At 42.8% G+C, this 1,078,300-nt stretch overlaps 17 protein-coding genes, 10 long non-coding RNA genes and 2 pseudogenes across 108 annotated transcripts; 21 read left to right on the forward strand and 8 right to left on the reverse strand.

Annotated features, from left to right (window-relative positions):
- Nucleotides 1-577: 577 nt before the first annotated feature.
- ATG4C (autophagy related 4C cysteine peptidase) lies at nt 578-24,162 on the reverse strand. Of its 3 annotated transcripts, XM_065842006.2 has the most exons (12): nt 23,996-24,158; nt 21,932-22,128; nt 20,421-20,551; nt 19,684-19,767; nt 18,978-19,211; nt 15,522-15,852; nt 13,609-13,679; nt 12,077-12,213; nt 8,906-8,984; nt 8,163-8,239; nt 3,900-4,019; nt 578-1,846 (listed from the first exon to the last, which is right to left on the reverse strand). In XM_065842006.2, the coding sequence occupies exons 3-12, from the start codon at nt 20,494-20,496 to the stop codon at nt 1,676-1,678; spliced, it is 1,380 nt and encodes a 459-aa protein (XP_065698078.2). In that variant the 5' UTR covers nt 20,497-20,551; nt 21,932-22,128; nt 23,996-24,158; the 3' UTR covers nt 578-1,675. The 3 variants fall into 3 exon arrangements, with proteins under 3 accessions (XP_065698078.2, XP_065698077.2, XP_071666186.1); XM_065842005.2 differs by lacking the exon at nt 21,932-22,128 and having other exon boundaries at nt 23,996-24,157; XM_071810085.1 differs by lacking the exons at nt 578-1,846; nt 21,932-22,128 and adding an exon at nt 4,452-4,632 and having other exon boundaries at nt 3,959-4,019; nt 23,996-24,162.
- Nucleotides 24,163-24,317: 155 nt separating this feature from the next.
- Nucleotides 24,318-28,344, forward strand: LOC136103680 (uncharacterized). Of its 3 annotated transcripts, none has more exons than XR_011739703.1 (3): nt 24,318-24,418; nt 26,324-26,448; nt 27,916-28,344. It is a non-coding gene; the product is annotated as an uncharacterized lncRNA (long non-coding RNA). The 3 variants fall into 3 exon arrangements; XR_010651657.2 differs by having other exon boundaries at nt 24,318-24,404; XR_010651656.2 differs by having other exon boundaries at nt 24,318-24,404; nt 27,919-28,344.
- A 4,946-nt stretch (nt 28,345-33,290) lies between these two features.
- DOCK7 (dedicator of cytokinesis 7) lies at nt 33,291-134,433 on the forward strand. Of its 15 annotated transcripts, XM_065841695.2 has the most exons (51): nt 33,296-33,460; nt 42,787-42,892; nt 56,658-56,833; nt 57,029-57,097; nt 59,703-59,832; nt 59,939-60,151; nt 60,547-60,632; nt 62,739-62,805; nt 64,052-64,201; nt 66,079-66,159; nt 68,340-68,505; nt 69,151-69,293; nt 71,407-71,500; nt 73,049-73,211; nt 90,835-90,952; nt 91,546-91,616; nt 92,326-92,464; nt 92,655-92,756; nt 92,999-93,085; nt 93,843-94,074; nt 95,330-95,494; nt 96,400-96,569; nt 100,510-100,602; nt 101,833-101,922; nt 102,853-102,948; nt 103,052-103,192; nt 103,337-103,450; nt 104,469-104,639; nt 105,413-105,552; nt 109,348-109,517; nt 110,300-110,454; nt 111,313-111,495; nt 111,980-112,115; nt 113,241-113,337; nt 113,771-113,788; nt 115,668-115,764; nt 117,033-117,167; nt 117,873-118,025; nt 118,699-118,857; nt 119,120-119,220; nt 120,447-120,639; nt 120,823-120,966; nt 121,719-121,850; nt 122,578-122,592; nt 126,965-127,090; nt 128,457-128,546; nt 129,414-129,650; nt 130,297-130,440; nt 131,454-131,560; nt 132,587-132,754; nt 133,920-134,433. In XM_065841695.2, the coding sequence occupies exons 1-51, from the start codon at nt 33,423-33,425 to the stop codon at nt 133,960-133,962; spliced, it is 6,414 nt and encodes a 2,137-aa protein (XP_065697767.1). In that variant the 5' UTR covers nt 33,296-33,422; the 3' UTR covers nt 133,963-134,433. The 15 variants fall into 15 exon arrangements, with proteins under 15 accessions (XP_071666192.1, XP_071666193.1, XP_065697767.1 ...); XM_071810086.1 differs by lacking the exon at nt 122,578-122,592 and having other exon boundaries at nt 126,956-127,090; XM_071810087.1 differs by lacking the exon at nt 122,578-122,592.
- On the reverse strand, nt 73,946-83,826 carry ANGPTL3 (angiopoietin like 3). 2 transcript variants are annotated; one of them, XM_065842375.2, is made up of 7 exons: nt 83,260-83,826; nt 82,332-82,442; nt 81,382-81,499; nt 80,517-80,630; nt 78,927-79,022; nt 76,831-77,103; nt 73,946-75,496 (listed from the first exon to the last, which is right to left on the reverse strand). In XM_065842375.2, exons 1-7 carry the CDS (start codon nt 83,755-83,757, stop codon nt 75,291-75,293), a joined length of 1,416 nt encoding a protein of 471 aa, XP_065698447.2. In that variant the 5' UTR covers nt 83,758-83,826; the 3' UTR covers nt 73,946-75,290. The 2 variants fall into 2 exon arrangements, with proteins under 2 accessions (XP_065698447.2, XP_071666198.1); XM_071810097.1 differs by lacking the exon at nt 80,517-80,630.
- A 2,139-nt stretch (nt 134,434-136,572) lies between the features above and the next one.
- USP1 (ubiquitin specific peptidase 1) lies at nt 136,573-149,355 on the reverse strand. Its single transcript, XM_065842277.2, has 9 exons — nt 149,202-149,355; nt 148,756-148,982; nt 147,678-147,801; nt 147,221-147,328; nt 146,536-146,696; nt 145,630-146,348; nt 144,151-144,321; nt 142,924-143,125; nt 136,573-138,122 (listed from the first exon to the last, which is right to left on the reverse strand). Exons 2-9 carry the CDS (start codon nt 148,923-148,925, stop codon nt 137,390-137,392), a joined length of 2,388 nt encoding a protein of 795 aa, XP_065698349.1. The 5' UTR covers nt 148,926-148,982; nt 149,202-149,355; the 3' UTR covers nt 136,573-137,389.
- A 5,581-nt stretch (nt 149,356-154,936) lies between these two features.
- LOC139828272 (uncharacterized) lies at nt 154,937-158,073 on the reverse strand. Of its 3 annotated transcripts, none has more exons than XR_011739704.1 (2): nt 158,011-158,073; nt 154,937-155,558 (listed from the first exon to the last, which is right to left on the reverse strand). It is a non-coding gene; the product is annotated as an uncharacterized lncRNA (long non-coding RNA). The 3 variants fall into 3 exon arrangements; XR_011739706.1 differs by lacking the exon at nt 158,011-158,073 and adding an exon at nt 157,770-157,873; XR_011739705.1 differs by lacking the exon at nt 158,011-158,073 and adding an exon at nt 155,648-156,664.
- KANK4 (KN motif and ankyrin repeat domains 4) lies at nt 157,940-181,557 on the forward strand. Of its 5 annotated transcripts, none has more exons than XM_071810099.1 (11): nt 157,955-158,046; nt 158,983-159,228; nt 168,924-169,272; nt 170,367-172,316; nt 173,140-173,251; nt 174,632-174,856; nt 175,400-175,487; nt 175,863-176,082; nt 177,264-177,406; nt 178,340-178,540; nt 179,883-181,557. In XM_071810099.1, the coding sequence occupies exons 3-11, from the start codon at nt 169,257-169,259 to the stop codon at nt 179,982-179,984; spliced, it is 3,057 nt and encodes a 1,018-aa protein (XP_071666200.1). In that variant the 5' UTR covers nt 157,955-158,046; nt 158,983-159,228; nt 168,924-169,256; the 3' UTR covers nt 179,985-181,557. The 5 variants fall into 5 exon arrangements, with proteins under 5 accessions (XP_071666199.1, XP_071666200.1, XP_071666202.1 ...); XM_071810101.1 differs by lacking the exon at nt 158,983-159,228 and adding an exon at nt 159,470-159,591; XM_071810098.1 differs by lacking the exon at nt 158,983-159,228 and having other exon boundaries at nt 157,940-158,046.
- Nucleotides 181,558-187,271: 5,714 nt separating this feature from the next.
- PATJ (PATJ crumbs cell polarity complex component) lies at nt 187,272-332,917 on the reverse strand. Of its 7 annotated transcripts, none has more exons than XM_071810103.1 (46): nt 332,823-332,913; nt 328,065-328,195; nt 327,001-327,057; nt 326,752-326,918; nt 324,954-325,145; nt 323,502-323,641; nt 321,539-321,737; nt 319,746-319,874; nt 317,783-317,995; nt 313,991-314,093; nt 312,542-312,630; nt 311,149-311,284; nt 310,738-310,866; nt 304,704-304,780; nt 302,497-302,553; nt 301,361-301,495; nt 297,862-298,026; nt 296,038-296,163; nt 282,441-282,650; nt 281,425-281,538; nt 278,417-278,788; nt 277,255-277,375; nt 276,780-276,936; nt 275,915-275,986; nt 274,870-275,047; nt 273,856-273,966; nt 272,233-272,310; nt 269,014-269,131; nt 244,885-245,081; nt 237,468-237,559; nt 226,817-226,889; nt 224,739-224,831; nt 221,489-221,560; nt 220,830-220,947; nt 220,083-220,216; nt 206,733-206,816; nt 204,527-204,720; nt 202,806-202,953; nt 201,586-201,672; nt 199,393-199,510; nt 198,316-198,353; nt 197,912-198,034; nt 196,715-196,819; nt 193,546-193,649; nt 191,774-191,897; nt 187,272-190,047 (listed from the first exon to the last, which is right to left on the reverse strand). In XM_071810103.1, the coding sequence occupies exons 3-46, from the start codon at nt 327,020-327,022 to the stop codon at nt 189,901-189,903; spliced, it is 5,661 nt and encodes a 1,886-aa protein (XP_071666204.1). In that variant the 5' UTR covers nt 327,023-327,057; nt 328,065-328,195; nt 332,823-332,913; the 3' UTR covers nt 187,272-189,900. The 7 variants fall into 7 exon arrangements, with proteins under 7 accessions (XP_071666204.1, XP_065698765.2, XP_071666205.1 ...); XM_065842693.2 differs by having other exon boundaries at nt 332,763-332,826; XM_071810104.1 differs by lacking the exon at nt 332,823-332,913 and adding an exon at nt 332,458-332,612.
- A 2,618-nt stretch (nt 332,918-335,535) lies between these two features.
- On the forward strand, nt 335,536-354,869 carry TM2D1 (TM2 domain containing 1). Of its 4 annotated transcripts, none has more exons than XR_011739709.1 (8): nt 335,538-335,885; nt 337,414-337,487; nt 339,694-339,802; nt 344,056-344,147; nt 347,216-347,289; nt 348,114-348,174; nt 348,530-348,648; nt 353,629-354,869. XR_011739709.1 is itself a non-coding variant. In XM_065842700.2 (7 exons), the coding sequence occupies exons 1-6, from the start codon at nt 335,728-335,730 to the stop codon at nt 348,638-348,640; spliced, it is 618 nt and encodes a 205-aa protein (XP_065698772.2). In that variant the 5' UTR covers nt 335,544-335,727; the 3' UTR covers nt 348,641-348,648; nt 353,629-354,869. The 4 variants fall into 4 exon arrangements, 1 of the variants encoding a protein (XP_065698772.2); XR_011739708.1 differs by lacking the exon at nt 348,114-348,174 and adding an exon at nt 352,266-353,195 and having other exon boundaries at nt 335,541-335,885; XR_010651703.2 differs by lacking the exon at nt 353,629-354,869 and having other exon boundaries at nt 335,536-335,885; nt 347,652-348,174; nt 348,530-348,602.
- A 13,519-nt stretch (nt 354,870-368,388) lies between these two features.
- On the forward strand, nt 368,389-370,833 carry LOC139828276 (uncharacterized). The gene is made up of 2 exons (XR_011739713.1): nt 368,389-368,431; nt 369,582-370,833. It is a non-coding gene; the product is annotated as an uncharacterized lncRNA (long non-coding RNA).
- NFIA (nuclear factor I A) lies at nt 370,024-719,381 on the reverse strand. 19 transcript variants are annotated; one of them, XM_071810107.1, is made up of 14 exons: nt 719,231-719,378; nt 613,407-613,938; nt 589,096-589,161; nt 485,420-485,485; nt 460,084-460,158; nt 450,709-450,826; nt 448,114-448,241; nt 432,397-432,483; nt 431,282-431,320; nt 422,540-422,668; nt 409,495-409,658; nt 406,762-406,927; nt 399,595-399,686; nt 370,024-377,144 (listed from the first exon to the last, which is right to left on the reverse strand). In XM_071810107.1, exons 1-14 carry the CDS (start codon nt 719,324-719,326, stop codon nt 377,127-377,129), a joined length of 1,776 nt encoding a protein of 591 aa, XP_071666208.1. In that variant the 5' UTR covers nt 719,327-719,378; the 3' UTR covers nt 370,024-377,126. The 19 variants fall into 19 exon arrangements, with proteins under 19 accessions (XP_071666208.1, XP_071666207.1, XP_071666209.1 ...); XM_071810106.1 differs by having other exon boundaries at nt 409,480-409,658; nt 719,231-719,377; XM_071810108.1 differs by lacking the exon at nt 399,595-399,686 and having other exon boundaries at nt 409,480-409,658; nt 719,231-719,381.
- LOC139828274 (uncharacterized) lies at nt 548,997-549,749 on the forward strand. The gene is made up of 2 exons (XR_011739711.1): nt 548,997-549,350; nt 549,441-549,749. It is a non-coding gene; the product is annotated as an uncharacterized lncRNA (long non-coding RNA).
- LOC139828275 (uncharacterized) lies at nt 627,740-628,378 on the reverse strand. The gene is made up of 2 exons (XR_011739712.1): nt 628,174-628,378; nt 627,740-628,009 (listed from the first exon to the last, which is right to left on the reverse strand). It is a non-coding gene; the product is annotated as an uncharacterized lncRNA (long non-coding RNA).
- On the forward strand, nt 716,536-725,209 carry LOC139828273 (uncharacterized). Its single transcript, XR_011739710.1, has 3 exons — nt 716,536-716,913; nt 721,182-721,277; nt 722,252-725,209. It is a non-coding gene; the product is annotated as an uncharacterized lncRNA (long non-coding RNA).
- A 74,486-nt stretch (nt 725,210-799,695) lies between these two features.
- LOC139828209 (uncharacterized) lies at nt 799,696-831,773 on the forward strand. Its single transcript, XR_011739578.1, has 4 exons — nt 799,696-799,807; nt 801,000-801,247; nt 831,091-831,164; nt 831,664-831,773. It is a non-coding gene; the product is annotated as an uncharacterized lncRNA (long non-coding RNA).
- A 42,903-nt stretch (nt 831,774-874,676) lies between these two features.
- On the forward strand, nt 874,677-875,989 carry LOC139828210 (uncharacterized). 2 transcript variants are annotated; one of them, XR_011739580.1, is made up of 3 exons: nt 874,677-874,832; nt 875,165-875,400; nt 875,822-875,989. It is a non-coding gene; the product is annotated as an uncharacterized lncRNA (long non-coding RNA). The 2 variants fall into 2 exon arrangements; XR_011739579.1 differs by having other exon boundaries at nt 875,165-875,395.
- Nucleotides 875,990-876,362: 373 nt separating this feature from the next.
- LOC139828211 (uncharacterized) lies at nt 876,363-930,678 on the forward strand. Of its 4 annotated transcripts, XR_011739582.1 has the most exons (17): nt 876,363-877,063; nt 878,507-878,651; nt 879,145-879,236; nt 881,725-881,841; nt 882,915-883,134; nt 891,167-891,431; nt 896,423-896,804; nt 896,922-897,085; nt 898,980-899,126; nt 899,861-900,098; nt 900,781-900,902; nt 901,511-901,627; nt 901,812-902,071; nt 902,585-902,676; nt 904,146-904,257; nt 926,379-926,461; nt 930,582-930,678. It is a non-coding gene; the product is annotated as an uncharacterized lncRNA (long non-coding RNA). The 4 variants fall into 4 exon arrangements; XR_011739581.1 differs by lacking the exon at nt 879,145-879,236; XR_011739583.1 differs by lacking the exons at nt 879,145-879,236; nt 900,781-900,902.
- Nucleotides 930,679-951,907: 21,229 nt separating this feature from the next.
- Nucleotides 951,908-977,018, forward strand: LOC136103662 (cytochrome P450 2J2-like). 10 transcript variants are annotated; one of them, XM_071810122.1, is made up of 13 exons: nt 951,908-958,274; nt 958,880-963,992; nt 964,667-964,784; nt 965,419-965,703; nt 967,099-967,261; nt 967,903-968,043; nt 969,676-969,836; nt 970,594-970,770; nt 971,319-971,460; nt 971,622-971,809; nt 972,414-972,552; nt 973,015-973,198; nt 976,890-976,972. In XM_071810122.1, exons 4-12 carry the CDS (start codon nt 965,497-965,499, stop codon nt 973,191-973,193), a joined length of 1,497 nt encoding a protein of 498 aa, XP_071666223.1. In that variant the 5' UTR covers nt 951,908-958,274; nt 958,880-963,992; nt 964,667-964,784; nt 965,419-965,496; the 3' UTR covers nt 973,194-973,198; nt 976,890-976,972. The 10 variants fall into 10 exon arrangements, with proteins under 10 accessions (XP_071666223.1, XP_071666226.1, XP_071666222.1 ...); XM_071810125.1 differs by having other exon boundaries at nt 958,880-960,644; nt 963,230-963,992; nt 973,015-976,890; XM_071810121.1 differs by having other exon boundaries at nt 958,880-958,995; nt 959,117-963,992; nt 973,015-976,890.
- Nucleotides 977,007-981,761, forward strand: LOC136103661 (cytochrome P450 2J2-like; annotated as a pseudogene).
- Nucleotides 981,762-981,988: 227 nt separating this feature from the next.
- Nucleotides 981,989-984,076, reverse strand: LOC139828279 (uncharacterized). The gene is made up of 3 exons (XR_011739714.1): nt 983,976-984,076; nt 983,110-983,275; nt 981,989-982,069 (listed from the first exon to the last, which is right to left on the reverse strand). It is a non-coding gene; the product is annotated as an uncharacterized lncRNA (long non-coding RNA).
- Nucleotides 984,077-988,379: 4,303 nt separating this feature from the next.
- Nucleotides 988,380-994,240, forward strand: LOC136103545 (cytochrome P450 2J2-like). 5 transcript variants are annotated; one of them, XM_071810141.1, is made up of 11 exons: nt 988,476-988,626; nt 988,842-988,942; nt 989,071-989,291; nt 989,879-990,041; nt 990,195-990,344; nt 990,925-991,085; nt 991,499-991,675; nt 991,937-992,072; nt 992,322-992,509; nt 992,780-992,918; nt 993,590-994,240. In XM_071810141.1, exons 3-11 carry the CDS (start codon nt 989,103-989,105, stop codon nt 993,763-993,765), a joined length of 1,479 nt encoding a protein of 492 aa, XP_071666242.1. In that variant the 5' UTR covers nt 988,476-988,626; nt 988,842-988,942; nt 989,071-989,102; the 3' UTR covers nt 993,766-994,240. The 5 variants fall into 5 exon arrangements, with proteins under 5 accessions (XP_071666240.1, XP_071666242.1, XP_065697753.2 ...); XM_071810139.1 differs by lacking the exons at nt 988,476-988,626; nt 988,842-988,942 and adding an exon at nt 988,380-988,469 and having other exon boundaries at nt 988,987-989,291; XM_065841681.2 differs by lacking the exon at nt 988,842-988,942 and having other exon boundaries at nt 988,987-989,291.
- Nucleotides 994,241-998,124: 3,884 nt separating this feature from the next.
- On the forward strand, nt 998,125-1,004,001 carry LOC136103544 (cytochrome P450 2J2-like). 4 transcript variants are annotated; one of them, XM_065841677.2, is made up of 11 exons: nt 998,125-998,344; nt 998,560-998,660; nt 998,788-999,008; nt 999,593-999,755; nt 999,910-1,000,059; nt 1,000,645-1,000,805; nt 1,001,222-1,001,398; nt 1,001,660-1,001,795; nt 1,002,036-1,002,223; nt 1,002,660-1,002,798; nt 1,003,435-1,004,001. In XM_065841677.2, the coding sequence occupies exons 3-11, from the start codon at nt 998,820-998,822 to the stop codon at nt 1,003,608-1,003,610; spliced, it is 1,479 nt and encodes a 492-aa protein (XP_065697749.2). In that variant the 5' UTR covers nt 998,125-998,344; nt 998,560-998,660; nt 998,788-998,819; the 3' UTR covers nt 1,003,611-1,004,001. The 4 variants fall into 4 exon arrangements, with proteins under 4 accessions (XP_065697749.2, XP_065697752.2, XP_065697751.2 ...); XM_065841680.2 differs by lacking the exon at nt 998,560-998,660 and having other exon boundaries at nt 998,705-999,008; nt 1,001,684-1,001,795; XM_065841679.2 differs by lacking the exon at nt 998,560-998,660.
- A 1,551-nt stretch (nt 1,004,002-1,005,552) lies between these two features.
- Nucleotides 1,005,553-1,015,289, forward strand: LOC139825437 (cytochrome P450 2J2-like). 2 transcript variants are annotated; one of them, XM_071810136.1, is made up of 10 exons: nt 1,005,553-1,005,683; nt 1,010,141-1,010,444; nt 1,011,030-1,011,192; nt 1,011,345-1,011,494; nt 1,011,848-1,012,008; nt 1,012,418-1,012,594; nt 1,012,843-1,012,978; nt 1,013,195-1,013,382; nt 1,013,875-1,014,013; nt 1,014,738-1,015,289. In XM_071810136.1, exons 2-10 carry the CDS (start codon nt 1,010,256-1,010,258, stop codon nt 1,014,911-1,014,913), a joined length of 1,479 nt encoding a protein of 492 aa, XP_071666237.1. In that variant the 5' UTR covers nt 1,005,553-1,005,683; nt 1,010,141-1,010,255; the 3' UTR covers nt 1,014,914-1,015,289. The 2 variants fall into 2 exon arrangements, with proteins under 2 accessions (XP_071666237.1, XP_071666236.1); XM_071810135.1 differs by lacking the exon at nt 1,005,553-1,005,683 and adding an exon at nt 1,009,586-1,009,803.
- A 5,415-nt stretch (nt 1,015,290-1,020,704) lies between these two features.
- LOC139825451 (cytochrome P450 2J2-like) lies at nt 1,020,705-1,026,412 on the forward strand. 5 transcript variants are annotated; one of them, XM_071810132.1, is made up of 11 exons: nt 1,020,762-1,020,972; nt 1,021,188-1,021,288; nt 1,021,416-1,021,636; nt 1,022,224-1,022,386; nt 1,022,541-1,022,690; nt 1,023,276-1,023,436; nt 1,023,853-1,024,029; nt 1,024,291-1,024,426; nt 1,024,667-1,024,854; nt 1,025,291-1,025,429; nt 1,026,066-1,026,412. In XM_071810132.1, the coding sequence occupies exons 3-11, from the start codon at nt 1,021,448-1,021,450 to the stop codon at nt 1,026,239-1,026,241; spliced, it is 1,479 nt and encodes a 492-aa protein (XP_071666233.1). In that variant the 5' UTR covers nt 1,020,762-1,020,972; nt 1,021,188-1,021,288; nt 1,021,416-1,021,447; the 3' UTR covers nt 1,026,242-1,026,412. The 5 variants fall into 5 exon arrangements, with proteins under 5 accessions (XP_071666232.1, XP_071666235.1, XP_071666233.1 ...); XM_071810131.1 differs by lacking the exon at nt 1,021,188-1,021,288 and having other exon boundaries at nt 1,020,705-1,020,815; nt 1,021,333-1,021,636; XM_071810134.1 differs by lacking the exon at nt 1,021,188-1,021,288 and having other exon boundaries at nt 1,020,760-1,020,972; nt 1,021,333-1,021,636; nt 1,024,315-1,024,426.
- Nucleotides 1,026,413-1,028,183: 1,771 nt separating this feature from the next.
- Nucleotides 1,028,184-1,037,922, forward strand: LOC139828277 (cytochrome P450 2J2-like). 2 transcript variants are annotated; one of them, XM_071810138.1, is made up of 10 exons: nt 1,028,184-1,028,314; nt 1,032,774-1,033,077; nt 1,033,663-1,033,825; nt 1,033,978-1,034,127; nt 1,034,481-1,034,641; nt 1,035,051-1,035,227; nt 1,035,476-1,035,611; nt 1,035,828-1,036,015; nt 1,036,508-1,036,646; nt 1,037,371-1,037,922. In XM_071810138.1, exons 2-10 carry the CDS (start codon nt 1,032,889-1,032,891, stop codon nt 1,037,544-1,037,546), a joined length of 1,479 nt encoding a protein of 492 aa, XP_071666239.1. In that variant the 5' UTR covers nt 1,028,184-1,028,314; nt 1,032,774-1,032,888; the 3' UTR covers nt 1,037,547-1,037,922. The 2 variants fall into 2 exon arrangements, with proteins under 2 accessions (XP_071666239.1, XP_071666238.1); XM_071810137.1 differs by lacking the exon at nt 1,028,184-1,028,314 and adding an exon at nt 1,032,217-1,032,436.
- Nucleotides 1,037,923-1,041,368: 3,446 nt separating this feature from the next.
- Nucleotides 1,041,369-1,049,217, forward strand: LOC139828278 (cytochrome P450 2J2-like). The gene is made up of 10 exons (XM_071810144.1): nt 1,041,369-1,043,603; nt 1,043,964-1,044,268; nt 1,044,856-1,045,018; nt 1,045,172-1,045,321; nt 1,045,902-1,046,062; nt 1,046,476-1,046,652; nt 1,046,914-1,047,049; nt 1,047,299-1,047,486; nt 1,047,757-1,047,895; nt 1,048,567-1,049,217. Exons 2-10 carry the CDS (start codon nt 1,044,080-1,044,082, stop codon nt 1,048,740-1,048,742), a joined length of 1,479 nt encoding a protein of 492 aa, XP_071666245.1. The 5' UTR covers nt 1,041,369-1,043,603; nt 1,043,964-1,044,079; the 3' UTR covers nt 1,048,743-1,049,217.
- Nucleotides 1,049,218-1,050,192: 975 nt separating this feature from the next.
- On the forward strand, nt 1,050,193-1,054,317 carry LOC139828280 (cytochrome P450 2J2-like). Of its 2 annotated transcripts, none has more exons than XM_071810145.1 (8): nt 1,050,193-1,050,406; nt 1,050,561-1,050,710; nt 1,051,296-1,051,456; nt 1,051,873-1,052,049; nt 1,052,311-1,052,446; nt 1,052,687-1,052,874; nt 1,053,311-1,053,449; nt 1,054,086-1,054,317. In XM_071810145.1, exons 1-8 carry the CDS (start codon nt 1,050,208-1,050,210, stop codon nt 1,054,259-1,054,261), a joined length of 1,326 nt encoding a protein of 441 aa, XP_071666246.1. In that variant the 5' UTR covers nt 1,050,193-1,050,207; the 3' UTR covers nt 1,054,262-1,054,317. The 2 variants fall into 2 exon arrangements, with proteins under 2 accessions (XP_071666246.1, XP_071666247.1); XM_071810146.1 differs by having other exon boundaries at nt 1,052,335-1,052,446.
- A 1,882-nt stretch (nt 1,054,318-1,056,199) lies between these two features.
- On the forward strand, nt 1,056,200-1,065,934 carry LOC136103947 (cytochrome P450 2J2-like). Of its 3 annotated transcripts, none has more exons than XM_065842470.2 (10): nt 1,056,200-1,056,330; nt 1,060,786-1,061,089; nt 1,061,675-1,061,837; nt 1,061,990-1,062,139; nt 1,062,493-1,062,653; nt 1,063,063-1,063,239; nt 1,063,488-1,063,623; nt 1,063,840-1,064,027; nt 1,064,520-1,064,658; nt 1,065,383-1,065,934. In XM_065842470.2, the coding sequence occupies exons 2-10, from the start codon at nt 1,060,901-1,060,903 to the stop codon at nt 1,065,556-1,065,558; spliced, it is 1,479 nt and encodes a 492-aa protein (XP_065698542.1). In that variant the 5' UTR covers nt 1,056,200-1,056,330; nt 1,060,786-1,060,900; the 3' UTR covers nt 1,065,559-1,065,934. The 3 variants fall into 3 exon arrangements, with proteins under 3 accessions (XP_065698542.1, XP_065698541.1, XP_071666248.1); XM_065842469.2 differs by lacking the exon at nt 1,056,200-1,056,330 and adding an exon at nt 1,060,293-1,060,448; XM_071810147.1 differs by lacking the exon at nt 1,056,200-1,056,330 and adding an exon at nt 1,060,293-1,060,445.
- A 3,454-nt stretch (nt 1,065,935-1,069,388) lies between these two features.
- LOC136103716 (cytochrome P450 2J2-like) lies at nt 1,069,389-1,075,501 on the forward strand (annotated as a pseudogene).
- Nucleotides 1,075,502-1,078,300: the final 2,799 nt, after the last annotated feature.

Raw genomic sequence — 1,078,300 nt, forward strand, 5'->3', positions numbered from 1 at the left:
TTTTGACATCTAAATTCTATAAACATGTTGTTTACTCCCTCTTCTGGGCTATTAATGAAAAATATTAAGATCAAGCCAAACATCCTTGCATACATGCAGCATCTAAAAGTAATATTATGGCAGTTATTAGTAGGATTCGGCAGTGCAGAAGTTACTAATTTAGACAAATGATGTGGGGTTTTGTTTCTTTTTTTCCCTCAAAACAAGGGAACACAATCTCATTTTGGCTTTTTGGAATATTAACTCAATTAATACATGCAAATGCACACTCCAGCCCTGACACATTTACGTACCTGATCTAGTTCTGCCTGAAACCAATCTATTAGTCACTTCTTTCTCATAAAAGGGAAAAAGGTGCTTTAATGAATACACGTGGTGCTTATTATTTGGATCGACAACATTTGTGCCTTCTGTGCCTGAACAGCACTTAGAATAGGTTAACATTTGGTTTATAACACAACAATAAAATTTGCCTTTATTGCAAATAAACAGAGTATTCACACCTTACAATATTGTTTTAGATGCAGGATTATATTCACTCTTAGAGGATCTAATATTAATATAAAAGGCACATGCATTTAATGTTTTCACACCTTTTTTATTTTCCAAGCAGTGTTAATACTTACTTTAAATATAGCATTTACTTTGTTAAAACATGAATTTATGTACATTAGCTTGCAATCTGAGAACACACACCATCAAGTAATCATTTGTACAGTAATAACATGTATCAAAAAAGAAAATAAAAATAAATCACAGCCCAAAATTTTTAACATCCACCCCCCATTTACTTTGATTTAAAAGCTGCACTAACAGGAGAGAAGCCTCAAGATTATAGTAGTTGAATCAGGAAACAAACACTGTTCTCCTCTAATAATTGTCTTTAGCTGCTTTGATTGGTTGCAGTTAATATTAATAGTATAACCTTTAAAAACTGTGGGAAAAGGTAATACTTTATCTTCACCTTTCATATTAGGGCTCCAAAGCAAGCTTAATGAGAAACCATTATAAAATCATACCACTAAATAGTATCTTAACTCACAATCCAGCCTATATAATTATATCAGTATTGCAAGTGACAATTATTCCTGACAGATCAAACTTACCTTTCTGCGCTGCTCGGGCTCTGTGTCACCATTACAGTGCTAACCATTATTTGGGCTTACGTAGAAAGACAGGTTAGAGCTCTACCCTTCCCACATGACTCCAGAACTCCAATTTTGCTTCTAAACAGAAACAACATGGTCTCAAAGCCTCATGGAGATGTGTCCATGATATAAAACCCATGTGTTTCTTGCAGCCACTGCTCAGGATTTGTCCTGGACTGATGGGACATCAGGGTCACAATCAGGCTTCAGGGACTAGCTGGGCATTTGAAGAGGGCAAGGCCAGGATGCAGGGACATTTAGCACACCTGGCTCTAAACTATCTTATCTTCGCTACCACAATGTGACATTAAACTCATCCAACTAGGAATGAACAAAAATAATTAGTAAGGATGTTATAAATGACATTTTAAAGACTATTAACATATAAAACATTATCATCTTTATGAAAATAGACCAATTTCAGCCCAAGCTTGCCTTTTTGGGGGAAGAGGACACATACATGTATTATTATTTTTTTAAAAGGCAAGTGTTCTGGACAGCTGCCAATAATCTGGTGGAAAATGTCCTTAAAGCAAGACAAACTCCTCTGTACTGAATCTTTTTAATCTTTTTTTTTCATCCTCAGAGAAAAGGTCATTTTCTTCATGGAGTGGACTGGAAGCAAAGTCATAGTCTCTAGAATGACCCTTCACAAAAGTAAACAAGGGATATTTCTCCTTAGATGAAGATTTCAGCATCTACAATGTAAAACACAGACAAATGTTAATTGGAAATGAAAAAATACAGTAAGTAGTGGTATGTATCTGATGATGACTGCAAAGTAAAAAAATACAGGTTTTATTTTTAGTATCATTGCATTGAAACAAAAGCATTGCACAATCTAAACATCCCGTTAAACATCTATTTCCATTTCTTTTTCAGGTAGCTGCTAATTTTATGCCTAACTCTGCATCTTCTTCCATCCTGATCAGCTCCATGTGCTGTTGGTTTCAGTGCAGCTGGAGCTCTTGGAGAAATATAAAACAACTCTACAAAATAATGAATGACCAAAGCACTCTCCTCTAGCGCAGGTATGAATTCTGTAGCAACTAAGCATCTCAGGGCAATATTGTTATTGTAGGATCAGCATGGACAATAATCAATGTTTTTATGAAAAGTTTAAACACATACACCTATGTAAATAAGCCAATCAGCTATTTAATTCCAGGTATTATCAAACTACTAATAGCTGCGTAACTAGCGAGTACAGAAACAAAGATTAATGTGAATGTGATTTGGATGGAGTTTCACCAGTTGCTCCATTTGGGCCCTTGATTTCAGTTCCCTAATTTCTCTGTCACTGAATATATGGCTCATCAGGTGTATCCTCAAGTAGTAAAACCTGAATCTTTTCTCCCACTTCTTATTGCCCATAAAAGCAGCGAGAACCTGAATTTTTTAGTCTACACAGGGCACACTGAGAGTCTACTGTGCTTTAAAAAGTGATTGCACTCAAATTGCAAATAAAGGGAAAAATAATGGAAAAGCAGGGAAAAACAAAGGTGAAGGACTGAAAGATCTTAGAATGTTTCTCAATTGTAGTTGTATATAAACTTTCCTCTATTTTCAAACGTACTGTGCCTGAAATATATTTATATAAAATAATATCACTAATATTAAAGAACTCCTATCTAAAATGCCAGGATAATAGCTTGGATCAGCCTTGCGTATTTTTACAACTTATGTTCAAAAAAAGAAATGTACTTAATCCCAAACTTGAAAAGAATGAAGAAAAAGAGAGAACTTTTAATGCAGTTGATTTTGTAATTAGATAATTTTTACCATGTTATTACCTTCTTTCTTATACCTGATAGGATAGGAAAACAAAAAAGAATAGAAACTTCGCTATTTAAACTTTTGATATATCGGTTGCTTAAGAACTTCTACTTCTTTAAATCTATTTTCTACCTCTCTGTGTAAGAATCAAAGAAAAAACTTCAGCATAAATGAATATCTACTAAAGTTTCTATTGTATGAAGTGTAAACATGTCTTTTTGGCTATAATACTAATACCACTTAACAGGGCATTCAAAATGCTCTACAAACATTCATTCTTTGCACTGTTGTAGTAACTGCTGTGGTTAGAACATTAATACTGTGACCTGCTGCTGCTGCTGCATCCTTTCATGGACTATTTTTTTAAAATGACAAAACACAGTTATTTGCTAATACAAACATAGTAATAACACTGTATTTCATACACTCACATGCTGTAATAACCAAGGGAAAAAAATCAATTACATTTGGACCTAAATGACCCTATGCCAGGGTTTTTGAAGTGGAAGGATTTGCTGGGCAATGCTTTGTTCCCCCCTTGTAAACACAGTGCTTTATATTTAAACGCCATCAGAAAGAGCACTTACACTAACAAGAAATAGACAATTTTGGCTTGATCAAATATGTCCATTTAGAAAAGGAAAGCCATCCCTGCGTCGGGCTGTGCGTTCTGCGCCCGGCAGGGCTGTCCCAGCGCAGGCACATTCCCATTTCACGAGTGCCACCTCGCGGGGCTGCCAGCGCCAGCCCGGCCCTCCATCCCACCCTCCTCATCGCCTCGCCAGCGCAACCCGCGCTCTCCCGCGATCCACCTACTGCTGAAACGGGATGGGATGAACGGTTATCAGAGCAGCAATGAATACCGAGAAGAGAACGATGTCTGCGTAGAAGGGCAGAGCTGATTCTCTGCCTTTATCCGCCCGCAGCACACACGCTGTTCGGCTGAGGAATCCATTTGGTAACTTCCACACCTACCTTGGTTATTTCTTCAGAAGCCTTCTCAAAGTCCTGCACAGTTCTACAATAAAATCCTATTGTGCAGCTCGGATCCATTTTTTTGAATGACATCTTTTTGGGAGAAGGACAGTGGAATGACTGCAAGTTTCAAGATTAAAAAACATTAAATACATGGTTAAGTTTGAGAATGGTACAGACCAATGCACTTCCCCCACCCCGGCTTTAACATACAATTGTATCCCTTGAATTAAAACTCTTTTGAAGTTCTATCTTCCAGCCTCCCCCAGCATTCAAGCAATCCCATTCTGTTCCACATGTATAAAACCTCCTGCTGTTTATTCGGTATTCCCACAACTTGCACGCAGCACCACGTTAGTTCGAAATCTGTCAAAGGTTTGCTGCTGAGCGCTACTTTATGAATATTCCCAAGGCAGAGGAGGTGAATGCTCTCCTGCAAATTGAATTTGTAACAGCTTTTGCACTATCTTACAATTACTGCTTTACTACCACCGCCCACTGCCCCTTCTCCTCCCCCAGCCTCTATAAAAAGACACAACAGAATAAACCAACCTCATGCATTTTCCTTCAGGTTAAAAACCCACAACAAACACAACAGCAAAACCACATTACAATAATCCACAAGTAGGAAAAACCTCACAAACAACATGCTCTGCTTTATAAATGCTCTTTTCCTAATGTGAAATGTCTTCTCATGACAGATGATGCTGACAGTGCTGTGAACTATCAGGAGCTGTGGTAAAAGAACAAACAAACAAATACAAAAACCTTTCCTCACACTTGTGATTCACATTTTGAGAGAAAAGAAGTGTATGCTATCTACCGTGGTAATGCAGGAACTATAGTTTGGGTGAAGCTCAGTGTCTCATAACTGGAATTATTTCATCACCGCAGGCAGTCTCTGAAAGGTGATCCTTTTTATTCTGCTCCTAACACGCAGGACCACCTCTATTAAATCATTCACAATCCCACTATAACCGCTTGGTAACCAATGCTAACACTGCATCTGCACCGCACCGCAACTGAGACCTCGCTGCACTGAAACACGGATTTGTTTTTCATGAACTTCCCCCAGCGATCGACATTCCCCAGGGAACGTTCTGCGCCGTTTCCTTTCCCATGTACGCGGAGGCCGCACACAGCTCAGCACCAGGACAGCTACTCACACAACAGCTACACCAGGATGGAGCAACACAGGCGAGTTGTTACCAACACCAGTGAGTTCCCTCCTGCAATCTAGTTTGACTGTAGCAACAGCAATCCCGACAGGTGACATCAAGCAGGCTGGATATTAGAAACCTGTTTTATCTTTTTTTTTTTTGCCAATCAGAAGTCAGCGTACAGCAGACGACAGCACTACCTACCTAATCTGAGAGTATCCGTCTGTGTAATAGTTTTACATACTGAAGTATATTATTCTTTACTTGTGATTACAAACCTGAGAAGTATTTCTCTTACACCTCTGCTAAAAAATATAAGCAAAGATGAGAAGTAATATTTGTACAAGATTGATTTTAGTCACTGTTTTTTTCTCCTAATTCTGTTCAAATTTTATATGCAGAAATTGTATTTTGAATATTCATTCTTGAGTCATCAAACACATAACCTGGATCCTGCCTTTCATACCACATCTCAGCAGCCCCATTGCGCTGCTCAGGGCAGTCGTCTTTACCGCTACACAAATCGCTGTACAACAAAGAGCAGCTTTTTCTTTTTTTCTGCTCCTGCAAACAAATGGATTCTGGAAGCCAATACAAAGTGGATTGATTTCCAACTTATTCTGGACAATTTGTCAATTTTGAAAATACTCCCTACAGATAAATCTAACAAGCAACTATCCACACTAAGAAAGCAATTTCTGTTTACTTTTGACATTTCTGGACAAAGATATAATACTATTAAATGCACTAAGCATTAAACTGCAATACATTTTCCGTCTGTAGAAAAGCATTAGGATGTGATCAAGCCAAGCTGGCAGCTAGCGTACTTTCAAAATACATTTTTAAACCTTATTATTATTTGGAAATTCATATTAATACCAGCCTGCAGCACAATCTGGAGGATTAGTCATGGGAACAGAAACCAAAAAATGTGTATTTTTTTAGCCTGGCTACTGAGCTACAGTGTGACCTTAAGGGAGTCACTTCAGCTCTGCATCTCTGTGCCCTTCCCACCTTTCATCTGCCTTACCCAATTAAACTGTAAAATCTTCAGAAAAGGCACAGTGTTTTACTACAGTTATTAGCATAAAAGCAGCAAGGATCCCAGGTATAATCTTTGGCTGCTGCCACAACACGAATCGATAGAGCTGGGACTCACCAGCGTTTCTTCCAAATATCTTACCAGGGTAAAGCTAAAGGCATCTCTAAAAAGAACTGAAGTTTCTTAGGATATTTTCTGATATATTTTGCTATGTTCCTTTTTAAAATTCAGAACCCTCTCATTTTCCAGAGAATCTTCTATATTACGTCATGCTAATTAAAGCATATTGTTAAACATAAATACTGAAAAATATGGAGTGTTTGCTTTAAGTCAGCCCTAAGATTTAACATTAGCCCTGTACAACTCCTTTCATATATATATATATATATATATACACACACGCATATATGTATGTACGTATAAGCACTTTTCCTAAATACTATTTGATGGTATTTTGATTAAGATATTGTGATGCACCTCAGGGTATGTTAATGGATCTTTCTTTTCCTAAGGACAGGCCCATTGCAGTTCTCTCCAGTGCTCTCAGTGTAAGTTAACTCTTGGTTGCTACACAAACCAGAAGCCATGAGGATTCATTCCACACCACTGAATCACATTCCAAGTGTCAACAGTCAATTAAAATCACCTACTTGGTTCTGCAGGCGTGACTTCCACTGTTTACAGGACTTACTTAAAGAATTCCACATTAAATAACTAGTATTTCAGAGGTGGCAGAGATAAATACATATTCCTCTTCCTTTTTTACAGGTGATATGTTTTCTCTGAAGCTGTGTTTCCATCTTTAGGAGCATTTGACTGCTCAGAACACAGTGGCACGAGGAACCACTACCACTAACCCCTGTCCTGGAGCAGTTGATGGTGTCCTAAGCCAGGGATACAGCCAGAGAATTTCCACAGAGTGTAGAGTTGCTCCAGGGAGGCTGGAAGTTCATGTGGAAGTTGGACACAAGATCGGGAAGGAGAATTTGTCTGGATGGCACAGAGAACTTCTCCTGTGAGTACTGTGGCTATTGAATACACACTTCTGCAGCTGAGAATGTTTTCCCATGGTACTTGTAAATTGAGTTCTTTAATAGCCTCCTCTAGCTCTGTCTATTTTCAGTGCAAGTTATTTGGCAAGAGGTTAAAGAAAAGGGAAAACACTATTGTAAAAAAACAAAACAAAACAACAACAACAAAACCCACAAAAAACCCCCACGCATGATATTTAAGACCTAGATGTAGCCTGAAAAGATTAACACGCTGCATCCAGATGCTCCCAGAAAGGAATAGGGGGGAATAAAGAACAAATGCAGCATGGACATTTCAGACCTGTCGGTTTCTTGGAAACCGCTATTCCATAAAGATAGCTTCATTAAAAATAATAATAAAAAAAATTAAAATAAACAGTTCTGAAGACCTGAATAAAATTCATCTGATCAACCACAAACCTCACCGATAAGCCTCAAAAATTTCCACTTGTATGAAGCTAAAAAAGTGACCCGCAAAGTTGTTAGGAGCAGAAGTTACATTTAAAATGATACCCACCTACTTCAATATAGAAATATTACAAATTCCTGAATAAAAACATCAGCAGATAAACCTACAGGAACTCTGGTTCCAAACTGACAACTGACTCCTGCTATTGAATACTACAGCAATACTCTCCATGATGTTGATTGCAACTTGAATTTAAAATAAAATACAAAATGACCAAAAGGACAAACTAACAAAAATCAGATTTATTTGGATTTGGTTAAGACCTCCAAACGTTGTCTGTTTTATTTGATGGAAGACTACTGAAGTGATCATATCTTTTTGAGGTTTTCTTATCATTATAAAGAAACACACAAAGATTAATGAAGTAAAAATTAAAATCTCACATTGATTTTTTAAACTCTGGCCATTTTTGTTGATTATAGGCCTATAAAGAAGGGCAGAACTCTGATAAATAACATGTAACTGTAAAACCATAAAGATGCAGTTAGCTAGAACATCTCTAAATAATTAGTGTTTGATTCATATGGGAAGCAAACAGTGCCAGGTCTATATCCACACTACCTCAAGAGGGAAATCCTTTATGCTGACATCTACAAAAGATTGGCAGTAATGAGGATCCATGTAAATCAAACTGTCATCTACAAGGACAAAACAGAAGACAAGTAATTCAAAAAACACCTTATTATTACACTGCTTACAATCCAATTTCTATGCAGAACAGCTGAAAAAAAAAAAAGCCAGCAAGTAAGTGCTTGCCAGGCTGATCTTCATTGACTGAAGCACAGGTTTTTGCAGGACAGATTAACTTTTGCATAATCAAATATGCTTGTATAAGCAGAATTTTTATAAAGTGATGAGACTGTCATTTAATTTTTGGTGATAAAATTACTTTTACAAACACACAATTATATTCTGGAGTTTGCATATGAAAAATGTATCATGCTACTTTATCCTGACAGGGAGAATATATTGCTTGTCATTTCAGCATCGACTAACACCACTTAAACCAGTAAAAAGTAAATACGTAAATAAGAACTGCCAGATAGTAACAGCAAAGGCTCCTGAAGTTTGGCGAAACAGATAAATTATGCCTTGTTTATGCAACAATGGAAATTAAGTGTACATTTTACAGAATCCAATTACTATACGGGGTAAATGACAAATGACTGGACTTGAGTAGATATGATGAATTAATAAGGTACTCATTTTGCTATTTTAATCATGCGATTTCCCACTGGTTCAATATTAACTTCCTAACTCTTAAAGAAAAATATTGAAGAGACATAACATATTAAAACACTAACCTTGAAATCCAGCAAAGTAATATGACTGCTTGGGTTTGCCACCAATAATACCAACACAATACTCAAGGCTTAAAATTCCCTATAAAGCAGAACATTAAATAATTAGGAGAGTATTAAACTGAATTAAAATATTTGCTTTTTCTTTACTATTTAGGCAAATGTATATATTTATATTTTTTTGAGACTAACTTAGTGATTTTCTGGGGCTTGACTCAATTTTCAGAAGCTTACAACTGACCAAAGGGATAACATACCACCAGATATTTCAGACAAAGTCCTCCCTTGTTATGTGATGCTCATACACTGAGACAACCAGCAGTAGTGTTTTCAGGGAGGAGACAAAACGTAGTGTCATACAAGTTGAGTACAGGTTGCTTATTCAAAAGCTAGAGAAGTATTCAGATTTACAGAGTTCACATACATTTATAATACATTCTGTGGCCTGGGGGGCTCTCTTCTCTTTGCATTCAAATGTAAAAGTCTGTCTAGAGTAAGAACTTTTACATCACGGGCAGAAATGCCAGTTGAAGCAAGAGTAATTACAGCTCTAAAAACAGCAGCTCAAAATATGGGAGAAGAAAGTGACACACAATGGACAACCCCATAAATCTTACTGGATTTTGACTGGGAGGATAGAAGGATCGGAGCCATCAGCGCGTGGCAACTTGGAGAAAGAGATGTTGCAAATCCACCCAGCGAGAGTTAAGAGGGACATGGTGTGAAATACAGGAATCTTTTCAGCCTGGATGTGTGAAGGACAAAATCCACTGCTCCAGCCCCTGCAAAGCTGGGGCCACCAAGGACAGGGAGAGTTGGGACATGGGCCACAGTCCCACCAGTGCTGCCAGTGTATTCCTGGTCATTCCAATTGTAAGAGTTGGGTTCTGTAATCCCCATGTCCATGTTAGCACACAAACCTAGTGGGTCTATCATTGCATATTAAAATGTTGATTTTATGGATATATCTTCTAGGGCTGGAGACAAGGATTTACCTGTTCACAGGGAATTTTGCCAAGGTGAGAACATTTCAGTAGTAGGATGGACTGAAATTCCTGTGTCCCTTACAGGGTCAGGATGCATCCCAGACAAGGACACCACAAAAAAAAAAAATCAACCTTGTTCATGCCTCTGTTGGAAGAATTACTTAGCAAGGGGATGAAGAATGCAAGGAGGACGTTCCTCCTTCTCCCCCTTCAACCTATTTCTACTGTTCTTGCTTTCATGAGGTCCTGTTTCTTAACAGAAGATTTTGGTGAGTATTCAGCCTTCCCTTAACACAGTTCTCCATTAGTTACCCCACCAGCTCCAGCGGGAGCTGAATTTTGCCAGCACTGAGCACTTTGGAAAGCTGAGCCCACCTGTTGTAATGCAGTTGGAGCCAAAGACTATTAAATACTCTGAAAACTGAACAGCCTTGACATGTCTATAAATCACAATAGTTTTCTTGTGGCACTAGACGAGTGTTGGGTCCCAAAATGTGGATGCTGGCCCAAACTGGGACACCAATCCAGAAGACTGGTTTCTGCAGGTTAAGAGAAAATGCTGCTTATTTAAAATACGAATGAGAAGGCCTTTTTAGAAAGTGCTTCTCCATGGTTGAGCATTCCAGAACATTGAGGCACATCAGAGGCAAAGGCTGAAACAGCAAAGGAGGACTTGTCCTCTGCCAGTGAAACCGAAAGGGAGCAAAGCTACTTAGAGTAATGAATAACTGGTTAATCTCTGGGAATTTTCTTGTAAAAGTGAATTATAAAAAATTTATCCATTTTCATCCATAAATATAAAATACTTTGTAGAAATTACCTCTTGTACTACATTCTAAAATCTGCATTTTTAACTTAAATCCAGACCCCAAGAAATTTAGTCACTTCTTGTGAACACTCAAGATAGAGCCTGGAGTGACTAATATCTGCAATTGAAATCCTTCTTATCACAGTTTCCCTTAGAACAGGCTGCAAAAGGCAGCACCAGGCGTCATAAATGAGCGGCAGAAATCACCCCGGCACTGTGTGTTTTCCTGGACATGACCAATTCAAAGGCTTTTTTTTTCAGCTAATATTGAAAATAAAATAAGGTTGCTGTAGATCAGGTCTGCAACTACAGGCTTATCTTAGTTATGTTGTCAGAATTAATCAGAAAATAACAAAACCTTTCCAAAACTAACTCTCTGAAAATACAAGGAAAAAAATCAGGAGAGAAAAACAATTTATTAGTTCATTACTAAAATAAAAGGCTTCATTACTCTGTCTTTCCGTGCCATTAAAAAGCAAACATATTTCCTAAAATTTTACAGAGAAGACACAGTCACAAAAAACCAAAGCAACAGACTCTCAAATTTTGTACATGCTACTCAGTTGTGGTATTTTAAAAATTAAACCAAGAATTTAAAGACAGAAAACCAGCAGCATGGAAAACAATAAAGCAGCAGGGCTGAGAACAATCTCTTCCCTAACAAAAGTTTTCTTGTGCTCCAGGCCAGGGTTTCCGTAGATCCTCAGGCATGAGCACCCTGAGCAGAAGCTCAGCTGAAAAAAGAAGACAGCACAGACCTTCCTCCCCTCTGCTTTCTTCTTGAGTTTTACTTTTTTCCCAGTTTGTTTTTATTTGTGTTCAGTGCTTCCAACTCCTCCATCGCCATCCTTAGAAATATTCATCCTAATGTCCCCATAGTGAAAAAACACTTCAAGCAGCGACTAAAGATATCAAAAAATTCTAAGCCTTCTCTTAAGGGGAAGAAAAAGGCAAAAGAAGATGGGAAGAACATACAAGCAACAACCTTAAACCATCTGACATTTAAGAAAATAAGAAACAGAATAAGAAATTTGGTATATTTATATTTTAAAATGCTGACTGATACTTAATACAGGACAACTCTAATAGCATATGTAAGTGAATTACCATTTGTAATTTGAGCCACTGCATTAATGTCTTTTCAGGCAGCTACTTTAGGAGCAGGACAGTTATCGCTGCTTTACCACGGGACATCATGTGCTCTGCAATTATGTCTGATCTTGTAATAGGGAAATTTAAAATCTGTAAAGTCAAACTTTACAACCTTCAACTGTAAAATCACTACCACACATTTAATAGGTAGAAAATTACCATCATGAAGTCGCTTTTCATATCACCTAGTGCTACAATTTGAAAAATGATTGAACTCTTATTTCATACCTTTACAAACTCTAAGTAGTCCATGTTTGTTCTCTCACCACCAAGTCTCACGGGAACTAATATAATTACAGCTTTTGTGTCTGTTTCTCCAGAATCCATAAAAGAGCACTGTCTGTCAATAACATCTGAACTATAGACTGAAAGGAGACACACGAAAATATTAATATTTAAAATATAACCGCTGGCTTTTGCAAAGACACACCTGCAACATGTGATCACTTGGTTTGACAAACTAAAACTACAGTCCTTCCAAATATTACTGTCCTCCTGAAATGTAACTCTTGAGTGACTCATGAAAACAGTGGTATTCCTCCTTATTTTCAGCAATATTTTGTCATGTGCTGCTGCTGAGATAAGCTACATTGTCAGGAAAATGCAGAAGGGTAGGTTAGTAGAAAACCAAGAAATATTTATTCACTTGATAAAAACTTCTAAAAGGAGTAATTTAAAACTTGAAAGCCTGTAACTAACAGAAACATCTATATGTTAAAGGAAAAAAAAAAGACAAATTATTTAATAAATACTCAAGTTTGTTGTCTAAAGTTCATACAACACAGTCACTGAAAACGAGTTAAAAGACTTAATGTGGTATTACTGCTTAGGCCTTCCAAACCAAGAGAGATGTGAAAAATCATCACCAGAACAAAAAACAAAAAAATTAATAGCATTTTTAAAGTTTCCACTGTCATTTTAAGTCAGGTGAAACTGGTTTGTAGCGTAGGATTAAATAATATCTCTTTAAAACCAGTTTGATCAAATACCAGGGATGTCGGTCTCATCTTTCCTATCCAGAGATGGGTTACAACATAACCAAAATTTCCAGCATCTGAACACAGCTACCAAATTAATACATTGTGCTTAGATTTGAAAGACTATAGACCTTAGTGTAAAGTTACAGCACACATTTTGTTTACATTGTCATCGTTTTCTGCTCTTGAACATGCAGAGCTCTAAGCTCCTCTGCCTGTTATTGATTATTTAAAATACCACGTTGGAGCAGAAGAAAGGTCACGCTGACTCTGGTTCACTGTCCTGCTCATAGCTCTGAACTCGAAATAAAAATGACTTCTTACTATTCTGAGAGACTGGGGCAGTGGTTTTATTTCCTCTAGAAAAATGCGTAAAAGAGAATCCTGTGATGCAAAAGACACATAAAAATGTAACTAACAAATCTACTCTAACTGAACTGAATTTATTTTCATTGTTTGTTTGTTTTTTTAATAAGATAGGGAAGTTCTTAAATACAAAATAGAAAGTTACAACAGGCAGATAAGAAAAAGTTATCCTGCTGGATGTGGAATTCAACTGTAAGATACCAAACAAGTGATGTATGAAGTTTCAAATTGTGATGCCTGATTCTCCAACAGAACAAACATCTGCATACATCAAGAATCCCTTTGTCTACATGATGTCAATTATGCGGAGCCATTTCTGAGTTATTTTTATCCATTAGAGCTCTATTGGTAAGTGCTTACTGAAAGGTGTAAGAAGCATCTAAAATATTTGCAAAAGAAAGACAGAATCACATTTACCTGTACAATCCTGAGCAACATAGACAGTTACTCCTTGTAGCTCAGGGTCTCTTGCTTCTTCAACAGCTTTTCTAAGTACAAACACAAAACTATTAAACTCCTCTCTGATTTTAAAGAAATTAACAGTAAGGAAACATAAATAATTTGATTTTTAGAAAGAGGTTCATTTTAATGGTTTGTTGTTATTTTTTGCGGGGGGCAGGGAGGGGTTGCGGTTTTGGTTGTGTTTTTTGTGTTGTTTCATTTCATTCAAGACACCTTTAATTCCTGATAAATACAGATGTGGGGGGGTTGGTTTGTTATTTTAAACACTGGCTACCAAGATTCATCATACATGGCAACATTTTTCTGAAGCAAAGATGACAATGATTGGCTACTTACAAGAAATAATGAAAACCACAAAAAAAAAGCCCAAAGAAACACATCAGCTTACAATGAAATTCATATTCACTACCTAATTTCTTTCTGTTTATAACTCTTTTGGGGTAATAAAAACTAAATTTGCTGATAAAAATATTATTTTCAACTTGATAGATCTCTTTAGTTGACCTCAGTTGATGTAACTAGGCACAGATTAGCACCTCATGTCTATGGAAATAAAGGCTAGCACATAAAAAGCTGTAAGGCTTCACCAAAACTTTGAAAAAGATAATGTCAGTATTAGGCTATCCTCAAAAGAGTAAGACTAATGGACCTAAAGACTAAAAAGAAAATGCATGTCGATAGACTGAAGCATGATCATCAGTCAAGGACAACATTTGTGAAGAAATAAAACTGTTCAAAATAGAAGATTAGCCTTTGACTTCACCACACACTTGCATTAAATGGTCACTATCCCTTTATTTCACAATATATTTTGAGGAATAGTTTAATACAGTCATTCTCAAGTTATGAGAGCTATACATTGTTAGTGCTGCTGTAGGAGAGAAAGGACATCTTGGAAAGGAAACCTTTGCAGTGCTGGAAATCACCAGCAGGTTTGTGTTGAATGGAATTCTGGACCAAATCCCACCCCACTCCCCTTAGCTAAAGGGGCTACTGCAATTTAAAGCAAGCAAAAAGAATTCTGAAAATTCCTATCATCAGAAAAAAATAGAAAACAACACATAAATAACCTCTCACGTCACTCTGTGCATTTGCACATGTGCACACATGCACAGCTGGTTACTTCAGTACAGATTCACTTTAGATTAATAAACTTCTATACCAAGTATCAAATTCTTCTATTGATGTGTATGTAGATAAATGTATGAACTTTGGCTTCTGCTCCTTAAATGACTTATTAGTCATTCAGTTTATCGGTAAACTGGAATTTACTAAGAACATAAGCATAAAAAAATCCAAACCAACCCAAAACTTGCTAATATTCAAAGAAATCTCATATAAAGGCACATAATATGGAGAAATTTGACTTTCGACTCTTTTTTTTAACCGCACTGAATGTCACAGACCCTTTACTTTTACTGTGATATAATTATAATATTAATAGTCCCATACATTTACAGTTTCACAAGAATTTGATATGTGCAAAGAAATGCTGAAAACATCAATTTTAGCTCTGACATTTCATTACACTATCAGTACATTACAGCCCCCAGGTTACAGTGAAAAAAAAAAAAAATCTATAATGTTATGCATGTTCCAAGGTTGAAAGAGTGGTTAGTTTTTAGAACATTTCATTAAATGCAGTTCTACTTAAAACCCCAGGTTTGGGAGAGATACTTGGGAGTCCTACTGCCCAAAGTACAGGAAATCAGGAAAAATCTCTAGAATTGCTACTAACACGGACATTTTACAAAGCCAATAATGAACAGTTAGATGCTCAATTAAGCTGAAGTAACCTCATGATGCTTTGAAATGCTTCTCCTGTAATGTCTGAGGCACGGTAACAACAAAGAAAATGGTATTTTTACCTTAAAATGTGTGCAACGACTGCGGGCCCATACCAATCTCCAGCAATTTTTCCAGACTTCTTTCCATATTCTATTAGTTGATGTAACCCAAAAGCTGTCAGTGGAGAGTCGCCAAACCAAGAAATTATTTTTCTGTGATAAACTTCATTTCTCCTCTCACCCTCATCCCAGTTTCTCTTCAGTGTTCCCCGATGATGATTTGACAGGATCTTGGGTTCTCTTTCTGCTGTAAGCGACGCCTCGAATGATGCCGTCAGCTTTTTCACGGTATGGGCTGTCCACGATTCAGAATCTGAACTGTCGATGTCCAACGCATCTGGCCAGACCCAGGCTGCAGCAAGAAATTTTAAGAGGCATATTAGCCTTAATTGTAACTTCTTGGTATATTTTGCAAAGCACATCCCTTTCTCCCTGATGTTCCTCAAACCAGTAGTAGGTACTTTACATGCTGAGATGCAGATGTCAGTGTTAAAATGTAAACAAAGAATTCAAGTAGAGTGTGACCTGCTTTTATTTTCTGCTGAATGACAGGTGAAACAAAATACTACCAACAGTACATTTGTTAGCGATTTAGGCTGAGATAGTAGGTCAGACTCCACAATTGCAATCAATTGAGATATACAAGATAGACCTGATTACAAAGCACAGGTTAGAACTATTTTATATATTAAAAAATACAAAAGTTCCGTAGTAAGTACCATCTAAAAAGTTTTACCCATGTCAAACAACAAGTTTCAGAAGCTTTTTAATTCTTGTGTTTGTTTTTTTTTTTCTGTTTTTGTTTTGTTTTTCTTTGTTTGTTTGTTGTGTTGTTTTGTTTTTGTTTTGTTTGGTTTTTGTTCTTAATAGGCAAACCTGAGGAATTTTATTCATGTAAAAACAAACTGTTCTTCCTGGCAAAATGTCAAAGCAGATCAGCAGGAAAATAGAAAAGTGAATTTGTGAAATTTGTGAATTATTTACCCAGACTACAAGACAAATTTGTTTAAATATTATTCAGCACAGTATCTACAGTCTGCATTTCTAAAGGTTTCTCTGACAATGCATCCTACACGCAGCGTTCGTGTTACAGCGTGATGGTTCTGCACATCTAGAAAGCAGCAATGCTCCCTTGTCAGATGACTCAAAGTCTCTCCCACGAGTTCAAATAACTACTTGCAACACAGAGCATTCAAGAAAACCTCTGGATCACAGCAAACAACACACCCTGAATGTCTGCACCCAACAGCTTGGAGGGCAAGGGAAAGGCTGCTGCATGCAAGGAAGGAACACACCCCACAAACCCCACGCATGCTTTTGCTCTGTTAGCCAGATTTGGGGAAGCTCCGGGAGGTTCCAAACGCTCCCGTGACAGCAGCAAGAGGGACCTGTTCAAATTAATACTGACAGAGAGCAAGAACTGCAGCCCTCTTCATAATTTGTACTGAAGTAGCCATGTAAGAGTCCTTGAGAAACAAAGAGGAAGCACAGAGGCAAGTGTATTTTAATTCTAACTAATTTAGGGCTCCAGTAATGTCACAGGTATTGCTGGTAATGGCCATAATCCATGTCAGCCGCTCTTGTGTGACAACCACTCCGCATCAATGCCTCTTGCCACCTCTTTGTGAAACCTCGTGTTAATTTTTCACTGCAGACCCAGGCATAGGCTCAGCCTAACACCACAGGCCTTGCTAAATTTAAGTCAGTGTCTTTAACACAGGCATTTCAAAGTAGAACTTACCAGTACCTTAATATTTAAAATAAAAACTCATTTAAAACATCATTCAGCAATACCTGGAACATTCCACGTAGCCGTGGAAGCATTAAGTATTCCAGCTAGTAACTGCAGTCGAGTTTTGCTTTGTAACAGAAACAATGCCATTAAACTATAATGAAAACATCTTTGGGAAAAGAGTAAACAGCGATGGAAAACTTCATGTAAACACTTAAATATGTTTCAAAAGCTACCCAGACCTCATAAAAAGCTTTTCAAAAGATAATTCACCAGCTGTCAGATGACTAGGTGATGAGAAAAGCAGTCCAGAAAGACCATACACATTCCATTTTTCTGCGCATTTGGATTGCCACAGAAACGCTAGCACTCTGAAATCACCAAATCACTTTCCAAATTAGGATGCATGGGGGACAGTGCAAGGAATGCTTTGTAACTATGAATGTTGAAGATATAAACCCTTCTCGTTTGGGGTTACTTCAGAATGAGCCATTACACATTCCTCTTCACGGGTAGTCTCTTCTGATCAGATTTTTTAAAAAAATTATTTAAATGTATGTATAACAAAAGTTATGTTTAAGGGATTTGTGTTCTCAGCAGAAGTATTTTCATACATTTTGATGACTGCAGTCAGTTGAAAGGGATAATGTACATTTTATGACTTAAACATCTCCAGCAAAATGAGCATTCAATAAGCCAGTCATGACACTGCCAAGAAAGACAACTTTGTGGTGCAGCTTGTTTGGGACTATGTTCACAGCTGACATCATATCTGCACAGCAAGTACCAAGTATTATCAGAACGGGCTTTCACAACTATCTTCTACGAAAGTATTCCTGGGATCCAACAAATGGCTGAGTAAACAATACACTGTATTCTCTCCAACTAACATGCCTTGGTGGCTTCAGGCCCATATCTTGGATTATTCTGACGACAAGCATTGGTGACAGAGGACAGGACTGATTGACAGGAGCAATGTCGTGGGTTATGAAAGGGATTGAGAAGAGACAGAAAAGGTGGTTAACTACAAGAACCAAAAATACCTCTATGCAGGACATGGCTCAGCTTGGAAGAATGGGGAGGACATGCATGCTTGGCCTCGGAAAGCAGAAAGTGTTCCAAGTCTCCTAAAGCTACTTCTTTGAAACAGCTGTGACACAGAGAGCATTTTGAGACAGACAATGAGTTAAAAAAAGGAAAGTTCCTCTGTAAGTACATGAGGGGGAAGAGAGGAAATGAAAGAGTGCAAATTTCAACACAAAGAATGATGTATTGAAGTTAGATTAGAATCCTTCTATTAACGCAATATATTAATACTAGAAGAATTGAATAATGTACAACTTTAAAACTGATAAAAGAATATCACTTTTGCCATAGCTCACAGCTATGCGCTGTGGAACTCATTCCTACACCTTGAGTTCAAGAAATGTGCAAAATTCAATAGAATTGGACAGTTGCATAGATAATAACAATACCCAGGTATGGGATCATGAATTTTTGTGGTATTTTACTTCACAGTTAGTTTCTGTGGAGTTTCCAGTATCTTCCTTTGACACACTTTGGTATTCCCTTTTTCAGAAACGGAAGAGTGGACAGTTAGATCCCTGCGTGGATGCAAAGTAACAATTACAGTATTAACGCGCAGTCCAGAACCACAACCAGCTCGCACTTCAGATTTGGGCTGCACAAAGACCGTCACACTCTCTACAGAACACCGAATACAGAGATCTTTGCTTGTAACCTACCTCTACCAAGAAAATGAAGCATAAGACCTTGAGCCAGCAGCATCTGACCAGTTCTCAGCGTGCAACCCCAACCACAGTCGGTTGTTAATGCAGACCCCTTGATCTGAGGAAATTCCTCTCTGTAAGTCAGCCATATTCTAGAAATAAAATCTTTACGAAACTCCTCAACGTTTCCTGAAATCTCCGTGTTGATTTTATCAAAATTGGACCCATCTGTAGAGAGTTCACCAGATTCTGTAAGGCAAAGCATAAATTTAAGCTAAGTTGGTATGGCACTTCCGTTACTAGAAGTTAAAAAAACCTGCTTAATTCACCTAAACGTAAATGGTCAAATAGAGATTCTTAAAAAACCTGCATACTGGACAACGATAACAAAGATGTTGGTGTAGTGACTCTTTGTACAGGTATTGTTGTTATTTCATTTGGGAGTTTTTAGAAAGAAAATCTCAAATTGATAGGTCAATGAAGTAAAGCGCAAATTACAGCACTAATATTTACAGAAAGAACAAGACTTCAGTGTAAAATGTGAATATAGCAGGTTAGGATGGGTCGCATGGGTGTTGGTATGGGACATTTAAACTAGTATTTTCTAAGCTTTTTTATTTACTTTTTTAATTGGTAATGAGGTTCCTTCTTGAAGATTAAAAGTATGTCCAAAGAGCTCCTGCTGAATAAGACTGGAAGGAGTTAAGTGCTAAGTACATACCATCAGTTTTGAAGTGGTAACATTTTCCAAGCAGAAAGACTGGAGAGTTTCTACTGAAATAAGTTTTTGTTTTCAACACCCAACCTAAAATAGATGAAAAAAAAAAAAAAATTACAAATTTGTGACTAAATTATTCCAAAAAGGAATGTCTAATTGTATATGGTAGCCAAAGGTAACCCATGAAAGGGGAATACAGAGAAAATGTACTTAAACTGGGTTTTGCTTGCATAAATAACAAAAAGATGTAATAGTTCTACAAAACACAATTAAAGTTCTGGTTTAACAGTAACAATGTTACCCATATATGAATGTTTGAATGTTAATACAATGGTGCTGCTGCGCAGAAATTGTTAGGATACAGAAATGCTAAAGCTGAGCACAAGTTGCTTTGTCTCTGTTGTGAATTCATTACTGCATAGTTTGATTCTGTGAGGTTTCCAACTCCTGTCGTAACACACAATAAGCGTCACATCTGAGCAGGGAAAATGCAGGAGTCCTGCTCTTCCTGAGGGATTGATAAAGCATACTTCATCACAAAATTAAATTGCAGGGTTTGGACACAAAAAAAGGCAGTATAATATGGTGTACAAATTCAAAGGGCCAGAATTCAGTTTGAGGTTTTGACAATGTCCCCAGGCAGTAGTTAAGTTCCTGAATCATGATGCCATTCATGTCAACAAGAAACATTCCACTCATTGTAGCCAAGACAGGATCTTACCATACACTGTTTCACTTACTGTATTTCATGTTGTGCCATGCAGACATAAACTTTGATTTTATCTTTTCTACTTCATCTGTCCCTGTGGCCTCCATATTCAAATTCTAGAGAAAAAGCCATCGCTGTCTTGTAAGACGTTCAATTCCGCTACTGTAAAAACAAAAATATAAACATATCCATAGGCACTGAGAACACAGGGTATAGTATCACCACTTAGGTACTTAAGCCTAACATGACCAGAAACACCAATAAACTTGCAGAATCCTCCACTATCGGGGACTGAGAAGCAATCACATGTTCCATGAATAAGTAATAAAAACATTTAATTCCAAATATACACCAATAAAATTACTATACAAAGCTGAATAAAATCTAATGTTCTCCAACAGCTCTCTATTGCACAACAAACTAATCTAGAGTGTGTAACCTGGGCTGGCACGTGAGTACACTCATTCTAATTTGCAGAGAAATTAAGAGCTACAGTGCATCTCACTAAATAGAATAGATGCTGTTCTTTTCTGCTGAATAGAATGCAATAAGCACATTTTTCCCACATCAGAGGTCCTGAGCACCAATAAACAAATCTTGATTTTAAAAACAACATTAGTTTCAGATTTCTAATCAAGAATTTTCTAAGCCAAAGCTTACAAGCATTGGAGGAATTGCAAGACAATGTGCAAGATGTTTTGCTGTACACGTACAAGGCAGAAAATGTGTAGTACTGAAAAGGTGTGTAGTAACAGTGACATAATTTTGTATGGAGTTAACTTGCTACAGGGGTAACATCAAAAGATTAGTAGAATACTGTCATAAAATCAGTGTTTACATCTCTCCTGATTATCACTTGCAGTGCAAGAAAGGCTCTTCTGGTTTGATCGTGTTACCTACAGTAGTCCAGCTGTATCACAAGAGTGGTAAAATTGTGGTAAAAATCACTACAGTGCAGACTAATTTTGTAAAAACCACTTATACATTTTGCAACGGAGAGGTGGGAGGGAATGCACTTCTATTGACCCTTTCTAAACTGCAAGATGGATTTCACGTTCCAAGTAAGCAAAGCTGGTAATAATACAGAAAGAATATATAATACCTTTAAAACGTCTTTCTAGGAAATGCGAGAAAATTGGACAGAACTCCCTTTGTAGTCCACCTGCACCACTTACTAAAAGAAACTTTGCTATTAATTAATAGAGCTTCCTTCGCTGCATTCTGTTGATGGTTTGCTTTGAAGAGTTGATACAGGAGGTTTCCTTGGTGATATTTTGCAGCCCAAACCCTTGCACAGATAGCTGAAAAATTAAGAGCTCCGGCTTCAGCAGGAGCTCCTGTGGGACACCGAATATTGATCAATAGTGGTACAGCACTGCAACCTTCACCTATTTCTAGCCAAGTTCTGATAACATCACATGACAATGTGAACAAAATTGAACTATCTGATTTAATGAATAAATTTGGACTGGGAGAATGCACCATCACTGATGCTATACGTACCCGCCTTACTTTAAAAGGAGAATCTAGAACTGTATTTACCTTTCCAGGTGTTATTCGCCATTGAATTGGGATCAAAAGCAGGATGAAGACTAAACCACATTACTTCTCTCCACTGGGAGCACATTGTAAGTAAAACGTGACCACTGATAGTGCAATTGAAGAGAGTGTGAAGATGTTGGGGTGCCAATGTCTTCAGAGCTCTGAAGGTCCACACACAGCTATACTGGTTTGGGGATCTGTAGGCAGGGCAAGGAAAACACCGGTCTGCTGACCAAGCCTTCTCCAGAATGCTTTTTTTCCAGTTGTTCCAGTGTATTATTTCATAAAAGTCTGTCAACAACTTTTTGCCAGAACAATAGGCAATGCAAGCTCACAAATGTAGAAAAAGACTGACATTTATTTGCCAGTGAAAATAACAAATGGCTACAACCCTACCTGGATTAGCCTTGTGTTAAACTGGGATTTGGGAGGGGAAGGAAGAGAAAGACCATTTAAGGTTGGGTTTCAATTTCTTGCCTTTTGTTCCCCTTTCTTTTTTTCTCCTTAGGAGACAAAAGGCAAGACTTCACATAGTCCCATATCACTGACTCTCGCTGGCAAAGCTGCTAAGATGAACAACTTCAGAAAGTGTGTTTGGTCCAGCATATCCTCACACGATGAACTGGCAACAGTCATTTATGCAGAGCCCAATGGTTGCTTTAAAAGCCAACACCTATAAAAGCTCCCTCTGGCTAAAATTTGAAATGAAACAAACTCTACAGTTCCAAAAGGGCCTGAAGGTAAAATTACTGAAATGAGAAAGAAGCTCATTTAAAAGACAGTGGTCATCACAGCACATTTTTCTTTGATCTAGTTATATTTCTTCCCTAACATTATGCTAAAGACTTGAAAAGGACTTGCAAGAGAAATGCTAACACAAAGGCACATGTATTACTCCACTAGAAAAACACAGGCTCTTCCCATCAATGCAGGAAGGCATCAGTAATAGTTCCACTGAAATTAATGGAACGGCATCAGGAGAAGGTCACGAGGAACACAGATTCAAGCCCAAAGGGCACAACGCAGCCACTGTTATTAAATCTAAAGCTAATGGTTTTATACTGAAGTTGTCTCATTTAAGGAGTTCTCCAGAATGTACATTACCAGGACAACATCACTTCGTGGAGCACAGGACACAGCTCTGAATGAAAAATGAAATCCTGTCCTCTCGGACCCCCCGTCACCTGGGGGGACGATTGCAGGAGGTGGCTGTTTGTTAATAATGATGGAAAAAAAACCTCCCAGACAACAGGATTTGTTTGTTTTCATTAATAACAGAAAAGCAACCTAACCTGATGAACCGACCGCAGCAAAACAGATGAATTAAGTCCAAATGTGTCTATCTTTATTAATTAAGAATGAAGGCCCCTTTCACTGTTTTTCCACCTGAAAAGAAACCGAGCGAGTAGCAATGACAACAAAACCCCATACAGGAGTCTCTGACAGAAAATAACACCAAAAGGGCATTTTTAAGGAGTTAGCCCTTTCCAGTTATAAGCACATACTAAGACAGTTGGAAACGACGCTTTGTAAAGGTGAAGAAAAAACAGAAAAAAAAACAGCTTTACAAAAATAAAAAAATCCTGTAGCAAAGACCGAACATTTTACCCATCCAGGATTTAAAGCCAAGCAAGAGCTGCTGGCGGAGCAGCCGCCTCTCAGCTCGCTCATTACTCCGGCTCTTTGTATCCTCACACCGGCTTTGTCAGCGGGCGGCCGGAGACCCCCCGGGACACGCACACCTCGGGAGGGGCCTCGGGGAGAGCCCCTCCAAGCCACACACTACCGGGGGGCCGGGAGCGCACCGGCGGGCCCGGGACACCGCCTGCGGGTACACTCGGCAGCGGCTGCCGCTTCACCGCCACCGCTGAGGCGTCTCCCCCGGCCGGGGCCGTGCTGCGTGCTGCGCTTCCCCCCGCCCCGCGTCACCCCCTCGCTCACCCCTCACAGAGCCGCCGCCGGCGCGGGGCGGTTAACGCTTCCCTATTCGCGCCATCGCCGCGGCCTCCGTAAAGGGGACGGAGGAGCCTCCCGCAGCCAAAAGAAAGTGAGGCTACCGCTTACCCGCCCGGTGAGCTCCGCAGCGCAGCCGGCCCGGGAGCGGCCTCCCGAGGCTTCAGCCGTGGGGGAACGGCGCAGGACTACAGGTCCCGGCGGGCGCCGCGGGCGGAGCGAGTCGGGCCGGGCGACGGCCCCGCGCGGGGTATGCTGGGAGCTGTAGTCCGGCGGGACGGCGGTTCTGCCGCTCCTGTGAGGAAGGAGGAAGGGGCGCGGCGGGGCGGGAGCAGGAGGAGGAGGGAGGAGGAGGGGGCCGGGTTGGGCTGGGCTGCGGCCGGGGACGAACTCCCGGGGAGGCGGGCCCAGGGAAGGAGGCTGGAGGATTTGCGCGGGAAGGGTGGACACGCCGTCAGGCCTCGGCCCTGGGTGCGCACCGGCATCGGCCCTTCACGGAGCCTGCAGCTGCCGTTGCAAAGTGCTTTGTCCTTTGTAAAATTTTGTTTTCTTTTGTATCTTTTGACTCCACTACAAAATGATTTGCAGATCTCCAGGTTCTCTGCAGGCCACTATAGTACTTAAATCTCCAGCCTAAATGCAAATGTGTTCACGTGCCAACAGTGAACAGTAGAAATACACCAGAGTAACTGCATCTCCTCTCACTCTTAGGCTGAGGTGGTTTTGGGTGGTTTTTGTTTGATTGATTGGGGTTTTTTGTGGTAGTGTGGGTTTTTTGGGGGGGTGGGGGGATGTGAGTTTGGTTTGGGTTTTTTCATTTGTTTAGTTTGGTTTGGATTTGGTTTGTTTTTTAGTCTTTTGTAAAGTAGGTTCTTCATTAATCTGTTGTCTTAAGCTGCTTAAAAACAGTTACTGGCTCTATTAGGAGCCAAGGGTTAAACCAAACAACAATGCAGGATTTTTGAAGAACATGACTTGCATTTGTTCAATGTCTGGAGCTGGTTTTACTGCTTAACATCCTGTAACAGGATGGTTTCTCTGCATTCTCTCTGTATTTGCATCCCAATGGCACAAGTTTGGGTTCATGAAGAAAGTGTGGTGTTTTTTTCCATTTTGTGATTTTTACTGCCTTCTGCTGGTCAGAGATGATCAGACTGAGTTTAATTTTTTATAGTCAGCACATGATTATAGCACATGATCTAAAAATAAGCTTCAGGACAAATACCAACAATAGATGTTTCATGTATTTCATGTTGGGTTTTGATATGTAATCTCATGGATGTATTTCATGTAGTAGAGTTGGTCAGTAAAGAGGGTCTTGGGTATTAATGTGCAAAGCAGAATATCTTGTTTCAAAGGTCTAGCAATTGGCTTGAAGTGGGGATGTGGGAGATCATCCTTCTAATCCTTCCCTTGCTTTTTCTGTTTGCACTTTGTTTTTGTGTTCCTATAAATCAGTTATCATGATCCTCATCTCTTTTATAAATCCTTCAGAATCTAGCAGCAAACACCTCTGTGTAGCAGAGTAATAACAGGAATAACACTGCCAAGATAAAATTTAAAAAATGCTGAAGAATGGTCACATGTAGTTACTGTTCCTTTCTAAAACTTGAAAGGAGAGGCAATACACAGAAAGTGGCATGCACACCATATATGTCTTTATATTCCAAACAAAGATAAAGATATAAAAATAAAAACCATGTTGCTGTTTGTACTAAACTCATGAAAGACTCTGTCAGTGCAGAAGGAAACGGGCTTCCTGCCTTCACAATTTTATGACCTGTTTTAGAAATAATAGTTCTTTAAAGTCTCATCTTGCTTTTACTCTCAAAGATGAATGTGCTTGTCTGTTTGTGCATGGTCTCGAATATTGAGAGCTGAGTAGCCAACATGGCTTGTATTTGGCCTAATGCTGAACAAAGGGTTATTCAGTTATTCAAGTTAAATGGCTGTTACTTTGCCTGAAATGAGTTGCCTGCACCTTCCTGCTCTGAGATTTAATAACCATGCCCTGATTTGATAGGCCACATGATATGCCATCTAGATATACATTGTAAATCCCTCAGGTAATCAGGTTATGAAGATATTATTTTCTTCTTTTTTTTTGCATCAGTCAGATCATGTAAAACAAAGCTGTGCTTGCAAAATTAATTACTTGGGCGACCACAAATATTTACCTGTAAAGGAAAGTTTTCTTCACATTCACTAATTGCTATTTCAGTAGAAAAGATGCGCAGAGAGAGTGGGAGAGAACATACTGCATTCAACAAACTTGTAACAAGTGTCACAGAGTTTACACTTTCAACGTTTTAATGGCATCTTTATGCCATTCAAACCACCTTTGAACTCTATTTGTGCTACATTAATATAGTACTAGTAAAGACATATTTAAAATCTGTGCTTATGGAAAATATAATTTGTCTTTGCTTTTTTTAATAGGTAAACCAAGCGGGTAACACTAAATGGCAACGCCAAGAAGACTGAAAATTAGAGAAGGTGCTCTCTGCTCTATGGATCTTAGAGATTCCACGGTTACACATTTACTCACCAGTTACTGCAGAATGGTAAGATAACACCAAATTGCTGGGCAGTCAGGGGAATGAAGTTTCTACTCCCTTATCTACCACTAGCGTACTTGATCGCCTGCGGGAAGTCATGTAAGCATTAATCAGTAATCTCCAATATATTTAGAAAAGCCCATTAAACATTTGACTGACAGTATGTGCTTCCCAAAACACCCTTTGTCTTTTGTCTAAACAGACCGGGCCTTGCGTCAAGGAGCTATAGAAAAGGGATTTTTTCCTCATTTATTTCTAGTTTAATTTGCTAGGGAAGTAAGCCATCTGTGGTCCGTTTCCCTATGGAAAGTTTTGAAACCGCCTTGCAATTTGGAGAGCCACAAAGATACTAAATACCTCAAGTTTTTGTGGAAGTAGCTGCTCAGGCAAAAAGAGACCCTGCAATAGGATACAGGGAGAACACTGGAGTCTGGGCTGTGTTAATTCTGCTGCTCACAGAACTATTGTTAAAACAGGTTACAACAAGGTTCCTTCCACCCATTTATGAAAAAAAGCCCTCAGATGTGCTTGTGGAAGGGTTGCTTGTGTTTAGCAACACTACTGGAAATGGAATGGTTAGATAAATGATACAGAGCTTTATAAAGATGAAAAGCATTATTGATTAAAAACTAAAAGCTGTGACAACCATTTTGTCTCTGAAGCAAACCTATTACTCCAGAACGTCATGGGTTTCCCAAAGCAGTTGAGATCTTCAAGGTTGATAGTCACGGGAGACAGGCTGTAAGGTAACCAAGCAGCATGTGTACTTGAGGAATCCTTTCAGGGAGCAAAGAATTCTCCCAAGTTGCTTCTTGAGATGTTCGCACCTGCATGCACAGACTCTGGATGCGCTGTCTGCTGAGAGTGGCCCTGAAGTTCTCCTCCAGACCAGACTCACCTGTCCACCCAGGTGTGAATCTCCTCACATGTAAGATCTTAGTTAAATATCTGGAAGAGAAAATAAAGAGCGCATTAGTGGCATTTACAGAGTATTAAACTTGGAGAGGTTGAAAGCTGTGCTCAGGGTAGAAACATAAACTACCTGGAGATGATAAACATGAGCAGAAATTAAGGGAAGCTCAGTTGGGAGGACTGCGAGTCCTTATCTGAGGAGATTTAAATTCATTAACCCATCTATTAAAATGAAGAAATCTGAAAGTAATAATGCCAGGAGACAAAGAATAAAGGCAAAAATGAAGCAAACATCAAATTCTGCCACATGAAGAAGACAGCAGAAAGGCTAGTGCAGTTGAGGATTTGAATTTCCTTTTCTCCCTCAAAAGGAACTTTTCTTGCTGCAGGAGTCTGGCCACTATTCCTGCCCCGGGCCTGATGGTCCCCCCAGCTGCTCCACCTAAAGCGGCAGCTTGAGCCATCTACACAAGAAAGAACGTGGATGTGAGGGATCTAGTGGAGGCTGTAGGCGGTTGGAGAGTCCTCGCTCCTCCTTTACTCGGTTTCTCCTTTGCCCAGCAGGATCTGAGCGCTGCACTAACGAGGCTGCTCCTTCTTGCTCTGAGAACACCAGCGTCTGCACTCTTGCCGTACATGTCTTGAGAAGATAATTATACTTGTACAGTTTACATTACCCGTGTGTGGTTCCTTATCTTTAAATAAAACGTTTGCAGATCGAGGGAGAAGATTTGGCCCATGATGACTTTCATTCGTTTCACTTAGCTGCCAGTAGATGGCTCTCTGAATTTGCAGTCGCTTATTTACTATGTTGTTTATTGAACTACTTGGGACACGTTTTCCGTGGAAAATGTTTTCAGTGTGTTTGCTTGGAGGAAGTTTACATAAGAACAAGGAAGCAATGGATGGAGTAAATAAACTGCTAACAAACAAGACACAGGATCGGTTCACTTTTTACAAAATGTTTTATAGCTACAATCCAAAAGATTTTTCTTGTGCAGGAACTAATCTTATAATTATCAGGTTCAATGAGTTACATCTGTCTTCGCATAAATGCAACCTGATTATAACCAAGTAAAACTAATTCCCAATAAAAAAGCATTTTAGTCATGTATTTTAAAGGCTAAATGTGGTTTGAGGACAGGTACCTTAGGAAATTAATTAAAATGCTTCTGCATTTGCATCCCTTCAGTGTGAGATGATGTTCCATGGATACTTGTGTCTTAATAGAACACCACATGTAGGCCATGAGCTTTAGATGGGTGCTTAGCCCAAATATAGCTTGCAGATGTAGACTCAACTGTTCATTCCTCACCTTTTTGTTCACGTGGTTTATCAGAGAAGACTAAAAGGTGCCTGTCAACATGACAGTCCATGTTTTGATAAATTCCTGGACTTTTCCTTCAGCCCCTAAATCAGCAAGATCACTAGAGGGAAATGCAAGAGCTACAGTGGAGACCCATCACCTTTCCCAGTGTCCCTCAACTCCCGATTTAGTACACGCTCAGCCTTCATCTCTGTGGGGCACTACTGCATCCATGACACATGAGGATCACCCCCGCCTCAGCTTCTGAGACCACTTAACTGGTCAATAAGCAGAAGCTTATTGACAATGGCTGCATAAGTGGGATAACTCATTTTTTGGAAATAATCATGTTTTTCAAAGACTGATGCACTCTGTGGTTGGAATCCAGTGTAGAATAAGCCAGGTTCCTTCTTTGCGTTCTAAAACATGATGAAGAATGACAATGTGTTACGGCAGAGTTACCACTCAGTACCCTCATAATGCTGATAAAGTTCCAGGTTTTGAAATTGGTTACTAGAAATATGTAGCCTCTATCCAAACATTAATTTAAATTAAGTTGGGCTGTATGGAGGTGTTAATTGCAGTGTACACAGTCCCTCCACTGAAGTGAGTCGTGATTTGTCTTTGCTCTCATTCTGAGATACCAGTCACCCTGGAGCACAATACATAGGCATGAAAAACTTTGTAAAAAATAAGCAGTCTAACACATCTAATCTGTCATCTATTGCATACAATTTTGCTCTAACTTAAAAAAAAAAAAAAATCATACAACAGTTGTTTTTGAATCAGAAGCAGCTGCTAGTTCCTAAAGAAATGCTTGGATGAATTTTTTTTCAGACTGAAATTCCTTGTAATAGGTCTCTGTGTCCAATAGGTCACTTTCACCTCTTTGCAAAGCATGAGTTTGTTTCTTCAGACAAAACATTTCTTTCAATTAATTCACTTTTAAGATGAGAAAACAAGAGGCAGACAGGTGATGTGACTCACAGTGCTTGTCAGTGGCAGCACTCACCTTGGTGCTCGAAATAACACAGCGACACCACGACATCAATCGTACTGAGTTGCCTGTGATATGGAGGCAGGATTTGTTGATACCATGATTTTTTGTATTTGGCATTATTGGATTTATAATGGTAAATGACTGCTTTTTTTTCCCCTCCATACTTCTTCAATTTTTCCTAAACTTCTTTTGGTTAACGCTCCATGCACCGCAAAATTTAGTCAATCTACAGAAGCTCCTGGTTCTCTTTAGAAGGACATGTGTGCATTTCTACCAACCTCAGTGATCTCTTACTGTTTAAAGTCATTGACACTGACTTTGTGGACTTTTGCTGGGCTGTTACTGTCTGAAAAGGAGTGAGTAATCTTTGTTATTTTTCTGAAATTCACTTGTTGATGCTGACTTTTAAATGAATTGAGGGGTTTTGTTAATATTTTGACCAACTATATGGAGAAAGCCTATTTGTGTGGAAAGCAATACCTTCGCATTGAGAGCACATGAGATATACTGTATTTGATAGAGATCTATTCTATATCTGTTTTTTGTATCTTTGAATTGAAAATACATACATTTTTAATTTTTGTACGTAGGTGTTCCACATTAGATAGGGCGTACTTGAGGGTTTTTTTCATCTCTGTTGATACTCCTGTACATTTATATGCATCAACAAGACAAGTAACAAATCATTCACAAAGAGGTGGGCTCTTGGCCCCTGCTCCATTTTAGCTGTGTAGCCTACTGCAGAGATGATCTGCAATTAGTGCAAAGGCTGTCAAGGAGAGACTATTTCATTAATTTAAAGCTTGATTGCTCCCCGTTATTGTCCTGCTCCTCCAGCCAGGCTGTGGCCTCTCTGGTGGCAGAGCAGGAGATGTGTCCCCACCTCAGCCTGTGGTTTCAAACTCTGGTATCCACACACAGGCTTTCCTTCCTCGCAGCTCCAGATGTCATAGCATATCTGTCAGGCACAGCGGAGGTGCAGGCACATCTCATCTGACTGCCCTTCTGTCGGTCGCCTCCAGCACAGGGGTGGGTGGACAGCTGGAATCAAATCTGCTAGAGCTCATGTGGCCAAGCTCTGAGCCACAGAAAAAGTCAGTGAAGAGCAGGACACTGACAGATGAGCAAAGGTGACATCGAAACTCAGCAACTAGTTGCCTCAAGCCCTTGTGCTATGGACTTTGGAGAAGTAGGGAAGCAGGTGACACACGGCTTGGATGCCTATGCAAAGCATGGGTGGTGGGTGGCTGGTCCAAGCTGAGCTCATCGGACAGAGACCTGAAGACACCTATGTCATTACTGCATTTTAAAGCCTACCCTTGGTCTTAAACAGTCCATGCTAACAGATGACTTGTGTAAGTATATTCAATAAGCTATATATAGGTTTTTGGGGATGACATTGAGCCAACTTTGTGTGTCCTGCCACTTAATCAAGTTCTTCTGTTGGTGATAGTATCTGTCAGGACAGGCAAATGAAACCTAAAATCCAAGAGGTCTCTTGATTGACCTTGGCTACTTTGTGTTCTGCTCTTTCCACGTTCTGGCACCGGTAAGAAATTTTCAGAAATGCAGGATTCCCAATTTCTGTATAACGGAGTTAAGCAGTGAGGTTTTCTCTTAAGAGAGGACTAAATTAGCCCTCCTGCATCTCAAACTTTGAAAAGGAATTTCCGTATGGGTGGGAAAGAGGAAGCATTTCTAGTGGTTCCTCATGCTTAGGTCTGTTCTTGTATGCACACACACTATGTAAGAGAATTTATTCATGGAATCATAGAATGATTTGGGTTGGAAGGGACCTTTTTCACATCATCTAGTCCATCCTTCCTGACAGGGACATCTTTCACTAGACCTGGTTGCTCAAAGCCCCATCCAGCCTGACCTCGAACACTTCCAGTGATGGGACATCCACAACTTACGTGGCTTATTGGCTTTTTCTGTCTGCACTGTGTGATGGGCTTGCCCTGGATGCAACTCTACGTGTGGACAGTAATTCAAGAGCAAAGTCTTTGTCTTGGCAGACGTTTATGAGATGTTTGCTCCCCTCCCCCTTGGAGAAGAGCAGCGCTTTCTCAGAGACACACAATGGGTCTTTGCTTCGTGCTGTCTCCATCTGCATGCACGTGTGTGTGCGCGCATCTGTGTAACACAGGACAGCACATTCCTGTAGCCCGCCACAATCTTATCCACATGGCACTTGCTTGATATATGCACAGAGCCCGATTAACTCCAGTGGGATTAACTCCAGTGGGATTACTCACACATGTATATATTTGATGATTTCAGGGCCTGACATTCCCTGTGTAAACACATACAAACAGAAAAGCAGAATAATCATAGGCAGCTGGAAATCGGTGGCTTCAGCGAATGGAAAAATGGGCGTACTCAGATTGCAGTTGCAATGTGCTAGAAACATTCACACAATGCAAACAGATGGAGTCGGATGAATTAACACTCGCTACTTTTGGAGACTTCCTGGATTACTATTAATAGTTCTCTGGTTTAAATTAATGCACAGCATATGTCATGTAACATTGACTTCGAATTATCTGCTAGAATGTTTCCTAGGCTCAAGCTTTTCTTGAAGTCCCAAAAATAGTTTTAACTCTCCATCCTCTACCTTCTCTGCCCGTTAGAATGCCCACCTCAAACACAACACATTTATGGAGGGACTGGTAGTAATGATCTTTTTGGATGTGAAGATGGTTGTTAAACTGTTCCAGCCATCTTTTAAAGCACTATTAGGGAGGATTTTTAGCCTTTCTGCAGGAAAAGTTGGTACCATACAGGGTATGAGAGGCCGAGTGCCCAGTCTCATCCCTGCAGGCATATGGAGCGTACGGGAGCGTGGGGATCAGGGGTGTCCCTCGGTGCCCTGCTGGGTGGGGATGCAGATGGCCAAGGGACCTGGCCGTGCCGTGCAGACCCTGACAGCCCGGAGCTGTGGAGCATCCCCGGCCAGGTGCTTCCATGGGTTGTCACATGCGAGACCCTGGCAGCGGTTTGGAGCTGTGGCCTCTGCTGCCCACACCCTCTGGTTGAACTCTGCAGGGGTGAGATGCTGGATGGTGTGAGCTGGGTGAAAAGCCATTTTCCCTAAACACGAGGAATCTTTGTTACTGCAAGTAATAACCCCAATCCACTCAATTTTTGAATGGGAATAAAGTGGCATAGCATAATACAATAGTTTGGGTTGAAGGGACCTTCCCAGCTCCCCCAGTGCCACCCCTGCCATGAGCAGGGACATCTTCACCAGCTCAGGTTGCTCAGAGCCCCGTCCAGCCTGGCCTGGGATGTCTCCAGGGATGGTTCATCCACCACCTCTCTGCCCAACCTGGGACAGGCTCTTACCACCCTCAGCGTTAAAACGAGGCGGTGAGGGCGAGGTGAACAGGAGACGCGCTCAGCCTGCACCGTGGCAATGACAGAGCGCGGTCGGTGTAGCCCCTCTGACCCCTCGGGGATGGAGGCCGGATCGCTGCTGTTGGTCCCACCTCCGGCCAGGCTGCCCCAGCCCGCCCCAGGGCCGCGGGGATGGGCAGGGAGCGGGGCCGGTCACTCCTCACCGCGCCGTATGTCTGCGAGGAGCGGCCCCTACCCGGGATGGGGGAGGAGGCGGGCGGTGCGTGGCGAACGCCGAGGGTGGGAGCTGGGCCGGCTGCGCCGCGCGGGTGCGCGCCTCCGCGGAGCATTACGGCGCCCATTCCCGGCTCCCCGGCTCCGCCAGCGCTGAGGAGCGGACGCGCGGAGCCCCGCAGCGCGGCCATGGCCGAGCGCCGCGCCTTCGCTCAGAAGATCAGCAGGTAGCGCGGCCGCGGAGCGTGGGGAGGAGGCGCGCCCGCTCCCAGACCCCGGCACCGGGCGTGGGGAGGGGCGGGCTGCCGGGCCCGGCCGGTGCGGAGTGGGGACCCGCCGCCGCGCCCCTGGCGGGGCGAATGGGCCCGGCGCGGCCCTCTCGGCCTCCGGGCTGCTGACAGGGCGGGCGCGCCGCGCCGGGCCGAGCCGCACCGGGGCCGGGCCGCCGCGCTGGGCCCGCCGTGAGCAGCCCCCGGCCGGGCCGCCGGGCAGGGGCCGCCCAGGGCGGCGCCGAGGGGCTGCGGTTCCCCCCGGCTGTAACAAAGGAGTGGGGGGATGCGGCCGTTTGTGTGCGCCGTGTCCGCCCGCCGTGGTGCCGCTTCCCTGGGGAAGGGGAGGAGGATAAAAAAGGAGGAAAAGCGCTGTTTAATTCAGCTCCCTGGGAACAAAGGCTGGCCGGGCGCATTGTGCAGCCCCCTCCCGCCGCACAATGGGCGGCCCGGCGCTCCCGGCAGCGCGGCCAGTGTTTTCCTGCCGGTGCGGGGCTGCCGGCTCCGGCCCCGGCCCCGGCCCCTGCCCTTGTCCCCGGCTCCGGCCGCTCCCCGCCGGGTTGGCCGTCCCTGCTCTGCCCCCGCAGGGCCGGGCGGCCGGAGCCCGTGCCTGGGAGCAGCAAACCTGTCCCCTTGCTGCCTGCAAAATGGGGGAAATAGTCCCTTTCCTTTTGTGTGCGATGGGTAGTTCGTTCATGTTAGCACAGCTTCTTGGACTTGCAGAGCTGCTTGATACTTAGAAGCGTTAAACATCCTTGTATTCCACAAAGTTTTGGGTTGTTTGTTTGTTTTAAAGAGGAATATTTATAGAAGATTACTTGCTAATACCAAGCTTCTGCAGTTCTATGTTACAGGTTAGGCATGTGGTTCCAGGTGGGAACCACAGTTTTCCTGTTGGCAGGTCTGACCAGATAGCCTTTGGTGACCCTGGTACTTCTCCTGGCTGTAACTTAGCAGCAGAAGGGAAGTGGGAATCATCCGTTTTGCTGCTGCTATTTGGATGCTGTGGACAGTAGTGAAAGCAGTATCATTTTCATGCCATTGAATGGGGAAACTGTAGGTACAAATAGTTGCAGTTAGAGAAGCTGTGATGGGGAAGGGTCACAGACAAAGAAAAAGGAAGTCAAAGGAAAAGGCTGTAGGTAGGAGTCAGAGAAGTGGTATCAATAACACCCCACTTAAAATCCGAAGACGGGGGTGAAAACATTGCTCCACTCTCATGGCTCTCAGCAGAGTTTGGTGTGCACCAGCCAGAGGTTAATGTGATAGACCAAGGTCTTGGAAACAGAGAAAGCTGGATTTGCTGCCAGCCTCTTTTTCCCGATTCTTGATTGCAGTCATAGAAATAGTGACATGTGAGGCAAGAAGTAAGAGTTCTGCAGCCCTGGCAGGAATTTCAATAAAATGGCCCTGGGGTGACCTGGTGCTCACGATGTTTCTGTCTGTGTCAGTGTTCCTGCCTCCATCGAGCAGGAGCGCAGTTCAGCAAGTTCCTCAGGCAGTAGCAGAGATTTACCGCCTTTGTGTACCTTTAGATCTAATCCCCTCGATGTGATTTCAACCAAATGGCAGCAGTGTGCGTGCATGCGCAGGCAGAGGTGGTCTTTTCAACATGTCACATTCACTATTTGTACAAGCTGTGCCTGCAGGAGGACCCAAGTGGTCTGCAGTTGAGTTCAACTCCTTCTTTTATGGTTATTTATAAGACTGCTCTATTTCTCACTGGGGTTTCCCATACTGTTGTGTTGTCTTCTGAGAAATCTGAAGTTCCTGGTTCACGGGCTGCATATCCAGTGTGTGTGAAGGCAAAAACTTGTGGGCAGAAGACATGATGTACCCAGAGGTGCCCAGACTGAGCTGTAGCCCTTCTGGTGCTGAGGCAGAATATGCTGCTGTGAATTACTGTTTCAGAGGATGAGAGGCTCCAACAAGCAGCACACGGAAGTCCCAAGAGATGTGTTGGTGGCTGCTGGAAGCCCTCCCCAGTTCCATTGTTTAAAGAAGAATAGATCCATCGCATTTTCACACTCCCCCCTCCGGTTTGGCTTACTCATTGAGGTAGATAAAGCATTTGTCTTGCTCAGAGGAAATAGACATGCTGCTCTTGGTTTGCCTGATAGTGTGTAATTCAAATGGGATGTAATTCAGATCCGCAAAGGTAAATTACTTTAAGGCCTTCCTACCAAGCAGATGCAAGCATCTAAGCTGGTTATTACAGTAGCGGTAGAAAAATAAATGTGCGATCGGCTGTTCTGTTTCTTTACAGCCCCGATTTACTGCTGGTGCTTTCTTCAGCCGGCGTGGTGCACCTCAAGGTAGACACCAAACTCCAGTGCCGGCTGGTATCTGTTTATTGCTACTGGAATCTTCAAATATTGGGGATAACAACTATCAGGGACTGCTACAACAGTTTTGTATTTAAGACTGTTTGTTACAAGGTGTCTTTCTGATGAGGTCATGACACCTTTTTGTTGAAAGGACTTCAAACTACAGGAGATTTTTAGCCTGAACTTTGGCCATCACATGTACTTAGTAATTCTTCTTGACTCCATTGGAAGAAACTCCTGAGTTAAACTGACTGCAGTGGGTTAATAATACTTGAAATCTCACCTGAAATTGTTAATTTTAAATTGGAATACATCAGTAATATGTTTTTTTATTAAACTGAATTGGAACATGTTCTTCTGCAGCACCATAATACTTGTGTAACTGTATGAATACTGTTGTTTCTGTCTCAGAGTAAGAAGAGATGTACTTCTGTTTAGTACCCCTCTTCAGTTCATATGGTGTTTGGGGGACTGGAGGAGAGTTAGCAGGAGGCAGGATCCACCCCAGCAGAGATAAGTTCTCACTTTTAGATGTCTCAGTAAAAAACCACCCAAACAGTCAACACATTATTCTGGAGGAACCAGCTAAGCTGTGTGTTTGCCCTCAGCAGGGCTGGGTGTTCAGGACCGACCCAGCCAAGTGCCATGTCTGTGTTGTCCCCACCAAGCACCCACCTCTCCACCCATGTGTGCTTCAGATTCCCAGTTGCATTATCCCAGTGCATTTTCTGAGTATGGGGCAGCTTGGCAGAGAAATGTGATGTGGAAGCCTCACCACCAAAAAGGCCAATTCTGAGATCCTGAGTGTCTCGGTAATTAAAGTGTGTTGTATCCTAGCACTCCAGTCTTTCTGGGGGTAGGCAGAGGAACAGGTGTGCAAGTTTTGCCGGAGTTCAAATACAGAAAAAGGAAAAATCATCCTTAAAACATCACACAACATACACAGTTCAGGCAAACTCTCAGTGTCTTGTCATTGCTCTTGGACCATCTCGAGATTGGGCTGTCTGGGGGATTCAGAACTGCTTCTTTGGTCAGACTGTCACCATTTGGAAAGTCCCTTTCCTTAAGAGTTTTGCTCTTCCTTTACTGCTCCCACAGTGAGAGGATCCTTCTGACTTGAAATAACATACCTGCCCTACCCTCTGTTTTGCTATCAGTTCAGCCTCCCACAGAGCCCAGAGCATGTTTTTTACCACTGATCTTTATTCTCTTGCTGAGAATTTTCAGTTTTTCTGTCCCCAGCTCTTGCTGGAGTCTGGCTAATTTTGTTTGCACCCTTGTGGGTCCAGCCCCTTCTTCTGAGGTGCTTCCATGTGAATGGAAACCACACAGTGCCATGAAGTGCTGCTGTCTGGGGGGCAGAGCCCTGGCTAAATAGGGGAGACCTTGCTCTCACATATTCAGTGACTTGGAAATATCCCATCATCCAGGGCTCTTAGGTTGTATGTGGACAGATTTCTGGAGTAATCAGAGTTTGTTGTCTTTATGGGTTTGAACTGAGGGGAAAACACTTCTCTGCATTCAGAGCTTGCATCTAATTTCTGCTGAAGCTCCCTTTACACTGTAAAGGGTGACCTGGGAAAACTAAATTTACATTTGTGTTCATTTAGAGCCCTTTTACATTGCCTGAACGATGTGTCAGAGAGACTGACAGCCACCTTTGCCCTGCCGGAGGGTAAACAGGGATGGTGTGAAACCTGCACCCACTGGAGCCGATAGCAAAGCTGTCACTGGCTTCCACAAGCAACAAAATGGACCAGAAAGGTAGTGGTTGCAGCAGGATATTCATCGCAGTTTATTCTCCTCCTTTATCCAGATGCCATTTGCCATCTACTATTGTGGGTAATTGAAAGTATTTTTAACAATTTTAACAGATACTTCAGAGCATCTTCTCCGAAAGTCACGTTGTCTACCCCGTGTGGTCATTGTGGATGTCTCATGCTGGAGTCAGCAGTGCTCTGGGAAACCTAAGAAAATTTCTGATCGCTCAATGCAAGAGAAGGCAGGGAGAACAGTTCGTCCCTGGGCCTTCATTACAAAGCTGTTTCTTTGTACAAGGCTTCCTTGTTTGTTTTGTTTTGTTTTAATGCAAGATGTCACTTTGATCTCTCCTGAAGAGTCCAATCCTGTGATGATTTTCAGAGTAACGTATCTTGGGAGCTCATTCCCTTTGCTGCAGCTTAGGGGTGACACTTTCAGCCTCAGTCATCAAATATTACCAGAAGAGCACCGCAGGTAGCATTGTATGATGTTTTTTGTTTTAATCAATGGTAAGGAAAAAGGAAACATGTTGCTCATCTTCTGTGTTAATTTAAGAACCCACACTTAGCTCACAGCAGTCAGGATCAGGCTGGGTATTTCCCCAGCCTCAGGTTGTAAATCCAACCCATTTCACTCAAAGCAAAAGAAGGAAACGGGATGCTGGCTTTGAGAGGAAGGCTCCATCCAGGGCACAGCTGAGCTCCAGGGCTCTCCCTCCAGCAGGTTCCCTCATCCACAGCAACACACACCTGGTTGCTTACGCTGTGGTTTAAACCTGGATGGAGCTGGCTGTTCCGCAGGCAGGAGAACCCAGTGGAGCACGGATGGACAGAGGGACAGGTCATCTCACTGCAGCGGCAAGACCAATGCGACCGATCAGTACCATTTGGCTTTGGGAAGTCAAACCCAAGAGCAGCGACTAAAGCAGGACAGATGCCTCTAGCCACGTGCAGAGTTGTACCCAAATGAGCTGGCTGAAGCAAGGGAGATGCTTTCACTTTAAAAACTGTGTAAATACAGTTTTCTCTGCTGCTGAGAGACAACAAGCAGCTTTGCATGGACTGATGCAGATGCTCACTGTACCAGGCTGCCTTTCTCAAGAGGCAAAAGCTCGCTGGGTGTAGAGTCACTGCGCGTGACACACGGGAAGAAGAACAGGCAGGAGTAACAGCTTTGTGATTAGCAGGATGGGGAGGAACAAACCATTTGCATTGCTCTTTCAAAATGGGGAGGGCTATGGAAAAAAGAGAGACTTCCTCAAATCTCTACAGCAGATGATCAGGATGACTGTGTCCTGTGTCCTGAGCAGCCTCCTCTGCTTCGTGTAACTGGACAGGTCTTGGGGAGCGTTTTCTGGGGAAGACAAAAAGAAGAACTGATATTTCCAGTATGCTTCTTAAGCTAAAAAAAAATGAAAGGGACAATTTTTGATTTTGACTGGGTAGGAATGAAACAGAAATGATTTTTGTGCATAGTGAAGAAACATGGAAGTACAAACAAATGGTTTCATTTTGTTATTTACAGCTCAGAGTACTTTGAGAATGACTGGTCTTGTTTTGCTTTAGAAGCCAGTTCCGAGGGGATTTTTTTTTCCTCTCCTTTGTCTTTTTTTGTGTGTGTGTGTGAACCGAAGGCACACACAATAATTAACCAGTGAAGAAGGTCAGAAAGGAAGTGACTAAGGAAGAGGTACTTTAAACAGAGACATTCATGAAGCCGTGGGCTGTAATTAACTGGAATGTTTGTCTAAGGATCCCAGGTTTCATGTGTGAATTTAAGATAGTTATTAAAGAGGCGTTTTTTTATGTGTCCTTTTAGTTATCGGGGCTTTATTGACTCTTCTGCCAAATCAATTTTTTTTTTCTTCATTTGGAGACTATTTTGAAATTTATTTCTATTTTCTGTTTTGCTGTAATACACTTTTTAACCTAAGTTGGTTTGGGAAGCATAGCTTCTAGCTAGAAATAGTGTTCAGGATTATAATATAATGTGAACTTGCTGGTCATGAACAGATGGGATTTGTCATGGACAAACAGCTTTTGGAGAAGGAGGAGAAGGTGAGTGTATGATCAGTTTTGGGGAAACTGTGAAGCTCTGTGATGAAGCAGTGAGAAAGCAGTTCCAAAAGCAGTCAGCTGAGGTGTTTTTCTCAATAGGAAAATACTCATTTGGGTCTACCAAACCCTGGTCAAGCCTTATCTGGAGTGCTGGGGATGAAACACCATGTTAGGAGGTGTGATTGCTGATGGAACAGATGTGGGGAAGAGCTGCTGGGTGATGAAGGGAGCAGAAAGCCTGTCCTGAGATCTGGCCTTGCTTTGCCTGATAGAAGGAAGGCTGGGATGGGATAATTTTTGTGGGAAGGGGTGGGAGGAGGGCTATTGAACCTAACTGACGGTGTTGGCACAAACCCGAATGGCTATAGATTACCCATAAATACAGTTGGTGATCAGGTTGTGTTAGAAGCTGGTTTTGAAATGTCAGGAGCGTGGTGCTTTCCAGTGGGGGAAATGGTGTTGGACACATTTGTGAATGCAGTGATGCAGAAAGGGAGCCAACAAGAGCTGGGGATCAGACTGCAGGCTTGGAGTAAGGAGTGGGAAGTCCTGCAGATGCTGCTCAGGAATTTTGGGATTTAGACAGTAGCCAGTTATTTCATGTGGGGAGAGGTTTGGTAATCGTGAAAGCTGGAGAAGTAAGACCACTTCAGACTTGCAAGGAATGATGGTGAATTGGTCAAAGCAACTGGAGGTTGTTCAGTTCCAGCTGTGATCATGCCTCAGGGGAATTTTTAATATCCAGTAAGGTTATTAATGGGGCAGCAACATGGAGCTGCCACTGATGTACAGCGCATGGTCAGAAGCCACACTGATCAGTGTCACTCTTGTGTTTGACCGTGTTTCTTCCCCTGTTGCATCAAATGACCTTTTCAGTGGGGATGACATCGGACGGTCTGATGGCATCTCTGCAAACTCACCGTGGCCCTGAGCAATGCTATGGTTGCAGCCGGGCTTATTTGAGCTTCAAGTTGGGATAAAGCACAATCGTAGCTGGAGTTAACGGTGTAACCACATACAGCACAGCTCCCAGCTGCTGCAGAGCTGCCCAGCTGGGGCCAGCACGCAGAAGAAAGGACTGAGAACCCTTTGGAGTCTGTCGCAGAGTGTGTTTTGGGTTCATAGGGAGCTGCAGGAGGAGCAGCGCTGAGGAACGTGGCTGGGCACCGGCTGCGGTTTCGCAGCTCAGGATAGGTTTCCTCCTCTAGCTGTGCTTTCCACCTGGAAACAGCACACATCTTTTAAAAATACGGAAGGATTTTTAGTTTTTCCTATGTTGTGCTGCATTGTGAAATGCGTATCATCAGGAATTACACAAAACACACACCTACTGAGAGGTTGGATTTAAAGCAGAGATCATCCGCAAGCTTGTAAGTCTCATCAGCCACAGATGCATAGTGTTTTCCATGCCAAGCAGCCATTTTAATATGTTCCAAATTTTCGTATAAACGCTAGCAGCATGCGTGATTTGTTCTCGTTTGCATGTGTGTGTGTGAACATGGTGGGAGCACGGCAGATGTTTTTTCCAAGGATGGTCAGACAGCCGAGTGTTGTCCATCCCCAGCAGGAGCTGCTGGTCTGCTTTCAGAAGCCACCCACCAGAAGAGAAAACATAATCTCCTGTGGATAAATGCAAACATTAAACAAATTACTTCTTGCAGCCGGAATACATAGAACTTTTTTTTTTCCTTCTGCAGTTCACTTTTTCAAAAGACAAAAAAATGCTTCCTTTAGCTAGTCTTACTCCCGTCTTCTGGCCCGAGGAAACATCTGCTCTCCATGGTACGCCTGGTTGTCCCACCTAGTTCCCTTTTAGAGTTCCCTTCTCTTCCATTGACATCAGTTGCCTCCACCTGTCCCTATTCCTGCATACCAGCGTTCACTGCCAGAGCAGTCCCGAAGCCAGGAGCCCATGCTGACATCAACGTTTTGCTCAAGAGAGGTTTAACTATCTTTACTCGACAGGGTTTTAGCAGCACGTTCCCCTGAGTGAGATCAGGAGCCAGTCTGTCAGCCATGATGCTGCTCCCACAAAGATCGCTGATATAGCAGAAAAAAAATTTACCCATGTCCTTGCAGCCTCTTTGTCTGTCTTAAGCACCGGTTGGCGTCTTTTTGGAGCTGGGACCTTGTTCTGGGAGACAGTGGAACTGCAGTGCTGCAGTGTGGTGGATGACACGCGGGAGCGGGTTTGTCACTAATAAGTTGTCATTGACTCCTGGAGAAGAGCGTCCTGTGTTGGTGTGTTGATGAGGTCCTGAAGACTGGGGTAGTCAGCACCTTTTTTTTTGTTGTTGTTGTTGTGGAAAGAATCTGGGCTTTTGATTTGCTTCTGGAACAAAACCATTTCCACCACAGTCAAAGACTTGCCGAGATGAGCTGCAGCTTACTCTAGGGTTACAACATGGAGCACTGTGGATGGTTGTGTTAGCGCTTGACCCATGGCTATTAAAACAGTCTTGGACTATGAACATTTCCCTCTCTGGTGTGCTCGTCCTTTGATGAGATGTTCCCTTGGTGGCTTTACTTAACTGTTGTGTTCTCAGTCTTACCAGCGACAATGCGGCTTACTGGGGAGAACAGCAAACCCCAGAGGGGCACAGGGTGGATTTTACCCTCTGGGCATGGAAGGATTGATCTGTGATTTTTCTTCCTGGTGAGAAAAGTTGCCCAGTGGTGGGATTTCTCTTTGGCAGAGATCATTAGACATTGTGCCCTGCCAGCAAGGGATGAAAATGAGAGAGCAGAGCACAGGAGGAGATGTGTGACCAGGCTTGGAACTGCTGAGGGGTGCGGAGAGCTTTCCTTGGTAGGAACGGGAAAGAGCCTGCTGGGAGCAAGTTTATTTGTGCTCAGCGTCACATGCATTTTATTGCCGCAGATGTGCACAAAAGAGCAGTTCACAGAAGGAAAAAAAACTTAAATGCTGTTAAGAACATGTATACGTAGCCTTGCGAGAATTTTGTGATTCTCTAAGAATTTAATATGCAAGGTCTGTTCTCACTGGCTGGTGACACTCTTATTCCAACCAGCGCACTAAGTATTTGGTTCCATTCCAACAGCAGCATAAAGTGTGTTTGATATATCATCTTCATCGTGATTCCTTTACAGAGATAATGTTGTCCATGTCTCGTTTCAGAACGGTGGCTGCTGAAGTCAGGAAGCAGATCTCAGGACAGTATGGAGGGTCTCCCCAGCTTCTCAAAAACCTCAATATTGGAGGCAGCGTCTCTCATCATACAACTGTAAGTAATGTTTGGAACATGGAAGAGTGAAGACAGTGTGCATAGTTATTTTGATAATCATTTGGAAAGAAGTTGCGGTGCTGATAGGTTGTAGACCTAAGCAGCCCGTAATAACACTGAGGAAATAATTCCATGCAAACCCCCCTAATTTTGGAGGTCTCAGTCTTGCAAATCGGGCATTAAATTGCATGTGCGGTTCTCTCCATGAAGCGCTTTACAAGCTCATGCCCTTCAGGTGGCTATTTTCTTGTGTTTCTTATCACTCTTGAGAGTGGGACTGCAGTGGCTCATCTGCTCTTCAGAGGTATTTTGTTATTGTGAAATTTTAATGTGGTTATTCCTCAGGAATGTGTGTTTACTTACAAGTTTACAGTCCACTTTCCAGAGTGGCTGAAATGTGGGCCATGTTGTCAGAATCACCCTTTCTGAAGTCAGATTTTCTTGCATGGCCTACCAGTAACCTTCAAAATTTATTTACCATGGTGGTAAAAATTTCAAGAGTTCAGCCAAACTTTTTCAGTCTGGAACTGTGTTTTTGGAAGTGTTCCTTGGATTTGGATTGTTGCTTTGGGTCATAGCAGTTGCTTTTGCAGCAGTCAACTTAGAAAACAAATACGATAGCATCTCGTTTTCTTCAAAGAGGGTTGATTAGGTCAGGCAGTACTGGAAATGTGCCCTGAATTTGATAGTCTGCACAAGTGTTTGAAGTAGGGTCCTGTAGAGTTTCCTTAGTTCATGTCCTGCTCTGTGTCCAACACAATGCATTAAAGCTTTCTCGTACAAAGCACAAATGTGGGATCTCCAAGATGAAGTTGATCCCTGGCTTAGAAGAATGGCTTGGCTGCAGGCTGAAAGTTCATCTTGAAGGAGATCTGGCTGTGCCACAGTCAGTGGGGACTGAGAGGACTGGAATTCCTGTAGTTTCTGCATCAGCTGTGTGAGCCCCAGGCCACCAGAGGCTGGCTTTTGTCAGCTGTAATGTGAGTGAGCAGGAGGAGGGGTTAACGAGAGCGGTGTGTCCAGGGCTAATGCTTTATCGCAGCCATCTCTGGAGGGGTGTGGAATGATAATGCAAAGCCCTGACTTGGCAGTTCTCCGTGGTCTTTTGCATAATCCGGTATTAGGTAATAGGGAGGGACCCCTGCTGTTAGCGTGGTGGGCTGGATGGAGCACTCGGGGTCATTGAATCCACTTGCCTGCAGCAATGGATGGCTGAGGAACAGACCCTGCTTTTGAAGGACCCATCCCACAAACTTCTGTGCCTCTCTTGTCTCACATGTGGTTTCATCTTGGAACAAGTCCCCTGAATTAGTTTTCTACTCTTCATTGCTTCCATACAGCAAGATATCTTCCGTGAATCTCTCCAAGCTGTCCCTCAGCCAGCCATGGTTTTGATAATTATTTTTCCTAGTATTCCCCCCATTTAGCTCTGAATCATCTCTTCCACTTTTTCTATTTCTAAGCTTTTTCCATTCTGCCATCATTGAAATCTGTGTGCTCAAAGCTTTAGTCCTGTCGATCTACACATGTAATTCTAAATGCATGGTGAGATTTGTTGGTCACGGTATTGTCAGCCCTGCCTTCAGTTCTTATGTCACTTGTTATCCTGTTGCTGTTGTGTTTTCTGGTAAATATATGCATGAATCTGTAAAAAAACTGGAAAAGGTCATGCTGACTGGGAGCAGGCTCTGAACCTTTCCCATCAAACTGCATTGCGTGCTGGTTGATGTGATTAGCTCCTAGTTTGTCAGATTAAATTCTGTGCTGAGCAAAGATGCTCTTCAGAAGCGTGATTAACATGGAGCGATAGTTTGTAGGAGATAGACTCATGACTTAACTAAATATACTTTTCCTACAGACTATGTCCTGAGGCTGAATAAAATGACAGAGGTTCGCTTGTACTGAATTTGGGGTTAATTTCTCTCCCTTAGGCATCCATCAGAATTTGCAGTGCCTGCCTGCCCTGGCTTGATAACAAACATTATACAGAGAGAAAGCATTACTGCTGTGAGACTGAAATAGCTATTTGCTCTGGAAAAGTTCAGAAGTTTGCATGTCCTAATAGATTTACAGCAAAGAAACAGAAGGCCCTGAATCTGCATGGCAGTTTTGTGTAGCCATACTGGTTTGAAAGCCTAGATTAGGATGCCTGGTGTGGGTTTAAATAGGCAACTTATGCTAAAATGTATGGATATTTTATGTATGGATATGGATTGAGTTTCAGGTGAGAATCTCCACCATGGCAGCAAGTTGCACTGTTGAGCATGTGGCATGGAACTGGAGGACTTTGCACGGTCGTGCAGACGTGATCTCTCCTACCCAGTGCATGTTACTCATCGTGTGGAGCATTTCCATAGCTAGTTGTGATCCAGACAAGGTCACACCACTGATTCCGTCAGCAGTTGCCAACAGTAGCTGCTTATGGTAATTCGCCTTGGAGTCTTACAACACGCAAGCCAGTGTAGACATTTTAATGGAGAAATGTATATTTTTCTGAATGAAGTACCCTCAGCACTGTGCTTGGTTGGGCCTTTTGTTTCTTGTTGACTGAAGCCAGTGCAGGGACTTTTCACACTCAACAGACTTACATGTGGTTGAACCGAGGATAAATGCAAAAACCTGTCAGCTGAATTTTAGCAAGTCTCTTCCCTTTTGCTTCACAAGCAGCAGACTGCCAGAACTGTTTCTAATTTAGTAACTGGTGGAGCTGGGGAGAAGATGCTGCTTTCAAATGACTGTACAGGAGCCTGCGGTTTATTATTGTCAGCATCCACCCTTCTGCCACTTTAGGAGCAGCTGATTTTAATTGCACACCCCTCAAACCACACGTACAGGTCCGAAGTCTTCAGAGGCTTTTTCTGTAGGACCTAGCGTGCTGATGTTAGACTCCTTGCAGGATGCAGTCCTTGCAGCACTCAGCTTTTATTTTTGAAATCCAGAACAGAAGGCACTGACAGTTTATTGCTGAGAAATAGGAGCTGTAAGGTCTTAGATGAAGGGGATTTTATTTTTTTAAGTTACTTTTGCAAGTCACTCTAAACCCACTGATAAATCGAGTGTACATTGCACCTTGCTGTTTGTGTTCTGGGTTGTAAGCCATGTGCTGTGCTTATCTTCGGTGCATTGAGAGGTTCAGTATTCCCTGGTGGGAGCTGAAGCTTCTCACCACAGATGAATGCTGTGAGCAGAGCTTGTGCTTCCCTTCACAGAATTCCCCAGTATCTTGCAGGATGGGCTATTGGCTTTGTTTATTTATGAACTGGACTGTTTACTATGGGCTATTATAATCCCTCATGACTAACCACTTTCTTTTCTTTCCAAGTTTATTTCTTCTCCTGAGCAGCTCCCTGTGTTATGGTGCCTGTTAACCGCCCTCTCCGTGTTGCATCCTGGTTGCTGCAGGGTGGCAGAGCCCAATTCCTCTCCCTGCATTTTTGCAGTAGTTCTACCTGCATGAAGCTGGCTTGTGGATTGTCAGAGATTAATACAAGTTACTGCTGCAGCTACCCAAAGCTTTCCCTGAATCCCGGTGTGCATGTCTGGGTTTGTTGTTTAATGGCTGCTCATTATGCTGCTTTGGTGTAGGGAGTGCAGAGTTTTGGTTTCTTTGTGCAAATGGACTTGTAGTCTGTTTTTCTCCCTGGGTGTGCTGTCCTTTTATGAGGGCAGATGATGTTACCAAAGGGCAGAAAATAATCATCAGGTATTTGGATCTCTCTTCAATTGTAGCTCAGCTGTTTCTGTGTCTTATTCTACATTCAGCGACTTTTGTTGCTTAATGATATTCCTATTTTTCAAGTTAGATGAAGACTTATAAAATCTTGGATTTATGAGCATTTCACTTTTGAATGGCAAAGATTTTTGTTTTGGTTGTCCAAAACTTTTTTTTCCTTTTTTTTTTTTTTTAAATTAATCTTTAGAGGTATATTTTAATTAGAAGAACAGCATTTCACAGAACTTGCAAATAAGCAGAATGAATGTATACTCAGTTGTTTTGCAGAAAAATAACAGCTGTTTCCAAAGGATCAGGGGTAATAATTCCACTCTGTTGGTGTATGTTATGGTGTAGTTGAATGTTAGTATGAGGAAGAACACTGTTGTAAGAGATGCTAATTAGTCTGGGAATAAAGGGGTCTGGACTGGATTCTTGGACATGATGTGATCTGACCATGTCTGCTCTCAGCTCGCCATTTTCTCCATGTAAAATAAAGCTGCTGACATTTACATATCTTTGTGAAGCACTGCCAGGTTTAGGGGCATTGTCTGGGCTAATTGAAGCTTTGTCTTGAATTTATTGGATGTCAGACTTTGGTTGTGTATCTAATTATTCAATAAGAAAATATAGGTTCATTTGTATATTTTCATTGTTTATTTTAGCATCATTTAAAAGGAGAAGAAAAGATAATTTGTGCAAATGAATGGAAAACACTGCAAGGGAAAACATGACAGTATCCTATGTGGCATGGAAAAGAGCCTTTTGAAGTGTTTGAAGCCAAGTAGTCTTATCACCAAAATCACTAAAATGAAAAGGAAAATGAGCCAAGTCTTAATGGTGTCTCAGAGCTGATTGAGGCTTGACACTGAGTCCCATGACGTGTATTTCCTGGAGGTTTCACCCTGCCTAGCTGAGCGGTCTGTCCTCAACGCACAGGGAGGATGGGAGAGGCGTCCACATCCTCTTCCCTCCTCCTTCCACCGGGATTGCTCACACTTAACTCGGCTCTGCTGCCCGCGCTGCCTGTAGAAAATTAAAACTGCTACGAACTGTTTCTAAAATCTCCTGTTGCAGAGCTCAGGAGCATTTTGTACCTTAAGGTGGTTAGCACGGTGTCCATGGAAAGGTTGCTGAGTCTCATTTATCTGCAATAACTTAAACAGTTTATATGTCCTGTTCCTGCACAGGACAACCCCACAGTTCACACCATGTGTCTGAGGATGTTGTCCAGTCTCTTCTTGAACACTGTCAGGCTTGGGGCCGTGACACCTCCCTGGGGAGCCTGTTCCAGTGTCCAGCACCCTCTGGGTGAAGAACCTTTTCCTGACGTCCAACCTGAACCTCTCCTGGCACATCTTCCTGCCATTCCCTCAGGTTCTGTCACTGGTCACTAAAGAGAAGAGGTCAGCCCTGCCCCTCCTTCTCCCCTTGTGAGGAAGCGGTAGCCGCCAGGAGCTCTGCCCTCAGTCTCCTCTTCTGCATGCTGAACAAACACAGTGATTTCAGCTGCTCCTCATTTGGCTTCCCCTCCAAACCATTCACCAACTTCATAGTTGGTTGGTACCAGCTGTGAGAGGGCACGGAGTAGTAAACTGATGTCAGAGTCCACAGAAGTGTGTAAGGTGCAGAGCACATGATTAGTTTTTTTAGTTCTATGCTCATTTGAATGAGCCCCACGTCTATTATCTGGGCTAGTAGAGCTCGGTGGGTGCACTCAGGTTTTGCGCCGGCCAGGCTGATGCTGTCACTGTGCGGGGCACTCAGGCAGCTCTGCAGGGCCAGGCCAGGCCAACAGGCAAAGGCGGCTGTGAGGATGGAGGTCCACAGTGGTCCCCAGAGCTCTGGTCCAGGGGCTGAGCCGTGCTCTGTGATGGCTTAGCTGGGCGCTGTGGCTCATGGCTGCTCAGAGCTGGGAGACAGGGACTGTCCGTGCCCAAAGCTGCTTGGGCTTGCATGGGTTGTTAGGCGAAGCTTTGCTTGCCATGGATGTGGCAGACACAGTGATTTCTTCACCTGGGCACATAGATAAACCGCTTCAGGTGTCATGAGCTAATAGCATAGATACCACCTCTGGCGTCATCGTGTGTCTCCTGCTTAAACCATACCCTGGATAAACTGCCCACTGATAACCGAGACGTGGCCGTGCCAGGTATTTCCCACTCAGAAAAGCACACGTTTGTGGTTACCCCAGTTCAGAGCCTGGGTGAACCCCAAGGGTCCGCGGGGATCCATCTGCGCTGATCTGATGAATGTTTCTGCCCAGTGAGGGAAGCCTGTGATTTTTCTGTATTCTCTGGTAAAAACTGTTTTAGCTTTTTCATTTCTTTAATAATGGAGCTTTGATGTGTTCTTTGTCTCCATCTCTGCACGCTCAGTTTTGGCGCAGTTTGTCAGAGGATGGCTCAGATCAGTCTCAACACTTGCATTTACTATATCAAAGTCTTTGTGTTCTTGAAATACTCTATTGGTGAAATTACACGATTCTTAATAATCAAAGAAGATACTGTCATTCTTCTTACCCATCCTTGAAGGCATAACTTGTGTCTTTCTGGGTTTGGTAAGAAATTGCTTTAGTATTCCCAGATAACTAATTAATCTCAGATTAATATTAATATTTCTATACCCAAATGGCTTCCTACATTAGCAACCAGTTATAATAGCAAATAACCTGGCAATATTTGTACATAAAACATCTCACTGGTTTTCTGGCTGGTTGTTATTTGTTACATGTAGGTTCTCTCTTTAGGTGGGTATATTTACAAATATTTCGTTTCACTAGAGGCTTTTTCCATTTCAAGCATTGTGATATTACATGAATTTAACACCCATTACAGATCATTGAGCTTTACTGTAAAAAGAATCCAGAGCTTAATACCAAATAGTCTCAGATCTTAAAAATGGATGCTTCAGACTATTTCTAAAACATTTTTTTTGTTTTATTAGAGAATGCTTACAGAAATTTTTGAGCCATATTTATAATTTGAAATGAAGGGCTTTTACCAGCTATTCTCTCTAGCAATTACATCTTTAGCAATTGCATATTTCAAAACACCATGCAAAAGAAATAATAAGAGCCAGAGCAAAGCAGGAGATGGGGAGCTGCATTCCAGAGGCAGAACTCATGGACCTGGAGATAATGGCTGGGGAGGTGTCCTGGCTGAGGGCTGGGAGCTGCCTGTGGTTGATGGAAAGCAGAGATTGTGGAGGAATCTCCTTGGTTCATTTGAATATTTCCGTGTATTATAAATGCAGCCAGGAAATTAAATGCAGGCATTCTGTGTGCTCACCAGTTGTTAGGCATGGAAAATTAAGGGTATGGGGTTTATCACATGCAGTAGTGGTACTAGACAAATATGTGACTCTTAGAATTTGGATCTGGTCATGACTGTTTTTGGAGTAAGTGTCTAAGTGAAAAAAAAAATGTAATTTATGCAAGTAAAACGTATTTGTTAGTACTTGAACATTGCCAGTGCTTAATATTGCCCTGCTCATGTTTCAAACCTTTTAGAGTGACTATGGCATGTAGTTCACGCTTAAAAATAAATCTGATGCCTCTGTTTAGCAAATAGATCTTTTTAAACCGTCATCTTCTTTAACTAGCTTAACTAGCTTGCTTTTTTTTTTAATTTAGTGTGTTACATTTCCTGTATTCTCAGGTTTGTGCTGAGTCATGTCAGATTTGACTCCTGTTGGGGTTCCCTGAGATACCAGTATCTCTGTAAGGGTGATTTAAGGGATTTTGCCACAACAAGAACAGGCCATCTGCATTCCTGAGTGCTCAGCAAGGGAAGTGACTGTTTGCCCTGGAGACCTAGCGATAGCAGGAGAAGGCTGGGGCTCAGCTTTGAAATGTTAATTTGCTGCTTCTGTCCTTCCAAGATTTTGCCCAGGGAGGCAGTGGGTGGGAAGTTGGTGTTAATTTAGAATTTGAAGCTTGGGTGCAATCTGTTACGGTTTTAGCACATTATAAATTGTTGAATATTTAAGGAGGTTTTGCAATTAAGATGGAACTTTGTCCTACTTTCAAAATTGGCAAGAAATATCACCCTAATTTTAAAGAAGTGCCTAGCTGCCAGGTAAAAATAGTAGTCAGGATCCTCTCTGAGATGAGGAGCTCTGCAAGGTAAATTTTTCAAGGTCCCTTACAATATCTTCATAGGGAATTCTGCCCAGGAGGTGTAACCTTCCAGTCCGTGCCATCATCATTTTGACAGCCGCAAATTGTACAGTGGTCCTCACAGAGACTGGGTCTCTGCCCTTGGGAATTATGCAGCTCATTTTAGATAAAAAGAAATTTTGTCTTGGATTAGGCCATGAGCAACTTGGGTTCGAATCCGTGTTGTGCCAGATGCATCCTACCAAGCCATCACATCATAACCATTTAGAATTGTCCCCCTGTGAGAAAAAGGATCTTGGGAGGGCAGAGATGAGGAAGGGAAAAGGGAACGAGGGCAGTGGTGCTTTTCATGGCTATGCTGGCATACAGGAGCTGGAAGAGTCTGCAGAATCATAGCTGACATCTGAGTGTGTTGCTTAGGACGTGTCCCATGAGACTACTTGTGACGCTCAGTACAACACGTGTCAATTAGACAACAAACTTCTGGAACAGGATCTAGAAATACCCCTCTGCCCTGCTGTTTGTAGGGAATGGATAGATGAAAGTCCTTCAGACAAACATCTGAGTGCCTGTGGACATCAGGGCACACAGCAGTGACCTACGCAGGCCTTCTTCTGTGCTCCCGCCAGTGTCTGAGAGATGGAGATAATAATTTTTCCTTTTTCTGCCCTGGTTGCTGCTCTGATCCCCTCCTGAGCTCTGTACAGTGCCTAGGAATGCAGACCTTTTATTTTCAGGTCCTCGTGTAGGTGTAATTGGGTCAGTAAGGCAGCAGACTGAAGAGGGAGGCTGTTAAGGCAATGATAGCTAATTAAATGGCAGATTAATTAAATATTTGTCTTTTGGTCATTCCATGAGCATGATGGAAAAGTCCTGATTGTCGGAGGGTCTGTTCGGCAGATGAGGGAGCTGCTTGTGCTGGTCTGTTCTCAGAAATGCCACAACAGAGCAGGTCTAATACAAACCTGACCTTTGCATTTTATTTCTTGCTTCCTTGGTGAGGTGGAATAAGCTGTGAGCTTTGCAATGTGGTGCCCCGGGCATAGCTTTTGCTCCACATTAGCCCTTTGCTACTGTCGTCCTTGGGAGAGATGCTTGGCTAAAGCAAATGGGGTTTGCTTTACCTTCCATGGAGTTATGCCATGTCCCCCAGCAGGGGCTCCTGTCCCCCTTGCCAGATTTGCAAAGATTTGTCTTTTGTAACTGATGATGATGATACAGGTTGCTGCTCAAAATAAGGAAATAAATGGGAGAGAGACATGTTTGGGCTAGTGGTGCACTAAAACTACAGCAAAATACAATGTTTGCTGTCTAGAGAAGGACAAAGTCAATAGGAAACGAAATTTTATTTTCAAGCTTTTAAGGGGATATAACAGTGAAGAATAACAGAGCCTTAAAGAAGAAAGCTTGACTGTCCCTGTTGCAGGAGAACTGTAAACGTGTGAAATAGGGTTTCATAACGCAGCTTCTGAGAGCTGTAACTCCAACAACGCAGCTGCACCTACAGAATGTGTGCGTTAAATAGTTTGTATAAGCCAAATCAATCAGGCTGGTGTCTTAGTTAAGCTGACAGAGTGTGTGTCTACGGTCAGGTTAAGGACATATGCAGAACTGTTATTTGCAAGTGTTGTGTTTAGTTTGGGGTAATTGGGCTCTGTAAGTCTGAAAAAGAGAATCCTGTTTGATTTCTTCTGTACTTCCAGTTTATCAGTAATTGTGTTTGGTGTTTACATGGGCAGGGAGCGGGTTATGCCCCAACTATTCACACCCAGCAGCCCCTTCCTTCCCATGTAGTCCTGTTCGTTTTAATAATTAGCACCAGAACAGTGCATGCCCTGAGTGAGCTGGGGGCTCACACAGTGCCATGGGGTAAAGACTGAGTGAAAACTGTGTTCAGGAATTATCTGAAAGATTATCCAGAATTTGTTCTCTAATTACTGGTCATACAAAATCAAGGAGTATTTTTTAAAAGAGTGGCAATCGTGATTCTGAGAGCAGGCTTCCCTTTGCATATTTTTAGTGTGTATTTGCCATTAATGTAGATTATTCCATGGTCGTGGCTGGGAAGATGGTCAGAGCTCCTGTACAGCTGCAGTTTCCAGAGGGCATTAATAAACTGTTAGAAGAAATGGACACCCTGTCAATGATTTCTCACCATAGCACTCCAGCATTCCCGTTAGGTTTATTATTACCCCCTTGGTAGGTGGACTGCATGCTTGCAAATACTTGGCTGAAATTGTCCCCCTGCCTTTGGAAGTCTGAGGAAGAAAAGCCGGCTATGTTTTGTGGAGGAGGCACTTACTGTTGCTTCCCAGGAGCTGTCGGGGGCAATCAAAAAGACCTTTCCTGGAAGCGGGATGAAGATTGTGTGTCGCTAGCAAGATGCAGCTCCCTGCAGCCTCCCAGCAAGCCGGGCTGTGGGAGAAGGACGGCTTTACAGCTCCTCAGCTGTTCCCTCGCTCCTGCAGCAGCAGACTTCAAAACCTTTTCATGTGCAGCTGAAAGTGGGACTTGCTGTTCTTGTGATAATCTGGAGATCAGCTGTACATCAGAGTGGCACACAAGGAAAAGGGTGAAACTTTTGTAAACTAAGAAAGTGCCACAATCCTAATAGGCTGTGGGACTTGGTTGTTGGGTGCCTTGTTATTTTTGCTGGTGCCACGAGGAGTTAAGCCAGGCCCGGAGACTCGGAGGTGAGCACTGAGGTCAGCACTGAGGCCGGGTGATGTGAGTGGATAACCTGGTCCTTATCTGAACTCCTTTGGTGGGTGTATTCGGTCTGATGGATTTGTATGATGATACCGGCTGACTTTGGCCAGGTTGCAGATAACATGGGAATAGCCCCTTGCACACTGCATCTGTTCTTGGTCTCATCCACAACTTCAGAGGGATGCAGGACGGAGGAGAAATTAAATCATCAGCAGTGAGAGCCGTGAGAGGAGCTGTCGTGGTTCACTTCAGACACTGGGACACCATTTGGGTTCATTTTCCTCTTGGTGTGTTTGTTCATGCTTATTTCCTCCTGCTCTTTCATCACTTCTTCCCCCACAAATATCTAAAGCTTAAAATAATGTGCTTGCCTTTTAGCTGCCAATAGGCTGACACGAAGTAGTTCCTCTTCATAACCATGAATTTATGTTGGGCCTGTTTACTCAGGTGCTAGACAGTATTTCTGGCTGCACAGATGGTGAGTGTAATACAGGCTTCTGGGTTTGACTTTTATGTTTGTTTACATCTTCATGGTACAATAGTTATCCAGAGAAACAAACTGGAAAATTGTGAAGTGCAGCCTTCATCCTGAGGTGTACGAAGGGCTTGGAAAGCCCTGGAATGCAGGCCCAGGACTTGGTGTTGGGCAGCCCCATAAGCACTGCTCGCCTTGCGGGATTAGGGTTTTACTAGTGATTCGGGTTTTACTGTCGTGGCCAGCTCATTTATCTTTTGTCCAATACATTACAGTGGTGTTTTGGACAAGTGAAATTTGAGATGTAAAAATGCCAGGAATGGGAAAACATGTTTGAGGCAGTGACAGTCTCTGCTCCTGCTCAGTCCCGCATGTCCCACTTAAATCTGCATTAATACAGAGTCTTTTCCTTGTCTGCTGTAATTTTCTAATGTTTATCAGGCTGAAGGGATTAGAGAGATCGGAGGGAATGAGGAAGAGGTTCCTCTTTGTTAGCCTGGGGAGATGCACAGGTAAACGAGTTCATGTAGACCGAAGCACAACACTTGCATGGTCACCTCAGTTTTGCTGAGCAAATGCACTGGAAGGGGCCTCAGGTTTGGAGCTGCTAGTATGGGAGGGAGGTCAACAAGAGGAATCAAAGTCAGTCTTAAAATGTTAGGGCTTAAAAATAGGGTCAGTTAAGCAGCTTTAAGTCGCCCTCTGAGGCCACCTTAACCCTCTGGCCTCCCAGTGACTGTGCTGTCAGTGTCCCGCTCTGGATGGGGCTCTAGACTGGGCACGGCAGGACCAGAGTAGGCGCTTTGCCCAGCACCTCTGCCACACAATGTCCCTCTGGCTTTTTCCTACTGATTTTATTTTCATCTTAATTTGCAAGGAGTCTCCATTGCTGAGTTCTTACTTTTCTTTGGATTTGAGGTTTCTTGGTGGAAAGGATAAAATGCATGCAAAGTAGCAGTAGTATTATGCAGCAGCTTTTCTGGAAAAAAAAGCATCCACTTTTAGCAATTCCTCAGTAATGAACTATCACACTTCACTTATCTAGTGCCAAATGGAGCTGGTCTGTCTGTCTGTCAGAAACCGATAGTGTGAGGTGATGACATGTTAACTGTGATGTGGGAAAGAGCAATGACAAGTTCTGCTCATTGCGAGTTTTGCAGTGATGAAAACAGTTAAAAGTATCTGGTTTGTATGTTCAAAAGTTCTCCAAATCACATACTTGAAGTTTGTTTCAAGAGTTCAGGATTAGAAGGGGAAAAAATGTTATGAGGTCAGAGTTAAATAGATGGTGATGATGGTGCATTTCTTTACAGAGGAATTAAATTGTATCTTTTACCTAAATTGTAGAACTAAATACTGAGTTTCTAGATATCCTATTTTTTTGGTGGACCAGATTCTTATCTCTCACAAAGTCATCTGGTCCAACTCACCCGATTTTGTTGCAGTCATGCCATTTTTCTGCTGAAGGCTTTGCCTTCTGTATTTTAAGAAAATTGCAGTATTCATTGAAGTTGGCTGCAGTAGAAGAGATTATTTCATTACCCTCTGCTCTAGCCAACTCTTTTTCCTTGGATAAAAAGTTGATTCATTTCAAAACTGTTTGGCAATAGAAGTTTAAAAACTGGAATTTGTGGTTGGTATAGCATTTTTTTTTGAGAAGGACATTTAAAACTTAAGTGGTAAATGTTAGAGTCAGCTCCAACAGAAGACAAGCTCCAGAATCATTCCCTATCCCACAGAAATCATCTGGACAACAGGAAAGAGGAAGGAGTAGGAAAACTCGCTGAATTTTGATGTGTTTTTGTGACTCATGTTAAACCACTCAGCCTCACTGGGATGTGCCAGGGAATTCTAGGAAATCTGTCAGTTGCTGTAGAGACAGGTTCCTCAAAACTCGTTTCTACTGTTTCATTTTCTTAATGTCTGTTTATGCACAGCCTCATAGTATAATGATCTCACATCAGAATATATGTAAGTATTTATATAATATACATATGTAAAAATACATAGTTATGCAATGTATGTATCCAGTTTATGCATATTTTTTCATGCATCTAGACAAATCTCAGTATGGTGAGATCAGTACTGCCAGTGAAATCTACTGTTTTCTTGCGTGTGTTCAGTCATTCCTTGTGCCCGGTAAAGATGCTTTTTAAGTCTCCATTTTATTTAGAGCAGAGTCATTGTGGCACTAAAGGTCCTAATACCTGGGATGAGAGGTAGTTAAACTTGTACTGGTAGTAGATGAACGTTGTATTTTGTGTGGTTTAATTCAAAATAATGTTAGTCTTCAGCGTTCTGTGGCTTCCTGAGTTCTTGGTAAATCAGTCCCTGCTCTGGATTCCTGCCCGGGGGCCGTTCCTGAGGGTGAAAAGGTTCTTGCATCACGGTGAGGGTTTCCTTTGTGATCAGAGCATGGTAAAAACAAATCCAAAGTTATATGCATGGGAAACAAATGCAGAATTGTCTTTTGATGCAAACTGATTAATTTCTTGTGTTTTTTTGTAGATGGTATGCGTCATAGAAATATCGGGTAAAGATAAGACATGAAAAATAGCTTTGGAATGTGTATTAGCTAAGGTTAACACCACTAGGGTTAATTATTATCTGATGTTAGATCAAGTTTCCTCAACAAGGCCGAAGAGATGGTTTGAAAAGCAAAGTAGAATATGTGATATGTGCATGTGATTTTTTTTTTTTTCCCCTTTCTCTCCGTTTTAAGACCCTTCCATTGCTCGTTTTTTCCCAGGTGCCGCTTACAGAAGCGGTGGACCCGGTCGATTTGGAGGACTACCTTATCACACACCCCATTGCTGTGGAGTCCGGACCCCTGAGAGACCTGCTCGAGTTTCCTCCCGATGACATCGAGGTCGTGTACACCCCCCGGGAATGTCGAACGCTTGTGTCGGCTGTGCCTGAAGAGAGGTAGGAGGTGACAGGGTGACACTTCGTTCAAGGGAAATAGTTGTTCTGGGTTTGATTACCTGCAAGACTGGAGCCTGGAATTTTTGTCTGTAAATGCCCGAAAGAGTAAATACAAACCTAAGTGGCAGTATGTGTGTTTAAAGAGTCGTTATCATGTCTGTGATTTGAATATGTTTGTTTTTATTCTTTTAACAGTGAGATGGACCCTCACGTGAGGGACTGTGTGAGAAGTTACACGGAAGACTGGGCAATTGTGAACAGAAAGTGAGTTCCCCTGTGGTATTTGTCAGGTTGCCTTCATATTTAAATTTTTTGCAGGGTGGCTAGCTGGGATGAATAGGCTCAAAAATTATTGTCCTGGCTACTGGTTCCATGTGTCCTGGCTTTTAGTTGCCCAGATCAGCTGAACTGATGCTTTGTGTTTAGCTGAAATGATGCTTTGTGGTTTGAAAATTAGATCTCAGATGTCAAAAGCCCTTGGGGCATTTTTGAAAATCTAGGCCATCGTAGTCAACAGTTCCTCCTTTAGAATGGTAGAGAAATTAGGGAATGTGAACAAGTGAAATAACTTCCAGCATTTGTTCCATATGTTTTTAGCTCTTTTTAGAGAGACATTACATTAATTTTGTAATGATGTAGGATTTATGTGCAAGCACAAGTAGCAAATAGATAAGGTGTCCTCTGCATCATTCATTTGTTCCCAAAGAGACTTTGAGAAAGTCTGTAATTTAAAAAAATAATTATTGATATTTGAACTATCACAACATTTATCTAACGAATTAATAGTTTAGAGATTGTGCATGCATTGATTAACTTATGAAGATTAGCAGGAAGGTTTCTGAGTAGCTTTACTTGGAACATACGCTCTCTCGGATGATTGAAAGTCTGATGAGTTCAAGAGCTACTGTCAAGGCGTAAGTGATCCGTATGATGTGCATCACCTCCAAGTGACTTGACTGCAGCTACAGCTCTGCCCTTGTGGCGTTTGCTACAATTCACTGGTTTAATGTTGTCCTGAGAGCCACTTCAGGGGATGCTGAAGGTATGCTTTGCAGTGCTGGGGTGACCTAATAAAATTGCGGTTGGTAATCTCATACGAAAAAAAAAAAAAACCAAACCAGGAGGGAACATGCGCACGAGAGAGATGCTTTATTAACTCCCAGCCTTTGTGGGCTAGAGTCTAGAAGGTGCAGGGGGCTCGTATGATGTGACCCACCAGCCAGCACACTACTCAGTTTCTCACTGGTATCTGGAATACCTGGCCATGATTCCTGCACAGAGGAGCTTTCTGTCCTGTGCAGATCAGCTGCAGGTTGTGTTCTGTGTCAGGGATGCATTAAGCTAAAGAGATCGGAACTGCCTGAGTGAGTTGAAGGTTGTTTAGTTGCAGTCAGAGGTTTCCTTGCCCCTTCAGAGGAGGAAAGACACTGCCGTAGGCATTTGTAGCAGTTTTTGTTATACTGGGATAAAGTCATGGCGGTGGAGTGGGTAGAAATAGAAGTGTTACTGCTGGAGAAGAAGAAGAGCCCAGAAGCCTGGCTGGGAAGGATTGAACTGTAAGGATGGTGACAAGTTTTTCTTAATCCATTCTGTCAGATGGTTACAAGTGATTTGACAAGCTCTGGGACACAAAATCCAGCTCTTCTGGCTTTAGAAGAACATGACTTCTGATGTGCCATCCTTCTCTCTTCCTCCATCCCCAGGGGAAACAATCTTTATTTCCATCTCTGTTCTTTGTAACCAAAATGGTTTTTGGGGAAGACAAATCCATCCATTCAGTGATTACCTTAATGGTATTGAAAAAGCTAAATAAGTTTACTGGCCTGAAAAAAACAATACTATATTCTTATTTCAATCGTATGACGTAATTTCTGTATGCTAGACTGATGGTGGCAATGATCACAGACATCCCTGAAGTCAGGTCTGATGTAGAATGAATTTCCACTTGCTGGTGGAGCTGTGATTGAAATGCCGACATCCTAGTGAGGATTATACAGATAGTTCAGCTCTCAGGAATTATAACCTAGCAAGAAAAATACTTTCCTCCTTTTTTTTCACCCTTTCATTGCTCACTCCTAACACATCCATATTTTTCACGTGTCTGTACATCCTCCTATGGTAACTTCAGTAACAGGGCAGGATGAAAACAATTAATTCTAGCTGCGACCCCAGCACTACTTTTGGAACTGACTTGGAGTGCATGTTGTAAGGAGACTGTGGCTCTGGCCATATGTGTGTGCAAATGTAGACATAGTGCCATTGGGTATCCAAAAATTTGTTAGTCAGAGATCTGACTTTGTCAACAACAGTAAACAGACTGTTTGCTAGCAAGCACTCTTACACCCTGGAAAGCTCCGAAGGACCCAGTCCTGCTTATAAAGATGCCGTGGGAAGATGCTCATTTTAGTTGGGGTCAGAAAGTCGTGTATTTTCCAGAGGTGATCTATGCTCCATGCAGTCCTACCTGAAGTTGGTGGTTTGGTTTTAAAGGTGTTAATATTGTCTGCTCCAAGCCAGTTCTTGCTCTAGCAGAACTGCTGGCTTTCCATCTCCATGTTCTTGGCCTTGTTTAAGCTTGGCATCACAATCGCACATTTTATGCTGACCTTAATTGGCCAGTGATAATACTGCTTTTGACATCAGCCAGGGTTGCTTTCCAGTGGAACAGAGTCACATTGTAGTCCTGGAATACTGGTTGTTGCGTTATTACCAGCTACACTGGAGAGTGACTGGAAATAACTATTTGCAGAGAGCAGTTCATGCTTTGAGGGGACCCATGCCAATAATACTGGACTTGTTCTGTAATTCTCCTCCTGGGTTTGGGGTCAAAAAGGATGCTAAGAATGCATTTCAAATACTTTGTTTTCAGATATCACAAGCTGGGGACTGGATTTAATCCCAACACCTTAGACAAACAGAAGGAGAGGCAAAAGGGGCTCCCCAAACAGATCTTTGAGTCTGACGAAGCTCCCGATGGCAACAGTTACCAGGATGAACAAGTAATGTACCTTCAAAACCTTGCTACAGAATTCCTGATTTATAGTTGCATTTTCAAAGTGCAGTCCCGTTCCCATTATAAGTTGCTTTTAATTTGTTGAATCTCAGGATGACCTTAAACGACGTTCAATGTCGATTGACGATACTCCCCGGGGCAGCTGGGCGTGCAGTATTTTTGATCTGAAGAACTCCCTTCCAGATGCCCTTCTCCCAAACCTCCTGGACCGAACCCCAAACGAAGAGATCGACCACCACAACGAAGACCAGAGGAAGTCCAGCAGGCATAAGGAGCTTTTTGCACTACATCCAGCACCAGATGAGGTATTTTTACATACGTGTGGGTGAGGCTAAAAAAGTTAAGGATATAGGGAATGTGAAAATTGTCAGTCTGCCATGGGTTTAAAGGAGTTAAGATCACCTATGTTTAGTAGCCATGAGATCCATATTTTTTAGCATATTGTCTTGCCATATATATTACTTTCTGAAGATTTGTTTTCCTTTATGGTTATGCAGTCCTGTATAATGTAGAAACATTAAAGGGACTTAATTTAGCATATTTATAGCTGCTGATGAATGCATCATGCTGGTAAACCTCAGATTAAATTTGTGTTAGTGTCTTAGGAAAAAAAAGTTATGCGTGTGCTTGCTTCATAGTGGTATTAGTGGTTTTTCCAAGTGTCCTCTCTCTAAATTGCTGTTCCTGTAACGACTTTCAGGAGGAGCCTATTGAACGACTTAGTGTCCCTGAAGTACCCAAAGAACACTTTGGCCAAAGACTCCTGGTGAAGTGTTTGTCCCTTAAGTAAGTGTCACTCCAACAAATGGAGCTGCATTACAGAAACTGAGAATTTAAATCTGCTATTGTATCTGTATGCATCTGAAATAGAACTGCTGCCTTGTTTACTACCCTTGAAGAGATGTAACATTGGTTGGTTGGTCATAGGCGTAAAGGTTAGTTCTATAAAGCATGAGTTACACAAAGCTGTGCATCAGACAGTTTTATTGTCAAGACTTTCTTTAGTGGTGGGATATAGAAAGTATTTACCTTCCTTGGCTTTTCTCCACGTTGCTCTTCAGCCAGTCTGCAGCTGTATCTGTTCCATGGTACCACCATGCGTGCTTCACCGTGCTCCTTCAGGGCTCTGAAGCTGGCTACTCATTGGTGTTCAGCTCTGGAACAAGGATGTTTAAGTAGGGGAAAAAAGACAAACAAAAAACAAACAAAGTTTAAAAATGCTTAAGCCTTAAAACATAAGACAACCAAAGATTTGCCAAAGTTTAGGCTCAACAACCTTGACTGTGTCCCTTTAAGAGTGAAGACTTTATATACTTAGCAAGCATTAGCTGGAGGAATAGAAACCTGTTAAACAAGTTTAATGAAGTGGAGCTCCTGAATATAGGGTTACCTGCAGCTGGTTCATTGCCTATAACTCTTGTCTAATAACACAAGGTAAAATTTTACTGTTATTCCCTTGGAGAAATAAAGTACAAAACTGATTTTCCACACTGCTGTATTCATCATCTGTGTCCTCAGTTAGGTCAACCCTTCTTATTAGAGAGCTCCAGTTAGACTACATTGTGGCTCATAACTGAGATATATGTGTGGGACATATCTCCTGCTCGCAGAGCACTCCAGGACCTAATATAGCCATAGAGATGAACTGATTTTGCAGCCTTTTATGAACTGGAACAACATAATATGCAGTAGCAGTGGAGCTTCCTCTCCAAAGGACGGTGTCTTTAGCATAAATAAGTCAGAAATGGGAAATTAATAATTTCTGCTATTGAAGCATCTCTTGCTGACTGTAAATTTGTAGGAAATCTGCCCAAGTACATGCTTGTTTGTGTACCAGTCATCTCTGAAGCTGCCTTTACAGTTGTAACAGCGAGTGTCTGAGTTTGCACTATCTTAGTGGCACAAAAAGAACTTCATAGTTTCTCCCCAGAGAGAAGGCTAAGATGACCTAATCATGATTATTTTCAGGTTAAACTCACCTTTAGTGCAAAACTCAGGAAAATATCTGTTTGATGGTAGAAAGAGTTGCAGGCTGAAAAGCCATGAGGATGGGGTGTGTGGGGGTGTCCCACTGTGGATCGGGTATTAACTACATGGGAGGCTGTGCAGACAGGAGAATGGCATTTTAGCCCCTGCTGAGTTTGGTGTAGAGGCAGGTTTTAATGTTTTTTTTAAATTCCTTTAACTTCCTGGGTGATTTTAAAATAACGTTAGCTCTATTTGGTAGGTTAGCGTTTTCATTGGAAGTGTTTCAGTTAGCATTACTACTTGATAACTGTTACTCTGAAAACCTGAGAGAGGTTTTGAGCTATTGGTATTTTCTGACAAATATTGGAAATTGCCAAAATAGCTGTCCCTGACTCTCCAGAGGAAGGAGCTTTCTGGTCAGCAATGCTGAGAGGAGCTGCTGGCTGTTTCACCTTATCAACAGGTCAGCGGGGTAAATTAGCAGTAGGACAGCTGCTCAGGGTAATCAGAGGAGCCAAGTGGCCCAGCTATCCCAATTAATTATTCCTCTCCCTCTACAGAAGCTATCAGGTTGCTTTGCTTAGCTTTCAGATGACACTTGAAGAAGATAAAAGCTTCATGTCCTGGGACCCTAATCCCAACTTTTCTGTTGGGTCAGTGAGTGGAAGCGGCTTTTAGAAGGTCCAGGGAGCACCAGGGCGTGTCCTGGTGGAAGGGAACAGGGGCAGTGCGGAGGAAGCAGGACAGGAAATTGGGGACGGAGACCCCCCCCTTTTCACTAGGAACAAGCCCATAGGTTTGCTCAGCTGTTCCTGACATCTCTGTTTAGTGTCACCTTACCCAGGGGGGACTTGGGGAGGAGGATAGATTTGCCTTTCTTACTGAACGCAAGTCAACTGATCTTATATGTTTCTTTCTTTCAAGATTTGAAATAGAAATTGAGCCCATTTTTGCAAGTTTGGCTTTGTACGATGTTAAAGAAAAGAAAAAGGTAGGTTTTTAATTACTTGAGTGATGACATTTCCACTGAAGCATTACAAACCTGTATTTAAAAAAAAAAACCAACGGAGGGGAATTAATTCTGGAAACAAACCTCTACGAAGGCAGTGACATACTGGTGGTTGGAAGAATGATGAAGACATTTCATGAACCATCTTGTGTGTTCTTCCTCTGCTTAGTAAAGCAGTTGAAGGATAACCACTTTTCTAAAAATATTATCTAATATGTGAGTGCCTGAAATCAGAATATATATATATAGTCCAATCTTGGCTTTCAAAAGTCTCTTCCCCAGAGGGAACTTAAGTAACTGAAACCTTTTATTTAGATTAAGTTTTTATGACTTTCTTAATCTCTTTTCCATGATTCAGCGTGGTATGTGTCCAAGTAACATTTTAATAATGCACAAGAAAGTCATACGTGCTAAAACTGCTAAAATCAAAACAAAACTGAGCAGTCTTTTCAAGATCGAAGTTATAGGAAATGCAAAATACATTTATTCTCCTATTTATGTTCTGTATTTAATATTTGAAGAGTCTCTTAGTTTTCCTAATTCAAGATATTAGCAGTAGTAGAGAGAAAAATGTTAAAAATATGCATTTTGACATTTATCTCTTTAAGACTTGAATTTAATGCATTAAGTTTTAAGTTATGTAGATGAGAGTATGTGGAATATTATGTGAACTTTGTTTAATATTTAAATCACATTTCATAAGCCAATTTTATCATCTCATTATTCCATTTTTTTCTTTCATGTAATCAGTTCTTTAGTGACCTCTGGTGTTGATAACCAGCTCACATCCACTTTGTCTTTGAAGCCTTGATACACTTGAGATTTGGTGTTTTGGCGCAGGTGGTTTCACTGTCTCCCCTGCAGGATGTTTTGCTTTTTCTTTCAGTTATCTTAAAGAACATTTTTTATTTTGATCCTTTGGTATTTTCAGTTCACATAGCAATTGTATTTCCTAGTCCTGTGACTGGAACTCCCTACCTTACAGGAGGTGGAGGAAACTTTGTCGGTAATGTGTATTGTTTGCTCCATTTCCTTTCTCTTTTCCTACTGTTCTGCCTTGATTCCTCAAAGAAAAGGCTTTTTCTTTTTCCTTTTCATCCATGGTTTGAAAGGAGGCACTGTTGGTAGTTTTTTCCTTATATTTTGAAATTGTTTGTTGTGTTTGTGAAGAGCTTACCAAAAATAAAAAGTATAACTAATGCTTGAAGCTACCCAACTTCTTCCTTAGATTTCAGAAAATTTCTACTTTGATTTAAACTCTGAACAAATGAAGGGAATGCTTCGTCCCCACGTCCCCCCTGCTGCTATATCCACGCTGGCCAGATCTGCCATCTTTTCCATCACTTATCCCTCTCAAGATGTCTTTCTGGTAATTAAGGTAAGAAATACCAGAAAAATTTGAATTATTAGTATTGTCTCTTGTTTTCTATTTAAAATAAAATAACCCCAAATCTGTCTGACTGCTTGTCTTCTTATTTTCATTTCGAGAGTAGAATTCTGTTCTCAAAAGCATAAACACTGGAACAACAGAATTCTGTTTCATTTCAGAGATTCTCACTCAGTACGTTGAGTTCCTTTGTAAGAGAAACAGTTCAGTAGAGATATAAATTGTTATGTTATTGAAAAACCAAAAAGAGCACAAAAGTTTGCTTGATACACAGGAGCTTTCTGGGGCCTGACCTTGGTGTTCATATGAAACAATGTGCTGACTCCTTCAGATTATAGATAAGTGAGTGATTTAAAATATATGTTGATCTGAATCTCATTTCAAAAATGATATATGCCCTTAAACCAGATTTTCAAATGTCTTTAAAAATTGGAATTGCTAAGAGAGTGAGATCCATAGCTGAAATAAAACAGGACATTGGTCACTCCTGGAATAAAGTATACAAAGATAACTTTTATCTTCTCCCCTTTATTTGATTCAATGAGTGCACAAATGTTAGGAGTTCGGACTGGCATTTCAGTCAGCCTTTTTGGCTGGTCTCTGTGTAAGAATCATCCCATAGTAAAAAGAGGAGTTGAAGACATGCTTTCAGTTTGCAGGCAGGGGTTCCATCATCTTGAGAACCCCGTGGGCTGACGTTAGTGCAAACTGCTTCTTGTATGAGTAATAAGCTTTTGCAAATGAATTAAGGCAGTCCCAGGTGAGAACAAGGCTTTCAGTAGTGTTGGAGCATATTGTGATCTCTGTTTTTTGGTACAATTGTCTGCATTCCTTCTGAACATCGTGTTCTGGCTGTGCACATGTATCCCCTCGCCTGATTTTTACAAGATATGAGGAAGAGAGAACCCCATATTTATGAGATGAGGATCTGTCTGAAAGAGCTTGTGTCTGCACATTAGTGCCTGTGAAACCAGTGATCCAAGTGGAGCTGGTGGCTTAGGTGGTTTTTTGATCTGATAATGAAAAGGATGTAGTCAGGGATAATAAGACAGATGCATAGTGTGCCTTATAGGAGGGTGGATTTTCACTCACTAGGAAACCGCTTTTCAGGCAGCTGGTCTTGCCGGCATAAACTGTGAGTGCAAGATTTGATGGAAAGTAGTTTTCTTTGTCTTGTGGTGGTCTCGTGGAGTTCTATTAATATGGCACTTTGTAAGCATGGGAGAAGTTTAAAGATGTTCTATTAATAATCTAATAACAGCGTGTGCACAGTAACAGGCGTGGGCGGGAGGGCCAGGATGCTTCTAAAGAAACAGTCTTCATCTGTGTGATAAGGAAGGTGTTTCTATCAGAAATGGGGTGATACATGAAGACTTCAGAAGCAAGCATCAGGTCTTTGACTGACTTTAATTATTTGGTTATTTCATTATTTGATTTGAAAACACACTAATTTAAAATAGTGCTTGTTTTAGCTGAGCATGTCTGAGTCACCTTTTTGTGCTGCTGCAATGGGTCCTTAATATGGAGAACAGAAATAAGAACAGAATTCTGAAAATGATGATGCTGAAGACAGTGTAAGATGTCTCCAAGACCTCAAAAACGAGCTGAAAGTGGCTCTAGGATAAATCAAACCAAAGTGAAGTAGTATATGCTCCCATTGAAGCTACATTTTACACTTGTGATTAAGTTAGAGCTGGAGATCTGGGAACTTGCATGGTTTTGACGATGTGAGGGCAGCACTTGTTCCCTGTCTCACAAAGGAAAATCAAGCTTTCTCTCTTTGGAAAGAATGTGTTTGCTTCCTGGTGTTTAATTTAACAAGCCTTGCTGGATGCATGTCCTTAAAATGGTTCATTTTCCCTTCTCAGCTGGAAAAAGTATTACAGCAGGGAGATATTGGGGAGTGTGCAGAGCCTTATATGATTTTTAAAGAATCTGATGCAGCAAAGGTAAGAATTTTTTTAAAGTTTTGATTAAATTTGGGTGTAAATGCTTTAAGACATTTTGTTATAAATTAATTAAACATACTTTTTTTTTCACTTTGGAACTTAACAGCCATTGATGCTGTTCCTGCTGTTAAAATGATCCATTTTTAATTAAGAATCTGGTCAAATTCTAAAGGCCAAGGAAGAGTCAAAGACCCTTGAATCCTGATCCAGCTGTTGAAGCTGATCTGTTTTTGTAACTGATGGGCGAGATGTGTGGTTACCATCGAGGTCCATCTGCTAGTTCTCTGTCCCACAGGATCAGCCGTGTGCTTTTATCTGGGTCAAGTGGAGGCGGCCTTTGGTGCAAATTTGCAGTAAAGTTTCAACTTCTCCCTTGCTTCTGCAGCTTAACTCCATCACAGAACCTCTGCCTTCCTCTGGAAGGATTGTAAAGCAGATGAAATATGTTAACAGGAGATTCTCCATCAGGCCCCATTTTCAATTGCAGTGCATTTCGGGTTCTTTTTTTTCCTGCTATTTTCTGCTGATTTTTCTTTTTCCTAATATTGTAAAGAAGGGCCACACTCAACAGCAGGATGAACCTGTCCTTTTTCCATAAAGCAAGGATAATTTTAAATTTTTATACTTCAGCGTTTGTTTTTTTCATTGACAACATCCATTTAACTCCGGCCTTCAGCAGCTTGGGCATCATCCTCCGAAGTGCAGCGGATGGCACGGACCTGCCCTGGTTTGACTGATTTTTTTTGTCTTTCCCACGTGTTTCAATGCTCCTTGCTGTAGAAACCCTTTGCTCGGGACTAAAAGCAGAGGTTTCACCACAGAGAAGAATCTTATTCCCTGCAGTTGGCAGCTGGTTGCTCGTTGAAGCGGATCAGAGTTTGGGTGGGAATTGCAGGTTTGGTAGGTTGAAAAACACCCAGGAATACTGTGAGGATGTGCAGAATTGAGTGGCACCTGGACTGACCTTTCCTCAGTCTTTTCCCCCATGGGCTGCTCTTTGTTTTTCTCCAACATGACATGGCTATAGAATAGCAAATAATGGATTTTATTGTTACTGGAGCTACATATGTTATTTTACAACTCCAGCTTGTAAGATGTACAAGAGAGCTTGAAAAGGAAACCTTGCATACATAGAACGTGAAACGGTGCTTTTGAGCCTCAGAAATGATTCCTCATTTAATGTACAATTAACTGGGTTGAGCCAAGTGAACATTAAAAGGTAACAGTGAGGACTGCATGAAGGGGAAAAAACAGATGCCAGCCATTCCTGGGACCAAGAGTCTTTCCATTGTGCTTTTTTCAAAGAAACTGGGCTGTTCATTCGTTAGTTTTGATCAAACTCTAACAAAGTTTTTCCTTCCTGAAGCTCTAGTATATTTTTAGCTGAAGAAGTTCACATTTTTTGTTTATCTCTGTGTTTGTATCACTGTACCACAATATGAAAAATGGATAGATTTTATCTCACATATATAGATAACAAAAGTAAAAAAACCTACATTTCCTGTGATCAATAAGTTGACATGTGCCTAAGTGATATTTTGGAATTAGATTTGCATGGTGCTTGGGAATGGAGGTGAAAAGGTGATTTTTCAAGATCTCCTTCAGTAAGGGGCATAAATGTGTCCTGAACTAGAAGAATGTGAGCAGGAGAGGTCTTACTGTTTTTATCCAGCCCCCTGTCTGGGGACTTCTTAAAGTCTTGTAGATAACAACCTTTCTTAAGCAAAAATGTACTCTTTAATGTACAGAATTATGGAAAAGACCTTTGCTTTTTTCCCTTTTCCTCAATAAAATGAGTACGATACTGCTTTTTTGAGGAATGTTTCCTATACAACACCTGCTGCATAAGATCACATTAAGAAAGACCATTTCAGACTTGTCAGAGTAAAATTCAGCTTTTTCGTGGAAGAGCGGCGGTCAGATGAGCTCACTGGAGTTTACACACAATTTGGGAGGCTCAAGAGCTCCAACTCCCGAGGTGTCTGTGGCCGATACTGCTGGCTGGATGGCAGCTTTGTGAAGCTTCACACTTGGTGATCCTCCTCTAGAAGGTGCTGTTGAGGCACAAAATCATTGCAGGTTAAAATAAGATGCCACTGTTACTTAGTGATTTTGCTAAATGAACCTTTGGTCCTGTTCTTCTCCTTTTAATCACTTGGATTGAATAATTTTCTTCACAGAATAAGGAAAAGTTGGAAAAACTGAAATGCCAGGCAGAACAGTTTTGCCAAAGACTGGGCAAGTATCGAATGCCCTTTGCCTGGACGGCCATTCATTTAATGAACATCGTGAGCAGCGCTGGAAGTTTGGAAAGAGATTCCACGGAAGGTGAAGTTGGCACAGGAGGTACTGTATCTGGCGTCTGCCTGAGGGAATGCAGACAAATCCAGAGTTTACTGGAGTTTTGATTCATGCCCCGTATCTTCCATCGCTCCTTTTATCACTTTCCTCCCGCTGCCTGAGGCCTGCTGATAGTTTTGGGTCATGGTTGAAGTAAAACAGAAAAGTCCATGATAACAAATGGATTTATCTTTCAAGGATTTTACAAGCAAACCATCTGTTATATTATTTAAAACCAGGCTTCTAAGACTGGGAGCATGTTACAGGCTGATGAACATTTTCCAAAGGAGCGGATTAATCTTTGTGAACCACACAGCTTATCTGAAACTGCTCTTCAGCATCCCCAGAACTGCCAACTTCATCATCTTTCAGAGCAAGAGAAATACATAAATCTCCACTTTTATAATAGCAGTAAGGCAGTGGGGTGAGGTTGCTGGGAGAGGAGCAGGAGCCAGCTGTGCTTCACAGCCTCCCAATGCCTCCCGACTGTGATTGCTTTAGCATAACCACCTCTTATTGCATAATTTCCAAAAGCAGCAACTACTTTCTTGTGTAGAAAATCCTGGTTGGAAAACAAGTAGGCTCTTGGACAATTGTTTTTCCTCTCTTTGTTTTTAATTTCTCCTACTTTTTATGTTTTGTTTCTTGAAGAACGTAAAGGATCGTGGTCAGAGAGACGGAATTCCAGTATTGTTGGGAGGCGTTCGTTAGAGAGAACCACAAGTGGGGATGAGGCTTGCAACTTGACCAGTTTTAGACCAGCTACTCTGACAGTGACAAACTTTTTCAAACAGGTATTGTATGAAGTTATCTAATTAAGGAGTCATTCCTTGGACAGAGCAATTTGATTGTGTGAAGCCAGTTTAGACCGAAATGATTAATTTGTGATGCTTTCAGTGTGTGTAACGTCTTTTCCCCAATCACGGGATATCTTTGAACAGCATGCAGTGAGTTTATTATGTCATGTGCTTAATTCTGCCAGCAGTAGGTCGACAGTCAATTGGTGGATTCTTTCAATAAATTTACTATGAATAATTACATTATGGAATTTGAAATTATTATCTGTTTATGACTCAAATGATGAAGTGTCATTGTGGCATAGTGACTTAACTATGCTAACTAATATTGATAGAACTGAGTATCCCCAGGAGATACCAGAATATCAGGAGAATATCTGACATGCATTCGAAAAAAGTTCTGGTCAACATATTTAGAGAAACGCTCATAGAAGCAAGTTCACAAAAACTGAGGATAACTTCTTTGGGTTAGTATATGCCAAAAAGTAGTCCAGATATTCGTCCTAGTCTAGGAGTCGTGTAGCCTTTGTCATGATGTTCAGCTGACTCCTTTGGTTTCACTGAGTGATAAGAGAATCCCGTTGAAACATCAGCAGGCTCAGAACCAGGTTCGTCAATGTGATTTGAGGTTGGTATTGGTTCCCTGGACACATTTAAATAATATTTAGCATGTTAATCCAGGGATGCCTGAAAAAACAAAGCGTTTCACTTCCAGTGCTGCTTTGCTGAGTGGCAGCTCTTCTTAGCCAGAGCTTTGGATTTTCCTGAGAAGTAGCAGAAAATGTGATTTTAAACAGAATAAAAATTTTAGTTAAGTGTAGAAAATGGTTTCAGTTCATTAATTTTTGCTAAGATTTGCTTAATGCAGGAAAATTGTTATTTGAATGTCACCTTTGTGTATAAAAAGGGATTTAATAGTGAGCAACCAGGTATTTTTGGATAGATTCTCAATTATTGGGCATACAAAGATTTAGGTGCTATATATTGAAAGCTGGTTAAGCTCTCTTTTTTTTTTCTGATTGTTTTGGTTGCCTGCCACTTTCACTGTGGGTAGCCATCCAAAGTCTGCTCTTTAAATACAGTAGAGTAAATAAGGAGATATGTCATCAAGGCCATGAAGTTATCATGGTGCAAACCATGTAAGTGGAGGGTGGCTCAAGGCTCTGGTGCTTTCCTGAAACCAGTATGACCGTAACTGGGCCCTGGCAATGGCGTCTCTGGGGTCTCAATGACACAGAGCAGCGCAGGAACTTCCTTTTACTTTTAGGCTGTTTCCAGGTCTGTAACGTGTTCACCCAAGATACAGAAAGTAAAAAAATAAATGTTTATTTACTTTGTCAAGATTGTTCATTTGACAACTTTGAAACAGCTTGTTTTATCATTTTGTCCTTTAAAAATTGCCAAACATTGATTTAAGATTTTAAGTTTCTAATTCTTCTGTATCTTTTATTTTTTGCCTTCCTTTTCTCCTGTTGAGTACAATTAATTGAAAACTAGCCCCACTTTTTCTCCTTCCATTGGCTTCTTTTTTCATATTGTGATTATTACCTTTATTATCAGATATCTTCTGTTTTTGCATAGTTAGAGGGTGGCAGAGTCACTTTTTCTATAATGTTTCCAAAATTAATGAAATTCTGAGCTACTGGAATGTGGCACAAGGAAGACTCACAACAGGTTCCCTCTACTTCCCACCATTTCTTAACACTTCTCCTGAAAAGAAAGATTATTTTAGACTCATACCAAGGAAAAGGCAGAGGAGAAGGAATGAGGATCACTACCTGAATGACTGATACTTTTTCAAACTATTATACTTGCTAAAATTTGGATATTTTGGGGAAATCTTTTAACAGCCATTCTCAATTTTGAAAAAGATAATATTGATGGGGAGAGAAAAGGTTTTCAATGAGAAGTTCCAGCAGCTGTCATGATGATTAATAAGGAAAAAAGGATGGAGCAATGAACTATAATTTAGCATGTTAATCCTAACACCTTGTTCTGGGAGGGTACATCTTGATATCAGAGGAAAAAGACTGTAGTATTAGATGGTTTATTCATTCTCTCACAGTCCTGAAGGGTGTGTAAATAACCATTTTCTTCCCAAATCTAACAGGAGGGTGATCGCCTGAGCGATGAGGATTTGTACAAGTTTCTTGCTGACATGAGGCGGCCGTCTTCGGTGTTACGGAGACTGAGACCTATCACAGGTAGTGAACAAGATCTTTTTGGCTCACGTCTTAAAATATTTGGTTAGTCCTTCCCGACTGCCACTCAGTTCTTATAAGTAAGCAGATGAAAAAACCCTAAGAAGTCATTGACAACATTCCCTGATAGACCACGAGCACTAAAGATGGCATTTTGGCAGGTATTTCTCTGGCATGTGTGTCTGTGCAGCTCCTGTCATACTGAAAGTAGCGTCTGTGAGAAGAGGATACAAACCCCGGTGCCCTAAACCCAGCAGGGGCTGAGGAACCTCTGTTTTCCAGAGTAGAATCTCTCTCTAGCTGAGAGGAGATCTCTCTCCTGGCTCCCACTAGGTTAATAGGAACAGACTCCACCCCTGTTTGAGCAGGGGAAATAGAAGTGCTGGCACACCAGCAGTGAAACATCCCTGGTCCCTGACCTGTGCTATTCCTGACAATATTTACTTAACCTGTTCTTAAAAAGCTCCAGCAACAGCAGTCTGACTGCTTCCTCAGGTCATCTCTCCCAGCACTCAGCTGTCCTTGTAGTGAGGTTAGGTATTAAGAAAACTTTGCCAAAGTATCTTGCTGCGAATTAATCTGATTATGGTCTGTTGTGCCCTCAGAGCAGTGATCACAACCTTTCAAGTACTTGAATACTGTTATTAGTTCACTCTTATTTGCCTCCATTTTGTAGCCTAAACAGTCTTGAGTGCTTTCCAACTCTTTCTCGGAGGTTGTGATTGTAAAATTGCCTGTTACTCTCTGCTAGAGTTTCTTTTTCCACACTTTTCTTCAAGCACGGTGCTCTAAATGGGTGTGCTGCTCCTCCTGAGACTTCATGCCCAGTGAAGCAGAGGAATTTCTCTCCAGTGTCTTACGCATGCACTGTAATCTCTTGGAATCTTTGTAGCTTTCTTCTGGACACCGGTTTATTGTCACTGCTGTTACCCAGCCCTTTTCTACAGAATTGATCCATGCGTTTTTTTTTTTTTTATTTGTATGTTTGGCATCTACTTCTTAATATAAGTTCTTTGCTCTTTCTTATGTCTCACCTTAGTCATTTCATGCCATTTCTCCAACTCTCTTGTAAATTTTCACAGTTGTTCCAGCCTTAGTGCCATCCATCAACAAACAGTGTGCTATCAGTGCTGCCAGCTGACTTGCTAAGGAAAATATTCAATAATCTTACTGCAGATTAGCTTTCAGCAACTCCTGATGTATCCTTCTGGTTTGATAGGCAAGATACCTGATGTTACTTTGAACATTGTTTTTAACAGTAGTTGGGCCTCACAGCAGCCTTATGGTATTTCCCCAACTTGTCTATGAGAACAGCGTTTGGGACTTGTTAAGATGTGTCTTTTCTGTTGGTTCTTATTTGGTACCCCAGTGGCCGTAGGTATCAGTTTGATTCACTGTTATTTGTTTTTAACAATTCCACCTTGGCTGTAATTTATAATTATTTATGAAATTAGCGTATAGGCTATTAACCTGAAGAAACAAAGCAAGAACATGCTCTTTTATTTATATTTAACTTCTATTTATTCTAATAAAAGCATTTTCTTCTTGCAGCTCAATTAAAGATAGACATATCCCCAGCTCCAGAGAATCCCCATTACTGTCTAACTCCGGAGTTGCTGCAAGTCAAACTTTACCCAGACAGCAGAGTTCGGCCTACGAGAGAAATCCTGGAGTTTCCTGCCAGGGATGTCTATGTTCCAAATACCACCTACAGGTTAGAGTTTTGAAATACGTTTCACATTTCGAGACCTGACACTGGCAAATCTCAAAATTCCTGCCTTATCATCTGTTTCATTGCAAAACTTGCTGTATCAGTAGATCTGCTGTGCCAGAGGCATAAAAAGGGTCCAGACTGACACAGCGTAAAATACACAGATGTGGAGGGACAAACACATCTGCACACAACTTGGCCGTGAACAGGAACAGGAGGGAAGTTTCTCCGTTTCCTAAAATTCACAGTGAAATTTAGTTGAATTATTTTCACTTTTATATAGGTTATTTTCTTTGTCTGTGTCATCATTCTGTTGCTGTTTTTGTTACTTTCTGACACTTCCAGTGACTTAGTTTTTTTCTTTAAAGTGGGGAATAAAAATGAAGAAAATGTGGAATCCCTTTGCTTCTATTTCCGTTTGGATTTCTTTGTTCACAGTGCTTGAAAAAAATCTTCCAAAGGTCTGAAAGATTAGAATTTTTTCTAAAGTATCTTGGAAAACAATAACCTTTCAGTAACTAAGCCCAGATTTATTTTCATTATGTATCACTATTAATATAAAGCTTTTTCACAGGATCTTTGAATACATTACACCTCTGAGTGGAATTGTCTTCTTCTTTTGAGTGATTTCACGAACTTACCAGATCAGTTACGTCTTGTTATAAAAGTTTGATAAATACAAACCGGGTCTTTATAAACCAAAGCTTACAAGAAGTAGTTTAGTCCAGTTCCATATCTCATGTCTTTTTTCCAAAGTTCCATTTATTTATTTATTTATAAGGGGTTGGACAGGTAATTAAACATTACAATACACCAGTGCAAATAAGCAGCACTGTGTGATCTCTTCTTTGTGATAAATCCATGAGGAGTAAAAGTACTTTTGCAGTTTCTCTGTAATTAGCACATTCTGTTCACAGCTGCTTCACTCTTGTGAATTACAACTTAAAACCATTTTCTGTATGGTTGCAAATGTTGAGATAAAAAATCCATACTGTACAAGGATCAGGTAAAATATACAAGTCAATATGACTCAATTTAACTGCAGAATTGGAGTCAGCATGTCTGTAGTCTGTCTGCATTACAGCATTCTGCAGCCGAAGTTGAACACATCTGAATGTGTTTTCGGGAGTGGGATCAACACTGGACAAACACGATCAGGGCAGTTGTGCCCATGGGGTTTGTTGGTTGGTACCATTGACTCCACTGGAGTTACCTCCCCCAGGCAACTGTTCTCTGTTTGAAAGGTGTTTTGTCAGCTACTCACTTGGTCTTTCATTTAATTTCTTAGGTGTACTAAAAGGTCGTAAATGGATGGCTCTGAATCCATTTCAAATGAGAAGATCTTTCATCTATTTCAGTAAGCTTTGAAGCTTAGCTCTTAACTTTCAGTAAGAAAGTGTGCTTCTTAAGTTATTCTTCAAAGCATGGTGTCTAAAAGATCAGGTCTGTGCTGTGGCTTACTTGATGTGCATGTACACATCTATAGCTGCGTGAGTACAGGGATTCAGCAAAGATCATCCTGAGCTGCACTGCTGAAAATCTGTCTGGTAATACACAAAACCATGAAGGGGGGAATTACCCATCTTTCTTTTGCTCTGAGAAACATTCCACAACAGTACCATGAACCAAACATCAAATCAGTTACTTTACAAAACAAAATTTCTTTTTTTTTTTTTTTTTCCCCTGTAGATTAATGCTTAAATGTCTTCTGTAGCATTTTGCCAGCCCTTTGTTTACTGAAACACTTTCTGTGGTTCCTGCTGTACAACCCAGAAACAAATGGAACAGCCTGAAAACCCATTTCCCCAAGCAGTGCTGTCTAGTGCGTTAACGTGCAACTGGTTCCTGGGCATTAGAGTTTCGTCCGGGGGAGGTAAAAGCTCCACATAAGTTACAGCACATTGGCCTTTGGGCTATGGTGAATGAGAATACTCACCAAACATACTCTGAGACCATCGCAAATGCCTCAGGGTTTATGTGTTGGAGAATACACCATACAGCGTATGGATTTAAACATGCATCTGTTATTAAACATCACATGGACTTATTTGATGTAGTGATGTTCAGTGTATGTGTTCTGAATTAAAATCCATCAGGTTGAGCAATCCAGTCAAAACTTTTCAGATCTGTTGGGTGTATCATTATTTTGGTTGACTTGAGCAAGTAATATCTTCCTTTCTTAGGCTTCCAGTATAAACCTTTTCTTCTGTCTAGTCTTCCTTTTGACCTCGGCGCAACGTATTTTCCATTAAGATTTGTTTCCTCACATTCACTGTGCCACCACCCTCCTGAGGAAAAATATTGTAAAATCAGTGACTGTCAGTTGTACCCCATCATACTGTGCTCTCTCTTTTTGAGTAGGCAGCTCCTATTTGCAACATAGATCTTCTTCAGATCAATCCCAGCAAAAGTGACAAGTAGCCGGTATACCCAAATGAAATGGTGCTCATACATGTACCCACTTACTCTTGCAGGTTGAGGGCCATTAGACAGAAGTTGTGCTCACTGTTATTGTCTGCTTCACATAAAAGAAGTGGTGCATAGAAAGCTGCAGATGCAAATGCAGCCACTGAATTGGGACACTTAAGAAGTTGGCTCCACACTTCTGTGCTGTCTGTGACCCTCCACAACTGACTTTCTGATTTGCTGATATTTTTCGGAGGTACAAATAGTTAAATCTCTGAATGTGTAGAAGGCTGAAGAGCCTTTAGTAAACAAATTTTCTTTTTTATTGTCTGGTGTCCTTAAGCACAAGCTTAAATTGTAAGCCCAGTTCTGCTTGCAAAGGAATGGCAGTGACTCTGTGCTGGAAATGAAAGTTTAGCACTTTGGAAGTCATTGGCCTGCTTTATGGTCACTGGAGCTGAGTAACACTCTCAGCTTTGTTTGAGACATTAACAATTTTCAAGCCTAGAATGATGTACAAAGCTTTTGTTGCACGAAGCAGGTGTGCAGAGGGCAATTCTGTAGCCCGTGGTTTAATCATTAATTACTTTTTCTGTTGTTTGCTTTTTGCTATAAGCTGGCAAAACATAAAAGCTTCATAAAATCAAAGAATCAGGAATCCTTTAAACAAATCATCTTTAAGTAGAAATATGTCTTCAGCTTCCCATCTTGCTCTTTTGAGAGCGATTACAGTATGTATACTTAACAAACAGCTAAAATCTGCTTTTGAATGGAAACTCACTTTTGGTTTGTAGTCAAAATGGAGTTAAAGAGTCAGTTTGTCTTCTCTTTTTTTGCAAGGAGAGGTTAAACAGTCTGACCTGCCACCCTGGAGCAGGCATTATAGGAAGAACTGTCCTTTACTTCATAGCTCAGAATCTCATCCTGGCCTTTTATTTCAACCTACACTGCTAGTTCAGTTTCTGATGTTGGTCATTTACACAGCCACACTGTGCTTTAGTTTTACCTATCTATAAAATAGAAAGATGATGCCTCGTTGTAGGACCCCGCTATCTGACAACAAAAAACATCTTCTGCCCTTTCCTGCAAAGAGAAAGATGCTCCTACCCCCTCTTCTCTGTATCTAACACCAGGCTTATATCAGTAAGTACCCTCTGACGTATCCTGCCATCCTTCATGTAACAAAGAAGCCCCCGTGTTAATATACCCAGCATACCCAGGTAGTTTTCTGGACAGTTGAAGTCGTTTATTGTGTCCAGGTCCCGGTCTGCAGTGGAGAAGCGCAGTTCCGTCTGCTCCGGCAGCGCGTTCGGGATGCTCCCGGAGATCCGGGAAAGCTGGAGGGTGTAGTTTGTTTCCAGGCCTCCCAAGCTGAATGCGTACTCGATGAAACGTTTATTATCCTTCCAGTCCTGAAGCTCAATCCGTAAGATATAGTCCCCTTGTTTAGTGATGGAATAGGTCTTATTCAGGCCCAGCCAGAATTCCTCTGCAAAGTCATAGGAAATAGATGTTTTTAACATGAAACTGGGCATAAGCACACTTAACCGTGTTTTTCAGATCTCTAACCCACACCTCAGGTAGCTCACTCGCCTTTAAAATATCGCTCTTCGAAAATACATTTTCAAATAAGCTGCACAGTATCAGTATCAAGAGGTGTCAGAGGTGAGGATTAGGGGAGAGAAATCACCAGGCAGAGAGTTTGGTGGGGAAGGGGTTATGTGATAAACTTTCCCTGAAACCCTATATCGCTCATGCTGCTGTTGAATTTGTTTTTACAGATAAGCTGCGGGTAGTATGTGTGAAAATATAGTATTTAGAAGGATTTATTCATTGCTTTAATTAAATCAATAATATGAGTCTTGGGGACTGTTGATCTTTTCAGAGGTCTCCTGCTACATTCTTTTTGTTTACCTCTTCTTAATTGCACACTGGTGATCAATAAAAGCAAGAGATATAAATGAACTGGAGCTTCTCTCTTAACTTTCCCACCTCTTGTGAAACTTTGAGAGGGAGCTCAAGGCATTTAAAACATGCATAATTGGAACTATGTGACAAATGAAGCAAATGACATACATAAAACCTAATTGCAATTGTTACATGTTTTAAGGAAAGAGCTGCAGAACTCAGCTGAGGTTTCGATACCCTTGTGTACAAAGTGAATTTAACTTGAGGATTTTTTTTTTGCTGGAATTCTTGATAAGTAGTTTAATTGTTTCATAAATTATATTCATTAAGTAGCTTATTATCAGTGCTGCTGGTGTCAGTGCACAATGTGTAATTGCCATATGTGGAAATAGTATAGCTGAATGCGGGTGCTGTGCATGCAGGTGGCATTTAAAGCAAAAGAAAAGATGGTTCAGTAAAATACTCCCACAGCTTACAGGTAAGAAGCCTGTTGTATTTTATCACCTTAGAATATGCAGCACAGAAGTGAGTAGGATGTAGCTGAGAGCAATGCCATCCTCTGCAAAATCTTTCTGATTTGGGAAAGATGTGGCTTCATGTTGGTGTAGTATATGGGAATTGGAGATGAATTAAGACACAGTTGTAGCATTCAATATGATCAAACTATATAGGTGAAAGTCAACTTCAGTCATGAGCTACTATCCCAAAATTCAGGAAGGGCTGAGATATAGCAGCTCTTTATGTAGAAGAGGTGGAAGTAAGTCAATATTGCTGCATACAGTGGTGAGGTTTTCATCTCAGCTCTACCTAGGAAGTCAAAGTATTTTCTAAACAGAAGTAGAGTCATCTCATTGTACAAGAAATATAGGGAAGATATTCTGGATGGAGAGGCTATTGGGCAGCTCTTGGTGCTACAGGTTCTTTGGAGTTGATGATTAACAGGGGAACGTGGGTGTTTCCTTGGCCTGTCCAGCCATGGAGGGGATTGGCGTCGTGGGGGAAGCCGGAGGTGTCTGCGCAGGGGGCACACGCAGCCTGGGGGGCTCTCATGCTTGGAAAAATAGGCGGAGATTGCAGAAATTTTGAGAGAAAGTAGTGACAGCAACGTGGTGAGGTTTTGCAGTTGTGTATATTTTAAAGGCTTTGTGAGGTGCTTTTATAAATAGTAAAAGCTCAGTAACTAAAATAGCGTTTAAAGCATCCTGGCCTTAATTCAGCAAAAGTTTCTAGAGCTGTATTTGCATGTGTCTCTTTGAAAATTTTGCTGAGTTATGTCTTCTAGTAAGCACCGTCAGATCTGTTTGCAGGTTTTCTCTGCTCTCATGTGAACACCTTTCAGTAAGAAGACTCAGCTTCTCAAATCAAGTGATACAAAGAAAAGACACACAAAAAAGGTGTTTTTACCATTGAGGTCACCAAAACCATTGACATAGGCGTCCCAGGTTTGGTTGAAATCTAGTGATCCATCCACCCTGTTCTGGATTACGGTCCAGGAACTGCCTGTGAATGTGAAGGGGAAATAAGTCACAAGCCTGGCTTAAGTGTTCAGAGCGTTAGAGAGAAGATGGGAACTAACTGAGACCGTCAGGTGCTGACCTACAGACTGCACCTCTGTGGCTGCCTGTCTGCAAATTCGCAGTGAAGAAAATGAGTTTGCACTGAAGGTGGCTCCATATGAATCCCACTTATTCTTCGTTTTGCAGCAGACCTGAGTGTACATGTATATATATATCTATATATATAGAGAGAGATATACATACAGAGGACAGATGCCCAAATCATCATAGCCTTGGCCTTATTAACCATCCATGAATGTACTCTTGGGTGCTGTGATTTTGAGGTAGAATGAGTTAGCCGAAATCTTCATGAAAGAAATTTAGGTAGGCCCAGCTGAACAGAAGGCGGGGCTGTTTGAGTGTCGTCTGCCACATCACAGCAACTTGGCTCACTGGACTTATTTTGTTAAGCTGCCTTAACTGGGTTTCGTTAGTTTATAAGGGCTGAGAAACACAAATGTAGAGAAAATGATAAAAAAGAGATATGAAATGTTCTGGGCATTTGATCAGATTGTCAGATTCTCTCTGCTGATAGCGCTTGACTGCTGGGAGCGCAACGCCACAGAAGATGCGAAGTGTTGAAGGCCATGTCCACACCAGGGCTGCAGGATGGTCTTTCTCCTGACCAGGTCATGACACCCTCCTTTCAACAAATGTAAGCAAAGGAGCTTTTTGCACAGGGCAGCCCCATGCCGCTGTGTTTACACATCCAAACAAGTGACACGGCCCTGCCATGGCTGCACCAGCGGTTTGGCAAAGGGACTGTGAGAGTCATGAGGCAGGACATGTGCAGGGCAGCACTGCAGGATGCTGCAGTGCAGGGTGAAAAAACCAGAATGGTGAAGTGGCGAAATGATGTGGGATCTCTGGGTAGTGGCATAAAGGGTCAGACGAATGGGTTTCTTACAAAGGTAGAGCTTGGGCATTCTGGTCCATGACAACTCTGGGTCTGTATGATCCATACGTAGCTACAGACTCACCCAACCATGATACAGGAATCCTATCTCCAGGACTCACCTCTTTGGGTTAGGTATATTTAAGTCTCAAGCAATAACCCTTGTTAATAAAGCAAAATTTTACTAAGGTATTTGCTATTTAATGTTTGCTTTTATTTGGAAAAGCTATTAATGGTTGCAATAAAATGGCATTTATAATTGCCATTTTCATTATCTATAGCTAAAGGGGCTTGGTTTTTTTTAATATACATAGTTTCTGTCACATGATTGAAAGTCCTTTCCTCAGTGTAGGCAGGAGGTGAGTAAAGAATGAGTGTTAGGAGACTTTAGCGTATGGGAAACCTGAGTTCAGAACACAGACAGAACAGTAAGTCAAAAGGATGCAGAAATCATGGTAAGTTTTTGTGCACTTTGGGATGAGTTTTTCAGCTCATAGGAACTACTTAGGTGAAAATTAGACTGTTGCTAGCACGGTGTCTTACCGTATTTCATTTCACAATAGACATCGAAAGCTTCAGAGCCGTTTGGCTTAATAGTGTAAATGCCACTGAGCCGCATGCCACTGTTATAAAGAGCAGTGCAGTCAGGAGCAGCACCTGGGAAAGCAAACAGCAGACCCTTACAAATCCTGCTTTGGATGGGGTAAGTTTTAACCCAGCTTTGTAACTTAGGATAGAGCCAAAGCAAAAACTAGAACAATCTTTATAGTAATTTTATTTTACAATAAATGCCACAAAATGGACAAACTGCTTTAGGCTTGGTAGTGCAGCTGCCAAGTTGTACGTCGGTTGGACTGCCTATATTTTTTTAAGCTTGGCAGGGTTTCAATTTAGATAATTTCTGAAAGTTTTTAAAGCCTAAGACTGGGCTGTGGCAAATGGACTTTCCTACCCCTTGTGAAGTTCCTAATAAATACTGTTACCATTGCTGCAGTTCAAAAAGGCCTCTTAACTTTCAAGAAAGTTCTTCAAAATCTTAGAATTGTTCAACATGAAGTAAATAAGTTCTCTGTTCATACTCTGCAGGACCGGCATTGGCGATGCCAGAAGTGTTGGTAGAAGGATGGTCACAGCACGTGTTTACAGGGGTGAATGGAGGCTGGAGGTTGAGGACAGGAGTGTTGGATGTTTCTCCTGTATATCACCCCAGAGACAAGTACATGTATCGTGGGGCTAAGTAGATGATGACATTTTTTTCCAAAGCAGGAATTCCAGCTCCTTCCCACAGTGCTGTATATAAAATAAGCATTTTTTGCTTTTAGTCTTTGACTGTTAAACACAAAGCTTTTACAGAGAACGCTGCAAATGCCATGTTTTGTGTAGTCATGTCTAGGAGAGAAGGTCTCACCTTCGTATTTGTGTGTCACAACCGTGGCGTTGCGCACAGAGGAGGGAATGGTCTCTGGTTCCGTTTGTTCCCCTGTGAAGGAGTTCTCTGCGAGTTCCTGCAGCTCTATGTGGTTCAGCTAAAAGAACCATAATTACAGATCGTTAATTTCCCAAGGCTCTGAAATCTCTGAAGTGATGAGATTCATGTAGCAAGCTGAACAATGTCATGCAGAGAATATTTTTTCTTGTGAATGTAATCCTTTAGAATACCCAATTTACAATATAAAAATAACTTTAGAACCACGCTGGTGGGTTTCAGCTGCATGAATGTTGGCTGTGCCGATGCTCAAACAGGGCAGGATTAATGAGGTGAGTAAATGACCTGTCCTCACCTTAATGGGCAAACAGATTTAATTTATTTCCTTGGGTGGCATCACTTAGACAAATAATACAAATAAAGAGCACGAAACCACCAATTCCTTCAGTGAAATGCATTTTCCTTTTATAGCCTTCCCTTAGGAATAAATTAAATATGAGCATGTCAGTTGTGCTCAGTGTTACAGTGACACATGTTGAACTGCAGAACATGGTTCCCTATTGGAGTGAATATCGGAAAAGAAGAAAGAGGTAGAATGTAATGATACTTCGAAGACCAATGGAAGGCCAATAATACGGTAGATAATAAGAGAATAAAAACTAGCAGCTGGAAAATACAGCAGCCTGGTGTCGATAGTGTTTCAAAGCTCTGTTCTTGGTCAGAGTGTGCCCTGGCCATAGCCCTCTGCCTGGCAACACAGCAGTCTCTCACCTAAAATGTACACGTTTGCGGTCAAAATTGTTTATACCCGCCTCTGCACCCTCAAAATGTGAACAAGAGGGATGGCTGACCCAAATGAACGGGCCATTGGCTCCTTCGGTGTTAGGAGAGATGACAAATTCTGAAAAGAGCAATAGAGATGGCTCCTGTACCTTGTCCTCTAGCTCCATTATTTGATCGTGCTGTCTGTCAAGTTGCACGTGCTGGTCCTCCATGATTTTGAGAAGTTGCTTGATGTGGTTGTCCTGCTGCTCCATGAAAGCCTGAGGGCAGGGAGGGAGGGGAGATGTGGTTAGAAGCAGTGCCAGACCTTCACAACCTTTTGCTGTTGTTATTTTCCTTCCATTTGCACGTCCGGAACAATTGCATTCTGTGAAGCTGACCCTTGATTCAAACTAAATATGTGCCACCAGTCGAAAAAGGGAATGATTCCCCACATTTAGGTTATTAACTTGGGATTTGGGACATCTGGATTCATCTTTCTGTATTGAAACGAACATCCAGTATTTTCTCACACGAATTGCTTAACCTTATGCTTCTGCAAAATACAGTTAATCCTTCTTTTTCCGTAGGAAACTTTCTACCCACTGAAATACAGGTATGGACATCAGATCTATTAACACTTGCAAGGTTCTTAGGTCCTGGAGGTCATGTGGCTCCTATGGATGTCCCTCTTTTAAGGTCTAAGGCAGTTCCTAGTGCGTTGATTTGTAATGAGCCGATGACATACAAATCTATGGGCCTGGTAATCACATCACTTCCCTGATGGCAGTTTTTTAATCATTATTATTACAGAGTTTCTTAAAGCTAATTTGCAAACAAATACTTGAAAAGATAGAGCCTTATAATTTCATTATTTTGTCACTGATTTTACTGGGGAATTTTACCACAAAATAAGCAGTATGTCAGATTAAGACATTAATTCTTTTATGATTATTGCAGTGAGTTAATTCTCGACATATACAGTAGTATTACAGTGAAGATGCAGGGAAAACATGAGCTTCTATTATTTAACTACCAATAATAGCATTACAGTTTACTTTGGCTTTGTGTGTCAGGGGCTTTCACAATTCTACTTACTTTGAGTGAAGAAATTTCTTCTGTCTCTTGTGCTGAAGGATGGATAACGGCCAGTTTTGTGACTTTGTCTTCCAGTCCCCACACTTGCTCTTGCAGCTGGATTTTGTTTTGTATGAGGTCTTCAATCTTCAAATTCATCTCCTGCGAGAGATTCTTCATCTCTTCGTTGTTGATTTGCAGTCTGGCCGTAGTTTGTTTGAGCTGTTCTTCTTCTTCTTTGATTTCACTGGTTTGCAGTGAGAGCTCATTAAAGGACCTATCAAAAATGTAAAGTTTTTGAAAGATGTCGTTCATCTGCCCCTTCGTCTTGTGGACAAAGTCTTTAAGACCGTGCCCAAGCTGGAGGAGTCCGTTGGCCAAGATTCGTACATCATCTAACATGGCAAACCTCGACTTTGTCTCAGGAGAAGCAGCAGAATCTAAGGAGGAATAATCCTTCTCAGCTCTGGCTGAAAGAGCAAGTGGGGCAATGAACAGAAAGACTAGAATGATTTTCATGTTTTCTGCTCCTTATACTCTTTTTTCAGGATGCAGAGAGTTTTCCTACTAAGAGAGTTTTTGCTGTGTGGCTGTTCTGGCTTGAAGAATTTGATCTATTTATACTCCTCTTCATTTTAGAAGAGGCAGACCAACGAGTTGATCATTAAACTGTGTGTATTTGAACGAATGTAACCCCTCTTGAATGTAGGTTGATATCTGGGAAGATAAAACTGAGAGACAGGCATGGTGCTGATTAAACTGGTTCTGAACTTTTCCATCTGCCAGACTTTCTGTTATAACAAGTTATTGATGACTTAGTGTTTTTCACACAATGCTTTTTAATAGATCAGTTTTGGGTCATAATCCTGATAAGGACCTAAATTGCTTCTTGTTTGTGTTGTATGATTCCTTTTATTGCCTCAGGAGTATAGAAGGGTTTAGCGTACTTGAAGAGCACTGGATGCTGTATTTCAGGTTGTACTGCTGCTTGGTAAGCTATGGAAGGGCAGAATATTCCCAGATGATTCACACCGCTTGATTCTCATTTTGTACCATTTTCTGATGTAACTCATTGTGCTGCAGTGGATTTACTTGTCATCTAGTTCAGATTAAGTGAGAAAGAGGGAATTAGGTTCAGAGATTGCCTGGATGTGATTCTACTATGTTAAGGTTTGTGCAGGGTTTTACAAGGTTTGCACCATATAAAACGTATTCTTTAAGAGCTGCTTTCCAGAGGTGGATGAGATAAATAATATCTCGCTTACATTTCTCACCTTACCATTCTCTTTGCTGTTTAAGATTCACACTACATAAAGCAAGTCTGCAGGTACTCTGAAATAAATGTCCTGTTCTGCAGTGGGTCTCTGCATGGAAGCATGTATGTTTTTTGAGTAGCACTGCAGTATTAATGAAAGGTATTTTTCTTTCTGGAATCACTTGTAGCAATCCAAGAAATCAGTCCATGCGTAATATAGTCTGTACTTTGCAGGGTTTTCAGAATTTTGCTGAATTCTTATCTATTTAATAATTCTTCTTCTGGACCTTTTGTTGTTCATGCACGTATGATATGAAGCATCAGTAGAAAAATTATTTTTAAAATGAAGTTGTTATATGATGAACTTCCTGTGTGATGGAGGCTTGATACTGTGCAGGTAACCTCCCTACCTATAATTAAGTAATGTGAAAATATTTTAGATCTCCAGTTAATTGGTGAAGAATATTTCACAGCAGTATGATTAGTTATCTGATTTGCATGGCTTAGGGCTTTATTCCAGAGATCCAGCTTTGACAAGGTTGATTCTTTCACCAGGGATGTCTATGAGGCTCTAGTCTATGAGAAACTCTTCAGTGGAAGCCTATCATGCGTTATTAAAATCTGTATATTTTTTTCAGATTAGTTTCTAAAGAAACTAATCAAATCAGTATTTACTCAAGCCTTCTAAAAATCTGTTTAAAAAAAAGTGTTCGAACAGTTTGGGTTATTCATGGGACAGGGATCAGCCTGAAGGGTTGGCATTGAATTGTCATTCCTGCAGGATTTTCTCATTTGATGATATCAGTGGAAAAGTGTAAAGAGTTGTTCAAATGAGCAGGAAGAAAAAAGCATGTGCAGGATCTGGACTGCTCTTATATTGTACCTTTGTGGGAAGTTCTTAGGGTTCTTAATACTTGAACTCTGAAAAGTTTGATGGTCTACCATTCAAAACAAAAACTAAGATACGTAACACCTGATAATCCTATTTAAACACTTCCATCCACTTAAATCCTGTTTAAACACCTCCAGTGTTTAAAAGGTAAGATAAGCATGTGATTTTGAAGGATTTGTATTTTCTCATTGGATTGTCACTTATGTAGATGAAGTCCAGGTATGGTTTTTATCTAGGCCTGACACTGCTCTGTAATAGGGAACAAAGTCCAGCCTCTGGCATCTGACACAGGGATTTTGAGCTGTGAAACCTGGAAGAACTGCTTGTAAAATTAAAAAAAAAAAAAAAAAAAAAAAAAAAAAAAAAAAAAAAAGTATATGTATACACTTTATATAGTCCAAAGTACTTGAGTGGCTTTGGTTTTACAGGGTTTCAAATGAATCACTTTCTGGTTTAGCTATTACTCACAGTCAGAAGAAGTCTTTCTCAGTTTTGTTTTAAATAGTTTTGAAATTTCCCTAACCACGTCACCCCCAAAAAACCTTTATTCTTAGCTTAGTCTTCAGAAAAACACAGAAAGTTACTCAAGAAATAGCAGTGACGAAGCAAGTGGAGATCAGACATTGCTGGAGAAGTTGCTGCATCTCGCTCTGTGCCTCCCATTCCTGTGCCAGGGTGCTGCTCACACACAACACTACCAAAAGACACTTTTCCAAAGACAAAAGGCAGTCAAAATGCTCTGATGTCAAATATTAAACAAGCACAAGTAGCTGCCAAGTGCGTTTCCATATTAGTGCCAATAAGTGATAAGCTCGCTACAAAAAAACGCCCTTAGATATCACAGCAGCCACAGAGTCTGTCAGCAAAGCAGGACACAGGAAAGCAAAGGGGAGAAAAAACTTCTGGTGTGATTAAACCATTGGACTCAGAGGCTGTAGAAACCCTAAGGGGGAATCCAGCCCCTGGGAGCTCTTAGCCCAGGCAAGAAAAGATGTGTTATATATAACAAACACGATCCTGAAGATCTTTTGTGCAGCTGGGTGACCCTTATTAAATTGGCTTTAAATGATTTTTATAGTGGGAATAAAGCGAAGAAAAAGATCTCTGGGTTTTACTGAAAAGGGAAGGTTTTGTTCATAGTCAGGCATTCCCTCTAGGAGTTAGGATCAGCTGTTAAGGTTTTAATACCTTTATAAAGGGTTTTGCAAAATAGCTGCAATCACATTCTATAAATATTTCGAGGAGTGCCTGGTGCCATTGATTCCATGGTTTGGGAAGCCTTTGAACTTTAGCCGTTCGCTTTATGGAGCTAAAAGTACTTCTGAGATCTGTTTGAGATAATAGTATAAGCTTTGCGTATGTTTTGCATAGCGTTGTAATGAATGCACCAGATGCAAGTCCTTGGATTTAGAGCTTCTGGCTGAAACTTTTATTGATAGCAATCTGTAAATAGTGTCATCAAGAAGTAGCTGCTGGGAGCATAAGGACTAGTGGTCCTTTGGTTTAATCAGTGTATGCCCAGCGTGGTTGTTGGTGTTGCAGTGTTATTTTCGTGATCAGTCCCTTCTCCTCCTTTTTATCTTTTCTGTAGAGAATTGACCACTGTGACATGAGACCTCCTCACGATATCTGGCTCACCAGAAAGTTGCTCTCTCCTCATGTTTTCCACCCCTTCTGTACAACAAAGGCCAGGGACTGTTTTTTCTTGATTTCTGGAGACTACATTCAGTGCTGTGCCCAGCAGCTTTGATGTCCATCATCTCAGTGAGGCAGCTTCTTCCATCACTTTGCACAGAAGTTGTTTCACTTTTTTTCAGGGGACAGTGGCTACACCTTTGGTGTCTTACAGAGTCTACTGAGCCCAGGTGTTCATACACACAAATAATAAGAACTTGAGATGTAATGCATCAAAGGAAAGAGGGTAACAGAGGAGAAACAGAGAAGCCTCCCAGGGCAGCTGTAAGACAGGGACACTGGTTCCTTTAGGAAATTTATAATTTTCCTATTGTTTTTTATCTATGAGTCTCCGTGGCTCCTGTAACTGTGGTTACAGCAGGCAGGAGTATCTGCTGCTTATACCTATGTAGGGTAAGGTAAAATTGGATTTTTTCGTTTGAGGTCACATTCTGATGTGCAAACAGGGGAATTTCTTCCCCTCTCTTTATGTAAATTCTCAACAAAAGGATATAGGAATCCTGTGGAGAGAAGCTGCCTGCACAGGAGCAAGCGTTCAGCTCTCTGCTGTCTTACAGTGGGATCTGTGCATCTGAACTCCCCTAATGAACCTGAGCTTCTTCCTAATGAAATGCAGGATATCGGGGTTGGTGCTGGTTGTTACGAACACCAAGCCCGACATATAATGTCAGCTCTAACATCTGTTTGTAGGGCTCTAGCACCCTCTTTCTAGAGTGGCATCCACCTCGTGAAATGTCTCCTTTGCTCCCAGCAGAGGCGGTACGAGAACCACAAGTTCAGTCTAGATTCATCTCTGCTATTCAGCATAAATCAGTCCTAAGCGTAAGACTGCCTTTAATATAGGGATCCTGTAGCCTGGCTTCACAAATACATTAAATCCTTCTCTTAAGTACTAATAATACTTAATAAAAATTTTATGAGCAATGTACATTTTAGAATAAATTTTCATATCCATTTTCATTTTAAAAAGAACATCGAGGAGCAAATGTATTCATGCCAGAACAAAGTAATTTAGTAGAGTCACAAAAATGGCACAGGCCCCCTCTGAGATAGTAAGAGAGCCTTGAGAAGGCAAAGCGACCAGTGGCGATGAGATTCAAAAACTTAATTCAGCATGAAGGACTTGAAAGGGAAGAAATTCCCACCTGCCAGCAAAGGATATTCCTCTGTCTGGCAGGGTGAAAAAGAGCCTGGCTTCATAGCGCTGCCCCGTATAGCTTTCTGGAGCTATACAGCTGGGCTGCTGCCTATAGGTGCCAACCTGGAGGAGGGACCTTTTTCTTCAGGGGCTCTTAGAGAATTCCTCAGGACCAGCATTAGCTCATGTCTTTGAGGTTGGGAAAACCCGTGGATATCGGGGAGTGAATGGAATTGCCATCAGAATCAAGTTCTCGGATGGGATTAATTTGCCAAAATGTTGACATAAAGTGCAACTTCTGACAGTATAGGGCAGCTGACCTTATTCTTCCCAGCTGGTCCTTCAGGAGCATGACCCACTGCTGGCCCAGTGCAAGTGCTTCGAACATCCACAGCATCTAAAAACGCACCAGGTACCTTCGCTGAGCAGCCAAATCGCCGTTCTCGCGACAATCAAAAAAAACCAACAGTATCACCACTGAAAGACTGCGAGGTTAAATTATGGCAAAATACTTGTTTTTTAGTTTTGTTTTCAATCTACTGTTGCCAGCACTCCATAGTGGCTGCTTTATTACACTTAAAATGCTGTCCTGCTGTGCTCCTCACTGCAGTTTTCCATGCCCATCTGTTGTCTCTTGTCTCTCTGGGACAAGGAACAGTTGGAAATTACTTACAAATTGTATTTAGATTCACTGAATAGTTCCCGAAGGGGGACAGAGGGAAGGAAGCCTCTTTTTCCTCTTGACTTGCAAGCCAGGGCTTGTTATGGAATTGGTTGCTTCAGTATTTGGGTAAATGCAATATGTCAGTCTTTTATCCCGAGCAGATGGAAGGCAGAAATGTGAACTTCTCACCCACCGTCGGGCTGCCGAGGAGCCCCTGGTGAGCATTGCTCTTGGTCCTTCTTATTGGAGCCGTAGGAGCCGGGATGTCCGGAGTGTAATGATGCTGGGTGGGCAAGGTGGTGTGGGAGATGGAGAGGGGATTTACAGGCTGACTTTTTAAAGATGTTTAATAATTCACACACTTTTACTTATTTGGAGGCAAAAGAAGGTATGTTTCCTTTGAATAATTGTGTGTGTTCAGTGGAATGGTTCAGGGATGGTTGACTTTTTTGGCTTTGTAGGGACATGCAGGGGACTTTCGGTGGTATAAATTACTTGCTTAAAAGAGAAGTGCAGGCATGTAGTGGACAGTTTTGCTAATGTTAGTGAATGCAACTTGTGCTTTGTTGGCAGGGACTCAGCAGTGCTAAGCAGATAGAAAATATTGCCGAATTTTGCATCTTAGAATTGAATAGAGTAGAATAATTTCAGTTGGAAGAGACCCTCAGGATCATCGAGTCCAACCATAACCTAACTCTGGCACTAAACCATGTCCCTAAGAACCTCATCTAAATGCCTTTTAAATCCCTCCAGGGATGGTGACTCCACCACTGCCCTGGGCAGCCTGTTCCAATGCCTGACAACCCTTTCCAGGAAGAATTTTTTCCTAATGTCCAATCTAAACCTCCCCTGGTGCAACTTGAGACTGCTCTTGTCCTATCACTTCCTATCACCGTTGTGTTTAAAGTAATCATAGACTTGGAGAAGTGGACCTGGAAGAGGCCTCCAAAATGTGTGGCCCCCCTGTCCCTGGTAGAGGTTGAGGTTGTCTATAAACTGATCCAGACAGGTGTCTGCCTCACCTATCCTCAAAAAATAGTGGAAAATGGAGATTTCACGCCCTCACTGGGCAGTTTATTCTGCTGCTCAGCTAGCCTTACAGTCAGAACATTTTCCCTCATACCTCACCTAAATCTCTGCTGCTGCAGTTTCAGCCCATTGTGCCCTGTCATATTCTCTGTAGATGTGATGGTCATTTAATCACTTTGATCTTTGCAGCTGTTCTTTAGATACCTGAGAGTGTTGACATTAGCCATGGCCCCAGCTGTTCCCTCTAAACTAAACACTCCTGGCTTGGTCTGGCCATCCCCACTGTTATCCAAAGCTCCCAACTATTCTTGTGTCTCAACCGTGAGTTTTAGTTGATTCTCATCCTTCCCAAAGTGTGGTGTTCAGGTGTGAAACTGGAGACACCATGACCTGAGTCATTGCGAAGATTGCATGTCATCTGTTGAAGCTGCAGATTCCTGTTTAGTTAAATCTGTTTTCAGAGAAGAGGTGTAACCTGAAGTCATCCTGATGTAAGAGATTAAAAATGAAGAAAGAAAAAGAAACAAGGACAGGTCACAAGGAAGTTATTGAACAGAAACCAACACTTTGTGTTAAGCAAATAAACATTTCTCAGTGCTTTTCTATTAGTATGTTTTCTTACCACTTGCGCTTCTTAGATTGTAGAATCGCTGTGAAATTTTTAGATATATTTTCCAAGCACCCTTATAAGCAGGAACTATTTCAAAATATGATGGCAGTTTAAAAAATACGATTTTTGATGTCTAAAATAAGGAGTCATTATGAAAATGCTTGTGCGCTTTTCTTGAAGAGAAGACCACGTGGCCAACAGAAAACGTCAAACCATTCACTTTGACTCAGATCGTTTCCATGGAGGTTTAAATAACAGATTAATAAAGATTAAGCCCTCTCATTCTCACACTCGATGCCTTTCTCTCTTGCAGGAATCTTCTTTATGTCTACCCTCAGAGTCTTAACTTCGCCAACCGCCAAGGTTCTGCCAGGAACATCACTGTAAAGGTCCAGTTCATGTATGGAGAGGACGCCAGCAACGCAATGCCGGTGAGGGGAGGACTCTGTGCTCCATGTGAATGCTGCATGCCACAAGGCAGAGTACACACTGCAGTCGTAAAATCCCTGTGTTAAAGAAAACCTCACTGAAATATTTTTCAAAATAGCAAGTTCAGGGGAATATAAAATGGCAATATTTCAGAACAAAGAGTACATTTGTGTAGAGTTTGTAGAGCAACAGTGTAGTAGCTAGTATTTTAATCTGAAATGTTTGCAGTGGACACCTTTGTCTTTGGAACAGCATCTTTGCTTCCATGCCAAAAAAATGAAAGGTGATAGTTATACTTACGTTAGAGCCAGAAGTGACCAGCACTGGGTGAAGATCTGTGTAGGATTGGTTACAGTCATCATTTCTTCAGCCAGATGTGCGTGCATGTGTAACTGGGATTATTAAAACTGTGAACTCTTCAGTGACCGAGTAAAACATTGCATATAAGTGAAGGGGCATGTAACGAGCAGACGTAACTGTACACAGCTTCAGAGACTTGTGAATGGAGCTGTAAATGTCTCTGCAGGATTATGGAAAAAATTCTTGGCACAGTCTTACAAGATTTCTGTGTTGTTGGTTTTTTTCTTTTTGGCAGGTCATCTTTGGCAAATCAAGCTGTCCTGAATTTTCCAAAGAAGCATACACAGCTGTAGTATATCACAACAGGTAAAACACATGGCAGCTTGTGAAAGATGTTGCCCTGTATATGGGTAGTGTGATCCCACCCAAAGGAAGTTTTACTGGTGTAAAATTATTTAACGGTGACTATCTGCATAGCACCTACAACAACTGCAGTGGCAGCTGATACTGTTGTTAGAGTTTTGTGATAACTAGGAGGTGGAGTCTTTGTTTGATCTGGTACAAATCGAGAGTATTTTGTCAGGGACTATGATCCTGAGCACGTAGCCCAGCTCAGCAGATGCTGTTAAGTGCAAGCTTCAAGTTAGTAGGCATGAAGATCTACGTTATAAACTCATGTTAGCATGTACTTTGTGATTTTGATGGAGCCATTTAGGCTTTAATTAGAAACTGGAATTACCTGGTCTTGAAAATAATTTTGTTGAGGTAAGGATTGCTGAATCTGGCCTTGAGGTGTTGATAGTCCTTGTAACTCTTCCAGCGAGAGATGTCCCAGCAGAGAATCCTGTCCTGCAGGCTGGGGGTTGTGGTGATCTCCACCTTGAGACAAGAGTTTGTTGCTCATGGGGAGCAGCAAAAATGAAATTCAGAAAATGAAGCTTTAACCTCTTGGGATAGCCCATAAACTTCCTTCCCCCCCCAGATACATTAACTCCAAGGAATTAGTGTTGAGCATGAGATAGTAAAGCACATGGTTTGTATTGGTGATTCAGCTGAGCATCTGGTCTCTGCACAGATCGCCTGATTTTCATGAGGAAATCAAGATTAAGCTTCCAGCCACTTTAACCGATCACCACCACCTGCTTTTCACCTTCTACCATGTCAGCTGCCAGCAGAAACAAAACACTCCCCTGGAGACTCCAGTTGGATACACCGTGAGTGGCTTTCAGTCTTTATATGTTTCAGCACCGGCTATATTCATAATCCAGTTGTTTGCAATTTTTTCAGCATTGCTGTCAGCTCATACACCATTGCAGAATTTGACGGTCAAGCTTGCAAAGTTAAAAAAAGCCTTAGAAAAATATGTTTTTGTTTTTTTCTTTTGTTAATTCCTTCTCTTTAAAGTGGATACCAATGCTTCAAAATGGGCGGTTAAAGACCGGTCAGTTCTGCCTCCCTGTTTCACTGGAAAAACCACCACAGGCTTATTCAGTGCTGTCTCCAGAGGTGAGTTGTTCTTCATGCAGGAGAATACTTCTGTTAAAAAGTGAAAGAATGCGTATGTGTGTGTGTCTATATTTTTAACTCATAGGTTATTTCTTAACTATTGTTAATTTTAGACAAGTGTGTGTGTTTGTGTGTGGGCACATGTGTGTGATCTGACAATAAAAGAAATGGGACTTGTAATTAGAAATGCCTTAGCTCTGGTTTCTGGCACATCCTCAACTCATCTTTCTGTTAACCTGCAGGTTCCGCTCCCTGGGATGAAGTGGGTGGATAACCACAAAGGGGTTTTCAACGTAGAAGTTGTTGCTGTATCATCCCTCCACACTCAGGTAAATGTTAAGAGCAGTCATTGAAATAAAAAGAATTTGATAGTCTTTTGACAGTTGAACCACTGTCAAAGTTGATACTGTGAAGAGTATAGTAATTACTTGTAGTGAAATTACAATCTTATTTTCAGTTCTGAGCAAGCAGACCTGTTATTCCACATTCTGCTGTGAGTATATTTGAGAAATTCTGCTTAGAAATGTGAGCAGTTTGGCCTTTATTCACAGGGGGTGAATGGCCAACAGTGTTTTCAGACCTCAGACTGTTGTGTTTAATACAACAGATCTAATGTACAGTCCAAGCATATGATGTTTTCTTGTTTTTCCTTTTCCTCTCTGCCTCTTTTGTTTCACCATATATTTTTCCATCTTTCTTTGATTTGGAAAGAAAGATGGCAATCATTTTGACTATTCATTTCAACTTTACTTTTATTAATTCCCAGTATGTCATTTGGTGGTTTTTTGGTGTATTCTATTTGTGTTGTAAATAGTAACATAATTTTAGTACATTTTTGTCTGTTTTACTAACAGTCTGCAGGTCCTCTATTTTTGTGCTGACAACCTCTGGACATTGGCTGATTTCAGTTGAATTAGACACATGGGCAAAGCTCTCCAAGATGTTGAGTTTCTGCTAATTTTGTGAGATTATATGATCAGGCAGAAGAATAAGGGAGAGAAACCATACATGAGGGTCAAATCCATAGAAAGCAGAGTTACTTTTGGAGCTTCTTGCTGATTATAGGTTTTTTTTGCTTGTATGTAGGACCCTTACCTTGACAAGTTCTTTGCACTTGTCCATGCTCTGGATGAGCACATGTTCCCTGTGCGAATAGGAGATATGAGAATTATGGAAAACAACTTGGAAAATGAACTGAAGAGCAGCATTTCAGCTTTAAATTCCTCTCAACTGGAGCCGGTAGTGCGATTTCTTCATCTCCTGCTTGACAAACTGATTCTCCTGGTAGTAAGACCTCCTGTCATTGCAGGCCAAATAGGTATTCTTTTTAAGTTTTATAGAGAATTGCATAGCTGAAAGTTTGACACTTCCAATTTTATCATATTTATGTAGAAATAAAAAAGTCCGGTTTTATGCTTTATTTTTGTGCCACTAATATACCCTGTATCTTCAAAATAAAACATGCTGGCATCGAGATCGGTGGCGATATACACAGAGCAATATCTAATAGAGGGGTTTCCAAGAATGGCTAGTAATTTGATGTCCAAGTTGAGACACCAGAAAGAGGTCTGGCTTTCATGACCTGGGTGCAGCATTTTCTTAGTCCCGGAGCCCGTTAAGGTGTCACCACACTGATATTCAGAAACTAAGAACTTCAACCTTACTATTCACCTTGGAAAATTGTGAAGTAGGTCGGATAAGAAGATACAGGTGCTGTATGTTCTTCCAGCTATTGTGGGTCTGATACTGTCAGTATGAATCATCATTCCTTTTGCTCCCTGTTATGGGTTATGCTCTGGCAGTATAAAAAAATCTCAGGTGGAAGTCAGGATTAGTTCCTTAGTATTTAAAATAGCAATTGGGAGCTTTTTTAGAAAACTTGAGTTTGGACATGCTGCTTTAAATATAGCAATTATTTATTTTGGAAAGGTTATCTTTTTTTATTCTACATTTTAAAACTCTTTCACTCTTCAAATGTTCTGTATTGGTTTAGTTTGTCTGTATGGAGCACTGAGGACATTAGTGTCTAGTTTTTTACAAAACTACGACTTATGGTATCCGGCAGCTGTCTGCTTCATCCCTGATTTGTTCAGAATATCTGCCTCAGTCCATGTGTAGATTTCTGTAGTCATTTTTGGAACAGATTTTTTTCCAAAAGAGAATGGAATTGTTCTTTTTGATGCAGCTTATGTTTTGGCTAAGGCTTAAATGGAGGAAATAATTAACTGAGAAAAGTGTGATAAATATCCAAAGGATATTATCCATCAATTAAACAAGAACTTGATCTCATTACCATTGCAGTTGATGACCAAAGTTGGTCTGATTCCAGAAATCAGGCCTAAGTTGATTAAATTTGTTATTAATAAAATTGAAGCTTATCACCTCAACACCTGTCCTCCTGTCAAGCTGTTTATTAGGCCCAGTTCAAACCCCAGGTTCAGTTTTCATGAGAAATGCTTCCTATACTCTTGACAAGCCTCACTATGTGTATTTTAGAAGGTGAACAAAATGCACATTTAGGATTTGCTCATGGGTACGTCTACGGTTTAAAACTCCTCATTTATCACTTTCAGTTAACCTGGGTCAAGCATCTTTCGAAGCGATGGCATCCATCATAAACCGGCTTCACAAGAACTTGGATGGAAACCAGGACCAGCACGGCAGAAACAGCCTTCTCGCTTCCTATATTTATTATGTTTTTCGCCTACCAAATACCTATCCCAACTCACCATCACCAGGTATCTCTCTTATTTCAAGTCACAGTTTGTTAAAAGTGGCAGAAATTACCTGCTGGCAGGTGCTCTGGAGCTCCAACTATGTGGCTGGATCCCAGCCAAGCCTTATTATTAACTTTCTCTATGATCAAGTGTAGCTATTTGCAAGATGAGTTTAATTACAGTTAGCCATGTCAGATATTTAACTGTTTGATGATCTTAAATAACAGTATCACCACTGAAAGACTGCGAGGTTAAATTATGGCAAAATACTTGTGTTTTAGTTTTGTTTTCAGTGGCAAGTAGACAGGCATAGAACACTCCTGGCCTCTCCTGCCTCCCTGTCTCCCTCACTAGTAGTTTTGAACTTTCATCCAGTTCCAGCAAAAGTTGATATACTGGCAGAGTAGTGTGGTATTCTTGAAAACAAATGTCTGGATATGGGAGGGAAACAAATTAATTCCACCCCTGCTGAGGACAAGGGATGTATCTGCATGGGGAGGAGGCGGTGTGAGTGACAGCCACAGAAAACTGGGCTTTGGAAGAGCTGTTGTGCACAGCACTTGCTTCTTGCATGGAGCAGAAAACCTCTGGGAGGGGTTGGGAAGGTTGTGTACTTAAAATTGTGCCCAGTTCAGTGGTTTTTGAGTCTGAGGTCTGGCAAATAGCCCTTTAATTAAAGACATACCTCACACTGTCTGCCTAAATCCACAGAAAGCTTCCTGCTTCCCAAAGATTGACGGATGGAATAGCTTTTTAATCCCATCCCTTTCTCCCTGCTGCTTGCTTGGGAGAATCAGGCAGGGGAAGGCACAGGGAAGGTTTCATTACTGGCTGTACAAAGGATTTGCTGCCTCAGGCTGGTGTAAACAGCAGGGATCAAGGCTCTGGGCAATGTTCTAATGGGAGGTTCTTTGATGACATTGCAGGTCCCGGTGGCTTGGGGGGATCGGTGCATTATGCCACCATGGCTCGATCTGCCGTCCGACCAGCGAGCCTGAACTTGAACCGCTCGCGGAGCCTCAGCAACAGCAACCCAGACATATCTGGGACCCCCACCTCGCCAGACGATGAAGTTCGCTCCATCATTGGCAGTAAGGTATGCAGGCGCCACTGAGGGTCTTGCGGGAACTTCAGCATCTTTTGTTTAACCTTTAACGAAATAGCGGGGAAGTTTCTGTGGTGTTTTTTTTTCCTATGAAAAGATATTCTTACTAATGGCCCCTTCTCAGATTTTTTCTGTCAGTTACTGATAACACTACTGAAACTCCACTCCTTGAAAATAGTTGCTGATCTCTCTGACTTGCTGGAGACCAACCTGGCAGTATTAGTTCCACATGTGTGGTGGCCAGGGGCAAGAGAATGGATTTACCACCTCACTTTACACAGGGCCAGCTGCTGTATTCTCTCACCAGCTCTGTTATATCTCCCCAAATCTTACGTCCTCTACCTTGTTGCCCTGTGGTCCCACACTTGCCTCTCAAACCAAAACTCTCTCTTCTCCTCTGCGTTCAGCACTAACTGCTGCTCAGGTGCTTTCTCTACTACTCATGTCCGGAGCAGGTATCATGCACACAGCAGGAATATTCCTGCTCCCTGCACAGGCCAGAAAGGATTTTGGATGATTAGGGAGTAAGCCATAGTCTGGCGGACTGAGCTGCAGTGTGAACTTACGGTGTGATAACTGCACCCACCATGGCTCCCCACACCTATAAGTGACTTTCATAGATTCACAGGATGGTTTGGGTGCGCAGGGACCTTCCCAGCTCTCCCAATGCCACCACCCCTGCCATGAGCAGGGACATCTTCACCAGCTCAGGTTGCTCAGAGCCCTGTCCAGCCTGGCCTGGGATGTCTGCAGGGATGGGGCATCCACCACCTCTCTGGCCAACCTGGTCTGGTGTTTCATTAGTGCAGAGCTTCTGGCATGGTCTTACTTTGGCTTTTAAGAGCTCAGTATATGCAGAAGGGCCCATCCCTCTCTGGTGACTTCCCAGTACACAGGACTGCTACAGTCCTGATTTGAGCACTTCCCTTTTGTACCCAAAATATGTGGGATGAGCCCGCGCAAACCTGCTGTGTTGGTAATTCCCATCCTTGAGAGGGCTGCCTTAGCTTGATTGGGGTTCTCTTCTTTAATCTTCAAACTGTGGTAACTTACACCAAGGTGAGGCTTTCTTACCTGTGACCCATCACTCTTCCAGCACAGATGAATTCCTGAGCCCTTTCAGAGATCTGTTTTCATTCGATCCTTTGGAATCAGTGAGCAAGTTTGTCAATAAAGCCATCAGCCTGAACAGACAGGCTTGGCACTGCTTGGTCCTGGGTTTTATGAGCAAGAAAAACATAGTTTCAGAAAGAGGTTACCAATTTTAAATGAATAACAACATAAGTTGCTAACCAAATAAGAGACTGAAGAAGTTTGGGCAGGCAAATCATTATTTCTTACATCAAAGTTTGGACTTAGAAGTCTTAAAATATTTTAAAGACCAGTTCGGTATCTTGCTAATTAAACAACCCTGACCTTTTGTGAAATGCCATAGGCACGGATGTGCATATGGAATTTACACAGGCTATCAGAAGTTTAACGCATGCTGGCTTAGTGAATAATGTCACAATACAAAATGAAGAGAGCTTTTCTTCTAGAGATGTACTCCAGGCTTTAAAGAAAATCCTATTCTGTGGATAATTGTTAAGGGAAAAGTTTCCTTTAGGGCAGTCTGAGCGTCAGAAATTAAGCTCAGTCCTGACTACACAGAATTTTGGTTGAACAGAATTTTTTTCTGCTTGTTAGTAGACAAAAGTAAGACACTTCTTGAGATCCTGAAATGAGTAAAAGGATGCAGTAATTCCTGTTCTGTTTCTCTGAGTAATGGCTTAGGCACATATACCCAAATAGGGAACCTGAACTTCAAACTAGAATTTATTGTGGGAGATTTCTGCTTTAAAAATAAGTAAATAAATAGTGTTTTGTTGTTTGATGGAAGTTTTTGGAATCCAGTCCTAAATTGTTTTTTATTGTAATGTAAGATATTTGATAAGTTGAGTCAATACGCTTTAAGTCTCCCCTATATCAGCTTCTTTCTTAATTCCAAGAATTCAAATAGCCATCCCCTTTACAGAATTTGGAAGATTTCTGTTTATTTTCATAACAGAGGAGATTTCAGGCCTGTCACTTATTTTGCCTTCATTTATTAATTGAGCCCATGTGCTAAAGCAAATTTATTAAGTGTCTAAAAAGACCTGTGATAAGATTTTACACTTTAAATGTTCCTGAAATGTTGGAGATGTGCTGGGAAAACAAAGGATTGTGGAGTTTCATAGCTCTGACAGGGGATTTTCACAAACGTGTGTTATGTTCCTGCACAGATCCGGCTGTGCAGGTTGAACCCCAGAGATAGAACAGAATTTAATAGCAGTTTTGTGAACTTCTGAGTGACTCTGCCAAGCAAAAGGAAGAAGCTCCTGTACTCTTATTTTCCAAGGGGGAAAAATCTTTCCCTTTTCAAATTTTTACAAAATGACTTCTGATTCTGCAAACACAGTATATTTTCAACTTTATCCTCAAGACCAGAGCAACTTGAGCAGCTTGTGAGCAGAATTGTGAGTGTGATAACGGCATTTTCAAAATTAGACCTGACTTTACAAAAGATAAGGTTAGTTCAGCATTCTGCAAAGTCCTTTCGGCTTTAATTCACTGTGAGCAAAATAAAGCATGTTTATGGGTCTGAGCAGAGCAGAGAGCTTTGATTTATTTCTTTCAAAAAGTAACTGAGAATAAAATTCTCTCTTTATGTGTGTTAAGTATTTTTTTATTGGACATATTAAGCAAAATTACAGCGTTGCTGTACTCTGCATAGAGGATAGCTCAGTGGATTAATGGTTCGAATCCCAGGATACAGCTCTCACACTGGGTTCAACCTTGAGGTGGATTTTTCTTGGCTGAGAGAAGCAGATTGTTGGACTTGCTGGACTTTGCAGCTGGTAATAATCGCCACGATGAAATGGGCTGCACCTTTGCTTCATGGATTGGGAAAAAGCACAGAAACTGGGATGAAAGCTCTTGCTCAGGTGAGGGTTGAAATCCAGGTGTGGAATTTATAAGGAATCACTGTTTGGCTGTGGCATTGCAAAACTGCCTCTGTTAGAACTGGTTCCAGGGACCCAGGAAAATCCACAGCATCCCACTGAATGTTCCTGACTTGGGAGCAGCCTGGATGACAAACACATTTTAATTTTTCCTTTTTGTATTTCTGAGTGGCTTGAGAGGAGAAGGGAGCAGAGGGAGAGGAGGGATCCACAGTCATTTTGCCCATATGATCCATTGCAGGAGTAGAACTTGAAGTACAAAATAGATTGAGCTTTTAAAAAGCAGGATGATTTTTTGGATATTTTCTTTGGTTCCAGAAAAGGTGTGTGCTCCTTCCTCTCTTTGCCACACTGCCCAGAGAAAGTAGCCAAGTTTCCACATGAAATCCTGTTTGCAGGGTCACTCTGCCAGCAGTGCTGGATTCTGTGAGCAGAAAGCCCTGTGAGAGTTGACAGTTTCTTTGAAGTTTTTCACCATTTCCGTAGGATTTGTAGAGCTTATAGACTGTGGCCTAACGAGTAATCTGCCTTAAAAGTGCTGGAAACCTCAGAGAGCATCCTTTGTGGTTTTGACATCTGTGCACCAATTTCTGTCACACTGTCAATCTCAGCTGGCTCCATCTACTGAAGCAAATTGGTTTAAACTGACCAAAGTGAGATTTTTTTTTCAGGAGGAGGAGAGGTTTTGAATGTCAAAAGTTACAATAGGAAGGGTTGGGCCAGAGCTGTCAACAGTATTAATGTGGTGAATGTGTGTGATGAGATATAAAATAATCCTCTGAACTAAAAATCTCTCAAGAGACACCTGAGAATTCAGGCTGCTTTAACAGCGCTAACTGGTGATGTGTTAGCTGCTTTGATTGCTTTTAAGGACTAAACTTTGACTACTGTATGGCATGCAACATGTAATATTTCTTTCCTTTCCCAACTGCTTTCTATTACATGCCCAGGGTTTAGACCGCTCCAATTCCTGGGTAAACACTGGTGGTCCAAAAGCAGCCCCATGGGGATCCAACCCCAGCCCAAGTGCAGAGTCAACACAGGTGGTGTCCTCGGGAGAGGTTTTTCTGGCTTTGTTTTCCCTGATGTTTCCTTGTAGAATATCTTCCTTTCAGTGTACGCTGTGATTTTGATGGTTTGTTTTTTAATTATTATTATTTTTTTTTATTTATTCCTGGAAAACTTTGAGTTTTGTTTTATAAATTAGCATCTTCTCCCCCACCACCTCACCACACTGCATGAAAAACCTCAAAATGCGTGAACGTGTCCCCTTCTTTCATTTCAGTGGTTGCTGGTCTGTGAAATGCAAATGCTGTGACTGCTTTTCTTTTCTTTTCTTTTTATTTTTCTCTCTCTCTCTCTTTCCTAACACTAGTTTCAGCTTCAGGTGGAGCACATTTCTAAGTGGGAACATTAATCACAGCTTCATAGTTTTGTCCATGTTTGCCATTTCTTTTGATGTTGTGAACCATTTTGCCATTTTCATCAAGCATTTAGTATTCATAGTCAAGTAATCCTTCATGACTGTTTGAGTGGAATATTGTTAAACCAAAATTGGTACCCATGTAAAATTCTCTCTTAAAACATGTAAATTTAAGTGCTGGAACCAGTGACTAGGGCTGATTGTATCTGTTCTGTGCTGCAAAGTATGAAAACTTCATAGCAGCTTTAGCAGCTTCAGTCAGAAAGACTTAATTTATTTAGCCCCCTTTGCCTGCTACTTTCCACTGCATGGTTGCCTTGAACATACCTCTCAACTGTGCCTCCTTTCCAGTTTATCGCTTATCCAGAATTAGCCTGAGTTCACTTGCACTCACGGCAGATTATTTCCATCAGAACCAGAACTTCAGTAATTTTCTCATTCCCTGTGCCAGTAGCAGCATCGCTCTGGGGCACATCCCCACGTGCTTGGTCGCTGGTAGATTGAGAGGTATGGGCTGAAATTACAACTATTACCACCTTGGACATATGCATGTTGAGAAAATACAGTGATTAAAAAGTTTCATGCTTTGCAGCATTAAGTGTCTTTGTGCATAAGAACATGCAGTTATGTAAATAGCCTGTATGTCTTCAAACAGTAAAAAGTACTGTCATTTTGTTTAAACCAGATCTGTAAATGAATGAGAGTTTGAGAATGCATAAAAAGGTGTAAAGACAGTAAAAGCCTACAGTTGGAACAGTATTTTTTTAAACGTACGTTGTCCTTGAGCTGCAAAACCCATCCACAGCAAACTTTAATGTCCTGTCATCATTCATTCATCTCCACTCCGTAGGCTACGGATCGAAGTTGTAATCGTATGTCTTCGCACACTGAGACGTCAAGTTTCTTACAAACATTAACAGGACGATTACCAACCAAAAAGGTAGATTTCAGTGAAGACAATTGATTTTGTGGGGCAGGGAGGTCAAGTCATTCTGAAAACATGATGCAATCTAGTATTTTATTTATAGCCTGGGTTTTTCTGAGATCATTAGGAACTGCTGTTGCTTAACACCTCTGAATATCCAGGCTGTAGTGAATATGAAGTATTCTGGCAGAGTTGAATTGGGGAGAATAAAAACGATCAGGAGTAGCTTGTCTGATTTAATGTCCATATTGTTTGGAGCCAGTTTATTGCTGGCTTTCAGAAAATATGAATAGCACTGTCTAGACGTGTAAATGATACATTTTTGTGTGCAAAATTATAATGCGTTAGCTGGCAAGATCCTAAAAAGATCCCGACAAGATCCTAATAAATGTCAGAAAGGCAAAACGCCTGACTTTTGTGTAATGAAAATGTGATCACTGCCAACACGCAGTCTGTGGGTTGGTCCTCCCAAGAAAAGAAATCAAAAAGCTGTTTCTTAGCCCCATGTTTCTTTCTTACTGTTTAAAGTCCTTTCTCACATATAACTGTGTACAAATTGCTTTATGTGTCCACTTTTTACTCCTTTTTCCTGCAAAAATCAGACCAGGCAGAAAGGTAGACTTTTAAACTAAACTCATTTGAGCACTAAGCTTTTTTCTTTTTGGGGTGAGGGGGTGGGTGGAAAATTCTTTTGACACTTGAAATTCAATTTTGGAGCGAGATGCTGTGAAACGTTCCTCACATCACATATCATAACATCGTCCTTCATCGTTAGCCGGGGATTTCTTTAAGGGATGCCACCACTGCTGTCACGTTCCCAGTTATTTATTTTGCTTAACCTCACTGTTTGCCACACTTCCCATGGACCGTGCTACCATTTCTCACGCGGACTTTTTTGTGAACTGATCGTGAGGCTCGGACTAACTCTGGATTTAATCTGTGTAGCTTTTTCACGAAGAGCTGGCCTTACAGTGGGTTGTGTGCAGCGGGAGCGTGCGGGAGGCAGCCCTACAGCAAGCCTGGTTCTTCTTCGAGCTGATGGTGAGCAAGCTGGAAACACCTCGCTTATCATCTTACTGTTTGTAGTTTAAAACACAAGCGGCAACAACTGCAAGTGACTTTGCTGTAATTTATATTCCTATAGGTGAAGAGCATGGTGCATCATTTGTATTTTGCTGACAAACTGGATGCGCCAAGAAAGAATCGTTTTCCTGAGCGTTTCATGGATGATGTAACTGCTTTGGTCAGCACAATTGCCGGTGATATAGTCTCTCGGTTTCAGAAGGTAATGACAAACAATTAAACTGAACCCCGGTCAGAGCTCAGGCACCAGACCTGCTGCATGTTTGCTGGTGCCTCAACCAGGAATTGTTTGAAAACATACAGTCTTCTTCATTTTCTTTCCTATTTTTCTCTTCCTTCTCTCTAGGATACAGAAATGGTTGAAAGGCTCAACACCAGTCTTGCATTTTTCCTCAATGACCTGTTATCTATCATGGACAGAGGATTTGTTTTTGTTCTTATTAAGACTTGCTACAAACAGGTGAATGTAGACAAATATTATGACTTAACTGTGAACCATAGCATAGCCTATTACTCTAATTTTCTTTGGACAGGCAGTAAAGTATGGACACAGAATTCTGCTATTCAAGTGTTTTTAGAGCGAGCAAGCCATTCTCAGTAGTGATATAGAGTTTACACCCTTCTGGTTGCACTCCTAAATGTGAATGGGGAGTAACTTCCTTGAGTGAATGGACATGCAGCAGGGAGTAAGAATCATTCCCTCTGCTTACCATGTTTAGAGTAATTGAAACAAAAAATAGTAGGAGGTTTTGTGAGGGAGCTCAGACTACCATGGTTTGTCTCTCAAGGAACCGTTTACCCTGTATGATTCCATTAATTGCCAGACTCCCCTTCCATCTTTCTGAGGGTGCAAGGTCTCCTCCCCACAAGGAAGATTCCTACATTACGCATTGGGAAGTTTATTTGCAATGTTGTGACAGGGAAATTACCTCAGACCACAAGGTTTCATTTGACTACAAACATCCATGCTTACACCGTGTCCAAGGAGATGAGGAGGTATCAGGAGTGAAGGCTTTGATTCATTTTTGCTGCAGAGTCTAAAACATTTTATATAAGGAGCAGGAACAGCAATTACATTTGAACTTTGTTGCATACTCTGTGTTGGCCAACCCGCATCTTCGACCTGTTAATGCATCGCACTGTGTGATCCTGCTTCTCACAACTCCCTACTTAAATCACTAGGATGTGGCTGTTATATGTGAAACACATAGCTCTTCATCTCCTTAATATAAATAGTGCTCTTATATACATCTTGTACTGATATATGTGCCATTGGGGGGGATGTATATCCCTCCTGCACATCACAAGTTGAATCTGTGTCACGAAGAAGTGATGTGGATGTGACTATTTAATGATATCAAGCTCTTCAGTCCTTGGTTTGGAAGTGTTTTGGGAAGCACTGGTGGGACAGGGGGGCTGGTGCTGCATTTATACTCTGTTTTGGTGCTAACAGCGATATCCTGGGCTAAACTCGCCAGGTGTCTTCAAAGCTGTATTCCTTAACAAATCCAAGTAACCTGGCATCTCTGAGGCTGGACTTCCTTCGCATCATTTGCAGCCACGAACACTACGTCACCTTGAATTTACCCTGCAGCTTGCTCACACCGCCTGCGTCTCCATCACCATCTGTGTCTTCAGCGACTTCTCAGGTACGTTGTGACAAAGATCCTTTGTGGAAATGCAAGTTGGGCTGCATTCTGAGGCCTAAATCGTATGAGGTGGTTGCACCACCTGTATTTTCAGTGTCTGCTTGCTAATATTTATTGGAAGCATTCATTTAGAAATTAATTTTTCCTGCTACATAGATTTTTTACTTCTTTTGATTGTTTATTATTGCAGAATAACGCACATATCCCTGTCCTCACAGTCACCAGATACATTTCTGTCCTTAGGGACCTAGTCCCCTTCTATATTAGACGAACACACGAACATAAATGAGCCATTAAAGAAAGGGCTTTGCCCAATGTTGCCATTTTCTTACAGAACAAGGATGTTTCACAGCACTGTATTCAGTCCTAGCCTGCACAGAAAAAGTAATTTGAATTAGTAAGTGTGTCATTCAAGTGGATTAATTAGTTGCAAAATAACATAAATCAAATTAAAGCCTTCTTAAACCTGAATAAGAGCATCTGTACCTGAGTTAAAAGTGTGACTGATCTGCTTTTAAAGATTATTTGGCTTAACTTTCCTAAGGCCTGTCCTGTAGGTGGGAAGGCAATAACAGCAAACCGAATTAACAGCGGAGTTAGTGAGCTTGCATGTAATGTAAATAGGTGTGGCTAGATCCAAACAAAAAAGGGAAAAGGTACTTTATGTGAGATTGTCTTTAGTCCTGAAAACTGCTTCTAATGTATTTCATAAGCTTTGACTCTGTGTTCCAAGGGACCTCATTATGCAACTTCTGAAACTTGATTTTTTGCAGAGTTCTGGATTCTCCACAAATGTCCAAGACCAGAAGATTGCAAATATGTTTGAATTGTCTGTGCCTTTCCGCCAACAGCATTACTTGGCCGGGCTTGTATTGACAGAACTGGCTGTCATTTTAGATCCTGATGCAGAAGGGTAAATCTTTACTTTTTTTTTTTCCCCGCAATACTTTTCTGTAATTCCAAGCAAGTTGTGGATGCAAAGAAAGTTCTGCCACAGCCAGATTTTATTTAAATTTGTGAGCTGAGCAGATAAGAAACCAGTTCTTTAAGAATCTGCTTTCTCTCCCTACCACTCATATTTCATACTTCCTTGGCCCTGATTCTGTAAACATGGTTTCAGTCACATTTTTCCAGCTGAGAAGAAGGGAGAGAGGTTCATGCTGGAGTCCCTGTCTGCCACAGGGGCACAGCCGAGGCTCTTAGAAGGAAAATAGATAATTAGGTTTTCTCAATTGTAACAAGGAAATTTTCAACACTTCAGAAGTCTCTGTGGCTGGTGGTTTTGAATGTTGCAGTGTATTTCATTTGTGGTCCTCCCAGCTCTTTTTAAGCAAAAATTATGCATTGATGAGGTCCCTGCAGGTCACATATATAGACAAATAGAATCAAACATGCAGTTTGTCCATGACTTGCCTGGCTTGTGCGGCAAATATTTGTCTGAAGTAGGAGAGTAGCCTGTAGTCCTGATGTCCAGTCTGTTGCTTGTGTTCTTTAGGGCTGTATTCTGCCTTGCCTCTTTAAAATGGGTTTCAATGGAAATTATTGATTGCTTCCACAGCCTAAGTTCTCTCACAGGCGTTTTTCTCAAGGTGGACTCAGAAATACCCGCTGAGTCAACAAATGCTGATGATTCATGGTTAATTCTGCCCCTTTAACAAGAGGTCTCGGGAGTTAAACATTTATTCTGTTTCCTGTTGGAGAAGAAAGTGATGCCATAAATTAGAATATTGTCTTGTATACGTACATAACATGCTGCAGTCCATTTGCTGGCCTGAAATGGAAAAAGCAGAGAATCTTTGCTCATATATGCTGGCTGCAGAAATCCTTTTTGTAGCACAGGACCATCCCACTCACTGGTCAGAAATCGGGTCCTGTCTCTCATCATGTTTGCCCTTGTTCTTCACCAGCTTTCTGGTCTCACCTGCCTGCCCCTTGAGCTCTCTCTCCTTGCTGTTCTCAGCACTTAAGCTCAGACCAGGATGGTAATCTCAGCCCAGCTGCACAAAGGGACAGTGGGGAGATGGCTCCTCCCTCAAACCTGATCTAGACAGAAAAAAAAACCCTGATTCTAGTTGAACTCTTGAGGTGCAATTTGATCAAAGCTCCTGAATTTTGGTGGAGATGTATGCCAGTAATGCATTTGGGTTTTATTGTTTTCCAGAATGACTTGTAGTTTGCAGTCTATTGGCTGTTCTCATGCTTCAACCTTCTACATTTGCTCTGGTAGATCCACCCTATAAAGTAACCCAGTCTGTTCTAATGTGCTCCTCTCTTGCCTGTGAAGACTTTTAACAGGCGAATAGTATCAGGAGCCCGCTATTAGTAGAGGCTTCAGACATGCCTGCCTTGTGTTGGCCACCACTGGAAAAAGCTCAGAATTGTTCCCAGTTGCACGATCCTGCAGCGGGACTGGAGAGGGATGTCCATCTAGTTGCTTATTGTGTTAGAACTTTGTCTTCAATGTGTTCTGTTCTTGCTCCATCAACAAACTATGTTAAATTTTAGCTCACCCTTTTTATAAGAACTCTTTGGGTTGAGGTGGGTGGAACAGGCTGCAGCATCCTGGTGCCTGAAGGTGGTAGGTTAGACAGATCCCTCTGTGCGAGGCGCTGCACAGCGACACGGTGCATCACATCCTCCTCCAGCATGCTTAGATTCATAGAATCATTTTGGTTGGAAGAGACCCTCAAGATCGAGTCCAACCGCTAACCTTACACTGTCACTACCCCATGTCCCTGAGAACCTCATCTCTGCATCTTTTAAACCCCTGCAGGGATGGTGACTCCACCACTGCCCTGGGCAGCCTGTTCCAATGCCCAGCAGCCCTTTCTGGGAAGAAATTTTCCCCCATATCCAATCTAAACCTCCCGTGGCGCAACTTGAGACCATTTCCTCTCATCCTGTCCTGGAAATCTAAAAGACTCTACAAGATGCAGATGAAAGAACCAGCTGAATGAGTTCATTCAGAATGAATTCAAGCAGCTGTAGACCCTCAGCAGACTGTCTCTGCAAGCAATGCTGGGGTGCTTTGGTTATTAACTCGTATTGCTCGTTTCACAGCGCCCATGTTGTCCATATTGTCTGAGGTTATAAGGGCAGAAGTGAGAAAATCAGAATTTGACCCTCAGTATTCAGCAACAAAAGTAATTTTTCCAAAACTGTGCGGTCTTGACATGAATTTAGGCCAGGACTGAGATAACAGAGGGGATGGCTGGAGGACGGCATGATCAATTAATTGCATTATCAGCCAGAAACATTAGTGGGCCGTATTTCCTCCTCTTGGCTGTGGATCAATCCACCGTGGTACCTGCTGTGTCCTGGAGAAGTGAAAAAGAAATCCATGTCGCCCTAGGTTTGAATTACTCTGTTTGGATGTGTTTTCCATCTGTGCAGTTCTGTGGCCTGCAGGATAGTTTCCCTTGAACTGTCAGAAACACAATTTAGGTGCCACTCCTTCAAAATAATACAAAGGCTTTCCTTTAGCCTTAATCTGAAGGAACTGGTCACTTAAATAAGCATTTCCTTCCTAGTTGTTAAGGATCTCACTAATTACACAAACAAACAGTTGTAGGATCTCATTACAGCTTGATTAAAAAAACAGAGGAAAGAAGTGTTGCTACAACTAGCTGATGTCCTCTAACCTGTATGGGTATCTTTTAAATCATTTTAAACTCCCAACCATCCAGCCAAAAGCCTTTCGTCTTTTATTTAACCAGAACTCAACTCTACTTTTCAGGTAAAGTGGATACTGCCTCAAATTCAACACTTGTTTTAATACCTCAGGTCTGAACACTGAAGCTAATGTTTTGCTAATGCACAATGTATGAGCTTCCTTGGCTGCTTCCTGCATGGGGTAAAGTTGTCTTCTTGGCCTGGTTTGCCTACAGAAGCAAATAGCTCCAGAGGTCCCTGCTATTTGCTCTGAGAGAGTTTTGCCTCGGTGTGGTGGTGGAGGGAATTGAAAGGAGCAGAGAGGGAGTTCTTGAGAGATTCAGGGGAGTTTGGGGTTTCAAGGTGTGAGCACCAAGTCGGCTCACGCAGGGTGTCCTGCCAAAGGCATGGTGCTTGGGCCCTGCCATCGTTTGCATCTTAATAATGAGGAAGGCCATTTTTGTTGCTATTTTTCCTTCTACCCCTCCATTACTTTGACACTTTTATTCAGAATTATGGATCTGTAGTCCATTGTTTTGGTTGAATAATTGCATGGGGGGCTGGTGAACTGAAGCAGAAGCTTCCTGATCATTTGATAAAAGCAATGGTCTATCTTAGGAGGGCGTTTCTCTCTCTAAATGGTGTTAAATAGAAACAAAAAAAGAACACATCAAATAGTTTCACTAAACCCACTGTCCTCTCAAGTTTCTCTCCCTGTTTTCCATATTCCCTAAGTTCTCCTGATGATCTGTAGTAGACTCAATATTTCAGCATAGCAGTAGCCAGGACTTTCTTTTCATATGGAAAATACAAGAGTGTTCACATTATATTGAGTGTGCACCTCCACAAGATATTTTTGTACATTTTAGATGGCATAGTGAAAAGCCAGCCATTTGTAAAACAGATGGGAGATAAAAAAATATGTGTAATGGCATTTTATGTGAAGCTAAAAATAAAAACCAGGATTTTTTTCTGTTTTTTGAAACACCTTAGTTACAAAGTATAGTTTGCTTTGAAGATATTAACTTATCTGCGTGACCCAACTCTCTTTTAACAGTTTATTTGGATTGCATAAGAAGGTCATCAATATGGTACACAATTTACTGTCCAGTCATGACTCGGATCCGCGGTACGCTGACCCACAGGTAAAGGCCCGGGTGGCAATGCTGTATCTACCTCTGATTGGCGTGATCATGGAAGCCGTGCCTCAGCTTTATGACTTTACAGGTATTTTATATTCTGGGCTTTGAATAAGTGTTCATCTGCTCACCAGACTTGAGTGTTTGAGTTCTCAAATTGAACTACAAAACCCTTTACTGTTGGGTGAGATTGTTTCTGGTTTGAATTATGACTTTGTATGTGTTTTTGCATCCATTTCCTAAATAGTACTCGCAAAATATATCTTCGGTGACTTAACACTCAAAGGCTTCATTTGCCCAATTGTTTGCGTGAAGTAAAAAACGAGCAATGCATTTTAGTTAACATCGGGGTGACTGCTGTCCCTCTGCATCTCTGACCTGCTTGAAAAGTCACCACATGTAGTGTACAATTGTCATAACAATTCCAGAGGATAAGCAGAGTTCCTCTCCTTCCTCTTAGCATGTGCTCTGGCAGCAGCACTTTTCAGGGGCACTTTGCAAAGTATCATTTCAAATCAGGGCAGGGAGTCCAGTCTGGAATAGTGTGGAATTTGGAGGTGTCTTCTGCAGCCTTTGAGTTCAATGACACAATAAAACTGCAAGTCAGGACTTGAAGTGAAGTACTCAAAGGCACAAAAGGTCTAATTTTCAGAAGGGTTCTAGATACTGAGGTTGTGTAGGTTGCATTTGAAAACTGTAGTTTGTTTGTGTGATCTCAAATAATAGCCCTGCTTACTTGCAGGACCTCATGAGCATGATGATTTTAGGTTTACATTCCTGGACAGTTCAGTGAAATTAGCACTGCGGAGGGAGTGTGAGGAGAGAAACTTTGAATTTGGGGACTGACAAGATGCACGTGTTTCTTGGCAGAGAGTCACAACCAGCGGGGGAGGCCAAGCTGCGTCGCTGTCGATGATTACGAAAGCGAGGGTGGAAGCATGATAAGCCAGACAGTTGCCATGGCCATCGCAGGAACATCAGTGCCTCAGCTCACCCGGCCCAGCAGTTTTTTACACACCTCATCGGTACAAAGCCACCTCTCTCTACTCCTTGACCCTCAGTCTGTGCCAACAAGCAAATATTTATGCATCCAGGTCCTGTGAAGCTGATCAACGAGTGGTAGAGACTGCTGGGTGTTACACAGGGAGACAGAGGGTGAAAGACAAGGGGGAACAAATCACGTTTGCAGGTGGTTTTGCCTGTCTCAGAGAAGGTATAAGAAAATGCCAGATGGGGATAAAAATCAGCAAACCGCAGAAAATGGAAGAATTCTCTTTTCTGATAAAGGTTCTCTTGTGCTGAAACAATCTGATAAAAGCTGTGTGAAATGCAATGGTCATTGAACTCTGAGCCCTAAGCAAAAACTCCATGTCTAAATCCTGCCTAGCTGAAGACAGAAATGAGCTGTTTTCCCTGTTCTCTTCTCAGTTCTCTCCTCCTTCCAGTAGCAGGCAGGCCGTTCCATTTCTCAGTCCTGCTTTTAGTCCTGCATCAGGACCCCATTTTGTTGGGTTTTATGCACACTCAAAGTGAGCCACTGATACATGGAACCCCTCTGTGTAACTGTGAACCTGCTGGAGGTTATTAAAGGCATCTCAAGGGAAGTGAGTTTTTGATGCCTGAACAGAAACTCATTCTTAAAATTTGATTATTTTGGTTCAAACTACCGCTTCACTCTTGTGGCTTGGCTATGTGCAAGCTGTTCAGTTGAGAAGGAGCAATGTGTATCTCCTGGTTGTTAGTAAAAAATGTCTATTCACCTTCTGTTCCCATTTGGTAATTATTTAGGCTGGGATGGTAGGTGGTGCAGATTCTTTTAGTGATGACTGAAGTGTTTGGATGTAGAATACAGCGTGGCAAATGTGTTGACCTGTCTGTTTCAGAGCGGCAGGCAGCACTCCACCTTCTCAACAGAGTCCAGCCGCAGCCTCCTGATCTGTCTCTTGTGGGTGCTCAAGAACGCAGATGAAAGCGTCTTGCAGAAATGGTTCACAGACCTCTCAGTGTTGCAGCTCAATCGCCTGCTGGATTTGCTTTATCTTTGCGTATCCTGCTTTGAATACAAGGTACTGCGATATTGTTTAAACGTCCTGAAGTTCCTCCTAGGGCTTGCCAAGGAACTTTACACTCCCATCCTTTACACGACTCCAGAAAGGCATTTCCTGCTCCCCTCTAAGTATTTCCTGTATTTAGAATCCCAAGGCTTAGCACTTGTCTGTGCAACCTCTAGCCTTTTTCCACGTTTACTTTTCAGCCATGCAAGTGTCTTGTGCCTTGTTTCACTTCTTATGCAGTTTGTGCTGCTTGCTACTCATTTGGGAACTACTGCGGGGAAAAGAGGTGGCTGGTGGCCACTTTGCTTACTGTCAACAAGAAGAGAGTTTTCCATAGCAGTGCTGGAGTCTGAGTGGATTATCTGACTAGCAACTAAACCTGTATTTCTTTCTTGACCTATGTCTTTAGACAGGAAAGATATTTTGGGTTGCTAATGCTCAGAAAATATCTGAGATTGAGAGAATCTTCCCTCATAGTCTCTTTTGAAACTTGCAGGGCAAGAAAGTGTTTGAAAGAATGAATAGTCTGACATTCAAGAAGTCAAAAGACATGAGAGCCAAACTTGAAGAAGCTATTTTGGGAAGCATAGGGGCAAGACAGGAAATGGTCCGAAGAAGCAGAGGACAGCTGGGTGAGTAAAGAAGTCTTCTCTGCTGTCCCCGTTTCCCAAAAACTGCTATTCCCAAACCCAGCAATTACTTACACCCATTCATGGTGTGAGATAATACCCATCAAGATCTTCAGGCAAAGAGGCCCCTAGAAAATGCTGTTTGCAGTTTGCAGCATGCTTCACTGGGCCTGCAAAATTAGGACACCTTTCCTAAGTTCCATCTACAGATGGTTTGTTTGCTACTTGTTTGCTTTTGTGCACATGTGATCATGTCTTATTTAGGGGGTGTTCTTGCCTGAACTTCTTCTGGTGTAGCATCCTTCGCAGCCGCCTTCTTTTATGTTCTGTGCAAGTATCAGAGTGGAAACCAGACTGCCTGGTCTTGCTTTGATAGCTCTGAAAATGCCTGAATATTTCTGCTGATTTAATGAGGCTTGAAATAGCCAGTAGTTTGGGTAACAAGCACCTTGTGGTGATTTTTGCTGGTTTTGTTGTCTGGGAGAAAGGAAGTCCCAAGGGTTAGGACAAGAATCAGAAGTGGCTTTGGGCTCCTACTCTGCCACAAGCATCCTGGTACCTGTGAGCCCATCATTTTGGGCTAAGTTGAAGAGATATTTAAGAGAGATGGGGACCTTTGTATTTTTTTTCTTAATCTGACCTGATTGCCTTTATTACTTGAAAGTTCCCTGCACATAAAAAAAGACTGTGAAGTAGGAAAGGGGATCTCAGCACCACTCAGAGAACATTCCTGTGTGCCAGTTGAGGACAGGGAAATCAGATTGGTGAGGATTGACGCACCCAGGCATCAGTCCTCATCTCTTAGCATCCCTGGCAGCCACCTCCCTGGTTTGAACACCTCAGCTGCCTCTCTCTGTTAGCTCTGTGGTGAGCTGGCATCTGGCAGCACACAAGGTGTTGCTCTTTGCTCTCTTGTGTACAAAACCACTGCACACAAAGTTGCCTCTCGTGCCACTCAGCAGTGACAAAATTAGGGGCCATGTAAACATCTTGGGTATGTGCCATAGACTTGGGCTTGAAGAAGTCATAGTTTGCTGTCACCTGTCACTTGTGAACAAATCCAAACTTGCTACCCGTGCAAAAAAGTTAGCATTAGATGGCTGCTATCGTTTTCATGTTCTCTTGCAGAGAGAAGTCCTTCTGGGAGCGCGTTTGGAAGTCAAGAGAATTTGAGATGGAGAAAGGATATGACTCACTGGCGTCAAAACACAGAAAAGCTTGACAAGTAACTCTACCTTATCCTTCTACATTACCAATGTGGGAATGCGGGGTGTCTCTCCCTGTGGGTGAATGGCAGCGGCTCACTTAGCTCTCGTGTGAGCAGGTTTGGGCCCTCAGTTGGAACCGGGCTGGCAGTGTGCAAATAGCTTTTAGTCCAGCACTGCCCTGTCTAACTCTTTGCTTTTACACTGTCCCTTGCTTGCTTTGATTTTAAAATGAGATTTAAAGAGACTGATGCAAACCTTTACCTTCTCAAACCCCTGAAGCAAGCTTTAATTTAGAGAGAAGATCCATTAACAGTGTTCATAGATAGCATATATATCTCATGTCATATTTCCTTTATTCCATAAGAGCATTCTGGAGTTCTCAAAGCTCGCTTTCCTTTCCTGTCCTAATCCATCACTTTGATTGTTTTTCCACATGTGCTGTGCTTTTAGAAGCCACAAACCAGCCAGGTACTGTAGCATTGGTGTGCAGTTCTTATGAATTGGTGCTTTGTACATCTGCAGCCTCAATCATCACAGCGTTGTTTGTGATGCTTGGCAGAAGTTTTCAGTGTGTGTGTGCAACTGGTTGAAACAAGCTCTTTTTGCATATTACACCCATTTCCTCTAAAATTCCCTCTCTTAGTGTGGTTTAATCTGGAGGGCTCAGGAGTTATGTTTGAGCTTTGCTGTGCACGTTTTTGTTTCCTCAAATTGCAACCCGCAGTCCCCATCCTCCTGGCAGAAGCCTTGTTCTTAAACTTGGGACAACAGTCTCAGCCCAAATGAAGCTCTGAAGATATTGGGAAATGGGGTCCTCAAAGCCTGGATGGAGATCAGGCCGAATTTTACTCTGGAAGACATTAATACTTCCTGCAGTTGGAAGTACATCTTCACAGCTTCCACTTGCTTTGTCCAACACCAGAGTGTAGTCTCTAGTTATGTCAAGTAGTGGCTTTTTGTCCAAGACTCCAGTCCTGTTGAGACCTTGGGAAAGCCACATGACCAGTGTGTTTCAACCTACTAATGAAGCGATGTAGGTATAAATTGCACCACGGCACAACTCCAGAGCTGTGGACAGAGTTACACCGGATTAAAATTCAGCCTGAAAAACTAATCAGTTCACTGCTGACACTGGGTCTGAGCCCTTTCTCCTCTTCCCAGCAGGACCTCCTGTCCATGTTAAACAGCTGTGCAATACCTTGATGCTCAAAGGATGGTATCTCGCCCCACAAAATAATCTGCTTAAATAACTCTACAAATGTGCTTTTTAACCCGTATTTCCTCACTGTGACCCGAGTCCATCGCACTCCACTCCTCCGACTCTGCGTGTCCTGCACGCATAGGCAGAGTCTGGCCTTTTGAAATTAATTAAACAAGACTTTTCACACAAAGAATGCCGTACAGCTGATTGCAGGTGGTATCATTTTATGCAGATGGCATTATTTTATAGAGAGCTAGGCCTTAAACCTTCATTTTCTGGACCCTGAAGAGTAAATAATGAGTGTATGACCCAGTTTCAGAGCATGGCAGGTGGCTTGCTGCAATCTGGGTCCCAGAGCCGAGTCAGCTGCTGTCCTCTTTGGATTTGATCAGTTCCTGTGTCTGTCGGAGGTGGCACATGCGGTAGGACAGGACACAGTTGGGCTCTTCAGATACCCTGCTGAGTCTCTGCCAAATCCAGCTCCTGCCACTGAAATTCGGTGGTTGCTGCTGAATTCCCAGGGCCACAGGTGCGAGGGGGTGTATGAGCTTTGTAAAGCCATTCTAGAAAAGTGAGTGCCTGGCAAATAACAGCCAAATGGTGCCATTTTTCTTGAACTTATTCAAGAACTGTAATATAATGTAGCTTAAACGGGCAAAAATCGCACCCTCAGACTATGCTACAACCAGTCTAGCTGCAGGGATCAACAGTGCCGGTATGTAATGTTATACTAGCTCATGTAGCGCCACCTTGTGTCCGTAGCCTATAACATAAAGCCGTATGTTCTGTTCCTGGTTGTGCTGTTGCATGCCTAACGATGCTACTAAACCAGTTTTGAGTTGGGCTTTTTGATTCTGAACTGTTATTGTGTTCCTGGGAGAGTAATGAGGTGGCAGAAAGTAACGTGATTTCTCCTGAGCATGGCGAACATAAATCCTGTGTAAGTTTTTATGTGTAAAAGAACCCAAGTCTTTCTTCCTGTCCTCTTAATGGATGCAGTAAAATATCCTTGTAGTGTTGTCCAGTAGTAAATGTACGCATTTTGACTGGGGGTTTTCTGCTAATGTGAAAATATTTTTGACCGAAAAATATGTAGGTCTGCTTTTTACACAGAAAGTGATTTTATTGCTTTCTTTCTCTTATTAGATCAAGGGCAGAGATAGAACACGAGGCACTTATTGATGGAAATCTTGCAACGGAAGCGAATCTGATTATTTTGGATACACTAGAGATAGTTGTACAGGTAAGGATGGTAAGAAAATAGAGATATAACAGCATTATGGTCAACTGGCCAGGCAGCCGAATGTTAAACAAAACCTTCCTGCTGCTCTTAACTGCCTGAGCGCCATCAGAACTGTTCAAGCACCCTGCTGCAGCGGGAAGGGTGGTAATGCCTCAGCCCAGGACAATCTGCTTTAAAATGTCAATACTCTCCTTCAGTCTTTTTGAAAGTTTTTCACTATTGTGGTATATGAAGCAGATGTTCATAAAACTCAATAGTGAACTGTAAAAATTTCCAAGTTCTGCCCTATTCTAACTGATTCATCTGATTCGTTCCCAAATCTGCCTGAAGTCATTGAGTTCCAGGTCAGTCTCCTGACTCCGTACTTAATGTTTGTACTGCAGGGAAACCTCTGGGCTCCTTTATCTGTGTGCGCAGCCCAGTGATGTTCTCAGTCCCTGCTGATCAGCACAGACACGTGGCAGTTTTATCCCCTGCTTTTGTATGAATGGAACGGGCATGGGCTGGAAGCAGGTGGACACAGGAGCAGATCCACTCCTGAGCTGCAGGGAGACCTGGGGATATTGGGGGTTACACCTTGCACCCGAGGAATCCACTTTCCATCTAGTAGAACAAGGTCCCCAAAGTTCAGAGCCTCATTGGCTGGAAAGCTCCATCGTTCCAGCAGCATTAGCACGTGGGTCAGATTTTCATTATCTGGGGGTTGATTCAGAAATGTGACTTGTTTTGCAGGCCCAGATAAATAGAATATAGAATAGAATCATAGAATCATTTTGGTTGGAAGAGACCCTCAAGATCATCGAGCCCAACCATAGCCCGCCCCTGGCATTAAACCATGTCCATAAGAACCTCATCTCTGTGTGTTTTAAACCCCTCCAGGGATGGTGACTCCACCACTGCCGTGGGCAGCCTATTCCAATGCTTGACAGCCCTTTCTGGGAATAAATTTTTCCTCATATCCAATCCGAACCTACCCTGGTGCAACTTGAGGCTGTTTCCTCTTGCCCTGTCACTTCTTGCTTGGGAGAAGAGACCAACACACTCCATGCTCCAAGCTCCTTTCAGGCAGTTCAGAGATCAGAAGGTCTCCCCTCATCTCCTGTTTTCCAGGCTGAACCCCATAGGTCCCTCAGCCACTCCCATCACACTTGTGCTTTAGTGGGTAATTTCTCCATTCCAAAGGGCTTTTCAGCAGAGTTGTTCTCCCCTGACACACACACGAGGGCTGATTTTTGCTCATGCAACTCTTGGTTTACTTTTGACTGCAGACTGTTTCTGTGACGGAGTCCAAAGAGAGCATCCTCGGCGGGGTGCTGAAGGTGCTTCTGCACAGCATGGCCTGCAACCAAAGTGCACTTTATCTCCAACACTGCTTCGCCACACAGAGGGCTTTGGTTTCAAAGGTGAATTGTCTGCAGATGCTACAATATATCCTGAGCAGCACTGATAGAGGATGGGGCTGTTTTCTTCCTTTTCACTGGGGTCACTTCACCAAGCATTTATTATTTTGTGCAATATTGATTTTCAGGAAGTGTGGTCTGGGGGTCGATAAATCCTGACTGGTTTTCATGATCAGTATCCTGTGTTTATGCATTTTGGGTTTGATGGCTGCACGCAAGCTACAGTTTGCAGAGCCTAAGCGTGGTGGGGGTTCCTTCTGGCCCATGCTAAGCAGGCAGAGGCACATTGACAGCAGGGAGCACAAAACATGGGTGGAATTTAAGCTATATGAATCTCACTTAAAGTGGGTTTGTTTTACTGGGCCCATAATTTAAACAATTTTCGCAGTTTCTGTAGGTATACTGGGAATAGCTTACAGTTTTAAGCCTGAGTTTTTGGAACTGATGTAAATCAGTGTAAGGGTCTAGATATAGAAACAAATTGTGGGGCTAGGTAAAATGAGTTGCCTTCCATTGCTACCAGTGAGTCTGCTTTTGCCACACTGTACAAGGGAAGTGATTCAAATTAGCACCTCTCTCCTCAAATAGAGGGGACTGGACTTTCTGTAGTGCCAGTGTATGCTCAGTGCAGAGAATTGCCCTGGCGTTATGGAACACGAGTGCGTGTTCCTGTCCAAACGCTGATTTCGTCACGTGCTGTGTTTCCAGTTCCCAGAGTTGCTGTTTGAAGAAGAGACGGAGCAGTGCGCAGATCTGTGCCTGCGGCTCCTGCGACACTGTAGCAGCAGTATCAGCACGATACGGTCACACGCCAGTGCCTCACTTTACCTCCTCATGAGGCAAAACTTTGAGATTGGGAACGTGAGTATCCTGCTGCACTTCATTAGGTTATTCCACGTAAACGGGTGGGGACTGCTGGGATTTTGTTTTCATTCAGCTCTTGCTTACCTCTAATTACATCTTAGCTTGACTCACCCATGTGCACTTTAAATTGTCAAGAAAATTCCCAACCTTAACTCTTTGGTTGGTATTTCACAGACGTGAAAGCTCTGCCACAGACATCTCTGGTTGGTTACAGTTCCCCACAGTGAGCAGAAGATCCAGAGAGACTTGCTGGTTCTGGGCCCAGGGACTGTTAATGGTTTGATAGCAACAAATTAACTGTGACTTCACTTTTTAGGCCAGCCCAGACCAAAAGCAAGTGTCTAGAATGAAGGGTGTATTCACGAGAGGGAGTTGAGCATCATCCTGTTCAGGGTCCTTGAGCACAGGGAGAAGGAGAAAAAACTTAAACTTTTGCAGGAGAACCGTCACCTGCAACTAAAAATTCTGTCCTCAGATTATGAAGTCAGTAGCACCAGAGGTTTATTGTAATCACTTCTCTGTGACAATCCTTTTCACAAAACTGGTGTTTCCTCTTTTTGGATCAGGTGTCTGTCAGGAGGAGGGTGTCATGAGCAGAGCAGTGGTGTTGCAGCAGACTGTTGAAGTGTTTCCAGGTTGTTGAAATACCGTAATAATTTCTCTGTTGCAGAACTTTGCCAGGGTGAAAATGCAGGTGACCATGTCTCTCTCATCTCTGGTGGGGACATCCCAGAACTTCAATGAGGAATTTTTGCGACGTTCCCTGAAGACTATTTTGACATATGCTGAAGAAGATCTGGAACTTAGGGAGACAACATTTCCTGATCAGGTACAAGAAATACCACAAGAGAAGTAATGTGTAGTTCATTAACAGGCTGTTCTTAGACCTCCATCTATAGCTGGAGTTTGCATGAACTCCCTGAAGGAGGTACGTTATTATTTTTTTTAGCATCTAAGTACATAAAACTCGGGTTCGTGATTAATTCTGACAAGGTGCAAACACACAAAGCTTCAGAGTGTCTGTGTTCCAAACACAGCAGTATGTAGCTCACATCTCATTGCCAGTTCATTACAGCAGTATATTTTTACAGGTTCAGGATTTAGTGTTCAACCTCCATATGATCCTCTCTGACACAGTGAAAATGAAGGAGCACCAGGAAGATCCAGAAATGCTGATTGACTTGATGTACAGGTAGAGTTTATAACCATTGCGCTGGAGGGACAGTAGATATCAGTGCTCCATGTGGTGTTTGAACAAACCTTGTACCTGCTACCCTTCCTGTATTTACAGCGTGAGGTACTTTATTGCTGTGAACTTTGATTACTTGTTTTTTATTAGCAATTACTTTGAACTTAAACATGTTTTACAGTGTTTGACGTAGTTCAGATTTCATCTGCAAACAACACAGCTACTTGCTACTTGGTTTTGGACCCAGGTGTTGCACATTTGAGTCCTTATAGAATCAGAGTCACTTTGGTTGGAAAGGAGCTTATTTTTGGAGCAGTTCCAGGTCTTAGTGCTCATGCACCAATATGTACCTGTCTGTTGTATTTAAATGTGGTATTGATAGGTTTTGTTTGGCACTTATGTGCCTTATCTTAGATAAAAGTAGTTTCCCTTCCCCAGGAGTCTCTGACATTCTCATCCTCCACTTGAGTACAGACAACTCTCCCTGCTCGCATCAGGGCAAACTTAACGATCTTCCAGGACCTGCTTGCACGAAAGGCTTTTCTGGTGCTGGTACATATGATGGTCTCCATGCGCAAAAGATATTCCAGAACCATGTTAAGATGCCAGCTACCAAATTATGTGGTGGTGTCTGCACCAATGGTCCTGAAGGCTTCCAGGCAGGTCTGCTGTGATTGACCCACACTTCCTACCAGTCTCCAAGTGAATTATGAGCTTTGGTTAGGAGCTTCAGCAGTCACCCATAAAAGCATTCTGCTGTGAGACGGTAGCTGCAGTTGCTTGCTCATCACTAACTGGCTCAGAAAGTAATTTAGGGTAATTTATCACTGTCTACAACTGCCTGAAAGGAAGTTGTAGCATGGAGAGTGTTGGTCTCTTCTCCCAGTTAAGAAGTGACAGGACAAGAGGAAATTGCCTCACGTTGCACCAGGGAAAGTTCAGATTGTATATTAGGAAAAAATTCCTCACGAAAAGGGCTGCTGGGCATTGGAACAGGCTGCCCAGGGCAGTGGTGGAGTCACCATCCCTGGAGGGGTTTAAAAGGTGTTTAGATCAGGTTCTTAGGGACATGGTTTAGTGCTAGGATCTCTTCCAACTGAAATGATTCTATGATTCTATATCTATATAGCTTCTTATGTTGTGTATTTCTAGATAGCCTAGCACTGAGTGTGGTTGTATTTAAGCAGAAGTAATTAAATAATAATCATGGAGGTTTTCTTTCCAATCAGGATTGCGAAGGGCTATCAGAACTCCCCTGACCTGCGCCTGACATGGCTGCAGAACATGGCTGGAAAGCACTCGGAGAGGAGCAACCACGCCGAGTCAGCCCAGTGCCTGGTCCACTCCGCAGCCTTGGTGGCTGAATATCTCAGCATGCTGGAAGACCGAAAATACCTCCCTGTAGGGTGTGTTACATTTCAGGTAGGAATTATCCTGCTGAAGTACCGTGCTGATTCAGAAGGAAATTAAACAAAATACGTGTGAAAGCTGCCTCTTTAGAAATTTTCGGATTTGACTGAAACCCATCTGACTTTCAAAGAATTGAGAATTTTGATTGTTGTTTAAATTGAGTAAAAATATTTCATCTATGTTATGTCTCCTTAGAACATATCTTCTAATGTTTTGGAAGAGTCAGCAGTTTCTGATGATGTTGTATCACCAGATGAAGAAGGTATCTGTTCTGGAAAGTATTTTACGGAAGCTGGTCTGGTGGGATTGCTGGAACAGGCTGCAGCATCTTTCTCCATGGTAGAAGACTTTAATTTCTTTACCTATCTTCTTCAGCAGTCTTATACTGCTTTGCATTATGAATGACAATGTTTTCTCTGTGTGTAACTCTATTGTAACCACTTAATTTGCATGAAGCACTGGGAGTTTTAATTGTTCAAGGCAACTTGCTTTGCCCTCTGGAGTAAGCTTTGCAAAGAGCAAGATCTGGGACCAGTTTCTGGTGTTTTTCACTTCAACGCTGCACATTTGGGAGTTCACAACAGTTAAGAAGGGCCGTGATGTTTTTTCCTCCTGTTCAAAAAGAGTGGCCCAAGAGCTTTATGTGATCAGTGTTAACGAGCTGGTAGTAGCAGATCCATCAGAAGCCAAGGGAAACAAGTGAGTTATTTCCTGCAGCACAATATAAAACATGATGCAGTGGATTTAAGTACAAACAACAGTAACTCCAGAGCAAAGACCTAGAACCCCTGCTGTGGTCTGGCTGTGCCATGCTCTTGTGCTCGTATCCATCCAAAATACCCCAGTTTTTATTCTATTAATAATCTCATTAATTAGTGGCAATGTGTGGCAATGTGTAGTGCAGTAGGCTTTTGATTCCAAGGTACCTGAGTATTTTATTCCATTCCTGTGTGTGTATATTTTAAGAAAAGCTGCTGATTACATCACAGTGCCACCTTTTCATTTTGCAGTTTTATCATTTAAATGCTGGTAGTATGTGTCATTCTTGCTGTTGAATTGATGGAGGAATCTGATGGACCTTATTTTTGTAGGCTGGCATGTATGAAGCAGTTAATGAGGTTTACAAAGTCCTTATTCCTATCCACGAAGCTAACAGAGATGCCAAGAAGCTGTCTACTATTCATGGTAAACTCCAAGAAGCATTCAGCAAGATAGTTCACCAGGTAATAATTTGAATTTTCAGCTGCAATGTGAATTGTGAAAAAACGTCAAACGTTCAGTGCAAATAAAAACTAACTTAAAGAAAAAAAAAAACAGATTACGCAAGAATTGTCCAGTGGTGATCCACAGTAAATGAAAGGATCACTAACAGGATTTTTTTTCTCTGGACATTTAACATGAGAAACATGAGAGAACACGAAACATAACCAAGTGTCATTGTAACTTCCGAAATATCCAAGAGTTAAAAATTCCAACCATCTGTCAGTTTTTCCTTTCGGATGTTATTTTAACCTGTGCTTTGCATGCTGTATGTCTGGGAAAGACGCCGTATCTTGCCTTTAGCCAGCTAGGTAACGTTCAGAAGTGTTGAGGGTTTACTTGTCTATTCATACGGTGGACAAATAATTGAAGGAACCTTTCTAAACTTAAATGGTGTAAAACCCACCAGCTAGATGCAGATCAGTGCATCGATTTAATCGGATCCAGTTGAGGGTCTGATGGTTTTCTCCCTGTTCTGGCATCGCCAGATTTCTGAGGTTAAATGTACCGATAGAGGACAATTCGTGAGTGTCCTTCTGGGGCAGAGAAGACTGTTTTGGATGCATGATGTCGTATAATTATTGAAACCATTTCAGGTTTATGATACCTTACATTGCTGGTCATGTTTTGGCCTTTGAAACTTCTTTTTTTGGTTTCTGTGACATGCGCTTTTTACTTTTTATTACACAGAGTACTGGCTGGGAGGTAGGTAACTCCATTCTAGTTAGTAAAGAACACTAATAGATTTTTCAGATGACTCACGCCAACGCTTGCCCACATGTGCTAGTTGTGGGTATTTCTGTTGCTGTCTGCTGTTAAAACAATTCATTAACCAAAGAAATACCAATAAACCGATTGTGGTTGTAGTAGGAAATTCTTCATAAGAAGCTCTAGGTAGTGCATGGATGCTGACGTGTTCCACTAATGAGGTTCTTTGGTGAATGAGCCACTGTATCATCACTAGTTTGTTTTTATAATTTGTTTATATTTCTTTTCATCAGCATTGACACAGAAAATCATCCCTTCATACCATATTTTCACCCCACCCACAGGGGTCGATTTAAGCAATAATGCTCAGAGGTACTGAAACACAAAACTCGTTTCCTGCGCATACAGACCATATCTCGGAGAATGGGCTGCTTCATTCTGCTAATTTAAGAGCAATCAGTTCATTAGGTAGCTGTTATCCCTCAGTAAAATGGCTCAAATGTGTTAACTGGAGTCAGTTTTGCTGCTCTCATTTTTGTCAAGGCTGTTGGCTCATGTTTCTACAACATACACCACGAGAACCACACAATTGGATTAAAGATGGGCAAAGCCATCGGCTTTGTCCGCAGCAGAGAGAGTTTGGAAACTCGGGCCCTAGCCCAGTCGGCACAGCAGGCACATGAGCGTCCAGAAGTCTCAGAAGACATTGTAAATGTTTTGTGAAGATGATGTTACATTATTTGCTTAGACTTCAGCTGTCCAGTTGATCTCTGCTCTTCTGTGAATCATGCAGCTCAGCATGGGCCATCTCCCTCCACGTTTCCGCCGCAGGAGAGCATTTAAACCCATGCTTCCCAAACTGGGGCTAAGAACAAAAATCTTTTGCGTTGTGTGATGTAAATAATTTGGGCAAATGATATCTGAATATCAGTTTTAGTTCCAGCCTAGCAAGAAATTAAGTCCAGTAGTTTAAAAGTAATCCAGAGAACGTGTGGTAAGGAGTGTAAATGATCTGTGTCCAATAGCCAGCAAATGTGAAGGCCTGTGAGCATCTATTTTGATTAGTCTGTCCCTAAATCGACCCCTGAAGAAAATCCTGTCATTGGTTATGATTCTAACATCACTCAGTCACGTTTTACTGCATGGTAAAAGACACCCATGGTTTCTGTTCTCATCTGTTGTCATGCTCCTTCATGGCCACACTTTTTCTGATCTTTGTGCTTTGTAGCTTTCAGATTTGTTGCATGTTTTGCCCTTTTTCCTTGTTTTAAATACTTTAATGGATGCTCACCCTTTTTTTATTTTAGAATTTATTTGCTGCCAATTTGCTGCTTGTTTGTTTTTTGGAATTTCCCTAATTAAATACTTTCTGTTTTCTCCTCTGTCGCCCTGGTTGCTGACCCTCCTCCCCACTCTTACTATTGTCTGTTGTGGTAAGTTCCTACTTGTGGATTTTTTTCCCCCCCTTTCTCCTTTTTGTTTTTTTCCCTATTTGTTTTTTGTTTTACACTGTGGAAACCCCAATTTCATTTTACCAAAGAGCTATGCCAACAGCAAGACCCCACCTCATGTCCCAGGGCAAGCAGTATTGCCAACTACAAGCACCCAAGTATCCTGAGTCTGGCACCGTTTCAAAGACCTACTTAAACGCAAGTGGTGGGTTTTTCTGCTTTTGTGTTTGTTCATTGAATAAATGTCAAATTAATTCTTTTTGTTTAACAAAGTTGTTAGGAAAAAGCCTTTTCATGCTACAGCATGAGAATTCAAAAATGCTTTTTAAAGTATGCAAGGTGAGGTTGCCAGTGAATAGCAACAGGTGGTACCTTCAAAAAATCAGTATTGGAGGACTTCTGATAGTTGGCAACACTGCAAAGGACCTTGGGTTAAAATTGAGCAAGAAAATAACAACGCTCAAGTTCGGTAAAAATGGTTGGATTTTGCATTCTGCACAGTGTGTACGAAGGAATTACTTCTATTCCAACATCCTTCGGGCTGGCTCTGCCTCCAGGCAGCTGCTGCCGCTGTGTTGGTCTTGGTGAAGAAAGCAGATGTGATCACTCCTGTCTCTGATTTTTCAAATCTTGTTGGCAAAGCTTTTTGTGTGCGTGCAAGAGATAACTCAAACTTGATTCCCAGCAATTTTGAAAGATGTTTACCATGCATAATAACAAACCATGAACCTTCATAAATCATGATGGCTGTTATCTGCTCTGCCAGTTCTGTAATGGCTATTCAGTGTTCACCTTCATTCTCTTCTCCTCCCAAAGACCTATTATTTTTCATAAAATAATAGGAGATAAAATGCTTTTAATAATTTCTCCCTCATACCTGCATTTTTAGCTCTTTTCAGAAACAAGACCATGGAGTATTTTTAAGTTGTTTTGTTTTCTGTACTGTGATTAAATAGACTTTGGTGTTGGCTAAATTTCAATTAAAAGATCTCAGTACGGAGCCATCCTGGATTCTTAACACCAGGCAAGAAATTGAGCTCTCCCAATCTCATAGCCTGAAAGTCACTCACCAACTAGGTAGGAAAAAACAGAGGAGTTGGAAGAGCAGCAGCGTGTCTTCCGTTGATGGGGCCTGCCCTATGCCCAGGGATTGGGGCAGGATCCCACCAGCTTCCACATGAAGCATGCCAGCCCCGTGTGAGGTTTTCGGAGGTGTTTTGTTTGGCTGTTCCCCTGGAAGGGGTTGAAAGACACCATGAGGTTCTCAGGAACATGGTTTAGTGACAGTGTTGGACTCGACCTTGAGGGTCTCTTCCAACCAAAATGATTCTATGGTTCTGTGCTACTTTGGGAAAGGAGCCTATAACAGTGAGGTTGATTTTAAAAAAAATAGCACAGGAAGCTGGAAATACTGGGCATCGAGGGATTTTAGCGTGGGGAACATTGTCCAAAACTGTGGCTTTGCAAAGGTAGTGATGAGTAAATGGAGGGTTCCATAGGCTGCTCATTGCTATATGGGTCCAGAGAAATGGTCACTGGAGAAGGACAGGGAGCCCAGGGGAACTGCAACCAGATGTTGCCAGGTGTTAGTTCCAGTCAAACAGTAACCACTTTGGAGCTGGGGGTGGCACCAGGAGGTGCTTATGGGGATGGCTGTGGGGTGACAAAACCCTGTGGTCAGCACTGGCAGGAGATGGATGAAAACCCCTCTCTGGACAAGGGTTGGACTAGGTGGCCTTTGAAGGTCCTTTCCAACCCACACTATTCCATGATTCTGTGATTCTAGGGATGCTAGTGTGACAGTGCTTTTTCCAGTCTGCCTCAGGGGTTTTTGTATTTTAGTTTGGCTTGTTTATCCTCTTCGCCTTCCATAGATAATGTTCACCATCACCATCAAAAGATCTATTTTGCCATAGCAAAACACTGAAAAAAAATATCGTACACGACAGCAAAGACATCTGTCAGTGCTGTTTGAAACCAAACACTAGCCCAGATTCAGAAACATTAAATGTTATATGCTATGTTATATACACACTTTCTCGTGAGAGTAAAGGTGAACATTGTAGTTTCTTGCTGAAAGGCATTTCTGGTTTGTGCATGCAGCGTGAGTTTTTTTAACAAAATCAAAGATGCGATGTATTTTTAAAGCATTTTTCTTCTCTCTCTCTTAATCAGATTTTCTTCGTTACTTTATCCAGCAAAAATCTTTCTTGTTTCTCTACTTTTGTTGCATTTCTGGGCCAAATTCACCACTGGCTCCCATGGAAGCAGGTACATGATAGAGCGAATTGCATCTGCTTTCACCAGGAGTGACTTTGGCCCTGTGTACTAGACATTAGTTACTAGAAGAGAACATAACCCCTTCCAGTTGACATGCTATTTAAAAAGCACTTGCGTGTGTGTGTGTGTGTGAGTGAACTGGACGTTGACTTCAGCCCAATCCTGCAATTACTTGTGAGTGGATAATTTATGGGGTGCTCTGATGTGGGTGATTCAAGGGGTATCTGTGCAATATCCCCCCTGCAGCTACGGGCTCAGCGTTGTCCGCACAAATTTGGAGAGCCCGAAATAATTACCCAAACAAAGCGACTTAGCCTTGGACTGTTCCCCGGAGACATCTGACACCTCCAGACTCTTCCTGGGGTGAGAAAAGTCATTGCAGGGTTGGGCTAATGGTCATAACTGATTCATATAATTTCATGTTAGTTTATAATTTCATTGCGGTGTTTGCTGCTAAAATGCATTAATGCTGAATTCCAGGTGTGTTTTTTCTTTCCCTTCTTTCTATTTTTTTTCCTTGTTTTTTAATGTCTTTTTTATTTTGCATAAATTCAGGAGCCTGCCTGCAGCCATGCTTGGGGGTGTGCATGTCTCCACACTGAAATAACCTTCTGTTTCTCCAAACCTAGGATGGAAAGAGGATGTTTGGCACCTACTTCCGGGTTGGTTTTTATGGAACTAAATTTGGAGACCTGGATGAGCAAGAGTTTGTTTACAAGGAACCCGCAATCACCAAGTTAGCTGAGATTTCCCATAGGCTTGAGGTGAGATGATTGTGGCCAACCTCAAATTCTGTCTGCGAGTTGCAGTTTAGCTATTTTCCATTAGTTGTTTAAGAACTGTGTTGCCAAATTATGGGAAGTGCTGGAAATTAAAATCGTTGGGCAAAAACCAGCGCTCTGCCTCTTGGAGGCTGACGCAAAACTGAGCTTAGAGAAACAGTCACTTGGCAAAACAGTTTGCAGAGACCTGTGTGGTGGCCAGAGCTGGACCCGATGTCCTGCGTCCTGTGGCCAGGACCACCTCTGCAGCTGCAATGTGAGGAGAGGAATCCCACAGGTTTTCCTTGATCTTGTAGTGAAAGTTGCAGACCTGCTATGATCATTCTGGAGTTTGTGACAGATCACACCTTGTCTGCACTTCTCGATAGCCTCCTGGTGTAAATAGGGTGACCTGGGCTGGAAAAAAGGTTGAGATGCCTTTCAGGATCTGCCTGTCAGAAAGTATTGCATTTTGCTGTCATTTTGTTGCTTTCGTAATGTTCCTGTCCTAGAGATTGAAGCCTCTGAAGTGGCTGGATTTCAGAGCCCCTGAGGGTATCACAGGTCTGAAGTTTGTTTCAGCCATGAACAGGCAAAGGCAACTCCAATTAATGTAACTGGGGCTTGGGTGCTGCTCCAGGCACCACCCAGTGATCATCTGTACCAAGTAATGGTTAGTCTGGCCTGGTTTTGTGCCAACCAATCTGTGTCTAGACAATGTCTTAGCACAATTTGGGGGGCAGCAGAGGTCAGAGACTGTTCTCATCTGTGCAGAGGTGAAGCCATCCCCAGCAGCAGGGGAGGACCAGGCTCTGGGCCGTGCCATGCTCTGTGTCCATAGGGCCAGAAGGCAGAGCTGACCCTGGATTATTCACTACAACAGATCTGATGTCACGTTGTTGCTCACAACAGTTCAGCCACTGTCACGTTGCGCTGAAAGCAGCAGCGTGATTTGAGGATTAAAAAAACCTGAATTCTGAATCTGGCCATTCACCCAGCCCAGCAGAGCCGCGCTCTGATGTGGCACCTAATTTCTAGGCTGATCCCGTGTTGACCCCAGTTTTCAGCTGAGCTCACAGACACCCAGTGAGCTCAGAGGGCTTGTTCAGAACCGCGCAGCCTGTCTGTGTGCAGTTGGAAGGCTCCCGAGTTCTCCTGCCTTCCAGGGCGTTAGGCTTGTTTTTTCCTGTTGCCCCTGGAATGTGACTGATTTATTTCTGGGATCAGCAGATCACATTCAGCCCCAGCACTGCTACTGTTGGAGGCACATGGAGCTTCACCTCCCCTGAATAAGCCTTTGTCTCTCCAACCCCCATCTCTGATGGCTGCATTTGATGGTTTATTTCAATGCATTTACTCTCGATTGTAGGGATTTTACGGAGAACGGTTTGGTGAAGATGTGCTTGAAGTGATTAAGGACTCAAACCCTGTGGACAAATGTAAACTAGATCCTAACAAGGTAAGAGCACAAGTACACGTTTAGAGGTAGAACCGGTCCTGAATGTGTGGAAATGCAGTGGAACAAATCTGCCCTGAATTTCACCCAACAGCCAATGAAATCCACATCCAGAGCATCTTGAGACTGCTTGAGATGAGAGTTGGTGAAAACCATCCCAGCAAAGGAATGCAGAATTAGGCAGTGGTGGGTGGGAAGAGAGGAGATCACAGGACAGCAGAGGCCCAGGCTGCATTGGCCTTTTTCTTTCTTGCTGGGTGCATGGAAGGGAGTTTGCCATTCTCTGGCCTCTGACTTTTTTGCAGCTGCAGCATCTTGTCATTCTTGTGCCATGTCTTTTAGGCCTACCAGAAATAGAATCATAGAATGGTTTAGGTTGAATGGACCTTCTCAGCTCCCCCAGTGCCACCACCCCTGCCATGAGCAAGGACATCGTCACCAGCTCAGGTTGCTCAGAGCCCAGTCCAGCCTGACCTGGGATGTGTCCAAGGATGGGGCATCCACCACCTCTCTGGCCAACCTGGGTCAGTATTTTACCATGCTAGGATGCCTAGTGGCTTAGGGCATGGCATTATCTGCAAGGAAAGGAAGGAGAAGCTTCCTGTGAAGAACATGAGAGAAGGAGGGCAGTGAGCTGTATTTTATCTGGTCCAGAAACTGCTGAGCAGTTACCAGCACCCCTAGTCCTTGTCTGTATGAGTGTGGTTTTTCTGAGTACAGGCAAAAAAACCTAGTCCTAGTTCTTCCAGAAGTGGCTTCAAGACGAAAGAAAGCAAACTAGGTGATTGCACTGCTAAAAAGCAGGGCGTAGGGCTCAGCTCTTCCCCCTGCACTGTTCCTCACCGTGCACACCTGGGTTCCATCCCGCAGGCCTACATTCAGATAACCTACGTGGAGCCGTACTTTGACACGTACGAGATGAAGGACAGGATAACTTACTTCGACAAGAACTACAACTTGCGGCGTTTCATGTACTGCACGCCCTTCACGCTGGACGGCCGGGCTCACGGGGAGCTGCACGAGCAGTTCAAGCGCAAAACCATCCTGACGACGTCCCATGCTTTCCCATACATTAAAACCAGGATAAATGTCATTCACAAAGAGGAGGTGAGGCCTGTGCTGTCAGGGACTTCCTATGTTTGATGGAATGTTGCTGAAACTCATGCACAGTGTACTATTGTATGTGTAGTTGAATATCACAGCCATGTCCCTTCATGCTGCCTTTCCCTTCTCTGTTAAAAATGCAGAAATTTGGCAGAGAGCGAGAGCAGACAGCACGATTGTGAGCTGCTCTGGCTGTTCACTGCAGGGACTCTGCACCTGAGTTTAAGAACGCCTTGTTTCTGTTGAGGTTTTCCCTGTTCCTGTTCAACCTAAACTAAAACCAGATCGATTTAGTAGGGCAGGATGTCACCTCTTTCACCGGTGTATCCAGTTGACACAGTCCTGTAACCGTGGGCGGCTGGTTGGAGAGACTGCAAAGGGACATGAGTCTGCCCGCTCAGGAACGATCTCAGAAAGCTCTTGAGTACCCAGATGTAGAAATACATTTAAAAATAAAATCTTTTTCTTGATGTTTCTAAATCAAGACTGAGACAATGTGTTTCTGAAGTGCTTCTGTCCAGACTGTCCTATCAGTGTCCTCCACCTCTTCAGTGGGACACCCCAAAGTGACCTTGGTGTTTCTGAAGGTCTGTGTCTGGTTGGCAGTCTCAGCCATAACAGGTATCCTCTATTCTGGCTACTTCTTTAGATCATTTTGACGCCCATTGAAGTTGCCATAGAGGACATGCAGAAGAAAACACAGGAACTGGCTTTTGCAACCCACCAAGACCCCGCAGACCCAAAGATGCTGCAGATGGTGCTGCAAGGATCAGTAGGTACCACAGTAAATCAGGTGAGGATCACTGGCCAAGCTAGAGACACTGCAGTATCATATATCATATAGTATACATATCACTCTGAGTGATGGATGTTTAGTATTGGGCCTTATTTCTTAAAATACCTGAGATTTTTTTCCCCCATGCAGTCTGTGGGATGTGTTTAAGGTCACTGGTTGGCCTAGGCCAGCTGCTCTCAGTGACTTTGCCATTTGCGTGAGAGTCCTGAAAATGTGGTTAAATCTGGAAAGTGGCTGAGAAGAGACAGCTCCCCCTCAGTTACCTGCTCTTTCCTGGCATTCACAGTTGTTTCTCCCTACTTCTCCTTCTCCCTTAAAAAACAGACAGAGAAAACCAAACCAAAACCAAACCACAAAAAAAAGGGGGGGTGGGGGAGCCCAAAAAAACAATCACACCCCCCCCCCAAAAAAAAAAAAAAAAAAAAAAAAAAAAAACCACATTTAAAAAGTTTTATTACTTTCCTGTTGGTTAACCAGGCTCTGGTGGGTGGAAGTAGGATTGTGTCCTGTTGTGGTTTTTGAACAAAACGGAAAGCAAAGCTAGTGAATGGAGAAAAATGGAGGAAAAACTGAGGGAGTATGAGTAAAGCTCTACTAATGCACAAGCTGGAAAAAAAGCCGCCAGAGTTTGAAGTTCTGGGTTGAGTTTGCAGTGCTGGTAAACATTTCGTTGGTTCCATCTGCATTGTTTAAACTTTGTCTTAATTGTGAGTTGAGCAGATTTTGTCGAGAGTCCTTATAAGAGAAAACTAATGTAGAATCTGTGCGTTTTCTCACACAGTTTTCCAAAAGCAGAGTCTTATTTAAAACAAAAAAGAAAAGCTTAGAAGAGATTCAGTTGTCATGATGTTTGGTGATTTATGCCAGATTTACCAGCTGCAATTCTTCAAGGTGCATTCTGTAAGGAAATGTTGCATTTTAGTAATGTTTCTATGTGCAAGAAGTTTCTCCAGTTACTGGATATCGCAGATGGTTCCTAGAAACTTAATTTTTTCTTCTGCTCCTAAAAGGGACCATTAGAAGTTGCACAAGTTTTCTTGTCTGAAATACCCAATGATCCAAAGCTCTTCAGACATCACAACAAGCTACGGCTCTGTTTCAAAGACTTCACGAAAAGGTACGGAATATTGTCCTCAAACTGCCTGCCAGGTGCGGTTAGTACTACCACATCAGGCAGGAACATGTAATGAAAAATAACATGAAAATAACACGGGGGTGTCCAGAGAGAGGAGTAGCCGTGGTGTAACTCTGTCTCTCCAGTTCCCTACACAGTTGCGCAGGTGTTTTCCTGTTTCTCTGGTGCTGCTCGTCCATGGCTTCAGGGGCTGAAGTTGTTTGGCTTCGCTGTTGATCAGGAATTAATTAGTGATGACAGTTCAGGTGTGAGCAAGTGTTCCTGTCTCAGAAAACACAACTGGCCACGGTGGCACAAGTGAACTCACAGCTTGGCCAGGGCAGGAGAAACTACTGAATTGACCGGGAGGTTTCATTTCCTTCTGGGGTGAATTTCTGCAAGCGGAGTGGATGCACACTGGCAGAATTCTCTTAAGAAATGTGCTGGCTGCTCTGCTTTTCTCCTGAGTAATGCAAACTGCATCTTTTGCAAGCAACAAGGAATTAAATATGTATGTATCATTTAAATAAAAATAGATCCAGTGACAACATAGTTTTTTCATGTGTGATAGATGGCATTGATGATAAAGTTCTTTTCATACCCTTTGTTTAAATTATATCTTTGCAAGTAGGAGAGTTCCTCATGAACATCTCAGTCTGCTATTTATTAATCTTTCCTGAGGAAAGCAGTAGATCTATAGATCTTTGAATCCTCTTGGACTGGAATGGGCTAGGTGGAGATCAGCTTTTCTCTTCAGAGAGGATGAACATAACTGGAGAGTAAATTAAAATAAAAAAGGAGTTGTCACTCTGGAAATGAAATGGAAATTGGAAATATGACACTCTCTCCTTTCACCATGGACACTAAGTGGTTTAGCGGTCTTCATTACCCAAAAGACAAGATAGAGAAGGATATTATGTGTCATACCAGAGGAACAGAATGAATGTTTTTGTCCTATTAGCCTAACAAGTCTGTAGCAAGCGAGTCCCTTTTTTGTGTGCCCAAGTTTCACAGGCTTTTATTTTCTAGATGTGAAGATGCTCTGCGCAAGAACAAGAGCCTGATCGGTCCAGACCAAAAGGAGTATCAGCGAGAACTTGAAAGGAATTATCACCGGTTAAAGGAAGCTCTCCAGCCTTTGATAAACAGAAAGATCCCTCAGTTGTATAAGGCAGTGCTGCCGGTCACTTGCCACAGGTGGATATTTGATTTTACTCTTTCAGGAACGATAAGGAGGGTGTAAAACTGAGCACTGGGGTGTTTGATCTTCTGCTGAACCTGTGACATCTATTTTTTTTCAATTATGGCTCTTTTGGCTGAGTCCGTCCCTTTCCTTTTCTGTCCTGACTTCAGATCACATCCCCTTCCCAGCAGTTATTGTAGGTGGTGTTTGCAATGCTTCTTTTATTCCTCATCTATGACAATTCTTAATTTTTTTCATGCTGCATCCCATTTGTTTTAGATTCAGATCCACCCTCAGTGTGGCAGGGCTTTGACACTTGTTTGTTCCAAGTGGAACTGGGATGAGGAGCTCCAGGGGCAGGCAGGTTGGAAAAATAGTTGATGTTTTCCATGCTGGAAGATCAGTAAGCTGGAGTCGGGGCTTTTTTTTCATCTGCAGTGAGACTGAGCATAAAAAGCCCACTGGGAATGTATGAAACAGGTCAGAACCTGTAGCACCACGATCCGCTTGCTGAGCAGGGCAACGTTGGGTACAGAAAGTTTCTAACAAGGCTCTGGCGTTTCTGTAGTTGAATTTGATGTATTATATTTTTGTGTCTGCTGAACACTGCAGGAAGGTGACCTTCCCTCCTTACCCAGGTTCAGGACGTTTTAAGCTCTCCCCAGGTCACGTACTGTGTGGTGTCGTTCTGTGCTGGAGTCAGTTTTCACTGGTTGGGGATGGTGGGAGTATCAGTGCTTCCCTCCCCACCCAGCCTGGACCCTCACAAGCACTTTTGTCACTGTATTTCTTATTAATATTATTGTTAATTATTATTAATATTTCCTAATCTTGTGAAATTCAGCCTGTGCAGGGGGCCTAATACAGGTATTCCAGGCAAATTCTGCTTAGAGACTCAGTTGAAAGACTTTAAAAATATCTCAGTAGTGCAGGTGGTTTGTGCTGCTGCTCTACATACACGTGAATTAAACTTTCAGTTTTCGTCTGAGCTGGGTAATCCCAGATACAGACCCGAACCCAGCTCCTTTGAAAAGTGATGAGTTAATGTCAGTGGCCTTAATTTTTGCAGTAGCCAGTTGTAGAGAATACTGGAAATCAAGTACAGAATCATTCATCTGACGAGGCTTCTTATTTCATCATGGAAAATATGAGCTCATAATTGTATTTTCTCTCCCTCAGAGACTCCTTCAGCAGGATGAGCCTTCGCAAAATGGATATCTAAACGAGTTAAAAGCCAAAATAAAAAAAGCACTTAAAAGTAAGGTTTTGAAAAGAAAGAGCCTTGTTATCAGCGCTGGGAATCAAAGAAGTTTTATTGTGAAATAAAACTTGGACTTCATCCTGGACATCCCACACACCTCTTCCTCCATCAAAGTGTTCAGTGGCCAAAAATCATTCTGAATTGTCAAATGTAGACTTATCAATGTTTGAAAAAAAAATCATGGCAGTGGTATCCGGAGTATTTGTGATAAGCTGTAAACTTACCTGTTTTTTAAGGCATTTTTATGACTCAAAGGTACACTAAACGCATTTACCTTTATTTATAGCATTACCTAATGTTAAATTTATTTACTTTTAGTTCATATATTTAATTTATATTAGGACCATACGCAAATGCATTTTTGAAGTTTTTAATGTAGTGATGATGGTTATTTTGATGGTACTATTAAATATGTGAATGTTTACACTTTAATTCCCTGTGCCTTGGACTTCAGAGCTCACCACCCTTGGGAAAAAGGTTCGGAGAAGGTAAGTCAAGTCAAGTCTTACAGCAACACGTTCTAACCAAGTGGTGATTATTTAATTATCCCTATTCCTTTTTTCCTTTTTAATGCTGGATATGAATTGCTGCAAAGAAAAATAATAATTCCTAGCTAGGAAGTCCAAACAACACAGTCATCTCCTCCTAACTTTGAAGGTCCCACTAGACTGCTTTTTGTGTCCCTATTTCAATTTAAAAACTAATTTCATGGGGAAAAAGAACATAAAATGGTATCACAGTTTAAGTTAAAAGCTTATATAGAAAGCATTGTTATTTATGTAAAGAAAAACATCTGTTTGATGGCAGTGATTTTGGTGGCTGACACAGCCCTTCAAGGAAACATCAGACCTGGAGCTGAGTACATGATGCCTACATCTAGTGCTTAACATTTTTCTTCTGTATTGAACAAGGTCCCTTGGAAGAGGTGGGATGTGATCAAACACAGGCTTATTCTCTCTATAAAAGTACCTAAAAATGCCTACATATGTATATACACAGAGATTTTTTTTTAAATGAATGTACTTTTTAATGTATATAAAAATGCAAGGAGAAAAAGGGGTTTATATATGAGCTTATACATCATCAGTTCCAATTTGTGAATAGTTTACTTTTGAAACATAAACAGTTTTCACCTTCAATTCTAACATAGACATTCCTGTACGTTAGAAGGTGCTGGGGGTTGTTTCTTTGGGCTCGTCCCCCCACGCCTTCTGTTTAGTTTGGAAGCTGTATGGGAGTCAGGGACTCTCATATTGGAAAATATTAAGGGGAAGTGTGTAGCTCTGCAAGAGATTTATATGAAGAGGTGTGCAAAATATTGACAATGTGACAAGAGAGAAACAAATCCCAATAGCTATGAAAGAATGAGACCTTAATTTACTGTAGGCCTTGTATACTGTTTCTCTCAAGCTGCAGAGTGTGACAGAAGACATCTGGGTCTTCCTTTGATTGCCTTGTGCCAATATTTTGAATATAACAGTATTTTGTTTCCTTGGAACACTTCCTCTTCCTGCACTTGAATGAAAAAGACGAATCTTGGGCCAAGTAAACTTTCACTTGCGGGCTGAAATTCAGCAACCCCTCCTACTGCAGGCAGTAACACAAAGCTAGCATTCTGTAATGTGATTTGGCTGCTCTTGCAAGGTAAGATTAGTTGTTTTTTTCATGTAGCTATTTCTTCATTTAGACTCTTAAGTTATTTATTATGGCAACAATGCTGTGAAAGGGGAAAGGTCTCAGTGTAGTTGTAATTCCCTATTCTTCTCCTCTGCAGGAGATAATTACTACAGACTTACAGCATGAGTTTATAATCAACTCTAAATTTAGTCCAGCCTTTTTTACACTGTTTTCTATTACCAGTAGAAGTTTTCCAGACTGAAACATATTTTAGTAATGTATCATTGAGGCTATATGGCAAAAATCAAGGCCTGTACAAAAAAATCAGGGGTCCACCATAAAAGGAAAATACACTCAGGGTATTTTTCATTAGTTACTTCAGCATTTATACTACATTATAATAAAAAAAAAAAAAAAAAAGTAAAAACTTAAGTATTGCAGAATAAACGAGGAAGAGGTTTCTAGGGCTTCTCCTGTAAACAAATTAATTTGTACTTGAAAAAGTTTAAATCCAGAAAAGTAGGGCATACTCACACTTTGTCTCTGCAGCAGCACTTCATGTCATTGCAGCTCCACTAGGACAGCAGAAGTCAAACTGCCTACTTGGTGTTGTATTTTTAAGATTTTAATTGTCTGCAGTTTATAATATTTACAGTAACATTTTAGCATCTAACAGATGATTTTGAGATTTAATCTAGGATTCAGAACCAAACATTTCACTTGTTTTCACAGTAATCTTGGTTTCCTTTTCCCCTTACCTCTGAACCTACCTCTAGTCATCCCCTGCCTTCAAAGTCAGGTACACTGTACAAGATACACTGTACAGAGAATGTGGTTTTTAAAGCACTTTACATCTTCCATTTCTCTCAGACAGGTAAGTTTCCCAGCATCAAACCACTTTCACTTCCCCTTTTTCCCTCTCCAAACACAAAATTCTGATCTAGTCATCGCAGATGCATATCATAAATTTTTATTTCATATATACATTCTTAACAAAGCATCAAAGCCAAATGCTTTTGTTTTCCCACATTTCAGTGAGCTCCAAGAACAAATTAACTGTTAAGGTCACCACTAAGTTCCAAATCCACCCAAACAGATATGCATGTTAGAGGTCTTTACTCTTAAAAGTACAAAATTGTCTTAATTACACTACATGCTCCTCCTGTTTTGAAGTATTAATCACACCTATTTACACTTTGCTCATTTAACACCTATGCAACAAGATGTAAATTTGACCAAACATTTCTATTAAGTTCCTTCCAATACACTACACAAGGTTACAAGACCCTTGTGCTTTGAGTTGCACTGAGCAGTATAGAACTGGATAAGGAGAATAAACCACTTTGATTATCCAAAGACTAAATATGAAGTATTACTTCCCAAGTTACAAAAATACACAACTTCTGATGAAATTTGCTAGTTAATATACATTTACTCCAGAATATGAATACAAATAACTTTTATTAAAAAAAAAGCTAATAATACAATAAGCATGTCTGAGAGCTAGAGTTGTGTTAAAATCACTACCATGTACTGTAGGCATCATTTAGGAATCATACAAATTGGTATTTCTAAAAGGTCATATCACTACTCTCCAGCAAAGTTACTGTGCGAGTTAAATTCTATGTCTTGGTTTGTTAATTCAAGTTGAGCCACTTACACTGAACAAAAGAAGACCAGAAACATTATGATCCAGTAGCTTCAAAAAAACAGCTGTTTCTTCCAGGTAGTTTTGATGCAAACCCCTAATATTTACAGTCAAGATACAGTATCACTCTACAATTTTCTTATAAAACAGTAGGTAAGGAGTCGATGTAGATGACGATGTCGGAGAAAGAGAATTCAGAAAGTCCTTTTCTTCTGTGACCTTCACTTCAGAATCATCAAAAAGCAGCCACTTGCCCTCGTACTCTTTGAGGCTCTGCAGCACACACAGAGCTTTGGTTTCCAGTCCGCTGGTGGCAGCGCCCGCGGGTTCCTGGCTGGGTTCCGTGCCAGCCTCTGTGCTCGTGGCGCTGCTGCTGGACTCGGCATTTCTGTTCTCAGGAACGATGTTCAGGAACTTCTCGGGGTTGGCTGGCTTGTTGTACAGGTCACAGTCAGACTTGCTCTTCTGCCCCCCAAGAAGTCCGACGGCTTCCATGTTCTTTTTGTTCAGAACTTTACCCGGCGGCGCATTGCCATTGACTCTAAAAGAGACTTCACCATCGTCGTACTCTTCAGCGACAGTTCTGGCCTCCTCCTCGTTCAGTGGCTCCGGTTTAATCATGTCGTACATTTGGTCAGTGATGAAATTTCCCTTATCTAGCTCCAGGCTGTTCAGGTCTGTAATTTTGACCGACGCCGTGTAGTGTCCGCTGCTGATGGTGATGCCGCTGTGCATCACCACCGCAAACAAGCCGTAGGTGTCGTTGGTCGGCTTTGTGCTCCATTCGTCTAGCGACAGTTTGAGAGGCGTCAACAAGGGAGTGTTTATCTTGGACAGTCCACCGTAGCAATCAAACCTTTTGAAGAAAAATAAAAGTCAGACCTCTCACCACAGCAGCTCACGATAAATAATTGCTTTAAGCAGCCCAGATATTGCATCCATGTTCTTTTCCTTCTATTAGAACATGACCAGATGCTCACTTTTCAACAGGCTTATCATGAGCAGCTGGTCAGTGAAGACATTTTGAGTATGTATAACATTAACTCTTACAGCCTAATGACTACATGTTTTAACTACTTCAGAAATTCCTTTTTTCCTGAAGTACCAGCTAAAGTTACATTTTAAAGAGTGATGATCCAAGGAGTTACTCTGTTTGTTCAGTTACCACTTGTGCTTCTGTGCACAAATATTCCCCGACACCATCCTGCTTTCCAGATTAAAAACAAAACCAAACAAAAAAACCTTTAACATCCAAGGCTGAAGTAAGCAGGGTTTGTTTTTCCCAAATCTTTGAAAGAGTCATTTACTAAATAAGGGATACAAATCTAGTGTACTTTCGAGTGGCTTTAATGTCAGTCAGAGAAACCAAGTTCTTGCTGTAATAAGTAATTTTTCTGAGATGATCCCAGTGCACTGTAGGATACTGCCCCAGTAATGCAATGGTTGTCTGAGTACGTTACTAACATTTTCTTATTCAGGATTCTTCATTAACTGTCCCATGTTATTCAGTTTCTTTAAACAATTATCTAGCTGATTTACTGTGGAAAAGCATCAAGTATTTCATAAATACTTAATCATTTGTTCATAGTACACAAATAGAGAAGTTTAAGTGCTTTGATTACAAGAAGGCTCTTTTAAAGAGTTAGAAAAGAAAATAAGTGTCAGGACTTTTGACTTTGTGCATTAGATGATTGTTATCTTACACAATTTACATACTGCATCAGCCCAGTTTAATTAAGCCCTGTATTTAATGATATGTTATGATGTCCTAGTAGATTTCAGTGATGATTCAGTCTTGTTCAGCTGTTGGGGTGTTGTAGGGAAAGATACAGGGGAATATAAACAAACCCAGTAAAACTTGGGTTCCAAAGATCTAACTACTATTATTCAACTTGCCTTTTATCATAATAACTATCTTTAATCCAAGAAAACTGTGGATAAGGCATAAGAATATAAGCATAACTACAGTAACAGAATATTACTTTTGTTTTACTGGGTTTAGTCTTTATTCTGCCGCGCTTCTAAATGTTTCACTCATATTCACAGCCATAAACCCTTATAAATACATTTACGCACACACATGTCCTCAGTCACTCAAGTCTCATTAACAACTGACCTCTAGTTTTAGACCTAGGCTGACCATAAACATTTGAATACACCAACAGAAACACAAAAGAGCAGATATAATCAGAAATAAAGCTGAAATTTTCTGAAAATCCCTATTATTAGTAGCCAGAAATAGAGAGATTCAGAAGAGAGTCAAGGAGCAGAGAAACTGCTGATACTCCAGGACAGAAATCCAGTTGCACTCAAGCACACTATGACAATCATATTAACATGAAACATTAAAATAAACAGGCTCTACCTTTCTTCTGAATGAGATCCAGCATCAGAAAGATTTGGAGAGGAGGAAATAAGAGAGGAAATCTTTTCCTATTAGCTTTTTGTTCTTCTGAATGATTAGAATCTGAAGACAGAAAAATTGCATGCCGAGTACACTGCCTCATGTTCACACACAACAAACCCTGCTGCTGCAGCTACAGCCTTTGAGGCCATAAATCAGTGGAACTTGACCCACTGCACTGAATTAGTACCTCAAGTTATTACAGACTTTGAAAGACTGAAGCTGTTTTACTACAATGCTTTCAACAAAAAAATGTGAAATACTCCAAATAAAGATTTGCAGTGGCATAAGCACTGCTGTCATTAATCAGCAAATGTGACTGTTACAAAGCCTGAAGTGTCTTTAAAAATAAATAAATAAATACATACATACATTAAAAAAAAAAAAAAAAAATCACTCTTCCCCAATACCATTTCACAAGACAAAGATCTGTCGGGTTTTTTTTTTTTTTCCCAACAACTGTTAAATTTACATAGTAGAACAGCTTGATTAGATGTTACCAGTTACACATTTCTTCTTAATCGCTTTCCAGTCTGAGCACACATGGAATAGGATTTTTTTTTTCCCCACACAGACACTTGCTAAAGAGAATTACTCATCTCCAGGCAAGTCATTTTCACACTGGCTGCTTGTTTTAAAAAAACAAGAACAAAACAAAACAAAATAACCACAAACCATTTTACAAGCCAGCATCTAGAAAAGATGAAGCAAATCCCTACAAACTACAAATATTTACATTACCATCCCCCTTCTGCTTCATTTATCTTCATTCATTTCTAATTCAGTTGCCAGATAACTCAGTAGAGCATAACTGAGAAGGGGAGAAGCTTTCAAAATTGTTACTGAAGCTATGAGAAGCATGAAGATGCTTAGTTCAAAAATCTTAGTTTAAGGCCAGCAAAACAGTCTGTTATTACTTTTAGGGCAAATCCTTGCAGTCTCATCTATGAAGAATTGTTTGGTTTTTTTTTTTTTTTACAATGAATATTACAAGTTTGCACAAATCAATTGGGGGAAGCTCCATCAAAGCTCATTGTTCAGAAATCCCCGTGACTCTGGGCACTACGGAGCGAGCTGGTGCTTTGGTTTTTGCCTCAGCTCTTCCCGCTGGATTTCCAGCTGTGCTTTCCTACCCCAAATCAAGATGTTTAGGAATGACACGGTTGTGTCCAAGATAAAACACCCAAGCCAAAAACTGGGAAACACTCTTCGAAGCTGTTTCAGCTTCATCACTGACTCCAGTTCTGTGTCTGGTTTTCCCACTCTTAATTCCTTAATCCTGGGCTGCGAGCACTTGGCAGAAAATGTGTGACACGATTAGAGGAACACAAGAGATGGGCTTTAGTCTGACCCCATCTAGGTCTGAGTATTTTGGAGCAAGGACCTGAAGACTGCCGGGATGGAAGAGGAGGTAAGTGATTCAGGAGCTGGCTGGGTAACCTGCAAGTTCTCCCTCATAGGAGCAAAGAAAGTAGCAACGGTAGCAGCAAACTGAAGAGAATATACAGGTTTCCTGTAAGTGGACATCTCGGGTTGTATTTTTTTGAAGGGCCTATCATCCCACCAGGACACCATCTCACACCAAGGGCTACTCAACAACAGCACTGCAGTTTTTAAAAAGCGTGCCGCTTTTTCTCCGCCTTATTGCGACAGTCAAATATTGCGTAGAGGAATGAAAAGGAAATTTTCTATGTAATGACCCTAGACTTGTATGACAAGACGTCAGCAGACTTTACAGACACAGGCAGTTCCCTTTCTACATTGTCAGAAACCAAGATACTCCTAAAAACAAATACTAAGAACAGGCAGAGCAAGAATTCTAGTTTTAACAATCTGAGCAAACTACCTGTTAAAAGTAGCCTAATATAATCTTAATAGTTACTTTACAAATCTGATTTACACTGACCACAGTTACCAGCACTTGTTTATAGAGACAAATCATCTGTCAACTTACGTTTGGTTTCTGTGTAGTGCCAAAGGCTCCAAAAAAAACTCTGAAGTACATTGGCAACACAAATATGATAAACTAATTACACAGAAGACTTCATGAATTAGATTTTCCTGCTGGGAAGGTGGCTCTGAAGGCCCAAAGCCAACCCACAGGGAAATGCAAAGCACAGGAACTGGGTGGATTAATAAATTAAGGCCAAATTAATTTGTGCCTGAATAACTTCATGCACATCGCAAAGCGGCTCAGTGTTACACCTCAGAATTACGCCCAGCCACCGGCTTATAAACCACAATCTACGGCAGAGATGCTGCTGAAAACAGCACAAATTTATATCTTCTTTTGCTGCGTCCAGTGAAGTTAACACAGACAGCAAAAGTTATCTTTTAATGAATACCAGAGTTGAAAATACAGGTCAAGTCTGCAAATGTCACTAAAATTCTACAGTCACACTCAAAACACAATTAATGGCATGACAATTTTCTAAAAGATCTGGAGGAGTATTTTACAGTTTTAAGAAGTTTCTCCTTATGAGGCTTTCTGTCATTTCTCACTATTTGAATCTCAGTGGAGAAAGAGTTTACTGCAAAACCGTCAAGTGCTTGTTCCATTTGTGTACAGTACTGCTGGGACAGGGTTTTCTTTATCTTTTTTCATACTTAAGAATTTGGGGATTTCCTTTGGGAAGGGAGAGAAAAAAAAAAACCCACACCACACCAAAAACCCAAGGATTTCTACAGTATAAAACACCAAACTGCTTGCTCAGCAGTTGAACAATGACATTGCTGTCACTGTATTTGTAAAGGAATCGATCAATTTTTCTGTAATGTGTGTTAGCTTTTAAAATGTTTATCTCCTGGTGTTTTTCTGTTGTGTTGTTTTTTTTTTTTTTTTCCAAATGTTAGTACTCACATTCAGTTAGAGACCAAAGTACTATGAGCTACAACCACAAAACGCAGATTTGTTCTCATTACTTGTTCTGCTAAAGAACTTAAACCTGCCTCTCAACTCACGCAGGTGATACCGAAGGTAAAGTTTTAAGAAGCATCAGGATATCGGGCTGTTGTAAGAATATAGATAAGACAATTTTTGCTAAGAATCCTCCTGAAGGTGTATTTCTGCCACTACTTGTGAGAACAGAAAGCCTTTAAGAAATTAGGGGCCATGTCCCACTGATTTAAGTTAATTTCAGTCTAGAAATCTCCTTTTGATTTTGGAAAAGTTACAAAACATTTTCATCTCTTCTGGTAAGATTTCCCTTCCAAGAGCACACGGTTTCGTACCATCGTCAATCTGCATACTCACTCTAAGCCACTAGCAGCAAAGCACTTCAAATGAATTGTAATCACTTCAGGCATTTTATCGAATAAAAGGCTGCGCTCTGCTTCTGTGTAATGGTGGCAGTTTTCGCAGAAATATTTATCCTCTCCCACAATCCTTTCCACTGACGCAAACTGTGAAATTGCCCATTTAAGAGTCTTCATTTCCGTTTTTGGCTCTGGAGAAACTATAAAAGAGAATCATTACATTCAGAAATATGCTATTATTTACATTTCCAAGGCATCCCACCAGAAAAACAACAAAACAAAACATGTCAGGTTAAGACATGCTCAAATACTACTTTCAACGCTATCAAGAACACTCTAGATGTATGAAAATATATTCAAATCTTTGAATGATTTCAAGAAGCTATGAAAATACCACATAATAGACATCATTACTTCAAATCTATGGTTTTCCCAAAGCTCATCTTCCCATTGCACACACTAATTCTCTTGTAGTGTCTGGAAACTGGGTGCATATACCCAAGACCAGAATTTCACTCATTAAGGCAAAAAACCTCAAAAATAACCAAAGTTCCCTTTGGTTTTTTTTACATTTTGCCTCCCCTGGAATGTCACGCTGCTGCTGACGGGACCACCTGCACTGTCACACACACGCTCTAATCTCTCATCCCTCAGCAAAACCGGGATGGCAAAAATTGTAAAAGCTGCTCCAAATTAAGCCCACGGGAACTAAAATTATTACTTGTTTTTAATTCTGAATTTCCAAATGTATTGTTGCCATGCTTACTTTGGAAGATAGCTAAGAACTAAGTACAGATCACTAAAATTGAGAAAGATACTAGGGGACTAACATTTAAAAATTAAAACCAAACGCTATTAAGGTAACAACAGTCTAAAATACCATAATCATATTTTTACAGTAAATTAACAAAAATCTGGTTTGTCAATTATTTTATAAAAAGTGCAGATGTTTCTTGTAAAATTAAAAAAAAGCAGAATTTCTTATCCAAGAAGAAAGGGAAGACCCAAATCAAAGAAATTACCTATTTATAAGCAGGAAACATGTATGTGACTGAAGGATTGTAAGCAGCCTGTGTTACATGTTAAGACCTGAAACAATTTCAATACTGTCTGGATCTGTCCATGTTACCAGCACTGTGTTTCCCAAATGTAAAGTTAACCAGGATGAGAGATAACAGAACAGCCTCTAATTTAATAAGCATGCACAGGAGCAAGAGTTACTTACTTTCAGAACTCTCTTCAGTTTTAGAAAGTTCATCTTCTTGCACTGGAACACTGATGTCCTGAAAATCTTCTCTCCTTTCCGTGAAGCACTCGCACTCCAAACATCTCGTCCGCAGCACCAACTGGCCCTGGAACAGCTTCTCCACCAGCTCAAAAATGGCCAGTTCTGTACCTAGAGAAAGGAGGAGCCGCATCATTTAGCAAGATGTGTTTTATTCAAATGACACTTCAGAACCTGGCTGTCGTCCTTCCAAAAATCAGTGTTACACAAATGGCCTTTTAGGGGTTCCACATACGGAGGGAGAGAGAGAGAGAGAAAGAAGGAGGGGGAAAGAGAGAGAGAGAGAAAGAAGGAGGGGGAAAGAGAGAGAGAGAGAAAGAAGGAGGGGGAAAGAGAGAGAGAGAGAAAGAAGGAGGGGGAAAGAGAGAGAGAGAGAAAGAAGGAGGGGGAAAGAGAGAGAGAGAGAAAGAAGGAGGGGGAAAGAGAGAGAGAGAAAGAAGGAGGGAAAAAATTAAAAAAAAAATTAAAAAAAGCTGCTTATGGCATGTGATTTTCAGAGAATATGGAGCCCCTTTCTCTTGGCCCTCAAATTTAAATTTCTGTTTCAATATTAGGTTCTTATTTTATACTTGAAGTGTGACAGTGTCACAACCTGGAAAAATTGTGTTTGTGATCAATGCGCTGCCTTCTCAGTACGGACTGTCAGTCCTCCCAGGGGACATCACACTTGTATTTTTGCCAGGTCTCTATTCTCAGTCCTCTCTTCCAATACTTTCTGAGTTTGCTGGCCAATTTTAGTCAAATCTGCTGCAGAAACAGAGAGCTCAAAAGATTCCGCGTTCCTTCAGATTTTTATTAAAATTGATGGTTGGATCAGAAAGTTCGTTCCACATTAGCAACTGCTAAATTCATACCAAAGTCCTTCCCTCAGAGATATCTTGTCTCATTGACAAGACCAAAATCCACACCTGTCAGCCAATTAGCTTACGTAATTAACATATGTAATACATCCAGTGTCTTTCCTAGTTCCTGGGAAGGCTGGAACTACGGAAGAACTCACGAAAAGGGAGGGAAGAAGACATTATTGGTGAAAATTTGCAATACAAAGCCATAGCCAATGGGGTTTGATTCTGGTTGCTCCAGCCACTAATTTTCCTTTATATCTTAAACCCACTTGCTATTTCTATAAATGACAAAAATTACTGATAAAACAAACCTGGTAATATTCTGACTTTTTTATATTGTACAATGATTACACAGAGAAATACCTCACAAGTTCTGAGCTAAACAGGTCAAGTTATTAAAGAACCCTACCAATGTATAAAAATAAAATTCTCTTTCATAAAAATCTTTTTCAATTCTTCAAAAGGTAATTTTGTATTTGCGAGCTCTGCTGGCTGTGCAGGCTTGAAGGCCGATTCCCATGCATAGGAATTTCTTAATCAGACTAATTTTAAGCCTATACACTTGTTCACCGACCTTCCTTTTTTGGTTCCTTTTCAGCTCCTTTTTCATTATGGCTTTCCACGGGAGACACTGGTTCACAATATTCTTCTTTAGTGTTGTGACCATTTTCACACTTTACAGATGACTCTTCAAGCTCACAGTCATCATATTCTTTCCTTGGGTCTCTGGATCCCAAGTTTGTAGTTAGCTTTCCTAGACTATAAAATTTCGACAGAATGCTAGGCTGTTTGCATGAGGATTTTAACCAGTTTAGCCTGAGCCGTGACTTCTTCTGCGTTGGCTTCGCACCCTCACTTTCACTGGAACACTTGGCAATGGCATCAGTCTGATTTTCCACCTTTTCTCCTGTCGCTTTCCTCTTCGACCTGGTTTGCCTTTGATTTTCTTCCACTGCGATTTGCTCTTTTGACACTTTGGATTTTTTCTTTGCGTTGCCACCCTCAGCATCACTTTTTCTTTTCCCGTTGCCTTTGAGCAGCTTGTCTTCAGCTGTCTCTCCGCCATGGCTACTCGGTGCGTTATCCTCGTCCTCAGCAGTGTTGCCAGTTCCATTGCTCTCGGTATTTTGATTAGCTTTTTCCTCTAGTTTAGCTGCAGGCTCTTCCACGGGCAGCTTGTTCAATTCTTCCTTCTTCAGGAGCTGACACGTTTCTTGAATGTTGCCCAGGATACACTGCAGAACTTCCTGGGCGTCGTGCTGTAAGTAGCCTTCATACATAGGGTTGAGCTCTCTAGTAAAAGTAAAAGAGCAAGGCAAATTTATGATATCATGAAGCTAACAATAAACACACTAAATTTTCTACAGCGATGCCCCAATTTTCAGACCATCTACCCCCGGCAAGTCTCTAATGTTGTGCTGTACAATGGCCTCAAAACTCCAGGTGAAAATTCTGACAATGTGATTAAGCTAATTTGTACCTAAGGGTATTCAGTAGCCTTCGTGGCTGAGTTGCAAGTTCATCTGTGTATTTTTCTGGATTTAAGAGAAAGCTGGCTTGAAGCTGCTCAACTGAAAGAATCAACGAGTGCAAACTGCAGATTAGTTCGTAACTTGCCAGTGGATCTTCTTTACAATTTCCCTGCAATAACAATATAAAAAGAATAAAGATACTTGCGGTTTTGTCTGTAACAGAAACTTTTTCTCTCCTGCCTTCACTTAGTTTTCTAACAGACATCTGACAGATTTTTGTCTGCTATGGGAAGCAGGTGAGTTTTGGACAATGTATTGCTCTTCTGCCAGTAGAAAACAAATATAAAAGCCAGGCTAGCCATTATTTTAAAATCCCAAATAATCTTTGCCCACACTCCAATTTCCATCAACTCAAAGTACTGTATCATAATGATCTTAATGTCAGAAGCATGGTGAGATATCTTCTCTAATTTCTTCTGTTCAACTCAAAGACTTGTGCTTACCAGTTTACAGACACTCTGAACACAAGCTCAAAACAACTCAAACGTGTCTTTACCTGAAATGGCACTTTAGAAAACAATACTGCAAAACTCCTTACAAGCAGAAGAAATCGGTTAAATTTTCATTACACTCCTGGCATGCAGCCTCACTCACACAACTACAAGTAAAGGAACATGCCGGGAAATATTTTACCTTTTCTGCTTTTTGCTCGCTTTCGTCCTTCAAAGATTCTTTCTTCTTTGAAATTATATTATATAAATGTTTTACTCCAGTTTTAAAACCAGGACAAAAATATAATACCTGAAAGCAAGTTTAAAGTTAGAATAATTGGTAAAGAAAGAAGCTACTCAACGTACGCATTTACGATCCAAACTGACTTTGCACCTCCCATGGCTGCTGCGCAGCACGCGAAGACGCAGAATTATTCACAGTAGGGAGGTGCCCAGAGTACGTAAAATGAAAAATCACCCAATCAAGGCCATCTACAGTGCGCATTTTTCCCACAGCATCATCTTTTTATCCCCACTGTAATTAGATTCCCTTCGTACTACATCCAGGTATCTCTCTAATACCAAACTACAAATCCCATCCGCTTGTGCTTAACCAAAAGAAAAATCATCTTTCCAAGGCCCCCTGAGCATGACGTTACCTGAAGGACGCTGTTCAGGTAACACGTGTTACCCAGATTGTTCAAGCCCACAAAAGGCAGCATGTTGTCTTTCTTCTCACAGCTAATGAGCGAAGGAGGCTGTGCTGCAGGAACCACCTGATCACTATTAAATAGAGAAAACAGGGTGTAAGAGACACTTTTTGAAGATGATTCCTTCTGGCATGGGTGCACATCTCTCTCCTGGCCATCTACCCTCTCAGAGTTATAGAGCTACTGACTAATGTATACAGATCAAAACGGTGTCACAGGGTTTCTGAGAGCGTTTGTATGGCTACTATGGGCACCCAAACTTTTCTATGTTCTCTGTTCATTCCTAAGGCAGCACTTAGAAAAATGCGTCTGGCACATATTTTCTATTACTGTCCCATGCTCCAGATTCACATCAGTTAATTTCTGGGAGCAAACCAAAAGGATAAAAAACAGAATAACAAACAAACGAAGGAACCAACAAATCTGACGTTACACGCAGTGATAATCACCGCACTGACGTAACAAAACTGAATTTTAAAGTCTCCCACACGTTTATAATTGACCATGATTAAGCAATTCTTCTTTTTCCCGCTTAAATTTCCTCACTAGCTACAATGAGATGACAGATTTGTTCAGGGCTTGAAACACCCTAACAAATGACAGTAAGCAGAGCAATCAACTCTTTTACTCGCCGCAAACACAACTGTTAAAACGCAATTTTTTTTAATTAAAACTAATTTTGCAAAAACTTACATTTTAATATACTTTAAACACTCCGGCATCTAAATAACTACCCCACATCAACTTCAAACAAAGTAACTTCTTCAAGTTATTAAGAAGTCTATGCCACCTAAACATCCATAGCGGAGTGAACTTGTTTTCTTAAATGATTGCTAGAAATTAATTACGGTCAATAGTTAGTTCAGTTTGATTAACGTGGTTTAAGGATTGACTGAACAGAGGTCGGAGCGGGTAATTCTGTGCCAATGTACAACTGCACCGGGGGATGGCACAATGGGGGGGATGGAGCATGTTCCCCACCGCCCCCAACTCCTTCTCGGGAACAAACAGCGAAACTCTCACGTACACCTCGGCGCCTCGGAACTCCGAACTCTTTTGTTCATTCTCCTGGGACTCGGTGAAATCCAGCGCTCTCTTCGCCTCCTTTTTCTGGAAGAGCTTCAGGGAGAGCCGGTTCTTCTTGGAGGGGCTGCCCCTGGCGGGCCCGCTGCCCTCGCTCGGTAACACCCCCGGCATCTTTCCGGGCGGGGAAGGCGGCCGGCCGGGCCGGGAACCTGCGATGGCCACTCACACCTGCCGCGCACACACACACGAGTCGCCATTTACTTCGAGCGCGGGAAGCGGAGCCCCGGCGCCCCCCGCCTGACAACGGCCTCCCTGCCCGGCCCGCCGTCCCGCACCGCCCGCCCTCACGTTCACTCCCTCTCTCTCTCTCTTCCTCCCGCCCGCCCAGGAGGCCGCTGTCCCGGCGGGCCCAGCCCAGCCCGGCGCGGCGGAGCCGCCTCTCCTTACCACTACATGTTGGCGCGGCCCGGGCCGCCGCCGCCGCCCGCCGGTTGCTATGGAGACCGCGGGGCGCCCCGGCGCCGCTCTCGCCACCACGGGAAACTTGGCGCGTTTTCCGCGCCGCCAGGACCCGCGCCCTCAGCGCTCCTCGCGCCCAGGCGCTGGCGGCCGCCCCGCTTAAACGCCGGAGCGGAAGCCGCCGCTGGCGCCCGCCAGGAACGCAGGACCGTGGTGACCGCCGGCGGTCTGTCTCCCGTCAGCTTGCGGCGACAGAGCGACATCTTCTCACGTGCCCTCCGACAGCGCTGGCGCCACATCTCCCGCCACCGCCGTCAGGCAGTGCGGCGGGCAGCCCGCGAGGGTCCTGCCTGAGCGCGCGCGGGCGCTGGTAGCGGCCTGGCTAAAGGGCTGAGGCTCGCGAGGGAGGTGGGGAGGCGGCTGGGCTGAACCATTCCGCCGAGACACCCCCCTCCAGCGGCGGTGGATTGGTCCCGCTCTAGCCCCGCCCCTCCCGGCCTCCGCCAATCACAGCGAGAGGCGCGGGGCCGAGATAACGGATAGGGCGGGGGCCGGGCCCAACGCGTCCTCCGGCCCCTCCGGCCCCTCCCGCTGGTCCCGCCCGGCCCCGCCGCCCCGAGCCCGCCCTCCCCGGCCCGGCCCCGCCGCGCCCTCCCCGCGCCCTCCCCAGCCCGGCCCGGCACCGCCCCAAGCCCGTGGCCGGCGGACAGAAGCGAGCGGCAAGCGGAGCTGCGGCGCGCTGCGGGGCCATGCCGTCCTTCAGGCCGCAGTCTGCCCTCGGGCCGCAGGCGCCCGTTCTATTAATAAATAAAATAGCCATATTTCACACTTTCTGCCTTTTTTTTTTTTTCACTCGTAAACCGCGGGTTACAGTCGTCACTCCCGAGATCTGTGCTAAAACGCTTTACCAGCACAGCTGTGAGGAATGTAATAAATCATGAGTTTCGGTGAGACTGCAAAAAATCCTGATACAGGACCATGACACTCAAAATACCGTATTTGGGAAAACATTAATACTGTAGATCATCCTGCTCTTCAGACTGGCCCAGAGAAGGTTTGGGGACAGGGCTGGACCACAAGCTCTGCGGAAGCCTTCACATGTAAACAAGGACCAAGTCTGATGATAGCTGAGAACAAGTATGTTTTTGTCTGACACGTATGCGGCAGCTGTGGATTCATCACATTTACAAAGGCCCCTTTCTAGGACTTTTTTTCCCCCCAGGCTGACAATATGTTTTTGTTTTAAAGAAAATTCTTTTGTCAATCAAACTACAGAAGTACAGAAAGATTGTAGAATATGTTTCATGACCCCTGGAAATGGAGCAAAGTGGATTTTACCCCCCTGTGACTCTGTCAGTAGATGCTCTCTATGAACAGAAACTGTTCTGCTTAACCTAAAGTGCACTTTTTTCTAATAAAAAGAATGAAATATTTTAAATATAATGTCTTGCAACAAAGCGAATATCTGCAGAACACAGATTCATTTATGATGAGATGCCTCAGTAATTCGTTTGTTGCTGTGAATTACAAGGCCTTGTCTTTACATACACAATTGCTTCCATATTTCACACATTCATCTGGCTCTGAAAATTGCCCTTTATTCCATATAAAGTCTTTCTAGTTTTCAAGGCTCTTTTCTGGCAGGAGTTGGACAGTGTGAGACGGGAGGAACACGATGGAGGCATCACTGTAGAAAACATTTCTGGTGAGACATGGATTGGCCACATTTGGTCTATAGACTGTGATGCTGTGTAATTTAATGTTGCCTCAAAACATCAGAAATCTTTTAAAGATTCATCTGTTGTACTGAGAACTAAGCTCTATGTGGCAGTCACAAATTTTGTGATGTTACAGTTATATTAAAAGAAAAGCCTGCTAAGCCAAACCGCAGTTGTTTATTGCAATTAACACCCGTGATTCTGCTGGAAAAGTTCCACAAAAGTTTTCTAAGTTCCTCAGTGAGACAGGATTAATTTCAAAACTGACATTAAGCCATGCCCAGACCATGGCCTTACCATCCCTTTGCAGGGAGTTACCCCAGATTTGAGCATTTTTAGTACAGAAGAGCCCCAGGACAAACTCCTGCTTTTCCCTGTGCGTGGCTGCTCATCGCTGAAGCAAACTGGACCACGCGTGGTTGCCACAGACCCAATCCACATCCATGGGTGTTTCACTCCCCTTCAGGCAGTGCCCTTGTGACTCATGTACTTTTTTTTTTGTATTTCCTGTACAGCAATATATAACTTTGCAATTTGCTGAGTTAAATATATTAGTGCTAGAACAAAAACGGAAGCCTAGCACTTAGTCTAAATAGTGGGGGTTTAAGCAATTTTGTTTTGAAAAGCTCTTTGCGATCTTTTTGGGTGTTTTCTACGTCACTACATTAATTAATTACTACCGCAAATCGATATCACTAAATATACATATGAATTAGAGCTGAAATGATACATATTCTGGCAGTCATACACATGCTTACTACACATATTTTGCTCTCTCTTACCAGGTAAAACATCCCCATATGCCTGCACACAACAGGCCCATCACCAGGGGAGCCAAGGTTCAGCTTCTCAAGGTATATTCTGACCTAAAAAATTATTTACTTGTCTGGTGGGATTTACAGAGCTCCGAAGCTGGTTGGATGTTGAGCTCCCATTGAAAGTCGCTGGATTTCCTGACCTGACTCCTGCAGTATGACATTTAGCTCCACTTCAGCAAATGTTTCCTCAATTTCCCTGCAGTTAATAGACACTCAGGACAGCAGAGGATCTCACATCAAATGGCATGACTAAGGCAGTTCACTTATTTGTATTGCATTTTAATAAAAATCTACCCTGTCAAGTGCGTGATGTGCAGTCTCCTTTAACAAACATGATAAAAAACTGTTTATGTCCAAGGATTTTACAATATGAGCGTCTAATTCCACACATTCAGGTAAGTGTCAGGTATACTTGTGCCTACAACACCATCCATGACTTCGGAAGGCCTAGCTTTGGGTTCAAAGTTAGGCTTGTGAACATTTACAGGTTCATGGTTTAATTTTCAGGTGCAGCAACAGAGAGAAAGAGGGAAGGGAGACATTAGGATTTTTGCAGAGACTGGAAGCATACACAGTTTTTCCTGTGGTAATTATGAGGCTTTGTTCTGTATATTACATTGTATCTGGCCAGTGAAGCAGTCAGCTCAGTTTTAATAGGTATAATGATTATTTTAATGAACAAACGCACCTCCCACGCAACCCATACATCAAGTAAGTACAAGACTGTAAGGTACCTCTCAGGATATTTAGTCAGCACATGTTTGGAACAAACTTTACCGTCCCTTTTTTCCACAGCATAGGGTCTGTTTCCAAACTTTCCCCTTCAAAGAGGCATCTCTGTGTGATGAGTCTGGATGTGTTTCGCCTTTTCTACTGGTAATTTCATCTGATTACATATAACCCTAAATAATTTCTCTCCCTTAACATACTCACAAATTGCTTCCTAATTCCACATCTTCATTATTTTGACCAAACCGTACATACTTAATTTTTTATCTTTCTTGTAAGTTAGTTCTCTTTGGTTTCTAAAGACAGAGCCAATATAAGAGACGTTCTGGTTGAGAGATCTTTAAGTTTCCCCTCTGTCACTTGTATGGGAAGCTGTTCACAACATACAGAGCATGCTATTTTTAAAATAAATTTTATATTCATTAAAACAATAGTTGCTGTTGGGTTTAGTGCGCTCAGTTTTAATTCTGTGCTATCAAAGAGTGATTTTGAGATCAGTGTAGTTACAACATTTTAGAGTTTGGTTCTTTAGTCTTGTCCCAATTTTTTTTTCAACCATTGAAAAGGATGGGGGAATCTTCAGGCGGTTCTTGAGTAGAAATCAGCAAGATGAAGATGGGGTTGTTTGGGTGGGAAGCCAGAAAACGAGAAATGGAGATACAGCAGAGATGCGCTGCCTCCCTTCCCACCGAGAGAACGACAGGAGAGGACCCTCTGCTCAGTGAAATCCCCTCTTCACCAGCCCTTCATCCTCTCAGATTTTTATGCACCCTCTTAAAATTTGTCTCCCTATCACTACTTAATGCAGGGAATTTTTTCCACCAGGAAAATATTCTGTTTAAATGTAAGGAAATGGGGATTTTTTTTTCCCTGTATCTCTCCAAAAATAGAACAACACCTAATTAAATATTTATGGCAGCTTAGCATGCTCAATAAAGGAACTGTTGTCTAGAAGCCTCTGAAGCTTTGGCTTCTTATAGTAAAGGAGTGTTTCGAATACAGGACGAAGAGGGAGCAGGTGCAAGAGGCAGTAATTGCATATATACAGTCCTGGGACACTCCAACATGCAAGATGACATTATGTCTAATGCTATAGACTTCACAGCCGTGTGTTATAAAAATAGCTGCACTGGGAAAGTCGAAATCGCCACAGACGTAGCCAAAAATAACCATGTGAAATGCCTGGAAAGAGCAGATTCCCCAGAGGTGGGATTGCTGGGCTCTCAAAGGAAATCTCAAGCACAGAGAATTATCCCCCGCGGGAAGAGCCCTCAACAACCTCTGACTGCTGCTGAATTACATAAATATATCGACTTCCAAACCCTGCAGCCGTATCAGCGATAGGTCTGTAAATCTGTCAGGCTTCTTGTATCGTCAGAATTACTCTGTGAATCTTGTGAACGTTTGTGCGCAGACAATGTGCCCTCTCAGCAGGTTCGGATCAGCCGGGGAGGTCTGTGCCCTACGCTGGGCTGTCCGCTCTTCATATTGGCAAAACCTGTTTAATTCCTGGGGAAATGATTCTTAGTCACACACCCTGTGGCAGGAAAGGTAAGAAACCATTCACAAAAATGAGAATACTGATTATAAAATGTCAAGATGGGAGTAAAAGCCTGTGAAGCCTGCAATGAGCTGCTTTTCATTTCAGCTTCCAAAGGGCAAACATCAGCTTGGAGATCTGAGCCACAAAACATGAGCTTGCCAATGCACAAACCATGATGTGCTCGCCCATGCTGGAGTTTGTTGGTTTTGAGATGGAGATGCACAGCTCCTGATACTGCAGGCAGCCTCAGCTCTCCTTTATATCTCTCTTAACTTAGGAGAAAACAGTTGGCTGTGATCTATGAACTTCAAGAACTGCACATGCATCTATTATACATAAGAAAATAACAATAATTGCACCCATAATATAGAGATAAAGCCAATTAGTTCACAACAATATAAACCTGTGGTTCTGTACACTGCAATTCTGCCAAAGATGGTTTTGTGACCAGGTCTGAAGCAAAACATTTCTCCTCAAATCTCTTTGAAAACTAAATTCTGCAGTGCAGAAAAAAAGAGATGATGTGTAACTGGTCTCATTGCATCATTAGGGGTGTTTTCCCCATATTTTGTCTGTCTATGCATGTTTTCTTCATAACTCACAGCCTGCTGGTTTAATATACGGATCCACAGCTTTGCTGATATCAGACTCAAATGCAAAGCCACGTGCTGTAGTGCAAGCCATAATTAAAGTAAAATAAAAATAAAATATATCCTCATCTCTGCTCTTAGGTCAGAACAACATCTCACAGAGCTGTAACTCCCCCCTGGAAGCAGAAGGAGGAAACACAACCCGTACATTCTTGCAGCATCTCCACTGACAGACGCACCTAGAACAGGTTTTATAATTCCTCTCAGACCTGGAGGGATATGTCCACATCTAGAGACACGAGACCACTGCTATGAAGATTCGAGATTCAGGTAAGGGCTTGTTTTTTTTCCAAACAAAACAAAAACAAACACAAACAAACAAAATAAACACAACCAAACAAATTAAACCAAACTAAACCAAACCAAACCAAACCAAACCAAACCAAACCAAACCAAACCAAACCAAACCAAACCAAACCAAACCAAACCCAACCCAACCAAACAACGATAACAAACACCAAAAAAACTACAAACAGTCATTTCTCCATAGCGGAGCCATTTCAGCCAGGGTTTTAAGGAATGACATCGCATCTTGATCATGCTCGCAAGGACATGGCAATTTCTGTTAGGCACCACAACTGTGGCAAATCGATTTGACAGGCAAGCTCACATGGTTTGATGTGGACATCACAAGACTGATCCATGTGTTGTGAGAAAACGAGGCATTTTCTGTACCTATCTGGGCATCGCTGGGTGTGCACAGTCCGGGGCAGCACCGGGCTGTCGGCTTTTGAAGGAGCACGAGGTTGGTTCCCAGTGGTTTCCTCTTCTTCTTCCAGCTGTGGAGGTCACGTCTACTCTCCACGTTTTTTTCTGCCTGTATCCAGCTGTGTGTAGGGAAGCACAAACAACCGGCATCCACCCTCAGAGGGTGGAAGGTCCAGTCCCTGTATTAAAAGCAAAACAAAACACATTAAAAAAAGCTAAATCAAGGAACAACATTCTTCTTCTTGCTCATTTCCCCTCTTGCATTGACCTTTGAAAATGAGACCACTTTAAACCCAAACTGGTGGCAGCCCCTGGGTGGGACCCGACTTGCAGCGTTTCGGGCAGCAGGACCGACCTCTTGCCATGGAATTTCACCTAGTGATTTCTGCGGCGGAAAGAAATCCTCCCGAGTGGGTTTGCCTGGCTTCAGAAGTAAATTTAAGTGCTTGCGGCTTGACAAATAAACATTCTGAAAGCGCTTAATGACTCACTACCTCGCCTAAGAATAGTTGTACTTTTGCAAAACCAAAATACGCAGCGGAGGATACGGGATCCGACTCTGCCTGAGCGCGGAGCCGAAGGACACGGTGGGAGAAGGGGAAGGAGAGGTTGGATTCCTGCTGTCCCCTCCCGGCTCCTGCCAAGCCGCATTTTGGAGGCTCCTTCAACCATCCTGTGCGTTATCCAGCTCCAAGCTCTCCTCCACAAATCCACCTCACTGGTTTTCAAACAATTTATTGTGTTTCATTTATACACATGGCAAGGTAGTCCCTGCTAATCCCATTTGTTTGAAAGCCCTGTTCTTCTTTTGGATTAAAGAGAGGTCACAGAAGTTTTATGCATATACATCTTACACTTCTGAGCACCTAACCTTTCATACAAGAGAGATTCTTTGTCTACAAGTTGTCAAGTAAAACCTCACTGACTGAAAATGGGAACTTATTTTCATTCTGTTTGCTCAAAGGTGGGGGTTTTTGGCAGCTGTTGCTTGCTTTTCTGGGGCACGCTTGCAGAAGTGTGTGCTGTGAGCTGCCGCCACTTCTTACCCCCCACGCACGCTTTTAGCTCTTTAATCTAACCCCTGGGAAAACAGAATGAAACACAAGTTCAGCTGAATGTCTGTGACCACAAGAGCTTCCTCTAGGTGCCCAAAGTTTCTGTTGCAAAAGCCTTCTCATTGTCATTGAGGCTCAGGAATCATCACAGCTTTGGGGTCACCATCCCTGAAGGTGTTTAAAAGACACATAGATGTTCTCAGGGACATGGTTTAGTGCCAGAGGTAGGTTATGGTTGAACTTCATGATCTTGAGGGTCTCTTCCAACCAAAATGACTCTATGACTCTATGATATGACAAGCCTAAGGGATGGGTCATGGTTTAGCTGCGCTGTCCCAGGAGCAGTGGGAGAGATGCCATGCCTCAATGGCCACAGCTGCACTTCAGAATCGGTTTGTTGTTCGGGAAAGGGAGAAGAGAATAATGTAGGAGTCATCTCCTACCTCCACAAGCCAGTGATGCCTCTTGCAGTCGCTCATAGCCCCCCAAGTTTTTCAGCCTGGAGATGAAAACCCAAAAGGTGCAGTGGGCCCAGGGGAGCCTGAGGACTCTGCTCTGATTTACAGCATTTCCCACACAGGTTTGAAAGGTATTTGGGCTCCTCTGGAAGGAAGGGGGTCACAGCGAGCCTCATCCGTCCCACTGGATGCTGAGTTCACCCCCCGAGGCCACACAGCCGCCCCCAGCACTGCGGAGCGAGCAGAGCAGTAGGAGCAGGGCTGGGGTTTGCCTCTCTATCTCAAGACAAGCAAAATCAAAAGCTTCACCTAAAGCTGAAGTTATTGTTGCAGGTCACTGAACTCTTGATTTCTGCCCATCCCTGGGGCTTAGAAAAGAATTGTCATTACGGCGACTTGCTGGAACAGGGTAGGTGACGAGCATGGAAATCACACAGGATCAGGCACAGGAGAAGGCTCAAAAGTTAAAGCTCAGATTATATTTTCATAGAATCATTTTGGCTGGAAGAGACCCTCAAGACCATCGAGTCCACCCATAACCTTATGCTGTCACTAAACCGTGTCCCTAAGAACCTCATCTCCATATCCAACCCCTGCAGGGATGGTGACTCCCCCACTGCCCTGGGCAGCCTGTTCCAATGCCCGACAGCCCTTTCTGCAGATAAATTTATGTTTTCCATGCGATCCCGTTATGGTACAAGGGACCGATGCGAACCGGACCGAGCTGAAGGGCTGAGCCGGGGGCAGCTGGTGCAAACTGAGCCCAAGTTCTGCAGCCGCAGCCCGTCCCCGCAGATTTCCCCTTCCCACCGCTCTTGATCTGCATCTGCGCAAACAGGATGAGCAAGAAAAGTATAAATAAAGCATGAAACAAGACCTGGCACAAAACCGCGGTCATAAGACAAAAAAGAACACTAAATAAAAAAGTGAATTTCTGGCCTCCCACGGCAGCCGCTCCTTTTGGCTCCCGCTGACCCTCCCGCAGCCCGGCCCGGCTGCCCCGGCCCCCGCCCGGCCCCGCTGCCCGGGGAAGGCTCCGTGCCCGCCCCCGGCCCGCCCCGGCCCGGCCCGCCCCGGCCCCGGGCACCGCCCGCAGGAGCCAGCGGGGCCGCCGGTACCGTCGCGCTGTCCCCGCCGCGCTCCGCCGCTCCCAGGTACGGCCGCGCCGGGCGGGGGAGCCGGGGCTGGGCGGGGGGAGCCCGGGCAGGGGCCGGCCCGCGGATCGCAGCAGCTGGGGGGCCGGGGACCGCCGCACCTCCCGCACCGGGGGCTGCTCCGGAGGGGAGGTCCGGGGAAGTGCTCGGGGGGAGCTCCGGAGGTACTTGGGGCAATACTCGGGAGTGCACCAGGGGATGCTTCGGGGTGCTTCGGAAGTGCTTCGGGGTGTTCCAGGGGTGCACTGGAGGATGCTCTGGCGGTGCCTCAAAGGGTGCTGCGGGGTTGTGCTGGAGGATGCTCAGGGGGAGGCTTTGAAAGTGCTCAGGGGTGCTCCAGAGTGTGGTTCGGTGGTGCTTAGGGGAATCCTGGCAGTGCTTTGAAGGGTGTTTGGGGGGTGCTCAGGTTGTCTGGACCCTCGAGTGCCTGCCTGGGGGCAGCAACAGCCCCAAGTCACCCAGGACAAGAGCATTTCCAGCGCACCCCTGGGTGCGGGACAGAGGCTCAGAGTGTGGTTTGGCAGCAGGGAGGGGGCAGGAAGGCTCCGTGCCCTGCTGGGACCCCCGGATATCAGCCGGTGAGGGCTGGGAAGGGCCCCCAGGCCCCTGGCAATGCAGCGGAAGTCATCAGAATCCCAGAGTTGCATTTAGCCCAACCATAAAACCCGCCCCAGCCGTGAAAATCTGGTTCAGAGAAGCCCCAGCCCAGCCTCCATGGCCAAGCACAGTCTCCAGCGCCTGCATCAGCCTCTCCCCGTCTCCTTGCCGGCTTTCCAGCCATCCAGACACAGAAACTCTTGGCGCCGTAACTCATTTCTGTCTCTAGTGAGGTTCGTGCTCTGTTTCCCTGAGCTGCGCGTCCCTCTGGGGTCAGCCGCAGGTCTGGTCCGGCTGCAGAGCGGGGCCGGGCTGAGCTCCAGATTTCTGCATCCTCAGAGGCCGAGAGAGGGGCTGCTCCAGCCGCACATTTTTGGCAGCGAGCGGAGGGCCGGGCAGTGCCTCCCCAACATCGCCTTTCCTCGACGGCGACCGCTGCCAGGGCTTTTCTGAGCCGCCCAGCTCCGCCGGGACCAGGCGTGCCCCATGGAAGCACTTTCGTCAGCTCCCAGCGTTCAGCTTGTGATTTCTCACATCTAAAGCAAAGATGTGCCGGGCTCTGACTCAGCTCCAGGAGAAATCAGAGTGAGTGTGAACAGGGAGCTGCCACACCAGGGTGGGACATCACCTCAGATCTGTGTAGAAGAGGCTGGGTGGTCCATGAGAAGGTTGGTTATGGCAGAAAATGGGTTGAATAATCTCAAATGCAAGTCGAAGTAAGTTCAGGATGGAGGAAATCGTGGTCTGGGTGCTCTGGATATGATGTTTACCTGCCAGAGCTGGAAGCAGGGCTATGCTATACAGGGTTATCTCATTTTCCTCACAGGTACGGGATGTGACACCCCGGGAGAGGGTTTCCTTTGTCCAGAGGATAAACTAGAAATTAAATATTTTAGCTGCATGGCCCAAACAAAGGCAGTGAGCACTCAAAAATATGGCATTTGCAAGGTAAGGCTAGCGACCACAGCAATGGGCAGAGAGAAGGGCAGCACTGTAAAATACATCAGCATTTATCTTCATACTCACTTTGTAGTCTTCCCGGTGTTTTGTGTTTTATTTGGAATGAACTAAATGGAAAAATATGATTCTGAAAAAAGTAAATGAGAGGAGGGAGTCCATAATCCTAGGTTTATGACTGATTATTTATCACTTCAACTGTAGTATTTAAAAAATAAATACATCTGCCAAAATGACAGGCAGCATGATGAACAGCGACCTGGCCCAGGAATCTGTGGTTGAGGAGGGATCAGTTGATGGGTTCCTTAAAATAATCCTGAAACTGGAAGATGGAGGGGAGCCTGTTGCTGGTGTGGGCACTGTCAGTCTCCAGGTGCAGTTTCCAAACCACTTCAGAAATAGGAAAACCACAGCCATGTTCGGCTCCTTTCTGGAAAGTTCAGTTATGGAGAAGGTTTTGTCTCCCAGGGGCACAAATTATCCCCATTGTGCAGTGCTGGGGCTGTCCCATTTCCACAGGAGCCATCAAATTTGGTGTCACAGAATCTCCCTTCAATCTCCCTTCATCCTCAGCTAACTGAAATAACACCCCCCATATGTATTTGCCGCCGGGCAGGGCTGTGAGGCTGCTTCCCATCAAACAGCTTCTGCGTCCCTCAGCATGGGCACATCCCGGAGGTTTGGTCTCAAAACATCCTTTGCACCAAGAGCAGTTCTGAGATTCCGAAATGACGGGTGTTGGAGGAATACAAGCTCATTCACAAGCTCGTTGCCGATTCAGGTCCCTCCCATTGCGGTTTTACAGCCACCAAATATTCTGAAAGACTTGTTTTTATCACTGAGTGTTATGCATCAAGTCTCTGGTCTTTTTAAGGAAGCTTTGGGAGCAGCACAAGGGATGAAAGTGGCCCCACTTGTTAGAGAAAAAAATAAATATGGTTAATATGCATTTTCCATTTGGTGCCCCCGTATGACAGGGGTTATGTGACTCTGCTTTGCTCAAGAGCAGCGAGATGCAGATTTTGGTCCATAAAGCCCTGACCCCAGTTCGAGGGCACGAAGGAGCCAGGGGCTCAGGGCAGAAATCCCCAACCGTGCACGTTCGCACGCTGCCGGTGCCCGGGGAGAGCGGTGGGAGGTACCGGCTGCAGAGAGCTCCTTCTTCAGCCCTGTTTATTTTAGACCTCGGTGGAATTCATGTTTCCGGTGCCGGGCCTCGGGAAGCCTCTAGTCCTGCACATCCCAGGGTTCGAGCGGCACATAAAAAAGCAGTTATTGTCATTATTATGATAATATACTGCCCCAACGGACAATTTGTTGGAGTCAGAAACAGGAAAAACCCACCCACACGCAGTGGTGTCTGTCTTCCAAATGTGACCGTCTTAAATGCATCATTGCAGCCAGTTCCTCTGTCCATCAGAGTTGAACATGAGTTTTGGCACAAGCAAGAAAGCTGAAAATACACCAGTGGCCTGAGCTTGGTAAAAACTGGAGGAAAACCCCCATTTCCTAAAGCTTCCCCATAACCTGGGTGAACAGGTGGGAAACACGGCTGCAGGGCTCCCAGCATCCACGCAGAAATCACCGTCAGAGGAGGAAGGCGGCACGTCCATTTCCTCTGTGGTCCCGATCAGCATGGAGAGTGGTTCAGGTGGCCTGGAAAAGAAATATTCCTGTTAGAGGAGTTTTTTAAAGTATGTTGTGAGTGTGATCAATCGGAGTCTTGTTGGCTCAGGCCAGAAGTCGGTATAGAATCATAGAACCATTTCAGTTAGAAGAACCCTCAAGATCATGAAGTCATAACCTAACTCTAGCACTAAACCATGTCCCTGAGAACCTCATCTACATGTCTTTTAAACCCCTCCAGGGATGGTGACTCCACCACTGTCCTGGGCTGCCCGTTCCACTGGTTGACAACTCTTTCCATGAAGAAATTTTTCCTAATATCCAATTGAAACCTCCCCTGATGCCTCATATTTCTGTGGGGGACTGCTCAGGGCAGAGGAGAAAAACAGACATGTAGCGAATAGGGCTTTTCTAAAAACACCTGAAAGTCCCACTTTCAACAGGAGGGGACCTGTGTGATGACAGGACCTTTACCGGGGTCAGACAGGAGAGACCCCGAATCACCAGTCAGCTTTCACAACCATAAATTCACTTTTTGGACACGTCTATGGCTGGTGGGTTTAGGGAGCCCGGTTTGTGTGTCCAGGTGTGTTTTTCCAGTTCCACAAACTCCGGTGCCTCATCTCTCTGTCAGCACCAAGGTGGTGAGACATGGCACAGGACCCTTCCTTCCCATCTCACGTCTCACCAAGCAGCCGAGCAAAAGCAGGGTGGAAGAACCTTTCCTAGCAAGCAGGAGCACCTTGGTCTGATGAATCACCTCCACACCCAGCTTCCAAAAACACACAAAGGATCGCGATTTTCCTTAGGAAACTGAAACATTTCCAGCCCAGTTTAGGCCAAAGCACTGGCTCTTGAGTGGGATGAGCGCTGGAGCTCCAAGGATGCACCAAGCCCTGGCCAAGCCAAGGGCAATCCTGTTGTCCTGAAGTTGCTACCAGCTTCTTTGACCACATGGAAGTCATTCAGCATCATGGTAGCAAAGCTTGACCAGTCCAAGGTCAAGGAGATGGAAAACAGCAGCTTGGATGAGACCAGAAACCAAAGGAGGGCTTCATTGGTTTCCCCCCCCAACTTGTGGGATTGAGGCAAAAAGAGTAAACGTTAGAAATTGAGTGCTTCAGATTTTTGTCTGCCTTCTGGCTTTCGATTCATGGTTTCAAGTGGTTTTGCTTGCTCGTCTGGCTCTGGGAAAGGAGACTTTAGGGAAAACACCACAGTTTTCAAGGCTTGGGATAAAATAATGAAAATTGACCAAAGCTTTTAAAAGACCGCGGTTGGAATGAGCTGAAGGTCAGTTGAAAAAGTGGTTATCAGGGGAGGGGATGGATGTGATTGTTTTCCCCTCCCAGTGAGCCATAAAAGAAGGAGAGAGTTTGGATATCTGATACCTCCAGGTCCGTCTCTAATGGAAATGCTGGCAGGAAGCTCACAGCATTTATTAAACAGCAATAAGCAGCTTTAATAAAATCAGTAGCTGCACAACTTTATTACTGCTGTTTAAAAAGATGCCTGAAATGGCTGCTTAAGTACTGCTGTAAGGGTTGCAAACTTACGCTGAAAGTGATTGTCTTCTTTATTAAGTGGTATTGGGTTAATTGTTCAGATTTCTCGCGAGCCCGCCGCTCTCTCCGCCAGCCATGTGGCTCCCCACGCCTCTGGGATGTTTTCCATGCGAGCAGCCCCCGTCTCCAGCCCCCTCTGCCGCTTCATGTAAATAACTTTGCAGAAAGGGCGACGGCAGAGGGCTGAGCATGGCGGCAGGAGGCCAGCCCGAATCTCCGTCAGCGCAACCACGAGCTGATGGGCTTCAGGGGGAGTTGGTCCCTCTCGAACACACACAAACCACTTCCAGATCCCAGCTCTCTGCTCAAGGAGCCTCAGGCAGGCAGCAAACATGGGAGATTCAGCCTGGGGCGCAATAAAATGCTGGTGCCGTAGGCTCTCCATCATTGTAAGCCACGTGGTGAAGCGCTGGGATGGAGGGTGAATTTTAAACAGGCATCTGGACTACGTAGCATTTCGCTTTCAGAGGTGTGCAAAGATTTACCTCCCTTTTCTCATCATACCTTTTTACCTGCTGCCTCCACCACCTCCGCTCTTCCCACACGACAACATGTTTTGCATCCCCAAGTCTATTCCCGCTCCACTTTGGCACGTGCTGTTGAGTACCAGAGGTGCAGAGGGCAGCCTGCCGAGGGGATGGATCCAGCTCACCTTTCTGAGTGCTGATGGGCGATGGCAGTGGGGTTCCTGTGGCTCATCTGGTCTCCGCATTTTAATTTTGGATCTGCTCAGCTGTTCTGCCTCTTGGACCAGCCCAACATGTGTCCACACCGGCTTGGGTCCCAGCTATTTCCAAGGGGTGCCATGGGGCGCTGGGCCATGGTGGCTGCGCGATGCCAGATGCACCCAGGAAAGCAACTGGTGGGCTCCCGGGGTGCAGATCATAGAATCGTAAAATCATAGAATAGTTTGGGTTGGAAAGGACCTTCAAAGGTCATCAAGTCCAACCCCCCTGCCATGAGCAGATCTCTGCAGAAACCCTGTTTGCTCTCACTCTGGAAAAAAAAAACTCATGACAACTTCTTGCAATGCCAACTGGGACTTTAAACTGCTTTTATTTAGTTATCTATTTACTCCCACAAAGTTTTCAAGCTTCTTTTCTCCTCCTGGAGGGAAACTCCTTCCCATGCCTGTGCCAGCCGATCGCAGCCCACTGCCGCACAAGGGAGATCCCACCCATGTGGATGTCCCCAGTAGACTGGAAACGGCTTATTTTTCTTCCTTTGCAGTGAAAACAGAATTGAGAAATCAGTATAACAAATATTCCCCGAGAGGCTATATTTATTCCTGGTATGTCCACTTGCAATAATAGCTGGGCTGGGTGTTGTGCAATCCAGCAGATTGCCTGGACAGAACAGGTTTGGGTGTAACCCTTTGGGTACCAAGGGTGAGCTTCATCCTTGAGGCTGTGCAGGTCCATAGGGCAAAATCCCCCCCAACAACAGCAGCAATTTAAGGCCATGACCTTGTGCGAGGATCTTGGGCCATGCCCAGGTGAAACCCAGCCTCATTTTCCCCATTTCCTACCTTGTGTCCCCCCATTGGGCGAAGCAATCAGAAGCCACTCATAGCTCCATCAAGCACCAACCCATAATTAATCAATTTGCTTGTTTAGACTCCATCCATAGTTCCTGATTAAAAGCTTATTTAGGGCAACTCAGCCTTGAAGACCTTCTTCAGCTCCGTGGGGATTACACCCAGGAACAACTGTAGGTCTTATGTGTATAACTGCAATAAGGAAATGCTACAAATAAAACCTTCCTGCTGCATCTTTCCAGTGGGTAAATTAAACAATTCTTTTAGGCTTACTTTAAAATCAGTGCCATATAGAAATATTTATATTTTTCCATTGTGCTGCTTTGTCTAGAGAACACAAACCACAGAATACGCTCAGAAAAGATGCACAAGGGTGACTAAACCAGAAGAATTTGACAGAAAATAAGCCAACGTGCTGTTAAGTTTGTTTTCAACCCCAAGCACAGTAATTGCCTGTGAAAGCAGAAAGCTGTCGACATGGAGTCAGGGCCCTGTGTGGTGTGGGACGCTGGAGCCGTGTGGGAAAGGCGGAATTTGATGGGAAAGGCGGCGTTTAACCAGCTGCTGAAATGGGGGGGTTATTTTTCATTCCTCGGGTGAGAAGTTAACCGTTCCGTGCCTTGGCGAGCACTCTGCAAGGACAAACCGCTGCTGTTTCTCTACACGTCCAGGCTGTTTTGCTTCCTGCAAAGGCAAAACTTTTCTGCTTTTCTTCAAACTTAATCTGTTAAAATTACACTTGGGAGCTGCAGGAGCGCAGTGAGCCTGCGGGAGCACCAGCAGCTCTGTTCTGCAGACAGTCATGAAATGTGATTTTTTCCTGCAAACATGAACGTTTTGGTTGCATTGCATGTGAAGTGATGGGAAAGGTGCTGGTGCCGCTCTGTGATGTGAGTCCCTGGTGAAAACCCCCATCAGAGCCCTGTCCTGATGGGATGCCGCTGTTTTTCAGGATTTTCTTTCCCAGCACTGCGAGAGGTTCACAGCCTGGCTGTGGGGTGTCGAGCGGTGTCTGAACCCCTCTGCCTTTGCAAGCACCAAGTTATTGCAAATTCAGTGCAGAGGCTGAGGGGTTTTTCCCCTCCCTGCTGCCAGCCTGGGGGTGCAGCAATCCAGGATGCTCGACAAGAACCCCAGCACAGGGATGGGCTCTCTGCAAGTGTGCATGGATAACCTTGCTGCAAAAGGTGGGTCAGGCATCCTCCACCCATGCCGCGCCAACCACCTTCCCGCTGCCACCTCAGTCCATTCGGCATCTCCCAGGGACACAGCGGGTGGGTGGGAGCAACATGAGCTGTGGGAGAAGGAGAAAGGGCCAAGGGGCTGTTTGTGCTCCACGCGTGGGAACAGGGCTTCGGCAGGGTTAATTACAGACATTGAGACCTTCTGCGGCGTCTACTAAAGATGCTGCTCGAGTGGCAGCAGCTGCCGGCGTTTCCGCGGGAGAGGCGCTCAGCAGCATCACTAATGCGTTCGGCTGGGGAGGCGCAGCATGCGGAGGGCGAGCGCCGGCTGCAGCCTGCAGCACCAGGTACTATAAGAACCATATCGCTGATAATTGACTGTCTTTTCAATATTTTTTCCTGATAAAGGAGGCAGCCTCATGGTAGCCCAAGCGGCACTTGGTGCTTTGTGTTTGATGGAAAAGTTATCTACGCTGCGGGAAGTAACTTGTTTTTATGCAGCGGGCTTCGGCTGTCCTCAGAAAGGTCGTATGAGATCGATGGGCTGCTTTATTAGAAAATTAACTCCTCTTTTGTGTGGCTTCTTTTAAACTTGTATTTGCTTTCCAAGCAAGGTCACTGCTCAGCTGAGCGACTTTTACAGCTGGAAAAGGTACGTTCACTGCTCCGAACCCTTTGCTGCCTCAGAAAAGATGCCTTGGAGGGAGGCAAGTTGCGTTTGTAGGTGGGAGCATGAGACGGTAACACGACAAGATGCTTTTCTAACAATAGTTTTTCCTTTCGCCACGAAGTACTAAAGTCATTGCTGCAGTGCAGGAGAACATGACGGGCAGAGCTCAAAAAAAATGTTGTATTATAGCTAATGAGACTGTGCTAACGTGCTGCTCAGCAGGAGTGAATTATCTTCTTATTTATAGGCACTGAGTTAACTGTTGCAATTTAAAATTACTAGCAAGATGCTCTCAGAGAATGAAATTCATCTGTATTAGTCTTTGCGGTTAAGTTAATTTGTTCTTTAAATCTTGTGGGGTGTAATGCAGGCTGGGCTGGATGGGGTAGGGGGCGAGCGCTGACATTTCCCAGCAAGTGGGACAGAGTAAAAGAAGAGGTTAAATTTGACTGTAAAGAGCCAGCGTTTGAGACAGGGCTAGTTAAAAAGACGGCACATTGTCCTTGCAAATGAGCTGCCCCAGGGAATAAAATGACTTTGTGCTGTTGCTTTCTCATACATTTGCCTTCTTGATTTCCATTTCTGTACGTATTTATTCCTGCCTTGAGAAAAGCACTGTGATTTCAGTCAAGGTAAAAATCAGCAATGCTGTGCATGTGGCGATGTCACCTGCCTGCAGAGGAAAATAAGTAATCTTCAGTTTTATGCAATAGGGGAAAACTCAACCAATACAAAAGCTGAGAGAGGGTCAGCATAACAGGTATCAGCAGGATGGAGACCCACCCAAAAGCACTGCCCTGCCCCAAAAAGTGGGCTGGCCCCTCTGCTAATAGGTACGCTTCTTACCAGAAGATTACTTAATATTTTTTAATCTAATTTTTGTCAGAGACAGGCATCAGAGAGCACCTGTGGGGCCCAAGGAGCCCCAGTTTTGGCTCAAAGCCATCAGCCCCGTGCCTGAGGTACCCCAGGGGGGATGGGAGAACATCAGCAAGCTGGTAGGATACGTTCAGCATCCTTTTATGAGGCAATTTTGAAGTAGATTGGTCAAAAGAGAAAAGTCATAGTATCAATTTGGGCTGCAGAGTTGCAACCCAGCCAGCTTATAAATGAACCAATCAGATGTAATTACCTAGATTTTAAAAAGCATCCTATTTACTGGCTGCCCCTCCCACCCCTCTAAGTAACCTAGAAGAGTGAAGCGTAGCTGGTCAAACCGTACCTGAGATCCATAAGTGCTCCATAATCAACTGTAATTGGAAAAATAAAAACCAAACCGAAACAAAAACCAAAAAAGAACCCCAACAAACAACATATGAGAAAGAGGTTTGACACGTGGTGTTCATTGGCAGGAGGAGACAGAAGAAATTGCCCTTTATCAAAGAAGTGCAGTTAACTGGAGATCACACCGGGGACACTGGCTGAGGTGTTTCAGAAGCTGTGTTTTTTGAGTGGCAATGGCTCTGGGCTGGGCAGGTGTCGGTGTGTTCGTCCAGCTGCACAAGCATTGAGAAGGTACCAACCTTGGAGATGCTTTTGAGAGTTTTGATGTTCTTCTTGGGGTTGGGACCCTCCCAACTTTCCATCAGGGCTATACATGAACCATAAACTTGTCTAACTGAATAACAAAATGAATAGCTTATTTGAAAGGTTTTGATCTTTCAAAGTGTCTGTCTTATGGTAACAATACAGCAGGATTTGAATTCATTTTCCTGTTGGTCTTTGTTGTACTTAAACTATGTCATGTCAGTGGTTCTAGAGGAGAATGAGAGCAGCACCTCTCTGTATCCTAACCTGTATGGCATATCCAGTTATCTTGCCAGATAAGCTGCTGCGGGACCATCTCTGGCCAGGAACCAAATTAAATACTTGAAGGAAAATTGTAAACAAGCAACCTGCCTTCCAAGAAACCCCCACGTTTTCTCTCGTAGCAGGAATTAGAAAACAAACCTTCTCACTCTGAGCAATGTGGCTCCTCTGATGCTGCTCAGGAAGCCTCTCCCGGTGATTTCCAGCTGCCTCAACCTCCTTCTCCCTTGCCTACCTCCTCCCCATGGCTGTCCAAAGAGCACCGAGGAGAGAAGCTTCACCCAGGACTTTTCTTGGTTGTTCCCAGCCTTAATCTCCTCTCATGCTCCAGGAAGGTCTCTCCCATGTCCACATAGAATCACAGAATCATTTCAGTTGGAAGAGACCCTCAAGATCACTGAGTCAAACCATAACGTAACCTAACTCTAGCACTAACCCATGTCTCTCAGAACCTCATCTAAATGCCTTTTAAACCCCTCCAGAGATGGTGACTCCACATGATGGGAAAGAGCTGGAAGGCAATACAGACTGGGCTGGATGTGAAGTTCACGATGTAGGTTGTGGTAGATCTCCCCCTGAAGATCTTCCCTGATATGAAAGCAATTTGTCTGTATTTCAGTGCAATTTGGTGAAGGTTCTTCATAACAGTATGGACATGCTCTGAAATAATGAGCTTAATTTGATGAAGATTTAACATAAATTTTGAATCTTTAGTTGTTACAGTTGGTTTTGTTTGTTTGTTTGTTGGGTTTGTTTGTTTGTTTTAAATGACAAGGCAGCCATTTCTGCATGTAGCTTAAGCCCCTTGCTGTTTTCAGAGATGATATAATGTTTGATATATCCAACTTACAGGAGTCAATGAAGAGTCCCTGTGCCATCCATCTCAAGCCAAACAGAAATTATCCTAAACACCTCTCCTTTCTCTTTTGCAGTCAAAGCCATCTGTAATGCAGGGGATGTTTTATAAGCACCAGCTACCTGGGATGTGTCTGCGAAGCACAAGTTATTGCCACTGGAAAAGGAGCTATTGATTTAAGCAGCTTGAAAGTGCTTAGCAGACGTGGTCACGCTGCAGAATATAAGAAAGAAAAGGTGGGGGTGGCCTGTGAAGAGGTGTAAGGCTTTAAGGAGAGATTAAGTTCAGATTATTGAGCTTTTTTTTTTTTTAATTTAAAGTATCTGTTTCTTTTTTTTTTCAAGGGTGAAACGACTTGTCTGTCCTTGCTTGTCAGAGGATGTTTAACTGACAGTGAATAGAGCACACGATGGAGAAGGCAGATGGTATGGAGGCTTTGGGATATTTGTTTGCTCATTTGTTTCTTGAAAAAAACCTCAGCCAAGCCCTGAAGTAATTTCCTTAGCAGAAATACTGTAAATAGCCTGCTTTCTATAGATTGGCATTAAGGCCGGGAGATACAAAATGCATCATTCATGTATTATGCAGAGTTCCTAAACAGCAGCAAAACCATGGTCACGGCTCTCAGTTCAGCACATATTTGTTCTCCGTCCTTTGCAGACAGGACAGATCTCCTCTGCTCCCACTGGCCAGGCTTGGCTTTTGTGCTGTATTACCTGAAATTTGGAATTTTGGGGCTGTGAATTTTTGCAGTCTGGGTCTGACCGTATTAAATTGTATTAAACCGAAACCTCGGCTGCACTGCTGGAGCTGTGCCATTTACCTGTGACGGCTGGGTGGGCAAACACTGCCATGCCTTTTTTTGCAGCGATTTTCCTCAGTTAAAAGCCATGCTCGGTGCCGTGCTCGGTCACCTTGGGAGGCAGGTGCTTCACATGGATGCAGCTGTGTAAAGCATCCCTGGCTGATGCTGTCTGGGTCCAGACTCTGCCGGGTGCTGGGTTCGTCATTTTCAAGGCATCATTTGTGACCTGGTGTTTGCAGATGAAACGATGCAATGATTTTCCTGTTTGGCACTATGTACTGCACTGAAAAGTTAAAACCAAACAAAAAACCTTGAAAAAATGTAATTGTCACAGATCAGTTCCACCTTCTGGTTTTGAGCTGGATATATTGTATGTCAGGCAGCTTTTTATACTTACACAAACATGTAGCTCTGTCTGCAAAACCTGCTGTTTGCTTAATTGCCAATTAGAGTAATGATTTCAGCAAATTTTTGGCTTCCTCTGTGCCACAATTACCTGATTTACCTCCGGAAAACTGGATCAGACCTTTGCATGTGTTGCTGTATCTCTGCATAGCTTCACCATGATGCTCCGCAATGACGGACTGTAGCCCCCCAAGATGTAAAAAAAGCAGTAACATTTTTCCCCTGCTCTAAACATACTTTTTGTTAATTTTTTTTGTTGTCTTCAAAATTCAATCCATCTCTTGGGTGGTTTTTTTTGGGTTATTTCAGCAAACGGCCAGCCACCCAAACCTGATGGGGAGAGGGAGCAGCCCCGCAGCCTCCCCTACTCCGTGGAGACACCATACGGCTTCCACTTGGACCTGGACTTCCTGAAGTACGTGGACGACATCGAGAAAGGGAACACCATCAGGAGGATCCACATCCACCGGAAAGCCAAGCAGCCCAAATTCAGCACCCTGCCCCGAAACTTCAGCCTGCCTGAGAATGGCTCCCGCGGATGCACATCTGCTCCCAGCAAAAGCTGGACCTCGACCTGTTCCTTCCCCCAGCGAAAGGCATCCCTGGGGGCAGACGAAACACCCCGGCCCCTCTTGCCCAGCGAGCTGACCCTTCCACTGCACGATGAACTGAGTTACCGGAGAAAAGCCCTTTTGGCTGAGACACGGCGGCAAGCGGAGCTGGGGGATGAGCTCCGGGGGCGGCCGCAGCTCCTGCGAGCCTCCAGCCTGCCAGCTGCCCTGCCACCCCCGCCAGGGGACCCACCCGTCCCCTCGCCCCTCCAGCCACCTCCCCAGCACTGCCACCAGCAGAGCGGCTCCGAAAGCACATTTCACCCCACGCCGCATTCGCCCAGCTCCAATGGCATTGTGTTGAACCTCCCGCGGGAGGCGAGCATGGAGGAAGGTGTCTCCTCAGGGCAGAAGGAGCATCGGGGTGGGGGCAGCCCAGGGCTGGGGCAGATGCAGCCCCTGCGGCAGAGCCAGCATCCTGCGGCGCTGCAGGTGGTGATGGAGAGCGGAGGTGAGGAGGGCGGAGGTGAGGAGGGCGATGCCACCGATGCTGGCAGTCGCTCCGCCTTGGCTGGGGATGAACCAACCTCACCAGCTGCCCTCCAGCTCGCAGAGGAGAACACAGACTCTGGGGAAAGGGAGTTAAGTGTAAACAAAATTGCTCCAAATGTGCTGAAGAATGCAGAGGAAGGGAGTGTCCAGGCTGGGCAGAATGAGGAGAGCTGTGGTCCTCAGCCTAGCAATGCAGGAGAGCCTGGCAGGGTTGCAGCGCTGAAGCAGCAGGTTGCTGCTCTGGAGGAGCAGCTGAGCAAGAAGAAGGAAGAGCTTGAGCAGATCAGGGCAGTGCTGGAGCAGCAGGATCGGGAGATTAAGGAAAAGGAGAAAAGCATTAAGCTTCTGGCCAGCTCTAAAGCTCAGCTGGAAGAGAAGCTGTGCCGAGAAAACACCAAAGAGGCCAAGCCACCGTCCAGGCAGAGCAGCGGGGCTTTGCAGTGCCACGATGCTGCGGTCAACACCGACCTCTCACAGGTCACTGGGGCCAAGCAAGCCCATGATAAAGGCATCAACGTCAATATCCCACTCTCCACCAAATCCATAGGATGCAGTGTCCACAGAGCAGACAACATGAACACGCTGGCGATGGAGGTGGGTGCTCAGAGAGATCAGGGACTGGCAGATGCTTGTTCTGGTGTCACTGGAGAGGGACCCAGACATTTTGGTGAAGCTGACATTGAGGCGGGCCTTCATGCACCGTGCTTCACCCAGCTGAAGATCGATAAGCACCTCAGCGATGACAATCAAAATCACAGGAATAACTACAATACCCAGAGTCTCACTGCTCACGTGGTGACTGCAGAAAGCTGTCGGGGAACAAGAGTGGGCTCAAACATGGGAGAAAACAAGGCAGGCTTTGGTGAAGATAAACCTCGAGATGGGCTGGAAGAGGAAAGTCCCCATGACCATGAGGATGTCCCTGCTGTTGACCCCATCAGCCAATATGTAAAAAAAATCCAGGAGCTTTTGCAGGAGCAGTGGCTGTGTTTGGAGCACGGCTACCCCGAGCTGGCCAGCGCTATCAAACAGCCGGCCTCCAAGCTCAGCTCCATTCAGAACCAATTAGTTAATTCCTTAAACTCATTGCTGTCTGCCTACTCTACGCAAGGGCCCACGGATAAGGAGAACTCGAACGCACACTATCAACAGTTGGGTAAATAATCTTGGCAGAGGTTTCAGTGTACCCGGGCCAGATCTCTTCTGTATTCAGGCATTGAGCAGGGGTGATGCAGTGGAGTTTGGTGATATAATTAGCATCAGTTAGATCAGAAATAGCCCCTCCTAAATATGTATGAGAAAGGGAAACCTCTTCACATCATAAGCTACATGATCTTAAATTAAAAACAACAACAACAAGCAAAACAATGTAGGAGCTGATAAAGTTGTGGTTCAGTTGTATGCAGGATGAGCTTCCAAAAATGTCCATACTTGTGGCTATTCCATCAACCAACCATTTTTCTTAATTGGATTGGACATTTCAATTTGTAAGGAAATGGGACTCGTGCCCATCTGGAGTAAATCAGCATGGAGTTCACCAGAACCAAAACCAATTCAAGCTGAGCAACTAGGCTGGGAAAAGACCTGTCCCTATCCACAGCCATTCATCTAAAATAATTTTAGCTTATATGAAGATAAAAATCCCAGACTGAAGGCTGCCTGTTCACTGTTGTAGGGGGAGAAGGGAGGGGACACTATTCAAAGTCCAATGGAAAGACTCACCTGTGTAGTATTATATACATTTTTCAATACATCAGTATTGAAAAACTCACTTGGAGATGTTTGAGACACGTATCTTAAAGGCGGCAGGGCAGGTTCAGATTGTGGCCAGGTGCATCAGCAGTTTTACAAGATATAAACAGCATCTCCTAAGGTGAACTAAGATGCTTAGAGTTATGATTTGTTGCTAGAGGCTGGGAATAATCATGGATAATTATGGGACACCTGCTTAATTAACCTATTATTTTGTATTTTGCTAGAAATGTCTCCAACCACAAGTCTTAAATCTATCATGAAAAAGAAAGGTTATGGTTTCCATGCAGGAGGCAATGGGACCAAAAAGAATCTTCAGTTTGTTGGGGTAAATGGTGGGTAAGCATCTGTTCAGAAGATAAAACTGCCTTTTCACACGTGATGTCCTCTGTATCGCTGAAGAAGTCATTCTCTTTTTTCCCTCTTCTCCCCTCCAAACCTCTTGATTAAAAGGGCATTTGAACTGGAGCCTCTTTTCTCCCTTCTTTAATCCAACACTGATAACCTGTAAGGAACCCTGTAGAAAAGCCACTAGTGTTTTCAGCACAGCAAGGGACACCCTAGGGACTGACACCCTCTGCACACCCATCTTTTAGGGCTTCATCCAAAATCCAGTTGGGTCCATGGGAAGATTCCCACTACCTTTGGTGGATTTTGGAGGAGATCAGCCTTACTTGGATGGGCACACTGCCGCTAACCTGCCTCCATGCTCCAGTGACAGCCAACAGAAGTTGGTTCAGGGATTGAGAAAGGACCTTGTGGTGAAGGAGATCCCTATTTCAGGTTGTGCTCCAACACCCAGTTCCCTCTGCATCCAATATCTGATGCTCTTTGGCCTCTGAGCTAACTAGACACAATGACATGTGCTATCGATGCATGTCTAAGAGCAGCACTGTCACATCTTCTACCAAGGAGCACATGTGCTGGCATGAAGAGGACAGGACACATTTCATGTCCTTTTGTTGTGCAAACAACTACCTGTGTGCAAGTTTGGATGCTGGTTTCTGCTAACGTATGCTTCTTTGATGTCCCAGCTCAATGGCTACTGCTGTTGGGTTCATCAGATGTTAATCGTTGTATAGAGCTTCTACCAACAGACACTGAAAAGTGTACAACTTGTAGCGAGGAGATCAATCTCGACTAGTTTGAGAAAAGTTTTGGGGTCCCTCAGAGTGAAATATTCTGTTTCATGGTAGATGTTATTGTTATTGATACTTTTGGACACGGAAGAGAGGTCTATCTAGCAGAGGTGCTCAAATGGTGGACTCAGGTCCATGCTGAAGCTTCAAATACAGTTTCTGCCTAGTGGTCCTCAAGGTTGCCAATGTGCCAACTGTCCCACCTTGCCACAGGGTCTATGTTTCTCACAGCTCCTCGTCAGTGTGCTGGCAGGGAGGTGGCACACAGCCCTTCCCCCTTCCTTGGCCTTGCTGGGGCTTGGGTGATGGACACACCTCCGAACCAACTGGGTAGTCCCTGAAGTAAGCTTGCCTGCTGCTAATTAACTGCTTCTATCACGCTCCTGTTGGCTTAAGAAGCCAAAAGAAAAAGGAGAGAGACTAACCCCAAATCTGGCTGTAGCTCTAAACTTTTAACTTGCATATCGCTCTGGGCTTCATCCAAGGCCTGTTGGAATCAGTGGGTTTCTTCATGGGTCTTGATCAGACCCCGTGGTTGTGGATGGGAAAGGAGTGAATAACGTGTGGTGTCCTCAAATAGCTACGAAACAACTTCAAGTGAAGACACAAGTTGTGAAGACAGCCCATCGGACGCAGAGAGCGAGACGGAGAGAAGAGACGATGGTTTGGAGCCCACGCAGATGAAAGCTGGAGGTGAGAGCGAGGCGACTTCATCCGGGACCTCCTTGCTGGAGAGATGTGAAGATGCCGGCCCGCAGGAGCCATCGGCAGAAGCAGCACCTTGTGCTGAGCACGAGGGTGACAGGTACCAGCAAACCAGACAGTGATGTGCTGTCCATCACGTTTCTGCAGCCATGGGACACATGATGCTGCGTTCGGTCACTCCCGTGGGGCTGGGATCGATGCTCTGGCTGCACGGTGGAAAGGCAGCTGCCAATCTATGCAGCCATGGGAAAAGGCTTTAAAGATATAAATATTTTCTGAGAATTTAATGGGGATTGATTCAGGCCCTACACTTGACTGTGGAAAAGACAGAGTGAGTCACATTTGGTGAGAATTAGCTCAGTTCTCCTTTCTTGTTTAAAATTTCTCAGTAAAGTTCTTTGCAGATTCAGGATTTTTTTCCACTTTAAGGATTCTTTTAGCAGATGAAGTGACCATACAGTTCTGGGACTCTGCACTTAAACACTTATCTAAGTGCTTAACTTCGCACCTAAAATCAGGTCAATAGGACAACTTGTATCTGTAAAGTTAAACACTTGAATAAGTGTTGAATGTATTCTGACCTAAGCTGCATGTTCTCCTTCCTCCTTCTCATGATAGATTTACAAAAGTATTTTCCCTTTAGATGCCAACCCTCTGAAGATTTCCTTGCTGACTGCCAGCTACTCAGCGAGCACCTCTCAGAAATCAGGACCACAAGCGACAAACATCTGGTACAGATAATTTTCAATCCCATTTCAGATGCAGTTCTTACCCGCTGATATGTTTCACGGATAAGATAATCCTGATGGTGCATTGCAGGCTGTGCCCTACCATGCCATGGACAGCTTGTGAGGAGAGGGGGACAAAACGACCTCTGGGGCAGTTTTAGAACAGCTGAAAAGGAAAAAAAAAAAAAAGGCTTTCTCTGCTTACTCATTCGAGTTACCACAGGAAATTCCTTTCCCCCTTAAGTTATAGCAGTAATCCCGAAACCACAAGCTAAATACTGTCTGAGTGATGCCAGAGCTCAGCACAAAGTGGTGCGGGGCGAGAAGCCGGGCAGGACAACTACCCCAGGGGTAATGGTGAGATCTTGGTGTTCGCAGCGGCACATCCTGGGCACCATCTGCCAGGAGTGGTTCCAGGTGTCCAGCCGCAAGACTTCCAGCCCGGAGGTGGTGGCAGCATACCTGAAGGCACTGGGGACCATCCAGCCCCAGCTCCTGGCGATGGTGGTGAACCTGGCTGACAGGAACGGCAACACGGCTCTTCACTACAGCGTCTCCCACTCCAACTTCCAGATCGCAAAGCTCCTGCTAGACACTGGTAGGAACAGCCATGGCTTTTGTTGGGAATGGGTGTGGAAGTTTATGTCACTCTTGGTCCATCCAAGATACAAGCATGGGGCCAAGGTCCACTCAGGAGATATGGCTGAAGAACAGCATCTTCCCCTATAGCTTGGCCTTGGCCCCATGGGTGTACACAGGGATCCCAGCTGATGGTCCTCAGGGCCATTAAGGCTCGTTAGTGCCCTCAAAGCCCTGACACATTTTGAGGGCTTTGCACTCTGATTTTGGAGAGGGATCGGGGTCCCTGTGGCTAAGGGGTGTCTCTCTGGACCCCAGTCCATGTGCAGTGGGGTGGCTCCCTCAGCTTCTTGTAGCAGCAAATACCACATCATGGCTTGGACCTGGAGGATCAGGCCCCTGCGAGTGTAACGAACCCCTCAGCACCGCAGAAAAACTCCATTTTTAAACTGTTGAGCTTGTAGCTCCTGTTGGAAAGAACAAAAAATCTCAGCTGAGCTTGTATGGGGAAAAAATGCATGCAAGCACAGCAAGAATAAAGGCACTTTGGCCTTTTTTCCTGGGCTAGACAATCTGGTAAATGTGAGAGAAATGGCAGATTATCATACACATCTATAGCCCCATTGTTGCTGCGGTGGTTTGTCCCCTCCTGCCCCCAAGTGCCCGAGTAACCGAGGTGGCCGGGTTCCCAGGGCAAGTCTGGACCCGAGCCCCAACCCATCAGACGTGGCTCATTCCTCCTGGTGGGGTTGGAAATAGGCTCTTTGAGGTGAAAAGTGAGTGAAACGGGGCCAGGATGGATTTATGCTAGTTGGGTGACAGTCATCTTTCTGCTGCTCCCTTGCCGCAGGAGTTGATGCAAAACAAGCCACAGCTCCACAACCAGCATGTGCCTAAGGCATTAATTATCCCCTGCCTTTTTTTTTGGTTGTGGTCTACGAAGTTAATTGAGTTGACCTCAGCAATTGTAATTAACTGTAGCGATGAGTAGCACCAAGTATCCTTTAATGCTGTGCTCACAAGACTTGATACTTAACACCCATAATTCTTAACCCTGTGTAATTACCGCCAACTCCTGTTTCTGGGATCATAAGATGCTGAGTGTTTTATAATTGCCTCTTTGCTTCCTGTTTGCTCATCTCTCCCTGTCGGGTTCATGGTGGGGCTGAATCCTCCCACTGCCCGGTGCGTCCCCACCAGGTGTCTGCAGCCTGGACCTGCAGAACCGCGCTGGCTACACTGCGGTGATGCTCACCCCGCTGGCGGCCGCTGAGACAGCTGAGGACATGGAGGTGGTGATGAAGCTGCTGAAGGAGGGGGACGTCAACCTGCGAGCTGCCCAGGTGAGTCCCCATGGTTCTGCTGTTCCTTTGAAAACCCAGCGTGGCCACACGTGGGATCGTGCCATGGGCAAAGGCACCTGCAAAGCGACTCCTGCCAAGCTCATGGCCTCCTGTTTGTTGCTGTGGCTGTTGTCAGGCTGTGGCTGGGCAAAATGGAATAAGCTCCCTCGGCATCATATCCCCACAGGGGTCTTGGGTTGCAGATATAATTTGATTTCCTTATGCTGCATGTGTAGCACCAGGGTGAGCCTTGGTAGCAGATGCTGGGTTGGAGTTGCTGTTTCCCAAAAGTTACAAAAGCAACCTTGGATAAATCGCAGTGTGGCTACCCACCAGCTCCCTGTGAAGGGACGTGAGAGGTGGATAACTGAAGGGGCTAAAGAAAGGCTGAAAATTTTGCAAAACAATTTTTCTGAACTAAAAAATCAGAAGTGATGCCAGGGAGGAGCTGTGTGGGGTGGACCCCAGGGTATGGGATCCCCAGGTTTGCTGGTGAGCAGTTGTCTCATCAGTCATACATTTCAGTCTCAGAGATGGCAGTGCCCTTATCCAGCTCTGCTTCCAAAAAGCTGGAAAAATTAGTCTAGACCTAAGTTAAACTGCCCAGAAGGGTTAAGGGGACCCACCTCCAGGGACAGCTGGGAGCTAGGCAGTTTGGCTGTGCTGCTGCAAAGAACCTCCACGTGGCCATGGTGCAAGGGAGCAGAGGTCTCCTGCAATACCTGCCGAAGAGCTCAAGTGTTATTTAATAATAATACACAGTACTATGAAATAATAAACAATAATAATATGAATTATTATATGTACTATGCAATAATAATAAGCAGTTTTATGATATATCTGCATTATTATTATTATTAAACAGTCTGAATGAGCAGGGCTATAGGAGGTCGGTGGGTATGGGGCATTCAGCCTTTCTGTGTGTCGTTGCAGGGGGGCCAGACCGCCCTGATGCTGGGGGTCAGCCATGAGCGGGACGACATGGTGCGAGCCCTCCTCTCCTGCCAGGCTGATGTCAACCTGCAGGACGAGGAGGGGACGACGGCCCTGATGGTGGCTTGTCGACAGGGCAATGCTGACATCGTCCGGCTCCTCTTGGCCCAGCCTGGCTGCCAGGTCGCGCTGACAGACAAGGTAAGATTCCAGCACCGCACTCGGCCCCATACACAACATCATGTCTACCAGGCAGGGAAAGGTCATGCAGGGACATGCTTTATAGGCTGCAAGCCCTGAGTGGTGATTTTGAAGTGAAGAAGTACAATTTTGGACCGCTTTTAGGAGAGTACCTCTGGTTTTGGTGCATGTTGGATGGGGTGGCCATGGCAGCATCCTGCATCCCAGCCGTAGCCCAGGCAGGAGCATTGGGAGGAAGAGCCCAACCTGGTGTAAACCTAAAAAAGAAAAAAGATGAAAGCCTGGACATGTGGAATCAGCAGAGCTTTGGCTCCAAGAAATTAGCAGCAATTAGCTCTCCTCTGAGAACAGACACCTCTCCAAGGGGATGCATGGGACCAGGCTGGGAGCAGGGGAAATCTCACCCTGCACAGCCTCATGATGATGGGCCATGTGGCTGCATTTATAGTTATGCAACTATTTCTAATTAAACTACAGTTTTGTCTAATATGTCTGTTATGGCACTGGGAAGAAGGAAAGGCTTGGCCAAGATGTGTTTTGTGCCCCGAAACACCATGGGGAGGTTTGCAGGACAGTGGCTCATTTTAAATGAGGGATGAACTGCAGGGAAGGAGGATTTGGGGGTAAATAGGTGGGTGCAAAGCTGGAGTGAGGAGGAAAACTCCTCACCAGCGAGCGGGATGCAAACAGCCTCCCTCATTGATGGTGGAGCTGAGACTGGAGGTGGTTGTGGATGGAGCTGGGGTCTGAGACCCCACCTAGAGTCCTGTGTCCAGCTCTGGAGCACTCAGCACAGGACAGATGTGGACCTGTTGGAGAGGGGCCAGAGGAGCCCCAGAAATGATCAGGGGCTGGAACAGCTCTGCTGGGAGGACAGGCTGAGTGAGACAGCTGGGGTTGTTCCACCTGGAGATGAGAAGGCTCTGGGAGACCTTGTTGTTGCCTTTATGTACCTAAAAGAGGCTGATAAGAAAGATGGGAACAGGTTTTTTAGCAGGGCCTGTTGCAACAGGGCAAAGGCTGATGGTTTTAAGCTAAGGGAGGGAGATTCAGGCCAAACATGAGGAAGAAATTGTTGCCTCTGAGGGTGGTAAGAGCCTGGCCCAGGCTGCCCAGAGAGGTGGTGGATGCCCCATCCATGGAGACATCCCAGGCCAGGCTGGACGGGGCTCTGAGCAACCTGAGCTGGTGAAGATGTCCCTGCTCATGGCAGGGGTGGCACTGGAGGAGCTGGGAAGGTCCCTCCAACCCAAACTGTTCTCTGATTCTGTGATTCATTACAGAGGTGGCTGGGGGTGCAGGGTTTCGGGTGGTAATGTCTTTGCCTCCTCTCTCCCCGCAGGAGGGTAACTCGGCCCTGTCGCTGGCCCAGCGCGGGGCCCACGGGGACATTGCAGTGCTCCTGCGGGCCCATGCTGAGCAGAGCCCGTCCGTCTCAGTGTGACCGGGCCAGGAGAAGATATTGGGATGGTGAATGGGGAACAAACAGCTCCTGCTTGTAAACAGCACTGCTCCCAGGGCCAGCATTGTGGGTTTCCTTATGTATGGGGTGATGAACCCTGCCAATTATCTGCATACATTCCCCATGTCTAATTCTCCTTGTTAAGCCTGCTTAACGCCCCTAATCCGTGCACATTGCCACAGGTGACACCAAGCTCTCCTATACGCTCTTCCTGTATATATTTGGCAGGTGAGCAACCAAAACAAAGGAGAAAAGCACATTAGCAGAACAATACTTAATCTTTTGTAACCTTAGATTATGGTTGTCCTTTTAATTGACTACTTAACTGTATCTCATTTAACTTGTAAGTTTGTGTCCTAATATTTATTATTAGCTCTCCTGTACGTAGTGGCAGGCAGTGATTATTCAGTATATGTAACAACAAACACAAGCTGAATGGATTATGTAAAGTGTAAAATCCTATTTATGTTTGCTTATGTGGGTTTGGTGCAAGAATTAATGCTCTAGGAAAATGAGTATACCAGACCCAAACACACAGACATTGTTTTGCCTCTATTTAGAATTACCATATGGCTCCTATTTTCCCTAATTAAGTTAGAACTAGCGAGGAAGTGCAGCCCGTTGACATGCACCGTGCATCCGCACACGTGGTGCTTGGGCACAGCGGGTCAGGTTATCTGAGCACGGCACGAAGAGATCACAACAGCTTCCCATCCCTGGGTGTGTTAGCGTTATCCCAGGGGTTCAGGAGTGACTCTGCTGGCAGACGCCTTTTGTGCAAACCGCTGCTCTGCGTTTTTCCCTCATGCTCAACTTTCATTTGCCCAAAATACGCCCGTGTAAATCCAGATTCAGTTGCTGGAGTTGGCCAGTGCCAGGGCCTCCCCTGCCATGCGGCACCCATAGGGTCTGTCCAGCATCATCTCAAATCATGCATGGTGCAGGTTTTTTTTCTTAAACCCACTGGTAAAGAGGGAGGGAGGGCAAAAGCCTTACTTTTCCAAATGTGTTTACACTGTTATTAAGTCACTATGTACTTAGAAATGCCATTTCATGAGGTGGTGCTGCATCAGGACCCAGTGGATGCTCTCCGCAGGCTTTGGTGGACCTGGATGCTGTCAGCAGTTGAGCTGGTGGCATAAAAACAGTTCTACTTCCCACCACTAAAAGCGAATCTCCCTAGTTAGCTAATTACTTTCTGTGTTAGTAAGCAGAAGTTAATCCTGGACTACATTGGCTGCTTCTAAGTCAATTCACATGGTGATGAAGGCTCTCCTGACCTGTCTTCTCGGCTTCCCTCGTGTTTGCAATACGTGGCAAAACCATTGCTGAGTCCCTGTCCTCACGCTGGTGACACTTACTGCCTTGCAGGAGGGAAGGACCCCCCTGCCCTCTGTTTTCCACCGAAATCTGCTGTCTGATCCCTTTTCTTTGTTTTCCTTATGTTTTTATTTGGAAGAACTCATCATCTCGCATGTCTCACTGCCTTTTTTTAACTCTGTCCCAAGGTACAGTTACCTACTTTATGTATAAATAAACGCGAGTTAAACCTTTACCTGTGTTTGCTCCCATCCTGTCCCCATTGCCATGGTGCTCTGCTGGCGCAAGGCAGCGGGGATGCTCTGAGAGACGGACAGACAGACCCCTAAAAGCAACAGGGCAGGGAAGGACAGCCCCCAGTGACTGCACATACAGGCACGTCATTAAATCAGTCATTTCTGAGGTGTTTCTTCAGATCGCTGATCCCCCCCAGGAGGTCCCAGGGACTGCACAGACATGATGGGGTGGGGTTTTTTTTTTTCAGGAACAGCCCCAATTTACATTCCTGGGTGCTGAGCACCTAATGCCAGTGTGAGCACCCATTGCATCTCAAACCGTCTCCTCCTACAGACTCCGAGGGACCATGGATGGTTCGACGCTGCCCTTAGCATCTCCCAGTGCCCACCATCACTGGATGCCACAAAACCAATTAAAAAGATCATCTGTAGGATCTCAGTGCCACAAAGAGCCCAAGAGCCATTCTTAATTTATATATTTCAATATCATGGTAGAGATCAAACTAAATATAGCAAGCAAAACTACATCCCCAGTGAGAGCACTGTACAATACAAATGGAGACAATTAAGTCACAGCAAGGAAAGAAATTAATCTAATGATCTTTACAGGCTCACCATCGAGGAGCTGATTAGCTGTGAAGGGAAAGGATGACAAGAAATTCAGCTGAACACGATTTTTCCACTCTCCTTATGGCCATTTCTAGTGTGTCCCTTTCTTTTGCTGCAAGGAGGGAGTGGGGACTCTGATGATCTCATCCAAAGCACCTCTATGGTCATGGGGGACCACATCACTCTAAGAAGCCCTCAGCATTCACACTGGGACTGCAACCAGGATGACTTCCAGTGATTCTCTGTTTTTTTCCTTCTAATTTACTGATAACCTTCAGAAAATCCCTCCAGCAACCAGTGTCCCCTGACCCACATGAGCCCGTCAGGTGTCCCCAGGGATGCCAGGACTGCCTGAGCTGGACACCGGGGATGGTGGTGCCAAAGGGGAGATGCCAGAGGAGCAACAGCCACCTCCACCCAAGGTCCATCCTGGGGAGAAGGGGACCCTGGATGCCTGGAGACATCCCAGGCCAGGCTGGACAGGGCTCTGAGCAACCTCTGCTGGGTGAAGATGTCCCTGCTCATGGCAGGGGAGTTGGACTGGATGAGCTTTGAACGTCCCTTCAACCCAAACCATTTCCTGATTCCATGCCCCATCCCTGGAGGCATCATCTGCAACCAGCAGGCTCCAGCTCCACAAAAAAACTGATTTTGAAGCAACTGTATGAACACACAGTGTGTGACCATGCAGGGACTGCTCTGGAGCACAGACCCCCAGGGGATCGGAGCCTCTGGCTTCCCCAGGGCTGTGCCTGTCACTTGGGGCCCCACTTTGTCCCCAGATGTGCCCTGGCTGACCTTGCTGGCACTGGCCCCATCCAGGGCCACGTGAGATCCTCTTGCCCCGGCCAGCTGCCCCGTGTGTGGTTTGGGGTTCACGCCCATGCCAGATACAACACACAAAAGAAACAGCCCACGGCTTCCCCCGCTCTTTACCGAAAACCAGATGATCCCAAATCATTCCTCCCAGCGCTCATGAGCTGCCAAGATGCTGGAGCGATGCCTCCCAGGGGGCACCGGCGTTGTAAGACAATATCCAGAAATTTTAGGGGGAGGGACACATGGAGATGCAGCCATGCTGTGACCCCCAAAGCGGGACGGCCCCCGCACTGCCCTGACATCAGTGGTAAGATATGCAAGGAATGACAGCGCCGGTTCCATGGCAAAATGTGCAGCCCCTGTGATCCGGCAGGCCCGGACAAAAGGCTGCCTTGTGCTCAGCACCGGGTCTGGGCGTGGGTAAAAACACGCCAGGTCCTGCGTGAGGAACTTCGGGGCTCTGGATGGGAAAAGAAATGGCAAAGTTGCCCCTGTCTCTGCTGCAGAGACGCAGATTGTTCCTCATCATCGGCCTGAGACCGTATAAAGCAGAAAAGGGGAAGAAATAATTGCAGTAATTTGCTAACATTGTCCAGGCTCCATTAAATGTTGCAGTTAGCTTTTGTTAAGGGTTGATGCATTTTTTGTGCTATAAATATGAAGGAACCTCAGCCCATGGTGCAGGGAGAACCTCAGTCCCTTCAGCAGGAGCCCTGGGCAACAGGGGCACAGGGAGAGCAGGGCAAGAAACATCCGTCAGCCTCCGAAATGGGGCTGTGGCCACGTTCAAAGTGCAGGGAGAGCGCAGAACACCTCCAGCCCAATGTGAACAGAGACCTGCACCACTGATGAACACAACCTCTGTGGTTAATTAAATTAACAAGCTGTCCCTGGGAAGAGGGGACATGTCCTGGCTCCAGTCCTGTCCATGGCCTCCCCACACCATGTGACAGTGGATGCTGGGATGAGCCTCTTCAGGCTTAACACTGGGGGAGAGGCAAAACTGACAGCCAGCAGCTTTCTGGGGTCAGAGTCAAAGCACAGAGTACAAAACACAATAAACTCTGCTTTCTCTTTCCTTTCCCAGTCTGGCCCACGCGGGTGACAGAGAAAACCAGCACCTCTTGGTTTATCACCCAGAAACTGCCCCACCAGCAGCTGGGATGGTGTCAGCTCAGTGACTATCAGCAGAATTCAATATTCTTAGAAGAGATGAACACCCCAGCGGCAAAGGCAGATTTATTTGCTGCAGGAGAATGAGCTGCTGCAGCAGCAGCGTGTTGGGCACATCCACAGCATCCGCGCTTTGGGGGCTGTGGGGCTGAGCTGCCCTCGGTCCCCTGTCCCATCCCCATGGCTTGGCATGGGCTGGCTGCTTGGCCCTGCTGTCCCCAGAGACAGAGGACAGTTATCACAGGGCTGTGATCTTCTTTCCAAGAAATCTCTTGTGGTACCCACGTGCATTCTTTTCATTCCATGTAGCACTTACCTATTTTCAGGGCAAAACGCCAGCTTGGAGGTTTGGGAGTTTGTCTTTCCAGGTCTGAGCATCCCTTGGGGCAGGCCCTCCGGCAGGGCCACCAGGCTGTAGGCAGTAGAAATACAATATTTTGTCAATTGCTCCATCTAGTGCCATTTCAGCAGAAAAAGCCGTGGGAGTGCAATGCTCAGAGTCAATGCAGCTTTTCCTGGCTGGTGTCTGCGGCTGTTTGGTGGGGATGTGTCCCCTCCCTGGTGACATCCCCTGGTCCAACGCTGGTGCCATCAGCCGTGTGCTGTGAGGTAGGATGAAAAGAAGGGTAACAGAAGTACTAATTGATTTCTTAATACTTGAAAATGCTCATAGGGAATATTCTATTTTCAAGGGCAGATATTGTCCTGTAAGCATTCATAAGTCTCATTTTGAGAGAGAGAAACACGATAAATGAAGCACAGGCTCTCACGGCCCTGTGTCTGCAAGTTAAAAGCAGATTTCAAAACTGTGGCAGGGTGGGCTCAAGCCATCAAGGAGAAGAGGACCAGCTGCCATCATGCATCCGAGGGCCCCTAAGAAAGACGAGGATAGACATTTTATCAGAGCCTGTTGTGATAAGACCAGAGGTGATGGTTTTAAACTAAAGGAGGGAGATTCAGGCTGGACATGAAGAAGAAACTGTTGGTCCTGTGGGTGGTGAGAGCCTGTCCCAGGTTGGCCAGAGAGGTGGTGGATGCCCCATCCCTGGAGACATCCCAGGCCAGGCTGGACGGGGCTCTGAGCAACCTGAGCTGGTGAAGATGTCCCTGCTCATGGCAGGGGTGGCACTGGGGGAGCTGGGAAGTCCCTTCAACCCAAACTATTCCATGATTCTATGAACCAGGCACCACCCAAAGACCAGGAACCACGTACCCCCAGCACATGTGATCTGCAAAGAGAAAATCTGGTGTGGGGGGGATGAAACAACCTGCAATCAGCAACAGCTCGTGCTTCACCCTGCACAGGGTAACACCAACATTGGCAGCAACCGTCCCCATTTGCTACCCCACTCCCTCATTTAAAATCCATTTGTCCACTGCACACAAGTGTCCAGAGTGCTCTTCTTCCTTGCATGTCAACAAGTCTGTAAAAAAGCCCAGCTAGCGGGGAGGGGAAAGAGGGAAGGAGAGCATATTGCTTTCTAGGGGAATTTATTTGTAGGTCCTTTTTCTGCTGCACACAAACCAGAACCTGCAGCAAATGAGCTCCTGGCACTACCCACCCTTCCACACTTCCACCTTCAACAGATGGCCCATCATACCTGTGCAAAGTGTTAAAAAAGAAGAAGGAAAAAAAAAGCCAAGAAAGGGCTTTATGAGACATAAGAGACTGTGCAAAAAGTAACCTTCCCAGACCTGGGAAAGCAGCAGTGACCTCAGAGCCTGCCTGGTTGAGGCTGGGGGTAAAGTCAAGGTGATCCTTGCTCTTTTTCCATTTGGGATGCTGCAGAACACGGATGTCTCTGATTTTTTGCTGTCCAAAAAGGCCCAGCTATCACAGGATTGTGCGTGTTAGGAGAACAAAATGTCTATTGCTGCTAAGAGGAAAAACAATGACCATGACAGTGTTTAACCAGAATGTAAATACAACTAAATTACAGACATAGAAGTGTGAAACTGTGGAGAAAGATTATAATGGAATTATATATCAGTGCTCAGCACAACTGTAATAACTAATGTTTTATACATGTGCAATGTTTAATTAATTCATTCCAGTTCTTTCAGGCACAGGTACATTAACTGCTCCATCTCATCATAATCGTATAACCTCAACAGACTCTCGCTAAGTCATGCTTCCAGGGTGGTAATCACCGTTTGATTAATTACAGGGAATGTGGAGTCATTGCAGCCATTCCCAGTACAGCCGTGCGATGTGACAGTGTCCCTTCACCCCACCAGGCTGACCAGCTGTCCCCTCCAGTCCCAGGCTGCAGTGGGGATTGTGCTGGGACAGACCCTGTTCCCTATGGTGGGGAGGACACAACAACTTACAGCACCTCAGTCCCAGCCTTTGGAAGAAGCCTGAACATCAGCAAAACCGGCCCTTTTCTTTGCAGGATCAGCTGAGAAATGCAAACAGCCCTAAGGTGGCTGCTGGTGACGGCAAGTACGGCCATGCCTGTCACTGCAAACCGCAGGTTACTCCAAGTCTCTCCAGGTGAGGAAGGTAATGGTAAACAGCACATGGTCCTTCAAAATGAGTCCTCAAACCGAGCAGGAGAACCCTGTACCAGCTGGTAAGTACGAGTTGAAATGGTGGTGAGCGGCATGACTGAAGGCCTGTGAGATGCCTACGGTAGAGATGATCTTACTGCAACCACCTTTGCTGTTGATTTTGAATCCTTCTGGCACAATAACAATCATTTGGCACCTTCATTTTCATCCTCTGGTTTTACTGCCTGTGCACCAGACCCTTGACCCTTGGTCTCTCCACCGAGTCATTTTTGTTGGCGTTCCCCTCACCGAAACCAACTTACCAGGTAGAGCCAACCAGGTGGGCAGCGGTGGCCTTCTGGTGGACAGCAGATGTGCATGGGATGGCTCCCTGTGACCACCTCACTCGGGAGTGATCCTGCTACCTCAAGTCAGAGCCTTGGCTGGCTTTCACCACAGCCAAGTGTCACCACAACCTTCCATCACTCCTACAGCAACCACCGATCCTGCTCCTCGAGAAGGGGCAACCATGACCCCTACTTGGAATAGCAAACAAAGATGTTTCATCCAACAGATCTGAGCAGTGACTTAAAAATAAATAATAATAAATGCACAACTATGTATGTAACCGAGCTTTATTTAGAATCTTTGAAGTCATAAAATATCTCATTTTACTGATATACATAAACATACAATCAGGAGGTTTAATTGCTTTTTCCCTTGCACAGAAATAAAGTTTTAAACAAACCAGAACACCTCAACCCAGACAAGCGTAATGCAAATTTAATTATCTAACTTGGTCCTGTACATACAGCACACGCTTCTCTGCATGGTCACTGGTTTATCAATTAGTTGCAATATAATTTTTGGCAGTAATATATTCAATACACAAAGTGCAAATTACAAGAAGCAGAAAATGTTCTCTCATTCTGAGCAATGAGAAGTGCAAAATATCTCAGCCCATAAATTTTATTCTTTATGTATATGAACAGTATGTGCATAATAGGCTAATAAATAGCTGTGTAAAACTTCATAGATTAAATGTGGCAACATCTTAAAGTAGGAATGCAACGGTTATATAAACATAATCAGATGGAGGAATCATTACATTTTGTCCATAAAGTCCATACAATATTTCTGAAGGTACCTCTTCACATTTCACCTACCTGCCCTTAACTTCTGCGTACCTCAGATACCTTCTCAACCAAAAGCAGTTTGTTAAAAATTCTCCCATTTGCTACATCTGGACATATTTCTGTGCATCTACAGTCAAGGTTCCACTGACACTTCACTTGGCAAATCAAATACTACAGTGGGAAGTCACTGAAAACGTGAAGTCTCTTCCAGGCACTATTAACGGAACACCCACTAATTGTTCCAGCAGGCTAAATGCACTTTGTGATTACCTAAAGTAAAGAAAACTTTTCGATGATGTAAGGAAAACCATTTCAATGAGAGCTAATCACAGCTTCCTCATTTCAGTGCAGTTCATCCCATTTCAGTACCTTTTCTTTTACGTAAAATAGGGAAATTCTCACTCTGGCTAAAACACATTGAACAACGAATGGTACCTTTAAGACAAACGCTGCACAACTCAGTTATTATACTGCAGATTTTGAATCTCCTTTCCATTTATTTCCAGGGATTTTTCACATAAAATGAACGGCCAATTTTGATACCCCCACCACTTTAATTTCTCCCAGCTACATCATTATTATAAATTACACCAAATAGTCCAAATCAGACTGGGCTGCTTCCTCTAAAACTCCAATGTTCCACTGGATAGGAAGATTAAACCACAACAACTGGCATTGCCATTCATCCTCCTGCCAAACTCATTTGCTAAATCACTAAGGCCACGGTCAGACAATCACTGCAGGAATGGCTGCAACACATTAACAAAGTTGCGAACCTTGGGCTGAATGTTCCTGCATCCCATCTCCACCATGCCAAGCTCCTTGTGGGCTTCAGCAGCCTCTCATCCGGCTCAGTTTAAACCAAAAAAAATAGTTGGTTGCTTCAACTGAGCCGTTTGACTCGCCAGAGGGGGCTGAGGAACACTCGGCCCTGGGAGGACATCACCTTAACCTGCCGCAGCAACCTTCTGCGGTGATCGTCTCACTGTGCTTGGTGGTATTTAGTATTATCCAAAATTGAGCTCCAGCAGCCCCGAGGGAGAAGCATCCTCCGTGATCCATGAAAGCCTCTGCTTGCACTACCTGATCCTGGGCAGACTCTCGGAAACATAACATGGTTTGTTGGTTTGGATGAACTTCATCTGTCCTTCAAGACAACGTGCAGAGGGGGCTGCTCACCATTGTTACTAGAATTACAGGATCACATTGCCGAAGCAAACTTTTGTCTTCATTAAAGTTTCAGGATGAACAATTATGCTGCAACTTGGCACAACAACAACTGCCTTTGTATGCAACATGCTTGGCATACATCAGCACGTTTCTTCTTCTTTAAAAATATAATTGGAACAGAATGAGATAGGTTGTTGTTGTTCATGCTGCCTAAATATCTGAAAAGGCTCAAACATTTTAAAAGCCTAAAAAACCAAATTTCCCTCTCCCCTAGTTTATTTTTCATGCTAAAGGCTGCAAATTGACACATCACAGTAATTACCTCTGACTAACTTGCATAGACCTACCCAAAGAGATAAACATGAGAAGTTCACATTTGACTATCAGACTTACTGTGCCGAGCACAAATAATTTCCCAGAGGAGAATTTGATATTTCATCATTTGGAACAGTGGTAATTTAATTACATTGCTAATGTTTTCTGGCATACTTGAAAGGACAATTAGCATAAGTAAATCATGAGTGAGATGACAAGTCACTCAGCATTTATTTCTGCTCATCAGATGAGATCAGTCGATGATCTAAATTCTCTTTTGTGTGCGAACTGATTCCAGGTACAGCAGTTGTAATCAGGGTTCATACTAGTGGGGATAAACTGATGTATAAATAAAGAAAAATGGATATTGTTCTTTGAAGTTTCTTAATTAAACTTGTCCAGAGAAACCTCAAAAGCCACCAGAAGTGGGGGAGGGTGGGGAGAAAGGCTGATAATGAGGAAGGTTAAATGAAGCTCGCGATGCACACTACCCTTCTGGCAATGAGGTGAATACTGATTCATTTTTGCCAGGGTTTGCTTTACATCCTGCTCAGGGTTGAACAGCATTATTATAGCTCTAGTGATGTTCTAAAATAATTGTATTTATCTCCGCAAGCGCAATGGCATTCACGATAACACCGTTAACGTTACCGTTCCTCTCTGGCGCTTCAGAATAGCTACAGCTTGTTCATGAGTGACACCTTCCAATGCTTCCCCGTTAACGGCCAAAATCTGATCACCGCGCTTCAGCCGGCCGTCGTCTGCAGCTGCTCCCTGCAAACGGCAAAGCGAATCATTAGCTGCCGGAGCCCTCCTGCCTCTCGTGATGCTGATGGATGCAAGGAGGAGGGATGCGGCACTGGGAATCCCAGCGTGACTGGGTTGGGGACATGGGAAATGACAGTGCTGGAGTGACCCCGAATGCTCTGACCGTTGCCCATCGCTCACCCAACCCTGTGAGGTCTGGGGTGGGTGGTACACCCTCAGGAAGAGGGGAATGGGCTCATTGTTGAAAAAATGGCAGCATAAAGGCTGGTTTTGACTTTTACAATTATGGAGAGATTTATTAAAGCATCATTTAAATGTAATTCACAGCCAGTGCTGAGAAATGGGTTAAAACATGGGGAGGGGGAGGGACACAGGGCTCATGCAGCAGAACAGCCTGGGCTCTGTCCCAAGCCCTGGATGGAGCTGGGCTCTGCTGAAGGGCCTGAGAAGCTCCCGCAGCGCTCTAGAAACAGCTGTTCCCTCCAGAAGCCTCCATACAGCTCTTCTATCTAAATCCTGAGCCCTCCCCTGCCCAGAGGTCAGCTCATGGTGTCTGTTTCTCCTCCATGGCCCCACCAGTGACTGCAATGCATTCTAGTTTCAATTTAGGGTTTTTCTCAGCTATGTTCATATCTATAAACTTGCAAATCTAAGCATCGGTTTAAAGACACAGTATCTTTCCATGTTAATAACTGACAATTGTAAAAAGACCAGATGCTTGTGGTTTGAGTGCCAGAACCACTGAAGCAGAGGAGACATGACTCCTGCTCCACCTTCAGATGAGGTTTTCTTAATTATGTCATCTACCCTGCCAGAAGCGCTGACAGAAGTGACAGTGAGTGGGCACAGGACAAGTGCGTGACTGACTTTGAAGGTGCTTTACGGAAAATATCCCTAATTCCCACTGTCTTCCTTTCTTTCCTTCCCATTTCCAGAACTCCCTTTGTGTGGGCATGCTGGACGTATCTTGTAGGCCCACACTGAGCACATTGCCAGCAAGGGGACAGTTGGGAAACTGGGCGCTTCTCCCTCTGCATCAGGGGACATTTTGGGGCTGGCTGCCTTGAGGATGTGCTCTACCATTTCTCCTCTTTGGCCTCAGTGGCCAGAGCCACCCCTGTACCTGGCTGGGACCCCTGGGTTCCCCTGACACTCGAGGTTGATGTCAGTGAGGGGCTGGGACAGGGCACATGGGAGTGGAGCACTCAGGGAGAGGAGGCACGAGAGAAGCTGGAAACAAGGGAGAATAACTCCAGCCAGGACTGATGTGGAAGCCAATTCATCACCAAGCCACAAGGTTTTTGTCTTCTGGTGCTTTTTTTTCTGTAATTATTGGAGCACAGGGGTTTATTGCTGGTTTTGCAGCTGAAGTTCAGTCATGAAAATACAGCATCTCTGCAACTGCCTCCTCTGCTGGACTGTGGGAAAAGTGACACCTCCGTACCTCTTGGTTTGAGATTTACAGATTGAAAACTGCCTTATAAATACCTTAATGTATAAAAACAAGTTTTCCAAGTACACAGAGTAATTTTCCTGAGATAAAGTATCTTTCTTCAGCCATCAGCAAAGTGAAATATAAACTGAGAAGCTGGCTGCGAGTTCTGGGTCCACTTACATCAAAGTACTTAGACAGTACATTTTGCTTTCTACTACATAATATATTATGCAAGCCAAGTCTTAGATTTATTTTTCAAGATAATACAGAAAAAGGGAGAAAACAAAACAAAGATACCTTGGCAAATATAGTCTTGACATAAATGGGCAGGTCTCCATGGGGACTTCCATACCCCCCTACAATACTAAATCCCAGTCCATCAGAGCCTTTCTCCAAAGTAATAATCTTAGGTTGAGGTGCTCTGAAAACACAATAAATATCACTTAGAATAGCAACGTCTGTCTCTGGGTACTTTATGCAGAAGGAACACTTACAGAGTTATTTATCTATCAAGAAGTTTTTCACACAGTCACAAAGCACGACTCTTGGCCTTGTGCGGAAATACACCCCGGAGTTCAACCGCTGTTCAGCGTACTTCAGCTCCTCACTTTGAAAATACTCATTTTTAATAAGAGCTCAACAGGAGCACTTATCTCTGATGCAGAAGCGAGACTCGCCTCATCTGCAGTCGCTGCATGCATGGAAAGGAGAGTTTGCTTTCTTCCTGGCCAAGCTGTCGTCTTTAGTCTGCATAAGTGGCAACTGCAATAATTTCCTTACAGCATAATTTTACTTTATGACTTCAGAGGAAGTTTTCGTGTTTATAGCCTCAGCTCTAATGCAGGATCTTTGGGCTGTATTCTAACAACTTATATTTGATCTGCAACCCCTGTGCTTCATAACCCAAGGGCTGACTCCTGAGACGCCCTCACTCAGTGGCTTTTACTGTCTACATTGAGAAAAGGAAGATTTTTAGTGGAATTTAGACTGCTCATATGTATATATATCCATCGCAAATTTGAAAAAGTCATCTCCACATATTTAGAGTAAATTATTGTGGATAAAAGCTGTTTGGTATCTTCTACCTATATAAAGGCACATCCTGTGATGACAAATATCCAGCCGTTTCTTCAGGACAAAACAAGTGCATACACCTACCTAATTCCGCTTCATATTTTCACATTCAAATTTTCTTACTACTTTGATATGAAACAAAAATACAAACCCTCTTGTGAAGTAAGCAATTCTCCTTGGAGAGCGGCAATAAAACCAGTATTGCACATTGTAAGACTAGAGAATGCAGCATGAATAGCTTAACTTTTATACTCAAAAACCCCTGAGGTAGGGCAGCAACTTGCATCTTCAGCTTCTTAAAATAAATATAATGAAACAAAGAATGAAAATGAGGAACATAATGAAGCTAATGAACCAAAATGAAAATCAAATGAATTTCAAAATGATAACTGGAATGCTACAAGCTGCCCTGAAAAGCACACGATGGAGAATGATACATGGCCAGGGGAGGGCTAGATCTCTACTTTCCATCACCATAGAGAAGTGCCATAAGTAGAACATTTTTAAATCAGACTTTCTTGAAATTGTAAAGCTAAAAAGATTCAAAGGACAAAGAAAGTTCTGGGACATGCTTTGAAACATTTGCCTCTGATATCAGGGTTTTTAACACCTCTTGCCTTAGTCTGCTAATGACAAATCATTTCAAATTGCTACGATCATAACTCCTTTCAGGCAAGGAAGCCAACAGACAAGGGCAGAACTATCACGTCAGCATAACACATTAGAAAAGAAAGGAGATAAATTGTTTTGAAAAATGGCCAGAACTAATGCTTGGAAACACATTTTGTGCTTATTGACTCAAGGAATTTCTGTCACCAGGTGAAGATGGACATGAGTCCATGATCAGTTTGGAGAAGGTCACAGTTTTCATCTTAAAGGTGACGGAAAAATCAGAGAGAAAAGCAATGGGAGAGACTTCCTTGACCACCCTGGGCTTTTCCCTTACGTGGCACACAGAAATTCACCGCAGTTACACAGAATAAGTACAAACTTACTCAGGATCTTCAGTGGGATGCTCAGCAGAAGAGTTCAGGTTGCATCCCGCAGACATGCTCTCCAGCTGGGTAGCAATGGCACTGATGTTAGTGTCAGCCACAACCTAAACAGAAGGATTCAATTAAATACTTCCTGTGTTCACTTAATACCAAAGACATCTTGGCTAATTATGTAAAAAAATGCACTAGGAAAATGAGTTGTTGATTATTTTTTTCAAGCAAATTTCAAATACAAGTCCTACTCCCTTAAATGTTCTACTAATTCAATACTTTCAAATAACAGAATTCTTAAACTTCCCAGTTCTGGCTCCTGTATTATTCTGAAACCATCACGAATTACCGCCACACATTAATTGATGATATTTTAACAGGTTGTGGGGCAGCAAAAGCGCTCAGGCTTTTAAAAGCAACTATGTCAATGTTGTGTAGGTTTGGTACAAAGCTGTATTGAGAAAACAGCTACTTGCACACCGCAGTCTGGGGTTTAGCCTCGTAAGGATAAAAGCTTGTGGTCTGCAGGCCCAGCTGGATTTATTAAACACAAGTGTAAATGCCCACTCCAGCTTTTTTTTTTTTTTTAACCTCTTACGGCATGCTGATTTTCTATTCTTTGCTTTTTCTGGGAAAAAGTTGAGGAAACCACTATGAAGTGTTTTGGATTTTAAGTATTTACAGCTGAAAGGACATCAGTTACCAAACAACTACATGCCGTGGTTATCCCCTGACTCCATGTCCTTGTGATGAGGTGTTCTTCTCTGTGTCACATTTACTGTGCAGCGCAGGAGTTCAGCTCAGAGACAGTGAGAAATACCCATTAAGTACATTTTCAATATTTCTCTAGCTATCTATGGCTTTATTTTATCAAAATTAACAGGTACTTTTCCCATTCCTTGCTGTGAACATGGCTTAAGGGAAATGTACCTTTTGAAAAGAAAAAAGACCACATTATATAAATCCCCCGTTTTAAATGAACGCTCACAATTCTTCCACAACAACATTCCCCGTCTATCTAATCACTCAGAGCCAAGAGGGTGGTAGCATTTCCTAGGAAGGAAGATTAGTTCTCATGCAAATTTTGCATCCCAGGACTCAGGTTCTCAGATGCCCTGAGCGAAAGGGTCCAGCCGACACGATCGCTGCACTTGGCTCAGCCAAAGACACCGATAAGTTTTCCTTCCCATTGTAGGAGGGGAAGGAGTGCCAGCCAGTATTTGTCATATTCTGTTGTGAAATAAAGTGAGGGGGAAATAAATCTATATTCAAAAATCTTCAGTTGGCAGTAAGAACATATCAGAGTTCAACAACCTTGTAAAAAAGCTTCCCCTTATCTCATTACTACACCTGCAGAAAAGAAATTAAATTAAACCAAAGCATCAAAACAGCCGAAAGGGATGATTGTTCCCCCGAGACCCTAATCTCCCATTTGCAAACAGCATTTGCAAACTCCTTTACCATCCTTCCCAGGACATGCCGATAATAAGCCTTTCCACACCACTGCACGCAATTATCTGACCTTTCAAAGCAGTTTGCCATGAAGTGGTCTAACCCAATAATAAACAGAATTACTTAATGACACATCAGTCATGATTATCACAGTGATAGGATTATTCTGTTTAGATTGTTTTAATAATAATTAAAAAAAGCGATCTGGCAACTGAGAAGTACCTGCAGTTGGTAAGTAAGGTAACCGCATCCCCACACTTACAGCAGCACTTCTACGCTACTCCCTGCCGATATTAAAACATTAATACGATGCCCCACCTTCACATCACAGGTTTTTAATAGAGGAAAACAGACTCCATTCTATTGGAATCAACCTGTATAATCTGTAAAAAGTATTAAGCACATTTTAAGCTAGACAGCAAAAATGTGGAAGAAAATCTGTCACCTGACAAACCCAAAGACACTTCTAGAAGAAGCTCTTTGTTGACGTGAGCGAGCGACCACTCAACAGCGTATGCCGGCAGGAATATTTTTAAATGCATGATGAGGTGGGATACGCTGTATTACAGCTTTCAAGATTAGCAATTTTGGGTGCTGCAGCAAGCTTTCATTTGCTATTCAGGGAATACTGTTGACATGAAAAGTTAAATTACTCAACGTTAGTAACAATATGATAACTATAATTTAACAGAAAATCCTCAGCTGGTGTAGAGCTGTGTATTTCCTTTGACTTCAATGGAACTACACAAATACACCATCTGCTCTGGAACTGGCTCATCACTTACCAGGTCAGCAGTTCATGGACAGACAAAACAAAGAATAAGCAAGTCTAAAGCTAAGTTTATTATAATTTTATTTCTTTTTTTTTTTTCTTTTTTCCTCCATTTTTTTATAGTCACACTCGTGTTGTAATGCAAACATGAAGCTCACAAAAATCTCTCAAGATGTGTTCCAATCCAATACAGTGTGATAATAAAGAAAATTAGAGTCGATTTTAGTGGTATGTCTTAAGCTTCTTTTCCAATTGTTACAATAATTCTGCAAATGAGCAGTATTTTGAATTCTCTCTGGCAAGTATTTTCCCATTTCTTTGTGTAAACATAAAAATAAACTAAAGATGAATATACTGGCAAGCAGCAATTAGAACCAAAGTGGCAGAACATGTCTTCGTTTTAGCTGGCATATAAATGCACCAGTGACAACACTGTTTTCTCTCTCGAGTGTAATTATTCATTACCTGTAGAAAAATCAATGCCAGGCAGCACTGTCTTAATGATAATCTATCATTTTTTACTAAATGCTGCTAGCGTTTCTTTCTTCTCCCCCTTTCAAGAAAAGGGAAATTAAGACTGTGGGCAGTTTGGTCACAGTCAGGTTACACACACACATTCACACACACGTAATTTCTTGTTCCCAGTTAACTTCAAATTAAAAAAAATCTTGGAAGCTCGTTGACTTATCATGTGTAGCAACAAGTTATTCCGTTCTCTTTGTTACGCTTTTATATAATCATGCTCACAGCCTGTACGAGTGGCAATAAAGAATTTTTGAATGAAAATTATTTCTTGCTTTCATTCTGTGTAATTCCCATCAGCAAGCACCCTGCAATTCTGTGATGTCTTGTGCCAGTGATGCTTAGTTTTGGGTTTTTTTGTTTATGTTTTTTTTTCCCCTGAATGCCATTTATCTACTCTCATGCAGCTGCATGTTCAATTTATCACCATACCTGCAGGATAATGCTCCCATAAGCATTCTTTAGTAGATTAACCGCATCTGCATGAGACAGCCCATCCAAAGGTTGCCCATTAATACTGACAATCCGATCTCCAACCTAAAAGTACAACAGTAATGGAAAATTACTAGCATTAGGGAAAATTAAAATGAAGAATGCTTAAAATTCCTCATGAACTTGGCACTGCACAGTCATGCTTCTCTTTTGCAGGAACCCTTTTGTGAGAATGCTGCATTGCTAGTGATCATTCACCATTCTTCAGAGCAAGTACAATGACAATTTTTTTAAAATAACAATGCAATCAGAGAAACAAAGGTGGGTTGTATTTACCATTTCCATTTACAAGCAGAGAGTAAGATTTTTTTCCCTGCTATCCTCCCATCCAGAAAGGATTAATTTGTGTGCATATGTGCAGACAAGTTCATGCGCTTACAGAATGTGTATGCACATGCTGAATGCAGTACAGAAAAGCAGACACTTCTGATATTAATCTAATTAACCTTCTTATACACAACAATGATCTTGACCCTGGCACTCAGTGCTATTGTGTAATTCTATTAGAAACATGGCATGAAAGTAGCAGCGTGTGCTAACGAATCTCAGGGCCAACCCAATTCTACATATCTGCATCGTAAATTTTTTTCAATACCAATGATTTCATGAAACTCTCTCCAAAACCAAACATGTTAATTCCTGGAAACTCACGTATTCTGTGGGTTGGATACAAGTGCTTCCTTTGGCATCTTTTTATAAGGGCCCTTCGATCAAACAACTTCTGATCTGGTTTCTACCTGGTTTGAGCTGTAAATTATGCAGTTCCCAAAACACTCTTTTTTTCCAACAGTCTGTTGCTGCCCTCCCTGGTCTGCATGAACAGACAGATTCAAAAATCACTGTGAATGCACTTGTATTCTTTCTCTTAATATCACTTTTCCACATGGGCAACCATTGCCATTATCTCAAGACGCAATATAATCAAAAAGGGAAGAGAAGGGCAGGTTTGAGGGGATTTTTGCTTGTTTCTTTTTGTTGAGGGACTTCGAGTGGTGATTTTTTTTTTTTTTTTTAAGAGACAGAATAGTCTATGAGCCATTATCAAAGTGATGGCAAATACAGAACTGCTTGAGGCCCCTTCTCTGTGGGAAACACAGCAGATGAAACAGGTAGTATTGAGAGGACCCTTCTACTCACTCTGAGTCTCTGGGTACGTGCAGCGACACCACTGGCTTGAATCATCGCAATGAAGATGGGGATGTCTCCTAATGGACTTCCCTTCCCTCCTGCTATGCTGATACCAAGTGCATCATTTGGTCCCTAAAACAAGACAACACAACATTTGCAATGGGAGCAGCCTGAGGAGGTCAGTGTTCAGGGTGTAGCACTAACTGACCCACATTTGATTTATGGGACAGGGAAAAAATAGTTTTGACAGTCACACACGTTCTCACACACGCAGGTCCCATTACATGAGCACACATCCAACAACCCATTGCAAACATAAATAATGCAATCTCACTTCTGAGAAACCCTACGAAAATGAACAACTTGAACTAAAGGTGTCAGCTTTTTGAATTGATAGAAAATAACTCACTGACCCTTGTTATCTCCACAGTCCTTGGGCCCATATCTGCTCCTAATAATAAAGAAACAAACAATTAGCTTCTGTAATTAAGAGATAATATAATTAAGAGATAACGCTGTCAGGTGACAATGGTCCCTTGCTGCCTGGTGAGAGTTATCACCGAGCAGAAGCAGAGCCTTCCAGTGCCAAACCAGGCAGCGCTGCTCACGTGAGGGGGATGGGATTTATTTCTGTTTCACCCAGAGATGAATATGGATGGAATCGCTGACAGATGCTGACAGATGCCACCGTGACACCCATTGTAGAGCAACCACTGCTCACCACAATCTATTGAATAGCAGCACTCCGTTGGCCTGAAGAAAAGGCCTACTGTGCATTTCACTCAATTAAAGATGGGCTTATTATTCATAAATCATGGTGTCCCTATCACAAAAGGGTAGGGCATACGGCTGGTCTGAGACTGTTGAGGTTCCATTGATCTCCTCTTCTAATTTGTGCTGTATTAGTAAATAACAGACAGCCACGAAGTCTGGCTGTCACGTTTCTAGCCATAGGACATTAAAAGGTACTGAAAACATTAAAAAAACCTCTGCCCACGATCAGACTCGAGCAAAGGTGGCCACCTTCTGACACAGGTCAGAGCACACAACTGCGCAGGCCACTGCAGGTTGTAGATTTAGCACTTGCTAAATCTGCAAATTGCAAACTGGGCATTGTGACTTTCTTGTTACAAAACACCCCTTTGTATGCTCAAGAGCAACAAAGATATAAATGAAGTGGTGGCAGCTTTATTCCCTGAGAAAACTGTTTCTAATGCGAGAACCTCGCCTGTGCTAAGCCTCCACGAAGGGCGTCAGGGAATACCAGGGCGCACGAATTCTCCACTTAAAACAGAGGAGCCATTACTCTCCTAGTAGACGTAAAAATAATGTCATCTGCTGGAAAGTGTTCAGGTCTTAAAATATCAGTGGTGCGTCTTCTGGGAGGCTGAGTAAGAAAAACAGATTCAAGTATTCAGGTTTGCTTTTAACCCAGCACCAATACAAAAGCAAACAACACCTAGCGATTCCAGCAGCTACCTGAATTGTACCTGAGTTTCTCTGGGACGCATCTGCTGAAGATCTTTTTGTACTGACAAAATTCTGTAAGGTAGAGAGGACCGGAGCAAGCGCAGGGTGGAAGTGGCTGTGGACACTCTGTTGGCTCACCTGAAGTTAAAAATAAATCAGAACCTATGCGTCAAACCCAAAGGTTAACTTTAAACCAGTTCCTGTAACATCTGGGCACAGCTGTACTCTCTGCCAACCCTTACGACTTCATTTCCACAGGGGGAAACTATCGAAAATCTGTCCCTGAGTTGTGGGCACAGCCGTATCTCTATATCCGGCTTTATCTTCAGACTCTGACACTTCAGGCACCATCATTATCAATTTAGGAAATGTGTTTGAACAACAGCTTTCACCAAGGGCCAGACCTTAGGCTGCCTTATACAAACCAAAGCTCTGCTCTATACTTCTCCATCCACAGTAGAGCTTTCTCCCTCCAAATGCACCAGGCAGTGAATCAAAAGCTCTGGCAGGATTTATCCCGACTGACCAGGGTGCAGCTGTCAGCGAGGAACCCCAGGCAGAACACAATTTCCACACCTACTTGCCAGCTCATGGGTCAGTTCACATAATTTGCAATTTGTGTGAAAGAAATCACTGTCCTGCACTGCAAGGCTTGTATTTCTACTGCTAAAGGTATGCAACGGACCAAGAAAAAAGCCAAGTGAGGACAAAAGTTCTGGATGCTCTTGGCCAGAAGCATCTGAAACATCGCTTGCAGTTGTGCAAATCATTCAAGGTGATTTGCCATATTATCTGCCAAGATTTTTCTAACTCTTGGAATGGTTATGCTGAGAAACATTTAGTCAGTTTTCAAAATCACCAAGTCACTTAAGAGCAGCGAGATGAAGGCTCTCAAATGACTCTTCGTTAAGAACAGCAATTAAGATTTCTTCTATTAAAAGAAATCCAGAAATTACTGGGTGCCTGCAAAAGCCTCTTATGCTATGAAGACAGAGGGATGACGTTTGATCTGGTTTTCTGCCTAGACTCATGTTAGATACTACGGCATTTTGCCTCCCTTTCAGCTATGAGTTTTATGCAGTAAAACGAGGCGGATTATTTTTGTCACTTTTTGGCTACATTGCTCTTGCTTAGGTTACCTATCAATACAATGACCAAAAGAAAAAGTAATACTTGAGACTGCCGTCTTACTGTAATCAGTATTGTTTCCCTCTGTTATTTCATTTTTTCTTGCCTGCTGCGTGCAGTGCAGATGTTTCTCCAAAGATATTTAGTCATCATTTTTAAAGCTGGGCTTAGCCCAGCTGTTCCCACATGGTGAAAGGCTCTTCAGCCCTTCCCGACACCTCACCCACGCAGCCAGCTGGATCGCTGCTGGGCCTGAGAAAGTTAAGAAATCGCACCAGGTGACTATGATTTTGGCACCCTTTTTGGGTTGTTCATGCATGACATCGAGGACAAGCCTCTTCCCCACCTCCTTAAAAGCATTCCTGCATTCTCTGGGCAGAGAGGGGGCAAAATACTCCAGACCAGCATGAACCATAGCTTGTCTCTATCAGGAACACAGGCAACTTAAATATCATGGCAAAGCAGTCTTTGGAAGGAAAAATGCATTAAAAAAAGTTTTCTAAGTCATCTTGTTTTTCTCCCTTGCAGTACTCAGACTTTAATACTAACGGTATCAGTGTCTGAGCTGATTCAGGGGTGCGGGGAGAGGGGAAAAGCCCTGCACTGACTGAAAAATGAATTGTTGTCCTCGCCTCAGGTAAAAAGCAAGTGAAGCAGGAAATTGCTCGGTGTTTTCTTTGAGAGCAAAGCAGCTCTCGTGTGGTTCTGCCATAAGATGGGCAAAGATACAGTTCAGTTTCATTAACTCATTTTGATTGACAAAACAGCTGCTGAAAATGCATTCAGCATTTTTTCTACAGGTCTAAAAATTTTCTGGGCATCATCATTTGGGAAAGATATTACATATTTTCGGTGTGTCTCAGGAAGCCACTCCTCAAACACAAAAATCCATTAGATCTTCTACTTGATCAGCACTTCAGCATGGCACTTTGCAGTTCAGCACAGGAAATTATTGCGATAAAATATTTTGTTCCACACCCTCAGCAGTGTCTACAAAAGGACTGAGCCTCACATACACACCTAAGCACCGTGCCCATGTCCTGCCCCTCTCAGCTCCATTTTATATGTATAAATTTGTCACCAACCTGACTGTTTTGGGATGTTTTCCGTGATGACAGCCACGATCCAGCTCGCAATCTCCCAAGCTCAAGATGCACTAGGCCCTGGGCACACTTGGGAAAAAAAAACCAAATGCAATGTACAGCATTTAAGTAGACATATACTATTTCATGCTCTCCTGGAGAGAATTATGTTTATATTCAGTACCACAACTCCGTGAAGAAAACCACACGGAATGCTGAAAACATTAACATTTGTATTTAGACAATAAAAAATTACAGGTCCCTGGATTTAGGTTTATCGTGGTTGCTGAAGTCAGTATGAATCTTCCTACAGGCAAACTGCAGAAGGTCAATTACTCAATAAAAATAAACAAAAGCCCCCAACTCTTTAACAGACATTTGCCACAAACAATACTTATGAAAAACACTTCAGAGGAAAAATGCTGCAGAAAAGGGTGGATTAAACACATATGGATCCAACTTAATAATATAGCCGATATCACTGATTTCCAGTCCTTAAATAGGCAAACTTTTGGCCAGGTACCAACCCTGAATGGAAAAAGCAAGGAAATAATTAGCCTCTCCCTTCAAGAATGAAAGAAATCCCATGCAGAAACACTGGTGGTGACAGCAGGGAAAAAGCCCTTGTCTCCAGCTGCGGTTTTGAACAGCAGCGTGTCCGCAGCATCGCTGCCACCTGGCCCTCGGTGCCCCGTGCAGGATGGAGGTGTTCGGGGGGCTGACATCTGGCACTCGCAGTCAGGTCAACCCTGCCCTCTCCTCCCACTTGAGCATCCACATGCTTTTTCAAGGAAAAAGGCAATTTCTCCCAGACTGTACAACTTCAAGGTGCAAAATCACTCCTGTAAGATGGAAAACTGTGCAGAAACAGATTGAAGCTGCCATTTTATAGGTGCAGGTTAGTACAGCAGTGCCATTTGCTTCTGATTTGTATGACTCTCAGGTTTCAAAATGTTTTTCTAATGTATGAAACACACAGTTGCATTTTCAAATAAGTGTCTAAATACTATGTGTCTTTGTTTTCCCACTTCATATCACCCCACTTCTAAATATACATGGAGAAGTGATTGCACGTGAATCTCCCAAAATTATTACAGCTGAAATTTCTGTCTTGATAATCAGTTCAAGTTGTCCTGCGTAAGCGCAAACAGCACTTCAGGATAATCACCTTGCATAGTGCCAGTAACTGCAATTCAGTATCTTAAAATGTATTATGTACTCACCTTAAGAATAGTGGCAACAGTCTCTTGTGAGGCATTTCTCATATCCTCTCCATTTACAGACAAAATCTGATCTCCTTGAATTAATCTTCCATCTAAGTCTGCAGCTCCTCCTTTAACAATGTCAGAGATAAACACTCCACTTCCATTTCTAACAATGCAAGAAGCATATGGCTAATTACACAATCCAATATTCTTTGGGAGACCAATTTAGATTACTTGCATTTAAGAGACATTAAAAGAAACCTGTGAGCAGAGAAAGAACTAGTTTTACATCCCATTCAACTGTTTGAGTGTAAAAAATCCCCAAGTTTTAAGACCAAGGCATGTTTTGGTATATTTAATGCTGTCTTTCCCCTTGAATGCTTAGTTCTGACTGTATGATCCATAAAGATTCATGAAAAATACCACTTGTATGAATAAAAAGCCAAGGATCGGTGTAAGATGGAGTTAAATTATCTCCTGATGTGCCTGATACAAATTATGCAGCCTCAGATTTTTTCTCAGTATTTCCCCTAAAGGTTCAGCTCAGCTTCTTTTCTAAAAGCCTGGAGGCCCCCAACAGAAGAGCAGGGAGAAGTGAGTTTGTACATGACTTATGCAGCAGAAAATCCAGTGTTGTGGCTGTCGGCCTGCAGAGAGGTTTGTGAGAGCAGCAGCCCAGGCAGACAGGGAAAATTTATTTATTATATTAAATAAATGTATTTATTTATCAGTTCCAGCTTCCTCGCAGGGTGTCCCCTCCCAGGGGCTGCATGACCCCTCTGGTATCCTTCACTCTGAAGGTCACAACACTTCACAACCTAAATTATACCTGAGTATCATTTAAATGGCTTCAGAAATTGGGCTACCTCTAACATGGAAGTCCCCACAAGTGAAGCACTTAGCAACAGGACAGAAAGTTTTGTACAGAAGCAAATGCAGGAGGGCTGGAGACTCTGATTACCATCTGTAGGATAATTTACATAAGCTAAATTAATTACCCAACCCGCAATCTGCTCACAACACCTGGGTTAAACATCGCCACTCTTGTAAAAAACTGTCGCGGAAACTTCACTGACCATACGCAGTCAGGATAACGACACAATGATTTGTAATTGAGAAAATAAATTTATTTTGGCAGTACAGAAGAGCAACCATATGACTCTTAGGCACCAACACTGAGTGAGTGCTCGCCAGTGTCATGCTGTAAATCTCTTCTAGCAACGAAAGATTAAATCTATCAGTGCTCTGGTTTCAGTGATCTAATAGCAAGGGTTTAGAAATACATCAGTAAAAAGTCACATTTTATTAAGCAGCTGTTACCTACCACCGTATCTCAGATAATGTTCTGTATTCACAGAACTGGCATCCACAGTGTTGTACAGATGCTTCGATACCGATCAGAATTCGGGTCTAACTCTGCCTTTTCCACTGACACTGGTCCCCTGGAACCTGAGCAGGAGCCAGATCTAACTCACAAACCCATTTTCAGAGGTGTATCCTGGTATTTGGAAATAGGAAGGTTTCTGCCCCGTTTTGAAATGGGAAAAGCCATGGTTGGGGTGTCCAAACCAGGCTGGAGCCAGCAGCACAGCAAGCTCCCTGTTCCGTGTGTGCCCACCTGGCCAAAAATCCTGCTCCTTTTTCCTTTATTTCATATTCCATTTAATGGCTAAAGTTGTTCATATGTCAAAAAGCAAAATATTTCCCATTTTAAGTGGTCTGATCAGAGATGCTCTTACCGTTTCCCAGCTATGCTGAGCCCTAGTCCTCGGCCTGTTTTCTTTTGTATGTCAACATAGAAAATCTCTAAGTTTTCTTCATCTTTGTAATGCGCTTCATCTCTGTAAACAACCAACTGCACCTTCTGGGGCGTCTGTCTCAGCGCAGTGATGGCTTCTTCGTGGCTGGCATTTCGCAGATCGATCCCATTCACCTGAAATAATTAGTGTTTTCTTTCCAAATGACACATATAAATGATCTTTTCATCTCACCCTACCCTCATGTGACAGGACAAATTTGTCAAATCGACACCCCTTGGCACTCTGATTTAGTGCTCCCATTTCCAGAGGGCTGAGCTCCTGGATCTCCTGCTGAGTGTGAGTTCAGCGCTTTGTGCCACTGCCTGGAGTAAATCACAATAATCAAAACATTTTGGCTTCTAAGTTTTGTGGGTGTTCTTCCCTTCTTTGTAAATGCTGGAACCTCAAACAACAATTCTTTCTCACATCCAAAGCGGGAGATGCTCCTTCAAGCTTCCTGCATCTCTCACTGCTCAGATTCCTTCTCCCCCACTTCACGACACCACTGAGCCGAATGCAGAAGGAATCAGAAACACCAGCAAATGGTGATGGTGAAGCCCAGGCAGGACATTTTAAATGGTTATTTTGCTTTGTTCCAATAGATGGCACACAAGACCGCTCCTGGAGCACTCCACTACATTTGTTTTACGACAGCCTGAAAAGGTTTTAGCATTTTAGTAATAGCATACAGAACATGAAGTTCTGATTCAATGATGAAGTATTACAAAAAAGATATTGCAACTTGAAACTCAATTTCCTAATTTTGCCAAGCTTAATTGACAGATGCCCTTTAAGGTGTTTGCCATTATTCTGTTGACAAAATAATCTTTTATTTGTTCAATACCAAAAAATATCAATGCTTAAATATTTTTGAAGTCTCTTTAGGAAGCAGCATGAGCTGTAAGTGAAAAATAATACAAAACAAAATAAGTTTTAAGGCAATGAACATATTTCTCAGTATTTCTAGATATGCTAAGTTATAATCATACTTAATTTTACATTAAGATAATTAAGACTAATCTATAGTAATTATATTATTTTGTACTAATTCTGCACCCATTTATTTACATACTGCATCGGTATTCTTTTCTCGACACACGCATCTATGCGTGCTTTATCACACCAATCTGAAACTAATTGAGAGTCATCTTTTTGATTAACTAGTACAGCTTTTAAAAGCTGAAATAATAACAATATTATGGCACACAAACATTAGCACTTTCCTGTTTGGTCAGAGAAGAATTAATTAACCTTGCTGATTTTTATGCCCTAATTATCGTGCTCTGTTAATACACCATTATTTAAAAAACGAAAACAACATTCAGCCTCAACACTAAAAAAAATATTTTCAGTGCAAGAGCTGTAAAGATAACTCCCCAAGTACCCCCGTGCTATTTTTCTAACCCTACACACCAAAGCCTTAATGGCCATGCTGGGAATTTGTCCTGATCTGACAGCGAGAGGCTGCGAGCAGCTGTGCCGAACCCCTGCCTGATGCAAGTTTCATTTGCAGAGCAACACTTTGTGCTTAACCCTTTCCCTCCTCCCTTTTCCACAATCGTCTGCAGGAAAAACACGACATTTATTCCCAGAAATAGTTCTATGTTCAGCAGTTTTACAAGTTGTGGCCTGAAGGAACTGGTAGCTCCCTTGGCAAGTTTTCAGGCAAGGATGCAGGTGAGGATGTAGGCAGCATGCTGGCGGGAATGCAGGCGGGGATGTTAGCAGGGATGCAGGCAGATGTTGGCAGGGATGCTGCAGCCCCCTTGCCTGCTCACCCCACGTTCGCCCAGCTCCACACTTCATTTGCAGCACAGAGATGCCGAAGGGGCAGCAGTAGTGCAGGCTTCCAAATCAAAGATTAAACAGATGAATAATACTGAGCTATTGGACATGACAGCTGAACTATGTAATTCGAGAACTGCCTTGGTCAATTAAATTTAATACATTCTCAATTTGTACCTTCAGCTTATATAAAGACGTAAGGAAATATGAACTCGTCAGGACATTCTTAGTGACAGAAAAGAATCTTTAAGTACAGATCCTACTCAACGATCTCTCTTTCCCCTATAAGAAAGCTGCACTGCGTTGAATAAAAGCACACAGGACAAAAGATATGAGCACGCACACACACAGAGACACTCACCTCTAGAATCTGATCACCAGCCCAAAGCCTGCCATCCCGGGCTGCTGCCCCTTCTTCATAAACTTCATGGATCACTATGGCGTCCTGTGGGAAGAAAGCGGGGGGGGTGTGAATCCTCCCTCCCAAATACCCCCAAATTGGCAGCCAGGACCCACCCCACACAGGCCTCGCTCCGCAGGGAGAAGGGACACCTGGAACAGATTCATTCTTTAAAACATATTTCAGGATTAGAATATTATTCTTGTAATCAAAATATAGATAACTAGTAAAAAGGTAAAAAGGATTTTGTCTTGTCTAGAGCTTCTTGGGCTTCCATCATTTTTATACGTTGGCATCAGCAGTAAGTGAACTCAGTGTGAACTGCTGTATTAATATCATCTACTTTTTATGATATTATTTAAAACCAGATTCTTTGGAGCTATGAATATTTTTAGGGACTTGGCATAGATCTCAGCTTTAAGCAAGAACTGAATGCCTTGTGGTAAATAGCGCTGGTTAAATCTGTAAGAAATGAAATCCAGAAGAAACGAACAATGGCAAATGCTAGTTTATTACTGAGGTTGGAAAATGTAGGCAGTGGCAGATGTAGCTTCAGGGAAGGTTTCAGTGATTTAATCTTATTGCCAGCAATAGATGTCCCCAAAGAAAAAGCATTACAAAGAACATACTGTTCTCTGGCTGGTGCTTTCCCTTTGCATTGTTCTGGTTTATTTCCTTATTTCCTTTTTTTTTTTTTTTTTTTTTTTGTAAATCCTGAAACAAATAGGTGAACATACGCTGTGGTGCTCCAGCAGCAATCCCGACAGCTTCGCTGTGCAAAATGTGCTCCTCTCTGTGTCACCACCAAACACCCAGAACCGGTTTCACTACAATCTTTAAACTGGTGACGTTCAATGAGACATGTAAGTATCAGGTAACCCGTTCTCAGACACATAACACCCTCTAAAAAATGCTTGGGTTGTGCAGTTCCTTGAGCAGTTTGATGTTTGAATGCACACATGGTGCATTTGAACAGAAAGCAAACTCAGTGCCCTTAAGCTAAACGCTCTGATCAAGACAACATCGAGAGCATTATTCTCTTTCATTCCCACTGCACCTTATTTAATGATGTGGACGTGGATCTGCAGCCGCTGTGCTGCTGCTGGAGCACAGCACCCCTGTCACAAGCCGCCTCTTTGATACAGACACCAGGCACTGAAAAAATGGATTACAGCTGATACAAGTGTCCCCAATGAGGGGGAGGGGAAATTCAATCTACATAAACGAAGGCGAAATACTGTGAGCTGTGTACCAAGGTAATTAAGAAAATCCAAAGAATGGTTTGATTTAAAAATAAATTATATATATACCACTGGCAACTGCAGGGTTTTCTTGAAATAACTGAAATGGCTGTTCCCAGTGGAACAGAGCAACACATGCACGTCCATCTCAGCAGAGTTGCCCAAATCCTCTGCTACATGTCTTAGATCTTCTCTCAGTTGTGGGGTTTTGGTTATTGTGGTTTTTTGTTCAGGGTTTGTTTTCTTTTGCGGTGGGGGGTGTTACATGATCATTTTTAAAATAAAGGTAACTCTAAGCCAACACCAGAGACGTTTGCCTGGGTGAAAGTCAGGAGGGTGACAGTGATGAATATTTTTTCACCTGAGGCTGATCATGGGTAACTTGGAGAAAAAGCTGAGTCTGTGGTTTAGAACTTCCCATAGCACACTTCACTTTCACTTTCTAACACACTTTACAAAGGAAGGCATTTAGAAGTGGCTAACGAGATATCACAAAATATTGACCAGCTTGTTAAGGCAGCATCATTCAGCTGGGACACACCAGGTCACAGGATGAACATGAGGTTTGGTAGTAAAATTGCAACGTGACCATGGAAAAGAAGACAAATCAAACACTTCCAGATTGATTTCATCTGATATTCTCTAACCTCTGAGCAAGGAGCTTTCAATCACATTTCTTTAAGTTTGTTTTCAATCTGTGGTTGCTTTAAAAATGGTCAAACTGGAGTTATCAGCTCTTCCCAGTGCTGCGCTATGAAGAGTAAAACTGCACATACCTAAAGCTCAGCGTCAGGAACCACTGAACGTTATCAGTTTGAACAATCTACATCGTCTATTTGAAAAGGCAACAATTCAGTATTACCCTGCGGTTCCTGCATGCGGTAGAAGCCAGACCTAGAACTAAAAATACATATGGCATAAAAAGGTACATTCCTGTTTGGTCTGTGCCTACCCTGAAAAAGGAAACATCTCTCTGACCTGCCAAAACACTGTTTTTCTTAACTTTTTTCTTTCTTTTTAAAGTAGTGTACTTGAATCAGGCTTATCAAATCTATTAAAAAGCAATGTGTCCAAGATGTACTGTAAAGATTTGTAAACAGTCCCTAAGCATAAATATGAGAGTCTTACCTTCCTTAGGTTATAAACTATGATAAACAGACATCTTTCCCGTGATACTTCTGAGATCAGCTCAAAGTACATTTAACCCACGACTAATCTTCTTCGCTGCATCTAGAGGGATCTGGGTCAGACTCCGTTAGTTTTGATCATCCGTGACAAATCACTAAAAGCGAACTATTGATGTTATTGAACATTTTTGATTCTATCAGTATTTTAAAGAAATTTATGCAGTAATGAGATGTAATTCCTACTCCAGCCATCTAACTAAGCTCTAATCTGTAATGACTCTATTGACATGCTACAGATTTAAGCTACAACACCCCACTCAGCACGTCAGAAAAATTTAGGCTTTATCATGACTAAAACAATACACAGTATTTATTTAAAGGGCATTTTGGTTACTGGACACCTGCAGCTCTTGCTCCTGAGCTTCAAATTCATCTGTTTGATATCTCTAGAAGTAAGGCTTGAACAGTTCAAAAATCAATCAATCGAGAGGGAGGGAAAGTGGAGACAATGTTCAACTACAGGTTGTGAATTCACGGTGCCTCTGGACAGATTTTCACTCTCAGCTCTCCCTATTTCCTCTCCCTACCCATTTCATATAGATTATGGTTCTCTCTATGATATAGCTTGGCAGAGTCACAAAAACTGTTCGTGTAGAAAAGGGAAATGAAAACAATCTTGTATCAAGAACACCATTGTTTAAAGAAAGCAGCTGCTCAAAGCACATCCTTCATGAGGTTTACAAAGACATTAAAAAACCTGGAGCTTTAATCTCTGTCTGTTTTGACAAAGAATGCTCCGTTAGCCTGGGAACGTCATATAAGTCAGGAATTAATGCAAAGCTGAAGACTTCTTGGATGGGACAGAAGGATGCAGAATACAAGCCAGGGAATATAAATAGCATTTTAACAGCTAAATGAAGTCCAGGCTCACAGGTGTAAACCTTGACTATTCAACCATGAAAACCCTGAAAGACAAAGTCAAGTGAAAGTTGTCTGCTACTGCTGAGGTTGCTGAATAGTGCTTTTACTGATGGGCCTGTAGCTCAATGAAATGAAGCTGAATGCACTGATACTCTATGCTGCAAGGCTAGAAAAATAAAATCATCTGCAAGCTGGAGTAGTTCCCATATATGGCAAGAACATACATGGATGGTATATGATATGCACCAAATCTGTTAACAAGTGGGAATAGTCACCAAACCTGCCACACACAATATTAAATGGTATTTTGTGAGGTTCAGATTTGAGCTGCGGGACTGCAACAGCCCACTTGCTCTCGCTTCACCAGCAGGATCCCGCTGGGATTGCAGAGTCTTCCTGAGCAAATGAAGGTACACGAGTGACAGTTCTCACACTGACTGACAAGAGGTTTGGGCTGTGGAAGCAAAGGCAGACAAGCAGAAGAATTCACAGTCTCTTGGTCAACACGGTGAAGATTAATGCTGGCGCAGAAAGAACAAATGCTGAACAACCTTACAGAAATTAACACACCATCTGAAACCCATTGATGAAAAATACAACCTGTAAAATGTGCATGGCGTGACCTGCATTGCATTTCCTTCTGTCTAAGAAAGGGAAGTAGCCCTGAACTCTTGGATAATCTGATCCCAATTCCCCCCCAGCCATGGATATTTTTTCAGTTTGCTTTATAACAACTTCAGAGACCTGCTAGGGGAAGGATATCGACTCAGCCATCAGCAGACAGCTCACGTTAAGAATTAAATTCAGTAAGAGTGACAGCTTAATCCTTGTATCTTAAATGTCAAAGAACTCCTATGGCAGAGACCCCAGGCAACGACCACATAGCACCGTCTGGATTGAGCCTCTGGGAAAAAGGTGGTAAAGCCCAAGTCAGCTTCTTCTTCAGGAAAATGACTGACCAAGCAAACCTTAAAAGCCTGCAGGACCATAAACAGTGTTGAGAAAGCCTCATGAGCTGCGTGGCTTTAGGCTTGGACTGCTCACACATTCTCTGAAAGTTTCTAGCACATGAGCCTGTTTCTCCAGTGTTTCTTCTGTGCAGCTGTTCTTCTGAAGGACAAGCAGCAGCTTTCAACACAGGTGCCCTTTACCACTGAATATCAACCCCAGACTGCAAAGTTACTTGCAAATGTTGGGAGCAGAGGATGAGAGAGCAAAAGGACACAAGACATGAAGGAGGCTCAAACATCAAGTACCATGGATATTTTGACAAAGTTGTACCATGTGATAAGAGGCAGAACAATATGCAAGAGGCGGGTTTCAAAAGACGTGGAGCAGAGAAATCCCCACATACCTGGCATTGGCTGGATTTGACAAGGAGAAAGGTAAAGAGGCTTCTTGCATAGTACTGAATAGTCCTTATCTACTGCAGACCATTCACAAGAAGCTTTTCTTTAACTGAGCTAACATTAACTCCATTTTGAGTTTATCTTCACTGTCCTATTTCAATCTACAAGACCCAGCCGCTATTTTGATAGGGTCAAAGGCACTTCACAGAAGCGCGGTGAACCACTACACATCAAGGACTGCAACAATCATTGGGACAGAATGACAACAAGTAGGATACTTGGTTAGAAATGCATTGTTTGAAAATCCAAGGCCACATTTTCCAAGATGTGCATTTGAAAATGGTAATTGTTGGACCAAAAAAAATCTGCCAAATAGTCCTGAGACTAGAAACCAGACCCATAGCTCCAGGTCCAAGGCTCTCTCTGCCACCAGAGCATCACCAGCCAGTTGTTCCAGACCAAGGGACATCGAGCAGGGAAGAGGTTCCCGTCTCCCAGACAGACACTTCTGAGGACAGACAGACAACAATGCTGGAAGTCCAGGTCAAAACAGAGACATCAGATTTTGGGGAACCCATGTGGTTGGGCAGTGCTAGAAAGCAGGCAAGGCAAACCATTCGAATTACGTGAATTTTATGTGCCTGTATCTCAGTTTGGTCTGTAGTTAGGTGAATAAATCTTACCACTAACCCTAATTATGTATTTATTGTAAGAAATGAAGCTTTCTGCATGGGTGAGATTACTTTTCTGAGGAAGTAAAGAAGCAAGCTACCTATAAAAAAAAAAACAAAACAAAAACATTCTGGGAAAAGATGGTTCCTGATTTAGTTGACAAGTTATGTTTTCCTAAGCTAATATTACACATTTCCATCAAATTTCCTATATAGCTACAAATGTTATACTGAATTAGCATTTATTAAAGATAAGAAAGCTACAAGGGTTTTTGCTGACTGCAGGATTACAGGTTTATCTCTTTCCCAAGGCAAGTACAATATCATTAGTTATTTCCTTTTCAACTTTTATATTTTTTTGTTCAGAGCAGTAAAATTTCAGTTGATTTTTACAGGCTGGTTCACAGATAAAGTAGAAATCAAGCAGCTGCACAGTGTGTTTCGCTGAAGAATTAGCCCCACATAAGAATCTCTCAGTAGTCAAAATAAATCCAGCAGCTGGTTACGTGTGGGCAGAGGAAACGACAACAGTTTTGTTACGATCTATGATTTTCCCTTTACAGATCTAAACAGAATCTAAAAGATAACGGTTTGGCAACAAAAGCTGAAGGTCAACTCCAAGCAAATCGCTTGACTTCTTCAAGGGGTTTATCTAATGCATCGTGCTGCTTATACCTCCTTCTAACACCCAAATATTTTGCAATCGCGAGCATTCACAAACCGTTAACAGGCACCCAAAATCCTAAGCCAAACACTACCATAATAAAACAGGCTGTATAATGTAAAAATGCTTTACATTGCATGATACTGAAAAACTTCTCTACTCAAGGTCAGAACAAAAGGTCTGTTTCCCATTTAAGAACAAGCCCTTGCAAGAGATGGTGTTCACTTGCCAACTTTCATAAAAAAGATTAATCCACAACATCAATATGAATATAATTTTTCATACTAAAATACAGATTTATTTTAAGGAAGTGGATAATATTTGTATTACATTTTATAGGCCCCTATAGTTACATCTGGTCCTTATTTATTTAAATTTTATTCAGCTTGCATAATATTTTTGCTTACAGTTATATTCTCTAAGATCAGAAAAGCTACAACCTGAAAATTCAATGGCACTATTCATTAACATTCCTTCGGTCTGCAGTCATACACATTTGCAAGCTCTCCTTTGATTCTGAAATAATAAAACTAAGGTAATAAGATGTTTAGTGTAAAAATATATGACTTAAGTCAGAATGATAGAAAGAGCTATGTTGCTATGAATCACATGCCAAAGCAAACCAAAGTTTTTCAAAAAGTATACATGCCCATTTTAGAGGGAATAATAAAACACAGAACTACGTATTAAAATGTTAACTCTCTCACTCTCGTTATTGTATTAAACAAAAAAATATGAAAATTTACAATGTACAGTGCATAACACAGGCTATAGAGAATGCACGAGAACCTGGATTCATGTGACACAGGAAGCCAAAAGCCAGTGGTTTCAACCAGCAGCAAGCAAGATACTCCTGAAGTCCCTTCTGACATGTCCTGCTGCTTTTGTATATTGTTTGCTTAAATTTTATGGTTGATTTACACTCCTGGAAGACTCCGACTTCTTCAAGCAAGGCACTGCTAGGCAAGCTAGCTGTACAGTCAGCTAAGCCCGTGCCAAAGATCCATCAAAGAGATGATTTGCAAAACTTACTACTATAATTCCCATTTGTGATAACTCATGTACAAAGCAGTTTGGTCTTTTCATGCTGTCATAAGCTAATGTCCTCCTGGAATTATGATGAATCCACCAACTTCATTTTAACATTATCCAACCAAGAGTCAAAGCAATTCCTCACAATTTCAGGCTAACTGCATTTACCACTCTGTCATTAAATCTCCTCCTGTTTTATAAATGTGAGTGATGGTTAAGTAGTGATTGCATTTTTTTCTCTCTCAACCGCAAACTTTTCCTCTACAGTACCCAAGTCATGATTAAAAACTTTGGGCTTCTATTACCATTTTTTCATTCTGTTGCTCCATTCATTGCGTGATAGACTTAACAGTATCTATAGCCCATATATTGCTGAAACCCTCCTGTGGCCAATATCTTGCTTTTCATTTGTACTGACTAACCAGGTAAGTATATTCCACTACCACAGTTTCAGCCTTAGCTGCTCTTGATTACTGTCTACAAAGGTGCTCAGACCTCAGCCGTCTATAACTGATGAAGTTACTTTTGCCTGAATCCAAATAGAATGGAGGTGGGAGGGAGGGAAGAAAACTCGACCAAGGGAGAACCAGTTCATTTGGTAACAAAAACTCTCATCAGTCCCCATGTTTAAGTCAGTCCTTGTTGGTGACAGCAGCACGGCACAAAACAGAGATATCAGCCTTGGCTTCGGCATTAGTACCAGCCTGCTCTAATTACGGTAATTAGCCCTCGCAGCTTCAGGGGCAAACATCGGGTCTGAAACAGCTGCAATTTAAAGTCACAGTTTTCTTGATTATTCCCTTGCCCTTCCTTAACAGATGGGGTTTGTGCAAGGTCCGACTCACCTGGACTGACAGAATGAATCTCAATATTCTTCTGTCAAACGGCAGGCCCACCATCGAAGCTCCCCCTGCTCCGCCATGAGCCAGAAAACCTTCTGGGCTGATCGAAAAGATTACAAAAGCTTTTTTCTCTCTGACCCTGGTGTTACCAGCTCTCCCACCAACCAGCGTTAGCTGAGTGCAGACATATTCTGTTACCTTTTGGAGCATTGCTAAAATGATCCTGTTCCCTGGCTTTGTAGATCACTTTATTTTACAGATGGAGTACCTTAAAGTTTGTTAATTGCCTTAAAAAATGCTTTTCATTAAAGTCAGCTGAAAGCAAAAGTAAAAAAAAAACCCCAAACAAATTACCAGATTCAGAAGTAGACAACTCAGTATTAAGTTCTCCATGAGAGAATTTCAATTAAAAATTTTCAATAAAAAAGACACAGGATAAAGTACGATGCTTTTCTTTCTATGTAAGGTTCAGATAATGATTCCTCTCCTGCAATTTTTTTTCTTTTGTATCGCAGGTGCTTCTTCAGTACTGAACTGTGATTTCAAGTCTCAGCTGAGCCTCTGTGCTCCCCTCCCAGGGTTTTCCAGCTCTGCCTGGAGGGAACATCCCTGTACCAGCCTTGAAACTGCTGAATCCCCTCCGGCATGTCTGAGCGTCTTAATCACCCAGGCAGCAAATACAGAGTCAATAACTACAAGTAATCAACTCAACCATTACTAAATTATTCAGCTGGAAGCAAAACAGTGCTCCCTCCCTCCCACTACGAAAATGTTTGTATCTTAGAGCAATGCTTTTTCCATGGACTGCCAAGAATAAAATCCCTGTAAATTGACAAGGCTGTTTTAGAGAAAATGGTTCATTCCAAGTTTCTAACTGGACAAGACACCACAGCATTCACCCACTTTGGGGCTATAATGGCGTTTGTATGATTTAATCCCCCATGCCATTGGGAGGAGTACCAAGATGCTCTCTTCTCAGATAATTTAAGAAGAAAAGCTCACAGAAACTTTCTGGCCGAACAGTTCAAAAGGAAAAAGTCCATTAGTCCAAAGCTAAAGTATTTGCCTTGAATCAATTTATGCAGAATCATAGAATGGTTTGTGCTGAAGGGACCTTTCCAGCTCCCCCAGTGCCACCCCTGCCATGAGCAGGGACATCTTCACCAGCTCAGGTTGCTCAGAGCCCCGTCCGGCCTGGCCTGGGATGTCTCCAGGGATGGGGCATCCACCACCTCTCTGGGCAACGTGGGACAGGCTCTCACCACCATCAGGGGCAACAACTTCTTCTTCATGCCTGGTTTGAATCTCCTCTCCGTTAGTTTAAAACCATCAGCCCTTGTCCTGTCGCAACAGGCCCTGCTCAAAAGTCTGTCCCCATTTTTCTTATGGGCCCCTTTTAAGTAGAGAAAGGCTGCAATAAGGTCTCCCCGAAGCTTCTCTTTTCCAGGCTGAATGCCCCAACTCTTTCAGCCTGTCCTCCCAGCAGAGCTGTTCCAGCCCTCTGTATGCCATGAACCAAAAGGGGAACAGTTGAGGAACTTTTCCTAAATTTATGGTGAACACCTGGATGATCAAGCTCTGCCAGTCCTGTATCCTGCAGCGACAGTTACTCATCCCGGTCCCACACGGCCCCAGCTGGCCACGCCAGGGCTGGATCGCTGCTGTGAACACCCCAGTCCGAGAGCTGAGCTCCATGTGTCACCGAGAGCCACAGTGTCTCTGGGCTCAGATCTGGCAGTCCAGGCACCGGTGTCTGCCCAGTGCTGGGGTCGGCGGCGCCTGCAGCTCCTGGAGCTGCGTCCCAGCCCAAACAGAGCTGAGCATCCCCGAATATCGGTGCCCTGCAGTTGGAGAGGCTCAGGCGCCCTGGGAGCAGCGACAGCTGCCAAGTGACAATGACATCTCTGTCAGGTTTATGGCTGCTATTAGTGGTGGAGCTGACAAGTTTTTATATACAATTCAGCAAGCGGGGGGACGAGAGGGCAGGACGGTGTCCTAGGGAGCAGAGTGAGAGCCTCAAACCTCATTTTGGGATGTTTCTGAAAAGACTTTTTAAAAAAAAAATAAAAAATCCCACTCTGAGGTTACTTTTACAAGTTTGATTGGACTACAACCAAACCAAAAAAATCTTCTCACAAATATAAGCCCTGTACCCCAGCCAGCTCCACTCTGCAGTTTAATTGCTTTAGAGCAGAGGCCATGTGTTGTGTTCACTCAGGGGTACGGGGGAAGGTGAAATGAAAGACAGTGAAAATCAAAATAAAAATCGACTCTTAGAATTGAATGAAATAGGACTGCTTAAGGTTATAGCAGCCTAAAGATGAACGACATGAAGACAATTCTCAAGGTCACCCTTTCCTTCCTCATGCCTCTTCTACAAGCTCATCTTTCCAGTTGATGTGCTCCTGCTCCCCTAAGCACACAGCCACAGCCCTTGCTTATAGTACATGCAACTTGAAAGGTTTTGCAAGTTTAATGGGATGGTGATCTTCTCAACAAAAAACATTTCACAGGGGTTAAGGCATCACTTTCCAACCTCCTGAACAAATTAACCTCCCTGCTCATAGGTTGTATTTTTCAAGTCGCTAGCTGGTGATTTCTGATGAGATTCCTAAGGTTACGACTCAAGAGTTGCACTCTATATTTCATTTTGAGGCACTGCATCCCTTTAGCGGGATGCCAGATTTATTACTCCAAAAGCTGGGACTGTACATCATGTGTTTAAGAAAGATATAAAATATTCTGAGTGAACTTCTCCCATCACACTTGAGCTGTTGTTGTGCACCAGTGTTGACTACTAGAACTCAAATATTTTTAGATCAAGTGAATTTTAATACCACATAAATGAGGCCTTTATACTCTTGCCATAGTCCCTTTAGATTTGGTAAGTTCTATCAAGGCACAGCCTCCCTCCACTCCCCATACGAATAAATTACTTCTGCGATCTCAGGAACTGGGATCATTTCATAGGCACTTACACACCCACACAGGTACAAAATAAAGATACCGCAGTAGAAAAGGGAGGAAGAAACCCGGTGTTCGTGTCTAGTTTTCTCAGAGGACAAAAGGGTAAAAATCTCTGCAGCTGTTTGTGGCTCTGGCAGATTCACTCCTAATTTGCCACCTTTGCTTGTCTCTGATTGAGCACATTTCCATGGTCCCATCAGAGCATCTCACGTCTATCGTCTGCGTGCACCATCTGAACCACACGATCACAGAGGACGACATCCCTGCTTTGTGCTTGCAGAGATGTCTATGAACAGTGCTGTTCCCATTCCTTTTGACTTTAATCTGACAATTCCCACTTCAAAAATCACTAAAAAAACACCCCTTGAATTGCTGAAGCCAATTATAGCTTCATTTTAATTCCTCTGCAATGCAGAAAACAGTGGGACTTGGATACACAATTTCTGCCACACAAGACCTTTGGAAATTATGAACTTCTATGGCACATAAGCATAACACATCTATAAGCAGTGAAGCTGTAAGTCAACTTATTTTGCCTTTTTTAAGAAACATAAAAGATGTCTGTCTATACCCCCAGTTATAAACAAAAGATGCAGAGCATGACAAGACACATCACTCAGCTCCATGTACCTGATTTTGTCATATTTCCTCTCTAGTTCACAAAAGCAGAGACAGAAACTTTCCTACAGTCCCAAGTAGTATTTTCTTTTACCCCTCCTTCATTTTGTTATGTGAACTTCATTTAAACTCTTGAACAAAAGAATTTTTTGCCTTCATGACAAAAAAGGAAAGAATCCCGGAGAGGGTCTCTGCACATGGTAAATGATCAAATTAGATGGTGGTTTCACAAAAGCAACTTGTTTCCTGTGAAACAACATTGCTTGCCTTCGAATGAGCAAATTCAGAAATACGAAAAAAAAAAAGAGAGACTCATTTTGGTAAGTCCTGTAATGCAAGGACGAGAAATGTTGGAAGTCGGACCTCCCTCCTGTCCTGAATCTCAGTTCCTGCACTCAAGTGCGTAAGTTCTCAAAATAAATTCCTAGGAGGACACTTTAATGAATAAACTAATGAAAGCATAATACTTAACCAAAACCATTTACTCAATTTAAAGAATAAAATCCTTTGCATTTTTCTCATCTGCTCTGTAAAGTAGATATTTACAATTTTCATTTATTTATATTGAAATCTCATGAAAGACATGTACCAGATCGTGTCTGACCGAGTGCCACGTACTATTTCCAAATTCCAGTTAAATGAAAAAGCAGAGAGATGACTAATGCTGAACAACTTATTCGAATTTACTCAACACTAAGGAGCCTGACAAAAAAGGGACTGGGTACAAATCAGCGCATGGCTCAACAGAGTGAAAACCATATAGGTTGATTTAAGCCTTCAACATAACTCAGATCTATCTCCATGTGAAACAGAGCAATTCATCCAAATGCTACGGAATAGGAGACCTGGATAAATGGGACCAAAAGCTGAACCTTTTCCAGTTTCAGCTTTAATACTGTAAAAGATACAGCCTACACTTCGGAAAACAAAACTTGTTTTTCCTTGCAACTTCTACTTTTTTTTTCTTTCTTTTTTTCTGGGTCTAGAAGAGGATTACTACATTACAAGTGTCTGTAGCTGTGGATACTCCCAGCACTTGATTGCTTAATGATATTTTTGAGAACAATTGCATGTAAGAGAGCAGCTCTATTGCCTGAAGTGTCCCTGAGGCAGGGGATTCAGGAGAAGCCAGTAAAGACACCTCTGCAGCAGACTTGTTTACTGAAAGAACTGAATTTGACATTTAAAATAAACAATCTGACCTTCCGTTATACTGTAATACAGCATTTCTTAAAAGGAAAGCTGAGTGGAACCGTCAACAGCTGAGGCAGAGAAGGGTTTAGCATAACTAACTTGCTGAGTTTACACTTGAACAGATACATTTTAATTTAGCTGAAGATAGTTTCTTAAAAAACAGCATAGCCAAGAGCAAGATTAAGCAAAAAGACACAGAAAACAATAAAGGATTACCTTTGGTTTACCTCTGTTCAGCAAGTGCTTTTGCTGGCAGGGAGATAAATCACAGTTTGTCTAAACAGCTACTAAGCATTTAGACTCTCAGGATGGAGGTGTTAACCTTGCTGAAGCAGCTTTACCTCTGTGATATTAATTTCTAGTCCAACCACAGTGTTAACTTACCTGTTGGAAACTTGACTCACAATGGTTAAAAAGGAATACATATTTGTAAACTCTGACCATAGCAGAAAGCACTACTGAAATGCCAACCTTTCTTTTTAAACAGGAACAGAAAACAATCGATCCAATACAGGCAAAATTACCAATGTGCTATTGGAGATTGTAGTAGCTGTTTTCTCCTCATGTACTGAACAATTCTTTAGAGCAATTACAGATTAACAGCATCATTAGTTTCTATGTTTTCTTTGCCTTTGTCTCCTATTCTTTAGCAGAGACAGTAAATATTGGTTTAACATGAACTCACCAGTGGGGTGTCCTTCCCCCCAACGATGCTGAGGCCCAGGCCTGACCGACCCTTAGATATCTCTATAGTCATCTCCTGCCCTGGAACTATAGGACATGTAGCTGGATCCACAGGCAATGGGGGTGGAAAGACACCTAAGAACATGAAAAAGTAAATAAATAAGTCACACTATTCATCAAGAAAATATGAACAATGAAAGAAATTGTACGAGAGCAACTAATTAAACTCCCATATTTTGCTCTTCACATTCACAAATTTAAATTTAACTAGAAGACTACTCTGAGTCATTTCCAAAGTCTCTAAATCAGAACAACTTCAGAGTTCTGGGATTAAATGTTCCGAGTAAATGTCTAGGAGGCCATTTAATACAGTTATAAGCTGTACAATTCAGATCATCACAGCAAGGTGTATTCCATTCAGGACAGATAAGGTCACATCCCAGCACCATGGAATGGACAGAACATCCCAGGTTGGTTGCCTTTCCTTCTGTTTTTATTTTAATTAAAACAAGGAACAATGTCTTTGTACATAAAAGTCAAGTAAAACAAGCAATGACATCTTCAAGCTTTCAAAAACTACAAAATGAGAGAAAAATACAAACACCTCATAAAATTAAATAGGTCACTGAATACTCAAAGGGGAAAATCTCTGCAAAAGTTATCTGGAAAAACAAAAAGAAAAAAAATCCATCCTGGGTTTGGGTACTAAATATACATTCTATTATTGGAAAAAATAACTAGTTCATACTGTGGCTGGTGACTTCTGCCTCTGGAGAAAGATATGTCGGTGCTGGCACCAGGGGTATCTCCTGTAGGTTGCCTGGTACTTTTGCTGAAGATTTGGATTGTTTGATCTGGTTGAGGACCTAAAAGCAAAGCAGAAGTACAAGAGATTAATCACAGAAAGGCCTGTTCTGTGGACATCATCATTAGTTGTTGATTATCATACCTTACCAAATCCACTAAGTCAATAGAAGGGGAACAAGCAGTAAGCGCAGATGAACTGAAAACATTCTCTTCATAAATAAATAGAAAATTGGGATGACTGGGTAAGTATGATTCCAGAAATGCTCATGTAGGACATAGGGACAGGACTTCACTTTTCTCACTTGTGCCTCACATACAAAAAGAACATGTGGTAGGTTTTGGTGTTTTTTTGTTTGTTTGGGTTTTTTTTTGTTTTTTTTTGTTTTTTTTTTACTTTTCAACAGCAGAGAAATCCTTGACATTAGCCTGTGTGACTATTTCCACATACATAAAGAGAAGCAAGACATTTTTTAAAGATTTCCCACAATAAAATTATGTAAATGTCTCCCCAGTTAACCCCTTCCCCCCATAAATCACTCACTCTTCAACTAGATCAAGCCCCCAGCACTCCTCTTTATTGGTTAACATAAACACACATACATTTTCTGGGAGCTGCTCCACGACTTCCTGCTGATCTGCCACCACTGGTTTCTCAGCTTTACATTTCACAACCTAAAAATTAAAAAAAAAAAAAAAAAAAAGGTTATAGGGTCCTCCCCTTGTGTGCTCTTAGCCCATCTTAGGCCACTTTGATCACAGCATTAGTTATCTTACCCCATGCTAAAAAAACGTGATAAATAACCTAGTTTTCAGAAAAAGCTGAGTACCAGCTTCAAAAGACAACACAAATATACTGCATCTCAAAAGTATTTCTAGTTAAGATGACAATTTAAAAAATACATAAATAAAATTTTAGGTAACCAAGTTTCAGAATACTGCCCTTGTTTCTTGAAGTTTTATTATGTTACATCACACCAAGCCCCACAGGTTTTTTTTTTCCCCTGCACTTTTTCCCAGCTTGCTGTATCTGCACAACTGTAACAATTATCCAAACGGATAACAAGTAAAAAAGATAAAGTGGTGATCTCACTGTATTATCAGAGGTGTCAGGGGAGAAATGGGAAGACTGCTCTGTCATTTTATGAGAGATCGTCTTCATAAGCAATAAAAGAAATATTTCACACTTCCCTTTTTCATTCTGATATGTGACTAAAATCTGAAACTTCATCTTACACATCAAGTAAGTGCCAAGCATCATCTTGAAATCTCTTTAACCTTCTTCATTTAACTCAGACTATGTTAGAGGGTGTGTGGACAAAATATAAATATTTCCAGCCCCCCCAAGCAATGAGTTGTACACTCAGCATTTGTCATTGCGGTCTGACCAGTTTAACCTTATTCAATTCCCTCAAGTGCATCCAAAAGCATTTTTATGAAGCCCCTTCTCTTTGTCACTGTTTCTAGGACAAGTTTTCTGCTTTTGGCAAGGGCAAATTATTGTTCCAACTTTTGAACTTTTAAGGAAAACGAATCCATTCTCAAATCCCAAACAAGAGTTTAATTATCCCACCTACAGGACACTAATTACCTACAGATCCTGCCAGGGCAGCCACGGCGCTGCTCAAGCTGTTTTCACCTTTGTGAAGTTAAAAGTTTCGAGAGCATCTCAAAGCCCCCATATATCAATTCGTTTCCAAGGACACCTTATAGAAAGCAAGATATTTCAGGAGTCCTCAGCACGCCACCCCCTTCTCTCAGGTCACCTCACATCTCAGCTGAAAAGCACAAAGAGTTTGCCCAACACTTCCCTTGGCTCCAGTTCAGAAATAAAGTTGTTTTCTTTCCCCGTTTCTTATCATCCAAGTCTGCAATGATGTCCATTGAATAACTTTATACTTTTTAAAGTGATGAAGTGACAACAAAAAGTATCTTGGGAGAGACTGACAAACTCATCAGCAACAAATGAATGGAGAATGATTTGATTTTATTTTTTTTAAGTAGAGCTGTCACTCGGTCAGACACCCTGCCTGTACTTTGAGCTGTACATACCTGTGGAAGATGGTTGCCGATAAACACATACTTTTTATTTACTCAGTGAACTTGATCTTATTTCTTGACTTTTACATTCCTCATTTTTCATGATGTATGACTAAGAATTTCAACAACCACAGTGAAGCAGAATGGGGTTGCAGTCGCAACCATGATGCTATTTTTCTTTCTCATTGTCCGAACCAAGTTAAGCATGACAGTGACATTCTCTTTGCCTAGAGGTGTTCAACAAATCCACACCTTTGTCTTCTCTTACTTTTCTGGACAACTCTTACGACCAACGCCTTATCTTTTCTTATCTTTCTTTTCTTATATACTGTAACCTATACCCTTTGGCTCCACAGTTCCCTTCCTTCTTGCTTCAAGTTTGAAAAGAAGCTACCCACAGATTCTGGGTTCCTTGTTGATCCAGTGACATCTTCCCTCCACACCTATCTTGGATTACTGCAATTTTTTTTTTTTCCATTAAATTGATGCCTCCTCCAACACCTTTCAAAAAGCTGCACAGCACAATATCCTACACCAAGAGTTCATTTCTGTACGCTACGTTTTATATATTTTTATCCACTTGAATCTTTGAGCAATTTTTCATACTGCCTTGTAATCCCTCAAAAGTTTCTTGCCAAGTTGAGCAAGAACAGCAATAATCCCAGATGAATTACACCTGTAAATACATACAATAAAACTCTGATTCATTTACATTCCAGCGCATCAGAGGAGGATTCTGCACAGGGCTACCCAATACAAATAATTCGAATTTTTTGTAATCCATTAGGAACACAAACCAACCCATTTTACATGGGTGGTTAATTCTGACGTTTGAACAGCACATGACACTTCCTAAGTCTTGGAGTTCATAGACTCTTTAATTAAATATTTACTAGCCACAGAATATGACGTATATTCAATTCATATTTGCAAAACCCAGGATGCGCTTTGCAAAAGACATGATGGAGCAGGAAGAAGACATCTAAGAAAAAAAATCCAGAGATGTGAGGTTTCTGCAGCTGAGGGCAGCAGAATGAACGGTGCACACACCGCAAGTCTCAGCCAACACATTCCTGGGAAAAGGAGGGGGGTGCTGGACAAAATAAAAACTGTCTCAGCAAATTTTCTGTACCTTCAGGTTAGTCACTTTGCAGCATGTTTGGTAGTTTTCCATTTTAAACTTTTAACAGAAAGTCCAAAAAAAGAGATCAGAGCCACGCCCTGAAGGATTTTCAGATTTCTGATAATGCACAATCCTGACATATTAAACAACAGAAAACCCCATCTGTATCAGTGAGAAGTTCGGTATTTATTACCATGCACGCTGACAGTACCACATTAAACCAGAAGGATATGGGCTCGATGTAGAAATTACTGAGAGTAACTCTATAGCTGTGTTACTCAGGAGGCCAGACTAGATTATGATAATAGACATTCTGGCCTTAGAATTTATGAAGCTATGAATATAAATATGATTTAGAGACCACGCTTTTTTCTGAAGTTTGTCATATACGGATAGCAAGACTAGAAACTGAATCCCTCTCACTGAGAAAGAGCTCAAGAGAAGACCAAAATGCTACATTAAAATCTCTTATGTCAATATTTTAACAAATTACACTGACTGGTTAGCTTACAAAAACAGTCTATGTAGGTAAAGCTAAAAGCTTGATTCTGCTCTTACACGTACTGGATAATATTTGACAAAAATGTCCCGTAATACTCCAACACAAAGGCAGACAGAAAACAAATCAAGGCAATGAGCCTGTATTTCCTAAGCTCTCATCACCATTAAATATTGCTTTAAGTCACTTACAGCTTTGTTGGATTCCTCGTCAGTCAGGCTTTTTATGACAACTTCCAAACTCGGATCTTCTTCGCCACTTGCAGGTTCAGTGGCACCATGATCCTGGTAGAAATGATTGATTAACAGTTTTTAAACAGGACTCTGACCTCAGCCACCACTTCAGCAGGTAAAGCACCTCTGCATTCGTGCAAAGGCCCGCTCTGTTCAGCATCACAGAATACCTCAATTCTGTGGCTTTCTGATGTAAAATATCCTTTTGTAAAAAGTTCCATTCAGTAATTAATACATAATACACTTTGCTTCTGGTGGCTTGCCCTCAGTATTACAGCACAATGTAGTATTATCCTGTCCTGCACTCCATGCAAAGGAGCAAGACCCTGTTTTAAGGCATATTTACAGTTTCTCACTTCCCATATTAAAATACCTTAAGATAAAGAGATAAGATAAAGAAAATGAACACAATAGTACATGGTAACTATGGCACCCTGATATTCTGTTACACTAGCCAGGCTGTTTAATATGATCTGACCAGTTTCATGTACAGCGTATGTAACACACAATGTTAAATATTTATTTGCTATTTCAAGATATAAAGCACAGTCAGTTTTGTTTTGCTTCATTTAAAGACGGGAACAGCTGGCAAAGGAAAGCAATGTAAATACAACAAGGGTATCTTTGGGTTATATTTATTCTATGGAATAAAAACATACTAGTTAGAAGTAAAAACCCGAATTTACTTATAAAAAAAATACAACGTAAATAGTAAGAGCTTGTCATTAACGCATGAAACTCAACCCACAAGCATCCACCTCTGCTGGTAGAGTCTAATTTCAGTCATTTGTCCACAGCACAGAATGTGCCTAAACAAAGCGTCCTGGTTCATCCCAAATGCACAAATATTAAATAAAGCTGGGAACAAACGCAGGTATTAAAGAGTCAACAAAAATAAAATGAACTTGGGTTCTGTAAATTGTAGAGTAATTTGCAATCCACCAGCTGCACCTGGAACATGCTGCTTTTGTGGGGGAGGGAACGGAAAACCAATGCACTGTCCAAAAATGAGTCAGATCCAAACAAAAACTGAGCAGCTCTTGCACCGTTCAGCACTACCCCAGTATGCAAGCGTAATATAACCTGGAAAGTGATAGCAAGCATGCAAACAGGAGATTCATCCAGTGTTACCTGGGTGCTTATTGAAATACCAGGAGTTCAATGCACATGAATTTATCAATTTAAGGCAAGACCAAGCCCCAATTGAATTATAAAACATCTTTTGCTTTATTAGCTCAAATAGAAATAGAATTAAAAAGCAACAGCAAGGCTAACCATGTACTTTATCTAGAAAATTTAGTTACCCCATATCGAGATGTCAAAATGATAACAACGTGGTGACACCACATAGATTCATGGTACATGAGAAAGCAATTGGTCCACACTGGGGCTGAGGTAGAAACGATAATGAAGAAAAACACTGGGAAGACTATACACTAAGGAGGTTTTTGCACTGGATGATTGCATGCTACAACACTGTGTACTAGAGCTCAGTGCTTAAACAGGCCCTGTCTGCTCCTCCGGGAAGAAAATAAGCAGGAATAAGAATCTGATGCTGGGGCACAGGACCAAGTGGGGGACCAGCGCTCTCAGGTAGGCTGGGATGGTCTTGAGGGGTTCTTGTCATGCAACCCATGCACACTGGCACCTCTTTTACCATAGCTAATTGCTGGTCATCCCTACTTTGTTTTCAGAGATGCTGATGGCAGGGTATTCAGGGGAAAAGGAGTTTCAAAAATGGGAGCTTTTCCCTGGAAAATGCTCCTTTTTTTTTTTTTTTCTCTTCCTCCTGTACAGCAATAACTTGCTTAATACCTGTTGTTAATGCCATGCCAGCCCTTTGAGCAATGATGAGATCAATTAAAAAAAAGAGACAGGGGAAAACATGCCCATTAGGTCACACTCCTATCCAACGCATTTTACTATTCAGGCTTTAATTAGACAAGGTGCTTGAATTTATAATGAACTGCTAATGATGATTAATCGGTCTAATTTAGCAATCCCTAATTAAAAAAAAAAAAAGGCACAAATCTTACCTCAATAGAAGAGTGGGAGCTGGAAGGCAATGGGAAAGGAGTAACAGCCATCTGGTTGACAGCATCCTCGCTTCTGCAAAACAAACAAACAGGAGCACATTACACACTAAACCACCAAGGCCAAACTTTTCTTTTGAGCTGGTTTTGCCCATTAAGAAAATACTCTTACTACCATAAAAATTAACTGTTTCTTCCCAGGAGTTAAAACTTAGAAAAGCATTTCACTTTTGCTTCTGTTCTTTGTTAGCAAACAGATTACAGCCATTCTTGGGACCACAGGAGTTTCATCTGGGATGTACTGACATTGTATTCTTCGGAAATCTAATGTTGTGTGGATTATCAGAGGATGCAGCTGGAATTTATGGTCCCTACATATCAACAGATGTGCTAATACTTCGTTATCCTCTTCTAATAGTGTCTACATTTGTTAACTGCTTGCTTATAGTCTAATATGCACATTACTGAAATATAATAACTGTTTCAATGCAGGAGATTGTTTTTTCTTTTCTGTTCATATTTGCTATGGTCTTCTCTAAAAGATTCAATGTAAAAACTTGGAAGAACTTCTAGAAAACAGATTAACATTGATTCCCCCTTCATATAAACTGCATTATTTTTCAAAGATGCTTATTATGTATGGCATCTTTTCCTCTATCCTCTTTAAAATGCATTCCCAAGTTGCCATCTGATTACTTCGTAACTTTCGAAAGCCTTTTTAAAAAAATTAGATAGCATTCTACTTTGCTAAAGCTTTTCCTCAACTGCCCGTTAAAATTCTTTGGCTTGTGAAATTCGCTTTGCCTTTTTTTGGTCTCTGTAAAACTGAACCTAGTAAAACAGGGTTTTAGTGATATTGTTTAAGGCAAATCTGAGGCATATGAAAAAAATAATACTCCAAATTTTGCTTTCAAAACTGTACTGATGCACCTCTTTATTTTGGGGGTGAACAAAAGTCAGAAATGTGAAGTAAACCTCATTTTGCTAAAGACTCAGTAATACCACAGAGCCAAAACAAGGCCAAGGAGGAACTTGCACCACGGCTGCTTTGCAGATACACAACTCGAGATGAAAGGAAACGACTCCTCGTGCAGTGGGTTTGATTTCTGGTTTTATTTACCTTCCAGGTCACTGTAACACAAGTACAATTTTTCCTCTTTAATTTCTGGAATAAAATATTAGACTAACGCGTGCTGAAAAATATTTTATAGAAGTGCCTGGAAGAAAAAAAATCCTCATTTTATCCCCTCACAAGTTAAACACATGAAGCTAGCATGTTATGATCGCTGCAAGACGACGCTGCTCTCAGTCACAGGCATTTGAAATGAGAAATTCTGCAGGCAAAGGTTGGTGAATTCATTTGCTTATCTTCAACCAAACAGCCCCACGGTTCAAAGGAATGGGTTTGTTTTTTGTACAGGCTCCCAGGCTCTGTTCTCGGCCCCGCTCACAGCAGAACCGACATAAAGAGCAGAACCAGCGCGGCCCCCGATGCACAAACACGGGCACACGACCAAGGCACAAATCTGAGGAATGCACAGAATCAAGCCCATGAATTTCAGCAGCATTTCGCAATTTCCAAGCGCATTTTACCCTGTAAGGCATATTAAGCAAGGGCATTTTTTCCCTCCTCTTATCTTCATGAGACATTGTTCTAATTATGTTGTTTTTCTAACCTCTAAGAATAAACCAGCGAATGGAAGGTGTCTAAGACACCTGGTAATTTTTATTAACTAAAGAGAGGTTTATTTTCTGACAGTAGTTCATATGAAACACAAACAGTGTGAAAACTCCCAGTACTTCTGTAGCTTGCAATGCACACTGCATACTTTGCCATTAGAAGCAAACTTGAAAATAAGAAGTTACACATAAACCTTCGTAAGAAATATTCTAAAAATTGCTAGACAGAAGCTTCCTGATCTGCACAACAAATTGGGGTGTAATTAATTATACAAACTAGTTTCTATTTCATATATGCACACAAAATGGTTGTTGGGTTTTTTCTCCAATTACTGGACAAACATTTTTATGCAGTTTTAAATCGACAGCCATTTTTATTCCAAGCAATAAAAAAAAACAAAAGAAAACCACTTACACTAATTCTCTGGAAAAAAATGCAAAAAAAAAAAAACCCAAGGTTACAAAGTGTCACAACTTGCAATCTCCTGCTGCTAGGACTCGTACATATTTAAATACTTTAATGCTGCTTCAAAGAAGAATGCTTCAAAGCAGAATCAAAGTGGGAACATATTTTGAAGTGACAGATCTAATAATAAATTGCTCTTTCTGCTCTCCACTTCCATAAGTATCCTCAACAAAAACACTGATTTATTTACAACTAAAAGGAGCAATCGTTTTCTTTTGATGCAGGAGCAGACAGCTTAGAAGTCTGAACATCCTATTCAAATCACAGTGGCTGCAAATGAGCATTCAGCGTATTTGCCAATAGTTGCTACAGAACCACCTCCGAGAAAGCTGCTCTCAGTTACCAGAACTCAATACTGCTGGAGGTTATGATGTCTAAACCCTTCGCAGTCAAGACATGGCTTCATACTCACAAAAAGCAACGTACAATTTAATCTATGCAGCCGGGAGGCGCAGACACTCCCCCTCTGTTATCTGCAGGAACGATAAAACATCCACCACTCGTTCCAGCTCTCATACTGGTTTGTGAGAGGTGCTGGGACAACAGCTCAGTTCCTCACCCGGGCATCAGAGAGCTGTTGATATTCCATCAGCTACCTACAACTGCATAGGGAAGGAATTCATTGCTCCTCCCACAAATACTTCTACTGCTTCTAACCTCTCAGGAGGAGTTTCTGAGTGAAAATGGGAATTAGACCTTGTGAGAGGTCATGGTGCCTACTGCTTGTATCAACATCACCAACTGCAGCTCGATGCTGCAGAAACAAGGACTTTCCTCATTGCAAAGGGTCATGGGAAGCAAGAGCAAGGAAACACGTATCTGGCAAAGACTCTTTTAAAGTTTAGAAAACCCCTCTTTCAGATTTATTTCATTAGATTGCTGTACTTTACATTTGTCTTCCTTTCTAGTCTAAACTAGACCCCTGGATATTCCCCGTCCTTTCTCGTTGACCAAAGAGAAGAACGTCTGATGTTTTCCTCCATCTAACAACTGCAGCTCTGACGAAGGGGAAGATGTGCAGCTTAAGCAAAGACAAATAGAGTTATTATTGACTAATAATCAACTACCATAAACACCTGGTACAAAAAAGCCCCCCCAAAACAACAACAAAACACTAAAGAGAGCAATATGCCATTTTTTTTGTTGTTGTTCATTTGCTCATCAATCTCAGACTTGTAAGTCTTGCCTTTGAGTCCGTTGTCTGTTTTCCATTTTACTTGCTCTTATGCCTCTCAGGTTTGCGATGGTATAAACTCACTGTCACTTAACATTATGGAAATCCTTGCTAAGCATGCTGAATGAGATTCAGAACCTGTCTAAAGCTCAGCATCTTGCCTAAGATAGTGTCCAAACTTCTCCTGTGATCAGTGCAAATTCAAGACAAATCCCAAACCAGATCCACTCAGAAGGTGCGATCCATCCATCCCAGCATCTGAATGACCTGATTTAGGACAGGATTAATTGAATTGCTCTTTGGAGGTTCCTGACAACTGCTCATTAATCACATGAGTCCAGATGATCTCTAGAGGTCTCAACTAAGGGAGATGAACCTCCCGCCAAGCTATCTGCAACTACACACATCATCCACACTAAGAGATCATTTGACAAGAGCTTTGTAAGGGCGTGTGGATGCTTTTTGGGAATACAAAGTACATCAGGAAACCGTAGAAAAACGCAATAGGTTGTACGCAGTTCCGTGACATGCTAGGTGGAACAGCTCTGCAGATCAAGTGAATGAACAACATTTGCCCGGTGACCCTTAGGACTCCCACTGAAAGAAAGATCAAGTCAGGATCTCCTATTTTCTCATCTCTGTTTTCCTCTAGAGGTTGCGTTGGAAAACAGAAGCTGTGGGGAAGTTGCACCCTGAAAATACATGCTGAATTTTCCCTTCAGCTGAGTTGAGACATGACCTTTGTATTGTAAACCTTGAAAAAAATCTCTCCTATTTAACACCAAGAACAGCCTCATTCTCCATTTCCCCTCCATCCACTCCGAACTACATGAGAGCCAAATGCATACAGATTATTTTAAATGAACAACTAATGTTCATATAAACTGCAGCTTAGGTCATCAAAGGTTTGAAAGAGCCTGAATTATTTAACTTCCTCAACCGTGCACTTGTTCCCACACGTGTATGACAGCACGGAGGAAACAGCTCTGAAGAAAACAGGAAAAGTTCCAACTTGCACACACAGTGTCTGGCAAGAGCTTATTTTTAAAGCTTTCCCACATGAAAGAACTTACAGAATCAAAGCAAGCAAAAACAGAGTTTACACTTTTAAAATATGACCAATTATGTAAGTTAGAACAAACTTAGAGCAAAAGTAATTTCTAAAGCATGACAGTGTTTGAGATTCTGGCATGTATCATACAATGTTACCTATAGAGGCTCTAAAAGAGCAAAGACAAAGTCACAACTGTGGGGAGCATTAAACAGTACCCAGAACCAGCCAACCCAGTCGCTGCCCTGGTTTTACTGGTCTTCAGAGCAGAAGGACCTCTGTCCTTTGCGTGTCACCGTCAATAACAAGACATTAGTGTTTACAATTCCACCTAGAAACAGAAGGAGGGGTCGGGTGAGAGATTTGTGGGCTTCACTGAGCAGCTACAACCCCTTTCCCAAAAAGCAACAATAATGAAAGAAACGACTGTGGACAGTAAACAGATGGTATTTAAATGAGCAAAATCCTACCCTACTTTATTCTTAAAGCATTTCTCACGTTTCATCACAGCACAAAACATTATTTTTTTTTCAGGAATGAAGGTATACCAAAGAATGAATCACAGAACTGAATACAATGGGATGATGGTTTCAAATCAGCAGCTTTTGCTTTGATTCAAGCATTCAAACTATATTTGATCTGCTTATTATACCAACACTGCAGCACCAAAAGAGATTAAAGGCAGTTAATTGAGCATGGAAAAAACATTGAATTTGCTGAATCATAAAATTCTCACTGTAAAAGAGCATTCTGATATAAACTGGATTTCCTACTACAGATGTAAAATCTAATTACATTGTAATATTATGCGTCTTAGAAGGACGGACTTATAACGCATGAACAAAACCAACAGTGGATACAAAACCCATTCTATTTTGAGAACTAGGGCACACAGACTTCTACAAGAAATAAGTCCCTTCTTTAGATTCCTGTTGTTGGAGATTCAGACCAAGGAATTCAAAACGCAACTAAGACCTTTACGTGCCCTATGGCCACTGAATTCCACAGTGCTTCCACAGCAAAACTCCTTGTAAATTTGCAGGCAAATTATTATTTATTTCTGATATTCAGAAATCGAAAAGAGAACTCGTTATTTGTCGCAGTAGCTTGGAAGTTAACGCAGCAGCTGTAAGACTTTGAGGTCAGATACAACCTGACTGGACACTAATCAGAGGAAGCACTTGGACCGAGCCTTTTCATGGCAGGAAAATCTTGCCGTGCTCGGGTAATGGGTTTGTTTGTTTGTTAAACTGGGTGAGCAGGTTAAATGCTTTCAAATTTGTTACCATAGAAGGCTACAAAGCACGAGATGCACTGAATCTTAAAAAAAAAAAAAAAAAAAAAAAAAAGTGACACTACAACTGCAAATCTTTTAGATGCTATTAAAAGCTCGTGTAATTAATGAGACCACTGGGAAACTGTGCTGTGTTAAGACCTATATTTTGGAATCTGGCCAAAATCAACTGTTTTAAATAATCATTGTCAACTTAATTGAGGAAAAGATGCTTATAAACCACGGTGAGAAGCCTTCAAATGTAAGGGGATGCCTGCACTTACTGCACTGCATCTCATCAGCAAAAATTCCAGGAGAGGGTGGGGATGCAACTGTAACACTACCTGGCTATAAAAAAGAAGAGTGAATAGATTTTTATGGCACAGACCGTAAGTTAGGATTTTAGTAAAAAGTCAAAAAGTTTGAGGACACTTTCTGTTTCATGGTCCTGAGGGAACTGAAGGATGAAGCTGCTGAGCCACTATCCATCATATTTGAGAAACTGTGGCAGTCTGGTGATGTTTGAACTGACTGCAACAGGGGAAACATAACCCTCATTTTTATAAAGAGAAAAAAGGAAGAGTTGGGGAATCGCAGAACAGTCAGCCTCACCTCTGTGCCCGGCAGGATTATTGAGTGGTTCCTCCTGGAAGCTACACTGAGGCACATGGAAAATAAGGAGGTGATTCATTGAATGTCCTGAGCTGGAAGGGACCCACAAGGATCATCAAGTCCCACTCCTGTCCCTGCACAGGACAACCCCACAGTCCACATCATGTGTCTGAGGACGTTGTCCAGTCTCTTCTTGAAGACTGACAGCATTGGGGCTATGACACCTCCCTGGGGAGCCTGTTCCAGTGTCCAGCACCCTCTGGGTGAAAAACCTTTTCCTAATGCCCAACCTGAACCTCTCCTGGCACATCTTCCTGCCATTCCCTCAGGTTCTGACTGGTGACAGCCAGCATAGCTTCACTAAGGGTAAATCATACTTGACAAATCTGGTGGCTTTCTGTGACAGGGTTATAGTGTTGGTGGATAAGGGAAGACTGACTGATGTCATCTACCTCGACCTGTCTCTAAATTGAAGACATGGATTTGGTGGATGTACCACTGGGTGGATAGGGAATTGGCTGGATGGCCGCACTCAAAGAGTCAATGACTTGATGTCTGAGTGGAGACCAGTGACAAGCGGTGTTCCTCAGAGATTGGTATTGGAACTAGCACTGTTTAACACTGTCGGCAACATCGACGGTGGGATCAAGTGCACCCTCAGCAAGTTTGGAGATGACACCAAGCTGTGTGTTGGGGTCAACACACTGGAAGGAAGGGATCCCTCCAGGGGGTCCCTGACAGGCTGGAGAGGTAGGCCTGTGCAAGCCTCATGAAGTTCAGCAAGGCCAAGTGCAAGGTCCTGCACTTGGGCAATGCCAAACACAAATACAGGCTGGGTGGAGAATGGATGGAGAACAGCCTTGCAGAGAAAGACTGGGGGTACTGGTGGATGAAAAGCTGGACACGGCCCAGCAATGTGTGTTTGCAGCTGAGAACACCAATTGTATCCTGAGCTGCATCAAAAGATGATCCTGCCCCTCTGCTCCACTTCAGCAAGACCCCCTTGCAGCTCTGGGGCTCCCAATACAAGAAGGACATGGACCTGTTGGAACTAGTCCAGAGGAGGCCACAAAGACAATCAGAGGGCTGGAGCAGCTCTGCTATGAGGACAGGCTGAGAGAGTTGGGGTTGTTCAGCCTGGAGAAGAGAAGCTCTGAGGAGACCTTATTGTGGCCTTTCAGTACCTGAAAGTGACCTACAAGAAAGCTGAAGACAGAGTTTTTACAATACCATGTAGTGATATGACAAGGGGTAATGGTTTTAAACTGAAAGAGGAGAGATTTATATTAGATATAAGGACAAAATTCTTCCCCATGAGGGTGGTGAAGCCCTGGAACAGGCTGCCCAGAGCAGCTGTGGATGCCCCATCCCCGGGAGTGTTCCAGGCCAGGTTGGATAGGGCTCTGAGCAACCTGGTCTAGTGGAAGGTGGCCCTGCCCCTGGCACAGGGGTTGGAACTTGATGATCTTTAAGGTCCCTTCCAACCCAAACCATTCCATGATTCTTTATTTTTTCCTAGAAAAAAATAAATTCAGGCCCAACAAACTCCGAGTTATTTAACAACAGATACTACAGTTCTCACGGAAAGGCTCTTCCGCACCCAGGAATTTCTGGGCTCCTCTCGTAACTGATCAAAGAGTTTATGGAAACATCGCCCTGCCCTGCACAAGAACTAAAACACCAGAAATAAGAAAACCTTGATGCCATTTCCTGCTTCAAAGTGTAAAGCAGCATGCTTATCACTGCACATCCTTCATCTGAGGAAAATAACACCTCAGGATATCAAACAGGGCATTTTGTAGTAATAGCCCAAGAGTCCCAACAGTTCTGCTTTTGTGTCCTAGGTCAGCTCAGTCAGGTATGCAGGAACATTTTAGGCTGCAGAATGATGTGTTTCTGAAAAACAATAACCTACTCAGGCCTTTCACTGGTGAAATTAGAATATTAATACCTTCATACACAAGAAGACCAAATCCATGTCACAACTTGCATTATTTTGCTATGGTGAGCTGTAGCCTCTTCTCACTGTGTGCTCCAGGATGCATGTTGGCTGAGTTATCCTTCTACCTTTAAAAGCAATTGCACGGGTAACAGCGCTCAGGAGGAGGAAAGTAATATTTCTGTTGCAACTGGTTCCTCCTCATTTTCAAAGCATAACAAATGTAACGGTATCCTGATCTTTCCACATCATTAGAGTCCAGAGGACTGTATCCGAAACCAGCCAAGCGGCAAAGCTACCAGGAGAGGCGAGTCTGCTACACTCAGCGCTTTGTTCTCAGCCGGAAAAGAGAGTGCATGTGCACGTACAGGATGGATGGAGATTCAAGATGCCTGTTGCTGCTATTATTTGCTACAGCTGGCACCACAATGCATTAAATAGTGGCATTTCAACACCCCTGTTTTATGTAAGTTGATAAAAGTAAGAAAAAGCTTTTTCTACTAAACTGCACCATGGACAAGACTTCTGGGACTGGCACAGTCTTTTGGTTTGTGTGTTCAGTCAATCATGTCCACTGGCTTTGTGGTCTAAGGTGTAGGAATGGGAAGACCCAAAATAGAATGGGCTCATGGAATAGAGTTTGCGATGAGAAAACTATTCTCATCTCTCCTTAAAATTCACCTTTAAGTTTAATTCAGCTTTGCTAAAATTCTGGAATGTCCCTCTTACTACGGGAAGTTGACCATACATCACAAAGAAGGTGACATCAGTTTCCTCCCTGTGCTAGAGGCAGCGCTCTAGTTACAAACAACATTCTCTCAGTGGGAGAATTTCTTCTCATTGCTGTTCAAATGGTTGCTCAGGTCAAGCGAACAGACCCATCAGTTGTCAGTGTGACGAGAGCAGCAACAAGACGTGTGCTCTTGGGAAGTGTGAAGACGTAAGCTTACAACCTCAGCAGCAGCACTTAAAAATGGAAACTTTTTTTTCCCCAACCTCTAGAGACAAGATTTATCCAATGATATTTCCAGTATCTATGAATTATGATCACTAATTCAACTTTTTCCCTTGAAATTCTGCATGGACTATTTGACAAGGGGAATTGTGGCAAAGAACTTACATGGCCTTTATGTCTTAAACACGATACAAAATACACACCAAGGATTTCCAATCCATGAGGAAACATGAACTAACACGCACACTTCATGGCAGCTCTGTGGAGCAAAGCGCTCAGTGCTGCAGGGCACGTTGGAAGAAGCCTGGCAGCATTAATTAAAACCAGCCCTGGGTTTTGGTTTCTTAAGCTGTGGTTCTGCCTCTGGAGCTTCCAACCAGATGCATTTTCCACATACAATTAAGTAATGGTGAGTGAGTTGTTGTACATGACGTTTAATTTTCAATAGCTGGGGAAAGTAACGCGGGAGCTGCAGGCAAAATCATTAATCTCCTCCAGATCCTCTGTGCTGCCAAGCACAGCATCTCATTCCTCATGGTGCTAATGCTGCTCTTCCATCACTTCTGTGTACGCTGTACCAGACAGAGCCATGCAAGGAAACGTACACACTTATCTGCATTCACCCACAGATTAGGACATTGTTCACAGGTAAGCTTGTGTGAGCAAAGAATATAAAACAATATCAAGTATGATATGTCTGTGGGTGGGAAGATCACATTAGGAAACAGCATGGGTATCAGTGCCCAATGAAAGTCACAGCTGGCATAGATGCATTTATGAAATTCTAATTTATTAGATTATGTATGAGTTTTGGGAAAGAGGCAGCTTCTTCCCAGACCTCCTGCTCAGGGTCACAAGAGTTACACTTCCCAAACTACAGAGTGACTGCATGGAGGTGTCCTTCACTCACATACAGACTAAGAGGAAACATTTCCATGCTTGAAGAAAAAGATGCCCACATGTAATTCTTACACAGACAAAAGGTTCTTTTAGTATATTCCCTCCTACATCAGCCATCCCAGCACTCCTTGTCAAAGCCAGGCTCCCCCCCTGTAAAAATAAGCCTTAGCTCACCTTTTAAATCCTCTTTTGACGCCCACACAAAAGTGTCCTTCACACCCCCACCCAGCCCATGTTCCATGTGCTCCATCCACATCCCCATTTTCACTCCCTTCTGCCCACCCTGTCCTTGTGCTGGCAGAACCAACCTAAAGCATGTCAGTAAGTTCTGGGGGGAAGAAGCTCCGGGGTGCTCACAAACCCAAGAGGGACAAGTCTTCAGCAGACACCCTAAAATAGGCATTCAATGACACTAGACCTCTTTTTTTTTTTTTTTTTTTACATTATTAAGAAGAACTCTTCAACAGTCCTGAGATAAATAGTCAAGGAAAAGGTTATTTTGCTTCAAAGAGAACTGAGTGAGTTCAGTATTTTCAAAACAGGCTAAATATGTACTGTAATAGGTCAAAATGCAAACAAATGTTTTGATGAGAACTGTTCTTACCGTATGAAAACTAGTTTGACCTTTGATGGGGCAGTCTTAATGATTGCAGAAGCATTCTGGTGACTTCTTCCATACAATATTTGATTGTTTATCTGTTAAAAGAAAATGCAGATTTTGGTGTAAGCGGAGAAGCACGCAGTGTTTTAATTTACACCACCAAGACTTCCAAATTTACTGTGGGCTAAAAGGATAAGACTCAAAAGTAAGGTGGCCTGCAAAATATAAATTGGATATCTTCTGAGCGTCTTACAGCCAGCAATATCAACATTGCACTGATATACTTATCTGTAGAGTGATGTAGAGACAGAAATACCAGAGCTGAGGTACTAAGAACCTCTTTCAGGCACAGATGTGCTGCAGAAGGACATCATATGATAAGCGCATAGCAGACGGGCACTGCTCATTCCTTTTGAAAGGGCAAATCCTAACGTGATTTTAAGAACATCTTCCTACTCACACTGATTTCATAATGGGCCACAGAACTGCAGCCTTAGAATGGATTTAAAAATATTATATTTTCACCATCTTAGACTCTAATTTATCAAAGAAAAAAATACAGTATTAAGAGCAAAACATTCCAAGTTTTATTCTATGTCAATATACACCAGGAACCAATGCAGAGATAATTTAGGTTTATTAGTCAGCCACAAATGAGAGAAATCTTTTACCCTTTTTCACAGATCCATAGAATGGATTTTAAGTGTTGTTTCCAGATTTTTGGAAAACAACTTGATCTAAGAAGAACTATAGAGATATGGCAACAGCACAGGTTAGCACAGATTTTGAGCCAGACTCTCCTACACTTTACGCACAGGCAACTGGCAGTTCAGGAAAACTTGCTGTTAAGATTGTGCTGACTCCTCAGCTCCATGGAAGGAGAACTGACAGCCATGGGGACACAAAGGACATTTTAAGGACACGCCACATTGCTTTCGCGGTGATGGATCAAACACCTGAGCACAGCAACAGACACCAAGTACTTGGGACACTTTTGCCGCCTGCAAGCAAATGCTGTAGTTTTCAGAGGGAAATAGCTTGGTTTTAATAGAATAGATGCTTCAGGACTTTTCTTTCTGTAGGAACTTAAAGTCTTTTCCCAGTTGAAGAAAAATAAGACACCTGCTGCTTCCCAGTGCCATCCTCAGCGAGTGGGACTTCAACAAGGACAACAACATTTTTGAGATTAATATAGTAATTACTTCCAAGCCAACCAAAAGCACACTGAAGATCAGACCACAAAAATGACCTTTAGTGTAAAATGGGATATCTTTGAAGCATTTCATTCAAACACAAGCCCTGCCTGTGAAATAACACCTTGTTTCACCTTCATTTGCCCAGGATGTCTGAGTTTCTTGGGCTTCAGGTCCCCTCAGAGGTATCCTAAGAAGTAAAAGCTGAGTTGAATGTTATGGGGAAAAAAAAAGTCAAGGAGATTAAGAAAACCCTGGAGCAGCCTCTTAGCTGTACCCTGATGATTTTCAGATTTAAAACTAAGCAAATGCTCAGCAAGGTGGTGTGTCCCCGACATAGGGATCACCAGAGCTGTCTTCCTTCAGCTTTGGCAATTCAGACTGGAATAAGCATCAAGATAAAAATGTTCTGAGGAAAAACAATTATTTACCTACAGCTGAACACCAGTGAACGGGAACACCGAAATTAATTCAAATGCTACATTTAACATCTTCTATTTTGTCCAAAGAGAAGGAAAAATTTAAAGATGAAGAAAAAGAAACAATAATGAATAGTATTTGAATTCATGATGTTAGTTCAGGTTCATGGTTCAGCTCGTCCCATGTCTCGCCATCTAAGCAAGCACCAGAGGTTTTCAGGCGCGCAGAATAATCTGCGATTTAACTCTGCCAAAATCCTCTCTCCAAGCATCTTGATTAGAGTAACGCACCTCTCTGGAGCTGGAGTGATCATACGGTCTTCCACAGTGAATGGCCAGTTTCATTTCAATACTGCATTATTTTCCTTCTGTTCTTTATTTACATTCATGTTTAATAGACCAATGCTGTTTAAAACAATAATGATAACGGAACCCAGGAACAATCTACTAATGATTACAGAAGGACCTTCGACGACTGAAAATGTTTGCGTTGGATTTTGATTTGTGTTCTTAGAAGATGTTTTCATTCAAACAAGGAATAACTGAGCAAGTCTTACAGCCTTGTGTTGTTACACAAGCTATTTTGTGATACTGGCAACTTTGCAATATTCCTATTTTCAATGGGTTGAAACGACACATAAGTTCATCAGTTAAACAAGGACAACGCAAGGATGAGAATAAAACCCCTAACACTTGATTATTCACAAAGACTGCAGTGCAAATCATTTACCTACCAAGCTGCTTGCTGTACAGAGAGAACCAAGAAAGGTCCACAAGAGTCTGAGCTGGCGTGAAACACTCAGCACTGAGGAAATCACACCAGTTTTTGCCAGGGTTTAATGCTGGGCTATCTGCGGCTGCTGTGGTTGCAAAGACAGGACGAGAAGCAACATCCTGGGCAAGACTTTGTTAACCAAAGATAAAAATCCAGTGGCAAAAATGAATGCTTGGTTGCATTCTGGCTTCAAGCTGGACTTGAAACTTTCAGTGACTTTGTTGACTTGATTTCTCCAAGTTCAGAAAAGAATTATTCACTGAGAATACAGTATGCTTTGCAAATTGTTTGGATTTAGTTAAATTACCATCAATTTCTCTAAACAGCAGACTTCTTTGATTAAAATTTATAGTCTTCACTCTAGCTAAATTAATCCTATTCAGTAGATGTATCAAATAGTCCAAAATTTAATTAGCTGTGAGCTAGGTCTGTAAGTTATAATTATTTAATTATACCAAAATGAAAGGATAATCAAAGTAATATATCTCCACAAGGTTTTGGACTGTCCCACAAAGTTATTACAGCCAGTAATTTTTTTTGGTTGTTTTTAAAAAGGTCATTTTCTTTTGCAAAGTAAATTAATGTTTCATTAGCTTCAGATACCACAGTGATGAACAAAGCACAAAAGCCTACTTAAATAAAACAAAAAAAGAGAACATCTAGGGTTTCATAAGGAACAGCATTTTAAATCTTTCAAATTAAATAAAGTAACACATCAGACTAACCAAATAGTACTCTGGGAGTCAAAACCTATAAATCTGTGCTTTACTTTTTTCATTAGAGATTAGAGAAGAAAAACAAAGCTTTGACTAAGCAAAAGAAATAAACTGTTCTAAATCAATCTCAAGTCTTGTTTAAATGTCTCTTTATATAACTTCCTGGAAAGACAGGAGAGAACAGAGAAAGATAAAACATGCTACAGGTATGAGGTCAGGTCAGCACACCAAGTTCAAGCTTGAATATAATCCTGCACTGGCTTATGGAAGATTTTATCACGTATCCCAAATGTACTGTTGCCTTTCCCAACAGAAGTTTTGTTTTAGAGTTTCATATACTAAAGTTGCAGAAAGTACAAACTCACTGAAATCTGAACTCTTAAACTAAGAGAAAAAAAAAATTAAAGGAGTGTTTGCTTCTCAAACTTCAATCTGCAGACAAGAACATTAGATATGGATTAAAAAAAAAAAAAAACAGAACTGATTTTACTACGTGGCAGTAATGGAAAACCATAAAATTAGTATAATCTGATTTTTATGAATATCGAGTTAAATGACACCCCAAAGCATGGCTTTCTATAACAATTATTTCTTTGCCTGTGTCCTTGGGAACAACCGGCTTTCTGATTACACCTTTAACTTATGTGCAGCTTTAAAAATCACCACCCAACACTAACCTTAATTGGTAACCTGCACACGAGGTACACGGAAAAAGTATTTGTATCCTCTTATTAAAAGACAAAAAGGACACTATCCTTCAGTGGTACCTTCAGCTAACAAATCTGAGAACAAGAACAGAAGCTATAACTATTGTGTTTAAATAGGAATTTAAAAAAATATCACCACTGGAGTTAATCATTCAAGATGACTCTTGAAAACCCCAATCTATTTTCCTGCAAAAACTGTACTACCTTTCTATGTTCATGTTACTGTCCCTTTTTGGGGGTAGTGTCACCTGCCTAATCCAATGTAACTGTCTTGAAACAGGAAAAAAAATAATAATCCCTCAACAAATAAACTGAGAATAAAACACCAGTCCCTCACATTCTAAACCAGAAGTGGCACCACAAATTTGGCTGGGTAGCTCATTTACTTGGGCACAATATCGATGTATCTATTATCTTATCATTTATACTCATCTGAGAATCTTAAAACAGCAATAAAAATACATTTAGCACAAAGCCCTCTGGCTTTGAGATATGACAAAAATGAAAAAAAAAAGCAAAAAAAAAAATAATTTGCTCTCATGCAATGGACAACAGGCAAACTTGCACAGCAGCTCTGGATGACAACAACCAGCTTTCCTTCTCTAAGAAGTGCTGTGGCCTCCCAGAATCTAAATGAGCGGTTTCCTTCCACCTCCTGCCCCGTTTTCAGCGAGATAAGTAGGGACAGGAAGACAGCAGAAAATCCCAGCATCAGTAATTCAGCATAACGGGGCTCTGAACAGCTCGGTTTATTAACAGAGCACAGTTGACTCTCTTATGAAGTGACGATTATGATAATAATAATAATAACAGGGTGGATTATGCAGTGTGAATAAAAGCCAGCAGTAGGACAGAGTCCCGCAGAGCTCCTGAGCAGCAGGGTTGAACAGCACAGGTACAGCCACATGCAGGACATGCTGGGCTCGGTCAGGCTCAGGACGAAGCCCAGACTAATCAGATCCAAAGTGCCGCAGACACCTGCACTAACACAGCAAGAGCGTGAGGCAGGACCACCACAGATGGTACCTTTTCTGGGAAAAACAGAACAGAAAAGCAGAACTTGTGTCAAATTCCGACCCAAGTAATTTTCTTCCACTTACGCAAGAAGAATGAAATGACCTTCTCCCTCACAAAGCTGTTTTCTCCAGCAACAGACCCACCCAAAACACATTGCGGAAGACATATTAAAAAAACAATGATTACATACAATTTTTTAACACGACTTGCATTCTACTCAATCAGTAAAGATTGTCCACCAAGGTCTCTGAATGAGACAAAGAAACCACAGGAGAGACAAACGCTTCTGTGACTGACGACCACACTCACAGGCTTTAATTTTATGTCTTTAACTGGAGAAAACCAAACAATCTAGATTTTGTCATTTCCTAACTTCCAAATGCTTGAGTTTGCCGTTAATTTTGTTGTAGAAGACACTGCAAGTAAAGCCAGTTGATCTCTCCATCACTGGTGGCATGAAATCATACTGGAGGTATTCAAAATCCATCTGTACACAGTCCTGGGCAAATGGCTCGAGGTGGCCCCGCCTGAGCAAAAAGGTTGGACCAGATGATGTCCTGAGGTCCCTTCCGGGCCCAACTACTCTGTGATAATCCCACCTTGTTGGCTTGTGCACTTGTCGGGTATGAGGATTCCTAACGGTTACCGAAATAACCTAGTTATTGAATGTAACGGTTACTGAAATAAAAACCTGCCAGTGTAAATGCCCGTTAGTTCCATTTCAATGCCATCCACGTAACACTGAAATGCTTTTAAAAGACAAAAAAGCAGAGCTGTGAATAATTGACCACTGATGCGAACAGGAGACGTCTGTACATGACTAACGCACAACCCATTCCTGTGTAATACAGGATGTTTTGACACTGGATACGGACTCACCGGGGATCTTTATGAGATCACCATATCCTTTCATTAAAGTAATGACACTTCTGCCCACTGGTGACACACCTTCAATGTGATTGCAAAGGTAAACAAGAGAGGTAGTTACTAAAGTCTCTTTGAACTTCAGTTTATCTGAAGTTTGGCATTTTTGAGGTGGTGAACATCGCTTTCCTGACACTCGAGGCAAAAAAAAAAAACAAAAAAACCCACAAACACCCACATTTTATCTCCAACTTGACAAGCAGAAGAATTAGCGCAATGCCATCATAACTTACAACATGGCTCATGTATGTAAATCCCAAGCTTAAGATGTATGTGATTAAACACAGATGGTGCATCTTTCAAGTCCTGTGAGCAACACTTAACATCAGATCAAACAAACACTGCAAAGAATAACTCATGAGATATGAGAAAACCTCAGTGGATCCTTCTTTGTGGACAAGTATTTATTCAAAAGGCTCTGGCCTTTCCTCTACCATGAATTACCTGCTCTATGACACGCACAGAGAACAACAGTACCATGAGTCCTTTCAACTGGTATACACCCAAAATTTGACTTCCCCCCTCCCATTAGAATTCTGTGCCAGCAACAATAAGAACACAAATTTGAAGAAGAAAGTAATTTTCCTACCCTACTCCAGTATGGTATAGACCTTCACACCATTTATCACACTTAAAAAGCAAATAATAAACTTCAGATGGTGCTGTTATTATAGCAAAACAAGTCCTTTTTTTTGTACTATGTGTATTGAAAACCCATAATTACAGAACTGTTAGAATTGTCTAAGCATTTGTCATTGTCTGAGTGTTCATAAGGTATCCCCAGGCAGCTAAATTGCTCTTTCTCAAATCAAGAAATGTGAGAAAATAGGTGGTTCTCTGATGGCACAGCAAGTTGCTGAAAGATCAGAAAATCACCACCCATGGAGAGCAGTAGGTCAGCATATACCCGCTCCTCAGTGAGAGCTTCTCTCTAAAGGAAAGATCCCCAGGAAGGGCTGATTTTTTTAAATCACTGAAGCAATCATGACATGGGGAACCACTGCAGGTAGCGCAGCAAAGTGTCATTTTGCAACAGCCAAAAAAATCAAGACAAAATGTAGGAAATCTGCGTTTTCAGTCTGAAAGTGAAGCAAGGAGACAGGAGAAAAAGTGAAGACAAAACACTTGCTACTGAGCTCTCTTGCCTTGTGGGTGAACTTGTGCCAGACATGACTGAAAAAAATAAGTATTTGAAGTTACGACAGATCAAAACAGATTAGAGCAGGAAATGCTATTTTCAGGATGGGGAGTATCCCTGTCATCTGTAAAAACACATATGGCAACTCTGAGTGGGTTTTGTGGTGGTGTTTTTTTGTTTTTTAACGTAAGGTGTGAATTTCTCTGTGAAACCACAGATGCACTACAAGGACAGATTTACTGGCCCCTCCTGCCTTTCAGCAGTCCCTCCCTAAGCGTAGCTTGTGAACATGCTGAGAGCACAGACTTCACAGACAAGACATCAGTTTTCACAGGCCAACGATTTTTATTTCACTGAAAACACATTTACCTGCCAAAGGCCAAGTTCTCAGCTGGCATAAATCAGCGCAGCTCCTTGCCTCAGCCACCTCATTCCATTTGCAGGCTTTATTTAAGGTTCAAATGATGGCTTAACGTGTGCCTCTCCCTCTCTCCATACAAACACTGCTTAGTAGTTAAAGGAAACACCAACCTCTAGAAGTTCATCGCCAATGTGCATCCTCCCATCTCGTCCCGCAGGTCCATCTGGGTTGATACCAACTATGAAGATGCTCATACGAGAACGGTCCTTGTTGCCGGCAAGACTCAGTCCGAGCCCATTTTTGTCTTTCTCAAGCTCAATAATGTGCAACTCTCCTGGTAGATCTGCATATCTTTGTCTGATTTTTTCTAGAAAGATCAAACGTGAGATGAGTTACAACATAAAATAACTTGCATGCAAATGTTCAGGAGCACATACAAATAAAAGCTAGAAACTGATGGCTTTTCAGCATTTACTCTTTCCAGCACAGACTCTAAAGTACCATTTGCTGTGTCTGTATCACTCACACAGCAAAATGTGGCATCATCTGCAAATACTATTCACATTAAAATTGCACTGTTTTAATTATTTGCACAACAGGCTGGTTCTAAAACTTTTTTTTTTTTTTTTTTTTGAGAAGAGAGTAAACAAGGGCATTCCAGAGGCACCTCAATCTTACCTTACAAAAACCTATCAACTTCAGGAAAGTCTCGAAGTCAGAGCTGGTTAATTAACCCCTGTGGGAAACTGAAACACGTACATTGCAAACATACTGCAAACTCACATCTCGAGGTACAACCTTTTGCTTCTTTCTGGTGACTCAGGAATATCCTTACCATGCTCTGCTTAACATGATGTGCTCCTGTGCAGACGATTACTCAAAGCAGATGTCAGTGACAATGTATATGATTGATTTCATTTTTAAATGTAGCCTCACTTGATATTAAGGTAGCTATTTGTCTTTCATCTACATTTCAACCATCTCTGTGACAGAGCGCAATATACTTAAGTAGTTTTTGGGAGCACCCTGCATGTTTGTGGACACTGATGGTTTAATCTGAACATCTTTTCACCACTGACATACAAATGTGTAACTGCTGCTGCGAGGGTCAGTCTCAGCAAGGGTATTTTTTTTTTCTGTCTGATTGTTCTTGACAGATTTTTAAAGCCACCTTCCTAACACTACCTGCATCCAATGCTTCAGCTGGGCCACACATTAAAAACCAGCAAGTCAAAGTATTTTGCTGTGGCTGGATGTCACCTTTATACAGAGCCCAAGGTGAAAGAAACTGCTGCATTATGCATTAAGAAGAAAAATAAGAGATATTATATGTTGAGCCATATATCCCTGAGTCAGCAGCAGTAGGTAGATCAATATTAGCTTCTACCATCCTACTGGTGAAGTGTATTTTAATAGTATGATTTAACTGCTGTAGTGAATGTTCCCATGACAACAAGGAAGAGGGGACAGAGCTGGAGAAGGTGAGAGGGAAGCAACTAAAAAGTGAATAAAAAAACTGCTGAGCAGAAAGATGAAGTAGAATTGTTCCTTCCACAGCCCCTGTGAATAAGCCAAACTCAGCTCGATCCCGGTGGGTCTCCTCTCCAAGGGTCCTTTCTCCTGTTTCCAACCCCTGATGTGCTCAAGAACATCATCTACACCCAGAGCAATACAGCCAAGAACCAGCTCTACTGTCGCTGTATTTACAGGCCAGCATTTTCCTGCCACACTCTAAATTCTCGGTGGCCTGGAACCTGAGCCTTATATCCTGGCCGTGTATGTTAAGGGTCAGATGTTATCCCTGGAAAGCTGTAAAGCCCAACAGAGGTCTGCACAAAATCAGAACATCATAAAAAATTAGAAAACTCATTTGTTACTATCAATTACGTGCCAAAAATTCATATAGCTGCATTAAATTGTAATCCATGTAGCTGCATAGGTCTTTAATATATTTCTTACCTAATGGGGTCAAAATGTAATTAGAAGTGTTATTTGCTACTTGAATTTGGAAAGTGTTTGGTTTTTTTTTCTATGCTTAGTATGCAGGATACCTCCTGCTGAAAAACAGCAAGCGAGGAAAGGCCTCGAAAATGGCGCTTCTGAAAGCGCAGCAGACACAAGCACATATGCAGCCTTTTATTCACACCGCTGAGGTTTAACGTTCTTTTCCCATTAAGCAAAGTCCAGAGCTGAAGAGCATTAAGACGTTTTCTGCCCACTGCAATTAGACAAACAACTCATTACAGCGCAGCAGGCAGCTGCAGCCGATTCCAGCTGTAAGAATATTAAGAACAGGTCATCAGCAGAAAAGGGATTTCTTAGTGGATAAAGCAAAGGATTTCTTGCAGATAAAGCAAAGGATCAGGGCTCTGGAGGGTGCTGCTGACTGGTCCCTGCTCTGCCACAGCTCCTTCCATTGCTGGTTTTACAGGGACAAGACATCTCACTTTCATTTGCAAGGAGCAAAGTGCACGTCTAAAGCAGGTTTTTAGCAACACTGACTCGGACACAGAGGACGTGAAGAGACAAGGAGAAAACACGTTTAAACGCCATACGGATGAAACCGCACACCTTCAGAGACTGCTCCAAAACTCGTTTCTTGCTTGTTAGTAAAATTCCTTGGAATTCCCCAATACAAGCCTGGCGCAGGAGCAGCTCTGGGACACCGTGCATGTGGACACATTGCTCCAGCCTCTCGCCATGGCCACGTGGCTCCCCAGTATGTCTGTAAACTGCAGCGTTTCCTCCCGCCACAGCAGCACAAAATGCGTTTTCTCACATAGGAAAAGTGTCAGCTGTTCAGAAGTATGTGTGTGTTCCTGTTCCACCCTGGGCTGAAGCCAAAAGTAAATTTTATTCTTTCAAAAATTAGTAGTTAGGGCAATTGCCTGGGATGAAACAGAGCCCAGGGAGAGTTTCTGGTTTGCCTGTACTGGGTCAAGACTGGAAACCTGGTGAGATGATGCTCAGGTCAGCGCTCCAGCTCTTCCAGTCATCCCCCCTGTGGAAATTATTCTTTGTGTAAGAAAAATGTATCTCAGCAAAAAATAGAGACCAACTCCAGGAGTCATCAAGTTGCTTTATATGTTAAGAGGGCTATGTGGTTCTTTTTGTTTTTTCCTTTAAAGGGTTTTCCCTATTGCACACTTCTGTTTGAAAAAAATCCATATTTGAACCAGACAGAAAACTCTCGTGAACTAAGCGCTTTGTTAAATTATCACATCCGTTTATGAAGCAACTATTGAGGTGACTGGAGTGAAGCAGTGGATGACTACAGAGGAAACAGCAAAGACATCACGTGCCAAGTGCTGTTTCCAGCCTGGTGGGAGGGCACATGAGCCTGTGTGTACATACTCACACGCGCAGAGACAACAGAGATACTCCTGCTTTTCCAATGGAGCCTCCCTTTGCAGTTCTGGCTGCCTCCTCCCAGAGCAACAGAAGGTTCTGGCTCTCGCCAGCTCCACCTCCTGCAATTAAACCATTCCCCGGGCCATCCTCGCCAGCCAGCCAGTGTAAATGATAACGTGCTATTCCCACCGGCGTCCTTTCGTTACTCAGCCAACCTGCACACAAATACCCTTCGGGCATCCAGCTGACTTCCTATCACACTGTAATCGTGTTCTCAGTTTGCCTCTTAATAAGAATCTCATAAGATTATTTTAAACAAGTATTTACTGCTTAAACAAACGTGCATCTAAGGCATCTTCTTTTTAATGCCTTTTTCAGCTGTTTTTTCTGCCCTCCAGCTGGTATCACTTTTCAGTTCTCTGCCTAGCATTGGGGAGCCAGTTAGCATCTGCTTTTGCAAAGAATTCCATTATCTGCCTTCATTACCAGATACTTTACACGAGGCAATTGTAATTCTGTTGTTGCTGCATTACACATGGGACACAGCGTTTCTTGGTTTTGGCACTACTTGGAGTTGTTTGCACATTCAGTGACAACGTGCCTATCACAACTTCTGCAAACATATCTCAAATACATTTAACTGGTTTAGGTTGCATCCGGTTTCTTTGAAAAATACCATACAGATGTAAGGTGAACTAAAAGCACAAGTATATGCTGTGGTGATCCCCCCTGCAGTAATATTTCCCCGTTATATTAGCAGACAATTACATTTCAAAGAGAAACCCTGGAAATGGAAGACAACTGCTTTCAAACAATATACTATTATGCTGCTGCATATGTTCCCCTGCTTCAGCCTCAATTCCTATTATATTAAACAGAGAGATAAAAGAAATAAATGCAGACAATATGGTCAGGATATTGGAGTTTGCATGATCAAGTACTGCAACAAATACACAATTTATCTGCATGGAAAAAACAGACACCACTCCTCAGGAAGGCAAAAAGCCCTTTAAATTACAAAGATATATAAAGCACTTGGAAAGGGCTGGAGAGTCTGCTTTCCAAACACGCTCCAGTTTGATGAGCTGAAAGGGAAGAGGTGTTTCTTTTGGAAATGGTGTGTCTGCGTGATGCAAATTAGAACCCATCTAGAAAGGTAAAAAGAAGAAAGAATAAGCTCCGGATGACTCAGCTAGGTGATCTGGTTTAGTACCAAACGCTCACATTAAAACAGTCAAGGCAAAATACTGAGAAAAGAAAGGAGGAAAAAACCACCACAGAAAGAAATGACCGATGATATTTGTACGGAGAAGGTGATACTGAGGATTTTACATCCCTCTGGTGTTACCTCAGGTAACTATTAGCAACATATGCTGGATTTTGGAGACTTTACAGTGGTTTCATTTCCCAGCCTGTGTTCATTTTAATGGTGTTAGTCACCATTTTTATCACATAGCACATAACACAGTTACAGTCTCAGCCTTTTCGGAGATTACTCTGCTCAGACAGCAGCGCTGAAGCATCACAACCATTTAGTAGTGATAGATATCAGAATGCCCAGCATCCACTACACAGAGCCAACCTTGCATATCAAACAACTAATTTCCTTCTTGATTTCACTATAAATATAAAAAAAAAAGTAGGAAATCCCTTGAAAGCTAACCCTAGAGCTGTGAGGGCAGCACGTCTAATTTACTGATCACAGTTTACAAGAACCTAAATAAGCACATTGAAGGGGCCATAACTGAACAAATGGGGTTTAGAATTCTCCCACTACTAATAATATAATAAGCTTATTGTTCTAATCTTCCCATTAGCCCTCTATTCAGCTCCAAGGAGGCAGGCAGATCTTCAAACGTTATCTCAAAAGCAGTGCACTTGTCCGTTTTCATAAGCTTTAAACTAATCAATAGAGAGAATTTCTGTAATGCTTTCTTAAATTCCATAAAATAATTTCTATTCTTCTCTCAGTGACCAGCATGCACGAGAAAAACAGGGCAGTTGTGTTCAAAACTGGCAAATTTAAATGGAAGAGCCAGAGATTGTGTTCTGACCAGTGCACCTGCCCAGGTTGGTGAAAGGACAAGAGAACGCGCTGGGGCTCAGGTTTTCCTAACGCAGTTCTCTCCAAACCCGTGGGCAGGGAGCATCCCTGCGGTGAGATCCCCACCTGAGACAGAAACTCAGCATCTCCTACAACCTCCAGCCACACCATCCCTTTGGTAACGCTTTCCTTCATGTACACTATTTGGAAGTCATTTGCCAAAAGTACAGTGATGATTTTCAGAGAAAAATAAAACCCAGCAGTTTCTATTATTCTTTGGTACACTTCAGCTAATGCTCTCACCCCAGGCCCAAGTCTGTCATATACAAGGAAGAAAAAAAAAAACAGAGCTCCCTGGCTCCATCTCTCCCCTTCCTCCCCAAAATACCATGAAGCCAAAATATTGTAGCATTACTTCTAAATACATGAGGCAGAAAGCAAGCACAAGGTGCTTGCTTTGTATTCACAAATACAACTCATGAAAAAGAAACACGCATTAAACTCTCCTGAGACAACATTCTTACCCTAACTTGAAGACGCATTTCTTCTTTGTTTTTTGGCATATGAAGGATTCAAGCCATCATTCGGGATCTCTGAGTTTCTCCCCTTCTAACTGCTCCCTGCAGCTCAGGCTCCCATTCCATTTGGCTCCTCTCCTGCAGCAGCTTCTCAGCTCATACAAGCAAAACTTTCCTTTTCCTCCAATGCTTTCCTTAAATCCCACTTGTCCCTCACGTCACCCTTCCTACAGTGGAAGGTAAAGATTTCTGCTAGTGATTTTTACCTAATCCAGGAAGCTGAGTATAATGAGAGTCTCCACAATCCACTTCAAGTACCATTTCATTTTGTTCCTGTGAGCAGGTGACATTTAGAAACAGTTACCATCAATTTTTTTCTTCTGACAATCAAGGAGAGAGAAAAGCAACATTTAGCCCTGGCTGAAAAGCATGGTAACTGAAGCCTATAACATCAGGGAGCATCCCCAACGCTTGCACCATCTCACATCAACATTGTGAACAAATGGAGCTCTTGCCAACAATTTTTTCTTATTTCAGGCCCAAAGCTTCATTCTAAAGCTGCAGTTCTGTTACACAACATTTAAGTTCTCTGAGGAAAGCATATTGTATGTTTTTCTTTTTTAATTAGAAGACAAGGATGTGTTGAGTCTATTCATACCAATATCTGAGATCTTTAACACTTTTAAAAGGAGATACAGTGAAAGTGTGCTAAGCAGAGCATCCTGATGCTAATAATTGCTGATTCTAAGGGAACCTGCCATCCCCTGCACACAATACTTGCACTCATTTGCCTTTCAAATGATGCATTAACCCTTATCAGAGTTTCCTCAGCAGCCTCAGTGATGCTGAGTTCCAGGTGCCTCCGCACCAGCTGAACACCCCACAGCTGTACAGGCTTTGGAGGAAAAGAACTAGGAAAAGCTGCCCAGGTGTTTCTTGGCTGGTGCCCCAGGACTGATCAACTGGTCATTTCCTCCAGATAGGAGACACACAAAATGGGCTACTGCTGCAGCATCATATTGCCACTAGTCGATTAAACACTGTCAAATAGCAAAAAAGACATTTCTCTTTTGATAAAATCCTCTTATGAGGATAGAAACAGTTATGTTTAAAAACATATCATATCATGGTTGATGTTTGGCGTACAAAAGGCCCAACTGAAGGCATTTTGAACTAATTACATCCTTAAAATACGGGGCAGCCTCAAAAGGCGGCTACTGTAGGCCTCACTTCTAAGCTGCTGAAAAGGTGACTGAGAAACATCCCACCAAAATTGCTCTGTAATATTGTATTATATTACATTGTACCATACAGTAGAAGACATCTAAGGCCAAAATACTGCTGTCTTCAGAGCTCCCCAGCCCACTCAGCAGTGAACGCTCAGTTCTCACCCTGCCAGGCTCATGCATGCTGTACCTGCCACGGGGAAGGTGCCTCGCTCTGCTGCGGCCTGACACGGTTCTCCGGAGAGCTAGGACACGTTATCAGTGCACCATGTGCACACACAATCAGATTCCCAGATGCTATGACAGATGATGTTTTAACGACCCATATTACAATGCAGTTTTGGAGGAAAAAAAAATAATCCACAATTGGGAGAGAAATGTCTTTTCTAAGCTACTCTTTCTGGTAGGAGCAGGTTTTCTGGGTTGCTCCTGCTCCCACTGCTCTGCCAGGAACTAAAATCCATTCCCTACATTTGTGTTTGAAAGCTGCTCTTTCATTTGATAGATGAGCAAGGATGTCTGAGACTGAACAAAGAATACTGGGGAACTCATAACTCTATAATCCATTTCTTTTCTGCTTGGTCTCAACATGAACAAATGAATATTGTGAACATTTAAATTCTTCCTCCCTTGACAGTAATACAGTGTAACTTGATCTGACAGTGTTTCATCTTTAAATAATGATGTTCCCACAAAGCGACTGGCAGAGTCATTATCTTGGAATCTTCCTGCACTGGGTCTAATTAAAGAGAGCGGCATCAGACTATTGTTGAAAACCGAAAGTTTGTTACTTAACAAAGGCTTTTATGGGCCCAAGCACCAATGTTCCCAGTGATAAGTAACTGTGAAAGGCAGCAGAGGAGGCCACCTCCAAAAAACAGAGTAATAAGACATCTCTCACATGGGAATTCATTCTTAACTTAAGAACCCATGATGAGAGCCTGAACCTCTTCCATCTAGAGGGGCATGGGAGGAGAAAATGGGGAGACTTTGAACTTAATAATAAAGACTTTTTAACCAGCAAATATAAGCTGTACTGATAAGTGGAAAGATCTAATGAAAACTCTTACAGAAAGGGCTCCAGGAGAATTTAAACGTAGACAAAAAACCATGAAGCTTGAAAAAAAAAAACCCCAAAACAGTTGCACTAATGAGCCATTAAATTAAAAAAGATGAAGGACCTACTTATGGAAGTTGCGGAAGTGATACTGGGACAAGAGATGGTGGGAGGAGACAGAAGGAAGAGTGTCCCAACCTAACGTGGTCACTTGCTTTGCCATAGCAGCACAACCTTGCAATGCAACAAAGATAGATTAAAAATCAGTGTGACTCGACAAGGACTAAATTAAATTTTTGAATTAAAAAAACCCCACCACAGTAGTTTGTTTGTACAGCAAATTTTAAATATGCTGTGAGGGCGATTAGAATAGATTAGCGTTAGATGAGTCATCTGGGACTGTCAAGCCCAGGAAAATACCCACAGAGCTATGTTGGAAAACATGGTGCAAGTCTGAACAGTGAGAAGAACCAGGGAAGATAGATCATGATCAGCTGCTTCAGTTGTGATTTAATTCAGTGGTGATCCTAACAATAAATTTTAACCCTGTTTAATGTTTTTAGTTTTTAGTTATTTTGCTAATGATTCATCGTAACTAGTTAGTCACTTAAAAAATACATTCACCTGTAGCAAAATATTGTATTTATATTGTATGTTCCTTCTTTAGGGCAACTGTGGGGATAAAATGCTATATAAACATTTAAGGAAATATAAAATTTACTATTAATCTGTTGAAATGCTCAAGATTTACCTCATATGTCAGATATTGTGAACAACATTTCTTATATAGTATATATATTTTCCTAACAATATATAGTGTTTGTATTTGGACAGAAATTAGAATGCATTTAAAATATAATCAACAGCTTTGTAATAAAAATCTTGCATACAAATATGCCAATTGTGATTGATATAAGAAAAATGTTTCTATTTAAATGTTTTCATTTAAAACTGGAATATTAAACAAAAGCATTGTTATTCTTACAGAAGATAATGCAGGTTCTGTCATGATCAAAACTATTTTCAAATGGTCTGATTTCCACTTCGTCAAAGATTTCCTTTTGTCCGTCTTTGGGCCTTCACAAACACCCAGTTAACAACAAAGTGACCTCGGAGGAGGTTTTGCCATCACACCACGGCCACAAACACTTCCGTCATTTTCTAACTGACAACTCTCAACTTCACACTCCGAGTTTTTATCCATAGACTTGAAAAGAAAAATATCCTTTTTCAGCTCCTAATAAGTTGTTCAAGTTTAATAAGCTATTTTCATTTCCACTGAATTAGGTGAATAAGCCATAGAGAGAATAGGTCTTTGTTTCAGGCAGCTGGAGAAAAATAATCAAAAGCTCGATTTTTACTACAGTCAGTTCTGGGTCCTGATTTCTCTCAATTCTCTGGGTGCGCACACACGTTTCCTGAATAGTTTTGCTACTTAAATTATGCTAATAGTTTAGAATATGCTCAGATCTTTACACAGATTGCTGTTTAAAAATAACAATGCATGTTAAAAGCAGAAAATGTTGGATTTAAATTAAGTGCAAATCCAATTTAAATTTAAAAAGCAGCTTAGTATTCAAAAAGTGCATATCCAGCTTTTAGAGGACATAAGGTGACAGAGTATACTCCACTTATAGAATAGATCTGCCCAGGCCCACAACACTGTTTAGTATTGCTTGTTTGTTTTCAATTTAAGCAGCTATACAGAATCAGTATTTTCCTAGCTTCATACCCGGTTTGTCTTTCATCACATTGATAACAGCTCCTCAAGACCTTACAAACTATCTGCTGACTTTTTGGATCCTCTGTGCTTTTGCACAGGACGCTGAACCGCGTTCTGTAATTCCCGGTGTGGCTGAGAGATCTGGCAGCTACTTGAAGACCATCCCTGTGCTGTGTTCAGTGGGCTACACATCCCCCTCACCACTGCATGCTTCTGGATGTGAAGAGACAGAATATTAGAAAAGAGGAACAGGGCCAGCCCACCCCATACCTCCCCACACCATGCAATGCTCCTATAGAGCCAAGACATTTTAGAAGAGCAAGTCTGGGTTGGTTCCAGGTCACAGCTTTTGAGCTATCAAATTGCGCTTGAGTCATTTTGAAGGTTTTTATAACACCAAGCAATGCTTACAGGCTTTGTTTGTTTAAGTATAAACCTGAGTTTCCCAATGTCATGGCTTGCCTTTGGTTGCCGAGGTAAAATGAAAGATGAAATGAAAAATGACTGCAACACCTGGCAATGCTGCAGACTATCGACTTCTGTGCCTAAGAACAAAACAAATACTTATAATTTCACTTGAAAGACTCTTCTATTAATAAAAACTCAATAATAATAGTTCTATTGTATCTTTCCATATCTTCAGCTATGATGCGTATATTCCATTTATGATGTCTAATATATTAATCATAGTATTACATGTAAAACAGATACACAAGCTCCCAGTAGAGTCTCCACTGCTGGCTTTGGGTCCAAGAGAGACCTGCAGCTCAGAAGACAAGAGACCTACTCCCACATCTCCAAATGAGGTTTCTGACACACAACTCAGCTCTCTCATGATTACGAGTACTACCAGCAACCTCTGGTAACATTAATCCACAGGATTCCATTCCCAAGCCAGTCACCGAGCTACAAGACTCAGCCAAGAGCAAGTGCTGGTGCATGGCTGTGGTCCCATGTTCACCATGACCCCAAACCACAGCTCCTCATTACATGTTTTGGTTTCTCAGCTGACAGTGTTGTGCAGAGGATTTGCATAGCCCCCACCTCCTCATCCCTTGCTCTGTACACTTCATCGCTGAGGTCTCGGCTCAAGCTGTTTGCCCAAGAGAAGACCTTTCCCAGCCTTATGGAGGACAGGATGAAAGAAAGGGACCCACAGCACACCACCCTGATTTTAGAGCATGAGTTTAGCCCATGAGAAGTCCCAAGCAGAGCACAGCTCTCTATTCCAGTCAGTTCTTGTGCTCCTCAGACTCCCCTGTGAGCCTGTGCAGGTCAACAACCCACCAGAAATCCATCCCTCTTTAATGGGACTGTGGAATGAAGTGCTGGAAAGCAGCCCTGCAGAGAGGGATCTGAGGGTGCTGGTCAATGGCAAGTTGAACATGAGCCAACAGCGTCCCTGGCAGTCAAGAGAGGCCCATGTCCTGGGTGCATCCAGCACAGCATGGCAGGGAGGGGATTGTCCTGCTCTGCTCTGTGCTGGGGCGGCCTCACCTGGAGCACTGTGTGCAGGGCTGGGGACACACGATAAAAAGGGGATAAAGCTACTAAAGTGTCCAGAAGAGGCTATGAATTTGTTGAAGGGCTTTGAGGTAAAGCAGTATGAAGAGGAGCTAAAGTCACTTGGTTTGTTCAGCATGCAGAAGAGGAGACTGAGGGGAGACTTCAGGGCAGCTACAGCTTCCTCACAAGGGGAGAAGGAGGGGCAGGGCTGAGCTCTTCTCTCTGGCAATCAACAATAGAACCTGAGGGAATGTCAGGAAGATGTGCCAGAGGAGGTTCAGGTTGGGCATTAGGAAAAGGTTTTTCACCCAGAGGGTGCTGGACACTGGAACAGGCTCCCCAGGGAGGTCTCACAGCCCCAAGCCTGACAGTGTTCAAGAACAGACTGGACAACGTCCTCAGACACAAGGTGTGAACTGTGGGGTTGTCCTACACAGGGACAGCAGTTGGACTTGATGATCATTGTGGGTCCCTTCCAGCTCAGGACATTCTACAATTCTACGGTGGAGCAGTTTTCTGCTGAGGGAGTTGAACAGGCTGAGGAAGGGAAGAGCAACAAGCACCCCAGTACAGAAACACCTGCTGTTTTCAGCAGAACATGAGGAGAATGACAAGGTAAACACTTCTCATACAGTCAAACAACTACAATGCAAACTTCCAGGGTGAAAACATGCCTTTTGATTAGTGCTATTATTCTAAAAGAAAAAGGTACCAACCAAAGAAAGAATTAACTGGAATGTCTCTTATTAAAATGAGAAAGCAAGGGTTTATTACTTGGAATAAGTTTAAATTTTATTATGCAATATAAATTGAAAATAGGTATAGACTCTGCTAATAAGAACACAGATATCAGTCTGATGGCAACTCTTGCATTTATACAGCCAAATGCCATTTGCCTTTTCCATCAGGTGAGGCAGAGAGATCCCCACAAAAATCCCCATTTAATATCACAGTGAAATCCTAAAATGGTTGTGTGCACTCTCCCTAAATAAGCCATACATCTTATTAATCAGCTGTCTTGAGAGTCTATTCAAGAAGTTAATCAGGTTTATGCTGCACTTAAGACATCATAAAACTTGACAGATTTGATCAAATAAAACAACATCTTCTATCAGAAATTCCATTCTGATTGTTTTTAATCTCTCCAAAGGACAAAGTCTGGCAGACCTGTTTTCTCTTCCACAAAGACTAAAATGAAGTGATTAGAATGTCCAACTCAGGAGATTTGATGATTCTATGATTAGGGTCAGACACCTTCACTTACAACACATTTCAAATAAGACATGATAACCCAAGGCATTCATTTCTCTGCAGAAGAAAAACAGAATCACATATAGGTGAAAAGTATATTTTATAATTTTTCTTTTTTTAGTATCAAAATATGTTATTAGGTAACAAATAGCTTCTCTTTAATGTATTTAATGAAATAAATATATTAATGCATTAAGCTCTGGGCATTTTTTAGATGAACACAATTATACTCAGAAAATTGATGATGTATATGTATAGCAGAGACTTGCAATATGTCAAGCGCTCTCTTTTGCTTCTGGCAAAAGAAATCCATCTCCAAGGATTTATCCAAGAGGAAGAGCTAAATGGATAAACTTCCCTATATTAAATAGACCTACTTTTCCACTCTGACTGGAGGAAGAAATCAACTAAGAGAAAGTTAAAAACCAAATGACTGAGGGAAAAATAAGAGTGGGGTATGGTAGTTTCTACTGTAATTATTTGGGGTTGATATTCAATGGATTTTTTTTTCTTTTGGGGAAAATAGCCTTCAAATGGATGATCCAGGTGCATTCAAGACTTGCTCCTCAGGAATAAACACTGTTTTTTGGGCAAGCTGGAACTCCATGGATCCTGTTTTTTTTTTTCTTTTTAATTTAAATTTTCATCTAACCCCTAGAAACTGTGGCATGGCTCAAGATGCTTTGTGTGTCTTCCAACAGATGGCTGACCAAGACACCCAGCAGATGGTAAGAAAAACAGAAGAGATGCCAGCTCTTCCGAACTGCAGTCTGGGGGGTTATGCCCCAGAGTTTATTAATTATATTTTAATCTCTTAATATAAATGAAGCTTAATTCTAACATGGTAAATAATTTTGTTTTCCTGTAGGAACAAAGCTTATGCAATCATATCCTGTGCAATCCAAGCTCCTGCTCCAAAACTTTAGAACCTGATGGCCAATTTGAAGCAAATCTGATGGTGGACTAGGGGGTCTCAAAGGAACTATAAAGGTTCATGAAAACAGGCAGCCGTGCAGAAGAAAGAAACCTGATAAATACCCAGACCGGGGAAAAGGCTTCAGTGCGAGATCACACTTTATTAAAGCGTCAAAGAATTCACATGAGAGAAAGCCCTTAGAAATGCTCCAGCCACAGGAAAAGCTTAAATCGGAGCTCACACCTTCCTCGACACCCACGTCAGTCAAACAGGAGACACAAATCTGTCAGAATCCACCTTCATTAGCTGCAGTACTCACACGAGTACTCATTAAACTCTTCACAAGTCCACACTCAAGTCCTGGCTGGCGGAAGCCCAGGGAGAACCCAACCAGTTCCTCTGTCCTCCCCTCAAAACGTCTTTTCTGTGTCTCTCCGAGTGGAGCACAGAAATCAGCCAAAAAGGAGGAGGGGAAGCTCTGCCAACAAACAGCTGTCGAGGGACAGGGAGGACGGGCTGGAGCAGATGTATCATACCAAGTGGCTGCCGTACAGACCCATCCAGGGACACCAAGAGGGTCAGCCCGCAGTTTGCACCGATGCCAAGAGCAGCTGCCGCGGTCCTGTCACTCTGCCCCAGCCAGCACTCGCCCCGACGCCTGTCACCAGGCAAGTCCCTCGTGTTTACAAAGCCACAATGTGCCTCCTGCACACACAAAAGAACGACCACATCCTTCTGTACCCAAAGGGCTTCACTGAAGTCTCCATTCCTCACAAAATCCCTATTAACGTCTTTCTTGGCCCTCACTCATAGCTGCCCATGCTTATCCTTGCATACCTTACTCCCTTGTCCATCACAGCCTAGTCTCATCTCATTTTTTCTCCTTCCACTCTTCTCCCCAGCCCTTCAGCAATACCTCACCACACACCAAACTGTCAGGCTGTTCACTTAATGTCTTTCTTCCCTGGAAAAAAAATATTTTAAAAAAATCACATCTTCTATATTTCTAACAACTCAATCCTAAAATGAGCTCTCGCTGTAAAATTACTGCATTGTCTGTTTGAACACATTAATGATACACAACAAAATGATACCATGCTATCCCTCAAATAACCCAACATATTCCTACAGAGAGTAACAGTTTACAAAACGGAGGAAAGTACAGCTGAATCTATGGGGTTTAAAACAGATTTTTTTTTTTCCAAAAACTTGAAAGAAATAAAGTTTCTGGTTCAGTTTGCATTAAGGATTACAATTCAGTGCAGAAAAATGTCCTGACTTGAAGGTACTGGTTGCAGGTGAGCAGGAGGGTCCAGCACCAAGGGAATCTTGATCCGCCGCGGCTGAGCGGCCCCGCTGACACGTTACAGATCAGTCACGGCTTCACCAGACCAGACAATTTTTGGGGTCATTACACACTGTAGTAGTACAGGATACACTTTGCTGGTTTAAGGCACAGGAAACACTGCTGCTTGCTGTTTAGTCCCAGAGCACCTGGAGGGATGGAGACTCTAAGAACTATTTGGATGGTGTAATGCCTCTCCACTCTCCCAAGCACAAGCTCCACATGTATGTGCACACACAAACAAATGCCTTGTGCTTTCATACTCTGGCATTTCCATCTGAATTCCTCCTGGTTTAGTTATGTGGTTCAGCTCTAAGTAACAGTCCATTAAAAGCAGGAGAACTTATGTTGAATATCTCGTGATATTCCCAGGACTATCACACCATGGAAATGATGACTTCTCACCTCACTTTATAGAGGACTTGGCTCAGTATACTACAGAAGTTTAACACGTATACATCAAAAAATGCTACTTACGCTTACATGAAATTGCAGGTAAAACATGTATTTACAAGTATATGATAGCTAATGCACTTGTTTTTCAGTTAAGGGATACAAAACCCATCTGAAAGTATTATTTATGAAATATATAGAATACATACCTAAAAATATAAAAATAATACCTAAAGCATTAAACCAAAACAAAACAGCCGTTAATGGTATTCAGTATCTACCAAACAATCACAAAATGGTACAATGAAGTCAAGGTTTACCACTCCTGGCTATAGACAGCATATGTAATTCACCTGTAGCTCTTTCCCCTGGCAGTAATACACTCATCAACCAAGCAGGAATCCCCAGATTCAGCTTGCTCAGCTAGTGCTGTTGGCCAGCGGTGGCTCCTGGCTCTGTGCTGGCCTGGGTGCGTGAAGACACAGAACAGGGTCCTGCTCCACACTTAAGCCTTCTCCTGCCCCCAGACTGAGACCCCAGTCACTCTTCTTACCTGCCCTGTTCTCCTGTTGCACCGTCTAACTCACAAATCCCACTACCCAACTGTGCTCCCCTTTCTCCCTTACCTTCTCATGTCTGGATGGAGGTGCTAACCTGAGCCACAGCAGATCAGGCACAATGGCCATGGGCTCTCTGCAGAGGGGCCAGCACAGTGTCCCCCGTTTTGGAGGATGATGCTCGTCTGCCCAGCACACATACGTGCACTTTTTACATTCGCAGCAGCAGAAATTTGCTATTTCCTTGATGATCCACAAAAGCTCAATGCTTTAATGTTACCTCTAAAAACTTTTTTTTTTTTTTGGGAAGCAGAGACAGAGAAGCACAAGCCATGACCTCTAAGCACTGATGAAGCAGACATGCCCATCATCATGCTAATAATAAAAGGTTCATTAATACCCCTTTAGCCAGTTGCCACAGCATCTCTTCTAATTTCAATACAGCAAAAGTACTTTGAATTTGCTGATAAAAGATGTTAACCTGATGCAGGCAACAGTCTTTCACACACACATATGAATATGTGTATATAAATTTCCTTCCTCATGTCTTAGCTTGCAAGTAGTTTTCAACATGCATATGGCCACTATGAGGCACAAAGCAAATTTTTAATAGTCACCATGTACTATAGCTGTCTTACCTATGGATAAATATTCTGTATTGCTCTTTAAATGCCAGCAATCCTCATAAAGAGCAATTACATCCCTGCTCAAAGCAGAAGGTAAATTGATGACTCGCCCCTGAGCCACTAAATGGAATAAGGGAGAATCAAGTCTTAAGACTGAGGAGCAAAAGATAACTTCAACTTTCTTAAACAGCTAAAGAAGTTATTCTGGGCAGCTGTCTCAATTACTGTAACACTATGGAAAATAGGTAACATCTGTAAAGAATAAAATTATTGTCATTTAACATTTTTACTTTCCCTTCTGTTAGAGGCTTATTTCCACTACATATTTTGCAGCACCTACTGTTTAAACCAAGTAGACCATTTTGGAACAGAGCTATTATGCAAATAATCTATTCTGTATTCTAACTAACAGCAATGCTGTGCTAGTCTGGACAAGACATGATGCACAGCAGAGTTTCTTTTTAATTTTTTATCCTTTTTTTTGTGCAGTGGAACAACATCATTTATGACAGTACTGACAAAAGATATCTTCCTACCTAAAAATCGGACATTCAAGAATATAAACACATAGCCACCTTTTACAGGCTAGTGTTTGTCTTTCATTTATTTATTGAAATAATGACATCCTTTTTACATATTTTTAGTTGCAAGTCATTGCAGTGATATTAAGTGCTCTTCAATGAGAGCAATAAATCTACTTGTAGTATGCTCTCCTAGCAAGTTTGTACAGTGATACCTGCATATGCAAATTCATACCGCAGACATTATCTTCTATCTGTAAGTTACATGAAATTACTTATCTGTAACACCTGAGTCAGATCAAAGATTCAACACAGCCACCTGCACCATGCCTTACACAATGTAACAACCTTAAATCATCAAATCAGTATATTTCATGCCTAGAATTTTAATGCTGTTCTCTTGGTACCTGTCTTGTGTTGGAAGAAAATATCATACCGAAGCACAAATGCAATCTAAGGCAATATTTAAAGATTAGATTATCCTTCATTGCAAATAGCTCATTTGTTCACTATCATATTGCTTTATTCTTGTTTTGCCTCCTTATACCATGAAAATGCTGAATATTCAGTTTAGATTCCCCAGCAGCTTTTTATTTTAGTCTAAAAACATTTACCTAACACATTCTTAACAAGCAAAGTGAAGAAAATTCAGCCATCTGTCTCTACATTACAATAACAGTTATGGAAGCGTAGATTATTCTATATAGCAAGAAATTTAATGCTAGGAATTCTTATACTTTAAGCACTGAGTGCTCACGTCAGATTTGTATATAAAAGAATGTTGAACACCAATGCACACAGAAACAATGATGTATAAGCAAACACAAGACAAAATATTTTAAAGATACGAAATGCATTCAATACTGCAATCATGCTATATATCCATGCTTCAAATTGAGAAAAAAATTATCTATGCTATTATTTTTCTTATCTCCAGTACTTCACTAGTTCTAAATTATCAGTGTAAATGCTTAAAATGACTTGCTGGAAGGAAACACAATAGAGAGAGAGATGTGAATCCTTACCTGGGAAACCCCCTTGTACCATTGCTGTACCAGCACGTACTTCAAGGGCTCTGCATTCCTGACAAATCCAGCGCTGCGAGCAGCTCAAATCCTCACCAGACACAGCCCCAGCGCTCGTCTTTCTTCTGACGACCTTGGGCCTATTTTCCCTGAGATTTTTTCTCTCCTTAAGGGCAAATCGTCTGTCTGTTTCTATTACGAGATGCCATCAATTATATCAATTTCGAGCTACCCACGAGCTCCCGGTTCCATCTGGCAGCCTGGGGAAGGATGCAGGAGCAGATCTCTGGTTTCCCACGTCTGACCCACCGAAGCTGCTCATGCACCGGCTGTCTCTGCCAGCATCCCAATGACATCCCTGTCCCCAAACACGAGTCACCTCCGACGTGTCTTTATAGCCCTGTTACCTGCAGGTACGGTCGTGCTTAATGACCCACCACATGGCAAAGCAGCAGTTAATAGACACTATTTATCCAAGCATCCTTTTCATGCAAGCTCCAGGGATTAAAGATTAATTCCTCTTAGTCAAACAGCTTCATTAAATACATTATTTTCCCACGTTGCAAATCTTGCAGTTTCCCAACACTGAAATGTGTTCATGGCACGGGGTTTGGCTGCAGTTTTAAACGTCAGAAAACAAACCCAATCTGTCATTACCAGCACAAGAAAGATCCAAACTTCATCATAACTTGTATTTTGCTGAAACCCAAATCAAGCAATATTAGTTTTACTGCATTGAGTGCTGAACTGAAGCATTGAAAAGACTCGAAATCCATCATTTTGTAATTACAAAAGCAAAGATAAAATACCACTCTAAATTTATAAACACACTGTTATTTTGGGAAGTCCTTACTAATTCTCTATTCTAAACACTACATTTAAAACAACTCAAAACACTTAGTTATTTTGTTAATACCATCAATTTGTTCATTTTTAAAGTTCATTGTCCTTTCTTTAGAATATGTATCACAGCACACACAAAGCCATCTGTTCAGCGCATTATGTATAAGCACACAGTAAAACACACAAGAAGTCCCAGCTGCGATTTTATTATTAATTCATCAAAAATGTAATTTCCTTTTGCAATACTTCATCAGATGATGAGAACTGTGATTCACAGAGTACAAAACTCCCAGCCCAATACCAAAAACCCAAACTAAACCACAACCTCAAACTACGACACCAACATCGAGATCTATCCTCGCGTAGCACAAGAGCTGGCGAGTCTGCCCGGTGTGTACGGCCCTCCTGGATCTGATATTTGTCCTGGTTACAAAACTTACATGTTTTAGCTAATTAGGGGTCAGGACAAGAATGGGTAAAGAAGATTAGCAGTACGGAGTCATATTAAATAGAGATTAACACAGAGCTAAAAAATGAAAGTCACTGCTCTATTCGTCTAATCCCAGCTCTTGCATGAGCTTTGGAAATCCACCGTACCAAATATACTTGTTACTATATTTAAGAAAATTAAATATTGAAATAGCTATTTTTTTCAGTATTTTATTTTCATAAAGCTTGGAGCATTTTCCCAGGCTACGTGTAACTCTTTGAAGATCATCTGGATTTGCTGTTGCTTGCAGTGACATCTATTGGAGAGGTGGCGTTTGGCTACACAAGCTGCCTCACCTGAAGTCACTGCATTGGGGCCTCCCCCACCCCCAAAAAATTAAAAATTAAGAACTGTTTTTCCCTTGTTTTAGCACAGCTTTGCGTAAAATAGACTCTAAACAGTCAGATCCTCAAGAATTACATTGATCCACCAGTGGTTTTGGTTTCATTCAGTCATTGTTAATAATTCTGGCATTTTTCCAATGTGCCAATGATCGTTTTCCCATCTTTGCCCACAGCAGAGCTTCTGAAGCTCCTGGTTTTGCACACCCCATACACTTTAAGCCTCAGCAAACTCTATGCCTCTTTTTTTTTTATCTTTTGCTTTTAGGAAAGCCACCATCCCCTCACGTTAAATACAGATATCAGTGACACAATGGAAGCTGCTAAAAGCCTCCGGTACTGCCCAAGCGCTTTCCAACCCCAACCCAACCCAACCCGGACAGGGGGGGATTTGCACCCTACAAAGATTTGTCACAACATTGAGTGCAAAGTTAAAACACTGGAGAAGTTTTTAAATCTCTTGCTTTGCTAGAGAAACCACCACTCCTCAAAAAGCATTTTAGGAAGATAAATCATTTTGCTTTCTTAGAGCTTCATTGATTTCTACATTATCTAAAGACAAACTAAAAGGAAGGGGCATTATTATCCCCTTATTAGATACGGTTAAATATCCTTGCAGACAGGAAGTCTGAGCACAGCAGTATCTAGTCCATTATCTTAGCCACCTTTCACCAATTTTTTATTATTATCTATTTTTATTATTTTAAACTTACTTGAAAACAACCAGATCAATCTCAGTCAACTAACTAGACAAAAGATGTGACTAAAAAATATAATATCAATTGAAATTAAGGATTCTGACTTCTTTCAACAATTGTCTTTTTCATTTTCTTATAATGGTTTTTAAGGTTTTTCCTTTCTAACTTATGATTGCTGCAACTCAACCACTAAAGTAGATCTAAATTGTGCACTTATGAATGCCCCAAGGAATACTTTCCAAAACATTCCATTACAAACTACTCTGGCCATCCATTTCCTCAGCTTCTTTTGACTCGTAGCCCCTCATTACAGCAATCACCACACCGGGGTGCGCATCAGACAATCAGCAGATTCTCTTGTTTTGATTTAAACAAAAATTAAAAATGCTATTCAAAACCTCATGTTTTTAAGGCTTTGGAAGCCTAAAAAGCCTCTTAATGGACAACAACCTCCTCCAAAATTAGCTTTGCCATGGAGGAAATGTTTCTAGCCCAGGGAGGAAAAACATCAAACCCACATTGTACTATAACATTTTCAGGTCTGTAAGATTATGCATTTCGAAGGTTATTTTTTTGAGGCAGGATGGACACACTGCAAGTTTTACAAAACTATTTTAAAGTGTAAACTGAAGAGCAAAAGAGTAAAAGAGCAAAGCCAAAGGTAAACAAAACTCACATCACACAGGGTTAGAGTTGAATAACTATAAAGATTTGACAGCATCACTAGAAGAAATAACACAAGAGGGAATGCTACTACCAACTTGCCTTCAAAATCTAGCAAAAACCCCAATAATTTAAAAAACTATTGGAAGTAATGATGGCTCAAATGAAACTGAAATATAAAGAGAAGCAGGTTAGAAACTAAGCGTCTTAGGTGCAAGAAGATACATTTGAAAAAACACATCTAGAACTTTAAATTTTTTAAACCATAGAAACATCAAGGACATCTGGAGTTTCTCTAAACCAAGAGCTACCTACTAGTTCTATTCCCAACAAGGACTCACCCTACTTGGATCAAAACCAACATTTGAAAAGGGAGAACATCCAAAAGAAATGCCTGTTACAACAAGTCAGCCATGAAAGCTACAGTTGCAGTGGTGGAAAAGCAGAAACAAGAGGCAGCACTGCCAAAAGGCCAGTAGATTTAGAGTCCACAGGGAAAATTCAATCAATACTGAAAGGTTATCCAGCCACTTTAAGGCGAAAACAGACACAACACAGAGATTGCAAGGCAGCATGGATGGGACAGAAAGGAAAGAAAAATTCTCTAAGCATGGCAGGAATACTAACAATTCTTTGCTTTCATTTTCAGTACAAGGAATGATGAAGAACACAGAGACAAACGACAAGAGCATGGGTTGAAAGAAGTGACAAGCGAGAAGAAAAAAGGTCAAGTGGAGCAAGTAAAGTATTTCTGGAGTATGAAAGAAATTGATGAGCAGGTTCATGAAGCTGCAACTGTATTAATAAAAATGCTAAAAAAAAAATAAAAATCCATCAGGAGCACGAGAAGAGGACAGATTTAGCAGCTGCCCCACCTCAAAATGCCCACTAAGGCCTTCCACGCTACTGGCACAGATTGAGAGCTACAGGAAATAAAAAAGGAAAAGCTACAATGTGAATTTACCTGTGCTGACATCACTTCTTCCTTTCAAGATAACTTATCTTCTGAATAAGGAAGACAATAAATCTAGTTCACCTGTCCACTGAAGCTCAGAAAATTACTAATTAAGGTTACAAAGGTAGTAGACTTAGTAGGGTAAGTGGGTAAGGAATAGACCAATAGGAACATGCAAATGGACAGTGTTAAAAAGGCAAATACTGGCCTGGACTGGGATTTCTGGGAAAGGTGCTCAAGAATCTGGACAGAAGTTATGAACATTCCATAGTTCACAAATCAAGACTGTACTGGAATTTACAGAGAAAACTTTGTTTTTCAAGTCATCACAGAAAAGAGACTCTGCAAAAGCCCATTCTACAGCTGCCAAGATGCTTAATATCATTAAGTACAGGTAGATCATTTCTAACATGCTTTCTACTTCAAGGGTTGAGGTACAAACTTAGTTTCAGCTTCCTTAACCTGTTTGTTATTTTAAAGAAACAGAATGAGGTGGTGAAAAATAAAGTGGAAAAATTTATATCTTGGTTTTCCGAGATTCGCAGGAAAGATGGCTACTGCAAATCATTCAGGTTAGTACAAAGGGTAGAGAGAAGGAGAGTCATCTGAATAGATCTGCTTGCCGCTGTCAAATCTGGCAGGATTGATGAATTTAATATCAGAAGTAGCTTTACCTTTTCAGCTATTCGACTCAGCTGGCAATACCATCAGGGACAGCTAAAAAATGACCAAGCCCATCAATAAGAAATTATTTCTCAGCAAAGTATTAACGCAGGTCTAGCATGCACTCAGATTAAGGCATCTCCTAATCAGATAACTCAGGTGTCAGGCTACTCATCCTTTAACTGAGAATTATAACTTTAATAACAAGCTGAAATCAGTTTGCCACAATTGCAGGTTTACAGAATTAGTTTGAAAGCTCAAGATATATTCAAATCCAACATCCACAGTCTGCAGGCAAATGCTTCTCCTGACTACCACTCCCATAAAAAATACTGAAATCCCTCTTGAAGTAACCACACAGTGTAACCACAAGCAGGTGAGATGACAAACTCAGTATGGGGATGTACTGTAAAAATCTTGGTTGATTCGAGAACCCACAGATTTCCCTTAAAGCCACAGAGGCAGAGCGGAACACCCTGCTTCCACGGCCCAAATGACTGTCTCCATGAGAACAACCTTCCAAAATCCCTCTAGTCTCCACCAAAGCAACCAAACTCATTATCAGGGCTACAATGGACCATCATTGCCAAGGAAATCAGCAAGAGCAGTTGGAAGAGCTCTCCAACCAGCAGGTCCCAAGTTATGGGCTTCCAAACCAAATGGGAGCCATGGTGGCTTCATAGTCAAAAGCTACAAAGGCATCTCTCTGGTTTGGTTTGCCCATCACTAGGGCACACAAAAACCTCCTCAAGACAAAAGATTATGAGAAAAATCACTGTAGCAAAAAAAAACCAAAAAATCAACACACCAAACCCCAACAAAACCCCCAGGTCTATGCTGGTTTGGTACATGAGAGTGTAAGGAGAGAAAAAAAGGTAACTAATTTCAGAAAATAATTTAGGAATACTAAAATTGCAGTTAGGAGTCCCAAGTATTTTATTGGAAGGCAAACTATGGATAATAATATTCCATTTATCCAAAGCTGTCATTAACAAGGCAGTATACTGGAATCTAAGTCCCGCTGCCAGAGCTCTCAAGTTGTACCACATCCTGCTCTTTAAGTCCCTACTCTTCTACAAAGTGCATATCATCATAATTTGCTGCAAACCCAAGAACTGGACAACTACAGAATCTTTCCCATAAAAGATGCTACAAAAAAGGGGGATCCTTTTTTCAGTAGGGTACTGAAACAATAAATGGGCAGATTTTGCTTTTTAAAAGAAAATAGTTTGCTCAAATAGCACTGTCTGAAATCAACTGCAGGCTTTTCTGGAAAATACACCGGTGGTTCTCAGCCTACAGCTGCTCAACTACCACTGCAACTACCACAGTAAAGCATGACATCTGTCTTTCACTGCTGACAGCGCTGCCAAAGCAAGTCCTCAAGATATTGCTTAGAGAGTTTTAGACTGAAAATAAACCGCCTTCCTGCAGGTCTTCAGAAGAGAAGAGCCATAGGAGGCTGGCTGGGAAGAGAAGGCCGAGCACTGCTTCCTATAATACAAGCAATAAACGGCAGATACGTTCACCACAATCTGATTGCATTCCATAAATGTAATCTGACACAAGGATTGTGGCACTACTCACTCTCTGTACAAGCATCCTCATCCTCCTCTTCATGCACAGCAGCCTCCTCTGGGGCCGGTCTCTCCAGTGCTCTATAAGGAGGTGGCAGTTTCATTGGAGGGGGAGCCCCATATTTTCTCTAACAGATTCAAAGACAAATAGTTAGATGCTTTGTAACCTCCATGCACAATAAAAAAAAATCCTATTGTTTACTGCACTGTGTGTACATTCACAGCACCAAATTGCAATGCTAAATTTGCAGCATAGGCTTTTTATGCAAGAAATTGAAACAAGAAGTGACACTGAGCATCAAAAATGGAAATACAATTTGGCATGCACATTTACTTGTTGACAAAATACATTTGTATCACCATAAGCATGAAAGAGTGAACATTAATCAAGGGTTAAAAATAAACCTTCACTTATTTCTCATTAATGACAACACCAAAATTGCCTGGTACTGACACGAGTCAAACTTGTATACACAAAATAAGAACTCAATCTTCTTAGTGCATCTACAAATATTTAAGCACAACAATTCACCTATATTTTGACTTAAATTTAGAAGATATTTTGAAATATAACTTACAATAACGTTCTATTACCTCACATAAATACAGGCAGCTCCTATAATGATGCATATAGCGGCGCATAGCAGGAATAAAGAATAGGCTCTGAATCTGATGCAAACAGGCTCTTGTTCATCTGAGCAACTGCTTTTATAGCTCCAAGTAACTGGATTGTGCCTTAGTTTGCTACGTGATTTCACTACATTACATTCAACTGTATCCCATGCAACCCCACTACTAATAGCAGGATGCACTTTAGAAAGGGAACACCGAGTACCATGTGCCATTAGAGCAACCAGAATGCCCATAATTAATTTCTTCCATAGCTGGGAAATACGACTCAACACCCAAACATCAAACCCAGAATAAATTTTTTTCACTGTGTACAATGAAAGCTGAACCTGCATATGGATTTCTAAAATCTTGAGCCTAAATTTGTGTAGAGTAGTCTAACTAGCACACTGCACTGTGAGCTATAATGTGTCAAAAGTTTTGTGAGATAAGACATGCATCATCCCATTCATTTAAAAAACATTACAGGGAAGTGCTGCATTGAAGACAGCATAACAATAATAAATAAAATTAATTGAATCCAATAGTGGTAAGAGTGTATAATTGTAAGAGCGTATAACAAGAGCACTTGGAAACATGGCAGCTGTTTCCCCAAAGTATATAATACATTACACCAAATACGCCTCCCACTCTTTTCTTGCCATCAGCACAGGTAGAACTGTGCAAGAGGCAGAAGATGCAAGAGGTGCGAGAGGCCTTACATTCTGCATTATCCAGTAGGCACAGACAGAAAACCCACTTTCAGCTGCCTATGACAAATCAGTATAATTTAGTAATAACTCAGTCTCAATGTTGACCCTTTGGCTTTTCAAGGCCCTCAACATTTGTTAGAAAGTCTGTATGAAATTACAGGAGACATGCAAGCTTATCCAGCAGTTTGCTATGGCTCGGGACAAGCTTCTCTTGGACCTGTTGACCTGCTGAAAACCCAGACGAGTGAATTTTGCTGGAGTAACTCCACATTACACCACGCTTTCCTATTAAACCAGCTCTTTCTAGCAGAGACGGAAGCATAGATTGCAGAGCCAACCAGCAAAATAACCTTAATATCTGGTTTGCCCACAAGAAGTTCAATTGTTTTAAGTGGTTTCACATGAATTGCTTCAAGTGATCATTTTTAAACAAAACAGATCAATATGAGAGGATAAACACCAACAAATCAGAGAAAACCTTCAGTATTGAAAAGATAATTCATCATCCAGGAACAGGCAGATTTTCCAGCTGGATGTGGCTCCTTTCAAACCAAAGTCTTTTGAGACACTTTGAAGACTGGACGAGAAATATCATTGATTCCCCATAGGGACGCAGACTAATAATCCACTAATAGCAACTCTTTCCAACTCGGAGATCCCCCTCCTGCAGCACAGCTTGACTGCTTTGTGAATTGCCGTTCAAAGCTAAAAAACAGCTACATATTTATGCAGGGAAGCTCTTCGATATTCCTCCCACCAGTTTACAGCACTGATAGATGAATAAGGTTTGAGAAAGATGAGGCTGCCTCTTTAACCTCCTGATGCTGTACAATGCAACACACTGGAGTCCTAAAGATTAAAGGCAGCACGTTGCAAGAGAATGAAGGCTTTTGAGATGAGAAATATAGATAACAAAACCAAGAAATGAGGATTGTAACTGCTTCGTTATAAGTATTATCCGCTGTCATGAAAGCATGACTTCAACACCCTGGTGTTTTTTGGATAACTGAGCCTCGTAGCTTCTGCATCTGACAGGATCTGAAAGGAGTCTCACCAAAACTTGTGGAGGCAAGAGGGACCTTCTCAGTTATCCACCACCCGTCAGAGTACCAAGTAGGATCAAATGAAAAGTTCGTCATATCTGTAGTTGGCACGTTAAACTGCACAGGGCAAGAGTTATTGTCTCCGCTAATTATGCCTCTGCTCCTCCAGTTTCGACGCCCTCCAAGTACCTGAGCTAGACCCATCAGTCAGTGCAGTTCCCTCAGGAAAATACCAAGGCCATTAGAGCAATCTGGCTGGGAACGAGAAATTAAATTTTTCCCTTATTGCAACGATTAAAACAAATCCACTGGTGTAGACCAAACAGATTTTTTTCTCTTTCAAATCTGCTGCAAAGTTGTTTGAAAGTTCCTGTGCAGTAATTGCTTCACAATTAGCTGGCCAGCTACAGATCACTCGGTCATTTCCTTCTCTTACACAGCAATGGGAAATGTAGGAGACTTAGGAGATTTAATTATCTTATAACATGATTTTGCTGAATTTCAGCCAGCCTCACATTAAGGATGTTATTTGTGTACATGCTATTATTTCTCTCTTTCCACTGAACAAAGAGAATCAATTTGCCTCCACATGGAGCAAAGCAGGTACTTCCAGAAAGATGCCAGTGAAGAGCTGCAATAAATACAGGGTTTCAGCACCCAGGGGAGACTCGCAGGGCATTTGTCAGAAATCTGCCTTGTGTTTGGCAGAAAATTGGCAAAAATTACTTGAATCAAAGATATTTCAACAAAACAATTCAAATTTCGTTTTAGACTTCAGCAGGGGCTTATCATAGAGCTATAATGCATGCTATTATAAAATTTGATTTAGTAAAACTTGGGTATAGCATTGAATGGAATAAATACCTTTTCACTCTTATTTTCTTTGCCTCCATTCTGATCATTGCTGACTTTGATTCCCTTGGGCTGTACGGCAGAAGCCACCTGAAAAAAAAAATGCATATATTACACACATTATAAAGAGCATTACAGCCGCAAAACAAACATCCAAAATTAAGTAATGATGGCAATAAAGGTACCCAGTGTACCCTGCCCCATGCAGTGCAATCTTTAAACTACATTATTTTACCAAATTTACAAACATAGTCTACCTTTTTCATGCTCACTGTTTGATAACTAGCTCCATCTCTTCATTAAAGTAAACATTACTCTGAAGTCAACAATACAGACGTACATATTTGACAGAGTCCAAACTATGGACTCCTGTAGCGTCAGTTCTAACTTATTCAGATGAAAACCTGCATCCATGCACACAGACACCACCTAAGAGGCGGCATGTTTAGCCCCCACATAACATTCCTCCTTGCTGCTCTTTTATTATTTCAAGGGGAAACTTTTATGGCACTTTAATTACAGTTGGTGGCAGGCACATGGTTTCAGCTCAGAGTAAGTAGTACCCAAAATGTGATAAGCAATGAGCCTCATGTTGGGTCACAAGTCCAGGCTGTATAAGAGGAAATGGCTGTTCCTGGGGCCATTCTCAGTCTCGTTTTCTACTATTTCACAATATATACTGCTGAAAGTCTGTGAATGTCCAGTTTCCTACAGCCTGCAGTTCAAATAACTCATGTCAAGTTATCTGTCTTGCCCTTCACCTCTCCAGCTTGACTAGGAAAGTGAAGATCAGAGATGCAACTGAACACTCGAATGTTCTGACGGTTTATTTGGATTTTCTGTGAAAAGCTGACACAGAAAGGGAGCCAATTCAATTACCATCATTGCGATTTTTGCCATCCCTGCTTGAGCACCTTCCCAGCTTAGGTAGTTAAAGTCTTAATAGAGTTTGAAAGACTTCCTAGAGCACTGGAAAAATAACGGACACATCTGTGCCAGATTTGGCTACAGTTGTCAAAAGGTCTACTAATCCACCAAAATCCCCAATTAATTTCTCAGATTATGGCAAAAGTACATAGAAGTCTTGGTTGTTGGTGGTTTTTTTTTTTGGCATATACTTCAAGGCAAATGGAATTGTATGTATTTTCTTACTAAGGCATTACAAGGTTTCTTGTCTTGGTCTTGAAGATAAGGAGATGTCTAAATCTCTTGAAGTTTAACTTGCTCCCAGGTAACTACTTCAGGTCCCTTTGGTGACACATTTTACACAGAGCTGCTGGTGTGAATCTGGTTAATTTTAATTACACATTTTTCTTCATTTGCATCACAGACTATATTTTTTAATCATGAAATATGAACAAATTAAACAACACAGGGACAGAATCAGACAGGTGGGAGAACTGAATTAACACCTAGTCAACAGATTTACATGTCCCCTGTTTACATCAGAGAAACAATGTTTCTATCAGGCCAGACAAGTAACCAACCAATCATGTGGTCTATGAGCAGAAACTCTGACAAAAACGATCGACACAAAAATGTATGGAACTTGCTGAAAGAAATGTAGCCAAGTTTAAAATAAGATGTATGTTACACATCTATTAAGTTTTGGAATAAAAATAGGAAGAAACTTACTTTTGGTATGTTAGACAAACCCTGAACCACAAACACGACAGGATTTCCCGCATTCTTGATGGCTTCTACTGCTTCCTCGTGTGTGGCGTTTTGAAGGTCTACCCCAGAAACCTAACAAACAATGTTAAGTGTTATTAGGTAGCTTCTTTTTGGCAGAGTCCTTACAAGAGATCACACACGTTCACAGATTAGTGTAGCTGAGGAAAGTACCCAGAAGCAATCAAGAAAAATTATTTTTAAACTGTATTTCCATGATGGTTTAGGGAAAAGTATATTACTTGTCATTCATAATTAAAAGATAGCCGCATGTTTCCCAAAGCAATTCTTCTAGATAAAAACATAATGAATCAGATTGTCAGAGAAAGTGAGATATAATGGTACCTATAATACAACTCTTTTGGATTTTACCTGTTCGTGAACTAAACCTGATTTGAAAAAACAATTTTTCAAAACATCACACACAATCCTAAAGCACATCCAAGAAGAGCTGGGGAACCAGATCCAGAAGTATTCATTCAAAGAAAAATGACCAAAGAAAAAAAATCACCGCAGAGCCAGAGATGAGAGCCAGGAACAGCCTTGTCCCCTGCAGCACCTGCCAGAATCAGCAACTTCCCCCAAACAGTGGTTAATCAGACTGTTAACTACTCCAAATTCACACACAGAAAATAACAGCCCAAATTTCAGTATGAAGTCCTATATATTATAGCTTATGTTTCTAAAGGTACAGTATAACTTATTATTCATTTATATGAGAAGGTACTTTTTTTTTCCATTTCGCCCTGGTATCTGAAGGCCTATCTTTTCCTAAAGAGAGAGGAAATTGTTAAGAGCTCCATAGTTGGATCTTAAAAAAAGAAAGGACAACACCAAGAGTTTCTTTTGGTTTCCAAAACACAGTGTCGACAATACTTCATGAAGTGGTGGTGGTATTTTGTCTCTCCCTCCTCTCAAAGCTGTCTGAGGCCAACTTTATTTTTTTTTAAATGAAAAGGTAGGTTTATCTGCATTTACCTCAATTATTTTATCTCCAGTTTTTAAAGCCTTTGTTCTTCCTGCTGGGCTGTCTTCCAAAACTTGTTTGATAAAGATCCCTTTAAGTTCTTCTCCATTCTTCAGGCGCTTTATGACAGTTTGTCCACCAACAATACTGATTCCGAGAGACACATGAGGGTCTCTAAAGATCTCCACACTGAAAAAATACGTGTGATAGTTTAACAGCTTGAAACGCTTTTTTTAAAACTATAAATGGAAAGCCTTAAAAAACTGCAAGCTTCTGATCTTTGAAGAAGATTTAATAGAGTAAAGGGATAAAACCAGAAGCCTAAAAATGTTCTCAGAGGTGGCTTTTTACCCCAAGGAGACCTCACCTGACAAAAAGAACAAAATTCTGCTGTCAGCCCCTGCCCACTGCCCTTCCAATAGGTTTATATTTCAGAGAAAGTAAGGGTAAAACAGATAGGTCTTCAAGTAAACGTTCATCCTCTTTCAGTATGAGCAAACTGTCTGCAAATGGCAAATACTGCAAGTTGTATGCTAGAGAAATAATAAAACAAAGCATTTCATACAACTTTCTGAACACCGATTTCAGTGTATCAGTTGCATATTAATCAGCACAAGTAGAAATATTCTGACCATAATTTACTTAATACCATAAAAACAATTCACCCCAAAATGTTAACAATACAATGAGGATGTGGCTGAAACTTGGTTTGGCAATTTGGAATTCTGCCATGAAAATTAGCAGAGAAGCCATGGAAAAGGAGAGAGCAGCATTACGTGCATTGTTCACACCTAATAGTTATTAAATGAGCAAGAACTTGTAGGTCATCCATAACGTAAACCCGCCAAGCTCTCCCAAGTCAGCTGTATAAATAGAAGGCATAATTCTGTTGAACATCTGTTAAAAATTCACTGTATCTAAGAAAGCCCAAAGTAGACAAGTACCTCAAAGTTATTGGCAGAGGAGGGGAGGAAAAAAACCCATGAGAACTAATTGGGCTCACAGAAAAAAGACAGAAGGTAAATGCGAAGAAATAAGGTAATCATATGAACATACGTCCGTGGTGGTCCCCAGTGGCTGAAGTTTGGAGTTTCTTCTCCTTCTCCTTCTTCTCTCTCAGGCAATTCACTAATTGGGGGCAGAGGGAGGAAAGGAATGAAAAATAAAAAAGGCATCACCCGTGCCAGGTCGCAATTCCTCGCATATTTTTTATCTGGCAGTGAGACAGCAACGCCTTCCCACACTGTCCAGTCTAAACCAAATGTGCAGAGTCAACAGACTAGACAGGAATTTTTCTATTTAGGTTTAAACATACTTAAGGAATGCTCCAGAAATAAACATGATGGGCAGACCAAATTTATAAGCTGCTCTGTGATACACAAATCTGCGCTACATTTACTCAACCAAAATGACTATCGAAGCAATTAACGTTCACTTTCTGATAAATATGCTGTGATTCTTATAGAGGAATATAAACATCATAAAACCATTCTAGCTGACCAGAAAGCAGATCATGACACAAGTTCCAAAAGGAAGAACGAAGGAAAGGGAAAACCATGAGGACAGAGCTGCGCTAAGGAGCGAAGGGGAGAGTTCCTGAAGCAATAACAGCCACGCTGTCGGTAAAGGTTACGTCCCTTTCCTCCAGGCCACAACCAAATTCCCCTCACTGTGGAGTAAGTGAAGTAGGAGGCAAAGCCATTTGCAGTTTTCTGTCACAGCACTCAGGGGAGGAAAAGTGGAAAGATTCAATAAGGTTCTAAGGCAAAAATCAGCTCCTTGGGCAAACATCTGTATGTTTGGCCACCTCTGTATGTTTTACTCTTTCACACAGAGTTTAATGATTAGTCAGCTGAGTAAAGCGAGAAGACAGTCGAGATAATCGATTGAAAATCTTCCAAAACCCCAAATCTTTCCATACCTGCACAACATTGTTCTAGGCTGAGCTAAGGTGGTTACTCTCCCAGATTCCACGCTCTTGGAAAATACATCATCCTTCCCTTTTAGTTCCTCCTTTTCGACAGCTTCCAGATCAACAGCAAGCCCAGGTCCTTTAGAGTCAATGCAAAGCTTTGTACCTGAAGAAGAAAAGGTGTAGACTTGAACTTCTGCATCCTCTGTTCCTGCACCTACCAGTCATCACCCTTGGAAACAAACCCCTTAGCTCACTGTGTTCCAGATGTGGATGTTGTGTGATGATCAAGAGGCTTAGAGATTCAGAACATTAATTTGTGATTTGCAAGATCCTGAAACCGAAACCTATTCAAAGCCAGGCCATCTTGAGCCTGGAGAGTTCTTTATTTTAATATTTTATCATTTGAAAAAGTTTGTGTTTGATATAAAATTTAAATTTGTAAATATGAAATTATATACAAAGAAAGAGAGTTGTTACAAACCTAAATACATCTTGTTTTTTTCTTCTGATTGTGTAGTTTCAGTATCAAATATGTCTTTTTGGTAGCCACTGTGTGCTGTGGTTCCAGAAGATAGTGAACTAATACAAGCATTTTCTTCACACTTTACAGAGGAGAAAAAAGTAATTAAAGTTAGAAAGCAACGGTATCAACTTACAGAAGGGCACTTGACATGAACATTGATTTTTACAGCAAACATTCACATTTTCTCAACTACATTCTTATGTTTTCAGATAACTATGAAATACGAATTGCTCACTTAGGCACTGTATTAAGAAGAGGCTAAAAAAAGGTCACATGCAATAGCAATATAAAGCAACTATATCCTTCTACTTGCTTGCAATCCAGACAAGATGTTCTTCACTCTTGCTCATTAATTGTTTTTAAGTGACAAATGTATAAATTTAATATTGTGCACCCTGGTATAAAACTGTCACTAGAAGCTGCATTTTAGCCTGTTTATGCCCATAGTGCATTAGGGGACAAGCCAAACAAAACCTGAAATTCTCTGTGGCTGTGATATTGAATCCTTTTCCACTTCAGTTTTTTTTTTTCCATATAACAACATAAATCTCAGAAGCTAGTGCATGGAGGGTTGATATTACTACTTTTTGTTTGACAAGTGAATGAACAAAGATTCAGAAGGAAAAAAAAAATCCTCAGAATACTTGAGGATATATAAAGAAGAATTTTGCAATTTACCTGAAGCTCTGCCTCCTTCTACTCCTTCATCCACCACTATGCTTGCTGAAATTGCTTCCTCCATATTATTTTTCACTGAACCGTGCTATCAGGAACTGATTTGGATTGAAAACAATGTGGAAAAGAGGGAGCTCCTTCCACCGGCATATATAATGGGCTATTAACACCATGAGCTGACATATCAGTACAGCTTGCCAAAAAGAACTGAGCGCTCAAATTAGAGACGGGAGAGATGACACAAGTACAAGGTATCTGTAAACACACCAATTGCAGCACCCATCTCACTCGAGCAGTTAAGTATACAGGCACTAAGTAACAAAGGATTAACAGGTGTCCGTTAGAGGTACCCAGATCTCATCTAGTAACACTAGAAAGACTCCTGACAGAGTTGAGGTCTGGAATTTGTCTTGAGGTCTCATGGTCAGGGTCTGGCGTTCCTTACCATTTGGTCTATACTGAATGGATGTTCCAGGGACTGGTTTGGACTTAGTTTAATACTGGATCTCAAGTCTTGTATTTCAGTAGCCTCGAGTTGTTTTGCCCATAGTTCTGTATCGAGGTTCCTCTCTGAAGTTGCCTTCTGCCCATTGTATTTTAGGAAATCTGAATCTTCTTCATACTCCTCATCCACCAGCATTTCCCGTTCTTCATCTATTTCTTCTGTTCTCTGTTTCAGAAATTCATGCATCTCCCAGGACTCCTTCTCATGCTCATTGTCCTCACTGTCATTTTGAGAAAGCTGAAATGACCTTCCCAAGTTCAAATGTGGTTCATCAACCAGTTCTTCTTTAAAAGGTGTTTCATCTCTGAAACCCTGCATAAAACGTTACAGGAATATAGATTTCACATTATGTTTCTTGCTAACTCTTTTAAAACTATGTTTTATTTTAGGCCATATTAAAAGTACACCCTTATTTTTAAAGAGAATATCTTCTACCTTTTGCATTTCCTAAAAGAAAAAACTCTGACTTATTTTAACACTAAAATTAAACATTGCCTTTTTTTTTTAATATAAAGAAATTCAAGTTGCACAGCTTCGATATTTCTGGAGCCATTCAGAATAACTGATATAGAGTGAAGGCAGAGAATGAGAATTATTAAATAACACTAAAAAAAATCTACAGGAAAAAGTATATATAAATCCAGCTCCACAGTTGTCTGCTATATTGCTTTATGAATGCACATGTATTTCCTACAATACCATCAGCTAAATAAAAAAACAGCCTAAGGGTTTCCTTATGTAACGCTATCAACTGTAAAAAAACAAAAGCCACAGTAGTGTGTGTTTCCCTTGAGTATTCCATACAATAGTTTCACCCGAGGGAGAGGGGAAATGGATGACCCACATAAAAAAAAAAAGGACATAATTGACTGTTCATTATTTAATACTCTGTTTACTGTTACTGTTTTAAAGCTCTTTTCTTCATGCCATGGACTTTTAAATCCCCTTTTCATCAGGTCACCACGCACTTGTGCCCAAACCCGGTCTTCATGGCACCAAAACCTCAAGCCCTGAAATCAACCTACAGATTCAGGGCTCCCTCGATCAAAACGTTTTCCTTTCTGCTTCCTGCTCCTTCCCGGGCTCCCCAAGGTACTTCACCATTTCTGACCTTTAGTGTCAGAATCCGGTTTTCTTAGGTTTGGACAAATGGAGAGGAAAAAAACCCCAGAGGCTGCCAAAATGTTCGCATAGTTCAAGTGAGAGGCAGGAGAGAAAACAAAAGACAGGCAAGAGCATAAGGAAACAATGCAATAATAGGAGCTGGCATGAAAGCAGAACATTAGCAATCCAGAAATTAGCACATTTTTCATAAGCATTAAACATTTCTTTAATCTATTTGACCTGTGTACCTCAATCTCCAAAAATACCCAGTCTGAAGAGATTCTAATTCTCTCCATCTTTATTTCATTTCACTTCACTTCCGCAGCATCATTCTCCAAACACTTCTGCATGAGGTACCAACTTCATCGCTGTGTAAAACAGTCAACTTAGAACCACACAGCGATTTATTTGTGTTCTATCTCCTGATACAGCACTTGGGTACGCACAAGCACAGGCTGCTGCACTGCAGTAGCAGCCACTACCAAAGGAACAGGATATACTGCAAATGACAGTGAATTCTACTGTTGTACACATAAAAATCTTCACATGCTTTTTTTTTTTTTTAAAGTCAGCTTTGTCAGCACTATGCTAGTGCATAAGAAGCGTGCATGTCATCGTGACACACCACTCTTGGCTCTTATACGAGAAGGCACGGTAACAAATGGATGGAAATTTTATACTACTGCTCTAAGCTACTATCAATGCCGTCATACAGAGTAAAACAAAATACAAGCAAATACCTCCGCGTGTATTTTGTTCAAATTGATCGTTTCATTTTCTGTATTCAGCAGGACTTGAAGATAAAATACTTTATTTAAAAATACTTAATAGCATTAGTTCTATTTAGGAGGCAGAGAAACAACCTGAGTTGGCACAGGACTAATTGCTCTGCCAGAAACCCCCCCATGCACCCAGAAAACAAAAAATGCCATTTTACATCACAAAAATCAGTAAATATCACATCCAAGCTAATTTCTACATAGTATACATATATCTATCCTGTAATATTGCTTCTTTTTCTAATATACCATTTAGGCACTAAAGATGTTTGTGTCCAGAGACAGGTAGACATTCTTAGCAACAAGAAAATCTAGAATTTATTTTTATTACTATGTTGCAGTTCTGGATGATGCTTTATGTTCTGTCTTTTCTGGTCTAAAAGGAATGTGTTTACCAGCATGAATTAATACAAATTTGCAAAGTACTTGAGAACAGACAAACATTCAAAAATATCCACATCTCTCACTCAACACAGGTCAGCATTGCAATATTATTGCCTACTACCCTGGTATCCGGATTCCTCACTATCTTTGGTGCCCCATCCTCTCACAACAAACAGAATTATTTCTCAGAAAATAAGAAAGAGGAGAATTGAGGAAGAGAATAAAGAAATCACTCAAGACCACACAGAAAGTCTATGAAGAAGAACAGATCTCCAGCTTGCCTTGCAAACTAAATGACTTTTTTGTTTTGCTTCTCTATAACAAACGTTCTGCTTCCATACCTTACTTTCTTTGCAAAGCTGAACCAGCTATTAATGAATACGTATGACTGCTAATAATGTAGCATTCCTATTTCATATCCAACATAACCTAAGGTATTTTAATGACATACTAAATTTGATAAGGAAGTCTGGGAACCGCATTGGTAAGTGCTTTGCACATGCTCAGTGTTGGCAATACAGTTAATATACAATTAGCTGTTTGAGTCTTTTTCAGAGGAAATCCAGCCCAAGGTCCACCCAACACTTAAGTCTTCTCTGAAGGACACACTATTTTTATTACTTTAAAACATCATTTCTTATCTGTAGACATTTAAGCTGAACCAAAAGAGTAACCAAATACCTGTGGTGCTTCAAGTATTATTGAAAAATTCTCTATTGGTTCTGGAGACACAGGGCTGGTTTCAACACTGCTGGAATCCATGCTGTGCATGTTCTTCTCCTCTTTGCTTTCAGCCTAAGAAACGTGATCAAAAAGATGAGTCAGAAAAACAAAAACAACCCCACATTTTTAAATGAATTGAAAGGGAGAGGGAGAACCAGCCATTAAAAAAGAGATGGGAAAAAGTTACAGAATTCTAAAAAAGAAAGTCATAAATGAAGAAGGCAAAGACAACAGCTTTTATTCTTTAAAGATATTAGTACAGATACAGTAAAAAATAAAGAGATGTGTAGGAAAGAAAGAAACACAAGGATATGAACAATGAAATATCACTCTTTAGAAAAGGAAAGCAGACATTTAACAGCTTTCCTATGTTCCTGTTTCACCACTCCTGTACCAGTTTGAATTACAAGCACTTTCTATTAGATGGTGCTTTACTTTAATTAATTTTGCCTGGGTGCCCTTGATGAACAATACTGCAGTGTTCTCAAGTCAACTACTGTCTGTTCCAAAGCCCTGATTCTAGAAAAAGGAAATTCTACTTGCATTTACAGTCTTGACTTCAAGCAGATTAGGTTTCTTTGACGTCAGTGGAGCTCAAGCAAGCACTTAGCAGTGTCCTGGAGTTAAATGGACTCGAGCACGTATTTAACTGATTTGCTGAATTGCTTGAACCACGATACACTTCTGCTCAGGGCCACCGGGCACATTCACAGACAAGGCTGCTCATTCCATGTGGATGTTTTTCCAGGAGGAGCCTGAGGAAGCTGGTTTTCCAGCCAGACCTTTTCAACATGGAGCTGCCCATGTGCCAGCCATCCAGAATTTCTGGACACGTCAACATGTGTGCGCAGCAACTTAGTTGTTTTCCACATGCATACATACCTTCTGCCTTGAATTTCTGCCTCCCTCACTCCAAACACAGCAAGCCAACCTACACCTCATAGAATGAAACAAAAAATGTTAAGAGTCCTTACCACCAAAGGCTTGCAGATTCCAAGAGAAACTGTACCCGGGGGCACAGATTTCAACACTTCCACGGCCTCTGCTAAAGTGGCACTGTCCAAATATTTCTCATTTACAAACACCAAGCGGTCTCCTGGCAAAAGCTCGCCCCCACGGTCAGCTACACCACCTGCCACCAGAGAGCTGATCACAATGGCTGTTCTGCTTGGATCCAAGGGATCCTGAAAAAAAAAAACAAAACAAAAACATCAAAGCTCCCAGAAAGATTATATTTTAAGCATGTAAAGAGCACTTAAGCATGTTCATCATCTAATTCTACAGAACTGAAGCTTGCTGAGCTGTTCAAAAGGACTGGTGGCTACTACTACTACCAAGACGTACAGTTAACAAAAAGAAAGGTTTGCAGTGGGAAGATATTCTGTCACTTTTCTAATCCATGAAGAAACAAAGATCTGGAAGCTGACTGATACCCTGCCTGCCCTCTCTCCCTCCACACACAGAGCGGCCAGGCCAACCTGCACACAGAACAGCAACACTGGCACCGTTCCACCAGCCTGCAACGTGCTGGTTCTCCACAAAATAACCCTGCTGCTTCCCATCCGAGAGCTTCGTAGCAGCCAAACTGGTGTTAAAAGAAATCACTGCAAGACTAGAAATTTAATTTAAAATAGTATTAAAAATCAAACCCCAAATATTCAAGAGATAGCAGTATATAGTTGCCATATTACTGCTGTGTTTCTGCTTTGTCAAATCTGCATGACAACTTACACAAGACATTTTCTCCACCCGTGAAGCTTCCTCAACAGGGAATACACGGGACAGCAACAGAAGAGTAACTAAGACTATAGGTGAAGACAAGGAACACAGTGGTGCTGAATGCAAAGGAATATGAAGTAGAAAATATTATACACATTGGAGATGCTGTAAACTGATGCAAATATTTTCACTTCTTTTTTTCCCCCGGTATCACCCTTTGCATTGTGTCGTGTACCATTTCTACCACGCATTCAGCCATTTAAAAATTCCTCTTCAATCCAATGAAATTACTATAAGTTATTGTATAGTGGAAGAAAGATACTCAAAACAAGTTTATGGGGATTTTTTTTGTGTGTTTGTTTTTTGTGGGTTTGTTTGGTTGGTTGGGGTTTTTTGGTTTTGTTTTTTAAGATTAGAATTAGCCTCTCTTTCCCTTGCTCAGGGCTCAAAGTTCAGAAATGCTCCTTGTACACACTGGGTCTTCAAATGCATCATCATGTACTATTCTTCAGGACTTGCATCTTTTATTGAGGGCACGGGAGGGATAAAAAATGGGCAAAATACAAATCACAAAGACCACCATGAATTCAGCACCTCAGTGTTAATTTGAAAACAGGAATGCTTTTTTAACTACACATTGCTTTCCAGGGGAGCCTTTTTTTTTTTTTTTTTTTAAAGGTGTATGCAAACATATGAGGCAACAAATGTAAAATCTGTAAAATGGCTGAAATTAGAGCACTGAAATCAGAGTTCAGCAAGAAGAGCCATGCTGAAACTGAATTCAAGTAAACACATTACTAATAATTCCCTCCAGTTCTACTGCTTAATCCTGCTATTTTATAAGCTTCCCAAATGCCGGGTAGCTGCATTGTACGGAGAGGTTCCCTGGCGAGGATCACGCCTCGATAATCAAACCACGACGTGCTGGGTGCTGCTCTGCCCACGGAACCCACAGAGCACCGGGGGAACGGATTCCACTGATTTCAAATAGAAAAGCAAGTTATCCGTGTTCTGCACGTGCTTCGGAAATGTTTAGAAACAAACCCAAATAGAGGAAGTCCAGAAGAAGAATCCAAAGGATTTCAAGATGTTAAAAAAAAAAAAAAAAAAGCTTTTGCTTTCAGAATGTTGAATTTTGAAAATGTAAAGTTCCTGCTGCCCTTTGCGCAGGGAGTCAGCTCCACAAACCCTTGTGCTGCTGGCAGCCGACCAAAAGAACACACGCCCCGCTGGACACAGACTTTGGAAATAGTTTTAATTTGGGGGTTTGCTCCAATGCAAAATAAAAACAACCTTCTGGATTTCTTTGCAGAACCAGGCTGGTGTTGAGAGGGCCGTTTTCAAGCAAGGACGGCACCGACTGCATTAGCAAGGCTTTGCTAATGGAACTAAACCAGCAAGTTCTCCTGTCACAGGCTCGTCTTGCCCCGGGAAGGAAAGTTTCTGCTGGTTCCCTAAATGGGTGAGCGCGCTCTCAGCAAAACTACACCTTTGCTGACACAACAGCTTTTATACTGTGACTTTTGCTGGCTTAGCTATATTGATTAAAAAAAAACAAAACCAAAATACTAACAAAACAAAGCCAGTGCTCATCCTTACTGATGCAGATGAGCTGACAAAAATTTGCAAGTGAATGACTGGCCCAGTAACCATGGTGCTGGCTGAGAATGTGGGAGAACCAGGTTCAAATCCCTGCTCTGACCCAAAACTGCTCTTTTTATGGGTTCGAGATCAGAACCACTTAAGTAGGACATGGGAATCTAACCATTAGCTTCTTCTATGCAGATATTCAAGGTCAGTAGCCTAACTACCACATTTCTGACACAAAACAGCCCTGTTTAAACTGAAGTTTCAACCAAAATAAAAACATTTTTCCTTCAATAAATCATCACATTTTGGTAAGAGATAATTTAGCTGAAAAAGTGCTCCAACCAGCTTTAACCCTCATGCTAAAAACTAAATACTCGCAGTCCCTGTGCAGGACAAAGTCTGAGAGCAGTACAGTCATCACCGCTACTTTGCAACATGCAGGAGCAAAAGCCACATATTGGAATTGCTTCACCATGTGCAGCAGCAGAAAAAAACCCCCAAAATCTTAAAAAAGCAGCCCCGTTTAATCAGGCAAATACTAACTAGGGGTTATAATTACGCTGTGGTTTTCAAGCAGAGGGAGCTGTTGTACAGGAAGAGAAAGGCAACATGAAGTGCAGCCAGGAACACAGGCAGTGCCGTAAGACCCTGAGTGTTTGTTACCAGTAGCTGTGAATCGCAACGTGATTGCTGTGAGAAACAACCACAAAAGCCCCAAGTCAAGACACAAACCTACCGAATTTCCAGGTGTAATCATTAACACCCTTTCCCTATAATTTAACACGAAGGCAGTTGCAGTGGCAGATTGCAGCATGCTTTTCTTACCAAAAGGAACAACATTTTTGGTAAACCTCGCCTTAGGGTTTACGCTCCAACCCAAATGCACCCTAAAGAACAGTGTCTGCTACAACAACCCAGCAAACCCTGAATTCCCACTCATATCTTGGAAAGAGTGAGTGCCGCTGGACTGTGTGAGTTGTTGCCTTGTTTCTGAAAGGCAGCAGTGCTGGCAGCAGCCTGAAAACCAGATTCTTACCTCCTAAACTAACTACAAACCCCAAGTTCACTCCCACAGTGCCCTGACTTCAGGGCCACCTCCACACCAACAGAGCAGCTGGAGCTGTAACAGGTCAAAAACCAAAGTAACTGTGACTGTGGATCTACCATGGGGCTCTTGATTCAATCTACTTGGCTCAGATAATAGAGATTTTTTTTTTTTAGTCACTAGCAGTCAAAACCAGATTTCAGCCTCTGCCTTAAAGTGAAAGGCTCATTTACCCGGATGGAGTTTGCAGGCTGGAAAGAAACCCCTTCCCCAAGGCCAGAGCTAAAAGACAGTGGTAATGGCACTCAGCTGGAATGCAGAAGTGACTCAACTTCCATAGAAATTACAGAAGTTTGCATTACAGCAGCGGGACTGTGCACAGGACAGCCCCATACAATTTGGTCATCTTAAAATGGGCATGAGTGGGGCTTGGTACATTTAAAGAGGAACTTTTAACTTTGGCTTACTGAAGGATACCTTTACACAAATTAATCATTTATGAGCCATGAGGAAAGGAATCAGACTGCAAAGTAAGGCTATCAGGAGACAAAACCTCTCAACTCACAAGTACTAACATAAGTTCTTTTAAAAAAAGAATTAAATGTAAAAAAAAAAAAAAAGCCACTTGTATGAACGCTGAAGATCGGCCACTGCTGTGCAGCAGCACCCCAGGACACTGGCCTCCAGGTAACCTGGTGAGGAACTCGTACATGGTAGCTCTTGTATTCTCCTTTGTGCTTGAGCCAGCCAAAGAGTGTATGAACTTGTTTAAAATAGTCACAATTTATTCATACTTAGCAGACCATATATTTAACTACGTTGAACCATAGGTTTTCCCTTCCCCTCTACTGCTCCTCATCAAAATCCACAAATGTTTCCTGGAGTCCAGGTGTCAAATTTTTCTTCTTATTTTCAGAGGCTCATTTGTTCTGGATTCATTTAGCAGTGCAAGAGTCAAGCAGGGGCCACTGCAGTTGCTGCCTCTGGGATCCCTGGATTCAGAGCAGTATGAAGCCTCTTAAAAACCTGAGCTCTCCTAAAATGTTAAGAGTCCCAGGAGCACCAAGTTAACAGAGTCCTGCGTGCAATGCTGCTGGACGGCACAGTTCTATTGTGGCTTCAAGTGAGGGCTTCAAGCTTGCCGTGTGCATGAAGATTTACCCTCATTAAGCTATCACAACAGGTCCTTTGGACGCAAATCTAGGAACATAACCAATGCAGCTTACCTCTGTTCATCACTGGAAAATTAATACGATGATAAGTAACTGCTTCTTCCACTGTCCTTAGCAACATGTGAGGTTTCTGCAGCAGCCAAAAGAGGGCACTCCAGGCCAGCCAAGCACCGCCAGACACTTCCATGCCCTGACCAGTCCATCTGTCTGTCTGTCCAGCCCCAGCAGAGCCTTCGCTGTGCGCCGAGGATGAGGAGCAGCCTCTCCTGTGCAGCAGGACTGTAGCTCTAGCTCAATCGGGTGCAAGCAGTTACCACGTTTTCTGGGATTTTGTTTGTGTTTTCCTTTTTTCAAAGGCTCATATGAAAATGTAAGACAAAGCTGCGGGTGACTGACATTTACTGTGCAAAGTCACTCTCACTTAGTTACAGGCTATATTAGTTTTGGCATCACTAAAGATCTAAATTCAGCTAGCCTGACTTCCTAGAATATTTCAGCTTTCTTCAAGCAACAAACTGCCTGCTGCCACAAAAACACTCCTCTGAAAACACACATCAAAAATAGCATGGCAAAGGATCCCAAAAGAAACAGTTTGGAACTTTTTTTCCTGTACCAATTTTGATTTATCTGAACAATTTTACAAGTGCCAATTTGTATACTGCAGGTTTCTGTGAGAGAGCCAAAACAAACACATGTTAGAGCTCAGAGGTCAGAGCAACCCAGCTTCATTACATTTTGCATGGGACCACTTCCAGGTCTAACATACATATCCATATTTAAAACTCTTCAGTTTGCAAGTGAATAAGATACCAGACTGAAAGACTCTTAAACACAACACTGCAGCATACTGTACGAGGAACATACACACTTCAACAGTTAAACGGACCAAAAGTATTTTACGTTCACCTCACTACTACGTAGAACAAAGGCAGAACTGCACGTGAAGTCATTTACCTGGATGCTCAATGTTGTGAAGTTACTCAAAATACCCATCTGTGCCCCATTCCCTGTGCAGAGCCACCCTCCACACACACCAGCAACGCCAACTGGATGCAAGAGCCAAGAGCGATAAACAACCTGCAGCCTTTGCAAAAGGCACCAAGTATTTTGCAACAGAAGAAGAGAGGAAGAAACACATGTGAGTGAGGTCCAATTCCGTCTTTAGCATGGCCTCAATTTAGGATTGAGACTCAAGGTCCAAACCTTCTGTACATTCACTCCGGCATACTTGCAGGAATTGGCCATAGGAACTACCAAAGGTGCTCTAAAGCCTGAAAAAAACATCCAAGAAAGTGCTCGACTAGTTTCTGTTAGATCCACTGCATGGGCAATCAGACTGAAATTCAAAGCGTTTAAGACTTGTTTCTGCCTCTTCTGCTTGTATGAGGTTGCAGTCAGCAGGGCTGGTTAGGATGAAGACTACACAGTGCCCAGGCTCTGGCTGTACCAAAGAAATAAACTACAGCCTGATGTGCTGAAGTAATACAAACTTAAATACAGAACAGTATTCAAGGAGGAATGTTCAACTTTTCTGTGAAGTAAGCCAAAGCACTGGAAATAAAACCTAAGTATTTATTGATCTGCAGTGAGGGAATAAAGCGATGAATTGCAGAAGCTCTAGGGTGCAACCAGCATTAATCAAAACCTCCGTTATGGGAAATGTCAGCAAAGAAACAGGAATTCACAGAGAAAGAAAAGAAAAACATAAATAAACAAACCATACGGATTCATACCCAAAGGATGAGAGAGAAGAGCCAAGTAAGTAGGTGGCACAAAGGGTTTCCCACACCAGGCTTTCATCATGTGCGATCTGAAGCCCTACAGGTCTTCTGCAGCAAGGAGGAATGACTGGAACCTGCACAGGGCTGGCAGAGCAGGCGAGCGCCACGTGAATGTTCATCATCAGCAGAGCTGGGACAAAAGTGCCTCCAGGGAAGCATCAAAAGAACAAGATCTTCCCCACTATTGCTCCTCTCGAATGAGCAGATCAAAGATAGGCGCCAGCTATGGTAGTTTTGAAAGTGTCACTGCAGTGGACTCGGGTGCTTGTAGTTATCTTTTAATTTATCAAGCTTTTCAATCAACCTAAAGGTTTCATCTGACTTTCATATTTGCTCTCAACAGAGCTGAAGTCACAGGGATTACATTCATTAGACTCTCTTTAATATCTTATACTTTCAGACCTTCCAGCTCCAGAAAAAACACACTCAATGCTGACTACAGGGAAAAGCCACAGAGATAAGGAAAAAAACCCCTGAACTCATAAGGAAATGGAGGAAAGCCACTGTGTAGATGAGATAAAGACGGAGTAGAGACATGTGGGAATAAAGAAAAAAACACCAACAAGCCAAGGGAAAAGTTATAAATGGTATCACACCTACATAACCTGCACTCAGTGCTCTTAATGCACATTCTGAGTTTGATCAGCTTTCAGGTTCAAACAATCCCTGAAGTAAAAATCCACGAAGCCCACAGGCTGTGCAAGTGCAGTAGGTGTTTTCAAACAAACCAGGGCTCTCTGCACAGAGAGCCTGCACCATCAAACACATTAATTGTGGAAAATTTGCTAGAGAAAAAACTGCAAAAGAAAGGTGGGGAGACTGGACAGGCCATTTGTTTTGCAATAAGGATCTGTGAACAGTGACTTGGCCCAAGGAAGACTTGGAACAATGTGGATGGTAAAAACAGAGGGCCAGACAAAAACTCTGAAATGCAGTGAGAACAGAAAAAAACCCTCCAACTATAGCAACACTATTTGGATTAGGGGAGCAGCATCTTCCAGAAGGGCGAGGTATTAAGAAAACAGAATACCTCATAACTTCCTCAAGTTTTCAGAATTCTTCATGCTTATCCATCAGCAAACAATATACACCTCGAATCTCATCAGTTCAGAACAGATTCAGAGCTGTCTCAGTTGAGCTTTTACACGCCCATTGCTCCATCATCTCCATATGCTTGCTGAAAGACCAGCACAGCTTTTATAATAGATAAACAGCATTCAGCTGCAGAGTTTCCTCTAGTCTCATCCACATTACCTTGCCCTTGTTGAGATTTGCCAAGTGTTGAAGAGAAAATCTAGCTGCAGTTTTGTCCCTTTAAATTCTCACCTTCTCTTGCAGGCAGAAGATAACTGTGGAATAATAATGAATTTCTTTGTTTTGGTGGTGGTTTTTTTGTTTTGTTTTTATTAAAAACCATTGCTCTTAGCAGGAAATGAAAAAGAACAACCAGATCGGTAGAATTTGGGGGAACAGAGAAAAAACTTCTATGGGTTAACAATAATAATACTGCTTAGTCTTTATTTCAAGGAGATGAGACAAACCAAAGAAAAACAGATGTTCTCAGTAACGCTCCAGTTTCTCTGCAAACTCAGGTATCATCCAGAGGCTGTCGCACCTCACACAGGACAGGAGGGCACCCCCAGGTTATGTCGCTGTACACAAGATTCCTTCCTGACTTCTCACTTGAAGAGTCAGATCATGACCCCCCTGGCTCCATGTCAGGACATGCCCAAGCCCCTAACGTGACTCCCTGCAGCACAGTTCTCCAGCTCCTCCAGCTCAGCAGCTACTCCTTCCTGTCTGTATCTCACGCTGAGATACACAGGCTCTTTGATTTCTTATTAAAGCGGTTTCTGGTCTCCTAATGCTTTTAGTACTGCTGCAGTGAGGTTTTGGAAACCACTCATCACGAACGCCCTAGAAACTTGACCAGGAATGTGCTCAATTGCATTCACCAAGCTCTTCTGTCCTCAAAAGTAGTATTAAGCTGAACTCCAAGAGAATTTTTCAAAAAGCTACATTGAATTCAATTCATGACACACTATTAAGAATTATTTTACGAATGAAACAGCTTAATATGATTTAAAGGATGCAGAACTTTCCCATAGGGGGAGAGGAGCAAATCCTCCGTGAGATGAGTACCAACACAGTTGGTACTGAGGCTTACAGAACTTTGATGTTAATGAATGTGGATGGGTTGTAGAGATGGGAGAAAAGCTGCCTTTATCAGTTTTCCCAGTACCAAGCTGATAGCCATTGTAAAACCGCTTTTTAATACAACTGTGCAGCTTTTGCCAATAAGCCACAGGTTTCCATCACATGGTCAGGTGAAAATGTGCTTAACAAGGACGTGAATATGCTTCTTTGTTCATAACAAACTTATCACAAGACAGACAAAGCTCAAATTATCTCAAGAGGGCAAATGTTCAGCTAGCAACATGTCAAAGCATTCCAGCCCACATATTGCTGTTGAACAGTCCAAAAAAAGAAAAAATATATAATCTAGTTGAATACCATCTTCTACAAATAAGAAGTCAGTTTGCTTTTTTGTAACTCTACATCTGGAGCCTGTTTGTTTGGGGTATAAAGAGGAAAGATATTTGGAGACACTTAAATTGCTTCACTTCCTGCCATGAATGACTATGCAGTGATTTTGTTAAAGAAGAAAACAATTGCTTCACATGCTCCCTGGGAGAAGGACAAAACATAATCTGCTGAATGTGCACCATAAAAAAAAGACTTCAGTCCAACAGTAAGAAAAAACTGCTAATGATAACGAGGATAAGCCCAGGAATACGGCAGCTGTGGAGTCCCTATCACCAGGCTACAGTAAGAACCACTTCAGCACTGATTTCAGGCTGTTTCAGGTCTGGGTAACATGAAGCTAACCCAGGGCTGATGTGCCTGTTCCAGCTTCCACGGACAGGCAGATATTTACAGGGACCACCTGGAGCAGGTGAGGCTGGGAGCTCTTCCAGCAGGTCTGCCAGGCAGGCGGCACTCGGAAATCACCTTTGAAATAAGACAGAGAAGCAGCATCTCCCAGGCACGCCGAAGAGTTACGTGAAACGTCAGCCCTCTCTATTCCAGCCCTCTGACTTCAAAGTAGAGTGAATTAAGCTCCACATAAAGTCTATTCAGCTTTTTCTTTAATTTGATAAAAGCTCATCAGACCATTCGAGTTCCCTTCTGGTCAATACTGCCTCAAGAAATCTGCAATTCAGCTACCTGTGGTTTTTGCAATATATCTGTAAAACATCGCTGACAGAATCTGCTGGCCTGCACGTGCCAGGTCTTTGGTAAACACTGTTTCAGGGCCATTCAAAGTACTTTTTTTTCTAATGTAGTCTCTTCTTTTTCTATAGAAGTCTCCATCTTGTGTGGTTTTTCTTGGTTTCATGCCCTGGAATCGCCATCATTTTTTATACAGCATTTCTTCTCTATTTCACCCTGATGCCTTTTTCAGTTTTCATTTCATTCCAAGAAAAAGGATTGGTCCCAATAACAACGACTTAGCTTTTGACTTTCTGGCTAGGAGGTTGAGCTTCAGGCTAGACAAAGTTACCGTTAAGCTAGACACTTTCACCTCTATTGACAAAGAACAATAAATAGGTTTACCATAGGCCCTTGCATCACAGCTGATCCCAGAGCACTCTACAAACAGTGCACTGGGTCCCCCATTCACCATCAAAACATACTTGCCGCTAACTGTGCCAGCAACACTACATAAAAGTTAGTTAAGAGGTGAAAAAGAGAGCAACCCCTCCAAGTGAAATTACAAGGAAATTAAGGGAGGTACAGTGTATTACTTCACGGAGAAGTTGGCCCGAAGTCTGAACAGCACACCTTTTTAATGGCCAAGAGGGGGGCAGGGTCCCTGTTTGAGATGGAATCACCAGCACCGCAACACTGCCCCTCGGGGCTCCGCTCGGCACGATGTGTTATCAGCCGAAAACGCCCGTCACATGCAGAGCCCATTGGCACCGCCGCTGCTGCTGCTCCTTCCGCAGGCTTCTCATCAGAGCGTTATCAAGAAAAAGCAGTGCCCGGCCTAAGAGCTTTGACAAGATCCCAACACAGAAGTGACAATAGGAAAATACGCAGAAGACTTCACTCTAAGACCTCTTCGGTGTTTCTTATTTAAATAAGCCATCACACCAGGTGACAAATCCAGTGAAACTGATCATTTTGAGAATACAAAGGATCAGCCTCCCCATCCACCTCCTCTCGTGCCAAGTATTGACCTTGCTAGCAAAGCAGCATCCTCAAAGATTCTAGATATAATTACTAATTAGGACATTCAGCAAAGGGGAAAAAAGATTTTATTTTTTTATACATAGGGATCACATGAAGCTGAACAGTATCCTATATAAATACAGTCTTGTGACAATAAAAGGTTCAAGTCTGTGTTGCTCTAATGGTATCCCAAAGTTTTCAAAGCATGTGTATAATTCTTCCAGAAGTACCTGACTAGGAAAATAAGAAAGCTCTGTTTCAAGCATTTAAATCCCTAAAGACAGACAAAAGAAAACACAGGACAAAGTAGAAATACTATTGATTAGGCATAATTGGTATAATTAATTTGTAATTAGTTCATTAAAATATATAGGCATTGGAATTATGCTTGTACATTTCTGGGAATATCCTGCAAGTCACTTGGGATATGCTTATCATTTATTTGATAGATGAAACATTATTAGAAAGACAGCCCATTAAAAATTAATATACTAGAGTAATAATTTCTCGATCTCAGCATTTGGTTTTCTACATACTCAGATTCCTATGCTAGCTCATGAAGAGTTTTTCTTTCTGCTGTTTTTCAGAGTGTGACTTGGGAAGCACAGCGTTTTAGCCAACTGAGGTCCAAGGCCCTTTACACCATGTAGTCAGGTTTGAGAAAACAAAGAGACAAATATCATAAATTATATAGGATGAGGGTATTCAGCATCACACCTAATTCTATAATCTAAATTAGGATGAAAAGGTAAAAAGCCTCTCGCGTCCCTCTTTCCTCCTGTAATATTATTTCACTGTTCCTGCTGATCTTTCTGAAGTCCTGCTGGTATTTTTGAAGTGACATTTGAACCAACAGCTACAGAAATAATGTGATCTTAAAAACCTGGGATACAGTCACATCACCTCCAGGTTGGGAGCATCACACCAAAGTTTCCTTGAACATCTGTGAGGGTCAGAGAGAGTGAGGCAGCACTTAGGAGGGTGATTCTGAGCACCACAAATAGACCTTCTGCTCAGAATCTCCTCGTAAAAAGCATTTTCCTCTCCATCCTGCCTCCATCGACACTAATAGGTTGGTCCCTCACTAATCAACCTCATGTAGATACAAGAAGCTTGGCCATGTGAATATCCATCTTCATTAAAAAAAATCATATGATTACTGAAAATAGGCAAAATCAACAGCAGGTATATAGTGCATGCAGCGCTCTTTACCATTATAAGGCTTGAGACTTATTTTGCAAAGCGAAAAGTATGTGTCTGGAAAAAAATAGCTTTCATTTTTATAAAAGGGTAACACTGCAAAAAGAAATACAGCAAACAGAGTCAGGTCTCCAGGTCCTTTCAGCCACAGTTAAACACTTCACCGTACTTTTGTGCATCTCAGCAAATCTGCTTTAGGAATTCTGAACAGTCCCTCAGGAACCACATACTTTTTTTCCTCCCATCTCCAGTCTAGCATGGACAATTATTTATTTTCTTTGCCCTGCTCTCAAGAATGTGATGGATGTATTTACATAAACACACACAGAGTCACAGATATCTCTCTATAAAAATTAATCTGCAGATGATGAAAAGTGTAAGAGATCTAAGAGGCAAATCCCAAACAAAAGAACATACTTTATACATAAATATCTCAAAATTATAAAGATCTGAGATTAAGTGGTTTACCACTCATTTAGAATTGATTAGAATGTATTTAAATTTAGCTGAAAGTACCACAACATTGCTCATGTATTTGCATCTGTGAATAAGTAAATAAAAAGCCTGTTATTAAAGCCTTCATTAATTCTGATTATATGAGAACTTAAAAGCAAATCTGTGTATTACTGCTCTGTAAAGACTCCCAGCAACTCTACAGTAAAGCTGGCACTGCCACCCAACATGTGTCAGCGAAAATGACTAACAGGATCTATTTTCAGTAATCTTAAATCACACTGCTTAAAATATAGAATTAATGGTTTTGCATAATACTTCAAATATTTTTTTATTCTAATTCATTCCCAATTCATGCCTTATTGTATCAAAAAGTGAATTTTATATCACTTGACATTTATGCACAACAGTTGAACACATTTTATTAAACTAAAATGTTTAGGCAGCATTCATATGTGATGTGTATATTATTATGGAGAGTGATCCAGCTAATTTACTTTATAAATATGATGGCTAGAGGTTTAAAAATACATCACATTGACTAGAAAAATGAATAACATTTCACTCTGACCACAGACTTTGAGAGTTTCTATATATTTCATTGAAGGCAATATTTTTGAAAGAAGGATTCATGAATTTGAGTAGAATTTTCCCCCAATTAAAGACTTGTCAGTTGATTCCTAAGGAATTTAACAAGTGTATAACCTACCTCAAAATGGTTCTTCTTGGAGAAACCAAATTTTAAGCTACGAATGACTTTTGAAAGTCAGCTGCCCCTCTCACACCCCCCTTGCCCCCTGGAAATTCCATCCATATCTCTGGCATCCTGGTTTAATAGTTTAAACAGAGAAGTGTAACTGAAAGATTATTAATTAGGTTCTTTAATCTCTATTCTTATGCTAATAAATGAAATGTATTCAATGTATTACAAATGGGTCTATACTCTATTTGTAAATGAAAGGTGATTTGGGGCAACAAGGGGAGAAAAAGTAAAAAGACTCACTAAGTTTGGTACATAGGAAATGATGTTGCAATACCTAAGAAAGTTCGCTGGCTACTCTCACAGTTGAAAAGTCATTCCAAGTTAAAACAAAATAAAACAAAACCGAATTTGCCCCCAACATTTAACCATTAAACTCAGAGTTATAAGGTAGAGTTTGATTAAAGATTTTTGCACTTTATCACATCTGATAATCAGACCAGTTTAGAACAAGCTCTACACTACACTTCATAGATTTGGCCTCAAAATAAATTACTTTTCTCTACACAATTCCAAGTCGATTACCCATGATCAACATCACAAAACATTTTAAGGCACCACACAAGACAAAGGATCAGAGGGATTTTCAGTATTTAGTTATACAGAAGAGTATACCTGATAGTCCAAAATGCTGAATCCTAAACCATTTTTGTCTTTCTCCAGCTGAATAACCTTCACATCCGGAGACCATAATGCTAATTCCCCTTCTTCCTCAGGATTAATGTCTTCCTCAGGTTTCACCTGAAAAATAAAAGTTCTAGTTCAAATATTATTCTTCCGGTTCTTTACAAACACTGTTCCCTAAATATTTTGATCATTAATGGCTCACACGTGCCCTAAAACATGGCCTTTTATGTAATTACAATTTCATTGAACATTATGCACCCAGTTTTCTCCAACTTGCTGCCTCAGATACTCTCCTGGGACTCTGCCTACATGTTTTGAGCATTGGTACCCTACCTGGCATAAAAATACTCATGTATTAGTCAAATTAGTTGTTATATAATATTACTAACCTGTCACATGTTGATGAACTTCATCTGTCCCATTAGATGCATAAAGGAAAAATAAATATCTTAGCATAAAAGATTTAACCACAAGCAGCCAAGAGAAAGACCAGGCGATAGGCACATCTGATCCTTGTGACATTAAATATGCAAACAAAAAATTCTTACAACTACACAAACAGTATCTAATATGAAAAAAAAAAAGCTGTTTCTTTCACAATTTTTGTGCTAAGGTGTAAACGACAGAGGTATAGTTGCCCAATTTTGTTGCGTTAGGACAGCTTCATAAACACATCTTCCAAAAAGGCATCTGTTGTTGTCCAACTTAAAATGCGTGTTTTAACATTACTGGTATTTTATCAATACAATCTTTACCAAGCATCAATGTGTGATGTCCCAAGAAACCCATTGAAAACCTTATACCATTACCTTTGCACTGACTTAACCTTATTTCTTTGGACAAATATGCCTATTTCGCAGAGCACTGCCAGGAGGCAAAAGGAAGTTTTTCTTCCACACACTCTTCCTTGATACTTTTGACAAAAAGAAGCAGAATAATTGTGAGATTGCTCTAAGGAGAAGGCAGCCCCTCTTCTCTCAGTATCACCTTATGGCAAAGATGTGCAACTGAAGGATGCACATGGAAAATGTTCAGTAAAACACAACCACAAAAAAACCCACAGTGCAACAAGTTCTGTTGCAACAGAAAGGGCCTTTTCCAAAAAGGTGTAATACTGTACACCTTATTCTTCCATGAAACATCCATAGTTCAACTCTCCCCCTTAGAGGTAATTAGATCAGAAAATATCAGAAAAGACGAGAAGTCAAGGTGTAAATACTTTTTATAAATAGGAACAACCATTACAAGTGTCAAGCTTTAGTCTGAGACTTTAAAGCTTCTGCAATGGAAAGAAACATTAAGTTTCTTTTTTTTTTCCAGTTCTATAAAAACCTGCTCAGAACGTGAAAGCAATCAGCTAATGGGGGCAAGGATGTGATTTAGGGTAATTCAGAGCTTTCACTCACCTATTAAGTGTAAGAATGATGAATGGGATGTACATAGTCAGCATGCTCGGTGATTTACCTACCTTGTATTTATAGTACAATGAAGTTTCTCATGGCCAACCTGTATAAACTGTAGCAAAAGTGCCAGTGTTGCAAACATGAAGTATCTTTCACTGAAACGCTAGCTGTCCCTTACGAGCCCAAAGTGAACGGAAAAGGCAGCTTTATATGACAATTTAATACAAAACTGCCTCATATAGCTACACATTTTAGGAAATGTTATTTAAGACTGAAAAGCGGTCTGAATGGAACAGCCAAAGGGAAACAGAAACACTGTCTTTAGAAAGCTAAATCACTTTCTCAGAAATATATGCAGCTTTTTCAAAAAGTCACTGTCGAATATAGTTGAATGACATGAGGAGTTTACCTTTTGTTCTGGAGGGGCAACTCCCAGGGTGGGCTCGTCCACAAGAGACTCGCTGCCATCGTCAAAAAGCCGCCGGCAGCAAACCAACGTAAACGGGGGTGGCACTTCCTTCAGAAAAGTGATCGCCTCACGGCGTGATTTGCCATACAGCTGAACACCGTTGACCTACACAGAAAGGGAAATGCACATCCACACTAAGATAATTAAAAGGATATCAACCAGATTCTTCTATTAATTTTTTTTTTTTTTTGCATACGTCTTTCCCCAGCTGAATGTGAAAGTCTAATTTTACTGAGGGATTCTGGCAAAGCTGCATAGTTTTATTAGCATATGCTTCTGAAGTATACATGCTTTACTGTAAGATTTAAACTTCATCTGTAAGATCTTGTGACTACTGCTACCTCATGTCTCTGCTCTCTTTAGCCTCCTCTAACTGGCTTTCTGCTCATGACTTTTCCTGGCCTAAATCTTTCCCAGGATTATTATCTCATTCTCACCTGCAGTTTTGTTGTGGATTTTTTTTAGCATTCGGCTTACGTGTTTGAAGTTAAGAGAATACTAATTTCCAAAAATATTTTAAGAGTAGATTGAGTTCTAATCAAAACCTTGAAGACAGAACTAGTGCAGCTTTGTCTGTTTAAAAAGCAAAAAAAAAGGCTGAAACTGAAATAGATCCTACTGAAAACATGCAAGAATGTTTATATAGTAAGAAAGCAAGCGATTACAGTAAGCAATTAATTGGAAAACCCTGACAAGGGTCAAAGCTTATCAGCCCATGAGCTTTAGATCCTGAGTGACAACAGAAGACTATAATGCCATTGTTAACGGATTTTTTAAACCACTGACTTAAAAGAAAAAAAAGGTAGATGGATACATAATAATGCCACTTTAAAATGGGATTCTGCAGTTGTGCTTCATGAGGAAACTAAAACTACAGTGATTCATCCTCATCAGTCTGCAATATCTTGAGGGTACACAGCACTATCTGTAGATACAAGGACAGCAGAATGCCAGTAGGTGTCCCAGAAGTGACCATCATCCACGGTGATGAGCAGCACAGCCCCAAAAGAACAGGGGTATCACCCAATTCACGCTATGGACTGAATCCCAACAGTATGTGTATTTCAGGGCTTTTTCTGGGGTTTCTTTCAGGCTCTCTGAAGTCCATTCTCATGATCAGCCCAAAGTCAGTTTAGGACCCCAGAACACATCATCTGAGTCCACTCCACAACATGAACCACAGCACAAGTGGAGACAATTGGAGAATCTCTTCAATACTTCACACCCAAACTGCAATGCTAATGCAGATGAACCCCATCTGATCCCAGAAAATATAGCACATAAATATACAACATACACACCTCTGTACCTGTGGACTTGAGGCAAAGCCTCACCACGTACTTCCCAGATTTCCATGTTCTTTAGAGGGACTCAATCTTGTGCAAACCTCCCCACAATCTCACTGTAGCCACCATTTTCTTCCTGCTCACCTCTTCCTCCCCCCGCCCCTTTCCCTCGTGCTTTTTACAGTATAAATATAGCTCATACTGCTGGGAAACACAGAGTTCTCCCTCACACTATAACCCAGCCAAGGAGGAAAATTGAGAGTGGCATAACTGACCTCCAACGCCATAAGGCAAACGGCTACGGGGTTTTTTCGGCAAGAATTACAGCAACCGCTGAGCTATCAGGCTCCTCCATTAGTTAATTATTTAAGCAGAAGTATCTACACAAGGATTTTTTAAATGCGTTGAGAGCGGCAGCGTGGTGGGGAGTTCCCAGCAAACCTCAGCGTACTGCGATTGATGGGGCAGACCCAGGGGGTCCCATTTCTGCTTTTGCAGCCGCCAAAAATCAACGCACAAGGTGCCCTACGGCCCATTCATTCACCACACCGCCCCAGTTACTTGTGCCATCAAATGGGAGCGAGGGAAATTTTATAACAAACCTAGAAGGACACAAGGAAGCAATTTACTCTTAAAAAAGAACACAATGAAATTAACTAAAATTAGGGGAAAGTAAAAGAAAATATCACAGTTTCTATCATAATTCAAACACATCATTAAAAATAATCAACGTTCAACCTCACTATATATTAAAGAAAAATTCCTTGCTGATCACTTTTTAATCCCAACAGTATCAGGTCCAGGTAGAGCTGCTTGTTTAGGGAATGGGGTTGTCACTTTTTCCATTGCAAACCCCTACTTAAAGGGATTTATAACTTGGCTGCAAAAACATACTCTGGGTTCAACCTGGCATATATAGCTTTAGCCCTCGAGCGCATTTTTATTTTGTTGGGTTTTTTTTTCCAGCTACAGAGCAGAAATAAATTTATGCACACTAGGTCTGGACATATCTGTGAACTTAATTTTAAGTACACAGTAATAAGTAAAACTTAAGTATATGCAATTAAAGTTACTCTACAGCACTGTATCATTGCTTTTTGTATACAACTTTTTGTTTAGTGGCCAAGGAATTTAAACAACAATTCCAGCATTTCATTATTCCTTCCTTTAGGAATCAAAATTTCTTCCATTAAGCAATAACTGAAGAAAGTGTTTTAGGTCTTAGTGATACCAGTATGAATTTTTGATGTTAAAGGGTGAACAATGAATAAAAGAAAGAGAGCTGTACACCTAACAAACTAATCTTTCAGAAAGCCTAATTCTGTTCCCAATGATGTCAATTAAATGTTCCACTAAAAAAAAAATTCAAATCGTCCACTAAAATTCATCCACTAAAAAGAAAATCAAATTTGAAATATTCCACAAAGAACAGCTATTCAATAGGAAATTAATGTCCTTTCACTTGTAGGCTGAGATACTGATAGATATACATACATCCACACACACTAAATGGGTATAATTTTAATTTTCTCAAATAAATCTTTTTCCTGAGCAAATAGGTTGGGTCTGAATCTGATAACTTCAAAGCTGCCCCAATACCTCTTTATACATATTTAAACAGGCTGATGTACCACTTCATATGCACAAAGGACTTTCAACACTCAACAAATAAGTTGTTATGTGTAACAGGAACCACTATTTCAGGATGGTTGTAAATTTTTTAGTACTGACAAATATTAAGAAAGATTATCCACCACAAAAGCTAAGGTCAAATTGCTCAAAAGGCTGAGCTACAGGACTACAGATAGATACGAACACATTCAACACAAATATTATCGCTGCACTTATAACTCTGCATAGTCATGTTAAAACATTTCAGAAAAAAAAAAAAAAAAAACACAAAACAAACAGGAAATCACTAACAGGGCACAAGAATTTGATGTTTTGTCCATAAAGGGGGGGAATGGAACAGTGAAGAACATGAATGTGACTCCCAAAGCGCTACTCCAACTGCTTCCACAACTCACTCCTGAATACCACTATTGCACACACAGCAGCCAAATTAGAATTTAATATAAGCATTTTTAAGAGGGCTAAGCAAACAGGAAATTTATCAGTTCTAATTTTGGGGTGGGGGAAGTGGGGTTTTTTACCTCTAGAAGTTCATCCTCCACTTGCAGAAGACCAAGTGCTGCAGTTGGATCATCTGAAGCAATCGATGATATATAATGATGTCCATCAAACGTGTCAAGCTCAACTCCTAATCTCAAAGTGTGGATGGGTAATAGCTGCCAAAAGATAAGTATGGCTAAGCACGTATATATCTTTATCTACCACAATATAAACACATTTAAGATTCAGCGGCCAACCAAATTAATCATCTTACTGTGTGATTTTAGTTTAAGTCTTCATACTGATATCACCTGCGTTACAGCACAAGTGTCCACAATTTCACTATAGAAACCGTTAGCACAAACAAAAACAACCAACCTGCCCTTCAGGGGAAAATGCAGTTTGAACTGTATTCTAAAATAATGCTATCATATTGGAAAAAATGCAAAGAAAAAGACCACCTAAGTCTATCCTACCCAAAAGGTGAGCTTTCAACAGAACTGAAATTCCATAATCGCAATAAAAAACTCATCACAAGAGTAGCTGTCTTACTCCTTAGAGAGCTACACTACTTTGGGGGAGAGAAAATATCCCTGAAACATCCTCTGCAAACCGCTAATAATACCAGCATCCTTGTTTCTGCAAGGTGAAATCTCTGATTTTTGTATTCGCCTTTTCCCAGCGGGCCACCTTAATTTGGAATTTTTCTCTAGGGAATCTCCAACCACAAGTGTCTTCGGTCTGCTAAAATTACGAAGCCTAAGACAAAACTGATACACTACCCAGACCAGGCAGCAGAAATCATGGCAGTGTGGGGAGAAGAGATAACCGGCAGTATCTGCTCCTTCAGCTCAGCCATTTTCTGGCTTTTTATTATTTAAGCTGAAACACTGAGTGTCCTTCTGGTTCCAAATTCATTCTGGATATTCAAGTAGAAGGAGCAATTCATGGATCCCCAACAGTCCCTCACAGCCATGTCTGATTATGAATTTTTGGCCTTTCTTCACTGAGACATCCCCACAAGTACAGAAACACATCAACTCCACAAACCTCTTTTGCACGATATTAACATACATATCTTGAAAATCTCTCAAAACTCTTGGCAAAACTGAAATTCATTTCTGCTCAAACCATTTCAATTAAATATACATGAAGGAAACCATGGTGTAAGTCATACCTTTGAGTACTTCTGGAGTTCCGAATCATCTGTAATGGGCATATCCACATTCACAACCTAAAAATTGTACATCATAATATTTTTCAATAGCAGGACATTAAAGACTTTACCAGAACTATGAATTCTGGCAAAAAGAAAAAAGATGAACAAAACAAACTGTACTTAAACAAAGTCACATTGATGCAAAATAATTTAAAACAAATGCTGGAAAATCTTTCAGACACACAACATTTACATTTAGGAATGTGGTGATTATGCACTATTAGCAGACTCCAATATTATCCTATTCCCAAAGCCCGAGTGCCGATTTTAGTCAAGTTCAGTAATCCTGTATAAGCACAAAATGCCATTATGTTTGACACAAATACCCACACTGACTTGCCAATCAGAATTTGAAGAGTATGATAGCTTAAGTTATTCCTTCAGGCTATAGTATAGCCATCTAACATCTACACTAAACCATCCTCTTCTGCAGCATGTTCCTAAGATGGCTTGAAATACATGAGCTGAATTACCAAATTGGAATGCAAAGTGGATTAGTTAAAACAGTGACAAGAAATCCTGTCAGTTTTCTTCATTTTTTGTTTAATATTAATAAAACAACTATGTTCATCACCAGTTTTCTTGTAATTTTCTTCCTTAACATAATTTATCTGTAACCTTAGAAGGTAGTTTACTCCAATTTTACACATAAGATGACATCCATGGTGTTCTATAGCCCAGGGATGGAGTTGGGGACACTGAAGCTGAATCTGCTTGGGCAGATTGCTACTCTCATTAGATGCGGAAAATACAAAGCCCTGCAAAAAGTCAGGTAACTTTCAGCTCCTTTGAAAATTTCTAGTTTAACAAAGTATCTAGGAAACAATGCTAAGCCTCAACTTTTTGTTTTGGCTTATCTGAAGATAAATACTTCAGAGAGGACACTCAAACCCGCAGGCACCTTTCAGGGTGACTTTCTAGGAGCTGTGTGGGAGGGTAACGCAAAACAGGGACAGAACCATCAGGCTGAAATCAAACCAAATGTTGTAATGGAACACAGCCAAGACCAGAGGTAGGTACAGGCGGCAAGAACGGTAAGAACCAAAATAAAAAAAATACTTTCAAAAAGGGGTTGCCACAACAGTTTTCTTCTATTATTTAAAAGGAACAACCATTAACATTTTCACTCCTGCCATTTTGCTGGCTGCAGCTGAAGAACCAGAAAGGGCCGGTTTCACAAACTAAGCAGCTTTTTGTCCTCTGTGGGAACTGCAATGGTGCTAAGGGAAGCAATATCAGGCTGGTGAAATGTGAGGATGGGAATACCGAGCAACTGAAGTGGGCAGCCGAACAGATTTATTGCATCATGTACATAATCCTACACGAACTTCAGATCTTAAAGGAGCGCTAATGGAAAGAGGAGCCATGAGTTTCTCAAGGCAATTCTTAAAGCTACTTTAAATCTTCCAGCGGAGCGACTGGAACGATGGCTACTCCAAGTAGTAAAAATAAGTTGTCTCTAAATCAACCGGACAAGCATTGCAAAGACAAACAGGGCATTTTCTTGGTGGCGCTGAGAATTTTTTAGGTCTTCAGAAAGAACGTCTTTTATCTGTACTCACTGGCTAACGCAGCACTGGATAGCAGTAGCGAATTACAATTTCGGTCAACTCCTTATGATGATTCATCAAAACAATATTTTTCTTGGCAATTATTTAATATGAGGTGAAGAAATATCTAATAGACACTGGCACCACGAAATTGCTCCACCACGAATTACTTCCTGTTTTCCCAGCATGTTTTAAAATCACTCTTTCATTTTTCTAATAAAATTCTAAGATACCTTGCAAAACACAGGAGCTCTTTCCTGAACCTTTTTTACCAAGTGCACAATAAAACAAATAGATCATAAATGAAATCATAAAAATGCCACATATTTTAAGTGGCTGCTATGATGCCAATTTAAAAGGACAGTTAACTTCCTTAAATCACTGTTCCTGTCTAGTATCTGTACAACAACAGTATGTATTCAAACAGAATTAAAAAAAAACAACTCATTATAACACTCCTATATTTCAGCGTTGATGTTACGGGAAACAAAATTTGATGTTACTGATCTGTTCCATACACTAAACGATTCTATAAACAGCCTGTACTGCTAAGCTCACAGATCTGTAATTTAAGAACTAACATACGTGAGTTTAGTTTATTGAAAGATAACATACCATAACTTCATATTCGGGTCCCAGCAGGTTTTCCCACTTGGATTTCAGCTCGTATGCTGGAGGGAATGGGACTCTTCCTAAATATGAAGGTGAATATTAAATTTAGAAGCATATTATACATTCAGAAGTACATCTACTTCTAAATACGCCAATAAAAATTCAGTGTAAATAAAAGATTAGAGGGAATAATCCCAAAAAGGAAAGAGCATTAAGCCAAGTCTATCAAACAGCACAAATCAAAAATGTCTTTCTAAGGAAAACAATGCAAAATGTCAGCTACTGCTAATGTGTGATTTATTCAGCTGAGAAGGAGAAGAGGTGACGCTTGCATTGATGAGATATAAGTTCTGTACCATACAGTACTGCAAATAAATCATTCCTTCCGGCTGCAAAACAAATTTCACACAACTTCATATTTTGTTGCTATAAAAACGCCTGCCACTCCAGGGAGGCATCATCTCCCACCAAAATGAACCCCCTGAAGAAGCAAAACACCTGACAAGATATTGCTGTTATCGAGGGGCCGCGTCAGCACAATGCAGCCACAGACTTTATTTATACATTTGGCAGGTAGAAAGTCTTGTCTAGTTTAATTAGGCCACTAAGTAACATGAGCTTTAATATAAGCTCAAGTTCTAAACCAGCTTTCTGTGGGAACTTGGCTATCTTGACATTTATATCTTTGCAGCTTTCTTACTTCTGCAACCAGGGCAGTATTACATTCGTGTAAGACAATTTGACAGAGCTAGACAGCATAAAATGACTGGCTGCCCCGCGTTTGACCTCGGCCAGGAGCTCAGCGCACATATAAAGTTCCACGTAATGTTTAACTGCTCAGAATCAAGCTCAAAAGCAAATTCCATCCAGCAGCTACAGGAGCAGCAACTGGGGTCTGAATTATCAAAAAGTGGTTGGTTGGTTGTTGTTTTTTTTACCCAAATGACACTAATAGTTTGTCAGATGTCTAGACAAGGACAGACCAGTTAATATCGCTGATGTGTCGCATTGAAATTTAGAATGTAAATCACAATCTCAAATTTTGCACAGAAACCAGCGAGTAAAATAACTCAATGGGGGGGATTTTGAAGACACCAATAGAAGCTCAGAGCCCACCTACTAGCAAAAGCCAACACAAATGGCTTTGCTTTCAACACCTTCATAGACTGCAAAGATAAAACACGAGCTGTGCAATACAATCCTCATTACATCATTTTATAACTTCAAACGCAAAGATTTGAGTTAACTTTTACAATAACATAACCCATCATTCTCTCTTCCACTTTCTGTCATGCCAGACAGCCAAATTCTGTCTGATCTGCATCAAGAAACCACATTCTTCAGAGCCCAACAACTGAGGTTTCACTTGGAAATATCGAGAGCATCTTTAACCTACAGACTCAAGAAAATATAGATATTTAAGGATTCCTGCAATTCAGATAACTCTTTTCTGTCACCAAAAAGAAACTCCACCAAGAATAAAAATGTGGGTTTGTAAATACAGACCACAGTGCTCTCTGAAATAAACTCTCTCTGTAAAAATTTTTCTCCTCCATTCAAATTTAATTGAACTTTCTAAGAAGTCGTCTTTGTGAGCCTTGTAATCAAGCACAGGCTGATCGCTCTCTTTTCTTCCCAGCTGCAGCAAAACCAGAACACCGGTGCATTTCCTACTCCTTCTATTTGCAGAAATACACAGGGACAGAAATTCTTGTCTTTTTTTTCTGCTATTATGAAGTCATAACATGAACACCCAGGCCCTAAGCACCTACAATCCCCTGTGCAGCCCTATACAGATTTTAAGGTTCACCAGGAGTAACAAATCTTACGGTTAAGCTCAAAGTTCAGCTCAGTAAATGTGAGCTGTATTCAGTTGGCTGAATACAGATTTTTTTTTGTCACTTCCAAAACACATTATCAAAATCTATGAATTGTTCAGAGCAGGTGTTGACACCCATCTCCATTTGAAGTTTCCTCTTTTCTTTCTTTGGAACACACTTTGAAGTCTCTGCCTGTAACTTCCTCAGAACTGTGGAAATGTTGGCTGGAGGGATTTGGATTAAATAGATTTGATTTCAGTGGTATCACTCAATTCACATAAAATGCTCCTTTTTCCCCAAACAACTTTTTCCACATGGCAGTTTCTTTCTAAAGTCTCTCTTCCAGTCAGATTTCTCATGACATGAGATACGTACCACATCTTCTAGAATGTGCAAGGCCTCAGAAATGGAAACACTTTGCAGGGTCAGCTTTCACCAGCAACAATTTCCAACGTACTTAGTCTGTCCCTCTGCCTGCACTTCCATACAGCTTTCCGCTCCTAATTAGCAAGTGTCAAGGATAAATCCTAAGTGTGTTGTAACGATCATCTTTCCTGGTCAAAATTGCTGGCATCTTCAAAACAGGGATCTTTTCTTCTTGCAATTTCCTCCTCATTTCACCAACTTACTGTACAAGGATGTGGACTATGCTTCAGTGCACTTTGTTCAAACGTTATCTTTATCTGCCCCACTGTTTGGTTTTTCCCCCCCTGCTGTCTTTAAGCTCCTGACTAGCAGCATGATCACATCTTTGGCTTTGGAGTGCTACTGCAAGGCAAAAGAAAGTAGTTCTGCTCAGTCTGCAGTCATACATATGCAGCTGTTACGTTAATTCTCTCTCATCTGCTAGCAGAAAGTTTCAGGCCTCGTGCTCTTTGTATCCTAAACCATGTTGCCTTTGTAGCAAAACTGCTTAAGCAGAGTCTTCCCTGGCCAGAATTACTATTTAATACCTCTCCAGGAAACACAATATCATAAGAATTTCACACAGCTGGGCTTAAAGGGAAGTAATACATATTTTATAAAACATACCTTTTACATTAAACTTCTAAAAGCATTTCCAGAGTTCAGTCAGAACCTTCAATTAGTAGTATTTACTTTAGCACCATTATAATGAACTGCCCATCACCATGTCCAAAATAAGCACCTACCTTTGGAATTTAAACCTGGCCATTAAAATCTATTTCGAGGTGAAATCTTATACACCGTATTTCAGTACTAGTAAAATTTGCAACTAAGTATTTCAACTTTTTCACCGAGATACACACCCACATTTTATAGTTGCATAAAGCTTTTGCAGACCCTTGTAACTTAAAGTGGTTTTTCACTATGAAAAAACGCATTTTAATCAAACAATGATACTTGCTTACCATTGTGTTAAATGCTGCTGATTTACTACCCAGTTTCAAAGCCATGCCCGCTGCATTATCCTGCTGACCCAGTGTGGACCAGCACTGCTGGATGGTACCACAGACAGTATCCAACTGCACACACAGTATCTTCAGTGTTTGAATTTCAGGTACCCCAAGACACACTGTGCATACAAACATGTTACCCTGTATTCTCCAGGGTAAGAGGAGCTTGGATACTCAGGAGAATAGAAAAATCTCATAGCACACTTGCCACACGATGCACTAGAAGACAGAGGATATACCACGCTGCAAGGAATCAACACTGGTCCCACAGCAGCTACAGATTCCAGGCAATAAAGTCCTTACCAGACCCAGGTGTATCCACATCACATTCCGCAGAGCTCCAAGGAAGGGGATGACAAGATTTGGACAATACTAGAATTGAAGGGGAGCCACTCATATACACACAATTTGGTTACAAACTCCTTTGGAACTGAGAGCTTTGGAGTATTTATAGAGAGGCAGCAGATCCACATCAAAGCAGTTTGGGTCTGCTATGGAAAAGGCTCAGGAATACAGTTGGATCCAAGCTGATTACTGGCAGAATGGGGACCACTAAGGCATATCTAGATAACACACCCTGAGACTAACAGAGTTTATTAACTTCGAGCCAGGTAAAACAATTTTAGTTCCCAGCATAAACTGATCCTGGCATTGGTATACCATGTTTGCACAGCACTAGGGATTAGGTAACAAATTAATTGGAAAGTTCTCTTTGCATCAGGGCAGACACTGCAGCTTGTCACCCAAGATAACCCAGTCATGAGTAGCCAGGAACTGACTACAGAGATACTGTTCACTTCAGTAGAAAAACACCTGATTCACTGGAAGTTCCACAGCAAAAAAGGACTGGGCATGGGACACAGGACACCCTGGGTTGCTCTTTTCCAGCCCCTGTCATAACAAGTTTAAGTCCCCTTGGCTCTCCTACCCCTAAATACATCCTACTGCTAAGTCCTTAAGTTATTCATTCATTGTAACTACAAACCAATATATGTTTTTCCATTCATGCAGCTAAAATAATGCTTTGATAACCTCATGTCTCAGCTACTCAACCACCTCTGTTTTGGCTTCCTATTTCTGGGAACATGCAAAAGTCACAACAAAGGATGTCTGGTTATAAGGCTTGGACAGAAAACTAAAACAGAATGGAATATGGGAACTGCTACATTTCTCTCGTTTCCAGGTTGTCTTTAATACTGACAGATCTCCCACAATCATAGCAACATTGTTATTCATTGACAGCCATAATTTAGAATGCTCTATTACATCTACATGTCTTATAAACCACAAGGCATAAGGATAATTTATGCTGACTTCAACACAAGCTGTAGAAATTCACCCAGAAGCTCCTGCAGAAGAGTCCAGAAATCTGTAGGGTAATTGAAGCGCGCCTTCTGGAAAGGCCTCCAACTTTGACTCAGAATTCAGTTAAAACCCAAAGCAATCCATGCCTTTGCGATCTGTCCCTGCACTCCCTTGCCTTCGCTGTTAAAAACAAGTCTAATTTGAGCTCCTGCCTGAAAATGACCTACAAATGGAGACATGTCACCAGACACGATCCCCTGCCCGTTGCTGCAGCCACCCCTGGTCCTTCAGCAAGCCCTGCTTCACTCACCGCTCCTGAGGCAGGAGGCTCCAGCTCAGGGCACATGTTGTAGGAGGCCAAGTGGATGAGCTCAGAAAGCGAGTCTGAGGGAGTTGCTGCAGCACCAGAAGGGGAAACTGCAACTAATGGGCATCACAGAGGATGCGCAGGAAACCAACAGAATATTTTGAAAAGACTCTGCAGATGCAGGAGCCTGAGAGTTGTGAGGGCAAGAAGATAGGTGTGACTGAGGTAACACTGGATCAGGAAGTAAACATGAACTCCCAAGAGTTCCATCTCCTGATGCTGTTCACTGAAGCAACCTGGTTCAGGGCCCTGGCAGCAGGGGGGATGAACAAGTCTTCTCTGTCAGGAGAAGACAGCAAGCAGGACACCTCAGGTCAGAGTAGGACCAGGGCTAGGAAGAGCGATCAGTGAGCTGGAGGTATTCAGCTCTACAGAGCTGATGAGATTCCTTCCAGAGTACTGTAAAGGCTGCAGCTCCACTGTCTCTACAAAAAAAAAAAACCCCAAACCAAAACACAGCAATCAAAGAGGGAATCAATAATGACTCGGAAAGGGTAAAATTTATGCAAGGAGGAAGATCCAGAGAATTATAGGCCAGTCAGTCTCACCTTTGGCCTCTTGGAATCCATTTCCAAAGACATAAATGGTAAGAAGGCAAATCAAGAACAGCTGATATAGATTTGCCAAATAACTGACCAATCTGACTGCCAAGACAGCTCTGTGGATGAAGGGTGTACTACTCCCCATCTTTACCGAAGCTTTTGACACCATTTACATCAGCATTCTCATTTGGAATCTGAAATAGCCTGGGTTTGATGATTGCTAGATGGGCTGAGAACTGGATGGACCACTGGGATCAAAGACAGCATTAACAAATGGCTTGACAGCCAGTTATGAGAGAAGGTCGGTAGCTACAGGGGCAAATATTATCCAGCATTGTCACCAGCAACCTCCACAATGCCACAGAAGGCACCCTCCGCACACCTGTGGCCAGTGTACTTTGGATATAGGGTAGGGTGGAAGAGTTAACAGAACCAACAGGTAGATCTTTAGTTCAGAGAGACCTGAATAAAAAGCATTAAAGAGCAAAAGCTAAAGATGGAGTAAGTCACAACAGTCCATCAGTAGTGAAGATGGACTAAAGACAATTCCAAAGACTCAGAAGAGACACTGCAAGATATTCCATCCACCTGTTTTATGTAGACCCTGCTTCTTTTCATTTTGAAGATTATCCTTCTGTTCTCTGTTTTCCTTATTCTTAGTGGCCAAACTTGTTTCAGTCCCTCCAGGGGACACAAAGGCTGGAACAGTTGGCTGCACTGTGAAAACAGATGAAAAATAATAAATCAGATGCTGCAAATTATATGAAGTACTAACACCACCTCACTAACCACTCTTTTTTTTGGCTACATAGGAGTTTTGCACTCAATTTCCTTGAATCTCTCATTTCTGTTTCTTTCCATCTCCTTACATATCTAATTTTCTGCAGTGTACCCTTACAAAATCTAGGATCATGTGGTATCTAGTCCTAATCATTAAATTAGGTAACTGTAGATTGACTTAAAAATAAAATCAGTTGCTGAAAAAAAGAAAAATATTACCTCTATTGGAAGGTCTTTCTGAAGAAACACCAGAAGGTTTCCTTCTAAGTAAGGTAAGGCGTACAGTCTGTCCTGTGTTCCGCAACGCCTCCACCACTTCTTGGTTGGTATAATCCTGTATATTAACTCCATCAACCTAAACCAAGAAAATAATATCACATAATAGTAATCACACTACCTTCTTAGGCTGCACCAGACACTGTAAGCAACATCCACATTATTTTGTGCAGAAATTATAGAATTATTCACCCAAAAGAGCAATATTTGCAAAAAATCTCATTATATCAGTTACATTTCACTAATTAGATAATATTTTCAAAAAGCATTTCAAAAGAAAACACAACAGTAATTTCTTCTCTCTTCATGGGGCAACCACAAAACAGAACTTAGGAACCTGACACATGTGAGCTGATTTTCCCCTTCATTTTTTTGCTTACAAAAAGCAGCTTGAGGAGTATTGTGGATGAAGCTCCCCAGCAAGAGCAACCAACCTCGAACTCTGTTCAGTTCATTATCACTGTTCATTTTCTCATGGATTTCTAACATGCCCCACACAAGCCTATGCACATAACTGTTTGTATAATCCCCTCTGAACAGCCCAATTCTTACATTAATTCAGATGTTTTAATTTACACCCCAAATGCTCTGTTCACCTCACTGTTAGATCACGCATCAATAGGGGCTTCTCCTGCAGAACTGCAGATAAAAAGCATAAGGTTGTTTCAATTTTTGCTCTCAGAGAAGCTGACTTTGGCAGGTCTGGCACAGCACACATTTTAAAAGTAATTTAAAATCATCTCTCTATAAATATTATCTCTTTAAACAAAAGGGCTGTGTAATTCATTCCTACTTGTACTGTAAATGCAAAATTGGCTATTATTCAATTCACTGTTATTCAATCGTTTTAAGTATTTCTACACATAAATCTTGGGGTTTTATAGCTGAATTGTGACTATTAACATTTTGATTGTACTCACACTATGCTACACGGTCATTAAGGACCATAAACAGTGTGCCACATCTCGCAAAATCTAAACCGTCCTCAAATCTCATTCAATTCAAACAGAAGCTAATGCTGCTCATCCTTACTTCAGGCCAAAAGCCAAGATTCTTCCCTCTGAAACATTTTAATCCAAATGCCTGCGTCTTTCATAGTTAACTACTATTTAGTACTCCTTTGAATATAAAAGAATATTTTAACCACAGCAAGGCAAAGCTCATTTCTGTTACAAATCTACCTGAACACATACAAACCACCAAATTATTTCCTCTGCAAAGTGGAGAACGTTTAATTAACTTTAGAAAGTCCTTACTACATTGTTCTCTTAACACTGAGATATATATAATGAAGTATTAGTTCTACAACAATATATAAACAGACTATTTTACTTACAGCAACAATTTTGTCATTAACATGAATTTGGCCATTGTGGTCAGCAGCACTACCAGGTATTATATTTTTCACGAAAATTCCTGAAGGTTCTGTTGGCAGGAGAGGAACAAGAAGTCACTATGCTAACCTGATTTGTTTCTTTTCTGATGAAGATTTTTAATTACAGCCTTTTTCACATGCTGCTTCTGTCCACAAAGTTATGATTCTGTAAACCACCAACATTTGTACATTACCACTCACACAGCTTGATGCAGAATGACTGAAGATCTCTTCAGGAAAAAACAGCACAGACACAAGTACCTCTACATTGACCTCAACATTTTTTCCTTAAAATGGCTCAGAAGAGGCCACCTCCTCCATGGATTCATCCTCATGCTTACCCAGACTTCAAACCACAATCACTTAAATCCATGCTGCATTTGATTTCAATAGGACTACCTAAGCTAAAAGTAAAGTATGTGCTTAAGTACTTTGATCAGGACTTCAATCATCATCTTACAGCGAAAGAATTTAGGACTTTAAATCTTAATGAAGGGGGATTATTTTTTTTTTAAAAAAAGAGAAACATGGAAATCAGAAAAGCTGTACTTCATCATGTTTGCTGTTTGATTGATAATTCTAACTTCTAATTGGAATAAGGAAATAAAAACAAACCAACAACCTTAATCATCAGCTGAAACAGTAAACCCTTCCACAAACTCCCACAAAATATGAGATGTTGATCTTTAATTCTAGTGAATCTTGATACCAAATCCACCCTTTTCTGAACACTGACCTTCCTCTCAGGGGAAGGTCCATGCTCAGCAAAACCCACCTTTTCCCATTGCCTGACACGTGCTCCTCCCCAACCCAGTTCCCAGTGCTCAATGACTGGGGTCTGGGATTCCTGACCAGCAACACAAGAGGATCTCCAGGGAATTACTCCATGTCCCCATATCCTAGCACAGATATTTTCATCTGTTCCCAGAGTTTAGATGCTGTAAGAGCCATGCACCAAAGACAAGCACATCACCTCCTGAAGACAGCAGAGCCATCACACACAGCTGGGACTTCCCTTACTCTGTTTCTGAAATTCTTTTCAAAATGTGCCAAATTAATTGTGCCATGTATGTACCACAGGTAAGACAAGGAACAGGACAGACCGGAACCCAATTGCGTTAGAGTCTGTACACACAGCAACTGTCTGTTACAGTTTAATGTCTCACACAATAACAACATAAGCAGGTAAAATTCACAGTCCAGCAGTCAAGTGGGAAATTTTTTTTTAAGCTAATCACAATTCTTTGAAAATGGTGGCTGAATTTCACTTAGCAGTAATTTCTCCACATATCTTCATAGATTTTTGTAGGTTACGCTGTTTCAAAGAAGTGCTATCCATTTTCCCCATAGAAAATAAAGGGTATTTGAGAAGCCCCTGCCCTAGATCTTACTAAATCCTATAGAACTCACCTACATCACATGTGCCAGCATATCCAACAATTGTTATCCCCAGGCTTTGCCCATTTTTTTTTACAAGTTCAACATCACAGGTCTCAAAAAGGTTGGTGTTATCCTATAAACAAAGCACAAGATGGTAAAAAAATACAAAAATAACATAATTTCCCACTACCATGACAATATTGCATGTTAAGACTTTCAGAAGTGAACAGTGATTTTGATTTTCCTATTTTAGGAGGGATCATATTTGCAAAAAAAGATATAGCTAAGATTTGCTGGAAACAAGGTGTCCCTCGAAGTCACTAGTTGCTTATTAAATTATTTCCTAATACTTTCTCCACCCACTTGTCCAAGGTGTAATATTTTTATTTAACGGATAAAAAAGGTTTTTGTTAGACTGCTTGGGGGCCATTTCCCCTTGGATTCCACTGTCAGTTGGTAACAACGAACTTCTCAGTCACTCTCACAAGGCAGCAGAAATTGAATGCCTTCAGAACAACTTCTCCCTTCCACATGTTAGTCCTGATAAACAGTGTCATGAATGCATTTCCCTGAGCTCTTTCTACGGGGCAGTTACAGAGCAAAAAAAACGTGGTATAAATAGTGTTATCACATCACACATTTCTGTCAGAAGAGGTGATGCTCATCTCTCCTTGTTATCACCTCCTAGGAAAGGAGGACGTGAGGGGCAGCAGGGAAGGGATCTCCCAAGAGAAACTGGTTCGATGCCCCGACAGAAACCACACGTGCACATCTCCACTATGGAAGCTAATAAATGCAAATACAAGGGACTAGGTAGATGTTTGAGCTTATTGGTTGTTCTAATGCTACTGTTGTTTAAACCACTCCAAAAGTCAGTCTTAGACACATCAGTGTGAAAACTCTGATATGATCCTGTTCAGATTTGACCAGTACTAAACTGCAAAGAGCACTGGAAGCCTCCAGGTTATCTAAGGCAATGGGAAGCAAAAGACTCATTAGTTTGCATTCAATGAAAATGACTTCTAAAACCTAACAGAGGAAGAAGGAGTATTAATTTGTAAATGCTTTATTGTTGAACTGATGACTTCTCATAACAAACAATACTTGAAAAGAGAAGCACGTGACATGACCTGTTCTCTAAATCCTCCACTTACTACAGTTACAGAAAAAACACATCAAAGCCACTAGCTAAGATTACAATATGATCTGATCTTACACTGGAGAAGTGTATGGAAACCAGTCCCCAAAAAGCTGGCCCCAGTATGTCCCACTGTGCAACCACTCTCCTCTGACATGTACAAAAAATCAAAACTGCAAACCAGAATTCAAATAGGATACCCTAAAGATGTTGCTACCAAGGAAAAAAACAACTAAGACAACAGATTTGGGACTGCAAGGGATAAACTAAAACACACACAGCTGTTTGTTTTCAGTAATCAGATGTGGCCCAATGGAATAAAAAATGAGGAGATCAGGGTAAGTTCTGTTAAAGTGATGAAATCAAGAGTCACTGCCAACAGCAAAAACTGGTAGAGGAACCTAGAAAACATTTCTTAAGAGAATGAACAAAAGTTTAATCATATGATTGCCAAATACGAGTTTTGGAAGAACCTATATTAACAACAGGCCAAAGTTCTGGCTTTACCTATTTCACTTCTCCCTGAAAGAGAAATCAATGGACAGCTATCTCCTTTCTATCACACACCCCTCCACCAGCCAGCTCCTTAAGCTCATTAAATGCTTTCCAACTCTCTTGCTCTACAAGACACTGATGGAGATGAAGATAAGTTTTGATGCACTGTCACTTATCTTTAGGAAAGGGAACCAAACCACCAAATAAGCCTGTAGCAACATCTGAAATAGAGCTGTGGCCTTGAGAGTCCTGCTATTTTATCAATAGTTAGTGGTGTGGCTCTACAGAAACCTGATCTAAATAATGTTACTGATAGAACGCAAAACACTAGAAGTAGAGTGTGGAAAAAAAAAAAAAAAATTGAAGTACAGAGTCCTAAATCCAGCCAGCACAAGTAGTCTGCTAATACTGCTGTCAGTGTCTTGAAGAGTACAGATAATATAACTGTTTTCTTGTGCACATGCACAGACTTAAGTAATTTCAGTTATTGTCTACTGCAGGAAATTTAAAGGAAATAAAATATTAGTATAAAACTAAAAAAACTAGCCAGATTTTAAAAATACCTTTCTGCTGGTTTGTAGAAAAGAAAAGGAAAATCATTTTCATTCCAAAGTGCACAGTTAGTGAAAGTACCCAGAAATCAGAGAGAAACTAGATTACAGGGGAATGTTCTGTTGTAAATCAGACCCAAACCGAAAGGTGGACCATTAAAATCATTATTAATTTAATAAATACATTCAGATCAGCCACTATTCTTGACCTCGCTACATCTCAACACCAGAAAGAGGGGTTTCTTCAAATCTAAATATGAACACACTATTCAGTTCAGAAAACAATAGATGACATTCAGAAAGAAATAAAACTCATGTTGCAATTTAATCTTTCTTCTCCTCTAAACTACATAGCAGGAATAAGCAGGACACTAAGAAGACAGAAGAAGGAAGAACATTTGTCACATTGCTGTAGCCTTTCTAAAATATGTCCAATTTTGAAGCAGGGAAGAGAGAAAAATAAGTACTTTGTAGAAGAAACTTAATCAGGACTGTGTTATTTTTGCATAATACAGGCTTGGAAAATATGACACAGCTAGAAAAAAGTGCTTCATAATGATGTTGCTTGTCTGGGAAAGCCTTTTTTTCAGTGTATTAAACAAATCGTTTAAGACTCCAGCCTTATGCACATAGATTATCCTCTCCCATCCCTCTGCCATTCACATTTCCCACTGCACTGACCCCTCTTCTGAGAACAGGAGCTCGAGATGGACCCAAAATACTTGACTGGCACCTCCAGCCACAGGATCTTCCGCAGAGAAGCGAGACACAAAGCTCACGGTCACCTTTGCAGGGACTGTGCCCAGGACGCGAGCAGGTGAGTTTGTAATAATAACGCTGCAAGTCTGACCTTTAAAAACAGTGCTCCAAAAAAAAGAAAAAAAAAAAGAAGTCTCTTCACTCATATTCGAGAAACTAGACAAGAAAGAAAAGGCTACTCAGATTCTCCACCTAACTCTAAGCAGCACAGTAGTAGCAGATGGTACACAAGCACAGCTTTGTTTATGTTTCGAGACCTACTGTACACTTAGTGTAGCATTTGTTGATTTTAATTACTCAAAACTGAAAAGAATGACTTCAAAAACAAGAGACTTTGATGTGACCATGATAAGATTTGCTAAAACAAGTTTCAAAATTTTTAGATATATTTCCTATCACAGACAGCAGCGTAGACTATGAAAACATTACACTTATGTTTCATAAGAAAGATGATTGTGCTGAATAATTCTGGTGCAGCCATGGTGCTCTGGATTTCAGACTAGCGAAATTCACATACAAGTTCTAAATCCACTTACAAATGATTGATTAGCAAAAAATTTCATGAGCTAAGAAGGAGAACTAAAAGTACCATTTATCGATAATGTTTATGGTCCTGGTAATTAAATTACCCGCTCTGAAATAAATTCTGTAAAGCTGGTCATTCCAATCCCAAGATTATAGGTATTAATAAAACACAGGAAAAAGGGAAAAATTATAGAAGGGAGAGATATAATAATGACCACTTAAATACATGCATATGATACCCGGAAATTCAAAAGAGAAGCAGCTTTACGTCTCCAGAACACACTGTTGTTCTCTTTTCTGATCGCAAACCACAAATACACTTAAAAATGTCAGAAGTAAATAGCAGATACTTACATTTCCATTTTGAAAGGAAGGTAACATGCTGACTGGCCAGCTTACAGGAGCTGGTGGAGTCTCTGTAATTTCACACTTGGGATCTCTCGCAACAATCATCCTCACAGAGTTCCCACAGTTCCTCAGCACTTGGGCAACTTGTTCGCTGGTCATTCCTTGCACATTGGTGCCTCCGATCTGTAAGATGTGATCTCCTGTCTGGAGCCTCCCATCCTTCAAACAAAATTGCAAAATTGTTTTCCAATCTATACATAAAATACCTTTTCCATTACAAAACAAACTGTGTACAGGCATCTTCATGGCCATGAGAGTCAGTGCAAGAAAATACCATAAAATTTACAAATAATAATTCAAGGGAGCATTTGCACAATTATGTCTGGTTTTTCCACAGTAGTTACTAGTGGTAAACCAACATTTCCAAAACTGAGTAAGATACGCAGGTTGAATAGCACCATTCCTAAGAAATGGGTTCCTTTCTTTATTTAGAACACAGATGACAACGTTTTATAATCTCACAGGTTGTTATGTATTGTTGTTACATAGAATACTCATCAGACAGGGGTTAGAATAAAAAGCACAGCATTTCTATTTAGGACTTTAAGCTTAGAGTTTTTCCTAATACTTCTATATTAACCTGGCAGTTATTTGCTCATATGATGAGCTCCAACTCCATGGAGTAAATCCACTGAAAGAAACGAGACTCCACACAAGCCTTTTTTTTTTTTTACATAATTATGATTCATGACCTACATCATCATTTCTATTATAAGCAAGCATTCACAGAACCAAATCCTCAGCTGGTATTGATCAGCATAGCTCCACCACCTTATGGGCTTTGATTTATAGAGCGATCATGGCAGAGTTATTCCCAGGACTAACTCAAGCTCATTTGCAAACTCATCCAATTTTAACATGTATATGTGCTCATTATTTCACATGTTCTTAATGATGTCTCATTCAGTTGAGAATGATGTGGCAAGTTCTTAACTTACATGCCTCATCTGTAGCCAAAACACTTTATTCCTTACAGCAAAACAGGTGTTACACAATAATTAAAAAATACTCATTTATACATGACAGGTTTGGAGGGAGGCAGTCAAGCAAAAGCCAACATTTTCCAGTAAAGCTCCCCAAATTTCCAGTCTTCATTTCCATCCTATACTACAGGAAGTGCCTTGGCCTCTCTCCTTCGTATGTCACCAGATATTGCTCCTACAGGTTCCAGACCTCAAATATTGTGACTTGTCATGGCCAAATTCACATTAAAAATCCAAATCTGGTTTGCTACTGCACATGTTCTACTCCTGAAATGCAGCAACACTTAGCATTGAGTCTTTACAGATTAGCAATCAAAGGTTGCACACTGTACCTGTGCAACTTCAAAGCATATCAGTAACTTCCAAAGGCTTGGCACCAGTTCTAAGTGTCTCCTAAAACCTGTCAGACTGCAAGGCACAGACCAAAACCCCCTTAAAATGAAACCCACTAAAAACAGGACATCTTCAATCTATAAATTGGATTTTGGAATTACTTCAATGGGGCAGATTCCCCTGCCTGACAATTCATTTGGAGAGTGTGCCACTATAGATGTTGCCAAATGTGCCCAATTCCACAGGGATGTGCAAACCGACTAAGAGTATTTGTCCTTCGAGACTGACCAAAGGCTGAAAATATCAGAAATACTGAAAACATGTGAAGGTTAGACAGCTTTTCAGAATTTCTGCATGTTCAACAATGTTATAAAAGCCAAAGCATGTCTGAGAAACAACTTAATTCATATCACGTGCTGACTTTTTTCTCAATCACACCTTCAACATATTTATTTATGAAGTATATGTTGGCATTCAGACTTTGATGCTATCAGCTTCCTTTTGTTTAAGTGTATTAGTTTATTTTAAGACTGTCAAAACCAGTTAATTATACCTTACAATCAGACAAGAAGTGACATAATATAACAAATTACCCGATCTGCTAATCCCCCAGGAACAATTGTTCTTACAACTACTCCACTCGACTTTCCTCCTACAATTCCAAAGCCTAATCCTGAACCGTCGTTAATCAGCTCAACGTCTTCAACATGGCCCCAGCGAATCTGCAATTAATAAAACCAGGAGATTTTAATTTCAGTCGATCATTAATGTTTCTCACTTTCACAAATACCAGGAATGGCAAGCATTAATCAGAGTAATTTTCCCTCTCTACCCAACATGCTGGAGATCTGTTACATTTTGTTCAGTCAGCTTCATTTCCTTATAAACACGCAGTGGGATTTCTCATCTGTTTTTAAACATATATTCTGTCCTTTGCTTTCAGGATAACAGGATACTAGGAAAAAGCTTGACTAAGAAAAAGCAATTTTCAGGTTTTCTTGCCAAAATGAAAACTATCCTTTTAGTTTTTCATAAATCAAGAATACTGCAAACAACAGAGCAAAACAGAGGCAAAGAGCTCGCACTGGCCCAGTTTGCACTTAGTATTGCCCAACTTCTTATTTCTGTTATTTCACTTACACACTCTAAACACCACCAGTACATGCTGAATTAATAGAGCAGTACAATATTTTGCCATACTGAATTGGAAGCATGTTTCTAAGCTACGTTGTACCCTGACCTTATGTTCTACAAGACAATCTGAAAATAACAAAGCTGTTAAGCAACCCAAACTCAGCCAATGTTTCCGTCAGATTAATATATCATAGAAACCAAAATGGAGCAAAGTAGGCAGACTTAAGTCTTCTGTGAATAAAGGATTTATTAGCATACTGAAAATCTTTGCCAAAGCCAGTTAAATATCATAAAAGAAGTTTAAAGACCCCCTGTAGAGATATATATTTGTATTTTATTTTGTTAGTCTGTTCAGTGCAGATCTTTCAATGAAAAAGCAGTTAAAGTTTAATTCTTTAAAATTTTCAGTGCAATAAACAATATTGATTATCCACTAAAACCTTCAGATTTCACTAGCTCTGTAATAATCATGGGGGAAATAATTACTGAGAATAAGGCAAAGCACTGCTCTTAACCAGATTTTCATCAAGACACACTAGTGTAATAAATTCAGATTGCAATATTGCAAACCCTGGACTTAGGTGTGCAATGCAACCAAATTCAGTGAAGCCACCTGGACCATATGGTTTGAAGACAGATGGAAGTTTAGCCCTAACTTATTCCACATCCCAGTGACAACCTCTCCTTGTTCAAGAAAACAAAAGGGTTCACAATCAATGAAACTCACATATTTAAAAAAAAGAACTACTGAGGGATCCCTCAGGAATTGAGAGGTTCTTTAACAGATCCTTCTTGTTTGTTTTTAAAACAAAAGACGAGGCTTTTTGGTTTGAGTGGTTTAAGCTTAAATTGGTTAGGATATTTCAGGCAGTGCTCACAATGGGTTAATGTTTGCACCCTTAAGATGTAATCAGAGCACCTTTAATTGCTGAGCACCAGTAGGTTTCAGCTGGGTATATTTGTTAAATACTTTACCCAGCCTATGCTGAACAGACCCTGCTGCTAAGAATATGCTGATCTACTAAAGCTTCTGCTATCCTCTAAAAACCTGGGTTCTATTTTATAACAACTCCATGCAGCTTTGCAACAGAAGCCTTATTGCATGACCAGTCTAAATGAAATGTCATCACATATAAAATCTGATTAAAGAAAAAAATCCATCTATGTAAAGCTTGCTAACAAAAACACAACCACCAAAAAAAAATACCCAGCATAGTTCAAATATGATTTTGACAGCATTACAAGAACTCACAGTCTCAGGTGGATTTATATCACTTAATGAGACAGCAGAAGTTCTGCTGTTTCCTTGCACCGGCTCCCTAGCAACAACCAGATGTAGGGATCCTGTGGACTGCTGGAGGAGGGCAATGGCGTGCTGATGGGAAATGTTCTGATCCAATGGGGTGCAATTAATGGCCAGTATGTGGTCATTTTCCTTTAGTCTTTGATCCCTTAACAAAACATTAAAAGACATTTTAAAATGCAGCACAGTGACTTCACAACACACTTGTGTAATTTAAATATCAACATGCAAAATACACAGTTACACAAAGTTAAATATTTCTATACGAAAACAAAAATCTGCTTATTAGGCTGTGTTCATCAACATACAAACCGCACGCAACCCACACTGCCCACTGCCCAGACATATTTTGTTCCAACTTTATCATGGTACAGAAATTATCTTTTTTTCCCTCTTTGCTTCTATTCAAAATTCAATGAAATGCCCTCATCCTTTCGTGATGATATTGAATTACAGGCCAGAAAAAAAAAAATTTTTGTAGTTCCGCAATGAACTCTGAACTATTCTTCACTATGTTTAGCACTACATGATACTATCTCCAAGTATCCACAAAACAAGCTATGATATTGTTTTGTATCATTATTTAATCAAAAGACCCGTGAGCTGCATCTTTCTATCTTACTCAAAATTTACAGTACCAAACTTCAGACATCAAACTTTCTTCAAGCAACACACAGCTCAACTTACACCTTAAGATAATATAAATTCCACAGTTAATTCACCCTAGTGATGAATTTCGGTTTGTGACAAGAGAGAACCCATCACTCATCTCCTTTGTTAAATATTCATTCTGAGCACAAGACCAAACTGTTACAGACGCTGCCTTCAAAGCTCTGTAGGAATCCAAAAAAAGTCTCCAGGAGATCTTGTCTCAGCAGCAAAATGGGAAGCATGCTGGGGAAACTTATAAGAACTCCAAAACAATATAACTGCACATCCTCACTAACGCATTTTAAACTTCCTTTTTGAGCATGTGATGTTTCCCAGAAATCACTTTCTTCGAGTACTAACCATATTTTCGGTTCTCTCATCAAAGAAAGTGAGCAGCAGGTCATTGAATCCTAAAGTGAGATATTTGCCCTCCTCTGACATCCGGATCAGTCCATCTGTCTCCACTTTGAAAGAGCCTAATATGCTTTTCTTTAAGTGTTTTCTGGTGTGTTCTCTGCAGGCCCATAGCCATTATCATTCCAACCTCTCCCCGCTCTTTGTCATCCTGTGTTGGCACTTCCTGACATGTGTTATTGAAAAAGTGACACCAGTGCCTTGAAATCTAGACACATTTTCTTGAAACATAATTCCAAGTACTGTGTTTGTCTCATGCCAACTCTTGTGGTTTTACAATCACATTTTTTTTAAAGGATTGCTCTGCCTTTTGTTGTTGGGTGAAAACCCACAGACAATACAGGAAGAAACCGCCTGAAGCCCCGATTCTATGATGACATCTGTGCAGGGATCTGTTGGGAGGACTGGATCTAAATTTGCACAGGAAACAAACAGTAAAACCAGCTATAAATAGGGCATTGTCATAAGCACATAAAGAAACAAGGGAGGGAATCTTTCAGGGACACAATACATCAAAATTAAAAGGGTGGCTAGTTTTTATTTCCCTTGGATTCTTTTCTGAGTTTTCTTTTGTTTTTTAATCAGTACTCAAGATTCTCTTAAGTGAGTCACGATTTCTGGAAATTCCATTTATGAATTGCTTGGATATTTAAAACTCATCTGAAAATCCGATCCTCAAAACACGAGTTTATTGAGTTGCAAAGCCAGAATTCAAGATACCACCAACAAAATATGCCACCAGAGAACCCAGACAAACATCAGTCTGACAGAGTTCTCACTGTGAAAGTCATAACTGTTCCCTTCATGGAAATACTGCAATTTTCCAATAAAATGATAAAGATCTCACCTGTCAGCTATGCTCCCTGGCTGGACTTCCTTGACAAAGATACCAACTTCTCCCAAGCTGGGATTTTTAAGGGCAACCACACTAAATCCAAGACCTCCAACAGAAGGCTTTTCAATCTTTATTGTTTCTATTTGTCTCCCCTAATAAAACAGGGAAAAAAATTATTTACTAATTTTTAATGCAATAGAATGAGCTAGTTTAAAATTTATGAACACTGGGAGAATTATTCTCCTCTTAAGACTAAACAAAGGCAAAATACTGAATGTTCTTTCTATAAGAGCTCCTCTATTTATTATTTTTAATATAGCAGAGTATTGTATATGCAAGCACTTCGAAGTTCTGAACCCTCAGGGAATTTAAGAGCCGCTTTCACACTTCATTCACATTACAAGATGAATTCCAAACTGGATGAAAACTATGAACGAAGTGCTGTCTAGAGCAATATGCTTGAGATTTCTGGAAATGCTGCATAGCTAAACTAAATTACTTGTCTTTTGGCTCCCCTTGCTTTAAATGCTGATTTTTAGATGCATGTTCAAAAGACAGCAGCTTTTAAATAAATTAATTTCCTTCCCCTCCCTGCAACTTCACACTTCAAGTTTACTTTTGCAGCCACCTGTTTTTCAGTTCTAATACAATATTTCTGGGGTTGTTTACTGAGAAATATTACTTAGAGAATGCCCTGCTATCACAGCTGTTTTATCCAAAATAATGTGCAGTCTTTACTGCTGAGTCTTTTATCTGATGAGTTAATGACACACTAATGAGAAGAGTTATGCTCAAAATATTACAGCTACATTAAGGTAGTCAATTAGCAACAGTTACTTAATATAGAGAGGCATGACTAACCAATTAAATTAATGGTTCAAAGTAACACGGAACAATACATTTATGTTATAAACGCCAATCCCACATGGGTGGATGTCTGCACCTGTATAACTTCCATAAGCATCTGGTACATGCTACATCCCATGTTAATGAAATCAGCATCTGTCTGGCAAAGTTAAGACATACTAAATTAAGAGTTAAATAAAATATTTACATGCCAGTTCTTTTAATCATTTGCACTGTTCATATATTAACAAAGCTGGTACATTTCCAATTTAAAATGAACTTGATAAAACAAGTCTCTCCATCAAAACAAGTTTCTGCAGAAAGTGTTGATTTTCAATTAAGTGTCTTCAAATACCAAAAAAGTTTTCTGGCAACTGACATTTCTTTTCTACATTGGTGTGTTTGGAAGAAAGACAAAAAAAAGGCAAAGTAAAAAAATAAAAAACCCAAACCACTTTCCATTGCTGGCCTTATCCTTCACAGGGAAAATTATTTTCAGAACTACACTCCCAGACACACAGCAAAAGAACACATTTGAAAATGTACTCCAAAAGAATGCAAGAAAAAGTTTGACATTGAAGGAAAACAAGTTTTGGTCACTAAACTCGAGAGCCTTACCTTTGCCATCTGTTGGATGATCGCATTAAACTCATTAACTCCCAGGTTTGGAGGAAAGGTGGATGCTTTGGGTTCAGGTGAGCTGCAAGGCGTACGCACGCTCCCAGCAGCAACGGATTTGTCAGCAAACACTAGCAGCCCTCTCTTAGTAAAATCAAAATCTACTGAACGGTCTGGAGGCATATAATTGAGCTGTTGAATAAAGATGTAGAAAAACTATTATAAGCAAAAGAAGATAGTTCCACTTACATCATCTTATGTGAAGACTGCCAAAGAAGCAAACATGCACATGCTCATATATGCCTATTCACACAAATATACTCACTCATATAAATTGGGCAATGTTAATATATAATCAAAACCCAAGCCATCATATCAAGTTTAAATTATTTTTCAGAAGGAAAAGTTTGCTGAATGTTTCAGCTGTGTTTCTACTCCACTCATTCTCTCCACTTCTTTCATTCTTCTTCCCTGCCTGTGCCCATTATCCTCTTTTCACCCTGATACTCCAGAAACAGGACATGCAAAAGCACCAAATATTAAAGAGGTCCTTGAGCACTGTTGCAACTGTCAGGCAAACCTAGACAATTTTGGCACGAGAGCCCAAATTTTTTAAGAGTCACTCCGGAGCCAAAGGCCTGGCCTGTATTATCGCCTCCCCAGAGAGGGCCTAGGGAACAATCTACCATTGAACATGCCATCATTGCTAGAACTCACAGTTCAATAATAAAGATAATGAAGAAACGCAGAAATATTCCCAGGGTGACATAGTAAACTGAAAATCCCATGCTGAATGAAACTGCTCATGAGGGACATGCTCAAAAAGAATTTTAAGTAAAAATAAAATTCTAGTTATGTTAACTGTGAGCATTCTGGATATAAAATCCACTATGTCATAGTCACACAGCACAATCTTAGATATTTTAGCATTTTCATACATTTTTTAATAGCTTGCAGACATGCAGCCAAGCTTTGGAAGGAAGGACCAGGAGCAGGTACAGTACTTCGGCAAACATGGGGAGAAGGGAGAACGTATGGTATCAACCACCACCACGCCACCCAGGCAGGAACACGTGGCAATGGCAGCGAGGTGGCCTCCTTCCCCTGACACCCACCCCACCACATCTGCAGCTGGGCAGGTGCAGTAACAGCAAAGCAACAGTGATGCTGAGAACCACATTCATGCAGATCTGTCACTGATGCCCGTGTCCACAAGTTCTATGTGTCAGTTGGTGTTATAAACCAATCCACACAAGTTCCTTCCACCACTGAATCCAAGTCATTTTAAAGTTAGCCTGGGTATGTCTGCATCAGAGCTTGGCAAATCTTCAGAGGTGGTTTTCTAGATGCTATTTCCCCAAACAGGTTAACCATTCTTGTACAAGTCAGCAGGAACTAAGTGATGATGTCTTTTAAGGAGAAAAGATGCTGCCAGTTAGCTGATAAACAGTATTTAACTTCTGCGAAAAACAAAAGATCCCAGTTCCAGCTGTGTTCAGAACTCAAAGTACTAGAGCTGATGTCTTTTGCAGATGCTTTTTTTCCAACTGCTGTGATTCTTAACCGCCTCCTTCTGCACCCCTTTCAAAGCACGTCACCCCATGACCAGTTCGTTGCAAAGCCACTTCTCCTTCCAGCAGTGACTGTGGAGATACTAGCTTGACCAAAAAAAGAGGCAACATTCATTCATACCAAGTTACAGCTTATGAATGACAGCGCCCTCATTAACACACACCTACACACCCTGCTTCAAGTTCCAAGTTCACTATAATTATCACTGCACCACTTTTACACTCACCTGTTCCTTCAGTTGCTTGATGGATTGCTGGAGGGTCAGTATCTGGTTAAACAAAGGGCTTCTGAGTGTGTTACGCAAAACAGTGAGGTTTTCGTTATGTTGGGAATCTCTTTTCTCACGAAGTTTTGCTTGCAGACGATCAAGGATCTGCAGCACCTGCTGTTTATCTGCACCACAAAGTAGTACATGTGAGGAATGTAGCTTCATTTCTCAACGCTTAATAAAAGTCATCACACTCAGACTACATACCTGCAGCAGGATTTTCAGGCATGTTGAAGGGTATTTTTGGATTTAGTCTAGAATAACCTGGATGAGTTTAAAAAAAAAATTGAATTAATAAGTTATGTATCTGAGCAGAATGCTAACAGATGCACAGTCAATGCACACAATAATAAAACACTAAGCTAACTATAACAAATTTAATACAAAAATACTACTACCCCCAGTTTTCACCTCAAATATTCAACAACATAGCAAGTTGCACTGCAGCCTCAGCACATCCAAAATCTTTCCTTGTTCCGTGTGCTTTTCCTTTCACACATGGGAAAGAATATGAACAACTCTCAAAATATGAGTGAAAATGCAGGTTATAAAATCAAACATTGGCCAAGAAAATTGTGAGACAGGTATGCTCAACCAAATTATTTTGAATATGGACATTAAAGTTGCAATATTTTCAAATACACATAACAGTTAAAATCATCCTATTATTTAGAAGATACCTTCCACCCAATTAATTATTTGTAGACAGTATTCTTATTGTGACAGCTCAGTCCTGCTGCATGGCAATATAGGTGAAACCTTGCATCTCTCTATAAAACAATGAAGTTCCCTCCACTCAGAAGACAGCACAGAGGCCCAAAATTGGCCAAATCAATCCCTAGTCCCACACGTTCCTAAGGGAGGTCAGTTCTAATTGCAGCCCCCAGCTGAACAGGTGAAAGAAGCTCATTGTCTTCTACATGAGCTTGCCTTTCTCTTTATTACATACATGCCAAGCTTTGAAGGAACAGAATATCCTTCATCACGCTCCTCTACAGTGCCAAACAGAGCAGGTCTCCAACTGGGGGTGAGGTTCATGGCAGCATAAAAACAACAGACTTGCAATTAGCAGCGATGATAAATCTGTACCCTTACTTGCATGTTATTATGTTGATGTGGAGCCTGTCATTCTGAAAACTATCAAGGCAGTTATACCAAAACATACACGAGAAATAAGATTTCTTCACTTAGCACGAGCTCCTCTAAGAGAAGTCAGTGTTTAATAGCATAATTTTAACTCTACCCAGTATATAACAGTGTAATTGCAGGACCTTCTACTCTGCCTCTGATGTCGTCTGTGTTCACACTGAAGATGCCTTGAGTTCTGGGAGGATGCTGTTGTATTTAACAAGATATTAAAATAGCTTCTCTTCTCTTGAAGAGTCAAATTAAGCTGATTTACCTAATGAAAAGAAAAAGTGGAGGTGTGTCACAAACCACCATTTCAGATTTATGCACCCCTTGCCTATGTGAGCAGTTTTGGCTCATGGAGGAATTCCTGCAGAGTTCCGCGGGTTTGCGTGGTTTCCACCCAGGGCCAAGCAAAATGAGTCGCTTTGCAAGGCTGTTAACAGATTTAGAAGGTCATTTTAAATCAAACTCATAGCAAGAGTTGAAGCAGCAAACCCATGCAACCCCTAAAAGATTTTCAGGAATGTATCTGAACTTTGCTAAGTGCTGCAGCTTTATTTTCTTTTCCCTTCAAAATAAAACACTTCTAAGAGCACAGCAGCCTTTGATTCTGTGCTGAGATCTGATTCTGAAAAACAGATGAAAATACCATTTCCTTATACATTCCTGGGCCTTCATTTAAACAAAAAAAGACAAAACTAAACCTCAACTAAAAATATTGCAAGAATCTTAACAAAACAGGACAAATAATACAGAAATCTGTTCTTTCTTGCCAATTTAAATTCCCTCCATTCACTTCCCTCATCTGTTTCTCTACCTCACAGTAGCAATTAAAAGAAAAAAAAAAAAGCACCTTAAAGCAAGAGAACCAACATCAGAAAGGGATGCAAAATAACTCCTATGAGGAAAAGTGGCTTTAAAACCTTTAAACCAGCAGCAGGGTGAAAAAAGATTAAACCCAGAAAATAAATCCAGCATGGCAGGAAATAATGCCAACTTGACAACACCGTCCCCATCTAATAGCTGAAGCCAAGAGGCCGGTCCAGCCCTCCAGCCCTCTTTGATGCATTTTCTTCTTCCCCTTCCATCTGCGCCTGCACTCATTCATCTGATCCCATAGTGAGCTGGAACGGGGAGCTAAACACGCAGAAAAAAACCAAAACAAAACAAAACACAACCCTTCCCATTTTGGTAGAGTGAGCTTTCTGCCCAGTTAGCTGTCGACTGCCAGCGCTGGCATGCAGGAGGGGACCCGGATGTGCCGGGGAAGCAGAACCGCACCTTGCAGCACTGGTGGTTGCAGCTCAGCTGCACTGGCAAACCACACCACAAGAAACAGCCTGCATCACTCAAAAAACAGCCTCAAAGTGCCATGCAGACAGTCTCCAAGATTAATCTTCTTTTCCATTACAGCGGGTGTAACAATAGCAATTATGATGACGGGTACAGAGCCAAGGAAGAAAAACTGAAGCAGGAAAATGCAGGTGAGAGATCTGGGTTGCAACAAATGCACTGGAGTCCCCGCAAGAAAGAGGTGTAAAAGAGAGGAGGAAGAAAAAAAAAAAGATTAAAGAAAGTTCCACCTTCCTGCTTGAGCTGCTGTAAAGTGTTGCTCAGAGCCACTGCAGACCCCTCCATGCCAGGGGATGCCACAGTGGACCTCAGGTGTGTCACAGTTTGAGTTCACGCAGCACTTTGGGATTCCTCATGATCAAAGGTGGCCCCCAGCCAGTTTGCAATGGTTTATCTTTTTTTTGTGTGTGTGTGTGTGTGTGTGTGTGCAATATGTTAAAACCACTCTCAGTATTTCTTTGTTCTCCATTCTTTCACAGAAAGAAAATTGGGGGGGGGCAGGAGGGAAGAAGTGTGTTATAGTGTGTTATATTTTAAAAGAAACACCTCCTTCTGGTGTGAGGGGATCCCTGAGAACATAATTCAAAGTCTTCAAATAATGTATAATTGAGGACGGGTCTAAGACTGGCTTTTGGACACCAAAGAAACACACAACTTCATATACTATTAAGCTGTTTATATCTGGGGGGCCAAACAGCTTATCCTTAATTTCCAAACACCCATGCTAAGCGCGAGCAGGGTGCCAACAGACAGTTGTTAAATTAGGACGTCCCTTCCTAGGCAATAATTTTTAAGAGTGATCCAACACACTACTGTTTGTCTGGTTTAAACCAGTTCACCCACTCAGCTTCCTTAGCTACATTCTCTGATGTCTACAGCCACTTATCTTACAAGTAGACAAAACTGCAAACCTCAGTTCTAAATGTATGTTACAAATCCCAATATCACTGTAAAATCATCAAGAAAAAAAATAATTTCAGAGAGTTTAGTGTCTTCTAATATCAGAAAAAACCTCCAGACTCCAGCACAGCATGGAGCTGGGTTTTTACTGTCTTCACTTTTGAGAGCTGAACACATCATAGGGAGCAGGAAAGTTTCATAAGGTTTTGTACGAAATCCCAGGACTTGGATCTTCTTCAAAAGCAGCCTAAGAAACAATGAATTCCCCCATGCTGGTGCCAGCAGAGGTCATAAGAAGAGCTGAAAGGTTTAAGTCTTCTATTGCCATCAGCCCAGGCCAGACACCTGCCATTGGCACAGGGACACGGGGCGCTCAGCCCTGGAGCCAGAAGGGAACATGACACCCCAGCACTGGCCTTGACAAACACCTACGCTCCACAGAGCACTGCTAAAAGACAAAAAGAAGGGTTTCCCTCCTGCGGTCTGGAGGAGGACACAGTTTAGCCAACGGAGATTCTTCTTCCCATTTCTCCCCACTCACCCAACAACTGCTTCTGCCATACATCCCTCAACCTGGCCTCTGACAACCTGTGTCCTTCCGCAAGTCACACCTGCAGGGGAAGTTCTGCCTCATGGGAGGCTCTCCCCAACCTTCTGGGACATCAAACACCATGAGCCCCTAATGCACAAATGCTAACTGCTGCTATTTTTCAAAGGCTTCTGCTGTGGCCAGTCTCAGCAGCCTGCCACAGGAACAGCCAAGGGTACATCCCAACCCAAAGTCACCTTTCTGCACTAATGCCATTGTAATTTTCCCTGGCCCTGTTATCAGGAATGACCAACACAGCACATGTCACATTCTTCGTCAGATAGGGGTCTGACTTGGAAAATTTCAGCCCAAACAGTTTAAAATATGACAAAGGCAAAAAGAAAGGGAAAACAACATTTGTTGGTGTGATTTTAATCCTATATTGTCCTAACACAGCATCACCTGTAATTTTAGATATCAAAAATTATATAGTTCATCTGACATCAAGCAACTACATACTGTGAAAAAAACCAACACTATTCTAACACATTTTTCTGTCCTACACGTTATGTTCGGTTTTCCATCCTGGTAGCATACAGAAGCATTCAGTACAACCAAGCTTAGCACATACACACCTTTCAGATGAAACCACCGAAACCCGCTGCTCTGTGCAATGCTGCAGTATTTATAAAGAGTGCTATAGAGTGCGTGCTCACACTGCTCTGGGCACTTTAAAGAAGGAACCAACCAAGCAGTGCTGTTAAGTGCCTAAAGACAAATACACCACACACCTCCAGGTGAAGCAGGTCAAAGCTAAATATTGTTAAATATCAAAACACTACTCCATGGGCACACTGAGCATGCCCTGTTGTTACATACAATTAGTGACCACAACATGAGGAGAGAAAAAAAAAACAAACCCAAAAACATCCAAAGGAACACTCCGCGTGTGTGATTACCAGTCTCCATGCAGATCAAGAGGAGTCTTACTCACTCTAGAGGCATGCGAACTTTTAACAAGCAGAACCTGAATTCCTGCGGACTTCAGCCTCCTGGGAAGCACCAGTGTGCTTTCTCTGGTGTCTAATAGAAGGGTGAGCTCACGCTGAAGCCATTCTCCATGGAGCAATAACATGGCCTCAGAAACCTGTTCTCGCAAAGCTGGAGGAAAACTTGTTTCTGAGATCTAAATGCTGTCACGTTCTAGTAAAATTAGTCAATAAATCCTAGAATTACTAGGATAGCGTACATGATTAACAAATCACTTTATGGGAAGGACCTGTGTACACTCAGGCACAGGTCAGGTGCTGAGGAAGCGAGGGGTTGGTGGGAAATACCTCTCCCAAGCATCTGTGCCACATAGAATCCTTTCAGTTGGAAGAGACCCTCAGGATCAAGTCCAACCATACCGTAACTCTGGCAATAAACCATGTCCCTAAGAACCTCGCCTAAACGCCTTTTAAACACCTCCAAGGATGGTGACTCCACCACTGCCCTGGGCAGCCTGTTCTAATGCCCGTCAGCCCTTTCTGGGAAGAACTTTTTCCTAATATCCAAACTCAACCTCCCCTGGTGCAACTTGAGGCCACTTCCTCTTGGGCTGTCACTTGATACTTGGGAGAAGAGACCAACACCCTCCGTGCTACAACCTCTTTTCAGGCAGTTGCAGAGATCAGGTCTCCCCTCAGCCTCCTGTTCTCCAGGCTGAACAGCCCCAGCTCCCTCAGCCGCTCCCCAAGCACCAGCACTACCTGAAGAAGGGATTAAACTCCTCCGGAAAAGCCCTCACAACGAGCTGGCTCTACCCGCCAGAGACGCCCCGCCGCAGCCGCCACACCCGCCGGCTCCCAGGGCGTCGAGGGCAGCGACCGCCCCTCAGGGCCACCCCGGCCGGCAACCAGCCACCTCTACGCCCTCACCGCCTGCGGTACCGACAGTCCCGCCCACACCGGGGCCGGGGGGCCGAGGCCCAGCGGCGGGTTTCCCCTCGGCGCTGGGGGCGCTGCTGAGGCGAAGGGCCGCGGCGGCTCTAGGAGTGTGGGGCTCCCCGCGGTACCTGCGGGCGGGAAGCGGCGGCGGCAGCGGTCGGAGCGGCACGATGGCCGTCGGCTCTCACCTGGGCGGAAGTGGGAAGCTGGGGGGAGCGAGCCCGCCTCACCTGCGGCGCAGGAAGCCGGGGCGGCGCGGCGGGAGAGCCGCCTCCCGGGGGCCGGCCGGGCCGCAGCCCCGCGGCGGGGGCGGGCGGGAGGCGCGGGGCGCTGCCGGCCAGCAGAGAGGCCCGCGGAGAGGCCCAGCGGTGCGAGAGCTGGGGCGAGCTCTCGGATGTCGTGGGGAAGAGCAGCTTGAATGTGTCCGGAGGCTCCGAGAAGGGCCGGGCCCGGCGTTTCAGCCCCCGCGCTGAGGATCATAGAATCCTTTCAGTTGGAAGAGACCCTCAGGATCATTGAGTCCAACCATACCGTAACTCTGGCACTAAACCATGGCCTTAAGAACCTCGTCTAAATGCCTTTTAAACCCCTCCAGGGATGGTGACTCCCCCACTGCCCTGGGCAGCCTGTTCCAACGCCCAACAGCCCTTTCCAGAAGATTTTTTTCCTAATATCCAATCTGAACCCCCCCGTGTAGACTTCATTTAAAAAAGCTTCATTTGTACTTGTATTCAGCAAATTGGTGTCCAAACATGAATTCAGAGCTATTTTGAATTCAATCTGCCACAGAGGCCTCAGCAGCCCCTACCACATCCAGAGGGGAACAGCAAAAGCCATAGGATGTGGCCTTGGATGGAGTTAAGGAATTTTAACACAAAACCGCCTCTTTCAATGCTCACCAAAACCAGCTCTGCTCCCAACAGAACTTCAAAACAAACCACATTACCTGCAGCTTTCAAGAAACACATTGCCTGGGATGGATGGTGTGCAGGAGCAGCAGTCTGAGTCCCTGCAGAGGCAGCTCAAGAAGATGGAATAAAAGCAAATTCTGCTAGTGCTAGTTGCAAAATACTGAACAGGTGCCATTTTAGTTGGAGTTAATTGCAAGAACTGTAGGGGCTTTCTACCTCCAAAACTCTTATGTTAGTCTGCTTTCAGATTTTTTAAAGATATATATGTACACACACATAAAATGGTCAAATAAAGCTCTCAAAAAATATTTTTTGTTCTGCTGTGCTGTTTCACCAGCTCATTTGCAGCAGCTCTTACACAGCTAATTGCATAGGCTAAGGACTACAAAAGGTTTAGAAATTAATCTCACCTCAAAACTTCAGACTGATTTCCCCTCTTCTTAGGGCCAGTTTTACTAAGCAGTTGCACCACAGCACATAACGTGCTAAGAACACGCCACTTCACCCTCCTTCTAAAAAATTCAGAGTTCAAATGCCCAGATACTTCCCAATCCTTCCTCTCAATTTTAACTAATGTAGTGCTCATAAGAATTGACAATTCTCTTGACAGTTACATACAGCAAGCTGTATATTTATCTGTCCAAAAGATGCATGGCAGACAAAAAAGCCAAGCACTTTTCTCACCAGTGCACCTCAGTCTCCATCTCAAAGGGCCAAGTTCATTACGGAGCACACTCTGGCCCTGGCCTTTTGCTCTCAGTTGCTGAAATAAGTATCAGTTTTTGTTTGCATATTTTGTCTGTTGAACTCCAGACTGCCAATTCAGATTACACAGATCTCCCAAAAAGCTGTTAGATGGCAATATTTCACATCACTGGCTGAGGTCTTTGTCAGCCATCCACACATTTTAAAATCCATGTTTTTACTGATTCTTTGCATATCTGAGACTGTGACAAATCTTTCATTGGTACCACACTCATATACAGGTTACTATTAATTCATTAAAATGATGACTAAGAAAACCAAAAGACTTCCAGAAGTACTGGCTAATGACAGTATTCTCTTAAACACTATATTGGAGCTGCTTTCAGCCTTGTTTGGTTTTGAGGTCCCTATTTACTTTTCAGGAAATACAGATGTACACTTCAAATAGTAGTGCTGTCTTTCCTGGGTATCTTTACCCTGAATAGTCTCTCCATCTTCTATAAACAGTCCAGGATTCCCAGCAGTTCATAACTGAAAACTGAAGCCTTTAAAAACAAACACTAGAAAACCATGACATAACCTTAAAGGAAGTGAGAATGTGAAAGGTTGATAATCACCACAAAACACCTTACAAAGAGTAAATGCTGAGGAAGATAAAAAGATTGCCTGCTCCGAGCACTTAGCATTCATTAAAACAATAAAAGAGAAAGCACTTTTAACAACACCGCCACAATTTTATGTGAAAATAAGTGCAGCTGGCCAACAGGCTGCAGAGGGGCACAAGCCACCCCTGCCACGCCTTTAACCTCTCCCATGCTTTTAAAAAATATTTCGAAATAGCCAACACACTCCAGGGACACCCACAGGTAGCAACACACTGAGGTAGAATTTCACCTAGTGGGCTAAAGTCACAGCTTCAGTGTTCGGGAGCGCAGGAAGGATGCACCTTCCCCTTCTCAGTATGTGTCCTCACCAGCCCCAGCCAGGCCTGTCCGCCGCTCTGGGCAGGCGGGGGAGGGGGTTGGGGCAAGTGAGGCCTCTCCGCAACACCAACACAGGGCTCGCATCCGAGAGCGACCGCAGCTCCCCTCCACTGGGATTAGATTGTTTAACACTTTCCCCTCACCGGCTCAAGAGCCAAAGAGCTAGCCTTTGTGGCCGACACCTTAAGTAGGGGCAGGTGGGCGGTGTCCTGTCAGGTGCTGATGGCGGGCGCGGCCATATTTACTCCGGGCACGACCTCGGCAGTTCCTCTGCTGAGGCTGTGTAAGCGCCATCTTGAGTAGGGGCACGCTCTGCCCTCAGCGCTGACTGTGTGCTGCCTCAGGAGCCATATTTGCTGAGGTCAACCTCCCCCAAACCAAAAATCTCTAACTAGCTCGCAAACAACCCGCAGGCAGGGTGGCCTTTCCCTGCGGCAGGGGCCGCTCCTTCCTGCAGCGCCACCGAGTCAGCTGACAGCAGTAGCGGCTCCATCATGGCTGCCCAGGCGGGGCGGCTGCTGGCAGGGCCGGAGCGGCGGAGCGGCGTGGTGGAGGCCCGGATCCTGCTTCTCCTCTGCTTCGCAGGCGCTGCCGTGGAGGAAACGGCGGGCACGGAGCCGCCGCTCAAGTGCGATGAGCTGAGGCTGGGGCAATATCCTCCGGAGCGGGGCTGGGGCGGGCGGTGGGGGCTCGGTTGCTATGGCGATGTGTCCCGGGAGGGCGGAGGAAGGCGGGTTCGGTTCCCTTGAGAGAAGGCAGCTCGTCCAGCCGCCCCAGGGGGGTTGGAGATAGTGGGGGAGAGGCCCCTGGCAGGACCGGGGAGCCGCTGGGTGACAGAGGCCTCGAGTCAAGAGCCCTGAGGCGGGTCTTCAAACAGAAATAAATTTCACAGGAGAGTCAATTATGCTGTTAAGCACTAGGGAGCTCTGGGGATCATCCTCCGTAAGTGCTCCAGAGACTGGATGCTCTCGCGTTGTTTATATTCATATAATTATTACATATCAATTACAATTTTTGAAAATTTTGACATACAATACATCTATGTTAAGGAATAGTTGATTATGTTCATTATAATTGTGTAGTTTCTTATGTAGAATACATCTATTAATTACTAGTTGAATATGAACTAAGCATTCTGCTTCTAAACAATGTATTACTTAATCTTCTGTCTCTCTCTTGCCACCCAGAAGGATCTAAAATTTGAAAAATATCTCCTTGTATTGCAGGTGGTCAGAAAGCATTTATCATGTCAATTGGTTAATGATGGGTACATCTTTTATAACTTAATCCCAGTATACATTAATTAAGCAGCTTCTCATCAGTCTCAGCTGGAAGGAGCAGGAGAGGGCACATCTACAGTGGCCTAGGTTTTTGGGGGTGGTACAGTGTGTGTGCAGGTTTGGGGTACCCCCCATTTTCAAAGATAAAACCCCATGGGATGAGAGACTCCTGTCTTCTGCCTCTCTACCTTCTTATTTTGTTTGCAGGACACTTGAGTGGTTTTGCAAAATGTTAAGTGTTCTTCCACAGCTCGCAGCAGCAGGCACAGGTGTTGGGCTCTCGCTTCGAGGCTCCCAGCTCTCTGAAGGCATCAGCCCTTCACCAGAAAATGTTTGTTGATGGTAGCTGACAGCTATTGATGTAGCTGCAGATGAAAAGTGTCAGGAAAACACATCTTGAAAAAGTGAACTTTATCTGCTTTACTTGGCCATGGGAGTTCAGACCCCTCGAAATTAGTCCCTGCTCAGGTTCTTTCTAGTTGGAATTCCTGACATTTCAGATGTTCCTTTTTAGGTGTTCTTCGAATTTTGTAGGTTTAATATTAACTGAGTGCTGCGATTTAAAGGTACTCTGATATTGAAATCAGGGTAGAAGACTAGGTTAGGCATGCTACCTTGTCTTTGAATACAGAGGCCATGACTGATAAACGTCGTAGTTCCTTTAGGTAGTGCTGACTGCAGCACTAATTAACGTGCAGCTTATGCAATATATTGGTGTATTAAATTGGATTAGCAGATTTGCTGTATGGTAATGCGCTATTCCTGTTTTGGGGATGGATAGGAAGGTAAGCTACATCAAGGTGTACCTTGAATCCTCAGCATTTGAAGAAGGTGGAATAAATTGCTGTTAAACCTGTTATAGTGTTTGACATGAGAAATGTTTTCCTCAATTACCTGCACATATGTGTGCGATGAGCCTAAAATAGACAATAGTACCCAAGAACCAATGAATTGTACAAATCACACAGCATATGGTAAGGACTTCTATTTTATTTCTATTTTCCATTTTTAGTGTTCAGTTTATGCCTTTTTGTATCTGCTAGATGAGTTTTATAAAACATGGGATTAGTAATATCATTGGCATGAAAACCTAAAACATTTGTGTGGATTGGATGCCTTACTAAAAAAAAAAAAAAACCAAAAAAACAACATACCATGTCTCTGGTACATTTATAAGTGAGGTTTCTGGTAAATCTCTTCAATGTATGTTCTATCCTCTAGGCTGTATCCTGCACTACTGTGATTAAAACAAATCATTCCTGTCATGCTGAGTTTTGCATACACTTATTAGAAGAATTGACATGTGACAGAACAGCCTTCAAAATTTTGTATTTTTTTAATTATTTTTAAGGAAGTGTGGTGCTGTCCATCATTATGAGTTTTTGGTACCAGGAGGCTCTGTTTTGATAGCAGTTGCATTTATTTTGATGTTAAGTTCTGATGTACTTTGGAGTACAACAGAAAAATGCTTAACTTGATCACTTGGTTTACTGCACATATTTAGCTTTTCTGATGTTCTTGGGCATTGAAATAAATGGTCTCTGTATAAGCTAATAGCACAACAGTTTTGCTTTATGTGCAGTTAATGTTTAAAATGCAGGTATGTGCTTGTTTTCCTTCAGATTTTTGTTTTCCATAAATGTTAAATAATTTTCTTTAACAGGATGCTCAGGGATAGTGAAGGTTTTCCAAATACTTCAGAGACTGGATGAAAGTGCTATACAAAATGGATCCTTTTTTAAAAGTTATTCAGTCCTTTACATGATCTTTGACATCATATCCCCCCCGATTATAAACCTCCAATCAGTGAGCAGAAAGAATATTTTGTAGTTTGAGATTGATCGCAACTGGAACTGTTAGTTGTCTCACCAGTTACCATGTGATTGTATTTAATACACTATACATTTGAACAGGAGATAAACTTCAGGGTGGAAAAAGTTGCTAAATTAATTAGTGTTATTTTCTGTGTCTGTATAGAGTATTTTACACACATAGCAGCTTTTACATTCTCCCCACAGTATTTGAGTCATTTCTGGACATTTTTCTGGGATCCATCACCCAAATAGGAGTCTAATTCAAAGCATCCAAGTAGCCTCGTTGAGTAGCAGATCTCTAGTCTTACAGGTGTGACACTGACAGGAAAACTGTGGCCCTTCCTATATCAATATGCTTAAACTGCTGTGGGTTTTTTCTAAATAAAACACTGCTTTCTTCATTTTTTTTTTTTTTACAAGAAAGGGTGCAATTTTTTTGTAATTGTCTTCAGTTAGGCACATTGATGAGTAACATCCATGTAGCCTATAGCAGTTAAGGCCAGACATAGCTTGTATTTTTTGGCTGTTACTGATACTGATGGCCTGAATTAATTTTTTTCTGTTTTTTGATCCTGATGCAAAGATACTTAACAAAATAAAAAAGCAAATCCTCGTCCTCTTGCCTGTAGGTATTATTGGAAAATCTGGAAAGAAATGTTGAACCTGGCTTGGTGTTTTGTTGGAACCAACCAACAGGACTCATAAATGCTGAAAACTGATAGAAAGTGGGTAAAGTACTGGGATTTTTCCCTTTAAAACAACAGACTTCAACATTGGGGAGTGACTAACATTCTGCTGATACATTGCAAACTTTCAGCAGATGTAACTTTCTGCTGTGAATTCCACTTTGGTTCTCTCAAGAGCCAAGCCTTAGCTTAGAATAATTTGGGTTGAAAGAGACTTGAGGAGGTCCTGTATTCCAGCCTCCTGCTCCAAGTGGCATTGGCACTGAATTCAGACCAGGTTGCTCAGGGCATTGTCAGATCTTGAAAACCTCCAAGGATGGTGATCACACCAACCTCTCTGCGCAACTTGTTCCAGAATTTGACTGTTCTAATGATTAAAATGCTTTCTGTATGTCAGGTTCAGATTTTCCAGTGACTTATAATGGAGCCAAAATGGAAATTGCAACAGAATTAGGGCAGCAATTAGGTTTGTATGTTTTGCTTAATATGTATCATGCAAAAAGACAAGTTAGTCATATGACTGGCTTCAGAACTTTATTTTTTTAAAGTTATGTGTCTGCGTGTGGTGCATATCAAGAAGGTTGCACAGTATAACTTCATTTCTGTATTTCACTTCTTAGAAAAACACTACAGTACACAATTTGTTACAGCTTAATCTCAAATAATTTTTGTGTCCTCAGTTCAGTGTCTGCCAGCACCAAATATTACTTGCAAAGATCACCTTGGCATAGAAAAAGTCTTTACAGGACACGAAGTTGGATTTTACAAGCCTATTGTGTGCCGCAATGTGTAAGTACACTGTGTTTTTTTGTAATAACTCATCTTTGTTCTTACATTGAGGTCTTTCTAAAATAGTATGATATCTTGACAGAAGGAAAAAGATGAGTAAGGCAGAATCATATACATGTTGCCCAGTACTTAAGCCTCTAATAAACACTGTAAGTGGTATAAGGATACCACATGCATGTTTATAAGTAAATCTGTCTCTGCCTTGGATGCTTTTCTTTGTTTGGTTATGTTCGTGTCTTTGCTTTACCTTAGTATTTCAGTTAATAATTTACCTTGACAAAATGTTGCCCCAAATGCTAAGGCTACATTTCACATACACTTAAAATCCACACAGGTGCTGAAAGGGGCTGTCTGGGACACCTCTCCAGCCCTTTCCCCACTGCCTTGGATCCGTTCCCCAGTTTGAGTCACAGAACAGTCGCTCCCAGTGCTGGTGCCAGCACGAGGCTGAGGGCAGCAGAAGGATAAGAGAGACTGGAGCAGGATGGACTGGGCTGTTCTGTGGCAATAATGCTTTGTGCCAGTTTAAATTGTGCCTGTCGCTGCAGCTGAAGTTGTAGTGTGCGTGAATATTGGAGGAGATTAAGTCTCTTTGTGGTTTCTCAAAAAAGCTCTTTTAGAGGAGCTGTTCTCTATTTTTAAACAACCTTTGTATTTAATCAAATCCTCTGTATGTTTTAAGAGCCTGTTTCTGAAACATGAAAATGATGGGCCTAGTTTTCCTAAAGCACCTTGTGAGCAATGGAGAGCTCTAGATAGCAATGAAGGTTCCAACTGGCCAGTGCTAATGATCAGCAAACACCTGTCATTGCCATGTGTTTCTCCTTTTTGTGGATTCATGCAGGAGCCTTTCTCTTTTGTCCTACTGGAATCTTTGGAAATTAAAACTCCAGTAATATTTGCTGGTTATTCCTTATCACACTAGTGGACAAATAATTCTGATGTGATACTTACTGCTCAATAATTTGCCTAACTCAGAAGTACAGCTCTGCCTCTTAGTTTCATAAATATTTTCTCTGTATTTAGTCTTCTCAATAGTCAAAGCTCAGCAAATTGAAGAAAACATATTATTACATCTAATCAAATTTAAATGCTAGCAAACTAGACTTCAGTCACATTTTTGTCCAGAAACAATTGTGTTTCAGCCCCATCTGTGATGGGTATGGAGAATATGATGAGCCATACTAGTTTAATAAAATTGCTTCGTCTTTGAATTAGACAGTAATTCTTATGTTTGGAGGTATTTGGATAGATGTTTTTTGGTCTAATATATTTTCTAGGAGCATTTTTAAAATGTCGATTCTATTTACATTTATTAATTGAAAAAACAAATCTGTGTAGGCTGAAAAGCCGTATCCTTTTTATGATGTCTATTACTTGATGGCGGCTATTATTTATGATGAAATAATTGATGGTTACGCTACCAAAAAGCTTGCCGTGGCTTTTCCAATCCCATGACTGCTCGTATGGCAGAAGGGGAAGAGGACCCTTCATGGGCTTGCTGAAAATTCCAGTAAAATTCAACTGTGAATGTGGGAAGATATATGTGAGCATGCCCTTGATAAAGCCCCAAAGCCAGTTAAAAATGGCAGCATGATTAATACTGCCATCCTTCATATGTACCCTTGTTTAAAAGGTGATCTAATCACTCTGCATTTTATCAGCCTTTTCTAGGCATTTTGAATGTTATTTGAGTGTTAGAAACATCATTTTAAGCAGGAATTTCCAGGTTGGTAATATAAGAGTAGGCCTGTCCTTTTTGCTGCTTTAGGGAGATTTTCAAACATCTTATCTGAGTTTTGATGGAAACTGTAATTGTGTTCTGGCAGAAATAACTGCACAGAAAAATTGGTTTGTGAAGGCATCTTACCAGAGCAGGATTGTCCCCACAGCATGGGGACAGCAGGTTCATCTCCAGCCCTCGCTTTTGGAAGGAGCAAATCAGCAAGGTATCCTTAGCCAAAACTGTGATTTAACAGCAGCCCAGACAACAGTTGTGGGATCCAGTTGTCTTAGAGAAAGACCAAGAGATGTTGTATGTTTGTATGTATGGGTGTGTTCGAGTTGCTCCTAGGACTAGTTCAAGGAAGAGCTTGTAAACGCCAATAAGGTTACTCCAGCAAAGAAGTACTGAGAGTCAGGATTGCTTTGGTTTGCTTTTAATTTGATTATTTGGAAGTAGATATTTTTCCAAATTCTAGAATGCCCGAAATTGGTACTCTATCATGTATTTTGCTTAGTATGTGCAGGCCCTGTTTCTGCCCATTGTTCAAGCATTGCTGTTTCAGGCAAGTAGCCCATGGATCGTTACCCTGTGACATGCGTGACACATGTGGACAGATCTTTATGCAGCGCTAAGAGACCCTGGAGGAGCCCAGAAGCCACTGTGGCTGACAGCAGTACCAGCGTGTTATCAGCTGGTGCGGGGGAGCTAGAAGAAAAAGTTTTTAATGTGGCAGCTGGAAGAAACATATGCAGAGGAAAATAAAGATTGGATGAGGCTGAGAAGCAAGAAAAATCAGAAGAGCAACTGAATATAAATGCCATCTTTTACCCAGTTGCAGAAATCACAGTTTAGATGCCTAGGATGTGTTATTTTGCTACTTGCTGGTTCAGTCTTCAGCATGTACACATGAGTAGATGCAGCCTCAGTACAGTATTAACATGCTTCCCCTTCATGCTAGGTTTCTTCTGCCCTTCATTTTGATGTTGACCAGGCTGCACAATGTTCTGCTTTTAAAAGCGTCTCATTGCATAGGCAAGCACTCAGTTTCTTACTGGTTTTGATTAGGAGCATCTCAAACTAAACTATGTTCCCACCTTGTATGTAAGAGCTCTTTTTATGCTTTAGAGTCCTTGGAGGGTTGTTGACACTTTGTAGTTGATAAACAATGTCCAACAGCTTACCTCAACTTGCAAATAAACCCATTAGTGTTCTGTACAGTGAAAACAAGACCGTTCTAAAGATGATAATTTATGTTACATTAGGTTCCAGGAATGCCCAGTATGTTCTGCGTTGCTAATAAGCACTAAGTAACAAATATTGAGGTAAGAGTCATGATTTAATCACTTAATGTTTCAAAATCAGTAAATCTAGATTATAAGCAAAAAGGTAGATCTTTATTTGGCCTTGAAAGTGCTTAATAAAGGTGCTTGGACCTTTCTCAGCTACTGTCTTTGTGAAACTCTGTTTTATTCAGCTGTCAACCAAGATTTTAGTTTGGGCTTATTAGATAATTGCTGGCACATAGTAGTACATGTATCAGAACAGTAAATTATTGAATATTTTTCAAGTTCTAATTACATTTGGGTTTGCTTTCCTTTGCAGAAGTTATCTGTTCACCAGTGCAGCAAAGGATGCAGCAGGTTCTATTATGGGCAGCTCTGTGTTTCCAGCTCCCTTATTACTGTAAAGGTCTCATCAGCAGTGACAAGGTTCCAGGTGTCTAAGTGGCCACATCACTCCAGCTGTTGGCAATAATAGTGCCAATGAGGCTAAATCTCAAAAAACCTTTTATATCTGTTTATTTTGTATGGCTAACCATGGGATGCTTCAAGGGTAGAGTAGATCTCTACCCTTGTACATCTTTGTACCATCAGCAGTTCTTTTCATTTGTGAGTTTTTCCCTTTAGAGTGTAGTCAGTGGGTACATGACTTGCCCTTTTTGTTGAATCCTTCCTGCAGCTTCTTCAGCCAGTGGCCACGGTTCATTTCTCCTTCGGATCTCATTGCAGTTTCTGTCTCTGTTGATATCCCACCTGTCTGTCCTGTTCCTCTCGATTTGCCCGTGTGTGAGACTAATGCCTACAGACAGTACACGTGCACCTCTTGGCTTTCTAGGCTTGTCTCGGTAGGGCTGAACTGTTAGGAAGTGCTCTGTAGAACTAGGAATGTGTCAGCAACTGAATTGTGTCTCTCTTGAGAAGGAATCATGATTTAGTTTCAGAATAATCTGTGTTCTGTGAGAGTATACTTGAGTTGCAACAGCTGAGGTTGCTTTATGGAGGATGCCTACTCCGTTTGAAACCTTAACATTATCAATTCTGTTTCTGTTAATTGAAGATAAATAACAAGGCTGTGTTGTTTTTTGTGTTTGGTTTTTTTGGGTTTTTTTTGTTTGTTTGTTTTTGGTTTTTTTTTTTTTTTTTTTTTAAGCTGAAGCAGCAGGCAAGTGAGTCACTACTTTAATTTTCAAAAGTACAAGTGAATGTATTTTGCAGTCATTGTCTACATTGCTGGTTTCTTTTGGCAGAAATGGATACTCCTACAAAGTGGCCGTGGCTCTGTCCTTATTTCTTGGATGGCTGGGAGCAGATAGATTTTATCTAGGCTATCCTGCATTAGGTAAGTTTATTTCTTATTTTTTTATTTGAGGTAAAGCTTATTGTTATGACTGAGTTGTATGTGTATATTTATATTTTGAATAATGAAGGCTGACAGTCACGGCTTTAATGTTTACAACTAGAATCCTTACTTTATTGTCAAGTAAGATAAAATCCTGCATTATCCTCAGCCTGCTATTCTGCTGGAGTGGGTGGTGACGAATGGATATATAATTGTCCAAAAGATAAAATCCTAATAAGCAACAATGACTATTGCTATTCATAGTTTTGCTTTCCATTTGCTTTGCATTGATGTTTACCACAGTGTTCTTTGTGAGGCACTGAAACAGAAGTGGTTTTTACTGGTGTGCCAGCTACTTTAAATGATACTTGATTTTACCAGGAAAAGAGTGGAGAGACTTTAAAGTAGATCTAGTGTTCTGGGATATGGAATTTATTCTGGAAAATGCATACTTTCAATATAGCTCATAGTATCAATAACAGTTCTGCGGAAGCTGAGACAATTAACAGGACCTACCTCTGGTCGGTGTTTTTGGGACTTGATTCCCAGCGTGATGGTGCCACTGACTCTTAAATAATGGAAGTACCTCGCCACGATAGAACTGCTTTCACCAGCTTTGCTTCTGAGCTGGACAAATGGAGTAAATATAAGTCTAGATAGCATGGAGCAATGATTTGGAAAAAGCTATGCATGTTACTGTCACTTCAGCTAGGAATTTTGAGTTTCTGTCCATTAAATGCAAACCCTTGTTACTTTTAATAACATTATCTGTCCTTCTTGATAAGCTTGTGTTAAGGTCTGTGTCTTTATTTCCTTGAGATTCTATAATTAGCACTTTGTCCATCAGTTTCATGAACAGATACATTTTTGGAAGTGGTCAGTAAGGTGCACCTTTGTTAAACCATTGGATTTGGAATAATAATTTGCAGTAATTATTTTGTAATGTATTGTAGTAGTAGAGATTTATAAATCCTCCATTCTTATATAGAAGTTCTTTATGGCTCGTGCTTTTTAGTTCGACTGGAATATACTTGTAGCCAGTAACCAAAGTGGAAAGACTTAAAATTAAACTCTTGCAGAGTTAAGTTTTTAAGCTTTTGGAAGGTAAAGAAGACAAAAGCAAATAGACAAGAGGAGAATTTTTTTTTTAAATCAATAAGTTGGATTCCTTCACAGTGGTTGGTTGGGGATTTTTCAGGTCATCCGTGCCTTGGCAAAAAATGGTAAAGAAAGATAATAGCGTTGAAATATTTTTTTGCAAGTGTAATGAAGACTGTAAATGCTTTTGGTTTATTTCTTTCCTTCTCTTGCTTTAAGAGAACACAAATACAAACAAGCTATTGAATATGAAGAAACCAGGAAGGCAACCTCTTCCTCTCCCACACACTGTGAACTAAACCATAAGTTATTCCTGCCTAAGAACACTGGTTTTTCCCTCCATGCTACAGAGCAGTTTATTTTCTCAGTGTGATCTGCTTGTGGGGAGGGAAGTGAGGAGGAGCTGAAAAATCCACTTTACACTGCACTCCAGAAACATACACCGGGTTCATAAACAGTTTTTCTACGTCTAGTAATATAATGGAGCAGCCAGTTACTCAGGTAAACTGGAGCTGCTGCTGGAAGCAGCAATGGTAATGGGTCAAGACCAGAGCTTAAGAGGAGATGATATAAGGAGCGTCACAAATAAATATCTTAAATGATGACTGCACTCAGTGCAGATAACGATGAAGTAAACTGTTCACCAGAGTTTATTTAATCATCCTGTTGTTTACTAAGGCTGACATTTTTTTAGGTGACTTGTTTCCTCACGTTTGGTTGCTGATCCCCAGGCTGACTGCACCTGCCTGTTGCATGTCTCCCGCATCAGCTGCTGGGAATAAGTTGTTTTAAACAATTATATACTTGGGGTTTTGCACATTTTAAGTGGCATCACTTCAGTTGTAATACACTCGTAGGCTTTTCTTCTAATCCACTGAAAGTCTGTCCTGATATTACTCTTTCATCTTTGTGCTCATTAGGTGTATTTTCCCTGTTCTGACTACTATGTCATTCAATGGAGAGATTAGAAATTATCAGCCTGGATTTTATAAATCAGGGCAGTTTCGTCTTCTCAACCCTGGGAGCTTTATCCAGAGGGTGGGATGCTCCTCCCGCAGCTGATACGCAGTTGCTGGCCCCTTGGCTCCATCCGCAGCCTCAGGACCAGGGGATAGAGAGGAGGTGGTTTGTGGGACACATGCCTGCTTCGGAGAGAAGGGGGAGCACAGATATTCTATATATTGTATTCCTTACTATGTATATAGTACTCATTGTATTATATCAATTGTACAAGAAGCTGCTGATATTTAAACAAAATAAATAAACATTTTAAGACAGTCTCCTTCTGAAGACATTTTCCAAATGAAGTCTGCCTTGCGTGGCAACTTCCAATGAAACATTTATCTGTTAGTTGCTATCCCCGTATATTTTCTATTAATCTTTCATTTATTCGTACAAAAAATAACATTTTTGAATACTAGTTTAAAAGTGTTTATATATATGTATATTGAAAATAAATTCCTATTTCAGCAAAACATAAAAATGATACAAAGGATGGTTCTCCAAAGTAGCACATTCTAGAAATTAAATCAGTATGTGCTGCAGCTCATGAGATGGTAGAAAGTCTCTTTCTATTCATAAATAATTTTGCAGCTCAAGTTGGGATTTTTTTCTGTCTGTGCCTCAGTTAAAGAATGGAAAATTTCCAGTAACTTGATTGTCAACTTCTGCCTTTTCTTGTTTAAAAATATTTGTCTGATTAAAAAAAAATCACTAATGTTTAAAATCTTTGATGTATTTTCAGGATGTAGAAATATTAATATGCAGTTTGTTTTTTTCCCCTGATAATGAAAGATCTTTAACTTAAGGTCTGTTTCTAAAAAAAAAAAAAAAAAAAGTATGCATTTTTTTAATATAAGTTTTCTTGGAGGGGATGAGGAGAGAGCTGGGATGCGACTGCCACCAGAAAACTATGGACTTCCTAGTGGCTGTCTTAAAGCTACAGTTACATTTTATTTTTTCTTTTTTAGGTTTGTTAAAGTTCTGCACCGTAGGATTCTGTGGAATTGGTAGCTTAATTGATTTCATACTTATTTCAATGCAGGTAAGTCAGGGCTTTCAAAACAAGATACAAATCTGTGTTTGTTGGAGCTTTGATTTGATTGCTCTTCTTTGTTAGCATTTTAGCCTTAAGAACCTTGGCATATTGAAAAATCAAGGCATTTAGTTTTTCTCCGTTTGTGGACTGATGTTGTAGAATATGGATACAGAATATAAATGTATTTGTTGTTTGAACTAAAAATTAGATTAGCCACCTATAAATACTTGTAACGAATAACTCAGAAGCTACAGCACCAAAAATTCACTTTGTCAGAACCCATGAGTTCTTTGTGTGACACGAAGTGTTGGACTTTGCATGACATGTCCTGCTGTCCCTAGAATCCCGTGTTTGCCTGTGCTTTATAGGACGGAGCGCATCACCTGACATGTCCCCGCAGCGTGCAGGAGGAAAGACGTTGCCACTTTTGTTTCTGCCTCTCCTCCAAATACAAGTCCCACGTCACCCGAGAGCTGTAACTGTAGGATTCATGATGTTGAAATCCCCAGCTGGGGTGATGTCTTGTGACATCATGAAAGTGCCAAGTTGTCTTATTTTGACATTGCATCCATTTAGCGTGAATGACAAATTGCCTATGATGGACTTAAAATGCATTGTGGGTACAGGAATTGTTTATGTGGTTTTATAGAAGAATATTTTTGAAGTATAGATCTTTGTATATGTGTCTTTTAAAGTAAATGCATTCTGAAATTTCTTTCTATGCTGTCAAAATTATCTTGGCTCAGATCACTTACAGACACAGTTGAGAGTATCTTTCATCTCTCCTTACTCATCTCCCTGGTGACCCCACATCAATTTATCATTTCCAGAACAAAAAAAAAGCCATGATCTTCACTCCTCTCCATTCCTTACCTGTGCAGTATTTCAAAGGTACTTGTCATCAACCTAATTCTCTCCTGCCTGCCCTCCTTTGTTCAAGAAAAGAGGTTTGGAGCCCCCTCATTTATTAGCCTGATTTTGTGACTCAAATCCTCATCAACTTAACCCAGCACCAGTGCCTGGCTGTGTAATTTGGTTGATTAGAAGCCCTAGGGACATGTTCCTTCTGAGACAGTGCTCGCTAAAATAGTTATACTACAGCATAACTTCAAAATAAATCTAGTTTCTGTTTGACTAATTAAGCATGACTAATTTTATGATGGGAAAATTAGCAGTAATTGAGACATTAGCACAAAGTGTATGTTTCGCTTCATATTGAAAAGTCTTGGTTCTTTCTCCCTTGTAGATCGTTGGACCTTCTGATGGCTCCAGTTACATTATAGATTACTATGGAGCCAGGCTCACGCGGCTCACAATTACCAACGCAACCTTCAGGAAAATGCAGACCTATCCTTAATCCTGGCAGTAAGTGTCACAAATGCAGAGGTGCATTTTGTTTTTACAGATGGATCCAGTTGTCCACTGAAACTGCTGATGACTTATTAATTAGACTGTGTCAGAACTGAATATTAAATATACATTGAACAAAGATAAAATATGAAAGTTCATCAAGTGAGTGTGTTTATCTCAAAGATGCCAAGTTTCTTTAAAGCCTACGTTAAGACTGGTGCACAGAAAGCTTTGTAAACCTGTTTTTTTCCAATTCAGTGTTATGTGATATGTCAGGTTATGAGAGTAAACCACAAGTAATACTTTGTGCTTAACATCAATTCTTTCCTTCACGCAAGAAAGATGTATTTTTGGAATACTTGCTCACGTGCGTTTTACTTGTGGGTTCAAAGAGACAAGAACACTCTTTCAACTTGGTTCCCTTGCCTGATATTTGTTGCAGCTCCCTTTTTCCTCTCTTTCACTGACTGCTTTTTGTTCATACCAGTTTTCCTTCCTGAAATACTTTCAGAAACAGCCAGGAAGTGGATGGGAAATAAGTGTTCGAGTCAAATAAAATCCCATGGTGAAGATCATCCTGTGACTTGTCTACTTTTTAGGTTTTAATCCCAAAGCTGATAATATACCTTTGAAAATAGGAAGATACTATGGGTACTATAATAATAAAAAATATCCTTGGACACACAAGATCACATGAGATTTCATTCTAGAATGTATCTCCGTGTGTACAAATAACAGAGGGCTTGGCTTAATGATTTCAGCAGTCCATCTTGTGCTTTGTTATTTGTAAAATAATACAGGAGCTATTTTGTGTGAATCAGACAAAAATATGATGAGTTATAAGGTCCATCAGATAGTTTGTTAATCCCAGAAACCAAGTAGCCAGCAGAAAGAAGGGCTAGCTATTCCAAGTAACAGTGTTTCTGTAGAAATGGAAGATGTGTGTCAGCGTTCCAGGAAACGAGAGCTGCTGTGGGATTCTTTCATCCTCTTCTCTGGTTTGTGATACTGGTCCATGTTCTCATCAGAACTGCACTGCTTTGTCACAGCAGTCAGAATGAAGCCACAGGTGACAACAGAGCAATATTTTAGCAAAATTTTATTTCTCTTCCCTTTAGATGGCATTCCACTTGATCATCTATCTTCTGCTAACAACTTTGCACTTCTTTCACAGCTGTCTGCTTTCTCTGTCAAGCCTTTTGGAAATTAGTGCCACAGATAGTGTAACCTTTGGAACTTGGCTGCTGTTGGAATGATGTTCTGTATCTGAACATGCATCTCGGTGTTTCTCTGGGCTGTGTAGTTGCCCAGCCGAGGTGTAGAGAGGGTTAACTGAGTGAGCAGATCGTGCTGCAGGGCCAGGAGAGAGTTAGTGAGGTCTTTGTTTTCATCTTGTAATTGTCAGATATGGCATGTTTACCATAAGGGCTGCAAAAAGTGTGATGCAAGATGTAAAGCTGTCCCACTGTGTTAATAATAAATTGGCGACAGTAATATTTATCAAAATGTCTGTCCTATGATGATTTTCTGTGTTGCTGCCTGCTTTAGCATTCTCCTGTCGATCAAGTTGTCCATCCGAGTGTTTGTGTAGCTGTGATTGCTCTGACTGCACTGGAATAATCTTCTGTCTGGATTGTTTTCCCCAAAACAGTTGCAAAGCAATAAAACTCATTAGACTACGAGTCCGTGTCGTCGTCCTCCCCCATTCCCAGATAAAATGATATTTGCTGGCCTTGCAGATAGTGAGGAATCCTCTTAACATTCCTACAAGACAGAGAAGTATTATTCTGTATCTGTAAAAAATAAAGAACATAAAAAGTAAAGCCCAGAGTTCAAAAAAAATAATTTGAAGTGCCAAGCCTTTAAAAACCTGTGTAAAGCTGTTCACTGAAGATGCTGCAGATTCAAGCCATGAGTTAAATCCAAATCTTCCCTAAGTACCAGTGCAGTTCAGTTATGCACAAATGACTCTATAAACTTGTCCTTTTTTTTTTTTTTTTTTTTTAAATGCCCATTCTGGGATTTTCTGCCATGTGCTTAACCGTGATCTGAGAGAGCAGTAGCTGGTAGGAACATTCAGCTCTGGGCACTTTGCATTTACTCACACAGTGCAAAAGAAGTTGTACTCTAGGAGTGCTCAATGTACTAATGAATTACTCTGGATTGTATTTGTTCAGTTGCATCAACTTGTGCATCTTTCACTTGTGTTTAGAGCTTGTTTTCCAAAAGACCAGATTTAGAGATATTTTAGAACAATCTCTCTGACTAGTCATTCCTCCTGCGATTTAAATCACAACTCTGCTATGGCAGCTCCTGTGACAGTATTTTGTTACCCTCACCGCTTCCCTCTCCACCACCACCCACTACTTACTACATGAAGATCTCACTTCTGCTTTCAGGACCTGATAACACCTTAAAATGTTAGGTTTTATTATGTTTCCAAAGATGTATTTCTGCATGTCTGCCAGTAAAACTTCTCAGCTCCACAGGAAGGTCTTTGTGTTTGAAATGCTCTGTTAGAATTTTTTTGGAGAACATCTGTTGTCACCCTATCAAGAATTGTTTCCTTTGTTCCTCAAGAGTATATTCAGTTAGATTTGCTTACACAGCTATGTCTATTTGGTCTTCTTGCGTCTCTTCTCAGTGTTTTGTGGGGTTTTTTTCGGTTTTAGATTCATTAGGTGTTTAGTCTATTTCTGTACCAAGAGCCTGTCCTGTTGCTTGCTCTGCAGTTTTCAAACCTGTTTCCTCCAGAAAATGGTGTTGAATACAGTAAGGTAGGGTGCTTAAGCACCCAGCTGGGGATATGCCAAGGATGAGATTTTGCAGGCATCTATGCATTTCCATTGCCTTATAGAATTGTCACTAATTGTGCGATTGCCTATTAATTCCTTAATACATCATACAGTCTTTCAAACTCGTTGCTAACTACTTTGACACTTTCATTATTATAAATGGTGACTATATGGCTTCTTTAAGAAATGCATCATTTTAATTCATTTAAATCATGCATTTTAACCAGCTACTGTCTTCTGGGTTCACCCTGCATCAGAGTCTGCCAGGAGGTGAAGCACAAGAGATTATTCCGTTTGCATCTTCTGCCTGGATCTGAGGAGAAAAAAATACCTTAACTTTAAGCATATGCTTAAATGTTTTGCTAGACTGAAATTTGATCAAGACTCTTCCCGCTTTCTTCTTGTCAATCAATCTGTGTTACCCAGAGAACCTCCCTAATCTCTGTGAATTACAAGAGAAAATGGCATTCTGTATGGAAAACTTAGTGCTGACAGTGTGAATGGCTGATAATATTTGATACGGTGACAATATTTTTCACCTCAAAGCTGCTTTTTGCTTACATTTGTTCATAGATCAGCTCTGTTCGTGCATCAGGTACCTTTGGTCATCCTGACACAAGTTCTCATGTACCTCTAGGAGGAGTTGGACTCTCCAGAGCTGCATCAAGTATGTAGAAATGTGAGAGCACCAAATCAGGGACTCTTTTATGCATATGAAGCAAAGACACTTTGGGAAGCAGTGGATGACACTAAGAGGGGGTTGTAGGCTTCAGTTTCTGCAGAGAGTATGTCTGAAACTTAAAACCGTGTTGTCTCTTTGCCTTCTGCTTCCTGAAGGTGGAGCCAAACCCCCTATCAGATCTCCGAATCTTCTGAAGTTGCTCCTTATCGTGCAGCAAAGACTGAGCACTGGGGTATTTTTCCCTGCACGACAGCGAAGTCTGGAAAGTGGATGTGAGGAGTCTGTCTGACCAAGATGCATTTTGCACTGTGTTCACTCTCTAGGCCTAAAACTGTAGTGAAGGAAAAGAAATAAAAGAATAAAAAGGGCAGTCTCAATGTTGTTTACACCCATGTGAGAAACTAGATAAACAGAAGAAACATAAACATAAGAAAATGTTGAAAAAATACTCCTTGTCTCAAACACCAACTCAGGATTTCTGATTCTTACTCTTTGTGCTTCATTAGAATCTCAAGCATACTCATGCTTCGATAATTCTCCATTAGATGTTTGAATGGCTGCTTTCAAGACTGCAGTGCTCTCTCTGAGAAGCGCAGTTCTCAGGCGCTGCAGATGCGTATGACACAGCAGAATTTTAGGCAGTATAAAAATTATAAAGATCAGTTTCCATTACTGTAATTACTATATAAATCCTGTATTTAAGAGGCTTAGAACAGGCCTGTTTAACCTGAGTTTGAGCTGAGGCTTGGTCCAAGTCTGCTAAGTTGGACACCAAATTATTTTTTCTTTTTTTTTTTTATTTTCTCTTTTCTCTGCAGCATCGTAACTTAGTGGGGAGCGGGGTGGGGAGGGAGATGGATCCAGCACAGCCTCTGCACTCTGACAAGGTGGTGGCTATAATTTGGCAATATACCTGTCCCCAACCAACAGCAAGATGAAATGAGATGTACGTTTTGTTACATCTGAAAAGTATTGTTTCTCCCCTTGGAACCTGTGGCTGCTTCTCTACCCCAGCTGTGCTCCAGAGCAGGTGTGGGAGACGGCTCGGAGGCAGACGATCCACAGACGCGACTAGAAGCGCTTGGGTAAACAGGCAGATCCTACGCGATTCGGAGGGCTGTAGCAGTAATTCCTGGGTTTGGGGGGATTTTTTTTGTGTCATTTGCACCCCTTCAATGAAAGCAAAGGTGTTGGCTGCCCTGGTGCTTCACCTTGGGGTAGCTGAGATACCGGGAGCTGCCTCCAGCTGCCTTTTCAGTCGAAGTACTCAAAGCTGAGGAAGGAGTTGGCAGCTCCACGTGCGGAGGTTGGGGATCTCCTGCTCCATTGCTTAAGCATGCCAGACTCTTAGCTGTAGGCCAGGGAGCAGCTTTGATATGGATAGCCATCCCTTGCTTAAAAGAAAGTCTGGCACAGCATTTTCCATGTCGTGAACCTGTTCTGCAGTGGGTGCTTTGCCTCCGAGTCAGTAGAGCCGTAGGAATGAATTTATTCATGTATTCTGTTTCCTTTATGCAGAGTCTTCTTCAAAGTTCCTTGGGTTTACCGTGGGGAAAACATGGTGAGAACATGTAAGAGGAGCTCGCTGCCTGCAAAGAGCTGGAGGAGTGTTCACCTTGAGCCTGAGGAGACTGCCCACCATATGGATTGTGTTGGCAGAGGCAGCAGCCTGGGGAATGCAGAGGTGGGGGGTAATTTTTAAGGCTTTCGTTCCATGGTCCCATTGATTATAACCCTATTAAGAGGATGATGCATGTGACTTTTAAGTTATTTTGTTAACTAAGTGTAAGCAATGGATGTGTCATGCTAACAAACACAATTGCTGGTGTGTCTAATACAGTGTGCAAGTACAGTACAGTGAATTTAAAAGGTGGTGGTAATCTAAGAATGTTAAAAGGGAAATGTATGCCTGGGGGGGGCGTGGGGGCTGGGGAGAAAAACGACTTACTTGACATTCACTGTCTTCCTCCCAGCTCCTTTGCTAAAGTAGGAACAGAATCGGAACAAAAAAATGTTTGTTTTACAGCTGTACCAAGTTACGGCGTGGACTCGTGCTCCCCCCCTCCTCTCCCACTTGCATCAAGTACATCCTGTACTTTTGGCAACATGTTGACTGGATATTTAAAAGCTGTGAACTGTTCTGAAAGTTTCACATACTGGGTTATGGGCCATGTGTGTTTGATCAAAATTCAATTACTGCACTGTACCATGCTTGGAAACCTATCATCCCAAGTTATGAAGTATGACGAAATAGGCTAATCTAATTGGTTCAGTATGGGAGCAGTATCAACCAAGCTTGTTATGATAAATAGCTTCCTGTGTTAAAGGTTCTCTAGAGCTTAAGTATCTTGGCTCACCTCCCTCTACAAAATAAGAATAGTGTTCCCTGGGAACAGTTACATCACTGTCCCTCTCCTACATTCACAATTAAAGGTTTGTGGATTTTTTTTTTCGTCTTGCTATTCACTGAATAGATAAACCATGGCTGTCTACCCCATTCCCCACCTCCTTCTTCCCCTTTCCTCAGGTTCGCTCGTGTCGTGCTGACCGTGACTCTGCCTGTTCTATTTCAGGGCTAGGTAAGGCAAGCTTGCCAAAACCCAGCCTGGGCTGGAGGCTGGGCTTTGTGCGCTGGTGTGTCAGTACATATGACAAGTCTGTTTGTACAAGGAGTTGGAATTTTTGACGTTAAGTTAAACATGGAAGCACTTTAATCTTTCTAAGCGTCTAATAAAAGAACTTACGTATGGTGAATTTCATACCTATGGATGTGCTATTATCTTCTTGAAACGGAAATCTTAGTAGTTAAACGCAAATCCAGTGTGCAAGTGTTGGATTATGACTAGGGAAGGGCTCTGTTCTAAGCCTGGATTTGTAGTCACTAAATTTGTCACTAAGACAGTGAGCTGTCTGCCATGGATGATACTGGCTTCATGATTTTATCTGGTCCATCTTTGGCAAGAAGTACTTAGCTCGGATTTTGATGTGACAGTAATAGACAGTGTCAAGGAGAAAAAAAACACCACAGAAAAGTGGCTCCTTATGCTCTGGGGATCCAATTTTTTTCCTTTCTTGAACCGCACTCCCATGTGCCTCCTAACTCAGAGATCCCCTTCAGGCAAAATCGTTCTGTGATGATCGTTTTACAGAGACATAACATAGGCCTGATATTGCAAGGGCCTATAAGATTGGTGAAATTTCTCCTAATAATAAAGATATTCACTTATTTAAGGGTTGGTAGAATGAGTCCTTATGTAAGTGAGTCTTCGTATTAGCCCCAAGACTGCCTAATACCTGGATTAAGCCTGCATGGTGATTAATGCCTATTTACTATATCTGTTATCCCACTGCATTTTGCTCTTCAGCCTTGATTAAGCCCTTTGCTTTACCATTTAAAATGTCCTGCTTAACCTTCTGCTTACAAACGTACATTGTGCTGAGGTCTGCATTTTTAACTAGAACAAGTTCTACCATAAATAATAGCATTTAATTTTAAAGTGCAACAGCTACAGTCAGTCCTTGATTAAATGACAAAGAACAGCAATAGCAAATGGGAACACAGAGTTTTTCACAACAAATGTCTGCATCCACGTAAAAGAAAAAAATATACCTTCCTGCTGCAGATTAGCACTTTCTGTGCAGTTCTTTGTTTTACATGTTTAGAGAAAATTATTACCGAAAGAGCCTAAACAGTGACTCTCCGCAATTTCCCCAAATATCTTTTGAAGGAGATAAACTAGATTAATCTCCCTTTATAAAGTTCCCACAAGAAAGCTCAGAGACGCAGGAGCTTTACCTTCAAAAATAGAATGTGACTGTAGGCACTTATGCTAATCTCTTTTTTGGCAAATCAGCTTTTTTTGTATTGAATCTTGCTTGATTGAATAGCACTGGATCTGCCAGAGTAAATGCTATTATCAATGTACAGTAATTAAGGAAATAGTCCTTGTCACTCCAACAGTGACCAGGCAGTGCCTTCTGTAATAAAGTTAAATGATAAATAAATTTCTTCAGGGTGTAGATCCTGGACTGGGGGAGCTCTTGACATGCAGTAAAATAGCGCAGCGTAGAATTGCAGGTGACGGGGAAAAGTATAATGCCCGTGGAATTCATGCTAAACACACGTTTGATGCTAAATGTCTAAATAGATGCTCAGCCTAAAACACATAATTGTTTAATTTGTCATGTAATTTCCTGACTCTGGGCAGTTGAGCATCTCCCAGGCTCCACCCTTAAAAAATGTGTGTGAGGGAGAGGAGGGGGGAGACCCTTCCATCATTCCCCAACTTCAAAGATCTTTTCCCCCTTCAGGCATCAGCCTGCACAAACGATAAACCTTGCCTTAAGATCAGCAGAGCCGGGCTCTGCCAAATCCATTTGGGGAGAGAATTTCAGTAAAAAGGACTTGTCATTCCTTCCCCCGCCCTCCTGCTTCACTTGAAACTTTACAGCCTAGAAGTACTTGGGTGAATCGCAATTGTTCCTGCAGCACCCGAAGACAGAAATTCCCCAAGGAGAGAAAGAGAGAGAAAAAACCTTTGGATGTCTTCTGTATTATAACCTTATCGCATGCACCAAGAAATGTAAAATGTAGTCAAGTAGGGTAATTCTCAGATACCAGAAATGCTGTTTAATAAGCAGGGAGCCCTGATCTGCTGCTGGAGTTTTCTCAGCTCCAACCCCACGTGGAAATCGTTGCAGTAAAACTGCTCTGGCCTGAGACGTGCTGAGCTCTGCACTGGGTAGCAGGGATCTTTGTGTCCAGCGGCAGTACGTGCAGAAGATATGTTGTTCAATGGGCAATAAATAACAAGGGAAGGTATTTAATCAAGTGTGCTGGGAAACACTGCTCACGTTAAAATACACACATTTTAAAAGATACGGCTGGGGAAGCGAATGCTTGAAGGGACGTGAGGGAAAAGTGCAAGAGTCCATAGTGAGGCTGCTAAATTTCGTCCCACTCCTTGTACGACATGTGCAGAAAGATTCTGGCCTCTACTCTGATTTTCCCCGGCAGCCTGTGTCTTATCTAAACGCTGTATAACAATTTTCATATTTCATGAATCTGGCAGTTTTGCTCGTGTGTATGTTACGGGGGATTTTAACATTCCCTGCAACACTCTGTTTTAATGCATTGACATTCTGAAGGCTGGGCATTGTAACCTCGCCATTAAATCTTTGACACAATGAAGTGTCTTCTAAATAAAATAATTCAGAGGGATCGATCCAGTGAACTTCAGGGTGCACCTTTTCAATTATTTCTTAAAGATGGCAGTGTTTTGTGCATATTGAGCGCTAGATTTGTGGGACTGGCAGGGAGGGGAGTCATGTCTCGTGAACAGACCTGAGCCCCGCTCCAGCAGCATCTCCCAGAAACGCTGGAGGGGAACGAGTGCATGAGCCCTTCCCGAGCTTCCCGCACCACTCCGAACTTGGCTTTCCTGGATCCCGGCCTCTTTTCCATGGTACATAAAACATTAATGCTCTATATATTGTTCCGAAAGATTTTTTATTTTTTTTACATAGCCCTATCTCGACCTTCAGGACTGGCTGTTTGAATCTGAGCAGAAGTGCTCTGGTTAGAATTCAAAAAAGGAAAAAAAAAATGACAGCCCAGGCGGCGGGTTTTTTAATTGAGGCATGCCAAATACCACAGGCAGATGCTTTTTCATCCTGTAGCTCCTGGATACGCGGTCTACTTTTCGGTTTCAAGGACAAAGGAAACACTTATCCAATTAGATGAGGCATGAGATTGTGACATACGGGCTCTTTCCTTCAATAAAAAAAAAAGTTGGAAAAAGATATTTGACCCTAAGTCAATAAGTGCTATTAAAATAATGAATACTCCATAAATCCAACTGTATATACAGCCCGTGCTCAGAGCTGTGCTGGTTTTGTTGCTGAGGAAGCCGCGAGACCTCCCAGGCTAGAGCCCCGCACAACTCGCTTGTCCAAATCTCATTTCGAAGGCCTTACTTTTAAAACAGGATCTACAAAAGTGTAAGCCAATTAAACCGCCAGGCAGACTTGTGCTATCTTCTCCTGGCTGACGTCTCTATTGAGTCAGCCTGGGTGATATCAAACATGATCTGGTTGTCAGAACAGCTGAATTTCCTCCACAAGCTCAGCAGTGGCAAGGGAACCTCTCACTCCTCTCCCAAGGCTCGTAGAAGCCAGTTTTTTCCTAGAAATACTGTTTGCCTAAGGAAATGTGGCTTATATCTGCTGTCGGGAGGAAATGGTTAATGATTTATCCACGTTGCACCTGAATCTGAAGCGTTCTAGAAGCACACTTGAATTTCTGCATGAGGAGCATCACACGTCCTTGTCGGAAGCTGGATATGTCAGGGTCTGTGGCATTTCACTCCCTGTATCTGGAGACAGGGGCAATGGTTAAACTTCTGAATAATTACAGCTCTTCTGTTTCCAGCCTCAGAACTGTGATGTGTTTGCTTTAGTCTTCATAGTTTACCAGGCAGCTGAAACTGCTGACTGACAAGTGCTGTGAGTTTCTGGTCCTCCAGACGACTGAGGAGTTTCCTCCCTCCTCCGCCCATTGTTCATAGGGTTTGCTTTGCAGAAATTGTTGAAATTGGTGTTATCAACACTGCATGGAGGACTTGAGTCTCAGGTGCTGAGAATGAATGTTGTCTGTTTAATGACATCAGTTTACAATGTGATCTGCTTTCTGTCCTTCTTAACCTAGTGTTGCTTCAAGTGAAATTGCCAATCTCTCCTCAAACCCAAGCGATGCGTGGGGCTGACGTTCCTCCTGCCACCCGCAGAGCTGGTAGCACCCAGAACACCGCTGAGCCTCCCCTGGGCCCCTCTGCCCAGACCCCAAAGGTCATTGAGACCACTGGGAGCTGAGATCGATAGTGTGGCTTTACTTTAGGCTCTACTGCCTTAGGCCAGCTCAGTGCTCTCCACAATGAGCTAAGACTTCGTATAATCACATCACTATTGCTCCCATTGCTTTTAAGAGAGCTTGTACAAAACTCTTTATTTCTGCAATTTGCACGCCCGTATCACCATCCAGAAAACAGTGAGGTGGGGAAAAAACACCATGAATTTTCATCACATGGGTATTTCTGGCACAATTTACATCATGACTATGTCCCTGATGAGGAGGAGCAATAAATACCCTCTGCAGAGCTCAGATTGCAATGGATGGGAGAGGAAACAGCGGCCCGAACGGTGTCACATTCTGGAAACCTGACCTGGAAAGAAGGATCCACAATTAACGAGATGGGTAAGGGAGTCTCTGCGTCTTAGCCCTTTGATTATCATAAGAAGAAAGCGGGTGCCAAATAGTTTTAAAACATCCCATGTGTTATCAATGATTTTTCTGTTGAGAGGAAGAATTCAAAGGGCTGCTATTGGCATTCTGGGCAGAGAGGGAGTGGATCCATACATTGCTGCAGTAAACTTCTTTAGCTCTTTGCAATTCACGTCTGATCTCTGCTGACCTTTTTTTTTTTTAATCCTAATTAAACCTTTAGCTTGCAAATGAAGCATTTCCTACCTCAAACTGCTATATGGCAAAGGAGGAAATTCTACCTGCAATTTATAGGAGTTGCCGGTGACCTGTCTATCAGAACCTTTTCTAATTGATCTCTCTTTGAATTAAATTTGACCAAGTGCTTTCTCTTAGGTAAAAGAAGATAAGACTATCCTTAAAAGCAAAGCCTGGTGTGACATGGTGGCTGGAAGATAACGATCCATTTTGTGCAGGTAGTGAGGACGATGAAGGCCAACTGCCTCCAGCACCCAAAACCTCTGCTTTTCTCATGCAGCTCTTTTCCCAGAGCGGTGTTTGTTTAAAGAAGCTGCTGTTGAAGGGGTGTGCATGGGGGTGACTCAGACTGCAGAGGGAATACAAGCCTGCCCATGCTCCTGGCCTGGTTTTGGAGCTGGATGATCAACCAGGTTGCTTATGCCCATGATCCTCTTCCAGCAGCCTTTGAAGTCCCTTTCCAGTGAACCATCCAAGAAGAAATCCCCCAAATTACGAACCAGCCGTGCCTCCACGGGTCTGTCTCGTGATGAGGACTTAGAAATGAAATATCTGAGATGGGCGTAACAGCACAATGTTGAACTGCTGACCTTGAGGGTTCAGATGTTCCTGGCTGCACTGTGTAGCACTTGGCGTGTCCAGATGAATCCCCAACCCTCCCCTGCAGCCGAACCGTGGGAGTTTGGCGGGGGCAGCGGGGATGGAGCCTTCGCTTGACTGGATGGCAAGAATCTGGAACTGCACCAGCCAGCAGTGACACAGAGTTAAATCAGTCCGGTCCATTAAAAAATCATGAGCCTCACCTCAAAATCCTATTCATAAGTCTATTTTATCTGATTTTCCTTCACCTCCCAGCTCCAGAGCGTGCATTTTCAAGCCTTGCTTCTGTAGCTGAAATGATTAGAAGTTTCCTTTAGCGGGAAGCCAGGAGGCTCCATCTACGCAAGACTCCACATGATGCTGCTGCTGCTGCTTCCCAAGAGGCCCCAAACATCGCCTGCCCCATAGCACGAGCATCAGCGTTTCCAGCGGCATTGAGCACAAATGCATCCCGGGTGACCTTTCTGAAATCTCTCAGGTAAAACGCTCTTCCTCTCCGGGAACACCAGACAGCATGTTGGATGTTGCCACCAGCACTGAGAGCAACGGCCAAGCAACTTCTCTTCTTCCAACCTGCCTTTGGAGAGAAAACAAAAAAAACCCACCCTAAACACCTCCCAAGTGGTGCAAATAAATTCTCTAGAAATAAGAAAAATGTCTACACACCCCAGGTGTGGGGCTGTAAAGGTGGGGGGGTCACAGCCCAGTGACATGGGCTTTCAATTGGGGAAGGCTTCCAGCTGAGAATGTGATGGTAAAATGGCTTTTCTTCATCCAGGTGGGTTGTGGGAGGGCTCTGGTGTGAGGTGCTGAGGGAAGAGGGGACCTTTAGGAAGATTTATGCGTGGGATCTTTGTATTGTCCCTCCTGTCCTTTTTCAATATGGAAAATCAACCCATTTTGCTGCCTGGAAAAACGGAGGCTGCCTGGTAGCCCTGGGACAAGGGAGGTCGGTGAGTTCCCCACTCAGGTGCGTATTTTCTAAATAAATAACCACCACGTGCCCTGTCAGGGTGTTTTTCAAGCCTCAAACCTCACCTTTGGGGTCTTCTTGGTGTCACCAGCTGAGAGGTGCCCGTGTCCCCTAACCGAGCCCCAACTAGTTCCTACACAAGTCCCGTCAGCAGCTGCCTCGGTTCAGGAGGTTAAAATTTATTAACTGAAAATCAATTGAAATAAAAAGATCCCTGCCTGCTGCAGTACACAACTCATCCCTCCCGACCCAGGAACAGCAGCCGCAGCCCCGGCCTGGGCTGCGCAGCGCCCGGCCAGCCCGGATCTCATCAAATATTAAAGCTTTGGAGGCAAAACGGCTGGTGGCAAATGGCTGGACATTAGGAGCAGACGAACGGCGTTGTTCCTTGAGCGGCTGTCCTGGCACCGAGTGCCGGCACACACCGAGCGCAGCACCGGGATGGAGGTGAGGAGAGGTTGCCAAACCACGTGAGCAAACTCAGGTGAATATTCCTTTCCTTCCATCATCTCCTTTCAAGTGCGCTGGGGAGAAAGAAAAGGAGGAGAAATTTAAAACCACCACCACCAAAACCAAACAACCAACAACAAAACCCGAACTGGGCAATATCCAGCAAAAGGAGAAAACAGTGAGAAAGTGATGAATCGCAGTGATTTTTTTGTGACCGTACAGAGGGTCCTGCTATCCTGGGAGCCACTGGAGCAGCATTTGCTGCATGAAATTAGAAGTGTCTGTGGAGAGGGGAAAAGAAATCTCTTGTAAAGTCAATTCTGGCTGATTAGCTGGGTAAAAGGTTTACTTGCCAGAAAAGTGATTAAAAGGTGTAATGTGGCTAACTTAAGATCATATTACAGTTTTTAAGGGCTGAAGCTGCTCCCTCGGGCACCACTGGGATGCCCGACGGGGTCTTGGCCCAAATACCCCTGAAAGTCCCAAGGCACGGGGAGGGGGGGGGAATGCAGGGGGGGCTGTGTCCCCTCCGGGCAGGGTGTCCCTGCACCCTTCTGGCTCCATCCGATACTTACGATTTTCCTAAATCAGAGCCAAGTCCATTTTCCTGAAATATTTACTAATATTAAACTACTAATATTGAATATTAAGTGAAGAAGAGGCCAAAATGGTGACCAGGGGTCAGGCTGGGCTCACAGTGGCACGTCCTGATGGCTCTTACATGATGGCAAATTGCGAAACAAAATACATATTCCCATATATGTGGAAATACGCAGCCAGAGGTGAGGGAGCTCCTGGAGCATCGCTGTGTTTCTGCTCACATAAGATATTATCTCATGAGGAGCAAACAGAGAAGAGAACGGAAATTAAATAAAAATGACTATTTTATCAAAATGGACAGTCAAGAAGAGGTTGTCCATGGTTTTGGCCACTGATGGAAAGGGCCTGATGCTGTATCTACCATCACGGAAGGCTCCAGTAGGACAGAGAGGGGAGAGGGTGTTATTGCCCCCATCCTCTCCCAAAATCCATCCCCCCTGACACCTCGCAACCCAACCCTGCCACCTCAGCAGGTATTAAGATGAGTTATCTGAGTCCCTGTGTAAAAACAAACAGCGTGTGGATGCACGTAAATAACAACAGCAGAACTCGAGGAAAATTTATATCGCAGCCAGAAGACCGAGGAGGGAGTGCAGAAAATGTCACTCGCTGTATAATGCCACCCCGGAGGACCTCGGGGGGTCTGGCAGGACTCGTCAGTGCCAGCAAAGTGCGTTGAGATCCTCCCATAGACGGAGCAAAATCAGTTCCCTGGATCTTTCCTCTGGGAAAGGAATTGGTAGGGATCTGCTTGGGGTGACTGATGCTCTGGGTAAAAAAAAATCACTTTTTGAGATTGGCTTCCCAAGCGGAGGTCGGGCTCACCAGCCACAGCCCAGGTGAACTTCAGCAACTGGAAATCCTCCAGTTTGGGGGATTTTGGCCCAGGTTTGCTGGTGGAGCAGCCCCCATCCCACCCCTCCCCAGCCGCTGGGAACGGACCCTCCGCAGCTCTGAGGGCTCTGGAGTCACCCCCAGGGCTCCCCCTGTTCCGCCTTAACCAGAAAATATTACAAAGCCCCATTCCCCGGTGTTCTGGCCGGGTTTGGCTTGGAGCTGGCCCTGCGCCCGGCCCCGCTGCAGATGCACCGAGCGGCCTTCAGCTGGCACGTCGGAGCTGTAATTGCAACAGCCTGAACCGCCACACGGCTCCGTGTGCTGATATTTCATGACATTTCATGTACATAATCTGCATACGTTATTTTTAGCAAACTTTCTCCCTGGGACAGCCGCACGTGTGCCACATCTTGTTTCCATGAGCCTGTGCTGTGGTTGGGAGTGGCCTGATCTTATTTTTTTCTTTTTTTTTCTTTCCCGCTGTCAAGACTGAGTTTTGAATTGCAGAAGCGACACACACAACATAATATTTTCCTTTCTTTTCACGAGGTTGCTTTGGGGAAGGCGAAGGCAAGCGAGGCAGCACAGCTCACGTTTCCAGGCATTTCGGAGCTTGGGATGCACTGGGGTGAGTTACCATCACCCCCAAAAGAAATAACATCCTTCTCAGGTGGAAATAGCAACATAGTTGTAATAGCATCATTCTTGCTGGAAATAGCATCCTTCTTGGTCAAAATAGCATCATTTATGATGGAAATAGCATTGTTCTTGGTGGAAATAGCATCACTCTTGGTGGTAGTGGCATCATTTTTGGTGGAAATAACATTGCTCTTTGTAGATATAGCATTGTTTTTGGTGGAAATAGTACCGGTTTTGGTGGAAATAGCATTGCTCTTGGTAGAAATAGCATCATTTTTGGTGGAAAAGGCATTGCTCTTGGTGGAAATAGTGTTGATCTTGGTGGAAACAGCATCATTCTTAGTGGTGATAGCATCGTTTTTGGTGGAAATAGCATCTCTCTTGGTGGAAACAGCATTGTTTTTTGGTGGAAATAGTATCATTGTGGGTAGTAATACCATTATTCTTGGTGGAAATAGTATTGGTCCTGGTGGAAATAGCATAGTTCTTGGTGGAAATAGCATTGCTCTCGCATGTTTTGGGAGCAAGACACCCACTCTTTCCCTGGCCCTGGGGCTGCTTGTCCCGTTGATGAGGAGAGTTTGTCAAAGCCAGGAAAAGAATTAGTTTAACTTTGGCATCTTGCTTGTCCTTCCTCCTGGCCTGAGCGTCCTGCACGAGAAACTGAGGTCCCCAGTTAAAAGCTCTTCTTGAGCGCTTGGAGCAACGAAACCTCTTTTTTTTCCAAGTCCTTGTTGTGTACTAATGAAGCAATAAAATAAACATTCGGTAACAGATCCAGCATATGGTTATTGTTTGCTGCAAGGACAGGGGAAATCATGACTCCGCAACGTGGCGAAAAGGCTGCAGCTGCAATATTGCATTACAGCCCCGCGCTTTATTTAATGAAGACTCGTCCTGCCAGCCTTAACAACGTTTTTTCCTTCCCCACGCCAGCCCCGAGAGTTGGTTTCGGTGCCTTCTGCCGCGATGGCCGCGGCGGGGCCGCATGTGCCCTTGGTTAGCCGAGGAATCTGCTTTCAATTCCGGCCCTTCGGATTGTGTTTTCGCAGCGACTCATTAGTCACCGAACGCTGACAAGCTGCTGTACGTGTGCCATCTCCCTCATTGTTTATACGCAAGTGCAGCCACGAAAATGATTTATTTAGGTTTTAATTAAAATTTGTGGATAGACCAGTGATTTTTAGCAGTGCCGTTTCTAATTTGTGGTTGCAGGGGAAAAAAAGAAAAATTAAAAAAAAAAATCAATAACCTTACCGAATTGATATTTGTAGTGTTACCTGGGGTGGCTGTAACAGGGCAGCTGCCAGACCACACAACCAGCGCTGCGATTCAGAGCCGGGAGAGACGAACCACCGGCGATTCTCATGGCAAGACACATGCCTGGGATCGCTGTGGCAGGTAAATCCATGTCCCGCGAGTCTCACAGCACCTGACCAAGGGGACGCAGAATTGCAGCAATTTCAGGGCATTTATTTAATTGTGGGTGCAGCATCCGAGGAAGAAGCCAAGTGACATGGGAGATGGATGGGCCTCGTGGTCCCCATGAGCAGGAGCTTGGTGTTTGGAGCAGAAGTTGTCATTTAAAAATGCTTTGGAGGGTGTGGGTCACCCTCTCCAAAATAATCCGGGGTGCCTGGGTGTGTTCCTGTCACCAGCGTCCTCCATCCCTATGAGCATGTCCCCTGTGCAACCCGCAGTGAAGGTGACAGATCTTGCTGGTCACTTATTTATGACTCTGAAAGAACAACCGATAGCAGGATGGGGGGGGGTGTGGTTGGCAAGGATTTGGGGGCATTGCTGCCCCCCCACACCGTGCAGGACCGCTGAGTCTCCTCCCAGGTGAGGGGCGATGCTCTTGCTGGATGAAGATGGAGATTTTCTTGTTGCTTGTGATATCAAGATGCATTTCTATAAGGTGCAATAAAGCCCTAAGAGACTAAACTCATGCTCTCCCCCAAATTATGAAAGTTTGGAGCCTTTCTTGGCCTAATACCATGGCTCGGAGAAATCCCTGCTATTGCCTGATGTAAATATGTATTAATTAAAGCACTTTGGAAATGCAGAGTATTGACCTAACGGGCCGTAATGGCTCTTCTGGAGCCATCACCATCTATCATACAGCTGCAGATTTCGGGAGGTATTTTTTTCGGAGGGGCTTTATTGACCCGCGGCCCCGGGCACTTTCCTCCCTCACACAGACCTGCGGGTTCGCATCCTTCCTCTGGCCCGGGGAAATCGATACAGGGGGAGGCCCTAAATCCTTTAATTTTAATAAATACAATGTATTTCATTCTACCTCCTCTCCTGCTCCCCATCGCCAAGGGAACTTTTGAGACCACAGACCCCAGGAAACACCCAGAGCAAAATACTCATACATGAAAGAAAAGCTGTCCTTTCCAGTGGTGGAAACCCTTTTCAAATAAAGCATCTGTCTCCCGAGACTTACACCTTCTAATTTAATTTTCCTCTAAATCAAACAGTGTATTAATCCCCAATAGAAAACATGTTCCAGTTACACAAACAATATTTAAATGGTATAATAGGGACATCTTTTATAAATACTTCTAACAAATCTTGAAAAAACCCAAATGTGTGAGCTATAATTAATGGAAATGCCAAGTGCCAGCTAACCAGGGAAACTCCAGCACCATAAATCTGCCCCGAGCTTTCTCACACATGCTGATGGATGGGGACTTGCAGCTTAAATATTTAACAATCAATAATTCAAATACCTATCCTACCCTATTAAATTTGTCACATTTATTTATAAATGCAGCATCCAGCTGAAGTTTCTCTAAAACTTGTGCACTTTCCACTCAATAACACAATGCAGCATTTCTTTAGCTTTGGCTTATGAAATTTCTGTGGGGAAATAATGAACAATGGGGGAAAAAAATTAAACCCCGTATACCAAAATAGTTGGCTGCATCTCCTTCATCCTAATAGGTTTGGATAATGCAATGTGCAGGCAGGTGTTATATTGTATGAATCACATTTATAGGAACATTTCCCAATTTTTTTCACTGCCCAAGGCAGGGAGCTGCTGTTTATGCCTCCGCAGATGGATATTTCTGTGGCACAGGGTGGGCTGCGGCCCCTGCAGCAACTCCTGGCTTAGGCAAATCGTGGAAAAAACCCCAACAAAACTGTGAGAAACTGGGGGTTTGAGTCTGACCTGAACCGTGGTGACACTTTGCTTTGCCCTGTGGGAGGGAAAACTGGGACAGAAATAAATACATGCTGGGTCGAGCGCTGGCAAGCGAGAGGCCATTCACTGGCTAATAATAATAAATAATGAATAATTAACAATAAAGTAATAATAATAATAGATCTTGCCAGTTTGCAGCAGCAGCAACCTGACTCCGTGTTTCAAGGGTTTTGGGGAAGCAGGGATGATTGCATGATTTTCCAGGTGTCCCCTCTGCTTTCCAGTGGCCTCGATGAAAACAAAACCAAGTTGCAGCTCCGTTTCCATCCCTCCTCAGAGCATCCACTGGAGACTTGGCCTCACCAAATGCCACCTGCAGCAAGGAGGGTCCCTTTGCCCTCCCTGAGCATCGTTTACTTTCCAGAAGCACCAAAATTGACCCCCCAAAAGTCACAAAACTCCTGCATCCACATTTCTGGAAGGATTTAAGAACACCACTGGGTGATGGAGGGGGCAGCACCACCCGTGGCCCTGCCAGAGCGTGCCCGTGGGCCTGAACAAGTTGCGGTGGTGTAAATCTCCATCGCAACTTTATTGCCATAATTTATCAGCTCATGTTGCTGAACGGCCAAGCAGTTAATTTTGAAATGAAGTGGTGCTATTCTCATTAATACCCTTGTGCTAACTACCTATCAAAACACGCAGAGGCAATTAGTACCGTGTTGCTGAAGTACTGAACCAATAAATATTTCCACTCTTGGCTTGTCTTTGGCACATAAACGACATCAGATGAACCCACCGGCTCGGTGACAACTCCTCAAGACCCCTTCTTGTTGCATCATCAGGAACATTTTCATTTAAGCGAGAGATTAAGTAGCCAGATCCACCAGGAACAGGAATTTAAAAGGCCGATGTTTCATGACATGCGAGTAATCCCTTCAGGATATCTGTGCAATAACAATAAGCTCGAGAGAAGACTGAAAACTTCTGAAGATTATATCACAGCAACACAAAAGCAATTTGGCACCATTTGCATTTGGGGAAAGAAAAGAGAAAAAGCCCAACGTGTCGAAATTTGGTATAAATACTTTGTCACCACTGCGCTCACTGCAGCTTCATCACCCTCCACACCACGGAGCAGCTTTTGAGGGAAAAAAGGCTCGCGTGTCACTTTGGTGTTTATGGCTGGAGTGGGGTTTTCAGCCTGTATTTCTTCCATTGATGAAAAATCCAATAGTGATAAACCAAACCTCCCTAAAAAGCGAGAGTAATGGGTTTTGTGCCAGACAAATCTCCCTGTAAGCATGTCCCATCGCTTCTCCCTCCAAGTCAGAGCACCAAGCGCCCACTTCTCTCTCCCTGAACTCCACCACATACTTTTTTCCACCCAAAGTTTTAAATTTTCTGTTAGGGGGCTATTGCGTATTCTTCTTGCATCTCGAGCCAAGCTGACACATTTTGATAGCAATAAATAATAAATGCGATCTATTTCCTCAGATGCTGATGGAGACCTTTTCTTTTGCAGGAAGAAAAGAGAAAGTGAGAAGGAGAGAAGGTAAGAAAAGGAGCGAGAAAGCGGGAGAAGGTGCCCAAACCCTGGCCCCAGCCCCACGGGTGCTGGTCCCACCATGGTTGTCACCCCGTCAGACGGGGTCCGACCACCTCCTGAGCCCCTCCTGGTTCTTCCACCAAAACCCAGGGCAGCCTCAGCCAACGGCCTCGATAATAAAGAGTATAAATAAATAATAGGGAACGATTTTTGTAGGGGGAAGGTGAGGCATGAGAGCGAGGGTGCAGGGGCTGAGTGCGAGGAATGGGTAATGTTAAGGAGACGTCAGTGCTGCATCGGCCACAGATGAGGCAATGGGGAGAGATGGCACTATTAATTTTTTTGAGCCAATTTTCATTTTTCTGTGTGTATTCCTGTGCCTGGGGAGGTCCCCGTCCCTCCCACCCCTGCACCCCTGCTTGGAGCAGCATCCAGCTCCCACTGCCCTGTGGGGCAGGTTGGCAGGTTGGCCTGTGCCTGGGCTGGTTTCCAAGCCAAAGGGGCACTACCGCCTTTTGGGCTCCTTTCTGCAGCCTTGAGATGAGATTTTTGCCTAAAAGCAGGAGCTCTTTCCTCCTTCTCCCCCCACCCAGAGGGTCTTATAGGACGAAAGGGGAAAGCGCCGCTGGTGAGCCCCTGCTTGCGGCACCGCATCTTCTGCGAGCACAGATTTGGCTTTTGCTTAACATCTAGTTCGCTTCACAAGAAAAAAAGCTGAATTGAATGGGCTCCAACCTGTCCTCAGCGTACATCAGTGGGTGCCAGGTCTGAAGCAACAATGGGTATGGACGGGGACCCCAAGGATGGTGACATTGGAGCTACGCTCAGGCCAAACCTCCTGTCCTGGCCTTGGAGCCTAAACCGAAACGATGTGGAGGTGTGAGAAAGGAAATACCAGTGGTTTATGAGTGTCGGGTAACTGTTAGAAAACACTATCCTAAAATAAAATGGAAGAGCTGGTGTTGTAGCTGGTGCTGCCTCGGGCAGGGCTGAGTGTCGCCGTGGTCCCTGTCCCCAGTGCCACCTGGCTGAGCTTTCTGCAAATATTAATCTCTTCATGTATCTTTGAAGAAAAACGTTCCACAGACTAAAAAACTTTGACCAAAACTTTAAAGGTCGTAAAGAAACCAAATTTTTTTGTGTCACATGCCCACAGACCCTGCCTGGGCTCTGAGGCCAAGTGCGGCAGCGACGGCCAAAACATGGCCCACATCTGGTACCGGGGCTCTCCTGAAAAGCGGTAATATTTTTAAAGTTTATCTACATTTGAAGATATATTGTAGCATTTGCAGGATTAATTAATCTCCTCAGCCTTCACGAGACATGCTTCGTGTCTTTGGATGATTTAATGTGCAGAGGTTCGCTCAGGATTAATCTGTTACCGTGCGAGGAATGATTTTGTGTTGACGGGACGCCGACAGCAGAGGAAAGCACAGCCAGTGTGACACAAGTGACTCGATTTAACCAAATATCCCCGCGATTTGGGAACAGCCACTGCCTGGGAAACCCCAAACCTGCCCATGTTGGAGGTCCCCAACGCGATGCCCCACAGCCACACACCCCCCATGCCCAGCTAAAGTAAATAACACCACAGCCTGTTAGCATTAGCAATTTTTTATTTTCCTTTTTTGTTGCATAGGAAATGCAGTACTTGCTTCCAGTAATTGTATTGTAATGTGAGAAGGTGGTAGCACTAATGGTTGAATACAAGAGTTAAACTAATCCACACCAGCTCAAAAAACCTGCGGAGACTTAGTTGAATAAGAATGGATGCCCACAGTGATTCTCAACCAATTACAATTTTTTTTTTCACAGAACACAGTAAAACTAAAATGGTAACTATGAGAGTCAATACAAGTATACTAGAGGCACGAGGGGCCTGACTCATAAAAAAAAAAATGAACACGACATGGTATTAACACGGGTGTCAAGTGAATTTGCAGCGGCTCTTTCACACGGCTGGGGGAAATTTTTAGCGCCCCGAATTCCCAATTGAGGCGGCGGGACGTGGCCGGGCCGGCCTGGGGCAGCGGGACGGGGCCGGGTCAGCGCTCCGCCGGGCGGAGGAACCGCAGAGCCGGCCAGGAGGGACATTTCTCCTCCGTTGTGTTGCCAAAGCAAAGAATTTCGCAGCCCGTTTCCCAAGGCAGCGGTGGTGGGCGGGCACGGGCGCCAGCAGCGTGAACAAGCGCTTCCTGCCATGCTCTGCCTGCAAACTCATATTTTTGTTGTGCTGGGTTTTTTTGTTGTTGGTTTTTTTTCCCCCTCATATTAATTTGTGGATGCAGATAAAAGGGGCGGGGGATTTCACCCCGCACAATTGTTTTTGTTCATGCTCGAGTATAGAAGATTAACTAAGTGGAAAATAGTCTTCCCTTAAAAAAAAAAAAGCACAAAAAGTACAAAGTTCACATTGCCTGCGAGCGTTCGCCTCTACCCAGGTTTCCTCCAGAGCTCAGAGGTAGTGACCAAATGTTATGTTTTTTTCAGGTAGGGACAAGATCTCGTTTGTAACCGAGTCGCCTCATCCCACCGTGTCACAGCCCCCCGGCTCCCCTTTTTCCTCGGGGTGCAGAGCATCGTCCTCGTGCCCCGTCCCACCCGTCCCGGGTCCCTGCTGGGATCTGGGGGGACGGAAAGGGCCGGGGGGGGCGAGGGACCCCAGGGGAGCGGCCCCGGCCTGCGCTCCGACCAAAACCCACCCTCCATTTGGAGGAGCAAAGCCCACCAGCCGCCCGTGTTAATAGCAACGCAGCTTTTATGAATCGGGCCCAAAGTTTGTACAGAGTTCGTCTGAAGAAAAATATTGCAACTGTGCATGAAACTAAACAACCACATGAGGTTTTTTTTTTTCTTTTTTTCTTTTTTTTTTTTTTTTAAAGGGTTTTTTCTTTCTATATGAGGAAGTCTGGTGTGAAGAAGGGTCAAGCATGGGTACCTGGTTAACCGCTGCCCGATAACAAATCTCTCCACCGTTTGTGGATTTAAAGGGCTGTCCCTTAAATTTGAACTCGATGCGACTTGTTCTTCAGAGCAAGCTCTCTGAATTCTTAGGGTAGCTTTTCGAGACGAAAATTTTACCAGGCACGGATTTCTGGTCTCAAACACCATGTCCTGCCCTCCAGGGAAAATAAAAAAAAAAAAAAGGAAAAAAAAAAGAAAAAAAAAAGAAAAAAAAGAAAAAAAACCCAAAACACAAGTAATACTGAATTTAAGTAAATGTATACCTCCAAAATACTGAAAACACCCCAAATCAAGAAAAGACAGAATTTGCGTTCTCAGTGAAATATCTTTAAACCTATCTGACAAGAACCGAGTCAGAAAAAAAGACTAACATAACTTTGAGTAATATTCATACAGCTACTAAGCATTATGGAATAGCATGCATTAATATTGTACGGTTATTTTACATCACCTATATCAGAAGGTTCTGACAGACAGCGAAGGCTACCGGTGTAGAAAAAATCTTACTTCAGAAGAGCAATATAATACAGATTTCACAGGCACTACATTTTAATATATCAGGTATTATGCTGGTTTTCTTATAATTCTTTCTGTCCTAAAGCTGGCATTATAACAATGACCGAAAAGGCAAGGATCGAAGTAAACGGAAAGTAGATACCAAAGTTGATATATTCTTTTCTTTTTTTTTTTTTTCAGATAGATTAGTGCATAGTTTCCATGCAGATAAACACTGCTATGCATTTACATTGTTGGAAAGCAGAGTGAATTGAGCCCAAGTTGTCACATTTTTGTAAATCATTTTGCCAGCCTGTAATAGCACCATGTAATGGATTTGCATTAAACATTAAATTGATTTCAGAATTGGTGACACAGTATTCACTACAGTTAAGTGCTATGGAATAGCTTCAATGTTACCTGCTATATATCAAAGCAATTTTCATCCCACTGCTTTTTTATTGGAAAAAATAAAAGGAAAATGTACTCGATACTAATTAGACTATTGCGCAGCCTTGGACTTGATGATGGCATAGCTGGGTTTACTGTCAAACAGTAATACATGCATTGACTTCAAGACAAAATTGGCATTGTAAGCTTGATTTAATGAAAATCCTGCCTAGCAGGCAGTGTTAACTTCACAAGACCTGCCTCCGACAGACCTCATGAGGTTGATTTTGTTGTTTATTTATTGTTTAGGTGCCATTGAAGCTCTCCTTACATTGTCATGCCGGTTATGGTTTTAAATTTTGTTCGATGGAGGCCTTCTACCAAAAAAAAAAAAAAAAAAAAGATATTTCCAGAGACACAATGCAAAGTACAATAGTAACTGACAGTCTGAAAAAAATTCACCACAAGGAAAAAAAACTGTTTTAGGCTATGTATCTGGGTTTTCTTGTATTTTTGTACAGTAAATATTTCATAACACTGTTACTACAAAGCTGCAAATATACGGAACAAAGAGAACTAGAGAAAGAAAAAAAATGTTAGAGGGATTTTGCATATTCCTGTGGGCTGACTGAATACTGTGGAGTTGAGAGAAACTCGGTGTTTCTTTTCCCCTTCGACCTTAAGGGGAGGGGGAACAAGCAACAGAGACAAAGTGTACCATGGCTGCCTACACTCGAAGCCCCAAAGTTGTTTTATTATAAAGGAAGAAGAATAAATAATGACAATGGCATCGCTGGGGTGTGTGGCATGATAAAAGCAAGTGCCCTCGCTCAATTTTTTTTTAAAAAAGAGGCAAAAAAGAGAGGAATTAACTTGAGGAGAAGTCAATTCATGCTAAGCCACGTCTCGGGCTTGAAATTTGGGGGGGTGGGCGCCGGGCAGAGGATTTTGTGCGTCTGATGGGGGCCGGAGAGAAGGAAACGGGGGGGGGAAAGTTGTTCGCGTGACTCTATGAAAAGCAAACAAACCAAGAAGAAATGAGCGGAGCGACTGGGAGGGGAGCGGGACCGTCAGTCCTGCCCCCGCTCCCCAAACACTGCTTGTTCTCTGCCGGGAGAGTAAAGGTGAAGGAAAATTCAATTTAGTGTGTAATACTTTACAACCCCTGTTGGTGAACACCCTCGACCGCCTACCTCATGTTTTAAAGCCTTTAAAACATTTGTGTGTTGTTTGTTTTGTTTGTTTGTTTGTTTTCTCGCAATTCTGCTCAGAGTTCCCTAACTTTAGCGTCATCAAACTTAATATGACAAAAATACCTTCAAAAATACAGCATACCTGTAATGTCCATTTACAATGGTTCTTCAGTAGCCTATACTTCTCAAGCATAGGAATATGCTATACCATTGAGAGAAGAAAAATAACTGTATTTAAATACATACAAAAAGGAAACGGGAAAGTTTTTAACTTAAATCCAGTTCCCAAAGGAAAAAAAAAAAAGCAATTCTATGAACGCTGCCTTTATAACGAACAATCAGAAATTCCACTAAGCTAATTTGACAGAAATTTTTCCTCATTTAAACAACATTACAAAAGTCCTGCATTATAAAATAGGGTAGAATAAATCAGTGTAATCAATAAAACTATACAACATACAAATTACATATCTTCTGAGTGGGCAGTTTAATTCTCTCTCTTTGCAGCCATGACTACAACATGCTCACTAAAAACAACTAACTGCCCAAACTATTGCTTAGTTTGTTTTGTTTAAAAAAGGGTGCAATTTTATTGTATATACAACCAATTTACTGGTAATACCTTGTCTCATAGCAAGGTTCTGACAAAATGTTTGTCTAGGCTTTTTTCCCTTCACTGTGAAGCACTGAAAGCTGCTATTTTTTTTTTTTTTATTTTTTTAGTGCACATATGTCTTAATAAAGTAATGCCCAGCTAAGTGCTATAGGGAAGGCAAAGGATGCTGGCTAGAGGATGTGATACCATATACTAACAATCACACAATACAATAGAGCAAAATGACTACTCAACCACTTATCAGACACATATGAAAATCCAAAACATTTTATTTTTTTCCTTAAATAGAGAATAACCAGTAAACAATTTTCAGAACTTGGAAGTTTAAAAACGTGCATATAAAAATGGGCATTATATACTTTTATTGAATGTGGATTGATTGCAGTCTGCTAATAAAAATGGGTGTGGGATCTGAAGAAAAAGGAAGTCTGTATTTTTTCTTTTTTAAGGCTTGCTTGTGAAAGGAACAGTTGTAAAACAAAAATTGCTTGAAGCAGGGTTCAGCTTAGTGCTTCACAGTTTGACTGCTTCTCTAAGAAGAGCCCTTCCTGCATGTGCATTCAAAAATCACAAAAGTACAAAGACAAACACCTAAAACACACTGCGTCAAGTGCAGCACCAACTTTGGTCAAATAAAAAAAAATGAAAAGAAAAATTAATAATTGCTAAGCTTTTCTACATGATATAAGCAGGTATTGCATATTTTCATATATCTGGGAGAAAAACAAAACAAAAAAAGGAAGACTCCAAATAAAAGGTAAAATGCAGCAACATCCAAAAATACTGATAATCTAGCATCTACAGATCTCAGAATAGCACTGCCACTGACCATACAGGACAATAAACACTACTCCTATCTGCGGAACAACTAACATCCTATTTAATTCTAGATGTTGGAACTGACGATGGCTGACATAAAAGTCACATTTACAAAAAGTGTCTCCAAATGCTTGACTAGGGAAAAACCCCTTTCAATATAGGAACATGTGCAACAATTCCACAAATAATCGCTATCCAGGGCAAGGCACATTGATATGGAATTTTTTTCTTTTTTTTTTCTTTTTTTTTTTTTTTTCTGTTTCGTGCAAATTAAGAAAACAAAACAAAACATTGTTTCAGGGAAAAGATGAGGAGCAAAGTGTCTTCCCAAGAATTTCAGTTACTTGATTGTATAGGACAGTAGTAGAAACCCTTCTGAAGGGTCGAACAAACATAGTTTAAAGGCAAGTGCCTGGAATAGGGATTACAATATTGTGTCTTAATGCACTCTACTTTACCCTACATTAACTATATAAAAATTAGTTACTAACACTAGAACATGCAGAGACTTTCTCTGATTAGCTGGACTTGCCAACCAGAACGTATATATATGTATAGTATAGGAAACCTTCTTAAAGTTGCATGTGAAGCAAAGGGGTGCTCCGCTGTCTGATAGAAAAAATCACTTGCACTCTTTTTTTTTTCTTTTTTTTTCCTTTTTTTTTTTTTTTGTACATAAGATACAGGACGTTTGGGGTCCAAACTTTTTTTTCTCTTTTTTCTTTTTCTTTTTTTTCTTCTTCAGCAAGTGCCCTTGCTTTGAACTGGCGTAAGTTGTACGATCAGCATCGTTCGTTTCTGTCATGATTTCTTCGCAGTCCAGAAAATGCACCAGTTCAGGGACACGAAGGTGTTTTACTTTCTGGACCGTTCTCTCTTATTCCCAAGGTGTTTGAGAACTGATAAACCCTATATTGCCGGAAACACGTAAAATTTGTCAGAATTGGCATAATCCATTATAGTGACTTTTAGCTTATAAAATTAACAGATATTATGATTTCATTTTAGTTATGTGCTTTGATAACAGAAAATGATTAATTAGCATTTAATGTAGTTAACATATTGTGGTAAAAGCACCATTAGATTTGTATTTTTTTTTTTTTAATTTTCCTTCAGTTTTAAAGGGATACAAGTTCAACAATAAAAAACATAAAAAGCAAAAATAGCTCCCCTTTTTCTTGCAAGGCTGTTTTTTACCCCAATAATTTAGAGTCCTGGGGTGGAAGGACTTGGAAAACAAAAATAGAATTTTCAACAATCTCTATCTTACAAAGATATTTAGCTATCCAATGAAATTGCACTTTACTCAATTCAAAATTCGATTGTTTTGATTGATTCCTGTCAGTTTCTGTCAAAACAGACCAACTTCCCCATTTCTGTGTGAATTTTTGTGTCATTGTTGAAAATTGTTGAAAAATGGTTTTTTTTAAATGTAAGTGCAGCATTTCAAACTTTTTTTCTTTTTTTTCTTTTTTTTTTTTTTTTTAGTGAATAGTAGTAGTTCGATGTTTTAAATCGCTCTGCAATCGAGTGGAAAACATTTGTTGACAATGCTCTTATGGTTCATGTTACGTATCTAAGTGCTGACTGTAAAAAAAAAAAGAAAAGAAAAGAAAACAAAAACAACAACAACAAAAAGAATAAAACCTGCCATTTTTTTTCCCGATATGTTACAGAAAAACATGCTCTATGTCTGTCCGGTAAGTTATATATTGCAGAATTCAGCTACTACAAAAGTTATAGTTTAAGTGTGTTTCATGATTTCTCAAGAAGTCTCACACCTGTATGGGAAAAAATCGATGCGGATACTGTAAAACAGTTAGGCTCCATATGGAAAGTGTGTTACAACAGCGAGTTGGTAAGCAGCAGCAGAGGCTAGTTCTACTCAGTGTCACCTAACGCTTACACTACCAATGAAACACTTCAAAAGTTATGAAGCCCAACCATTTCCAGCACCATAGGAGAAATTACAACAGTCCTAAGTTGTCTAAAAAAAAATAAAATAACCCAAAACGAAACAAAATAAAAGTTAAAATCTCGAAAAAGTTACGGCCTTTGCTATTCAACCATAACGTTTGCCATTTCCATGTACGAGTTTGCTGTCGGTGTCTGCTCGCCTCCCCTTCCGATGTGAAGTCGCTGCGCTGCGATGCTGCTGCTCCGTGTTACAGAGGTGGGAAGGGGTCTGGTGGTCTGTCCGGTGGGTGGTGGGAAGCTGAGACTTTTATCCCAGGTACCAGGACTGCAAAACAGAAAGAGAAGCGTCCGTCAGACCCCTCGCCCGCTTTCGCCGCTTCCCCAAGGGCTCCGGGCATCGCCGCCGGCCTCCTCCACCAAGAGGGGGGCTAATTGAGACTGTGACGAATCGACCTAATTACAAAGCTTAATTAAAAATACTGTACAAATCAATATATTTTTTTTTCATGTCACTGGACATAGCTACAGATGAAGGTGGGGGTCATGTCATGTTACAAGTTATCAATCTTTCTAATAGATTGTGGCTTGAAGATCCTGATCCCTCCAGTTCACTTTCTTCTAATCCCCTGAAAAGGCGATACACATTCGTCTCTCTGTGCCATTTATCACCCTGCAGTCGGGGTTTTCTTGGGTATTTAGGCATGTGCCAGCATAAACATCTGTTGCTTTATACTGCCCTGCTTCAACTGTCTCGCTGGAACAGATGCACAGAAATTCAACAACAGGGCTGTTTTCTTAGGAGAAATGTGGATTGCTAGAGAAACCCAGGATAAAGCAAATCTGGAAGAAAGTGGATCAGTGAAAACGTCCCGTATCTCTGGCCATACTCTTGTTTCAACATAAAAAGTGGAGCTCAACTAATAGCTTTTCTTTGGGAAAAGTTTTGTTGGTTTTTTTTAAACTCCCCTAAAAGGGAGGGAATTCCCCGGGATCTCAGCTCCGCAACAAAACCGTCCTTAACCACGCAGATGCCCAGGGCACAGAAAGCAATTTCGGTCCTCGATAGGAAAAGAAAGGCGGTGGGAAAGCCGGCGTGGGCTGTGCTGAGCTGGGGCAGTGCCACCGCACCGGGGACCCGGCTCGGCCCCGCGGGGTCACACCGACCCCAACCTGGGATGAATAAGAGCAGTGTTAGGGGCTGTACGCGCAGGGGGATGCTACTTGGCAGTGACATATTGCTGTGGGAATACACCAACAAGCGGCAACTATTTAGCCTGAAGTAAAGTAACACAAGAAAGATTCAGGTATTAAAGAGCCGTTGCTGATACCCCGCGTTTTTACTTCGGCTCCCGTAATATATGAGGTGCATATGTGCGCACATATAAAGCGACGACAAGTTTTACCAACTTTTCCCTCCGTCCCTTTTCAGCGTCTGACGTGATTGATAGCATAATCAACCCGGGGAGGATTTATGAACATTTACAGAAGACTCCGAGGCAAGTTTCATGTGGGACTTGGAGATTATGTGGTCTTGCCACGGAGGTAGGAACCGGTAAAATAAATAGCACGATGGGAGAAGTTGTCCTGCTTCCAATACACCTCATTAACCAACTCTTCCTCTGCTCACCCTTCTGAATACAAACACACCGGTCCCATATCGGCTCCATCTATTGCCTACAGATTTTATATTTAGACTTAACGCAGGCTGCAATTAAACAAAATAGTTCTCATATGTAAAAGTTCATAAACAGAGCAAAGTTCTGGCAGGATTTGTGAAGCGGTGCCAAGTCCCCTTCCCCTCCCTGATTGCAGGGCCCTGTAGATTTTAGGCGGGCGCAGGGGAGGTGAGCGGGCTGAAAACTCTTCCCAACTTTGCGGGGTCGTCCCTGGCGCTTGTCACTTGAGCGTGACAGTCTTTGGTCAGGCTGGGAACTGTGGAAGTCCCCGGCAGGGAGCAGAGGGGTTAAAAATTCCCAGCCAACAGCTCAGATCTATATTGCAGATGTCCAGTTGGCTCCCATCGCCGCTGGCCTGGCCACACGGCCCACGGGCCGGCTGGAGCTGCTCGGGCCTCGCTGTTCCTCTTTCCCTTCAAAAGGAGATTTAAAGAAAGGGGAAAAAAAAAAGGCAAAAAGCAAGCAGAGGTGGGGCTGTTCCCGGCTCCCCGCCGCCATCCCCTGGGTCTATCCGTCCGTGGGTCCGTCCGTGGGTCCGTCCGTCCCCCCTCGGCACCGCCGCTCCTTCACGCATCTTGCTATTCAGCCTGCGCCTTGCAGACAAGGTTACCCCAGAGCGGCTCTGTAATCCTTCACTGAAATAGGCTTTATTGATTGCTCTGGTCTATTGTTCCCTTTTCAAGTCCCCCAAGTTCAAGTTCATCCTGGTGTTACATCATGTCTCGTTGCTAGGGGCAACCAGACAGCCCCAGACGTGACTATCATTAGCAAGAGCCGCGCTGCGCCCTCCCACCGCCCGCCAGCCGCTCTGACGTAGCAGCCCCGCTGCAAACACATTGAAGTATTTATTCTGCCTAATTTATGACCTCCACAGCAAGAGAGACCCCCACTCCAAAAACCAACACTGTTGTATATTTAATTAATCTGTCTTTCTCTGGCACTTGGGAAAGTTAGACAAAGGTCTAATTATTGTGTGTCGCTCCCCACACTTTTCTTTTTGGGGTGACTATTTGCATGGGAAAAGAAACGGCGAGGCTGGGCGCAAGTCCCCTCCCTCCAAAACACCTTTTTTTTCTCCCCTGCCCTATTGACATTTCATGAAATACTTTAGCTGCTTAAGGGAATTAGAAAAAAAAAAATCTGATGTGAATGTAACTCCTTCTGAGTTGGTATTCAGTAACACAAATCAACTCATGACATGTTTAAATTTAAATGCTAACCACACACTCTGCGAGTTACTTTAAAGGTTAGTTTTTAATCAATAGAAGTTGCTGACTCCGGAGTTTTGAGCGGCGCAGTGCAGCTCTGGGGCCTTTGTCTAGTGCTGGGCTTTCAAACTTTTTTTTTTCTTGAGATGATTTTAGCAATGATTTGCAGACACAGAGTGCTATTGTGCTCCTGACTAGCAACATGTCAATAAAGGAGTAGAGTTACCGTGCACTAGGGTGTCAATATGACTCCTGCAGACACTGCTTGGCCTTAATACCAATGAAAAACTTAATTAACCCTTAGAGGATGGACCCAAACCGCACGGCTATTTTTTAAACTTCCGTGCCGGGGCTCCGGATCGCCTTTACTGAAAAGCTGCCTCTACAGGACCCAAACTCTGCAGCTGCATCCCGCTTCGCCTGCTCTGCAACCCCACTTGGGTGACATGTTTTAGGGGCCGAGGCAGCAGAACAGCCAGAGAGCGCGTTTACCCATCCGATCCCACCGACACCGCTCTCGGGACACACGTTTAATTTAGAGCGTCTTACAGCCGAAACGCACACACAGAATGATCCTCCTTTTCTCCTAATCATTTTAATATTAAGATCTCATATCCCCCTCAAGCCTCCTATACACGTCTAAGTCATCCTGGATTAGGGCTGAAGAGCACCATTGTCCTCCTGAAGCACCTGTGAAACTTCTCTGCAAGCGGAGAGGAGACTCCGCGCCTCAAATGAAAACGTCTAATAAGTGTATTATGCACCCGAAGCTCTGATAGCTGGGATCTGTCAGGTTTTTTTTTTTAACATGATTAGGGGGCTTTGATGGGTAAAAAAGCAGCCTGGATCCCTACGTTCGGATGGCTGAAGTATTTTTTGCCTTCTTTCAGGGCGCTGTAACCACCTGATCCATTTTATCCCTTCGTGTTCTGTAACTTACCCGACTGCACCCAGACAGAGAACGGCGTATTGCCTTTCTTAATTTAAAATCTCCATTTAAATCATGTGCACAATCACAATACGGCTAGGATGATATTATCACTGTGCATTTTCATAAAAGAGCCGGTATTTTATTTCCCCTCTATTTACTCTGCGCTACTATTCTCCCAGGGAGTTCAGAGCTAAATGAATCCACCGGAGCTCAAGGTCCTGCTCGGTAAAATGACTGTCACACAGCTGTCGGTGCCACTACGGGTCTGTATCGTCCTGCCGAGCACCTCGCTGTCCTTCCCCAGCGCTCAAGGTGAAACATCAGAAGGAATTCTGCAGTCCAGCACGAGATCTTCGTTTCCCTTTCTCCAGTCAAATGGAGAAGTAATCTCATCAGGTTGAAAAGTGCTGACTAAGGATTTAATAAAGTGTCTGCAGATGTGTGTCATCTCTAAGGTATTCAACTCATGTAATGCAAAACAGTTCCACACCGAATGTGCTTATAAAATTCCATTTAACCATTGCAGAGCTCTATTTTACTGTTCTCGGAGGAGTATTATCACTTTTTTTTTTTTTTTCCTAATTTACAGCACCATGAAAGTTGAAACTCTGTGCTGCCAGTATCTGAGAATCCTCACAGTAGTAAGGTTTTATGAACCATAAACAATATCTACTTGACTGAATCCTAAACAGGAAGTCTGAAATGGCAATTAAGTTTCTTTGATAGCGCAAGTCTATTTGTTTCCTATGCTCTTCTGGAGATAGCAGAGACACGCAAAAATCCTCAGGCAACTATGTACAATTGGCCCCTTTGTATGGGAAGAACAGCGCAGAAACGTTCTGTGATTCGGGATATTTAAAAGGAGAAAAGCTGAAAGTGCCTCGCTGATTTCGGTAGCAGCTTCTGCCTGTGTCAGGAGCCCAGAAACGGGCCCATTTGTTTATTAAAATGTTCTTGAACCAGCCTTCCTGTGGGACACGTTTCACCCCCGGCTCCCAAGCTGAACCATGAGCACCGCTCACGTGTTTCAAACCAGAAAGGCAATCAAATGCAAACTAGTTAAATTTACTTCTACCTGCACATCTCCCGTCCTAACAATGAGACCTTTCAGTTCGCACAAAAAGTGAGGGTTGTAAAGCGGCCCTATCTGTTTTTCAAATTAAAAAGTTAAACAAAAGTCCTCAAGGGCAAAGTTTAACGCTGCGGAAGGAGGTTGTTAATGTGGAATCCAGAACTGGGTGTGACAGTTGGCTCATTTCTCCGGGCGATGTAGGTTATTTAAGGACATTCGCACATTTGAAACTCTGACAAACTCCACACGTAGGAGCTTTTGCTTCACCTCATCCTCTCTGGGCAAAGACCTGCTCTGTTCTAGCCGTTCTCTTCAGGTTTCAGCCCAATCTGGCTGCCCGGCGGCAGGACGGGTCGGTGCCATCGTGACTTCAAAGGCGGCGCTGGGGCCGTTGCTGCCCCGGGCACGGCTGCGCTTGCAGGAAGTTTTCACTGCACGGGCCCGGAGGGAAAATCCACCTTTGATAAGAGCCTAAATAATCAAAAAAAAAGAACTTGCAGCTTTATTGCTCGCTGGGAAAGTGGCTGTTTGAGCAGCCGAGCTGAACCCGAGCCACGGCCGTCGGGCACCTGCGAGGATTCATCGGGGCCCACCAGTTGGGCTGTTTTGTTCGGGGATGACATTTCATACATCTCAAGAACTTCAAGGCGATCAAAAATGTTAACCTGGGGAAGGTGAATCGGGGTAACGAGTCCTTCTGGTTGCAAAGATAAAAGGAGAATGTAAACATCTAGGCAGCAAACTGGGCCTTTAGACATCATCTTGTCAGAGGTCCCGGGAAGGCTCTTCCCTACGGCAGGTTATTTAAATGCAAAGGGCCAAAATTGGGGCTTTGATGCCGTTTCAAAAGGGTGAGTGAAGGCAGCAGCAATTCAATTTCTGGAGGGCTCCTGCAGATAAAGCAACTGCTTTTACTTTACCCCACGTCTGAATTGGTCCCACTTTTCTATCAGTTTCTCCAGAGCTTCTCCAGGCGTGAAATTTTGATCCTACTGCGTAAACCAAAAGGTGAATATTAAAGACAAGGTCACCTTTGTGCCTACGGAAGTTATTTTCTTAGAGCTGGGATTAATTATTTAGTAATTATATTTTCCAAAATGAAATACCAAAAGGGATGCAAGTAGCATGTTGGTCATCCCCAAAGGGACATAAAACAGTGAGTGAATCTTCTGGTTGTCCAACATCCACACCCAAGAGAGTCGCCCGCCCCACGACGAGCATATTTATACTGTCTCGAGGAAGATAAAACCCGTCCCGAGAGGGACACTCGTCTCTAGGCGATGTGTACAGTAGCTCTGCATCCAATAGCTTTTGCGAGCATGCCAGTTGTGGCAAACTGCATTAAATTACATGCAATAATTTTGTAATACGGACTTCTGCCTGCTGACTATTAAAAACGTATAGTAGTCCAAACCACTTCTCTCCTGGGACCAACAAACTCACTTCAGGCAAGATTTCTGCTTGGGTTCAAACCTCAAGTTGGGAACAGCTCGTGTCTTTAAACTAAGTCACCCCAAACCCTCCCCAGCCTATGAAAACACACTCGTACAGTAACTCCTGCTGTTGTTCCAGACATCTGAATGTTCCAGCAAAGTGTCCCAGCTGGCCCCAGATGTTTCTCAAGTCTCAAGCAATGCTCGGAGCGCCGGACCCCCCGCCGCCCAACCTGGAGCTCAGCGGATTAAAGATTGACTGCGCTATGACATATTCGCATTTAGCCCGAATATAATACAGCCAAGACTTATCAATGGCAAATGTTTGAAATGTAATCCAGCCAGCAGAGTAGGCTGGCACTTTGAATATGATGTATAAATAATGTATGGGAACTTAAGATCTAAATTAGATCTACAGGAAGAAAACTTTCCCTTTTCTCTGACTCTAAAAGCGAGTTCTCTCACAATGAGGTCATTTTTGTGTCCGTCTTTCAGTTTACAAGTCTGCTTTTAGACAGAGGGTCTTCCTTTTGCTTCAGAACATTTTGCGAGTTACAGTTTTCCTGCAGTTTTCCAAGTAGTTAAGCAAAGAAGTTCATTTATTGGTTAATAAATTAACTTTGAAAACTGCAAAATAACTTCTAAACTTTGCCCAGTGCGCTGCAAGCTAACTGCAATCGTGCTAAACTGTAACCATTGTTGGTTTAAAAAACCAAAAAAGATAGCGGAGTGAAAGAGAGAGAGGAAAAAGAAAGGGAGAAAGAGAGAGAAACAATCCCATTTTGGTTTTTGTTAGAGGACGGCATACTACATAGATCAGAGACTTTTCAAAAAATAAAAACCCCCACTGTACACAAAGCACAGGAAAATGTGAGGAAAAAAGGAAAAACCTAAAAGCAGCTTAGAATGTGTTAACTCTGCCATTCTGTCAGCTTAAAGAGTATTTTATGCTTGATCAACAGCTCTCTTTTATTATGCTTTTCTTTCATTCATTCAAGACATCAAAGACCAGAACCACCAGTGTACCTGATCTACCAGAAGAACTTGTAAGGGTGTTCTAAAGAAACGGGGGTATTGGGAGCCAGACACCCCTGCGGACAAGGCAGTTCAAAGAGAATATTTCAACAATGATTACATTTTGTAAATCTTTGTACGAAAGACAGCTTATTTCCTGCTTTTTTCATGAAAAATAGATTCTATCCATTAAAGTGAGCCCACAGTATGAAAGTTACTTGAGATCTGAGGTACAGCAAGCGGATTAAGTGGACGGTGAGATGAAATCTTTGAGAGAGACGATGGCTTTCTCTGATATTTGTCATTGCCATAAGGTTTTCTGACTCGGATAGAAACTTGGTTTTTTTCAGACTTGCCGGTGGCAGTGAAGGCGTTTGTAAAAGCAAAATAAACCCAAATGAAACAGAAAGGGAAACTGTAACAAATAAAGGAACTAAGAAAACAAATGGCTGCAAAAACCTTTTGACATGTTTAAAAGGAAAACGATATATATTTGCCCCGCTCCAAAAATCGCAGGCTGGCCATTTAAATCCTGCAGACAACTCGGAGGCGCAGCGCGCAGACCCGAGCCAGCTGTTTACTTTTCAAAGCCCGTGGTGGTTTCTGCATTGATAAACTATATAACCTCACACACACAGACGGGATTTTAGCTATGCCAGACCTCATTGCTCTGTCCCGCTCCCTTTATGTGCTGTCACAGAATAAAAATGATCCTAACACAAACCCTGAAATAATATCTCGCTCCAGAAAGGACATCTTTGTAGATATTTCCTGAGTTACTGCCAAAAAGACTATTTTTTTTTTTTTTTGCCCATTCATCCTTTCAAAGTTTTGCTATGAACGTAGCCAAAATTGCTCGGGTGTAATCAGAAATGACCAAAATATGACCCAGTAGCCAAGTCCAGCTGTGGGAGGGGGAAGGTGCCCCATGCAGCCACCTCTGCCCTCACACCTGGGGACGGTCACCAGCATCCACTGGTACCTAAATGGATTTTTGCAAGAGAAAGGGAAAACAGCAGTATGCATTTTTTCAAAGAAGCAAAAAAGATGACTTTAAAGCCCGCCTCGTGGTTTACATTTACTATTGTGATTTAAAAGTAAATATGCTGCGAAGGGGTTTTTAAATTTTGCACTTTATGCCTCGCTTCTTAGACAGCCCTGTATTTTCCTCTGCTGGAAGCACAGCTAAATTTGCAACACTTTAACATTTCTGATGTTAAATCTCACTTATTTCTTTCCTTTTACAAAATAAAGTGTGCACCGGGACTTGGATCCACGTATAACGTCGCTCTGGGAGCTCCCGTGGAAGCTGGGATGGCAAACACGCCGCTGAGAAGGGGCTTTCCAGCATTGTGCTAAGGAAAAAAGCCAGATATTCGGGAACTGCCTGTGAGCCTCATCCTGAAAGTACAGCAGCCACCTCATCCCTGTGCCCCTGGACATGGCATGAGGCCGGTGGGTGCACAGGGACCCCCCAGACCTGACAGTGGGTGCACAGTGACCCCCCAGCCCTGACGGTGGGTGCATGGGGACCCCTCAACCCCGACGGTGTGTGCACAGGGACCCCCCAGCCTTGACAGTGGGTGCACAGGGACCCTGCAAGCCCGACGGTGGGTGCATGGGGACCCCCCAGCTCCAATGGTGGGTGCACGGGGACCTCCCAGCCTCAACAGTGGGTGTGCAGGGCCTGTGGCAGCCCCGGCTCCCAGCCCCTCGCAGCCGCCGTCTGCCTGTCCCGGGCTCCGGCAGCGCGCTTCCAAGTTCAAGTTCAGGTTTAAGCGAAATAAAACGCTCCTCGGGAGTCTGCAGCCAGCCCTCATTTACATGTGATCCCTCTGAACTTCGCCTGCGCCAGCGCGCCCTGTTTCCAGGGCCCGCCGAAGGAATGTTTTACAGTTAGAGCCCGCAGTGCTTTCTCAGGCATTTTAGACCCAGAGGCCCAAGTTTCAAGCTGCAGCATTAAAAGTTTCCACAGAGCTACTGCAGAGAGAGGGAGGAAGGGGGGGGGAGGAGGGAAATGAGGAGAACAATATCGTCTTAATTGTCTCTATATAGCTCCACAGTTAAAGTATTACTTTTTAAAGGGACATAATTTATTCTAGAGGCACGGTGTTATAACAACCAGTACATACTTTCACCGCCGCGTAACCCGCTCTATTCTTCATTGTGCTCTCTGGTTTTGTTGCTTTTGCAGAACTCCTTGTTACCCGGTCCCCTATACTGTACTTACAGTTTTATTCAATTTAAGCCAGTTCCTGCAGTCCTCGGGCAAGCAAAAACTCCCCTGAAGCCTCAGGAGTTTTGCCTGCACCAGGACTGCAAAAATAATCTCCCTGCAACCACTGTTTCCCCCAAACTTTCTTTACTTTTATTGCTTTAGACAATCGAGGAAAGTCATCCAAAGAAAATCAACCCCCAGCCTGGGCCTCCCAAGCTCCGTCTGCAGAGAGACAGGCTGAGCGCACACACGGACACACAGACACACAGACACACACTCAGGGGTTTGCCCCCGGGACTCTCCTTCCCAGTCCCGTGCTGGTGGGAGCAATGGAGCGAGCGGGGCTACATGAGGGGCTGAGGGGTCCTGGCGGGATGGGCTGATCTGCTGCAACTTGCCGCATAGGCTCTTCGCTCTGCAGAATTTGTGGTAGAATAGGTAGTTTTCAGACACTTTTCTTGACTGCCCTGAGAGTGCTTTAGAGTACACAGTGTAAGACGAAAGCAAGGGGGGCAGACAATAACTTGAGCTGGAGGGGAGAGCGATGGCTCCCTCTGAAATCCCTCCCAAAGCCCCCAGCTCCTGGCCTCTGCCCACATGGGGTGTCTGCGGGTGAAGCAGATAAATGAGCAGCCCCATGAGAGCAAAGACATAGTGCACAGCCCCACAAAAACTGGGCAAAAAATAGGGGAAAAAGGGTCGGTGGAGGGTCAGGAGGCGCAGGCAAGGAATTGGGCTGTGGGGCAGGGGATGGTGGGGCTGGTGGGATGGATGCCAGGTCAGAGAGACAGCATGGGGACTCTGGGATGAGGAGGCTGACACAACAACACATTTTCAGAAGTTAGCAGGGGAAGGCTGGGGTTTAGAGACTGCAGAAAGGGAAGAGGAATTGGGGTTTTGGTAAGCCCCAGGTATACTGGGCAAGGAGTTCAAATCCAGTGTCCAAATTAACAGGAATAAGGGCAAAGAGGCAACTCCTGTGTTCTTGCCACATTGACTTAAACTTAAAGTAGATGGTGAGCTGGAGGAATAATGAATCAATCCAGCAGTGATCCCCCCTTCCCAAAACTCCCCTTATAAAAAGAAAGCCAAGAGGGCATTGAGCTGACCAAAAAACCCCTCCTGAACGCAGGAACTTCTGATGTCTGCCTTTTTCCTGATGCTGTTGTAACTTGCCAACCTGAGCAAACTCCTCTAAGAAAAGTGGAAGGCTGAGCATCTTGGGGTGTGCGACCAGGGGGATTGATGACGGGACTAGTTGAAGATGTCTCCGCTCATGACCTTTAAAGGTCTCTTCCAACCCAAACTATTCTATGATTCTACAGTAGCGTTACTCCATGACTTCACCCGTTACAGGGCCATGGGACATGGTGGCCGATGAGTCCCGTCCAGCTCTGTCAGGGCCATCAGGATGGGGATGACACAGGAGCTGGGTGACTGGGGCTAGGAAGGGCCACCCCAGCCATTGCAGGTATCCAGCTCTCTGGTGGAGAAATGGGAAAAGCCTTGGAAGCACATGATCTGCCTTTGGATGAGAAGGGACGAATTAGACATGGTTGGCTAAAGGGAGTTGGGTCTTGGCCTAGCGCGGAGCAATTTTCACACATATTGTGAGATGCCAATGAAGTCCTGGTGGAGTGTAAAGTCATTAAACGAGACAAAATTAAACAGTTTAGTTATTTCTGCTTCATCATATTTGTGCAGTATGGCAGGCAGAATGCATTAATACTAATGATCAAATTTAGTAATACTAATTAAACTATCTCAATTTAATTAATACTAACAGAGAAAATAGACAAAATTACTAATGTAAACCTTGAACTTAAAATCAAAAGGTGCCTCTTCGCTTTTTTGAGTCACTGAATGTGAGGCTTTTCCCTGAAAACAGACTGCACAGAAGTGGCTTTTTGTACTCAGTGAGTAAGCTGCTCTATTGTATGGAGAATTACAGCTCCCTCCTCGTCTTTTTCCCTACATGTTACTACTTTTACTCCTCATATTCCTAAAAAGACTCCAGGAGAAGAATCTAAACCCTGTTTGGACTCACGCAATACCAACAGGACTGACGAAGCAGTTACAATTATTGGGACAAATTCTGCCCTTGTTACTGCTGTTAGGAATACAACATTCCTTGCTGGGAATGAACCAGAGGGAACGTAACCTGGCGTATACTTCCAGATTTAACCTACAAGACCAGCAAATTGGGAAAACCCCCAAACTAAACCCATCTCTACATCAAGGAAGATTTCTTTGGAGTCACTGAGAGATAATACTTGCAGCCACAAAACAAGAACTCTAGACATACATGATGACTGCACTACAAGTCCTCGCCATAACGAAAACTTGAATTTTAACCTTTATTTGAAAAAGTCTAGGATTATTCTCCTGTGCATAGCTACGAGCAAAATACAAGCAAAATTCAACAAAAATATTATTATATTTATAAAACAAACTCCTGCCAATAACAAATCTTCCATCTCCTACTCTCATTGACTTCAGTGAATGTACAGTCGGGTCCAATACCAGAGATTCACAGACATGATCTGTAACTCAAATAACCAGAAGAAAGTGCTCCACAAAAAAAGAGAAGAGCCAAACAAGGAACATTATGTGTAAAAATGTTCCTGCAAAATCTCAAATCTGATTGTTTAGCATATGTAAAGATGAAAAAACCCAAACCCACCTGCAAATTTCATATCTAGCTTTATCTCCCCCTATTTTTTTAAAAAAAGATGCCTCTTCTGTTGTCATACTAAAAAAGATGTCGTTTTAGTAAAAGCGCAAGAGGATATCTAAAGTTGTATAAGGCTGCTCCAAGCAATGCAGAAATTACTGTGCTTAGCCTCAAAGGGTGGCTGCATTTTATTGGTAATGATTTTTGTTACTCATATCTCATAATTAAAATTACATTTCATTGTCTTCTGAAATACATTTAGCTGCATCTCTTGCTGTGTAATAACTAGTACTTGTATAGATGATGCAAGAGTTGGGTCATGCAAGTGAATATGCCTGAAAATATTATGATTATAGTGTCAGTACTGTTTTCAAATTGAATATTAATAACCAAAGTAACTAAAGGCTAGTTAACTAGTTAAGTCCACAAGACACGTTCACGTTTAGCCTCTTGATTCTTTAATATTAGGGGTTGTTTTTCTTTTTAAAAATATCCTGGGCTTGGCTTATACTTCTCCAGTTCTACCTCTGTTCAAGCAGAATGTACTATAAAAACAAACGCCTAAACCAAGATGCCTTTTGGTGTTCTGAACTGAAACCAGGTAAAGTTTGAAAGCTACCATTTGGCACACTGTTAGTAATCCTTACTAGGAACAGACAACCCTTGTTAAATTTAAAATATAAACAGGTTTTAACAAAATTACAATCGTTTTGATGCTTTTCTTTTGAAGCTCAAATCTTTCCCCTGTACGCTATTTATATTTCTCCGAGATAGTCCCGTGATTGGGGAGGTACATGAAATCTGCTGCAAACTGGAGAGTCCTCTATTAAGAAATGGCTTCTCATCTCTTGGCCCCTTCTTAAGGAATTTAGTATTAATTTCAGAGCAAGACAGTCTATTTTGCAAGGTGTTCACCTCTGGAGCTTATTTATTCCTTGACCTCTGTGTCAAGGCCATAAAGCAGAGGTGATTTTTAGCACAGAGGTAGCTTAATGCCCATCCATTGGGAGGGATGTAGGGATCGTGGCCTTTCATTTTTGACCTTCATTGTAGATTGTGGCCCTAATCCTTTGATCGCAGAACTGCTAAAAAGTATATATGGCAGTTGGCAAAAAATCTTAATGTTCCAGTAAATGCAAAAGCCATAAATTCAGCTGCTGACCTTTTCCATCCAGGTCACATGTGACACGGACTGGAGTTTGTCAGACTGTGTGGAATTTATGGAGCTCGTATAGGTATCAGCTGCGAAAGCTGAACTTTCACGAAATGTCTTTCAAAGGCACTTCCAAAACCCTTGTAAAAAGTCAGTCTGTCCTTTTTTTTTTTTCCTAAGCATATACATTCTGCACGCACTTTAAAAGGTCTCATCACGCCATCTCTGCAAATCTTTAACACTTAGGCAACTTCAGCTCTTCAATTATTACTCTTTACAAAATAGAGAAATCAGGTCAGGCATGTAATTATTGTGATTACCAAGTTCCAACAACCCCTTTCCAAGCCTACAGAACACGCTGAACCTCTGCACGATCCTTTCTTTCTCATGTACGTCTCTCTGCCCCTCTCTGAAATCAATGGCATCGATGGCGTATTGTCAGTCAGGGAAATGCGATGTGATAGCACCCTAAAGCACTTGCAAAAGGAGGGAAGGAATACAAAACCTACTCGGGTCCAGGCCGTGAGAGCGAGATCAATGTTTTCAATAATACGTTTGCCGCCATGTAGCACCCTAACTGTCGCAATTAATAATGTAGAAGGAGCTGATTAACTTAAGTAAAGTGCTCTCCACTGTGCAAACACATAAAGATCTATAGGGCAAAAGAGGAAAGAACGAACAAAACGTCATTTTTATATTTTATGTGGACACATTCTTGCTTTCTATTCTGCTCTTGTAACAATTACTGTACTAGCCACTCTGACAGAGTCAATAAATCGATCTCGGACCTGATGCCGCAGCGAGGCAGACTAATCCAATACAGCATTATCTGTGATGGAGGCCGGGGGCGGGCATAGGGTGGCCGGGAAATCGGCCAAGTCAAGTAAAAGCAGTAAGAGGCACATAACTATAATCTTGCCTTATACTTATTTGTTTGATTTGTGTGTATGTTCGTATGCATGCGTGCATCTAACAAATGTGCGTCTCTGCAGCAGGACTCTGACAGTGCTGCATCTCCAAGGTCCTCACAATACTCCAGTTGGTCACAGGACCCTGTCGTTCAGAGAGGATCTGCACTCGTTCTGATTCCATAGAATCACAGGATGGTTTGTGTTGAAGGGACCTTCCCAGCTCCCCCAGTGCCACCCCTGCCATGAGCAGGGACATCTTCACCAGCTCAGGTTGCTCAGAGCCCCGTCCAGCCTGGCCTGGGATGTCTCCAGGGATGGGGCATCCACCACCTCTCTGGGCAACCTGGGCCAGGCTCTCACCACCCTCACTGTAAAAATTAATCATGTCTGCAGCATGGCCAATGAATTTCAAGAGCTGATGACTCTCCCCCACCACGCCAAAGTCAGTACCTGCTCTCCCTTCTCGACTGCACCCATTACAACAGCAGAAAAAGTTGCTGCTTGTCCATTGAAAAACAAATCTGGGAGACCCCATCTGTGTCCTCTGTACCTGTGAACACAGGAACTGTCATGTTTTGTCAGATTAAATGGTCACTTGGTTCTGGTATTATGTCTCTGACAGCAACTGCACTCCTCTTGGGAGGAAGACGCAAAAACCCCTCCAAAGGAGACGGACCAGAACGGTTTGGCCTGAGGGCAAGCTTCTTCCCAGCCCCATGCAGTAAGTGGTAGGCCTTGTAAATCCATGTTAGCGGGGAACATGAGATTGAAAAAATAAAAATAAAAGAAAGTTTCCTGCTGAATGGAAAAAAGAAAACTGTTTTTTTGGCAGAAGTTCTTCAAGAAGGAGAACATAGGCCATTGTTATTATGAAGACTTTTCAATGAAAACGCAGAAAATCATTGCCTTTTAGAGTAATTGTTTAGCTAAAGAAAGGTTACACAGCTTGTAGAGAATTTAGTAAGAAATTAAATCTCTCCAGCTCATTCATCATATTTCTGCATTTGCCAACTCTTCCCACCAGGCCCACACTTACTTCTTCTCTCTCTTCTCCCCTACTGTGGAACAGAAGTAATGGCCATAAAACCCACAGAAAGGGTGCCTTACACACAGGCTTCCTGTTTATTGTAAGGAGGGGGCAAAAAATGCAGTGAGTTTAATTGCTTAGTTTGGGAAATTAATCTATGTCCCTTGTAAATAATTGTATGCTGTATCTATGGGAAATAGGATGCTTAGTGTTAGTTTCCAAAAAAGAGTCTGAACTGCTCACCGGAGCCTGGGAGGAGAAAAAGCAGAGGAAAAAGGCTCCCCCATGCTGAGGACTAACCCAGGCGTTTCTGGACTGATTTGGCTCCAACCCGCTTTGAAGATAAGGCCACATGAATGTAGCAGGAAGTTTTCTATGAGTCTTTACCTTTATAGTGCAATATGGGCTTTCTTCTGGAGGTATACTGTTCTCCGCTTTTAAGGAACTGATCTGAGAGAGCGGAATTTCATACCACCCCCCTGCGTGAAAGCTCAATTAAACGGGCTTTGTGCAGCGAGCTGAACAGTGAAGGGGATGGGAGTTGGGGAGTGACTCTGATTTCTGGTCACCTTTGTATCTTCTCTCTATAGAGCACATCTGGAGTGTCATTAGTGACTGTGATCAGAGCAGCACGTTCACACTCAGGCTGCACGGGGGCTCTTTGCTCCCATCATGGTGGAACCATCTCAATTTTAGCTCAGTGAATGATTCAGCCAACGTTTCCTTGACTAATTTCAATGAAAGAAAAAAGCGAGTTTAATATGGTCGAATAGAAAGCAAAGACAGGAGCCAAAATCTTTCAACTTCCCAGGGTCTGATTGCTGCTGATAGAGACTGACACTGCATTTTCTACGCACTTTCTCTCTGGACTTAGACGATGTTTTCAGAGTGATCTCCAGGTCACCCTCAAGATCAGGCCAGTGAAGCTGCTTCCTGGCTGGAAGATGAAAGGCAGCACCAACATTCAGGTCACAATCGGTAGCTTGGTGCCACTGGTTCTGCAGCAAAACACTTTTTACTCAGGAATCAAAGCTTTCAGTGGTCGTAACAGGGCTCAAGCCCACAAGAGCCCACCAGCACCCTTCAGCCCAGGCAATTAGTATAAATTAAGTGATTACACATACAGTATTCTTTTATCACACACTCAACTGTTCATTATAATGGTTCTGCTTCTCATCACTGTTTCAGATCTCTCATTTCTTACATGTATTGCAAATCTCTAGTAGGAAAGCGATCCACGAGGGTAGGATAGGCTCACCCACATAGACTCAGGAGCAATCTAAAATTCAGATAGCACTTTGGGCACCGTGTAACTCTGCTCTCACTTCCCATTGCTGATATGGGAAAGTCCACAGATCCCTTGCTGGGTTTGGAACGAGAGTGCCCCCTCGTACTTCAGCAGCTCTAGAAAGTAGCTGTCCTACACCCCAAAATGGTGGTTTTCTATCTAGTCTTTGCAGATTTCTGTCCTTTACCCAGGAGAGATGTTATTCCTGCATTTAAATGAACCTGACAGTACATTTGCTGGTACAGGCCAAGAGAAGGAAAGGGGCAGTCAAGTCTGTGCTTAGAAGTGCTCTGCAACTTAAGTTTCTTCCAAAGCCATGCACGCTGGCCTAGGGAGGTTACTTTATGGAATACGTCATTCTCAGGGGGCTGAACTGATTTGAACAAATGCCTCCAAATTACTGTTCTTCATCTTCATCCACACTCAAACACAAGCAGTGCATTCAGCCTTGAGGAGCAGTATTCTTATCCTGGGGAGGAACAGTCACCTAAGCAACAAGTAGCGCTGACCTGGCTTATAAATAGTTCTGCTCAGAACCCCCAAAATAAAAGGCCTGATCTTGTTCCTGCAGCCTCTCATGTTCTCTGCACGTCCACTGCCATGTCGGAGCCTCACGCAGCCCTCACGCTGTTTTTTTTTTTCTGAACACGAACTGCTCCGCGAAGTGAAGCGGCGGCTCAGCTGTTCGCACGGGGCAGCAATACCACGAAATCCTGACCTTCCCCCTCCTGCCCGAGGGCCGACAGGTGCCGGAGCAGAGCAATTCCTGGGCGCTGGGAGATGGAAGGGAGAGAGAAGGGTGCAGAGGCAGCTTGCGGTGTTCGTTGACAAAGCGCGTGGACACGAACTGTGCGGAAGGCCGGCGGCTCGGCCTCCCTTTCTGCCGGTGCAAAGGGCAGAGCTTCAGTGAGAAGCAAGAATGCAAAATCCCCCGTGAAACGAGGCACACATTTTATGTGTCAAAAGAAAAATGTGTGCACTGGTTTCTTTCTTCCATAGGGTGGCAATGGAACCTGGGCACAAAACAGCTCTGCGGTTTCAGCTGCAGGAGCGATAGCTCAGGAGGAGCTGCATTAACTTCCTATTTGAGGTGTTGACTTTGATCTATGGATCTTATATGCTTTTGGGTCTTGCTCCCTGCCAAGCTGCTTCCCTGCCTGCCCCGTAGCGAGGGGCATCACCTGCGTCACATCCCTCCAAAATAAGTGTCTGGGCAGCAGCGACTGGCTGTTATCACAGAAAGACCATCGGCTCTGGAATTTGCCTCCCTCCCTTGTCTCACAGAGCTCACATCTGCTAACCTGCAGGACACAGCATAAAGCTCTTCTCATGCCCTCTCTTTTAAAGTGCCGCCAGTGAAAAATTGCAGGTTGCAGTTTGCTTTCTAAAAAGATTGTGGGGAAGTAAAACAGTCTTTCCCTCGTCTCTCAAAAAGCAAGCAATTGTACAATTAGGTTTGTGTATGCACCTGAGGCATAAGGTGTTTTTTTAGAGATAAATAAAAGCCAAAAAGAAGAAGCTACACAGATACCACTGTCTAATTCAGAAAAGGCAGAGAACAGGAGCAGATCTAAAGTTAGCAATTGCCTTACACTATAAACACAGTGTCCCATTTGCTAAACTTCAGTAATTTCTCCCCTTAACTTACGACAGGGCAGCGTTACTCTTTTACAGATGGGTTTCACAAGGTGTGTGTTCTCATACTTTATTGAGGTGTGCTAGGTAGTTCTGGGCTTTTTGTTTCAATTGTTTTGTGTTATAAAGGGATGAGCTCTATGTAGAGCGCTGGTGTAGCTGGATGGCCCCACCAGAGGAAGTGTGAAAAGACAAGACCTTGGCACACCTGTGATCTGACTGGAGCTTTGGGATCCTGCAGAGGCAGAAGCAGGAAAGGCTTTTGTTCTTCTAGAAAAGTAGTTGTATCTTTTCCTACAGAAAGGTAAGGGAATATGGTTTTTTTTGCACTTAACTAAGTTTTAGCAACTAACTGAGATGGATCTGATAGAAAGCATGTTTACATTAGAGAGGGACTTCTCCTGAAACAGCTGGTCAGGAAGGAGCACGATACACTTTCTTCAGTGGAGGAGAAAACCGTTTAGTCTCTCACAAGGGGTAAAGCAGTTGCTCCTCCTGCAGAGGGAGGCAGTTTCTGCCTCTGCATCCTCATAATTTGCCTGTGTGAGGCTCAGGGGCCGCTGGCAGGTAGCAGTGATGAGATGGAGCAGGCACGAGCTGCTCCGAGCTGTTTTTAGCATCCCAAGTACAATTTCCAGGAAGATGTAGGGTAAGTAGGTGGCAAACGGGACTCAGCCTAGTAAACAACATTTAGTGTGAAACGAAGCTGGAGCACAGTGAATACTTACAGTCCCTAAAGGAATTTTGTACTATAGAGCAAAACGAGGGCACTAGAGATCAGCAAACACCGTTGAGAGCAGCCGGTGACAACGCAAACTCACGAAGAGCAGGCTGCCAATTTACTGTTACCAGTTGCACGTACTCTGAGCGCATATCCTGTGTTTCACAATTACTTTTATCGTCTGGTTAGGAAATCAAAGAAAAAAAGGCAACCAAAAAACCCAGCTCAAACCTCAGAACTCTCTATTCTTTATTAGTGTTGTTGCTACTGATAGGCTAGTCCCTAATTAATGTGATGGTACTTTCCCATTCCTCTACCACTCTCCTTATTACGAGTCCTTGGCAATACGAGAGACGTATCCATTACTTAGTCATGAGGTAACTAGACCAGCTTGCTTTTGAAACTAAAGACTGTGTACCCCAGGCATACTGTATTTCTGATTTGCATATGGAAAAGGCAGTTAAAAAGCTGATGCCCCCATATTGCTTGCGAGTCAAGTAGCAAAAGTAAATGATTTATCAAGCAAAGGTTACAACACCTGTGCCTTTTTGTCAACATATACAGAGGATGCCAAGTCAAGTGTTTCTTCTAATAGCTCAAACAGAAATTTAGATTCAAATAACCCCCCAGATAGGACAATTATGCGGTGAGCCACCAGACTGGCAGAGTGATGGATGGGGCAAGCAGAGGCAGTGTATGAAAAAACAAACCCACTCAAAAGTTTTGAAGCCGCTAAAACCAGACAAAGCCAACAGCGCTTTTGGGGGTTTTGTTACTGAATCAGAACTACTGACTTAGATCAGTTTATTCCCTCGTCTCTTCTGTCATGGAGTTGTCGTCCTGACACAACCTTTGTCGACACAAGAAGACAGCTTTTTTTCTAAATAAAATATTATATAAATGCTATAAAATTCCTTTCAGGGATTATATTTGAAGAAATGTGACATAAATCAGAACATGATGCTAATGGAATTGTCTACTGCTAATTTTTATAATGCCCATTAAGAAAGGCATGTACTGGTTTTGGTTATTTAAAAACAGCCCGGGACAGAATGATCCTTGCTCAAACCCAGCCATGCTATTGTACATTTGTCTGCGATTTTATTCCAATGTTCTGTGAAAGCCTCTGAATGCCCATGTATGGGAAATGTGACTTCTGCTGAACGGCGCTGTCACATCCCTGTGCACAGACTGACTTTTGCAGCATTTTAAGACTAATAACGAAGATGTGTAACTAGTGCCTGTAGTCCAACGACCCAGCAATCAGAAGAGAAAATCAGAGCCATCAAAAAGCTGACCATAATGTTTTCTTACAGCTTGTAGCTGGACAGTGATTTTAAAAAAGCAGATGTTCAGATAGCGTCCAGATTTTTATTTGGTTGTTCCAGCAGTGAAGGGTTGCTTAACCCTTAGATTTAAGCCTGACTTTCAGAAGCTCTGACTGCTCGCTGCTTCCTGTAGTCTGAGGGAGCTGTGTGGCCTGGCAGTTAGTGCTCCTCAGGACCCATATCTTAGGCTGACTCTGACTGTACTATAAAAATCCTGATGGAAAGCAGCCACTCCAGCTGCTTCCAATAACACAGTCCTATGTGTTTTTATGTTTTCATTTTGAAAATACCGTAAGTGATCGTCCTATACACTAATGCCCTGCAAAAAGAGCACAAAAGCATGTCTTTGTTTAGAGGAATGCTAAGTAGATCCCATATCATTGTAGTTAGCATTTTTACCTCACTTCTCTGATTTAAAACACAGTCAACTTCAGAGTTGTTTCATGAATAAGTAGTGAGTTCTGCTGATAAATTATATATTTAGTATCAAGTGGGTTGTGGTGGTGTAATGATGTATAGAAGCATGGAGATGCAGCTGGAGTGAGAGACTGGAAGTCAGTCTCCTTATCCACTGCAGCATGTTTGACTTTAATTGAAAGCTGTGCTTGAGTATTGTTTTTCACTGTGCACCATTGTTATTCACTATACTGCATTACACAGAAGCACTTAAAGTAAGGCTAGAGCACTTTAAAATGATTTAAGTCATAAATAAGGAGGATAAAAGTTTACAGTCAACAAAGTTAGCTGGGAAACCTAGGCTGCAGGATGCAAAGAAGTCTGAAATATTTTGGAGACTTAATACTGTTGTGGCTTACTACATAATCAATTCACCAACTAGCAGTTTTTCAAGTCTTCTGGAAAAGGTAAGTAGCATTCTCCAAAGGGTTTCAGGTTTCCTGAGCTACGAAGGAAAAGGCCAAATGCTTAAGGACTTTAACAGTATGCCTTAACATTCCTGTTTTCCGATTTCACTGTATTTCTGTGTATTCCAGTTGTTTCCGAAATGACTGGAGAAATATTATTTAAATGTGAAGGCACAGGAAAACTTGTCCCATACATTAACTGAATAAAGGAAGAGGCCTGAAAAGTGGGGAGTGCGCTGTGCTTTGTTCGGGCATGAGAGAAAACCAGAACCTGATGGGTTAAAACCCCACTCTGCACTGCTGGTGTACTTTCTGTGACCCTATTTAATGCAGAGAAGGCTTGAGATTCAATGTGGCTTCACCTGTGCTGTCCACAGAACTATAAACTAAAGCCCCAAACAAACTATACACAAAGAATAGATAGCAAGAAAACGCATTGTGTTCACAGGTAGCTGGTTGCAGCCCCGCCAACTGAAAATCTTTGGTAATGAGTGACTTGTGTTTCACTGACAGTGTAGGTGCTGAAGCCATCGCAACAAAGACTCTGTCTTTGTGCATATACTGGACTGTGGCATGTGACAGCCATTAAACTGTGCACTAGTTATTCAGATGCATACATAAATGATTTGAACGAACTCACAAGAGCTAAGAGTAGCACTCCCCAGTTTGCTAGTTATTTGAATTATTACTTTTTAGTCATCACAACCAGCTCGAAACAAAATTACAAATATTTCTTGCTGTTGACCTTTAAAAGAATTTTAACATAGTCAAGCAATCACTGAAAACTATAAACTACAGTTGTCCTAAAGCACTAGTTCTGCTCACTATTTTATACCTTCTCCCCCATGATAACATGATATTAAGCACAGACTTAATTTTTTCAACATCTGGCTCAAATTAGCTGCTAACAAAACTGCCAACAACTATTTTCTTAATCGACCCTGGGAATTTGATACAGCTTGGAAAAAAGCACATTTAAACCTCGTCGTTCTCCTAGAGAAACACAAATGTTTACTTGAGCTTCTGATTTGACCATAGCAGGACTACGAAGCCAGTTAACCCAACTTTATAGGCCTGCCTCAACTGGACTTTTTTCTCTTTGTGTAAGGAAACAGATGTGCTCGCAATTACAAAATCTCCACCTTGCTCAGACCCCACCACGCAAATGGCCAACCAGGAATTCGAATTTTTCTTACATGGAAGTCATTGGAGCAGTCTCCCGTTGTGTCTGATGGGGGACTAAGGTGCAGGGTTACCTGAGGGGGTCTCTCTGAGCTCCTTTTGCACATGCAGTGAGAAAACTCAGTCCTAAAGGAAAAAAACCCCTCTGCACTAGAAGCCAATATCTTAGAAAGCAAGAGAGATCTTTCCAGTTACAAAAGCAGCGTTATTACTAGGTAAGCCCAGAAAAAAAAAACAACAACAACAAACCCCAAAACCAAAAAAACAAACAAACCAACAAACCAACAACAGACAAACAAACTGCAAGTGACATTTCACTGTAGTTACTGAGACCATGTGGGTGAGGTGACAGCGGCAATGCAGCTGGCTCCGCGGGGACACGTTAGAGGACACTGAAGAAGAAGAGGCTGCAGGCATACAGAGAAGTCGAAAGCGGCCCACCTGAGTCTGTTGAGGAATATTTACAAAGCTTGGATCCCGTGGTCCAACACTGACGAATCGATTTGCGGGGGAGGTGCTGGGTGTCGAGTAGGCTGTGAAGGGAAGGGACACATGCGTTGAGGAAGCAGCACTAAGATTGCACACGAACAACACCAAAACACACTGTCTCAGAGCCACCTAAGCAGATGTTTAACACAGAAATGTGCAAACGTTTTAGAGAGCGAGAGTTTGGTTTTAGACGCTGGGAAGGTTTGGCCTGTGTGATGGGGATATCAACAAGGAGGGACGGGGATGAGGGTGCTGGGGGAACCTGAGCTGGTCCCCATCCCCAAGGAGAAACACCATCAGCCTTTCCATGCTGGGCCAGCACAGGAAACTGCTGTAGGTCCTGGTGTTGCCTGTTTTCACTCAAATATCTTATATCTCTGGTTTTAATGGAGCTGTGAATTTACTAAAGAGCTTATTAACGGAATCAGACCCTTATTTCATGCTAATCTAGCATTCTCTCTCGATAAAAAAGTTTTGGTTTTCATACTGCTGTGGTCTGCACTCTCTAAAATGTTCACTTGATGTGGCTGACAAACTAGGAAGATCCTTTCGGTAAAAAATTAATGGGTTGCGGTTTCGCTGGGGTGGTAAGTGCAATCAGTCTGAAGGCTGAAGCTGCCTTTAAAAACTGGAATGGCTCCCATAAATGTAAAGCTATTAAACGCAATACAAGCCAAGAACCCAGATTACTTCCAAACTTGAAGTACTTTAATGATTTTATTGTTGCATTATATTCTTCACTGCAACTGTCCACAATGCCACGTACTTCCACATCCAAAAGCTTTCAATGCAGTTTTAGTTTTCCTCTCTTTTGAAAATCCCCCACGCAATCTTCTCCCTTGTTCAGTTTTTTGCATGTTCAGATCTAAATTCAAATAACCTAAATAGATGCCTTAATTCTGTCTATTTTAAATATATTTATGGGAATGCATTCTGCTGCATAAAATCCCCAGACAATCTAACTACTCAACAAGGAGACAAAAAAACAATGTTAAAAGGAAAGTTACTTGCCAAATTCCAGTCAGGCTAAATATAATGTTCAGGCCTCAACATTACAGAAAAATAAGGCGAGTTTAGAGTCAGAGAAGACACTGAGTTGTCTGTGTAGATGGAAGCCTGTTGGCTTTCTGAAGGCAAAATATTGGGTGAAGAGCCATGACACGGGAGGAGCCTTTGTTTTAAGACTGTACTGAATCAAAACAATGCTCCACCTAATCCACCGTCCTCTCTCTTATGAGGGCCATAAGCAGATGCGCAGGGAAGAGTCAAAACAGGTCACATATTTACTTTCTCATATTCTTTCCCACCCTCTGATTATTTTCAGCTCAGGGACTCTCTGTATTTAACAGCCCACAAGGGTCCCTTGCACCCATGCGTGTGTTCTGCATCCCGCAAAACCCTTTGGCCAGGAGCTCCCTAGTCTACAAGCCTGAGTCTCACCAATGTCTCATGATGCCTCCTATTTCTTGCAATTGTACGAGACAGCTTCACTTTCTCAAAAAGCATTCCCTTGAAACCACCCAGGAACTGCGGATCTTCATTTCTTACCGATCTGAGGGGCAATAAGGCACTCCTGACTTCTAAGAATGAAGGTGTGCGGTAGAGCTTTTCCCTCCAAAAAAGGTAATGTTTTGCTAGTTCTTGCAAATATCATGCAAGCAACACCTTTCCTCCCCAAAGTTTTAAAGGAATTGTTAAGTGCACTAATTCCATCTTTCCGAGTTGGTTTTGCAAACTGCAGTGCAGGTTGCATATTAGAGCATGAACAGGTACACTGGTTGTTATTCATACCTGCAAATCAAGGAAGAAATGAACTGAGTAGATTTGGTGAGATGTCTTCCTTGCTTTTTTACCATCTTAATTTGCTTAATAATTCAGAGAAGCCATCTTAATTTGGTTAATAATTCAAAGAAGCCACAAATTTGCAAGGATGTATCTTTGTTGCTAGTGTACTGTTTCATAGTGATTTTATTTTTTTTTTAAAGTAACTACTGAACCCTATGTTATGCAAGAATAAAAATTTCTCCTGCAGGGGAAAATTAACTTGAAGCTCAAAAATCAAACATCTGTTGTTTGGTTCTTCTGGTCTACTTTTAAGGAAACAGAATGAGTGGAGAGGCCATTTAATCCCTTGGAGCAGGTAAGTTCCACTCAGAAGGGAAGGAACTCAAGATCTTGTTTACAGTTCCCCGTTGGCAGATACTTTTGCAGCGATATTTGGTAGAAAATCAAAGGGAAACCATCACAACGCTGTTTTAAATGGCTTCTCTGTTCAAACAAAAATTCTGAAGCATTTGAAAACTGCACAATATGCTCAAAGGTCCCCTCAAAGCTTGCTGGGTGAATTACTATGTATACCTTTCTTCCATAATGCTCCAAACTATGTTTAACTTGCTTTCTGAAAATACTCGGATGTCAGCTTGGTATTTCCTTAAGGTCATATAACTACATTGCTAGAGCCAAGAAGTGAGGAGTCCTAAAACTCCATATACGCAGGGCTGGCTTTACACTGGCCTCTCCCAAGATGTCTCACTTCACTGTAAAATGTCACCAGATATTTGTGGCTTGTAAAGGGCCATTTTGGCTCAGAATCATAAGTTGACACAGAATACATATTAGCAGTGACTCTTGTTGTGGTGAAGTTTGGTTCAGAAAAGGAGCAGTACTGAGTGGCGCTTACACCATCACCAACAACGCTTCCGTTAACAGCTGCATCTTACTGTCTTCGTATAAATCTTCTCGTTTGACATGGAGGTGGGATTTCTGGAAGTCTTACTATTTCTCATCCCTGTACTCTGAGATTAGGATGGGGCAAACTGCTCTCACTGGTTAAATCTGCATCATAGTATATTATAGTATACATAGGCTAAGCCTATGGTGGGGTCTTCAAACTCCTTTTTAGGAAAATGAAAAGCCAAATCATGGAAAGGAACAGAAGTCAGGTGTCTGAGGTGGATCTCCTCTTGATCTTTATCAGCTTTGCTCCAAGGGAACTGGATAGATCTACACTAGTTTACAGTAGCTGATAGCTGGCCCGTTGGGCTTGAATGGAAACTTCTTCCTGCCCAGCCCAGTCTTTCTGCTACTGGAATTCACTCAGGATTGTTTGCAACATCATAGCCCACAGCCAAGGAAATGAATGTGATGCCACAAATTTGCTATGATGCTTCACTTCAGGAACAAGCAAAACAGGAGCTGGCAGAGAAAGAACATTTGCTCACACAGACAGCTTTGATATTTGGCCAAAATGGCAAGAAATTGTATGAAAGACAAGACAAACAAACAGTTTTGGGAATGTCATGTATTTTAAAATTGCCTGCAGTAGGGGGATGTTAATTTAAAATATACTTCCCTGAAAGAATTTCGACTAAGTATAGGAGCGTGTTTTTTATGAGACAGTTCTGGATTAAAGCATAAACTTTCGGTTGTGAAGATGATTTGGGTGAGCGATAACCGGATGTACCACTAGGTCTCTCTTCACAGAGCAAGAGGACAGGTACACGTGTGTGATAGGCAGAGTCAGTTTAGCCGTCGTGGAGTTGCAGCGAGAGAACTAACCGCAGGAACGCAGAGCAATACAGCAATCCCTACCGCCATGCAGTCTGCAGCTGAGTATCTGAGGGGGAACTGCAAATTCTAACAAATTAAATGATACAGTCATCACCCTCATTTTATGGATGGGGAAAGGAGCGAGCAGAAAGCTGAAATGTCTTGCCCAGAGGGTACTCAGTCAATGCACAGCAGAGAAAGGGAGAGAAATACAATCTGATTGTGAATCCAGTACTACAGCCACAAGATCATTCTTCTCGTCCTGACACAAATGCTGTTTAACACGAAAACTCCTTTGTGCAAGGGGACATTAACCAATAACGATCTTGCCCAACACGGGAAAATAGATAAGTCTCTCCCCATGTTGATTTGTGAACCTTAGCAAATAACATTCAGTTTAAAAAAGCTCTTTAAAAATAATTGTGTACAGGATGGCAGGATCTTAGGCACTGCACTGGAATGAAGGCCACAGATCCTAGCACTCAGTTTCGGTTATGATAGCGATAAAGTCCGACTGGCACATGGTGGAAGTGGTGTTTCCTTTGGGCAATGAGATATTAAACCCAGAAACTCTCAAGTTCAAGAAAATATTATGTTGTGTTTATTAGGGGTTACCAACCAAACAAAATCGAGGAGAGATCTGAGATAAGATAATTTGGGGGCCATGTCTGAAATCAAGGATGTGTTCTATTGAAAAGGCTTTTTATAGAAGAAAAATGAACCCTCGCAGACCTCATGAATCCGATCTCTGCTGTGTCATCTCACTGAGGAGAACACTGGCTTTCCAAAGGGATAGGATTGACAGCTGAAATTGTCAATGCCCAGGGCATGTCTGGCCACCCAGTAGTGGCAAATCCCCGGTGTGCATCTCCAGGGGCTCTTCCTTCCTTGGACAGCACTAATGTTCATGTTTTGGTTAATGTCACAGCTGGAGAGTTTCACTATTGCTCTGAGAATCATTAACCACCTTGTTGTGATTTTTAGCTCTCGGTCCCAGGAGGCCAGGCCATATTGAACAGCTGCTCCTGGCCCCTGCACCCCTCAGGAGGGCCATATTCCAATTTTTTGGTAGGGCTGGAACTGCATTTTGTTTCTGCAGAGGGCTTTCTGCTAGACCAAAAAAGGGAAGGAGAATGGAGCAAATGCCAACCCCTTTCACTCCATTTCCTTTGGGGGGGGCTTCATTCTCTTCCACACAGCCAAGGAAGGAGTCTGGCCAAAATCTAACATCACTCCTGCCTTTGTTGCAGAAGTGACTTTCCAATATCCTCAAGCTCTGCGGGACACTCAGCCATAACCCAGCGACACTCCCAGCACCGGTGCACTCAAGTAGTTCGTAACCATGGAAAACACCTTTTTTTGTGTGTGTGTGGCTTTTATGAAACTCTGGTGAATCTGCACTTGCTATTTGAAGGCTAATATTTAGCTAAGGAGAAAATAAATAGCAATGAAAAAGGAGGGCTGGTACTGACTGACACGCTAAATGGAGTCCAGTGGGCCCTTCTGGTAAACTCTCCCTGTGAGGCCAGGAACTTGGGTTTGTTTTACTCTTTATGTGGGCAGCCACTTCCACTGCCTTTGGTATGTATGCAATGCTTTTTCTTAGAAAATGTTTCCTATAATCTACTTTTCTGTAAAATTTGTCCCTAAATTAAATTATATGCTTCTTTACAACTCCAGTCACTATCACTCAAAACCCTAACCAAAAGGAAGATGCATGCCTGACTATGTACAGAACTATATGTTTAGACATCAGTGTAGCTAATTAACAAACAGTAATTATTTTCCTAATCTTTTGTTTAAATACCATTAACTGGCTGCTCTTGAGAAACCCTCGATTCCCAATTATCGCGGCAGCTGTTGCTGAACGCTGAGCCGCAGTGACCAGCCCGAGCCGATGCTGATGGGTGCTGTTCTGCAGACTTCAGCGGACAAATGCCAGTTTTTTATGCCAGCTGAGAATCAGGCCAGACACGCATTTAGCTTGTTTACATGATCACAGTATCAGAAAAATTAAGTATTAAGATTACTGCTAAAATGATGTTGGGAATTTTTTTCTTTTAGACACCACATGCTGCCAGTAAACTGACTCACAACTGTAATGACAAATATACATTGACCTAGTTTCATTTTTCCCAGTTCTGAAGACAAGGAAATAGTAAGGCATTGCTGACTATATTCAGTGATAACTATGACTAAACATTAGCCCGTTTCGATTCCACCACTGAATCTTACTGATAGGACCTAAAAGACGGTATCCCCCGTCAGAAAGTGTCGAAACTTCCTGATAGCAGAAGTATTGGTCTAAGGTCACTAAGAGGAGGGAATGAATCAACTTCTGAGCTCAACAAAAATCTGCTGATCAATTCGTGAAGTCCTGATTCTACAAGATCATGTTCACGATCTTACCAGCCTGTCTCAAACTAAAACCCATTTTAATTTTGAAGCGAGCCAGAGCATCTTGCTGAGTTTGCAGTTGTGCACTATCGCGTAGCAGAAGGCAATGCAAAACTCCAAGAACTACCAGGTTTTAAAAATGCCCCCTGGAACCTGTGGAAATCTCCTGAACAGAATATAAAGCTTTTAAAACACAGGCTTCACATGGTCTGAATAGCGAATACCTCTTCGCACATCAAGCAGTGGTTGCATATAGCATTTAAATAATAAGCTTGAAAAGCACACAAAGGGATTTGCTCTTTCGATTAGATTGATTTTTGTTTGTGGATGTTATTTGGACTCCCTTCACTGTGGAACAAGTCCCCTACAGTTGCCATTAAAGCACTGAAAGCTTCCCTTTTGTTTTTAAATGTCAGTTTGAGCATAGCTTCATTAAATCATTTCACAATTAACTCCCTGAACATCCAGACTTTTTTAAAGCATCAAACCCAGCTGAATCACATTTGTTTCCCAGCAGAGTGAGTCCAAAGTGGTATCCCCAAGTGTGTATCCAGGAATTTGTATATTTGACTTGTGGCTACACAAAATACATATGGGAGCCGTGTGGGTGGTGGGGAGAGGATTAAAGCTTTCTCCTTGGGCCTAAGAAATACCAGAGCTTCTTGCCCAAAACGCAAGGCTCGGGAAGCAAGGCACAAGGGAAAAGACGTCTGGGTTAATGTAGGAAGACTTATTCCCAAAAGAACTATAAATGAATTGAGCTGGAAAGAGTTGTTAGTTTAGCCCAGTATGTATAAGCAGCATGTTTTCGATGAGGCTGTCTGACTTTCATGGAGTATCTATCCTCTAAAGCCTGACTTGAGATACCAGCTTGCCTCCTCCTGACGGCAAACGAGATCCCAAAGGTCCAAGTTCTGTGTCACGGCTTAGCTACCAGCCTCGATTTCTCTCACACGTGCTCATTGTGAAATGCCAACAAAGCCGGAAATAAAACCGTAACCTTAAACTAACTCTTTTCTCATTAATATAGAAGCAGCTCAGAACTTTGCCCATCACATTCAGAGCGGAGAGCTCTCCTGCATCCCGAGAGCTCGTCCGGTCCTCATCTCTGAATAGCCGACAGACGGTGACGGAGCAAGTTTAGCCCTTGGTTCCCGCTGCGTCTATACTTACTTGGAGAAGTGGGAGAGGTGGCCCCTCCTTCTGTGGATGTAGTTGGAGGTTTTGTGTCTGGCACTGGCAGAGGCACAGGCCTGGCCATCGGTGGCGGAGGTGGTGGTGGCAACATTGGGGTAGGAAGGAATGGATTGTGCACCTTGCCTTGGCTGCTACCATTGGGCTGCCGAAAGAACAAGCAAACAGACAAAAATTATACTAAAAATCAGCTATTAGGAACCTCCGGTAATAAGAATCTAGTCGAAAGCTATGTGCATTACATTTACAATTACTTGAGAGGTGGCAAAGAAAGTGATGTGTCAAATTCTCCATTGACTTCAAGGAACTTTGTCTCAAACCCCGTGAACCTTGTGAAACTACAGAAATTCTTGCTTTTAAACATTTGTCCTGCTAGCAACTGGTCTGAACTGCCATGGATTAAATCCTAATAGTCTTTACATTTCCTGCGGCCACTAACTCATGCTCAGTGAGAGCTGAAGCAGTATTTTTTACCCCTTAAATCCCCCAGTTTTGTGCCTCTGTTATACCCTTAGGATATCAGTGCCTAGGAGTTGAGTGCAAATTTCTTAAAGATACTGCTCATTAAGAGAAAAAACAAGCATTTTTGGTGGTCTTAAAAGTCATGCTGATATCTTATTACAGGAAAATGAATGAGTATATATTAAAGTAACTGCTCTCCCACATCCCTTTTGGGTTGGCAAAAGTGTAGCTCACAATTTAGTTCCCGTTAGGATCATATGGAGAAACGACTGAACTTAGAACTGATTCATTTTACACATTAGGAAAAAATAAAACCCCTCCATTTAGTCTGGGATGTGGTCGGTCACAGCCAGAACGGGCCCAGCTACACAAGTGTGGTCTTTCAATTAATCACCAGAAAAACCTGCCCATGAGCAAAAGTGTTTTCAAGTATCACAAAAACAAGATGTGCGCTTAAAAAAAGCGCCATCCCCTCCCCCCAATTTATCAAGTGTACGTTTTAAATGTAAGACAGCCTGGACACTTGAAAACCATACAGAGAGATGCCAAATACCATTATAAAGAGAAAGCAGGACAGCCTGTGAATCAGGTGTTCCATTTTAGTGACAAAAATGATGAGATCACTTTCGACAGCGCTCTGCAAATTGATCTCACTGCAGTTCTCCTGGCACTGAGCATTGGCTTTTCCATTGATGATAAAAGCTCAGCTTTAAACACAGATCCATATTCTAAGTACCGCTAAAGAAAATAATATTTTAATTCCTGTTAGGGTTTCCATTAGCCTGAATTACTGGGGACAAAATACTCATACTGGCAAACGCTTGGGACCTTATTTTCATTTCACCTCCTTTGGCACTGACAAAAAGCCTTAAAGTCGTGTAGGTGCAAATCACACTTGTGCTGGAGCAAAAACGCTTCAGTGCATAAATAAGACTCTAATTCATCTGCATTTAACTTAACAGCACCACCACTGACTTCAAAGACTGCAGTTCCTACTGTTCGTGGTACGAAGCAATCCTTCAGGGATATTTATTTTTTCCAACACCCAGCACCTTTAATAAACTAATATATTAGTGACATCTCTCAAACACTATCTTGTCTCACAATTAGGTCTCTTTCCTGCCAAGAAGACCCCCGCTGCATGTTCATTGTGAGTGTGCTAACAGTTCATAATGTTGAATGGTTTGGGATAAATTAAGCAAATGAATACTCAAGGAAAAAGAAAAGCACTATATTGATTTGTTGTCTAGACATAAATGTATCTGCTAACATATTGCGGACATTATTCAAAGCCAGCACCGGCTGGAATAAGTAGAGTCAGTTTTTCTGCTAGGGAAAGGAAAGCACCGAGAACAATACAGCTTATTAAATAAGTGCAATAAATTAAATGCTAATAATTAAACTAATTCTCATTAACACTTTCAATCGTATGTAAGTCAGGAGAGAAACAGTAGTTTTGCCAGTTATTACTTCATTGGCTGGAAAAAGTTACATGCATTACATTTCATGAAATATTCAGAGTATTATTTTAGATTTGATTTACATAGAATTTAGAAATTCTGTATTTGACCTGAATGCTATTTCAATAATAGCAAGATGATTCACTTTATTTGATTAAAAAAAAAAATGAAAATGGTTATTTGAAGCTTTGGAACTCTGCTTAATTTTTCATAGAGATAAGGGGAAAAGATAACTGCTTACAGAAATAACAAACCATAATAAACTGTACTTTTAACATCTTGAGTTCAAGTACTGGTCAACTTGATCTAAAGTGCTATAAGGCAGTATTTTTTTTTTTAATGAACTTAGCTGATCTGAAACATCTGTTTCTCACCCTCCCTTTTCCTGCTCCTTCCCCCCCACTCTCCCCTGAACTTCAGAAATAATTAATAAAAATTATTCTGCCTTCATATTTTGTTAACCCTCATTCCAGTAGGGTTACAATGCATGCAGCAAAGTCATTTGTGGAGGGACCCAAAAGGTCACTGCATCACCAGCTTCTGTGACAGTTTAACTTAATTTCACCACAATGTGGTCAAGTGTATTTTTTGGGGAGGCTTTCTGTTGTGTCTTTAAAAAAATAATTTTGCAGTAGCAGCATTATTTGTTTTTCTTCCAACGACTACTCAAGGTGTGTTCCTGTGTGCAACATGCTGTTAAAATAATCCCAGAATCCCATGGTTAATTTTACATAGGACAAAAACACTTCTGAAGAAATAAAAACGGCTTCCTTACATTTAGGAACCCCACCTGTCCAGCCTGCTGACCAGCGTCGGGGCAGACAAGTTGGACAAACTCTTTCAGAGTCTCCTGAGGATGATAGCGGATTGCTGGGTGTGAGAAGTATGGCCCAGGCTGTTGAATAATGGGTGATGTTGGAAAATGAAGAGTCGATGGTGTTGCATGTGGACTTGCTATAGGAAAGAAAACAAAGAAGTTATAGAGAGTTTTGCCTTTGGAAAATAAAACAGTTTCAATCTACCATATTTTTAGTCCTTTTTTTTTTTTTAATGTACAGTATTCTTCATACATCTGATCTTCACAATTAATATATTAGACCACATTGTGTCCTACACTCCCTTCATCTAGATCCTGAGAGCAAACGGAGCCAGCCAGACATTTTAAAGGGTTTTCTGTGTTTTCAGTGGACACGTAGAAAGAAATGGGCAGTCCTTTGTGAAAGTGAAAACTATTCATCACCTTAAGAGCAGTCCTCATCAATCAGGCAATAAAAAATGTATTTGGGAGATTAGGGTTGATTTAATTGACATTTCATATATCTTGGATTTGCACATATGAATCCATTTTATATTGTACTATAAATGGCAGATAATTTAAAGTTGGTCTAACACTTCCTGTTGTTGGGGTTTTTTTCCACCTCAGTTTAGGAACATTTATTTTAAGTAACATGTTTTCACCTAATGAATGTGCACAAAGTGGCAAGATCGTTTTGAAAATTACATTTACATTTCTCTTCAATAACATTTGGCTCAAATCTTCAGCAAGCCCCCAGCTTGCATTCAGGGATGAAGTTTAATTTGGTGAATTTATGGGCCAACAAGCCAGCTGGAAAATGTACTACAGTGAAGATGTAAAGGTGTAATGTACACGAGCCCATTGGCAATGACAGATTTTACCCTCAGCTGATTTCAGCAGAACTACAAGTGCAGCTGAAGAGCCTTATGTTCTTCTACGATATGTGACACCTTTGCTCAGTTCCTCCCAGATAAATTGGGTTGGACCCTTCTTAGCTAACAGTGCTTTCCACTCTTCCTTGTCACCATGAGGTAGCAACTCTTGCCACTCACAGTGCTACGAATTCTCCCTTTCCCCTCTAAAAAATGAGAATTCACTCTTCCCTTAGGATTCCCTAATTAATCTGATTGTGCACCATCTGTAAATCAGAGTTGATGTCTCCCCAAACGGTCCCCATTACATCCCTGTCTCTCCCTTGGTGTGTTATCCTAGTCATCCTTCAAGGGTGCCCATGTGCATGTCCTGCACTTGTACACCACACGTAACCCCCTACATAAGGGCTACGCAAGGGAGGTAATGTCTTACAGAAACTCTAGTGTTGGCTTTGAAGTAAGTTAAATATATGAGAGGGGAAAAAAAGCCTTTGGCACTTTTCAAAAAATCGGAGAGATGCAGGAAAGTTAACTAAAATCAAATACAAATGAGCAAACACTCATTTCATGACAAATGTTATGAAAAACCCTCAGTTAAACAAAAGCTAAAATCTGCTGCTTAGTCTTGTTCATCACCAGTTTAATAATATGACATGTTATTAATGCTTTTTTTCTTAAGCATTATGAAACCATGAGCAAACTCAGAGCCTGAAGATGTGGATAAAATACGTACTCAGAGATAGCAGCAAGGAAACCTCCTGCATTATCCCACAAACATTCACCAAGGCTTGGCTGGGCAGCCCTTCTATGGATCTCTTTCTCCACGACTGGACAGGAATGATCATTTTGACACCACCACCAAAAAGAGCTGCACTCACGCCTGGCGTGCTGATATGGGATGAAGATCTCATCCTTGCCATGGAAAGCTCCCCGGTATCCTTGTTAACCCCACAACTCTTCCCAGTCTGTTCCCCTTAATACTGTTTAAAATATTCACAACAGAAAGAGAAACGTATGTGAAATGTGTGGTACTAAATAGGAAAACACCACTGAGAGAAAGCAGGGAGATGAGGAACCGAAGGGGCGCGTGCAGCCTCCAGCCATCTCTCATCAAAGCAGATGCATTTCCCGAGAAACTCTTCCGAAACCACCAGCTGTACCTATCTCACAACAGCTCCATTTTGTGGCGTGTGGGCTGGACTGGAAACCAGTGTCTTCCCACAGTCGTGCCAGTTCTGCAATGGGAAGAGGAAACAAGCAGCAGCAAATCCCACACTCCTTGTTATGGAAATGTCGACAGTTATTCCGTGGCCAAGGCAGACACCTGCGTGCCCAGCCCGTCCAACCTGTCTGCACATCTGGGCTTATCTCTTGGTTTTTACAAAACCTAGTTAATTATTTCTTATTTACTTTTATGACAAATAGTTTTGTTCTGAGTTTGCATCCTAAATTAGAGTATAGTTGAAAACTCTCCAGATAAAGAACCCGAATCCTCAAAGGAAGACATGAAGGCTGTTTGCCTGTCCCTGAACTTCTGGGAGAGGCTGTAACTTTGAAGTGGGTTATTAGAGATAATGTGGGATTCACCTGCGTAAATGCGGCTGTCTACCATGGAGCTAATTACCTTCAAACCAACGGAGAATTCAGCAGAACTAATGGTGTCTGAGGAGCCATTCATCTCATCCAAAACCAGACCTTTGAGGAGACTGCACTGACCGTACCAACTGGGTCACTAGTGGATGCGAGGAGCCCACTGGTCCCAGCTCCGAGGTAGATCCCTCCAGTCTACACACACACTTTCAGAGAGGTGAATTCCACCCAAAGTGTCAACCTCTGATCTCACTGACACCAACCCCTGGGGTGTAACTGCTTTAATGACATTTAACGTCATCGCTGCTTTACAGGTACAAACGTGTCATCACCTTCTCCAGGAAGCAGCAGTCATTTTAGAGCTTGTCAAAATATTTTGCCACAAATGTTGGTTCAACTAAAGCTGGTGCTAAACGTTTGGATGACTACAACAAAGTTTTCATTAGCATACAACATTTCTGTCCTTTTTTGATGTAAAGCATGTTCTTCCTCTCTTCCTTCATATTTCCTTTTATAGTTACGCCTTTCCGTGTATGCCAAATGGAAGATGAAAGATGAAGATAAAAGTGAGAAATGAAAATTCATGTGGCAAACATCTAATTAAGTAAAAAATAGACTGGGTTTTTTTCAACCTTTATAAAAAACATTTCATTTTAGCACCAGATCTGTTAATACTATTTGAAATTGTTATGCAACTACACTGTCCTTTGTACACATCTGGGAATAAATTCATTCCCTTTCTTCTACTGGATGAATAGGAGCTAGAAATGCTATTTCAATCAAACAAGAAGGAATAAAAAATTGTACCCAGGCAACAGATGGACATTCAAAACTAGGCCTAAAGCCACATGGTATTTAGCTTTTCCAAGGTATGTCTCTTCATTTAATAATTTGATTCGCTATATGAAAGATGTGTTATGGTTATTAGAAATATTCACAGGCATATAAGTTTGGGTCTTTCTCTATTACCTCAGCATCTCAGGGTAGAAAACAAAGTGGAAAGCATTTGTTGGTGATCTTTCCAAAAGAGAAAGAGAAGAACGAATGCAGAAATGCTCAACAATCATTCAGGAAGGTAAAATGCTGCAAGAAGGAGAAAGTGGTTCCTCCTGGGAGCATTGGCCAACGGCTCAGCACCGCCTCCAAGGGCTTTCTGCTGATCAGGGGAAGGACTGGGCGAAGGAAATAAGACCTAATAGGTGTCAATCCTCAGTCTGCACCATACACCCACATGCAGGGTTCCTTTTCTCAGCGTAGCTGGATTAGCATAAGAAGTAACAAATGGAATAAGGATCTCCAAAAGGTTTGGCTTTGCAGTCTCGGACTAGGAAATACCAAATTCTCAAGTGGCACTAGTAAGGGCTGTTTGATAAGAGGAAGAATCTACTCCTAGTAAACTGATCAACGTTACAAGCGTGCCTGTCTTACACTAGGGAGAGAGAATTAAAAGCAAAAGTCTAAGAGCTGCTGGCCCAGATATAAACCATCACTCCAACAGCTGTGTTGTGGTCACCAACTGCTGTGTACGCAAAAATGGCCTCTTAAACAAGTTCCGAGTGCAGAACACAACTGTGTTTCCAAATATACGGATCCTTACAAACATTTTTAATCAGTTAAATGATGTGAAGTAGTGGAGCAGGTCACTGTTTTCCCTGTTTGCCCCTAGAAGGGGCAAGTGACCAAGGACAAGCCCCTTCAGTCACCATTTTCAGAAACACTTAATAAAAATTATTAAGTCATTGCTTCTGAAAACTATGGCTAGAGTGATGCAAGTTTTCCAATGTATGAGAAGGGGCTATTACTACTTATCTGCTTCTGATGGGACATTGTAAGTCTCAATCAGTGACTGTAAATTATTTGAGATCTTCAAATGGAAGATAAAATGGGTCTTTGTCTATTATTTATTTACTTATTGACTTATTATTAATGTATCCCTAAGCAGCTCCATGCTGCCAAAGCATATTTCTCTTGGCGTCTTTCAGCCTCTGACATTTATATTTTATTATTGACCTCACTAAATGACATAAAATATAAGTTCTATAACCTATGAAAATATGTGTATTCCAGATCAAAACTTCATTTCTACCTGCTGTAGGTATGGGGGAGTTGGACTATCTGGTATTATTAAATCTGTTATTTGCGTGTCGGGGTTGGAGGCAGGAATTATCCTTCCATCTCAAGGCAAGCATAAATATTTCAAAGCACACATAATTCTAATTCCATTGAAGCTCATCTGAAACATCCCAGACTTTTTATTGAAAATGAGATGATAATGTATGGTGGCCTGCAACAGATATACCAGTATTTTAAAACTACTTCTATTGGGCCAAGTAATTATGTAGTACAGCTGCTGCGTGCTGCACTGGATTTTTTAGTGTTTTATGAGTTCATGGTGTTGTGTGGCACAGAAGCAAGAAGATTTTTCAGTACGCTGAATTTCAACATCTGATCATGCAGGTCAGTCTTGTCTTTTCCCTTCTTTGATTTCTAGTGGCCACTAACAAACAAGTTAACTAATAAAATGAGCTGCATTCATTGATTAGGTTCGCACTTCGCAAATCTAAGGCAAAAGAAGAAGAGCCAGAATTGTGAATTCTACTCAATTGGATGATCAGATAATAAAGAATCGGTTAATGTGAAACAGGTTATAGTTTTCTTCAGATATTTAGCACCCCCTCTCCTGGAACAAAGTATCAGTTCTAATAAAGATGCGTGGGATCCTTCCTCCCAGGCAGCGCTCACCGACACGGTAAAGGGACTTCAGGATCACACCTGCAAACACATTTCTCCACCAGCACAGCCCACCATATGGGGCAGACATATTGATCCATCCACCTTCCAGCCCCTCCTCCAGAAAGCCTTGCCAGCCCCTTCAAGTCCAGATGACTGGATGAATTTTCTTTCTTCATAAAGTCGTTTGAAGTCTTTGAAAGGGTCATTGAGTGTTGCTCTTCTCCCGCTCAGAAAAAGCCTCTCCTATCTCTGTACTCCTGGGTTGAGGAATCAAATCCCTCATTCCTTCACAAAGACACGGGATGACCCATCACACCAACAGTGGATTGGCTTCACTAGGGCATGATGCTCCGATACCTCCTCTAGAAAGTGATAATTAAGTTTACTAATAGCTCATTAAACATTGATCAATCTTCCTAGAAATAGTAACATTAGATTCATAATGAAACATGACCATTTTTATCAGCTTGTTTTTGAGGCCATTATAATTGGCTTCATTACAACTAAGAAAGTATTTTTTTAAAAGTCATTTCCCTGGAAATGTTATAGAACAGTTTGTTCTGCTAGATATTTCCACTTCAGGCTCCTAACTTGCTTTAACTCCCTGCGTGCTGTAAGCTTTCTCCTGGTATTTAAGTGAAGCAAGTGCCAGTTCAAATTATGCAAGATATATCCCACCCTTTGTACCCCAAAGGTACTTATTCTGAAAATTGACCATATTAGAGTACTAATTGGCTAAGCCACCATGCTGGCTGATGTGAAATGCTTTCAAACACCATGAAACAGCTGTGTTTATCGGAAATATGAAGAGTGACTTTTTAATAAGGAGATCTGGCAATAATCCAAATTTGTTGAAAGGAACTTACACTTCTGTGTATAATACAATACAAGAGGTAAAGAATGGAAGGCTAAAACAATAGCTTTAAGCCCAAAGATTTTTTTGTGATGAAAGCAGTTACCCAAACAAGTAAAAAAAAATAATTAAGAAACTTGGGCTGGGATGTGTGGAGGTCCTGAGAGAATTCATTAACTGCTTTTGAATTTCAATGGGAGCTGCGTCCCCGTAACTCTCTCAAAGGTTTCTGAAAGTCCCCATTTTTCTTACTGCCCATTAGGAATAGACCCCAGGGCGACACATGTTGAGCAGTCGCCTATTCAGGTTAGCAAGGACTTGCCTCCACTTAAATATTGAGCTGCTGAGGGTAGGACTGACCACTCCTAGGATCAGCCCTTTGAAGGGAATTCGGATCAGTGGAAAACTTTTTAAGTCCCATAATGGTGCAAAGCGGCTGTTTAGTAACATGTCTGTCAGGTCCATGGATGAGCTAAATTCAAACTGGTCCTGTCTTGTGTTCCCATTTGCGGTGACAAGGCTGGGAAATCACAGGGTGGGAGAATAAAAACAGGCCTTATCCTCTCAGCGTGAAACATTCAAAATGTAATATAAACAGCTGACCAGTGCAAGAGATATACAAATACCCTAAATCTGATGAATGGAGGATCTGTTCCTGCCCACGGACATCAAAAAGAAGGACTGAATTGTCAAATATCCATCTTTGAGCTCCAGAAGTCCAGTGCAGGTGGTTGGCTGAGCACTGCAGAAAAAACAGAGCCATGCTATCTCCAAGGCCAGGGCTGGTTATCAGCTTTATACCACAGAGGTCGAAAGCACCTGGTTCCTTAGTTCAGAAATACTCTTTCTGTAAGACATTTCGCAGTAGCAAGTGGGAGGCAGAAGAATATTTTGCCCACGGAGCTCCTGGTAAAAGTAAGATACACTTAAAGCTGTGTTTGGGCACAGGGATTATTGCTTTACTCTGGACTGCGAGTATTATGGGCTGCTTTTGGAAACCTGTAGATATGAACTTAGTGCTGGTTCCAGATTCTGGTATAGGCAGGGGGCCGGTTAAGTTAGCTAGTTTGAGCAGATTGTTTTAAAACATGTCAAAACTCTACTGCCTTTAGGAGATGGGAATACTACAGAACCGATTACATGGGCAGAGAAATAAAAATCATACCTACAGAAGGCACTCCTCCCTTCCAAGACCATAGCCAGAGGTCAGAAAAACCTAATTTAACCTATTTGTAGAATTCCTACTTCACATCAAATGCTGGCAACTTTTGCATATTAGTATTGTTTTTAATACACAGTCTACTCCCATACATAAGATAAAAACTACTGCTAGGAGAATATATCATGTCTTTCTTATAATGAAATGCAGTTGATAAGTTTACAATAGAAATGTAAATTCTCTTAAAAACCACAACCTTTATGTGTGTGATGATATAATTCTGCTTTGATACTAAAAAGGGCATGGTAATGGAATCTGTGACTTTGGAGTGATATATTGCTGTTAAGTTAATAGGACTCCACATTCCCATTTCTAATATCAGTGTTTTTTTCCCCTTTCATTCTATAGATGGTAAGCTGATACTACATAAACATTGTTAAAGCTATAGTTCCACGCTACAGTAATTCACTTAACTTTAACATGATTTATGGTTCTGTCAATAGAGGAGGTTGAAAATCCAGAGCTCTGATGCTTAAACATGGGTTCCATATTTAAAGCAATAATGTGCTTTTTGTGTGTGTCTGAAGCTGGAAGAATTTAGCATAAAGTAGAGATAAAAATATTATAGTTCACTGCACTGTTTAAAGCACATAGTTTAACTTCATGAATACATCAGAGAGAGCAAAGAAACTGAACACAGAATCGGTAAAAACATGGGTAAAATACTTTGCTCCTGCAGCACTTTATTTTTATATTATTTTCTCGGGATGCACGAAATCCTATTAGTATTTTTAACACTCCCCTTTTTTTCAGTCTTTTGCTCACTTAGATCAGCTCCTTTTGTCAGGATGAGTTTAAATCTGGGTCCACTGTGTTAATCACCCCCCATTCTTCTTTCTGGCACTTACCCTCCAGGCATTTTGCCTCTTTAGGAGATTAAGCGACCAAGTCATCTTGTTGCTCTAACATGTCCTCACTGGAGCAACATATTAACACAATTCCTCCGCAAAAGAGCCCTCTTTAGAAGTTTGCTGCAGGGATGACAAATTAACCCAGCATGGTGTCCCACACATCTATCTCAGTACAAATTATTAGTGTAATAGAGCTTTTAGTTATGCATTTATCTAGTAATTATTGAACGGTTATACAAAACGAAGCTGAGCAATCACGGCCCTTTATGAGGCAATCTCAGTGGGTGGTCTTAGAGTTAATTTAGGATAGGACTGCCTAAGCAGTTCACTCACACACAAATTAGCTGAACAGCCCGCTCCTTTAAATATTTCCTATGTCACAGGCTAACTCTGTACAATACAACAAAGGTAGAGTTTTAATTACACGGTTCCTGACTTTTGTTTAGCTGAAGCTTTAACCATTTGCAAGCCTTCCCCTCTGCCCACCCCTGCCTGGGATGGGAGGAGATGGCAGTTCGGGTAGGGTATCGAGTATTAACCCTGACCTTGAGGCCATCTGTTAGGAAGCTGTTTTTCCTTCAGCTTCGTGTTATATTGAAGTGAGTGAAATCCCACCCCCCCCCAAAACAACCTTCACCTAGCCAGTGAGCTACCCTGACACTGCAAACTGGAGCACGGCTTTGCGCTGGTGCTGGGTTAGCTCTTCTCTTGGGCAGCGTTAATGCGATTTATGGTTTCTACTCAACTTTCTTACTCATGTGGGGTGCCTCTCTCCTCTTTTGGCCATCTTACATTATGATCCCCTGATCTGAGGCGTCTGTATCGGAACGAACTTGCACCACTTTGCTTTTGTAAAAATTCAGAGGGAAGTAGAAGGTTACATCAGTCTGACAGCATCGAGGAGCAGTCATGGATAGTTGTATGAATAGGATATTACAAAATATCCTTTACACTGTGTAGCTCTGGAGTGAGTTAGCAGGAATTACCGCTTTGATTTGCTTGGAGCAGGCAGACAGGACACCTAACAAGCACTGATATTTTGGTGACTCTGGGGAGCATTTTGATAGAGATGGGCACAACGTCTTCCCACATACGTGACTAAGTTTCTGCCACTTTGGCACAGAGAGTACTATACTATCCTGCAGAGTTTCCCTGGTAGGCCTTGTCTTGACAAAAATCTCACTGGCAATGCTTACTATGGAGAAATGAATATAATGGGAACCGCTCCACTAGTTGACTTTCAACCCTTCTTTGCTTTCTGCTCACACATCCACTTCCTTGGGTTCTTCCCTTTGTGCAGTATTTCTTGTTTCTTGTAATTGTGTTTCTCCTTCATTTATCTTCCTAACATACCATCTCATTCATATTTTTTTTTCTTTCCTTGCCTTTTCTTCCTTGCTTTTTGGCTTGCTGTCGTATTCTGTGGCAATGGTTGAATGCTCTACAGCACAGGCTGCTCTGTATCCCAGGTTTACAAGATCGTGGTCAATTTAATGTTTCAGCCAGCTCCAGATATAAAGTCACTAGAGTGTAAGTAGCAATTCACAGAAACCTAAAACCTCTTATTTAAATACTGCTGTCACCCATCGTATTTAAATCCTTCACTGTCTGGTAAAGAGTTCAAGTGGGCTGATGTCTGGGAATCTTTGTAAGATGCCAGCAATCCATGATGGCTTTGCAATACTGGTGTAATCTGGTGAGCCACACTGACCACCAAATAATCTAACTTGCAGGTAACAAAAGTATGATGCGTAGGAGACAAAGATCTAACTGTTTGAATTTTCAACGCTCTGAAATAAATCCTAAAACTGATAGTGATGCTAAAGCCACCCTATAGGTGATCAATTTACCATCTGCCAGACACTGAATCCTCACCACACTGGTCCAGAGAAGACATATGGTGCATTCATAGAGTCATGCCCAAAAAACTGCCATCATCAAGTGAGGCTCCATGAATCACTTTGCTAGCTTATCACCAAAGAAAGTTGGATCTTACCACCATCTGTTGGAACTACTGAGGAGTCACTGAAGCATTGGCATCCCCGTGCCAGCACTCACTGCACATCTGGTCCTTTGGTCAGCCAGCTCAGATCCTCTCCGCTGGCTACTGCCCAGCTGGGTTGGGTACTGGCAGCAGCACCAACGCGGATAGAAAACCAGTGCCCAGCCTTCCACAACACAGCACAGACAACTGCACGGCAACAGAGGTTTTCCAGCTGGTTCATTGTGTGGAGCACCTTCTAGCAAAGAAATCCTCTTAAAGATCTGCTCCTTCTCCAAGCAAGTGTTGTTTCGAAAACGATTCATTGCGGGGATCACTGGGAAGGGCACTCAGTATCCTGGGATACACCGGCCTAAGACATGCCCTGTGTTCTAAGGAATACTTGGAAATGCTTGAAAGATTTGGGAATATTCCTGAGAAGTTATAAATCACTGGTTGTCAATGACAACACCTGCCATGAATAGTCTACAGCTTCTTCTCTGCTGTCTATTTTGATCGTGCTTTACAAATGCATCTCATACACACATCCAAGCGATAAACTTGCACATATGAACATCAGAAGGAGACCGAACCTTCTTGTAATAATTCACTTGGCTGAGGAGCTTACTCTGATGGCGACCTACTTACTCATTGCTTTCCCTTCTCTGAAATATCTCTACCGACTGAAGATTAAATCCTGCTCTTACTTTTCTGAAGACCACTCAGAATAATCTGCCACTGACCATTTACATTATGCATGTGTATCCAAAGAGAACGCAACCTGTGTGTGCTATATTATACCTGCGATTTCTGCAGAAAGGTACAACTTCCAGTAACTAACAGTGGAGATGCATTGCTCAAAGATTATAGTCTCTTATTTGATCGCATTCTACTACTTTTGTTGCAACTTTTGATACCTGAAAACCTTTTATCTTCTGCTTACTGTCCTAAAGTACACTGTAGGGAATGGGACAAAGCTGGATTTACAGAAAATAATCCATCTCAGTATATTACCCTTTGCTAACCCTTTGTTGTAGAAGAGAAATGAACGCCGCCAGTGTGCTGTGGAAGAAGAATACTGAAGAGAAATGTTCAAAACCAACCAAGTCTGGAACAAGATTTTTCCAGGATGATGACACTTAAACAATCCATGGATGGATTCAGAGGGATTGTTCCTGAAAGTCTGTAAGACTTTGCTTGTGAAGAAGCATAAAATAGAAGATGCTTCTAAATGATGTTGCAGAAGAAGGGTTTTTGCTTTATCTGTTAGGAACCACAATGATAAGAAACTGTGTTACTTCTTTATAGAGTTAGTAAAAACATCTCCTTTGAAACAAACAAAATTTGGGAACTGTAATAACTATATTTGCTCTTTCAAATTCTGGCTGTCTTTGAATGTTCTTCTCACATAGCCAATGGATATCCGCTGGTGCACAGAAAAAGCCTTGTTAAAAGAGACTCTAGATGAGATTTACACAAGACCTCACCAGTGATACACTTCCTCTCTCAGCCACACAAAAATCTGAAACACAAATGGTCTAAATACAGGCAGACAAAGGCATTCAATGACCTTAATAAATAAGTGTGAGGTAAAACATAGCTAAATACAGAAAGGCATATTAACTAATCAATCAACAACTCAAATCTAAAATGCTGAAGTTCTAAAAGACAGAAATTCACTCAGCTGATGTGAACTGAATATAATGTTAATGGAACATTCATATTATTCATACTTATATCACCAATTACCCAGGCTTTTAAAAGAAGATTTATTTGCCAGATAGTCAGATCCAAATTTCAAGGGAAATCTGTCCAGAACTTAGAAGCCTAAATAACTTTTGAGGATCTAGGTGTGTGTCTAAGGGTAAGATATAATTTCTATGTGATTAACCACAACAAATCCAACTACAAAGAGTAGATTTAACAAAGCACGAGTAGCCAAGAAGTGCAGTTCTGACCTCACCTCAACTGAAGAGCAATTCCACCACTTCACACCGCATCACCTGCACTGTGCAGACAAAGAGGCACCTCCTGGTTTATGCTGCCCTCAGTAAAACCACACTAATGCCAAAGAGACATTTCAAAATAATTTCTAGGATGAATTGCTAATATGCCTTTTTATGCTTCACCATTCGACCAATGCCTTAATAATCTTCTCTAAATGAGACAAAATTTCATAGCAGAAAGAAACATGTCACAACCATTCACTCCTATTTTTATATCTTCCAAAGTGGTTTGTAAGAAGATTCATTCATTTGTGTGTATTACTATGCCCAAGTGAGTTCCTTTTCAAATGTGAGCTGAGTATTGCATTTACTTTTCTCGGCTAAATGCAAATGCATCTTTCTAACAAAAATGTATAAGCACATCTAGACCCAGAGGACATCTCTTTTACTTGGAAAGTCAGTCAGAAGAGTATTGTGAAGAAAACCAGCCAAAGCACTGCTTGAACCAACTTCAAAGGAATCCCCGAATATGGCGGTTCTTCAGCACACTGATACCAACAACACCAGCAGGAAATGACTGGCAGAAACAAAGCCGTAGTGCCGGAAGACTGGCATGGTTCAGAATGAGTGATGGGCCCTGATCTCCAGCAGTTCCACTGAATCTATGTCATGAGTGGACACAAGCAGAAGACACTGTGTAACGCATTCTGTCCCTTTCCCCACCCTCTTTGAATAAAACCCTAAGCGCCCAGAAACCAGCATCTCCATCTCAGACCCTGTTGAATGGTCATCAGTTTAACCAAACAGCCCAGCCTAGTAAAACCACACACAGGCCTTGACAACTAAAACCTTCGGGTTCTCAAGCTCCTGAAGCACAGCCTCTCCCTGGGTGCGTGACACGTGGAGGTGACTTTCCGTGGAAAGGTGCTGGGATGGACACTGGGTGCTGTGGCTGATGCTGAACCTGCCTGGGGGCTCTTGGGTTAGGCCTCACCTCTGGGTCCTGTAATGACAGGTCGATGGTGCTGTGTGAAAGCCGTTCCAAGGGAGGAGGTCTGCGAAGGCGAGGGACTGCTGAAACCAGACTTCTCTGACTTCTTTAATGTAGTTGGCGATGGCATTCCTGGCAAGAATGATTGATAAGTGCAATTTAATAATGCTAGGTCATGGAACGACAGCCTATGCATTGTGAAAGTGGGTGCAGAAGCAGCTACATAAACTTAAAGGACAAACGAAACGGAATACAACAGCAAGCCAAAAGCTCACTTTTATTTGTGGTCTTTTTTTTGAGGTAGAAGCGGCCATGGTTCGCTCTGAGCAATGAGTACTAAAAGGCAGCCATATTTTTCTTTTAAATCTGAAATATGGATAAGATGCAGCTTATTATTGCTACTGAAACCTACTCTGTTTTATTTTTAGAAATCTGTAATAGCTGGAGCATTTGGATTTTTACAGGCTTTTTATGAGTTCTGTCTTTCACTCACTGGTTTAGTAGATTATTGCAAATGGATCTTTTAAATGTGCTGCACGACTCAAGGCACAACTAGAGAATGAAGTTTTCTAAGTTCAAACTCTGCCTCTCCTTACTCTCTTGACTTCAAAGGTATTTGAAAGTAATATATTTATGTGGTTCCCTTTTGCTTTCAAATTTTTTTAAAGGGTGAATGGTATTTGTATCTTGATATTAGAAGCCACACTGGAATTATTTCAGCGTTGTTATTATGCCCTTGAACTATATCAAAGGCTTCCAATGGAAATCAGAGTTAAGTTGCCACTGGGTGAAACCTCCCCCGTGGACAGGCAGAAATGCTGTAATGCTAATATGACCGGTTTGTTACACCCTGTAAGAATGACTCCTGTTGATATTATATCATGCCCGTGGCACCAAAGAAATTAGCAGAATGAATATATTGCAATAGGCTCTTAAAATCCATGCCTCTTCTGCATATGCCTTATGCTTGGATAAAAGAATATTACAGCATATAGATGAAGAATATGTATGTGTGTCCGTATTATTCTCTTTATTTTTATCGTTCTAGAGGCATGTGAGTATTCTGATTATCTGCACGTACTCTGAAAACACATAATTATCATAATATACAGTACATCAGACATTTTGCATATCCATAGGGATACAGCAAAACAAAGGTGCAGATTAGTTGAGGTTTCAGGTGCAAAAGCAAAATATCGGGTAATGTGGAAGTTGAACTTCCACTAGCAAAGTCACTCAACCTTATTTCCAGCTCTATAGTTTATAGAATTTAATTGTTAAAAAGTAAAGAAAGAGGCCTGGATAATATTATCTCTGGACGATATTATTAACTTTATATTTAATAATACTAGTTTTATAGTCCCTGGGATGTTGATTGCAATATGCAGGAGCCTTCTTGTACTTTATATGCTGCGCTGCTGGGGTCTTAATGGTTTCAGTGAGGTTTTGCAGTTTATATTTCAGAAAGTTAAATAAAGTAAGGGAATGGTTAGAGTTCCAGTGCTGTACTTGCAGCTTTCTGTCCTGAACTGTTTGCTAGGAGGTTTTGCTGCTGTGGTGGCTTTTTCCTCATAGCAAGAATGGTTGCAGACATAATATTTTAAGAATAAAAGTTTAGAACTGACAGACTATTGTGCGAGAAAAATACTGGGTTGGGGTTTTTTCATATCAGTCTTAAAGACTTTGGAGTAGGGACAAAAGCAAAGGGAATTGGTTTGGTTTGGAGGTAAGAAAGACTGAAATAAAGTATTTCAATGAAATATTCCAATGCAGCCTGCTGAATTTCTGCTCAAATCACATGTTGGGATGTCACTCACTGCTCTGAGTGTCCGTATTCTGGACTAGGACACTCAAAACAAGTAACAGTGCTGTTGATCCAGACTTCCTTACAATGGAGGAACTAGGGATGGAAACACCAAGGGTTGGTGACAACATTTGTGCTTGGGGAGGGGTAGAGGAGCTCACTGCTGGCAGCATGGCCATGGGTACAGCTGCTCTGTGCTGGGCCGTGGAAGGTTTGCCACCCCAGGAAGGTTTTAACGTAGCAGGTTCCATCCCTCTAAGTGCAACACATCATGGCCAGAAGAAGTGGCTGTTTATGCACAGGCATTATCACAGTAAAATACGCTTTTAGGCTGCTCTAACTGTACAGTTGAGCAGCACTCGGGTGTGGAGACACAAGGTCAACGAGCAGAGATCCAGGAGCGGACAGGAGGACCTGTGTCCTGGGCAAGCCACAGAGGTCATGGAAGGAGTAATATCTCCAAGTCTATGCACCGTATGGCTCAGCTGGCTCATGAACTCCCTGCTGTTTCCCATACCCTCAATCAGGGTTATGGGAAAGACTATAAAGCTTCTGAGAAAGTGAAGAAACTCTTCTTTTAGCCCTGTGCTAAAAAACCTGCTCGACTCATCTAAACCATGGTAGGGAGAAAGGGCAGAGAGAACAGTGGAATTAAATAGGGATTTAAAGCTGTAGTAAGTTCATGTGATGCTGTCCCAACACTGGAACCTGAGGAGCTACAGCAAAGCTGGTGAGTGACCTTGGACCGTGGCAATGCCGTGCAGTGTCACCTTCATCTGGGCAGGGATGTTATAAGGTTTTCATGTGAAAATAGAGATTTTAAGGTTAACGCTATTGTGTAAAATTGAGTAGAAAGACAAATCGAAGCACTGATAATTGGTTCCCGCTTTTGCTATATATTTGTTTGCCATCATTGTTCTGATTGCCATTATTATCACTACTTTATTTATTTATTTGTTTGCTTGTTTGTTTGTTTATTTGATTTCAGGGTATTCTGAAATGTATTCGTTTGGAACGGTCCAACTCTACCATGTTTTTATTTTGTTTGTGGTTTGTAATGACACATTTTATTTTGAGCGATCACATCCATCAGATCTCAAGAAAAAAATGGCTGCTTCCTAGTTCAGAAGAATATGCAAACAGGAGCTTAATTACATCACTTAATATTGACCAAGAGAAAGAATAAGATGAGCTTGCCAGCTCATTTCCAAAGCATGTTTTGTCCTTTAAGAGGGGAGGGTATGACAGAAAGTTAGGCAGTGCAAAGCAATTAGCATCATTCACGTTTTATGTTGCGCTAGCATGGTGCTCTAGTAGCAAAATTCAAACATTCTTTGAATGGGTTAATAAAAGAAGAAATACAGTCGGCATGCAAGAAAAAGGTTTTCAAGAACAAGCCAAAATATGTCCCATTCTTCTAAATTTAACACAGCCATGTCACATTATCCTTGAGACTGCCAGGAATGTCAAATTTTTTGCAATTTAAAAAAAATATCTCATTTAGCACCATATGTTTGGTTAATGTGCCTGATATATCCTGCGTATTCTTTAGTCCATCCATTTCTAATACTCATTTTCTTTTTTCCCCCCTTGCTAAGCCATATGTTACAACGCTGGTCATTCTATCAAAGCTCCTTTCGGGAGTTAAGAGTGAGGGAACTCAGGTTTAATCACCCAGAAAAATGCAAATCTGATACTACAAGTCTCAGTCTTAGCTAAGCAGTCTCAACACTTGAGTTAGCATCGTAGGTGCCCAGTGCCTATGAACATCAGGCCACCTATGAGACGGCATGGTGTATATTTATGACCCTGATGAAAGAACTAAGATAAATAACTAAATACGGAATTAGGTGTTTTTTAATATTTGGCACCCACGTTGGAGACTCTTGGCTAGTTTTAGAGGTCTTCTGTTCCATACCTAGTGAGTTTTAACACATTTAGTGGTCCCCAGGCTGCAGCTTCCCCTCCTGCGTTGTTCAGGGATGCAGGAAATTAAAAAGTTAAAACTGCAGCTACCCCGGGCAGAGCCCAGGGAGGATGCTGCTGCTCACACGGCTTTCCTCGGCATTGCTCCTGAGAGCTAAGGAATATTGGGGACCACTGCACTGAGGAGCAGGTTTCAGGACCTCCCATGGCCCCACCGAAGGGGCAGTGCCAGCCCATGAGGACACCCCTGAGTCCTGACTCTCCTCTACGGTGTAGGGCAGCAACAAATTACAATATTCCCAGTCTGTCTCAGCTGCGCTGGCCAGTGAATCAGGAAAAGAGCCAAGGAACCTCCCCGTTCCCTGCCTCTTCCCATCCATCTGCTGCGAGCGAGGGATAAACAAGAACAGCCAGAACACGACGGCTTGGTAACCCAGGTGCGGTTTTAAAGCCTTTCGTACTATTCTGTGTATGGGACCGGTGTCTAAATCACGGTCACACCTGGCACTTTTAGGAAACGTAGATTCCATAATTCAGGTCTGAGTCTCCTCTGAATGTTATTTAGAGTGTGAGAGAAGAAAATCAAACTTAGTCTATTTTCATCTTATGGCAGCTTTTAGCTACAGAATAAATGGAGAAGTTAATTGCTAAATAAAAAAGAAAATAGAGGGATTTGTGGCATAAAATACAGATGGAAGTCTGAGTGGGTGTGTTATTTTAACTTACTGTACTTGTGTTCATGTGACTGTATATGTAAGCCAAACATATATGGTCTTAGCCTGCTCCCATTAACATGAATCCATTTTTTTCACTGGACAGAGGGAACCAGATCAAAGACCATGATGGTGCTAAATGGAACAAGATGTGTACTTTCGTATTTTTTTCCAAAAGGAAATATTAATTTGACATTGGTTTTTCAGTTGAAAAGAATTTTAATTGCAGTACACAATAAGCAGAAAATTCAGACAACAATAATCTTGAAACTGTTAGCAGCATTATATTTCTATCAAGGAATTTGTGTGCCTTTTCAACATTAGAGCTTTCTGAATTTTCATTAATTTGGCATTTCCCTAAACATACGAGTTATTTTGTTCATTCCACATCATGCATCACACCCTTCTGCTCAATGCACAATGCAAGCGTCAATGGGATCCTTGTCCTTGAGAGACTCTGGTTACTGGAGCCATTGCACGGATGGTGAAGTCCCGCAGTAAGACTTTCCAAAACTCTGCACTTCGCAAACCTCCAGCCCAAGTTTAATCAGTGAATGCCCAGGAATACTTCATGTTCCTCATCTTCTAAGGGGCACTGGAGCATTGTGATGGTTTTAATTCCTCTACCTCCTTTGTGTTTGTCAGTACTAGAAACGCACGACATAAGAGTCTTCCTTGAGTACAGCTAAAGATCTTCAAATGTTCATGTATGAGGCTGATATATATTTAAATGGACCAGAAAATGATGCGTGAGAACTGAATGCACGAATCCTTCCCAGAACAAATAAATATCTACGAACCTATTTTCCATCCACCTATGCACATTACTGACAGAGACACTGAAATTAGGATTAACTTTGATGGAGTAAAGAAAGTCGCAGCAGTGCAAGAGAACAATTCCCATTCTCTCCAAATCTATCTCCATCCAATTTCACCTGATTAATTACTGACGTTATTGTGACTGCATGCATCTTAAACAATAACTCCACCTCACATTAGCCACGCTGTTAGACCAGCTAATACTGATCTCCAAAGACGACTTTTGGATAATTACCCCAACATTCCCAGTAGCTTTCTGCCACTAGACTCTTGACGGAGATTTCATAACAACAGCTATGAATGAAATATGGTTTGGACCTTCATTCTCAAGGGACACTATGAAAAGGAATCACGGAAGCTCAGCTATTACCAGGTCAACCATGAACTCAACAACATGCAGAACAAATAGATGATGCAGAAAACAGGTTGGCTGTGGAAGAAAAAACTGGTACATGGGAAGAATTTGACAATGGAATTTTCATCCTTCTGTGCAAATTATTCTGGCAATTTCACTGAAATCGGTATCAACAGAAATGCTGGTCAGCTGCTTTTTTTCATGGGGAATTCATAATTTCGAGCTTCTTGAAATTTTGATGGCTAGACTACTGTCAATCGGAGTAAGTCTATTCCACTTAGTGCTGAGCAAACTTTATTTGTCATCAACTGAGATATGATCACGCTAACTGCCATCCATCAGTTTACTGTATTAGTTGTTCCAGTATACACAAAATACAACACAGATGGAAATTCACTCATCCTAATGAAGTGCTCTTTAGTTTCTACGTTCTAAATGGATATTTGCTTCCCTGGTCGCATCCTGAGTTGCCGTGACCACTGATTAACTACCTGCCAGCGAGCACCTTGCTTCACAAGGCTAAATCCAGCTTAATAAACAGCAATCTTACAGAAATAAAAAAAACGAAAGCTCCCCCTCTATCCACTTATCAAACTCCTGCATATGCATCACCAACACACACAACCAGCTTCCTCAGAACTCGACATCTGACAGATCATTGGGAAAACAGAGCTAATCTATCCATACCCATCAACATCGCATCAGAGGTGACTGCCAGATACTTAAGAAGCTATCCAAAAGAAATGTCACAACTCCGTTTTTTTTTTTTTCCAAGACACTACAAAAGAAATGTTCCAAATAAAATAAAGCAAATGCACGTACAAGTAAATGAGCCAAAGGACTTAATAAAAAGAGACTGATTAAAATGAGGACCAGAATGTTCAAAAGGGACTGAGAGAGAGAGGTGCCAAAGGCGCAGTAAATGGATTCAATGGCTTTAGCTTTTAAATGCTTTTGGACTCCTCAGCAATTTTTAGCCAAAAATGATAATTCAAGTTAGAATCAAAATTCTGATGTCACTCAGGAAAAAGAAGGGTGAAATTTCTCCCTTTGCAAATGAGCGCTGCTCCATTTACAAGAGAGAAATATCAGTTTATACTGATGGAAAATCTTGCCTAGAGAATTTTAAAACTGAACACTACGATATTCACCATTATTTTAAACCCTGCCCCATTAACATCTGCCTTAAATTGTCCGGTGCAATGTTCCCATAGAGTGTATAGCCTTATCTGTTTGTATCTGCATTTACAGCATCATCTGGATTGTTTTAGATCTCTTAGGTTAGCATTCATTCCTGCCTTGTCATCCAAGTGGTTCTTTCAATAACTAATAAAGTAGTACTAAACATACTACCAATTTCTTCCAAATAAAATTTCACGAGTCTTATATTTAAAAACTTTAATGAGAAGTGTAATAAACAGCAAGATAACAGTTCAATTTTCCCTTTGATTTAATGTTACTTTCTGTTTCACTTTGCATTGTATAAATATCTGTTGTAATAAGAATTAAAAAAGATTCTAATGACGTCTTTAGACATCTCATAATTTAAAATTCATGACTACATTTGTTTCATTTCCAGTGTTATTTGAGAGTTTTTCAGCCTACTTGGCAGATTGGATACAGCAGCAGGGACAAACTGCAGCCATCCATAGGAGAATATACCTTTATGTGGGTGCTTTGGGGATGGAACATCTATAGCTCTAAGGCAAAAAATGCCATCATAAATTTGGATGGCATTTACAAAGCCCTCTAAAAAGTCTCTGCATATGATTATAGCTGAGGTATGATATTTTTGCAAGTAAAAGACCCAGAATAGATTTATGTTTCAACCATATCTTCCCTTCCTGAGTTGCATATGGATGCTAAATTGCAAGTGATACTAAAGGGAATTTTAGGAACTGAAGAGGATGGAGCCAAATTTTCTCTGTGTTTGTTGCTGTTGTTTTGTTGTTTTCTTTTTTTTTTTTCCCTGAAAAATAATTTGCTCATTATTTGCATGTCATCAAAAGACCATTGGCTCTCCGGGCTATATATAACCATGATGGCTGCTAAACGTCAAAGGCATGAAATGGAGATGGGTAAATATGCAGATTTTTTTGACCTGTGACCTCAGTTACTGCATGGTAATGTTTTTAAATGACTTTTATGATGACAAGACTAAGTTTGGTGTTAATATTGGTTTTGAAGACTTAATCGGTATACACTGCCACCGAACATATGTTTTAATTAATAAAAAAGCTGTGGTCAGGATTGAAAATAGCTCAGGTAATTTACCATGTACTGTAAAGTCACCTGATTTCCGCACAATTTGAGGTGAGGAGTTTATACATTATTCCAACCAAAGGAAGAGCTGCAAACTGAATTCATGTGCATCGTACCAAACTGAAATGGATTTATAATTTGACAGGTCAAGAGTGTACTCATGGAACTGTTATGTATTGCTATCCAGTGGTTCTTGGTATTTTTACCATATGACTGCCCAGGTTTGACAGTCACAGGACTGAACAGTCATCTCATTTCTTCGGAACACCAAAAATAATTTGTAGCTGACCCACAGCTGCTGTGCTCTTTTACTGGAAAGTGCCCATTTCCAGTTGTGCGCTGGTGAGCGCTGCTGGAACGACGCTGGCAGCAGAGACTCAAACTGCAGGTGGGATCAGATAGAGGTGAGATCAGCCTCATTTTTCTGCATTCCCAATGGCTTTAGGATTCTGGGAGAAATAAAGAATCCCCCTGGAAAAAAAATAAAAATAAAAGGTTCCACTGCAGAGCACAGCGGTTTGGCTTTGGCATCGTTTCCAGAGGACCCGTGTCTGGCCGTGTCACCTGCAGGTCGGCGTGCGGGATGTGCCCAACGCCTCTCTCATCGACCGAGCGATTTGAAACACGTCTGACAGAGAGGCAGAGGGAAGAAGTCCTTGCGAGTTTCATGAAAACAGGCATGGGAAAGGCAGAGGTAACAAATCAGTGCTGTTGCTCTGGCCAAGTGCTCGGCACGAGCTCCCTCCTCACCAGACACCGGAGAACCCGCAGGAGAGGGACCCCCGGTACATCCCCCCCAACCAACACAAAATGTCTAATGCACCGAGAACAAGAGCATTGGCATTTGTTTGAATAGGCACACCCACCATGTAGTGCTCCACGGTGTTCGGGGTTTCTTAGATATCCTGATTTTATAAAAGAAAAGTAAAAGAAGAAAAAAGAAACAAGGTGAGAGAGAACACTATCATATTTTGTAGCAAGCAGGATACTGTGTGAAATCTTGGCCCAGTGAAGTGATAAAGGGGAAGCTTGCAGTTTGCTTAAGGGAAAACTTACAAGCAAATAGTAGAATTACCAAAATACCACATTGCAGAAAATGGGTGCATTTGAGTTCAATTAAGCTGTAAAAAGGAAAACGGCACTTTAGCTCACAAAAATGAAGGGACGGAGCGAGCGACCAGAAGTAACTTTACAAGATTTGTATGCATGAGGATGCTGCTTCACTGGACCAAGAAAGCTACAGTATGGGACAGGATTTTTCTTTTATCAGACACTTTGCTAGATAGCTTTGTCGAACCTCAGAAACTGCTGCTCTGGCATTATGAAATAATCCTACATAACTTGATCTCATGAGCTTAGGAACACAGAAAAATAGCCATGCCAAATCAGATTACAGGGATCCACCTGGCCCAGCATCCTCTCTCTGACAGTGGTAACTAATGGATGCCTAGAACAGAGTACAAGCCCAGGGAAATAATTCTCCAAAATACTCTCCCAGCCTCCAATGATTTGTGATTCAAGGACTTCTAGGACAAAGTTGATATCATGGTATTGAAGATACTCGAATCCAAATGCACAGATTTACACCCCCCTCCTCCCCGTTTTTTTTTTTTGGTTTGGTTTGCTTTATTTTTTTTTTATTTCTACTCCCATGAGATTTCCACGAGTCACACAAAAAAGGTTTCACAGTTTGGGGCTGGCAAGTCCAGTGTTCTTGCCACTAACTCTGAATGAGCTAACTAGCTTTTGAGCCCAATGATGTTACGTGTATAAGAGCATCCAACACTTTTTCCTACGTAAAAAAGTGACGTGTGCTGAGGTGCTCTAACTGTATTCACTTTGAGAGATTTGTTATAAATATATATATATATATTTTTTTTTTTTTAAAGCAAGAATCTGGCTGTAAATTGATATTAACATTTTTCAGTATATGTGTAAAACACATGTTTCAGAAGAATAGAAGAGAGAAACTGTCACTCACTGGGAAGCTTTAGAGCTATCTGGCTCCCTGGGAAACTGCATGCAACTATTCTGGTGTCCAAGGGTTTGACCAGTGAGTTTCCTCTCCCTGCAAAGAATGAATGCAGAAGTAATAGAAAGTCTGAGGGGTGGGGGGAAGATTTTAGCAAATGGCTAAAGATATTCCTATTCTGCCCGCTCCAGCAGGTAAGAAGCAGGTGGTGGTGGTGGTGGTGGAAGAAACATCAGGATGTTCTGCTCTGATTACCTGGGGTCTGGCTGCAACTCCCTTTGCAGGCTCACCAGTGATGGAAACTGGGCGCACTGGGGTGGTGGAGCTTCATTAACGCTGCCACCAGTCACGTAAAAAACCCGTATGCCTAGACAGGAGCAGCGACTTCTTAAGCATCGCACTTATTTAACTACCCACTTTCCAGGGGAGTTTTCCTGAAGTTTTAATTTTCTGATCGAATCGGTGTCTACGTGTGAAATTTTTACTTCGTTTACAAAAAGAATCAGTAAAAGTAGGGGTCTAAAAAAAAACCTGATCCTTTCATTTTTGATGGCGTATTGACTTCGTAAGTCTAAAGGCAGGAGTGATATATTAGGGAGTCCCTGTAACTTTACTTGAAGCAAAAATTAGAAAGTGATCGAAAAGTTTTATAGGGGAGAGCAGAAATATAATTTTAAGCCTCTTAAAATTGCCTGAACTGTGAAATCAAGTAATGAACACTAGAAAAGGATCTGTCAGCTGGAATCAAAGCTTAGACTAGTCAGCATTTTCTTCCTAAACCTTATTACGGCAAAGATTTTTCATCTCTGCACTCTGTTCATCCCAACAAATAAACCAACGTGACCTCCACCTGTTAGGCGGTGAATCCGCTGTCATCTCTGACTAAACCCTGTTCTTCCCCTTCAAAGCCCCCTGCACCACGGAGAAGGTGGGAAGACACAGCTGTGCACTGATTCAAGTTCACACCAGTTCATACCCAGACAGCATTTCACAGCACAAATTACAAGCAACAGAGGAGGAAAAAAAAAATGTAGTGCCAATGAATACTGGAAGGGGGCAACATTTTTCATCAATTTAACAATGAGGTTTTCATAGCAAGAAGTTATTTTTTGGTGTGATATTATGAACTAGCATTTGAGGCAAGAAAACATTTTACTTATGCCGTAACAATGAACCTGTGCTAACACCACATAGGAAGAACCAAAGAACATAATGGAAGCTATTTATGTTTCTTTTATATTTCATAAGTTGAATGCATTAACGGATTCAAAGAGGTTCAGCACCAAATGTGTGTAGGTTTCTTGACTTAGAAACAAGTCACAATATATAATGTAACATTGCTAAATAAAAAAAAAAAAAATATTATGGAACACAGCACAGCAAGATATGTCATGAGGAAAACCGTACAGCTATAGCAGTCATTTCTTCAAATATATCATAATGACAAAACCATGTAAGAAGCTTTCTAATACAAAGGCATATCAGAAAAAGCTATTTCATATAAAGTTGGACTTCTCTGGGTGATTAATGCTACATTCAACAAAGGAGACAGTGTCTGTCTAATTACATTAAATACTTATCTTCTAGGGATTGGCAGGGTGTTTCTGCTCAATGTCACTTTTCATGACAATGTAATGATAGATCCGTTTACTTACCAGTGCCATTAGCAAAAATTGTACTGTTTTCTCAACTGCCCTCATATCACAAAAATATTTGATTAACACACTGTAGCTTATCTAATACTCTAAGCAACATATTCTGCATAGTTTTCCCTCTATTAAAAGAACAAGATTACAGCTTGTAAAATTTTTATTGCACTCGCACAAAAATAAATGAATAATGTGTGATATAGTTCAAGTATCTTCCTAGTTCACAAAACAGGTTTATTTTATTGAAAATATTAACTTGTGCTTAAAATATTATGGTTTTTTGGGAAACAAGCAAACAGACAAAGTCAGTACTCTGAGGCATTACTTCCCATCCAGTCTTTGGTTATTATTTCCTTTTCATTTCTGCACATCTTTTGAAACTTTTAATATCTCAGATAAAAAAAGAAGCTTCCATTCCTTTGCTGAAGAATAGAAATGGCCATCTCCCAAGTCTTTAAAATTCACCACACTGTGAACTGATTCTTCAGAGTCATGCTGCTGTGCCAACATACGACGAACAATAAACCTCTGGAAGAATGTACACAGCGAAGGCAGTTTATATAGTAACAAGATAATTTCATAAACCTGTATTGTATTGAAGAGAAAGGCTGTGATGTAACATTCTAGCAGCATATACCAGCTACCTGATATTTACTAACAAGGTTAAACTACTATCTGTTTGTCTCAGCACTCTTCATAATTCACTTTTTAATGGATGGACAGGAAAAGTCCGCAGCGTACGGCACAGATCATTTTAGAAATGGGACAAGACAGCTCGCGGCAGCATCTGTTTCAAAACACACTCCATCCTGCTGTACGATCACATCAGAAGTCTATACTGAGCAACTCCAGTACTTCAAACCTACTCATAAACCCTTTGAGGGGTATATTTGTAGTTCTAAGTAAACAAAGGATCCTGAGGAGGAGGTGTCACCATCAACTGGTCCCACGTATGGCGCATCAGTTCTCCTCTGCTGGTACCCACGTCTGTGCGGGAGAACCCACGTGGGAGCCTTCCTTCGGGGAGGAGTTAGGACACCAACCCCATTTTGTTACAAGAACTGACCAAAACGGACTCATACAAGGCATAACTCGACACACCAATGCAGAATTAACCAAAAAACTGCCTTTCAAAATCCCTCGCAAGTGACTCTTGCAGCGAGAGGATGACGCCGCTGCCAACTGCTACATATGACTCTCCAAATTAATAATGGATTTAGGATATTCATTCCCTGAGCTGCGAGGGTTTGGGATGTGTCTGCAATTATCTCGATATAAGTCTGACACACATTATCCTTCTATCAATGTCATCTCCCTTAGTAGCCAACAGATTATCAGCAGCTTTGTGATATTCCAGGTGTCAAAGAAGAATTAAAACCACAACAATCGCGCAAAACAAAAGGGACAAAAGACGGGATACGTGTTTCTGAGCCCTGCATATCAATTTAATATGTGCAGCTGACAATGATGCAAATGTCCTCGGGAGAGAGGCAGCGAGATCTGTGCCCAAACATCCACACGCCACCGTCAGCAAGATGGCAGGAACAGAAGCGGGAGGATTCCCAGCCCAGGACACATGCCTCAGCAGGCAAAGCAACCCAACGAAACAATCCTCTGGTTGGGGAGAATTTTGGAAGCACCTGATATGGAAAAGGGCCCTAAACAAGCCAGATGGTACTTTTAGCTGGCAGCAGAAAGTAGGAGACAGCCAAAAACATTACGGCATTACCCCAAGAGGCCAGCAAATCGATTTTTAACCGTTTTTTTTTTTAAAGTGACGCTATGAATAGGAAAAATAATGTTTCTGTGCATTTTTAAATTGCTGATTCTATGAATAATGCACTTAAGAAGGCAACAACTGGAAGAGATGAGAAACCAATGGATTTTCACTTCCCAGGGTGGTTGTGTATTTGACATCAGGTTTCTAAGCAGTCACTGCCACTGTTTACTCTGAATTAAGTGTCAGGGTTTTCCACATAACATTAAAGAGAAAAATCCTGCAAAAGTAGAGAAATGGCACTGTAAAATCACAACAGCACAACAGTTCACAGGACACAGGAGAAATGCTGTTTGTAAGAATGCTTTGCCCTCTTAAAACCTGTCCTCCACAAATTACGGGGTTTCTAGATGATAATTTTTTAACAGAGGGCAAACAATTTATTTAATACTTACGAGTTCCCATTTGGCTAAGGATTTGCATAAGAAATACAGCTGTATTGGGGATCTTTTAATTTTTAAAATCTCCAAATGGTCAGAATCTGCAATTCTGCCTGGATGACGGGACTTCGGGAATCATTTTGATGTCCGATGTCGAACCTTGACTTCGACAGTCAGAAGCAGCTCCTGGCACAGCACGTTCAGATTAGGTGTGGCCGGGCGGTTTTCACTCAAGGAGTGGAAAAGAGATTTAGGTTATAAGGACTGAAAGGGCTGAACAAGACAGAGGAGTCATGAAACAAGCGGGAATGGCCACTGCCCTTTGCTTCAAAGATGTACCTCGCACTGGCCACGTTCAGAGGAAGAGTCAGGATGATGCTTTGCTTACATTTTCTGTTATTTTGGTTAATAGTAAAGGCAAGATGTAAGAGAGGGTTAAGTCTGGACTCCATCCAAAGTGCTTTCTCCTGTTTGAAGCGAGGTGGTGCATTAGCGTACTGCAGCACAGATAATACTCCTGGAGACAAACGTGGGCTGCTATCATAAAACGGGATGTCACACTAAGTACAAAGAAAGTCCATACATTTATATTTTTCAGATCCCATTGACTGTAAATCCTTACTCTAAAAATTAAATTTATTTCCCTTCTATTTGTGAAACCTAAGACTTTGCTGATATAAAATAGTCCTGTGCCTTTCAAGAGATCTGCTTTTGGACGTGAGGACTGCAGGTACCATCTCATTTGCTGGGTTTCGGGGGTTCGAAGATCTGCACGCAAATCCCAGCGAGCCAAATGAAGACTGTGCACAAAACAGTAAAACAGCCTATAATTTTCTAGTTGACTTTAGCAACAGTATCTTTTACGTTATGCTTTTTGGTGTATATCACACTAACCATAGATGTAAGACAAGGGCAGCGAGGACAATCTCATGAGGACTGCGGGATGGACAAGCAGAAGTGGAGGATGCTGTGGACACCCTGAGCATGACCCCAGCGAAAGCAGAATAAAAATGCACACTAGGTGAAGACACTGCTGAACTTTAAGTCTTTGCGGAGCTGGAAAACGAAAGAAAATTGAGAGTACTTAAACAGCATCCCTTATTCAGGCTGGAGCATCCTTCTGCGAGGCTTGGTGGTACCGGGTTGTGCTGTGTTCATGCCCTTAGCACTGGGGTTACGGGTCAAGGTTAAAGGCTACACACTCTGGGTGAACAACCCAGCTGCTATCACAGCACATATACATTCCTGGAGGTATAGGATGGCTCTGTAGCCACTCAGCCAAATTGTTACCTGAGCTAACAGGCTGCTAGACAGATTTCTCCACTTTCCTAGGCACACTGACTGCTGTGGTCAAAGTGTTGGAGCAGCACTGAACTTGAGAGAAAGTAGCCAGGGAATGATTTATTCACTACTTCTGCCAGTAAAAAAAACCCAAAAAGCACCAAGGAACATCAAGGAAAATTATCAGGCAGCAGACAAAAGCAGCGGTTCTGCCTTAGAGAACACCGAGTAAAACTAGAACTTGCTGCCATGGGATGCTGTGGAGGCCAAAATAAAGAATGGGTTAAAAACATCTCTGAAAGAAAAGTCCACTGAAGGCTGTCAAACACAAAGATGCAAAGGGAGCCTCTGGCTCATGAAACCGAGCGGTTTGCTGCCAAAATCCGTGGGGCTGTGCTCTGAAAAGCGTCACTGGAAGCCTGTCCTGCTGTTGTATTCTTTCCTTAAGTGTCTACCACCAGCTCCTGTCAGAGCCAGCGGACAGGGCAGGGCGAGCCTTCTGTCTACCTGAAAAAAGGCATTTTTTCCTCTCTGTGGGCAGATGCACTGTTTCTGTAGGCTGGAATGTGCTGCATCTGGCAGCTGAGAAAGAGGAAAATTGCAGCAGGTAGCCAGCTCAATGAAATTAAGATCTCAGGATTGCTCCTCACTCTGTGCAGAACCAGAGGAGCATCTCGAGTCAGTGTGGGAAAGGAAACAAAAAAAGGAGATGTAATATGGTCTGTGTCCTGTTCCTGGTCCTACATTGTCTTCTGTCAGTTCCCTAACACCTCTCAGTGCACATTTTAACTTTGGGTCAAAATGTTTCCTTTAAAATAAAGCCTGTTTTCTCCTGTAAAGCAAAGATCAAAACGTGTGCACAGAGCACAGTAGCGGCACTGTGTGCTACGCAGTGGAGTGATGGTTGTACTGGGAATGTTAATAAACAGTGCCCAGAGCAGAACTTCTGCATAAAAAAGGGTGTATGTTACATCTCTCCCCCTCTCCCCTGTCTCATGCAATATTTACACAGCTGTGCTTTGTAAAATGTGTAGGGGAGGTTTTTATTATTATTTTTTGGTAATTTATTTACCTAAGATAGCCCAGCATCTGTTTTGCGGTGAGCTTCTTTCACAAAGTTTCACAGTTGCCTTGACTGATGCAAAAGGAGGTCACGGTCCTTACTCAGTGATCCCAAAACCATTTGTTTCAACCACTTAGCCATTCTATTTGTCTAATTTGTGTTCTGTTCTGTGTTTTTGGTTTGTCTTCTACTTGGAAATCTGCATCCCTCGGGGAACTGATCTGGCTAGGTGAGTATTTTAGTTATCTGCTTTATAAAATGCAGAAGTGCACAAGAATTTGCAATAATGTGCATCATTTACTGGCTCTCAATATGTACTGTATATTGGCTCTGAAGACTACTAATATTTTCCAGCTGCCTTCAAAAAAAACAAGAGTTCAATGCAGCCTTTGCAGTGGGTCCTTTCCCATGACTCCCTTTCACAGGTGATGAAGACTTTTCCCGTGTCCTGAAGAATTAATAAGCCTGAACATTTCTGTACCAGCAGCATACCGCAGGAGATAAAATATTGCTTCTGCTTCCCAAACACATTAGAAAAAGCAAGTCTGCTGATCTCAACTGCTAAGACAGCACATGAAAGGAATGCAGTCCATTTCCTAACCAAGATCTAATCTATAGAAGAGCTTATAGATCAAGTCAACATCCTGAATTGGTCCCAGAAGCAAACAAGAAAACTAGTTCAACTTTTGGAAGGCAGGTACAATGCGCTCAATGTGTTTCATCCCATTTTGCAATTAAACAGTCCCATGCTGCACTATCAGATGATCTTCAAGAAAAACTGCATCAGAGGAGACCCGTCTGGAGCTCACAAAGATTATTCATGTTTGACAGGCTCCAAATCAGCCAGAAATGCTCAGCCAAATGCAAACAGAGGAGGCTTCTGTCCTTTGGAGCTCACCTCTGAAAAGACACAGAAGTGTCTGCTTTTGTCCCAACACCAGGGAAGCTTATAGTTTTCACTTGGCGACAAAAGCAAAGCCCAGACCATATAGTGGTCTTTGCTTTATGTGTATATGTTAAACAGAATGGGTGGCAGAACACGGCTTAGCAAGGACATCTGAAGAATGTTACGACCATGGACCAACACAGCGCTCCCATCCCAGGAATCATCAGGAAGCATTGCTCCAACATTTGTCAGGGAATAGTTTTCTATGCACTAAACCTTTCATATTAATCTGAAAAATGATTCAGATGATACTACTTGTGTGGGAAGCTCAGGTGGTCTTCTGGCTGTCACAGCACACAGATCTGCTTTTACCTTGGTCATTTAAAGTCAGTGAAAATAGCACATAAGGATGATGCTAGCACCAGGCCAGCCAAAAATACAGCTTTAATTTGCTATTTGAAACACTTTCTGCATTTTTAAACTCGGAACTCCTACGGGTCCATACTCATTTTTAAATGATGTATTTCCTGACATCTGGAATGAGACGCAAGAAGCAGAGCCACAACACTGACTGACTGACTTCCTCGGGACCAAACCGAAGGGATGTTTTCCTCAGGGGATTACAGCAAAGCTGAGGCATGTGCTTTAACACTTGCACGGGATTAATAATTTTATTAAAAATTGAAAGTACGGTTGAGGCTGAATCACAGGGCCAAATTTGTTGTGCTGTCCAGTCTCTGGAAAAATGGGAGGTTTTGAGAGGTGTGAAAACATGTAGGACTTTTCAATGTGAACTTGAGTTTTCAATCAGTAGTTCTTTCCCTACCTCGAATTTCCTTCCATGATTTGGAGCCAGTAACGCCAGCAGCACGGCATGTTGTCACAGGCCTCGTGCTACTACGTGAATTGCCAAAGAAAGGCTGAGCTATTGATCCAGTGGCAATTTGCTGTCAAAATGACTCTGTCTGTTACACCAAATGAGTAGCGTTCATCATTTGAACTGATGAATGTGATTACAAAAGACCGACAATGCTCAAAGCACCACTCTTGACCTGCTGCATTTTTCCTGGCTCACATGAGGTTCTTGATCTTTGCTGGCCATGACCAATTAGAGTTTAAGACGCCCATTAAGGTGTGGCTCTGGAAAAGTTCTGTTTAAAATAAACAACAACTTATATCGGTGAGTAACTCATCAACTATGCAGCAGTCTGATTCTGATTGCCTGGCAGAGAAACACACACATTTTGCGCAGGATCTGATAAAAGATCTATAATGTGCTAACACAAACCTATCATGTAGCACCTGTGACTAACAGATTGTGATATCAAAGTCTTGATGCCTAAGTGCTCCTGTAAATGCATTAAACTTTTAGCGGCAGGAACTGTAGACTGCCAGTGACAAGGAGCTGATATGGTATTTCAGTAAAAGTTGATAAGTGTTATTGCTCTTAGAAGAAAAGAAAAATCTTATGTTCTTGAAAACCACTGGGCAGCTTGTGTTTTGATGGGATACTGTAATGCAGAGAGAAGGGATAAGGGAACACATGGAGTCTATGAAAGCAAAAAGACATTTAAGGAAAGCCCTGTACTCTACAGTAGCTAGAGCTCCTTGAAGGATGCTCCCATCGTATGGTTGGTGCTGGGTGTCTATCTGCTCACTTGAAGACAACTTTTTAGGCGGCAGTATTCACATGGTGCCATGACAAGATAGCCCAGGCCCAAGCACACTCTGCTTCTCAGCTATGGCAGAACAAGGATGGTGGAAGATTCTGTAAGAATGGAGAGAAACATGGGAAACTATAAAGCCTTGGAGTTGAGAAGAAGCACAGGTCTGAATGGGAATGGGGAAATGGGGTAAAGAGGAGTAGGAGTCCTAGTCACAGTACAGAGTCTAATAACGCTCAGAAAAAGTTGTTCAAAGAAAATGAACAGCGGAAGTTTCCTGGGAGGAAACAGGTTCTGTCTGCCCTAGCGCTCGTGGCATCTCTTCAGCTTAACGGCACAAATGAGCCTCATGAAATTCTCCCTGCTGTAAACCAAAATGTTCTGGCCACCAGTGAAACGTGGTCTGTGTTTGACCTCCCACTCGAAAAGCCGAACTATGTCGTGCGCTGGAGGTTTGTCTGGTTGCGAAATGCTCCCGTTGTCTTAATATATTACGGAGGTAAAAATGGCACCGGTGCCTGCTGATAGATGCGTCAAGGTATGGAATGAAGCTGCTGCACAGGCAGGTACAAACCTAGTGGCTCTGTGTGTGCTGTCTGACTTTCCTGTACACACTGAGAACTGGAGGGCAAGACAATGTCACACCTGGGAAAAATACCGAGTAAATATAATTGGCAGGGATCCTGGATGTAGAACTCTTCTGGTCTAAGGAAAAGAGACATTTCCCTGTTTCTGTCTTTCTTAAATAGGTCTACAAGTATCTAAACAGTTCAGCTTAAGGAAATTAATAAAGATCATGAAATTCCTGTGTCTAGTTATGATCCACTGAAAACTGCCCACTACAGCAAGTCACTGAAAAGTAATGCCAGAGAATTCTTTGATATCGACTACTCCAGGTCTGAAGTTGAATGTTTTTCCAGTAAAAAGGGATTATTTTTTCTATTCCTTATTTTGTATAATACATGGTTCTCATGTTATTCATCATATTTTCTACAGTCAGACCCTTCAATCATTGGCCGTAATGTAGCACAATCATCGGAAACTTCTCCGAGCTCTGAGTTAGTGTGTGCCATCAAGTTTTGATGAGCACACAGACCTTTCGCCCGAGGACAGATCAGACGCACTCTGCATCACTGATGCGGGGACATATTATACATATTTTACCTTCTCGGTAGTGTCAGTCAACAGTTGTGTTTAAGGCATAAAGAATGCATAAAAAACACAGTCTAGGATCTCCCTTGCACCACTTTCTCTGGCATTTCCAAGATACAATTCTGACCAGACTTTGAAAACAAACTCTTGTGGTCATCCAATCTATGCCTGAATGAGTATTTCTGATGTGCGAGGCATAAATAAAAGTTTCTTAGTAAATACAGAGAAGAAATTTTCTTGCGTGCTGAGAATCTGCTAAGAAGAAAGCCCATGCCAGATTTAAGAAAAGGGTTATTGAGACAAGAATTTGGACCGGTTGCCTGTGTGTGGTTTTTCCATAACTAGCAATGGGGAGAGACATGGTATCATTAAGTCAGGGGTCACTGCCACTTCAAGGGAAATACTCCAAAATAGGATGTCAGCTCCTCAGCTGCATGGAAATTGCTCAGAAATGATTTTCAGACAGTCCCATAGATGGTGGCATGAGAACGAGCAGCCTGAGTGGTGTAGCAAGCAATCCTGAGGCTGACTTTAATAGCATCTTTACTACCAACGACGTGTCCAGCACTCTAACAGGGAGTTTCCTGGCTTACTGCAGGTTCATATAATACTATCAAGTTCACGAGCCCCTGGAACTGTAAATATGTCTTTTGGTCATGCAGTGCAGGTGTTATTGCTAATTCCTTAAGGTTTCTGCACTGAAAGTCTGGTTTGGTTCCTGGGGTTTTCATGGTGAAGCCACACAAGAGCTCAGCACAGCGTGACCGGCAGTAATAGCTATGGTGGAGCTGGAGGAAGGGAAGGTGGATGACCACAGTATGAAAAGTCCTATCAGAAGAAGGACCACAGAGCTCCATCCATTTTGCAAATGGGTGCAGTGCTTTAAGCTGGTGAAGCCCACACTTGAAGCGGAGCTAATTGTCCCTTCAGATGTCTCAAGAAGCGCAAGGAGTACAAACATGTACCTTTCCTAGGATTACTGTCCTCTGGGGACCAAACTGACTCGTGGAAACAAAAGTTCCAGGAAGATCTAAGTAAAGAAACTAATAGGATAATCTGAATTTGCATCTGAAAGATTTTTTTTCCATGCCACGTTGTAGAAATACAATGGAAGTAAAACTGGCAAATACCGTCCATATGCTGCACTACAAAATGACTGACAGAGCACAATGTGAACATTACTCCGGGACTGAATCAAGCAAATGCCTTAAAAAAAAGGCATAAGCAGAATACTGATATACATTAACTCAATCTTCTTTTATTATGGAATTAAAAAACTTATACCTGTAATTATGGTTTACCTCCATTACAAGCAGAGTTGCCACAGAACTGAACATGGGCCAGCTTTGTGCATGAGTTCAAAGCCAGGGTGATGTTGCCTTATTTTCTTACTAACATCATCTTTATCCTCTCTTGCCCTTCTTCTCAGTTAACAAGAGTTATGTACTGAAAGTGCTGAGATAAAGTAATGGTAAGGAGGATACCGCAAAAGGTATTTGAAAAGAAGAAGTAATTTACTACATGTCTGCTTTGTTTTACTTCCTAAGCCTTCCTGTTGTGAAAGGAAATTCATCTTTTCTGGCAGACTCCAGCCTTTTTAGGCCTGAGAGCTCCCCAGGAGCTTTCGAGTGCAGGTAAATGGATGTGAGACTCAAGGAGTACAGTACAAGGAACACGGAATTAATGCTGGGTTTTGCTTTGACTGTCACACCTGACGTATAAGGAGAACGCTATATCCTTGCTTTCAAGAATTATCTAGATGTAAAAACCACAAGGCTGAGTCCTCTGCTCATTACTACGGGTGTGAGGTGCCACACATGGAAAGGTCACGTTGGTGGTGGGTGAAACATGTAGGATCTATGTCCAGCAAAGTCCCCTAGTGAGACGGATGTCGGGGTGCTCCGAGCCCTGGGGCTCGTGATGTAAAAGTGGAGAAAAAGGCCGGTGGATGGACAGTAGGTGCAGCCTGTGCTCTGCATGGAGCGAGACCCCAAGAGCGGGCACAGGGGAAGCAGCCACTGCCTAATCTAAATAGCACACCGAGTGGTTTTGTCCTCTTCTGTTCTCCTGCCAGTTTGCACATATGTTCTGAGTATACAGCCTGCCCTCCAAAGACCACTTACAGGGGCAATCACAGGGAAGCGAAGCAAGAAGAAAGTATCCAAAAAGGGAATTTTTTCAAGAGAAAAAACATGGAGACAGATGTAGAGTGACTGGTCACGGCTGGCGGTAAATAACCCTCTGCCTGGAGTGCTCTCTTTCTCTAAGAGAAGAGTTCATAGATTCCATTTCATATTTCCTTTCTAGGAAGTAAAATCTTTGTTTTCCTGGCATTTGTTCTTTTTTTTTTTTTTTTTCTTTTCTTCCCTACATACTTTTCCCCTTTTGTATAGCTTAAAATTGTCTTCTCGTTTTCCCTTTCTCTTGTACGTTGTGCTCTCACGCAGACCTCATTTCCATGCACTGTCCCAGGCAACATCTCTATAACACTATAACCATTTCATAGCATCTGTGCCTTGAGCACTTCTCTCTGTCTATACATGTGCATAAACGTATGGGCGCTTCACACCTGCTCCTGCATTACAGTCCCCACTTTTTCTCATGTGCACACCTCAGAATTAAGCAAATACAACACACAGACAGAATATTCATCCTCTCACTCCCATAAACCTGTCAAGGCATATAGGCCAAGAAGTTATCTCTGCATAAATCTAAATCTCCTGTGAGGAAGCAATCTACTCAAAGGCAATAAAGCCAAAGGATATATTATTATCTTTGGTGTGGATCCTACTGGGCTGGGAGGCTGGCTGCTGGCTCCTCTCTGAACTTTCCTTCCCAGCCAGAACAGCCATCCCACAGACAAGTCTAAGCTTCCTCTCCTTGCTCTGATTTCCTCCTCCCATTGTTTGGCTGGTAACCCAAAGGACAGGGTTTAATTATAGAGTTTGGAAACCTGGCTTACGCTACTCTGCCAGCACAGGATAAAACTTCAGCCTGCCTTCCGAACCAGCATCACTCTGCACCGTTGATACCTGCATTATCCCACGCAGCATAAAATGAGCCACATGGAAGAAATGCCAAGTCAAACAAAAAGATGGTTTCACTCTTTAAACTCCTACTGCGAATTTCACTGACAAAAAAGCACAAGAGAAAAACCACTGAAGATCAGAGATTATTGTAAGTTAAAACTGTGCCATCATGTCGACTGTAGAATAAAGAAATGGCAAGGTCTTTCTCTGGACAGGAGAGACATCGGAAAAGACGGATCTGAAACAGGTCCAGGCTCCAAAGCTCCCCTCTCAGAGACGAACGCTGTGGCAAGCCACCGGGTAATACGGGATGTTAACATCATTTATACGGTTTTCAGATGACCAATATATTTTCTAGGCAGATGCCTCAATGAAGACTCATAAAACATTTTAAACTTCTGGAGATAAAGCACCCATGTCTCATCTGAAGGGCCAGATGTTAATACCAGACCCATGTGTGGTTTCTGAGGAACGGCAGGGCACCATGCACAGACCGCTGGATGTGTCCCTCAGGGGACACCTTGTGCCAGTGACACAGCACTGTCACCCTAGCATGGAAGGACACCTCAGCACTGTTTTGTCCTTCACCACATATGAGCTGGGGCTCTTTAGGTGATCAATCCGCCAGCCGCGCTCTTGCAGTGACCCCGTTTTACAGAGAAGCTGAGGCAATGCATTCAGAGACTGCTGGAATACTGGGGTGCGTCTGCGTGGATGTAGCACAAAGACGGTTTGAAAGTGCATCCCGCACAGGCAGGATAAAGCTCTTTTTCTTCATAGCTGTGACAGTGATAGATAGCTAGTGAATCTGAGCTATATCTAGTTGGTACCTGGTTGGAGTCCCTGATGTTGTAAGGTGATTTTCTGCCATTTTACAGGCAACGCAAAGCAGAATCTGGGATTTTTCTGTAGCAAGGTTGGAAGGTGGAAGGAAGAACTTTCTATGACTTATTCTTGCCTTTCTGAGCACCTTGGGAAGTCTGACATGGGCGGTTGTGCTTCTCCACGATGGGCATGCGGTGCTGCCAAGAGCGGCAGAGGTGATTTGGAGCCTTTAGATACTTCTCTTGTCCAGCCCAGCAGCTCTGTGCCACCATCTAGTCAGGACTTGGATGAGACAGAAGTAATGACCACATGGGGGGAAAACCACCAGAAGTGACAGCAAAATTAATAGCCAATCTCTGGCTGTTGCACAAATGGCGAACATTTGTCATTAACAAAGAGCACCCCGAACTTTGGGGGGAGCTAGCCCCCAGTCTGACAATGATGTAGAAGCAGTGACCCAGTCAGCTTTTAGCCATCTGTGTCTGCAGAGGAGGTTGCGCTCCCTCCCTTTCCACGGGTGCTGAGCTTTTGTCCGTGTTTTTGCCGCTCCGTGAGCAGACCAGTTTACTCCAAGGTGAAGCTCTGCCCTACATCAGCTGGAGCTGATGGAGGAAACAGCCCCTGGTGCCTACAGAACAGGACACCCCCCTGGAAACACAGCAGCCCTGGGGACGACGGCGGTGGCAAGGCAGTGGCGGGGAGCCTGGCACTTGTCTGCCCGCAGGTCCACCCTCTCCTCCTGCCAAAGTGCCACATGTGCCGGCAATAAGGGCCCACAAGCTGGCTCCTCCTCATTAGAGCAGAGAGGGCAGCTGGCGGGGGATCCTCCAAGGGCTCCCCGGCGCGGGAACCAGTCCCCTCCCAGTCTGGAATAGCCCAAATTTGGTGACTTTCTGGGCACGCTGTAAAGGACAGCTGTTTGACAGGGTCTCCAGAGAAAGCTGTGGGGATGTTTCCTACATGATGAAGGATATAGGTGGCTGGCCAAGTGCCCACGGAACTGATTTTAATGCTGTTCAGTTGAATTTACTTTTCCGTGCTGTATAGTTCATTATACACAGGGCCCTGGACAAGCATGTGTTGTTTCTAAGCAAACCAAACCCATACTATTTTAAATCTAAACGAGAAAGAAAAAAGAAACGTATTGCAAAAGATCCTCTGGGCTGTTTAGAAGGCCTTCTCAAACACTGGGAGGCTGGAGATGAATGCACTGCTTGCCTTCATCTAACAAATAAGACTCCTGCTATTTTTATTGACAATAAATATTGAATATACACCTGTAAGCAAAACTGAGGCATTAACTTCACCTATGAATGTAGCACTGACCCAGAAAAATATTTTCAATAGTATTAAGCACCCAGATGATCAAGATAAGTGATCAATGGACAGTCAAGTATGTAACATAACAAAACCCAAAAGATGATCAACAAGAAAGATCACACACAAAAATTAACTGAGAAAAGGCAGAAGAGCTGCTTCCTAAGTCTTGCAAAGTGTAACACCCAGTGGTATCTGTTTTGATCTGAAGCTTCCGATCACACTTCATGGTATTACAGACAAATAAAACAACTCCTTCGTTAAGTCTCTTAGAAGTCATTACTAAGTGAACTCAAGTGTTGTATAATGCTTGAAAAGTCCTTCTACCTTATATAAATTTAGGGATATTTATTTAAACAGTAGGGCACAGTCCAGACAGGTATTGCTTTTTGCTAAGCGATTGTCACCACTATCCCAGAGTTGAATCTGGACATTTTGACAGAAAAAGACAGCCTGTCTTTTGCTGCACTATTTAAATACTTCAGCTATTTGGCCAAAATGCAGAAGTGACACACTACAGAAACATTCACAGCTGCAGGAGCAACAAAACCACTACAACATTTTCATGAGACTGACCTTTTCTCAGAAGAAGCTACAAAATGTTTAGAACTGATCGCCTTCCTATAGAGCATTCAGTGTATTCTGGTAACAAAACCAAGCAACGGGAGATGCCGTTCTGGGGCTCCCGAAAGCCGTGGCTTACCTGGCTCCACTTCATGCCATCCGCTGGACTGGCTGCCGCTGCCTGGAGAGCGCCCTTGGCTTGTGTAGAACGGCTCCTCACCAGGACTGTCCATCTCATCCTCCACAGACTTGAGACGTTTTGTGGAGCTGAGAAAGCAAAACCATGTAATCAACACTATACGTATGGAAAGGAACAAAAGCACTTCTGTGGGTGCATACCTCACCCTGCCTGAGAGGAACGTGGTTATGGGAACTGTGATGGATTTAGGGCCCTGAGCAGAGGCAGGTATGAGTCCTTGCATGGCCATTCTGCCCAACCAATCTCTCAGCACTCACGTCTTGTTTCTGATTTGCTTCACTACCAACGACTAAGTGAGATACAAACACACCTCTCATAGAGTCCAAACTGAAGCCCTAAACACACGCGAGTTTAACCAGAAGATAGTTTAACGTTTAGGCTTTTACAGGTCAAAAAATAGGACATTTTTCAAAGCACAGAGAGGTCAATAAAAAGGCAAGAATTTAATTTGCATTGTGTGATTTTTGCAATTTGAATGAATATGGTCATGACACACGGGACTTATTTTAACAGCTTATTCTAAAAGACAAATTCTTTATGATTTTAAACTTATATTTTTCATCTTTTAACAATAGCCATTAAATTAACCCAGACTTCAGTCCCATAAGAAGCAGTGTAGACAAGTGAATGATAGTACAATCCGTTCTTGGTTCGAATGCTCATGTTATCCAACATGTAAAAGCACTTTACTCTGGACTTATGCCACCAAGCATAAAAACTCCCCCAGTAGGTACTTCTGGCGGCATCAGTACTAAAGGATTCCCTTGGGATCCATCCCACCTCCCTCGCCAAGGGCTCAGGAGACAGAAGAGCCTTCAGAGGTCTCTGGTGGCCACTGACTCAGACTCTGGTAGTTTCACAGGGAGAGGGTCCCGAAGCCAAAGACACTCAGCTTGGCTCTGTTTTCTATAATGAGTTGTACAGACTGCGTGGGGATGTTACTGAGAATTTCTAAGTACTTTTCCAAGGCTGGGTCAGCTCGCTTTTTTCACCAAATCTGTATCCTATTAAGACTTAAGGCATTCAAGAACAGGCTCCTCTGTGTAGGGGGAACATATTTAACAGACATAAAATATTCCACTGCAATTTCTCTCGGTTTAAAACTTGCAGGTTCTCCGTGGCTCCCCACGCGAAGCTCTGCACAGGTAGGAGCTGGCGGGTTTGCAAAATCCGATTGTGAGAAACAGGAAGAATAATTCTTGCGGTATGCGTGGAATGCAGGTTTGGCCATTCCTTAATTTAGAGAATTGTTATGTGTCAATAGGGGAAACTGTGTGCATACAATATAATTACCGCCTGATAATTCTGCTGAGTCTATGTATTTAAGGAATATATTTTTTTTCTGACTGGGAACAGCCTAATGAGAGGAAAACAAACATATTACCAAGTTATTAACTACCCATGCTGTTTATAATTAGCTCCTTATCAGTGGTAGCTATTTGCAGAAGAATAGAAGAGCAACAACCGAGCTCTCAAGTAACATTAATAACCTCACTTTTCTGTTTCTGGAGTCACAACTAAATTCTACCTGAGAATGGTGGTAATGATGAGCACTGTAGGCTACACAGTTTACATGCAAAAAAAGAAAGAGCACCAAGTTTTTAATTGATGTGTAATGGGGTTTGTAGTTATCAAGCTTCATAATGGGCAACTTAAGTGCAAGATGTAGAATGTTCTTCCAATCACTGCAAAACTGTAAGAAGTTATTGCTAAGAGCCTCTCTTTAAAGATTTTTTTAATAAAAACACTGGCTACATTCAAACTATAGAGACTTCTAACGTGTACTTGCTGCTGCAAAGCTGTGACACTGCAGACTGAGATAAAAATGTAGAATAACCCTGGGCTGAAGTTAGACTTTCTTGTCCTGTCTTTGAAATAAGTGATCTATTTTGGCTGTGGGGAAAAAAAATAAAAATCAATCTGGTTCCTTAATAGTGTTCAAGACTACTAGAGTGAGTGGGCTTGTTTATAAATCTAATCTCATGGATGGTTAACGTGAAAGGTAAAAATAAAAAATATCCTTGTTTGATAGTTGGTGTCTAAGCCAAAATCAAGATCAGACTGGGTAGTCATCTGCATTAACAATTCGTTTCCTACAGCCTGAGTCACAAATTTCTAAATGCAATAGGAAAACTAGAATTCATGATAGGCCAAGGTCCTAAAATGATGTTAGTCTCACAGATAACACTTTTTTAAGATAAAGAATGCCTGTAAGTCTGTCTTAGGACTTCCCTGCTAGGACATGTCACTATGCTCCCAATTCTCTTCTGCCGCAACTGAAACTACAAGAATTCCAGTGGAACTTCTCCTGATGCACCAAGATACAAGCCAGAAGTTACACAAATCAATGCAGCAGTCTTTCTTCGAAGCTTGTACATATAAAAAGAACTTTAACAGCCCTCTGAATCTGAAACAGCTCCACATCTTGAGGCCCCCAAACAGCTTGTCAAAGAATTTAATGGTTACTTTCCCAGATGAGTAATGATGCTGGCTTGGGTTTCCGAGTAACTTGTTATTAGGCAGAGATTAAATTACCTGGTAGAGGATGTGCTAGGTAAAGACCTCCTCATTGCTCCTGGGCTCATGCTGTAGTATGAAGAACTTTCCAAATCTGAGAGGGAGAAATTAGGGCCTGTTCCTGCAGCTATCGGTGCTGGGGAAACAAAAGAGATCGCAGTCAGTAAGTCACGTGAATAAGGCATGAATTGTACTTCAAAATCACTTTCTTCTTCCCCATGAGTGTGTTTAGTTTCACAATGAGAACAGGTGGGACGTGGAAATCAGGAAATGCTAATGGTAACCGGCACTGCAATCAAGAAGATGTAAATGTTATCAAGAATACAATGTTCTGTGACATGGAGTTTTTCTTATGTTCCTCTAAAGGTATTCTTTAAAAAAAAAAAACAACAAACAACAAACCAAAACCAGCAAGATTTTTTTTTTAAGCACTGCTTTTATATTAATATCACTCTAATATTTAATGAAACTTTTTGCTTTCACTTTTAGGACAGCGTCACATTTACTGGTATAGTTACAAACGGGCTGCATCATCCCTGTAGTGTGCTTGGCATAATCTATAAGCAGCATAGGCAGGGAAATACACACCTCGGGGCCCTTGGTATATATGTGATGTACATCCACAAGCACAGAGGTTACAAATGCTCTTTGGAGAAAGCACAAAAACAGATGAGAAACCTGCGAGCATCCGAGTTTTCCTCTGGCCTATCCTCCAGCTGAATCAGAGCTAGAGACATATGACTCCCAAAACCTTTTATCCACCAGTTACCTTTCCCTGCTCACCTCTCACTACTCCAAAGTCTGCAGATACAAGCCTATGAACTCCATGTGGTTTGTCTTTCTCAGAAGAGAAAAGGTCCAGAGCAGTTTAATGTTACAGTCAACAGATAATGCATTTCACAAAAAAAAGAAAGCGCCTCTATTTGGCAAACGGTACCATACCCAGTGTCACTGTTCCAGTGCTGTTTACAGGACAATGCAACTTTGGGAGCTGACAATTAGAGATCATGATTTTCCCTCACGTTTTGGAGACATCTGAAAAAGGATGTACAGCACAATAAAATACACAAGCTTGGCCTGGAACGCATTGTCGGAGAGCCCGGATTCACAGCGACAAAGGCGAAGCAGCCTTGATGCCACACAAGGATGCTGACCCAAGCTTAATCTTTGGTCTGAGAATCTGGCCCATTTTCAAACATGAAAAATTTTTCAGTCCAATGGGGCAGGAGCGAGGAAATGAAGACGGGGTAGCTCGTACCACCCAGCTAACGTGTCTGGGCTGAAACACAGGCTGCTGGGAGTGCTGCCACGGACGGTAATGGGGCCAGGATTTCACCCCAAGTTTAAGGAGCTCACAATGTCAGATTTGACGGAGGAATAATGTAATTTGCAGCTGCCTCATCATCCCCACAAGACAATTAGTTGTTGTTTGGCAAGGATCTTTTAAGAACGTCATTGAAGACAGAAAGGGAACTGCCTGGATAGCCACTGACTTCTAAAAGGACGGGACAAAAAATACACAACACCATTAAAACTTGAGAAAATCTGGAATGGTCATTAAAAGGAATTAAGATGGGAAGTAATTTATGACAAGAACACTCAAATCCTTTGTTATAGTCTCTTAACTATCGTACGCTTCCTGCACACTGGGTATCTGAGAGGGTGTGCTAACAGAAAGAAAGAAAAATTAAGCATAGTAAAATTAACTTGTTTTATCAATTTGTGCTTTCTGCAACAGTTTCCTGACAGCAGCTACAAGCGGCTGTAAAACTGATGAATTTGCATGGAAAAAGAAACCGGTCTAAGTAATTTGTGTAAAAGGTAACAGGGACATGGACTGCTATAATTCAGACACCCTGCAGATAGCAGACTGCTGCAGTGTGAGCAGTTATGGGTTAGAAAAATGACCACACTGCAGTCAGTCTGACTTGAATGGAAATCAATCATAAAGGTACTCTCTGCAGCATCTACTCCACAGTTTTCAGCAACTTCCTTGCCAAACAGATCTGTGCTCTGTAAACCCTTTGCTGCTCAGTTCCTCTGCACCCTCTACCCACCAAAGATGAACTTACAGGTTAAGCATGCTATTTTCCAAACAGGAACATAAAAAGGCTAAATTAAAGCACTGTTTCTTTCTGAGGCACGATGAATTTCCTAGCCATTGCAAGATTTATGGAACAGTTTTCTTGCAAACAGATACAGAAGAAAAACTAGTATGTGGGTAACGCTTTTCTTCTTTCTCTCACCCCCCTTCTGTTTATCGCCCTCTCCCCAAATCCTGGACATTTCTATTCCAACACTTGAACTGGCCCTATAAGAAATGAAATGTATCTCCAAACCAGCGGTGAGGTAGGAACAATGTATGGCTAACGCTGTGTAAACTCAGCACAAATTAAAATCGGCTCATCACACAGCAATCTCTGCCCGCGGAGCAAACACGAAGGATGCTTTGTTTGCTACAGGCCAAACCACTCTGCCACACTCCAAAGCCTGTTTGCAACCTGAGGGGCACAGAACGAAATCCACCTCTGATACACACCAGCAGATCTGGTGACAAGGACCTGCAGCCCCATGGCAGTCCTGACACTCAGGCCACCGTGCTGCCACAACCAGCTCAAGGTCTCTGGCCCTAGAAGTGCTGTGGAGAACCTTGCACAGAGCTGAGCTGGTCTGAAATCCCTTCTCCTGCCTGCCTGACAGCATCTCACACCTCCTGCATTGGGCTTTGGCCGCCGGGACCGTGGTGCCATCCCCATGGTTTGCGGTGACACGTGCCACCACAGCTGGCATGATGCAGTCAAGAGCCACCCGAGCCTGGTCCTGAAAGGAGGCTGAAGCATGGAGGGTGCTGGTCTCTTCTCCCAAGTAGCAAGTGACAGGACAAGAGGAAATGGCCTCGAGTTGCACCAGGGGGGTTTAGATTGGATATTAGGAAAAAATTCTTCCTGGAAAGGGCTGTCAGGCATTGGAACAGGCTGCCCAGGGCAGTGGGGGAATCACCATCCCTGCAGGGGTTTAAAAGGCATTTAGATGAGGTTCTTAGGGCCATGGGTTAGTGCTAGAGTCAGGTTATGGTTGGACTGGACGATCCTGAGGTTCTTTTCCAACCAAAATGAATCTGTGATTCTATAAATTGCTTTTCACACTGCCTGGCATGGATCATCCACCTTGCCCGTACCCATAAACTGACGGGAAGGAAACACTTGCATTTATTTGCGGGATTCCCTGCAAAGGCTGCAGCTCTGGAGAGTAAGCAAAGGGATCAAAGTGTTGCCAGCTGTGGCAAAACTGTCTAAAATAACTCTCTTCATTGTAGTATCTGGTGATTCACCATGCAATCTTCCTAGGGCCCAGGAACACGCTTGGGCCCCACACGAAGTGGCCATGGGGCTGGGAGCTCCAGCCCAGCACAGCCGGCTCTTCACACACTGCAGACGGCAGGAACGCCAGGCCACTGACACTAAAAACACGCCGTTTCCTCCCCCTAAGAAATGCCCTGCAGCAAAGTGACCTTCTGATAGCTCAGGAACATCTCTCAAAGAGGAAAGGATGTCAGAAATTGCAGTTGCAAGTCAAAACAATAACCTCCACCTACGTGCCAGCGTCAAGATGTCATCTGACCCAGGGTTTTCTAAGCAAACAAACTGATGCCGGCTTCTGCTCCCGTTTCAGCTGCTGGCATCACCAAAAAACCACAAAAATCCCTGTGCACATGGGACACATTCTGCTTGTTCTGAGGGGCAGGACTTGCTCCTTTACCCAAAAAGAGGAGGAGGAGGGTGGGCGCCTCTGCTCAAGAACACAGGGCAGCATCGCCCCTGCTGCCAGCTTGTTAGCTCCGATCTTCACCCGAAATGTCAAGAAAAATAGCAAAGAAATTAACAAAAAGCCCTCTGACTTAACCCAATTGGAATATTTATTTTTAAGAATTTATTGAATTACAGAACAGGAAACCCACTAAATAAAACCAGCCAGGCTGGCATTTGTCTCCTTTGGAATACAGCGCTCTCTTTTAGTCATGTTAATATTTAGTTTCTCTTTTTCTCATTTTTATGTATTTATTTTTACAAAGGGGTTGGGATGTAACTAAGATCATTACACGTGTAACACTGCAGCAAAGTGATAATGTGTTTAAGGTTAAATGGGAGAAACATGACATTTGACTAATAAACTTTTTCCTGTGTTGTGACTCCATAAACAAAGGGAAACTCACTGCGCTGCTGCTGCTGCCGAGAGGAAAGGGGAGCTCAGGGGTTTTTTTTCTGCAAGGCCTTTGTTTCCTACATACTCTATCGTTAGATTCAATGAGGTTTTGCCGAATACAACAGATATGAAATGTGTGATGTTCATTTTAAAATTACAAGTACAGCCTGCTATTGACCATCTAATTATGCTGAGTTCCATTTATAAACATAGCTAACCACTAAGTTTATAGAGACTTTTTGTGCTGCTTTAATAGGATATTGATCGAGAGCAAGGTTTGAGTGGACTGCCATTGAATTGTGTAATGGCATACAAAAGGCAAGGTCACGGCAACTGTTCACTCTATGCCTGCAGTCTATTTTTTATTATAATCTTTCTTTCTTCTGCTCATACCCAAGCCCAAACAGTGTGTTTTGGATGGCAGTGCTTCGCTAAGGACTATGGAGTATCTTTTTAAATGTTAATTTTCCTGCTGCTGACTTTAACTGCCTTCACTACTGTAATGCTTAGTATAGCAGAAAACACACAGGCTGCTGGTTAGAGAAAGCTGGTTTATTACACCCAGACTTTACACACATGCCCAGCAGCCTCCTCCCTGTCCCCAGACCTATGACAGGATCCGGGGCACCCCACACCTTCCCACAGGCACCCAGTACGTACTGGGACGGCAGGACCCCCCCCTGCAGTTTGTTTTGGCTGTAGCTGGCTGCTGGAACAAAGGCCTGAGGAGGCCGTTTCCTCCATCGCATCCACACGGTGGCAAATACTTTCATTTCTAATGCTTGTTCGCCTGCCACAGATACAACAAAAGCACGTCTTACCTGTGGAATTTGTGCAACTGTCTAAGGGATAATTAGGTGGACCATTTCTGTGTTTATACAGGAGCGGGAAGCAAGTTACTATATGTTTGTGCTGGTGGGCTCACTGACTCGTTAGAAGGACTAAAGGTCACCCCACTCACTCTGTCCAGCTCCTTACTGCTAACATCTTAAAACTCAAACCGTGGCATTTCCAGCCCAGGGCGCAGTCAGAATTCCCTTGTTTATCAGCACGAAGGATGATGTCATTTTGACAAATAACACAGCACAAAACAAATATGTTTGATTTGGCTCTAGCGAATGTTCATAAATTCTCAATCTTTCTTCACATCCTGGGCAGTGCAGTTGATGTGGCTGCTTGAAGGACCTCCAAGGGAGGAGATCTTCCCAGCAGCTCTCTGCACAGGACCACGCGGTGCAGACTCCAAGCCAAGAAGGGAACAGCATTCCCCAGGCCTCTCTCATCGCTCCGGCCTCTCATGGCCTCCCGGTCTCTGCCAGGGGGACTGGACACTGGGCAGTGCCTTGGCACCACAGCCACCTCCCTGTCCACACTTCCTGCAGAGGGTGATTCTCCAGAGCTGAGCAGATAGCAGCACACAGGGAGAAGAATATTTTCCTAACAAAGGTAAAGAGGGAGAAGGTTCTTCGTGGCCAACAGCTGGCTGCAGGTTCACAAAACATGTACATCTCCAACGCTTCTGCTTTTGAGCCTTTTGTTGTCAGCCCAAAGCTCTCTTGAGATGGAAGAATGAAGTCTCTGGTATCTGAAGGGGTCTCCCCCATATCTGGGGTGACAGACAACACTTAGAAAGGAGCTCACACCTTTTGCCTGCTAATGATGTAGGAGAATCACAGAATCATTTTGGTTGGGAGAGACCCTCAAGATCATAGAGTCCAAACACCAACCTAACTCTGGCACTAGCCCATGTCCCTGAGAACCTCATCTCCGTCTGTTCAGCCCTTTGGGGATGGCAACTCCACCACTGCCCTGGGCAGCCTGTTCCAATGCCTGACAGCCCTTTCTGGGAAAAAAAAAATAAACCCTAATATCCAATCTAAACCTCTAGCAACGTGGTCTGCAATATCTACAGTAGATGGGGTGGAGAGGGAACTATTTGTTTTTCTGAAAAACTTTTATGATCTGCTTTCTCTATTTTATGAGGCTCAGCAAGATCCAGTAGCTTGGTAGCATTTCAAAAGAAAATCTGCATCTGTAGGACTGAAGAAAGCAAGTTTCTGTTACCAAAACAGTCTAGACTTGTTCAATAGCCCACAGAAACTGTGATGAGCAGCACTGATAGATAAGATAGATAATGGTAACAGCTGACCTTTTGCTTGATTTAATTCATTCCCCAAATTTGCATGATGGAGACAACTGCTTATTACTTAAGACTCCTTGTCATGTGGACCTTGGGAACTTTACTAAATAAACCGGGCACATAATTGCTACCAACAATATTTCACAAGATTAATTTTAGATAACAGCAGCAAACCACAGAGCAGTTAAAACTGTGGGAAATCCCTTATTTCTATCATCATTTTATCAAAAGCAAGCATGGAAAGAAACATGACAATGGGCGTACACAAAGATGACCTCTTTGCAAAGCAAACACGGAGCATGCCCAGGAGCGAGGCAGAGACTAAACGTGAGTGCCCACTAAGGACAGGCAGGCTTGTTCCTTCCCCAGCCAGGGTGGCTTCTGAAGAAGAAAAATGATTTTTAGAAAGTGAAGCCAAGAAAACTGACTGAGGATATTTTGATCACTCAAGCTACAGACTGCTAGTAGCTGCTGGGGGGTCTGAGTGATGGCTGTTCATAAGCTGAGCTCCCCAGTCTGAAGGCAACCCATGGACTGGTCTTGAATCAAGATACGAGAACACGTAGACAACACAGCAAAGGTTATATTGAAAAGCACACTCTTTAAGATCTTGCCTGCCAGTGTAGGCAAATGTGCAGCAATTACTTTGTTAACCTGTTATGTTAGATAATTCTTTGAATTTCACTATGTGAATTAATACTGACTTAGCTGGGAACTTGCTGCTAGACTCTGCACTAAACGTATCCTACTGGGTAGCCACAGCATGTCAGGCTGTGGGCTTCTCAGACCTCCCAAAGTAAACAAGGTTACGGCTGGTCAGTACATGTCTGGGGCATCTCCAAGGAAAATCCAGGGTACTATCAAAAGCCATGTAGCTAAATCAGTTGCTGGCACTCTTCCCTCTGAGTCAGTTCTGAAGTGATATCCCGATATGCTTTGGGGACACTATTTTTGGTAGAGGTGCTGGCTTGTGGACAGGATATAAAACTGAGATCTTGACCTCTCGGGATTATTAAAGAGCCCATGAAAAAGAGTGCAAACCCCTGCGTCTGGAACAGACAAAAGCCTAATCTTTTTATTTTGCCCACCGACACCTTCTTTCTTATTTCTGATAAAGTTCATGCCTGTCCTGCTCTTGCTGTGTGCAGGTGCCCCATCCATGGGGGTGATGCACCTCAACGGCAAGCAGAGGAACATCTCGGACACAGTTTGCAAAACATGCCGAATGCCAGGAATTCTGATACACAGTGCTATAGTTTAGCTACAATTAAATAACTTGGAAAATTATTATGCATGAAACATGATGCTCCTAAGGTCAATGCCAAACTCTCAGGGAGGCTGGGACTGGCGGCGGGGACTGAAGCCCTGAACGGGGACGCGTTTCTATCAGCCCTGCCCCGCGCACACACAAAGCACGGCTGACAGAGTCCAGAGGCAGTTCTGCTGTGCAGGGCTCCGACAGCTGAGATAAGATTGTGGAGAAATGGGATGCCTTGCAGAGGGGGAGGGTGAATCCTCTGGGCTTCAAAAACCTGACGCTGTCAGGCTTAAATAACATGACATATCATGGAGATGTTCAAAAACTGGCGATAGCTTGGGTTTGTCCACCATGGCTGCAGGTAAAGTTAGTGCACACAGGACAGCGAGTTCAATGTCAAAGCCCCTATTTAAGGACTTCAGTAAGGGAACCGATTTGCATATGTGCTGAGCTCTCAGCACAGCTCCTTTTGACTTCTAAGTCCTCTTAACTTTGTCCTTCTCACAAAATTCCCACCAGTTGTCAGGGAAGAAAACCCTGAAGAAATGTCTGCATCAAACTTTTTCTCTCTCTGTCTCTCTCCCCAGAGTATAATACCTCTGACATTCATGTATGACCAGCTTGCCATGCTTTCCTTGTAGCATCCTAAATTTACTAGCTAGTGCAAGTCTTACCAAAAGTGGAAATAAAACAGGAAAATACTTACAGAAACTCTGTGTTCTGACTCAAAAACCACAGATTCTCTGCTTGGTTTGTGCCAGTTACATTCCAGCCCCAGAAGAACCTAAACTACACACTCAGAGCCAGTACCCAAACCAATATTCCTGCTATCTAGAAGGAGAACCATTTTTATGACTGTCCGTGCTAAAGAGACTGGTTACAAACCCTAAGGTTTTAAAGGGGCATGTAGCTGCGTGGTTCACCTACAGAAGTGGTACATGGTGATAATATGATGTTATTCCATAGCTCTACACTAGACCAGAAAAGATTCCCAAAGGAGTTGTTCCTATGGCCCTGACTCACCAGTCCATACTCTCTTCTGAACTATCTGGATTATGTCATAGCAAAATACAATCAATGCACCTCTGATCAATGAACAGGGTGGTGACAGGTACTCTTAATTCACTGTTGTTAGTGAGTATTGACAAGCCTGTAATGATCACACTGCAGTGTGTCATTCATGCTGGGGGCATTAGCATTCTTTAAAGGTCAAAAAACAAATCCTTCTAGAAGACAGAATTCCATAGAGTTAATGGAAAGTGTAGGCCTTGCGAAGGCGAGATGTATGGCTCTGCATAACCGGGATTATCAGAGCTGAAGCTGGTACAGCTGTTGGCATTACTGATGAGTTCATCAATCTGCAGGTGTACAAAGACACGTACACATGGCACAGATGAACACAACATGCAAAAGTGTCACAAGAAAATTTCCAGGCTTATGTGCACAGATCATGCCATTTCTAGAGGTCTGGTTAAAATACAGGCCTTGGATCCTGCAAGGGATCCACTGGACGAGCTGATCTCTCGAGGCATTTACCTGCACTCATTTCCAGACAAACTGATCAACTTGCACATTCAAGTTTTCAGAATTAAAAATTTTTCATTTACTTTTCAAAATTACGCTATTTTGTTTTCGCACATAAAAAGATGTGGCACATAAACACTGCCCACTGGTGAGAAGTGGGGAGCAGAGGCTCTCCATTTTCAAGAATCAGGGAAGGGTCACAATAAGAATCAAAGAAACAAGCTGGGATCGCAGAAACCACATAAACCGGCCACAAAATGATACTTACTTTGTGAGACTCTTACTAGCTCAGTCACACTGAAAACACCTGATGTGACAAAACTGTCCTGGAAGCCCAAATGTCCTACAAAACAAACAGACGGAGAGAACTGCGATTAGCTTTAAGCATTTAATGACAGTATTCTCAAATAGTTTACTTTCATTTAGACTTAAAATGTGACATCTAATTTCCCACTTAGCAGTAATTATTGTTTATGTAGGTGGGTAACTAGTCATACAGCTATGTAGGCTGCTTTGTGGTTTCTATCTAGAGGTTAGGAAACCTAACATGACACATCAGCAGGGAGATTTTTACATGTTAAAGCATCTCAACAGGAAATCTGAAACAAAAGAAGACTATTTTAATAAACGGTTACCTTGGATGACCCCTAATGACTTCACAATTGAAATGAAAATACTGTACCTAGGAAACAGACAGGACAGCTAAGTTCCATAATCGTTTTAAACATTATTCTCTAAAGAAACATCTGATCAGGATTATCTACCCATTCGTTCAAACAAAACAAGATTTAAAGATGTACTCTTCATTTTCTAAGGTTACACCAGGGAAATCTTAAAATAGCAGCTGGTTAAAAAAAAAATAAATTAATGTCTTTCTCATTTAAAAAAAATCCTAACATTTAAAACTAGCTTTCAAAAAGAAATACAAGTAACTGCATAAGAAAAGTATTAACTTTGAGTTTTGGACTGTCTTTAGGAACCAGGGTGCTCTCTTCCACGTTCGTCTCCCTTGTGCAAGGAATGGCTCTACGCTTGGTATCAAAATGTTATTACACTTTACATAACACTATTTTCCTTCTTCTCTACAAATGTGCCTGCCACGAAATGTTCATTTAATTTTCACGGGTGTGATCAATGACAAAAGGCACAGCTTTTGGGCTGTGGCCGGTGGGAGTGTGCGGAGTGGGACGGACACGGACTTCAACTCCAGGTCTGCAGTTCAGACTGACCTCCTGCTTTTGAAATCAGGGTCAAAGGAGAAATCTCGGGATAAAGAGATTATTAAAAGAACTGTAAAGTCCTACTTGTCCACGGGATAAGTGGCATATACCTTTTTAGGTTGTCCTACTTAGAGTCACTGATTCCGGCGCACGCACACATATATTATTGAATGTTTTGCAGAGGCACCATCTGCTCCACTGTTAATTGTTTGCCAGATTCAGTATGATTTCCCTGCAATCAGTATACTCCACGGTGCACCGCGCTCATCACAGCAATATCTTCCTATAATGACCAGAGCAACAGGACTAATGAGAGCTGCATAGTTGTTCTCCTGTCTTTCTTTTGGGGTTCTTTAAAAAAATGAACATATTCCACTGTAATTTCTACCCGCAGAATGGGAAATAAAATAAATGCACTGCATGTGCAGAACTACCACGGGTGGCATGTCAGGGCAAGGTTTGGGAGAGATCTGGAGGGACGTCAGCCCTTCTCCTCCAGCCAAGATCTCAGCGAATTCTGTTCCTGCACAGAAGAACCTCCCGGTTTCTGTGAGGATCCCACAGTGCCAGATGAACGCAGTCGCTAAGCTAACAACAGACTCGAGACAAGTTTCTGCATCAGGCATGTTTTTATACTTCGGCAATAATGATGAGTTTTCAAACTGTGTATATGTATATCTTTGGGCATCCTTGTGTATGTGTGTATACATATGTATTATGTACACAAACATATAAATATACACAAATCTGTCATGCTCCAGCTGTAGATAAATGTACTATAAAATATTGAAATTGATGCTGAAATTCAACACAAACAAATTCCTCAATCTGCAAACAAGGTTTTTATTTACACCAAGAGAATAAATTTTTCTCTACTTCAAATGAAAAAATGTTCTTACAAGCTTTTATTTTTCCTTACTTTCAACTTAGGAGTAGCTCTCACATAATTGCAAACGCTTTTGCCTGATTTGCTTTGTATTTCACCATAATGAAGGTGATGACTACATCATTCTGCTTTTTAGAAATGGTTGCTGGCCATACGCAACGTTTGTTCATCGACAGTTTCCCGAGTATTTTTAATATGAAGATCTACTTTTCATATGCTGCAGCAGACCTGCCTATTGAATTAAATGATCTGTGAATTAAAAATAATTCTCTTAGGTCTTCACTGAAACCACTCATGTGCCTAAAATTAAGCATATGCTTAAGTGCCTTGCTGGACCCGGGCCAGGCCGCTTACAACTCCGCAGAGCCCTTGGTAGGGAAGCCAGTCTCTGCTATATAACTTCTCACACTGTGCTCATCACGGCAGCATCTGAGCAACTTCCAGAAGTACAGCCAGCAACGCTACCAACATCTGTCACGTGTGGGTTCTGCAGCCAGCACCGCACCGGCTCTGCTCCGGTGTCCAGTTCCACCTGCATTCCCCAGGCAGGTGCCTATCGCACGAGGAGTGAAGGTGAAATTCAAATATGGAAATAAAAATTATAATGAAAAAAAAAAAAAAGGCACCCCCTCCCTCCCCTCCCCAAACAAAAACCAAAACAAATCACGGCTATAGTAGGACAACTGGCTGATTTTTTAAGGGAAAGGCCAGAGCCCTCTGTAATCATCCCATAAGAACACAACTGTAGCACAGCTAACCACGTTACCTTAACCTAGCCAACACAGGTGAAACCAGAAATGAAAACACTACCAAATGGTTTTAAACACATTCTAGCTCTCATCATTTTGCAGGGCATGAGAAAAGTTGAATAATTAAGAAGTAAAATTATATATATATGAACAAAAAATAAAAGTTGAATAAGTTAGCTTGGGCCTGCTAACTTAATTATTCTTATTTTGCTGGGTATACTTGAAATGTCCACTTCAGTAGGAACATTTCTTATGCGTGTACATGTAATAGTAATCATTAAACAACAGCATGCAACCAGAGTGATTAGATTTTCATCCTTCAGTACTGAAAATAAACATTTCACAAATGTAAGGTTAATTTCACAATTCTCCCAGTTTGTTATTTACTTAAAAACATTAGGAAATCAGGGGCTCATCTCGCCAATCATTAGTAATATCTTGATACCCACAAAAGCAATGCCCTTGGCTTAGAGCTGTATCCTGAACTCATTTCCATGCCCGGTTGGTCTGTAAATTCGAACTCCATGAAAGTTTAAAGGTTTGCCTGGCTGGTTCAGATTGCAAAATCCAGGCCTAATGCTGTAGCTTTTACTGAGCTGCACTTACAGCGCAACACGAAAATGTGAGAAACAGGACGAAGAAGCTAAACATGTAAAAGAAGAATGACTAGGAAATAACAAGATTCACAAAATATGTAAAGTAAACATCTTGTGTCTATTAACAGGGGTCAAAATACGAAAATATATCAATTTGGCTTTTACACTTAATTCTGAATGAGGAAAAAAATAGGTAAAGTCAAGCAATTACATATGCAGATGTTAGCATTAATGAGCTCCTTTACTGAAAAGATCATTAAACATCTTGAAAGCTGGCAAGATTTACTTTTCATGCAGCACTTTACTGAAATAACGTGCACTGTGATACTTTTGCTAAATATCCCAAAGTTAGGACATTGAAATTACTGTCTCTGACCGGGTTATTTCTGCAGCTTTGTGCAACAGTCACATTCTGGTAGCAAAGCAGGTGTTTGAAATGAGGATGAGAGAATTTTTACTCACTTTATAAAAAACTAACAGAGCTCATTCACTGAATTTCTGGGTATAAATTAAGACACCTGGGTAGCCGAGGCAGGCCCTGACTCAGCAAAGCGGTTAGAGCACGTGCTTAATTTTAATCACACGCTTGACTAAAGCACATGCTCATTTGCCCTGCCAAATAAAGATGAGTTGACAAAGTTAAGCAGGTATTTAAATATATTGTTGAATCATTGCCTTCAGCCCAAGTCTGGGTCCAGCGAGGAGTTAGCTTATTGCACAAGACCTCACTTTGGCTCACGAGGATGATCGGTTTTCCCCGCAAGGGAGAAGAAACCTCAGGCTAATAAGACCAAATTGAATAAAGCAGATCAGGATACTACCTAATAAATAATAGGTCATTACACAATCCCACGTTTGGTACAATGTACAAGAACGATGCAATGCTGTCATAACAAGTACCATGTGAAAAACATCTTTCCATAACTTGATGAATGCTTTAATTGGGGAGAAAATTCATAATGTGATTTACATATTCTTCCTTTAGATCCCAGTAAAGAAGCCAGAAGAAAAGGCTTGAATTGCTGGACCCTAATTCTGATCTCAAAGAAGTTTTAAACAAGTCTTTCTACACTGATCAAATAGAGTTTCACCTAATTTTCTCCTAATTTACACTGGCAGAGGAGAAATCAGGATTAGGACTTGTTGTCTAATGCTATTTGTTTTGAATTATTAAGCAAACATTCCTATTTCAATGAGTAAACGTGTACAAAGGCAACTAACCTTCGTCCTAAAATCTAGTTTACAGGGAGAGTATTGTCTGCTTTCCCAATTAATGCTGTAAAAAGGAGTCTCAGACATTGAGCTACCAATCAAGAGCTTGTGTTGTAGCTTGAGAAAATCATGACTGATGCAATTACTTTTATGTAGAAAGTCTGAATATGGTCTATAGGTTAAAGTTCACTGGGTTGTTGTTCCTTAATTGAATATCAGAAGATGTTTTCAAGGTGCTCAAGTACTATTGTTATTTAATTAGCAGGCTTCCTCGTGTAACCCAACAGTATTATTTTTATTATAAAATAGTTAGATTGCACTATAAATATACGAGGTATTTTCTAATCAGAGATACAGCTGTTTTCCTGAAATCCAAGCTTAAATAACAACGGGAAGAAGTTACTCCTTTTAAGAGGATGAAGTCCAAATCTAGTTATTTCTCTTCCACAATGCATTGGAGCTTTGGAGAAGGGCTTTTTGGGAGACTTTGATTCCTTTTCAGTGTTCTGAAATTACACAAGTCCCCCAGACTAGCACTGAAGCCATTTCTAAAGCCTTTTTGATGTTCAGCATCTCACTATACATAGCCATCTTAAAACCTTAAAATAGTAATAATCAATTAGGGTCGCAAGCCTATTATCTTAACCAAATGCCTGCTTAAAAGAAAAGCCCTCTCTGCTCAAAGTGCAACTTGGTTCCTTCGGGTTTTATCCTCTGTCTAGATAATCCCATGTTTCACAAACAATGTGGAGCAATAATATTGATTAGAAAATTAATGTCTGTATCACACAGCACCTGCAGGCCTTGAGAGAGGGGATGTTATCAGAGGGAACCTGGATCACCCCGAGGACTCTCGAAAGATTTGCTATTCCACCCCTGCGCCGGGTGAGGAGGATGGGAGTGACAGAGCCCGTCCTAATCTGTGTTCTCCAGCCAAAAGGAAAGGACAGGATACGTGTGCTGTGGTGAAGCCTTTCAGAACTGGTCAAGGGTCTGGAGAACAAGTCATGTGAGGAATGGCTGAAGGATCTGCGAGGATTCAGCCTGGAGAACAGGAGCTGAGGGGAGACCTTCTGATCTCTGAACTGCCTGAAAAGGAGGTTGGAGCATGGAGGTGGTTGGTCTCTTGTCACAAGTAACAAGTGATAGGATGAGAGGAAGTTGCACCAGGAGGGGTTCAGATTGGATACTGGGAACAATGTCTTCATGGAAAAGGCTGTCAGGCATTGGAACAGGCTGCCCAGGGAAGTGGCTGAGTCGCCATTCCTGAAGGTGTTTAAAAGGCACGGAGATGAGGTTCTTAGGGACAGGGGTTAGAGGTGGACTTGGCAGTGTGAGGCTAACAGGCTCAATCTTAAAGTTCTTTTCCAACCAAAATGATCCTGCAACTCTATGATTCTATAACATTTACACTCCACTTAAGCAGAAGGTGAGTTTATTAAGCCTGGGCTGACCCAGCCACAACTGCATTCCCTCCAGCAGCACATCCCTCTGCAGACACAGGGTCCTGCTGTCAGTAGGGAGGAATGTGCACCTCACTTGTGGGAAGTGTCCACCTCCAGCACACATGTAGGTGACCAAGGCAGCACTCTAGGCTGGAACCAGCCCTGCCCAAGTTCTTGTACCTGCTCACCCTGCCTGGAGCAGCAGCATTGATGTTCACCAAGAGATGCTCGGTCACCATCCCACACTGGAAATGGAAAGCTAGATCCATGGGGCCAAAGCGCATGTGCTAACTTCACATCCAAAAAACCACATGGAGATTAAAGAGACCATCTATCCCAGCTGCAGTACTCTGTCCCAGACAGCACGAGGGAGCTGTACACAGGTCTGAATATCACATGTAGCTGTAACAAAATCTGCGTTTAGCAATAGACCCCAAATACCAATCCTCCAGAGCTGGCACAACAGCCTCATTTTAATTGCTTTGTGCAAAATGCATTCCTCAAATTCATAAATGATAAACCTTTAGTGGTAAATTATACCACATTTTTAGTTCATGGACTTTTTGTAGAAGAGTTAAGCAAGATATTATACATTAAATGTGATATAGAGACCTCCCTTGTTCCCTGACAAATGCTCTCACTTCTATTTCTGCTTGTTATTTCCAATTTATTTTTAATGCCACTGCAATAGCTCACCTTGGGCAAATTACATATTTTCTTATGAAATAACTGCTGGGCCACATGTCACATACGCTGTTATTCTCCCCGGTTCGCCTACCTGCTTTTGGCTGAGTTTTTTTTAAGAAGCACCAGAACTTTCTTTGTGGCCCATAGCAGGATGGATTAGACCGTCCAGCGCATGTCGTGCTAGTATAATAGAGGAACACTTTTAAGACTTTAAAGTCATGTAATACAATTCTAGGCTGGATCTTTCTTGTTAAAAAAAGTAGAATGGGAGTGATTGAAAGAAAAAAGGGCCAATATTTGACAACAGAAATCAGCATAACCTCCTAACAGTGGCAGTCATGGATGACTGCCCTTTGACCCGGGGAGATTATGTGGGATTTCAATGACAACAGCTGGAAGTGAGCATGTGAGAATAGAGAACACAGATCTGAGGCCTCCTACAAAAGACTGCACAATCCCTGCCCAGATCTGAGTGTTGATTAGAAATTGTTTCCTGGTCCTGACTTAATAGAGTGTGAAAATGAAAGTTTTGTTAACCCTTCACAATATGCAAAATCACCGGCAAATGGTTCGCCTTTTTGATTTTTAGCTAAAATGTCTGTATCTAGCAGACGGTGAAACTGTGAAACGCTGCTAGTTTTCATGGGGCACTTCTGCTCAGCCCCGTTTCCACACGGTTTATCCTCTTCGTGGCCACTGGGAATCAACATCTCAAGGCACAGGGAGAAAGGACTCTCAGGTCTTCACGAGGGAACCCACCCAGTCCACCATGACTGATGTTCTCCAAGGTGAACCAGAACAGAAATACCCATGTAATGTCTTCTACACGTCCGCTTCCATACACCATTTTAGAATCTCTAATAATAACAATGCCTAATTCTTATTTCAATATGTGTTGTGCTGAGCTCCAGAGTCTGGGTTGCATATTAAAGAATGTGGACCAGAGCAAATGTGGCATCGGGCTGGCTGTGCCACCACCAGCCTGATCCTGCTCGGATCCACAGCAGCTTCAGCTCTTGGGAGGTTCAGCTCATTTTGTATTTCAGTGCAGAGATAGTGTAATGAATGGTAACGATCATAGACGGGAATCAGTTGTGTCAGGCTTTGCTCAACTGGAGGGCGCAAGGATAGTCCCTTTCTCTTGAAGACAAAAGTCTTCTTGAAACATTGAAAGCCCTTCAGGTTCAGGTTAAGGACAATATCTAAGATGTTTGGCGTGGTTTTTCATTTCTGATTATTCCTAACATTGTAGGGTATTTTTCAGTACTCATGTGGGCGAGAAATCAGTTAAATACAGTTTTTTTGATTTAATGATAAAAATTAAGAATCTCCTTCTCTACCATATACAAAATTTGATAAATAAACTAACTGCGTTAATACCGATAGGGGCCTATAGCTTGAAAAACAACAGATGTCTTAAATTACCATATTTCTGTTTCAGGTCCTCAATCCAAAAAGCAAATATTAAAGAAAAGAAGAAAAATCATTATAAATGGTCATATTCATTTGGCAGCTTATAAAATAACGCACTCCTCAAAAGCCTTTCAAAGTAAACGAGATGAAATCTACCCTGGGATAATCATTCTGGAATATTTATGGCATCCAACAATAAAAAGAGTAATAAAAAGAAAAGCCCGCCTCCCTGAAAATAATAATATGAAGGAGTTATTTATCTTCATATTTTCATATCAACCCTGGTTACAAGCGCAGTGACAGCTGGGATCTCCAAGGTCTGTGGTGATATTGCCAGTTCGGCTTCACCGTTTGATGCATGATTCAATGTCCAAACGAGCCCGCAGAATCCACATGGTTTCCTTGAGCTTCCTGGGGATGTTGGTGGCACGAGGTGCTGCAGGGAACCCCCTGGGCTGCCAGAACCGGCACCCGCCCACCCTCACAGGCGAGCGATAAATACGGGTCAGGAGGGGGAGAATCGAGAAGGTGGGTCCTGTTGTCCCTGTTCCTCTCCCCCTTTGTAAAATGAAAGCCCCGATATCACAAACCAGGCATCACAATAACCTCCGGACGCCCAGAGAGCTGGAAAAACCTCCTAAAGAGAAAAATGTCAGGATAATTTCTTTTATGTCAGCATCATATTGCTGGTACAGCCTGAGAACATCGGTTTCTGTGACTCGTTTGTCTGGGGCAGATCACACACACACTCTGTCAACCCGCCTTGCTCCTCTTACTCCTCATGAAGTAGTGAAATTTTCCCTCCTGAATTTTGTGCAATGGCTTCGAGGAAGCTGCTGGTAGAACCGAGGGCTTGTAGGAGCCGGTGCCGGGGCTGCAGGCTGTAAACGTGACATGTAGCCACGTTCTGGTCTTCACACTGATGGAGCGTGGCTTGGTACACGCAGAGTTTACTTGGGTTTACACTGCTTCAAATTAGAATTTAGCTACAGTATCAATGCCATAAATATTAGAGCTGATGCTGTGTGAAGAACATCAGTGGGAAAATAAATGTAAGGGTATTTAAAACTGGTGTGGAATCCTTAGGTATTCAGACTAATCACGGACTGAAATAAGCACATTTGTTTCAAATCCTGTTTATAGCACTGCAGCCCCTCCCTCCTTTAAATCTTCCTCTTAACCATAGTGATGTTTATTGAATACCTGTCATTTCTCCAGCAGCATGTGCCAACAGCAGCTCACCAGTGCCAGGCTGCATGAAAACCCTTCTGTCTCCTATTCTCCAAGGGGCTCCCTTAGATCAACTACTCACCATACCCAATACACTGAAACCCATAAATTTGCAGATACTGCAGTCAAAATTCTTAACAGGAAAGTGCACCCATTTTGCCCAGCGTAGCATACTGAAATATCACATGGTGAGAAGCATTTCTCACCATGTGTAAACTGTCAATTTGATTTGAAATTAAAATTTTTGATTAACATGAGCATTTCTGAGCCTCCCGCTGGCAGCAGCCCTATTGCTGAAAAGTGACATGATTTGTGACACACAGGCTGTACAGACGCCCCATGCCAGCAATTGTTAAACCCATTTTCATTCTGCTTTAATACGGTATGACACTCAGGAAAATAATTTTAACATTTAGGAGAAAGAGGGTAAGGGCTTAAGGACTGAAGTCCTTTATGGGTGTAAAGCAGGATTAGAGCAGCATGAAAAAATGGCACGGAGGTCTCCCTGTCTCACAAGTCATGTCTCTTTTCAGCAACCGGGACCATCTGCAGGAGGCTAAGCAAGGTCCATGGTGAAGCACAAAGCCTCCTTTTAAATCCAGTTGATATTTCAAACACAGCATGAGGTACTTTCCACCTATGAACGCCGAGATGCTTGTGCACAGGGAAATGCTTGCAACTTCAATAATTAAACCCTCTTGTACGGGAGGTAGGATTTTCTGGTTTCCACAGTGGTCTGATATTTTTCCATGTTTATCGTTTCCCCAGAGGTATCAGCAGTCACCAGAGATACTAACATTTATACAGTGAATTACTTACGAAAGAGGAAAATTTTGTGACTATGAAGACTTTTAAGCCCAGGAATCTACCTCTTCATCAGCGTGGTGGGAAGATTTTTTTGTTATTTTAAACAGCCAGCAAGTGAACACAAGAAACGGGACACTTCTGGGGCGACAGATTTGAAGGCCACATTATACACACACGCAGAAGACAAAAGTTCAGTGGGGATTTTTACAAACGTAAGCCTGTGTCACTGCTGCAAGCTGCTGACTCAACTGTGTCACCTGCGTATTTCTCAGAGTGGATCATTTTTTTTCCAGTAACATCATGTTCTGAGGAAGTTTATCATGAAACAAGTATCACGAACAGTCATTCTGAGCAGCAGAACAGCTTTGATAAGTGTCGACACGCATCTGACTTTTCTTTTAGCTCCTAACACTATTCATCGCATTAAACACTCAGCTCTGCTGGACTCTCTGTTCCTAGTAAACACAGAGCGATTTCTAATTGCCATAAAACAGCCAGTTAAAAAATGTAGTGTTTTAAAAATAATTTTAGATGGTGGAATGAAATACCAGGATGATTCAGATGCCCTGGAAGTATTCAGTTTTGAACATAAAGCCGTGGGCCCATTTATGTTAATAACAGCGTTTGAGAATTCAATCTGCATGAAAAACATGGTCCTCAATAAAGCCATGATATATAGTTACTATAAGTATGTAGGTTCTTATAAGTCTTAGGTTTAAATAAGCGCTGTGTGTAAATATCTAGTTTTAATTAGTATATTGCCAAGAAACTATACAACTAGACTCAGTGATGCTGTATTTATTGTGGGATCTATAAAACCCTCCCTCGGCTGGTGGTAGCTGAGTGTGTCCACCAAGGTTCCTCTGCAGACTCCCAGGGAGGCTGAAGCCCTGTGGACGCAGAATTAGGGGGCTATAAAAAGAAGTGGGGTTTGTGTATTCAGAACATGTGGCAGAATGCTCTAGAAAAGCCTGGTGTACAGGAGAAGTTGGTGGGGCCAGGGTCGGGTGAAGGCAGGCAGCTTTCCTGTCCCGCTTTGCTGGGCGATATGGACACAAACCCTGGCGACTTTGCCAGCTGTTTCCCCTCATCCTCCCTTCTTGGTAGTCCTCTCTCTTCACACCAAGGCACTTTCAAAAGGCTGTGGCTGGACACCATGATAATGGAAGCTGTAGAAATATCTGCTGAAGATTAGATAGTGTAAATGCGACGTGAGAATCAGGATGCTGGGCATGGAAGCTGCATCACGAGGATCACCCAGCTTCACTTTTCCCCTTAGGCTTTCCCTTCAGGGTTGCATCTTACACCTCCTCTGCTGACACCACCAGTGAGCAAACTTTAATTCACAATAAACCCCAAGCAAATCATGTTACTCTATTTACCTACTGCCCTTTACATCGTATCACCTGGACTTTTCTCCCCAGAGGTTGTTACTTCGCTATTCTTCGTACAGAACAACCATCTCCTAACTTCCATGACTTCCATCCCAGGTAGGCTGACTTTCACTAGGTTTACATGTCAGTTATCTCCTTGTGGCTGGGGCGGGAAGAGACTTTCCACTAGTCACGGCTTGACAACACACGTTCAGCCTGCCCTTGACTGTTCACATTACCAGGCTCATGAAATCCAGTTGGGCCACCCTGAGACAACCCTGCATGGAAGACGGGGGGAAACTCACAAGGTTTCCTCCAGTAGCACTCGAGCTGTCTCACCCTGAGCAGCAGGGTACCAAGGTATTGTCTTTAGAATAAAGCTGTGAAATACTGGTGGTAGAGAAGACAGAAAAGCGTGGGTCTGGAAGCACAGAAATGCTTGTCTGGGGACATGTCAAGCTTGCACAAGACCTAGAGCACAAAACTTGATGCTTATGGATGCAGATTAGGCCACTGTAGGCAAACAAAATGTCCCCAACAAGTCCGGGCTTACAACTTCTGTCCAGACAGCGGTGACACCAAGTCACGTCATCCTCTCCGTCGAGGCACTGCACACCAAGGGTTGGGAACCGCAGGGGTTGTCCTCATGGCCTGCTAGCAGAGACCAAACTGGCTCCACCGAGCACAGAACCTCCGGATGACCAACAAGGTTTGCACCAACCTAACCTGAGTTATGTAGGACATCTCCAGAGAAGATGGAGACAGCGGTGGAGAACCCACAGTGTATTAGTGGGTAATTCCTCCAGCTAAGTCCCCAACTAGGAGCAGAAGTCCAGTGGGAAGAGACTGTGGAGCCCAGCAGCAGAGCTCTGTATCATGACTGAGACTGTTTTATTCTAATTTTCTGTTTTGTAAGGCAGGATGCCCTGTCTACATTCCTTTACAGACTAAGAATGGACATTTATTAACAAGTACTTGGGCGGACAGCCCAAAACTCTAGACTCCTGGCCTGGGACTGTATGACAGAGAGGGCCAGTGACCCCTGTTTGTGTTTACTGTACTTCTACAGACACATGGTGGTGTGATAGGGACATTCACTTTCTCAGGTTCACGCCAAGGTCAGGCCAGAACACAGACCAAATTTGTTTTCTCCATGTAATCTGCTTAGACTGAAGCCCAAAGAGGGCCTCCAAGTTCACTAATTGTGAGTGTATTTTGAAGGATTCAAGATTCACAAAGTAAACAGAAAGGGTAGAGAAGGACTTTCTTAGTCCTTACGTAATTTCACGTGCTCATGTCACGTGTGGCAGATATGGTGGGTCCAGGGGAGGTGCCTCAAGGAACTGAGATGACAACGGTGGGATGTCTCGCCCCAGGATGTTGCCTCCAGCAACTCAGACACAGACTTAGTACTAAAGTGAGGACCTGAGATGAATCTGTTGCTTAGAGGCTGGGTTGGTCAACTGAGCCTATGCAGGCCCCTTCTTCTGGTAGGTTTGCCTCTCTAGACCCTCTTGCTCGTCCCCAGCAGCCAGTGCGATCCCCAGGGATGCAGAAACGTGGCGGTGGGGTGGAATCCCTATGTCAGATGCCCCATTCACATGTATTTAAGAAAATCTGGAGATACCGCAATGCCAGGACTTCATATTTTGGACCATGCTCAGCAGCCTGGCTCACCTGTCCTGTGACAGCCATCAGGCTTGTTCTAACAGTACCCTGCATGTAAACAATGAGACTTTGTACTGTCAATGATTTTACATGAAAGGCGGACCTTTTGCTGATGAGCAGCAGTTGATCAGGCAGAAAGAATGAAAACGGAAAACGAATTCCACTCACAAGGACCTTTACGTTAAACTAAAGCAACTCAGGTAAAAAGGGAACCCATCCATTATGGTTTATAATGGATAAACATCCATTTCTTCTCTGTTCCTTCTTTGCTTGCATTACTGAAATACAGAAATAAAGGGAAAAAAAATGATGGATGGATTTTGGAAGACTCAGAGTTCAACTCAGGATGGATGTGATCCCAACATTTCAGATTCTTATCTCATCGTAATTGGAATAGCTGAACCTCTCTTGTCTGCAAAATTAGGCAAGACATCCTGTGAGAATGGGCTCTTTTTCACAGCAGTTTAGTCCCCAGACACATAAAGAATGAAAACAAGAAATGGAACAGAACATTTTTACTTTTGAATAATGGCTTCATTTGGGCAGTTTAGAACAAAACTTCACTGGAAGAGTTGAGGAGGAAGTTCTTGCTGCCAGGATGCCCATCCCTAGACACATTCTTCCACAGAACACATAAATATTTCACTAATTTATCTAAGAAACTCCCATTTTGTACAAGAGAAAAAACAGAAGGGAAGAAAGTACACGTGGGCAGTGGATACACTGTCCATCCTTCTATCCTGAAGAAATCATTCAACCAAGTCAATGTGCCCTGCTAGATCCACCTTTGCTCTTGCAGTGAACTCTTTCTTTGTCTCCTCTGGCTTTTCAAGACGAGCAGGAGAGGGCTGGGTGGCTTCCTCCAGCAGCAGAATTTCGGGTCCAGAGCAATTACAGCATTAACCTGAAATGTCTCGGTTTTAAATCTCCCCGAGGTTCAACACAGAGGGAGATGAATTCCCAGAAGACCCAGTATCTCCACTGTTTATAGAGGGAGATTGAGGATTTTAGGTTTGTAGCTGGTGCCTCATTTTAATGCCCAATGTTAGGTGGGATGAAGGCCCAGCCTTAGTCCATATACTATGTTAGCGCAAACCTGAGAGAAAAGTTGCTTCCCTCCCCATATCTTGCCACAGGCAATCTCTCTTGCCACGCCATGCTTCTCTGTCTTTACATTTATATCTGGCTACTGCTTTGTTTGCTTGTTTGTTTTTAAATTCAGAAGACCGTAAAATACAAGTATTGCTGAATTATCCTTGTGTTCCTGTCCTTCATCTGGTTCATTTGCAGGAGGGAATAATGATCTGTCACCAAGGTAAATTCATTACCCGGCAGATAATGCCACAGTGTTTCTGCTGCCCATTTCACAGTAAGACATTCTTTTTCAATGATGTTGCATCTCTGTTCTCGTGGGAACAGTTTACGGCTGACATAGCAATAGTAGTAATAACAACTTACATTTATATTGCACACAGGATGATCTTTACTTTTCTGTCCTTCTAACAGTGGACGGCTCCCAGTCCAACTGCGAACGCATCCTTCATGGCCATGACAGACAGAAATCTGGACTCACTATTACTGGGCCGCCTCATTCCTCAGCCGTTTGCTCCAGCTGTCGTATCCTTACCAGCCCCTTTTATTATTGCTTTAAATTGAGCTGTGGGCCACTACTACACCATTGCTCTAAGCCTTTCCTCACAAGAATCTGTGGGGTTCCCCTCCTGCCTCAAAACCAGGGCCACATCAGCCCATCAAGCTGCTGTCCATCCTCTTCCCGTCCTCCTGTGGCTCCAGCTATGCCATGCTCTGCAGTGCCACAAAATTGGCTCCCTCTGCATGGCGTGGGGGACACGGCTGGCTCTCTGCGTTCTGCTACTGGAAATTTCCTGAAAGAGAACTCCCTGATTTTTAAGGACTTTGAGGAATATAACATGTGGGAAAACTGCAGGTGGTCTGAACTGCAAAGCTGGTCAGGTGGGGACACCCCCCAAACACCAGCAGGTTTTCAGATGGGGATGCAGCTGTCAAAGAGCCTTCTGTTTTAAGAGTAAGAAACCAAAGAAGAAAAATAACAAGGACAGAGGTCTAGATTATTTGCAAGTGAGTGTTACAAGTAACCCTCCCTTGCGCTCCTGGGAGAAGAAATGCCAGAAAAGGGTTTGTCCCACCATGGTCTGACCGACGGTGCTGACATCCTCGTGCCTGATCCTGCACCCCGGCTCACTTCAGCAGACACTGCACCCCAAAGCATCACCCCTCGCTCTGTCACTTGGTGGGACACAGCTGGGGTGACATGGCAGTGAGCCCTCGGTAGGGCAAAGGTCAGAGAGGAGAAAAATGTTCTGATCCCCTGGAGCAGCCCTGTCGTTCTCTCATGCCTCCTCTTTTGCCGGTGGCAGGAGCACAGTGCTCGCTCCTCGTGCCGGAGTGGGACTTGCAGCAGATCCCCCTGCTTCAAGTAGGAGTGAAGGAGGGTGGGAGGTAATGATTAGAGACACTCAAAAAATCATTACATTAATTGAATCTTATGAAAATGGAAAACAATGGCAGCGTGTAATAATAAAAACCCACTGTAACAAGGTACATCTCTTGTTTACTAGTACAGTGCTTCACTGACTACAGATTTACTCTGGGGCACAGTGGGAAACTTTTCTCCTTTAAATTTAATCAGCCCTTTTTTGCCCATTTTTTTTTTTTTTCTTTCAGAGAAAAATACCGGCTATCAGATCTGTGTTTCCCATCCACTCCTAAGACTCCTGAGCGCAGTGCCTGGAGGTGATGGTGTGAACTCACTCAAGAATGCAAAGGCATTTTATAAATCATTTGGTTTCAGCAGGAGGGGGAGAAAGGGAGAAGGCAGAGGGATGATATAGTTTACAGCACATACTCGGCAGTAACTCCCAACTGTCAAACTTCAGCATTTTCTTCGGTTGCAACAGCGGTTAACAAAAAAATGTTAAGACAGCAGACACGAAATGCACATAGTGAGCAGCACCTTTAATCAACTGGTACCTTTCTACCACCCCACCACCAAAATCTATCCGGACACTATCACGACCCAGGAAAAAAAAAAAAGTTGTATAACTGAAGCTACGGCACTGATGGGAGAAAAAGGAGCAGAAACTAATAACATGAGCTGCTGTAAACAAGTTGTGGCGCCCTTTGTGTGCAAGATAACAATAGCAGAGTTGAAGGAGTGTGTTTACAAGCATGGCTCACTCGCCTCACCTTCCTCCTGCCCCCTTTCGCCACCCTCACTACTCGCTCCTGGGAAAATATTTGCAAACCATTGCAAATAAAAGTCTCCTTCTTACTTTCCAAGAAACGGATCTGGTAATTTTCCATTTCGCTCACACTACGGCCAGGCTTCAGAGGGGATTTTAGTCTTGCTGCTCCGTGAGACTGACCCTAAACTTTCTTTCCATTTCCTATCTAGCAACTCCTCTAGCTAAAAAGTAGTGCCTGCAATTAAAAAATAGTATCTGATTAGCTACAGAAGTAATGAGCTTTTTCTAGGAGCCTGGTCTCACCAAAGGGCCCTCCCTTGACAACAGCACCAGTCCAGCACGCAGCTTTGAGGAGCCGTGTGTTGCTCATCATGTGAACCTCTGCCTATGTACACAACTTCGTATTTACAAAATGAAGGCTAGCTGGAAAGCACCTGATTAACCCATGAATCTGCAGCACACGCAGACATATAGATTTTTTTTCTGAGTGTGAAAACCAAATATGAGTATGAAGGTTGGAATCCATTTGAATGAAAATCACCTTGTACCTGTAAAACCAGGTATGATTCATCCAGGCACTACACCACAGGCAGAAACCAGAGGAAGGTGTGATATAACGATGTACATTTTCGTAGTGTGTGTATATATATATATACACACAGACATATATATTTGGAAAGGCCTAGAGTCAACAGAATATGTCTTGTGTCGGTCAGAAAGTCAGAACAGAAGAACAAGAGTGCAAGCGAGAAAGCACGATCCCTTATCACAGCTCTCGGCGGTGGCATTCACGGCCAAATGAACCATGCTCTGGCTGAAGCAGCAGAGGTTGAGGTGCTGACGGTTCCAGACACAGTGAAGGATAAGTGTGTAAGTACGAGGAAAAATAGGGGGTTTTATGAAGGTCCAGGCTGGCTAGGACTCAAATTGTGGGGAATTTCTGATGCTCCAGGTGGGCTTGTTGAGCGGAAGAACGATGGCTACCACCCAACACTCCACCTCCAGCTCATCTGCAGAGCACAGCTCCCAGCACACATTTGTCATTCCCAGTGGTCTGACCCCAAAGGGCAAGATTTTGGCCAGGGATTGCTTCCCATCGCGTGAGTGCAGCGGTAAGTCAGGCTGGATTTTGCTGTTGCTGTCTCAGCGTGGAAGGTTCCCCGCTCACTCCACCGGCCGACTGGCACCGCTGCAAAGAGACGCCACCTAAATAGATGTGAAGTAATGAATACTTCGGATATGCGACTGATTTCAGAATGTGCTTTTATCCACAGGCCCTGTATTTATAGTTCAAGCCTTTTCAATTAATACGCACACCCTACAAGAATTAAACTGCTAATTATCACATTTTCCTGTGGTTCACAGAACTTTCATCAGATCTAGTAAATGAAATCACGAGTTCAGCAGAAGAAGCTTTACTGCGCCAAATTATGTCAAGGGTATATCATGTTGATAATAAAAGATCACTTGGTTGGAAGCCTAACCTAGAAGGTTGGGGAGGCGTAAAAAGTTCACATTTTGGATCACTCTGCTCTGGTGTGGGCGTTTTGTGTTTTTTCTCTTGGTTATTGTGGAAGGCAATTTTCCTGCAAGTAAAATTTTCCCTTTGTCTTACATTACAGGCATTAGGAAATTCTTACATCAAAAGACACATAGATAGGTTTGGGGTTTTGTTCTGCAAGTTAGGCCTCGGCATCACATTCTCTTCCCATTAATAAACTCCCCTCTCTACAGGACAGAAAATTTAAACGATGCCTATACCACAAATAAACTTATTTCCCTAAGTGCCCAACTTCTTGGTGGGCAAGCATGGTGTTCAAAAGCATCCTGCAGGCTGTGGCAAAAAAAGCCTCGTCCCCGCAGAGGGAGGGAGGGAAAGTCACCAAAGTCACCTCACCGCGGCATGGGAGCTTCCGAAGAGGGGGCTCCCAGCCAGCCCGTGTGCAGGCTGCCATTTAGATGGCCCTTGCTGTTATCTTGTGGATAAAAACACACGGAAAAGAGCGGAATGGAGCAAAAGAACAAAAATACATCTTGAAATGACTTAGAATAATCGCAGCTGTATTTATGCACCTTACCCACTGGAAAGGTTCATCGCCTTTTTCCTGTACACACATATGGAGAAATAAAAATATATACCCTAGCCGCATTTTTATTTCTCCTTTTCCTTGCAGTATTCAGCCACTCCAAGTGTAATGAACATTTCATGTCTTTCAAGCACTGCTTTGTCATGCTATAAGCATTCATTTCATGCTTTGAATATTTCCTGTCACACTCGCCTTGCATGAATTTTTGGTGGGAATGCTTTGCTCGTGAAGGTTAATGGTTAGCAGCAGTGAAAACCTAAGTCCTTTGTCAGTCCCCACGTCTCAAACATGGCAGGTCTCTCCACGCGGTCCCAGCAGCGCTGACCCTGACTGACGACCACGATATTGCCCGACTGATGGTCAACACCCTTTGCTGTCGCAATCGCAGGGTCCCCTCAAGAGACTGCCAGCTACTGATAAGCAAGCTCAATCCTGAGCCTAGCAGAGGACCTGCTCAATCCTGGAAACAGTGTGACGGTGCCTCACAATCTGGTCCACAAAATCATTTGACTTTGAGCGCGAATCTCAATGAAAAGATGGTAATACGGGAAAAAATGGTGTTTTCTTTCCTAGTTATTCAGATGCTTCTCATGACAATCTGAGAAACACAACTGCATGCTGCAAAGTTTCAATTCTAGACTATTATGATTAAAATACTGTATTTCCAGTTCTTGTTGGAATCTACCCATAATGAGATAAGATGAAAAAATGCAAGACTAAATCACACATCAGTTAAATTTATAACCAGGCATATCTGCTTTTGTTTCCTTGGGAAACGCTGACTCTCAGAGCTGCCCACACACGCTCTCTCCCAGGGGGTGATGAAACACAGGCTGGACCTCATCAGACCTTTGTCACCTGATGGGTCCTGTTGGAGTCAACAGCTGATTCTGTCCAACCCACAGGAAGGCAGGAGAGCAGCCTCACCAGTGCCCCCCTGCCCAGCCAGAGCTTTCAAGCCTGGACAACGTTCCCATTGCTGTTCCCGGTAACCAACGTGATCTGTAAGGGTGCAAATCCGTTCAGAATTTGGTCCTGGCAAGTTACAAAGGTGCAAACAAGCTGACATCACCAGGAGCTTTGACTTTGGTGCCAGCAATGAGATTCCTTATTGAAAATGCTAAGGGCTTTTTCTTTTTCTTAAAGCTTTTTTTCTGAAGCGAAGTTAATTTTAGATTAGTCCCTCAGGCTGTGATAACTCCTCAGCGTTGCTCTGTAAACAAGAGAGGAGAGTCTTCTCGCATTTATAAGACTGGGATGCAAATGATCCCATGAACAAGAACACTAATAGAAGCTGCCGTTACTGTATTACCCTGATTGCAACTGTAACTGAAAGAAAACTTTTTCTGCAAGGTTCGGTTACCTGCTGCGAATGAGGTTTTTTGGAATGCTTGTTACCAAAGATGATGTACTTTCTAACAGCACCAGTTTCAGCATCATATGTTCAGAGAACGGTTCATGCTCGTGCCCTCCCCAGGTGGGAATTAAGGGGATTTCGGTGGGAATCCAAGGACCGCTGACCCTACAGACACCTCCCGTCCTGCTGCACTTGCAGCACCTCCTTGGTGAGTTCGCTGGAAAGCTGGTTGACATCAAGTTCACCCAGAGCCAAGAGGCCGGGAAGCAGCTGGACCCACCTGAAGCGGTGGAGATGGGGTCAGGTATGGCCCGAAAGGGAGGGATGGCCTTGGAAGACAGCCTGGTTTTGCTAGTTTTGGCTGTCAAAGGAACTGGAGGTCTCTCAGCTACCATTTAACTTAGGGTAGTAGAGCGGTGGGAAGAACCACAAAGAACGTTTAATGTTTTATGCCCGTCTCAGCTCAAGAGGAAGGTTTGAACAGTGAAATCTGCATCCAAGAAGAGCGTCCAACCCTTGGGCCAGACAGGCCCCGATTCCACTGGCTGCACGATGCAAGAACACCAGGTTTTTGGACCAGAAAGGGGCTGGATGCTGCAGCCTGGTAGTTAAGGCAGAGAGGTCATTCCACAAGCCGCTTTTGTATTTTACCAGGTTGCACATGGTCCCTCCTGCCTTGCAGCCCCAGCTGTATCGCACCTGCCACAACCAGCCTCGCCCAGAGAAGAAGAAAAAGAAACTTCTCTTTCTGTACATCCCCACTATCGCCTTCTCCTCCCCCAACAGCCTGAGGACCAGAATTTCCTCCTTTATGTTTTTAGGCACGGAAAAGTAAGCATTTACTTCTACATTTTTTTAAAGGTTTAATGCTCAAGTCCAGCCCTACTTAAGCAAAGAATTCACAGATGATATTTACAAGTCCAGTGTAATTACTGCAGGGTTGAAAAACGAGTTCTGTGAGTTACGGTACATCATTGTTTTTCTTTTTTTTTTTTTTAATGTTACAAAGAACAATGTGCCTTTCATTTCCTGCAGTGCTGTTAAGGTACTTGTAGCTCAAAGCAGCAAGAATACATTAAAACTAAAAAGCATTTGGTTTGGGCACTAAACATTTTTATTTTTTAGATAAATGCCTCTCCCTCTACAGAAATTGTTTGAGCAATGAATTTGGCACACATTTGTAATCAGCTGTAATAACGACTGCTGCCTTGCTCACTTGAAATGAGAGAATTTACCAACTTCTTTAAAAAGAATGTGCCACTCTCCAATTAAAACAGTGTGCTACCAACTCGGGGTTATCGAATCGCAAGGCCACAGGCTCGAGAGGCATCAGCTGTCTGTAGAAAATGACACAGCGTTCTCCTGCTTTACCCAGCTCGCTCCGTGTGCACCTTTACGCTGCAGTTATTAATCTACCTTTACGCTGCAGTTATTAATTCGCCAGCACCACCACATCAAACACAAACATCGCCCGGTGCATGTCTGACATCCAGTTACCGACAGCAGTAACGCAGCGCGGTACCACAATTATTAACCAGTTTGTGCCTTAAACTCCTGCTGGAGCGGAGCAGGATGCGACTTCTCATATTCACCGAATCTCTGAAAGTTAAAATCACAGGTATGCCCACTTTGCAGAGAAAAAAGCTGGAAAGTTTTCCTACAAAAGTTGAAAATAATCCCACTTACAACAACAAAAAAAATCGATCTGATAGTCGTTTCCATGACTGAAAGTGAGAATAAAAGCCCTAGAGAGAGTCCCCAGCAATGCTGAGCCGGGAATTCAGTTGTTCCTGATCCCCAGGCATGCAGTCACTTCACTACATCAGACAAGCCATTTTGTCATCCTCAGTTCAATGAAAACTAGTTTGTTTATAAAATACAACACAAAACCAGTGCATTTAACAAGCTTTTAAAATCAATAACCTTTTCTTTTCTTTTCTTTTTTTCTTTTTTTTTTTTTTTTTATTGGGTGAATTGCAAAATCACTTTGTGGTGCCAACTGAAATGAAGCTTTTACATACCATTAGGCAACTACAAAAGTGGGGAATTTTCCACACGGGTGTTCCACCCAGCTGGTCAGACAAAAAAACCTCATTTGAGCAAAATATCAGGACATCAGAACACACTCCTGCCTTTCAAAGGAAGTTGCTGGTCTCTTTCATCATCCCTCCTGTAAAAATTTCCTCACCCACACAACAAACAGACAAATTCTGGGTTCTCTTCCTCTCCCCAAGAAGCTCTTTTTTACATGCTAAGGGACCTGAGAGACAACAGCAGCATGCACACCAGTGGGTTCCACATCAGCTTTACCCCCCGTTCCAGGACAAGACATCTGGACCTTGGACCATGTACCCACGGACAAGCCCTGTCTCGTCTACATGTTCGCTCTGCATGACCATCGTGCTGGATATCTCTCTCTAGAAAAAAATAAAATTAAATGCTTGATATTTCTGTAAATTTTTGCAGTGGTGATCAGGTAAGTGACTGCCTGAAAACTATCGTGGCTTAATGAAGGGTGAAGGCAAGGCCAGAGTTGGTGTTAAAGCCACCACTGCGAGTAGAAGATGTCACCATCTTCTCTGTCCGAAGATTCTGCTCCAGAAATGCAACTGTAAAGCCCCCTAAACAAAAGGAGTGTCTCTAAAAATGAGAAACTTTTTTTCCCTGTGAACTTCACTTTAACGAAGGTTAGACATACAGGCTTTCCAAAATAACACATACAATTTAGAATGATAAATTAAAATCTGTAGTAGGAGGCCTTCTTTGTCAGGGCTGTATAGTTGACCCTTTTGAACCTACATTACTCAAGGTATGCAAAATATATGTGTATAATAAATAGCTCTAGAATTTATGGAGTGGAACAGAAAGGATATTAACAGGCAAGTAGAGAGGCTGTATAACCCTCACAAGGCCTTTAAAGATTTATTTTTTTAAAATGAAGGAATGCATGCATGTAAAAGGTAGTACTTAATCGATACACTTCTTTGTGCCTTCCAGAAACACATGCAAAACGATTCCAAATCTGCCCTCAATCTGGTCACTCTGCTGTTAGCATCAGTGGGAGTAAGATTATTCACCATACTATTTTTCTTTGATAAGAAAATAAAAAAAATATATAAATAAATTCCTCTCTGTGTGGGCTCATTCCCACTCTCAGTAAAATCAATTACGAGACTGCTATTGACTCCGGCGGGATTTGGATCAGGCCCTGTGGAAGTGGGTCTACAGCAAGTGTAGAACAACGCGGTTAATATGATTTATTGTGTCCGTTCCTGTGCGTGCAGTTTTTCATTTTCCGAAGCCTGCAGTTTTGCTTTCATCCTCACGTTCGGTAGATAAGAGCTGCAGATCTGTGTTGATCTACACCCTGGGTACACGGGGGGTGTGTGTGCCCAGAATGAGCTCAGCGTCTGCCCGGGGGGAGCAACCCCCGTAGGGCCAACAGACTGTGGGAGACGCATTTGTAAAGCAAATCTCCCACACAGGCACTGCAAAAGGTGCTGTGATCGCTGAGGCTTCTGCTGCGGTGGGGAAAAACACCCTTTAGCAAAACTGAGAAAAAGAAAAATCTTTTTTCCTGTTTGTTTAATTAAAAAAAAAAAAAAAGTACCTTTTGCAGGGCACCGGTAAAGTTCCAAGAATTCACTAAAAGCTTGTTTTACAAGGAAGACTCACAGATATTTCATTTCACTAGGCTCTTACAGATTTTACATTATTTAACACTGATATTGCTGCTTTTCAGGGCGGTTGTTGAGTAACAGCCTTCCTTCAGACTGCAGGCTAAGAAGAACTGTGGTTTAAGAGCTGCGAAAGAATATTATCTAAACATGAAATAATAACATGCTTGGTGCCTAATACATTCTAAATTAAAATATGATTTAATAAACATCGGCAACATATTCCCCACAAAAAAAAAAAAACCCACCACAAAACCAAACAGAATTGGCAGAACAAAAATCACAGTTTAGTCAGTTCTTCTCTTAACCTTGCAATCCTTTGGCTACGAATTACAATTTCTGTGAACAGGATTGATAAGGGAAATTAGGCACTGTCTTTCAGAAACAACAGAAATGTTTTAAGCCGGTATGTTTAGAGATGAGCGGCACAAAATCTATCAAAATATGAAACCTTTCATATTTCAATGGGAGGAAAAGACGGAAACCCCAAAAGCCAAAACCTTACCAGCCCAATGAGCTGTATGTTCTATGTCCTGCCAATATATGCTCAGATTTTAAAGCTTTCTATGTACTCAAACTCTTCTTCTTCCCTTAATTCTATATGCCATTTAAAATTTGAATGCAGTGTGGATGTGAACGTAGTCCTTCAACCTCACCCCCACCTGCAGCTTGTTTGGTTCCTAATAAAGTCCCCAAAACACCCCCTGACCACACGTACATCTGTGGGGACAAGCTGCAAAGATCTGAGACAAAACCAGGTAGTTGCTCTGCGAAAGGGCAATCACAGCTGTATTATTATAGGTACGATATTACTAAATGAGATGGATTTAAATGTGCCAGAAATGGTGGCAGGTTGTAGAGACACAAACCTTTCACACAAGTTATTTTCTGTGTATGCACAGCAGACCCCACTACAGCAGATCCCCCATCTACATTTAGGTATTTTTTTAAAAAAATCTGGTTATGGATTAAAAAAAGTTAAGAAAAACTATTAATAATAATCATTTTCGCTTTGGAAGACATTATTTCTAAGTCCTAAACATAAGTAGTAAAACAAAACTCAGCTGCCAATGGGCCAAGAAAAATTGCTGAGGTCTACCTTACTTAAACATAAAAAGGAAGAGAAGTTGTTCCTCTATACATTTCCTTAGCCTTTCACATCCAGTCCCTACAGAAATGCCCTATTATTGAACGATCTTTTTCCAGGCTGCTTTACAACGCCAGCCAACGATTCAGCAGAAGCTGTTGCTTCTACTTTAAAACTGTCCCAGTTCAAACAATATTAGTGTTCCCAAAAGTCACGGTCCTGCTGCTGCTTCCAAATAAGCTCAAGCTGCTGCCACCTGAAACAATGTACAGAGAATAAGGAACAAGAAGCTCCAGTTGAGCCTCCCTGCCCTGCTCACCCGTAGTATCTGCAACCTTCAGCAGAGTTTTTCTTGCAATAGAGAACGGGTCTGCAGAAACATATTTCAAAGCAACCATTTTATTTGGCGGGACTACCCGAGATCCTGCGCTCTAAAATGATGCCTGGGAAGTTTGGTACTTCAGGGCGGCGTGTGAGAGCATCGATAAACAAAATGAAGTTAAAAGCAGATAGATAAAAATGAAAGCGATGAAGCACACACCCCTAGAGCGTCGTGACTCATGGCCTGGGGACTGAAAGCCTTTGCTATGGAGGAATAAGGATAAGGGTTGCATACAGCAGGCTTTTTAATGGCATCTCCCTAATTCAAATTATTTTTAAAGGGAAAAAAGGTCTCTCTCCAGGACTGGAGAAAAAAAACGCTGCCTTAGATGAGTGAAACAGTAGCATTTTAACTATGAGAAGAGTACAAAACCTATTTGCATCTATCCCATGTCAATTATTCTGAATAATCTTTTAATATTAGACATAGGGAGAAAAAAAAATCCTTATAAATATGGGCTGGTTTAACATCCCAAAGCGGGAGCAGCAGGTAAGAACTTACCATTTTCTGGCTGGTCCTTAATATCAGCTTCACTTGGCTGGCTGGGACTTTCAGATTGACTTGAATCTGAAAAACATAAAATACAGCCAAAAATTACAGGGTCTGCTGTGGAAAATAGATGAGAGGCGCCAGACTTCCTCCAAAGGCTGAGAGTACAAACTAAGGACAGGAGTGTTGCACTAGGACATGATAATGTGAAAGTCCCGTGCCCAGGTAATATTTTTGCTAGGAAAAAAGAAAAAAATGTAAAAAAGGGAATCTTGTTTACAGCACTACCCAGAGTGCTTGGTGTGTGTGGTAGCACAAATTAAGCTTTGAGAATCCTTCTTTTTAGAAGAAGGCATATTTAAACTACTCTCCTACATGGTTTTTATAATGCAGCCTCTGTGTTGTATACAAACCAGAGCCTTAATCCAACACATAGTAAAGTCTCAAAAACATATTTGCAAGCAGGCATATAAAGGTAACTAAGCAACACTACAAAGTCGTGGGGATTGTTGTCTACACATTTCTGGAACAAAATCTGCAAAACTGAGAGAAGAGCTGATTTTTGTCATACTTTACTTTTGCAGCAGTTACAGTACTACAAGTTCACTGAAAACTGCGGCGTTGTGCCCGATTTGCAGTGGTATAACTGAGACCAGATACTGGATGAAATGCTTTAGAACTTGTCCAAATAGCGGGCCCTACAAACTCCCAGTTAACCCTCTCCAACGAACACCATTTATCTGCCTAAAACAATAAAATGACCTATAAAAGCATATGTGTCAATATGAGTGTTTAGCACTTTTACACATTACTATCTCTACTTCATGTGAAGACGATTGCTCTTTCCTTCAAAAATTATTCTCAGTAAAAGCTTTAGTCAAATCGTATTTTCCTTCTGAATTACTTCTATCACTATGAATTAGGAAAAAAAAGCCCCTGTACCTATGTGACAAAACATCACCAAAAAAAAATCCTTTAGATTACTGTTTTTGCAATTAATACAGATAGAAAAAGATTATTCCCCGCCCCCCCCCCCCAATTGTTCTGTAATCTATCGATCCCACAAAAAAAAAGTTTTGCCGTGAAACAAAATTTAGGAAATGAAACCACTTGGTACTGCATCAAACGCCCCCCCAATTGTGGCCAACCTGGTTTCTGACTCCACCTTGACTTTGCAGAGTTCAGAATGAGCTGTCTGAAATTTGACCACATTTCAGTGAGGAGTCAATGCAAGATCAAAAGGTCATGACACTTAACTGTGATTAAATTGAAAATCTTACTTCTATTGCAACAGAGTGATAACACCACCCCTTCTTTTTCTTTGAGGTATTAATAGCGCTGGAAGAAGCAGTACTACTAGTGACCTTGGGTCAAGCAATGCTAATTTATTGCTTTAAAAAGGTTCCTTGCTTTTAAGCAAATGAAGATTTTAATTACCACAGAGCGCTATAAAGAAAATGCCTATTTTAAATATTCAATTTTTTTTTTTTTACCTGCTGACTGTATGCATTAGGTATCATTCAGAAGCTTAGAGGACAATCTTGTATAAATTAAAAACTACAGGTAAAAAAAAGTGCTCACAAAACAAATGTTGATAAATTTCAGAATATAAACATCCAGAATACTTAGCAAAGAAAGCTTAAATCCCGATGCTTCTATTTCAAATCAATGCCATTCTCCTAAAAAAGTGATACGTTTCCCAGTATGCCCAGAACCTGTTTCCTCTCTTTTATATTTATTATTTTTAATAATTTCTCCAATGAAGCTCAGTGCAAAAAATTATTCTCGCTTCTGCAATTTTCTTTTAAACATTGATCTTCTGGGTTACCTTTAACTGAAGCTCTTGTGAGTGGTAGCAGATAGACCACCGGGTAATACACACAGTGCTGTGATATTGCGGACACTGGATTTTGGCAAGAAGTTTCATGTTTCCGATACCACAAAGGTAGAAACAAAGGTAAAATATTAGGAATGTAAAATATTTAGTTAACATTCAAAGTCAATATTCGACGGATTTCATTTAACAGAGCTATTGCTTAGTTTTTAGTTGTTTTCTTTTCCCCCAGCCAGCCACGGCTCGATCAGCCTTTGGGCTTTTAGGTTTAACGTAGGGTCAGAATTCCGCAAAAAAATGTATAGATTTGAAAAAGTGAACTGAAGAAACATGGGGCAGAAAGCACGTTTTCCTTTCCAAATTTGACGGAAGCCGGCGAAGCTGCGGCTGGGGCTGGCACCTCACTCCCGAGCGGGAGCTGCTCCTGGATTTTGAGAAACAAAGTACTTTTGTTTGTGTTCGGGCACTGTTTTTCCAACACCAAAGCTGGTGGCACAAGAGAGACTCCACCGGCCGTCGGACATTTGTTTGCACACTGAATCTTAACTTTCTTCTTTTATTACCCTGCCTACTGCGATAACGTTTTTCCCCGATCCTGTTTTCCTGTAGCCCGTCCCTTCTGCTGAAATTAAATATTAATTTCTGAAAAAAGACAACAAAGGCTTTAAGCACTATTCTTCACAGGGCAATAAAATGCAGGACGAGGTAGAATTAAACCCAATCTACACCGCAGCAGAGCTCACGGGAGGCTACCGAAAACGTGCACTGGGCAAGCGTACGCTCAGCATTGTTATGCAAGGTGGCATCTTGTGGAAACCCCAGATAAGAAGACTGAGTTAAGGCACTTAGCCAAAATGTTTATATGCAGAATTTTGCTTCCCTGATTTTATTCAGATGCCGCAGATGAGCCGGTACATATAAATGTGCTGCCACATGGTTAAGGGATTGGCAAAATCAGAGCCGTTGTGTTTTACAGTCTTGCCTGGGACGAGAGAGTCTTGCTCAGCCTCCACCGCTCGCTCTCTGCTTTTTCAGCAGTTGGCAGGAACTCCTGTCGGGGCTTTTTTGTTGTTTTGCACATGGAAACTGAAAAATTCCAGTTTTCTGAACGTTCGGTGTTTTGCGGGCTCGGCTACAACGGGAGGGGGAATGTCTGTCCTGCTGAGTCAGTTCGCCAAACAGGTGACCAGAGGAATAAATTAATTTTTGCCCATACATAATTGATATAAATGGGAGATCGTTTTCATAAGCATTTGCATTAAATCAATACAATCACTTACTATAGAGCAGTTTCACAATTCATTTGATTTTCTCTTTTCTATATATTTGATAGCCACTCTGCAAAACAGTGTACACTTTATGCCTATTTTCTTTAGCAACAACACTGCCAGTTAAATTCTACCACCTGCAATAATTAGAGCCATTGGAAAACATACAAAACAAAATATACAGTAGATGCGAGCCCCTCTTGAATCCATGGCCCCCTGCGGCAACGAGTTTCATTGGTGCCTTAAGCTAAGGCTGGTAGGAAGCCAAAGAATCTGTATATTACAATAAAGTGCATGTTATTAAGGGGAGGATTTAAATGATTTCAGATGGAGTTGGAAATATTATAGTGAGGAACCACTATTAACATTGCTGATTTAAGGAAAAAAAAAAAATTAAAAAATCACCACGGAATCTAGTTTTATATTTAAGGAAGCTTAACCTTGAATAGCACAATGGGTTTTATTTGGGGGGCTTTTTTAGTTAAAGAAAAGTTAGTGGTTGGAATTGTTAACCCTGAACTAGCTGGAGTCAGTGCGAGCACGTACGCTGGAGTCAAGGATACTGGACAGGAGAAGCTCACGGGGATCTGGTATCAACCGTAATCATGGGGAAACAGGATAAAAACCATCTCACAGCTATTTTATTCTCTACTTCCAAGAAGCAAGTATGAATAAGAGATAAAGAAAAATACCAAAACCCAATAAAACAGCCTAGTTTTTCCCAAGCAGCAGTTCCTACTACATCTCAATTTTGTGTTCCTCTTTGAATCTGTTTCCCGAGTATATCCTACTGGTTACGCCCAAGCCCCAGGTTCGATCTCAAACCATAGACCAGGCTGAGTCCTCCAGCTCCAAGACAGAAGCTCTGGACTTTTCAATACGCAATAATTTTCTTGTTGAGCTCCAGCCGGGCTGCAGGACGGCTGCGTGGCAGCAGGGCTGGCGGCGCTGGAAGGGAACGCTCCATTGTTTGGAAAGAATAAAACCTTCCCAGGAAAGTCTGGCCCGTGGACAGGACCAATGTCAACAGACTGACAATGTTGTTCTCTTTTGCAGACTGTGACACAGACGGTGAAGAGTTGTTACGCTCCTCCACCAAAAAAAAGCCTCATTTGAGCATCATGGAGCTTCTCGGTGCTAAACCACTTCATGGCTACCTGACTTTGGAGAAACCAGACACTTTCTTGGGCGCTCGCCGTGTTTTCCAGGGCTGAATCCAGCCCGTGGTGGCCGTGACCTACATGGACCGTCCTCACTGTCTGTTGGTCTGCACAAACCGAATTAACGGGTGCCAATGTTATTTTTTACCTACGTTGAGCCCGATCCTCAGCTTGCAGCCAGCGCTAACTCGGACACAGAAACACACAAGTTAAATTCTACATTCGTATCATGTTTTTTTTTGGGGGGGATACGGTATAATAAACTGACATATTTTATTCAAGTTCCAGTGTCCTATTTGTAATAAAATATTTATATGGCTGGGTTGTGTTCATGCAATAAATTTTTCATCTATAATTTTGGGCATGGATTCTACCAAAGATTTATGCATGTTAAAAAAAAATAATTCTAAATCATGTTCCTTTATATACAGTCTTACGTGGTGAGCTTAAGGGATTTACAAACAGAAACAGCATCGGGACCGAGGCTTTTTTACAGTCACTTTCCCTTCATTATACATTATAATATAAACACATAGGGATCGCTCCATATATGCTACAATTATTATTTATGGCTATTTTGGTGGCTACTACTACTTCTTTTAAGAAAGGCCTGGTCCTCTGTTTAACTGCGGCCATCGCTTTCAAGTCAACTTTTATAGGGAGTTCAAATTGCTTCATTATCATAGACCTCACCGTTACACACACACACCCGCACCACATTTCAAGTTGTATTTCGTACCCCCCTGCACTGTACACCCCATCCTCACGAAAAAGGTTCTGCAGTGGCAAAATCCCTGTGGTGCCAGCCTGTTTTTTTTTTTTTTTTTAATAAGGCGAGGACTCTTAATTCCTGTACACTGGGAAAGAGATTATCTTTGATAATGGAAATGTAAATCAAAGCTTGCTGTTGTTTATTCCAGACAGACATTTGTGTGTTAAGTCTGTTTATCAGGCAACACTTTGTCTAAGCCAGGAAGTAGTCAGCCTTTGTAACGAGAAGTATGCAAATGATTTTCCCGTCAGCCCTTGCCGCTAAAACTTTTGTGGCAAAAACCCTCCTTGTTACTTCACCAGCAAGACGCTCCTAAGCTACCCCGGCAAGTAGACTAGCAACAAAACAGCGAGCTAGACTATGCCGATGAGTCTGAATGAGCCCAAACCATGTGCCCGCAGTCTGGTGCTGGGCATTGTGAGCAGACTTTGTGTCTTACATCTGTTTATCGGGCAACACTCTGTCTGCTGGGGCGGCTTTGTACCAAGGTGGGTGCAAACAAAGATCTCCACAACTCCCAGGCTAACTTTTTTTTTAGATTTTTTTGGACGAAGAAATTCCCCGGTTACTTTCCTGGTCGTGGGGAATAAGAACGTGAAACTTCGCCATGAGGCTGCGAGACCCTAAAGCTGTATCAAAATGGTTTCATTTTAAATCAACTTTCTTTGTTCTCACAAGCCCATAAATGATTTACTGCTATCGTGTGATAGCCTAGAATGTGGGGAATCTGTGTATTCCCATATTTGTTCCTTGATATTACAAACAAGTATTTGATTCACTTCTAACTGTTTGTTTTTAAAACAGTTTACAGCCTTTGATTCCTGCTTACTGATTCATTTCTGGAACATTTTCTATTTATTCCTTTGCAGTAGCAAACGTTAATTTTGACTTAATTCAAATTGTCATCAAAGGCTTCCTTAAGAAATCCCACAGCACAGATTTTATTTGTTATAATACAATATTCTTAAAGTAAACATCATGCGACTGTGTTTTTTTAATTCCAAGAGATACAAAAATCCGTTACCCAAAGGATTCAAACTGGTTCAGCCCTTTTTCCTAGACAAAATAAACACTTTAGGACTTTACTTGTTTGTATTCTCCTCAGTGGTGCTGTATGCATCACCAGCTAAAAACAAAGAAACTTTTAGCTGCTCAGACAAAATGCAGAAGCTCCCCAAACAACGAAGCGGGGGGGTGGGGAGGCATTCAGAAAGTCTGACAGTCCATTCAATATAGGGATGATGGCCATAATGCATCCAGGGTCCCCTTGCTAATTAAATATGCATTGGCACAGTTTTGATCGATGCAAGCCATGGATCAGATGACACACCTGCAAAATCTTGAGCCCAGAGCTCCCAGGAAAAGGAAAATACAGGCTGTCTCCTTATCTTTGTTTTCAAAGGCTCTCAATTTCTGTGCTTAGATATCTAATTTAATTCTCTCACCCCTCAGCAAACTGGATTAGGAAAGTCAATACCGCCATTGTGCATCGACAGGAACACACAGCTTTCCTTTTATTCAATTTAGCCATGACCTTTAGACAAAGATAATGACAACTGTCTAAAAGTAAGGTAAGGCCTGAAGGAAGACCCTGCGGCGGGGCCCCTCTCTTCCGCGGCTCCTCGGCCCGGGGACACCCCACCAGACACGGAGCAAATTCAGAAATCCATGTTCTCCCCAGATGGCAAGGACCAGTGTCCTGGCGGAGCGGGAAGGGCCGTGTCCCCCGACGGGCTGGGACACCTCGCTGGGGACGCGGGACGGCGGCCGGACCCTCGGGAGCCCTTTGCCGAGAGGTGGCAACGTCCTCAGAGGCCGAGATGCCAAGAAGAGGGACCGCACCGTCCTGTTTGTTCCTCTGGTTATTGAAGCAGTGAAACGGCCGGATCGGGCGAGTGTCGGCGGTGGCACTAATTTCTAATTTCTGGCTCTGATACTTGGGAGGAATCATAATCCTCGAGCTAAGGGCATGGCGAGCCGCACACAGGAGGAAGAACCAGCCTGCAGACTGTCCTGGAGCTGAGCTGAAGCCAATGACATTACTTTCCGATAGGTCTCGCATCAATATTTTTATCAGCCTTCCTACACCAGATAGCATCTTTCTGATACATCTGTAAGGAAAGGACAGGGAACACGCTCTAAGCTAACAAACAGCTACCAGACGCTAATCTGCTTTGGTACCTACAGATACAGGTTGGACCCAAATCGGTGATTTAGGCATATAAAAACTCATATTCATTGAGCAGCCCAGCTCCACAAAATGTTAGCTTCCCTGCTGCACAATGTTGAATTCTGCAGTATTTTTTTTAGCTGCATTTAAAAATATACTTGGCATTTCTAGCTGCGGACCAATATTTTTCTCATGTCTTTTTATACAGATTTGGAGGGAAAGATATTTGTAATGGAAAAAAATATGTGCAAAGTTGGATTGCTAAGTTTCTGTAATCTTGGGAAATAAAAAAAAAAAAAGCAGCCTATGTAAGAGCTACAAGAAACCATATGGATCAACAAGAGCTGCCCTCATATCCCTGGGAAATATAAATTAACCTACATTTCATCATCATAAACCCCAAAATAAAAAATCTAATTAGAGTCTCTACCCTCAGATTCACTTCTAGAAAATTTGCCTATCCCCCTCACAAAGTGATTTACAGTACTTACATCCATTTCTTCAGAGTGATTTAAATTTATTGAATCATTTCAATTTTTAGAGAGCCTCCATTTGGATCTGTATGGGTTTCTAGACATATGCAGTGCTCAGTTATTTAAAATTAATTGCAGTACAATAATTTTAAATTGCTTCGCACTATACGAATCTCAAGTGCTTTGAAATATTTGAACCATTCTATTTAGAAGCCATCAAACTTCTGAGCACATGCATCAAAGAGTTGTTTTAAAAGCCGAAGGGCCGCAGTGATGATCCCAAAGTGCAGGTGAGCACGGCTCTGGGCATGCTCAGTGCACGTGGATCTCAATTTATAGAACAATTCAACAAATTCTGCCCGAGTGTCAATCTTTAATTAACAAAACCAGATTCTGTCATAATTTCAAACCACTAAAAAATTTCTAAAACTAGAAAAGCACTGTTATAAAATAATGGCATACATTAAAACTATTATTACTTCTAATGTATATTTATAGAACACCCTTTTATCCTGGAAATTAAAACATCTTATTAACATTAAACTAAGCTTTACAATACCTCTGTGGGAAAGGTGAGCATAACTATGCCCACTTTACGCCGGGATGAAGGAGGCACATAGAGGTTAAGTGATTTACCTTCAGAAGCACAGTTACTAAAAGGAGCAAAAAGCACGGGGCTGATCTCTCAAGGCGCTGCTCTAGATAATAAAGTATCATTCCCACCAGCGCAGCCATTACAATGGCAATGGCACTGACCGCTTAGGAAGCCTTGAACTACATTATATAGAAAATTATAGTACTTGTTAGAGCGTACCCAAAGTCACCTACGAGTGTTATTTGCAGTCACTCTCAGCTTCTGTTTAGTTTGCCTTTTTTCTTGTTCTTATTAAGTATTTTGAAAACAATAAATAATTTCTACATTTCTCTCCGGAGTATTTTCTAACTCAGTTCAACAATAAAAGCACCAATATCTAGGATGACTAAATAGTTGGGTTTGCAATGCCTGACTTCAGGTATAAAGGCGAGTGAAGATGAAGAGCAGGACTAGTAGCTTGGGTCAAAGTCTCCAGGTTTTGCTTCAATGCAATTTTACACTGCGGAGCAAACCAACATCAGCAAAGCAGGATTATGTCCACCATATGGTGAGACTCCATCGGCGGTGGTACAGCCACCCAATTAATCTCTATCCCCCACCATCCCCTTGTTATTTATTTATTGTGACAAACCCATCCTGATGGGACTCCCAGCAGGGAGCTGCGTATTCCCGGGCTGCTCCCATCCTCATTCTTTATCGGCCGATCTGGTACCGCTCTCCGGCCAAGACATGTGGTGCTCCAAGGTCACGACCAAGGAGGCTCGCTGGGTTTTCCCCAGCAGACAAGAATAAAGGATTGCTCAGACCTGCCCTCCATCAAAAAGCCAAATAAAACCCACTCCCTGACAACGAGCCTTCTTGCAGCGCTTTCCAAAGCCTGGTTTTTCAACACTGTGCGAATGACCTCGCAGTTTCTGGAGACCGTCAGAATGTTCATATATTTCAGTGCGTGCCTCCTGCTAAGTTCTCTCTGCAGCCAGAGCTGTTCAAGGTTTCCTCAGCCAGCAAAAACAAAGAAAAACCCTCATCAAATCAACAAACCGGGCAAACCCCTGACCTCCTCCTCCTCCTTTTCCAACCTCTCCCGCTTCTCTTTCTCCTTAAGGACAGGTGGAAAATTTTTCCCATGATTAACTGAAAATTCAAGTAGGAATCTACACATCAAACAGAATAAAGAATACTTTAAAAGAACTGACATCTCAAAGAATGGGCCCATTTTCGCTATTACTCTATTTCACACAGGGAAAACCAATGTTGATAATAAAAATACGTGTGATTATTTAAGGAATAAACAAAAGGTGAACTAATACTCCATGGAGTTTTAGTCAATAACAGATTACTACCACATTACAGATGGGGCAATATGAACTAAGCTTAGGTACCATTTTTTTATTATGGATCTATACTAGCAGCCCAGTTTTCACAACTCTCTTTCATTTTATGTACTTGACACCTTTCCTCTTGCCTTCCATTTCAGCCCCTGTTAAGTACATATTTGGCTGTAGTGGCCAATTTTTTTTATTATTTTTTTTTGTTGTTTTTCCTGGCAGATGATTTTCCTTGTTCTGTGCACTCTGAGGACTTCAACGTGGCATATGAAAAATTTCCATTTCAGGTTTTCTCAAGCTTTGTGCAAAATAAAACTGCTGGTAAAAATACACAGAGATATAAAATCATACAGCACAAAAAACTGCACGATAGTTCCTTTTCCTCCATCCCTACCTTCCACCCTCTCGCCTTTTTTTCCAACAACAATTGCAGAAATTTTGCCATGAGCCCAAAGCCCTTTCTCAAACCGAAAAGTCAGAGGATTTTGACCACAAAGAACTGCCTCTGATTGCCACGCCGTGGATATGTTTCTACTCTCACAATATTGTAGACTGAGAAGAAGAACGGAGAATTACCATAAAAATCAGGACGTGTTTTGTTGCATCAGTATCATGTTGGCATCAACAACACAGACTCGGGCAGAAAAAAAAAGCAGCCTTTTGGTAGGCAGCCGACTTGTTCTGGGTTTCTGCTGTGTTTGTAACCACGCGAGTGGGAGATGAGGTTGAAACTCGGCGAGAAGGAACATCCTGCAGCTCGGTACGGAGCCACCACGCTGAGCTCCAGCAAAATCTGAGGTACGATGGCCATAAATAATGGAGAAATGGAACTGTATCTACGTCTCAAAGGATCATTACAAATATATGAAAGAGCTGGGCGCATATACATATATATACATACATATAAAAGGTAGCATTCCCTCCCACACACACATTGAAAAAGATTAAGCTTAATGTGTTGACTCTGAAAATACAACCTAAAATCCGTTTTCACTAGGTCCCAGTGCTGCAAAACTAAATTTTGAGGGAGAAAATTTAAATCAGAAATGCCCAGAGCTCTTGAAACCGCCATCTACACTGTGTAGACAAAATTTTAATCAAACTTTTAAAGCCATGGTTATGATCTGATGAACAGACAGCTTGACTTGATTACATTTTTAAGTTTCGGTTTCTATTTCTGTTTTAAGATGAAAAAGATCATAGAGTGTCAGAAATTTGAATACTGAATAGCAAAAGCTCTTGCAGGTTTAGAAAGCATATAGAAAAGCTGGCAAAAGAAAACGCTATTCCATTGCCACCATCTGCTTTCTGGCATATTGAAGAAACTTTACTAACAGCAACATTTTCTTGCATTAGAATATCTGCTAATTAGTTTTGTTGTAATTTTTTTTTTTAATTACCTTTTACACAGAAGGCAAATAGCCAGTTTTTTTGGCTGGCTACACCTTACACAACGTCTGATAACTTTTTCACATTAAGTTCGGTTTACCTCACATTTTTTCTATCAAAATCCTATCTTTAGTGTAGTCAAAGCCTGCAAAAACTTTGCCTTGCTGAGACTAAAGAAAAAAACATCAAACATACGAAGTGTTAAAAATCGCTGAATAACTCAAAGGAAAAAAGATAATTTTGAAGGCGTTTTGGCTGAAATCTATTTTCCTTTGAATTGCATGAGTGTTTTAAAATGTTAAAAACACTACAGAGTGACTAATGAATGTAAAAGAATGATAAAGAGTATGGGTCCAGTTATCAGTGATGTGCCTAAAACAAAATAATTTTGGACAGTCTGCCATGCAAATATTGACTAAAATGTCATAAATAATGTCTGCAACAAAGGAAATCCTGCAAAGGAATATTCTGTTGTACTTAATGCATTGTAGAGTGTGCCTTTCAGCAAGCACTACATTGCAGAGCCCGAAATCTTCAGTTGGACAAAAAAGCTAAAATTTCCCAGATAAAAATATTACTAATTTTGGTTTTGTTTTTATTTTTCAGAAACAGATCTTCCAAAAAGTTAAAGGTACATCATTACATTTGGAAAACAGTTCACTTAGAAGCTGACTTTTCAAAACACATAAAAGAGTTGTGCAAAAATTACAAACAGACCGAATGTAACCACCTCATTGGCTTATGGCTCTTTCCTCTACCCTTTTTGACATTTTCATCCATCTCTTTGCTGGCAGGGCAGAGGCTGTTTGCAGGTCTTTATCAAAATGTAACGAAATAAAATGCAAAGACGTGACGTCCACCTCTGCCCTGGGCCAGGGCTTAGACAACAAAGATTCGTATTAGGACTTAACTGTGATCAGGAAAGAAGACAGGAAGGGCTCAGAAACTACTTTCAACACCTCAGCATCTTAGTAATTTTATTACTTTTAAAATAGTGTTAAAATATGAAGTCAAAATGAGGAAAAACATGGGAAGTTGCATTAACAACTTCAGACTACTCGCATCTACATTGACATATTGTGCTATGTGTAATCACAAACAACCCAGTCACTTTTTCTGAGAGTCTACTAAAAAAATTAAACAAGCAGGGCTACACGGAAACCTTCTGCCTGTTGTTTTCAAAAATGTAATTTCTGAGAAAAATTTCACAGCCGCAGAGATGACAAATAACAAAGATACTTTACATTTCTAATGCATCTTTCATCCAAGATCAAAGGACTTCATCAACATTCATTCTCCAAATACTCCTTTGAAACAGAAGTACTATTAAACCTATTTTATATCTATATCTAAGATGATGTGTTTTCTTTATAAAATGCTAGTTACTCTATTATCTCTCTAGGTGGAGCATGACTTTACAGGTTAAGTAATTTGACCAGAAATACTTACTAGATTAGTGGCAGAACTGACAATGATCATGTTCAGGAGTCAAGAATCCTAAACCCAACCTCCTTCTCAGGCTAATTAAAAACATACACATGCAAAACAAGTTAAGGAGGACAAAAAACCCCCCTCTACCATCATGGGATTGAGATGCCAGCAAGGTAAGCACAGTATCTGGAATCAGGAGGGACATAAACCAGCTGGTAGGAAATGTCGTAGTGTAGGATAGATAGACAGACGGGTAGGTGTGCGAGGGTAAGGAATTATATATGAAGAGAATGGGGGTGAATTTGCTATTTTCAAAACATTTTTGGAAAAAACTAAGTCAAACTTTCAAAAAGCAGGGGTGTACTGGCTGCATCCCGAAACACACTGGTGGGGCTTGGGGGAGCAACTGAGGCAAAAGAATTTAACACTAAACTTATGATTATTCAAAAATAAATTACAGACTGCGTTACAACCCATATAATTCAGCCCTTGGGTCAAGCTTGTTCTTGACATAACCCAATTGGAATTACACTGGGGATAAATTTAGCACAGTATTTTCATAAGGTTCCTTTTCTTATCATTCCTGCAATCAGGTCACATGTGTCTACAAATGATATTCTCGCGGTTGCTTTGTAACATGGATGAAATGTTATCAAGGGTGTTCTGCCGCCTCAGAAAACAACATACACTCTGTGAACGTGCGCGGTCCCCACTTTTGATAAAAGCAGCCCCCGTTTCGAGAGGTGTGTTTTGTAATCCTTTGTGGCTTCGCAGCAGTTGGACAATGAAGCAAAACATTTCGGCTCCCCTGAAAGTTTGACTGTTCCTTTTCAAACAATGCGACGCGAGATTCGGGACATACTGCTGACACAGCAACACCAGTGCCTCAAAGAAACTGTGGGAAATGTCAAATTTATGGTCCTATGGGTGATTGGTGGAAGGGTTTCCCCCCCCTTCAGCAAAGCCTCTGTCAAAAACAGAGCCTCTAGAAAGTTTTTGGCTACGTCCCAGCAAAGCAGAAGGAAGCTGTATCCCACACTTCCCTTGGGACTTAATGAAATATACAGCCTCTGGGCTTCTTTCAATTTGGTCTTTCAGATTGCTAAACCAGTGAAAGAAGGATCCTAGCTGTCACAAACGTCACATGTTTGGGGTCACCTGCTGCTCGGGGGTTCTCATGCCAGTTGTTGACATAATAAGCACCCCTTACACTTTAATTACAATTCACAGTGTGCAAACTCTGCAATCTGCTTTAAGGCAAGGCAGTCTTTTAAATCAACACTAAATTCTACCACTGTTCGAGCAGAAACGGGAGGAAAAAGATGTCCGGCTGACTGAATAATTGTATTCAAATATTTGTGATCCCGAAGAAAAGTAAGCGCTACCCAGCGAAAAGAGCAACTGTATTGCCTGTAACACTTCTGAAAGCGTAGTTAAAACCAGACGTGCTTCTCGCAGTCACGCCGGCGACGCACGTGAGACGTTTCCATTTGATGAGCTCCCACCATCGGCAGCTCAAACCTGAGCCCCCAGCTGTGTTTGGGATGGATGCGACGTCGGCCGCTGGGATCCTCCATGGGAGGGAAATTCTCAAGCCCTCTTAGTACGAATTTCGACAGGACTTGTGCAATGAAAGCCTAAATGGGAAGACTTGTTTGTTTTATTCTGGAATGCTTTATTTAGCCCGGTACAAGAAACATTGGGTCTGCTTAAAAATACTTAGATTTTGAGAAAGAGATGAGAGTCCTTCAATTTCTTTGACTGCTACTTCTTTATTAACTGTTACTCCTAATAAAGACATATCAAGAGCACCGAACTTAAATAAATCATACCATCCGGAGAGGAAAAAAAAAGACTCCTCTCCTTATATGTCAGAGAAAATCCATTTTAGTATTCATGCATCTAAAAATGCCTCCGGTCAATTATATTATTTACAATGCCTTGGTTCAATCCACCTTTTCCCATGGAAAGAAAAAGAGCACGAGATGGGATGCGTGCTCCGGGAGTACTTCTAGAAGAATTTCGACGTTCTCTCTGTTGGAAACGCTGTTAACTTGTGGGCCGATGGTTATGGATCCCCCTGCCCTAAAGTATTCTGGCAGCTGCGCCCCGTGCGGGTCTCGGGGAAACAAAGGAGTCACCAGTGTGATATGAGGGTTTATTCCTATCTACATCAACAGGAGCGACTTTGGCCATAGGAGGAGGCTGCTGGTGTCCAAATGACTTCTCGGAGGGAAAACCCGATGGGTTTTCCCCAAATTCAATAGCTGGCAAGCGGCTCTTTTCGACCAAAAGGGACACAACCTTCTCCTGCTGCCGCTCCCGCCACCTCTCTCCCTGTATCAGCGACCTCAGATAAACTCCAAACGTTTTGAAATTATCATTGGACTGTGAAGCACTTCAATGAAAATCTATAAAGCAAATTTACAGTGTGCATTTATATGTATTATATATACGCTTAGAACAGGATTTATCATTTCGCTGACCTTTGAAGCACTGATATTTTTAGATCCAAAAATTGTGTGTTGATTGTACTTCAACCCAGTCCCCTTACAATGTACCAACTCCTTGATATCTTCCTACAGGAAAGATAATTGCAATGAATTTTTACATTTCAGCACATGGGAAGATAAGATTAGACAGTAGGGACATAAAAGCAAACTGCACCACATAAAAGATAAGTTTCTGAAAGTTAAAATTTACACCAAATGTTACAGATGAAAATGCTCAGAGCTATTCAGAGGGCCTCGTGCTGGTCCCGTTATAAACCACGCAAAGACTGCAGAGAACCAGCACTACCCTTCATTTAATCCCTTCTTCTTGTGACCAGTAAACCCTTTGGAACACACAAATTATTAATTATATTATGACTATTACTAATTCCCATTTCCATCCAGGTGCCTCAGTAACCTGGTCCCAAGGCTGTAGGTGCTACACAGGCCTCACCATCCCAGAGGATTGTTCCTACTCTAGTGGGATTATCTACAACCTAAGCAACTCATCCCAAAGGGCAAAGAAGCTTTTGATTTCTCCCTGCCCCTGTCTGTGTCTGTCCACTGAGTGTCTTATTGTATTTTTTAACGTGATATTTTCATTCTTTCCCTCTACCGTTAATAGTAGTTTGTCCAGTGCAAGAAATGAGGACTAACAGCAAGTGAGATATGCTTCCTTGCGTACAAGGTATAAAAAATTAAAGCTAAAAACCAAATTAAAGTAGGGAAATACACTGAGAGAGCCACACAAAGTGTCCTATGATTAATGTACATGCAGCAGACACCAGACACAGCCAGTGCCCACTGAAGGGCACAGGTGCAAGAGCAGAAAAACAACCCAGTGCAAAGCGAAGTTTCTACAAGGGTGGTGAATAAAGGGCCCGTTCTGGAAAGCTGTTCTCCCGACAGCAGCCAGCACACGGCATCTGCCTGTCCCGCCTGCCCTCGCACCGCCACGAAAACAAAGAGTGCTCTTGGTGCAAGGCCAGGCTCCCACAAACATGCTCAGAAGTGATTTTTCAATCACAGCTTAACTGTATTTTCTATTTTCTTTCTCAAACTTTACCTCCTCTAAGGACTACTTCTATGAAGAGTCTCAAATTTCAGCCATTTCTGATGAAGCGCTTTGCAAAAAAAGTGTTGCTAGAAATGTCTGACAAGGGAAAAGTGACTTTTTTTTCTTACTATACAATTACTAAAAACATATGGTGGACGAGATTCCGTGCAAACCTGGAGTGGGGTCTGTTTTCCACAAAGAGGAGGGAAGAAAAGTCGCAGCCCCAACCATGGGATTGGTAAAAGAAGGAGCTACGATGGAAACTATTTTGAAAACTTAACTCTGTCAGCCAATGCAGTAAAGAGTAAGCTCCGTATACAAAATTACATGTAGACTGAATCAATCCCGCTCTCAGTATCTGTGGGCGTGAGCTGTATACAGTGTTTGGTGAAGCCCAATTCATGTTCAAAAGAAAATTAAACCAAAGAATACGTTATTAAAAGGAGCCTTTGAAGCAAAAAAGCAATGATGTGTGAAAGACAGAACCAGTAAGAGTTTATTTAAACACACAGCACAGAAAACGGGGAAAGCAGAAATTAGGAAATTAGAAGAACAGTTATGAAGGCACCCAGCAGCCTTCTCCTGGTACTAGGAGTTCTTATATCTATGAATATTTTACCCAGATTCAACTATCTTTTTCAAGTCCTTCCTATCAAAATTGCAGACATTTTCTTCAGTAAAATCAGAAAAGTGATTCAAAATGTATCAGTAGAAGATATAAAATGAGCTGTGTGTGGATATTACAAAGGATCTGGGAACCTTACACCCTTTAGATCTGCTTATTTAACTATTTAGCAGCACAATTTAAAATTTGCATACGACTGGTTTGATGCCAAACCATAAGAATAAAGTAGGAATGTCTCTCTTGTCCTATGAATTTCAAACTCAGGTTTTTTTAACTTACTCCTCAAATGTGAACTGAGCTGCCATCCTAAAATGACTATGTAGCCCATGATCCAGTCAGAAAAGCATATATAATACTCTAAAAAAAGTTTGCTTTTTTGTTCCTGGAAACTTCCTATCAAAGTAAACTGGTTTGTGAACATGCTCAGAAATCAGATATTTCATGCTGGTTCCAAAAGAGGAATTTCTCCGTTTAGCAAACCCAAGTCTAAAAATAAGTGTCTAAAACTGAAACAAGTTGGTTATAAAACCCAATCCCTCGTTGCAGTGCAGCGCCCAACAATGCTCAATGACTAGAGGAATCTGGCCCATCCTCTTCCAACAGCTTTCTCATCTTGAAGGAGCTGTGAAAATGATTTATGTGATAAAATCAAGCCACGGAACTATAGATCCGTCCTCCAAATGTCTCCTAACTTGTCCCCATGTCACTAAGGCAATGTGGATGCACTATGCTCACCCCAGTGAATAAGGTGTGAGTACTTATTCTATCGAGTAACCAAGGTCCTGAGTCAGCACACTATTGCAAAGCCTCGTCTCTGCTAGATACTAATTTTATTATGGCAGGTTAAATAAAATAGGAATAGCAGGGGAGAGTGGGGAAGGGCAGCAGAGGAAAGGTAGCCAGAGATATTACAGAAGTTTACGCAGTCATGTTTTTATATATGTGCCCTGAAACTCAAACATCTCAGCAGAAGTGCCGTGTAACCCCAACTACACCACGCCCGTGTGGTTGTGGATTTTGTCCCTGAAGTCACCCTTCATTTCACACCCCAAAAACCTACCCTGGAGAAAAGAAGAATGTCTTTCTTGCTAGTTATGCGGTTTGGTCCAAATTGAGGGAAGATGCTAAAGAAAAATAGTCAGTTTAAGTGTCACAGCTCGGTTAACAGGGGCTGAATCCATTAGTCATGACAGGCAAGCCTGCAATAAATCAGGGCTGTATTACGCTCCCCCACCAGGCAAAATCCTTTTCTGATTTTTCCCCACTCCTTGTTCAAAAGAAATACCCAGTACGTATTCCGGGACAATTTGCTGTGTGCTGTTGAGATCAAGAAGCAAGGACACTGGAGGGGTGAATGCAACAAATATCTGACTTTGCAGGTTTATCAACCTTACGCAGGTTCCATAATCCAAGCAGAAACTCTTCCCGTATTAGAGCCTGTTGAAACACCTACGGACCGTCCCTGCTTCACATGATCTAGGAGAGGGCTCTTATCCTTTAACCCTGCACAGGGACCCCGCTGCCAGCTCCAGGGATCACTAATTATTATCAGTTCTGCACCCAGGACTGTTGCCCTGCAGATCCCCGTTTTGCTGAGCACTGTATAAGCAAAGAACAAAGAGAAAGCCCTTACCTCCGAGAGCTCAGGATTTACTGGGCCTGCCAGGGGAGCAGGGCAAGCACAGCATCTTACTCTGCTGCCAAGTGTAAATCTTCAGAGCTCTGGCTCCAACCGGCCATAAATAAAAATGGGGAAAAGTATAAAGTAATTCTGTTCACTTTGTTTCATTTCAAACCCATGAAGAAAAGGATGTATTATATACATCCAAGTCCTTTAATAAATATATAAACCACAAAAAGGGAGGATTTAGACTTAAAACACCACCTCAGCTCTAACTACAGTGTCAATAATGCAGTATGATAAGAAATGTGGTTTATTGACTCCTGTTTTAGGCATAGATAACGAACCACATCTAAAAAGTGCCTAAAACTAATGCTGAGTGTGAAGAACAGCAAAAAGAGGAATTGCTGGCGAATATTTATGTACTCAGGACCGAGTGGGTCGAAACTCATGGCTTGATTGAGCCTTTCCTATTGTACAGACAGTCCCCGCACTGATGCTCACACACTTGGGATCTGCTGCTCCCAACCTGCAGAAATCTCCTTTTTCCGCCCCTGCCCGCCCCGCGCTGACCACGCTTGGGGGTCCCAACGGGGCAAACCGCTCCTGACATGACAAGAAAGGACAACCTGGAGGGTGCCCCCGTCCCCAGGACTCGGCTTCGCTAAATATAGAGTGCAGAAAGCACTTCATCCTGCGAGCATCGGGAGAGGCTTCAGCGCACACACAGACTTACAAAGGATCAGCCTTTACAAATATTTTCTAACTGCTCCGACCATGATCTTGAAGATGGAATTTTATTTCCTTTTTTTTTTTTTCCAGTTAATTTCTTTATCTATTATGCACTTGAGGAGACTTCATTGTCCAACTATTTTATTATTTACTAGACAAAAAAATATATTTGTGAATGGCTCCATTATTTCAGCAGTTAGCCTTCTGGTGCACAGAAAGTTTCCCTTCTGAACAGGCACTCATTCATTCTGCTGCACCATTGTACATTTTATGGCTTGCCATACCAAAAAAAAATAATCTTTTCTTTTTTATTTCTTTCAGTGCTCCTATTATTATAATAGTTTAAAATGTGGCTTCCACTGTATTTATACCACTCCACTTGGGTAGAGAATAGTTGCCCACAATAAATCTAGTGATTTTCCAAAGTAGATTGCTCATTAAACATTGTACATAAAAGAGCCCTCTGTGGTTCAGAATAATCCACAAAATGTTTTTTAGATATCTCTTTCTACTTAAATAAATAATTGTAATCACGACTATGAACCAAGCACTGTGCTTATAAGGTTGAATTAATAAAAACTGAACTTTATATAAGCCTTGGCTACAGAACATTATGCTGGTGAAGAATTTCAGGTGCAAATAATCAGAGATTACTACACACGAGGGAATTCACCAGTGGTCATGAATACCCTCAATCTACTTCCGCAAGGTAAGCAATGTATTCTCTAATACGATGTAGTGCAGGCTCTGTTGTTGTGGTTTAGAAGTTTTTACTGAACTGAAAGTTTTCTTCTTGTTCTACTCGTAATGCCACTCGTCTGTAGGTAAAGCAATCATTTCTTTAACTAGTGCATTTACAGGATGAACAATATACCACATGCTCTTAAAATTTTTCTGTCTGCTAACTTCTATACTTTAGAATAAGAGCTACGGTACTAAGCAAATGCTTTCAAAACAGTAAAATGGGAAAAGGGACTAAATATATATGGTGTCTCTGTGTCCTCCCCAGTCTGGCTGACTCAGTCCAGCTGCTGCTAGCAAATACAGATCATTGAGTGAAAAATCCTAACTTAACTCCACGACAAAGTGGTTTTTTGCCTCTTAATCATAATAGGTTCTCCCAGTGATAACTACACACTTGGCCCCAGAATTTACTTAAACTCTCCTAAACTGTAGTGGTAATTTAAAACGTGGAGTGCTGTGTTACAGACTGGATCTGCAGCTAGATCTGGAATAATTCCATTAAAACCAGTGGAACTACAGAGATTTCTATCAGTTGTGGTCCCACTATAAACCTCTAGTAAATAAAGCCTGCATTGTTAATGCTGTCACTGGTGAAGCAAATTCCATAATCCATGGCACACAGACAACCTAGGCTGAACTACACAAATTATCTCTTAATTTTTACTTAAGAACTAATTTAGTCACAATCAGCCACACTCCATATAAAGTTTAATAGTTGCCTGAGTAAAGAACAGCATAGAATTCTTTGAAGAAAAAAGGACACAACTCTTGAAAGAAAATTAAGATGACTAGATTCACTAAAAGCAAGAAGGTGTCTGATACACGGAATAGCAGAAAGCTTGGTCCTGATACTGTGCCCGAGGACAGGGACACGGTTTGTCCCTGGAAATCTTCCTAAGTCACAGATCTTTTCTTTTTTTCCCTTTCCCTTTTCTTCCTTTCCCTACCTTTCCCCTTTGGAGATGATCTAGTCCAACTAGATTACTCAGGACACAAGATCTGTTGCTATCTTCTGATGTTGAGTAACATGGAAAAGAGCATGGCCTAATCAGTGTACCATGAGTTTAATTTGGACTGTAAAACAGAGAGTGGTATTTTCTTTCCAATTCTTTCAGTTTCAAACCTGTAAACCCACACCCCATCCTAAGGCAAGTCTGGTCAGGTGTAGCCAGGTTGTCCCAGGAGGGACCCTGGCTCACAGTCTCCAAAGGATGTACAATCTTATCACTCGTGCTCTTACTACAGATAGTAAGTGACCCAGCCTGAACATTCACTACTAATTGGCAATGACAAATGGCTTGGGTGAATAAAGAGCTTCCAGGCAGAGGAATTTTATCTGTGTGGACTCTCACTAAGTGAACTTCACCAGGATTCACCGGGTTTTGCCTGTTTTACTCTTCGAAGACACTTCCGGTAGAGCAAGACACATTGATTTGCTGTCCTGTGCCTGGAGAAGAAACTATCAAAAATAAAAGGGGAGAAAGAAGGCTTTGAAATGTACAGCACAGTCCACAATAAAATAAAGCCAGGCAGCTGGCATGTGGATATATGAAGAAAATAAAGGAGTGATGCAGACGGAGACAAAGAGAGAGGGGAAGAAATCTAAGAAAGAAAAAACCGAAGCAAGCTGGAGAGGTGTGTGGAGTGGATATGAGATCTATGCACTGTTAAGAACACAGAAAATCCCTGGGATTAAATTGTGTTCTGGGTAAAGTTTACCCCAAACCAGACTGCCAGGCAAAGACTCCCATCAGTGAGCAGAACAGGACTGAGGGCTGTGCTGCCTTTGTGCCCATCTCCAAAGACAGGGAGAAAGCAATGAAGAGTGAAACACAGAGCAAAAGGCACTGAAAAGGACAGATGAAAACCCATCTCCAGATTTGGCTCCACTCCATAAGTTTACAAAGAACTAGGCTGTCTGGTAACATTTGTAATTTTTTTTTTTTTTTTGATGTTCGAAAATACACACTTAGAATAATTTTGCTTGATAGCAGATACCGAGGAGCAACTTACTGGAGAATCAGGTGTGACACTCAAAAATCCTGCAGGATGACCTCTTTATGTACCTCAGTATACATACAGCCACTTAAAAGCACGATTTTGGGGAACACAGTCACTAACTCCTTTAGACCCTTTAAAACCAAGGTTCATATGTCAGCACAGAACTATCCAGCTACCTCGTAGCGTAGCATTTTATTGATGATGAACAGAAAATCTTTTTGCAAAGCCAATACTGCTGTTACTCTTCAGAGTACCATGTGTTTTTTCCACTCTAATTTTGCCTAACAGTCAAGTGAAATCCCCATATTGCTTTCCTCATTCATAGCAAAACCTCACAGCACTACGAAAACCACAGATACTGTAATAAGTCATGACTCATATCATCCAACATCACCCGAGTAGGAATTATCCATTTTACTGTAAGGATATCTAGGCCATCTCTACATCTAACATTTTATCTAGAAGAAGGCCAAAACATATCACTTTGAGCAGAGGGAAAGAGGAAGTTTTTGTGGTTAAAGCAAAGGCCAATGAGTCAGATGATGTGGGTTCTGTTTCCAGGCCTCACACAGCCTTCCTATGTGACTCCAACTGAATCACTTCACGTCTCTGTGCCTCGGTTATCACATCTGTATGAAGGATGTCAGCATGTCAGATCCATTCATCTTGGTTTCTCCAATTTTTCGAGACATCTGGGTGGGACATGGAAAGTGTTAGGATAACTACCATGCATCTGTTACTCTGCTGTGAACAGAACAATTATCTGCTTCCGGATGGAGAAGAAAGTTAGTGGAAAGGCCAGCCTCAGAAGAAAAAATAATAATTAAAAAAAATACGATGTTTTTCTAGAGGAGCAACTGTTCTCTGATTTGACCAGTGCAACCACAACTAAAATAACTCAAAGGATGCCTTAGTACAGAGCCTCAGAGAAGAGACACTGACAGACCTCAGAAATCCCTTGACCTTACTCTAGGTTATTGCACTGCGCTGTATCAGATGCAGCAGCCTTTTTTTCAATTTATAATTCATAGGCATATAATTAAATCTTGCACATTCATTTTGAGAAAGCACAAGAGCTAACCACTAACCCTTAAGCATAGTCTAGCAGTGGCATTTGGAGAGTCAGCCACACTCTCTCACCTATGCTGGCAAACACATTACTCTGGCTGTGAAGGAAACCACAATGTGGGAAGGAAAGCCTACAAAAGAATGAAAACAGAAAGTGTCTAAGGCCTTGGCAGAAGGACACTAAATAAAATAGAGAGTGGTGACTCATTTTGGCAGTGAATCCACCTCAACCCCTTCAAAGGCTTTGGCAAGAGTCCTCGGAGGAGACCCCAGGCTTTTGCCAAGCCACAAAACACCACAATTATTATCGCAGCAGTCATCAACAAAACAGATTTTGTAAACTGACTTGTTGGCACATAGATTAAAGAAGCTATAAAAAGGAATAACAGCTGTTTGGGTTGCCCTATGCAGAAAGTTACTATATAAAAAGTACTTTTACACATATCATATATACGTACACACAGATGCACATGATGTGTACATGAAGAATATACAAACAAGCAAAAGTGCCAAAAGCTTCTGAGGGATTTCATTTCTCTTCATGGGAGAAAAACTCACAGGTCTCAAAAGTTGTAAACTAAAGGCCTGATCCTCTTCCTTGTCCTACAGGAAGGACATGTCCTTTCATAATATTCACTCCACAGTTTCATTAGTTGCAATAGAGTTGTTTCCATTATACAAGAGTATAACAACATCAGAATCTAGGACTAACAATGGCTACTTAAAGCAAAGTACCACAGACATAATTCTCCTCCTACTTACTGGTGCGTAAATCAAAAGAAAACTTTTACATGCAGGAGCTGCACTAATACGAGGCGAAAAAATGCCCCAGAGATAATTTTAGAAAAGCTACAACACAGAAGTGTCCTAATGTTCAGCTTTCATGAGCTAGGAATGTTGGAATATTTATGTAAATAAAAAAATAAGTCAACTTGAGTAATTTAAAATTAGGTTTGCAGCATCTGATGAGGGTTTGTCTGCCTAGACCTCAAACACAAAGGCAAGAATCATACCGCAGGATAAGCTGCTAGATTCAATCAAAAACGTGGTGATGCACAATTTTTATGCCGGTGTGCACGCTGTAGCTAGGTTTACAATTTCCCAAACACTGTGCTTTATTTAAAGCAGATGAAACATGGTCTTTTAAATTCATAGTTTTCAATTAAAGTGGCAGAAAGATGGATTAAATTGAGAACACGAGACCAGTACCCTGCTGTAATCATTCCTTAAAAGGCTTCACTAAGGACAGCAGTGTTCACTTCTGGTTTCCACACTGATTTTTTTTTTTTTAAATCTCATTGATACGCAAGACTTCTCTTCATTTTTTTTTTCCTTGTATTTTGACTGCTCTAAATTTTGGTAATGCATAATATTAAAATATCATGAAAACAAGTTTCAGAGACTCTAGTACATAACTCAATAAATGCATTTGGCTCAATTAAACTCCATGTGCCCTGACCAGTATCCAATACTTTTTTTAGAGGCTATGTGTCTAATCTCATCTTTTCACCACAGAATCAAGAGTTCAAATTACATCATTAAAAATAATACCGTGCTCTATGGAAGTACTATGGATATACAGGCTGGCAGTGCAAGAGAGTCTGAACTAAAGGGATGTTTATAACCTCTACAAAGACATAAAGGCACAGGTTATGGGAGAAATGTGGATATAAACAGCAAAAATCACTGCAAAAGACATCTGCATCCTTGTGAATTTTCTCAAGCAAATGGATAAGGGCAGAGAACATTTCAGGGTCCTCGCCATTCCTGCAGAAGAAATGATGTGGCCTTTTGACCCAGCACCAGCAGAGGATATGCAATAGCGGAGATGAAGCATTTGGATTTGGGTGTTGATCGTGCTGCTGGTTTAATACCTTCCAAATGACTGACTGAAGGAAGCCGTCGCATCACCCCTGGATGATAACGCTCACTTTTCTGTTGTTTCCTTAAAGGGTGAAAATACACAGAGGTAACCTGAGACACTGAAAACTCCTACCAGATGAAAATGGACATAGTTGTGGGCTGAGTGTGGGACTGTGAGAAATGGAGTTTTTACTAATAGAATCCACCTGAATATAGGTATTTGCACTGACAGAATACTCTAACATTCTGTTATTGTAACTACAAATATTTTCCAGCTGCATAAAGAACCATTTAATATTTTCAAAATTACTTGTCCTCAGGCAAGCTGTTTATTTTCAAGTGCAATGCAAAAATTAGCTAGGACTGTACTTACTGCCTGTATGCACAGGCAAGAGTTTAGCATGGGATGGTCAAAATACAAATAAAACCCAATACATTTAAAGTTCTTAGATTGAACTATTTGCCTTTTAGTCTAAAGCCTTGATTTTTTTTTCCTTTTTTTTCCCTGTAGTCCTAGGCCACCATGGACTACATAATGCATTATGCAGACATTAAACTAGCTAGCACGCGAGCAGAAGCAGCAAGTTTCACCTATCCAAGTATTTTAAAAGCTTGCAAGCACACACTGTCTCCTGTGCAGCCCGGAGATCCCTGTTGAGTCTATGCCAAGTCCCTGAAAAGTTGGACACTGCATCCGGTATTTACACTAAGCTAAAATTCTAATCAGCACTAACAGCAGTGTGTTTTAATTCACCCTTATGATTTTATTTCAATCTGCTAAGTAGCACAACTGCCAGAAAGAAACTGCTATAAACTCCAGTAAACAAATGCAGGGGGAGAAAAAAAAATCATAAACCCGTTGGAGATAAAGTTTGTACCACTTTAGACATGCAGCCCAAAAGGAAAGTCTGAGACTTTGGTCGAAGCTGCTCTCTGCTGATTTCTTTTCAAATATCCTACCATACACTTTTAATTTTTTTTACTTTTTTTTTTTCTTCTTCCCCCCCCAACAACGTGTTTGGTACTTTTTAGCCAAGGAAGGAAAACGCTAATGTTATTTTACATTGGCTATTTCACCTCACGTCCTCCCCTACGCAGCTTTCTGCCAAGTGCTGTGAAACAAGAACACAGTAACTACTTGAATCTCTGGATGACACTATAAATCGTGGTGCCAAGAGGCTGGTGCCAAGTCCGGCATCTTCCTTATTTTGGGAAGAACAACAACAACAAAGAAAATCGGCAGGAAAATTCTGAGAAGTTGGTCACCATTTTGGACCTGTTCAGTGCAGTCAGACCTTGGCAGCCATCTTACAGCTTGGCAACCATTTTGAGAATGTGCCTGGCAAGCTCTCAGAGCTCGCCGACACTGTTTCAACACAGCGCTGGTTAAATATAGTCCAAATTAAACAATACCGTGTAATATCAGGTAAACTCGCCCTTCATAAATCCACCCAGCACCACGGTTTACAAGTACAACTTTAAAGAGCGAGGGACATTGCGCCTTAACCCTTTGCCGGGCATGGTGCTGGTGAAGCCCTACTGGGACCCCCGGTACCAAGGTCCCCATGAACCCCCGATGGAGGGAATGTTCCCCCCCGGGGCCGGCAGCAAAACGGGGAGACAGCGGACGACGGGATACAGAAGACATGTTGCCTTTCATCACTGTTTACCGAGGCTCCCACCGGGGAGGAGTAGATGCTGTGTTGGGGGATGACAGGGGAGACCATACACAACACATAAACCCGCAGCTGTTGTATGAGGAAAAACTACTTCAATTTCCTGATGAACTTTTCCATGTGCTCCTCTCTCAGAGACAAAAAAGAAAAGTTTGAGGAGAAAAAAGTCATCCCAGCAGCCAGACGCCTTAAAGAAGCCCGGTTTATCAAGAAAGTGCAATGCCAGTGGTGCAAGTTGTAAACAAACACTTCCCTTCTTCTCCCCACCCCACAGGATCGGCGTGTTTTTGGACCAAGCGCTTTGCACTCTGACAGTGCCAAAATCCCAAGGAGGACTTTGTGCCAGTTGAAGAAAGGCACGGTTGTTAGAAACCGCTTTGGCCCAGGAGTAGGAAAAGCGTTTTGCAGATCGACGCCCCGGTCGCGAGGAGGATGGAGGAGCCAGGGGAAGCGCCTCGGTCCCGCTCCTCGGGGCCAAGGGGTACGGCGAGGTATTCCGGCCATATTTCTCCCAGTATTTTAAACAATCCCCTTGCTGAAGAAGTCCATTTTTCATATTTAATGTAGTGTAAACACATTTAATAACTTCAGGAGGAATGCGGGGTGAGTGTTTTTACAGAACAAACAGTGCTATCTCCAGGACTGCTTCACTAAAGTTTAGTCTACATGAGCTCTAACTCTGTCAGCCTATTTGAATAAAACTTAAAAGATAATATATATGGCTAAAATTCAACACTTGGAAAAAAGAGTGTGTAAAAAGGCAAATATTTGAAGGTACTAAACAGTATCCGAGTATTAAAATGACATTTTGGGGAAGTATTTAATATGTGAAGACAAATGTCTATTGGAAATGCTTACTACACACATTATATTCTGCTTCTTATCTTGAAATAATTTAGAGTGGAACAGAAGAGATCAAGTTTATGCTCTATTAGCATAAAGTTTAAACTGTAAGGGTTTTTTGACCTTGAAGTCTGAATTAAATAATGTCTGGGATTTTTATTCTCCCTCTTTTTTTTTTGCCCTTTTGAAATTTTAATTTGGGGGGGAAAAAATTAAAAGCCAACTAATTAAGTGCAATTTCATAGTGAATGAAATAAATTAATTAAACCATAATTGAAATGACAATATTAAATATGAAAATATTATGCTGGAGTAGATCAGAATAAAGTCTTGACACTGCTGGATATCTTTTATATTGAAGGACAGTATCTGCAGCCGCATGACGTCAGCCGTGCTGGAATAGTTGGGAATGCATTGATAAATTGCTCCATCGATTCTGTTCTGCTTCACTTACCATAATTATAGCACAGTAATGGATGACATGAGTGATATATTTTTACTTTAGAGAAAAGCCAAGAGTTTGCCTGTTTCTTTATGAGATTAGACCAAATCCTTTCAATTAATACAGCATGATTGATATTGAAAAGTGTACTGGGGTAAGATACTTGCTTCATGTGCACATCTTTAAATGTTATTGGTTAAATATTGAAATAAAATTCAAAGAGCAGTTTCAGTGCTTTAAATAACGGTGCCATTTTGGTAATGTGAAAGACATATCGTCACAATTTTCAAAGGCTTTTCTAGGCCCGTTTTAAGCGTTTTGATTTTCTTAGATCTAAAAATCACATTTGCAATTAATATTCGTATAAGGCAGGACAACTTATAACATTTTCCTTGAAATCTATGGACCTCACTTAAATAACACTTTACAAGAACAGGCACCTTCACTGAAGTCCCTGGCAAGGCGAGCACCAGTTACGTTGGGAGAAAGGCCGGGAGGAGTGGATGACACTTTTCAAATATGTATTCAGTTTTCATCTGCTCTCCATTGAAGTCACCTCCCACTGAAGCCAAGTGATGAGGTCCATGTGAGACCCAAGGACAGAACTTCCTTCTGACTACATGTGTCCAGCAGCTACTATTAAGGCCAAAGGTGTGAATAAAGAGTGAGTAGAAGATGAAGAGAAGTCTTATTGCTACAGGGGAACTGCTACATGGTGCACAGCCATCTCTCCCTTCTCCAAATCTGCCAGAAACAGAAGAAAGCAGCGACCTGCACGGATTCTGCAACAATGAGATGTGGAGGCAACTCCCCTGCTCATCTTTTATCTCCCTTCGAACATTCTGTTAGGATAACTTATTGTACTTCCAGGTAGTCATTCATACAAATAATAATCCTCTTTTAAACTTTTTAGAGTGCACCGCCAGAGAAAACGCATCATAACCCTAGTGCTTTAGGAATAAAGTCACCTTGAGAAGCAAGAAAGGAAAAGTATTCTTGCAGAGGAGATGTGACAGAAGATGAGAGTAGCTAAGACAGAAAGACATCAAACCACTGCCACAGAAGACAAATCCATATTACAGAGATAGACAGCAGACAACTCTTTTACTGACTCTGGTAAGACTGTCTCTTTAAATGTAGGAAGACCTGCATATTTCTCACAACTCAAGCTTCCCTCATGGATACAGGTCCTTCACCTGAACAGAGAAAATATATGTTGTAAAATACTACATATGCAATTTTCTTACTCTTTTTAGCTGTTCTGGTTATGGAAGTGCTAACACAAGGACCCTGAGTGGTTGCTTTGTAGTCAATAAAAACTTTTTTTCAGCCAGTCCATTGTACCTTCATGCTGAATAATTTCAACATAGAGGTGAGCAAAAAAACCAATACTGATGGAATTTTGAATGAAGCCAGATATCTGTGGGGAAAAAAATGACGTTAACAAAATGCACTCCTATCTCACACAGCATTTTTTTAGCATGTACTTCAAAAAATACCTTCATCAGTTTATCTGAAAATTGGAACGGGTCCCTTCCCCCCAAGCAGTAAGTGTACAAGATTGATCTCCACTTATAACTGTTGAATTCATCCCCTTCTTATGTTACAAAGGCTGTCACTGGAAATAAAGTGTAACTTGGGATGGCTGTGGCAGCTATCAAACCTCCTCTGACACATTAGAGCCTCTGAAACCCAGACACCCCAGGTTTACATCAGAAAACTCCAGCACGTAGCCAACAACTCAAAACCAACCATCGACCAACCTATTGATTTCCAGTGGGGAAACCAAGACGGGAAAAGCACCAGAAGAGATAGGATTTCTTTTCCTCTCCTCCTCGCTAACTTAGTGGCTGCCAAACTCGGGTCTTCTCAGGCTTAAGCCATCGGAGGTTTGTGTTGCAGCTCGCCAGGATGTCTGCCTAAGATAATTCAAGCTGAAAGCAGACGATGTGCAGGGGGAGCTGATTAGCCACTGACTTCCAACGTGACCTGTCTCGGTCCCAAAAGAAGCTTCTTGACAGTAAGATATGGAGGCTACGGCACAGCTGAAAAAAAATATGGTTATCTTTTCAGATGGTATATGAGGACATCTGACTTTCGTACTTAGGCAATTAGAAGAGGCGCTTTCTGCAACTGGCAAGTCCCAGCCTTGGCCTTTAAAATATTTGATCATATACTGCAACAACAGGTTTAAAAGAGATTATTTTCAAAAACTCTCTGCAGCCAATATGAAATACAGTGAGGATTAAATAAACCTTAAAATAATTCACGGTATGGAAAGAAGGTGTTAAAAAGGCCATGTATTTTTCGTCTTTTTCTTCACCAACAAGATCAGTCTGCTGTGTGTTTCAGTAACTTTGCTGAAAGTATTCCAGATTTGCATCCGTGTAGCTGTAGGCACTTCTGACCTTACGTGGAGACTGGGAAAATAGTAACTATAGGTGTGATTTTGGTCATTCATAATTTGAAAGGAAAGATCTCGTTTGCTGCAGATCATCTGTTTCACTCATTATATTAAAATCTTAGCTAGCACTTTCGTGTTTAATTTGGAGATTGCATGGCCCCAGTTCAAAACGAAAGCTCGGTTCTGAATCCCATGGATTTTGCAGCTGACTCTGAGCCTCAGGAACACCGTTTTCCAATTAGAAAGTGTATGGTTAGAGTGTAAATCCTAGTGCATATTTTATACTGAAAGGCACAATGTTAGCAAAGCACCCAAGAAACCTCTGAGGATCTTCTGTAAAAACCTGATGAGTTTGTTGTAAAAAATCAGAATGTTTTCTGCCTTTAAAAACGCGACTGTGCTACAGTATCAGAGTCAGAGCATCATGTGTTATTTTTAATTTGCTACATTAATGGGCTGCAAGGTCCAAAGTATTTGACATATATGAACTCTTCTGCTGCTCCCCTTCGTAAAGCTCCAGCATTTTTTACACAGCTCTGCAGGAACACAGACCATAACGTCTGGAATGTTTTGATCTTATCTTAAGTTTTTAATAACTTTCTTTTTTGTATACTACATATTTTACATTTTTTTTTATTGCAAAACTCACTTTGCAGCTGTTTATTCCCTCCTAGCTCGAGAGCGGTTCTGCTCTACTCCAGCTCCCCAAAGGACAGGAATGGAGGTGCCGGCCCCCAGCAGGGGGGTGCTGCCGAATCTCAAGGCTCCCCCACCTTCATCCCCTGAGGAAGAGGAGGCCGAGCGAGCCGCGGGGCCAGGGCCAGGACACCCCGGAGGCAGCTGCTCGCCGGGCAGCCCTGCAGACACTTCGCAGCTGCTTTCTTCACGGCGTTCCCAAGAAAGTGATGTGACTCTCCCCAGGCGATGAATCCACCTTCTGAGACACAGGGATCAGATTGCACTGCGTTCGAACAGCCAGGCTGAATCAAGCCCTCGAGTCCTCAGTACTCTTCTTTTTTTTTTTTTTCTCCACAGCAAGGAGAAAATACGAGTGCATACATTAATAAAGCTACACCAAATTATTATGTAAATGCCGCATGTTGGAGTGGGTATTTTAGTTTTATGGTGGGACAGCAGGAATAAGCTTATAAATCTAAGGCCCGGAGTCAATGCTTAAGAAGAGATTACCTCTAAGCTTTACTTACACATTCTATTTTGGCCCAACAATTTACAGCGTATTCCTGGAAAAGAGAATCGTCCCTGCTGATTCCCGCTGGGACAGGGCACGTGGAAAGATGCATCTTCCTGAGACGTCAGGAAGCACCTAAGAAGGGATGGTAAATTCCTGTTGGAGCAGCAGAGAAGGCAATCTGGGGGATCAAATAAATCTGCTTGACACCTTTTCTGGCTCGTGACACCAGCTTTCATGCCGTCTCGTCGCCCATCGAACAGCTTGTCGTGACCCTCACCCTAACAGCTTCGCCTCAAGCCAAGATCCCTGAAGGCTCCTTCCAAAACAAACCAAGAGAAAATTGTTCTGGAGCAACATTCTCCTGAACTGAGATGCGACTCTGCTTCCACCCACGTGGACCAAAGCACATGAAAATACACGCACCGAGTACTCCAGTTGCCAAAAGGGAGTCCGAAAGCTTTGATCGAGAAAGACAAATTGTGCAGAAATTTCAAAGAGGTCTCAATACAACCAGGAAACTACGTCTGCACATCTGCACACCCCCGTTTTTTTGAGGACTCAAGTTACAGACGCCATCGTAGCGGCCGCTTCCAGCTGTACGACCAAACTCACAAAATGAGGTTTTAAAATAAGAATAACCTTGTAACAATACAGTGTCACTCGAGGAATGAGATTCTTAGTACACAGACGGTGTCAGAAGGGATCGTCAAAATATTACCATAGATACTAAAATGGAATTCCTGTTAAGATTTTAACTTAAATTTATACACAAAGGCAGCATATTTAAAGTGTGCTTGTTAACATTTGCAGTTATTTTACTGACAGAGAGGCAACCAGAGAGCATCATAAGGAAATTACTTGGGTAAAAAGCGACTCTTTTAAATAATACTAAATGTACTATTTAAGAGAATTTAACAGAGATTAAGAAGCAGTACATGTGGAATGTTTGATTTTGTGCTCTAGTGGCAAAGGAAGATATAACAGCATGTTTGGACAGAAGAATCTTAATGTTTGGAGTCTCCAGCTGCAGAGTTTCAGGGCTGAGTTACTGAGCACAGGCCAGAGATTACCCCAACTTGGTTAACCAAAAAAACCCGCCGGAGGGGCATTTCCATCCTGCCTTGCAGGGTTCGCTGGGACATACTCACTGAGTCTCTGGCAAATAGTAACTCACTCCCTGTGATCAAGAGGATAAGTGGTAACTAAACCCCTTTGTTAGCACCTAAGAAGCATGCTTTCTAACTCCGCAAACTCCAGACCGCTTCCTAGAAGGAAAGAAAGCAAAAAGCTTATGTCAGGAAACCATTCCTCAGCAGACCTGTGTACAAAAGGAGGGTGAATGCACCCATAAAAAACAGGGTGGATACATTTACTTGGCTTTTTTTTTCTCCTTGGCCTGAGAGGCACATGACAGAAACCAGAGCGGGATCAAGTCCAAAGAACTATCCTCTTTAAGGATACACTCCGTGGTATCACCAGCGTGTCTCAGCCAATATTGGCTAACAGTCGCTGTCTGTTTGCCAAGCAGAAGTTTGCCATGTTAAACTGTCACTATAATGCCACCTTGAAGAGGCGTTATCATCACTCTTGCGATGATACACGGCAACCGTGAACGGAAAGCGAGGCCGGAGCTCACACATCTGAACAACAGACAATCCTGGTGCCACAGATAAATAACCCAACAGACAGCACTGCCTGCTTAGCCCTGCTGCGATCCAGGAGGCCTCTTCAAATGGACATTCCCCGCAGTAAAAATTATACTTTTTTATTACTTTATAACATGCCAATTACTGAATTGTATTAAAACACTGAGAACGCAGAAACCCATTTTATTATTTCTCTAAATTTACTGCTTTCCCGCTCTGGATATGGTATAAAAAGCCCAACGAAAAGCCACAAAATCACTTAAGCATCTCATGGAATTGATACTGACCTAAAACCTTGACAAAAACCCATTCCCAAGGCATCTTGCCCTAAGAGCTTCAGAGGTAAAGGACACAGAGACAGCCAAGGCAGCGGCCAAAGGCAGGGGCTGGATTTCCCCTTCCACTAGACTTCTCTTGAGATTGAATTAGGTGGATAAAACCTGGGCAAAGGAGAGCATCACACCAGACAAAAGTGCTATATGCTGCTGCAGACGCGGCTCACCATATGGGAAAACACTCCCGCAATATCGCGGCAAGGCTCAGCCAGGGCTGCTGCGCAGACTGCTCCTTAGTATGGCCAAGTTATAATGTGGACCTGAAATTTGATTAGATACAGGGTGGGAACTTTTTTATTTTAATTTTTATTAAATAATAACTGTATAATATTGACCTTAGTAATTACAGACTGGAAAAGTGAACTTGGTGTTAACGGTGCCGTATTGATTTTTGCAAATGCAAAAGTACAGAAGTATTTTAATGCCTCAGAAAGGTTCTAGTTACCACATTTGAAAGACCTCGGGAGAACAGTGTCTTGGAGGGCTGTATTTTTCTGTATTCTTCATGCAGTGGCGCTCCTGAGCGTACACTTAACAACCCCTAATATTTAACAACCTGGTAAAGCCTCCTCAGCCCCCTTCGACTCAGTTCTCAATACTTTGCTGAGTTTGAGTCAGCTCTAATGGGTCAAAGGCAATTTAACTTATTAAAATACTTTATTCAATATGTAATACATCAGTGAATTAATATATTATTCACCAATACATTCTGAACTATTTAGCCAGCTGTATGAAATGTTTCTAATACACTAGCTGACATTTTTTTAATTACACAAATACTTTGGGTCGCAAATAACTGTTCGCTATTTGGCAAGCCGTACAGATTATATACAGTTAATTATATTCAGGTTGGTATATGGGTTATAAATAATTGTGATAAAACTGTGGTATCAATGCTGACAGAATTTTAGTGGAAATCGACATTTTCCTACACGGAAGTAACTGAGAGTTATGAACAGAAATACTGCCTCCAGAAATGCAACTGTAAATTAATAAGTTGTGTGCGCACAAAATGACTTATTAAGACACTACATCTTTTTGCCTTCAATTCTCATTAATTTCATGTTTCACCTTAATTTATTTGAGAATTTTTTTTCATTCCTCTTTTCTGAAGTATTGTTTGAGTTACTGACTTGGAAGTTTTTCACAGCCAGATCCTCTGTAGATTTATATTTGCATGTGAATCCCGATCTCTAAGTATCAGCTCTGAATCCTGCCTAAAGATCAGTGTGAGCAGTCACGTATTATAATCTAAGCTGGAGACCAAGCAGTAAGCCAGACCCTGGGACTGTGGGACATGGAGAACCTCAGCACCCAAAAGAGTCTGAACCACGACAGGTTTGCCTGAGACGCTGCGGTCATTTCCATTCATTTGAAGGTGATCAGCTTTATAATGACATCAAAGTTAAACACAAAATTCTAAATTATGGAGCTTGCGCTCTTCTCTGTGAAGTCAAACCTGGTTTAACCAAGTCAAAACTCATTCCAGGCTGTGCCTTATGCCATGACAAACCCACCATCTGCTGAGGGTTCAGCTCACCGGCCTCTTTTCCCGAGATTCCCTGAAGTAGCAACCTGAATATCACACCTGTTTATCACGACAACTCCCTTTAACAGATCCTTCTGTTTCCCTGTCCTGACTATTATACCTGTTAGCATCCCACAGCAGGCGAGGGGAACGCGACCTCTTCCCGTACACGAGGGATGAGCCTGAAATTTGGAGCCCAGGTGTGGATTAGCTGTTCCAAGTCAGTGCATGTCACCGTGCTTTAAGGATGTGCAGAGGCGTGAAGAAATTCAACACAACAACCTATATCCTCAACTTACCACATCCTCATCTGAAGCAGTTGTGCCTGGAGGGACCATTTCCCATGTTATGGTATGTAGTAAAATACAAAAAAACAACAACAAAAAAATGCCAAGGGAGCGAAACAAGACAAAAAAAAACCTAAAGGAAAATGGATACCTTTTGTGAAAGAACTATTGCTAACTGTAAAGCCAGTGGGGGAAAAAAACAAAGGGAGAGGGGGAAAAAAAGAAAAGAAAAAAGGAGAGCATATTCTTCGGTAAGGGAAGTTTCTCCTGTAAATTGGCAGCGAATCAGTTACTAAATGACATGCCTAAAATCAGGTGGTGGATTATTGGAAATGAAATCTTTGTCCCAGGAAAGCCAACGGCAAAAATCCTATTGATTTCAACGGGACGAGGTTGTCTCTCCGGACTTAACAGTCAATCATGCAGAATTGGCAACAGCGTATGAACGTCCCTGTTTGTTATTAGACCACAGAAATCTGTATTAGTTTGCTTCATCTGCACTTGTGAGCAGCGCACCGGCACTTCTTTGTGTTTTTTATTTTGGCATAGAGGCGCAAATAAGCAGAGTGGGTTCAATTTTTCAACCCAAGCCACATGAATGAGAGCTCTGCTGTTTCTCCCGAGCATTTCAGAGTCCATTTTCTCCCCCAAAGGCATGGGCAGCCTCACCGCTAATGGGAGCGCTGTGTTTACAAGCAGAGGGGAACTAAGCCTTCAGTGTTTTTGCATATTTGCCATACAGTATGTGGTTGGGATGGGAAGAAGGTTTGTCGGAAGAGGAAGACAGTGAGAAATGGTGAAAGAAAAAAATCTGGTCCTTAGAGGCGAGTATTGCCACGAAGTACACACAGTGCTCATTTTTCTCAGTCTTTTTTTTCGCAGAAAAGCTTTGGCGAGGAACAATCAAACTGCAGATACTCACTATTATAAATACCAGACGGTGGTATAATGCTCCCATTTAAACAACTTTTCATGAACAACCTTTCAAAATTTTAAGTGCTTGGAAATTCTTGGATGACAAAGCTGCTATTTATGACTAATCTTTTTATCTGAAAGCAAAACCGGGTGCAAATAAATAAAAGGACAATAACATGGTAAGAATGTTGAAAGAATGCGTGTGCGCACGTGCACCCACACAGAAAAACAATAAACAGATTTACAATAGTGAAGAGTGCGATAAGCAAGATAGTATTAGTACGGTGTCCGAAGCCCATCACTTAGATTTAATGTTATATGGAAACCACCACAGATTGATACGAGGCTGAGTAAACAAACGATACAAACTGTAGTGGGTATATTTGTCCAGACATGTATTAGCGCAATACATGAAATGGGACCCAGTGAACGTTTAAAGTGAAAATTTGTGACATGTTAGTATCCCCAAAATGCCCGTAGAACATTATTCTCCCTTTTAACCTTAATTTTTATTCTCTGTCTCGATTTCTGCTCTGCTTCTCCCATCATAGCCCCGGTTACCTACACTGACAGCCATCGCGGGCCAAGGTAGCACAGATGGGGCGGCTGCAGCTGCATCTCACCTGCCAGACTGCAAAACCCACCGGGACACTTTCTCGCTCCCTTTATGTCTGTCTTTGTGCATTTGCAACAGCGCCTTTCACTGGGCCTTTATTGAACGTGTCACCGGTGCCGCATGGCTACGGCTACGACCCACTGCTAATAAGCCACACGTCCACAACGTGCCTCCGAATGGAGAAAACCCAAGACGGGCCTCCCCAAAAAAAGCGTATACCTTGAACGTGTCGGTATGGGTTCTGATTTAAAGCAATTCAATATGCCTGGCTCCCCACACGCCCGGTGGGACAAAGAATACCTCAGTGCAACTCAACAGCAAACCCTGCTGGATTGAATCGCAGCGCCGGTGGGCTCCACGTTTGATGTGGGTTCGCCTTTGTCGGGGAGCGGGGCGGGCGCAGGTGGTGGTGCGGGAGCGATGGGAACAATGTGCGGCGAGCCGAGCGCGGCCAAACTTCCCTCATAAAGTTGCTCGTTTGGGGCTGCGCAAGAAACTTGGCAAAGTTTCCCTCGGGGCCCAATTTTTTTTTTTTTTTTTTTTCAAAAGCCTTAACCTCCCTTCTTTTGTTTAATCTTCAATTTTGTGCTTAAAAAATAGAGGGGGCGGCGGGGGGGAGGTGATCAGTTTTTCCATACCCGGCTTTGCAGGCTGCAAAAATAAGTCTGCTGCCACCTGAGCGAGGGATCGGGCAGGCGGCGAGATGCCTGCGTGCTCTCGCTAACTTGCACAAATAATCCCACCTGCAAACGCACAAGTTGAGTTTCAAATATCAGGCCCTCAGGTTCGTGGACCTTTTTGAAAAGAGGCCGTGCCAGATTTATGGCTCCGGTGCGCGAAGGGAGGAAACCGTGGCCATTTTGAGCGAGTTCTGCCCGGAGCTTTCCGATCTGAACCGCGGGCTCTGCTTCCAGATCAGAGCACAGAAAGTTTTTGCAGCGCGCGTGTGCTCGCTGAAAAAATATGCGGAGCTCTGTAAAGCAAAGCAGACGTGGAGCACATGTCTCCTTCCCCAGCCTGCAAACGCAGCTTCGCCGCCGGCTTTATTAACAGCTATAAAGCAAGGGAAAGTCCCCACGTTATACTGTCCCTGAACTGCTTTCTATTAAAACAGAAGACAATTACGGCAGACTGCACGCCCTTTACTTTGGATGCAGTTAAAGATTTTGCTGGCTGCGACACCAAAACTTCCCATGCTGTGTTTACTGAATTGAATATAATCTTTTTTTTTTTCTTCCTACCTTAATTTCAATATTTAGAATAGCTTAATTATATCTGATATCTACTAACTGTTAAATTGCTGCCATGGATACTGTACTTGTTTTAGGCTTTGCCCACAACCCAAAATGTAACTAAAGATTAATAGAATGCTGAGATATTTTTGGCTGCAAGTGAAATTTAATGAATAAACATTTAAATACATTACCCCAATAATGAAACAATATGCCATTAATGCCTGAGTTATGCTAAATGCTTCACTTCTCTTACAATTCATGCAAATACTCGGGAAAAGAAATTAAGAGTGGGGAACTACATTAAACAAAATCCTTCCTAAACCGCACCCGTAAAACAGTGTCTCTACAGTATCGGGAACAAAAAAAACTGTGGCTTGTCAGTCAAAGTGTCTAACTATGGCATATGGGTAAAGGTTTCAGTCTGCTATCTCCAGACTCATCTCGTGGCCCGGGTTCAACGCTACTGAACTGCTCTCTAGACAAAAGACAAAACTCATTGAAAATGGGTGCTGCGAGCTGTCTGGTCAGGGCGGCCGCGCCGCCCGCGTCTGGCCGCACACAAACTACTGGCACGGGGGAAAACGCAACGAGCTCGGGAGGGTTTTCAGAGTTTCCTAAGAGCTGAAAAAGAAGCAGCCTGAAGGTTAAAGCTGGCGAGTCAGAATGGCATACTTGGCTGCATCTATAGCCAGGTGGCCTGGGCATATTGGCAAACAACTGGCAAACTGCCCAATGCATATGGCTTAGATTGCTTTGCTCTTCCCATGAAGCCTTCTTAGACTCTTGAGCAAGCATTCATTTTAGAGCAGAACGCGGCCAAGTGTTAAATAAAATCTTCCCCCAAATATACCGCATGTAACCTTTTCCTTTAAATAGTAGAGAGACAACTATAGTCAAATAAACTAATTATATTTTTTAATGAATTCTTACATAAAAGTGACACCACCCCCTGGCCCCCCCAGCCTTTCTCTAAGTGGATCTGCCCTTACTTTTGTTAACTCCTGAAGTACCAAATATGCTGGTTTTTTCCACACGAGCTCCTTTGGAGGGGTAAGTACTCCTTCCAGCATTTAAGCTCTCAGCGCACCATAACTTGCATTTGCACCGAGAGGTCGAGCGCTGGAGAAGCTGCGGCAGATGTTCAGGGCTTCTCCCAGTTTCGTGGTTACTCTGTGGTTTGGGCAGATAGTTGCCTTTATTAAATGTTAAACGACATTTTACTCTTGAAAAGTGCTTTCTCTTAAAAACTTAGAAGTCCCAGTAGAAATTTAAAAATTCAGAAAATTCAAGCAAAGCACTTGACGTGTACTCCACAGTAAGAATATGTTTAAGCATCAACTCTAGAGCACAAGTCCTCGTGCTAAGGCTGCTGTAAATACTGCATTAAACATCCACAACAGCTTTGGGGAAAGGGCTAAACATATTTAAACAATTAACACATGCCGAACTCTAAGCTGGTGCTTACATGCCATGGACTCTAAGCAGAGGTTGTGACAAAGGTAAATTCTTCTAAATTAAAAGCAATGGGACTTCTGTTGAAAGCTCGGCAAATGCTTAAGTGTTCTGCTGAACTGAAGCCTTGGTTAATGAGAAGCAAGAAATAATTGTCCTCAGTTCCAGAAGAAATGTGTTTGTTCACCCTCATCCCACTGAAACCCCATTCTGTTTCACAAACAGGACACTGGAGTTTCAAGTGCTATGAGCTAAATTAAAACAATAACCTAAGTTTCATTTTAATGGACTCTTAACTACAGTTCTTCACCAGTTAAAGAATGACCAAAAAGATAGAGCAAAAAACTTTTCCAAAAGCTGTTAAGGAGCGAGTCACCATTCCTGTGTCACCCACAGGTAATTCTGCATCCCTAATGAATATAAGCCTTGATACTAATACATTTTAATTAAAATTGAGGCCCTGTTAACATTTGGAAGGCATGTCACCTGCTAGTAAAAGTGAGTTCTAATAATCCAGGCTTCACAATTCTCAGCCCTGAAAGGACAAACAGACACAGCAGACAAGGGTTCAGAGCTGACTTCAGCCCAAGTCTCCAGACAATGCCTCCGCTCAATCATTTAATCTCCTTGTCATTTTGGTTTTTTGATAGGGTTCCTTTTCCTCTATTCTTTGCTTGTTTTGTATATTTGAAGTATGAAATCATCAGGTCAAGGAGTAATTTACTTATATAGATTCTTATTTATATAATGTCTACATACAAGGAGGACTTGACCTTCACCAGAACCCCTATAAGCCATCATAATATAAATAGCGTACGTTATTTACTTAACTTCCTTGCTTCAGTTTCTTTAAGGGGGGAATAATATTTACAGGGATGTTGTGAGGATTGGCTCATTACTTCAAGAGCCTTGAAGATGAAACATGCAATGTAAATGAGAAATATTAAGTATCAGCGACGCTGATGAAATTATCATCACCATTGTTAAGAGTGGTGTTGCAGAGTAAAATTGGGAGAGAAACGTCTTTCTGCAAAAGCGCGTTGCTACAGGCCGAAACACGATGACCTTGGCGCCATCTTTTCCTTCACCTTCCTCATCCCCCTCCTCACTGGCAACGAGCATCATTTTGAGCTTTATTAGAACGTCTCCAGGCCAAGTTGGACACACTCCAGGCAGAGCCGTCCTCGGCCAAGGGCAACACGCGAAGTGCTCCCAGACAACTCGGATGGCCTGGATGGAGGAAAAGAGAGGGCGGAACAAACAAATCAGGGATTGTTGTTTGTCCTGCGCGGACTTCGTCGCCCGAGCACTTGACAATTATGAATTTCTCTTGACGGCGTCAACTGGAGGCTCTGATGACGGCAGCAACAGGGAAATTTGTGCCTCGAATCCCCTGCTGCAGTGCGCTATTAGTCTGGATTATACGCGCCGCTGTGATTTGTACTGGGGCTCCTCACCATTCAGATGGACCAATGCTAATCTGTTCTTGTCTCTTTATCACTTGGGTAAGAAAGCTCAAAAGCAACCCAAACACTAGGGAGACTGAAATTCTGCATCCAGATCTGACTGCATTTGGCAGAGGATCACTGGGCCAGACCTCCAATGCATTCAGCAGCGCTACATCAGGTAATGATTCAGGCCTTGTTATTGGGGTAAATCAGACCTCCGAGTCTGCTGACCCCCGAGTCCGAAATCTGACAAGGATGCACCTGAACACTGCACCAAGAATGTGCTTCCAGTATGTAGTGTGAGACGGAGTGGGATGCTGAGCTTTGCAAGGCAAATGAAAGAAAGCCTTTAAGGACAGGGTAGAGTTACCGCTCCTTAGACGTAACCCAAGTAGGCTGAATCAAATCAGTGCCTCAGACTAAAATTTGCTTTTCACCTGGGGAACTGTAACAAACCGACGAGTCCAAGTGGAATCGGAAGGGGACAACACGACACAAATAATGAAAGAGTTGCCTGAGCTGTGTCCCCTGCTCCGGAAGGGCGGACGAGCCAAACCCGCACACTGCCCGGCGAAGCACCACGAACCCAGGGCACCGAGAGAGAAAACCAACGGCACGAGAGACATCCCGCCGTGCCGGCTCCCTTCCCGCACATCGGAGCCGCGGGTGATCTCATTTCCAGTAGTTCAGTGAAGTAAGTGCCTAAGTATGCAGGATTGGGGCCCTGGAAACCATGGAGAAACGGGGTTTCTCTTTTTATTGCGGACAACTGCGGTGCCTGCGGACTGTAGCGGCAATGCTTCTTTTCCCCAGAGGAGGACCTGGTCCTGGGATTTTAAATTTTGTTAATATATAAATGACTTTTGTAAGAAACTTTTCATTAAAAATAAAAGACTTGGAAAAAAAGGTTAAAAATATTGCCTAATTAAGTAAATACACAGATTTAAAGCATATGGATAAAAACGAGTGTTACTGTAAACACGAAGCATGTCTTTTAAAAGAATTTTGCAAAAAGATAAACTTTTTCTAACTGTATTTTGATTAAAGTTTTGAAGCTGTTTATTGTAAGTAATTGCTTTTCCTCAAGGAAAAACAGATGTATAGATGCAGGAGTTTGCTTCTTCTCCTTTGTGTGAAAGCGCGCATGAAAAGTGTTTCTATAAAAGAAATATGAGAGCTGGAATAGTTTATGTCATTGTAAAGATAATAATAAATTAGTGCTTACTGTGCCTGTAAAAGTGCAGAAGACAGTCTCTCCTGCCTGTCCTCACGCAGGCACACTTTCTGAATTCTCTGAGATTTACCATGTAGAAAATTATGGAGAGTAAAACTTGCCCTGAGAGCCTCGGAAGTTTCGTTTGTCTTTTTTTTTTTTTTTTTTAGGTTTGTACTTTAAAAAAATAACTTAAAAACTTGTAAAGTCTATATAGTGAGGTCCAGGGCTGCAATACTCTTTGTCCCTAGGAGCACTGGTCTTTACCTTTTCAGCAAACTTCTCTGGCTCCTGCTGAAAGCAAGAGAGTTTCTGGCCCTTGGCGTCAGCAGAATCCGGCCCCACAGCTCATCCACCTTTTACTCTGAGACAAAAGGTTGTAAAGGGGGCCAAAAGCTCAGCGCTTTGATACCGTTCCCAAACATATGGGAACGTACGGCTTCATGAAACTGCATTTAACAGATGTTTAAAGAAAGAGAACTAACAGATCCAGAATGTAGTAATGAGGAAAAAAGACAATGTACATAAATTCAGCTGCATGTCTCTTTATAGCGCTACCAATGCCCCGGAGACAAAATGCAAATGAGTCTACTTATTTGCAATATGACACTCTCTATTTTATATTTAATATTTTAGGTCATTACTAAAACTGATTTTCTTCCGAAGCGATTTCTTTTGGCACCTAAATGGAGGGAGATTTACACAGTCTGTGGCGTATTGTACTTTGTCAGCTCAGGGAGTCGTGAAAAAAACCTCGACTATCAATTTCAGATTTCAAAAGTAAGTGAAGAGGCCCCGTGCAGGCTCCACGCAGAAACCCGCTGCCAGCCCGCCGTCCTGGAAACATCTTTCTTTTTTTAATTTTGCAACTTCTGAGCCCCAAATTTGAGTTGTAGATAGTTTTGGAGCCCAAAGACCAACTGTTCGTTTAGCAAACCAACAATGTCTGCTCATTCTGTCCCAATCTTTTCAGCTTAAATATTCACAATGTGCCATTATTACTGAATCATTATCTGCCTTTAGCTCTGACAACAGCATCATAAGGGCTATGAAAGGCTCCTTTCTTCTCATGATTAGTCTCTAAAACATTTCCTCATCTTACAGTGCTTTGCAGCTTCCCAGAATGCACTGCTCAATTACAGTGCTGAAATTAACTGTATGCCACTCTTATTTATTGATAAAAGAATAATCAAGTGCTCCAGCCCATAGCCTGCTTTGGCCACAGGTTTTATATCAAGTTTCAAGTAATGTGTTGCGTTTGTTGTTTTTTAGTTTTTGTTTTGTTTTGTTTTGTTTTTTTTTTAACTCTTTGAATCCTCTTATAAATGGGTGGCATTGTCTGCGGCGCGGTGACAACATTGTGCCGCTCGCTGCGGCGCACAAGATAAAGCACCCTTCACTTGCGTGGGGCGATCTCGTCGAAAATAGTCGCGTACGGCCGACACTTTAAAAAATTAATCTTGAAAGGGAAGAGTTTGTTTGGTTTTTCTAATTGCTGGGACTGATTAGGCTCCAAAGGAATCAGATGTAAATAAAACCGAGATACAGAACTTGCTAAACTTCAGTCTGGAAGTTGCACGCGCGCGTTAAAAGACGCTGCGGTGCACGTTGCCGAGGGGGATTATTTTAGCCGGAGAGGATAACTGGAAGATTTCTCACATCTACCTCCATGGGCTGTTCCTCGCGTGGACCGTATTAATTGCTCAGGAACGGAATGCGGGGCTCTGGCTCTCCTACGCGGGCTGTTTTGAAACGTGACATTAAATTGTGATTTAGCAGATAACGCGCACAAAGCAAACTGCCCCAGAAACAATGGGCTCGCTTCTCCGGGGGCTGGTGCTGAAATTCCGATCGACTTCAAAGAGAGCGACTCGGGCTTCGAGTTCCTACCACTTCTACCGAAGCAAAAAGATTTTCTACCCAGTACCAAAGAATAACGTGTAATTGGGTTATAGCTTGGTCCAGCGCGAGAATGAAAATAAAAACACTTTCTAAACCTCAGAGATACTTGCTAAGCCATGTATACATTAATCATTTATACCACATGATTATTGTTCATTATTTGGGCAATAACAAATGGAAGGGTGTGGGGGTTAGTGTGGGTTTTAACAAACCACATTCTATTTAAGCAAAGCCAACTATTAAAGAAAGACCTAACTTGCCAAACCAAGATAAATATATGCCATTATTATGATCACATAAAAGCTACTACTCTCGGCATTACAATTTCTCTTATAATTGGTACTATTATAATTAAATGAATGCATATGTTTACAGTTCTTCTTTGAATGGTAAAGTGATTTAGCAATGATGGTGTCTCTAATTTCTTCTAACTGTACTGGCAAACTTCACTTAAACAGTGGTCTAAATACCACAGTGCCACAATAAATTAGTAAAGCATCTAGTAAAGACTATATATGTTGTTATTGAGTTTAAATGCTTCAGAATAACACAGCCAGTCACCCTTTGATACGGCCAGGTAAAAAAAATACACCTCTCAGATGGAATAAAGTATGGTAAAATTCTTACATCAAATAGATACGTAAAATACGAATATACGAGTAGTCACACATGCCTGGAGCCTTTTTTTTTGCAACACTGATCAAATGCAGAAAATTGTTCCCCAGGAGTATCTGCCCAATTTTAAGTAATACAGTTCAATAAGACATTTGTAAGCTGTCAGCTTACATCAGAAGGTGGCAAGACACAGGATACACATGTATCTGAAATATTCTAAGCATTTGTTTGCACTGACGCTCCAGTCACTATTATAAACTAGTGTTAGAAAAGTTAACAAGAGGTTTTTTTGGATCATCAATTTTTATCTCTATCTACTGTAAGAATTTGTGGTGTAGCACCCAACGACTTGGGTTACGGAGTGAGACTGAGCCTTGAGCCCCATGAATCATCTCCCGCATCCCAAACAATGGCACAGGGGCTTCTCCAACTCCCCTGTTGCAACGGGACTCGCGGATGGTGACCTGAAGGACTCAGTTTATAACCAGGGCAAGTATCGTCAGCATCTCCCGTAGCAGTTGTGGTTGGTAAAGAACATACCTGGAGAAACCACTCGTGGTTTAACTCAATGCACAGTGAACCTTTTGGAAAATTTAGGTTAAACTGGTTAAATTAGGACTGTCCACTCTGGATTTTATAGATCTTGCGAGTCGAGCCAGCACATGCGACTCTGCTGATGTTTCAGTTTGGGTCTGAGATATTGATTTGGACTCTGAAATTCTCCAGAAACCAGAGTTTGCTGACCCACAATGAGAGACGGCGGAAAGACAAAAGGAGAAGGATGGTGGGCTGACGCACGGGTTGTCCACACAACGAGGACGGTTCATGGCAGCGGTTCAGCAAACAGACCAGGAGGAAAATCTGTTCCATCTCCCTCCAAACCAGGTGAATATAACCAGCAGCCCTTGGAAAATCTGCCGGGGTTTCGGGCCAGTGTGCGTGGGTCATTACTCCAGAGGCTTCACAGAAGGCTAAAAAAACAGGATTTTTTTTTTCCAAATCTTTCTACTAACCCTGAGTAGTAGTTTCATTAAGAGAAAGAAGGCAAGCTGTAATGTTTAATAAGCGAAACACAGCAAATATGTGAACAGAACTTCTGACTTAATATTCTTTAACAGATGTTTTATAAAATACAGATTTAAAAGATTTGCCTGTCTTATTGTTTTGGCTGTTGCCATATTATATGGCTACATTTTCAGTCCCAGATTTTCCCAGCTGTAACAGTTAAATAGCGAGGGGTATGAGCCTCAATATTGTAGGCAAAATGCCCAAAATTATTCTCTCCCATGGAAAAACACCCCGATATAAAGGCGGTGATGAGAAGGTGGAGTTAATCCTTTTGGCAGAGGAATAATCTCCATACTCTTAAAAATGGATATGGTCATTTTAATGCACACTATTTTATGAATGATGCTTTAACTGTGCTGCCAATTAGCGGAGCCTTAAAAATACTTCACTTATACAGGCCTGATAACTGTCTTTCTTAACCTTTAACTGACCTTTTTTGGTTTTGCCATGCTCATAAACCAGCATATGAACTATCAAAGAGAACGGCACTGAACATCTATTCGAATGTTATATATTAAAAAGAGGGAAAAAAGCCCAAATAAAATGAAAAAAAAAAAAAAAAAAAAAATGAGAAAGGAATGAAACCCAGCTGGTCAGCCAACTTTTAAAAAACCAGAAAACATGCTCTTCTAATTGGAGAGAGAAGACAAGATCTGGAATAGGTGCAATTTTATGACCGCAGCCACGATTCGCCCTGTGGAGTTTGCTCGGACATCTGGAGCGGGACTGGGGCTCCCATTGATCTCTGCACTGGCAACAGGCGCTCTCCGAAGGGTAATGGATGAAATATCTTGCTCAAAAGCGTACAGAGAAGGAGGTTTTTATTTTTACCCGAGAGGTATAAGGCGCGTTTCAGATATTTGGTCTCTAGACCCTGCGGCTCCACGGCAAGTCAGAAATGAAAGGGCTGCCGAGAGCAGGCTATGGCAGCCAATCCAAGGCTATTGAGTTTTTCAAACACACCTAAAATAGACTCTGCTATATTTCATCTAAAACCGTGTGTATTCAAACATATGGCTAAGGGAAGAGAGATATGCAAAGGCTTATGCACACGCAATGTTTAGCATCCACTTTCAAAATATATCTCCCAAGAATTTCAGGAGGCTCCAAAACAGCAAATATTATTTGCTTGATTATTAACATCTTCTCCTTTTGTACCAGTCAGTTGAAAAGTATGCAATCACTGGGTATTTTTGGTGGCCTCTCAATCATGTCAAAGATCATAAGACAAGCAGATGGTGTACATCTGGGCTTACCCAGCAGTAGGAAAATATCTCCAACACAGGTAGAACGATAAAGACGGGACTCAACATACACCATTCCTTTGGACCCGGGGAATGGGATTAGTCCCGTGTTTCTATTTACCTGCCTGGAGCAAGATGACCCGGAGAGGTACAACAGCAAACAGCGCTTATGACGTGAAGGAAAAAGAAACCTTGCGACATCCCCGGCCCAGCCCTCGGCCACGCCACCGGATTAGGCTGCCTGGCTCATTTAACGCCGAGTCGAGAAGGAAGAAGTTAATGAAAGAGATTTGCAGGGAGGCAATGGGGGTGAAGCCTCCCTGGGATTTCAGCGGGGACGTGAGGAGGGGCCAGGCCACCCTGCAGCATCAATCACCAGCAGAAGGCTGTTTGTCTCTGCGGACCTGCATCGATTTGCTCTGGGAACCTGCCCCAACCTCTTGAACATTATTTAAGTTTGTTTTGGCCACATGGGCAGAGTTCAGATGAGCAACAAGTTTACGGCCAAAGTCTGCCCTGAAGTGCCGTTTTGCCCACTTGCATAAGAGCAAAAAACATCGCCCTTGGCTTGGCCTGTCCTCGTGCTGCTGGAGCCCTGAGTGGGTTTTTAGAACCAGTCTCAAAAAACAAAAGACATTTAGGAAGATTATGAGTAAGGGCCTGTTGCTATTCTGCTGTGAAGAGGGTTTATTTGGACACAAGGGATGAAACTCTCAGTATTTATTATTCACATCAGATGCAACCATGTGTGCCCTACCTCCCAACACCAAACTTTAACCTGTTTTTCCATAAAACACTCTTCAAAGAGACCGATCACCTTCCTGCTTGAGACATCCAGAAGTCTGAAAAGTTAAAAAAAGTCTTACTTTCCATCATTAAACCAGCACTATCATTATACTGCGTGGAAGCTTCTATCGTAAAGAGCGGGATACAACTGATATAGCACATAGAGGCAATGCAGAGGCTCAGCGGCTCCCGGAGCACTCGCTGCACTGTACCCAGGATCGAGATGCCATGCATAGTTCGTGTGTTCTTTCTTTTCTTCTTTTCTTTTCTTCCCTCCCCCCAAAATACCAAAATATCAGATGGCTGATGACAGGGAAGAAATGTTAACACTGTAGTTTGAAAGTTTTTAACCCTTGCCTTTCATCATCTAACACTTATTCAATCTCATGCCCTTTGCTTCACCGCTTCAAAACCTCCCGTACATACCAAGGCGATGACCACAATGTAAGCTTGTGCACTGACTGATTAGATTTAATTAGATGGATACTTTGTTCGACTGATCTTTCAGCTATAGAAAGTATAGGATTACTTAACCATATCGGTGCAAACACTGCTTGCACGTTTGAATGCAACGGATGCATGACACTGTTCCACAATAAAAAGTGCAATAGTTGGCTAAGGTGTAATGGCTGAAGTGAGATACATAAAGATCTGTTTTAACTGAGTCTGTGTCCCTGGAAGATTGTCTCATTTTTCCCCATTGTATCAGTTCGTTTAGGGAAACACGATGCCTCCATGTAGGATCCCTGTTCTGCCTGTGTTCTTAAACAACCACCACCACCTTAAACTATTATTTCTTTCCTTTAAAAAAAAAATCTCCCTTCTTTCCAGTGACCCCCCAACCACGCCGCTGCGGCAAAGCCCCAGCAAGGGATCACACCTGAACTCTTTGGCATCGTCACCTTCCCACCATTCAAGTATAATAACGAGCGCAAACCCCACGTTTTCTGCAAACACGAAGAGCTCTGCTGTTAGTAAGAGCGACGCAAACCTGACGTACAACCGACTACTTGGAGAAAGTCTATGGGCTCGGTCAGCCTGGCAAAGAAATCCTGTGTACGGCTCTGCTGGCAAACTGCTCTACTGTAACTGTACCTTATACAAATAAAAAATGCTTTTGCCAATAAAGTTCATACCAGGTCCCCCAAAGCAACGGGTTGTTTTGACAGAAATGCCTTTAACACTAAGCCTTTTGCCAGTACACAAATGCTGTACACAAAATGACAAATTTAGAAGTAACACATAATGTTAGTACTTGGACTAAAGTTTCTGCTGCAGCCATGGTTCAGTTTAAATGCTAATTTGAAAGATTATGCTTATTTTACTTCTCTTGTTGATTTATCTTTTTTATCTTTGATTACTTTTTAGTTTATTGTTTGTTCTTCACCCAGACCTTACAATTTGCAACTGAGATGAAGTCTGTTATAAAACTTTCAGTTTAATTCAATGCTCGCAGCCACGTAGGATACTGCTTTTAAAAACCAACTCCATAGAATTATTATAATCTCAATGATACCCCGAGCTCTGCTCTCCCTGGTCAATAATTAGTGTGATTGTGGCTTCACACAGTTTTCTTTTTTCCCCTGAAGCAAATACAATCTTTTTAGATCAATTTGTAGATTGTTACCCTAGAGGAGGACAACAATGTAAACAAATGTCCTTTTTTAAATACCATATTAACTCATTTAATTTGCACACAGATAAAAGCGTGAAAATATTTCCTTTTGCCAGCGGAGGGACGGCCTCGTACCCCGGCGAGCTTCCCACATCACGCCGTGGTCTGGACTAGGGAATAAACAAAAAAACCACGCGAAACCTCTGCGCTGAAAATCAAACCCACATGTGGCCTCAGTGATTTACGCCCCGAAGGGCCCCAATTCTCCGTTGTAGCGCCGCTACTTTCTGCTCCAGTGGAACTAAGCTGCTTTAACCTGGCAGCCCCGAGGAAAGGGAATCCCTGCGTGGCATTCGGCCACCACCTCCTCCGCTGGCTGGGGGACAGTGGGCACGGAGGGGAGGTCCCAGGGTCCTGGCACGGCCGGGCTGCCAAACCAGCCCTTGGGAAGTGCTGGCAGCCCGCAGAGCAGCCTTGTTACAAACTCGGCCCCATCTTGCACCAAGTTCTCTTGCCCGGCCAGGCGGCTCCTCCAGGTCCCTGGCCATCGCCGGTCCCACTCTTGGCTCTTGCACAAGTCAGAAGTTCCCCGGGACGGCAGCGCCTGCCAGACCACGTCAGATCTGGAGGAGGTTTCGCTCCGCAGAGCCCGGCAGAGGACACGGCAGCTGAAATAAGCTCATTAGGAGCAAAAGGAAGGTGAAAGAAGAGACTGGGAGGAACGGGGCGAAGCTGAGGATGCCCAGCGTGGGCTCTGGCACAAGGAACAAAACACAATTCTTACTACGAAATCATGCACGTAAGTCACTTTTGCCACCAAACCCTGCTTGCTCCTCATGTGTATTACACAACTGGAGGTCCTAAGCCGAATTTCAGCCTGGTTACTCATCTCTTAACACCAGCGCTGGGGTGGCAAAGGGGACAAAAAACAGGCAAATTTAGCTTTGCCTAACATGGAGGGTCCTCCAGGCAACTGCAGAGGAGCCCGAGAGTCTTCTGCAATCCCATTCCCAGCATCTGCCTGTGCTGCCGGGGTCGGAACAGAGGCAGCAACTTAATGAAAATCAACATTAAAACCACATTGTATCTATATGAAGAAGACAGGGCACGATTATACTAAAACACAAAGAGAAACGTGTTGTACTGACCCATTTTTCCACTGCCGCTTCCCCTACTCTTGTATGTATACCTTTCTAGTAACGGTCCTTAGTTTACTGATATGGGGAGGTAAATAGGCTTTTTATTACTCAACATGTGCAAGAAAACAACATTGTGATGAACAAGGGAGAAAAGAAGGGACCTCCAAAAGCAGAAAGGAACTCTGACTATGCAGGACAGCTAAACGAGACGTATCAATGAGTCACTGCCGCACAAACTTCACTTACTTGAAGAGGGATTCAGGAGAGAACCATCTGGGAACACCTGAAGAGCCCTTCTGCAGGCTGGAACAAGAGCTTGCAAATGCATCTTTGCCCAGACACCTTGCACATGACAGCACCTTGATGTACAGCATAAGTGTGCTATAGGAGAATAAATTTGTTTACGGCAAAACCACGGGTCTGCCTGCATACAGATAGTTTTCTCCGTCCTGTTTGAAAAGTGTACTTGGTATTCAACGGCTTTTTTGGGAGACAATACTCATCAGTCAACTGAAGCACATCATCTTGAACCATGAGTATCTCTGCAGCCAGCGACCAACTTAACACCTTGAAGGAGTTTCCCTGCTACAGTCGTGTGCCCATTTTCCCCCAAGACATATGGGTCTGTAAGTCCTGGGACACCAGTTAACTCAGAGCAGGAGAATCCTTCCTGTGTGGCTGTCTGAAACACCATTTCACCACAGGGATTTTGCCACCAGGATTTTCAGATCACAGAAATCAAAGAGGAAGGTATGTCATACGCACACACATTCCTATATACCAGTATAACCAGCATCAGCTCACTGTGGAAGATAATAAAACTCCTTGAGACCACTCTGCAGGAGGCTGCCGTTACAATTTACTCCTCGGTTGCAAGGAGGGAAACTAAGGCACATACGTTTGGGACTCAGACCAAGTACTGAGATCCACCCCAAGGAACGTGCCCAGGACATCTGCGGCCAGGACATGATCTAAATCCAACGTACTGGTGTCCCCAGCCAGCGTCTCCACCACAGGCCACGTTTCCGCTATAGATTACACTCAGACCATTAATCTTTAAAGGAGCAGAATTTGCCGCTAATGCAATCGGAAACGACAGTAAGAAAGGCTCCCGTTAATGAGAGCCAGCTTAATATAACAACCGACTTCTACATTTCTTATCTGAAAATACCTCCCCTGGAAGCTGTGGATACATTACGGGCTTAAAAAGAATTACTAATGCATTAATTCTTGTCAGATTTGTAGTGTCCTAACCCACAGCTGCTTCACCCACTGACCTGGGTAACATTAGTGATAACTATATAATTTAGTAAATGAGGGCCTGACTGTGCACCGTGTACTTGGGCTGTTATTTGGTCCCGGTGTGAGCAAGGGATACCCACTCAGGCACTGAGATTATCATTAAACAAATTTCTAGGATCTTTGGTCTGAAAATTAAACACTTTTCTTCTTTGCTATTTTGTGTTTATACTAACGCAGACCTACATGTCTGCTTTTAACCGGTAAAAGCAGCCATTCCTTTTTATCCCATGTGAATATGGGTGGGCTAATGTTAAAATGGCAGGTGCGGAGTGGAGTAAAATTGCAGTCGGGGTTTGGGGATTAAATGCTGACTTTGAGAATACACTGAAAATTGTCCTGTGTTGTGGAAAAAAAGAAATATATATATATAAAAAATTAGCGCATATTTGCAAATGAGAGAGCCAAGTGGCTGGGGATGAAGGCAGCTGTCACACTCACTCATGCAGGATGCTGGCGTTGCACACGCGTGTGAGCGGATCAGTCTGGGAACCTTTGCACAGACCCACTGCAGCCCTGGTCCCGAGCGCGGTTCTGCTGCTGTTCCCTAAAATAACCCGTCTGTGCACGGGAAGACCATGAAAACCCAACTCCTTCCCCGCCGTGAGGCAGAAACGGAGTCTCTTCCATCACAGGAAAGGAGAGAACATCCTGACAAATGCCTGTGTTTTGGACGGGTGACAAAGCTGTCATGGGAAAGAGGCGGCAGCTCCCTTTGGAGACGGGAGGTGGGGAGCGGGATCAGGAAACTTCTGAGATCTTCTGGCAGCCCAGGTCTGGCGCCGGGCCACCCATTCCCCCACTCCTCACGGCAGATCAGCGCTGAACCGCAAGCAGATTGACACCGAACGCTCAGTGCTCGCTCCGTGGTTCCTATGAAACGAATGTGCCATTCGGAGATCTGAGACCACTGGTTGCACAACCCATGTTCACCTCCGTAATTAGCACAGTCCAGTACCTCACGGGATGTTTCTGCACCGACCGAGCCCCAGGTCAGCCTGGGAAGTCACCTCTGCCACCAGCTCCAGGCAAGAGCCTGGAGAAATGTCTTGGGGACCAGGATGTGACACCTGGGCTGGTCCTGAGAATCCCCTCAGCTGTCCTCACACACATCACTCACCTCTCTTTATAGAGAGATCATATGGGAAAGAAGCTGTGCGTCTACACGGAGGGTTGGGAGGAAATTAAACTGGAACCAGGACAAAAATGTTGTAAAGCACCGTGTTTGTATGCCCCGTTCCTGGGTTCTGCAGATCGTGACCTGCCACGTGTTGCCCTGACACACTCCTCCATGTGCATCTCCCCGCTCCAGGAGTCAAAGCCGTATCCCCTGGGGACATGATCAACTTCCAGCGTTCCCAGGTAATACATACACTTGAGTTTCGCTCTCCATAAAAACTGTCAGGACTTCATCTTACTTACTTAATTCTCCTCTACGTGGAGCTGCATCAGGTGCCTGGCCTTGTGCCTGCTTTTAGGAGTCTCAATACCAAACATAACCAGAGAGAAAATGAGAGCACCTAAATTTGTTGCCTGTATGAAGGTACGTGCTGCTTACAGCTTACAGAAGGAGTAATATATATGCCTGGACAGTAATTTTACCCTGGTTTATTGATTAAAAAACAGACCGTTTCTCTTATTTCCTCAAGTTTTTGGTATGTTCTTTAACGGCGCAGTTTGATTTATGGCGTTAATGGCATTCCTGTGCAAGCAGTGGATTTCCAGTTTTTAAATATGCATATGAAAATGTTCTAAGAAGAAATGTTTTCATAAATGTTAGTATTACCCAAGTCACCATTACCAGTAAGTAATGAACTTCATATGCATGATTTCATGGGTATTTTGTTCTTAATAGCTTTTAAAACTTCAGCATAATCCTGCTGCTACCTGATGCACCAATGTCTCACTTCACTCTTTGACCACGGAAACTCCCAAGTTTTGCTGGTGTAAAACTGGAGTAACACAGTGACGAATCAGGCCCTAACACAAAGAGTACACTGTATACATTTTTATTGTATAATTTATTGTTTTTTCCACTGAGCTGGCTATATTGTTTTATCCATTTGCGTGACAGGATGTCTAGGAAACAGCTGAAAGAATTATTTGCAGTGAATTTAAAACACACTGCATTAGAAAGACGCAGACATGAAAATCTTTGTTAAGCAAATAACAGGGTGCTACCCTTGTGTCAGATGGGGAAACTTAACTCCTTCATATCATAAAGTGCACGCAGGATAGGTATGACAGCTCTGGCTCCTTTATGGCCAGTGCTGGTATCCCTGACCCAGCTTTACCTACAGGTCCCTGAGCTTTCCCAGGACACCAGTGGACAGAGAGCAGAGAAACAGCTTTCCTGTCCCAAACACGACTCTGTCTTCTCCAGCTGCATCCGTCCCTCTCCACCGATGAAAAACACATCCACGTGACCTGCTGTGACTAAACACCTAACTCTGAGAAAACCAAAGGAGGATTTCCCTTTCAGACCTGGAGGATAAATCTCATTAAATTAAAGAAAACAATCTGGTAAGAATAAAACCACAGATATCATCGCTGAGAAAACAAGAAGAGATGGGCCTAAAGGCTGCGAAAAGGCAAGAATCTTAGAGGTAGACTCCAAAACCTGATGTCGGGACTGCAAGTGCAATGGTCCAGCGCAAGCAGGGGGTACAAATAATAGGGTTTTTCATCTATCGCTGCGCACGTGCAACAAACAAGTCCCCAAGGGTTCGCTTGAGGGTGGGGTGGCCTTTCCTTCGGGTTGACAACATTCTGTAAGTGTAAGCAGGACAATGGATATTATTTATGCATCGTTTCTGAAGGTTTATCATAAGACAATGAGCCCTCAAGGCAGTTTCCAGGCTGTCTCCCTGCTTACAGAAGCCACAGCCAGGTCCCTTTACTGCTCCCCAGACCCTTCTCTGTGGCCAGTGACGACCCACCGAAGGACACGGGCATGCTGAGTGGACTCGCACAGGGCAGAACCATCCACGTCTCATCCCAAGACCTCCAGAGCTACTTGGTGCTTGCATCTTGGACGGGAACTTTTCTCACATGTTTAATTAGACCAGGACTTTCAGGTATTCAACCGTCCGTGTCTGGGACACGAGGCACAAAATCCCACCTGAGCTCTTTGCAGTTGTGCAGCACCCAAACTTCGCGCCGCAGCAGCACCCTATTCAGTGAATAGCTGCATATACTGAGGACGCGGACAAGCCGTAAGCCCAGGGTTACAGTGTACTTGTCTCTAAGAAGGTTTCTCCACAGTTAATGCTTAATCAATTTTTTTTTTCAACCGCTGTGTGTTATTGGCCAGCAATTTTATTTACCATCGACGTCCATTTTGATATTTTTAAAAATGAGATCTGCATTTGCGTCACTGAAAAAACATCCAACAATATTGCTTAAGACTTCAATAATCCTTGGGCTTGTTTCCTTTTAACCCAGAAAAGGAAGTTTTTGAAACAGTAATGGCAGCATTTACAAAACTCAGGGTTTGACATCCACTGACTAATTAATCCTCACACATTATTGCCATTTCATGGAAAGGGAAACTGAAACACAGGCAAGTCCCCAAACCCCTGAGCAGGTCAAAGGCAAAACTGGGACTGGACTTGATAAAAGCTGATTTCTCCACTAGACATAGACTCCACATCTAACTTCATGAAAGACATTTACATTCTGTATCAAATTCGAGCAGGCTTTATAAAGTGTAAGAAAACCCATCCTAACAGCTATTTAATTTCCTCCGTTGCTATTCATAGCAGCCCTGCAAAAAGTCAACAGTGTGTTACACAACAGCGTAGGTTTAGTGGCAAAGGTTTTAACAGGCTGGACAGTCAATATACATTGAAAATAAAACATATGCCAGACTCTGAACTATGGAAATCGCGGAAGCCAACGGAGCTGTGTTGTGTTACGCTAGCCAGGAATCTAACTCAATGGCTGGTACAAATACATACTAAATAAAAACCGACAATGAGCTCTGCTGCATAAATAGCATCTCTCTACACTGGCATCCTACCCACCAGCAATCGGTTGCTGAAAGAGAACGGAAAGCACACTTTTGGCATTGTCTTGAAAAAATATGACTGCTCAGAAAAAGGAGATCCAAATCCATCCCTCTCCTTGTGCAGAGAGTTGTGCACAATGTACCAGAGAAGTTCTGTCTGTTTGGGGATTTTTCTTCGGGGTTCCTCGTCAGTTGTGCAGATCAGTGACAGCAGCACAGCAAAGACTGAGGGCTGTGTGCTGGAGCTCTAGGACTTGAAATATAAATATAAAAATGCCGTTGGGGGTACCTGCTCTAGAACTGTGATCAAACTGGCAATAGTAGGTTGGGGACAGAGTTCATTCCCTACAAGTTCTTGTCCAAAATCCTACCTCCAGTCCAAGTTCTGCCCTTGGGCTCCTCTTTGGAGCAGGGATACAGCTTTTGTTTCTGCGATGGAGAGGCACACGCTTGGAAGCGAGAGCTTAGAGCAGGTCAGCACTTCACCATCCTTGGCTTCCAAAACATCTTTTTCTTTTCCCCTCCAAAGGAAATGAGGAGGTTCCTACACCCTTTAACTTGCAGTGATGGAGGAGATCGCTCACACAAGCCTTGTCTCTCTTCAGAAGGTGAACACCTCAGGTTCTCCTTGGGGACAGGAACAACGTGTTTTTAAAAAGAACTCTCCCAAGCCACAAACTCTGCAAACAAGTTCAGATGAAGACAAATGATGTCTACCACCAATTTCTTTCAGTTTCTACAAGCTCTGGACCAGACACTTTAATACTGCCTTTGTGTGCCTTATCAGGAGAGGGCACAAAAAGTGGCTGTAAGATCCACCACACTAAAAAGAAGTGGTGAAAAAATATACATACGCAAAAGAAAATATGTAGTTGGCCTCAAGTTGATCTTGGGAACTATTTCTTCCTAGAAAGGGTCATGGGGCATTGGAACAGGCTGCCCAGGGCAGTGGTGGAGTCACCGTCCCCGCAGGGTTAAACAGATGCGGAGATGAGGTTCTCAGGGACATGAGGTAGAGCCAGAGTTCTGTTATGGGTGGACTGGATGATCCTGAGGGTCTCTTCCAACAGAAACGATTCTATGATTCTACGTTTTGAAGTCATTTCAGCTGCCCCTCTTCTTTTCAGAAAAATGAGTTGTTCCACCACCACCAGAGCAAACAAAGCCTCGTTTCCTGAGGATTTGCATTGCATGTCTTCATTCCTCCCAGGACAACATCCTGCGCTTCTCCCCCAACTCCTTTATGATTCATCTTCCCCTTCCCTGCGATTCCTCCCTTCCCGACCTCTGGCCCCCACATCTGGAGGAGCCAGAGGCAGCTTGCGTGTGGTTGGGGACAGACAAAGGTGAGGCTCACCCTGCCGACGTTCTTCCCAGGAGGATATGGATGGGGGTGTTTCTTCCCTGTTTAGCCACCATTTTCAACAAAAAAACCCACCAAAACTCGGTGTCTTTGAAGAGGTTTTAATCTGTCTGTCACACTGGAATGAAATTAGCCAAAGGGATAAACGTTACGTGAGCATTACCTACAGACAGAGGGGAAGCTGTTGCAGAAATCAAGCTAAAATATGACAGGACTGAGAGGCACAGCTAGGGAAACCACTTCCACTTCACAAATTATCCCAAGCCCCAGACGACTGAGCGGAGTGAGTCCCCAGGTCTGAATTTAGCAGCCCACAGGGCAGCTTGCCCTGTCCCGGCAGCGCACCGGTACCCGTCTCTTCCTTCAAAGGGAAGAGCACATGAGCTTCTTTCTGCAAATCCCTTGAAGGATGTTCCCCTGCCCTGGGAGGTACAGAGATTCGGATGCATGGTTTAGGGAAAGGGCTACACCTTAGAGCTTAGAAACGAAGGTAAAGGGAGCTGCGTTCAGCCCAGGTGCAGAACAGCAAGGGCTGGTCTTGAACACATTGGCAACTTCAGAATGTCTTACGGTGGCAACCTGACAAGGTTGTGTTTCAACAGGAACACGTTATCTCTCTTCCCAAGGCTGGGCAGGACACTTCTAACAGACAACTCAACAGGCCCTAACAAGTGATTAAATAAGTTAGGTTTGGGGGGTATTTTTTTTTTTCCTTTTCTGTTCCAACACTTAAAGCCTGTATTCCCGAGTCAGTTGGAGCAAAGACCTCGCGCCAGCAGGGCTGATAAGGACAACACACCCTCCCAGGTGGATCTCGCGGGCAACGAGATGGATGGGGAGGCTGATACCGCCGCAGCAGCGACGGTTTTGCCTGCGCCGATGCCAACGGCACAGTTCTGCGGGAGGAAGAGGAGCAGCGAGGAAGGAGCCTTTGCCATGCAGTGGGCTGAGGATGGTTTATGGGGATGGCAGAATGGATGTGGTTAAAATTTTAATCAGGATGACATGTGTTGTTGACATATGGCAACGCACCACCATCTGGATTCAGAAACAGACCTGGGTTTTCAAGCTGTTGCTGGCCAAAGCCAAGAACATTGCTGAGGTGCTAGGTCAGCCTGGCTGGGAAGGGTTCTGCCAGCAATCCCTCTTGACACAGTATTGCTTTCATTAAAGCAGCCTGCCTGCCTACCCATCTGAGGTGAAAGAGGGATAAAGTCCACGAAAGGTGGAAGAAACAGCGAGAGAAAAGGTCAAAAAAAAAAGGGAGTTGAGCTCATGCACCCACTTTCTGCCCCGTTTCGGCCTCGGCAGCGGACTCAGGTCACTCAACTGCCGCCACATATTTTGTGGTCTTGGAGGGGAAGGGATGTCTTTGGGTAAGCGGTGTCTTTGGCTCTCGGCAGGAGTTTCTGCCGGCCTCCCAACAGCAGGCATCCAGCACAAGAACAAAGCACCTGAGGTTCAACTCGCTTAACCATTTCATGTCCCCGGCAAAGCCAAGTGTGGGCTCGGTTACCTCCAGCCAAGGGGGGGAGGAAAGGAGAGAGGGAGGAAAATGGAAACCACGTTTCTGTAGACTGATCTAACAAAGTAACAAAAGCAAACGAAATAGAAAATTCCGAGACAACTCTTAAAGGCTTAAAATGTCAAAGCAGCTAACATTTTATCCTAGCAGAATTCCTCTGGGATTAGCCTGGCTTTCCAGGCATAATAAAGTGTTTTACAGTTCCTTTCTTTTACCCATCCCATTTCTCTTTTTTTATTTGCATAACACTCTCATCAATTAGTGCGTCTCTGTTTGCTCTCAAACAAATCCCGTGCTCAGGGCTAAAACTACCGTGCAGGAGAGATCCCGGCGACTCCTGCCCGTCGGGAGCTGCCTTGCTCCCGTCTGACGTCCCGCTCGCCTGGAAGGGTTCGGCTCCCGGCGTCACTGACCCGAACGCAAGTTGCCGGGGGGTAAGGAGGGGGCTCAGCACCTCTGAAATTTGGCTTCGAATGATTATGTTGCCGTGAAACGTGCCTCAGCCTAACAAAAGCCGTGGGTTCGGATACACACCGCATAAGGACTTACTCCACGGACACAGCGAGGAAGAGACTCGCGCGCCAGCTGAGATCAACAGCAGAAATTCCTCTTTCCTTTGGCAAAGCCAGGCTTGCATCCTTTGTCTACAAAGGGATTACCTATAAAATTCTCAACGCCGAGGCTTGTGTAATTTCAGTCTAATTTCAGAGAGAAATAGTAAAAACAAAATTTTAGAGCTTTCATGTGTGTCTTAATAAGACGCCATTCCCCAAATGCTGCTCCCCAAGAAGAAACGGAGATGGCACTTTCACCTCCACCTTTCTTTTGGTTTGCTTAATGTTTGGAAACTCCAAACTTCAGAGCACAAGAGGATGAATTTATGATACAGGAGGCATTAAGTGCAAGCCCTAAGAACAGTGACACAATTAACAGCTAACGTATGTGTCTCATATTCCTCCTTTTGCAATGCAAGAACACAGCTACATTTTAAAGTTTTGTTAAGCAGCATTATACAGGACAGATTCCACACAGCACTTTCTATTATAAATTTAAATATGAATGGGAATTACACCACATTTTCTTCTACTACGAGTTCATTTTTGGAAAGCCACAAACAAGTTGGAGATTAACATCAGTCATCCCAGACTTCAGACAACACTGCTACAAGCTGGGAAGTAGAGGTATTAAAATTTATGTTCACCACTTGCAAAACTATTAGCTAGTTTGGAGTGCACATACATATTTTGTGCATATCCACCCTAAAAAGCCATAACGTTACGTTCCGCATGTCAATATAAAATTTGCAATGACTCCCTTTTAGATATTAATTTCAGTGAAATAGCTAGCCCTAGTGCCTGCAGAACGCAAGATTAAAATAAGTATTTTATTTCTCAATCTATGTAAAGAAGAGAACTATTCCCTTGAAAAATGTCCCCTTGATATATTTTGTAAATAGGTTAATACAATTTGAAATTAAACTCGATTCTGCTGCATGATATTATAATGTCAGAAACACATTCCAGAGGAAAAGCTGGCATTAATCATCGATTCCAGAACACAGTTACTATTCCACCATAAAGCAGTGATGCCCACAGAAGGTTACACAGTCCACATGAAACGAAGACGCTCAGCAGCCCAAGGAGTTGCTGTCACCGGCTTAACTAAGCCCGGCGAGCAGCCTTATGCGCGGTTTGTGAGAGAGGAGCCTGTGACCTCCATCCCAGCACTGGGTCCCAGCCAGGTGAGGTTTGGGTGTTCTCCGAGTATGAACACAAAGCGCTTTCAAAGGCTCACACAAAAATGCAGGTGAGTTAAAAGAAGATTAGTTTTTAAAAAAACCTCTATATCCCAACTCTGCATTCTCTTGGATTTTGTTTAAAGCTAGGGAGAGAGAACGCCTCTTGGAAAATTTGGAAAGTAATTATGATTCTCCTTTGGGTTTTACTTTAATAATCACAGGTTTACCCTAAAGTTGTGTTCTACTTCCATTATTTTACAAACATAACAATCTCAAATAAAACAGAACTGGATACATTATTTACTCAGCCACCAGCCCTTAACTATCACTAACCAAGGCTCAGCCACCTCACCTTCCTCCTCAGACATCCACACCCCCACTTATCCACTTCCCTCCATTTTAACCTTGTGTCAATGTTTTCTATCTTCTTTTTCCTTTCTCTCTGCTTCCCTCTCATTCTTACTACAGTTATTACTTAACCTTCAGGTACCCACTTAAGCAACCCACCAAATAGCAATAATGATCGCACAGAGTCAATAGCGTGGTACATAATCACCTTGCCTACTGTGCTAATGTCAGTTATCTTTTCCTAATGTATGTGACACGCTTTATCTTTGCCGAGTGGCAGGAGCGAATTACGTTTGTTTGGGATCAGCTATTGTTACTGCACCTGGCATTTTTTTTCCCAGTTCTTAAACTGTGGGTTTTTATTTGTTTGCTTTTAAGCAAAAAAGAATGCATCAACATGTAAAGAAAAACAAGAAAGAAGTAACACAAGATTCTCCTGTCACATCCATGCAAACTCGTCTCTGAAGATGATGGAGTTCTACTGGCCAAATTATGCTCCTGTGACATCCACACTGTTTTAACAGCTTTAACTGTGCCACATTACTGCCTGGATGCTACTCAGAGATAGGGCACGGCACCCACAGCCCTCTGTTTCCCTACAAGTTATTTTTTTTCACCCCTTATTTACAGATTTTTTGGGGTTTTGGTTATCTGGCTTTATTTTTTTGATAGCTTTTATTTTTTTTTTTTGAAGTACCAACAGCCAGGTCTGTCCTGAGGAAAACCACACCAGGCAGAGGGATGAGCTGCAGAGCTGGACCCTGGACAAGGAGGATCCATTGCAAAGCTGGATGTTCCCTGAACCCTACGTGCCAAACTGGTAACCCAAAGCAAGTCAGGTCTCGGGGTGTAAAGCTCCTGTAATTTGTATTAACTTCTAACGTTCTCCTGGCCGTGAAGCCGCAGCTCCGGGGCAGGCAAGCACAGACCCGGGTATTTTCCTGGAGGAGTTTGCTCTGAAAAGCTGATTTTGGGGCAACATCAGACACTCTGTAGGCTGCAGTTATCTCTGGAAGTGGAGTGGTTCGGTCGTTTACACCGAAACTGTAATCTGCATAAACAGATCCTCAGAAATGTCCTCTTAGTACTTCAGTTCACTTTTGTAACAGCGTGGGTATATCCAGCCAGCTCCACAGAGAGAACCAATCCAAATACACTGAGGGAAGAACTTATTTTACATTTCTGAATCCTTTAATAATATTTGCTCTGAAGGTCTTCTATTCCCTCTACCAGAGACAGAGAGGGAAAGAGAAGGAGAAAGGCAGATACACGTACACAGAGAAACATACGCATTTAACATGATGCCAAACCTTTATCTGGCCTTAAAAACTGGCAGAAGGGCTGACTTCTTTATAGCATTAGACCATTAAAGCTACAAAACCTCAATTAAAAAAACGCCAGAAGATTTTTTTTTTACTTTATTCCAGAAGGATATAAAACTAGTTATGAGGAAAAAAATCTGCTTTTTACATGGAAAGTCCAACCATAATTACTGCCACACTTAATGTTACTGCACACCAGCAGGACTCTAACTTCCATGTAATTATTTTTTATTTACTATTTGTTTTGCACTTTCTATTCTGTAGTTGATAAGGCATAAAAAAATCCAAATTAAATAATATAATGTATCATTAATATGGTCACAAACACACTGAACGAGTCAGTTTTCCCTTGGTTTATTCTTGCCCATAAGCAATTCATGGACAATAGGAAGGAGTGGTGCACAGCACAACCGGGATTCAGCCCCAAACAACACCTTCTGTGACTACTTCCATCACCAACACGAAAAACCTAACCCTATATTCCTCAAAAATAAATTATGGTAAGCTTTTTAATAAAGTAACAAGAAGACACAGGCCCTTTATTTCTCTTTGGCAGGTCTAATTTTAGACGTGGCACGAGAACTGTGCATGCTCTTAATTGTGTTTACCCTCTTTAGACAGGTTTCAAGATGCAATCCTAGCAAGGTCTCTGGTTTAGATCTTGGTGTTTATCTACCACAGCGGTATCTGTCTTAGGAATATACAGGGCTGATAAGAGGGATAAATCCAATGGGAGCACTAAGAGCACAGTAATCGGCCTGTGCCCCAATAGATTTCAATCTGTTTGGGGGGAAACCAAGCTGCAGTGTAGAGGACAGGAAAAACTGAGGGTAGAAGAGGTTGATGCCCATTACTTTGTGCTCTGGAAGAGGCAATCTCAGGGCCGAGGAAGATCACTTCCCATATTCTTTGCAAGCACATCCACCACTGGGAGCACCAGGAGATGTTACAAGACCGGACAGAAACCAGAAAGTTCTCAATACGCGTGGGCACATGGTGTTTCTCCCACACGATGGCCATACTCATCCTGGCCAGCTTCCAACTCTTGTAATTACACGCTGGTGACCCAAGGACCCCTCGCAGTTTCCATAGGTTGTGTTAGTTTTCATTTCCTATTGTGTTCCTTTCTACTTTCTCAGAATTGCCACGCACAGCCCCAGAGACACCTGCATTTTGCAGACGAAGCTACAGAATGCCGGGAAACTTAATTCATTTATTACTGTAAATCTGGTTTGGTGCTAGGAGGTGCTAAAACAGTGTAAGATCAGTAACGGCAAACCCGGGCAACGCTGGTTATTTTAAGAGGAAAACCAATGTTTCGCATAGGTTCTCCTTTCAGAGACACACCATGAGAAAGGTTTTTTCTAGAAAGACTTTTTTTGCACTGACTCCAACCCCTCCGATGGCCCCAGCTCTGGGTGCTGCCTTCAACGCGTGCTCGTTTCCTTTTCCGAGGGGAGAGGAGTTAAACGTGAGAAAGTGGGGCGTGCGAGGCAGGTTGGGGATGTGCTGCAGGGAAGACAGGGTTAAACCAGCCCTGAGCACTATGGAGCATGTTTGAAGGAAGTCTCACAAAAGTAATTTTAACTCTCTCTGTCTCGCTCCCTCCCTCCCTCATCTTCCCGGTTGTACGTTATTCCTCATTCTTTACATTGCGGTTATATTTATTCCTCGTCCCATTGAAGCTGCATATTAAAAGTGCCAGTTCCAAGCTTCTGCTGTACAAGGGGAAAGAAAGGAAAAAAAAAAAGATGAAAAAAGAAAGGAAGAAAAGTGCTGGTATTCAGTTCCTGTGAGCTCTTGCTCACTTTGAGCACTGTTCCTATTACACAATAATGTGTTATTTTGTTGAATTTTGGCATCCATCTAGCTTGTCTGGTCAGGAGCCAAAAAATTAGAGTGTGTCAGTCCACCAGTTCCTCTGCAGAGAAGCGTTCCCCTCGCCCAGCGCGTGCTCCGCGCTCCTGGCCCCGGGCCAGCAAGGGAAATCCATTTTACATAAAGAACGCACAGAGCTCAAGAGCTCCGAGACTTTTTACCTACTAAAATAACTTTATGGACAAATGCCAGTCTGCGAGACACAGGCGGCAGAGAACATTTGGCACCGAAAACAAGGTAAAGCGCTCCGCAGAGGTACCGAAAGTTTTGTGTGTGTGTGTGTGTTGTTGGTTTTTTTCTTTTTCTTTATTATTTTTTTTTTTCCAGAAACGAGGAAATGGCTGTCAGTGCCGTCGTGGCACGTCACGTGACTTGGCAGCGCCCGCCCCATTGGCCGGCCCCGCCGCCGAGGCAGCCGCCATGTAAGGAGCGGAGAGCTTCGCCCCTCGCTGCATCCTTAAAATGGCGGACCTGCCGCGCGCCCGGCGAGGCGAGCCCAGCCCAGCCACAGCCGCACGGATTCTTTTTTCTTCTTTTTAGTTCCCCCTCTTTTTTTTTTTTTTCCCCTCTTTTTCCCCCCTCCTTCCCCCTCCGCTGAAGTTTTTATAAACCTTTACAGATTTGAGTAGAAACAGATTTCTCGCAACTCGCTCCGCGTCTCAATTTCACAGCTCAGCATACACTCAGGCACTGTCAAAAGCTTGACAGCGTTCCAGGGAAAATATTAACTGTAAACTTTCCAACAGGAATTGAAGGGCACGCACGGCTCCCGTCAGGATGTCCCCTCCGCCAAGCGCGGACAAAGCCAATGTTTTCACAGGTCCCCAAAGCTCAAAAGCCACCGCCACCCCCAAGATGGTCCCGCTTGGGCGCAGTTAAGCGGGACGGCTCCTCTGCAGCGACGGAGCCTCGCGCTCGCAGCCCGGCCCGTGGAACACTGCATGCTCTGGTGTATAAATATTTGCCTCTGGCTAAAGTTCAAGCAGCCCCTCTGTGGCTGCCAGACACAACAGAAAACCAACATCCAAGGGAAAGTGTTTGCTGCAGCACTGGCCAACGCAGCGCCTGCCAGCAAGGGAACCAAACCGGCCCGTGGGCGCTTATCTCCAAGTACCTGGCCAACCGCCACCCTTCCCGGGAAATGGTTAATGTATTTAACGTGCCTGTCGGTAACGTATTTAACAGACCCGCTCGCCCTCGCTTGCACTGAGGGCCTGCCATGTGGGGTCTGTGATGGCAGAGGGCAAACATGTCTCTCCCAAGAGATTAACCCTTCGCTAAGTGAATCATGGAATCATAGAACCACTTTGGTTGGAGAAGATGCTCAAGAGAGAGTCCAACCATTAACCCAACAGTCACTAACCCACCTCCCTAAGAACCTCATCTCTGCGTCTTTTAAACCCCTCCAGGGATGGTGACTCCAGCACTGCCCTGGGCAGCCTGTTCCAGTGCCCGACAGCCCTTTCCGTGAATAATTTTTTTCCTAATATCCAATCTAAACATCCCCTGGTGCAACTTGAGGCCATTTCCTCTTGTCCTGTCACTTGTTACTTGGGAGAAGAGACCAGCACCCTCCATGCTACAACCTCCTTTCAAGTGGTTGTAGACAGCGAGGTCTCCCCTCAGCCTCCTGTTCTCCGGGCTGAACCCCCAGGTCCCTCAGCTGCTCCTCACAGGACTTGTGCTTCAAATGTCACCAATGCCACCAGTTAGCTCGGGCACTTTCTGCCCCATTTCGGAAGCTGGGCTGTTATCTCAGGCTGGAACCCGCGCACTCGCACACAAAAGCTTGCAGATGGTTTCTCCTCTGCAGAGCCAACTGCTGGGAAGAGACGACAGAAGAGCGGCCACATACGGGATGTCTTTCAGCAGCAAAAATTAATAGATTTTGAAATATACAGCACTGCTTGGTGATGCAACGCTGTTTAAGGGATACAAAAATAAATTTTCTCACCCCTCTCCCACCCTCCAAACCAAACATTACTTAGAATCTTCACCAAATAAGGGTAGCAAAATACAAGTAATTCAACTCATGAATCAGCAGCTTCAGATATTCATAAAATCACTGCAGAAAGATAAAGAGAGAAGAAAAAAAAACTATCTAGGGGAACCCTACAGGAGGCCTGGTTGTGATCATGGCTGTTATTATTGCGGTCATCCTTGAACCAGTTTCCCAATATACCAATAATTGTGGTGTTAAAATGCAGTAAATGAACAATGCCAAGACCCTGCACATCTGACTTGTTCATGCCGTAAATTAAACACGACTTTACTGTGAACAAATGTGAAAAACTGTATTTTGGGAAAATGTCTCAAAGAAAGAAAGAAAGGGGAATTAAGGAGGGAAGGAAAGAGAGAGAGAGAGAAAGAAAAAGAAAGCCTTAATAGTATAGTTTAACTAAAATGCAAAGAGAGATATAGATAATTATTCTGGCATAGCCTTTAATAAACAAATTTAAGCCACCTAAATATTTGAGTATTTTCTCAGAGTATACAAACTGAAGTAGATGTTATATAGCAAGTTATGGAATTTGCTATAGCTCTAAATCGGCAAAAAAATCAGTACTCATTATTCCTCTCTTAGTCTAGGTTTAAAAAGTTGCAAGTTCACTGCAAGCTCCCCCCAGATAATCTATCAACTAATCCCATTTTCTACTCCATTTTCTTAATATGAGTCTTAAGTACTCTGCTTGCCCGGTCCGACCCGACACCAGCCGGCGAGCGGTGGATGATGTCCGTTCGTCCATCGCCTTTAGACCTAAGAAGCCCGGCACTAATAGTATCAGGATGGGCTTCCAGGAGGCCCAGGCGAATCATGTGAAAGAGGATCACAGAGGAATGTTCTGTTGCCACTGTGAACAGCACAGAATTAACTCTGAGATGCTTCCTTCTGCTGCCCTGTTTGTCCGAAAGGTCAAGACGATTAGTAGCTCTTGTGTACTCAGAACCCACCGTCAAAACAAAATGTATGCTAAACTTTCATCTATTTTAAACAGACGCACTTAGGAAGGGTCGTTTAAGATGTGTTTAAGGTGTAGTGAGTTTTGATTTTTCATTCTGCTCCTTAGCTGCTGTGCAACAACAGCTGCCTGTTAACTTTTTGCTATTTTGAGAAGATTCAAGAAGGTTATTTTGAAGCACAACTATCTTTTTCCTGGTAAATATAAAGAAAGAAACAAAGAATGTAGACAGAAGAAAGCAGGCCTGATGTTTAAGTCATCATGCATGAAAAAAATACCAGACACCAAAACCAAAACCCACACAACAGTAAACTGGCAAGCCTAATTCATTAAAACAATTATTCCATCAGGCGGATCTCTATGGAAATATATAGGTTGCTTACCACAGTAAGGATTCCTTTACCAGTCGTATCTTTGAACTCCAAAGATTAAAAAGCAGATACACTGAAAGCATTAAAATTGTTCAAGTGCTTTCATACGGTGTTTGTCTACATTATGCAGAAGAAAAGGTACTTACCAGTTCTTAATTGACTATATATTTAAGAATGATCATAGCAACATATTCAGCATATTACCAACGGGTATGAAATGTTACACCCAATAAATGTTGTGTGACACGTACCTAATGGGTATTCTATCGTACTCAAAGAGTATAAAACAAATACAGAAAAAATCCCATCCAATTGTATCTTTTTCATTGGGCATCAATGTAAATATAGACTGAAGCAATCAAAATGCTGGAAATATAAATATTCCTTTTAAAGCCACTGAATCCATCACTTTACTAGGAAAGGCTTAGCTATGTTATTTGCAATTCCCTCATTGCACAACAATGTACATTACTGTCTGTAAGCTCTAATTTGGCATGGCGCATCATTAATGACCTGAATGGTGGCTGTTTCACACATACATATTTAATTACAACAGCTGAACAAATTACATATTTATGCTTTATAAAGGGGATTGCCAGTCTAATTCATTTGCTATGCATGCAGGTACAGGGCTCCATCTGCAACAGCATCTGCACAACAAGAGCTAACAATTATCCATTGTAAGTGAGTGAGTGTATCTGGTGAAACCTGTAAGAGATGCAATCGCATTAACCACTTCACTGCCTACAAACTAGTATTTTCTCAATGGACCACAATATTTTAAATAATTTATCAACGATAACACTACTTTGCATTTTCGCAACATCCCTCATCCGAACACCTCGGAGCACTTTATATGCTATAAAAAATTAAGCCTTAAACACTCCTGCGAGGCGAGTAGCTCTTATCCCAACAGCGTAGACGGGGGAAGGGGCTGATTCCTCAAAAGGCACCAGGGGCTTCAAGGGACCTGTGCTGATTTACATTATTTTAACCTATGATCCCCAGTTAAAGGTGACTTGCCCTATGTGAAAGGTGAGACAAAAAATCAGTGGCAAAGAAAGAGAGTCAGATCTCCGTTAAATTAATACAGTGGTTTAAGCCTTAGAAGACTTGGCTTCCATGGGCTTTTGATCAAGCTTAAAATTATTATCCAAAACCCACCATCCCCAATTGTACAAAAACTCTTACTGAATTATCTAACAAGCCTTCCAAAACATGAGTAATTATTTCTAAAAATTCATGGAGAAATAGCGAGAGATCAGAATGCTGGAAAAATATAAATGTGATCTAAATCTTCCAGAGAGAAGGGAAGAGTAATCCTGGCAGTAATAGTCCAAACTAATGTTTACAGAGTAAAAAATTAACAGAACAAAATCAAAGCACATCAGGGAGACAACTGAGCTGCCTGAACCAATTAGCATTACTGTTTTAGCACTGATATTTTTTGACAAACTAGATATATCTATGGTGTACATCAAGTAGAATTACAGTGTTGATAGAACAATAGAAGTTGTATATTTAGATTCTGGCAAAGTCCTTAGTACAAACTCTCATAAAATTCTGCATGAGCAGCATTATTTTGACTTGGTTCTAAAGTTATTGTATGGATCGAAAACTTACTGTAACGTATTAAAATTATGAACAATCACCTCATTTAGTGAAGTACCCCAGGGAAAGCAGATAGTCTGAAAGAGAGCCCCATCTTATTTAAGATCTTTGTTAAAAGAAAAATAGGAAGGGAATGAAAATCGTGCATAGCCACGAAACAGATGTTTGATGTACTTCCAGAAGAAAAGAGAAACAAAGAAAGGTGCTAGAAGTTTGGGAGCAGCCTGAGCACAAAATGAATGTAGTTTCAGAAAAGTGGTCAAACACGAGAAGAAAACCAAGTAACTATAGAGACAGAAAAAAATGAGGAAATGTAATGTCAAAATAAGCATACCAGTGACAGCAAATGGATGATTATACAAGAGCTTGTGGTGTTGCATGGCAGTAGCAAAAGTCAATGAAACTTCTGGCAGTCCAACATTTTTTAGAAGTGGACATTTTTTCATTACTTTGGGACATTTAGAAGTAAAGTAGAAAATCAGCGCTCTGTAGGTAAGGCTCTATACTGACAAGGCAAGATCAAACAAGTCCTTTCCAGCTCTAATTTCTTGGACTTTATAGGAATGTTAAGTAGCTTGAGAATCTTCACATAATAAATATATAATAAATCTAAGGATCAGCATAAGTATAGGATTATGAAAAACCATTTCAACTTCAATACCTGAAAGAGGAAGCATTTAGGAATAAATGTATCAACAGCGAAGTTTCCCGTTATACTTTGCAGGCTCTATTTATAAATAAATAGGTCTAAATAGGCTACTTGGCATGGGGCAGCTGTAGGTCAACGTTCTACATCAGACACTGTAATTTACCATAAGTGCAGAGGTGCTCATTAATTACAGGGAAATTTGAAAGTATCCCTCAGGCCTAGGCTGGAGCTGCCAAAGTGTGCACTGAAGTGCAGGAACCCTCCAGGAACTTCTGCTGCTGCTGCTGCTTTAAAGACACGACAGGGCTGCTCGGTACAAAAGATCAGCTGTCCCACGATGGATATCTCAATTGGAAAAGCTATTTTATCGAATTAACAGCTATGGTGTTCTGTGAGTGCACCGAGTGTCGCAGCTGCTTCCATGTCAGCATCCAGCATCAGCTGGATCTGCTGGCCCCACCGGCTTCCCTCAAACACCCTGCCCCAGCTCTCCCTTGGGCCATGGAGCAAAAATGTGGGACAGAGCACCATTAGAAAGCAAAAAAATAAAAAAAACCAACAACCCCAAACCCTCCCTTTTTAGGGCTCTGAATGGTGGAATAGGAATTCCAGACGTCTCCTTCCCTCAGCAGGGCAGCTCCAACTTCCTCTTGGCCCAACCTGCCCGATATTTCTGGATCCTGGCACCGGCGAGTGACGGAGGGAACTCCGCACCGCGCCAAAATCCCGGGCCAGCCGGCGTGTCAGCCCTGCACATCGTCCCTGCTGGATCCTCCGTTTTACGTGCACGAGCCCTGGAGTTGTTCAAAGGCTTAAACTGCTCAAAAAGAAACTCAAATATATTTATTTTCAAAAGCCGGAGGGGGAGGTGCGATTGCTCAGTGGACACATGCCAGGCAACGTCTCTGTAATTACATTTTGCTATGTTGCAATGCCTGCTTCTTCTACACCCTTAATTAGAAAAGAAAAAAAAAATCAGGAGAAAGATCATCACAATTTCTCCCCAGCTTCCTGGGTTAACATTACACAGGATCAAGCGCTGCACCTAAATGCCCTGTCGCAGGACCTCAGGTGACCTCCTCAACTCTGAAAGCTGGTCAACAATCCTCTTAATGCGGGGGAACACAAGCCACAGGTTTAACGCGGTCGCCGCGGAAAGATGCTAGTGAGAAAACAAGATTCGTTTAGTGTTTATGTTCCCCTATTCCCCTTTTAGACATAAAAGAGGGCAAAGCAACCCATCATTAAAACTACACTTAAAACCAAGGCGGGGGAATAAAAAAGAAAAAAAAAGACCATCTCAAAATGCGGTTGAGCGCGGGTTGAATTAGAGGGGAATGTGTGCAGGGCTGGCAGGACAGGCCGGGATCAGGGTGACAACGTGACAGGGCAACAAGCTTCAGTCACCCTAAAGGATCAGACATTTTAAATATGGATTTTGACAGCCTGATCTTTAATTTTTTTCAAGTAATCTCAATCAGAAAAGTAGGTATACATGTTAGGTTTCACTCATTATTTAATGCTGCACGCTCAAAACCAAAAGTTGATGGCTCTTTTCTTAAAAATTCTGCCTTTACACGATATATAATGAAAGTGGTCAGACTACTGGATCTGGGGTTTTTAAAGATGCAGTTTTCCGCTCTGGAAGCACAAAAAAAGTATTCTATTTATAGGAAGAAATCTATTTTTATAATATATTATCTGGGACAGTTTGTTTTTGTTTTCTTTTCTTCTGTTTGTTTTGTTTCAGCCAGTTGAAGCATTTATATTAAAAACATGGGGTCAGCTTGCAAGTTGGTATAAATCTGAATACTTCAACTGAAAAGTGATTTTTTTCACTCATTATGGGACTGAACCATCATCACGCTTAAGTTGCTCCATTTGCATATCCGATATTTCCGTGCCTCGTGCCATAATCACTCCTCTACGTAATGCCGCAATTTGCAACTGGAGAGATAATAACGATTTCATAAACGAGATTATAACTCCAGGTATTTAATAAAGCAACAGGAATGCAGGATTACAAAGGAACAACTCAGGTACTGCACTGAAATTCCTCCAGAGGAATTAAAGCTGAACACACACACGCAAAAAAAAAAAAAAAAAAAGCAGTAATTGCAAACAGATTTTTGCAAATTTTCCAGCCTTGTTCTTTAGGCAACCGTAAGTCTTTAAACTGTCATTTGTAGAATCCCAGCCTGGCCTGTTGCAATGGGTGCCAGTAACTTTGGTGGCTGCTCCCGTTGGTCCTGCAACACCCAATGCTTGCAGCATCACTGAAATAGTCATCAAACACATACATATGGGGGCCTGATTTAAAAACAAATAATAAATTGTGTTTTGTTGAATTGCCTGGAAATGTGAAGCTATGGAAGCATTTAGTATCTCGCTGCGCACACGTATAGCTGAGAAATGCATTAAAAGCATCGAGTTGCAATGTCAGACGCTGCTCCGGCCTGGCTGAGGCCTGCGAGGTGCAATGAACTCTCCCCCGAAGAAGTTTACTGTAAAGAGGCCAAGTTGTTCTCTTAAAATAGCCTGTGTTAGCTGGATCCAAGAATTACAGTCCCCTTGGCCAAAGGTGTACAGTCGGGATGACTTCTGCTCCCTCTTGTCAGACCTCCTTGAGCCCAGAACACTCATGTCTCTCTTAAATTAAGAGAAACTGCTTACAGATCAAGAAATTAAATGCCAAACAGGAACGGCGCTGAAAACAAGTCAATATGGGTCAGTCAATGGACTATCAAGACGTGAACTTCTAGCATTTGCCAAGCCTTAGCAGCTGAGAAATGAATCGAAATGTTCCAGGGCTCCAAATTCTCTTGGAACTTCAAATTTCATCACTGTGCTTCATCTCCCGCCCAGCCCCAGCCAGTTGGTGCTTTGCTGGAGGAGCAACGAGAACTTCCAGGGAATTCTCTAACCGAGCCCAGCAACGGCTCCAGAAGGGTCAAGATGTGGAAAAAAATCTAAAATCTCTCCCATTTCCCAAGCCACCTCAGGTGACAGACGTGCCAATTACCAGCGGTATTTCCTAGCGTAACGATTGATCTGTTAAATCGATTTGCAGGTAATATTCCTACTGAGCAGCCTCTTGCTGAAAGCAGCAAAAAGAGCTTCTTAGTAACTGTTCTGCTTTGTTTTGAAAACAATACAGATGCACAGTGGTTTTTTTAGATTGAACAGTTCATATGTTAAAAATCTGATTTAAAAATATATATTTGCATTAACCTGCCCGCGTGTGACTCCTCCAGAACACATTTCCCTTTAGCACACTTATTTTGGGCTCTGGCACTTTCTGACTTTAGGATGAAGTTTGATGGCAAACTATTATTTTTAATAAGTTCTAAATGTTCCTTCCTTTCTAAGAAGCACAAATTTGCTGCCAACACACGGCTCCGATTCACAGCAATATTTATTGTGCCGATAATTGAACTCCAGTCATATGACTGAAAGAGGCTAACAAAAAAAAAAAAAAAAAAAAAAAGCTCAACTGTAATTTCTAGACATCTATAAATTTCTTATTCTTTCTGCAGAGAGGAAGCTCCCTGGGGCTTTCTGGATAGCCTCCGTTTTATTTATCACCCACTCTCTTCCAATCTATGAATGCCATAATTCTTCCTCTTGCAAAGAGATGAACGTGGCCTCAATCACACACTCGCCTTCTATCAACCAGACATTGCTAAGCAGCAGTTACGATAATGGAAAATATTGATGACCCAAGGTCCTGGTATCAGTTTCAGTTCCTGTTGGCTAAAAAAGTCAAATTGGAGGCCTGAACCAACCGGTGGTCAATTCTACCCATCGCTGCTGCCCCCTCGCTCGGTGTTTGGGAGATGGACACGAGCAAAGACGTTCTCGAAACGATGTTCCGTGGACAGGACAGCGGGATGGACAGACCCTGCGGATCTGAAACGGTTCATCGCGCTGTGAAGCCAATGAGCGTGACCACAGCAATTTTTGCACTAAGAAAATGTAAATATTGAATTACCACAGCTGACCTATAATAATAAAAACCAACAGGTTCTGTGTAATCAAAGGTACCTGTGTTTCTTAACAAACAAGCGAGCATTTGCCCTGTAGCTCGTTTCGCAATGCACAAGAGTATCTACTTCCAGGCTCTTAAATGGCTTTTTCAGCTAAATGAGCTCCAATTGGAAAGGGGTCATAAATTTTCAAGAAGACCTCCAAGTAATTTTAAATATACTTTATTATTTTCACTTTACTTTGACAATGATATTTTTATTACAAACTTAAAATACTTTTGCAGATTGATTTTATCCTTAGCAGTTTGGAAATAGCAGATTTTTTTTTTTTAGTGCCTTAAACAGGCCTTAATTTAATACCCCTATTTTTGGTTCAATCACAATCAAATCTATGTTTATAATGCTTTCCTGTGTCCAAATAGCTTTCTGTGCTCCAGCACACATTGTTTAATATTTCTGCATTAAAAGAAGCTTCTCATTTTGCTCAATCTAGGTGACTCTGCCAAGAAGTACTTCCGAGCATGAATAAGCCACGAAACATATATTCAAATTCAGATTAAAAATACGCATATTTGATCTTGGAATGAAGAATAAACACACGGAATCAAACTTTGGCCCTATTAAGGTCAATGAGAAGATTTTAAAAGTGAATTGTTGGTGATTAAGGAGATGTGGGTTCTAGCATCAGCTTCACGCATGGTGCAGATTCCAGCTATCACTGCCTTTTCTTCACCGGTAAAATGGGAATAATGGCACCCTGCATCGTGGCAGATTTCTGAAAAACTCCAAGTGCTGCATGCATTTTAAAGATACAAGAGCCACATGAACAATTCAGTATTTTCAATAATTCTTTGGTATTACTTGGTACTACACCAAGTAGTACAACTAAACCAAAGCTGCGCAGCAGCCGGTGAACTTTAACGCTGCTGGTTTGAGAAAAAAGGATTTGTCCCTCATTTTTCAGACTGAGCAAGGCTGAAATGTCCAAGCATACTAGTTTTGGTTTTTAAAACATCTCTGAGGAGCAAAACTGTCGCATCAGCCCAAGTTACTGGTCAGATGAGGTCTCGTCATCATCATCATGCACATGGTCTTTGATTCAGACCAGATCTGGACACTCATTTTTCTCCTTCAGCTCTGCCAGTTCCCACCAACTGAGCAACTTTCCCTGCAAGTTCACTTTTCCTCTTACTTGCTCTCAGGCTTTAGGGGGGGTCGCATTTCTGCTTTCTTCTCTCCTGCCAAACAACGCGATAAGTCAAACCTTGTTTTCCAAACAAATGGGGTACTTCGCATTAACAAACAAGCCAAGTCCTGCTGCAAACTGAAAACATTGATAAGAGAGTACAAAGAATATTCTCAACTACTGGCCACAATTAAACTTCTTTTCTAATGAATCATTACAGCTGAGCGCACACACTGGAAAATATTGTCACGGCAGATACCACCAGACCTTCAATTGCCAGCGTCCCAAGGTAAGTTGGGCTATTTGGGTCCCTTCAGATCTTGCCGAGAAATTTCCAGGGCATCCCAGCTCGGTGCAGTGGTTTCTGTCTAAATGACAGCAGCAGAGAACTGCAGCTGAAGAACGTTTCTCACAGCTCCTCGAGTGCTTTTTAAAACCCAGCCTCCGGGTTTTGCCACTGCCCAAAGCCAGCTCTGACCAGATCTTCACAGCTGCCCAGACTGGAATCCAGAAAAAAAAAATACTGTTTTGCATGGGATTCTTTCAGTCTCTTTAGCAATATCCAGCTCCTTTTATTTTATGTATGCACGCATATGTGTGCGTTTATTAGCAGTGAGCAGTATCAGATGGCTCCGCACAAAAACCAAGGCTCAGGCAGTTACTTTTTAAGCTTCCCTGCATCAAGATGCAATCGAAATGCCGATGGTGTAGAAAAGCAGTGTCTAGGATGTGAAAGTTGGTTTGCCGTGTAATCTCAAAACCACTCTGACTCCCACTTAATCCCAGTTTCCCTTGGTCTTTCCTTTGTGGTCTTTTCGCACTGTCACTTAAATGCTGGTTTTGCTACGGTTATTTTGGGGATGTGGATGGGTGGCTACATGTTCCAACCACCAGCTTCTCAAATGCAGTTCGAAGCCATGCACAAGCCTCGCTCCCCTGGGATCCCGCAAGGTTTCAGGAGCTCCACGTGTGCCTTGTTTTGTGTCACTTCATTACCATGCTCGAGAGTCATTAACACTGAAAGCACTGATACAATAAATTGAACCAAATCCAGTAAAGCCCACAGTAGGATGTACTAAGGCATAATATGGAAACATTAAAACAGCATCGCAGATGCGATACGCTGTGCGTTACGTAGATCAATTGGCCAAATATGAATCAAAGCACTGCACAAAAACAAATGTAGAAAAGCTCAATAAGACCGTTTTAGTCCTTTCTCCTGCTTTCAAATGATTCAAACTGGGGGGCATTTAATTTTACCCTTGGGGAGTACTCCACATGTACTGCTTTTCTTTGATGGTATGTTTTTCAGTTGTGCTCCCAAGTCCCAGCCTAAATTATACTTCACTCTCCTTAGTGTTCACACCCTTCATATCATCAAAGATCTTCCATATCTTCTCCCTAAGGTGAGCTATACATATTTAGTGTGCCAGACTGTGATAACATTATCCTCAGTAAATAGCACACACATAAGGAACCCATTGACTTAGCAGTCTATCTATGGACCAGGTTGTTAAAGAAATAAGGACAGGGCAATCTGGCCTTAATCTTCATCCATAAATCAATAATACCAGATACCCTCTGCAATTTCTCTTTGTTCTGGCTCTCCGGGAGTATGGTCATTAGAGCTCCCAGTAACTGCAAATGAAGCATTTTCTGGGTAGCAAAACAAGGCAAGTGAGAGAACTGGCGAACCCCTTTAAGATAAGAGGATGCTGCCATGGAAGTGACCACTTGAGGGGACTTTCACTGCTGATTTTAGAACATTTGCTCATGTTCCTACTTGTCCCAGGCTGTCCCCATGTCCCTGGAAGCTCACCGAGACGGCAGAGCTCCAGCCAGCGGGTGCAAGCCAGGGCAGGTCACCACGGAGGGAGAATTGTCATTGTAGTTCATGGGATAAAAGATGGGGAAACAAAACCACTCCTGACCCCTAAATGAGGACTGTCGAGAAGGCCAGCATTTAATGGTTTGTGAACACAAACTCAGAGCTATAAATGCATTGCCCATTCCCACTATAATCCCTTTTCGAACTGGTTCCCCTGATGAATATAAGGAGTATTGATTTTTAAACCCATGTAGGTTCTTAGAGACAATGCAGACTGACTTAATTATAATCAATAAAATTTACAGACAGTGATGCAACCCAGCAGAAATATTCCTATCAAAAGTATGGCATAAGAATACTCCAATTTCCCTACTGCACTGCTAGAATACAACCTTAATGCATATTTTATTATGTATAGAAGCCTGTCCATGAATCCATCGGAAGATACCTGTATCTCTGCAGTTGCAACTAATTTGGTAGTGTCTCCAGTTACCTTTACACATCTCCAATGAGCAATGGGAGAGGAAAGTTCCACCAGCCTTTGTAAGAGCTGCTACAAGCAACCCTCTCCTTTTGGATATTCCCCCAGCTTTCAGTCCACTTACTCTCACCACCTCTATCTGAAACTATTGCACTGATAAAACACTAAAGGGCAGAGAGACTGAAGGCGAGATTTGTCTCACCTCCGTGTGGCTGTCTAATGGCTGGGCACGGCCCAAAGCGAAGCGTCGCTGCTCTTTCTGGAGTCAACAGCGAGAACCAGGCAGTTGCGAAAGCATTTTGCTGGGCTGAAATGCCCTCGGGGGTGCCTCTCCCATCTCACCAAACAACAAGACCAGCCCAGACAACCACCTTAGACGGAGCACCCAGCTTTTAGACAGATCAACTTAGATGAGGTGAACCTAAGCACAAAATTTTCGCCTGGATCACAGAGTCTGTGGCAAAACCAAAGAGGATTGCAAATCAGACTAGAACAGAAATTCCCAAAGCATCCTTCTTCTCTTGACAAGGTAGCTAATCAATGGCCAAAGGAGGAATAAGGCAGAAATCTGCATCTAGACTGACTTCCAAACCTGCTTTCTTCTATTCATCTCTCCTCTGTCACCTTGCATCTGCCTGGATGTTTGACCCACCATTTGACAAAAACTATCTGATATAACACGGGACTAAACACTTCACGAAGGTTACAGTGCTCAAATAAAACCTTAAATATGCTGAAGGATGTGAGACACAATGGAAACAGTCATTTTAGCCCTCAATAGTTCTACAAGGAAACAGCCAGCCTTCACCCTCCCAGTAACTAATCTCTGCAAAATTGTTGCATTACTAATTACCAGTATTAAATTTGGGAGGAAACAATGACTATAAACTGTTTGACCACTCCTGTGGCCCCAAGCCCACCTTTCTGTTTCCTAAGTGCTTTTCAAACAGCTCTGTACTAACGGCTGCGACTTTCTCTCCGTGACAAATTAGTCGGTGTTGACAGCATAGGCTATCAGTAAGTGTTGAATAGAATCTAAGTAAAAAAAACAACAAGAAGATACCTTCTTTTGTAAATACCTTTCAGCTGGCACAGTAAATTACATTGATTCAGAAGTGAGTCATTTCCAACTCTGCACACATTAGCAGCCAGTATTATTCAATTTGAGATTTTAATTTATAACATACTCTTGGTAATGTACTCCCAATACATTCCTCACTCCCCTACCCTGTGACTGACAAAAGATGAAAGATCTTTACTGTATAAATATTTTATATTAAACCCTTCACTCTGCTGTATTTCTTCCATTGTCAGTTCCCATTTGCAAATACTATACATTGTCCAAAAAAGTGCTGATCTCGGCAAAGGGCATGCGCTTGTCGGCAGCCCTGCAGCTCCGGGAGCCGCGGCTCTGCTGCCAGGGCAGGACTACGAGCAGAGCTCCCTCCTTTTGGGGCTGAACTCTGCTGATCCAGGGACTTGGGCATCTCACAGCGCTGCATGTGGCCACGATGCCCACGGGCCCTGGGGGAGACTAAATTTAGGGACGCAGGCAGGAGCAAGGAGGCCGCCTGTGGCTTTGCAAGCAGAAAACGCTTCTGCTCCAGCTTTCAGTCCTTGAGCTTGGTGAGAACGAGAGAGGCAAAATGCCTCTTTGTTAAGTAAAGGTTTTACAAACTCTCCCATCACCTTGTCTCGGGGTGAAACTGTGTCAGCAGGCAAGATTAGATAACTTGACCTAAATCGTCCTGGAAATCTGTGGCAGACCTCAGCTCAGATCTCCTGACATCCTGTCGTGCGTATTACTGACAAGACCAACCCTAATCTAGCAGGAGAATCCTTTCCCAAACCGTTACTTAGTCAGGGCTAAATGCCACGACCAGACATCCACGGTAAAACCCTCCTGGCTGAGGCCAGATTTGGCTCCTATTTCTAACCCGAATCACAGGAGACTTCTAACCACCAGCTACACACGCTGCTTCTCCTGACACTTACTGCTATTCTTGCTTGTTAAGCACTTGCTATCTCATCCAAAAATACTCCCTGTCCCATGAAGTGCACAAAACAGAGGTTATTTATCCTGCTTGGGGCCAGTGCTTTAATCAAATTAACATCGCTGGTTATTGTTTGGTCTCTATCAGGCTTCAAAAGGTCCTTTGGTCGACTACTCCTATTTTCTGTGGTCATCGAGAAGAATTATTCTGGGATCCTGCAGTCTAGACCATGCAGGTATTTCATCACTAGATTTAAGGCAGCACGTGTGAATGCGTTAACCTGCTCAGATACATTAAAAATAATTTCAACTGGGCTAAATTACCTTTATTATCAACCCTGGTAATTCCACCGCAGCCATTTTCTTGACTGATGTACGGAACACTATGAAATGAATCCTCTGAGAAGATGGAAAAAAACAAGACAGTGATCAATGGATTCAATTAGTTACAGTATAATTCTACCAAGATGAAAAAGATCAAGACGCAATGCAACTTCTCCAGTTCCGCTAACAGAAGTTATAGAGAACTTGCCACTACTTTGGTTTTTTGTTTTTGTTGTTTAAACTCACTGTAACTACTAATCTGTGCAATGCAGAAGGAGAGGAATTACCAACAGTACTCAGCAAAATATTGGCAGTACCGAGAGGCTGTGCCACAGGTGGAGGCTCCCAAAGAGTGTTTTAATGGACTAGATACACATTATGTCTGTATTTCTTCACACATAGAAAGCGTTATAGCAACAGAGAGATTTCTCTAATGACAACAAAATAAAACCTTCCCAACAGCACATCCAAGCAAGAAATAACAATGCTGTCGCTACGCTGCAGAGGAACAAATTTATCTTCTAATAATTCCCTCAACGTTTCCAAACTCAACGCTTTCAGTATCTTTCCCACATAATGCCAGGAAAGCAGATTCCCTTAATGCGTGGGTCATCGGAATTACACTTTGACTCTGTGGCACACAAACGTCTCTGCGCCGCGCGATGTGACAACTCCTTGTCACCGGGGTCACCAAACACAGGCACGTCCCGGCAGCTGATGCCATTTGTGGTAAGAGAAACGGCCAGGAGGCCGTGACGGGGATGGGGAGGCACAAGGAAGAGCATAAAGACACATTTTAGTTAATCACGTTATTAAGATCTTCATCACCGAGAGTACTTAGCACATGGAAATAGTCAGTTTACAATATCGGAGCGGAGCAATCTGTATATTACACCCGGGACATTACAGCACCGGGAAATATGTAAATGTCATCATCTTAAAAGATAAAGGCATGTAGAGAGTAGGGCTTTTTTGCATGTAAAGGAAATAAGATGAATGAATAAAGCTGATCAAATGATTAATAGAATCCATAATCTTAATCTTATTATTTCTAAAGAAGAAAAGGCTGTTCAGTTAAGAGCTAGTCGTCTCCATTTCATTAAGAACAATTATATTCCAACTGATCGAGATCTACACTGCACAGCCCTCACAGCAGACACATTTTTATATTTCCTGTCATTTCAGCGAGACGAACAAAGTTGTTGGGGATTTGCGAGGCGAAAGCTCCGGAGATGGGTGTAAACAGATTTGAAACAACAGATCTGGCCGGGGTGATATAGAAACCCCCCCCGCTCCCTCCAAGGAACACAATGCAAGGCAACCATGTGCTTGTTTCAAGATGTCTAAATCCCAGCCACGCTATCAATCTGAAAAGGGGAAAAAAACCAAAACAAAAAACACTTTATAAAATGTTTTCACACCCTGTTGGGTTAAGAGACAGTGGGTATTAATCCTACGGCTGCTACCCCAAGCTTCCTCTTTGTGGTCAGCAGAGGAGCTGTGTGGTTGGGCGGAAGGAGTCCAAAGGCGTCTATTTTTTCCTCTCTCTCTTTTTTTTTTTTTAAAAAAAAAAAGAAATCTGTGTTAAAACAAGAGAAAGTGGACCGGTTACACAGCAAAGCAAAAACCACAGCCAGCCCTCTCTGCTGTTGCTTTCCCCCTAAATGTGGCCTACAGCGATTCTGCTTTCCAAAAAAAGGTTTAATTTAAACCATACAGTGCTACAAGCTGCCACGTTTCCAAATTCCACATTCTTTTCTAATCTGTGCACTTCAGAACTGACAAATTCTGCTTCCAACGGTACCCAGCCTAACTGCGACGAAGAAATTGCTGTGAACCCACCATCCCTCACCTCGATAAGGAACACAGACCCCCCCGCCTGCCCCCGGCCTCCAGATTTTGCTGAACTTTTAAAATTAACATATTTAAGGGGCCAGATTCAATATTTGTACAGTCTTTAGCTCTCTGGGGAGACTTTCTGCACAGTGAGAAGAGCATTTCTAGGACTCAGGGAGCAAGGGGGGTGGAATTCCCAGTCTGGTATAAATCCCCCAAACTCCCCTGATGACTTTGCAAGAGCAATTTGCACCCGCTGAGCCACTGCCCTGGGCGCTCCGTTTGCACAAACCCACACGGCCGGCGACGCTGGCTCTTCTCCACCCGCCAGCCCACAAAATGTGCGGCACAGAAGAGCCTTCCCTCATGTCAAGTTCAGTAAGTAACACTCTCGGATGGGAGGAAGGGGCTAAGGGGACGTTCTGGTTTGTCCTCGAGCACAAATGGCCCTTGATGACATTGAGTGTAAGAGGAGCCCAAAATATTGCACCCCTGCAGAAAGGAATGGCCCTTGGTGACGTTAAGCGGGTGTAGAGGAGCCCAAACTTTTGCACCCCTGCAGAAGGGAATGGCCCTTGGTGACCTTAAGTGGATGCAAAAGGAGCCCAAAATTTTGCACTGCTGCAGAAGACCTGGAGGGAAGGGACCAAAGGCTCAAAGAACCATCACTGCAGAGTCCGTCCAGCTTAGGGACAGACTTGAAAGGTGACTCCAGGGCTGGGGATACAAACGCTGCCACATCAGCCAAACCTGAAGGGACAGCCCCATGAGAGCACAGCCCGTTCAGGATCCCTCAAGGACTCACATTCCCGTCCAACTTTACACTGTCCCATGCTGGAGGAACACCCGGGCCACCACTGTCATCCTGGAAACAAACAGCTCGCCCACACTTTTTGACTTGCAAGGCACAAAAGTGAGCGGTTTGGGTTGCCCAGCAGCTGAGTTTATTTCTGTCCCGGGATTTTTTTGGCCCTCCTGCAGCTCTACAACAAGCAACCGTCCATACAACTTGTCAACGCAGGATAACAGCATCAGCCCTTTGGTAGCCTCAGGGCTCTCATCTTAACCAACATGATAATTTTAGGGCACATACACAAGTATTTATTTTATCTCTTGCAAACAACCTGTGGCAATCTGCTGCACGACGAGGCGCAGGGCTATGGAGAAGCGACTGCATGGATCCGACTCCAGCGAAACGGAGGCAGCGCAGCCCGTTTGGGCTCCGCACCTGCTTTCTGCCGGGGCCGCAGCCACCAGGCAACTCCTCCTGCCAACCCGGAGCAGAGCAAAAGCATATGTCACATCTCAGAAATCATGGCATTTTCAAACTCCTTTTTTTTTTTTCTCTTTGCCTTCTGCTTTCTGATCCATTAAAGCGCAGACAAGGAACATTTACAGGCTTTTCTCAAGAGCCAGAAACTCAAGCTTCACTTCATTTTCTTTTTTTTCCCTGCACCCCCCCCCCCCCCCCCACTGCTTTTTTTTTTTTATGGCAGCTGAGATGCACGGGGAAATCTTTGGGTACCTGGAACCTCAAGGAAAACATCAAACCTTGTGAGACCTACCATAGGATCAACTGCCTGGTAACCGCACGCATCTTAAACCACCATTTAAATCACCAAATAGTTCAGCTCAATGTTTACTTTCAAGTAATGTCAGGAGTCGAGTGCAGAGACCAGGTTCTTAGCCAGTGTAAATCCATTTAAGTCGTGGGCTCTTTCCCCGCTCCAGAATCGTTGTGTTTATATTCAGACAATACGCTCGACAGGCACCAGATGAGCGTTCTTAGCCTCAGCTCAATGATTTTTCTGGAAATGGAAAGAGCTTAGCTGTGGGATCCCTGCCAGGGTAGGAACTCTGGGTTTGTTGGATATTTTTCTGAGGTTGGGGTTTTCAATAGGAACCAGGTCCCTATTTCCATGGTGCTCCTTTGAAAATCCAAGCCCACATTAATAAACCCAATCGAGTCCTTTTTAAAAAGAGAAATAGTATGAAACTAGCACAGAATAAAAAAACGATGTTGATGCAACGCATGCCTTAACAAGTCAGTGAAAAATTCAGATCTAATACCAGCATAAACCTGAATTTTTATCACTTCTGCCAGGGCAGTCCAATAAGGCCTTAAGTTTGAGTAAATGTCAGTCATTCTCAGTTGTCCCACTAGTAGTCCCGTAATGGGATGTGCTAGCCAAAAATGGAAAGGAGGCACAGCATCTGCTTATGTTTAATTTATTTTTGCATTTTGGCGTGTTGTCCCGGGAGAATCAATGTTTTTAAGTGGCTGCATCTTTTTGAGCCAACTTGCTGTCCTTTGCTAACACATCAAGGACATGTTTCTGGAAATGGAGCATACTCCCATTGAAACCAGAAAGGTACAGGTACGGTGACCTTATGTTTTTAAAATTTAATAAGCGTTTTTAGAGTGAAATTCCCCCAGTTTCACTCAAATTGAACTCTAGATTCCCCCCTTTGACAAAGCCGCAATTCTCATTAGCCGGAGTTAACGTGCATGGATCACAGAAAGAAGAATAAATCCACTTAAGGCAGTTCAGCATGCTCGCTAAACCACAGCACACTGGGCACTGATGTCCAGCTTCTCTAGATTTATACAGAATAACTGCGGGCTAAAATCAACCCACACTGGCTGTAGAATGCGATGGCAACACCACTGGCGCGGGTGCCATCAACCCAACAACGCTCCCAAGGGAATAACATGTTCCTTTTTAAGCACGGCTAAAATAAAGAGCAAGAGGGGCTCGGTGCACACTTTTGATTTTCGAATGCTAATTTCGTTTTAATAGTAAGCTGCTTGTTTAAGGAGTAAAAGTGCTTCTGAAACACAAAGGTGTATGGATGTTGTTATAACTAAAACGGGGCTGATCGCTAGTTTTTTAACAATTTGGTAACAAGAAAAACTGGTCACACGCTGGGACGTTTTATGCCAAGTCTCAGTCGGAGCAAAATTTTATGGCCGACTTATAAACCCTTGAAAATAAGGGTTTATAATAGAAATGCTGACAGACCCTTAATTATAGCAGCACTAGCGGGCACTGTTGTAATAAGGCCCACATATTTTCCTCTTTGATCATTATTTATAGGATGCATTGGAAATCATCCCATTTACAACTGTATGCCCGCTCAGCTAGGCGGAGTTTTATCCATTAAGGCAGGGAAATACAAAGTCGGCTGTTGGAGAAAGCCAGGGGCTTTACCTCCCGGCGTTCCCCGAGCCGCGGCAGTGACTGATGCCTTTACTCTGCCGGTTTGTATAAGAGGTTGAAGTTCAGGCTGGTGCAGTGCAGCATTCCCCGGGACCTGCTGCCTCTTTAGGCAGGCGATTAATCACTTGATCGATAGACCATATGATTAGGCACTAATAGCTGATAGGAGGAGAGAATAAACAACCATAAATTTGCTTTGTACCGAGTAATCCAAGTGTAAGAGAGGTCAGATAATGGCCACATAAGGTCATGTTGCCTAAGGAGCCCATATGGGAAAGATGGAAGATACATACATTTTTAAATATCTTCCATTATTATCGTATTGCTGGGCAGGATTGGGGGTGCAGATGTGCCCCTCTCTTTGAGCATGGCCAGCCTGTCATGCTCCAAAGTGCCGATATCAAATAGTGACAGTCATTTCCACATCAAGAATAAAAACCAACCTCAAAAACCTCAGGTCGTGTGATGGTTTCAAACTAAACATCCGCATCAGCTGGGGCGGGTGTAATTTCACTGACAGCGGGAGGTCCAGGCCGTCGGCTCCGTCGCCAGAAACTGGGTGGACGTGGATGGCCCGTGTTCCCAGCTTTGCCCCCACTGTCCCTGGGCTCTCCGTGGGTGCAGGTCCAGCCCCGGTCCGGCCACCGCTGCAGCGCCCGGTCAGGATGCTCAGCACACAAACTCGCCTGCCAAGGGCCATAAATCTCTGGCTCCCCACCCCCTCACCCTCCAACCCTGCCTCCTGCCTCTTCCCCTGCAGAAAACACAGGCTCTTCAGGACTCAAGATGCAAAACAGGTTTACAGCCTTTTTTTTTCCCTTTTTTTTTTTTATTTTACAGTAAACGGCCCTTTTGTCTATGGCAACGAATTCAAGAAGAAACAGAAATGGCTCGGTAAAAGGAAGAAAAAAATACTTCAGTCACACCAACAAAGGCAAGGAGTTTACAAACCTTCCCCGTCAGCGCCTGGGTGCAGGCAAAGTACTTACTTCATTAAGTTGAAACAAAACTCAACCAGTAAAACCGTCAGCTCTGTCCGAGACAACCAGCAGGCCCCTTGCAGCATGTTCCCGATTGACCATCAGCAGACTATGTAAATCGCTTTTTTCTGCCGAACAATCGTAGGGATAAATGCCCTCCTTTATCTTTGGGGCTATTTCTAAACTCCCCTTTCTCAACGGCGGGACATTCATGGGCCACAATCTTATTTTGTTGCTTCTCAGTGACAGTGGGAAAGCACATTCAGGGTTGCCGGGGTCTCCTGCCGCCGCTGATTCCTTCCTCTCCCCCCACCCTGGACGTTAACTGTGTGCATGAGCATGTGTAACAACACATCCTGGTGTTTGAAACCAGGAGTCGAGGATGCTGTTTGCCTCGGTTTTAAAATGAAGCTTTGCTCCAGCTACCACTGAGGCTCTTGAGTTTCAAAGAGCCCGAGCTTGGAGTGCTCCCACAATGTCAAGCAATTCAAAATCACTGGAGTGGTGCAAGGACTCTACGTACACTTGACTTTGTGAGTCAGCACATGCTGCGTAGACCTGTGCAAAATCACCACTGCAGTTCCAATCCCCTTTTTTCCCCGGTTTATTTGACACCTGTGTCGCACTGCAGACCATTCCAGCCATCCGCACCCACCTGAAGAGCAGCTCCTCATCCTCACGCCAGCGCAGACATGAGTTCTTTCGGTCCTGCCCCCCCTTGTTTTGCTTGGGAAGAAAGTCTTCTGCCATCTCACACAAATACGCTTGACTTTGGAGGCGCAGACATTCTAAAGAAGGCTCCTCAAAAACTTGGAGGATAATGTGAACACCAAGCACCAAGTGAGCCACGTACTTAGACCATAAGCTGGGTGATCTCCATCCCAGGGATGGACACCCTCCTCCAGCAAGGACTCTCTAAAACAACTGGAGCAATCATAAGAAAGTGTTCATTTCACCTAATGTTTTTATTTGTTTACATACATTTTAGCTACAAAGCATTTTCTCCTGCAATACCTACTATTTTTTCTTCCCAGTTCCACTGGAGCATCATCCCTGGCCAGTCCTGCCAGGGAAGGTGCAGCCTCCAGCTACAGAACTAAAGGCAAATCCTCCTGAGAAATATCCACAAGTTTCACTTTAAAAATGGATTTCCTTCTGGTATGTAGCCCTTCTGGCATTACTTGTCCCATTGTACCTCGGCTTCGCTGTTTGCTTCAGAAGAAATACAACTTTTATAACTATCAGTTACTCTTGCAAATAATATTCCTGGGTGTAATTACATTTCAACCCTACCGGTGCAGTTGTCTGGTTTATCCAACCAGTGCATCCTTAGCCATCTGCTCTACGGTTTAATTTTAAACGTTAACCTAAGAGTAGAAGGGTGTTTCCCATGATGAATTCATTCAGACCCATCCAGCCTATATTTATTTGTGCCGTAAATAAGGAGTGGGAGAACAAAAGTACAATTATCAACAAAAATATGAAATATTACTGATCTGTGTGGTTGGACTCACTTTGCTCTAACTAATCTTCTTAGTTTTCGTCACTTGAGGGCGAGTGAGAGGATATACATCTAAGTGCAGACCTCCCTCTCGCCACCCTTTCCCTCCCTCGGTGGTTAAAGCAGCCAGAGCTGTTACCCTGCAATGTGAAATCTCACGCGCTCTTCAAGGATACTGACATTTATTTCATTAATTTTCCTCCTGAACTTACACAGTGGGCCCGTATTCAAAAAACGCGCATGAATAATGCAGATTTTAAAACCGCATTATTACAAAGGATGTCGAGTTCACACACTGTCAACACTAATAAACTCCCCAAAGTGCTAAAATCCAGGACACCCGTGTGTCCCCCCCATCCCTTGTCCCCCCTGGAAGGGGGCTGGGGGATGCCGGCAGCCCCGGCTTTGTGTCCTGCCTCGCAGGGAGCCGGGGACCGACCGCGCACCCCGGAGAAAAACACAACACTTGGGGCTTTCATCCCCTCATGGACTCGACAGACCCCAAACCAATGTTTTATCGCTATTTTTTATCGCTGTGGTGAGACCCCGCGGGGGCAGAGGCAGCCCTGGCCCCTTCCCCGATCACTTGCAATCTAATTTAAGATACAGAAAAACAAGCGAGTGAGACAAACGCTCGGAGGAATGGGGTAAGAGGAACAAGGTCACATTGCTACGCTGGCAGCTATTGCCAAACTTGAAAACTATCTGAAAGTTATTTTTATATAAAATAATTAAAATCAGCTGTCCCATCCCGCCACCCTATCTGGCCATGGCGGGTTTGCTGGTGTCTCACGGAATGGTTTGGGGGCTCTGGTGCAGGCGGCTGTAGGGACCCCAGCAGAACGCGGCACACAGCGGCCAAAACACCCTGGGGACACGGAGCCACCTTGTCCCCGGGCACGGGCTGGGCTGGCGTGCAGAGATCTTCGCAAAGAGGATTTCCAAAGACATGTAACGTCCACAGGTAGAGCATCCCTCGATCTGGTGAGGACTCACATCCACTATCGGTATTTCCAGAGAGTGAAACCCATCAAAACAAGCCAGCGAGCAGGATCCAGGAGCTGATCTCAGCCACACCGGTGAAAGAATAAATATTCTCGATGTCTGACACAACCGAGTCCTTTTGATGCCCTTTTCCTAACTCTGTGAAATACTTTCTCCCCAGGCATCATCGTGTATGAAAGCAAAAGGCAAAGAGGAGTAAGAATACTTTCTGAAGTGTCTGATAAAGCATTAATAATGTTTAAGACTTTATAATCTACCAGCACATCTGAGATGTACTAAGTATCCGAAGGACAGTATTTCTTGGCCCAGCATTAGAGAGTTACACCACCTGAAGATATTTGACTCCCGTACATTTAGTGCAGATGAAAAATGCCACAAAGTCCCTGGGTAAAATTCTGCCCTGGCAGAGAGATGTGGACATGTACTCGGCCCCAAGAGTGATTCGCATGGTGCTGTCAGACACAGCCTGGCCGCCTCTCCTTCCACAAACACTCCTAAAGCATCCGTGACATTGAAACCACATATTTGGAGAGTCAGAGAGTCTGGAGGGTGGTAAGACCCCGATTGTGGTAGAGACTAGAAGTTGGTGATGCAAGGTTCCTCAGACCATTTGAGATGCTCACATGATGAGCATTATCGGTATGCAGCACTGTCTGACGCTGTCATTAGCACATCTAAGGAGAAGTGTACAGATATTCTAAACACACTAGAGCAGACGCATCCCCGCACAAAAGTGACACAGACACTTCAATGTACCAACAGAAACACCAGAAAGAGTTCTCCTTTCTTCAGCTTGCACAGGCAGAAGAGCTCACCCCGAGTCACACAGGGGAAAGCCTCTGGTGTGGTTCAGATCAGCTCTGGCTGTCACCTACTTTCCTTTCCTTCCTAACAGGTGGTAGAGTCAACTCCAGAGGTAGGACTGAGACAGCCAAGTAGCTGCATTTCAACCTGGGCAGATAAGAAGAGATCAGGATGGCAAGAGGTCATCCTGGGAGACAACCCTGATCTCTGCCCCGGGCACGAGGTCATCCTGATCCTACCGCTTCTCTCACACCGTTTCCTGCCCTCACTTGACACGTGCAGGAGCACGAGATGCTCTGGGCAAATGTGTCACAAGTGTCCAAGCAGCTTTTCAGAAGCAAAATGTCCCCACAACCGGACTGTGGCCCCTCTGCCTTCCACATCCCACCCAGACTCAGCCCAACCTCAGTGCTGCATGCTAATTAAAGGGGATTGAGTTATTTTTCAGAAGCATCAAGAATGAAGGGCTTTGCTGAGCCAACTTTTGAAAATGATCAATGCACTGGATGTATTAGATTTTTCTACAGCAGATGAAAGTGCTGTGTACCGAAGAAAGTTTGTGGGTGACAAGTCTGGTCCTTCGTGCCCTGGGAACGCCAGGCTGGCCCCGTGCAAGATGCACAATGCACACATAGTGAGACAGGATGTCTTCCCGCAGAAAGACAAAGTAAATAGTGTATAATGACGGGATTTCTATTATTGATGCTTCAGCAAATCATCTTGGATCCTCGGAGGATCAATTAATCATCGGGATTGTCAACACCCAACTCCTCGTTCAAAGTTTTTGCCATCTAACTCTCCCATTCTCCCCTCCACACAAATGATGCTGGGGGCACGGTGCCAAACGAAGCGGAAAAAAAAAAAAAAAAGAACGAAAGAAAGGGAAAGAAAAGCCCTGAACAGAAAGGCTGTTGTCAGAGCCGGACCCTCACGTTGGCAAGGAAGATCAAATGCAGCTGCCCCCATGGCTGCATGTGGTGAAGCCCGTCGTGCCTGAGGGCAGGCGGGATGGGGAGCAGCCAGGCAGCCTACGACGGGCACAGATAATTAAATCATCCGATTGCCGGGCAGGCCACATTAAGAAGCTCATCGGTTTGCATGTGGCCCCTTGCTGTGGCCACCCGTGAGCTAAGTCTTGCCTAGATGCTAGTAGACAATTAAGACAAATTGTATGGCTGAAGATCAGACTCGAGCACTGCCAATGCCCTTGCCTGGAAGCTCCGCTGAAGAATGAGGGCACATGTGTGTGGGAACCAAGGCTCGGAAGAGAGCTTTTAATGAACAACGTGCCAGCACTTGTTGCCAGAACACACTCTTCATTTCAGCTCTTGGAGAAAACAAAACCCTTAAAACCAGAGTTTACTACATTTCACTGATCTTCAATATGGCTGGAACTTCAGGATGCTTCTCCTCAAGCTAAGTTTGTATCAGTGAAAATATGCTTCTTGTTAAAGAAACTATTTAAAATGTGGAATCTAAAATCAAGCAAAAATAGCAGACAGTATGTTCAGCTTCAAAATTGGCTTGCACTCAACCAAGTATACCATAAACAGAAGGCAGAACTGACTATTTTTATCTTAACAGCCCTTGGGTGATTAAAATTTGGGGCCAGAATAAACAATTTTTTTCCCCATTCCTTGCAAGAGAATATGTGACATGGGTTTGGAGTTCTTTCTAATTTTTCAACTCCCTTCCTAGCTATTAGTTGTTTGCATTAGAAATGTTCCCATGTACCCGACAGCATAAAGGCTGCGTTGCACCAGGCACGGTACGAATTATAGGAACACACAGACCACTGTGCCCTGAAGAGATTATCAGGCGGGATAAGCCAAAGACAACAACAAAGCGCTAAGAAGGAGCAGGTGAAAAGTTATCAAGGGGAGCAATGTGCAGATATGCAATGTATGTGATTTGTCTTTATGAGGTGCAGCATCACAGCCAACCCTGGTGGTCTGAGGACACGTGGGAGATGAGGGACATGAGGCTGTGCCTGCGGTGGAAAGGACCAGATGAGGTCAGGGATGGTGGTGGGTGAGGAAGACCCAGAGGTGCTTCTGAATCAAAAGGCAGCAAAGGCTGGAGAAGACTGAAGGGAGATGGGGCAGAGCAAAGGAGAACAGAGAATAGATGTGCAAACACATGGTTGGGAGTCAGAGACCATCAAGGGACAGCTGAGCCAGGGTCAAAGGCCAGGGATAAAATCGAACAGCAACACGAGAAAGCTTGAAACAGTGTAGATGGAAGAGATTGAGAAAACCCAGGCCACGGAATTTACAGCTTTGCAGCAGCCGGGACCAGCAAAAAAGAGCAATCATATGTTGAGGGCTGGGCAAGGCAAGAGAGAGACAGGGAGGTACAAATTGTTTGCACGTTTGCGGAACAAGACGTTGAAGATGGAGACCAGGTTTTGGCTATCAGTTGGCAGCGGTTCCAGTGGCTGGGGGAAGGAGAAGAAGCAGCAATGGGAAGGGGAGGAAGCAAGAAAGTCACTTTTGACGGTGTTAAATAATGCTGATGGTTTAAGTGCTTCTGCAGAAGTCACTGTGGAAATGGGCTGAGCCATGGGACTGGGTGGAGGAAGGCACAGGACGGGAAGAACGGACAGGGCATTACGGGAGCTGAAGCCACGGCAGCAGAAGCTACTTATTTTAAAAAAGGTGCAGAAGAGTGAGCACAAGTGGCGATTTTGGGGTTTGACATTTACTGATCTGTCTAAAGCACATATTTGGGTTTTTCCGCAGCAGCCGTACACAGATTTTTTGGGACACAAACCACTGTTGACCCTCAAACTTCTTCAGACCTTCACGAATGTGACTCCCCACCTTTTCATGACAAACTCCACATTTTAATATTTAACATGCAGACACTATGGTTCATATTTCATGGTGTAGAAACTGCTGAGTCCTGCTATGAGGATCAGCCCAGCGATATTTATTTATAAATAAGTAAAGAGAAAGATTTCCTGAAACCACCTCTTAAAAGCTGCAAAGATGTCCAAAATCATGGCAAAGCAGGCCCAGAGTTCATAGTCAAGGTACCTGATAGAGAAGACACTTGTGTTTCTGAATAAAATTTTATTCTCATATAATACCAACCGGGGGGAAGGGAAATTTTCTGGCAAACTCTTTCTTCCTCATCCATGTCTTCCTTTCTTCATGCACTGACCATCTTTACTCAGACCTGTTCAAATCTGTGTTATTATTTCTGCTTATTTCAAGTACAAACATTGTTTGCAACCTCCACACCCAGCTCAGGGCTATTCCTCCAGTTTAGCGTGTTCCCGTTCACACGGTGTCAGCAGAACGGGATTCTTACTCCAGAAAAGCCGTTGCATGTGCAATAAACAAATAGCCTTTGACGTCCTGGTTAATTATATCAGTTAGTGATGATCTCACATGCATGAATGCTGTGCTAATGAAAACACTCTGGCATGCAAAGCAGGACCAATCAAGACACTGAAGTGTCCAAACCTGCAAACTATAAGCAGTGCAACCCACAAAACTCTGTAGTTACGCTTAGGAGGAACATGGATGGATGGGAACACTGTAACGGCAGACTCTAAACAAGGTACAGTAAAAGCTTTAGGTGCTAAATAGTTTGATTGCAAGTAAAGGAAACCATAAATTAAGAGTATAATCCTGCATCACTGGTGACAATGACAACATACACTTCTGTTTGGGTACAGCCAGCGATGAAGGCATCTGTTCAATACGGCGTCTCTGTATCTTCTACAAAGCACTGGCCTGAATGCCCTGCTGAAGAACATGGTCCCAGACGTGCTTCTCAAACCCCCCAAACCAAGTGCTCTCCTAAACCATGATACCCATTCTCCTGCACTCCATCCAAACAAGACACAAAGGAAAGCCTGGAGAAGAAGAGAGGCTGAAAGAGCAGCCTGGAGAGAGCAGCCTGTGCAGCCTGGAGATGAGAAGCTGAGAGGGGATCTTATCAATGTTTATAAATATTCCAAGGGTGGGTGTCAAGAGGACGGACCAGACTCTTTCAGTGGTGCCCAATGACAGGATGAAGGGCAACGGGCACAGACTGAAGCATAGAAGGTTCCATCTGAATATGAGGAGAAACTTCTTTACTGTGAGGGTGCGAGAGCCCTGGAACAGGCTGCCCAGAGAGGTTGTGGAGTCTCCTTCTCTGGAGACATTCAAGACCTGACTGGACACACTCCTGTGTGATCTGCTCTGGTGAACCTGCTTTCCTTCCAACCCCAACCATTCTGTGATTCTGTGATTCTCCTGCAGCCCACCTACCTCCCCATCGCAGCAGTCCACCTGCCCCAAGGCTCCAAGCAGCCAAGCAGAGGAGCCTCAAGCCATCCCCACCACTAATCCAGGATGTCTCCAGAAAAGGATCTTCTGGTGACAACTACTTGTCAAATTCCACCCTGCTCCGGAGAAGTGGTAGGGTGGTCGGGCTCCATCTCCCACCCCAGAATCCAGCTTGGTGCCTCAGCTCCAGCCCACATGTGCTGCACAGATGGACGTGTGGCGCAGGCTGCTGCAGTGAGTCCTGTGCACGCTCCCTGTGCAACCAATTTGTGTGCTTACCACAGCCATTCGGCCAGGGTTTCTGAATGTCTGCAGCCAAAAACATGGGCAAACAACAAAAATGGGAGGTGGAAAATCCCCATGAGCCATGTGCGAGGAAGGCTACTCAAATGCTGTGGTTACCACCACCTCCTGCATTTATGTGGCCAAGACCCCCTTTGCAGCCAAATAAAGACTCGTCCTCTGCATGGACATGGACACAACCTGCTGACTTGCCTCAATACCTCCATTGCTTTGGCCAAACCAATTCCTTTTTCATTTTTAACTTCTATCTCCTCTTTCAGCTACCTGGGCTCATTACTCTCACCAACAAGTCTGATGAGAAGCAGTTGAAGGAGCTGGGGCTGTTCAGCCTGGAGAACAGGAGGCTGAGGGGAGACCTTATCGCTGTCTACAACTGCCTGAAAGGAGGTTGTAGCACGGAGGGTTTGACCTCTTCTCCCAAGTAGCAAGTGACAGGACAAGAGGAAATGGCCTCAAGTTGCACCAGGGGAGGTTTAGATTGGATATTAGGAAAAAATTCTTCCCAGAAAGGGCTGTCGGGCATTGGAACAGGCTGCCCAGGGCAGTGGTGGAGTCACCATCCATGCGGGGTTTTAAAAGGCATTTAGACGAGGTTCTTAGGGACAGGGTTTTGTGCTAGAGTTAGGTTATGGTTGGACTCGATGATCCTGAGGGTCTTTTCCAACTGTAACGATTCTGTGATTCTGTGACTGCCAGCGCGGTCCATGCCTATCTAAACCGAAAAACAACAGTCCTCAGAGAGCTGGTCCTTCCATCCAGTAACACTCTGCAGAGCTAACCACAGCCTTAATGCACTGACAGTTAAACTGCTTTTATCTCTTTTATTTTCCACAAAGTTCTCACACAATAATCCCGTCATATTTTTTAACCAATAAAATATATGAATAGCTTATCTAGTGGCTAACTTTACAGCGAAATGAGATCTTCCCTTATAACAACTTCCACAGTTAAGTAACAAAATCCCTATCTAAGGCAATCTTTTTATGGTTGTTAGAAAGACCATCTCTATCCAGACGCTTGCCATCGATTTGGTTTGAACTCTCTTGTCCCCTCACATGATGGAGAAAATGGAATAGCCCTAATTTTAGGTTAAACACATGATTACCAGGCGTTTAGCAACAGAAAACTTCCCCTACTTTGTCTAGCCTGGAGACATCCAAGCGCAAAAGCCAAGGAACGCTCTTCCCCGCCTCCTTTTAGCCACAGATAAACCCCACACACTGCAAAAGGGAAGTTTTTAATTAAAATTGGCACTTCTGTGCTTGCAGTTGGTGGCAGACCTCTTTTTCAATAAATTATGTCACTTTGGACCACGGCAGCAAGGGAGTGTGAGGGAGGCTGCAATCAAGCCTGCTCTGGGTTTTGGCACTGGCCTTGCAATCATAAAATGAATTTTGGTGTTTACAAATAGAGGCTGAGCTGTGCCCGATGCCCCGGCGAGCTGGGCAGGGAGGAGGGAGGTTCGGGATTTAAAAAGTGCCCAAATGATTTACTGGCATCTGCTGAGCGTCTTCACAAAAGATATTTCAGCCCCACTCATCTGCCACTTCATCTCCTTCAACTTTCCCATTCCCTAAGAGCTTTGGAAAATAAAGTCAAGAGCAAACGGGTAGGTCAGTGATCACCCCACGGACTTGTCACCCTCAGAAAGGAAAACTGCAGCTGATTGTCCCTTCCTGCCACCTACAACCCTCCCCTCCAAGTGAGACCTGAGGAACCAAGCACAGCCCTGTTTAACTACAATTTTCTGATTAGCTACCAGGCAGCAGCACATATCATGGGGGGGAACCAGATTTCACCATTTTGGTATTTTTTAAGCCCTGAATAAGCAATAAGATGCTCTGAGCACTCACACACCAGGTATCCCCCACAACCTGCTGCAGGTGGGGGGGGAGAAGTCTCAGTGAAACACTTCTCTACAATAACAGAGGGACACAAGAGGGGAATTTTTCGCAGTGAGAACAACCAGCCATCGGAATAATCTCCCCAGGGAAGTGGTGGATTCCCCAACATTGGACATTTCTAAGATTCAGCTGGACGGGGTGCTGGGCCAGCTTGTCTAGATGGTGCTTTTGTCAAGAACGGTTGGTCCAGATGATCCTTGTGGTCCCTTCCAACCTGGTATTCTCTGATTCTAGAATCCATGATTCTGGAAGACCATAGTCCAAAAAACCACAGCCATGGTATGCTGCTGGAAGATCTCCTGAGGATGGATATGGCTATGGGGCTTGGGCAGGAGGACATGGGGTGGCCATCAAGGTTGGCACACCAAGGAATCCCAAGGAAAGCCAAGCCCAAATGAGCTGTGGGGCTGGGAAGAAACTGAAAGGGTCTTAGACAGCCAAGCAAGATGTTATTGTTCATGGAACGAAACTTTTGTGAAATCCCCCTCACAAAAAGTACTGCAAAAAAATGACCCTCGCTGGTGGGCTCGGGAAGGTGAAGGTTGATGTTGAGAACCTAGGGCAAGGCCAGTGTGTCAAGCAAAGGTCATCTCCACCATGAGCACAGCTGGCATTTCTACTGGCAATAAATAACTATGGACCATGGGAGCTCTGCAGCCCTGGCCAGCCCAAACCCAGGTGCCGGTGGGTTCGCAGGACTCCTACACAGAAGGTTTTTTTGTGGGTTTGCCAATATTGCAAAACCACCGTGTAAGCCAGGCGAGGAACTGAAACCCATCCGTGGTCAGCACAGTCCCGAGTTGGCAGGGCTGAAGGAGGCTCTTGTGTCGCTCTCCGTTTTGGGCCACATCTCTCCAAACCCCTTTCACACGAGACAGATGCTTGTGCTGATGGTTTCGTGGGCAAGGCAAGAACCTAAAGCACTTGGGAGGCTGGTGGCTCATTACAGCAGGAACTTGGGTTCTCCAGAGGTAATTTACTGCAGGGAAGGACTTCCCATTCGTGGCCAGACCAGGAGGACTTCTAAATGACTTTATGTACCCAGCTCTGGGGACAGGACTGGTCATACATCATTGCAACGGCTCTACTGAGTCACAAATGGTCAGGTCATCTTGCTAGGTGGCTGGAAATATCGCGCCACTATCTCGACAGGGGAACACTTAAGGAAAGTTCATCCTAATTAATTAAAATTGGGAATTTAAAGTGGATTTTAAACTGCATTAAATCTCTGTGTAAACTCCTCACTCAAACTTCAAAGCATCTTTATTAAATTGCTAAAGCAAAATTCAAGTAAACCAAATTAAGGCCATTTCATTTCTAGATGACAGTGTCTACATGAGGATGTAATGCAGTTCGGCCACTTTAAAGTTATTTCATTCCGCATCCATTTCAATTGTCCCCGTGTAGACAAGCCCAAGGAATCCCGTCACTTATGAGCCTGTGTACAAATATGGGTAACAACAGGGCCATTTTTAGATTGCCTTTTTAGGAAATTATTTGCAAATATCCTCTTGGACAAGAGAGCAAAGAATTGATTTTCGGTGGGATCAGGGCGGGGAATGGACAGTGCTCTCCTGTCGGTGTGCGGGAGGACAAACATCCCTGCCTTGTCCCCACATTTGGGGACACGTGGAGGAAGGGGAGGGGACACAGAAGCACTTTGCAAACGCACCTGTGCTCCCAAGGTGCCTCTGAGTGTGTTGCAGTAAGAGGTTTCTGCTCCTGAGAGGGAAACACAGAGTTTACGGATGAAATAGCGGAGATGAGGAAAACTGAGGGTGCTGGGGGTGACGTCTGTAGGAGGTGGATGGACACTGCAGGGTCACAGTGACATTAGCACTGGGGGCTGCAGAGACATTTCCCAACCCCACCGAAGCTGCTGGGTGGGATGGGGGTAAAGCCCCAGACTCCTGCACCCCCCGGCCTCCCCAGCAGTGAGGAAAGGGCTCCCTTTGCTCTAGCAAAATCTGTGGATTTGTAAAAATCTAATTTGCAAAAATATATTTTGGTGGACCTTGGAGAAAGCCCTGGGGGGCCCAGGTTTGGGAAGGGGCTCTGTGACCCACCAGATGGTCAGAGCCAGGGCTTCGGGCACCTTTTCCAAACAAACCTCTCAGCTCTGAGGTCCCCGATTTCCCCTGCAATGCCCGTGATTTGGGGAGCTGTGCAGGAGGGAAGGGGTTAAGGCAGCCCTGCGGTTTACAATTTAGTAGCAGGCCAGCCCGCAGCAGCGCAGACCTTCGTGGGGAGCTGGAGAGGCTGGAAGAACTGCTGGCTGGAGCTGCAGCACGTCCAGAGGCAGCGGCAATAAAACCAGAGTGGATTACATCCCTCCAGAAACCCTCAGGAAAGAAAAAAAAAAGGAAAACAAGAGGGGCGGGGGGAAGGAACGAAAGAAAGCGTAAACCACAGATTATGTCTGTTGGCTGTTTTTTGATAAGCTCTGCTACAAACACAATGCTAATGAGTGTGAGGGACATCCTCTGTGTGGGGCGGCCGCTCGACCGCATTTTGTCTGCGTGTGGCTGATTTCCGCGCCCACTGCCAAGCCCCGTGGCATCGCTCCCCGCCGGGGCTTTTCCTTCGCCTCCTCGGCCGCCAATATTTCACCCAACCTGCGTGAGTCAGCACTAACCGAAGGAAAGGACTGAAGGGAGAATAAACACGCTGTCGCCTGGAAACTTTCCCTCCAAAGTGTTTCGGGGTCACTGTACACTGCCCACGTGAGCCCTGGTGTGAGAGATCTTTTTGCATTAACACCATATGTTTTTTTTTTTCCCCTGGTTGATCCCAAAGTCCACCTGGCTCCTGGTGTTAATTTACCCTTCGCTAAAGCCCTTGCTGCCCCTTCTTATACCTTCAGAACACAAGGGTGACTGCCTTCCCAAGGCATCTACTGGGTTGCGTATAATTCCTCTAATTAAATGTAAAGGAGAGATGGTTTGGTGGAGCACCATTTCATCATTTCCCCTCTCGCTTCACGCTGTGGACTTTAATGAGGACCTAAAACACCATCTTGACTTGGCTTTAGTTTCAGGCCAGATGAGCTTTGCTTGTTAAGACGGCCTTCACTTGTCAGGAAAAATAGCTTTATTAAGGTCATGCAACGCAGAGGGTTTGATTAAAGCTAATCAAGGAAGAAAACCAGACCAAAGCGGTGCGAATCAAACTTACTGCGACATGTTTAACGTAACTTCACCTCACCTATCTGCTAAAAGCAGACAGAAGTAAGATCAAGTTACCCAGAAGAATGCCTGAGCTGGGGAAGCGCATATAGCACCGTATAGCATTGTACAGCACCGCACAGCATCATACAGCATCATACAGCACTGTATAGCATTGTACAGAACCGCACAGCATCATACAGCATCATATAGCACTGTATAGTATTGCACAGCATCATACAGCATCATATAGCACTGTATAGCATTGTACAGCACTGCACAGCATCATACAGCATCATACAGCACTGTACAAAACCACACAGCATCATATAACATCGTATAGCACCATATAGCATTGTACAGCACCACACAGCATTGTACAGCATCGCATAGCACCATGTAGCACTGTACAGCATCACACAGCATTATCGTACAGCACTGCACAGCACTGTACAGCACCGTAAAGCATTGTATAGCATGGTACAGCATCATACAGCATTGCACAGAATCATACAGCATTGTATAGCGCCACATAGCATCGTACAGCAGTGCTCAGCATCATCATACAGCACTGCTCAGCTTCATTATACAGCACTGCATCGTATAATCAATCATACAGCATGGCGCAGCATCATTGTACAGCACTGCACAGTACCATACAGCACCGTAAAGCATGGTATAGCACCATACAGCATCATACAGCACCACACAGCACCAAACAGGACTGTACAGCACCACACGGCACTGTACAGTATAACAGCACCATATAGCACTGCACAGCACCACACAGCGTCATACAGCACCATATAGCACTGCATGGCCCCTACGGCACCATACAGACCGCACAGCCCTGTGCACGGTGCAGCTCGGCCCACGCGGGGCTTCCCGGGGACAGCGGCAACTCCAGCCCCACAGCTCCATGCTTCACCCCCGCAGCTCCACGTTTCAGCCCCCACACCGGGGCTCCCAGCACGGGTTCGGTGCTGCCGCGGCCCTGGAACCCACAGCCTGATAATCTGGGGGTTTCTAAACCTAAACGAGAGGGGTGGCTGCGAGTGCCACTGTCCCCACACCACACCAACTTGGAGACCCCGTCCCGCTTTGCTCTGGGTTGTTTTATACAAAAAAATACAGCAGCATTTTTCAAATCTAAAGGGCTAACCAATCACTGAGGATCATTACAGCAGTGTCTAGCTTTTTGCATTTTACTGGATATATATTTCTATATTTTAACCATAATGAGCCCGCAGCTGGGAGCTTGCCCTGCTTCCTCCATGCAAGCTAAGCACCCTGCTCCTTGCTTTTAGTTTTACTTTGTTTTTACTACACGATGTGATACGAGAGTGTGGAGGGGAAAAATAATTTTAAAAAGTAGGTGCTGGTGTATAAATTTGCAGAGTTTCTGAGAACCCTACGGCCCCGGTCAGCAGCCAAATGTCACCAGCCGGGCCTTTGAACAGGCCCTTGAGCTCCAGCAACTGCAAAACACCCATGTAAGGTGCTTTGGAAAACACAGATGAACTGAAGTCCTCAGCACATGCAAGACATCGCTCCCTGTCATGGGGTCTGGGTCCTGCTGAACTGTCTCCCAGCAGCCAAAAATAAAACCATCATCAACCAAACCACCTCCACTTTTTGGTTTTGCTGTCAGTCCCTGGGTGGAAGGAAAACACCGATGGATGTTTGAGGTGCAGGTGGATTAACACACCACAAGGTACAAGCTCTCACAATCAGCAGTAATTAAAAGAGAGCTTTTTTTTTTTAAGAAAACTCAGCGCTGTGGAAGAGGCTTTTTAAGGATAATTTTCTCCGGAGAAGTTCAGGAACTCCAAACATACACAGGGATATCCTGCCTTAGGACAAGGCTCAGCATTAGAAAAACACAGTCTAAACAAAAACGTGGGACTAACTCCCCTGCTCCAGCTCTGCTGCTCGGCGAAAGACGGACAGGAAATTACCAGCAGTGGCATGGGGGCTGCTGCCAAGAGGAAACAAAAGACCCTCTATTGTGTAGGAAAACCTGACATCCATCCCCTCTGCTATACCCTGAACTCCCGTAAACCTTTCCTGTGAGATATGATTTGTGAGAGCTTTCCACATTTCCAGTGCCCTGTGTCGTCCCCCCTTGCACAGGCAAGAGGGATCTGCATCTACACCGGGTTTCATATCGCTGCCAGCCTTCAAAAGCCTTTATTTCTTCTTCCTCCTCCAGCAGCCACCCCACAAATTACTATTAGGAAAGTCAAAGAGAGATCTGCCCTCGCAAGAAGCAGCGGCAGCCCCGGATTGCACAAAGGGGCTCAGTTTTCTTCATTACTTGGTTGGTTCGCCTTCAGTGCAAAATAGGGAGCTCTTTTGGTAAAACGGTAATATTTGATATTTCTGTGTTTCTTTTTGAAGCCATACACTAATTGACTAACAGGTCGCTCTCAATTAATTATATTTAACAAGCAAAAGATGCAGAGCAACACTCCCTCCCCCAAAATTATGTCCTTTGGTTATTTAAATAGGTGCAAGCAGAGGGATGGGAGAAGGAACAAGTCGGTAAAGTATCAGCTGTGGAAGTTTGTTGGGAACTTTCCAAACCCCTACATCTGCTTGGCAACAGCTCAGAAAGGGATATGGTTACACTTTTAACAGCAACACAGCTTTCCCAGGCTACAATATATGAAAAACAGCTTACCCCCGAGCAGGGAAGGGCCAAGCGAGAGCTGCAAAACGCCCCCCTGGCCCCACCATGAGACCCCATCACCTCCCCAGAGCCAGCGGGGACCACAGCGAACACTGTCCCCCAACATGGGGAGGTGGGCAGGTCAGTCGTGGGACCCCCGAAGCCCCCAGCACCCTGGGGGGGGCTGCCGCAAACATCTCGGGGTTCCTCCTGCCACCGTGGCTGGAGCGGGTGCTCCCACTCCAAATTTTTTGGGGAGAAACACAGCGCAGCTCTTGTCAACGTAAGCACTCATTCACCACAAACAACACATCTAAAGGCACTGGTTTTAATTATAGCATTAATTGATCTCTCCCTCATTTTTTTTTTCTTTTCCAGCTGCTAATTAGAGAGATAATATCTCGGTTACTTTACGAGCGTTGGAAGACTTTTGCTTGTGTGGAGATACTTCTGCAGCGGAAATCAGAGGTGGATCGAGCAGAGAGCAAACGTTTTGCAAAGAGAAGAAATTATTTACCGCAGTTGGGTGCATTTTTTATGTTTTAATTCATCTTGCTATAGTAAAAAATAAAAAAGAACAAAAAACTTCCCACAGCCCATTTTGCAAGTAGAGGGCAGGGAGGCATCAGGAAGATTTAGTGCCTCTGGCAGGTCAGGAAAACACATGAAAAAATCAGAAGTAAAAACAATAGAGCAAGAGCAAGGGGCAGCGCATTTGGCACGTGATAAGACGGTTCCCTGTGGCAAACGGAGCGGGACGGGGCTGCCCCGGCCCTCCCACACCCGAGGGTCTGCAGGGAGCATCCTGGTACCGACAGCCGTCCCACAGGCCGGCGGGCTCGGCACAGAGCCGTCGCTCCTCCGAAGTCCAGGATCTCCGCTGGAGCGGAGGAAAACATACGTCTAGATGTAGTTTTACAACTAGGGGAAAGTTCCCGCAGCGGCAGGACACGCGGCTGGCACTGCCTAGTGTGACCCATTTCTAAAATAATTACAGCCTGAGTCACAAACCTGTTAAGACCCAATTAACAAAAATGTTATGCATCAGTGATGCGTGTTTTGTCCAGAACTTTTAATTCCACAGTTTTTCCAAGTAAATTCTCTCTCTTTATTTTCTAGTCATTAAATCCCCTCCCCTGGGTGCGAGCGGTTGCCTTCCCATTGTGTTGCGAAAGGGTTAGCGGGCCAAGAAGTCAGAAGGAAAAGGGTGTCATTACTTGTTGCCACTTTGCGGTGGGGGAAGAAGAAAAATTAAATTAAAAATAAACTCTTGCCGTTCCCAAAGACAGCGTGAAGTCCTGAGGATGCCCGGGGGAGGGCAAGAGGGTCCCGGCCGTGGGTGACGAGGGGGAAGGGGCCGACTCTGTCCTGGCCCTCGCAGACGGGAGGAGGCAGTGGAGAGGATTTTATTTGGCAGATGGGTGCAGCTATTGAGCTTATGCAGTAGTGGGTTTTTGGCTGCCCAAGTGGGTAGCCTGTTGTTTACTGTTTATGGATTTGTCAGTTTTAATTATTGTGAAGTGCCCAGATGCTCTGGCGACCAGTGCCATAAGCATTTAGGGAGCAAATATACAACGAAACGCACTTGAAAATATCTCCGCTTCCTCCCCAGCCTTCTCGTCCTCCTTGCCTCCCAGGACACCCCATGGCAGAAAACGCCAGCTCTCCTGGGCACACGGTGCTCCCACCGTTTGCCGAGCAGTCCAGGCCCCCCTGTCCCACATCCTCCCCTCCTGGAGCTCTGGCTCCATCCCAACCATCCCCCGCTGCCAAAAACAGGGGCCCCGGTGGCCCCCATCCCCATATTTTGCTGTTCCTGCTCCCACTGCAGGCCCCGGGCATGCAAATCTGGAAGCAGATCTGCTTCCTTGCACCTTTCTTTGTTTGTTGTTTTTGGTTGTTTTTTTTTTTTAACCGTCCCTCTTCATAAGCTTATTGGACTCTGTTTTATATAACAAGGTTACGTGCATGGCAAATAGCATAAATGCATCCCAGACACGGCCGTTTTGGAATGCTCCCCCCTGGTTACACATGTAGTTTTCATCTGCGGTGGAAGGGCTGCGAGCACCGTCTCCAAGCACTCTGTAGCCCCCTCTTTCCTGACTCCATTGTAATCCATATTCCTCCTCCCTACACGAAATGCTTCGCTAGATAAATTCCACTGTATTTCAGAAAGTTTTCCACAGCTCCCTAAGTGTTTCCATATGACACTGTGCTCTACAGGTAACTTGAGTTAAAGCCATTCCTTAAGCAAAACTCCCTGTAAAATTTTCCACTATCTCAGCAGTACTCTATGTGCTGTCATTAAAGCAGAGCACATATATTTCTGAGCAGGATTTGCAGCAATGTCAGATTGCTTGGTGAGCCTCAATTAGTTTTATATATATATATATATATATATATTTTTTTTTTTTTTTTTTTTTTTAAACTTCCTCACTCATATCTTTTGCCTGTTCATTTACTGAGGTCCTTTTCAACGGTGGAAGATGCAGCCTTCTGAGCTGCGCAGGCTTGAAGCACGACTTGGGCTGCGAGCGCTATGGATAATGCCAGCCTTGTTCATGCTGCCTTTTCACTCTGTTCCCAACCCTCCTTTTTTTCCACCCATTTCCCCAGGAACGGCAGCGAACCCTAAATTGCAAACACCTGCTCCATACATCATCCTCGGGCCTGGCAAGACCAAATGGGCAGCGATGCTCGGCATTCCTGCAGGGAATTTCTCCCCAAAACGCTCGGCCCCGGTCCCCAAGGACAGTAGCAAAACTGCTGCGTGCAGAAAATAATTGAATTTTCAAATACGCTTATGCCGAAAGAGTCACCCCTGTTTTCCAGGAAGCCCTTACAAGTGAGGGACAATTTCCAAAGCAAAGGCAAAACGTGTAATTTTGGAGCAAAGAGCCCTAAGGACGGAGGAAACAAACCTGAGCTGTGTAAATGGGATCGCAGTGCCCTGTGCATGCAGCGACTGCAAAACATCTGGTTGGGTTCTGGGGAGAGAAAGAGAAACCAAGATGGCAGGAAAGATTAATTATTTTGTAACTTATTCTGGTTTCAATGAACTTTTCTCTGGTTATAATCAAGGTTTTGGATGCACGCTGGGCAGTGGTAAGCGGAGGTGGGGTGCTCGGGCTTTGGGAATGACAGAAGCAATCAGCCCGAAACCCAACTTGTAACCGTCCCGCAGAGTCTGTTACGCTGAAATAGCTATTTTGCCACTAGTTTAATTAATAAGCTATATGATTGGTTAATTTTATACTGTTCTGAACTTTTGTCAAGGGAAACCAGTTAATTTTGGAGTGAATGGATTTCATGCAGCAGAAATAATGAATGAACAACTTTCTTAAAGGTATGGGCTCACAGCTTCGCTTTGCTTTGATTAAATTCTACATTTTTATTACACAAATGATGTCCACTATTGATAGACTGCTCTACAGCCTAAGAATCTAGTAAATACCCTACTCCCATCCCAGGGTTTTACACATGCAAATACACCCCTAAATAGTTTCAATTCTCTTTTCTTCCCGCCCCTCATCTATCTCCCTGCTTTCCAGATGGACCACCAGCTTCCCACCATTGCCAGCAACAGCTTGTGTATTGTTTGTTTAAAACAAAGATGATGCATTAAATATCATATACGACGCGAGGAGAAGGGTTAAGGATAACGCTCTTGGAATGAAATGCTGTAAAAAGCCCGTCTTGGCCCATCGTTTGAAAGGTTCATCCGTGCAAAGGGAGACGGGATCCGGCCACCACCGAGGATCCCCGGCCTCCAGAGAGAGTTAAACTTGTGCGAACACTCTCCAAATTATACAGGCTAACCCAACAATTATGTCATTTCATTCAAACATTCATTCACCCATCATGTGCCCAGATTAAACAGTAACACTTTGTTTGAAACATTCTGCTGAAATTAGCAGACCAGAATTGCCTTCACCTATATTTAAGCACCCAGCCCCACACCGAACATGGCCTGGCCTGAACTCAGGCGGGTTTAGACAAGAGTTCAGCACTTTTGTATCAATCAAACCCATACTTTTGCATGTATACGTGATTATCAGATTTGTGTTGGTAGCAATACCTCTATAGAGATATATTCACAGGGATATGGAGCTGCTAAGATTTAAAGGAAAACTATGAATCTGAGAAGAATTCATGAATCTGAAAAAATTATGAACCTGAGAAGAGATTTATGCTTACTTATAGCCCCCACAAAAAGTATTTGCAAGCTGTGATAAAATAAAACCAACGTACAAAAGCTGTAGCTTGGTCAGCGTGCTGTAGTGACAGACTCAGAAAATGCAAAATCTGAGTTTCGGGCTGGCAAGTTTTTTACCATTTCTTTCTTTAAGGACCACGATCCAGGACGCGAGCCGGATTTTGATCATCGAATTTTGCTTGAAAGCAGAGTATCAAGCAAACCGCCAGCAGCCCTCGGCCGTGTGCTCGTCCATCACCTCCCAGCCACGGGACACGGGCACCCCGAGCACAAACCGCAGCGGAGCTCGGAGCTCCAGGATGCCCAAGTCTGGCATCGATGCCACAATCTGCAGCACTAACAACATCTCCAAGATGCCAGTTTGCTGCCATCGGCTTTGTGTGACAGGAGAGAATAGCAGGCAGATTGCGTATCTAATGAGGCACACATATTGGAAATCCACAGCGATCTCTGGAATACATGTGGATTTGTCTAAAACTCTAAAATATGGCCTGGATGGTGTCCTGACTGCCAAAACCACAATGAATTCACTGTTACTGTCACTAATCTCCATGTATGTTACATATGGTTGACATTTTTCTTTAACTCTCATATTTTTTGCATGTGTGTGTGTATATAAATAGGGGAAGAGGGAGGCTGGGAGCAGGCAGACAAACAAACAACCGGCTGCCGTGCACAACGTTCCCATCAGGCACTGGAAAATTAGTCCAAAATGCGCTATACAAATCCTCAGAGCCCCCAGAAGACCATTTTCAAGCGCAGGTGACATCTTGGTCCATCTGGGGAACCTTCCTGACATTGGGTTAGAGCATGAAGTCTGAAAGGGTCGCTTGGAGCCCTGCTAAATCCAGTGGGAACCTCGAGGCATTTCAATATGATACAGGGCACTTCATGCACTTTGTGTGTTGCTTTGGGTCCTTATTTTAGAATATTTAATTCATGCTCTACCTTAAATAATTTGATATACATATGATATATGTTGCCTTGACCGCCTGATTGGAATGAACCCTTCCAGATGCAGGAATAAACCTTCTTTTATTAACAATGCAATATTACATGGCGTGCTGGCAGAAAAGTCGTATGTGAGCTAAGAAATAATATTTCATGCATTCCTTCTACTTTCTAGGCAAATTTATGCCAGATTTTATTCCACTCCAGCGTTGCTTATCTCTGTTTCAGTGCACTTCTACTAAACAGTAGGTCAGCTGAAAACTTTGTTTACCGCCTGAGGAGAAGCAAATAGTAGTCATGCATGGTTGGCAGGGGCTTGTGCTGTGATATATTCACTGCTGTTATATGGCTCATCATATAATTTAAGTCTACTGTAAACAGTCTATTTATGATACACATCCCTTTTGGACATGCAAATTCTTTGGCTTGTGAGAACAGCATTACGATTATGGGTACGTTCTTCCTACCAAGCCATTGATATGTGTTAATAATGAAGTGAACAGGGTTCCAGGAGAGGAGAAGACCTCTCTCAATTTTCCCTTTAAATAAACTCAACAAAAATATCAAGATAGCTATTGCTTTGATGGTTATTTCCCAGGAGATCCACTTGCTCCCCTCAACCTTTTTTCAAGTCTAGCTGTTCCTAACAGGCTGTTCTCTTTGGATGTCCTATAGCGATTTGCTTTGCTTCTCTGTTGAAGCCATAACCTCTCTGATGATACTGCAGGGATGACACCCACAGCAAAAAGAGCCTGTTACCCAATGATGACCAATGCTGCATACGAGCCCTCTCTTTCTTCTCTGCATGATAAACCATTCTTTGTTTTTATTTGCCTCCTTTATATTTGCCACTCAGATTTTACATCTGAAGACTCTCAAGCAGACACGCGCTATGGACCCAGGAGCAATCCCCCAGTTGCTGGTTGCACCTGGTTTTGGTCAAAGAGATTGCAAGTACATTTGCCAAAGCCAAGAAAAACAAGCCTTTATCATTGATTTTTTTAAAAATTTTCAAAACTCAGTAAGAGGTCTGGGTTGTCTAAAGCCAACATTTCTCATAAAAAGTCAAGCAGTGACTTTCTACGCATGTGCCAAGGGAATGCAAATCTCAGAGCGTTCCTGAAGCCCCACAACAGGGGTGGGTTCTACTACTCACTCCTCAAAAATTATCATTCTTCCAAGACTTCTAACAGACTTCCTTTCTAAAGGGATGTGTAGGCGGCAAAAAGCACTGGAAATCTCTGGGTTTGTTGCAGGTGCATGTGGACATGGGGGCAGGAATGTCCCCAGCCCCGTCCAGCAGAGCGAGCCCTGCCGTGGTCTGGAGAACAAGGACAGCATTCTCCCCGGCACAGTGTCCATCTCAGCAGATGGGCAGCGGGGGAGTGGGTGCCATTTACGTTCATTTTTGAACGTATCAGATATTTTTTATAGTTTACTACATTTAAATAAGTTCCTATGTCTCCATTACACTCTGCCCCATGGTGGTACATGTGTTTTGCGAGCCCAGAACGGCGGCAATGGGGTAACATCAATATCTGTACTGTGCTAGGTGCCGCACAAATACACGGTGTCTGTGCTCTGGAAGCTTTAAAATCTTAAGCAGACAAATAGAAAGAAGAAAACAAACAGCGGCACTCCCACTTTTATTCCTGAGGAACCATGCTATTACTGAACCAGTTAAATAATTTGCCCAAGGCCACAAAGAACGGCTGTGGCGGAGCTGGGAAGGGACCCAACCCCTGCACATTTCCAGCCACGTGCTTTAACCAGTCCAGTGCTTTCTCCTAGCAAACATTACCATATTCAATACTTTCCTAAGTACTTTTGAATAATTGTAACCACCACTTACTTTCATCTGAGTGGCTGCGAAAAGCTACATCATCCCTTGGTTTAATTTCTTTCCCCAAGAAGAATTGCATTTGAAAAGAGCACGAGCAGGTCTGAACCTGCTAATTACACTACAGTACCAGGATGGAGAAAATCATATAAAGGTATTCCTGACATTATATATGCTCATGTCAGTCAGGGCTTTGAAAGAGCCGGAAAAAAATGACTGCAACTCGTTCAAAGTAGACCTTACAAAAACACAGCTGGTCTTTGACTAGTCGTAGGTATTTTGTGGCCATTTCATGATGAGAATAGTGGTTAAAATCTGTCACAGTGGCGGTGCAGCAAGAGCTGGCTTGTTCTTCACGGGATTGGGTTCATCTTCAGAAAAGTCAGTTATGAGAAGAGCATGAGGAGGGGATGGGTGGAGAGACTGATTCCTGCGATGGCTTCTTAGTGATCACACCATTGATATCAGTGATTGATTAAACTAATCCATGTCCTACAAGAAGCTACATGAGAGGAAAGGGAGAGGGAGAGGGAGAGGGAGAGGGAGAGGGAAAGGGAAAGGGAAAGGGAAAGGGGGAAAGGGAAGAGGGGGAAGGGAGGAAGGGAGGGAGGAAGGGAGGGAGGGAGGAAGGAAGGGAGGAAGGAAGGGAGGGAGGGAGAGAGGGAGGGAGGGAGGGAGGGAGGGAGGAAGGAAGGAAGGAAGGAAGGAAGGAAGGAAGGAAGGAAGGAAGGAAGGAAGGAAGGAAGGAAGGAAGGAAGGAAGGAAGGAAGGAAGGAAGGAAGGAAGGAAGGAAGGAAGGAAGGAAGGAAAAGAGAGAGAAAGAAAGACAGACCCATAATGCATTTTTATTTTGCAGAGCCTTGATTGTGGCAAACTCACTTAAAACTTGCTCCCTTCTCCCCATCCGTGCTGGAAGCCCGCATGAGAACAGATTTATCAGCCAGAAAGAGGGGCTACATTCAGCCTTTACTGATTCGTATGTTTGAATGCTTGAAGACCAAAGCTCAACGACAACCTGCAGTATTCATTAAATACCAGCAAAAAAAAATTATGGTAGGTACACGCCTAATTTAAATCATTTAATGCCATGCAATTTATGCCAAATAACAAAAAGAATATCGCATGATGCCAGTTCTTCTGATTAATGTGATCACGCTTTACATTTCTTTGGAGCTTCTCCTAATGAAGGGCAAGCAGAAATTTCCCTTCACTAAACACTTTCCAGCTCCGTTTTACTTTCTAGCGCTTTCCCTTGTAGTGCACATCATTCATTTTGCTGAGCAACTACATTCGCTTCTATTAGGCAGCTATTAATTACCTACCCCTAATGGCAAGGTGACAGTGCATCGCATCACCATCACGAAGAGCAGCGTGGAAAGTTCATGAAGAACCGAGTTTTGAATAAAAATGAGATTTCTATCTATATCTTCTCCTTCTTGAGTTAATCGTATATGGCATGAAGGACCCCCCTGCCCAAATGTCCCGGGCAGGGCTGGGAGGGCTGGTCCCTGGCTACTCAGGATGCTGAAGGAATCGCTCCCCGTACTGCCTGACCTGCCCAGCTGGATGAGGATCGCTGTTGACAGGCACCCCAGAGAGAAGAGGAATAAGGAAAGAAGAAACAGAGAAACCCAAAGGTCCTCTGGAAAGGAGGGGAGGAAGCGGACGATCCTCTTCTTGTCGCATTTGCAGACAGATGTTCTCAATATCCCCGGCTGGGAAGGGTAGGAAGTGGTGAGCACAACTTGAGGAGGTCGGGTACTCTTGGCAAACAGCACTGACTTGTTTGTTTTTTTTAAAAACTTTCTGAAGGACTAAAATGAATAGTGGTTTTAGTGGTATTTGAATCTGTCCATGGCATCTTCCTATCTGCTTTGGGGATCTGCTTCCTCCCAGTGCCCTGGAGGGAGAGCCCAGCTGAGGGAGCAGAGCTGGTCTCACAACACGGCTCTGGATGAAACTCAAGAAGACTCCGAAAACCCGCACCTCAAATTGAGCCCTTACACGTTTCCAGAGCAGATGTTACAGGGACCGGCAGACTCGTGTGCTCCTATTCATCCCCTACAAGCGCTTTTCTCTTTAAAGGCATCTGGGGTCTGTTCTGCCATCGCCGTGTGGGGATTTATGTACATTGGTCCCATTAGCGTTAATGGTGGTTCGAAAACATACAGCAATTTCTCTCACGCTTCAGGAGAAGAACAGAGCCTTATGGATGAAAAGTTTACTATTAAGGATTCTTAATACAATGGAAACATTCTGTCTCTTTTAATTGTAATTTACTTCTAAGTGTAACCACTCTGGGTTGGGAAAACCAGGATTCAGTCCAATTCAATTATGCAATTCTTGCCACCTGGTAAGCCTTGTTATTTTATAAAGAGTACTGTAGTAGAACTGGCAGATTCATTCATGTTCAGAGCGTAAGCGCCGTATACTGTGTAATCACCAGCTCATAAAAAAGAGCACAGCACGAAAGTCAACCGCTCAATTATAACGCAATATTTAAAAAAGAATATGCAAAACCGAGATTCATCTTTGGTTCAGCTGGTTTACGATTATAAGTTCACTGTGATCTTTGCTTCGCAAAGCTTTTCAGGATAGGCTCAGCCTCAAGTTAAAACCAAGCTCAACCCGATTCACTCCAGCGCGTTTCAATCGATCAGCACCTACTTGCAGCCGCTGGCTGATAATCTGCATCCCGCGGGCACTGCTGGGAGGGGATGCTAAATCACGGGGATGCAGGAAGAGTTTTATTGGGCTAATGCACATTCACTCTGACTTAGCTAATGAAGCTGCAACGAGATAATACAGGAAAGGAAAATATGGCCCCGGTGACTGGGAACGCTTTCATTAGCACTGACAGCCCGTCAAAACCCTGTGCCACCCTCTGCCCCCGTGGGCTAATGAGCTTCCCCACGTCCCGTCCCCGCTAAAAACCCCGAGCATCGCTATGTTTACTGCCCCTATCAATGACTTGTGCATTGCCTTGCATACGCACACTTGCATTTTTTTGCAGCAAACAGTTAATAGGTATAGAAAAGCAGCAGGACCAGCCATTGGAAGAGTTTTAATCTATCCAGGGTAGCAAGTGTCTGAGGGAAACACTCCCCTTGTCTTCGGCAGCCTTGGTCTAACCCCTGACAACCTGCTCTGCCTGCAGCAGAGCGACCAGGAGTCTGATGCCCAAAGGAGATGGAGCAGAGCACAGGACCAGGACTTACCCACGAGCATTGGATGCTCCTCTAAAGCAACGCCCTGAAACCATAACAGGAAGATTAGTTGTGGTTTTAGTAAGAAAAGAGTATCTAAACTTCGTTTTGCAGTTCGCTTTCTCTGCATTTCTGTATTCCAAGATAAGGGCCAAAATCTGCAGTGGCCTTGGAGTGTTCAAAAACACTTGAAGAAGCCAGGTCAGCTCTGCCACGGGAGGACAAGGGGTGTCTCTGTCCATCATCACTATTGTCACCGCTGTCACTCGGCCTCTTCGCACCATTTTACAAGCCCTCCGTCCCAGGATGAGAACTTTCAGCCCATACTGGATGTCGTCTCTTCCCCAGTCCCTGTCCAAGCTGCAGCAGACTAAGCCAGGGTTTGCAAAGGAAAGGGATGAGTGACACAGAGCTGGGTTTTACTAATTCCAGAAATAGTCTGTGGACTCCCCACCTGACAGTTCTGCACCTCCAACAGCAAGAGCAGGATGTTTTGAAATGTTGCACCTTGTAAACAGGAGAAGCACAGACCGATCATAAAAACGTAAAGTATTAATTAATAGTATAACTTCAGTTTGTATTCTAGGTCTGACATAATGAACCTGCCAATTTTGATTGCAAAGTGAAAACTCATCTCTTTATTTTGGACAAATAGGGTTAAGCTTCTTAAGCAAGTCTTTGTTGTTTTGACTTCAACAATTTATGCAAATGAGATGTTAATTAGGGTAATTGTAACTTAAATTATGCTTGTGTAAACCTCTCCATTGGTAGGAAAGTGTGGGAATCCAGACAACTGGTATTTAAAGCAGCTGTACTAACTCACTTCTGAAAGCAAAGCATACCAAGATCACTTTCATGTCTTTACAATTTGTTTTTATGAGGTGATAACATTTTTACAAATACCATCATTTTTGCTTTTTTATATTGTAAGTGACAGTCTGACATTTTACAACTGGCTTATTGAAAACAAGAATTGAGCACTCTCGCTGTAACGGACATTAACTGCTCAATAGAGATTCACATGCTAATGAGGTGAGAGGGGCTCCAGAAAGTTTTGATAAATGCGACACACACTCTAACTAGCAGTGAATGTGAGTTGACAAAGAACATCTACACCAGGGTTCAATAAAATGTAACCCTTTAAATTAATCATACTGGCAGTATTTAATAGAATGCACAACAATCTCTTTTCTGATGGCTATAAAGCAGAAGAAATGCAAAGTCTCGACAAATGAAAGTTCCCACATTTCCCTCTTCACACTGCTACTTTCTTTCGAACTTCTACAATTGTTAAAAAAAGGTAGTTACTGTAAATAACAAAGTAGGAGGCTTAATTGTTTCCTTCTTTTAAAGCAGGATGCTTTTCTTCACATTTATATGTCTGGATTCTATTGAGCAAATACCCCGACTCGAAAGATTGATCATAAAAAGCATCACAGGTTGCCCTCGGAAGGAAATTTAAGGATACTATATAGCAAAGAGAGGCTTAAATGACCAGTTGTCGGGCCTCTTTTCAGTCCAACTTGGCCATTTTTTTCCTTTCACTAAATTTAGCTGGAAGGAAAACACACAGCGGCAGTTGATCACAAGCAGAAAGTGCAGTTGAGGGGCTTCCTTCACACCAGACTCCCCAGATTTTGCCAAGATTTGCTCCAACCAAAGGCAAAATTGGTACATGAGCTCCAGTATCAAAGCCGGGGAGGTGCAAAATTTTTCATCCCTGGTGCCTTGTAAGTTTATTTTTTATTTTCCCATCCTGCCAGTCCCGATCCGATGACACTGACCATCACACGTGAGCTTGCGAGATCCCAGGAAATCAAAGGCCGATGGCAGCCCTTGCCTCCACACATTACACTAAGGTGTTATTTCTTTCTAAAGTGACAATCCCTAATACCCTTTTTGGGTTTAGCCCGTTTTAATCTTGGCAGGAAGTGTAAATCTGTGCGCTCAGCAGCGCTGCCGGCTTGCTGGCTGTCAAAATTTTACCTCCGCCAATGCTTGAGAAGTATTCCTGTCATTTCACTGGGGTAGGAGACGTCTCCGTCTGACATACAAAATCTCCCGAAGTAGCACGTTATGCCAAAACGCACCCTGCTTGCCGCGTTTCAGTAACTCAGACACGCTCCCAGCAACTGCTGGGTGGCTACACACAAGAGGAGCCCGTCGCAGAGAAAGGAAAATATCCATGAAGGAACCTGGACAAAAAATCCCCCACCCATCTCCCCGCCACTTTTGGGCTTCATGAGCTCACTCGGGTACATTTGAAATGGATGAGCAGGCGGGTTGAGCCTGGTGAGGCTGCCTGTCCAAACTGGGCTCCGTGCTCCCCGAGGGGTGTCGGGGGCTGATCGGCTCCTCTGCCGGCAGAAATTGTGAGTCTGGAAACAAGGAGTGAGCGGAGGAAGGCGTGCGGCGGCTCAGAAGTGGCCATTTAGCCAAATTGCATACCTGTGCTGTGTCAGCTATATGGTAGATTCATCTCATTCCATTGGTCTAATGGATAGCAATTGAATTTAATTAGCAAAACTACTTTGACTTAGTCTCATACTGTGCTGAATGTAATGAAATCTTTCTCCTCTCTCTCTCTCCCCTCTTTTTTTTTTCCCCTCAAATAAAGAATGTCCTTAACTGCATTCTGCCGTTAGAATATTAAAAGCTACATATGTTACTCCTAAGGACAGAGTACAGTCATTCCCTTTCACAGGCTTTAGATTTAGTTATTGTATTACATAACATAAAATAATTAAAAAGATACTTCGATAGTTACACACAGTATAAATTCAATTACCGCGATGTCTCCATTAAAAGCACTTTTATAGTATGAATAAAATGCAAATCCTCTTTATGGATCAATACCAGAAACATAATTCTAAGCTTCATCCTGAGAAGGAAGTTAGCCTTAATAAATCATCCTCGTGGATTCAAAAAAAAAGAAAAAAAGTTTAAAACATACGTATTTAAAGGTAATTCTATAGAGAAGACACGATACTCCTATTTCTTCTGGGCTCATTTTTTGACGGTGAGGTTCACGGGCTGCGCCTCCTGCTTTTGTACAGACCCGGCCACGGAGGAGAATGTCGAGGAGAAGAAAAGCCCTGGATTTATTGAAACGCCCCAAATTTGGCAGCAAGAAGTTTGCAGCAACTCGTCCCCCCCGCCAAAATAAAGTGTAAGGAAATTCCTCTGGATGGGTTTGGAGGGAATATTACTACCAAGCCTAACTTTTGCCTGGCCGGGCACAGCAAGACAAGTTCCTATGATTGATTATGGTGGTATCTCTGTATCTCTGACTTTGAACCATAACCTTTTTTGCACACAATGACAGTTGGGACCTACCATTTGCCATCTGTAGAGATGGTGGGGGAGAAAAGGACTTCGCCTACATTAATCAACCAATTAAGAAGAGACTTAAACAAAACACTAAAGCATAATAAAAACCTGACTGCTTAATAGCTTTCTACTTTTAATAGTTGCCTTCCTGTAGTCTGCTGATGGGAGTAACATTGCTCTGCCCAGTCCCTGCTGGGGACGGGGCTCTGGATCCGGGGCTGGATCTCAAATGAAGCTGAGGGTCCCCTGCTCTGGGCAGGACAAACTGCCCTACAGAAAAAAAAAAAAAAGAAAAAAAAAAGAAAAAAAAAGTTTGGAAACGCAAGTTGTAAATTGCAGCCGTCCGACATAGCCAGGCTCTCCCGTCAGCTGCGATCAGTAGAGAATTATTTTCCTGAGTGTAAAATTAGCAACTAATCAAAGACACAAATCACTGCTTCAGTAAGAATTAACCTTTTCTTTCAAAGCTTGGGGCAGTATCAAGAGATCCCATATATTTTGTCACTGCCCCCTCCCTCACGGTCGGCAGCACGCCCCGAACGAGAGGCTGAAACAGCTGCCGAAAGCAACTTGGAGGGCAATTCTATGGGTAAAAACACTTTTGTGGAAGCTGGCAGACAAATCCAAGTTTGGGAAACAGACTAGGAGGAGGGAGACCTCTGTGTTTCTGAAAAGCATCCTCATTTGCACCTCTGGCTGACGAGATTGCTGTCGGCGGCTGTTTGCGAGGCCACGTCTGGTCCCAGTAAGAGGTACCAGCAGCATCTTCAACAGGCGCCTGTTTCTGCTGCCGCTGGGTACCCACCAGTGCAAGTCTCACATCATCTCTTCGACTTCCCTACTCAGTGAGGCTATAGTAGAGCACATGTTTATGCCGACGAAAAAGTAAAATATTTATTAGAAGGAATCACCTTCAACTTCAGGCATTTCATACATGCCCAGATATTGCTAAATCGTCCTTTCACCATGGCCTGTAAATGAAATGGGCTGATCTCCTTGTAAGAGGTGAAGTGTATTTATGGACAAAGTGTACAAAAACCCACAAACATCTCAAGATCTGATCAGCAAAAAAAACATAGAGTGTTACTACAATACATGTGGTTTTGCGATATTTAATAACTGAAATTCGGAACAAATTTGTTGGCCAAGATGGTCTCTCCATCCTCGTGCTATATGTCTCTTTGTCTATTGTTCTTTTTAATACATTGCATCTGTAAAAAAAAAATTGCAACCTACTTTGTACAATTACTGCACTGAAGTCCCAAGCAATCTATCAAGTTGTCATATGTTTTCTTCACATTAAACCTCTTTAAAATTTTTCTCTTTTTTTTCTACATTTCAAGAAAATGCAGGACAAAACTTAGTCGGCCCAAAAAAAGGCAGAGGGAAACATGTCGTTTATCAGGTCTGGGAACAAGAGGAGTTTGTGATACCATGTCAGGAGACCAAATAATCCCCAATGTGGCACGTTAAACATTTGGAAGGTTTGTAAATCAAGAAAATTCAATGCATCGATAAACCTGCAACCAACAGGGCTTCAGAAAAATCCCCTCTGGGCAGGTTCTTTTTATGGAGGTTTCCTGAACCCCTTTTTGGAGCACATGAAAGGGGATGCTGAGGTTGCCGATGGTCCGTGTCCCCTGAGGGAGGGACAATGACAGGGCCGGGGCCCGCGGGGTGGCCGGACACAGGACTGGGTTGGGTTATTTATTATTAAGGAAAGTGCTTTTATCTATTGATGGCACCCAGAAACAATGAGCAGGAACACGAAGCAACGGGTGGGTGAGAGAGAAGGCGAAGGGAAACGGGGATTATTTCAGCTGGATGAAACACTGGAGGGGGATTATTTTGCCTATTAGTTTAAAAACTCTCTGCACTGAGGTCTGAAGCATCTGAGGGACTATCACTACTTTAGAGCAGCATGCAGAAATGTGCAGGTTTTGCCTTAATTTCTCTGATAAATGAGCTCCATGACAAGGGATGAGATAAAGCTCTGCTAAGGATGGGAAGATGGGGATCTCTCTTCTGTGAACTACAGGGAAAAAATTTACCTCCAAGTCTCCCTTTCTCCTTTTTTCCTTCATTGCTTCCTCCAAAAGAGGCCCCAGTGGGGTCAGAGGAGCCCCAGGTACTCCCAGGTACTGCGGCCAGGCACTGGTCACTGGTTACCACTACCTTTGGGATCGTGAGCTAATTCAAAATAAAGGCAAAACATCAAGTGATTTTGGTTTTGAAACACCAAAGCCTTGCTCCCCGCATCCGGCTTGCACCACTGGTCCCACTTCTTGCAAAACAAAGAAATATGTTTAGGCTCCAGGAAATCCCATGTGTTACCGTAACTAATTTGAGCCCAACTGCATTTGCGGTATTGTCAGGTCTTTAGGACGATCCCGTGCCATTCCCAATGTAGGGAAAAACCGTCCGCTTAATTATCTTCTTTAATAATTCCACGGTATGTGATTTATTAAACAGACTCCTTATTTGTAAACAAAATCAGAGCCACAAATGTGCGAAGGGAGTCGCACTTCCTGGCTAAATAAGAGGCAGACAAAGAGCCCTAATGATGCACCAAAAATGCTAACCAAAAATGTACTCTTTAAAAAGATCACCAATTTAATGCTTTTTGTATTTCATTTATCAGCCATGTAGTCATCATTCCCCTCCCTACCACCATCTGTACACACTTTCCCAATAGACCATCACAGCTGTCCCGTTTCTCACACAAACAGTACCTTTTATATGCTTCCCAACTGTTTTTAATAACTGTTCTGCGCACAGCACTGTACTTCCTTTGTTTTCTTTTTTTTTTTTCTTTTTTAAATACGAAAAAGAGATATAATCCAAACAAACAGGTCATCCCAGCAATCAGTATAGGAAGGCAATTAAAATGGTAAATGCTTCCATGGCCGCTGACCCGTCCTCGAGCCGCACCGCGGTTGGAAAGTTCCCTGCAGAAGTTGCTAAGGTAGATGAAGCTTGTTCAAAACGTTCACGGGCAAGACTGTCTCAGAAATCCTTCATCCCTTCTAATAAGGAAATATTATTAATATTAGCTACCGCTTGTGCAATCAGAGAAAGTTTTTTGAGGCTTTCTAAGGACATCTATCAACTCAAAGATACCGCTGCCCTGTGTTTCAGAACTGTGTGGACAGAAACATACCATTTTGGTTTCAAATTCTGACTCATTTCACTCTTTCTGGCATGTCCTGACTTTGTACTGATGGTGTTTGTGCCTCCCCTACACCCCTCTTGTTGTTGGGACCTGGTGCTCGGTGACTCGCAGCAGGGACGATGGCACCGAGGGGTCGAGGACAACTCAGTCCCAAAGCCTGGGCAAACAAAATCGCTTGCAAAAAGCAACACCAGAGAGAGATCCAGCCTGGAATGGGGAGAAAAACAGGACTTTCTCAGAAACCCACCTCAATGGAAAACCTGTCTTACCGAGGGGACTTTCAGGAACAAAAACTCTACATACAATACTTGTATTTTTCCAGGGCAATGCCCCTGTCCCACCCCGTGGCAGACAAACCATCCCAACTGGGTCCCCACCTGCACGAGGGGCACATGGAGGGAGGTCCCTGCGCTCCAATGGGTCCGCAGCAGATAACCCAGTTCTGTGCCAGGAACGGGATCCCGCTTGCACCGTCCCCATCCCGGCGGCTTCACGCCCGGGACTGCTCACTGCTGAGACACATCTCACTTTTTTACAGAAGGGTTTATCCCTAAAGATCATGCGTGTGGAAAACAACAGGCCCACCATCAGCTCTCATTGTGATTTTGACCTCCAGTTTTTGACCAGAAAGAGAAAAGGTGTCCATGTTTAAAGTGGGTGTTGAACATATTATTTTGCATATATATATATATATATCAGATTCATGCAGTCACATCACAAAGAACAGACACCTTGATGATGCACTTTGGAGATGCAAGTGTGCATCTCGAACAGCACTGAGCTCCCTGGCTGGATGTTTATAAATGCACCTGCCAAGAAGAACTTAAACCAGAGCTGGTGAAGCTGATGTCCTTCTCTTAAAAAAAAAAAAGAAAAAAATATATATATTTTTTAAGTCTTGGCCACAAAAATCCCACTTCTTACCTGACTGCCCTGTGTTCTTCTGTGTTTTTTCCAAGCTTTCCAGCAATACCAACCTACGCTCGCAAGGGTTCGACCGCTATCGAGGCTGTTCCTCCCACAGCCAGGCGAGCCGGCGGTAAAGCTTTCAAATGAAATGATGTGGGATTTACTTTCTAGCTCGGCAACAACTACTTTTTGCTTTTTTAAACACAGAAACAAATGTAAATAGGTTTGTTGGCTATTTTTAATGAAGTCCTCATCACGCCAGGAAAAGTCCTCGTCGTCACACAATGAAAGCATTGCAGTGGCTATCCTCCCTAAAAGGGATCCCAACAATAGCTGGGCTTTAGAAAAGCATCCTGATACAAAGAATTCATTCTTCTGATTTACTTGAAACTACTTTGCCTTAAAAGAAAAAAAAAAAAAAACTGAATTAAATTTAAATTTTGCCCTAGGTTTCCAGCATCATTCAGGTATTTGGCCATTTTCTTCCATACCAAATTAAAAGTGTATTGGGTAAAAAGATCAGACAAAAATTTTAGCAAATCTCTTTAGGGTGAAATCTGATCGGCAATGTATTTCTCTATTAAAAACTCTAGTAAGTGTTCTTCTAGACAATAAACATAGCAACTATCTAACTTGCCTTTTGATACCTTTGAAGAGGTTTGTCCCTGTTCTTTCAGTGCATTACCAGGTATTTTGTAACGCATGTGTTGACTTTAAACACAGAAACAGTAATTCAACCAGACACAATGGTTATTATGAAGCTCAGGCAGCTCATTATCTGTCCCTCACACCCAACACTAAACCTGTAGATGCAAAGAACTACAACGTGAACGAGGTTGTCTCGACACTTTGCGTTCAGTTCTTCGTTCTTTCCTTCTCCCGAACCCTTCAGCAGACGCTTGTCCTGCAAACCTTCCCCTCGCTGACTGTTCCGGCTTAGGACCAGCCTGAGCCTAAGAGGGTTGTATGGAAATGCCTCCCTATGATATATTTCTCCCAAGTTTGCCAACACATTTTGCACCTTGTGACGATCCCCATGACTGTGTGGTGGGTTTCCCAGCCTGAGGAACCTTCCTGCTGTCCCATCGTGTGTCACTGAACGTGGAGCGACAGCGGCAGGGACCAGGAGAGGGATGCACAGCACAGAGGATGAGGTGGAGCCGCTCTAGACTTTTAGATACTACAATATTAATATGACAAATGGATGACCAAACAACCGCCTGGTCGCATGTTCACACAAACCTCTCCAGCACAACCGGCTCACCTGGTCGAATAACCCTGCCCTGGACACCCACCAATCCCACGATAATTTAGTGCTTCACTACAGATAGATCTCACCCCAAAACATGAACATGCTGAAACATCCAATCATGTTCTGGCAAGCATGCAAAAAAAAAAAAAGAAAAAAGAAAAAAAAAGAAAAGCCCATGGCAACAAAGACGACAGCTTGCCAATGGCAGCTGCTGCACGCACACACAAAATTAAACTATATTCTTCTGAAAAGGGATATTATTATGGCATTTGTTTCCCCTCACCCATCACCCTCACAAAATAAAGGGGGAAACATCAAAATGTATGAAACACTAGGAGAGGTGGATTAAAAAAAGAGAGAGAGGTGCTGCCCAGAGGAGGGATGGGATGGAGAATACGGGGTTTAACAGGAGATCCAACTGGGATTGGGGCTGGATGAACGGAAATGCCCTGAAATATCGGCTCACCTATGGGCCATGTATGGCACACGCAAGTAAAACATTCAGCCTTCCTACCGCGGGAGGGCCGCGGATGCTGAATCGCACCAAGTTTGGTCAAGCCGGCTCTCGGCTATACCACAAACCTGCACACACACGCTTATGTACGTTAAATAGCATCTGATGATACCTCTCTCCACTCCTTCTCCCCGATGCGTCCCGTGCTGCTCTGTGATGCACGAGATCACCATTGCCTCTCTTGTGAAGATAAATGTCACATCAGACCTCTGACATCATGTATTTGCCAAGTAATTATTTTTGATATCATAAGAGTTGTACAGGGTGCACAATAAAATTAAAAAGTAGAAAGCAAGGTTAATAAGATTATGATGTTGGTATAATAGGTAATGCATTTTGCAGTATATCCTTAAATCTGCCCTCTCAAAACATAATTAAATAACTGTGATTTATATTTTAAAGGAATGCAGACATGCAGTGTATCCTCCTACCCACATATGCTAATTGCTTTCAGCCCCTAAAAATCACACAGTTGTTTGCAGCTTTTCAATCCTCATGTGTAAATAACCCGACTCTGGTCCAAGTTATGAACAATAAACTCCAGGAAACTTTTCGGAATAGCATGTCATTAAACCCGTCTTGATTTTATCTCGCTGACCTAATGGCACTGATGTGAACTGAAGCCTGTGGGGAAGGAGGAACGACTCTCCAGGGCCTTTCACACCAGCCTGAGAGCTGACATTCCAACTCACCGTGACACCAGGACAGTGCCCGGACCGGACAGTGGACACTGAGGACCGGAGAAGGGACCAAGACCCCCTTAGGAAGAACCGATGGATGTATAAGCCCAGGACACCCCCTCGCCATGGGTCTCCGTGCATTGCGGCTGTGCAGGGACAGTGGGCGACGTGCGCCCAGACATTTCTCTATGGGTAAAACCCAACTGCGCAGCTCTCCATTTCACGCTCGCACGCAAGAGCCTGGCACACAAAATGGAGGCCCCCGTGTGTTTTACGGGCAGCCGCTACAAATCCAGCCCCAATTCACCCGCGCTACAGGAGCCACGTCCTCCTCCTATGTGCTGAGCCATGATGATGCCATGTGGAGCGATGCTAGCTAGAAAAATTACCAAAATATATATATATAAATACGCTGTTATCTCTTCAAAATTAATTGCACTGTGAGGAGGGGATTGACCAGGGCCCTCTCTTGCAATTGGGAATAAAATGCTGCAATCTCCCAAAAACTTGCTGGGATAAAACTGCCCCACACATCACAGGCACCATGATCCGCATGCTGATCTCTGACGGGCTTTTTGGTGGCTACCATTATGTGGGGGATAATTCGCGATAACCAAAAATGAAATGAATGAAGAGCATCCACGAACGGAAAAAACAAAGTGACTAAAACGAATTTTAGCCCACGGACAACACTTATCTACCAAGAGCCCTCACTGTTGCAAGGAAATCTTCAGGGTTGGCTGCTGTTAGGAGGCTAAAATAATTTGCCCTGAATTTACAGCCTGTAATTTAATCAGCAGCTCCAGCCCTTGACTGCATGGAAGGGAGCGGGGGCAGAGCAGGAGGATGCCCCAAAAGCCGTCCTGCTGGGGCAGTCCCCAAGTCCCAGAAAGTCCACGTTTGGGACATGTGTGGCACAGCCCAGGCTTTTGGGGATGGATTCAGGATTTACGGAGTTTGTTTGCTGGTTGCGAAAGCCTCGGCCGGAGCCTGAACCCGAAACACTGAGGAGGAGGAGCTGTGAAGAAGCTCAAGGCACGGAAAGTAAGGGATGCCCTTTCCTTTACATCTGAATGGGGAGAAAATACATAATTGTAATAATAAATAGCAGGTTTTATGAACAATTAGGATTCCACTGTCTCTTTGAAGGGTTTGAAAAGCTGACACGATGTTTTGGGTTCTCCAGATTCAGCTTTGAGGCCTCAACCAAGAGAAACATTCAGCCCCGCTGTGTACAGCAGTGACCACAACAAAGATTGTGGTTTCTCCCACACTCGCCTTAAATAGATCTAAATTAATGCTATTCATCATTGGGTGGAAAAAAAGGGAAATATAAAAGTGCAGTCGCTTGTAGACAAGCCAGCAGCGTTGGGCAACTTTCTTACCATTCAAAAACTTCTCCTGCTTCTGCAACTTGGAGCCCGCCGGGTCAGGGAGGTGTGGAAACAACACACCCTTATATCATCACCTGGGAAACATCCTGGGCATATAAAATACGCCTTTATCCCGTGTTTATTTGTTGCTGCTGTTGTTGTTGTTGTTGTTGTTGTTGGAGAAAAGGGAAAGCTAAACCACATGACTGAACTCCTGCCAGGAGTTCGTGATAGAGCAGAGCGTCCCGAGTGCCGCACCAGTTAGTATCCGAATTATCACGGATACTCAGCGGCTCAGTTACAACTGCACGGGGAAAGCAGTTGTCCCACCTAAATCCTGCTTCTGTCAGCTCCCGCCCTGCCCGTGGCTGCAGAAAGCCCTGGGGTTCGCTCCCCGAAGCGCAGAGTATCGCTAGATGGAGATTATCTTTCCGCACCACGCGGGGTGTGCAGATCGATGCGTCCCGTGCGCGCCCGTGATAGGCGGGTGCGTGAAATTTGGGGTGTCAAGGAGCCGTGGTTGTCACCTCCCCACTCTCCCAAATGAAATACAGACCCAGACTCCCATCACTGACTTTTTATGGGCACCTTTTATGAGGCTAAAGCACTGCAAAATCTGCCTTCTCCTGGTGTTCCTTGAGGGCAGAAATACCGCGAGATGTCTTAATTTTACTTTTTTTCTTTAAAACTACAGGTGTCTCACAGTGGTAGAAATTAATGAAGAAAACACACACACAAAACCACCAACCTATGAGCCCCCAAACATTAAAATCTCTGCTGGACACTGAACTGTTCAGGTTCCCCCGGGCGCGCGCAGGGATCGCGTGTGAAATACCTGGTGCAAAGCTGGACGAGTATATTTTGGTAAATGTAAACTGACTGCAAAAATGCGTAGGGACTAGTAACGCCACAAAACTTAAAGGCCCATTTTGGATGTATGCTGGAAGAACCACGGGCTGGAATTAGGCTTTCAAAAGCCTTATATACAGAGGGAATGTCACGGATGCTTTAAAAGTCTTCAGATACGTGTAAAAATAACATATATATTACACATTATCTCCACAGAACAAACACCATTTGAAATGTGCCCCTTTAAACTACCATTATGGGCTGTCTAAAGAGCATTTTGGTTGAAACTTGGGAGGAAAGGAAGAAAAAAAAAAAACAAAACCCACTGATCTTACACCTGCTCTTTAGCAGTGGGAAGTGGGTTCTCAATCTGTTAACATGACCATCTGGCCAATCTGCATATCACGGCTATCTGGATTACTGTACGATGGAATGACAATAACATAGCCAAAACAAAAGTAAAATGCATCAAAAACTAACAGTAGCGCAGCCCTTTTGATTTTAAATTAAATAATAAGTGTGGTATCACAGCAAAGCGAGAAAGTCAGCTAAATAATTAAAAATGAGCTTTCGCTGCGGCATAATTAAGTAAACAATATGGTGTGTGTTCCTATATGAGCCGGCAATAGTTTCCAGCGTCGAACGCCCCACTTTCGCAAAGCAGCTCTTGGAGTTGGAAATGCTGCAACAGCTTTTTTGGGTGCCGTGCGGTGTCGTCAGGACACCTCTCGCATCCCCGCAACGCGCCAAATCGGCTGCGGCTATTAACGGGATTAATGCAGCAACAATCAATACCAATCGTACTAAAAGATTACGTGTACCTTTCGGACTACCTCTGCCGGTGTTTTGGCTGTCTGCAGCCGTTTTCTGCATTAACCAATCTTGGGGTTATTCCCATCAATGCCTCTTTGCGGCGGTCCAAGTAGAAATATTTTAAATCAGCCGATGGGAACATAAAATGGGTCTGCTTAAAGTTCAAGGTCGTGTGCTATATACTATTGCCCAGGCAATTACCCACAGAGAATATTTAGACGCTAAGTAAATTTTCACAGTCGCAGGAATAAGATCGACTCCTTGCATCTTCGCTGGCTTCTATTTGAAACACGAGCAAAAGAGTGAACTCACGCAAATAAAACCCCATCCCCAGGTTTTCCTTAAATTTGGGATTTTTAAACGTCCTTCTGAAAGATTAAAAGATTTTCTCTGCCACAAATACCTCGCCAGCTTAATTCTCGCCCGAAGCGCATAATGTTGGCCATCCAAAAAAATAAATCAGGCATCGCAGCATCGCCTCCTGGCCTGCCAGCCAGCTCCGTCCACTGGAGAACTCTCTAAAAACTGTGACCTCTCACTAAATTTAACTACTTCCACTGCCAATCTCTTCTCCAATCTGATCACATTAGCAGAAGGAACTCCAAAGCAGTAAAAAAACTCCAGAAAGTTCTCGGTTGAGTGCCTACTAATGAACAAAGGTTAACTTTATCTAAAAGGTCAAATGCCTGGTGGCTAAGGTTGTGACCTTAACAACTTAAATTGTGACCTTGCCACGTGCCTAGTATATTGTAGATTCTGATACAGATCATCTGGTAAAGGACCGGTCATAAATTAGCTTTACTGTTCGACTCCCACAAAGAAAACGGTTTGCCACAATGGTTTCCAACTTGTCATTTGATACAAGTGGAGAATAAGTGAAAACTAAAAAGCGAACCCAAGTTCAGGGTGTGAAAATGCCGCCTGCTTTTATTTAAGCAGATTAGAAACTGCAAAGTGAGAGTAATACTCTAGATTTCAATACATTTTTTGGTCAACCTCTAATTCATAGAACACCTACCTTCCTTTGCGTTCCCCCCCCTTTTTTTTTTTACTAAAATGACATGTAGTTTGCCTATTTGCATATTTTTGTTTTCTCTTTCTAGCCAGCTCTTAAAGAGAATAATTGATTTCAGTTGCTTTGTAAGAAGCACTATTTAAATATGTGCACATGTGTTCCCTTACAGATGATAGTGCCTACTGAAGAAAAAGCATGGATTCAAAGCAATAATTATTGTACATGTTTAGAAGGAAAGGGACAACTCGCTGTCGAAGTCATCTTGAATACAGGCATCTTGGAAGAGAATATTACCCCCCCAAAAAAGAAGAAGAGTGCTAAAAAAATTAAAAAAAAAAACAAAAACAACAAAAAAAAAAGGAAGAAAAAGAGAAGCGAGCACTATGGGTGAAAAGGTCACAATGGTTTTGGCACGTATCTTCAAGCACGTTTCGGAGTCTGTGCCTCCTGCCAATACTGGCAACTTCTCAAAACTTTTAAGGAGGTAAAAACATTGTTTAGTGTTTACAAATCTTCTGTACTATAGCAGATGCTTGTCAAATCCGCTATATGTAAGTTGACCAGCCCCTACCTAATATTTGTACCAGCGACTTCTCCCTTATAAATAAGCGGTCCATATATTTGGGGAGCGAGGTCTGATGGAGTTCGAGACAAAGGACCCTTAATTTATTTTTTCTTTTTTTTTCTTTTGTGATTTTCCTGTTGCGCACCCGGCACAAGCTGCCATTACTGCGGGTCTGCGGGAACCAATGGCTGTCAACTTGGCCAATGTTCAGGTGTAACAAAGACTGCTGGGATACATCGGAGGGGATAAAAAAACGGGAAAAAAAGGGGGTTAAAAAAAATCTAGCCTATACATGAGGCTTTCGGTACACCTCTGTAAAGCAATATGGATGGTGATCACGCTGTGCTACCTCCTAAAAACTCATTTTGTCCCCCTCCCCGGTGAGGTTTAGCCGGGATACGCCAGCGCAGGCGACTGCATCGCGAGCACAATGCGATGCGTGCAATCAGCAAACAACGGCCAAAAAAGCCAAGCGGTGAGGTCTGCACGAGCGCGTTACCGCTAACACAAAACCACAAATCTAACCCCCCAAAAACGAGCCTAAGCCTCGCACTAAATTTCCACAGCAAACGTCTAGTCCAAAGAACAACTAGTGCAATTGCTGCCTGTTGACGATGAAGGTAGAAATAAGAGTTCGCTATCGAGGCTATTGTTTGCCAACAGCATGCTGATAAGATGGTATATGCCTAATCACAATACTGAACTTTAATAATGTCTCTGGCCCAACTGTTACAGCAGGGAGAAGATCCCTTTAGGCTCCCCGGAGTGCTTACACCCCTGGGTTGGGTCCTTTTCTCCCCATCCTACATTTTTGTGACCCTACACACAGGTTAAACCAAGACTGTTGGTTTCTATTAACAACTTCTGTGCCTGGCAGAAGCTGCTTTTCATTTAGGAAACACAACATGGACCAGTATTTACTGGCACCACTCTCTATACAAGTCTAAATAATAAAAACCCGTGCGCCATGTAGCAGTAAACAGTGGTTTTCAGTTGCATCGAGGCACTTTAAGCACATCACCCCGCTCCGATGTGCAGAGAAGGAAACTGAGGCAGACAACAGGGATGCGGGTCTCTGGTCTCCCCGGGGCCGATGATGGAGCAGGAGGGGTCCCACACCACCCCAGCCCAAATCTCCCTTTGGTTAGCCATTAATTGGTAATCCTTCCTTCACCGTGACCCATAATAAAATCGCAGAGTAAATAAATAATTTTCCACAATATTTGCCTACCTCCCCTTTTGCCACAAACACGCAATATGACTTACCAGCTCGCACCGAAGTGCAAAGTAAATTTCGCAGCTTATCTGTAGGAAATACCATGAGGATACTCGAAAGTTATTTCTGAACAGGGATCGTACCCGTAAAATCACAGCGGCAACACCGCTTATCGCAACAAGCGCTGCGGGGACTCGGCACAGAAAAACTTCAGAGTAGCCAAAACTTTTCACAAGCCCCCCCGAAAGAACGTGGCACTGGGAATGCAGGCTCCCACTGCTGCAATTTGCTCGGTTTTCTTACCAATATGTATTTATATAGTAGTGGTTTCTACGAATATGATTCCTCTCTGCTCCTCTTTTTTTTCAGCCTGTCCAGCCTCTCAACTTTTGCAAGTCAGGCTGAAACCCAGGAGAACCTATATATACTATAGGTGAAACCTGGGGCTTAGCACTTCACATGCACGCATTTTTCTGCAATATAATCACTCAGGAGAAGTTCAACAGCACATTATTTTAGCCAGTCAACCTGCTACCCATCCTCTGAGCACACCGAGTCGCTCTGCAGGCCGGGTGTACTCTGCGCTGGAGTCAGAGATCTCAAGATTTTTGTTTTCATCGCATGCAAAAAACCATCTCAGCCTCTCCCATAAGCACAATATTCTCAAACCAGGAATTTGCTTCAAGACCTGCCGGGCTTCTAGGTGTATAAATTGCGATATTTCAGGGAAGTTTAAACACCTCCCTTTCCCCATAGGGTTACCAGGGGGTTGTTTTGTGGCCACTCAGACCTGATGGCTGTGTTTGCTACCGAAGGACTGTCTTCTCCTTTCCCTCTGAGCACAATCCTGTAGGATTTATATTCCCCATTCCTGTGGGGTGAGGATACCTGGTACTCCTGATCCACAGGCCTCAGGGACCTGCAGCCTTCTCAGGCTACTTTGTGCATAACATATACAAACTTTTTTTTTTTTCTTTTGTTATTTTAAATCATTAAAATCTATCTGTTTTCCCCCAAAATCAGGATAAGGGAAGCTGCACCCAGCTGCGATCCCTCCTAGGACAACATTTAGCATAACACCTGTGAAAGATGCCCAAAACGCCATTAACCCCAGGAAAACAAGAGCCACTTTCATGCGGCTGCACCTTAAAAACCCATGAAAAGGAAAGAAAAAATGAAATAAAAACGGGGGCAGTTTTGGCACTCCCCTCGCCCTGGGAGGGCGATCACCGGCATCCCCGCTCCCTCCCCACGCAGCCGCCACCGAGGCACGGCACCCGGCCCCAAGATAAACCGAAAAGTTGTAGAAGGTGGTATAGAAAAGCACTTACCTGCTGCGTGCACAAAGTATGCCAAATATAAATCGAGTTCCTTAACAGAAACTCCTATATGGTGGGGCTGTACGCACAGCCCGGGGTTAGAGCACTGTGGGGACTTTACAAGGCGCTCGCCATCAGTACTTTCGAGCGGAATACCTTTAAATAAAATCACCATAACAAGGTCCAACCTCCAGACCTTATCTGCCTGGCGAAGGCAGTCAATTCTTCTCATCTTGCCCTTCTGGTCTGGATTGGAAAGAACGCAACACGGAGGCTTTTTTCCTGTGACTGTGAGAACAAAATCCTCCCGAAATTCAGGCCTGATATCTTTCCGGAGCTTTGCCAGAAGTCTGGATGCCCATTTTTGCTTTACCTCGGGTTTTTCACTTAGCAGTTCATCCTTCACGGCTCTCTCTTCCTCTTTTGACATACGTTTTTCATGTTTTTTGAAGTATTTTCTTTTTCGGGCTTGCAGGTTGAACCACGTGTATGCAAACGCTCGGACGTGAGGCAGAAGTGCTTCAATGAAGGGATGAAATTCATCCTGAAAAAAGTTACAGAGAAGGGTCGATGTCACCGAAACCATCAACAAAAAAGCCTCCAGAAACAGGGCTTTCACGAGGGTGTCGAGGTTTGCAGGGATGGTGAGAATTAGGAGGGCGATTACGTATTTTATGGGCTGCGGGACTCGCACCCCTCACCGATCGACCCCGCTGCATCCCCGCTTCACCTCACGCCCACCCAAAACCGCTGCTCCCACCCCAAAAAATCAGGGTCCAACTCGAAACAAGCACCCAGCCAGAGACTGTGCAATGATTGGGGCCCCTTCCCCCAAATTCCATATCGTCTTAGGGAAAAAAAACCAAAAACGGAGAAGGAGTTAAAAGCAAAATAACCCGGCTGCGAGTCCACTGTCGAGCGCGTATCTCCCTTTGCTCTCTCCCTGACCCCGCTGCTTGCGGTGTAGCCAGCGTTTGCCCGCCAATTTGGCAAATCCTAAACATTTGGATGCCAATCAATGTTTGTATGGGGAAGCCTAAAGTATAGTAAAACTTTCCCTAAGATATATTTGGAAATAGCAGCAGGCAGTATAGTAGAACGCCAGTAGAGCTGCGTGTACAAATACAATGAAGGGTGGTTTTCTCTGCGTTTCCTAAAGGGAGAGGGGAGTAGAAAGCAACGTGGCCGGTTTGGAGGTTTATCCCGTGTGCTCAACAAAAACTTGCGTTAAAATCCTTGAAAATCCAAGAGTGACAAATTAAAAAAAAAAAAAAAAAAAAAAAAGTTTGGTTTATACTCAGTCAAAAAGAAAAAAATTAAAATCTGATATTCAGGGATATTAGGACAAGCCAAACTCTGAGCCTTTATATAAAATAAGAAAAACTGACAAGCGCGGTAACAGAAAATCCTAGCACGACTTGTGCAAATACGCAGAGTTATTTATTTTTTCTTTAAACGTTGTGTCATTTTTTTTCACGTGTTTAAAAAGAAATGCCCTACTTGGAAAGTTAGTTTGGCCATCCAGAGACACTGCTTGCTTTGTGTAACGATGAGTTAAAGATCACCCCTCTCCCTTGGCACTAAAATAATCACGATTAAAATTACGCTGACAATAAAAAAATGCGAGAAAGACCCTGCAATTTAAAAAATAAATATACATATATATATATATCCTCAAAAAGTACTACATAAATCAGCGAGAGAAATGAAAACATATCATAATATACTGTGGCCACGCTTCTTGTTTTTCTCTGAACAAATGAATGACCGGACTCCAGGCTGCACATAAAACCGTATAGAGCCCGTGGGGCCCGATCCGGCCCCGCGTGCTGGGGACGTCCCTGATCCAGGGCCCGAGTTCCTCCTCTTCTCAGGATTGGGCCCTCCAGGAGGGAAAAATCAAGGACTGTGTGCAGCACTTCCCTCAGCATGGCAAAAGCCAAGGGAATTTTTCAGATTAACTACCTTTTTTTTTTAAATTTTTTTAATTATCCCACGGAGTACATTTTCTACCCAAATCATTTCAGGTCGTGCAAATGCTGTGATTAAAACAGATGCCTTATGACCTTTCAACACCTTATTTTAACTTGCATTTTCTTCTCAAAAATTAGGAAAAAAAATGAGAAATCAATAGTAGAAATATCTATCAGCAAAATCCTGTCGTAATTCAAGACCTTCTGCTGACTTCCCAAAAGCTTTCACTGCACTTATTCTGAGTGGCCCCTGAACTGTAAATACTTAAACCCATAGGTAATACCACAGCATTTATTTTTATTTTAAACACAGATTGCTGAAAACTACAAAAAATGGCACAACATATTTCATTATAGCACAGCAGAGCGGTAATAATCACAACTACTACGAATCATTATTAAAATATAAGCAGGTAAAATAAAGTAAATCACTGTAACGATAGGCACATTCCTCCTTTTTTTTTTTTTTTTTAATTCCCCCCCCCAGCTGGAAAAGATGACGGTTTCAAATTTCAATAAAGTTTAAAAAAATATATAAAAATTTTTAAAAAAATCGCTGTGAGTTTGCAGTCGGCAGATTCAAAAAGTGAGAGGAGGCACAATCCCAGCACATGGGGCTGGAGAAACAGCTCTCACGGGGGGGGGGGAGGAAAGGAAAGAAAAATAAAAAGAAAGAAAAATATAAAAACTACAGGTCCCTACAAGCTATTAAAAATAATAAACCCTCCTTTCTGATCACTCCTGTCCTTCCCCTTCCTCACTCAGGGAGAGCCAAGGAAAAAAAGGCCTTTTGTCAAGTGGAAGTTTATCTGCGAAGGGACAGACAGCAGGGACAGACCCACGGCGAGCCAGGGGAGCGCTCCCAGCCTTCCTGCCTTCCCAACACGTCCTGGTACATCCTGAAATATTTCAACTTTTCTGCTTTAAGCAGCGCTTTGTCCTGCCTGATCTCATGTGCTCGGGACTTTTTCGGCTCGACGCTGGATGCTGTCCAAGAGAGAGTCGCTGTAACCTGCGCTAAAGCTGATTCCTACGATGTGAACCTGAAAGGGGAGGTGAAAACACCGCCAAAAAATAAAAATAAAAGAAACCAGAGCACTTTAAAAGACTTCAAGAAGGAGAGAAAGGAAAAAAAAAAAAGAGGGATGCTTTTTGGTGTAAAGTCAGGGTCAGTGGCTGAAGTAAATGCAAAGCGCCGCTGCTCGGCGCGCGAGGTGTGCACGTCCCTATTAAAGCCCAATGTGTCTTTTCAAAATGGTGTTCGAAGAGAAAAGGTTAATGACTCATAAACAGACCAACTTTCAAACTGTCTTGGTAAACACGCCGCTCCGTAAAAAAATCGCACCGCTTCAATCTCGGTGGCGAGGTATGAGCAAAGTCGGAGTGGAAATAAAAGCACTCGGGGCTGATCAAACAGAATTGGGCTTGATGCAGGGACGGTGGGGGGGAGCAGTTTCTGCACAATACAATTATTTATTTCAGTGTTATTACAGCCTTCCTCCCCCCTAAAAAAAGTTTTGGAAATGTGTCAATGCTAGTGTGCTAACAGATGTGCAGACTTGTCTGCAGCCTCCCTGCAAAATATCCAGATTTTCAGTAACTGGTGGAAAAGGAGATGATCTTTGCCTTTCCCCAAGTTCGCTTCAAGGGAAACTTCCAAAGTATTTGATAAAGATGTTTGCTTCCCTCACCTCAGCATTTGATGGGCCACCTAAAAACAAAAGACACCAGAAAACTAGGAAAGAGAAAATAAAAACTTTTTGTCTTTTCATTGCACCACTCTCCAAAGTTTGAGGATACAGCTCTTCCGAGAACAGCCTGTTTCTAAGCAGCACCTAAAATTTGGGCCGTACAATTCACTACAGCTCATACCAAAGTTTTCCTCTGCTCTTCAGAAAGGTGTAAAAAAACCAAACAAACAAACAAAAAAAACCAGACAAAAAACCAAACAAACAAAAAAAAAAATTAAAACCCCTTACAACAAAAGAGCCCCTAAACTCAACCCAAAGGCGCCTGCAATAATGTAACACTGCAAAGGAGTCTTTTGAAACAATATATTTTTGCTGATCTTTTTGAAATTAAGCCAGCTACAGCAACCCTTGTTAATATTTTTACAATCCATTTGCTTGTAAATCTATTAGGAGATGTGCATATGTTCCCCAACTATTTCCTAGATCTTCAGCAGATATGTAAATGGAACGATGTTTAGATTTTTCCTGACAGATGATACAAAATGCTTGTGCCATTTCAGTTCCAGTGCCTGGATAAATATGCTCATAACTAGGATTTCTGTTTGTTTTCCTTTTCTAGCCCACTTTCAATAGCTTCCCTTTAAATCTGACCCAAAACTTCAGACTGACAAAAAAGAAAAAAAATTAAAAATCTCTGTCCCAAAGCTTGTTTTAATAAAAGCTCCTGAAATTAAAAATAAGAAATCGCTTGCAATTGCTAAGGGCTCACTCCCCTTTTCCACAAAAAACAACAGAATCACTCAATTGATCCTTCGGAGGGAAGAGTTTGTCTGGAGGCCTCTAATCTTCGTATTACTTTTCCAAACGTGCAACAAGAATGCGAGATTTTCACAACTGAGAAATAGCACAGTGCATGGCTTTTTTTTTTAATAAAAAAAAAAAGGGGGGGGGGGGAGGTGGACACGACAGACACTGGGATAGGGAGCAGCCGGCCCATGGATTTATTTTCTCTCCTTAACGTGCAACTGGGCCTACTAAACCCCAGCAGCTCCACGTGCAGATGCAGAGCGATGCGGAACGTCGCTGGTCCTGCGAGGAGCACGTTGCTGTCCCCCCTGCAGCAGCACAACTGACAAAAACCAGGTATTTTTCAGAGTTGAAATCGGAGGCGCAAACTTTGGCCAAGGCAGAGCACGGAGTTGTATCTCCGTCCTCTGCAAACTCCCTCCGCTCCCGTTCACCTCCTGCCTTTAATCAAGTGTACGGTTTTTAAGCCAGGTGGAGTTTCATGCCTCGCCAGCCTGGCTTCTCCTGGCAGAGCACCCCAAAATCTGGGGGAGGCTGGGGAAGGAAGGGGGATCACAGTGATGGAAGGGGATGAAACTTTTGCAGCTCTCGAGGGCTGCCTGGGAAGCTGCCTCCCCTCTCTCTGCATTTCCTCGCCTTTTTCTCGACGGAAAGAGCCTGGAGAGGCTTTCTCACCGGGAGAAAAAAAATATTCAAATTAAATTAATAAGAATAATGTAGACAAAATCTCCTGCAGGAGGAAATAATCTGGGGTTTGAGTCCACCACAAAGCATTTCCTCGTTAAACCATTACATATCCTGCTAATTGAAGGTGTGTAATTTAGCGTCCTGCAGCAGTGTGCGGGGTAAAGGGGGGGTCGGGCAGCGCTCCGCGGTCGCGTAGCTCGGGGGCACCGCAGGGCAACCGCCATCCCCCGGCCCCCGCGCAGCCCCGTCCCGCCGCAAACGAGGGACGCAAAAGTTGCGCCGAGTCCCGCGGGGGACCCGATCCGCGGGCGGGAGGATCGCGGAGGAGGGGGGGATCACGACACACGCGGGACAAGTTCGCGGGTGTCCCTCCCCCTCCTCTCCCCGCTTGAAGCGGCCTCCGCGGGGCTGCGCGGGTGCGGAGGACACTCCGCACAGGGGCGGCTGCACCGCGCCGCACCGCGGGTGCGCACTCAGGTGCGGGGGGACGTTCCGTCTCCGCGTCCGGGGAGGAAGCGCGGAGCCAGTCGGGTCGACCCCCCCCCCCGCCCCGCCACCGCGTAACCCCGAATGCGGAGCCGTGCGGGGGGTGCGGGCCGTGCCGTGCCTGGCGCCCGGGGCTGGGGAAGGCGCAGAGGCTGGCAGCGCTGCCCAGGGCGCGGAGCGGCGGTGCGGGGCGCGGGCGGCGGCGGCGGCATCGATCGCGGATGACCAAGCACGGCGGGGCCGTGCGGGGCGTCCCGCAGCACCGCGCAGCTTTCCCCCCAGCCCCCCAACCACCACCCCTCTTATTAATTAAACCATTAATAAGTAGGCGCCATTAGCCATGTGCCGATACAAATGGCCGTGCGGGAAGGAGGTGGGGGGGGTGGGATGCAAGCGAAAGGCAACAAAGTTAGTTTCGGCGAAGCTGCGTTTCTGCCCCTTCCCCGGCGCGCACACACGCACCCCCCGCAGCGCCGGCCCCATCGCGCCACGGCAGCCGCTTACCTGGGTGAGACAGAGCGGAGAATACATGACTGCTGCGGGGGGCTGCGGTTTGGAGGTGTGCGTGTGCGGGGAGAGAGGGAGAGAGAGAGGGGGAGAGAGAGAGAGGGAGAGGGAGAGAGAGGAGGGGAAAAAAAGAGAGAGAGAGAGAGGAGAGGAGGGGGAGCCCCGAGCCTGCTTCTTGCTTTCACATTTCCAACTCTGCCAAACTGCAGCCAGCGCGGAGCCGCTCCATGAGCTGAACTTTAACCCCGCCTCGACTTTCCCGCACTACGCGCTCGGCATGCCTGCCCTGCGCGCCGTTAAAGGCATAGCGCACGCTGCGCGCCCCTCCGCGGACCCCCCGTTCCGCGCCCCTCCGCGCCGCTCTGCGCCGCGCCGCCCCGCTCAGCGCTGCTCCGCGCCGCCCGCCCGCGGGGGCGGGGAGGGGCGGGGAGGGGGCTGCGGCGCCACCGCCTCCCTCCGCCCCGCCGCCCCGCAGCGCGGGCAGCCGCGGAGAGCGAGCGGTGGCGGGCTCAAAGTTTTCTCCTTTGCGGGTTTTTGTGTGTGTTATTATTTTTTATTTTTATTTTCGTGGCGGCTGCGGCTCCGCTCGGCCCTTGGCCGGGGAGGCAGCGGGGGGGTAGGGGACGGGGGGAGCGGCGCTGCGTTCACAACTTTCCCCATCCCCTTTGGCACTTGTCATTTTAAATCAACCGCTTTATGGTCAGCGGTGCTTATTCCACTTAAAAAATAATAATATAAAAACGCAGTAATACATAAATCAATATGCACGCCGCATCCCCCCTTCCGCCACTTACTAATAAAATCACTCCTTAAAAGTGAAGCGCTTACAATTAAAAATACACCCGCGCCTCCTGCCACTTCTTCAGCGCATTGTTTTGGCACCGACAGCGTTTGGGTTTGGGGTTTGGATGTTCTCCAGCCCGCTCATGGGGACTCGCAGGGTGTCCCGTGTGTTGCGTCCCCCCTGCCCACCTCCTTGGGAACAGCGTTTTCCACCGATGCTGGAAGCGATTTAGGCGCAGCCGCATCGCTGCGCGGTTATCCGCGCAGCGGGGGCACACAGGAAAAAATCGCATCCATAGGAGGACACAGGGAGAAATCCCCCCAGGCAGCTGGGGTTGGTTTTTTTTTTTTGGGGGGGGTGGGTTGCGCGGGAGCGCCTTGCGCTCCCCTCCGCAACCCACCTCCCCGCCCCCGCCGTCCGCGCTGCACCGTTCCCAACCTTTTGCGGTTTGCAGCATTATCTTTGAGTAACTTTTGGCGCCCTTCGGGAGACTTTTGGCCGCGGGACGGCTGGTTGCGCCCTCTAGGCAGGGGCTGCGGTCAAGTGCAGCCCCTCCGCAGCTGCTGACACCCCCCCCCCCCAAACAAAATAAACGGGGTTGGGACTAGAGCAAAACCACCTTCTCCTCCCCAGCCGCGGTATTTTTCAGCGTTAAACCGGTGGACGCGCAAGTTCTTATTTTTTCCCAACTCAGCGTTTTGTTAAACACGCTTTAAAATAATATTTTTTGGTTTTTTTTTCTTCCCCCTCGCCTTTGTTTTTTTTTCGGGGGGTGCTAAATCCGGAGGTTTCCGCGGCCCCGTCCCCGCGGGGCGCCGCCAACTTCGGCGGAAAAGGGAAAAAAATCCCGAAAAAAAAAAAAAAAAGGCGCGCCCCTCCCCCCCGGGGGAGTTCAAACGTCGCAACACCCACCCCCGCTGCTGATTGGATAGCCCTTCGGCAACGTCACACCGCCCCGCCCCGCCGATTGGCCCCCGCCGCGGTCCGTCACACCCCGCGCCCGGCCGCGTTTCTTTGTGCGCGGCCGCGGCCGGAGCGGCCGGCGCGCACGGAGCCGGCGCGCACGTACGGGCGGAGGGGCGGGGGAAACTGTCAAGCTCAGCGGTTTTCTCAAATCCCTGAAAAAAAAAAAAAAAAGGATAAAAAAAGAGACAACTCCAGTGCAGACACCCGCGCTCCTTCCGCGCCCAGACCCCGCGCAGCTCCCGCCCAGACAATAACTGCTGCCCTCTGCAAAAGCGTGGAAACCCTTTAAAAAAATAAAGTTTAAGAGGCGCCATGTATCATGGACAGGTATAAAGAGTATGTGAGAAACTTTATGGGGCTCAGACGATTGGCTCCGACTTCTTTTTTAATAGCTAAAATAAACTTGCAGCCGTTGGGAACCCGGAAGAGAATAAACGCCGCAGCCAATTGCTGCCTGCCGTTAGGTGGTGATTGTTGTTGTTGGTTTTTTTTTTTCGTTGGGTTTTGGGTATTTTTGGTTTGGTGTTCGGGGTTTTTTGGCTTTGTTTTGTTTTTTTTTTTCGTGGGTACCAGCCGGGCGGTTTCGCAGTGCGGTCCGGCTGCCGGCGCTGCCGCCGCCTCTCCCCGCTCTGCCGGGCGGGCTCCGAGCGCCTGGGACTTTGCAGAAGTTACGAGCGATTCTGCAGCCGCCGGGCTCCGGGCTCCCGCCTCCCACCTCCTCCCCTTCCCCCCCTGTGCCCCCCCTTATTTCCGCAATCGCCGCAATTTGCATAGGAGCCCCGCACCGGGGCGGGCGAGGGAACGACGGGGCTCACGGACATCCCCTACCCCCCGACACAGCGCCCGCCCCCGCTGCGGGCCCCCGGCACCCCCTGCCCAGCCCCTTCCCAGCCGCGGCTTCTCCGCAGGGCTGCTCTGCGGGAATGCGGCGGGCGGGGGGGTGGTGCTGCGGGCACCGAGCGGCCCTTGCACGGGTAATCCCCTCTTGCACAGATTCCCCCCCTCGCACGAGTACCCTCCCCGCATCTGCACCCCCCCGGCATGGGGAACCCGCCCCATGCTTTGCTGCAAAGCTCCTTTGCTGCACGGGTGAACCCACCTGGCACTAACACACATATACACCCCCCCCATAAGTTTGCACGGCCACCAGCCCAGCTTTGCACCCCTCCCCCCTTGCACACCCCCCCTTTGCACACTCCGCCGGGATGCAGGGACTCCCCCCCACCTCCCGGCGGGGCGGCAAACCCTCAGCGGAGGGGGGGAACTTTCTCCCCAGCAGCTCAGCCGTGTCTGGCTGCAAATGCAGCAGCCAAGCTGCAAAGTCTCCAACTTACACGGCACCCCTAAAATAGTCCTGATTTCATCCCTGAAAGGATTTCCTGGCTTTGTGTGTCTTAACTAGCCTTGGCCATTTTTGTAGAATAACCCTATTATTCACAGCTCCGAGGGTACAATCTGCTAAAGTCACTTAATAAAAAAAAAAAAAAAAAAGCAAAACCTTCAAAGGGCGTGAGAAATAAAGGCAAACAAACAATTGTCTGTAGCTCTCAGCTCCCCTTGATCGTGGATACCCGCTTCATTAACAGCAGAAGCATTATATTCTTAAAACTGGAAGCCTCAAGATGCGTGATAAAACTGCAAAATTAATTTGGGGGGGGGGATGGGGGAAAGCAAGTGGATTTGAAGGTTAATTACTATTTTTTTACAACAAAGTGAGACTTTAACTCACACAACTTATCTCATAACTTAACGAGTGGCACAGTTATCCCTCTGAATTTACTGCTTTTAATCAACTCGAGCGGGTATTTCAAGAGCCTGGCATATTGAGAGAGGAAAAACAGAAATAAAGAAAAAAACCCCTCAGACAGTGATTTTCAGTTTCAAGTTCGGGAGCCTCAGCCCTGCGCTGCTGCCAGCGCGGTTCCGTACCCGGCACGTTTTAACCTCCCAGCAGCAGCTCTGCTTTCTCGGTTACCTCCTGGTGACCCCTCGAAGGAACCCACCGATTCCCAGCGGTCTGGAGACCACAGGTTGGAAACCACCGGTTTTGCATAAACTTCTGTTATTCGGCGCAGGCTTAGGTTACGAGGGTTCCTCGCAGCAAATTGTCGAAGGATGATGTGTGCTGCATAAATTAAAACATCATGTCCCCCTTGCCATGTGAAAGCATTATTAAAAGAAGCATAATAAGGGATTTCCACCATGTTATCAAGCGTACAAAGAAAACTCCGAATGGGAGGGATGGCTGTCATCGGGGGAGAACAAGCTGGGATTTTGGAGAGGCTTGAGAAGCGCTTTGAATAGCCCATCGGTTGGACAAGGATCAGCCCTGACAATAGCCAGTCTATACGTGGTACGGCCTGTTAACATCCAGCAGCAATCATTAAAGGCCTGATCCTGATAACGGAACTCTTGGGGGCCCTGAGCGATGTTGGCGGCTTTGGGGTGCCATCCCTGGGGACCATCTTCGCCTCACTGAGAGCCAGAAACCCCCAAAATAACCATGGGCTCAATCCTAAACCACCTTTCCATTGAGACCTTAGAGTCACACGCTGCGATGACCTGCATCTCCAGAGCTATTTGGAGACTTAAATCCCATTACAGTCGATGGAAATCAATGCCCAGATGTTTCCGTGTCATCCCACGACCCGCTATGGAATTAGCTACAAATCCCAGGAGAAACATGGTAGAGGAGCGATTGGTTAGTGCTGTGTCTAACCCAGTCCTGCCACCTTTTATGAAAGTTATATATCCTGAAGATACTAAAAATGAGAGTCTGTAAGACTCTCTCCAAGAGCTTGTTTTATTATTCAATGCATACACAGAGAACTGAGCGTAGCAGGGTTTTCTTCCTCACTCTGAAGGCTCCAAATCCTGATACAATACGAACATCGTGGTCGTGCGAACGCTACATCACCCTTAACCAGGAGGGCAGGTGGGCAGAAGGTTCCATCGCCAAGCTCCAAATTTCAAGGTGTAGTTTAAATAAGCAGGCTAATGCATTTGATGGAAAGTCTCACCTTGCACTGCTAAATAAGTGTGAATAATTATGGTTTTCAACACAGTGTTTTCTGCCCATCACCATGATTCCCAACAGGAGAGCGAGGAGGATGAAGAGGTGTTGCAGTCCCCATCTGACAGATGAGGGCGGCTGCACCAGGATTTGGGGTTTGGGCCACAGGTGCATCACCAAAGCATCATACATGTGGGGATGTAGTTGTGCTAAACCTAAGTGGGAATAACTGCACCTATCCTTTTTTCTGTGATATCTCCTACTTCAATTGTGATTTACTAGAGGCATCGCTGCCTGGCATGGCTGTACGAGGGGTGCTGGATCTGGAGCCAAGCGTATCGCAGAAATGCCCGTGGACTTGCAATGCATTTCCACAGGGTGTTAAGTCTATGAAATAACTTCCCAGAAAAAGTGTGCGGAGTACGGAAAGAAAGCAAACAGGACAGAGACAGGCGGGATAAGCAGCATTCTCCCTTTTGTTTTGCTGTAGATCTTCTAATGGGGAGCATAATACGTGGTAACTCTATTTTAGCATAAATACCACTTTGCAAGCAGAATTTAGTTGAAAAACTGAAATACCGCAAAGAGAAGGTTCCCCGCAAAAGTGAACGCAGTTTGATAAGCGAGCTGTGATTTACTGATGGCCCTAAAAGTCTCTGCCCACCACATTGGTGCCTCCATCCAGCTGGATAAACACCCCGTTCGCAACTGGAAAAGGACGCAAATACGCAGAGTCGCCCCTAGATATACTTTATTTTTACCCGGTCCCACAGTGTTATTGCTGCTGGAAGCTGATGGGCACCTCTCACAATGGTACAAAATCATTCTCCAGCAACAGTGAGTGATTGCAGGGTATGGTACTGATATTGCCATCGTCCTAAATCCAACGGTTTATCAGGTAGTTTGGCATAAACACTTTGGACCTAATCTTGCACACCTCGATGGAAGTTGTGCTTGAATAAAGTTGCGCAAGGGTGATAAACATGGTGTGGCAAATAATGTTTATATGCCCATATACACACACATAATTTATTTTAGTCTATTACGTATCTACACATTGCTATATTCATGCAATATATTGCTCAAAAGGAAAGTATGTCTTTTGTCGCTGTTTTTCATATGAGAAAATTTCACATTTGGGATTTGCTTGTAATATAAAAGCTGAGATCCAAAATGTGGTGTGAAAAATAATGTTTAAGAATTGCTAATTGGACTTTGTAAGATTCAGGTAAACCCAAACTGAGGTACAGTACAAAGAAAAGTTATGTCTAAGAAAAAACAGGAATATGGTGCAAAAATGCCAGCGACATCAGCTCCACTGTTTACAAGCAGCAGTGGAATTTTAGCCGTAATTAAAACGCACTCCCCGCTGCCTTTCCTGCATGCTTTTCTCTGGGCTCTGTAACTTTTAAAATGAGCTGTGCATTATTTCCCAAAGCAGATAAATAAACACAAATCCAAACAGCAATGCGTAGAAGTACCTAGTCATTTTTCTCATTTCTCATCTATGCTGAAGTTCTGGGAAGGAAAAAACAAAAAAAAATCTGAGCGGCCTTTTCAAAGAAAAACTCGGACAACTTTGTACCTGCGTTAGGGACTGGCAAGGAGGGCACGGTAACAGGTGCAGGTTTATTGCTGCTTTTCTGGCATTGTGTGCGCGTGTCACACATAATTCATCTACAAATCTCTTCCACAATTACTTTTTCAAAATAGTTTCAGCCCTGCTGACCCAGAGCACTCATGAGGTCTGATCGCTTTCCTCGCGGAAACGGAGCAGTAAAGTTTTCCATCCCAAGTTTTCCTAAGTCTCTTTTCTGCTATTTAAAAAAAAAAAAAAAAAAAAAGCCAAAAAACCCCACCACCTTTTTCAGCCTTAAATGAGGTATTCTGTAAAACGTGGTAAAGTCTATATTTTTGATAGGAAGGACAGGAGCTCTCTAATATAGATATTTTAGAAAACTCACTTTTATCACATAAACCTTCAACTAAATTAAATTTCTGGGAAAAAAAGTAACGCTCTTCCACTGTGATTAGTAACTTCTCACTTCTCCGCCTTTTCTAATTTTATAGACCACTTCATAAGGTGCCAGGGCTGAGTCGTAAAAGTCATGTGTGTCTCACAAAGGCTGGTTGTAAGAACTCAAACCTGCACAAGAGCCCAAACACTTCTGCCTAAAAGATGTCGTAAAAAATCAGAGTGAAGCATGTCCACTCCGTTTCGCTTCCTCTGCCTTTCCCGGTGCCTTTGTAACAGCAAAAGAAATGTGTTAGTCTCAGAATCTGATTTTTTTTTTTTTTTTTGAAGTCTTTATTACTGTAATTCACTGACCTGCCGCATTGTAAGCCCTGGCAATATAGATCCCTGGGATGGGTACCCTGCGCTGGTACTCGACCTCTCTGGAGAAGCTGCTTTGTTTTTGCAGAAAATCAGTTTTTCTTAAAAAAAAAAAAATGAAATCCATTTGGGCTGCCTGTCACAATCACTGCTCTCCTCTCTTAGCAACAGGGAGAAGGTGAGACCATCCTCTGCTCACCCCACTGTTGTGTTAACGTCTATACTGGGCTGATTACCATAGGGTAAACCCCCGGCACAGCCGGGCGTGATGCGCAGGTGGCCCTTACAAAGAGACACTCAGCTACGTTTTTATTTGGATTCCTGGAAAAACACATAAATCACGACACCGCCCCACATACGTATGCCCGACCCCTTCACTCACTTCTTGGGTGAAAAGGTTATTGCTGAGCCTACGGAGCAGGTGTACCTACGGTCGCGGGGAGAGGCACATAGACTATTTATTCCTCCTTCAGAAAATTAAAAAGCTGAGCCTGGCGATCCCCCAGCCCAGCTCCCTCCTCCTCCAGGAGGAAATAAGCATTTCCTTACAGATATTCTACTTTTTTTTTTTTTTAAATCCTCTTCAGATTTAGATTGTCACTAAATATAGAAACTCTTGTAGCCACACAAAACGTGCATCACCCCGCAGCTGCTCATTTGCAATTTGTTCTGCACTTAAAAATCTCTTAATGCTACAAATAAACTTTGGGAAAGTTACATCCCAATAAACAATGAGGTGTTGTTTAAAATTACATGTGCTACTGTATTATTAGGTCTCTACCGACACTACAATTATCTTTTGAAGCTGGCAATAACGTATTAGCTGTTCAGTCAGACGCAGAAATAGACTGGTGTATAAGCCCTCTGCCATTTTTATGAATGGAAAATATTTTAAAAGATTGTTTCCAGTTTCTTCTTTGTCCTCTCCCCAAAAGGAGCCCCCTCGCCGAGACTCCTTCTCCACGTCACTTTAATATTAATATATATTAGCCATACATTGCAATACGTGATTAACTGCCTCCCCACCACCCCCACCACCACCCCCCTCCCCAAACAATACAGATACTTATTGGATTAACTACTCAGTCCTCGCTGGTAAGGAAAGCGGTATCCGTGAGCTCTCGCTTTTATTTGCACGTACAGTTGCAGATCTGTGGCATGACAATTAAAAAAAAGAAGAGAAAATAAATCCCTAAGCGGGAGCGCAGTGTCCGCCGCAGCGTCCGCCTGCTCCGCGGCACCGTTTTCACTCGCCCAGGGAGTTCGCTGCCAGGCGGTTTCTGCCCAGTTTTGCCCGATTTCTGCCCGTTCTCCGAGCAGAGGCTGCGGTGATGGGCGTCGCACGTCCCCTTCCTCCGGCACAGCCCTGGCACCGCATCGCCAGACGGGGAAAAATAGAAAATAAGAAAATAGAAGGGGGGAAGAAAAAAAACAAAAAGAAAAAAAAAGCCTTTAAAGTTTGCTGCCTGATTTTGGTCTGGCCTTTTTTTTTTTTTTGGGAGGGGCGTTAAAATAAATAAATCTCGCCACCTGCCATGTCTGCCTTCCAAACGTTCGCCAAGTCACTGGGAGCCATTTTCATCTAAGGTACAGGAAAAAAAAAAAAACCAAACGGAAAGAACAAAACGAAGCCGGGAGAAGCGCAGCCCGCGCAGGTCGGGGCCGCGACCGCTCCAGCCGCGCCCGCCCAACCTCCGCCGCTCGCTCCGCTGCCCCGCTGCGGAGCTTTTCCCTCTATTCCCCCCCCCCGCCTTTTTTTTTCCCCCCTCTCCCCCCCCGCTTTTGCCGCAGTCTCCGTCCGGCGCTGGGGCGAGTCCCGGCAGCACCGCGTTGATTTATCGCCGCTCCAGCCCCGGCTCGCAAATTATGTCACTTTAAATCACGCACATGCGGAGAGCGGTGAAGTTTTGGCCAGCTCGGAGCCGCCCCCCTTCCAAATAAAATAATAAAAACATAAATGCGAAAATAAAAGGGGTGGGGGAGAAATCCTGGGGAGAGCCGGCGCCCCCCGACCCCCGCCGCAAAATAAAGTCTCGACAAAAGTAGCGGGGGCGGCGCGGAGGGAGGGAGGGATGGAGGGAGGGGAGGAGGGAGGGAAAGGGAGATGGAGGGAGGGGGGCACCTGGCAGCCGCCCCCGCCGCTCCCCGCGGCGCTTCCCGGTCTCCGGTTGCGGGGAGGGGAGAGCGGGGGGGCCCCGCTGAACTCTCCCACCCAGCCCGGTGCTGCCGGCAGCTGCGTATCTACATCTATATGTGCACATCCATGTGCATTACCTATCGATGGATGTATATATAGCAGAGGTTTCCATGCTCTGGAGCGCTGGACCAGAGGGACACGGCAGCCCCCGGCTGTCCCAGCCCCACAGCTGAGGGGGTTTGTGCTGGTTACTGCAGGACCCCCGGGTCCCAGGGCTGATCCCGCTGGCCACAGGTCAAATCGGTAAAGCCAGGGGGTCCCCTGGGTCTGGGCGTTTTAGGCATCCGGGAGAGGAGCTGCAGCTCAGGCTCTCTGCACCCACTTCATTAGGCCCTACAGTGAGTTTACCTGTTATTCCCCATTGCATCCTTTAACAGTGGAGGGGAAAATAATAATAAAAATCAGTATCAAAAGCGCTAGTGACTTTGGTATAATTCAGGGGTTGACACAATCCATAGGGATTTCGTCCCGGTGCAGGCTCTGCCAGGTCCACTTGGCTGCACCCAGGGCAGGGTTGCAGGGGGAGAAGTTTCTGGAATGCCCGAAGCACTTCAGCCCACCAGCTGCATTTACAAGTCATTGAGACTTGCACTTCTGAAAGCCTAGTGCTGCATGCAGGACAGTTGCACATCACAGGTAGGTGCTTACATGGCTAATAAAATCTGGGATAAGCCCCTCAACAATAATGCAACACACGGGATTGGAGGTTGAAACTGTTTTCTGCACTGCAGCAACAAACTCTGATTTTTTTAAATCCCTTCCCCCCCCCCCCCCTTATTAAATTCAAGAAAAATCTCCAGATTTTCAGTGTCACGGAACTCCAACCTTTGGTGTAAGTGACTTCTGCCATGCTTGGCAAAGGGAACCAGCAAGCGGGCCTCCCATGTGTGCAACACAGAGAAAACTCCTGAATCTCCACGGAAAATCCTGCCTCTTGCTCATGATTTGGAAAAATCCGCAGGCGAAGGAAAAACGTATAGAGCAGAGGAGGACACTGGCCACCTCAGCCCTTTGGATAGTTTTATGGCAGCTTGGAAGTGTCTGCAGAAGCCAGGGCAGTGGGGGGCAGGTACCCCAGTACTTAGATACCTGAATCACAGGCACCCCAGGACTCGGGGACCCTGGCACCCAGGTACCCCAAGACACAGGTACCTCAGTACACCAGTACCCCAGCATTCAGATATACCTGCGCACAGATACTCCCAAAAACATGCTCCGAGACCCAGGTACCCTAGCAAATGGGTACCCCAAGACACAGGTACCTCAGTACACCAGTACCCCAGCACTCAGATATACCTGCGCACAGATACTCCCAAAAACATGCTCCGAGACCCAGGTACCCTAGCACATGGGTACCCCAGGATCTGGGTACCAATCACCCTGCTGCCCCCACACAGGGTCCCCCCCATGCGACACTGGGCTCGCGGGGTTTTTGCTGTTCTCCGCAGCAGACACAGTCAGTGCAATTCACCTCTAATTACAAACATCATGAGACTTGCTCCAAAGGCGATGCCAAAGGCCTTTATGAATTACTAGCTAACCTGGTTTAAAAAGTGTTATTGTAGGAAACAACAAAGGTTGCTTCCCCTTGTTGTGACAAATTTGCATTCGGCACATAGACGGTAGCAGTGGAGCTGGGTTTCTTAGGAAAAGTTACCAGCGGCCTGCAAGACAGCTGGAATTCATATTAGAATATTTTTAACGTGCTCTTACAAATACTTTGGCATACGCCTATTCCACTCCTTTTAATGATGTTGACTTCATTTCCTTAAATATGGGGGGAAAAAATGCTACAGCAACGCAACTTAATTAAATTAATAAGAATAAAAAATAATAAATAATTCTCCTTGTGTTACCATGGGGTTGCAAAATACACATCGGGGCATCTGATGGATAAAACCACACAACTTCGCAGCCGAGTGTTTCAAGCGAGCGCATCCCCGGGCACCTGCACACCCTGTGCTCACCACTCCCCTCCCATGCTCTGGGGCTCAGCAGCATCAGGGCTGTTTGCAAAACCAGCCCCGTGGACCCTCAGCTCCCTCTGCAAACACAGCGCAGGGGGGTGCAGCAGCAACTCCTCGCCCGCTGTGTGCACGCACGTGTATGTGCACGTATCCATACACATCGGTACATGCCTGCACGTGTATGTATATGTATGCATGAGCTATGCATTATGTGTGCGGATGCAGGTACGTGTGCACGCACAGTTTTGTGCGCGCGCGCCCAAGCACGTGCGCGCACGCCCGCGTGCACATGTGTGTGCAACAGCCCCGCGCGTGGCTACCCTGCGCACGCACGTGCGCGCCGACACGCACCCGCGTGCGGCCACGTCCCCCCGCCCCGCTTTCCCGCCCTCCCCGCCCGCCACTCACCGCCCGCGGCGCCCCCTGCAGGCCCGAGGCCGCCTCCCCGCCCCTCCCCGCCCCTCCCCTCCTTTCGCTTCCCTTCCCGCTGCCTGAGCCGCGGGGCCGCGGGGCACAGCGCCCCCTGCCGGCGGGTGCGGCGGAGGCGGGAGCGGCCTGACGGCGGCGGCGACACCGCCCCACGGGTGGGTGGGGGCAACGGCTTTGCTTCCCGACCCGGGAAAACTGCCCACATTTAAAGCCTCAGAGCAAAGCGTGACTTCAAGCAGCTTCCTCTCCCTTCGCCCGCGGTTTCTGCCAGTCGCGGTGTGTGGAGCCGACGCTGGCACAGCCGGCTCTTACCTGTCCCACCGCCCACTCTAGGGAAGGGAATGCCAGGTGTCCCCTGCTCCTTCCCGCCGCTTCCTGCTCACCTCCACAGCCCCACAGGGTTTCTGAGGCGGAGGGAGGAGGTGCACGCCACACTCCCCGGGCAGAACCAGGGGCACATTCCCCACAGCGCAGCTCCCGCGGGGCCGCCGTCGGTGTCACCCTCAGGGCAGCGCCCGCGCGCGGGGCAGGGGGTCCCAGGTGACCGCAATTAGCGCTGAGGGGCTTCCCTTCCTTCACCCGAACCTTCCCTTCATCCACCTGAACCTTCCTTTCCTTCCCCTGAAGTAAAAGGTGCTTTTTCACGGGACTGAGCAGCTCTCCTGCAGTAAAATGGAAGATAGGCAAGTGGCTTCAGCATCGGGGAACGCTAGTATATAATACAAGGGCTCTGGCTGATGTAAATGGTTGGACCTGCACCCCCTTCACAGGCTAATTTACACCAGTTGTTGGCTTGGCCTGGCTGCTGGTGGTCCTGGACTGTCCCCCTCCCTAACCAGCCTGGTGAGGGTGGCTCTGATGGGCTTATTCAGCATGACCACTAAGGGTTTCAGGACAAAAAAGCATTTGTCTGGTTGGTCAGTGTTAGTGTTTTCTGGTTTTAGCTACAAAACGTTGCAGACTCTTGAATAATCACTGCCTGTTACATTATGTCTATCACCTTTTTGTTTTTAGCCTGAGGAAAATTATTCCCATGCACTGGGAGTGTTGCTGTGAAGGACACTTCCTGGTATTTCCCTAAATGACATTAGTTTATGTGCAAGAGGATGAAACACTTAACTTCAGAGGTATAGACACGTACATATACACTGTGTTGTTATAACCACCACAGAAATGCTAATATTGATTTTAGAAAGCAGGCAAATTCTGCACCTCAGCACGTGCACGCACAGATTTGTGTGATATTTTCCTTGGGCCTTCTGGGATTGGTTTCCAGAACCTCAGTAGAAATCTACTTTTATAGCACATTTGAGGGATTCCGGCCTGACAGAGGACTTCCCAACATGGGCCACATAAGTGTTTTGTGGCTGCTTCTGTGGGTTACTCTCTAGTGTTCACTAAGTAAAAATAAGAATATTTACCCGCCCAGACCGTTGTTTTTTTTTACCCATGTAATAAAATATGACACTAGAGGGCGGCCTGTTAATGTGATTCAATAATGAAATTGCAGCGCCTGCACATGGAGACGCAGCACAGACCCAGCTTCGTGCCACGGCCCTGGCTGGCAGTGGGCCTGGGAACGGCTTTTGCCCTTGGTAACCCAGAGTGTAATACCAGAACCCCAACCAAGAAATATCCCTAAGAAATATGATTTCTCAGCAGACTGATGTGAATTGCATTGCCTCGCGAGTGGTTGTGCATGTAGCATTAATCCAGCTGGGAGAAGGATGTGGCAGGAGTTATCCCATCTGCTCCCTGATGCTAAACCTTTGTCCTGCCTCAAACGATTGCACCTACTTTTACAACTAAACAACGGTGTTGTGATTGCAACCGGGTTTTAGCAGCCTGCACCGCAGTTCAGTGAATGTGGCTCACTCAGCCTCTGCACACTCTTCCTGTGACCGAGGAGCTCTTTTACTGTTCCAGAGGCTGCTTTCCTTGTGTCAAATGAGGTTAATAGCTGCATGCAATTTAATTAATTAAAGACTGTGAATATTTTTAGAACACCAGGCAGAGTATGCGTCAGAAATACTAGGTATTATCTAAATACACAGTGCTGTCATTATTAATATTTACGTTTTGTACCTCCTGGAAGCCATGATTTCCTTGTGGTAGGCTGCTGACAGCAATACCTTTTCTCCCCAGATTTAAAATCTGCGTGTCAAATGTGAGCCAACAGGCAAAAGTGACGTCAGACAGGCTGAGGTAAGACTGAGGATGCCGGGTCACAGCACCGCACACACCGGCAGGGACCTGGGACACTGTCTGTTGTTGCACACGGACCACACCACAGGTGGGTTTTAAGGCAGCCTTGCAGCTTGCTCTACAATAGCTTCAAGAGGCTTTGAGAGCTATGAGACTATCAAAAGTAATTCAGCGTGTTCACCATGAAACAGGAGAGTGTTTTAAGTGGAACTTCTGTGAGACTTCTTATTGTCTGAAGCAAGAATTGGCCTGAAGTTACAGATGGAAAGAGCTTAAATTAGTGGCCGCTTTTCTGAAAACTGATGTTCCTTAGCATTTAGCAATAACATGTCCTCAGTTTTTGCTAAATTGCAAACGAGCAATTAATTTTTCAGCACTTGTGCAGAATACTTTAAAAATGGAAACATGAAAGTCTTCTATTAAAATGAAGTTGATAGTATGCACCTGCCACTAATGTACTGTACACTGTGTCTTCCACTCATTATAGTGATGATTTGGGTTGAGATCAAGAGTCATATAGTGAAAATCACTTCAACACGTGCCTGTTCATATGCATAAACTCCTGTGTACCAGATGGCAAAATATAATGACATCTTAAACAGCTAATTGCATAAACCTTGTAATGCAGATAATTGCTGAACCAAAGTATGAGTTAATAATTTCCCACTGTATTGCCTGGCTTGACACTAATTCTAAAGGAAAGTTGTGACAATTCTAACACACTAAAGTTCACCGAGCGGTAATTAAAACTAGCACTTAAAATCATTCGACTTTCAAACCCTTAATTACAATTCAGTGGAATCACTTTGTAGAAATCTAACATTTCTAGATAGTTACATGATAGCTGATATTTCATCGTTGTCCCTTTCATGGTGTTCTTCTGAGACATGCTTCAGGAAGCGTGTCACTCTCTCTGGAAGTCTAAGGCTGTAATGATTTCTGTACCAGCGGTCACTGGAAACACTTGGAAAACCATGGCCAGGACTAGGAGTGAACATAGAGACTGCTGCAGGTTTTTCACAGGTTATGCTTAAAGCAGCATGGCAAGCAGTCGTTTTTAATCACCTGGTGACATATAAATGTAAATAAACAGTGAGCCGCTACAATGAAACACATCCGTTTTCAAAGAGTGGGTTTAAGAATTCAATTGTTTTGGTTGGGTTGATAACAGACAGACTGACCGCAAAGACGGGGGAAGAGCCATTACTGTATGTTGGAAAAGCTGCCGTGGGATTGAAACAATGAAGAACTTAAATATAATTCATGATGGTAAATACAGTTTTAGGAGAAATAAGCCTTATCAGACAAACGTAATTTCTTTCTTTGATGAGGCGCATCAAATAATATGATGAAGGTAAAGACTGAATTATAAAGGTCAATGAAGAGATGTGATATTCTTTTTTTTTTTTTTTTATGGAGACTAGAATTAACACTGTGTGATATCCTGATCAAAACCCATTAAAAATAGCAACAGAGCATGCACTAATTAGATTAGGAATTGGCTAATAGCCTGTTAAAAAGTAGCTATGAATCAGGAAGTGTTATCAAACAGGAGAGTTTTACCAGGATCAGCATCAGGTCAGATGCTAGTCAATGTTTTCCTCAATGATTTGGATGTAAACACTGTAAATTCACAGCTGAGAATTTTGAGGATGACAGGAACATTGGTGAAGTGACAGACAATGATGAGAATGATGCTCCAAGTGATCTCAGTTGCTTGATGAGCTGAGCCCATTCAAACACAATTGGTTTTAATACAGACAATATAAGATTATGCCGTTTCTGGTGCTCACACTTTTAAAAGATCGTTAGAAAACTGGAGTGGGTGCAGAAAAGAGCCACAGAGAAGATTTCAGGGCTGAAGAAAGTGCTTAATGGTGAAAGACTTAAAGCGCTCAATCTGCCTAGCTTACTGGAAAGAAGACTTAGACGTGACATGAGTATGATGTGTAAGTATTTAGGTACCTGTGAGATCTGTCTGGAAGTATCATCTGCTGGATACCAATGACATTTTTAATCTTTCAGAGAAAAATGGATATCTGCAAGCTGATGTCTAACTCAAGTGAGAATTTAGGTGGGTTTATTTTTTTGATAGCAGGAGTGGCCAAAGGGTAATTTTCAAGGCACAAAGTGCATACTGGTTGTTTCGTTTGGTACTTTCTATGTCTATATGTATTGTTTCAAAGTAAGACCAGAAAACCTGCTGTAACCAAAAACAAGCTAGTGCATTTCATGCTGGGGCAATGGCACACAATGGATTGTAATATATCAAGAGGCTTTCTCTAGCCTTCAACACTGTGAGCCTATAGACATCATCAGAGACATTTCATAAGCATTTAGGAGCAGGAACATATACCTGTGCAAAGAAATAATGAAGTAATAACAAGTCTAACACATTTCATGGGCTCTCCAGACCCAGGCCAGGTGTGTAAGTATCACACATTCACATATCTCTAATAACATATCATTTTAAAAGATAGAGACTGAATTTATGTGCTTATGAAGCTACACAAAACCACCAAAAGGCAGTGGATCTGTCACCCCTTGCCTGCCTCCTGGCACAAAATAGCTGGTTCCTCAGAGCTCTGTGCCTCTGCTCTCTGACAAAGGAGAACCAGTGATTCCATCTCCAGGCATCTTCTACCTGGAAGTCTGTTTTATTCACGGTGTGAATAAGACAGCCCTGCATTGGAGTGAGTCACAGACAGAAGATTAGGCTGAAACTTCAACCCAAACCTCTTTTTCCAAAGCAGTCCTGCCTCTGCGATTGATTCCCTTGGGAAATGCTGACAATCCCTTGTACTGCTGCTCTCGCAGCCCCCTGCCTCTGTGGCCATACAATTCCCAAATGTGTATACATGCTCTTTACATCCTACAAACCTTTTCCTCTCTCACCCCTCCAAAAAGTTCAACAACAGCCAAAACCATGAGCAAACACAGGCGCTTTCAAGACTCTGCAATACCACCACATGCGTTTCCTCCCATTCCAGCTCAGTGTAATGCAGAAGGAGGAGAAAGCAGGGGCCTCATCCCATTTCCTTCAGCTCTAGCATGTTCTCAGGGGTTTCCCATCTGTGTTTGGAGTTCAACCCACCCTAATAACCTGTGAGCCCCTGGTGAAATCTGGGATCTGAACTCTTATAAAATCAAAGAGCATAGACTGTGCAGGAGGTCAGAGTAAAGGCTCAGCACAATCCCTTCTGCCCCTAAATGCATTTATTAGCCTATGAAACGTCACTACCAGGTGTCTTGTGTTGTTATTAATTTTACAGATGGATGTAACCAGATCTGATACAAAATATTTCTATGCTCAGATCCCCACTACTGCTCCCCTTGGTCTTTCCAGCCACGTCTGCTGTGAATCAGTAGCCCTGTTACTTGTGGGAGCACCACCAGCATGTACAGCTGGCGAAGGTCGGGCTTTTTTTTTCCCTGGAGAAAGATGCCCCAGGGAAGATGCTATTCTAGCTGGTTATAACATTTTCCGTCTCTACTGAGCATACTCTGTAAAGTCTTGGCTCAGGTGACTGAGTCAAGCTTAGCAAAATGACTCCATCCAGTAGAGCTCATGATGCTTTGTGTGATGCATGAAGAGAGGGCACTGGTTTTGTGTATCCCTCTCCTAATTATTGACTTGAGGCACTCTGTCAACTGTCTGTACCTAGCTGGGGTTTGTAGCTAAGGTCTGGCCTTCCCTCACACTCTTCATCAGCTGCAAGGTAAATAAATGTGCCCCCAGGTGGTCCTGGTGGTTTCTCCGACAGTAGTGTTCTTTAGGGCAATTTCAGTACAAACCTCTGTGGAATGCATGTATTTTATTCATTGGTCATACACATAGGTGAAGTATGTTGATATTTCAGTCTATATCTGCACCATAACTACTACAACTTGTCCATACAAGAGACACTGATAACTCAATAACAAAAGCAAAAAAGACACTGAGTAGCATTATTAATTGATAACTCAAATGCCAAAAGTTTGGTGGACATTGAAACTGTCTGATGGCAGAGCCTGGACAGCCAGATAGCGCCAGGGACTTCAGTAGAGATCAATCCCATGGCTGTGACCTGCCTTTTGGGCTGGCAGTGACACTGGTAATCAACTCTGAACAGGAACTTGTCCCACTGATCAATTCAGCAGCTTAGAATGAAACATGAGCTGAAATGATTTGCCAGGAAGGATGTAATCTGAGGAACTTCTTTATCTTTAAAATAACTGGTAAATCCAGGATGTGGTGGTTGATGTGGAGGTGACTTATTTCTCAATCTGTAAACATAAATTGGTCTTCCTCTTTTCTTTCGATGTTGGTAGATTATCTTCCAGAAGTGGAAATCTAGAAAACAAGACCAAATATGTTGCTGTATCTCTTTAATGCTCTTTGCAACATTATTTTCTGCTTAGGATTTCTAGATATACTTACTATATCAATGTATATATTGAGTAAGAACCATTTTTGATAATGAATTTTATCAAAACGGGCTTAAGAAACAGTGCTGAAAACATCACATGCATTTTAAGTTTTAATAATAAATACTGCTTAAATTTGATCTACAATATCTCTGTAATTCTCTTTCTAACTGGCACTCAACGCTCAAATGGTGCAAATGTAACAAATATTCAGTAAACAGGAACATAACTCATAGTTCTCCTACCTGGCTGCTGTCTGGTACTCTTCAGAGGAGGAGCCATCTTCTCATCTTCTGTTTTCTTCAGGAGGTGTTCAGGAAAGAGTCCAGCCACCACCTTTTAGCTTTTCCTACACCTGCACACCTGTCTTCACTATGTGTCATATGTGTCCTCATATCCAAAAGCATCAGAAACAGACCAGAAGATCTGCTGGTAAGTAGGGAAGACACTCTGGGAAGAGTGAGCCTCCAGATTCTGTTCTGTGTGGAGCGTTTGCCCTCTGCCACCAGCCTGATAAAACAGCCTTATGAAATACAGTATTATCTGGGAAGAGGAATCAGCTCTCAGAACTGGTGATCTCACTGGAGATCTGTCACTTTTCCACATGAACACCTGGCAACTGCTTTTCTTTACCTTGCCTAATTTACCTTTGATTTCTAAGACCCTAAGGCAGCTAAAGATCAGAAAATAGTTTGGTTGATACAAAAAAGAAATGCACCTCTTTTCTTAGCATCGGTTCTCAAATAATTCTTTCATGCACCTCTATCGCCACGTGTAATCACTTACAGGTGTCAGCTGGAACATGGTGTCTTTTGTCTTCTCAAGTGCTTTGGCTAGCAGGGACCCAAGAAGCTTTGGTTTACCTTGATTAATAGGTTGGCTATTGGTCTAAATGACCACCGGAAAAGGGCACCTTGTAAGACAAGAGCTTCCCTTGTCAGTCACATGGATTGCTTCACCTTGGTATGTTTCAGAGCAGTGTTGCTGGGATAGTATGGACCTGGGGCTGACACCAGTGGGACGTGTAGATATACAAGGCTCTGGAATGACTTGCAATTCAGGTGGCTGAGCTCCACGATGGACACCAGAACAAGGAAAGGACACCAGTGATCTTGAGTGCAGTTAGACCTGATTTACACGTTATTTACTTACCATACACTCCATATCCCACCAGTTTAAGTTTGTAATATGGGCACTTGTCACTGTCTTAAAACCCTTCAGCAGTGACTGCTGTCTGCTCTCTTAATTAATGATTTCATTGTTCATTACACCTATTTCTGTGTAACCGTCAGGGGAGTTTCTCCTGTTTTAGCTATGTAAGTAAGAACCATACTCAAAATCAGAGTAGGAGTTTGAACTAGGCAGTGTCTTCAGGAAAAAACCTGAAGATTGCCTGCAGAACAACCTCTTCAGAGGTTTTGGGGAATTTTCCAGGTAGCAGGAAATCTTATTCAGGACATTTCTGCAAGACTTTGACATTTATAGGGTGGCTGTCAGTGCTGTGTAGCCTCAGGAACATTATCATTGACGTGTTGCAGAGCTGTCACTGTTACATGTACCATGTTCTTCAGCAGAGCAATAATTATCAGTGTTTTTCTTAACCCAGGTCTTGTCAGTGAGGTCTCTTTGCTGTGTCCCTCATTTCTGTTTAGAATGGAAGTAATAGTAAGACAAGGAGGCTCTAAAAATTAAAGAACTCAGAGTTACGAGACAATTTTGTAAATTTCGGCCAGGGTTAATTTCTAAAAGCTAATTCTCATTTACTATTTATTTTGAAGAATAGAGGCTAATGCTGGTTTTGTTTTGTTGTTTCATTTTAAACCTCCATTATTTGTCAATTTCTTTAAATTATTTGGTTTATTCACAGCATTCTTTAAGGCTTCTTCTCCTAAATTATTTCATCTTGGTGACTGAAGTGATTTCTGTATAGCTGAACACTACTTTATGCAGCTCCCATCGGGGCTATTCACGTATCCATATGTGCATGCAGCTCCCGCTAATGCTTGTCAGTGGGACTTAACATATGAGCACGGACATGAGAATAGACCCCTTACTGGGCACTTCACTGGGTGCTTTTTTATGTTGATATAGATAATTCATGACAAACATTACTGTTATTAGAAATCACTGCATTTAACAGGACACAGAACACAACCTCCCTTTCCTTATTAGTCTTGCCTATGGGAGCTGCTTGGTGGGATTTGCAGGCTTGGATTAAATGCTTCATAGACACAAACTGGCATCCAAGGTTATTGCATAAAGTAGCTTTAGCCTGTGTGTTCCCTCCTGTTTACCATGCAACAATACACAGTTAAGCCACTTCACTGAAAAAAAGGCAGGTGAAGGCGTGAAATGGTACTTGGATGTTTGCGTTCTGTCTGTGGGTCCATCTAGGCAGCACACTTGGGGCTTGAACATTCAGTACTTATGAAAACAAACGGAAAGCTAAGGTAACTTTGAGCATTTACATTTTATTTCTGGCTACCTGTTTTCTGCATCTTTAGTGGTTTTCAGCTGTGGACTCCCCACTACGCTGGTATTTGTGTGCATGTAAGTTAACTGATGACAGAACACCTTCCATCATGAAGTTGAAGTCTTCAATATGTTTTGTAAAACCGATGCATCTTGTACCATCTGTAATCCCACTCCACTGCAATACACAGACATGCAAATGTTGAATCATTATTATTTGCTAACCATATGAAAATAATTACTGATTTCAGTGTAATTTGTTATGAACATGTGTCCACATCTGAAAGGGGAAATGACCAAGTCAGGATGTGTTCTCAGTCTTTTTTCTGGTAGGAGGTTTTCTGCCTTTAAGCCACAGTTTGAAATTTTGGAGGCTGTTTTTTTATAAATGTACAACCCTTGGAGATGTTTGCTGAGCTATAATTCTGGGTGCACAAGGGACCAATGAACTAAAGTAAAGCCAAACATGGGCAGGAAGCACTGTGTTTCAATACTCCAGCCTTTCAGGAATTAATTTACTTAGTTTAAATCTTCACTTTCTACCTCACTCCATGTTTTCAGGCTTGCTCTAATGGTACTAGAAACACGAACAAGTTGATAAGAGAGTACCATGATATGACAATGCCTGTTTTATAGAAGATCTGGCCCTGATCCATCATCTACATTGTGGGCAGAACCTCATAACAAGGCAGAAGTCTTGAATTCATTCCTGTGGGCACTGGCACTCACTTCTGAAGGCTAAACCAGAGGCACATCTCAGGACAGAGCCAAATTCAATAATTTCAGGAAGCCGTACCTCGCGGTTATACATTGCACACGGTTCACCAGCACTTCCTGTTTAAAAAGTTGATTTTCAGTGACTGTAACTTTGCCACATATTAACCATTAGAGCACATTTTCCAAACTCCATGTTTTTGTCAGGCTGATTTATTTCTGGAAATTTTAAAATCTAAGCTAATTCATCTATCTCTAAGAAAAATGCTAGAAAAAAAAGTTTCATTGTTACCATTCTGGTAGTTTGTCCTTGTAAAGCTCTGATAACATTGTGATTTGAGAGCAACAACTAGGAGGTTGGCCTACATCATCTATTTCTTAATAAATGCTTTACAGTAGCCTCAAAAAAATCCATCAAATCTGAAAAGCCTTTACAAACTCAAAGTTTGTGCACAGTCAGCAAAAGTTTTCTAGGATTAAACTGCTAAACTCAGTGCAAGTTGATCGGGAACAGGCACCATTTGGGCAGAACACAAGCCTGTCGTCTCACTGGTTAGGGGGTTCAAGAACACCACTCTACAACCTTCTTGCAAAGACTTGCTAACTTTTGGGCACTCAATCTTGAATTCCCAGCAGTGTCCCGTGAACATCCACTCTTCATGGGGAATTAAGTGTCATTTACAAAGCAGGTAATGAGTTAAAATAACTGTGCCCATATTGCCCAGTAGGAACTCTCTCTTTTAACGGGTACTAATGGACACCAGCTATTAGTTACTCCTACATTAAGGTGCATTCATATTGAAATTTTGTACTGACATTACAATGCATGTGATTAAAATGCAGAAGAATTACACATTAGATATCGTGTGGCTGGATGAAAGTGTAATTTAGCTGAGTCTGCAGATGCAGTCATGCAGGTGTTTCCATAATTCTGATTCAGTTGGTAAAACCGTTGATGTTCAGTGGCCCTCAAATCACACAACCATCTGTGGTTCAGTTCGTTGTGAAAGGAATTCCTTGTGCCTTTTATCAGATACAATCACTGGATTCCTGAACAAAACTTTTGTGAATCAGGCGATGTTTAAGTGTCAGGTGCTTTGAGACGACAGACGATATTAGAGACATCAGGTATTTCAGGTTGCATTTGTTAACCACAGAGCTAGTGGAAGAAGAGGATAAAACCTGGGCCCTTTGTGGGAATATTTTCTTACTCCTAGGAAGGGTTATGTTTTCTTACATTAAAACAAAACAAACAATGAACAAACAAACAAAACCAACCTGGATTGCATCTGATTGCAGGTTTTGAAACCAGTCTGGCCATATGCATCTCCCTACAAAATAGTCAGGTACATGAAAAGCGCTATATGCCAGAGGATTTTATAGGTAGATTCACATTTTCTACTTAGGTCTAATATTGATAAATACAATCACAACAGCTGCAACTCTTGGTACTCTTAGTTTTCATAAACACAAGATGATGCCAGTTATGTTCAGTGCAGAGCCGGAGAGCTGAGCCCAACATGCAGACGGGTCCACAACTGCCAGCAGAAGCTCCTGCACCCTTAAAGACATGCACATACCCCATTCCTTTGCTTAGACCAAGAACTTGAAGGCAGAAAGCTGTGATTTGGAGCAAAAGATCAGAAAAAAATAGGTAAGGAAAGCAGGGACAGAGCTTACAGGAGCAGCGCTCCTTCTGCAGCTGTGGTTCAGCAAAGTTGTGGAGCTGCAACAGGGGGATTTGCAGCTGCGCTTCCTACAGCATTTTCCAGCCCATAGGTCTTCCCAGGGCAGGGACATGCAGCCCTTTGCTACATTTAGAAGCAGGCTGACATAACTTTTGGAGGATTGCAGACTTCACGTCATCTGAACGCAGTGTGAAGCAATCTAGCTAATGTGGAGTTTTGTCTAGGAGGTCTTTGAGGGTTGAGCAGAGTTTGAAAGAAAAAGAGCAAGTCAGAGTCACAGAAAGTTTCCTCTTTACCTCAAGGGTCGCCGTGTTTACACATTTTGAAAGAGTTACTGAGCTCATTTGTGAGAGACTTTTAATTTATGTATTAAAGAAAAATAAAGACCTCACAAGATTTTTAGTCCATCAGCAACATATAGAAACAAGAAAAATCTGTCCTCAGTTGATGAAATATTTATCATTGAAATCCCAGACATTTGCATCCAGTGTAAGGGCAAGACAAATCTTATGTATAACCTCCTAGAGAATTCAGTTAAAAGCAGTTTTGGATACCTGTAAGTAATTATGCTATCACATTCTCTAACGGATTTAATTTGAGCCAAGTAGCAACTACTGTATGTCCAAAAGATAATGAATTAAAGCAATGCTTTGGCATATCCCCTTTCTGAAATGTTAGCAGCCTCTCGAGTGACTTGAAAAATGGGCTTCAATAAATGGACAGGAAAATATATGCAATTAAATTAAATCAATAAAGCTGTCCTTGACCAAAGTCCAAACATTAAAAACAACTCCAATTGAATTATGAGAAATCCTTTTCTGATTTTAACTAGATTAGTTTAATCACATGTGCACCAAAGTTGCGTGCCACTCTTCAGCAAGTTTATGGAAACAAAAAGTAACATACTACTCTCTGTCTCTCGCTTCAGCCCAGATTGGGCTTTTCCTTAGAGAAGAGCCATTTTCTTATTAACGAGGTCACTTGGACAAAACTGCAGAGCAGGGTTGCAGGTGACAGCCTTAGTTACCAGCCTTCTTTGCTTCCACAGATCTCCTCATCCCCAGAACTACACAGGCTCTTTCTTTCCTCTCGTTGAGAAACAGAAATATTTCCACAACCCTGAAAAGCTGTGAAATGTGAAAAGTCTTCCAAATCTCATAGTAACTGGAAGATTTGGATTTCCCCCCCTCCCCACCCCGCCTTTCTCTCTTGAGTTTCTTTTCTATGTCACTGATATGCCTGAGGATAAATACACTGACAAAATCAGAGGTGCTCCAAATTATGGTGAGAATACACATAGATACAAGCCACAGACATAAGCAAATCTGAAAACAGAAATCCTTCAGAAGTAAAACAAACAAAAAAAAAGAGGCAATTAAAAAATCAGAGGCTTCTGGATATAAGTTTTTTGCAACAGTCAGATACTGCAAGAGCCCTTAAAAACAATCAAGCACATACGTATACAAACCCTCACTCAGAATTCCACGTTGATACATACCAAGCAGGGCAAATTTAGGGAACTAAGACTCCATGCTCAAATACCTACCCTCGGTCCCCATTACCTCAGAGAGGGCAGGAGTTCAACTCTTCCCTTCCCCAGGGTGCAGGGACAGCTGACAAATAACTTCACATCAGCCGAACAGCCACCAGCTGGGAATCACTGCACAGGTCTACGTGCCTGCAGGAGCCCTGAACCTGCAACACCTGTGCGATCAACATTGCTTGGCTGGTTCCCCGGGCTGTCTTGTATAATGAAAGTATTCTTTTAAATTCAGACAGAAAACAGAACTTTAAGATATTTACATCTGATCACAGCCACGAAGCACTTAAGATATGAAATAAATGGATCTGGGGAAATAATTCAGAAGTAGCAAAATGTTGAATTTTTACTCTTTGGGGACTTGTGGATTTTCCCCAATTGTTTCCAAAATCAAGTCTGAATTACGACAAAACGATTTGCCTCAGATAAGGGACAGAGGATTAGAAGCAGCATTATTTCCTGCCCTATAAAGAGAGCAGTGAAGTGTTGCAACCAGCAAGCGAGAGTAAAGATGTCAGGGGCAATGGCTGCAACATCCAAGACTTGGCCCTGTTTTCTTCCTCAGCTGCCTGCATGAGCTGGATGGAGAACAGCCATCCATGAAAGTGGCTCTGCTCACCCCCAATCTGTGACCTCCAAAGCTCTCACAAGGATGTAACTTCACAGCTCTCTCATGCTCTATTCAAAGCCCCTCAATATGAAACCCCAATCACAGCTGGTTGCAGAACATGGAAATCTCCATACGCCTGTAGCAACTGCACTGAACTTCACAGTTGTGTGTAAACTGGGTCTCCAGGGTGGTTCTGAAGACCTTCCTATAATGTATCCCCACAAAAGGTGTATCCAGGTCTTTAGCAGGATACAGAGCCAAATGTGACAAAACTTAACCGTAGAATGATATGAAGCAGTACAAGAAGAATAATATCACAAATAAACACTCGGTGCTGCAGGTACAGGAGCGGGAAAACTTGCACTGCTTAAGTCTCCTACTGACTTAATTTTGACCACATTGGGTGATACTTCAATTATGTGTTGGGAGATCAAGCTGAGTAGCAAGACACCTGAAAAAGGCAAATACCTTTGTGCTGACAGCAGAACCTCTGCGTTGGACAATACTCAGCTATTTGCACACATACTGCGAAGACCGAGTAGCTCAGATTCCCTTAGCAACCAAAGTTGGCACCTGTGATATTTGTTTTCAGCGACTGACACCAAGAGTTTGAACTTACATCTGTTTTACTGAATTATGGTAAAACAGCATTAGTAACTGCAAAAAGCAGCTCTAATTTGGACAATACCATCCAGATCACTTGCAGCTTGTACTGCCTGTAATTTCATTTCACATCCCGCCCAGAAAATACGGGAAACTGTATAGCAGAAGAATATGACAAGTCTTACGCAGGCTGGGCCTTGACAGTTCGACCTATTCCCAGCTATAAAACTTGCTTGTGCAGAAGTTTTCCGAATGTCTTTTATAGTTCATTTGTGAAGGATTGTCCACCTGGTGTCTTATCACCAACTGTGGAATGAGTCCAGGAGATGGCAACAACCTGAACTGCTGTGGGGGATAACAAGGACTCTGTTATGACTGGGAACGTTTGCAGTACTATAAATAACTCTATCAATATTGTGATAATGGCACTTTAAAGAGGTCTATTTTACAAGTGTTGAATGTAAGAGAGACCACAGCTGTGCTCATTAATTCTGAAGTATGCTTCTCTCTACCTACAATTTGCAGGTGTAACAATAGGAATGTTGACTCAGTGCAGGTCTAGCTAGTGTTTGGATTAAAAAAAGGTCACAGTAGCATGATTAGTTCTTAATGAGTCTTTATTGTGTTTGGCAGTGGGAAAGCAAATGATGATCGTTTAATTGAAAACAATAAAAGTAAAATGGAACTTTGTTACAGAATTTAGCTATACGTAAATAGCTTCTCCCCCTGCAAAGAGCAAGTACCGTAATTGACAGCAGTAGATCTTTTGATAATTAATTGCAGTAAATTATCACTTGGCACAAAGAAGGCATAATTCTAATTAATTTGCAACCTTTCCAGCATAACACTGAATTGAAAATGGCACTGCTGTGATTTTTTTCAAGCTAATATAGAACTGGAGTACAAACACCATTGTGGTGCTTTCTTGTGTTTTCCTTGTTTGGAGTTGAACTAGGGTGACTTGGTCCTTTCCACACAATCACTGTACCACACAGAGATGACCCAAATGGGCAGGAGTTTCCTGCACAGTCAGAATTAATCTGCCACAGCATGGGATAATATAATTACGTACAGAGATCCAGGCAGAGAACGGGTTAAGCTGGGGCTCATCTGGGACATCAGTGCCGTGATTTGAGGACAGTCAGGGCTGTCAAGTGTCCTTTCCATTCTCCTTTAAATCTACATCTGATTTGAAAAGAAGGCATGTGGTAACGTGGACTACTTAGGCAGAGCTAAGAACTACCATATCTGTCAAATTTGTCTTGTTAACAACTTCCAAATGAGTTTTCTTTACCTCTGGGAATGCAAATCCCCCTTGGCAACTGCAGAGCAGAGCTACATGGCAAGTCCTCCTGAGGAGGTCTGATGGAGGGAGATGTACTGAGCAGCCAGCTAATGGCACAGATGGCTTTTAGCTCTGAGGACTGCCTGGGCACAATGGCCAACAAACCCATTTTAAGCAGGATGCTCCATGAGTGCTTATGGAAGAGGTGCAGTTCTCCCTTAGCACAACTAGACTTCATGGTGAGGCTCTGGAGCTAATGCTTTGTTAATAGAATTAAGATCTGGGCCCAAGTCTGTGACTTTGCACACAACCCACAACTCCTGTATGCCCCAGAACTTCTCTGTGTCCCTGGGAGATAATATTTACCTCCTGCACATCAGTGCTGTGAGAATAAATTAACTTTGGGACAGTATGTTGAGCTCCTTGGAAAACAGTTCCTAAAAAAGTGCAAATATTACCATACATTAAATCAGATCAGCTATTAAAAATAAGAACAAGTCCTCAGATCTGTAACCTTCGGTACATCAGTTTCTCCCTCCTTTGCTGATTACTGTTAGCCTTGATAATACTGAACTCAAAGACGATATTAGCAGCCTAACCCATACTATGGTTTAATCTTGATTGCCACAGATCAAGGTTTGATTTAATTGCTCTAGAATTAATTAGAAAGAGAAACAAGTTATAAAAAAGAATTTTCATTCTAAATAAACTGTTTACATTCAATTGGAGTTCATGTTAGAACAAATTATTAAGCTATAAAAGATTACATCTGAGCTAGAATTAAAGTCAAGCCGATTCATTAACCCAAATGGTAGCCCAGAGATTACCAACATGGTATTTCTGCTTTGGTGATCAAAGGATCAAGGGATACATGACCAGATGACCCTAATTGAAGCAATCTCCACTGAATTTTGTAAATGAACTTGAAAGTACTAAGGAGATAGTCTCTAACTTCTGTCAACATGCAGAATAAATTTATCCTGGTAGCCTTAAAATAAGGGAAAGGAAAGAAAAGATAATGGCAATCCTTTATGCAGTACATAAAGCAAGAGTATTTTTCTTGAGTTATGGAGGAACCTTATCCAAATTGTTTATAGTTGTCTGTTATAGCTTTTGAAATACAGGAAATTTGCAGTCAAAAACTTCATCACTATTGCCCTGTCAATGACCCCATCACACCTGACCTACAGGGAGTATCTTCTCCTGGGTTAACCCATAAATCAGCCTGCATGCAAGGCCTTTCTCTCAAAAGCTAAATTAGGTATGATAGTTTTATTGTGTGAGCCTACTGTTCACTGGGGACTGAGAAGAATCTGCTGACTGTATTTCACTCCAGAGTGCAGGATGAACTTGAGCCTTGGTCCCAGTGCTGAAAAGCCAAGTCTGTATCTCGCTGAATCTCCAGACTCTTGACTCTGAAACAGGGAGAGCTGCAGATGCTTTGTCAAGGTAAGAGCTGGAAGCATTAACTCAATTGGGGTTTCAAGTTTTAAATAAGAAAAATACACTGAAGTGCTGGAAGATAATAGGGGTATGGCTTTTGAAAGCCTGGTGTAGGCATTAGTGAAATTCTATGTATCCCTCTGTGGAAAATCAGAAGTCACTGAGCATAAGAATTTCCTGAAGATAGAGGCTGTAATTCTTGTTATGAAAGGGGAGGAATTGGATGTGCTAACTAGTGATGGACAAACTTCAAAAGGGTCAGGGCTTCTGCTTGGTTTGGATAACCATTCAGGGGCTTTGATGTGTATGCAAAGCTTATCTGGACCTCCTGGGCTTGTAAATACTGGGGTGGAAATCTTGCAAGAACAGGGTCTCTCAGGAGGTTTTTATTTTCTGATATTTTGGGCAAATATGTTCTTGTCATGCTGGAGATACAACAAAAATAGTAATGACAAGAAATAAGACCTGTTCTTAAAGAGTACTTAATCAAGTCTAAATCAAGAATAAAGAAAAAAGGTTCTCTTTAAATGATTTCCACATCTCCAGACATTCTTGGGGTTAACAGGGGCAAACTTTTAAAATAAACAGGGAGAAATATGTCCCCAGTTCCTTCTGAAGCTGAACTGTGCTACAGTCGTTTTGAGTTTTTAAAATTGCTGCTATGTATAACGTGCATGTAGATCAAGGTAGCAAGAATACTGGAATCTTCTGAAATGTGGTTTGTGTATAAGGCAATTAAATAATGCAAACTGCAACTTCCAAAGACCAGACTTCCCATGAAACCTCACATGTTTGAGAAAGTTTTTTTGTTTGTGCATGTACCTATGTGAATTTTCCTAGTTCTCCATAGGTGCAAAATAGATTGTAGCTGCTGAAACTGTTTCACTTGGTTTTGTAGTGGAGATCATTTGGTTTGTTTACCATAAAATGTAGTTGTACAGAATGAAATTTCCTTGGATGATGAGAAGTGTGCTTCTGGAGCTGATAGGGAGGCCTGGCCTCTGTCCTAGGCTGGAGCGATGGAAAGTGGGTCCACTGCTGAGCGCTATTTACACAACTGCCCAGAGATGAATTAGTAGATCCTTTTAGGTTGGTATTTGGAAATGTGACCAAACTACTGAAGCCAGGATTGAGCTTCCTATATATTTGTTTTACCACTGGTTGTAGGAGCAGAGGTGCCCTCGGTCCTGCCTATCAGAGGACAGGTAAAACCAGTAGCACTTTGATCTAGGTAGCACAGGCTGGTGAGAGAGGCTAAGGAGAAGGTCCCCCACCATGGTGATGGGGGAGAGGAATTTGATTCCTCCAGGTGAGACTTACAGAGGCAGGTGCCCCAAATGAGGTGCTGGCACTGCTTTTTCCTAATGACCAATATGAAATAATGAAGGAGAGAGTTGAAGGTTGGATGGCTTAAAAGTTCCGTTTTAACCTGTGTGCCAGCTCATTTAGGTTCTGAAACCATAAGCATCAAGAGTAACCACTGGCCCAGTCCTCACAGGTGAGTCACAGCAGCACATGGCAGCTGGTGTGGTAGCAGGACCTGGGGAGGGACTTCCTTCCATGACCAGACTGGTCAGGGCCAAACTGACTTCATTTTTCACAGCATCATAAGAAGAACCTAGTTTGACTTCTACGATTTGGGCTTTGAACAGGTCTGGTGAGGACCCCAGCGGGTGGAGCTGAGCAGGAGTTGGGAGCTGATCTGCAACAAGATGGGGATTTGTGGTTCCTCAGTGCTGGGAGAGAAGCCAAAGCCATGTGGAACCCATGGTTGCATCTCTTAACCTGTAGTCCAGTATTATCCCTAAATGGACATCGTGTTGCTTAACTGTTTGTTAGTCACTTTAAATGTTTTTCAAGAAGTTGTAGTCTGCTATTTCAATCCAGCTCACATGCTGAAGCCATTGCTGCCTGTCTGAGCCAGCAGACCTGGCGTGTTCCTCTCCCGTGGCAGCAGACGGGCTCAACCAGCTCCAAGTTTCTGGGAGTGTCGCTGTTGACTCGGGTGGAGGCCAGCTGGGGTTTAGAGGAGCCGGCTGGGCTCTCCCAGTGAGCACCACAGCTCTCACACACTGGGGAAGATGCTGTGAGCCCAGTAAGCACGGTTTGGCCCAGTTGTAGTAGCAACACCTAAACTGACTTGTGAAGGAACAACATTAAACATCCTTGCCGTGTTAACATGCGATGTCAAGTATATGAGTGCATACGAACCCCAGCTATGCACACAGCAAAAATTACTGTCCTTATTTAGGAAGCAACAGATCAGGTCTCCTGCCACTGTCACGACTATTTAAATTGTTGTTGGCTGCGTGACCCTTTATTTTTTAGCTGCTCAGTAAGATACATTTGGGCATCTTTGTAGTCAGATGGATGTATGTTTTATCTTCAGTAGTGCACATGAAATCTAATATATTAATAACTTGGTGAATAAATTTGCATTCAAGACTCCATTATTTTTATCTTGTTTTTCTCTGTAACCAAGTCACAAAAAATGTACATTTTCATCTCTAAATATTCCAGAACAGTACAGCAGAACTAGGCAAATAAATTACATATTGGCATAACAGCACTAAGAATAGAGATCTCTACAGAGCTTTGCAAAAAGAGACTTTTCTACAGATGGAAAAACTTAGGGGGTTAAAGCTAGTCCTGTGAAAAAAACACAAGAGGAAAACAAGTAGTTTGAGTGTCTGCTCATGCACTCAGTCTTGTTTCCTTGTTCTTTTTTTCCAGTGTTGGCCTTTGGATGCCCCAAAGTTGCCAGAGTATTGATTAGATGTTGTAGAAAAGGAAACTGGTGGAGAGATCAAAAGATAAACCCGGAAGGGTTTCAGGCATGCAGAAGGTAAGGCTGGCCGAGGTGCTTAAATATTGGATATAACCAAAATGCAACTGAGGCCTTTGGGATGGGATGGGATGAAGACAGCAGCTTGTCACTGCAGGAGCTCTACTTTTCTGAACAGGCGCAGAACAGATCAACTTCATCCTCTCAAACCCAGAGGCAGATTAATGAAGAACAAAGACTTACAGAGCCAAACTGACACACGGTATCTGTTAATGGAGAGACTGGAGATTTGCATGAGTAGGCCTATTTCTTCTCTTCCCAAGGCAGCCCCCCTTCCCACGCACTGCCTCAGAGCTCAGAGACAGCAAGTGGGGTGAGCTGCCCACTGCCATTCTTAACTTCTGTGCTAAATTATGCTCCTCATTTTAGGCACTAAACAGGCAATCTGAATGAAGTTCACGTCTACTTAGTGTTTTTGACCTATTGGAGATGCTGGAGTTGCTTTTGCAGAAGAGCAGGCAAAGCACCCACCAACTAATGAAGGGTGCCCAGTGATGCCTGCCATATTTTTTTTTCTTTTTTTTTTTTTTAAATAATCACACTGATAAACAGACAGCAGAGTCAGTGAGAGGACATTCAATATGTTCAGGGAACAGGTCTGCAGAGATGCTCTCTGTATGGAGGAGGATGGGTCAGTCCTGGTGCTGAGGTGGGGTTTTGCGAGGCTGGAGTCCTGCTGCTGCATTTCACACCAGCCCCTAACAGCTGTGAAATGTTGGCTGTGTCTTTCAATGCAAGCCAGTGTACAGCTGGACAGTATTCCTTACATCTTTCTCAAAAAAATCTGAAGTATCTTGGAAGAGTTAGTAGCATAGTTCAGGGAAAATCAGTGGCTGAGGGAAACAGCAGGTTTTCTGTATCCAAAGTGAGATGTGTACCAAATACCCAGTTGCTACAACTGATTTAGGAAGCAGGATTATAGGTTTTCCAATGTACATGAGCTGTGTTTTCTCAAATATTAAGCATTTATTTTTAATCAACTTTGAAACACCAGTAAATTGTTAATGATGATTTTGCTACCTGGCCTCCAGCACTGCTGAGGGGAGATGTGTGTACACAGACCTAGAGGGCAGACGGCAGGAAAAAGGTCTACGAGTTACCCAGGAACTCTGCAAAGAAGTTCCTTTTAAAATTGAAACAAAATAGTTTTAGAAGGTATTTTAATCAGAATTTTTAATAATGATCATGAGGAACTTGAAAAATCAAGGACCTGCAGGAGCTTTTAGACCCCACATGTACAAGACCTGGCCTTCATTATGGGTATCTGATGAATTAATATATTTAATCTCCCATCAAAAGGTCACTCAACTGAATTCCAAAACACACTTTTTTTTTAAGATACACATGAGTGTTACCATAACTGTTACTCTGCTCTTCTGAATAGCACCAATTGTAATGCTTTAACAATCTGCGGGGGTTGACTTTTGCAGCTTGCTGCCTGGTTTGAGCTACTTGGAGCTGCAAACCTGCAGCAGAGCCAAGTCCAGGCTCCGCAGTTAGTGGAGGAAGAGCTCCCTGAGGGCCCACCAGTGTGGGGACAAGCCACCAGAGATGGTGCTACTGGGGCGGAAAGACAGCAGTGGATGTCTGCAGACAAAATGTGTCTAAATAATAAGAATAATTCTGCACCTGTTCTAAACTGGTTGCTTCAGTCCTTGGAAGAAGGCAGGATGATGTCAAGGGAGTGATCCTGCGATGGGCAAGATGAATTGCGTCCTGGAAGTGCCCTTCTCTTCCTTGACTGCAAAGCAGCCTAAGAGGTTTTTTAGAGTAGACATCTAGTTTTTAGGCAGTAAATGTCACCAAGGTGAATCTACCCTTCATGCCCAGATAAGAGACATGCTGTTTTCTGTAGTTATGGTATGTTTCACCTCAAGACCTTTACAGAGATCTAGAAATGAAGTTGAAGCACAGACCAGTAATTACACTCCTAGGATCTGGATGCTGCCTCTGTCCTGTGAACCTTGGAGAAAGCACCCTGGGCAGGATTTTTAAAGATGTTTAGGTACAAAATCCTATTGGTTTCAAGTGATTTGCCCAGCTTGTGGTCAATGGGATTCTTGCCCTTAAATTTCTTTATTTGTTTGCTTGTTTGCAACACAGGGATAACACCTCCCTGCCAGGCAGGATTACTCTCTGCAGTGCTTTGAGATCTTTGGGTGGCTGACGCTGCTGGTGAAAACTGCCAACTCATCATGAATTTCAGATTGTCTTGCACATCGTGTACTGCAGACAGCACAGTCCCCGAGCTCCGCAGCGCTGAACACCGCTGCAACCGACCTCGGATTTCTGTGACAAAATTCATCGCTCAAACCGATCCGTGAGAACAGCTGAGATCAGTGACTTCTGGTGCTGTGACTTGGAGGCCTTAATAAAGAAGCAGCATCTCAAGGTAGAGAGTACTTACTCTGGTGTCTATTGCACTGGCACTGAAACATTTCTATAATCCCTGAAATGCAGCTTCTGAAGGGAAAATACCCTGTTTTCTCTGTGTGGCTGTAGTCAGGCTGGGATCACTGCATCAGGAGCAGGCACACAGATGTGAGTGTGAGCATTTCCATGCTGCTCAGACCTCACAGTCAGTTGCCCGTCTCTCCCAGTAGATGATGCTAAAGCGCGATTGTTTCGAGCAGTTTGAAGGAAGTGGAAGATTTTATTGCGGGAAATCTGAGCTGGTAGGAAGGCTTCTGGGGCTCAGCACTGCAGGAGGGACATACAGCAAATATCCTGAAAAACCTGGAGACCAGCTTGGTCCCATCTTGTGTTTATTAACAGCTTGAAAAGTAACACGATTAGAGCTTATGTAGGCTTTCAGGATTTTTAACCAGACCATGACATGCATACACTTACATGTTCTTCCAGCTAAAGCACAATGCATCACACTATCTTATAATATTTCTTGACTCTGTTGCTATCAGAAAGATCCTCACCTTCGTTTCCATACCATGTTACTAACTTCTGTTCAGCAAAGTCAGACCCATTCATGGTAAATAACGTGGAATGAAATATTCAGCAAGAGCTGTAGGTTTCTGGTTGCTTTTGAAATGTGCAGTGACGTTTATTACAAGAAACCAAGCGGTGTTTTGCCTGTAGGTGCTGCCAAAGCTCAGATATGTTTAAGCTCCGGCCACTCTCTGGAGCCAGGAGAGGAAGTGGTCCTGGAGTGGGAAGTGCAGGCTCAGATATACATTTCCCTGGAATTTAGGAAAATTAGAGGGAGTTTGGCCTTGGCTTTACTACCATTAGAGCTTTTCTGAGGATTTCTAGGGCAGCCAATATAATTCACCCTGAAATGAAATTTTAAAGTTCAAAGAATCATCTGGAAGTTATTAATAAAAACAAGAAAAACATAAACTTAAACCCAGTACTTTTTAGTGAGGGAAAATTTGCCTGCATTTTTTCAGTTGAATAGTTTTTGTTTGTTATGCTATAGCTGAAAAGACTTTTTTTCTTTTTCTTTTTTTCCTTTTAATAAAAAAGATAAGTTATTAGTCTCTTTATGAGACTTGTGGGATCCACTGTAAAGATAGTTCTCAGCATCTAAACCATTAGTCCTGGACTATTGTGTGTTAGAAAACATGCACAAGATCCCTGTCCTTACAGACAATTTTAAACAAACCATGTTTTGGGAAAAGGATGTAGAGAAAGACAAAATGATTTCCCTGGATCCCGTATCTGGTAAGTGGAGGGGCTCCGAGGAGGAGTACTTGATTTTCATCAAGTGCCTGGTCTGCTGGACCATTATTGCTTCTATGTTAATACAGCCATCAGTTACCCAGCAGGGATGGATGATATAGCACCACCAACAACCCCCTTCCTAAATTCCTGTATGCAAACATAATACATCTTGCCAGAGATCCAGCACTGATGTTGACTCGTCCCTGGCTGATGCACTTCCTTGGGTCAGAAGCATATCCTGGGACAGTTAAGAATGCATCAAGATATATGGGCAGGTTTGTTTTCTTCAAAGCCCTTGGACTAGAATCAAATTGCCTGAAGGAAACTTTTAAGAGTCTTTTAGTCTCTTTTAAGAATAGAGACTCTGCAGATAGTACCATGTTTGCAGTTTTCTTGCCACTGACTGTATTTGATTTTCTTGAATTCTCTCGAGATACCGTCTATTTGGTGCACACTGCAAGCAACCGCTGTAGGGGCTTTTTACTAAGGGGATATGTTTTGTGTCCTCCTGATCTCTGGAGATCATGCTCATCAAACTGGGCTTTCTTCTTCACCCACCTTGGGAAAAGCTTATCAACAGGAGCGGGACAGATGGGAGTTTTACAGAAGCTAATGAACAGGATGAACTCAGTTCTATGTGGGCTTTTATGGTGATAGATGAGGTGGAGACCAAGTGAGGTGGCTGTGGAGCAGGCAAGTTTACTGACAGCAAACTGTAGGAGAGCTGGAAAACAGCCTGATGGGCTCTCAGATCAGATTCTGAACTAAATGAGCAGTACTGCCCTCTCGGGATTTCATCACTAGGCGGACAAGAGCAAGGTATGTATGGGCAGAACGGATGGTGAGATTTGTAGAGAAACGCCAGGAAAGAGATCAATAATTATATTAAGTGGAGATAAAAGTGAAATACAGCATGAGAAACATGACACTATTGTGCTCTTGCTGCCCTAAGTCAAGCAAAATACGAAATTCAGTATGTAAGAGCAAAATGGGATTTTTCTCAGTTGTCAGTGACCCTCAGTATCTTTTAGAAGTGGAGTTATTATTTAAAAAAGGGTGGCAAGGCTTCACTTTGGACTTTTTAAACTATTTGACAGTGCTTGGAAAAGAAAGATAAATATGGCTGATAAAGATTCTAAAGCAGCTAAAAGCTATTGCGGAATGAATTACTTCAAAGTTGCACACTGTTATTAGAGTAAGTGTGAGGTGCTACCCTTTTAAAAATGGCCAAAGAAAATAAAATGGAAACCTCCAAGCAATAGTATCCTGACCTCATCAAGTGCCTTTGTCTAATTTAGACTGCATTAGTAATTGTGTTCTTCACAAAATCCTGGGTAGAAGAGGGAATGATTTATTGATGGCATTATGTCCTGAAGGGATTCATACAATGAAATTATAAAATGCATTTAAAAATACATAATTAGCACTTTTCATCCATAAATTTCCAAAGTGATTTTTTAAAAGGAGGACATTACCTAACTCCATGTGAACTAAATAACTTTAAATCAAATGAGACGATTTATGTGTTTGAAAGATGTTTATATTTGAAATAAGAGCATCATTTAACATCTCTTCGCCTTTCTCTCATGCTGATTTATCTCCCAGATTTCTGGAGGTCACTCATATTGGTAGAAGTCAGCATTTGTTGTGTTTTGCAATGCAAAAATTCTTTTCATTCCCTAACACTAGAACAATATTTCATTGAAATGCTCTGGTTTATTAGACTAGTTGCACAGATGTCCTCTCTTCCTGAGCCAGATGTACAGATCGCTGCTTCCAGCTTAGCCCAAACTGGAACATGTTGACAGAATAACATAACTGAGACCAGACATATTGCATTTTACACTAAAGGTCATGCAAAAAGCACAGGCTGCGTATAGCGTGGGCTGTTTTACATAAACACACATTTGGTTCAGCTTTGGTGTAGGGATTACTAAAAGAATGCTCGGGGAGGACAAGCTCTAAAGCGGTTGGAAAGATCTGACAGTTGTTGAATGAATTACCCCCAAACTGGTACATCTCTCTAAGAAAAGTGTGAAGGGTTCACCGCACAAGGAGGAGAGAGAAAACTCACAGGGAAACATTTCTGCTTGAGGTTCTTCCAGAGAGACAGAAGCTGCTTTGCAAGTTTAACAGGAGATTTCCTGAGGACTTTTTCAGCCCAGAGGGTGTGATTCAGTGATGTCCTTACCTTGCTAATACCTTTCACCAGCATAACATGAGTAATTAGAATAAATCAGAACACCTAATGAGGAAGCTGAACGAATGCAAGCAAGGCCAGAATGTTTCCAGTGGCTGCAGTATCTGGGGGAGAGCTTGAGAGACATATGCTATATATGGATCCAGATGTTGCAGATGAGGAAGGATTGTCCTGCAAAGCAGCAGTACCTTCAAATGTTTACATTTCATGTTCATGTGAGATGAAGAAGCAGACAAGGACCTGGAGTCAGATTAATTTTAGGATGTGGGTGCAAACCCACATCAGGGCCAAAATTCCCAGTGTTTCTTTGTGAACCAGGTTGGTATCGTGTGGCAGAAATCTTGCACGGCACATGCCATGCTGACCTCAATCCTGGTGACACAGGAGGAGGAACAAAAAAACACTTCTGAATTTTGGAATTCACCTGTAATTTGCAGCAGGCTTTTTTTTTTTTTTTTTTTTTTTTTTTTTTTGTTCCAAGAAACTTAACCCCTCTCAGTTTCCTGATCTGAAAAAACTGGTATCAACACTAACCTCCTAAGGATACTCTTCGGTTTAGTTAATCAGTGTTCATAAAGTCTTTGAATTAAAAGACAGACTGGACTGTAAGTGCCAAGTATTACTGGTACTATGAACAAATGAACAGCAGCAAATGAATATAAGCACACTGCAAAGGAGGAATGTCATTAAGGAAAGAGGTCCCATTTCAAGCTGCCAAATACAAAGGAGTGAGTCATTTATTTTCAGTATGAAAAACATTTCAATGTTGTTCTTAAAGTGATTCTGCCTATGATCATTACTCCGTAGCTAACTGCTATAAATATTTTCAAGTGGTGACACGGTCTTCTATTCCCACCTAGAAATGTGGAAAATAGCAAAATAAAAATAGTTGAAAAAGGCATGTCTGGTTTGCCACGTGCTAAATACAGTCATCTTTGTCTTATGTGTAGCTTTGCCCTTTTTTCCTGAAGACATCTTTGTGTGGATGGGACTGCACTGTCCCATGCTTTGTCATTACAGTCTGACCAAGATGTATGAGTTGATAACTGTCTAGAAGCTGGATCACAAAGCATAATTTTTGTTCTCTGCTGACCTCAGCTGTGGCCTCTGGGACTTGAGGCAGAGAGAAACGTGTGATTTTGGTACAGTCAGGCAGGGTAATGCAATCCACTGGCAATGCTAAAGCACAGCTTCACGTTTCTGTTACAGAGAGCTCATTAAACTGGCCCGCAAAGGGTACAGGAGGTGGTAGGAGTTTCTCTCTCAGACATTTTCAAGCAGTGCCTCAACTCCCTTTGCTATGCTCTGCACACCCAGTGACAAATGAGCAGTTTTTGAGTTAGTTATCAAGTTAGTTTAACACACAAGATTCTCACCATTTTTTGCAGCAGTTGTCATTTGCTGCATCATCTGAACAGCAGCTCTGGCTGCTCCCTGCAACAAAAAGTCTTTTAATATACGCTTGCACATGGCAAATGTTATAACCCAAACAGAGCCTCCATCTCAGGGTTTCCACAAAGTGGTAAAAGTGATGGAAACTACGTGAAGATGAACCCAAATGCTTCTGCATGTCCATTCCATTGCACAGCATGAGGATTTTCAAATTGCTCAGCATGTTCAAATGCAGATTTACTGAGAAGTTTGCCTGTATGAAGTCTCACTGGATAAAGAGCCTAAAATTCAGCGCAACACTGTGCCCTGAGTTACAACAGGACTGTGTTACTTCAGTTGTTCACTAATGTAAGGTTATAGAGATATTTAAGCTCTCTGAAGATCTTCTACTTCCAAAGAGGTCAGCAAAGAGACACCCCTTTAAAACTGGAGTAACACTGTGGAAATTTGACTTAAATCCTCAGTAGTTGTCTCCATTCCCTTCTCTCACAGAGGGAATGAGAAATGGCCAAACCCTCTGGATGGTGCTGTGTGAATTGGCAGAGATTGGATCATTGGGAGAACATGAGTTTGCTGAGCTCTGCAAGTGACAGGGCTGTGTAACTCATGTGGCACTTTCACCCAGCGGACAACACTTGCACAGCAAAGCAAAGCTTTCCTGCTCTTAGAGAGACTGAGACTATGATCTGCCCTTTGGAAAAGGGGTGGCAGCACATGGTGGGGGAGCAAGGGCTCACAGAAACAGAGGAGGCAGAAAACAAAATTTCAGGGCTTGCTTCCTGATTAAGTTTGTTATTTTCTCCATATACAAGTTTACCAATCAGTAAAATACCCCTCTAGAGCACTGACAGGTCTTTATTGGAACTTAGCTACGTATATCTACTGCTGGAAATGCAAAGTATCGCTGCAGAAGCCAGTGCACTTTTGATGGGACATGTGGCCTTTAACCCTGCTGATTCCAGAGGAAAGTTGGCACAGGTTATTAGTGACAGATTTTCCCCAGCTGATGGTTATTTGGAGAAGAGCAAGAAATAACTCAGGGCTCTAAGGAGATTCTTGCCTCTGCTCATTTCAAACCTGTAATTCTGGTCCTACATGGAAGTGACAGAGGAGACGCCAGAGACTGAACGGATCCTGCGGAGGACGAGCCCCTTGCAGCACGGGCGTCTTTCCGGCAGGTCTGAGGTGAAGATGATTGATGAGATCAGTGTGGGATCCCTGCTCTCTCTCTACCGACACCTTTAATGCACATAAAGAAGAGAAATTCTGGTCTTCAGCTCTGTCATTCAAAAGATTCTTTGTAGAACTATGTTTCTTACAAAGTAATTATAACTGCAAATTAGGAATGGGGGTGTTCTAGCACCTCCTTACATCTCTCTCATAGGCATCTAAAATAAAATGAGCGTTGTGAAACTATTGTAACCTTCCGTTATAGGTTCAAGTCAGAAATGAAACTGAGACATTCAGTTAGGTGCAGACACTGTATTTGTTGGCTTTACTACCCATTTCTAATCCCAGCAAACCTATTTTCTGCACTAAACAGTCCGGTGTATTTGTAGCAACTTTAAATACATGTACAACTCACATAAAGCACAGCTGATCTTATTGAAACTGGGCTTTTGTTACACAGCTTTTGCCCCTGTGGAGCACCATGTCCTCAGCTCCTCCTGAGAGGAGGACACCCAGGGCTAATGGAGTTTTTTCCATTGACCTCTACAGATAAGTTTGGTTCAGACCAATGTTTCTCAGGGACTGGTGTACAGATTGTAAGAAGACCACATGCAACCTAAAGTTCATTGAATTGGGTGGGTTGTGGTTAGATTTTCTAGCTCCAGGATTTCTATTTAATCAATAATTTTGTTGCTGTGAGGACTTCTAATTACAGCAGGTTCTCAGTCTGGTGGATTCCTGGGGACAGCCAGAGCCTGACCTACTGAGCTGGCCTTCCCATACAGGCTGAAATTTCTTCCTGGAGAAATGGTTTTCTGGAATTCAGTGGGCTTTGCTCTTATGTAAAGATATTTCATAGCAGCTTTTTTAATAGACTGGTTCTCAAACCTCTAAAATTTTCTCTTTGGATGCTCAGCCAAATTATAAAAATGAGAGTTTCAAAGCAGTGCAACAAACCCTTTTCTAAAAGAGTGTTTGAATCATTCCCTGTAACAGCCAGATTATAGGGACACACCCAGGGCCCAAATATAATATATAATGCCTGGGCCACGAGCAGAGCAGAGCCTGAGATCTTAAGATACCATTTAAACATATGTAGCAACTGTGACCTCCACTCTTCTAACGACTGGAGTCTTCAGCAAGGAAAGGCAGAACTATTGAACGAAAAATGTTACTGTCAGAGTGTATTTTACTATCTGAAGTATTTTATTGACTGCCTCAAGGGAATCAATGTATTAAATAAGCATAACTGCATTAGGAAAACAGAGAGATTGTCATATGCATTCCTGTGTTTTAAATTCATGCTGTTTCACGTTACGTGTGACTTGTTCAGCTGGTGAGGGTTTAGGAAAGTCTTGAGAAAGGAAGTGATCTTAACATTTGAAATTTATTTATAAAACAGATCCAGAAACTGAAGGTAAAAAAAATATTTGTCTAAATATATGACTGCATAAAATTGGAGTAAAAAACTAAATAAATAATAGGGATGCATATGGAAAATAAATATATTTAAACCAATTTAAAATTGTGAAGAATAATTCAAAAGGAGAAAGCAAATGCAAGACCAGGCAATACAATATATAGCATGTGTGCATCTGGTGGTTACACATATCTGTACTTTACCGCAGAGTTCATCATGACAAGGACCTGACCACAAACCTTTTGCACAGGTTTAAGGAGGGTACAAAAGAATTGTGGTCTATGTGTTTTAGAAACCACACAGGTACTCACTGATGCTCGGGGTATGTTTTTACATTCTGACTACGTTATTTTGAATTAACACCTTTATTTCAAACCATTGCATTACCAGAATTTTACTTTCAGCTCCCTCTAGGACTGATGACATCCTTAGCCTAACACTGTAGGTATATCAGTGTAGATGTATATGTTTGAAGGACTTCTGAGTTATCGTATGGTCAGCCATGTATTTAATCCCATGGTTAATCCCTTGGATGCCATGCTATGTTCGCCTTGAGGCTTGTTTCAAGGTCTTGATTAACACCACCGCTCCATGCCTAGTTAAGCTGGCAGAAACCTGTTCTGCCACCAAAATGGGTTTCCTGTCCCCCATGTTCTCCAGATGGCCGATCGTGCTCCCTCCCTCTGTGTCGGCACAGGTGTTTCTCTGGCCATGCAGTGAGAGATCAGAAAACTGATCTCAGTGAAAACTGACCTGGTTTAAAAAGAGAAATGCCTGGTTTTCAGATAGCCCGTTTCCCTGGCCGGGTTCACTGAGTGTCTGTGAGGGGGAGCGATGGTGGAGTGGGCAGCTGGGGTTGGGAAAAGGAGGACGGGGCTCCTCCTCGGTCAGCTTCTCTGGATGCACGGGGAAGTGCAGCGTGAATGTATTTGAGCAGTACCCAGGCACTGGTATCCAGTCGGATTACAGATCTCTCCACAGACCTGCATGAGGAGAACACGTCACCCACCACCAAGCTGCTGAAGAAGTAGCTCCCTCTGAGAATATCAGCCACACAAGTAAGTCCCTCTGGGATTTGCAGCTGCTGCTTGGTAGAAGTTGCCTGTGCATATGCTTTTCACTTGTGGTGAGGGAATTCTTTATAATCGAAATCAACCCAAACCTGGCCGCTAAACACATTGTAATTTTAGACCTTTAAAATCTGAGAAGTTTTCTCCCTGGTGAAATTACAGGCTGCACTAGTATATTGCATTAGGAACAACCTGAGGCTTCCATGTCAACCTCTCAAACTCATAGGCGCCTATAGACACTGCAGGTCCTTTTGGTTTCCGTTAAGTTAGGAATATTCAGTTTATCTCCCAAAGGCTGGATTCAGCCCATCAAGAAAGACCACCACATCTGAGAAGTGGGTCACTTGTTAGGTGGCACCAGTTTGCTCACAGATGCTGTTTTTCATGAGCACGAGTGATCTTCCCACCTGAAGTGTCCACCACAAGACCACAGGAGATTCCATCTCCATTACACGACAATGACGCGTCTACCCACGTGATGGCACCACACAGGACAGTGGGGCTGTGCGGCCAGATGCCAACTGCGTTTTCTGTTACACGATTTATTACATGGCAGCAAGTAGAAAATACATATGGTCACTTGACCATCCAAAAGGACAACTGTCACGTTGTGCTGGATACAAGCATTTTAGTCAAATGATTGCTACAGCGCTGGACACGTGTAAGAGGGAGAAGCTCTTGAATGCCATCACGGGCTGCCCCTCTGCCTGCCCCAGCCAAAGAAATTCTTGTTCTCCGAGAGACGGCTGAGTAATAATGATCCTCTCCTATGTGCTAATCTATTTATTTAGCAATAGATGATGCATTTGCCACGTTACACAGAATCCTGCTTTGACTCTGAGTTGTGGCTCCTCTCTGTGGGTATGGTTCCCACATGCCCTTGTTGTGGTTTGCTGCGTGAGCTGGGCTGCAGCGGGTGTTCTCTCTGAGATCACATTTACTCTCAGGTGGCTTGGCACAATGCTTTAGAAAATGAGGCAGATTTGGGCAGGAAGCAGCATCTCCCACACACAGAGTGGTACCAAAGCTATTCAGATGACTGCCATACCCATTGAAATGAGAGGAGATGAAGATGAACTCCACCCAAATTACTGGGTTGATGATTTGCATTTTATCTGGGTCCTATTCCATTTCTGACAGTAAACTCTGTATTGTGATCCAAAGGGTGCCTATTAAGATTTTAAAAAATTATTTGATTAGTTTGTGTAGAAGAATCTGTTGTGCAACACAGCTTTCTATACTAAATATCAACGTGGCTTTTTGAGTGCAAAAGGCTGGGTTCCCTGACATCAGGGATCAGGATTTCATTAACACCATGCAAAGTTGGTAGCGGAGTGGCTGGCACTATGTTTTTGAACTCAGGTCTACTCCAAAATACTCTTTCGGTCCCTTTTACCAATTTTTTCTGCAGGTCGAGAATGACAGAAGCTGTCGTTGAAGCTGCTCCTCCCCTTGGCAGCAATGCAGAGCGTTCCCACATCTGTGGTGCAGAGAGGACATCCATCCTGTGAGAGGACATCCATTCTGTGAGAGGACATTTGTCCTGTGAGAGGACATTCGTCCTCTGCCACGGAGTGCAGAGCTCTCTGCTCCCTGCCCTCCCTCTGCCCCGCCGAGATGCAGCGCTGGCACCTGGAAATTACTCTGGTGTGGAAGGCGGCGTGGCCAGAATGCAGCCAGCTTCTCCTCTGATAAATTAATGTGAGATGTTTTGATTAGGTGTGTGACAGAGACCTCTGTGTAATTACTGCCTAACACAATGTCTGAAATACAGCGTCAGGACGACCTCGCCCCCCGTTCCAAGATGTTATACTTAATTAAACCTCACTTCTTTTATTCTTTTTTTTTTTTTTTTCCTTAAGACAGGAGAAACTGCAACAGGGAAAGAAGATCAAGCAACCAGAAAAAATGTAATAGAAATAAAAGATGGAATGGGCAGATTTTAACAAGTATTGAGGGCAAAATAAAACTCCTTAAAGAGTTTGAACTCCTTTGAATGAACTTTTACAAAAGAGAGTAAAGGCGAAATCAATCATCCAGACGCAAATAACTAGTTTCATTTACAAGTTTTTGTGGAAGATTTTTTTTGTTCAACCAGCTATTTTGGAATTCAAATTCTATTCCTATTTTTGCTCTTCCGTTTTACCTGTGTTTGAGGTAAAGCGTGAAACTTCCTCTAAATGCCAAGCTGAAGTAGTTCATCCTTAGGATATTGTTTTAAACATAATTGAATTGCTGGGCTACATTAAACATTGTAGTGTTTTAAGCAGGGGAAATAATTTAATGATGTAGTCTTTAAGACAGTTAATTAGCCTGGCATGTATGAAAGTGTAACAAGAACACCACCTACTGTAAAAGTGAATGTTCTGCACTCTGAGCACTAATTCCTTATAGCTTTACCCTGTGTGGAAATCGTTAACCCCTTTTTTGTCAGAAGTTTTTAGGTAAAATTTTCGAGTTTGGAGTTGGTAATTGCAGCTCTTGCCAGCATTAGCCAGAGGTAAAATCTAAGAGATAAAATAAATCACAATCGGTTTAAACATCAGGAGCGATCATTTCTGAAAAGATTATTCTGGGGTCTGGTACAAGTCATTTTCATAATTATGATGGATTTTTTAGCTGGAAATAGTAAGGATTTAGCTAAAATTTCTGGTGATGTCAGCACGGTTTTTAGAAAATTGCTTGTGGTGACCCTGCTGCAATATTGCTGTATTGCTGGTTCGATTTATCCACCGTAAGATGGCCTGTAAATGATAACATCTAGCACTCCGTTGCCTTAGCAGAAGGTGGCATAGGTCGTGGTGCTGGGGAAAACAGCCTGGTCCTGCCATAGCTCTTTATTTTGAGAACAGAAAGCAGGGTCTATGTCTCCCACGCAGCCTGAGCATGTCGCAGGATTTGCGCACTTGGAAAGGTTTTGTCCAAAGCAAGGCAGGACTGAGGCTTCTCAAAAAGGTCTGTAGGCTCAGAGCACCCAGAGTCTTCCAAACACAGTCACCAGCTTTTATCAAAACTTACACAAAGCCTGGTGTAGCTTCATCTTATGGGGAGCAGTTGAGGGACCTGGGGCTGTTCAGCCTGGAGAACAGGAGGCTGAGGGGAGACCTTATCGCTGTCTACAACTGCCTGAAAGGAGGATGTAGCGTGGAGGGTTTGGTCTCTTCTCTCAAGTAACAAGTGACAGGACAAGCGAAAATGGCCTCAAGTTGCACCAGGGGAGATTTAGGTTGGACATTAGGAAAAACTTCTTCCTGGAAAGGATTGTTGGGCATTGGAACAGGCTGCCCAGGGCAGTGGTGGAGTCACCATCCCTGGAGAAGTTTAAAAGGCATTTAGACGAGGTTCTTAAGGCCATGGTTTAGTGCCAGAGTTAGGGTATGGTTGGACTCGATGATCCTGAGGGTCTCTTCCAACTGAAATGATTCTGTATTTCTGTGATTTATCTTTCTGTAGCAGAGCCATGATGTTGACTGTACTAACACTCCAGGTTTGAAATCTCCAGTCCTCAGAGACCTTTCGCTCCTCCTATGGAAGGCACCTACAACTAGTTACAGAAGACCAGACAGCTGCTTGTTTTCCATGTTGCTGGGTGAGTTGTTGGACAATTCAATGAGATTATAACATCTTCCACTAAAAGGATCAAAAAAGGAAGAAGAAATCTGATGGGGAGAAACAGTGAGGGAATTCTTCAAGGGAACAAAGCATAGCGCTGGCATTGTTGAAGGCAATAGAGATGTTGCTCTTACTTCCAACGGCCCCCAGTTTTACTCAAAGTCACTTTCAGCTTTTATGTCTGCTGTGGAAAGTGTTTAGCAGGGCAGATTTTTCTCCTCCAGTCAGAGAGCAGATTTTGTGTTTTGCAAGCGATGTTCGGCGCTGGCAGGGATGGGAGCGTTTCTGATTAAACAAACTCCCTAATAGACCAAGTCTTGCGCTGCTAAACTCGCATGCATTATTGCGCAGGAGGCCAAGCATATTTCAGCCACAATGATGGAGTGGGCAGCACTCTGTCAGATCAATTATGTACAAGGCCCATCTTCTCTACGATTCCCTCGATTTTTCCTCCTGACAGTTCACCTTGTGCCCAACCTTCTGTTCTCACGGAGAAAAACCTGCAGACAATAGAAAACCTAAGGCTGTTTTTCCTCGCTGCAAAATGGCGTAAAGTAACTCTTTCCTGTCAGGTTCCTCATGACTTTTCACACAAATTTATCTTCCCCAGTTTAGGGGATTTATAGCCTCTTCTTTCTTTCTTTCTTTCTTTCTTTCTCCTTTTTTTGGGTTCTCTTTGGTAATGTCACGAAAATAGTGAATCCACTCTAGTCTGCTGGTTCACCGCTGTGGTCCATGTGCTGTTAACAGCATTGCAGCTGGTGGCGGGTACTCCCGCCTGCTCCATCTTCAATGAGGAGCTTCTGCGCTAGAGCTCGGGTGCTGCCCATTCCCCGTTCCAGGACAGGACACCTGGTCCACATCAAGGTACGGCCTGACCAACATCCTGCATTTTAGCAAATGTTTCATTTCAGGACATAGCAGGAGAGTCCTGGGAGAGACTGTTCAGTTCCATGTCAATGATCTGATGCAAGTGGCCTCAACCATCTCTAATCAGTTCTGCCCTGTGGTATTTAATTTAAAGAATGACTTTGAATTTACTAAGTGAGGGCAAATATCAGCCCATATTGCCTGGACTAATTCAAAGCAGATTTCATGAGAGTGAGGTATTGAATAAAAATGAACCGAATGATGTGAGCTGGGGCAACTTCAGAGAAGAGAACTCATCTGAAGCGGGTAGCTCATCTTTCTCCATCCTGTAAGTCAAATTGTACACCTGGGTCAGCAAAACGAACTCTGGTGCTGCAGACAACCAGGAAAACCAGGCGGAGAGGGAGGAATTGAGTGGCTCAGGAAAAGTTTCTAATATTCCTTCTATTCAGAAGGAGGATACTAGAGAGCATGTTTTATTCGTATGAATTCAGTTGCGTGTGAGCAAAACCAACACAAAGCACAGTCAAGCAATCAAGCACATTGTTATAGGTGGAGTTAGACTCCCCATATATCATAAATAGAAGTAGTCCTAAAGTGAAAGAAAGCTCAGACAGATGTATGTGTGCAAATGCAAACCAGAACTGATGGCTATCGGGGACCTCGTGGAGTCCTTACAACACAGTGGGGTGGGAAGCTCAGGACCCTTTCTCTGCCTTTGCTAGAATTGTCTAAGACATCCCTGCAGATAAAGCTTCAGATGAAGAATTTTGGCTTAGCTAAATTGTGCAAACTGACCAGCGTTTGTGATGTCTGCAAGCAGAGAGAGCCTCGTGCTTTCCCGTGCAAGACAGGAGCTGCCTTGAAGTTGGTGCAAAGAACCTGAAACGCAGCTGGAACAACTCAGGAGCGCTGACCACAGCCCAAGCCCCGAAGGAGCCGAGACTGCAGAGACTGCTCCAGCCAAGAGAAAGAACACATTTTTTTGGTTCAGATTGATATCTTCTACAAAAGCCTTGTCTTCCTAACAAACTAACTTCCTTTTCTAACCTCCACCTTACCTCACCAAAAGACTGTTGTCTTTTGATAGGGCAGAAATTAAGCCATTATTCTACCCGTGTCACTTGAACCTGGGGAGAATTCAAGCGCCTGATAATATGGGTTTTCCATGTAGTCTTTTTTTCACTTCTCACCATTTTCCCTTTTACTTTGATCTGACAAGTTCCACTCTCACTTTCCAATCTTACTTGTCTCTCCCTCTGTAATGAGAACACCTATAGCAGATATATTATGTGATGTATTGTGTCAAGCAGTCACAACACTCTAGGATCACTGTGTTATGGAATAAAGACTACGCAAGGCAACGTGGAAAGATTCATCCATGAAAAGTCATTATATTATTTGATTGAGAAATACTATTCTCCAAGACGATCTTAGCATTTTTGGTCTCTGATACACAAATTGGTTTAAAAAGGGAAACTGTGCATAGTAAAAATTCAAGCTTCAATAGCTAAGGAATCTGCAGTAAAATGTTTTCAAATATACGCAAGTGCCATTACATGGTATAAAATGTTTTTTATAGCTAATTACTTCTCCTATCAATGACTGTAGCAGAACCTTTCTAAAAAGGTGCCCTGGAATGCGCAAGATTACATCTTTAAAGATACCTCATGTATCTTCAGCAACAAAGAACAATTAGTTTTTTCTCAGTGGAAAAGGTCAGCACTTTACCTGGTCTCTGATATTTAAGGTTTTAATTAAAGATCAACCATGTAATGATGATGGCTGATGGTGTCGTGCTCTGTGTTGTTAAGGCTGACTGCAGGCAACCTGAGCCCTTGAATCCTTTTCCTTCCTATTTGAGCAAATTTCTAGTAAATTCCTTGAAATTTTTGACCTGTATGTGAAGTTCTGACCTCTAACCATGATCCGGCCCAAGGAGAACACCGAAAAAAAACAAATCAGCTGGAAACTGGTCCTGAAACAGAACATAGCTCACCTGAACATTTTCGCTTTATCGGGCAGTGATTTGAGAATGTTTAACCCCGCTGCTGAATCTTGTCATTTGAGCTCCTAACACTCCTGCTTTTCTGCTGGGTGCACTTTTGAAGGAAGGGACCCAATAACCTAGATTACTAGTGAATATTTCAACCTGACAGCTCACTATCCATCTGACAGCAGTGCTGTGACAACACGTCTGGGTCAGATTCGACACTATTATGTAAGCCACCAACCAAACCTTTTTTTGAATACATTAAAGGCTGCTTAAGTACAAAACCCACCCATGCAAATCTTAAAATGCAGGGAAGTATTTGGCTAAGGAGAGCTTTTGGACACCCCTTTGTGCCCACACATTATAGCAAGCGATCACACCGAGAAACAGCCTCCACAAGAAACTCCTTTGCATTTCCAGCATCCAAGAAATGTAACACATACTCAAATTCCTCTGGCAAAAACCTTAACTCTGACCTCAGCTGGAAGACGGCAACGCTAGCTTTGGAAGAGGAACCTCTGATGGCGGGTAACTCTTGGGTGGAAGGAGGCAGAGGAGGGAAATCAGCTCTGGGAAAATGTCTGCATGGACAACATGGTTTGGTTTGGTTTGTTTTTTTCAGTCTACAGCATGATATCCAACATTTCTTAAATCACCAGTTTGTATCCAGGACTGGGAAAGGGATGAAGGTGGTAGGACCTGAGGTGAGGTACCTCTGTCCCTTTTGGCAGGGCTTGGCGAGGTTTTGGCCAGTGCCACCAGACAGATGTTCGCTACAATTGGAAGCTCAGTCATTTCTTCTGGTCAAAATCCTTTCTCAGTGCTTCTGGAGCCCTTCAGCTGTATGTTGTTTCTGACTCGACCATTTTGAGCTTGGTTTAAATAGGGCACTCATAAGCAGAATGAAAGGTGCCCAGAAAGTTCTACACAGCTCTTTGAGGTGTTTTATATTAACACCTCAGAGGTTATCTGTCCCAGCAGTGTTTCATAGCTCCCGAAATGACTTTTTATGCCACTGGTTGATCCTGTGCTATAGCCCTTTATCCAAACCAGCCACTGGTCTCTTTTGGGCAGAAGTGGGGACACAGAGGAACTGGGAGGGGACCAGCATGTGGAGATGCTGCCTTCAGAGCTGCAAATTTCGGCAGCAGGACTGGCTGCTTGAGGGTTTGAACAGCGTGTGGCAGGGCTGGCTCCAGGCCAGGCACCGCGAGAGCCCTGGAGACACGTTCCTGCTAGGGCAGGTGCTCTCAGCTCCCAAAGAGATATCACTTATGAGGCATATTTCATGCCCTGCACGGTGGCCTCTCTCACCTGAATGTCGTGTCAGTGTCACCGGTTCTTGCTGAATTTGGAGCTCAGCAGTTCCTGGGAGCTGGGAGCATCTGTCCGGAGGCAGGATATTGCTTATCAGCATCTTGGTTCCTTAGGAGACTGATTCTCTGAACTCCTGCTGAGCTGTTACCCAAAGGCTTTCATCTGAGAATGAAAGAAGCGCTTTGCACCCCCCTCCTGAAGGACTGCTGACCCATGGGCCATCAGGTCACACAATCTAGAACAGCCTAGACTCTGCCTGTGCTCCCCAGAGGCACCAGCAGAGCTCATGAGGTGCACAAAGCAAGAAGATCAAGCAGAGAAAACTCCTCTAGTAGGAAGCACAGTCAGGAAGGAACTTCGTGGTGATGAGGTGGCCTCAGTACCATCCCCTAGTCACTAACAGGACCATCAGCACTGATCAGCCACGTTCTTGTGATTGCAAAAGGATGCGGTGACAGGGAGCCCCCCACGGAGGGCACAGATAGATGTGTCTATGAATATTGTACCAATTCTGCAAGTTAAAGCAGAATTTATTTACTAAGTAGGTCTGTCCTTCCTTTCCTTAAAATGTGACACGGTGACAGATCTTGCATAACCCCATCAAGGTTAGTGGAGGTACTTTGGATTTGCAGACTGCAAATCTGAGCAGACTTTGGCCTCCCTGGTTTTAAATGCTTCAGGAAACCTACACTCCTCATGCAGAAAAAAAAAAAAAGTGAGCACAATACTAAATTTCATCATTTCCTCATCATTCGCTGTGTATGCAGGGAAAGAAAACACACATTGTGCTGGTTTAGAAAGGAATACTTTCTTTGGGGCTACCAAGTAAGAACATCATGTTTCATATATATGATATGCAAGGTATTTGATTATTTGTAAAGATGACTGTGATTCAGCAGCGCTGTGGGCTCTGTGAATCAGAGGGTGATGTGACGGGATGTTTATTTGAAAGTCTTGTCTCCCTTCGAGCCCACAATGTCTCTAATCCTCAGCAACCTCCTTCCTCTCTCCCAGAAACAAGGTCTTTCCTGCACAGCCTGGTTCCTGCACTCCAGAGACCTCCCTGCCTCAGATTTTGAGGAGGTTACACATCGGTGTAGGCGAGATGTGTGTTACCTTCAAGAGTCCTCTGACAGGGGTGTAAATTACCTGAGGTATGACTTACACGTGAAAATATGGCTACTTGTGGTGTAAAATCAGCTACTGCCGCTGATGGTTAAGAAGAAAAACTTGCCCATCACCTGTACCAAGTATCTGCAGTTACACCTGACTCAGATTGAGAAACTGAAGTCTTTCTGAAGGAGCCATTCTCTGAGCCATTGGTTGTTACAAGAGCAAACAGGACCGATGTCTGAACTCCTGTATAACACGCACATCCTCATTAATGCCTTTTTAACCTCAGGCTTATGTTTTAGAGCATTGTTTGCTCCCAGTATTAACCCAGATAGATGAGCTACTTGTAGGCATCTCATATCTCCCAATAAATCTATGAGGGAATGAGACCTTGCCTCTGATTTTTGAATTTATAATCAGCTTTCTCTTTTAATGGACATCCAAATGCTTGTACTCTAAGCATGGGGAATGGCTATCAGTATAAAAAGAGGGGAAGATGGAAGAAAATAATATCATTTCTGTTACTTTAGTTTCTGTAATTTTATTAGGCACTGCCCCTGTGTACTCACATACTGATTTCTATTACCCACTTTCCTCTACCAGCTGCACTCGGAAGAGTAAGAGGCACAGTGGCCCGTGACTGGGTAGGTCAGCATTTTTTATTTCCTTTCAGCTCACTCTAATGAAAAGCACATGCATCCAGTAAATCTTGACTTTTCCCTTATTAAACCAGTCGATGTTCATTACTGAGGTCTCTGCCTGGCTGGGTGGGAATCAATAAGATGATCCTTTTAATCACCTTAGTAATCAACAAGCTATTTCTTATTTCAATCTCAGCCCAGTAGTCATTGAAATCCAATGATTTATCTGCATTACACATGCACTCACACACACACGCTTACACAGCAGGGAGGTTTTATGTGTGTACAAAAGAGAAAGGCTAAATTTTGCAATACGCTTTAAATTATTGTGCCAGAAAAATACTCCCAATTTTATTATTTACTTCCTAGTAACCAGTACATACATGCCTGAGACAACCAAGTGGAGTTAGTTGACATGCCAGTGCCTGCAATGCAAAGGATGAAACTGCAGAAAATAAAGGGATTTTAGTAGAGAGAATGGCCACGAGGTTCATTATACTTGTCCTAAATCCACCTTCCCGATTTTTGCTTCTCATTCCCGTTTCTGGCTCACCCAGGCAGACAGTGCAGCTCTGAGAGCTCCCTGTGCCAGGAACCGGGTGAGTGCAGCTCTGCTACCCAACTGCAGGAAACGTTTGCCCCTCGGTGCCTTATCTTCCCCAGCTGTAAACTGGGGATAGTCAGGCTGGTTACTTTCAGAAAATCTTTCAGAGAGAATTACTGTACAAGCTCATTAGGTCTGGATTAATCATGGCTGTTTCAGAATGAAACGCCACCATCTCCTGGACTCTTCCTGAGCCCCACGCCTGTCCTGTGAGCCCAACCTGCACCACGAGATGCACATTTGGATAACTGCACATCCAGAGTCAGGTGAATCCTCTTTGCACTCTCCTTTATGTGCCTGTATTTTGAGGGCCTAAATATAAAAATATTTTAATTTCTCTTGGTTTTGCTTTGATTCATCCTGAACTTGTGTGCGGAGAAGTCAAGGCAAAGAGCTGGAAGACAGCAACAGTGAGAACTGAAGCTTAAAGTCTTCCACAAATTGAGACGTTGCTCATACAAGCCTTTCTCAGCTGAGAAGCTCCTAAGATGTTCTTAGGGCTGGTTGTCTGAGTAAGGATTTTTGCACAAGTGAGCTAAGCCAAGCATTGCACTCCGGTGATGTTTCTGTATGAAATTTAGTTTGACTGTCCAATCAAAATGTTTGGGCAGGAATGGCAAAACCCTAACCGTGTTGAGATAAACAGCAAGTCTTCAGTTGATTTTAGTGATTTTACCTGCTGTTCTCTTACTGCTGAAAGATAACTATAGTGTGAATTATGGACTGTGTTAACAGATGGAAAACTGGACACAGGGAACTTTTCCTACTAATTCATAAAATGTGGGGTTTGGAGATCAAAAAACAAGGAGGAGTAGAAAGAAAATAAAGTCAAAGCGCAAGCGCATCAAGTGCAGGTGTCAGAGCATCTTTCAGCTGTGGCCCCCGTTACGTCAGGCTGGGCTGTGTTTGGGCTGCAACCTGACACTGCCCCTTTCTCCCCCAAACAGAGGTTTTTCTCATAAAATTCACTCAGGCACTTCTTCTCAAGTTCTTCATACACTTTTCGCAAGAAAAAAGAAATCATTCATATCTCTCAAAGAGAGTCTCGGATTCTTCAGATATTTTCCATTATAAGCTTTTGGCACCATTATTACCCACAGATCGAGTTACTTTTCTGATCCCACTTCTTTCATCTAGTAAAAATGGATTATTTCATTATTAGCCTGGAACCGTTACTGTTCAGAGAGATCAGGTCTGTATATGAACAATGCCTTCCCCAGTATATTACTGAAAATCCCGTGGCTGTTGTAAGGTTTCCTTTAAACACTAGAACTCTATTTTTTGTGTGTGGCCACACAGTCTCTGAAAGGACATTCATTTTCTGTGAATTGCACAAAAGCTGGATATGGTCATTTTCAATAGTTTATGGAAGACCTTAACTGGTGTTAATCCTGGTACTAGTATGTTTGTGTATACAACATACAGGTGTATGTGTATATATATTTCCAATATATATTCCTGTATTTCTAGGCTAACATTTATTGTACTTTGACTATATTTTAACTCTTCAACTAACTGTAATTTAATGTTGCTGTTATGTCAAATCTGCCAATGTATTAAAAGAAGCCCAGTGAGAATGGCCAGCCTAAGTCGCTTTAAAATTTCCAATCTGAGCAGTTCAGACAATGGGAAAAAATTTTGGCTGCTGTGATCCCAGTTCCTATGTTTTCTATTCCACCACATCCACTGTTCATGTGTGGATCTCAAAGTGAGAAGCAGGGGAGTCTCTGGGAAGAAAATGCAGACCTCCATCAGGAAATGAAAAGGGAATGTTTTCAAGTCAGTGTTAGGAGTCAGTCATAGCTCCTGTTTTCTGCCCCACTTGCCCATCTCTATGGTGAAAACCACCCCCAGCATCAGAGGTCTCACAACTGTAGAGGAATATGAAATGAGGCAGAAATCTTGATCTTTCAGGTGCTGGGACAGTGCCCTGGACCTCAGGACTGTTTCCTCCTTCTCCTCCCCCAAAGTATTTTCCTGCAGGAAAGCACGTGGCCTCTGAGAAAGCGGCTAAATCCATCCATTTGTTTTAGCAAGGACCACTGAAAATCCTGAGTGGGTGACAACTTCTAGGTGCCAGCAGCACAGACAGCGGCAGAACAGATGGAACGACAGGTAGAGTGCTCGCTTCCCATCCCCAGTCCTCTGAGAGAGCCTGAATTCTTTATGTCCTCTGTGCACCTGCTAATTAAAGTGTCTGAGCTCTTTAGACTACATCGGAACCTGTTTTCTACTTAATATGAGACAAATGGTTTATGTAAGTAGAGTCCTGAGTTAGACACTCGGTTCCTACATGAGCGAGGGTGATTTCAGCATTTTTAGGATTTATTGTATAATGATCTAATGTTACATTCTGTGTTTAATTTAATTGGGCACATTGCTTCTTTTTACTTTCTTGGTACCTCCTTCCTATGTGTGCCATTTCCATCTTCATGGAAAGCCATGCCAGCGAGGAAAGAAAAAAACCACCCACCATCGATTCCAGTTGCCTAGGGTTGATTCTGAATCTGGAATTTAGCAGGAATCCTCCGTTACGCTGAATTACCGCATAGAGACGAGTGTAACATCTTTGTGGGATGTAGGCTCTTCCAGACTCTTTGTCCTCCATGGTAATGTCCCAATCACACTGAAGTGCTCCCAAATGTGTGAGGACTATTTAAGCTTTGTAAATGCTGTCCTCCAAAAATCACTCCACATAAATGTTTCATGTCTCTCCTCTGCGATGCACAGGCCCCAAACATTCAGCTGTGAGGGTGTTTATATTTGTGGAACTCTCTTGAACATTTGCTGTGGATTTCAAACAGCTGCTACACTGAAGCACTGGGAATAGTAAGATCATGAATATTCAGGTGAAGCCACTGGAATGAACAGCCGTTAATAGAATAAATGCCTAAACAGTTGTGTAAGGCTTATTAAGACCTATTGGGGCTGAGATAATAAATTCCCTCTTTGACATGTTGCAACTACTGTAGTTTAAACATTTTGGACCACCTCTTCAGAACTGAAAGAAAAAATTATGTTAGTTCTGTGTGATAACACAATGAAACACCTGGAAGGCTTGGCGCTTGTATTAGATTTGGCAGGGAGATTTTAACATGCTAGCTCATCCTCACTTCAAATCATGGCACTATTTATTGTGTTAGTTGTCAAGGTTATCCAGATTACATACGGTCTGGACTGAGCACAGTTATCTCGCTAGAGAATGTGGTTTTTTACTGTGTTCCCTTCAAGTTTGGAAATAATCAATAACATTATATTTTTGCAATGGAGCGGTTGCATGGACAGAACTCTATTGCACTAAAAGAGAAACTAAACCCAATATTAAAAAAGGGAAAAAAACACCTTCAAAGTTGTCTTATCCCACTGTGCCTTTCAATAACCCGGGCATTTCTGCACCTGACACGACTTCTACGGGGACACATTGGTGGCTGCGGAGAGCACAAAGAGCTGGGTTTGTGTAAGCGCTCCGAGTATCGAGAGCAGTTAATTGTTGCAGGAGAACTGTCTTTTCCTTTGAATTTAGCTGTCACGTCGCATTAGGCTGTGCTATATTGCCTGGTTCTGGCAGACTGTGTCACGAAATATAAAATCCGACAGGATGCAGTGTCACTCTTGCGGGTTAAAATTTAAAGGCAAACTCAGTAATATTTGATCAGTTACCTGCTGTCAGTTCAGATAAAGGGCATTTGATCTGCAATAGCAGGGCTAACTTGTTAGGAGCAAACTTGCACCTGGCAACATAGTGCTGTGTACAGCTCTGCATTCAGGTGCTCTTTGAACTTGTAAAAATTAACTCATTCGGCTCTTTTATAATTTTTTAGGAAAACGATCAACCTATGCCCCTGTTTACTAGTCTCTGGTGGTGACAAGCAGATTCTGGCAAGTTGTTTCAAGAGGAAAATCACAGGTTACCTGAAATATCCAAAATAATGACTTCATTCTGCTGAAATTTGTACAAAACTCAATTTTAACACATTGCACTTTCTGCGGCCTTTCTGCAAGCAGTGAATAGCTTTTCTGATCTAATGGCATGAATGATCTCAGATGTGTTTGTTGCCTGCCGTTGTGTGTGCAGCACACTGTGTAAATCAGCTGTCTGCATGAAAATGTTGGAAGGCTGTTGGGATGAAATAAAAGCTAAAATCCCAGAATTTCCCTTCATCCTTTTCTCTGCACCCCCCTTTTTCTGTGACCTGTTTATCAATATAAGAACCAAATCTGTTTCGGAAACTTCTGTGTCATGGTTACATTTGAGGAGGAAAGAACAGATGGAATAGATTAATTAGTCAAACTATGTTTAAGTAGAAAGGCATTTCTTTCCATAAGTAGCCAAAGGCTAGAAAGAACATATAAGGGACAGGGAGAAGTGCCTCAGGACTTCTTGCCTGGCGGAACGGCTTCCCAGTTTAAGGCTTTCAGCAGCATAAAGGGCCTTTGATTTCAGCTCCTATTAAGAAGTAGGTCAGGAGGTGCCTGATTTGCAGGAAGGCAAACTGCTCCCTCCAGCCCGTTAAAAGTAGCCGCTCCACAACATTTTCTGCACGTTATTTTTATAGAGACTCTGGTGTATAATGATTCCAACTGGCCTGTCCCGCACTATGAAAAGAAGCGAGTGTCCCCGCTGCTGGTATCCATCAGTGCGCGCCCTTGCTCACCGCCAAGTGCCTGCCTAATACGGTGCACCATCATCTGTCTCCGGTTTGCCAGAGCCTCAGGCGAATACTCATTTCATCACCTCCCCGTTTTTCCTGCTTGAAACAGAGGACTTGCCACCACACTTCTGGCTCCAGCGTTGCCAGCTGCAACCAAGCTGGGCCAGACCCGCCACTGCTTTAGACACTTCCCACAACTTTCCCTAATGTTGGTATTGATCTTCGGCTGGTGATACCACCCTGCGTGAAACAACAAAGCCCGCAGTAGCAACCGGATTAGAAATCACATTTCAGTGGGTTTAGCACAGCCAGCTCAAGGCTGGGACCATGCGCTGGGCATTGTCTGCAAGGCTTTGGGCTTGGGTTTGTTCATCCTACCTAAGAGTAGATGCTTAAGCAAGACACCTGCATGGTGATTGCGGTCATAGTAATATCCCTTGCTAGGCAGTGGAGAGAAATATGTCCATCTCAAATGTAATTTAGCTTACTTTATGGGCCTGTTTCTTGCTACAGATTGTAAATGAGGTCACTGATGGACTTGACTGAGATACTCGTCAGCTGAGCACCAGGCAGAAGAATTCAGGCTCTTTCTCTTGCTGGTATGGTCTCAAAGGAGCCATTCCCACAAGTAACCATATTTACTTACTAAAATGTATAGTTCCCCCTCTGACAACTTTTATAGAATGTATTTCAGTGCTGTTTCTATTTTTATTTTCTGTCACAGGCAGGAAGGAAAGATGGGCAGGAGCCTGGGACAGAAATAGTTATTTCAAATAACCGAGCCAGGAAAGATTTTGGCCAAGAGGAAAATTTAAATCTAACCCAGATGTAGCTCACTGGTGTCTGGAACGGGAGAGATGGTCCCAATCACAGAGTATCACCCAGGGCTGGCTCAGGAAGCGAAGGGGTGTCTGTGGGTTGAGGAGAAACCCGTGTGTGTTGCCCGCAGCCATGGGAAACATGCTGGGACCACAGCCGTGCAGCGCGGGATCAGGAAAAGGATGGAGTTTTGGAAGCAAATCCCGCTGTTTCCTTTTCTCGTTGGCAGAGGAATGGGGTTGATACAAGTAAGAGCAGGGTCCGAGGAGGAAGAGAGTTTTACTTATTGCAGGGTATCCAGGCAGAGGTGAGGGACACCCTGCCAGCAGGTGAGGGAAAACAGAGGTGATGTTATGTAGGACTTTCTATAGGCTTGCCTTTTTATCAAGTAGCTTTCTGAGATTGGCTTAAAAAAACCCAACCTTTAAATTCACCATCTTTTTCATGGCTTTGCTACAGTTATGAGGAGAGCCAGAAGGTAAGAAAGCAAGCAAAGAAACAAGAAAGAGATTGCTTCCCTGGTTATTTTGCAGTAACTCTGGGTGCTAAGATCTGGAATAAATCTCACAGTACAGAAAACACTATGCTTACAGAAAAAATGCACACTTCGTGGGTTTGAGTCTCAGCAAGACAGATGAAAAAATAAAGACTAAACCACCAGAGGACTGTTTAGAAAAGCAATATTAAAAAGATCAAAGAAACAATATGTAGATTGTAATGATCATTGTTAGATAATAAATGATGGTTTTTTTGTAAATACTGCTAACGTGCTGAGAAAACCTGGGCTCACAGCTTCCCCTTATCTCGTTCTAGTCACCTACTTTTCAAGAAAGTTGAAGTCACCTTGTTCCCATCACTTGTCTCCAACAGTAATGTTTTATCAACAAGGTTGTATGCAGCAACCTGGGCCCTGTTGATTTGTAGCGCACACTGTGGAGTTTTGACCTGGACTCAAACCATCTCAAAGCCTTTGGATGCCAAGGCTGAGATATGGGCACAGTCTCATTACAAATACGGGTTAACAACAACATAAAAACAAGGACTTGCACTCACAGGTCTTTAGAATGAGGCTGTGCATTTATGTAATAATCCAGCTTAAATTCAGATCTTGCATAGAGCTGGAAATGTCAATCTTTTCTTACTTTCATAGCTGCTAATGATTTTCCGTTGGAGGTGCAGATCCACGCCTAGGGAATTTAAGCCTATGGAGAACAGGTTTGCTTTACTAGTGGCCTTTCACACACTTGTTCAGAACAGTCTTTGAATCCTTGGGAGCTTTCATCCCAGAGACTGTAAACCATGGCTGTCTAATTTTAGGATGGGTGTGTGGTTATTGGATTCATAACAGCATTAACTCATTTCTGATTGTGCTTTTCTTTAAAGGGAGGAATTAGTGGAAACAGGAATTTTTTTGGGTGATAGCAAGTATGTATTTGCTGGTGAGAGGGTTGGTGAGAGTGGGGGCAAAGAGTCAAGGATTCCAGGGGATGCAGGAGTAACATCCTGGCAGGGAAGAAATGGAGCTTGTCTAAGTGAAAAACACTGCTTATTTGGGAAAGAGGAGTTTAATGACCTGGGCATAAAGTTCAGGGAATAGATGTGCTTCAGTACTACCCCTGCACATGCTTCTTCCTGGGGAAGGGGCACATAAACCTTTGCGTTGTATGAAACACCCTGGGAAGTGCCTTGGTTTGCACAATATCCCCAGTGATGATGCCCCTGGGTACCACACGCTGCAGCTGAGCAGGGTCACCTCAATGCAGAGGTGACTGAGGAGTCTAGAAAAGCTATTGCACAGCCTCCTGCACCCACTCTGGAAGGTGCTGCCAGTTTTTGAAACCACTATAACCACCAGTAACCACGGATTTTAACAGCTGGCTACCACCGAAGTCTCCCCAGCAGCTATTCCAAATGTGGCGGACCTCCGGTGCTCTTGTTAGCTAGCACAAAGCCAGCATGACGACACCCCACAGCTGAAAAACCTGCACTATTAAAACATATAAATAAGTCAATGTGTTTAAAATATACTTCAATAATCACATAATCCTGGCCTTTGTCTAGTAAAGGGGTCTCCTTCCTCGTGATCTGGCTTCCATGGATACCATGAGCAACTCCAACTTTGTGCCTTTAATGCTTGCACTGTAAAAAACACTGTTTAAATATTCATGCTGACCTTAGAAAGCTATCCACTTGGCCATCTGGAGGAGTCCCATAACCCATCCAGTAGTATTTTATTTTGAAGGATATATTCTGATCACACTGACTAGGCTAAATAGACTATTGGTCCATTTGTTTTGTAACTGCCATTTAGTTACCCCTCAGGATGTCAGCTCCATTTATCTGGGTGGAGGTGAATGAATTCTCTATTAAAACTATAGATAAATATGACCAAGCGCTGCGGATGGTTAGGAGGTTACTCATTCCCACCGTCGCTGCTGTGTGTGACCTTGTCTGTGAGTATCTAACCTTGCACCCTGAGACTCACATGAAAATTCAAAGCATAGCCCAGGTCAGAATGAGAACCCAGCCTTGTGGTTAAGAAAAAAGTGATTTGCTTGTTGAGGCAATGCTGGGGCTGGTGCTGTACAGGGACACAGACAGCAAAATGCCCTGGGCTAAAGGGAAAATGAATGGAGAGGGAAGACACTGACTTAATATGAACTGGGGAGGAAAATGAGCCTCTGACATCGGAGAGGACCACAAAGAGGAGAAAATGCTGCCCAGAGCACTGAGGCAGAGGTACTGGAATCCTGCACCTGGTCTGGCAAGGAAGGGCCAGTTCTTCCTGTGCTGGCTGCAGAGTGGAACAGAAAAGGGCCATGATTTCATTCCCAAAATTCCAAAATGGTACTATTTGAAGTAAATGAAGGATCACGGCCATCCTGGTTTTCCAAGGGCAACTCCATTGTCCAGGGATCTGCAAAGTCACTCAAAACACACACACTAGCAAAATCCATGTGCTGCACAGTGTTGTGTCCCTCAGACACTCCACCAGCATCACTAACGTAAGGTTAGATGAATTGTTCACGATTAACACAGTTTATTTTGGCCTTTTCTCTCCAGTTTGCGTGTGGGGGCAGTGGCGATGGTGCTATTTGGCTGATTTATTTATATTAGGAAGGAGGGTGGAGGAAGGGGGCGTATATCCATGGTCACGCTGACTTTTTCAAGCTGCTCTGGAAGAAAGTGTGTGCTTAATTTGCATTCAAACTGCATCTCTGGTTCCTATCTCTCAGTAATGCTTGAATAGGTTGTGGTGTGTACAAACCTGGCAATAACTTCAAGCTGGACTGACAAGAGTTAGGAAGCACTGCTCAGTTCTTCTATTTAATTTTACTTTTTTTGGTCTTGTAGAGAATTTTGTTCTTTGCTGCTTGATCATTTTCCCTGTGATTCATGTCCTTTCAGGAAATAGTAATTGACAAAAAAAAAGCACTTTAGTTGTTATTTAGGAAGCTCCAGCTAAATTCAAACAGTCCTGCTTGAGAATCTATGCCCTCTGTGCCGCATTTGTTTTAAGCTTCCAGCCTCCTCTAGACAGATTTTTTTTTCCTCTGTACAGGCACAAAAGCACTTTAGTCAGCACAAATTTGGAGGTAGAACAAAAAGCCTGTAATAGCATATCTCATGCTGCTATCAATTTTCCCCCGGTGAAACACTCCGGTACATGAAGTCCTTTGTCTGTATTCAGGAGTCAGCTTTGGTGACATTACATGACCAACTACAACATTATAGCATGTTCCACACTGCTTTGAATTGTAACTTAAAAAAAAAAAAAAAAGAGAGAGAGAATAAAATAAAGAAAGGATGTCTTGGAATGTGGCCAAGGCATAATGATTTCAATTCTGAAGAAATCCAACAACCAATTACACTAAATTCAACATTTTCATGTACTGTAAGTTTAATATCTCCTCTAATCAAATAGGGAAACCCTTTTTCCCCATTATGCTATGGTTTTAGTTACCGGTAGGCCTTTAAAAATCTGTTTCTGCTTAAAAAGAAACCCTGAAAGGTTATATTTACTATATGTATGAGAGAGAGGTGAATCATACAATTATATATTTTAGAATACTAAAGCGATGTAAAAGAGACTAATCATGATCCCAAATTCAATTTTCAAACCTTTAATTGATCCCATCCCAAAGGTAACATTCTATCTTAATTGCCATGCCAAAGTGGTTGCAATTACGTAAAATAAAACTATTCATTGGTAACTGGAAAAAGTCTTCTCATTAAGCACATGACGGCCAGCCTTGAAAATAGTTGATTGCAAAAGGATGCAACCACTTTGCTTATATTTCCTTTTCTGGTTAAACTCTCTTTCACATATGTTGAGCTGGTTCCAAAAAACCACACACGCACAAGAGCAAATTGGCAATGGTACCACGGTGTGTCTGTGCTCCTCACAGCTTCTTTGGGCAAAGCTGCTCCCTCGCATGAGAGATGAAAGGGGCAGAAGGTAAAGTGTCCTCAGGGTTGTCTCCAGGGTGCTCCATAAGAAGGAAGCTCCTCTGGAGATGCTTCAACCCCTGCTCTGACCTATTCAGGAAATAATAAAGGAGAATTTATTCTCCAGTTAAAACTAGAAGTTGTGCTGTGGGGTACCTGGAGGTTGTCTGACTGTTATAGGGGTCACACGAGGCAGGACTAGGAAAGGTTGGTGTCTTTTCTGTTTGCTGGTTTGGAAATCACAGCAAAAGCAAAGGAAACTTATGGTTTTCTGGAGGTGACAGTAGATGTTGGTGAAGCAAGAAGAGTGGCAGCTTTTTTACTATTGCCGAGAGACCGAGCCAGTCGCGCTTTGATATCAACACCTGTGTCACTTGGAATGCTGCCTCGCTGGATGCAGACATCATGTAAATAGTTACGAGGTGTTTATTCATTACTGTTACTCTTATTATTCAGCTTCTGTAAGATATAAGTGTCTGGCAGAGACAAGCACGTCCGTAAGAGTTCACTAGAATCAGGAACAAGGCGCAAGACATTCAGCTGTGATGGCAGTGGGTCACTGGGACAAACGATTGCAGAGACAAGAAAAAAATCTATTTTTTTTCTTTGATCTCATCTTAACAAGACTGGACGCCTTTCCAGAAGTTACTCTCCAGTCAAACACACGTCACTCTCCTCCACTTGAGAATTAAACTATGAATGTCTACAGTCTGTGATATACAGGAGGTCAGACTAGATGATCGAAAGCTCTGGCTTTAAATACCTAACAGAAAGATCTTCCAAGTAACTCTCCAAGTAAATACATCACATGAAGTATTGAAAAGAATCCCCTTCTACAACAGGGGAAGTTCCACAGTGAGGGCCATCACCTCCCGGTTTGGGTGCAGGTTTGGAGCTCTGTTGCAGTTGGGACTCTATAAACTCAGAGAAAGAACAGTCCTCACCCCAAAGAGCCCATGTCTGAGTGAAGATGAGACTCAGAGTAGATACAAACAGATGGGGAAGCACAAGGTAAGATGGAAATGATTATTTGTTTAATAAGCATCAACTGCAGCATGCCAGCTGTAGCTTCTCAGTCAAATTCTTCCATGTACAGATTAAATAGGTACTCTGGTTCTACATGAGCAAATTTTGGAATGCAGAACAGGTCACTGGCTATGCCCACCCCTCAGCTTGGTATGCAGACATCTATCCATGCTACATGTGCTTACTGTGGTCACAGAAAACAGGTCTGTTCAAAATCTAGGAGATATAGTTGAAGAGATGCAGGTGGCTGAAAGTCAGCTATCAGAACACAGGTTTCCGTTTCCCTTTATCAAGAAGACTTAGATGTCCAATGGGACTTAGCTGTCCAAGTCATTTAGCCATGCCACTGCAAGCTAAATATCGCCTATATATATCTTACAACATCTGAGCCTTTGAATTGCAGTGCTATGCAGTGATGAATAAATGCCTATTTGGACATAGAACAAAAATATTTGACTAGCTGAATAGGCAGCATTTGAATTGTACAGAACATACAGATACTCTGCTAAATGAATGGCTGTTCACACGCTCGATCAATAGAAAAAAATTGCTCTTTCTCTTTCTGAGCACACAGTATTTGCAGTAAGGAGGACATGCACATAAGACCAAAAATCTATTTCACAAGCACTTGAGCAGACTTGTGAAAATAGAACCAGCGCATCATTTTGCTGATGAAATCTTAAGTAGTGATTCAGGCAGAAATCACCTCGGTCCTGCAGCCGTTTGGGATCCGCGCTCGTCCTGCAGCATGCGGGCGGCTCAAACACAATTCCAAGCCTGACCTACTTTCGTCCCTACCTCGTTCCATCAGCCCTAAAGCCTGGTCCTGCATTCAGGCTGGAAAACTGTTGCGAATACAAATGATCCCAGGCATTGCTGATAGACTCAGAAGGAGACTGACTCAGTTATTTACTTCAACACAGCACACTTGGGAAATTTAGGGACTTTGAGGTCGTGCAAATTGGTCCTCTCTAGCAAAATCAATGTATTTTTTGTGTAAATCAGCACTGGAAGAACTTCAGGTTTCTGTGAAGGATCACTCTTCACTCAAAGAAACAGTAAAACTCTGCACAAAAATCAGGACCTGAAACTTTCCCAAACCTTACTGAAATAGAAATGAAGGGCCATGTTCCTAGCCAGCATGAACTGGAGCAGATCAGTTATCTGACAATTTCCATGTAGATCAGCAAGGCTTGCATTTATTTATCTGGCTGACCCACCTCTCCTATTGATCATTGCAGCTGAAAATCAACATGATACAGTTTTGTCTGATGTAAAAAGAAAACAAATGAAATGTCAACAACTTTAAACACAACAAAACCACAGATCATGATTCAGTTTGGTTTCACAGCACTTCTAAGAAATCTCTGAGCTGTGAATTTCATGGGATTTGAACATCATTTTAACTTTGTATTTCTGCCCTAGCACAGGGATGACTTCCCTTGGATAGCATGGGGAGGGCTTTTCATTCGGTGTCCTTGGCCCTAATGTCACTTACGGATGAGACAGCTGAGCCAGTGCCAAAGCAGGATTGATTGAAGATGTGCCCTTGTGACAAGGTAAGGCTTGCCTAAACTTCTGATGTCTGACTCAAACTAGTCTAATTTGGGTACCCGGCAACACGCTTGTCTTCTCTGCCAGGTGGATGTTGGCTGGATCATTTTCATTAGGTAGAAGCTTTCATGAGAGTTTGTTACCTGATACCAACTGCAGCAAAAATGTGCAAAGCTCAGCTTGAGCAAATGAGAGGGAAAACAAGGAATGCTGGTTGTGCACAGAGCAAGGTGCTTGACCTCATTTCTGTTCAAGTCAGGATTTGGTAGGCAATGTCTAATGAATGAGGACCTGCAAAGAGACCACTTGCTGCCTTGTAACAGAAAAATGACTTTGTTTTTCATTTCAGTCCACTGGTAAAAGTGCTTAAACTGGAACCCTTGCAATTCAAATTTTTGTCACCTGATTGAAGTTTTGGTAAGTTCAGTAACTCACACATTGGGCTGTGTTTCACTGCTTTCATCCTTCACCTTTTCTGTCCTTCTCTAGCTATTGTGAACAGAAATACAGGGAGTAAAAACATAACCAAGGAAGACAGAGGAGAGATGGTTCAGATTTGCTGAGACACCTCAGATGCACCAATGCACAAGAAGAAGAGGAAGAGCAGGGCTGCTGTGTAGTTGCATCCAGAAAAAAAAAAACCAGACAATGAGTGAAAACACCAATGCACGACACTTCTACAAAACATGTGTCCACAAACATCGTTAATCCCAGGTAAATGGAAGAGGGTTGGAGTGACCTGCTTGCAGCAGCTGTGGGCAGTAAAGCGGCGGTGCAGGAGTCAGCACCAGGCTGGGGCTGCACCTTGGCTACTCAGATTCTCACCCTCCATGTCTAACTGCTGTGCAGTGCTGATTCTTTCACCTTAAACCCTCCCCAGTTGTCTCAAAAGTGCAATCTGATAACACTGCTATGGAATCTTTGGATCCACGTGGGGTCATTGCATGAAACCCCACCTAATAAAGGAGATATTTGTGTCCTTTCAGTACAAAGAGAGTGAATAATCACCATCAGAAACACCACAGAACTGGAGCACACAAAGCAGAGTCAGCTCCACTTGAAGTGTAAATTGCAGAGTACTCCAAGATGAACGCGTGTTGTATTCTTTTCATGGTTATATTTAAATCTGTGTTTTCTTTAATTTAAGTCTGCTCTATAAAGATCTCAGCAATTGGAAACAAAAGTATCCTTTAAAAAAAGAAAAAAATGACATGATAGCATCCTTCATGCCAGGCTGGCCCTGTTGTGATTTTACATTGAGGGTGCATTTTAATTGATGAAATGTGCTACACAGCACAACTTGAAAAAGTAACAACCTTTAGTTACCATTTGGAAATGTGATGGAGGTGCCAGAAGTTAAACTCTTAGGACTAAATGAAATAACAGAAGCTCCCTATCCTTTCTTGAAGACGCTCATTAGTTTTCGCTTTCTCACATTCTGTTTGCCATGGATTTCATCCAAGAATGACGGATGTAGAGTTATTAAGCAAGTGATAGTTTCAAAACTCCAAGTGTCAGTGCTCAGTGTGGAAGCTCAGTTACCTTGCGGAGGACAAGAGGCTTAAGTGCCCATACCCTGGAGATGGTGACGTCGCAGAGGGAATGATCACATGGAAAGGTACTGTCGGAACAGCCGGAGAGATGCAAATCAGTTATAGAAACGGACAAATAAACAAATGAGGAATGTTTGAGGAATAATTTGGTATTTGAATGCTTCATCACACACAGGAAGCCAGAAAAAATATGTGGAAAAAAGAGGAAGGAGTATTAATATGCAGAAGGCAGTGAGCAAGCAACTTCTTAAATTCAACTGAGGGCTGGGATGCAGGGATGTCTCAATGCTGTAAGACCTCTTTGAGGGAAGAGACAAATCACTATTGTTTCTGATTATGGGCTTGGAAGAGAAATCCATGTGTATGGGTCCCACTTTTCATTCCTGTGGCCCTGCTGACCCTTCATGGCCACTGGGCCACACTCCATGGGCAAAAGGCTCCAACAAACGAACCTGCTGGAGAACACAGGGGACAAAGAAGCACCGCAAAGCCTGGCCTTCTACGACTGGGGAACAGAAAAGCAAAAAGTCCACATGATCTCTCCCCATTCTACCTCCCAAGTGACATCGCTGCCACAACTCCCTCCTTTTCCAAAGATTTATCCCTCCCCAGCCCTAGATGGACATTTCATCTGACCCTGTTCTCTTGCACCTCCTGCCACAAGCTGACACTGAATGAGTTGAGCCGGTGTGTCAAGCTACACCCAACTCATTTCTGTTTGCTTTATTTTATTGCTTTCCCCACTTGATTTTACTCACAAACTGAAGCGGAAACAAAAAAATAACACTGGAAAAAGCTGGCTAGGTATGTTTTTTTTCTGTCCTAGATGCAGTAAAAAACTAACAGGGGTCTGAGTGAAAAGCCTGTTGAGCAGTTTCTTATTCAATTTCCAGGCTTGAGTCACTTGATGCACGTCAACTTGAATCACACCCCACCGCTCAGGAAGTCTCCCTGGTCCTGGCTGGCAGTTTGTTTTATATTCCACACCTGGAAGCCAACAGGGTCATATCTAGAACCAAAGTCTGAACTCCCCTTCTGTATGTGTTTCTCTGTTTAAACTACAAGATTCAGCCTTATTTGTAAACATTTGATTTTACTTTTGAGTTAACTTAGAGCCTTGTTGTTCATGTCCAGTGGCAGTGGCTCAGACTGGCAGAAACCCTTCAGATCAGTGGTTTTTCCATGGCTGTCAGCTACAGAAAGGCTTGCGAGAATTTGGCTATGTGCAAGCTGAACCTGTTTTACATTTTGTTTCAGCTAAACAGCTCAATTTTAAATCTCTGTCCACAGCACCCATACACTATTTCTTTCATTTCCTTTTAATTCTGTTTTATGCAAACAACTTGTACCTGAATTTCTTATATTCGAGCATCCCTTTCAGCTTCCTTTTCCAAGCCAATTGAAGTGGTGAAAATCTATTTTTGCTGGATTGTCTCCTGAGGAATGAGTTTTGGGCACTATAATCCAAAGGATGATATGGATTAATTCAAGATATGTCAGGGGAAAACAAGAAGAATGATTGGAGCAGTAGATATCATGACCTTGTTAAAGATGGGAGAAGGATTTATTTCTTTATTCTCTATAGCTTCTTTTTCATATTTACAGGCCTTTGCCTGTTTCTCATAGTACAAATCTTTTGGAGATCCTGGTGACCAGTGTGAGTGAGAAGCAGCGGGAGCTGCAGGGACACTTTGGGTTTGAACATCCTCTGTGAAGCACTGGAACTGGTTGTCTCCAGATGTCACAACTTATTTGTCACTGGAGGTCTTGCCACCATCAGAAAGCTGACCGTGCTTCTGGAGAGCTGAATGCACTGGGTGATCTCTCAGGCTTTTTTCCAGCAAAATTAATGGCAAATCCAGAGGAATGTTTTTTCCCCTGAGGCTAGAATCCCATGACATTTGCTGCTAGGCTGAGTAGAGGACCCTTTCAGAGGTCTTTTCTGGAGGAAAAAAAAAAAAAAATTAAGTGGTGTGTTGCATATGAGTTAATATCTAGTCCCTGTTTCCACCACCGGAGGTTTTGGAGCCCTGCGGCAGCAGGTCCTGTCATCGGGCAGCTCTCAGCCTTGGCTTTTGTTGAGGTTTTCCCACTCCCTCTCATCCCGTCTTCTTGATCTGCCCTTTCAGGCACTGTTGTCCCTGTTTTGGGTTCCTGCCTGCAGCTCAAACCCACCGCTGTCCTTTCCCATGGCGCTGCTGTCAAATCCTTTGGGAGCAATCAGCTTCAACTTCAGACTCTCTCAATTTATCTCACATGCTCTCGCATATTTTGTGCAGGCCTGATCATATTCTCCAAATACCTATTTTGTTCAAAGTCCACATATTTATTCTTGACTGGTTTTTGTCTCCCTGTAACCCTAATTAGTAACGTAATTAGAGGACGGCTACAATTCCTTGGGAGCTCCCAAGCATGCACTAATTTATAGCCCACCATTACTCAGTACAAGTCACAGGAAAATCCATTTGCTGTAACAGCTGTTGCAGGGCACGCGTGGGAAACAAGGTGGCAGTGCATTTCTAGAAAGGTCCAGAAGAAAATGAGTGTGATTGAACTGTCTGAATGTAACAGCACGCCTTCAGAAATGGATGAGGGCCGATTGATCTCTGCTCGGCCAGTTATACCATTATAATTCTTGCCAGTAAGAATTTTTAACAGACGGTTTGCTGATGGGTTCATGAAAACAGGGCTGGTTGGATCATGAGAAACCCCCTGTGAGATCCTCTGCCCAAAAGCCAGCTTGTTCCTGGCAGAGGTTTGTTGAGTGCGTTCCTCAGCACGCTCTGTTGCAGCATCCTGAGTATGAACTGAGGAGGTTTTTTTCTGAATGAAAGACAAGATGGCAAGGTCTGGAACTAGAACAGAAGCAGCAATAACATCCTAGTGAGAGTCAAAGTACTTGAGAGCCTCCAGGGGCACGTTCCTCATAGTCGTACGAGATGGTGCAGAGCAGTAAGAATGGGTCTCCAACAGAATTATAAAAACAGATGTGGAAGAGAGAATTTCTGTCCCAAAGAGCTTACAGAAATGCTAAGCAAGTTTTGTATCCATTTCAGCTTGTGGCTTTTTTTAGGCTATCTGATTTTATTTAACCTGAATAAGTTTGTCCATCTTTAATATTCTTCAGGATTATAGGAAGGAAATGCTTTGCAATGGCAGATTTTATTGAAAATTGCTAAATGTGGGCCACAGAGTATTGCACTGATCTTCCTTGGTCTGTGGTAGGATCATGTCTGCTAGTTTCAATTGGTTCTGGGCTCACACTTATACCTCCAGGCTGAATGCAGATGCAGATTCAGTGCCAACTCTATTGTCATGGCTGGCTTCTATAGATGAAAGTTCTCAGGCCATGGTTAGCATTAAGATAAGATATATTTCAAACCAGCTCACTAACATTTTCACTACCAGTATTATTTCCACTGCACAGTGAGACAGAGTGGACGGAAGAACCTCTTTCAACTCCTGTTGAAATACATGGAAAAACTCACGCTGACTTCATAGGAAGTTAGATCAAGTTCCAAGGCTGCACATCAACATTTTTCTGAGTGGTTCTGGCTCTGCACAGGGGCCCCTACATCATGTTACATTCCGTCACAGAAAAAAGGATGGGGGTATTTTTTACCCTTCCAGAGACAGGTCTCTTTGGAAAACACATTTGTTTTCTCTGTAAGTGCCAGAAAGAAATAGATGTGAAAAGCTCAGCAGTCAACTCTAAACTGCCTTTAATGCTGGCATCATTTTTTTGGGGGGGGGAGGAAGGGAGTGTGCATGCACATGCAGTCACAGCTAAGGTCTTAATTCTATCTCCAGATGCTGTGCATAATCTAGAGGTTTATCTTAATGAATTATTTCTGTTATTACTGCAGGCAAAGTGAGATTTAATTTGATGTGTGATATATCCCTGGATTAACTACCCTTTGGTTTTATTTGCTCCATAATGGTGAATTTTTGTTTATAGACCCATTTTGTAATTACATCCCTGAGCTCAGAAGGGCTATGGTAATGCTGCTCCATCCTATAGGAAACCAGGATCCAATTCCCTTCTCCCAGTCCTGTTGTCATCTGTGGCTAAAACAGAAGCTGCACAATATGATGTTAACCATTTTGTCTTGCTTAATAGCAGCTATACGGGACAAAGTAGAGAGACTCGCCTTGGCTGAAAAGACTCTGATGATCACTTGAGAGGTGTATGCAAAGTGGCAGAGGAGCTTCACCTTGAAAAATTACAACGAGTATCAGGAACAATTGGTCAAATCCTTCCTGACACCAACACGCTGGAAGTGTCACAACACGGCAGAGGCTGTGAGGGTGGCACAGGGAGCTGTGAGGCATGGGAGCACGTGGAGCCATGGTTCATTAATTCCTTGTTTCCCAGCTGAACTCCTCTCGGTGGGAAGCCTAACCCTCACCACCCCTGCCGAAAGCTGCAGTGCCGGCTGCCGGTCACAGCACAGGGACACACTTTTCCCTCCCTTAAAGCTCTGGATTTTCTACTCCATCCAGCCCAGCCCAACCCCTTCCCTTGTCATCTACCCAGGAGGTTTAGGTCCAACAAACCTACACTGGCTCATACTCAAAACATCTCTTGAGCGCTTTTCTTGCAATATCATGAGTTATCACAACAGAAAGGGAACTGTGTCCCAAATCCAGCTCAGCTACTTCCCTGGTGCTGGTGTGGCCAAGCCCCAGGGGCATGAGGGCTGAGATCTCGCTGTGGCTCTGCAGGGAGCAGGACGTGGCGCTGTGGTTACAGAAGCTGTGACAGCACCCGTACCTAATCCCCTGGTAACATATGGTATTGCTACACCAGAATTGTGTTTCATTGCAATCACAGCGATCTTAATTAGTACTACTTACAACAACAGAAGTCAGGCTAAGTACTGGGAAAAGTGGAAGCAAACAAATCCAAATGGGCATTAGCACACCCCTTGGAGAGGGTGGGTGTTTCCAACTTTTGACTCAAAGCAGCGTTGCCTCCAAGTCATACGCTCCAGCTTGACCCATCACTCATGAGCACACGTGCAGGTTGCGGGGACCACAGACCCATCTCGTCCCTCCCTAGGTGACCCACGCTGGAGCTGCAGAGCTTTGCTCCTGCTGCAGCTCACCATGGTGGAGCACGTCATGAGTGGGGATCTCTGTGGGACCTGCCAGCAACTCTGAAATTCTAGCAGGAGGCCTCGCTTTCCAGGGAGGAAGGTGGTGGGTTCAATCCCTATTCACAGTCATACTAAAAAATATGCGTATTTTCTGCTTATACATCACACTGCAAACAAAATATTTTTTTACCAGCAGAAAAGAGTGTTTGAGGCCATTAACTGCAGCAGGTCAAAGCCTCCTGTTCATAAAGAGTGCTTACAGATTTATGCTATACAGCATGTATTTGTAATTGCTCCTGATGTGTCAGTTCTCATACACTTCCATTAAAAGTTTATGTCTACTTTTTTTTTTTTTTCTTTTCCTCCAGATAATAGAATTAAATGTTGGAAAGCCAAAGTGAAAAAAAAAGTCAGAGTGTTGCTTGGACCAGTACAAAATGGGATATTCAGAGCTGACACCAAAGCTGTCTTCAAAATCACCTACTGTTGAGAGAGCCAAACACTAAAACTTGGCTTCCTGCTTTTTCCTGGTTAAAACCCAACCTGAAGTGTTGTTTCACTGCCTTGGGAGTGTGAATTTCAAATGGCCCTTAAGGGTGGAAAGTGATTTAAAAATATTTTTCTTAGAAACCTCAAAACACAAGGAGCATCTTTATGAGTGAAAACCTAGGAGTACACGTCAACATTTGCAAACATATCTGAGGGACGCAAGCAACATCAATCCTGGGGCTTTAAAGTTGTCACGAGGCCAAAGGCTTGTTTCCTTTACCCATATGAGCAGCCTCGCTCCAGTCAATGACCTGAAATGTTTTTTGTAAATAAAAGGAGCAAGACTTAGCTTGAAGCCTACAGAAAATAATATGGAGAATCTGTCCCCCCGCCCCGGGGAGGAGAAGCCAAGCATTCCTTGGCTTGTCCTGTCCCTGCACAGCCCATGGAGCAGGATCTGCCATGCCCACTGGCCCAGGTACCCGGCACCCTCATCCTGGCTCTACTGCTGGCTCCTGCTTCTCCACTCATTACTGCTCCTTTTTCTATGCTAATAACGTATAATAAATTTAACGCCACTAAAGAAACTATAAAGACTTGAAGACCATTATTACAGATTTTGTATGTGCAGAGAAAGGCAAATTGTTTGCAGCTACTATTGATTGGGGAAGGCTGATTTAGTGTAATTGCAGAACATAAAAGGAGGAAATATAATAAAAAAATAAAATTAATATACCAGTCACAGAATCTGAACTCAAAAAGCCAATAAAAGACATGTAATAAAGCACTCCAGAGAAATGAAACTCTGTCACAGTAAATATCAAGCTATTTACCGAAAAGTGCAAATATCAACTAAGGCATTCCTCACATTCAGACATTCAGTTAAGTCCCGTCTGCACTCACTGTTTTCAAAAATTACAAACTGCAGCTAAAACCGTGGTTCACTGATCGCAGAGTGTCAGCAAGGTCTTCACCTGCCCTGCCGTGGAAACACATCTTTGAAGTCTTACATTGGGATGCAGAGTAAGGAACGTGCAAGAAGTTGATCCAGGAGGAAAACTCTGGTGTCATCAGCCCGCGGCCAGAACAGCTAAAAATGGAAAGTTTCACGAGGAGCCAGGGTCCAGTTACACAGGGATACAAGATGTCCTACAACAAAGTGCTCACTTAAATAATGCCCTGTGGTGAGAACAGCAGCAATATCATTGTAAAAATGATGAATCAGTCCCCCAAAAAATCATGACATTGACTAGAGAATCAGGAGATGGAACACAAACAATTAAATCTATGTCCTTTGTATTTGGTATATGACTGTTTTGGACTTTCTAGAGTTTGGATTTTCAAGTTTTGCTCTGTCTCCATGACAACTTGGGTTGTATTTTAATTTGTGCCAAAGCTCAGATTAGTGACATATTCAAACTTAGGCAGTTCCCGCCTTTGAGGAGTAAAGTCTCTTACCATGAGGATTTGCTTGCAGCATGGGCAGAACCAGAGGTTTGTGGCAAATCAGCTAAAAGCAAGAAAACGTTCTTAGTCCTCAAGATGTGCAGATTAAGGAACTCCAGCAATTGATAAATTTGAATCTATTTGTTAGTTTGTAGGTTTTATTAAATATTCTATGAAGGGAAACAACAGGTTTCCATATTTTCCATAGTGCCATTTCTCCCTAAAACCTTGGACAGGTTGGATTTCAGCAGCTGTTTTGGAGGATGCTCTGGCCTCCAGCGCAGGCTGGAGGTGTCTGCCTTATTAGAAATAAAAAAGGAAAGCAAAACCCTGGCTAAATTGTGCACTTACATTTTCTTCATGTACAACAGGATTTTGTTAGCACTTTCAATCCAGAGTGGGAAGAATAGCCTTTTAATGTGTCCATCCAGAAAGAGGTAAAATATAGATCTTTCATAGGCTATATATTTAAAAAAAAGAAGTGGTGCTTTTAAAATGTGATGTCCAATATCTGGTGACTAATGGGTGACAAAGAGGTTGCGGGGTACTTTATTAAACGTCTCTAAAGACAAAGAAGTCGATTGCTACTCACTAAGTTGATTTACAATGATAAAGATTTCTATTTGTAGGAACCGCTTTGCCTTCAGTCACCTCCTCTTGTGGCTCTGGGCACGTAAGAGATAGAAAGCTTTGCTCTTTCCAAGAGGAAAGAATTTCTCTCTGAGGCAGGACTGACTGTATTTTTCTGGTTATCGTGACAATCTCATCAGACTAACGGGCTGAGAGCCCCAGAACTGCTCTGCTGTCTAGGAAGGGAATGATGCAGCCTTGAAGAATCATTATGTCATATTTGGTAGGAGCTTCATTGTTTTATTGGTGCCATTCCCTGTGCTGAAACCATTCAAAAATGAAATAAATAGCTTCTCTGCATTTATCAGTTGTGAGAGGGAGGAATGCACGATTTCACCTGGATTGCTGCCAGCGGAGGAGAGAAACGAAGCTGGGACAGAGACTGCAGAGTAAAGGAAATGCTCTGGAGTCACCGGCCGATGTCCTCGGAAGCCGGGGTCAGTGGCTACAGTGAGTCTGGATGTGAGATCAGAACCCCCAGTTGGCCCAAGAAGAAATAATTTCTGCATTCTGTGACACTATTTGTTCTACTTGAGCGTTGCTTTCTCTTCATAGTTTTGGATGGCGTAATCTACTTTACAGCACTAATTCTGAGCCTGTACTTAAGACACCAGCTCCCGTTTGTCATGCTCTGTACTGAACTCTGTTAGATGGAGTGTTCCATGTTTACTGTGTCCAAACACATTGTCCTGTGTTCAGAGTTCGGGCTAGAAAGCAAATCTCCCGCTTCCCTACTTCTGATATTATTACTACCATGACTCTAGAGGGAGGCTGGGAACATATCAAAGATGAATTTGTAACAATCAAGGTCAAAAATAGAACAACAACAGATGAAAGAGACCAGGAATACAGTTGCTGATTTGCAAAGCCCTGTTGTTCCACTGCCTTGCGGTGTGTTAAAAAAGATCACAGAGCAATGTATCTGCTGAGGTGACACTGCAGGAGGACAAAACAACTGTGCATGGGGGAGGCCACAGAAAGAGGAATCGCAGCTTCAAAGAGAAGTACTTACAACACGGAACTTGTGATGGGCTTGTGAGGGCGTCAGCGTGACAGAAGCCCTGGGGTTTCCTATAGGATGCCCATTGATGTGAATGGTGAGGTCACGATGGATCCCAAGGTCCCGTCAATCACCGGAGCATGGACCGCAGGGACGCATAGCTGGGGTGACACCGTCACTTCCATGGTGTTGGCCCAGCTGGGATGCTCAGGCTCTCAGGCCTTGAAATTAAATTCTTACAGAGGGAGCTCGAAAATGTTGCATTAATGGTTGGACTCAATGATCTTAAAGGTCTTTTCCAACCCAAATGATTCTATGAGCCTGTGATTCTATGTTCTAGCATAACAAAGCTGTGCTATTCCTCATCCTACCAGGTCTTGCACATGGCTGCTTCCTACAAAACCACAGAAATTTGTGAAATAGCTGACTCATTTCTTTGCCCTAAAGATGGCCAGCGCTTTAACAAGAGGAGCTATTTTAAGGATGTAATTTTATAGGATGAAGGTATCAATTCCCTGTCTTCCCATGGATAATCCTGTTAGGTGATAACGCAATTTTAGGACAGTCCATTTCAAAGGACAACCTTTTCAGCCTTGTCTAACTGAGTCTCCAAGTCCTTCATAACTCCTTTCATGCAAAGAAAATGGAAAACCTTAACTTTCTGTTGCCACTGTTGAGCTACATTTCAGCTGATTTCTCTAATACATGGCACAGTATCTAGATAATTTATTGACATTCTCAGTTTAATGGAATTATGTAACTATAACACTGATCAGTACACACCAGCCAGGGGTGGACCTCCTCCCACCGCTGTGTTTATCTGCTGCTCTTCCTGCTGGTTTTACCTTCACAGCATCCTAACAGAGCCATGATGTGTCATCTTTGATGTTTTAAATGTGGGTAAAGTGAGGAACAAATAGACTAAATGAGTCCCCCAGAGTCACAGTGAAACGCAAGAACAGAACTCACAGGAACCAGAGCAGTCGTAAAGAAATCACTGCCTCCCCAGTTTGTCCTCCTTGCATTTTCAACAAACATTCCCAAAGAAGGTGTTAATTGAAGAGAAGGCTTTACACTTCTAACTTCCTAGCTAGACCCCAAACATTCTTTTTTGGCTTGCTGTATGAAACATGAGCTCACTACCAATGAAAGGTATTTCTATTTATGCCAAAAATTAACTAATCAGCATCTTACAGGTCAATGGGGTTCTCCAAAGGCAGACTGTCATTTCCACTTGGTTTGCATTCTGGTAATAAAAACTTGGTCCAGTTCTTTCCTCAGGCAGATGAAATACTTCTTCAACTGATTCTGAAATTCAGTGATGTTATTCACATTTACCACAGCAGCATTTAGGAGCCTGAGGAATGGACCAGAAGGCACCTGTGACTGGTGCTGTACAAATAGAGTATAAAGAATAATCCTTGAATTTAATAATGCTGTGCAAGGAGTAAAGGGGGTGTGCAGTGAGCACATGGCAAAAGTGAGTATATTTCCACATATTAACTGGTAACGTGCTGCAATAGAAACATTATTTTTTATTATAAGTTAGACTATGGTGTCTCAATACTGACAACTTCCTGCTCAGTCTCACCTTCATCTTTCAAAATACACTTCTTGGTTGCTTACAAAGCATTTTCCCCACCCTGAAAAAAACCCTCAATTATTTTGTTCAGTCTCTGTGAACAAATGGTTCACTGTAAATTCTGCACTCCAGCAAGGTCAAAATCTATGTGTGCAAATGGTTTTAACTCAATGATAACTTATTCATGTTCTGCTGGGGAATATCTGTGATATTTTCTGGAATAAAGCAGAAAGGGAATTTTTCTACTTCAGCTTATATTTTAAACTATTCCCTTTTATTTAAATGTTCCTTCAAGGAGAGACAGCTCATTTCGTAAGAAAATGTATCCACCCACCGAATGTTATTTCTCACTATACATAGGTAATAGGAGATTTCCTACTTTTTGCCCACTTCTTCCCCATAGATTTAATATGTAAACTGGGAACATGCAGGATATATTGCTTGGCACAAGTCAGTGAAGTTTCACCTGTGAGAACACAGTATGAATTCAACCTTTGGCTGCTTGTACTAAACCACAGGGAGAATCTACATTTAAGTGATATAAAGTTCAGAGATTAGACTCAAACCCACAAAACCAAACCCAGGGAGCAGCACTGGGGCTTGCAGAGCTTGTTGAACCCCCGACTCCATCTCACTTGAGTCCATTTGGAAGGCAAGAGGTTTGTCCCAGGGCAGGCACAAAGGGAGCACAATGGTCTGCCCTTGTGATGAGGGGCTCCCGGGGCTTGGAGGATGTCGAGGCACAAATCCCTTGTCAAAAGACTGAATGGGAAAGGAAAATATGATCTATTTCATGAAGAAGGCAGAAAAAAGTGATTGATGCTCTGGAAGCAAGTGTGCATCAAGAGAGTGTACTCATTCTCACATTTTACATTATGCTTCCTTTTATGTTCCAGAGTTCTATTTAAATGCTCATTTAACCTCAGTGCACAAAGCACCCAATATTCCTCACTATCCTCTGCAGTGAATCCTCGGGATTCATTTCCATAAGCTCAGTGTATCACTGATCTCAGCGCTGCAACAGGTGAGCGAAATGTACACCACGGTTTGCCCTTTCAGTTTCACACGTTTCTCTGTGAATCTTGAGAGGTGGGAGAAGAATTATTCCTGCTCATATGTGATTCCGATTTTCATCTCTTTTTTTTTCTGGTCCATGGATTTGTTTCTGTGGATTAGTTTAGGTTCCAGATGATCCAGATCTTAAACCATTATTTTCTCTTTCTCACAGTTCAACTCTTCTCTTACTTCATTTTAAAAGTGAGGCGAGCTCTGTTGCTCTGAAGACGGAAATGCAGCTCCAAAAAGCCTCTTCTAGGAGTGGAGCAACAGCCAAAGTTCTGATTAACTTCACCTCTTCTGCAACGAACGCAAACTGCTGTGAAATCTTTTCCAGCAGGGTAATGGAGGGAGGAAAAGAGTTGGCTCTAAGTTTGAGAATTATTATTCCTACAAACCCATTCACACACCTATCACTTGGGACCAGCAAAGGGCCAAAGACATGCCAAGCAATTACACAGCTACACAGGTCCGTGCACAAGATATTCCGCTTCACGTTGGCTGTAATTTGCACTTGCAACGTTGGCACTGGCTCCACCTGTGTCAGATGGCAGCAGAGAAAACAACTTTTCTGGGAGACTAAATCCATCTCAATTGCGGCCAAGCCATGTCCTTGTTTTGGAAAGTCTGATTGGGAGCAGCAGCACCTTTCCATTTGAAGTGGAAAAAAGGTTTACAAAGCTCAGACTGCTTAGTTGCTGGTTTTCACCTCCCTCCCAGCAGTCTCAAGCAGTATCAATATGCTCAGGGACTGCTGGTGACACCAATGTAACTGGTCACAGCTTCCAGGGGATTTATGAGATAATGTTCAGTCCTAGTTCTGACCTCAGCCAGCTCTTTGTGTCCTGATGAGAAATGATTTCTAAATAGGTTTATATTTTCTCATTTGAGTTGAGTGAAACTAGACAAATCTATTTCCCGGTTCAGGTACAAAGACAGAAGAACCACCTTTCTCAGATCACTGAAGTTCATGACATGAAGGATCTGGGCAAAGTAGGAAGAGATGTCAAGATCATCATTCACCTTTTACAACATGTTTACAGATGTTTAAGGGTCTACAAAGGGCTGATGTGGTGATGGAGTGAGTCTTTGCCTTGTACAGGTTAGTGTTCAATAACAAACAAATCAATTAACCCCTTTTTCTCCATTGGTAAACTGAAGACTGCCATTCCTTGCCAAGTAAAAGTGGCTCACTTCATGATTTTTCCCGATATATTTTGAAGTTTTCCTTCATTCAGTCTTGCAGAGCCCCAAAGCCCATTGTTGCCATAGAGCAGACCACAGAAAAGGACAGAGCAAGAGAGATGAACCTGTTCTGAAGGGCTCCTGAAGTCTAATAAATTCAACACTAACAGCTGGGTAGAAAGGATTTCTTGGAACACCCTGATTTTGACCAAGGATTTTTTGTTTTAAGGTGAAGAGAAATACAGTCAGTTACCTTGGTGTGAAATGTGTGTGGACTTGATTCATCCGAAGCCAGGAGACCAAGTCAGAAGTGTTAAAGGTGTCTCTGTTTCCTTGAGAAGCATCTCTCCAGCTGCAGTGACCACGTGCTGTCCATAGAATTAAAACACCCAAGGCACTTTAAAGAGTATCACTATACTCCTAAAGACTGACCTATTATTCTATTAACTGCTCACCAGCAGGACAGCAAACCCACACCCACTTTAACTGCAATATGTCCAAAGACTGTAACTCTTGTACAAAGTTTTCAATCGTGGACTTCTAGAGCTTTGCCCTTGAAAACTGAGCCTCTTGTTGGACAAGGCTGCAGAGACCAAGAGTAGCATGAAAAAGGCTATTCTAAAAATTAGCTATTGTAACCACATGGTCCCACAGGACTAGTTTGGCACGGCACTGTAGCTGCTTTCTGCTGTTTGCTTGCCCCAAGAGGACAGATAGTTCAGAATTGCGTCTCCCTCTCCCAGTAATATCACGTTTTCTGCTGCTGCTTCTGCTTTGCTGTGTATCTGCCAAATGCTGCAGGTGCTGAAAAACAAAGGTGAAAGCACCCATATGGTGTTTTCGGATCACAAAACCAGAGCACAGAATCAAAAGCCCAAAAGGACCTGTTTTTTCTTCCCCCGTAAGAAAACTGAACAGGGAATCTATGGAGTTACATCCAAGTGCCAAGGCCTATGAAAGGATTTATTGTTAATGTCTTTTACAAGATTCCTTCCTTGCTGGAGATAGGACCTTTGGGATTCCCCTTCATGATATTGCTAATCCCATCTATTCAAAATTTATGGTGCACATTCCCTAGAATACCAAGATGACTTTAAAACAGTGTAGATCAGGGGTTTTTGCTTGTTTTATTGTAATTTTCTTTTTTAGATTTCAGAATGCTGGCATTTACTGTACTCATGTGCTTCCTTTTGCAAAGACATGCACTAGAAACTCTCTTTATTTGCATGTGAGGTTGTGTTCAGTGCAAATGTTTACTAATATTCTTGTACAGATCTGAGGTCCGGGACTTTTCTTGGCATAAGTCACACCAAGACTCATGATGAGATGGTAAAAGTAATTTTATGTAAGGTGTGTGTGCATTCAAGTGTGTGTGTTTACATGTGCGCTTTTTTTTCTGCCTGCTCCTTCAGTCACTAGTTTAGGAATTAAGATTGGTTTGAAAATATTTTTCCTTTCCACACACCCAAAACGTAACTACAAATATAGTTCCTCTCTTATGCTTTAAAATCTTTCTAGTGATTTTTCTCCGTGACTCTGAACTGCAGGTACCTGAGGCTGGAGCTGCTCTGCAGTTCCCTGCTGTGCACAGGTAGGAGGCAGAGATGGGGATGTAGCTGACCTGCCCCAAATCTTCTGCTCTGGGAATAAGTAGCTTAATTTCCTATGTGCCAATTCCCTTGCCTCTGACAACCCTATTATTTACAGTGATAATACACACAGGGTTTCCAAACATGTACCTGAGGCAAAAATGACAGGTCAGTGAGAGATGAGCTGTCTGCTTTAGGCAATGCTTTAACTCCAATAAAAGACACATATTTTTGTTTTAAAATGTCATATTACATTTTTCTCTACCCTTTTCCTGGATGTGTTTAATTCAATTTGGTGTAATTAAGAAAAAAATCCCAAACAACATGCAAGTTACATGATGCCTTCTGTACACCAGGTTAATGAAAAACAATGTTTTTACAAGGTTGCCTTCAAAAATTACAAATGGATTTAAAAACTAGCATTTTTTTCTCCCTTCTATTTGCCTTTTCCTTAAAAGAAAAACACCTTCTCTATGGAATATGGTCTCGTTTTAGCTTGAAAGCACAGATTTACATCTCATCTTCGAGTCTCCGTGGTGCCTCCTGAGCACAGCAAGGACCAGTTCACAGGACAGATCCAAACCAGCATTTTAGAAATATAAACCTAATGCCAAGCCTCTTGATAAACAATCCTCTCGATCCCTGGGTATATCAGGAAAGACGGAAAAAGGATAGCACTAACAATAAAAACAAGAGCTGACGTTATTAATAGAAGAGCTATACAAAGCACGCATTAAACGAAGCTCACTTAAACGTGCCCTTGTTTAATTAGATTTAGTTTAGCCACCTAAAAAAATCCCAGCAGAACTTGTGGTTCCCGCTGGGATCCCACCTGTTTCTGCACAAGTGCTGTCCCGGACGGCGGGAAATCCCTGGGGCAGGTTTCAAGATTGATTTGCCGCTATGTTTTGGAGGAAATATGGGGTTTTTTTTTTGAGCGAAAAAACAGCTTTTCCCAAGATTCACCATGCTAAGAAAACACATCAAGCAATACTGCTAAGCATCTAACTTTTTTCCAAACAGCCGGCTTCCAGGCAGGGAGCAGGCCTGTCATTTCAAGTAGTTTTTCATCCCCTGCACAAAATCTATAAAAAAATCTATACTGTTTTAAGACAAACTTCCCCCCAATATAATAATCTTATATATATATTTTTAAAAAGCATACATAGATATAGCGTATGTCAGGAAAAGTGTCCCTGTGCTTTTGGCCATCCTGCTCTGGGAATAAGTAGCTTATGCATGCAGGATGGGGGAAAATTCTCCTCCTTGGAATAGTTTCCTTCCCAGGGAGTACAGGAACCAGACCGGGATCCCAAGGCAGCGGCATTTACTGCGAGCACCTTCGACAGGGGGAGCGACGGGGACTATTTCTAAATAAACAAGGCCAGGATCAGCTGAAATTGCTATTCACTGGCAAACAAAAATAAAGAGACAATTCAGAATCAAAGGTGAGTCAAAGAAAAAATATGTCCAATAAGAGGAGGCAGCCCAGACAATCAGTCAGATGCCAAAACATGTGACAGACCCAGAGGCAACTCCAAAACAACCAAACCAACTGCCTGTGGAGTCTGCCAAGGAGCCAGATGCTCCTGCTTAAAAATATCTTCCGCTGCCTTGGCATCTGCATTTTCTGCCCGCCGTCAAAAGAGGAGGGAGGGGAAAACGGGAGAGCGGTGCGGGAGAGCGGTGGGGGGGCAGCAGCTAATAATATTTTTGCCATTTTAATTCTAAGTATTTCTGATTATTCATTTGCAGTTTGTCATCATGTCACTGGAGAGCAAAATAAAACCCCAGCCTGGCATAGGCTGGGAAAGGAAAAACAGGAGAAGCCATCTATGCAGAAGGTAAAAGATGATAAGAAAGATCTAATGATTCCGCATTACTCTGGGTAGCAGGTTTCTCTTAGGGTGCTAAAAAGCTCTAAGCTGCTGGAGTTGGTAGTTTAACACCCAAGAAAGTGCCTGTGTACCCAGACTCAAATCCCAGGCTCAGGATGTTCCAGCTTGCACAGGTCCAGGGTGTCCCTGAGGTGTCCCACACTGTGTGGTGGGGACGAACGGGGAACAATTTGCATCGAATAAAAGCATTGCTGCTGTTAATCATAGCAGCAGGTTTTGGTTCACAGAGGCTGCGGCTGCTCAACAGAGACTTAAAACACAATTTTGTAACATTAACTTACTGAATGAAGATGTAGATCATTAGTTGGTGTAGCTGTTGATTAAAACCATTAAAGAAAAAATACATTCTAGAAACATTAGATTATTCAGTAGGTAAAGGTCAAAGAGAAGCATAGTCAAAAAGGAGAAAATTCATGCAATTTCTGTTACAGGAAGAACTGTAATGCAAAAAGTATTATCACATTTAATTTGCACTGAAGGTCGTTAGTGTGAAAGTTATCATAGGTGAATACGCATCTTAAGAAATCAAATTGCAAACCAGTTTTGTTTGTGTTTCTTGATTCTTTGAGTGAGAACGAGGAATCCCACGTGTGATTTGTCCCTGAAGTGTTTCCGTGGGACGTGTTCCTGACCGCCCCATCCAGCAGAGCTGTGTTTCCCAAGCCAGCGCTGCTGGAGCAGCAGGTACCCACCAAGGCTCAAAATACAAGGCTCTCTGTTGAAGACTAATTTCACCTGAAAAGTCAGTTTGTTTTTGTAAGATAGAAACCAGAACTTTATCTTTCTTCTGAGCTGCCCAGGTTGGGTTATTATTCAGGAGGGTTTGGGACACTAAGTGCATCGGGGGCGGCCTCGATCGACACACTTCAAAACAAGAAACCTGGTAACTACACGAGAGGCGTATCAGTGACCAACACAGCCTTAGAAACAGCAAACAGCGCCACAGGTCAGGTCGAGCAGGGCTGGGGTAAAATTGCACCCCAAGCTCTTGTGAAGAACAAAAAGATCCTTTTGTGCTCTTCGACTTATTTTCCCCCTTGGATGCGCGGTGAGGCCGGTGGAGAGGACAAACACTGGGCTGGCAGCTTCGCTCTTGGTCCCTCAAACAATCCAGCACCTCCGGCACTGCCACCACCTTTAATGCACCGAAGGGCTCAAGTCCTTGCTGATAATCTATGCTACACCTTGTAAACTAAATTCTGTGTACAGAACTCATTCACAGTAAAATGCAATCACAGTAAATAAATAAGTAACAGGAGCCAAAACAGCAGCGTGGCGAATCGGCAAGTTTATTTCAAATAAATGGAAAGAACTTGCAGTGACGAGCGTTTTGTGTGAGTCTGGTACTGAGATTGTAGGAATGTTGCATGTCTACATAAACTGACTGATAGCAAAGGAGTTTCTAGTCCCCCTCACGGCACACACAAATGTCTGTTAAAGACATAAATATTTAAAAACAACAGATAGACTAAGAGGGTTAGCTTTCGTTTCATCTCATTTGGCAAGCATTAGATACACCCACCAGAAATCATTTTATTTTGTGTAATTTAATAGCAGATCTATTGTAGCATCACAGCTTCTGACATACCGAAACAAATCAATGTGGCCTTTTTTAAGTTCAGAATTAATATAAGGCTGTATTTCAAATGTTAGATGGAAATCAATAAAGATTAAACCCTTCCTGTGTTATCCACTTGTTTTCATCCTCTGCTGCAAAGTGTATTTGCCTTCCTGCATGTAATACAGCGACTTTGATCCTTGTTCAAATATCTCTGATTTTCTACTTCCCTCATGTTTGATCTGGTTCTCAGGTGAGAAATATTGGCAAAACTTGTTAGAATTACACTTGCCAATGGTAGCATACAGACTAGAAACACTAAATTATAGCAACTGTACTCTGCGTGCCCTTTGGGTTCTTACATATCAGAATAATATTCCCACAGAAATCAATCAGAGATTTTAATTTATTAAACCTGCTCTCTTCCCCCCCCCCCCGCCCCCTTAAAAAGATAGATGGAGATACAGAGGAAGAAGTGAGATAACATCAAATAAACCACATTTAGAATGCTTACGGATGACCTTCACAATATGCGTTTTGCAATTTTGGGTGGATTAGAGGAAACGAATGATGGCTTTGAAATGAGCTTTTGGATAAAGCTTGGGAAACTCTAATCATTACAAATCCACTACTTAAGAGAACAATTCTGTGTTGCACACTGCAGCTTTAAAGCGTACATGTCTTGTTTTCTTTCCTCCTCTCAACAAGCTTATTCTGCTTTCACTTATTCTAGTCTTCTTATAGGAGCCCAGTGGCTGTTTTCATTTTCTGCCCTGCCTTTTAATTTAAGGGAGCCTATTTTATTTTGTTTTGTTTTGGTTTGTTTTGTTTTTTTTTTTTACCATTGCGTTGCCCTTACGGTGCCTTTTGCATTTAGTTTAGGACTCATAGAGTTAACAGGCTGGGGAAGAGAGAGGGGAAAAAAAAAGAAACACAAAAAAACCAACCCACTTGCATTAAGCCTGAAGCCTGTCACCTTTTCTTGGCAATTACACTGCTAATGGCTGGGTCCCAAGCAAAGTGGCAAAGAATATCTCTTCTCACGTTCCCAACTCGCAGTGCATTCCCAAATACCAGATGGTGTTTTTGGAATCCATTTCACTATGTTTGATATGACAATACTTTTGTATAATGTTAAATTATATATAACTATTTCAAATAGCTGATATCAGAACAAGGCAAGAAAAGGAATATTATACGCAAGGAGGAAAAAAGAGAAACTGAAGAGGACGGTTCTTGTCACCTCCTGTTGCATCTTGTATCTCTCAGATTTTTGTGCAATTTGAACAAAAGAGGAAATAAAAGTGGTTCAACAGAGCAGCTCTGGCAGTGGCTCTGTAAAGAAATGCTGCCGGTTCCTTCCCAGAATTAGGTGCCCATCTCAGGATGCCTCCCAGCTCTACAGGAGGCAAGTGCAAGGTCATAAATAGTGCAGAGAAAACAGGAAAAACGGGGAAAAAAAACTGTAATGAGTAGACAAGTTCCAGCATTTTCTTTATAGGCTATTCCTTGAAATCTTGGGAAAAACAAAGACGAGAAAATTCAGGAGGGATAAACTTGTACATCTCCATTAACCTCAGCGGAGCTCTGCCAGCAGACAGGAGCTGAGCATTTGGCCCAGAATATTTGAGTAACTCAGATCTATGCAGTAAGTCATCTATACATCCGCAGATTGGTTATTTCAATTTTATGTTAATGCTGATGGACTTAGAGGAGTTGGAAAATATCCAGTGGACTCAGGCCTGCAGATTTAGCTGTGATACAATTCATCCCGCCTGAAGTGAAGAACAGAAGTAGCTTGGCCGTTCCTCAGGAGACAACCAGCACTTCAGCTTTAGGAGGGACAAAGGTTTTCCTTTTGTTGGACACACTACAATTTCTTAAGAACAGGAAGAAAGTGCACGACCGAGGCAAAAAAGTATTCAAAATAAGCAGTGTCCAGTCACTCTGCCAGAGATGCCACTTCCGTTACCAGAATCCCATCGTGTAAATAGTGGTTAGCTTAATGATTTCTAAACTGAAGTTGTTTATTTTAACGTAGCCAGAACTTTGTTTTCTTCCATCTCAGTTGCAGCTCAAGGCAAATTTTAACAACCAGCAAGCTTTCAGGGTAACTGCTTACCAACAAAAACACTTCCCAAGTTTAACTGTAGATGAATATTGGAACTATGAGGACACAACTTCACAAGTAATTTGTCCAGCTCAACCAGGTTTTTTTCCTGCATATGCCGCAAACCTGTGGTGTATGTAATCCAAGGGAAGGTTTCATTCCTGTGGCTGTGCAACTTACCACATTACTACTTACTCTTTACACAAAAAATTACCAATTTTTCTTTTTTTATTACTTACACTGCCAGCCTACGGTAAAGATTATCAACCCCTAAAAGCATCATACAGATCCAGTGACTACTACATAATTAAAAATAACATGTAGTAGTGATGCAATTTAAGAGTCTTTTCAATGGGCAGAGATGGCCGAATGTATAGCCCATCTTTCTTTGTCATCCTAGAAACGGGGCCCCATGCGGAGCTGCTGGTTGCTGAGTGATGCTTTGTAGTCTGTACCAGACAGTTGCACAGTACCAGCTGCATTGGCAGGTAGCCGACGTGCAAAGCGATCGCTGCCAAGCTATGCTATACAAAGGCCGCCGTGCCAGAGAGAAAGAGACCTTTGCATGAAGTCCCCTTTGACCCCAAAGCCAGCATGGATCCCATATTCATCAATTCCAGACAATTGCATCTTTCATTCCACCACAAACTATGATTAGAAAGGGCCCATTTGTGATAGTGATTGTTAGTTTACAGTTCCCAGAGATTGGATTATTTAATCTTTAGTTCTGTTGGCAGCAATATTTTCCCTAACCTTTTGTAATGGCACGTCAGTGATAATCTAACATATGTATATCGGGAGGTATACACACAGATACACTCAGGCACCTCCCTTCCCCATCAAACATGGGCAAATAGATAAAGACACAAAGAAAAAGCTGCAGCAGACAAAATTCACGTTGTTTGGCTAATACTTTGCTAATGTAAATTTTCAGAATTCAGTCTGGAAAGTGCAGTGCGCTCCACATGCAGCAGTTTCTCAACTTCTGGCCACAGAGTTCTGACTTTGCTACAGTTCTTTCTGCTCAAGAGGAAAGCTTTTGCTTTAGAGAATCTAGATATATCAGAGGCATTGTTTTCAGGTAACAGCAGTTGTAATTGGAGGATTTTTTTTTCCTCAAAAATTTCTACAAATATTGACTGCTTGTAGTATATGCAAAAAGAAGAGGAACATTAAACATGTTTTAAATGGACTCATGAGAAACCCACAGATGACAAGCAAAAGCACTGGGGGTGTGGGGGAGATGGTGTGCAGAATAAAAGCAGCAGGGAAGCGTCTGGGCCTGGTTCCCACTACTGCTCCTCCGTGTTCAGCTTTGAGATTGTGAGTCCCATTGAAATCTCTGGAAGAGCTCACAAGGTGCATGAGTATATCAGCATCAGCAAGTTTGGCATCTTAGTAAATGGGTCTTCAATGGCCAAGTGCCCCAGATTCCCCCTAAAGTTCACACAGCACTTCCTTGAGCAATAAAGCAAGCTGCTGACGCAATGAACAAGTAGGAAAAGAACATAAGATTTCTGAGAATATAAGTCTTAGGAATGACTTTCCATAGTGTTCAGGAGAAAAAGGGGTAAAACCCCTCCCAGAATCAAATGAAGAACGAACAACTGCAATTGGAAGCCAAAAGAAAAAAAAAAAAGAAAAAGAAAAGAAAAAGGATGGGAGTCTATAAAACTTTAATGAAAATATTTTTTTGATCTGATCCTTTGGTCTTATCCCAGAGATTTTAGCTGAAGGAAAAGAATCCCTGTACCTGAAGGCTGGCCATGTTGTGCTGCACCTGACTTCTGGCTCACACACGAGACCGTCTGTTCTTTATTTTCACTCTGTATGAAGCTAATGGAATTTGCAGTTGATTAACCTCAAACCTGAAGTAATGATCCAGCCTGGGACTGCAGCTGGCAATGCTGGGGCTATTTGTACTTCTTAACTGAGTAAGACAGCAACAAGTGTAGCGGCACAAAGGTAAAGATCCCAGATAGATGGGTAAATGTCAGAGGTGAAATAATGGAGTTGAGAATGTGACCTGAGAGCACACACAGAGTCCCCCTCCCCGTGAAGAGATGGGAGCACCAACTCTTTGAAAAATTAATCACAAGATGATATAATAAAAAGTATATGACTACACTTACTCAATGGTATTCTACAGGGGACACTCAAAACCCAAGATTTACCCTTTCTGCACACTGAATCTATGCATTAGAAAAAGGTCATCTGATGAAGAACAGCCTCTGTTGAAATGCAGGAGACACAGGGTCCTAAAACTTCTCTACAATCTCTGTTTGTGTGAGAGAAAGCCAAGTCTTCATTAGATCGGCACCAGAAAATAAAATTCAGAATGACACTGTATTATTTGTATTTATTTATTTGTGCCGATTAATTATTCTGTCTGAAATACGAAAAACGGCAGCTGAATCGCTGCAGATAAACACCACCAGAAAGCAATTCAAGCATTTTTTTTCTAAATAGATGTGTTTGGTTTTTTTCTTCACAATTGTTCAAAGCTTCAATGAACAGCATTACACAAACGTGCACCAAACCCTGGAATTAATTTAGTTTAGCAAGTGCTTCACACATCTTGGTTTACTGAACAATGTTACTTTCAAATCATGACAACATTCGTCCTTCCTTGCCTCATGACTAATACAGTGTTATTCAAGCTGCTCCTCTTCAGATCTTTACAAATCTTTTCTCCAGCTTTACTACCTGATTTTTAATTAAAATTAAATTGAGAAAGTTCCTTCTACTGCTGTAAATCCCACAACCCCAGCCCAGTGACAGGCACCTCTGAAAAAGGCATTTCAGGGCACTCCTTCCATGGCGTCACTTGGAAGAGAAACCTCTTCAAAGAGTTTGGTAAAATGAGCAGAGAGCTGGGATGAGCTGTGCTTGAGCTGGAGCTCTTATGCTGCTTATTGGATAAATAAGTCTGAATGTGATGTAATGAAAACAATTTTTCAATCTGAGCAAGATCATTCTTTCCATCCTATAGAAGACTTGTCAAATTAATGACTACCAACGGACGTTACTAACACTACGTTACTGTCTGTATTTTATTTATATATCGTGCATGTAAATATACATGTGCACACGCGCGCACACACACACACTGTGTGTACTATATGTCAACAACTAATCAAAAATTGTTTGCCCACAAGCATATGTGAAAAATTCATCTAAATAATTGTACATTTATTTTTTAATGAAATCCCAGTAATCCACTCAATTTACCAAACCCCTACTTAATATGGAACAGTGGTACGCACAAAGATCTGTGTCTTACACAGCGTGAGCATACGTACCTCTTCAGGCGTCCTCAGTCAAGTTTTATTATAAGATTATCTTGATTCTGAGATCACTGCTTTAACTTGTGTGCAGGGTGAAGAAGCATATGCTATATGAGTAACCCATAGTATTTGGCTTTAAGGCAAAATAAAAGTCAGCAATAAATAAACAGTAAAAAACAGACTGCTGGTAGATGGAAAGACTTCACAGCCAATTACGTGTCTCCTGTCTTTAGCTCCCCAAATTCTGCAAAAGCTTATATTTGTAAGTAACTTTAAAATAGAATAATATAGTACAATTGTAGCATCTGTCTTCAGATGATGTTAAAAACCCATTAATTAAGACCTAACACCCTTTTTTGAGGTAAGTTTTATTATTCTACTCCGTAGATGGGGAAGTTGAGACATAGAGAAATTAAAGTGATAGATTGGGCAGACCTCTACAGAAACCAAGGGAAAGACGTTGCATATCCGCTTGTAAGAACACATATTTAAGCAGGCACCTGCATTTTGCAGGTGCAAACACCTACAGCATACAAATAATAATTCTGCACCATGCTCCTGCAAACCCATCCCAGAGTGTGCACCCAGAAAACTCATTAGAACAAAGAAATCTGCAAGCATGAACTCATACATGAGAGTGCAGGTGTTCAATCATATCAATGCAAAGCACATGAACAGATGTTTGTATCAAATTGAAATTGTCACCGTCCTCAAAACTCTACAGCTCTGTCATTCCACCCATATCAGTCTGTTTATTTCTCATATTCCAGAAGGCCTCATCTCACACTGGTTTTTAGGGTACAGCTTCCACTCGTTTTGTCTCCAGCCCCCTATCCTATTGAAAGGGAAAAGTAAAAATTCTCAGCCCCTTGATCTTTCTGTTCTTAGGCCTCCAGTCATTCATCTTTTGACTACACAAATGTATTTTTTGTTAAGGTTTTGTATTTCCCCCATTGCTATTGTGAAGATCTCATTTTTTACACAGGATTAGTTCCACAACCCTAGAACAGATCTGGAAAGACTTATATTAGGACAAGCAACAGAAACGTGTCCTGCACTGTTCAAAGATGGGAACAACTGGTTCCATAAGGGCACATGTCTTCCGAGGTTGACGTGAAACCACAGACTTTGCCAAACGGCATGTGGGAGACACCAGGATGAAGTCTGTGGGTCACCATGCACCATGGAGCATTAGACTTTTCTAAACCTGGTGCCACAGAGGCAATTTGTCAGCATGGTCTTAGCTCTTTTTTCTTGTTTGCCTTTTCTCAGTTTCCACCAGAGTTAACAACAAAGTCCCCTCAAATACTCCCTGAAAAATTCTGGAACTGAGCAGATGCCATCAAAAGTGTCTGCACTGCTGATCGCAGGGGACATCTCGTGGAGCTGGCACAGAGCCTGGTTTTGTTCGGCCACTGCTGTTGTCCTGTGGCTCTTTGGCTTCACGCTATGGAGTTGCCTCAGTGCAGAAGAGTTTGGGCAAATAAGCTACTAATCTGCAATTCAAACCGTGCCTCTGCGTCTGAAGAGAGGAAAATAAACCCACAATTATTTGTCTGTGCAGCGGTCCAGTTACTGGAGGACCAGACCAGTTGGTAGCCCATATGTTACTAAATTGGATTTTAAGTAACGAAAAGAAACAACTTCAAAGAGAGATTTGGACCAGAGGGAGGAAAAAAAACCCTTGTGATTCATTGTCCCTACTCAGGGTTGATCTTTTGGCCACTGCTCTTCGTAATGCCAGAAAACATCTTCTCATATAAAAGTCTGCCCTCCTCCCTCTCTCCTTTACAGTGCCTGCCCTGAATAGCCACACTTGGGTCTGTCCTTTTCTTTTGGTTCTTTAGACTTTCTCTTTTTGACAAACTTGTATTAGAAATGAGTAAATTCTTGTGGGGAGCCAGGCCTTCATCAAGGGCTTCCCACCATTTTAGGCCCAAGTCCTCTCCCTACGTGCCCACACACTCCTGTGGAAGGTATTTCACCATTTCTCTGGGGGAGACTCTTAGAAAACTTCGTCATGAATGAAAATGTGTCCGTAGAAATGTAATAAGGACCTAAAAAAAGGGAACGTAGAGAGACAGACTTCTCTAGAAATTTTTAACAACTCTACATAGTGAAAAAGTTGTGTCCTATGAAATCAGGTGAGACAGTTAAAATTTGTAAGAAATTTACTACTTTCTTTAAAATTAAGACTAATTTGGTTTTGAACATGAGGGAATTCCTTGGGTGTGTTAAATAATGTCTTACGGTACTGTTTCCTTCGTGGAGCATGGCAGACAGAGAGCTGATCTTTTAGGCTTGATTTCCTTAGGAAATCAAGATAAAAGAAGAGGAAACAACAAGTCCTAATGCAATGCTTATTATGCATTGCAATTTGTCTAAACTGTAAGTCCTCATTAGCAGCAGATCATGAGTAAATTTGAGTTTTACTTCTGTTTGCTTGTAATCCTTGAAAACTGGTTCTGTTTGCCTTTCAGCCACTGCCCTAAAAAACTTGTGTTTAACCTATTCTTCTTAACCTCTTCTTTCAAATAGCATCACAAAAGAAAATTTCTAGTTTTATTTTAATATTATTTTATTACTGGCAAAGAGAAGTGCACATGAATATTGTTTCTATTTGTTCCTGAGAGCAAACATATATGCTGACTGAATGAGCAATCAAATGGGACAATTTCTCTCCTTGCTTATTGAACATAAAAGTTTAATTCAGGTTGCTTTGGAATATTCTTTATAATTCCTTGACATAACCCAATAACCCATAACCCATGTCCACTTTCTTTACTAGGGTAAATGTGACCACTTCTGAATATCAGCATATTTCCATGCAGAATCAGGTCCATTTTCTCCAGCATAACTGAATTCTAGATTTAAATATAAATATATATATATATATATATATATATATACACACACATACAGAAAACCTCCCCTCTAATATACTCACAAACTCACTTGTGGATGTACTCTGTTAGTGACCGTGTACACCTCGTGTCTTTTGAGTGAGCCATGTTTAAAGCAGAGAGGTTTATTTAGAGCAGTATTTGTGCTCTTAATTTCCACCCTGCTCCTATCGACAACCTCAATCCATGTGTGTGATTCCAATCGGATTGTGAAATTAATGTGGCTGTTTGTGTACATCAAGGGCAACCTGCTCTTCTTCGAAAGCAAGGGCATTGCAATTATTGGTAGTAAAAGTCTACAAGCTTATAGTACCATCTGTACTATCCAACACTTCCACCCATATCTAGTTGTATTGCTAACTTTGCGTTTCACAGCCTTTGGGGAAAAAAAAAAAAAAAAAAACACAACACCAAAGAACAACAGATATGCTTATATAGGCAAAATATTTTGAATCTCACTCCATTAGCAACACATCTATTTCATCTGTTCTAATGATTTTTATCTTATTGGGAACTACTCTTCAATAATCTACTCTACGGAAAGTCGATCCAGAGATCATCACAATAAATAAAAGTTTTAAAAGCTTTGTGCAAAAGAGTTATTGCAGGTTTGTACAGCCCCTGCTCTGAAGGCCCCTCAATCAGAGCTCCTGCTCCTCTGAGATCAGAGGGATTCCTTGGGAGCACGGCAGGACCTCTGCTCTTTGTGGGTGCATAAAAATATAAGTGTATTGTGTACCTAAAGTGTGTGCAGGTACATGTACAAAGAGCTCCCGCATTTGCAATGAGTTCTGTAATTATTACCGCAGCACTTGTGGAAGAGAAGTTCCTAGTGACATTAATGGAAATTAAAAAGATATTATCAATGCAAAACATGCTATTATGAACTAGCATATTTGTCTGCAAATATCAACAAAGAAATAACTTGATTAATCCTAAAATCATCTTTAAATATTAATCAGTGTCAGTGACCACAGCTGAGGGAGAGGAATAAACTTTGCTTCTAGCTGCAAAGAGAGTCTTTTCATGCTGGGATTAAAACCAGGGGAACCTTTTGATAAACCAAAAACGTTACCTTTTCCTTTCACTTGAATGTAAGGAAAGCAAATATTTACTTTCAGATTTTTGTTGTTGTTGTTGTTGATGTAGAAACTACTGAGATTTGCCAGCAAAAAGTTTCAGAGTATTTTTTTATTTTCACCTCCATTTTTGATTACTCCCAGTGTTAGTTGAGGGCTTGCCTAATGTAGCAGGACCAGACTGCCAGAAATCATCATGAGCATCCCGATCAATTTAAAGATCCAGTCCCAGTGTTTAAACTGGAGTACGTGATTAGTCTCACAGCCTTTGGATTCAGATCAAGGTGTCAGACCTTTCAGGCAGTGTCTCTTTTTCAGTTTTCTTGCCTGGTCTGATATTCAATACAGTTTTGACACCTTCAGATCTCAAGCCAGCATGTAAAATTAAATGATGGTGAATGGAAGCACAGACACCTTAGGCACAGCACGGACTGAGGTTAGAAGTCCTTTTATTTATCCTTCACAAGATAGTACCATCTGGAGGACCTATTACTTGTTTTTCCCAACTATCACAATAATTTCAAAACCAGGGGACATGAAAAGCTCTGGAAATAATAGATGGGCGTCAAAAGCAAGAATGAGCTGGTCCTTACAAAGCTTTGCTCTCCTGCCTTCTCCTCCTGGCTGGACAACTATCTACACAACGTCCTTCTGGCCCAGTGGACACGTCAGACCTCTGGCTCCTGGCTCAGAGGGCAGCACCAGGAATCCAGACAAAGTTTTTTGGATGAACTGGATTTCTCTCCAGCCCTTCTTTGGGGTGTCCGACAGCTACACCATCATTTTACAACAAATGTGAACGTTTCTGAGGGGAAGAGGGTTGAACAAGGGTTAACGTGGCGCATTCTCCTCTCACTAAAATGATGTCATTTCCCTCCCCCTCCCCGAAAGTATCTGTTGCTTGGTTGTTTATATACTGAAGTTAATTTAAAGTAGATATTATAGACCTGCATGGTTTAAAATTGAATGAATTCTCATGTCTGAAGGAATTTACACAAATTCAGTTTAAACTGAGTGTGCTTCAAGTGTTATTAAAAAGTATTGCTTTTTGCCCACAAACTACCCATTTGCCTCGTTTTCCACATTTTCTCCAGAAAAATAAAGACTAAGAAAACAGAAGTACTGATACATTGTAGAAATGGTCCCAATGAGTTTATAATCCAGTGTAAGTTACACAGTGCTGATAAGTAAAGGAAGTTCAACCAGACAGTTTAATCCTCCAATTTCCTGTCTTCTAATCAGCCACTGACTCTTCTGGCTTTAAATTAGAAACATTCATGGCGATATTCAGGACAGGTGAAGGAAAGAGTTGAAAACGGCAAATACTTGTAAGCAAAAGAAGGCAACATATAGAAAATGAAGATATTATAAAGTATGTATTCCAATGCACTGAATACATGTTTTAAGTTATGCATGGAATTTAGCAACTCTGACAGAGAAGGAATGATTTTATTTAAAACATTTTTACAGTAGCTGTGCAGTGTATGAACATACAAGAGTCACTGTGTAAAACAAAGAGAATCCATGCTGCAATGTTACACTCTGTTCACACTTTGTTATTTTTATAGAGGCAGAAGCAGGACAGTTGTTAATACATATAAGCTTTTTGATATACAGTAAAAGTATCAGTAGAAAGCACAAATCAGTAAAGCCACGTACGGTTCAACAGCATGTGGGGGATTACCACGATAATCTTAGAGGAAAGTATGTATATACATGTATGTATAGATACGCTCAGTGATTTAAACAAGAAATACTACTTTTGAGTGTTTCATGCTACCAGACTTTTTTTAGCTCCAGTAGTAACAATTAGTTTCCCATATGATGAAATTAAATATTTATTAGAAGCGCCATTATTTTTAGTCTCATTTGCAACGAGACTTATAGTGAGGACTCTATTAATTCTTAATTGATGGAAATGCTAGTAACTTTTTTTTTTTTACTGCATAAATAACCTGAGCAATTTCAGCTATTCCTCTGAAAAAATAAAGCAGAGAAGTGTGAAAGTGTTTACCAAGAGCTTCAGGGAAAACATGATGTTGAATTAAAAAACTTTAAAGTAACAAAATGACCATTTCAAGTCCAGTCCTACTATCTTCAATAAATTCTCTTTTGAGTTATGGCATCTAAAGAAATTAAAGGCATATACACCGAACTATGGATCGATAGCCGGATAATAAAACTAGAAAACGGTTATTTTGAAAAATGACTGGAAGATCTGCTTTAACTGTCACGTTCAATAACAGCAGTTTGCATGCACAGAGTCATTTGAAATGGCTTCTTATTTATTAATGAGGCTTTTTCTCTTCAGATATTTCGCAAAGGAGAACGGTTTGGGCTTTGAGACTGTTTGGATTGAGATAAGTCAAATTATGGGTCCAAGTTGGTTCTCAGTCCCTCAGGTGAGTAAACCTGGAGTCGCTCCGCTTCTAATGCAGCGACTCCGGGCTGATGGCGGCATAAACCTGGAGCAGAATTTGACCCAGGGTCTTTAGTTTTGTATCGCTATTGAGAATTTTCCTCCAGTTTTCAATAACCCCATGCAAAGGAATTTTGCAGATGATCCCTTATTAAACATATATAATATTCACATCATATTGGCTTGCTAGAGCAAATAATTAAAAAAAATAATCAGCTTGAAAGAAATGTTTATAAAAGTAGCACAGCTGCACATATTTGTTGCAAATGCAAGACAGAGCACCAAAACTTTTCTGTGACTAACCCTTTAGTGTCTCTAAGGCAGCATCGAATTCATATTAAAAATGCCAATGATTACAAGAGAGTAATAATTTTCCAACAAACTAATTAATCTCATATCTTCAGTCTGCTATACTGGTTAAAGTATTTGCGATTACACATATATTAAAAGACATATATATATATATATAATTCATTCTTACACAGATTTACAGCATTTTGGGGAGAATTTTCTGCTAAAATGTCACTTTGCAGCATAGCCAAAATAGTAACTGTTTCTGCAGTTACTTGATTAAACCATAAGAAGAAATAGATTAGGTGTCAAAAGATTGTCTTAAAACTGTTGTGACAAAAGCAATTACTACTAAAATGTATAAATGCTGTGGGTTCTATTGAACTAGTTTGAAACGTAACTGACTCCAAGAAAGAAAAATAATGTTTTTCTTTTACTTTGACCTCTTGCTATTTTGGCAAGTAAGATAAAATATATTAGCCATTCCATCAGATGGCTGGAGAGAAAAACTAGCTGCTATGAGAAAAAATGAATTAAAGGGGCATTAATAAAGATTATCTATGAAAGAAAATAAGGTCAAAATTAAAACTCCGCATTTTAAAGCCACCTTTCAAAAATGCAAGCTGCTTTGCCCAATGCTAAAATCCATTCATTTTACTAATCATGCAATCACCCAATCTCCATTATCTCCAGTTAGCTCTAAACATGCTCTAGACTGGAGTGAAAGAGGGAGAGTGTGAGGCTGAGAGACACTGAGAGAGAAAGAAAGAGAGCGAGATTACTACACCCAGCCTTTTATAAAGCCGTTTCTTTCATTATAACAGGTCTTTTCATCAAAATGACACAGAACCTTTAAATTTGGGCATAATACTCCCGTACAGTACAGAGCCATAGCTTAAAACGGATTCAGAACCTGCTCCAGAAAGAAAACAAACTCCCTCGTTTGACACACAAATTGTTTACGATTCATTAAAAAGCAAAATTGCGGATCCCAGTGCTGGCAGCTGAGCCCATATGGGTGCAAGGGGTATTCACTCCTCTCTTTGTATGCTGGCACTACCAAGTTTCGCACTCCACAGCTGAGATTGTGTGCGGCCACACCAGGCGTGAGGTAATTTTAAAAGCTTTATTTGTTCTTTAAAAACATTTAAATCTGCTCTCTAGCTTACTTCGGATTAAAAGAATGTGGCAAATGCGATGGGGTTTGGGGGTAAAAAAAAAAAATTTAAAAAATAGATAACTACTTTTTGTTGTATGTTTTAGATTCACTGACTGTATGAAAACCTGCTTATTACTCCATCAATAATTGAAACTTTGTACGGAAATTATTTGCAATTAACACATCTATTGTAAAGATCTTGAATTATTCATTTCAGTTAAAAATAACATCTCTTTCATCTAGCACAACTTGACCAAAAAAAAAAAAAGGCTATTTCAGTTATTTTTTTTTGTTCTCTTAGAAAATAAATGATGTGACGTTCAAGTTTAAGGAGAACTTTCTGCAATGTTTAATCTAAACAACAGTATGTGTGGTTATAAAACTGTTTATTCTTAGGCAAGTGCATTACTAAATGTTTCCAGCATTTTACATATTATATTCACAGTACTAAAACATCTGTGAAATAAATGTGACTGAAATGAAACTTCCTCGGACATTTTCTATAGGCTGATAATAACTGCCTAATAACATTTGAGGATACTTATTAAATAATAAACACGGACATACCTCATCATAAAAGTAGCCAATAGACAATAAAAGACGAGTGGCAATAAAATATACAAATGGCTCAGAATAAGACAAAAATCACAGCATGATATAAATTGGGTGGTTAAAACAGGCACTTGCAAACTTTGCTTTGAAAATGATAACTAAGAATCAATAGAATTATTTACCAGGGTTTAACAAGCAGAAAAAAAAAAAAAGAAAAAGAAGTCACATGAATAGTCAACAGTTTATGTGCATGCAAATACCCCTTCCCCCTCCAACTTCCCCTGGCAGAAAGTCTAATTGGAAAATCAGTACTATAAGTAAAGTGGTTACCCTGCCCCATCTATTAACCGAAAGTTGCATGTTACATTGCACTGGCAACCACTGGCAAACCTCAAATAGACGGTTAAAAAAAAAATAATTAAAGAGTTTAGAGAAAACAAAACGGCAAAACCCAAGCCCAAAACACCTTTAAATACAAGCCACATGATATTCACAATGGCCACCACCAAGCTGCAGAATAAAAACCTTCCGGATCTCACTTTTAAAAGTCTTTCAAGTCCTCTGAGGTCTTAAAGTTTCCAAATGATACCAAAATTGGTCCAGGGCGGCAAGGGGGAGGGAAAGCCCCCCGACTTGTTTCAGCGTATCATACAATGCAAGTGATCATGCCTTGTTTTGTAATTCTACTCGCCAGTCCTTTTTTAACTGATATCTATGTGAAACGAGCTGAGGTTCACGGTCCAGTTAGGAGCGGATAATACATTCATTGTCCTGGCAGCAAACTTTTCCTCTCCCTGGAAGAATTCACGCTTGCCACAAGAATAATAATTACAGAAATCTAAAAATGCGCTGCTAACGAATTAATCCCTAACGGACAACACGCTAACGAGGGCAGTAATGATTTGAGGACTCTCTTCCTCACAACGGGACTTGCATCTTCTGCCACAATGGGCTATTGTGCATCCTCCTAACTCACTATACCTCTTATAGATTCGAGATGTCAAAGGTTGTCTGGCCCGGCTGACCATGACATGCTAGTTAACTCGTTCTACGGAGCACGTTTGGGACTTTATTGAAACTTTAATTGCGCCCAAAAGCAGCGAGAGCCAGACCATGGGGGATCTGTAACACATGGCTCCAGGTCAGCGCAGCCCGGTAACCTGTTCTAACGTAAACACGCCGAGGGAAAAGTTAGATGGGGGGTCACCTCGCAAAACACGGTCCCCTCACACGTGACGGTTTTACACCACGACACGACTGCCGCACCGTCCCAGGCTCTCACAGTAAGCGACTCGCTTTGTAACAGACTGAACTTTCCACCTCCCCTCCTTACAAAATATCACAGGGTAAAAAATGCACATGCACGCGGACGCTTGAAAGCAGCAGATAAAGTAAAACAAACTGAGCGTTAGGCAGCCGACTGAGACAAGTTACTCTGCACAAGGCTTTCTCAAACTACTTCTTTGCATACTTTTTTTTTTTCCCCCTTAAGGAGAATTGAAAAAGCTTCCCTCTGGAAACTGTAGTGCACATTAACGGTCTCCTGTTACACAGGGGAAAGCACACAAGTGGGACAAGTGTGAGGCTGCTCTACTGTAGAGTGTGAAAAAATCAAATGTTAATTTGATAAATGTGAGGTCTGGGACATTTTGTCAAAGAGGGAGGGAAAGTAGAAAAGGGAGAGAAAAAAAAAAAAGCAGCCTTGCTGCCAACTCACCATCCACCAAGTTCTGGCCGAGATGTCGTAGCAGAGCTGCCATTTGATGGAGCCGTCGGAGGTTTTCCCTGCCATTATGCTGTCAGCAAGCTTCATCTGATGCTAACTCACGGGAGATAAGACACCTAATTGAGAAAACATTTGCACTGGCATGTTGGGCAACATGTAGCCCGGTCCATACCATATGGAATCATGGGTAAAAAAAAAAAAAAAAAAAAAAAATCTCCTTGACAATGAACCAATCTCTCACAGAGCCAGTGGCAAGGTGAAGTGGAGATGAAAAGTCATCTGCTCTCAGCACTGTCTTCTCCTCTCTCTCTCTCCCTCTCTCTTCCCTTCTCCCTCTCTCTCCTTTTTTTTTTTTTTTTTTTTTTAAATAAGAACCCACTGCTCAACATCAAAGAGAGGCGGTCAAAATTAGGGCTTCATCACTCACATGATTTTGGTCTGCAAGGTTTTGCTTTCCTTTCCTCTTTTTTAAGAAGAATAAAGAGATTTAATAGGACAAAGGCAGGTAGTGGACTGCGGAGGGAGATCGCCACAGGCTATTAGCCTAAAATTTCTGCTTGACAGATGGAACTGCTTAGAGACTATCATGCAATGTTTTGGGTGTGTTTTTTTTTTTTTCTCTAAAAAGACTTTCAGTCTGATTCAGTATCTGTTTATCACAGCTACTTTTCTCATGTACGTGACCGGGGGGGCAAGAAAGGACTGAGCAAAAAAAGAAAAAGATTGCGTCTTTCTTTTTAATTTCTTTCATAATTGTGCTTATAATCAGTTAAGCAGTGAAAGGCAAAATAAAATTGTGAACTGCTCAAGTCTATGCCTCCATTCAGTGGCAGAAGCTTTCTAAAGGAATCAAATGCTTTTTAAAAAAAAAACATTAAAGTTTTGGCTCTTTGCTCCTTCTTGATTTTAGATACCAGATCTTATTGTTTAAATGAATGACTTTTCGTAGGCCCATTCAAATGGCTGAAGTGCTCCCTAAGAACTGAACAATTCCCTTCTTATCCTTTTTTTTTCTTTAAATACAGTTTTGCTACTGTATTTTTTAAAACTTATTTTTAATGTTACGCTTCCTAATACCATCAGGGGACAACTACCTAAGCCTCACAGGGGTTTGTTTCTCCCTCTTGCAAAACTTCTCTGCAACATTCAAAATTCACACAAGGAACTGACAGATAACTTGGAAAAAGGCAACTCCAAAACAAAGAGTTTTGAAAAGTTACGAAACCTTGGTATTGTCCAATACTAAAATCCTTTCCTGGAAAACAAGTTAAAAGATAATCGTACATTTCCCCATCTCTGTTTCTGACTTCTAGGGCACTGAAAAAACAATGAAAGTACTACTTTTTTGACAGCTGACTATCAAACAGGCAGTGACTGTTTTCCATTTAACTGTCCCATTGGATCACAGGGATGGCGGTTGCTCGGCTGTGACCAGCGCCACCGAATCCCAGGCACTCCAGTCCCTGCAGAGCTGCCTTTCCTTGGGTGCTTGAAAAAATCTCCTTCTGAACTGGCAAACGGGCCCTCGCCAGGAATGTTTCAGAGGTCTGCAGAGCTAAGGCTGAGATAACTCGCTTCCTCAGAAGCAGCTACGCTCCGCAAATCTTTTGGCGATGTGGACACAAGTGGAAAATGTATTAAAAATATCCGCTCTGTTTTCAACAGTGTTCATTTTTGTTTGTATCAGCAAAGGGAGCTCACGGGCGCAGAATTCTTTGATTATTTTGTGTTCTATCGTTTAACTATTTGGCTACAGCAAAATTCCAATTCCGGGCTGCGTACTTTACAAAACTGTCATTCACTACAGGACAGAACTTTCATTGCGCTTCAATAATACCTTCAGATTTCTGTGATGTGTGAGATGACAAGCAAATTATTTAGCTTGAACACAGGTTGCTAATGTAACTTACAGGGGTTCACCTTTTTTTTTTTTTTCCCCCAGCCTTAACAATCTGCTTGGACTGCACAGAAAATACGTCAGTGCACAAACTGTGCAACTACTCAGCACCCCAGTTTGCTGTTTTGCTCCAGATAGTAGGTACGATCTCAGTGCTGTTTATGGAAAGGGTCTGACTAGCATGGGAAGTGTTAAGTTTTAGTCTGAGTCCAGAAAGAAATAAAAAAAAAAAAAAAAGACACTGTGCCAGGAACTGTCCTTAGACTGGCTGGCCCAAGCATTTATTGTCTTCTGTTACCACAGGTTTATTAACACTACCTGTCCTTGCTGTGCCTTGCTGCTCATTGAAAAAAACCTCGCTCCACATAATCACAGAAAATATACAGTAAAATCCTTAAGTTACAATCAGCCTTTGAATCGGTGTCAGATTCAATTTTATGCTGCTCTCTTTGCTTCAGCCTCTCAAACCACACAACCTACCCACCCTGCTTATCATTTATTTAGTATTTCATACCCAATAGTGCCGCATGTCATTCCAGACAAGTTCTGATAAATCTTCATTCGGTCTGTACGGGTTTCCATCACCTGACACAGTTATAGACCTACTGACAAACTTTCCCTTGTCGCCGTATTAATAACTACATCAAAAATACTTGAGTCTTCCTATACTTTACTTCCCAATATTATTTATAAAGACATTGAATAAATTATTTTTGGAAGAGCATGCACTTTTCAGCTTATGAATGACGGAAGCATGAAACCATTTCCTTCCTGACAGCGTAGCAGTTATGTGCAAAGAAATGAGGAGTGCTGCTGGTTAACAGCGTTTTAAATTCAGAACAATTAGGTGCAGTTAACTTTGCCATTGTTCTTTCTGATGCTGGGAATGGTGGGGTTCTTACCCGTAGAGCAATTATTCCTTTCATAAGCGGCTGTTGTTAATAGCATTAAAACAAGATTAAATACAACACGTTAAATATTGCAATTATTGTGGAAAATAAAATTATTTGGTGAGCATAATGGGGAGCAAATCAAGCATTTAACATGATCCAGGAAATGCTACTCCAAACAATTGCATTTGTTTTATGCAATTTTTCCCCTTTGATTGCTGACAGATGCCGTTTTGGAAACAAACATCTAAGTAGTTTTCCTTCAATCAGGAAAAAAACCACACACCAGAAAATGGCTACATGTTTTGAATTTAACTCTTGTCAATCAGCATTCTGCACAACACGCCCTGTGAATAGTACTGGGACAAAACGATGCCTTCCAAAGACTAATAAGCCACAAAGATGTTTGCTTCTAAATCAGACTGTTCCAAAAAAAGAAAAAGCCTTCGTGCACCATAGACATTTATGCAGGCACAGCTGCAAAATAAAAATGCTTGCAACATAGGAGTGATATACAAGTTGGAAATAAGTTAGGTGTATGTGTTTGTGGGCTACAGGAGACGAGATTTGTTTTCTGACAGCTTTAGGCCTCAAGCAATAAATGGAAGAACTTGCCAGTTCCTTTCTGACTTCCTACCGGAGAAGCGGCCAACTACCCACAAATAATTTGCTGCATTGTTGAGCGGAGTTACCTGCCGCAGCACAGAGTGAGCGTGTCCCTCTCTACCTATCCCCTCTGCGTCACATTCAGACAAGGTCACTGTTGCTATCGTGGGTATGAAACCAGGAACGAATGCTAAAAAAGGCCAATAAAGTATCTTAATTCAGATGACTATATCAAGCTGGCATTTTCCAGCCTACTGGAAACGGAATGCATGAGAGCATTAGAAATGTTGGCATAGCGGGTGGTTTCTCCAAATGTTGCCTTCTACTATTCCAGTTGATAAAAGAAATACGGCAGAACTGCGTGGAGCTCCCAGTGCTAGACACATCTTTAGGATCTTAGTTGTCTTTACTAAATTATCTATTAATTGTGTGGTATCTAGTGCTCATTAACCCTTTTTTGTTCCCTTTGCCTCCCCCTATTTGTTCGGTTGCAATTGCTCAGAACCTGTTCAGCTGATTGCAACAGCGTGATTTTAGATCTGTTCTTAATTTGGGAGATATTTTCCCTGGGAAGCCTGAGCTTCAATGAGCTACAATACAAAGAGGATTTCCTTATCGCAAACAGTGACAATTAGTTCAAGTGCCACGTGAGAGCAGGCAGTTGATTTTTGGACGGTCTCTGAACTTCTGCAAAGTTGCTGACAACGAGTGTGTGTTCTAGCTTTTGGAAATCCTCTAATCCTGGCTTCGATCAGGAAGATCTGCTGTTGCTGAAGGCGTAAACAAGGAGAGAAGCAGCTTGTGACCACTGCTCCTGCACCTCCACAGCCTCCCAAGCCAAAAACAGTGCAACAGTAAAGCTTTCACTGAATGCTCAAGGTGACACATGCATTTCAGATCTTCTCACTCAATCAAGGGGAAAAAAAGTCCTTTCCCCTCTGCATAAAGTTGTCTTTGGCCTCTGCATTTCCCCCTGCAGCTCTGTTGTGTGTATTTTTCCCCTCTCCCTCCTCTGATTTTCGTCTTGCCATCTGTATTCCCCTTTTGCCTCATCTGAAACAAGCATCAAGATCTTGTTTCTGACAGAATGGTCTGTCAATATGGAAACACACTGACATCACAGACAGTGCTGTGACTTCACGTCTGAAAGAAACAGGAGGAACAGATGAAAGGAGTGAAGGGGAAGGAATGACACATACAAACATTTTCAAAAAATAAGTAAAAATTCTTCTCTCTCAACCCAAAATGTAAAGGAACATAAACCAGACTTATTTTTAAGTCTAAACGTAACCAGCTATTTCCTAATCTGTGACCATAACTCGGCACTGCATTTCAACGTGGTTTTCATCTGGGAGAGGTATCAAGCCCCCGGGAGCTCGTGCTTTGCTGGTTCAAGCCTGTGACAGCCACCACCGCCTCTCGAGAAGGTCTAAACAGGGATTAACCTGGAAAAAGCTAATAGCAAGCTCATTTGGGGAAATAAGAGCTCCCGACCTTGACCAATCTAAAACATCTAAGCAAATGCAAAGTTATAGAATGAAAAATAAAAGTATTCATCAAAGCCACAAACTCAGTTTTGATGCAGGTGGATCAAACGTGGCATGTTCCCATAGAGATGGGGATCCAAGATGTACCCAGAAAATATTCTTACTGAATAAACAGGGTGAGAATATCACCTTACTATTATTTTCTTTTTTTTTTTTTTTACTATAATGAAATATTAACAAAAGCATCTAACCATTATTTCTATTGCTGGCTTTTTTTGTGGAATAATTTGAGAGGAGTTAGAAGCCCCACATTTCCTTCACTATTTGAAATATTTATTTCAGCTCTAACATTAGAAGGCATCCAGAAGATATTGCTTTCCTACCATCTCCAGAGCCGCCGCAAAACTCTAATAAGGATACTTCTAACTAGTAGCAGAGGAGCTCAAGAAAACTAAAAGGTTAATATATTCTAACTAGATGTTGGGTATAGAATGTCAGATCTGTCAAATTTCATTACGGTTTGCTGCTCAATGAAAGAGATTTGATTTCTTTTGCCACTGTCCTACTATGTTCAAGTCACACAGTGCCAGCAGCAACCAGCCAACGACCACAGGCTGGCGCGGCGCGGGCCCGAGTGGGAAGGCAGCCGCAAGGACCATCTGTTTCCCATTGCTCGCAAAGCCAAGATGTGCAGTGAAGTGCATTCCATTCACCCAGCCAGCCTTCTCCCCGCTCAAGTTATTAGTGTTACAAGTGAAATTATCTTTTCCAAACAGCGGGGGAGCTATAATCCTTGTGGAACAAGACTTCAAAAAAAAGGGAAAGAAAAAAAAAAAGGGAGAAAAAAAAAAAAACAGGACAGAAAAAGGTCCCTCAACACCCTCACCATTCAAACATCTTTTGTTAAAGTTGTCAGTGACACTGTTTGTAAATTTAACTGCCATGTTTTATAATTTTAAAGGATGTTTTATTAAGAACTATGTCCTCTAACGGAAGAATGTGTATGTCTGTTTGTGGGATCTAATGGAATAAACCATTCACATATATTTAGAGTGTTATTTATGAATAAAGTTTAAAATGACAAGATGAATGCTCATTTTCGGCTCTCTATCATTAAGTGCCTTGAAAAACATCATAGGTTTTGCAGTATAATTTAAAGTGAGAATGCATAAACAGTGCTAATTACATGCTACTTACATTGTTTCAATATGTAATGCATATGTTTAACCTCTCAGAGAAAGGATTGGTCTTGGCACAGTACTTGTGGGATTTAAGGGTATGTTAAACTGATAACTGTAGAATGAGCTTTGACACAGGATATTGGTCTCCTACTGTTACCTAAATGCCAGGTGAAACCAAAGGATTTATAGAAGGGCGTGTGGAAAGGGGAAAAAAAAAAAAAGACAACACAATGAGGTGAAACTGAGAAGTTTATTTTCAAAAGGGGAAACATTTATCTTTTGACACCATTCCATTCCAGTGACTTTATTTCTAATATACCATGAGATTAATGATGTGGCTACTGTCACTGTGTCTGATGAACACTGGCAGAGCTATGGAACAGTTGCTCCCTCTACTATTATTGGACATATTTGTAAATTGGCATATATAAGATGAACTTGTTCTATGTGCCAGCCAATTGGAAAAATCTTATTCAGGAGGACAGAATTTTTGTTTTGCTATTGAATTCTATTTAATATACAGTTGGTTTAAGATTGGCTAATTTAAAAAGTTGTTTAAATTAACAATGCTTGACAGTTTTCATGTCATATAATAATCTCAATATGACTCTTACGTAAATCAGTTGCAGATCGTTAAGGAAGTAAATTATCATCATGAAGCAGATTCCTGACACAGAGGCGAGTCAATATTTAAGCCTTTGCTCAGGGAGGGCATGACTGCTGATTGTAGCCACGATCATTCACCATCCCTTTCACAGAATGTCAGGGATTGGAAGGCACCTCAAAAGATCATCCAGTCCAATCCCCCTGATAGAGCAGGAACAACTAGATGAGGTTACACAGGAAGGTGTCCAGGTGGGTTTTGAATAATGCTATCATGCAAGAAAACACAGAATGGCTTGTTCCATTAATTGTCTTAGTCCTTTTCAATCCTTTTTTGCAGGTCTGAAACTATTGTTGTGAGTAGCTGACACTTCACATTAAGAATAACTGTTAAATCACCTGGAACCTAATTACAAGATGAGCCCTTTCCTTGGGTTTTATCTTTTCTCAGTGTCTTCAGAGGTGCAACTGGATACTGATTGTTGTTGCTCCAGGACATTATTTGAGCTAGAGCTAACATTAAAATGAATCATAACCTCATTCTAAATTTTCTGTCTGTGTATTCAGAAACATCTCTAGCTGCATACATTGCCTATCTTTAAGGTGCCCTGTTTTGCCATAAGTAAAATATGTTTCAGGTTCTCTGGTTCTGTGAGAAACAGCCCTTCTTGCTTCCATGCAGGTGAAGTAGGAGGGGGGTACGGAAGGACCCAAAGTGGTTTATAGTGGAAAAAAAATATTTTCCTGTTAATCAGGAGAGATAGACAAGTACCCAAAGTCTCCCCGGAAATGAGTTTCTTTAACAGGACCTACTGAGTGCAATGGTACTGCTGGACTTCGAGGCAGCAGAGCTAAATCATGGCCTTTTGTCATCTAGAGCTACATAAAAGACTGTGACGACTCTGTCCTAATGAGAGACTTCTGTAACGCACTCTGCTTAGGGCTATTCTTGAGGAATAAGGGATCCAAGACAGATGTGACAGTGACCATCATAATCATCTCAAAGACCAGATCCCTCAAAGCAAAGGAAATATGAACAATTAAAACAATAAATACACTGAATCATACTCATTTCCAGTTCCCTCAGTACTAACTCCAGTTCCACACAATAATTCATGACTCTTGAGCCATGAGTAAGTAAATCCTCTTTTGTTTAGAGAACAAGAGTTAAATACTACTAATATGCAAACCACTCCTGTTTGCTGGCTCATAAGTCTATTTAAATACCTGCCCTATTTCTTTGCTTCACCTCTTGAGTGTCAAACTTGTCCTATCGACAGTTTCAGCTGAAATTCAGCCAGCAGGCTGAACACTGAAGGTAAACACCTACAGAAGTGCATTGGGATGGGCCCAGCTGTGTGTAAGCAAAATTTACAAGCAAGTCCAGTATAATCCATTAAAGTGACCATGAATTATTGAACATTTTACAGCAAGATAAGACTTCTATCACTCTAAGATGTATTTACACTCTTGTGTAATCCGTGCCACTGGGTATCACATAACAGAAGAGAAATCTCCCAGTGTAGTCCATTCAAAACATATCACTGTAAATGTCCTTTTTTCATTTAACTAGTCAGAGAAACAGGACCTTTGGAGATGAAGTCTGTAGCACTTGTCTCATCCTGTGAGGTTCTTTTTATTTTTTAAAACAGATTTTAAAAATCTGGAGGAGTCTTAGCTGATTGAAAAAAAATAACACCAACAAGAAGGAGAACAAAAAGTTTCAACTCACTGAGTTGAAAGTTTTCTTGAGTTTAGAACTAATGAAAATCTACTACTTCGCATTTTTGATGATCAAATCTAATTCAAAACACAGTATACTGCTAGTAAGGAGAAAGTTATATAAAAATCCTAACTTTTATATTTTTTTCTTGTATTAACTAGATATTTCAATTAAAATAAGACAATATACCCATTACAAACGTAATTCTTTTTTTGCCTTAATTCTTAAGGCCTGACTTCTTCCTTGTGCTAAGGGGCTTCTTTTCGCAACGGATAACTCTGACTGACAGACACGAAAGCACTGGTGGGTGTTTTGGGATGTGGATTAAAATATGCAGGGAAATTAGAGAGCATACATCAATGCATTGCAGCCTTTTTCTGACCCAGGGATCCACTGTTCAGAAGATGACACTTTCTGTCTATGAAGGCTCCTTTGGAGCAGATCCAGGGCCGGGAATATTCCTGGGAGTTGCTTACCAATAACTTGCACCCTACGTTCAGCCTAACCGTGATCCCTTCTGACCAGTGCTGACAGCTTTTCGAAGCTGACTTGTTCATTTTGAATGCCTGTGGGTAAAACAAAGGTGGTGGCCCTTGTGCTGCATGTTATCTGACCCTCACAGCGTCCTTGCTGCTCTATGCTGGCAGGAGTTTGCATGAACCCAGAAATCAGTCTGGGTGTTGTGCTTTTGTCTTCATAGATATCAAGCAAGGAATAACTGTGAACTTGCCTCCATGCTCAGGATCAAATGTGTTCAGTGATGAAAAGCTCGGGAATGCTTTCACAATGTACTCTGAAGCCTACTTGGTAGGAACAGCTGGAATGTGTATCTCTGCTACCAGCAAACTGCTCTGACGCTGCGAGTAAACACACAAGCTGAGTCACAGTACATGACAATGCTGTGGACAAAATGTTTTAAACTACAAACTAAAACAACAATGGGATTATTTATGGACTGCAACTCTTATTTTGATGTCAATAAATGTACTGGATAAATTCCCCTTCATTAGACGGAAACCTCAGAAGGAAACAGAAATATTCTGGTAAACCACAAACTTGTTCTTAGCAAATGCATGGCTACATTTCCACTGCAGAGACACAGCCTGCGTGTTTCTTCACTGGGACATTAAATCTCTGGGAGTGAAAAGCAGAGTCTATAAAAGCAAGGCCTATAAAGCAAGGGTGTGTGACACATGGCCCCTCAAGGCTCCAGAGGATGACACCAAAAAGTATTGAGAGTAGCTTTTTTTTTATTTATTATTATTATGAATGGAAAACATGTTTTCTGAGATCTACCATTCAACTCAAACCGCACGGCTGGAATGAGTCCCCTTCACTATGGGAGGTGTTTGCTGTCTTTTCTACTGGGCTGCAGACATCCCAGAGAGAGCAAGGAGGTTTGACTGCTGTGTGCATATAAAAAAAAGGAAAGCACAGAAATAGTGTGGTTATACCTCCCTGATTTCTGAGATGCAGGAGAAGCAAGATCTTCCTTCTAATAGCTGGCTCCATCAATGCTAATCATCAGCAATAAGCTGAATACAGAGTGGTGTGGTCCTTCCCCATCCCATCTCCTGACACTTCAACTGCTGCTGGAGGATTCACAGAGAGAAGGACAGGATCCAGATTTGCCTCCTGGGAGAAACTCCAACAGATCAGCTGTGGTCAGCTTCTGATTCCTTGAGACTGATTTTTAAAGGCAGATGGAACAAGGTACATCATCTTGCCAGATAATACTGATATCTGCTCCTAGAAGGAAGGAACAGTTTCATCTAAGAATGGAAAACCCAGACACCATGGTCAGAGATTTCTTTTCCCATCTGCTCCTCAGCACTAACCTTCATGTTTCCTTTTCTAAATCTGTGGTTCTATATCTTATCCTGCATCTAATGGCTCACAAGCTATTTCCAGAATTGAAAATGTGGTACTCTCTTATCTGTGTAACATTTTGTTTATTTATAGCACGACACTAATGACACTTTGAATTTCCTTTAGAGTTTTTTTCTTATTGCAAAGACAAGACACACAAACAATTGCATCTGGGTCTAAGTATATTCTTAACCCCATTCAATTTATTTCAGATGCTGAATCCTCAGGAAGGGGGACCAATGACTAATAAATCACGTTTCTTCCTTCAGTATAAGTCACCTACCGGGATCAATAAGAACCAGAAGAAAAAAGTTCTCTTGTTTGCACAAGGCAATACAGATAAATAGCTACATGTAGTAGGCAAGAGCATATTTCAAGCCCAATGCTTAGCATACAGGCTAAGGTTGATCAGAATAAATAACTTATTGTATTTGAGCAAGACTAGAAGACTAGTCTAAGAAAGAAATAAAGGGATAAGAATACAGCTTACACTGGAATGTAACATGGGGAATCTAAGTCCTTCCTCATCAACTTTCTGTCAAGCTTCTGGGTCAAGATCTGTGTAGCAATATTCCCGTTTCAGAAAACCCAGATTTCTGGAGATGGCACTGGAGCTTTGGTAGTCCTGCCCATTAGCGCTGGCTTCTACAGGATGCACATTCCCATCTGCACAACCTTCCCTGTCTCCCAGCTCGAGCCAGGTTATTGCTGCACCCTCAACCATCTCGAGGCGATGAGATACCAGCTGAATTTCCACTGGATAAAAATTGTTCTCACTCTTTGTAGCTAAGCAGATACTAAAGAAGCCCTGAGCAGAACACAAAGAACAAGTATACTAACATGTAACTGTTTATACAAAATGTTGTTCCATTAACAATTTTAGAAAATAAATCTCAGCAAATGAGACATGAATCTGTCTGTTAGTTAGTTGTGGACAAGTCAAAGGAGATCATCCTTCCTTTCCCCTCATTTCTTCCCACAAAACCTCACCTAGACTGTTGACTAAAACCTGTTTTTTTCCACTCAATTCTTCAAATAATTTGCTTACATATTGGCTAGGGTACTTACCAGGACCAGAGCTTTTACCATCATAATATTCAATGCAGATCATTGATACAACATTATGTTAAGAATAACCATAAAATGAGATGCCTACAAATTGCAGATATTTTTCAGTAACAGGGCAAATCCTGAGCCTTAAATGTGAAAGAGTCACCACAGGAAGCAGAGGGAGAATTGTTTATCAAAGGACGGAAAAAAGCAATTAAGATTTTTAATCTTCATTAACTATTTTTAAGGTTCAAACTTCTACAAGTTCACAGGTTTCTCCAATATATTAATAACTACAACAATTATGCTTTTATAAATAAAGAGAAGCTTGTTGCAAGTACTGCAATAAGACCATTTGTTCTAAGGCCACCCTGTCACAAAAAGGTTACAATACATTGCACACTTTCAATATATTTGTTTTCACATACAAACCTGCAGGCACACATCCATGGTCTTTATTCAGAAGTTTACATAAACCTCATGTTGAGTCAGACTTCCAAACCTACAGTACCTGAATACATTCCAAATGAGGCAGAATTAATTATTCTGCCCCTCATCCTGTCTTCATAGAAAAGTAGAGCAGCACCTTTGTGCACATCCACACTCGGAATCAGAAAGAGGTCTTATTTTGCCTAAATCATTTTAAATGTCTTTAAAATTAACAAGCACAGAATCAGGTTCCTTTTCTTGTAATTGTTTCACCTGAGAATATAGTGATCACCTTCCTAGAGGGAAACACCGTTAACTAGAGCTTGTCTGTGCTGGAAGACCAGGGCTACAAAAGATTATTCCACAGTGGATTAACCTAGACAATACTTATCAAAAATGTCACACTACAAATATGAGACAAGAATAAGCTACTGGGCAAGCTGCCTGGACCAACGTAAAATTAGAGAAAATAGGAAAGAATTATGCACCAAACAACACAAAACACTTACGTAGTCTATGAACATACATTGCTATAACTGTCTTTATATTAAATTAAACCAAGTAAAAAGATTAAGACTATTAAACCCCATCCCCCTACAGTGTCTCATCGGATCACATTCTATTGACAGCTCCACAGGACCTCGGTGGGTCTGGACTCTCCTGTTCTCCTGCCAAAACCTCACTGACAGCAGCAGCAGGTTGCCACCCTCTCCGGTTATGAATATGAAGGGATGGGACATTTTGCAAGTCCCATCCTCTCACCTCCGCATCCCCTTGTCCTGCCCTTTCCACACTTCATTCTTTCTCAGTCTTCCAGCCATCAGTTTCCCCAAGTCCAGATCTCCTTGCTCAGCTGTCTTAGCTGCACCCAGTGGCAACATCAGCTTATCCTGTAGGTCTTCCCATCTCTCCACACATCTAAATTTCTGCTCAAACCTTCCTTACTCCATGACTCTGGCCTCTTTTCTGGTTTCATTTTCCTCCCACCTCGTTCTGTTACTCCTTTGCCCTGTCCCACTCTAGTCCGCTGGTCACCCTCTGTCTAACTCCTGTGACCCCAATCCAAACCAGTCAGCTTTCTCCTGGTGCTGCTTCCAGAGCCCATTCCCAAAGGGACAAAACAGAAATATTTGTTAAAAGCTGCTGCTGTGGATTTCAGGAATGAAAGAGAAACTCTGAGTTGATATATATATGATATTTATTTTAAAAAATAAATAAATAAGCCTTTGAGAAGACAGTAATTCACCCCAGGCTTGCAATCTGCAAGGCAGAAAATGCTTGATTGCTCCTACCTAATTGGGACAATATAATAAAAAGATACATAGACACAAATATAGAAAGCTGGATGTGTTCACCAGTCTCTGTGCTTTTTGCCTTTTATCAACACAGAGTATTTGGGGTAGGGATTTTATTGACTCTATTTATACTGCACCTAAGACAAAGTGGCCATGAATGTGAATTAGGTTTCTGGACAATTTAATACCATAAAATAAATTTTATGCTAAATAAATACCTAAAGAAAAGATACTGCTAAAATCTGTCCTAAGATTTAATGACAAATGTACTATATTTGGTGCATAATAGAGTAAATGCATAGCAAAATGAATTGCCTATTTAAACCATAAAGCACTTAAGAGTATTCGGAGTATGCAAGACACTATTATAAAATCAATTTCTATTCTAGTTTATAACCCAACCGCTTAAAGCCTTAATTTGCTACAATTCACTTTCTCATATTCCAACTCATTAAAAGTGAGACCAGCTACCTCCTGAACTCTGATCATATGCTTCTTAGAGCTAAAATATTTAATTATTGTCTACCACATCTACTGTCTCCGCTTGCACGTCACCTACATTTACGCATTACCAGCATCAGCTCAGGTGGTTTGCACTTGCTTGGGAACCTGCTGCTGCTTTTTCCAAGGATTGAAGGAGGAAGACTTTGGTTTCACAGAGCGATATCCCCTTATGCTTTACAAATAAACAAACAGCGGAGGAACGGGCAGGAAGTCACGGCCTTTTGGTGAGCAAGGGCTGGGGCTCAGCAGAGGGCAACCCAGGCAGCATCATTTTCACTCCAGCACAAAGTCTCTATTCTTGATGACTTGACCAAAGGCAGCAAAAGCAGAGGTACGACCAGCAAAGCACATCTGCGGGGCTGTGTTTCACAGGAAGCAATGCGGCTCCTCTGCAGATAAGTTTCACCGAAGAACAAAGGCTGATTTTGTTTGGTGCTTCAAGAATGCGGCATTGAACCTGGACTTTGCTTTTCAATCCCTGAAAACAAGGCTGAGAGAGTGAAACCTAATTTCTCCCTCACCCTTGTTCAAATTAGCTGCATGTTTTTCGCATTAGCTCTATGCTTACCATACGAAGAAAGTTTGGAAGACACTCACTAATCTCTAACTAAGTTTACATCTTTCATTTATTGATTTTTCAGACTGCACACTACATAGCGCATATGAGATAAACATCAGAGCAGCAACAGCTAAACTTGTTACGCAAAACTTATCCTCCAATGCTGAGCTGCCTTAAAGCTTTAGAATCAAAATATTTATGACTAAGAACAAGACAAATGGTGTAATAATACATTAGCAGGCAGTATTGTCACTGATTGCAAACATTTGAGCTCGCATCTTTCCTGCAGATCATAACCTCGGAGGCACACTACCCATTGCAATTGGTTTTCCAGCAGCTCAAAATTTAACAAGAAGTAATGAGATGTGTTTTTGAATGATACAAGCAGCATTAGATGTAGTGGGAGCCAAAAACATGATCATATTAAAAACAAATAGCAGAGCAAAGATTACCTTTTGCCCTCTCTTTTAGGTTGAGCAGTGTATTCCAATAAGTACAGAAGAGACACTGTCAAGTACTTCTTTATAGTTTAATTTTCTTCTTTTAAATCTCCATTGCTTGCAATGCCCTCGCCCTCTTTAAAAGCTGCAGAATAAAATTCCTTTCTCTGTCAATTTTGTACTTTCTCTCTCAGCAAAGAATGACTGGAGATTGGAAAAAAATCAAAACAAAACAAAACCTTCAGCCCCTCTCCAAGGTAAGAGATAGAGATAAAGGTTAAAGATAAGAAGTTTTTACCAAAATTCAAAAGAACCAATAAGTTCAAAGGAAGGCCATTTGTCCTACTCCTAATTATTGCTCATTTCCACTATGCCCAGCACTGTAAAAATAGTGAAGCATTTTTATAGCAGACTATAGCTTACACTAAGTGCAGCCTTGGAGATATTTGCTCTTTAAGGAGGACAGTAGAGTCTTTCCTCAAAATATTTTTTGGAATTTTAGGGGCAGAAGTTGTGAAATGTGATGAGAACAAGGCAGCAGGGGGAGGTCCCTGGATCGGAGTCATATCGCTACAGCAGCTCGGTGATGCTTATTCTAAGAATTCCCCATGTTGGTTGCCTGATCCAGAGTGGGACTGTCACTGGAAGGCAAACGCTGTTTGTACTGGCTCAGGACTGGGTAACTGGGAGCCCCATGGGGCAGATGCCGTCACCTGGGAAGGTGGGCTGGGGCTCTGTGTTTACTCTGGCTTGGCAAACCCAGAGCTGGAAGCTGTCTTGGTGAAGCAGAAAATATCCAGAGCCTCATAATTTGTAGATTGGCCAATTGGCCACCTCTCTTTTTTTTTTTTTTTTCTTAACTGCAGTGAAGAAACTGTCTCTTGGTGATTATTGATAAAAATTTTCCTTAATTTTTAGGACTGATCAGATTTTTTTTTTTTTTTTTTTGTAACTCAAAACCGTATTTTTGCAGACCATTATTTAAACATTGTACTCTTGGTATGTGCTGTATATCACACATAGGAGTGCTACTTATGAATTAATCTGCATATTTTTTTAAAAAACACGTTCACAATGTTGTACATTTCTGTATATTACCTATAGTTTGCATTAGCGGTGGGACTAAATTCTATTTAATCACTTTCTCCCCTCATGTGCTGTGACTCTGTAAAAGAAATAGTAACATGACCAAAAGAAAAACAAAAAAAATCTCATCTCACTAGCTCCCTTCCCAGGCTCCCAGTCGATACAAGCAATTAAAAAATTGGGGATTGGACTAGATGATCTTTTGAGGTCCCTTCCAATCCCCAACATTATGTCATTCTGTGAAAATTAATTGGATGGCATCACATCTAGCGATAACTCTCTAATAAAACATGGTTACACCCTTTTGTTACAGTCAGCATTTGAGTCAGCAGATGCCATAATGACAGTAGAGAAAAAGCTCTGCCTGCGTCTTTTCTGGTCTTCCTTGTAAAATTCACCAAACTTCCCTCTTTTATCCTTTTCTGCAGGGATCCACAGGGAAACAGCTCAGGTCTCCAGCGCACTAAACAACATCAGCCCTCAGGCTGATTTCTCCAGCCCAACATCTGATACATTGAAAATGAACCATGAAAGAATCGGAGACTAATTCACAGCATAACTAACAACTCCATTACAACAGACAAACCTCAACCAGCAACTGAATTTATTCTTCTGCCAAAGGAAGAGACAACTGCTATTCATATATAATTAGCACATCACATAGAGAAAACTACTTCAAAAAGCAATATGTTTCAATCTCCAGATCATGGGTGACAGTATGTCCTTTAGGTGCTATTTTTTTGCTGCCCACTTCTACCTGTAATGAATCTACTATGCAAATATGAAACTTAGGTATCCACTCCTACGGATAGAAGCAACCAACATAAGGAAACAGGCACCATTAAACTTCCAAAGGTTGGTCTCATTTTCAGTCAGTTGCAGCAAGTGGAGATGCCAGCACTGGACAAGATGGTCTTGGAAGAAAGGTCAGGTGCTTCCTCACATAGAAGGGTAAGAAAGAGTCCAAAGACAATTTAAAGATTGAAAGACAGTAAAGCAGAAGATGTAAATCAAGCCGACTGGATTTCCAGATAAGACACACTCACTGTAGAAAGGCTCATCTCCGAATCTTTGGCACTGCAACCACTTTGGTGTATTTTTCATGTGGTGTTCCCTGACAGAGATTATCCGAGATGGGATCCATCTGTGGGAACTCAAAGTTGGGAGAGATTTGGATTTTAGGGGGCCTGGGAGTCTGCACATCTGCAGTCTGCCACAACATCAGCTTGCGCCTGGGTGTAGCTGTGCCACGTGTCCTCTGTGGAAACATGCTCTAATTACTGTGCTTGCAGCCTCTTGCTCCTTTTGCACCTTTCTTTCCTCCCTGGAACACAAAGGAGGAGGGGAGGGGAACAGCAACTGGCTGTCAACTGACTCTGGAGGGAAATTAGATGGAGAGAAAACTAAGAAGAAAGGAAATCCCCTCTGAGATGCTACTTTTTGACCCCCTTTCTGACCACTGCAGCGGCATCAGCAAGGCCACCATCTACTTCTTCCCTCTCTGAAGTTTTGTGGCCTCCACACTGCTGTAGATGTGCAAATATGCCAGCAGCAGCAGCAGCTCGAAACCAGGGAGGGAAAGAAATGACTCCCAGTAGCTCCAGAAGATACAGGTGTTGTGAGAGGACATGTTGTTGGACAAGGAGATGCTCTGAAATGCACTGGGGGCAACTGGGGATGGTTCCTTCCTGCTCCCCAAGTATCCTCCAAACTGTCCAAAACTTTGTTGCTTGAGAAGATATGCAGAGCAGAATGGGTGTAATTTATTGTATCCAGTAACATACAAAATATTAAGTGCATTTTTAGTGCTGTAAACCCTTTTAGGAGACTTTTAAACCTTTCACTGTGGGACATAATTAAACTTGTTTTGCTATCTGCAACTGGCCTGGCCTCTAAACACACAATTAAGCAGTGACAAATTGCAAAACTTGTTTGTTTGGTTCTCACACTCAGCAAATACTTTTAAAAGCTTTCTCATTTGTTAGATATTGCACTGTAATTGACATGCTATGGGCAGCACAATTATGTGAGTTTTGAGCTTGAAGACCACATTCGTGTCTTCCCATGATTTCCCACTGAATATTTCACTCGGTGCATTCTCCGTGGTTTCAGTGGCTGCCTGTGCTCAGGTAATGTAGCAGTTACAACTTGAAATAAAAGATTTAAGGCATGTTAAGAATAAAGGATCTTTTTCTTTTTTTATGAGGCAGAGGGTTGTGCTTTCCTGTAGCTAATTATACCATCTTTAACCACTGGAAGGATTCATATGCAACAGCATATGCAGAATGACTGGCTACATTTTGTAGCTCAATACTTATGGACACAGATACGTGTCCTGGAGACCAGAAATGCCATATGCTCTAGGAAGGAAGCGCTGTGGCTTCTGCACCATCTCACGGATTCCTCCTATTCCTCTGACTATCCAGTGCACTGAATTTCCAAAGCTTTTACATATAAGTAAGACATCTGCTGTTGTGTGTACCTTGTACCCGTGAGAATTTTCTTTTCAGTGATTATGTGTAATCTATTTAAAAAAATGCAAGATATTTTGTAGAAATCATTTAAGCAAGTTCCATTCTAGATTTCCAGTAGTAGCTTTTTAGCACTACCAATCAGACAGAGAGTATTTCCAGCACTGGAAATTGTTATTGCTGGAACTTCAATCCTTTATGGAGAAAACCTGGATTACAAGGTTTGAAAATGGAACTACATCAGAAATATCTGAGAATATAATTGAAGGAAACTGACATTCTCTTACAGGTTTCCAAATGATTATCTAGCACTACTTTGATGCTTAAGGTGTAACAGGACAGTTCAGAATACCTAGAAAGATTATAATTTGCCATTAAACATACCAGCTAAACCGAGGTTTCTAAATCCCAAATCTGAACAAGGGTCTACATAAAACATCAAAATTCTTGGAGGATCACCAGAAAGAACATAAGGAAGATACAATACTTCTGTGTGCTTTTGCGGATGATAGGGGAACCACAGTCTGCTCTTAGAAGAGCAGAGAGGCTGTTGACAATCTGGACATGTAGTTATTTTCCAGCAGGAATCCCTATGTGTCAGAGACTGAAGGTCCGGACTAATTACTGTCTGGAAAGAGGAAACCTTCACCTTGGAGTGTGCTGTGTCAGGATGTTTCACCAGCACTTCACTTCTGAAGGTTCAAGCAAGAGGAGAATTTGCGGCAACAAATGAAACTGCTTGAGGAAGCAAGTGGTGGGACTCCAGATGCTGCAACTTTGATTTGTACAGAAACTTACTGAGGACAGTATTTGCTGTCGCTTGCTCTTCAGAGTCAGGGTCCTCTCAATCTCATTTTCCTATGTTAAAGTCAATAGGTAGCCTTCCATACCTAGTCACAAACAAAATAGCTTTGCTATTATAAGGCTGAAGTCACAACTCTGCTTCTATCTCTATGGATACAAAGTTGCGCTTTCAAAAGCTGACAAAATTAGACTTGGTTATACCTACATAAAATTATTGCTTTATGAGAGGTGTTTTGGATTTACACTCGTGTAAGCTAAATTTAGCCCCTGAAGTTGATGTTTCAGGGGTTTTAATGAAGTGATAACTTTATATGGCTTGAAATAGAATTGGAAAACACTAATAACTTCCTGCTCATTTTTACTAATACGTAGATTAACTCTAACCTGTTCTTTCAGTTACTTTGTGCTTTAAATTACTGGCATTTGACTTTCGTGGGCTTCAGCAGCCACAAATTCCTCTAATAAACGAAGAATGAGAAAGTATTTATGTGCATCTAAATACAAATCAATATAGACAATATTACACCAGTTCCATCCACTGAGAAACGCAGACAACTTGCTTGCACCCAGGCTGACTATGCCACAGACACGTTGCTCAGCGCAGTGTATCCACAACATCTTTGCTAAACCTGGGGTATTATTAATAGTTCAACTGAGCTACGGCACCCAGGAGCTAAAAACTCATCACAGTGCCCAAATGAGATCATCAAGGTGTTTGGGCAGAAGCACAACTGAATCTGTATAGCAGCAGTGAAAGAGTTCTGCTGCCATGCCTGACATTGAGCCAGCGCTTCTGTGTGAGCTCAGGGTACTGGATTGACTTGGATGAAGAAATTAACTCTTCAGTGAGTGCTGGTATTCAGAGTTATGCAGTTTGTCTGCATACAGCCAGAAACACCCACACTTCTAAGCATGTAACTATACATCTGACCATAGAACTATTGCATATTGTTTATTACATGCGGTACTCAGAAGCTACAAACATGTCTCTTGCTAACCAAAAGTAATAAATCACTCTAGCCTCTTATTGACATGATTATTTAAAAATAACTAAATGAAGTGGTTTTACAGGTTCCAGAACTAATCTGAAAGGCTGTTAACAGAAGCCCCAAATGTCTGGCAATCAAAAAAACTTTAAGGTCTTGCTCGGCCACTGCTCAGTACTTGCAAGTTCTTTTGTAATCAAATAGCATCTTGGCTGCCTGTATCAGCATTTACAGGACCTTGAAACCAGCATACTTCTGCCTCCAAATATGCCTCACAGAGCAAGAGTCGTGGAATCCCACAAAGATACTCTTTAAACACTGTTTTATCAAGCTTCACCTTCATTGGAGGAGATCAGAGGGAGTGGGGATACATTAGGACTTTTCTGTGTTCTGAGCTGAGTTAAATGCTGAAAAAAATATGGTTGGGTCACTCATCCTGCCTCCTTCTCATCTCTCGTACAAGAGCCAGACTGTGAGCAACACACTCTGCAGGTAACATCGATCTTGGCTCTCCCTGTCAGCCCCAGTTTATCTTGTTAACGCTCTATGGTTGTGAGCAGGGTGGGAGGCTCAGGGTGGGCAGCACTGGCGCAGAGGAGAAATCCCCAACCCTGGGCACTCTGCCCCCTTCTATCACTGCCGACCGGAGCAGTTGGACATGCTTCAGCTCACCTCTCAATAAAGCTTTGGAGGAGGATCCAAGCGATTCAGACAGTGTGGGATGGATGTCAGCGAGCTTGGCCCTCAGTAATTAATGGTTCATAAAGATTTCTGGTATCTGAAACGAGGCTGGTATATGACTGCATCAATCTGTTCCAGGGGATGATCAGAGGCAGATGAGAGGAACAGCTCTGTGCAATCACCAGGCTCCTGCCATTCTTCTGTTATTAACCATCACATCCCCTTCGTGCTCTGACAGGTAGTGGAAATGGCCCCCAAACTCAAAGGACAACAAAGGTCAGGGATCTTACAGCCATAGTCCTCAGGTTTGTGTTAATTATTCCTCTCCTGTGCTGAAGCAGCAATGTCAGACTGAACAAATAACAAAGAAATGGGGCAGAGTTTCATTGGAGCAAGGTAATTTTCATGGTGGTGTTTGCTTGAAGTACGAATTACCAAATCACCAAAAAAATCCTAAACCTTCAGGGGATTTTCAACGCACACTACCAGCTTAACTCAAGAATGAGATGTACATTGACATTCAAACTACTTTGTCTGGAAAAGAAATAACAGAATACCGATGACTACAGCAGCAAGAGCTGGTTGTGGAAGAAATATTACCTTTGTGCAATAACTACTGGAGTTTGTGGGAAGAAACTTCAGAATTGAAATTCATTCACAATTCTACCCCCAGTCCTTTTTTTTTTTCCCCCAATAAATATTTGAATTTATTGTTTAAGAAAAAAAATTAAAATGTCTCCCAACCCTTGGAAGATGCTTTATTTCTAATAAGGATCCTTTTCAAAATTGCTTTGATTAAATGAAGAAAAAGGAAAGATGAATAGACAACTAAATATCCTCTAATAAGAAAAGTTAATAAGGAAAATGGTTCTAATATTTCTTTCTCTCATAATGGCTTCATTGTTTTGATTTCAGAAGCATTAGTGAAGCACACATTCAGCGATGCATTCCCATGCCTAAATCACCTGTAAGAAATCACCTGTAAGATTGCGCTTTGCAGTTGAAAGCTCTTTGACAATATATCTCCCAGAGTGGATGTCCCTGCTCCTTTGATGCGGTTAAGCAATTTTCACAATCATGTAATAGATTAAATGAGACTTAGTTTTGAACATTTTTATACTAAGTCTGGGTTATAGATGGAGCTCAGCGACTTTAATTCTCCTAGAAGCACCATACTTGAGGGCACTTTGCAGGAGGGGCTTAACCCAAAGAATCAAAAATCAAAACACAAACCTCTGCTTGTACAGAACAAATTTGCTCCACTTTCAGTGACCTTTCTCTTTTTTTTTCTCTGCCACCTATGAGCTGGAATATCAAGTTGTGCCATTTTCTACCATTCCATAAACACCTTTTGAAGGTGGGAAAACAAACAAACCCCACTACACTTAGTACCCCATTAAGGGGATAGAGCCTTTGAGTAAAAATAGAAAAGGTTGCAAGTTCTTTTGTGTAGCCAACAACAAACTACCCAGTCACATCACTGATCAAGCATGGAGCCAGTAGCAGGAAAAAATGAACACTAAAAAGCTGTTTTCATCTTTAAAATTTAAATAGTATTTAATGAAGGCATTAATCAGCAAAAGAAACATTTTGTGGATATTTGCCATGACATACAATAGACTCAGGGAGTCCATCTGAAGAAAAAAATACCCTTGATCAGACAGTCTACATTAGGAACACAGCAGAGGACATAAGCATTTAATAAGAAATAAATGTAATAATCAGGCCTGATTTTCTACTCCCTGGCTTTTATTTAAAGGCCTAGTTCAAGGTGCAAATGAAAGTTTCCCTTTGATTTCAGGGGGTTTTGGCTGTGTGTTGCTCAATAACAGCTTTACTAATGAAGTGTCCGTTGTTTAATGACTATGACACTAATTTCCTGTCATTTTAAAAGTTTCTGTCTATTTAGAAAAGCACCTACACTTGAATTTTCCTAAGAATGAGAAATATACAGCAACTGACACTAATCTTAGCCAATAAAATTTCAAATACTTTCTACTCATTCTATATGCTGAGATAACCACTTTTTTAACATTGAGAAGGGGGATTTTGGCACCTACCCTTGACAATGACACGGGGAAGGGCCTTCCTTTACTCCTCCACTACCTATCTGCTCAGGTACATGGTCATTCACAACCCCTTTCCTCCAAGTTACTGTTTGCTTTATTTTGCTCTGAACAAAACCAAAGAATCTTGAAGCAAAAGTTACTTGGGTTGAAACTCTAAACCACACAAAACCCCTGATATAAGTTCCACACACCCCCCAGCTTAGTCAGAGTTAAAGCCAAACTGGCAAACAAGATCAGAGCTTCAGGTTCGTGTGTGTGAAACAAATATCCCCCCCAAAATCTGAAAAACAAGTCACTTTTGCCTTATTTTAGGGTTTTTTGTGGAGAACATTAGACAGCCGTGTGTAACAGGATTAAAATAAATTTCTCTTCCAGGCTCTGAAATTTCTTCCTCTGGGTTTAATGGCAGTTTTATTAACATAAGCTGATGCAGGATTAGACCATAAATATTTAAATCCCAACACTTCCTGGAATTAATCTAGAAAGGGGAAAATTTCAGACTGTTCCTTACCCAAAACAACCTGTTTCATCAATGTGCTTATAGGATCCTCTCTTCTAATACGCGATTCAGAAAATGAGATATCAAGTCACTAGTTAATTCACTTGTGGCGTAATTTGCCCAGAATACTTGTGAACTATTAGCACTCTGGTCTGAAAGACTAAATTCCTTAGACAAAGTTGTGCCTGGGGGATACTCTGTGACGTGTTCTGAGTCCAAGATTTTTGGGACATGCCTGGAATTGCCAGTGACTCAATACATAAGGACACCCCTTCATATTCATTTGTGTGATAACCTCACTTTTGTTGGCACAGGAATATGTTGTCTTTTAACCTGACTTAAGGAGCTGGCCCTAGAATTAGTCTTCATCATTTTGGATAGCAAGTTGGAATGAAGATTATTTTGACAGATGGCATCTAGCCTGTCTAATATGCATTTTACCTGCTCCATAAATATTGATGACTTTAATACATTTTTGTTCTGCCATATGCTTCTTAAAGGTACACTTCCAAAACTTGACTTGACTGCATGATTTAGATGGAATTAATCTCCATTTCGTAGTACTATAAATGAGATCAAAATCACATGCATTGTGTCTGGTGTTGAAAGATTAAAAACGGTGTGTTTGTGTGTGTGAGGGCACAAGGGGATAACTTAGGCAGATTTGCATCCCAGTTCCACTCTCACAGTCCTGAGGTCATGAACATCACAGAGGGACACTGCAGGTGGAAGGTGTCTTCAGAATATAAACTTTATCACACAGAAAGGAATTCTGGGCAAAGGGAACACCCTGCTCCTTGTGAGGTCCTGCCATTTGGACAAAGTCTGAAGCAATTTCTCCCTCTCCATTCAGCTCTGTCAGCTCCTGTGACTGACACACCAAATGCTTCAAAGAAAAAAAAAAAACACCAAAACAAAATAACAACAACAAACCCAACCAACAAAAACGGAAAGAGGATGCTCTTGTTATATACCTACGGAACCAGGCTTTTTAGACTCAGAGCCATATGAACATTTCTAAAGATTCAGGGTGATATGCTATACATAAATACATATTTCTCTGCACAATCACTATTTCCTACACCTCATCATTTAAAGGATGTACAGCTGTATGCTTGCAGGAGAACTATTTACTTTCAATAAGGACAGCTTCTTTGAACTCCGTCATTTCCAAGGCAGGTGAGGTACAGAGCAACAATTACCTCTCCTATTAACAACACCCCTTTCCTGCTTCTCCACCGAGGTTACAGACCCATTCACGGTGCTGTAACCGAAATGGGAATGGGGCCAGGGCTGCTGGCAGGAAAGGGGAGATGTGCAGTAGCAAAAGCCCAAGAATCATCCCTCCAGACTCCGATAGCCTTGATAAAAACAGCCTCGCTTCCAACAAGAACAGCCTTATGCCCCATGGGTGGGGGACATTGGCTTTGACTCCCAGCTGTTGAATTTGACACCTTGTCTCATCATTTAAAAAAAAAAAAAAAAAAAAAAAGGCAGCTTTATCACTATTCATGTTACGCTTCTGCTGTTTTCTTTTTGCTCTCTAATTAGAAATTCTTCAGATAATACCTGGGACATCCTCTGTATATGTTTTTCTTCCAAGCTGTTCTGTGATATGGCTGAAAAAGATGGCATGGCCTTCATAGTTAACTGTTGGAAATCAGAACACTACAAAATTTCATGAAATACTAAATAGCGTACTTGCGTTTTGCAACAGTTCAAAATGATACAAAGGTACCATTTTTACAAAGAAAAATATTTTCAATCAACATTTTTGTAGGTTTCTAGTGAAAAGGAATTTTCTCTAAAATCAAAATTATGAAAATCCTATAAAAATGACAACTTAATATAATTGCATTTTCTCACAAAATAGTGAGAGAGTTTTCTGCTCTGCCAAGCGTAGTATTTTTTTCTAGTTACTTTCAGAAAAATGAGAGATTACAATGTGAAAAAATAAGTAATCTGTTAGGATTATAATATTATTATACACTAATATTTTCCTGTCTTTAAGTGGTTATTTTGCTTTCTTGTAAAGTATCTGGTATTATTATTTACTTCTTTTTACAAGGGGAACATAGTACACCAGAGCTCATTAGCAGAAGAAGGAAAACAGGACTAGAAAACCTGCTGAGAATATTTGTAGCATGTTTTGCTTGATAAATAACAACCACTTCAGGCTGAGCATGTACAAGGAGAGGTTAATGGTCTTGCTGATGCATGAGTGCATTAATAACAGCAGAGGTTCAGTTTGTCAGCGCTCAAATCAGACAAGAGCCCATGTACAGCACGGTACTCGCAATAGAAATATAGGCAGCTAAGTGCTTTGACTTTGCTACCCAGTGTATATCCAAGCACTATACAAAACTGTCAGGAAGATTTCTTTGAAAAGTATTTTTATGTAAACTCTCTTCAAAGTAAACAATTTTCTAAGGTTTTTGTGTGCGTGTGGCATTTTTTCTGTTCGTTTTCACAGCCAGATTTTAAGTGGTTTGGTCTACATCTGCTCTCAGTAGCTTAACTGGGCTTGCAACTACATCTGTGTTTAGGGCTCTGAATAGAAGCAAGAGGCTTCACAGAATTCGCACAAAGTCAGGATTTATCCCTGTGCACAAATTTACTACACGGCAGCAGCCACACAGGTGGCTGGACAGCACTGTCCAGAAATGCATGCTGCTTGCTGGAGGAGCTGGGCAGAAGATTTGTTTTGCCTCAAGAGACTTAAACTGGTTACGAAATGGTAAACTTGATATAAGCTATGTCCAATCACACAAAAAAATGATATTCTGTATGGAAATGCAGCATGCTTTCTATACATTCAGTGCCTGTTCGCTACACAAGTTAAAGGCTCACCTGACCATACTATAAAAAAATATACATAGTTTAGAAGAAAACCAACAATACATGGCTGTCAGGGGTTCAAAGATAGGTCAGATCATTATCAGAGGTAAATCAGCAAACCCTCACTGGCTTTTGTGTATTCAAGTTGATTTTCACCAGCTAAAAACACATCCTTGCTCTGGTTGGATGAGACACAAAGGAAATGCAGGTATCACCAGAAGAGCTGATGTTTCTGAAGCCAGTGGTAATTTCTGGTTTAGCCCATAATAAGAGCTTTAGAGATGTCAGGGAGTCAGTACTCGGCTGAAGCAGAGTACGCTCATTGTGCAGGTGCTAAAACACAGTGACTTGGCAGCTGTGAATGGGAAAAAGAAAAATGAGCACTGCTCCATCGTTCAGTTGTGATTTGACATCTCTAAATGCAGGCAAAGGTTGACACAGTTCAGAAGGCTGGTTTGTCCAAACAACCAAGAAGGAATATATTAAAAAACACAGAAATGCAATGAGAAATGGTTTTTCTCAAGTAGCTTCTAGGTAGATGAAAACTGAAATGGGAAAATACTCTCTCGGAGCTTTTTTTTTTTTCCCCCACTGCTCATTTAACACCGGTTCTGGAAAACCCAAGGCAAATTAGAGCTACTGTGGCAACAGAGGTTAACCAAGCATCAGTAACCCTGAGAAGTGGTGAGGTCTGTTTCTGTTCAGTCTCAAGTAAAGCTTCTGGTTCTGTTCTTATTTGATTGAAGCAATTCTACAGGTACTTAGTCATTTGTATATCTGCAAGGATTTAGCTGCAATTGCAATGGCAGCAGATACTGTGAATTTGCAGCTCTGCCTGCTGTACACTGGTACCACCTAAACAGCCTCTTCTGAATTGCATCGTGGTTTAGAACAGCTCAATTCTCAAAATCACTCAAGTGTATGGATCAGAGTACAGTTCAGTGCATTCACATTAGGGCACACAAGGGGCACAATAACATAAACTTGTTCCTTGCTTTGCCCTCAGTTCCTAACAACGTTTTATTTTTGCCAGTTTGCACCACAAAAGCAGACAGTTATGGAGGAGTATCCACAACAGTTCCAAAAATCTCATTTCACAGTGGTAATAAGCAAGTTAGATCCAATCATGCTGTGTAGCAGTTCAGTTTCCCCCTACATTTGTTATTTTGCCCTTGTTAATCTGGATTTCCAGGTGCCATTTTGTCACCTTTTCACACAGTTTTGTGATGCCTTTGTCCAACACCTTGCAAGCTTTGACAATGTTAAAGACTCCCGATCAAAGAATAGATTCTTTCAAACTTTTTTGTTTGTTTGCTCTTTCTTTACTAGTTATGAATCTAAGAGCTCTCAGTATCTAAAGAGAAAGATGACTCTGCAGATAACTGAAGAATCCAAGAGCCTTTCAACCATTTTTCTTCAATCTGACTGTAATTAGCTATTGGATGTAGACATTACTCTGTCTTTCCCATCAAACACCTCTCTGAGGACAGCAGGTCCTGTAGGTCTGATTCAGGACACACATGTGGGCAATTTTAGACACCTGGGTTATCTCACAGCATTGGTGCCTACAATAGAGAAGCCAAAGCCACAGCTCTGTTTCTGATATACTTAAATCATTAGGAAGCAGGATAGCAAAAGCACAAAAACAATGTGTTCATAATTCCTGGGCTGCTGAAGTCTGGTAACAAGCTTTATTTTCATGTTTTCTTTTTCCTAATATGTACAAAATTTACTTCTGAAGTCCCAGGTACTGTGTACCCTGTAACAGAGCTCAGGAGCTTCTTTTCTTTCTGAGGCTTGGATTTGGAGTGTTAACGTATAACAGAATGCCCCCAGAGGAACTACCTTTTGCCCCATTGGTTTGTTTGCTCTAGCATTTCTTGGTTTAATAAATGAGGTAACTAACATGAAAACTCTTACTTGTTCCTTAGATTTTGTTATTGCTATTTAAAATTATTTCATTACTTCAGATGACTTATTTCAAATCACTAACACATCTCCTTTTGTTCATGTCCCCATAACACATATAAAAAAAAAACAATCAGTAAAACCCTTTTCTTGATTACCTTCCCCTAAATCTCAATACTTCATGTTTCCTTATGTTGAACTGGATAAATCACTCAAGTTTCTACACCATTCCAAATCATTCAGATTTAAATGTCATGCTTCAGATCATGAGCGAGTAGCATCTCAAAGGTTTTTTTGGTCAGGAGAAGAGTAATTCAAGTCACACCAATACCGACAGTCCTCCTCAGTTTTAGTCTTTCCTGCAGTTCCCATTTTCAGTATGCAGAACACACTATTAAGTAATATACAACTCTCTAGAGATATATATGTGCATTTATTCATGGGGAAACCCCTACTGTCATATCATCCTAATGACCTTGTTGACTAAGTAGCTCTGTCTTGAGAAGCAGTTCATCTTGTCTCAAGAACTCTCCCTAGTAACAGCACTACAGTGGTTTTCTTGCTGTCTACTTTAGCATGCGAAAGTTTCATTTTCAGCGTCCTTTCCAGAGTTGCGTTATACTCTACCATCACGGAAAGAGCTTTTAAGGCCTCTGCAAACTTTTTCATCAGCCTTTTATTTACCTGGTCTTGTGTAGTGGTTAACATACAGTCAGATCCAGAAAGCAGAAGAAGAGTTTTCTATTCTTCATTGTTCTGCAGATACACTATATGATCTAGCCAAGTGAAACAGCACTTCTGAGCTTAAGACTCTCTATTTGGAAAGTGGAAAAAGCAACTCACTTGTAGCTGTTAAGAAATATACAGAATTTTTAGATAAAAAGGGTCTTACAAACCTTATATGCATTTATTATTCCATACACACTGGAATAATTTCTAGTGCAAAAGAGTTTTAACCTTCAGTAAAGTCATTGTTTTGATTTCTCATGTTAAGTCTTTTCCGGTTGAGTACAAAACCAGTGACCTTCACTGAATTATGAGAGCTACTGTCAACACTTTGTGCTTCAGTCTCTACTTCTTACTCACACATTTCCTGGCTGATAAAGACAGGAGGGGAAGACTTAAGTCCACTGCTGATGTGGGGAGGACAGACTACTGACTTCTGGAGAAGAAAGTTGTGCGTTTTATTAATTGAAACAAAACCAAACAAACTAACTACCCATAAACCAAAGCAAATGCTCTTGATCAGTTCCTTGGCTATGCAATATCGTGTCTTCTATTTTCGCTTGAGTTACATGAACATCTATGAATACTAAGAAAATACCCTCTGCAAAACATGGGAACATCTGGTTCTGTGACTGTAGTGTTAACTCTGGTGAGGACATAGCTATTGATGTCAATAGGACAAGCATTTTAACCCAAATATACACATGATTAAGTTGATAGTATTATCAAATGCCTTTTATATCAGGAATTGAACTCTATAATTCATTTTCAGAGCTCTGCAGCAGCAGAAAGACTACTCAAATAAATCAAAATCACCTTGTGCATGAATTCAATGTTGGAAATAAACATGGTAATAATTTATTTCTATATAAATGAAGACTTGTAACTGTCCTCCCGCTCCCCATTCCTCCATTACATTTGTTTGATTCAGTTGCTGCACAGATGTACATGCTACAGAAATTCAACTTTATGCACATTTACCTATTCTACCCAAACACAAGACTTTTTGGGAAGCTCTTAGCTTCCAGTCACAGAAAAAAATAATATAACATTATGTAAAAGGCAAATCAAAATTCAGCATTAGTGATTGCTGAACAAATTCTCTAAAACCCTGCATGTTTAGTGGTAGCAGCATCCCAGAACTTCACAGATCTCACCCTCTGCTCCCATGTGGTTTGGTTCTGCACCAGAAACCCAAACCAGTAATCGAAACCAGTGTCAGCCAGAGCCAAAGGGAACAGCGCAAGATCCTCATTTATAAATACCACTGGACCACTCTGAAGTGGGCTCATTTCTGGCTTTGCCTTAAGCATCATTTGAAGGGCTAATTCTGTTTCATTTCCCTCTGTTTCCATCTATTTAGCATAATTAATTTGATCAGCTCGGCAAAAAAGAGTGCTCCTTTCTCTTATGCTACAATGATGGAATTTCTTTGATCCCTATTTCTACCGTTTAGAGAGAAGAGGTTCACATACTTAGAAATGGTGACTCTTGCATTGTTAGCAGGTATATTGCCAAAATAGTTGCTTCAACAGGTGAAAAAAGCACTTGTATTTATTTCTAAAGTGGTAAAATTTCAGGTTGCTTCAATATTTTCTGCATTGTACATCTCCCCTCATGTTGCTGCAGTTAAATATCTTTTCAGGCAACCAAATTAATATGAATATGACGAACTGTTGTACTTCATAACACAAAAATATCACCTTTTAGGAAAAGGTGATGTACACGTACGAGATTAGCAGTTCAGTAATTAACTATTAAGGAGAAACCACCTCTGATTCAGTACAAAGCTTTGTCCAAACTTCAAGCTAGCTTAGTCTGGAGAGTTTCAAGATCATGAAAAGTCCAACAGACTTGCAAGAAGAGTGCTATTGTACCCTGGGATTCAATCACACTCTAAAAAAAATTTGTAATGGTAATAGCTATTTCTGTTATTACAACTCCAATTCCTCAAAGAACTTAAACATATGCCTACCTTTAAGAAATTAAGATGACAACAAAACCAACATATGCTCAAATTCTCCTCCCCTTTAAAATACTCTCACTGATTTCTGGTGTGCACCCTCTCTGTCCTGGGTTGGCTCTACTCACAACACAGAGATGTTCTTCAGATGGCAGGTAATACCTGGCCCATTTTCCTCCATTCATTTATCACCCTTACTCTTTTAAAACCTGTGTTGATTCTCTAGTGTTTTTGGGAGAAAAAACTACAGCAGGTCCGGGATTTACCAGGGTTGCTTCCACCACTGGCCCACATTACTATCTGAAAAGCATTCAAAGCAGTTTTGGGGGCTATAAATTTGTGAGCAATGAGACAGCTGGTGGTCTGACAGATCACAGCGTAATATATTAATAGCACAACGTCATGCTCTCAATTGACAGACATACAATGTCCCAGATGCAGTCATTGTGGCTTAGGCACATGAGCATCCACCTCAGTTTCACACTAATTCAATCATCCTCCTTTCTCTCTTTTTTTTTTTTTTTTTTTCCCTAATACACATGCTATGATAATAATTGAGGTTTTGTTCAAAGCAGTCATTCTGTAAGACATGATACTCAAGGTAATACTTTCTTTTTTATTTTATGGGCTCTTGTTTTGTTTTGTTTACAATTATCAGTGCTTGCTGTGGGTTCTCTAGAGAGCTTTTTTTCTGAAGCAGGTGCATTTTCAGCTCATGTAATGGATTTACAGATATTTAGCCATCAATAGATAGTGTTAAATGCTGCTGTAAAAATGAGATAAATGTTTATTACCCAAAAGGTTAATAAAAATTCCACCTGGGACCTTCTAGAAAAGAACTAATCCCTGTAAGTCTGCATTGAACCAGTGACAGTTGTGCAAGATTCACATGAAAATTGCATCCCTAAAACATCCTGAAAGTAGAAAAAAAAAATCCCAGACTGTACACTACAGTAAATGGAGTGAAAGGCATTCATGAGATAGGTACCATTTATTATCTAATTTAAGCACTTAGTGGCGGCATCTGTTTACGAATAACCACTTTCAGCATTAGATAAGTGCCATGTTAGGTTACTGTTCCTTCCCAACTTCATGATCAAACAGTATGATTTTATCAGAGTAACACAGAAAATTTCAACTGGAAAAAGAATGAGTTCTAAAATAGCCAACAAATAACCCACAATGTCAGCAAAAAGAGGAAACAGCACTTCCCAGGCACAAGACCAAACGTATATACAATACTTTCGCTGAATTACATAGGTTCTCACAACTATCTTTAATGGATTAAATGCACTTGACATTTTACTCCCTTTACACCTCACTGAATAGAAATATGACATCTAGTAGCCTGGATGGAAAAAAGGACTTATTTTCCTAGGAGTACACATGATACAACCATCAGACCTGACAGTTATCCATAACTAACTGGATCTAGTATGATCTGTTTCATAGAATGTCCCAAGTTGGAAGGGACCCACAAGGATCATTGAGTCCAGCTCCTGTTTATACAACACACAGACCTTTAACGCAAACTCCTCCATCCAGCCACCTTTCCAAGCTTCCCTTGGGGACAAGCAGAAATTCAGTTCTCCCAAAATCCATTTCTTTGTGGCCTCCCAATGTTTTCAAGTGTCCTTTTTCCTTATTTCTGCTCATATTTCACTTCTTCTAGTTCCATCTACTTTTTCCCAGGCAACAGTGCAGAAAGCAAAATTATTGCTAGATGTGATTAGTGGAGTTAAGAGTCATTTGGCCCTCCAAGTCTTAAACAACCTGTCTGTCATCTCCCCCTTCTGGCTGGCTGCTAGAAGGATGCAATAAATCTGTTTCCCCAAAGGGATCCAGCTTCTACCAGGGATGGTAGATTTAGGGGAGCTAAGACAGGGAGAGGCTTCTGCACCACTTGGCAGGCAATACCCCATTTGCTCCACTCTCATCCCTCTTATTTTTTTCCATATGGTTTGTGGATTCTATCCAGATGAGGACTGTCATCTTCAAGGAAGGATAAAAAGTTGACAGTGCACAATAATCAGAATTTCTGTAAATTACTACTTGGAGCATACACTGGAGATGTAACTGAGTTAAAAGGTGATAACTGAGATCTGAACTTTACTAGGGCTGCAAACAGTTACTTATCTCAACAATGGAAAAAATCCGAATTGTACCTCAACAACAGATATTTAAGCCACAGATTTCTGCCGCTGAAGTTTTCAGACTGGATGGAAGGACAAGGCTGTATGCATCTTCAAGGTATTTTGGTGTAAAAGGAATTGTGTCATACCACAACATGAGTTTCAGCACTCTGAAACAGTGCGCATGGTGCAAAATAGCCAGTTTTAAAATATCTTTAGCCAGTTAAACACAAAATGCTCCTTTCCCTGACTCCTAAAGTGAAAGTTTCTTGAGCATTTACATGGTTGCATTCACTTTTTAGAAGGCTGGCACAGGATTGCAGGCTCTAAATTGACAGTATAGACTTTGGCACATCTTGTGCTTCCATTTCCCATTGTATATCAATGGGATAGCAATTCTTCCTTGCAAAGGCATGAAAAAATTAACTGTCTGTGAGGTAGTCAGGGTATCACAACCAAAACCTTGAACCAAAATTTGGGCAGTTGTTACTGTATCCTTTTTCAGGTCACTGTATCCAAACCTTGGTTTCACACACATTTCTCTACAAGTCACATACTGATACCTTCCCCAACATTACAGAGTTTTCAGGAAATCCATCCCTTTATCCTCTCAACCACTAAAACCCTAAAAGATTTTTTCTTTTACTAGGTACAAAATGCTTTCAAATATAACTGTTCCTTTAGGCACACCTTTGGTAGCATGTGAGGGAATTTTGAAACTCCAATTTCTTTTATACTACAGTGACATTTGCTAGAAACATATCCTGAAGTATCACAGCAAATCAGAAGTTTATGCCAGATAGTTCATTCTTCCCCAAAATTCGTGATATTTTAAGCTAGTGCATAGCTTCAATTAACCCCCCCTTTGAGTATCCCCAGGTTTGGAGTCCTGTGCTGATGAAATAGCTCAACTCCATCCTGAGACTGACAAGTGATTAATTAGGACAGCAGGCCTGTCACAACCTCTAAGCCTCACCAGCACTTCCACTAGTTCCTTGGAGAGATGTATTGTCACCTACTATTGGGATTAAACTTCTCACTTCCGTAACACAAGCTTCAGTCATGGCAGTAGATTGAAAATGACACTATTAGTATTTTTGTAGCCTGTTGGTCTGCATCACTTCCTTTTTGATTCTGTGGGTGAAGTCTCAGACCACTAAAAACAACAGGAGTTCTGTCACTGACTTCACTGGGGTCAGAATTTCACTGTACATATTCTACAGGGAATCCTGAGGGAAAGAATTTAATTAACAAACTAGATTATCAAGTGCATTGGAACAAAAAGAGCCTTAAAATATCCTCAGTTTTCTCAATAATGGAGATAGTGACTTGGATAACTTAGGGCAGGACCTAATCTACATAAACATGCCATATTGATTGAGAAGGCAGCAGCCAATGCTGCAAACTCTGATAAATTCCTAGTGAATATTTGTTGAATGCTAAAAGCACTTAGAAAAAACCCACCAGTTAACAATGTTGTTGGATTCCAAGAAAGTGAAGGGAAGTTTTCATAAAGGATGACTGAAGGGTGACATTCTTGGGACTCCCTGTAAATTAAACTCTTGCCTTGACACAAAGGCATTGGAAGAGCACACAGAATTTGGACCCAGCAAGAGCTGTATGTTTTCATATCATTTTTTGCATTCGCTAATGAGGCCATTAGCGTACAACGATGGCAATCACATGCAGCACAATTGAGCCTCTGCTGGTAGAAACCGCAAAACATAAGAGAGCTTTCAGTTGCATTGTTTTTGCCATCCACTATTTCAGAGAGCCAATAGAGCCCATACGTTCCATAGTATCAGGACAAAAAGAATGAGAGAAGAGGAAAATATACATGCTGGAGTTTCTAGGACAGTACTGTATCCCATTAGGAGTATTCACATTTACTATCATATACCCTGGAAAATAGCTGCAGTGCTAAATCATTAGTGCTTTTGCAGCTTTACTAGTTTAGAGACAGCTGCTTTTCTTGGATTAGATTCACAAGAAAGCTCCAGCCAACGCCATGTAGGTCACAACGTTGGGTTCTAGCACTTGCCACACTGCAAAAATGTTATTTAAACCCATGTTTTGTGGAGGAGCCAAGGGCCCTCTGTAGCATCTGGGTGTGCTGGTTTCTAGTTCATTGCCCACAGAAAAATCCATGGTTTCAAGACAGCAAATAAAAAGGGATTAATAGGTGGACTTTTGTACAATGTAGAGCAATGCCCAGTCTCAGATTTTAGTCTTCTATGTATTTATCAAAACCATCAATGTATGACTTTATGATCATTGTTTTTAAAACATCCATGGGCCTACAGACATCATGTAGAATCAATACAGGTAAAGTACATAGAAAAGCAACACCACTAAGCATGCGTATCTAATTGCACCCCAGACTGAATGATACTGATTTTCACAGTATAGTTACAGTCAGTCATAATAATGAAAAAAAAAAATCCTACCTTTTGCTTCCTACCCCTTTCTAGGCAAGATTTTTCAAAGCACCTCTAAATTAACACTATTTAGCCGCTGGTTTTGAGCATGAAAGGACTTAGTTATCTCAGATTAAGTTTCCAGCGAGCAAGAGTCAACATAGCAGACTGATGCATGACCAATGTAACACACACTGGCTATCACACCTATTAGCTCAGGTCTCTGGGATTGCTCCAGTATGGAGACTACACAAGAGCTCTTTCCCATTCTTGGGAGAGTTCAAGTCCAGGTCATTTTGGCAATGGACATGAAGAAAAAGCATTACTGTTCATGGCTGTGCTCAAAAATAGTAGTCCAGCTTCAGTCAGTCTGCATCCATGAGAAGGGCAAGAGTCTCATACAAACTTTTAATTAACACTTTGCTATTCTGTTAGGCATGTTAGATGCTAAGCCACACTAACACAATCCAGCAAAACGAGCAATTGTATCACAACTTGGGCTACATAATGATCCTGACTAAAGCTAATAAAACACATCAGGAACTGACTGATAACCAACAGCCACCAGAATCACAGAAAGCTGCAGAAACACTCAGAGAAGGGTCTTTCCTGAGGAACACACAAGAAACTTCCACCACTATTTTTTTTTTTTTTTTTTAAATTCCCCATCAAGCCTTATTTTAAAAGGAGAAACAATATTTCCTTCCTACGTACCCCATCTGCAGTCCTGTGTCTGTCGAGAAGATCACACAGGTCATTCCCTTGTCATACACCACCAGGAACAAAAGCTGTTCTGCTACCCAGGTGAGTCCCCCAAAACACCTGGTGCATCCATGGACGTTAAAAAGGTGCAGCTGGGTATCATTAGGTTTGCCAGCTACGCCTTCACCTGCAGGTTCTTTATTCCTAATGATGTTGTGCACAAAAGATTGAACTCAAAACAGCATTCAGGTTAAGAAACTAATCAAATGCAGAGGCTCAGGTTGTCCCCATAAGCATGAAACAGCAAAATGCTTTTTTTTTTTTTTTTTTTTTTTTTTTTTTTTTTTTTAACAGAGTCGTTTTCCAGGATGGATTTATATCCTGCAGTGTTCACAAGGCCTGTGTTTTCACAGCATTTGAGGTAAACAAAATGCTCTTGATGAAATACCAGCTCTTTCTGTGTACAGAACATGGCATTAAATTCATAGAGCAAAGGAAGAAGTGGTTTACTTGCCTTGAGGGGAATTGAGAAGTGACAGTAGGCACTTAACAGCAAGTTCCAATTACAGCATTTAAATATAATTGCATAGTCTGTTAATCTGTGTCAAGGTGGCATCATTTTAATATGATTGTCACAGATTCTTTCTAATATTATGAGTGATGTGAGGGAAGCTGAGCCTACTGAAAAAGTTCAGTTCCAGGTCTTAAGATACACTCTAATTCTGTCCGTCAATTATGCTACAGCAGAGTTCAAATAAAGGTCTGGGGATCTAGAGGATGTAACTACCTTTATTAAAGTACTTCTATTGTAAATACATATATGGGTCAGGAGACAGTTATCATTTGGTCTTGTTATTTTTTATGAGCCTACTACTATTAGAATAGACTCTTGTGTATAATGATTTAGATGTGTCATGGAATCTTATTTCAAATGGAAACCGTAAAGTGAAATAACAAAAATGACAGCGTGACCTGTACAAAAATGTTCATTTATGCACTCCCACTTGTGCATTATGTAGAGTACTACAGGAGACAATTATAATTCAAGGATCCAAAAGCAATCGGTATATGCTTTATAAGCTCCAAACTCCTAATCATATAATGGAAACTTAGGTATTCAAAGAATGGAGATTCATGTTTAGTAATTAAATTCCAAAACTTATCATAGGCATTACTCTTATGTTAATGGTAAAAATACGTGGTAGACTGTTTCTTCTGGTATAAAGACCCCTTGAAGATGTTTCTGATTCCTTGCTCCACAACACCCTGGTCCACGTTGGGATTTACTGCCTCTGTACTTGTACTAATGAAACCCATTGTCTGGCTGCACTTTAACTTGATCAGAACTTGCTGAGTTTAAAAATATGCCGTTTTGGAGGGTATTTTTTAGTTCAAGTCAGCTCATTGATCTGGTTTAGAAAGCGGCCCACATAGTTGCAACAACACAAATGTTACAGTAATGTGGGCTGGAATGAATGAATGACCACGGTAGAGAAGGGAGAGAAGTTGTATCACAGAACTGTTTAAAGAACTTCCCAAATTACCGTCTCTTGCTAGAGAGTATTCGAAAAACACTTATATAGGCATAAACTTCTGATAATACACTCCATCAAATCCTGTAGATGTTTTGTGTGCAGTTTATATAAAAAGAGTTTACTACAGAAATGCAGCCACCTCCTTGGAGGAATCAGTTCTATTGTAGTGATCACCACCATCACCCAACAAAATAGGAAGAAAGCCCCATACAATGGAAAGCAGAGAGAAGACTTACAACTCAGTAATTATCAAAACTTTCTTATTTTTGTGCAAATCATAATTTGATCTTTAGACAAGTGTACATCTCATATTAAAACATCATCGCCGCCAACAAAATTATCCCCTAGCACCATGCTGGCACTTGGGTTGCTGTAATGGTGCAGGAAGATGCCACTCACTGAATCACTGGATTTTCCTTGGCGGTTTCCCATCCAACACTACAGGGCTTGGCTGTGTTTAACGCACAAGATCATGCAGGATCTCAGCCAAAGTTGCATGGCCACATATTTTCTAAACCCTCCAACCAGCTGCCATGTTAAAAGGACAAGTTGAAAATGCTCAGCCACATAATTCTTTACATCAAAGATGCTCTTTTCTAGCATTTTATTGTGGCATTTATTCTGTGAAAAATTGTTTCTGGCCAGTTACCTATATTTAGCAGTCATGTTATTGTATCTGTAGTCATTTATGGGGGCAGTATAATTTCGAAGTAGATTTTGTTTCATGTTAACAACGTAAATTTTTCAAAATTTGGAGTTTCTTCTAAAATGACCCTTGCTGAAACAGTATCTGTCCTGGAGGCTTATGAGAAAAGACAAAAAAAGAGATATGCGTTTTAGAAATCAGTGAAGCAAATGACTGATTGTCCTACGAGCTCTTGGACAATACTGCACAGAGCTACCATATGCTTCCTAGTGCTCCCCTAACTGCCAGCTGTCTCCACCTTGTCCTTCCAAATGGCAGAGTGGACAGCCCAATTGCCAAAATTGATGTTTTGACCTGCAGTTACAGGCAGAGAAGAGACTGGAGGTCAGTTTGATGAGAACATAAGCTACATAAAAGTAGAGCAAGGACAAATGAGGGTCACATTGTTCTGCTGCTGTGACACAAGTGTAACTCAGGGAAAAAAAAAAAAACACCAATATAGAGGCATTTCTGCTAGACTAGCAGATTGAAAACAAGCCCAGATTCTGAGCAGTATTTTACATACATCTTTCCTTTGCAGAAGAGGCAAATGTTAAACAAAGTGCCAGGCAACACAGGCAAAATCAGATCCGCTGCCCTTTGAATTTGTGTCATGATCTGAATACAGATAAGCCCCAAACAAATGAATTGTTGACAAATGTGCAAGCTGGAGACTCTGTATCACCATATCATACTCTTCCTTCTCAGAATGACCCAACAGGCTTTCCTCCATCTCTCCTTGTCCTCCCTTCCACCATTTCTGTCCATGTCAGTGGAGAACCATCATGACAATAAGTCTTACTAGTTTGGTCTCCATGCCACACTGTTTTATATCTAAATGTTGGTACCTGTCTGCGGTGAGATGTACCCCAGTGACTAGTACCCATCATACAGAAATGGCACATCCTCTCTACCTGCTGGACCTGGAACTTGTACTAACACAGACCAATGGATACATGAGGAATGAGTGTGCTTGAATTTGTTTTTCTGAACTTGATGAGGACGATAGATGAAAGCCCTCAGACTAAAAGAAGAAAATCCACCATTCTGCTAAATTTCAGTGATGGCCCCTGATGCCGTCATATTGCTAAGGACAGTACAGAAACCCCATAGAAAAACAGTGTAGATACCAGCATCATTAACATTGTTTTAATGATTTCTTTTTTTCAATGCAATGTTATGGTGGTGTATCTGGTGATTTTTTACTATACCAGCTGGAATCCTAAAGCTTCCTTCTTATGAAACATTAAATTGGATAGGTTATGACTGCCTGATTTCAGTTACTCTCTAAGGTATGCATCTCATGGGAGACTTAAAAAATGAAAGCACTTACCAATGAAACACATAATAGGCAGGTGTGAGGCAGAATGTAGGAATACATCCCTATCTCAGTTATATACTGAAAGCTTGGGAGAAATACTAATAAACTGTTAAAAGCCTTAAATTTAGTGTGGCCTAAAAAAACTGTGTGCTATTTGGATGTGGATTTAAAGATCATAAAACCTCAAAAACTCTTATGAATTTTGGCCCATGACTGCCTAGAGATGCTTGAACATGCCTCAGGCCCTAGGAAAGGCAAAAGACTTTCCAGTCTTCATCACCCCAGTACCTTCCCTAAGGTTTCATGACCAACAGAATATAAAGCACACCAGGATTCACATGCTAAGCCAGGCCACCTACCATACTAGAAAACTAGAAAGCAAAGTGCAAAAAAAATGGTTACCTTACTTTTAACTACCCTTCATACAGATGCAAGACCTGCAGAACCAGGCTCCTGAGGGGACAGGATTTAGGTGGGGCACACGATCTGTCTGCATCGTGTCTTTTAATACTTTTTGAATTTCAAACATGTCTTAACGACAGCTAAGGTTCTCCAGGTTGGGTAAAAATCAGTATTTGTTTAGAAGAGAAAGACTCACTGAGTGAACCTGTACATACTTTAAGGAAGCATTTCTTGCACAAGCTAACAGTCCTAAATGACAGAGACTCCTAGGAGTATCGCTCCTTCCCAGCATGCCAAAATCCTCAGTTTGAGCTTGTGTTGCCAAAGACAGTTATCCCAAGCAATAAATTCATAGACAAGTCCAGTCTTCATCAGCTCTAATTCCCATAGAAAGACTTGTTTCAACTCTCTGGCCTTGAGGCCGCCCAAAGGCAGTTCCAGCTGGACGCAATAAACTTCAAGGGGCTGCTCAGCAGTCACAGGTCATGGTCGTATGAGGTGAACGGCTTCAGCCCTGGAAGACAACCAGGAGTGAAGTGTAAGGCTGGATTGCTGAACTGACTCTTCACCAAATAGGGATTTTATCCATTTTAGAGTTTCTTCACATGGCCAGGTGGAACTGACTTTGCACTTGGTGCATCTGCTCTTGTATTCTCCAGAACACCCTGTGCTTCCAAGAGCTCCTTGGTACAGAATGGTACAAAAGGCAATTCAAGCTCGAGTAACTCAATCAGACGGTGCTCCCTGTGTGTGCACTGAACACAGACACGCGCATGCTCATTATTTAAAAACCCCCCTTCTCCTCATCCATATGTTGTTACTTTTCCCTGATGATGCTTCCACTTTGCCAGTGTCTCCTTCTGAACAGGAGATGCACAACAGCTGGTGAAACAGGACAAAGTCAGGGGACAGCAGCTATTAGAGGAGTTAACTGGTGAAGCCTGGACACCACTAGGAGACATTTTCCATGTCACTGTGCATTCAGCACGGAATCTGTGTCATCACATGGTGCGGCAGCCTTGGCAAATCTGTTCCAAAGCTGAGTCTGCTGGCACTTTGCAGCTCCCATCATCCCTGCTGTCACTGCTCTTTGGCTGCCTTGCTGCAAGCAGTGTTCTCTTGTCACCTCTGCTGCCACACGGGCACGCAGAGCTCAGTTCAGTTCCAGATTACCTACGTAGTCTGTCACTGAATGGTATTATTCTGGGCTCCCTTTTAGATGATATTTATCCAGAATAGCCATCCTGTAAAAACACGGATACAATTATTTTCTGCTTTTATCCACGAAAAGAGGGAATAGGGGAGGAATTCCTGATTCTCTTCAGACATAACTGTGTTCAAGTTGGCTCAGCTCAGATGTTATTTTTTCAGTGAAGATGATTCATCAGATAAAATATCCCTGAAATTCAGGCATTAAACCTGAACTCTTTAAAGGGATGGCAGACCCTACTGGGAACTGGAGTTTCTCTTGTGTGTAAATCAGCATAGAATGAGGTAATAAACTACGCTGATGTTAAGATAACAGGCTAGTGGTTGGACTCAATGATCGTAAAGGTCTTTTCCAACCTAAACAATTCTGTGATTCTACAATTCTACGATTTTGTATAGGTCAGAGACATTTCCTTCTCCATAAAACTGTATTCACTGTGGGTATGCAGTTATAAAAATGGAAAGGCACGAGGAGACAGCAGCTCCTGGCTCATTTGTTGAATGTTGTGAGCATTTCATGCTCCCTACTGTGTGAGACAAACTTCTTTTTCCTACTGTGCTAGTCCTTTCCCGCATTTCACCCCTTTTATTCATCTCATTAAATTGTTCATTATTTTATCATTTTTGAGGATTCCTTCATGCCAGTCACTATCCTTCGATGCAGACTTGGTACAGAAAGTAGGATATTTCTTATCATTCCATTCTGCCTCTCTCATTTACCATGGAGAGGACATACTTGTTTGCTGACTCCTCTGCATTTCATGCAGCATGTTAAACGGATTTGCTCCATACCCACCCTATGGGATTTCTTCTCAGTGTGACTAATTTCCTGTGCTAACATGTACTTGAGCACACCTTGAGGATTTTTGCCCTTTTTCATTTTTCCCTCCTGTATTGGCACGTAGCCAAAATTTTGGGCAAATCTCAAGGAGGATGGATTCTTACTTTAGAAAGGAACTGGCTTGAATGTTCTGGGCACCACAGTACTGGGCCAATTCATACAGCCAGCATGTTGATGTGGATCTAGAAGCCTTTTGGAAAAACAAGCTTTAAGGGTTGGGTTCAGGATCCCTATGCCACATTATTGTGCTAGGACACAAAAACTGTAAGAATAACAATGCTGTACTGAGATATCTTCAGAGAAGTAGAACTACTGGTTGCTAACCTTTTTCTTCCTTCTGCCAACTCCTGCATTAAAGTGAAACAATAGTATCTGTACAACCTCTCCTTTTAGAAAATTCCTTGTCTCTGAAAGGTTTAATAAAATCTTTCATTAACTTGCTATTATGTGTATCTGATACATGCCTTTCTTTACACCCTCCCCCCCGCCCAGTCAATCCTTTCATGTAGAAAATAAAATAATATTCTTTAAATATTCTTATTACTTGAGCAGTTATAGTTTCAGGGTCCACCTTTCTCTCCTATGCTTTTCTCTACAACTGACAAAACCTTCAGGTTCATTTTAGCTGGCTTTGACATATTTTCACACGTCTTGTCCATGCATTTTACTCTCCTCCTGCTCCTAGAGACTCTATTACAAGAGGGAACCTGTAGCATTTAGGGATAATGTAATTTTTTTGAAACCTTGCCCACAGCAGAGAGAACAAAGGGATAAAATCCATTTGTTCTATTTGTCCCAAATAAACCAGATACACAAAATATGTAGGCATACCTCAGGATCCCTGGACATTCATATAAACAAAAACTATGCTCGTGTGGCTAACAAACTGCCCTCAAGCATTTTCTTCTCAAACAATTAGAAGACTTCCCTGATAACGAATAATTTTTGTCTAACATGTTTCAACTAACCTGATCAACTTAATAGACTGTATGTTTTAAGCGGTACAGGAGGACAACTAGAACAGTGCAGCACGACTTGGAGCAATTTTTACTCTAAACTTTATCAGGCATTGTCTAGTTTAGTTTATATTTATGGCTGGTTCCTTAGCTTCTGGCAAGGCAAGTATTTAAGAAATGAACATATGTTGCATAAAATGACAATGCATGTAAATTAATTATTTTACTCTGACATATATCTCTAGCACAGCTCTCTTTCTGCAGAGCAATCTCTATCGCTGGCAATTCTGATCATGTCTGTGAAGTCTGCATGGCCACATCTGTTAAAATGCACCTGCATTTCACTAGTAATTCATTAACTGTAAATGCAGGCAAGCAACCTATATGAAGCAAAGATGAACTTTCAAATAACTGATCTAATGAGGACAGAGAATATTGCAGTAATTAGTGCTTTGGGACTAGCTGTTAGGATTCATGAGCTCTTCCTGCGGATGACATTGGTTTGTTGAATGTCTGATTCCTGGATTTGAGTTACAAGCAACACAGGTGCTATTTACTCATCTGCCTTCTACATGAGTTGTAGATAATATTTTTTTTAAGTAATGGCAAAGAAATACAAAGTGTTGTGGTTAGTAGCCTGAAATGGTGCTAATAATAATCCTACTTTTTGCTTACTGCTCCTCAAATAACCTTCCTGACTAGTTTTTTGTTCTTAAAAACTGAAACTGAATGAGAGAAAACATTATCAAAACTGCCTGAAATGTCAAATCTTAGGAGCACAGCTTGGAGAGCAGACAGATGGACCTAGCAAAAAGCAACCGCATATAAAAGTGCTATAATCCGTTAGAGCAGCATGTTAGTCGAGAACAATCAGATTCAAAATCGTTCCTCTGAAATTTTCTCGCTGGCAACCAAACATTGTGACTTTTGTCATCGTGCTACGTGGATGATTCAGATGGGTGACAAGAGCCAGGGACTGGAGAGAAAGCAGCAGATGTGAAGACAGAAAAGTGAAGCCAGCACAAAATGCCGCTGTCGCATGCGAGGGGAGGTAGTGATTATGGCATTAATCAACATTTCATAATCAATGGCAAAAACTCTGAGGTGTGCCAATATCTATTCATCTTTATTTATGCATATGCCAATCCTTCTATATAGTGTTGTCCCTGGGAGCAGTTTCTAGGTTATAAAGATTGTTGCCATGAAAAGAGATAATTGTAGTTCATGACCTGGAGGCCAAGGTAGTGCATAATAACACTATTGTGCTACGGGATGCACAGAGAGCTCTATAATGAGGGTGGAATGTAACCAAATACGGCATTCCAGTGTAAAGTCAACAATGCGTTTTAAATAGAAAATTCTAGCTCTGCTATTAGAAATATGCTTTTGCCAGGACATAATTACACAGAAAACCAAATTGTATCACAAAAGTGATAGCATTCCTGACATCGACGGCCAAGAAAGTACTTTACCCCAGGAGCTCACCAGGCCTGTGAACAATGGCAAGTTGTTTTAGGGCGGCGAGCCTGGGACTCAGTCTTACCCTTCAGTGCAGGAGGCTTAACTCTTTCCTTGCCTCTCCAGCAATGTTTTCTGTCTTGCTCACCCCATAATTACATCCAATATCTGCCATATTTGAGACTGAGGACTATTTCCCTGTATAGTACTAAAATGTCCTAGTTATAAGCCTTAACATTATCTAAAAGAGAGTCTGGCTTAGCAACCTTTGAGCCTGCTGATCTGAGAAGGCTTTGGCTGAGCACTCCACATAAGGAGGCCTCAGGGATGTTTTGCTGTTTTGGCAAGGACCATACTAAAAACCTAAACCAATTCTGACTTCTCCGCTTTACTGGTTGCAATTTCACTTTGTGTTTTCAGCAAGCTTTTAGAAGAACACCAGGGTGCCTTTTTTATACTCAGGCATACAGACAGTAAGTTGCATGACACTAAATTGGAGTCTGACGTGCGTTTTGAAAGACTGGAGTGTTAAAAGTTTATGGGAAGTTTGACTTAGAACTCTAGTCTACACCATGCTCCCCAGGGGAAAAGACAAGGCTCCTTTAAAGCTTGGAAATGATGTTCCATTTGCATTGCATGGTATCTGAATATACTGGATTAAGTTGCTTTATGTGATGTTATGTGACTGAATGTAACCAAGTATAACCATATGGTCCATAAAGTAACTTGTGAAATTGACTTGCTTTACCCTGGGAATAGATGTTGCTCATTTACGATCCCCAAAATATTCTATGCTTGAACTGCTGAAAGTAGTACAAGGGAGCTGGGCTCCATTTCAAGGCCAGTGCAACAGCCAGACAGAATCCTGACACCAGTTCATCTATAAAACGTACTTGTAGGTCAAAGATACAGAACAATCTATATCATGCTGACTGCTGGCTTTAGTGTTTCCCAGTACAGATCTGTTCTATATATAAGAATGCTGAATTACTGTTCCTGGTTATGTTAAACTGAACACTGTAAAGACTATAGGATTATTCTGGTTAGTTCTCCAAGGAAAAGAATATTCTCGGAATCCAGTTCTCCCTCTCATCTACCTCAAGGATAAAATAATCTGTTTGAAGTGATCCCAATTCATTTCTCTGTAGCCTTAGTACTTGTCTGCTATCTTTGGCAGCTAATTCTTTCCCATTCTTTTGGAGTGTATTTTAATCACATAAAACTACACTAACACTTCTCAAATATTTCAAATGCCCACTATTTCTGGTTTGTCTCCTATAATAATGATTGTTAAATCCTAGAAGCTTTCCTGACAAGTCTTGAAAGATTCTATTAGCATTCCATGTTCATCGTCTAAAGTGACACTTGGATGCTATGAAGTCACTGCGTGTTACTAAGATGGACCATAATGACAAAAGTTAAGACTCAGATCACAGTTACTTCAATATCCTGCATTAATCTGAATTCGGAGCCTGAGACTAGGCTACAACAAAGAGATATACAAGTTTGAAATGGGGTCTTCCCCAAGGTAAAGAAGGCCTGGATCTAGAATTTTCGTTTGAACCTTTTGCTAATACCTACATTTTTTTTACTTGGAAGAATGGCTGGGCCTGGCTGAATACAACCAACCTGCTCCTGTGAGAACAGAACAGGAGCACATGGGAGTGCTGATAGTCAGCTGACTCTCTTTTCTTTGTTCTTCATTGTCATTAACACCCATGAAATTCATATTTTAAAATAAATAAAAGGACAGAGAAGGAAGAATAAATAATTTAATCAGTGGATAAATCTAATATTCTTATGGTAATACTGGCAATAAACATTGTTGTTTTAAAACATGATGAACAGGGCTTTTTGATTAAATCTGCACGGAAAAAAATCCTCACTCGGGTTCTTAAATAACTTAATGAAAACAGTTTTACTATCAGATACATCCTTTCCCAGTTGCCTTTGAATTAAGTTATATTAGCTAGAAAGCAATGGCTAGGTAAGCAAATCAAAGGGAGATATTTCTGTTGAATGTCCAGAGGCCATTCTATATATTACATGTTGTAACCCTATAATTAAAAAATGTAGTACAAATTCAACTATTGCATCAACTACCTGTTGACTTTATTAGATCAGTAGTTCTTTATTATCTCTTAGGTTTTTGGGAGTCATCCATAAAGATCTAAATCCCTGCTAAGAGTATAAATCTGGAGGTGATGAACTTTGTTTCAGGATGGAGATTTATGACTTTAACAAAAAAGAGAATATTTGATAATAATAATAAAGATCTTTGCAAATTTCCTAGGGAATTACTTGACTATACCATCATGTGCAAGTTACTCTATTCATAACGAGTTTCATGTGCCTTTTGAAGACCAAACATCCATATATTCTATTGTGGTAAATAGGAGATTTTGGAAATCATAGAACATTTCTCCCTGTGGATGTGTGCTCGGCTGTGAATGTGCATGTATGTGTAAGAAAATTTCTATCTACTTTGCACTTGGTGAAGTGCCACACCAATCCACATACAACTCTGTTTTCTCACCAGAGAGTGTTCCCATGTATGTCAATGGTAGAAATATCAAGCCCTGCTCATGAATGTTGGTTGAAAAGAGACAGAGAAATCAGCTTCCTCCCTGCTCAGGGAACTCATTTTGAGACTTATTTCACCTCCAGAAGGCGCTGAGTGCCTGAACTATTTAGACTTAAATTGTAGTGATAGTGAGCAAATATAATTGTCTTACCAGATATTGAATTCTTATCCCCACCTGACACTAACAGGCAGTGATGAAATTGCAGGAAAAAAATGATTTAGAGGTAAAGAAATGTAAGAAAGGATATTCGCTCTTAAAGGTATTCATCATAGCACTGAGTTCTATGTCCTTTTCACAGTATTTTCCATTGTCCCTCAGTTTCTACCTAAAAGGTAATTTGAGCAGATGACCAGAAAACAACGCAACCAAACTCACAAGCAATTAAAAAAACCCCTTTAATTTTATTATTTCATATCTAGAAGTCCAATAGTAAGACAGTAAATGTGGAAAAAAATGGAAATAATGTTTTTTGACCTTTGTCCTTTGGACATCAACTGGATCTTTTTTCCCCACTGTGACTGATAAGCATAGCTAAAACGGAATGAAGACACACCAAGCATGTCCAAGTTCTTAATTTTCAAGCTCACTGTTCCCTTCCCAAAAAGGGAGAACCCTCTGCTTATTACAGTATTAAGCTGCAACTAACAAAAATGGTCCCTTCTTCCTGTCACAATTTACAGCGGACTGAGGATATGCTAATCATGAGACTATAGATTTATTTTCCCTTATTTCATTACATATGTATCTGTGAGGGAAACAGGCACAACCAGGATTATTCCCATAGAACAATTTCATAAATTGCACATGTTCTGCACAGACTTTTGGGCGCAGACTAAACATTCATCATTCCTTCCTTAGATTTTTTCCTCATGTCTTTAATTTTATTTTTCTCTCCCCTCTGGCTTGTAAAAAGTTGAGCCATTTCCTCCATAAAATAATCATCTTCCTAAAATAAGAAAATAGAAGCTTCTGATAACTGTATATCATTATGGTATTCAAGCTACATAAGATAATCCCAACATCTGTTTCTCTGTCAGTTTTCCAAACCCTAACCTACTAATAATATGCTAGATGGATGGTAAAACCAACTATCACATTATCTGGATCCTTCTGATTAAATAAATGCATTAGGATGTGTGGCAGCTTTTGTGACAACATGAAATGAGGGGGGAAAAAATAGATGCAAAACGAATCACAACAAAACTGGAGCATATGCCATCAATAAGCAAACACTAAAAGTAAACTCCAGGAAAAGTAGTTTTAACACCAGTAGTTTATCAGAACAAATTTGAAACATTCTGGTTTTACAGTTACATCACTTACAAGATAGTATCTTGCTGTTTTTTAAACCATGGCTTATATATGCGGTAACAGCTTGGTATAATTCTCTTTTTCTTAGTGTGTCTAATGCTTGGAAAGATGTTCTCTTGATTGACTTTGACATTTCATCCTGGATACTTGCATCCTGGGACTGCTTTTATCAGTGAGCAATCTCTTTAGTGTTAGGAAGTCTGCAGTGATGGTTATTGTCATTGAGTCATGAGAAAACATTAAGAATGTTCCATTGCATTTGACTGCAACTTTGGCTAATGTTTAGGAAGTGATAGTTGGATTTGAGAAAATAATTTTCCTGAACTATGTTGGGGCCATAAATGAGACAATAGGGAAAAAGAGGCTGCCATAACACCCAATTCCATGCCAGACTCAAAAAAGTTTTTTTCTACTGGGTACATGTAACGTGACTAACAACTGTAAGTACCTAAGAATGGTAAACCAAATCAAACTGGAGCCCCTGCTGCTTTAATATCCTGTCTTCAATAGTAGTGAGCAGCTGAAAGAAGCATCTGAGAACAGAACCAGTAGACAGGTAAACAGTGATACCTTCCCCAGGTTCTGACAACCTGCATTGTATGGATTTCAAAAGCCAGAGATGATGTTCACATCTTTGTGTTGAACAGCCCTTGCTGAACTTTGCGCCTCTCAATTTGAATAATCAGATTTTAAGTTGCCTTTTCCTTGTGGTCTCCACAGCTGTCTGGATGCTGTGACTTGGAAGAATTATGTTATTATCTCCTCATTTTTTTCACTATTTAATGTGAAAAGTGAAAGTCATCTGCAGCTCCCTCATTCCTCTTCATTGACTCTGTGTCTAACTTCCAAGTAATTTTTGAATTGCACATTCCTCTATACCCCTAATACCTCTCTTTGTCTGTAACTGGCTTTATGAATGAAGGCGCAGTGATTAAATTACAGTGATGACATGTCTGCATTGACTTCTTTGCTATGCATTGTGGTGTATGACAGGGTTTTGTTATCTAAAGCCTCTCAGGATGTCAGTTGTCTGAAATAATCTTGCAAAAAAAGAGTTCTGTTTTAATGATAGAATTCTAAGTATCAAAATGTAGCTGATAATGGAAAAAATGGAATGAAGTAGCAAACTTCTGTGATAGAACACTTTCTAATTACAATAACGCACTCCAGGGCTCAAATTATCAAATGATAATTTACACCTAGGTGATTTGACAGCACTCGGCCTTTGGCCTTCTGCCTAACAACACAATAGGCGTAAATCATTACCAAGTGATTCACACCCTGTCATATCTTATTGCTTAATTAATTTGTCTAAAAGGTTTTCTATGAGAACTTATAGCAAATGCCTTAGTTGTACATCTTTTTGTATGGGCGTCAGTACCTGTCCTCTCTGTCATTCTCAGTTCTCATTTCAGCCTCCTGTGTTTAAAAGTGTCCAGCATATTTTCACTTTTACCGTGCAGCCTTTTCAATTCATGCTTGCATTTTAAACTCTCTTCTTTTAGGTGAGCTCATCTGTTGTTCTATGGCTGCTGCATTTGTGGACCCATGGATGAAAGTCAAACTCACACTGAGCTTAAGACTGCAGAGAGCCTGGAACCATTGATCTTATGGGTCACTGGAAAATTGCACTCAAGCAGTTAAGAAGTTTACTCAAGCAGGAATATCAACCCCCTATATAATCTTAGAAGAAGTAACGCTATATTATTGAGGTAGGAATTCAATATTTTTAACATAAATAAAGTATGGCGTATTTTTGTAATGATCCAATCCTAAGCCCCATCAGTGTTCTGAAGAATAATAAATCTGCTAATACAAAAAAGCAGTTCAACAAATTCATGGAGAATATAACCACTGGCAGCTGTTAGCCAGGATGACCAGATGCAGCCTCAAGTCCTTAAACTACAGATTCTAAGATCACTCTAGTACTGCTTTTATACTCTGCCCTCAGAATTCACTTCTGCCTCCTTTAGCAGAGAAGAAGCTGGGTTAGATGGATCAAGCATGCAGAAAGGCTTATCTTATGTTCTTATGACATGAGTAACCAAAACCTCTCAAGGACTGTTTTCTGCTAGAAAAGACAAAGAAATTACAAGAAATACTCCATAAGCCTTTGCAGTGGGCGATATTTTTGCTAGGTGTTAACTCACCTCGGTGTTTAGCAATAGTCTCCTGATAGTTTTATACCATGTGTATGTGGTTCCTACAGTGCAGGAGAACAAGACTTGGAGATGGCAGATAACTACTTTTTCTAAGAAGCCAGGTGAGCAGGTCACATATTTTATGATTGTTTTTTAGCAGTGAACTTCACAAACTCCAGCCAGCCCAGATGATCTGCTGTGCTCGAGTGAGGTATCCCAGGTTACCAAGATCAGCTGTTTAGCCCGAAGCAGGGCCAGACCATGCAAATATAGAATATTGCACAGAACATGCAGACAAGTCCAATAGTGATGATTTCAAAGGCAGTTGTATAGAGATCTAACTGTTCCTTTCATTCCTATTATTTAAGAAAAAAGGAAATTAAGTCAGTATCATTCCATCTCCCGCAACTGTTGGAAAAGTACTCATGAGTCCGGCTATCAAGTTAAAAAGAAACCTTCCAGGGACCACCCAGAATCTGTCCTTGGTTATCCAGAGCACAGAGACTTGATGAAAGATTTTCTTTTTTCTTTGTTTCTGTCTTAAACTTTAAAAGGCAAGGAGAGCCCTTTAAGCACTTAGGCAGCTGCTCAGACACTGGCTTGCTCTGTCAGCTTGGCCCACACTCTCTGGCTGCCCTTGTCTTAATGCCAAGCTCTTCAGTAGCAACGTTGAGTTCTCAAGGCGTGAACCACTTTAAATCTTTTTATTTAGAAAAACAGCAGGTCTGGATGGTTGGATTTTGAAGACGCATATACCTCCCGTTACTGATTTACTTATTCTTGGCCTTAATAAATGCATTGAAAGGTATCATCAACTGCAGAAACTTGTTTATTTCTTTGACTTCTGAAGCCCTGGTTCTTGCATGGATCAGCCACATTTCTGCTAAATTCACAGAATACTCTGAACAGAAAGCAATAGATGCAGCATCTTTAAAACAACAACCGAGTGACAGTTCTCTGAATTTGGATGATCCCAATTTTGCAAGTGTACTAAATCAACCATAAAAAGATAATTAAAACAAAGTAGTTTGTATTGAAAAGTGGAAGATGACAACCTATTTAGGGAGACTGTCCTTTAGATTTTTCTTTGAGTACAAGGCTAAGTTTCTATGCATTAGACCAAATTTTACTATTGTTACACCTGGTGAGCTAGTCGAAAACAGTGTGACTATAGAACTGCAATTGAATTTCACAAGAGTGACACAGCACAGTCAGAAAGATTAGCTTGTAAAACCTTGTAAAAACTGTATGCAGGACAGTAAAATAATACTTTTAACAATGTCAAAATAGAATGTAATATTTGAACAATAATAGGCACTCCATAATTTTTCCAGTACGAATAGAAATTCCAAATTAGAAGTGTCCTTTATGATTGATCAGACCTTCATTTCCTACGTCAGGACCCATGACACCCCACAGTTTACAAGGAAGCCTTGCAAAAGAGAAGATTCATGCAGCATGACCCAGATGTGACATGAAAGCTCAGCTTGCCCCCTGAATCACATCCAGGTCTGTGTCACCAGGACTGCCTCAGCTCTGGTCACTTTTGATTAGGACATTTAGCCGAAGTTTTATGATAAATATTTCTACTACTCTTTCATTCTCATTATTCTCATTGTAATTAATATAATTGCAAAAATTGAAGCCAAAAAAGAGTTAATTCAACACAACTACTTTATAGGCACCTCTAAATCATGATCATACCCAATTTGCATGCCTGCCATCTGCACATCTTTGCGCCAGTGAAGATGACTTGCTGAACTTACACTCTCTAGATTTGTACATCTCGGCACCATTGCACAGTTATTTGTGTAAACACAGACAGTAAGAATAGCAGCAGCTGCGCATGTTCATCTGAAGGCAGAATGCACTCTTAATCTTTAATAATAATAGTGGCAATATGTAACATTTAAATAAGCCTTTTCATCTTCAAAGTCCTCTGCAGGCAAACAGATTCATGCAGTATCTTTCTGTGTGGATATTATTAGCATCCTTTTACAGAAACAGTTAAGGGACAAAGAAAACACAATGTGATTTGTCCAAGGCTAATTGTGGGATCACTAGCAGAAAGATTATTATGAAATGGCATTACCTGGAAACTTTGTTTAGAGACCATCCAAAAGAATACCATGGAAACATGTGTTTAAAGAACCGCAAAGAGAGCTGATACTGTTTGTGTGATGCTGTTCTTTCCTAACAATTTACAGCGATATATCCCAACCATTAACCTCTCTAAGATGAGAAAAAAATGGAATTTTTTAATTGGTGAAAGTCATCTGGAATTCTCCTGTCGGTAGTTCAGGGTGTCGCTCAGTGTATTGTGATGTAGATTACATCGATTTGTTACAGAAGAGTGCAGGGAAAGTGAAATAACACCTGGGGGTTGCTCCACTGCACATTGATTTAAACCACATTGAATTGAAGTGCCGTAGTCTAGAGGCTTTGGATCAAGCCACCCTCCTATAAATATGTGATCAATCTTTTTATTTTTAGGGGATCTTGTTTTCATAGGAGCAAATTCCTGTGCAAAGACTGAAATGCGAAAGAATATACAAACTGTATCGCAGTAGCCGAAATACTAATGTATTGCACCCTGGATTGCACCTCTCTCAGAAACATGCCATGTTTTTGATCTAGAGCTTTGGGGAATAATGTGGACAAAAAGCCTTTTCAAAAGCAGAGAATAAAAACGGTCTTACTTGAAATTTGAGTATAATAGCTGAAAAAAAGCGCCACTCTCATCATTATTAGTCTGCTATTCAATCCACATGAAGCGAAGACATCATAACATTCCTATTACCACCCCACTCAATGTGGACTGGTAATAAACAGAAAGAAGTGTGTTACATACTATCCAAGAGACATGATCCTCAAATGCACTGAGCTGCTTGTTCCAAGCCACGAGTCCTTTTAGTTCTCCTCGACCTCAGTAAGAAACCTGGGCTCTGCAGAGCTAGTGCATAGTACTCTTTATTTTAAAGCTCTGGGATAGGTGTATTGAAAAATACTTCTAAAAGAAACACTTGCAAGATACATTTACCCATTCACTCACTTTTTTTTTTTTTTCTTACGTCTCATCTTAACATAGTACCTCTGGCAACATAAAGGTATGGCAGCTGAGCACCACATGAAAAATAAAAATTATGTCTGTTTTGTCTGGGATTTGTAAATTGTATAAGGTTAAAGACATTCTGCAGGAGAGAAGCACATTGCTCTTTCAGAAGTGTTTTTGCACTTATATTCTGATGTAAAAAAAAATCTTTAACACACTCTTCTCAGTTCCTAATGTGAGTAAATACAGAGTAGACACATATTAGACCAGCAGTATAATACTGACTGGAAAAATGTGTCGCTTCTTTTTTCCTGAAGAACTACAGCTAATTCTAGAAATCTCACCATCCAGGGTGCTGTTGATTTTTTCTCTTCTTATTTACAGGAGACAGCTATAGTCATACCACTCACTCTCTAATATTCCTACAGAAACGGCAACCATCTGGGTGCTGGGGCGGGTGCACCGAGCCCTCGGGTGCCTTTAGCCAGTTCACTTGAAATCTCGAGTCTGTCCTGTCCTATCACCCAGCAGCAACGGAACATTTGTTCCCCGAAGGGCCGGCACGCTGCCAGCAGCAGGTGTTGGGCTGTCCTCTGGGACGGAGGCAGCAGGCATGAGCACTGATGTGTGCCTGCGACAAGATGTTGCAAATCTGCTCTCATAGCGACGGTGACAGCATCTGGGACAGTGTTGTGAGTCACCATTCTGTAACCATTAAAAACCAGTTGCCGTTCCTTTCATAGTAATAAATTAAAATATCATTGCAAAGTGTGCTGGTCGCAGGAAGAAAATGAAGGACTGCATGTACGGATAAACATGCATGTTCACACAAACACAGCTTTACAGCATGTATTATCAAACCGTGTTCACCTGATTGTATCTCAGATTAACAGGTATAGTTGATCAAAAGGTTTGTGGCTACTATTAAGATAACATTTTTAGATTTTCTTGAATGAAATACAACCAAGCAGAAAATGTTTGAGAGTCAGTAAAAAAGTTACAAACGCTATTAGGAACATATATCCTTTTGAATTAATGATTTTATAATTCATAGATTATTCTAACACAGTTGCCCCATGAAGGCCACATTCCTAAGCTATTTAAGTTTTAAATTTTATTTACATAGGCTGAAGTTGTGCTGCTTCTGCCTGTTTTTAAAGCTAAGCAGAGTATGTGGCATTTTACAAGAAGAGGATTTATATAAATATCTGCATGGAAACAATAATAGATTAGCAGTAGCTGTCTGTTTCCAAAATGTCTGTTTTGAAAATGCTTGCATAGATCTGTAGGCAGGTGCACAGATATTGTTTCCATGACCTCTTCCCACGGAGATCATGTTCTTCTACTTCAGTATATGCTGGATTTGAATATGGATAAAGCACATTTTAAAAATTCTCAAACAAGCCACACAGCAAATATCCAAATAAAGCTGTCCCTTGGTTTGTCTGGAGTCTCGTTTCAGCCTGACATGCTTATCTCCCAGCGATCTAAATCTGAGACCTTCCATCCTACTGACCTTTACTGAATATAACACGCGGGATTGATGAACTCAATGACTGGGCCTCCCTTTGACACGTGGTCCTTTGTCAGCAAGGCTATTGCTTTAATTGGGGTTGATCCTGACCCAGTTCAGATCAATGGCAGAACTCTTAATGAAGTCAACAGAGCCCGGATGTCACCCTTGCCCTCAACACTCACAATGGTCAGTATTATCACCATAGGGTTTTATAAGCTGTTCTTATCAACATGAGGGACTTTAGAAAGAGAAAATTCGTATGAGGCTCAATGTATCAAGTTGCATTAAATCCAACACAGTTTATCCTGAGTAGCTTTTCTTGTCATTAGTGTTTCCCTTCCATTCATGCTCAATCTCCATTTTGCTTCACAATCTGAGTGGTGAATCACCACTTTTAGGCTACCAAATAAGCTATTAGCTCGCTTGCTTCACTTTATACTTTCCTGTAAACATCTTTTTTTTGCAGGTTTGCCCAATAACATCCCTGAAGATCAGGTAGTTTGTCCCTGCCACATTTCACCACATTTAGCAAAAAATAAGTTCTTTCTTCAAAGACAGATGAGAAGTGGGTTTCAAATGGTTGATCTCGAGGAAATACATTTTACTTTTGCCTTCTCTCTCTTTCGCTTCCCTGTTTTTAAATCAAAATTTGTTCAATTTATTTTTTCCTCACAAATGACATGTGCAAATTAGAACCAGGATGTTTTTGGACAGTTTTGAAGAAACCAAGATTATTTGTTAGTAGAACAGATTCAGTCAATAGTTGGGTAAGAAAAAAAAGGGCAGAAATAACTGTAAATGGCAAAACACTTTTTTCTGGTCTTTTTCAAAATAAAAATGTCTGATTTCAGGGATGCTGATACTTTTTGGTTAAGAATACTTTAGAATTTTCCCTCTAAAACAACGATTTTTTATCTAAAATCTGACCTAAACCTGTAAGAAGATAAGAGTGTCTAGAAATTTTAAGTGGTATAAAAAGGAAACAGAAGAATTAATTTAAATTTGAATGACAAATTCAGGGATGATTAGGAGCAATTTTTTTAAAAAAATGTATGTCTAATTTTATTTTATGATGGAATTGCAAAATCCATTGATCACTCAGATATTTTTTGCAATGCATGGTAAACAGAAAACCAGAGAGCTGACTGTAGTGTCAAGATCAAACAACACCCCCCACCCCAGGTATTCTCACCATTTGCTGAGCTAATCAGTCACATATATTATTACTGCTGCCTTTAAATATAAGTCAGGCATGTCAACATTGCTTGATAGTTATTGCAGTGTCTTCAGCATAAACACCTTAGTAAGACAGTCAGAGAAGAAACTTCCTTATGAAAGGGAAGAAAGACAGAAAAACAGACAAAAATATTAAGTGCAGCTTTCAACCTCTAGCAGTTTTTTGGGGATTAGCTGCTGGGTATGTGTTTAGTTACATAATGACATCAGATAAAAAACATGCCAATTACCAGTCACTCCCTCGACCTCTCTAAAGCTTGGTGACAGGCACCACACAGGTCTCAGTTATTTTGATATTTATAGATGAACACAAAAGCTTTCCCTCAGTCTCCCACATCATTCACTCACCTGTTATGTGCTTAAGATCAGATTTTCGAAGCCAGGAATGTGAATTTGTGCATGTACATCTGCACACATCAACATTTGAAAATCCAGCCCATGGTTCAAATGAAAAAAAACAAACACAATCCTATTCTAATGTGAATTCTACAAATACCCCTGAGAAAGCTAAATGATTTATTGAAATATTTCACAAAGAAACCACATACTGCGTCGGTTTGATGCATTAGATGTGAGTCTGCTTGTTTTTGAAGAAAAAAGCCTTTGCTGTAAATCACGAGCATGAAGGATTAAAACATGAAAACAAAAGCATATTATTTAAAGAACAGCCTGTTCCCTAAACTGTTACTGTGCTTGGTGCCAAACCACATTTTGTGATATATCATGTACAACCTCCTCTTGCATGTTTTACTGTTATGTTTTATATGACTTGGAGTGAGAAAACCCTGATAGTTCTTTCTTAGACTTACCACTGCCATCAAAGACAGGTCCACTCGTAGATCTGGATCACAACATGACAACTTCCTCCAAGGATGATGGCTCTAAGAGAGGTGAAAAAGTGTTTGTTTACTTGGCAATGTTTAGGAAAAGAAATCTGAGTTAACTAAAAATGTGGATGTACAGTGGATCTGTCACCCTTCATAAAACACTCGGTGGACACAGAATGACGATGACCTTGCTTGCAAAGTGCAACACATACAAAGTAGGGCCACTTCATTCTCATTCAGGCCTAGAAATAAATGACAGTGACCTAAGCTTGAATGTGAATTTACAGCACATCAACTATACTTATCTCCGGTATGCAAGTGAGTCTGTAGAGACATCTGTAAATGCGAAATACTTTATTTCACACAGAGCTGTGTTATATTTAATTTATAACGAAGTAGCAACAAGTATACAGGCAACTATGGCAGAGCAACTCATGTCCACCAACTTCATCCTCAAATCTATGGTGGAATGTTTTGTTTATATGCCTCTGTTCTCCATCACTACCTTTACACTTATTCATTTTCAAAAATTCATCCTGATAAATTTTCCAAGACATAATTGAGAGGACAAGCCTTACTTTCCATACCGTGCTAAAAAGAAGGGTCCAGCAGCCTTTTATACATCTTGTTTCCGGTATCTCACTGAACAAGCCCCAGCTCAGAGACAAAGATTAGAAAAAAACAGGTCTGACAAGTTAGTGAGGAAGAAAAGACTGGAGCTGTTTGAAGTGAGAGCCACGCAGGCAATCAGAAGGTATTTCAAGGGTAAATCTTTCTGTGCCTTTTATGAAAAAAGATTCAGTGAAAGTGAAATAGAAATTGAGGAATGTTCATTCATTCATCCCTGTTGCCTAACTGCTCTCCCTTTTGAGAAAGGCCTCGTGTCCTGCCTGAGCTCAAAGTACAGGAAAATACCTGAGCCTGTCTCATATAGAGTGACTGGGACAAAGAGCCTGAGGGAGCCACAGCCTAGAGCTGCAGGCTGGTGGCTGGAAGAATGAAACTGAGATTCCAGGTGCAGGGAGACTGAATGAAGAGATGAGAACTGGAGCCAAGGACCAAAAAATGACTGAGTTCTGGCAGAAAGAGGAGCAGAGTGAAGGAGGATCTGCGACCAAACACAGGAGGGAGCATCACTAGGTGGAAGGAAAGAAGGCTGGCTATGGAAAGGATATAAGTGGAGCAAACTGCAATTGGAAAGCAATAGGGAAAGCATATGTAAAAGCTGCCATTGCTTTTAGCTGCTCCATTAGCTCAGATAGAGATGTCTATGCTATGGTACAAAAGGTCCCAAACTCAGGAGTGACCCAGAGGGATGTCAATGTGATGCAAGATTTGTTTTCCATTTTATTTATGAGCCTTTTAGAACGGTGACAGGCAGGAACTTTACTAAAATTATACATACTTCAATGCCAAGGTCTCATGGGAAAAGAGATTACAGAATCGATGTTACTCCTTCAATTGAAATTGAACTCTCCCTGTTCATATGCATTTTATCTTTAATAACATAATTGCATGTTAGTTTTTTTCTACAAGTCTCTTGCACAACCCTGACCTACTTTGGGATGGATCAAGGTTGTATAGTGAAGTAGAGTCTTCTGAATCTCCAGATATTAAGAAAGTGGAGGTAATAAATGAGGGAGAGATTCCTGGAAGTGTTAGGAAAGTAAAATCCACTTAAGATTGAGGTCTGGCTTCTCTAAGTGCCATCACAAAAGTCATCATGTGGTGACAGGCAAATCACATAGTCAATGATATATGGTCACTAATATGTACCTCATTTTCAGGGGGCCCAAATTGAGACTCAAGGGTTAGAAACATTGAAGTGCTGAACTGGCTGAAGCTGAGGGCCAAAGAGGGCCCTGCTAGGAACATGTAAAGCTTTGCTTGGGTATGTTCACAAAACTTTAATAATAAACTCAAGCTTCAGTAAAAAAGCAGTATCAACTATGAGTACATTGAAAAGATATATGTATTTTTAGATACATTAAAAATAGAAAGTAACCAGAATCCAAAATTCTCTTTTGTACGTATTATTTCTGAGCATTCAGTGAATTCCAAGCAGCAAAATGACTGACTTCAATAACTGACTAGTGTCACTCAGGTGATCCAATTGCTCCAGATATCTACCTTGCTGCATTTTAAGAAACTAATGGTCTTAAGAACCCATTTTCTGTAGTTAACCCCAAATCAGCGTATTAATATGAAGATGTAATGGTAAGTATTGTAAAATCATTATAATCTTACATCAGGATGCTTTTCCTTTTTCTTTCAGTACCTCATTTCCCTTCACCTTCTGGCAGTAAAATGAAAATAAATTAAATCTTGTTTGTCACATATATAAATGTTACTGTAAAAACTGCTGTAAAAATGTTACTGTAGAAACTGCTGTAAAAAGACCTGAAGAGGAAATTAATAACGCTGGGCAGTAAACAAGGCCTGGGACCACACATCAAACTGTAAGGAAAACCAGAAGTATATCTGTACCATCCATCTCATTTGTGAATAAAACTCCATGCAGTCAAGTAAATGTGATATAACACATACACAGAAGTTGTACAATCTTAATTTCAGCTTTCTAACGTTTCAATCTTTGAAGTCCTCTGTCCTTTTAACATTCCTTAAATGCTATTTCACTGTAACTACTGTGTTTACAGTGAGAGATTTGTTTTCCCAAATGGAGGCATTCACCATCAGCCCAGAGCGGGAAGAGAGAGGCAGTGCGAAGGGCGGAAAAGTTGCAGGAGTGTAGCTCACCTGTTCAAGTCTCTTGCATGGACAGCACATAATTCTGACCAAACTGGAAGATTTTTCCTCAAAAATGCTCATTCCAGAAGAGAGTGGCCTTCATCTGGAAGAAACAGCAGCAAAGAGCTGTTGTAACAGTTTATTCTTCAGGAACTACATGTACTGTCCAGTTTACAACCTTGGGTAGGGCCAGAGGGAGGAAAATGTGCATGGCACAAGGATGACCACTGGTGGTTGAGGAAAACTGCATGGTTTATGAGACAGCTTTCCTGAATTCTGTTTATATTATGGCTGGGTGAAGGTGTGGGATTTATGCCCTTTAGTTCCCAAACAAGAGGAAAACCACAGAAAGAAATTGAGAGGAAAAGGAAACAAATAAACAAATGTGGATTTACAGAATCTGAGGGACAACTTATCCTCAGCACAGCTAGCAAAAACTTGGAAAACATTTGGAAAAGTCAGAAAACAAGTTAAAGTTGGTTGGCAGACTCTGACAGAGCTGACAGCTAAAACTACCCCTGGCACGTTGACAACAGTGTGGCATCAATCTGTGTGTAACAACCTATCCTTGAAAAACTCCATCCTGGATTTAAGCTAGCACTTCCTAACCTTTTCTTTACCCAGTCTCCAAACTGCAGTGTGAAAAAAAAGTTTTCAGACACAACTTTTAACGCACTTACGAGAAGGGGCCAGTGCTGTCCCGACCGCCATGATGGCGGCAGGCGCCAGATGCACTCCTTCAGGGTCTGGCGCCCTCTCTCCTGCCTCACTGACTGGCAGGGACCTCTCCACCCCAGCTCCCCACTCAATCCCTCGCCCAGGGTCTTGCACTTACCTCCATCTTCCAACTTTCTTTCTTCAGGACATGTTTCTGTCCCCTAAAGCAAGGCTTCAGCAGGAAGATGAGGAGCCTTGTGACAAGATGGCTTCCCTTACTGTAATTCAACCCACTGCAGGTGTATGCTGCCTGAGTGGGCCGTGAGCACCCTCTGCCCACAAGATTATTAGTTATTGCTGTAGCGCTACTACACAGCTGCATTAGTTGTTCACACACTTGAGACTTTTGTTTGCTGGTGCCTGCCCTGTGCAGGAGGAGAAAGCAGCCACTGGAGTCTGATTGTTATGGCTGCTGGGTGAGGGAAGGGGCCGCCATGCTGGATGAGCCTGAAAGTCTGGCCTGCCTTTAAAGCCACAAATCTGATTCTCAGGTTCCCTGTAGTTTTCTGGCAACATAAAGAATCTTGAGTGGGTCTGACATAGAAAGTGGAAAGAGGTCACAGTAAAGCTTAAGCTTAGGCCCAGTACTGCCATTTCTGAGTTTTGTGGTGGTTTGAGACACATACCTCCATGCCATGTTACATTGCTGTAGGCTGTTGTATGAAGGTATACAAATGAATACTATGGTACCACTTCCTGTGAAATTCCCAGCTGCATCTGCTGTTCGCTGGCACTGGCCAAGGCACCCCTGTCTCTGTACAGCTGCAAGGGCTTGCTCTGCCTCTTAACAAACCACTGACCTTTAGATCTCACCTGAGGTGTGGTGGTAGCAATAAGCACAAGCAGCATTTACCAGCTGCAGCTTCAGTCCCAAGAAAAGTGGCTTTAGAAGGTTGTTTTCATGCAACAGTCTCACATACTGCCATACAAATGCCACAGAAGTTATTCTTTCTGCATTGTTACTACACCTTAAAATAGTCTTCTGTTGTGACACCCTTCAGTGTTCTCGATCATCTGTGTTTATACAGTTCTTATGGTCCTAAGATCCCTGTGTGTTTAACTGGATGATACATAGATAGCCTGAGTTGTCAGTCACTCTCTCCATCTCTCCTATCCATCGCTTCAGAAGCTCACCTCACTTCTACATCTTTATGTAATAACCCCAAAAGATTCAGCTCAAACACCTCAAGTACATTAAAGATATCCATTTGTAAAAATGTTATCTTCTGTGAGGATGCAGCCAAAGGTTGCACTGTACAGCTCATACACATGCTATAACAACCATATTATTTTGATTAGAAAAGAAAACTGTGCTTTCTCAGTCATGTTATGCCTCGCTATCATTTGCTGCCACATGCCACATCGAGGTTGATACTTAGCAACTGATGGGGGGGAAATGAATTACTAACATCTGTTTTAGAATTTTCTGATGAATGAAAAACCAAATAGTGACCTTATTTGTGCCTGGATCATTCAAAACAATAAAATTGTACACAGACTGATGTCATCATATGTTGCATTTCTAGCAAACGGAGCTCTCTGTGCTTACCAAATGATTTTAGAGATATTGTTAAGACAGAAAAAACCCCACCACATGTCTCATATATCTCATATACAGAGAACCTGTCATCCAGCCCAGCAGACTGCAGCGTTTGGACACTTGGCTGTAGTGCCACTGGTCACCATATTACATGTATTGAAGCATCTATCAGAAAATGAAGGTTACTTTTCTTTCCAATTTCTCATGTGCTAGAGCCATGTGAATAGTGGGTCTGCTTGGTTCCCAACTGCAAAAACAAATAAAAATTCCATCTTTAACACTTAGGAAACTGTCTATTTTTAGTTTGGTTTCCTATGGAAACAAGGCATCTGTGATCAGGCTGTGTCTGTGCATGTATCTGTCCTTGTGTACCCCCTAATAATTTTTTAATCTGATGGCCTTTAGAACCAAGTGGGACAGAATGACAAAAGTTTCAAAGTAAGTGGGTTCTAATACATTTAATGAAAATAAGTGACCAGATAGATGAACAACAAAAAAATTACGTTGCCCAGCTGAGGGAAGCCTACAGCATGAACTCGCATCTTATGAGGCTCCAGAGAATCCATAGAGGTGAGAGCTGCAGTAAATAACACCACTATAGAGAAAAGCTTCAGTCCAGGGTCACACTTTTATGTACCTCAAATTCATAAGGAACCAAGTTTTATTCATTCCACTGCTCGTGTAACTATTTGTTTAGTACTTGCAGAGGGCCCCTTTCACTCCCCAGTCAAAAGATTAGAGTCAAATCTCCGCTTTCTCTACAACCAGCAAAGAATCCAGTCCCAGATGTTTTCAAATTTGACCTGTCATTTGGGTCAGAGGAGCAGGATCATGTGATACTAGTCTATGAAATTAAAGCTCCCCAAATGGTGTAGACTCCTGCATCAGAAAGCTCCAGGAAATGCCTGGAAGCAAGATGTCTTTGGGAATTAACCAGTGAGCCCTGCAAGGAGAAAAAAAAAAAAAAAGTAGGACTCAGCTCTCCTTTTTAAGTTGACAATTAAAATATGTGAGTACATTAAGAAAGAAATGTTAATGATGTGTTGATTTTGGTTATTGAGAGAACTGAGAGTAGAAACGGAAATATTAGCAAGATATGATGCTGAATAGACCTTGGTATGGAGGGGTTGCCACCTTATAGTATCTTGTTCCTTTTCAGCTGAATCCATGTCTTGCTTTGTCTTCAGTCTTCTGCATAATGTCCAGAGCTGGAAAACAAGCAGCTGAAATGAAGGTAAGGGAACTAGAATAGAACGTAGAGTAGTTAATAGTACACATGTAAAGTTTACTTAGATTGTAGACTAGTGATTTTCTGGACGACTTTGTGTAGGCTAACTCCAGAACCAGAACCACTGAGGCAGAAAATGAAGACACTCCTATCTCTCTCCCTTAGTTGGACCTGAATCTAGAATAGCTATACTTCTGCTATTTTCCATCTGAATTAATAATAATGTTACTAGAGAGATAGCAAGGCTAGCAAACCAGGAAGAACTGCAGCTTCCACTTTCCCTGGAGACCCAATGTTTGTCAAACCCTCCTAAGGTCTGCAGAGAAATTTCAGCTGGTTTGTAGCTCTTACCCACTTTCTAGGCTCAGAAGAACTCAATATCCTGGGAGATAAATAAGTCCTGCATCATGGAAACTGTGTTCCTAACAATAAAACATCCCAGCTGTAGAGATGCATCCCTACAGCTCTGACGAGTGCTCCTCTCTCTTTGTGGTGATCAAAGATGAGGATGATGAGGGTATTTATCTTCACCATAGTGTGCTGAGGGGGAGGTAAAGATTTGCGATCTTCCCCAGATTATTATTATGTTTCCCATTTCTACCATGTAGCCATCCACTGTTACTTCATACTGTTCTGTGTAATGTGTTAGCAAAATCAGTCACACTGCTTATTTGGTATCGTATGGAGCTCACGGTTACAGTTTTCCTAATTGCTGATCTTTTACATAGAATAATAATGAAAGGCTTTGAAAAATAAAAATAGGCAGACATTTTTTTGAGGCCATTTTCCTGACACTGAAAGGTAATATCTTTTAGTTGTATAGGTTTTTTTTCTTTCCAATTTCCACAACACTTCCCGTAATTCATTTGAAAAAAAGAGTTTAGAAAGCAGTGGATATAATTAATATATTGATCTAGTTTTCCATTATGTTGTTATCACAGGTGAAAAATGTGCTTTTGATGAAATCCTTGATTAAAACTACCGAAAATATCCATTATATCTAGCTCACTTTTCCTTGCCTAATGAAGCAGATGGATATAAAATGAAGGAATGCGATATTGACCTTTAGTAGAAATATATATGGCATATAACTTGATACCTAGAAGATAATTAATCTGACCTTTTTAGTTTCTAGGCTAGAGTTTTGTTACTACTAGCAGCTACATAATGTGTTGTATGTTTTCACTGAACAGGTCACGCACTGGCTAAGAAAAGGAAAATGTGGATTAGCTGGGGCTGTTCTCAGCATCTCCTGGATCCAGGACAGGGAGAAGAACAACTCCATCTTCCTTCTCAACCCCATCATGCCCCTTGGTAAGTCAGGAATGTGCATAGTTCTTCTTCTGTGGGCAATATGTTTAAAGGAGGAACAGAAGACTGATGACCACCATGAGAAAGTGCAGAAACAGTTAAAACAGGATATTGGATGGTTTCAGTGGGACAGTCCCAGCCCTGTGCTGGTCACTCCCAGGGAGCAGGGACCATCAGTACACTCACTTTGCCCAGCGTTGAACACGATAACACAGTAATATTATTTTACATGATAAGATAGTGGGGGCTACATAAGTGTGTGATTATGGTTTGCCTAGCATGGAATTGCTCAAAAACGGCTTTTGCTTTCAAAATTCAGATCGACCCCAGGTGAAATTAGCTTTAAGTACAGACAAATCCTAAAACAAATGCAGGGAACTCTGTAAGGAATGTTCTATTCATAAGCATTTTTTCTAACTATCAAGTCAGTGATAGTCCTTTTCTAAGATTTAAAAAAAAATCCTGGATGTTTTCTGCATTATTTAGCAGCAGCTGTCCTTCATATTGGCATAACAATACAGCTCATGCCTCAGTTTCTCTTCGGTCACTTGGTCATTTTGATCCCCAGTAGAAATTAGATTTTTTTTTTTTTTCATGGAAAATAAAAGAGTCCAAATCAAAATCCCATTTTCTTTGGTTTGGGTCAAGTGCAGATCTTTACAATCAAGCGAGTATGCCCAGTGCTGTCTCTGTGTTCACACCTCTTAAAGCTCATGAGCTCTTAGAGGACATTTGTATTACTCACCTTCAGTCAAAGGTGTCCTCTGAGACCAAGCTCACAAGGTTATGTGAAAAAAATGTTTCATCCACATTGGACATTTCTAGCTATTAGCTGCAACAGTTCTGTTACTACACATCTCTGCAGCAAAATACACTCCAATTTTCAAAGTAAAGGGGTGAAGATGCATACAAAACCTTATGCTCTGCTTGTGCAAAGTGTGTCCAGCTTTCCCCATCATCTGAGTGCTGCCTATCTATTTGGTTCCTACCATGCTGCTTTGTTTCCCTGTGGCATCACTCCCCCTCTGTGCTGTGAGTACCACCAGGCTGACCCCAGACACTTCTCTACATACAGTATGTTGCATGATAACACAAGAAGGCTCCACATTTCCAAAACTAAATGTATTTATTCGGCACGAGGAGCACTGGTTAGCACAAAGCTGTGACTGCAGCCGGCGCTCCAGCCATTCTCATTCCGGCTGAATCCCCGGGTGCCTTCACTCCTGCAACCCCTGCTCCTCCCTTCAAATTCTAGACAGGCTGTTATCAGCAGTTGTCTGCCTGCGATACAGACCAAATGGAAAGGCTCCCCTTTCTCAGGATCACCACCTATAACAAGTTTCTCAGTTTCAAATTTCTTCCTGGTTTCTTACTTGACTGTACTTCAGTGAATTACCCAACATTCTTTTCACGGTCTATGACTTCTCCCTTAAATCCTATTAAATTCTCCTTTTTCTCCCACTCCCTTTGCTGTCTTAGGGACGCTTACACCGTAGACTCTTCCCCAGCCCCAGTTTCTTGCTTATTATCATTTGCTTGTTTCATACTTTGCCTGGCTTTCGTCCTACAGCATTCGGATCCCCTCAGGATCAAGAACATTGCCCTTCTCTCAGTTCTTCTTGGCCTATTTATATATACATACATATACATATATATATTCCCAAGACTAGATTGTTATGCAAACTATGTATGGTCAATCCATAAATAAAATATTTGAGAATATTTTTATATTTCTGTCTCTTTACAGACAGTGGCACAACCATATCTTCTTTTAAAGATGCTGCAACTCTGGCTAATATAACTAATGTAAATAATTAATGTATTTAGTAATGATAAATATTCATATTTCATTTGAACCAGACAGTGGTCGTCTAGATTAAATTAAACTGCTTTGGATTCAACAGCTGGCAATCTCCCCATGCCAAACAAGGGATTTTAGTCATACTTTATTTAAAGTATGTAATGACCAAATATAGGAGGTGAGGATGAAAGAAAATGGACTTTCTTATCCAAATATATAACACATCTGTCTATTGTCTTTACTTTCTTCAGACTTTGCTACAAGCAAATATATTTATTTCTGGAACGGACTAAATGGGTGCTGAAAGGAAGAATACAGTTTGCATACTTTATGAGCACAGATAGCTATGTCAGAGTCTCTTACCATTTTTGAAGTTCAATTATTACTGAGTTGTATTCCTCTTGCCCGAGGAGGATTGGTAATTTTGGGGGCAGAAAAAAATTTTGAAAAACAAACAAACAAACAGTAACACAAAGAAAACAGTAAAAAAAAAAAAAAAAAAGTAATGAAACAGGAACCTCCTCCCCAAAGTAACCAAGAACTTTTCCTTATATTATTAAACTCTTGCCCACAATTTTCATCACCAATCAGAAACAGGAGCAGGTGTGAATTTTAGCTGTGGGAATGGTTTAGAGATTCCGCTTTTAACATTTGGAGAAATGGTGGTGTCCTTCCTACCTGTTTCAATCAATCATGTAAATACGGGGCTGCGGTGGGAGCAGAAGTGCTTATGTTTTCTTTCCATGTTTCCTTGGTGTTCGTCTGCCTACCTAAATCTGTAAAATAGGCTACTGGGCAAGAGTGCTGAGAGCTGACGTACATTTTCTTGCTCAGGAAGTTGGAGTGCACAGGCTGTAACTGTTCTGAGCATGCTGTATAAACCAGAAAAATTCAGAAGTCAAAAGCAGACATTGCTACCTGATCAGATGAGGCAGAATCACCAGTCCTTATAAAATCTCAGGAAATGAGCTCTGCAGAGCAGGATAGAGATATCTCCAAACAATTGCTCAATTGCTGCATATATCTTCATGAGGAAAAAGATGTATTTTTAAGTCAGTCTGAGCTAAATCATGTTAAAATCCTACTGAAGAAAAAGCAGTTGTATTTCAACATGCATTATCTAGTGGGGATTAATAATGGGGTTATTCCTAGGAGTTCCTTAGCTAGATAACATGAATTGAATCTATACGTACTGCATTATGGTACTGGTTCTCAAGCTAATACCATGTCTATATTTTTGTTCAGATCAGGCTATTCTGGACTGCGTCTTTAAAGTATCAATGTAACTTCAAAGGTTTAGGGAGTCAAATTATTTTGTGAGTTTTTTTCTGATTTCCAAATGAGCTGAAGATGAGGATAATGGGATGCCTGGAGTCTGAATATGGGGAGAATTAAGTGGGGAGAGCTTTGGGTCAGTGCGTTCCTTGAGAGACTTCCCCCGTTTGCTGTCAGCAGCCTCGTAAGTCACAGAGACATTAATAAACCCTTTGTGTTGTTATTTTTGCTTGCTTCCCTGTTCTTTCCAGCATTCAACAGGATTTAGGGCAAGTAGGATGTGCCAGTAATGGGAGGTAAACACTGAGATGGCCAATGGAAATATTCTTCTTCTTATGCATGCTCACCATAAAACATTTGCAGGTGGGCCGTCTGGAATCACAGCCATGACTCTGCCTGGTGTTATTTCCTCATTTGTTGTTTTCTCCATCTGCTCATTTATTTTCCCGGTTATGGTCTTCTTCTCTCTGTCTCCATTTCCCCCTGCTCATTTGTATAAGTAGAAATATCCTTCCCTCCAGCAACTGTGTAATATGCTTTCTCTTTTATGTATATATTTGGCTTGCAAATAGGTAGCTTAAAAAGCTGAGACAAAGCAGAGAAGCCATCATCAAATTCCAGCAGATTCTTCACATATTTAGACTACACTCCTGCAGATTTTCTCATCTTTCCTAGAGAAATATTTTTGGCCATGACATATCACAGTCTAAACACAGAGTAATGAAGCTTTATTCAGGACAGGTTATGTGGGAGATGAGACCAAAGCAGAGAACACAATGCACAGTAACTACAGGCTCAGTTACCACCTTGGTTGTGCACAGCAGGGTTTGCTGAGCAAAAAAAAGGTGCTTTGCAAAATGTACAGCTTATGCCTTGCTTGCTGTGGTTTCATTTGTTCGTGAGTGATGTCAGTTGTGCGATGCTTCTCCTCTGTTTATGCTTTCCCAAGGAGAGTTGCAAAGAAACTGAAATCTAACCTACCATTCTTTCCTGGGTTAAGATATCAGCACGGATTAGATGGTGTAAATCAGGAGTAAATTAATGGATTACAAAGGAACACATGGAGGGGGGCAGCCTCTTCTCTGTCAGATGGTGAGGGCTACCGTACTCTCCGTTCCCTGCTAAATCTGCCCTTTCACAAAAGTCTGTGAGTGTGGTATTATAATCTCTTATTGTTATTTTCAGCTACCCACTCTGCCTGGAAACGAATTGTGATCTGCAGCACTGGAGAGCCACTGGAAGCTGGTGGATAAGACGCAAGCCTGGGTCTCTGGTGTTGTGGACTGAGCTGTTTTCTCCCCTAAAACTTATGGGTTTCGACAATGATTTCAGAATTTCCCCCTAGAAAAGGATTCTCAGGTCTTCCACAGACACACTGTCTGACCTCTGGCCAATTCAGTCACCTTTCTACATCTCTCATCCATCCCATCTGTTTGGACTTTAAGCTCTTGAGAGCAGCCGTTGTGTCTTGCAATGTATTTATTTTGTACAGTACCTGGCACTGTGGGGCTTCTGCCTCAGTTGGAACCACTGGGTGTGACTGTAATGTAAACACTGAGTAATAATAATAGCATATGTGGGGGTGTAGAAACAGAGAGAGAGAGAAAAATATTTTCCCCATTCTTGTCTGCTTTTTGTTGTTGTTCTATTTCCTATTCACAGAAAGCATACAATACTGATTAATGAAAAATTTCTGGCTCCAGTTCAGTATCTGGCTTCAGTACATTTGCTATTTGATATCTGAGATATGTACAACATGTTCACAGTGAATTCTCCAACTGAAAACAGTAGAGTTCAAACCAAGTCAATTAATTCACAGAGTGAATGGATTCAAGCCCAGATTCTCGTGCCTTGTGGAGGCCTCTTTGAGTCTCCTGCCAAAAGATATCTGTTTATAAATGCAGTAAACGTAACTATTTGATACTTATAGCTCTTACAGCCTTATGTGATTTTTTCCTTGTTATGGCTGATCTCTGATAATTGAGTTACATTTTGCAGACATTTCAGGCATTCTCTGTCTCCCTGTGCTTTCTTCCCCCCCTGGCACTACGGCTCAGCCAGCCCTGTGGACGGTTTCACATTTCCTTTCTCTTTGTTGCCTTAGATATTCTGCTGAAGAAAGGCATAACAAAACTGTATCCAAAATCCGTAAGTACTTCTAGCCAGGCTGCCTCTTGAACCTGCTTTGTAGCTCTTGCCTGTGAGAAACCTTGCCATTTCTGCGGAAGGAAAGAAGAGATAAAGCCTTACAATGAAAATGACTGCTGTGTTCTGCATTGATGATCCAAGGACATTAATAATAGATCTTTGTTGAGTAGTATCTCCCATCCTTAACTTTCATGCATTTAATCAACTGATATATACAGTACAGTAGGCATTTTTTGAAAAACATTCATCACTTACACAGAGTACAGCAGATAATGTTGTAAAACCACATTGAAAAAAACAATATCTGGGGAATATCTTTATGCATGTGAAAAATTACGTTAGAAGAATGGGCAGCGGAAATCTGGACAGAACATCTGGGTTAGGATTTATTTTCTAACAGGAAACATTCAGGATTTCTTTCTCTTATTCTTTAAATCTTGTTTTTGTTTATTTTTTGTCTCCTTGTTGTGCCCTCTCCCTCTTCTCCCTCCAAGTGAGGATGCCCCAGGGCTCTTTTTATTGTGCTCTGCTCTCTTCATACTCTTTGCCCATTTTTAAATCCAGCCATTCAGCGTATTGACTGCTGTCTTTACACCTGCTATCCTCTGATCTTTCAGTTCTGAACTGTTTCCAACCATCCATCTCAGAGCATGGACATGTCTTCCTGGCTATTTTGCTATAACGGAAATGCTTTATAGACAGGATTTAACTCCTAACATATCCTTAATATTTCTCCCATCCTGTTTGTTCTTTATTATCCTTGGTTATACCACCTTTCCCTATCCGCACAGGTCTGCAGCCTGGGATGATTTGGTTTGATTCATTCTAGTCTTTGTCCCAGAAAACAGGGAATTAATTCTTTTCCATCTCATGGACTTCTTGTCCATCTGATTCAAAGGAATGACACCAATAAAGATTATTTTCCTTACGCGTTCCTCTGATGAATTCTTTTAATTGCTCAGCCTGTTTTCCCTCATTGTCCACACTATTTCCTCTGATCTTTTGGATCCTTCCTTACCTTAGGCCCTACTATGTCCTTGTGGCTTTTGCTCGTGGAGCAGTACCTCATACAAACAGCTCTGGTTTTTGTATTATTTCTTATCATGTACAGTGCACTGCGTGCCACCGTCTCCTTCTGGTTCTGCAGTTTAACCTCCATGATCATAACAAAAAAAAAAATCAGTCTGTGAAAGAGACCTGGAGAGACAGGAAAAATTAATAATATCCGTATTTTAAATGTACATTAAAAATGCATACACCATTATATCGCTCTCTCCCCTTCTCACTGCCCCCAACCCCCAGGTTCTGTGTACAATTTCTATTTTGAATGGCAGGAGCTGTTTCTTTCAATGTGTTTCTGCAGCATCCAGCACAATGGAGTCCCGTTCTGCTATATTATCATAAATGCTGCTGAGAAGCATCTATAACAGATGAGTATTCCCTAGCACTATGTTGAAGCATTAGAATGTTTTATTTAACCACCTGAAGAGAGGTAACATGAAGCTGGTACAATATCAAATTAATATATATTGTCCTCAATATTTTTAGACTAGGAATTAGAAGACAGTCTGTGTCTGCCAGAAGTTCTGGAATGGCCTCACTGAAAGGACAGTGTTTCAAGAACAACTTAATGAATTAATGAAAGAGATTGTAAAACAGGGTAATGGCAATCTTGAAACCATTGTTGTTGATCATGAAGCCAGGGGTGTTTGATTTGTTGATTCACTATCCACGAATGGGTGGTGAGAAGAGATTTCATCAGTGAACACAAGTCGTGTTGCATTTGTGTGGTATTTAATTAATTCCATGCTTTAGGGCTTCTACTTTCCTCTGTAGCACCAGAAAATGGCTAGATATTAATTTAGTATGTGGTAGACTAAATGTAGTATCTAGAGGTCTAGTACCTAAAGATGTTTTTGTGTTAGCAATGGTGCATCTTAGTTGAGTGGGGGGTTTTATCTGCATATGCTCAGCTCAGGGGATCTAGTCAGTCCTGCTCCCTCCCGCTCCTGTTCTGTGGCAGATAGCATCCCATTCTTTTGCAGCAAAGACCCCAAATTTGCTCGTGGTCTTCGCGAGGCATTTTGCATCACGTGAAATGGGACCTGCGGTCCATTCTGGCTTTGGCATCTGTGCTGGGGTTATCGGCAGCTGCAGGGGCTCAGCAGCATCGTGGTCCCATCTCCTGCCCGTGTACGAAGGCAGCCGGGCTGCACTCGGCAGATGCTGCTCAGCTGCTGGGATCCCCGCAAAGGATGCTCTAACCTTCAGCAGGCAGTAGCACTGCTGTCAGTGCTCACACGCTGAGCTGTTATTTGTGGTGTATTTCGATAAGGAGAGATAACTGAGGAAATAAGTGTCAAAACTTAAATCATTCCACATTGTAAACTGTTGAATTACTTTAATTCTACAATAGTTCTGCTTCTTTCAGTTTATTTAAGTTCACTCACAGCTAGAAAATCAATTCCTCGGTATTTTTGCAACTGCAAATAAACTTTGCCAGCATAAGAAAGACGGGAAAAGTTGAAAGGTTGAAACAGTAAAGTCTAGAAAATAATGAAACGTCAGCATTACTGTGCTGGTAGCAGATCCCTAGGAAACCAGCAAAAAGCAAAAATGATCATGTTAAACCACCAGGAATAGCAAACATAAGAAAGCTACTTGGACCCTTGGACAGCACTCCATAGCAAGCAATTTCCAGGAAGGTGCAGGAAGATGTTTGTTAGAAATTCAGAGAAATCAAGACCAATTCTTTCTTCCATTTCTCTCTTTAGAGCATTTATTAAGGTTGTCATTCTAAATCTGCCTCTCCTTGTTTCAAGGAATTCTGAATTTTATCCTAAGACAAAACTTTATGTGCACTAATTTAAAAATGACATCTGAGAGATTCTTCACTGCAGTTACCTTGCATATATGCAGCACTGCTCATTTGTAGTGGGAAATGCTTACATAGCAAGGTATGATTTCCCTTTTCCTGCTCAGGAAAGCACTGGTATCACGTGGTTGGGACATCCCATCACATGCCATAGACTCTGTCTAACTGGACACACATGAAACCAAATATTTGGTCATCAACAACTAACTGAAATTGTTTTTCAGAAAACTTTCCAAGGATTTCAAATAAACAAAGTGCATTGATAGACAAGTTCTGAGCAGGAGGAAGAAAGTTTAAATTCATCCCTTTTAAGCTGTGAATTAATCATAGCTTCAGAAATGGCTTCTGTCATGCCACAGGTTTGATGTCTCCCTCCCCAGATCTCACTCTTACCTTCCCTTCCTTTCATCCAGATGATTAGAGCTTCCCTTGGGATGTCTGCTCCAAGACATGCATATCCAAACAACCACATTTATTCCAGTTTCTCACATATCCTCTCGCTTCCCTTCAGCTGCCAAGAGCTCCAAAATGCTGGTTTTTAAAATGTCTCCATAAAATGTCTCTGCCCAGCTGTCTCCTGGGCAATTCACCCTCTTCCATGTCTTGCTCATCTCTTTCCAACCCTTTACTCAATGTTTCTTTTGTTCATCATTTTATTTAAAAAATTCTGTCTCTCCTCATTACATATTAGTAGCTTCTGTCATAATTATAGTCAGGTAATTTAAATTTTACTCATCTTTGCTCTACTATCTTCAGTGTTTTTAGGTAGATGATGGCTCATAGAAGTTTGCAGTAATGTAAAAAAGAAGAAGTGAAATGAAACCGTCAAAGCTAAGAGTGGGGCTGAGACCTATTCGCAGATGTTCAATAAAGTCGAAAAGAAGCTGATTTGAGGGGATAAATTATTCATAGCTAATTATTTGCTCTTCTTTAATGCTAAATATCCCACATTTCAGCCTGCTGCAGGCAACTCAAGCAGGGATTCCTGAGTTTTTTAACAGCAACAACCACACAGAGTTTTTGAAGTGGTTTTGGTCCCTCTGGGTTGACAGGTGCTACATAAAAACCAGACAGGATATTGTTATTGAGACTCTTGAGGGTTTGAAGCACAAAGCCCTGTACAATGAGCTGAGATCGTATCTTCAAAAGACACATATTGCAGCTTCCACATGCTCACAGGCTCTGGGCTGTTCTTTCGGCACAGGCTGGAGCAAAGAGCAGCACGTCAGCTGCTCTGTCCCGGGGACTTGGTGCCTCCAGCTCAGGGCTGAATTGTGGCTCATCATCCGCACCTACGTGCTGTGAGAAGAAGAGAATCTATCTTTTGCCTGCAAGAGTTGCTGGTTCTCCTATGCACATGCTGACTTTTCTCTTTGCCCAAATTGCAGTGGCTGGACTTAGGTTTCTGGCCCTTTTCCACGCCTTCCACCCACCCCAGAGTAGGTAGTGATTGAGCATAAAGCTCAGTTTTCTCATATAAAGTGCAAGATGCAAGTTGCCTGTGTAGACCTGCAAGATTTTTCTCCAAATGCATAGTTCCAGTCTCAAACTGGCCATGTATTAGGAAAAGGTTCTTCACCCAGAGAGTGCTGGAGCACTGGAACAGGCTCCCCAGGGAGGTGTCATGCCCCAAGCCTGACAGTGTTCAAGATGCAACACCCTCAGACACATGGTGTGGACTGTGGGGTTGTCCTGTGCAGGGACAAGAGTTGGACTTGATGATCCTTGTGCATCCCTTCCAGCTCAAGACATTCTATGATTCTATGCATAGAATCATACTGGTCCTTTTGGCTATGGATACTCTACTCTCTGGCCTGTTTTACTCAAGGACGTTGCTACCTCCTTATTAGACCATAATTCAGGTTATTCCCAGTCCGGAATATCCATCGCTGAACTGAACTGTACACATGTCATATATATTATCAAGCCATTATAGTTGTAAATCCAACACAAAGATTATAGTAGAAAAGGCTTTTATTTTTTTGCCTTTTGTTTTTTTACCTCCCTAAACTGGAGATACTTGTGCTATTTAAATGAACTCAGACATCTCAAGTCAGTCCTTTGACAACTGAAGCCCTTTGGTAGTCTGTTCTGACTGGCATGCAGCCACTCACTCCCGCACTTGCCCATAATGAAATCCATTCAAACACATCAGCTCCCTGAGAATGATGCGCCTCAATCTAATATTACCATGAAGGAACCTAAAAAACCGGCAGCTACAAAGCAACGACTACTTACATGCATCATTTTATTTGCATTGTAAAAGGCTTTTCCAACACACAATGAGATCCAAGTTGTCTGCGATAAGTTTCAGGCTGGCTACTGAAGTGCACTGTACATTTTGTATATATATTTATATGTAGATATGTAGGTATTTACTGTTAGAAGGATATTAGCTCAGGAACTTCAGAGTCATATGAAACTATGAGAGGAAGTCAGTGTGTTTATACAGAGACTGAGTAGTATGTTAAAGGGCTTGTTTTTTGGAAATAAAAGCTTAATTTCATTAACATAATGATGATAACATACAGCTTTGAGTGTTATTAGTTCCTGTTTACGTTACTCATGGTATTGGTCTAAGCTGCATTGCCATCTAGACATAATTACTATTTTATTATTATTTTTTTCACAGTTAAGTGGAGCATTTTAGCACAGCTGAATTGCTGCAAGCCTTGGTGGAACAAATCTATTAGTGGTATGGCTTGAAACAATACACAAAAGAGCCCTGTGTGTGGTCTGCTCTACATGCTTTTCACTTCCTTATGTTAAACAATAAATCTCTGAGTCAGCTAGAACTCAGAGACTAACATCCAATGAGAGCTGCATTTTATCTTTTATTCATTGGCAGGAACATAGCTGTAGGAGGTATTCAAATCACACTTTTATTTAAACAAACACAGCTGGATCACAGCCTCTTAATATAGCAATTCTCTAATGAAAAATAACAACATAGTATTTATCTCTTTTCTTTTGTGCAGCTCTCAATTTGCTAAAATTAGGCCGACTTCAATCCCATACAAAATTGGCATGTTTTCATGACCACAGCTCATAGCAACTAACTGCAAAATTATAATGGGAATGTAATTATAGTAGGCCATGTGAAATACACATCCTTTTGCTGCTGTAAGCTATATGGGGTTATACAATTATGCTGTAATAACATCATTTGTCTTAAAGAACTCAGACGGCTGATTTCATTTATTTAACTTGAGTACTCCAGTTATGTGCTGTGTCAGGTTAACATTAATGTATTGCACAAAGTAATAGGGTGCAAGAAGTCAGGGCTTCCCCAAGATGCATTGCCGTCTTTGTTTGCACAAATTTATTTTCTTCTTTATCCCTCCGAGTATTTGGAGACAAGCAACTTGAGTTCCTGGCTCTTTGGGAGCCTTGTGGAACATGTTTTTCTATCTTTGCGGCTGCACTGATTGTTTCTTTCTGTGGTTGTGATTTGGGGCCAACGATTTGTAATTAACTGCAGAAGGATGGAACTACATGAAATAGCTGAGTCACCTGGCGACATGCTGAGTGAGAGTTTGAAAATCATCACCTTGCCAATTATGTGGTGTAATATTAAATTCATACTGGACAAGTTCTGCACTCATCCTAGGGAAAAAGATCGCCTTGAAATCAACAGGACTTTTTAAAGTCACAGTAGCACAGTATCACAGTATGTTTGGGCTTGGAAGGGACCTCGAAAGATCATCTAGTCCAATCCCCCTGCTGGAGCAGGAACGCCTAGGTGAGGTGTCCAGGAAGGCTTTGAATGTCTCCAGAGTAGGAGACTCCACAACCTCCCTGGGCAGCCTTCCAGGCTCTGTCACCCTCACTGAGAAGAAGTTTCTTCTCAAATTTAAGTGGAACCTCTTGTGTTCCAGCTTGATCCCATTACTCCTTGTCCTATCATTGTTTGCCACTGAGAAGACCCTGGTTCCATTCTCATGGCACTCACCCTTTATATATTTATAAACATTAATAAGGTCACCCCTCAGTCTCCTCCAAACTAAAGAGACCCAGCTCCCTCAGCCTTTCTTCATAAGGGAGGTGCTCCACTCCCTTAATCATCTTTGTTGCCCTACACTGGACTCTCTCCAGCAGTTCCCTGTCCTTCTTGAACTGAGGGACCCAGAACTGGACACAATATTCCAGATGGGGTCTCACCAGGGCAGAGTAGAGGGGAAGGAGGACCTCTCTCGATCTACTGACCACCCCCCTTGTAATACACCCGAGGATGCCATTGGCCTTCCTGGCCACAAGGGCACAGTGCTGGCTCATGGTCAGTCCTATCTTTGATCTCCCCAGGATTAAGTATAATACCCAGAAAACTGTATGCAGTATTTAGTTATAATTTTTAAGATTATTCCAGACCGTTATAATACACTGGGAGTAGTGGCTTAGAGAGAGTAGCTTTTCAGGAACGGGACAGGAAGGTGTGACACTAGAATGACACTAATAAATGACGAGGGAGGGTTGTGAGGTCCTGTATTCCCACCGGATATCCCAGGAAATCATGTGAGTCAGCACAGAAAGGATGTATGGGGCAGGGAGAACATCACCTGGGAAAAGTCTCTTCTTTGGGAGAGAGACTTCGACCAGATACCAGACACCACTGTTAGCTATTTGTGCTTTATTATAATAAATAATGATGGTAATTATTGTTGCTGTTCAACAAGCCCCAGGGAAGTTCACATCTCTGGAAGTATTTTACCAAACACTGGGGCGTGTCTTGTTCTGTAGCTTGGAATCACAACCCCATCCTAACATTCTGTTTCCCTCTGCTTCTTCCTAATCAAGCATTTTTAATAGACAGGCACGCAGTGAAAACTTTTAATTTCAGTCTGAACTCTCCATGTTCTTAGTGTATTAAATATGTCTTTTGTGGCCTGACAAAATATGCTGCTATTGATGAAGGTGCTAAGTTTGGCTTCCCACAGCAGCCATCAGTTCACTATACACATGGAACTCCTGATGTAAACGGGGCTAAACAAACTCTCCAGAAAACTGGTGTTTAGGACACTTTCTACACTGGATTCTGAATAGAGTTCAGCCTGTTTAAAACAACAGCCATATGGTTTTCAAAACTGGAGTGCTGTCCAGAATGTAAATGGATATGACACATGTTGTCAATAAAAAGTCATTTTACCACTAAACACACATCTGTAACTTTAAGAACAGTTTTGGGCCCAAGTCCACATTTTTTAAAATACATGGAGTGTGGATATCTCATGTGGGGCTGAATTTTGACATTGTTATTTTGGATTATAAGCTTTCCCAGGAAAAATATCAAATTTTGTTTGATCAAATTTGTATCAAATATCCTGGGGTTTTTTTGAACAAGAACATTTGTATTTGTACCTAACTTGTGCTGCCTATGTTGTTTTTTTTTTTTTTTCTGTGTAAATGGTCCTTTAAGAAAGGCTTGTTTCCAAAGGTACAGTTGCAGCTGGCTATTATATGTCCATGAACAAATGTTTGAACCTCAGAAGCTAAAGCAAAAATACAGTGAACAGTTACTTACAAAAATATAGTGAAGAGTTCTTGAAACCTCTTCTCAGGTAAGACAGGATTTGACAGTACAACAGGCTATAAAGCACAATATGGAGCCTCAAGATTGTATGAAATAGAAAGCTTAGAAGCATCCTGAAAGGTGAGGGGACCTCAGGAAATGTCACAAATACATGTGCAGGCTCTCAAACAGCAAGCTAGCATCTCACATTACGACAGAAGCCATGGAGAAAGGCTGAGTACTTTGCCTTTATTGCAGGGAGCAATTCTTGAAGGGAGAGGGGACTTTCCTCTTCAGTGGAACAGAAAAGTAGTAGGTGAGCAAATCCTCCCAGAAATGTGTTTGGCAAACACTACTCCTCATCCAGGGACTGTCCACCCCCAACTCAAAGTGAAAAACAAATAAATTAACCTTGGCGTTGTCTTTGAGGGATGAAGCTCAGTCAAATTGATTTCTTTCTATGGATGCCCTGCAGATCATCATAATGACAAGTAACTTGTCTGGGCACGGTGACAATTCGTGGATTTTGTCTATGGATGTGAAATTTCACTGAATACAGCACTCATGAATGCCAGATAAATTCCTTCTGGATCTAATTCCACTAGGGTCCACTCCACTATTAGAGATGGGTGTCAAACGTTAAGATGGGATAAGGCACTCAGCTGTTCCAGATGTTTATTCAAACCCATTTGAATAAACTAAGCTGAGGTAGAGCAGCCTCAGGAGAAGATGTTCGATACTTCCCGTTGCTGATTAAAAAAAGCCCAAACCAACAAACTTCTAAATACTGTTTCAGCTTTCGTGTTTCCATTCCTGATTAAAACCAGGAAATGTGGTGTTACTCTAGGGAGGTAAATGAAATCAAGGGAAGGCAATTGACCCACCTCTCGATACTTCACAAGCATCTTGGTCCAGATTCTTGGAGAAGTGAGTGGTTCTCCCATTCCCATTACACAGAGCTAAAGAAAAAATGCAGCATCACCAATTCACAGGTTCAGCAGCATAAACCAGAGTGACATAACTGAAAGAATATTCATTCCCCCAAATGAAGTGTGGTTATGAAGTCAGCATGACTGTGTATCATAGCTGTATGTTCGTGGTTCTTTCATTATTCTGCATAAGGCATCAAAACAAGCAGGACTTCAAACATAAATGTAAACAAAATTAACTGGGAAGCAGTTCTGGTTTCTAAGCACTGGCATTCAGTGACCATCAGCATTGCCAGCACTGGCAATGCAAGTTGCAAAGTTCTGGATGTTCCCAGGAGAGAGGCATTTTTGTATGGGCTTATGAAAGAATAGACAGAGTTTGCACTAAATGCAGACTAGTATAAAAGCACAGCTTTGGCCATTTAGAAGCCTGTCCAAATGTGCATCCCATATACTCTTTCCTGTAGGGAGCTCTAGCCTGTCGGTTCAGTTCTATGGTGAAATTTGAAAGGGTGTCTTACATGCTTTTATTAATGATGTGACACAGGCAGACATTTGTTTGCACTGATAGATGAACACAGAGCTCATCTGCCCATCCATCAGCAGCAAGCACAGCCTCACTCTGCTTGTGTTCCAGCTTGTCCGAAGTCCATGTGGCTGCACCAATGTAGCACCGAGCCCAAGTTCATGTATTCAGTCACTGGCAGGGCTTTCCCATCCAGGCTTGGCACGGTGTTGAACCACAAGGCTTTGACCACCTCAGAAAGTGGACAGATTTTCTGTCTGTTCACAGTATGTCATATATTATAACAGAAGTCCCTGGAACCATTGGAGTGCTGTGGCCCCTTCCACTTTGAACACCCTGTTGTATACTTGCTTATTTTCTTAATGTGCAGTACTCAGCTGTCTCCCCTCCTCCTTCCATTCAGCAGCACAGGGCTAATTTTGATATGAAGCCCAGGGCAACTCGTCAAAAAGTTTTAAATCAGATTTTTGATGTATTATGTCACCATGCAGAAGACATCAAATGCATTTTATCAGGTGCTTTTGCTGAGTTGTTGAAAGATTAGCTGTGTCTTCCCTTCAAAACTGGGTGGAACGAACCACTTGTGATAATGACTTACAGGAGTATCTACAACAACACATACCTTTGTTTACGGCTTAGGTTTCTATTGATTGTACACAAGGCAGACAATATTATAATGGCTGGCAAAGTGTGGCAGCTCCACACCCCAGGATGAGATCCTGAGCTTTCAAAAGGGCGGTTGATGGCTCTCTAGCGCGGCTTTTGCCCCATTGTCCCTGTCCCCCCCCCGCTCTCCACACGGTGATTCCCCACAGTCACCTCCCCCGGTTGGGGGAGCGGGAGGGACAGGACCCCCGGTCAACAGACAGGGGCCTCAGCCAATCAGGTGGCCAGGGCCAGAGAAGCTTCTGGAGCAGGCTGTGAGGGCCACGGTCAGAGCCCCCGGAGCTATAAAGTGGGAACTTCAGGGGGGGTTTTCCTTTGGCAGCGGTCGGTAGGCAGGAGGCTTGGGTGAGGTTAGGAGCACCAGCTAAGGAGACTTCTAAGGAAGGGAGAGACCTCACCTGTTCCTTGGTGAGTGACTTTGTTCTTGAAACGTCCTTGCATGAGCCCTTGCCCACCCTGGGCGGTTGTTTATTCTGGGTGCTTGGAGTGAAGGAGACCTCTTGGTTTTGTGAGTGAGGGTGTGTGCACTCTGGATCCTCACTATTCCTATGTGGTTATACAATAATAATATCCTCAACTGCTATCAGAACTTGTGTTTTATGAGGTTGGAGTGCTGAATAATTTCAGATAAATGCCATGTCTAGTGGGTTTTCTTTGCTAAACAGTCCTCGCTACAACAAAATCTGTTCGGAGCTTATTGACTATTGAGGTGCCTCTGTCACACAGACTTTTTTGCAAATATCTCTTTAAGGCCACCAGTGTGGTTCAGGGTGTAGAACAAGTGATTGGTGCGTTCACCTGGTTGCAAAACACCTGAGCTGGTTGCTCCTGGGAAGAGATAGAATATCTTTCTAGCTCCACTGATAATTTCTGCTCCAGCTTTCACTGTCAAAAGCAGCAGTAGTGAGTATGTAGGTGATGTATCCCTGCATGGTTGCAGCCACAGTACAAATAGGAAAATGGAGTAAATACTGAGTTTAAAAATAATTAGATGCTTCTGCTTTAAATCACTTAAAGCTCACTTTCTAACACTTCTCCCTATAACTTTACTCTTCTTCACAAACAGCAGAATTCCCTAAAGCTTCATGTAGAGAGGAGGGTGTTTTATTTTAATAAACCTTCTCCCAATTGATTTCTTCTGTGGGGCACTAGACCAGGAGTGTGTGCAAAGCAAGGAGAGGACGGTAAAACAAGATGCGGGTCAGACAGGCAGCACCTGCATGTGCTGAGTTTTCTCCTATGTGACCAGCACACAGAAGGCCTTGCCTGCAAATGCATGCTAGGTGCTACCGGATGGATCTAAATAAGCCGGAGCTATATGGAATTCCCTTTGAGGGAAAGCTATAAAGAAAAATTGGTGAGGGGTGCTGCTTGTGTCCTTTTTTCCTGTTTATTGTGAACCTCATTTGGCAAAATAAAAACCAAAGAGAACTATGGAGACAAAATGTGTTGTTTCCCAAGTTCTACTAATCTTTAAATTTTACCTTGCGTAAAGGAAAGTGTTTGTTCAGAATACTGCCTTTTCACCCAACCACTTCACTGCCTCATTTACTGACAATGAGTAAGATTAAGACTATATCCTGTTTCTACTTCCCCTTAGGTGTGCAGAAGTCTGCATCTACGGACAGGGAATGCAGGGTTCAGTTCCAGAAGGCACTTCATTAACAAAAATAACATATAAGCCCCCCACACACTTGGCAGCAACCTGAAAAGGATTAATGAAGGACCTGTTTGCCTCCCCCATCTGTGGAAAAAGTGCCAATCAAAAACCAGCTGCTATAAAAGGCTGCAGCCCAGCAGGAGTAGAAGTGATAGGTGGAGAGGTGTTGGAAAACCAAGCTGGAGGAGGTGAGCCTGCCAAGGAGGGCTGGTGGAGCTGGGAGGGGTAGGAAGACTTGGTTCTTTCCTTGTTTAGTCCTGGCGTGGAAGCTGGAGAATGTGGGTGTGGGGTCCCTGGTTTCCAGGGGACTGAACTTTCAGGTTGCGGAGCCTATGTGTTTGGCCCTGGTGCTGGATGGGTGACCTTCCATGTTCTGGGGAGTGATTTTGGTGTTAATTGCTGTCATAGGGGCTGGAGAAAGGGGAATGGGCTGGAAAGAGCCTTCCCAAATATTGTGCTGCCCTCAGTGAAAAGAAAACTGAATAAAAGCTGCTGATTGTGCCTCCCGCTCCTCCTTACCACCCCCCAACATGAAAAGATACATTTCAGTAAAAAAAAAAAAGAACAAATCTAACATCCCACTAAATGAAACAAAAACCCTAACCTAACAATGCCATCCCGAACTTCTAATATGGTATTTGTGTCCCTCGATGCTCTTATCACAAAATTGTAGTTTCTTCTCAATAATCCCATTCTTATTACTGTATTTTGTATATATTTGTGCGGTTGCTTGCTATGAATGTGCTGCAAATGATGTTTTAGAAAAACAGGTGTGTTTACTGGGTTAGGTTTGAAGCCTGGCAACTTTCCCTTTCTTTCCATTCCCAGAAATGCCAGAAAGACAAAATACATGAAAAGGGCACTAGAACTCAATGGATGCTACTAGAGAGGAAGAAGGAATGTGACATCCATACCGGTTTATACGTGCTTTAAGATTTGTCTTTGTGACTCCTTAGTTACTTGAGCCTTTACAAGCTCTCTTGGGGGGGGGCTGTATCCCTGTGGGTGTTGATAAGTGCAGGTATAATCCTGGGATCTCATTAAATCTAAAAAGCAGGTCTAGGGGGGAAAAAAGGTCATTTAAATTAATCTTGGCAAAAAGCGTGCACTGGAGCTGGGAATGGAAAGGCTTGAGGGAGTTGGAAAATGCCTTCAGCAAAATAAAATGTGATAGAAACTATGTGTCAGCTATCAAAGACATTGACTGGGAGCTGGAAATGGCAGTAGGAATACATTAATAAAACTTGAAAACAACAGCTTAAGGTGTTTTGTAGCTTGTTTCCTTCATATCTGTTGAAGAGATGGTAGGATGATATGAGAGAATAGGGAATATTCCCCAAACTTGCTTATGTTGTTCTCCAACAAATCTGATGTGGACTTTGTCAGTGATCTGTTTTCAAGTGCTTAGTTTTGTACTCATTAACTTTACGTGTAAAAGAGCATGAGCCAAATGGGAGATCCCCAGATATGTTAATCTGTAAACTTGACTTGTGCAATTACAGTTAATCGTCCTGCATGTGATGGGAGTGGGCTGGATATTTTAGCTGTCTGCCATCCCAGTAAAACCAGACAGCTCCTCTGCTTAAACCAAGGATGGACATGTTGAGATTGGAATGAGGAAAGGACTCCCTAGTGCTTCTTGCTGTTGTGCAAAATCTTTTTTTTACTGGACTTTTGCTTGCTGTGTTTGAGACAAGACTACTAGAAAAGTTGATGTCGGTACAGATTCTTTAATTTTATCTGTCCTGTGCTATTTTGGTATCTCTTTGGTATTGTGAGGTGAGTCTATTGGCTTGTGTGGGGTTTTTGTTTGCAACAACCATCCTGTTGCCAGGTGTGCTTGGTTCTGTCCAAGGTCTGTACTCAGAATCTTGGAGTGCCTGCAACACTCTGTTAGTGAGGCTTTGTTGGAAAATAGACTTGCTGGAGGTTGTGATCCTGGAGGAAATGGGTCATCTTGGGTAAAGCAAGGATTTATTCTTGAGTAAATAAGAGTGATTACAACTTATGACTTGAAATCAGGATTTTGATTTTTACTAAAGCTGTGTTTCTGTCTGGTGTTCATGGAGAGACAGGTTTAGAGTTTGCTAATGAAGTCGGTAGCAACCCTTGTAGGAATATCTACTTCTGGTATGCAAGTCATCTCTTCGATATTGAATTTCCCCTGGGCTGTGTTAACCTGTGAAGGCTTTCCTTGGCTCCTTTCTTCCCAGTCAGCTCAGCACACTTCCGTACCCTCTTATGGATCTGCAGTATTTCACATTATTGAACGTGTGTACTGTGTTAGGAATATGGCGATGACCATAAACTTAGCTTTTTCTGAAGACTGCTCTGATCTCTGTGCAGCCTCCTTTGCTTCACCTTCCTGCTGAGAGAGGAGACCAGACTATGTGACAACGAAGAGTTTGTTGGTAGTAAAATATGTTAGCGTGGATTTCAATTTCCGTTGTTCCATAATATATGGCATGATAGTTCCTTTAATCTAGTTAGTCTCGTTGAAGAAAGCTAATCTGTCTGCACCATGCACAGCTTAAAATTGAACCCTGTGTGTCATGTTTAACAATATTGGTGGTCCTTGGTAGAGGTTGATATGTTACTGGCTTAACTGTATACTGAAATTGGGAACCTTGCACATCCTGTAGCATGAGCCCAGAGTTGTTGATGTTTGTATTCAGATAAGTAGATGGGTGCCATGTGATGTTGGTGGCTTCCCTGTTGGGGTGTCAGGGTGCTACTTAATGCCACTTGGCTCTGTAAGGCTTTGGATTTTAGATTATCCCACATTTACAATATCTTTACAGTGCTACCTATGTGGGGTGTTATTTGCTTGCAGTGACAAAGCCTGGAAATTTTGGAAGTGGAAGATAAAATAAGTGTGACTGTAGAAGCAGGGGGTGAGCATGCAATAGAAATAGTGCCTATGACTTGATGAATGCTGAGTTACTCCATCTGGGACCACCACAGTTTTGGCTTCCTATGAATGAGAGTCCCGAGGGTTATTGCTATCTGCTGCCCCAGCAATTCTAAGGATCTGCTCTAGAAAGTAGCTTCATTATTCTGTGTTTGTCATGTCTGCACCTCCATCTCTTCAGCTGCTTAGGAGATATTCTTGGACAAGACATGCTTGACAGGTGGGGAAAAAAAATCAGGCAAAGCAAATGCTGGCCTCTTCCAAAGATGGAAGTGTTACCACATTGGCTGGGGCTTTAATGTTGCCATGTTGGCCATATAGAAAAATGGCATGGAAGGAAAGCTTGAGCGTAGTCGGGAGTTCTCACAGTCCTGTTTTTGTGTTTTTTGTGTTTGTGACAGTATCGGCTTCTTCCACATAAATACCCGGAAGGCAAAATTTTTTTTTTTTCTTTTTTTTTCTGCAAAAGCTCCAATAAACAATTGCTTGGTGCCTGCTCTGCAAACTGACCCTCTTCCTGAGATAGAAATGTGAGGGCTTTGCTTGTTGTCAATGAGCCTGTCATGGTTTTCAACATGTTACTTTGCAAGAAATTCATTTCCAGTGATCAGCTTATAAACCTGCCATAAGGAAGTGTGTTTTCACACTAATGTAGTGTACTTCTTGTTTTCAAACTCTCAGGGACGTAGAAATACACCAGATTTTTGGCAGCACATGGTTGAGAAATCAGCACCAACGTATCTATTGAACATCTCAAATGGGTAAAGGAAAGGGCAGGTTTCATCAGGGGTCAGTAAACAACGAACATCTGCCTTGCCAATCTTTTCTTTTACTACAGTTTTGTGTAGTCCCAAAAATCCTTCAGACATATGTTGAGCAGAGTTTCAAAGCACCCACACCTCCTGCTTCTGCTGATATTTTGGCCAGTGCTTAACCCTGTGTAGTTCAGTCAGGATTTTTTCTGACTGCAACTGAGTCAGACTGGATGGATTTGGCTAGTATTTCAGGCTGGGAAATTGAGCTTTGATTTCCAGCGGGTCAGATGTAGTATGGACAGAAGCTCTATAAGCCTCTTGTGTAGCTGCCCAGGAAAAACAGATGAGCAAAGTATTAACTGATGTTCTTCACCCCTCTTTGTCACATCTTGGCATGTGACATGTAACATTAATGTGCTTATTATAGGACATTCCTGCTCAGTGCAATCTGCCCCAGTTGGCCATAATAAATAGTTCCACAATGGTCTTCAGCCAAGTAAGTGTTTGACCTAATAATGCATCTTACACTCTGCCTTGGAGCTCAGCAATGCCGTGCTGCCTAGGACACAACAGTGCTCTCTGAAGGTCAAGCTAAGCTGGTCTGCCAGGGAGGAAGAGCCATCTGGTCACCTCTTGCTTAAGTATCAGCCTGCAGTCCATAAACACCCAGCCAGCGGATGCCAGCAGATGCATTTAAATCTGAGCCTGGGCTTTGTGAGGGTGTGTGGGGAGAGAAGTGATCCATAACAAAACTCTGCTCTGACTTAATCGATAGATTGATGGCCAGGAGCAAACAGCAGGTCAGCTCGGGATCATGAGGAGTAAGCTACTCATGCTGTTCTGTGCCGTCAAAGCATTGACAAGCTTTGTGAGTAATCTTCAGTGAGAGTCACAAGCAGAATCAGTTGCAGCTGACCCATGTGCATATGCTTTACTTTAAGCTTCTAAAACCCAGAACGCTACCATCTTCTGGCCCAAGTTCATAGGCAGAAAATGAAAGGGGTCAAAAGCGATATTGAAGCAATTGAGACATAAGCACCATCTCAGGAGCACTTTTGGTAGTGTGGATGTTGTATGCCTTTCTGGTCAATGCCTGCTTAGTTTGCCTGAAATGTTAAGTAGTGCAAATAGTGATGCTGGTCTGAGAGGTGTCCACTAAGGACTAAGCAGATGTCCCTTGTGTCCTGTTTAACTTCATTAGATCTTCAGTGTCTTCAAGTATTAGTTTGAACACATCTGAATTGAAAGATGGGTTTCTGGCTTAAGTGAAAGGAAAAAAGAAAATTAAAGATCCCTTTGTCCATTTCTAATTAGGATCTGAATCAGATAGGAGAGAGTGTTCTGATGCACTGCCTTTCATCTCTGAAGTAACTTGTCCAAAATACTATAGAAATATAATTTTACACTATGCTGGTGATGTTTCTTATGTACTTTGCATGTTTTTTAGGGAGCTGCATGTTGTAATAGGGCCATAGGTTTATTCTTTTTAGACCTATATAGTTCTCCAATTACTACTGCTGAAAAAGCATTTCTGATCTATGTGTTTGAAATGGAAAGAGAATTTGAAATGTTACAGATGCAGTCAAGTAGGGTAGCTGACCAGATACTACTGAGGAGGGGAAGCATCTAGTGTTGAAGTTTTGGATTATTTTTTAATTAATTCTGTCAGAACTGAAAAATTCCTGAAAGCAAGTTGATTTTATTGGAATTTCACTCATTTGTATATTCCCTTTCATGAAGGAAGAAGGAATATTCTAGCCATGTCAGAATGTTCCATTTGGACACTTAAGCATTTTAATTTTCAAATGGCATCCTAATTTGTTACTTATACAATGTGCTGTAAGTCAAAATGCAAATAGAAAAATATCTTGGAATATTTTGATCTATTTTTGAGGGTATTTTTCTTGGAGAACACAAATTTTGGGGCTTAGCTTTTGCTCTGAATAAATGAGACAAATAACGAAAGCCTTCACAAAGCATTTCTCCCTTTGTGGCTCTTCTGATAATAAAGTGGTGTTCTGAGTTTCTCTTTAAGATAGGACAGGTCTTGTAATGGTTTAAGTCAGGTGAAAAGGTTTGGGTTTTTTTGGTTTTTTGAGAAGTATTTGCTTACATTTAACTTCTACTATCACACGCACACACATATTCGGCTTAAATAAATAAGCCTTTTTGATGAGTAGTGACTTACCTCCACAATAGTCACAGGGCTAAATATGTAATAACTGGCAACATCTAGGAGATTTTTGCCCCTGCTTGCTTGGTAACATAATTTTCTCACAAACTAGACGAAGAATCATGTACCCTTCGAGCAGGAAATAAATGAATTTTTTTTTGGCAAATGAGTCAGTAAAAAGTGCAGTGGCATCGACCTACTTATAACGTGAGTTTTGCCACCCTTATTGTGATCAGAAACTAAAATAGTGTTTCTTACTCCTGTGTTCTGGCCCAAAGTAGTTTTTCTCCAACAGTAGCTGGTGATGTCTGAGATAGTGGAAAATATTCCAAGTCTTGTGTGAAAGCAAGTGTTGGGTGCTCAACATCAGTCTAAGCTCCTTGAATCTTCTTAAGCCTAAGTACTACATGAACATGCATTCAAGACCTAAGAGATGGCAAAATGTGTACTTTTATTTTCTCTAAATAAAGGACTACCCTTGGCCACACACAAGTGCCAGTTTCTCTGAAATGGCCTTGTGCAGCAGTGATACATGCAGCCCTTGGAGGTCCTGAGTTCCTGTCTTCTGAGAGACTTTGTATCTTGATGAATGCTGGTACTGTGGGACAGTGAACAGGACTGTAGGAGACCATTTCTCCATGCATGTGAATTTGGTAGCTTTTCTTCCTTCGCCATTTGCAATGCAGAGAGAAGAGCAGAGGTACACAGGCCAGTAACAATGCTTTTAGCATGTCTGTAATACAGCCTTCATGAAAACTAAGGTCTATCTGAACATTGTGTTGACAGAAAGCCAGACTTACTCAGGAATAGTCACCCACTCTTGGGACATAGTGTGGTACCACCTTGAGTTGCATGACACAAGAGCAGTGTCCTTATGTTGTCCTCCTGTTGGATGATCATACCAGGATGTGATGGTGCTGAGCTGAAAGACCCTTTCACAGCTGCCTTGCTCCATACCAAGGCTTTGTTATTACTGATTGCAGGGAATCAGATTGTACTTACAGGATCAAAGGCTTAAGCATCCACTATGTAATTCTTATAGTACTGTAGGGAGCCAGGCTCCTATTCATACCACCTCATCTTGGAAGCCTTCGAAGCCTGTCAGTGTGTCTGATAGTGTTTGGCACTTATATATGACAGTGAATGGTAATTTGCAAGTGCCTCAAATGGACAGAAAATAGTTTTCATTATTTTTACTTGATCTGGAGGAGTGTCAAGCACCCTGTAAGAGCTCAGACATTACTCAGGCTGTGGTGTTCCCTAACAGGTGGCTGTGAGTGGTACAGCATATCCCATCCGTGGTGCAGGTCTGGAGAGGTCACATTCAGTTCCTGGCCTAGGCTCTGATCTTCTGGGTGACCCTGGGTGGAGGAAGCAGCTTGTTTGTTGCCTTTTGCAAAATGCCATAAGAGTTACAGATGGAAATGCTATATAGAGGGAAGGTGTGACTGTTGTGTTGATGGGTGTTGGGGAAACATGGCTTACAAAAAAACAAGTGGGTATAAAAAGTAAGGAAAAGGAGCAGGGAAGTAGTGGAGAGGGGAGGAAGGGATAGTTGCTCTTCTGTGCTGCTGTAGGGTCTGGGTGCCAATGTACTTGTGCCCTTGGACTTCTGACAACTCAGCCAGTCTACTCTTGCGTTGGCTTTGCTGCTTCTCTCTGCAGACCAAATGATGTCGTTGTCCTTTGAAGAAACTAATTACAGAAGAGCACAGCAGCACTTTCCTGTCGCGGTAATGGATATATCAGCATTTCCACCACGTCCCATGTAAGGGATTTACAGCTCTGCCATTAATGTCAGCCACACAGTGGGTGTATAAGCTGCTTGCTCAAAAGTATTAAATAGTTCAAAATGGTGCAGCAAATTTTAGTAGGTCTTGTCTAGAAGCAGACTTGTACCAATTTGATAAAGAGTGATTTTAACCTAGCTTGGTTAGAGTATTGTTTATTTGTATGTACTTGCTTGTATCTGGCTTGAAGGTGACTTATTTCAACCTATTCTGATATTAATAAACTAGAGACTATGCATGAATTCTGTAAGGATTCCCTCTTTGTGCATAGCATCCCATTTGCTGAACAGATCTGGTATCTACTGGATTAAATAAAACACACTTTTCATCATAAAATGGGTGACACAGTACTCAGAACCAGCAAGTCAAGCTGGTTGTGAATGTCACTGCAGCTAAAATGCTGTAGATTGTGTGCAGCCGCAGGCAAAAGCTGAAGGCAGGAGAAATACTGAAACTCCAGCTATGTTATCACTATCACAGTCTTAAAACTGAGAGGAAAAATATCAGAACCTCTTATCTCAGTTGAATGCGGAACAACATAAACATCTTTTTGTCCTCTCCCATCTACTTTATTATATTGGGTAGGCATAAGAAAACATTTGTCTTCTGTTTCTGTGAATCAAAAATTACATGCACACTTACTGGAATAAACGGAAGCTTTGAATGTCAGAGGTAAAGCTGAAGGCTTTTTCCAATGGATGATCTTCAGTATCAGGAATTCATGGTTGAGAAGGCACTTTCCTCTGGTAATGGAGTCTGAGGCAGTGTTAATATAACTTTTCACATTCTGAGAAAATACTTCTGGCGGGAGGAGATGAGGAGGAGGACACTTCCCTAGTGTGGAGTTGTCCCTACAAGTAAGGAATATGCCTTGGATGTCCATAGGATGGTGCACTGACCTTAGGCACTTGAGCACTTTGCCAGTTTTATTTTTATGTTATGTGGTTTGAGATCGCTTTGCCTAGTTATGGTTTTAGAGTGGAAAACCTTTTGCACAAAAACTGTGTCTTCTTTGCTCCTGTTACACAGAATGCAGTGGGTTCCATTGGAATGCGCTGCTCACCACTAATATTTATTACTGCTGCTATTGCCATCACTTCACAAATTAATTAGAAAAAGGAGAAGAACATTCTAAGAGAGCCTAACAGAGCCTCCTGATCAACTCTTAATCAAGATCCAAACTGATTTGTGGTTGTGTGTGGGGCTTTTCCCCTTTTTTCTCTTTCCGAAGATGACTTAAGTTAGGAATGTAAGAATACAGTTGTGGGATGTACATTTATATTGAAAACTGTGGATACACATTTAACTTATTTTTTTAGTCTATAAAGCTTTTCTCCTGAATGTAAAGATTTTTGTTAATTTAGGAGCAAAAAAATATTGAAGTGTTAGGATGGTGAAGAGTTACAGAAGTTACACTGTCTAACCTTAAGAATTTTTGTACATCTGTGGGCTATAGCTGTAACCTTTCTCCTCCCAAGTAGCTACTGTTGGTGATAGGCAATGGTGCTAATGAACAGCTGGAGGAGTGTTCTCCTGGTTTTCTCTTTAATGCAGCAGAAACATTGCAAGAAAAACTGAAATAGCAGCTATGTATGTAAGTTGTGAAAGTGGTTTGATGCTACAGTTTCAGAATTCTCTAGCACTGCTGCTTACACTACTATTACAATAAATGCTGGCAGGTTTCAAAGTCCTGTAAATACAATAAGGCTAGCATCTACATGGGAGTTAGTAACTTCCCAAAGGGATATGTTCAGTAGTGTAACTAAATAGCAGAAATGATTGCATATGTGCCCCCAAAGGTGGTCTGAAGGACTAGAGAGGACAAACTTCATCACAGAGGTCACAGAGAGAAAAGATGAGTTATGTTTTGAACACTTATGATGATGTTCCAGCCATCTGACTCCATTGGTTTTCAGAGGAAGGTGTCTGTTTGCCCAGGAGCTGGGAGCCAGTGCATAGCAAGCTTCCAAAAAGAAGCTTCTATGAATTTTATGTGGAACTTGTGCTTTGTGTGTGGAAGCCCTTTTCATGCCCGGGAAAATAATCCTGGCTCTTCAGCTTCATGTTGTCAGGCAAAGTGGTGGAGATCCCCATGGGTTTGTTTCTGTAAGACCAGGACTGGGGTGCTGCTTGGTTAAGTTCATACAACTTAACATACAGGAGGATGTTTTTGAAAATTCAGTCAGCCTAACATTTTAGCTATAATTGAATAGTATTGCAGACTTGTTAGACCCTCAACCCATTTCATATTTAATACTTTCGGAATTAATAACTGATTCAGCCTGGGACATGATGAATGGCCATGTCAAAGTCTAATCATATCTGGCTTTTGTTCCAGCATATTCCAGAGACAAAACATTCTTTTATGACTCTCCTAGTCTATGCATTTTTAAAAACACAGAATAAAAAGTCTTGGCAGCAGTCCAGTCACTAGAATGATGTTCATTCCAGGAATATTTTTAAGGCCACTGCTTGCTGTTCATCCTCCTGATACTCTTCAGTTGCTTGTTCTTCTCTTTACAATTAAGACATCTTTTTTTTTATTTTTTTGCTTTAAAAATTATGTGGTTTCAGCATGCTCTAGTAAGAAGACCTGAATTCTAATGGTAAAAGCTATTTATTTACCTGTATTCTCAAGCCATCACCATCCTTTAAGTTCACAAAATAGTTTGGAGGAGGCTGTAAAGTCACAGTATGATTACATATTTCAGTCTTCATCCCTTATGAGATACTCATATGAGCTACTACTATTGCACTTCTATAGCAAAAAAAAAGTATGTGGAGAGCTTAAAAAATGGCAAATAATCACATTTTTCTGGTGTTACTCAATCCTGCGTAACTGGTCATTTGCCTACCCTGCCTATGCTTGGAGATGGAACACCAAGCTATTGGACTAACTGCAGTGTAAAGGACCCTGAAATGTCCCAGAAATAACCTCCAAGGTGGTAGGTGGTACGTGCACTAGTGAATACTGGGTATGTCTAGCATGACTTGGAGAATCTGGCCTATGGCCCACAAGGAGTCCAAAAGAATCCATCTAATTTGAAGATATTGTGACTTTCAAAAATAAACCCATGCAGTTACTTTCAATTATAAAATTAATGACATTTGAATAACAACGTTTGGGAAAAGAGAACTTGGTCTTAACAAAATGTGCACTCCTTGAAGTTGTTTCAATTATTGATTATGGCATTTGCAATAACTCAAACCTTGAAATGTTTTTAAGTAGCCTTTTCATTTCCATACAGAGATTACAGAGGTGCTTGTTCAGCAGGATGTGAAGACAAGCTCTGTATCCAAATATATAAATGACTGACTTGGCTTTTAGTTTTTTGCATCATAACAGTTGTTTCAATCTCCACCCTTCTACGGGAAAAGATATTTTGACTTTTGGTTTTATAAAGACAAAAATACCTTGGAGATCATCAGTGTTTGGAATAACTTTCTATAAGAAAGAAATGTTAATGTTAAGGCCATCATATGCAAACTGGCAGGAATGAAATACTGTACCTGTTCAGACATTGAACAGCACTGTGTTAGAGGAACAGTTTCAATATTACAACTTGTGAACTTGTGGGTAATTTTAGGGCAGAAAGGGTCAATATGATCATTTAGCCCTGTTTTGTGGGTCATAGAAATGTAACTGTTCCTTTCGGAGGCACAGCTAAAGACCAAATATGTCTGACATTTCAGTGCTTTTATTTGCTTAGAGTAATTTTTCTTATTAAAAAACCAGCTTTGTGCTTCAGGAGTGCTGCACCATTTTACGATAATGTCCAGTCCAAAGACAATTCTGATATATAAAGTACAGTGAATAGTTTTGATCTTCAAACAGCTTATCTAGGAAAGGGATACATTTTTCCTCATCACTTGTAGGCTTCAAGTCAGGATTTGATATTTTAGCTCAGTAAGAAGTTACAAGTGCAAATAGTGGAGTAACACAGAGAAATTCTGTGGCTTGGGTTATGGAGGAGGATCTGACTGGATGCACAAATGATCCCTTCTGGCCTTCAGACTGCTGAATTACTTCATGCATGTTAACCAGAGTTTACAGCAAATGTGTGCAGTGGAAATTACCAACATCATGAAATAGGCTGTAACACTTGATTTCTTTTTATTTTTCTGCATGTGAACAAAATGTCAAAAGAACTATGTAATAGAATAACAAAATTACATTACCTATGCTCTTTTAAGACAACTTTTCCTGTGTCTCTAATTGTGAAGGAAAAAAGGTAATATTGCTGTAATAGCTGCTGCATTCATAACAATTAACGGTTAAGGTATGTGATTTGTGTGAAAGGAATGTTGATACCAGTGCAGTTCTGTACAAAAGTGATGGGTTCCCCTTCCAGCTCCCACCTGTTGCTGGCTGGCTAAAACAAGTAACACTGCATGCTAAATATAAGTGGCTAGATCCTACTGTGGATCCATCTGCAAACGTACCACGTGCCAGTTGCTCTAGGTAGGATATCTTGGCATGGACATCTGTTTACAGGGAAGGCCTTTTTTTTGTTTGTTTTTGTTTTGTTTTTGCTGCCCTAATTGTTACCATGTATTTCAGACTTGGGTTTCTCCCATTTCATGGACATGAGTGCAATTAGCCAAGAACTTCCAAGCTCAGCAGAGTTAAGAGAGTAGTTTATAAACAAATCAGGGTTGCTCACAAGGCATGTTTGTTCAGATCTGGTGAAATGGTAAATACAGTCATCTCGCAATTAGTCTGACCAGCAAGGGGGAGATGGGATAACCTGGGTAAAGAAAAAAAAAAGGTACTACAAAAACATCTGTAAACGAGTCAATAAGATTGCATGATATAAGCATGAAAGGGAAAAGATTTATGATGCTTTTGTCTTAGATTCATGAGTGCTAATGAGCTCCTGTGCTGGGAAGTCTACATAGCGTACTGCCATATACTTTAGCCTGAGTCTGCCACGTGTGGTATAAACATTTCCCTAGTTCCATGGCCCTGAGAAATCCCATTTCTCAGTGAGGACTCTGTGCTCATGCACAGGGGTGTGAGAAATGGCAATTTCTCTGCTTCTGAGCCAGGTCTGGCTTGGCTGGCCTGTCCACTGACATTGCCAGAGCTTCTGGCTATAGGTCTGTGTGGGTGCAGCCCCTCTGCAATGATAGCACAGCTGAGCTCCACAGGCAGAGCTCACTCTGTGCAAAGCTTTCCTGGGATCTGATTTGAGTAGGTATTCTTTTATCTGCTCTTTTTATTCTTGTCGCTTGCCCATACTTCTTTAATTAAATAGCTTCTGCCTACTCTTCCAATATTGTCTACTTGCCAATACTTAAACTTCTCTAAACACATTGCATAAAAATTCGGCCTGGCTTACACTGGTGGGCTTTTCTGAGCTCAGACAAAAACACGGTGGAAAGTGTCTTGCAAAAATTAACTTGTAAAGCATAACATAACCAGACACAGTGTGCTATGGACCATTTTAAATGCTGCTGGCCCGTGGTCGTGCAGTGTGTTGGTAAACTGAACGTCTAAAAATGTCGAAAAACCACAGGGAGTGTGTATACAGCAAAAAAACAAAACAAAACAACCCTTTAAGGCCTTGTAGTTATGTAGGTTATTTTCAGAATCATTACTTATTAGTGCATCAGATTTGGAAGGTGTAAATATTGTTAACTATTCCGAACACTTAAATATCCATTCAGAGTTCAAATTCTGTGTTACTGTGCATTTCCTTCCTGTGGTGCAATTTATGTTCTCAGCTGTCTAAAACTGCAAAGTTAGTGCAATCTAATATGCTCAGCTTTTTAGCATGGACTCTTGAGAGTTAAAGCCTGAGTAGGCGATAATATCTCAAGGTATTTTTTTCAAAACCTAAGGGCTTATCTTGGACAGGATTTTATCTTTCTGCTTCTAATGGGTAACAGTTGGCTGAGTGATGGTAAAGACACAGGTGCAGATGTTGCACATGGTTGTAAAGCAACCAGGACCTTCAGGTCCAACATTCTCACCCTGAGCAGCAGCCACATTTATGGAAGTAACTCGGCTCCCAGGATGTGCATCTCATGAGAAAGGGTTGGAGACCAAGGCTTTGAATATGCAGTAGGCACTTGTCCACAGCTACCTGCACTCTTGGTAAAGTTTTCTGCGCTGATGCCAAAAGTTTTAGGAATCAAGCCCTTGTCTATTTTGTCACTGTCAATCCTGGAGAGGATGATGCTCATACGCATCCACCTTATAAATGTCTAAGGAGTTGTTTTTTTAAGAAGAGCCAGGTACATGTATACTAGTTATCTCCTTAGCACAGAGCCTCTCCAGCACTCTAACCCTACACTTTAGTCACTACTGACAGGTAGAGGGCAAATTTGCATAATGAACTGTTTAAATATTCAGTTTTATCAAGGCTTCAAGGCAGTATTTGTCCTCCGCATCTTCGATAGCTAGTGACCCTATCTAAATCAACATCATTTGTCAAATCAAATTAGGCTTGTTGTTAATTTCAGACAGTGATGTTCATCTTTTTGATGCTTTCAAACAACTCTGAGGTAAATCCCTGTGACATAATGCTGCTTAGATATGCTAAATGAGTCACTTGTTCAATGCTGCAATTGTCAGAAAAATATGAAACTTAGCTCTAAGGTAAATATTGTTGGGTCACTTGAAATGTATGCAAATTTGACATTTCTCTGCTGATTAGCATATCTACACATCAAAGTTTTCTATATATCACATCAGATATTTTTGATTCAGGAGAGTTAAGGTCAGTGGCACTTGGCATACTCTTTACTTTGCATCAGACAAGATGAGAAATGAAAATCATCTTAGGGAAACTTTCCAGCTCAAACCTTACTTAGCTGAAACAACAGTATTGCAGAAAGGCAGGGGAAAATAGCAGAGGTTCCTGTTCCTCAATATAAAACTAATAAAGGAACATAAAGAGATTATTCACTTAACTAATGAATTCCTAGGCGGAGGGGAAGGATATTGGGTGCAGAGAGTAGAAAGCTGCTCTTCATCTCTGCAGTTAATCTTTTCAGAAGCAGTGCACATCTGTATAATTTGTTCACTTTTGAAATGAGTCTTTTTTAATAAAACAGGAGCTACCTCCTGTTCTTATAGTTACACTTTGATTTGTGACTCAAATGCATCTCTGGGAGTTTTGCACTGTCCTTCCACAGATCTACCTGCGTGTGATAGAGTGGTACAGTTCATAAGTTCATTAGCTCAGTGATTGCTTCCCTGGATGCTAATATAACTGGTCACAAGAGTTAATTGTTTACATATTTTACACATCAGGCCTTTAGAAATCATCAATAAATAGTCAGGGGATTCAGGTCTCCACAACTTTGAGTGAAAATCTGTTATGTTCAATGGTAGATGTGTCTTGGTTTGAATGTTTTTAGGCTGCCATGAACATCATCAGGAGAAGGATAATCATGAAGCCCTTTTGAAATCCTGATACCTGAACAGATCTGTGTCAGGGTAAGGAAGTATACAGCAATCCGAGAGTAGGCCCTAAAAATCCCAATAAGCATCTTGCTGGAGAATAAACTCAGTGCACAAGTACAGTGACTTTCTGTTCTGCTGCAGTGGAGTAACTTGGTCATGTAGGTGTTGTTTTTTTTCTTTCAAAAACAGTGGCATTATCTCAAGTGCAGCATCCAGCGAATGCCAGCAAAATTTTGTTTTAAAAATAAACCAAACATTTTTCAAATTATTGGAGCAGAAAGATGTGTCAGACACCACTAACATATGTTTATTTTTCTTTTTCTCTCCTGTAACTGAAACATGGCCAAACTCTGTTTCCTTCTCCTTTACATTATGTATGTCTATGTATATACAGATATAAATTTTATACTTATTCTGCATGGAGACTTTACATACTGCATTCTAGAAATGACTGAATGTACTTGTTATACTCCAGAAAATATGGCATAGAAATGCTGGTTGATCCATTATTGCTGCAGGGCATATAGCACCACTTAACCACATTAGTAGTTGATATTTGATGATAAATCAATAATAGCTTTTATCTTCTAAGTAAGAGATATTTTATTCTCTTCCGCCTTTCTCTTGATAGTGTTATAAAACCAAGAACTGCATTCACATTCTTAAGGCAAGATTTTAAAACTATTTTGGTGTTAAGATTCACATTTGCAAGCTGCCCATGCTTCCCATATTGGCAATGATTTTGACAAATGTAAAAAAGTCACTAATATTTTGACACTTTCACTGCCCAACTATGATACCAGCTGGCTGTGAATTCAAGTTATTCATTGTTCTGCTGTATTTTAAAGACTGGTCCAGAGCCAATGTACTGGACCAGCTCCATTCATTCATTTTCAAGATTGAAGTTTCAGCTAACTGTAGTGGCCAGTTTTCAAATAGATCTGGAAACCTCTTCCAATTTAACAGGATCACACACAACAGAAAAAGTCAAGTGTGCATGTAGATTCAAAGCTCTTCAAGGGAAAAAATATATATGTTTCAGCATGAATCAACCTTGTCTTCATGGGATTTCTGATTGCTCTCATTTTTTCTTTTTTTTTTTTTTTTCTTTTTAAGACATGACCGGTGTTTTCTTTACAGTAAAGCAAATTGGGGGGGACACGGAATCAAAAAACTCCAAACCCCAACAACTTAATAATGATTAGATTGATTTAAAATAAAATTGAATTAAGGGAAAAAATCGCTATACTGAATTTACATTGCATGAGATATATAGCAAGTTAATTGTTACTTATAAAGAAACTAAAAAAAAACAACAAAAAAACAACAAAAAACTTACACCTTTTTGGCTCCAGGTAGGCAAATAGAACTTGAAAATGTACAGAGCTGGAGCTCTCAGAAATCGTTGGTGCACTTGCAGTGCAGACCAGAAGTACAGGACCTTTCATAAGTAAAATCTTTTCCATTTTGAGCATCCTGGAAAGCAGATACATGTCTAAGTTAGGAGGTCTTGTTGAAGTGCCCTTCTTTAACAAATATAATAAAAATGTGCTGACTTTAGTAAGTCTTCTTTCTTGTGCCTGCTACAGTTTTACACTGTTTTCCAAAGCCAGTAACAATATTCATCCCTCTGGCTTGTAACTCACTGATTAAAAAACAGATTGCCAGCAGTCATCTGCTATTGTCTGGCTTCTTAAATTCTGTTTCTGGTTTAATTTACTTGATTGTTCCATGCACTATTCATGAGTTCTATAATATTCCAAACTTTAATTTCAACAGATTAATTCTTACTAATTATTCAACATATGAACCTGCACATGAGAATTGTACTGTATGCACCATCCTGAGGCATAGAAAGCAATGTCGAATCGTTTTCTGATTTCAAGTGGAAAACAAACTAATTATGTGGAAATATGATAATATATTGTGCTGCAGGGACCAGCCCTTTGTCTGTTTAGAAATGTTTACTTATGATCGGCTCCCTGTGTTATTTCTTCCAGGAGGAGCTGCCCTTTCTTAATGCATAAACATTATTGACTGGTCCATGATTCTTTACTTCAAGAAAGCTGATTTACATAATTTTATATTACTTCCGTCTGGTGGAAGCGAACAAGACATCCCAGGAAAGTAATAATTGAGCTAGCTGTAGCAATCTTTTGCGGAGATAAGACACAGAAGTCCTTAGAAATGAAGGGTCTCTTATTTCTCTTTTATTTCTCTTGCCTTTTTTTTTTAAACTGTCAGGCAACTTTACCTCTGCACTGTTTGATTTTATGCCTATCAGCATCCAGCACTTCATCACAGCATGAGGTGGCAGTCAACTATCAAAAAACTGAAGTGGAACACATTTTCTCCAGTTTCCTGTCAATGTACCTCAGTCAAAGCTAATTGGGTAACATTGGTACTGTGAAATATTGAGATATGGGTTCATTCATTGTTTGGGAGAAGTGTGGTGAAGTCAGGCTGTGGCCTGGGAAGCTCTCAGCAGTCTGGCCTGTGGTGTCAGCCTTACCAGGCTACAAACTGTGGCAACACAGCAAAACCTCACTGTAACGCTGAAAAAGAAATTACTAACTTGAATAGTGGAGATGGGGAGGGGGAAAATAAGACACCTCCTTCCTCTCCCCCTCCTCCCCCTCCAAATAATAAAATAATACATTTTTGCTTCTCATGCCATGTGAAATGCAGTATGTGCTGCAAACTGAAAGGCTGAAATATGTCTTCACAAATTAATAACCAGAGCAAGTATAAAAATAAAATCGAAGAATTGAGTTCCTTGAGGGACCCTGATCAGTAGTGGCATTATGTGGCAAGGCTTCGTGAAAGCAAACACCAGCAATGAGACAGGAAAATAAAATCTGGTCCCTAAAACTACATTTTAATAGACCTCGGGTGATACAACACAATTTAACATATAATAACTTTGATTCCCCTGAGAAAACCAGCTCTCAAATAACAGGGTGGGTATCTGGCTTTCCATCCTTCCATCTTTCCCAGTCATTCTGGTTTATGAACTCTACAGTATCTGATGCATTCTGCTATTTATCCCATTTGCTTTTTGCTTTATAATGGCAAAACAGTTTGCAGATTGTCTGCTGATTCAGTTGTATTTTTGTTATTACTTCTACTGTGTCTTCCCTAAAGACCCTAAGGGTGATCAGAGGTATAATACAAGTGACCAGTGCAAACAAGATCCCTGTCCTAAAAGCTCCCGTTCTAGGATCCAAAAAGATGCATAAAATTCATTTAGCCATTTTCCTTTAGTAACTCTAATGGAAGTTTGCAATCACATTATCCCTATTTTAAAGTGTAAAAACGAGTCAATGCTGCGACCAGAAATTATTTGACTCTTCTCTGAAATAATGTCTTTTCTCCTTTGTACGACCTTAGTATTTAACTGAACATTGAGTTAAAAGTCCCTGTGCCTGTCCCAACCATGCTGCTTATCACTGGTTGAGAGGAGGGATGGAAAACAGATCTTGGCATGAATCCCTTCATTTGTTCCAGCCACTAATTTTTTTCCAAAGATTTTTTTTCCTGCCACAAATAAAAATGGAGGAATTTATTTTTTACAATTAAGATGTTCCCAGAGAAACCAGCACAGCTGAGGAAGATTTGCAAATTCAAAGAGGTAGCACAGAGGGGAGTTCTTATTATTAATTTTAGATATTGTATTTATATTTGATATGAATCTAAAAAGTGCTGCCTTAAAATACTCTAATATGAATTTTCTGGTATCACATATGGCTTTGTTCATACTTTAGTGGTCAGGGAATGAGGACAAAGATGAAGCTGTATAGATGAGATGGTTATTTTTCTCATTTGGGCTCAGACTTGAAGAGTAACTTTTCTCAAAAATAAGGACTGAGGAAAACTTCCTTGGGAAATGGCTGTAGAGCATCTCTTAATGCTATTTAAATAATTGAAATGTAAATACCACTGTAACCCAGCAGACTGTGTTTTCTCTCTGCAGCAGCAGTGCTTAGTGTCTTGGAAAGGCAATGCAAGGGAACAGGGGAGAAAGGAGGAGGTTTCCCCAATCCCAGGGTATACTACAGATCCTGCTACAGCCTGCAGCGATATGACTGGCTCCAGGCTGTCATCTCAGCTGATCTCTAGCTCAGCTGTGTCAGATCAGGTCAGTCCTTGAAAATAAATCAGAGATATTTCCAGATATGAGAGGTGACCAAAGGGAGTTGACTGGGGCTGGATCAGAACCCTCTGGCCAGGGAAGAGTTTTCTGCCACCTCAAGCTCAACACGTGCAGCCAAAGCAGCAATGTGTTCTGTCTGGCTACGGAGGTGATGCCAACCATGCAACACCATGCACCAACCCTTACAAGTGCTGTTACTCCACTTACAGATTGGGACTGGTGTGATGAAATAACTTGATCGGGAGCGGGTAAGAACATTTCTCGCAGTGCAAGGACATGAAACTGTCTTCCATGTGCTGAGCTACCACTCTGAAAAGGGCAGTCTTTTGATCTATGTGTTTTAAATCCTTTCAGTTCAGCTTTCATAAATTCTTGGCATCTTTTTTGCAAGATTTTTTTTTCAGCACTATGACTGTATATGAGTATAAGATGAAAAAGGAGAATTTTTCTGAAGCAAGCTGGCAGTGCTCTGGGCTGGCTGACGTGGTCACCTGGGCAGTGTCACTGTAGGAGATGCAGGAGTTGGTGGAGGTGGGAGGATTGTTGCAAAGCCTGCAGTCTGTGCCTGACCAAGGGTACTGCCATCCCCTTTTCCTCAGCACAGTTTAGGCCCCAAGCTGAGAGCAGGTGGCAGAACAGCATCTCTTGCCCATGTGGGTGCATTATAGGATCCCACCGAGGTCTCTGTGGATGGTGGGATGCTAATGCATTTTACCTTGATATATCCAGGCTCACAATGTGTATGTAATTGGTTAATGCCTTGTGCAGATGTGGGGCAGCAACTTGTTAATTCCTGGCATCTCTGAGTATGTGGCTTAGTTGATAAAGTTTTGATGCCTTCTGCAGGGGACATTGAAGTCATTAGGAAAATTTTTTCTCTGCTACTCTGTCCCACCTTGAGCCTCAGGTGTTTGTTGTTTTAGAATACTTGAATTCTGTGTTCAGTTTTGGGCCCCACACTACAAGAAAGCCCTTGAGGTGCTGGAGTGAGTTCAGAGAAGGGAACGAAGCTGAGGAAGGGACAGGAGCACAAGTGTGATGGCGAGTGGCTGAGGAACCTGGGTGTTTTTAGCCTGGAGAAAAGGAGGCTGAGAGGAGACCTTGCTGTCTACAACTACCTGAAAGGAGGTTGTAGCATGGAGAGGGTTGATCTCTTCTCCCAAGTAACAAGCCATGGGATGAGAGGAAGTGACCTCAAGTTGCGCTGATGGGGTTTAGATGATTGTCTATTAGGAAAAATTTCTTCCCAGAAAGGGTTGTCAGGCATTGGAACAGGCTGCTCAGGGCAGTGGTGGAGTCACCATCACTGGAGGTGTGTAAAAGATGCATAGATGAGGTTCTTAGGGGCATGGGTTAGTGGTGGACTTGTCAGTGTTAGGTTAATGGTTGGACTTGATGATCTTAAAAGTATTTTCCAACCTAAATGATTCTGTGGTTCTGTATGTGCTGAGAGACTTTTGAGGGAGTCTGTTGAAATCGATGCACAGAATAGACTTGTCTCCAGTGGGCTTTTGACCAGATTAATGATGATAATATAACTGCTTTTTTCGTAACTTTGTAAGAATGGCTGTTTTTTTGTGCAACAAACCATAGCTGAGTGGAGTGGGGAAGTAAGGAAGGCAAGGAGAACCACAGAAACAGTGCTAGAGGAATTCAAAATGAAAAATGCATTAAAAATTTAGTATGTGAGCAAAACCAGACTACTTTGCTCTGGGAAGGGTGAAAGGGAGGAAAAATTATTATTTTAATATGTACCAGGCAAGGACAAGCACAAATCTGACTGAGAACAGCAGAGAGCCACAGCCTTGGCTTACATTGAAGAGTTCTGGCAAATACCTCTGTTTAAAGGAGTGAGAAAAGGAAAGAGCTGGATCTGCCACATGAGCTCCTACATGTTTGTGTGAAACTCTATCACACTTGGCTTTGGAGACTTTTTGCCTAATTTGAGTGCCTATGTTTGACAATAGGAAATGTCATATTTATATTTACTCTTTACGTTACTCAGGGGTCTTTTAAAGAGTTCAGAGAATTAGAACAAATGGCTCTGCAAGATTCTATGTTGTTCTTGCCAAGGCAGCCTGATAATTAAGGGTTGTGATCTGTAAGTAATATAAAACTAATGGCACTGGGAGCTCATGTGACTGGCAGGTAACTCCAAGATCTCTGATGAGGAAAGACAGTTTTCTTCAGCAGAGAGTTTGGTTTGGCTCCATCTGCAGGGACTCCTGACCATGCAGAATCTCCAGGTGAGATCTTCTGTGTCCCACCTGGTCATACTAGGCCACCTGTGAGCATCTCCTTGCCAGTTGAGACCTTGAAGAGTGGTGGTCATACATTCTCTGTGTTTCCATATGTTTTGAGTTTTTCTAGTGGGCTACACTTGAATTGCCATGAGTTTTGGTTGTTGTGTTTTGGTTTTTTTTGTGTGTGCGTGGGGAAAAGTTGTCTTTCAAGGGCTAAGAGGAAAATCAAGAGAAAATCTGGCTGTGCCTTTCGGGACTCTCTGTATTGAGTTAGTTCGTTTATGAAGCTGGATGTACACATCAACAGTGTCTTTATGGAGACTTCTGGAAAGAACATTATCATGGAGTCTCTTACAGAAAACACTTCTTTGGGCATTTTTTCTATCTAAAAGCTGCTGTGCAATCAAGAAGGAGATAAGTGAAAACAGGAGGATGTAGATATGCAAGTCTAGGCCATCCACATTAAACACCCAAGGGGGAAACAAACCCCCTGATTTTCCTAGAGGAGTAGACGTGAGTAAGAGATGTCAGTGCAGCTATGACATCTGTTTACATGGGGATTTTATGCACCTGTTCACTAGGCAATAACAAATGCTTACCATGGTGGTAGCTGTATCACACGGTACATATGCTGCTTCTGACATACATAACACCTCTTTAAGGAAACACATGGCCCCATATGTCATGAGAACTTGTTTACATTCTACAATACAGTAATGGAAAATATGTTTCATAATAAATGTTTTCATCATTTTTGTGTTTAAGGAAAGAATGGGAGTTTTACACCCTGGCTGTCAGCAAAGTGTCCTCCCTTATTGTTCTGATTGAGAGATCTGTGGCTGTGGACTAAACTTCCTACAAATTTTCAAAGTTCAGAGAATCTGGGGTCTCAGCTGGTCAATTTTAAGGACCAATGTCTGTGAAAAGGTAACATTTTATAAAAAAGAAAGATTGCAACATATGTTTCGGTGCAAATCGGTATTTATTTATTCGGCTTGCTGTCAAAAGCCCAATTTCTGGTCACTTTGACAAGAGCAGACATCATGTGTTACTTGTATAGAGCTCTGGAGATCATGAAGCAACCACAGGAAGTGTGTCCCAGTACCTTTGCAGCCCCATCTTTTAGTTCAGTCACCCTGGAACCAAGAAAAGGAATCATGTAACTTCAAATCTGTAAAATGAAGCAGGTTCCTCCTTGAAGGTTGTCTAGTCCAACCTCTTAAGAAATTGATCTGAATAGGTTTTTAGTTTGGATATGGTTTGGTTGAGATTATTCAGATTTATGCTGTGATTTTAAGGCTTTTCCTTTCTAGTTGTTATTCTGTTTTCAGTAGTCAGTGTTTCTATCACAAGGACTGCTCATACACAGGAATCTCGGTCCTCTGTTCAGTCCTCAGTGCTAAGGCAACTTTGTCCTACAATTAAATGAACAGTGCTGTAAGAGCTCAAAAAAAGAAACTGTTATTTCTTATGAAAGACAGGTTCAAGAGTTAATAATTCTTATTATGGGGAGTTATTTTCTTGATATCTGCCCTGTCTCTTTCAGATTTGTTTTTGTGGGGTTAGCTAACAAGAGTTTCCGCTTGTTAGGGGAATCCACTCATTTACAGCCAAAACCAAAGTGTGAGTGTTAAGAGATATGTGGACAAACAACTTCTACTATTTTGATGAAAGGAATGATACATTGATATATTGTTCAAATATATTTTTTCTGTTTACTTCTTCTGCAAAACAGACTCCACCACTATTTCAGCAGTTCACTTGATGTGGAAGAATTGATGATTAGATCACTTATTCCAAAATATAATAGCCTAAGCCTATCAGTTCTCTGTACATAGATTTAGTGTTAAAAATGAAGAATTGTCAAAACTTTCATAGCGTGTCCATCGCAAGTACTTTTTACTGCCTTTTATTACCTATACCTCATCTGTCACATGTGTATATTAAAAAAAACCCATTTTTTTAATGCGTGTTGTGTTGCACTGTACTGCTCCTTCCCAGACTATGAAGTGCTTGGTCTGTCTTGGACAAATGGGCCACAGAGCAATTCAGAACCTTCTTGTGAAATGTGTCAAGGGTAAAGTGATAAAACTATACAAATCGACTCAGCTGCACTTTTAGTGAGATTTTTCTTGCTTGTGCTTTTCCAGTGTTACTTTCCTAGCTTCTTGGGGCTTGTGCAATATGTTAGGGCATGAAAGTACTCTTGCCCATATGTATTAGAGGACAAAGATACATATTTTGAATACTCTGAGCTGAGCATGTGTTTTTGGTTTCACACTACTACCACCTGAAGATACTTGTGCTCAAGTGACCCATTTTGTCTGATGCTCCCAGGACAGCACAGAGCAACTCTGACCTTCAGCATCTGCAGGGCAAAATTTAGTCCTGCTCTTGACTTTGACACTTGCAATGTCACTGTGAAAACTTAGAACACCTCCCAAACTGTCTGGCCCCTGCAGTTTACATAATAAAGAGAAATATGATGTATTCTTTTAATACCTTGGGAAACCTAAGGCCCTAATTCCACAAAGCATACAAGTCTCATCGACTTTAAGGGATGCTTAAAGTTAAACATGTGCTTCATTGCCTAGTTGAATTGAAGCCACAGATCTGGTGAGAATGTAGACCCTATTAAAAAGTGACCTGGCTAAAAGCTTACCAGGCTTTAATAGTGCTCAGTTTCATTTATAAATAATTCTACTTTATTAAAACTATCACTTTAACACACCAAAACAGAAGTTGTATTTTGTGTCCCTAGGATAAATTATCAGCTGATGCAATCATACATAAGACTCTATTTCTCCCCATATGGAAGCTTGGGTTTCATCTCACAGATATGTATAAAAATATATATATAAATGTGTGTGTATATATATATTTGTAGGTTATTCTCACGATTAGGCCCAAAACTCCCTTTGAACTTATTACATGCACATGGAATAGAGGGTGTAGCAAATTTGAAAATATTTGGGGCACATTTAAGTGTTGTATCTTAATCTGTTTATTTTTTTTATGGCATTTAGAAGAGGATGATGTTTTCAACTATGATACAGTACACAAGTACCTTTTGAAACAGCAATTGTAATCCTGTTTTCAGGATATTGTATCTTGAATACGCTACTGAAATTTGCAGTGAAATATTCCCAATTAATTTCTTCTATAAACTCTATGGAACTGGATTATTGCTCCTGTGCTTAGGTGTCTCGTTTACAGCAGAGTGCTGACAAGCTTTATGAATGGGAGAATGACATCATTTTGAAAAGAAAATAACTTGAAATCCTTAAGGAAGAACAGTTTCCCAGCATTTTAAGGCACCATACAGTGTTCCATCTGTCTACCAACCTTTTTTGACTTATTTTAGAGTCAGAAATGATAACAGCCTACAGAAACTTAGTATGATAATTTAATAATCATTTTTCTTCCAATATCTGATAAGGCCATAAAGAAGAAAATCACAGAGAGAAGACAAATTTTATTTTACTATCATATACAGTGAGAAGTTTCTGAGAAATACCATTTCCTCGCTACAGGGAACCACTGTTCACTAATGGCAGAGCCAAGGAAAATTTCTGAAAATTGTTATTGTAATGTTTACATAATGAGATCATATTTTTATCCCTTATGAAGTACAGGTGCAAAATCTAAACACACTGCTCCCAAAAGTGCAACTCTTCAGCCATTTCTTTCTTAAACAGTCCTTGCAAACTTAACCAGCCAACTATTAATGGGCTATTGACAACCTTGGTAAATTTCTTTTCTTACTGCCTCTTGCAACCCTACCAATGACAAACAATCCCCAACAACTCCAAATCTTTCTGCTCATTAAATTTCCACTCCCCCCCCCTTTTTTTTTTCCTTCCTCTAAGATTTTATTTTTTGAGGACCAGTCAACCTACAGAAGAGCATCTGCTGGACCCTGAGTGGGGAAGCAGACATGCGGAGGCCTTGCAAATGTAAAAGCCAGGAGTGAGTCGGACCCCAGATGGTGAGTGTCTGCTCTCAACAAGGAGGCTCTTTCTCCTTCAAAAGAAGGGAGGTAGCACCCTCTAGCACTGAGCCTTTGCCACCACTCCAGTGACAGGCACTGCCAAACATAAATCAGAGTGATAACAGCCTCTGCTGGGGATTCAGACCCACATTTTCCTGCATGGAAGATAAAATCTTTTCTGGTTCTTAATTCAATCACATACCCAACTGGCAATCTTGCGTATCAAAATGGGAATCCTGGGAGGCTGCTGGAATATGCAGATCAACAGAAGCTAATTAGCATTTACTTGCAGCCATCCTTAACTGATTGGCAGCACAGCTGTGGGGACCAAGCAGAACATGCTGAGTTGCATATTTCTGTGGCCACCTGCCATTTGGTGGGATCCAAAATAGTGTAAACTACCACTTCACAATAACTCAGTGACCTTAGTTTTGAAGTAATATTGAACAGACATATTTGGCTAAGTGTATAATTAGTGCTTATTTCACCTGACATGCAGTTCAACAATAGGCTGTGCAGCACTACCTTCTTCATTTGACATGTTGATGTCTTAATTGAGATTGACAACTTGTTAGAGAGGTACTATATTTCCAATGCAGGCTGAGATGTACTCATCATCACTGACTTTCCTATGTGTATGAAACAATGTGGTTTTATGCCTTCAGATGTATTCTAGCCATTCAAAACGGAACAATTGAACATGAGTAGAGCTGATTAAGGCAATGGGTCTATTTCTTGCGGGGATTTTATATAAGTTTTTTTAGTGTTTTGCTCGACAGATGCAATGGAGTGTAGTATGACCCAGAAAATACAAATGGCAGAAAGCATAACAAAGAAAATAAAGGGAGAAAGCATGTTTAAGCAGAAGGAATGTCGGCATTGTAGGCCAATTCACACAGTGAAAATGAAGGAGAGCTGTACTGGTTATTTACTGTAAGCAGTTGAGAAGACACTGGTGCCTCTCGTGGTTAAACAGGTAAAGATCTGTAGCCTGTTTGCCTCATCAGCCTAATCTGGAAGTCTGGGTTACCGGGATGCCAGGATACCTCAGGCAAAAAAAATTACCAAAATAGATCAAATATGTGTGTTTGTGACAAACTATGTAAAACCGACCTCTTTGAATTGGCATGTTTTCTTAGGGTGGCTGCAGTGGCTTGTAGCAATGAGGAATTTGATCCTGTTTCAGACTGCAAGCTAAAGAATTGAAAATAAATACATATGGGTCTGATAAGTGATAGGAGTACACCTAGGATTGCTGATCGGTGTGAAATATAATGAAATATATAGGCAGTGCTATAGTACTAAGTGGAAGATGTAGTAGCATAGCGTTAGATAAGAATGGACTTCTTGTTTGTGTGTTTCCAAAAGGGGACCATAGCCTGTGGAAATATAAGTTCACTTCAGTCAAAACTAGATCTTCATTATTTGTGTGTCACTTGTGGACAGAAGCAAGACCTGGAGGTCATCTGCTGTTTTTTACCTGAGGAAATACTATAAAAAGGGCCTGCTCTGCCTTAACTGTTACCTGCCTTTCTTGGGACAAATATATTCAAAGATACTTGAGAGGGACATGACCATAAAGGCATTAATGTTTATTAAAGTACACACACAAACACATTCCTGATGATGCAAAGGAACAGATAAGTGGCAAGTTAACAAAACCTTTCCCTTGTGCCCCTGTGAAAGGTGGGAGCTACAGATGGAAAGAGCCTACCAGGCCATTAAATCCAGTGACCTGCCTCTGCAGAAATCATTCCAATAATTGTCTGATGTTTGTTCTTTGCCACATTCTCCATTATTTTTGTTAGTGCTTTGTCAAGCAAAGAGAGTTGTTGAATGTTACAGCAGTGGCAGTGTGGCTCTGTTATTGAGCCCTGGTTTGAAGGTTTTACACACAAAGCCCCAGAATTGCCTTGGCTCTTTCTGTAATGATCTGCCTCATTCAGCTACTGGAAGAGAAAAATCTCAACTTGACTACTGAATAACCCTGCTGGATAAGCCAGTACTTCTGAGATGAGGCTTTGTGGGCAATTCATCACTTGTCACTATTGCGATTAGTTTTGCAATGTGTAGTAAATACTGCAAGGTGTTATAGATGCCTGCTGGCCCAAAGGCAACTGAAGGCAATAGAAATTCTCCCACTCTTGGGTGTGCTTTAGATCACACCAATTTTAATGAAATTGTGTAGTTCTGTTCCTGGACATAAACATGGATGCCTCAGGTCAGGGAGATCATATGTGTCAAGACTCGTGCTCCTGCCTGGGCAGATGTCAATTTCCCAGAAAGTTATTTGGACACTTCATTTTGTGAGGATCTGAGCAAACTTGGTAGCTGGTGGAATATGGAGTGGAGGAGCCATAGGAGTCGAAGCCGATGGGCAACCTGACAGCCCATCGGGCAGGTTGCTGCAGCTCTGGGCTTTATGTACGTATGGGAAGCCAGGAGCCTGAGAGCATCAGCTTCTGAGCCCCAAGACTCCCATTCATATGGGACTTCCAAGTTCCTGTCACTGTATTATGCAGCCAAGTGAAATTTTAATTAGAAACTTATCCAAATTGTTTGATAACTTTTCAAACCTTCTAGATCTCCTTTTCCTTCCAAATCAGAATGAAAACAAACTTCAGAATATTAAAATAATTCCTGTGCCAGAATTACATATCTTCATCCAGCCCTACTTCTAAATTTGTGTCACAATAGGGTTTGTGACTGAGCTATGTCATGTTGCATCATGCTGTGTGAATGACAGCCTGACATTATAAGTGCTCATCACAGTGCTCTATATGCATAAAGATGTTCTAAATTCTGCCAACAGACAGACGTGGTCGTTTAGGGAAAATGTATATTTGCTAAACTGCAGAAGTAGTAGTAAGGGCAAGGCAGCGAATTAATTCTCCATCATCCCACTGTCGTTGTGGTGCGTGTAAGAGCTAAAATCTGATGGTGATCATGGTAAATGGTGTGTTTATTCAGAGGCTCTGGGACACCCCTTCATTAGGATTTGTTCTGATCTGTGGTGATGCTTCAATAGTTAATTGGACAACTCAGTTTTGAAAGCCTGTACTGCAAGCTGAAGTGGGATGCAGTTCTCTCTAAAGACTTTTTGCTTCTTTTCCACTATGCAAAATAACAAAAAAGACTAATCTTAAAACTGCTCTTAATGAGTATAACCAAAATATTAACAGTAGTAAACAAGAATACATTTGCTCATAACTTGTCATATCAGTGTAATAAATTAAGCCAGAAACACATTAACATTTGACAGCTTAAACAATGCAGGAAAAAATACAAACCTCACAGGGACTATGTGAAGCATGTTGGCAGTTTAACAGACATTTTGAGATGTAGATACATATATCAACCTTTCTGAATTTAGTCTTGATAACTCCTTTTCCTCTGTGTGCCAAAACACTGCCGTGTGAAGACTAATGAGTTCCAGATTTGTTTATCTTTGGTGGCTGAGACAGATTCATGAGCCCCTTGAACCCATTTTACAGCGGCCATGTGATACCAGCGTGCAACACCAGAGGCAGAAATGGCTCTTTCATGCTGATAGATATACAGTGTATTAAAAGATCTTACAAGAAAGATGTGCTTGGCCATCTGATACAAGAGACCATGTCAAATCTGTTCTGGATGATCTATATGAGTGAATTGTCCTGCCTGTTAGCTTTCATATGTGTTTTATGTTTATATTTGGATGTGTAATAACAAATGATTGGAGTAAATCTTGCACATGAAATAGGGATTATTATGTCTAACAGCAAGACTTTGTGTTGTGCGTTCAACAGACTTCTATATGGGTGACTGTTTTTTCCAAACCTTTTTTTCATATTGTGTGAGCTCTCAAATGTTGTAGCCCAGGATGACCTTGGGCCACCTAAGTGCAACTTTTTCCTTTTGCTTTTTCCCTGTTTGAACTCTTTCTTATTTGGCTCTTCAGTATTTTGCTTTCCCATTAATTGTGTGGTTTTGTGTGTGTGTGTTTTAAAGTTTGCCTTTGTTAAGATGGCTTAGTGGGGGACTTGACAGTGTTGACGGTTGGACTCAATGATCTTAAAGTTCTTTTCCAACCAAAATGACTCTGTGATCTGCAGCCATTACTGGTAAAACAAGGGGTTATGAATATATCTCTTTATTGAAGTTAACATGCAACATTTTTGTGTAGACTTTTGTGAAAGCAGAGCATCTTCCTGTTGGTGGTCTGAGCTAGGGATTTCTTTGTGGGCTGATCGTTGCTCAGTTCTGAAGGGGCTGGTTTGGATCTATCATACTCTCAAACCTGTGACAAAGTTGATGCAAAGGCGCCTTAAGCAACTCAAACCAGAGGATGGTGTGAGAGTCCCTTGATGGTGGACCTGCCTCTCCAGCTGAGGACAGGAGGAGCAGCCAAGGCATGTGCCCAGCGGTAGCTGTGGGTAACAGAGTAAGGCTGAACAACTCAAATGAACACTTGACTTTCTAACTACAGATTTATTATTCATGGTTATCGGTGTAATAGAAGTTCTAGTGTGCTTTAGTTTTGATCCAAAAATAACTTTTTTCCTTGAAGATAAACGTGGTATAAATGTTTAAGTAACTTTATTGTTGTTTTCTTGTTCTAGCAAATGCATTTGAACTAACTGCTTCTGCAGACTAATTTCTTCTTAAGCAGAGACTGCTCAGTATCCTCTTTTTTGTAAGTAATATCTTTTTCCATAATTCTTAGCTGATGGAGCCAGGTCACATTTTTTAAATAAGCAGCAAGAAAAGTCAATGAATCTTCCTCCCCTCAGTTCTGCTTTGAGAATGATAAAATCCAAATGCAGCCAGAACCACACAAGACTTTGTGTACAAGCATGATGGTACATAACTGTGTCCTGTGCAGGAGGAGATATAACACATGTATCCTTGTAGAGTGTGATTTGGGAAGGAAGAAGAGTAAAGCAAGGTTTCTTAGAAAAACTGACCTGTGTATAGGCAGTATTTTTGGAGTTACTTGTAAGAAAAGCTTGCTTGCTATTTGAATATGTAACAAGTAATCTAACACTCAGAGCCTGGTTTTCTAGGAACTAGTCTTTAGTGCTTTCTGATAGTGATGGAAACCAAGGTTAGAAATTTATTGCATAGTAAAGAGAGGTAACAAATGTTTTCAGGTTTCACTACTCATTAATGTGTCTGTTTTTTACTGTGTGCAGCACACGCCAGCAACAGCCCAATCCAGCCTGGAGTCCTCACACGCTATGCATTGTATGAACACACGGTGAGAGACAGTTCCTGGCCTGAAACGTTTACATCTAAATAGACTTGGCAGGTGAGAAGCGGATAGCAGGGAACTTTCTTTTATTGTAAATGGGCACATGAATTGGTGAGAGGGGGTCAGTGATTCAGCTGTAGGCAGGAATTTTGCCCACTCCACGTGGTGGCTGAGCCTCTGCTCAGAGGTCATGCTCCTCTGTGCAGCTCTTTATTTCATTGCTGTAAAAGCATCCATTTAAGTATGATTTTCTGCACAGAAGAAAAATGTAAAAAGCGAAAAAAAAGCCATCTCTCTAAGAACAGTAGTCCATTTCTGTACCATGAGCGATGACTCTACTTGTTCCCGTAAAAGCCAGACCTCCTCATAACATACCTTATAACCTGTTAATTATAATTTCCTTCTCTAACACTTGGATCACACTACTAAATATTTTTAAATATCTATATATGTGTTTTTAAGCTGCTGGGTTTGGGTTACACCTTTTCCATATGCCCAACCCACACAATCCCATCAACGCTTTCACACACCAGTCAAACACTCTATATTTGTGTGAAACTCACTGAAGAAAAAAAATTACTACTACTACTAATACAAATTCATTTCTCACAACTATTAGTATATTTCTGAATGCCACTAAATGAATTTACTGCAATTAGATGTCTAAGTTTTTGTTGTGTTGATTCAGTGAAGATTTTTGATTGATATTAATAATTACTCCAGTCCCATCACCACATGCCTTATTTTTTCTTTTTGCTCAACAAACTTCCCTTTACAAAACTTAATCACTTTTTGTATGAGCAATCCCCTAATATATTTTATATTCTGTTGTTACTAGGACTGATGTTCTGAAAGTTGATATACATTGCAACAGCAAGTGTTAAGACAGACAAGTAGGGAACAAAAGCCTTTGATGCACGACAGAGTCTAATAATAGACAGTTTGTTCACCTGGCACTGCCTGTGTAAGCATTTGAGATGAGCTCATTGTTATTTGGTGATGAGCTTTCTGCTGGTCGCACGGATGAAAATCCAGGTTGTGGAAACAAAGGTTTGCTAATATTAGAACAGCGTTAGATGGTGCATGATAGAGCTGGGGAGGTTGCAGGGTGAGCTGCAGGGTTTAAAGCAGTGAAACACTTCCATAACTAGAAAAGCAATTGGTGAAGGCACAGTTGCTTGTATTCTTGCAGTAAAACTACATGTGTAAACGTTTTCAAGAACTTTACAACTGGGCAAACTGCTCAGAGCAGGTTTGCACTCAGAACTGCGTTTCTGTAGGAAATGCCACAGGATCCTATTCCCATTTACTCCTCTGAGCTGCGCACACAGTTGTTTGCCTGGATCCCAGGGAGATGAGGATGAGAAGACTGTAATTGCCATTGGATCTTTGCTTAGGCAGACTGTGGAAATGAGCCCTAAGCCAACAGTTGCAACTGGTGGGCCCCCTCTTGGCTTCAGTTATACTAAAACTTCATGTTTGCTTTGCAGAGTCAAGTTATCCTTCTAGTGAAGTCGTTAATCAAGTCTCCATTCCTTAAGATTATGGGTGCAGTTCTCAGTAAACAGTAATTTCATGGTCTTTACAATTGCCGTGTGTCAATGACCTCATCTCTATGCAGTGTGTTGGGCTCGCTTTCCAAAGCATAACTACTAAGACATGTTTTAGAGCAAAAACCATCTCATTAAGGTTTAACTGTAGTGGATTGACAGCTGTTTTGCTGTCAAGCAGGGCTTATTTCACACTATTGCTTTCCATCAGCATCAGATTTGGTATTGCAAACATTTACGACAAAGCTCATCCAGGAGGAGGCCAACATGATCCTGTAGACAAAAAAAAAAAAGTCCAAATTGCAATGCTGAATACTTCAACAAATAATTCACAAGTAGTCAGTGGCTTAAAAAAGTGCCTAATACCTCACACTTCAAATAGTGAATATGCTGTAAACATTTAGCATCAGTTCATGTATTGCTTGACCACAGCGTTTGTACAGGGATGGCCTTTGTGCCAGTGTGCAGGTCTGTTTGGCCTATATGTATCACCAAAAAGCTGAGGACCAAAGAGTTAGTTTCTTCATATCAGTTGTTCTAGTTCTCTGTTCATTCTTTTGTCTTAAAATGTCAGCTGGAATTTAGCACGTAAGTATTTAGGTATCTAAAGGGAGGCCGTGACACCGAGCACAGATCAGATTGCTTTCCCTTGCAGAACTCCTCCCTTTGCATTCCAGCCTGACAAAGTTTTGTTACAGTTGCTCAGTACATAGATAACTAAATGCTTTAAATACTAATTAAAATAGATGATGTTTAACTGTTGGCCTGTGCCTTTTGTTTATGATGGAAGACAGCAGCAAAGCAGAATCATCTATTATCGTTATCAGCAGAGTGTTTCTTTTCTTGTTTTCTTATCCAAGCAATACATATGTCCAGTCACTGACTTAGTTCTCGTAAACAGCCTCGTTTCCAACAGAATCTCTTCCTCTACCTTTCTTATCTTTCAGTTCACCCTGAATCTACCTTAAAACAATACATTCTATACTGTCCCCCTTTTTTTTTATACTTGAAACTTTATATTGGAATTATTTCAGACCAGAACACTGGCAGCCCCATTCTCTGTATGCAGAAGTACGTTCTCATTAATCAAAGGAAAAGCTGAGTAAAGTGGTACAATCCACATTCTCATTTTGGAAAATTAAAAGGCAGTATCATTATTAAAAGCCAGTTCTGCTAAATGTTTTCTGATGGAGGGAGAATTGGGACACACTACATTGTCCAGTGACTTTGCCAAAAATGTGACACCAAGAGACACGATAAATGAATGTATAAATAGTAATTGTTCTGAAAGGGGTAGTCATAAATCACAAAATGAGTTGCAGGACATTTCTTTCTTGGTGATACTTGAAATGTGATCTATCTTGAATTAAAAGCAAATCAGATTTTCTCTTTTGGTTGTGTTGAAATAATATAAAAACTGGAAACCCAATTTCCTTGAAGCAGAATCCTATGCAAAATATGAAGCTCTGCAATAAACAGACCAGAGGAGGGGTTTGTTCAAGACTGCAAGCCAGCAATTTGCTGGAGTAAGATGTCATTAATCATACAACACTTAAGGTTAGCAAAGGTCTGGCCTTGAGTCAGTGACACGCTGCAAGGAATTGAATCATTCTGATACAACAGATAAGTTGCTCTGTGAAGTTCTGCAACAGATCTCAAAAGACCTTTTCCCTCAGAAAACAGCCTGTGTTATAATGAGAAACAATCCTGCTACTTGTTGTGATCATGTATCAGCAGAATGTGACCTGTCTCACACTGTGTGTGTAGATATTCTTCCTAAGGTTCATTTACTGCATTTACTGTGCTTTCGGGTGGAGAAATTACCTGCAGATCATCTCTTCTCCCCGCCCCCTCCCCCCCCCCCGCCCCATTTTTTTTTTTTCCTGAACAGCATCTGAGCATCTGCATTAGTATGTGCACAACCTGGGCAGCAGACCTGCTGGAAAGCTGGGATCTGGAATGTTTGTAGGACGGCTGAGCACTGGACCTTGTTGAAAGATCTTTCTTCTTAGCAACTGGGATCCAGTGGACATGCCCCTGCAGACCTAATCCAACTCTGTTTTAGTTATTAGACCAGACACAGGATTCATACAGCACTTCAAAGCCTGGGTCTTCTGTATTTCCAGGAATCCTCCAGCCACCTTCTCCTTCCAGGGGTCTTTTCATAACCAACTTTCTGCTGTGCTGTGTAGGTTGGCATCACTAGCTACAATTTGCTGTAATTGCATTTGAAAGTAGACCCTTGATAAGATTTGGAAACAGAGACTGGCTCAATTATACAGCTATGTGATCTTACTTGCTTTGGTTTCACAGTCTGCCTCTTGTTCTGCTCGTCGTTTGTTACACTCCCTTGTGCACTGGTTTAAATCAAATGAGCTCTTTTGTGCTGTTTGTATAGCTTGGGATATAGGGACAGCCCAGAAAAAAAGTTCAGGGCCTCAAAAAAAGCACAAATTTGCTTGGAGAAAGCCAGGAGGAGAAGAGACGTGGGACTTGGGAAGAGAGGGGACTAGAGCAGAGGGGATGTAGCCAGGACTTGATACACCTTGCCAACTATTTCATCAGGTTGCAAGGAAAAACCCAAATGTTTCTGAGCAGGAAAGCAGCTACTTGCCAACATAGAGGTTATTCAAAGACTACTATATTTTTGGTATGCCTAGAAATTTTTAGTTATTAATGATAGTTTCTTTGCTTGTGTTCAAGTAGTATCCTGGAGTAACAGCGTGTCTTCTTTTACACTGAGCACCTGAGTACCAAATACATGATGTAGGCAGTCGAGATGCTCAAGCAGCCTTGCCGTTCATATACTGTTGATGCACTTTCTGATTTTTGTAACTCGTTCTCATCTGACACAGTGATTTCCTCAGCAGCAGCAAAGCAGCTATTCTGGTTGCCAGGCTGACCGATGCAAGAGATCTCTGAAGCTCAGTAGCAGGAGCCAAAGCAGTTGGCAGTTTCGGAGCTAACTGAATGTTTTTTCAGTATAGCCTGCAGGTCAGCCATTACCTGCTAGTAAATAGGTAATAAATAACCACTAACAGTGTCAGCTCTCTCCTATTTATTCTCTCACACTATATTCTGAGTCTGTTTGTGCCACAGGAAAGGTTGGAAAGGCACAAGCCACAGCCAGCTCTCCCTGCTGACACTTGTACAAGTCTGCATGGAATTGGTGCCTTGGGCTGTCCCCGGTATTTCGGGACTGCAGGTAAATCGCTGCTGCCGTATGGGAACTTTCAGCCAACCTCACTGTGTCTCCTCTCATGTGTATCTGTGTGTCTGACCTGGTCCACAGCCCAGGGATCATTCTCCAGCTGAGAATCTGGCTTTCCAGTAGCAATCTGGTCTTTTTACGAAAACAAGTAGTCAGGCATGATTACCACTTCTCTCATTCTTTCTCCTGTTCTTAGTTTGCTTTATCCACCTTGCTAAAACTGGCTAAAAGGTATCTGTTGGAAGATTGATGCAATAAATTTCACGCTATATCTCCAGTAAGTGAAGTATTTTCTGCCCATTATTCATCCAGCTCCTGGAGTTGGACAGATAGTTTGTATTAATAAAATATACGCTAATTTCAAAACATTTTTCAAGCCAAATCTATTAATTACTTTTTCCATTATCTACCTAGCTCTACACATGAATAAATGAAAAGAAGCAGAGAAGACAGAGACATGACACGATCTGTTATTTAAATCACCCTTTATATCCCAAACCATCTTCTGGGGCAGTGCTAACTTATTTATGACAGGTCAACTAATAGGTATTAATAAGTTATTAAATTGATATAAAATTAATCCAATAATGTGTCTTGAATTAACAATGCCTGACTCACTACTTGAATCAGCCTGTTTATTTTCAGCAAAAGGGGTAAAAAGTCATGGCCAGTGTCAAGCTCTGTGCTCAGCAAATTGCATTTTTCTGTGTATGCAGGTACATGTTGGATCCCTCCTTGATTTTTGGGGAAAGATTCAGGGTTACATAATTTCACTGCATGGTCCATTTCCTCACCCAGATACCCTCTCGCTGTGGCTGTGGAAGGTGTCACAGATCCCAGTTTGCTGTGGGATATCCCAGTGATGTTAAACCCTCTTACACTACCTGGCCTGAGGATCTGACTAACTGCTGGAGTTTCTTTGGTTACAGTGAGTTTTCAGAGGTATGAATGCAGATTTGGAAAACACAATAAAATCTTGGGTCTTTGCTAAAGATGCATGTAGTTACTAAAATACATTGCCCCTTTGCCAGCGGAGGATGACTCCATAGATATATGTTCTCAATGCATCTTAGGTCCAGAATATGTTCTCTCTTTATCTCTGAAGCCTTCATGTTTCCTTCTCATTACGTTAATTGGTAGCCACGCACTGTGTACTCTTCTTGCCTCCACTTGAATTTTGCATTGAGCTTTCAATTAGCAGGATTCAAACTGATTATGCTGGCAGTTCTTTCCCCTCCAGAAATCCAACTCTTATTGCACATCAATTTTTAAAAAGGTGTTATTGATACTTCAGGAGTTGTGTTGGGGATCTGCTCTGGTGTGCCTAAGGACGAGGGAAGAAACTCGCCTGGCATTAGGATCAAACTGCTTCCCGTAACCATTGAGTTGCACAAACATGGCATGGCAGGGGATGACAGGCTCCTGCTGGAAGACCTGTCTTCGCAGCCCCTAACCAGAAAACTAGGAATTTGATGAGAGAGACTGGTAGCATAATACTCAATTCAAGCACAGAAGATATTTTAGCGACAATTTAAAAAAAAAAAAAAAAGGCATGAATGTTGGGTGGGCTCTCAGAAATACAACTTTGAATTATTTGAAGTTTGCCAGTCCTCATGTATTTCATTAGTCAAGGATATGTTTCATTCACCATCCATTTTTCTTCCTTTTGTCACCTCAGCTTTGCTGCTTTCAAGGAAACAATATACCGTAGAGAGCCTGCTTTGCCCTCAGGAAGAATACGATGGGTTCTGTGTCTCCTGACAGTGCAGCCTGAAACTCAGCCACTGCCTCTGTAATCCAACGTATTTTGCCTAAGCAAAGTTAACCCTTTATTTGTTAAGGGAATTACCTGTTCTCCGTGATGGTATCAGTCACACTGAAGTTTCTTCCTGATTCCCGATTGCCTTGATGGTGTGGTCTGAAAGACAGAGTGAATTCAGCCCTTGTTTCTCCTGAAAGGAGTTCAGCTAAGCCTTCTGACTACAGCTATCTAAAAATGTTTGGAGCCTTTTTGTTCCCTATACATAGTTTTTATTAATATTGTCATTATTCCAAGCTGTTACTGTACATGTATATATTATTTTCGCAGTGGTTAAGCAATTAGCGTTCTGTTACTGATACAGCAATATTGCAAATGCTGGTGTTATTCATAGAAATGCAGTTGCCTCACTTTAATGTTATTGCAGACCCAACTTCATCTGATAACAACATTCACAGGGAGTGAGGTGTAACTGGTTTCAGCACTCAGGGAACTATTTAGATGCAGAATTTTGCTTTCTGTCTCAGATATACCTGAGAAATAATGTGGTGAAATTAAACCACCTTGTAGGTGGCTAAAGAGGTACCAAAGTTGGAAGACCATGTGGACTTGCAGGTGTGTAGCTCTCCAACTTTAATGAGGCCACTCTGCATTGCTGTGGCTGAGTTGCAGGTGCCTGCATGGCAGTGCAGTGCTGCAGGACAAGGCTTACTCCTGTTCAGAGACCCTGACTGGAGAAGGGTGAGAGCTACCAACAGCACATTTCGCAAACACCCGCTGGCTCTGGAGCTTGTCCCCAGCCCCATTGCTGTGAAACAGCCCAAATATTACTGACCTTTCCAGGCATGATGTAAAAAACAGCTTTGGAGGAGGCCTGATGGCATGGGGTTTGGAGCTGGGTGGAAGGGGCTGTATTCTGCTGCTTGTTCATTGGCTGGTCAGATTAATTTGTTTTGTTGTGCAGGAGGATCATTAAGTTGCCAGGTGTTTATTCCAGTTGGACTGTAAATCCAGCTAATTGCCAGGTCGCCTAGATGTTCTGAGTAACATGTCCTGAAAACAAAAACTTAATCTAAGTGTTCAAAACAACATGTAGCATCTTGCAAATCAACCTTGGAAACCACAAAGCGGAACAAGAATTTAGGACAGGCTGGGGTTGTGGACTCAGCAGCACATCCTGAAGCAGAGCTTTGGCCCTCAGATGAGACTTGTTTCAGGGCTGTGTCCATAGAGGCTGCTTATCTTTGGTATTCTCATCTCTGCACAGGTACATGGTAGCCTGAGATCAGGGAACCCTCCTCCTCTTCCTCTGCTTCCCAGAAGGAAGAGAAGCAGAGCCAGGATAAGATGGAGTGTTGGGGTCACTCCTCAGGTCCTGCTGTACATCCAGTGTTAGCACAAGGCTGCTGCAATCCAGCAGGTGGGGCCAAGGGCCACAATGTTGGTATCCCAGATTTTGTCATCAGCTCTTCCAACACCTGGTCTGCCTGACCTTGTTGTTCAGCATCTCCTTGTCTGCCTGCTGTCCTGGGGATGAGCTATGTGGGGTAGGGACCACTTATTTTTCTTCTTCCAAATAACAAGTGATAGGGCAAGAGGAAATGGCCTCAAGTTGTGTCAGGGGAGGCTTAGATTGGGTATTAGGAAGAAGTTCTTCACGGAAGGAGTTGTTGGGCATTGGAACAGGCTGCCCAGGACAGTGGTGGAGTCACCATCCCTGGAGGGGTTTAAAAAGTGTTTAGACGAGGTTCTTAGGGCCATGGTTTAGTGCTAGTGTTAGGTTATGGTTGGACTCGATGATTCTGAGGGTCTCTTCCAACTGAAATGATTCTGTGATTCTAATGGCCAGCACAAGAAGGCTTTGCATCACCTGGTGACCTTCTAATTCACTCATTTGAAGCACACTGTGGCAGGGTTTATAATGCTATTTACTTTTACTGTTATTCTTACAAGTTATAGTTGGTGCATTGTTTTCTTTTCACACTGATGGTGCAGTTGTTAAATGTTTGAAAACTGCTGGGCACATCTGAGGGTTGTGTCCTACTAGGTCTCTTAGGAAGTCGTAACTTTCTTCCTGCTTTTTAGAGATGATGCAATAAATTACTACCCCACCATAGAATTTAATCACACAGTTAAATACTTCATTTACAAGGCTTTTAGCATGCCCTGCTAAATTCTCTAGTTTTTTATCTGATCTCTGTAGGCCGTTGTTACATTTTTCAGAGACCTGTATGGGTTTTATTCCTGTTAAAAGTGTCGGTAAATCACAGCAGAAAAAAAAAGTGACACATTTCCCTGGAAATTTTCGCTGCAGCCTGAGCTCTGGACCTCATGGCTTCACGTTCAGTAGGTCAGCTGAGATCCCATTTGTCATTGCTCTTTAATTACCATGGACCCTCTAATCCAGGCCACAAATTCCTCCCTGCCCATACTTCTTTTTACTTCAGAATGCGTATCTAATAGCAACCAAGGACTTTTCCTATTTTCTCACTTGGAATCTGTTTTGGGAGCTTGGAATTGCTATCTAACTGAATCAGTAACATCTGTGACTGTGAGGCAGCTTGAGTGGGAATAGTTAGAGGGTTAGACAGATTTCCTGCGTTTTAAGGCTCTTTTCCTCTGAAGAGACTGCTTTGCGACAATCCAATTGTATTTAATGCTGCTTCTGTCCTTTTGTTGTTGTTGTTTGCCCCATCTTTTCTCCCCCTTTATTCCTTTCCCATTTCATCCAAGTTGTTTGGGTTTCAAAAGTAAAAATGATTTTAAGGAACCACGCCAGCATTTTGAAAAGTTTCAAACACATGAAAAGTCTGAAGGTAGTCCTAGAACTGTACTGCAGCTTGCAGGTATGGCTTTGATTTTCCTTTTGGCAAGCTTATGCCATTCACTCTTTCATTGACCTTCCAAGAAATGCTGCTGGGTGCCTGAAGACCAGGACACTTCTTACACTTGGCAGGGGAAGATAACAGTAATGCTACAGTTTGCGCTTTGAAAGATTAAAAGCAACATTTATTCCTTACAGTACTTTCAAACTTTCTCAAGTTAATTTAAAATCCATTTTAGAGAATGTGTAACTACTAATACTGGATTTTTAGTTTGGTTTATATTTTTTTAATAAAGTTTGCACACTCTGTACCTGAATAAGAAGTGGATTAAAGTCAGCCCAGTTATTTAAAGTGCATTAACTGCTTTGAGCAGTCCTTTCCCTCCATTGGAAGGAACACCCTGTGCCTCTGAGACTGGTCTCTTTGTGATACCTCTGTAAAGGTTCTGGCAAGAAATGACCATACTTTAAAAGCAAATTTCTATTTTTAGGAAATGTTTTGCTTCTCCTTCCCCTTTTTGCTGGTAACCTACCTCTTTGCTAGTCGAGTAGACAAGAAGTGTTCCTTCCCCACCTTGTGGGGCAGCTGATAAATTATTCTTATGACTAATGAGGATTTTGAATTTTCAGGCAAACTGTGATGGCATTTTTAAAGGCTTGCATCACTTTGGTGACATTTCTTCCGCACCTGCACTCCTCAGGCAATCAGGTGTTTAAAGTTACCCATGCAGAGCTTTGCCCCTTATCCTGCAACGGCTTTGCTAAGCAAGGGAGTCCTGTGGCTATTTTGTCTGTTTGTCTATGTGAGGCTTTTTTTCTGTGCTAATTACTGTGAGGGGAAATGGGAATCTGAGAGGGCTGTGTTAATTAGCAAAAGGGATCACATACCTTGCCTTATGTTAATTTTGAAATGACAAGACACAGGTGCAGTTTTAGTGGCATTTGAATGTATGTTCGCATTTAAGGTCCTTTCATTTATTTTTTTCCATCCTATGGATTGTTCTTACTTTAGTTGGAGTGTAGCAGGGGAAAAAAAAAAATCTCACTAAGCTCCCGTTGAAGTGAAGAGCTACATGATGTGAAAGGGCTGATTATGTTTATATTACATGTTCTGTGAAAAAACCAAGCCCCCCAGCTAGTAGGAGAAGAAAGGTCACTGGAACTGAAGAAACAACTGACTCAGTGTCTTAATTCTGAAGGAAATGAGCCTTTTGGAGATGAGAGGGATTTTCTGATCTGGTTCAGTAGAAGGCATGCAACTAGGAAAATGAGCTTTTCCTGTTATGTTGGAAAATAAAGCAGCGAATCAGGAGGACTAGGGATTGAAAGGCAAAAATTACATTTAGTTGTCTTTTTACCTTCAAATGCTCCACAGTTGATTGGCGGTGCTGTATCATTCTTCCAGATCATCATCCACAGCAATAAAGGAAATCCTTCTTGCATGCGGCAGCCTGACCTCCGTGACCGTAGAGTGTTGCCATCACGGGCCTACCTGATGGCTTTGGGTCTTGAGGTTCTCCTGTCTCCTTTTTTACCTGCTGCCCATGGACTTTTGAATGTGAAGGAGTCAGTAGAAGACCTGCTGTCCAAAGAGCTATGTACAGGGAATTTGTTGCGTATATATTGCACTTTGAATACAGAACTGAGGCTGTATTTGAGACAAAACTCATCTTCAGTCCATGCTTTGTGGAGCTGAGTTCACAGGGGCTTTTTCTGAATGTGAAAATTAGAGAGTGTGCCACTGCTGGTCCATACCCTGGAAGCATCCTCGATGGGTTGGGCCACGTCACCTTCCCAGGACACTTTTGTCTGCCCTGCTTGCCCTGACAGGTATGTCTCAAGTACAAAATCCTTCCCACCTGCCAGTCACCACAATGGAAATTATGACCTGTGGGCAGCATGCAGCAGGGATGCTTACAAGTCAATGTGGATTTCTACAGCTAAGGTATAGATGAGTTGAATTTGGTTATGAACAGCAGAAAATGATCTTAAACTTAAGTTGTTCCCCTACTTAGCATCGTGGGGTTGCTGTGGACATACTCTTTGGACATGGATAAGCACACAGGAATGCATGTGTGGTGGTGGCCAGTCTTTCTTGTAGGCAGTTTTAGTGAAGGCTCCTGTGGGGCTGCCAATGGTTTAGAAATGTGCTGAGGAATCTAAATCTTCCTACAGACTGCCATGGGATTTTAAAGTATGAGCTCTGCAAATCTTCACAGATTATTGGTCAGTCCTTCTTGGACAATAGTTTTGCTTAGAAAGAAAGAAAATTGAGTAACTCCAGCTAATTCACACCATAGCAGTAGGCACAGTGTGCTTAGTGCTGTGCTTACAGCAAAATAGTGAAATAGCAGATCACTGTGGAAGTTGATCAGAAGTGCCGCACAGGATTGTTTTTAGTGGCTTCTGGGGGAATATTAAGATTTAGTTCTGAGAAGACTAAGCATGTTGCACAAACTCCTCTTAACGCGCTAATAAGTCAATGTGTTACTGAATGCTTAGCCATTATAATTACAGCCACATGTTGTCCTTTTTACAAATAGGTCTGACTTAATTGCATCATTTTTCAGCAGGATTTATGTGGTCCTGTTTAATCTAAAATTAGTACATGCACAAATGAAGTGCAAACTATTTTCCATCACTGAACTGTGAAATGTTCTCCAGAATAGAGAGATACCAACATGTTCCTAAAAAGATCCAGTAAGCAATCAGGCAACTCTGGGATTTGTGTGTGTGTCTGCACCTCTACAATTTTGCTAAAAGTAAGAAAAAATATACTGAAATAACATTAACTGAAAAATGAACAAGAAAGTCAGTTAAATGATCTAAATCAAGCAGTCTTTTTTGATTATCACCAGTAAAACAAAGCATGGGGGAAATCATAAATCTATCTTCATAGTGCTAGCTTTCAGCATTTGTTAAATACAGTAAGAGCTAATGCATTTTATATATTACATTGATCTATCACATGTAAATATATCACATTTAAAAGATGCTCTATAGGCCAAGATTTTGTTGGCCTAAATTCTAAGTGAGTATGATTAATATTCCATAGTACCTATGTAGCTCTGAGGGCCTAAGGATAAATATAGGACATAGTAGGCATAAGAGTTTGGGTTTCCTGAAAATAGATCAAATACTGCAGTTGCAATACCTACATTTTAATTTGAAGTTTGGAATATGTGTGATTTCCAAGAGTGTTGGAATGTGGACGTTAAAATATAAAAGAATGACCAAATCCCAACCGGACTGAAAAGCCTAATGGTGGAACCAGATGAAAACCTTTTTGAATGTCTATCTAACAGGGAAAAATTATTGACTTCAGTAGGGTGGAGATCTTGCCATCCAGAATGGAGATTTATTTACTGCTGTGAGGAAGTCTGCCGATTTTCAGTGGGTAAATCAGAAAGCCGAGCAAGGTCTTCATGTTACTTAATCACTAATATAAACATGGGAGCTTCTCTAATTTTTTTTTGTTTTTTTGCACTTGTCATCTTGGTGAAAATATGTGTGGCTGGAATGGAGATAAATGCAGCTTTTGAGAGCTGCTCAGTTTTGTGTGATTATATGATTTCAGTAGAAAGTAGGAGAAAAGCTATATTACTAAAAAATACACGAATATTGAAAACAGCCCTTGGTTTAAATTAGATGTCCCTAATTTTTATGACTTGAAAGTATTTCTCTGTGTAATGGGCCAAGATTTCGAAGACTTACTTAAAACAGGGCACCTAGTGACCTGTACAGGTTAATTTTAGCCATGAGAAGTGGTCGTCACTGTGGCTGTGAATGGATTATCAGACAGTAGCTTGCAGGTCACTGCCATTTCTCTCTGGTTCAGCATGTCTCCACAGTACTTGACACTCTAGAACCTTCAGGCTGTGTTTGGTCATGTGTTCTGAACAGAAGCTTCAGTCATGTAGTCTCTCCCATAGCGCTGATCCTCAGTGAGCAGAGTGATCCATAGTGGTCCTTACTGTCTATCCGTTCTTGTGTTCGGCTTAAAGTGGTGTTTATGGTCTTCTAAAGGTGAAAGATCTGGTAAACCAATCTGAACTAATGGTTCCTGGCAGCCCTTTAATCTGAATCCTTTGATATGACAACAGAGGTGTGCTCAAAATAGGGCCCATGATTTCTCCAGTCGTTCATGATTGTACTGGTGTTTGAACCAGGTTACCAACCTTGAACATCTCTCTACCACCTTCTGCACATTCACAACTTCTGCTTTTCCTAAGAAAATCTATTTTGTAAATTAAAGACAAATGCCCAGGCTCAAGATTTTGCTACCATTTGTAAATCAGGAGCTGAGCATCTAACTGGTACTTCTCACACAGACTTTTCCAAATGTACTTGTATGAAAGCACTTAAGTACCATTAGCTTTCCTTGACAAGAGCAAAGTGTGATGCAGGAGTAGGATGGGGGCAATCATAGTTGTGCTTGGGAAAATCATACGTGGAACAGGAGGCACTGATGGATTTTAGAGAATGCTTTCCTAAGAGGTGCAATATTCTCTGTGGATGTGGCACCACTCTCAGTGCATCAGACCTGACGTGAAGTCCTTTCTGGTGCAAAGGAGATCTGGGCCACTTTGGCCTATTGTGCAGGACATAAAAATCTTGCAGAGAGCAGAAAACTGTCTGTGGAGCATGGAGCTTGGGTCTTCCAAAATAATGGTCTACTAAACAGAAGCAAGGGAAGAGGGATGCTCTGCCACCTACTATACAAGTTAATAATATATGAGGTTCTGTGCTTTTTGGTTGCTGCCACAACTGAATAAGCATTTTTGGTGCTGTGTGTCTGGTTTTGGACTGCTTATTACTCTTCTGATTTTGTTGCAGTGTATTGTTTCTCTGTAGTGTGTTCCTGTCCACGCAGAGTGACCTCAGCCTGTCTGCATGTCAGGGTAGCGATCTCCATCTGTTGAGCACTTGTCAGATGAGCTACTGACCTGTGCTGATCTAACACCCTGCAACACCTGGGAGCTGCTCAGCTGTGGCTGCTGGACCACTGAGTGACATGAAGCAAGGTGCAGCTGCAACAGCTTGGAATAAACTAGGTTGCTTTTTTATAGACTTTAAAATAAAATATGAATCAAAACTCCTGATAATGATCAAGCTGGAAGCAATTTCAAGCCTTTCCTAGGCAGAAAGGATGCTTTTAGTTGCTAATTCCTGAAAATGAACACTGGAATGTTATCCTGTCACCTGCTGCATGTTTTAACCATGTTAAAGGAGGTGCCTGGACTCAAAAGATTGAAGCTCTGCTCAGTTTTCTCAGGTTGGATATTCTGATATTTCTATTACATCTTGAACACGTAGAAGCAGGAAATCTTGTTTCGGGGGATAGAGGCATCAGCACAGAGAGAGGATGGATGGTGTGTGTTATTGAAACCAAACTACAGTTTGATGTTCCCAAACAGAGCGTTTCCTGTGAGGTAGGAGCAATTTCAAATGAAGTGGTGACACAAAAACTTGGAAAACTGATGCTTCATGTACAGGATTGTTCTGAGGCCGAGAGAGATGACATGGCACCTGGCCCTGCCCAGCTGCTGGGGGAAATCAGTGTGGGAAGAGCTGTTGTCTGGAGCCGGTGGATAGATCATCACCTTCTTTGAAGACTTAGTAAATGATTTTAAATGTACAAGTGTTGGTTTATGTAAGTTGTGTGAGGTTTTTTTATGGGGAAAGTTTTCTTCCCAGCCCACCCTGCTGGTGGATGACATTATCTGAATTGTGTGTTCATAAACATTTCAGAAATCCTTTGTTTGATTTTCCTTTGTTACTGTGGTACATCAAGATATTTTCATTTGTCACATAATTGTTCATAGTGTAATTGCTTTTGCAATTGGAAAATAATATCGATTAAGTGATGGTTACAGTTTTCAGTTTACCAGGGTACAGAAGATTTAAATTTATATTTTTGATTTAAAATTTGGAATCTAAAAGAGTTTTTTAAAAACCCAGGAGAATGTTTCTTTATAGCTCATTCCTCTAGGAAGTCTGCAGCTAGTCTGAGTTGAGGATGAGCTTGAAGAGGGTACTTACATGCTCCTGGAATATAAATTAATTTTTAACTTCTCAAAGTTGATTTCATGATACCTTTTTTTTTCTTTTCAGAAGAAGGAAAGACATCAGTTAAATTGTCACAAATAAACCTTGAACTGTTGTGAAACACCATCTGATTTCCTAGATTAATCTGAAAGGTATGCTCTCACATTTCAAAAACCTCTCCTTAGCCTCTGTTCCACAAATAGCTTTGTACTGAGATGAAGTGTAGACAAATACACAATAGAACTTAAATATCACTTTCTAATAGGAGCTGCTGAGGGGCGTGTGCTGTATCTTCTCATAGCAACCATAGGCCACATCTCAGATTTGGAGGCCAAATGGATCCTATGCAATAGTTTCCATGGTTGCACAGGATTTCTGTACCCAATAACATTAATATTCCAGTCCTTAATAGAATAACTTGTACAAAGGCATTTTTTTCTTCTTTATTTCCTGTGTTAAATTATTACTGTGTAAATGATTGAATAAAGTTAGAACAGGAAGGTTAATATATTAACTTAAAATGTTGTTGAGATTGTTTTAGCATGAGCTCAAGCCTACAGTACTTATGTAAGCAAAACTTCAGGTGCCCCCTGAGTCAACACTGTAGGATTTGTCTGGTAAAATAATGATGTCTTTTTCTTTACCAGCTTGTTAGTACCATTTACCTTAGCAAAAGTTTGCTTGCCACTTCTTGTCTGGCAAAGTTAAGTATACTGATAATGGCTGATTGTTTTTGAAAGAAGACAGTGTGAGGCTGAGAACTTTCAGGTGGGATCTTAGTTGTGTAATGTGACTTACATTTTAAACCCAGTAAGCTATGTTGGATTGAAGAGAAATGATTTTTAGGGGAGTGCCTTATTTTGTGTTTTAGTTCTCAGTTGGAGGTGATTGTTCTGCTTGCTGTTGCTGTTACTTAAAGTTTTCAAAGGCTTGCCTCTGGTGGAAGTTGTCCACTACTTTGTTTTTAACAGCCCGGTGCTCAGGCCGTATGAATGATTCCTCTCAAGGTGCCAATAACTTGCAGGTGCTGTCGTAGTTCTGGGACAAGCCATGGCTGAATGAGGGGTGGGATCATGGGGGAACCTTGCTGTAGGGAAGTGGTATTGTGTAGCCATCCATTTGATTTGCAGGAGAAGGAAATGTTCTGGCAGTCCTGTTTGGCGTTTTGGGCCGTAGTGGGTGTGTCCAGCCCTACTCAAGAATAGGCCATTAGTATCCATCCCAGAACTGTGGAATAAAATGCAAAGGTGTGAAGAGAGTTCTTCAGAAATACAACAGAGCTTAAAGAAATTGTCCAAACGTGTGACTTTGATACGTGTAATGGTTAGTTGCTACTGATGTAATCAGCGCTGACTTCTGGTCTCTGCACTACAACCAAAAGCCTGTGCGAGTGCATAGAGCTCTCTAAACCTAGTGTTTTTTCTGAAGTGTTTATTATCTGGCTCACAGATGTATATTAAAGTACTGTTTACAGAGAAGAGTTCAATGTGCAAAAAGGTTAAATTCTTAGTTTGTATAAACTGGTGTTCTCCCACTGAAGTCAACACAGTCGCCTCGTGACGTACCCCAGCAGAGGATCTGGTCTCTTAACAAACATTGTTCTTGGCTGCATCCATGAATATTTCAGAGGGTGCCAAAGATGGGCTCTGAATGCATTCATTAATTGACCACTGTATAAACGATCAAAGGAGAGGCTTCTTGATCTTGTGTGTAATAAATCCTCTGCTTTCACGTTTACTGAACTGGAGACTATTGTAGAAATACTTGTTCCTCACATACAGCTGGAGTCAAGTGTTACCCACATTGGACAAATACTCTGGAAGTCCATGAATTGCTTGGCACACCTGACAGAGCAGATGGAAGTATCTCAGTCTTCGTTTGCCGTGGAGTTGAGCAAGGAACAGTCTGCCTGCCTGGATTTTGTCTTTGGAGACATTGCTTTACTGCTTCAGGTCAAATAGTGGCAGGGAAGGTAAATTTGCCTTAATATCTGCAAAATGCAAGAGAAGGAAAGGTTTCTGGAAAACAACCAGTATGTGTTTGGGATAAGCTTATTTTTGGGTTTCAAACCATTTGTTATAGAAATACTGAGTGGATGTTTCAGAAGAGTTTATCTTAGTTTGCAGTTCATCTGGTGGTGTTTCACATCTTACAGGTTCCTTTACAGAACAGTGGTAAATCCTTACGTAAAAAAAGTCTTTTGCAAGCCATCCAAGTAGTTGTACTCACATGAGAATTGTTTAAAAGCAACATTTTCTAAGATTGTTTACAACCTGAAGATATTAGAGAAATCTGTACAAGGAAGAATAACAGTGAAAGTAAAGGTCAGAACTTTTTTTACGCTTTCTAGGTTTCTTAAGGGGATGTTAATTCTTTCTTCAATAACACATGGCAAAGATTCATGGGATCAGCAGAGCTCAAATCTCAACTTAGTCAAAATGAACACTTCAAAATATTATCGAAGTGGGATTTGCTTATCTCAAGTGTATCGCTGTGGATGTCTGCATTGGTATAGTGGCTGAAATTCTTCAAATCAAGAGTCTTCACTAAGGACTCCGTGATGCATATCTTCCTTGCAAAGGGCAGAGAATCAGTGACAGGTGGAAAATAATCTTGTGAGGCAGTATTTTCTAAGAGATACTTTTATTTCATGATAAAATATTTTGGCTTAAAATATTACCTTTTTTTTTTTTCCTGGAAAATTACTTGTACTGATACTGGTAAGGTTTCCCAGAATCCCTAAGCATGTATCTGAAGATACACACCCACAGACTTTCTAAGACTCTCTGTAGGACCCGATGCATAAACTTATTTTCATACTGCAGTTTCTATTTAGACATATATTGCCTCTCCTCCCCCTTCTGTTACGAAGGTTTATCCTGAACTGCTAATTGTCTAAACAAGATGTTCATATGAGAGTGGTCCATTGCAAGATACTTTATCAGTAGATGAGATATCACTTCTTTAAATGTGAAATAGAGACTTTTGTGAATTGTTTCCTTTAGTTAGCCAAACTAAACTACATTGCCTTAGTAACAGAGTCTGCCCCAGAGGGTCAAAAGACACATGTAAAATAGAGACTAACAGTTAAGATTTCCTGGGTGTGGGTCTGTCATATCAGTACCAAAACCTCCCATCACCAGAAATGGAGGACAACTTCATTCAATTAGGAATCACAGATAAAAGACCGTTTCAGTTACAGGTGAGAGCAGATATTGGCTGTTTGACATCAATTTAATAATTCTCTAGAAAAGTAGTAAGGCCTTGCCAGCTACACCTAAGCTGTACTGATTTATTAGCCCGTGTTGTGCTGCTGGGGGTGAGTTGGGGTGTTGTGGCTTCTTGGGTACCTGGACTTGTAACATTTTTTGTGATCAGCAATCTGAAGTGTCTTGCAATGACTAAATGACATAAAAAGGAAATACTGATCTATCACAACCCCTGTCCATTATCAGCCATACAGAGTACCTGAGATTGCCTGTCTGAATTGGATTTATGTTACTTATGAAAAGTAGAGAGGGAGGTAGCTTGCTAACTTGTTTTGCCTGCTAGCTGGATCTTCATCGCAAGTAGCTGTGGCCATATTTGCACAGAAACAAAACTGGTTCTGTGAATTTTGAAAACCCTGTGGGTTGTCACCCCAGTGGAGGGTATATGCATCTTTCCCATTCAGAATTCACATTGTCCAGGTGAATGAGCACAAGCTGGGCTTTGGAAGTTCTCAAGCACTTATCATTCGTGCCTTGTCTTCCTACATGTAACTGACGCAACTAATAAAAATCAAGTGCCAAAATCTGGCTAATTACTGATTGGATTGCTCCATGCATCTACCCTAACCAATGTATACCCTCTTTGAGCAGTTGTTCAAGAGGTTAACGGAGAATTCCTGACCTTTCGAATGGGAATGTTGCCAATAGCATCAACTGGGATAAGACTATTGATGGTCTGAGGCAAAGCTTAGAAGATAATTGTTGTGTTTAACTGTTAATTCTATAGTCTTATGCTTGTTGATGCATCTAAGAGTTGCTTGATGTTTATCTATACACACCTGCACTTTGTGCACAGACTCGCCTTTGGGAATTCACATGCTCCTGCTAATATGTATGCAAAAGATTCACTGGGTTTTTTTATTTGTAAGCAGAAAATGTTTGGACTTACGTCCTGATAAAGGGAGCTGTTACAAATGCAACATGAAACTGCATTTATGTCTCAGAAGCTGACCAGGTCATCCTTGCACACTTACAGCCATGATTCGAGACGCTGAAGATGTGGATGCCAAAGGAAAAAGAAACATTGCACATTGTTAACCCCCCACTATGGGGATAGTTCACCCATTCGGAGAACTGTACGCAGACCATGACATCCTTCCCTCAGTGGGATTTGTATGATATGAGAATTACTACCTGCCACTCGATGCGCCTCGTGCTGGGAGACTCGTCTGTGGAGCGATGGAGCCTGGCTGTCTGCAGGCGGGACTGCTGTACCACATCCAAAGCAAGTTTGCCAGTCAGCAAACGCTGCATTAATCTTTTGGGGAGTGTTTGTTTTGCTTGTTGTGCTAGGCTCAGTTTCAAGCAACTGATAGTGTGTTCATGAGCAGTTCTCCTGTTGCAGTCCATTTTTCAAAATAAGAGTGAAGACTGATGCTCCTAAGGTTGGGTGAAATGTGGGTCTGAAGGGTTGTATATGATCTTGCTTCCATGTGTGAGCTTATGGTGCTTTTGAGTGCATGTTACCTATGCAAGTACATTTGGGAGAGTGGAGTAATGACTCTTTGAAGTCAGATCAATGTTTTCAAAAATATGCCTTGGACATGGTCCTTCTCTGATGCTAGTTCTGCTAGTGGAGTTACCTCACTGCATATGGGATATATGTTTGTTTGCTTAGGAATAGTCAAACCTTCAAACTGCTGAAGGGTAAACTCAGCAGGCTTCTGAGGATTAGGTAGGATAATGCTTTATTGGTTACAGTTTAAGTATTGAAATATCTAGAATTTTAGGAGGTAAACAATGGTGTGTCTGGCCTATTCCTACGCGTACCTACAGTGTCGCTGCTCAGTCCAGCTGTACCACTGTAGTTAGTTCTCACAGGCACCTAAAGCCACATCCTTCACAGTTTCTGTGTGCACTTAATTCCTCCAGGCAAAAAAAGGAATTTATATACCGAAATAACTTCTAGGATGTGAAAAATTCAGGTGTGATTCTGGAGCCTCCTGAGTGTGTGTAGGACCTCTAAATAGGAGGCTTTTTAAAATCTTTGTTGTTTTTAAGGCAGTGCTATTTGTTGACTTGTGAAAGAAAATATAGCAACATTTCTCCAAGTCAAGAGAATTTCACAATTGGGGTGAGAACAGGAGGGCACACTCTGATTACATAGTCTAAAAGAATGTGTCTGGGCAGTCAGTCTCCTACAAACTGTTGATCTTTTATGCTGTTGGGGTAACACAAATCCAGTGGATGTTTCATGTGCAAATACTTCCCTGGAAACTGTTATTGAGAAGAAATCTTTTACTTAAAATCTATTCTGCCAAGAGTACTCCAAAGATAGCATTACAAACAGCAGTATTTTTCATTAAAATATGTACCCTCTCCTTAAATGTAATTTATGTTTCTACTCTAAAGGTCAAATCGCCTGGTTAACACATTGGTCTGGAAGGACCCAAGCCTCGTGCAGACCTGGCACGCAGCAGGTATGCTGGCAAAACGGGGAAAGCTGTCGTTCCTCCTCGCCTGCTGCAGACACAAACACTGTGAGAATCCCCTTGATACAGGGAAGTGTTGTTGTATTAGACTCAACATTTATTAGTGTGGCAACAGGATAGTTCCTCCAGGCCCAGATAAACATTGTAACACCTCCCCTCCCCAAATCTACTGCTTTAATTGGATCTAGAAGATGAGGTTTAGCATTTTGTATTTTGCTGTGTACTTCTTTGTGAAAAGTAATGCAAATCCTTATTATCAGTCTTCAGTTGTAGCAGTGTATCATAGGGCTGGGGTTAGTAGAAGCATGGTCATGATTGGTTATGCTACAGACTGCTGATAATGATAATCTGAACGCTCTTGGTGACAGAAGGTCCCCAACATGGATGAATCACAGTGCGGGATATGTTGTATCAGATACGAGTTCAACTATGCAATGCAATTCCTACAAAATATATGTACAACTTCTCTTGTAAGACTTATCCTCATAATTTTCCCTAGCAATCTTCAATTCTTTTGCATGTATTCTAGAAAAAAACAAAACCACAACACCAAAACCAGAAGTTCCTTAGAAAAACAAAAGATTTTTATGTTCTGCAGTTTCTGCAGCGAGACTATGCAGACTTCAGGCTGGTTACTAAGAAGAGCCCCATATATATCTGAGGGTGAAAAAATAATCGTGTCACTTCTTTGGAACATGATCTAAAGTTCACTGAAGTGGATGAAAAGGCTCCTGTTGGTTTTAAGTGGATCCAGCCTTTACGTGGTGAACAGAAGACATGTGTCTCATCTGCTTAAATGTGAAAATGTTATGGGTAATTTATGTTGATAGAAAGAGCACATGGTAACTTTCTTCCTGCGTTTATGTAACAGGAGGCAAAGGCTTCAAATGTGCAGTTGAAAAACATCAAGGATGCAGTTGCCTATTTACCAACATGATGAGAGTGACATGACTGACGATCAGGCAGTTTTAAGAATATTTGGTGAAGACAAAACATTAGGCATGGGTTTTTCCTTCACCATCTTACCCAAAGATGACAGCTTGCTGTTCCTGGTGAGCATTGCCGTCTTCAGGCTTGCAAAAGGGGAGGTGGTTCTTACTGAATCGTCTACGTTGATGTTTTCTGAGTTTGATTCATGTGGTGGTTAATCAAGGGTGGGCCAGGCAGGATGTTGTGGTCTGCAGAGGTGACACTCTCCCAGTACCGTTCAATAATGGAGCAAGGGAGTACGTTATCTACACCAGCTAACAGTCCATAACAACTATTGTGACCATGGTGTGATGAATGACGTTACTTTGGACTGGAATTAATAGAGTACTAAGAGAAGAGAAAAACAGCAAATTACACTTAAGAGGATTTGTGATGGATCTTGTATTTTTAAGATATCCCCATGTCAGTGTGCTTGCAAAGGGATCTCTTCTACAGCCTTGTTTAGCATCATCATTTTGGAGAGGAGATTTTTTGGGATTCATTTAAGTTCATTTCGTCTGATAGTCAAGAACCTCTCCTAATCTTTGCTCAAATATATATAAAACATGGATATCTATTTAAGATAACAGAACATTCAAAAGATTTGAAGGCCATGCAGAAAGATATTACGTGGCAGGAAATAGTGCAGGAATAAGATGGCTGAAGCCACTCCTCAGAAATAAAAATAACATGATGCTTCATACATCCAATTACTGTTGTACATTGGTTAAAATCAACAGAGTTGCTTTGGATTTTTAGCAGCATTGAAAGAAGTGAGAGCAAAAGGAAAAAAGATGAATTGGGTTGTTTTTTTTTCTTCTCCTTAATGTATGCTGGTGCAGTTTGTTTCTTTGGAACACCTAAACACAGAAAATGAATACAAACATCAAGACACTGCAAAGAACAACATTTAAAGAACTTTTTGTGAATTGATGAGCTGAGCTGATACCAGCAGAGTGGGATCAATTAGTGGTTGGATACCACATGATGGATCTCCGTGTTTTTTAGCAGGCTTCGAGACTGATGCCACATGTTACAGGAGCTAGAGGAAGCCTGGGACTATGCTGTCAAAGAAACTTGCACCATCACAAGGGAAAAGATGTAACCTCTACTTTTCCCTTTTATGGATTTTTACAGTGTGGGGAAGCTAATTTTTACAGCCTAAAAACCAGCAAAACAGAAAAAAGTCTACTATTTCTGAACTAACATATTTCAGGTAAACTCAGTGTCTGCCATCGTTTGCAATCATTATTACAATTTTTTGAAAATTTCTGTTTTCGGAAACAGATGTTGGGGGAGGCATAAGAACAAATGATGCTTGTTGGAACCTAAATTTTTACATTAAAGTACACCAAATGAGCACAAAAGTAAAAATTTAGGCCTGGACAGAAGTCTGGCATCACCTTCTCAATCCCACTTCAGACCATTTTAAAGAGAGTTGAACATCCTGTAGCCTCAGTGCAGAGGACAGTGTACCCAGCAGTGCATGTACTTGAGGCCTTCTCTATGATCCTTGCAAAAAGAGGCCAAATTCATTATTTTCTTGGCATTTCAATGACACTTGTCCTGTGTGGACACCAGTGCTTTCCAGCAATGTAAGCAGTTTTTCTTTTTGATAATGGACAGGCTATGTATTTCGAAGACCTGTACGAGCTTCTGTGAGCATGTTCACCATTACAGATGGTGACAGTTTTGCTCACTCCGGACTCCGTAGATTTGCAGTTTCTGTGCCAAACCAGTCAAGCCCCACATCTCGCATTGAAAATGGTGAGCTGTACATGATGCTGTTGTTTCTCTTCACTGCCAGCTCTTTGATGTATCTGGCAGTGACGTTCACTTAATGAAGTGTTTTCTACCTTAGTGAGATCTTTTCATGACATTGCTTGAAAAATCCAGGTTTGCCAATTCCTTTGCTGTGTAAGAAGCTATGAAGCTTGTTCCACACATTCATTGCCCAACTTCTTCCTGTAGTTTTGAAATGTTCTTGCATTGTACTGTTTGGTAAGCAAGTCCCTGCCGAAGTCAGAGCATAGAGCTTGTTCAAGTTGCTTCCATTCCTTGAAAGTAGCCGTACAAACATTTTCTACGCAAATGCAAATTATTAGTCAAGTTTATTCCATCTGGGGTTTGTATGTGTGCATGTATTCTTGGTTAAGTGTTTTAGCAAGTACTAAAATTCCAGGTATGTTAAAGGGATCAGGAAAATTCATGCCAGTATTAAATGAATATTTGTGGAGAGTGAATTTTAAGTATGCTGTGGAAAGCCTGTAATGCTTAATGCTGTATTCTTCAGCTAAATGGTTAAATTCTGCCCTAATACCGATTTTGCCAGGACAGTAGGAATGTAGAAAATAAGTGAGAGTATACTTGTAGTGATGAACCATATGAGAGGATTATTTGGGAAATTATAATAGGCAGTTGAAGTCCTGGAGATGTTCTAGAGACTTCATTGCTTCCAATAGCAGATGGTTTATGGGGAGAAATAAAGCTAAACCCATTCACTTTTTTCAAGTAGCTCTAGCTACTTGTAAGATTTGTGTCAGGCTCTGAGTAGAAAATGATCACCACTTCTATTCCAAAGAATAATAATAAAAGCTTGGTAAGAGAAAAGCAATACTGAGGCTTTTTTAGTGAGCTCAGTAGCTTTAATTTTTATGTGGTTTTTTTGAAGATTTTGTTAAAACTCTGAACTCTTCTGTTGAAGTATGGCAATTAATCTGCAGTGGTTTTTTGCTTGGTCTTGCTCTTGTCTTTCTCAATCTCACATTTTAGCTGTGCACTTCCGGCTGTTAACCCTGTGAATTTCTTTTGGATGTGAGAAAGCTTGTTTCCAGTAATCCATAAACCTCCAAAACCACCACAGAGCGGTAAGACCCCACTCACCTCCCGCTTTTAACGTTAAAGAGAAAAGCGTCTTTGTGCTCTTGTGTGCTGAGGAGTCACAGCTGCTTCACTCCTGACTTAACAGCCTTGGATGGAAGCAGGTAGCCTGTTCCTTGTTGTTGAGGTGTGGGTTTTGTGGATTTTGATTATGGTGTTTGTTTGGTGTTGTTGTTGTTGTTGTATTTTTGGGGCTTTTTTTTGCCAATCTTTCAAACCAGGAGGCAGGAATTCCTCCTGAGGAGATGGGATAGTCGGTGGTTTCTTAAGAGCCCCAAGCTATCCTCGTTATCTGATATGGGATGGCAGTACAGGGATGTAGAGGCATAAAACCTTTCTGGGGCAGGCAGATTAAGAAAGCTTTTCATTCTCACTGAAGTTAAAGATCAAGGCAGATGAACTACAGAGCATGTTATCTCCTTACAGTTTTACTCAATGTATTTTATCAGCAGTATGATGGGAAGAAATATTAAACCTTTTCTTCTCACTGCTTTGGTTCATGGTGGCAGGTCAAAAATGTTATGGCTCACCCAGTAGTTTGAATAATTTCCTCAAGTTTTAGTCTTGCAAGTTGGACTCCTTATCCTTTGAAGTACAAGCTTTTCATCAGAGGACTGGCAATGGTTACTTGTGCCAGTTAGACTCCAGGGAGTCCTGCTGAGCTCAAAATAGGGACTTGCACAGCTTTTGGATCTGCTCACGTGCATTTCAGGCTTTTAAATCTGCAGGGCAGAACCTGGAGGGAGAAAGATTCCTCCTATTCCGAAAGCCCAGGCACACTCGGTTGGCATCAGGGGGACCTCATCCAGCCCAGCCAGTAGGACCATGTGCTGCTGGGGTGGTCAGGTCCTCGCAGAGTCCCTCTGGCTGCAGCAAAATGAATCCTGCTTCATGCTCCTGTAAGGATCTGAAATTCTTTTCTAATGAAGAAACCTCCTCTGCTGTGGTTCATTGATCTGCGTGGACTTGCCATGGTGGAAGGAGCTTTGTTTGCAGGATTTAAAACCCGCGGCTGAATTTGGGTTCTTCCTCTAAAATTGCCCTTCACTGATTACTACCCAGACTTTCAAAATTAGACAATCTGCTGTGGGATTTTGGGGGAAAGTGGAGCTTATATTTTATCTGTAACTGTGTAATGGTGTCTGATAATTCGCATTTTTTTAAAAAACTGTTTTAAGAGGGAAACTTCTGATTTTGTGAGGAGGAATCGTAGCAGGGCAGAAAGAAGGAGGTCGAGGGGGCCAGAGATCAGGGAAGACCGTGGGATAAACTTTCCTTTCTGTTACCTGCAGGCACATTTAAACCAGCGGTTACTGTATTAAAGAGTTGTGGGGTTTTTTTAACATCTAAGTTATATGTATAAAAATATGATAAATTTATTCAATCAATTTAACCAGGTGTTTAGAAATAGCACTATGTACTTCTCAAAGGTAGACATGACTCGAGCTTTTCTCTTGCCATCTCAGCTGGGTGACAACCCGTGTGGTCAGGAGATGTGGTTCAGCACAGCCACTCCTCCTCCTGCGGGCAAGGGCTCCCAGGGTTTGATGGTGTATGATCTTAAGGTTTTTGCCCTCTCCATACCCTCCTGTGGATGCCAGTTATGAAGCCGTGTCCCTTGCCCACCTCCATCTGGCAGAGTAAAGCTGAGGGATGAAGTCCCCCCATAGTAGGCATTGGTGAAACACCAGTGGGACTGATGATGCTACATCCAGAGTCCAGAGCAATATTTTAAGTGTGAACAGCCAACATGATCAATTGAGAAAGTGGGCAATGCTGGACCTCAGTTCTTCCCTTCCTCCCCTCCCCTCATATTTATAGGTTTCTAATTTCCGCTGGATAATGAATATCACTCTTCATTATAATTATGTTAAAAGGTACCAGCATGATGATTCAGAAACCCTTGAAGATATAGTCATATTTTCAGCAACAGATGGATTTAACACTGCAGATGGAATGTTAAGAGTGCAGGTAATAACAAACTCAGCAATGTACTGTACTGAAATATAATTGGAAAGTATTAATCATATATTGGTTACTTCAGTTTCACTAAGTAGATGTTTAATTTTCATCAATCTTTTTACCAGATTCCCGGAAAGATTTCTGTGTAGACGGAATGTGGCTTCTAGGTGAAACGATTGCTGAAGATATTAATGACCAAGGCCTTGATCTTGCAGGCATGTGCCCATGGCTTACCCAGGCATGAAGAATAAAAATCATTTGTGTTAATAAGGCTGTCAGATCGAGCCCTATTCATATGGCCCAAGTTTCAGCTGATGACTAGTCAGTAGTAAAACCGAGACCCCTCTCAGCTTGGGGGCTGCTGGAAACCCACAAGCAGGAATGACTGACCGCAAGATTTGGGGCAGAACACGGGCAGTTTGAAAAGTCACATTTATAGAGGTGTGAACTATGAGTCGCAGCCTTTGCAGGACAGGGGGTTAACATGTAGACAGAACTGGGAAAAGCTGGGCTTTTTTGCAATTCCTCGTTATTTTCTCCATGTACAGATCTTTTGAAACTACCTGCTTAGAGGGAAACATCTGCTGCTCTTTTCATAAACCCTGTCATTTCACTGTTTTGTTTTGTTTTCGTGTGCTTCTGCCTAGAGGTTTGAAGCCTGGGTAATTCAGGGGAGTTTTGCTCTGAGCAGGCCATGCAGGACCAGAGTAAGCTGTGATGCCTGGTTGTGTACCATGACTCTCATTCTTTTTAATGCTATTTATAACAAGGATTTGATTAGTTAGTATCACAAAGTGGTCCATGCTCCAGTGTGCCACCTGGGACATGGGGAGTGCTCTAGGGCAACAATTCCAGCTCTCACAGTCAAAATCTTCATCTGTTTTATGGCAGGAATATCAAATGTGATTTTTGGTGAAAATGGAAACATTTTTCTTTTGAGTATGTTTCTGTGGATGCTTTGTGTTCACCTTCTTCTCCATGGATTTGGATATCTGGAGAAGCTGCATCTCCATTGATTTCCTTAGGAGTTTCCCTTTCCCTGGTGGGATTCCATCTCCATGGTGTGCCATGATGACTATGGACCGATCAGGCTTGTAAATGACAACATAAACATTCAGTACCTACATTTGAAAGTCCCTGCAATACTTTGGCTGAATTCTTTGGTCTTTTGCTGAACTATGTACATTTCTAGCTAACTGTAGACCCTGAAAATGTGATGAAAAACTGGCATTCTCTCTGGAAAGTTGACTCTCACTTGATGGCACTATATATTGGCTGTTGGGGACAAAAAAAAAATAAATCAGTTAATAAAATACAATGTGACTGGAAATAAAATTGGGCATGACTGGAAACCACAGGTGAATATGCTTAATAATGCAAAATTAGTGTGCTGTCTACTTTCTGACAGATGTTTGTACCCCAGAGAGATACAAATAGGTACTGATCAATTGACAGTGATAATCAAATAAGGATCTGTGTTTATAGGTGACTAAAAGTATGGTGTCTTGTTCAGGGTACCAGTCAGGATTATTTGTTTTTAACGTGAGTTTCTCCATTGCTGTTGTGGGAAGTGGGTACCTTGTTTCTAGAATGTGAAGACAAATAGTATTTTTGCTTAATTTTCACTTACCATTGGAAATAATCTCTCTGTTCCTATTCTATCCAGATTATGTGGGTGAGCAGCAAGCCCCCAGGGCTGCAGTAGGGATTGCACACACTGGTAGGACAGACTTCTCATCTTTCTGGCATTATTTTAACCTTCCTTCTCTCTCTCTCTTTTTTTCTCCTTATTTATGAAAATTAATAAAATCAAAAGTGATTTAAATTGTCAGACATCTTAGTTTTTATGTAAATTGTATGTTTTAAACTTGTTCTGCATTTGTAGAACATAGTTATGTTGTTTGGGTGAATTTCAGTCTCGCTGTTCACCGGCAGGACAGGGCATTTGTTACTTTATTGTGAGGAACAGGCAGGTAATGCACTGAACATAGACATAATAGTGTAACTTAATACAAGTCAAGCTAAGTCTGTAGAGAAGATCCTAGGAGACAATAGATCCCCTTTAATAAATCACCTCATGCTTCACTCTAAAAGGCTGAAACTCCAGCTCAACCAAAGGGGATTGAGCAAGGGATTGTATCTGAAATCACTGGAACCTGTGAAAGCTGCTGAGCCTCTGTTGTCTCCCTGTTGACATTGAGACTTCTGTCTGTCCCTGTTTGCCATGAATTGTCTCAGGATGTGCTGCTTGATCTTTCCAATGTAGTGATTTTTTGCATTTGTGATTTGTAACAAAGTGCTTTTGGATAAAAAATGTGATTCAAGCAAAATCACAAACCACTAGCTTTATGAACGCATTTTATTTACTAATTCAAGCTGTGTGAAATTTGCTAGATATATCACAAAATAAAGGTAAATATGCTTATTTTAGAACTCGATAAATTACTGGCAAAGGAAAAATGCCCTGAGTTAATCAATCTGATGGGTTTGTCACCATTTGTCCCCAGGGGATTTAGAAGTAGTGGATCATGCTTTAATGCTGCTCTGCTCTCATTGTTTGGAAGAGAGCTGTGTCTCAGCTCCTCATCAGTGTCTGAACTTGAATGAATCAGCTGTTGAGCTAAAGGAAATGAAATAGAGATTTACATGAAGAAAATGTTCTCTCTGCAGCTGCAGAAGTAGCTATAGTTGTCAAAAGCTGATTTTTGTCCCTTCAAAGACCTGTATTTTGTGTCACATCATCTTGTTCAATACCTGGACTTTCTATAAAAGGTTGGCCCAAAGTTACTGCTTTAATTTTTTTTTTTAATTATTAATGTAAGTTTAATGAAAGATCATCTTCATTTCAATTGAGACTTTTGGCACATTTGGAAAGAAAAGTAAGAATCAAAGCTACTCTTTTTCACAGAATCACAGAATGTTAGGGATTGGAAGGGACCTCAAAAGATCATCCAGTCCAATCCCCCTGCTGGAGCAGGAACACCCAGATGAGGTTCCACAGAAAGGTGTTCAGGCAGGTTTTGAATGTCTGCAGAGTAGGAGACTCCACAACCCCCCTGAGCAGCCTGTTCCAGTGTCTGTCACCCTCACTGAGAAGAAGTTTCTTCTCAAATTTAAGTGGAACCTCTTCTGTTCCAGTTTGAACCCACTACCCCTTGTCCTATCATTGGTTGTCACCGAGAAGAGCCTGGCTCCATCCTCGTGACACTCACCCTTTATATATTTATAAAGATTAATGAGGTCACCCCTCAGTCTTCTCCAGGCTAAAGACCCCAGCTCCCCCAGCCTTTCCTCATAAGGGAGATGCTCCACTCCATCATCTTCGTTGCCCTGTGCTGGACACTCTTCAGCAGTTCCCTGTCCTTCTGGAACTGAGGGGCCCAGAAGTGGACACAACTGGACTCTTTTTAAATGTTGCTTCTATGTCTTCCTTTTTCATTATCACAAACACAGCATTTAGTAGTTTCACAGAGTAATTTAAAAATATAATGGGGTTTGGTTTGGTTTTTTTATTTTTATTTTTTTTTTTTATTTTGGGACTTGCAACTCAGTGGCTTGTGTTACAGAAAGGCTTCTGTCTGGTCATATGGTTGCATTTACTTACCTTGGTTTTACTGGGTTTGCATGCACAACTGTGCAATGGCATAACGCTGTGCCTTACTGCACAGGCATCCTAAACAAATACTAAATAGTCTGGTTTGGGGAGTGATTTCAGACCATTTACATTTCTAGGACTGCACCCCAGACCCCTCTGGCTACTACACTGAATTATGTGGAATAAATTGCTTCACCTCAGGTTGCCCTGGTGTCCTTGTTGTCTTAGGCAGAATTGTTACTTAAATGTTGTGTTTTTCTGGATAATTTTGTTGCTGTGCAACTTTTCTGACTTGACTTTGAAACTGTGCTGAAGTACATAAGGGAACATCACACAGTTTCTCCCTGCTTCTCTTGGAAGAGAGAGTGCTTGGAGAAATGAAAGAGCATTAAAAGACAATCATCTTGTAAAATGCATGCAATATACAGGGAGGAAAAAAGAAACAACTTGTTGGTATTTTGGAGATGCCTTAGCTAGATCTGTCATTTTTCTGTTCTCTACAGCAGCAACTACTCTACATTACAGCTATCAAACTTATTATCAAACTTTTTCTCAAACTCAGATTATCATTCAAGCTATTGACATGGAGAAGAACTCTATTTCAACACATTAATCTTCCAAGTTCAAAACCTGTGAAGAGAACTCCTTTGCCAGCTACTTTCAAAGGTTTTTTTTCCCCACCTGTGAGGCAGCATCTTCTGAAATAGGAAAGAGCTTTCCTTGCTGCTTTGCTCTTTCTCTCAGCAGCACTTACTCATCCCATAGACAGAATGGACTTTATAATCACTGCCAGTGTTGTGCTGTCTAGTGGGTATGGCTTCTGTAGGTAGTTGCCTCCTAGTTGCTCTTAATATGTATCTACTTTAAGATTAGCTGCATCAAGCATTTTTGGAAGATGAGTCTTTACCTCTTGGATGCTCTAAAACATATTCCATTAGATCCATTTGGTTTTCTTAAAGCTATTTTAAAATTATTATTATTTTCTTAAAGATGTAGCTGACCTTGGACATGACAAAAAGTCACTTTGGTACAGCATTGAGACCTGCTCAGTTTATAGGACCAAATGCTACATGCAAACATTTTTCCTTACATAACTGATACTTGTTATTTTAATACAGTACATTTTTGAAGCTGAACTTTGAAACTGAACTCTATGTAACGCTTGGTGGCACTCCCTAAGTAGAAGCTTTTTATTATTTTTAAAGGATTTGTATGCTGTCAGATGAACAGATGCCAACGTGCACCTGTAGTCTGTCTCCACTGGGAACCGCATTTACCACCACTGTTTGGAACATTTTTGAATCAACTTCATGATGAAATAATAGTCTTTTATGTAAAAAAGCTTTAGTAAAAAGCATCTGCTTTCTATGTCTAGTTTTGTTGTGTGTTTTTTTTTTTCCCTAGTACTAAAAATTGATGTATATCTTTTGACTTGAGAATTTATCTTCAAAATACCAACTTTCTGTGGGCAAAGGAGATGAAGAAGATTTATCTGAGGACTTGTCAAAATTCTGTCCAGACATGGTGATGACAACTTCTGTGTTTTAGCTACTTATCATAGTTTGTTGATGTTTTAGCTACTCTTGTTTGATATTTGTATTCATGTTGTTGAAGTAAATGGCATATTTGGGGTTTATTCCTGGTTTTGCCATTGATTTCCTTTGCAACCTTTGACTTCAATTTTCCAAGACACTGACCAATTTTGTGTGCTGTGTTTTAGGAGCTGGTGGGTGAGACTGGAGGGCTGGGGTGAGCAAGGCAGCTTGGAGACCCTGTAGCCTTAACTCTGAGGTGCTTAGTGCTCATATCTCCAATCAGGCATGAATTTCCAGCATGAATTAAATTGTAGCTGTTGGAGAGGCATCATCTGGATGTGCAAGATCCAAAGTCAAACCAAAACAGGCGCAGAGAATTTTAACAGCGTGACCGGGAGAATGGAGGATCTGTTATGTTGCATCCCTGCCCATTGATAACCAGTGGCCCAAGATTCATGTGGATACCTTGCGTAACATGATTATACTTTCATGTGTAATTTGGATTACCACTTGTGTATATATACTTTTAAGTCTGTCTTTAAGTCTGCATTGTTTTGGGCCAGACTGCAGAGCCAGGACTAATCCTGGGTTGAATTAGAATCACCCTGTTTTCCCCGGTTGTAAAACCCACTGTTTAGCAGGTGGGACTGTCGCACTCTCACAAGCTGGGTTGCATGGGAGCCAGCAGCAACACTCTGCTTTTCTGGAGATGAGTCATGCTGTTCCAAACTATTTGGCCAATCAGTAGACTGAGATCTGCTGCTTTACAGACAACATATAGTATTTGCTTTGCCTTTGTGCGCTACTTTCCATTTTGGATCCTTTGCCATTAGGATTTGAAGCGTATAGACTGCATCTAATCCAATCTTGGCAATGCTTGCAATGCTGACAGCTTAAAGAAAACACTTAATTTGACTAAGTGTTTTCAGTTTACTTCTCAAAATATTTGATATCATTAAAGCCAGAGTACCCCTGCACTGCCATACACACAGTGCTGACCTGCTTTAGCAATTTAATTACAATTTGTGTGATCCTACAGTCTTTGCTTATGCTGCAGGCTGAAGGAGTTTACCTGGTTAAGTCTGGGCTCCATGTTTAAGAATAATTTTTCTGGTTTGATGGTTTTTAATGTGACTTTTAAAAAAGCTCTCGGAGTGAAAATGGGGAATACTTGGGATCTGGTGTGTTGTTTTGCAGTGGGCAGGGTAGTTTGCTGAGCTCCTCATACAGGTGCTTTTCTGCTGTAATGCTGCTTGAGCCCACGGTGCTTGTAGCTATTTGTGTTCATTGCCACATGGCAGAGGTGAGGCACCACAGAGGGATGTAGAGCAGCTCTGGAAGTGCCCTGATGAGCTCAGGGAGTCACACACAGTGGTTTGGTAGCACTGGAGCATTCCGGTGCTGATGGGATCACAGGTTGCATCCCCATCCTTTGCACGATATGGTCATGGCTGAGGACAAACCCCTCTGTGGTGGCACCTCACCCTTCCCCTTCTGCAGCGCAACAGGAACAAATGTAATCTGGGTTTACTGTCATGGCAAAACCCAGACACTGAGCAGGATGGAAGAGAATAGAAAAAAGCATAAATGAGAATAGGAATGGACCAAATGAATTTGTCAGTGGAAGTGGTATCGTGTTATGCTGATGTGAAGCAAGTGTAGTTGCAAATGCCGTAAGAGATAACACTGAGGCAGCAAAAGCGTCAGCATCAGATAATGAACAGTAAATATACCAGGAGCTCCTGCGTGGCTGTACACCTTTACTAGTTCATGCTGCTGTGTCCCTTCTGCCAGTGCAGGTCACAACAGCTCATTCAGCTGCTGCACCTGAAATCTGGGGAGATGTCAAGAAGCTTCCAACATTCTAGATGTCTTATTGACCTGGTTTGTTACTTGGATTCATGTTTAGTGTGGTTAATGATTCAAAAATTACATAATAGTTATCTAATACCAATTTCTCACCAAAACTGCATTTAAAAAAATCCCATTATAAATGGTTGATTTTGAATGGCTGGGTATGACTGGGTGATTCAAAATTGTGGTTCCGTAGCACTGGAGCATCTGTCTGTGATGATGAGGCAGCTTGAAATTGCCAGTCATTGAAGGGCAGGTGATACGATCATGCTACAACAACACAGAGCTCGCTTTGGCACATCAAAGTGATATAATTTTTCCTCTGTGATTTTTTTTTTTTTCACTTTTAAATGGTTTGCTCAAGACTTCCCTTTCGGAGATGTCTGCTCGCAAGTTGTGATACTGCAGAGAAGGGAAGGTCCGGAGCTGCAGTAGGAGTAAGGAACTTGGAAAATGCAACTGGTGCGGAAGAGTGAACAAGGTCACTGGTGACAGGGCTCTGCTCCATCTGTGCAGGCATGGTTGTGAGCAGAACCATTCCAGCAACATGGCATTTTGTCACATTATTTCTTTCCTTTTAAAATTCAATAGCTAGTTATTTGCCTGCCTTTGGTTAGGAGACAAAGCTCCTCTTTGTGCAGCCACAAAATGCAGCTAGCTCATGTAATGGAGAAATGAAATGCAAATTTCTGTGATAAGGCAGGAATGGTGCTTGTCTGGGGAAGAAGGCAGCATTGTCTGGCCGCAGAAGCAGAAGATGTTTGCCTGGTGCCTCTGATAGTCAACTGCAAAAGGTAGAAGAAAGTACCATGTGTGGAGTCTTCTGATAGCACTGGCTTTAAAAGTTCCTGTGTCTCCATTTAATCTTTCATAGAACAGAGGCAAAAATTACCCTGCTGTTTTGTGCAATTCAGCAAAACATTATTACCTGCACTTGTGTTTTTTTGAAGTACACAAGAAGATCCCAGCTGTCTGCACAGAGCAATGTACATTCTAAAGCATTTTGTAGCATTGGGTCTGAATGATTTGTGAAGGACTTGGAGAAGTTAAAGTGGGGATCATTACTGAAATTACTGAGTAAGAAACTCTTTTAACTATCTTATTTATTTATTTATTTAAAATCCATTTTCAAGGAAGCGGGAATTTTTTCATGAAGTGTTTATATTTTTCTGGTTTTGTTCAGGTGAGGTACAGAGTAAATGACTAGTTACAAAATAGTCAAGTAAAAGCAAACTAATGCTGGAGCAAAGGCAAACCTTTGAGATCTCACTCAGGAATTTGTTTGTTCAGTATCAGCACTGTGAAAAAAGCAACGCTGAAGTGTGTTATGCATATGAAGAGCTACTCAGATTTTAAATTGGTGACACAGCCAGGGGACAGTTTAACCTCTGGCATTAGAACTGGGCAAGGATATGAGCCAGTGCAGTAGTGCTAATTAACGCACCCTGAGGGGACACAACAGGGCATTGGCCCTGTACACCTGAGACATACTTCTGTCAGTGCTGAGGTGCCAATTAATGTTCTCTCATAAAAATAACCCCTAATAAAAAAAAAAAGTGAAATTCCAAGTAATATAGCTAAAACAATATTTAGACATAAAATAATAAAGTGGATTCAGTAGTGCATCTCTAGTTCCTTATTACAGGAAAGGATGAGTTTTGCTGTAGCTGCTGTTACTGAGATGCACAAGCTTGTGAACCTCACTTGCCCTACCTGGGCTGAGAGCTGACAGTACTCACGCCCATCATCTCAAGGCAATCTCCAGTGGAGAGCAAGGATGAACATTGCAGGGCCACCACATCTGCAGCAAGCATGGGCTTAGCTGGGAAAGGATCCTGCATGCACTAGTGGTTGGACACCAAATAACCCCATTTCAGACTTAACAAGAAGCCAGGAATGGATTTGTTTCCTGTTCTGGTTTAACATTGGTAGTGCATTGTCCTTTACAAGCTTTCAGTCTCAACAAGTTCAGTATAGAGGTTGACACTCAGCAGTCGTCAAGCTGAAAACCACTGCATAAGAAATCAGGCTGTTGGGGAAGTATGGCAAGCTCTAGACTTCATCAGTTGACCGTAATAAACAAGGCAAGGAAGCATTTTGTTCAGACTGGTTAGTCATGTTGTCTGTTTGTCTCAGCAGATTCTTTTGAGGTGAATGGGGGATCTTAAGCATGTATCCATTTGAAATATCTCAAATGTTTCTGATGAAGAAGACATCATGGACCTGAACTTCACATCAAAGACAAGCCCTCAGTACAGCTTGCTAGAAAAAGCTCTTCCTTCAGATGACTTCAAAGAGGATCAATGCTGGGATCGATACAACTGAGTATATTCCTTACAGGAAGCTACAGTTTTTCTAAAAAATAATGGTAATAGTGCATGGTTGTATAGGACGCTACTTTATAACTACCTAGGTGGTAGGAGAGAGGAGGAACCATTTGGCAAATCAGGCCAGACCAAATGGCATTCACTTGGTTAATCACCAGCTATTAAAATAGCATCAAATCATAGCAACCTATTTGTTTATCATTCAGTGCACAATTTTCTGCACAGTATATTCATAACTGCTGTACCCAGGCTAATTTTAAATGAGCCAACAAAACCGTTTTCCAGCACTCTCCTGGGAAATGGATTTGTGGACTGATGGATCTCTCTGCTTCTGGAGCAAAGCCCCCCACAAAGTCAGAGCTGATGACATTGCTGTTTAACTTTGAAATAAGTTGATTTGGGCTTTGGACTAATTTTTAAAGCTCTGTGTGGTTTAAATTTCTTGCATTACTCCAAAATTCATTTTACTTCCAGTGCCTCTGAGTAGACTATATCTACCATGTTCTCTCCATGTGTGAATGTTCAGGTAGCATTGTAAATAGCTTTGTGATTTCTCTTAGAGACAACCTGCAACAGTTCGCTGGTGGTTCCTCTTGTCACTGTGAATTCAGCAAATGATTAAATTCCTTTTTTTCAACTCAGGAATATAACAGTAACTTCCATCTTGGTCTTCAAAGTGCTGATCTTCTGTTTCTGAGGACTGATACCTCACTGGTGGAGTAGGAGTCCTTTACAGTTATGGGGAACAGAACAGTAGAGCTTTGGTGTGTGCAGTGATTAAATCATTTTAGTTGTGAGGCAAAAAATGGATAAAGGTGCGGTATAATAGCAACGAGTAGACAAGAAGTTCTTCTGTTGTTTGTGTTGCGGTAGAGCTCAGGAGCCTTTGTGATGGACCTCTGGTCTTAGCAAGAGCTGAGGAATGAGTGGTACCTTTCCAAAATAGCTTTCTCATATAAATAGATGGAGAGCTCACAATTTCTCCTTTGGCACTGTTGGTGTCCTCCTAATCCAACTTCCTCACCTTTAACGTATCTGCAGAGAAATGAGGACACATTCTGGCTCCAAAGGCAGACCTAGTCTTGCGCGGTTCCCACTGTGTCCACACTCTTGTGTCAGCGAAACATGGCTGTGCTTATTTTTAGTGGTGCAATGGGTTATGATGAAACCTCAGAGCCATCTGAAGGCTAACTGGATTGTTGCTTGGCATTTCATTCTGCACGTCAGTTGATTGGTCATTTATCACCAGTTATGAAGTGAAATTAGATAATCTTATGCCATATGGTATACAGTATTTATAGTTTAGTATGTTTTCCATATATGTGTGCTAAAGCCTGCTTCAGAGATTTGTTATGGTCCTTGTGTTTACAGGATTTGGGTCTTGAGTGAAAGAAGAAATTGACAGTTGCTAACGTTTAATTTAAACTGATACATTGGAGGCCACATGGGTGATCCCTAATTAAAGTCAATTTACACTTTGTGTCCTTTGCCAGGGAGGCTGTCAGCCGTCACCAAGACCAGACCTCATGTCCACCCAGCTCTGCTACCTCTGGTAGTGATGGGGAGGGGGGTGGCCCCAGGGGACAAGAGGAGGAGCCCATGGGAGACTGGGGATGCTCAGCCTCCACTACAGCTCCCCTCTCAAATGCCACAAGCACATGGTGTCTCCTCGAGGCTTAACGCTGAAACATCTCTCCAAGGATTGTTGCCAGGGTTAGGTTTAACTGCAGATCTCTTGCTTTCCATCAAAATGCTCCATTTGCCTTGAAATCTTGATAAATAAGGTACTACAGGATTAATTATGTGGGACATTAGTCACTGAGTATGTGTCATTGTTTTCTCAAAACAAGTCTGAACGAATACCACAGAAGGGTCTTAGAGATCTGAATTCAGAGCTGACTCAAATGTGGTAATATACGAGTGTGTTCTCAACCCCAAATATTGGTTGGCTAGTAGAGGTGCCTGCACTGGGGAACTTAGTTCTATGATGTGAATACCCTTCATGCAATTTCTTGACTGCTTGTCATGTGTAATTCAGCTCCAGAAAATGCAGTATCAAAGCTGTGCTGAGCTTTGGAGCATGTGTTAGTTTGCTTGAGACCCACGTCCCACCCCTCATCTCTGTCTCTGCTGCAATGCCGTGGGCACACAAAGGTGTGCGGGAGGACACAACAGAAACTGGCTGAAGCTGGACCAGCAATTTTTTAAAAGCAGTAAATAATAAGAAACAACAAACCCTGAGAGAGGAGAAGGAATATTCAGTTGCCCTATAAGAACCCAGTGAGCACTTGAACAAAGAGGAGTTAATAAATGTTGCAGTCAGGTTTTTTGGATAGAATTCTTGCAGAATATGATTTCATAATCCACTGTCTCTAGTGAACAACAAGACCTCTGTAAACACTCAATATTCAAATAGAAAATTGTTTCTTGTAGGCTTCCATGGCACAAAATAAAAGCTCTGTAAATCTGGGCCTCCATATGTGGTTCTCAGCTGGTGTAAGTCCCTGAATGAATTACATGTGAACAGAGAAATTAATGCTACACACATGGTGGCTAAACTTGAAAGCAAAAATTGCAACTGAGAATATACTGCAGCGGATTGTGAAATATTTGAAGATAAATGGAAGCTTGAGTCCTTGTTGATATAATGCCTCATTGATGCTTTTCAAGGGATACACAAGTATCACAGTGAGATAGTACAATATGGAAATCACATTTGGGAGGGTGCGAGGACTCGCCCTTTAAAACCAAACACTGAATTTAAGCAGAATGCAGGCTAGAAAGGTAAATACGTAATATTGAGACTCTACCATAAGTTAGAACAAAAAATAATTGGAGAAAATACTTTTAAAAAAATCCACCTACTTACTGTTGCAGTAAATATGTATCCTGTCTAAGTTTTTAAATGATTGTGCTCTAAAGCTGCTTTCGTTAATCAGGCAGCACTGATGATGGATTACCCAAGAGTTTTGGTACTTTTGAAACAGTTGTGATCTTTTTGTTGTTTTTTTCGCCCTTCTCCTCTCAGCAGAGGAGGGAAGAATGCGCACGTTACAGTGAATTCTAAATGAGGGCTGTGCCTCCCCTGTTTGCAAAAAGCCAAGCAAAGCAGTAAAAATAATAAATAAAACAAATGAAACCCTCTTTAATCCATTCATGAGCTTGAGTGTTTCAAGTAGGTCATAATATTAAGACAAAGAATTGTGAAAGAGGTGGATCAGAGGAAAAGGCTATTGCTGAAACAGTGTCAGCCTATTTAATTGAATTACGTATTTGTCAGCACTGTATTTTCCTGTGTCCAGGATTCTTACTGTTGATTCAAGGCTTAAAGCCTAAATGGAGAGGGCAACAACTGCTGTGTATTTTGATCCCAAACAAGCTGTGTCCTTTGAAATGCCAGTGCTCGGCGTTTGGAAGAATGCTGGAGAACTTTGACGCAACAGAGGGCACCAGCAAAAGAGGTAATGAAAATGTTACCCCATGGATTTGACCTTGCTGCAGCACACTGAGGGAACTTAACTTAGAATTTTTAAGCCTGATGTTACTTCTGTAACAGTTTACTTGTATTTATCACAGGGACAACTGGGACTAGGGTAGCGGACTTAGAATGGGGCAAGGAGCCAGGAACTCTTAACTCACTCTTTGAATTGATTTGGCAGGGTTTTAATATATAAAATCTACAGTTTAGTCATGGGTAATTGCAAATGTTTATGGCTTTATGATCAAAATTTAAACTATTTTCTGTGTTGATTTGTTGCACAAAACAAGCAGTCGTTTCCCTTCCCTCGAAGGATGTCTTACACCTCATAGTGCACAGCAGGGCTGAAGGGACTTGCTGGGACTTGGACAAGAGCAGTTCAGGCTGGTGCAGGAGATGAGTAAAACTTACAAGCTTTAGGCCAGAGTATCTGCTTCGTTTATCTAGAGAGAGCTTCCCACTCTGGCATGTCCCTCTGTCCCAGCCACTCAGCAGCTACTACTATATACATAGGAACAAACAGAAAATCAGCTGGTTGTTTGTTTTTTTTCCCCTCTTCCGTACCCATACTGGTTTTGTTTACAGGATGATTTTTAGGACAAATGGTCCATGATTATAAAGAGTATTGTCCATCCATTATCCAGTTCTTGGAGTCCTCTTTGCCAAAATTTGGGAAGCATGTTCCCATTGGTGTGTCAAATGGGAGCTGTGACATAACTGGAGTAAACATGTTGGCGTGGCGCCCTGCCTTCGATAGGGATGACACCAGAAAAAGGACGCTTGAAATTGGTCCCTCTGTGCAACTGTCCATATAATAAAACCCTTGAATTATTTTTTTTAAATTCAACCAAATACTCTGTGAATCTTAGTGATATTGCCCCAGATTTTTAATCATCTTTCATTTATACCAAGTGTATATAGGTACCTAGGTACCTTCTTTTCCATTGCATTGTACTCCAAATGCCCATGAAATTCTATTTTTTTTCAGAAGCTGGAACAGTTTTTCCCTGATTAGTACATGAGTGACACAGATTAATTCTATTTCTGTTTACACTGATGCCAATGCCATAAAATAAGTTGACTTTGGTGTTGTGGGATATTGCTCTAAGTATTCTGAATGCTGAGTGCAGAATCTGGGTATTTTAGACTAAGTTACACTTCAGTTGTGCATGAAGGATCATGAAAAATGTGAGCGGGGCGTCATGTTCCTCGAAACACACCGTACCGTGAATTGGGCCAAATAAGGCCCATTTTTATCTGCCAAAATTGGTGAGTATGGGATTCAATAGAAGCAGGGTGCATTGGATTCCTTTTTTAAGCTTTCATTTTGGGATTGGACGTTTTACTTGAAGGAATGCCGTAGTGAAATACAAGTTAGCAGGCTCAACAGAGCAGTGATGTAGAGAAATTCTGTTTCATGTCCATGCGGGGGTCTAACTACCTTAACTGATAGATCTTAAAAAGCTCCAGTGTTCCAAAGTACACTTGTCCTTGCTAACAAGCCCACCCATCTCTCTGCTGCTCATATCAACTTTCTTCAATGGATTTTCCTGTTGCTAAAAGAATTGTCTTCATTTTCCCTGAAGTTCAAGGTGAGATGTTGTTTCTTCCAGCTGGCTGTTGTTCTCCCAAGCTGTGTCGAGGCACAGCTTTCCCTCCTGCTGAACATGCAATTTTAGCAGCGTTAATTGTAGTCAATTTTTTAATAAGTGCTAGAATAGATTCCATAAATAGGAATGTTGTGACCCAGGGAAGGGATTTGGTGGAAGAATCTGCCTCTACAGTTTATGTCAAGCCAGATCCACAAAAGCTATACAGCAGAACTCCTCTGGAGTTTTATCCTGACCATGTACAGAGTGGATTAATTTTGTAATTCCAGTTCCATGGAGAGTAGGACCACAAATTCAGCTCACAGGGCTGCTTTGGTCCATCTAAAAAGTCTCTATGATCCTGGTACCTCTGCACTTGAGTCTTTGATCTCCCAACAAGTTGTAGGAAGAGAATTGCCACCACCTCGGTTCACAGAGAAAGAGGTGGGATGCAAAGAGGTGCAAGACTTTTGTGAGCAGGCTCCAGGATGATATGTTGAAATCCAGATTTCAGAGCACTGGGCTGATCACTAGCTTATCCTTCTGCAATAGAGCAAATGAGCTCCCTGGCGACAGAGGAGAATTTGAAGGAGTTTTTGTGAAGTCAGACTGAAAATCTTTTGCCACTAAAGGTTTTGTTTGACATCTTGCCTAATTATTTTATAAAGCTTTTAGCTTAAATATTATTTTAAATAACACCTGAAATACTTTATTTTAAACACTTTTAAAAAAAATTACTACTGTTTCACACTACTGTTTTTCAGGTTTTGGAGGATTTGTATTTATTTTGATTGAAGCACCTTTGATTTTGGTGTGGGTGGGGTTTTTTTTGTGTATCAAGCAGTTCAGATGCATTTTAAACAGTTTCTGCTCATGTCTGTGCTTTGGTTCTGATGTGTGCAAAGAGCATGGATGCTCTGAACCCACGACATGTTAAAAGGATGAATATTAACTTTTTTTTTTTCAAAATGACTCTTTAATTGAAAAATTAAATATTTAATAAGCTATTTCTATCCAAAAGGGAGGAATAAAGAAAAAAAACCACCCTATGTCTCATTTCCACGCAAAACTCAGGCTGGAGTCTGGTATGTGGTCAGTGATGAGCTGGCAGCAGTTGGTGTTACCGCAGCCCGCACACAGGACACCCTGGAGTGCTGGTCTGTACCCCAGCTCTGCTTCCAGCCCTCTGAGGCTTTCCTGCACCCCTTAACATAGATCCTGTGTCCAATATTTCAATGGGAAAACACCTTTGACTGTGGTTCTTTATACCACTTACTAGTCCCTCATGTATTTGGGTAGAAATTGGTTGTACTCACATAAAACCTACACTCAAAACAAATGACATTTGTATTTGAGCAAGGCCCTCTTGATAATGAAGGGCAGCAGTGCTGTTCAGATCCTCGGTTTGTGTTTCTCTCTCTGTTCAGGAGACTAAACTAATTTATTTATGAAATCAAAGCAAGCCACCAAATTAGCCATATAACTAGCTAGCTGCGTTGCATAGATTTACTTGTTTGCTGTCTTGTGACATCCAAGTGAACAAACTATATGTCAATGAAAGCGTTGGCGCTCTATCGTATATTATAGACTAGTTTGAAGTGCAGAAAAAAGAGATCTTGCAATGGGGCTACGAGCAGTAATGTGTGTTTTTTTTTTTCCAGTGAGCATATGCTGCGAGTGGGAAAGGACTGTATAATGTAAACGGAGGTTTCATTAGCGATGATATGTGGCAGTCCCTGGGTGAAAGAAGAGAAAGCAAATCTGGGAGCACCTGTAGACTTTGCAGGCTTGTGCCTGTGAGGAAGGCACATGTGGGGATGTACTGAGGGTAAGGATGGGATCTGCTTTTCCCCCTTAGCCTCCCCTCAGGCCTCCCTGTAAACAGTGTGTTTGCCAGGCTCAGGCAGTTGAGCACGAAGAGCCCTTCTCTGTGCATCTGGCCTCCAGAAACCAGTTCTCATAAACAATAGGCAAACACTCGCTTCCACTGGAAGTTTTAATATTTCCATCAGAAAGGCAGAGGGTCTGCTGGGAAATACTTTTGACCAAATATCTCTCACATACCCATCATTCTGGTTTTAAAGGTTCTTGTTTAAGTTTTCTAGAAATCTTGATGATTGACTTCGCTGTGTTTCTTCTCCCCTGACTATTTGCTTGCAGCAGGTAGAAGAAGGTGGGTGCCCTACATGTTACAGGACTGACCATGCCGAATGCTGAAGACCTTGCTGTCCCCGTAGGCTCACTGAGCATCTCCATCATTACCCTCCCTTCGGCTCGTGGGCTGATATTAAATGGACCTAGTGGCAGAGATGCTGGTGGCAGGAGCTGCTGAGCTCAGCAGTGCTACAGCAGGACACACAGAATTCACAGATTTTCCCCGACTGAACTCGAGTAAGGTCTGAGTAATGGCACTTTGCCTTTCCTCTGCTGCCTTTTATTTTTTAGCCGCTTTTTGCCTGTGTCAGGGCTTGGGGATGATGTAGGGTGGTGTAGGAGGGCAGTGGGCTCCCTGGTGCGGGGTGCTGGCACCCCATAACCAGCTTTGGGCTCGTTCCAGCCTGGCTGGGCTGTGCACGGGAGGTTGGGTTGGTGCTGCGGGGAGCGGGCGGGGGGACGCGCGGGCTGCGGTGGCCTCTGCCGGGAGCTGCCGCTCACTGCAGCTGCCCCGGGCCCGGCTCTGCCGAACAGGATTTACCTCCAGGAGGGAAAAGGTGAGGCCAGGGCAGCGTCTTGAACCGTTGGCTTGTGCACAAATCTCTGAGCAAAACCTTCCTTTCCCAGATGCCTTTGCTTTTTGCTTAATTTCACCCCATGCAGACGTCACAGGAGCTGGGGAAGAGGAGACTGCGAGGGAATTTTGTCAATGCATAGAAAGTATCTTAAAGAGTGGGTGTCAAGAGGATGGGACCAGACTCTTTTCAGTGATGCCCAATGACAGGAAAATGGGCAACAGGTACAGACTGTAACATGGTATGTTTATCTGAATATGAGGAGAAACTGTTTCACTTTGTTGGTGCCAGAGCACTGGAACAGGCTGCCCAGAGAGGTTGTGGGTTCTCCTTCTCTGGAGACATTCAGAACCCACCTGGGTATGATCCTGTGCAGTGTGCTCTAGAGGAACCTGTTTTAGCAGGTGGGTCAGACTTGGTGATCCCCAGAGGTCCCTTCAGCCCCAGCCATTCTGTGATTTTGTGAGCTGCTTGCCGGAGAGCCCTGCACTGTCGCTGCCCTCACACCCCAGCCCAGCTGACGCAGGCAGCCACCCAAAGGCATCTGCCAGCACAACTGCCTGCAGATTCCACTGAGGAACCAGATGCAGCAGGGAAGGGGAAAAGAAAAAAAATCCCTTCCACAGCTTGGCATCTGTGTGGCACACGTGCCAAGCGGTGCGGGAGTAGGGGGAGAGGAAGCGGCTGCGGGCTGGGGGCTATTTGGCACCCCCACAGCCAACAAATGTTTTGGGTTTGAGTTTAGAAACAAGCGATGTGCGATAGTGTAAAGTATATGTTTTTGGAAATTTGAAAAACCCATGTGGAAATTAAAAACCACACCAACTGGTTGATTGTGCTGGCTGAGTTCAGCGAAGTTGAAATCCTCCTTGTAAAGGGGGGGCCTTTCTGTGTACAGGCTCTGAGGGGTGCAGTTGCGAGGAGGACCCCCCACCCCTTTCCTATTTCAGGAGGTGTTGAAGGTGTCCTGGGACTGTTCAGCACCGACAGTGGGCTCGTACAGTAACAACCCACTTGACTGTTTAAAGTTCAAGCCTGTACAAGCTGCTTGCAGCAAGGCGTGAAGCAGGTGTGAGAAGCCTCTGTAAAGTTTGCTGTCAATTATTGCCGTTTCCTCTTCCCAATGAAGACTTAAAAGCTGAATGGATCTTTTCAGTTATGTAAATGCACGTTTCTATAAATAAGTATTTTGCAGCAGACACTTGGACAAAATGCCTGTGGGGGCCGGTGTGTCTCAAATTTGAGTGGAAAATGTTTGCACCGAGACCAGGAAAACTAATCTGTTGCTCTTGGTTTCTGAAGACCCAGAGGTTTATTCAGCTTTTGAACGGTGAGCTAAAACTTCTTTGCAGGCTTGGCTGGATGCGAACTTTTTCTCTTCACTGGAAAGGCTGCGCGGTGGGGAATAGCAACACAATGAGTGAGACTGGGAGGACTAGGCTTAAGCTTCTCTCCCAAACTGTTTGGTGTCTGGTGACTTCAGTAGATGACGATGCCTGCTGCTGGCAACATGCTTTTTGGAAGGGAAATCTGAGGGAAACTGTGGGGCATGCTGCCTTTACATGGCATCTTAAAAATCTTTGGAGAACAAGGAAGTGATAAAGGTTTTGTTTCTTTATCTTGTTAGTTGCTCAGGTGACTTTGAGTGGATTAAGGTAATTATTTCTACAAATGGCTTTTCTTTAATGCAGTCTGTGCAATTAAAAAACTTTTTTTTTTTCCCCTAAGTGTATTCAAATACCTGACTTTTAGCAAACTTTGGATGTATTTACCTGCATGTACTCAAACTGATTACTATCCCAGCACCAGTTATGCCTGTTCTGAGCTTGACCCATTATTTCCTTATTACCTTGCCACAAAATGGGCTGAAGAGCTGTGTAAGGATAGAAGCTACACCAGGTCGCCAGGAGCATTGTTTCAAATCTTCCTGCGGTCACTGACTTTCTAGGTTACTTGTTAAACTTGGCTTGTGCTTGCCCGTGTTTTCCTACTGCATCAGTGGTTTGGCAAGCTGGGACCACCAACTGGGTGCCTTGGTGACATGGGCTGTGTTTGTGCCCAGGGAGCACAACATGTAGGGAGAGCTCTGGCCCTGCAAAACAGACATGGTGAAGAACACATCGTGAATGAATCTCTCATAAGTGCCCCCAAAATGTATTGGGAGAATTTGGTGGTATCTCGCTGGCGGTGGATGCCTCTGACAGGGATGGCTTCAAGGCGTGCAGAGCTTGGCTCGCTTTCTGCTCCGTAAGTTAACCAGGGAATGACTTCCAGAGTCCCGCTGTGCTGCTTCTGCTCTTCCATTTGCAGGAATGGCAGTAAGAATAAAGCATCCACTGAGGGCTGCTAAACACAGACTTAACCCCTTGGGAGGGGTCTGAGCTACAAGTCACAGCAAGGTGGGAAACCACAGAAGAGAAAAATGAAAATCCTCTCCCTAGGAAAGTGTGGCTGTGGGAGGGTGTGGTGATGAGGGGACATTAGCAGCACCCAGTTTTGGTGCTGGCACTGGGCTGTGACTTGCATGGATTTGCACAGGAACTCATGGGGCAGGTCTGAGTGTGGGTGTCACAGCGGCGACCAGGATTTCTTTCTGTGAAACCAGGATAGGCTTTCTGGGCCACCAAATCTGCAGGGTTTTAAGATCATAACCGTTGTCTTAAATTTCAGAGAGTTGAGGTACTCTTTTATTTTTGGAAATAATAAAATCACTATGTTCTAAGTTTTCAAAGAATACAGGGCTTTCATTTTAATTTCCCCTTCTTTCTTGTAGGACTGATGCTGCTGTACATGCATGATGACACAGAAAGCCTAGAGGATAGTTTTACTGTGCAGCTGACAGATGGCAAGCGCACAGTCCAAGGGACACTTTACATCTACATCATGCCAGTCAACGATGAAATCCCTCATCTTTCCAGGTTAGCTATCTTAAGTGACATTCAGTGCATAAAGACTTACAAAGAAAAATAGAGAAATGCATCTATGCACCAGCATCTCCAAACCTGCCCATACTACAGAGATCTTGCTTCCATTGCATGTGTTGTCCCTGAAAGCTGGTTCATCGCAGAGCTGTACATGCTGCTGCCTGGTGCAGGCCCATGACAAGCCGCACAATACTGTCCAGCAGAAACCATTCATGCAGAAAGAGCTGGTTTGTGGTCTCCAGGCAGAGGCTTGTTTGTATTTAAGTTAGTGGCAAAATTCTGGTTTTCTTCAACTAGGCCAGAGTTGTGCCTTTTTCACACTCTACTATTCTCTCCCATTTCCTTTATTCCCTTCTGTATGTTTTCTCCATTCCCTTTAATCTATTTTTAACGGTGAATCTTGTTGGGAAGAAGATGGTGTGGGTTTTTTTAATATCTAAGGTCCAAAGCCAGTTGAAGGCAGTGTTAATTTTCACGTTCCTTTCAGGAGAACCAGAGCACAACTTCTGGGAATAAGGCTTCAAACAAAGAAGGGGGAGCTACATGGAGAGTAATATTAATTAATTGTCTCCGTGAGTGGTAAAGTCCTTTTGACATCCTTTCATCATATAACAGTCTGTCATAAGGTTTTTGAATGGCATGGCAAGTCTAAACCCTGTCGTGAGTATGTGGATATGAGCTTTTGTTTATTGGTTTGAGGAACACAGGAAGAAACGTGGTCTGGTGGCATGTTATGAGACTGGGATGTAGGAGATGTGTTTTCACTCACTTCATGACCGTAACACGTGTTTTGGCTTAATTAGGGTTTCTACTCTTAAGAATTCACAAGTTGAAAGAAAAATAAATCCTGTGGAGTTGCTGAATCCCTCTAGAAATGCCAGATCCAGTCTAAAAAAGGAAGAGTAAAATATTGATTTTCCTTCTTGCCTTTTGTAGACCCTTTAAAAGATCTCTGAGGGGCACAGGGGAAAAACCATCAGTAAGGCTAATACATCAGTGCCCTCTCTGCATGGTGATGGTAATAGCAATTTCTTGACTCACTAAAATAGTTTGCAGAGCTAAAAATAATTTCTGTTCTCCTCCCACTGGAACTATTAGGACTTGAAAATTTAAACTTTTGTTTCAGAGAGAAGGAAATCAAAACCAAACTTGTATACAGGTCTGGCTTTTCCCACTGGCAGGATTTGAATCCTCATTTTCAGGGCACGAGAAACCTGTTTTATCACAAAATACCTGGTGAACTTTTAGTTGTGAGGATAAGTACGAGCTTTCTTTTTGAGGCATAAGTCAGTGCACATATGAAATCCCCCATTGCTCTGCCTGGCTGCCTGAGGCCACTTTGTTGGGGTCCTTTTTGCAGGGGAAAGCAGAAAAATCCAGTGTGGTTGCGTCTCTCCAGAGGGGAGCAGCAGCCCGCGGTGTGTGCGGAGAGGCATCGACTCCTGCAATGGATTTGGCTCCATTCCCAGAGCATCACATGTGTATTTTGAAAAATTTAATCGAAGTGGTAAACAAGGAGAAATTATAAAATGGACACATGTCCCTGCTACCTACCAGCATTTCCTTAGGGGCTGGTGGGTCTGTAGGTGTTGAGCCCCTTTGCTGAAATGCTTGCAGCCTCCCCTGTGCTCTCCAGCTAGGTCCTCTCCTTGCAAGAGCTGGGTCTGCTGCTGTGTCGTCTTCTTCATCCTACTCTTCTCTGCCTGTTCCCTTGGTTTGCTTTTCTTATGTTTTCTTTCCTTCCCCTGTTTCTTGTAATTTCCCTCTCATGGTCTACCCCAGGACTGTTTCTTGCTGCTATTTCTGTTCTCATGCATGTGAAATGGCTTTGCTGGATCCGCATGTTTGCTCCTTCCTAGTGTGAGCAACCCCACGGAGATGCCCCTTATTTAATCTTTTAATTTCCATGTTATTTTCTAGTCCGTTGGAGGTGAGCTTCACATCTCAAATCTTGTTTATGCGTTCCCAGTCCATGAAGCAAATTTGAGCCCTTTTGTAAGGGAAGGAAATGTGCCAGTATTACCATTTTCCACCAAGCCATGGAGCTGGGAGTGTGCTCTTCTTCTGCACAGAGTCATGAATCTGACTCTCAGTTTCATCAAAACCCATGAGGCTGAAGGACAATTTAAGAAAAAAATCATATGCACGTATGTGGCAAAGCTTTCTGTCCCAGTCCTGTGGGAGCAGATTTGTTGAAATGTTTTTAAAAAATTCTATCTGCTTGATGCTAAGAGGAGCCTGTTCATGCTTAATAAATTGGAGAAATTGCTCAAAAATACTTCATCCATATGAAAGCGCGAGCCCTGTACGGCTGCCAAGAGAAGTGAGACCTGTGGTGTCATGCCGAGTAAGTGATGGTCACATGAATTAGAAAAGCTTAGGTACAGATCCCTTGCTACCACAGTTTTCCCCAAGATGTGAAAATATAACATGGAAAATACTAAGCAGCATTCAGTCTTTCCAGCCAGATCTGCCTCTTTTGGACGCGATCACGGGCCACGTACCAAGCGGTGTAAGAGAGACCAAAATAATGTCTTCAAACAATCTGAGCTCCTGCTTCTACCACTTAAAAAGAAACTAGGAGCCTCGGGAGAAGCTGCACCCGCTGCCGTGTGCTGGGTGCTGTACCGAAACCTTAGTCCCATTCCTGCTGCAGGTTGTGCAGAAAAGCCAATGGTCTTTCTTGCAGCACTTGCATATATTTTAATTATCCTCACCCATTATTGCTGTTCTTAGCTAAGTTTTGCCCAGCCTCTCTCCTTGTTGCCTTTCAAACACCAGCCTGGAGAAGCCTCTGTGTTCCCAGGCACTTCAGCTTCCATCCTGAGGAGCAGGGGTGATGTTGGAGGCATTATGCTCTAAGTTTGGAGAAGAGAGGACGTGAAGTGAGTAACCTCTTTGCAATGTTGAGATGCACTGAGCTCGGGGAAGTCTGGCTCAAATCATTACATTCCTCTCACTAAATAGGTAGCAACTGCCTCTGATTTGGTTTTTTTTCACCAGTGTCTCCATGTTTCTTTTTTTTTTTTTCTTTCTTTTTTTTTTTTTTTTTTTCCTTTCTCCCCAGGAACATAGTTTTGGAAGTTGAAGCAGCTGAGAAAAGCCATTTCCAGTGCTGGGTCAGAAGCAGAGACCAGAGATGCTGCAGAGGATGAGCTCCGTCCAACTCTCCCCATATGCCCAGGTCTGTAGCTGAAGGTAGTGGTGGCTTTAGGACTTTTATTTCTCTGTTTTCCTGAGGATGAATGAAATCCCCAGGTTGATAGGGTAAGCAGCAAGACCAAACATAGGTTTTTATTTGAAACTTTCTTGTGTGTTTAGGTGGCTCTGGTAGATCCCCTACAGGATTTCTTTCTCAATTTCTCCTCGCCCTGGCTTCAGAGGTGCCCAGAGCCTCTGTCCCTATCCCACCTGGGGCTAACACAACACACCTATGTAACACCAGAGCAAGCCAGAAGTCATCTTCCAGCATCAGAGGAAAAGCTTTGCCTTGAGCTCAGACCCTAGAAACTGCTTCTTGCTATATGTCTCCTGTCTCTGTAATGACACATTTTAGCTGACTTTTATATTGGTTCGCTAAGCCACTGTGCTGTCTTCTTCCTGTTATAATTAAGCAACTCGAGAAATCCTTTGAGGTCAATAAATTCTGAGGAGGCTTACATAAAACAGAATATAAAGTGGAGAGCCCTGCCATCAGAAGCCAGTAAAAGTCAACATCTTTGCGCGACACCTCTGCAAATGGCATTATGTCATTGCCTAATATTAGCAAGAAACAGTCAGATTATGTTTTTTGTTCAGAGCTATAAAAAGTAATGAGTCTCACATAATCTACTGAAGTGAAAGGGGGGAGCGGAGGGGAGCACGAGGGGGAGGAAGGCGACTGTAAAAGTGAACTTCCATTTTTTTGGACATCCTGAGTGTATTAGGAAATCTAGCTCATAATGCCCAAATAGACCTAAATGTGCTCTGTCCCATAGATTTAGTTGATGTTGTTTTGCTTTGTTTGTCGAGAACATATCCACAAAACCTTTCAGGAGTCAGTTGGTCATGTTTCAGTAAATACAACATAATGGCCAGAAACTGGAAAATATTATGAGGTGGGCGAGGATGCCGTTATTCATCCTGGGACCTGCTACAGTACTGCAAGTGTCTTGAATACTGCTGAGCCCAGCTCGGTGAAACCCAAGGTATTATTCTCAATCTTCAGAAACAAGGTGACATATTTCCGGTGCTAAATATTTACTTTCTCCACCATAGGAAGGTAAGTGCCCAACCAACAGATCTGCGGAGTCATTCATTTCAGAAGAGGAAGGAAGGGATCTTCTAAGGGAGGCTTTGTGCAACTGACCTGAACACATAGGTTATGTGGGAGCTGTGAGGGCTGAGGACGCAGCTACTGCATCCCCGCTCTGAGCAAACACCTTTGTGAGCAACAGTCTATAATAAGGACTGGGCTTTACACCGACAGCCAAGCACGGTAGGTGATGGCCAGTTGGCTTTTTGTCCTACTTGGTTCTAGGGAAAGTGGAGGTGCATGGAAACAGGGTGAGAAGAGACCCCTGCAGACTGCACTCAGTAAATACCAGGACTAAATCTCAGACTGGGAAGCAGTGGGGAGGAAATATAATATTTTAGCGGTGATTTTACACAACCAAAGGAGAGGAGGGCTTTTTTTTCACACACCATAACTGTTCACTAATGCATGCATGAACTAACTGTCCTTTCTGTCAAGTGCCTTCATTAATATTCTTTTTGTTTCTGTACTGGAGTCAGACTGAAAAATTATATGGAAAGTTGGCTGGTTATCAGTTGGTCCAATTTTATATGTTTTAAAAAGTGTGCTTTTTATAGGGCTAAAAATTGGTCAGGAGTGTGTGTGTAAGCAGCAGCTACTAGGGTGGTGTTTTTTAGTTCTCTCTTTGGATCCCCAGTTGTTTCTCAATATTCATCCCAAAAACGTGCAGGTCCCTCAAACACCACTGAGTTTTTCTGGAGCCCTGACAAGCGGGGAATAGCGCGAGAGTCATCAGTGGCAGCTAGCGTCGTGATGTGAAATAATATTAATGCATGGAAGTGCATAACTAAAAAAACCAACAGATATGGTGGCAGCCCTAGAAGGTCCCTCAGCCTGGTGGTTATAAGTCATTCTGGGTTGGAAAAGATGCGGGTTTTAATGCACCGAGGAACGTCCTGCCCACTTCAGCTCTTCTATGCTCTAGTGACAACACCAAGCTCATGTTCTGCTTGGGGTACTGCAGTCCTACTCTCCCTGCATATTTCTCGAATGATCCTTCTCTATGTATTTCCAAGAGATCGCTACTGTTTTCTAACTTGCCTTCCTGACACCTTGTAATTTTTCTTACTTTGCTGTAGGTGGCAAATAGTGGCAACTTGCTTAGGGCCATCAGAGCTGCTCTTGTCCACTCCTCTTTTTTCTTTTTGAAATTTTATCTAAGGAGTGAGCACTTCTGGATTTATCCAGAGTAGCCAAGGTGTAGTGTGATGGGGCTGAATAGCAGGTGTGATGTACGACCAGCACCTCTGATAAAGTCAGCGAAGGCTGCCCAACCTCCTGAAATCCTGCGTGGGCCACAGCATATGCATTCTGCGTGGCTTTAGAGCCCACGCACCGCTGATCCAAGACTTTCCGGAGCAAGCTGGTGCTGCACAGTTGCTCCCCACATGTGCTGCAGGTTTGGCACATCTCCGAAGTGTTGGACCCTGCTCGTACGTGCTGCTCTGAATGCATCCGCTGCAGACAGCTGGGAAGCCTCCGCCAGCCAGATGGTTGAAAAGCTCCCTGCACCTGAATCCTTAAAAGCATTTGTTCTCCAAAAAAATTGTTTGTTCTCCAAAAAGGGTTTAGCCGAGACATGGGCAGCTCTAGCTCTGTGCGGGGGGCTGGTGAGTGGAAGCGTGCTGTGTCCCTTTGCCCGTCCGCTACAAACGTTACCGTGTCACCTGGGGTGTGAAACTGCTGCTTGTGGTGTCTAGACTTGTGATTACTGAAAATTAATTAAACTGAAGGAAATTAGGCTGGAAGGGGAGTAGGCTCCTGGGAGGGGAAAATGGAAGGGAAAATAGGATACTGGTGTTAACCCTTTCCAGTTGCTGAAATAGAAAGGGCTCTCAAATGCTCTCAGGGCCACTTGGCTACATGTAGATACACTCAGAACCCATGCAGGCAGTGTCCATAACCCAGGCGTGATGAACCCGTGATCTGCCTGTGCTTTTTAAGTAAGTCTCTTTATTGCTAGCCAGACCTGAAATAACTTGTAGGTCAGCAGTAGGTTTGAAGTGAGCTGGTCTGGTTGTGGGTAAGGTCAGAGCAACAGAGATGTTTGGGTGTAACCCGATAATAAATCTGAGCTTTATGGGGACGGGGCAGGAGGCTGAGGTGGCAGAGGGAGGTAGTTGTGGGTGAAGCAGTCTCTTGCTTTTGTATAACCTCTTACCTGCTCTTCTGCTTCTTAAAGTCTCTCTTACGTAGCTTTTCAGCATGGTGTCTGAGTGCTTTGTGCCTTTCCCTTGGCATAAAGCCACCGTCTGGCTAGCGAGCAAGTACAAAGTGTAACACCTGGGTGTCAGCTATGAACATTAGGGTGTGCTACAATGGACCCATCTGTAGTACTTGGCACATGCCGAAGATTTTTATATGTGGTTGGCTGAAAAGCAGGATCGGAGAGAGAGAGGAGGGAGAGCAGGGGAAGAGGGCTCTGCTGGGCACACGGAGAACATCATTTTGGCAAAGGTGCCAGTAGGTTTCCATGGGCTTGTCTGCTGCTTCGCTCAGCTTATGCAGTCAGTAAAAATATCCAGGTTGTTTATTAGAAAAGCAGGAGTAGATTTCCCCAAAAAGCAAGCTTGGAAGCCTCATTCTTTGTCTCTGGAGAACAAATCTAATGCTATAACTAGATTTAATAAGAATACATTTAATAGTAGTAGATACAATAAAATCCTGATTTAATAATAACACATTTTATTGTTCTTCCATCTGAAGCAGGTCCTGCTGACTCCCCCCCAAGCACCGCAGGGTTTCTAGCTGGATTTGGAGTGGGAAGTGCTCTGTTTTTCAGGCCGTGGCAGCTTTGACAGTGTTGTGTCCTGAAATAAATTTCAATCAGGGTATGGACAAGGACTTGCCTTTGTTATTTCCATGGCAGTATCTTGAGCCCAAAGAGTCACGATAGTTTTCAGTTTTACTCAACGGATGGAAAAAGACATGTCCCCATCTGAAAATGTTTGTATATCCATGAGAAATCCCAGCAAAGGCAGAGAATGAGACTACAGGAGTAAAAGGAGCCGTAGCTTATTGCATCAGGTTCACCTAAGTAAAAACTGCAGTTCCCTGAAATGAGAGGGAACCTTTTTTTTCCTCTTTATGTGGCACTGATGTGTTTTAAAATGCATGGGCAAAGTTTGTAGTTTATTTCCTCCAAAGGGGCCAAGTCCTCCTGGCATTCTTATGAACAAGCTCATTAGAATAAAATCCATTATGCGCATAACTAATGACACAAATTTACAAATCTGTTGACAATTATGACCACATCCCTCATCGCATTTGCTTGTAGCTCAGTGAAGTGACCAGGCGAAGGAGGTTCAATCCAGAAGTTTTACAGCTCACGAGCTCTGAGTGCAGCCATGTGAGATTATTTCCCAACTGGATTACAAAGCTGTCATTAGGCAGGGCAGCTCAGGAGGACCAGGGCAGGAGACCGTAAACTGTCCTCGGGAGACCTGAAGTCATTTTGAACGCAGGGCAAGATATTCCTGGCTGCAAATACCAGTATATGTATATATTTTTATTTTTTTTAGCTGAGTGTTGGGGGGAAAACACATGCGCATGCACACAAATGAAGGCTGTTCCAAGTAGTGCCTGGTGTCCTCTGGAAATGAATAGAAATCAAATTGAGATGCTGGTGTCCTCTGAGTGTTAAATATTTCCAAGTTCTTGCCAGGCGGGTATAATTTATTGAATGTAGGTTTTGTGAAATAGTGCTCCTGTCAGGGGGAGATTGGCACCAGAGAAATGAAGGCGGCTAATTCTCAGGGGGTCCTCCCTGGCAAAAACCCTCTATTGAGTCCTCATGCTACTTGTGCTCATAACTGCTGAAAAACCAGGAGTGCCATCTGCAAACTGTGATTCATAAACACTCTGTCAGTCTGCCATCTACCCTGACATCATAAAATAACAAGAAGCAGCATTGTAATAAAGAGAGGAGGTTTGCAGTCGACCAATTAAATGCATCTAATTTATTTCTGTTACAGCTGAGGCTTTATTTATTAGTAAACAGCTGCATTTGTTACACTTTTTTCCTTTTTTTTCCCCCTCTCTTTAGTAGGAGAGTGCCAACTGGCACTTTTGATAATCCATTAATCCTAAATAATCATCTGGGTACTTCATGGTTGGTAGGAAAAAAAAAAAGAGGGGCAAAAAGGTTATTAAAAGTTAAAATGTAACCTTGCAAGGAGGCTGAACAGGGCTTCTCCGCTACAGATTTATATGAGTTATGGCGAGTTTAAGTTTGCAGGCCAAGTTTACACCTGCAAGTAACCAGCGTGGCAGGCAGCTGAAGGGGCTGGAAGTCCTGGAGCAGGATCTGGCCCCATGTATACTTTTTTTAAGGACAGCCTGTTTGTGGTACAAGAGGAGCATTTTGCGTGTTTGGTTTACTTGCCTTCTCCTTTCTCAGCGCTAACTTGATTCTCAGCAAAGCTAAAAATCTGCTAATTGGTTGTCAAAGTCTAATTAGCTGATATTACAAAAAAAAAAAGCTAAGTAAGTTTGCCTTTTATAATTGGAGCTGAGCCCCCTTCCTTCCCCTCCCCTTGAACCCCCTGGTGTGTGTTAATTGAGCTCCAGGACTTTTCAATGTATTTTAATGCTGTCTCCTTTTCAGTGCCCTAGAAAATTTTGCAGTTAACAAGACAATAATATGTACTATCAAGTAAAAATGTAGTAAAATACTGGGCAAAACCGTATGGAATTGGGATGGTGTGAAGGTGTGTGGATGTGTTGAGGGGGAGAGCAGTTCACCATCCTCCCTAAAACAGCCTCCTATGGTCAATAACATACTGTAATTTGTAATTTACCTTCCTGGGCATTTCCTTCCCCTCGTAAGGGGGGAATGCTTTTTTGCTCGATGTATTTTACCAGCTAAGTGAAGAAGGCTGTACTCTGTGCAGGAGGCAGATGAACTTGATGAGGAACCTTAAGAGGCCAAACTAGGTGAAACGTGAGTCTCCACTGTATTTATTGTCTCTGCATGTGTGTATACAGATACAAATAGAAAATCTTCACTGTAGCCAGAAACCAAGCCCACCTTGAAGTCTGTCTGGGCCCTCCCACCTCCATCTTCTCCTGTACCATCCTTCCTGGAGGAGCTCAGTACCTCCCAGTGCTGACTTAAACATGATAGAGAACATCTGGCCAATACTCCTCTTTCCATGGCCACCTCTGGGGGAGCAGCACGGGCCACACTGTGCCTTGATTTGGTACCTCTGTTTTAAAGCCCATCTCTTGTTATATATTCAAAAACAACATTAAAAACAAGTGAGCACAGGTGGGGACTCTATATATGGGTGCTCTTTTTCAATATGCATAATAATGTCGAGTTTACTTACTCAATCATGTTTTCCTCTTTCTTCTCCTCCCATCTTCCTCCTCCACACCTGCTTTCAATCAGTCCCCTCTGCCCTGCCTGTCATCCTATCCTCTCTGCTGCTTTTACCACAAACCCACTAACGTTATATTTCAAGTCAAACTTTCAAGCCCACAATGTTCAAGCAAGTGAATTCAAAAATCTGAGTGGCTTTGCCTGCCTCGCCATGCAGGGAGCGCGTGGGGGATGCTGCTGACCGCTCAAGGTGCAGCTGGTCATGGGGTCTCCTGGTGGTTGAAGTCTGTTTTCTCCTTTAAATCTGAAAATGTGTTGGTTTTGTCATTTTTGTTTTGTTGTTTTTTTTTTTTTTTCCCCCTAGAATCTAAAAAAAACCACAAACCACACACATGAAGGCCAAATGTTGCTGCTAGATGAGCAACTTAAGATGTACGTGTTTTCTTGTGGTACGTCACATGCGTTTCGCACTGTGTACCCTGACCACAGTGGGTGTCAGGCTGAGAAAAAGAAACAAATAGAAAAGTAGTGAATTGGGCTGCCTAGAAGACTAAATGTGTGTTTATTTATTCTTTTGATTGTGTGTATAAACCCAGAGACTTTTTAGAAACGTTATTTTAAGTAATACCTGCCTCAGTAACCAAACCAGTTGATGGCTGACATCCCAGTTCAGCAGGTACTCAGAGCACTGTGGCTTAAGTATGGGCTTGAAAGCTTCATTCTTGCACTCATAATCAGGGACATGAGGAACCTGTTTTTCCCCCCAGCATTAAGCAATGGGAGTGGGTAACCTGCTGCTCAAAGGGGTAATCAGGTAGGTCTTCTCCGTGTCATGGGTTTTGGGGCAATCTCCCTTCACTGCATCTCTCTGGAGCAGATCTGGTGGAATTAGAAAAGGTCAAGCTCTGATTCTTGAAAGGCTCTTGGGGTTTTCAAGTTTGGCAGATTCCTGTTTACAGGTGGTGTTAATGGGGCAGTGCAGCAAGGTGGCAGACAGTAAGAGAGAGCTTTTCTAAAAGGGACCACCTTGGTAATCCTGTCACTTTCCTCTGCTGAGCGTCTAAAAAACACAAGTATCAAAAGACTTCTAAGCTGCTAAGAGAAACCCAGCCCTTGGTTACACATGGGCAAAAAGTGAAGTTGGGTTAACTGCACTTGCCTGTTTCACTGCTGCCCCCTTACTTTATCTTATTTGTTTGGGTTTCCTGTAGAGAAAATGAGCCAACATGAGTACTGTATCAACTCAATCAGCATGCGCGTGACTGTGGGCTTGTGTAAGACTTGAGCAAAGTGTGCAGGCTGATGTCCTGCATCCCTGGCTGCTTCCTAAGTGTCGTTCCATCCTTTGCCTTTTTGGGTCCTCTCTGCTCTGCTTTCGTCCTTGATCTCAGATCACTTTTGGGAACAATCTGAGAAGGAGTCCCTGTTCAGTGAGATCTCATACATATTTAGTCTCCTTCAAAGATGCAACCAGAAAGCTGGAAGACTCAGCTTCTTCTCGAGATGATTTTTCTGATGCCAAATGCTCCAAGTTTCTGAGTTTTTATAATGTTTGTTGTGCTGGGGAAGAGGCTGCTAATTTTCCTTTTTGATGATTTTTCTCAAACATAATTAACATCTTTGCTATATGAAGGCAAGCTAACTAATTGTATTTTGAATGACTACAGTCTCCTTAGCATGATTACCTCAGGTAGTAGTCACTTCTTGAATGCATCGAGTCTCATTCATGGTTTTCATTTGCTATGATAGCTGCAGTGGAGAAGTGGTGTTAAAAGGGTTAATAGCAAAAGTGAGCCGTCAAATGGGATGGAAAGCATGGAAATTGGTGCAGATTTTGTTGTGGAAATAATTTTTTAAAACCCCCAAGCCCTGACAACCACTGTTCTCAGATGTTGCTGGCAGCCTTCTCTATTTAATAGGAACCTGTTGTTTCTGAAAGTCAGTTGGCAACTTAATAATAAGGCAAGAAACAGAAGAAAGCTCCTGTGGAGTCCAGGCTAGAAATGCTATTATTGTGTATTATCATCAGCAGGTTGACTGACAGCAACGGAAACTGATTGACGTTATTCTCTTGCATTTGCAATATCCTTGGATAAAATCTTGTCTCTCCTTCTGCCTTTGGCAGGTCAACACTTGTGCTGCCACCCCTATTCAGAGGTGTTTTTAAAAACAAAGAGGGGTTATGATAGGAAAGGGTGAAATGGTTAGGACTAGGTAAATAATTGAGAAGACAAGTTGATCTGTTTTCCAGCAGCCTCAGTTTTCTGGGGTTACTCCTTTGTGAATGTTAAAATTGCCCCGACTGTTTGGCGATATGGTGGAGCTCTTCATAAATAAATCTGATGGAGCCACAACCTCTGTTGCTGAGGTTACAGCATCACTATCGGCTTAAAACACCACATTTGTGCTTAATGCTTAGTTCATTAGCACATTCTGTCCATTGGCTTGTTTGGATCTATTAACGTAATTGTTCTTTCTAAACAAGTGGGTCATTCTTTCTCCCTGAACAGAAAATCAAAGCCAGCTTCAACATGTTGGGCAAATCATGGAGCCAGATAAATGCAAGAGCTCCTCTATAAACTCACCGGGGCTGGGATTAGATAAAAATGTGATTCCACCTAATACTGGCCTTGAAGTGGGACTCAAAGTGGGGTGTATTTGAAAACAAATGAGAGAGCTCTGCAGCTTTCTCTTTTGTAAATGTCCTGTCTGCCTCTAAAATGTAAAGCAAAAATATTTTCCCAAGCTGTTTTGATACAGCTTTTCTCCTTCCCCTGAAGGGCTGACTTTTATCCTATTCTTTCTTTCTGGTCTGGGGTGTAATAAGGACTATTCCCCTTTTTAATTTCTCTCCCATTGGTTTCCCCTTTTACTAATTTCATTTTTTTTTAGGTGACATTGTTCTACTCGCCAAACCTGTAACTTTAACAGAGGGTGACAGGGTGACCTTGACGACAGATGTTCCTGTGGCAACAGATGGCACTAGCAAACCCGAGAAGCTGCTGTACGCCGTCTCCCTGCCACCTGTGCACGGTCAGATTGAGCACATCAATTATCCCGGCATGCCCATTTCCAGTTACCGCCAGTTGGATGTGGTGGCCCAGAAGGTCTCCTATGTCCACGACAATAGCCGTGGGCCTGGTAAGGAGTCACTCAGGTGAGAACACTTTCCCTTTGCGCACCATTGTGCTTAAAAACCCTCTGACAGTGAAGGGTTAAGCTTGCATCTCTTTTTCCCTATACCAGTTGGTGCAATATTTAACGACCAATAGGGCTGTGGGGATGAAACTGCTGGAAACAGTAACATGATGTAGTTTTATCATCGCGCCACTTACGTACCTTACTAACTGTAATAGTGAAGTTGTACAGCCAAAGGCAATAGGAGTCTTGTAGGCTTGATATTGGGGTGCCCAGGTAGGCTTTTGTGATCAATTAACAAGTGAAACGGAATGGTTTAGGTACAAATAAAGAGTTTACTATTGTTTTTCAAGCTTGCCAGTGGTGGAAAAGGAGAAGCAAAAATTCCCCATCTGTGACTGTTACTTTCTGGGCTGTTCACTCTCCTGAAGGGGAAAAAAAAATAATAATCGTAACATTGTCTGAAATGATCAGGAGAACTTAATCCAGATGGTGGTGTCATTTCTAAGAAAAAGCATATGTTGGCCATTATGATACTTAAATATAATGGTTTTACATTCCTCTAGTGGGCACAAAAGGCACACAACAGAGTGGGCGGGGTTTTTTAATCTTCTGAATGGTGGCAGTGGTGGTGGAGTGTTGGGAGATTTTATCTTCCAAATGGTGTGTTTCCCAGAAGATATGGCAAATTCAATTGAGGAGAGCCTGCTGTAAAAGCCATGCTCCCATGGAATGTAAATTTGTACCCTCCTATAATCAGTGACAGTGGAGAGGCTTCATTTACTGCCCCCTTTGGATTATCATCATTTTATGTATATTCTTCCGGCTTTCACTTTTTTCTATATTCTTTTGCTTTAACATGTTTTTCTTTCTGATTTGCTTTAAAAGTTATTTACGCTCCCTTTGCCACAAGGTGGGCTCCATAACTAATTTTTTTCTTACCATGATTAACTATGAATAATTTCCTAAGAAATGAGTCAAATTAACAAGGGGAAGAAGGAATCAATAAATCATGAAAGTAGCCTATTTCTAAGTGGGGTTAAAACCACTATTAAATAAATCACAGGCTCTAAACGATGACTGCTTGGATATGGGGGGGGGGGGGAGAAAAATGTCCATTTAAATTTTGGTGAAAGGAAAAAGGAAAGTGTGGGCCAGTGAAGGAGCTTTGGGGAAGGACCCCTGGACAAGGCAGAGAGGGTAGATGTGGTTTTCCTGCATTGGTTGCTACAACCCAGCTGCACAGAAGCAGCCAAGCAGAGATCAGCAAAGCTCCAGCTTTTGGACATGGAGTCATAAATGTTGTTTAATTGCACCTTTGTCTCCATCATATCAGGAATGCAGGGGCTGACCCAACCTTACACAAGATATCTGAAGTATTTTCACTCTGCTTTGATTTTTATTTTTTTCCTGTTGGCTTTCATGAGGTTAGTTACAGTTTAAACTATTCAGAAACAGTTTCAGAATTTGGCCCATCATGCTGCTTAGCTGTTTTATGTTATATCCTTTTAATCTTTTATTAAGGATCATACTTTGCCTGATGGCAGTAATGTTACCTAGGGCTAGATTTTCATCTTTCTTGTTCATTCAGATTTATAAATCTAAATTTTACACAAGGAATGCCATCACTTTTGCAGGACAGTGCCTTATCCATATGTATGCCACCAGGTAAAGACGTCTTTAAAATGTAGAAAATTAGGCAGACTTTCTCCTTGCGTTTTCTATGGGAAAGAAGGGATCAAAATGCTTATTACATAGTATTAAAAAAAAAAAAAAGCAGTTCTTCTTGTAACCTCCTATTTGTAATTCTTTTTATGATCATTTCTCCTCCCTGTATGCATGTATGAAATGGCACCAGTTCACTGCTCGCTGGGAAGGGGTACCTATTACCTTGTGTTACGGGCCAAAGATTGTCAGCTGGTTTAAATCAGTGCATCTCTATTTGCTGAAATGATCCTGTAGCCATTTAAATTGGCTCTGTGGCTTATAAAGTTAGTTCATAAAGTTGCTGAGAGGATCTCTTTCCTAATGTACTTTGTGGTTGTGGAAGTTCATCTCTTTTTGTGGGACGAGTGAGCATCCCGTCGATTCAAGGTGATGTGGTATCTCAGGATCTATTTCTCTTCCCTCTCTTTTGCCCATCTGGCTGCTGCAGACAGGATTTGGTGCAGGTTTTTTTGGCAAAGCTATGCACAAAATCACAGGGCCTCATGGCACAGCAGTTGCTCCCTGCCGTTGCTCCCAGCCCACGACACCCCTCACCGCTGCTGAGAGAAGGCACTTCAGGCCTTCCTCCAAAAATGAACGTGCGCCTGTGAAGCCTCTTGCCTTCATCCCTCCCTCCGAGCTGGCACTGAACCTGGGGAAGCACACATGCGTCTTTATCCTGGTGGCCTCTGTGGTGGCCTCAGTGGGTGAATCGTGCTTATCTAGTGTTTCTGCGCTGTTCTTTTAATCTTAGTCTTGCTCTTTAATAATAAATGCTGCCCAACAGAGTAGTGCTTACAGAGCAACCAAGAATGAGGCTTGTTTTCTCTTCAGTGCTGTATAAATGCAGCTGAGTGTGTGTCCCCAGGGCAGATGGATGCACGTGGGAGGACTGGACCCAGCCGATGGCTGCAGAGCTTGTCTCCATGTCCTGTTTGTGGGGGCACAGAGCTGGGGGACATGAAGGGTGGGCAGGGAGCAGAGGAGCAGCAAGGCCAGTGGATGGTGAGCTGGAGGTCCAGGGAAGGGATTACAAAGGGCAGATGGGCCAGCTGTCCCCACAGGGTGCCATCTCTGTCTACCTCTTCTTAACGTTACCTTCCAAAAATGTATTTTTGAGCAGGTATGGGGCTTCTTAGCCCAAGCAGGTTAGTGACCAAGTCGCCCCTGAGGAAGCTACGACCTTGGCCCCTCTCGAACCTGGGGGAGATGCCCATGAAAGGGAGGGTGTAGGAGGAAGCTGGAGCAAAAGGCACCTGCTGTCTCTTCCACGGGGATACAAAGCGAGTCCAGCAGCTCCGCAGGGAAGCCTGGGGTCAAGGGAGAGGGATGGGGGACTTGTCTTTCAGACATGAAGGAGTTAACACACACGGATTAAAAAAAAAAAAACAACCTTTAAAAAAAAAAAAAAAACCAACACAACAACACATACACACACTCTCACAAAACCCTGCACCCTAAATTAATTTCTGCTGGTAATCTATATCGGGTTAAATAACGCCTCATTATTCTGCAACACAGCTGAGGCTTCTCAAAATGTTTATCTTGTTTTGTAACTGGTACCTTCTGGCATATTCCAGTGCCAACTCTCCTAGCTCTTGCTATATTTCATTCTCACTATTTTTGGAATGGAGCTGCTGGTTCCAGGTGATTTAATAAATTGCTTTTTTTTGTGTTCCTTTTAACTTACCCATCTGCTCAACACATGCGTAACTTGCAATCTGTCGGCAGTTTGCAGAAAGACAAACTGTCAGAGCTGCATGCATTTGACAACTTTGTTCCCAATTAGATTAGTGGTAATTTTAACAGATTTCAGGGCAATCGAAAAAAGGGATGACATGTTATTAAAGCATCAATTTTGACAGACCCAAGCACATACAATTTCAGTGTAAATTATTTTAAATGCTTTAATTAAAGCTATGAAAGATTTACCCTTTTAAGCAGTAAGTGATTGCAAGACAAATATAAAGGGAAAGTGGATAACAGAGTTTCCTAAATGGCTTATGCTGCGCATGGCAGTCCACAAGTCACCACCACCGTAATCTATGACTGTAATGTTGGAGGCATAGTTAATTATTCATAGCCTCATCTCTGGAGCAGACGTGATTAAGAACATGAGGAGCATTCAGAGATCTAAGCAGTACCTATGAAAACTGGAGTTCAAACCCCTCTTAGATGCTGTTAGGAAGGAATTTAGAGGTATCTCAGAAGGTGGATATTTTTATAAATATGCTTTAATTTTTGCCCCAGTTCTGCTCTGGTTTAGATGGCCGAAGCCCAGTGGTCAGGGTGGTGGTAGATTTAGAGCAACTGGGGATTTTCTGTACTTGAAGACACTTTACAAGGCTGTACAAGCCCTGTAAGAAACAAAAACAAAACAAACAAAAAAACCCCACAAAAAAAAAACCCACACCAAAAAAAACCCAAACCAACAACCCCAACATTTATTATTTAAAGAGAATACAGCACTGTAAATTCATCATCCAGGAGCACTGTGCCACATGTGTAGCCCATTTAACCATTTAAATGATTTTGCAAATTGTGGCCCCTTTCCAGCAGCCTCTGTTGAGTCAGGGCTGACCTGGGCTTTGTGGCAAGCACGCTGGGCTTGGCCGCTCTCCCCCAGCCCTCGGTCCCAGCTGGAGGCCCATCAGCCTCCCTGCAGTCACACCTTCCTCGTATACACAAACCTTGCTCTGAATTGGAGCTGCAACCTTCCAGGAGGATCACTCCAAGGGGTTTGCTTATTTTCCGTGTGGCTGGCTGTGCAGTGCAGGGCTGTCTCATTTTCAAATTGTTAAATGTGCATAGTGCTTTAGTGTATAAACTTTCAGTCCCACAACCCTGCACTGAAAATATATTTCCTTTTTAACTCAGGGACTGTAGGACCTCCTGATGCTATTTAGAGTAAAAAGCCACAAGCACATTGATCCCATCCTTCCCTGTTTCTTAAAACCAAGCTTGCATACATCTGTTTTGGGTTTTTCTTGTTTCTTTGGGACAGGTATGATTTTCTGAAAGGCTTAGAAGTTTTTCTTTGGAGTTTGCTGACCCAAAGCGTTGCAATATTAAAATGCAATGGAAGTGAGAGAAGCTGGTCCAGCAAATAAAAACTGCACAAAGCTGGTCGGACCCTGCGGTCTCGTGCCCTTTCCAGCTGTTTGACTGCTGGAATATGCAGTGACTTGTAAGTGGCACGAGTCCAGCAAATAAGATGAAATCCTGATGGGAGTGTCTCTCACCACCTTTGGGAGTGTTTTTGATCTGCATGCAAACACTGTCAGGCTGTTCTCTGCTTTGCAGGCCTGTGAACCAAACTTTGAAGGATTTTGCAGTTGAAACAGCTCCTAAATCCTCTCCAGCCCATTCCTCTAGTGTTCTTCTCAGCTGCTGTGAATCACCAAGGCTCCGTTTAATTCAATCAGCCTACTCAAATATGCACCTGTTTAAGATCCACCTTACTGCATCTCAGTCAACGAGCGCCAGCCTCTTGGAATGTCTGAGTTTACCATGAAAAATCACCTTCCTTCCTTCTTAAAAAGCAGAAGAGACTGTACATCAAAGATCAGAGTGTAAGAACAAGGTTCTCCTGGTCAGTCCCCAAACTGCTGATGTTAGAAGGCCAACAAGAGAACGGGCCGATGTGATGAGTCATGGGCAACTGGTGCAGATTCTTTCAGTGCTGGTAAGAGACCACCCTTGCTCACACATATGGAAATCCTGCTCTGATGTCCTTCACCAGGTAGCCCTGTACAGCCTCTCAAAAACGTTTCATATATATTTTCTCCTTGCCCTATTACAGTTATTTGTATGTGGAAGAGACTGTCGTATATTTGGGCCAATGCAATAGGATGAAAATACTCCACTGGCACAAAGGAAGCACTGGGAAAATTGGAAATCATGAAGTCAATCATTGTTTTCCTGTCAGCAGACCAAAAAAGGAGCCAGTAGGACCTGTAAATGCAGGTGAGTCATAATATTGAATGACAAGAATATTGTGTAAAGGCTAAGATGTGGAAGAAGGTCAGAGAGAGCAACCTCTTAAATATTGTGGTCTTCACGCACACTTGTGCTTCCCCTTCCAAAGGAGCTCTGATTGTGTTGATTCAAAACAGTAGACACTGCAGATCCTAGAGAACTCACCTTCATGACAGATTAGAATCATGATAGGAGCTCAAAAAGTTTGAGGTCTGAAAGATCTTCGAGTTTTTAGTAAACTTATCGAAAGATTGTGGGGCCATTGTAGTTTTTGGGATCAAATCACTGGTGGAAGTAGTCCCTGTAAACTAAACAGAGGCCTAAAATTGTTTATTTACTCAAGTCACATACAAAACAGAACAAAAAAACCCTGCTTGCATATGTATCAAGCTTTGCCTAATCTATTTGATAATGTTTTGCAATTAACAGGCCAATGTTCATCAGCTGATAAATAATTAACAGCTGTTGTTGTTTCTAGGGCATGACGTAAAAGGCTTACATAGGACCAAAACTAGCTTGCGTTGTTTGCCAAAACTCTGACCGAATACACACTTAGAGCTCACAAAAACAAACTTCTTTGAAAAATTGCACTTCATGATATCTCCAAGGGAGTCCTCTATGAGTCTGCCAAGCTTGTCAGATAAAAGTATTCTCCTGCTCCTTTTGTCAGACAGGTGTTGGAAATCTAAGATGAAGACTTCTCTTTTTTACAGACATTGTTCAGGCAAATCAAGTGTAAATATGAAGGGTTTTGTATGATTCACCTACAGCTTGCTAGTGTCTATAGTTTTCCTGACATTACACACATGATTGTCTGATCTTTGCTCAAAATCCTCAGCTCTGGAAGGAGGGAGATCTGAATTTTCTAAGATGAGTGCGTTTAAACAAAAATAGTCATCTAGTTGTTACTCATCTGAAAGGGAAAAAAAATAGACTTTCAGCAAACTCTAGTTACAAACAGGTAGTTTGAGAACACCCTTTGAATTCATCTTGCTGACTGTCTTGTCAGCTTGTAACTCTCTTATTTGCTTACTTGCATCTGTTTTGAGTGAGGCAAGGGTCTGCACAAGCTGTGAACGCCCGTAAGAGCAATACCTGCAACCCAGTTTATGCTGGAGGAGAGCTCAGTGGCTCCCTGCAGAGCTTTTCTGATTTATTTATTTTTATACTACATATTTATCAAGTAATTACAAGATTTCTCGGCTGAGAGAGGGGGATGACTCCTGTTTACAGCACACACAATCATCTGTGATTAAGCAAGTTAATACCACGCTCATGCAAAAGTTCGGTCTCCACACAGACAAGCTTTACTCCTGTTGTAAAGACTTCTGCTGTGCCAGAGAATGTTCATTGACCATGGTTTTTTATCCAATAGTTTCACACACTTTTTCAGATATCCCAACTTCAGGCCAAGGAGCATCAGAAAGAAAAGGGTCAAAAACTTGAACATGTCTCCAAATTAAAATTATGAAGCTATTGCAGACAGTTGAGGATAGATGTGATGTATTTGTGGCAGTGTCACTGAGGAGGTTTTCTGTAACATTTTGTACTATTTGGAGTTATCTAAGTGTTGCAGGCTTCATGCCCAGGTATATCGGTTTGCTGTAATACAGCCAAGTGACCAAGGTGTGAAAAACTAAGGCCAGGTCAGTATCTGCCAGGATGGGATGCAGTCTCCCAGCCAACTGGGGATGGTTGGAAGTGATAATTGCTGCTATGAGAAAGCTGGATGTATTTGTGGAGTCTTTTCCTATTTTTTAAATAGGACCTTAATTGTGAATGTGTGCTTTAACTGCAAATTCTTCCAAAATTGCTCTTCTGCATACTGGCATCTCCTGTCTCACTTGGGTTCAGCTTCACCTACCTGTTGTGTATCTCTCAGGTTGTCTTGACTCAGCATTGGGACCTCATCCTGGTATTGGCATGACTGCATATGGTGAAAAATAGAGATGTTTGTTTTCTGTGCTTTGCCAGCACTGAGACTGCTTACCTTGAGTTGTATGATATATACATATTGAAAGAGCTGGAGGTAAGTCCTGACTGATTTGATATCTCAGGGTAAAGATACAGGCTCAGACTTTGCTCTGGACTCGTGCTGCTCCTCGCAGATGAGATGACAGTGCCCAGTGTAAGTAGTGTATAAATACAGAGACCTGGGAGTATGAGAGTGGATCATCTTCCTCTCTGTTGATGGGAGGAGAGCTTGGGTTGGTGGCAGCAGAGTTGTTTTAGCTCTGTGTGTGCTCTGAGTCCAGTTTGTGCTGGGCTAGACCATAAGTTACAGCAGAACCAGCATTCGCCTTCTGATCAGACATCAGAGTTTCATGGTGAATGTTAGTTTACTAATGTATGTAGAGGGAACTTCTTTAGAGGTGGTTGTTTGAAGGAGCAAAAAACCACTCCTTTGCTCTATTACACCAGGACTGTTTTGTTCAAAAGAAGCACCAGTTGCTTGTGACTCTTGCTCCAAACCCTGGTGCTAGAATCAGGATTGTTGGTGACTCCTGTTGACTGCTTGTCTCTTATAAAATTCTAAAGTGACCACTGCAGTAATGTGACCACAACCTGTATTGCCAATGGTTGCAGGGCCCTCAAAATTATCAGGAAGGCTGAACGTGTGGTCAGGAGTGGTTTTGATCACAAATTACCTGAAACCCTTAGCCGCGGTGGCCTGTGCACGAACACAGAAACTGTAAGGTTTTGTCTGTTATTTCCTTTTGGAAGCAACTTAGTTTTTATTCTTTCTCCCCCTTTATCTTTTAGACTTTGCTGAAACCAGATTGTGCATCATCCTGCAAGAGTAGAGCTCTGTTCTTTAGAAAGGACAGATTTTAAAGCGAGGGGAGCTCTCTCCACCCCAGTGGGATGAATACCAGCCTACTGGCAATCACAGCAGCATTTTGGTGCTCTCCTCAAATGCTCGTAAGCCTCCTGGTACCTATTCAAGCCCTGCATCTCACCCACCAAAGGAAACCCTGTGCCTTTAAATGCCCTCCCCACGGTGGGTGCACAGTTTTCTGCTTATTCTGAACTGACAGGTTTAACATGTCGCCTGCCTGGTCACCGGAGAGAGGCAGCTCTGGCAAAAGTTCAGAAGTCAGTGTTTTGGAAAGATTGGTTTGACCAGCTCTCAAGCGAGAGCAAATCCCAGACCAAAGGCAGTCAAATCTTCAACGACATTTAACCACTGTGGTGCTGTATCTTGCTGACATCCTTTTAAACCTGCAGAGGAGTCTTTGTCGTGTTTAAAACTTCAAGTTTTATTTATTGTTTCTTTTTGGCTCTGTTGGCAGGGGGAACATGGGGTGAAGAGAGGTTGTTTTGACTTAATTCTAATTAATTAATTAGCTTGCGTATGGTTCTGGCCCAAGACCATGGGACAGACTAGCAATTTTGGATGTTGCCATCGTATTTAGACTTCTGTAATATATAGCATTGCAGTAAGGACATATATTACCTTATTGCCTCTTCAGGGCTTGTTATTTGAAGGAATCTTAAGATTTACTGCATCTTGCTTTGTAAAGTTGCTAGTTTGCAAACTTTTTCTCATCCTTTGGTATTTACATTGAAGGGAAACAATTTATTTAAAGCAAAACAAACAAACAAAAGGCATGCAAACAGTTAATAGTAAGTGGTGTCCAAATTACATATTTCTTAAACTCATGCCCTACTTTACTACTCAGTTGTCATAAGATGTCAGACGGGGACCCATCACTGAAGAATTTCAGAATGCAGCCAGTGAAGCAACTAATTACTTGGACAGTGGCATGGAGGTGTATGTCCCCAAGGAGCTGAAACGATCAGAGTAGGTGAAGAAAGTTTGGACAGATCAGTATCTCCATAGTATAAAACCCAACCGTTGGCTGAGTCGTGGGGATGCCGAGGGTGAGGGCACCACGGGTCCTCCCTCAGGGACCATGCATGGCAAGGGACTGCAGTACCACTGCTTCCAGAAAGAAATGCCAGTCAGCTGAACGCTTGAAGGAACATGACCTGAGATGTACGGGAATTAGAATAGTTGAGCAGTTTCTGTGTTTCATTTGGGAGACCAGTAGCTGGCTGGCTTGCTCACTGATGGCTTGTTACTCACTGCGAGGCCTTTGCTCCCCAGCCACGGCAAGAGTTGGTGTTGGTTATTTATTCTTTGTAGGCACCAGAATTACGTACTATCACGGGTAGGTGGTGGTCATTGAGCCAGCAGAGTGCAGGGTCCATCACCTCCTGCTACACCTGGGGAAGAGGCAGCAGTAAGGGACCCTGGGACTTCTGGAGCAAACATAAGAGCCTCTGCCTTGAGCTAAAAGCTGGAAGAGAATGACATTTATAAATTTCTCTAGGTGGCCTGTATTCGCCATTTAAAACAAGTTGCTTCAAGAGTGCAGCATGACTTTCTTCTCTCTTCCTTCATCTCAGCCCCACCACCCTGCAGGACCTGAGAGAGGGTCAGCCCAGGATGCCAGGAACCCCTTCACTGCAGCAAGTCACTCACTTTCCCAGCCCGATCTCTCATCCTAAGCCTCCTCTGTTTGGGTAGGTGGAAGACTCAAAACCGGGTGTTTGATTCAGGATCTTTAGTGCCACAAGTCCTCAGTGGGAAATCTTAAATGTTTTTATTTTCAAAATGTTATTATATGCTCTAAGAGCAGTTGCACAAGATGATAAGAACTGTTGTATTAAGTATTAATAAGTAATACTCATCTGTGTTGTTGCACAGATTAAGGATAACTGTGGCACATCCATCTGTCAGGAAATGCATTTCCAGACCTGGAGGTCATTTTTGGAGCCTTGCTCCTGTAGCTACTTAATTCAGTACAGATGACAAGTTCCACCAAATGGAATGATTCAACACTCAGCCTGGATGAGCAGTTTCAGGACTGGCCTTGCCTGAGGAAGGAGATGCTGACTGAGAACCATGGTCCTCCTGCGATTATGTGGCCAAGGCTGACAGATAGTCTTGGAGGACGCCTTGGACAGGTAAGATGCACCACGTGCCACACAGAGACATGCTCAGCAAACCCACGCAAATGCTGTGTGGAGGCGTAAAAGCAAAAGGACACCAGTTCTTTTGATCCTGTTGAATTCAGGCAAGGTGTTTACTCAAGGGACATATTCTTGGTTCCAAAGAAGTTGCTGAACTCCTTCCCCCATTACCTCCCATCTTTCTTTCCAGTATAGCACAGCTACTCTGAATCATTTTTTATCTAATTTAATTAACATTTGCCAGTGCCTGCAACCTAAAACACTGTCTTAAAACATTTGCTTGAAAAGCCTCCGTGTCCCAGAGCTGTCATTTTTTAGCATGATGGATAATGGATAGAAATAATTATCCTGAACAAGGTTAGACAGCTTAAATGATTTGAGTTTCAAGGAATTAGTAAGCTTAGCTAAACATCTTATTTTTCAGACACATTAATGATAAAAATACAATGGTGACTATAATGGATTGTAAAATCTGTACTCCACTAAAATGTATGTGGTCTCTCACAGGTACCGCTGTCTCCAATGCCTTCACCCAGGGAGATTTAAATCAGCGTATCATCTGATATAATAAATGATCAGTCCCATCGAAAGGATTTCAGGTAAGTTTGGATCCCAGAGAAGATGCTTCCAGGGCTCTGAGTGCTGGTGTCCAGTTCAGCTGGTCCAGGTGGGAGGGCAATGCATGCACGGGTCCTTGGCGGGATCCACAGAAAGCCAGTGCTTCAGCCACAGCCCCTGTAAACACCCTGGAAAAGGCCAGAAGAAATCAGAAGGTAGAGGCTTGATGCAAATGGAGTGAGCTATTTCAGGTTACAAAGGTATAATGGGAAGCAGAATTGGGCTCACTGCCTCAGCATTATTTCCCCATCCCACAATTTTGGGGGAAATAAAAGTTTTGAATTAATCATTGACCTTTAGCTTTGACTAAAAGCAGAACTTCAGCACGAAATTGCCAAACAAAATGAGAGTAACAATTTGTAATTGCTTAATTTTGGTCCTAGAAACCCAGGTGCAGGGAGGCGTCTGCGGTGCTCTGCGCTGTGCAGAAGTGGGCTCTCCTCCAGGGACTCGCAATCCCAGGCAGACAAAACACAGAGAAAAACAGGCACCTGGCAGAGAAGTGACAAGCCACAGGCAGTGGGACACCAGAGATGCCCCTCTGTGCCCCGTGCATTGCACTGTGACACCTTTCAGATAATAAACCCCCTTTGTCCAGTGAGATGCATGGACCTGATGTTGTTCCCCTCGGTGCGGAGCAGAGGGTCGCAGCCTGCTGCCTGTCACCTACAGTGAGCACTCTCTTTCACCAGGTTTTACATTTCTGGGGCCTTTAGGCAAATAAAATAGAACTCTTCATCCAAAAAATGTCCCCTTTCAGTTCTGAAAACAAATGAAAATTTTCTTTGTAAAGATGGAGAATTTGCAGACCCACTGCGTAAAATCCAGAAGTTTCACTTCAATCTTCACTTCTAACATCTTTAAATTTGTTTTTTAAAGATCTCTGCATTGGTATAGAACAATTTAAAATTCTTCTGGCAAAGTGCAGTTTTATTGCTCCAGAGCTAGCATAAAGCTGAATGGGTGGCTGTATTTCAAGCAACGAGCTGTGGGAGAGTGCAGCTTGCAAATGGCGATAGAGCCCAGAAATTGAACTCTAGCCTTTCTATTCAGTGCTCTTTTTATTATTAAGTCACAGAATAAGTAAAATGTTATGGGGACACTTTAAATCTACACTTGTTTGTACAGCACCTGGTGAATATGTGATGGGAAAAGAAAATGAAAAATGTGGGGATGCTGAAATAAGGAAGAGATTGGGTGTTGAAGAATCAAGTATGGTAAATGATGGGATACAGTTAAATCCATAGTTCTAACCTGAAATAGAAGTGCACTCTCAGTTGTGGGATGTCTCTGAGGTGGATGCCCTCTGCTTGGTACTTAGAAGATGGGACCTCTGTGTCATGGCAAGAGGAAGCAATGGCCAGAAGCTGCCTCAGCTGAAGCAAAAAAAGTGTTATTTTAACATTTGAAGATCCCTTTTGTTTTGACTTTTATGTTGTTGTTGTTCCAGACTTGAAATAAAATGGTCCAGAACTGAATTGCACATAACTTCTTATCGTGCTCATGAAAATGAAGGCAAAGACAGGAGAGATTGTGGAACCCTCATTCCCACCAGCATCAAGGTAGGATATGAAAGAGGTTTGGGTGGAGGATGCCTGCAGGCTGCCATTAGCACCTCTTAATGATATGAAGCCTACATGTCTGGTTGATGTATCTAAATTAGGCTAGTGAGTCTTACTTTGTTTTTAAGGGCCAAGAAGTTTCAGCTGGAGCTGGCTGGGGTTCACTTGTGGGACTTCTGTTCAGTGCAGGTGGGTCCTGGTACTACGATAACTGGGGCCAGAGACCAATATCAGTTTCTCACTAGTGCCAAACCAGTACCTTTGGGACCACCAGTGGCCCTGGTGCTCCTGTACTCACCTGCTACTTTGTCCTGGCCTCATGACCATGGTGGTTGCCCGGTGAGAGGAGGTGTGAATCACCATGCTAAACATGCTGGGAAAGAGTGGAAAGGCTGACCCTCCAGCTGTAGTTTCTAGTCCCGTTTTAAACATGTTTTAAATTTCACAAATCCATCGTAACTATTTTTTGCCCTTCTCCTAGCTTGACAAAATAACACAGTGTTAAATATAACTTCCTGGTGGTGTTTTTAACATGCAAAAGCAGAACCAATGTGAACACTAAGTAGCTTTTGCTTGTGTTTTCTGTGCCACAAATGGGGGACAAGTGACCCATCAGCTACCTCATAATTTCTAGTGTTTTCTGTGGGTCAGATGGAAGAGATCATTAAGGCAAATAGTCCCATGACAAAGAATTGACCCCATGGAGGCAGCTGCTTACCTACTACAAAAGTGAATTAGATGAAGAGGGATTTGGACGGAGCACCAAACCCGCCAGCAGCCGCTTGGGCAATGGCTTGAGATACAGGGATGAAAAATGACACAGAGAATTATTAAAGCTGAGATCTGTGTTGTAAAGGTAAAAAATGTGCCATGAATTAAATCCTGCTGCTATGTAATACTGAAGGTCTTATTATTATCAGTGGACTCTTGCTTCAGCTCTTGTGGCACCCAGGATCACTGCAGCTCTGTGGTCAGGCAGTGCCTGGAGAGGAGCAGTGGTAAGAAAATCACTTCCAAAGGATGGGGAAAGCAAGATGTGCCTGACACCCATGGGTGGCAGAGCTCCTCATCCCCAAACCTGCCCTGCGGAGCAAGAGCTGAGCCAACTCTGCCCCTTTGCCAAAACCAGACATCAAGGGAGAGGAACTGTAACACATGATGGGTATTTGCTCCTCGGGTTTTCCTTTCAGTTGGCTTTTTGATGCAATTTGTTTCTCATGCTTGTGGACGTGTAATGTGAGGCAGAGCAGTCATTATCAGGGAGCCACAACCCATAGATGAATAACATGGTTGGGTGCCAATGTTAGCGTTGGCACTGCGGGACCGTCATGTTGGTAACCGACATTAATTCCTCGTGGCAAAGCCAGTGGGCTGGTTTTCCTTAGACACTACTTTGTAATTACAGAACGAGTCCAACAAAAGCAGTAGTTAAGTATAATTATGTAGTTACTTTTTTTACAGTTACCAGGTCATTCTCGGAGATATATATATGTGTAATTAACGTGTTGCTGCTGGGTGGCTGGGGAGAATCCAGGCTTTGGAGCATGAAGGAGCTGCAGTTTCCTCTATTGCTGGTGTTTTCGGAGGGGTAAGAGCCTCTGCTCATCCTGCTTGGCTGGGAGGAAACATTGCTTTTGGCCGTGGTTCTGACTGTTGTCCATTGTGCATCATGAGTAGAGCAGGTTGATTTTTGTCCTTTTTTTTTTTAATTATTTTTTTTATTTTTAAATTGAAGGAGAAGGAAATTTCTGTGCAAACTTTGATTTTGCCCATGAAAATCTCAGGTTTGCTACCAGGAGATCTGATGGGGGCAATCAAAGTGCAGCTCTGTGTTCTGGTTTGGGATCACACTGATTAGCCAAAGTCCAGCAGCTTCAGCTGGATGCCCTGACATGGGAACATCATGGTGCCCCATTGTATGTCCCATCAAACATAAACAGTTGTGACTTGATTTTTCTTCTGAGAAAAAAAAAAAGCAGTATTTCAGCATTTGACTGAAAACAAATGCCAGTTAATGTTCTTTATATCTATTAAATAGGAAATCAGTAAATAAGAATGAGAGAGTGTGAAAAATGCTGTTCAATAATTTGGGATTTTGTTGATAATAACATAGATCTTTGCCCCCAAATTTGAAATTCTAGCAACTAGCCAACTCATGCAATATTTAGAAAATGTGTGATCTTCTGATTATTCCAGTGGAAAATGTTCAGGAATTCATTGAGCAGACTCTGTGGTAGGTTTAGATTTAAGGATTCACTGGAGCATCTACTTAAGTCCCATTGATGCTGCAAGACCTAAATCCTGTTCTTAAATAGCCTAGCTTTCCCAGGTGAGGTTTCAGGTTAGAAAAGTGCCTCCCTGCTGGATCCATTTCGAGCCTCTCTCACCACTTGCCCTGCAGTGGGATGGATATCCAGGGGAGGATGTTTCCCCAAACATCTCCTGTTACCTGCAGCTGGATCCTCTCTTGGCTGTGAGTTGGACACAGCCCTCACGGCTTACGAGGTGGATCCCATAAACCCCAAACAAGCTAATTTCAGGCCATTAGAGTTTTGCCTTTCAAAGCCTTGGTTCCCCCTTCTGGTCTCTGCTCAAACCCTGGTAGTTGGGGTTGTGGCTGCCTGATGTGAATTTAGTCCCGGTGCAAATCTGGAGTATCGCTGAATCCCACAGAACTGCTCTACTGTTTGATCAGGGTACACGAGGCAGGACACTTGTCACTGTCTCTCTGCAATGTTTTTCGTGGTTTTCAAAGCATGGCTGACTTTTCCTAAATTTAAAATGTATTTAAGTGTATTTCTATGGAAACTGTGAGGCTAGAAGAATGTTTTTTAAAAAGTTTACTGTAATACCTAATGGCAGCTGAGATAATGGCAATAGACAAACATACAATGGTGCATGGGATATCCCCAGCATCCTAAACAGCTGAGCTGCAGATGCAGGCAGGTGGAACGGAGGATGTATCCAGTATTTTAGCCTGGAGACAAGGAAACAGAAGGGAGATCTTATGTTCTCTACAACTACCTCAAAGGAGGTTGTAGCAGGGAGGGTGTTGGTCTCTTCTCCCAAGTAGCAAATGACAGTATGAGAGGAAACAGCCTCAGGTTGCTCCAGGGGAGGTTTAGATGGAATATTGGGAAAAAATTCTTCCCAGAAAGGGCTGTCGGCCATTGGAACAGGCTGCCCAGGGCAGTGGTGGAGTCAACGTCCCTGGAGGGGTTTAAAAGACATGGAGATGAGGTTCTTAGGAACATGGTTTAGTGTCAGAGTAATGGTTGGACTTGATGATCTTGAGGGTGTTTTCCAACCAAAATGATGTATGATTCTATGATTCTATTCACTGCTCAGCCTGCACACCCTGTGTACCCCTTGTGTGGTGCTCAGCAGCCCGTTGTGCTCCCCGGGGCTGTGGGCAACAGTCAGGACTGCTGGTGCTGGGAAGCAACTTTGGGCAAACTGGAACCAGGGTAGTGTAATGGGACATGATAAAAGCACATGGATGAGTGAAGCCTGCGCAGTTCACTTGGTGCAAGCTGCAGCGTGCCCTTGTCTGGATGCGGAGGTCAGCAGTGGTGCAGCTCTTCCACAGCAGCGCCTGCACTGAGGCTATTTCCGAGTCCCATAAAAATCTTTATGTCTCTGTGATCAGGATTCAGTGATGCAAATTTGCTGTGTCAAAAGGAAGACGCCACAGTAAATGAATTAGTACAAGAAGAACTTCTTATTTAAGAAGTGCTGACTCTGCACTCTCCCCTGTGCCCTCGCTTTTAAAATTGAAGTCTGGGTTTGCTGCTTGTTATGATCTATATTTAGATACTTGTAAATGAAGTTTTGCAGTCACATGGCTGCATTCTTGTACAGCTTCATGAAGCTGATTTTTCACATTACAGAGATTTATATGTTTGCGTTTACATATTGCGGGTGTTTCCATAAAAGCTTGGGATAGCCACATTAAGGAGGATGACCTGAAACAAAACGAAGTGTTTAAAATTATACTGAGCACACCTAAAAACATTGTCCTGGTGCAGACCAGTGAAGTCACTGCAGAAACAAGGGAGGTACAGACAGGTAAGATTAATGGATGTAGACCTTTCGGGACCACTTCTTCCAAGCAGAGGGTTGAGACGTGCGAGGGGACAGGATCGCTTTTGGGATGTATCCTGTGCGATGCTCCCAGTAAGATGCCAAGCCCCTGGCAGAATATATCAAAACGTCAGAGTGCTGCAGTGCTGAGCTCATGCTATGTAAATGATAGTGTGATGAATTGTGTGCCGTACACACTACACACAAATCCTGTCCCAAGCAGCCCTGGAAGAGAAGATAGCGCTCCTGCCAGTGTGTCCTCTGCTCCAGGAACCTTGCCAGGAGGACATGCTGTAATTCATGCTCTGCTGATGCTTTATAAAAGTTGCAGCCTGTACCTTGGCTGCTGTGCTGCTGACCCCAGCATCCACATCACCTGCCAGCCCCTCAGAGCCCGGTGACTGACCGCATCCCCCCGACCTGGCCTGGGAAAGCTAATGTTAGTCCTCTGGCTGGCACAGGCAGTCCTGCCTTCCCTGGGCTCATTGCCACATCACACAAAAGGTCGGAGCTCTCCCTGCTTGCAGGCTACACCCGGAGCTGGCTTGACCCCCACTTTGCCCTCCTGACTGCAGAAGCCTACAGCTTGACCCAAAAAACAAGGTGGTAATTCAGTCCTCAGCTGAAGAACCCCTACAATCTCTGCTGAGTAACAGCTACTGAAAGCAAGGGATTATCAGCACTTAATTTAACTGAGTTCAGGACTCGCCATAAAGCTGTAATGTAGCACGTTCCATGAGGCAGTGCCTGGGAAACAGGAGGTTTCCCAGAGGGAAGGGGCAGACTTACACTATGGAACAATAGGAGAACTTCAACTAAAATACTTCTGAAACATTGTGGGGAGATGGCAGAAGTGTGGGGCAGAATGGTGAGAAAGAGTCTGGCTGCAGGAAGAGTGTTTTCTTCTACTCTCTATCCCTTTTTCCATGTCGTGCTGTAAGCTTGGCCTGAGAAGAACCCCCGTACAAACCCCATCCTCCGGACAGAGCAAAGCAAAGTGCAGCGCAGGTGTGGAGGGGCTGGGTGGGTAACCAGTGCCAGGCACAGCTGGGCAGGTGGGTGACCAGGGCAGCACACCCAGAGGTGACCGCCTGCCTTTTTTTGGAGGCTTCTGCCTTTTCAGAGGCGTGTTGGGGAGCTAAATATGTCTAATTTCCTGCTGCCACAGACAAGGCTGAGTGCTGGCCCAAATGTGGGTCAAGAGTGACACCCTGTGGACAAGTTACTCTTTTTTGTAAGTCCTCCAGGATTTCTCTCCTCCTGTTTTTCTTTTTTTGTTCGTTGGTTGGTTTTTCTTGTATTTGGCTTTATGCCCTCCACCCCATCCCCTCCCCAACCCTCCTCAAACCCACAGCCTGTGTGAGGGTTGGTGCTGCAAGTCTGGTGGTGCACAGGGACCAGTGTTTCTCACCCCTTAAAATTTATAGGCCGAGGAGAGGGCACCCAAATCCATTCCCTCTTTTGTTCCTTTTTTTGTTCCATTTTTATACTTGGTTTCATCCGTGCAGTGCAGTGAAGGGGCGACTTCTCCCAACCACGAATCCAGTGTCGCTCCCCGTCTCGGCTCCCCCCAGCTCCTCTGCTGTGCGGGTCATCAGCTGGAGCCGGCTGCGCTCCCAGGGCTCGTAAATCTACCAGCTCCTTGCAAAATTTGGCAAGTATGAACCAGGGCTGCCCGATAAACTGAGAGAGAAATGGCGCGGGCTTCCCCGCAGTCACCCCCGCGCCCTCCCTGTGCTGTGCAGCTCCCTGAGCCATTCCTGGGGGAGCAGATTGCTGCCCAAACAGGAAAACTCCTCAAGAAAAGAGTATTACAAGGACTGCTGCTCTTCTAGTCACTGTGGTGGTCCCTTCCCAATCTTGGACCTGTACAGGTTGCACCATGCTGTCCTGATGCTCTTGGTGTTATCCCCAAGGAGCAAAATCTGATGTCCCAGAACAGGCTGACTGACACCAGCCAACGACCTGGAGAGGGTAAGACTCTATTTTAAGCAACAAATAATTCAGTTTTATATTGATGAGAAATTCTTCATCACTGCTTTAATTATGCGGATCTGAAAGAGACCATAACATTTTGGCAAGCTCAGTGCTGGGAGTGGGAAAGAGGGGAGGTGTCAAAATCCTTCCAAGAGTTTATGTGCTTTCTTACCCCCAGCAGTTTAACCCTGCCAAGTCTGCATAGACGTGTGTGTATATATATATTTATATACACATCTATGCAAAAGCAGACACTGGATGGAGATTTCTTACTAGCCTCAAAAATAGCAAATGTACAGGCAGTAGTTTTTCCAATGACACAGATATGCCACCATTAACTCTGCTTTAGCTGGTATAGTTTAGGGCTTTCAGAAGATGTAAATTCATCTGCACCAACTACTGTATGTTTTTGCTGAGTGGAGCTGCAGGTTTTGCCTGGACAGCCTGTGCATTCTCTCTGCCTTTTCCATTGTATGCCAAATCCTGAAGAGGAAGGGGTGTCCTAGAGGAAAAAGTCATTTTTTAGGCCTTGATGCCATTTCCAGCAACCTAGGCCCCAGCATGCATCCTTCTCAGACGAAAAAGAGATCGGGTCTCTTAGTCCAGCCCTGGGACGCTGTAGAACAAGATTCAGGCAAAAAACATGGAAGGAGTGTGTATTTTTCTGACCATACTCGTGACCTACCACATGTTGTACTCTGGCCCTTAAAATTAGGAAATTGCACTTGAGCAGGCATCAGAACTGCTCAAAAGGCATCAGAAAAAACAAAAAAAAGTTGAAAAACTTCAGAAAATCTGCATCATCCTGGGAGCTTCCTAGTAAACATCAGAAGTGGGAAGATCCACCAGTGAAATAGTGTGGGGCAAGGAGCTGCTGGTTGGCTCTGTTGACTTTATCGAGTGAACGAGGGTTGTGGCAATGCTGCTGGGCTGTGGGAAATGGGGTTTAGAGACCCCAATGTGAACACAGGAAGCTGTGTACCATCTCCAAGATGTGGCAAAGCCGAAAATTTTCGTCTTCTCTTTTAAGAACCAAGGCCATGTCTTGGTGGGAAACATTTAATCCCAAATCCTGCCTTTTCTGTTCAGATTAGGCCACTATGCCTGCAGAAAGGTGGCTTCTTGCATCCCTTTTGGTTTTATTGCACGATGGGATGATACAGCTGTGCTCATGGAGCCCGGTGATATAGTTCACTCCAGAGGTGGCTGCAATTCACAGGAAGTTATTGCTCATCATCTTCATCATTGTATTGGGTGGTCTTGCTAAAGATGTGAAGCCTCAAGTCCGCCTTGGGGGTATCTGTGCAACAGCCCAGCTACAACAGCTATTGGCAGAGTTAGAAACAGGGTCAGGCCATAATGGTCCGTTTTGGAATTTAAATTGGATCGATTTGAGGTAAATAACTACTCTGCCTGGCTTTCAAAGGATCATTTACTTTTTGGGAAAGCAGGAATATGCTTTTGGAAAGTGTACAGGCATCTTTCAGGATGAAGGGCTCCGTCTGCAGCCATCAAGTTTTTACCTTTTAATTAACAAACATTTATAAAGAATTTCAATTCAGAATTACTAAACAAAGAAACTGTACAAGCCCCAGATGAGATCTAAACAGTTTCCAAAAGACATTAAAAAAGAGAAAAATACCGGGCCACGTGTTTTTCCTTATGCCTCTTGAGTCCATTTATTGCAGACATCTGACAGGCAATTCAAATTTCCAATAGTTTTAGGTAACCATGTCCAATTCAGAAACCACAGCTTTCAGCTAAGACTACCTACCTCCTGAATCAGTCTGGAAAACCAGAGCACTTGCTAATACTCTGCATTTTCAGATTTGGAGAGCTTTGTTATATGTGTGCCATATATACTTGGGTTGAATTTTCTGGCTCCGTGCAAACTGTTTAGATATATTTCATAGACCTGTAGTCAGTGGTCAGAGTCAGATAAATGATAGTGCCTAATGGAGAGCCTGTTTGTGCTTTCAAAGAGTAAAACCGCTATAAAATTGATCTCCTCTTTTGAGATGCCTTTGACAGCGGTTGTCGTATGGCATTTCGTATGAGATGGAAGCAAAGGATGAAGAACTGTGGATGAAGAACTAATGAGCTTTATTTCTGCTTCTTAGACTTGGGCTGATTTCTTAACCTTTCTGATACATGAGTGTTTGTATCTCAAAACCAGAGATTAAACGGGGTCTTCATGATGAGCAAAGCCAAACCACAGTGGAAATGCTGAGTTCAGATATGGGCAAATAATGTCCTGCTATGTGCCCTTTCCTGATTCCCTGCAGAAATGTCCTTGGTGAGGATTCATTGATATCTGGAAGGAGGCATGTCAGGCGGGGGGTGCATTAGGTGCTGGTTTACACGCCACCCTTCTCACCTTACTCCCTAAAACCTGCGTCAGACCCCAGTGCCCCCGGTCGAACATACGGTGCCATTCCAGCAGAGGATGGCATCACACATTTTCTCTTCCGGGGCCCCAAGGAAATTCTAGATGATCAGGTGTTACTTCCAAGAAAGCTTGGCTGAACAAAAATTGCGGAGCAAATTCTTTGCTGCTAAACTGCAAAGTCAGAAGAGACTTTGTCAGCCTTCAGCAGTGCATCCTGTTTGGCTGGTAAGTGGCCATCACTCTATCCTGTAATCTCTCATTCATCTCATCTATTTTTATCTTTCCAGTTCTCTTTCCAGTGGGAGCACTCATACACAATCACAAACTCTGCTACTGGGGAAAAAAAAAAACACCACAGGATTTGAATCAAATTTATTGCTGTTAATTTCTTTCAAATGAATCATGAATCAAAGGGGTCAGCTAGTAGTGGCAAAACATCTGCTGCTCTGCAGTGTAAAAGCAGCTTCTGACATGGGTGATCGGGGAAGGGGACAAGAGTAGAGCTGGTCCCCAGTAGTATTTAGGGACTGGAAATGTGGGAAAGCAAAGGGCAGGGTTGGAAAAGTCACCTGAACCATTTTGCTGTCCCTTATGGTTTTCCTGAGCATCTTCCCCACTTTTCTTTCTGCAGAGGTGACCTAAGCAATATCAATATCCTTCCTTAAAATTAAAAAGGAATAAAAGAGACAATAGGATGAGTCAAGAGATTCTCAGTTGATGCCTGGTTTGGGGTGATGTTTTTGTCCTTTAGAACCAACGGTGCCAATTGCCACAGTCCTGTTGACTTGGGAGGACTTGTCCTGATTTTAAGGACAGGGCCTGCAGAATGCAATGCATTTTGAGCAGAAAACAAGTGGCCAGATTATGGTCCCCCAGTGAAAACACAACAACAGACTTTCTTCAGCCTCTTTTTCTATTTATAGGAGGGCTGAGGAGTAAAGAGGGAAACGCTGAGTCTGCTAAAAAACTGTTCAGATTCTTGTGGGTGCTTTGGAGGAGCTGATATACAATTATGAGGCCATTCTCTCTGCTGGCAAATTAACAGCTTAGAAAAATTACAAGGAGGGGGGTAAGGGGAGAAGAAAAAAAGACATGGAAATTCTGTTAATGAAACAGAACAATGAAAATCAAAGCTAAAGATGGAAGGAATTGAGTGGGCCCCATCCAGTTCATTGCCTGCTAGGCTGGATTTCTGCCTATAGTAATTTATGCCATAGCCTTGGAAGTGAAAACAGATTTCATTTACTACTGAACAGTACTACTCTGTGTAGACAGAGTTCATGGCCTCGCAGCATTTCTGAGAAGGTATTGTGGGATTATTGCTCTCACTTTGCAGATGGGCACAGTAACGCTGCTTGAATTCTTAAATTTAGGCTCTGGCAGTGGGGAATCTGAATTAGGATTTGAGTGTCTGAGGGCTGTCCCTTGTGTCCTGTTGTCACATTGCCTGTCCACTGAAGGAGGTGTTGAGATCAGAGGTCCCAGTTCAGACTGGTGTTGGTGTCTGAAGGCTCTGCACGAAGATCCTCCCTTGCCCTAGGGATTTGTTCCTCAAGGGTTTGATGGCAGAGCTGGATATAAGTTGCTCCTCGGATAGGCAAAAATCAACTTTCAACTTACTTTAACTACACCTTAAGGGAAAAAAGTAATCTGAAACTTTTGGCTTGCTTTTCTTTTTCGCTAGTCTGACTAATACTAAGGAGAGCCCAGAGCCATGGCCTGCCCTAGCAACTAACATCAAGACAGTGGATGGAGAGTCCCTGCTTGCTCACATCACACCACTGCCACAGGTGCAGCCTTCCTTAGCGAGCTTTGGCCATGAAAAATGCACACATTCTGTTGCAAAACAGCAGAAAGAAGGTAAAATTTGCATTTGGAGAAAAGTTGCTGTTGGAAAAAAACTATACATTCCCTGAGAGCCAAATGAAAAAAATAAAAAAAACAACAACCAGCCCTCAAACCCAAGCTCACAGAGTCTGCTGTAATTTATGATATACCATATGAATCTAACTATAGAACTTCATTTAAAAATTTTATAAGGACTGTAAATCTACAGTGAAACATTCTAGGGACAATCTGCTGGCAGAAACCCACACTCTGCGGACTGACCTGTGGGAGAACCAGTTTGTCAAGGGCTTGATCCGAGGCCCACTGAAGACAATGAAAATACTCTCATTGACGTCAGTGGCCTTTAGATCAAAAAAAACCCCAAAGCCCAACATGGAAAAAATAGTAGTAAGGAGAAACAAACTGCTCTAATCAATAGGTGCTGCTGTAGGAAGGTCTTTAACAATAGCTTAATGGGCCATGATGAGCTGCTTTGGACACTTTTATTTTGTATTGTATGTATCTTGTAATCTTTCTCCTGAAACTTTTAATGGAATTTATCTCACTGGAGAATTTGAGAGAACATCTGCTGCAAATGATGGGTAAAGACATAAGCTGTTGTGGGTAGGGTGAGCCTCAGGAGGTTCACAGTTTGGGTTTGGCTTCTGCTTCAGATTCTTATCTCAACTATACAGATCTCCTGTGGCTGCAAAAATTGGACTGGAAATCACAAGAGTATGAGGCTTCTTGTGAGATTTCCAGCACTTCTCTTATGGTTTTGACTGAAGACCAGATGTGGAAAAAATATTTAACAAAACTGGATGCAGTTTTTTCGTGTCTGGTTCTAAAAAGGGATGGAGGTTCAGGAATCTAATTTTATCCTTTCCAGTTTCACTCCTTGGTAAGATTCATTTGCAGTTTTAAAAAAATGCAATTTAAACCCAAAATGTAGCTATTGCAACCAGTCCCCAAAGAATCGTTCAAGTAGATGAAACTCTAAACATTACATTGACCATGAACAAAATTAAAACCTCTTGCCGTTGGCAAGCTGAGTGCAAAGAATAAACAGAGTGAATGGTGACCATTAGGAAACATTCACTAATACTCTTTCCCCTCAAAGATTATTTGCTTTCCATGCAAACGTATTTGCATTTTTTACCCTTTTCTGCCTGCTTCCACCAAAACAACCAAACTCTTAGGCTTTGCCTAGCATAGATATTTTTAAGAATACTAGAGCAATTGTGCTTGCCATGTGGAAATTTTACATTTTACACCTGTCTGCAAAATTTCCTATTGTTAAATAGACTTTGCAGGCTGCTTACACAAGCCTACATTACCTTGTGGGTGTAAACCCAGTTCCAGTATGCTGAGTCACTAACCAATGGCAAGTTCTTCTAATCCATATGTTCTATATGTTCTTTGTGGACAATTCACAGCTAGAAAGGAGGGTCAATTCATTAGGTTGTGTATTCTAATTGTATTGCTTATTGACGCTTGCTTTTAAACTGATGGTCTTTCATCAGAGAGGGAAGTAAAAGGGTTTTTTGAAGCCAAATGGTGAAGATGGGTTAGAGGAGCTCTCAAGTCACAGGGAGGTTTCACGACACGTGATGCACGTGATGGCCATTAGGAAACATTCACTAATACTCTTTCCCTTCAAAGATGATTTTTTTTGCATCTCTGCACGATGGACAGTGGCCTGAAATGAAGTGAGTGATGTATGTTGGGAGGAAAGCTGACTAACAAAAATCAAAAAAAATCAAACAAAAAAAAAAGTTTAAAAGTGGTCGGGATCACAGTGACCTCACTCGAATATTTTGTCAGTCGTGCCTGCCTCTGAAATTTTTGGTTTCAGTTTGGGACAGCAAGTTTGTCCCTGTGGGATGTAAAGGCTGAATGGAAACCGAGCTGGCATCTCTTTTTAAACTCCTCATTTGGCGGGTAGTCTCCCATACAAACCAGACACGACCGATGAAAAGTCATGTTATTATCCCATCCAGAAGCTCTGGAGCAGTGAACCATGGCTCCAGCGCCTGAGGAGAGTGTCTGGAACTCACTGTGTCTTGTCATTTTGCAGAATTTTTGGCAATACTGGGTTGTTTTTTTCAAAGACCTAGAGCCAAGCCCCCTGTGAACCTCCACTGTCATTTAACAAACAGCAATTAAACCAATTAATAATGGCGAGAAACAGCTCCAAAGTGTGGACACTGCTGCTGGAAAAGGATAGGGAAGAAAAAACCCAGGGTTTGGTTTTAATCCTATTAATTTGGGAGGAAGGAGGGGCTCTGGTGAGCTTTGAAAGATTTTATCGATGTCTCTTTGGGCCTGGAGAAGGAGTGGTTTGCTGAGTGAGACATGCCAGGACCCTGTCAGTGCCTCTGCAGGGACTCCCAGCCCCAGTGGGCACGGGGCTGCTTCCTCAAGAGCTGCTTTACACGTGTGCAGGGGGAGGTGAAATCACCCTGCTTCTTCCCAGAGGTCTAGGAAAAGTCCACCGGGATTGACCCTTCAGGAAAAATACTGGGTTTTGAAATGCAGTTTGGGAGAGTGTTAAAAAGGGCTGCAGAAAAGGGTAAGGAGAGGAGGGAAGAGCCCTCCCACTGCTCTCCCGAGGATCTGCTCACAGAGCTGTACCTCCAGCCCATGTGGAAACAGTTACCTCCAAATGACACATCCTGCGGGACTATTTCTAGTCGTTTCACAGAAGCCTTATTAAAAAAATAGAGACTTTATTAACCTGAGATTCAGGGACTTGAATTCATGATAAAGGCTGTAAACTCTCAGCCTATGGTTCGGTTTTACAAGGATGAGTTGATGGTTGGAAAAGGAAATCTTGCAGAGGGAGGCTTAAGGAGCTCAATTTGGTAAACTTAGCAAAAAAGCGGATCATACAGCGACCTGACTCTTTGCAGTAAATGCCTTTAGAGGAGAAAATACCACATACAAAAGGGCTTTATAGTCTAATGGGAGAAAACATAATGAGATGCAATGGCTGGAAATTTAAGACAGGCAAAATAGAGAGATTGGGAAGGGAGAGGGGGCTGGCTGTTGGGACAAACTGTTGAAGGGGGCAGGGGATTTGTCATCCTTTTGCATCTTGAAATCAGAACTGGAGGCCAGCCCAGATGATTTTGGTGAAACATATAGTAGTAGGCTCAATTAGCGAGTGAATGTGTGAAATTATTTTCTTGGGGATTTATATTGAGCATTAAACTAGATGATCTAAGTTGTCCCTTTAAGCCTTAAAAGTGGAGGAAAGATGCCAGAAAAGGAGCTAGATACCCAAACTCTAACAAATTGCAATTGCTGGGGTCTCTGGGCCCCTTTTGAAATGCTGTAAGTGAAATAAATGCTCTGTTCTGAGTGCTGGGCTGATGGAGGACACACAGAATGATGCATGCCATCGCACGCTTCTAGCACAAACCCATTTGTAGCTGGTTTTCCTTCTTGGCCCCCCAGCACACTTTTTTAAAACTAAAAATACATCCTCAGAGGCATTAGTCACTCAGCCCACATATTAATAAATTGCATAATGATGCCACCAAGCATCCAAAAACCTTTCAAACTGTTATATATTATTTCTTTCAATAATATTCTAAAAGGCCAGTGAGGCTTAATGGAGCCACATGGTATTGTATTTAATCCAGAAATCTGGAGCTAAAATCTCACATATAAATTAAGATAATATACAATATGCTTTTTCATTTAATTTGGTTCTCCCTGTTTGGTTAGGCTGCAACTCTGTAGGGCTGTGTCTTTTGCAAGAGATTTTTGTCTACCAGATCTTAGATTTGTAACGTTGCTCTTGCTTTTAACTGCTCAGGGCTGTTCTCTGTAATAACTCAGCCAGTCATGTGCCAGGCAAAGGAGAGTTTAGTGGAACCACACTTTAACTGGACAAACTTTAAAAGTTACAGGAAGTTTCCTGGGACTTTTCCTTATGGCCTCTCTCGCACGGCTCCTTTTGTGTTGCTGCTGAAAGTCTTACTGCTGTGCAATGGGGATGGCGAGTTCTGCAGAGAATTTAACACTGGTTTCCAGGTGTCTCCTTGACTCTTTCAGCTGGATATCTGGCATTTACAGACGGCAATTTCTAGGAGATCAGGAGCTATTGAGTGAAAAAACCCGAATTCAAAGGTTTCCCAGGCTGGAAAAGCATAAGGGCTTTAGATCTGGGGTTTCCGCATGAAGTTTTCTTATTGCTGTCTCTGAGCAGATCCACCTCTGCTGCACAGTGTCTGCAGAAGGTTTGCACATAGTCTGGCAGATGTCATATTCTATAAGATACTATGAAGTCAATAAATGCTGCCGCCTCCTCCTCCTCCTCCTCCTTTCTATTCATTCCAAGTTCCCCTCACGCTCTCAGAAACTCTGGCTATCACTGCACCGGGGTGAGACGAGGCTGTGGAACAGGAGCTGTGCAGGTCAAAGTCACAATTCATGCACTTTATTTTTCAAAGCTTACCACTTGTAAACCCAGTGACACAAAATACGCACACCCATTTTCTGGTTTTAGAGCTAAAGTGCTTTGAAAGATGGAGGGGAAAAATGCATGTTCTTCAGTATGTTCTGCTCTTCATTTTGACATGCTGCAGGAGAAGAAAGCCAGGTGTGGGAGAAAACCCCAACTGAGTGAGGTGATTTCTTGTGGGGCCGGTGGAGTAGATGCAACAGAGGTGCTGAAATCTGAGGCATACCTTTCGTTTGAGAGAATGTGGAGGAGAATTAAACACATTCTAGAAAGTAAGAGGCTTGTGCAGTAAGAGTGAACAGCTTTGAATCATATGAGCCCAGGTTTTGGGTGATCATGTGACTAAAACCTCTTTCAGGCTTAAATTCTTCTGTGAACAGAATTTCTGGTTTGGTTGTTGTTTTTGTGGTTGTGCTTGTTTGTTTGGAGGGGTTTGTGTGCTTTGTTTGGTGGTGTTGTGCTTTGTTTTGTTTTGTTTTCCAGTTGGCTTTGAATTTCCTTTGGCTTCATCAGTATAAGACCTGACCTTGGACAGAAGCGTAATCTGGTTTTGACAAACGTTTGGTAGGAGCCTCTTGCTCTCCCTATGTCCACAGAACTGGTCCAGTTTTGGAAGGCTGTGTGATAGATGCTTATTATATTTGCAACACTCCTTATTTTCTTTCACTCCTTTCCTGATGCCTTGCTGACCAGAATTGCAATCTACAGCTTTCTTATATCTCAATGGAGTATGGGTGAAGCTGCTTGGCTTGTTTGTCCTAACGTCTCTCTGAGTTAGGGTCTGCATCACTGCTCCTGCACCAACATAGAACTGAAATAGTTATAAGTATTTCTAGGTGCTTCATTTAATACCAGATTTGTTAGAAGGAGGCATTTCTCCCTAGAAATGTATGGGTGATACAACCATACCTGTGTTGTTCTTACAAACTCCAGTGTGGAGGGCAGCTTGGTTCTCAGGAGGATACATTGTATGGGAAGATTATCCGTGACACCATGAAACTGCATAAGCAGCAGCTCTGAAGGGAAAGACAGGAGCGAGCACGAGCTCTTGAACCCCAAGGCCTCTGCTGAGAAGGCATCAAAATGTATTAGACACCTTCCTCCCCACCTCCATCCTCTCCTGGGTGCTCCAGGACCCATAGTGACACTCCAAGTTTACTCTTGGGACGTTGGTCCAGCACTTGTAAAACGTTATTGTAGGGGGCAAGAGAAAATTTACTTATTTTGGGGCAGGAGGGCAAAGTAATTTTCTTGTAGTCCAGTAATTATCTTTTTTTCATTGGTGGTGTTGTAGACCGGCTTCTCTGAGGTGCTGGGATTTTGCCCGTATTACATTCTTCTTCCCGTCCGGTTCTAACAATAAAATCCTCATGTTTTTTGATCTCTGGCTTTCATGCTTGCTGACACACTTTGGAAAATTTAAGAAGGGTGCAAGGAATGGGTTAGTCACACTTGTTAATATTTATCCCGTTACAGAAGGAGCAGGGCTGACCTCAGAGCTTGGGCTTTGGAGAATAGTTACAAGAACGATTCCACCCCAGCTGAAATGAAATCTGCATGCAAAGCTCATTTGGTGCCTGGAAAGAGCTAGAAGGAAATAAAGGTCTTAAATTATATATTTCCGCAGTTAATGTTTTGTCCTGTTTACAGAATCTCACCAGAATACTCGGGGTTTTGTTTTGTTCATATGTTTTTCATAAGGATAAATATCCATGGAGTTTAAACATTTTCATTAGATTCAGACAAGGAGTAGGATATGGGGCTATTTTTTACTTTAATTGTTGATCTCTTTTCTTTAATGCTTATTTCTGAAGAAACTCTTCAGAAATAAAAACTCAGGTAAATCAAAGAGACAGGGAAAGTGATTTTCTTTAATTATTCTTAGACCAATTTTGAGTAGTGTAGGCTAAATTTAAAAAAAATATACAAGCAAAATATTTTGGCTGGGAAGTATGTGTAATGTATGAACAGCAGGAAAAAAAAAAAAAGCATTCCTTTCTAAATAGAAAATCTTTGAAAGTAACAGGGGGAAGCTGATGGGAAGGGCTGAAGTCCATATATTCCCACCTCCTCCGCCTTGTGCTCTCTTAAAGGTGAGCTGCAAAATGCAAAAGAGAAATGTGTTAAATTCAGATGACTCGCTCGGGTGTCAGGAAGTGCCTCGAACAACCACACGAAGTTAACTAACACATTTCCCCCTACTCCCCTGCTCTTCTCATGAAATCTGTTTGGTGTTTTTTGGGTTTTTTTGCTGCTGTGGTTTCTGCCTCCAGGCGGGAGCGCAGCCAGTTGTCCACCCGAGCAGCACCCCGAGTTCCCCTGGGGCTTGCAGGGAGCCAAGACTTTCTGGGCGGATTTTCCAGAAAGTAAGAGAATTTCAGAAAATGTATTTGTGATCCAAACAGCCTGGCTGCAGGAGAAAGGAGACAAGCTGTGAGGAATTGTGCGGTGAGCTTGCATTGCTTTGCCGTTCGTCTTTTGTCTGGTTAATCCATCTTACTATTGTTCACCTGCTCTGCTCTAGGTCTTCTTCAACAATGTGGTTCCTGGCACCCGTGCTGCTGAGTACTGTGGTCATAGTAACCCCAAATGTGAGTGAAGCTGCGTTTGCCAACAGCTGCTCTCAGTTGTAGACACAGTGAGAAGCAGCTGAATGTGCGGAAATGCTTTTCGAGCTGCAAGTGGCAGGATTTGGTTTGCAGCTGGATGTGTAAGATGTCAATAAGTCTTGTTTAAAACACTTTGAAAGTGGGTTGGGTCACCAAAAGAAAGTCTGAAAGGCAAGATGCCCCAATCCATCAGAAATGGTGCCACCGCCCGTTGAAATGTTTCCTTATCCCGTGGACCAACCATGGCTCAGAGCCGGGCCGGGGATAAGACACAAATAGTGAATGTTTCTCATTAGCTTCCACTTTCCCCTCTAGAAATGCTCCCCATGCCTTTCTCTGCCTGCTTGGTAGCAGGTGTGCTAGGGAGAAGTTTGCAATCTAAATGGAACGGAGTTATCTGATGTACCTTAAGTAGATTTTTCATTTGAAATGGCAACACAGTCCTGTGCATTACCTTGCATGAATCTAATACACACCATGCATTTATGCCTAGGGTATAAAAATATACTGTATCATTGCAATGCTGTGTGTGTATCTGCATAGAGCTAGTTCATATACTGCAGCATGCTTATCAAAGGATACTCCTTAACTGCATACTAGTGTTTATTAATTAGTGATTAAGTTGTAAGACTCTGTTACAAGTCTCTCTGCTGATTTATGTTCTCTTTAGCCATGGTGTGAGTGCCTTCTGCAGCAATTCCTGCTTTTAGTTTTCTGCCCTTTAACAATACATGAGACTTCTTATTTTTTTCTTTTATTTTTTCTTTTTTTCCCCTTTTTTTTTTTTCTTTTAAAAATAAACCCAACTACACATTTGAGACTCTTTAACTAAGGAAGCCAAAATTGTGTATGACAACAATGGCTGTCCTCTCTTTGTTAAGGCCACTTTGGTTCCCTTTTCCCTTCTAACAATTTATTATAACTGTTCACTCTTTATTATGACCAAAGAAATAAACTGTGGATTTACAAATATCTCTGTAGCTCAGTCTCTGGCAGAGAAAGTAAGTAAATTGAAATAAAAAGAGAGAGTGGTTATTAGTTTATGTTTCTCCCTTGGGAGAAAGATTAAATGAATTTAAGAAGGAGGTTCTGCTCCTACTTAATGTTGAATTGATGAAGTTGCCCAGCTTATCAGGGTTCAGTGGAGGAGTTGCAACATTGGATAAAACCATAACCAGAGAAATGTAAGAAGCAAACCCCTTGCAAGGAGGGCAGTGACTCATGCAGAAGGTCGCTACTCCTCCCATTCTTTAGCGTTTTGGTTTTTTTGTCTTTTTGGTGTAAGCAGTTCTCAGCCATGGAGGAAGAGAGGAGTTAATACAGCAGTGTGAGGACTTCAGGCCAAATGGATAATGCCAAAGTGATGCCAGAATGTGTTCCTGCACACAGCAGCAGTAGCTGAGATGGTGCAAGGAAGGGTTGAGGCATCTGTTTGAGATGCTGCGTTGTCCTGCATCCCTCCTGAAAACCTGCCTCCACGTGGAAGTCCTTATCGTCTGACATGGCCACACAGATGGTAAGATGGTATAACCACAACTGCTGCAAGTAGCCTGATTTTTCATCACCATTTACCTTTTCTGTTTTACCCACCCTGCAGGATGGTGGTTTGTGAGTGGTGCAGGGCTGGTTTCTCTGTTTTTATTTATTCCTCTATTAATACAGCACAACCGTGCCGTGGTTTCCCTTTGGTGGGAGGCACTGCATGGCAGGACTCTTGTTTACAATATATCACAGTGCAACAGGAGCCTCCAAAATGTCCATTCCTGTTTGAGCTCATTGTCTTCTCTTTGCAGCCTTCCTGTTGCATCACATGTAACCCCTCAAAATTACCAGTTATTGGAAGTTTTAAAACTTTGTAAGATGCAGTGGCTTCATTTAGGCAGCAAAGCTGTGTATTGAAATATGAATTAGTAGCGTGTGTATCGGCAAGATCGACCATCTGCTGTGCTCAGCACCCGGCTTTGAAGCTGGTTGGCTGGCAGGACAGCATGTGTTTACAGAAAACCCTAACAGTTGTAAAGGAGCCATTTAGGTTTATCGTGTCAATTCCTGTACAACTCCACGAGGAGAGATTCCTTTCGCAAACTCGCATAAAAAAGACAGATAGACTAGTTTTGACCTCTCTCAAAACATTTGACGGTTGTGCTAGTTGCAAAGGTGAAATATCTAGAACAGAAAAAAAAATTGTCATTACCCCTCTTAAGCATTAGACCACTTGAATGCAACATCCATTTATCGCTTAGTTCTTGCACTATAATTTAACTGCCTTTTATTTTCCTTCTGAGATACAAACGCAGGAGTTGTACATGAATTTGATACCATAATATGTGAGCCATTGTGAAAAAGTTGTCCAGAGTAATGGCTCCATTTCAATGTGATGTGTATGCCAAGAAACAGAGATCATTTATTTTTCTTAAAAATGAAATGAGAATGGGATTAAAAATGTTATGTTTTGCCTATATGAGCAATATTCCTCTAACCAACCATTCCGATGTGTTGCCTTCTTGTAGCTTTTCTGTAATACAAATTGTCCAAGGAAAGGTGTGTGGTAGCACATCAAAGGGGAGGAATTATTACTTAACAACGTCTTTAGTGAATGTACTGAAGGACTTGCTACTGTTTAGCAGGCATCTATTTTATACATGTCATTCACATGCATATGGATGCAGAGTAAAAAGGGAATGTTCTACGTAAAGCTGAGGCTGAGACCAAGCCCTCTGATCGCAGTGGCCCCTGCATGACTCTGCTTGGCTGTTGGACTGAGAAGATAAATTAAGAAGCAGATTTTACACATCTCCAAGATAACTCATTCCAATGTGCAAAATTAAAAAAAGCCCACTCTATTTTAATATACAGGTATTAGGACTTAATGATTAAAAAAACCCCAACAACTTATTCCTTTTGATGGAAAAACCCATGAAGCAAAAGAAAAGCTGGCAAGATGAGGAATCACAGGCTGGAGGAGAAAGTTTGCCTTTGCAGACACACCACAGCCAGCCAGCTGTGTTGTTAATACCCCACATATGGATGGTTTAGGGCTGGTAACACACAGGGGATCATGAAATGGATAAAAAGTATCACTGATACCCTAAATATGAACATACTATGTTGGAACATCACAAAGGGCCCTATGGCTTATATGAGGTAGTCAAATTTGGGTAAGGACAAGAAACTGGTAGGATGAAGAGGAAATTACCCGTATGGGTCCCATGTGTTGTGCTCATTGAAATCCTCTATCTAGGTCGCGCTTAGGTGTGAAATACTGATGAGGAATTGCTTTTTAGTATCACAGATGTTGAGACCACTTTTGCCTACAATCTTCTGTATCGATATGTACATATGTATGTGTGTGTATGCATATGTATGTACATAAGTTCAAATTTTCTTTAACTTGAACAACAGCTGCCTGTGCTTGTGAGAGCCGGGGATTTGGTGCTCAGCAGTGGAGGAGCAGAACATGGTGAACCAGGACTGTCAGACTGATTAACACAAAACCAGGAACACAAGCTCTCTCCTTGGGGTTGCATTTCATATTTATGGACATAGTGGAGTGGAGGGTGTATCCAGCCTAATTGCACAAGGTCACTGCAGAGGAGTTAAGTGCCGAGGACTCGATTTTTGAGGAGCAGTTTGTCACCTGCCATGTCTCTTGGTGACCATAGGTTGCTGTGGGCGCTTCTGGCCTCCTCTAAAAGCAGCTTGTTAATGCATCTGGGAGAGCAGAGCCCTGGAAAGTCACCTGGAAGATGTTGGTGACCCAGCTATTGGGTCCAGCTCTCTGCCTTTGGGTGTTTGCATTAAGACATTTTCAGTGCAGACCACAGCAACCCTGTTTTGGAATAAATGGCCTGGCCCTGAAAATCTGCTAGGAAAAGCCATTTTGGGGAGTAAGTAGCTGATTCAGTTTGTACAAGATGCCTGTAACTGAGCCTAAGGCTGGCCATTCTATTTTACATTTGCAAATGTTACATTCCGAAATTTCATTTTCATATTTAGTGCATGTGCCTCCAGCTTCTTGTTCTGACTTTGTTCTTGATTCAGTTTGTAGTCTGAGGTCACACATGGCTGTTTCTCCCATGGACTAGAAATGCAGTGATTTTGGGTGTCGCATTTTTACGTGACATCAGTCATCATCATTGTTATTATTGTTGTTGTTGTTATTACTACTGTCACTTCGTTTGGGAGGTATTCTTATGAACTGCTTATTTCTGTTAGGTGGTGGAATACAATTTAATGAAAAACCCATGATGTGATAATGAAACTCCTATGATAGCAGCAGTTTTCAGACTTTTTTTTGAGCATCCTTCATGAGCGCCCGCGGATGGGATCGGTGCGCGTCCCTGCCAGGAGCGGAGCGGTGCAGCCACGTCATCTCGCTGCCTATTTTCAGGCTGTGTGCTGTGCCCTCCTGGGTCAAAGCGAAAATGGGAGAGGATTTCAAGCCAAAGCGTGTGGAAGATGACTCACTGGGTTATTTTCTGCATTACAAATAAAACCCTTGCATTCTTGCCAATGTATTGATATAGTCAGGCTCTCTGTCCTACAGCAAGCCTCATGGATTCATGCATACTACGTAATGCCTCAGTCAATGTATTTACCCATTTTTTTATATTGTGGGTTTTTTTTAAATTTCTTCAGTTTTATTTTCTCCCAACAGGTATTGAAAGGCCAAAACTGCAACCCACCCAATGTGATTCCTGTAAACACAAAATACCAAAGGTTTGACAAGCAGCATCTTTTTTAACCATGATTCTTCCCATTTCAGGACTTATTGAAACTGGTCACAATGGCTCTGGAGTACTGGGCAGCCCATGACCTGTCTGAGGAGGGAAGAGCAGCTCAGCTCAGGTATGTTCCTACACCGAGAGAGGGCAAATGAGTGACAAAAACCATGCAACCAGGGCTTGGAAGGAAGATACCTTTGCTCCTTTCCCTTGTCTACTGATAATACCCCACCAAACTCAGCTGTCTGTTTTGGGAGAGAAGGGAATGCACTCAGGTCTGGAAGGGCTGAGTTGAGGCTGTTCTTATTGGGGAAAATGCAAACACAGAGCTCACAGCGGGGAAACGGGGTTGATACCTCAATGGAAAACTTCACTATCAAAGCAGCTCATCTCAGGGATTGTTTTGTTCTTAGAAAGTGGGACAAATGCAGATTTAATTGTGACCGGAACCCACAGCAATAACCTGTTTATGGGAAAACTCTAGTCCTAGTCTAGGAGAGCTGTAATCCTACCCTGCCATCTAAAATTTGTTACTTTATTAAGATTACATTCTCAGCTAAAAAAAAGAAGTGAGTTATTTGGATATGTTTATTGCCCTTTGTCAGGATGGCAATATTTTTTTCTGCTTTGAAAATAGATGTTCCTGCTCATATGGCTGTGTATTTATCCTTTCTTTTAGCTTTTTCATTACTGTTCCCTTTAATCATTTAATGAGGAGTGTTCAGGTTCCTGATGATTTAAAATTATGACTTGCAGAGACACTGGCAATATCTTTGCTTGAGTAACGTTGATCCTCTAACTTTAAGACTTTAAATTCAAACCACATGTTTTTGCCACTAACTCGGAAAACAACCCCTGGAATTGTGTGACTGTCACTAGAATATAAACCATAGCTATTCTGCAAACAAAAGCCACAGTATTTAAATTGCGGTTACGGTCAGAAAACTGACTATTTTAATCATTACTCTGGTTTACTCGGGAGATCTGCTCCCTCTGCACATTCCAAATATCTCTGCAGATTTTTATAGACTGAAAGGAGATTTTACTGCTTTCCACTCCTCTTAGCCCTGCGGAGTCCAGCCAGCGCGGGCCGAGTGAGCCAGATTTGTTCCAGGCTCACACATCAGCGGGAGTGTGAGCTGAATTCCTGTGGCAAGACCTGGCGAAGGCATGGAGTGCCCGCCAGGACGAGCGGCTGCGCTTTTGTGCCCACAGAGCTCACAGGGTGCAGGGCAGTTGGGGGAAGAAAAGAAAAAAAAAAAACTAGAACAACAATCTGTTTCCTATAAACTGAATTGTTTTGAAAAGGAAAAACAAAAATCCCTGAAAGGCATCTCAGGCTGGAAAGTGTGTTTTGGGTGCAGCTACCTGGCTGCCACCCACCTGCAGGGATAGAGGCTCTGAGCAAAGACTTTTTTTTTTTTGATGGTGTTAGATGCAGAATTGGGAAATTTAAAATAAGAGGTCTCAAAAGGATTTTCTTTTCCTGCTGGGTTTGAGGAAATAATTCAGTTCCTTTAATGTCTCCCTTAAATGGACAATTTCTTACAGCCTCCTGAGTGCTGAGCTTCAGCCTCCTTGGACTCCTGTAAACCCAACCACTGCCTCCCCCTTGCTGCTCAAACCACTTTTTTGTGTGTTTGCTACATCAAGAATCAAATCCCATTTAGAGGGTGGCTGCTTTAAGTCACTATCTGCATTTATGAAATGTAGCATACGTATTTTGTTTCTGTGAAAATCTCCTATTACGGTATTGGGAATGTTCCTCTGATATAGGTGTATTCAAAATAAATGTTGGAAGGGGAAGACCTAATTCATTTTAGATGGTTTTATTAGGCGTCTCTTAACAAATCCCAGAGTATGTAAATGAAATATAACTATACGTACATATTCATCAGTTTGTTCTTGGAATTAAATATGAGCACTGTGACATTTGGTTTTAAGGAATGACTAATTAACATGTGTGCAGGATGTTCTCATCTTCCTGCTTTGGAGTCCCAGAGTCAGGGAGAAGCAGACAAAACATATTTCCACTCTTTCTGTCATAGTTTGCAAAGCCGAAAGCCTTTTATGAAAGCCAAGAACTTTTCAGGTTTTTTTTGTACCTGTTGGGTGCTGACATGGGGGACCCATCTCAAGCGTTTAGTGTTGTTAAATGTCATCTCATCTGTGCTGGGACCAGGATCACATTAAAAAAAAAGACAGGTTTGCATCTGATCTAGCTTTTAGTAGTTGCACCAACAAACTACAGAGCACCGTGAAGAGCTGGACAACTTCTGGAGTGCAGTTGGTGATTTACCCCTCTGATGGGATGCTGTAAAACTGGGCTGAGCCCCGAGATGCTGCAAATCCCCAGCATCCCAGAGATGCTCTCCAGGAAAACCTGAGCTGGATCCCACGGGGATGTTTGGGGTTTGGCTGCCTCAGTGCCACGCTCGGGAACACTGGGCTTAACTGCACTGTGGTGAAAACCCAGAGAAAAACCTGCTTTCGTTTTCAGTGGGGCTGGTTCGAGTTGCTTTTGTGTGAGAGCAATGTGTGTGCAGGGTGTGAACTTATTGCAGCAAAAAAAATAAATAAAAACCCACCATAATTTCTTTCTGCCACCCCATCTGAGTGCCCTGGAGAAGTTGACCAGAACAAATCTCAGCAGGAACACACAAACCTCTATTATACCTTTTAAAAAGCTCCTCATTGAATGCAACCGGGCAGATGGGAAGGGCCCTTTCATTTCCTCGTTCTTTCTCCGCCTGAGTTAATTCTCTCCCTTTGGGGGAGCCAGGTTCAAAGACATGCCCAATGCATCAAAACCTTCCCAATAAAGTCCCTGTCACCTCCCGGCGGAGCAGGGCTGGGCTGGGAGCGTGCTGGGAGTGCTGGGTCCGCCCGTGACTTTCAGGAGTGTGTGTGTGCGCAGCTCCCAAAACAATACCCTAAATCGGACATCTAATTCTCTGGAAATTAAATCCGTCAGCTGGTTAGGGAAAACAGGAGCCAAAGAGATTAAACAGTGCAGCAGGGAGAACCTTTGGGGGCTGACAGGGTTGGTGTTTCTTGTGGGTTTGTTGCTTGTTTGTTTTTCTTTTTAGTAGTAGGGTAACAAAGTAGTGGTTTAGTATTTCTTCCATCCCCATTTTAATTTGAACCATGCATCCCCCCCACTTCCTCTCCCAGTCATGCTCAATCCTCACTGCCATGAGCAAAAAACTACTTGTCCCGAATGTGCTAATCACCCAACAGGTGAGCTCAGCCCTGGCAAGCCCAGACTTGTCTCAGGCTGCAGAATTAATTGTTGTGGCCATGGGGTGAGCAATGGGGGATGCTAGAGGGTACAGACCCCCTCCCCACAGCCCCAGCATCCTGCTCCGGTCCTCACAGCTCTCAGCATCTCCCTGGCACTGCATCAGCTACCGCAGCCTTTGCTTGGTCCTGGGTTACTTATCCCGCTGCAAACTCAGCTGTGGCTGGAGCCATTTGGGTGTCGCAGGGGGCAGAAGTAGGGCTGAGACTTTCCCATTGATTTTTTTGGTGCTGATTTGTTAGATATTGAGAAGGTCCAGCCATGGATGTGCTGGTGTGGCGCAGTGAGTGGCCGGATGCTGGATAAAAGCACAGTCTCTGCTCCTTAGGAAGCATTCTCTCACCACAGGGCTGCTTTTTAACTGCTACAAGTCAAAACTTAGCGGGTCTAGCAGTGCAATTTTTCTTTTTCCCCTTAAAAAAAAAAATGCAGTTTCCTATGTATTTTTACTGACAAAAGCCTGAAGCTTCCTTTATATGCTTTATTTTCTTTCTCCTCTGAAACGATCGTTAGACAAAAGCAGTTTTGCTGCTGGTTAATCAAGAGAGTGATGTGGCCCTGCATTTTAATCCTAAACCAATTAGCAGGATTTGACATCATGCCATTAGACTGCTTGAAACAAAAATCAAGGACAGTGTAATGCAGCTAGAAACGAACAATAACCATCAGTGCTGCCCTGTCAAAGGGGAAGGAAGAGATTTGGCTGCATGTGTAATTTCCAAGCAATCCCCGTTCCCTCAAACCTGAGCATTCAAATCAGGGAGCTAAATAATAATGAGAGGGGGAAATGTTGAATCTCTAATCACATTACCCTAAATTGCCGTGGTTTTAAAAGCAGAAATCACTATTCTTGCTCCTGAGCCGACACAAATTGGTTGCATCTTTAAATCCTGAGTTCTGTTTTGTGGTTTCTTTTGCGTGTGTTTTGTGCTTTGCTTTGCAGGCAGGTTGCACACACGTCAGGAGCGGCAGCATCTTCGATGCAGATGTACAGCGACAGATCCTGGTGTGAACATGCCAGCATCCCTAAGAAACAACTTCCCAGGCATGTAAATGTTTGCTTTGTCCCAAAGATAATTAATGAACGAAGCACCTTTTAGCAACTGTACTTTTTGCTGGCAGAAATCCATCTTTTGGCTGATCCCGCAGTGGCGATGCAGCCCGAGCCGGTGGCCGGAGCAGGAGCGAGGCTGGCAGGCATTAGCCCCGCCACGGCTGCTGCCTGCAGGCAAAAATAAGGCTGGGGAAGATGTGTGTGGAGAACAAAAAGGCAGGCAGGCCCCGGGGTGCGGTATTACAGGGATGAATGCCTAAAGCACATCGGGGACTCCGCGCCTTGCTGCGCTCTTGATGCTGGCAGCCGAGAGCAGGAGCAGGAGTGAAACCCAGCGTCTCGTAATGCAGCATATGGATAGAGCGCAAATGGATGGGGTTTTATGTCCTGTGCAATATTTTCGTTGATACTTATTTTGATTTAATTTGGCTAATGTGCAGGAAAGATGAAAACGCGCCGTGCTTCTCAACATCTGATGGGGAGACGAATGTTTTTTAAAATTAGTATTCCCACATAGGCGGCGATCTTTAAGGTCTGCCCAGCAACTGTGCTGGAAAATCATGAGTCACTCCATGTAAATCAAGGGATGACCCTCGAAGCAGCAGATTTTTTTAAAAAACATTGAGTTGTTTATCGTAGCGTTACAGTTTAGTCTTCCTGTTCAAGCATTTTGTCCATAACTTAATTTTTCCTTTTAATGAAAGTAGAGTTTGCCATAACCTCAAACCACTTCAAAGAGACAGAGTTTGAAACATAATTTAATACCATGTAATGAGATTCAGGATAAAATGGTGATGGCTGGTGATGCTCCCTGTCCCTGCTTTAAGAGAAGAGAGGCTGAAGCGGAGCCAGGGAGGACAGGAGCAATGGTCACGAAAAATAGCGTGAGGTTGGAGACCGGGGTACAAATCTCCACCAAAGACTTCCAGGGTGGAACTTGGGCAAGTGACCTAAATCTTCCTCTCTTGTAGCTGCCATCTGAAATAAGGGATAAAAAGAGTCGATTTCCTCCACAGGGGTCCGTAGGAATAAATACTTAAAAACTGGTGAGGGGCAGCAGCCATGGCAGGGCCATGCACAGGCTGGAGAGGAACAAAAAATAATTCCCCAAAGATGTTCTTGGCAGATAAATCCTCTGCCTTCCCGACGAAGCAGTGCTCCCAAAGCTTTGTAGCTCACAAATTTGGGGGGAATAAATTTGTGAGAAGAGGTTGGGGTGGATAAGGTGAGTACCCAGGGCATCCCCCCAAACCCCTTCTTCGCTTTGCAGGGCGTCCCCCCAGGGCTGCCTCCCGCTGCAAAACTGGGATTTTAATGTCTCCGTTCTCTCGCCTGTTAATAAAGGAACAAAAAGCGCATTTGCCTTCTCAAGGGTGTTGTGAGACAAAGTTGGTAAGTGTTGAAAAGAAACCCAAACTGGAGGAGAAAGCTGGCTTTGTTCCTTGGGACGCAGCCCACCGCAGACCTTGCTCAAATTTTACTGTAGCATCTCCTGAATGAAAACGTGTCCTCCCAAAAAAACCCATCAAACATGTCCCGACTTGAAACGGCTGCCAGGGTGGTGAAAGGAGCTGCAGATTACAGATCCTCGGGGCTCTTGGGGCAGCAAAATGTTTGTTCCATGGATTTGGGCTGGATCCAATGACTCCAGAAAGGGCTCGGAGCGACTGTTTAACCTATCCTGTGGGGTTGGGGGAAATATGTAACGAACAAAAAAAGCAGAACAAGAAACAGCAGCAAGAAAACCCCTTTATATTAAAATAAAAATATTCCTGCTCAGGAAAAAGAAAATTCAGAAGGCTAAAAAATTCAAAGGCTAAACTTCAGCCTCCATCTTAAACTGAATTGGAAAGAAAAAGAAAGAAAAGTAAATTTAATTAGTCAGACTTTGTAAATTGGTAAACAGGGCTTGGGGCTTGAAAAAGGAAGGTGCCCTCCAAGGACAAGAGCAGCACCAGACTTGGTGAGGGCACCTTAAGGTATCATGCAAAAAGATAAGATGTTATCTAAAAGATAACTGATCCTGTATTTCTTCTACCCTGTATCTCACCGAGATCTACAAAAGTAAAAGCTGTATTTGGATTTTTAAAATTTTTTTTTGATATCACAATGCATGTTTCGTCATTACAGCACCTGGACGAGATGAATGATTTTTTTAATAGGAATAATTTTTTAAACCAGTTCTAATCTAGAGGAAATCTGAGAACACTGAAAAAATTTCTTTAAATGAAGGCTCGGACAAAAATTATCACAAAAGGAAGCAGAATAAAGAGTGTACCACCAGTCTCATATAACTGAAGAATTAATTAGCAAAAATCATGAAAGAAATCACAGCTTTAAGCGAATGGTGGTTTTATGCTGTATTCCGGGCAAGCAAATTTGTCAGCCAGTGTCCGAGATGGTAGTAGGATGCAGAGAAAATGCTCCAGCTGCTTGGTGGTTTCCAGGTGCTTATTATACATATAAAGACAGAGGTTTTGTCCTTAGTAAAAAAAAACCAAAAACCAAAAACAACAACAACAACAACACCTTTCCTCTTGGAGATCTTTGGGTTTCTTGTTTAATTCCTAGCCTCAGAAAACGTAACTTTTTTTTTTTCCTTCTAATGATTTGTCCATTCTTGGCTTTCAGCTACAAAGTCAGTTTCCTTGGGCTTGTACTAATTTGATGTGCATCCATCTTCATTCAAGTTGATCCATTGAACTCTTGGCAGCACATCGATAGCAAATGGGAGCACAGCGCCATTCATTGAACTCCGCCATACCAGCAAAACCAGGGACTAAACATAAAGCCTGGGGTCGTCTCCTGGAATTGGTTCCTGGACTGCAGCTCAGTCTTTGTATGTATATGATTTTGTTTTATTTTTTATAGCCAAGTAGTTATAATTGTATTTGTAATTTCAAGGGTGCATTATCATACTAATGGATGATGATCATTCAACAGTTAAACTTTAATTTAAAAAGAAGTTCTACTGTCCTAGCAGGGAGAGTGTTCCCTAACCCCATTATGGAAATTGGTTAAGCCATAGAATATTTTCTTCATAGTTTCGGCTCTTCAGAAAGTCTTTGATGTCCCAAGCCAAAGCAAGTACCCATCAGAAACTGAGAGATGTGCTTTGGTCCCCTATGCCAGCATTTTACTTATGTCTGTCGTTTCATTTCCCCCATAATATGGGGGAAAGTCTTAGCCAACATCTTCATTTTCATTCATTAGTGAAATCACGGTAATAATAGCTCTTTGCGCTTAGCTGTCTCCTAGGCACTTTGGAGCTGTCTGTCCCTATGGTGTGTATATATAGAGAGCCCTCCATCCAAAAATGACTCGTTAGTAAAGTTTCCGAATATTAAAAAGGTCAAAGCAGTACAGGACTCTATTATTATCACTTAAAACTCTGCAAGACATTAAAATTATGAATGTGGGAAAGGTGTAAAATGCAACTGGCTCCCTTGATATCGCTGGGGCTGTCAGTGAGCTCTACTCTCCATCCTGCCTCGGGCTTAGCAGTCGCTCTTCTCACTTGGTCTTGGGTTTTTTTCTTCAATTAAGAGGTTGTTTTGTGCCATGCTAGAATGTGCTTTGCACATCCACTGTTAATGCTGTCTTTCACCGCTTTAATCTGCATAGGTAAGCTGCATCCCTAAATAGTTTGAAAGACAATAGAATTAAGTGCACAAAAAGAGTTACGGCAGCTCCTGTGTTCTAGAAGCAGGAGGGAAATGTCCTGAAGAGCTCTCTTTATTAATATGAGATGGCAAATATTTTTTCCTGTTTATTAAAGGTTAATTATGGTTAGCGACTGTGGGTAGAAAACAATTCTTGGAAGATGCTTTTGTAACAACAGGTTGGCAGTATGCAGAAGCCATCTGCTTCCTGCAAATGTTAAGGTACAATCTCAAACTTGTGAGGTTAAAAATTACAGATTGCAGAGTAGTTTGGTAGAAGGAAAATCCATGTTGTGTTGATGTAAAGTTACTCAGTCTCCTTGACACGCAGCCTGGAAGGAATGCCAAGTTCCCTAAAGGACGGTATTTGGCTGGAGCAGACCCTCGCTCAGGGTGTTCTGTACTCACGCTGGCTGTCTACAAAGCTAATTAAGCCATTTTTGTGCTTCATTTTCTTTTAATACAGAAATCAGTTTCAAATCATGACCGACAGACTGGATTGTTGGATATAATATTCTGCTTTCAAGTGGGGAATTCAGCTCATTCTACAAAGAAGAATAGAGCGTTGCTACCATTATCAAGGTGATGTGCTCCTGAAACTTGTTGCTTCTATCCACAATGTGTAGACTTAGCCACAACTGCAAACTCTTCAAGGTAAGGACTCTCCATTTCAAAAGGAAGAGCTGTCACCCTCATTTTATAGTGAGCTGGGAGGAAAGATACTAAGTTATTTGTCCAAGGGCATGCAGGGAGATTGTGAGTGGTGGAATTAAACCCAGATTTTTCAGATCACAGCAAAGTGCCTTAACCACAATACCTTTCTGCCTCTCTGTGGATCAGCTACTGTAACTTGGGCTTTTGGGCTGGGTTTTCAAACATGTTTGTCATCTTCCAGGGATCAAGTTAAATTTTGGTTAATTTTCCACATTTATGGAAAACATCACCCAGTTTATACTTCCCCTCTACAGATAATGCTGCCTGACTTTACCTGCTCCCCACCAAGGAAACACAGGTGGAACCACCTGCAAGAGGAGGTGTAGGGAACTGCCACCACCACGTCTGTCCCTTTTGCTTTTCCGCCAAATAGGGAGAAACTTTTTTTTTTCAGAGACTCTGATGTGCAGAGATGTCATGTAACCTTCAGCCCTTTTTCTTCTCTTCTAAATTACATCCAGTGCCTCCCCGTGCTTGTCCCCAGGAGCTGCCTGCTTGCTGCTAAAAGGCTGTGAAGTAAAAGGGCTCATTTCCAGACATTGCAGGTGACAGAGATACCAAATTGTTTACAGTGCAATAAAATGATCCAGTGCCTCATTTCAGGGGCGATTTTGCCAAGGCTTTGCATGTGTACAGGGGTCTCTCCAACACTGCCTTATTTTTTAACAGATAAATTTCAGCTAGACAGCTTCTCTCTTAAAACATCCTGTACAGTGGTTTTATCTTCTCCCTTTGCAGCTGGTGATCCACTCCATTATTAACACCTACCGGTAAAAGCCCTGCAGATGGAGGGGAAAGGAACTGACCTCTTGGGTGATGCTGCAGAACATCTTGTCATTAACTCCCAGTTATTTATCGCAGTCTTGCTCCCTGGTGATCACAGCATCGTTGCCCTTACCAGGCTCATTAGCAGCAGGACCTGCACTAATCTGCATTGTCCCCTCCTGCATCTATCAGTGTTGCCATCTCCTTGCATGCACAGTCCTGAGCACGGGGCTTCTGGTGGCACTTAGTGGGATCTTCTGTTTCTGGGCTGAAACAACTGATGAGGAAGAAGGAACCAGCTCTATTCGTCTGCCTGTCATTTTGTTAACAGGCCTTGGACCTACCTTTATTTTCTTCCTGCTCTGATCTCTTCAAGGAAATTGAAGATCGTTATGGGTAATACCAGGAACACTTTTATCAGGCTTCCCAGAGCGCCCTGCGAGAGTTGGCTGCATGTGAGGGACTGAGGCACATAGAAATTAGGGATGAAATTTTTCAATCCTACCAAAGGGATTTGGATGCCCACCATCCATTAAAATGAATAACAATTCCTGTCCTGCCATAAATGGCCAGAACCCAAATTGCTGCACAAGAAGGAAACCATCTTGGTTAATGCATGGACACTTAAGCCCTCAGCATCTGACTTCACTTATATTTTATTTCCAGCAAACTTAGTTGCTCATGTCCAATGAAACACTTGTACACCCCCCGCACCCATTACCCGCTCCCCGGCAGCTCATCGGGCCGTCGCTTGCCAGCTCCACTATCAGAGGAAGGTGATGAAGGTAGCTAATTTGTTTGCAAGTTGGTGAATGATGTAAAAGGTTCCTCGTCCATCATCATAAAGGCTCACAAAAAAAACGGAGACAAATGGTCCTTCCTCTCATTCTGCCTGCGCTACACAGGGACATTTGAAACTGAGGGAAAGTTCAGCGTAGCCATATGTATGGAGTGATGCACACAAATCACAGCTGCTGCTAATTGGATCCAGAAATCTAATTGGTCCCTCATGGTTGGCTGGTGTTACATATAGGGCCATCATGACAGTAATGTGGAGTCTGTGGGGGCTTGGTCTACTCGGTTTGGCATTCTGGTGGCCCAGGCTGTGCTGGGGTGCTGCTCCCTGGAGCTGGGGGTGCAGACATGTCCCCAGCAGCTCGGGCTTCTTTTGCTTTCCTTGACCTGCAAAAGGGGGCTGAGCTGCTCTATGCATTGGCCATAGTGTGACACGGGTGTCTAGGGTCCTACCAAATTAAAGGGGGAGCAGAGGATATAAAATAACATAGAGTAATGCAAAATAAGGTTAAATAGTATAAAATATCTCCAGGTGGTTGCTCCAATTAATGCCTCATCCAGAAAACATCCTAGACCTAAGTAATGAGACACACCTCTTAATTGCCAGAAATATAGAATATTTCCCACATTTCCTTCCTACTCAAAGTGAAGTGCAACCTGCTTGTCTATGCTAAAGAATGTTCATGGTTTTTAACCTGTTTTAGGACCCCCATCACACTGTCCTCCTCCATGCGTGAACGGAACCGGCCACTTTGGATTTGAATGCTACCAAGCTGCACAGAGCCAAGAGGCCTGGGTAAGTGGGGAGGAAAGCCCCAGACTTTGAGTCTCAGATACATTATTGTCCTGGAGAAGGCTCTGAGTCTTCTTATTTTATGCAAATCTCCTCAGCCAATCCTAATTTTAATAACGTTGATTAATCATTGTGCTGTGGACAAGGACAGTTATTCCCTGACTTATGTCACAGCGTTTATGGGAGCTGTATCCTTAAATGAATTACTGAAGGGATCATTAAATTTTCACTTAAATTGGACATAGTAAGCTCATTTAGAAAAATAAAAAGCTTAGTAAGTTATATATAAACTAGAGGAAAAATGAATCTCTGCAAACTGTCTCAGATCCCCTTTTCAAGCAGGAATCTAAAGGGTAGATTTGCAAAGGAGACGTGTAATTTGTAGGGCAAATTGTCACAAAGGCACTTTGAAGCTGCATTTGTGTAAATTGTAATTGAATCGTGGGCTCAAAATTTGGTGTTTTATCCTCATTCATCTCAACGGGTGCCATAAAACAGGGAGAAATTACCCCACACAGCCACCGGTCCCCAGATTTGGGCTTGGCATTAGAAATATTGCTCCCCTGGAGAGGTAAGGTGAAAGTCGTCACCCTGTCCCTATGTAGTGCTGAAGGGCTCAGTGGGAAGTGGGTGCTGCTCCTTGAGCAGGTAAGGGTTGATTCTGGGGACAAACAGGGTAAATTGGAAGGGACAGCTGGCAGCTTGTGCCCTTTGCCTTCAGAGCAGCATCACCCAGAGCCGTGCCTTGTGCTGCAGGAGCTGGGGGGGAGCAGAGACCCAGAGAAGAAACAGGTGATGGTTTTTTATGGGATTACACTAAAACATCATATAAAAGAGCCCACCATTGGTTGGAGGCTTTAGGGTCAGTGTATTCATTCACCAAGGGTTTTCAGAGTAAGAATGGAGGTGTTGAACATGTGTCTTCTGTCTCACAGACATTTAAAAACAGCCCAATATTTGTTGTTTCAATTCCCCTTGTATATAACTGTTGATATTACTCCATAGTGCTGAGAATAATCACAGGAGGAGCCACAGGGCCTCGTTGCACCAGGAGAAGGGTGGGAAGGAGGTTTCCAAGCCCTCATGTGCTACTCTTGGAGACCCCATCCCTAACAGCAAAGCCATGAACCGCTCAATTTGGGGTTACAGGGGGGCAGATACAACCCTGTCAAGTCCCTCAGGGTGGGATTAGTGCCATGTAGAACCCCAGGCCCTGAAGCCTGTCCATAGCAACATTAAATATTTGTTTCTTAAATAAAGGAGGACTACACGTCTACCTATGGATGGATGTTTTCAGTAAGGGAGAAAACAAAGCAAAAATAAGATACTAAATAAGATATTAAAGTGGTGTTTTTAAAGTGGCAGATTCATATTCACCTTGATTGCCAACTTGTACATTCAGGTCACACTTATTCATTGACCTTACACATCCCAGTAACACCATCCTGGGGAAAGGGGTAATCTCAGAGGGTAAAGCATGCGTTGCATCAGCCAACTCTCCATTGTCCATGCCTCCCTGTATTTTAATTAAAAACCTTAATTAATTTTTCACTTTGTGTCAAAATTTCTTGCAGTGGAACTGCCAATGATGGACATATCTCTTGGGAAACAGGGCAAAGGAAAGATCCTTTTTTTAAATGGCATTTATGCAGCAAACTCTAAATGGCTGCACTTTATTGTCACTTCGTGAAGACTTGCTTATTCACAGCAGGATCAAGCTGCCGCTTGAACAGGAGATTTCAAAGCAGCTGCTAATATTTAAAAAAAAAAAATAGAAACTCTGCTGTGCTTCAGATCTTTAAAAATACACAATAAATACAGAAAAAGCACATGCATGCCCTCAAAAAAGGAGCAAAATAATGTAAAACTTCCACTCCTCTGTACATGCTTTGTGCTTTTTGGTGCTGTGCTCAGCAGCCGGGAGGTTCGGTCCTTGGTCTGTAACCCTGAAGTGCTGTTTTTCACAATGGAAATTTCTATTGCAACGCCATCTCGTGGTTTCTTGCAAAAATTGCTGGCACTGCAGAATGTTTACCTTACGACTCCGGTGCTTAATTGCACGATGTCACCTATTAAACCATAATATTCACTGGACATGAGGTACATTGGTAATTGCAATTAATATTACATGGCTGGGCCGTGACAGTGCAGCTGTGGAGGGGGTGATGGAAAGAGTTCAGTGCTGATTTTGGCGCTTGTGGGGCCCAGCTCTGCCTTTGGCATCGCTGTCAATGTTTCTCCCTCTCTTGCATCACGTGGATTTGGGAGCCCTGAAGATCGTTGCCCAATGGGTTTCGCTTTTGCAAATGCAAAGGTGGGGCTGGGCCAGATCCTGATTGATAGCAGGGACCAGGAGCAAACTCTTCTCCAAATGGTGAAAGACACCAGGGCTGTTACTTAGAGTATGATATATCGACATGCTGATATCTATGCAATCCTTTTTTTGTAAGTTTGATTGGTTTTCACATTGGTTTACTTTGATTAGTGTGAGCTGCACTGAAACTGTGAATGGGAAAAAAATAGATTTATGGTCTTCTTTACATTGTTATCGTGGCACTGGTACTGGTTTGGAAATGGCCTCTTCAACCTACAGCGTTCTTTCTGTTTACTCAAAGGTTTCTGCTTACACAAAGCCTTTTCTGGCTGGGGAAGCAGCGTGTGAAGGTGAAGTATCCCATCCCACTATGGAGGATGAGCTGCAGAAATGGTCATCGGGCTGAAGATCTCAACTCCAAGCACGTCAGCAACAGCTCTCCAGTCCAGCCCACTCTGTTACTCTGGTCAAAATTTCCCTGTTACAGTTTCATCTCGCTGGAAATGGAGTAAGTCTTTGCGGAAGGCTGTGTGTGTGCCCCTGGTTTTCCTCAGCAAGACAAGGAGAATGTTGAAACTCGGCCGGCGGATGGGAAAGTGCCCCCCTCCAATACAAGCCAGAGCCGTGGAACCCCTCCAGGTCTCAAAAGCCCTCATCAACCCGATCAGGTCTTTGATGATGAAAAGCAGAATAAAGGCGAACAGGAAGAGAGCAAGTGTAAACAAGCCCAGACAAGAAACAGCAGATTGTGAGAAAGGGAATTGGGCAGCGAGGGGCAGCCCCAGCTATTTGAGCTACCCTGGAAAAATCCAAGAAACCATGGAAAATGCCATATTATGGTGAACAGCGTGGAAGTCCCCGAGTGTCTCCTTAGAAATGTGCATATGACCATGAGCACTACAAACAAGGGATGATGATGTGTAACTCAGTGAGCAATTTTGATGGTATGAAGTCCTAGTGAAGCCTGCACTTTACTCAGCTTTGCAGCTTTCTGATGATAACTGTTCCATTTTCCTGGGAAAAAATCCCCCTGAAGACGTTGGCTGTTGGCTTCCCACTTCACAACTCCAGGACACGTCAGTTCTACTGCCCCATCGCTGTCCCTGCTGAGTCTCCTCCATACCCCCCATTTACAACCAGTTGGAGCAAAACACATGGTCCTGTCCCCCTCACCCCCTCTCACCCTCCTAAAACCTCAAATAGGGCTTTTCTTCACTTCTGGAAGTGAAGAAAAGAAGTGAAGAAAAAGCCATGGACTTTGCCCTGCTTCCCCCCAACCCAAGGAACATTAGGAACAAAGCCCTGCAGAGGTCATTTGGGCAGGCCGCTGAATGGGACATCGCTGCCACATGCGGGATCTGCTCCTAGGGCAGAGCAGAGGCTGTTTCAGTAAGGGGGATCTGTGGGTGTGGGGAGGACAACCAGCAGTGGGACCTGGAGAAGAAGGAGTAGCGTTTGGCACACCGCACCTTTGGAGGTAGGTAATCTGTGTTATTGTCAGGCATTTTAAAGCATTTGTAAGAGGCAGTTCCCAGGTTACATTTCACTCCACCATGGAGTGAGTTTATAAACAAGGGAGAAATTTGTTAATTTGGATCTTGCTGAAATGAATGGCTTCTTTTATACCAGTTGCCTCTCAGAAATGTTGAAATTTAATTAATCCCTTGCTGGAAATAATGTACAGTATTAGTTCCAATCTCTAATGCAGGATATCATTGCTAATGCTCAGCATAAAGAATGAGGCTTGTTAAATGTAGGGCTGGAAACACGACTGTGTCCCCACCAGCCCGGTGCAAGCAGCTCTGCTGTCTGCCAGCTGGCCTCGGCACGTTTGCTGCTTGAGTAGAGGAAATAATTCCTCCTGGTTGTATTTGGAGCTGTATTTCCGTGGTGCAGCAGTGTGACTCCCACATTCCCTGTTCTCTGCTCTGCCCTGGCCCTAACTACTCTACTCTTCATCTGCATCTCCTGGAAACCACTTTCCTTCCTCACCCTTTCTCTCGGCCATATATAAAAGACTAATCCCAAAGTTAGGGGTGTCAAAGGGCTGCCATCGACTTTAGGAGGCTGCAAGGACCTTAGCTGCTCCCTTTAGCGTGGATCTTTAATAGGTGATTAAAAAAACTAAGGAGAACAGCAAAGGCTCATCGTTCGACACTTCAAATTCTGTAAGTGAGCCTGCGTGTGATTTCCTTCCCCCAGGAGGATGTAAAATGTGAGGAGTTGGGACAGGTTGGTGCTCGTTGGTGTCCTTTGACAGTGCTTATCTTCATTTGCATTTTTGTAGGTGAGATGTGAAACACTGGTTGAGTTTTGAATGAAAACTGCAGCAGTTTCAGTGCAGAATATTGAGACGTGCTCTGAGTTGTCACGCACAGAATCCAACTGGAGAGGATCAAAGGAAAAAGGTCTATTTTTGGTTTTACATCTACTAATTACTCTGAACAAATGAGCAATGCATCTGAGAAGTAATCTTTTTTCAGGTTTCCATCTGGTAAATTCTTGTAGGTGCTGTAACTTCAGAATAATTTCAAGCCTGTACTTTTCACTAAACACTCTGAAGTCAACCAGTGAGTGGAAGAACACAGATTGGCTTTTGTGTCACTCTTGTCCATTCAGAAAACTGCTAAAGCAACACGTTTTGGGGGCTGTGAACACCTACACCCGGTGATGCTGGATGCGGCGAGTTTTGTCGTTGATGCAGAATCCCCTCTGCATAGCTTTCATAAGGAAAAATGTTTCAGGGGATCAGTCCTCTGTTCCTCGTTTATCTTCCAGCTGTACTGGTAGGTGACCTTCCCCTGCATGCCTGAGCTCACGTCAGGAGGAGGTTTGTCCTGGCATGCTGAGGTCAGACGTGCCCTTCCATGTGGTAACACCCAAGCTGGCTACATAGGGGAGGGTTGTGGGGAGGTGGGCAAGCAGGAAGGAGTCAGAATTACACGCTGGGTTTACTGTTATCTGAGTCCTACATGAAGGGAAGAGTCTTGCTATGACATATTTGAGGAGTGCAACAACGTTTAAAGACTACGTATCTCTACCACTCGTCAATGACAGATGAATTAGTACAGATTTGCAGGCTGTTTCCTTGGGAGGCCAGTGGTGATTCTGGGGTGAATTTCCCAGCTTTCTGTGAAACTGAGGTTTCACACCATTCGTGAGCGAATTCCATACACTGAATTGTAGTGTCATGGACCTGTGGAAAGGAGTGGGAGCAGCAAGGCAGACTTCAGAGATGTTGCTTTTTAGATACCGGTTATTGCAGAGTATTCTGTGCATCATTCTGAATTTGAGCTTGTTTTTGTTTGAAAGCAATTGGCTGGCAAGATTGCAGTAAGTGTTCCTAGTAGAGCTGTGTTGGGGGCGGGGGAGGAAGTTCCGTTTTTTCATGAAAAATTTTGAATTTATAACTTAATACTTGAAAATTTTAGCTGGAAACTGCAGGAGTCTCCCCCAGTGTGGCTTCTTGTTTTCCAACAAAAATTAAATAGCATGGATGGAAATACAAAGTTTCTGTTTGCATTGAGGACAGTTTCGTACCAGGTCAGATAGCTGGTAGTCCCTAGCCTGGCCTCTCTGCCAGCGACCAGCATCCCTGCTGCTGGTGGATCACTGTTTGCTGGGGGACAGTGGGAGCTTTGCAGAGCTGAGAAATGATCTGAGCTTGGCCACAGCTGCTTCTGAGCACAGACAAAGTCACTGCAGTATTTGAAGTTGCTTTGCCATGGATCTTCAGCCGAGGCACTGATGGAGATGAGCCACCCATGGCTGCTAAAAAATATAAATCCATTACCAGGCTGTGATCATTAATGATCTGATTTTTAATGAGAAGGTGTTTTTAGGTTGAGAAATATGGAAAGATAAACTCCTCAGCCCTCTGTTGTTGAAAGATTTGTTCAGAAGCGGTGATGGGCTGGTGATGGCTGGATTCAGCTGGGGTGGTTTTGCGCTGTGGGTACCTCTCGGAGCTGGGGTCCTCTTGCCTTAATGAGCCACTTGCATTTCCAGGAGGGTTTGGGGCTGGGAACAGGGACAGCACACCAGAAAAGCTCGCCCTGAACAATGGCAGGATTCAGCACAGGGGCCCGATCCTGTAGAGTGCAGCACACCCCTCTGCTCAGCTGTACTTGCACCCCAAAACACGAGCCATATGCGGTGGGGGGACACCAAAGGGAGCCCATGCAGCAACCTCCCACCTCCCAGCGGTGCCACCACCACCCGTGCCTGCTGTCACCACGGACAAGGCACCTCCGGTGACCTTCAGAGAAGAAACTGCATTTGCAGGGAATGAACTGTTTCCTACGTATCCCATCTCTGGCCAAAGCCTCGCCTGTTAAATTAAACCCATTTTGTTAAGGGGTTTAGACGCTGCTTGCCCATATGCAGAATTATGTCTTTAAAGATTAAAAAATCCAATATAAACAAAATAAATCCAGGGAGCTGAATGCATGAATCATTATTTTAGTACATATTGTCCATTCTAATCTGCAGTCCAATTGTGAAGTCATTCAAAATGCTGCTTCTCAGTAATTAGCAGGAATCTAACTCAGAGCCAATTTCTGATTAAATGTGCTTAAAATCAATAAAACATCATGAGTGATTAGAGTCACGTGTGATTAGCCCTGTCGAACAAAGCAGAATAAGTTATGGCCTCAGTTTAACTTGTCAAAAAACAGAACTGGGGGTGGGAATGAGGAGGAACAGCTGATATTTCTATAAAGGGTTTTTCTAGTTCTCTGCCTTTCTCTTCACTCCTTTGGAAAAGTGAAAGGATCAGTTTGTTTTCTGAAAATTACAGGCTGAAGGGAAAAGTTTGGGGTTGCTTTGGCTTCTCTTGTGGGTTTGTTTAAGGATATGCGAGGAACGGCATTTTTGTAAATCCAGCATCTCAACTGCGGGAGGGTCACCTGCTTCTCCAGCTCAGTCCTGACTGTTTGCAGCAGGAATGGCACATGCTTGTAAGGAATTATTTTTTGTTTGCCTTTTTTTTTTTTTTCTGGAAGGGGCACAAGGATCACATCTCCCTCCCTGTGGTTGGAGGGTACCATGTCGTGTCATATCCCTTGTCAGTAATAGAAATAAGAGTGGCAACAACCCGAAAACAGACGTTGATTGAAAAGCATTAGAAGATTAAGCTGGCGGGGAGCCAGTTTCTTTTGCATCACATGTATCGGGGCAGCACACAATAGTCCTGCCCTGGGATCCCCTGGACACACACCACCCCCCACCTTCTCTTTGGGGTCCAGAGAAAGGTGTTTCTTATGGAAAGTGGCTTTTTAGGCAAGTGGGTTTTGGCAGCATCCCTCACCCCAGCAGCTCGGGGCGGAGGTATGCAGCACCCGGGGGAAGGAGACGGCTGCGATCTCATGTTGGGCACGTGGGGGCTGTGTGGGGTGGGAGAGCTGCTCCACAGCTTGCCAGCAAAGCTTCCCTTGACGTCAGGCGATGGAGAACAGCACCCGTTTATAGTTACAGCTTCCTCACTTGCAGCTGTGTGACCACATCCCCGCTGGCTGGACCGTCAGAGGAAAATCCAGCTGTATCGCTCCATGCCGCCTCCGGATCCGGCGCTGACACTGATGCTGCTGGGGCTCCTTCCTTTGTGTTTCGTTAACTAAAGTAAAAAACCCCACATCCACAGTGTGCATATGGTGGCGGGTGAAGAGGGGAGAGTTGGAAAGCATTGTCCCAAGTGCATTTCTATTGGCAAACCATGTATAATTGTATTATTTTGTGTCCCGTTTGAGAGAGCATTTTTTATCCCAAGAGTACATCTACATGCTCGTTTCCTGCTCCCGGCAAGGCTCTGCCCTTCCACTCAGTGAAGCTTGGGAATTTTTGGCAAAATCTGATTTATTTATTTTTTCCCCCTTGAGTGTGTAATCTCTACGTGTTCCCTGCTGCAGGCAGCATTTGTATGTGGAGCTGCTTGGGACCACTTGTTCCATGAGACTCCTCTCTTGCCTGTCCCCTGGGATGAGAGCTTGTCACTCCGTGTCACACCCGAGAGATGCAGTGAGCCATTGGGATAGGCTGTATTTAACTTGGGCAAAGGACTTGGACAAACAAGGACCTTCTGCTAAGAGGAGCCCCACTATGGGCAACCCCACCATCTCCAAGCATAGTGTTGAGCTCTGGATTGGAGTTTCTTCCAAATGAAAAGAAAACACAAAGTTCATTAAAAGGTGTTATTGAGTCAAAATTAGCATTTTAGAGTCAGTGAGGGCAGGTTGTGCATCACAACATGCCATTGGTGGGTCAGCACTACCAAGATGGGAATGTTCCTTCACACCAAAAGTCAGTGCATGCCAACGGGGACAAAACAGCTGGTGCACCCTATAGAAATAGTTTATAGAAATAGTTTTTTCTACTGCTGTTCTTGTAAGCTGCTGGTCTTTAATGGCAAAAATAGTGCAGAAACAGAGGAACAGATCCTCAGCAGATATCCATGGCAGTATCTGGGTTGCCCCCAAATTACACCAGCTGAGCCCCGGGATCTGCTGTGCTCTGAGAGATGAATCACCCTTCGCTGACCTCCTGGATCCAACAGCATCGTGGGACCATCTGTGCTCATCCTCAGTGCCACGGCACATGTGTGAAGCTTGGCCGCTCAAGGGGGTCAGCATCAGGACCAGAGGGTGCTGGTCAGCACTCAGGGCACCTCTGGAAATAAAACCGAGAGCTGAATGTGGGAATGACATAAATCAGCTAATTATTCCTCACCCTGCGCCCCCCATGCATAGTTCAGTGACTGACTTGGGGTTTTTTGCTTTTCCCTAAAGCAGCTGGAGATGGGATGTTGAACATGATGTGTTATTGCTCCTAATGGTATTAAAGAAAAACATCTCAAGTACTGGTTGGCATGTTTTGATTATATGTGAAGGTAAAATGAGTGCCAGATTTGGAGTGGAGAAGAGTTTTTCCTCCAGATCAGATTAGTTGGGGAAGCGAAGCAGGACATCGAGGTGTTGGGGTGCCGGGGCGGGGGTGGGCACTGAATATAATCTCCCTCTTAGAATTAATTTGGCATTTTCACTGAACAAATACTCGCTACACAAGACCAGAGCCCTCAGTGGTTTCTCTTTTCCCTTCCTTTGGTGTTACTATTTGTGGCTTTATTTATTTGCACTAAAAGCCTTAAGCTCATTATGGCATTTTTGCGAAGTGTTTTTGTGGCTTGTGTTGAGTGAGTGTGTGCAGAGCAGTTGTTCCCTGGACCCTTTTGGATTAATGTTTGTCATATGATTGCCTGCAATTTCATGACCTCTGTGGCTGAAGTGAACCCTCTGGGGTTTTTTTATGTATGTGCAATTTAGCTTTTAATTAAGGCGTTGTTATCCAGGGAGTTGCAGCTTGGTTGGTTTGCATGCCCCAAGGTTCTCCTGGCTTGATACTGGAGTAAGGTAGCCCATATTTGGAAATATTTAGCTCGTTTCTCCTGTTTCAGTTGTCCAAGCTGTTTGAATCTTCAGTCTTCTTTTCCAATGTTTACTGAAGAACAGCAGTTTTTTTTAACACTCCCTTTTATCACACAGTGTGATCAGCCGAGCTCAGACAATGTGTATTCATGCTGGGCTCTGTTGCTCATTTAGCAGTCTACAAACTACTAACGAAGTGCAGATGCACTGAGGAAGATCCTCCCTCCATGGATGAGCCCAGGGCTGGGCTGCATTGAGGAACCGTGGCGTGCCATTTGCAGCAGTTGGTTGCAGGGATCGCAGGCCTGAGTAGTTGTATGGGCTGTAGGACTACTCATTCCTAAGGTTTTATGTACATTTTATATAGGTTTTTATAAGGTTTTTTGTATGCTTCTGTCACCCTCATAGCTTACCAGGTCAGCACAATTAATTCAGCTGGGTTTTATTTTTATTTCTCTTCCTATTTGCTCCTACTTTTCTGTGCTAGCATAGTTCATCAGGTCCTTGTGTTTAGCTCTTAAAGCGAATATTATACATGGACAAAAGGCCTGTGTTTCTGCAGGAAGACAAGCAGTTTCTGGTGCTGTGGGTTTTGTGTGTTCAGGCTCTGTCACGTGCACAGGATTGATTTTCCGAGCTGACTTCATTTTCATGCATGATATATCTCGGCTGTCTCTAGGATACCCAAAGATTTTGGCAGCTTTGACAGACACCTGGCTCCAGATTAACATCATATGATGGAGCAGACGGGTTCCAGACCTTCATCCTACCCCTTCAGATAGACCTGGTTCCCCCACTCCTCCTGCCCCTTCCCAAAACAGGGATTTACTTGACAGGAAGTTCCCAAGATGCCATGCCCAACTGCCTAAAGATTACTACTGCTCACAGGTTTTCACACATCTGTTTTGGAACACAGGCAACTCAAGTTGAATGTTACTGCAGTGGTTTTGGGTGTAATTCTGGATAATCATATGCGATCTCAGTAAGTAGTTAACAGAGGTGGCTCAAGCATCAGAATTTCAGTGCCAGAACAAATGTGGAGAACCAGAAGGTCTTGAGACAATTTTGATGAAACACTTTTATTGAGTTCAGGTTTGGTATGTGTAGAAAGTTCCTTGTATGTTAGGTGAGCTCCAGTATCTCCATCCTTGTCCAGTGTGAACGGCTTAGTGTTTCGTTCTTAGAGAGTGCTTCTTACCACTGCCTTTGTTTTAAAGCTGTTGATTTTTGCTTCCAATTTTTCCAGGCTCAGTGGTGAGATGTTGAGCGGGTGCTACACTAATCTAATAATCTTCAGAAATCATTCTGGGGTATTTAATATTCATATGGTGGCCAAACTCTGAGTTCAGTCAGTTGTAATCATCACACTGGAGCATGGTCAAGATGGGAAGTTTGGCCTGGACCCTATGGCCATCTGGCCATGGGGAAACCAGCTGCCTCCTGAGCTAAAAATGCCCTTCATCCGTCATGATAAATCTCCTTTTCTACCAACAAACCTTCATTCTGCAGTTTAGCTCCATGTGTGTAAATGACCGTACTCATCAAATAGGGTTGTTGATGGTTGTTCAGGTTTCATGTGGCCCCTTGGAGAAAACTCGCACCAAATAACCTGGCAATAATGGTGAGTGGATTTGAACCTGGCAATAATGGTGAGTGGATTTGCCAGACCTTGCAAAAATCCCCCACCGGGTACATGCACCTTGGTGGCATCACCTGGAAAGGCAAGTGCTTGTGAATCATTTGAGCCAAGGGGTGTAGAAAGGTCATGAAGGGACAGGATCCTTCCAAATGAAAGGCACATTCAGAGCATTCTTGAAACTGCCTTCAGTGAAACAGGAGTCATCTCTCCTGACATTGACTACTCCATTGCTTGCTAATTGAGGCAAAGAGATTCTTGTGATCCAGGAATTACCTCCTGCTAAGTTCAGATGCCTCAGGTAGGCGAGATAGATCATGCTTTAGCCATTCATTTCTCTCTGTTGATGCTAAAGGGAATCTATACCCCTAACTCCAATGTAGACATCAACCCCAGAGACATCTAACATCCATGGACATGTGAATCTCAGCTGGGTTGTCTCTGCCTCTAAGCATGAATATGAGAAAAGAGGAGCCAGGCTGAAGGCAAATTAAACACATAAAACAGATGCAAAATTTTGAAAAAGACAGAAGCTGTGACATGGCCCATAATCCTGGGAAAACTAAGGGCACCTACCGAAAAACGGGAGCAGCAGAGAAGGCAGCGTTGGACCAGTGCAGGAAGATGAAAACTTCATTTCAATACTGAAAGTGACAGTTTCTAGAATCCACCTTCTCTGTCCCTCCCAAAATGTAAATGCTTGTAGTTACCCCTCTGAAAATCTGAAGCAGTTTTGTGGTAGTAAGTAGCAGATTCTTGGCTACTGGAGCCTCAGTGTGGCAGATGGGTTTTTTGGAAAATGACACTTGCAGAGCCCAGCTGGTAACCACAGCTGAGATCTCCCAATCAGGGATCTTAGAAGTCACCGGCTGTATCAGCTTTGATTTCACTGGAAACAGCGGCTGGGCTGCTGCAAATTACACCCAGGTGTTAGGTGGAGAGGTCAGACTTGGCCAGCGGTTCCCAGAACAATAACAGCCATTTCAGGCAATTCCCCGTGTTTGCCACAAGAAACGTCTGTGTTAACTCTGATATTGCTGGAACGTTTGACAAAGAATTTTGACTTTTTAGGTGGTCCGTTAAAAAATTTAATACCTTGGGTTTGAGTGGTATTTAGGTCTATTTTGGCTGAGGGTTGGGCACTTTTTTCTGTTGCTGCCCAAACACCTACCTTGCTTTGAAAAGGTAAATCTGCCACCAGCCTAAACCAAACCAGAAACTGGTATTCCACCCCCCCCAGCAGGAATGGTTGGCATTTAGAAACAGTTCCCTTCTGAATCACACAAGAACCTTGGAATATTAAAAGATTTTCTTGAGTAAAAGGATAGTAGAGTGTTTTCTCTCACATGTGGCAAAATGAAAATCAGTCAAGAATTTCCCTAAAAAAAATAAACAATGCAGCATATGGGGAGCTCTGTTGTTGCTGTTGTTGTTGAAATCTTCATGCTCCTTGAAAATTTTGGAGAAGTGTCATTTTCAGATGGAGGCGGGGAGTATGTGGCGTGTTTGACCAGTTGCACTTGCTTCCAGCTCAGAAACATCAACTGGGATTTTACTTTATCTCTGCTGAGGGCTGGATATTGTTTTCCCAGCACAAATGACTTTGTATTTTTCTTTTTTTTTTCTTGTACCAGGCCTAGCTGTACCCAGTATTAAATGAAGGGACTTGCAGGTATTTTCAGTGTCAACTGCAAACTGTTTTGTATTTTAACTTGCCTCGAGATCAAGGGAGTGCAGCTTTCTTTGTACCATCTGATCTGAATGCTGTTTAACCCTCCTTTTCCAATAGTTTCTGTGTCCTCAAACTTTGTCTCTAAAACTTACTTTTTGCACCCGTGCCATATGCACACCCACCTGGATGTGTTATGTGCTATGCTATGTTTTATGCTGTGTTAAGTGCTATGCACACACACCTAACCGTGATGTGTTATAAGTAGAGATAGCTGTGGATTTTCCATCCTGTCATTTTCCAACAGAAAAACTAGATTCAAAAACATCAGATTTTGCCATTGAAAAATAGAAGTCCTTTCTCTCCATCTCCACAGCCCCCAAATAAAGCCATCATTGGGAAAATTGAACTTAAGTATTTCATTTGGGGATGGATTGATTGTAATTAGAGTATACATAATGTTTCAACTGAATGTTTTATTTTTTCATTGTTTCAACCAAGTGTTGAACTGCTTTTGCCAGTGGTGAAACCAGAGACCACGAGAGACATGGTTCAGTCCTGTACCTTGTCATGGGACATGACCTCTCCTTTCACATGGTGTGCAGTGGTCTTCAAACCTTTACGAGTGATGGGAAGTGGCATTTGGCTGATGCCATAGACCTATGGAGTCCTGATTTGCAGACTGGGACTGGATGGCTTACGTCATTGTTCCCAGAGAAAGGGGCAGAGTGCTGGGCTGCTCCATGTTTGCGTCCATAAGATACTTCCGATTGCCTGCAGGGAGCACTGGAGAAGGTGTTCATTTTACCAGATTAGCTCTTGTGAGTGTTTTTTATGGAAGGGAGTGGTTGTAGGGGCCTTCCTGTTGCCATTTCTGCTTTAGGAGACACCTAAGAAGGACTTTGGTGCCAGTCGGGCAGGGTCAGTGGAAGGGATGGAGTCAAGCAGCTGATGAACAAGTTGTTTGGTCTGTGGCTCACTTCAGTTTATATTGAGCTCTACAAACAGAGAGTCAAGTTCTTTCAAAAAAAATATTTTCAAAAAAATAATTATAGAAATTATTGCTATCCAGTTGGCAGCTGGAAGTTGACAGCACTAGTGGTTCTGCTTTGCTTTCAAAGCCCGAAAGCACTTTTAAAGACAGAGAGATCCTGTTGCTGCCTGCAGGAGTTCACAGTCATTCTCTGAGCAATTCTCCTTTCTTTGTCTTCCTAAAATTATTAGTTTTTTGTCCTTTCTGTTTTACTTCTCAACAATTTTCTTTGCAGCAGCCCAGGAAAGCAGGAGATTCCAGCTCACAAGGCTCCAACTGCAAAATGCTGTGTCCAGGAGGGAGGGCAGGTGAAGTAACTCTGGCTATGCTTCAGTGAAACTGATGAGTGGGACACCAGAAGACACCAGTGCAGAAAGCTAGAGTGGATGCTCCATCCGTGCAATATTTAGAAAAAAAAAAAAAAGGTAATATACAACTAACAGACAGATTATATTATGGGGTCTGCTTACATGACATAGAGATTGGGACTCAGATCTATCCTGTGAAAGTAAACAGTTTTAAAACCATTTTTAATGAAGTTGCATTTTCCAAGGCATGAGACCCTGTGAATTCACTGGAGAAGTTTTTTGACATCATAGCTCTATAGGTAAAGCATAGTCCTGAAAGTCAGGAAGTATGTGTTCTCCCAGCTCAATGGCAATTTTGCTGCATGGACAATTAACCTCATTTCATGTACCATGTTTATGCATTCAGTCTTCCTTTAACCCATCATAGGCTTTCATGTGGCTTCATAGTCCTCCAGACCAGCTAGTGAGCAACTAACCTGTGCCAGCCAGGGTGTGGACATTGAAGCTCCTGCCCTGCATAATGGATTCATTTGGATCTGATTCGATAAGTTTTATGTAGCTGAGTATACACATGGTTCTTAAAACAAAGGGATCTGAGCTCTTTTCTGGGATTTGTGACTTCCTTTGTTTGCTACATCTTGTTTTTTTGGCAAATCAGAGTGCATGCTAAGTATGTGCTAATACACAGACTGAATGACAATATACTATCAGAGATTATTTCACTCCTTTCTCATGGCCTATTTTATGAGATTTAGACACTATAGGCTGACTGAGACAAGAGGTATCCAGATTATTTAATTTTCACTAAGCAGATCGATTTGGGGTTTATTGGTTTCATTTTGCTTGGTGAGGTTTTTTCCTATAAATAATTTTCTTTTTTGCATTTAGGTATGTTGGAAAAGGAAAATTATCTATTCCATAATTATAGACTTATCTGTGATCTAGTTTGAGTTCTCTGAAAATTGTCTCAGCTTTCAAAAATGTCTGTTGTGGAGAAAGCATACCATTACAGCTGTTCTGCAGTATTTAAAGGGCAGAAGCACCTGAACTATTGCTCCCCTGACTTCTGTTTCCCATGAGTGAAAAATATCTTACAGACGGAATATTGCTGATAACCAAACACAGGGCGGAATTGTTGCTTGTTCCCTATTCTCGAACAGCGATGCACTGAAAATAGAAACAGCTGCATCTTTCAATTGGGTGAAATTTGAATAATGTTGCTGTGCTTGAAATAAAATGGGAAAACCATGTGGAGTGAGAGGTTTGATCTGATAGGTGCAGATAATACCCAATTTCAGAATTCTGGGGCAGGTATAATTCTATATTTCTCATTACCCGAAACTCAAGAGTATTTGAATCTGGGGTTCTAGCTGCTGCTTATAAAGACAGAAACGTCGACACAGAGGTTCACACTAGGCTGCTCAGGGAGTAGTCCTGCCAGCAAATGCTGGTGATAGTCAGATGTAGCAGACCAGTGATTACCATATGAACTCTATGAAATTTTAGACCAAGAAAGGGAGAGATGTTATTCTTCCTTAACTCTATTTCTTGGAATGATTGTACAAGTTCTAAAAGAATTTACTGAAATTAGTAGAATTTTTCCAAGAGTTAAAGTTTTAAAGTGCCAGCAAATCAAGAACACTTATGGACTGTAATTCTTAGGAATGATACATATCTCTCATACAGGAACATACAGGAAAGTAGCCCCAAAATCCAGGCCTCTCCATGGTGCTCTGTGCACCACAGGTGTTGGACCAGCTACAGATCTCTGGCACACAGCAGAGCTGTTATTTAGTAGAATACTTCTGAAATGGCCAAACTGAAAGCAATTTCTGCACATGAACTGGATAAACTAAGCGAGTTAGGTCTTGCAGTTCCCAAGTATATTCAAAGACCCAGGTCCCAATGTAGGCCCAATCACCACAATTGTCCAACGTGGTGCCATCACACTGGGCTCACAGCTGTGCTCCGCAGGAGACAACAGCATGAACAGGAAGCAGGATTGCAGTCCTGTTGCAGTGCTATGTTGGATTGAATTTGTTCCTCCAGGACTGTCTGAAAGGCTTTGGAGGATCCTTCTGATTTGGTTTGTTGTCAGCTCATGGGACCACACCTCTGTTGCTCCCGTCCTCCTGTTCCTCTCGGTCTCTGTGGTTCCCTGAGGCCTCCCAAAGGCTTTCCCGTGCAATATTTGCACCTTTCACATACTTGTGCTTGTTTGTCACATCTCATGATTTACTCATTGTACGCTGATGCATATTTACTAATTCTAACATTTCCTCATTAGTCATTCCCTCCAGGCCCATTAATCACTATAAATTTCCAAACGAGAGGCTGCAGTACATCGTTCCTTCCAACAGACAGCTGACACGTAGTAATTAGGCAGCTGAACATAAAAATAATGAGGCTGAGGCTCCCGCAGACCTCCTTCCCCCTCTCAGCACCTCGAGGGCAGCCTCTTTGCAGCACACGCGGCCCCGCACGCTGCCGCTCGCACTGCGGCTGCACAAGCTGCTCCCCAACGCAGATGTGCCTGTTTTGCTCTCTTTATCCCCAAAACCTGCTCTCTGATCCATTGAAGAGATACTCAAGCATTTAGCTTCGTGACTCCTGGTGGTGTTTTTCCGTGCATCACGTCAACCTAGACACTGAATTATTTAATCTCTCTACCTCCCCTGTTTCCCTGTCATGTGGGGACTGGTCCAGTTCCTGTTGTTCATCTCTACCTGCTGCTCCAGAAAATCCTTGTGCCAAGCTGCCCTGCCAGTTTGCCGCAGACTCTCTAGCTCAGAGCACACTCCTGGAAATAATGCATCTTTTCACAATGGCTTTACACCCTGAAATAAATAGCATGATTCAGGCGTTGGTTTGACTGCCGTGTGTAATACAAAAAAGGTCTGAGAGACCAAAAAGCTCTTTGTATCCAGCCTAATTTTCCTGTTTTCTTGTATTCTCCCTCCTCTGCACAGTCGGGGAGCTGCTCTGCAGTCTTTTGTCTTTTTTTTTTTTTTTTGTTTGGCCAGAATGCTTTGTGGTGATCACTTTTGTTTGCTGCAGAAATACCCCGGAAATTGAGTGCCCATGGAGAGGGACACAGCACCATCCGCTCCAAATTACACTTCTGTGTCCGGCATTGCTGACCAAACTGGAGTTAATGAGAGGTAGGAAGAAACTTCCCCTGTACGTCTTTTTTTTTCTCCTGCTCCCTTCTGAAGGAACGTGTCTTGGCTGCATTTGGCTTAAATAGACCCTTGATCTGCTTTGTTTATGGTAATTTCTTTATTCCTGTGAGAGAGAGGGAAGGCAGCACCGAAATGATATTGTTCTGGGACTGTAGATGGGCAGATGGTTTGAAAAAATGATTGCAAGATTTCACTTGCACTCTGGGCCTGTCTTTCACATTGGGGTGCAAAGACCAAGTTTTGTCTTCTGTCACGGGCAACCTAATTTAGGTTGCCTAAAACTTGAAATCAGCTTGAAGACAAATCCCCAAGGTCAACGACACCACAGATTTGGAGGTTAAGGAATTGAGGTTAAGAACTGACAAACAAGGATGTTGAGACAAGATTATGGAAATGAGGATCTGTAGCAAATTCTCTCTTGTTTCCCCCTTGTAACCTATTAATGACATTAGCACCCGTCTTTGACAGTCTCTCCTTGAAGGGCAACTTACTTGCTCAGTAAAGATGCTTTTATGAGTCCCAGAAACAAGCGCAGGAAAACATGTGGGCAAATCTGCTAAGACCCGGATATGGGACACAGTCCTTAAAAGCCCTGCATTGACCTAAAAGAAATCACCTGAAAGAAGGAGGAGAGCAGAACAGTTAATAGGTGGGACCCCACAGCTGTATCCCCGTCCTGGTCCATGCACTGAAAGCGAACATCCTTTTTTACCTCCAATGCTGCAGAATGCATTTGGTTAAAAATTCGGTCTTTCCATCTCCCCAGTGAGCTGGAGCACTTCTGCTGTCCCTTCTCACAGCTGCAAAAGCTGCAATTCTGAGGGATTAAAGCCAAGATCATAAACTGGTACCTATTAACATGGCCTGCCCAGCTCAAATTGCTTATCTCCTGAGCCCTTGGAGTAAGTTAGCATTTTGTGTAATGTGTTTTGTTGTTGCTAATGCAAGTCACTGCTCAGAGGTTGCTGAAGTCATCTCCAGGAAGAGTTTTTGGATACCTCGTCCTTGGCCAGAAATTTTTGCTGTAAGTATCTTACTCATCTTCACATAGGAACAGTAAGCGAAGCATGGGCTGGATTATTTCTGCACGATTCTTTGACTAAAACACAAGACCCACATTTTCCTGCAAAGTTGTGTCCCATCTCATGCACTGCAGCTTGGTTGCTGCAAGTGAGGTTTCCTCCCAAGATCGGTGTAGCACAAGACCTTTCCTCACTGTTTTTCTCCTGATCTTCCTCACAGAGAGCTGACCAAGGACAGCCGGATGGATAGGAGGTATTTAATGGAGGTGGCTTTAGTTGCCTGTGAAGTTGGTGGACTGAGCCACAGGGTTCACTCCTCTTCTTGTCTGTAGCAGTTTTCTACCAGTGTTAGTGAGGTCAGGCCCATTTCTTTCTCGTGAGTAGATGACAGAAAGCAAAGTGAACATGTTCCTTTTCTTTAATATATTAACCAGTGATGGCTAATGAACACCTACCATCCTATTGATCTCAGATGTATGAATTTGTGGCCTTGTTACAAATTTTCTGGTGCTTCAGCTCCCTAACATTGAAGTATTCACTCATAGTAGCTATAGCTTTACGAATAGTTGGGGTTTTTTTTCAGAAATAGTTTTTCCATCTGTTTGTTCCATTTTCCCATCTGTTCCTCCAGCCTCATAGTCTTGTTCAACCTGTTTACAAAGATTGCCTTAAAGTGAATATATAAATATATATTTTTTAATTTATTTTTTTTCCCAGGACAATTGTTTCCTTCATATTGGTTTGATTTGTTCTTAAACTGCCTTTCTGAACTACTCTGGGCACTTTTTCTGCTCACCCATTTACCTTTCCAATATGTGCTTTAATCCATCAACATGACCATATACTTTAAGGCCACGAGGAGTTCTTGTGTGGTGCATGGCGATCACTGCAGCACAGCTGGACCTGTGAGTAGGTCCTGGTGAGAAAGCCAGCGTGCCCATGGATGATGTCCAGGTGGTTACCATGAAGGCGGGTGACACCAGAGCATTCCCGGTAGTGCTGCTCTCAATGAATGGGATGACTCAATTTGGGCATGTTGCTTTTTTGCTACACCAAAGTACAACTCCCTGCTACCAGAAGATGCAGGGTAGTGGACAGCCCAACTATTGCTCTTTGCCACCTCACCTGCTCTCCACCACGATGCTGTTCAGTCACCTGTACAGGGGCATTTTCCTCCAGTGTGACCCAGGTGTTGTTCAATGGCTAGACATCTTTTAAAAGAGTTATCAGGCAATCCAGAAGCACAAGAACATTGTGGTAGGAAGCACATACATTTAAAATGAAGGATTAATTGCCACCAAATAATCTGCCTGTTCTCAATAAAGACCTCAACTGAAGATGGTCTTGCAGCACCTCCCAAGTGTTCCCTTCACTGGAGAACCTCTTAAGTAGCTTCTGAGTAGTTACCAGATAGAGATTAAGGTACCCAAGGCAGTCCCCAGCCTGTGTTTGACCAATCTGGAAAAAAAATTGCAGGAATCATCAGCCGGTATTTTATTACACTTAGATCAGAAGCTGGACTGGATTTGTCTGTGTAATTGCCTGAGAGATACAAGTGAGCGCCCTTCAAAAAGGTATCATTTCTGCCACAAAGAGAGCATGAATCTGTGTCTCTCCAGGCCACCCAAAAAGTGATCTTTGATTTGTCAAAATAATCCTTTATACAGGGTAATCAGGAGCTTGGAAGATATCCAAAATGTGTTAATCTACACTTTGTAGATTTCTTTTTTTTATGTAAGGTAGGGGGGAACTAATTATAAGCTTGTAAATCATGCGGTTAATTTTAAAGAAAAACGCTTTGGGAAAGTTTTCTAGCCTTCTGCAAGACATTTTGGTTTTATTCCTTCTCTATCCGCAAGACTTTTGCCTTCTACTGTTTGCTGGCAGGAAGAAGATTGGGAAAATCCTACTGGTCCTGTCATCGCAAGGGATGACTGTGGAGTGCTTTCATTGTTACCCTTCTCCTTCTGGTAGAATGAGATCAGACCCTCCATTTAGGTAAAGACAAGGTGTCGTCTTTTTCGTTCCGGATGTGCTGAGCTATTTGTAAACAATGAGGGCTTTTGTCATATTCAGCATAAAATTCAACACTGTTGTGTGTTCATGAGATTTTGAAGGCTGCTGTGCTCCACTTTCCACGTAAAAGAGTTCACGGAAAGTCTTTGGGAGGATGGAGACCCCAACTCCTGGTTTCCATGCAGGAGGACGTCCCCAGGACTCATAGCAAGCATTGGCCTTCCAGACTAAATGCAACATCTACTTATTTTAAAGGTTTGTAATTAACAAGACCACCTTGCTAAGAGGTGTGCATGGTGAGGGGGGAGCAGCCTTTTACAGCAGCCCCTGCTTTTGGTCTTGGTGGTGGCTTTACTTTAGAGTGGTCTTCTGGCCACTTGGAGCTAAGCAGAAATGAGCTGTAAATTTATTTCCAACTTCAAGTTTTTGGGCCACAAAAGTTTTTAGGCACGAAAGGCTGGTCCTGCATGTTTGATAGCAAGCTCAAGGCTTTACCTTCCAGCTCAGCATAGTTGGTTAGAAAGTTTATCCATTACCAACCTGTATTGGTTTGGTTCCCTTTGTTCCCAGAAAACAAAGACCCTGTGTTCACAGCTAAATCCCCCTATACAAGCATTTCCTTTAACTGAACAAAAGCCTGCTAAATAAGAACATTTCTCCCTCTGGGTCATGATGCTTTCCCCCCCTCCGCCCCGTGCTCATGATGTGTGATATTCCCTTAGTTCACTTTCTTTGTTACTTTCTACAGTTAAGTTTCCATACGCTCCTGCTCATGTGTGGTGCCAGTGCTGTTGGTGATGAGTTTCTTCCAGTGTTGACTTGAGCAATGTCTCTGAAATAGTAATTTTCTGTCTCCCCAGTATTTAGCTGAGTACATAGTCTCCAAGACCTTTCATCAGGCATCCATCAGCAATGAGTTGAAGCTAAGCAAAACGCTACCCTGTTCCAGAGGCTGAGCAAATCACATGCCTACATGGTAACTAATTATTTCTATTGGCTGATTGTTTTTTAATTTGTCTGTTTTATAGGTAAACAGATTTATCTTACAAAGGCAAAGTGAATAATAATGCTGGGTTTTATTCATTGCTTTCCTTCAGAGACTGAAAGGCTGAATACTGAAATAGGTGTGATTTAGCTGTACAGAGAAGTCACTTGATTTTCATACCCAGCCAGGATTGCTGGAAAAGATTGGGAAAGCCTGGAAAAATTGTCGAGCCTCCTAACAGAACTCCATAAATGGATGACATGAGCCATGTGGTCTCCAGCTTCCAACTCATCATCAACCTCCCCATTTAAAATGAAACATTTTATAATTGGCAAACTCCCTGGAGAAGCTGATTTCTGGTACAGGGAGCCCACCATATAGGACCTCACATTCAGACCGCTCATGAACATCAGTCATTTGTGGTATTCAACTCAACCTCATGATCCTGAATGCAAATCCTGAGCATTGGCATCTCACATCTTGTGATGCCATTTGTACATTGGTTGTGTTGCAGAAGCATGCAGAGCTGTCTCAGAGCACACAAGGTAGGGATCAAGAAGATGCAAAAACCGGTTCTTGACCCAAAATGCTTATGACTGAAATACCAGGAGGGTGGATGGAAACACAGGAGACAGCACTTCTCGCTAGTACAATTTAGATGCAATCAGGATTGAAGGAGTGGGAACCCTGAAAAGCTTTTTCTGGCTTACAAAATAAGGAAAGAAATTCAGCAAGTTAAAATTCTTGGAGGGAGATGTCATATGTGCGTGCTACAGGATAAGACCATGGGCAGATCGCACTCTTTGGGTGATATCCTTACCTGCAGAATGTGCTTTTAAAGAAATCTGGGTCTTGAAAACAAAAAGCTATGTCTAGAGATACTAGGAGCGGCAGTGGCTGCCTTTAATTTAGCATGGCCAACCTTGGAGACCTGAACCAATGCGAGTACTCCCACACGCTCAGCAGCATCCATACATAACGGTCCTACACAGGATGAAAGTTCGGGTGCCCCATTCCTGAGTTTTCTGCTTTGGAAAGACTTGCTTTCCACCACTGCAAAAAAAGAGTTGCTTTCAGTGGCAATTTTACCAGGTTTTCCTGCCTGAGTGGGAAAGGGATGAAGACCTTTACTTGCCAGTGACTGCAGGGCAGGGGACACCGCAAAGGAAACAGGACCCATGCATCTGGCACTGGCTTTTTCGGCTGTATTTCGGTTTGCCTGCCGGGCTGGGGTTGCAGCTGGCTGGCCTGATCTCCTTCCCTCCCACCGGCTCTCGCTGAGAGCAGAACATGCCTTCTCCTGCTGATTTCTGCTTGCCATATTGATTGCAGCAGGGTATAATGGAGACAAGTCAGGCAGAAAGCCAGCCACCCTTGGGAATGATTAAAGAGCAAGAAAAAAGGATGGAAGTGAAGAAAAACAGGCTGATACTTAGGACGTGGCAGATTTGTAGCAAATTGTGCCCCTTTCTCCGCTCCAACCCAACCTGGTACCCAGGACAGTGCCGTAGCACCACTTTTTCAGCTCTGCCATTGTACAGACCCGCATGTACATGGGGAACAAAATCCCCAGAATGTGTACAATATCCCTATTGTGCATGGATTTGCAGACTGATTATTCGGAGTGTAGCCAAGGAAAGGTAAGGCTATGACCCATTGTTTTTGTGGGATCAATTGAATACAATCATTTGCATTTAAAACACTCCGAATTCGCACTGTCAATATGCCAAACAGCTGCTCCGGCTTTTCAGCATTCCATGGTGACAATCACACTATCGTACATCATTGGCACCAGGATTTGCAATACTCTCAGTGTCAAAATTTTGTGTGTTTTTTTTTTTTAAGAAAAAAAAATCCCCTCCCCCCATACCCAAACCTGTGAAAAATCCATTTTTAAAATGATGGCGTTCGGTGCTGCTAAGCAGGCCTTCACAGATGCCAACATATCAAAATTCATCTCTTTTCTTCCTCTCATACAATTAAAAGGTAGTTAAGAAAGAGGCTGTTCCTGATAGATCCACCTTCTGTTTTCTCCTTTGTATGCGTATTATTCATTAGCAGTCTAATAAGAGTTTCAAAATGCTCTGTGCCTCTGCCAGCAGGGCATATGTATGTAGACATGTGCTTGTGACAGATAAGTACATAAACAGCATATTGGCACCAGAAAGACATCTGTGCCTAGAAAAATGCTTGTGATATGTACATAAATGACATTTTAGCTCTAGTCAAGTCCTTGTGGCTTTGAGAGGAATATGTGACTGTACTCTTCTCTGTGAATACTGAAAAGGTGCATCTTAGAAAGAGAGGATTTCAGAGGTTTGTGGAGAGTCAGAGGCAGAGCTGAGATGCGGGATGCCGCCCCGTGTGAACAGCCATGGCTGCAGCCCTGGTTCTGCCAGGTCGCGGCAGACGGTGGCAGAGTCTTGCTGGGGGGATCGTGAGCGGCTGCCACCGACAGCACAGTGTGTGCAGCCACCTCGCAGGGGAGCACCCGGCACCCCCAGGATCCGATTTCATATGTCCGGATGGGGTCTGCCGTGGGAGGTGGTGTGGGGCTGGCAAAGGCGATGCAGGTTCTGGCTGTGAAGGGAATATAAATCTTGGCCCGAAGACCAAAAAGTCAGGGGGTGGTCAGGAGTCTGAGGGCACAGGGAGTGCTCCCTGCAGCACTTTCTGCTACCTATATTTAATTACCCAGCTGACAAATCTGAATGCAATCCCTTCACTACCGCTGGCTTCTACAGCAGAAGAGGGACATTTTGATCTGTTACAGAAGGTCACCGAATAGTCCTGTCTTCTGGGATCATTTCTGGATTGCACAATGGGATGCTGTAGTTCTACTTGCACCACTTGGCTTAAGCTGCGATGCCTCAGTTTGCCCATTCGTGGTGACAGTTGCTTGCCTTATAGCTTTAATTAGTGCTGGAAACGTGGTCAGGAGGTGAGAGGCCTTTTGGAGTCCCAGGAAAACCCAGAGACAATTTGCATCTAATTTTGGGTAGAAGAGAGAGAAGATGAAAAATTGAAGGCACTTTAGTATTCATTATGCGTGCACAACAGTAAATATGGATTTAGCTTCCTGATTTTGGGGCTTAGAGTCAGACCCTTGGAGATATTTGGGCCCCAAGCTTCCATGGGGACCACTTATGTCCCAGTGAAATAACCCCAAGCAGGGAACTCAAGCTTAAGGACTGGATTCAAACGTAATTCATGAGCTTGTTCTGGGAGGTACGGGTGCCCCAGCACTTTCCGTTCCTCACCTTCTGCAATTAGAAATCTCCTGTAGATTGTTTGATCCAGCAGAGCAAATGCTAAAAGGAAATGTGTGTCCAAAGCTGCCATTGCCTCTGGGTCCGTCATGACTTACCTGGGCTGGATTAAATGGCGACTACACCTGTGTGGACGGCCTCCAGAATGTGGTCTAACATGCACAATGTGGTGGTGACTGCTGTTCACTAGCTTGCCCATGGTGAAAACGGCATCATTCCTTTGGGTCTAACATAAGGAAGAAAAAAGCAGCAAAGTATCCTTTGGTGTAGATCAGGATGGGTCCCTTGAACTTCGCTGGAGCCTGTTGGTTGATGTGACCTGAGCACACAGCTCCTTGGGTGGGTGGGGATCTCACACCTCCAACATGGTGGATAGAACTGCAGTGGTGGATGAGCTGTTACTTGCCTGAAAAAAAAAAGTGTTTGTGGGGAGAAAACATCTCCATTCATTCTCATTTTGCATGTGATTTTTCCTACATATGTTTCTAATCATTAAGAAATTCTGTAGCTTAAATAATGCTCTGAAAGTACGGTAACTGTTGGACTACATTCTGTTGTAACCTTATTGAATTTCGCTTCTCTGGAAAAAATAATGGGATAGTATATCTTGAAAAACAAATGGTAATTGCATTTTTAACAGAATGTTTCTCTTTGTGTTTCAAAACCTTCTGCACACAGTTAGACATCTAGCCAGAGAAGAAGGTACAAAGCATATGGGCCAATTTCTGTCTGTTGGCTGTTCAAGATGCCTTAATATTCAAGCAGTGATGTGTCTGTGTCCATGCAATATGGCACAATATATCTACTAAGTATCCATGAGCTCAGGTGAGGTGGCCAGAAAGTTGTGTACTGGGGTCAGAAGAGGTATTCAAGGAGAAACTGTGGAAGGTGAGTTTATCCTGTGGGTGTACATCCATATCACATGTTAATTCACTTTTTTGTTATTTTGACTGCAGAAGACTGATGTTCTGTGTTCATGGCCAGAGGCACAGCTTCATCTTCCAGGTGACCAGGATCTTACAACTAAGGATCTGGTAGAAACTGCAAAAATAGAGATTGTCCAAAACCTTTGTGCTGTCCATGCACTGCAAAAATATGAATTCCCCAGTGCTTTGGGGATTTTCACATCACCATGTGCTGAGAACCGATTTGATTAAAGCCTGAGACCCAAAATGGCATCATCGCAATGCAGTTTGGTAACATGCTGGTGTTACTGTCTACCGAGGTTAGGAGAGCCCTGGTAATAACTGGAATGCTCTTTCTAATTTTTAGTAAATCTGGCACGTTGAGGACTTTGTGATGAGATGCATTTGGACATATGAAGCTTCAAGGCAAAGTAATAGGCTTGAGGCTTCTGACTGACAAGACACATGTGAGTACATGCAAAATGTGCTCCTCCTGCTAAAAATAACATTTCTTCTGTCAACCACGATGCATCCACCCCCACAACACCACCCAGAAGAACACATTAACACCTTGGCTTTGCACGTAGCCCGATTCACAGCAGCCACAAGTGGTAGAGGGATCTGCACTCTGTGTGCACGCTGACAAATCATATGGCATCGCGAAGAACAGAGGAGTGAAACTGGGCTAGCAGAAGTTGACGCCTTATCATCACAGTCCCTTTGAGCATGCTGTAGGCTGACACCTCCACCAACCGAGTCATCTCCCTGATGCCAGGATGAAGAGCACGAGCCCACTATCCTGATTTAGCCTCTGGTAAGGGAAGCTTGGCTTCTCACACTGGGAAGGGTGGAATAGGTGTGTTGGTGCAATTGGTACAGGAGCATCACAGCTGCACTGGCACGGGGACAATCAAAGCGTGTCCAACCACCGCTGCCCACAGCTGTGCTACCGCGCCTTGTAAAATATAAGTTATACACCAGTGATGTGAGATTTTTCTCCCATTACTGCACCCCCATTTGGTGTCTAATACCATCCAGAAAGCTGCAAGTAATATTTCAAACCCAGAAGAGCTGGGTTGCAGCCGAGCATTATGCTAAAGGAGGACGCTTGCAATCACTAAGATACAGGTCTGTAGTACAGGCTGTGTGCACGTCTGTTGGCACTGCAGTCACCAAGGTTAGGAAAGACATGGACAGCAAAGCTTTTAAAAGAGGTGAAAGACAAGAGAATACCAAAGCTTTTTCCCAGTTGTTGTTTGCTATGAAAAATTTGCTTTTTTCCTAAAAAAATTGAAGCTTTCTGAAAAACGTTGAAGACAGTGGAAATGTACCAAATTTGCCATTCTTTGAACTTCTCACCATAACTTCTAGGCAAATAATTTGAAAAGTCATTATTGACAGTTTTGCTTTGGTATAAATACAGATTGTTTACAAAGTAAATCTCTTAAAAAGTGAGTTGGATACAAGTTGTGGATAAAATATTGGCAGGTGATGCGAGGTTGATTGTGGTCACAGAGGTCACTGTCGGTCCACTGCTGCCTTCCTGTGGGACAATGTGAAGCATTATTCAAAGGCGATTTTCAGAAAACCCAGGAGATTTAAATGCGTAAGTTCCAATCTCTCCTTTATCTGGCAAGCGCATGAGCCTACATTCTCACTCTCAATATTAAGCTCCTTTAACTCTCATTTAAGAGGCTGGGCAGAACCCTGGGCTCTCGCAATGCTTCCCTTGTCTGAACTTCACCTGATGACTGGCAAAGCCAGGCTTTGATGGGCGCTGAAGCATCCAGTCCTTAGCAGATGATGCTTAGTGCTTAACAGGATCAGCCCCTTAGCGACTCGGATGGTGCCCATCACCTCAGATGCCTTACCGTTTTTTAAATTATGCAATGCCCACCATATGTAATCAGCCAAGTAAGCTGCTTTCACCTAACCTCAACTGCGTGTAATGCTCATAATCCCAGCTAGGTGTCTGTATAAAGGAGCTCCTTGTTACAGGCAGAAGGGAGGAATATTATTCCATGTGAAAATTACAGAGATGTAAAAAGAAAGGCTTGCAAGATTCCTTTTGTTTGGCAAAACATTTGAGGTTTTGGGGTTGGTTTTGGAGGTCCCGGTGTTTAAACTTAGTTTTTCAGCAGCTGGTCTGGCACTAGCTTACATGAGAAAGCAGCTCGCCCATGGCAAGTCCTGTCCCCAGTAAGCTATCGTCATTTTATCTTGTTTTGTTTTCTTTCCAGTCCTTTCCTGTTATAGCAGATGTAACACCAGCATCAAGTCCCCTCCTTGGATGAAAATTCGTGAGTTCATCAGCCAAGATGGAGCTTCAGTTTTGGCCTCATTTGGTTTCTCTCTTGGAAAAGGTGAATGGTTGGATGCTCTTGGTGGTTCTGGTCATGTTTCTTTTGATTATTGACCTTGTGAAAAAGAGACGTCCCAGGAATTTCCCTCCAGGGCCACAGCTCTTTCCTCTCATGGGAACCTATGTGGACTTTAAGCAGCCCCTCCACCTTGCACTGCTGAAGGTAAGAGCTCCATGGACATTTCTCCTACTAAGAATATTTTACCTCTTCAGTGACTCTTGTCACCTAACCTGGAAAGCAAGAGCAGCCTTTGAAGAACTAGCTGTATAATAACCATGTATGAGAGATAACCGTGCATGGTTTTAGCTCTTACTATCACCTTGAATTCTGTGGAAGTAGGAAGGTCCAATGGGAAAGAAGCCCATAATGGAGGAAGATCTACATGTTCCTCCTGTTTCTTCCCATCTGGAGCCCAGGAAGGGTTTGGAGTGGCTGGGCCAGGCAGGGGGAGGGATGGCGAGTGCTGTGTGGGAAGCGAACTGTTTGGACTGTGAAGATCACCTCTGGAAATTGTATTGTCATTGTCTTTGCTCAGAGCCCAACTTTTTGCCCGATTACATCTGAAAGGTATATTTAAGACCCTGATTTAACCATCCCTGTGGTTTCTTCTGTGTCACAGAAGGAGGCAGTGATTGCTATGGAAAGGTTTCTGGAGCTTCAACTCCCACCAAAGACAAAGAGAGATATTTTATAAGTGCTGAATAGGCTTTTTCTGGTAAAGTGCAAGGCAAGATTCTTACTTGTTGGTTGCAAATATCCTTTCTTGTGACTCTTCATCCCCTGCTTTTATTTAGCAGGCTGAAACCAGCCTATCTACCCCGGGTTTCACAGGCCACAAGCACAGGTACGGGTGTCCCCTGGGGGAGTCATTGGGGAAGGCTGGGGCCTGAGCTCCCTGGCAGAGTGAGGCCCAAGAGATGATGTGATCAGCCTTCGCTCTTATGCATCAGGGAGTTGAACACTTCCCAGGAGACACTAAATGCCAGCAAAGTCCATGCAAGGAAAATGGCTATAATTCAGCCATAAATGCATTCAGGCTTAAACCATAAGCAGTTGGAAACACTTGCTAAATGGGATAGCTGGACCAAGAAATGGAACTACTTTAGACACAAAGCCAATGAAAGGGATTATTTGTTGTGTTATGCCCTCAGCAGCAAGAGCCTGGTCATGGTGACCCAGGTGGTGCCTTCACTTCTTGTACCCTTCTTGGAAAGAAAAGGGATGGAGCAGATGCCCATCAGTTACAAAGCAAGTAATGTCCTTGGAACAAGTTAAATTGATGCAACTGCCTGGTGAAACCCAGGTCATACCTGCTAACAAATAGAAGCAAACCACCTCTCTCTCACACTACAGCTTTCTAGCTTTTTTTACAACCTACCTTCATGGAATAGTTTAGATTGGACGGAACCTGCAGACTTGGGCTTGGTTTTTTCTTAGGTTCTCTTGCTCCAAGCAGGACTAAATTCAAAGTTAAACGCCATTGAGCGAGGTCTTGTCCAGGTAAGTTTTGAAAATCTCCATCTTCTCACTCTCAGAGGGTGATGAATTCTCTTTCAGCTTATCAGTCGGTATGGGAACATCTTCAGCGTGCAGTTTGGAAGCCTGACTTTTGTGGTAATCAATGGGTACCAAATGGTGAGAGAAGCTCTTGTCCACCAGGCTGAAATATTTGCAGATCGGCCAAATATTCCACTTCTCCAAGAAATATTTAGAGGCTTTGGTAAGCACAGCTTCCAGAACTTTGGTACCATTTTTTTCATCTATTTGCAGTGATACCAATTAGAATTAAAGAAATGGGCTGAATTCAGCCCTTGGTAACTCCATTGATAAAAGTCTGCACAGAAGAAGGCAGGAACTTAATTCAGTCTAATAATCTCACAGGTGTACATTTAAATCTCTCTGGGCTTTAGGGATGATGTTGGGATCAAAGTCAGGTCTTGATGAAAGAGGAGAAATAAATGCAAGCTGCCCAGGGATCAATACACTTGAAGAGTTTTCCCCTTGGTTTTAATTTCTCCTCTTTCTCTCCCAGTTGCATGTAGCTCCAGAGACAGGGAACAGTGCTCCTGCCTGCAACTCTGCCAACAGCGTGATAATACTTAGAGTATTTTGGCTTACACCTTGTTTTCCCACGCAAAGTGACAAAGTTGCAGATTAAAGCAAACCCATAAAGCTAGAACTTTAGCTTAAGCCAATTACTCTTGAATTTTAATTCCTAGGCAAAGCTGTAGTTTTTCAATGGCTATGAGGTTAGCTTCCTTTGATTTGCAGTTTTTATTCAAGCTGAATGACCATTTCTGTATCTTGTCACTCCAGTGTGACACAGAGTGAGGTTTGTTCACTTGTTTTTTCCACCTACAGGGCTCATATCATCAAATGGGCATATATGGAGGCAACAGAGAAAGTTCACTTTAGCAACGCTGAAAAGCATAGCTGTAAGTTTTGAGGAAAAAGTGCAAGAGGAGAGCCGGTACCTTGTGGAGACGATCGAGGAGGAGAAAGGTGGGTGGTTAAGCACCATGCCCAAAGCTTCCAGCTAAATGTACAACGAGAAGTAAAACCCTGATGCAGCTCTTAACAAGCAAAACATTTCCGTAATTGCTCAAATCTCTCTTACACTTCCAGACTGCACCTTTTAGCACTTATTTTAGACCTCAGGTCTACTATTTTAGTTCTTCCATATTAATATTAAGTAAATACATGTTAGGTGTTTATTAAAACTTGCATGTTTATATGGCTAAGAAAGTCTCTCCTGTGTTCTGTGAAGGAATCAATGCAGCTCTCCTGCTTCAGGCATATATGCTCAGAGGCTGAGTTAACCTCTGCTTGTCCTTGGTTTTGAGAAGTATTTTAAAACTTGTTTAGTCAGGCTTTCCTTTTGTATCGTGTGCAGATGAAGTGTGTGCCTCACTCTTTTATGGTCCAGCTTTTAAGAACTGCCAGAGGGATATTAGTAAGAATAATTTGTATGTTGGTACATGGGTAATGTTGCGCTTCAGCTTTAAATAGAAGCAGATGGGGTTTAGCTAATTCTATGGAGCTATATATAGTAAATAAGAAAGATCTAAATAGGAATTGTGAAATTATATACTGAACTTGCTCCATTTTAATTGCTGTTGCACTGAACACGCCAAATACTTCATGTTGCCAATTGATTATAGTCCTTTATAGTCCTAATCAATAAACTAATTAAGCTGCTGGTTTGTGCCTTTCTTCCCATTAATAACGACAGATAGTGATCATGTCCATCACTCTAGTATCTGAGCAGCAGCCCAGAATAATTACTTTCTTGAAGAGAGGAGAGATCAGCAGTGCAGAGTGTCTTGCATTTCAAAGCGATGCTCCCCGGCGTACCGGCAGCTGCTCAGGGATGGACTGGGTTCGTTACTGACATTAGTCTCTCATGCCATGGCCTGTAGCTCTCCAGGCTGCCTCAGGATCCACCAGGAGATGGTGGTGTCTGCTCAACAGCTCTCCCAAGGAATGCACATGTGATGAACATTGCACGCACCACACTTGGCTCTTTTAGGAGCTACGTGCATCACGCCTGTGGGCCATATCAGCTTTTGATGGATTTTATAGGTGGCTGCAAAGACTTGCAATCTTCACCCTCTCCCCTCTCACCCATTTCACTTGATTTCTTTGTGGTGGGCAGTTCAAGGCCAGTGCAGTGGCACTTCTGCAATGTGTTAGTCTTGAGCTCCCTGCCCCAGGCCAAGCTTTGAGGGACCCTCTCCTGGTGTCTGAAATTTGCACCAAAACCATGTTGGAGCATGTATACCTGACAGCCATAGCATGACATCCTGCAGATTGTTTTCCCTGGAAAACAGTTCAAACCCTGCTTTGGCAGCCCTGTGCCAATGTCAGTGTCTGCCAGTAGCCTTGCCTGGAGATGGGAGGGGATGTCCTTGGAGAAAGAATGTTGTGCCACACAGTGTCCAACCTCCAGCAGGATGACGGAGGTGATGGGGATGGTGGGGACCCCAGAACCACGGGGTGAAGCATCACCCTCGGTGAAGAGGAGATGAGGTCTCACCCCAACTTCGGAACTGTTGATCTGGCACAGAATGTGGTTTTGACTAAGATTTTACAAAAGAAAAAAAGTAAACTTGTCTTTCATTTTCTTTCCACCAGGACAACCATTTGACCCTCATTACAAAATTAATAGTGCTGTTTCAAACATCATCTGTTCCATAACTTTTGGGAACCGCTTCGACTACCATGACAACCGTTTCCAGGAATTACTGCACTCGCTGGCTGAAACGCTGTTGCTCATCGGAAGTTTCTGGGGCCAGGTAAAGCCAGTTGGATGCTTTTCTAGCTTCAGCTACATGTAAGAGCTCAGAAACAGGAGTTTCTAAGGCACAATGTAATCTGCTTTTCCCTGTAGAAAGAGAGTCACGTTATAAGCGAGATAACCATGAGTATTGTTTTACATTAGACTGGGTTTATGCACAAAATCCATCAGGAAAGCAAGGAAGGAAGTTAATATTATTGAGGCGTATAGAGAAAAAACATCACAGGATTGTAAAACCTGCTGTAACTGAAGAGTAAGGGAAATACCTTTAAAATATCTATGTTTCTACAAAAAGAGTCAATTAATAGTACTCTAAGTGAAAATTCCCTCCTTTTCCCCCATCCCTTTCCCAACTAGTTTTTCAAATAACATTTTTCAGTTAGGTGGATTTGGGGACAGATTGCACATAGCTTCTGCATGGGCACACAGCATGGGCCACATCCGATGTCTGTTCCCCCAACGGACCCCAGCACTAAGGGGCTCCTCTGCATCCACACTGATTTATGACTCTGGTGGTCACCTCACATTAGGTGACAGATTTGACCATGCAGTATTAGAGAACCTGATCAGCGGAAAATATCTGGCTAGTTCTTACTGTGTTTGTACTTGTTTACATCATTGTAACTAAATCGGCCTTTGCAGCATAACTGATTTTTTCCTGGTAACAAACAGAGCTAATAAATTGTACTGTCATCTCAACTGTGACACATGCTTTCTTTTTAAAGAAATGCTCTTTTGCTCTGTTTTCTCACCAGTTGTATAATGCTTTTCCTTCGATCATGAGATGGCTACCGGGACCCTTTAGGAAAATCTTCAGGCACTGGGAGAAACTTGAATATTTTGTGAAGGAAGTGATCACAAAGCACAAAGAGGATTTGGACCAGTCCGAGGCAGGAGATTATATTGATTATTACCTGAAGGAAATAGAAAAGGTAAGAGAGAAATATCTACAGTCACCTAAAGCTTAACTCAAGAAACAAGCAGATGAGACTCAAAGCTGTTTTGTCAGAGGAGTCCACGTCTCCCATGTTGCCTTCTCGTTCCTAACTCTTCCACATCAAACTTTTAGGAACAGGAGCCTGATCACTTTGAAAACACACAGATCTTGTTTTCATTTGAAAATATTTACACTTTGTCTCTTCAATTTCTCATTCTGTCACATGACGTAGGAGGGTGTTCAGGGAATGTGTTCACATTTTTATGAGAGCTTGCAGGCCTGTGTTTGCTATTGTGAAACTTCACATTTAAAAATGCTACCTGCTTTCAGAAGTCACTCGATAGCAAACGGTGTCATTCAAAGCATTCCACAGGGCTTGAAATTCAGTGAAAGTAAGGGGTAGAAATTCCAAGTCCAGGGGTGGTGGATGATAAACTATTAAGAGCAGCAGGACTTGACTTATGAATGGATAGTTGTGGATTGGGTTCTTGAAAGCGTCTCCTCCATAATAAGAGTTTTCATTGCCATTTTTTCTTCCCCAAGTTTAAGGATGACACCAACTCATATTTTCATGAAGAAAACCTCCTGTGTTCCACCCTGGACCTCTTCCTAACCGGGACGGAGACAACGGCAACCGCTATCCGCTGGGCTCTGCTCTACATGGCCATGTACCCCCACATTCAGGGTAGGGCCACTGATGGGTCCTTCATTAAGCCCAAAACCAGATAAGTGAAACTCAGAAAACAGAGTTACTTCCAGCTTTACCACATACTGGACATGCCCATGCCCCAGTTCCTTACTGGGGACATCTTGAGCACAGGCCTTTTTATTTCTCTCTTTCCATAGAGAAAGTGCAGCTCGAAATTGATTCAGTGATCGGCCAGTCCCGCCAGCCCACCATGGCTGACAAGGAGAACATGCCGTACACCAGCGCGGTGCTGAGCGAGGTCCTGCGGATGGGCAACGTCGTGCCACTGGGGGTGCCCAGGATGTCCACCAGTGACACTACCCTGGCCGGTTTCCACGTGCCCAAAGTATGTGGAGACCACCAGCCTTTCCCTTGTCCCACCAGAGCAGGGTCTTCATGGCCCAAGTCCCACATCTCACCTGGAGGGGAACTAACCAGCAGGATCTTGCGGAAATACCACAGTTACGGAGAAAATACAAGGTCTCCTGACAGACGCTGTAGCGGTGTTATGGGTCCCACCTCTTTATGGAGGAGAATTATGAGATCCTACAGTGTTGGTCATAGCTTTCAGTTTTACAAGGCTTATCCCTTAAGTTTTATACAAGGTGCCTTCCAGGCATTATGGGAATAGAGGGACAAGAAACATAAGAAGGTATTTTGGGTTTGTTAGTTCCACAGAATATTAAAAATCATATATTAAAAGTAGAATTTGATGCAACCCAGGTAACAGGTATGGATGTATACACATTGTTCTGCAATTATAGAAGCAGAGAAGTGAACAATCTGATGGCCTTCACCCTCATTTAATTACATACCTTAGGAAATAACATTTTGCCCTTAAAAAAAAAGTTGTTTACATTTTGTGTGGAATAGAGCTAATAATACACTAGTCTGACAACACATCGGCTCTTTTGCATTGCATAATTGCTCATTTTCTCCACATCTTGCAGGGCACCACCCTGATGACCAGCCTGACTTCGATAATGTTTGACAAAAACGTGTGGGAGACTCCAGACACCTTTAATCCTGAACATTTCCTGGAAAATGGCCAGTACAGGAGACGGGAGGCTTTTCTGCCCTTCTCTGCAGGTAAGATGATGGATGGGGAGATGGTTTTCCTTTTTGCAATGTTTTTTCATTTCCCAAGACCCCCCCTCCAGAATAGGGGGTACAGCTCCTTGTCTGGCTTTCAGCCCATCCCCACAGTGAAAATCCCAGTAACAGTTAATACTGACTGCTTGGAGCAGGAGGGAAATCAATTTGTTATCACAGGATGAAAAAAAAAAAAGGCTTTTTCCTCTTGCACAAGCTGCATAAATGTTTTGTTTCACTGAGTTTCCTGTCTTCGCCTATCAGAACAGCCATTGTAGTTTGCTCAGCAGTAAACTTCTTGGGAAGGTTTCTACAAGATGTGTGGGTGAACATTGCCACCTAACCTTTCAAGAAAGAAAAGCTCTTGCAACCTGTGCAATGCCTTGTGTGCACAAGAAGTGTGAGAGGTGGTTCAAGCTTGCTTAGGAGTCTGTTGGGTTATTTTTGCTTTATTTCCAGGCAAGCGATCTTGTCCTGGAGAGCAGCTTGCCAGAACCGAGCTCTTCATCTTCTTCACAGCCCTCCTGCAGAAGTTCACCTTCCAGGCACCATCGGAGGCCGCGCTCACCTTTGCCTTCACACTCAGCCTCACACGCTGCCCCAAGCCCTTCCACATCTGTGCGCTCCCTCGTTACTGAGGCAGGTGTGGGGCTGCCCCACTTCAGCCCCCCCACTTCAGCCCTCTGCAAGCTGGAAAGTGCCCCTTCTCCCATCCACCCCACAGAGTTTGGGCCAAAATGATGTGCCACAGTTGTCTAGTGCTGGTGGGAAGCGCACACTGCAATGAGGACAACCCTTGGGGCTCTTCCCTTCAGCCCCTGCCTCCTCCCCTTATCAGTTTGACAAAATGCAAGAATTTAAAAGCCTTATTACTTAATTTCTGCCACGAGCAACTCCCAGGAAGGTGCCTGTCAGCTGCAAATCCATGGGCACAGTAGGGTCCACAGTGACTCTTCTATATGTCCACCACCCAGAGACCATCTAGCAACCCCTAAATCCCAATACCACAGCACCCCAAATGGCTGTGTTTGCTGAGGTGTCCCTGGTCAGTGGGGGCAGGTGGCCTTGGACGTACAAGCTCTGGGTTTGTGCCTCAGCACCAATTTGGACTTCAAGGTGGCTATGGCTGATCCTGAGCTGCCGGTGGCCTCAGGTTCTGGGTGGTTTATGCTTCCTGCATAATTATGTTGCTGTTTTGCAATGAAAATATTAATATCTAAGCTGAGATCTTTGCAGCAGCAACTTGCCTTTTTAATCTCGTAAGTAAATGGAAATTTTGATTAGGAGGCTACAGGGTAGTAGAAACAGCTTCTACCAAGGGCTGACCCAAGTGGGATGGCACAAGGAGCTGTGCTTCCAGCAGGTCTCAAATGGCTATAAAAATGCAGTATTGCAATTGTATAGTCAGGAAAGGTTTATCCAAAAAGGTTTGTGCTAGTAAAATACAAAATGGGAAAGCTGCAAAAAAAATAATTGCATGGTGTTGCTCAGGAGGAGTTTAACCAAAGCCCAACAGAATGAGTAACAGCAGAAGGGTCAGAATCAGCATGTCCTGAGTTGAAAGGGACCCACAAGGATCATCAAGTCCAGCTCTTGTCCCTGCACAGGACAACCCCGCAATTCACACCAGGTGTCTGAGGACGTTGTCCAGTCTCTTCTTGAACACTGTCAGGTTTGGGGTCGTGACACATCCTTGGGGAGCCTTTTCCAGTGTCCAGCACCCTCTGGGTGAAGAACCTTTTCCTAATGTCCAACCTATACCTCTCCTGGTACATCCTCCTGCCATTCCCTCAGGTTCTGTCATTGGTCACTAAAGAGAAGTTCAGCGTCTGCCCCTCCTGCTCCCCTTGTTAGGAAGCTGTAGCCACCATGAGGTCTCAGTCTCCTCTTCTGCATGCTGAACAAACTAAGCAACTTTAGCTGCTCCTCATACGGCTTCCCCTCCAAAGCCTTCACCAACTTTGTAGCCTCTTCTGCATGTTCTCCAGTGGCTTTGTATCTTTTTACTTATCCTGTGTCCCCAGCCCTGCACACAGTGCTCCAGGTGAGGCCACCCCAGCGCAGAGCGGGACAGTCCCCTCCCTGCCAGGCTGGCCATGCTGTGCTGGATGCATCCCAGGGTCATGCTCACAGCTGCTCACCGCTGGCTGTCGGAAGGGAAACGGCTGCGTGAGGGCTTTGCGGTGGCAAGTCAGGAGCTTGCCGCTTCCCCTCTGCATCTGGCAGAGGTCTGTGACAGTGCGTGATGGGCATGTCCATAGTGTGGGGCCAAGGAGGTGGGTCAGGGCAGGGCCCCCTCTGTGATGGAGACACTGAATCTGCCCATACTGGGGTCTCTTTGGAAAACAGTTAAGTATACAACTTGTAGAAAATTTTTCCATTTATTTGACCAAACACTAATAATTAGAAATGCCATCTCCTGTGTGCTTTTATTTGGAATGTAGTCGCAGCACAGATAATTAATTGTTCTCACCTTTCATAAGTGACTTTTCTATGTGCACGTATGTAGGATACTGAATAGTTAACAGGAAAACAGGATTAAATCAAGTTTAATTTCCACCAGCTATAGCCTCCCTTCTGGCAATAACCGCCTTCGCCACGGTGCAGAGCAGTCACTGTGCAGTGGCAGATTTATGCCACATGGGAGAGTCCTCTGCACATCGCATCCCTGCCGTGCTGGGCACACGGATTTGGTCAATGAGCCGCCCTTCTAACTGATCTTTTTAATCCTGTTGTGTTTTTAATTAATGTTTTGCATTAGAAGCTCCCGATTGTTTTTTCTTTCTAAAAGAGAAAACATAAAAGATCTGTAGACTTTTTTTTTTCACCTGTGAAGTTTTCAAAGCCATTCAGGAGTAGGCACTGGTTTCTCTCCATTATTTATTTGCTCTAGTGTACTTCTGACCTCTGGTATGTGGCTACAGCTTGTATTATTTGCACAGAATAAATGGTTAGAATCTCCTCCTTTTTTTTTTTTTAATCATTACATTAAAAGAACGCCACCAATTGAAAATGTAATGATTGCGTACTATAAAAGCAGGAGGCATTAAATTGTTTATTTTGTGGGTGGAGCATCTCTTGTGAGTGAAGGGGAACAGACAAATCTCTGCAGGCTCACACCAGAGTGTGTTTGAAGGCCAGAGACAAAAACAGAGCTTCTCCTCTAAAACAGTTTTTCTTCTTTAATGTCTGCAATAAAACAGTGGTGTAACTTTTTCAGTTTACTCAAGTGTTAGGGTTATGCAGCAGATTTGCTCTTGTATGGATGGCATAGCTGCTGCATCTCAGTGCCTTGTCTCAGCACTGGACCACCCCAGCAGCCACAACTTATGTCCCTGAAAGAGAGAAAATGAACCCAAATCATCCCCTGGAGCACGAGGTGGCAGCCGACGACTGCAAACAGCTGCAGAGCCGCTTGGTGCAAAGGCAGACTGCTGCTGCGAATGCCCCTGCTTCTTTCGCAATAAAACTCACTGCATATATCAAAATAAATGCATGTGGTGTACATGCGTGATCAACTGCCTGTCCCAGAGCCACTCTTACATGGGAAAATTCAGCACAGCCAGTTACCAGCTACCAATGAAGGGTCACAGCCTGCAGAGCTGGGTGTCTGCTCTGCCTTTTCAGCCCCTGGTTTTGCTTCCTCCGGCTTTGGGCACAGATTCAAAAGGCGGTGGGAGGGACAACCTTATGGCTGAATTGAGTTGCTCTGCTTGCAATGGTCTGCACAGACCAGGAAATGACGGTGCTTGGAAACGGCTGCAGATCCTGGACGGCTGTTTACTTCATCCACATATGAACCAGATGCAATGAAATGAAACTTGTGTGTAAGATTTTCTGAAAGGCTTGCGCAACTTTTTCTCAGATGTTCCTGCTGACTTGCGGCTTTGTTGATGACTGTTTGTACTACTGAACGAACCTGCAAATTAGTACAGTACAGGCAGCGAGGAGCAGCTGGAGCCTCCCTGGCACCGTGACGGAAACGTTGGGACACGGGCAGTGAGAGAACCACAGGGAGGAGAGAGCGGGGCTTGTGATGAGCCATGGGCTCATGGGAATGGCACAACGAGGTTGCCAGGAGGTTTAATCCCAGCCCCACAAAGCTCCTTTCTGTCCTTTACACAAGGATATGGATCAGTCGGGTTTTGTAAAGCAGCAGTGGGAGATGGGAGGGGGAAAGAAAAGCAGGGATGTTTTGGTTTGTGTTTGCTTTTTTTAGTACAATCAGATGAAAGCCTTGATGTTTAATTGAGAAGGGGTTTAATCAAACTGTCTTTACGGAAACCTGGGAAAGCAGGAGTCTTAACCATGCTGTCTTGTGTCTGTGCCCACAGCTGTGCCAGCACGTTGCCTGTCAGGCCCTGTCCCTGGGGGGGTCCCTGGTGCCCCGTGAGCTCAGCCTGCCCTGACCTGCCACAGGACACGTCCCTGCAGAGCCCCACAATCCAGCCATGCTGCGTTTCCTCTGGGAGAGCATCTCCGTCCAGGTGCTCCTCGTCTTCCTTGTTGTGTTCCTGCTCGTTGCCGACTACATGAAGCACAGAAAGCCCAATGGCTTTCCTCCACACCCCTTCTGTCTCCCCATCCTGGGGCACTTACACGTACTGATGAACTTCAGCGATGCCCAAATCTCAGTGCAGAAGGTAAGGGGCTGGGGGCACCAGAGGCAAGGGGATAGAGAGGGTTGCAGCGACACAATCCTATCAGCCTGAGGAGGGGGTTAACCTGAACTCCATGGCCCAGGAGGACTTGCAGGAGCTCACCCCGAAGCAGGCAGGACGTTTGCCCTCAATCAGCAGCAGCGTGGATGAAGTTTGCCCAGGCATGAAGAAGGGGACAATTGTGGAGCAATCCTTTGGGCAAAGGGCAAGGTCTGACACCACGGATGCTGTCACAGCTGTAGGAGCCCCATAGATCTGACTGGGCATTGGAAGAGTATTTGGGAAGGGAGAGAAACAAAAGGAAGAAAAACACAAGACTGAAAAATCGAACCAGGAGAATTCTGCGTGATTTATGGCAAATTATCACCAATTCCTGATCAATGATTTAGGAAAACAGGAAAGAAAAAACACCACACAAAGCAGGCAGACACTTGTGCAAACATCCTGTCTCCCCTGCTGCTCTCAGTTTCCCTTGTTTTCACTCCTGTCCCCTGCCAGGCCATCCCTGGCCTGACAGATACACTCTTCGCAATACCAATACTGTCTATTTATTTCATCATCTTCACAGCTTACGAAAAAGTATGGGGACATCTTCAGCGTGGACATGGGCACTGAATGGATTGTTTTCATAAATGGGCTACACCTGGTTAAGGAAGTTCTTGTAAACCAAGGGGAAAACTTCCTGGATCGCCCTGAATTGCCTCTGGCTCGAGAGGCTTTCAGCAACAGGGGTGAGTTCTCCCTCAGGACACAGATCTCAGCCTTAAAATCAAAGTACTGATCCAACAGAGGTCCGACATGGCTGGACATAAAACAGAGCCCTGGAGCTTTTTCTCCTGGGTGGAGGGATCTGCTTGGTTCACAGTGTCGTGTTTCTGGCAGGACTGGTCTCTTCCAATGGGCACTTGTGGAAGCAGCAGAGGAGGTTCACCTTGTCCACCCTCTGAAACTTCGGCTTGGGGAAGAGGAGCCTGGAGGAGCGCATCCAGGAGGAGTGCCGGTACCTCGTGGATGCGTTTGGGGAGGAGCAGGGTAAGTGTCGTGGCCCCTTGTAAGCTTTGATGAAGGCAGAAACCAGTATGGCCCATTCTAATATCACTTATGATTCACTGCTTGCTGAAAAATGCCTCACCTTGCAAGCGGTGCTAGCACCCTGCCAGCACCCCAGCTCCCTTTACAGGTGACTTTCTCTCAGACTGACAGGTGAAGGCAACTGAGTAACCCCCAAAGCATTTTTCATAGCCCAGCTTCAGCCTGCTGCTCTCTTGGAGATCTCCAGAACATCCCGTGTGTGTATAAGCACCGATGTTTCCAATGAATTCACATGATGTCTGCTCTTCTGCAGACCTGGTTTTCCAACCTAAACAAACTTCTCCACAGTCTGACTGAAGTGGGATGAAGGGTGGGATGTTTGCTGCACAATGGGGCTGCCCAGCCAAGCTTGGCCAGATCCTCAGGTGGTGAGGAGTCCTGGGAGTGCAGTGACACAGGAGGGTGCCCATCAGGGGCCACTCATTTCACTCCTATTTGTTGAATAATTTACCTCTGACAACTGTGTTTTCTTGTTCTTTTCTTGTAAGACTCAAAGAAAATTGATTATTCCCTTTACCTTCTGCAGGAAGTCCTTTTGACCCTCACTTGAAAATCAATAACGCTGTTTCAAACATCATCTGCTCCGTCACCTTTGGCAATCGTTTTGACTACCATGATGAGGACTTCCAAAAACTGCTGCACCTGCTAGATGAGACCCTTACCCTTAATGGAGCCATCATGACCCAGGTACAGACTTCTGCCACCAACATGGACAGTGTGCACTCTGCAGTGCCGAAGTTTCTCCTGTGGAGTCAACCTAAAAACCTACAGTGTTTTCATCACCAAACCTTCTTGTCAGTGCCTAATACTCGCACAATGTCGATTTGCCCATTATTTTTTTTGCCCATTTTTCCAGCTGTGCAGTGTTCTTGTCATCTCTCTCACCCAACATCACCTTTCCCGACGATTAACTGCCAACGTGCCTGCTGTAATGCCGGATAGTGCATGAGTCTCTCTGGAATGACAGGAATTCCAACCCCTTGTCATGCTCTCCTGGAGCTCAGCTCTTCCCACTAACTCCAGCAGTTTAGTCAATGTGGCACTGCAGGTTCCTTAGGTTTTGATATCAGAAGGTCTGTTTCCATCCTCTATTCAATTTGCCTCACTTCTTTTCCCTCCAAAGCTGTACAACGCTTTCCCATCCATAATAAAGTTCTTCCCTGGAGTCCACCAAACCATGTTTAGAAACTCAAGATTACTGAAATGTTTTGTGAAGGAGAGGATTGACAAACACAAGGAGGATTGGAACCCCTCGGAGAGCCGGGACTTCATCGACTGCTACCTGCAAGAGATAGCCAAGGTCAGCACCGCAGAGCAAAGCCCTCTGCAGCGAGGCTTAGAAATCCAGAGGGATGAGAAATGAGCCCAAATTCTCCATCTGAGTTGCTTCTGTGGCCAGTTATGGGCTTAGGATGGGCATCAGGTTCAGGGCATCCATCTAGAGGATGGAGGTGCAGGGGGCCAGCAGTTTCTGCCAAAATCCTTGGGGTTGACTTGGACTAAGCCTGGTGTCAGGGCAGCCCTCACTGTTCATGTGGCACTAACACACTTCTTTGTGAAGGACAACGGCGATGGCATCTTCCAGGAGGAAAACCTTGTGGCATGTGCAGTTGACTTGTTCTTAGCTGGGACCGAGACCACTTCAACAACCATCCACTGTGCTCTGCTGTTTATGGCCATGTATCCAGAAATCCAAGGTACGATCAGTACACTGTCAGCACTTTTTCATGCTTTTAGTCCCTACAGCTTTGTAAGACCCTCTTTTTGTGAGAGAGAAATGGGGACTCTCCCTGTACTCACACAAAAAAGAGGTGCGAACAGTGGTAGGTGCCCCAGGTCAGTCCTTGGGGGACTAAGCATCTATTTCTTTTCCTTGTACCTTGTCTGATTCCTGCTCTTTCCCACCAGCCCGCGTGCAAGCAGAGATCGACACGGTCATCGGGCAGGGGCGACAACCAGCCCTGGATGACAGGAGCAACATGCCCTACACCAGCGCCGTCATCCACGAAGTGCAGAGGAAAGGCAACCTCATCCCTTTCAGTGTGCCAAGAATGACAGTGAAGGACACAGTCGTGGATGGCTTCCGCATACCAAAGGTAACCCCACTGCTGAGCAATGAGACTTTAGCAAGAGATGCCACAGTTCACTTCTATTGAACATGTATTTTTACCATGCAAACAATGTTTTCCAGTACACTGAGTCATGCAGAGCACTGGGGGTGACACCCCCACTGCACACACCGTTGAGGCATAGATCCCATCTCACAGCTTTTGCAGGAACTTGGGCCCAAGACTAGAGCAGATAAAAGTGATGCTGATGAGGGAAAAATGTACATCTATAATCACTACACCTCAGAAAAAAGGAATGAGTAGGAAAAATTGACCATTCAGAGTGTGTTGTACAAATAATTGCACCAGAGTTTGACTATGGTTGTTCTTATAGGAGAGGAGACTGGAAAATAGAAATGCCATGTGTGCTCTCAATGATAGAGAAAGTGCAGTGTATTTTTCTCCTCGTAGGGAACAAGCGTGGTTACAAATTTAACATCCCTCCTGTTTGACAAGAACGAGTGGAAAACCCCTGACATTTTTAACCCCGGGCATTTCCTGAAGGATGGTCAGTTCTGGAAAAGAGAGTCTTTTATACCATTTTCTATAGGTAAGATTTCCTGGAAGTTGGTGCTTCAGTGTGAGGTCCTGGACTGGGGCTTCCGACAGCATGACGGGACACAGAGGAAAATAGTGATGGGAAGGACAGATGTTGGCTGCACCCTGGGAGGTGCTGCTCATGTAGTGCTCACATGGCCACCCCAAAGCACCACAACCGACAGTCTGAGCTCCTTCTTGTCCCACTTCACCAGCATAAAAGTGAGATGAGGATGAATTACAGACCATAAAAGTGCCAGAGACCCTAGAAACACCTTCACCAGGCAGATCATTGTCCTGGGCTCCTGCTCCCACATGACTGGAGTCACTAGAGGCTTCACTGTTGCCATCACAGGTGACCCAGCCATCAGTGTCCCCAACGACATTCCTTTTACCACCCCTCTCTCCCCTTATACAGAGGTTCCCTTAGAAGTCCTGTAACTGGGAATGCAGCCCATACTGTAACGCTGATGCAATTATTGGGAAGCTCAGTTTAGCATGCAAAACTTATCCTGGAAAGGGGGTAACATGCCTGGGTCGTGGTGCTAAGGGAAGGCAGAGGCTGTTGTGGCAGCAAGAGCAGCTGGGCAGCCAGCACAGGCTGAGGAAGCCATGGGTGACTGTCTCCGCAGGGAAGCGCTCCTGCCCGGGTGAGCTGCTGGCCCGCACTGAGCTCTTCCTCTTCTTCACGGCTCTGCTCCAGAAATTCACCTTCCAGGCGCCACCGGACACCACACTCAGCCTCCAGTTCAAGCAGGGTATCACAGTAAGCCCGAAACCCTACAAGATCTGTGCTGTGCCTCGATAGGGAAGCCTTGGCCACTGTCCTCACAGGGAAAATCCTTTGCCATGGATGCTGAAAATGAGCCGTCAGCTGCTCCCCTGGGTTGGTGGAATGATCACCCGGGTCCAGGGAAAGGCTGAGAGGTTTGCTGCTTTCTTTCCAAGCAATTGCAAAATAATTTCTTTTATGAGCAGACTTTGCACTCTGTATCACATGGGAAAAGTGATCAGCCTGCGATCTGCCAGGGCACTTTCAGGCTTGCAATAGTGTATGGTAAATCAACGAGGGGCTTGGGCCTTTCCTGCTTTCATGACGAATGGCCATGCTTCCCACTGGCAGGAGAAGGAGCAACACTTTAGAGACTGCAGTGTTCAGGCTGTGGCTTTGAGTTGTGGAGGAGCACTAATAGCCTTTACTTTGTAACAGTCATGCAAGTACTCATTGCCATCAGTTAGTGATTCTGTTATCCTTGACATGTAATCCATTTAAAAAAATCAACACCTCTCTTTCTAGAGCATCAATAAATTCTTACCAAAAAATCATTGTCATGAAGCATGCTGTAAAGTGAAGACCACCACAGGCCATTTCCAGCACTGGCTGTAGCCTTCAGCCCTGCCTCATGTTTTGGGAGGGGAGCAGGGGGCTGCGAGCCCACCGGGGCAGAGGCAGCCGCACAGCACCCAACTCATGTCCCTGCGGCATTGCTCTCCAGTAGCAGAGAGGCTGGCACTGTAACAGCAAAGGCAATTCCTACAGAACTGATAAACATCACTGATCCTGACAGGACAAGGAACTAGCAGGGAAACCATCAAAGCCTTTGGCCAGGTCCTGGCGTGTCACGGCAACAACACTGTGACACCCCCATGGAGTACAGTGCTCTCCACTCTGACAGAACCCTCAATAAATCATCTGTATTTGTAGCTACAGATGTGTTAGGTCCTGCCTCTTAGAACCTGCTGAATCCTCTCCATTTACCTGCCCGGCATCACCGAGTGGCTGGTGTGTCCGGGGGGCAGAGGGATGAGCTCCAGCAACACACAGTGCATGGCTGAGCCTGCTGCATTCAACAGCCTTGTGAAGAAAAGGGTCCCTGGGAAAATACCAGCAGCAAATTTTGATCATTTTAATCCATCACATGCAAGGTGAAACAGTCCCAGGATTCACAACTGATGGTTCACACCAGTAAATGCATCGACTCAGTAAGAGTTGCACTGTGGGACCCCGGCAAGGTCCCTGAGCACAGGGAGCTGCAGCTGCCAGCAGCGGGACCGGGGCCGGCTGCAGGAACCCACGGCACAGCACAGCCCCAATCAATTCTCAGGGTAGATTTGACATGGCAAGTGAGGGATTTCTGAAAGAAATCATTTCATACCTCACATTTCTTCTTGCAGTTGTTCCAGCTGCAGCTGTGCATGAAAATACTTCTTCGTCACTGCAGCATTTGGATCATCAGGAGAGTTGTCTAATTGCTCTGGCCTGTCCTTCATAATCTCAATTTCTGACACTAAGCTGTTTCTTTCATCCTGGAGGGCAGTCACCTGGTACAGATAAAACAGGGTCAACATTGTCAGACCTGTCCATCTGGGAAGAACTGAAGCAAGACAGCTGTATGTCACCAATGAAAAAGGTTGAGCATGTAGAAATTTTGCAATGTGATTTTGATATCTATATTTAAGCATACAGATGTCTTAGTGTATGACCACTATGAAATGGGCAAACGAATGATCCCTCCATAAACAGACACATTTTTGGAACTGAAACCATGATAAAGGTAGACAGCATAATAGGGAGTGAAATTGGCACTTTCATTCAAAAAGTTACCGTGGACACCATACAGAAAGCTGTGAGCATCAGTGCAAATGTGCTCTCCATCTTGCTGGTACTTCACAATCAACAGCAGGATGGTGCTGGGCAGCACACTAACACAGCACTGCCACGCGCTCAGCACTGAATGGTCACGCAAGAAGCGGCTTCAGGCACTATGAGAGAGCAAGCACACACACAAAAGAAACCTGAACAGCTTCATGCAGAGCATGCATTTTTTGCAAGGATCAAGCAAGTTTGGTATTGTAAGTGTTCACAGCTTAAGCAAATGAGAAGAACACTTCACTGAAACCCTAAGTGTCTTTAACAGCCATTAAATTGGAAAGGTTTAAGAGGATAAAACCTTTAAAGATTTTCTAGTAAAAGCTGATAGTTTTAACATCCTGTCAAACATGAGAGCGTGTGTTACTTAACTGCTATTTTAACAGGGTTCACTGCTTTTTCAGTTGTCGAAGGATGTATTCATGCTCGTGAGCTACAAAAAAGAGACGAGAGGAAAAGGTTAAATTAGAGGTTCAATATCCGTCTTCTGAGCACCAGTTGTATTTAGAGCCACTGTTACCTTGATGAGGGTGCAATTACACATCACATATTCTGCAACAAAGTCAGTGTTTAGCGCTTGCCTCCCTCCACACTCTGCTTCACATTCCCTTAAGCTCAGAGAGGAGAGTGACAGTCGAGCTGTGAGCTGGATCACTGCTATGATCCAATTCAGAACAAATTAAGATTGAAGAGGGAGCACATTGTGGCAAGAAAAGAGTTGGATAATCAGAGAATCATTTGAGTTGGAAGGGACTTTCATACTCACTCAGTCAAACCCCTGCATAAGCAGGGACATCTTCACCAGCTCAGGTTGCTCAGAGCCCCATCCAGCCTGGCCTGGGATGTCTCCAGGAATGGGACATCTGCTCTGGGCAACCTGGGCCAGGCTCTCACCACCCTCATTGTCAAAAATGTCTTCCTCATGTCCAGCCTGAATCTGCCCTCTTCTAGTTTAAAACCATCACCCCATGTCCTGTCACAACAGGCCCTGCTAAAAATTCTGTCCCCATCTTTTTATTGCCCCCTTTTAGGTACAGAAAGGCCACAACAAGGTCTCCCCAGAGCCTTCTCGTCTCCAGGCAGAACAACCCCAGCTGTCTCACTCAGCCTGTCCTCCCAGCAGAGCTGTTCCAGCCCCTGATCATTTCTGGGGCTCCTCTGGCCCCTCTCCAACAGGTCCATGTCTGTCCTGTGCTGCGGACCCCAGAGCTGGACACAGGACTCCAGGTGGGGTCTCACCAGAGCGGAGCAGAAGGGCAGGATCACCTCCCTCCACCTGCTGCCCATGCTCATTGTGATGCAGCCCTTTTGTTCTGGCAAAAAACGCAAGTTTTGAAAACCAAATAACTGCTGGTTTAATTAACTGACCTTTTATACAAGACAAAGCAAAGGTAGAACGTTAAGGGTTTTGGGGCTAGACCACAAAGATGAGAGAATTAATTCTACCAATATTAAAAAAAAAATGAATTAAAAGTGTTTCCAAATTCAGTTGTTCCCAAGCCTTCAAAAGCTTCTCAGAAACCTAAAGAAGTTCTAATTCTGGCCTGGCCAGAGAGCCAGAAGGGCTTACCACTCAATATCATATCTAAGCCCAGGTGAGACCAGGAAGGATAAGATGATCTGGAACATTTTTCTATACCATACCTATGATGTAATTGTAATCAAGCTCCATATAAAATACAGCAATCTGGTTTGTTATTGTTGTTGTTTTTTTTTTCCTCAAAATTCATCACCCTTTAAGGGCTACTGTAGTCATCCTGCATGAGACACAAGAAACTATAATTGTTCCTGTATCCAGGAGGATTTGTAACTTCTCTCCCAGCTTCCAAGTGAGTATCAGAAAACCTACACGTGCTGCTGAATCCGTTGTGTGGTGTAGAAAAGGCAGGAGCAGGTTGCTCTGCGTTCACGTGTCTGCACAGACCAGGAAATGACGGTGCTTGGAAACGGCTGCAGACCCTGGACGGCTGTTTACTTCCTCCGTACACAAACCGGATGCAGTAAAACCGAAAGTCATGAGTCAGGTGGGTTGTGAAAGGTTTGCGTAACCTTACCTCTGATGGCTCTGCTGACCTGGGCCTTGGTTAATAACTATTTGTCCTAGTGAAGAAAGTTTTGCAAAAGAGGAAAGTGAGAGGCGCTCGCAGTAGCTGGAGCCTCCCCCGCACTGTGAAGCCGACACTGGGACACGGTTGGTGAGAGAACCACGGTGAGGAGAGCGTGGGGCTTGTGACGAGCTGCGGGCTCGTGGGAACAGCTTGGCGGGGCTGCCAGAAGGTTTCAATCCTGGCTCTGCCAAGCTCCTTTCTGTCCTTTACAGAAGGATGAGGATCCCCAGGGTTTTGTAAAGCAGCGGTGGGAAGTGGAAGGAAGAGCAGGGGATTTTTTAGTGTGTGTTTGCTTTTTTTAAAGAGATCAGAGGAAAGGCTTGAGTTCTATCTGGAAGAGGTTTAATCCAACCTGGCAATGCAGGATTCTGGACGCAGATTCCAGACCAGGTCAGCAAAAGCCACCCCATGCTGTCTTGTCTCTGTGCCCACAGCTGTACCAGCACATTGACCATCTGCCCCTGCTCCTGGGCTTCCCTGGTGCCCCTTGAGCTCAGCCTGCCCTGACCTGCTGCAGGACACGTCCCTGCAGAGCCCCACAATCCAGCCATGCTGCGTTTCCTCTGGGAGAGCATCTCCATTCAAGTGCTCCTCGTCTTCCTCGTTGTTTTCCTGCTTGTTGCTGACTACATGAAGCACAAAAAGCCCAAGAACTTCCCTCCACAACCCTTCTATCTCCCCATGGTGGGGCACATGTACCTGATGAACTTCAGCAATCCTGCAATTACACTGCAGAAGGTAAGGGGCTGGGGGGTACTATGTCAAAGGGATGGAGGGAGCTGTGTCTGTGCCACCTTTGGAGTGTGGGGAGGGGTTAGCTGAACCCAGGGCCCAAAAAGGGGCACTCAATCCACTGCAGCCAAAGACCTTTCCCATACTTGGAATCCCAGAATTTTCTCTGATTGAGTCCACATTTAAACTAAAATAGACAGCATTAAAAAAAATATGCAAAACACCTATCAATTAATTAGTGCAATGAAGTTGCGCACTTTAGTAAGAGTTCCGTAAGATTGTTGTGGCAAACCCACAAGTTTTGAAAGTCAATGAACTGTGGTTTAATTAACTGACCACTTATGCAAGAGAAAGCAAAACTAGTGCATTAAAAGTTGTTGGGCCAGACCACAAATATGAAGAATTAATTAATTCTGCTGACATAAAGAAATGAAATGCTTCCAAATTCAGTTGCTCCCCAAGCCTTCAAAAAGCTCCTTGGAGGCCTGAAGAAGTTCTACTTCTGGGCTGGCCAGAGAGCCCCAGTCCTGGCAATACAGAAGGGCTCAGCACCTGCTATCACAACTAATCCCAGGTGAGACCAGGAAGCCAGAAGATCGTCTGGCGAGTTTTTCTATATCATACCCTTTAAAAAACTCTCATCAAGCACCATAGTCCATAATTCCTTGCAGGATCTTCTTCAGATTACTGGACTAATTTTTGCACATGAAAGATGAGGTTATAGGTTTTATTAAATTCTTAATTTTGCTGAAATAAAATAATAATCTATAATAATATGTTCACATAGCAGCTCTATCAGAGGAGCTTGTAATGACAGGGGAAGAGAAATATCACAAGAGAAAATCCTCATGCAGCAATGCTGGAAGGCACTTAAACCATCAACAGACAGTTCAAGTTCCTTTAAGAGAACTTAAGAAGTCTGAGCTTAATTCTATGGGTTTTGGACTGCAAGATATTCTCAGGACAGACAATATCCAACCCCACATACTTCTACTAACTCTAGTTTAGAATACCTTTATTCTCCAGTTGTCACCAACATCATCCTTAATCCTTAATGAGATTTAGCCAAGATGCATCAAACCAAGCAACATCTCTGAAACAAAATTAAATGGTTAAACATCAACAAACACACAAATAAATGAAGATACCAGAGTCCCAGCATTAAATCATCAGCTGTTTGACTACAGTATCTAATGACACACAAACTCCTGGAGACCAGAAGTTATACCTATGTCACAGGAAATTTCTATCCTGACAGCTGAATTAAGACACTGCCTTCCGGGGCAGGAAAGATTTTTGTACATGCTTGAGCTTGCTACAGCGAGGAACACAAGGATGTGAAGGCCTTTGTCATTTGCTGACATGCTGAATGTTTATACCTGTTTACAGAAATGGAGTTACGCCCTTTAGGAAGAGTACCATACATTGTTCTGGCAAAACCCTGGAGGTCAAAAGTCAATTAACTGGTGGTTTAGTTACCTGGCCGATTACACAAGTAAACGTACCAAGTTAAGAGTTCTTGGGCAAGTCCTCAAATATGATAGAACTAATTAATACTACCAACTTAATTAAAAAAAGGAATTAAAATGCTTCCAAATTCAGTTGCTCCCCAAGCCTTCAAGAGGCTCCTCATAAGCCTAAGAAGTTCTGCTTCTGGGCTGGCCAGAGACCCTCGGTCTTGCCAACATGAAATGGCAGTTGTCAGCAAATGGCAAAATTCTACTTTATTTTTTTTTTTAATGCAAAATTCATCACCCCTTAGTGGCTGCTGTACTCAGCCTGCATGAGAAACAGCAAAGAATAATCATTGCTACGTCCAGGAGGATAAAACCTAGACCAGGGCTGCTGAATCTGTTGTGTGGTGTAGAAAAGGCAGGAGCAGGTTGCTCTGCGTGCACGTGTCTGCACAGACCAGGAAATGACGGTGCTTGGAAACAGCTGCAGACCCTGGACGGCTGTTTACTTCCTCCCTACATGAACCGGATGCACCGAAACTGAAAGTCTTGAGTCAGATGGGTTGCGAAAGGTTTGTGCAACATTCTCTCTGATGTCTCTGCTGACCTTGGACTTGTTTAATGACCATTTGACCTAGCGAACAAAGTTTTTCAAACGAGGAAAGTGAGAGGCACTTGGAGCAGCTGGACCTCCCAGGCACAGAAGAAGGCAGCGCTGGGACACGGGCGGTGAGAGAAACACAGGGAGGAGGGAGATGGAGGCCTCTGATGAGCCATGGGCTCATGGGAACGGCACAGCAAGGCTGCCAGAAGGTTTTAATCCCGGCCCCAAAAAGCTCCTTTTTGTCCTTTACACAAGGACGTGATTCCCTGGGGTTTTCTAAAGCAGCGGTGGGAGGTGGAAACAAGAGTGTGAGATTTCTTGTTGTGTGTTTTTTTTAAAGAGATCAGAGGAAAGGCTTGAGTTTTATCTGGAAGAGGTTTAATCAAACTGTCCTTACTCCAATCTGGCAAAACAGGATTCTGGATGCAGATTCCAGATCAGGTCAGCAAAAGCCACTCCATGCTGTCTTGTCTCTGTGCCCACAGCTGTGCCAGCGCGTTGCACATCTGCCACTGGCCCCTGGGGTTCTGTGGTGTCTCACGATCTCAACCTGCCCTGACCTGCCACAGGACACGTCCCTGCAGAGCCCCACCACCCAACCATGCTGCGTTTCCTCTGGGAGAGCATCTCCATCCAGGTGCTCCTTGTCTTCCTTGTTGTGTTCCTGCTCGTTGCCGACTACATGAAGCACAGAAAGCCCAAGGGCTTCCCTCCACAACCTTTCTATCTCCCCATCGTGGGGCACATGTACCTGATGAACTTCAGCAATCCCATGATGGCAGTACAGAAGGTAACAGGGTGGTGGGTACTGTAGGGAAGGGGAGGGAAGGGGTTGTTTCTCTGCCACCTTTGGAGTGTGGGAAGGGGGGTAACCTGAACCCCATGGCCCAGGAGGACTTGCAGGAGCTCACCCCAGGGCGAGCAGGAGGTTTGCCCGTAGTCAGCAGCAACGCGGATGAAGTTTGCCCAGGCATGAAGAAGGGGACAATTGTGGAGCAATCCTTTGGGCAAAGGGCAAGCCCTGACACCACGGGTGCTGTCACAGTTGTAGGAGCTCCATAGGTCTCACTGTGCACTGGAAGGGTATTTGGGAAGGGAGTGAAACAAAAGCTGGAAAAACACAGGACTGAAAAATCAAACTGGCAGAGCTTTGTGTGATTTATGGCAAATAATCTTCAGCTCCTCATCTGTGATTTGGGAAAAGAGGAAAGGAAAAAAGACCACACAGACAAGCAGGCACTTGCGCAAACACCCTGTCTCCCCTCCTGCTCTCAGCTTCCCTTATTTTCACTTGTGTGTCCTGCCAGGCCATCCCTGTCATGACAGACACACTGATTGCAAATGCAACTCCTTGTGTTTTTTTTCTCATCCTCCCAGCTTATTGAAAAATATGGTGACATCTTCGGCATGGACATGGGCAGTGAATCATATGTGATCATTAATGGGCTGCGGATGCTTAAGGAAGTTCTTGTAAACCAAGGGGAAAACTTCCTCGATCGCCCTGAATTGCCTGTTGCTGGGGAGGTATTCAAGAACAGGGGTGAGTTCTCCCTCAGGACACAGATCTCATCCATAAAATCAAAGCGCTGACCCTGCAGAGGTCCAGCACAGCTGGACATAAGGCAGAGCCCTCGAGCATTTTCCCCCTCAATGGAGGGATCTGCCTTGGCTTACATTACCATGTTTCTGGCAGGAGTGCTCACTTCCAATGGGCGCTTGTGGAAGCAGCAGAGGAGGTTCACCTTGTCCACCCTCCGAAACTTCGGCTTGGGGAAGAGGAGCCTGGAGGAGCGCATCCAGGAGGAGTGCCGGTACCTCGTGGATGCGTTTGGGGATGAGCAGGGTAAGTGCCATGGCCCCTCGTAAGCTATGATGAAGGCAGAAACCAGTACGGTATGTTACAATTTCACTCATGAGTTGCTGCACGCTGAAAAATGCCTCACCTTGGAAAAGATGCTAGCACCCTGCCAGCACCCCAGCTCCCTTTTACAGGTGATTTTCCTTCAGACTGTCGAGTGAGTGGAGCTGGGTAACCCCCAAAGTATTATTCATAGCCCACCTTCAGCCTGCTGCTCTCTTGGAGATCTCCAGAACATCCTGTGTGTGTATAAGCACCGATGTTTCCAGTGAATTCACATGATGTCTGCTCTTCTGCAGACCTGGCTTTCCAACCTAAACAAACTTCTCCACAGTCTGACTGAAGTGGGATGAAGGGTGGGATGTTTCCTGCAAAATGGAGCTGCCCAGCTAAGCTTGGCCGGATCCTCGGGTGGCGAGGAGTCCTGGGAGTGCAGTGATACAGGAGGATGCCCATCAGGGGCCACTCATTTCGCTCCTATTTGTTGAATAGTTTATCTCTGACAACTGCAATTTCTTCTGCTTTTCTGGTAAGACCAGTTGATCATTCCTGTTGCCTTCTGCAGGGAGTCCTTTTGACCCTCACTTTAAAATCAATAACGCCGTTTCAAACATCATCTGTTCTGTCACCTTTGGCAATCGCTTTGACTACCATGATGAGGACTTCCAAAAATTGCTGCAGCTGATAGACGAGACCCTTACCCTCAGCGGGGCCACCATGAGCCAGGTACAGACTCCTGTAGCCAACACAGGCAGTGTGCACTTTTGCAGTGACATGGTTTCTCCTGTGGAGTCAACCTCAAAGCCTGTAGGTTTTTCATCAGAAAACTTGGTTGTCATTCGCTGTTCCCCTAATTTCTCTCTGCCCTTTTTTTCCAGCTGTGCAATGTGCTTGTCATTCTCACCCAACATCACCTTTCCTACCCATAAACTGCCAACCCGGCTGCTGCAATGACAGGTAGTGCATGAGTCTCTCTGTGACAGAAATACCAATCTCTTGTCAAGCTCTCTTGGAGTTCAACTGTTTCCACCAACACCAGCAATTCACTCAGCTAGGCCCTGTAGGCTCCTTAGGTTTTGATATCAGAAGGTCTATTTCCATCCTCTATTCAATTTATCTCTCTCCTGTTCTCTCCAAAGCTGTACAATGCTTTCCCATCCATAATAAAGTTCTTCCCTGGAGCCCACCAAACCGTTTTTAAAAACTCAAGGTTGATGAGAAATTTTGTGAAAGAGAGGATCAACAAACACAAGGAGGACTGGAACCCCTCGGAGAGCCGGGACTTCATCGACTGCTACCTGCAGGAGATAGCCAAGGTCAGCACCGCAGAGCAAAGCCCTCTGCAGCGGGGCTTAGAAATCCAGAGGGATGAGAAATGAGCCCAAATTCTCCATCTGAGTTGCCTCTGTGGCCACTTATGAGCTTAGGATGGACATCAGGTTCAGGGCACCCATCTAGAGGATGGAGGTGCAGGGGGCCAGCAGTTTCTGCCAAAATGCTTGGGGTTGACTTGGACTAAGCCTGGTGTCAGGGCAGCCCTCGCTGTTTGTGTGTCACTAATACATCTTTTTGTGAAGAACAACAGCGATGGCATCTTCCAGGAGGAAAACCTCATGGCATGTGCAGTTGACTTGTTCTTAGCTGGGACCGAGACCACTTCAACAACCATCCGCTGGGCTCTGCTGTTTATGGCCATGTATCCAGAAATTCAAGGTACAATCAGTGAACTGTCAGCACTTTTTCATTATTTTATCCCTCACAGCTTAGTAAGACCCTCTTTTTTGTGAGAGAGAAATGGGAATTCTCCCTGTACTCACACAAAAAAGAGGTGCGAACAGAGGCAGGTTATCCATGTCAGTCTTTGGGGGACCCTCACAGGAAGCACCCCACATTGTTCCAAGGTGATCTTGTTGGTTTTTTTTTTCCCTTGTACCTTGTCTGATCCCTGCTCTTTCCCACCAGCCCGCGTGCAAGCAGAGATCGACACGGTCATCGGGCAGGGGCGGCAGCCAGCCCTGGATGACAGGAGCAACATGCCCTACACCAGCGCCGTCATCCACGAAGTGCAGAGGAAAGGCAACATCAGTCCTTTTGGCGGGCCAAGAATGACAGTGAAGGACACAGTCGTGGATGGCTTCCGCATACCAAAGGTAACCCCACTGCTGAGCAGTGAGACTTTAGCAAGAGACTCCCCATTCCCCAGGTATGTTTCACCGGGCCAGGTCCATCCTGTGCAGACAGGAGTAGAGACAGAGTGTATTTTTGCCATCCAAACAATGGGCCCAAGACTAGAGCAGATAAAAGTGATGCTGATGATGGAAAAATCTGGGTCCATAATCATTGAGCCTCTGAGCAGAGAAGAGGCAGGAAACACTGATGATGCATGCAGCAGAATTAACAATTTGATTTTCTCCTCTTAGGGCACTAGTGTGCTCACAAATTTCACCTCTGTGTTGTTTGACAAGAAGGAATGGGAAACTCCTGACATTTTTAACCCCGGGCATTTCCTGAAGGATGGTCAGTTCTGGAGAAGAGAGGCTTTTATACCATTTTCCATAGGTAAGAATTGCTGGAATTTGGTGTTTCTGTACTTCTGCACTGAAACAGAGATTCCCTCTACACAGTGAGGACAAGAGGAAAACAGTGATGGAAAGGGCAGATGTTGCTGGGAGGTGCTGCTCAAGAAGTACTCCCATGGACACTCCGTAAAAATGCTAGAGAACCTAGAAACACGGTCCCCAAAGCAGAGCATTGCCCTAGGATCCTGCTCCCACATGGCTGAGGTCACTGGAGGCTTCACTGTTGCCATCACAGGGGACCCAGACAACAGCTTCCCCAAGGACATTCCTTTTACCACCCCTCTTTCCCATACCACCATCATACACCTTCTCTGTCCCCTCTCTTCGGCGTAGCTCAAACCAACCACTTCTCCCAGCATGGGCACGTCCAGACCGTGCGTGTCAGCACAGCTTATCTAAGCAGGGGAGGATTCAGTGCCTGTACATACGGTTACACACATGCGCGCTCAAAAGTCCTGTAACTGGGAATGCAGCCCATGCTGTAATGCTAATGCTGTTATTTGGGAGCTCAGTGGGGATGCAGAAGTCATCCAGGAAAGGGGGTAATGTGCCTGGGCCGTGGTGCTAAGGGAAGGCAGAGGCTGTTGTGGCAGCAAGAGCAGCTGGGCAGCCAGCACAGGCTGAGGAAGCCATGGGTGACTGTCTCCGCAGGGAAGCGCTCCTGCCCGGGTGAGCTGCTGGCCCGCACCGAGCTCTTCCTCTTCTTCACGGCTCTGCTCCAGAAATTCACCTTCCAGGCACCACCGGACACCACACTGAGCCTCCAGTCCAAGATGGGCATCACATGGGGCCCAAAACCCTACAAGATTTGTGCTGTGCCTCGGTAGGGAAGCCTTGGCCACCGTCCTCACAGGGAAAATCCTTTGTTACGAATCCTGAAAACGAGACCTCAGCTGCTCCCCTGGGTTGGTGGGAACAACCACCCATCTCTGGGTAGCTGGGCATTTTGTTGGTTTCTTTCCAAGCAATTGCAAAATAATTTCTTTTACAAGCAGACTTTGCACTTTGTATCACATGGGAAAAGTGATCAGCCTGCGATCTGCCAGGGCACTTTCAGGCTTGCAATAGTGCACTGTAAATCAGTGAGGGGCTTGGGCCTTTCCTGCTTTCATCATGAATGGCCACACTTCCCAGTGGCAGGAGAAGGAGCAACACTTTAGAGACTGCAGTGTTCAGGCTGTGGCTGTGAGTTGTGAAAGAGCACTACAAGCCTTTGCTTTAAAACATTCATGCAAGTACTCATTGCTAACTGGTCTTTGTTATCCTTGACTAGTAATCCATTAAAAAAGTCACTCAAATACATCTTATTCTTGTGCATCTGTAAATCCTTACCAAAACTCTTTTGTCATGAGATCCTGTACAAAGTGAAAACCAACACACGCCATTTCCAGCACCGACTGTAGCCTTCAGCCCTGCCCCCATGTTTTTGGCAGGGGGCTGGAAGACCACCAGGCAGAGGCAGCCGCACAGCACCCGACCCATGTCCCTGCAGCATTGCTCTCCAGTAGCAGAGAGGCTGGCACTGTAACAGCAAAGGCAATTCTTACAGAACTGATGAACATCACTGATCCTGACAGGACAATCAGCCTAGCACGGAAAACATCAAAGTCTATGGCTGGGTCAGGTGTGTCACAGCAACAACACTGTGACACCCACATGGAGCAAAGTGCTCTCCACTCTGACAGAACCCTGAATAAATCATCTGCACTTGTAGCTATAAAAGTAATAAGTGTCATTAACAGCCATAAAATGGAAAAGGATTAAGACAATAGAACCTTTAAAAGCTTTCTATTGAAACCTGGTTTTGTTAATTTTAACATCCCATCAAACATAACAGCATGTAGCATGTTAGTTAACTGCTATTTAAACAGGGACAATATACTTCTTAGGTTATGTTTTCCTGAATCCTACAGAAAACCTATCTTTCTTATACTCTCGGAAAACACCAAGAAAGACAGAGACCTTACTAGTGAAATAGTTTAACTGAGAAGTGTCAGTCAATATTAGGGCTTCAAATAAACACAGTTTTATAATCCCCTAAACATATCATGGTGACAAAATTAGATTAAGTATCAGATACTTAGAGTATACAGTATTAGAAACAGTTTCCTCATGATCATCATTTACAAGTCTCTCAGTCAAACAGCTGTAAAAAACAAAGCAGTGATTAATCTACTAGTCCAGGAGGTGTTGTCCTTGTGGGTTCATGTGTGGAAGGACCCATTATTTCCTTGTTCATGAGCTACAGAAAGAAGCCACCAGAAAAGGAGGTTTATTTAGATATTAAATATCTGTAAATTCACAGTCTACTGAGCACCAGTTGTATTTAACACCATGGCCTTGCATCCATTCAATATATCAAAATATATTATTTATAATAATGAAACAACAGCTCATGGTTGCTGAAGTATTTAAACAAATCTAGAATAAGATGATGGTATTTTTGGCCCACTCCTCTTCACGTTAACCACATTAACAGTAATATCTTATTGCATGAATCTCCTCTCTATTGAAGCAATTGCTACCCCCTAGTCAGTTCAAAATAGAGTGAGCCAAAGAACAGGACTTCACTTACTTAATTCAATAGCTAACCCACTTTGTGTCACCTTAACTGCCATTAAGCACATGATGGGAACATTATCCTGTCTCCAATACAAAGATGTACACAGTAAGTTTGTCAACAACTAAAGGCTTCACTTCTTGCTCAGGAATTACAGTTTTATTTCTAGACCTTCTACAGAAAGAAGGTTTGTTTAGTCAACAAACAAGAGGCTTATGGATTCATCTCTCCCAACAGGACATTTATAGCATTAAAGACAATGTAGTCAATTGAAATCTACGCTTTAAAGCCAACTACCAGTTCCACTGTTACTTTGTGTGGATGAAGCAGTTCACAAAGACCGATAAATGGGTATTTGCATTCTCAACTGACAGCATGAGGCTGTGAATTATTACTCACCTCTCGAATAGCAGTCAGGAAAACATATTGAGCAGAGTCTTCAAGGGTCTTGATCTTCTCTATGTGTTCTGTGAAAAAGAATTTGTAGTGACTCCTGACAAAGTTCATCTTAATGGCCTGAATAGCACAACATACCACTTGCACAAAGATCCAGAAGAAACTGTTCCTACAAAGCTGCTTGAAAACACGTAGTGCTCTTTTTATACAGAGCACTACCATGAATCAACCAGGCGTAGACAACACAGATGTCTTTAACTCATCTGTTAGAGGGCTTCATACATGGCAGCCAGATGTCACACACTGAGCCTCTCTTGAGCCAGCAAAGACCCTGCCCAATGTTTGTCTCCAGCCCTCAGTGCGAATGTGTGTTTGGGAAAGGGGCACTCAATCCACTGCAGCCAAAGACCTTTCCCATACTTGGAATCCCAGAATTTTCTCTGATTGAGTCCACATTTAAACTAAAATAGACAGCATTAAAAAAAATATGCAAAACACCTATCAATTAATTAGTGCAATGAAGTTGCGCACTTTAGTAAGAGTTCCGTAAGATTGTTGTGGCAAACCCACAAGTTTTGAAAGTCAATGAACTGTGGTTTAATTAACTGACCACTTATGCAAGAGAAAGCAAAACTAGTGCATTAAAAGTTGTTGGGCCAGACCACAAATATGAAGAATTAATTAATTCTGCTGACATAAAGAAATGAAATGCTTCCAAATTCAGTTGCTCCCCAAGCCTTCAAAAAGCTCCTTGGAGGCCTGAAGAAGTTCTACTTCTGGGCTGGCCAGAGAGCCCCAGTCCTGGCAATACAGAAGGGCTCAGCACCTGCTATCACAACTAATCCCAGGTGAGACCAGGAAGCCAGAAGATCGTCTGGCGAGTTTTTCTATATCATACCCTTTAAAAAACTCTCATCAAGCACCATAGTCCATAACTCCTTGCAGGATCTTCTTCAGATTACTGGACTAATTTTTGCACATGAAAGATGAGGTTATAGGTTTTATTAAATTCTTAATTTTGCTGAAATAAAATAATAATCTATAATAATATGTTCACATAGCAGCTCTATCAGAGGAGCTTGTAATGACAGGGGAAGAGAAATATCACAAGAGAAAATCCTCATGCAGCAATGCTGGAAGGCACTTAAACCATCAACAGACAGTTCAAGTTCCTTTAAGAGAACCTAAGAAGTCTGAGCTTAATTCTATAGGTTTTGGACTGCAAGATATTCTCAGGACAGACAATATCCAACCCCACATACTTCTACTAACTCTAGTTTAGAATACCTTTATTCTCCAGTTGTCACCAACATCATCCTTAATGAGATTTAGCCAAGATGCATCAAACCAAGCAACATCTCTGAAACAAAATTAAATGGTTAAACATCAACAAACACACAAATAAATGAAGATACCAGAGTCCCAGCATTAAATCATCAGCTGTTTGACTACAGTATCTAATGACACACAAACTCCTGGAGACCAGAAGTTATACCTATGTCACAGGAAATTTCTATCCTGACAGCTGAATTAAGACACTGCCTTCCGGGGCAGGAAAGATTTTTGTACATGCTTGAGCTTGCTACAGCGAGGAACACAAGGATGTGAAGGCCTTTGTCATTTGCTGACATGCTGAATGTTTATACCTGTTTACAGAAATGGAGTTACGCCCTTTAGGAAGAGTACCATACATTGTTCTGGCAAAACCCTGGAGGTCAAAAGTCAATTAACTGGTGGTTTAGTTACCTGGCCGATTACACAAGTAAACGTACCAAGTTAAGAGTTCTTGGGCAAGTCCTCAAATATGATAGAACTAATTAATACTACCAACTTAATTAAAAAAAGGAATTAAAATGCTTCCAAATTCAGTTGCTCCCCAAGCCTTCAAGAGGCTCCTCATAAGCCTAAGAAGTTCTGCTTCTGGGCTGGCCAGAGACCCTCGGTCTTGCCAACATGAAATGGCAGTTGTCAGCAAATGGCAAAATTCTACTTTATTTTTTTTTTTAATGCAAAATTCATCACCCCTTAGTGGCTGCTGTACTCAGCCTGCATGAGAAACAGCAAAGAATAATCATTGCTACGTCCAGGAGGATAAAACCTAGACCAGGGCTGCTGAATCCGTTGTGTGGTGTAGAAAAGGCAGGAGCAGGTTGCTCTGCGTGCACTTGTCTGCACAGACCAGGAAATGACGGTGCTTGGAAACAGCTGCAGACCCTGGACGGCTGTTTACTTCCTCCCTACATGAACCGGATGCACCGAAACTGAAAGTCTTGAGTCAGATGGGTTGCGAAAAGTTTGTGCAACATTCTCTCTGATGTCTCTGCTGACCTTGGACTTGTTTAATGACCATTTGACCTAGCGAACAAAGTTTTTCAAACAAGGAAAGTGAGAGGCACTTGGAGCAGCTGGACCTCCCAGGCACAGAAGAAGGCAGCGCTGGGACACGGGCGGTGAGAGAAACACAGGGAGGAGGGAGATGGGGGCCTCTGATGAGCCATGGGCTCATGGGAACGGCACAGCAAGGCTGCCAGAAGGTTTTAATCCCGGCCCCAAAAAGCTCCTTTTTGTCCTTTACACAAGGACGTGATTCCCTGGGGTTTTCTAAAGCAGCGGTGGGAGGTGGAAACAAGAGTGTGAGATTTCTTGTTGTGTGTTTTTTTTAAAGAGATCAGAGGAAAGGCTTGAGTTTTATCTGGAAGAGGTTTAATCAAACTGTCCTTACTCCAATCTGGCAAAACAGGATTCTGGACGCAGATTCCAGATCAGGTCAGCAAAAGCCACTCCATGCTGTCCTGTGTCTGTGCCCACAGCTGTGCCAGCGCGTTGCACATCTGCCACTGGCCCTGGGGTTCTGTGGTGTCTCACGATCTCAACCTGCCCTGACCTGCCACAGGACACGTCCCTGCAGAGCCCCACCACCCAACCATGCTGCGTTTCCTCTGGGAGAGCATCTCCATCCAGGTGCTCCTCGTCTTCCTTGTTGTGTTCCTGCTCGTTGCCGACTACATGAAGCACAGAAAGCCTAAGGGCTTCCCTCCACAACCTTTCTATCTCCCCATCGTGGGGCACATGTACCTGATGAACTTCAGCAATCCCATGATGGCAATGCAGAAGGTAACAGGGTGGTGGGTACTGTAGGGAAGGGGAGGGAAGGGGTTGTTTCTCTGCCACCTTTGGAGTGTGGGAAGGGGGGTAACCCGAACCCCATGGCCCAGGAGGACTTGCAGGAGCTCACCCCAGGGCGAGCAGGAGGTTTGCCCTTAGTCAGCAGCAACGCGGATGAAGTTTGCCCAGGCATGAAGAAGGGGACAATTGTGGAGCAATCCTTTGGGCAAAGGGCAAGCCCTGACACCACGGGTGCTGTCACAGTTGTAGGAGCTCCATAGGTCTCACTGTGCACTGGAAGGGTATTTGGGAAGGGAGTGAAACAAAAGCTGGAAAAACACAGGACTGAAAAATCAAACTGGCAGAGCTTTGTGTGATTTATGGCAAATAATCTTCAGCTCCTCATCTGTGATTTGGGAAAAGAGGAAAGGAAAAAAGACCACACAGACAAGCAGACACTTGCGCAAACACCCTGTCTCCCCTCCTGCTCTCAGCTTCCCTTATTTTCACTTGTGTGTCCTGCCAGGCCATCCCTGTCATGACAGACACACTGATTGCAAATGCAACTCGTGTTTTTTTTCTCATCCTCCCAGCTTATTGAAAAATATGGTGACATCTTCGGCGTGGACATGGGCACTGAATCATTTGTGATCATTAATGGGCTGCGGATGCTTAGGGAAGTTCTTGTAAACCAAGGGGAAAATTTCCTCGATCGCCCTGAAATGCATCTTAGTCAGGAGATCTTCAGCAACAGGGGTGAGTTCTCCCTCAGGACACAGATCTCAGCCATAAAATCAAAGCGCTGACCCTGCAGAGGTCCAGCACAGCTGGACATAAGGCAGAGCCCTAGAGCATTTTCCCCCCTCAATGGAGGGATCTGCCTTGGCTCACAGTGTTGTGTCTGTGGCAGGGCTGCTGTCTTCCAACGGGCACTTGTGGAAGCAGCAGAGGAGGTTCACCTTGTCCACCCTCCGAAACTTTGGCTTGGGGAAGAGGAGTCTGGAGGAGCGCATCCAGGAGGAGTGCCGGTACCTCGTGGATGCGTTTGGGGAGGAGCAGGGTAAGTGCCATGTCCCCTCATAAGCTGTGATGAAGGCAGAAACCAGTACGGTATGTTACAATTTCACTCATGAGTCACTGCATGCTGAAAAATGCCTCACCTTGAAAAAGATGCTAGCACCCTGCCAGCACCCCAGCTCCCTTTTACAGGTGATTTTCCCTTAGACTGAGAAGAGAAGGCATCTGGGTAACCCCCAAACCATCATTCATAGCCCACCTTCAGCCTGCTGCTCTCTTGGAGATCTCCAGAACATCCCGTGTGTGTAGGCACCAATGTTTCCCATGAAGTCATGTGATGTCTGCTCTTCTGCAGACCTGGCTTTCCAACCTAAACAAACTTCTCCACAGTCTGACTGAAATGGGACAAAGGGTGGGATGTTTGCTGCACAATGGGGCTGTCCAGCCAAGCTTGGCCAGATCCTGGGGTGGTGAGGAGTCCTGGGAACACAGTGACACAGGAGGGTGCCCATCAGGGGCCACTCATTTCGCTTCTATTTGTTGACTAGATGATATATAACAACTGTGTTTTCTTGTTCTTTTCTGGTAAGACTCAAAGAAAATTTATCATTCCCTTTGCATTCTGCAGGGGATCCTTTTGACCCTCACTTTAAAATCAATAACGCCGTTTCAAACATCATCTGCTCCATCACCTTTGGCAATCGCTTTGAATACCATGATGAGGACTTCCAAAAATTGCTGCAGCTGATAGATGAAACCCTTACCCTTAACGGGGCCATCATGAGCCAGGTACAGACTCCTGCCACCAACATGGGCAGTGTGCACTTTTGCAGTGCTATAGTTTCTCCTGCACAGTCAACCTCAATATCTCTAGCGTTTTCAGCAGCAAAATTTATTGCCATTCACTATTACCATAATTTATTTCTGCCTTTTTTCCAGCTGTTCAATGTTCATGCCACTCTCTCACACAACACCACCTTGCCTACCCATAAACTGCCAGCCTGCCTGCTGTAATGACAGGTAGTGCATGAATCTCTTTGGAGTGACAGGAATACCAATCGCTTCTCAACCTCTACCAGAGATCAGCTATTTCCACCAACTCCAGCAATTCACTCAGCTAGGCCCTGTAGGCTCCTCAGGTTTTGATATCAGAAGGTCTGTTTCCATCCTCTATTCAATTTGCCTCTCTCCTGTTCTCTCCAAAGCTGTACAATGCTTTCCCATCCATAATAAAGTTCTTCCCTGGAGCCCACCAATCCATTTTTAGAAACTCAAGATTACTGAAAAGTTTTGTGAAAGAGAGGATTGACAAACACAAGGAGGACTGGAACCCCTCGGAGAGCCGGGACTTCATCGACTGCTACCTGCAGGAGATAGCCAAGGTCAGCACCGCAGAGCAAAGCCCTCTGCAGCGGAGCTTAGAAATCCAGAGGGATGAGAAATGAGCCCAAATTCTCCATCTGAGTTGCTTCTGTGGCCAGTTATGGGCTTAGGATGAACATCAGGTTCAGGGCACCCATCTAGAGGATGGAGGTGCAGGGGGCCAGCAGTTTCTGCCAAAATGCTTGGGGTTGACTTGGACTAAGCCTGGTGTCAGGGCAGCCCTCACTGTTCGTGCATCACTAATACATCTTTTTGTGAAGGACAACGGCAATGGCATCTTCCAGGAGGAAAACCTCATGGCATGTGCAGTCGACTTGCTGTTAGCCGGGACTGAGACCACTTCAACAACTATCCGCTGGGCATTGCTGTATATGGCCATGTATCCAGAAATTCAAGGTACAATCATTAAATTATCAGCACTTTTTAATTATTTTAGCCCTTGCAGCTTTGTAAGACCCTTTTTTTCATGACAGATAAATGGTTCATCTCCCTGTATTCACACAAAAAATCAGTGCAAACTGTGTCAGATTTCCCATGTCAGTCTCACATCAATCACCCCACGTTGTTCCAAGGTGGTTTTGATTAGTTTTGGTTTTTTCACTTGTACCTTGTCTGATCCCTGCTCTTTTCCACCAGCCCGCGTGCAAGCAGAGATCGACACGGTCATCGGGCAGGGGCGGCAGCCAGCCCTGGATGACAGGAGCAACATGCCCTACACCAGCGCCGTCATCCACGAAGTGCAGAGGAAAAGCAACATTGTCCCTTTCGGTGTGCCAAGAATGACAGTGAAGGACACAGTTGTGGATGGTTTCCGCATACCAAAGGTAACCCCACTGCTGAGCAATGGGACTTTAGCAAGAGACTCCCCATTCCCCAGGTATGTTTCACTGGGCCAGGTCCATCCTGTGCAGACACGAGTAGAGACAGAGTCACTCAGCCCTGGCCACCGTTTTTACCATCCAAACAATGTTCTCCAGCACACTGAGTGGTGCAGAGTGCTGGGGGTGACACCCCCACTGCACACACTGTTGAGGTACAGATGCCATCTCACAGCTTTTACAGAAACTTGGGCCCAAGACGAGAGCAGATAAAAGTGATGCTGAAGAAGCAAAAACGAGGGTCTATCATCACTGAGTCTCCGGACAAGAATTAGCAGAATTTGACTACAGATGTTCCTAACCGAGGGGAGACTTGGAAATACAAAGGCTCCTCCTGCTCTCAGTAATAAAGTGCAATTTATTTTTCTTTTTCTCCTCTTAGGGCACTACTGTGCTCACAAATTTAACCTCTGTGATGTTTGACCAGAACGAGTGGGAAACTCCTGATGCTTTTAACCCCGGGCATTTCCTGAAAGATGGTCAGTTCTGGAAAAGAGAGTCTTTTGTACCGTTTGCTATAGGTAAGATTTGTTGGATTTTGATGCTTTGGTGCTGAGACAATGAGATGAGGAAAAGGCCAATGTTGGCTGCGCCCTGGGAGTTGCTGCTCAAGCAGTGCTCACACGGACAACCCATAAAAATGCCAGATACCCTAGAAACAGCTTCACTAAGCAGAGCATTGCCTTGTGCTCTTGCTCCCACATGGCCGAGGTCACTAGAGGCTTCACTGTTGTCATCACAGGGGACCCAGACAACAGCTTCCCCAAGGACATTCCTTTTACCACCCCTCTTGCCCATACCACCATCATACACCTTCTCTGTCCCCTCTCTTTGGCATAGCTCAAACCAACCACTTCTCCCAGCATGGGCACATCCAGACCGTGTGTGTCAGCACAGCTTATCTATGCAGGGGAGGATTCAGTGCCTGTACATACGGTTACACGCATGTGCCCTCTAAAGTCCTGTAACTGGGGATGCAGCCCATGCTGTAACGCTAATGCTGTTATTGGGGAGTTAACTTTAGATGCAAAACTCATCCAGGAAAGGGGGTAACATGCCTGGACCATGGTGCTAAGGGAAGGCAGAGGCTGTTGTGGCAGCAAAGGAACTGGGCAACCAGCGCAGGCTGAGGAAGCCATGGGTGACTGTCTCCGCAGGGAAGCGCTCCTGCCCGGGTGAGCTGCTGGCCCGCACCGAGCTCTTCCTCTTCTTCACGGCTTTGCTCCAGAAATTCACCTTCCAGGTGCCACCGGACACCACACTCGGCCTCCAGTTCAAGCTGGGCATCACGCTTACCCCAAAGCCCTACAAGATCTGTGCTGTGCCTCGGTAAGGAAGCCTTGGCCACCGTCCTCACAGGGAAAATCCTTTGTTAGGGATGCTGGAAATGAGCCCTCGGCTGCTCCCCTGGGTGGTGGTAACAACCACCTGGCTCCAGAGAGACACCGGACAGTTTGTTGGTTTCTTTTCAAGCAATTGCAAAATAAATTCTTTTACAACCAGACTTCTCACTCTGTATCACATGGGAAAAGTGATCAGCCTGGGATCTGCCAGGGCACTTTTAGTCTTGCGATAGGGCACTGTCAATGAGGGAGGAGCTTGGGCCGTTCGTACTTGACCTACTAATATGCCACGGTTTTAGATTCTCTTATCCCATTTAAAAAACAAAAAAAAAGTCACTCCAACACATTTCTATCATGTGTACCAATAAATCCTTACCAAAACGTTTTTGTCATGAAGTATTCTTCAAAGTGAATACCACCACAGGCCATTTCCAGCACTGGCTGTAGCCTTCAGCCCTGCCCTATGTTCCAGGAATGGAACAGGGGGCTGTGAGCCCACCGGGGTAGAGGCAGCTGCACAGCACCCGACCCATGTCCCTGCGGCATTGCTCTCCAGTAGCAGAGAGGCTGGCACTGTAACAGCAAAGGCAATTCCTACAGAACTGAATAAAATCACTGACCCTGACAGGACAAGAAAACTACCAGGGAAACCATTAAAGCCTGCGGCCGGGTCCTGGCATGTCACAGCAACAACACTGTGACACCCCCATGGAGCACAGTGCTCTGCACTCTGACAGACCCCTCAATAAATCATCTGTACTTGTAGCTGTAGAAGTTTTAGGTACTGCCCTTAGAACTTGCTAAATCCTCCCCATTTACCTGCCCGGCATCACCGAGTGCCTGGTGTGCCCAGGGGGCAGAGGGATGAGCTCCAGCAACACACAGTGCATGGCTGAGCCTGCTGCACTCAACAGCCTTGTGAAGAAAAGGGTCCCCGGGAAAATACCGGCAGCAGATTTCAATCATTTTAATCCATCACATGCAAGGTGAAACAGTCCCAGGATTCACAACCGATGGTTCACACCAGTAAATGCATCGATTCAGTAACAGTTGCACTGTGGGACCCCAGCAAGGTCCCTGAGCACAGGGAGCTGCAGCTCCCAGGAGTGGGACCGGGGCCGGCTGCAGGAACCCACGTCACAGCACACCCCCAATCAATTCTCAGGGTAGATTTGACATGGCAAGTGAGGGATTTCTGAAAGAAATCATTTCATACCTCAGATTTCTTCTTGCACTTGTTACAGCCGCAACTGTACATGAAAATACTTCTTCGTCACTGCAGCATCTGGATCATCCAGAGAGTTATCTAGTTGCTCTGGCCTGTCCTTCATAATCTCAATTTCTGACACCAAGCTGTTTCTTTCATCCTGGAGGGCAGTCGCCTGGTGCTGATAAAACAGCGTCAACATTGTCAGACCTGTCCATCTGGGAAGAACTGAAGCAAGACAGCTGTACATCACAAAATTTGTTTATGAAAAAGAGTGTCGAGAAATTTTAGAATGTGATTTCCATAAGCGTAGAGATCCTTTACTATATGACAGCTATGAAATGGCAAAGAAAAAGTCCCTGTACAAGGAGACAAATTTTTGTAACTGAAACTATGTTGGAGAATGGCTTAAAAATAAGGGACAGTTGTACGAGCGGAGCCTATTCTGAAGGCCTTGGCATAAGAAGCAAAACTAGGCCACAGTGGGAACCACTGACTGTTTCAGTAAAATCAGCAAGGTCACTGAGACCTTGGCAGAATTTCACAAACAGCTTTCAAGAGCACTACAATGTAGAATAAACATAGCTAGCAGCTGCAAGTAGGAGGACCATGCAAATGTACTGTTAGAGCTTAAGCCAATTAGTAGGTGACAGGTATGCATAATTATCGTGAACTGTATAAGTATATGCTATTCGGGCTAATAAATCGAACTATGCTTTATCACTCATATTGAGTTGACCTGCGTGTTCCTCCACCGCTCAAAAAACTAAACTATGATAAAGGTAGAAAACGTGATATGGAGAATAACTGGCGCTCACAGCTTAAGCAAATGAGAATACAACACTTCATTGAAACAGTAAGTGTCATTAACAGCCATAAAATGGGAAAGGATTAAGAGCATGGTACCTTTAAAGGTTTTCTAGTGAAAGCTGTTGTGTTAATTTTAATAACCTGTCAAACATAAGAGTGTGTAGCACATGTTAGTTAACTGGCATGTAAACAGGGCAATATGCTTTTTGGGTTAATGTTTTCCTGAATCCTACAGAAAACCTACCTTTCTTATACTCTTGGAAATCATCAAGGAAGACTCAGACCTTACAAGTGAATTTATTTACAAGTAGTTCTGCACCTTGTGCACTCATCCTTGATGGGAGAGGATCAGCCTCCGTTACTGGTCCTTGGCTGACTAATGCGTATGCAGTCCATCATCATCAATGCTGGTAGTAGGATGAACCATCTACAGATCTGGGTTATGTAAAGGGACGTCAGTTATATCTGTTAATGATTTACTTGAAATGAGTGTCACCTGCTCACATTGCTGGTGCTCTTCTCCATCATCAGGTAAGGGCATTAAGGTTGCTGGATTCAGAGTAACACACCTTTTCAAAATTACATTATCTGCCATTGGAAGGATTAGTTCATACTGGTATGCCCATTGTGGAGATAACGCTTGGGTCGCATACTGTTTGAGCAGTATTTCCACTTCATGCCCAACATGAAACTGTTATCAGGTATCTTAAAATGAGGGGATGACTTCTTTCTAATATTGTAGCTGCTGCTGCTGCTGCTACCGATTTGATACAGGTTGGTGATCCTGCTGCAACTGGATCTAATTAAGCAGAATATCATGTGCCTGGTCTCTGGTGAGGTCCTAATTTTGGTATTACTACCACGCTGCCTGTCCCTTTGTGTTCATGCACACAGAAGTTGAAGGGGTTTGTATAATCTGGGATCCTAAGGGTGGGAGCAGAAGCCAGAGGACGTTTTATTGCTCTAAAGGCTTTCTCTCTCTCCAGGACCCACCTTATAGGTTCTACTTCTTGTTGCCTCTCTCAGGGGTTTTGTTAATTCTTCTAATCCAGGAATCAATGGTTGACAAAATCCTACAGCTCTGAGGAAGCCTCATAACTGTTTCTTTGTGATTGCCCACGGGAGCTTAATTATAGCTTCTACTCTCTCTGGATTTATCACCCATTGCCCTTTCCTTAAAGCTTAGGTGTCTGACCTCTTTCTGACACAGCTAGAGTTTGGATGGAGATGCATGATGTCCTTTTTCTGCAAGAGCAGTACAAAGATGTACAGTGTCTATCATACAAGCAGTTTCATCCTTACTTACTAGCAGCAAATCATCTACATATTGTACAAGAACAGATTCTTCTGGTAATTCTATGTCTTTTAAATCATTCTTCAGGATTTGCAAAAAAATTTTAGGGGATCCTGCAAACCCCTGTGGGAATCATGTCCAGGTCATTTGTTGTCCCTTGCATGGAAAAGCAAATAGGAGTTGGCTGCCCTCTAACAGAATACTAAAAAAGCAGCAGTTAGATCACAGTAAAATACTTTGCCCAGTGCAGTATTTGAAAGAATATGACACGGAGATTAGGTCCCACTGTGTGTGGTGTTTCTACGTGCTGTTTAATTTCCTGTAAATCTTGCACAAACTGATATTCCAGATCCCCAGCTTTATCTAGTCTGTTCTTTCTCACAGGGAGTATTATAGAGCAACAGACATACTTTCAAAATCCCTTGGGCCAAGTATCAGTTTATCTGCTTCTAAATGATTTTCTCTGCCTCTTGAGAGATAGAATACAGTTTCAAAGCTGGCGAGGTTCCTCCCTTTGTTTTTATGTTTATGGGTTTAGCTGAAGCCAGCAACCCTGCATCAGTGCTAGTTTTACCTCACAGTTTTGTAGGTACTGATTTGAATGATTCTGATATTTTAAACTCATCTTTCAAATTTCCCATGATCACACGCATTCCCATGATTATGAGATCTGTCCCCTTGGGTGACAATCTCAACTCCACATCCAGGGTCTGTAAAAGATCCCTTCCTAATAAGCACACTGGGGAGTCCTCTGCCAATATGAACCTGCCCCAAACACTCTTATTCCCAATTATTACCAACAACAGCTTACTCAGAATTCTGTCTCCGCCTCCCGCTACCCCATGTATTACGACTCTATCATCTTCAGTCCTGGAATTTTCAGGGTAAAATCTAAAAGGGATAGGGTAGCCCCTGTATGTACTAAAAATTCAAGTTCACAGCCTCCCACTTCACAATTATATATCCTTTATGATCCAAATGAGTTTCCCATATACTGAATATTCGAAACCTCTCTGATTCTGCAAAGTTCTTCAGGTTTTCCTCTAGTCGTTGTGAACTGTTGTCCCCTCTTCCCAAAGGAGGGAGTTAGTAGGGGTTTTTTTCCATTGTTTCAGACATTATCTAACAGTTGATACAAATCATGATGATTTAATAGCTACCTTAACAAAGTAAGATTCATTACAATGAGGTGGGCAGTGGATCTATAACTAAGATATAACTGGACTTGATTAAACGTATTCTGCAACCTAACCTAGAGAATGCAATATTAAGAAGCAGTTTGTGATCATCATTTACAAGCCTATCAGACAAACAGATGTAAGAAACAAAGCAGAAAGCAATCTACCACTTCAGTAGGTGTTGTCTTTCTAATTAGTCTCCGTTTTCACTTGTAGAAGGAGCCGTTATTTCCTTGCTCATGAGGTACAAGAAGCCACAGAAAAAGGAGGTTAAATTAGAGTATAAATATTTGTAAATTCATTTTCTACAGAGTACCATTGTATTTACCACCATGGTCTTGCATTCCTTAAATATATCAAAACGTAATACACCTGTTGGTTCGTAAAATATTAAACCAAATCTAGAATAAGATGACTTCTTTTTTTTCCCTTCTGCAAATGAACCAAGTTAGCAGTACATCTTACTGGATAGCCTTGTGATCTCTTGTAGTTATTGGTACCCCCTAGTCAAGTTAAAACACAGTGAGCCAGAGGACAGGACTTCACTGAATAAATATCACGCTTCGTTCTGTCATGTTAATTGCCATTAAGCACACCATGGGAACATTAACACAGCTCTCACTGATCTCCAGTACAAAGATGTACACAGTAAGTTTGTCACCAATTAAAGAGCTTTTCTTCTTACTCAGGAATTACAGTATTATTTCTAGACCTTCTCCAGTCCTTTGCTTGGATGAAAGGATTCAAAAATGTCAAGAAATGAACATTTGTCTTCTCAACTGACAGCATTAAGCTATGAATTATTACATACTTGGAATCCCAGATTCTTCTCTGAATACACCTACATTTAATTTAAAGTAGATAGCATTTTAAAAAGTATATGCAAAAGACCTATAGATTATTTACAGAAATGAAGTTGTGCACTTTAGGAAGAGTACCATACATTGTTCTGGCAAAACCCTGGAGGTCAAAAGTCAATTAACTGGTGGTTTAGTTACCTGGCCAATTACACAAGTAAAAGTACCAAGTTAAGAGTTCTTGGGCAAGTCCTCAAATATGATAGAACTAATTAATACTACCAACTTAATTAAAAAATGGAATTAAAATGCTTCCAAATTCAGTTGCTCCCCAAGCCTTCAAGAGGCTCCTCATAAGCCTAAGAAGTTCTGCTTCTGGGCTGGCCAGAGACCCTCAGTTTTGCCACATGAAAGGGCAATTGTCAGCAAATGGCAAAATTCTATTTATTTTTTAATGCAAAATTCATCACCCTTTAGTGGCTGCTGTACTCAGTCTGCATGAGAAACAGCAAAGAATAATCACTACTATGTCCAGGAGGAAAAAACTTAGACCAGGGCTGCTGAATCCGTTGTGTGGTGTAGAAAAGGCAGGAGCAGGTTGCTCTGCGTGCACGTGTCTGCACAGACCAGGAAATGACGGTGCTTGGAAACGGCTGCAGACCCTGGACGGCTGTTTACTTCCTCCCTACATGAACCGGATGCACTGAAACTGAAAGTCTTGAGTCAGATGGGTTGTGAAAGATTTGCACAACCTTATCTCAGCTTTCTTCCCTGACCTGGGGCTTGGTCTGGTGATATTTGTGCTAGAAAACAAACTTCCATAAACGGGGACATCGCGAGGAGCTGAGAACAGCTGGACCTCCCAGGCACAGAGAAGGCAACACTGGGACACGGGTGGTGAGAGAAACACGGGGAGGAGAGAGCGGGGCTTGTGACGAGCCGTGGGCTCATGGGAACGGCACATCGAGACTGCTGAAAGGAGTTAATCCCGGGACCACAAAGCTCCTTTCTGTCCTTTAGACAAGGATGAGAACCAGTAGGCTTTCGTAAAGCAGCAGTGGGAGGTGGGAGGGGAAAAGAAGAGGATGGGATGCTTTGGTTTGTGTTTGCTTTTTTTTGAATGACATCAGAGCAAATGCTGAGTTTTATCTGGAAGGGGTTTAATCAAGCTGCCCTGACTGAAACCTGGTAAAGCAGAAGTCTTAACCATGCTGTCTTGTGTCTGTACCCACAGCTGTGCCAGCACGTTGCCCATCTGCCCCTGCCCCTGGGGTTCCCTGGTGCCCCTTGAGCTCAACCTGCCCTGACCTGCCACAGGACACGTCCCTGCAGAGCCCCACCACCCAACCATGCTGCGTTTCCTCTGGGACAGCATCTCCATCCAGGTGCTCCTCATCTTCCTCATTGTGTTCCTGCTCGTTGCCAACTACATGAAGCACAGAAAGCCCAAGGGCTTCCCTCCACAACCCTTCTATCTCCCCATTGTGGGGCACATCTACCTGATGAACTTCAGCAATCCCATGATGACAGTACAGAAGGTAAGGGGATGGTGGGTACTGTAGGGAAGGGGAGAGATGGGGTTGTGTCTCTGCCACCTTTGCAGTGTGGGGAGGGGGTTAACCCGAACCCCATGGCCCAGGAGGACTTGCAGGAGCTCACCCCAGGGCGAGCAGGACATTTGCCCTCAGTCGGCAGCAACGTGGATGAAGTTTGCCCCGGCATGAAGAAGGAGACAACTGGGAAGCAATCCTCTGGGTAAAGGGCAAGGCCTGACAACACGGATGCTGTCACAGCTGTAGGTGCCCCGTAGGTCTCAGTGGGCACTGGGAGGGTATTTGGGAAGGGAGAGAAACAAAAGCTGGAAAAACACAGGACTGGAAGATCAAACTGGCAGAGTTTTGCTTGATTTATGGCCAATAAGCTCCAACTCCTCATCTGTGATTTGGGAAAAGAGGAAAGAAAACAGACCACATACAGACAAGCAGGCATTTTTAGAAACACCCTGTCTCGTCTCCTATTCTCAGCTTCCCTTATTTTCACTTATGTCATATGCCAGGCCAACCCTATCCTGACAGACACACTAATTGCAAATGTAACTCAAATTTATTTGATCCCCCTCCCAGCTTAATGAAAAATATGGGGACATCTTCAGCTTGGAGATGGGCACGGCATCCTTTGTGTTTGTTAATGGGCTGCGGATGGTTAAGGAAGTTCTTGTAAACCAAGGAGAAAATTTCCTGGATCGCCCTGAAATGGCCCTTTACAAGGAGGTCTTCAGCAACAGGGGTGAGTTATCTCTTAGGACACAGATCTCAGCTGTAAGGTCAAATCAGTGACCCAGCAGAGGTTCAACACAGGTACACGTAAGGCAGAGCCCTGGAGCTTTTTGTCCTCGGTGGTAGGATCTGCCTTGTATCACAGTGTCGTGTTTCCGGCAGGACTGCTGTCTTCCAACGGGCACTTGTGGAAGCAGCAGAGGAGGTTCACCTTGTCCACCCTCCGAAACTTCGGCTTGGGGAAGAGGAGCCTGGAGAAGCGCATCCAGGAGGAGTGCCGGTACCTCGTGGATGCGTTTGGGGATGAGCAGGGTAAGTGCCATGTCCCCTTATAAGCTGAGATGAAGGCAAAAACCAGTATGACTCATTAGTCACTGCATACTGAAAAATACCTTACCTTGCAAGCAATGCTAGCACACTGCCAGCATCCCAGCTCCCTTTTACAGGTGATTTTCCTTCAGACTGACTGGTGAATGCCTGTAGCTAATCTGCAGTCTTGGCCAGATCCTGGGGTGGTGAGGCATCCTGGGAATGCAGGAGGGTGCCCGTCAGGGACCACTCATTTCACTCCTATTTGCTGAATAGTTTACTTCTGACAACTGTGTTTTCTTGTTCTTTTCTGGTAAGACTCGAAGAAAATTGATCATTCTCTTTGTCTTCTGCAGGTAATTCTTTCGACCCTCACTTTAAAATCAATAACGCCGTTTCAAACATCATCTGCTCCATCACCTTTGGCAATCGCTTTGAATACCATGATGAGGACTTCCAAAAATTGCTGCAGCTGATAGGTGAGAGCATTACCAAAAGCGGGACCATCATGAGCCAGGTACAGCCTCCTGCCACCAACATGGACATAGCGGACTTTTGCAGTGCTGTAGCTTGTCCTGTGGAGTCAGCCCCAAAACCTGTAGCTTTTTCATCACTAAACTTGGTTGTCATTCGATATTCCCATAATTTATTTCTGCCCTTTTCTTCCAGCTCTGCAATGCTCTTGTCATCTCACCCAACATTCCCTTTCCTGCCCCTTAACTGCCAACCTGCCTGCTGTAATGCCAGGTAGTGCGAGTCTCTCTGTGACAGGAATACCAATCCCTTGTCAAACTCTACCAGAGATCAACTATTTCCACCAACTCCAGCAATTTAGTCAGTGTGGCACTGCAGGCTCCTCAGGTTTAACAAATGAAGAGTCTTTTCCGTCCTTTATTCAATTTGAATTTCACCTCTTCTCTCCAAAGCTGTACAACTCCTTCCCATCTATACTAAAGTTCTTCCCTGGATCACATCAAACCTTTTTTAAAAACTGGAGGTTGATGAGAAATTTCGTGAAAGAGAGGATTGACAAACACAAGGAGGACTGGAACCCCTCGGAGAGCCGGGACTTCATCGACTGCTACCTGCAGGAGATAGCCAAGGTCAGCGCCGCAGAGCAAAGCCCTCTGCAGCGGAGCTTAGAAATCCAGAGGGATGAGAAACGAGCCCAAATTCTCCATCTGAGCTGCCTGTGGCCAGTTATGAGCTTAGGATGGACATCACCCATCGACAGGATGGAGGTGCAGGGGGCCAGCAGTTTCTGCCAAAATGCCTGGGGTTGACTTGGACTAAGCCTGGTGTCAGGGCAGCCCTGAGTGTTAATGCGTCACTAACACATCTTTTTGTGAAGGACAATGGCGATGGCACCTTCCAGGAGGAAAACCTTGTGGCATGTGCACTCGACTTGTTTTTAGCTGGGACTGAGACCACTTCAACAACCATCCGCTGGGCTCTGCTGTTTATGGCCATGTATCCGGAAATTCAAGGTACTACTATAAAAAGGTCAGCACTTTTCCTTGCTGTTAGCCTTCACAAATTAGTGAGACAGTTTCTTTTTGAGCGAGAAATCATTATTCTCATGGCACTCACATAAAGAAGTATCCACACTGCAACAACCCCACATTGTACTGCAGGTTGGTTTTTTGGTTTAGTTTGGTTTTTTTTGTGTTGTAGCTTGTCTGATCCCTGCTCTTTCCCACCAGCCCGTGTGCAAGCAGAGATCGACACGGTCATTGGGCAGGCGCGGCAGCCAGCCCTGGATGACAGGAGCAACATGCCCTACACCAACGCCGTCATCCACGAAGTGCAGAGGAGAGGCAACATTGCCCCTTTCACATTGCCAAGACTGACAGTGAAGGACACAGTCGTGGATGGCTTCCGCATACCAAAGGTAACCCCACTGCTGAGCAATGAGACTTAAGCGAATGACTCCTTGTTCCCCAGGAACGTTTCACCAGCCCAGGTCCATCCTGTGCAGACAGGAGTAGAGACAGAGCTACTCTGCACTGGCCACAGTGCACTCCTATTGAACATGTATTTTTGCCATCCAAACAATGTTCTCCAGCACACTGAGTGGTACAGTGCCATTTGGGATGACACCCCCACTGCACACACCGTTGAGGCACAGATTGCATCTCACAGCTTTTACAGGAACTTGAGCCCAAGACTAGAGTAGATAAAAGTGATGCTGATGAGGGAAATATGTGGGTTTGTAAACATCACACGTCTGAACACACAAGGAGTAGGAAATCTGCCCATGCAGGGGTGCCGGACAAATGATTGCAGCAGAATTTGAATATGAATGTTCTTCACGGAGAATAGACTCAAAATTAAATGCCTCACGTGCTCTCAGTTCAATTTACATTTCTTTTTATCCTCTTAGGGCACTGGTTTGATTGCAAATTTAACCTCTGTGATGTTTGACAAGAACGAGTGGGAAACCCCTGACACTTTTAACCCCGGGCATTTCCTGAAGGATGGTCAGTTCTGGAGAAGAGACCCCTTTATACCATTTTCCATAGGTAAGATTTGCTGGAATTTGCTGCTTCTGAGCTTATGCACTGGGATGTGAATGCCAACTGCACCCTGGGAGATGCTGCTCAAGCAGTGCTCACATGGCCACAAAGCATCACAACCACACTCTGAGTTCTTTCTTGTCCAACTTCACCTACATAAGACAGATGAGGATGAAGAAAAGACAATAAAACTGTCAAAGACTGTAGAAACACCTTCACCAAGCAGAGCATTGCCCTTGGCTCCTGCTCCCACCTGGCTGAGATCACTGGAGGCTGCACTGTTGCCATCACAGGGGACCCACACAACAGCTTCCCCAAGGACACTCCTTTTACTACCTCTCTTTCTTGTGCCATTTACCACCTCTCTTTCTCGACTCCCTCTCTGTCCCCTCTGTCCCCTCTGTTTGGCGTAGCTCAAACAAACCACTTCTCCCAGCATGTGCATGTCCAGGCCGTTTGTGTCAGCGCAGCTTATCCAAGCAGGGGAGGATTCAATGCCTGTACATACGGTTACACACACATGCCCTCAAAATCCTGCAACTGGGGACACAGCCCGTGCTGTAATGCTAATGTGGTTATTGGGGAACTCAGTGGGGATGCAAAACTCATCCAGGAAAGGGGGTTACGTGCCTCGGCTGTGGTGCTAAGGGAAGGCAGAGGCTGTTGTGGCAGCAAAAGCAGCTGGGCAGCCAGCGCAGGCTGAGGAAGCCATGGGTGACTGTCTCCGCAGGGAAGCGCTCCTGCCCGGGTGAGCTGCTGGCCCGCACCGAGCTCTTCCTCTTCTTCACGGCTTTGCTCCAGAAATTCACCTTCCAGGCACCACCGGACACCACACTCAGCCTCCAGTTCAAGATGAGCATCACACTGGGCCCAAAACCCTACAAGATCTGTGCTGTGCCTCGGTAGGGAAGCCTTGGCCACTGTCCTCACAGGGAAAATCCTTTGCCATGGATGCTGAAAGCGAGCCCTAGTTGGCTCCCCCGGGCAGGGTTAACAACCATCTGTCTCCAGGAAGAGACTGGGTGGTTTGTTGGTTTCTTTTCAATCAACTGCAAAATCATTTCCTTTTAGAAGCAGACTTTTCACTCTGTATCACATGGGAAAGGTGACCAGCCTGGAATCTGCCAGGGCACAGAAGTGCCCTTGCGATAGGGCACAGTAAATATAAGAGGAGCTTGGGCCTTTCAACATTTTTAGATTCTGTTATACGTGACATGTAAGCTGTTAAAAGAAAAAAAATCACTCCTCATCTTTCATGTGCATTAATAAATCCTTACGAAAACATTTTTGTCATGGAGCATTCTGTAAAGTGAAGACCACCACAGGCCATTTCCAGCACTGGCTGTAGCCTTCATCCTGCCCCATGTTTTGGGAGGGGAACAGGGGGCTGCGAGCCCACCGGGGCAGAGGCAGCCGCACAGCACCCGACCCATGTCCCCGCGGCATTGCTCTCCAGTAGCAGAGAGGTTGGCACTGTAACAGCAAAGGCAATTCCTACAGAACTGAATAAAATCACTGACCCTGACAGGACAAGAAAACAAGCAGGGAAGACACCAAAGCCTGTGGCCAGGTCCTGGTATGTCACAGCAACAACACTGTGACACCCCCATGGAGCACAGTGCTCTCCACTCTGACAGACCCCTCAATAAATCATCTGTGCTTGTAGCTACAGACGTGTTAGGTCCTGCCTCTTAGAACCTGCCAAGTCCTACCTATTTACCTGCCTGGCATCACCGAGTGCCTGGTGTGCCTGGGGGGCACAGGGGTGAGCTCCAGCAACACACAGTGCATGGCTGAGCCTGCTGCACTCAACAGCCTTGTGAAGAAAAGGGTCCCAGCAGCAAATTTCGATCATTTTAAACCATCACATGCAAGGTGAAACAGTCCCAGGATTCACAACCGATGGTTCACACCAGTAAATGCATCGATTCAGTAACAGTTGCACCGTGGGACCCCAGCAAGGTCCCTGAGCACAGGGAGCTGCAGCTGCCAGCAGCGGGACCGGGGCCGGCTGCAGGAAACCACGTCACAGCACACCCCCGATCAATTCTCAGGGTAGATTTGACATGGCAAGTGAGGGATTTCTGAGAGAAATCATTTCATACCTGCAGTTTTCTCCTCGTAGTTGTTCCAGCTGTAACTGCATGAATATTCTTCTTTGGCACTGCAGTATTTGGATCATCAAGAGACTCATCTAACTGCTCTGGCCTGTGCTTCATAATCTCAATTTCTGATATCAAGCTGCTTCTTTCATCCTGGAGGGCAGTCACCTGGTGCAGATAAAACAGCATCAACATTGTCAGACCTGTCCAGCTGGGAAGAAATGAAGCAAGACAGCTGTATGTCAACAAATTAGTTTATGAAAAAGTTGAGTGTCTAGAAATTTTAGAATGTAATTTACCGTCCTCACAGGGAAAATCCTTTGTTACGAATCCTGAAAACGAGACCTCAGCTGCTCCCCTGGGTTGGTGGGAACAACCACCCATCTCTGGGTAGCTGGGCATTTTGTTGGTTTATTTCCAAGCAATTGCAAAATAATTTCTTTTACAAGCAGACTTTGCACTTTGTATCACATGGGAAAAGTGATCAGCCTGCGATCTGCCAGGGCACTTTCAGGCTTGCAATAGTGCACTGTAAATCAGTGAGGGGCTTGGGCCTTTCCTGCTTTCATCATGAATGGCCACACTTCCCAGTGGCAGGAGAAGGAACAACACTTTAGAGACTGCAGTGTTCAGGCTGTGGCTGTGAGTTGTGAAAGAGCACTACAAGCCTTTGCTTTAAAACATTCATGCAAGTACTCATTGCTAACTGGTCTTTGTTATCCTTGACTAGTAATCCATTAAAAAAGTCACTCAAATACATCTTATTCTTGTGCATCTGTAAATCCTTACCAAAACTCTTTTGTCATGAGATCCTGTACAAAGTGAAAACCAACACACGCCATTTCCAGCACCGACTGTAGCCTTCAGCCCTGCCCCCATGTTTTTGGCAGGGGGCTGGAAGACCACCAGGCAGAGGCAGCCGCACAGCACCCGACCCATGTCCCTGCAGCATTGCTCTCCAGTAGCAGAGAGGCTGGCACTGTAACAGCAAAGGCAATTCTTACAGAACTGATGAACATCACTGATCCTGACAGGACAATCAGCCTAGCACGGAAAACATCAAAGTCTATGGCTGGGTCAGGTGTGTCACAGCAACAACACTGTGACACCCACATGGAGCAAAGTGCTCTCCACTCTGACAGAACCCTGAATAAATCATCTGCACTTGTAGCTATAAAAGTAATAAGTGTCATTAACAGCCATAAAATGGAAAAGGATTAAGACAATAGAACCTTTAAAAGCTTTCTATTGAAACCTGGTTTTGTTAATTTTAACATCCCATCAAACATAACAGCATGTAGCATGTTAGTTAACTGCTATTTAAACAGGGACAATATACTTCTTAGGTTATGTTTTCCTGAATCCTACAGAAAACCTATCTTTCTTATACTCTCGGAAAACACCAAGAAAGACAGAGACCTTACTAGTGAAATAGTTTAACTGAGAAGTGTCAGTCAATATTAGGGCTTCAAATAAACACAGTTTTATAATCCCCTAAACATATCATGGTGACAAAATTAGATTAAGTATCAGATACTTAGAGTATACAGTATTAGAAACAGTTTCCTCATGATCATCATTTACAAGTCTCTCAGTCAAACAGCTGTAAAAAACAAAGCAGTGATTAATCTACTAGTCCAGGAGGTGTTGTCCTTGTGGGTTCATGTGTGGAAGGACCCATTATTTCTTTGTTCATGAGCTACAGAAAGAAGCCACCAGAAAAGGAGGTTTATTTAGATATTAAATATCTGTAAATTCACAGTCTACTGAGCACCAGTTGTATTTAACACCATGGCCTTGCATCCATTCAATATATCAAAATATATTATTTATAATAATGAAACAACAGCTCATGGTTGCTGAAGTATTTAAACAAATCTAGAATAAGATGATGGTACTTTTGGCCCACTCCTCTTCACGTTAACCACATTAACAGTAATATCTTATTGCATGAATCTCCTCTCTATTGAAGCAATTGCTACCCCCTAGTCAGTTCAAAATAGAGTGAGCCAAAGAACAGGACTTCACTTACTTAATTCAATAGCTAACCCACTTTGTGTCACCTTAACTGCCATTAAGCACGTGATGGGAACATTATCCTGTCTCCAATACAAAGATGTACACAGTAAGTTTGTCAACAACTAAAGGCTTCACTTCTTGCTCAGGAATTACAGTTTTATTTCTAGACCTTCTACAGAAAGAAGGTTTGTTTAGTCAACAAACAAGAGGCTTATGGATTCATTTCTCCCAGCAGGACATTTATAGCATTAAAGACAATGTAGTCAATTGAAATCTACGCTTTAAAGCCAACTACCAGTTCCACTGTTACTTTGTGTGGATGAAGCAGTTCACAAAGACCGATAAATGGGTATTTGCATTCTCAACTGACAGCATGAGGCTGTGAATTATTACTCACCTCTCGAATAGCAGTCAGGAAAACATACTGAGCAGAGTCTTCAAGGGTCTTGATCTTCTCTATGTGTTCTGTGAAAAAGAATTTGTAGTGACTCCTGACAAAGTTCATCTTAATGGCCTGAATAGCACAACATACCACTTGCACAAAGATCCAGAAGAAACTGTTCCTACAAAGCTGCTTGAAAACACGTAGTGCTCTTTTTATACAGAGCACTACCATGAATCAACCAGGCGTAGACAACACAGATGTCTTTAACTCATCTGTTAGAGGGCTTCATACATGGCAGCCAGATGTCACACACTGAGCCTCTCTTGAGCCAGCAAAGACCCTGCCCAATGTTTGTCTCCAGCCCTCAGTGCGAATGTGTGTTTGGGAAAGGGGCACTCAATCCACTGCAGCCAAAGACCTTTCCCATACTTGGAATCCCAGAATTTTCTCTGATTGAGTCCACATTTAAACTAAAATAGACAGCATTAAAAAAAATATGCAAAACACCTATCAATTAATTAGTGCAATGAAGTTGCGCACTTTAGTAAGAGTTCCGTAAGATTGTTGTGGCAAACCCACAAGTTTTGAAAGTCAATGAACTGTGGTTTAATTAACTGACCACTTATGCAAGAGAAAGCAAAACTAGTGCATTAAAAGTTGTTGGGCCAGACCACAAATATGAAGAATTAATTAATTCTGCTGACATAAAGAAATGAAATGCTTCCAAATTCAGTTGCTCCCCAAGCCTTCAAAAAGCTCCTTGGAGGCCTGAAGAAGTTCTACTTCTGGGCTGGCCAGAGAGCCCCAGTCCTGGCAATACAGAAGGGCTCAGCACCTGCTATCACAACTAATCCCAGGTGAGACCAGGAAGCCAGAAGATCGTCTGGCGAGTTTTTCTATATCATACCCTTTAAAAAACTCTCATCAAGCACCATAGTCCATAATTCCTTGCAGGATCTTCTTCAGATTACTGGACTAATTTTTGCACATGAAAGATGAGGTTATAGGTTTTATTAAATTCTTAATTTTGCTGAAATAAAATAATAATCTATAATAATATGTTCACATAGCAGCTCTATCAGAGGAGCTTGTAATGACAGGGGAAGAGAAATATCACAAGAGAAAATCCTCATGCAGCAATGCTGGAAGGCACTTAAACCATCAACAGACAGTTCAAGTTCCTTTAAGAGAACTTAAGAAGTCTGAGCTTAATTCTATGGGTTTTGGACTGCAAGATATTCTCAGGACAGACAATATCCAACCCCACATACTTCTACTAACTCTAGTTTAGAATACCTTTATTCTCCAGTTGTCACCAACATCATCCTTAATGAGATTTAGCCAAGATGCATCAAACCAAGCAACATCTCTGAAACAAAATTAAATGGTTAAACATCAACAAACACACAAATAAATGAAGATACCAGAGTCCCAGCATTAAATCATCAGCTGTTTGACTACAGTATCTAATGACACACAAACTCCTGGAGACCAGAAGTTATACCTATGTCACAGGAAATTTCTATCCTGACAGCTGAATTAAGACACTGCCTTCCGGGGCAGGAAAGATTTTTGTACATGCTTGAGCTTGCTACAGCGAGGAACACAAGGATGTGAAGGCCTTTGTCATTTGCTGACATGCTGAATGTTTATACCTGTTTACAGAAATGGAGTTACGCCCTTTAGGAAGAGTACCATACATTGTTCTGGCAAAACCCTGGAGGTCAAAAGTCAATTAACTGGTGGTTTAGTTACCTGGCCGATTACACAAGTAAACGTACCAAGTTAAGAGTTCTTGGGCAAGTCCTCAAATATGATAGAACTAATTAATACTACCAACTTAATTAAAAAAAGGAATTAAAATGCTTCCAAATTCAGTTGCTCCCCAAGCCTTCAAGAGGCTCCTCATAAGCCTAAGAAGTTCTGCTTCTGGGCTGGCCAGAGACCCTCGGTCTTGCCAACATGAAAGGGCAATTGTCAGCAAATGGCAAAATTCTTCTTTTTTTTTTTTTTTAATGCAAAATTCATCACCCCTTAGTGGCTGCTGTACTCAGCCTGCATGAGAAACAGCAAAGAATAATCATTGCTACGTCCAGGAGGATAAAACCTAGACCAGGGCTGCTGAATCTGTTGTGTAGTGTAGAAAAGGCAGGAGCAGGTTGCTCTGCGTGCACTTGTCTGCACAGATGAGGAAATGACGGTGCTTGGAAACGGCTGCAGACCCTGGACGGCTGTTTACTTCCTCCCTACATGAACCGGATGCACCGAAACTGAAAGTCTTGAGTCAGATGGGTTGCGAAAGGTTTGTGCAACATTCTCTCTGATGTCTCTGCTGACCTTGGACTTGTTTAATGACCATTTGACCTAGCGAACAAAGTTTTTCAAACAAGGAAAGTGAGAGGCACTTGGAGCAGCTGGACCTCCCAGGCACAGAAGAAGGCAGCGCTGGGACACGGGCGGTGAGAGAAACACAGGGAGGAGGGAGATGGGGGCCTCTGATGAGCCATGGGCTCATGGGAACGGCACAGCAAGGCTGCCAGAAGGTTTTAATCCCGGCCCCAAAAAGCTCCTTTTTGTCCTTTACACAAGGACGTGATTCCCTGGGGTTTTCTAAAGCAGCGGTGGGAGGTGGAAACAAGAGTGTGAGATTTCTTGTTGTGTGTTTTTTTTAAAGAGATCAGAGGAAAGGCTTGAGTTTTATCTGGAAGAGGTTTAATCAAACTGTCCTTACTCCAATCTGGCAAAACAGGATTCTGGACGCAGATTCCAGATCAGGTCAGCAAAAGCCACTCCATGCTGTCTTGTCTCTGTGCCCACAGCTGTGCCAGCGCGTTGCACATCTGCCACTGGCCCTGGGGTTCTGTGGTGTCTCACGATCTCAACCTGCCCTGACCTGCCACAGGACACGTCCCTGCAGAGCCCCACCACCCAACCATGCTGCGTTTCCTCTGGGAGAGCATCTCCATCCAGGTGCTCCTCGTCTTCCTTGTTGTGTTCCTGCTCGTTGCCGACTACATGAAGCACAGAAAGCCCAAGGGCTTCCCTCCACAACCTTTCTATCTCCCCATCGTGGGGCACATGTACCTGATGAACTTCAGCAATCCCATGATGGCAATGCAGAAGGTAACAGGGTGGTGGGTACTGTAGGGAAGGGGAGGGAAGGGGTTGTTTCTCTGCCACCTTTGGAGTGTGGGAAGGGGGGTAACCCGAACCCCATGGCCCAGGAGGACTTGCAGGAGCTCACCCCAGGGCGAGCAGGAGGTTTGCCCTTAGTCAGCAGCAACGCGGATGAAGTTTGCCCAGGCATGAAGAAGGGGACAATTGTGGAGCAATCCTTTGGGCAAAGGGCAAGCCCTGACACCACGGGTGCTGTCACAGTTGTAGGAGCTCCATAGGTCTCACTGTGCACTGGAAGGGTATTTGGGAAGGGAGTGAAACAAAAGCTGGAAAAACACAGGACTGAAAAATCAAACTGGCAGAGCTTTGTGTGATTTATGGCAAATAATCTTCAGCTCCTCATCTGTGATTTGGGAAAAGAGGAAAGGAAAAAAGACCACACAGACAAGCAGACACTTGCGCAAACACCCTGTCTCCCCTCCTGCTCTCAGCTTCCCTTATTTTCACTTGTGTGTCCTGCCAGGCCATCCCTGTCATGACAGACACACTGATTGCAAATGCAACTCCTTGTGTTTTTTTTCTCATCCTCCCAGCTTATTGAAAAATATGGTGACATCTTCGGCGTGGACATGGGCACTGAATCATTTGTGATCATTAATGGGCTGCGGATGCTTAGGGAAGTTCTTGTAAACCAAGGGGAAAATTTCCTCGATCGCCCTGAAATGCATCTTAGTCAGGAGATCTTCAGCAACAGGGGTGAGTTCTCCCTCAGGACACAGATCTCAGCCATAAAATCAAAGCGCTGACCCTGCAGAGGTCCAGCACAGCTGGACATAAGGCAGAGCCCTAGAGCATTTTCCCCCCTCAATGGAGGGATCTGCCTTGGCTCACAGTGTTGTGTCTGTGGCAGGGCTGCTGTCTTCCAACGGGCACTTGTGGAAGCAGCAGAGGAGGTTCACCTTGTCCACCCTCCGAAACTTTGGCTTGGGGAAGAGGAGTCTGGAGGAGCGCATCCAGGAGGAGTGCCGGTACCTCGTGGATGCGTTTGGGGAGGAGCAGGGTAAGTGCCATGTCCCCTCATAAGCTGTGATGAAGGCAGAAACCAGTACGGTATGTTACAATTTCACTCATGAGTCACTGCATGCTGAAAAATGCCTCACCTTGAAAAAGATGCTAGCACCCTGCCAGCACCCCAGCTCCCTTTTACAGGTGATTTTCCCTTAGACTGAGAAGAGAAGGCATCTGGGTAACCCCCAAACCATCATTCATAGCCCACCTTCAGCCTGCTGCTCTCTTGGAGATCTCCAGAACATCCCGTGTGTGTAGGCACCAATGTTTCCCATGAATTCATGTGATGTCTGCTCTTCTGCAGACCTGGCTTTCCAACCTAAACAAACTTCTCCACAGTCTGACTGAAATGGGACAAAGGGTGGGATGTTTGCTGCACAATGGGGCTGTCCAGCCAAGCTTGGCCAGATCCTGGGGTGGTGAGGAGTCCTGGGAACACAGTGACACAGGAGGGTGCCCATCAGGGGCCACTCATTTCGCTTCTATTTGTTGACTAGATGATATATAACAACTGTGTTTTCTTGTTCTTTTCTGGTAAGACTCAAAGAAAATTTATCATTCCCTTTGCATTCTGCAGGGGATCCTTTTGACCCTCACTTTAAAATCAATAACGCCGTTTCAAACATCATCTGCTCCATCACCTTTGGCAATCGCTTTGAATACCATGATGAGGACTTCCAAAAATTGCTGCAGCTGATAGATGAAACCCTTACCCTTAACGGGGCCATCATGAGCCAGGTACAGACTCCTGCCACCAACATGGGCAGTGTGCACTTTTGCAGTGCTATAGTTTCTCCTGCACAGTCAACCTCAATATCTCTAGCGTTTTCAGCAGCAAAATTTATTGCCATTCACTATTACCATAATTTATTTCTGCCTTTTTTCCAGCTGTTCAATGTTCATGCCACTCTCTCACACAACACCACCTTGCCTACCCATAAACTGCCAGCCTGCCTGCTGTAATGACAGGTAGTGCATGAATCTCTTTGGAGTGACAGGAATACCAATCGCTTCTCAACCTCTACCAGAGATCAGCTATTTCCACCAACTCCAGCAATTCACTCAGCTAGGCCCTGTAGGCTCCTCAGGTTTTGATATCAGAAGGTCTGTTTCCATCCTCTATTCAATTTGCCTCTCTCCTGTTCTCTCCAAAGCTGTACAATGCTTTCCCATCCATAATAAAGTTCTTCCCTGGAGCCCACCAATCCATTTTTAGAAACTCAAGATTACTGAAAAGTTTTGTGAAAGAGAGGATTGACAAACACAAGGAGGACTGGAACCCCTCGGAGAGCCGGGACTTCATCGACTGCTACCTGCAGGAGATAGCCAAGGTCAGCACCGCAGAGCAAAGCCCTCTGCAGCGGAGCTTAGAAATCCAGAGGGATGAGAAATGAGCCCAAATTCTCCATCTGAGTTGCTTCTGTGGCCAGTTATGGGCTTAGGATGAACATCAGGTTCAGGGCACCCATCTAGAGGATGGAGGTGCAGGGGGCCAGCAGTTTCTGCCAAAATGCTTGGGGTTGACTTGGACTAAGCCTGGTGTCAGGGCAGCCCTCACTGTTCGTGCATCACTAATACATCTTTTTGTGAAGGACAACGGCAATGGCATCTTCCAGGAGGAAAACCTCATGGCATGTGCAGTCGACTTGCTGTTAGCCGGGACTGAGACCACTTCAACAACTATCCGCTGGGCATTGCTGTATATGGCCATGTATCCAGAAATTCAAGGTACAATCATTAAATTATCAGCACTTTTTAATTATTTTAGCCCTTGCAGCTTTGTAAGACCCTTTTTTTCATGACAGATAAATGGTTAATCTCCCTGTATTCACACAAAAAATCAGTGCAAACTGTGTCAGATTTCCCATGTCAGTCTCACATCAATCACCCCACGTTGTTCCAAGGTGGTTTTGATTAGTTTTGGTTTTTTCACTTGTACCTTGTCTGATCCCTGCTCTTTTCCACCAGCCCGCGTGCAAGCAGAGATCGACACGGTCATCGGGCAGGGGCGGCAGCCAGCCCTGGATGACAGGAGCAACATGCCCTACACCAGCGCCGTCATCCACGAAGTGCAGAGGAAAAGCAACATTGTCCCTTTCGGTGTGCCAAGAATGACAGTGAAGGACACAGTTGTGGATGGTTTCCGCATACCAAAGGTAACCCCACTGCTGAGCAATGGGACTTTAGCAAGAGACTCCCCATTCCCCAGGTATGTTTCACTGGGCCAGGTCCATCCTGTGCAGACAGGAGTAGAGACAGAGTCACTCAGCCCTGGCCACCGTTTTTACCATCCAAACAATGTTCTCCAGCACACTGAGTGGTGCAGAGTGCTGGCTGTGACACCCCCACTGCACACACTGTTGAGGTACAGATGCCATCTCACAGCTTTTACAGAAACTTGGGCCCAAGACGAGAGCAGATAAAAGTGATGCTGAAGAAGCAAAAACGAGGGTCTATCATCACTGAGTCTCCGGACAAGAATTAGCAGAATTTGACTACAGATGTTCCTAACCGAGGGGAGACTTGGAAATACAAAGGCTCCTCCTGCTCTCAGTAATAAAGTGCAATTTATTTTTCTTTTTCTCCTCTTAGGGCACTACTGTGCTCACAAATTTAACCTCTGTGATGTTTGACCAGAACGAGTGGGAAACTCCTGATGCTTTTAACCCCGGGCATTTCCTGAAAGATGGTCAGTTCTGGAAAAGAGAGTCTTTTGTACCGTTTGCTATAGGTAAGATTTGTTGGATTTTGATGCTTTGGTGCTGAGACAATGAGATGAGGAAAAGGCCAATGTTGGCTGCGCCCTGGGAGTTGCTGCTCAAGCAGTGCTCACACGGACAACCCATAAAAATGCCAGATACCCTAGAAACAGCTTCACTAAGCAGAGCATTGCCTTGTGCTCTTGCTCCCACATGGCCGAGGTCACTGGAGGCTTCACTGTTGTCATCACAGGGGACCCAGACAACAGCTTCCCCAAGGACATTCCTTTTACCACCCCTCTTGCCCATACCACCATCATACACCTTCTCTGTCCCCTCTCTTTGGCGTAGCTCAAACCAACCACTTCTCCCAGCATGGGCACATCCAGACCGTGTGTGTCAGCACAGCTTATCTATGCAGGGGAGGATTCAGTGCCTGTACATATGGTTACACGCATGTGCCCTCTAAAGTCCTGTAACTGGGGATGCAGCCCGTGCTGTAACGCTAATGCTGTTATTGGGGAGTTAACTTTAGATGCAAAACTCATCCAGGAAAGGGGGTAACATGCCTGGACCATGGTGCTAAGGGAAGGCAGAGGCTGTTGTGGCAGCAAAGGAACTGGGCAACCAGCGCAGGCTGAGGAAGCCATGGGTGACTGTCTCCGCAGGGAAGCGCTCCTGCCCGGGTGAGCTGCTGGCCCGCACCGAGCTCTTCCTCTTCTTCACGGCTTTGCTCCAGAAATTCACCTTCCAGGTGCCACCGGACACCACACTCGGCCTCCAGTTCAAGCTGGGCATCACGCTTACCCCAAAGCCCTACAAGATCTGTGCTGTGCCTCGGTAAGGAAGCCTTGGCCACCGTCCTCACAGGGAAAATCCTTTGTTAGGGATGCTGGAAATGAGCCCTCGGCTGCTCCCCTGGGTGGTGGTAACAACCACCTGGCTCCAGAGAGACACCGGACAGTTTGTTGGTTTCTTTTCAAGCAATTGCAAAATAAATTCTTTTACAAGCAGACTTCTCACTCTGTATCACATGGGAAAAGTGATCAGCCTGGGATCTGCCAGGGCACTTTTAGTCTTGCGATAGGGCACTGTCAATGAGGGAGGAGCTTGGGCCGTTCGTACTTGACCTACTAATATGCCACGGTTTTAGATTCTCTTATCCCATTCAAAAAACAAAAAAAAAGTCACTCCAACACATTTCTATCATGTGTACCAATAAATCCTTACCAAAACGTTTTTGTCATGAAGTATTCTTCAAAGTGAATACCACCACAGGCCATTTCCAGCACTGGCTGTAGCCTTCAGCCCTGCCCTATGTTCCAGGAATGGAACAGGGGGCTGTGAGCCCACCGGGGTAGAGGCAGCTGCACAGCACCCGACCCATGTCCCTGCGGCATTGCTCTCCAGTAGCAGAGAGGCTGGCACTGTAACAGCAAAGGCAATTCCTACAGAACTGAATAAAATCACTGACCCTGACAGGACAAGAAAACTACCAGGGAAACCATTAAAGCCTGCGGCCGGGTCCTGGCATGTCACAGCAACAACACTGTGACACCCCCATGGAGCACAGTGCTCTGCACTCTGACAGACCCCTCAATAAATCATCTGTACTTGTAGCTGTAGAAGTTTTAGGTACTGCCCTTAGAACTTGCTAAATCCTCCCCATTTACCTGCCCGGCATCACCGAGTGCCTGGTGTGCCCAGGGGGCAGAGGGATGAGCTCCAGCAACACACAGTGCATGGCTGAGCCTGCTGCACTCAACAGCCTTGTGAAGAAAAGGGTCCCCGGGAAAATACCGGCAGCAGATTTCAATCATTTTAATCCATCACATGCAAGGTGAAACAGTCCCAGGATTCACAACCGATGGTTCACACCAGTAAATGCATCGATTCAGTAACAGTTGCACTGTGGGACCCCAGCAAGGTCCCTGAGCACAGGGAGCTGCAGCTCCCAGGAGTGGGACCGGGGCCGGCTGCAGGAACCCACGTCACAGCACACCCCCAATCAATTCTCAGGGTAGATTTGACATGGCAAGTGAGGGATTTCTGAAAGAAATCATTTCATACCTCAGATTTCTTCTTGCACTTGCTACAGCCGCAACTGTACATGAAAATACTTCTTCGTCACTGCAGCATCTGGATCATCCAGAGAGTTATCTAGTTGCTCTGGCCTGTCCTTCATAATCTCAATTTCTGACACCAAGCTGTTTCTTTCATCCTGGAGGGCAGTCGCCTGGTGCTGATAAAACAGCGTCAACATTGTCAGACCTGTCCATCTGGGAAGAACTGAAGCAAGACAGCTGTACATCACAAAATTTGTTTATGAAAAAGAGTGTCAAGAAATTTTAGAATGTGATTTCCATAAGCGTAGAGATCCTTTACTATATGACAGCTATGAAATGGCAAAGAAAAAGTCCCTGTACAAGGAGACAAATTTTTGTAACTGAAACTATGTTGGAGAATGGCTTAAAAATAAGGGACAGTTGTACGAGCGGAGCCTATTCTGAAGGCCTTGGCATAAGAAGCAAAACTAGGCCACAGTGGGAACCACTGACTGTTTCAGTAAAATCAGCAAGGTCACTGAGACCTTGGCAGAATTTCACAAACAGCTTTCAAGAGCACTACAATGTAGAATAAACATAGCTAGCAGCTGCAAGTAGGAGGACCATGCAAATGTACTGTTAGAGCTTAAGCCAATTAGTAGGTGACAGGTATGCATAATTATCGTGAACTGTATAAGTATATGCTATTCGGGCTAATAAATCGAACTATGCTTTATCACTCATATTGAGTTGACCTGCGTGTTCCTCCACCGCTCAAAAAACTAAACTATGATAAAGGTAGAAAACGTGATATGGAGAATAACTGGCGCTCACAGCTTAAGCAAATGAGAATACAACACTTCATTGAAACAGTAAGTGTCATTAACAGCCATAAAATGGGAAAGGATTAAGAGCATGGTACCTTTAAAGGTTTTCTAGTGAAAGCTGTTGTGTTAATTTTAATAACCTGTCAAACATAAGAGTGTGTAGCACATGTTAGTTAACTGGCATGTAAACAGGGCAATATGCTTTTTGGGTTAATGTTTTCCTGAATCCTACAGAAAACCTACCTTTCTTATACTCTTGGAAATCATCAAGGAAGACTCAGACCTTACAAGTGAATTTATTTACAAGTAGTTCTGCACCTTGTGCACTCATCCTTGATGGGAGAGGATCAGCCTCCGTTACTGGTCCTTGGCTGACTAATGCGTATGCAGTCCATCATCATCAATGCTGGTAGTAGGATGAACCATCTACAGATCTGGGTTATGTAAAGGGACGTCAGTTATATCTGTTAATGATTTACTTGAAATGAGTGTCACCTGCTCACATTGCTGGTGCTCTTCTCCATCATCAGGTAAGGGCATTAAGGTTGCTGGATTCAGAGTAACACACCTTTTCAAAATTACATTATCTGCCATTGGAAGGATTAGTTCATACTGGTATGCCCATTGTGGAGATAACGCTTGGGTCGCATACTGTTTGAGCAGTATTTCCACTTCATGCCCAACATGAAACTGTTATCAGGTATCTTAAAATGAGGGGATGACTTCTTTCTAATATTGTAGCTGCTGCTGCTGCTGCTACCGATTTGATACAGGTTGGTGATCCTGCTGCAACTGGATCTAATTAAGCAGAATATCATGTGCCTGGTCTCTGGTGAGGTCCTAATTTTGGTATTACTACCACGCTGCCTGTCCCTTTGTGTTCATGCACACAGAAGTTGAAGGGGTTTGTATAATCTGGGATCCTAAGGGTGGGAGCAGAAGCCAGAGGACGTTTTATTGCTCTAAAGGCTTTCTCTCTCTCCAGGACCCACCTTATAGGTTCTACTTCTTGTTGCCTCTCTCAGGGGTTTTGTTAATTCTTCTAATCCAGGAATCAATGGTTGACAAAATCCTACAGCTCTGAGGAAGCCTCATAACTGTTTCTTTGTGATTGCCCACGGGAGCTTAATTATAGCTTCTACTCTCTCTGGATTTATCACCCATTGCCCTTTCCTTAAAGCTTAGGTGTCTGACCTCTTTCTGACACAGCTAGAGTTTGGATGGAGATGCATGATGTCCTTTTTCTGCAAGAGCAGTACAAAGATGTACAGTGTCTATCATACAAGCAGTTTCATCCTTACTTACTAGCAGCAAATCATCTACATATTGTACAAGAACAGATTCTTCTGGTAATTCTATGTCTTTTAAATCATTCTTCAGGATTTGCAAAAAAATTTTAGGGGATCCTGCAAACCCCTGTGGGAATCATGTCCAGGTCATTTGTTGTCCCTTGCATGGAAAAGCAAATAGGAGTTGGCTGCCCTCTAACAGAATACTAAAAAAGCAGCAGTTAGATCACAGTAAAATACTTTGCCCAGTGCAGTATTTGAAAGAATATGACACGGAGATTAGGTCCCACTGTGTGTGGTGTTTCTACGTGCTGTTTAATTTCCTGTAAATCTTGCACAAACTGATATTCCAGATCCCCAGCTTTATCTAGTCTGTTCTTTCTCACAGGGAGTATTATAGAGCAACAGACATACTTTCAAAATCCCTTGGGCCAAGTATCAGTTTATCTGCTTCTAAATGATTTTCTCTGCCTCTTGAGAGATAGAATACAGTTTCAAAGCTGGCGAGGTTCCTCCCTTTGTTTTTATGTTTATGGGTTTAGCTGAAGCCAGCAACCCTGCATCAGTGCTAGTTTTACCTCACAGTTTTGTAGGTACTGATTTGAATGATTCTGATATTTTAAACTCATCTTTCAAATTTCCCATGATCACACGCATTCCCATGATTATGAGATCTGTCCCCTTGGGTGACAATCTCAACTCCACATCCAGGGTCTGTAAAAGATCCCTTCCTAATAAGCACACTGGGGAGTCCTCTGCCAATATGAACCTGCCCCAAACACTCTTATTCCCAATTATTACCAACAACAGCTTACTCAGAATTCTGTCTCCGCCTCCCGCTACCCCATGTATTACGACTCTATCTTCAGTCCTGGAATTTTCAGGGTAAAATCTAAAAGGGATAGGGTAGCCCCTGTATCTACTAAAAATTCAAGTTCACAGCCTCCCACTTCACAATTATATATCCTTTATGATCCAAATGAGTTTCCCATATACTGAATATTCGAAACCTCTCTGATTCTGCAAAGTTCTTCAGGTTTTCCTCTAGTCGTTGTGAACTGTTGTCCCCTCTTCCCAAAGGAGGGAGTTAGTAGGGGTTTTTTTCCATTGTTTCAGACATTATCTAACAGTTGATACAAATCATGATGATTTAATAGCTACCTTAACAAAGTAAGATTCATTACAATGAGGTGGGCAGTGGATCTATAACTAAGATATAACTGGACTTGATTAAACGTATTCTGCAACCTAACCTAGAGAATGCAATATTAAGAAGCAGTTTGTGATCATCATTTACAAGCCTATCAGACAAACAGATGTAAGAAACAAAGCAGAAAGCAATCTACCACTTCAGTAGGTGTTGTCTTTCTAATTAGTCTCCGTTTTCACTTGTAGAAGGAGCCGTTATTTCCTTGCTCATGAGGTACAAGAAGCCACAGAAAAAGGAGGTTAAATTAGAGTATAAATATTTGTAAATTCATTTTCTACAGAGTACCATTGTATTTACCACCATGGTCTTGCATTCCTTAAATATATCAAAACGTAATACACCTGTTGGTTCGTAAAATATTAAACCAAATCTAGAATAAGATGACTTCTTTTTTTTCCCTTCTGCAAATGAACCAAGTTAGCAGTACATCTTACTGGATAGCCTTGTGATCTCTTGTAGTTATTGGTACCCCCTAGTCAAGTTAAAACACAGTGAGCCAGAGGACAGGACTTCACTGAATAAATATCACGCTTCGTTCTGTCATGTTAATTGCCATTAAGCACACCATGGGAACATTAACACAGCTCTCACTGATCTCCAGTACAAAGATGTACACAGTAAGTTTGTCACCAATTAAAGAGCTTTTCTTCTTACTCAGGAATTACAGTATTATTTCTAGACCTTCTCCAGTCCTTTGCTTGGATGAAAGGATTCAAAAATGTCAAGAAATGAACATTTGTCTTCTCAACTGACAGCATTAAGCTATGAATTATTACATACTTGGAATCCCAGATTCTTCTCTGAATACACCTACATTTAATTTAAAGTAGATAGCATTTTAAAAAGTATATGCAAAAGACCTATAGATTATTTACAGAAATGAAGTTGTGCACTTTAGGAAGAGTACCATACATTGTTCTGGCAAACCCCTGGAGGTCAAAAGTCAATTAACTGGTGGTTTAGTTACCTGGCCAATTACACAAGTAAAAGTACCAAGTTAAGAGTTCTTGGGCAAGTCCTCAAATATGATAGAACTAATTAATACTACCAACTTAATTAAAAAATGGAATTAAAATGCTTCCAAATTCAGTTGCTCCCCAAGCCTTCAAGAGGCTCCTCATAAGCCTAAGAAGTTCTGCTTCTGGGCTGCCCAGAGACCCTCAGTTTTGCCACATGAAAGGGCAATTGTCAGCAAATGGCAAAATTCTACTTTATTTATTTTTTAATGCAAAATTCATCACCCTTTAGTGGCTGCTGTACTCAGTCTGCATGAGAAACAGCAAAGAATAATCACTACTATGTCCAGGAGGAAAAAACTTAGACCAGGGCTGCTGAATCCGTTGTGTGGTGTAGAAAAGGCAGGAGCAGGTTGCTCTGCGTGCACGTGTCTGCACAGACCAGGAAATGACGGTGCTTGGAAACGGCTGCAGACCCTGGACGGCTGTTTACTTCCTCCCTACATGAACCGGATGCACTGAAACTGAAAGTCTTGAGTCAGATGGGTTGTGAAAGATTTGCACAACCTTATCTCAGCTTTCTTCCCTGACCTGGGGCTTGGTCTGGTGATATTTGTGCTAGAAAACAAACTTCCATAAACGGGGACATCGCGAGGAGCTGAGAACAGCTGGACCTCCCAGGCACAGAGAAGGCAACACTGGGACACGGGTGGTGAGAGAAACACGGGGAGGAGAGAGCGGGGCTTGTGACGAGCCGTGGGCTCATGGGAACGGCACATCGAGACTGCTGAAAGGAGTTAATCCCGGGACCACAAAGCTCCTTTCTGTCCTTTAGACAAGGATGAGAACCAGTAGGCTTTCGTAAAGCAGCAGTGGGAGGTGGGAGGGGAAAAGAAGAGGATGGGATGCTTTGGTTTGTGTTTGCTTTTTTTTGAATGACATCAGAGCAAATGCTGAGTTTTATCTGGAAGGGGTTTAATCAAGCTGCCCTGACTGAAACCTGGTAAAGCAGAAGTCTTAACCATGCTGTCTTGTGTCTGTACCCACAGCTGTGCCAGCACGTTGCCCATCTGCCCCTGCCCCTGGGGTTCCCTGGTGCCCCTTGAGCTCAACCTGCCCTGACCTGCCACAGGACACGTCCCTGCAGAGCCCCACCACCCAACCATGCTGCGTTTCCTCTGGGACAGCATCTCCATCCAGTTGCTCCTCATCTTCCTCATTGTGTTCCTGCTCGTTGCCAACTACATGAAGCACAGAAAGCCCAAGGGCTTCCCTCCACAACCCTTCTATCTCCCCATTGTGGGGCACATCTACCTGATGAACTTCAGCAATCCCATGATGACAGTACAGAAGGTAAGGGGATGGTGGGTACTGTAGGGAAGGGGAGAGATGGGGTTGTGTCTCTGCCACCTTTGCAGTGTGGGGAGGGGGTTAACCCGAACCCCATGGCCCAGGAGGACTTGCAGGAGCTCACCCCAGGGCGAGCAGGACATTTGCCCTCAGTCGGCAGCAACGTGGATGAAGTTTGCCCCGGCATGAAGAAGGAGACAACTGGGAAGCAATCCTCTGGGTAAAGGGCAAGGCCTGACAACACAGATGCTGTCACAGCTGTAGGTGCCCCGTAGGTCTCAGTGGGCACTGGGAGGGTATTTGGGAAGGGAGAGAAACAAAAGCTGGAAAAACACAGGACTGGAAGATCAAACTGGCAGAGTTTTGCTTGATTTATGGCCAATAAGCTCCAACTCCTCATCTGTGATTTGGGAAAAGAGGAAAGAAAACAGACCACATACAGACAAGCAGGCATTTTTAGAAACACCCTGTCTCGTCTCCTATTCTCAGCTTCCCTTATTTTCACTTATGTCATATGCCAGGCCAACCCTATCCTGACAGACACACTAATTGCAAATGTAACTCAAATTTATTTGATCCCCCTCCCAGCTTAATGAAAAATATGGGGACATCTTCAGCTTGGAGATGGGCACGGCATCCTTTGTGTTTGTTAATGGGCTGCGGATGGTTAAGGAAGTTCTTGTAAACCAAGGAGAAAATTTCCTGGATCGCCCTGAAATGGCCCTTTACAAGGAGGTCTTCAGCAACAGGGGTGAGTTATCTCTTAGGACACAGATCTCAGCTGTAAGGTCAAATCAGTGACCCAGCAGAGGTTCAACACAGGTACACGTAAGGCAGAGCCCTGGAGCTTTTTGTCCTCGGTGGTAGGATCTGCCTTGTATCACAGTGTCGTGTTTCCGGCAGGACTGCTGTCTTCCAACGGGCACTTGTGGAAGCAGCAGAGGAGGTTCACCTTGTCCACCCTCCGAAACTTCGGCTTGGGGAAGAGGAGTCTGGAGGAGCGCATCCAGGAGGAGTGCCGGTACCTCGTGGATGCGTTTGGGGATGAGCAGGGTAAGTGCCATGTCCCCTTATAAGCTGAGATGAAGGCAAAAACCAGTATGACTCATTAGTCACTGCATACTGAAAAATACCTTACCTTGCAAGCAATGCTAGCACACTGCCAGCATCCCAGCTCCCTTTTACAGGTGATTTTCCTTCAGACTGACTGGTGAATGCCTGTAGCTAATCTGCAGTCTTGGCCAGATCCTGGGGTGGTGAGGCATCCTGGGAATGCAGGAGGGTGCCCGTCAGGGACCACTCATTTCACTCCTATTTGCTGAATAGTTTACTTCTGACAACTGTGTTTTCTTGTTCTTTTCTGGTAAGACTCGAAGAAAATTGATCATTCTCTTTGTCTTCTGCAGGTAATTCTTTCGACCCTCACTTTAAAATCAATAACGCCGTTTCAAACATCATCTGCTCCATCACCTTTGGCAATCGCTTTGAATACCATGATGAGGACTTCCAAAAATTGCTGCAGCTGATAGGTGAGAGCATTACCAAAAGCGGGACCATCATGAGCCAGGTACAGCCTCCTGCCACCAACATGGACATAGCGGACTTTTGCAGTGCTGTAGCTTGTCCTGTGGAGTCAGCCCCAAAACCTGTAGCTTTTTCATCACTAAACTTGGTTGTCATTCGATATTCCCATAATTTATTTCTGCCCTTTTCTTCCAGCTCTGCAATGCTCTTGTCATCTCACCCAACATTCCCTTTCCTGCCCCTTAACTGCCAACCTGCCTGCTGTAATGCCAGGTAGTGCGAGTCTCTCTGTGACAGGAATACCAATCCCTTGTCAAACTCTACCAGAGATCAACTATTTCCACCAACTCCAGCAATTTAGTCAGTGTGGCACTGCAGGCTCCTCAGGTTTAACAAATGAAGAGTCTTTTCCGTCCTTTATTCAATTTGAATTTCACCTCTTCTCTCCAAAGCTGTACAACTCCTTCCCATCTATACTAAAGTTCTTCCCTGGATCACATCAAACCTTTTTTAAAAACTGGAGGTTGATGAGAAATTTCGTGAAAGAGAGGATTGACAAACACAAGGAGGACTGGAACCCCTCGGAGAGCCGGGACTTCATCGACTGCTACCTGCAGGAGATAGCCAAGGTCAGCGCCGCAGAGCAAAGCCCTCTGCAGCGGAGCTTAGAAATCCAGAGGGATGAGAAACGAGCCCAAATTCTCCATCTGAGCTGCCTGTGGCCAGTTATGAGCTTAGGATGGACATCACCCATCGACAGGATGGAGGTGCAGGGGGCCAGCAGTTTCTGCCAAAATGCCTGGGGTTGACTTGGACTAAGCCTGGTGTCAGGGCAGCCCTGAGTGTTAATGCGTCACTAACACATCTTTTTGTGAAGGACAATGGCGATGGCACCTTCCAGGAGGAAAACCTTGTGGCATGTGCACTCGACTTGTTTTTAGCTGGGACTGAGACCACTTCAACAACCATCCGCTGGGCTCTGCTGTTTATGGCCATGTATCCGGAAATTCAAGGTACTACTATAGAAAGGTCAGCACTTTTCCTTGCTGTTAGCCTTCACAAATTAGTGAGACAGTTTCTTTTTGAGCGAGAAATCATTATTCTCATGGCACTCACATAAAGAAGTATCCACACTGCAACAACCCCACATTGTACTGCAGGTTGGTTTTTTGGTTTAGTTTGGTTTTTTTTGTGTTGTAGCTTGTCTGATCCCTGCTCTTTCCCACCAGCCCGTGTGCAAGCAGAGATCGACACGGTCATTGGGCAGGCGCGGCAGCCAGCCCTGGATGACAGGAGCAACATGCCCTACACCAACGCCGTCATCCACGAAGTGCAGAGGAGAGGCAACATTGCCCCTTTCACATTGCCAAGACTGACAGTGAAGGACACAGTCGTGGATGGCTTCCGCATACCAAAGGTAACCCCACTGCTGAGCAATGAGACTTAAGCGAATGACTCCTTGTTCCCCAGGAACGTTTCACCAGCCCAGGTCCATCCTGTGCAGACAGGAGTAGAGACAGAGCTACTCTGCACTGGCCACAGTGCACTCCTATTGAACATGTATTTTTGCCATCCAAACAATGTTCTCCAGCACACTGAGTGGTACAGTGCCATTTGGGATGACACCCCCACTGCACACACCGTTGAGGCACAGATTGCATCTCACAGCTTTTACAGGAACTTGAGCCCAAGACTAGAGTAGATAAAAGTGATGCTGATTAGGGAAATATGTGGGTTTGTAAACATCACACGTCTGAACACACAAGGAGTAGGAAATCTGCCCATGCAGGGGTGCCGGACAAATGATTGCAGCAGAATTTGAATATGAATGTTCTTCACGGAGAATAGACTCAAAATTAAATGCCTCACGTGCTCTCAGTTCAATTTACATTTCTTTTTATCCTCTTAGGGCACTGGTTTGATTGCAAATTTAACCTCTGTGATGTTTGACAAGAACGAGTGGGAAACCCCTGACACTTTTAACCCCGGGCATTTCCTGAAGGATGGTCAGTTCTGGAGAAGAGACCCCTTTATACCATTTTCCATAGGTAAGATTTGCTGGAATTTGCTGCTTCTGAGCTTATGCACTGGGATGTGAATGCCAACTGCACCCTGGGAGATGCTGCTCAAGCAGTGCTCACATGGCCACAAAGTATCACAACCACACTCTGAGTTCTTTCTTGTCCAACTTCACCTACATAAGACAGATGAGGATGAAGAAAAGACAATAAAACTGTCAAAGACTGTAGAAACACCTTCACCAAGCAGAGCATTGCCCTTGGCTCCTGCTCCCACCTGGCTGAGATCACTGGAGGCTGCACTGTTGCCATCACAGGGGACCCACACAACAGCTTCCCCAAGGACACTCCTTTTACTACCTCTCTTTCTTGTGCCATTTACCACCTCTCTTTCTCGACTCCCTCTCTGTCCCCTCTGTCCCCTCTGTTTGGCGTAGCTCAAACAAACCACTTCTCCCAGCATGTGCATGTCCAGGCCGTTTGTGTCAGCGCAGCTTATCCAAGCAGGGGAGGATTCAATGCCTGTACATACGGTTACACACACATGCCCTCAAAATCCTGCAACTGGGGACACAGCCCGTGCTGTAATGCTAATGTGGTTATTGGGGAACTCAGTGGGGATGCAAAACTCATCCAGGAAAGGGGGTTACGTGCCTCGGCTGTGGTGCTAAGGGAAGGCAGAGGCTGTTGTGGCAGCAAAAGCAGCTGGGCAGCCAGCGCAGGCTGAGGAAGCCATGGGTGACTGTCTCCGCAGGGAAGCGCTCCTGCCCGGGTGAGCTGCTGGCCCGCACCGAGCTCTTCCTCTTCTTCACGGCTTTGCTCCAGAAATTCACCTTCCAGGCACCACCGGACACCACACTCAGCCTCCAGTTCAAGATGAGCATCACACTGGGCCCAAAACCCTACAAGATCTGTGCTGTGCCTCGGTAGGGAAGCCTTGGCCACTGTCCTCACAGGGAAAATCCTTTGCCATGGATGCTGAAAACGAGCCCTAGTTGGCTCCCCCAGGCAGGGTTAACAACCATCTGTCTCCAGGAAGAGACTGGGTGGTTTGTTGGTTTCTTTACAATCAACTGCAAAATCATTTCCTTTTAGAAGCAGACTTTTCACTCTGTATCACATGGGAAAGGTGACCAGCCTGGAATCTGCCAGGGCACAGAAGTGCCCTTGCGATAGGGCACAGTAAATATAAGAGGAGCTTGGGCCTTTCAACATTTTTAGATTCTGTTATACGTGACATGTAAGCTGTTAAAAGAAAAAAAATCACTCCTCATCTTTCATGTGCATTAATAAATCCTTACGAAAACATTTTTGTCATGGAGCATTCTGTAAAGTGAAGACCACCACAGGCCATTTCCAGCACTGGCTGTAGCCTTCATCCTGCCCCATGTTTTGGGAGGGGAACAGGGGGCTGCGAGCCCACCGGGGCAGAGGCAGCCGCACAGCACCCGACCCATGTCCCCGCGGCATTGCTCTCCAGTAGCAGAGAGGTTGGCACTGTAACAGCAAAGGCAATTCCTACAGAACTGAATAAAATCACTGACCCTGACAGGACAAGAAAACAAGCAGGGAAGACACCAAAGCCTGTGGCCAGGTCCTGGTATGTCACAGCAACAACACTGTGACACCCCCATGGAGCACAGTGCTCTCCACTCTGACAGACCCCTCAATAAATCATCTGTGCTTGTAGCTACAGACGTGTTAGGTCCTGCCTCTTAGAACCTGCCAAGTCCTACCTATTTACCTGCCTGGCATCACCGAGTGCCTGGTGTGCCTGGGGGGCACAGGGGTGAGCTCCAGCAACACACAGTGCATGGCTGAGCCTGCTGCACTCAACAGCCTTGTGAAGAAAAGGGTCCCAGCAGCAAATTTTGATCATTTTAAACCATCACATGCAAGGTGAAACAGTCCCAGGATTCACAACCGATGGTTCACACCAGTAAATGCATCGATTCAGTAACAGTTGCACCGTGGGACCCCAGCAAGGTCCCTGAGCACAGGGAGCTGCAGCTGCCAGCAGCGGGACCGGGGCCGGCTGCAGGAAACCACGTCACAGCACACCCCCAATCAATTCTCAGGGTAGATTTGACATGGAAAGTGAGGGATTTCTGAGAGAAATCATTTCATACCTGCAGTTTTCTCCTCGTAGTTGTTCCAGCTGTAACTGCATGAATATTCTTCTTTGGCACTGCAGTATTTGGATCATCAAGAGACTCATCTAACTGCTCTGGCCTGTGCTTCATAATCTCAATTTCTGATATCAAGCTGCTTCTTTCATCCTGGAGGGCAGTCACCTGGTGCAGATAAAACAGCATCAACATTGTCAGACCTGTCCAGCTGGGAAGAAATGAAGCAAGACAGCTGTATGTCAACAAATTAGTTTATGAAAAAGTTGAGTGTCTAGAAATTTTAGAATGTAATTTACCGTCCTCACAGGGAAAATCCTTTGTTACGAATCCTGAAAACGAGACCTCAGCTGCTCCCCTGGGTTGGTGGGAACAACCACCCATCTCTGGGTAGCTGGGCATTTTGTTGGTTTCTTTCCAAGCAATTGCAAAATAATTTCTTTTACAAGCAGACTTTGCACTTTGTATCACATGGGAAAAGTGATCAGCCTGCGATCTGCCAGGGCACTTTCAGGCTTGCAATAGTGCACTAAATCAGTGAGGGGCTTGGGCCTTTCCTGCTTTCATCATGAATGGCCACACTTCCCAGTGGCAGGAGAAGGAACAACACTTTAGAGACTGCAGTGTTCAGGCTGTGGCTGTGAGTTGTGAAAGAGCACTACAAGCCTTTGCTTTAAAACATTCATGCAAGTACTCATTGCTAACTGGTCTTTGTTATCCTTGACTAGTAATCCATTAAAAAAGTCACTCAAATACATCTTATTCTTGTGCATCTGTAAATCCTTACCAAAACTCTTTTGTCATGAGATCCTGTACAAAGTGAAAACCAACACACGCCATTTCCAGCACCGACTGTAGCCTTCAGCCCTGCCCCCATGTTTTTGGCAGGGGGCTGGAAGACCACCAGGCAGAGGCAGCCGCACAGCACCCGACCCATGTCCCTGCAGCATTGCTCTCCAGTAGCAGAGAGGCTGGCACTGTAACAGCAAAGGCAATTCTTACAGAACTGATGAACATCACTGATCCTGACAGGACAATCAGCCTAGCACGGAAAACATCAAAGTCTATGGCTGGGTCAGGTGTGTCACAGCAACAACACTGTGACACCCACATGGAGCAAAGTGCTCTCCACTCTGACAGAACCCTGAATAAATCATCTGCACTTGTAGCTATAAAAGTAATAAGTGTCATTAACAGCCATAAAATGGAAAAGGATTAAGACAATAGAACCTTTAAAAGCTTTCTATTGAAACCTGGTTTTGTTAATTTTAACATCCCATCAAACATAACAGCATGTAGCATGTTAGTTAACTGCTATTTAAACAGGGACAATATACTTCTTAGGTTATGTTTTCCTGAATCCTACAGAAAACCTATCTTTCTTATACTCTCGGAAAACACCAAGAAAGACAGAGACCTTACTAGTGAAATAGTTTAACTGAGAAGTGTCAGTCAATATTAGGGCTTCAAATAAACACAGTTTTATAATCCCCTAAACATATCATGGTGACAAAATTAGATTAAGTATCAGATACTTAGAGTATACAGTATTAGAAACAGTTTCCTCATGATCATCATTTACAAGTCTCTCAGTCAAACAGCTGTAAAAAACAAAGCAGTGATTAATCTACTAGTCCAGGAGGTGTTGTCCTTGTGGGTTCATGTGTGGAAGGACCCATTATTTCCTTGTTCATGAGCTACAGAAAGAAGCCACCAGAAAAGGAGGTTTATTTAGATATTAAATATCTGTAAATTCACAGTCTACTGAGCACCAGTTGTATTTAACACCATGGCCTTGCATCCATTCAATATATCAAAATATATTATTTATAATAATGAAACAACAGCTCATGGTTGCTGAAGTATTTCAACAAATCTAGAATAAGATGATGGTATTTTTGGCCCACTCCTCTTCACGTTAACCACATTAACAGTAATATCTTATTGCATGAATCTCCTCTCTATTGAAGCAATTGCTACCCCCTAGTCAGTTCAAAATAGAGTGAGCCAAAGAACAGGACTTCACTTACTTAATTCAATAGCTAACCCACTTTGTGTCACCTTAACTGCCATTAAGCACATGATGGGAACATTATCCTGTCTCCAATACAAAGATGTACACAGTAAGTTTGTCAACAACTAAAGGCTTCACTTCTTGCTCAGGAATTACAGTTTTATTTCTAGACCTTCTACAGAAAGAAGGTTTGTTTAGTCAACAAACAAGAGGCTTATGGATTCATCTCTCCCAACAGGACATTTATAGCATTAAAGACAATGTAGTCAATTGAAATCTACGCTTTAAAGCCAACTACCAGTTCCACTGTTACTTTGTGTGGATGAAGCAGTTCACAAAGACCGATAAATGGGTATTTGCATTCTCAACTGACAGCATGAGGCTGTGAATTATTACTCACCTCTCGAATAGCAGTCAGGAAAACATATTGAGCAGAGTCTTCAAGGGTCTTGATCTTCTCTATGTGTTCTGTGAAAAAGAATTTGTAGTGACTCCTGACAAAGTTCATCTTAATGGCCTGAATAGCACAACATACCACTTGCACAAAGATCCAGAAGAAACTGTTCCTACAAAGCTGCTTGAAAACACGTAGTGCTCTTTTTATACAGAGCACTACCATGAATCAACCAGGCGTAGACAACACAGATGTCTTTAACTCATCTGTTAGAGGGCTTCATACATGGCAGCCAGATGTCACACACTGAGCCTCTCTTGAGCCAGCAAAGACCCTGCCCAATGTTTGTCTCCAGCCCTCAGTGCGAATGTGTGTTTGGGAAAGGGGCACTCAATCCACTGCAGCCAAAGACCTTTCCCATACTTGGAATCCCAGAATTTTCTCTGATTGAGTCCACATTTAAACTAAAATAGACAGCATTAAAAAAAATATGCAAAACACCTATCAATTAATTAGTGCAATGAAGTTGCGCACTTTAGTAAGAGTTCCGTAAGATTGTTGTGGCAAACCCACAAGTTTTGAAAGTCAATGAACTGTGGTTTAATTAACTGACCACTTATGCAAGAGAAAGCAAAACTAGTGCATTAAAAGTTGTTGGGCCAGACCACAAATATGAAGAATTAATTAATTCTGCTGACATAAAGAAATGAAATGCTTCCAAATTCAGTTGCTCCCCAAGCCTTCAAAAAGCTCCTTGGAGGCCTGAAGAAGTTCTACTTCTGGGCTGGCCAGAGAGCCCCAGTCCTGGCAATACAGAAGGGCTCAGCACCTGCTATCACAACTAATCCCAGGTGAGACCAGGAAGCCAGAAGATCGTCTGGCGAGTTTTTCTATATCATACCCTTTAAAAAACTCTCATCAAGCACCATAGTCCATAATTCCTTGCAGGATCTTCTTCAGATTACTGGACTAATTTTTGCACATGAAAGATGAGGTTATAGGTTTTATTAAATTCTTAATTTTGCTGAAATAAAATAATAATCTATAATAATATGTTCACATAGCAGCTCTATCAGAGGAGCTTGTAATGACAGGGGAAGAGAAATATCACAAGAGAAAATCCTCATGCAGCAATGCTGGAAGGCACTTAAACCATCAACAGACAGTTCAAGTTCCTTTAAGAGAACTTAAGAAGTCTGAGCTTAATTCTATGGGTTTTGGACTGCAAGATATTCTCAGGACAGACAATATCCAACCCCACATACTTCTACTAACTCTAGTTTAGAATACCTTTATTCTCCAGTTGTCACCAACATCATCCTTAATGAGATTTAGCCAAGATGCATCAAACCAAGCAACATCTCTGAAACAAAATTAAATGGTTAAACATCAACAAACACACAAATAAATGAAGATACCAGAGTCCCAGCATTAAATCATCAGCTGTTTGACTACAGTATCTAATGACACACAAACTCCTGGAGACCAGAAGTTATACCTATGTCACAGGAAATTTCTATCCTGACAGCTGAATTAAGACACTGCCTTCCGGGGCAGGAAAGATTTTTGTACATGCTTGAGCTTGCTACAGCGAGGAACACAAGGATGTGAAGGCCTTTGTCATTTGCTGACATGCTGAATGTTTATACCTGTTTACAGAAATGGAGTTACGCCCTTTAGGAAGAGTACCATACATTGTTCTGGCAAAACCCTGGAGGTCAAAAGTCAATTAACTGGTGGTTTAGTTACCTGGCCGATTACACAAGTAAACGTACCAAGTTAAGAGTTCTTGGGCAAGTCCTCAAATATGATAGAACTAATTAATACTACCAACTTAATTAAAAAAAGGAATTAAAATGCTTCCAAATTCAGTTGCTCCCCAAGCCTTCAAGAGGCTCCTCATAAGCCTAAGAAGTTCTGCTTCTGGGCTGGCCAGAGACCCTCGGTCTTGCCAACATGAAATGGCAGTTGTCAGCAAATGGCAAAATTCTACTTTATTTTTTTTTTTAATGCAAAATTCATCACCCCTTAGTGGCTGCTGTACTCAGCCTGCATGAGAAACAGCAAAGAATAATCATTGCTACGTCCAGGAGGATAAAACCTAGACCAGGGCTGCTGAATCTGTTGTGTGGTGTAGAAAAGGCAGGAGCAGGTTGCTCTGCGTGCACTTGTCTGCACAGACCAGGAAATGACGGTGCTTGGAAACAGCTGCAGACCCTGGACGGCTGTTTACTTCCTCCCTACATGAACCGGATGCACCGAAACTGAAAGTCTTGAGTCAGATGGGTTGCGAAAGGTTTGTGCAACATTCTCTCTGATGTCTCTGCTGACCTTGGACTTGTTTAATGACCATTTGACCTAGCGAACAAAGTTTTTCAAACGAGGAAAGTGAGAGGCACTTGGAGCAGCTGGACCTCCCAGGCACAGAAGAAGGCAGCGCTGGGACACGGGCGGTGAGAGAAACACAGGGAGGAGGGAGATGGAGGCCTCTGATGAGCCATGGGCTCATGGGAACGGCACAGCAAGGCTGCCAGAAGGTTTTAATCCCGGCCCCAAAAAGCTCCTTTTTGTCCTTTACACAAGGACGTGATTCCCTGGGGTTTTCTAAAGCAGCGGTGGGAGGTGGAAACAAGAGTGTGAGATTTCTTGTTGTGTGTTTTTTTTAAAGAGATCAGAGGAAAGGCTTGAATTTTATCTGGAAGAGGTTTAATCAAACTGTCCTTACTCCAATCTGGCAAAACAGGTTTCTGGATGCAGATTCCAGATCAGGTCAGCAAAAGCCACTCCATGCTGTCCTGTGTCTGTGCCCACAGCTGTGCCAGCGCGTTGCACATCTGCCACTGGCCCCTGGGGTTCTGTGGTGTCTCACGATCTCAGCCTGCCCTGACCTGCCAAAGGACACGTCCCTGCAGAGCCCCACCACCCAACCATGCTGCGTTTCCTCTGGGAGAGCATCTCCATCCAGGTGCTCCTCGTCTTCCTTGTTGTGTTCCTGCTCGTTGCCGACTACATGAAGCACAGAAAGCCCAAGGGCTTCCCTCCACAACCTTTCTATCTCCCCATCGTGGGGCACATGTACCTGATGAACTTCAGCAATCCCATGATGGCAGTACAGAAGGTGACAGGGTGGTGGGTACTGTAGGGAAGGGGAGGGAAGGGGTTGTTTCTCTGCCACCTTTGGAGTGTGGGAAGGGGGGTAACCCGAACCCCATGGCCCAGGAGGACTTGCAGGAGCTCACCCCAGGGCGAGCAGGAGGTTTGCCCTTAGTCAGCAGCAACGCGGATGAAGTTTGCCCAGGCATGAAGAAGGGGACAATTGTGGAACAATCCTTTGGGCAAAGGGCAAGCCCTGACACCACGGGTGCTGTCACAGTTGTAGGAGCTCCATAGGTCTCACTGTGCACTGGAAGGGTATTTGGGAAGGGAGTGAAACAAAAGCTGGAAAAACACAGGACTGAAAAATCAAACTGGCAGAGCTTTGTGTGATTTATGGCAAATAATCTTCAGCTCCTCATCTGTGATTTGGGAAAAGAGGAAAGGAAAAAAGACCACACAGACAAGCAGGCACTTGCGCAAACACCCTGTCTCCCCTCCTGCTCTCAGCTTCCCTTATTTTCACTTGTGTGTCCTGCCAGGCCATCCCTGTCATGACAGACACACTGATTGCAAATGCAACTCCTTGTGTTTTTTTTCTCATCCTCCCAGCTTATTGAAAAATATGGTGACATCTTCGGCGTGGACATGGGCAGTGAATCATATGTGATCATTAATGGGCTGCGGATGCTTAAGGAAGTTCTTGTAAACCAAGGGGAAAACTTCCTCGATCGCCCTGAATTGCCTGTTGCTGGGGAGGTATTCAAGAACAGGGGTGAGTTCTCCCTCAGGACACAGATCTCAGCCATAAAATCAAAGTGCTGACCCTGCAGAGGTCCAGCACAGCTGGACATAAGGCAGAGCCCTCGAGCATTTTCCCCCTCAATGGAGGGATCTGCCTTGGCTTACATTACCATGTTTCTGGCAGGAGTGCTCACTTCCAATGGGCGCTTGTGGAAGCAGCAGAGGAGGTTCACCTTGTCCACCCTCCGAAACTTCGGCTTGGGGAAGAGGAGCCTGGAGGAGCGCATCCAGGAGGAGTGCCGGTACCTCGTGGATGCGTTTGGGGATGAGCAGGGTAAGTGCCATGGCCCCTCGTAAGCTATGATGAAGGCAGAAACCAGTACGGTATGTTACAATTTCACTCATGAGTTGCTGCACGCTGAAAAATGCCTCACCTTGGAAAAGATGCTAGCACCCTGCCAGCACCCCAGCTCCCTTTTACAGGTGATTTTCCTTCAGACTGTCGAGTGAGTGGAGCTGGGTAACCCCCAAAGTATTATTCATAGCCCACCTTCAGCCTGCTGCTCTCTTGGAGATCTCCAGAACATCCTGTGTGTGTATAAGCACCGATGTTTCCAATGAATTCACATGATGTCTGCTCTTCTGCAGACCTGGCTTTCCAACCTAAACAAACTTCTCCACAGTCTGACTGAAGTGGGATGAAGGGTGGGATGTTTCCTGCAAAATGGAGCTGCCCAGCTAAGCTTGGCCGGATCCTCGGGTGGTGAGGAGTCCTGGGAGTGCAGTGATACAGGAGGATGCCCATCAGGGGCCACTCATTTCACTCCTATTTGTTGAATAGTTTATCTCTGACAACTGCAATTTCTTCTGCTTTTCTGGTAAGACCAGTTGATCATTCCTGTTGCCTTCTGCAGGGAGTCCTTTTGACCCTCACTTTAAAATCAATAACGCCGTTTCAAACATCATCTGTTCTGTCACCTTTGGCAATCGCTTTGACTACCATGATGAGAACTTCCAAAAATTGCTGCAGCTGATAGACGAGACCCTTACCCTCAGCGGGGCCACCATGAGCCAGGTACAGACTCCTGTAGCCAACACAGGCAGTGTGCACTTTTGCAGTGACATGGTTTCTCCTGTGGAGTCAACCTCAAAGCCTGTAGGTTTTTCATCAGAAAACTTGGTTGTCATTCGCTGTTCCCCTAATTTCTCTCTGCCCTTTTTTTCCAGCTGTGCAATGTGCTTGTCATTCTCACCCAACATCACCTTTCCTACCCATAAACTGCCAACCCGGCTGCTGTAATGACAGGTAGTGCATGAGTCTCTCTGTGACAGAAATACCAATCTCTTGTCAAGCTCTCTTGGAGTTCAGCTGTTTCCACCAACACCAGCAATTCACTCAGCTAGGCCCTGTAGGCTCCTCAGGTTTTGATATCAGAAGGTCTATTTCCATCCTCTATTCCATTTATCTCTCTCCTGTTCTCTCCAAAGCTGTACAACGCTTTCCCATCCATAATAAAGTTCTTCCCTGGAGCCCACCAAACCGTTTTTAAAAACTCAAGGTTGATGAGAAATTTTGTGAAAGAGAGGATCAACAAACACAAGGAGGACTGGAACCCCTCGGAGAGCCGGGACTTCATCGACTGCTACCTGCAGGAGATAGCCAAGGTCAGCACCGCAGAGCAAAGCCCTCTGCAGCGGGGCTTAGAAATCCAGAGGGATGAGAAATGAGCCCAAATTCTCCATCTGAATTGCCTCTGTGGCCACTTATGAGCTTAGGATGGACATCAGGTTCAGGGCACCCATCTAGAGGATGGAGGTGCAGGGGGCTAGCAGTTTCTGCCAAAATGCTTGGGGTTGACTTGGACTAAGCCTGGTGTCAGGGCAGCCCTCGCTGTTTGTGTGTCACTAACACATCTTTTTGTGAAGAACAACAGCGATGGCATCTTCCAGGAGGAAAACCTCATGGCATGTGCAGTTGACTTGTTCTTAGCTGGGACCGAGACCACTTCAACAACCATCCGCTGGGCTCTGCTGTTTATGGCCATGTATCCAGAAATTCAAGGTACAATCAGTGAACTGTCAGCACTTTTTCATTATTTTATCCCTCACAGCTTAGTAAGACCCTCTTTTTTGTGAGAGAGAAATGGGAATTCTCCCTGTACTCACACAAAAAAGAGGTGCGAACAGAGGCAGGTTATCCATGTCAGTCTTTGGGGGACCCTCACAGGAAGCACCCCACATTGTTCCAAGGTGATCTTGTTGTTTTTTTTTTTCCCTTGTACCTTGTCTGATCCCTGCTCTCTCCCACCAGCCCGCGTGCAAGCAGAGATCAACACGGTCATCGGGCAGGGGCGGCAGCCAGCCCTGGATGACAGGAGCAACATGCCCTACACCAGCGCCGTCATCCACGAAGTGCAGAGGAAAGGCAACATCAGTCCTTTTGGCGGGCCAAGAATGACAGTGAAGGACACAGTCGTGGATGGCTTCCGCATACCAAAGGTAACCCCACTGCTGAGCAGTGAGACTTTAGCAAGAGACTCCCCATTCCCCAGGCACATTTCACCGGGCCAGGTCCATCCTGTGCAGACAGGAGTAGAGACAGAGTGTATTTTTGCCATCCAAACAATGGGCCCAAGACTAGAGCAGATAAAAGTGATGCTGATGATGGAAAAATCTGGGTCCATAATCATTGAGCCTCTGAGCAGAGAAGAGGCAGGAAACACTGATGATGCATGCAGCAGAATTAACAAGTTGATTTTCTCCTCTTAGGGCACTAGTGTGCTCACAAATTTCACCTCTGTGTTGTTTGACAAGAAGGAATGGGAAACTCCTGACATTTTTAACCCCGGGCATTTCCTGAAGGATGGTCAGTTCTGGAGAAGAGAGGCTTTTATACCATTTTCCATAGGTAAGAATTGCTGGAATTTGGTGTTTCTGTACTTCTGCACTGAAACAGAGATTCCCTCTACATAGTGAGGACAAGAGGAAAACAGTGATGGAAAGGACAGATGTTGCTGGGAGGTGCTGCTCAAGAAGTACTCCCATGGACACTCCGTAAAAATGCTAGAGAACCTAGAAACACGGTCCCCAAAGCAGAGCATTGCCCTAGGATCCTGCTCCCACATGGCTGAGGTCACTGGAGGCTTCACTGTTGCCATCACAGGGGACCCAGACAACAGCTTCCCCAAGGACATTCCTTTTACCACCCCTCTTTCCCATACCACCATCATACACCTTCTCTGTCCCCTCTCTTTGGCGTAGCTCAAACCAACCACTTCTCCCAGCATGGGCACGTCCAGACCGTGCGTGTCAGCACAGCTTATCTAAGCAGGGGAGGATTCAGTGCCTGTACATACGGTTACACACATGCGCGCTCAAAAGTCCTGTAACTGGGAATGCAGCCCATGCTGTAATGCTAATGCTGTTATTTGGGAGCTCAGTGGGGATGCAGAAGTCATCCAGGAAAGGGGGTAATGTGCCTGGGCCGTGGTGCTAAGGGAAGGCAGAGGCTGTTGTGGCAGCAAGAGCAGCTGGGCAGCCAGCACAGGCTGAGGAAGCCATGGGTGACTGTCTCCGCAGGGAAGCGCTCCTGCCCGGGTGAGCTGCTGGCCCGCACCGAGCTCTTCCTCTTCTTCACGGCTCTGCTCCAGAAATTCACCTTCCAGGCACCACCGGACACCACACTGAGCCTCCAGTCCAAGATGGGCATCACATGGGGCCCAAAACCCTACAAGATTTGTGCTGTGCCTCGGTAGGGAAGCCTTGGCCACCGTCCTCACAGGGAAAATCCTTTGTTACGAATCCTGAAAACGAGACCTCAGCTGCTCCCCTGGGTTGGTGGGAACAACCACCCATCTCTGGGTAGCTGGGCATTTTGTTGGTTTCTTTCCAAGCAATTGCAAAATAATTTCTTTTACAAGCAGACTTTGCACTTTGTATCACATGGGAAAAGTGATCAGCCTGCGATCTGCCAGGGCACTTTCAGGCTTGCAATAGTGCACTGTAAATCAGTGAGGGGCTTGGGCCTTTCCTGCTTTCATCATGAATGGCCACACTTCCCAGTGGCAGGAGAAGGAGCAACACTTTAGAGACTGCAGTGTTCAGGCTGTGGCTGTGAGTTGTGAAAGAGCACTACAAGCCTTTGCTTTAAAACATTCATGCAAGTACTCATTGCTAACTGGTCTTTGTTATCCTTGACTAGTAATCCATTAAAAAAGTCACTCAAATACATCTTATTCTTGTGCATCTGTAAATCCTTACCAAAACTCTTTTGTCATGAGATCCTGTACAAAGTGAAAACCAACACACGCCATTTCCAGCACCGACTGTAGCCTTCAGCCCTGCCCCCATGTTTTTGGCAGGGGGCTGGAAGACCACCAGGCAGAGGCAGCCGCACAGCACCCGACCCATGTCCCTGCAGCATTGCTCTCCAGTAGCAGAGAGGCTGGCACTGTAACAGCAAAGGCAATTCCTACAGAACTGATGAACATCACTGATCCTGACAGGACAATCAGCCTAGCACGGAAAACATCAAAGTCTATGGCTGGGTCAGGTGTGTCACAGCAACAACACTGTGACACCCACATGGAGCAAAGTGCTCTCCACTCTGACAGAACCCTGAATAAATCATCTGCACTTGTAGCTATAAAAGTAATAAGTGTCATTAACAGCCATAAAATGGAAAAGGATTAAGACAACAGAACCTTTAAAAGCTTTCTATTGAAACCTGGTTTTGTTAATTTTAACATCCCATCAAACATAACAGCATGTAGCATGTTAGTTAACTGCTATTTAAACAGGGACAATATACTTCTTAGGTTATGTTTTCCTGAATCCTACAGAAAACCTATCTTTCTTATACTCTCGGAAAACACCAAGAAAGACAGAGACCTTACTAGTGAAATAGTTTAACTGAGAAGTGTCAGTCAATATTAGGGCTTCAAATAAACACAGTTTTATAATCCCCTAAACATATCATGGTGACAAAATTAGATTAAGTATCAGATACTTAGAGTATACAGTATTAGAAACAGTTTCCTCATGGTCATCATTTACAAGTCTCTCATCTGTGATTTGGGAAAAGAGGAAAGGAAAAAAGACCACACAGACAAGCAGACACTTGCGCAAACACCCTGTCTCCCCTCCTGCTCTCAGCTTCCCTTATTTTCACTTGTGTGTCCTGCCAGGCCATCCCTGTCATGACAGACACACTGATTGCAAATGCAACTCCTTGTGTTTTTTTTCTCATCCTCCCAGCTTATTGAAAAATATGGTGACATCTTCGGCGTGGACATGGGCACTGAATCATTTGTGATCATTAATGGGCTGCGGATGCTTAGGGAAGTTCTTGTAAACCAAGGGGAAAATTTCCTCGATCGCCCTGAAATGCATCTTAGTCAGGAGATCTTCAGCAACAGGGGTGAGTTCTCCCTCAGGACACAGATCTCAGCCATAAAATCAAAGCGCTGACCCTGCAGAGGTCCAGCACAGCTGGACATAAGGCAGAGCCCTAGAGCATTTTCCCCCCTCAATGGAGGGATCTGCCTTGGCTCACAGTGTTGTGTCTGTGGCAGGGCTGCTGTCTTCCAACGGGCACTTGTGGAAGCAGCAGAGGAGGTTCACCTTGTCCACCCTCCGAAACTTTGGCTTGGGGAAGAGGAGTCTGGAGGAGCGCATCCAGGAGGAGTGCCGGTACCTCGTGGATGCGTTTGGGGAGGAGCAGGGTAAGTGCCATGTCCCCTCATAAGCTGTGATGAAGGCAGAAACCAGTACGGTATGTTACAATTTCACTCATGAGTCACTGCATGCTGAAAAATGCCTCACCTTGAAAAAGATGCTAGCACCCTGCCAGCACCCCAGCTCCCTTTTACAGGTGATTTTCCCTTAGACTGAGAAGAGAAGGCATCTGGGTAACCCCCAAACCATCATTCATAGCCCACCTTCAGCCTGCTGCTCTCTTGGAGATCTCCAGAACATCCCGTGTGTGTAGGCACCAATGTTTCCCATGAAGTCATGTGATGTCTGCTCTTCTGCAGACCTGGCTTTCCAACCTAAACAAACTTCTCCACAGTCTGACTGAAATGGGACAAAGGGTGGGATGTTTGCTGCACAATGGGGCTGTCCAGCCAAGCTTGGCCAGATCCTGGGGTGGTGAGGAGTCCTGGGAACACAGTGACACAGGAGGGTGCCCATCAGGGGCCACTCATTTCGCTTCTATTTGTTGACTAGATGATATATAACAACTGTGTTTTCTTGTTCTTTTCTGGTAAGACTCAAAGAAAATTTATCATTCCCTTTGCATTCTGCAGGGGATCCTTTTGACCCTCACTTTAAAATCAATAACGCCGTTTCAAACATCATCTGCTCCATCACCTTTGGCAATCGCTTTGAATACCATGATGAGGACTTCCAAAAATTGCTGCAGCTGATAGATGAAACCCTTACCCTTAACGGGGCCATCATGAGCCAGGTACAGACTCCTGCCACCAACATGGGCAGTGTGCACTTTTGCAGTGCTATAGTTTCTCCTGCACAGTCAACCTCAATATCTCTAGCGTTTTCAGCAGCAAAATTTATTGCCATTCACTATTACCATAATTTATTTCTGCCTTTTTTCCAGCTGTTCAATGTTCATGCCACTCTCTCACACAACACCACCTTGCCTACCCATAAACTGCCAGCCTGCCTGCTGTAATGACAGGTAGTGCATGAATCTCTTTGGAGTGACAGGAATACCAATCGCTTCTCAACCTCTACCAGAGATCAGCTATTTCCACCAACTCCAGCAATTCACTCAGCTAGGCCCTGTAGGCTCCTCAGGTTTTGATATCAGAAGGTCTGTTTCCATCCTCTATTCAATTTGCCTCTCTCCTGTTCTCTCCAAAGCTGTACAATGCTTTCCCATCCATAATAAAGTTCTTCCCTGGAGCCCACCAATCCATTTTTAGAAACTCAAGATTACTGAAAAGTTTTGTGAAAGAGAGGATTGACAAACACAAGGAGGACTGGAACCCCTCGGAGAGCCGGGACTTCATCGACTGCTACCTGCAGGAGATAGCCAAGGTCAGCACCGCAGAGCAAAGCCCTCTGCAGCGGAGCTTAGAAATCCAGAGGGATGAGAAATGAGCCCAAATTCTCCATCTGAGTTGCTTCTGTGGCCAGTTATGGGCTTAGGATGAACATCAGGTTCAGGGCACCCATCTAGAGGATGGAGGTGCAGGGGGCCAGCAGTTTCTGCCAAAATGCTTGGGGTTGACTTGGACTAAGCCTGGTGTCAGGGCAGCCCTCACTGTTCGTGCATCACTAATACATCTTTTTGTGAAGGACAACGGCAATGGCATCTTCCAGGAGGAAAACCTCATGGCATGTGCAGTCGACTTGCTGTTAGCCGGGACTGAGACCACTTCAACAACTATCCGCTGGGCATTGCTGTATATGGCCATGTATCCAGAAATTCAAGGTACAATCATTAAATTATCAGCACTTTTTAATTATTTTAGCCCTTGCAGCTTTGTAAGACCCTTTTTTTCATGACAGATAAATGGTTAATCTCCCTGTATTCACACAAAAAATCAGTGCAAACTGTGTCAGATTTCCCATGTCAGTCTCACATCAATCACCCCACGTTGTTCCAAGGTGGTTTTGATTAGTTTTGGTTTTTTCACTTGTACCTTGTCTGATCCCTGCTCTTTTCCACCAGCCCGCGTGCAAGCAGAGATCGACACGGTCATCGGGCAGGGGCGGCAGCCAGCCCTGGATGACAGGAGCAACATGCCCTACACCAGCGCCGTCATCCACGAAGTGCAGAGGAAAAGCAACATTGTCCCTTTCGGTGTGCCAAGAATGACAGTGAAGGACACAGTTGTGGATGGTTTCCGCATACCAAAGGTAACCCCACTGCTGAGCAATGGGACTTTAGCAAGAGACTCCCCATTCCCCAGGTATGTTTCACTGGGCCAGGTCCATCCTGTGCAGACACGAGTAGAGACAGAGTCACTCAGCCCTGGCCACCGTTTTTACCATCCAAACAATGTTCTCCAGCACACTGAGTGGTGCAGAGTGCTGGGGGTGACACCCCCACTGCACACACTGTTGAGGTACAGATGCCATCTCACAGCTTTTACAGAAACTTGGGCCCAAGACGAGAGCAGATAAAAGTGATGCTGAAGAAGCAAAAACGAGGGTCTATCATCACTGAGTCTCCGGACAAGAATTAGCAGAATTTGACTACAGATGTTCCTAACCGAGGGGAGACTTGGAAATACAAAGGCTCCTCCAGCTCTCAGTAATAAAGTGCAATTTATTTTTCTTTTTCTCCTCTTAGGGCACTACTGTGCTCACAAATTTAACCTCTGTGATGTTTGACCAGAACGAGTGGGAAACTCCTGATGCTTTTAACCCCGGGCATTTCCTGAAAGATGGTCAGTTCTGGAAAAGAGAGTCTTTTGTACCGTTTGCTATAGGTAAGATTTGTTGGATTTTGATGCTTTGGTGCTGAGACAATGAGATGAGGAAAAGGCCAATGTTGGCTGCGCCCTGGGAGTTGCTGCTCAAGCAGTGCTCACAGGGACAACCCATAAAAATGCCAGATACCCTAGAAACAGCTTCACCAAGCAGAGCATTGCCTTGTGCTCTTGCTCCCACATGGCCGAGGTCACTAGAGGCTTCACTGTTGCCATCACAGGGGACCCAGACAACAGCTTCCCCAAGGACATTCCTTTTACCACCCCTCTTTCCCATACCACCATCATACACCTTCTCTGTCCCCTCTCTTTGGCGTAGCTCAAACCAACCACTTCTCCCAGCATGGGCACATCCAGACCGTGTGTGCAAGCACAGCTTATCTATGCAGGGGAGGATTCAGTGCCTGTACATACGGTTACACGCATGTGCCCTCTAAAGTCCTGTAACTGGGGATGCAGCCCGTGCTGTAACGCTAATGCTGTTATTGGGGAGTTAACTTTAGATGCAAAACTCATCCAGGAAAGGGGGTAACATGCCTGGACCATGGTGCTAAGGGAAGGCAGAGGCTGTTGTGGCAGCAAAGGAACTGGGCAACCAGCGCAGGCTGAGGAAGCCATGGGTGACTGTCTCCGCAGGGAAGCGCTCCTGCCCAGGTGAGCTGCTGGCCCGCACCGAGCTCTTCCTCTTCTTCACGGCTTTGCTCCAGAAATTCACCTTCCAGGTGCCACCGGACACCACACTCGGCCTCCAGTTCAAGCTGGGCATCACGCTTACCCCAAAGCCCTACAAGATCTGTGCTGTGCCTCGGTAAGGAAGCCTTGGCCACCGTCCTCACAGGGAAAATCCTTTGTTAGGGATGCTGGAAATGAGCCCTCGACTGCTCCCCTGGGTGGTGGTAACAACCACCTGGCTCCAGAGAGACACCGGACAGTTTGTTGGTTTCTTTTCAAGCAACTGCAAAATAAATTCTTTTACAAGCAGACTTCTCACTCTGTATCACATGGGAAGAGTGATCAGCCTGGGATCTGCCAGGGCACTTTTAGTCTTGCGATAGGGCACTGTCAATGAGGGAGGAGCTTGGGCCGTTCGTACTTGACCTACTAATATGCCACGGTTTTAGATTCTCTTATCCCATTTAAAAAACAAAAAAAAAGTCACTCCAACACATTTCTATCATGTGTACCAATAAATCCTTACCAAAACGTTTTTGTCATGAAGTATTCTTCAAAGTGAATACCACCACAGGCCATTTCCAGCACTGGCTGTAGCCTTCAGCCCTGCCCTATGTTCCAGGAATGGAACAGGGGGCTGTGAGCCCACCGGGGTAGAGGCAGCTGCACAGCACCCGACCCATGTCCCTGCGGCATTGCTCTCCAGTAGCAGAGAGGCTGGCACTGTAACAGCAAAGGCAATTCCTACAGAACTGAATAAAATCACTGACCCTGACAGGACAAGAAAACTACCAGGGAAACCATTAAAGCCTGCGGCCGGGTCCTGGCATGTCACAGCAACAACACTGTGACACCCCCATGGAGCACAGTGCTCTGCACTCTGACAGACCCCTCAATAAATCATCTGTACTTGTAGCTGTAGAAGTTTTAGGTACTGCCCTTAGAACTTGCTAAATCCTCCCCATTTACCTGCCCGGCATCACCGAGTGCCTGGTGTGCCCAGGGGGCAGAGGGATGAGCTCCAGCAACACACAGTGCATGGCTGAGCCTGCTGCACTCAACAGCCTTGTGAAGAAAAGGGTCCCCGGGAAAATACCGGCAGCAGATTTCAATCATTTTAATCCATCACATGCAAGGTGAAACAGTCCCAGGATTCACAACTGATGGTTCACGCCAGTAAATGCATCGACTCAGTAACAGTTGCACCGTGGGACCCCAGCAAGGTCCCTGAGCACAGGGAGCTGCAGCTCCCAGGAGTGGGACCGGGGCCGGCTGCAGGAACCCACGTCACAGCACACCCCCGATCAATTCTCAGGGTAGATTTGATATGACGAGGGATTTCTGAAAGAAATCATTTCATACCTCAGATTTCTTCTTGCACTTGCTACAGCCGCAACTGTACATGAAAATACTTCTTCGTCACTGCAGCATCTGGATCATCCAGAGAGTTATCTAGATGCTCTGGCCTGTCCTTCATAATCTCAATTTCTGACACCAAGCTGTTTCTTTCATCCTGGAGGGCAGTCGCCTGGTGCTGATAAAACAGCGTCAACATTGTCAGACCTGTCCATCTGGGAAGAACTGAAGCAAGACAGCTGTACATCACAAAATTTGTTTATGAAAAAGAGTGTCGAGAAATTTTAGAATGTGATTTCCATAAGCGTAGAGATCCTTTACTATATGACAGTTAAGAAATGGCAAAGAAAAAGTCCCTGTACAAGGAGACAAATTTTTGTAACTGAAACTATGTTGGAGAATGGCTTAAAAATAAGGGACAGTTGTACGAGCGGAGCCTATTCTGAAGGCCTTAGCATAAGAAGCAAAACTAGGCCACAGTGGGAACCACTGACTGTTTCAGTAAAATCAGCAAGGTCACTGAGACCTTGGCAGAATTTCACAAACAGCTTTCAAGAGCACTACAATGTAGAATAAACATAGCTAGCAGCTGCAAGTAGGAGGACCATGCAAATGTACTGTTAGAGCTTAAGCCAATTAGTAGGTGACAGGTATGCATAATTATCGTGAACTGTATAAGTATATGCTATTCGGGCTAATAAATCGAACTATGCTTTATCACTCATATTGAGTTGACCTGCGTGTTCCTCCACCGCTCAAAAAACTAAACTATGATAAAGGTAGAAAACGTGATATGGAGAATAACTGGCGCTCACAGCTTAAGCAAATGAGAATACAACACTTCATTGAAACAGTAAGTGTCATTAACAGCCATAAAATGGGAAAGGATTAAGAGCATGGTACCTTTAAAGGTTTTCTAGTGAAAGCTGTTGTGTTAATTTTAATAACCTGTCAAACATAAGAGTGTGTAGCACATGTTAGTTAACTGGCATGTAAACAGGGCAATATGCTTTTTGGGTTAATGTTTTCCTGAATCCTACAGAAAACCTACCTTTCTTATACTCTTGGAAATCATCAAGGAAGACTCAGACCTTACAAGTGAATTTATTTACAAGTAGTTCTGCACCTTGTGCACTCATCCTTGATGGGAGAGGATCAGCCTCCGTTACTGGTCCTTGGCTGACTAATGCGTATGCAGTCCATCATCATCAATGCTGGTAGTAGGATGAACCATCTACAGATCTGGGTTATGTAAAGGGACGTCAGTTATATCTGTTAATGATTTACTTGAAATGAGTGTCACCTGCTCACATTGCTGGTGCTCTTCTCCATCATCAGGTAAGGGCATTAAGGTTGCTGGATTCAGAGTAACACACCTTTTCAAAATTACATTATCTGCCATTGGAAGGATTAGTTCATACTGGTATGCCCGTTGTGGAGATAACGCTTGGGTCGCATACTGTTTGAGCAGTATTTCCACTTCATGCCCAACATGAAACTGTTATCAGGTATCTTAAAATGAGGGGATGACTTCTTTCTAATATTGTAGCTGCTGCTGCTGCTGCTACCGATTTGATACAGGTTGGTGATCCTGCTGCAACTGGATCTAATTAAGCAGAATATCATGTGCCTGGTCTCTGGTGAGGTCCTAATTTTGGTATTACTACCACGCTGCCTGTCCCTTTGTGTTCATGCACACAGAAGTTGAAGGGGTTTGTATAATCTGGGATCCTAAGGGTGGGAGCAGAAGCCAGAGGACGTTTTATTGCTCTAAAGGCTTTCTCTCTCTCCAGGACCCACCTTATAGGTTCTACTTCTTGTTGCCTCTCTCAGGGGTTTTGTTAATTCTTCTAATCCAGGAATCAATGGTTGACAAAATCCTACAGCTCTGAGGAAGCCTCATAACTGTTTCTTTGTGATTGCCCACGGGAGCTTAATTATAGCTTCTACTCTCTCTGGATTTATCACCCATTGCCCTTTCCTTAAAGCTTAGGTGTCTGACCTCTTTCTGACACAGCTAGAGTTTGGATGGAGATGGATGATGTCCTTTTTCTGCAAGAGCAGTACAAAGATGTACAGTGTCTATCATACAAGCAGTTTCATCCTTACTTACTAGCAGCAAATCATCTACATATTGTACAAGAACAGATTCTTCTGGTAATTCTATGTCTTTTAAATCATTCTTCAGGATTTGCAAAAAAATTTTAGGGGATCCTGCAAACCCCTGTGGGAATCATGTCCAGGTCATTTGTTGTCCCTTGCATGGAAAAGCAAATAGGAGTTGGCTGCCCTCTAACAGAATACTAAAAAAGCAGCAGTTAGATCACAGTAAAATACTTTGCCCAGTGCAGTATTTGAAAGAATATGACACGGAGATTAGGTCCCACTGTGTGTGGTGTTTCTACGTGCTGTTTAATTTCCTGTAAATCTTGCACAAACCGATATTCCAGATCCCCAGCTTTATCTAGTCTGTTCTTTCTCACAGGGAGTATTATAGAGCAACAGACATACTTTCAAAATCCCTTGGGCCAAGTATCAGTTTATCTGCTTCTAAATGATTTTCTCTGCCTCTTGAGAGATAGAATACAGTTTCAAAGCTGGCGAGGTTCCTCCCTTTGTTTTTATGTTTATGGGTTTAGCTGAAGCCAGCAACCCTGCATCAGTGCTAGTTTTACCTCACAGTTTTGTAGGTACTGATTTGAATGATTCTGATATTTTAAACTCATCTTTCAAATTTCCCATGATCACACGCATTCCCATGATTATGAGATCTGTCCCCTTGGGTGACAATCTCAACTCCACATCCAGGGTCTGTAAAAGATCCCTTCCTAATAAGCACACTGGGGAGTCCTCTGCCAATATGAACCTGCCCCAAACACTCTTATTCCCAATTATTACCAACAACAGCTTACTCAGAATTCTGTCTCCGCCTCCCGCTACCCCATGTATTACGACTCTATCATCTTCAGTCCTGGAATTTTCAGGGTAAAATCTAAAAGGGATAGGGTAGCCCCTGTATGTACTAAAAATTCAAGTTCACAGCCTCCCACTTCACAATTATATATCCTTTATGATCCAAATGAGTTTCCCATATACTGAATATTCGAAACCTCTCTGATTCTGCAAAGTTCTTCAGGTTTTCCTCTAGTCGTTGTGAACTGTTGTCCCCTCTTCCCAAAGGAGGGAGTTAGTAGGGGTTTTTTTCCATTGTTTCAGACATTATCTAACAGTTGATACAAATCATGATGATTTAATAGCTACCTTAACAAAGTAAGATTCATTACAATGAGGTGGGCAGTGGATCTATAACTAAGGTATAACTGGACTTGATTAAACGTATTCTGCAACCTAACCTAGAGAATGCAATATTAAGAAGCAGTTTGTGATCATCATTTACAAGTCTATCAGACAAACAGATGTAAGAAACAAAGCAGAAAGCAATCTACCACTTCAGTAGGTGTTGTCTTTCTAATTAGTCTCCGTTTTCACTTGTAGAAGGAGCCGTTATTTCCTTGCTCATGAGGTACAAGAAGCCACAGAAAAAGGAGGTTAAATTAGAGTATAAATATTTGTAAATTCATTTTCTACAGAGTACCACTGTATTTACCACCATGGTCTTGCATTCCTTAAATATATCAAAACGTAATACACCTGTTGGTTCGTAAAATATTAAACCAAATCTAGAATAAGATGACTTCTTTTTTTTCCCTTCTGCAAATGAACCAAGTTAGCAGTACATCTTACTGGATAGCCTTGTGATCTCTTGTAGTTATTGGTACCCCCTAGTCAAGTTAAAACACAGTGAGCCAGAGGACAGGACTTCACTGAATAAATATCACGCTTCGTTCTGTCATGTTAATTGCCATTAAGCACACCATGGGAACATTAACACAGCTCTCACTGATCTCCAGTACAAAGATGTACACAGTAAGTTTGTCACCAATTAAAGAGCTTTTCTTCTTACTCAGGAATTACAGTATTATTTCTAGACCTTCTCCAGTCTTTGCTTGGATGAAAGGATTCAAAAATGTCAAGAAATGAACATTTGTCTTCTCAACTGACAGCATTAAGCTATGAATTATTACATACTTGGAATCCCAGATTCTTCTCTGAATACACCTACATTTAATTTAAAGTAGATAGCATTTAAAAAAGTATATGCAAAAGACCTATAGATTATTTACAGAAATGAAGTTGTGCACTTTAGGAAGAGTACCATACATTGTTCTGGCAAAACCCTGGAGGTCAAAAGTCAATTAACTGGTGGTTTAGTTACCTGGCCAATTACACAAGTAAAAGTACCAAGTTAAGAGTTCTTGGCAAGTCCTCAAATATAATAGAACTAATTAATACTACCAACTTAATTAAAAAATGGAATTAAAATGCTTCCAAATTCAGTTGCTCCCCAAGCCTTCAAGAGGCTCCTCATAAGCCTAAGAAGTTCTGCTTCTGGGCTGGCCAGAGACCCTCAGTTTTGCCACATGAAAGGGCAATTGTCAGCAAATGGCAAAATTCTATTTATTTTTTAATGCAAAATTCATCACCCTTTAGTGGCTGCTGTACTCAGTCTGCATGAGAAACAGCAAAGAATAATCACTACTATGTCCAGGAGGAAAAAACTTAGACCAGGGCTGCTGAATCCGTTGTGTGGTGTAGAAAAGGCAGGAGCAGGTTGCTCTGCGTGCACGTGTCTGCACAGACCAGGAAATGACGGTGCTTGGAAACGGCTGCAGACCCTGGACGGCTGTTTACTTCCTCCCTACATGAACCGGATGCACTGAAACTGAAAGTCTTGAGTCAGATGGGTTGCGAAAGATTTGCACAACCTTATCTCAGCTTTCTTCCCTGACCTGGGGCTTGGTCTGGTGATATTTGTGCTAGAAAACAAACTTCCATAAACGGGGACATCGCGAGGAGCTGAGAACAGCTGGACCTCCCAGGCACAGAGAAGGCAACACTGGGACACGGGTGGTGAGAGAAACACGGGGAGGAGAGAGCGGGGCTTGTGACGAGCCGTGGGCTCATGGGAACGGCACATCGAGACTGCTGAAAGGAGTTAATCCCGGGACCACAAAGCTCCTTTCTGTCCTTTAGACAAGGATGAGAACCAGTAGGCTTTCGTAAAGCAGCAGTGGGAGGTGGGAGGGGAAAAGAAGAGGATGGGATGCTTTGGTTTGTGTTTGCTTTTTTTTGAATGACATCAGAGCAAATGCTGAGTTTTATCTGGAAGGGGTTTAATCAAGCTGCCCTGACTGAAACCTGGTAAAGCAGAAGTCTTAACCATGCTGTCTTGTGTCTGTACCCACAGCTGTGCCAGCACGTTGCCCATCTGCCCCTGCCCCTGGGGTTCCCTGGTGCCCCTTGAGCTCAACCTGCCCTGACCTGCCACAGGACACGTCCCTGCAGAGCCCCACCACCCAACCATGCTGCGTTTCCTCTGGGACAGCATCTCCATCCAGGTGCTCCTCATCTTCCTCATTGTGTTCCTGCTCGTTGCCAACTACATGAAGCACAGAAAACCCAAAGGCTTCCCTCCACAACCCTTCTATCTCCCCATTGTGGGGCACATCTACCTGATGAACTTCAGCAATCCCATGATGACAGTACAGAAGGTAAGGGGATGGTGGGTACTGTAGGGAAGGGGAGAGATGGGGTTGTGTCTCTGCCACCTTTGCAGTGTGGGGACGGGGTTAACCCGAACCCCATGGCCCAGGAGGACTTGCAGGAGCTCACCCCAGGGCGAGCAGGACATTTGCCCTCAGTCGGCAGCAACGTGGATGAAGTTTGCCCCGGCATGAAGAAGGGGACAACTGGGAAGCAACCCTCTGGGTAAAGGGCAAGGCCTGACAACACGGATGCTGTCACAGCTGTAGGTGCCCCGTAGGTCTCAGTGGGCACTGGGAGGGTATTTGGGAAGGGAGAGAAACAAAAGCTGGAAAAACACAGGACTGGAAGATCAAACTGGCAGAGTTTTGCTTGATTTATGGCCAATAAGCTCCAACTCCTCATCTGTGATTTGGGAAAAGAGGAAAGAAAACAGACCACATACAGACAAGCAGGCATTTTTAGAAACACCCTGTCTCGTCTCCTATTCTCAGCTTCCCTTATTTTCACTTATGTCATATGCCAGGCCAACCCTATCCTGACAGACACACTAATTGCAAATGTAACTCAAATTTATTTGATCCCCCTCCCAGCTTAATGAAAAATATGGGGACATCTTCGGCTTGGAGATGGGCACGGCATCCTTTGTGTTTGTTAATGGGCTGCGGATGGTTAAGGAAGTTCTTGTAAACCAAGGAGAAAATTTCCTGGATCGCCCTGAAATGGCCCTTTACAAGGAGGTCTTCAGCAACAGGGGTGAGTTATCTCTTAGGACACAGATCTCAGCTGTAAGGTCAAATCAGTGACCCAGCAGAGGTTCAACACAGGTACACGTAAGGCAGAGCCCTGGAGCTTTTTGTCCTCGGTGGTAGGATCTGCCTTGTATCACAGTGTCGTGTTTCCGGCAGGACTGCTGTCTTCCAACGGGCACTTGTGGAAGCAGCAGAGGAGGTTCACCTTGTCCACCCTCCGAAACTTCGGCTTGGGGAAGAGGAGCCTGGAGAAGCGCATCCAGGAGGAGTGCCGGTACCTCGTGGATGCGTTTGGGGATGAGCAGGGTAAGTGCCATGTCCCCTTATAAGCTGAGATGAAGGCAAAAACCAGTATGACTCATTAGTCACTGCATACTGAAAAATACCTTACCTTGCAAGCAATGCTAGCACACTGCCAGCATCCCAGCTCCCTTTTACAGGTGATTTTCCTTCAGACTGACTGGTGAATGCCTGTAGCTAATCTGCAGTCTTGGCCAGATCCTGGGGTGGTGAGGCATCCTGGGAATGCAGGAGGGTGCCCGTAAGGGACCACTCATTTCACTCCTATTTGCTGAATAGTTTACTTCTGACAACTGTGTTTTCTTGTTCTTTTCTGGTAAGACTCGAAGAAAATTGATCATTCTCTTTGTCTTCTGCAGGTAATTCTTTCGACCCTCACTTTAAAATCAATAACGCCGTTTCAAACATCATCTGCTCCATCACCTTTGGCAATCGCTTTGAATACCATGATGAGGACTTCCAAAAATTGCTGCGGCTGATAGATGAGAGCATTACCAAAAGCAGGACCATCATGAGCCAGGTACAGCCTCCTGCCACCAACATGGACATAGCGGACTTTTGCAGTGCTGTAGCTTGTCCTGTGGAGTCAGCCCCAAAACCTGTAGCTTTTTCATCACTAAACTTGGTTGTCATTCGATATTCCCATAATTTATTTCTGCCCTTTTCTTCCAGCTCTGCAATGCTCTTGTCATCTCACCCAACATTCCCTTTCCTGCCCCTTAACTGCCAACCTGCCTGCTGTAATGCCAGGTAGTGCGAGTCTCTCTGTGACAGGAATACCAATCCCTTGTCAAACTCTACCAGAGATCAACTATTTCCACCAACTCCAGCAATTTAGTCAGTGTGGCACTGCAGGCTCCTCAGGTTTAACAAATGAAGAGTCTTTTCCGTCCTTTATTCAATTTGAATTTCACCTCTTCTCTCCAAAGCTGTACAACTCCTTCCCATCTATACTAAAGTTCTTCCCTGGATCACATCAAACCTTTTTTAAAAACTGGAGGTTGATGAGAAATTTCGTGAAAGAGAGGATTGACAAACACAAGGAGGACTGGAACCCCTCGGAGAGCCGGGACTTCATCGACTGCTACCTGCAGGAGATAGCCAAGGTCAGCACCGCAGAGCAAAGCCCTCTGCAGCGGAGCTTAGAAATCCAGAGGGATGAGAAACGAGCCCAAATTCTCCATCTGAGCTGCCTGTGGCCAGTTATGAGCTTAGGATGGACATCACCCATCGACAGGATGGAGGTGCAGGGGGCCAGCAGTTTCTGCCAAAATGCCTGGGGTTGACTTGGACTAAGCCTGGTGTCAGGGCAGCCCTGAGTGTTAATGCGTCACTAACACATCTTTTTGTGAAGGACAATGGCGATGGCACCTTCCAGGAGGAAAACCTTGTGGCATGTGCACTCGACTTGTTTTTAGCTGGGACTGAGACCACTTCAACAACCATCCGCTGGGCTCTGCTGTTTATGGCCATGTATCCGGAAATTCAAGGTACTACTATAGAAAGGTCAGCACTTTTCCTTGCTGTTAGCCTTCACAAATTAGTGAGACAGTTTCTTTTTGAGCGAGAAATCATTATTCTCATGGCACTCACATAAAGAAGTATCCACACTGCAACAACCCCACATTGTACTGCGGGTTGGTTTTTTGGTTTAGTTTGTTTTTTTTTGTGTTGTAGCTTGTCTGATCCCTGCTCTTTCCCACCAGCCCGTGTGCAAGCAGAGATCGACACGGTCATTGGGCAGGCGCGGCAGCCAGCCCTGGATGACAGGAGCAACATGCCCTACACCAACGCCGTCATCCATGAAGTGCAGAGGAGAGGCAACATTGCCCCTTTCACATTGCCAAGACTGACAGTGAAGGACACAGTTGTGGATGGCTTCCGCATACCAAAGGTAATCCCACAGCTGAGCAATGAGACTTAAGCGAATGACTCCCTGTTCCCCAGGAACGTTTCACCAGCCCAGGTCCATCCTGTGCAGACAGGAGTAGAGACAGAGCTACTCTGCACTGGCCACAGTGCACTCCTATTGAACATGTATTTTTGCCATCCAAACAATGTTCTCCAGCACACTGAGTGGTACAGTGCCATTTGGGATGACACCCCCACTGCACACACCGTTGAGGCACAGATTGCATCTCACAGCTTTTACAGGAACTTGAGCCCAAGACTAGAGTAGATAAAAGTGATGCTGATGAGGGAAATATGTGGGTTTGTAAACATCACACGTCTGAACACACAAGGAGTAGGAAATCTGCCCATGCAGGGGTGCTGGACAAATGATTGCAGCAGAATTTGAATATGAATGTTCTTCACGGAGAATAGACTCAAAATTAAATGCCTCACGTGCTCTCAGTTCAATTTACATTTCTTTTTATCCTCTTAGGGCACTGGTTTGATTGCAAATTTAACCTCTGTGATGTTTGACAAGAACGAGTGGGAAACCCCTGACACTTTTAACCCCGGGCATTTCCTGAAGGATGGTCAGTTCTGGAGAAGAGAGGCTTTTATACCATTTTCCATAGGTAAGATTTGCTGGAATTTGCTGCTTCTGAGCTTATGCACTGGGATGTGAATGCCAACTGCACCCTGGGAGATGCTGCTCAAGCAGTGCTCACATGGCCACAAAGCATCACAACCACACTCTGAGTTCTTTCTTGTCCAACTTCACCTACATAAGACAGATGAGGATGAAGAAAAGACAATAAAACTGTCAAAGACTGTAGAAACACCTTCACCAAGCAGAGCATTGCCCTTGGCTCCTGCTCCCACCTGGCTGAGATCACTGGAGGCTGCACTGTTGCCATCACAGGGGACCCACACAACAGCTTCCCCAAGGACACTCCTTTTACTACCTCTCTTTCTTGTGCCATTTACCACCTCTCTTTCTCGACTCCCTCTCTGTCCCCTCTGTCCCCTCTGTTTGGCGTAGCTCAAACAAACCACTTCTCCCAGCATGTGCATGTCCAGGCCGTTTGTGTCAGCGCAGCTTATCCAAGCAGGGGAGGATTCAATGCCTGTACATACGGTTACACACACATGCCCTCAAAATCCTGCAACTGGGGACACAGCCCGTGCTGTAATGCTAATGTGGTTATTGGGGAACTCAGTGGGGATGCAAAACTCATCCAGGAAAGGGGGTTACGTGCCTCGGCTGTGGTGCTAAGGGAAGGCAGAGGCTGTTGTGGCAGCAAAAGCAGCTGGGCAGCCAGCGCAGGCTGAGGAAGCCATGGGTGACTGTCTCCGCAGGGAAGCGCTCCTGCCCAGGTGAGCTGCTGGCCCGCACCGAGCTCTTCCTCTTCTTCACGGCTTTGCTCCAGAAATTCACCTTCCAGGCACCACCGGACACCACACTCAGCCTCCAGTTCAAGATGAGCATCACACTGGGCCCAAAACCCTACAAGATCTGTGCTGTGCCTCGGTAGGGAAGCCTTGGCCACTGTCCTCACAGGGAAAATCCTTTGCCATGGATGCTGAAAACGAGCCCTAGTTGGCTCCCCCGGGCAGGGTTAACAACCATCTGTCTCCAGGAAGAGACTGGGTGGTTTGTTGGTTTCTTTTCAATCAACTGCAAAATCATTTCCTTTTAGAAGCAGACTTTTCACTCTGTATCACATGGGAAAGGTGACCAGCCTGGAATCTGCCAGGGCACAGAAGTGCCCTTGCGATAGGGCACAGTAAATATAAGAGGAGCTTGGGCCTTTCAACATTTTTAGATTCTGTTATACGTGACATGTAAGCTGTTAAAAGAAAAAAAATCACTCCTCATCTTTCATGTGCATTAATAAATCCTTACAAAAACATTTTTGTCATGGAGCATTCTGTAAAGTGAAGACCACCACAGGCCATTTCCAGCACTGGCTGTAGCCTTCATCCTGCCCCATGTTTTGGGAGGGGAACAGGGGGCTGCGAGCCCACCGGGGCAGAGGCAGCCGCACAGCACCCGACCCATGTCCCCGCGGCATTGCTCTCCAGTAGCAGAGAGGTTGGCACTGTAACAGCAAAGGCAATTCCTACAGAACTGAATAAAATCACTGACCCTGACAGGACAAGAAAACAAGCAGGGAAGACACCAAAGCCTGTGGCCAGGTCCTGGTATGTCACAGCAACAACACTGTGACACCCCCATGGAGCACAGTGCTCTCCACTCTGACAGACCCCTCAATAAATCATCTGTGCTTGTAGCTACAGACGTGTTAGGTCCTGCCTCTTAGAACCTGCCAAGTCCTACCTATTTACCTGCCTGGCATCACCGAGTGCCTGGTGTGCCCAGGGGGCACAGGGGTGAGCTCCAGCAACACACAGTGCATGGCTGAGCCTGCTGCACTCAACTGCCTTGTGAAGAAAAGGGTCCCAGCAGCAAATTTTGATCATTTTAAACCATCACATGCAAGGTGAAACAGTCCCAGGATTCACAACCGATGGTTCACACCAGTAAATGCATCGATTCAGTAACAGTTGCACCGTGGGACCCCAGCAAGGTCCCTGAGCACAGGGAGCTGCAGCTGCCAGCAGCGGGACCGGGGCCGGCTGCAGGAAACCACGTCACAGCACACCCCCGATCAATTCTCAGGGTAGATTTGACATGGCAAGTGAGGGATTTCTGAGAGAAATCATTTCATACCTGCAGTTTTCTCCTCGTAGTTGTTCCAGCTGTAACTGCATGAATATTCTTCTTTGGCACTGCAGTATTTGGATCATCAAGAGACTCATCTAACTGCTCTGGCCTGTGCTTCATAATCTCAATTTCTGATATCAAGCTGCTTCTTTCATCCTGGAGGGCAGTCACCTGGTGCAGATAAAACAGCATCAACATTGTCAGACCTGTCCAGCTGGGAAGAAATGAAGCAAGACAGCTGTATGTCAACAAATTAGTTTATGAAAAAGTTGAGTGTCTAGAAATTTTAGAATGTAATTTACATAAGGATACAGATGCTTCAGTGTATGTCCACTGTGAAGCACTAAAGGAATAGCAGCTCATCAAAAAGACATATTTTTGTAACTGAAACCACAGTAAAGGCAGACGACATGATATGGAGAGAATCTGGTGCTTCCACTCAGGATACCATGGACACCATACAGAAAACTGTAAGGATCAGTGCAAAGGTGCTCTCCATCTTGCTGGTACTTCACAATCAGCAGCAGGATGGCGCTGGGCAGCACACTAACACAGCACTGCCGTGCGCTCAGCACTGAATGGTTGTGCAAGAAGCGGCTTCAGGTGCCATGAGAAAGCAAGCACACAGGCAAAAAAAAACCTCAACAGCTTCATGTAGAGCATGCATTTTTTGCAATGATAAAGCAAGTTTTGTAATGGTAGTGTTCACAGCTTAAGCAAATGAGAATACAACACTTCATAGAAACAGTAAGTGTCATTAACAGCCATAAAATGGGAAAGGATTAAGAGGATAGAATCTTTAAAGGTTTCCTAGTGAAAGCTGTTTTGTTAATTTTAACATCCTGTCAAACATAAGAGCATGTAGCATGTGTTAGTTAACTGGCATTTAAACAAGGACAACATGCTTTTTGGGTTATGTTTTCCTGAATCCTACAGAAAATCTACCTTTTATTCTTTGAAAACATTAAGGCAGACAGGTGAATTCATTAAGAATGCGTTTAACTGATAAGTGTCAGTAAATATTACGGCCTCAAATAAATTATAAAGCAGACAAACAAACCATAAAAATCCCAAACATAACATGGTGGCATGATTAAACATCAGATATAATCTAGAGTTTGCAATATTAAAAACCAATGTGTTTTTCATCATAAGTTACACATGTGTCAGTCAAACAGATGTAGGAAAAAAAACAGTAATTAATCTAGCACTTCATTAGGTGTTGTCGTTCTGGGTTCACTCCTTTTTCAGTTGTGGAGGGACCCATTATTTCCATGCTCATGAGCTACAAAAAGGAGGCCACAGGAAAAGGTTAAATTAGATGTTAAATATCTGTAAAGTCACTGTCTATTGAGCACTGTCTATTGTATTTAGAGCCACTGTTAACTTGATGAGGGTGCAATTGCACATCACATTTCCTTCAACAGTCAGCTTTTAGTGTTTGCCTCCCTCCACACTCTGCTTCACAGTACTGAAGCTCAGAGAGGAGAGTGAAGGTACAGCTGTGAGCTGGATCACTGCGATGTTCCAATTTAGAACAAATTGCAATGCAACTGGGAACGCAGCGTGGCAAGAATAGAATCAGAGAATCACAGAATCATTTGGGTTGGAAGGGACCTTCCCAGCTCCCCCAGTGCCACCCCTGCCATGAGCAGGGACATCTTCACCAGATCAGGTTGCTCAGAGCCCCGTCCAGCCTGGCCTGGGATGTCTCCATGGATGGGGCATCCACTCTGGGCAACCTGGGCCAGGCTCTCACCACCCTCATTGTCAAAAATGTCTTCCTCATGTCCAGCCTGAATCTCCCCTCTTCTAGATTAAAACCATCACTCCACGTCCTGTCACAAGGGGCCCTGCTAAAAATTCTGTCCCCATCTTTTTATTGGTCCCTTTTAGGTACAGAAAGGCCACAACAAGGTCTCCCCAGAGCCTTCTCGACTCCAGGCAGAACAACCCCAGCTGTCTCACTCAGCCTGTCCTCCCAGCAGAGCTGTTCCAGCCCCTGATCATTTCTGGGGCTCCTCTGGCCCCTCTCCAACAGGTCCATGTCTGTCCTGTGCTGCGGACCCCAGAGCTGGACACAGGACTCCAGGTGGGGTCTCACCAGAGCGGAGCAGAAGGGCAGGATCACCTCCCTCCACCTGCTGCCCATGCTCATTGTGATGCAACCCTTTTGTTCTGGCAAAAACCACAAGTTTTGAAAGCCAAATAACTGCTGGTTTAGTTAACTGATCACTTATACAAGAGAAAGCAAGAGGAGTATGTTGAAAGTTCTTGGGTTAGACAACAAATATGAGAAAACTAATTAATGTTAGCACTATAAGAAAAAAGGAAATGCTTCCAAATTCAGTTGTTCCCCAAGCCTTTGAAGAGCTCCTCAGAAGCCTAAAGAAATTCTAATTTTGGGCTGACCAGAGAGCCCCAGTCCTGGCAATATGGAAGGGCCCAGCACCTGATATCACATCTAAGCCAAGGTGAGACCAGGAAGAATAAGATGATCTGGCACATTTTTCTATACCATACCTATTATGTAACTGTAATCAAGCTCCATAGAAACTTCACCAAACTTTAGTATTGTTTTGTTTTAATACTCAAAGTACAGCACCCTTTTATGGCTACTGTAGTCATCCTGCATGAGACACAACAAACTATAATCATTCCTGTGTCCAGGAGTATTTGTAACTAATCTCCCAGCTTCCAAGCAAATATCATAAAACCTACACCAGCATTGCTAAATGTGTTGTGTGATGTAGAAAAAGCAGAAGCAGGTTGCTCTGCATGCAGTGTTTAGAAATCGTTGCAGACCTTGGACGGCTGTTACTTCCTAACCCACATGAACCGGATGCAGTAAAACTGAAAGTCATGAATCAGATGAGTTGTGAAAAGTTTACGCAACCCGGATATCTCAGCCTGGGGATCTTTGTATTAACAAGTGAACTCCTGCAATCAAGGTAAGCAAGAGGAGGTGAGAGGGGCTTGAGCTTCGCCCTCACAGTGACGCTGATGCTGGGACACGGGCAGTGAGAGACCCACGGGGAGGAGAGAGCAGGGCTTGTGACAGGCCGTGGGCTTATGGGAACAGCACAGCAAAGTTGCCAGAAGGTTTTAATCCCGGCCCAACAAAACTGCTTTCTGTCCTTTACACAAAGATGTGGATCAGTGGGGTTATGTAAAGCAGTGGTGGGAGGGAGAAAGAGGGGCAGCACATGTTTTGTTTCGTATTTGCTTTTTTATAATGAGATGAAAAGCTTGAGTTTAATCTGGAAGGGGTTTAATCAAACTGCCCTGATGGAAATCTGGGAAAGCAGAAGTCTTAACCATGCTGTCTTGTCTCTGTGCCCACAGCTGTGCCAGTACATTGCCCATCTACTCCTGTCCCTGGGGTTCCGTGGTGCCCCTTGAGCTCAACCTGCCCTGACCTGCCACAGGACACATCCCTGCAGAGCCACATCATCCAGCCATGTTGCGTTTCCTCTGGGACACTATCTCCACCCAGGTGCTCCTCGTCTTCCTCATTGTGTTCCTGCTCGTTGCTGACTACACGAAGCACAGAAAACCCAAAGGCTTCCCTCCACAACCCTTCTATCTCCCCATCTTGTTGCACATGTAACTGATGAACTTCAGCAATCCCATGATGGCAGTACAGAAGGTAAGGTGGTGGTGGGCACTACGAGCAAGGGGATGGAGGGGATTGCAGATATACCATCCTAGCAGTGTGGGCAGGGGGTTAACCTGAACCCCATGGCCCAGGAGGACTCGCAGGAGCTCACCCCAGGGAGGCCAGGATGTTTGCCCTCAGTTGGCGGCAACGTGGATGAAGTTTGACCGGGCATAAAGAAGGGGACAATTGTGGAGCGATCTTTTGGGCAAAGGGCAAGGCCTGACACCACGGATGCTATCACAGCTGTAGAAGCCCCACAGGTCTGAATGGGTACTAGAAGGCTATTTGGGAAGGGAGAGAAACAAAAGCTGGGAAAAGCAGACAATTGCGCAAACACCCTGTCCCCACTCCTGTTTTCAGCTTCCCTAATTTTCACTCCTATCCCTGGCCAGTCCACCTCTGTCCTGACAGACACAACCATTGCAAATCCAAGCTCTTGTATTTATTTCTTTCCATCACAGCTTACTGAAATATATGGAGACATATTCTGCTTGGACATGGGCACCGCATCGTGTGTGTTTGTTAATGGGATAAGGATGGTAAAGGAAGTTCTGATAAACCAAGGAGAAAACTTCCTGCATTGCTTTGAAATGCCTCTTGCTGGCGAGGTCTTCAGCAACAGGGGTGAGTTCTCCCTCAGGACACAGATCTCAGCCACAAAATCCAAGTGCTGACCCTGCAGAGGTCCAGCACAGCTGCACATAAGGCAGAGCTGGGAAGCATTTTCTCCTTGTTGGAAGGATCTGCCTTGGCTCACAGTGTCGTGTTTCTGGCAGGACTGCTCTCCTCCAACGGGCACTTGTGGAAGCAGCAGAGGAGGTTCACCTTGTTCACCCTCCGAAACTTTGGCTTGGGGAAGAGGAGCCTGGAGGAGCGCATCCAGGAGGAGTGCCGGTACCTCGTGGATGCATTTGGGAACGAGTAGGGTGCGTGCCATGGCCCCTTATAAGCTGAGATGAAGGCAGAAACCAGTAGGGCCCATTTCAGTTTCACTTATGAGTCACTGTACGCTGAAAAATACCTTACCTTGCAAGCGGTGCTAGCACCCTGCCACCATCCCAGCTCCCAATTACAGGTGATTTTCCCTTAGACTGAGAGGAGAAGGCATCTGGGTAACCCCCAAAGCGTTATTCATAGCCCACCTTCAGCCTGCTGCTCTTTTGGAGACCTCTGGAACATCTCATATTTGGGTCATCACCAATGTTTCCAATGAATTCACATGATGTCTGCTCTCCTGCAGACCTAGCTTTTCAATGTAAACAAACTTCTCCACAGTCTGACTGAAGTGGGACGAAGGGTGGGATGTTTGCTGCACAATGGGGCTGCCCAGCTAAGCCTGGCCAGATCCTGGGGCGGTGAGGAGTCCTGGGAGTGCAGTGACACAGGAGGGTGCCCATCAGGGGCCACTCATTTCACTCGTATTTGTTGAATAGTTTATCTCTGACAACTGAGTTTCCTTGTTCTTTTCTGGTAAGACTCAAAGAAAATTGATCATTCCCTTTGCCTTCTGCAGGAAGTCCTTTTGACCCTCACTTTAAAGTCAATAACGCCGTTTCAAACATCATCTGCTCCCTCACCTTTGGGAATCGCTTCGACTACCATGATGAAGACTTCCAAAAATTGTTGCAGCTTCTAGATGAGACAGTTGGCCTCCATGGGGCCATCATGAGCCAGGTACAGCCTCCTGCCACCAACATGGACAATGTGCAGTTTTGCAGTACCATAGTTTATCTTCTGGAGTCAACCTAAAAACCTGCCTGCTGTAATGCCAAGTAGTGCATGAGTCTCTCTGTGACAGGAATACCAATCCCTTGTCATGCTCTCCTCAGCTCAGCTCTTTCCACCAACTCCAGCAATTTAGTCACTGTGGCACTGCAGGCTCCTTACGTTTTGATATCAGCAGGTCTATTTCCATCCATTATACAATTTGTTTATCTCCTTTTCCCTCCAAAGCTGTACAATGCTTTCCCATCCATAATAAAGGTCTTACCCGGAGCCCACCAAACCGTCTTTAAAAATTAGAGGTTGATGAGAAATTTCGTGAAAGAGAGGATCGACAAACATAAGGAGGACTGGAACCCCTCGGAGAGCCGGGACTTCATCGACTGCTACCTGCAGGAGATAGCCAAGGTCAGCACCGCAGAGCAAAGCCCTCTGCAGCGGGGCTTAGAAATCCAGAGGGATGAGAAATGAGCCCAAATTCTCCATTTGCGCTGCCTCTGTGGCCAGTTATGAGCTTAGGATGGACATCAGGTTCAGGGCACCCCTCTAGAGGATGGAGGTGCAGGGGGCCAGCAGTTTCTGCCAAAATCCTTGGGATTCACTTGGACTAAGCCTGGTATCAGGGCAGCCCTCGCTGTTCATGCAGCACTAACACATCTTTTTGTGAAGGACAACGGCGATGGTGCCTTCCAGGAGGAAAACCTTGTGGCATGTGTGCTTGACTTGCTGTTTGCTGGGACTGAGACCACTTCAACAACCATTTGCTGGGCTCTGCTGTTTATGGCCATATATCCAGAAATTCAAGGTACACTTAGCAAAAGAACAGCACTTTTCCTTGCTTTTAGCCTACGTGACTTTCTGAAACATTTTATTTGTGTGGGAGAAAAATTGGGAATCTCCCTGAACTCAAACAAAGGAAGTGCAAATAATGGCCAGTGTTCCAGGTCAGTTTTGAGGGACCTCTGCAGACAACAGAATTTTTTTTTTTCCAAGGTCTATTTTTTTTTTTACTTTGTACCTTGTCTGATCCCTGCTCTTTCCCACCAGCCCGCGTGCAAGCAGAGATCGACACGGTCATCGGGCACGGGTGGCAGCCAGCCCTGGATGACAGGAGCAACATGCCCTACACCAACACCGTCATCCATGAAGTGCAGAGGAAAAGCAACATCATCCCTTTCATCTTACCAAGAATGACAGTGAAGGACACAGTTGCGGATGGCTTCCGCATACCAAAGGTAATCCCACTGTTGATCAGTGGGACTTTCGCAAGAGACTCCCCATTCCCCAAGGCACGTTTCACCAGCCCAGGTCCATCCTGTGCAGACAGGAGTAGAGACAGAGCTACTCTGCCCAGGCCACAATTCACTCCTATTGAACATGTATTTTTGCCATCCAAACAATGTTCTTCAGCACACTTGAGTGGTGCAGAACAATGTGGGGTGACAACCTCACTGCACACACCGTTGAGGCACAGATTGCATCTCACAGCTTTTACAGGAAGTTGGGCTCAAGACTAGAGCAAATAAAAGCGATGCTCATGGGGGAAAATTGTGGCTCTATAAACATCGCACATCCGAACACACAAGAAATAGGAAAGCTGCCCATGCAAGGGGTGTTGGACAAATGATTGCAGCAGAACTTGAGTATGGATGTTCTTCATGTACAAGACATTGAAAGATAAAGATGCCTCTCCTGCTCTCAGTAACACAGAACATGCAATTTACTTTTCTTTATCTCCTCTTAGGGCACTGTTTTAATTGCAAATTTAACCTCTGTGATGTTTGATAAGAATGAGTGGGAAACCCCTGACACTTTCAACCCTGGCCATTACCTGGAGGATGGTCAGTTCTGGAAAAGAGAGTCTTTTGTACAATTTTCTATAGGTAAGATTTCCTGGAATTGGTGTTTTTGTGCTTATGCACTGGGATGGGGCTTTCCACTGCACAGCGAGGACACGGGAAAATAGTGATGGAAAGGACACATGTTGACTGCACCCTAGTAGGTGCTGCTCAAGCCATGCTCTCATGGATACCCCAAAGCACCACAACCACACTCTGAGCTCTTTCTTGTCTCTCTTCACCTGCACAGAAGGGAGACAAGGGTGAATAGCAGACCATAAATTTGCCAGAGACCCTAGAAACACGTTTACCAAGCAGAGCTTTGCCCTGGGCTCCTGCTCCCACATGGCTGAGGTCACTGGAGGCTTCACTGTTGCCATCATAGGGGACCCAGCCAACAGCTTCCACAAGGACATTCCTTTTACCGTCCCTCTTTCCCATACCACCATCATGCACCTTCTCTGTCCCCTGTCCTTGGTGTAGCTCAAACCAACTGATTCTCCCACCATGGGCATGTCCAGACTGAGCATATCAGCACAGCTTACCCAAGCAGGGGAGGATTCAATGGAAATGGGGTAACATGCCTGGGCTGTGGTGCTAAGCGAAGGCAGAGGCTGTGGTGGCAGCAAAAGCAGCTGGACAGCCAACGCAGGCTGAGGAAGCCATGGGTGACTGTCTCCGCAGGGAAGCGCTCCTGCCCGGGTGAGCTGCTGGCCCGCACTGAGCTCTTCCTCTTCTTCACAGCTCTGCTCCAGAAATTCACCTTCCATGCACCACCAGACACCACACTCAACCTCCAGTCCAAGATGGACATCACATGGAGCCCAAAACCCTATAAGATCTGTGCTGTGCCTCAGTAAGGAAGCCTTGGCCACCGTCCTCACAGGGAAAATCCTTTGTTGCAGATGCTGAAAATGAGCCCTTGGCTGCTCCCCTGGGTGGTGGTAAGAACCACCCATCTCCACGTAGCTGGGCGTTTTGTTGGTTTCTTCCCAAGCAATTGCAAATAATTTCTTTTACAAGCAGACTTTGCACTCTGTATCACATGGGAAAGGTGATCAGCCTGGGATCTGCCAGGGCACTTGTAGGCTTGCAGTAGTGCAACTTAAATCAATGAGGGGCTTTGGCCTTTCCTGCTTTCATGATGAATGGTCACGCTTCCCAGTGGCAGTAGAATGAGCAACACTCCAGAGACTGCAGTGTTCAGGCTGTGGCTGTGAGTTGTGAAAGAGCACTACAAGCCTTTGCTTTAAAACATTCATGCAAGTACTCATCGCCATCAGTTAGTGATTTTGTTATCCTTGATTTATAATCCATTAGAAAAAAAAATAAAAAATAGTCACTCCAACTCATCTATTTCTTTTGCATCAAGAAATCCTTACCAAAACGCTTTTGTCATGAAGCATTCTGCAAAGTGAAGACCACCACAGGCCATTTCCAGCACTGGCTGTAGCCTTCAGCCCCACCCCATGTTTTGGGAGGGGGGCAGGGGGCTGAGAGGCCACTCGGGCAGAGGCAGCCGCACAGCACCCGACCCATGTCCCTGTGGCATTGTTCTCCGGTAGCAGAGGGGCTGGCACTGTAACAGCAAAGAATTCCTACAGAACTGATTCAAAACGCTGATCCTGACAGGACAAGCAAACTACCAGGGAAACCATCAAAGCCTGTGGCCGGGTCCTGGCATGTCACAGCAACAACACTGTGACACCCACATGGACCACAGTGCTCTCTAGTCTCACAGACCCCTCAATAAATCATCTGTACTTGTAGCCATAGAAGTAGTAAGTTCTGCCTCTTAGAATCTGCTAAATCCTCCCCATTTACCTGTCCAGCATCACCGAGTGCCTGGTGTGCCCAGGGGGCAGAGGGGTGAGCTCCAGCAACACAGAGTGCACTGCTGAGCCTGCTGCACTCAACAGCCTTGTGAAAAGGGTCCCTGAGAAAACACGAGCAGCAAATTTCATCATTTTAAACCATGACATGCAAGGTGAAACAGTCCCAGGATTGGCAAGTGATGGTTCACACCAGTAAATGCATCAACTTGGTAATAATTGCACCATGGGACCCTGGCAAGGCCCCTGGGCACAGTGATCTATAGCTCCCAGCAGTGGGGCTAGATGGCAGGAACCCCAGCATAGCACCGCACTGATAACATGCACCTTCACCTCCTGCTCACCTGCTGAGAAGCTAGGAGAAAGCAATCATTTCCTGCTCATTTGCAGTTTTTGCTGAAGTAATTTTTGCCTCTGTTTTCCTTGAGGCTACAAATTGTTTTCCAGTGTCTCTGAGAACTAAGTCATTTCCTAAAGGAATTAAAAACATGTTTTTAGATGTAAGCATTAATGCCTAGGCAGGTTTTAAATTATTTTGTCTTAATCTGTCTTTACTTGTCTGAGCTTAGGGAGAAGGCAGCAGGGAATGGTGGGCTGGCCCTACAGACCTGCCCACTAAAGGGCAAAAAACACCCTGTGGCCAAGCGTAGTCATACAACAGAAAGGAAGATTTATAGCAGGTTAACATGGTTTCTCATAAAGGGCTTGGTGGGGAGGCTCTGCCCCCTGCCTTCTGATTTTGTGTGCCAGGCACAAGCAGGTGGAAAGAAGAGGTTGAACTAAGATGCTCTTTCTGGCACTTCAGGCTCTTGTTTCACAGATCCGTAAGGTGGAGGTGTGAGAAAACACAATGGGAACCAAACAAACCTATTTATAAAATATAGGAGACTTGAAGTGGGCAGGTAACCAGGTTGGGGATGTCTCCTCACTAGAAGTGGGAGGAGACATCCCCAACCACAGCTGTCCACCCCTTCTCTCCCGCTGCCAGCTGCCCTCCTGACCTGCTCCTGGCAAAGGACTGCCACATCTTCACAGCAGAAACCAAAAAGTTCTAAGCCTTATGTTCTTTCTTCTCCTTCCTTGGAAAGAGCAGAAAGGGAAGGCTAAGTGGGCTTTGTGCCTGTAGTCAACTGGGAATGGGACATGGGGGCAGTGACCAGTTTCTGTTGTGTGCAGCATCACTCTCAAAGCACTTTCAGTTTGCAGGTGTCATCTGCCTTGTTTTTTTCCACTCCTTGGCTCAGGGTCCCATTTCCTTTCCGAGGCTGCTGTTAGATTCAAATGCTTCCTCCCCCTCCTCCCCAGGTCTCCACTGGGTTAGCTGTACTCTGAGCAGAGCACATTTCACAGGACCATTTTGCACATGCACTTGTTGAATATTTCATTTCCTCCACACAAACCATCTCCCATGCACAGCTGACCTCACCTCCCTTTGCACTGGGGCTGGACTCCTGCACCTCTCAGGGCCACTCCTCACTTAAACATACAAACCTGCTGCAGTGCTCTGAAGAAGCTACCAGAAAAGGTGTAAGGAAACAGGGTCACAGACCCAGGCTCCACACAGGCATTCTGCATTTGAACACAGCATCTTGTGACCAAACACTTGGAAATGGAGCCCCTCCCCACACACATCAGATCCCCTCTCACTCCTCCTGAACTCAGGGAGGCAGCAGTGGCTGCCACCATGTGTCCTATGACAGCTCACACACAGGCTGAAAACATCCGGCAGCTCGGCTCAGGCTTCCTGTGCAGCTGAGCACCACCTCCTTTCCCTTCCCCCTCAAAAACACCTGTAGCTTTGTTCTTTGTTGTCTGAAAATGCTTTTAAGTCCAGCCTCAGAAAGAAGAAAAAATGATTCTTCCATACCAAGCCACTCACTTCATAGGCACTGGGACGTTTCTGCCAGTGCGAAGGCCCTTCCATGTCAAGGTATTACACAGCTCCCTGACTTCATAGTGGATACCTGCCCAAAGCAATAAATAATGGTCACTCACCAACATAAGGATAGTCAGGGTGAGGATTATGGTTCAGAGAAAGGGAAAACCTGTGGTAAGAACAGGCCTGAAATAAGGCCCCTGAAGGAAACTTGTGACACCTTCTCCCTACTGATCTTCACTCTGGAGGGCTGAACAGCTGCCTGTTCTCACTCCTAACCTCACTTCTGGGTTGAGGTTAGTGCTCAGGGAACAAGAAAGCTGCCAGCGAGGCCAAAAACTGGGCACATAAATAACCTGCAAAGCAGACTGAGAGGGCAGCCAGTTTTGTTTTCCAAATAGTAACAAAGCATGGTGATTTTAAGCGTGTACCTGTCACTCTGTCCTCTCAGGTGGGGCTGAGGAGGGTAGGCAGAGATCCTAACTGACTTCAGTAGCAATATGCAATTACTAAAGCCAGTTGACAGCTCATCTGTGGTGGGTTTTAGCCTTTTCACTTCACAAACTCCCTTGCCCAGGTCTCAGTTGACTCTCAACAGACTGAACAGAGATAACCAGCTT

This window comes from Patagioenas fasciata, chromosome 6, assembly GCF_037038585.1.
Source record: "Patagioenas fasciata isolate bPatFas1 chromosome 6, bPatFas1.hap1, whole genome shotgun sequence".
In the NCBI taxonomy this organism is placed as follows: Eukaryota; Metazoa; Chordata; class Aves; order Columbiformes; family Columbidae; genus Patagioenas; species Patagioenas fasciata.

What these genes read in the sequence shown, in the direction of transcription:
- ATG4C (XM_065842006.2), bottom strand. Translation starts at nt 20,496, where the DNA reads ATGGAGGCCACAGGGACAGATGAAGTAGAAAAGATAAAATCAAAGTTT. An exon ending in GCTTCATTTTCTTGGTAGAG is followed by an intron (nt 15,853 to 18,977) that starts GTAGGTTACAAG and finishes TTCTTGCTGCAG; the next exon opens with CCTGGGTCTGGCCAGATGCG. An exon ending in TGTTGCTCAGGATTGTACAG is followed by an intron (nt 12,214 to 13,608) that starts GTAAATGTGATT and finishes GTCTCCTTTCAG; the next exon opens with TCTATAGTTCAGATGTTATT.
- DOCK7 (XM_065841695.2), top strand. Translation starts at nt 33,423, where the DNA reads ATGGCCGAGCGCCGCGCCTTCGCTCAGAAGATCAGCAG. An exon ending in GCGTCTCTCATCATACAACT is followed by an intron (nt 42,893 to 56,657) that starts GTAAGTAATGTT and finishes GTTTTTTCCCAG; the next exon opens with GTGCCGCTTACAGAAGCGGT. An exon ending in ACGCCAGCAACGCAATGCCG is followed by an intron (nt 90,953 to 91,545) that starts GTGAGGGGAGGA and finishes TCTTTTTGGCAG; the next exon opens with GTCATCTTTGGCAAATCAAG.
- ANGPTL3 (XM_065842375.2), bottom strand. Translation starts at nt 83,757, where the DNA reads ATGAAAATCATTCTAGTCTTTCTGTTCATTGCCCCACTTGCTCTTTCA. An exon ending in TAATGGAGCTAGAGGACAAG is followed by an intron (nt 81,500 to 82,331) that starts GTACAGGAGCCA and finishes TGGTTCTTTTAG; the next exon opens with CTGAACCACATAGAGCTGCA. An exon ending in CTGTCCAGAAAACTACCTGG is followed by an intron (nt 75,497 to 76,830) that starts GTATGCTGGGTA and finishes ATTTTTCCTCAG; the next exon opens with GAGGGTGGTGGCACAGTGAA.
- USP1 (XM_065842277.2), bottom strand. Translation starts at nt 148,925, where the DNA reads ATGCCGGGGGTGTTACCGAGCGAGGGCAGCGGGCCCGCCAGGGGCAGC. An exon ending in GAGTTCCGAGGCGCCGAGGT is followed by an intron (nt 147,802 to 148,755) that starts GTACGTGAGAGT and finishes TCTATTTAATAG; the next exon opens with TGATCAGGTGGTTCCTGCAG. An exon ending in AACTGAAGAGAGTTCTGAAA is followed by an intron (nt 143,126 to 144,150) that starts GTAAGTAACTCT and finishes TCTCTTTTATAG; the next exon opens with TTTCTCCAGAGCCAAAAACG.
- KANK4 (XM_071810098.1), top strand. An exon ending in CGCACACTATCAACAGTTGG is followed by an intron (nt 172,317 to 173,139) that starts GTAAATAATCTT and finishes GTATTTTGCTAG; the next exon opens with AAATGTCTCCAACCACAAGT. An exon ending in TCAACCTGCGAGCTGCCCAG is followed by an intron (nt 177,407 to 178,339) that starts GTGAGTCCCCAT and finishes GTGTCGTTGCAG; the next exon opens with GGGGGCCAGACCGCCCTGAT.
- PATJ (XM_065842696.2), bottom strand. Translation starts at nt 327,022, where the DNA reads ATGCCTGAAAATCCTGCTGCAG. An exon ending in TCAGCATTTTGGACTATCAG is followed by an intron (nt 282,651 to 296,037) that starts GTATACTCTTCT and finishes TTTTTTTTTCAG; the next exon opens with GATCCCTTGGATCCAAGCAG. An exon ending in CATTCAGTATAGACCAAATG is followed by an intron (nt 277,376 to 278,416) that starts GTAAGGAACGCC and finishes TCCTCTGTAAAG; the next exon opens with TGTGAAGAAAATGCTTGTAT.
- TM2D1 (XM_065842700.2), top strand. Translation starts at nt 335,728, where the DNA reads ATGGCTGCCCAGGCGGGGCGGCTGCTGGCAGGGCCGGAGCGGCGGAGC. An exon ending in TACAAATCACACAGCATATG is followed by an intron (nt 337,488 to 339,693) that starts GTAAGGACTTCT and finishes TTGTGTCCTCAG; the next exon opens with TTCAGTGTCTGCCAGCACCA. An exon ending in TCATACTTATTTCAATGCAG is followed by an intron (nt 347,290 to 348,529) that starts GTAAGTCAGGGC and finishes TCTCCCTTGTAG; the next exon opens with ATCGTTGGACCTTCTGATGG.
- NFIA (XM_071810106.1), bottom strand. Translation starts at nt 719,326, where the DNA reads ATGAAGCTTGCTGACAGCATAATGGCAGGGAAAACCTCCGACGGCTCC. An exon ending in TAAGGACCAGCCAGAAAATG is followed by an intron (nt 460,159 to 485,419) that starts GTAAGTTCTTAC and finishes TTTGTTTTGTAG; the next exon opens with GACATTTGGGCTTCCAGGAC. An exon ending in CACCTCTCCCACTTCTCCAA is followed by an intron (nt 399,687 to 406,761) that starts GTAAGTATAGAC and finishes TTCCCTTCACAG; the next exon opens with CCTACTCGACACCCAGCACC.
- LOC136103662 (XM_071810122.1), top strand. Translation starts at nt 965,497, where the DNA reads ATGGAGCTTCAGTTTTGGCCTCATTTGGTTTCTCTCTTGGAAAAGGTG. An exon ending in TCCACCTTGCACTGCTGAAG is followed by an intron (nt 965,704 to 967,098) that starts GTAAGAGCTCCA and finishes ATTCTCTTTCAG; the next exon opens with CTTATCAGTCGGTATGGGAA. An exon ending in GACGATCGAGGAGGAGAAAG is followed by an intron (nt 968,044 to 969,675) that starts GTGGGTGGTTAA and finishes TCTTTCCACCAG; the next exon opens with GACAACCATTTGACCCTCAT.
- LOC136103545 (XM_071810139.1), top strand. Translation starts at nt 989,103, where the DNA reads ATGCTGCGTTTCCTCTGGGAGAGCATCTCCATCCAGGTGCTCCTTGTC. An exon ending in CATGTATCCAGAAATTCAAG is followed by an intron (nt 992,073 to 992,321) that starts GTACAATCAGTG and finishes CTTTCCCACCAG; the next exon opens with CCCGCGTGCAAGCAGAGATC. An exon ending in TTTTATACCATTTTCCATAG is followed by an intron (nt 992,919 to 993,589) that starts GTAAGAATTGCT and finishes CTGTCTCCGCAG; the next exon opens with GGAAGCGCTCCTGCCCGGGT.
- LOC136103544 (XM_065841677.2), top strand. Translation starts at nt 998,820, where the DNA reads ATGCTGCGTTTCCTCTGGGAGAGCATCTCCATCCAGGTGCTCCTCGTC. An exon ending in CATGTATCCAGAAATTCAAG is followed by an intron (nt 1,001,796 to 1,002,035) that starts GTACAATCATTA and finishes CTTTTCCACCAG; the next exon opens with CCCGCGTGCAAGCAGAGATC. An exon ending in TTTTGTACCGTTTGCTATAG is followed by an intron (nt 1,002,799 to 1,003,434) that starts GTAAGATTTGTT and finishes CTGTCTCCGCAG; the next exon opens with GGAAGCGCTCCTGCCCGGGT.
- LOC139825437 (XM_071810136.1), top strand. Translation starts at nt 1,010,256, where the DNA reads ATGCTGCGTTTCCTCTGGGACAGCATCTCCATCCAGGTGCTCCTCATC. An exon ending in CCATGATGACAGTACAGAAG is followed by an intron (nt 1,010,445 to 1,011,029) that starts GTAAGGGGATGG and finishes TCCCCCTCCCAG; the next exon opens with CTTAATGAAAAATATGGGGA. An exon ending in ACCTGCAGGAGATAGCCAAG is followed by an intron (nt 1,012,595 to 1,012,842) that starts GTCAGCGCCGCA and finishes CTTTTTGTGAAG; the next exon opens with GACAATGGCGATGGCACCTT.
- LOC139825451 (XM_071810131.1), top strand. Translation starts at nt 1,021,448, where the DNA reads ATGCTGCGTTTCCTCTGGGAGAGCATCTCCATCCAGGTGCTCCTCGTC. An exon ending in GGAGATCTTCAGCAACAGGG is followed by an intron (nt 1,022,387 to 1,022,540) that starts GTGAGTTCTCCC and finishes TGTCTGTGGCAG; the next exon opens with GGCTGCTGTCTTCCAACGGG. An exon ending in ACCTGCAGGAGATAGCCAAG is followed by an intron (nt 1,024,030 to 1,024,290) that starts GTCAGCACCGCA and finishes CTTTTTGTGAAG; the next exon opens with GACAACGGCAATGGCATCTT.
- LOC139828277 (XM_071810138.1), top strand. Translation starts at nt 1,032,889, where the DNA reads ATGCTGCGTTTCCTCTGGGACAGCATCTCCATCCAGTTGCTCCTCATC. An exon ending in ATGGCTTCCGCATACCAAAG is followed by an intron (nt 1,036,016 to 1,036,507) that starts GTAACCCCACTG and finishes TTATCCTCTTAG; the next exon opens with GGCACTGGTTTGATTGCAAA. An exon ending in CTTTATACCATTTTCCATAG is followed by an intron (nt 1,036,647 to 1,037,370) that starts GTAAGATTTGCT and finishes CTGTCTCCGCAG; the next exon opens with GGAAGCGCTCCTGCCCGGGT.
- LOC139828278 (XM_071810144.1), top strand. Translation starts at nt 1,044,080, where the DNA reads ATGCTGCGTTTCCTCTGGGAGAGCATCTCCATCCAGGTGCTCCTCGTC. An exon ending in CATGTATCCAGAAATTCAAG is followed by an intron (nt 1,047,050 to 1,047,298) that starts GTACAATCAGTG and finishes CTCTCCCACCAG; the next exon opens with CCCGCGTGCAAGCAGAGATC. An exon ending in ATGGCTTCCGCATACCAAAG is followed by an intron (nt 1,047,487 to 1,047,756) that starts GTAACCCCACTG and finishes TTCTCCTCTTAG; the next exon opens with GGCACTAGTGTGCTCACAAA.
- LOC139828280 (XM_071810145.1), top strand. Translation starts at nt 1,050,208, where the DNA reads ATGCAACTCCTTGTGTTTTTTTTCTCATCCTCCCAGCTTATTGAAAAA. An exon ending in ACGGGGCCATCATGAGCCAG is followed by an intron (nt 1,051,457 to 1,051,872) that starts GTACAGACTCCT and finishes TTCTCTCCAAAG; the next exon opens with CTGTACAATGCTTTCCCATC. An exon ending in TTTTGTACCGTTTGCTATAG is followed by an intron (nt 1,053,450 to 1,054,085) that starts GTAAGATTTGTT and finishes CTGTCTCCGCAG; the next exon opens with GGAAGCGCTCCTGCCCAGGT.
- LOC136103947 (XM_065842470.2), top strand. Translation starts at nt 1,060,901, where the DNA reads ATGCTGCGTTTCCTCTGGGACAGCATCTCCATCCAGGTGCTCCTCATC. An exon ending in TGCGTTTGGGGATGAGCAGG is followed by an intron (nt 1,062,140 to 1,062,492) that starts GTAAGTGCCATG and finishes TGTCTTCTGCAG; the next exon opens with GTAATTCTTTCGACCCTCAC. An exon ending in GCAGGACCATCATGAGCCAG is followed by an intron (nt 1,062,654 to 1,063,062) that starts GTACAGCCTCCT and finishes TTCTCTCCAAAG; the next exon opens with CTGTACAACTCCTTCCCATC.